Source organism: Pseudomassariella vexata, assembly GCF_002105095.1.
Source record: "Pseudomassariella vexata strain CBS 129021 chromosome Unknown BCR38scaffold_1, whole genome shotgun sequence".
Taxonomy (NCBI): Eukaryota; Fungi; Ascomycota; class Sordariomycetes; order Amphisphaeriales; family Pseudomassariaceae; genus Pseudomassariella; species Pseudomassariella vexata.
In genome coordinates this window covers 11,482-959,335 of record NW_024467956.1, presented here as the reverse complement: position 1 = coordinate 959,335, position 947,854 = coordinate 11,482, and the positions used below count along the sequence as shown (strand labels likewise).

General features: G+C 50.4%; 263 protein-coding genes and 9 non-coding genes across 272 annotated transcripts; 126 read left to right on the top strand and 146 right to left on the bottom strand.

Moving 5' to 3' along the window:
- Positions 1-7,259: 7,259 nt before the first annotated feature.
- BCR38DRAFT_416016 (thioredoxin-like protein) lies at positions 7,260-8,779 on the bottom strand. Its single transcript, XM_040859075.1, has 2 exons — positions 8,016-8,779; positions 7,260-7,872 (listed from the first exon to the last, which is right to left on the bottom strand). Exons 1-2 carry the CDS (start codon positions 8,476-8,478, stop codon positions 7,406-7,408), a joined length of 930 nt encoding a protein of 309 aa, XP_040720733.1. The 5' UTR covers positions 8,479-8,779; the 3' UTR covers positions 7,260-7,405.
- BCR38DRAFT_416013 (FAD dependent oxidoreductase) lies at positions 8,780-10,864 on the top strand. The gene is made up of 3 exons (XM_040859074.1): positions 8,780-9,156; positions 9,285-10,178; positions 10,236-10,864. The coding sequence occupies exons 1-3, from the start codon at positions 9,120-9,122 to the stop codon at positions 10,592-10,594; spliced, it is 1,290 nt and encodes a 429-aa protein (XP_040720732.1). The 5' UTR covers positions 8,780-9,119; the 3' UTR covers positions 10,595-10,864.
- A 1,124-nt stretch (positions 10,865-11,988) lies between these two features.
- On the bottom strand, positions 11,989-12,966 carry BCR38DRAFT_331868 (uncharacterized protein; the record flags this gene model as incomplete). The annotated part of the gene is made up of 1 exon (XM_040855097.1): positions 11,989-12,966. The coding sequence occupies one exon, from the start codon at positions 12,964-12,966 to the stop codon at positions 11,989-11,991; it is 978 nt and encodes a 325-aa protein (XP_040720731.1).
- A 2,582-nt stretch (positions 12,967-15,548) lies between these two features.
- Positions 15,549-17,138, top strand: BCR38DRAFT_331733 (oxidoreductase family protein; the record flags this gene model as incomplete). Its single annotated transcript, XM_040855087.1, has 6 exons — positions 15,549-15,581; positions 15,642-15,804; positions 15,856-16,014; positions 16,073-16,235; positions 16,287-16,408; positions 16,519-17,138. The coding sequence occupies 6 exons, from the start codon at positions 15,549-15,551 to the stop codon at positions 17,136-17,138; spliced, it is 1,260 nt and encodes a 419-aa protein (XP_040720730.1).
- A 185-nt stretch (positions 17,139-17,323) lies between these two features.
- BCR38DRAFT_330772 (RlpA-like double-psi beta-barrel-protein domain-containing protein-containing protein) lies at positions 17,324-17,890 on the bottom strand (the record flags this gene model as incomplete). Its single annotated transcript, XM_040854993.1, has 2 exons — positions 17,324-17,758; positions 17,810-17,890. The coding sequence occupies 2 exons, from the start codon at positions 17,888-17,890 to the stop codon at positions 17,324-17,326; spliced, it is 516 nt and encodes a 171-aa protein (XP_040720729.1).
- Positions 17,891-19,051: 1,161 nt separating this feature from the next.
- On the bottom strand, positions 19,052-23,173 carry BCR38DRAFT_4109 (uncharacterized protein). The gene is made up of 2 exons (XM_040858523.1): positions 22,936-23,173; positions 19,052-22,865 (listed from the first exon to the last, which is right to left on the bottom strand). The coding sequence occupies exons 1-2, from the start codon at positions 23,008-23,010 to the stop codon at positions 19,110-19,112; spliced, it is 3,831 nt and encodes a 1,276-aa protein (XP_040720728.1). The 5' UTR covers positions 23,011-23,173; the 3' UTR covers positions 19,052-19,109.
- A 1,406-nt stretch (positions 23,174-24,579) lies between these two features.
- On the top strand, positions 24,580-26,585 carry BCR38DRAFT_479654 (kinase-like domain-containing protein; the record flags this gene model as incomplete). The annotated part of the gene is made up of 3 exons (XM_040863181.1): positions 24,580-24,699; positions 24,768-24,935; positions 24,993-26,585. The coding sequence occupies 3 exons, from the start codon at positions 24,580-24,582 to the stop codon at positions 26,583-26,585; spliced, it is 1,881 nt and encodes a 626-aa protein (XP_040720727.1).
- Positions 26,586-31,021: 4,436 nt separating this feature from the next.
- BCR38DRAFT_416000 (HMGL-like-domain-containing protein) lies at positions 31,022-34,054 on the top strand. The gene is made up of 13 exons (XM_040859073.1): positions 31,022-31,266; positions 31,334-31,424; positions 31,478-31,529; positions 31,593-31,701; positions 31,759-31,957; positions 32,008-32,141; positions 32,242-32,269; positions 32,326-32,347; positions 32,477-32,509; positions 32,630-32,682; positions 32,929-33,035; positions 33,089-33,351; positions 33,409-34,054. The coding sequence occupies exons 1-13, from the start codon at positions 31,216-31,218 to the stop codon at positions 33,617-33,619; spliced, it is 1,353 nt and encodes a 450-aa protein (XP_040720726.1). The 5' UTR covers positions 31,022-31,215; the 3' UTR covers positions 33,620-34,054.
- BCR38DRAFT_3992 (P-loop containing nucleoside triphosphate hydrolase protein) lies at positions 34,041-35,520 on the top strand. Its single transcript, XM_040857708.1, has one exon. The coding sequence runs from the start codon at positions 34,462-34,464 to the stop codon at positions 35,317-35,319; it is 858 nt and encodes a 285-aa protein (XP_040720725.1). The 5' UTR covers positions 34,041-34,461; the 3' UTR covers positions 35,320-35,520.
- A 201-nt stretch (positions 35,521-35,721) lies between these two features.
- Positions 35,722-38,189, bottom strand: BCR38DRAFT_453749 (Mis6-domain-containing protein; the record flags this gene model as incomplete). The annotated part of the gene is made up of 8 exons (XM_040861630.1): positions 35,722-36,626; positions 36,674-36,797; positions 36,848-37,108; positions 37,155-37,331; positions 37,382-37,505; positions 37,556-37,627; positions 37,683-38,058; positions 38,114-38,189. The coding sequence occupies 8 exons, from the start codon at positions 38,187-38,189 to the stop codon at positions 35,722-35,724; spliced, it is 2,115 nt and encodes a 704-aa protein (XP_040720724.1).
- Positions 38,190-40,425: 2,236 nt separating this feature from the next.
- On the top strand, positions 40,426-42,112 carry BCR38DRAFT_331568 (beta-n-acetyltransferase; the record flags this gene model as incomplete). Its single annotated transcript, XM_040855070.1, has 3 exons — positions 40,426-41,818; positions 41,872-42,015; positions 42,066-42,112. The coding sequence occupies 3 exons, from the start codon at positions 40,426-40,428 to the stop codon at positions 42,110-42,112; spliced, it is 1,584 nt and encodes a 527-aa protein (XP_040720723.1).
- A 3,557-nt stretch (positions 42,113-45,669) lies between these two features.
- Positions 45,670-50,505, bottom strand: BCR38DRAFT_330414 (tuberin; the record flags this gene model as incomplete). Its single annotated transcript, XM_040854959.1, has 2 exons — positions 45,670-50,133; positions 50,194-50,505. 2 exons carry the CDS (start codon positions 50,503-50,505, stop codon positions 45,670-45,672), a joined length of 4,776 nt encoding a protein of 1,591 aa, XP_040720722.1.
- A 1,470-nt stretch (positions 50,506-51,975) lies between these two features.
- Positions 51,976-55,463, top strand: BCR38DRAFT_404249 (Cse1-domain-containing protein; the record flags this gene model as incomplete). The annotated part of the gene is made up of 8 exons (XM_040857829.1): positions 51,976-52,045; positions 52,151-52,293; positions 52,350-52,517; positions 52,583-52,753; positions 52,818-54,130; positions 54,303-54,350; positions 54,381-54,770; positions 54,821-55,463. 8 exons carry the CDS (start codon positions 51,976-51,978, stop codon positions 55,461-55,463), a joined length of 2,946 nt encoding a protein of 981 aa, XP_040720721.1.
- Positions 55,464-58,603: 3,140 nt separating this feature from the next.
- Positions 58,604-58,918, top strand: BCR38DRAFT_479647 (uncharacterized protein; the record flags this gene model as incomplete). The annotated part of the gene is made up of 1 exon (XM_040863180.1): positions 58,604-58,918. The coding sequence occupies one exon, from the start codon at positions 58,604-58,606 to the stop codon at positions 58,916-58,918; it is 315 nt and encodes a 104-aa protein (XP_040720720.1).
- On the top strand, positions 58,783-60,436 carry BCR38DRAFT_3920 (uncharacterized protein). The gene has a single exon (XM_040857573.1). The coding sequence runs from the start codon at positions 59,093-59,095 to the stop codon at positions 60,065-60,067; it is 975 nt and encodes a 324-aa protein (XP_040720719.1). The 5' UTR covers positions 58,783-59,092; the 3' UTR covers positions 60,068-60,436.
- Positions 60,437-61,466: 1,030 nt separating this feature from the next.
- BCR38DRAFT_415985 (uncharacterized protein) lies at positions 61,467-62,658 on the top strand. The gene has a single exon (XM_040859071.1). It carries the CDS (start codon positions 61,716-61,718, stop codon positions 62,265-62,267), a length of 552 nt encoding a protein of 183 aa, XP_040720718.1. The 5' UTR covers positions 61,467-61,715; the 3' UTR covers positions 62,268-62,658.
- Positions 62,659-69,920: 7,262 nt separating this feature from the next.
- Positions 69,921-71,831, top strand: BCR38DRAFT_479645 (uncharacterized protein; the record flags this gene model as incomplete). The annotated part of the gene is made up of 3 exons (XM_040863179.1): positions 69,921-69,983; positions 70,045-70,212; positions 70,269-71,831. The coding sequence occupies 3 exons, from the start codon at positions 69,921-69,923 to the stop codon at positions 71,829-71,831; spliced, it is 1,794 nt and encodes a 597-aa protein (XP_040720717.1).
- Positions 71,832-73,634: 1,803 nt separating this feature from the next.
- On the bottom strand, positions 73,635-75,562 carry BCR38DRAFT_453744 (anaphase-promoting complex subunit cut9; the record flags this gene model as incomplete). Its single annotated transcript, XM_040861629.1, has 2 exons — positions 73,635-75,406; positions 75,466-75,562. 2 exons carry the CDS (start codon positions 75,560-75,562, stop codon positions 73,635-73,637), a joined length of 1,869 nt encoding a protein of 622 aa, XP_040720716.1.
- Positions 75,563-76,410: 848 nt separating this feature from the next.
- BCR38DRAFT_415976 (uncharacterized protein) lies at positions 76,411-76,841 on the bottom strand. The gene has a single exon (XM_040859070.1). It carries the CDS (start codon positions 76,791-76,793, stop codon positions 76,572-76,574), a length of 222 nt encoding a protein of 73 aa, XP_040720715.1. The 5' UTR covers positions 76,794-76,841; the 3' UTR covers positions 76,411-76,571.
- Positions 76,842-77,026: 185 nt separating this feature from the next.
- Positions 77,027-78,732, top strand: BCR38DRAFT_453743 (FAD dependent oxidoreductase; the record flags this gene model as incomplete). Its single annotated transcript, XM_040861628.1, has 5 exons — positions 77,027-77,480; positions 77,641-77,865; positions 77,919-78,144; positions 78,194-78,306; positions 78,362-78,732. 5 exons carry the CDS (start codon positions 77,027-77,029, stop codon positions 78,730-78,732), a joined length of 1,389 nt encoding a protein of 462 aa, XP_040720714.1.
- Positions 78,733-79,565: 833 nt separating this feature from the next.
- Positions 79,566-80,023, bottom strand: BCR38DRAFT_316796 (uncharacterized protein; the record flags this gene model as incomplete). The annotated part of the gene is made up of 2 exons (XM_040854712.1): positions 79,566-79,889; positions 79,946-80,023. Coding segments are annotated over 2 exons (402 nt in total), but the record flags the coding sequence as incomplete, so codon positions are not given.
- A 3,186-nt stretch (positions 80,024-83,209) lies between these two features.
- On the bottom strand, positions 83,210-83,800 carry BCR38DRAFT_479641 (uncharacterized protein; the record flags this gene model as incomplete). Its single annotated transcript, XM_040863178.1, has 4 exons — positions 83,210-83,246; positions 83,321-83,504; positions 83,606-83,734; positions 83,788-83,800. The coding sequence occupies 4 exons, from the start codon at positions 83,798-83,800 to the stop codon at positions 83,210-83,212; spliced, it is 363 nt and encodes a 120-aa protein (XP_040720712.1).
- Positions 83,801-85,729: 1,929 nt separating this feature from the next.
- BCR38DRAFT_329156 (tRNA synthetases class I (C) catalytic domain-containing protein) lies at positions 85,730-88,277 on the bottom strand (the record flags this gene model as incomplete). Its single annotated transcript, XM_040854857.1, has 3 exons — positions 85,730-86,782; positions 86,830-87,984; positions 88,047-88,277. 3 exons carry the CDS (start codon positions 88,275-88,277, stop codon positions 85,730-85,732), a joined length of 2,439 nt encoding a protein of 812 aa, XP_040720711.1.
- Positions 88,278-88,651: 374 nt separating this feature from the next.
- Positions 88,652-90,486, top strand: BCR38DRAFT_415964 (tRNA methyltransferase complex GCD14 subunit-domain-containing protein). Its single transcript, XM_040859069.1, has one exon. The coding sequence runs from the start codon at positions 88,960-88,962 to the stop codon at positions 90,415-90,417; it is 1,458 nt and encodes a 485-aa protein (XP_040720710.1). The 5' UTR covers positions 88,652-88,959; the 3' UTR covers positions 90,418-90,486.
- A 1,388-nt stretch (positions 90,487-91,874) lies between these two features.
- On the bottom strand, positions 91,875-92,723 carry BCR38DRAFT_519574 (uncharacterized protein). Its single transcript, XM_040865139.1, has one exon. The coding sequence runs from the start codon at positions 92,652-92,654 to the stop codon at positions 92,040-92,042; it is 615 nt and encodes a 204-aa protein (XP_040720709.1). The 5' UTR covers positions 92,655-92,723; the 3' UTR covers positions 91,875-92,039.
- Positions 92,724-93,477: 754 nt separating this feature from the next.
- BCR38DRAFT_3698 lies at positions 93,478-95,556 on the bottom strand. The gene is made up of 2 exons (XM_040857268.1): positions 95,096-95,556; positions 93,478-95,028 (listed from the first exon to the last, which is right to left on the bottom strand). The coding sequence occupies exons 1-2, from the start codon at positions 95,422-95,424 to the stop codon at positions 93,645-93,647; spliced, it is 1,713 nt and encodes a 570-aa protein (XP_040720708.1). The 5' UTR covers positions 95,425-95,556; the 3' UTR covers positions 93,478-93,644.
- Positions 95,557-96,478: 922 nt separating this feature from the next.
- BCR38DRAFT_479636 (aminopeptidase I zinc metalloprotease) lies at positions 96,479-98,290 on the bottom strand (the record flags this gene model as incomplete). The annotated part of the gene is made up of 3 exons (XM_040863177.1): positions 96,479-97,437; positions 97,494-97,833; positions 97,892-98,290. 3 exons carry the CDS (start codon positions 98,288-98,290, stop codon positions 96,479-96,481), a joined length of 1,698 nt encoding a protein of 565 aa, XP_040720707.1.
- Positions 98,291-99,730: 1,440 nt separating this feature from the next.
- BCR38DRAFT_479635 (cytochrome P450) lies at positions 99,731-101,337 on the top strand (the record flags this gene model as incomplete). The annotated part of the gene is made up of 5 exons (XM_040863176.1): positions 99,731-100,052; positions 100,099-100,508; positions 100,565-100,586; positions 100,645-100,836; positions 100,907-101,337. The coding sequence occupies 5 exons, from the start codon at positions 99,731-99,733 to the stop codon at positions 101,335-101,337; spliced, it is 1,377 nt and encodes a 458-aa protein (XP_040720706.1).
- Positions 101,338-102,284: 947 nt separating this feature from the next.
- Positions 102,285-102,387, bottom strand: BCR38DRAFT_t7. The gene has a single exon. It is a non-coding gene; the product is annotated as a tRNA-Ile (tRNA).
- A 436-nt stretch (positions 102,388-102,823) lies between these two features.
- On the bottom strand, positions 102,824-103,598 carry BCR38DRAFT_415955 (uncharacterized protein). The gene has a single exon (XM_040859068.1). The coding sequence runs from the start codon at positions 103,573-103,575 to the stop codon at positions 102,952-102,954; it is 624 nt and encodes a 207-aa protein (XP_040720705.1). The 5' UTR covers positions 103,576-103,598; the 3' UTR covers positions 102,824-102,951.
- Positions 103,599-109,899: 6,301 nt separating this feature from the next.
- BCR38DRAFT_404235 (uncharacterized protein) lies at positions 109,900-111,109 on the bottom strand (the record flags this gene model as incomplete). The annotated part of the gene is made up of 4 exons (XM_040857828.1): positions 109,900-110,107; positions 110,200-110,281; positions 110,364-110,752; positions 111,063-111,109. 4 exons carry the CDS (start codon positions 111,107-111,109, stop codon positions 109,900-109,902), a joined length of 726 nt encoding a protein of 241 aa, XP_040720704.1.
- Positions 111,110-113,140: 2,031 nt separating this feature from the next.
- On the top strand, positions 113,141-113,597 carry BCR38DRAFT_415949 (uncharacterized protein). The gene has a single exon (XM_040859067.1). It carries the CDS (start codon positions 113,171-113,173, stop codon positions 113,483-113,485), a length of 315 nt encoding a protein of 104 aa, XP_040720703.1. The 5' UTR covers positions 113,141-113,170; the 3' UTR covers positions 113,486-113,597.
- Positions 113,598-114,351: 754 nt separating this feature from the next.
- Positions 114,352-116,285, bottom strand: BCR38DRAFT_404234 (uncharacterized protein; the record flags this gene model as incomplete). The annotated part of the gene is made up of 4 exons (XM_040857827.1): positions 114,352-115,040; positions 115,094-115,608; positions 115,832-116,012; positions 116,126-116,285. 4 exons carry the CDS (start codon positions 116,283-116,285, stop codon positions 114,352-114,354), a joined length of 1,545 nt encoding a protein of 514 aa, XP_040720702.1.
- A 4,489-nt stretch (positions 116,286-120,774) lies between these two features.
- On the top strand, positions 120,775-123,824 carry BCR38DRAFT_415947 (uncharacterized protein). The gene is made up of 2 exons (XM_040859066.1): positions 120,775-123,566; positions 123,619-123,824. Exons 1-2 carry the CDS (start codon positions 120,930-120,932, stop codon positions 123,718-123,720), a joined length of 2,739 nt encoding a protein of 912 aa, XP_040720701.1. The 5' UTR covers positions 120,775-120,929; the 3' UTR covers positions 123,721-123,824.
- A 1,411-nt stretch (positions 123,825-125,235) lies between these two features.
- On the top strand, positions 125,236-126,902 carry BCR38DRAFT_479631 (general substrate transporter; the record flags this gene model as incomplete). The annotated part of the gene is made up of 3 exons (XM_040863175.1): positions 125,236-125,951; positions 126,022-126,449; positions 126,556-126,902. 3 exons carry the CDS (start codon positions 125,236-125,238, stop codon positions 126,900-126,902), a joined length of 1,491 nt encoding a protein of 496 aa, XP_040720700.1.
- A 624-nt stretch (positions 126,903-127,526) lies between these two features.
- BCR38DRAFT_479630 (ubiquitin-conjugating enzyme/RWD-like protein) lies at positions 127,527-128,027 on the bottom strand (the record flags this gene model as incomplete). The annotated part of the gene is made up of 1 exon (XM_040863174.1): positions 127,527-128,027. The coding sequence occupies one exon, from the start codon at positions 128,025-128,027 to the stop codon at positions 127,527-127,529; it is 501 nt and encodes a 166-aa protein (XP_040720699.1).
- Positions 128,028-128,251: 224 nt separating this feature from the next.
- BCR38DRAFT_415943 (uncharacterized protein) lies at positions 128,252-130,573 on the top strand. The gene has a single exon (XM_040859065.1). The coding sequence runs from the start codon at positions 128,293-128,295 to the stop codon at positions 130,219-130,221; it is 1,929 nt and encodes a 642-aa protein (XP_040720698.1). The 5' UTR covers positions 128,252-128,292; the 3' UTR covers positions 130,222-130,573.
- A 490-nt stretch (positions 130,574-131,063) lies between these two features.
- On the top strand, positions 131,064-132,751 carry BCR38DRAFT_479628 (DHHC zinc finger domain-containing protein; the record flags this gene model as incomplete). The annotated part of the gene is made up of 2 exons (XM_040863173.1): positions 131,064-131,211; positions 131,331-132,751. 2 exons carry the CDS (start codon positions 131,064-131,066, stop codon positions 132,749-132,751), a joined length of 1,569 nt encoding a protein of 522 aa, XP_040720697.1.
- Positions 132,752-137,637: 4,886 nt separating this feature from the next.
- Positions 137,638-138,639, top strand: BCR38DRAFT_453729 (glycoside hydrolase family 18 protein; the record flags this gene model as incomplete). Its single annotated transcript, XM_040861627.1, has 1 exon — positions 137,638-138,639. The coding sequence occupies one exon, from the start codon at positions 137,638-137,640 to the stop codon at positions 138,637-138,639; it is 1,002 nt and encodes a 333-aa protein (XP_040720696.1).
- A 282-nt stretch (positions 138,640-138,921) lies between these two features.
- BCR38DRAFT_479625 (uncharacterized protein) lies at positions 138,922-139,483 on the top strand (the record flags this gene model as incomplete). Its single annotated transcript, XM_040863172.1, has 2 exons — positions 138,922-139,156; positions 139,230-139,483. 2 exons carry the CDS (start codon positions 138,922-138,924, stop codon positions 139,481-139,483), a joined length of 489 nt encoding a protein of 162 aa, XP_040720695.1.
- Positions 139,484-141,748: 2,265 nt separating this feature from the next.
- On the bottom strand, positions 141,749-142,423 carry BCR38DRAFT_479624 (uncharacterized protein; the record flags this gene model as incomplete). Its single annotated transcript, XM_040863171.1, has 2 exons — positions 141,749-142,350; positions 142,411-142,423. 2 exons carry the CDS (start codon positions 142,421-142,423, stop codon positions 141,749-141,751), a joined length of 615 nt encoding a protein of 204 aa, XP_040720694.1.
- Positions 142,424-142,853: 430 nt separating this feature from the next.
- BCR38DRAFT_331441 (regulator of volume decrease after cellular swelling-domain-containing protein) lies at positions 142,854-143,855 on the top strand (the record flags this gene model as incomplete). The annotated part of the gene is made up of 2 exons (XM_040855054.1): positions 142,854-143,146; positions 143,204-143,855. The coding sequence occupies 2 exons, from the start codon at positions 142,854-142,856 to the stop codon at positions 143,853-143,855; spliced, it is 945 nt and encodes a 314-aa protein (XP_040720693.1).
- A 3,372-nt stretch (positions 143,856-147,227) lies between these two features.
- On the top strand, positions 147,228-148,686 carry BCR38DRAFT_470133 (uncharacterized protein; the record flags this gene model as incomplete). Its single annotated transcript, XM_040862829.1, has 3 exons — positions 147,228-147,357; positions 147,489-147,701; positions 147,954-148,686. 3 exons carry the CDS (start codon positions 147,228-147,230, stop codon positions 148,616-148,618), a joined length of 1,008 nt encoding a protein of 335 aa, XP_040720692.1. The 3' UTR covers positions 148,619-148,686.
- Positions 148,687-151,008: 2,322 nt separating this feature from the next.
- Positions 151,009-154,494, bottom strand: BCR38DRAFT_404223 (phosphatidylinositol-specific phospholipase C; the record flags this gene model as incomplete). Its single annotated transcript, XM_040857826.1, has 1 exon — positions 151,009-154,494. The coding sequence occupies one exon, from the start codon at positions 154,492-154,494 to the stop codon at positions 151,009-151,011; it is 3,486 nt and encodes a 1,161-aa protein (XP_040720691.1).
- Positions 154,495-161,263: 6,769 nt separating this feature from the next.
- Positions 161,264-161,611, bottom strand: BCR38DRAFT_415926 (uncharacterized protein). Its single transcript, XM_040859064.1, has one exon. The coding sequence runs from the start codon at positions 161,543-161,545 to the stop codon at positions 161,378-161,380; it is 168 nt and encodes a 55-aa protein (XP_040720690.1). The 5' UTR covers positions 161,546-161,611; the 3' UTR covers positions 161,264-161,377.
- Positions 161,612-162,182: 571 nt separating this feature from the next.
- On the top strand, positions 162,183-162,665 carry BCR38DRAFT_415924 (uncharacterized protein). Its single transcript, XM_040859063.1, has 2 exons — positions 162,183-162,260; positions 162,314-162,665. Exon 2 carries the CDS (start codon positions 162,347-162,349, stop codon positions 162,560-162,562), a length of 216 nt encoding a protein of 71 aa, XP_040720689.1. The 5' UTR covers positions 162,183-162,260; positions 162,314-162,346; the 3' UTR covers positions 162,563-162,665.
- Positions 162,666-167,317: 4,652 nt separating this feature from the next.
- BCR38DRAFT_492031 (uncharacterized protein) lies at positions 167,318-167,870 on the top strand (the record flags this gene model as incomplete). Its single annotated transcript, XM_040864688.1, has 1 exon — positions 167,318-167,870. The coding sequence occupies exon 1, from the start codon at positions 167,418-167,420 to the stop codon at positions 167,868-167,870; it is 453 nt and encodes a 150-aa protein (XP_040720688.1). The 5' UTR covers positions 167,318-167,417.
- A 659-nt stretch (positions 167,871-168,529) lies between these two features.
- BCR38DRAFT_404221 (ubiquitin-conjugating enzyme/RWD-like protein) lies at positions 168,530-169,556 on the bottom strand (the record flags this gene model as incomplete). The annotated part of the gene is made up of 2 exons (XM_040857825.1): positions 168,530-169,431; positions 169,505-169,556. The coding sequence occupies 2 exons, from the start codon at positions 169,554-169,556 to the stop codon at positions 168,530-168,532; spliced, it is 954 nt and encodes a 317-aa protein (XP_040720687.1).
- Positions 169,557-169,872: 316 nt separating this feature from the next.
- On the bottom strand, positions 169,873-171,512 carry BCR38DRAFT_492023 (uncharacterized protein; the record flags this gene model as incomplete). The annotated part of the gene is made up of 3 exons (XM_040864687.1): positions 169,873-170,507; positions 170,573-171,207; positions 171,279-171,512. 3 exons carry the CDS (start codon positions 171,510-171,512, stop codon positions 170,189-170,191), a joined length of 1,188 nt encoding a protein of 395 aa, XP_040720686.1. The 3' UTR covers positions 169,873-170,188.
- A 947-nt stretch (positions 171,513-172,459) lies between these two features.
- Positions 172,460-177,635, bottom strand: BCR38DRAFT_415920 (SAC3/GANP/Nin1/mts3/eIF-3 p25 family-domain-containing protein). The gene is made up of 2 exons (XM_040859062.1): positions 177,276-177,635; positions 172,460-176,839 (listed from the first exon to the last, which is right to left on the bottom strand). Exons 1-2 carry the CDS (start codon positions 177,292-177,294, stop codon positions 172,710-172,712), a joined length of 4,149 nt encoding a protein of 1,382 aa, XP_040720685.1. The 5' UTR covers positions 177,295-177,635; the 3' UTR covers positions 172,460-172,709.
- A 632-nt stretch (positions 177,636-178,267) lies between these two features.
- On the top strand, positions 178,268-178,768 carry BCR38DRAFT_3461 (uncharacterized protein). The gene has a single exon (XM_040856233.1). It carries the CDS (start codon positions 178,426-178,428, stop codon positions 178,681-178,683), a length of 258 nt encoding a protein of 85 aa, XP_040720684.1. The 5' UTR covers positions 178,268-178,425; the 3' UTR covers positions 178,684-178,768.
- Positions 178,769-178,852: 84 nt separating this feature from the next.
- BCR38DRAFT_331564 (uncharacterized protein) lies at positions 178,853-180,190 on the top strand (the record flags this gene model as incomplete). The annotated part of the gene is made up of 1 exon (XM_040855069.1): positions 178,853-180,190. The coding sequence occupies one exon, from the start codon at positions 178,853-178,855 to the stop codon at positions 180,188-180,190; it is 1,338 nt and encodes a 445-aa protein (XP_040720683.1).
- Positions 180,191-180,747: 557 nt separating this feature from the next.
- Positions 180,748-182,405, top strand: BCR38DRAFT_3447 (2-nitropropane dioxygenase). Its single transcript, XM_040856123.1, has 3 exons — positions 180,748-180,973; positions 181,035-181,259; positions 181,327-182,405. The coding sequence occupies exons 2-3, from the start codon at positions 181,085-181,087 to the stop codon at positions 182,241-182,243; spliced, it is 1,092 nt and encodes a 363-aa protein (XP_040720682.1). The 5' UTR covers positions 180,748-180,973; positions 181,035-181,084; the 3' UTR covers positions 182,244-182,405.
- Positions 182,406-183,125: 720 nt separating this feature from the next.
- BCR38DRAFT_3433 (uncharacterized protein) lies at positions 183,126-184,256 on the bottom strand. Its single transcript, XM_040856021.1, has one exon. The coding sequence runs from the start codon at positions 184,069-184,071 to the stop codon at positions 183,271-183,273; it is 801 nt and encodes a 266-aa protein (XP_040720681.1). The 5' UTR covers positions 184,072-184,256; the 3' UTR covers positions 183,126-183,270.
- An 8,940-nt stretch (positions 184,257-193,196) lies between these two features.
- BCR38DRAFT_381327 (uncharacterized protein) lies at positions 193,197-200,810 on the bottom strand. Its single transcript, XM_040857413.1, has 2 exons — positions 200,498-200,810; positions 193,197-200,395 (listed from the first exon to the last, which is right to left on the bottom strand). The coding sequence occupies exons 1-2, from the start codon at positions 200,562-200,564 to the stop codon at positions 193,446-193,448; spliced, it is 7,017 nt and encodes a 2,338-aa protein (XP_040720680.1). The 5' UTR covers positions 200,565-200,810; the 3' UTR covers positions 193,197-193,445.
- A 3,274-nt stretch (positions 200,811-204,084) lies between these two features.
- Positions 204,085-205,378, bottom strand: BCR38DRAFT_519551 (uncharacterized protein). Its single transcript, XM_040865138.1, has 2 exons — positions 205,202-205,378; positions 204,085-205,142 (listed from the first exon to the last, which is right to left on the bottom strand). Exons 1-2 carry the CDS (start codon positions 205,240-205,242, stop codon positions 204,164-204,166), a joined length of 1,020 nt encoding a protein of 339 aa, XP_040720679.1. The 5' UTR covers positions 205,243-205,378; the 3' UTR covers positions 204,085-204,163.
- A 772-nt stretch (positions 205,379-206,150) lies between these two features.
- Positions 206,151-207,332, top strand: BCR38DRAFT_330821 (uncharacterized protein; the record flags this gene model as incomplete). Its single annotated transcript, XM_040854997.1, has 2 exons — positions 206,151-206,284; positions 206,339-207,332. The coding sequence occupies 2 exons, from the start codon at positions 206,151-206,153 to the stop codon at positions 207,330-207,332; spliced, it is 1,128 nt and encodes a 375-aa protein (XP_040720678.1).
- Positions 207,333-207,783: 451 nt separating this feature from the next.
- BCR38DRAFT_415902 (uncharacterized protein) lies at positions 207,784-209,723 on the top strand. Its single transcript, XM_040859061.1, has 4 exons — positions 207,784-208,345; positions 208,417-208,436; positions 208,493-208,945; positions 209,061-209,723. The coding sequence occupies exons 1-4, from the start codon at positions 208,059-208,061 to the stop codon at positions 209,354-209,356; spliced, it is 1,056 nt and encodes a 351-aa protein (XP_040720677.1). The 5' UTR covers positions 207,784-208,058; the 3' UTR covers positions 209,357-209,723.
- A 640-nt stretch (positions 209,724-210,363) lies between these two features.
- On the top strand, positions 210,364-213,684 carry BCR38DRAFT_3372 (uncharacterized protein). The gene is made up of 2 exons (XM_040855521.1): positions 210,364-211,499; positions 211,560-213,684. Exons 1-2 carry the CDS (start codon positions 210,543-210,545, stop codon positions 213,627-213,629), a joined length of 3,027 nt encoding a protein of 1,008 aa, XP_040720676.1. The 5' UTR covers positions 210,364-210,542; the 3' UTR covers positions 213,630-213,684.
- Positions 213,685-216,694: 3,010 nt separating this feature from the next.
- On the bottom strand, positions 216,695-217,399 carry BCR38DRAFT_404211 (uncharacterized protein; the record flags this gene model as incomplete). Its single annotated transcript, XM_040857824.1, has 2 exons — positions 216,695-216,810; positions 216,934-217,399. The coding sequence occupies 2 exons, from the start codon at positions 217,397-217,399 to the stop codon at positions 216,695-216,697; spliced, it is 582 nt and encodes a 193-aa protein (XP_040720675.1).
- A 368-nt stretch (positions 217,400-217,767) lies between these two features.
- On the bottom strand, positions 217,768-219,954 carry BCR38DRAFT_415898 (Phophatidylserine decarboxylase-domain-containing protein). Its single transcript, XM_040859060.1, has 5 exons — positions 219,690-219,954; positions 219,274-219,636; positions 219,140-219,218; positions 218,910-219,081; positions 217,768-218,838 (listed from the first exon to the last, which is right to left on the bottom strand). Exons 1-5 carry the CDS (start codon positions 219,743-219,745, stop codon positions 218,153-218,155), a joined length of 1,356 nt encoding a protein of 451 aa, XP_040720674.1. The 5' UTR covers positions 219,746-219,954; the 3' UTR covers positions 217,768-218,152.
- Positions 219,955-224,961: 5,007 nt separating this feature from the next.
- Positions 224,962-225,216, bottom strand: BCR38DRAFT_330099 (uncharacterized protein; the record flags this gene model as incomplete). Its single annotated transcript, XM_040854930.1, has 1 exon — positions 224,962-225,216. A coding segment is annotated over one exon (255 nt), but the record flags the coding sequence as incomplete, so codon positions are not given.
- On the bottom strand, positions 225,025-225,696 carry BCR38DRAFT_491994 (uncharacterized protein). The gene is made up of 2 exons (XM_040864686.1): positions 225,434-225,696; positions 225,025-225,343 (listed from the first exon to the last, which is right to left on the bottom strand). Exon 1 carries the CDS (start codon positions 225,682-225,684, stop codon positions 225,508-225,510), a length of 177 nt encoding a protein of 58 aa, XP_040720672.1. The 5' UTR covers positions 225,685-225,696; the 3' UTR covers positions 225,025-225,343; positions 225,434-225,507.
- A 672-nt stretch (positions 225,697-226,368) lies between these two features.
- On the bottom strand, positions 226,369-227,799 carry BCR38DRAFT_404209 (putative clathrin-associated adaptor complex medium chain; the record flags this gene model as incomplete). The annotated part of the gene is made up of 3 exons (XM_040857823.1): positions 226,369-226,375; positions 226,434-227,403; positions 227,463-227,799. 3 exons carry the CDS (start codon positions 227,797-227,799, stop codon positions 226,369-226,371), a joined length of 1,314 nt encoding a protein of 437 aa, XP_040720671.1.
- Positions 227,800-231,382: 3,583 nt separating this feature from the next.
- BCR38DRAFT_415871 (1, 4-beta cellobiohydrolase) lies at positions 231,383-232,709 on the top strand. The gene is made up of 2 exons (XM_040859059.1): positions 231,383-231,847; positions 231,902-232,709. The coding sequence occupies exons 1-2, from the start codon at positions 231,586-231,588 to the stop codon at positions 232,588-232,590; spliced, it is 951 nt and encodes a 316-aa protein (XP_040720670.1). The 5' UTR covers positions 231,383-231,585; the 3' UTR covers positions 232,591-232,709.
- A 2,539-nt stretch (positions 232,710-235,248) lies between these two features.
- BCR38DRAFT_462358 (uncharacterized protein) lies at positions 235,249-236,881 on the bottom strand (the record flags this gene model as incomplete). The annotated part of the gene is made up of 2 exons (XM_040862619.1): positions 236,178-236,881; positions 235,249-236,115 (listed from the first exon to the last, which is right to left on the bottom strand). The coding sequence occupies exons 1-2, from the start codon at positions 236,754-236,756 to the stop codon at positions 235,249-235,251; spliced, it is 1,446 nt and encodes a 481-aa protein (XP_040720669.1). The 5' UTR covers positions 236,757-236,881.
- A 2,674-nt stretch (positions 236,882-239,555) lies between these two features.
- Positions 239,556-239,885, bottom strand: BCR38DRAFT_404206 (uncharacterized protein; the record flags this gene model as incomplete). Its single annotated transcript, XM_040857822.1, has 1 exon — positions 239,556-239,885. The coding sequence occupies one exon, from the start codon at positions 239,883-239,885 to the stop codon at positions 239,556-239,558; it is 330 nt and encodes a 109-aa protein (XP_040720668.1).
- Positions 239,886-242,678: 2,793 nt separating this feature from the next.
- On the bottom strand, positions 242,679-250,342 carry BCR38DRAFT_453714 (polyketide synthase; the record flags this gene model as incomplete). Its single annotated transcript, XM_040861626.1, has 7 exons — positions 242,679-243,911; positions 243,976-248,774; positions 248,858-248,981; positions 249,052-249,124; positions 249,186-249,323; positions 249,393-249,701; positions 249,780-250,342. The coding sequence occupies 7 exons, from the start codon at positions 250,340-250,342 to the stop codon at positions 242,679-242,681; spliced, it is 7,239 nt and encodes a 2,412-aa protein (XP_040720667.1).
- Positions 250,343-251,450: 1,108 nt separating this feature from the next.
- Positions 251,451-253,657, top strand: BCR38DRAFT_462356 (uncharacterized protein; the record flags this gene model as incomplete). The annotated part of the gene is made up of 6 exons (XM_040862618.1): positions 251,451-251,487; positions 251,601-251,845; positions 251,903-252,188; positions 252,255-252,421; positions 252,961-253,155; positions 253,218-253,657. The coding sequence occupies 6 exons, from the start codon at positions 251,451-251,453 to the stop codon at positions 253,620-253,622; spliced, it is 1,335 nt and encodes a 444-aa protein (XP_040720666.1). The 3' UTR covers positions 253,623-253,657.
- A 647-nt stretch (positions 253,658-254,304) lies between these two features.
- BCR38DRAFT_453712 (uncharacterized protein) lies at positions 254,305-255,726 on the bottom strand (the record flags this gene model as incomplete). Its single annotated transcript, XM_040861625.1, has 9 exons — positions 254,305-254,379; positions 254,469-254,605; positions 254,672-254,728; positions 254,815-254,878; positions 254,937-254,952; positions 255,015-255,087; positions 255,154-255,335; positions 255,397-255,618; positions 255,686-255,726. The coding sequence occupies 9 exons, from the start codon at positions 255,724-255,726 to the stop codon at positions 254,305-254,307; spliced, it is 867 nt and encodes a 288-aa protein (XP_040720665.1).
- A 1,019-nt stretch (positions 255,727-256,745) lies between these two features.
- BCR38DRAFT_462354 (cytochrome P450) lies at positions 256,746-259,001 on the top strand (the record flags this gene model as incomplete). The annotated part of the gene is made up of 7 exons (XM_040862617.1): positions 256,746-256,779; positions 257,018-257,322; positions 257,416-257,673; positions 257,750-257,785; positions 257,855-258,013; positions 258,088-258,461; positions 258,530-259,001. 7 exons carry the CDS (start codon positions 256,746-256,748, stop codon positions 258,999-259,001), a joined length of 1,638 nt encoding a protein of 545 aa, XP_040720664.1.
- A 19-nt stretch (positions 259,002-259,020) lies between these two features.
- Positions 259,021-261,016, bottom strand: BCR38DRAFT_415855 (uncharacterized protein). Its single transcript, XM_040859058.1, has one exon. It carries the CDS (start codon positions 260,683-260,685, stop codon positions 259,159-259,161), a length of 1,527 nt encoding a protein of 508 aa, XP_040720663.1. The 5' UTR covers positions 260,686-261,016; the 3' UTR covers positions 259,021-259,158.
- A 510-nt stretch (positions 261,017-261,526) lies between these two features.
- BCR38DRAFT_415851 (uncharacterized protein) lies at positions 261,527-262,707 on the bottom strand. The gene is made up of 4 exons (XM_040859057.1): positions 262,484-262,707; positions 262,290-262,415; positions 261,874-262,164; positions 261,527-261,818 (listed from the first exon to the last, which is right to left on the bottom strand). Exons 1-4 carry the CDS (start codon positions 262,678-262,680, stop codon positions 261,770-261,772), a joined length of 663 nt encoding a protein of 220 aa, XP_040720662.1. The 5' UTR covers positions 262,681-262,707; the 3' UTR covers positions 261,527-261,769.
- Positions 262,708-263,058: 351 nt separating this feature from the next.
- BCR38DRAFT_3204 (fungal-specific transcription factor domain-containing protein) lies at positions 263,059-265,483 on the top strand. Its single transcript, XM_040854765.1, has 3 exons — positions 263,059-263,532; positions 263,588-264,498; positions 264,555-265,483. Exons 1-3 carry the CDS (start codon positions 263,433-263,435, stop codon positions 265,293-265,295), a joined length of 1,752 nt encoding a protein of 583 aa, XP_040720661.1. The 5' UTR covers positions 263,059-263,432; the 3' UTR covers positions 265,296-265,483.
- Positions 265,484-265,772: 289 nt separating this feature from the next.
- On the bottom strand, positions 265,773-267,205 carry BCR38DRAFT_329204 (aromatic prenyltransferase; the record flags this gene model as incomplete). The annotated part of the gene is made up of 2 exons (XM_040854862.1): positions 265,773-265,905; positions 265,989-267,205. 2 exons carry the CDS (start codon positions 267,203-267,205, stop codon positions 265,773-265,775), a joined length of 1,350 nt encoding a protein of 449 aa, XP_040720660.1.
- Positions 267,206-267,508: 303 nt separating this feature from the next.
- BCR38DRAFT_358122 (uncharacterized protein) lies at positions 267,509-268,642 on the top strand. Its single transcript, XM_040857135.1, has 3 exons — positions 267,509-267,892; positions 267,956-268,081; positions 268,156-268,642. Exons 1-3 carry the CDS (start codon positions 267,788-267,790, stop codon positions 268,495-268,497), a joined length of 573 nt encoding a protein of 190 aa, XP_040720659.1. The 5' UTR covers positions 267,509-267,787; the 3' UTR covers positions 268,498-268,642.
- Positions 268,643-268,777: 135 nt separating this feature from the next.
- BCR38DRAFT_479590 (uncharacterized protein) lies at positions 268,778-269,375 on the bottom strand (the record flags this gene model as incomplete). Its single annotated transcript, XM_040863170.1, has 2 exons — positions 268,778-269,026; positions 269,085-269,375. The coding sequence occupies 2 exons, from the start codon at positions 269,373-269,375 to the stop codon at positions 268,778-268,780; spliced, it is 540 nt and encodes a 179-aa protein (XP_040720658.1).
- A 1,019-nt stretch (positions 269,376-270,394) lies between these two features.
- BCR38DRAFT_415840 (uncharacterized protein) lies at positions 270,395-272,582 on the top strand. Its single transcript, XM_040859056.1, has 5 exons — positions 270,395-270,922; positions 270,984-271,197; positions 271,253-271,659; positions 271,722-272,083; positions 272,152-272,582. Exons 1-5 carry the CDS (start codon positions 270,623-270,625, stop codon positions 272,414-272,416), a joined length of 1,548 nt encoding a protein of 515 aa, XP_040720657.1. The 5' UTR covers positions 270,395-270,622; the 3' UTR covers positions 272,417-272,582.
- Positions 272,583-273,703: 1,121 nt separating this feature from the next.
- BCR38DRAFT_415837 (uncharacterized protein) lies at positions 273,704-275,287 on the top strand. The gene is made up of 2 exons (XM_040859055.1): positions 273,704-274,757; positions 274,806-275,287. The coding sequence occupies exons 1-2, from the start codon at positions 273,850-273,852 to the stop codon at positions 274,927-274,929; spliced, it is 1,032 nt and encodes a 343-aa protein (XP_040720656.1). The 5' UTR covers positions 273,704-273,849; the 3' UTR covers positions 274,930-275,287.
- A 529-nt stretch (positions 275,288-275,816) lies between these two features.
- On the top strand, positions 275,817-276,845 carry BCR38DRAFT_453701 (uncharacterized protein; the record flags this gene model as incomplete). Its single annotated transcript, XM_040861623.1, has 5 exons — positions 275,817-275,858; positions 275,908-276,066; positions 276,121-276,227; positions 276,288-276,604; positions 276,658-276,845. The coding sequence occupies 5 exons, from the start codon at positions 275,817-275,819 to the stop codon at positions 276,843-276,845; spliced, it is 813 nt and encodes a 270-aa protein (XP_040720655.1).
- Positions 276,846-277,770: 925 nt separating this feature from the next.
- Positions 277,771-280,050, top strand: BCR38DRAFT_415831 (cytochrome P450). Its single transcript, XM_040859054.1, has 6 exons — positions 277,771-277,904; positions 277,956-278,068; positions 278,124-278,233; positions 278,286-278,612; positions 278,675-279,237; positions 279,324-280,050. The coding sequence occupies exons 1-6, from the start codon at positions 277,818-277,820 to the stop codon at positions 279,681-279,683; spliced, it is 1,560 nt and encodes a 519-aa protein (XP_040720654.1). The 5' UTR covers positions 277,771-277,817; the 3' UTR covers positions 279,684-280,050.
- A 1,607-nt stretch (positions 280,051-281,657) lies between these two features.
- Positions 281,658-283,584, bottom strand: BCR38DRAFT_415830 (uncharacterized protein). The gene is made up of 2 exons (XM_040859053.1): positions 283,441-283,584; positions 281,658-283,381 (listed from the first exon to the last, which is right to left on the bottom strand). The coding sequence occupies exon 2, from the start codon at positions 283,363-283,365 to the stop codon at positions 281,701-281,703; it is 1,665 nt and encodes a 554-aa protein (XP_040720653.1). The 5' UTR covers positions 283,366-283,381; positions 283,441-283,584; the 3' UTR covers positions 281,658-281,700.
- Positions 283,585-285,349: 1,765 nt separating this feature from the next.
- On the top strand, positions 285,350-287,745 carry BCR38DRAFT_470102 (uncharacterized protein; the record flags this gene model as incomplete). Its single annotated transcript, XM_040862828.1, has 5 exons — positions 285,350-285,949; positions 286,009-286,018; positions 286,088-286,351; positions 286,478-286,753; positions 286,878-287,745. The coding sequence occupies exons 1-5, from the start codon at positions 285,775-285,777 to the stop codon at positions 287,743-287,745; spliced, it is 1,593 nt and encodes a 530-aa protein (XP_040720652.1). The 5' UTR covers positions 285,350-285,774.
- A 1,962-nt stretch (positions 287,746-289,707) lies between these two features.
- On the bottom strand, positions 289,708-290,779 carry BCR38DRAFT_479584 (UMTA methyltransferase family protein; the record flags this gene model as incomplete). The annotated part of the gene is made up of 5 exons (XM_040863169.1): positions 289,708-289,762; positions 289,825-290,056; positions 290,262-290,334; positions 290,395-290,476; positions 290,538-290,779. 5 exons carry the CDS (start codon positions 290,777-290,779, stop codon positions 289,708-289,710), a joined length of 684 nt encoding a protein of 227 aa, XP_040720651.1.
- A 1,565-nt stretch (positions 290,780-292,344) lies between these two features.
- On the top strand, positions 292,345-294,298 carry BCR38DRAFT_479583 (fungal-specific transcription factor domain-containing protein; the record flags this gene model as incomplete). Its single annotated transcript, XM_040863168.1, has 3 exons — positions 292,345-292,687; positions 292,784-293,285; positions 293,350-294,298. The coding sequence occupies 3 exons, from the start codon at positions 292,345-292,347 to the stop codon at positions 294,296-294,298; spliced, it is 1,794 nt and encodes a 597-aa protein (XP_040720650.1).
- Positions 293,989-296,175, bottom strand: BCR38DRAFT_3050 (amino acid permease/ SLC12A domain-containing protein). Its single transcript, XM_040854602.1, has one exon. It carries the CDS (start codon positions 296,046-296,048, stop codon positions 294,384-294,386), a length of 1,665 nt encoding a protein of 554 aa, XP_040720649.1. The 5' UTR covers positions 296,049-296,175; the 3' UTR covers positions 293,989-294,383.
- A 1,622-nt stretch (positions 296,176-297,797) lies between these two features.
- BCR38DRAFT_404185 (uncharacterized protein) lies at positions 297,798-298,286 on the bottom strand (the record flags this gene model as incomplete). Its single annotated transcript, XM_040857821.1, has 1 exon — positions 297,798-298,286. One exon carries the CDS (start codon positions 298,284-298,286, stop codon positions 297,798-297,800), a length of 489 nt encoding a protein of 162 aa, XP_040720648.1.
- Positions 298,287-303,883: 5,597 nt separating this feature from the next.
- Positions 303,884-304,828, top strand: BCR38DRAFT_404184 (alpha carbonic anhydrase; the record flags this gene model as incomplete). The annotated part of the gene is made up of 2 exons (XM_040857820.1): positions 303,884-304,022; positions 304,092-304,828. 2 exons carry the CDS (start codon positions 303,884-303,886, stop codon positions 304,826-304,828), a joined length of 876 nt encoding a protein of 291 aa, XP_040720647.1.
- Positions 304,829-305,535: 707 nt separating this feature from the next.
- On the bottom strand, positions 305,536-307,060 carry BCR38DRAFT_519523 (cyclin-like protein). Its single transcript, XM_040865137.1, has 2 exons — positions 306,041-307,060; positions 305,536-305,981 (listed from the first exon to the last, which is right to left on the bottom strand). Exons 1-2 carry the CDS (start codon positions 306,842-306,844, stop codon positions 305,733-305,735), a joined length of 1,053 nt encoding a protein of 350 aa, XP_040720646.1. The 5' UTR covers positions 306,845-307,060; the 3' UTR covers positions 305,536-305,732.
- Positions 307,061-307,220: 160 nt separating this feature from the next.
- On the bottom strand, positions 307,221-310,009 carry BCR38DRAFT_519522 (uncharacterized protein; the record flags this gene model as incomplete). Its single annotated transcript, XM_040865136.1, has 3 exons — positions 307,221-307,922; positions 309,252-309,660; positions 309,728-310,009. 3 exons carry the CDS (start codon positions 310,007-310,009, stop codon positions 307,657-307,659), a joined length of 957 nt encoding a protein of 318 aa, XP_040720645.1. The 3' UTR covers positions 307,221-307,656.
- Positions 310,010-311,138: 1,129 nt separating this feature from the next.
- BCR38DRAFT_453707 (uncharacterized protein) lies at positions 311,139-312,639 on the bottom strand (the record flags this gene model as incomplete). Its single annotated transcript, XM_040861624.1, has 7 exons — positions 311,139-311,195; positions 311,232-311,299; positions 311,510-311,704; positions 311,734-311,940; positions 312,121-312,249; positions 312,498-312,582; positions 312,637-312,639. 7 exons carry the CDS (start codon positions 312,637-312,639, stop codon positions 311,139-311,141), a joined length of 744 nt encoding a protein of 247 aa, XP_040720644.1.
- Positions 312,640-313,747: 1,108 nt separating this feature from the next.
- BCR38DRAFT_t6 lies at positions 313,748-313,819 on the bottom strand. The gene has a single exon. It is a non-coding gene; the product is annotated as a tRNA-Trp (tRNA).
- A 2,498-nt stretch (positions 313,820-316,317) lies between these two features.
- On the bottom strand, positions 316,318-318,700 carry BCR38DRAFT_491923 (uncharacterized protein; the record flags this gene model as incomplete). Its single annotated transcript, XM_040864685.1, has 5 exons — positions 316,318-316,786; positions 316,871-317,357; positions 317,418-317,611; positions 317,670-317,813; positions 318,504-318,700. The coding sequence occupies 5 exons, from the start codon at positions 318,698-318,700 to the stop codon at positions 316,318-316,320; spliced, it is 1,491 nt and encodes a 496-aa protein (XP_040720643.1).
- A 1,763-nt stretch (positions 318,701-320,463) lies between these two features.
- BCR38DRAFT_415794 (uncharacterized protein) lies at positions 320,464-321,624 on the top strand. The gene is made up of 2 exons (XM_040859052.1): positions 320,464-320,977; positions 321,037-321,624. The coding sequence occupies exons 1-2, from the start codon at positions 320,704-320,706 to the stop codon at positions 321,342-321,344; spliced, it is 582 nt and encodes a 193-aa protein (XP_040720642.1). The 5' UTR covers positions 320,464-320,703; the 3' UTR covers positions 321,345-321,624.
- Positions 321,625-321,686: 62 nt separating this feature from the next.
- Positions 321,687-321,789, top strand: BCR38DRAFT_t40. The gene has a single exon. It is a non-coding gene; the product is annotated as a tRNA-Thr (tRNA).
- Positions 321,790-322,328: 539 nt separating this feature from the next.
- Positions 322,329-323,238, top strand: BCR38DRAFT_415792 (uncharacterized protein). Its single transcript, XM_040859051.1, has one exon. The coding sequence runs from the start codon at positions 322,654-322,656 to the stop codon at positions 323,110-323,112; it is 459 nt and encodes a 152-aa protein (XP_040720641.1). The 5' UTR covers positions 322,329-322,653; the 3' UTR covers positions 323,113-323,238.
- An 86-nt stretch (positions 323,239-323,324) lies between these two features.
- On the top strand, positions 323,325-325,619 carry BCR38DRAFT_415789 (uncharacterized protein). The gene is made up of 5 exons (XM_040859050.1): positions 323,325-323,608; positions 323,894-324,116; positions 324,274-324,875; positions 324,931-325,120; positions 325,175-325,619. The coding sequence occupies exons 1-5, from the start codon at positions 323,522-323,524 to the stop codon at positions 325,426-325,428; spliced, it is 1,356 nt and encodes a 451-aa protein (XP_040720640.1). The 5' UTR covers positions 323,325-323,521; the 3' UTR covers positions 325,429-325,619.
- Positions 325,620-326,754: 1,135 nt separating this feature from the next.
- BCR38DRAFT_2922 (uncharacterized protein) lies at positions 326,755-328,219 on the top strand. Its single transcript, XM_040854474.1, has 4 exons — positions 326,755-326,904; positions 326,961-327,437; positions 327,500-327,735; positions 327,797-328,219. Exons 2-4 carry the CDS (start codon positions 327,048-327,050, stop codon positions 327,876-327,878), a joined length of 708 nt encoding a protein of 235 aa, XP_040720639.1. The 5' UTR covers positions 326,755-326,904; positions 326,961-327,047; the 3' UTR covers positions 327,879-328,219.
- Positions 328,220-328,795: 576 nt separating this feature from the next.
- Positions 328,796-329,252, top strand: BCR38DRAFT_302052 (uncharacterized protein; the record flags this gene model as incomplete). Its single annotated transcript, XM_040854572.1, has 2 exons — positions 328,796-328,961; positions 329,104-329,252. Coding segments are annotated over 2 exons (315 nt in total), but the record flags the coding sequence as incomplete, so codon positions are not given.
- A 692-nt stretch (positions 329,253-329,944) lies between these two features.
- BCR38DRAFT_453693 (tubby C-terminal-like domain-containing protein) lies at positions 329,945-330,602 on the top strand (the record flags this gene model as incomplete). The annotated part of the gene is made up of 2 exons (XM_040861622.1): positions 329,945-330,251; positions 330,334-330,602. The coding sequence occupies 2 exons, from the start codon at positions 329,945-329,947 to the stop codon at positions 330,600-330,602; spliced, it is 576 nt and encodes a 191-aa protein (XP_040720637.1).
- Positions 330,603-332,377: 1,775 nt separating this feature from the next.
- Positions 332,378-346,381, bottom strand: BCR38DRAFT_479572 (polyketide synthase 3; the record flags this gene model as incomplete). The annotated part of the gene is made up of 9 exons (XM_040863167.1): positions 332,378-332,506; positions 332,567-333,221; positions 333,285-333,378; positions 333,458-333,663; positions 333,785-333,826; positions 333,884-334,005; positions 335,889-340,184; positions 340,221-344,594; positions 344,681-346,381. The coding sequence occupies 9 exons, from the start codon at positions 346,379-346,381 to the stop codon at positions 332,378-332,380; spliced, it is 11,619 nt and encodes a 3,872-aa protein (XP_040720636.1).
- A 2,877-nt stretch (positions 346,382-349,258) lies between these two features.
- On the bottom strand, positions 349,259-350,071 carry BCR38DRAFT_453690 (thioesterase domain-containing protein; the record flags this gene model as incomplete). Its single annotated transcript, XM_040861621.1, has 1 exon — positions 349,259-350,071. One exon carries the CDS (start codon positions 350,069-350,071, stop codon positions 349,259-349,261), a length of 813 nt encoding a protein of 270 aa, XP_040720635.1.
- A 1,471-nt stretch (positions 350,072-351,542) lies between these two features.
- BCR38DRAFT_358091 (GDSL-like Lipase/Acylhydrolase) lies at positions 351,543-352,885 on the bottom strand. The gene is made up of 4 exons (XM_040857134.1): positions 352,605-352,885; positions 352,308-352,551; positions 352,165-352,255; positions 351,543-352,112 (listed from the first exon to the last, which is right to left on the bottom strand). The coding sequence occupies exons 1-4, from the start codon at positions 352,689-352,691 to the stop codon at positions 351,656-351,658; spliced, it is 879 nt and encodes a 292-aa protein (XP_040720634.1). The 5' UTR covers positions 352,692-352,885; the 3' UTR covers positions 351,543-351,655.
- Positions 352,886-355,924: 3,039 nt separating this feature from the next.
- BCR38DRAFT_2871 (SGNH hydrolase-type esterase domain-containing protein) lies at positions 355,925-357,340 on the top strand. Its single transcript, XM_040854470.1, has 2 exons — positions 355,925-356,216; positions 356,349-357,340. The coding sequence occupies exons 1-2, from the start codon at positions 356,096-356,098 to the stop codon at positions 357,314-357,316; spliced, it is 1,089 nt and encodes a 362-aa protein (XP_040720633.1). The 5' UTR covers positions 355,925-356,095; the 3' UTR covers positions 357,317-357,340.
- Positions 357,341-362,288: 4,948 nt separating this feature from the next.
- On the bottom strand, positions 362,289-362,372 carry BCR38DRAFT_t5. Its single transcript has one exon. It is a non-coding gene; the product is annotated as a tRNA-Asn (tRNA).
- Positions 362,373-363,683: 1,311 nt separating this feature from the next.
- On the bottom strand, positions 363,684-365,090 carry BCR38DRAFT_2848 (zinc-binding dehydrogenase). The gene is made up of 4 exons (XM_040854467.1): positions 364,883-365,090; positions 364,780-364,816; positions 364,101-364,715; positions 363,684-364,037 (listed from the first exon to the last, which is right to left on the bottom strand). The coding sequence occupies exons 1-4, from the start codon at positions 365,020-365,022 to the stop codon at positions 363,729-363,731; spliced, it is 1,101 nt and encodes a 366-aa protein (XP_040720632.1). The 5' UTR covers positions 365,023-365,090; the 3' UTR covers positions 363,684-363,728.
- A 577-nt stretch (positions 365,091-365,667) lies between these two features.
- Positions 365,668-366,494, top strand: BCR38DRAFT_415767 (uncharacterized protein). Its single transcript, XM_040859049.1, has 2 exons — positions 365,668-366,101; positions 366,165-366,494. The coding sequence occupies exons 1-2, from the start codon at positions 365,831-365,833 to the stop codon at positions 366,383-366,385; spliced, it is 492 nt and encodes a 163-aa protein (XP_040720631.1). The 5' UTR covers positions 365,668-365,830; the 3' UTR covers positions 366,386-366,494.
- A 2,724-nt stretch (positions 366,495-369,218) lies between these two features.
- On the bottom strand, positions 369,219-369,542 carry BCR38DRAFT_404164 (uncharacterized protein; the record flags this gene model as incomplete). Its single annotated transcript, XM_040857819.1, has 1 exon — positions 369,219-369,542. One exon carries the CDS (start codon positions 369,540-369,542, stop codon positions 369,219-369,221), a length of 324 nt encoding a protein of 107 aa, XP_040720630.1.
- Positions 369,543-371,486: 1,944 nt separating this feature from the next.
- Positions 371,487-373,572, bottom strand: BCR38DRAFT_330256 (kinase-like domain-containing protein; the record flags this gene model as incomplete). Its single annotated transcript, XM_040854942.1, has 2 exons — positions 371,487-372,049; positions 372,192-373,572. The coding sequence occupies 2 exons, from the start codon at positions 373,570-373,572 to the stop codon at positions 371,487-371,489; spliced, it is 1,944 nt and encodes a 647-aa protein (XP_040720629.1).
- A 1,858-nt stretch (positions 373,573-375,430) lies between these two features.
- BCR38DRAFT_415747 (argininosuccinate synthase) lies at positions 375,431-378,578 on the bottom strand. The gene is made up of 16 exons (XM_040859048.1): positions 378,465-378,578; positions 378,396-378,409; positions 378,223-378,278; positions 378,033-378,171; positions 377,875-377,975; positions 377,595-377,604; positions 377,436-377,460; positions 377,299-377,374; positions 377,177-377,193; positions 376,946-377,020; positions 376,603-376,888; positions 376,499-376,539; positions 376,129-376,306; positions 375,910-376,020; positions 375,817-375,852; positions 375,431-375,746 (listed from the first exon to the last, which is right to left on the bottom strand). Exons 1-16 carry the CDS (start codon positions 378,485-378,487, stop codon positions 375,684-375,686), a joined length of 1,251 nt encoding a protein of 416 aa, XP_040720628.1. The 5' UTR covers positions 378,488-378,578; the 3' UTR covers positions 375,431-375,683.
- A 1,239-nt stretch (positions 378,579-379,817) lies between these two features.
- On the top strand, positions 379,818-380,331 carry BCR38DRAFT_404160 (uncharacterized protein; the record flags this gene model as incomplete). Its single annotated transcript, XM_040857818.1, has 2 exons — positions 379,818-379,929; positions 380,102-380,331. 2 exons carry the CDS (start codon positions 379,818-379,820, stop codon positions 380,329-380,331), a joined length of 342 nt encoding a protein of 113 aa, XP_040720627.1.
- A 904-nt stretch (positions 380,332-381,235) lies between these two features.
- On the bottom strand, positions 381,236-382,367 carry BCR38DRAFT_415743 (uncharacterized protein). Its single transcript, XM_040859047.1, has one exon. The coding sequence runs from the start codon at positions 382,174-382,176 to the stop codon at positions 381,388-381,390; it is 789 nt and encodes a 262-aa protein (XP_040720626.1). The 5' UTR covers positions 382,177-382,367; the 3' UTR covers positions 381,236-381,387.
- A 952-nt stretch (positions 382,368-383,319) lies between these two features.
- On the top strand, positions 383,320-385,076 carry BCR38DRAFT_415742 (major facilitator superfamily domain-containing protein). The gene is made up of 2 exons (XM_040859046.1): positions 383,320-383,718; positions 383,894-385,076. Exons 1-2 carry the CDS (start codon positions 383,622-383,624, stop codon positions 385,027-385,029), a joined length of 1,233 nt encoding a protein of 410 aa, XP_040720625.1. The 5' UTR covers positions 383,320-383,621; the 3' UTR covers positions 385,030-385,076.
- A 367-nt stretch (positions 385,077-385,443) lies between these two features.
- On the top strand, positions 385,444-388,159 carry BCR38DRAFT_381227 (P-loop containing nucleoside triphosphate hydrolase protein). Its single transcript, XM_040857412.1, has 2 exons — positions 385,444-387,572; positions 387,639-388,159. The coding sequence occupies exons 1-2, from the start codon at positions 385,774-385,776 to the stop codon at positions 387,763-387,765; spliced, it is 1,926 nt and encodes a 641-aa protein (XP_040720624.1). The 5' UTR covers positions 385,444-385,773; the 3' UTR covers positions 387,766-388,159.
- Positions 388,160-389,271: 1,112 nt separating this feature from the next.
- On the top strand, positions 389,272-390,580 carry BCR38DRAFT_404156 (uncharacterized protein; the record flags this gene model as incomplete). Its single annotated transcript, XM_040857817.1, has 2 exons — positions 389,272-389,644; positions 389,973-390,580. The coding sequence occupies 2 exons, from the start codon at positions 389,272-389,274 to the stop codon at positions 390,578-390,580; spliced, it is 981 nt and encodes a 326-aa protein (XP_040720623.1).
- Positions 390,581-395,645: 5,065 nt separating this feature from the next.
- BCR38DRAFT_330505 (SNF2 family N-terminal domain-containing protein) lies at positions 395,646-400,158 on the top strand (the record flags this gene model as incomplete). Its single annotated transcript, XM_040854970.1, has 2 exons — positions 395,646-399,936; positions 399,995-400,158. Coding segments are annotated over 2 exons (4,455 nt in total), but the record flags the coding sequence as incomplete, so codon positions are not given.
- Positions 400,159-400,253: 95 nt separating this feature from the next.
- On the top strand, positions 400,254-401,103 carry BCR38DRAFT_2642 (uncharacterized protein). Its single transcript, XM_040854451.1, has one exon. The coding sequence runs from the start codon at positions 400,521-400,523 to the stop codon at positions 400,998-401,000; it is 480 nt and encodes a 159-aa protein (XP_040720621.1). The 5' UTR covers positions 400,254-400,520; the 3' UTR covers positions 401,001-401,103.
- Positions 401,104-404,552: 3,449 nt separating this feature from the next.
- Positions 404,553-405,410, top strand: BCR38DRAFT_2606 (uncharacterized protein). The gene has a single exon (XM_040854446.1). It carries the CDS (start codon positions 404,668-404,670, stop codon positions 405,190-405,192), a length of 525 nt encoding a protein of 174 aa, XP_040720620.1. The 5' UTR covers positions 404,553-404,667; the 3' UTR covers positions 405,193-405,410.
- A 2,298-nt stretch (positions 405,411-407,708) lies between these two features.
- On the bottom strand, positions 407,709-410,532 carry BCR38DRAFT_470077 (phytase; the record flags this gene model as incomplete). Its single annotated transcript, XM_040862826.1, has 2 exons — positions 408,556-410,532; positions 407,709-408,483 (listed from the first exon to the last, which is right to left on the bottom strand). The coding sequence occupies exons 1-2, from the start codon at positions 410,070-410,072 to the stop codon at positions 407,709-407,711; spliced, it is 2,292 nt and encodes a 763-aa protein (XP_040720619.1). The 5' UTR covers positions 410,073-410,532.
- An 873-nt stretch (positions 410,533-411,405) lies between these two features.
- On the bottom strand, positions 411,406-413,085 carry BCR38DRAFT_453680 (family 1 glycosyltransferase; the record flags this gene model as incomplete). Its single annotated transcript, XM_040861620.1, has 4 exons — positions 411,406-411,679; positions 411,735-412,349; positions 412,395-412,654; positions 412,822-413,085. 4 exons carry the CDS (start codon positions 413,083-413,085, stop codon positions 411,406-411,408), a joined length of 1,413 nt encoding a protein of 470 aa, XP_040720618.1.
- A 3,396-nt stretch (positions 413,086-416,481) lies between these two features.
- BCR38DRAFT_415725 (uncharacterized protein) lies at positions 416,482-417,857 on the top strand. The gene has a single exon (XM_040859045.1). It carries the CDS (start codon positions 416,788-416,790, stop codon positions 417,640-417,642), a length of 855 nt encoding a protein of 284 aa, XP_040720617.1. The 5' UTR covers positions 416,482-416,787; the 3' UTR covers positions 417,643-417,857.
- A 1,280-nt stretch (positions 417,858-419,137) lies between these two features.
- Positions 419,138-421,313, bottom strand: BCR38DRAFT_415723 (MFS multidrug transporter). The gene has a single exon (XM_040859044.1). The coding sequence runs from the start codon at positions 421,072-421,074 to the stop codon at positions 419,488-419,490; it is 1,587 nt and encodes a 528-aa protein (XP_040720616.1). The 5' UTR covers positions 421,075-421,313; the 3' UTR covers positions 419,138-419,487.
- Positions 421,314-422,401: 1,088 nt separating this feature from the next.
- On the bottom strand, positions 422,402-423,052 carry BCR38DRAFT_404149 (uncharacterized protein; the record flags this gene model as incomplete). Its single annotated transcript, XM_040857816.1, has 1 exon — positions 422,402-423,052. The coding sequence occupies one exon, from the start codon at positions 423,050-423,052 to the stop codon at positions 422,402-422,404; it is 651 nt and encodes a 216-aa protein (XP_040720615.1).
- A 2,471-nt stretch (positions 423,053-425,523) lies between these two features.
- Positions 425,524-427,316, top strand: BCR38DRAFT_415720 (meiotically up-regulated gene 113-domain-containing protein). The gene has a single exon (XM_040859043.1). It carries the CDS (start codon positions 425,798-425,800, stop codon positions 427,124-427,126), a length of 1,329 nt encoding a protein of 442 aa, XP_040720614.1. The 5' UTR covers positions 425,524-425,797; the 3' UTR covers positions 427,127-427,316.
- A 1,104-nt stretch (positions 427,317-428,420) lies between these two features.
- BCR38DRAFT_2539 (S-adenosyl-L-methionine-dependent methyltransferase) lies at positions 428,421-429,809 on the top strand. Its single transcript, XM_040854440.1, has 2 exons — positions 428,421-429,611; positions 429,688-429,809. The coding sequence occupies exons 1-2, from the start codon at positions 428,533-428,535 to the stop codon at positions 429,740-429,742; spliced, it is 1,134 nt and encodes a 377-aa protein (XP_040720613.1). The 5' UTR covers positions 428,421-428,532; the 3' UTR covers positions 429,743-429,809.
- Positions 429,810-430,583: 774 nt separating this feature from the next.
- On the top strand, positions 430,584-431,162 carry BCR38DRAFT_404146 (uncharacterized protein; the record flags this gene model as incomplete). The annotated part of the gene is made up of 1 exon (XM_040857815.1): positions 430,584-431,162. One exon carries the CDS (start codon positions 430,584-430,586, stop codon positions 431,160-431,162), a length of 579 nt encoding a protein of 192 aa, XP_040720612.1.
- Positions 431,163-433,201: 2,039 nt separating this feature from the next.
- BCR38DRAFT_404145 (uncharacterized protein) lies at positions 433,202-434,098 on the bottom strand (the record flags this gene model as incomplete). Its single annotated transcript, XM_040857814.1, has 1 exon — positions 433,202-434,098. One exon carries the CDS (start codon positions 434,096-434,098, stop codon positions 433,202-433,204), a length of 897 nt encoding a protein of 298 aa, XP_040720611.1.
- A 202-nt stretch (positions 434,099-434,300) lies between these two features.
- Positions 434,301-436,222, top strand: BCR38DRAFT_404144 (uncharacterized protein; the record flags this gene model as incomplete). Its single annotated transcript, XM_040857813.1, has 5 exons — positions 434,301-434,591; positions 434,622-434,894; positions 434,925-435,290; positions 435,321-435,442; positions 435,580-436,222. 5 exons carry the CDS (start codon positions 434,301-434,303, stop codon positions 436,220-436,222), a joined length of 1,695 nt encoding a protein of 564 aa, XP_040720610.1.
- A 7,301-nt stretch (positions 436,223-443,523) lies between these two features.
- Positions 443,524-445,479, bottom strand: BCR38DRAFT_329737 (Alpha/Beta hydrolase protein; the record flags this gene model as incomplete). The annotated part of the gene is made up of 2 exons (XM_040854901.1): positions 443,524-444,673; positions 444,731-445,479. The coding sequence occupies 2 exons, from the start codon at positions 445,477-445,479 to the stop codon at positions 443,524-443,526; spliced, it is 1,899 nt and encodes a 632-aa protein (XP_040720609.1).
- Positions 445,480-446,270: 791 nt separating this feature from the next.
- BCR38DRAFT_415709 (uncharacterized protein) lies at positions 446,271-446,918 on the bottom strand. The gene has a single exon (XM_040859042.1). The coding sequence runs from the start codon at positions 446,727-446,729 to the stop codon at positions 446,523-446,525; it is 207 nt and encodes a 68-aa protein (XP_040720608.1). The 5' UTR covers positions 446,730-446,918; the 3' UTR covers positions 446,271-446,522.
- A 6,969-nt stretch (positions 446,919-453,887) lies between these two features.
- Positions 453,888-457,240, top strand: BCR38DRAFT_358052 (Retinoic acid induced 16-like protein-domain-containing protein). The gene is made up of 3 exons (XM_040857133.1): positions 453,888-453,998; positions 454,061-454,171; positions 454,226-457,240. Exons 1-3 carry the CDS (start codon positions 453,990-453,992, stop codon positions 457,010-457,012), a joined length of 2,907 nt encoding a protein of 968 aa, XP_040720607.1. The 5' UTR covers positions 453,888-453,989; the 3' UTR covers positions 457,013-457,240.
- A 609-nt stretch (positions 457,241-457,849) lies between these two features.
- BCR38DRAFT_330172 (S-adenosyl-L-methionine-dependent methyltransferase) lies at positions 457,850-459,350 on the top strand (the record flags this gene model as incomplete). The annotated part of the gene is made up of 5 exons (XM_040854937.1): positions 457,850-458,140; positions 458,223-458,364; positions 458,474-458,752; positions 458,873-458,980; positions 459,118-459,350. The coding sequence occupies 5 exons, from the start codon at positions 457,850-457,852 to the stop codon at positions 459,348-459,350; spliced, it is 1,053 nt and encodes a 350-aa protein (XP_040720606.1).
- A 398-nt stretch (positions 459,351-459,748) lies between these two features.
- BCR38DRAFT_479542 (uncharacterized protein) lies at positions 459,749-460,806 on the bottom strand (the record flags this gene model as incomplete). The annotated part of the gene is made up of 2 exons (XM_040863166.1): positions 459,749-460,134; positions 460,608-460,806. The coding sequence occupies 2 exons, from the start codon at positions 460,804-460,806 to the stop codon at positions 459,749-459,751; spliced, it is 585 nt and encodes a 194-aa protein (XP_040720605.1).
- Positions 460,807-462,246: 1,440 nt separating this feature from the next.
- Positions 462,247-462,804, top strand: BCR38DRAFT_479541 (uncharacterized protein; the record flags this gene model as incomplete). The annotated part of the gene is made up of 1 exon (XM_040863165.1): positions 462,247-462,804. The coding sequence occupies one exon, from the start codon at positions 462,247-462,249 to the stop codon at positions 462,802-462,804; it is 558 nt and encodes a 185-aa protein (XP_040720604.1).
- A 537-nt stretch (positions 462,805-463,341) lies between these two features.
- On the bottom strand, positions 463,342-464,735 carry BCR38DRAFT_331269 (transmembrane amino acid transporter; the record flags this gene model as incomplete). The annotated part of the gene is made up of 2 exons (XM_040855038.1): positions 463,342-464,381; positions 464,447-464,735. 2 exons carry the CDS (start codon positions 464,733-464,735, stop codon positions 463,342-463,344), a joined length of 1,329 nt encoding a protein of 442 aa, XP_040720603.1.
- A 1,210-nt stretch (positions 464,736-465,945) lies between these two features.
- On the top strand, positions 465,946-466,884 carry BCR38DRAFT_415695 (uncharacterized protein). Its single transcript, XM_040859041.1, has 2 exons — positions 465,946-466,769; positions 466,863-466,884. Exon 1 carries the CDS (start codon positions 466,336-466,338, stop codon positions 466,531-466,533), a length of 198 nt encoding a protein of 65 aa, XP_040720602.1. The 5' UTR covers positions 465,946-466,335; the 3' UTR covers positions 466,534-466,769; positions 466,863-466,884.
- A 582-nt stretch (positions 466,885-467,466) lies between these two features.
- On the top strand, positions 467,467-469,351 carry BCR38DRAFT_453672 (dihydroxy-acid/6-phosphogluconate dehydratase; the record flags this gene model as incomplete). The annotated part of the gene is made up of 2 exons (XM_040861619.1): positions 467,467-467,546; positions 467,620-469,351. 2 exons carry the CDS (start codon positions 467,467-467,469, stop codon positions 469,349-469,351), a joined length of 1,812 nt encoding a protein of 603 aa, XP_040720601.1.
- A 507-nt stretch (positions 469,352-469,858) lies between these two features.
- Positions 469,859-470,848, bottom strand: BCR38DRAFT_330026 (uncharacterized protein; the record flags this gene model as incomplete). The annotated part of the gene is made up of 1 exon (XM_040854923.1): positions 469,859-470,848. One exon carries the CDS (start codon positions 470,846-470,848, stop codon positions 469,859-469,861), a length of 990 nt encoding a protein of 329 aa, XP_040720600.1.
- Positions 470,849-471,380: 532 nt separating this feature from the next.
- On the top strand, positions 471,381-476,171 carry BCR38DRAFT_415689 (P-loop containing nucleoside triphosphate hydrolase protein). Its single transcript, XM_040859040.1, has 7 exons — positions 471,381-471,684; positions 471,776-471,968; positions 472,032-472,168; positions 472,910-473,120; positions 473,619-473,744; positions 473,794-475,478; positions 475,597-476,171. The coding sequence occupies exons 1-7, from the start codon at positions 471,667-471,669 to the stop codon at positions 475,684-475,686; spliced, it is 2,460 nt and encodes an 819-aa protein (XP_040720599.1). The 5' UTR covers positions 471,381-471,666; the 3' UTR covers positions 475,687-476,171.
- Positions 476,172-479,543: 3,372 nt separating this feature from the next.
- Positions 479,544-479,892, bottom strand: BCR38DRAFT_415688 (uncharacterized protein). The gene has a single exon (XM_040859039.1). It carries the CDS (start codon positions 479,819-479,821, stop codon positions 479,591-479,593), a length of 231 nt encoding a protein of 76 aa, XP_040720598.1. The 5' UTR covers positions 479,822-479,892; the 3' UTR covers positions 479,544-479,590.
- Positions 479,893-480,762: 870 nt separating this feature from the next.
- On the bottom strand, positions 480,763-482,379 carry BCR38DRAFT_404133 (NACHT domain-containing protein; the record flags this gene model as incomplete). The annotated part of the gene is made up of 2 exons (XM_040857812.1): positions 480,763-482,153; positions 482,205-482,379. The coding sequence occupies 2 exons, from the start codon at positions 482,377-482,379 to the stop codon at positions 480,763-480,765; spliced, it is 1,566 nt and encodes a 521-aa protein (XP_040720597.1).
- A 9,144-nt stretch (positions 482,380-491,523) lies between these two features.
- Positions 491,524-493,805, top strand: BCR38DRAFT_329554 (uncharacterized protein; the record flags this gene model as incomplete). The annotated part of the gene is made up of 2 exons (XM_040854891.1): positions 491,524-492,299; positions 492,359-493,805. The coding sequence occupies 2 exons, from the start codon at positions 491,524-491,526 to the stop codon at positions 493,803-493,805; spliced, it is 2,223 nt and encodes a 740-aa protein (XP_040720596.1).
- A 1,538-nt stretch (positions 493,806-495,343) lies between these two features.
- Positions 495,344-495,779, bottom strand: BCR38DRAFT_479533 (uncharacterized protein; the record flags this gene model as incomplete). Its single annotated transcript, XM_040863164.1, has 2 exons — positions 495,344-495,512; positions 495,583-495,779. 2 exons carry the CDS (start codon positions 495,777-495,779, stop codon positions 495,344-495,346), a joined length of 366 nt encoding a protein of 121 aa, XP_040720595.1.
- Positions 495,780-498,641: 2,862 nt separating this feature from the next.
- On the top strand, positions 498,642-499,292 carry BCR38DRAFT_314014 (uncharacterized protein; the record flags this gene model as incomplete). Its single annotated transcript, XM_040854679.1, has 1 exon — positions 498,642-499,292. A coding segment is annotated over one exon (651 nt), but the record flags the coding sequence as incomplete, so codon positions are not given.
- A 336-nt stretch (positions 499,293-499,628) lies between these two features.
- BCR38DRAFT_479531 (uncharacterized protein) lies at positions 499,629-499,948 on the bottom strand (the record flags this gene model as incomplete). Its single annotated transcript, XM_040863163.1, has 2 exons — positions 499,629-499,846; positions 499,912-499,948. The coding sequence occupies 2 exons, from the start codon at positions 499,946-499,948 to the stop codon at positions 499,629-499,631; spliced, it is 255 nt and encodes an 84-aa protein (XP_040720593.1).
- Positions 499,949-500,849: 901 nt separating this feature from the next.
- BCR38DRAFT_358031 (ribonuclease Trv) lies at positions 500,850-502,514 on the top strand. Its single transcript, XM_040857132.1, has 3 exons — positions 500,850-501,320; positions 501,404-501,538; positions 501,626-502,514. The coding sequence occupies exons 1-3, from the start codon at positions 500,977-500,979 to the stop codon at positions 502,059-502,061; spliced, it is 915 nt and encodes a 304-aa protein (XP_040720592.1). The 5' UTR covers positions 500,850-500,976; the 3' UTR covers positions 502,062-502,514.
- Positions 502,515-503,907: 1,393 nt separating this feature from the next.
- Positions 503,908-506,480, top strand: BCR38DRAFT_2169 (uncharacterized protein). Its single transcript, XM_040854203.1, has 5 exons — positions 503,908-504,005; positions 504,068-504,450; positions 504,543-504,793; positions 504,856-505,004; positions 505,061-506,480. The coding sequence occupies exons 1-5, from the start codon at positions 503,996-503,998 to the stop codon at positions 506,224-506,226; spliced, it is 1,959 nt and encodes a 652-aa protein (XP_040720591.1). The 5' UTR covers positions 503,908-503,995; the 3' UTR covers positions 506,227-506,480.
- Positions 506,481-506,748: 268 nt separating this feature from the next.
- Positions 506,749-507,374, bottom strand: BCR38DRAFT_479528 (uncharacterized protein; the record flags this gene model as incomplete). Its single annotated transcript, XM_040863161.1, has 2 exons — positions 506,749-507,210; positions 507,366-507,374. The coding sequence occupies 2 exons, from the start codon at positions 507,372-507,374 to the stop codon at positions 506,749-506,751; spliced, it is 471 nt and encodes a 156-aa protein (XP_040720590.1).
- A 946-nt stretch (positions 507,375-508,320) lies between these two features.
- BCR38DRAFT_329233 (uncharacterized protein) lies at positions 508,321-509,932 on the top strand (the record flags this gene model as incomplete). The annotated part of the gene is made up of 6 exons (XM_040854863.1): positions 508,321-508,790; positions 508,842-508,919; positions 508,979-509,249; positions 509,301-509,452; positions 509,585-509,755; positions 509,824-509,932. 6 exons carry the CDS (start codon positions 508,321-508,323, stop codon positions 509,930-509,932), a joined length of 1,251 nt encoding a protein of 416 aa, XP_040720589.1.
- A 926-nt stretch (positions 509,933-510,858) lies between these two features.
- BCR38DRAFT_381174 (carbohydrate esterase family 12 protein) lies at positions 510,859-511,964 on the bottom strand. Its single transcript, XM_040857411.1, has 3 exons — positions 511,943-511,964; positions 511,662-511,885; positions 510,859-511,582 (listed from the first exon to the last, which is right to left on the bottom strand). The coding sequence occupies exons 1-3, from the start codon at positions 511,957-511,959 to the stop codon at positions 510,936-510,938; spliced, it is 888 nt and encodes a 295-aa protein (XP_040720588.1). The 5' UTR covers positions 511,960-511,964; the 3' UTR covers positions 510,859-510,935.
- Positions 511,965-512,550: 586 nt separating this feature from the next.
- On the bottom strand, positions 512,551-514,578 carry BCR38DRAFT_415670 (amidohydrolase 3). The gene has a single exon (XM_040859038.1). The coding sequence runs from the start codon at positions 514,374-514,376 to the stop codon at positions 512,628-512,630; it is 1,749 nt and encodes a 582-aa protein (XP_040720587.1). The 5' UTR covers positions 514,377-514,578; the 3' UTR covers positions 512,551-512,627.
- Positions 514,579-516,646: 2,068 nt separating this feature from the next.
- Positions 516,647-519,316, top strand: BCR38DRAFT_415669 (glycosyl transferase family group 2-domain-containing protein). Its single transcript, XM_040859037.1, has 4 exons — positions 516,647-517,296; positions 517,459-517,684; positions 517,771-518,311; positions 518,379-519,316. The coding sequence occupies exons 1-4, from the start codon at positions 516,769-516,771 to the stop codon at positions 518,968-518,970; spliced, it is 1,887 nt and encodes a 628-aa protein (XP_040720586.1). The 5' UTR covers positions 516,647-516,768; the 3' UTR covers positions 518,971-519,316.
- An 803-nt stretch (positions 519,317-520,119) lies between these two features.
- BCR38DRAFT_415666 (uncharacterized protein) lies at positions 520,120-521,918 on the bottom strand. Its single transcript, XM_040859036.1, has one exon. It carries the CDS (start codon positions 521,704-521,706, stop codon positions 520,399-520,401), a length of 1,308 nt encoding a protein of 435 aa, XP_040720585.1. The 5' UTR covers positions 521,707-521,918; the 3' UTR covers positions 520,120-520,398.
- Positions 521,919-525,984: 4,066 nt separating this feature from the next.
- On the top strand, positions 525,985-527,666 carry BCR38DRAFT_453661 (uncharacterized protein; the record flags this gene model as incomplete). Its single annotated transcript, XM_040861618.1, has 4 exons — positions 525,985-526,005; positions 526,200-526,403; positions 526,460-526,981; positions 527,490-527,666. 4 exons carry the CDS (start codon positions 525,985-525,987, stop codon positions 527,664-527,666), a joined length of 924 nt encoding a protein of 307 aa, XP_040720584.1.
- A 5,109-nt stretch (positions 527,667-532,775) lies between these two features.
- Positions 532,776-534,492, top strand: BCR38DRAFT_330007 (peptidase S28; the record flags this gene model as incomplete). Its single annotated transcript, XM_040854920.1, has 3 exons — positions 532,776-532,966; positions 533,025-533,981; positions 534,051-534,492. 3 exons carry the CDS (start codon positions 532,776-532,778, stop codon positions 534,490-534,492), a joined length of 1,590 nt encoding a protein of 529 aa, XP_040720583.1.
- A 323-nt stretch (positions 534,493-534,815) lies between these two features.
- BCR38DRAFT_329292 (metallopeptidase family M24) lies at positions 534,816-536,461 on the bottom strand (the record flags this gene model as incomplete). The annotated part of the gene is made up of 3 exons (XM_040854870.1): positions 534,816-535,009; positions 535,063-535,400; positions 535,449-536,461. 3 exons carry the CDS (start codon positions 536,459-536,461, stop codon positions 534,816-534,818), a joined length of 1,545 nt encoding a protein of 514 aa, XP_040720582.1.
- A 1,294-nt stretch (positions 536,462-537,755) lies between these two features.
- Positions 537,756-538,496, bottom strand: BCR38DRAFT_330534 (concanavalin A-like lectin/glucanase domain-containing protein; the record flags this gene model as incomplete). Its single annotated transcript, XM_040854972.1, has 2 exons — positions 537,756-538,158; positions 538,258-538,496. The coding sequence occupies 2 exons, from the start codon at positions 538,494-538,496 to the stop codon at positions 537,756-537,758; spliced, it is 642 nt and encodes a 213-aa protein (XP_040720581.1).
- Positions 538,497-539,740: 1,244 nt separating this feature from the next.
- On the top strand, positions 539,741-541,415 carry BCR38DRAFT_453657 (metabolite transport protein; the record flags this gene model as incomplete). The annotated part of the gene is made up of 3 exons (XM_040861617.1): positions 539,741-539,952; positions 540,023-540,997; positions 541,055-541,415. 3 exons carry the CDS (start codon positions 539,741-539,743, stop codon positions 541,413-541,415), a joined length of 1,548 nt encoding a protein of 515 aa, XP_040720580.1.
- A 523-nt stretch (positions 541,416-541,938) lies between these two features.
- BCR38DRAFT_381153 (BcABA1, cytochrome P450 monooxygenase) lies at positions 541,939-543,949 on the top strand (the record flags this gene model as incomplete). Its single annotated transcript, XM_040857410.1, has 5 exons — positions 541,939-542,723; positions 542,779-542,842; positions 542,911-543,144; positions 543,261-543,581; positions 543,652-543,949. The coding sequence occupies 5 exons, from the start codon at positions 541,939-541,941 to the stop codon at positions 543,769-543,771; spliced, it is 1,524 nt and encodes a 507-aa protein (XP_040720579.1). The 3' UTR covers positions 543,772-543,949.
- A 3,689-nt stretch (positions 543,950-547,638) lies between these two features.
- BCR38DRAFT_321259 (uncharacterized protein) lies at positions 547,639-547,965 on the top strand (the record flags this gene model as incomplete). The annotated part of the gene is made up of 1 exon (XM_040854773.1): positions 547,639-547,965. A coding segment is annotated over one exon (327 nt), but the record flags the coding sequence as incomplete, so codon positions are not given.
- Positions 547,639-548,147, top strand: BCR38DRAFT_358004 (uncharacterized protein; the record flags this gene model as incomplete). Its single annotated transcript, XM_040857131.1, has 1 exon — positions 547,639-548,147. A coding segment is annotated over exon 1 (174 nt), but the record flags the coding sequence as incomplete, so codon positions are not given.
- A 1,515-nt stretch (positions 548,148-549,662) lies between these two features.
- On the bottom strand, positions 549,663-550,754 carry BCR38DRAFT_331001 (glycoside hydrolase, family 43; the record flags this gene model as incomplete). Its single annotated transcript, XM_040855016.1, has 3 exons — positions 549,663-549,748; positions 549,808-550,420; positions 550,476-550,754. The coding sequence occupies 3 exons, from the start codon at positions 550,752-550,754 to the stop codon at positions 549,663-549,665; spliced, it is 978 nt and encodes a 325-aa protein (XP_040720576.1).
- A 4,540-nt stretch (positions 550,755-555,294) lies between these two features.
- BCR38DRAFT_415647 (uncharacterized protein) lies at positions 555,295-557,568 on the bottom strand. Its single transcript, XM_040859035.1, has 4 exons — positions 557,131-557,568; positions 556,967-557,044; positions 556,060-556,905; positions 555,295-556,007 (listed from the first exon to the last, which is right to left on the bottom strand). The coding sequence occupies exons 1-4, from the start codon at positions 557,275-557,277 to the stop codon at positions 555,630-555,632; spliced, it is 1,449 nt and encodes a 482-aa protein (XP_040720575.1). The 5' UTR covers positions 557,278-557,568; the 3' UTR covers positions 555,295-555,629.
- Positions 557,569-568,350: 10,782 nt separating this feature from the next.
- BCR38DRAFT_331128 (FMN-dependent dehydrogenase) lies at positions 568,351-569,800 on the bottom strand (the record flags this gene model as incomplete). The annotated part of the gene is made up of 4 exons (XM_040855030.1): positions 568,351-568,620; positions 568,693-569,527; positions 569,576-569,636; positions 569,686-569,800. The coding sequence occupies 4 exons, from the start codon at positions 569,798-569,800 to the stop codon at positions 568,351-568,353; spliced, it is 1,281 nt and encodes a 426-aa protein (XP_040720574.1).
- A 1,910-nt stretch (positions 569,801-571,710) lies between these two features.
- On the top strand, positions 571,711-573,100 carry BCR38DRAFT_1991 (uncharacterized protein). The gene has a single exon (XM_040854086.1). The coding sequence runs from the start codon at positions 571,825-571,827 to the stop codon at positions 572,878-572,880; it is 1,056 nt and encodes a 351-aa protein (XP_040720573.1). The 5' UTR covers positions 571,711-571,824; the 3' UTR covers positions 572,881-573,100.
- A 156-nt stretch (positions 573,101-573,256) lies between these two features.
- BCR38DRAFT_404112 (uncharacterized protein) lies at positions 573,257-575,812 on the top strand (the record flags this gene model as incomplete). The annotated part of the gene is made up of 3 exons (XM_040857811.1): positions 573,257-573,929; positions 573,986-575,598; positions 575,651-575,812. The coding sequence occupies 3 exons, from the start codon at positions 573,257-573,259 to the stop codon at positions 575,810-575,812; spliced, it is 2,448 nt and encodes an 815-aa protein (XP_040720572.1).
- A 5,038-nt stretch (positions 575,813-580,850) lies between these two features.
- On the top strand, positions 580,851-581,892 carry BCR38DRAFT_491785 (uncharacterized protein; the record flags this gene model as incomplete). Its single annotated transcript, XM_040864684.1, has 2 exons — positions 580,851-580,981; positions 581,040-581,892. The coding sequence occupies 2 exons, from the start codon at positions 580,851-580,853 to the stop codon at positions 581,890-581,892; spliced, it is 984 nt and encodes a 327-aa protein (XP_040720571.1).
- Positions 581,893-585,005: 3,113 nt separating this feature from the next.
- On the bottom strand, positions 585,006-585,549 carry BCR38DRAFT_491783 (uncharacterized protein; the record flags this gene model as incomplete). Its single annotated transcript, XM_040864683.1, has 2 exons — positions 585,066-585,549; positions 585,006-585,030 (listed from the first exon to the last, which is right to left on the bottom strand). The coding sequence occupies exons 1-2, from the start codon at positions 585,473-585,475 to the stop codon at positions 585,006-585,008; spliced, it is 435 nt and encodes a 144-aa protein (XP_040720570.1). The 5' UTR covers positions 585,476-585,549.
- Positions 585,550-586,217: 668 nt separating this feature from the next.
- Positions 586,218-588,649, bottom strand: BCR38DRAFT_479508 (efflux pump protein; the record flags this gene model as incomplete). The annotated part of the gene is made up of 10 exons (XM_040863160.1): positions 586,218-586,299; positions 586,347-586,606; positions 586,750-586,910; positions 587,017-587,526; positions 587,604-587,675; positions 587,754-587,777; positions 587,847-588,021; positions 588,113-588,164; positions 588,226-588,302; positions 588,392-588,649. The coding sequence occupies 10 exons, from the start codon at positions 588,647-588,649 to the stop codon at positions 586,218-586,220; spliced, it is 1,671 nt and encodes a 556-aa protein (XP_040720569.1).
- A 1,021-nt stretch (positions 588,650-589,670) lies between these two features.
- BCR38DRAFT_453643 (uncharacterized protein) lies at positions 589,671-590,334 on the bottom strand (the record flags this gene model as incomplete). Its single annotated transcript, XM_040861616.1, has 2 exons — positions 589,671-589,691; positions 589,756-590,334. The coding sequence occupies 2 exons, from the start codon at positions 590,332-590,334 to the stop codon at positions 589,671-589,673; spliced, it is 600 nt and encodes a 199-aa protein (XP_040720568.1).
- Positions 590,335-591,212: 878 nt separating this feature from the next.
- Positions 591,213-591,768, bottom strand: BCR38DRAFT_1956 (uncharacterized protein). Its single transcript, XM_040854046.1, has one exon. It carries the CDS (start codon positions 591,623-591,625, stop codon positions 591,338-591,340), a length of 288 nt encoding a protein of 95 aa, XP_040720567.1. The 5' UTR covers positions 591,626-591,768; the 3' UTR covers positions 591,213-591,337.
- A 2,742-nt stretch (positions 591,769-594,510) lies between these two features.
- BCR38DRAFT_453642 (amino acid permease/ SLC12A domain-containing protein) lies at positions 594,511-596,613 on the top strand (the record flags this gene model as incomplete). The annotated part of the gene is made up of 5 exons (XM_040861615.1): positions 594,511-594,744; positions 594,826-595,302; positions 595,466-596,280; positions 596,334-596,483; positions 596,574-596,613. 5 exons carry the CDS (start codon positions 594,511-594,513, stop codon positions 596,611-596,613), a joined length of 1,716 nt encoding a protein of 571 aa, XP_040720566.1.
- Positions 596,614-598,335: 1,722 nt separating this feature from the next.
- BCR38DRAFT_453641 (uncharacterized protein) lies at positions 598,336-599,865 on the bottom strand (the record flags this gene model as incomplete). The annotated part of the gene is made up of 1 exon (XM_040861614.1): positions 598,336-599,865. One exon carries the CDS (start codon positions 599,863-599,865, stop codon positions 598,336-598,338), a length of 1,530 nt encoding a protein of 509 aa, XP_040720565.1.
- A 1,574-nt stretch (positions 599,866-601,439) lies between these two features.
- BCR38DRAFT_453639 (uncharacterized protein) lies at positions 601,440-603,041 on the bottom strand (the record flags this gene model as incomplete). The annotated part of the gene is made up of 3 exons (XM_040861613.1): positions 601,440-601,929; positions 602,052-602,520; positions 602,576-603,041. 3 exons carry the CDS (start codon positions 603,039-603,041, stop codon positions 601,440-601,442), a joined length of 1,425 nt encoding a protein of 474 aa, XP_040720564.1.
- Positions 603,042-603,414: 373 nt separating this feature from the next.
- Positions 603,415-604,862, bottom strand: BCR38DRAFT_381124 (Ctr copper transporter family-domain-containing protein). The gene is made up of 2 exons (XM_040857409.1): positions 604,436-604,862; positions 603,415-604,380 (listed from the first exon to the last, which is right to left on the bottom strand). Exons 1-2 carry the CDS (start codon positions 604,484-604,486, stop codon positions 603,856-603,858), a joined length of 576 nt encoding a protein of 191 aa, XP_040720563.1. The 5' UTR covers positions 604,487-604,862; the 3' UTR covers positions 603,415-603,855.
- Positions 604,863-605,482: 620 nt separating this feature from the next.
- BCR38DRAFT_453637 (ferric reductase like transmembrane component-domain-containing protein) lies at positions 605,483-607,453 on the top strand (the record flags this gene model as incomplete). Its single annotated transcript, XM_040861612.1, has 1 exon — positions 605,483-607,453. The coding sequence occupies one exon, from the start codon at positions 605,483-605,485 to the stop codon at positions 607,451-607,453; it is 1,971 nt and encodes a 656-aa protein (XP_040720562.1).
- Positions 607,454-608,466: 1,013 nt separating this feature from the next.
- BCR38DRAFT_462297 (cytochrome P450) lies at positions 608,467-610,111 on the bottom strand (the record flags this gene model as incomplete). Its single annotated transcript, XM_040862616.1, has 5 exons — positions 608,467-608,626; positions 608,703-608,878; positions 608,952-609,266; positions 609,332-609,883; positions 609,923-610,111. The coding sequence occupies 5 exons, from the start codon at positions 610,109-610,111 to the stop codon at positions 608,467-608,469; spliced, it is 1,392 nt and encodes a 463-aa protein (XP_040720561.1).
- A 283-nt stretch (positions 610,112-610,394) lies between these two features.
- Positions 610,395-611,963, top strand: BCR38DRAFT_519465 (polyketide synthase dehydratase-domain-containing protein; the record flags this gene model as incomplete). Its single annotated transcript, XM_040865135.1, has 2 exons — positions 610,395-611,586; positions 611,664-611,963. The coding sequence occupies 2 exons, from the start codon at positions 610,395-610,397 to the stop codon at positions 611,888-611,890; spliced, it is 1,419 nt and encodes a 472-aa protein (XP_040720560.1). The 3' UTR covers positions 611,891-611,963.
- A 2,871-nt stretch (positions 611,964-614,834) lies between these two features.
- On the top strand, positions 614,835-615,767 carry BCR38DRAFT_331317 (uncharacterized protein; the record flags this gene model as incomplete). The annotated part of the gene is made up of 2 exons (XM_040855044.1): positions 614,835-615,249; positions 615,289-615,767. The coding sequence occupies 2 exons, from the start codon at positions 614,835-614,837 to the stop codon at positions 615,765-615,767; spliced, it is 894 nt and encodes a 297-aa protein (XP_040720559.1).
- Positions 615,768-617,364: 1,597 nt separating this feature from the next.
- On the bottom strand, positions 617,365-618,211 carry BCR38DRAFT_331315 (pectate lyase; the record flags this gene model as incomplete). The annotated part of the gene is made up of 2 exons (XM_040855042.1): positions 617,365-617,713; positions 617,793-618,211. 2 exons carry the CDS (start codon positions 618,209-618,211, stop codon positions 617,365-617,367), a joined length of 768 nt encoding a protein of 255 aa, XP_040720558.1.
- Positions 618,212-622,609: 4,398 nt separating this feature from the next.
- BCR38DRAFT_415606 (uncharacterized protein) lies at positions 622,610-623,196 on the top strand. The gene has a single exon (XM_040859034.1). The coding sequence runs from the start codon at positions 622,666-622,668 to the stop codon at positions 622,942-622,944; it is 279 nt and encodes a 92-aa protein (XP_040720557.1). The 5' UTR covers positions 622,610-622,665; the 3' UTR covers positions 622,945-623,196.
- A 2,823-nt stretch (positions 623,197-626,019) lies between these two features.
- On the bottom strand, positions 626,020-629,440 carry BCR38DRAFT_415603 (uncharacterized protein). Its single transcript, XM_040859033.1, has one exon. It carries the CDS (start codon positions 629,052-629,054, stop codon positions 626,271-626,273), a length of 2,784 nt encoding a protein of 927 aa, XP_040720556.1. The 5' UTR covers positions 629,055-629,440; the 3' UTR covers positions 626,020-626,270.
- A 7,228-nt stretch (positions 629,441-636,668) lies between these two features.
- BCR38DRAFT_415598 (thioesterase-like superfamily-domain-containing protein) lies at positions 636,669-637,754 on the bottom strand. Its single transcript, XM_040859032.1, has 3 exons — positions 637,715-637,754; positions 637,430-637,597; positions 636,669-637,337 (listed from the first exon to the last, which is right to left on the bottom strand). The coding sequence occupies exons 1-3, from the start codon at positions 637,724-637,726 to the stop codon at positions 636,984-636,986; spliced, it is 534 nt and encodes a 177-aa protein (XP_040720555.1). The 5' UTR covers positions 637,727-637,754; the 3' UTR covers positions 636,669-636,983.
- A 2,286-nt stretch (positions 637,755-640,040) lies between these two features.
- BCR38DRAFT_330626 (uncharacterized protein) lies at positions 640,041-641,306 on the bottom strand (the record flags this gene model as incomplete). The annotated part of the gene is made up of 1 exon (XM_040854983.1): positions 640,041-641,306. One exon carries the CDS (start codon positions 641,304-641,306, stop codon positions 640,041-640,043), a length of 1,266 nt encoding a protein of 421 aa, XP_040720554.1.
- A 5,424-nt stretch (positions 641,307-646,730) lies between these two features.
- On the top strand, positions 646,731-648,965 carry BCR38DRAFT_479493 (Endonuclease/exonuclease/phosphatase; the record flags this gene model as incomplete). Its single annotated transcript, XM_040863159.1, has 2 exons — positions 646,731-647,667; positions 647,731-648,965. 2 exons carry the CDS (start codon positions 646,731-646,733, stop codon positions 648,963-648,965), a joined length of 2,172 nt encoding a protein of 723 aa, XP_040720553.1.
- Positions 648,966-650,993: 2,028 nt separating this feature from the next.
- On the bottom strand, positions 650,994-652,281 carry BCR38DRAFT_305349 (Lactonase, 7-bladed beta-propeller-domain-containing protein; the record flags this gene model as incomplete). Its single annotated transcript, XM_040854608.1, has 2 exons — positions 650,994-651,807; positions 651,923-652,281. Coding segments are annotated over 2 exons (1,173 nt in total), but the record flags the coding sequence as incomplete, so codon positions are not given.
- Positions 652,282-653,606: 1,325 nt separating this feature from the next.
- On the top strand, positions 653,607-655,610 carry BCR38DRAFT_491769 (uncharacterized protein). Its single transcript, XM_040864682.1, has 3 exons — positions 653,607-654,235; positions 654,334-654,865; positions 655,016-655,610. The coding sequence occupies exons 1-3, from the start codon at positions 653,763-653,765 to the stop codon at positions 655,505-655,507; spliced, it is 1,497 nt and encodes a 498-aa protein (XP_040720551.1). The 5' UTR covers positions 653,607-653,762; the 3' UTR covers positions 655,508-655,610.
- Positions 655,611-655,756: 146 nt separating this feature from the next.
- BCR38DRAFT_415584 (uncharacterized protein) lies at positions 655,757-656,768 on the bottom strand. The gene is made up of 3 exons (XM_040859031.1): positions 656,459-656,768; positions 656,315-656,384; positions 655,757-655,966 (listed from the first exon to the last, which is right to left on the bottom strand). Exons 1-3 carry the CDS (start codon positions 656,582-656,584, stop codon positions 655,956-655,958), a joined length of 207 nt encoding a protein of 68 aa, XP_040720550.1. The 5' UTR covers positions 656,585-656,768; the 3' UTR covers positions 655,757-655,955.
- Positions 656,769-657,544: 776 nt separating this feature from the next.
- BCR38DRAFT_404090 (uncharacterized protein) lies at positions 657,545-664,551 on the bottom strand (the record flags this gene model as incomplete). The annotated part of the gene is made up of 15 exons (XM_040857810.1): positions 657,545-657,800; positions 657,847-658,225; positions 658,425-659,200; positions 659,286-659,485; positions 659,605-659,691; positions 659,760-660,044; positions 660,163-660,452; positions 660,600-661,499; positions 661,752-661,946; positions 661,978-662,044; positions 662,083-662,252; positions 662,302-662,807; positions 663,110-663,662; positions 663,703-664,015; positions 664,138-664,551. 15 exons carry the CDS (start codon positions 664,549-664,551, stop codon positions 657,545-657,547), a joined length of 5,391 nt encoding a protein of 1,796 aa, XP_040720549.1.
- A 791-nt stretch (positions 664,552-665,342) lies between these two features.
- BCR38DRAFT_1535 (major facilitator superfamily domain-containing protein) lies at positions 665,343-667,482 on the bottom strand. Its single transcript, XM_040853731.1, has 2 exons — positions 667,317-667,482; positions 665,343-667,257 (listed from the first exon to the last, which is right to left on the bottom strand). The coding sequence occupies exons 1-2, from the start codon at positions 667,371-667,373 to the stop codon at positions 665,809-665,811; spliced, it is 1,506 nt and encodes a 501-aa protein (XP_040720548.1). The 5' UTR covers positions 667,374-667,482; the 3' UTR covers positions 665,343-665,808.
- Positions 667,483-668,843: 1,361 nt separating this feature from the next.
- On the top strand, positions 668,844-670,213 carry BCR38DRAFT_519454 (uncharacterized protein; the record flags this gene model as incomplete). The annotated part of the gene is made up of 5 exons (XM_040865134.1): positions 668,844-668,906; positions 668,973-669,017; positions 669,086-669,210; positions 669,279-670,062; positions 670,171-670,213. Coding segments are annotated over exons 1-5 (1,035 nt in total), but the record flags the coding sequence as incomplete, so codon positions are not given.
- Positions 670,214-672,173: 1,960 nt separating this feature from the next.
- Positions 672,174-674,301, bottom strand: BCR38DRAFT_462287 (cytochrome P450; the record flags this gene model as incomplete). The annotated part of the gene is made up of 5 exons (XM_040862615.1): positions 672,174-672,545; positions 672,657-672,934; positions 672,971-673,001; positions 673,191-673,984; positions 674,077-674,301. 5 exons carry the CDS (start codon positions 674,299-674,301, stop codon positions 672,359-672,361), a joined length of 1,515 nt encoding a protein of 504 aa, XP_040720546.1. The 3' UTR covers positions 672,174-672,358.
- Positions 674,302-674,901: 600 nt separating this feature from the next.
- Positions 674,902-676,899, bottom strand: BCR38DRAFT_470026 (putative aminotransferase; the record flags this gene model as incomplete). The annotated part of the gene is made up of 5 exons (XM_040862825.1): positions 674,902-674,908; positions 675,377-675,777; positions 675,853-675,995; positions 676,068-676,371; positions 676,423-676,899. 5 exons carry the CDS (start codon positions 676,897-676,899, stop codon positions 674,902-674,904), a joined length of 1,332 nt encoding a protein of 443 aa, XP_040720545.1.
- Positions 676,900-677,463: 564 nt separating this feature from the next.
- Positions 677,464-678,882, top strand: BCR38DRAFT_491715 (uncharacterized protein; the record flags this gene model as incomplete). The annotated part of the gene is made up of 6 exons (XM_040864681.1): positions 677,464-677,493; positions 677,567-677,636; positions 677,704-677,810; positions 677,926-678,220; positions 678,305-678,485; positions 678,518-678,882. 6 exons carry the CDS (start codon positions 677,464-677,466, stop codon positions 678,774-678,776), a joined length of 942 nt encoding a protein of 313 aa, XP_040720544.1. The 3' UTR covers positions 678,777-678,882.
- A 1,453-nt stretch (positions 678,883-680,335) lies between these two features.
- Positions 680,336-681,273, bottom strand: BCR38DRAFT_330137 (ribosomal protein L13 domain-containing protein; the record flags this gene model as incomplete). Its single annotated transcript, XM_040854934.1, has 4 exons — positions 680,336-680,474; positions 680,587-680,845; positions 680,942-680,995; positions 681,138-681,273. Coding segments are annotated over 4 exons (588 nt in total), but the record flags the coding sequence as incomplete, so codon positions are not given.
- A 1,002-nt stretch (positions 681,274-682,275) lies between these two features.
- Positions 682,276-684,327, bottom strand: BCR38DRAFT_453620 (BAG domain-containing protein; the record flags this gene model as incomplete). The annotated part of the gene is made up of 2 exons (XM_040861611.1): positions 682,276-683,403; positions 684,322-684,327. 2 exons carry the CDS (start codon positions 684,325-684,327, stop codon positions 682,276-682,278), a joined length of 1,134 nt encoding a protein of 377 aa, XP_040720542.1.
- Positions 684,328-685,409: 1,082 nt separating this feature from the next.
- On the bottom strand, positions 685,410-689,432 carry BCR38DRAFT_329938 (uncharacterized protein; the record flags this gene model as incomplete). The annotated part of the gene is made up of 7 exons (XM_040854915.1): positions 685,410-686,510; positions 686,561-688,154; positions 688,228-688,361; positions 688,419-688,736; positions 688,811-689,102; positions 689,158-689,234; positions 689,343-689,432. The coding sequence occupies 7 exons, from the start codon at positions 689,430-689,432 to the stop codon at positions 685,410-685,412; spliced, it is 3,606 nt and encodes a 1,201-aa protein (XP_040720541.1).
- Positions 689,433-692,493: 3,061 nt separating this feature from the next.
- BCR38DRAFT_357946 (MFS transporter) lies at positions 692,494-694,381 on the top strand. Its single transcript, XM_040857130.1, has 3 exons — positions 692,494-692,795; positions 692,854-693,650; positions 693,704-694,381. Exons 1-3 carry the CDS (start codon positions 692,614-692,616, stop codon positions 694,198-694,200), a joined length of 1,476 nt encoding a protein of 491 aa, XP_040720540.1. The 5' UTR covers positions 692,494-692,613; the 3' UTR covers positions 694,201-694,381.
- Positions 694,382-694,731: 350 nt separating this feature from the next.
- Positions 694,732-695,283, top strand: BCR38DRAFT_415542 (uncharacterized protein). Its single transcript, XM_040859030.1, has 2 exons — positions 694,732-695,076; positions 695,225-695,283. Exon 1 carries the CDS (start codon positions 694,839-694,841, stop codon positions 695,052-695,054), a length of 216 nt encoding a protein of 71 aa, XP_040720539.1. The 5' UTR covers positions 694,732-694,838; the 3' UTR covers positions 695,055-695,076; positions 695,225-695,283.
- BCR38DRAFT_415541 (uncharacterized protein) lies at positions 695,190-696,226 on the top strand. Its single transcript, XM_040859029.1, has one exon. It carries the CDS (start codon positions 695,241-695,243, stop codon positions 695,796-695,798), a length of 558 nt encoding a protein of 185 aa, XP_040720538.1. The 5' UTR covers positions 695,190-695,240; the 3' UTR covers positions 695,799-696,226.
- A 676-nt stretch (positions 696,227-696,902) lies between these two features.
- Positions 696,903-697,794, top strand: BCR38DRAFT_491627 (uncharacterized protein; the record flags this gene model as incomplete). The annotated part of the gene is made up of 1 exon (XM_040864680.1): positions 696,903-697,794. The coding sequence occupies exon 1, from the start codon at positions 697,168-697,170 to the stop codon at positions 697,792-697,794; it is 627 nt and encodes a 208-aa protein (XP_040720537.1). The 5' UTR covers positions 696,903-697,167.
- Positions 697,795-699,411: 1,617 nt separating this feature from the next.
- On the bottom strand, positions 699,412-700,219 carry BCR38DRAFT_330348 (ubiquitin-conjugating enzyme/RWD-like protein; the record flags this gene model as incomplete). Its single annotated transcript, XM_040854950.1, has 2 exons — positions 699,412-699,860; positions 699,961-700,219. 2 exons carry the CDS (start codon positions 700,217-700,219, stop codon positions 699,412-699,414), a joined length of 708 nt encoding a protein of 235 aa, XP_040720536.1.
- Positions 700,220-703,705: 3,486 nt separating this feature from the next.
- BCR38DRAFT_329378 (ATP-NAD kinase-like domain-containing protein) lies at positions 703,706-705,076 on the bottom strand (the record flags this gene model as incomplete). Its single annotated transcript, XM_040854878.1, has 1 exon — positions 703,706-705,076. One exon carries the CDS (start codon positions 705,074-705,076, stop codon positions 703,706-703,708), a length of 1,371 nt encoding a protein of 456 aa, XP_040720535.1.
- Positions 705,077-708,615: 3,539 nt separating this feature from the next.
- BCR38DRAFT_415538 (uncharacterized protein) lies at positions 708,616-710,560 on the top strand. Its single transcript, XM_040859028.1, has one exon. It carries the CDS (start codon positions 709,069-709,071, stop codon positions 710,467-710,469), a length of 1,401 nt encoding a protein of 466 aa, XP_040720534.1. The 5' UTR covers positions 708,616-709,068; the 3' UTR covers positions 710,470-710,560.
- Positions 710,561-710,604: 44 nt separating this feature from the next.
- On the bottom strand, positions 710,605-710,676 carry BCR38DRAFT_t4. Its single transcript has one exon. It is a non-coding gene; the product is annotated as a tRNA-Arg (tRNA).
- A 241-nt stretch (positions 710,677-710,917) lies between these two features.
- On the bottom strand, positions 710,918-712,467 carry BCR38DRAFT_381082 (uncharacterized protein). The gene is made up of 3 exons (XM_040857408.1): positions 712,073-712,467; positions 711,582-712,011; positions 710,918-711,437 (listed from the first exon to the last, which is right to left on the bottom strand). Exons 1-3 carry the CDS (start codon positions 712,263-712,265, stop codon positions 711,344-711,346), a joined length of 717 nt encoding a protein of 238 aa, XP_040720533.1. The 5' UTR covers positions 712,266-712,467; the 3' UTR covers positions 710,918-711,343.
- Positions 712,468-714,348: 1,881 nt separating this feature from the next.
- BCR38DRAFT_415531 (uncharacterized protein) lies at positions 714,349-715,840 on the top strand. The gene has a single exon (XM_040859027.1). The coding sequence runs from the start codon at positions 714,475-714,477 to the stop codon at positions 715,714-715,716; it is 1,242 nt and encodes a 413-aa protein (XP_040720532.1). The 5' UTR covers positions 714,349-714,474; the 3' UTR covers positions 715,717-715,840.
- Positions 715,841-719,625: 3,785 nt separating this feature from the next.
- Positions 719,626-721,380, bottom strand: BCR38DRAFT_491626 (carboxylesterase; the record flags this gene model as incomplete). The annotated part of the gene is made up of 5 exons (XM_040864679.1): positions 719,626-719,983; positions 720,054-720,184; positions 720,246-720,669; positions 720,729-720,809; positions 720,866-721,380. 5 exons carry the CDS (start codon positions 721,378-721,380, stop codon positions 719,626-719,628), a joined length of 1,509 nt encoding a protein of 502 aa, XP_040720531.1.
- Positions 721,381-723,168: 1,788 nt separating this feature from the next.
- BCR38DRAFT_381075 (uncharacterized protein) lies at positions 723,169-725,666 on the bottom strand (the record flags this gene model as incomplete). The annotated part of the gene is made up of 2 exons (XM_040857407.1): positions 724,967-725,666; positions 723,169-724,909 (listed from the first exon to the last, which is right to left on the bottom strand). Exons 1-2 carry the CDS (start codon positions 725,368-725,370, stop codon positions 723,169-723,171), a joined length of 2,145 nt encoding a protein of 714 aa, XP_040720530.1. The 5' UTR covers positions 725,371-725,666.
- A 3,687-nt stretch (positions 725,667-729,353) lies between these two features.
- BCR38DRAFT_479470 (uncharacterized protein) lies at positions 729,354-730,859 on the bottom strand (the record flags this gene model as incomplete). Its single annotated transcript, XM_040863158.1, has 2 exons — positions 729,354-729,690; positions 729,889-730,859. 2 exons carry the CDS (start codon positions 730,857-730,859, stop codon positions 729,354-729,356), a joined length of 1,308 nt encoding a protein of 435 aa, XP_040720529.1.
- A 3,207-nt stretch (positions 730,860-734,066) lies between these two features.
- On the top strand, positions 734,067-736,587 carry BCR38DRAFT_415523 (uncharacterized protein). Its single transcript, XM_040859026.1, has one exon. The coding sequence runs from the start codon at positions 734,190-734,192 to the stop codon at positions 736,086-736,088; it is 1,899 nt and encodes a 632-aa protein (XP_040720528.1). The 5' UTR covers positions 734,067-734,189; the 3' UTR covers positions 736,089-736,587.
- A 1,355-nt stretch (positions 736,588-737,942) lies between these two features.
- On the bottom strand, positions 737,943-740,379 carry BCR38DRAFT_330760 (uncharacterized protein; the record flags this gene model as incomplete). Its single annotated transcript, XM_040854992.1, has 3 exons — positions 737,943-738,689; positions 738,743-739,462; positions 739,567-740,379. 3 exons carry the CDS (start codon positions 740,377-740,379, stop codon positions 737,943-737,945), a joined length of 2,280 nt encoding a protein of 759 aa, XP_040720527.1.
- A 1,757-nt stretch (positions 740,380-742,136) lies between these two features.
- Positions 742,137-744,066, top strand: BCR38DRAFT_415520 (chalcone-flavanone isomerase-domain-containing protein). Its single transcript, XM_040859025.1, has one exon. The coding sequence runs from the start codon at positions 742,503-742,505 to the stop codon at positions 743,667-743,669; it is 1,167 nt and encodes a 388-aa protein (XP_040720526.1). The 5' UTR covers positions 742,137-742,502; the 3' UTR covers positions 743,670-744,066.
- A 2,355-nt stretch (positions 744,067-746,421) lies between these two features.
- On the bottom strand, positions 746,422-747,418 carry BCR38DRAFT_415512 (putative glutaredoxin). Its single transcript, XM_040859024.1, has 2 exons — positions 747,033-747,418; positions 746,422-746,881 (listed from the first exon to the last, which is right to left on the bottom strand). Exons 1-2 carry the CDS (start codon positions 747,130-747,132, stop codon positions 746,625-746,627), a joined length of 357 nt encoding a protein of 118 aa, XP_040720525.1. The 5' UTR covers positions 747,133-747,418; the 3' UTR covers positions 746,422-746,624.
- A 1,468-nt stretch (positions 747,419-748,886) lies between these two features.
- BCR38DRAFT_t41 lies at positions 748,887-748,989 on the top strand. The gene has a single exon. It is a non-coding gene; the product is annotated as a tRNA-Thr (tRNA).
- A 1,900-nt stretch (positions 748,990-750,889) lies between these two features.
- BCR38DRAFT_330354 (uncharacterized protein) lies at positions 750,890-754,912 on the top strand (the record flags this gene model as incomplete). The annotated part of the gene is made up of 7 exons (XM_040854952.1): positions 750,890-750,979; positions 751,088-751,164; positions 751,220-751,511; positions 751,586-751,903; positions 751,961-752,094; positions 752,168-753,761; positions 753,812-754,912. The coding sequence occupies 7 exons, from the start codon at positions 750,890-750,892 to the stop codon at positions 754,910-754,912; spliced, it is 3,606 nt and encodes a 1,201-aa protein (XP_040720524.1).
- A 5,108-nt stretch (positions 754,913-760,020) lies between these two features.
- On the top strand, positions 760,021-761,941 carry BCR38DRAFT_415495 (uncharacterized protein). The gene has a single exon (XM_040859023.1). The coding sequence runs from the start codon at positions 760,443-760,445 to the stop codon at positions 761,562-761,564; it is 1,122 nt and encodes a 373-aa protein (XP_040720523.1). The 5' UTR covers positions 760,021-760,442; the 3' UTR covers positions 761,565-761,941.
- Positions 761,942-762,249: 308 nt separating this feature from the next.
- Positions 762,250-762,597, top strand: BCR38DRAFT_479463 (uncharacterized protein; the record flags this gene model as incomplete). The annotated part of the gene is made up of 1 exon (XM_040863157.1): positions 762,250-762,597. One exon carries the CDS (start codon positions 762,250-762,252, stop codon positions 762,595-762,597), a length of 348 nt encoding a protein of 115 aa, XP_040720522.1.
- Positions 762,598-763,748: 1,151 nt separating this feature from the next.
- BCR38DRAFT_t3 lies at positions 763,749-763,851 on the bottom strand. The gene has a single exon. It is a non-coding gene; the product is annotated as a tRNA-Thr (tRNA).
- Positions 763,852-769,559: 5,708 nt separating this feature from the next.
- On the top strand, positions 769,560-770,850 carry BCR38DRAFT_330152 (FAS1 domain-containing protein; the record flags this gene model as incomplete). Its single annotated transcript, XM_040854935.1, has 5 exons — positions 769,560-769,665; positions 769,718-770,061; positions 770,119-770,549; positions 770,595-770,665; positions 770,753-770,850. The coding sequence occupies 5 exons, from the start codon at positions 769,560-769,562 to the stop codon at positions 770,848-770,850; spliced, it is 1,050 nt and encodes a 349-aa protein (XP_040720521.1).
- A 768-nt stretch (positions 770,851-771,618) lies between these two features.
- BCR38DRAFT_491602 (uncharacterized protein) lies at positions 771,619-773,551 on the top strand. Its single transcript, XM_040864678.1, has 2 exons — positions 771,619-772,088; positions 772,151-773,551. Exons 1-2 carry the CDS (start codon positions 771,775-771,777, stop codon positions 773,292-773,294), a joined length of 1,458 nt encoding a protein of 485 aa, XP_040720520.1. The 5' UTR covers positions 771,619-771,774; the 3' UTR covers positions 773,295-773,551.
- Positions 773,552-782,140: 8,589 nt separating this feature from the next.
- On the top strand, positions 782,141-783,104 carry BCR38DRAFT_786 (uncharacterized protein). Its single transcript, XM_040865642.1, has one exon. The coding sequence runs from the start codon at positions 782,290-782,292 to the stop codon at positions 782,878-782,880; it is 591 nt and encodes a 196-aa protein (XP_040720519.1). The 5' UTR covers positions 782,141-782,289; the 3' UTR covers positions 782,881-783,104.
- A 3-nt stretch (positions 783,105-783,107) lies between these two features.
- On the top strand, positions 783,108-784,773 carry BCR38DRAFT_404062 (ammonium transporter AmtB-like domain-containing protein; the record flags this gene model as incomplete). The annotated part of the gene is made up of 4 exons (XM_040857809.1): positions 783,108-783,266; positions 783,307-783,629; positions 783,681-784,358; positions 784,422-784,773. The coding sequence occupies 4 exons, from the start codon at positions 783,108-783,110 to the stop codon at positions 784,771-784,773; spliced, it is 1,512 nt and encodes a 503-aa protein (XP_040720518.1).
- Positions 784,774-784,942: 169 nt separating this feature from the next.
- BCR38DRAFT_415461 (uncharacterized protein) lies at positions 784,943-786,165 on the bottom strand. Its single transcript, XM_040859022.1, has one exon. It carries the CDS (start codon positions 785,972-785,974, stop codon positions 785,174-785,176), a length of 801 nt encoding a protein of 266 aa, XP_040720517.1. The 5' UTR covers positions 785,975-786,165; the 3' UTR covers positions 784,943-785,173.
- Positions 786,166-786,722: 557 nt separating this feature from the next.
- Positions 786,723-788,283, bottom strand: BCR38DRAFT_415459 (alkanesulfonate monooxygenase). Its single transcript, XM_040859021.1, has one exon. The coding sequence runs from the start codon at positions 788,225-788,227 to the stop codon at positions 786,977-786,979; it is 1,251 nt and encodes a 416-aa protein (XP_040720516.1). The 5' UTR covers positions 788,228-788,283; the 3' UTR covers positions 786,723-786,976.
- A 2,037-nt stretch (positions 788,284-790,320) lies between these two features.
- BCR38DRAFT_491596 (1, 4-beta cellobiohydrolase) lies at positions 790,321-792,270 on the top strand. The gene is made up of 5 exons (XM_040864677.1): positions 790,321-790,931; positions 791,010-791,182; positions 791,260-791,584; positions 791,649-791,789; positions 791,883-792,270. Exons 1-5 carry the CDS (start codon positions 790,663-790,665, stop codon positions 792,160-792,162), a joined length of 1,188 nt encoding a protein of 395 aa, XP_040720515.1. The 5' UTR covers positions 790,321-790,662; the 3' UTR covers positions 792,163-792,270.
- An 86-nt stretch (positions 792,271-792,356) lies between these two features.
- BCR38DRAFT_453603 (uncharacterized protein) lies at positions 792,357-793,235 on the bottom strand (the record flags this gene model as incomplete). The annotated part of the gene is made up of 1 exon (XM_040861610.1): positions 792,357-793,235. One exon carries the CDS (start codon positions 793,233-793,235, stop codon positions 792,357-792,359), a length of 879 nt encoding a protein of 292 aa, XP_040720514.1.
- Positions 793,236-793,782: 547 nt separating this feature from the next.
- On the bottom strand, positions 793,783-797,589 carry BCR38DRAFT_415455 (uncharacterized protein). Its single transcript, XM_040859020.1, has 8 exons — positions 796,851-797,589; positions 796,785-796,793; positions 796,549-796,735; positions 796,453-796,496; positions 795,004-796,395; positions 794,811-794,942; positions 794,650-794,743; positions 793,783-794,570 (listed from the first exon to the last, which is right to left on the bottom strand). The coding sequence occupies exons 1-8, from the start codon at positions 797,442-797,444 to the stop codon at positions 794,023-794,025; spliced, it is 3,000 nt and encodes a 999-aa protein (XP_040720513.1). The 5' UTR covers positions 797,445-797,589; the 3' UTR covers positions 793,783-794,022.
- Positions 797,590-799,091: 1,502 nt separating this feature from the next.
- On the bottom strand, positions 799,092-800,055 carry BCR38DRAFT_415454 (alpha-acetolactate decarboxylase). The gene has a single exon (XM_040859019.1). It carries the CDS (start codon positions 799,940-799,942, stop codon positions 799,217-799,219), a length of 726 nt encoding a protein of 241 aa, XP_040720512.1. The 5' UTR covers positions 799,943-800,055; the 3' UTR covers positions 799,092-799,216.
- Positions 800,056-800,159: 104 nt separating this feature from the next.
- BCR38DRAFT_415453 (acetolactate synthase) lies at positions 800,160-802,009 on the top strand. Its single transcript, XM_040859018.1, has one exon. The coding sequence runs from the start codon at positions 800,230-800,232 to the stop codon at positions 801,916-801,918; it is 1,689 nt and encodes a 562-aa protein (XP_040720511.1). The 5' UTR covers positions 800,160-800,229; the 3' UTR covers positions 801,919-802,009.
- Positions 802,010-802,899: 890 nt separating this feature from the next.
- BCR38DRAFT_479451 (uncharacterized protein) lies at positions 802,900-803,863 on the top strand (the record flags this gene model as incomplete). The annotated part of the gene is made up of 2 exons (XM_040863156.1): positions 802,900-803,509; positions 803,559-803,863. 2 exons carry the CDS (start codon positions 802,900-802,902, stop codon positions 803,861-803,863), a joined length of 915 nt encoding a protein of 304 aa, XP_040720510.1.
- Positions 803,864-811,059: 7,196 nt separating this feature from the next.
- BCR38DRAFT_453600 (DNA primase large subunit) lies at positions 811,060-812,648 on the top strand (the record flags this gene model as incomplete). Its single annotated transcript, XM_040861609.1, has 2 exons — positions 811,060-812,399; positions 812,474-812,648. 2 exons carry the CDS (start codon positions 811,060-811,062, stop codon positions 812,646-812,648), a joined length of 1,515 nt encoding a protein of 504 aa, XP_040720509.1.
- A 356-nt stretch (positions 812,649-813,004) lies between these two features.
- BCR38DRAFT_676 (uncharacterized protein) lies at positions 813,005-814,112 on the bottom strand. The gene is made up of 3 exons (XM_040865551.1): positions 813,985-814,112; positions 813,494-813,877; positions 813,005-813,390 (listed from the first exon to the last, which is right to left on the bottom strand). Exons 2-3 carry the CDS (start codon positions 813,694-813,696, stop codon positions 813,114-813,116), a joined length of 480 nt encoding a protein of 159 aa, XP_040720508.1. The 5' UTR covers positions 813,697-813,877; positions 813,985-814,112; the 3' UTR covers positions 813,005-813,113.
- Positions 814,113-817,525: 3,413 nt separating this feature from the next.
- On the bottom strand, positions 817,526-817,765 carry BCR38DRAFT_331509 (uncharacterized protein; the record flags this gene model as incomplete). The annotated part of the gene is made up of 1 exon (XM_040855060.1): positions 817,526-817,765. The coding sequence occupies one exon, from the start codon at positions 817,763-817,765 to the stop codon at positions 817,526-817,528; it is 240 nt and encodes a 79-aa protein (XP_040720507.1).
- Positions 817,766-826,460: 8,695 nt separating this feature from the next.
- Positions 826,461-828,449, bottom strand: BCR38DRAFT_479448 (major facilitator superfamily domain-containing protein; the record flags this gene model as incomplete). Its single annotated transcript, XM_040863155.1, has 4 exons — positions 826,461-826,830; positions 826,879-827,476; positions 827,551-827,681; positions 827,737-828,449. The coding sequence occupies 4 exons, from the start codon at positions 828,447-828,449 to the stop codon at positions 826,461-826,463; spliced, it is 1,812 nt and encodes a 603-aa protein (XP_040720506.1).
- Positions 828,450-829,793: 1,344 nt separating this feature from the next.
- BCR38DRAFT_479447 (uncharacterized protein) lies at positions 829,794-830,698 on the bottom strand (the record flags this gene model as incomplete). The annotated part of the gene is made up of 2 exons (XM_040863154.1): positions 829,794-830,074; positions 830,500-830,698. 2 exons carry the CDS (start codon positions 830,696-830,698, stop codon positions 829,794-829,796), a joined length of 480 nt encoding a protein of 159 aa, XP_040720505.1.
- Positions 830,699-833,704: 3,006 nt separating this feature from the next.
- On the bottom strand, positions 833,705-835,070 carry BCR38DRAFT_479446 (uncharacterized protein; the record flags this gene model as incomplete). Its single annotated transcript, XM_040863153.1, has 2 exons — positions 833,705-834,701; positions 834,781-835,070. The coding sequence occupies 2 exons, from the start codon at positions 835,068-835,070 to the stop codon at positions 833,705-833,707; spliced, it is 1,287 nt and encodes a 428-aa protein (XP_040720504.1).
- An 8,230-nt stretch (positions 835,071-843,300) lies between these two features.
- Positions 843,301-843,980, top strand: BCR38DRAFT_479445 (uncharacterized protein; the record flags this gene model as incomplete). Its single annotated transcript, XM_040863152.1, has 2 exons — positions 843,301-843,416; positions 843,482-843,980. 2 exons carry the CDS (start codon positions 843,301-843,303, stop codon positions 843,978-843,980), a joined length of 615 nt encoding a protein of 204 aa, XP_040720503.1.
- Positions 843,981-844,150: 170 nt separating this feature from the next.
- BCR38DRAFT_479444 (uncharacterized protein) lies at positions 844,151-845,737 on the bottom strand (the record flags this gene model as incomplete). Its single annotated transcript, XM_040863151.1, has 1 exon — positions 844,151-845,737. One exon carries the CDS (start codon positions 845,735-845,737, stop codon positions 844,151-844,153), a length of 1,587 nt encoding a protein of 528 aa, XP_040720502.1.
- A 307-nt stretch (positions 845,738-846,044) lies between these two features.
- On the bottom strand, positions 846,045-847,014 carry BCR38DRAFT_331954 (uncharacterized protein; the record flags this gene model as incomplete). Its single annotated transcript, XM_040855105.1, has 2 exons — positions 846,045-846,618; positions 846,644-847,014. Coding segments are annotated over 2 exons (945 nt in total), but the record flags the coding sequence as incomplete, so codon positions are not given.
- Positions 847,015-848,723: 1,709 nt separating this feature from the next.
- Positions 848,724-849,224, bottom strand: BCR38DRAFT_479442 (uncharacterized protein; the record flags this gene model as incomplete). Its single annotated transcript, XM_040863150.1, has 1 exon — positions 848,724-849,224. One exon carries the CDS (start codon positions 849,222-849,224, stop codon positions 848,724-848,726), a length of 501 nt encoding a protein of 166 aa, XP_040720500.1.
- Positions 849,225-854,393: 5,169 nt separating this feature from the next.
- Positions 854,394-855,286, top strand: BCR38DRAFT_404046 (uncharacterized protein; the record flags this gene model as incomplete). The annotated part of the gene is made up of 2 exons (XM_040857808.1): positions 854,394-854,495; positions 854,531-855,286. 2 exons carry the CDS (start codon positions 854,394-854,396, stop codon positions 855,284-855,286), a joined length of 858 nt encoding a protein of 285 aa, XP_040720499.1.
- A 778-nt stretch (positions 855,287-856,064) lies between these two features.
- BCR38DRAFT_t2 lies at positions 856,065-856,167 on the bottom strand. The gene has a single exon. It is a non-coding gene; the product is annotated as a tRNA-Tyr (tRNA).
- Positions 856,168-856,513: 346 nt separating this feature from the next.
- Positions 856,514-858,190, bottom strand: BCR38DRAFT_330497 (ATP-grasp domain-containing protein; the record flags this gene model as incomplete). Its single annotated transcript, XM_040854968.1, has 1 exon — positions 856,514-858,190. A coding segment is annotated over one exon (1,677 nt), but the record flags the coding sequence as incomplete, so codon positions are not given.
- A 969-nt stretch (positions 858,191-859,159) lies between these two features.
- Positions 859,160-860,044, top strand: BCR38DRAFT_491553 (uncharacterized protein; the record flags this gene model as incomplete). Its single annotated transcript, XM_040864676.1, has 1 exon — positions 859,160-860,044. Exon 1 carries the CDS (start codon positions 859,241-859,243, stop codon positions 860,042-860,044), a length of 804 nt encoding a protein of 267 aa, XP_040720497.1. The 5' UTR covers positions 859,160-859,240.
- Positions 860,045-865,517: 5,473 nt separating this feature from the next.
- BCR38DRAFT_t1 lies at positions 865,518-865,620 on the bottom strand. The gene has a single exon. It is a non-coding gene; the product is annotated as a tRNA-Thr (tRNA).
- A 1,203-nt stretch (positions 865,621-866,823) lies between these two features.
- On the bottom strand, positions 866,824-867,290 carry BCR38DRAFT_415391 (uncharacterized protein; the record flags this gene model as incomplete). The annotated part of the gene is made up of 1 exon (XM_040859017.1): positions 866,824-867,290. A coding segment is annotated over exon 1 (311 nt), but the record flags the coding sequence as incomplete, so codon positions are not given.
- A 299-nt stretch (positions 867,291-867,589) lies between these two features.
- On the bottom strand, positions 867,590-870,933 carry BCR38DRAFT_381020 (uncharacterized protein; the record flags this gene model as incomplete). Its single annotated transcript, XM_040857406.1, has 6 exons — positions 870,312-870,933; positions 870,187-870,263; positions 869,840-870,131; positions 869,448-869,765; positions 869,233-869,390; positions 867,590-869,183 (listed from the first exon to the last, which is right to left on the bottom strand). Coding segments are annotated over exons 1-6 (2,589 nt in total), but the record flags the coding sequence as incomplete, so codon positions are not given.
- A 3,360-nt stretch (positions 870,934-874,293) lies between these two features.
- Positions 874,294-875,155, top strand: BCR38DRAFT_479435 (endoglucanase IV precursor; the record flags this gene model as incomplete). Its single annotated transcript, XM_040863149.1, has 2 exons — positions 874,294-874,651; positions 874,770-875,155. 2 exons carry the CDS (start codon positions 874,294-874,296, stop codon positions 875,153-875,155), a joined length of 744 nt encoding a protein of 247 aa, XP_040720494.1.
- A 733-nt stretch (positions 875,156-875,888) lies between these two features.
- BCR38DRAFT_330682 (amidase signature enzyme) lies at positions 875,889-877,780 on the top strand (the record flags this gene model as incomplete). The annotated part of the gene is made up of 5 exons (XM_040854988.1): positions 875,889-876,149; positions 876,228-876,417; positions 876,492-877,324; positions 877,380-877,545; positions 877,611-877,780. The coding sequence occupies 5 exons, from the start codon at positions 875,889-875,891 to the stop codon at positions 877,778-877,780; spliced, it is 1,620 nt and encodes a 539-aa protein (XP_040720493.1).
- A 186-nt stretch (positions 877,781-877,966) lies between these two features.
- BCR38DRAFT_318216 (ThuA-like domain-containing protein) lies at positions 877,967-878,340 on the bottom strand (the record flags this gene model as incomplete). Its single annotated transcript, XM_040854738.1, has 2 exons — positions 877,967-878,110; positions 878,134-878,340. Coding segments are annotated over 2 exons (351 nt in total), but the record flags the coding sequence as incomplete, so codon positions are not given.
- A 761-nt stretch (positions 878,341-879,101) lies between these two features.
- BCR38DRAFT_404040 (uncharacterized protein) lies at positions 879,102-880,000 on the bottom strand (the record flags this gene model as incomplete). Its single annotated transcript, XM_040857807.1, has 4 exons — positions 879,102-879,238; positions 879,380-879,496; positions 879,607-879,664; positions 879,704-880,000. The coding sequence occupies 4 exons, from the start codon at positions 879,998-880,000 to the stop codon at positions 879,102-879,104; spliced, it is 609 nt and encodes a 202-aa protein (XP_040720491.1).
- Positions 880,001-881,209: 1,209 nt separating this feature from the next.
- Positions 881,210-881,701, top strand: BCR38DRAFT_491532 (uncharacterized protein; the record flags this gene model as incomplete). The annotated part of the gene is made up of 1 exon (XM_040864675.1): positions 881,210-881,701. Exon 1 carries the CDS (start codon positions 881,333-881,335, stop codon positions 881,699-881,701), a length of 369 nt encoding a protein of 122 aa, XP_040720490.1. The 5' UTR covers positions 881,210-881,332.
- Positions 881,702-882,101: 400 nt separating this feature from the next.
- On the top strand, positions 882,102-883,223 carry BCR38DRAFT_469989 (uncharacterized protein; the record flags this gene model as incomplete). The annotated part of the gene is made up of 2 exons (XM_040862824.1): positions 882,102-882,708; positions 882,776-883,223. 2 exons carry the CDS (start codon positions 882,102-882,104, stop codon positions 883,057-883,059), a joined length of 891 nt encoding a protein of 296 aa, XP_040720489.1. The 3' UTR covers positions 883,060-883,223.
- A 1,308-nt stretch (positions 883,224-884,531) lies between these two features.
- BCR38DRAFT_453594 (uncharacterized protein) lies at positions 884,532-885,907 on the bottom strand (the record flags this gene model as incomplete). Its single annotated transcript, XM_040861608.1, has 3 exons — positions 884,532-885,036; positions 885,128-885,213; positions 885,281-885,907. 3 exons carry the CDS (start codon positions 885,905-885,907, stop codon positions 884,532-884,534), a joined length of 1,218 nt encoding a protein of 405 aa, XP_040720488.1.
- A 260-nt stretch (positions 885,908-886,167) lies between these two features.
- Positions 886,168-886,774, bottom strand: BCR38DRAFT_416 (uncharacterized protein). The gene has a single exon (XM_040859072.1). The coding sequence runs from the start codon at positions 886,737-886,739 to the stop codon at positions 886,248-886,250; it is 492 nt and encodes a 163-aa protein (XP_040720487.1). The 5' UTR covers positions 886,740-886,774; the 3' UTR covers positions 886,168-886,247.
- Positions 886,775-887,706: 932 nt separating this feature from the next.
- BCR38DRAFT_404036 (ubiquitin-conjugating enzyme) lies at positions 887,707-888,516 on the bottom strand (the record flags this gene model as incomplete). Its single annotated transcript, XM_040857806.1, has 2 exons — positions 887,707-888,156; positions 888,250-888,516. The coding sequence occupies 2 exons, from the start codon at positions 888,514-888,516 to the stop codon at positions 887,707-887,709; spliced, it is 717 nt and encodes a 238-aa protein (XP_040720486.1).
- Positions 888,517-889,611: 1,095 nt separating this feature from the next.
- BCR38DRAFT_331649 (elongator complex protein) lies at positions 889,612-891,327 on the top strand (the record flags this gene model as incomplete). Its single annotated transcript, XM_040855077.1, has 1 exon — positions 889,612-891,327. One exon carries the CDS (start codon positions 889,612-889,614, stop codon positions 891,325-891,327), a length of 1,716 nt encoding a protein of 571 aa, XP_040720485.1.
- Positions 891,328-892,313: 986 nt separating this feature from the next.
- Positions 892,314-894,028, bottom strand: BCR38DRAFT_384 (uncharacterized protein). The gene is made up of 2 exons (XM_040857450.1): positions 893,990-894,028; positions 892,314-893,845 (listed from the first exon to the last, which is right to left on the bottom strand). Exon 2 carries the CDS (start codon positions 893,763-893,765, stop codon positions 892,362-892,364), a length of 1,404 nt encoding a protein of 467 aa, XP_040720484.1. The 5' UTR covers positions 893,766-893,845; positions 893,990-894,028; the 3' UTR covers positions 892,314-892,361.
- An 872-nt stretch (positions 894,029-894,900) lies between these two features.
- BCR38DRAFT_331421 (acyltransferase family-domain-containing protein) lies at positions 894,901-896,436 on the bottom strand (the record flags this gene model as incomplete). The annotated part of the gene is made up of 1 exon (XM_040855051.1): positions 894,901-896,436. One exon carries the CDS (start codon positions 896,434-896,436, stop codon positions 894,901-894,903), a length of 1,536 nt encoding a protein of 511 aa, XP_040720483.1.
- A 1,444-nt stretch (positions 896,437-897,880) lies between these two features.
- Positions 897,881-899,215, top strand: BCR38DRAFT_331776 (family 32 glycosyltransferase; the record flags this gene model as incomplete). The annotated part of the gene is made up of 1 exon (XM_040855091.1): positions 897,881-899,215. One exon carries the CDS (start codon positions 897,881-897,883, stop codon positions 899,213-899,215), a length of 1,335 nt encoding a protein of 444 aa, XP_040720482.1.
- Positions 899,216-901,569: 2,354 nt separating this feature from the next.
- BCR38DRAFT_519407 (uncharacterized protein) lies at positions 901,570-902,434 on the bottom strand. Its single transcript, XM_040865133.1, has 2 exons — positions 901,848-902,434; positions 901,570-901,788 (listed from the first exon to the last, which is right to left on the bottom strand). The coding sequence occupies exons 1-2, from the start codon at positions 902,412-902,414 to the stop codon at positions 901,762-901,764; spliced, it is 594 nt and encodes a 197-aa protein (XP_040720481.1). The 5' UTR covers positions 902,415-902,434; the 3' UTR covers positions 901,570-901,761.
- Positions 902,435-903,386: 952 nt separating this feature from the next.
- BCR38DRAFT_404030 (uncharacterized protein) lies at positions 903,387-904,070 on the bottom strand (the record flags this gene model as incomplete). Its single annotated transcript, XM_040857805.1, has 1 exon — positions 903,387-904,070. The coding sequence occupies one exon, from the start codon at positions 904,068-904,070 to the stop codon at positions 903,387-903,389; it is 684 nt and encodes a 227-aa protein (XP_040720480.1).
- A 2,710-nt stretch (positions 904,071-906,780) lies between these two features.
- Positions 906,781-907,638, bottom strand: BCR38DRAFT_325 (uncharacterized protein). The gene is made up of 2 exons (XM_040854808.1): positions 907,038-907,638; positions 906,781-906,984 (listed from the first exon to the last, which is right to left on the bottom strand). The coding sequence occupies exons 1-2, from the start codon at positions 907,313-907,315 to the stop codon at positions 906,813-906,815; spliced, it is 450 nt and encodes a 149-aa protein (XP_040720479.1). The 5' UTR covers positions 907,316-907,638; the 3' UTR covers positions 906,781-906,812.
- On the bottom strand, positions 907,639-908,317 carry BCR38DRAFT_319 (uncharacterized protein). Its single transcript, XM_040854749.1, has 2 exons — positions 908,131-908,317; positions 907,639-908,066 (listed from the first exon to the last, which is right to left on the bottom strand). Exons 1-2 carry the CDS (start codon positions 908,262-908,264, stop codon positions 907,709-907,711), a joined length of 492 nt encoding a protein of 163 aa, XP_040720478.1. The 5' UTR covers positions 908,265-908,317; the 3' UTR covers positions 907,639-907,708.
- Positions 908,318-908,345: 28 nt separating this feature from the next.
- Positions 908,346-909,038, bottom strand: BCR38DRAFT_479423 (uncharacterized protein; the record flags this gene model as incomplete). The annotated part of the gene is made up of 1 exon (XM_040863148.1): positions 908,346-909,038. One exon carries the CDS (start codon positions 909,036-909,038, stop codon positions 908,346-908,348), a length of 693 nt encoding a protein of 230 aa, XP_040720477.1.
- Positions 909,039-910,065: 1,027 nt separating this feature from the next.
- Positions 910,066-913,464, top strand: BCR38DRAFT_453588 (Endonuclease/exonuclease/phosphatase; the record flags this gene model as incomplete). The annotated part of the gene is made up of 3 exons (XM_040861607.1): positions 910,066-910,368; positions 910,459-913,196; positions 913,248-913,464. The coding sequence occupies 3 exons, from the start codon at positions 910,066-910,068 to the stop codon at positions 913,462-913,464; spliced, it is 3,258 nt and encodes a 1,085-aa protein (XP_040720476.1).
- A 4,497-nt stretch (positions 913,465-917,961) lies between these two features.
- BCR38DRAFT_453587 (uncharacterized protein) lies at positions 917,962-919,494 on the bottom strand (the record flags this gene model as incomplete). The annotated part of the gene is made up of 7 exons (XM_040861606.1): positions 917,962-918,233; positions 918,374-918,436; positions 918,493-918,687; positions 918,768-919,014; positions 919,070-919,137; positions 919,202-919,238; positions 919,303-919,494. 7 exons carry the CDS (start codon positions 919,492-919,494, stop codon positions 917,962-917,964), a joined length of 1,074 nt encoding a protein of 357 aa, XP_040720475.1.
- A 1,309-nt stretch (positions 919,495-920,803) lies between these two features.
- Positions 920,804-922,877, top strand: BCR38DRAFT_415336 (uncharacterized protein). The gene is made up of 3 exons (XM_040859016.1): positions 920,804-921,247; positions 921,309-921,684; positions 921,774-922,877. Exons 1-3 carry the CDS (start codon positions 921,171-921,173, stop codon positions 922,404-922,406), a joined length of 1,086 nt encoding a protein of 361 aa, XP_040720474.1. The 5' UTR covers positions 920,804-921,170; the 3' UTR covers positions 922,407-922,877.
- Positions 922,878-926,404: 3,527 nt separating this feature from the next.
- Positions 926,405-928,445, bottom strand: BCR38DRAFT_404025 (uncharacterized protein; the record flags this gene model as incomplete). The annotated part of the gene is made up of 5 exons (XM_040857804.1): positions 926,405-926,978; positions 927,041-927,473; positions 927,531-927,600; positions 927,658-928,369; positions 928,420-928,445. 5 exons carry the CDS (start codon positions 928,443-928,445, stop codon positions 926,405-926,407), a joined length of 1,815 nt encoding a protein of 604 aa, XP_040720473.1.
- A 739-nt stretch (positions 928,446-929,184) lies between these two features.
- On the top strand, positions 929,185-930,764 carry BCR38DRAFT_491508 (uncharacterized protein; the record flags this gene model as incomplete). Its single annotated transcript, XM_040864674.1, has 2 exons — positions 929,185-930,148; positions 930,424-930,764. Exons 1-2 carry the CDS (start codon positions 929,350-929,352, stop codon positions 930,762-930,764), a joined length of 1,140 nt encoding a protein of 379 aa, XP_040720472.1. The 5' UTR covers positions 929,185-929,349.
- An 11,982-nt stretch (positions 930,765-942,746) lies between these two features.
- On the bottom strand, positions 942,747-944,479 carry BCR38DRAFT_380981 (condensation domain-containing protein; the record flags this gene model as incomplete). Its single annotated transcript, XM_040857405.1, has 1 exon — positions 942,747-944,479. One exon carries the CDS (start codon positions 944,474-944,476, stop codon positions 942,887-942,889), a length of 1,590 nt encoding a protein of 529 aa, XP_040720471.1. The 3' UTR covers positions 942,747-942,886.
- Between the last annotated feature and the right edge of the window lie 3,375 nt (positions 944,480-947,854).

Below are 947,854 nucleotides of genomic sequence, written 5' to 3'. Positions count from 1 at the left end.
TATTCAAATCATGGGGCTTGTTAGTCAGTCGGGCTTGGCAAGTCATTCTGGATGGTCTGTCCTGTCAATACCGACAATCCCCCTCTTAAGAGGGTGTTTTAATTCGCGTAAGACCCATCTCATTGGGGGTTGGCAGGCAATTCATTGGAAACTGCCGTGAGCCCCATGCTGACGTCCATGCATTCAAGATTCTCGCAAGTCCATAACTTGATGGTGGCACTTCTCAATGCTTATTGGAATTCCCAAGAGCTGGTCATAATCCATGACCTGAGTATGTGCTGTTACTGCTGTGACCACCACTTGGCCGTGGCCCAATGATCGCGCGATTCTTCAATGCTGCCTCGGCCCATACGGAAGATCGCCCAATTTCCCTTATCTTCGTCAGTTCGAGACGTATCTGCTTGACCGCATCGTTAGATCCGGTCGCAAGTCACGATGACCGCCAAATCTATCTCCGGTGGACATGATCGAAACAGGAGGGGTAAAAAACAGAAAACGTCTCTGATTATTTTCCACGAACGACATGTGGCTGGCCCACGCACAGGACGATACAGACCTGGACCTGGATCTGGACGCTAGAAGGACCGAAGAACTTGCATAGAAGAAGCTTCGTCGCGAACGAAGCCAACGGTCGAGTTGAAGAGCAACGCCGCTCGCGTCCGTCTGTTCCGCTCTGTTCGATTCGCTGAAAGTCGACCTAGGCTCTCAATGAACAAGCCTGCATGCAGCACGCCCAAAAGTGTAAGTATTCGGTTCGTTCAGCCACCCGACCGCTGCCGCTAAGTTCGACCCCTGACCAACTCTATCGACACGGACAATTTTCATTGGCCGACCGCTACCACGCCGTCTCCGGGTTGTTAATCACCGAGTCCCCCCCCCATGCTTTGCAAGCGCAAGTCATGATGAATACGCGACGATCGTGCAAGCTGCCACGATTTGGTGGGATAACGAACGGATCTACAACCTAGGTGTGTCATACAAGTCCACATACTCGGCGAAGATTATCACTGATCAACGTGAGAAATGGGGAAAGCATCGTTATTTCGAATCGCTTGTTGCCCAGTATTGTTCCTCGGCTTGGATCTGGTACTCAGGGTAGAAGCCACATTGAAACACAACAAGGGGCGCTCTAGCTTGCTGACACAAGCAGAAACGAGCGGCTGGGACGCCAGCTGCCCCTGACGAGGCTTATCACGACAGCTGCACCGATTCTCAAATCATTTTGCCAGCACGCAAAGGGGTATCCAGATCGAAGGAGCATCTAAAGACTGTCTACCGCCGCTAGCGAACAAGTCTATGTCAAGTACCTCCTCATGTGAGGTTAGGACTGGGTTTTCTCAACGCCGCTTCGGCCTGCGCCCTTCTCCGAGCACGAGGAATTATTGGCTTGACGGCTATCAAGGACAACCATCTCGAAGATCAACAGTGCTAGCGGAGGAGCTGAACACTGGTGCGATCTGATATCTGAATTTCGACAACTGCTTTGAAGTCATCGATAGTAATCTGTACGTTTCCTGTACTATGTCTGACGGGGGCTTATTATGCCACCTGCGAAGTCTGTCGCACTAAGACGCCATAATTTGAACAGCTAGAAGATACCTCTGTGGATCTATACTGGGCTGTGCAGGTCCTGATAGCGGTGCTTCAAATTCGACGGCCTGCAACCACAATACTCGCAGAGGTCGAAAACGTAATGGTCAACCCAGTCCAATGTCTGCTCTGGGAGATCCACAGACAGGCTGGCCAGCCTGTGTGATTGGCCACTAGTTGCGCATGCAACGTTGCAATCGCATCAAGCATCCGCGCTTGTCCACTTGTCAGGATCTTGACGCGAGATGGAGTGCTCATTAAAAAGGACAATCCCATGCACAGATGGAATTGAGTTGTTCTGAAGGCCGTCGACGACTTGTGCAACGAGACTACGCTGCTGCACCATGGCGCTATACACCGTATATGCAGACGAAATCTTATTCGTCACCAGACATGGGAGGGGGGCTTTCGTGCTTCTCCAGCTGACTGCTTACGACCAATGCTCAAGGCCGGGGTTATACGACAATTACGACAGCCATCTTTGGGTTATTGCCACGACGTCTAGTACATCAACTCTGGCCGATGGGGGCCAGAAGATACCAAAACACATGACTTCGATTCCAAGGCTTATGATTGACATACTACATATAGGTGAGGCTAACAACTCTAACATGCAGTGCTACTATTTGTACCTCCACAAGGTTGGCTATCTATTCTATTCTCCGGTGTTCACATGACAGTCATCCTACATCTTGATAGATGAGATCTCACCTGTAGTCCTGGGTCTTTGGAGGTCGCACCGCATTCAATAGCGTTTTGCGGGCAACGTCATACATGATTTTTCTTTCCAAGAGGGGTCAGCAATACTTTGCAAGTTGAAATCATCCCTTCAAAGGCGGCGGAAGACCTTCCTTCCGCTGAATAGCTGTCCACGGGTTTCTGGGAGATCCTAGCAATCATCTCAGCGTCAATCCCTGCTGCCGTAGGCCCTGCCGTCAAGTTCAACCAGCTCCCCTTTCAGAATGGACCAATCTTACAACATTGAACATTGATATAAGCTCCCTCTGGTGCAGGAAGCTTGAGCCACCACCCCAGCCAAATTACACGAAAGCTTCTTGCGGTTGGTGTTTCGTCAAGCGCTTGCAGTCCCAACCCTCGCATCGGCAAAATATGCGTGGGGGCGCGTTCCACGACGACGGCTTACACATAGGAGAGTGAGCAAAAGCTCTCTCATGTGACAGCAGCACGAACTATTCCTTCCTCTGCCGCAGCACCTTGAATACTAGGCACACCGGACAAGGTCTGTCCCGTCTGTCAACGATGGAATGTCCGAGATTACGGCCGCTCTGGATGCGGCGCATACCCAACTCCGTTTTATCTACATGTGATTATCCCCGGATTCTAAATATTTGGATAGTTTTCCGAAAGTATGTATGTCTCATTTTCCTCGAGTTGCACTACACTCGAGTGGCTTCTGCATCCGCCTACTAGCATGCCTGCGGAGTTGGGTCGGTCGAGCCAATTGTTGGTTCCAGGATGTCATCCACCATCGTGTGGTGGCGAAGCCTGGGCTTGTTGGTCCTCTGTCTGATAATGGGCACATCATTTCTTGTGTGGATCACCGAGAAGAATGTTGTTTGTCGTTGGTTTTGGGTTGAGTTCTCAAATACCGGACTTCCCGCTCCATCCCTTGCTGCACCGAGAGACCGAGAGGCGGCGTTGTACAACGTCGGCTTGTCCGGCTCGCCTGTTGACTACGCCTGCCCTGGTCTGGCCATTGGCCTGGGAGGTTGCTTTCATATATGGCATACCTGATCATGGTCGCGTTTTGTTTTAATGGCAAATTTCATGTAAATAATATGTAAACCAAAGCGTTGGGCCATCACTACGTTGCGCTTCTGAGACAGAGGAGGCGACATTCAGATTTGTGTCTCCTGTTGGCCTAAAGAGCTTGCATCTTGTCCGACGGTGTATACTTTCAATACCTGATTGCCCATGGTGGTTGTAAGAAAGGGAAGAGCGCATAGCTTAAAGGTTATATAAGTTTCCCCCGTTAGTCGTATTGTTTGTGTGCAATATATTGATGAGCCATGACCTCCTGGTCTGTTTGAGTTGGCTAGGTGAGCTTGCAAGATGTCAACATGATGAGGTTTAATCACGGTCATAGTATATCGAGGCTAGATAGAGCACGTACAATGATTTAATTCCACTGTCCGACTCTGTCATTAGCGAGTCGGCCACAATCCACGACTCAGACAACAATCGCTAAAAGACATGGCATCTTGACCTTGACCTATCCTTGCGTAACTTGTGTAGGCTTTAATCGTCGAATTTGAAATGAGCATCACACGGTAGAACAGTAAAAAGACAAGCAAGTGAGAAATTTATGCAAATCATTCCCTAGACTCTAGTTGGACGACCAACGGGTACTTTGGTTCATGTATGCAGTGTTCCATCCATACAGCTTGAGGTTCCATTGCTGAAGGCAGTCAAGAGCTTTATAAAAGACCAGCTGTAGTGTCGTATTTGCCTATCGCGTGGTGATCAATGTGTAGTCCTAGTATGTCGTGTGATTGGGAACTAGACACGTGGGATCATAGTCTGAGAATCTCCAGATGCCTTGCGACTGGGAACCTAGGGACTGGCTTTACTTGATTAAAATGAGGGTATGATGTTTTGAAAACGGAAGTTTTCTTATTTGACAACTCTACTTAAACCCCGTGGTTTTCTCCTATTGCTGGTCTGGCGGCCATGCTTGATATGAGGGTTTCAAGCGCTGTCGCTTGGCCATTATAATATCATCACAATATGTCACCACGAATTTCTTAGATTCTTGCCTTGTTCCCGATGATGAAACTATAGAAAGAAACCAATACTGGAATCCAGTGAAGGTGGTTCTGTCAAGGTGTTCGCAAGCGGCACCTGATCCCGTCTCTCGGATCCTGCCACAAAAGACAGTTTTACATCGATGCTCAATTTTTCGAGGCAAAACAGTCTAATAGCGCCACTTAACTTAATATCATATATATTATGGGTTTATTAAAGCTATCATCATGGCAAGGAGTTCTCCTCGAACCTGCATCGAACAAGAGTGTATCACTGCAACGCCGTATGCTACGCATTTTAAGGGATACAATGTAAATGGTCAATAACATTGTTTCCCTCTGTTCCCAATTATGATTGATTATCGATATATAGCTCGATCCGGCTTGCAGAGTACCATGTCGACCTACATTCTGGCGAGCATGGAGCGGAGTATGCACTGAATCGATAATGTATTGGCCACGGATGTAAACTATTTGGTTCGACAACGGTATTCAACGTATCCAACCATAGAAGCTATATAGCCGAGCCTGATGAATGAATATTAGTTGACGCAGGATGCCAAGTGTTGAAAACGAGCATAGATGTGACGCTTCTGTTACATTGGACTGCAACAGGATTGCAGTTTGGTAACCGAAAGGATTGAGGCAATTTTAAGGCAGACTTGCCTCTTCGTCATTCCAACTTTGCCACAGAAATTAAGATTCATCTCTGTATCTTTGGGACACTATGACGTTTGAGGAAGTTATGTCTAAGCTTGATGGGATGCGTGAGTACCAGAGTAAGATATCATCATGATTGCTCATTAATCAGATCTCATCAGTTTCAACACTATTAGCACCCTTGATCATGTAGATGTAAATAAACATGCTTGGCAAAGATACGCTTCTTCGAGAGTCCTGATTCCCGTCGGAATACGTCTGACTTAACGTCTAATGCAGCAGTTTATCTCTACTGAGATGAATGCATCCCATGGACGTCTCATCTCGTACCCAGAAGCCGTACATTCAAGGTTTGTTTTTTGGCATCTCTAGTGTCAGAAACTCCTTAGCCTTGTCAGCAAATCAGACAGAGCCGCGAGACATCCCAGTCCCAGCCGGGGTGTAGGAACCCTGCTCTCTGCCCCTGTCTATCATCTAGACTATCACAAGCCAAGATGCCAACTGGTTCAGGTGAAGCGTATAGATGCATTCGGCAATTATTTAATTTATCACTTTCCCCATTGAGTGGGCTAGACGGCAGCTACCGCGACTTAGAGGCTCTGTACACGGCGAACTCCTGAGCTATGATAATAAGTAGAGTTGCATTAGGTGCAAATAATTCATCGGGTAGAGGCTTGGAGATAAGTTGGACATAAACCTCCACGAAATATCGACGAGTGGACATGTAGTCACGACATCTTTTCATTAGATTCGGCCAGCCCAACCGGTCCTGTCCGTCTCCTTCCAGAACTGGCACGATTATTCCTCGGCGAGGCTAGTCGTAGCATCGAAGCTGCAATCTATACCGCAAGCAGGAAGTAGGCCTCCAGAAGTTTTTCACTGTAGGCCACTCGACTCCATAGTTCTAGTATCCACCGACTATAACCGGCAGTCATCATGATCAACACACCAGAGAGGCTGATCCTCTCCTTCCTGTTTCGGTAATCTGAGCCTTATCAGCAGGGGTCCAAACTCCGCACCGAGGGTCACCTCGTCTTCTAGAACCCTTCTGCTGCAGTACTGCGCCCTGCACTGCAGGCAGGCCAAGATAAAGTGATAGACTTGCAGGCCTTAAAACAAACACTATTACATATTAGTACCGGCATGCGTCGTGCTACCTGGAGAGATGGGATGGGAGGTTTGTTGGTCCAGCGGTGCGCTGGCCGGCAAACAGGGGTTAGGGAGAGGAGAGGAAACTGAGAAGCGCAGCGGCGCTTGCATATGCCCCAAATCTACTCTTTAATCATGCTGCAATGGCTCCCAACCATCCACCCTCCTCTCACTGTCCACACCACAGGACTTGAAGAAGATTTTCCTGCAAACGCGTATTTCACAATAGTTTTATTCTAAGTTGAGCTAGTCTCCGCCTTGGCGGTAGGCTTTTCCCACTATCAACGAGCCCCATCACGATGATCAAACCAGCCACCTCATGGCGTAATTGAGTAGTGAGTACATACACAGAACTTCTTATGACAACCCACGCAGTCGGTTCTCATGCAATGTTTTTTTATTTGATTTCGACCAAGCCCACGAAAAGAACCCACCCATGTGCGTATTCTAGTGGTACGTGGAGGGACTTGGTCGGATAATTCGAAGGACTCTTTATGCACAATACCATGCATTGCAGCCTTGCCTGCTTCGGTAACACTGACAAATATCAACCTCGCATGATCTGTGGCTATGCTCAGACTCCTTGCCAACGATAACCAATGACGTAAGAGACGGATATAATGGTAGTCAAACTCGATGGAGATCGGAAAGGCATAACTTGAAATTTCCAAGCGGGTGAGAGCAGTCGATTGAGATGAATCATACGATCGTCGGGTGAGTAAGTATATACAGAAGTCGTCCGTAAATCAACTCCCGCCCCCGGCCTCTCAAAGGCCAAACAGTAGATCATCACCAGTTCGTCGTCAAGTCCCCTCCGCGTTCCCCGCCGTACGGACGACAAAGAAGTGACTTGGACGAAACCCATGTAAGTCATGATGACCTGTCAAGTAGCAGTGTTTACAGCATGGAACAGGCAATGCTTAGCCGTAAAAGAAAGGGTCACTGCCCCCTCACGGAGTCCATGCTGGTGCTCCGTGTAAGAAGCCCCTCTGCGAGACATGGCGTTGCCAGAAGAACCACTTGGCCCCCCACGTATCACGCCACGCAGTGGTCGAATCAAAGTCGTACTGAGACAAACAGCTGCATGAGGGGCAGTTCTCTTCCTTGTAAGTTGGTTTGCTGGTTTAACTACAGACTTTCGAGCTGCTACATCTTCTTGTGGGTAGAAGTCAACCCTGGCCGACGCATCTGCAAGTCGATTTCTGCACACATCCTCCAATTTGACTGACTGACTGACTAACTTACGACTGAGCTTCCAACTCGGCCAAAATGTGTTTCTCCAGCGACTCAGGCTTGGTGACGCTAGCCCAGCGCCCCTTCGCCTTGCCGTCCTTGCCAATGAGGAACTTCTCAAAGTTCCACTTGACGGGCTTGTACCCCAACAGACCCGGCTTCTCGTTCTTCAAGTACTGGAACAGTGGGCTGGCCTTCTCGCCGTTGACGTCGATCTTGCCCATGATGGGGAAGCTGACGCCGTAGTTGAGCTGGCAGAACTCCTGGATGTCATCGTCGGAGCCGGGTTCCTGGCCGCCGAACTGGTTACAGGGGAAGCCCAAGATGACAAATTCGTCCGGGTGCTTGGCCGTGACATCTTTGTACAGCTTCTCGAGGCCGGCATACTGCGGCGTGAAGCCGCACTTGGATGCCGTGTTGACGATCAGCACGACCTTGCCTGCGAAGTCCGACATGGGCTTCTCAGTGCCCTTCTCTACAAGTCGTGGCGATGCAACGGTCAGTCTGGGGGCCTTGTGGGGCGTTGCCTGCTGGACTGGGAAGGAGGGAAAGACATGTGCGCGTGTGCAATGTGGGAGTGGTTGCGGTAGAAGCGTCATATTTCGGATTGTTACTTACTGTCCAGGGGCTTGAAGTCATAGATGCTTGTTGCGGAAGCCATGGTGCTGGCTTGTCTAGGTAGATGTATGGAGGCTGTCCTTCCTGATGCAAATGTGTTGCTGCAATGTGTACGGATTGTCCGGAGGCGGGTATCTGGAGTCGCAGATCTCGTCACGATGCTCGAAGTGAATGTGGGGGAGGAGCTCCTTCTGCCGATGGGGGCGATGGGGGTCCTGAAGTCTCTTAATAAGACTTTACTACTGTCACTGTTACAGGCCACTGCGGCCGCATGCTGCCCATGGTTACTGGGAAGGTTCCGCAGGACAGGCCCCATCTTGGTGCTCTTCAGCTGCGGGACTGCGACAATCGGGATTTCAAAAGGCTGCCGTTTCTTGGGCAGACACGTTTGACGTTTTGGACGAGCTGGGGTCTGAATCTTTAGGAGCTTTAGCCGCTGAAGCCAGCGGATCCGAGCGCCCATAGAAAATGTTCAACAACGACCTTTGAACTCCTTGATCCATGCGGTGGCTGGAGCTGTTTCCAACATTCAGACTCAGGACGCCAAGCGTTCTTGTTTACCTCGAACAGTCGCATTGAAGCCCTGTCACTACCACACAATGCACGATTGTGGGTAACAACTTGGTGTGATTTGATGGCAACGGTTATCGGGGTTGCAGTTGTCCCGATTGTCCGACTTGAAGCTGCGACACAATGTCGTTGCTACAACATCAGATCGGCAAGCAATCAGTGGTAGTGTGTAGGCTTGCATGTCTTCGCGAACTGTGAAGCTGATTGCATGACTCGAACTCGGGCGTTTTTGAAGTCGTCTGATAATGCGCAATAAGAAAAACTATACCTGACGTACAGGGATATGTAGCTGACCGTCATCGGCTATGCTGGTGCAATACGTCATCAACTTTACCCCTCTACCCCTCACTGGATTGCTCAACCGCCATACGGTCGAAAAGCTCTCCAACCCAAGCTTCCAGCTTGTCATGTAGAGAGCTAGGTGAGATCTACAGGCAACGGCATGTGAAACAGCCTCAGCCTTGCGTGCATCAGGTCATGCCTAGGTGAATTGAGTTTCACATCCCCCATCACACTCCAGACATACTCGTCCACATGGATCCTCATCGGCCAAGGCATGTAGTCATAGTTGGTAAGAACCCTGAGGGCATCCGGTCTATCTAGTCCAAAAACGGAAAGCTGGATATGATGATCACCAGACCACACATGGTGACGGGTTCCTGTTTCCCCAGAGTCGAGGCTGATGCTGCTGCTGCATAGGTGGCGGAATAATCGGGTCCACCACGGCCTACTTTCTCACGCGACACCCCGCCTTCAACCCGGCCATACACCGCATTACCTTACTAGAAGCCAGCTCCATCGCCGCCGGCGCATCGGGCAAGGCGGGCGGCCTCCTTGCGCTCTGGGCCTATCCCCAATGTCTCGTGCCCCTATCCTACTCCCTGCACACCAAGTTGGCAGCTGAACACGGTGGTGCTGAACGGTGGGGCTATCGGCGAGTGGAGTGTGGCCAACTCACTGCTACGGTTGTCAAGAGCAAGAAATTGCCGAGTGGGGGTACACTCAAGAAGCAGGAAACGCCGGCGAAGGACGGGCAGGATTGGCAGAAGCTGCCCAAGCAAGACCAAGCTGCCGCTAAACTGCTGCAAGAATCGGCGCTGCCTTTCGATCTCGATTGGATCAATGGCAGTCTAGTGCGTGAATACGCCGAGATGGGGATGCCGGGTCATACCGAGACAGCCCAAGTACATCCACATCAGTTTACCACGTCAATAGCGGCTTTGGCGCAAGAGCGTGGTGTGGATATCAAGCTCAATGCCCGCGTCACGAAACTAGGTCTCAGTCCTATGAAAGAAGAAGTCGAAGCCGTTGAATACCTAGACCGGATATCAAACGAGACAGAGACGATAAAAGGTGTTACAGATATCGTGGTGGCAGCTGGCCCCTGGACGGGCCGCCTTTTACCCAAGACGAGCATCGAAGGCTTGAGGGCGCATAGTGTTGTTTTTCAGGCCAATGTAAGTCCGTACGCCGTGTTCACCAACATTACGCTACCAAAGGACTGGAAACCGGCACATCGTGACAAGAAGCGGCACAAGGGAAATGTGGATCCCGAGATATACGCACGTCCTGGCAATGAGGTGTACGCTTGTGGTGAGTCCTCAGGGGTGTGCAACCCAACAATGGAACCTAAAATATTGACGCAAATAGGCGAGCCTGATTCGACGATACCGCTGCCGGAAACAGCAGATGAGGTTGAATGCGATGAATCCCAGTGCGATGACCTGATATCATACATTGGCACCGTCAGCCCTGTGTTGGGGGCGGCACCGATAGCAGCTAAGCAGGCATGCTATCTACCAAGACATATACGTTTTGGGGATGAAAGGGGTCCACTGATAGGAGAGCTCAACGTAAAGGGGCTATTTGTGGCTTCGGGGCACACGTGTTGGGGTATACAGAATGGGCCGGCGACAGGGAAGCTGATGAGCGAGTTCATCTTCGATGGTGAAGCGACGAGTGCGGATATCAGCGTGCTAGACCCTAAGAAGTTCAAAGTCGGGGTATAACCTGACACTGGGTTGGTTGAATGCTGTTTTGGCATGGCCGGCCTAGATGACTGGCTGAAAGGGACCTTGAGATATAAGAGAGCTACAGGGCATCACAAAGTCCTCGGTCTCATAGGAATACGGCTTTAGATCCTTGTCCCTGCTTTTGAATCCGAGCCTGGCATTTTCAACAATAGTAAAATGGAGACGATGAAGTAATAGATATGTTCTCTTGGAAGAAATACACATGGATTCGTCCTCTCGAAAGAGGGACGTTGTCCTAAACATGAGACTTGATTGAATCATGTGCTAAGATTACAGCATCAATGAATAGGTGAATGATCGTTGCCAACATCAAGAGCAGTAGTCTTTGGCGCATCGTGTGAGAGACCCCGTCGTACGCCGAACTTGGATGGTTTGGCACTGCTGAGAGGAAGTGTACTTGAGTAATTGGATGATTGGTGGACCACCCGAACTGGAAAAACGAACACACGATGTATATTCACGTCAGCCAAGAGACAAACAGATCCACGAATGTTCACCTGCCGCTACGTTTCGACTCCTTCAGCCCGTCAGACGACCACTCATCTCATCATGATGACCGAATTGACCGGTAGGCTGCGCGGGCCAAGGTTGGTCAGTACCAGAGCCCTTATTCAGGTATCCGTCTCGATCCTTTGTTCCTATAGATGTGCGTGTGGGTGGTGACACGAGATTTTCCGCATATGCAGCTTACCCCTTATGTGCCGGGGCACCCTGGAGAAGAAAGCATGGGGACATCCAGAAGACACGTGGCCGGGCCGCTAGGTATGGTCTTGGTGGTTTAATCTTGGCTGCCGTGGGTACATGTCACGGAAGTAGGAGATGGATATTTTGTCTGTGTCTGTATGTATCTCTCTATATACAGTGAACTTTTTTCTTTCATAGAACAAAAGGGATCGCAAGATATCTAGCTGAAGTGCGCAATCTATGTCTTCCCCCACCTCGATAGGCTGATTGTGGGTAGGCAGCAGAAAAGAAATAGAAGCTTCCTTCTGCCCGGTTCCGTAGTGGCATCTATATCAACTCAAAATAAATGACATACATGCAACCGACGAATGGAACCACAGGAGTTGCCCTTGTGTCTTCAAATTAAGGTAGACAGACAGATGAGCGTGACTTGAAGGCAGCAAGACAATGTTCTCAGGACGCATGACGTCAAGTAAGAGAATGTCCTAAGTCTATCGATCCCCCAACCAGGCAAACAGCCAGTGAACGGATCAAGGGCTGTTCGGCTGCTGTGGAAGCTGCAGCTTCGGTCAAGAGCCTCATCCCTTCACCCCGGATTCCCCACCCCCGCCTGCTCCAAGAATAGGGGTGTTGACAGGGGTTAGCCCGGCTAAATGCTTAATTTCCAGCCAAGTTCCATCCCTCATCTACAAAGACTTCTCGACTTCCATGACCTCCCGAATCCCCTCGGCAATGGTCGCAATCTTGGCCTTCTCAAGACGTTTGAGCGGCCGACGTGGGTGTCCACCGTAGCCGAAGTAGGTCTGGATGGCTTGCTTGGTGCCGGCAATGGCAGCCTTTGTCAGCGGCCAGTCGCCCTTAGACAGGACCTTTTGCAGGGCGATGGCCTCCTCGGTCTTCCCTTCGGCATACAGGTTCCATACTTTGGCGCAGACCTTGGGCATAACGTTGGCACCGCCAGCAATGATGCCACTTCCTCCTGATACCAGTGTTTGTACAGTGAAGTCGCACATGCCACCGAATGCCATGTAGTCACTGCCTTCGGAGGCGGGCGTCTTTGCGTTGGTGGCGAGTGCAACACGTGTCAGCTTGCCTGTGTTTCCGCAAGTGAACTTGGTGCCGATGATGTTGGGGTGTTTCGCAAGGCGGATGAGCAGATCCGAGTCCATGTCGATGCCAGATACAGCGCCGGGGTAGTTGTACAGCACAAGAGGCAGGGGACTGCCATCCGCCACAGCATTGAAATAACCCTCGACTGCTTCCTCATCCATGTGGGCGCGGAAATAGCTTGGGGGAAGCAGTAAAACGTAGTCCCCTCCAGCCTTCTCTGACTCCTTGCAGAGTTCAATGGTTCCTTTCACACTGCCCTCGGTGGCGCCAACGATAATCGGTGTCGCCTGAAAACCAGCGTCGTCGAGGGCCTCTCTGGTAGCACGTGTTACTGCCATCTTTTCTTCACGTGTGCAGTGGGCCGCTTCGCCGTTGGATCCCATGGTCACAAGACCAACTAGCCCGTCTTTGATTAGTCGCACCGCGTGCTTCTTGATGATAGGGATATCAAGCTCCTCTGTCTCTGGGTCGAAAAAGGTCATGGTCGGGGCATAGATACCACACGGCAGAGTCCGGCGGCCGGACGTATGTCCATTGCTGTTGCTTACAGTCATCACGACCAGGTGCTACTATTGAATGTGGAAAATGAAAGATGGACTAGAACTCGTTCCACTGTAGATGTAGAAGAAGCAAAGTGTGCCGAAGAGTAAGGTGAAGGAACAGACGACAAGAAAACAGAACTACGAAACGAGAGAGGAAAGCAGATACTTATAAATCCGCCAGAAACGCAGCTCCTGGTCTAGAAAATAAATATTTTGCAAGACCTAGCCTAGCGTGCCGCACTCGCGAGTTGCGCCCGGGGAACCAGCAAGGGAGTAGTCATGTACACCAAGCAATGCATCTCGTTTGACCATTTTGCTCGTAATGACATTGGTCCGAGAGGGGGGACCACTTGGTGTCTTCGGCGAGGGAGTACTCCGTAAGACAGAGCAAAAGGGAGCTAATGGGAATGTGCGGCTAGCGGGAAGTGATGCATTATCGCAGTATCGGAAAGTATGGAGTTATTGAACTCGGAAAATGTGGATGGATCGAGTTCCTCCAGGCCTCCAGCGGGAGTTCTAACATGCGAGTCACTGACGGATGCTTCACACCTATACCAATGTAATATAGTGGGGGTTGAGACAAATCACGCATGTCTAGCCTGACCTCCACAGTTTAGAGAACCGGGCGGAAGATTTTGGCTTTATGCCATTGTACCTAGGCCAGGTCTGCGTAGTCGACGGGATGTGGTGTTGTCTGGCGTTCAGAGGGGTCCAGGTGGTAAAAAGCTTGGGTTTCGCACTCATCCAGTACCGCGACGAAAGCAGAGCGCTGTTTTTGCCCGAAGTCCGCCTGTTTGATTGACTGTGATGAGGAAAACTCACGCAATGCGCCGGGACCGCTATGAGAGTCTAACCGGGAATTTCGTGATATGCAAGAGAGTGAATTCGGACAGGAACTTGTCCAATTCATTGTTGGTTAGGAGTTCGGGACGAATGACGGTATCATGCCATGAGCGGTTTTGAATCATGATCGCCCACTACTAATGATGCTTCGAAGTCATCTTTGGCTCCCATGCACCATTGTTGCCGCATGCCAATACGGTGTATTCTGAAGCTTGAACACACCTTTTGGAGTTCGTTTCCAGGCGGGCGCGCGTATCGTATGACCCCTCCCGAAGTACGGAGTATGGGGTATTGGGGCTTACATAGTGCAAAGTACAGTGATGGCAGAACAATCCCTGCTTGGAGGGGGACCAGAAGATGAAAAGAAGGCCGTCATCGCTGCATGGTGGAACGCGTCAGTAAGTCGATGGGCGTCAATGCACGGAGTACGTGAGATTGCTTGGCTGCTGCTCTAGATGTCGTTGAGACCTCGTGCCAAGATGTTGACGAAAATGTGGTTCTGGGGAACGTGGTGTCGGCCGAATCGAGTCTAGGCTGACGGAAGAAATTTTGTGAATTATTCCTCCAATCACAAGGTAGGAGATTACTCGTGCTTGGCCATCTTTGGGCCGGTCATCCTGGTCGCTACAGTCGTACTGTGTTATAGACCGTACTTGTGAAATTAGCCTGATGAGGTCTGACTTACATTCTAAAGTTATTGCAGGACATTGCTAGCAAGCCATCCCAACGGAAATATTGTCACAATAAATAAACACGATGAGAGTGACGGATACCAAGGAAGGCGTGTCCGTCACAGGAAAAGGGCGCGGGGTAGACCCCGCGCTTCGTTCCGTGGCTCCGACCTCGACACTCCGCCAAAAGCACATTCCATGACGAGTTGTATTCAAGGGTTGCTGGTTGTCCAACAATGTGGGGGCGGGGCATTCTCTTGACTACAGGCTTGTAATTGAACAGATAGTTTCGGCGATAATAGCCTCGACTCATCTCTGTGTTGCTCTGCTACGGGTATCATTGGCCAGTCTTCCAAGTACAACTCTTCAGGAACCTCAAACGTTAGTGTGTTACTCCCCTATCATACTTGTGTCCCTCATGGATTTTGGTGTTACCCAGGTAACAAAACCCTTGCGCACAGAAACCTGTTATGTTGAAGTACTTCGGTTACTATACAATCTGCACGTGCAGATCAGTAGCTCAACGTAGTGCAATCTCCACGCTAACGTTTGGGATCCTGGAGGTGTATCTTGCATCCCACTCGATTTCATTATAGAAGCCGAGATAGGCCGACTACCAGACCCAGCAAACATCGACAACTGCTATTTGGCCACTAACTAGCATGGCATGACAGGCCAATGCATGGCGACGCCCTGGAGGCGCTTCCAGTTTCATGTCTGCGCACCGTCTTGTAATTATCCGTCCAGACAAAACCAGACTATCCCACGGCCCCGAATTGACGTGCCGGAAAGGTGCACTACGATGTGCAGTACTATGTAGTAGTTGCGCGGTTCCATGATTCCCCAGCCCGCTTCATTCTGCCCCTCTTATTAATTTTTCCGACGAGGTTCTAGTTATCGGGGTAGCTTCCACCACTTCAGGTCACTCACGACTCAACTACAATAACCGTCAAGTATTGTGGGTTCTCAGTTCTCAGGTCATTCCAGAAACTGTCCTATTACTGTTGTTCAGTTGATTTATCTGTCATTTTTTGTCTCAAACTTGAACCTACTTGCAGGTGTAAACCCACATAAGCAAAGATGGCAGAAGCGAAGCCACTGAATGTGTTGATGGTAAGTAACACTACTCTCCCAATGCCCGGCGTTTTTGGCGTATCTGACGCCGAATTCTAGGTGGGAACAGGGGAGTATACCACCGGCTTCGTTGGCGGCGGTGCTTCAGGTTCAGACAAGAAGGTTGGAGTCGTGGGGTTGACTATGTTTGATCTTCGCCGTAGAGGGAAAGTGGGCAAGCTAGGAATGGTGGGAACGAACGGGACCAAGTTCCCAGCAATCCGTAAGTTTCCTCTGCCTCGTATGGTGAAATAAATCATTAATGTACGTACAGGCCAACATCTCGACACCAACATCTCCAAGGTCTATAACAACCTGGATTGCTCCTTCGACTCATACCCAGCCAATGATGTGAAAGACCCGGATTCCTACAAGACGGCCATCGACGCCCTCCGCCCCGGTGATGCCATTACTATCTTCACTCCAGACACGAGTAGGTGGTCTTCTCCTGCAATCGTGATAAACTGAACTAAACACGACATGTGATTCAGCCCATTACCCCATTGCACTGTACGCCATTGAGCGCGGAATCCACGTCTTGATCACCAAGCCCGCGGTCAAGACTCTCGATCACCACGTTCAGTTGATTGAGGCAGCCAAGAAGCACAATGTTTACGTCTACATTGAGCACCACAAGCGTTATGACCCGGCCTAGTAAGCAGTAGTACAAGTAAACTCTCTATGTCTCGACTGACTGTCAAATAGTTCTGATGCCAGGTTCAAGGCGCAGAAGCTTGGAGACTTCAACTATTTCTACAGCTACATGTCTCAGCCCAAGTCACAGCTCGAGACTTTCAAAGCCTGGGCTGGTATTGACTCTGATATCTGTAAGTTGTTGTGCCAAGCCCTTCTGAAAAGCACAACTCGGCATCCTGCCTTCATGGGTTGGGAGTTTCTATGTGGTTGCCTCAAAAGTAATTTTTAACGTTTAACGCAGCATACTACTTGAACAGTCACCACGTCGATATTTGCGACTCCATGGTGTCCCAGCAAGGCTTCCTTCCCATCAAGGTCTCAGCATCGGCCGCTAAAGGCATTGCAACTGGCCTCGGCTGTGACCCGATGACTGAAGACACCATTACCGTCCTCGTGACTTGGCAAAAACAAGGTGATAGCAGCAAAATTGCAACAGGCGTCTACACTGCTTCCTGGACAGCCCCACAGAAGGCCGGTGTTCATTCCAACCAATACTTCCACTACATGGCCCAAGGGGGCGAGGTTCGCATCAACCAAGCAAAGCGTGGCTACGACGTTGCAGACGACACGGCCGGTCAACTCCAATGGTTCAACCCCTTCTACATGCGATACGCCCCTGATGAGGAGGGCAACTTTAGCGGTCAGACTGGATATGGCTACATCTCCTTTGAAAAGTTCGTCGACGGCTGCAATGCGTTGAACTCGGGCAAGGCCAAGCTTGAGGACCTCGATGCAAGGGGTCTTCCAACACTCAAGAACACGATAGCTACTACTGCTATCTTGCACGCGGGTCGGATAAGTATCGACGAGGACCGCGAGGTGAAAATTGAGGTCAAGGACGGGGCATGGAAGCTGATCTGACGTGCCGCCTTGCACTTTGTAGAACAGGCAAATGATTCTAGTCAATGTGATGAGCCGCTTCTCGCACCCACCATTTCTGAATTTCATGTTCTAACATGTACCCGCTTCCTTATCCGTCACGATACGGAGGACAAAGGTGTTGACGACGATTTCCCGTGTCAAACCTCAGTCTTCGCCTCTGGCTCTTACGCGCATTGACACTGTGCAAAATCCGAAGCAGCAGCCCCGGGGCAAGATGTCTCCTCAAAATCAACCACGGCATTATCGCCCAACACAGGATTCTGCGCCATTATATCAAAATGATAACTGAACCCATACTGGTTGGTAGCCCCCGCATTGGGACACCATTGCGCATTCCCACTATTCGGACACAAATTGGTTACCATGACGATGATGCTCTGCCCCGAAGCCCCACCCGAGCCGCAGGAACTGCAAGGAGCAGATCCCGTTGACGTCAGCTTATAGCACTTCCCGCAGCCGGAGCCGCACCAGGTGCTGCCCGAGCCAAAGAGGGTTTGCGAGGCGGCGGCTGTGTAGAATCCTGACCCGCCGGATTGCCACGAGAACATGCCGCTAGAGGTGCCGCAGCCGCAGGCGCCTTCGAGGCCGTCATAGTAGCGCTAGGTGGGGTTAGGATTGTGGCAAAGTGTCTGGATGGACGATGAACGAACTGTTGTGGTGGCTTTGCCGCTGAGAGCTGCGGCTGGGACGGCTGCTAGGGCTAGGAGGTTGAGAAAAGTTGAGGATTGCATATTGAAAGCAATTATGTGTTCTGCATTATCAACAGTGAGGTGAAGGGATCGAGAGCCAGCCTTCGAAGTCTTGCTGACAAAGGAGTGAGTTCAACTATGCCTCATCCACACTTTGAACCTGGAGTGAGGATGTAGCGACTTATATACAAACCCTTGGCAACACGGCGCCAGCTCCATCCTTGACCGAACGGCATAACCGGAACTCGGCTCCGCGAATCCTCAAATGAAAGGAGGAATAGCTGAACCAAGTCCGGATTGAGCCCCTGTTTTTAACGGAAGACTTCCTTTGGTGTTGGCGTTATCGACCAATTGGTGGACCCACGACGCCGGAAGGTCAGGCTCCAGATTTTCAAAATGTTTGGGTCCATTACACAGGAGCATATACACGTAACAAGGCTCCTCAAAATGGCAGTCCGTCTGGGGTCCTTCTCGGAAAACAGGATTTTGATGAGATCAATATTGATTAAGACTTATTCGAACTGATGTATAAGACAGCTGTATGGAAAGTATTGCCGGGTAAAGGGTGGTGTTTAGTGTACAGGATTCCTGGATTTCCATGTTTCATTGTAGAACATTGATAAGATCGGTATAGCGGACGAAATAAGTCTCATGTCGGAGAGCGACTGTCTACTCCTTTGGCGCAGCTAACACAAACGTACAAAAGCTCCTCGGGTCAAATTCCACTGAAGACACCCACCGTCCCGAAACGTGTCCGAAGATTTCATCACATCACAAATCACATAACTAGCCAGAAAGTACCAAATTGTGTTTTCATACGTAGAGCATTTGTTCCAAGTTGACTTTCGTCACTTATTTGTTTCATGTACCGTATTATACAATGTCCAACCCGCCATTCATCCATCCATACATCGACATGCGACTATTTAAACACAACAAGCGCCAAAAAGGCCTTGTCAACGCCCCAATATGCCTCAAATGATCCGATCCATCAATTCCCCTTCCCTGAGATTCCTGAATGTCAAACAGACAATATTCCCAAATCGCTGCAAAAAACGCCATCCACATGCTGTAGTAGTAGTAGTAGTAGTAGTAGTAGTAGTAGTAGTAGTAGTAGTGCTGCTGCCGTTTTTCCAGCCCGGCTGAGGCCATTATGGAAACTTTCACACGCAAACTCCAGGCTTTTCTGTATTCTCAAACTCGTGTTCTCTCCCAGTACAATGGTATCGGTCGGTTCGGTGCATGATAGGCGTGACCTATCCTATCCCATGCAGACCCATTCTGCAAACACACACCACCTTGCCGTGCGGTCGGCAAGCACTAGACCTCTCCAGACACCTCTCTCTGAGCACTTGATGATGGTCTCCCATGTACCGCCATCGCTGGGCTCTTCGTCGGCACTAGCATTGCGTCCACCGACACCAATGCCGCGCCTTTCCTCCTTGCGCATCAGCCGGAGGATTTTACCACCTGGCGTTTGAATAGCCAATTTTGCAGGCTTCTTGCCACCCACACCGCCGTAGCCGCTGCTGCTCGGATTGCTCGGATTCGAGCTCGTCATGCTCATGGAGCTACTAGGCCTCATGAACGGAATGGGACTCGTACCACCGGGGTTGGTAGACGGCGTCATCGACGAGCCGGGCACGGCAGGGGAGCAGGAGGGATGTTGCCGGATGGCGAAGACGAACGTGTTGTTCAGCGCTAGGCGCTGACATTGAGGCTGCACAACGTAGATATCGTGTCTCTGCGCATGTGGGGTTGGATGGCGCGTGACAAACTCATAGGGCGGGTTCTCGCCTGTGTGGATGACGGGCAGGGCAAAGGCCAGAGGATGTGGGATGTCTTTAATGCTGTGCATAAGACCCCGTTTGCCAGCGTACACTCTCAAAATGCCCGAGCCTTCGTCGCCCGGAAGGAGGGCCTTGACCGTGTACCGCTTCACACCATTGAACCACTCCGCTTGAGCCAACGCTCGCTTTTTGACTACGTCGCCGGACTCGAAATAATCACCATCCGCATCGCGAGAAAAAGCACGCACCTCAACTTCCGCTGCTACCTCGACATCGGGCGGCACGTTGAACTTGATGTGTACCATCTCGAGGTCTTCAATCCGCACCAGTGAGGTGTTGTAGTCAACCATAGCAAGTTCGTTCTTGAAGTATGGTGGGCAGGCGCACGGCAGATTCAGGAGAATTTCGTGTGCGATGGGCGGGCAGACATGTTGCTGAGCATGATGTTCGGGAATGTGCGTCCAGCATATCTCCGTGGGTCGAGTTAAAAACCACCATCCATCGGCTGCGGTGTTTACAGCGCTGGAGTAAAGAGCGCGACGAGGGTTTGACATAGATGCAAGACAGCAGTCCATTATGCGCCACTCGTCATCTACCAGAACAGCGTTCCACCAATGGTTTGATCGGGGCATAATGGTGGTCTCAGGTATCTCGCCTGGTGTCTTTAGATAGCCGCGTACGATCTCAGAGTGGATGCCGATAGCAGCGCACATCTCGTGAACGAGCACGGCATATTCTTCGGCACAAGCTCGCTTGGTCTGTATAACACGCCTTGTGTCCACTTCACCCTCGAAATCTTCTTCCCAGTTGATTTTCTCTGCAACCCAGGTGAAAATCGCTCGAAGACGTTGAACATCGCTGCGATATGGCCGGCAAACGTATGTGGTCGCAAGCGTGACAGCAGTGGTCATAGGGGCCAAGCTGCTGATGAATCGCGAGTTTTTGTCGACTTGGCTCAAGTTGATTGCTTGGTAGTTCGTCGGCTCATGCACAGGCATGCCATCTGCCCCTTCGTCTCCTTCAACGCTCTCGTAAAGCTCATCGACGGGGTCAATCGCAGGATAATCCATCATCTGGCATCGGTCTCGTCGTTCGCTTCGCTCATTTTTGCTTAGGGTATTGGACCGGTTCACATCTCGCCGCACTTGAACCCAATCAACGCCATTCCCCCTGTCCATGTCTCTGGCCGTATCTCGCACCAAACTGCTGCTGCTGGGTCCCCCTGCCATGGAATTTATCCCAGCAGGCATCGATTTATGCATTGGTGTTGACGAAACAGACCCTGGTCCGGTGGCTATACTGCCACGCGTACTTGCCACGCCAGTCTTCGTCGCCTCGAGAATTCTCTTGATGAAATTCGATTTCTTCGGCTTGGTCTCTCCTGGCTGTACAAGACCACCTATCGCACCAATCGCGTCATCCCGAAACCCGGCTTGCGACTGTGTGCGTATCTGCGAAGAAGAATGGCTTCCGTGATACGAGATGCCCGTGAATGGCGTGGTTGGTCGATCTGGATCCCACTCATCATCGCCATCACGAAAGCCTAGGGCACTCCGAGCACGGCTGCGAGTCTTTCTTGCCAAGCTTCCCGCACTTGTGGCACTAATACCGCTGGCTGATACACCACTCATCAGACTTCGGTTTGTGCTCTGAGTGTTGGTGCTGCTGTCAGTAGCCGTACTGCGATTCCCCGATGAAGCATTGGTCGACGTGGTCTTGGTGGTGGCGGTCCTGTTCAGAAGGTGACGTCCAACATCATAAGAGGATGATTTCGGCTTATGAGCTTTAGGCTCATTCTCGCCCATCGAAGATTTGGGTCGATCAAAATTCAGTCCCTTTAGCGGCGGCGGGGGGGGCATATCTTCCCGGTCGATGCGGCTCAAGCTCGAACTGTGGTGATGCTGTTGCTCAATCCGACTCATGCTTGAACTGTGTTGATGCTGTTGCGAATGCTGATGCATCTTTTGAAGGCGACTTTCCATTCTCTGGACATAATTGCTCAATTGAGGCAACTTTGGCTCATCCGGGTGGCCCTTTTGGTGCGCGTTCTGTTGCGAGGACCCACCACTGTAGGACTCATATCCTTCGTCTTTAAGTGCAACACCCGTCGAGGTTTTCGGTCTCGCTTGAGCCTGCATTTTCCGCTTTGAACGGTGGTGCACCATGTCGAACGACTCTGGTGACCATGGATCCAGCGGAGGCTCGGGCGATTCAGTCTCATGAGTTACTCCCAACTCGTCTAACTGGGCCATGACATCATCCATGGCTTCTCTCAGCGGCGACGGCGTAAAACCACAACCACCACCACCCGGCGATGGGGGACAAGGTGACGAAGCTCTAGGCGTCATAGGTTGGTTGTCATATAATGCATTCGAGCCCCCGCGAGTCAGGAGTGCATTCCGATGCGGAGGTGGTGGTGGTGGCGGGGGTGACTCAAATTCGCGTTCTGCACCCGGGCGGTATGGTCTGTATCCAAATGAAGGTGCAGGCGACGGTGCTCTAGAGTCGTAATGCATCGGAGGCGGCTGCGGAGATGGCACCCTTGAGCCGTAATGTGACATTTGCAGCGGCGGCTGCGGAGATGGTGCTCTTGAACCGAAATATGACATTTGCAGCGGTGGAGCGGGAGACGGAGCGGGAGATGGTCCGCGATCATCGTACGAATGCAGTGGAGGAGCAGGAGACGGGGCACGATAGCTGTAAGAATGCATGGGAGCAGGAGATGGGGCACGATGGCTGTAAGAATGCGTGGGAGGAGCAGGTGACGGAGCACGATATTTATGTGACTTCTTGGGAGAAGCAGGTGAGGGTATCCTCGATCCGTACCCATCATTGCGCTGCTGGAAGGAATTTGTAGAGTTTTGCCGTGACGGTGGCTCCTGGAACGAATTTGTCGAGTTTTGACGATTCGGCATCTCTTTGAAGACTTCAGGTTGCTTGGCTGTTGTGTAATGCGGCGCCTTGGCATACGCCTCAAAGGGTTTGCGGAAAGGTTTGGATTTTGACTTTTGTATTGTGTTGTTCGTCGGGCTCGGGGTGTTGCTCGAGGGCAGCGGACTCGTGGATCGGGTCACAGGTCGAAAGTTGTCTGGCAGAACCTCGACGAAGTTCGAAGGGAATACACCAACCGTCTTGTTCCGCCGTAACCTTCCTGTCCACCATGATCCATCTCCAGCATTCAGACACTCGATTAGGTCGCCCTCGATGAAGCCAAGGTCTCGTTGTGACTAACCCGATAAAATGAGTCAGTATGTGTACGCGAAACAGCATTGAAGCAGAAACACCTGGCATGCTTACCTCTCCCCCCCATGAATATACAGCTCTGCACCAGCATGGAAACCGCGTAGGAAGCGGTGGCACCGCTGCTACCATCGCGCCGAGCGGTGTCTACTGGGGTCGTCGCAACAGCCCAGAGTGTCTTGACGCCGAACTAGGCGTTTGGTCGTTGTGAAGTTCGACCAGATTGCCGATGTTTATGCTCCTCCGAGCTTTCGGACGGTTGCGATCGGATTTGCGACGCGGTTGTGTGAACAATAGGAGGGTTAGGATCATCCATACAGCAAAGCGGTGAGGGATCTGGTAGAGTTGGGCGTCAGTGGGGTTCTTCTGGCACTGACCGATCAACGAGCGACAGCCGAGCAATAGTATGTTGTGATATTAACAAATCTGCCAGCACACAATGCAAGCTGGGGAAATGGTCAAGCAATGTTAGACTTAGATGGGAGCTTTGCGCATGTAGGAGTCCAAGCTGGCGCGGGACTCCTCTTGGTGGGCTCGGCGGGAAGCGCAGGGGGGGTTGACGATGTGGCACTGGCAGGGAACTTTCAGAACTTAGGGAAGCTACGCCCCACATTTGGCCATCAAAACATGAGGGGCAGTTGCTACGACGACAGGGACGCGCTGCTCAAGCCAGGTAAACCCCGGTTTCTTCATCGGCTCAACCCCTGCAGCTGGAACTTGGCAGTTACGATTCACCGTCATCGACCAAAATAGTTGTTGACATTAGTCTCATCTCAAACTCCAGGTGAACGAACACTTTTTTGCTCAGAGTTCAGTGGAGAGCTGCAACTCGAGTTCTCAATTGTATACTGCATCATCTCAGACAGCTTCAGGTGCAGCTCCTACAAAGAGTTGTATTATATTCAGGTAAGACTCAACATTTTCCTCCTGTCAAGTGTCCCATTCCCCCCTACATCAGAGCTGGACCACTTGGTGGACACGCTGTTGCGCGGGAACCGCTATGCGCTGGCTATGACCCGGTGAATGCATCCATGCAACCTATCACGAGCGTGTATTTGCATCGCATCGTCGATAACCGCTTCAACGACCAGCAAGCTACCAATCTGAGGCGTTGAGAGCTAGCACTGGCATGTAAGACATAGCTCGTGTGAGGTTATCTTGCAGCTCGTCGCCTTTATCTAGGAAAGGCAACCCACCATATGCACATTTTGCCTTTTCCTGCCAGATCACCATCTCACTACCCGCCATGAGAATCATCGTGAATCCGCCGAAGAAGAAACCAATGATCTTCATAGGGCGCCGCAGAAGAAAAGGCTCACTGACTTTATCTTGCCCTTCACTAGGATCGCACTTACAAAGTGTGGAACACATCCGAGGAAGCTCATTTCCGAAAACAGAAGATTGTTGAATGGGTCGAGCTCCATCGTCCCAGCAACGGCCACAGCTTCTGACATCCCCATGCTCCATTGACAGTCATTAACCTCACCGCAAGCTCTAGTGCTTCCTTTTCCTGCTCTGGAAATTTCCCCAACTGCCAAAGGTCATCATTTGGTTACCACTACAATTGGCTGGCTTCTTCTTCCTGCCGTCTTTCGCTGCTCCTGCTGCCACCGAGCTGAAGTCCATATTCTAGTTGTCACCCTGTCTATTTGATCGCATCGCGCTCTGGCTGGCGCGTACTGCATGCAGATTACCGGCGATATGGCGGACGAGGCGATTGCAAACCATTACCAGGTCCTGGAGGAACTCGGCCGTGGCAGCTTTGGAGTAGTTTACAAAGGTATTGAAAAGGCCACTGGGGAAGTTGTTGCCATTAAACATGTATGTCACTCATGCAGCTTGATACCTCTAGACTTCGACTGGAAGGACTGACCTGTTCGGCTATGTAGATCGATCTCGAATCCACAGAAGATGATATTCAAGATATCCAAGCTGAGATTTCAGTACTCAGCACTTGCGCAAGTTCACATGTGACCCAGTACAAGGCCAGCTTCCTCCGCGGCAGCAAGTTATGGATTGTCATGGAGTATCTGGGTGGTGGTTCATGCTTGGATCTGGTAAGTATTCTCGTCCATGCTTAACAATATCTTGCCCTGACAGGTCATGCCTCACAGCTCAAGCCTGAGCCATCCGTGTTCAACGAAACCCACATTGCAATCATCTGCCGCGAACTCCTCACCGGTCTAGAATATCTCCATGCCGAAGGCAAGATACATCGCGACATCAAAGCCGCCAATGTCCTATTGTCAGAGAGCGGCAAGGTCAAGTTAGCCGACTTCGGTGTGGCAGCTCAGCTCACTAACATCAAGTCGCAACGTAACACCTTTGTTGGCACACCGTTTTGGATGGCACCGGAAGTCATACAGCAATCTGGCTATGACTTCAAGGCAGACATCTGGTCGCTCGGCATCACAGCTCTGGAGATGGCCCTGGGAGAGCCACCACATGCGAACTTACACCCTATGAAGGCCCTCTTCCAGATCCCCAAGAACCCGCCACCGAGGCTTGAGGGCAACTTCACTAGGGACTTCAAGGATTTCATCACTCAATGCTTGATGAAGGACGCCGATCGACGACCATCCGCAAAGGACCTGTTGAAGCATCGCTTCATTAAACATGCTGGCAAGGTAGAGGCTTTGCAGGAGCTGATCCAGCGCAGACGAAATTACGAAGCCACCAGTAACAAGAAGAAAGGCCGAAGTTTCTACCAGGAAACGTTACACACCCTGTCACCCAGGGACGAGGAGGATGAATGGGTATTCGACACAGTCCGATCAGTTGCGCCTAAGAAAGCAACAGTCCGGTCACGAAAGCCATCATCTATCTTCTCAACCGAGGAGGCGTTGCGCAGACTGGACATTAAGGATGCCCCGCTGCAGCCGTCATCACCAGCTCCGTCGACTGTTCGCAAGTCAACTATGCGCAGACAGCTGTCATCGGTACATGCGTCGGGGACAGGTGCGCGAGGGCCGCCTGGGCCAGCAGTTAGGAAGCCGCTGCAGCCAGATATGTCGTTCGGAAACGCTGGCTCTTCCCAGCGTCTCTTCCGACGAGTGCCTTCGGATAGCTCTAGCTCGGGACAGGTGACTTGGGATGCTTCTGACGCACCTGCCAACGAGAACAGACAACCTTACTTCGTGGAAGCTAACAGCAAGGAGTCGATCCTCGGCCGTAGACTCTATTCGAAGGCTGTCGAGCCGACACTGGCGGAGTTGCACGCCCAGACGTCAGCCCATGCCAAGAGAGAGGCGCTGGCAAAGCTTTCCGATGCATTTGCCGCTCTCGATGCTGTCGACCCGGAAGGGGCGTATCACTTGATGCAGAATCTTGTCGCCTCCATATCGCAAGACAACAGGTTGTCTAACGCCATTATGCAGGATTCAACCCCGGTCAAATCCATCGACAACACGGAACCACAGGGTACGGTGATCATTAAGAGCACACCGACCCACCAAAGCCAGAGTCCCACGAAATTGGTTATAGCGTCGAGCAACCCTCATTTGAAGAGTCACCGCCGACGACAAGGAAGTTCAGTTAGCGATGCCATCAGCAGCCCTGAAAAGACTGGGGACAAGGAAAAAGCTGCGCTTGTAGCCAAATATCCAGGCCGCGAGGCACAGCCAGGCATGGAGCATTGCAAGCAGTTGTCCGACGTGTTGTATGGTCGTTGGGTAGACGGCCTCCGGCTGCGCTGGCCCGCTGCCTGAGTAGATTCGCTGCTTTCACGAGGCCCGAGAAGGAACATGCCACTGCATCTAGGAGATAACAGAACTGGACTGTAGGATATATCAACTGGTCCCGGAGTTTGGAGAGATTCTAGGGTTGCGTTGATATATGACGGCTGTATGACGGTGGTTGGAAACGTTGCAGAAAGCGAGCCGTTATCTGATGAGCACATGCTTTATGGGACGTGATGAATCTTGTTCTTTATGCACCTCAAGCGCGCTGGTGTATGGGATCGAGGGATGGGGAGTTCATGATAAATCATGACATTGTCCATTTTCGATCCTGATTTTACGGCCGCTTGTCGCATGGTATGGTGTACGTGTCAAGAATTTGTAAATGGAATTGGTAATTTCGGATGGAGTCTAGATAGATAGACAGCTGATTAGGTACGCATCATACTGCGCTGTCATTGTATACGTTATTCGTTTGTGAGGTTCAGGCTCTTCGGGCCCACGCCCTGTGTAGGCAGCATTTAAATGGTACAAACATTCAATATCTAGATTCCAATGGGCCTATCCAATGCCATCTTTCTGGACCCGCCTGCCCAACAGTCCATGATGTTACCGGCAATCCTAAACTAGAAGGGTGCTTTTTCCAGGTTAGTCTCTTCATAAAACACTAGACTTCTCTTTCCCTGACGGCTTTCCGGAGATCCTTGGTCCCAACACCGCTTTCCATGGCGGTGTCAAATGGGTGCTCATTAGAGGCGCAATCGTCTCGACGCCTTGTGAGTCTTGTACTGCGAAAAGTGTCTCGCCTCGTTATCCGTTGTTAGTCTGCATAGCCTAATGGCATTCGCGAACCTGTTGTATTAGGGATACGCATGGCGCCTAGACAACGCTGAAATAGGGGTTTCATGGACGGTATGCAACCAGTTGGTATACCGAAAATTATTCGACGGCGGTCCATGTGCAGATTGAGACTGATTAAGCCCAAGGGTCCATATTTAGGTTGCCAAAGTTTTGAACGAGGAGAGTCTTCACCAGGGAAGAGGCAGTAGCGAGTAGCCGAGTCCCATGAGAAATCCAACTACCATATACTCACGCAGGGGTCGTTTGAGATCCCGGAGGTAACTGACTGGAGCTAGCGAGAGTAGTATGTCCGTTAGGATTCTAATTGTTAAGCCGAGGGTCGAGGCGAGCCGATGGGCGGAGATGTCGAGATATAGAACGCCTGGTGTGCTTGGATCCCAAGCAGCGGGGAGTGATCGATATTGGAACATGATGAAAAAGACTTTGCAAAACCGTAACATCTACTGTTCCAACGGTTTAACAGATGGGTCTCTTAAACCACTTCATGTTCTGCACTCGCAGCAATGTCAAGTCAATAGAGGTCTTGATCAACGCCGTCCCTTCATCCCATACTGGAATAGCGTGGAAAGGGTAATGGATGAGAGGGGCCCATGATGTAGAATAAATTCAGGGATAATGAAAGAAAAGTCTATCAATACCAGGACCTTTGTTACTCAAATTGTCTTTGTCTCAGAGTTCCGACTATGTTATGATGGTGTCGATGGCTTTCACAACCAACAGGAGTAAGGTATGGTGATAACTAGCACATCCCAGGGCCATGCACAAGTCTGAAATTACAGGCTTTTGAGAGTTTATTCTCCACATGCAGGCTCAAAATGGTGCTGTCGACGTGACTAACAGAGAAACCATGACCCCGTAGTGGACTTGAGCCAAGTACACCGCCCGATCAGATATCATGGTTTTCGAAGACATGTTGATATGTAAAAAGAACAGAAGGAAAAGAGACAACTTTGCGATTTTCAAGAGAAATTTCTCTGTTCTGAGCTACTTGAGCTCCTGCCTTTACTTTACGCAGCAACAGCACCGCGCATCAGGCATCTTTTATTATACCGTTACCAACTCACTTTACTCGGAGGTTAAAGCCTCAGCACTATGGTAACGACCATGTAAAACCTGTTTTGAAGGCACTGTGGGAATTAGCTTGTTCCTGTTCTTGTGGTTGCGTCAGGGTTCTGCAGTGACGTGCCGTTCAAGTTATCTTAAGGTATCCAACAGACCCGTCTAGTCCATAGACGCTTCAGGTTTGTTAATTTTAGACTAGAGTCGAGAACTGAGAAACACATGGACGATCAACTTGGCCAACCAATATGATGGGCCATGGATGAACTGCATCTATATCATGACTGCGCCAAAATACGTCAAGATATCGCAGAAGTAGCCATCCAAACACAGAATCTGCGTATCGTTGCCATCACAGGAACCGAAGTCCAAACCCTAGGGCTGCTAAGCTGCACAGTATGAACTGTTAGACGAGACAGCCAAACAAGGTTTTCCTGTATTCGTCTAGAAATCTGATCCGGGACTCTCCACTTTGCCTCTAGCACTGACAGGATAGGAGCAAATAATCACCATCTATATTTCACCATACGTCTATTAGAACAGACAAGATCTTGAATAAAAACAAATGCTTTTACTAGTCCGGATGTCACTTAAGTATTCGAACATGCGCTATTCGCCAATACTCACGTCTAACCGAAAGGACTAGGCACGGAACAGATTCCTAACTGGAAGCGAAAGTCGAGAATACTGCATTAAGTTTACCTTTCAATTACTCTTCTTGAGACTTAGCAACATGGCAACATCAATATTCCATAATGGCCAATCACTCATGGCTCGCATCTCACTTGGTGCACTTGGTGAGCTTTGTTTCCCTTGTCTTGGCAATCAGAAGTCTGTTTGTCTCTGGGCGATCGCAGATATACTTCATCAGCATTGATTTTCTAGACCTGGCATTCCCTTTAACCCAGAATGACCCGTCTCGCAGCATTAGACAGTTACAGTATCAGAGCTTGTTTGTTGAAAATCCACCAGGATGTTTCTGCATGGGCGGACTTGATATTGCAATGGCAGGCAGAAATCGTGTGGAAGTAGAGACTTTTCAAAATCCGCTGTTCGTAGTCGAGAACTGAACTTCGCCCTTGATATCCAGTTTCTGCAAGGCTGAAGACAATTCAATCGTATTTGTAGACAAGGACTTTGCCTCGCCAAAGTGATGGCCTGGCTCTCAAGCAACCTTTGAGGCACGGCTCCAACCTTAGAATGGTGTTTGTTGGCAGGCACAAACCGCCCCCATTGCCTGGTGGACCTCTTCTTCAAGACTCTCTACAGTTGCGGTAATAATTTCCATATCGAGTCTCCGAGTCTCTACCTGACAGCTTAATTTTCGAGATACGTCGCCTGATCATTCTCTATTATACATGAGCAACATGTTGTGTAGAAGTGATAATGAGACCGATCCACACTAGAACATGTTGCAGGCGGACAAATTGTGTCTGAACTCGAGCCCATCTTTCATAAAGAGAAGTGACTTTGTCTCGCTATAGACGTCTTTCAGTGCTAAGACGAAGCTGCGAAACCTCGTTTTCTTCGTCTTGAGCTTCGACTGCCCTATCATCAACGTAAATCCAGCGCGATACTCTTGCACTCTTTGAAAAGTGTCACCAATTCGTTTGAAGAATTGAAGAATAATGCTGCAATTTGATCTTGCCACTCATTAGCTCCGCATCTCTGGCGATCGATTTGAGGATCTCGAATGTCGACGCTACAAGTTTGCAGGTGAACTCGAGGAATTGAACTATGTTAGTATTCAAGCCCAAGATTTATAGGTCCTCCATTGTCGGAAGTATACGTAAGATCTGGAGTTAATAGGTCTGTGGCGTATCTAATCGGGGTCGTACGCGGTCAGCTTGTTTGATTTTATGTGGTAGCGTCGAAATGGATTACATTTGAGCAGGTGAGACATCAAGAAACAACCGAAGACTAATGTTTAGTTTTTGGAAAGAATCAACCTCGAGGCTCAGCCCGGATTCCTACTCAAACGCTCCGGCGGCTCACGTCTATGCCGTTCATGGCGATGGCTTCGCTGGAACCCATTGCTAGCATAAATGACAACCAGCAAAAACACACAAAATCTTGGATCTTTTGAGGTAGTGGTCGCTGATTTGCAGCGGCTATATAGCAGCCTACCTCATTAGAGAGACCGAGGTAAAATATACTGTTTGAATTTTTTTTAAGAATCAGGGCCTTGAACTCAATGCATTAAGACCAACATCTTAGCGCCGATTATGTACGCACTTGACCGCTCCAAAGTCAATTTCGGGTTTGCTCTGCAAGACGATGAGTTCTGAGAATCTCGTGTTAGAAAATCTGATGCAAACGAGACCTTCGAGAAGGTCACTGAGCTCCACCTGAAGAGGTTTACAACAACGCACCTAGTGCTCAATTACCTCGATGAGATGGTGATGTAACTGTAGCTGGCGGTTGCGGGGGATAAGGTATCGTCGGGAATGCAGATCGTTTAGCGACCCGTTCATGCCATCATAAGGCGGGGCACTCCAACTTTTGACCCCTGACTATTAATGGAAAAAATTTCCACAGCGCAGTTACAGCAATTGAATGCACCCCGCACTCGCGTTGAGTCACCCAATTGGCCTTCAGTCATAATTCAGCGACATCGGGAACCACTTCCTGCATCTACATTTGTAGTTTTTAGTCTGGTGTAAACCAATTTTTTTTTTCACCTTCAACCTAACCCTCGACCCAAAACTTGACCAAGTCTTTAAGCACCAACACTAGCAAAATGTGTGGAACAGATGGCAATAACGGAGTGAGTGCCAACTCGGTGGCCAACGTACGCCTTCCTTATTCTAATTGGCCACATTCAAGAGAGGAAAAAAATACTGATTCTGTACCAATAGGGCGCGTTTCGGCCGTCGAACCCCTACCAGCCCGTGGGCGACTTTCTTTCCAACGTCGGCCGCTTCAAGATTATCGAGTCGACTCTGCGAGGTCAGATTCCACTGTCGTCGCCCATTTGCCGCTGTTACTAACTAGAAAACCAGAGGGAGAACAGTTCGCCAATGCCTACTTCACAACGGAGACCAAGATCGAGATGTTAGTGTTCGAGCACTGAATTCGCCGAGAAAATTACTGACCGGGCCTCTATCACTCCATTAGTGCCAAGAAGCTTGATGCATTCGGAGTCGACTACATCGAATTGACCTCGCCGGCTGCTTCAGAGCAGTCGCGTTTGGACTGCGAGGCTATCTGCAAGCTTGGCTTGAAGGTGCGAATCTGCTCTGCTGGTAAATTGTTGATGGGCTCGGCTGACAAGTCCATTTAGGCTAAGATTCTGACACACGTCCGTTGCGACATGCGAGATGCCCGGATGGCAGTAGAAACAGGTGTAGACGGCCTCGATGTTGTCATTGGCACGTCAAGCTTCCTCCGCGAACACAGCCACGGCAAGGATATGGTATACATCAAGAAGACCGCCATTGAAGTCATTGAATTTGTCAAGTCCAAGGGACTTGAGGTTCGCTGTAAGTTACAACCAAATGACCATGAGTTCTTGCCTGCTGACAAACAAAAGTCTCGAGTGAAGACTCGTTCCGGTCAGACCTGGTAGACCTGCTGTCCCTATACCAAGCAGTGGATAAAGTTGGTGTACACCGTGTTGGCATTGCTGACACAGTTGGCTGCGCTTCCCCGCGCCAAGTTTACGATGTAAGTACCCGCAATGGAATTCCTTCAGAGGCACTGAGGCAGAACGCGACTGCCGAACCAGAAGTTTCATGATTTGTTGATACTAACTTAATTCTGATAGCTGGTTCGAACTTTGAGGGGTGTTGTTTGTAAGATACCCAAAATTTCTACCATGTCTCAGAGACAGCGCTAATTCGAGTAATAGCATGTGACATCGAAACGCATTTGTGAGCACCGCCCGAGTCCTTCATCTCCTTGACACATCTCTGAAGTTGTCGGCTCCACTGTTTTACTTCCCCTAAGACATAGCATAAACAAGCTTGAAGTAGCAATCACTAACTATGAGATTTGCGTAGCCACAATGATACAGGCTGTAGTATTGCAAATGCGTAAGTACTCACCTAACCCCATGTATTCCATTCATCTCCTTGAGAGCAGAATCCGAATGTTACCCAGTTGCTTCCACCAGTGATCCTTCGTTCAAACCCAGAATACTGACCGTATAACAGGTATTGCGCCCTTGAGGCCGGTGCAACCCATATCGACACAAGTGTGCTTGGAAGTGAGTATATTTGGATCCGAAACCCCCTACCGTCTTTTCCCACTCCAACACGACGGTCTGCTTTTGCCTGAAAAAAATTGATTTCTCGGCTTGGAAAGAACCACTGGCGGACACAGAAAATTTCCTAATTTCGGTTATATTTGGCGGCTTCATCACGGGCTACCAGATTTCGACTTGTCTGCTCTAAAATACCTCTCAATCAAGCCACGAACCCTCGAGTATCATACTAACTGGTGGTGTTTATAGTTGGTGAACGTAATGGTATCACTCCTCTTGGTGGTCTCATGGCTCGAATGGTGGTTACAAGTCCGGAGTATGTCAAAAGCAAGTACAGACTTGACATGATCAAGGAGGTAAGATTTTTAAAAACACACTTTTATCGGACATGAACTGATGCATCTTGAAGATTGAGGATCTGGTCGCCGAGGCTGTCGAGGTCAACACACCATTCAACAACCCCATTACAGGCTTCTGCGCCTTCACCCACAAGGCTGGCATCCACGCCAAGGCTATTCTTAACAACCCCAGCACATACGAAATCCTCAACCCTGCTGATTTCGGTCTCACGCGATATGTCCACTTCGCCTCTCGTTTGACGGGTTGGAATGCGGTCAAGACACGTGTGGCGCAGTTGGGTCTGGTGATGACAGATGATCAAGTCAAAGCTGTGTACGTCTAGTATAAAAACCCGCTTGGAAGGTGTCGAGCTAACCTTGTTTCACATAGCACGGCTAAGATCAAGGCGTTGGCTGATGTGCGGCCAATTGCCATCGATGATGCCGACTCCATCATCCGCAGCTTCCACATGGACCTGGGCGACCGGGCACCCGTCAAGCAGAACAGGGACGCCAAGCAGAACGGAGAAGCCGAGCAGATCAAGCAGGAAGCCAAGCAAAATGGCGAGAGAGTACCGGTTGAAGTTGAAATCGGAGCGTAATTTATTGGACCATTGGCTGGCGTGCAAAGTGGCACAATTTATTAGGCAAGGAGCTGCCTACCAAGTGAATACCAGGGATGCATATTTCCCAAGTCATATTTTCAGGAGGTCAGGTCAAAATTAGACTAGGTCCTAGGTCATCGGGAGCGGATCACAAAGGTAACGAGTACGATCAATTAAAAAATAAGTAACAGACTTCGCCGATGTCTCGCCTCAAGAGTGAGGAGATACTTGACGCCATGCTCATACCGAATATCCGGGGCCATTGCAGACTTCCAAATGACGGAAAATCCAACATAACGACTGTCATATTCGTGGAGAGATGTATTAACGAACGCCGTGTGTTCTAGGGGGCGAGCAGTCGGGACTGCGGTCTCTTTCTACGGCACAGTCCACACACGAACCGGTTCTCACCACAAACAAACTTGAGTCCCTAATTTAACACCGAAAGCGTCAACTTCACCGTACACGCAGTTGTCAGTCCATTCTACCATTGATTCTACCATGTAGATTTTCTTTGTAGGAGACCATGATAAGTTGACCTTTTTATCTCTGTAACTACTTGGCAACACTTACCGTATGAAACTTTGGGATACACTGTGACCTAGCCTCTGAGCACGTCAACCATCCGTCTCCACCCTCGGATTGCATTAGAATCCCGAATCTCGTCCTAATTTAGGTCGATGATGCTGACATGAAGAAAAAATCACACGAACGAAATTTCAACGTTGCTCACCAATTGGGCCTAAAAACTCTATCATCTTAATTTGACTACTCTGTGCGCCCTGTATTTCCACCATCATCTACCTACTCATCCACCAACAACCAATCGCTGACTCAACATGGCATTCCCAAATCCTTCGCCTCCAGACATCACCGTCACAAACCTAACCTACACCTTCCAAGACCACGCAACAGGAATCCATGACATCTCCCTCTCAGTGCCACCGCGCAGCCGCACCCTCCTCATCGGCGCCAACGGCGCAGGCAAAACCACGCTCCTGCGCCTTCTCGCGGGGAAGCGTCTCGCCCCCCGCGGCGGCATTTCCGTCTCAGGCCTCGATCCCTTCAAGGATGGGCTCGAGGGAGTCACTTATCTCGGTCTCGAATGGGTCCTTAACCCCATCGTGCGCACCGACATCGGCGTTGCGGAGCTGCTGTCCAGCGTGGGCGGAGACGCGTACCCGGATCGGAGGGACGAGCTGGTGGGGGTTTTGGATATCGATGTAAGTTGGCGGATGCATGCAGTTAGCGATGGGGAGAGGAGGAGGGTGCAACTTGCCATGGGGCTGGTCAGGCCGTGGACTGTGTTGTTGCTCGATGAGATTACCGTTGATTTGGATGTGCTGAGCCGCGCGGAGTTCTTGGGCTGGTTGAAGCGCGAGACGGAGGTGAGGGAGTGTACGATCGTGTATGCGACGCATATACTAGATAATTTGGCCGGGTGGCCTACGCATTTGGTGCATATGCATTTGGGCACTGTCCGGGAGTGGGGCCCTACGGGCAAGTTTCTGGATGAGACGGCGGGAGCGGTAGGGTCGGGGAATAGTAGGCTTGGGGAGATTGTATTGGGGTGGTTGAGGGAGGATTTGAAGGACCGGGGGCCTAGGAATCAGAAGAAGATGGGGACTGAGGGGTTGACGTACTCGACTGGTGGACTTGGGGGGTATGGGCTGGAGTCGTCTGAGCCGAGGCCGTAAGAGGGTTAAGAAACATCTTGGATTATGGAGGGAGGACGATGGAGCGTGCCTACGATAGGCCGGATGATGCACTTAACTTGCATGAAAAGGTAGTGCGGAGATAAACAAGAAGAAAAGGCAGGCAAGCAGATGCTCAACGGACTGCATATGATAGTACACGGCGTTTGGGTTTGATCACCAGAAAAAGGGCGCACCGGAGTGGCATTGCTGCATTTAACATGCAACACAGAGATACCCTTCAACACGGAACTGGTTCACAAGATAATGGCGTATATATATATGTGTGGTTCCACATAGGGAACCCTAACTTTGGGGTGTCTAGCAAGTAGACATACAAATTCCATAGAGAGGCTAAGCAGGCCCTAAACCAGACAAGCAAGAAGAAACTTCGAGCAACCCGTCTCAAGCCCGCTTCATCAACGTCGTCATGGTATTTTGCATCAAATCGCACACCCCCACCATGCCGCGGTCCTCGAGATACCCCAGAACTCCCAGGCGATAGTCGTCCCAAGTCATATTTAAACCCCCCTTGTTAGTGAGAGTGGCCAAGCTAGAACGACTCGCCGGCCCAGCATGCCGCACAACCAACCCCTGAGGCTCCTGCTCAGCCTCGGCTTCTTCCAGCTTGCGCAGGTGTGACGCAGACATGAATGCCCACGTTGGCGCGGCCGACAGTGTGAACAGCGACGGTAGGGGTGTGTTCTGATCGAGCGCTTTCACGTATAGGGTCAATGACTCGACGATGTTGGGCGACATGAGACAGGCGTGGGCATTCGCGTCTTTAGCGTTGAAGGCCCGTGACCGCCAGGTGCAGTTGCAGATGTCCATGAGGAACCCGTTAAACTCGTTGATGTATGCGATCGAGTAGCCGGACCGCGACGATGCCGTGGCGGTTTGGAATCCGTCCTTGTACCGGGCTAAGATGCCACAGAGGCGTGAGGCCGTGGCTGGGCAGAGGGTGAAGTAGAGCATGTAGACCAGCGGAGAGGGCGGGATGACGATGCTGACTAGGCGGGACAGTTTCGGGTTGGAGGCGAGACGGGCGCATTCTTCGTAGAAAGCCAGGACTTGGGATTGCGTAGATGTACTGGTTGATGTCTGGAGGACGGCGAGACAGAGCTTGTTGACGTGGGCGATGAGTTCGGGCACGGCCTTAGCTGCTTCAACTGTATTTTGTTCTTGCGATAGCAGGACAACAGCCCAATGTCGAAGCAATGCCGTATAAAATGCCAATATTTCAAGTTGTGACGTCGCAGATCCATCAATTATTTTTGCTTCCATTGGCCGGAAAATGCTATCGTAAAGATCTATGTTCGTTAGGTTGGCCAGTCTCCGAGGTTTACGTGGATCTCACCAGCAAATCCAGATGAAGGGAGGGGCGCATTTGCAAGAATATCGAGGATCATGGCTCTGCTTTCCCGGCCGTCCCACACCTTCATGTATTGCCACAGAAAGGACAAAACAACAGGGGGAAGATTCTGGTCTTTATCAGTCTCTTGATTCCTCCGAACTTTCATCACGTACTCACCTTTGTTGTGGACACATACGACTGCAAAAGCTCGAGTATCCCTCCTAGTATGTCGTCGGCTTCCCTATCCATTACGTCTTGGGTGAAGGAAACCAGCCAATTGCTAACCCTTTGATGGGCTTCTGTGGCCGGTTTCAGGAGCATCAACTTCTGCAGCAGAGGATCGGCAAGCACTGATATGAGTTGATTGGGTAATTGGATCGTTTCGAGCCCATTCACCAGGCCGTCCACATTCTCGATTTCTTCAAGGGTTATGGAGTTCTAGAGAGTCAGGCCCGGTGCTAATGAAGCTTTCAGGGGAACCTACTTCCTGTGCATGAGAAGTGTGTACTTGCGGGATTATGGCACCTTTTCCACGGCCATTGCTGTTGCCGTAATGGCGAGAAACTCGGAAGGCGTCACGGGGCTTGGCAAGCTCATCGAGGGGTCGAGTATGGGCTCGCTGGATCTCATGGAGTCGTTCACGCCATTGAGGATCCGGATGCTTCAATTGTAAGCACCTGAGCCCCGAAATAATCCTTACTAATTACCTACCTTGAAAGCTGAGGCCTTGCCATGAGTTGCTTCTCCTACAATAATCTCGGGATAGTAATCCTTGAAGACTCGAAGCAGCCCTACGAGGGCAGGATCGTTTCCAGTGTCTCTATTCAATGACAGCCTTGATGACTGTTAGTGGTGGGTATTCGGCATATGCGATGCATGGCTTACAGCGCTTGGATCCGAAATGGTCGAACATGCCTACGCCGCGTGATCAAGGCGAGAATATGACATAGTTGTGGCCTGGAGTCATCAATATCTGCTATTTGGAGGAGTGTACCATTGGGAAAGGACTGACCGGATTGCCGCAGTGTCGAGTAGATTGAACAGGACCGAGTAAGCGTTGGACAAGGCGTTTTGCTTGTCTATAATGTGATATACCATAACAAGCCATCTCAGCAACGCGGCTTGAATGGCGAGAGAAGGCTTTTGAGCACCATGGCCGAGACAGCCAATGATTTTGATGGCATTATGGCTGCGTACGGAAGCCGTCGGGTAAAGGTTTCGAATGATACTGTTCAGGCTCGCCTGGTCCAAGTGGCTAGGGGTCGTGATGAGGTCGATGAGATCCTCTAGTGCATCTGGCAAAATCCCCCTCTCATATAACTGCGAGGTCAAGTCTTCAACGGTAGGCTTGATGCTGGTGCCGCGACGCTTGGCTGGCAGTTTGGCTCCTGAAATGGGATTTAGACAATTGTACTTGGACGTGGCTATGATGACGATGCTCACCTTGGATTACATCGGAAAGCGTATCTGTGAAGTCCTTTGCGCCTCGGGGCATCACCTCGAGGTTATCTTCGGACATGATGTGTCTTTCTCGATGCCACTGGAGCGGAATTCGGTTCTCCCGAGTATTCTCAAAAGCGATGTGCTCAACTTATAGTAAATATATTTGGTCCAGTCATTTAAATTAAGACGCGCCAAAGACGCGTTGAGCTACTTGGGAAGATAAATGGTGGGGTATGGCAGGTCTAAGTAGGCCGATGGAAATCCTACAATGTTCTCTGGTAGGCTCTGTAAGCGTCAGAACCTACACCTGCCCTCAGTACCTTGTTGTTGAACCCTCATCACCGCAGAAGACCATCAGGTGGCAGGAAAAAAGGACCATGATTGTGCTTCATTAATTCTTCTAGAATTTGGTGTTGCATGGAAGCCACTACCTTCGGTTCAAATTAGCAGGCAGGCTCGAAGGTCGCGGCTTCCCTTTTGCCTTGACGGCAAACTTCCCGAACCTGAAGAAAAGAGCAAAATCCAACTTCAAATTCAGTTGTCCACGGGTCCCCGGAGCTACTTCTCTTTATTATGCGCGAGGCATTCCCTGCATTGCTCCCGAAATTCCGTCAACATCCAGCCAACCCAACTTGATCAAGGATATTGAATCTTCAGCTCGGCATTCTGCTTTCGGTGCTGCGATGGTGCCACTGCGACCCCCAAAACCCCCCACGATCAATACACACTCAATGGCCTATGTCGATGGCCGATCACTGCCGTCTTTCTTCCAATGTCCCTTTCGTCTTCCAAATCGTCGCATTTGAACCGATTCTACTCACCGAATCGACATTGATGTTTGCATCCACTAATTTATGCTTCAGAGGTTATTGCGGCATTTCTTCTCCTGTTTTGCTGCCCATTTCCGCGTTCGCTCGAGGTCCGCACCGTATTTGGGATTTACCAATGGCTAATGACGCTTATCGTTGGGTCTGTGTTCATCCTACCCTGAAGATATCGTCGCATTTATGTATGTTTCTGTAACACTCAGGGCTGCATACCTTTGCGTGGACGGCCCCGTCATGGAGTTTTCCGCATCTGGACCCCAATTTACGACAAACTGGATCGAATTCCAGCGGCAGGCAAAAGCGGAATAGATGCCAGGCTTGGTAAAGCTTGGTTGCTCCCACTTAAAGCAGATGCCAATGCTCTCCCGTATTGATCTCTCCCACTTCTATCTATGCCTCACTGGCTACAGCTCACTTTCGTGCATACACCACGAGCCCTCTTGTACTACCCAAGACACGGCTTTTGCAGCTTCTTTATATCGACCGCACATAGTAATCGAGCTACACTGGCGGGATCGAGCCAATCGAAGCCCTTTTACCGCCCTGAACGTGCTATTGGGAAACATCTATCACAACCCGGTGGAACTCTGAGAGATTATGACTTCAGCACTCAGCAGCATCCACATCATTCCTCCTGCGACCTGTAATTGCACTACCAAATTCTTGTACAACCTTGTGGCATCCTGTGCCTCAAGTAGCCAGGATTGCCTGATACTTTGGCAACAGCCGCGATAGTTATAAGTAAGCAGTTTGTCCCACAGAGCAGGCAGGAGTCTCGCATTTGGGGAACCCAAGTTATGAGTTGGACTCACGACCCCAAACAGTTCGGTGGCGCTAGTGACTCGACATCAACCAAGTAGTCCTACAGATCGTGTTTATTATCACTTTTCAGTCGAAGGAACGAGTCTTCGATTGGCTCAATCCGCAAGTTCGCCGTCACTTACTACCGGGCGGAGTTTCTGAATCTGTGCTATTCGCCCCCAAAGTTGCCAGCGAGGCACTTTGTGGAACCGTGACAGGGATTATTGCTGGACTTCTGTCTTACCCGCTTCCTCTATGCCTACACAAAGACTACACAAGGACTGCTGTCAGAACACTGGGCTACTTCGTTGCGATCCTTGGTCTCCTGGTTCCCTGATCAAAGTCACCTCTGACTATTGCAGACGCATTCTCGCGCGATTTGATACTCGGATCCTCTAGCGAGAGTATCGAACGCCGAACTGGCGTTCAGCCTTGTGGTATCCAGCCTCACCAAGTAGCACAAGCCTTTGCAGCCGGCCTGAGACGATGCTTGTGTCATACTGTGTCGTTTTCAACGTGGCGAAGTAAGTCAAGTCGCAGCGAGCATGCTGACTCTCTGCATTAATGGTATATGGCATGATGCCGGGCTGACTCCGTCCCAGGTCTACTGGCACTATCAAGTAGGCCACAATCTATTAACACGCCTTGCCCGCTAATATTCCATAACCACCACAGCCAAAAACAATGCCTGGGCTCAATACTACATCGGTTCTACACCCGGGGACTTCACGACCCGAAATCGGAATCATTCGTGATCAGCAGTCGTGTCTTCCCTTGACAAGGATACTCGACGACAATGATCATGTGCTCCTTTTAACACCAGTCGTGGTACCATTTCGACCAGAGTTCGACAAAGGAGGCGATCATTTCGAGCCGTTGGGCCGGGCCATCAGTATGAGACACCCGCCGGTGTACCACGTGCCATATAATTGTCGCAATGGCATCACGGAAACGCACGTACCTTTTATTAGACGCGCCAGAGTAATCATATTCGTTATATCGGGAGCGGCGGCTGCTGGGCAGCCTTCGCAACTTGATGCCGCCAATATCGCAAGGAAGATGGGTGATCATTGTCCTCAGGTAGTCGTGGCATGTCAAGATGCCCAAGCCCTGGGTCTACTGGAGGAATCATTTCCTACAGTGCTACAATTGCCCGGATATTCCCCAGAACACCTCCAAGCTGCGGCGGCTGCTCTCTTTGGCGAAACTGTCCCCCCAGCAGTTGGTACTGCGAGTGAGCAAAATTCGGCTAAGGCTCCAATCCGGTGGGATGTGGAAGAGTTGAATCCGATGTATCTCAATGCCACGCCTATACAAGAGCTATGGGCTGAGTGTCTTCCCGCTCAATTTCAGCTGGACGTTTTTGGTCTTCGTACAGTGCTTGATCGCAAGGGCTGGGCCCGACATTACGCGGTCAAAGGTTCTAGCACAGGGGAAATGGTTGGCTTTTGTGCTACGTTCGTGACGTTCTACGGCAACAGTGCCGATCAAGATCTGGTTGGGTCCCTGGCTGTACTCATCGTGAAGCCAGCATACAGAAGGCGAGGCATAGGATTGGCACTCCACAACCACGCTGTAGATGAGTTAGCTGCCACGGACAATGTGGTTCGAGTGCAGCTCGGCAGTACATTTCCTCGACTGTTTTGTGGCGTACCTGTCGACTTCGCTTCCGCAGCTTGGTTCAGGCGACGCGATTGGAAGATGGACGGCCAAAATCCGGGCAGCGGACAAGAAGTATGTGACTGGCTGTTGAGAATCCAGGACTGGCCCTCTCCAGGGGAGGCATTGCCAGACTTCAGTTTTCGACAAAGTTCGTGGCAAGAGCTAAGGACTGTCATGGAATTTATCGGGGAGGAGTCGAAGCATATTGAACAAATGGGACTACACGATCAATATTCCAGCTACCTCGAATATGAAAGCAATGATGGGGACATCATATTGGGATTGCACGGGACGGTCATCGTGGCTACAGCGATAATCTATATCCCCACTTCCGGAAATCCCAGCGCCAACGACTTGCCCTGGTCGCGCATGATAGGATCGGATGTTGGGGGTATTACCTGTATATGCGTTTCATGTAAGTATGGGAGACTCAGGGTTTCAGTTGCAGATTACTGATGCACAGAGCAGCCCAAAATCCGGCTCTTGCGAATAGCAGAGACTCCGTCATGATCAGGCTCTTAGACGCGTGTATTAGTTCGTTACGGAACCGAGGGATGCACCGCGTATTTCTTGATAGAGTCAGAGGAGGTAGCGAAGGGTTCCAGCAGTTGGGTAAAACATGTTCGCTCTGGTGACCTAGTAGTAGCTAACAGTTCGAACAGGGTTCCAGAAATGGGCAAGATACCACGATGTGTGGCGACAGTCGTGAAAACATTACTCTTGAATCTTCCAGGTTTGCCGTAGGCCTGTTCCCAGCAGGAATACAGGGCGCCGTACGTACAATGTAGGAGCATGATCATGATGTCGGAGCACGTTGTCTTCACCAACAAACACACCGTCACCATCACACGTTCGCTGTGTACTGATGAGCCAGCAATTTTCATTTAACAGTCTAGAACCAACCGCGGCAACTGTGTCACTTGTGCGTGCCGAATCTTGTGCAATACCAGAGCTTGCCCGGCAACACACGACATAGTCGAGCACGTGTTTCGTTCAAAGCTGGTACTACATTAAAGGCTAGACCAAGTCGGAGGCATATTGACAGGCAATCTTCGGGTCATGATACAGGCCCGAGGCAGGTTTTCCGATGTCGCAAGCATCACCTCACTGTCCGTCGTGGCAGACGTGGATTGGGCTGTGTTGCAAGGCAGACAGGCTATCAAGACTACGAGGCCCATGTTGAGGTACCGGCTCCAATAATGATGAAAAATGTCGCTTACACCACCAACGCGGAGCTCTCGGGGCTGAAGGGGCTTCTGCACCACTTAGGCACAGCAGGGTGCGCGCATGATCGGTTGCAAACTTGCCTCATCTCATTGTCACCAAAGACTGCTGAATGCCGGAATTTGGAGCATTCTTGGCAGACCCCCGATGGGACTAGCGGGACGTTGGGGTTTTGATAAGTTCTTGGAGGGCTCATAAGGAAGTCAAGGGCATATTCTCAAAGTGCGGTCCGTCATTTATGCAAGTGCCGACCAACCAAGATACTGCATTTCTCAAGTGGTTGGATCAGAAACAAGGAAGTTGTCCAGCAAAAATGCAGACGATTATTGATATTGGGGATTGGGGGCTAAAATGTCTTCAATGAACAATGGCCGTGCCGTATCATGGTTTGCTTATGCTGACAGGCTAGGAACTCAGATTTCAATTCCAAACACAGCGACTCCTGCCACCAAGACACATGTTGTACCTCCCACAAAGTTAGCCAATGGGCATTGGGTGTACACAGTTACAAGGACTGGACCAGCACGATATGTGTCAATTCCTCGTGTTACACTCCTCTCTCTAGTCGTTGTGATGACAACAGCCTGTTTGTTTTTCTATCAGCTGATGGGATCGATATTCCGAAGTGCATGTTCGTTCCGCCATTCCTACCATATTCCATTTATGTGCCTCGGTGGCACAGCGATGGACGACGTACACGGGCAAGGGAAAACACGGCAACAAAAACAACCGAATCCAAGGTGCCGCGCAGTAACGTGGGATGTGCGGTATGCAAGTCTCGAGTAAGCAGTGGCAGCGGGCAATGCGCGTTGGTGCCGATTGTAGCTACATGCAGACAGAAGGCGAACGGGGTAACCTTGGGGGACGGAATCAAATAATGAAAAAGCGGTTGGCATCTACATTGGTGGATGTCACTTAATAAGTTTTCTTCAGTACGTGTGTCTAACCCATCCAGCAGCAGTTCAGTAGGTCAATACAACAGGTGCTGGGCCCGTGTAAAAGCACCCTGGGGGACTGGGCGTGGACTCCAAGGCTTTTCTGACAATTACTACGTAGGAATGAATGCAACCAGACCAGCGCAGTCCGAAGCGCCTGGAGTCAGGTCCTGTCTTGCCTGGGTTCGTCGCACCGAGTCCGTTAAACCGACAGCAACAATCAGTGCTAGAGTCTTAGACCGATCGACTATCCTATCATATCTCGTAGCCATTTCCGTTCTAGGATTATGTTCGCGCGTGGTCCCAAGGGATTGGCAACGGTCGGGTCACTAGCGGGTGCTACGGTTTTTTGTTGAACCTCGAACCACAGAGCCGGGAATGTGAACGCGGTTGAGGGCTCGGCCGAGTTCACAGTTCGCTGCAAGCGGCCCAAGCACCGTATCCTAAGGCGCCGTACCCTCGCTATGCGGGCTGTCATACACTGTAAAGGGGGCGTATATCTTGGCCCGAAATTGCGTATACTGGCCTATCGGGAGAGTGTCTTTGCATGGAATTTTCTGTCAACCATGTAGCCATGATGTGGTTCATAGGGGATGGAGAATGCTGGGCTGGGCGCTGCTGATGCGTCGTGTCATGTAACACACATAGGCTTTTGCACTCCGCACGCAGTGGGTGTACTTTTGCCCAGAACGTACAGTGCTACCCTGGTCACCCTGATATATTATGACACGTACTAAAACGACCACCCCGAACGGAAACTAGCTGCGCTGGTTGGCGCGTTGTTCCCCACGTGGTTGAACATAGGACCAAGCTAACTGGGGGGTCTTAGGAACGGGCCGTAGGGGTCCAAAACGACAGCAATCAGCTCTGCGGGAAAAGATGGATGAGTACTAATGTCAGCGTAACGAGACAGCGCCGTAGGGCTACGTGCCTAGGAGTTAGGTAGCTGTGAACGAGAAGCTCACTGCCCCCCTTTAACCGGTCCTATCCGTCTGCTCGCCTATTTGCCTGTTCTCGGCATCGTTGACTCATGGGTCAGCTCCCTGATTACCACCTTACCAAGCCAGGTGTGTGCTGTTTGGCCTAGGCCGGGGCCTCGGATACGCGTGATGAGTTTTCGTCTGCATGTCAAAGGCACAACAACGTAAAAGGAAATCCTTGAAAGGACTTTGCAGCATGCATCATCTCGAAGAAACCTGGCGTAACATTGTGCATTCTTACGCATGCCGCAAGTCGCGGTTCATACTCATATCACCATGAGGTGGGAGTGCGGTGTACCCATCACTAGTTTCGTCAATCATCGAGGGCACGCGAAAGCAAAAGAACAAAAAATGAGTTGCTCCATGATGGGATCGGCAAAGCCTAAACTAGCCTGACGCTTGCCGAAGGAAGTCTTGTGTAGCCCTCCACAACGTCTAGCCTAGCGTTCTTGGCTCCCAAAATGCAAACATCTCTTCATTATCTCTGCTGCAAATCATCAAATTCACATGTCTGTAACCAGGTTGTGTGTATGTCATGCAGAGTTGTAATATTGCTACATTGTCCCGCAGAGATGACTGTGCCGACACTCTGTGAAAGACAGAAAAAATGGTGAGGCAATGTGCCAGGTTCCCTGTATATAATCTGTACAAAGTACTTGTAACAAGAACAGTCAATGAATTGTCAAGCCCTCCTCCCCCCGTTCCCAACCGTTACCTCTCCTTCGCTCTCTCTCATCCAGGATCCAGGAGTCAGGCGGGTATCCTTTGAGGGAGTTTCTCTCGCTTTTCATGGCATATCCCTCCGCAAACATCGACATTTTACGATGAGAGCGACAGATGCTGCCGCTCCCAAATTTCAGTCGATGAGCAGCAGCTCATAGGAGGGGGTAAATGCCGTGACAGAAACAAACGGGAAAAGCAAAAAACTTTTGTGGTATTCCTCCCTTATCCAGACGCCATGTCCTCATCTCCCTTCCGAACTTTTACACCTTTGCCTAACGTCGCGTACACGGTGGGGACATGACTTCCTCGGCTTGATTTCTTGATGTGTTCACTGTTGTGAGATGCCTCCTGTTGTAAGGCAGTCAATAGCGGGAAATGGTAATGCGATCGACCAAGTGCCAATTTCAGGCCCATTTAGAGAAATCGACTTGATCAACAAGGTTGTCAAGTCCATTGGCAGCATGGATCTCGGTATTCTCAGTCGGTGCCGTCGAGAGCATTGACGAGCGGTGTGAGTGCGTGTTTTGCTCGCTGTTGGTGGAGAAAAAGGTAGCCACCGATGATCTTCTCAAGCTGCTGAAGCTGTCACGAACAGTACCGCCGGGTCTATTTGGCTCCAACTGGGAGCTGCTCAGGATCGTAGACGGTCCACCACCAAGTGCCGTCCCAGGAGGGGACGGCGATAGTCCATGGGAGTGTGACGTCTTGGGGCCATATTTCTCCCTCAGGCGCTTGATCTCCCGTAGTCGATTGCGCCAGGGCGAAACATGCTCGCCGCCCTCGCGGTTGGACCAAACGAGCGAGAAGACCGACGCGTTGAGAGCCAGCAGACGGATAAAGCTGGGTAAGGCTTGCAAACTGATTATTTTTGTCTCCGAAGCGGGTGATATCTCAGGAAAGCCGGGCTTGCTCATGACTTGAACTTTGTAGAATGACTCCTTCAGATCGATCGGTGTCCTCTGCCTAGTAGCGACGAACGAAGCTCGTGATTCAGGAGTTATGACGATGTTGACGTAGTTGAAGTCTGACGGGAATGTATCGAACTTGAACGGCAGACCTGAGTCGTTGAATATGATATTGACGAAATCGTTACCAATGTGTCGCTTCTTCAAAGTACAGCCAGGGTCCCTGTCCAAATTGGTTGGCATCTGCGTGGTGACATGGAATACAATCTCAGACACGCGATCTCTCCAACAAAAGGTGAATTGTCCATCTGTGTCATACTGTCGATCCAAGCCTTGGGCATTGAACTTTGCATCCTTCAATCGCGTTAAGGTACCAAGTCCATTCAGAAAGTCCACGTAGTCGCTGCTTCCCGATACGTTGGCCAATATCTCCGACTCCTTCGTCTGGTTCTCGCCAATGTAGATGACGCCAACTTTATGGCCATCAACCGTAGAGTTGTGGTCAAACATCCGGATGGCTCTGTCAATAGCATCGTCATCAGGCAGGGGAATCGGCCGAGCTTGATCGGTGCATTGGGGCATCGAGGACAGCAGCTGGACCAGGAGGTGGCTCGGAAATACGCTGTTGCCGTGCAAGGAGTTGGCATCCCGCGAGTTGTCATTGGTGGTTCGTTCTTGATGTGCGGGAGGGGGTCTGAATGATTCGCGGATTATGTATGAAGACTTGCCAGAGGACTGTCGCTTGGTGATCTGCGCCCATCCCGTGGAAACTGCCTGCTCAATAGTGACAATGCTGTTGCCGATCAGCCAGCGCTTCTTCATAATCTCTCCGTAGCGGTCAGCCGTGAAAAGCGGGTCCGCCGCCGACTCGTCCACGTCGGCAAATGCCACTCGTTGCATGAAGTCGATGGTGATCTGGGCTTGTTCCTCCGAAGTTTGCGATCCGTCGGCATCTCCAAAAAGATTTCTCGCGATCCAGCCGACATGATTCGGGCGGTCTGGAATCTTCAGAGCCAGAAACCAGAACGTTACCACGTGGTATGCCAAGGCATAGACATACTGAGGCAAGTCGTCAAACGCGTTGGGGTGTACGGGGCCATCTGCCGGACTGGATGCGGCCGCTGTATGCGCGGCTGGGTCACTAGCCGAGCTGAACCGATATGAATGCCGCTTCTCTCTGACGAATTGCAGGTATCGGAAGCAGATGCCAAACACGATTCGATATTCATCTTCTCTGAAGTTGACGTATAGAGACGGCAGTCGAGCCAGGCAAGCCAGGAACTCTAAGATGTGCATAGCAACGTAGGGTTGAGTGACAATCTGGGCCATCTTCTGCAAAATCGTAACCAGAGCCTTGCTGGTTGACATGGGAAGCTCGTAGCAGCAGATAGAGAGTGCGTGAATGCAGCATTTGGCGCTTCGTTCCCACGTCATGCCACGGACGAAGGTATTGACCATCTCATCTTCGTCCGGCTTTTGGAAGTGCTGGTGGTAACTCATAATCATCGTCAGGGTGTGGAAAAGGCAGATGGAGACGTCAGAGCGACGAAGTCCAGAGGCACTAGGGGGCTCTAAGAAGCTGTTCATTCTAATCTGCTCGCAGAGCGTCTTCCTTAGTTCCTGCAGCTGCGGCACCGCGGTTTTGAAGATGCCGTGATTGCTCAACTGAGAGGGAAGATGTACTAGAACAAAACTGTACACTTCCCAATCGCATCCTTGTTGGAACAGATTCAGGATTGCTTCGAGCCACAAGCTGGTGGGCAGCACGACGTCCTTAGGAGCTTCCTCCCCAGACTCCGGCTTTACACCTGGCAGATGCGAATACAGTACAGGGCTGGCAACCTGGGAGGCCGGCCCGGGAAGCGCGTCTGGATCGCTTGCAAACCACATTTGCTGATATTTTGGGGCAGCGCCCTTAACGCTGCTGGTAGGCCTGCTAGGATAAATCTGACCCTGGCCGAAGGATACGCCTCGTGAAGAACCACCTGACCCACCAGCCTCTCCTCTTGAGAGCCTACCAGGATGAGCCGCTTCTTCAGCTTGCTTGCGCGCTAGAGATGCTTCCGTGCGGTAGAGCGAGGAGGCTAGGTATGCTGATTCGGTGTGAGCAGTGACGAAGATGCGGCCAGCCCAATCCGCCCTCAATCGAAACAGGAGCTTCATGGCGCTGAGGCGAGCATCGGTTTCGCTCGAGTTGGACTTGGCTATCGACACCAAGATATGGTACAGTCGGCTTGCCTTGGCTACATCGGTGTTCATGACACGCATAAAGATTTGCACGTAGCCTCGCACCACGACATTGGATGGGGTTTGGCCTGTCCATGTTGTCGCTTGGTCGGGGGGTGTTGGGTGTCCGGGGCTTTGTGCCAACACAGATGACGTTGGAGATCGGAGTCGATCAGCCGTCAAGACGCCACGAAGTGTATCAACAATGTAGCTGAACAGAGTGTATGACGCATTGTTCGCAATGCCGGCTGTGAACGATACAAGCTCTTCAAGAACCTCGATATCCGTCTCCTCGGATACGTCTGCGAGTAGGCGCTTCACGAGGTCGGGTACAAAGTCGGGTTCGACCCGTTCGTTAATGAGCTCGATCATGTCGTACACTTCTGTGACGACTTGGACAGCTCGGTGTCGAAGCGCGCTGGAACGATCGCGATTGGCAAATATTCCATTGATGACCAACTCAAGATTTGCTTCCCATTGGACGTCAGAGGGGAAGCAGCATCGACAATCCTTGAAATAATCGAGGACCAAACTGGCGGCCGAGTCGGGCAAAACCTTGTGGATTTTGGCAAAGAAGAAGATGCAGTCCTGTCGTTGCGTGAAAGCGCCGGCGGGTTCCGCCAGCAGTCGCTCAATTCGTGTGATAACCTTCGTGATTTCGGTCCTGACCACACTCGCTGTTTCTGAGCTCTCCCGCGCAATTGCAGATTTAACCGGTTCCTCAAAAATTACATTAGCCGTGACCGCACTGTTTGCACACACGGCCGCAACGTCGAGAATCCCGGACCAGTCCTCGTCGGCAATCATGGGATTAAGGTTGCCATGAGCATCGCTGAACAGCGCATTGGCCAGGCGCAGGATGTCCACATGGATCTTCCAAGCCTGCGTGGCCTTCACCACCGTGGTCAGTCCGTCAACGAGAATGGAGTATGGAATCGATGGGTAGCCCTTCTCCGTATTTTTCGATACAAGGCGGAAGAGGATTGAGAGAGCGCCCCTAACTTCTCGTACGAGTTCCTTACTCTTGTCTGCATCGGTGGGAAGAGTGTTGAGAACATCGAGCAAGATCCTGACCAGAGCTTGGCCGTTGTGCGACCTGGACAGAATGCTCAAAGTATGCCACGCAGGCTTCTGAAGGGCGGGAACGAGGCAATGGATCGAACTAAGAACCTGCACACAGTCCTTCAACTTGTCGTTTGGGATGGACCCAAAAGTCACGATGGCTTCCAGAACCGTAATGCAAGCCCTGAGATGTTCGGTGTTGCTCGTGTTCATGCATATGTTGAGAAGCGCATTGATCAAGGCCTCGCCAGCGCTGTCATCGACAACGCTGAAGTTGAACTTGATGACGTCTGTCGTCAAGGCAAACAGGCCAGCAAAATCCTTATCCTCACCCGATACAGCAGCCTTGCCCTTACTTCGAGACGCTTGTTTCTTCGCTGCACGCACGGAATCGAACTTCATGCCAAGCCACTCCGTTAGCAGTGGGAACACGTCGTAGTCGCAACCAGACAAATCGCGGCCATGATTCGTTAACGCCAATAGTGCTTCAAGCTGAAGGTAGAAATCTGCCGCATTTGCCTGGGCTGTGATTGTCTGGAAATATTCCTTGCGCTCAAGGTCGGTCGACGAGGGATGCTGCACGCAGGCAGTAAGAAGCGCCCAGCCAGCAATCCGAGTGCTACTGGCATGGGTTGGTTCGATCATATCCTTGGCCGCGTACCAGATATCAAGCACCTGCCATCCCATGTCAGTAAATCAACTTTGCATCCGTCCCTCCGGCAGATCAAGACGTACTGGATTTAGCGGGTAGTCCTTCACAGCATGGCGAAGTTGATCAGCTGCAGCGACCCGATCGCTGGTTGAACCGCTTCTAAGCTTCTCGAATGCTTCCATGTGATTCGGCGGTAAGCCTTGCGAAGCCGCGGTGGTGTCGTTGAGCTGCTCGGCGATCTGGGCGTTCATCGTGGAGCTGGTAGTTTGCATCAACGTCGGAGCTGCTTTCGTCAGCTTGGCAGCCCCAGCAAGACCCTTGAAGACACTGGCAAGTCCTCCAGTATTTCTCGAGTCCTGCGGCAACTGGGCCTCGTCTCCAGGTGAGGGAGACATGTTGTCGGTTTCCTCAGCTTGGCCTTCAACGGCCGCCTGGCCGAGGGACGCTAGGCGACGCAGCATGTCAGCAGAATTCCAATCGAGTGCTTGTGATGCTACATGGGAGGTGTTTGATGCAGCAAAAACCCTAAATTTTCAAGTGGAAGAGAGTTGCTAGAGGTGGAAGGCAGGTGAATGAGTCAAATCGGAGAGGGTGGTAGTGATGCAACCGGTAGAAGCTTCCGGGCTGGACCCACGTCTTCCGTGCCCCGGCTCCGGCCCTGACGTCCTAGTGGACGGCTTAGGACTTGAGAAGATCGTGATGCGGCCTTCCAGCAAAATGGACGCATCATAGAACAGGGTGAGTTACTGTAGAATGGGGTGTCAAGGCAGATACGGTAGGGACATCAGCTCAAACGCCAGAAAACTAAGACTTCTACTCACGGACAGGCTGGAAGTTGCATAAGGTGTGTGGAAAGCACAAGTTATGAAATATAGCGACAGATCATAAAACCTCCGTCGAGGGTAACAACCCGAGCAGCATAAGCCAAATAACGCACGCAAAGCAGAAGGCGCACTTGTCCTCTTTATTTCACTTCCTCTCACACCCTTTCCTCCACTTGGCAAGCTCCGTGGAATGCACAAATAAGTGACTGTCGGCCGGTATGCGATTCACGAGGCAAGGCTATGGTCGTCTTCGCTTCGTCGGGTGTCTGTTTGCTTGATGCGGTAGTATATTTGGGGAGGGAAGGACTATGGGACGACGGCATCAAAACAAGATAGCTATTATCTTCGGGAGGTGCATCAAATCTTGGTACGGAACAATAAATGGAGGAGAGAATGATGGATGGTCACTCCACCCAAGACCGTTTTGGTTCTTGTGCATTCGCAACATCACTTTGTCCGTAGTAGCCAATCAGAAAGCTCGATGCCTCCTTGGAGCTTGCAGCTCCCTTGAATGCGCTCAATGGTTACGCCTCAATTGCATCCAGGTCTCACATTTTAATGACACTCCTGCTATCATTCTCCAGCAGGTGACTAGTCATACCAGTATCATTGCAAAACAGGCGGTCTTTTCTTGTTTTCATGAGTTTTGACATGCATCGTTAGACAAGTCGCTACTTTTTGAGATCCAATAGATACCTCCCTTTCAATCTAGGTACTTCGAATGAAGTCCTTAAATGTACCTCAAAGTACTCAAGTATCAATAAGACGATCTCATCTGATTGTCCAATGCCAAAAGCCAGCTCGGAATAATAATGGCTCCATTGTCCGCCACAGCTTCCCAAGTTCCCCTCTATCGCCAAGCTCATATGCGGCGGTGACGCACAGGCCGCCAAATTTTTAGCGTTCCGTTGCTGTGGTTTGGGGACCATTGAAAGGCAACAAACGTCTTGAAGCTTGCTCAGATCATCGACAATTGACACTTCTTCATCGTCCACTTGCCACCACACAGACTTTCGTTAGGATCGCCCACTCGTAGCAATCATGGCTAGCGATCTTGAACGGATTGTCCAGCTGCTGGATGCCACCCTCGACCCGACCAAGCACAGAAAAGGTACAGTGAAGCTCGACGTAGCCCCACCTTGGCTGTTTCTAGCGATAGAACTTCGTACAGATCAATCCTTCGGGATGATATTTTAGACTAACCTTGGGGATCTAGCCGAGACCGCACTTAAGATTGAAGAGAAGAAGCCCAGGTTCTCTCTTCTACTTCTCCAGATCGTACACGCCGAGCAGCTACCCGTCAACACCCGACTGGCCGCGTCGCTGTGCTTCAAGAACTTCATCCGCTTCAACTACGTGGTACGTGAACCCAGCACAAAAGTAATGGACTAGCAGATTCTGACCCGAAAGCATAGGATGCCAGCGGCAACTACAAACTCCCCGCCGATGAGGTCTCGACCATCAAACAAGAGCTCATTGGGCTCATGATTGCCTGCCCGCCAACGATTCAGACACAGCTCGGAGATGCCATAAGTTTGATAGCAGACTCGGATTTCTGGGAGAGGTGGGACACACTCGTTCAGGTGCGCATAATAGGGAACTTCCACTTGTAGTGGCGATCAGGCCTGGTCTAACGCTATGAACGTAGGACCTCGTTTCGCGATTGTCGCCCGATGATGCCAAGGTGAACAACGGAGTGTTGGAAGTCGCACATTCGATCTTCCAGCGGTGGCGGCCCCTGTACCGGTCTGATGATCTCTTCATGGAGATCAACCATGTTCTCAACACATTCGCGACACCGTTTCTCAGCCTCCTGAATGTATATCAAACCCCAAAAAGCCCGTACTCGCCCATAGTCTTGCGCTGACCATGCATCGCCCCAGGCCACTGACCAACAAATCACCGCGAACGCCAACAACAAGGATGCCTTGAAACCGTACTTCGACACCCTGAGCCTGCTTGTCAAGGTTTTCTACGATCTTTCGTGTCAAGACATGCCGCCGCAATTTGAGAACAACCTGGAGCAGATCTCGACTCTACTCCACAAATACTTGACCTACGAGAACCCAATACTAGCAACAGACGATGAATCGGAAGCCGGTGTGCTAGAGAACGTCAAGGCCGACATTTGCGAGGCCCTGGAACTCTACACGAGCAAGTACGATGACGATTTCGGACGATATACGCAGGTTTTCATCACTAGTGCCTGGAACCTACTGTCATCAATCGGACCCGAGACAAAATACGACAACCTCGTGAGCAAAGCTCTTCACTTCCTGACCGCCATCGCAAGCGTTGAGCGCCATGCACAGAATTTCAACGACGAAAATGTGCTCAACTCGGTCGTGGAGAAGGTTATTCTGCCAAACGTTGCTCTGAGAGAGACGGACATCGAACTGTTTGAGGACGAGCCTATTGAATTCATCCGAAGAGACTTGGAGGGCTCGGACACCGACTCGAGACGGAGAGCAGCCACAGACTTCTTGAGAACGTTACAAGAGAAGTTCGAGCAGCTTGTCACCAACGTTGCTGGCAAGTACATCAACCACTACTTGGAGCAAGGCAAGGGCAACTGGAAAGACAAGGACACAGCCATATCCCTCTTTTTGTCAATAGCGGCGAAGGGAGCTGTCACCGCTGGCCAGGGAGTGAAGACGGTGAACTCACTCGTAAATGTAGTTGACTTCTTCCAACAGCACATCGCCAGCGATTTGATCACAGACAACGGAGTCGAACCAATTTCCAAAGTCGATGCCATCAAATACTTGTACACCTTCCGAAGTCAATTAACGAAGGAGCAATGGCAGGCTGCCTTCCAGCCCCTCATCCAAAATATGGGATCCTCCAATTACGTCGTATACACCTATGCTGCGATCGCAGTCGAGAGAGTTCTGTATCTCACTGACGATCAAGGCAACCACGTATTTTCCCGGCCCGATATCGAACCATTTGCGAAAGACCTTCTGGAGCACTTATTCAAGCTTGTGGAGAAGGAGCAGGCGCCTGCGAAGATGCAAGAGAATGAGTTCTTGATGCGGTGCATCATGCGAGTGCTCATCGTAATGAAAGAGGGTGTTATGCCTTTCGCAGACCTGGTGCTAGATCACCTGGTCAAGATCACGAATGTCATCAAGGAGAACCCAAGCAATCCCAGATTTTATTACTATCACTTCGAGGCCCTGGGTGCCCTGGTAAGGTAAGTTTATTCCTGAGTGGTCAAGCGTGGACAACCCGGTCAAGAATATGGGGCCAACCTAGAATGATGCTCGGCACTGTTAACGCCATTCCCGAGACTACACGTGAATTTTATCTGTCACTTGGAAGCATCCAAGTGACGGATGAACTACAGCTGCCGATCGTTCTTCTAGGTTGCACTATACTTGGGTCACCCAACCTTTGCCACACAAAATTGCGTCGTGCGTTGGGTCGAGAGCTGATTGAAACAGGAATGTCGCGTCATCCGGTGCAAGCACTAAATTGGAAGAACGGTTGTGGGAGCCATTCAACCAGATCCTCACGGAGGAAGTCAACGAATTCATCCCATATGTCTTCCAGCTCTTTTCTGCACTGCTCGAATCAAATCCGGCCTCCGCCCTTCCGAACCACTACAAGAGTCTTATCACCCCCTTGCTTCAGCACACACTGTGGGAAACAAGAGGTAATGTCCCTGGTTGTACAAGGTTGCTGGCGGCAATCGTTCCTCGAGCGTCCCAAGATATCGTGGCCGCCAACCAAGTCGAACCGATTCTCGGCATCTTTCAGAAACTATTGGTCGGCAAGAAAACGGAGCAAAACGCATTCGATGTTCTGGAGTCCGTGGTGATCTCCATTCCGAAGTAAGTTTCATACGTGGACAATGACTTACACATGTCTGACAAATAAATAGGACGAGCCTTGAAAAGTTCTTCACGACGATCTTGCAACTCGTTTTGAACAAGCTGGACCACAACCCTGCTGAATCGTACAAGAAACGTCTTGTACGATTCTACCATCTCATATCTGCAAATGTTGATATCGGCCTTGGTGCGGATTTCTTCGTTGCTCAGATGGACAAGGTACGAGAGGAAATGAAGGTCCAGGCAGACATATTTGTGCCCCTGTACTTGAAAACGGTTCTGCCCGTTTCTCCCCTGTTTGCCAGTCCCGTCGACCGTAAGCTAGCCGTGGTCTCTCTGACCAAGTCATTGGCCGAGACCCAGGCCTTTGGACAGCGATACCAGAAAGGTTGGCGCTTCACTTGCGAGACCCTGCTTACGATGCTCACCAACGCGCCGAAAGCAACCGGGGGCACGGGCGACGAGATCATCCGGGAGGCCGATGTAGACGATATCGGTTTTGGCTTAGGTTTCACAGCACTCAACACCTGCAAGAAACCACCACGCGACGATTTTCCCGAGGTGCAGGATGTTCCGCAATGGGTGCGGCAATACTTAACGCAGGCGAATGCGGCCAGGGGTGGCGTAATCGCAAGTTACGTGGATCGCCTGTCTGATGAAGGAAAACAGGCATTCGCGATGTACATGGGTTAAGAGACTTGTCTTGTTTGGACGTAATGATTGATACCTAGGGCAGAAGCAGAAAATTGGCGCGGTTGGCCGGAGAATAGAGTCAATGTTTTCACCATATTTTACATCTTACTGAAGAGGGCTTTACTAGATAGGGAGGTTGGTTTAACTCCATGCCGGTCGCCTCAGGACACTTGTCAACTAACTACGTAGGCGGCATGATTTGGAGGGCCAACTTGGGTTGCGAGGTAGGTTAAGTGCGTCTTCTTACAGGCAATCCTTGCTGAAAAGAAGACTTCGGGTGTACACCAGACGGCCGGTTGACAAACATTTCGGTTTAGGTATTAACAGACCCATTCCAGAAGCCCATTCCAGAAGCTGCCAGTGCGTCCGCCCATAATGGCATTCCACATACAGTGCTACGGCATCGGTAGTGGCTGTAGAACCAGGTGATTACTGCGCCAAGGATTTCCTCATGCATGCGCGATAATTATGATGTTTGATAGGGGCGGCACGGGGTTGACATGGAAGAGTGCTGATCAAGGAAGTTGCCGCTTTTTCACCAGCTCAACTCATCTTGGCAAGCACCAGCAGGTACAAAGAGCGCCTCGAAGCCCGCGGCCAGGCGGAGGCAAACTCTGTTGAATGGGGCATCGGATCATGCTATGCCGCAACTCTGCTGAAGTTGTCGAAGTTACGACTACCCGTGCCGCAACCCACTTATTTCGGACTCGCTTGAGCTCACCAACCTAGGTTGGTGTTCACCACCAAATTGGCCAGATCACCAACTTGGCCAGTTTTTTCCCTACTTTCAACTTCAACCTATCTTCATCAATTTATCAGCTTTTTCTAATCGCAATGGACTCACAGTTACAGCAAGCCGTCCTCTGTATGAGTGCTAGTATGCAAAGTCCCTCGATCAGTTAGTACGGGATAGATATACTAATATATCTAACGTACCCCACAAGCAAGTTGGCCACTTTTTCTTGGCACCGTATGAATAACTTCAATAACTTAACTAAACTAAAAAACAATAATTCAAACTAATCGGAATCCTCTTCCTCGTACGTATCTTTATCATTCTCACAAGTACGAGCATTATGTCCGGGCTCTCCGCAGATCCTACAGCGCCGTCGGCGTGGTTCGGCCGGTCTCGTACGACGACGACTTACACGTATATCATCCTGTAGCTGCTGTTCAATATCCCGTTGAGACTGTAAGTCCTGAGCGTCTCGTAAAATAAGAGATCCTCCATCTTGTAGCTGTCGATTTTTAGTCCTTCGACGACGGCTTAGCTCTTGATTAGCCTTCCGAAGTGCAGTGACCTCATCCTCAAGTAAAACTAACCGGTGCATAACAGCCGTCGCACCACGTGAAAATTGGTCAATAGCCGTAAGTATTGTCATCGGGGAGCTATTCTGATGCTGTACGATTCTGTTTTTAACGTATTCAGACTGGGATTGCGTCTCGGTTGGGTTATTTGGAGTCTTTGATTCCCAGATTAAGGGGGCGCCAGACGAGCTCCCAGGAGGTGTAGGCGTATGTAGCTTAATATTGTAACGGGGTAAGGCCGGACATCAGGGAAATAGGTTACGGGGGCTAGGGAGGGCTCCCCTGTCTTCCTTACTTCAAAAAGGGACACGGAGATAACAGGCGACTTTCAACAACTCGTCATCTTTTTCATCATCTTATTCAATCAACTTATTCAATCAACTTGACTTTTGTTTTCTATTCTAGTTAGCTAGCCCTTCAATTATGCGGTTCATTCCTACGTGCACTTAGACACTACTTTCGAAATCCAATTAATCTGCCCTTATCTTAGCCTTGACAATGACAAAAGCCTGTATCTTGCTCTGATCAGAGCAATCCAGTGCCATTGAGAGCTTCATTCGACTCCCAGAGCCAGACGTCTTGTTCTGAGAATCATTCCGACGAGAGTCTCAGAGGCACATCCGACCAACTCGCGCACCAGACTTGCAAGAGCGAAGCTCTTGCAACCAGTACCACGATCTTCGTCTGATCAGACCAACAGATCCCATCTGTTGGTACTGGAGCCGTCTGTTCAGTGTGTTAGGTGGTAGGTATATCCTACTGACCGCCTGACCCCGTTTCACTATAAGAAAGATAGAAATACAGAAAGTCCCTGTAATGCTAGAACTATATGAATACGAAGTAGGTATATCCTACTGACCGCCTGACCCCGTTTCACTACAAGAAAGATGATAGAAATACAGAAAGTCCCTGTAATGCTAGAACTATATGAATACGAAGTAGGTATATCCTACTGACCGCCTGACCCCGTTTCAATGGTGATCAGAGGGAGGCTACACAATTCGGAGGCTTCACGGCACTGAATCTCTCGTCAGATCGCGATTATTGAAGACAACCGATCAGTCGCGGAGAGGGAATGATGGAGACCCCCAAATGCTTCTGCTGAGGACACGGAAGACACGGAAGATACGGAAGCCTCGGACATAGAGTCAAGACCGACAAACTCAGAAGGGCGGGGCTCCAAAGTTTCTAGCTACGAGGCGACGATAAGGACAGCGAATGTGGGAATTCGAAGAGGAAGTACAGGCTTCCGAGAGTGCCGAAGCCACTACGGCCTTATCAACAGGATATGGATAGAGACTTGGCACACAGCTCGGCACACAGCTCTTGAACTCTTATTCAGAAGATAAGATACAGAGAGATAAGAGAGCACAGAGCACAGAGCACAGAGCAGTACAGAGCAGAGCATTAAGAAGAGAGTGACATACGACAATCTGCATCGACAAGGACAAGAGTATCAAGGGCATCGACAAGAGGATCAAGGAGATCAAGAGCATTAAGAGTATCGACAAGAGAAACAACGGCACAGGACCGAGGAATATAAGAAGAAGGAAATAGAAGCAAGAGTAGTACGGGATTGGACCCGGACACCAAGGCTTCAACACTCCTTTTCTGAAGAAAACAGAGAGACTCGGATACAGAGATGCGATAGACGATATGAGACTCAGACACAGAGATACAACTAGTACGACAGGACCCATAGGAGAATAGTTCCTACGAAAGAACAGTTTTCCAGAGCCGAGAGAGAGGCCGCACAGCGAAAGCACGGAATCTATTATTCGCCTAGGACTAATCAGACCGCTCCCGTCAAGACCACCGAGAATCCGATCAAAATGGCTCAAGTTTTTACTATACTATATATGATCCCCGATGTAGCGCAATACCCACACCTCCGCTTTGACGGCGATAACGTATCCGACTGGATTGAGCAGGTCGATCGGATCTTTGAGAGAGCTCGACTCAGTGATGCTCAAAAGATTGCCGAAATCCAGTACTGGACTAAGGACAGGACGCATCAGAAAAGGGTGGAGGACGCTATCGATCAACTTCACAGTTGGAGTGTTGCGGTAACGGCTCTGAAAAGTACCTTCGTAATCGGAGACCCCAGACAACTACGAAGTGCATACCAGCGCCTCAAAGACCTCTAGAACCAGCCTCCGCTATCGAATCCGTCGAAGATCTATACGTACTGTCTTGACCATGAGATTCTGGTTAGTGAGACGAAGGGTACTACTCGAGTCCCAAGCGACCTTGACTGTACTCGAGGCTTGTTTGAGGGAATCCACAGTCACAGCCTTGAAGACATCATAAGCAAAGCTGATATGACGCACGAAGAGATCTTCAAGATGGAGTACTCTCAAGCCCAGAAGTTGGTCCGAGGATGGGCGAGGATTAAGGTCAATCTGGATATGCACACCAAGCGAGCTGAGAGATATTTTCCGTCTGATCAGGGCAAGAGAGAGGAAAGCCAGCCAGATATAACTACTCTCACGGAGAGGCTCAGAGCCTTGCAGATACAACTGAGCCAAGTAGGTCCGTCTGATCGGAGACACCAGATAGAAGACATAAGGACTGCATACCGGCCACAGCAGCTATGGGGCTGTCAGCCACTCGTACACCAGGTCGTACACCAGGCCCAAGGAAATACGGTCAGGACTCAAGACAGCCCTCGTCAAGACAGCCCTCGTCAAGACATCTCTCGTCAAGGACAGCTGTACGACTACGAGACCAGACAACACCGTCCGTATCCGAATCGATGGGGCACGACAACCAGGAAATGTGTCTTCTGTGCTATGCCTGGCCATCTTGTCTCACAGTGCGGTATACTTGAAGATTTGAATCGCGACGGCTTTCTCCGATGGGACCCAATGGACAGAGCCTACTTCCTCGGAGGAGACTACAAAAGACAGACTGCGATTCAGGTACCGACATATATCGAGAGAAAGGCGACGCAGGAGGGCAAGTCTATCCTACGAGAGGTGTGCGACTGGGTCATGTCGAACAACCTTGATCCTCAATTCCAACGGCTTGCGGCCTATTATCTTAGACGAGACTTTGGTATTACGAAGAATGATACGAGCACTCTCCAGATTCAGAGCTCCTCTCAGCCGCCGCAAGTACAGGATAATCGACTACAGACGCCAGGACTAGTACAGCCAGAGACAGCGAAGACGAACACAGCCCTTAGTCCCGACATCCGATCAGCCGACCTTGTAGTTACCAAGATCCTCACTAGGTCGATAGTCGAAGATTTGGACAGCACGACAGTTGAACCGTTTTTGCAGCCGTCTGATTAGACGAAGAGGAACGAGACTGCTGATACTAAGAGGACCACCGCTGTGGACGAGGCTACCGTCGATAAGAGGACTGCCGCTGCTAAGAGGATTGATACGAGCAGTCAGACAGTCCTACTATTCGGTCTGGAAGTATACTACACTTCTCGGAGGAGCTTGTCAAGGAAAAAGATTCGGAAGCTACTAAAGAGGACGAGGAAGATACCGGACAGCCAGGCAGAATCGAGAGAGGCGGACTTTGAGGACCTTGTTACTCCGTCCTGCGACTTTGACTGGCAGGAAGATAAGTGGAAAAAGAAGTGCGTCCTGGGGAGGAAAGAAAAGAGGAGAGAGAGTCCTGGGGAGGAAAGAGGAGAAGTACGTTCTGGGGAGGAGAGAATATTTCAGTCAGATGACAAGGCTACGAGAGAAAGACTGGTGCGTAGGACACAGGATTCGGACACAAGTCGTCTGATCAGACTATCAAACCCCCCTTCCCCCCCCCCTCCAAATTTTTTTTCTTTCTCGAAAGACACCGCTGCTATGATTAGAGGAAGACCATTGCCTTACCCTTTATTTTATATAGGTTCGACTGTCTCTGGGGACAGAGACGAACCTATAGGGGAGGTGTGTAACGGGGTAAGGCCGGACATCAGGGAAATAGGTTACGGGGCTAGGAGAAAGTTTATTTTCTCTTCTTTAAAAGGCACAGAGGCAGAGTAGGACACGAGTCCCTCATCTTCACGCATCATCATCTTCATCTTCATATCACATCTCCTTCTTATCTATATCTTCACCTTCGCTTTTCAGTCAGTTATTTAGTTATTTTAGTTATTCAGCTTATCTTTACGTTCAAGATCCTACTATTACGATACGAGTATCAGAGGCATATCCGACTAACTCACGCACCAGACGTGTAAGAGCTTCGCTGTTATAACCAGTACCACGATCTTCGTCTGATAAGATCAACAGATGGGATATGTTGGTACTGGAGCCGTCTGTTCAGTGTGTTAGGTGGTAGGTATATCCTACTGACCGCCTGACCCCGTTTGAGCATCACGAAGGATTACGCCGAGCAGCTAAAAAGACATTTTTTGATACCGCGAAGGAAGCTAGAAGACGTCGATTAGCAGGCGGATTCAAGCCTACAGATGTCTTCGAGATAGGTCTTACTTAGCAGTTATTACGTAGGTTCTAATTAAAGGTTGAAATCCGTCAAAAAACTGGCCAAGTTGGTGATCTGGCCAATTTGGTGGTAAGCACCAACTGAGGTCAGTGAGCACGGCGGCAGTTCCAGGACCAAGACGCCGAGCTCAAGCGAATCCGAAATAAGTGGGGTGTGGCACGGGTAATCATGCTTCCTTCAGGACCAGGTTCCCGCAGGTGATTACGCGGACCGAATACATGTCTTTTGGCCGGCCAGCTGCCGGTGCCGCCGCTGCTGAAGACGAGCCTGAGGTTCTCGCCATTGTCCATTATACCTTATGGAAGGAGCTACTCCACTCACATCTCAATCGCCAGGCTCAGTTCAGGCCAGCTGGGTTGGAACTCCTGGTACTTAGAACTAAGCACTAACGGTTAACTCAGGGCCCAGTCATTCCCGCTGAACAGATCCTACTCATGTAACTCCGCCCTTGATGTTAGATGGCTGAATTCATGCCTTTGGAAATATATGTATATGTATGTTGCAGTAACTTATATACAAAGATTAGACGCTGAGTTGGCCATCTTGATATATCATCCGACTTATTCCCTGTGCGTTTTTCTCTACTTCAGTCGCCAGTACATCAAAAGTCGGGTTGGTCATGCCATCTATGTCTCGCATATTCGGCCAGGGCTTGGTCCCAAGTCTTGCTGCCATCTCTGCGGTCTCAGCTACGGCTCTCAACTCGCGTCAAACAGATGGTGTCGATGTCACTTATTAAGAGGTGAGCTTCAGACGGTCAAAAATAAGCACGGTATTCAACCTACACCGTACCCACAGCCCGGGATCTGCGAGACAACCGCTGGAATCAAGCCATACAGCGGCTTCGTCACTCTGCCTTACACCAACCTCCAACCTTACTCGCAAGAAACCTTCTGGTTCTTCGAGTCACGCAACGCACCCGAGGATGCGCCCCTCGCTATCTGGCTACAGGGCGGCCCAGGAAACGCCTCCGCCAACCAAGCTCTAAGAGAAAACGGTCTCTGTCTGGTGCAGGCGGACTCGAACTCGACAGTTTGAACCCATGGTCCTGGAATAGCAACCTGAATGTATTGTATATCGATCAGCCGGCGAGACAGGGTTCAGCTACGATGAGGTCACGGAGGGGTTCATGGATATGATCTCGGCCGCTGTATATCCTGGCGATACATGGACGGGCCCCCTGAACTGGATGGCTGCTGACGGGAATTTCCCAAGTCAGAATGAGACCAAGGTCACTCTACGACGGCGGCGGCGGCGGAGGCTATTTGGGAGTTCTTGCAGGTTTGGATGTTAAGAGTATGTCACGGCGTAAGAAGTTCCCTTGGTACTAAATCGAATTCGAGGTTCAAGCAATACTGTCGGGACAAAGTTAGCTTTGGGCCTCAATCATAGCGAGTATTCACAGAAAACCCCAATTTCATAATTAAGATGTTAGCACATGAAAAGCGATGTGAGTTTGGGACTTTTCTTGTAATATTGAATACTTTTGAATTAGCATTTTTTTATTTGGGGTTGGGGTTGGGGTTGGGGGTTGGTAAACGTATTGACCGTATTTCTCGGCTTGATCCAGTCAAACTGGGCCAAGTAATTATGGAACTTATTTATATTATGCGGCGTAGCAAAGTTATTACGCTTATAGTTGAGTTTTCTGCTAACTTTGGTCTTCACGGCGATATTTCGGGTGAAACCTCTTCAGCCAGCTCTTCCAAAGCAAACCTTAACGGCCGAGCAAACTTACAGGCCACAAATCATGTTCCCATAGCCAGGGGCATAGCCGAGTTATTCCTGGCATAAAATCTCTGTACAAATGAAATAACATTTTCCTGCTCTGGTGATTTGTGCTTACCCTGATCAACTTGATAACGCGATTTGCTTTCACATTGCAATATTAACTGCGGAATTCCGTACAAATTGGGCCGCTTTTCGTAGTGATATACCCCTGTATAGCAGAGGGCATCCTGAACGTCATCTTCGGTATTTTCGGCTCTAGGCCGGCTATGGGATAGCGCCATAGCTTCTAGTTGCCCGTATTGTAGTTAGGATGGGCTAGACATACATTGTTCTAACATATGCATACACAAATTTGGTGCGGGGTTGTTAGGCTCCGACATTGTGAAAAGTTGAATTATTGGCTATTCAGCCAAGCTACTAAAATTCAATAGCTGGATAGAGCCTCGAACATTCTAGAGAAGAACTCCACCACGATCAAGTTTCCGTCACTGGCTGTTGAATGGCATATATGTGAACATATAATCTTGTGGCGTGAAAAGTGTCCAATTGAGTGTTGGTTTGGTGTGGTCTGGTCAAAAGGACCGTAGATTCGAAATCGGAGTATATTGTACATCCGACCGCCAACTCTTTCTTCTCGGTGGGAATTCACGATAGGGGCAAGAGATGAAGGGGTACTGTATTGTTGTTGTATTTGAGTCGTGTACCTTGAAGTTGTACGCCTGTAAATACCTCAGTGTTTATGCACCGTCTCTAGACTTTCTACACTGAGCGCATGGAATTGACAGGCTGTTCTGGAGTTGTCTGATGCTTATAGTGTAATTATTACAGAGTCCTGAGATGACGTATATCCTGTTGGCCCGTTCCAAGTATAAGTATTTATTGCCATATCTCTTTAAAACCACTTAGAGACGGTTTGGCTATAACCCGCACCAAACCGTTGACGTACATGTTACATAGTATGGCAGTCCACAGCCAACAAATTTCCCGAGAATAGACAGCTATATTATAGCACCTGCCATCTGACGTTGTATTAGGGATGGCACTAAACGGGCCGTGGTCTTAGGCCAGACAAATATACAGCTACTACCGGCGCAAATATGACTTGGCTGAAAAGTAAGTTAGCTTACCAAATTTCATCAACCAGGAATACATAATAACGGAAAAGTCCCTGTTCGGAGTGTCAAAGGCACTCTTGAGCTATCCATATGTATCCGCATGATCACGTAAAGCAGAGCTGGTAACTTATACTTGGGTCGCACATCGAGAAGGGTCCGAGGCAGCGAACCAGGTCCAAGAGAGCACACAGCTGGAAGCGTGTGGGGCAGCATATTGACCCTGTAGGATATGAAGGAGAGTGGAATGGGCCTGACGGATCAAGCACCAACCCCATCAAGAAAAGAGCTCGCTTAGGTCTCAATCCGAGATGTTCCCACTTCCCTCCATTTTTACTACGTACGCGTACGCACATTTAGTTCATGTAGCTGAAAACGTACGTATCAACCTCGACTTGTAACTCCTGGCAACGCGTCACCTAATCCTGAGGTGACGCCCACAACTGTGGCCGAGGAACACGGCTGGAATGCCCAATCGAGAAACGCCTACCATGCAACCAACCAGCCAACCAACCAACAGTCTCCTACCCGAAATAGAACATTATCGCAACCGACATTCCGAACTCGGACCCCAACTCCAACTCCAGCTTCAACTCCGGTATCACACGATTGGTTGGAAACCTCAACGAAGTCAATAGTCAGTCACGAACTCCCCTGCCAACTAGATCTCCCGAGGTTCAGATGAGAGGCCAGTCCGCAAGCCTAAACCGCATTGGCACTCCAGTCCTGCCTGTCGCCGGGCATAGCTACTTGATTTGGATTAGGAAACCTGTTTTGATTTCTAGGTTGCCCTGATGATTTGCACTCGCAGTGGCATTACTCCTGACGTACCTGGGGGGGCTGAAGGTATTTTCACAGATCGACGGTGGCAGCGATACGAGCGGATAAGTCGATTCATGAGAAAGTGCCGAGCAGGCCGGATCGACCCTCGCCATTGCCAACCACTACCGGCAGCGAATTTCCCTGTTACTCCATTTTTTTCGGCGAGTTGGCGGGGGAGATTAGATTGCAGAAGACGAACCATCCCGACTGGTCGATTGCATTGCGAAAATGACCTACGTAATTTGCAATTGTATGTTGACACTCCGTTGTAACGGGTTCTGGCACGGTTTGATCAAGGGGACTGATTGTGCTACACGTATCCATTGTACTTGAGAAAAGACCCCACAAATGTTAAAACGTACCCGTACAGCAACATTGTTCTCAGCAAGCTTCTGTAGTATCCTTCCGTTCCGCTCGTTCTCCGCGATTTGCTTGCTTGCCAAAAAGTTATGCAAATTGGGGATGATTGGACCCCCAGTGGGTAGACGCCGTGCGGAGTTTTCTTAAGTTTCGGGAGCAGCCCGCATGATACCTAACTCAGAAACTCCTCTGTGGAGTGGATAGCACTCGTATGTAAGTAGATATGGGGCTGCCCTTGTTTTCTGATTCATATGCAGGTGCAGGTGCCTGTCTGGGGAATTCCAGGTTAATGACAATTATATTGTAACGCGCTATTGAGACATGGATGTCCTCAGCTGTCAGTGTATCAGATTCTCGGGCCTGTCAGGGAGAGGCAGTCACTGCATATTCTCTCTCTTGCGTTGAGGCCCCCAGTGTCACATTGCTGCGTGACACGACCAACGTCAATCTTCCTTCCCGCCCGTAGTCAGACATTTCTGTGGTGGTATGGAAAACAGGTAGCGGCCCTTGCAATAAACGGAAAAAAGGGTTGCATTGATGATGATGGTGTTTGCGAGCTTTGCGTAATAATACTACCCATCAACCAGCCCACGGTCTGCCGCATCTAGGAACGAGAGAACGACCCCAAGTTGCCGCGGGACTTTGGAAATGCTATCGCCTGGGATGATGAATAATATGGGGGTAACCGGCTGGGAAATGTTTCAGAGCAGTAACCTGAATCTCGGTTGGTTGGTTTCTGGTTGCGAGATAAGACATCCTTCGGGTTATTATTCGCGGGATGTGGTGGTTGCGTGGTGACAACACCGGCAGCCAAATGTCGTTTTGGAGGGGGGGAAGAGGGGGGGGGGTTCGTCCCAATTCATCACAGAGACGCGGGGAATTCATATCACACATGCAAGGCCTGGCCGAATGACAGTTAGCCCTGGAGATAAAGCGGGAGACAGTAACCTGCATAGGCTGATATAGGCTTAACATGCAGTATCCCTGGCCTTAATAACCTGCTCCGGGTACGGCCGCCATGACCAACCCGGACTTCACTCCAACGTAGGAGAACGTATTCGTAGTCTGGTTCATTCCGTCTTCCGAAAGTGCTCAGAGAATGTTTTGAATTCAATAGGGAATAATCATATTGGGGAGCTACGGTCCAGACGTAGAAACAAGAGGGAGGAAAAAGAAAAAGTCACTTCTTGTGTAATGAAGCTGAGAGTCGCATTAAGGTAAGACCCATCTGGTAAGGAATTCCTCAGTCCTTCCAGTCCTTCTAGCGTTCTTGGGATTCTAGAACGATATGTTCAGTGCAAGTGTGTCCCCTAATGCAGGGGCTAGCACACGACCGCTGCTGTACCCTTAACTTTGGCTGAAGGACTAAAAGGGATTAAGACGCTAGCAAGGAGAGTCTGTAACCATTTTAGGCAAGGAGGGATGACAATTGTGCATTGCAGAAGCACTAGCTTCCAATATGAGATTTATTAGAAGCAAAGGTGAAGTCGTCAGTCGCTTCGAGACATTTGGACCCAGAGTTATAATGTTGGTTGGTTGGCTAGTCGCTGGGAGTTGCTGGCATTCCAACCGATTATGCAAGGACAGAGATTTCCAATCTCTGCGCACTTGCACAACTGACGTCGTTCTATTTTCATATCTGGGTGTTGGTAAGGGAGTAGGAAGTGGTCGCGACACGAGCATTCGTCCGGCTTTCGGCTTTCACTCATTGCCGTCCTTCAAGACTGAAGAGAGGTAACTGGGGAACGGGGCGGGGGGAGCTGAAATGCTGCTCCAATGGGTTCATTCTTATCCATGACATACGTTGTTGTGCAAGTGGATGGGTAAAAGAATCTCCAAGGTAGGGTAACCCCAGATGATCTAGGTGTAAGTACAAGTTGGACTGTCCGAGAGCGGGGTCTCAACCCACAGTCTCACAACCTTGAGAGGCCCATGAGAGGCCCCATGACTGAATAGCAAATATCGATTGGACATCTGCAGTGACAATTATGAAAAGCCAAAAAGGCTTCAAACAAACTTTGGCAAATCAACAATTAGACGTGCGTCCGACAGCGGCATCGTAGCCGTCGCAGTGCATACAACGGCGAGCCGCCGTTCGGCCGGGAGGAGTATGACAATCCGCCGACTTTCCAGGGAAACACTGGGTTATCGCACGAAGGCACTAGGGGCTCGGGGGCTGTGCCGCATGACCACATGGCGAGCGTCCAGCGTGACCTTCGTGGCTTTTTTTTGTTGTTGCAACCACACGATGCGCTCGTGTAGTTTCCTTACTACTTGCATTTTGCCAACACGCCACCGTTCCAGGGACATTGACCAAAATGTCAGAGAAAACTTCAACCTTCCCCGCCCCCCCAAAGGCCCTAAAACAAGACCGCTTCTGTCGAACTGACAACAACGAGAGACCGCTCTTTGGGCAAAATGACTAGAGTGCCGGTGGAGCTGCTCGTTGTCACGAACACTCGATTAATGTCAAACAGAGTGAGGCTAAAACGCCTATGTACACCACTCCAGGCATGCAAATTGTTAGCGGATGGTATACCCCATTTTAAGCGACTGATCAACGCAGACAAATTGTGTGAGAGGTCAAGTACTGGTTGACTCGGACAAGGTCACTTCAAACGATTGGAAGACCAAGTAATGTGGGGGTTGTATTACGCTAACATGCCTAGAGGGGTGTAGCACCAGGACCCGTGCAAAGTTGAGTTACCCCCTGATCCTTGCTGGGATCGCTCTCCAGAATGTCGGTTATCTCCCGCCGCCATGGTAAAGTATGTGAGATCAGATGACGACCGTTCGCGACACTGATGAACCAAATGGAACTTGTACTTGGCTCAAATGAGCGCCCCTCACAAATATGTATCAGGTTGCAGATTGGTTCAAAAGAAATATGCTGCGGCAACTGGGGTGTTGGGAGCTGATATCATAAGAGATAGGCTGAAGGGGCATCTCGCTGATGATTCCTCTTTCACTAGTTGTCCCTGAATGATGAGCTGCGCATCACCTGCATTATATTATGCATAGGCAAGTTCTAATGTGCTTCCGTTCATGCACTGAATGCGGACCTAAAAGGGCGCGATGAGACGCTGGTTGGCAAGATTCCGCAATTATTGGTCCCCACAGGCCCGCTGAGATAGTTACGTGAAGAAAGGACCAACCACATGGCCATCGGGACGCAACGCAAAAGGTCAGCAAACCATGCGGTCAGTCGATCGTGACATTGGGGACCCAGAATTAAACCCTCATCTAGAAGTCTTCCAAAGGAACGGGGCCCTTCCAATGAGACGCGACCAAGGTTTGGCCATCCATGCAAGTTTGAAGGCTGTGGTGTCTTGGACCGAACCGAACTCCAGAAAAGGGCCGCTGGTTAATCGTGGATCTTTGTCTATGGAATGTGAATCGCACAACAGTTGTTGGGACATGGGAAGAAACTGGCGGTGTCCCCTTTTTTTCTTCCTCCTCGTTCAAGATCGTGGTGGAGTTGCGAGTCGACGGCCGACCGTTACCTCTCCACATTCTGAGGAAGCCAGAAAGTCCACGCCGCTCGCTCCAGCCTTCGAGCTACTCTTAGTCTCTTGTGTGGCGTACTAAGAGTGTGTAAGAGTCCCCCAAAATGCCCCTCTCAGACGTTGCGACTCGACGCTCTGCTAGCGACTCGGACGATGAGGTGGTATGCAGATGGTACTTAGCGAGCTGGTCGTCATGCCTTTCTAGAGATGAACAGAGATGGTGTGACATGGCCATACTAAAACCTATCACTTGATGAGCGGCATCGAGCACGATACGAACCATCGATTCCCGGATTCCTGTGCTTTGTGCCTGCCCTGTGCCTGTGCGGCGTCCACCGCCTGTGCTGTGCCCGGACCTGGTACCTTACTTTAAAGGTACTCTGAAACCGTGCAACCATCACATAATGCCCTGGTTAACCGGAGTTGGTAGCTGGGGGTGCCTTTGGAGAGGGGTTTTTTTATTTTATTTCTCTTTTTTCCCGCCCTGAGACAATGGGAGATGCAAGTGGCAGGCACTTTCCAGACGGACTGGTGGGTGGAGGTACACCTAGTCCCGCCTAGGCAGGTTTGTGCCGCTAGTACATATTCCACTACGCCCGACCCGGTAGATACTTCTAGCCGTAGCACGTCGCATCCTTGCTTTTCGCCCTTGCCCTGGTCCGCAGAACCCCTAGTGGACTGCATTTGACGGACTCTACTCGAACCTTTTTTCTACGCAGAAGGATGGTACTTTAGTAGATTCTCGAAAGTCTTTAATCTCGTTCGTGTCCGGTTTTTGCCAGCAGCTCCGTGGGTTGTCTTTTTTTTGGTGTTTTTTTCGCATTAGTTGGCCTTTTCCTCTCGCTGCGCGTTGCAACTCCATCCCACTGTTTGACTTTCTTCAAGGAGGCGTCGGGAGAACCCGAATCCCTTTCGGTTTATTTTCTATTTTTACTGGCTCGTCAGGGTGGATGCTTGATTTTGTGCCTTCGCCACGGAGAAAGACAGCGTCTTGATCTTCTCTCGTCTAGAAGCGAGTATGTCTCTTTAATATTAATGACCCAAGTGCAATCCCCTGCGAACCCGTCGCTGCCGCGCGCGACATCCTCTCGTCGTCTCCGGCTCCCTCGACGCCGCCTTCGGCACAACCATAGCCTCAACAACAAACGGCACATTTTACCATGGAGGGCATCTTATACGTACCACCAGATCGGGGCACGATTATTGGACGGGCAGTCTGGAAGGTACAGATCTCCACTGATACTCTCGGTGGTTCTTTTTCTGGCAGCTAATACTTTTGTCTAGCAACGATACGTCGTCGTTGGAAGCCCCCAGCGAGATGTTTACCAACCGAATCTCAGCCTCTCACAAGTGCTCTCGACAAGTCGGATCAAGGAGTCCAAGGGCCGAGACTCAAAACCCCAAAATAAACCACCACCAGATGCCGTCTATCTTTCAATCTATAAGTCAAAGGTGCGGCGCCACTACGGCCTATTGTGGGGTACATTCTGAATTCTGACCAGACTTAGGACGATTGGGAACCTGTTCAACAACACTCAATGGCTTCCATTACAGAGTGCCATGTGCAGATGATAGCACATCGCAAGCAGGGCCCAGTCCTGCCGACATTGATCATTCAAGTTTCCCCGGATCCAGCGACGGATAAGCTACGAAAACGAAGATCGAGTCGGACGGCCGGGTTGACGACGACAAAGGATTCTGGGCCTATCACATTATGGTTTCGTACTGGCGACGACCACCAGTATACGTTGCAGGATTGGGCTCGTTATATATGCTCCATGATACAGCCCGGGATCCCAGACACGCTTCCAATGAGCCCCATTTCGCCGACATCTCCGACATTTGTCAACCCATTCTCCCCTCGTGAGCGGAAGGCGCAGGACAACTTCCAACGACCGTCAAGTGGAAATGCTGAAAATCGGCGTTCGGCGAGCCAAAAAATGGGAAAGAATGGCCGTGAACGGCCAAAGACGTTTACATCCGAGTCGATGAGCTTGCGGTCGCGAAAAAGTGATGTTTCTTCGTCACAAGCTAGTTCCACGAACCCCCCTGTGGGGAATTACATGATGAATGGTCAGCATTACACAACAGTCCTGCCCACGGATCTTCCCTCGCCCGCTACTACGGTCAACGAGTACCAAGGCGAATATATGCTTGGCTGGACTTCGGCACAGGGACGGTCTTCAACATTGAACTCGCCCATAAGAACAAGGGAAAGTGTTGGTGCTCAAGGCCCGGCCCAACTTTTTCTCGAGTCTGGCTCTTCCCCGGCACCACGGGAGACGATCCTGGATAGAGCATTCCAGTTGAGATGCATACCTGGCTCGGACCGGGAAGTGCCTGGGGAAGAAAAACTGAGCTCGCTCGCTCGATTCGATGCCTTGATGCGCGAGACCGAGGAACGCCGCATGCAAGAGAGGCAAGAGACCGTTGTGCATGCAATGACTACATGGGATGAGGATGTGTACTCGCAGGAAGACGATTTTGATGAGGAAGTGGACGACGATACCGACGACGACGCATTTGAGCAGGATGTATCAGAGGGCCGGTCCAGGAAGGCACTGCCTTTCGTCTCGAATCGACACAGCTCACACACAGGCAAAACCTCTATGAACTACCACACCGATGCGTACCAGTTGAACGGCGCGCCTGGAACCCCACGACCTCATACCGCTCACTCGAAGATGAGGCCAAGTACACAGCGCACCAGTAGCCAACAGCACTTCAGCCTACCGTCTTCGGAAACGGTGTCCTCCAACAGCAAAGGATCCGAAGAAAGCACCATGCTACGACCACATCATGAGAAACGACACTCGACATCCAGCGTCAAGAGACTCAGCTTCAACGAATTCACCAAGCGACTAAGCAGCACAAGCAGCTTGCTGCTTGTGCAAACAAATGCCAGCGCCACCAGCACCGGCAGCGGTGAGATCGAGATGGCTCAGCAAACTGCTTTGAGAAGCGCGAATCTGCGATCCACATCGAAGCTCTCTCACGATGCTGACCACGAGGACTCCTGTGCCTGGCGAGGAAGTGTGGGTGTCTTCGGGGGTGGCAGTGGCTTCATATGACCAATCTTGCGACAAACCAAACCTACCGACAACCCTCTTTTACTTCACTTCGCCCTCCTCCTCACTTATCCTTATCCCCTCTATCCTACTCATTACCCAGAACGGAACCACACGATTGTCAAACATCGCTTTTTTGCTGTATGATTACAAGAAACATTTCGTATTGCCGTCATGACCTGTTACGATGATTGCAGATTATGCCTGGAGGTGGCATCGGCGTTATGATTTCCATAAGAGGATGGCTGAGATTGGTCCCATGCATATTACCAGCGGCTTGTTAAGGTGGCTGTCAATCTGAGCGCAAGGCGGCTTTTCTTGTTTTACCATTTCCTGAAATTATTCACATGTTTCTATGACCCTAGAGAGCCAAATTCCTGATATCCGACCGTTTTGATTTATCCGACACGTTTCAAGGAGAGCCAATTTGCCATCATATCAAATATACCAAATATCATCTGTCTCAAAATTTATGTTTCAGCATTGTGACAATTTTGACTTGTCGTAATCGTCTGACCGACGGTCTGTTTCAACCTCGGGAGGATCTGATCAGCGGTCGGGTTCAGACCACACAATTGTAGCAGGGGTGTATTCGTCATATTAAAGGGGCTAGCTAGCTTACCTGAGTGATCACTCTAGTCATGATTTTCATTACAATGAGCCTCATTTCCACTTTGTAGCCGAACCGAAAGCACTTCTCCGTGCTTGGCAGACTTTCATACTCCGCCGCTCGGGACACAGACTCCGATGCGTTTACATCATTGTGGAAGATATTTTCGAGCCGTGGAGATGGGGACGGGGTTGAGAGTCAGAGATATCTTTCGATTTGGCGATGCGAGGGATATCGGAGATGAAGGATTGAGTTTACTCTGTTCCGTGCCTCGTAAATGGCTTTGGACCCCACCGGCAATATTGGTCCTGTATACGTTGTGTCTATCCGTGAGTGTCAAAAGACGCTGAAATTCCATGGATACTTCCATCGACTGTCCAATTAAACGCGGCCCTTCGACCGATCCTAAAGTCACGTTGTAGTCACATCTCTCATCCGTCATCTAGGCGTCATCTCCACTCTTTGGGAAGGCAGGCCTACTCGTAGCTCCCTGGGTAAGTAGCCTGTGGAGTCTGATCAAGCGGAGGATAGACTAAACGGTGCATCGAGGGGGTAGACTGAAATAACATGGGCATGGCACGGCATTCTAGTGGTAGTACTCGTATGCGGGAATCACTCGGCTATTCTACTGCCTCGGTGCGCTGTTCATTATGTATGGGCCTCCCGTTGCTGAATTTGTGTTGGAACACTAGGCGCAACAGAAAGTGTGGGCAATACAGGCAAGAGAGCTGTATTGGTGATGATGATAACCAACTCCCAGCAGTCTGCAGCTGCGGAAGGGCTATCTATGGGGAGTTAGCCCAGCGCTACACCCAGTATACACGCAGTGTCCCTGGGCCAACGCGACAGAAAGGAAGTTTATCCGTGTTCATGTACAGCCTTTGATCGCAAGGGCTGTCAAGGTCAACCGTTTAGGACCGTCACCAATGAACGAGGGGTAGTATATTCGTCCATTGCCAGGACCAATATTAGTCGAGTCAAATTGGCCGAGGTTCGAAGTAACGAAAATACCACTACACATCCCGTGCAGCCATGTTCAAGTTCAAACCTCGATTGATGCTCACCATAATCTAATCCATGCAAGAGGGGTTTTGATTGATATCCCATGCCAGTAATCTCACAAAATGACCTTCGACGCCAGTCCGACCAGAGCCACGCAATCCCGATAGCCCGTGTACCCATAACACGACAAATACTCATTCATCATCAGTCATCTCCATGGGTCCTTCATCTACTTGGGCGCTCCTCATTATTCTTTGGTTCCCCAGGACACCTTTTCCCTTCCTCCTCCCTTCCTGCATGACCGACGGGCTCCTCATCCGTCCCCCTGCCTTCTTCACCCTCATGATAACGCCGTCCAGGTCATCCATGGCGGCGCCCTCCCCTTCAGTCATGGGAAGCTGCATGCCGGCCGTCTCCGCGAGGGCCTTGTGTAGCAGTTCCGTCGCAATGGGATCTTGTGGGTTGATGGCTAGTGCCTGGTGCAACAGGACCGCAGCCTCGTCGGGCTGTCCCAGCTCCATCAGGATGAGGCTCTTCGCGGAGAAGACCGCTACGTCTTTGCCACCCAGTCGTAGAACCTCGTCGAACTGATCCAATGCCTCTTGATATTTCTTGCCGCGGCGGTAGGCATGCGCTAGGTTCGTACGTGCTGCCAGCCAGGCGGATGGTTCGGAATCTATGTCCTCCGCGACCTCGAGAGCTTTGAGAAACAACTTTGCTGCATCGTTGGGCCGGTCTTGATGGTAGTATACGACGCCCATCTCGTTCAGGAGCAGAGGATCCGTCTTGCAGAGACCATATGCAGTTTTGAGAAATTCGTCTGCTAGTGTCATGTTGTTGAGTGCGTGGTTCTGCATGCCCAGGAACACCTGTGGTAAATGTGTGCCCATGAACAGGCGTGCGGCTGTCGAGTAGGCGGAGATGGCCTGGTCGTGCTCTCCTTCGGCGGCAAAGGTATGCGCGAAGCCGATCCAGGCTGGGCCGAAATGAGCGTCCATCATACTAGCCTTGCTGAAGTAACGACGAGCTTCTGCAATCTTGTCGATGACAAAATAGTATATCCCCACGGCGAGCCATGTGCAGGGTTCTTCCGGGTGGCTGTCCGCCAAATCGTGCGCAACTAGAAAGAGCACATTCTTCATTCTGAGCTCGTACAGGCAAGCTAAGTGAACAGGATATATGCTAAAATTGTACTTGTCCTCCTGGAGGATGGATTCCGTTATGGCAAGAGCATCTTTGTACCTGCATTGTGTATATAGTAAGTCCGCTCGAGCAAGGAGCAGGTCCGGGTTAGCAGCAAGCTTGTAGTGTGTCGAAAGTGTCTCACAGGCAGTCGTAAAAGCATCCGGGTTCCGGTACTTGGACAGTCTGGTGGTGTACAACATCTTGGTAAACTCGGCCGCTTCTTGTGACGAAGATGGATCCCCGGACACGGAGATGGCGTCAAAGTCTAGCGACTCGAGGAACTGCCACTCCTCATCGGGTGACATGAGGGAGTTCTTCATGAGCTGCTGGAAAGCCTCGAAGCACTGCACGTCTATCCGGACGGCATCTTTGTAGCATTCTTTGGCGCGGTCGAAGGCGTTCTGCTTAGCGTAGCATATCCCTCGCAGAAAACACATGGCGGCCTCGAAGCGCCTGTTAGCTGCCTCTTCCTCCGAAGCATCGTCTCTGTGGTCCAGCCTTGCCGCGGCTTTGCCGTGCCCTGAAGCTGCAGCCCGTCCACTCGTGTGTTGCGCCTTTCGCTTGTTGGCAACGTTCGAGATGAGGTGCGTGGGGTTCCGTTCACCAAGTACGGCGAGAGCATCTTCGTAGCGCGATTGTCTTATGAAGCAATGGCCGGCGAGGTAACGACAGGACGGGTTTCGACTTATCAGATCTTGTTTCGAAAGGAATGCCTGAGCTCGAGTATAGTTTCCCGTCGCAAAGTGGACTTGTGCCAGCCAGAAGGCGTCATTGTCATCGTCTACGCCATAGAGTACCGTCAGCATTGTGGCATTGCTGCGGAAGTTGGAGTCAACGAACTTGTCAGGGCCAAGAGCTTGTCTCCAATGAAGACGGCCGAGTCGTACTGGGCTTTGTTCAAGGCATCTTGCCTCCATTCGCGCAGGAATTTCTCCATACTGGAGTGGCCAATTGAATAGTCGTGCAGAAAAGCAACATGTGGGATGTTGAGCTCGTAGTTCGCCAACAGGACAAACTACAGCTTAGGTCTGGCAACCTTGCGATGCTCCAAGCTTGAAGACGCGTTACGTTTTGTTCTAACGCGGGGCGGCTGGCAACTGCACTAAACATATGCTATTTCCATAACCGCGCTTCTTGCATATACCCCGATATAGAACGACTACGCCTTTGGTACTATCACTGTGTGATGGTTCACGGGTATCTTTACTTTTAGATTCTTGGGTTATGGCTTCTTTCTGAACACCGCCTGGAAGTATGTTACTACTGGCTCACTTGACATTTGATGCAACCTAGCTTTTTCTGACAAACCCAAGCACTGTCCACGATGTTGAGGCCCACAGCTTCCTCCTGTTCTCTCCGTCAACTGTCTGTGTCACTCTGCGCCTAAACCCGCCACTGATCGACGCTATAGTTAACAATGACCTGCTCGAGCCAAAGTTGACCCTGGAGTTTCCATACACCGTGATCCTCAATGCCAGATCAGCTATGGGTATGTACAAGCCGTGGTCGACGGCTTAACCGACCATCCCGGATGTCATTGATACCCGCAACATATTGATCATGCTGATTCAACATGGAGCCGATACAAGTGGTGATGCACTACCAAAAACAGATTAGCCGTTCAAGGGATATATGTGGGTTTCAGCGTTGCGTAGGGCATCCAAGCAGCCAGCTTTTGAAAAGAGGGAGAGATGTAATAGCCCTAGAGCTGTGTCAGCTTGGGATATGCTGCTCCGTCTCCCTTCTGAGTGCAGTCGGGCATTGGCTGAGCAGGCTTGCTTCGACGAAGAAACGTTGCAACCGTGGCGTCCACCGCGTCGAAGTCAGGGGTATGCAACTGCACGGTTTGGATACTATGGAAAAGAGATGGTAAATATTACCCGGGTTCCTTGATAATGTAAGCCCATGGCATGCGGCCTAGACACTATTCTGCCGGATGATAGATACTATTCATGCATTTGTAGTAATCGCTGGTTAGTGTTAGCGAAGGGACAAGCCGGGTGCAACCTCCAGTCGTGATTGCAACAGTATCGAAGGACAGAAGCTCCCTGAGTGAACTTGAAGAGAAATGTTTCATCCATTTTTACGACACCTAAACTTCCCGCAAACACGCGCGAGAAGACTTCAAATCCAGCAAAGGACAAGCCAGCTCCGGGCCGCGAGCACATCACGGGCAGTTTGTGGGGGAATTGGACCCAACAAGTGGAGAAAGTAGCCGCAGCCGGACGACCGACACCGGCAACACTAGTTAAAACATCGGGAGGGAAGACGGGCGCCGTCCAATGATCACATCATGGTGCAGTCGTTTTGGCAAATCCCGTCCAGTTTAACTGAAATCCATCCCGCTATTATTTCTATTTTATTTTCTTCCTCTTGAGATCTCGCTTCAAATTGATTAAGAATGCCTCGCCTAAACCCAAACTCCAAGATCCTCATCGTCGGCTCCGGCGTTTTCGGTATCTCCACGGCGCTCTGGCTCGCCCGGTCAGGGTACCGCGACGTTACGGTACTGGACATGCAGGACACCGAAACGGCGGGGTACGACCCGGCCGTCGGGATCGACTCCGCGTCGGCGGATATTAATAAGATCATTCGGTTTTCGTACGGCGAGGAGATTGAGTACCAGAGGTTGGCTACGCAGGCGGCGGGGATGTGGGATGAGTGGAATCGCCAGATAGTGGAAGAGAGTGAGGATTTGCCCGAGAGTTTGAAAAAGACTGATAAACTGTGGTGGAAGTCGGGTTTCTTGAGGCTGAGTACGACGGGGGAGTTGGGGGAGTTTGAGTTAAAGACTTTGAGGAATATGGAGAGGGAGGGGATTAGGGATACGCAGTTTAGGAGTGATGACACGGCTGGTGAGTTATATGTTCATTTGTGTCGAATAGGACCCACCGAGCCTTTTTAGGCTGGCTTAATATCTTGACGTAAGAACACTGGGTAATAACACTTCAATAGACCTACAGCGTGCAAGAGAAAGAGGATGGGCTCACAAGATCGATCCCTGCCGAAGACAAGAGAGGTTTGGTGTTCATAAGGCGGTCTTGGACTCGACAGCTGGCTTCGTGGAAGCCTACAAGAGCTGCGCATTTGCACTCTGTCTGGCAAAGAAGGCTGGCGTGAAGTTTATACTTCATCCGATGCAGGGCAAAGTGGTGAGCCTAGACGTTACCCAAGAGGGCAAGCCAGCCATCAAAACTGCCGATGGTTTAACTCATGAAGGTGACTTAGTTGTGGTGGCCGGTACGCAATTTCTGTTCTTTCTGAATGGGGTATCACTGACGTGCATCCCACAGGTGGTGGCTGGACCCCTTCACTGATCCCAGAAGCGGACGGCCTTCTCGAGACCACTGCGGGATCGATTGCGACCATTCAGTTACCCAAGGATCGTCCAGATCTGTGGGAGCGGTTTGCGCCTGAGAACTTCCCAGTAGTGACTTGGGGTATGAAGGAAGGCAAGGGCATATACAGCTTTCCCAGAGATGGAAATGGGGTCATTAAGGTTGGCTATAGAGGGACAAAGTAAGAGATTTTGTTCTTTGCTTGCGATTGGACTTACGTTATGTTCTAGGTGGACCAATTACGACGATGTGGAAGGCCGACGGATATCCGTACCGAAAACAGAGCACGTAACAGAGAAGAAGGAGAAGAACCTGCCGCTAACATCAATAGCTGCTATCAAAGGTAAGCCAGCGGGATCCTGAAATACTCAGAGAATCCGGAACCTGACAATTTGCAGAGTACATCTCCGTCAACATGCCCGAACTAGCTGAATTCGGTATTTCCTCGACAAAGCTCTGCTGGTACACCGATAGCATCGACAACTCGTTCGTGGTGGATTTCGTGCCCGGACGGCCCGGGCTCGCCATCGCCTCAGGTGGTTCCGGGCACGGCTTCAAGTTTCTTCCCATTTTAGGACGGGAAGTAGTAAAGATTCTCGAGGGAAACGGTAATGAGACTGTATACGGAAATATGTGGCGATGGCGTCATAGCACGACGCCCAAGAGAAATGGTCTTGAGGAGGGCGAAGATGGCCCGAGGGTACTGGCAAAACAGAAGATGTCCAGTGAGGTAGACTGGTCTTTCCTGAGCGGGAGTTCGAAGCTGTGAGTGCGTATTGCCTCGGCATTGAGCAGAAGCGAGGGAGCTTCCATTTCATCTGCCCATTATTTATGTGCGCAAGGCAGCTTAGGCGTCATCCCGAGCTAGCTGTGATGGGTTTCGCAGGAGTAGTACTTTACGCACTAAAGAGGCCATATATCGCAGAAGGCGATACCATGTTTTGTCGAGGGAACAATCGTTGCTCAGTGATAACAGGGGTACTTAGTTAAAAAGTGCCTGTAGGGACTCAAATGTGCACGAAGTCTGATTGTCTCATCCGACCAGAAATGGGAAGTTACGGCTCACCTGGGCATGTTCTTCCACACTCCCGACTCAAGAAGCCCAGGCAACGGCGCCCACACGAATAAATTTTTTTTGTATTAACTCCAACTTCATCGGCCATGAAGCGTTCAGCGATGTCTCGTATTCCAATCCTCCTCTGCCCCCGTCTTCTTATCCCAAAAAACCGGCGATCCAGGAAGCTCCGCAATTATCACACTGCCCCCCGGCATCTCAACTGGCGCCTTATATGCATGCAGCTCAGCATCTGGTTGCCGTGTATCCAACTCGACGGGAACTTCATGTACTTTCGTCTCGTAATCTGACCACAGAGACTCTGCCGATTGAATTGGAGTGCCGAGTTTCGTGAACGGCTGCGCGTTCGCTTCCTTAAATTCACTTTTATCGCCGCTGGAGCCACGTTTCTTCCCGAGTCGGAAGAAGGCGAATGCGACGAGAGATATGATCGCAATGACGAGCACTACCACGCCAATTCCTATCCCCACCCGGGTGCCTGAGCTTAGCCCGCTATTGTCGCCCTCACCCAATTCGGATTCACGGCTTGACGAGTCGGAAGAGGACGGCGAGTCTGCAGCGGATGCTCTCGAGACTGTGTTCAAAGCTGCTGAGGCCGCTATTGCGCTGGACGATCCTACCGCCGAAGCTGCCGTGCTCGAGTCATTCTTCGACACTGACGCCGGATCCAAAGTGCCACAATGGGATTTGATATTGTCTTCGCACTCCCCCGTGGTCGTGGAGTCGCCATTTGCATTGTCTACACAGTTCTCGTATGCCTTGTCGCAGATGAACGTCGGCATTGTCTCGGTGTAGTATTGTAGGCCTGGCGCCGTGCTGTTGCCGCATATACAGGCATAGTCGAGCGTGTTCTGTGCACTAGTTAGCATGGCGACAGTCACCAATGGCTCTCAGTCCGGCAGCTCACGTGATCGCATGAGTTGGTATCTAGCCCGGTATCGCCACAGAGTAATGCGCAACTGCTGATTTGGCTGCTACACCATGATACTGTTCGAGGTTGTTCTTAGTCTCGGCGCCTGGGATGGACGGGGCAAGACTCACCTCGAGTCGCGATTTTGACTTCATTTGGATCAATGCTGATCTCCGAGTCCATCCGGCGTGCTAGGAAGACGCCCACGAGCAGCAGGTGCGAATGGCGCTCCATATTGACGACCTTATCCGCATCTGGTGCTTACGTCTGACCGAATCTCACACTGGCGACATTTCGTCACCTTCAGATCGACGTTGGAGATCGCGAGAGAGAGACATAGCAGAAACCGCAGGCCCCGATGCAGGTTGGCATTCTTTTCCAATCTGAGCCCATGAGGGATGCATACCCCTACTCGATTTAAGTCTAAAGGATAATTAGGAGTGGCGCAGCAGGCATAAACTGAAAGATACTATCTTGGCAGTTGACTTTAAATTAGGAAGGAGACCTATCAAACGTAAGGCAGCAGTACTGTGCTAGGCACAAGTCAGGGGTATGTTGGGATGTTATTAGGATGATGGAGTTTTGGTGGAGACGCGTCTATACTCAAAGGGGATTGACACTTTAGAGATGGGACTGTGCTCCTCGTATTATCGTACAGATAGGCTAGTCGGCACTCATTCCTATCGTTCCGCGTATTTGGCAGATGATGAAACCTTTTGCAGAGTCATGGTTCTAGAGGACTCGAGATAGAAAAGTGCGAACATCCGATGTTGGCTAAGCAAACCCATCTTGGGACTCACATGCATTTAGCAAGTCAACGTCTAAAACCTCTTCAAGCCTGCCAAGTCTACAGTTCCATTGAGAGATACAATACACACTTTAGGTCTTGGCCGATTATTTTGTTTCCAAGTGACCAACCAGAAGGTGTCTTCTTCGTACGAACAAACAGAGTAGAGCTATTACCGTATGAGGCACAACGGAACGCCCTACGTTGTTCATTCGCCTGCATACGCGAGCCATATGCAAGACAGCATCCAGCCAAGACCAGACTGCTTTGATCAAGCTGAAATTGCTCATGTTCGGAAACTCCAAAACAAACAGGCTTGTCCGAGTATCGAACCAGCAGGAATGGCATCCGAGCGGCCTCTTCTGTATCAATACGAGAAACTACCGACCCCCCAGACACATCTGGTTGCTCGAGATTCACCGCGGTGTCGATGCAACCGCGCCATTGAAGGCAGTCAGACCTTCGGGCCGTCGAACTTGACCATGACGACGCTCACCCCTCACGAAGCCTTGTCTTATAGATACGTGGGGAGAACAGGCAACCCCCGAGACGTTGACTGACGATTGTGCAACCTCTGCGCACAACAAGGAACTCGCAAGCGCATTGCGATATTTTCGCTCTATCAGCTGTCTCGAATGGGTCTGGGCCGATGCTGTATGCATAAATCAACAGGATGATGTTGAGAAGAGCCATCGAGTTCCCCTGATGGCCATGATATATCGGCATGCGTCACGGATTATGGTTTGGCTGGACGACGGAACTCAAAGCGTGGAGCTCGTGAAGCACACACACGGCGTCCCCCGCCGTGTCAGCGACAGGATAGATGCTGCCAGTGATGCAGAATAGATACGGTCCCAACTGTGACAGGTGGTGGGGTTTCCTTGATGTAGCCTTCATTATTGGATCATACAGGAGGCTGTCGTGAACCCAAAAAGCTCTGTTCTGCGGGATTTTCGAGTTGCCCGGGGAGGGCTATTTCAAAGCTGCGATCACTGCCATCTTGGATCCGTGACTGGAGCGTCGCTACCGAATTGTTGTATCCAGACGAGATGGAGTTGGATATTTGCCATCATTCCCTACACAGGTCCCGGATTGGGAAGACGCAACGTATCAAGACTGAGGTTCTGTACGGCGACAAGAAGCACCATGATACTCCCCCATCAGACTGACAGACTTGGCGCATAAGTAAAAGGGTTACGGAAAACCAAATGTCAATAATGCCGTTGCTGCTAACTCGAGAAAGCGACACATTATATCGACATCCTCATTCAGCTCTGACGGCTGAAAGTGTCTCGATGGCTATCTTCCAGATCTGGGATCGGCTTCTACATCTACAAGACGAGGGCCGGGCTGGTCTTAAAAGAGATCTATATACAGACCCTCTAGCGCAAAACGCTTCGAGGATTTACTCTACCGTCATCAGCTACCCTTTCGATCCGACAAAGAACCTCCGGTATCAGCGAGCTTTAGAAATATACACCCTGACGACCAAGTCGCGCTAGTCGCGCTTACAAATATGGTGCTCGATGAGACGCGCAGATATCATTGGTAGAACGATCACAGCGACTGAGTGCCATTCCTGTGCAACCACGATTTCGATTGTGTTACGGATTTGGATGTATGCGACTTTGCAAAGTATTACCGCCGCGTATATTTCGTGGCGTACACCGACCTGTGCAACGTGCTTCGTCTCACAGAACGCAGCTGACACTACAACACTACGCGCGGCTACGTATCACCTGGCAGTCTCCTGAGGATCAAACGGACCTCGCTCTTGACGAATAAGTGCGAGAAGATCTGATATAACCAGTGCTCACTGTATTTCTGGTAGGAATGAGACAATGCCGCCCTGAGGGATGTGACAACTTCGCTACTGTTTGAGGATGACCGTGCGGCTGCTGATGTGGCAACATGGGTCTTTACAGAGTAACATTGCTGTTCCTGGCCAACAGGCTTAGGCCATACCAATCAGGTCTTCCCAGTATAAGTTGCGGAGAACTTCAATTCTAGGAAGGAGCAGTTTGCATTACCCTTAAACTTGATCTTTGGAAGTTTATCTTGATGATGTACTTTGGGGTATGCTTCGATTATTGGGACATCAACTGAATGAGTCAAGGTATGGATAGAGCGCTATTTTCGTTGTAACGGAGAAATGTACTTAAGATGAGTTTTAATTCGATACTAGAATCCGATGCAACACCTCCGTAGCAGTCATGTGAAGCTCATGTTGACAAGCTCGATACGGCGAGTATGTACCAAGAACATGTCATGTAATTGTCAATGTTTCTGATGGTACACCATCATCGACTAATTCAAGCCAAAGAGCCAATACAGTACTTGTCATGCACCATTCATCTCAGCTGTATTTCACACATGTGGGAAGCTTATCGACGTGGCTGTTGTACTGATTTTTATTTTACTTAAGCTAGCTCCAATATGTTCAGACTATTTGTATTCATCCCGAACTTAGGCGTCTAGTAGTCCATAGACTCGTGGCGGTGCGAGTTATTACTGTGACAACAGAGTTAATAGTGGAGTTGTGAAAGAGCGTGCATGGTGTGGGATAAGTGTGTGCAGTAACTTACGGGTTGTAATGCTCCTCGTTACCGTACTGCTGCTCGTACAGGTGTTCGGCCTGCTTCTTGGCGTGGTGCTTGGCCTTCTCCTGATCGACGTAGTCGAGGCCCTTGGTCTCGATGAGCTTGTCGACCTCGGCGCCGGCAATGCCAGCGAGAATCTCCTTGGCGAAGGCGTGGCTGACAGTCTTACCTGTTGGGGATATCAGAGTCAGCAAAGGGAGGATGAAGAATTGAGGAATGGTTGGAAGGCCAGGGTAAATAATGTGAAGGGGAATCGTGAAGAGTGCTTACCCTCCTTGCGTTGACGGTCCTCGAACAGCTTCATGGCCTCGAAAGCGGCACCGCCACCAATAACCTCATGGCTCAGGTGCGACTCGTGCTCGCCGTTGTAGACTTCGTCGCGCTTCTCTTTGGCTTCGCCTGTTGTTGGTCAGTAACGGTGAAGTCTACCCAGGCAATTCAGAACCACGAACCGAATCCGAACATTTTGAATAAGTTTGTTGGTGGTGGTAGTGGTTGAGATTTGAATGGATAAAATTGTTCGACCGTAATGAGTATGAGGGCAACAAACCTGGTGCGAAGACGAAGGGAAGAGCTGACTTATATACACCGAGATCCTACAACCTCGCCAGCCAGAAGGACACCAAGGCAACCTGCTTGCTCCATCCCCTCCTGGGTTAGGAAGGGTCCTGGGGTGGACACATGTGTGTTGGAGCCGGTGGGTCAATTGGCTCAGACGCAGGCTCAGTGCAGTCGTGCGCACATCAGTCGACGAGATATCTGGCCAGTAGTCATTAGTATGCAGTTTTACTGACCCCTCTTCGTTAGCCACCTCAAAGGTTTGCGGCGAAACTGGCCCAATACGTATTTCAGACAACGGGAGAGCGCCGGCCAGCCGGTTATTCGAACTGGGAATTCCTGAGACCCCAGAGCTTGTTTTCACGCCACTGGCGATCTGGCGGGTTTCCCTGGAATCGCTGAAAGGCATTGAGCTTGCTTGTGGTCGTTATCATTGACATCTCTCAAGATTCATGGAATCGGTGTTTGGCGCGAGTCCAATTGCTGAATTGCCAAAGCTCAGGGTCCATGGCTAGAGCTACCGGCCGTGGTTCCATCTCTTGACATCTAGTATCCACAGAGTGGCATCAGAATCTTGTTCCTGGACAATCCAGCCCAATACAAACCGTCAAGTGGGTTTCAGCTACCCCGCCCATGCGGACGGCCCTTGGACGTCATGGACTGTCTTGATCAAGGTAGCTTGGTAGAAGGTGATGGAACCGTGCTACTGGTCAGCGGTCACTCTGCACTGCCAGCGTGTTGTTCTCAAGGTTCCTGCTGGGTCAATAGTCTGTTAGCTGGCGTGCTGAAACGTCCGAAGCGTCGTCATCCGAGCTGGCTCTGATCGTTGACATCACATCAAAGCTCTGCGGCCTTGATCCGAGTCCAGAAGAGATGAACACGAGCCTGCACTCCCGCCACCTTCGCGTCAAGTTGGTCAAGCTTTGCCCTGGTTTCCCTGGGATGCCTCGCCGGCTATGGGATGGCGCAGCTGAGCATAGTATCCAACTTTGCCGAAAGCCGGGATTCATTGCATGGGCTTGCTTCACAACTAATGGACGTGCCGAATAAAAGCTCGACTGGTGATGTCATGTCTTCTTCTAATTTAAAGATCCGTCTACTATATATCTCGAACCACCGTTTTCAGGTTTGACGAGGAGAAAGTCAAATCGATTCCCGGTGTTATGCAAGACTCCTACTGCCAAGAGATGTCCCCCGTGTCTTGGCCATCTTGGCAAATGCTTATTTTAGGGATGTTCCCCAGGACAGCCATGGGGGTCCTTGCCGATCATCACCTAATCAGCAATGAACTTTCCATGAATGTAACACTTGACGAGCTGTGCGTCAGATCAAGCGGTGAAGTGTATACATCGCCAGTGACAAGTTTGATTTTCATCAGGATGAGTGATGAGTCTCGGAGATTTTGAGGTTTTCATTGTTTCGGCGGGACCCCCCACTTGCCTCACCAGTGCACAAAATACATGAACTTCACGTTGGTGACAATACGCCCGCCACTGACAGACTTTGAGTGGCCATGAGCCATAGTATTATTTTCATACTTGGTATCGGGAAGTGGTTAGAGACCGGTGCTTGGTTATGTGTTACACATTAAGCATCATAAACTTTTCATTCACTCATAACTTTTGGCTATCCCACTCTCGTACGTCCACACTGGCCTCCGCAGCGACCAGGCTAAGACAGCCTGGCAGAGAAATGAGAATAGTCAGTAGCACGGAGTGGCTTACTCCATGTCTACCTTGCCATTTGACCTAGCAAAGGACTACCTATCTCTCTTCACCTCAAAACAACGCCCCTCTATGGCCACAGATCCCCGTTTCCGTTTCCTTTTTGTCATCACTATGCAGTACCCCCACCAAACTTGGCAACCCACTCCTCATGAACTTTCTTTTGCTTATCCCAGTCCTTCCTCAGCTTCTTTAACTGACTCTTCGGCACCTCACTCCCATCCCTCAGCTTCGTCGGCATGCCCTCAACATCCCACTCCCCATACCGTGCATCAGCCTTGAAAATATCCTCCGGCTTCACCCTAGCCTTCTCCCACTTCTCTGCCTCGGCTTGTTCCCTCGCAAGTTTTGCCTCTTCTTTGGCGCGCGCGCGCTCTGCCTCCTTAGCCTCTTTCTCCCTACGTGCGGCGATCAGTTCCGCAGTGGGGATGAACTTGATCAGGGAGGGAAGATCAGTCCTATCGTCGAGGTATACGCCGATGTTCGTGAGATCAGAGTCGCGTATGCGATCACTGAGGGCGAGAATCTGTTTCTTGATATCTGTTGGTGTGGTTGGTGCAATACGTCGCAGTTCGTCTCGGATGCGAGAAACGGCCCGTAGATATGGGAGGCCTAGTTGTTCAGGGTCTCTGATACCAGAGGCAGCGAGAGCATCGAACTCGGGATCGGGAGACTGAGTCAGAAGTTGAGCTAGTGTGTCGGAGAAGACACCGCTGTCGAGAGATTTTGCGTCTTTGGCTACGGCAGCATGAACATCCTTGTAGGGCTGTACGGATATCGCAGGCTCGAGGTTGGCGGCAGCAGCAGCAGAAACCCAGCCCAGACCGTCGTAAGGAGGCTTTGCATTGGAATCCAACCCGAGGATGCCGACGATCTTAGTTACCCACCGGGCAATCGCTTCGACGGCGAGTAAATCCAGATCTGTTGGGTGTTCGTTTATGTGGATGTTCGCTTTTCGGATCATGCCAAGGATGACCTGCATGACTTGAGGGGTATCAAAAGAATTTGTAAAAGCGGCCTCGAGATCTTTCTTGGCTTGCTCCAAGTCGGCCAGCAAGCCGTCTGCAGGCTTGTGGCTAATGGAGAGGTTCTTGACGTCTCCCTGGATTACTTCTGGTGTTCCACTAGCTTCGGCGAGCAACGACTTCGTGTTTACGAAGTAGTTCTGCGGCTGTTAGCATGTGCTCATTCTCAGATGACTCCTGTACTCACGTTAACGGTGCTCTCCCAGTTGTCAGCTTGTGTCCTCATGTCTGGAGATATTTCCACGCCGTCATTCCATCTACCGAGAAGGAAAACAATGCGCATCGATCGGCTGGTGTAATTGGACGCTAACGCATCTTTGATGGTCTGGAAGTTCTTGAGCGATTTCGACATTTTGGATCCCGAAATAGACAGGTGTCCCATGTGCAAGAAGTAGTTCACCCAAGTGTGCTCATGGCCACCCTGGCAATAGTATGCTTCGCTCTGGGCCAGCTCATTGTCATGATGAGGGAAAGCTAGATCAATACCACCGGAGTGGATGTCCATTCGCTGCCCCAAGACGTGTGACGCCATGACGGAGCACTCAATATGCCAGCCAGGCCTACCATTGCCCCATTTGCTCGGCCAGTATGGCTCGCCTGCTTTGGACTTCTTCCACAAGGCGAAATCACTGGGGCTCTTCTTAGCGCCAAGGCTCTTAGACAGCGATCCCTCGCCCTCTTCCTGCAGATCCTTGTCATTTCGACTTTCGGGCTTCAGCCTGGCATATGTGTTGCCAGCCTTCTCGAACGCAGCAATGTCGAAATACACGGACCCATCCGCTTCATAGGCAAAACCTCTGTCGACGAGACGCTCCACGAACTTCGCAATCTGTGGCACATAGTCCGTGACCTTGGTCACGACGTCAGGTCGGAGAACGTTCAACGCGTCCATGTCATCAGTAAATTCGTTCTCCATGTACTGGGTCAAGTCGGTGAATATAGTCTGATCGCTCGTGTCGATGGTCTCCTTGTAGAGCGAGTCCAAATATGGCAGCAGAATCTCATCTGCCATGCCGAAAATGGTGTTCTTGCTTAAGGCAATGACTGCTTGTGTCATGTTGCTGATATGCATCTTGAGCTTCGCCTCAGCATCGCCGGGCTTCCCCTCGCCGGTAATGGTGCCTCCCGCCAGAACATTGCCATAGGCGACGGTCCTTCGCTCAATGTAATTTTTCACGTCCAGCTCTTGGTCTTTCCACGTCTCGGGGTCTATCAGCTTGGGAAGATTGCTTTGAGCGTAAGCCTTGAAGGCAGTTTTACCAAGCTCGAGAGTTTCGGCTTCCGTGTACGGCTTCTTCTTTTCGAGATCGAGCAGTCGCTGTCGGCGGGCCTTAATGATAATCTTGATGCACATACATTAGTATGCCGCCGCCAAAAGAATGTAGCAGAATGCACTGCGCCCACCTTATCGTCCACGTCGGTAATGTTCATGACGAACTTGACGTCGAAGCCGAAATAGTCCTTCAAGATGCGCCGGATGATGTCGGTCGACACATAGTTGCGCGCATGGCCCAAATGGCTCTGGTCGTAGACTGTCGGCCCGCAAGCATACCATGACACCTTTCCCGGATGAATTGGCTTGAAGGGGACAGGCGGTCCTGGCTTCAGCGAATTGTGCACCTTGATCGAATCCATGGCGGGGCAGGTTGTGACTCCTCTGTAGCGGGAAAATACGGCTCGAGGTACTATTGGCGGGCGCTGGATGAGTCCAAAGAAGGAGTTCATCAAGACTCGAGCTGAAAGAAAGGCGCCCGTGAAGTGAGGGGTCGAAAGGGGGGCAGCTGTGTCATATATACTCAGCTATCGGGAAGCATCGAATCTTTGAGTCACCTAAAATCCAACTTAATTGAACAAGACGTGCAATTACTGGTCCCGCGTCTTAGCGTTACAGGGGGACTCCCGGATGGTTAGTCATCAGCCTCGCATTAGCTTCGAGGCCAGCCACAGACCCCGCCTTGTAAGAACGGAGAGACTTGACGAAGTTAAATATACTACAATGGTTTCACCGTGGTAGGCATGAATATATCAAATATGATGCTTATTTCATGAGAGAAAATTCTTGCATGTGATGTGATAACTACGATGCATTATGAAACCTCTGGTCATGATGCGGTTGCCCCAGTGAAAAATTGTCAAACGGAATTTGAAGCTATCCATGTTAGCACCGTAGCTGAAGGTGCTTTTAGCGGGGTTATGCCACGATCTCCCCGCAGATCGCCGGGTTTGATTTTGGGCAATTTGACAGCCTTGCTTGATTTTTTTAGCTAGTCGCCGTCTAAATCTCGAGCAAATCGGCTTCGAGATTCAACTCAGTTCAATGGCGAAAGTATCGCCCTTCCTCGACCCAGGCGTCCATACAGCCCAGAACGGTCTCGCAATCGTCCATTTATCCCGCGACAATCTTGAGCCAGTTATTCTCAACGGCGAAGTTGGTGCCGCGGATGGCTACGCTGAAGGACGAGTGATCAACACGCGTTTCGGCTCTTTCCCGCACTCGACCCTCATTGATCAACCATGGGGCTCCCAAATAAGGGCCTCAGTTGTCGACACAGGAACAAGAGGGAGAAAGAGAAAGCCAGATGAAGAAGAGACTGCAGGAGTCGGCTCGGCCGCGGCAACGCCCAAAAACGTCAAGACAGCCACCAGTGGCTTCGTACACGTCCTGCCACCGACACCAGAACTATGGACTACAAGTCTTCCCCACAGAACACAAGTTGTGTATACGCCAGATTACAGCTACATTCTGCATCGTATACGAGCACGGCCGGGCACGAGGATTATCGAGGCAGGCGCAGGAAGCGGTAGCTTTACTCACGCATCTGCAAGAGCCGTTTATAATGGTTATTTCAGTGATTCAAATGGACACATGGCCAAGGAATCCTCCACTGGAAAAGTCTTCAGCTACGAGTTCAATGAGGACCGCTTCCACAAGATGCAACAGGAAGTTGAAGACCATGGATTGAGCGGCGTGGTCGAGGTTACCCACCGAGATGTCTATAACGACGGGTTTTTCGTGAATGGTCAAAGCCCTGATGTCGACTGTGTGTTTCTGGATCTCCCGGCTCCATGGAAGGCATTGCCCCATTTATCTCGTGGTCCTCGTTCCCCTCTGCGAAAGGATCGAAGTGTGCACCTCTGCACATTCTCGCCGTGTATTGAACAGGTCACCCAAACGGTGGAAGTCATGAGGCGATTGGGATGGATGGACATCGAAATGGTGGAGGTCTCCCACAAGCGCATCTCCGTTTTGCGAGAAAGGGTAGGCCTCAATATGCCCACCGAAAGAGGGTCCAACCAGTCGGCTTACGACGTAGCTGAAGCCGTGCAAAGACTCAGAGAGGTAGAAGGGAGGTTCAAGGAATTCCATGGTCGGTCTCTGAAGATGGATGTGGTCGATGATGTGGACATGGAGGAAGAGGGTGACGCGAATGTCACTGAGAATGGCGTAAATGGTTCCAATGCAGAAGGCACCACAAAACCTCCTTTCATGCTTGGGAGGCTCATCCATCGCACTGAGCCAGAGATCAAGACGCATACCTCGTATCTTGTCTTTGCCATCCTACCCCAGGAATGGACGGAAGAGCAGGAGGCAGCAGCCTTCGAGAAATGGCCTTGCGGCAATGAAAATAAAGTCATCGGCAGCATAGGCAAGGAGGCTCGGAAGCAAGAGAAACGCGAGATGCTACAAGGGAAGAAGAAGAAGCGAACAAAGGATGATAACGAGGGCGCAAGTGCGGGTAGAGACGCGAAAAAACCAAAGCTAGAAGACCCATAGGTTGGTTGTACGGAATAACGATACCCCATTGCTATAAAATACATGGAACAGCTATTGTTGCCTACAGGGTATGTCAGTGACATGCCATTTTGTCAAGGGTTCCTAGTGACAAGCAACCGGACCCTCCATTACGTCAATGCGGTGGGATCCAGTTGCATGCCTACCGCCGCTTCAGTACCAGCCATTTATGCTGTTAGACGAAGCCAGAACAATGGTTACAATGTATCTCTATTCAAATCCGCGTCAAGTGTACCGAGATCATGGTACAAGCCCCCATCTAGGTTCAGCAGCTCCTAGCTCTGGGACCGCCTCCCAAAGCAAAGCAAAACTCCAACGGAGATGACGAGAAATACAGTAGTGAAAATCTATTCGAAATACCTGAGCCTCTTCTTACAATACTGATATAATTCGCAATTTCCATCCCTCATGCGTATACATAGGACTTAAACCCCCTACGAAATGCCCGTCGTGACGCTTCTGTACGTGATGGACGATAGCTAGTTCTGGGGCTCGGTCAGCATGCTTGTCGTTTCCGGCTTCCGGTGGGGGTTTTATGCTCTGGAGGCGGAGTGACTGCTTGTGAGAGCGCTGAAAAAGGAAAAGAGTACGAAGGACCGTTGGAAACCGGGGGGTATTGTCCGGCTGCGACTCTGTCTTCCAATACGCCTGATGCTACGTCTGCGCCTACAATTCGTGTGAAACTACGAGCTGGGACGATTGCAGGCAAGGATCGTGTTACACCATACGAACCTATGTGTAAAGGGCGGACAGGGAGTGGGGCACGGAGGCTGCAAGACGGGAGGGAGGCATGAAATCGGATAAGGGAAACTCGCAGCTCTACTCCATATGGTGTGACCAATAAACACGATAGAAACGGATCAAACGCTATGTAAAGCGAGTGGGAATGCTGGATTCTGGCCGGCCGACTATCCATCGTCGATACATTTGACACAGATTGCTGGATAGTTTCAACCGATGCTGATCAATCTGATGTTATTCTTGGCTTAGTTGTTTGTGGTCTGTATAATAGCGCTCGTAGATTTGTCTCATATTTCTCTTCGGTGTCCTGGGTCCTGCATTCTTACCAAACAATCCTTTTCCGTCGACGCTGGCTCGGCAGCTACATGCGTATCCACCGTCTTTTCTTGTATTTCTGTGAAGAGCATATCAGTTTGAGTGCTAGCTTCCATGCCTGCCTCCAAGTTACCAGGTGGCCTTCGTCTGTTGGGCTGTCCGAATGAATCACTTTGTCTAGATCGGCTGGAAGGGCTCTCCAGACCGGTGTAGAGTGACCTCGGAGTGTTGATGATATGGTCTGTGCCTTCGCTTAGAGGGTTGATTGTTTTGACGATTTTGCCCATGCACCAAAACACTCGCGCGCAACATAATCTCGACGATTTGTTGTTCGACTCCTACGACTTCGATTGTACAGGAAGACGATTTACGATACAACGGGACGGGCAACGCAATACTACAAAGTACCGAACGACGACGACGACGACAACGACGACATTAATAAAACCATGGACACGGGCGGCAACCCTGTCACCTTGGACGGCGTGCTCCTTACTGAGTACCCGGCCACTCATGACGTATTTTGCAACAACGCGGCAAACGCCGAGCTATTCCAGATCCTTACGGAGGTTTACAATAGCACCGAGCAACCCGAGGCGCGCTCCAAGGATTCCAGATACCATATCAGCTGCAGATCCATTGGTTCGGGAGGCCGCGTACTTGATTTTCGATTCTTCCGTAGGGTAGTCATCGGTGTCCTCATCTAACTTGTAGATCAGACTATTCTTCCATGCTCGGAAGGCACGCTGTCGTTCGCCGCTCTGGACGTTCTGATCTCCGCTGAACTTCTCAACGTGGTCCTGGGCCTTCTTCTTACCAGGGCCTGCTGGTCTGGCAGCTCTGGCGGCACGAGCCTCAGCGGACGCCTCCATGAACTGAGCTGTCAGTTTGTTGAAGTTCGTTTGGAGATTGTCGGCACGCGCTTTGTGCATTGCCACCTCGCTGGAGAGGAAATTGCTGTGGGAAATGCCATTCTCAAGGAAGGAAAATAAGAGGGTGACTAATTTGGAGCGCGCCTCGGGTTGCTCGGTGCTATTGTAAACCTCCGTGAGGATCTGGAATAGCTCGGCGTTTGCCGCGTTGTTGCAAAATACGTCATGAGTGGCCGGGTACTCAGTAAGGAGCACGCCGTCCAAGGTGACAGGGTTGCCGCGCGTGTCCATGGTTTTATTAATGTCGTCGTTGTCGTCGTTGTCGTCGTCGTTCGGTACTTTGTAGTATTGCGTTGCCCGTCCCGTCGTATCGTAAATCGTCTTCCTGTACAATCGAAGTCGAGTCGAACAACAAATCGTCGAGATTATGTTGCGCGCGAGTGTTTTGGTGCTACAAACTGTCAGGGTCGTGTATGGGGGGTACCAGTAGTTTATTGTTGTAGCACGAAGAGTGGAACATCAGCCAGCTCGTGCAGTACCAATATACATGCGGTGCACGGCCCTAGCCCCGTGACACCTAGACCATTACGCCACATAGACCAAAAGATCTAGCAATTCTGTCACTTAGTGACAGAACTGAGGCTTAACCCTGCTTAAACTCTCTATTCCCTGACAAGAGGTTTGCTTTATCCCCCCAAAACATATCTAATCTTAAATATACGGCAGTATACCCTCTTTTAGAGCCTTTAAAGAACTCTTGAATATTGGAGGACTGATACGGTGCTCCAAGACGGTGCTTAATTCCGTCTTTGACAAATCTCCGTTTTAGATATCCGACACGGGTGTTGCCTCGGGAACTTCCATTGTCACTTCTGATGCTGAAAGTATCCTCTTCTGGATACGGGTATTTCCAAACAAAATAGTTTAAAGCGCCAGGATAGTAGTTAGGTGGATGGCCATTAGCGAATCCCTGGTGTAGTACATTTTGCAATTTTTGGTTATTGTCAATGTTTGTTACATAAGCAGAGAATCGCAGGTATTAACTAATTGGGCATGACGTTTAACTAGAAGTTAGGTAGATTTTCAAGCAGCCATGCTTGCCACGCGGTACGAAAATGAATCTCCCCAGATTTGTTATAGATTTATTCACATCACGCTAGCTTTCTATACCAGGGACCTAGACATATGTGACTTCCCACCTGTATTTGAACTCCATGCCATGATCAATCATGTGACTCCCCTCAATGAAAACCCCAAATCTACTCCCTTTTCCACTCCAATTTATTTCTCCGAACCCGCTATAGCATTGATGGCCTGCCCCTCGGAAATCTGCGGCTCGATCTCGCCCGCCATCTCCGGCTCCTGCACCTCAACAGCAACCTTATCTCCTAGCTTGCCCTCGCCCTTGGCCCCTTCGCTGTCTCCCATACCCCTTATGTCAACCCACTTCCATGCCTCCACCACATCCGTGCCACTCCGGTCGAAAATCGCCTTGTCGTCATGAATCCCGTCGTCCACCCCCTTATTCCCCGCCATCGCCTCGCTCGTCGTAAATTTGCCCACAGACGCTCCGTCGACCAGATCACCGAACCATGTTCGTGCGATAGGTACGTTGTTCAGCCTCAGGACCTGCAGTAAAGCGCGCGCGTTCAACCTTAAGACTCTCTCCGGCTCCTCCGACCCGAACACCTTCTTCGTCAGCCAGGGGAACAACAAGCCGAAATCGGACTGGTTCGCATGTGCCGAATTCACCACATAGAAGAAGTTAGGCTCGGTCAGCTTGACGCCGCTTGGCCGCTCGTAAGCGCCGGGCTTGACTACGGAAGCTGCTGGATTCGGTGACAGGACGCGGGCCGTGACGTGCAGGTGCTCTTTCCACTTGAAGAAGGCTTCGGAGTCGACGGCGAGGAGAGCCGCGCCGCCGGGGGCGGACGGGACGTCGGCGTACATCGGGAGGGGGAGGTCGAAGAGTGGTTTTACTCGCGGAGCAAGCAGAGGGAAGCACCACATGTCTAGGAGCATGGTGACGTTTTGCGGGGTGATCTGCTTGCAGATCAATGATTCGCGTGACGGGCTGTAGAGGGGTTCGGCCATGGAGGCAAGTTCCGGGGAGCCGGCGTAGTAAACAGATTTAAGAAATTGGACAATGGAAGAGGCGCCGAAGCTGTGCCCAGCGAAGATGATGCTTCCCGGTTCATGGACATGCAGCCGGTTGATGAAATCGTCTAGGGACGGTGTACTTGTGTTGAGGTTCGTGCGCTTGAGTCCTTTGTCTAATCCCAGGATCGCGTCGTGGACTAGACCCAACTCCCATAACCGTATCTGCAGCTGATTACACCTTGCTGCGTATATTTCGTCTGTTGCGTCGTGTGGTATGTGCTCGTATGGGACGACACGCCGCGTGTTTCGCACAAAATATCGGTTCTGTTGAGAGGGTATCCGGACGAAGGACGCAACCGCGCTTCCATCGCGATGTTCGGGGCATATTACCACAACGCCGTGCGATGCCAGAGATCCTACCACTTGTGAGTACATGTTGCGGTTTCCGCCAAGCCCATGGGAAAAGACGGCGGTTGGCCATCGCTTGTTGGGCGTCTCGGCTTCTAAGATCGGTGCATTCTTGATGGCGGGTATCGTCGTGTAGTGGAGATGGCGTGGCAAGAAGCTACGTAGGCGAGATTGTTAGTCTTGTTGCATTCTTGGTTGAGTTATTTGCACCAAAAGACACTCACGATACTGCCTCCGCCACGAGCGATCCGATCCCCAGAAACTTGATGTATGCAGACAAGTAATGCCGTTGCGGTGCAGGAAGCCATGTTATCCGTTTTCCATGTGAATTTGGCTGCGCCGGATAGAATACGCGGAACTGGACCGTCTCAATCTCGGTTGCGTTGTCTGGTGCTGGTGCAGGCGATTCCAGTTCGGAGACGGGTATCTCGACATCGACAGTTCCAACCTTGTATGGGCCCGTATACTCTGGAAAGCTCGGAATAGGATTCAGATTCGTTAGATATGAAGTGAGCTTCTCAGTGACCGAGGCATTCTGAGGCACCGCCATCATGTAGACAAACTGGATCGTGTGAATTCCTGCGAACTGATCATGCGACGTCGCGGCCTCTTTCCACTGCAGAATTCGGCCAACCTCAGAAATGTTGTAATTTCACAAGAGAAGCAAATCTCTGGGAGTATTAAAGCGCAGATTATAAAAAAAACCGAATACAATACAAAGAACACAAAAAAAGGAGAATAGTTGAACAGCAGACGAAGCTGGTCCGAGTTCGAATACCGAACACTTGCCTGAGACCCTCAGCCGACCCTTGACAAATGGAGCAATCCCATGGCTTATGTCGTACCTTTCTTTATTGCCTCAGTAGAACTCAAGTCATTGACTCGGTATCTTGAAAATTGTCTGCTTAGACCCCAAGTCGTTGTGAGTGGGAATATCGATCCAAGTTTTGACTGGTGAACTTTGAGGCAAGCAACATAATACGTCGTCAAATTTCGTCTTTCGTACTGCTGTTCGATCGGCGCTGATTGCAGTTGTGCTTCGCCACATGCTGCAGGATTGCAAATCAACCAATTTGAAAATGGAGCAACGCCTGGAAGATACATTCAACCTGGACCGGGCCGAATCACTATCCCGCCCGAAATGCCATGAAGAGAACTGCGAGGCGATGGCGGAGGCCGAATGCGACGGAATTCCTGTTCCTGAATAATGATTACGAAGCGGCTTGTCATGACGTCAATCTTGGACCCATATCAATTTTGGTGCCTCGGGCGATCAACTAACCACTTACTGAGCAGCTACAGGGTAACCCTTCGGGTCAACGAACCCTTGGAGGTCACTATTTCAAAACTGCTTCGTTGAGTGCTCCGATACGAAGTGGAGCACATCGCTCAGGTATGCTGGAAATTTCAAGATATGCATAATATTCTAACTAAAGATGCATTCGATCGATCTATCCTCTCAGTCTTTCACGAGATATGCCCGCTCCGCGGACATTAGATCTATACCGAAGACTAAACAATGACATGTACTTTATACAATATGCGATATTGGTCAACTCAACCCAACTCGACACAACTCGACTCGAATGGGGACACGCTAGACCAGCTTAGTGCGACCACTCCCTGTCAACCTTCTCCCAGTTGTCCAAGAACCCCTTGAAGAACTTGACACCCAAACCAGGATCCAGAGCACCTGTCGTCGCACGAACCGAGTGCATGCTCAACTGCGGCATACCTGCATCCGCTGCTTTGACACCCATCATGCTGGATAGTGTAGGCCCAACAGTTCCACCGCTTCTCGAGTCATTCCTGATCATGAAGACCTGCGGTGTGCAGCCGGTGAGCTCGCAAACCCGAGTTAGGATCGCCGTCGAGACCGGGTCCGTCGTCATGTGGCCATTGCTGTCGGCGCAGATAACAATTCCCACGTTCAGCCTCGGCGCATGGCCGTCAAGGTATCGGCCGACAAAGTTCGGATTGACGGCGTGAGTGACATCCGCAGACACCAGGAATGAGCTGGCGTATGTGCGTCCAATAACCCCAGGGCCGAAGGTGGTCGATTTGCCGCACAGTGCTTCAACAGCTCGCTCGATAGTCAGGGGAAGGAAGTTTCCCTTCGCGCCCTGTCGAAGGAGCGAACCGATTTCTTCATCGTCGAAGAGTGCCACCATCTTGATCGTGCCCTCATCCTCGCCCTGCTCAGCAGCAAGTAGTCCCTCGAATGCGGCCCAGCTGCAAAGCTTGTCGTCAATCCTGCCAGCCGTGATGAACTCCTTGTCCATTCCGAAAACTGTTGCTGGCTGAGAGTCGAACAGTTCCAATTCCCAGTTGACAATCTGCGAGTAGTCGCTGATACCGAGCTCTGAGGATATCAACTTGACCAGCTTTGGTGGTTGGGTAGAGGTGAACGAGCCCACGAGTCCAAGGGGTTCAGCTGGCGTCGAAGCCGAAGATGGGTAGGCATCAGAGTTATCTAGACCGATGACTGGCACAGCCTCTGTTTCCTTGTTGTTCGAACCCAACATACCCACCCCGAAGTGAGGTGCAAGGGTAGGAATTTTCGCAACTACGATAAGTTAGCAAACGGCGTTGAATAGAACAAGCAGTCCATGGGAGACTGACTTGGCCATCCCAGCTTCACTAATTGACTGGACGTCTTTCCAGATCCGTCGCGGACGATGACTCTCCCGCCAATACTTAGATCTCTATCCCACCAAGTCTCGTTCAGGCCTCCCGCATATGGCGCAACACCGAGTTGGACGTATCCTTGCTTGTTCGGCTTGTTACTGACAGGCTTGAGCTTCGCCGTCAACGCGTCAATGTGCCCCGCGATCATTGCGACTCCATTGCCTGGTTTATAAGCCTTGCCGACCGTAAAGGCGATGATGGAGCTTCCGTTTCGGGTGACGAAGTACTTTCCTCCAGCCTCGAGCTTGCCAGACCAATCATCACGAGGGGGTAACTGGAGTTCTACCGTCAGCGAGACTTCATAAACGAATGTATAATCCAGTCCCACGAACCTCTGTGTAGCCCAACTTTTTCGCCTTGCTCTTGAAGTAGTCCACGGCGTGAAATATCGTCGGGTTGTCCTCCAAAAATTTGCAGAATGGCCGAGTGAAAGCTTCTGGCTTGCCTTCTCGGATCTGGCAGACGGCGCATTGCTCCGATTCGACTCGACGCGACAAGCTTGCGAACTGGCCAGTTGCCAAGCTGCAACAGTCAGCACAGAGTTTCATATTGCTCTGCACGCTGATATCGCCGATAATCATTGCCTTGGTGGCCTTGTTCATAGGTCGTTCCGTGCTGGGAGCTGGAGCTACGACTACGGTCGATTCTTGTGCTACGCTCAAGGAGGCCGCCATTCGGAGGGACATGTTGGAGCTACGTTGGCGCAGGAAGTCGGGCGTATGTCGAGTCATGGTGGGTTACGTTGAGGGAGCTTCGTCGTCGCGTAAAGAGGAAGAAACCTCAAGTGAGAGATTGAGATGAGTCCAGGAGAGAAAAGACAGAAGCGAATCGTACACGAGTCAGAGAGGAAGGCACTTGATCATTAGCTGCCCCCGAGTCGGTATGAGGTTGTCAACAGATCAAGCGATAACGCCTTATCAGCCTCGGCGGTCGACATTTCCGTCGACAGGGAGCACTTGCCCAACCCGCTAATCTGGACACCTTGCGTAGGAATGGCCAAATTGTACATCATTGGTTTCAAGCCCCCATCGTTCTGCTGGTGTGTTCGTTGTCTTCACCAGCAAATCAAGTCCATTAGCTGATCGGGTGTGGAGATGAAGTTTCCAATGCTCATGACCGAGGTGACCACATGAGCTGTTGGTTCAAGGTTCAAGTGCCGCCCCAAACACGACCAACGACAATCCAGCCCTAACCTCATCATCTTGTCAGCATCGCAGCAGTTCAAGCTGGGCTAATTGCGTTGAATCTTACATGCTTCTCATCATATCAATCATTACGTTGTCTTCAGCCCATGTTCCATTTTCTCGCTACTTGGTTCCCTTCTACGATCACAGTCCAGCGCCCGACACAACATAGGATAGGTGTTAGTATAGTGACGAGCCCTCTCAACAGGCCTCACGCCTGGTCTCACACCAGAACATAAACAGCACTATATTCATTTATACCTAGTGACTTTAAAGGGGGACATATAGTGCGAGACTACGACCCTGACCATCGACACCATCGACGGGAGTCCTTTTTTCGCGAGGACCAGTGCAATCCATACCAATGTTACCCACCCGAAGACTTTCCAATAAGGGCATTCCTTCCGATAAGGGTGATTCATATAGAACCGTGACGTTTCCTATATCTCGGCATGCACCTTTCGTTGGTTTCTGCATAATCGCACAGCATGATGACTGCAGCCAAGTGTCCAATGGTCCGCTTACTTCGTAGCAATGGCAGCCCTAGATTTTATCATGCATCAAACAATGCGATATATCGCAGACATTATTCCACTCAGCAAAATTGCGGTTCTTCATCAACCTGTGGGAGTTGAAACAGTTACAATGGATCTCGCGGTCTCTGCTGGCGTTGCGTTGTTAGCCGTCGGGGCCACAACACGGCTTGAGGCGTGCGCTCATGTCTCTGCGTCGTGGACTTTTCTCTGCATCTTTCAGCTGCAGTACATTGCCCTCAAAGCATACAGACTTGTCATCTACCCTCTATTGTTTTCTCCGCTGAGGCATTTGCCTGGTCCCAAGGTTGGTACGGCCCGAAACTAGCCATGGAATCCTTATCGTATTGAGACTGCTCCCAGAACAAGATTCCTCTACTTGGACAAGAGATCGCCAAGTACCGGGCAGACTCACCCATCGCTCTTCAGTTGCAGTGGTCACGCACATGGCCTGATGCGCATTTCATCCGATACCTATCCGTTGGCGGAAGAGGTGCTCCTGCTGAACAGTTTAGCGGCACACAAGGCTGTGCTTCAGACCAACTGCTACGACTTCATCAACCCGCCATTCTTTGCACGATTAATTAGGGAATTAGCAGGAGTCGGGGTAATATTGGCGGATGGGGAAGACCACAAGGCAAAACGCCGCTTGATAGCTGGCCCCTTCTCCGTCCCAAGTGTCAGGAAGATGTTGCCTGTATTCCAAAGCAAGGCTAAGGGTCTTTCTATTGCATTCACGGCCGCTCTGGATGGTTATACGCAGGGCTCCATCCAATGTAAGCTAGTGGTTCTGAATTTGCGACTGAGACTGACGCGTTACAGTCATGCCACTGATAACCAAGGTGACTATGGACATTATAGGGGTTACAAGTCTCGGGGTCGAAATCCAAGAGCTTTTTTCGTCAAAGTTGAATATCGGCTTGCCTGAGCTATACGACAGGCTTCTGCACCAGGACCCTCTGGGCACGCTCATATGGATTGTCAACTCATTCCTACCAATTCGCCGTTTTGTGCCGCTGCAGGCGAACTGGAAATTCGTAGAAGCAGGTCAGGAATTGCGTTCACTGCTTCGAAGAGTGATCAAAAAGCGCATCCACGACATGGGGGCGCGGGATAAGATTGCAGAAAAGTCGGAAAGTAGAGATTTGCTGACATACATGATAAAAGAGGCGCATCAAATCGAGGAAGAGACTGGGGAGTGGTGCTGGACTGAAGATGACTTCCTCGAATTGGTGAGTACAGATTACTAGATCACTTGGCCTTCTAGTCTATGGCTAATACATACAAGCTTTTAAATTTCACACTTGCAGGTATGGGATGATGTCCTTCACGGCGTGTTCCGACTTGCATACTGATGACGGACACTAGGCCACGAGACATCGGCGAATGCACTTGGATGGGCCATGTATGTGTTGGCAACGAAACACGACGTCCAGGCCAGGTTGAGAGCAGAGGTTCAGGGGCTGCTAGAAAAGCACTCCGAGCCCGACTACGACCATCTGCACGCCCTTCCGTATATGCACAACTTCTGTCGCGAAATCCTGCGGCTATATTCCCCAGGTTAGTTCAGGGGACAACCCATGTAGCCATCCTCGTTACCTTCTACGAGAACGTACTCATTAAGCCCCAGCGTACATGGCATTTCGTGCAGCAGAACACGACATTGTAATCGAAGGCACCTTCATCCCAAAAGGAACGACCATCAACATCTGTCCAGCTGTAGAGAATTTGAACCCACACCTATGGGGTGAGGACGCGGGGGTATTCAATCCGGACCGGTGGGGTAACCTCACGGGCGATGCCGTTAGTTCTTACGCGTTTGAGACGTTTATTCAGGGTCCGCGGATCTGCCCTGGTAAGAATTTTGCCGTCACGGAGATCAAGGCCATCTTGGTCGAGCTTGTTAGAAAGTGGCGATTCGTTGGGATCGAGAAGAATGACGGGAGACGGGAGCTATTGACTGGCGGAGAGGAGGAGATTGGAAGGGGCGTCAGACTTGAAAACCCCTCTCTTACTTTTATTCCGGCTGGGGGATTGCGGGTTAGATTTGAACCTCTCTGAGGAAGGGGTGCTAAGAGGTCGTTCGATCTCAGTGTAAGTGAGACCCAGGAGACGCTTGCGTTCAACACTGATGTTGATGTCTAGTGATGAATAAACACAATCTATGGTGCACCGTCCTTCCACCGTGGTCAGTCTTGAGGAAAGAGTGCGCAGATCATCGTTGTGAGAAACTTGAGGTGGAAAGTGCGACTTCCTGGAGGCAAGCACATATGGGCCCATCCGCCGACCTTCCCCTCCCCTTTCCCTGTTGAGGCAGACTGTTCACCTTTTCTGTTCATAAGTCACAATCTAGACTTTGTTGGGATATGTTGATATTGCCAAACTGGAATCGCACCACATGCCAATTACAGATGGCGAATATCCAAATTGTAAAATCCTTTTCCTTTCTCTACCATTTTGCAATCTTCAAAACGGAGGTAAATATAACACTGCTTAGAGAGAACCAGTAGAGAAGAGACCGGGTCGCTTTTCCTTCCCCTTTACACGTCGCAATCAGGGATTTCTTACCCCCTTTTCAAGGATCGCCTTTTTAAGAAGTTCACATCGCCGAACTGTAATGATACGAGATGCCGGCTGCGGTGAGCAAGCAGGTCGCCAAATGGTAAAGGGGAACCTGGAAGCTCGAGATCTTGGATTGGAACAGTCACGGGCCTCAGCTTGTATTAGACAAGGTCACATTCACATGATCCATCAAGTGGGGTTCATGCGACCTTTGCAATAGCCCAAATGTGATTCAACCGAGGTCCCTTCTCCTTACACCTAGCATCTGTACACAAGACATTCATACCAGGCTAATCAATTGACCAAGGACCATCCCAATTTCATTTAGATAATAACGATGGTGAGTGAACACGCCTGTTGCCAGATATTGCGGATCAAAACAAAAACTAAACACACCTCAGAGAAAAGGCATGATACGCAAAAGGATGAAAAATAGTAAGCAGTCTTGTTCCTGGCGAGGATTGAACTCGCGACGTCCAGATATCTAACCATACGAATTAGTTGCCTAACTGTATAAGACTGGCACGCTAACCACTGCGTCACAGGAGCATTTTATAGGTCCATATTATAGCCGCTCTGCAGATGTTTATGTAATGCGCCGCACTCACTGCACCTGCCTTTCGAGTTGATTTGTGACCTCAATTTCCTACACCTGCCTGTGTCAATTTTCCAGGTAACAGCAAAATGAACTTTCTTGGTGCAGGGCACATTGAACTTTCATAAAAGGGGCTGCGTGAGTGGTGAACTAGCTGGAGGTCTTCCATCGACTTCCTTACATTGATTGTTTAGATGCAATTGAAACTTATGTAAAGTTGGGGGTTTTCAGAATGGAGTGGTTCATTTGGAGCACCAGATACGACTACCAAAATTGGAAGACTTGGTTTCGTCATGGTTTTGTCTGTCGAGTTATGTATGGCTCCCTTTGTGCTGTGCAGACTGACACTAGCTGCTTAAACATCAACGTACCATTGAATACTCAAATAAACCCAAGCCCAGTAAATTTGAGCTGGAGACTATGTATAAACGGTATGTTCCCTCCCAAAATAGCACTATCGAGTTCTATCCCACGAGATACTGCTCTACAACACCATCTGGTTAAACCTCCATCCCACCTCACCATTCATCTCCCCAATCCCCACCAGAGTAATCAACCGCCGCCGTACTCCACACGTCACTACTTACAGCCATCTCCTCATATCCATAAACGGAAGTGTCAGCCACGACCGTCTCACTCATGTTGAAATCTACCACCGTCGTAGATTCGACGTAGCCTGTGTAACCCGCGTCTGCATACTCCGAGTCAACATACCCGGTGTCCAGATACCCCGACTCGGCCACCATGGCCGAGCTATTCGTATTATACACCGAAACAGAAGCGTCGAAATTAACATTCACAGTCTCCACATTCGTGCTCGACTGTGGCGCAAAGTACGCGTCGGCGGTCGAGTTGTCAAGTACAACTGGATCGTGCTGACCAGGATACTGCTGATCATGCTGCTGCTCCTGATGTCCACCACTGTCTCTAGGGCCACCACCAAAAGCAGCCGCAGCAAGCGCCATGTTCTGATTAAATGCCTGCTGGTTAGCTGCCATCTGTGCCGGCCCAAACGGTTGCTGCTGCATCTGCCCCGCCACAGGCGGACGGGCTTGCAGTGGTGGACCTTGGGGATTCTGCGGTGGTCTCTGCATCGCCCCCTGTTGCGGTCTTGGCGCGACTTGCACCGGCATACCCGCCATGGCCGGGTTCTGAACTGCCACTGGTCGTCCGGGCGTCTGTACGCCCACAGGCTGCATGCCCGGCATCGGCTGATTCACAACCTGCACATTTGGACGTGGGCCCGGCAAACCCTGGCCCTGAGGCGGAGCGGTTTGAGTATGTGGGGGCCCCGGTGGCCGGCCTGGTTGTTGCTGGCTTTGCGATGTGTTGTAAATTTGATTCGCTAGCATAGCGCCGGCCATGCCGTTACCTCCCATCGACTCGGCCACGATGGCACCTCCGACTGCTGCTGTTGTCTGATGAACCACGGGGTTGTTCCAAATCTTTTTGGCCCATTTCTTCATATCCTTGCCTGCACTGGCTAACGCTGCCGATGCTTGGGCCGATGTGCTGGCCGAGTTCTGGCTCTGTGCTTGCGTCTGAGCCATACTGGGGTCAGATTGCGGGGCCGGGGGGAAATGGATAGTCTGAGGTGTTTGCATAGCTAGATTTTGTAAGCCGCTGGACGACTGAGCGAACATTGGTTGTTGAGCGTAGCTAGGAGATCCAATGTTTGGTGATTGGATGGTCTGCTGTTGGATTGGCATTCCAGTCGGTGGCCTATGCGAAGATGGGCTGCTAGCTGCTTGGATCCCAGCTAGGTATCCCTGAATCTGAATTTGGGGGCGTTGAGGCTGTTGCATACTTGGCCGTTGATGTTGCGTTGCAGTTTGTCCTGCTGGCCGCTGCTGATGATAATTTGAAATAGCTTGATTGGGTGCAACGGAATGAGTCTGCATAGCCGGCTGCCCATAAGATGGCTGAGGAGCCCCTGCTACTTGAGAGATGGATGGCCTATGAGGTATCTGAGAGTGATGAGGACCCGGGGTTACCTGGGCTGGCCCTAAGGGCACATGTTGCGGGCGTTGAGATGAAGTTGTCGTGGGGACGAGGCCTGGGTACTGAATTGGAATTGACGAGTTTCCATGCATTGCGAACTCATGAAGTGTACCTACAGGCGAGTGAGAAGATCCGTGCATGGGCGAGGGCGTCGAAGCCGGCGGACGATGAAGCGACGCAATTGAGTATGTTGGGGATGATACTTGACTTTGTGGCCTTGAGGACGACGCCTGCGTAACAGGGGATATATGCTGGTTATGGCCAGAGCCTGGAACCACTGCGTTCGGCGTGGAACCTGAAGAGTGTGACACTGCCGAAAGTATACCAGCACTGTGGTGAGATGCTTGCTGCAAACCACCTGGCACAGGCGATGAAAATATAGTTGAAGGCTGTGTTTGGTCCGTCTTATGTCCAGGGTTGACAGTAGACTGTCTAACAGAGGTCTGGCGCGAGTGGTTTGGAGCTGCCGGCTGTTGCGGCGGTTTCGAATTATGAGGTTGCTCTACCGCCGAAGGAGATGATTTTCGCATGTTGTTCGATGCGTCCTTTGACCCAAGACCTTGCGTCACTGCAGGTACAGTCTCACCAACTACTGATACAAAATTTGAGAGCTGCACCGAAGTCTTTGAGGGCTTGCTTGGGCCTGTCGGTGATGGCTTAGTCGGCGCGAAGATAGATTGGTTTGAACTTGGACTGGGTGTCTTCGGCGGTTTGGACACAACCAATGGCGCAATGACGGGAAACGGCTCGTCCATGAAGAAGTGTGCTGACTGTTCGTCTATCTTGGAAGGCGGCTTTTGGGCTGCAACTGAAGTCTCAGACTGCGATGAGTCTGAGGGCATATCTTGAGCTGGAGAAATCTCGTGAAACACTAATAGTCCAGGCCCGGGATTTCGAATCGGTGATTGTAATGTACTATTCGACGGTAATTTATTTGGCGCAGTACGGACTCTCTGTGTACCTGGACGGAAATCATCTCTAGGAGTATTGCTAGGCGCGTGGCCAGGAGCCAAACTTAGCGTCATGGGAACGTTTGGTCTTTGAGGCAGCCGTATTTGGCTATTCTGAGGCTGAGATGGTCGATAAGCCTGGAATGTCGCTGGGTGGGCCATGTTAGGCTTTTGTGGCATCTGGAAAGAATGAGGCCGATGGACTGGCTGAACTTGCACGGGTGTGCCATTCTGGCGACGATATGCAGGCTTGAGGACAGATGGGACATGGGAAAGACCGGGATCGGATGATATACTCCCGTGCCTCGCATTGTGACCCGTAATGCCGGTAGGTGTAAAGCCTGTCGGTTGTTTATCTGGTTGGCTCGGTATAGCAACTTTTGACGGCATCTGTGCTGGCTGTAGGACGGCAGGAATGGGTGAACGCCTAGTGGTAGTGGCGCTGGTGGCATCCGGGGTTGAAACACCCGAAGTCCTTGGATTCGACGGAGGAATCAGTATGCTCATCGGCCCAGGCACGGCAACAGACGGCGGGGGCGGTCCCCCAAGAGAATGTGTCTTCTGTTGAACGGGTCCTAACTCGCTGTTTTGAGACTGAAGCACAGAGATGCCGGACAGAGCCAACGAAGATCGTTTAGAATCACTGGCGTCGTCTTTGGCGATCCTATTTGTGGGCGTCCACTGTTGATACATACCGGGGTGTGTCTGATCTGTCTTGGGTTTCCCTACTTGCTGCTCCGAATAAGCATCTCCTGTTTGCTGATGCTTCACTGCGGCAGACGCTGTGGAAACTCGCCAAGGAGGACAAGCGAATGAAGCCGACGTCAGTGGCAGTGCCCCGACGGGCTGTATCGGAGCAGAAGCCGGTTGTGACTCCGGCTGTTTCTGTCCCACGGAATTCCTCTGCGTGGGTAACTCGACAGGCCCATCTGGGTCGGTGTCCGTTTGAATAGGAGGTGTCATGGAATAAGTCGCATCAAGTTCGACGGGCGCCAACTCCTCGGCGCATTTGACGGTATCCCCGCTTGCCAACTCTGCCATAAACCCCACAGGGGTATGTGGTTCCTGGAATGCTGATACACCGGCATTCGAAACGTTCGTCATGCCTTCCAATAACTCAGCATGCCTTGGCTTCCCGTGTTGCATCAGGTCTGATAATGGGGAAATCCACACTCCACTAGCAAGAGAGTCTGTCGCGATGGTCGGCTGTCCCATAACTGGTTCGTTTATCAATGGCTCAGTACTCGGGGCCGACGATGACTGCCCAGGACTCGCAGTGGTCGCAGCGGGCGAAACCGCATTTTCTTTGCCGTTACCCCTGAGTCCCGCTGCTTCTTCGCCATCTGTTTTGTCTACCGTAGGGCTATAGTCGTTATCACTACCTGGCCCAAAGTACATGGAACTCCCAGGACCAAAGTAGCAAGTTGCTGACATCTCATCTACCCCTTCGACGGCGTTTTTCTTTCGTCTACTTCCGCTAGATTTCATTGTCCCGTCGCCATTTTGTGTTCCATTCAATGTAGCCTGCCGCTTGATCTGCCTCTCGCTTGCCAGACGTTCTTCGGGAGCCATGTCGAAAGTCTCAGCGCCAGGGGCGACGAACTCGGGGAACTCATCGCCGGGCATTGGGAAGTGGAACTGGACGATCCCGGTTGGTTTATATCGGTAGAACCATCATGACCCGTCATAATCCCACTCCCAGCCTTCAGGAAGCCCTGACATGGCTCAAAGATGGCTATTCGAGTCGTTTCGTAATGTAACAGGGAAAACCGCCGGTTAGTCTCCACGGCGTTGGATCGTTTGGCCAGGGGACTAAGTCGTGCGACTGTTATTATTACAAGTGCCTGCGACTTCACAAGACTGCCATGGTATGAATTCGCAATGTTTGCTGACTGTTGTTCTTCTAGCCGCTCATGCTTGGTGGTAAGGTGCGAAATTGACGTGATTCAAAACAATAGTTGAAGTTAGAGCTCTCAGAGCTTCACGGACAACTCCTTAAAGATAGCCCGGCGGCTGAATTCGACGCTATGAAGATGCTACGTGCGTTGAGACCTTGAACAGAACAGTCTAATCCAAATAGCAAAAAGAGCGAAGGACGAGAAAACTGTCAAAGAAAACACCTGACCATTACACCACAAAGTACTTTGCTCGAATCGCTTGTTACACATCTGCGGCTGAGGAACCATACCGCATATGCCGCAATTGTGTCTTCGTATCCACCAATACATCCTGTCCAGCCAAGAGCATGCACAGCAACTGGTGATCATCAGGTTGGGTTTGGCGCAGAACCTGGCGTGAGTGGCTTGCAGCAGCTGAAGCCAGGGACGGGACGTCAATATTGACCCTGAAAGCACGCTTGCCGCTTGGCACTGCAAAGCAACTTCAGAGTCGCTAGGTGCAACTCCCAAGTCCATCTGCGGTATTGGGTGGCGAAGTTGAGTTGATAAGAACTTCAGAAACAAATGCAGCATTGCATCGGAGCCCCTGATAGAGGCACGTGTCAGGTCAATCATCAGCCGCGTTTTCAGGTGGCAACGACCGTCAGCTAGCTGCTGTTCCATGCTTCTGGTGATACCGAGCTGCCCCTATGCGAAAGGATACATTTGCAGTGAAAGGACTAGGAATAGTACTTAAAAACTTAAAATAACACAATACGTTATCAATATGCGTTTCCCACAGAGTTATTCATGTCGACTAAACACTCTGGGCATGTGATGCAATTTAAAACCCGAACCTATTGCGGCGTTGGTCCTACAGCATCCCTAGATAACTTCAGGCAGATGATACGTATGTGTATAAGTGTTTCCTGTGTTCCCTCTTTATATCCGGTAATGAGCTTGTTGGCCGTCTGACCCTGTATTGTGTGTGCCCCATTTCCTATCCGATTTAATTCATGCAAATTCAACAATCTTCGGTTTCTAAGTTGCGGGATATCCACATTGTTAGCAATAGGGGTAACTCCTCATTATCGAACATAGGTCTGGCCAAGAGCCTCATGTTGAAGTCCAAAATCATCAATCTTTACCCATTCCTACGAGCCCATGCGAATATCCACACCCACACAATGACAGAGGGCACCCTGTGCTTCTGTACCCATAGGTACGCTTATAGATGGGATGGGCGCATCTCATTGGAGCCGTATGTGACCAATGGGTGGAGCCAAATATTTGACGGTGCAAGAGACGATTGGGACCAGACTCAAGTCTGCGAGGAAGACGTGAAGGAGTGAACGAGGTGTGCTCTCTGTGCGGCTACCATAAAATTGTGCATACTTCCAGATTCCCATCCCGATCCAGGTTCGGCACACTGAAACCAATCCAAATATTTAGAAATTGATCAAGAAGCTTACGCATAACTTAGCCATGGGAGAGTCCCCTCGGTAAATCTGTTGTTGGAATATCAGTCCGGTATTCTGGGAGGCCTGCGCCTCCATGATCAACAGGCATTTTCATCCGCCGTCAGATTCAAAGGCAAAAGTTCCCGTTCTTACTGTGAGGGACTGATTGACAATGTATTTGACATCAGGGCTGTCACGATTCGTGCAGGTTGGGTAAGAAGTGCCACAAACTCCTAGCATTTGGACTCATGTGCGTACATAAGATAACCGTCACCCAGGCATTGCCCCGGTCCTACATGATCTTCCGGGTTGCGCAAAGCCGAGCTGACAAGGGGGACATTGAGCTTTTGGATAATCTCGTGGCCAGGAACATCAACATCGATTTTGGCCATGTCGCTACTGCAATGATGGGCCATCTCCTGCGTCTTTACAATGCGATCCTTCATCTAAGCTCGTCACGGATGACCAAAGGCTCGACGTTTTCAAAACAAAAAAAACAAAAAAATAGCCGCAAAGTGCAGCGACCGAAGCATTGAAAAGCTCGAAATGCTATATGAGCATGGGATACGGAATTGATATGGTAGCGGATCGAAACCAACGGAGCGGTGGGCTGGTTGTTGGGAGGTGAAACATCGTTCAATTACCGCAAGCTTCTCGTAAATAATTCGATTGTATCATGGACTTCATGCCGTAAACCTGGCTTGGCTAAAGTCAAATGTAGCTCCAGTCTGTCTGGAAGTATGCATCGTTTGCTCTGGAAAGACATTCAAAATCAGTAACATACTCCAAAGTAAAATAAAATACCACAAAGTGGATAGTTACATGCTTATATTAAGTATAATTTGCAGCCACGAATGGGGCGCCGGGGGAGACTATTCCTAGAGAATACATAAACTTCTAAGGTACATTTTTGTACTTTAGCCACGAGAGGGCCCCTTGAGCTACCATGCCGTTGGGAACCTCCACTTATACCAACCTTGCTTCCACTCTTGACCCTAGTCATCCTTCGTCGTTAGATTCCAAGAGTATGCCGTAGAAAACGCATTATACAGAATCGTACAATCCGTTCATTGTGTTCTTGTTCCCATCCCCAAATCTCCTGGCCTCCAGTGTTCAACCTAGTTGAGTAATTGACTACCACTTCGTACATGCCCCTTATCAACTCCCATAAAGCGATATTAAGGCGGCCTAGTAGTAGTGGTGTTAGTGGCCGAAGTAGTCCAGCTCTTCCTACCTGGGTTGAAAGGCGGAACCTTCAGGATGTCGGTACACTGAGCGGTCTGGTACACAGTGGCTGTCTGCGACGGACAGGAATACGGAACCGGACAGCTGGTCAGCGGGTACTTGGTCACGACTTTGGTCGACGTTATCGGGCAACAGTCAATGCTGTTTTTCTTGTAAGCGATTGAGACGAGGCGCTTTCGAAGGAAGACGGAGTGACAAAGAGTCGGGGGGAGAAAGATCGTTGATTGACTGACCTGCATGGCAATTTCGCCGTGATGGTATGTGTAGGAGTCGGCGCACATGTTATGCTGGTTGGCTTGTCGCAGTAGTAAATACCTACGCAGCCTCAAGTCAGCTACACACCCACGCTAACTTGCGCTATGTATTTCAGGAAAAGGAGAGACTGGATCTATCTTACTGTGCTCAGTAGTAGTAGTGTGTGTATAACACGAGTACTCTAGGGTTGTCGTCGACTGAAGCTTTAGGTCATTGATTATGGTAGTGCAATGCCCGGGCAACGAGGCGGGATGAGTTGGTTTTGTCGTCGTGGGCGTCGCGGTGATAGTCTGATATCCGGTCGCGGGCGGGGAGCAGTTCGACTGGACGAAGACAGTGCGTCCAGTGTCGTAGAGGCAGTCCAAGCACAATGAACAGGTCTCAGTGTACTTCGTTATCGTGGAGGGGCAGCAGTCCGTGCTGGGAGGCATATCAGTCTCGTAAACACCAGGTGAGCAGGATCGCTGCTTATATCGCATGGATTGGCCTACCTGCACGGGACTTTGATGATTATATCCGTAGGCATAACATCTAGACAGAGAGATCGGGGATTGCGTATGCAAGGTTCACACGTAGCTGTGCAATATGACTCAGCTTCCGGTCTTGATTAGGGGGGCAAGTATTCGGAAGCCGGACCTGCCTGGGTAGACAGAGTTAGAATGGGACATGTGTGTGTCGAAGTCCATGATCTCGTCTCTGATGGAACCTCCACAATCTTCGTGCAATGGAAAGGCCACAAGGTGGCCGTTGTTGGACTAGATTGCGTGTTAGTTGACCGCAGGCCGCGAGCCAGACTGCCTGGAGCCCTTCGGGCTTGTCCACGACGACGACTATGACTTACGCAAAGTTTGGTATTGGAACCCCCAGACTGAAATTCAAGTCAGCCATCTTGATATGGTCAAATTCAAGGGCACGACAGACTTTCATCAGGTATTGTTCTCCCACACCCAATTCACGGCAAGCATATTTGTATTGTAAAGCGGCTCATATTTCAAGCATCACAGATCTATTTATAGCAAGTTGCATTCAAACGAATATAGCTTGCATACGTGACATGAATGAACAACATCTGGGCTGTAGGTAACAAAACCGGATTTTAGGACTTGAGCCTAGTTTGAACCATCTCATGGTTGCCTCGACCAACTCTGCAGGACGAACGAAATACTGTGTTGCGGCTCCATCACACGTTCGGGAGTCGGTACCAATATGTGTAGGCCGTTGGGGGCTGCCTTTACTCTAAAACCCCGCAATATATAAGGCCTGGCTGGCGATGGAAGGGTACAATTGCATAGGCTAAAGCCAAACAGCTAGGCATTCGAACTCAATAAGGGGTTGCCAACCATCACACCTGAAAAGCGGTGCGTCTGGCTAAACTGGACAACCCGTAGAATTGGAGACAATCCCAGATTATGAGACCATCCAACCATTGCTAGCCATTATTTAAAATCTCCACAGCTTCAAGTCATGCAATATTGGAGTTGAGTAAATTCAAGCTATTGACGGTTAATCGGGAAAAAGCATTCTCCATGCGTATGAAAGAAAAGACGAACACAACTTGTACTCGCAGCCGGAACCCCCTGCTTCCCTTCTTCCCCCACCCCCAAAATCAAAAAAGAAAAAGTATAAGAAAATCCAACTGTCTTGTTTTGGAAGGCCAACAAGGGCCAAGTGGTAGCATCAGAACCCCGAGGCCTACATGATGAGAGTAAGGGCAGGGAATGCCTTCAGGGTACGCCGCTTGGGAATACGCCGAGTCCTGGGAGGGGATGCGTTGACGATGATGGTAACGCTTCTGGCCATGGGACCGAGTAACCAAAATGGAATCACAGTGGCCATCAGTCTGGGTTCCTCTTCCGCAGAACCAGTAATCGGCGCATAATTCCCTCCCCTCGAGTGCCGCCCCGACGCTAACCCTCCTTCAATTCCACCTTCTTCATTCTCTTACCCTTCGTCTTCCCCGCCAGCCGACCCCAAATCAAACCTCCCCTCGACAGGTGACGCTCATTACTAGGCACCGTAACCATACACTGACTCGCCGTATTACCCATACTTCCCTCCTCCCACCCACTCCCTTTACCGCTACTGCTACTATATATCTCATCCACCGACGACGGCCCCCTCGCCTGGCGTCGGCGAGCTCGTCATAGGTCGTAGGGCATGTGAGGGCAGGACGACGATGATGTTTTGGGGTCAGGGTTTTGATGGGCTTGGTTATACGGAGGATGGGCTAGGTGACAGCACCTTGGTAGGCTGTGGAGGAGTGTTTGGGGCTCACTTCTTCTCTATTTAGGACCGAGCAGGGGTCTACTGGGCAAGTTGAGCTGTCCCAGGATTACCCTTCGCACCGATAGGGGCCGCTGACTGCCGTTCTCAAAAGGCGACAGTGTCTGTTATGCTCTTGAGTCTACGGCTTGATGACCATCACGCTGCAGTCTCGTTGCCATCATGCGCAGAATACCCATCAACCAGTTATCCGTCGCGCTCTACTGACCCTAGCCGATCTCGGCGCGACCGGAGGCATAGGCACTCTCGCAGTACCAACTAGCTGCTCCGCCACGTCGAGCGCCACTGCATTCAGACTCCATGGGTTATTAATGACGGCAGTGAGTGGTTTAGGAACAGGCCAGGACGTCGTCATCACAGGCACCGTAGCCCCGGCATCGGGATCCTGCCTCAGCGGACTACCCTGCGGCACGGGGCGAGCGCCCATAAACACCTCACCTACACGCACCGTCGTCGCCTCATTATTACTTCGTCTACCCATTGAGGTTTTGTCTCTAGATTCGAAAGCTGACTCGTACCGGACCCCCATTAATTACCCTCGATCTCCTATTCCTCTCTCGAAACTCAATATCCTACCCAACGAGCTGTTCCCCAACCAGAATGTACTCTCCATACTCTTCGCCCCCCTCCCCCCTTCTGTTTCTTAGGCGACGCGATCCGCGGCCAATGCAACGCATCCTCGTCGGGTATAGTTCGTTACACCTCTTCTTCTGCCTCCTCTGCCCTTGGTCGTCCGTGGACCCACGCGCTGAAGTAGAGGACGAAGAAGACGCAGGAACCGGATTTTGGTTTAAACTTTCCCTCCTCAAGAATAAGGGAGGCAGAACGGGAAGCGAGATATGTGCTACCCCTGCCCATACCCCTTCAGCATCATACAGCAGCCCCAGCTGCTGCTCGCTGATGGATTTCTTTCTCAATCTCTTTCTCAATCTCTTCGTGTCATCCCGATTACTCGACCGTGAGCCGGTGGAGCTGCCATGACGACCACCACCGGTATAAGTGCCTGTAGTTGTGATAGTAACTGCGTATGATTCTCAGCCGCCGGTCTTGGTACCTAGTCAGCAGAATGAGGAGCCATGCGGGCAAATACGGCAATGTGCCCGTCAATGGCTATTCCGATGCCGACCCGGGTGGACAGGGACGCGGCCGGGAAGACGCTGCATTCCCTGATTCCAACGGGCCCGGGGTTTAGATTAACGAGGGAGCACAGGAGGCTGGGCATCGTAGGGTCGGAGTGGCATTGGCTGGCTTATCTGCTGGTAGATGCATCATTGTGATCAGGAAAGCTGGAAGAACATGCGATTCTCCGGCGTCAACAGAATAATCGAGAATAAAATCGAACATAACTAAACCGATTTGCTTATTTAAAAGGTATAGTCACTAATTGATACTCGTAGTCAATCGGATACAATACACCTCACATACACCAGGCCAGAGAAGGTAGAACTTTCGATGCTTGGGATTGCTCTTGATGCATCTTAAAAATTGTCACACTAGAAGAGACTGAATATCGATCTCTTGCCAGAAGAGATATAAGCCAAGATGTTGACTTGGGGTGAAGGAGGCTGAAGAGTTTCCATCCCCACCCCTAACGCCGCCATTCATTGTCCCAGACGTTCATATGCAAATTGCATTTACCATGAAAAACAGCGCGATTGAGGTACTTTTTACTCGAAATACATTCGCATTTTCATGCAGCCACTTCATGGCCAATATGTCCTCTTGTCCCAAAAGGACCAAAAATCAACCAGTGTCCAGGGCGGATCCATCAAGCCCTAGCAATATCTCGAAATCTGCATCGCTGCACAAATATGGACATGAAGGTAATAGAAAATGCTGTCATCCGTCTAACGACCGTGGCCGTGGTGACGGTGTCGCAGCCAGTTACTGCGTCGCTCCATGTAGGGTGCCCCCGATGGTGTCGCCGTCACAGTCGTTGTGGTCACCAAGTCCTCGGTAACATACACAACGGCTTCTTCCCAGATCACCTCCAGGACTCCTCCGGCACTGTTCGTCTTATACTCTGTGGTGACGGGCTCATATGACACACCAGCGTCAGGCGTGCTGGCCGGGGCCGTTGTGGTGACAGGCGAAGGTGTTGCAGACGAGGGAGCACCAGCTGCAAACACTGATACAAATCCAATGTCTGAGTACGAGCTTGTAGTCTCCTCGGCGAAGATCCCACCCCATGTGGATGTACCTGACTGGTAGCTGAGAGTGGGAGCAACGTAGCTGCTGGTCGAAGTTTTCGTGCTGGCGGCAGCGTTGGTACCGGGAGTGGCTTGTTCAGGGCCATACTGAATCTGAACATTGCCTGGGAGTTCGGTCATAACTCCGTCAACCCCGTCGCCCAATACATTCTCCACAGCCAAGCTGGAGGGAGGGTTAATCGTGCACTGTTGTTGTTCGGCTTCGGTCTGCAGATCGAAGAGTGGGCAATCAGACATGAGTCCAGACAGGTTGGTGCACGTCGTCACAGCCTCCTGCAAGAAATCAGGGTCCCAACCGTTGATAAAATCTCCGTGGTAGCCAAAGCCTTGGAATGCCATTAGTCAGTTGATTCAGTCGATGGATATGCTGCCAACTTACCAGTAGGATCGCCATTTGCAATGGTGAAAATGCCATCCTTCCCATAGAAATTATAGGTATCCCAGATGGTCTCGAAGAACAGGGTAGGGAGGCGGACGTCGAAGCCTTCGGGGCACTCGCCATCTTGGACCAGGTCGGGATAGGCTACATGGGACTGGTGATCATCCGAGTCGACATCTTTGCCATTCCAGCAAGCCGGGAAAGCTATCTCGAGCCTCGTCCCATTAAGACAGTTGGCATCCATGTAAGCTTTGTCAGGCATGTAGTGACGGTACAGCGCTCCCTCGGGCGCCTTGTTGTAGTCGAGGCAGTTGAAGCCAATGGAGCGCTGGGCGAGATCGTACTGGTTTGTCTGGTTGAGAGCTGCCCACTCCGATTGAGGAGGATCAGGTTCATCAGCAGTCTGGTCTCCAATGGTGAAGTTGCGACGGTAGTTGGAACCGGCGATCATGCGAAAGTCTTTGGGGAACGCCTTAACATCGGCGACGCCACCGGGACCACGTGGGAGGTAGTAGCTATATATAGTAAATCGTCAGCACTGTTTTACAAATAACAACCTCAGGAAAAAGCATCTTATTCACGATGTTAGGCATGTGAGTAATTAAATTTGTTCCAATGTGAACAGAGAGAAACGGGACCGGTTGACGTATAAAACCATTTGCCTGTGAAGCAGGCCACCCTCCCTAGGGATGGAGAATCGCAAAATTGGTTTGAGTATAAATATGAGTGGAGACTTACGCAAGCATACCGCCGACCTGGGGAACAATCTCGTACGTGCCATCTGCGTGCTTGAAGTACATAGCGGGAGTCCAGTAGGCTGACTTGTCCTGTGTAATAGCGCAGGAGGTGCAGTCACCGTTCATGAGGTCATCGTAGGAGGCAGACTCCGAAAATCCTGAATTGAAAATGGGATTAGCATCTGTTGAATTATACAAGAGATTTGACGATCGCGATGGAGGGCACATGTAGAATTCATGTATAGTCGCGTAGATACCTGTATCTTCACGGGAAGCTTGAAAGGTAATAACTTACCAGAGGATCCGTGAATGGCGTGTGCATGAGCTGCGTCCTCATCAGGGGACATCATCGGATCCATACGCGCCAGTGCCAATCGTCCACGGCACTCCAGGCGCCAAAAGGCTGAAGCCGTGAGTGCTTGGAGGGCAACGCCGGTGAACAGCTGGAACTTCATTGTGTAGATGTTCCGGACGTCGTGATGTAGAGTTTTAGTTAGTCGCCAGAAAGAACGTCCAAGAATCGTTAATATGGAATCAGGGAAAGAAGTATGCCACTTCCTTGATCGCCGAAACGCGACGCGTCAAAGATAAGTCGACGAGTAGTAGGGAAGGAACAAAGGATGTTATGTGGTGATGACCGGAAGAAACGGCAATTTGAAATTTGGAAGGGCTCTTCCAAAATTCCCAAATGAAATCCACGTATTATTGCGGTCAAGATGATGTTGTTGAATGTGGGTGGTACCTCGAACGTCTTGAATGTGAAATAGGACGAGGTCGTCGCTGAGGTGTATGTTGATAGACTCGTCGCCCACCTCGTTCCTCCAGTGAATAGAAACTCAAGATGACTTGACGTAAAATCACGTTCACCAAACAATTTGATATGAGAACTGTTGACTGCCTTTAGCTCTCTCCTCTTTGGTCAAATCCCAGTCAAATGAAGGCGCTCTCGTCCCAAATTTCAACACCCTACAGTGAAATTGAACCACAACCAGTTGTCTAGGCGTGAGTGACGGTGCCCTGATATGTCGCTAACGAAGTCGGTTCCAACTTTTGACAAGATCAAATTTGCTCAGCACTGATATAGTGTTGCTGTGGTGGGAAACCCCAGTATAGTCCTTGGGGAACAACGTCTGGGGGCGAGTGGGTTCAGGTCTTGTAATGGGTATCGTCGTAATGAGGGCTAATTGATCAACCCAGTCATTTGAAAGGTCAAGTATCAAAATGAGCGTATTGGGCAGCTGTCTAATATCCAGGCTGCTTCTTGTCACCAACCACACGGGGGACGCCAAATGAAGGCGAAAATAAATGCGATCAACACAGCAATCAGAAAAGAATGTGTAAGCCACAATCTAGATCGGAGTCTAGTCCAGGTGGTCAGTTTTGTTTTTTGAAAATGAGTGTTGAGACACAAGGTCGAAATGAACGAATGTGTGGTGGTGGTTAGGTGGTAGAGAAAGGGGAAAGGGAGCGGTGTTGGTGGTGAAGGAAAGGGAAGACGGCGCACAAGGGGAGGTGGAGGGACAAATCCAGGATGAGGTCGGACAAGCGAGACATGGGGTTGATCATGTCCTCTCAACCTGTCCGGGGATCCACCTTCCACAACCCGCCTCCATCACCAGAATTGCAAGAAGAGTGGCAGGTGCCACCTGCACTGCTCTTGCCGTCACCCAGTATTGGGGTCTGCACTCGTTTCCAAGCATACACACAGCCTACTGAAGACCACGGAGGCAATCCCTGTCAGGATCCTCAAGCTTGGCACACGAGATAGATTAAGGCCCGGCCCCAAGCAATCGACAGCCGCAAGCATGAGGGGAGGAGTCAAGGGTTGCTGGCCTCTGCAATCTGGGTTGATTTTGCAGTCGGGTTTGCTTATTTGCCCTTCAAAATTCTATGGTGTGTAATCATACATCTGAGCGATGGTCACTTCTGAAAGGTTGTGACAGCCGACGACGCTGGTGAGGCAGGCTTGGCAAGGTACCCTTGCTCCTCCGTCCTGCGTACTCCGTACACTTAGCGTCAGGTACAATTACACCCTGTTCGTCAACGATTTCCCCACATCCGTTGGCCGTCGGGTTGCGAGAATAGTAACACATCTGCCAGGACCCGGCTCGACACACCGCTTCACCGATTGCTTGCCAAGATACAGATTCTGTACATGCTGTGTTGAGAATAAGGTCGTGATTGCCTATTTCCACAGGGAGAGATTCAGGAATGTCTTTTCAGCAAGGAGCCCAGCATTTCTGGGTGCAAACAGCGGATCGCAATCCAACCCATCTCCCGATGATGATGACGACGACCCCTTCTCCTAATTCTAAACAACAGGCCTATATTTATTTCCAACTCCGTTGTGGAGTTTGTCGCGTAAACTACCATATGGCCCGCTCCAGCATTAAATGTAATTCTGTTTGCTTTACGAAGCCGTTTGTGGCTGTGATACGTCAATGATGAAAAAATAGGTGTCTTGATATTGCAGCAGAGCCACGAGTACCCAAATGAAATCTCCGAGCCAGAGACAGAAACAGCTGTCAATCGTCCATCGCATTCCGGGTCCTCATGGAACCCTAGGACAGAATTCGGCGTCGCCTTCTCCGTTCCCATTACACGGCATTGCCATCTCATCTCCAGGTCATTTCAGCATTCGCATCAGGGCCAGTGACTACGCTCATCGTGCACCTAATCGTGCCACAACTCGCTTGATGAAGTGCGCTGCATTGGTGTGCGTTGGTGTGCGTCTGTGGGCGGTGGCGTGAGTAGTAGGAGATCGTGTTGGCGCTGCAGCTGCCCTGAATCGAGCCCTGCTGGTCATCGCACAGCTAATGCGCTCGACTAGCCATTGGCTGCGATAAAGGGGCTCGTGGCCATCCACACCTGTTTGTTGCACGACATCGTGCAGCGCGCAAAGAGCTGAGCATCACGAAGCATTAGCATTGGAGATACAGGACTGCTGACAGAGAAGGGGGAAAGGGGAAGAAGGGATGAGGACTAAAAGCAGGGTCTAGGAGGATCGACTAAGGATATCAGGGGTTAGAGCTTGCGAAACACGTTTCAGCAGATGTTAGCATCTGCCTTATGTCCAATCACATCAGTTACACTAGGGTGGCAATTGCCATTTCAAGAAACGGCTGCGCCAACGTACCAATCATTCCTACATGTCAATTAGCTTCGCCGGAGACGCTTGACAGGGGCTCTAGGCTACCATTCTCATCTGGGACTGGGGGCCGGCCATTCGGAGCCTCCCAAGGAACACCTTGAATGCATGGAAGTTCATAAATCTGACCTGCAAACCTGGCATCCAAATTGCGCTGTGCCTCATTAACCGCCGCAGTTAAGTCATCTCAAAATCTGACGATAAGTATGCGAAGGCATGCGAAGGATGTATCGCCATTCCCAGCAGATCCTGCTGTTATTCTCATGAGGAGACTGTCTTGCCAGCCTAGTGCCGATCGCCAAGACATACCAAATTTAATTAGCCTTGTTGTGTCGAGAGTGGTGGAGGTGGGACATTGACGAGCAGATGAGCACCTGGGCAGCTCACTTCTAGAGGCGTGCAGATTCTTAGCGTATTGCAACCTCCATAACACATGGTTTCTAACTCGGGTTTCAGTGTACTAAGGGTCACAATATCCTTGTCCAAAGAGGGGTACCTGAATACTCACATAACTGGTATGAGTTGATCAATCACTTAATATGGAGCATTTCACACCCTCACAATCTGCACGCCTGGAGAGATGTATTTCGGCCAAATTATTATCACGTACCACATTGCGCACATGTTAACAAAGTGCAAAGCAGATGCTTGCTGATCCACCAAGATAAGATGGGCCGTAGATCACCATGACCGAGACCACGCGAAAATCCAAAGCAATGAGCCGCTGCGCGATGCGCTGTAGATTGTTGTTTGCGTTGGACAACTCACATAGCCCTTCGGCCCGGATTGCCCTCGCACGACTTCAAAATGATCCCATTAACCTCCTAGATTGGCAGGATTTGGCGGCATCGACTGGCAGCATCGACTGGCATGAAGGAGCAGCCGCCTTTCCCCTTCGCCAGTTACGAACAAATCTCAAACAAATTTAAGCATATCAACATGTTTATGTGGTGTCTTAAGCGTCAATGTTTCGAATTCAGGCACATCCTGGGAAGAGGAATATGATTGCTCGGCTGGGTACTCCCGTCCTCAAACCGTTCCTGTATGATTGACAGGGGCCTCTAGAGAGTAACCGACAACGGATCTACAGATCTCAAAAAAGTAATCTGAAGTGAAAGTCACGTCGATAGCAATTCTAAAGGATCCAGTGAATGTCTCGTCGCATAGACTAGAAAACCCTGGCTTTCCTACTTAGGGCGCTTCTGGATTGGCACTGATGTTCAACTATTTCTTCCAGAAAGGGCTAAGAAGTACGAGGTGTTGCAATTGCGACGTTAGAGTCTACAGCACTGGACAATGACATAGGACGAACAATATGGTGGCATCCGAGAATTCCAAACCACCTGAACCAGTTCTACGAGTCATTCAGCTGCCACTGGAATAATTACCGTCAGATGAATCGAGTTCTCTACTAGTCATTCGATGACCAATCTTGATTGGATAGGTTTTTAGTCCCCACTGCGTCTTCAATGTTTGGAGGGATACTGGCCAAAGCGCACGGGCTCTAGGGTAGCCCGTGGAAGCGCTTGGTTGAGCAGGTAACTTCAACTCCGTAGTAGAACGGAAACAGAATGAAGACCAGATTCAATTTGGTTATGAGAATACATGCAACCTGATCATAGAAAATCCTCTTGTTGCAACCGCATAAAAAACAATGAACGTCGCTGTCTAGCATATTGCTACTTGGGCAATCAACAGTTATTGCCAAGACGAAAACCAATTGCACGGGTTGCAATTGAAGTGTCCCAATTTGGATGATTATGAGGCTGGGGTGGTTCAAGCCACATATTCAGCTTCGGCGGGCCAAGATATGGAGCCGCTATCGCTGCGATAGATGCGGCTCGTTGTCCACAATGAAGTTGCAACCAAAGTCAACACCTCAAAGGGCAACCCCCAGCATGATACTACGGCGAAGTTGAAATGAAGCCGGGATATCGATATCTACGCAACCATGGATGATCTTGCAGGGCTCGATTGGTCATCGACCAATTCGGCTAAGGCTAGCAACAACAAGCCCCCGATTATGAACCAGCCGCCCGCCTTTTACCCATCTCTACGCCTGACCCCGTCTCCCCAGGTCTCCGGGCGCAACACTCCGCTTTCGAGCCAAGGCTCTGGCCTCACTGCACCGAAGCCTGCGACTTCGAAACCCGCCGCCGACAGCTTCAGCAATCTGGTATCCTTTGGCGGAGCCAAGAGCAATGTCAACCTCAGCCTCCGCGAACGGCAGGAGCAGCTGGAGGCCGAGAAGCGCCGAAAGGAGGAGGAACGGCGGAAGCAGATGCAAGCGCAGTATGGAGGAGGACAATTTTGGGATACTCTAGGCCAAGGCTCTGCCAGTGCGTCGCGGACCACATCACCCGCCCTTCCGCTTAGCAGTGGTGGGGTAGGGGTCAACCAGAATGGACACAAGAAAGATGATGACGACGACCTGTTTGCGGCATTCAACAAAGACACCAAAGTCGACAATTCGAGTCATTATCCCCCGCCGCTTCAACCACAATCAGGAAAGAACACGTCTGCACCTGCCACCAAGCTTGACCTCGGCAGTGCTAGTACATGGAATCAACCTGCAACATCGGCCGGAGTGGACTTTGGCGACGATGATGATCCGTTTGGACTCAACGAGATAAAGCCTAAGGCAACTCAACAGCCGACCTCTTCCACCGCAGATGAAGACGATTTCTTGGGCGATCTGGGGAAGCCAGTTGAAGAAGTACGACGGAAAGCACAAGCTTCACAGCCGAAGCTAGAGCCTGGCAAACCCATAGAAGACTCTGATTCAGAGTCCGAACCCGAGATTGCGCCTACTCAGCCCTCAAGACGTGGAGATGATGATGACCCCTTTGACAAAGCTATTGCTGAGTTGGTGGATATGGGCTTTACCCCTGAGAACGCCAGACGTGGTTTGACAGAAAGTGGTGCTGGGCTTAATGTCCAAGCAGCTATTGGTTGGCTCTTGGACGATGCACACCAGACGGCACAGCATAAATCAACGCCCAGGGATCCGCCCGTTAAACAGAGCAGACCGAGAGACAATGCTGCGCGTTCGAGGAATAAGGGAAGCCCCGCCTGGATGAAAGAAGACCAACCCGATCTTTCTCCACGCAGAGACAACAGATCCCCGGCTTCTGGAGGAGCTGATATTTCACAAAAAGCTGCAGCTGTGGGATCAAGCTTCTTCAAGACGGCCAATTCATTGTGGAAGACTGGACAAAAACAAGTTCAAAAAGCCGTGGCCGAATTCAATCAAGAAGGTGGAGATCCCAACCAGCCCAAATGGATGCGGTCAACTCAGCAGGATCGAGGCCATCCGCCTAAAAAGCAAACCAAGGATGTGACGGATGAAGCTATGCTCCTCGAATCGGGCATGCGACCAGAAAAACCAATATCTCGGCCTTCAAGAGAGCCTCAGGTGGGTGCCTCTCGGGATCGATCTATTGCCTTGCCCACGCGACCAAGCCAACCATCGGCAGTGCCCAAGTGGCAACAATCATATGAATCGTCACTTGATCCGCGATTGCGTCTCAATAAACAAGCCGTCGAAGAGCAAAGTGCACAGGCATATGTCAGCCCGGCACGAAGAAAGAAGATACCATCACAGCCTCCTCCTCCAACTGAGCCCGAGCCAGATCTTCTATTCAACCCTATAGTTGCCGCACCTCCGCAGTCTCGGCCTCAACAACCTCAACCTTCTCCATCACTGTCAAAACCTTCTGGCCAGCCGCCTTCGCACACCATCACACCCAGGCCGGCCGCGCCGGTCAGACAGATACCCACCGTCTCCCCTTCGGTTATCCAGGCATCCACACGGCATCGACTTGATGGAACAGCACACTTCAAGCGTGGCGATTACGATGCGGCACACATCTCCTACTCCAATTCGCTGAATGGCATCCCGCAAAAACACCCACTTTGCATTGTACTCCTGACTAACCGTTCACTTACGGCTCTGAAAACCGGTAGTCCCAAGCAGGCTGTGGATGATGCAGATGCTGCGCTGGGAATCATTGGACCGTCACGTGGGGAGGGCGAGAAAATAGCGTTGGGTGAGGGAGAACATCGGGAGATGAAAGACCTTTACGGCAAGGCGCTTAGCAGGAAGGCAGAAGCTCTCGAGCAAATGGAGAAGTGGGCTGATGCCAGTAACGTGTGGCAGTTATGTGTCGAAGCCGGAGTAGGTGGGGCCACTGCCACTGCCGGCCGCCAGAGGTGTCAAAAGGCTCTGGCCCCGAAACCCAAACCGACTCCAAAGCCAGTGCAAGCTGCGAGGCCGCGCCCAACGCCTTCTGCAGTTTCTGATCTAGGTCCGCAAAAGAGTTACGAAGCTGTTGAGCGACTTCGAGCCGCGAACAAGGCGGCGGAACAAGCCGATGATGAAAAGTTCGCACTGAGTGAGAAGGTTGATGCCCGTATCTCAGCGTGGCGAGACGGAAAGAGAGACAATCTTCGGGCCTTGCTAGGAAGTCTCGACCAGGTACTTTGGGAGGGCAGTGGGTGGAAGAAGGTCGGCTTGCACGAGCTGGTAATGGCAAATCGGGTCAAGATTCACTACATGAAGGCCATCGCCAAGTGTCATCCCGATAAGGTGAGTTCCCGTCTCTGAACTTGTGGAAATGATTATGCTAACTGTGAGTTAGCTACCACAAGATGCCAGCACAGAGGTCAAACTCATTGCTGCTACGGTTTTTGCGACGTTGAATGAGAGTTGGGATAAGTTCAAGGCAGAAAACGGCCTGTGAGCTTCGCGATGACGGAAATGTTGTAGATGACATGCATAAGTGACACAGACATAGATACGAGTTGATGACCTGCCAAATAGAGCGATGACCATGAAAACCTTCACCATGTCACGAATATGGATATGAGTAATGAAGCCTTGCCAGCCGTCATCGGAGGCGAACCACTCATAGGAAATGCTGCCCGAGCTGTACTGCCAGACATCTTTCTCTGTGTCCCATGGCACCCGCCGAGCCGGATACTCTGATGTTCGCATATGATGGTCTTTCAAGAACCATGAACAATGCCAGGCAGGCCGACATATCCGTCTCCCCGCAAATCCGGCAAGAGCTTACGTTATCTGCAATTGCCAAAAAAGGGGTAGTCCTTCTGTCGTGAATACAAGGTCACCAGAGACCTGGATGAATCAGCGCACGACAGTAGCAGGTTACATCATAGCCACTACCCCAGACAGGGTCAGCATGCGCGCCAAAGCAGATCCTTTCGCTATTGAGCCTCTCGGAAGCGCCTCGGACTACCGCATCTGGCAGACCGTAACTCTAGATCCACTTTTTGGGTCTCTGGTTATTCATTTCCTTAATGTTGAGGCTTGGTTTGCTATTCCCCTCAAACCCAAGTAATGCTGAGGGATCTGCAAGTTGTATGCATAGATGCGGAGAAGGCCAACCATGGTGTCGGAGCGTTCTACATTGCATACTCTAGCGCTTATTCTTCTAGACGAGGAAGGTGGCGTGACTCGTTCAGTTAGTCGTCTCATCACCCGATTCCATCCAAACCTTTGGCCATGTGGGGGATGAACCTTACTCACTCGCCAATTTCTGTATACATTGTAGACAGTTGTTCGACAAACGTTCGTCCGGTAATCTCCTTCTATCGTCATTACCCACATCGGCTTGTCCCCGTAAAACTGGGAGCGGGGTTGGAGAGTTTGGGCAATCCTTACAGGTGATGATCACTATAAATGTTATTCGAGAGACCCCATCGTTTCGGTAGTTACTAAATCGGCCATGATTGGAATGCAATGGTACCCACTAGCATTAGTTTCCCGGGGCCTGTATAGCAGCGCCAGATATTGACCTAGAACCAACAACCTGCCGTATAAGACAGGAGGCATACACACAGCATACAAATAAAACTCTTTCCCACCTTTTTAATTTGAGCCACCGTTCTCTCGCCTATTCCCCAGACTTCGAGGAGGTCGTCTCTAAGATATTCAAGGTCTAAGCCGACCGGATCGTAGTTGGCCACGAGAGCTGTCAACCGGTTTTCACACCTTGGTCTTCACGAATCATCTACATGACCACTGCTACCCGCCCTCCATGAAGCCGTTCTTTGGCCTACGAGGCCAACAACTCAACTACGCCGTAGGCATAGTAGCAGGATGTGATTTCCTGCTCTTTGGTTATGGTCAGCATCCCCCTCCCCCCTCTTTACCATTGCATATTCCTTCACTTTCACATTACTTACTCAAACAACATGGAATATCTAACCTCAACATATGTTTAGACCAAGGCGTGATGGGTGGCGTCCTAACCCTGCCCAACTTCCTCTCCTTCTTCCCCTCCATCAACCCCTCTGCCGAGGGCCTCACACCAGCCGAGCAATCCACCCGCTCCACCAACCAAGGTATCGCCGTCGCCTCCTATAACCTAGGCTGTTTCTTCGGCGCTATCCTCACCATCTTCATCGGAAACCCCTTGGGCCGGAAAAGGATGATTATGCTCGGTACCTCCATCATGATAATCGGCGCCATTCTCCAAGCCTCGGCTACTACACTCCCGCATTTTATTCTGGGACGCATTATCACGGGGTTGGGAAACGGCGGGAATACGTCCACGGTCCCGACGTGGCAGTCCGAGGCGTCAAGGGCGCACAAGCGGGGCAAACTGGTCATGGTCGAGGGGGCGCTGATTACGGGCGGGATCATGACTAGTTATTGGGTTGATCTGGGCATGTCGTTTACGGCGCCGAGTAGTGTTTCGTGGCGGTTCCCGCTCGCGTTTCAGATTGTGTTTTGTGTTTTTATACTGGCGTTTATTTGGGGACTGCCGGAGTCGCCTAGATGGTTGATTTTGAAGGGCCGCGAGGACGAAGCGAGGGTGGTGCTTGCCGCGCTCGCGGATAGAGAGGTGGAGGACAAGGAGGTTAGGAATGAGTTTATCGAGATCAAGGATACGGTGGTCGAGATGAGTAAGGGGACCTTTGGGGATTTGTTTACCATGGATAAGGACAGGTTCGTGCTTCACGCATTCGGGGAGGATGTTGCTATGGGAGAGTGAAAGGGGAAACTGACGCCCATCTAGAAACCTCCATCGCACTCTCCTGGCATACATCAACCAGATGTTCCAGCAAATCTCCGGCATAAATCTCATTACTTACTACGCTGCGGTCATATACAAAGGCCTGGGAATGACCGATTTCATGTCTCGTCTTCTGGCCGCTCTCAACGGAACCGAGTACTTCATCGCCTCCTGGCCGGCGGTGTTCCTAGTCGAGCGCGTGGGAAGGAGAAAACTCATGCTTTTCGGTGCCGTGGGGCAAGCGGCCACCATGGCGATCCTGGCCGGGGTGAACTCGAGGTCCGAGACCGGGTTCCAGATTGCGGGCATAGTGTTTCTATTCGTGTTTAACACCTTCTTTGCCGTTGGTTGGTTGGGCATGACGTGGTTGTATCCGGCGGAGATTGTGTCCTTGAGGACTAGAGCACCTGCGAATGCTTTGTCCACATCTGGTAAATCCTCCCCACCTTCTTCCTAATCACACCATAAATGTTGGATCGGCGTGGATGCTGTGTATTTGTGCGTACGTTTGGACCAGCTAACAACTTGCTCTTACAGCGAACTGGATCTTCAATTTCCTCGTTGTTATGATCACCCCCGTCGCCTTCAACAGCATCGGCTACCAAACCTACATTATCTTCGCCGTTATCAATGCCTTCATGGTCCCCAGCGTCTACTGGTTCTACCCTGAGACCGCGTATCGTTCCCTGGAAGAAATGGATTCCATTTTCCACAAGGTGAAAGGCACGTCGGGTTATTTTTCGGTTGTGAAAGTAGCTCGTGATGAGCCGCGGAGATATGGAAAGAATGGGGACTTATTAATTGATTATGAGAAGACGGAAGAGCACAAGGGGCATATGATGCACAACGAGGTTGGGCCTGTGGCTGGGGATGAGACGGTTTAGTTGGGGGTGGGGAAGAGTTTGCCTCGTTTTCGACGCCTTTGACTCGAACTTCTAAGCGCTACCTGGAGAAGTAAGTCCAGAGGAACTTGCCCGGTAGCTCTGTTGTGTAAGGGTGTAAGAGCCAACTCTGTACAATAACCATTGGACTTCATACTCATAGATTCTGAATGACCGGCTTCGTTGGCTTGCAGGTGCCGGGTGTCCGTGTCTGGGTCTGGATCTGGCGATATGTGTTCAGTGCGCGCTACAATACCATTGTGCTTCGGGTTTGATTTTTCATTGCCGGCAGCAAACACCATGCGAAGCTCCCGAACAATACTTGTGAATACCATATTTGAACCGAAACTCCTTGCTATGTTGCATGAATCAAACGTCAACTCCCCTCCCTATCTACCACCAGCCGTAGTTGATATCGAATCAACGTCTCATGAGCTGCGGAAGTAATAGTAGCAGCCCGTCTAGAAGTCTTAACTGCCACCTCCCATCTCCACATCAATTCGAGGGTCATGATCGTCGCCGTCACCATCCCCGCTTGTCCTTCCGAAGACTGGGTCGTCATCACAGTCCATAAATTCTTCTTCCACCCTCCATCCTCGAACAATCCAAGAGATCCAGAACTCCGATCTACAGCCCCAACATCCGCCTAACCCCCTCGCGCACCTTCTTCTCATAGTCAGGTCTCCGATCCCTCCACATCTTGGCCGCCTCCACATTAGCAGGACTCTCGTCGTTGGGCTCAGCCAGCATGCTCATAACGCTGATCAGAATCTTCTCGACGCTCTGTATGGGGCTCCATCTTTCGCTCGCATGCTCGTAGTGGTTGGGGTCGTCACCGGGCGGGTGCAAGATTGAGATGCACACCAACCCCGTCGGGTAGACGTTGGGGTGGAATATCTCGCCGAGGAACTTCATGCTGGGCGGGGCTAAGGGGTAGTCCTTGGGGAATTTCAACTCTGCGGGGAAGATGCCGCCTTCGAAGGGCGTGCCTTCGGGGCCTTGGATTAGGGCTTCCCAGTGCAACAGGTCGTCTTCGGAGACGGGACCGGCGGTTATGCCGTCGGGCGGGTTGTTGGTCAGGGCGCGGTATTCTTGGAGGAGGCGCCGATGGGCGGTGGATTGGGCCATGGTGGGTGGGTGCCGGATGGATGAAGTTATATATTCTTTCAAGACAGGCGAGTTGGTGGCTGTTTCAAGAATAGACAATGTCTAGCAACTTCCCATCACATGTGTTGCAGTTGGTTCAGAACAAATGGCGGGGATGACGTTGACTCCAGAATCCGGGGCGAGTTTTGCCGATCTTTAAGCGCTGCAGGAACGAACCTCAGCGCTCCAAGCTTCAGTCCAATCCAAGCTTGTTGCTCGTGCGCTCAGTTCCAGATGAGGCCCGACTATGCCTCCACGAATGCCATTGAGGCCCACTGGGGTATCTCATGCTGTCCTCAGGAAACCCGCTGCGAGTAGGGACCAGTCCGTGTGCTTGTTTTGTTCCCTATCGAGAGGTTCCAGACCTACGCCGACGCTGACGCCGACACGCCAGCCGAAACGAAAAGCACTGCATCACTATCGCTTGGAATCCACCGTCAATACTAATGCTACGTCCGATGCACGGAAGGAACTGGAAGATGCATTGGTCGCATTGCAGAAACATGCAGCCAATTATGTAAATTTGTCGAGAGTACAACTCGCCCTCAATGGCTTGCGACAGAAGCCGGGCACAGAGTCTGTACGGGTCGCCATATTGGGTCTTACCAATGGATCTGAGTCTGGAAAGACGGCGAAAGAAGTGCTGAAACTCCTTCTAGCCGACCCGTTGAAGTCCGAAGAAGACTGGGAGAGAGAGGTGGAAGGCCATAATCTTGAGCAACCCATGATCGTACGGGTTGGTGCCGAGGAACCGCAGCAGTTGGGCACTCTGTCGTTGACCAAGGGGAACTTGTTGCACGAGGTCAAAGTTTCTTCAGCAACTCTCAACGGGAATAGCTTGGAGTTTCTGCTCATGGAGACAAATCTATGTGCTTCGGCGCCAGAACAGGGGTCACTAGGAGGATTTGAGGATTCGGTATTGGTCCCGACGGTCGATATACCAACATCTAGCACGGGGAGATATACGCCTATCACGACGCCTGTGCACAAAGCTCTCATAGTCGCCGACGGAATCATGGGTGCAGCATCGGTGGCGTCAATACCCATGCTCACAACCGAGGGCAGCGTCGCAGCGGCCGTCAACCTACCCGAATACAAGCCAACCGACGAATCAGCACTACCGTTTACTCCAGTAGATGTCGGAACTGCAGGTATCGGTCTAGGTCTCATTCGAAGAGATTTAAAAGACGCTATGCAGTACGAGAATCTCTGGTTCCAGAGTAACATACCAAGGCTGGTCGAGTGGCTGAAAGCTGATGTCATGTCCACGGCTGATCATGTTACTAAGCCACCTGTTCGGCGGCTCATCGCATCAATCCTCCAAAACGCTGCGGCGTCAATTGAACGTGAAGAAACACATCGGCTTTCCGCGTCGCTAACAGCAGCAGCAGCAGGCCCTACTGTTGCACGCTTGAAGATGGGACTCGCAGACTGGGCAGAATTTGCGCACACCGAGCTCCAAGAAGAGCTCGATATGGCATTTGCAAGCCGGCGATGGCGCAAACTGGGCTGGTGGAAGCTATTCTGGCGCGTCGACGACGTCAGCATGCTGACCAGTGACATTCTCAACCAGCGGTTCCTTCCCGCATCAGAAAGAAGTGTCATTTTTCTTGCCGGGCGGATGGAAGAAGCCGGTGTTTCCCTGAGCTCTTCGACATCCCATCCCGATATGTCACCAGCCGAATCTCAGTCAGAAAATGGCGTAACGTCGACAGCTACCCCAGATCCCTCCGCACAAGCCGCCTCCGGCTGGCCAAGCAACATTCCATCCACACGAGCCTACCTCCAAAATGTAACTATACCCGCTCTCCAAGCTTTAGCCCAGAAGCTCGTCATGCAAACTTTTAGCACCTCGGGCCTGACCACATCCCTGGGCGCTCTCGCCTACTTCGGCACCCTGACGACGGGCATCTACGAGGCTGGTGCGGTGGCCGCGCTGGGAATCATCTGGAGCCTGCGGCGTATGCAGAAGCAATGGGAGACGGCGCGGGAATATTGGGAAGGCGAGGTTAGGGAAGAGGGCCGCAAGGCAGTCCAGGGGGTGGAAAGGACCGTGGGTCGAGTGTTGGAACAGAAAAGCAAGGGGGGGGGCGGCTCCCAGGAGGGCAGAGAAGATATCCAAGATGCGCGGGACTTGGTGGAGAAGGCCAGGGAGGCTTTGGAGAGGTTGGAATAGGACAGGTAGGACGAATACGGAGAGCCGCGGTGTAGACTACTACCACCTCTCTCATCCAAGTAGATGAGAATGGCACAATACCCGTACTGTAACAATTTCACTAAGGTTAGATTTGCAAACCCCTACAATGACTTTAATTTCAAGCCGTAAAGTTTCTATAGTGGTTCTCTCGATGTAGACGGGGGGACTTCACGGCACTTGGAACCCCAGCTTCGTCACTTTACCTGTGTTGGCAATCCACCCCGAGTAGCTGCCAGTGCGTGATAGTGAACAGACCACTAGGCCTAAGGCTAGAAACATGCTTTGCTTGCCTCACTCTAATGGTTTTGTTCGCAGGTTTCTGTGTACAACGGGCCAACGAACGCTCTCAACCCTGCAGGACAGATGCGGGAAGGTACGCCTTGGCGGGATTTCTGACAGGGCCCAGCAATGACAATTCAAGCAAGCGGTCAGCTGTTGACAACCAATTGCACACCGACACCACCGACACCGAGGCATCCGTGCACCGCCACAACTGAGCCCCTCGATTTGTCCCCTAATCCTAACGATCCTAACGTGCATCCTCATCCGATGGGGACTCGACGTGTTAGAGACTTAGACTGTCAATTATCCTCAACTTGTTGTACCATTCATTATCCGCTTCAACATATCACAGCTCCAATAAGCGTGGAATTTCCTAGTTAACATTTTCTGATGAGGATATCATGAGGTGACGGGATAGTTATTTTTTTCCTTTCGCGTCAAGCCAGACTAAGTCATTCATTTTTTACCTTGGTTATTTGAGGTGGTCTTGTCCAAGGTCCATGGATAGAGTCTCGTCGCCCTCGTTTCACCCGACAAACATGGCTCGAAGGTGGGCGCGTCGCGCCGAACGATACTGCTGCAATTGTATAACGTACCTGCCGCTGGCCTTTGTGTACGGCTTGACGACGTGGGCCGCATGGGTGGTGGTTAGCATAGGAAGTAATCCGTCGAAGTCAAGTTGGATAGGTATGTTCGCACCCGTCCCGGGTCTGCATTTGATGCGCCTAGCTCCACGGGTATCACAAAGCTTCCCACAGGCATCTCTGCGTGATGGAGCACAGCTCTAATATGATAATGCGCTATAGGAACCAACTCCTCGATCGGTGGCGTCCTCCTCTACTCCCTCCTCAACTGGTCTTACACGACGGCCGTCTTCACGTCGCCAGGCAGCACCACCAACACCAACGGCTACTCGACTCTCCCGACGAACGCCCCGCCCCAAGCGACTTCCTTCACCGTGAAATCCAACGGCGAGATACGCTTCTGCAAGAAATGCCAGGCGCGCAAGCCGGACCGTGCGCACCACTGCAGCACATGCAGGAGATGCGTGCTCAAGATGGACCACCACTGTCCCTGGCTCGCCACGTGCATCGGCCTGCGCAACCACAAGGCCTTCCTGCTGTTCCTCATCTACACGACGCTCTTCTGCTTCTACGCCTTCGCCGTTTCGGGGTCATGGGTCTACGCTGAGCTGCTGAGCGAGACGCAGTACGTGGAGACGATGATGCCCGTCAACTACATCATGTTGGCCGTGGTCTCTGGTATCATTGGGCTGGTGGTGGGCGCGTTTACGGGATGGCACATCTTACTTGCTTGCAGGGGCCAGACGACCATCGAATGCCTGGAGAAGACGCGCTATCTTTCCCCGCTGAGGAAACAGCTGCTGCATCAGTTCAATGCGCAGCATAATGGGGAGGGCGTAGATCTACCCAAGTATGGACAGCAGTTACTCGATATCCACGCCAATGCCCTACCAGGAGTGACCCGGCCGGAGGAGGGAGAGGTCCGTGTCAGTATGGATGGAAGCAGCCGGGACGACCCAGCGCCACGACATCTGTCGTACGAAGAATTGGAGCGATACCGCTCCCGGAAACGTTATGAGGAGTACTTGGACGAACAAGATTCGGAAAGACTGCCGAATGCCTTTGATCTGGGCGCAAAAAGGAACTTGCTGCATCTATTCGGGCCCGCTCCTTTGTATTGGCTCTTACCCATCATCAACACCACCGGCGATGGCTGGGCCTGGGAAGCGAGTCCCAAATGGCTCGAGGCACGGGAACAAATCTCGCGAGAACGGGATCAACAGAGGCAAAGGGAAGCAGCGGCAGGGTGGGGCTGCGCGGAAACGCCTACTTTCGTGTCGAATCGGGATTACACCCCCGAAGACGTGGGAGTTACCCGGACCTACCTCGTTTCGCCGCCGCCGTCCCATTATGGAAGGAAAACGCCGTCCAAGGCGGACCGCGTCCTCGGTCGGGATCCGAACCTGTACGCCGATGAGCCGTCAGGGTCGGTTTCGATGAGGAAGCTTAACTCGATGGGGACGGACATCGAGGATGATTACGATACGAGTAGTGACGAGGAAGAGGCGGAACACAGGGCTCTGAACCTGGTCACGAATGGCGGTTGGGCCAAAAGCGGTGCCAGTGGGCTGCTACGGAAACCTTCGAAGCAGGCGGGGTCGGCTACGAGTTTGTCCGGGCGGGACGATGAGGGGGTGGATTGAAAGATTAGATGAAAGATACTGTGTTTGGATATACGTGTGACGGATAAATGGGCGTGGGCGTATGACTTCTTCTTTCTGATGAACGGGCATCTTTTGTAACGAGGATATACCACTTCTGCATGGTCCAGGCGTTCGTTCTTGTCTGTCTGCCTGCCCGTCTGGTCGCATCGTTCTGGGTTTGTCCGTCTGTCTTGCGCACGAGAGAGCGAAGAACTGTGAGAGAAAAAAAAGGGGCCATTGGCAGGGAGGGACGGGATTTGAACTTGATAAGTAAACTACAACAGATGTTATAAGATACTCTTAGAAGCCTATCTGTAGCTGGTTTGCTTGAGCTTGTTTTGTTTGGGGTTCTTCTGAATGACTGTCGGCCTTTCAATGGTGTGTAAGGTGTATACCGTACGGGAGAGGCCATGCTCGGAATAGGGGCTGGGTAAACGGAGTTTTAGATGGACCAAAATGCCGAATATGAGAGCAAATATCATGAATAACCACAGCAATGAGTTGGACACGGGCTTCGTATGCTGGAATGATTACTTGGAAAAATTTCTGTACGCTACGCCATTCATTATTATTACAAACTCCCTGTTGTGTGTGTGCACTCTCAACTATCAACGCTCGTCATCACTGCTTCCCTCCCCCTTAACCAAAGTCTCCGCCTTCCTAACCTCAACCCTTTCACGCGCCACCGACCCCGAATCATCCTCATCATCATCATCCTCCTCATCACTCGGCAGTTCGTCGACGCCCTCTACATCAGCGTCATCAGTATCATCAACCCCCTGCCCCTTAGCACCAACCCCCACACCGGGCTTCCTCTTCTTCTCGAAATCCTGCCTATGCGCCTGCGCCATAATCTTCCTTATCGTCCCGCCTGCCGTGAGGATGGCATCCGACCTCCTCCGTCTCCTCAGTCCGCCTTCTTCGGGTGTCCCCGCTGTTGCTGCTGCTGCTGCTGTTGTACCGGTTGCGGTGGCGGTGGGGCTCTCGTTCATTCCCACGACTTGGTCACGGTTGCGCTGCACTGAGCTAGCTGTGCCAACGTCGACGGAAGTCGCCATCGTCGCCGCTCGTTCCTCGTGCCGTATCCGCGAGGTAACGCGTTTCGCGCCCTCATCCCTACTGCCGGTGCTTGCTCGTTCGACCAGCAGGGGTTCATGTCCGTCGACGTCGAGGCAGTAGGGGAGCGGCACGTCGCGACTCGCTTTGTATTGAGCGACGTTACCGCAGTGTTCGTTCTCCACGCGCAAGAGGACCCAGGCGCCACGGCGGGAGACCTCGGCTAGCGCGACTAAAAACGAGACAGCAGTGCTGTGCTGCTTGTCATGGGTAAAAATCGCGTAGAAGATCCAAGCGAATCGCAAGATGGGATCGATAGTCATGATGAGGTAGTACACCCACCTGCGCTTCAACGCGAGGATATCCCTAAGAAAGGGGTGTCTTGAGTCGGGCTGCAGGAGGGAAAAGTCCATGAGCAGGTCCCAGACGGAGCAGTAGATGGAATTGACGATGGAGAAGGTGGCGAAGAGGGCGAGGTTGGAGGTGGTGCCGTTCATGCGGTAGAGGGAGAGTGTCACGGCCGCCATGATGGTCATGCTGTACTTTCCGCAGTTGACGAGGTGCGGGAATACGTTTTTGGTGTCGGCGTAGCGGCGGACGCACTGCAGGGCGCGCCAGATGGGAGGAAGGGCGGAGAAGAAGCCCAGGAGGCGGGAGTGGTTGGAGTTGCATTGCGTAGGGTTGGACCAAGAGTGGGCGTAGAGGCAGAAGAAGAGTTCAATGTTCTGTTAAGATGTTAGAGAGGGGTTGTTGTAGAGTCAACGGAAGGAGCGCACGTACGCAGGTTGCATAGGTGAGTGAGCAGTAAATATCACCCAGGAAGAAGTCCCGGAACTCGACGGGGTATAATCCTGCGAAAAACAGTCGATACTGTGACTGGTCAGCACTTTTGTCTGCTGAAAGTACGCAAAAGACTTACATGGGCATACGCAAACCACCTGCGACTTCTATGGCCCAACACCGGAGCCGGCAGCAGGATAAGCACCAGCGTTAAGAATATCAAAACGACAGGGTAGTAGAGATACATCTCCGGCGCCCCGTAACGGGTGAAGTTGAGCCATATGCATATACCTAAGAGCAGCAGGCAAAAACTGGGGAACTGGGAAAGCTCCCTCCAATCCAGGGTATGGCGTGCGTCAAATTCAAAAATGAACTGGTAGTTGACCTTGTTGGCGGCCCAAATGTAGCAGTTTATGCAGAAAAGAGAGAAGAGGAACAGCATCAGGAAATAGCCGCCGTAGATTTGCATCAGATAGATGGTATGTTCCCGCACGACTGGATCATCGTCGAAGAGCAGCTGGGCTCCATAGACCAGACCTTGTAGTGTAAGTACCGCACCTGTGGAATTTGTTAGTATTCCCATTTTAGGGGATTTCGGGCAGGGCGAAGGGGGTGGGGGTAGTTGGGTTCTGAATTGACAGTTGTGTCGGCCCTCAAGAGTATGAATAAGTCATCCGAATTCTTGAGACCACCAACAGCCAGAAAACGGGTTGGAAAACTCCACAAAACATACCTGTACCGATGAACAGCCCATTGAGAAACGTACTCCCCGACTCGTCCCCCGGCCTCCTTGTCGCCCGACGCAGCTTCCCCGCGGCAACCTTATGATTCCCCTTCTCAAAGTACCTCGCATACAAGTCCTCAACGGCCGTGATATGACCATCGACAATATCGCTGTTGACAAACCACGACTTATTGACCTTGTCGTTCATGTAACGGTACGGTGGCTTAGCGCCGACAGCCTTGTCGTACTTCTTGTTCAGCTTGCGAAACGCCGTCCGGTTTAGCAGTGCGAACGCCTTAAGCAGCTCCAGTCCACGGTAGAACTCCTGCAGCGCGAGTTTCAGCTTGCGCTTCGCCGTCCGGTACGGCACATTATGGTCGTGAGGGCGTCGGATGTAGTCTTGTCTTGCGTCACCGCCCATGGCGCCGGACACAGGCGTTCGGGGCATTTTGAGGAGAGCCTTTGAGTTCGGGCCTGGCTTGAAGATTTTGGATTTGATGGGGTCGATCCAGCCGACGCTGCTTTCGTGAGCCACGGGTTTGCCGTCGCGGTTGGTTTTGTTTTCGTCTTTGCTGTCGGTTCCTCGCTCTTTCCGCCTCCTGATTTCGGCTAACTCCTCGGTCCTTCGATTGCGCATCTCGTGGAGCTGCTCTCGGAGGGCACTCAGGCGTACACCTGCTTGTTCTTCTTTTTGCTTGTAGAAGGTCTCTACTTTATCCAGTTCACTGTCTAGGAAGCTGAAGAACTCCTGCTCCTTTTGACGCACAACGTCGAACGCTTGCATGTCGTAGCCAGCCTTGTTGCTTTCTTTCCTCGTCATGGTCCCAGTGGTCGAAAACATGCGCCGTAGACGACCAGGGCCCGGCGCAGACCCGGAATTGCGCCTTGGGAAAGTGCCAGTCTCGTCGGCTCGGTTTCCAGATCCACCTCCATCTCCATTTCCATCATCAACCCCACTTAGAGCTGCCGGTATCAGCGACACACTATGATGCGGAGCCAACCGGCTGAACGAGGTCTTAAATGTAAATGGCGGCCTGGTGGGTGCTTCTGCTGTATTGGAAGGGATCCGCATCGCCGGACCCGGTAGTTCAAAGGTGTGCCTACTCTCACTCGCACCAACACCACCCGTCAGGGACGACCGCGACGGTGGCGTAGGTACGAAGCTCCCATAATTGCCCTCATACTCCAGCGACATAGTCAAAGACTGGTTCTCGTTCCTGGCGGGAATAGCCCTCGGATCCGTTGCGGTTTTCTCAGCTTGGCTCGGCTTCGGGACCGGGCCAGAACTCAGTGCTGGCTCCACTTCATCTGCACCTTCACCTCCACTGCAATTGCGATTCTGCTGCCTCTTCGCAACAAAGGGACTTGAAAACCCCGTCGGAGTTGCACGAGGTGCAATCTCGCCCTTCCTTCCTACGCCGTACGGTGTGCCATTCGCCTTGTTGATGGCCCTGGACACACCCTTGACGTACTTCTTGCCTGCTTTGTAGTTCAGGTACTTGATCCTCCATTCTTTTCCGTTCGCATCTTAAGTCAGCCAGCCTTCTTTCTCATCCGAAGTTCATCTCAACCTCGCAACGACGTTTACTGACTGACATAAATGCCAATCAGAGGCACGTTGCAAATTCACTCACCGGGAACAAGGTCCTGTTCAAGCTCCTTGGCGAACTTCATGACGTCCAAAGCGCGGCGGGCGCGCTTGACGAGAACACCCAATCACAAACCGGTGAGGACATGCATGCGTAACAACTTCCCGCAGCTAGGAAAGATCCATGTAATTGACTTTTCGTTCTAGGTTGCGTTAAAGAGCATACACCCACCAAATGTGGTTTGTTCTTGGTTGAGCAAGAAAAGTCTGATTGTGTTTGACAAAAAGATCCCCTGAACTTTTCAGAGCTTTGGCACACAGCAACAGCGCGCCTCCCTGTTAGGGATTGCGCCATGGCAAATCATTGCAGTGTGGTCATTGGCCGTCGCCCAGTTTTCTCTTGGCAGCAGCGTCCCCTCACTACCCTGGACCGCTGCAAGCATCCATGTCGGGCGAGTTCCACGACTGCGGAGCCGAGGGAGGAGCTAGGGTATGCGCGGCCGTGGACGCTTTATTCTAACGGCGGGTCTTCCTTCAACCAGATCTGCTCTGCGAAGTAAGATCTGTCAAGTGGACATTGCACTTGGCTCGTTGCTTCCGTTCATTCGTCTGCCATTTGCTGCCAAGTCCGGGGTTCGCATAAGAAAAGGCACTTGCAAAGTCTAATTGCAATTGCAATTGTGTTTTATCCCCTGAACCATCCAGCTTGAAGCCGTAGTCTTCCTGACATCTGTCAAAATGGCGCCCATCCGCCCTATTTCAGCACCGCGCATCGTCTTGTACCACCAGACGACGCACAATCCAGATGGGAGCCACATCTCGATCCTGCCCCTGTTGACCCAGCCGGGCATCGCTCTGACTCATCTGATTGTGGCGGCAATCCACATCAACGAGGACCCTAACGCCATAACTCTCAATGACCACCACCCCTCAGACCCGCGATACACGACCCTGTGGGCCGAGACACGCATAGCCCAAGCAAGTGGGATTCAAGTCCTGGGTATGCTCGGCGGCGCGGCTAAGGGGTCGTACTGCCGTCTGGACAAGGACGAGGCCACCTTCGAAGCGTACTACGTCCCCGTGCGAGACCTGATCCGGCAGCGGGGTCTGCAGGGCCTCGACCTGGACGTAGAAGAAGACTTTTCGCTGGGAGGCATGGTGCGGCTAATCGACCGGCTGCGGCTCGACTTCGGGGCCGAATTCCTCATCACGCTGGCACCCGTGGCAGCGGCGCTGCTGGACGTCCGCCATAACATGAGCGGATTCGACTACGAGGCGCTGGAGGTAATGCGCGGGAAGGAGATTGCCTGGTACAATGCGCAGTTCTACAACGGGTGGGGGAACGCCGGAAACCCGTTCATGTACGAGTTGATGGTGGCCAGGGGGTGGCCGCCCGAGAAGGTTGTCGTGGGGTTGTTGACCACGGGGGAAAATGGGAATGGGTTCGTGCCGTGGGAGCTGATGGGACCCAATCTGGGGTTGTTGAGAAGGCAGTTTGAGAGGTTTGGCGGGGTCATGGGATGGGAGTACTTCAATTCCTCTCCTGGGGGAAGAGATAGGCCTTGGGAGTGGGCTCAGAGGATGACGGAAACACTGAGAGCAGGAGAAGGGAAAGGAACAGAGCACAGACCCTCTGGTGTTGCAAACGCTCTGAAGGGCGATGACGAGGACGACGATGCTACACCCGCTGCCCCGCTGCCCGCACCATTTGTCTACCAAACTGATGGTGAGGACGCGTGATCGAGTCTTTCGCTGCCTCAGCTTGCAAACGTGTGCGCGGCCCCTATACCTACCCCGCGATTGTGCAGTCAAGCAACTTCTTGCAAGTCAACTTCTGCACCAGTCCAGCTCCAACCGGTTGGCAACTTGCAGACCTATTCCTTCAAGTTCGACGTTCTTGTTTCTGATTCACACGGCCCAATCTTCCTTCAAGTTCTACTATCATTCTCAATCCCTTGATCTGCACCATCACACACTTCATCACTCCAATCCAGAGAGTTCAAGCACCGACTTCTCGCAATCATGGCGGAGATCTCTGTCCACACGGTCAGCAACAAGCCCCCTTACGGCGTTCAACGCGTCGTTCGAGGCGAGTACGAGCGTTGCCTCTATCTAGGTTCCATTGGCGACCTCAAGATTCGCGGCTGGATGACTATCTGCGTCGAGAATGGTGCTTGGATTTACAAGGATACCCATGGGGGTTATTGGCGCGGAGAGCACGGCCACCTTATGCCCTGGCATGGAATGCTCGTCCCTCGTAAGTCTTCAATGTCATTTTCACATTCTGTTGAGTATTATTTCATGATGCCAACCGATCCATCTCAATTCAGTCGGCGGAAACTACACGCCCAATCCCGGCAAGGGTCCCAAGAGACCCGACACTCCTCGGCCCAGCCTCGAAACTCCTCAGGTTGTGACCTTCCTCGAGGAGCGGCCCGAGAAGAAGCATGGAGCCTGGTGTAAGACTAAGTCGGCATTCAAGAATATCTTCAAGCGCAAGCCTCGCGATGAGAGAGAGGAGCGCGAGAAGATGGAGAAAGCCACTCGTGAGGTCCAGGTGGTTTTCAAGGATTTGTTGAACTAGACGTGGAAGGGACGCGTTCGCCGTTGGACAAGGGGGTGCCTTTTTTCGCGGCATGGGGTGGAAGGAAGGAGCGATCATGGCGTGGTGTGGCACGGACGTCCTCACGACTTGACATGACTTTCTCTTTGTCTTGGTTGCATGCACGCAATGGATAGGAGCCTCATTGCCTGTACGGAACAAACTCTCTCACGGCTGTTCATGAATTTCTCGTCTTGGTACAAGGAATGGAAGGGGCGCTTACGACCTGGTTTGGAACATCTATTCTTACGGCTGGCAGGGACTCGTGGAACCGCTCTCCTGTCATCTTATAGAATGGAATCACGAATATTGTGAAAATCATAAATCGGAACGGAATGGCAAGGAATGAATACGGGTGTTTCTGTCTGTCATTAAAAAGAGGGTATACTTGTATGTACTGAACAAAGACTCCCGGTTACATGTGAACATTGCGGCTTTCTCCTCTCTTTTCAGGAACTGAGCATCTTGGATGAACGGGAAAGCGGGCGTGAATACAAGCCCGTAGGATTAATCTTAGAAAGGTGGCTTGGTTTGAAAGTAGGCATCTTCTGATGCTGGTTCTTCTGGTTATGCTGTTTTCAAGCACGGAATTTAGATGTGATTGCGCAACTCATGCTCGTTTACTTGGTCTTGACTTTGACGCAACGTGATCCATCTCGTTTGTGAGATGGAAGCATGAAGAATACAGAGAAGAGAGGAGGACTTACAGATCCAAAGACTATTTGCGTGGTCGCAACCCCCAGGGCCCAATAATCCCTTAACCTGGACAGGACAAGTCGAGCCAGAAGTATCATAACATAGGCTAGGTAGGAGTTATACCCAGATATATCGAACATGTGGAGGACAATCGCTGCTCATTGTACATCAAATGTCTCATCTGCCAATTCCCTGGGCTTCAGGCCCATTACAGCGCTGAAAGCCTGAGTTTCGACCGATGGGAAGGCGCCACCGCACCGGGAGGCGACGAATCCCAAGTTACTGAAGGTTGACTAGTGTCCGGACCGTTTCGAAGTATAATTAGATGATACCTACTGGGTAGTTCGCTGTACAATAGTTCTCGCTAGCCCAGAACATTCCCCTCTCTATTTACATCTGGTCAAGTGCTGAAAGATCGCTTTCTAAATGCATGATGTACGATGTACTTGCTCGATTGGCAGAAATAAGAGCAAGTCTCGTCGATCCAATACCTTTGGCGATCCTCCTGGCCTTCCATTCAGCGAGCGAATAACGACCGTAATACATTGTCCCCTGGGTATGTTCCCTAATGGGGAAGAAGGTGCATAGGAATGAAGAATGCATCGTGACTTTTGCACAGCATACTCTCAAGTCAGCCACTTCAGCGGCAGAAATACACGCGTATCCATAGTAGCCCCACCTTCGTACTGGTCCATCACCAAGAGTATCTTGTCTGATACTTGATCATAGCACCAGGTTTATCATCACAATCGTCCGAATGAGCTGGATCAGCGAGGCTAGGCAGATTTATGAGATCATGATGGGTTATGCCGGTGCGTATTTCATGATACCGACATCCATGGACTTGAGTATTTGAAGCTCCGATGCTACTTTCCAGTACCTACAGGTTCCGAGGTACGACGTTTCGCATTGCTTCCCCTGATCTGAGGATTAAAGATTGATACCTGGTGCATCTAGAATTCATGCTGTCGATTGACTTCTACCATTCCCAATTATTTGTATTGTGCGTGAGTCGGATCCCGCTCAAGTTTCGCATGACCAGACTATTAATTCTATCCATGGGAGCACCACAGCGTCCAAATTGTAATGACATGCAGGCGTTGTAGTGATGCAACCAGCCCCTTGCCCATGTTTCTGTTGCCGAATAATCCATCGCTGGTTCTGGCACCCGTGATGGTGCCATAAGCGAGGGATGTAAGATGCCAACGACGATCAAATACACTGCGATGTCCTCGCCCGTGTCAAGAGCCCATGCTTCCCTCCTGCGAGTGGTCTCTTCAGGGTCCCTGATATGGACACGACACACCCCAGAGGCCAAATCGCAAGTACACAATGACGACTTGCCGCTCAATTTCCGTACAGCTGATGCCTCGAAATCCGACATCTCATCAGCAAACCATGTAAATTGACCGTAGACGCCTACATAGCTGACCATAAGGACAACGGTAGGCTCGAAACCAACCACGACAAATGCAAGAGCAGCAAATCCGCCAACGCCAATGCAACCAGAAAGCCGTAATCAAACCTCAACCTTCATAGCCTAGACCCCAATCACCTTAGGCCCCCCAAAACCCTATCAATCTCCTCCCCCTGATCAACCGCCATCTCACTCGCACCCTCCCTTTCCGCAAGACTCATCTCCGCAAACGGGCCCGCAACCCCTCCCGCAACCCCAGCATCATCTCCCAGTTCTCGTGCTCCTCCTGCTCCCCCTCCCGCTCGCTCCCCTCCATTGTCCCCTCCTTTCCTCTCCGGCTCCAATAACCTCGCCTCACTGTCCAGCCAACCCGGCGCGACCCTCCTTTTCTCCGCCAGCTCGCGCGCCCTAATGCGCTCATCCAGCTCCCTAAGGTCGCGCTCGGCATCCTCCTGCATTTTGGAGACGTAAGACCTTAGCGCCTCGCAGCTGCGTATGATGTCGTCTGGGTGGGCGGCGTGGCCGGACTGCGAGATGACGTACTGGGGTTTGTTTTGGGCCTGAGATTCGTCGCCAGTAGACGTGTTGGTGGACGAGGTGGAAGGGAGGACGCCGGTGCTCGAGGGGGGAAGCGTTGACGGCATGGTTTTGTAGGTGTAGGGGAGGGTGGCGGCTACGGGGAGGGTGACGAAGGGAGATACGGTCAGGGGGATCTGGGCTAGGAGGGGGTGAGTGCCTGTTGGGAGTTGAGGTTAGTGGCAGGTTGAGGTGGAGAGGCAATTGAGGGGTGACTTACGGTTGTCGTGCATTGTTGCGGTGGTAGGTTGATGGTGGTTTGCTTTGGGAGTTTGAATTAGTGGTGCATTGGGAGGTGAGCAGATGTGACTACATGCTCAATTGATGCAGTTGGGACTGTGAAATGCCAGAGCAACTCGAGACTTGGAGCTGGAGCTGGAGTGTGTGAACGAGGTCAAACAACTTGTGGGACGTTACCTGGGAGCTATGGCTTTGCCCAGGCCGAAAGGTACATAGCTGGCGATGGCTGAGGATAAGCACAAGTGTTAGATGAGCAAGGCGATGACATTATCGATAAGCCCCACTCCACTAGAGCTCCCCAGACTTTCCCTGTTTACAGTTTGTTGCTTGCCTACTCGAGGGGGCATGAAACTCACCTCATGCAATTGTTAACTTGCGTTATAGTCCGAATAACCACTGTCGTAAACCTCAGCATCGCCCGTCATGTTGCCCTCGGTCATTAACAGCTGTCCGTCAGCAGATGACGACTTTGAACAGCTGGCTGAGTACCAAGAACAGACGCCCGAAACCTTCTTTGATGGAAAGCCCGTCCTGTACTTTCATGACACAAGGATCAAGGCTTGGTGTCCTGCAGAGCAATATGACCAGTTGCATTTCTTCTCCCAAAACACGGCTTCTTCTCGAAACCAGCCGAGCCCACCTGAATCTGCTGCACTCGAGAACGATGGAGGAAAGCACATACGCGAGGAACGAGTTGAGGTCTTCGTTGGGTCCAGGTGAGAGTCCAACTGAAAGAAGATGTCTGAGTCTCAAGTCACTCACGTGCAATGTAGCAAATTGATCATCTTCTCTCACAACAGCGGCACAGGCCTTGAGATCCCCTACCCCTCCATTACTCTGCACGCCATCAAGAACTTCAGGCACCTAGAGCACCCAGACGATGCCTCCCACAAGTTCCTCGGCGTATATTTGCAGCTCGAGTTCTCCGGCGATGGTGGCGATGACGACGATAGCTTCGATCCCATCGAACTTACCCTCGTCCCGTCGCAAGCAGCTTCCGAAGGGTCCACCAACATTGACCCTTTGAACCCGGAGCGCACCTCGGCGCTATACAATCAAATCTCGGCCTGCTCGAATCTGAATCCGGATCCCGCCAACGAAGAGGATGACGAGGACGCTTATATGCAGGACCGCATTATCTTTGAGGGTGAGGCATTGGAGGGACTTCCGGGTGCGTTCCGCGGGGATGATAGTGGGGGTTTGCCGCCGCCTATGCCGGGGAGCTCTGGGTGGATCACGGCTGAGAACGTGCATCAGTACTTCGATGCTGAGGGGAACTGGATCGGTCAGGGAGAGAACAGTGTCAGCGGTGAGCTAGGCGAGGGAGCTGGGCGGGTGAGAGCACGGGACGAGGTTGAGGAAGACGGGGTCAATGGCCATGAAGATGATGAGAATGCTGAGGCTAAGCGCCCGCGCACTGATTGAGAGGCCGGGATACCGCACGCTTTACGTGCACAGGAGGACTTGGTGTGATGATCTTTATGGGTCCTCAAATCGATGAGTTCTGGATCCACAGTCGAACAGACTATAGCACTTGTGTGAGTATGTTTTTGGTACACATCTTGTCTCTGGTCCGGCTGACATGTTTAGATGATACCCCCAATCAAAATAGGCAGGTGGCGCCCAGCTCTGAATGTACGAGTCGTTTATATGTGGCTAGTCTTGATCGACCATAGAAAGGATGACCAGAAAGACCACCCTACAGCGATCTGTGGTCATTTATGTTGCCCTATAACTGTTTAGGCTTGGAAAGGTTCAGAAATGGCACAGAAAGTATCACGTAGAGGTGAGCGAGGACATACCCTCAAATTTTTTTCATGTCGCGTTGGCTCTTGCTGAAAGAGGCCGTTTTCACCAGCATACTGGTAGACGAGTCCGTCCATTCCTTTCCTAGTGAAGAGCCAGCTTGGATGCATCAACCGTAACTGGACAATAAAAACCGCTATTAATCTAAATTATCCAAGTCATCTTCTTAGTCAATGCTGTTCTTGGCTCAAAACTGGTAAACCAGTAGCACTACACCAGAAGGCGACAGAAGAGTCGCTCTACACACTGGTGCCAGGTGTTGTTCGAGTAATGCGCATCCCCTGCGGACTCGAGGATCGAACGATGGGAGGCTCCGTACAATACAGACCAGCACGTGGATGGTATATCTCTTAGTTCAAGAGGGCCATCGCCTGCAGCTATCATCATGAACAGGGTCTCATGACTCAGGCCATGGCCATATTGGCTCAATTGAGTAGTTTGGGGCACCAACTGAAAGCGCTCAGAAATAAAGCCGCTCTCTATATCAATGGCCAGCCAAAAGAAAGATCAACAGACGAAAAACATTTATGCTAGATTCAAGTTCATTGCGAAGAAACGTGTGTGGGTCTGGTTGTATCCCAATCGCATCTGTGGCGTAATTACCAACGGGATCAATGACAAGTCGGAGGATTGATTATTTGCGCCCTTTCAGTCGAGCTCCGTCTGTACTGGTAGATTCAAAGGGTAGTTTTGGAAGCCTCTCCAAATCTGACCTGTCGAATATCAATCAATCACGATACGTACTCCGTGTTTGGCGAATTGTTGGAAGAGGCAAAGGCAGATAGATTTTCTCCAAGACGACCGGACGTCCCATTGTCGTCCAGCCTAAAAGGGGAAGGCTGGGATACTGGTGAGCTCGTATGAGACGTTACGGCTACAGATCAAAACTGGCATAGCTTCTCCTCAAAGAGTAAAATGAGCATCCTTACCCGGCCATATTAGTTGGAGCACCACGATTTGTTTTGAAGGAGAATTCCACGGAGCATAAGAACGATGGCAGCAACTGAACAACTTTACCGGTTGATCACCTGCATGCACGTTGGAGGTGAAACGGATGGATAGTTTACTCTCTAGTGAGGTAACACGTTCCGCTCACACCTATGGCTGTATTGGAGAAAACCAGGATAAAAACGGGATTGACCGATGCTCTTTCATGGAATGTAACGCATAAAAGTACATGCTGGTCACATCAGACCTATTCTCTCCCTCGTTAGATCCCTTCTCCGTTGGGATCAGTCGCACCCTGCAGCCGGTTAGCCCGCCGGCCGTTGGTGTCACCCAGCTTGCAATGCAGGGAGGGTATTGTAGTTGCACGTTTCTACGAATGAGGAAGCTTGAGGCTCTACTTGCTCAGTACTGACAACGTCGAATTCTGAGGACAGAAACATTAACGATGGTATCTGGCTGTCCACTGTCTTTAATATCCTCAGTCAAATACACCCGGAAACCTTTCTCTTAGTCGACTACCATCAGGCTTTATCAATACGTGTTTGCGCGAGAGTCCTCTTGATGCCACAATGCAAGAATGAGGCAAGTGATGTGTTTGGACCTGTCATGCCATGTTGGTTGGCTCCAACATAGCACATGCCAACGAATTGTGCAATCTCGTTTCAAGTCTTCCCATTTGCCTTTCTGAGTACCCTTATGCTAGAAAGAGAAGTGTCCCATATGTCTCGCAATACAATGTATTTCACGTCAGACTTTACATATTTTCTTATTGAAATATCAAATCTGCTAGTCCTCGGCGCTAACAAGGACATTCATAGCTAGTCCAGAGATTCCCAAGCCACCCAGCCGCCGTACCGTACTAGTGGTAGTCTAATTCCTGTCACTAGAGCCTTCTTCGTATTGGTCTTCTCGCAAAATGTTATTTGAAATGTTGAATTGTGCCATTAACATGTTCACATGAGTCCTACTATCCTCAAGCACAAGGAGTTAAAGGAGTTAAGGGAGTGGAATTTGGACATACTATAGACACAAAATGGCCTCAACTTCGTCATCCTTCAACCCAGTCCAAATGTTGAAGACGTGGACGTCTACCACGCCTAGCTCGTGGTTAGCCACTGTTTTCTTTCAGGTTAACATTGGGGTCGCTTGGCTTCTCTTATGCTGTCCACACAGGTATCCAACCGCGACCGATAATGATTGCGAAAAGCAGTACAAAAAGTCCGTAGAGAATCACAAACATTGTGCTTTGCGTTTTGTATCAGTCTGGGTGTTTCTTTCTGGAAGAAACTGGTATTTTTATTTTATTAGCAGACTACGATTGCTTGGTTTGCCCGTTGAATAACGATAAAAACACCTTTGAGAACGGTTGCTTCGCACTTTTGAGGATATGGCATTTGTGAACTTTAGACCGACCGCTTAAAGTTCTCAAGTACAATGGTTGGTGAATTTATACCCACTTGTATTCGAAAGGTTGGGAGCCCCAGTTTTACAGTATCAATGCCAACTTCATGAACCGGTAATACTTACGTCGGAGGAGGTCCAATGATGTTTGTACATGTGGTCGGTCACATTATTGAGTCTACCCTGTTTGATTCAGAACCGCGAACTGATAATCACGGATAATGCCATACTAATAGCAGAGTTTTCAAGTAATGGACTCTGGAAGCAGGAAACAACCGGAACCGGTTGGTACAGCTTTTCCTCCACTGGAACCGTGATCTGGGCGTAGGCTTATCCTAGAAAAGCAAGAAAGTCCTGAGCATAGCACCAAGAAAAACGAAGGACGAGCGGCGCCAAACCGAGACTATCCAAGTCTCTTCGAGTCTAGATGACCACACGCTCTCTATCACCAGCGGCTGGGACGGCTACCGCTACCTAGGCTCCTGAGGCAGCTCTTTCATGTCTTACTGGTTTGACTGAGACAATCTTGCCGCCTGCTGCCAAATATAGCAAAAACAACAGATATACTTTCGTAGTTGAATGGCAGAAACAACAACAATAGCATACATATGCCAATACGTATTTCTTCGAAAAGAGTAACACATGTTTATACACTTCCCAAGGCGGGGAATCGCTGTTATCGACAATGGACATTCGCTTCTTCCTCCTCGAACCATAACGCAGCTGCCATCTTCGCACTGGCCCAAACCAGCAACCAAGCCCAAAGAGCCCTGTGTGTACCAACCAATCTATCCTCAAAGCCAACCCCTAGAGCTATCCCTTAGATTATTTTCATTCCAGGAAATACAGACTGACAGCCATCCCCGAAAGTCCCTTCCAAGTCAAAATGCACATCGTCTACAGCTTGTATTTCTCCCTCGCCGCCGTGGCAGCGGCGCTCTCCACCCATCACACCGGGACCTCCTCCAAGGCCGGCCGATGCTGGCAAGCGTTTTGAGCCTGACCCCGACGTGCGTCAAACCATTCAGGATCTGTTCGAGCAGAGTTGCTATACTATCTGCCTCGAGAAGCTCCCTAATACTAGGCCGGAGCAGGATTATGGCACGAAGTTTTGCCGTGAGTTTGCACTTTTCTTTATATCTTAAACATGTTTCGACTTGGCTGGTGAAAGTATAGTGATGCGAGTGGCATTTCCTAGTTCACCTGCACACCGATAATGGCATGGTTGATGGGTAATAATTTTATTTACCAGCCGACCATTGGGCTACGGGGTGCCACCGAGGATATAGGAGTTCTTGGTAGCAGTACCGTGCATACGAAGCCTAAAAACTACCATTACGAGTATTGAGCTTTGTGCAAACGGGTCAGATGTCTTCCGTGTTGTTACCAATGGAAAACTTCCATCATTGACACCTTGCGTACTTTTGATGGAAGAGGAATGTCCAGGCCAAAGTCGTGCCCGCCAAGGATATATTTTTCTCCTGAACACCACTATATCCTTCAAGTATCCCTATCGTCATCATAAACAACGAGAAACGATAAGCACAGCTCGAGTCTTCATATCATGTGAAATACTCATGTCTACTGACTCAGCATTGCTCTCTTCGGCCGTCTCTTCTGTAACCGTGTTTACTACATGCATTGTCACACGAAAATCAAATGTTGGTTCCACCCCATACGAACCAAGAAACGAAGAAACCACACACTCTTATTCAAACCACTTTTTGGAACGGCACACTATCGTCTCCCCGGGGCTTTTTACCATGAAGCGACCTGAGAGAGACTACCCGGGAACGCCCCTTTTGTGGACCACCTTTTGCCAACTTCACAAGCAAAGCGCATCCAGGACACAGAGCACCCAACTAACACATTGCGTCCGACCCCTCCCCTGCGATCGTTATGCGCAAGCCAATAATTGCCTCGGAGGCAAATCGATCCCCTACGCTGCAAAGAGCATGACGAAGAATACGACTCCGGGTGCGGAGCCCCCTTCGACGCGCCAGACCGCACAACCTCAGTGGCCGTACAATTGACCGCAAGTTGAGACATCGTCAGTGACTCAGAGTCCGCGACAAGACGACGTCGAATCATCCAGTCAACGCCTCCTACGCAAACGCAATTGCGAGGTTTTTACTTTTCTTCATCGCGAAGAACAGCCCATGAAAACATGATATTGATGCCCGATACCAAGACGCCTCCATCAAATTCCGCACACTGTGCACTAAATCCACAATTCCTAGTCCCACAGTGCCTTGCCAACTGTATGCCCCCTCCCGGTACTTTACGCATCGCCCGCAGATTACCACCGCCCCGGCTGGCCGAGCTGCTGATTGCTGTGCCGGAATCTTGCATACATATTGATATATGTAAACCTTACATACAAGAAAGCGTCAGGCGGCTAGGCGGAACCGACCCGACACAATGGGACAGGCGCAAGAAACTGCCAATAAGCAAAGAGCAGCGTTCCAATCGGTCGGTCATATCAACCCGCAGGGGCCAAAAGCACGAACGATTGATGCACTGAAAGGATGCATCATGCATGAGCGCTTACCTCGCAGAACCTGGGAACCTCACATGTTCGCCATTTTCACGTTTCTGGTGTTTTGTTTTCCAGCAGACCGGCGCGAAGAAACAACTATTGTCTTGGCTGGCATGAACATGGCATAGCGTGTGATAAGGCTTAGCTGCAGATGCCAAGTTCGCCTCACCCTGCAATACCTGTAGAAACGAGCTGATAATGGTATCGTAGCGTATGGCCCATCATCATATCAACGCTAATACTTGTATCCGTATCTGTATGCGCGTCTCGCTATCATCAAATCACGGCCCATGCAGATACGGATACTGAAAACGGCAATATTTCCCAGATCGAGTCAGGCCCTGGCGACGCGGCAGCGCCACGATATTATGGTGGTGGAAGTGAGGTGACACAATGGGTTGTTTGTTTGAATCCGATGGTTCTGCTTCGTGCCGTCAAAGAGATAAAAAAAGGTCCTGGCTTTCCCCCAGCCGGCCAACGCCGCTTCGGGCGCTCATCAAATCCGTATTGGGCTGAGGATCGCCCGCAAGGTTGCATTACCGTGGAGTCGGGTTGGCTGCTCCCGTATCGCAGACTGATAATATGAAGCTTGCGGAACGGCAGTTCTAAGCCTGTCGTTGTATTTACCAGCTCATCAAATCTTATCTATGATATGATACGATGTGATCCGACTGACTCAGATTTCCGATTGATATTGAGCCTTGTCAGCTTCTTGCCAGGTTTTCCTACCAGATACCGGGGTCCTCCCTTACCCCCAGTTCCTCAGCTCTTGAGCTCTTGGTCTTTTGGCTCTTGGTCTTGGCTCGCTTCCGGGGGAGTTCTGTTGATAGTCAAGTCGTTCCCCTCGGCACGGCTGTCGGCACCACAAAAAGACGAGGACGTCAAAGCGGAGGCCTTAACGCTAGCGTCTCTCACTTAGGCTATTATGCAGGGCCACGTCAACTAGCCGCTCTGATTAGAGGCATCGGTGCGGCAAACGAGGTAGCATTCTTAGACCAAGCCGCCAAAGTTAGAGTTATGATGTGGGTTTCTTTGACGAAGAAAATATTTGGGACACGATCACAGGAATCAGACCAAAATCGATGCGCAGACTCTGATAATATGAATGTGTTCGTAATTCCTATGTAGCGTGAGCCACTGGTATGTTTATTTGCGAAGTCATGGAAATGCCAGTATGCCATCGCTACCGATCAAACCAAACTCGTCGCGAAAGAGATGTTGTCGAAGTGAAAATGTTGATGCAGTTGAACCTAGTGAGATGCCCCAGATGCCCAATTTGCCCAAGATGCTAGCTTGTGACAAGGCCCAGCTCCAGTTCCCAGCTCCTGCCTTTTGCTATCTGCGGTTCCCTGCCCACCAGACGCCCACCCGTTCTTGTTCCTGCTCCGTAATGCTCCGTCCCTCAACATGTCGGAGATGCAGTGTAGAGGGAATTCATACATGACCCGCCTCCTTTGCCTGCGGTGCTGTTGATACCACGTCAGATGCAATCGTGGCATCTGACAGAAAAACAAAAAAAAAAACGAAAAAAGGCTTTTTTGTGTCATTTCCCTGTCTATATGTCCATTTCGTCCAACACCTTAAGTATGCAAATCCCTTGTCTTCGCACGTTTGTGGCTCTCTCCTGAGCATGGTGTGGAATGAAAGCCAGTGTCTCGATACGCCCTGAAAGCAAACAAATACACCACGAATGCATGCAAATAACGATCCGTTTATACCCCTCGTGCGCCGACCGTATGTGTGATCAAATGGGGTATTCGCTGTAGATCAAAACCGACAAGGGAATCATTGCGAGGTGGCCGTCGCCCCTGGCGAAGCATCCATTCAAATAGAGACATAAAATATTGGTACATCCGAATGCTCTAGCGGGCCTAGGGCAGATCGTTACACGGTTCGTAGAAGGTGTTGTTGCGAGTTGTCGGAAGTTCCGCTGTCGATGCTCGTCTTTTCCACCGTCTTCTCCATCGTCTTTTCGAAGCTTCCGCCCTTGGAACTGGCCCCGCGGTTGAACACTTTGTTGCCGAAGTTCTTGAACTTGCCAACCGTTTCGGAGACATCTGGGGGATGGGGAACGTACACGCTCGTAGGAGCATCGACCTTGATGCGACAAAACAGAGTCGAGAACAGGTAACGGTCGCCACTGCTGTCGAACAAAGGCAGAGTGCGGTAGCCCTGTTTTAAGTTGGAGAGTTTGGCTATGTATGTGGCCATGGGGGCGACACGTTCGCTCGGGTTATCTCCATCCGGGGAAAGTTTGACGCTGAACCGGACGAAGATCAGTTCAGGGTATTTGGTGGTTACGTTAAACTTGCACGTCTTTTCGAAGGTCGGGTTGAAACCATTTTCTTTAACCACCCGAGTGCGTTGTTTCAAAGGCGTGTCCGTCGGAATGGGAATGCCAACACTGCTGTCATGCTTGTCCCTCTTGTCATTGGCGTGGAAAACCTCCACCTCGACATATGGATCCAGGGACCTGTTCGACGGCAAGTTGGCTGGGCGCATGAGTTGTTGAGCAGATATGACATCAATGGTGAAAGTAACGTTCTTGCGTTCTAACTTCCCAATGGCCTCTTGTGGGAGACCATCGGGCAGCACTCGAATCTCTCGCATTGAGTGAGGCTTCAAGACGTATCCTGATTGGTCTGTGCCACCATCAAACATGGCTTGGTTCAACTGCATGCCCAAATCATAAGTCTGCCAATTGAGCGCCGCCATCTGGACTCCCTTCCTCCAATACATCAAGGGATTGAAATTATGGGAGCTGATGCGCGTGTATTGAGGATATACACGCATCATGAAGCGCATGTTATGCCGGTATAAGACATCCTTGTGGTCTTTGGCCTTGACCAGACTTCGGAATCCTCCTTCCATAAAAGAGACAATGTGATAGGGCGTCTTGCACTCGAGGGTGGAAGGGCCTTCGTACTTGACTCCACCGCCGTAGACGCCTAGGATTCCCAATGGGGGTGCGATCTTGCTTTGCTTCTTTTTCGGAGTTCCCTCACCGCCGCTGTCATTGTCGCTGGTACTGCTACTCACTGGGTCTATCTCGACACCTTCGGTGATGGTGTTGTAGCGCTTGCCGACTATGCGCCGTGAGGCATCTCTCGCACCGAGGAGTGGGCTCTGCGACAGGTACTGAGTAGGTATGGTGGCATTGTCCAAAGCCACGGGTTTGGTGTATGGCGAAGTCAGACTATTGCCGCGCCGACGACCGGCAGAACCTGGCGCTTTGCTTTTGCGGGGCTCGTCGTCCGTCGCGGCTTTGACTTTTACCAAGACCCGGTCCCTGAGCTCCGTAGGCGATGGCAGCTTGTCAGATGATGAGTCCAGAGGCTCCGTGACGAGACGCGACCCGAATATCTCCCTCATGATGTCAGCCATGACACCTTGCTGAGGTGCATCGCAATGCACCTCAAGCGAGACCCACAGCGGGAAGTGGCTCGTCACGAAGGCATATTTGTTGACGATGTGGATGACTTCGCGGAATGATATATAAGTTGTCAACGCGTATCCGTGTTGGACAATGGGTTGTCCATCGCTTCCGTCCCAGCAGTCGATCTCTATGCTGCGGCAACCTTTCATGAGAGCGGTAATGTATCCCTCAATACTGGAATCATCGGCAACTTGGCGGCCCAACAGATACGTGTTGTGGGAGCTAGAAATGAAATACTCATGCAGCGGCCTGTCGAGGGTATATTCGGTTGGTTCACGGAGGACGGGCAAGTTGAAAGTGGAAGTGAGATACGCCACTAACGCCTGTTCAGTCATTCTCGGGACATCTGCGTCAGCATCCCGCAAGTCGCCCTCTTTTTTCGAACGACGAGCAAACCGATTGAACTTGGCCTCCCAATTGCGAACGTCGGACTCAACATCCTCGCCCTGGACCTCACAAAGAAACAGGGCAAATTCGTGCCAGGCCAGGCCGCTTTGCGGGTTCGACGCTCGCTCCAGGTAGACTGTGCGAATATCAGCGCGCACTTTCATCTCCCGAACGAAGACCTGAAATTCGGCAAAGTTGAGTCGCCCCGTCCTCGTGGCATCTGCGACAGTAAATTTATTCTGAAGCTCTTTGTATGCCACGTGAATATGGAGATTCCGACAAACGCGTTCCACACCTGGCATGTCAATCTCTTCTTCGTCAGCCGAGTGAGGCTTTCCTTCGAACTGCTTTGTCATCTCGCTGTTCCAATAGGACCGGATTGCCTTGTCATTGAATGACATGAGAGACGTCATTAAATCCTGTCGATGTTTGGATATCGCGTCGAGGGCCGTAACCCAGTTACTGAACGTCTCCTCGTCCTCGGCCAGCAAATGCATGAGCTTGCTTTTCGACTTGTCGGCAACGGCATACATGATGGAGAAGAAGCGACCCTCTTCGGAGTCGGGGAGATTGAAGTCAGCACGGTACTGCCGAGTGTCGGATCCTATCCGAATGTCCTTGATGTCGTCAATGTAGATACACTTGGCCGGTCGGCTTCTGTTCCAAATAATCTTTGCGGCCTCCAGGTCCAGAACGAGGAATATCTTTTTGTACTTTCTCTTTTTGGACATTTTGAAAATCCACGTGCCCTTCACCAAGGCCATGGGGATGACGGGGCCGGCTGGAGGATCGATGGGTGTGGCAGAGCCCGCAATGGAGCCGGGGTTGCTAGTGGAAGAAAACTCGCGTAGTTGGGCTCCTGGGAGGGCAAACGACATGTACTCGTCTCTCTCATCGGCGACAATCTCATCATCTGAATCTGTGAAGACGTTATCCGGAGGCGCAGTGTTGGTACTATCGCTTCTACGCCGGATAATGCCGGGCCCCAGACTGCCATCTCGACTCTTGGGCGCGACTGAAGACTGTCGCCGAGAGGTGCGGGCAAATCTAGAAGCTCGACTCGAGAACCGTCGTATCAAGTTTTTGTTGCCGCTGTTGCTGCTGGTGCATTGTTGCAATGCTTCGGCCATAGAGCCGGTGGTGGTGGCTGAGCTTGGGTTTATGGAGTTGCTGCTGTTCTTGTGCTGCAACAGTAGCGGATCGCCCAGAGTGAAAGGTGGCGGGGGAAATTGTTCGACATCACGGCCACGATAGGGCTCTGGGGATGGCTGGATGGAACTACTGGTGGTTAACACCGGATTCTCTGGGGACATGATGGGAGAGTCATGCTGAGAACTGGATGCCACCGAAGAGGCACTAATGGCTGACGCCGGTAGCGAGTTGAGCAGCGAATTGGCTTGGAGGCCAGTCTGGACATGGCTGGGGCGCGTCCGTCGCAGTATAGAACCCTGCGCAGACGGCTGGAATGCCATGGCTGACGTGCTGTTAGGTGCCTGACTGGATTCAGGACTTGAGCGGGGAGGGTTTGACATTGGAGCCGGAGACATGACGCTGAGCTGTGAGGTGATGTTCACCGAATGTGGCAGGTATTACGCTTGGCCGCGAAGGTGTGCAGCGGAGTAGTTCCGACTCATGAAGGATTGGCTGTCATCTATAAGACAAGGGCAGAAGTCGACGGCCTCATGTTTCGGTGGATGTGGATGGTAAATTGTAGGAGCCTCTAGAATGGAGAAAAGCCAGGGGACCATACGGGAAGGGCCGTGATGGTGAATTCAGCACCGAGATGCTTTATACAATCGGCGGGGCGTTGATGCTGCAGTACAACTGCTGCTCTCCACGATGTGGGATTGGGATCCAGGACCGAGGGCAACGGCAGCCAAGATTCTACGAGGCAGTCAGAAGTTACCAACGATTTGTACTTGCAGAGTACAGGTACCGTCTTCTGACACAGGTACGTCGACGTACGATGTATGGCCAGCCAGCTGTACGGCATATGCGTGCCCCAGGCCGGCGCGGGTAAGGGCTGCGTTGTAATAACCCACCGGCCAAATGATGAGGTGGCAGGCCGTATGCAGGTCGCTGGTTTTGGGAATTTGAAGCTGGGGGAAAATTCCAACGTCTGATTTCACATCCACCACTCTAATGCGATTAATATTGGCCTTCTCCCCGCAACGCAACCTGGACGTTCCTTCCTCCTCTCGCCGTAGATGCGCCGCAAGGTTTATGTCGTTCCTGTTTCGACGCTTGAGTCCTCGAATGAGGGGAGGTGGTAGCCGGAATTTCTCCTGGCCCGGTAAAAAAAATTCACACTTCTAGGCCAGTCGGGCTGCTCAATTTGCAAGGCACCGAGGGCAACGGACGACGTGTTGTTGAGTGAGGCGGTGGTGGTGGGAGACCTGGCGCGGCGTTGGTTGTGCTTGCGCCGGATCTTCAATGCGGAGCGGGCTGGATGATTGAATCGTGATTATGAGAATGTCTGGCTTCTCGAAGCTGTATATAGCGGGTCGGGCGGGCGCAACAGTTTGTGGTTCGGGTCAAGGCAGGGCGGAAGTTTTCACACCTGAAGTTCACTTTTCGCGTAGCAGCCGGGAAATTATTAGTGATGGTGTGGGAGGGAAGGGATGAGAAGGCATGGCCAGACAGGGAATGGGGCACGAGAGAAGCAGGCTGTCCGAGGTACGTATTTCGACACTAAAATCAAGCCGCTCAGAACCTAGTGTAGCTATGTGAGGGGTGTGTTGGAGTGCAGCTTTGAAGTTTGTAGAATATGGATGGGATGGGCTGTGGAGATTAGAGAGCACGCGCGCTGCAGAGGAAGATCGATGACTCTTTTTGGGGGTACAGGGCAAGAGAGACAGAGCGCATTGAAATCTCAATGCGACTTTTGGCAATAGGCCAGGGACCGCTGTAATAAATGACGATGAAGTACCCAAGTATCTTTGCAGCAGGCCAGGGTGGTGCAGCGAGGCCGAAATCGTCTTTTTGCGGGGGATTTCTTACCCACGGTGACTCGCACTCTTTACACTGTGGGAGACTTCTTCAACTAGGGGCTGGGGCTTGACGGGTGCTACAATGGAGCTTTCACCAATCTAAAAATGGAACACTACACAGAGGAACGAACAATGGACAATGGCCCGACGAGTTTCTGGCAGGCCAAGTGCACAAGAAGGAAGGCTGCATTACTAGGTGCCCAAGGACAAGAGCACTAATGATAATCATCACCGCTAGACGTTCCTTCCGTTTGACGTGATTTTCGCAATATACATTGGAAGGCATAACAAGTGTCAGCCGTGTAATTGTGGCGCCTACTCCGTATGAAGGTATCCATATGGAGGTACTTGGGTATGCCGTCCTAAGTTGACAAAACATGCTCGAAAAGACGACTCGAGAGCCACAAAGTCAAACATCAAACCTTCAGACAGAATGTCCCAAGCCCATTGGCATTGGTGGAGAAAATCAATGTTTTAGTTGATGCTTGGTAGCTACTTACAATTTTAATTTTTTAGTTTCGGAAGGAAGTACCTAGGAACAGAATCCCAGCTTGCCGGCTTTCCATTCTAGCACCAGTTGCAGCTGCCACTGATGCGAGACCGTGATGGCTGTACCTGGACCCATCCGGTCTTAACTGCTACAGTGCTGGTCCTAGGGCATTGGAATTGGATACAGTGTTGGTGGCGTGGCGTGTGAGATCTTGACAGGGTGATAAAGGGGAATCGGGCTGTCGGGTTGATGGCAGATTTTTTTTCGCTAGGGGGAATGCTTTCAAGTAAACCGGGCTTGCAGATAGACAGGGTTGCCAGAAGAAAATGTTGCTGTAGCCCAAGAGAGCAATGGCAGGTGGGAACGACCTGGGCAAGTGGAACCATCACTACATCATCGAGCTTTGCCTAAGCCCGATCCGCGCTCGGTTTAACCCTGTTGCATCTTTCTGGCCAGGGACCCAGGGGATTATCAGCAGTACGACGGGTCAATCCATCAGTTGGGTGTGAGCCCAAGTCCCCCGTCGCCCAACGTTTCTTAGGCCGAGGAACGCGTATTTTTGGGCTTCCCCCCCTTCCCCCACTACCAACCTTGTACCTGAAAACGAGGCACCATGTGTGCGCTGCTTGCTAGTGCAAAAAATGCGAGGCCTCTTGCACTGCTGCTGCAACGATGCTGATCTTCGGATCTCGGAACGCCAACCTAGTCGCCATGAAACCTTGGGACCTGCCAAAGCTGAGCGGACATGCGATGATAGTGCCAATCGTTACAAACCTTGTGTAAGCAGTTGTAAATCTAAGACTCAAACTCTTCAGTAATGACTTCCTCATCCTCCCTCGTTCGCCAATGTCTCATCAGGCGGCATGACCCATCCAATCCGGGGAACAAAGAGGCAATCCCAAGATAATTGAATTGGGCAGGTCGCAACTTGCACAGGTCCCCTAACACCGCCATGGTGATCCCTGACAAGCCCAGTGAAGAACGCCAGTCTCGAATGCATCTTGGCATTGCTGCAGCACACTTTTACACGCCATCAATCCGCACCTTGAAGATCTCTCAAGCCTATTTACCGAGAGTTCTACCTTGGCTATCTGACGGATCACGCCTGTGACAATCAGTTGTGTTGTCCGAAAGGCTGCCGGCCAACGTACGTACAAACATCCCAGACATGCTTGCTGACACACTTGATCTGTCACAGTATACGGATAACATCTAGCAGGTTTGTCTTTGAGGCGGTCATTAAACTGGCATTTGTTTCCTGGTCCGGAGTTTCAAGGTCCCAATGGTGGAGGGACCAAATTATCTGGAAAGCTCCGCCAAACTCTGCGATCAACTGGCCGGAGATGATGCTCAGCAGGAATGCCAAATCTTAAGTCCTTTAATTTGGGCAAGTGGTTTCTCCCCACACTGCAATTGACGACAATCACCATCACCCCAGCACAATCACGTCGCCATTATAACCGCCACTATCTGATATTGCGGGCAATACAACGGACTGTAATCGCGCGTACAATAGTGTGGAGGCGATGGCCTGACAATCATTCGGCTGTCTTCGCGTTGTGTCGCCGATTACATCAACAACCCCATAAGCCGGCCGGGAATACCAACAAGAGCTTGCGCAAGCAATGCACCACGTAGAGTCTCTAGGCGCAGTCCAAGTATGAGGCCTATCTGTGTCGTTGGCCCGTAAAGCCGACATCATCATGCTGTAAAACCACTTAGGGCCTCAGTATTATTGGTTACAAGTATCAACGAATTGTATCGAGGCTCGCAGCTTCACCGCCTGGCTTGGCGCAAGCATAGCCACGGGTCAGGTATTGTTCGTAACCACCACACAAGTAGAGCCTCCGCCACAAAAGGAATGCGCTTCGTCTGTGACAACCATTGGACTACACGGCACCTATAGCCGGGCCGATCGAGGGCATTCTTGGTCTGGTTGGCTGTTGAGCGGCACCTCATCTCAACATGCACAGGAAGGCCACCGCCAATGCACGTATCGATCAACATAGCCAATCAATCTTCACAATTTAACCACTCCTGGCATCATATAACATGCATTTCTTCACGGCAAACTCGGCTTATTAGAGTCACAGGACTTGGCACAGTAGCATCGCATGCAGGGCTATGAAAGCGCAACCAATCAGGATCTTGCCCGTTGTCCCCCAGTTGATCTCGTTCCTTCTCCAAGATCTTCTGGAATATTAACAAACGAGATCTTAAAGCGACGTCAATGATTGGACGCTCGTATAACTGAGAGACAGGGGCTTCATTCATCAACGGTCTGAAGAAGCGGTCTGCCCTTTCTGAGACCCATCTGAAGCGACAGGAACAGAAATTTGAGCCACGTCCTTGAGGAACGTGGATTCTGATTGGTGTGACAGTTTATTACTGATAATCTGTGCCAAAGTGAACCAGGGGCAAGTGTCACAAGATCGGTTTTTGCTATGCTTTCTCATGCCAGGGCAGCATCACGATGATGAAGGGTCTCACCTGACTGGGTTTCAAGCATTGACCGCAGCCATCAAGGACACCGCTGCGGGTAATGTCACGTCTACATTCTCCCACTCTGCCGGACTGCCTCTTTCAAATCTCCCGAGACATCACCGGCAAGCCATTTACCGTACATAAAAGAAGGTACGTTCGCGGCATACCTATCCTCGGCGCAGCCGTTATCTTTTTCTGCGCCTAATACCACATGACTTCCGCGTAGGAATCATTACGCGACTCGATTCAGACCGCTACGATTCGACCACGTAGAGAATGTTGGCGGGTCTGCGAAGTCGCAAGTCATCAGTGATTCGTTCGTCAAGGTGTTATTCTTGCACATCAAATCCTAAAAGATCACGGCCTTGCGCCGGATGACGACATTAAGAGCTCATTGTGTTTTCCACGCTTTCCGGCCTTTGAGAAACCTATCATTGCTGGCACCTAGTTAGGACTGCTCCACCGGTTGGCGACGCGCCTCTGCATACCCCTGGGCCATTAATGTCCAGAATGCCGATATGTGTGTTGATTGTCGTCGAGAAGATGATCATTGCAAACGAACGTCATTGCACATTAGAGGCTCCACTGAAGGATCAAGTATCCAGCGTCGACCGAACTCGGGAGCTACAGATCCAATTATGTAATAGCAAAGGGAGCTTTGGCCCCCGTTGAATTAAGCTTTCGCAAAGGCAAAGCTCTACTTACTCTTGACCTGGAGTATGTCACTTACTACTGCATACATTACTACAGGTGCCGGTATCGAGAATCTACGTTGTCTACGGAACTTGATGGGATGTTACCCAACAATTTCTTGGCAAGTAAATCAGCAACCCACTATACTCATGATGAAGAGACGACGGCACGGCACGGCCCCAATCAGCTGCCAGCTGCGATGCCGTTGCTGCAACCATACCACTCGACAAGGGAGCAGAGAGCCTAGGTTGAATCAGATGCTGTGATACCGCACCTCGGGGCATATGGAGGGGAAAAACTCCAAACAGGTGTTGGTCGATACAAGCGCCCACGATGTCCAATAGAGAAGGATGCATTACGGGAGTACCCGCCAACATGTACGGCATACTGAGACTTGCAGCCGCTGCTGCACCTGCCAGTCACAATCACCAACCCCGCTCCCGACAAGATCGCTGCCCAGTTGGAAAGGACTTGAGCAGGCCGCGTCAGGATTATTGGCGACGGTTATCTAGCAACGGACAGACCCCGCCTCTGACGAGTCAGCTCTACGCCGATCTCTAGAGACCTGCGATCTTATCACTACGTTGGGTGAGAATAGCCGGTTGTTCTTTGAGTACCACCGGGGTAGGGCACCACACACACATTGATGGAACCAAATTATCGACGCCCGCGTCAAACGTGGGGTGACTTTCTTGCCGGACTCCGGACTCGGAGACACACTTTGTACTTTGAGGCGGATGCCACTACAAGTCGTGAGTCCGTCGTGGCTAGGATCGTCCGGACCCATACAACATTTTATACATCAAAAGAGTTTCGTATCATGGAAACTCCTTTGATGCGAAACCTTAGGAACTGAAGTTATACTTGGCGGAGAAGGAAGTCCGCGAGAACGCACTGTGACCTGTGCACTACACTTCGTCCTCAACCTATGCAGCAATTTGAGGGCTGCCGGCTTGGCGTGGCATGTCGATGAACCGGATAGCAGCAATGAAAAAGACTCGAGAGTGATGAAAATTATAAAATAGGTCTGGGGTGGTGGTAATTACGCCCTGCTTGTTCGTTGGCCCCAGAGCTCAGGGTTCAGGGCCCACGGCCCACGGCTTTAAGAAGGGGTTCCCGGCACAGCGAGATGTTGCGGGAAGTAGGGGGATGTTCGTGAGTCGTAACTGTTACGCAATCAAAGAGCTTCTCCTGGACTCTCCTAGACTTGTAGTTTCGTAATCACGCGACAGGCACGATAACATACTCCACAGACAGCAAAGTTCCGCGCCAGTCTTTGAACCAAGGGGATAACATTTCACCATCACCAACAAATGACGCCGCGCGCATTTGACCAACAAAAACCAGATGACCTGCGCGGATCACGGTCGCGATCGAGCGACACTTCTCTCGGCAAGTCTCAAAAACATAAACCATATGCTAGAGTTCACAGCCAACCTGTCGTCTTTGGTTTCTGAAATTGCTAGTTTACCTGTGATAAAACAACCAATTTTATTCCCTTGCAACGGGCGTCTTTGGCGCATTGACGATATGCACATCATTTTGCAGCGGAACGATTTGTGGGGAAGAGACGGTCGATCCGAATGCCGTCCTTAAATAGCTGTGGAGAAGCGACCGTTTCAGCAACGACTGTCAATACGGACACCCTCATTCAGACCCATTCAACTCATCAAACTCAGTGCTAGACCCCTGATCGGTTCTGAGGAAGCCGTTACGCTACGGTTGTTGAATAGGGGTTGAGCACTGGCAGCTTTTTGGCAACTCTTGGAACCATCAGACCCCGCGGCTCACGGTACCCCGGCTGACATCATCAACCTTCCGTCTGAAGCAATCCCGACGTACACTAAGTTTCTGCTCGGCTCGTCTATACTTTTCGAGATGGCGTCTATCCACTGCTTGGTGTTTTATATGTGCTCCACATAGTTGCCTGCATTCTCTCATAGCGTCTACTAAATTCGCAGCAGGCAGCGCAATTCACTGCCCACATCTGGAAGCATACCACACAAGTTAGATATGTACAGCAACCCACCGTAGCACTCGGCGGTGAACGGCATCCACCCGCTTATCGCATGTCTGGCATCATCGACTGAGCACACGTCTTGGCCTTTGGCATTTTGTAGGGGCACGGAGAGTAAATGGAACAATGTTGAAATAAGGCGATGCTCCGAGCAACGCCAAGCCGTTGAAGCAGAGTCGAAGCATTTTCTCCGAGCTCCGTGTGTGTAACGAGCACAGAAACGGAGTACAATGGGGCATGAAGATGGGAAAACAATTCCACCACATCTCTCCTTGTTCTAGAATATTTCCACTACGGATCCTAGCAGAAAATCTCCGCATAGAAAACTGGGGCTTATCCAAGGCGTCGGATCCATCGATAACGGTCATTACGGAGTATGAATGTTTCCAAGTAAGTGCTTGAAAATCCACCCGTCACCTTTGGCCATCGGCTGGCGTTGACACATAATTAATAACATGCTAATTATGATGATAATTTACGACGGTCCCATTCGCCAGCCTCATTCACCATGACCACCTACTGGGTTTGCCATGCGTGCCATAGACGCTCCCAGAAGTATCGACTCGATGTTTATCGCATCGATGCGTGTGAGCTTTCCCCCACAAACCTGTGTAACAGTGGAACCTGGTGGAACCATATCTATTGCTGTCAACATGAGCAGTGACGCAGCCACAAGATGCAACTGAACCCACCAAAACAGCTTCTCCGCCCACAAGGCTGCAGGCATGGTCCCATTGCAGGTCTTCCTGTTGCGGCGCCTGCTCACGCCCATGGTCAGCCTGTCTACGGGGCCGCGTAGAGTTCAGTCATGCACTGCGCCGCCAATCGCCTCGATCAACTCTGGTGGACGGCCAATGCCTGACGATACCGGTTTCGACGGAAGGCATCTCCTGCAGGCTCGGTTGCATTCAATCGGTCACCTCCAAAAAAAGAAGAAGTGACAAGCTCTGGAGCCTACGGCCACGATGTGACCTGACCCTGGGCACAAGTGATCTGTCACATTCTGCACCAGTCCCCCAGTCTGTACCACGTGGCGTAAACCGCTTTTAGCACAATCTGTGGCTGGGCATAGTCCATATTGCTGGTGGGTAGTCATTCTACGCGATGCCATTATCTTGTTTCTTGAATTTGGTCTTGGCATCCCAGATGACTTGAGTGTCCTGCATGGTAATGCCGATCATCCACTCTTATTGAACATGTGGTAACCTTGGGGAAAGAAGCGACATGGCATGATATGCATATGCTGCGGGCCGCCGTTTCCGGCCAGTATACGTACCAACGCCTGGACATACTGAGGAGATTAATCCGCGAGTTGGTCCAATCCGTTGGCAGCCTCACTTATCTGCAATATCCTCTTTGTCCTACTTGACGAGTCGATTGGGAAGCCTTTGCGGAGAGTTTAGTGCTCGATGGCCTATGGCTCAAGCCGTTGGCCACAATCTGCTACGTGGCGATGACAAAATACATAACATATGGAAAGCTTGGAAGCGATCGAGCAGAGCGCTGCAAGGCTGGACCAAGACTGTCTCACCCTGTGCTGCTCTCGTGTTGTCAGCCTTACGCCAAATCCCGCACAAGTCGATATGACAGGTCGATTCTTCAAGCAATTCGGCCCCGAGCGTCCGCTGCAGGTTTGATTCATTCTGATCGCCAACGGGGGTCCTATTACCCGAGTGAGGACATGATGCAGCTGGCTGGTATCCCCGCGTAGAGGTACTTTGGTCTACCACTACGGAGGCCCAGCCCATGCTGCTCCAATTATCCCTTGCCTGCCGCAGCGGAAAGCGCTTGCGCTATTGGGCAAGTGTCGTCTTTGCGGTGCGTGAGGATCATCAGCATTGCGAGCGTACATCCTCGTGGGCGCGAATGACTGGTGCGTTGGCATTATTGGCTGACGCGAGCCATTTGAAATCATGGGAAAGTTCACCACGATCTGCGTTGGTCCATTTTGCACTACTCGAGGGCGGTCCGGGTACGCATTGTTCTCCATCAACCCTATAGCCGAGAAGACGCGTTTTTGCTTTATGTCCTCGGCGGCCTCTTCGGAGGCTGCTGCCCGCGTTTCTCTCCCCCGCCCCCTTGCCGAACCGTTGCTCATCAGGGAAAGCAGCGAAGTCGGCATACCTTCAGTCTACGGAGGAGAAGACATGACGCTTCGATCCGTGTCCCTTCCGAGATCGCCGGCACTCGCCTTTCCTCCGCAGAGCCGTCTACATCTGACACAGTCGGAGCGTAGGATTCAAAGTCCAACGTCAGGCTTCGGCCGGCCGCTAGCGATATTCCCTGCGAATAGTGCGCTATATCATACTTACGCGATACTGGCTAACATGATATGATCAAAAGCCGGGCTCGTGACAGTCGTATCATCTGACCGCTCTCTTGTTTTGGTACCGTCGCGCTGGCTCCTACAAGCAGTCAGCGTGTGCGCTATCAAAAGCTGGCCAAGCAAATCCTACACTTCGAGATAGCAGATGTTGACTACCGTGCACTAGCTCTGACATGCTGCCCCGATATGGGGCGTCGTCCAACCTCGATGCAACTTCTCATCTCGCTTAGGCTCCTTTCATATGATAATAGCCACATCATCAAAGTCTTCACAGCAAAAGCCCGAGCAAACCGAACCAACCAGACCAAACCAACCAGACCAAGTCCAGGAACTAGAGCTCTAAAATGGAAAGGCGGAGAGACGGGTTGCCTGGATTCGGGATCGTGCTTCCGACAGTTGTCATGGGACAGGTAATGAGATATTAGGTCAGTCAGATTTTCCTATGCGGTCGGCATGCGTTCTCAATGCTGCAATGTCGTCTCGCATGACACGGCGAAGTCACACCCCCAAAAAGCGCTCTTTCTCCTTGTCCGATGCCGCAGCGGACGACGGCGCAATGTGAACCTCACTGTCGATCTCCTCAAAGGACTGGTTGTTAGGTAATGCTGTGCGATCTGGCCTTACCTACGAGGATATTCCGAATCCCCCGCCCCTCTGACTGACTGCGATTCCGACTGCATGCATCCAATGCACTATACGATAATCACCAAAAAATGCATGTGCTTTTTAGGTAGGTGTTATCATCACTGTTTGATGCCAAGAGTAGAAACAGGATGTCTGAGGAACTCGAACTGCACCTGTGGGTGGTCCGCCTCGCAATGCCAGTGACCGACCCTATCATAGTCCAGCTTCTTCTTCTTCTTCTTCTTCTTTCCTTCCTCCTTGCATTACTTGCTTACTTGCGCCTTGCTTAGTAGCTGTAGCCAAAATAATAATAGCATGTAGTACGAGCAGCCTTGTGTCGCCCCGGTCTTCTGCAGCACCAGCATTTACCCGCTGATCCTGCAATACGCTTTTTGTCATCCTCAATGCCGTGGCACCTGGATGCCTTTCCCGCCTCTTCGGGCCCGTCGCTGGTTGGTGCAACGCACAGCGCGCCGGGGGAAGCTGACGACCCCGAACCCCTGGTTATCGGGCCATATTGTTTGATTTGACGTCGCGGCCGGTCTGGCGAAGGACACAGTTCATTTGAAATTATTCATTTGGATCGCACACACACATACACAAATTTTGCCTCCCCGTTTGCGGACCATACAGCATAGGTAGCATCCCACTCGGGTACGCCTGTTCTGCGGTGTACCAGCCTTTCTATTTTGCGCGGCGGATTGCGCAATCCAGATCTGCTGTGGCTATCCTTGTGGGATGATGGTTATGCGTGCCATCGGGTGAAATGTTCTCTTCTGAGCCGATTATCCTTCCGCTTGTTTATTTTGTCCTTCCTTTCGTCATTTCCCATATTCGTTAGACCCGTTCCGGTTCTGGATTCTTTTTACTTGTTTTTTTCTTTCTTCTTTTTGCCCCTGCTTTCCCACAGAAAAAAAAAGGATTTTCCATGATTGATTCGGGGCTAGATGATAATCCAAACCGTGTGACCAGGCAAACTCAATCGATACCTTGTGTTGGATCGGGCCCTCGTCTATCGAGGCGTTCTACGTCTCATTGCGTTTCGGCCCGCATCAGGCAAGCCTAAGAGCAGGCGACCTCGCTCGAGCGTGGGTGTTTGCCATTAGCGTCTGGATCCCTCAGTTGACAGGCCGCCGGCTTGGCTATACGTACCCAAGAAATTTGGTCAGAAAGCACCCTTTCTGTTTCTAAGGTTCAAGGTGTAGGACAATTTGCATCTAGGGCTGACAGGTGCCAGGTACTACGCGTAACGTCGAGCTGTCTCGGAATAATACTTGTTTGCTTGCCGCGTGATGGGACGGCGCTATTCGCTGGGACTGGTTCATGGTGGCTAGTGGCGGTTCAAATGTGAGCCTGAGGTTCTGCTCGTGGTTCGCATCCCAGTTTCCTGGTTAGCGTCGGTGGAGGGAGGTCTCACCATGTAGTAGGATGAGACTCCGCACAGTGGAAGTCACTTGCTCGTGAGTTTAACAGGATTATCGTAATGAATAAAGAGCCGCTAGATAACAAGAAGTGCATCCCATACTTAACTAGTAGATTTGGAGTATTTCCTTGTGTCTCAAACAGCACTCTTCACCGTGTTGCCTAGCATCCTTGTTTTTCAGATCTTGACTATGATAGTACCTCTGTTATAGATCCAGCAGGTACATTATGAAAAGAACGGCTACATAGCTCAACCATGTCCTTTTCATCTCTTAAATACACGCTGAGTTCAATAGTGTGCCTACAAAAGTGTCCAGACCCTTCCATGATAGCGTTGCTGGGTAGTCAGACGGTATCGCGCGTTTGTTGACGAGGCTTGTTGAAACACTCTCTATCATAGCCTCATCAACAATCGAGAGAGAGGCAAAATCATATACAAGCCAAGCAACTATGTCAGTTTGATATTTCATCTCGTAGAATTAACTCTTGAAGTCTACCACGAAAGCCGACTTTCTATGTTATGGTGAAGAACGGTACCCAGAGCACCATGTACGTGATCTCGGTTACCATGTCCCGGATTGAAGGCATACCTGTATTTCGGACAATACATAAACGCCGGATCACATTTAGATAGGGATTCATTGAGCCCGGAGGTGGTCAACTTTTGATATCGTCATGTTGACAGTCACGAACACTACAATGCACAGTCTCCACTTTCCGTTCAGTATGCCCATGGCCCCAAAGATACGAATCTCGGATGAACATCTCATTCATAGGCTAGAGGTTTCACATTAATGGGAGTTAGTGTTTGCTTCGCATGGTAGTCCAACTAACATGCTCGCCACTCCTCGATGTCAAGGCACAGTTCGAAAGCAGCAGAAAAGACGCCAACTACGGTACACCGGTACACGGCTACGAGACTTTGGTTCTTTCCGGTACAAGATAATATTCACATCTTGCCTAGCTACGTGTACTGTACCACATGCTCGTAGTCTAGGGGGGGTGCACTGCCACCTTGGCGTCATTTGATACTGGCAAACATGACCAAGCACTCCTCAAACACATTACATAGGCTATGCAAACCCCGTATGGGAAGTTTCACCGTTCCTAGTATTATTACGTGTTAAAACGTCTTCGGTGGATACTGTTATCTTGACGTGTCCAGCGTCGTCTACCCCTCCCCAGGATTGAGGATTGGGGCGAAATTCGAGACCAGGTGACAACTCATATACTATGAAGGGATTAGGATCAAGAAAACTAAGCCGATATGGATACTCTTTATTGATGCTAATTCTAGCCGAACCTGTGTCGACGAACCCATGATTAATCCCTGAGCCACAGCTGCCACCGCAGCACCATCAGCAACAATGATTGTAGATGGCCTGGGGCTCAGAATTCGAGAATAGAGGTGATTGCAGGACGTAATGGTTGATGCTACTGGCGGAAAAGGCGAGCTACAATACCATGTGTTAACGCAGCACGGAGCTGAGTACGATTCTTGGAGACCAAGACACATACCGATGCAGCGCTCGAAGCCGTCGAGTGGGTCGTTGCGATGTTCCGGATGTCATGAGAGGTATTCGCCGTATGAGTTGCAGCGAGAACATATCTTGCTCCGTGCTAGTCGGGAAGCTTGTCTGCGAGTTGTCGAGGAGCACAAGCAAGCTTCATTGAAGTCGACAGCGATGGCTGGGGTGGAGATAAAGATGGGGAGGGACTTCGACTTAGAGATGGATTCGGATTCCCGCAAAGCATCCAAGGAGAAGACCATCAAAGCAGTCAACCCACCTGAGCGCAATTCAAACCTTTCACAAAGCAGCACAACTACCATCCAGCCCCAGACCAGAGCAAAAAGCCGAGCAAATCAACTACATTGACGCCCTCCACCTCCTCAGGGGACCTAGACGTTGGTCCAGTCGAGCACGGACAAATGGGGGAGGGACGGATGAATGATGATTAGACATGGCATTGATGCCGCGAGGAAGGACCAAAATGGTTGAAGGTAGTCATATAATGGCGGCAGAAGAATTTGTCTTTCTGTGCATGGGGGCATGTAGCAAATGCCAGCGAATGGAAATCTGTTGACAACAGTGAAGCGAAATTAGCACTGCAACTGAGACCAACTGGCCCAGGTTTGTTAGTTCGGTCACATTGAGAATCAAGTAGTTGTAGGATTGACGAAATCCAAACCACACGAACATATGCTGCTAACCCGTAGTCGCGAGTTTCATATAAAGACATGTTTATGACTGAGTGGTTGTTCGAGATACGAACGTTCACTTGCACCTAGTCCTCCTTTCCAGCACTTGTCACGGATGATCCATCTCTCCCGCTCGAAGTCCCCAGAGCCCTTCACCATAGCAGCCCAATAAACCCACCACTAAACATCAAAATGTACATTTCAGACTTGTAGCAATGATGATACATAAACAGTCGTAAGACAGACGCTTGACCGGCGCATCTAATCCCCTATCCTCAACGCCAAACAACGCCATGCATCCGTAATCCGAGCTACCATACTTTCCATCTCCCTTCATCAGTAACCGAGCAGAATCTTCACCAGCATCGCCACCAGCAGTCCACCGAGCGTGATGATGGCATAGTCAACCCACACCGGTACGCCAGCATTGGGATCCAGCTGTCTCGCCCTCTGCGCCACGGCCTGCCCCACCGGATCCGGCAACGGGGCTGTCCTCGTCGGCGCGGGTACACCTTGTGCTGGTCTGGCCGGCAGAGCGGATGTAGCCACGTTCGGCACGGCCGGAGGTTGATGTTGAACCTGTTTCTCGGGCGCAGTCGGCACAAAACCCTCGGCCAACTGCGCAATCTCCGCATCCTCCCCCGCACCCTCCGCCTCAGTTCTCTCAGCCTTTGCCTTCTCCTTTTCCATCTCATCCCTAAACCCCATCTTCAACTCAGCAGGGACCTCGACCTCCTCCCTCTTCTTCCCCACCCCTTCTTGCTTCTCCCTCTCCCTCCACAACTCCTCACTCTCCCTCAAAATCTCCTCATTACTCCTCCCCCCACACCCATTGCACTTCCAACCCCTACTCTCCCTGGCCAGTCTCCTCCTAACCTCCTCCCCGGTAGTCAAACCGCCAATCTGCCCGCCCGCATCCGTCTCCATGAAACTTCTCAGCGCGACAAGCGCCGTCCGCACCCCCCACGCCGGCTGCCACGTCTCCTCGTGATGACCCGAGATACTGAGGCAGATTTCGCGGTTCGCTTCGAACCGGCCGCTGGGCGTCGTGAAGCGGAAGGAGGGAGGACGTAACGGGTACGTGGGAGGCAGCACGATGCGTCCGTGGTAGATGCCCTCGGCAAAGGCGGAGTTGGGCGGCCCGCGCAGCGTGAAGTGCCATTCGAAGAGGTCTGATTCCAAGGGGGCTGCGGTGTAGTCTGGTGAGGGGGATTGGGAGAATTCGGCGGCTTCTTTCACTAGGTGAAAAGTTAGCAGGTTAGAAGGAGGGCCGGGTAGATGGTTGACAGATAGGGAATGAAGGGCGCGTACTAATGCGCCGCATCGTGGGCGATTTCGAGTTGAACTTTGTGGCCGCCATCATGGTGGATGTGTCAAGGTAGTGGCCGACGCCTCAGATAACTGTCTTGATGGGGATGCGCCGGGAAGTTCGCGTTCATCGGCGTCGCATATCTTGCATTCTTGATGTGCACTTCCCAAATACCTCCTGTTGTGTTTTAACGGAGAGGTGGTGACGCTTGATACAAAGAGAAACAGACCTTGGCGGAGTCGACAGAGATGATGGAGCTACAAGTGAATGCGACGTTGTTGAATTGGCAGCTTGAGGCTTGGAGACACGTAGCACATGAGACCCCCCACCAGTCCACATGACGCCAGCGGGAAGGGACCCTGAAAATGCGCTGACAGGGAAGCCGCAGTAAAGCTAGATAGGCCGTTCCGCTACTGGGACAATATGGGATAGCCCACTATCCCTGTGCAATGGCGACATGTTAATCTGATCGGCTAGTCGAAACTCTCGAATGAAATCTCATATTCATGGAAATTCAGGCACGAACATATTGTTCCATGTTCGAGTCCAAGTGCTCGTACGGCTCAAGCATTTTATGTCCATATGCCAGCTGGCGTCAGCTGAGTTGCATATAGACTTACTACCTGGCGTAAACCTGAAGTATCTGCAGCATGTCCGCCGTGTATCTGCAATATGTCTGTCTAGCCTTACACATAGCGCTTAGACATAGGAAGATCCTCGATGAAGTCTGTAGGAACGGAGAACCTGGCCACTCCACCGTTTTTCTCTAGCGTCTTCTGACTATTGTCTCCATCCATCAATCCTCCCGTCACCTGGTGGACAAACGACCGGAACTCGTTCGACTCCTGGATGCTGCACCTAACACTCGACGTTTCGGCGTGCTGAACGGCCGCTGACATGGTGTTGAACTGCTTGAGGCAGATGGGGCAACTGATCAGCGCCTTGGGCCGGTGGGCGGGGGACTTGAGGTGGCCGACTAGAGCCTGGGCCTTGGGGAACTTGGCACTATAAAAATTGGTCAGTACAGCTCGGTGACAGGTAAAATATAGGCAAGATAGTATGGTACTTACCCGCATCCGCCATGGGGACACTTGAACTTTCCAAGTATCGACTCAAAGAAGACATGTGCAGTGAATCCAGACGCATCGGGGTCGATGATACGGCCGCCAGAAGTCACAGTCTTTGCGGACGGAGCAGAGGCCGTAGCCCGCCGAAGTTGCTCAGGCGTAGGGATAACCTTGGCAGGCGCGTTAGGGAATAGGTCCTTCGTCTGACCCCAGACGTTGCCCTGAGTGCCAGTCATGGGCGGCTTGGTAGGTTTGAGAAGCTCTTCTCCAGTCAGCAGATCGGACACCTTTGAGTTACCCATTCGGTAAGCTTGGAGGCTCTCGTTGGGCTTCAGGTAGTTGCTCTCTCGGACATGCATCCTGTAGTTGTTAGGACGGTCGACAGTAGGCTTCTCGGCCTTTCCGGTCGTCTTGTTGACGGCAGAGCGGGTCGTGCTTTCCGCGTATTCACCGTCATTGTCTACCTTGAGAGTTTGAAGAGCTTTGGGCAACTCGTATTTCATGTCCCGTCGCTCGTGCAGCATCTCAGGAGTGATGACGGAGCAGATATGGTTCTCAACGTGTTGCATCAAACCTCCCGCCTTGTTGAAAGCCTCTCCACAGCCGGGGCAGCGGAGCCTCTGCTCCTTGGGGTGGTCCTAGAAGAAATCGTTAAGTTTAGTCTCAAGAATGGGGGGGTAGGAAGAATGCATGGGCTCTGGCTACTCACCTGGAACTTGTGCAGCTGGATGGAATCCTCATCGGCGAAATCCTGGTTGCAGATATCGCACTTGTAGTGAAGGTTCATTTGCTGGTGATGCTTGAGTAGGCGGATGTGTCTGAAATTTTCGTCGCATCGGGGGCACTGGAACTCGACACCTTCCTCAGTGGGAGCTTCGCTGGGCGCATAGCTGGAAGGCGCGATGGCGCTCCACTGGCTTCGGGTTGACTGCCCGTCGGACATGATTTCTTCATGAAGCTATCGTCAAAATTGGGATGAAACGATTGAAGTTATGATGGAACAAGTGGAGAGGAGGTGATGGCGGAAGGGTCGATGTCCAACTTGGCATGAGGCAGAGTAGGCGGAGGAATTCGGGAAATGATCCGCTGTCTCTTGGATAAGTTGAGTATGTAGACTTACTGTTGAAGTTTATCTGTGGATAGAATGGGCAGCAGAATGCTAGGAAATGAGGACTTCAAGTGCGAGAAGTTTGAAATCGCAGATGAGGCTCTGAAGAAAGTAGAAGAGACGGGAAGGTGCAAAGGAGCAGTGTGAGTTTGCAGGATCTGCAGCAGCTAGGTCACTACCCCCGAGGCACCACGCATTAACTGATCAAACAAAGGGGAACAACATATTTTCGCAGACCCAAGCATTGCAAAATCCTACCATGTTGGTCTAGTAGATGTCAACACGACCAACTTACATTGCCGCGATGATGGTACCACCTTCGCCAAGTTCCGCTTTCATTCCTACCTACGTAGTCAATCTGACGCAAGCAGTCACTGAATGCTCTTCCTCGTTGATGCATTTCATGAAGGTTATTTCATGCTCGGCTTGAGATCTTTTTCGTTATGCTTTCAAGTGCTTAAGTACATATGAGTTCAAGTTGTTTGTACTTCGTTCACACATATAAACTTGAGCCGGCAGGCCCTTTTACCTCATCTGATGGGTTGTGGGAAGGCATTTCGTAGGTTGTCCTATGCCCATTGTATCATACCCGATGACAGAGAAGAGACCAAGATCTCAAGAAGTAGGTTTTGTTTGGTCAGCTACCAAGGGCAGAAGCTCCTTGAAATGACACTACTTTGATGGGCAAACGGTATCAGTCCCAGAAGATACTACTCGCACCCTAGTTGGAAACGTAAACATCTACGGGTACCACAAGCCTCGACTTAACAGCGCGAAGCAATCCATATCTTGAAGAGCACAAAAAATTATCTTCTGTCCAACTATCATAGGGTATCATAAGCCCTTCACTAGAAACAGCCTGGGTACACAGCTCGCTCGCTCCTGAAAACGCCAGCCGATGCAACTTTCCCGTGCGTCTGTATTGCTGATGTATTTGGAAACAAATATCAAACAACCAGCCGGCCCCCAATGCAGTGTACAACATCGAATCTGAAAGTCTCATTTGGCCCTCCTAAGTATTCATGAAAATTTCTACTGCCTCGTTTCTTTCTGCACCTCCTGCAACAGACTCCCGATCCGATCCAAGAATTCCTTATCGCTGTCGAGGGAGTCGTCACTTCTCGGCCTCTTCCGAGTGCTTGCTGAAGCCTCGCTTCTGTACGCTGCTAAATCCTTGTCTTCGTCGTCTTGCGGTCGACGCTTCCGCTTGCAGGCAGAAATTGACGCAATAGAAGGTGAACTGCTCACCCGAATGCACCGGGTGTGTTCTAATGGAAGACTGTAGTCGGTCAAGTCGGCTCTGGGTGGCGTTGACTGTGATGGTGTGACCGACGCTGTGCGAGGAAGACCGAAATCTCCGAACCCTTCGTAACGCTTGCCTTCTTGCCGCATCGGGTTCGCCAGAGACTCATGTAGATATTCTCCATTTGGCATCTGCACCAGACCGTTTGCCTTCAAACGCCAGTATGGATCCGAAACTCGTGACTTCCTTGTCTTGGCGACACGGCTGTTGTTGAAGCCGATGCTAGACCGATAGCTCGAGCTGAAGGTCGAGTTCCGTATGCTCCCGGTCGACATCGAAAGGGAATCCCGCCCACTGGAAAGTGCCTTTATTTTGGCTGTCTTGGAGCCTTCTTTGAAGGGTTGAGGCTCGGGCATACATTGTAGAGGTGGCAGACCGTGACTCCGGCGACGCTGGTTTTCAAGTCGGAGCTTGGATTTCTCCGAGGGTGGTGGTGCATGAACTACTGAGTCGATCTTATCGTCTCTAGCAGCCAGATGGGCGGCCGCCCGTTGGTCTCGCACTCCGTCAAAGATACCCGACGCGAGTAGTGCCTCCTCGACCTTCTGTTCTCGTGTTCGGATAGACTCTCTCATATTCTGTTCCTTCTTTGCCTTTGCCTTAGCACTCCTACGCAGTGCATCCACTACTTCCCGCTCGTTCCTCTCTTTTGTGGCCCTTTCTGCAGCCTCCCGCTTGGCAACATTCTCAGGAAGATTCCACTGCCTAAACTTATCTCGTTCCATCTTGATACGTTTGACTACGCTGCGCTTGCGGAAGCCTTCAAGCCAACGGTAGAAGAACTTCACGTGTAGATATTCCTCCCGGTACTTGCGCGCTATCGCCCAGGACTTCTCGTCCTCCTCTCGTCTTCTACGCTCATTTTCCATTTGCTGGAAGCTCTTCCATGCATTCTCCAGTAAATTCCTCACCAGCCACTCCTCCAATTGGTCTTCCAATAATCCATGATCACCGCAAACGAACCACCGGGTGAAATTCCCGAATGGGTCGTTCTGCGGCTGGGGTTGAGCCAGGGTCGGTGCCTGAGGAGTGAGCTGGAAGCTGGCTTGGGTTAGTGCAAACCGTGGGTCCGTTGTTGTGGTGTTTGGGTTAGAGGTAGACAGCTGGGCCTGGGTCGGCGGAGAAACTGTCAACAAAGCGGGCATGGATCCTGATGGAGGCACTTGACTTGATATTAGTGCATCGTCCTGGCTTGTAGGTGATTTCACCGCAGGCGCTTTGTAGAATGGCGATGGGCCTACAGACGTGCTCGATGCAGGTAGAGGAGCAGTGCTTGATGTGGTCGCAAAGCCAGAGAATTTGAAACCTGTTCCAGGTGTTGCTGATGCACCAGAAATGATGGAACCCTGCGATCCATCTTTGTTGCCTGCAGCAGTAGTTGTATCTGGCGCTATTGAAGGGAACCAAGAGGATTGGCCACTGCTGGGATTCAAAGGGTTTGCGACAGAAGGTGTATGGCCATCATTTTCGTTGAGGAAGTTGAAGACACTCGAGGATACATTGCTGCTTGTAGGAAAGCTCGGGGGTTCTATATAAGTATTGTCTCCAAACGTGACCTTCTTTTCGTTTGACTGTGAAGGCGGCACAGTGGCTAAGCCTTCCGATGACTTCTGGCCACTCTGTAGATTCGGGGGCTTTGAGAAGATGGAGCTGGATCCTTGCAACAACCCACTTAGAGGATATGGGGGTATAGTTGAGGTGCTTTGGCCAAGAGGCTTGTCAGCTTGGGCGAATAAGGAAGTGCCTGGTTGAATCCCAAGGCTTTTAGGCTTGGGGTCGGCTTCGGTCAGAGATGGCTTGCTGGCCGCATCATGAAGAACCGAAGATGTCAAAATCGGGTTAGGTGTCGGTTCGGCATTCTCAATATCCTGTAGTGGTGTACTTCGTCCGGATTCGAAGGAGATGCTCTGGGGTTCTTCCACGAACAGACTGTCATGTTCACTGTGGTCTGGAGATTCGTGTTCATCGGCGCTTTCGAAGACGGTTTCGTGTATGACGTCCGGTAATGATCTTCTACAACGTTTGCGTTCCACGATTCCATGGGAAAATGAATGGGGGATTCGCGGCTCTTCATACGTTTGCCGGGCATTGACAACGAGGTTCCGGTTACCCATCTCCTCCTCGAACACTAGGCCATGTTGCTCCGCATACTCAATGGCTTCCTCCTCAGTATCGAAATGAAGGCGCCGCCTCAAAAAGGCCGGGGTCAAATCCTTCGGTCCATCGCGTGGCCGTGAGTATGCTTTTTTAATGATCTGAAGTATGCTTCGCCGTACCCTGTTGAAATGGATTTCGGCAAAGCAGGCCATGGTGTACGAGATCTGAGGGGCAGAGACAATGGAGAAGAACATAGATGCCATGTCCAATGCAGTCTCGGTTGGCGCCGCAGGAGTGAGTGGGCCGTGGAGTCTGGAATTATTTTCCATTGCTTCAACAAGACACATGGCGGTTCGTATATCATCAGACGTCCAGAAGCGAGCACCCCATCCTTGAACTGTCTCCTTCAGTGCGGGATCATGAGCATTGAAAAGGACGTAATAGCTACGAAATTCTGCTTCGTTTTCACATTCGATCTCCTTGTCGGCGCAATCATCATACGTATGAATCAACGACAGTAAGGACTTGCCTAGTTGTTCGATCTCTTGTTGCTCGGAAAAGTCCTCGACCGCAAATCCCGGCTGGGACAACAGATGAAGGGCCGTAACATGAAATCTGATGATGGTCTCGAGACAGTACACCTGGTCTTTGATTTCCTCGGGCCCCATGGCATAGGCCTGAAATGCGAAGTCGCGGCGAATCGCTCTTGTCCGGTCCCAAAGGAAGTTATGTCGGTTCGGTAGCAGGTCGTCGGACGGGATAAGCTCGTCGATCAAGTAGTCAAGAGACTTGCGTAATCCAGCCGATGATCGCACGTCCATTGGTAAGGGGGCTTCTTGTCCAGCAGCTGATCTGGCTAGACGCTTCACCATGATTTGTGGTTTTGCAACCATTTCACCGTTGCGATCCTCCTTCTCAGCTGCCTTGACATCGTGCTCTGTGATTCGAGTAATCTTTTCCCACTCGGGGCACATCTCCTCACAAATCCCTTTGAACTCGATGGCCTGGTCAAGTCGTTTCTTCTCGTCGGGGTCGTCGATGAGTCCAGCCTGGATCAAGGATTGCCGAGCTTTCTCGCGGTAGTTCTTGTGTTCTTCACGAAATTTGTCCATGGCAGCTCGTTGCGTCCGACTTCCAGGGTCCTGCGGCCATTGTGGAGGCGCGATGCCATCTTTTGCAAGTTGTTTATAAATCCTTTTCGCGAATTCATCAGTTCCACGACGAGTACTATGCGTGTTCATAGCATTCCCAATCATTGTAACATTGGGGCCTTTCGGTGGAAACCCGTGACGGCCTGTGGCTGGTTTGGAATGAGAGACCGTCTTTGGGTGCTTCTGTTGCATCTGGGCCCCGAGCTCGGCCTTGCGCTTTGCATTCGGCAGTGTGTTTCTGTTTGTCGAGGGATTCGTCGTAGTTTCTGATACTTTCGCCCACGCCGGCTTAACAAAGTCAGAGACCTTCTTTGCCTCGACTCTAGGTGCGCTAGGGCGGTCTTCCGGCTTTGTAGTGAAATCATCCTTCGCAAATGGATTTTTGGCCTGTCTCGGCTTGATGGCTGGTGCTTGGGTAAACGGAGATGCTGACCGTGGACGCTTTGCCGCGAATGTGTTTGACGGTGGCTGTAGCCCAGATGATGCCGCAGCGAAAGGATTTGCTGCAGCTGGTTTGGTCTGAGAGGAAATCTGCGCAAAAGGATTGGGATTCGCCGGGACGACTGAAGCGAAAGTGTTGGTATTGATCGAGCCCGCCGGCTGGAGAAATGCTGCATATATCAGATGTCAGTGGACCCTCCCTGAACTCACAATATTTTGTCTGGTACATAGCAATCTGAATAGCGACGATTCCCAAGCGAAAGCCCATCATTACCGTAACCCCTCGCTGATTTTTCGGGGGAAATCTATCGCGTCACTTCCATATTTGCATTTGAATGTTTGAGGATCGTCCCAATACCATATGGTCCACGCGAAAGGCTGCCTATAACAGCTCTTAAAGCTTGCATAAACGCCTTCTTGCAGGTCCCGTGTTTGCGCCGCTCGGCCGGAACATCGGGCTTCAGTCTTGCGGTTGCGCGCTGCACATGCAGACTACTTCCACCTTCACCTTGTGCTGAAACCCGTGGTACGGTCCATGGAATGGGTGTATTGTGGGGGTCGTCGTCGTCATTCGAGCATGATCGTAGGAAAAGTCGAGGTACTCACGGTTACTTTGAGTAGTCATCGCTCTGCCAAGGCCCAAGCCGCCGCACAACGGGTCAATTCGTTATTTTGATCGTGTTTTCGTTCATTTGTTTTGGTGAGAACGAGCGACTAATATGGGTGATCGAGATGGGAGATCCAATGTTGGTGCAGTCAAAGGTAGTTACGCGCTCGAAATCGTTCACAGGTGACGCTAGAATATGCCGAGTCGGTAAAAACGATAGCGACAGCAGGCTGTGATTCGTTCTTCTTCAATTGGCGTAAAGGAATGTCAGGGCCGGTACTTGGGATTTTGGCGGGCAGGTAGGCTTTGGTCGCGATTGATGGCTTGACATTGTTAAACGTCCGCATTCGATCGTCAACACTTGGAGGTTGCAAGCGGAAGCTGGGTTTCTGCCGCGACAGACCGCTGGACTAGCTCTTGCTAGTGTATGGTCCGTGCATGGGCTGGGATTAACGTCCCGCCCGTTGAAAGCTTCAAATCAATTTGATTTAGACTGTGACAGAATTGATGAATTCAATTTAACTCCAAGGGCCATTAAGAATTCCCTCTTTCTGCGTTCAAGTGCATCCACTGCTAATAAGCGTGTGCTATGAAGGCCTCATTCTTATCAGAATATTCGCGACCTGTCGAGCTCAACATCTAGACCCTTGAACCTCATTCCGATGCTGAACCATTGTAGACGTGTCTTCTCTACTTCATAAAGAATTTTCAGAAACTGCCCATTTGAATCATTGGAAACTATACAGATATCCGCTGTCTAGTGTACTGGGACTGGATCTTCCGTCAAAGGTCGAATGGCAATTCGGAGCTCGAACTGCTTAATACATGACATTAAGCATCGCTGCGGGAAATGCACTAGTACCTACTGAAGTGCTTACGCAGTATAGATAACACAAGTTACCATACGCCTTTTGCGGTCGAATGAGTACGAGTTAGTTAGCATTATAATAATTACAGTTTTGCACATGCCGTAATATATTTCTGAAAGTTAATTTGAAGATGAGGTCATCGGATCCCTACATGCCATGCGGCAGCCAAGCCCGTACCGATAAGACCCGCTGACGATAACGCAGCCCCGATGCTTCGTCTGGTTTGGACAGTGGCGACCCCAAATTCATCTGAGCTCGAGAACTCTTGAGCAGACTCCGGATGTCTCACGGGTGGAACAAACTTCGGTCATGGCATAACCGTCTCTGCCGTCTATTAATGTTTATTGCACCACCTGTCAACTTTACCTCCGCTTGCCGACACCTTCGGGAGAACTTCACCACTCCCCATCAGTCGAGAGTCGAACCACTGAACGGATGGATTCTGTTGGACGCGCCCTCAGCTCAACCTGCAAGCCTCAATGACAACGCAACCTCAACAGTCGATCCCAGCCGGAAGTCCGACGAACAACACAGTTAGCCCAACGCACTTCACTAAACGTGTCCCCCAATTTATCTGCACAGCTCGGTGATTTCGGCCATCCTACGCACGCTAGACGGAATTAGTGGATATTTGCTGTGTCAACCCGAGGCTGCGACAACCCTCCCAAACACCTACTTAAAACCGTTGCTCGTCCCACTGCCAGGCCATGGAATTTTTCGAGGATCCACGCCTCCGCCAGCGGTGGAATCAGATCTCGCACACGACTGAAGCGGTCACCGAGAATGCGGCAGCCGGCATCTGGACTTTTGGGCATACATACATCAACCCTTGCTTGGCATCACTGTCATCGGCTGTCGAGTGCTGCACTGCACCCTGCCTAGGCGACCGGGAAGAACGAGCACGAAGGGCGCGGGATCGCGACAGGGCGCGGGGGAGGGCAGAATACAGCTTTGATTTCTACGACGACTGGGACGACGAGCTCGCCGGCGACGACCCTGGGGGCATCTTGGGAGGATGGCACAACGAGGATTGGGATCGCTTGCTGGCTGGTCGTGGACGAAGTAAAAGAGGAGGTGCCGGTGAAATAAATGAACAACCACTGGGTGGGAGACGGGGCATGAATTACGGGACCAGCAGTGTGCGGCGGAAGTCTAGTATTGCGGAAGATCCGACCATCATCCCGAGCACGGCACCCATTGGCTTTTTGGGTAGATTCCCCTTCAAATTTGGAGGCACTTTGAGATACAAGCCTAGTGCGGCGAATCTTCAAGAGCATCCCGGCGCCCCGAGACACGTACGAGATGGTGAACATGAACCACTACTAGGAACCGATAGTGATGATGGTTATCACCCTTCGGACATACCGCCACAGAATAGGAAGCGAAGCGGGACATCTGGGAGTGGCGATACGAGCGATTCATATCGGTCTAGGGGAGATTTGTTCCCCAGCGATGGCGAGGGAGACTTTGAAGAGGATGCGGTGGCACTTGGCGACGAATTTGCGTTCGCGCTAAGCAACGTAGACGATCAGTCAAGCAGCAAAACGAAAAGCAGCAAGGGAAAGCGCATAGCTGAACGAAACATGCCTCGGAGTTGCTCAAGGACGACGATCAATTCGACACAGTCGAAGTATTCAATACGACCCGGCAGGAGCCCAGGGTCTACACGACAAAGTAACGGTGTGAGGTCAATGACTTCTCTAGAAGATTTGCAGCTCGAAGAGGATCAAATCCGACAGGAGGAGGACGAAGAAGTAGAGAGAAAGAGACAGGCTGCGGCGCGGCTGGCAGTCGACCGTGAACTGAGACGTGATGATATTGAAGTTGAGTCGGTACTCGAAACGAAAGCGGGGATGGTCGAAGTTGGAGATGTGACGGCGACAGAACCAGCCGAGCTGGTAAGTCCAACCGGTGAAGGCCATGAGGTCAGCAAGACAGCAACGCCGGAAAAGTCAATGGCAGAAACTTGGGCCGCAGCACTGGATGCACCCAGCGGTTCCGATCCGCCAGGCTTTGTTCCCGCTCGATTACCTTACTTTAGGTGATAGACACAACTGGAATGTTCTTCGCCGTACGAAGCTACGATTAGTATGTCTTTAATTGACCAGCATCTGTATGTATGACCTTACCGTATAGCGAGTATTTTTAGAAAGATAGTGGGTAATTGGTATCATGGGCGGCTGGCGTTACTGTTAGTACTATTAAATATGCCTTTTCGCATAATCCTCCAAAGGCTGGCTCTTTAATCTTTCACCACATAATCGCAAAACGCTTCCGCAAGTTGATTAGATTATAGTACGCAGTCTAATTTTTTCATCTCGAGCCTAACTGTTGACTACAGCCCAGACGAACCAGCTTCTTTCTAGAAACGTCGCGAGTTTCGGCTCGGCATTCAGTTGTGACATTGTCGAAGGCGTATGCGGGGACGAGCTGTATACCATAATTCGGCTTGATCACCTAAACTGTCAAATGCACATCATGAGGAGTATCCACCTGAGCCGTAGTGCCTCGGCTCCCCGCAAAACCCCAAATTGCCCCACTAGAGCTGTGCAAGGTCAATAGGTTGTGCGGCGTTATAGCCTTTTGGTTCGCAATATGAAGTCTGTAATGTCCTCTTTCATTTGAATCAAGTTTCTATTCATCTCAGAGTTCTTATTGACATACATGCATGGCAATTGCCTCGAAAGCGACCTGTGATTTCTTTATATCTACTTACCAACTATTAGGACTGGGTTGCATATCGTGTCTGCACAATCAACACGGAAAGTAGGGGCACAACTCATCTTCGTGTCGTCACCATATTCCTAGTACGCTTTCTGGCGGAATATGTGAGTCTGTTCTAATAAGAACGGGCGCAATCCCTTGTACACGTGGACTAAAGTTTGACAGATCGTACCGTCTACGCCATCTGATCACGCCAACATTACAACTCTAGCAGGATGGCCACCACGAAATCAAAAACGACGCCGACGGGGCCTATCACCACGCCCCTTACCGTGCTGCTTGGTATCCAGCACCCTATCGTCCTGGCCGGCATGGCGAGGACATCCGGTGCCGCACTTGCTGCCGCCGTGTCAAACGCTGGTGGTTTGGGGGTTATCGGGGGATTCATGTGTAAGCTGCTGGCAATGTCAAGATCACAGAATCTACACTATAGCTAACACCAACCGCCTTTCAAAAGATACACCAGACCAGCTCCGTGAAATCATTTCGGACATGAAGGCGCTCTTGAATGACCCCAACCTTCCTTTCGGCATTGACCTCGCCCTCCCCCAACTTGGCGGCACCGCCCGCAAAACAAACCACGACTATACATCCGGTAAGCTAGACGAGCTCATCGACATTACCATCGCAAGTGGCGCGAGGCTGTTCGTCTCCGCCGTCGGCGTCCCGCCTAAACCCGTCATCGACCGCCTCCACCAGGCCGGCATCCTGGTCATGAACATGGTTGGCCACCCCAAACACGCCGTCAAAGCGCTCGACCTCGGCGTCGACCTCGTGTGTCCCCAGGGGGGCGAAGGAGGGGGCCATACCGGAGACATCTCGAACTCGGTACTGATACCGGCTGTGGTGGATGTCGCGCGACGGTATAAACCGCCTATGCTCAAGGGTTCACCGGCACTGGTCGTAGCCGCGGGTGGCATATCCACAGGCCGGGCCCTAGCCTCCTCACTGATGCAAGGCGCGGTGGGAGTCTGGGTGGGTACACGATTCGTAGCGAGCGTAGAGGCTGGGTGCAGCGAGGAGCACAAACAGAGCGTAGTAGAATGCGGCTTCGACGATACGGAACGGACACTTGTCCTATCTGGCCGGCCGCTGCGCATGCGCACCAACGAATACGTAGCGAAGTGGCACGCCCAGCCGCAGAAGATCAAGGAGTTGTGTGACCAAGGCGTTGTGCCGATTGAGTGGGATTTCGAGCAGGGAAATGAGGTCGATCCGCCGCACTTGATGGGGCAGGTCGCGGGGGCTATCACGAAGATCCAGCCGGCGAGGGAGATCGTAGAGGAGATGGTCGAGGAGGCCGTTGGGATGCTGAGGGTCGGGAGTGGGTATATTGCGAATAGTGCTGTCGAGTCGTCCAAGGCTAGATTGTAGGGCTACTACTGGTCTCGACTGCTCGAAAATCAGATAAAACAAATCAAACCATCGCCATGACACATGAGTACTTCTCAAGCGCTTGTTAAATGACATGTACCAGGAAAGAAGACAAATAGACATCCTTGACCCACTGCATTAGCAAGGGGTTGTTAAACCGCCATTCTTAGGCTTGACGAGTCAGTCGTGGACCCTGAAGAAACTCATTTTTGTTGCTTGTTTGGCCCCACTTCTTCCATCTACGACCCCTGAATTATTTTGGTCTGGGTCAATAAGTGGCAGGACCGAGAGGGAACAGAATGCGCCGCGGCCGCATGAAAGCAGTGCAATCGTTACAACGAGCAAAATTTGGGTCATCCTGCGGGTTCTTGCTGGATTTTGTCCAACCATGGCGTCGTTAGGCTGTGCGCAGGGTAGTAGTAGATCGACGATAAGCGCGGCGACAGGAACGGGACGATCTTCTTGTTGGAAGAAAAAGTGGGTGACGAGTCCCACACGCATATCACTAGAAAACGGACTTGAAGTATCCACATACAGCCCCATTTCGTCCATCGTAAAACAGCCGTTCTAGCGCCACACGAATCAAAGAGCAATTAATTCTCTTCACGACGTTGGAAAAAATGATATAATTTGAACAAGGCATCATCTTAACAGATGGTATCGAAATATGATCTTCAAGTCCGTTTTACAGTTGATGTGAGTGTGGACCCAGCATACGCACCAAAGACGACATAATAGTCAAAATCCGACTAAATGGCTACTAGTCAGCATGTGCGCAGGGCTGAGGGATGGATGAAGTTAGTAACCACTGACTCTGAATCGGGAGGGATCACTTGTCTGTTGTGTTCTCCCCGCAAGAAAGAAAGGAGCTTTGCGTCATGTCTTGAGAATATGATATTGTCTGGTTCTGAAACTAATCTAAGTATGCCGCTTGCTATGCTGCCAATCCAAAGTATCAAATCAATAACAGCTGTTGGTTTTTGGTTGTTGGTTGTTGGTTCGTGGTTCTATGGAAGATGCGGGATGATCAACAGACCCACCTCGCCAATCCCGAGCTATATTGTTTCCTAAACACAGCCGTCACAACGACCGGTTCCTTCTCCCAATGTGACGGAAGCACCATCATCAGGGTGTCCAACTCCTCCCGTGCAGCTTTCATGCGCTTCTTGATAGGCATGTCTACATCTTTGTCTAGTGTCTTCTTCTGCGCTTCCGCTTCGATGTGTTCAACGATCTCTTTGACCTCTTCTTGTGGTGTGTCCTCCACCAGCTCTGGGTTGGAGCCGAGATGCATCCCCTCCGTTTCAGAGACGAAGATCATCTTTTGTAAGGCATTTAGGTCCACCTTCTTCCAGCGCAACACCCGGTATGCACCCTCAGGTATGACGGCCAGGCGTTGGACCTTGTCCAGATCATGAGTAGAGGCCCATAGATCTGAGCATTGCGGATTTAGCTCCGAGGTTCCGAAGAACAATGTATCTCGTATGAAATCGACGTAAATTTGCGGTTGTGCCTTGCCGACGGCGAGGGATAGCTTGTAGTGCTTGAGGGCCTCGTGGCGCGCCTCAGCGTTGACGTGTAAGAGGGCAGGTATCTGCGCATTCGAGCGCCACGTTTGTTCAGTGTCATCTTGTGACTGCACCAGAGCTTCGTCTATGGAGGTAGGAGTTTCTTGTTGGCGAGGTGGCTTCACGACGATTGTTCGTGCTGGTGGCATAGCATGTTGCCATATTTTGATGCGCAGCTCAGGGGGGAGTTGCCGAAACCGATCAAAGGTTTGAGGCCTACTGGCCAGAGAGGAAAATAGTGTTGACAAAGTGTGCTCCATTGTGTTCGAAGAATTATTGGGAAATTGGAAAGTCGCTACGATCGTGAGAAGGGTGCCGATGGCCGAGTCTTATAAGTATCGAGTGGGTGGGATGGGACAAATATAGAGAGGGTGTGTCTCGATCAATGTTTGTTGTCTAAGCAGCTGCTTCTTGGCATGATACTGCAAGTTACGCAACGGCTTGTAGTGGCAAGGGTCCCCGTAGAAAGAATGTGACGAATGCACCTGCAAGAGTACGGGAAGCAACTATTATGTTCACTTGCAGATTTTCAAGTTTCGACAAGATGGCCAACAGCAGAAAGAATCGATGAAGAAGGCCGATTCCTATTCTCATAGGTTGGCTGTTTCAGTAGGCGAGCAACCAGGTTTATATGAACAAGAGCCAGAGAATGGAAGTCAGCAATGAGGGGTTTCATCCTAACAGCTCTGTTGTCGCGCCTGTCGCCACTCCAAGCGCCACGGCAAATCCAGACTTGCAGACCATGTGTTCTGTTTGCAATAGCTTTTCTTCCTGTTCCACTACGCGAATTGTCGGCTGGGCTACCAGATGTAGCTGGAACGTAGTTTGATGATTTGATGAGAAGACTCAACGCCACAATAGGCTAGTGGCCATGTGAAGCAAACCGTCGCGGGCTCCGACTCGCCGTGACCACTTGATCAAGGCTAATGAAGTAGCCCCAACAGCCTAGACGTAGACGGTAAGCTAGTTGACGTTGGGGTCATGCTACCTACCAACTGGGGACCTAGCGTTCGAACTTGATGGCATCCTCCGCTTGTTGCGTTGTCAACATCAGAGAGTTCTTGGACTCGCAAGCTGGGACAGGTCATCCTTTTTCGTCTGATCGGCGAGTGATGCGAAGAAAAAGGCAAACATGTGTCCAACCATCGCGTAGCATGGTCAACCTGGCTTGTAATCAAAGTTGGTAGGGTGCACTGACTGTAGAAGCCGGCGCGTGGGTTGCCGCTCGCCGTTCCCTCAGATGTGCATCGACGAAGCAGTTGCACATGACGCCTCCGGCTGGTTGGTCAAGATCTATACGGAATGCAAGTCTGGTAAGTCGTGAAACAAAACTCCACGCGTCGTCTGTGAGTGAACCAGTCAGTCAGCGAAGGCAGGCTCGGGAGGGGCTGGGAGAGAGGTGGAATAGGTTAGGCCTGGGCTGGACTGGGCTGGGCGTGAAGCGGAGGACTGGCCACAGCCTCAACCCACCAATGACGCCGTGCGGTTCGCCAGACGATGTGGGAGGTGCGATCTGATAGAAGCATGGAAGCCGGTATCATCGTATCAAAACTTCCCGACTGTCGTCTCCGAACATGGAATGCATCCCTCTTAGCATGAGATGGTCGCCGGAAAGCGCTTCCATGATCCCGCCTCGTCCCCCACTCGAATTGACCAAACTCAAAAAACAATGCCCGCATGCCGTGCTGTTTTGATTAGAGTGTCATCATGACCAAATTTGGCTGCATTGTTTGGAGGCATTCAGCATAGCAGATATCTCCAAGTAGACATAATGGTGTGGTTAAAATATGGGGTGTATCGGCCGACGGCGCCTACCACCTCCGGGCACTTCGGGCAATAACCCCCCATGCAGTTACAAGGAGCCAACCTGTCTCTACCTGTCAACGCTCGTCAAGCTTGTTAATCCCACACACCAGCACGCAAACTGAGCATCAAACAGCTGCCGAAGTCGTGTTGTACAAGGTGGGTGTCTCATGATTGGTATCATCATCGTCATCAGTGATCGTTAGGATACTGAAGGACTATTCCACCTTGCCCACAATTGGAATCAATCCTCCCGGTCATCAAGCCATCTTCTGTTGACCCGAGGGATTGCCAATTCGAGGCTTTCCCGAGCGATCCCGCACAATATCAACTTGCACCATTTTGGAAGTTCTTCTATTAAGACACCCCTTGACGCCGTCGCACCTAACACGAGCTTCATTATTCGTCTTTGTAAGGCTGCTTCTCGTATCAGTGCTGTTTGCGCATCTGCATAAACAGTCGGTCTACAATGACGGCGAGAAGGACCCTTCAAATCTAGCTTCCAGGATCAACCCCTTCATCAATTGGCCCTTCGACGGCTGTGCTTCATGCAGCAGCTCCAAGAACTGTAAGGTTCTTCTGGTCACAACAAAAGGTCAGACTGTACCATGCGGTGTTTTCTGGTGGTCGCAACTTACGAGGGCCGACCACCGACAACTTGGCCAGGGAGTCAACATCTCATATTTCTAGCTGCAAAGTTAGAAAGAAGTCGTCAATATGACCGATGTTTTTAACATAACTCATTCGACAGAATTGCGGCGCAGATGTTGTCATGCCTCGACGAGCCTCGTCACCTTAACGTGGTCAGGTGTCTTCGCGCTTACTTGCATCACGAGGTCTCGAGCCAGCAATGACATTCTGTGAAATGCGTCATGCAGTAGGATAGCATGAATACTATCGGCCAAATGCATGGACGGCTCCGTTATTGGCAGTTACAAACCCGACAAGATACAAAAAATGGTACTGCATCGTTATTTGTGTTCACTCCTTTTTCAGCCCACTTACGTACTTTGTATCTTTACAAACTTGTGAGAGGTGTACGAGGCAGACCATGGGCTATGAGATGTGCAAGGACGCGACAAAGAGTACATTATGGGTAACTTTCCAGTATTAGAATTCGTTTAGCACAGTCGATTCACTGGCCAATGGCAATGAGCAAGATTGACCAACGAGATACATAGCTGAAGGATCAAGGGCCTTCCTTCCGGCAGGATTCCATGGTGCCAACCATGTCACTGTTGATATGCGACCGGTGTGTCTCACCAAATAACTACTCACTCACCTACTAAGTAGATGAAGATCTGACGTTCTTTGGCTGAAACTGCAGCGCAACAGGTACTATAGCGATTGCTCACAGATTGCGGAATGTGATGGGGCGGAGCAGCTTAGGTCCTGCTCCGACCTCGTCGCGTCAAGCTCGTCGATCTTGTCTTCTTGAACAACCTTCACAACCAGACGGCAACGGTGAATGGATGAGAAGCAGGCCAGACCTGTTACCCTACCCGTGGCAGTGGCTTCAGGTTAGATTTTATCTAGACCACGGATCTTGCCGGAACCGATGGCTGAAGAGTGTCACATCGCCCATGTTCGGCCACTGAAAACGGCAACAACTGTGAATTTTTGGTCCATCCAGTATTTTCTTGACTATGCACAAGTTCTACTGATTAGAGGAGCTTTCTATTGTTTTGAACTCAACATAGACTATGACCTCGAAACTTGAAACGGCTCTAGAACTCCTGAGGGCTGAGGCATCCATGCAAATATACATCTGTAGTTCGCGCATATGACATAGCACGGGGCATACCGCAAGAACAGAGGACAGTTAGCAGTTGGCACGTATCCGGAATATCATTCTCTACAGTTCACACTACAATACTCGGCAAGATTGGCTGCGCAGAAAGATGGGCTCAGATGTTCTTTGCCCTGTTAGTTCATTACTTTGAGATGTACGGTGGACAGAGGCTTGGGATATTCCGATTCTGAGCCTTGCAAACTTATAATCTGGATACTAGTTGTCTTCGGAGAAGACGTATGATACTCTCTCAGGGTGGTGAACAGTACCTTCTAGTGTCGTCTACAATGATTCTACTGATGTGTACTGATCAAGTAAAGAGACGACAGCGCCTGTTGGCTGTCCAGTGACTACATTATACCAAGTGTGTTCACCCAGCCCTGTCTTCTTATTCTGCAATCGTTGTCGGTTCCATACTTCTATTGGATTCGCTTGATTTGGTTCGTTGCAAACGTTTCTTCTCGGCGATAGACCCTCCACATGCTCTCGTTTCTTCATAAGTTGGTTTGTGTTGCTGCTACATACCAAGCCCGTTCTGTGCACACATTAGTCCAAGTAATATGACATTGGCATCACGACCATTGCTCCAGTACTCATGACGTAGTCTCTAGGCAGTCACCAGCCCCAATCCGCAGTTTCCATCTGCGGAGATCAGACTCCGCCTTCCTGGCCAGCCCTAAAGCCAAGCGGTTCATTTCAAAGGCATTGCCAGTGTGTTTCAATATAAGCTCCTGTGGCGTAGAAAGCACCTTCAGGTCCGTGGGTACTTAACCATCTACTCGGGTTGAGCAAGTAGAGTAGGGTGCATCGATTGAGTGGCACAAGCCACGGATGATACTCGAACAATGCAGGCGCCTTCTGTTATTCTCACGTCCTCTCTAATGCGGCCAGAACGACTACACTTGAAGCCACAAGGCGGAGAGGAAGGCCTGTTTCAGTTCCTCAGGGGCCTAGACCGTTGCTCTGGCATTTCGTTTCATCAAGAAAACGTGGATCAAGCCTCCTTCCGCCTGGATAACCAGCTGCGATTTACTGTCTTCTCCGGTTGCCTTCACCGGGAAGAATATTCTACAAGTGGGAATATCGAACAGGTTCTAGATTCTGTTAACACGGCGTGGCGGGGCACCGCAATAGACCATATGGCCGTTTCCGGCTGGAAGTTTCCGGCGAAGGTCTAGACTCATGCAGGGCAGGGCTGAGGACTTGGCCGACGGGCGAGTCTTAGCTCCATGCATTCGTGGTGCACTCGTCCCCAATAGCGCACGCCAAATTATTGTACTATGCACCTTAGCCAGGCTGCTGGGTCGCTTCGGAGTTGTACGCTCCAGCCTCGAATGGGGTGTTGTATGACTATCACAATAGTCGCACGGGTTAACGGCGCGTACTCAAGTGGTAACCCTGGATACATGATTCAGCGGCAAAGCGACTATGCTATGTTGTCTCATTAATTCACTGCTTCAGTAGCTGGTGTGAAATCGAATGCTTTGGCATGTGCCGGAAATTTGACATGGACCTGAAACAACTGAGCGAAGCGCAGGACTCACTCGCAATCAGGCGTCGACCATGAAAAGCTACGAAGTGGTTCAAAATTGCAATCTAGATGAACTCTCCGCGGAGCTGAGGACGATATTCAAGGGCGGAAGACCAAATGTGCCGAATGATGCTTCACAGATAGCAGCGGTGCGATATATACCGCAATAAGCCTTCCCTTGCCCCTTTTCAAATGCTGTCGCTCTGCTCTAGCTTGATGACATAGCTCCGCGAAGTATGTTCAAGATAACTTCCCAATATCTGCTCTTGTGGATACGTACCATCCGAGAGTGAGCTTTGAAATCCTGCTTAATCTAGCGTTGAATAGGGGAGGGTAGCGAAAACATATCTGGCTGTTGATTCTCGAGAAGCAGCAAATATGTCTATGCAGCTGAAGCATATATTCTAGCGGTCCTTACCAGAAAATCCTTCCTTGGCAAATGTTACCCTCATCCCTGAGTTCATCCAATGTCTAACCCCTTTGCTAGGTCCTGATCATGCCAATCCACATAGGCTGACAAGAAGCAGCTGCATTCTCTGTCTAACATTTCTTGCCAGGTTCAAGTCTTCAATTTGGACCTCTGTTGGGGGTCAAGCAGGGCAGGTGCATCTTGATATCATTGCGTTGTAGTGAAGCCATTCAGGCTTACAAGACAGGGAATTAGGGCAGCCGCGCGTTATCTGTGCGCTGTGGTTGGTCTGGGGCTGCAAAAACCTCTTTGTGAATGCTTCCGCATCGCTAGTCTAGTAGAATATGCTGCCAATACTCGCTGTAATCTATGTTACCACTGCGTCCTGTTAGGTGTCAATGGATCAGCCGTGCCATGATCTTTAAGTCTGGCTTTCATCGCCGCCGAAATATAGCTCCTTCTCGTTGATTTTCACCGATGGATCTTCAGACACTGATCTCTGGATCTGTTAGCCCAATTTTTGGAAGTCATTTCGTTCATTCAAGAGTCTGTATCTTGTATCTATGTGCGAAAGATGCCTGTTCAAGAGAAATTGGCCAGATCGTGCTTTGAAGACTGCTCATCCTCGAATCGATTGTGATAGCTTCTCCGTGTGTAGCATAGATAGTTGTCGATCCTCTTAGTCTCGTCGTATTTACATTAGATGCAACGCTCACTCCTAACACAGTCAAGTTAAAATTATCAAGCATATTATTAGTTTCTATCATCAACACTCTTGGTTCTTGATTCGATAGTACTTATGATCAAACCTATAGTTGATCATCTTACCTTCATGGTTCCTCCATCATATCTAGTCGTTTAATAGACTCCGAGGTGCAGTAGGAGAGATGATACCTTGTTACGCATTGAGGCCACATGTTGCTATCGGTTTGCGTAGACTTCAGCAGGACATTTTACACAACAAGTGCCGCGAGATTATCTCCAGGTCCGGTTACATGAACAACTTTAGGGCCATTGAAGTGCTTGAGCGCCTATGGGCCGGCGAGTACCGCCACAGTGACGAGATAAGCCCCGGTCGAAAGCCGAGTCTTCGATGAGGCCCATGTCACTAGACGAAATGTACTAGGGCGCCTAGTATTGATGTGGAGTGGATTCTTTTAATATCTGAATGCGATATTTCAATACCCAGGACTCCGTACTTATGCACGAACATGCACATGGTATAAAAACGGCTATCGGATGTAGGAACGGCATCATCAAGGTCACTTTTTTCTTTCTTTCTATATCTACTTATATCTATCTTACGGCATGTGTCTACGGGTTATGAATGATGGGGATGATGGCAATCGGGGATCTCTGCTTAGAGGTCACTCTGGGTTTTCAGCACGAGAAGCTGTACCCTCTGGGTTCAAGCAATATTTAAAACTGTACAGCATTTTATTCTAGGTCTTGACGCCAAGTTTGTAGCGTCCAGCCATGTTTTGTATTGTGTTTCCAAGCTACACCTATATGGCTAGCTGTAGAAGTTGCCGCAACGCACTCTAACTACAATATTTGGAGGCGTCTCTTTCTGGCATGCTGCTGTATTTTTTTGTCTATTGTTTACATTATACAGAGTCGACTTTCGTTACGGCCACTTCTGTGATGCATGATGTTGAACAAAGCGGGACCCACCGGTGAGCTATGCATCGAGTATCAGCAATTCTAACGGCTTCAGAATTCTTACGGATAATTGAGACTCATATATACAGTGCCCATGATCTATTTTACGAGACTCAGTCTAAGGATATGGCGTGTGTATCTAGAATGTTGAGCGAAGGTGCCCTGCATCTTGAAGATTCGGTATCCATAAATGTCCAAATAAATGACCTTTTTCTCATTCCACCCCTGAGCTACGAAGCCTATCTAGTCTGTATTATTAGTAGAGTTATGCCAAGTCCATATACACATCGACATATCCAAGCCGGCTTCCCGAGCCCTACTCATCAAGTCAGACATGGGTCACCTCAGCTATCAAACTTACCAATTCCAGGGTACTTCAAATCAGTCTTATTTACAAAACGCTCTGTCCCCCATCGGATACGAAAACGCGGTGTATCCCACTCTTGGAAACACATAATCATGTCTAGTCCCGCTGAGAGCTTGATTCGTTATTGTCCTCAGAAGGGCACCAGCATTCAAGCCATGGCAGTTGCGGGCTACTATAGCATAATACTTTGAGTTCGCACTTGACAATATAGGTCCATTTCCACTTTATTCCAGCTTGTAAGATGCAATTATAGCCTTGAAACGGAGAACTAGATGGCCCACCTCCTATACTAGGTGATAATGAAGTCTCCCCGTCTCATCGGCAGGGACCTCATAGCTCCCGCAAACCCCACAGAGGCGGTCAGCGTCCATGAGATCCTGCTTCCCCCAAGGGTTTGTTGGTTCCCATTTCCGTCTCCTTCCCCTTCCGGTCCTTGGACGTAATGCCCTCATCCTCGACTTTTATGTTGATCTCGTTGTTGGTTCCATTGTCTATTTCCTTTTCCTTCTGCGCCCTAGTCTCCATGTCCTCGACCTCGACTCTGCGTTCCCGAAGCATGTATCGGCCAGCCGAGGCTTGTCGTTTGTGACGCATTCTCACCGACACCGATCGCAGGAATGTCTCCACTGGCCGTTGTGCTTCTTCAACTCGGCCAGTAGGGTTGCATCACCGAGCATTTTACTGCGATGATGGCGGTGCTGGTGGGCGTATAGATTGCCACGGCCGCCCGCGATATCCTGCGAGCAGAAGCTGCATATATTCGGGCTGTCGTGGGAGATTTGGTGGTGCATCAGCTTCTGACTGGCAAGTCGGGCGGCAGCCTGTGGATTTCGGGTGAAAGGCTGGCCATCTTGCTTCGAGAAGTAGGGATAAGGGTAGGGAGTTTCCGATCGATCAGTTAGTAGGTCGTCGCTCGGAAGATGATGGTCTTTGCAATACTTTGAATTCAGGGGATGAATTGGACCTTGTTTGGGAGGAGGGGAGGCAGATGGCCAGCCGGGTATGTGGTTCTCGGGCTTGAGGTTCGGAAATACACGCTGTCTTTGGTGCTTGGCTCAGATGCTGTCTGTCGGTTGATTGATAGCATCAGCTGGCCAGTACAAGGTCTGAGAAGGTTGGCGATAGATATATATCATTTATTATTATTAAATACGCCGTAGGCTCGAAGCCCCCGGTACCTCTACTAGTACTTCCGTATGTCAAACCGTGCCCTAATGGCTGGACTAAATACATACGCTGCGTCGTCGGTTCGCCCTATTGGCGACTGCGTTGCGTTCACTACCATACTACGTTGGTTCTCAACCTACCAACAAAGATATATATCATACTTCAAGCATTGGGCCCCAACCATCTTCACTTAATGCAACCAGGTCCTCTACCTTATCCTCCGATCATAATATAGAAGACGACAGGTCTTCCAAGGACCTCTTTTATGTATGACAATAGCCATACTCATACTGGAATCCAACCGAGGGAGCCAATATAAACACCAGTGGAAACACCTCAAAACAGGGCGGGTTTTAGTTTGCCCAGAATATACAAGACGGCATTGTCAACCCATCTTAAAGCTCAACGGCCACCAGCTAGACAAAAAACGTGAATTAAACTTGGCTATGCGAGCAATGCCACGAAGATTCCAGGTTCTGCACATAATCTGTCCATTATCATGCGTAGAGATTCACATGAAGAGCAAAAGCACCGAAGTCCAACATCAAATGATAAAGTAGAGCACCCCCTTTGCCTACAGGTAGAGTTAGCTTAGGCAAGGCAGTCCAAAGGAAGATACTAGTAACATTCATGAATGACAGATAATATGGATTTAAGGTAAATGTATTGCGCTATCTATGGTTTGCGCAAACCGCAAGGCATGTCAACTAATGTGGTGCAGATATTAGATACGATTTTACACTATTCATGCAGACACCGGGGTATCTCAACTTTCAAAGCTGTTGAGGTCTCCCCGAAAGAGCACGCACATTCATTTTCGCAGCAGCCTTGTCCATGTCCCTCTTCAGGCTCCACGCCTGGCAGAATGAATCATTCCGCATAGGTCCATGGCCAAGTCAAGTCTCAAAACTGCGAGGCCAACATCCTCCCCACGACCAACCACCACCACTCTGCCACGATCCATCCATGACCATCGGCTACCGCCTGGAGCAATCCCAGTCGGACAAGCCAGTCCATGACCAGCTTGGCCTCAAAATCCTCAATGATGGGTCTTAGATGCATCACGACCGTCTGCGATTTCAAGGGACCCCTTGTGGCCATCACAAAGGCCACGGCGCAAAGATACTGGGCCCAGCGTGCCTTGTCCAAGTTGCCAAAGAAATCGTACCAAATGGGTATTTCTCCACGAGGGCCCTTCTCGGGAACTGCTCGTATCTTGGCTTCGTCCAAGATTGGCAGGTCGTCGTCGTATATGTAGCTCTCGGTGGGGACGACCCGGACGAAGAAGTGGTAGTAGGTTTTGGGGTACATCCTACCCTCGTAGTTGCCTGGCTCAAAGCCGAAAGGAATATGTCTAAGGTCCACGTCTTCCAGCCTGACTCTTCCGCATGCATGCAGGTTGAGCACCGCCATACTTTCACCATCGGGCATGTTGTATGGCAGGACGACTTCTCTGTTATTGCGGAAATTGTCGTCCATTTCAGCCTTGAAGGCAGTAGCCCGTGCATACTTGACAACATGAGACTTGGCGTCAAGGCGCTTCTGGAAGTTCTGGTTGAGCTTGAAGACTTGCCCTAATCCTTTGCCTCGCACTTTGCTCACGACGTTTTCATCCATGAGCTGCTGTACTACACGTTCTAGCAATGCGTTCAAGGATTGTGGTTCTCTTTGGCTCAATTGTAGCAGAGCATCGCGTATCTCCTGGCCGACCGTGTTCTTCCTCGAATTGTTGCATAGAGAGCGGATCCAGGATCTTGCAAGCTGTGTCTCCCCGTTCGTGGCGGTTGCAGAAGCCACAGGCATCGTCATCGCTTCACTAGACGACGCGTCAATGCGAGAGAAGACTGAAGACGTAGGCTTGAACCAGGACTCCCGCCAATTTTCCGCACCATCTCTGCGATCCACAAGCATGTATCGCTTGTGAAACTCCTCAGAGTTGACAGGAAGCTGAATCCGCTCATGGGTTTCAAGGTTGCAGGCCCAGGTTATAACCGTCTTCCAGTCATAATTTTCTAGATCGTCGTAGTTGATAGTTGGCAGTTCGTCCTTCTCGTACGCCTTGAGAAATTCGGACTGAAATTTCGTGGACAATGCGTCTATGAAGCTTCTTCTTTCCTTGGAAACTCTTGTCCAGAACTTCTTCAAGCCCGACACAGACATCTGGGGGAATAGTTTGACGAGCAAGCCGTAGTCTGCAAGTTTGTCCACGCCACCAATGAGATGCTTCAGCACAACAAACGCGACAATCATCTCTTTCTCTCCCTCAAGTCCCATTCCGTCCCCAACTGCTCTGTGCCTATTCCAACGTCCTCGGGGGTTTGTGGGTATCTTCATAAGCGTACGAGTCGTGTAAACAGCTGCTCTCGGATAGGTTGTAATATGCCGTGTCTTCCGCTTCTTCTCTGCTGGTCGATGTTCGTAGGGAATGCGATCGTCATCTGACGAAGCATCTTTGATATCCGCCGGTAACATATCAGACGTGTACTGAAAATCGCTTGGCCACTCAATCTCCATGGGTTGCATGCTCACCATGCTGGAATTAGCTCCAAGAGATATGTATATGTAGTCCGGGGCGATGGTTCCACGGTATTGAAGGTACACCCCTTCCGCAGACAATTCCCACGTCTCAATTCCTGTGACCTGGCGCATAAAGCGTCGGAAGTGGTTGTCGGCCCAGCGTCCGGCATGGAGCTTTTGGTTGGACTTCTCCGCCATTTCCTCAGCACTTTGGGGCAGGTTTTGTCTCAAGAACCAGTGAAGACTCGGGAAGTGGCCATCCATGGTGTAACTTCCATCTTGGTCGACTCTGAAAACGGGCTTGGGATATTTCATGGGCCACAGTCCATCCTCGATGGCCGATATCTTCTGAATACGGGTGAACCTCACGCGATAACCCTGGTCATTTGTGGGATCTTCGTTTTCGGGGGGGTCTGCCTGCTGAGGTACTGTATCGAAGTCGTCGTCATCGTCATTATCGGAAACGTCGCATGGTACAAATGTGGCTGCAGTTGAAGGTTCCAGGATCTGGACAGACGTCGATGCGTCCATTGCCCTTTGAACTTCAGGAACTAACTCGTCAAGGTTCCAAGACACGGACGCTTTGCCCACTTTGTGTTGAGCTGGGACAACGGTGTCACCGTTTGCCGGTTCACTTTCAACGTCCTTGGTGTTCTGTCTCTTGCGCCTGCGGCGTTTCACGGGTTTACATCCGAAAACCTGCTTAACCGACGCGATAAAGTTGTCAATATTACCAGCGCCAAACTTGCCCGGTACATGTGACCAAGCGCCCGTGTTTGGATTCTGAAGACAGGACAAGGATTGTTGCCATTGGCCATGCTTGCGACTCCAGATAAACTTTGCCATTTTGCTGTCATCGTGACACTCCTGCAGCTTGTTTTGGGATTTCCGAGCCCGCTCTCCTTTCTTGTTGGTCGTGGGTGTAGCTGTGTCATTTGACGCAATAGTTTCTCGTTTCGTCCGTTTGGGTAGGTGGTTTTCGTCTTGATCTTCGGTTACGAGTGGTCGTTTCAACCTGCCGTATTTGTCCATAGGGACGTTATACCTCAGCACCGCGACTTCTCGTGCCTTGTTCTGTGTTATGCCATCTGCAGGTGGAGATGTTTCCCGGTACTTCAATGCAACAGCATCGAACAACTCTGATTCCTTATGTGAGAGTTCAAACCCTGCTGGTATGTAGGGTTCCGGGTAAAGTTCTTTGATCTTGTCCCTGACTTGGTTTCTCACCTCGATGATTTCTGTATGATTGCTCTCGACATCGTCAGGGTAGACTTTGTAGATCATTGATAAAAACTTGGTTTTACCACTGGAGTCAAAGAAACCAAAGAACTCCTGCTTGATGATCTGGGCCTCTGCCAACTTCTTGATGATATTCTGGTGTGTCCTCCAATCTGGCGGGCCTATATCGTGAAACTTCTGAGCCCAGATGGACGCAATCATAAGGTATAGAGAACGATCCCCTGGAAATACTCCACTATTTCTCTCCATGAGTTCCAGCACGATGTCAGCTGTTCGTTCGCGTCGCTGTGCTGCGGGCGTCTTTGAAGTACCCTTGAGCGATCGGGCGTGTTGCAATGGAGCAACTCCCGATTTGCTCTTGTTGGGGTCCGAAAGGGAAGCAATTTCGCCTTGTAGTTCTTGGGACTGGTTAGAAGACGGCACAATGGCGGCCTTTGACGGAGAGGGAGTATCGTGATTCAGTGGTGCAGAAGTGCACAGTGTATTTGGCCCAGATTCTGCTTGGTCCACATCAATTGCCGAGGTATTCATGCCACCAGTCACCTTCGTCAATTTGTCTGATGATGGCTCCCTGTTATCATTTACATGTACTGAATGTTTTGCTGATGATTTCCTGTTGTCAATTCCGTTCACCGGTTTCTGTGCTGACGACCCAATACTAGTACCATCTATTGCTTTCTGTATAGATCGTGGGGTATCCAGAAGAGAAGCCATTTTCAGCGGTGAATTTGACTGCCTTTGTGATCTCTCATCGGAACTCTGGAATATTGGCGTCGGCGTACCATGCTTGGCTGCTGGAGGACGGCCAAGTTCCTTATCCAGTCGGATTGGCTCAAAAACTGTCATATTTCCAAGCAGAGCAGAATTACGGAATGGTGGGCGTATGCTTGTGCGTTCTGTCGGCGAAGGACTAGGCGCGAAGGCTAAACTGGGCCGCCTGGTTGGCAGCTCGGTCTGCATGCGTTTGACTCTAGTCCTCTCCGCCTTTACCTTCATCTGCTTCGATTTGGCATTTCGACTCGATCCAGATAGCGACACTGTTCCATGTTCGTCTGTGTCTGTGGCTTCATCTGACTCCAATTCTCTAGTACTCTTTGTTTGAACTCCTGGTCGACAGACTGGTTTTGGCGGGAGCGCAACATAGTCAGGATTGCATGGAGTCTTGGATTTCTGTTGGTGGTACTCCAGACCGTTGATATTCTTCCAGGTGCCACCGCACTTGTCGCATTTGAATGGCTTGCCACCATTTGCTGCTGTCTTGCGCCCACGCTTCGCGCAATTTTTTGGTCTGCCGATATTGACTCGAGACGTCCCACCATCTGGTTCGTCGTCATCTTCGTCTACTTCCTTCCCGTCGGGAACCTTCGAGCCGTTCTCACTGACAGTGTTGAGGTTATCCATCTGGGTTGCGGATGTATCTTCTCCATTGGTGTCTGGACTGACTGAAGCAGTTACCTCAGGGGCAGTCGTATTAGCACTTGATGCAGGGTCGCCAGGACTGCGGCCCAAGAAGTCAGGGTTTCTCAAAGCCGGAAATCTAAACTGCATCACAAGCGATTCCTTTTGCCGCCCTCGAGATTTGGGACCAATGGAACTTGGATATCCATAGTAAACGCCTGACAGCCCTCGACTCCAGGCTTGACAGCTTTCCTCCACGGTCAATTCTTCTGGTCCAATGGAGATTGCCACTTTTGTTTTCTTCGACTCATAATACTTTGCGAGGGAGATGTTACCGCGTGGATGCCATTCTTCTGTATCTGCCGCGGCTGTATCTTCCATTCTAGTCCGCTTGGGTGGTCGGCCCCGTGGACGTGGTTCTTGCACCGGATTGAGCACCTCATCCAAAATGTGTTTGCGTGGCCCAGCAGTTGATGTTTGGTCAGCTGAAGGTTTTGGGGCTTCATCCAAACAGTCTGATGGCTCATCCACCAACGACTTCTTGGGTGGTCGACCACGGCGGCGCGTTGTGGTAGTTGATGGTCGTTCATCTGATGGTTGCATAGGTTCTTCGGAATAATCCGACGGCTCATCAATCAAAAACTGCTTGCGCGGGCGCCCGCGACGGAGCCTTGACACAGCAGAAGGTTGTTCATTAAGAGATCGAGACTCTTCATCAACCAACTGAGAAAATTCGTCAGCCACAGAGTCTTGGTGTGGCCGACGAAGACGTCTTCGGGTGTCAGGGGTCTGCTGGTTATCAAGGGATTGAGGAAGATCTTCTGCGGTAATGAGAGAGTCACCGGCGGGTTCCTCGACTTGAACTGACTTCCGTGGTCGACCACGACGGCGTGGCGTTTGGCCAGAATATTCTGTGCTTGTTCGACCAAGGGCATGTCCAGTATTGACGAGTCGCCGTATTGGCTTCCCTGATTGTTTGCCTTGCACAATTTGTGCAAGTGAGGTTGCACCGCTTGCGAGAAATTTGGTGGAAGTTGGCCGTTGAAAGCCATAAGTAACAATGCCATTTAGGTTACTTTGCTCTGACGAGACTTCCCCTTCCTGCTCAACTGTCTCCATCTGATTATTCTCACTAGTCTTCTGTTCTGATGAGACTTCGCTTTGTTTCTCGGTGGTCTCCGTCTCATTATTTTCAGTAATTTCCTGTACTCGTGTGTTATCAGCATTATTGACAAGATCACTAGTAAAGTACTGGTAGGTCATGGTCTTGCCGATGCGGGTTAGTTGTGAAGTCACAGAGAACGCTGGCGGATTTGCGGGATGAGGACGAGATATTGCCGACATCAGAGCAGCCACCCACTTCCTATATGGGTGGCCCGCCGTGAACAGTTGGACTTCAACGTTCGATGTGCCTTCCTTGCCGCTGCGTTTAATGATGTCAAACAGAGTGTTCTGTATCGGCTTGTATGGTGTCCAAGCTGAGAACTTGATTAGCTCTGGGCCCGGAAGGGTTGCCAGCAGAGCTAGTTCTCGCTTTCGTTTGGTGTAGCCTCTCGGTACTTTACTCGTCAGGGCATTGGTAGGCTCTACTTGTGATGCCCCCTGTTTTCCCCGACGAGTGGACGGGACTGACATGCGGGTTTTGGGCGTCGTACGAAAGCTTCTCCATTCGTCGCTTGTGGGATCGCGAAGGAACTCGATGCAGTCTTGGAAGACTTTAGCAGATCCTGGAAACTGTCCTGCAGTGAACTTGATCACCTTGATATGGGCGAACCATCGCGACGAATTGGCGAGGGCTCGCATCTGGGGATTTAGTTCGGCAACACCCATTTTAACGCGCAGATCGCAGTATCTCATGATCCCAAAGGCCTTGGCCACGGCAACAAAAGCCTGACCCATGGCAAGGTAGTCGACATTCTCTTTCTCCCCCGTATAGTAGTGACTGAAGGGAACGGGCTTCAGGCCATCCTTCGTCAATGTCTCTGGAGACAGATCTAGTTCGTCGATGGGAAGTCCTTCGCGACTGGACTCTGCTTCTGCATTTCCCGCAAAACGGGCCAACCATAGCTTGCTAGTTCGACATCCTCGAAGCATGGCAGGTTGCTTGATGATGTAACCCTTCTTGGCGAGAGCATCGGTCCGAGTAGGTAGAGATCGTTTGTCCTGCCCAGTCAATCTGACTAAGTCTCCCTGCAGAATCCCCTTTCCCTTGACAGACGCAATAGCAACCAGGGCCCTCCATTCGAATTGCGGGATTCGTTTCAGATCAGGCCTGTGGCCAGCAAGGGCATTCCATAGCCGTTCTTCTGAAAGGTAAAGACTCGGCCTGATATTGGAAGAATTCTTGGATTTTCTTGATTTTGGTGACTGAACTCCGTGGGCTGTTGTCGGAGGAGGCTGATCCGAAGTCACCGCTGCAGTTCCAACTTCTTTATCTTCCTTTTCTGGAATTGCCAACACCTCCTCTAGTGACAAGCAGTTGAACTGCCTATTAGGTCCGACAGAAACATCATTCCTGGACGCTAGCCACTTCCAGACTGTCGAAGCATGTTGAAAGTCCTGTTCATCAACCTCCTGTCGCAACACCGTGTTCCAGTCAGGAACACTGGCAAGGGTCTCATCACTGTCACCTTCGCTTGAATCAACGCTACAATTGTAGAAAGCCTTAACTGCTTTCACCAGGTGAAGAGCCGAAAATCCTGATCTCAGGTCAGCAAAATGATTATTGACTCGTCCGTGCGAAGTACGCAAAGTCTCTTAGCAGATGTGAAGATTGGGGAGGGCATTGTGAAATGACTCGCCTTCAAGTCCCGAGAAGGCAATCTCGTCGAGAAGCCACTCGATCAGCTCATCGATACCCTTCTCCATGTCGCTGACCCGAGTGAAGGTATTAAAGGTGCTGAAAGGAGTATCTCAGAATTCCGCTTGGTGTGGGTCTCGAAATCCGGTGCTTCAGAATGAAATCGCTGCTGGTGGAAAACGATGGTCTCCCTTCTTGGAGGGAAAATCAAACCAGGAGAAAAACGGCAAGTGCCGACGGATGAAATTAGGTGGCGGGGCAAAGTGGGGCACAGTGGAAGATCTCGATATGATCCGTGTGTAAGATACTCTGACACTGTGGTTATTAGACTCACCAACACTGGGTAGTCATAAGGAGTGAGTTGAAAGTCTCTGCCAAGGCGAAGTTGTAACGACTTTGTGGCGGCAATATCAGCCAGATTACCCCCATTTATAATTGTTCAGAGGATGGATCAAGTATGGCTGTCACTTCTCTGCCGTCACTCTACTGTCGCCGCGATAAGGTGGCAGATCTGTGGTCTGCGGATATGAACATGGAGTCGCGAAGTTCAGTGTCTCATAGACGGCTTTGGGTCTGACAATAATTCGTGTTGTATTGAATGTGCTGGCAAGTTTCAAGAGGTAGTGATCAACTTACTGCTGTTCTCAACTTCAAAAAACGAAGTGATGAATGCCTGTTCGTGGACGCTCATTAGGTGAACCCTAGTTGTTCCTGCCATCTGAGAGAAATGAATATCCCACTATGTGAGGTTCTTCAAATACCGTCATGGGAAATTAATAATGGCGCTCACACCTAGGAAAGAGCGTTAGGGTGGAATAGCGGTGTTGTGCCAATGTTGGTATTGCCCAGGTTTGGTTCTAGTTCTATAACAACAATATAGGTCTCCAAAACTATTTTGAAGACCGATATATTATTCTTTAGAGTAGAAAACAACTTAAGATGATGGGAGACAATGTGGAGCTGAGACATAACATAAGGTGGGAAATAATACATGGTTGCTGGAGCCCTGGTCTTCCTGTTATTAGGAGATTTACCAGACTATGTCGAAGCTAACATAAACATAGAGGGTAGTTATTCACTTTCAAGAAGTCATTCACTTGAGCTAATTTCACACCTGGATACTACCTACCATTATTTGATTTTATTCGATGGCAAAACAGTAAGCTGTATATATTCAAAGAGTCTCCATGGCCTCAATTTCACGTTCCTAAGTGTGCTTTGTGAATAGCCGTAGGGATACGCCTAATTTCCAATATGTAGTTTTATCAGTATTCTACGATAATTACAGTACTGCATTTGTTTCTGCAGGTATCCGGGCCATAATCCGGACCGCTTCTGTGCTGAAACACGGAAGAGAAACCTTTTGCGGATTATGTACATTCACTCAGAACTATATAGCTTCAGTTTATCAATCCTCTCCAATGCACTACATGAAGTGATCGGAATCTCACAAATTTCATTGAATTTAATATTATTATTATTATTAAATACGCCGTAGGCTCGAAGCCCCCGATACCTCTACTAGTACTCCCGTATGTCAAACCGTGCCCTAATGGCTGGACTAAATACATGCGCTGCGTCGTCGGTTCGCCCCATTGGCGACTGCGTTGCGTTCACTACCATACTACGTTGGTTCTCAACCTACCAACAAAGTCCCCCCTGAGAAGATCGATGCTATCTGGGCCTTGAAGCTGTCCGACCCGTCCCTAGCAGCCACCTTACAATAGTCCCACTAACTACTGGTTCTCCTGTTGCCGTTGCGAGGTCTCTGCGAGAGTATAGTGGCCGTGGTGCGATAGCGGCCCGTACTCGTTCCCTCGGTCCTTCCAACAGCCCGCAAAAGAGGATTACGTGCTCTGCCGTCTCAGGGGCGTCGCCACAGCGGCATAGCGGCGAGTACACGCCAAAAGCCCCTGTCTTGAATAAGAAGGCTGCTAGTCCTATTTTTTCCGTCCTGATCTGGCACAGCGTAGACGCCTCCAGTCGGTTCAGGCCGAAATACTTGCCCCCTTTCGGTATCTGCATCGAAGGGCCCTCCGGTTCCTCAGCGATAGCGCGTCGCTGGCGATCGTGATGCTCTGCTCCGGTGAGCCATCTCTTCCTCCAGTGGCCGAGGAGGGTAGCCGGGATCTCCTTTTCCTCACTCATCCACTCGGAGCCCCGGGCCTCCTTCTCCATAGTGTACCCTGCCGGTCGGAGTAGCTGCGACGCCTGCTTCCTCTTCGCCGGCCTATCCTGCCGGAGTATATGTGACGCTTTAGCGCTCGCGCTGCGAAGCAGATTTCTCTTCCCGCTAAGCCGTAGCCGTTCTTCAAACTTAGCAGCCCGGGCACTAAGATAGAGGTCCAGTGGAGGGATTGCTGCTTCTGCTTCCAGGTGGCGAACCGGCGTCGCTTTGTGGGCGCCACAGACTACCCGGAGGCACTCGTTCTGTATCCCCATCAGGCTCTTAGCTGGCCCTGCCGGTTCCTCACTTATAATATGCCACGCAGTCGCCCCGAAGGCGATCGCGCTACGGATAACCACCGTATATAACAGCCTCGCCCGTATAAGATCGCAGCCCCACGACATATTGACTAGCTTTGTCAGGGCTAGCTTTTGAGTTGCCATTTTTGTTTTAACACGCTCAACATGGGCGTGCCACGTCAGTTTGCGGTCGAACCAGACTACTAAGAACCTCGCTGAGACTACCGGCGACACTGTGGCGTCCCCAAGGCGAATACTTTGCGGCAAGGGCTCTCGGTCCCTAGTAAAGTGCATTAGCTCACTCTTGTCAGGGGCGAACTCCATCCCGTGCCTCACTGCCCACCGCTGACACGTAGCCCATGCGCCCTCCAACCGGCGGCAGGTCGTGTCTGGACCGGTGCCGATGAATTTAATATTAGTACAATCTGAACCTGTGCGCGTTCTTGCGAATTATGGATTTGTGTAAGTTAATCACGAGTATTATATAAGAACTATATGCCACCTTGGGAAAAAAAACAGAGTTCCAACTAAAACGTCGCTATTGCTGCTGGTTATGAATAATTCCATCGTACTTAACATCTTAGAAGATGCCATCACTGTGGGCGTATGGCAGCCCTGGTCATATCTTTGAAGATTCTCAAAAACAATGTTCACGGTGCCTGCGAATACTACAATGACGATGATAACTATTGCGTTCACCATCATCAGTAGCATGTTGCTGTTTTTAACTCGATATGGACTCATGGGAAATGAGCCATACAAGTGAAACAACCTACAACATGCCTTGACCTTTGAGTAACTGTTGTATTCTACTAATATGGTAGTTTCATTGGCATGGAGGTGTTTTAAAATGGCCTCGTACGTAACCAAGATAGTGCCGACAGGATTTACAGTACTAGGAGTTATCGCTTGTTTACATCGAAAGACCTCAAGCAATTCTTGTTTCTCATGCCGCATTTGGCATTACCTGGTATTAACATTCCTCGGTGGTGGTGTTCTGGCCACGAGTCTTGCTTTTCCAGTCTCCGCAGTTCTCGGGATGCAGTGAACATCCATCTCATACCACATATTTGATTAAGTTGTGGTTGCTGAATCACACAAGTTAGCTGATACTGAGTTGTTGTATGGTAATATTGACGAGAGAGCCTTTAGCATTGAATGTAATTTAGGGTATCTAGTACGTGACTGAATATGCATGGGATCAGCTCTCGCTGTCTTGCGTTTGGTACAAGCTTGGTCGTTTTCCCTCCATCAATTTTCGGTACTGCGCCACCACATCATCTCGAACCTCTTGCAGTTCCTCTCTCCTCCTCAGACTTCCCGCAGCCTTAGGAATTCCATCAACTGCCACAGCAGCACCTCGCACAGTTAGCCTATGTGGTAGCTTCTTGTGCAGTTCCGGTGGCGCCTTCGCAACATCATGGAGTCCGGGTCTCGTCTCCCCTCTCTTCCGCTTGAGCTCCGCCCAAGGATCCTCTTCCGGCTCGGCAGCCTCCCCAGCATACTTGGAGCGCTTGCCCTTCTTTTTCTTCTTCCCCTTGGCGCCAACTTGCGCATCGACCTTCCATGTCACGCCTAGTTCTTGCTCCTCTTGATCCTTTTCCTCTGCCAACTCTAGCTCCTCCTCTCGCTTTTCCTTGATCTTTTGTTCCTCGGTCCTCCACTCGTCGTACAGCTTGTGCATTTGCATCTCCTTCTTGGTCCGCCACACTTTCAGTTTCAACGGGTCGTTTCCAGTCCTGGCGGTTTTGTTGATCAATCCGCTCAGGGGAAGAGCCGCGTCGACACGAGCAGCGAATTCGGACATGCGCTCCCCGGGACGGATCGTAGGGATCTCCAATCTATTCTTGGTCTCTGTAGACTCTGCAGCCCTGGATGTTTCGGCGGCCTCTGTCCCGGTAGCATCCACCACTGCCTTCTTGTTCTTCTTTGATTTGGGTTTCGAAGATGTCCCGTTGTCGAGTCCAGATGGCGGCTTTTTGCCATCTGCAAAGGCCATCAGCCTCTTGAACGCTCTCGGTGCATCGTCTTTCTGAGTCGGTTCTCGCTTCCGCTTCTGATTGATCTGCGGTTCGCTGGCGAGATTCTTTGACTTTCCATTCTTCCTCTTCGCACGCCAATCATTCTTCAATTGTGTGACTGGCAGTGGCTTGGCGAATTGCGTTGGGGGTAAGTTGAATCTGTCATGAGTAAGCAATATTCCACAACGATCGCATCATTCAGTGCGGTATGTACGAACGTGGATAAGTCCTTTTCTCTGCGGGTGTGTTTGTGAGGCATGGCGACGAATGGGCTTCGGGCGGTTCTTGTGCTGCGTGTGCCGTTGTTGAAGTTTCAAAAATTCAGCAAATTTCTTCACATGCCTGCTGCACTCTTGCTGAAGCTGAACTAGGAAAATCAAGCTTTGAGCACGGGGTAGCAACCTTATTGTGATGGCCCCACCATGACCGGTTCTCGCCGCTTGTAGCTTTGACGGCATTGATCGCCAGTACCAGCCAACGAGAATTCGGGTCCTGCCCCTCGTAAATCCCATACTCTCCTGACCAACCAACATGCGTTCCCTGCCCAGGTGCTCTGAGCTCCAGCCAGAGCGGTCGATTATGGCCGAGGCCATTGCGCTATGGAATCAAGGTAGGGACGAGAGCGGGGATGCACAGAAGTCGAGATGCGGCCTCGAGTTCATTCATTGCTGTCTTCCAACTTTATTATTAATGACCATTAGCAGCCACGCTACTAGTGTCTGGTCTTTGTTTAAGTATCAAGCTGGATTCACTCGAGTCGTCATGCGCATTCCCGTATCGTCCACTATCGTGGCAGCTCCTGCCCATCCTAAGAAAAAGGTTCGTCATTACTACTTGATCATGTCACCAACCCAATCCTAGACCCTCGCCGCTGGTCTCGAACTCCTATTAGTTGAACTGTTTGCATATACATTCCGCATGTAGTAAGCAACCAAAGTCGAAACGAAGGTGCCTTGAAGACGTCAATGCCAGAAATGATCAAGCGCTCTCATTCCCCATCCCGCATTCCTTCACGAGCCTCAGACAACCAAGAGAGATATCAAAATGAGTTTCTCCGCTCGCAACGGCGCAACCAACATCACCAGTCACTGTCAATCATCCCAAAGTCTCGACAGTGAGAGAGCGACGCTTGACGGTTTCTTCGGCGGTGAGAGCAGCCAGACGTACATGTCTACGCAAAGTTATACCGACGTGAAAGAGACATATGTCACAGACCTGGAGAAGGGACCTGAGTTAACCACACAACGCCAACGAGCACGAAAGTATTGCATTTGTGGTAGTATTTGGGGCCTCAAGATATTGTATGTTTGCGATTGTCTGCTTCGCCTGTGTTTGCTTACTAACAAATATACTAGAGCCGCAGTTGTACTCATAGATTTATTGCTCGCGATATCGATATCGCGAAGCTTGTTCGGCCTGGAAGACGACCCAGACAAGATCTTTGGCAACTGGGGGCAGCCTGGTACCGCTACAGAAGGACTTGCGTGGTATCCCACTGACTTTCTTCGCGACGTTGTGCCGATACCATGCCACTCGCACAACGACTACTGGAGGAAAGTGCCCCTCTTCTCAGCCCTCCACGCGGGTTGTGTAGGTACCGAAGCGGATGTATGGCTGCTTGACGACGGCCCGGCACTCTATGTTGGCCATGATCCTGCCGCGCTGACAAGGAACCGCACCTTCAAATCGCTCTACATCGACCCCCTTGTCGAGTTGTTAGATCGCACAAATCCAGAGACGGAGTTTTACAATGACCCATACTCGCGGCGCGGTGTTTTCGACGTTGACCCCGGTCAGACATTGATACTTTTGATTGATGTAAAGACAGAGGGGGCCAGTACTTGGGACCAGGTACTAGAACAGCTCGAACCTCTCAGATCAAGAGGCTGGTTGAGTTATGTCGAGAACGGAAAGGTGCACTACGGCCCGGTTACAGTCGTCGGCACGGGCAACACCCCTTTCGACTCGATAATGCAGAACTCGACGTACCGGGACACATTTTTCGATGCACCGCTTGGCGAAATGTGGGAGGACCCAGATGTGGACGACCTCGACTCGCCAGCCGTCGGATCTCTGACTTACGACGCGACAAACTCCATTTATGCGAGTGTCAGCTTTAAATCCGCCGTGGGTGCGGTCCCCTTATGGAAAGGACTCGACAGGTCCCAATTACGAACCATCAGAGGCCAGCTGAAAGGGGCGCATAGACGAGGGTTGAATGCAAGGTATTGGGACCTGCCTGCTTGGCCTATCAGCCTGAGAAACCAAATTTGGCACGACCTGATGGGCGAAGGCATGGATTTCCTTAATGTGGACGACTTGCGCGGTGCATCTAGGAAGAAATGGTGATTGGTATGATCGTGAGGGTGAAGGAGATGAGAAGCAATGAATCCGCGATACAATGAAGCTTTACAGGCCTAGTCACAGTTTCCAATTCCATGAAGTACGACGACACCAGGGGTACGTATATACATACCTACTGGTACAAACGCGTTTTCAGGGCGTCAGATTGTGCTCTTGAGTGGATCCCAAGATGGGAGAAGGCCTGGGCAGCAAACAAGCCTTGGGCAATGTTGTTCAAGGACTACACCCTGTAGGACTCAACTGTTCAGTTTGAATATTGGCGACCATAACATGGATACCCTAGTAAATTATCTTAAGGTAGCTAGCTGGTTATTCGACTAGAACCCCGATTGACTTTTATGTGGTGGACTAAGGTACATAGTAAACTTTGAACTCCAACAAATTCTAAGAATAGACATATGCGGGTCCCCACCACCCAACGGCATATGATTTCTCATGAATCTCTAGCCTATAACTCGCATATCCTGGCTGTTCTGTTTACCTTGATGCCCTCAGTTAGTCGGTCACGCGCTAGATAATTTATGAGTAATGTCAATAGGTGCCCGACAGCTACTGTGAGCCTCGACATACGCCGACGATCTTCTTGACAGATTTACATGATCCCTCTGTTGACAGCTGAGCTCGAGCTTCGACAAATGACTTCAATTGCAGGGGGACCCAAGCGATGCCCCATTGTACGTGCGCTAAACACCGCGGGGCAGCAAGATTTGAATGTGCCCCTCTTCTGCTTCAGCAACGAAGTCCTGTCCTGTGCCAAGTGAACTCTGCTCAACTTCTTCAAGGACGCAAAGATCTATATCCTGCCTCGCCATCATGTCTCAAAATGCAGTCCTTGTCACCGGTGCTACCGGCCTTCTTGGTCGGCAGGTGGTGCGAGCTTTCGAGCGGGAGAGTTGGACGGTCAAAGGCACTGGCTTTTCTCGTGCCGACGGAAACTCAATCCTGAAGGTCGACCTTGCCGATGCCGCCGAAGTTGAAAAGGTTCTCGACATTGTCAAGTCAGTACCTTCCCTTGCCGAGAAGCCACATTCTCCGATCTCCTCTCTGCTAACCCGATTTCACGAACAAGGCCTCAGGCAGTTGTGCATTGTGTGTTGCTACACCGGCTCTCGAACCGAAACCTCCCCGACTGACATCCTTTTCAGGCGCCGCGAATCGCTACCCGGACAAGTGCGAAAGCGACCCGGAAGGAACTCGGGCTCTCAACGTAGCTGCGTCCAAGTCATTCGCGAAGCTCTGTGCGGCACGGGACATCTTCCTCATCTACATTTCAACCGATTACGTCTTCCCTGGCAAGCCTGGGGATGCACCCTATGAGGCGGGTGCCACACCCCGACCGACCAACCTATACGGGCAAACCAAGCTGGATGGAGAACATGCCACCCTGGAAGAATTCAAGAGCGCTGGAAAGCCAGGCCTTGGTGTGGTCATGAGAGTTCCAGTGCTGTACGGTGACGCTGAAGTTCCGTCGGAGAGTGCTGTCAACATTCTCATGGAATCAGTCTGGAAGGCACAAGAGGAGGGGGCCAAGATCAAGATGGACCACTGGGCCCTGCGATACCCAACCAACACCGAGGACGTTGGCCGCGTGTGTCAGGGTAGGTTTCCGGAAACATCTCACTTCTTGCTAACCCGGTTCCGTGACTCCATGCCGTGTGCCGTCGCTTAATCAAAGGACACACGTGGCTGCTTTCGCTGCTAACTACCGTGCAGATGTCGCGACCAAGTACTTGCAAGCAGGGGATCGCTCGGCGCTGCCCCAGATCCTGCAGTTCTCTTCGGAGGATAAGTACACCAAATACGAGATATGTCAGCTCTTTGGAGAGATAATGGGCCTGCCGATCGCAGCGATTGAGGCGAACACCGAGGGCAATGACCCCAATGCCTCGGTTCAGAGACCTTACGATTGCCACTTGAGCACGAAGGCCCTGAAAGATCTCGGAATCGATGTTTCTACCCAAGATTTCACAGGTTGGTGGCGGTGGTCCGTGAGAGCATTCAGAAAATGAGCTATTTGAGTAGTTTAGATCGCCTTCATCAGCCTGGTGGTTGGTTCAGCTAGCAATACACACGGCAGTGACAACATCCCTTTGAATCACGCATTGCTACGATGAGATTCGACTGAGATTCAAGAGACCACCTGGGTTTGGTTTGCGACGCGTCGACGGTTCCAAGTTCTCGTGGCAGTTTGCAGCATGGGGCAAAATGTTCTAGAACTCTTTCGGCGAGGCGCAGTTAGCATCCTCCGACACGATCACAGCCGTTGGGACCTGAGAGTGGTCATGCACAACTCACTAGTGCAGATTGCCAAGAAGCTAGACAGTAATCACCGGTTTCTCCAGATGTCCAATCTCCAGATGTCCAATCTGCAATGCGAATTCAATATTCTCCTTTTGGTTCACCGCCGTCAAGCGAGCAGTTTGCAACATCACCAATGCGCATGTAAAATCTTTGGTTGCCCGCACGAAAAGCGAAGAGCGGGCTAAAATGATTGGTTGCCCTGGGGAGATCCCTAGCCGTTCAGCCAGAATGCCAGATGTCATTGTTCCTCGTTTTCCCCCCCGATTTGACGCAATGCAGGCTCCCCTGCATACAGCCATTTCAGTTCGTCATGCCAGCCAGCCAGACATCAATGCCATTTGGCCACATTAAACTCCGCTTGTCCAGAATGGTAGGGAGGGATTGGGAGTCTCCATTTTCCTTAACACGTACGTTTGCTGTCCATTTGCCGGCTCGGAGCAATAACACACCTTTTACTTTTTTTCTCTGCCGGGTGGATTTGATATTCGACGGTAATGCAACAACACTGGTAGGCGACATTACGAGTCAGAACTAACTTGACGTGGGCTCATTCACACTCCGCCGCAACGCCGCAACGCCGAAAAGCCTAGCAAAATAAGTTCCAGTCGATGAACAGGAGAGAAAATATAACACGAGCGGAGTCAATATCTTGAAGCAACAGGGAGACTCGCGGTAGCGCGCGACCGTCTGTGCTGCTGCGCCGCCGACTTTTCGCGTCATTCGCTTGCGACTGCTTCCGGGTACTTTCTGCATCGTGTGGAGATTGCGCATTTACAACGTGCCCACCAGCATCCAACATTTCGATAACAGCTACGGGGACCCTGTTGGAGATCACCATTGATAATCGTCCACCCGGTCGGTGCCATACCAGAAACGATCAGGCTTGTGCCGACGATGTCACTCTCAGGGCCCAATCAGATAGGGGGGCCGCTACCACCCAAGTTGTCGCGCTACCGCAGCCTGCGAGGAAAGAGCCTGTCGACCACAGCGGGCGAGGTGAACAAGGTGTTGAACTCGACAGAGGGAAACTATGGAAACGACGTAAACAATGGATACCGTGGGGCACGACAAAACCGAGAATTGGCGGATTCGGCACTGGCGCCTGCAACATGCAACTCTATTGCCAGGTCAATGTCTCGGTACCGCAGACGATCCATGAGCGTTTCTGCGCCTAGCGATGTCACCCCGAAGATTACGGCTCCACCTCCAGACAACCATCGAATCCCCATGACCAGACCCCATGCAGATGATGCGCTACAAAAGGAGGGAGAACGCTCGCCTGTGCGTTCGCATGCCTCTTCCACCCAGCAGTCTCAGAGACTGAGGCATGCCGACAGAGCAACAACACGTCTCAAACGCAACATGGCCGACCACTCTAGCCGACCCAGCACGGCGAGCGATGACAGTCAACGGCGGACGATTGCGAGTCGAGACGGCCGTGAGAGACTAACGAGGGACGAGGATGCCGCTGCCAGACATTCTGAGCAGACGGCGAGTGTGGCTGTCGAGCCGGACAGAAGACTGGCCGAGCAGAAGAAGAAGGACTTGGAAAGACTGCAGGTGCAGTTGGCCAACAGCCAGCACCCTGCCATGAACAAGTCGCTCAAGTCGAAAAGCCCTGTTCTCGAGAAGTTCGTCAACCTGACCAGAGGCCGCAAGAGCAAAGATGGGCTGTCGCCGAAACTCTCTCCGGCATTGTCGCCCAACGGCTCGTTTGACTTCAACAACTTCAATAAGAGTCGCGAGAACCTGCCCGAGGTCCCGAAGGTGCCTACGGGCATTGAGGCTGGGGGGAAGGGCATTGTACCCCAGACGGACGCCCCGGTATCTGCCGTCAACTCCGGTGATCGTGTGAGTAAAAACGTCGGATTAAACCGATGGATGCAATATGCTGATTAATTGGCCCAATAGCTTGTCTCCGTCTGCTGCAAGCACCACACTTTCATACTGTCCGTGACACCGGAGACCACCCCTATCGACATCATCTTCTCAGCTGCGAAGCAGATGACATACGACCTCGAGGTCAGCCCAGCCAGCTGCGTGGTTCAAGAAGCGTACATCGCGCTGGGTCTAGAGCGCAGGCTCCGTCGCTTTGAGCGCATTCGAGATATCATGAATTCCTGGGACCGCGACTCGCACAATCACTTGATTGTGTCGGTGTCCGAGTCTCCGAATCATGACCGTGACCTCGAAGTAGAGTCCGTCCCCAAGACCGAGGCGCCGCCGCAAGGCTGTCAAGTGTACTTGTATCATTCCAACCGTCCTGGAAAGTGGAGTAAGCGATACGTCACCTTGTTAGACAACGGCCAAATTATCTGTTCGAAGAAGCAGAATGCTACCTCATTGGACAAGGAGACACAGAGCCTGTGCCACCTGTCTGACTACGACCTCTACTCTCCTACAGAATCACAGATGAGGCGACATCTCAAGCCTCCCAAGAAACATTGCTTCGCGGTCAAGAGCCAGAATAAGCCATCAATGTTCATGAACACGGAGAACTACGTGCAGTACTTCTGCACCGAGAATGCCGAAGTCGCAGCTCAATTCGCGGAGAAGGTTCAGGGGTGGCGTGGCTGGTATTTGCTCGATCGACGGCCAGTAATTCAGCGGATTGAGATTCCAAAGACGGACGACAAGCCACCACAGCTCACGTCAGTGAAGCATGCACCCAAGAAGTCTGTGAATGTTGCTGTCATCGACGGACACAGACTGAAGGTCTCGGTCGACGAGGCTCCGTACGCCATCGGCGAGTTCGAGCCACTCCTCGACATGAAGCGCTTCGACAAGCGCCTCTCTCAGTTTGGAAAAGACTTCCTCCCGCCGGTGCCGGATGTCTCCACAATGCCCAAAGAGATTCAAGCTCAGCACGAGTCCAAATCCCAAGCGACCAAACCGGAGTCTACCCTTATTGACCAGATCAAGTCGCCTGACGATGATGCATTCACGGGTCACGGCTTACTGGGTGAAGAATACAAGGATCGGAAAGCGCAGCAGCTGGCAGCCGAGAAGTCGGCAACAAGCGGTAACCCCTTCTCCCGAGACGAGGATCCTGCTTTCACGCGAGGCCCATCTCTGCTGAATAACCAGCGGGTGGAGCTAGAGCCGAAGAAAGTTGAGATATCCTGGTTCCCCTCCGCTGCGGAACATTCTGCAAAGTACCGCAATATCGCCGATTTGCGTCCCAGTACCTCAGCCGGTATTGTCCGCCAGCCCGAACAGAGCCACAGACCCCCTTTCGGCCACCAGCCTCTGCATGCGCACGCTAACTCAGCCTCCCCCTCGCACTCGGGCCAGAACCGTCGCCCACCCGGCGCGTCGTCGAACCCGGGCTCCCCCTCTCAGACTCGTCGCCCACCCGGCTCGTCGTCGAATCGTCTGCGTCCCGACGCACACCCTCAGCCCCTCGCTTTGCAACGTCCCGGCTCATCAGGAGGCCTCTCACAAACAGGCCGCCGCCAACCACCCACGCCTCTCGTGAGCCTGACTCCCGAATTCAACGAGCCCCCTCAATGGGCCCGCAAGAAGGGACACGGCGTCCAAGCACCCGAGGGCATGCACCATCTCGTGGACCTGATCTCGGTTGGGACTCCAAAGGGAGGATCCAGTCTCCTCGAGGTGCCCCCGCGGAGCCCCATGAGGCGGGGGCCGAATACAGCACCCTTGCCCGCGGCGCCTTCGCAGAGGAGTGCGGGCGGATTGGCCAGGACAAGGAGTAAGAGCCAAGGGGCTCCGGTCGCAAGGATGATGAGCGATGCACCGCCGCCGTTGCCGCCGATGCCGAAGGCTGCGCCGGATGCAAGGTCGGGTGATAGGAGAAAGGCGGCTGCGCCGGATGCGAGGGAGGGGGATAGGAGAAAGGCGGCTGCGCCGGACGCGAGGGAGGAAAGGGGTAGGGAAGGGAGGGGTAGGGAAAGGCAGAGAGAGGCCATGCCCCAGATGAATACTGTTCCGGGGAGGAATGGGACTTTGAAGGTGGTATGAGGGATTCGTGTCTTGCTGTGATTTTCGTTGCTTTGGTATAGCATCGCACCACACGCAAATTGTTGTGGGGACGAAAAAGGGGAGGTTTGACTTGCGCGTCATCATTATCATCATCGACATGATACTTTCTTTTTGTCTTGGGTTTTTTCCTCTCCTTTTCCAAGCGGGGGAGTTGGGTATGAAGACATGATGGGTAGTTTCTTTTTCAGCTCGTGGCATACATTACAGTCTACAGTCTGAGGTAATACTTCTGGGACAGGAACTGAAGGGGCTGAAGCATCGGACTGCGGTTGCATAGGAACGCAAAAACATCAGCGGGGAGCAAGCATTTGCTGGGACGATACACAAAGTGCAGCATCATGGTCGTTGATCTACATCTTTATTTTTTTAATTATCTAGTATTTTAGTTTAGATGGGGGAGGCGGTCTGTTTGGTTAATGCGGAGGGAAGAGCAGAATGTCTGCTTTGGGACCGTTAGGGGAGGGTTGGGGAGAGGCTTAGCGAAGGCTAACTCGTCGAAGTTGGCTGGAGTTGAGGTTGATTTGACCTGGCGTGCATGTATAAAGTAAAGGAGAAGAAGCGAAAGCATCGGGTTGTACTAGAGTCTAGTGTTGGCATTATAAAAGCGTAATCATTAACTATTCATACTCATTATAGGCCTTACGCTTGTGTGATTGTAGTCATGACATTTTCAAGCAGCCAGCCTGTCTACTCGAGTAGTTGCACCAGATGTTAATGTTGTGTTAGCTTGCCAATCCACGGAGTGTACTGGCACGCACAGCAGGCAATGGAAGTTCCGCATGCGAAGCAGAAGGTTGTACTGGGCGTGGAGTTCTGGTTGGAGTGGCTCAGGAGAAGAAACATGGGTGGCCGTGGCAGTCGTATTTGGAAATTCTACGTCTTGAACTCCCATAAAACAACAAGATGCGAAGATGGTGTTTCACCGAGCGCGTTGCAAATGGGGTCAATGCAGTTAGTACCCGGATCGCGCCCAGAAATCCTGACACTGCGTTATCATGCAAGATGGTTGTCAGAGACACTGAACGCAGGACACCGGTGGGGTGCCGGTGGGGTGTTTCGGACAAAAGCCTCCCGAGTCATGATTACAATCTATGTGAAGTTTCGGGATGCCGAGAGTCAGGATTCCCGGCATCGCCAAACCTGCGGCTACGCCGGGTCCAAGCGGCGGCCTAGCTATCTATATAAGGACCATCTCTAAGTAGGATAGGGAAGGAGTAGAGATCAATGCATCATCGTGGGCACCCCTACCTGAGACCGCCAGTGACCGCCCGTGACCACCCGGTGCTACGTAGGAGGGACGCCCGTTACTCCCCGTCACTCTGTACTATTGCCTTCGGCCTAGCCGTACCCTGACAATGGTCAACTTCACATATCTCGGGCCATCAAGAGGGTTTTACCCTGCCGCCTGTATTTCTTCCACTCAGATGGCTTAGTTATGGGCTGCCTTTTTGCTCGCATAACTTTCTGGTTGCCCGGGCCAACTTTTCTGGACCAGCAAGGTGTTTATTCTTTTGTATTTTAAGCCCCTCTTCATTAAGTTTGGTTTCTATCCAATTCTGCCGTTTCTTGTGTTTTCACTTTCCCATTTTACATTGTATATCTGAGACGTTTGGAGAAACGGCCTTCCGAGGCTGGCGTGTTGAGGACCCTAGATCGGTCTCGCGTTTGGGAGTCGAGGGTATTCCTGCGCGGTCGACGGATTGAATATCTTTCGATCCTTCAAGTCTAAAGGAGGAATAATAGACTAATGTCACAAAGTAGCTTCAGCGAAGGCAATACTAAAGCAGATATTCGATCTAGAGAGAAGCGGCCGCGAGACTCCTAGTTCACGCCAAATACGACATTTAACCCAGCAAGTCCTCCATTGACCGAACTGCCAGCAGAGTCTCAATCCAGCCCAAACTCGCAATTCAGCTCAGAATCACCTCGTGGCTCTCCTCGGGCACTCATTCCACTGAAAGAGTCTCCGCCACAGGAGTTCCAACCCGGGCTAAGCTCAACATACATCGTAACATCGCCTTCTGACCCTTCTGTGACAGCCGCGAACCTTCCATCCAAAGCCACTCTACTGTACATCATCCTCATAGAAAAAGCATTTCCATCAGCCATAGTATTTCTCTTTGAATATCTAGGCCATTAAGTTCCCCACAGGAAGAGATAATTAGCGTGTTCTGATCTCGAAAGACCTTATTCTGTTGTTCAGTGGATGCTCAAGCTTGCATTAAACCTTGCGACAACTAGAGTGAAGAGTTTTTCAAACTGCCTGCAGTTGCAGTTGCGTCGTCAGATTGAGTCAACATACTATGTACTCGGCCAAAATTTAGAGGCACGAGGCGATGAACAGAACCAAAATGAGTCAAACTCGATGCCTTAGTCCGGAGCTTAGCACGAAAATTTGTCCTATCGTGAGCACAGTGTAGAGCGTGACACTGAAACCTCGTCACAGATAATGGAGAAATGTAAAGCAAGTCCTGTGCGAAGTCGTAATCAGTGTCTATCGTTTAGGGGCTTACCACTTTAAAGCGGGATGCTCAGATTAAACGAGCTACTACTGTCCTATATGAAGGTAGGACCTCAGAGAAGGTGTTGAGGGGACTATACTGCACTCTGGGTATGCGCGGCTCGTACTAGATTAATTGGTATCCAGAAGCCCAGACACATATTTTAAGCTTGTAAGCAATTTCTATTCCATTGTTGCTCGCTTTGTCCTCTGGATGTAATTTTCACCGCCTCATATTAGACATATGTTTGTGCATTACGGTATATTCTACATTTTGGCGAACGGATCAAAGGGCACGTAGATAACTGTGGTATTTGAGTATACTAAGATTGCACTTGAGTTTGACCGTCAACATTTCGGCTGTCTAGGAGGCTTACGATACTGCTATAGCCGAGAATATAGCGAAATAGAAGGAAATAGTGAGTTGGGAAATAATTAGCGATAACAAATAGGTCAAATATCTAAAATATAGTCAAATTATAATCACATAACACCTTGTTATTGCCATGGTGATACTTTGACATGAAACACTTTGATACCAATGTCAAATACGGATGCGCTGACTCGTGTACGCCTCTAACGAGGACGACGGGTCGAGTCCCGCACTTGGAAAAGGTGACCGAGCCTTTTCAGGAATCTCTTCATCTAGGTTACCCCTGGCTAGAGGCATGGTATTTAGAGCAAAGTCTCCCAGACGACATACCTATGTCCATTTCCCCGAAACACATTGCTGGCATTTTGTTCTTTTCATGCATTCAACTGCCCCTTCGTCAGAACACACACTGCCTTGCTCACTCTCCCCAGTAGAACCAGTGCCTGATGACGCTGTGCCACTAGGGATAAAAATAGTGTCGGAGGTAGCCGATGCTCCCATATAGCTCTTCGCTCCATTTCCTCCAACATTAGGGGTTGTTGATGCAAGGAGCGCCGTCGTGTCTGATAGGGGAGCGCTTCCAATAGTGGCTGCTGTTGATGTAAGAAGTCTGCCTGGTGGAGCTATGCTCCCGCTGCCATTACCGTTATTGGCGCCGCGTTCTTCACTGTCGTATGGGGGCGATGGCTCCGGGCAGTCTGCGCCGGCGTGAGGCAACCAAAAACTCGGGCTTATGCATGGGTTTCCGTCGGTTCCTTCGCGGATGACGTTGGGTCCCGGAGCCGGAATCATGGGATTGGCATTCAACTTGGTAACGCAACCGATGAAGTCCGCATTTGCCACAAACAGGTCTGGCAGATCGTCACGCTTTTGCATGCTGGTGCTGCCAACAGAGCGTTTGGGAGTGTTCCCGCTTGATTAGATTGGAGCACAGCTCATATAGAACTCTATCCTTCCAGAAAACTTATCAATCCATGTCCTGTTCAGTCTCAGAAGCCAATATTACCCTGTGGAGAATGGATGCAGCCAACTCACCATGCAAGGATGTGTTTCCCCCGGGGTAAATGCGCCCGGTATCAGGCCTGCTTTCAGGAGATTCATAGACATCGTTTCTCATTCCATTTCTGATTGGACAGCCGCCTTCCCAAGATTGAAAAACGGTAAATTTTGCGTCCTTGTTTGTCTGTGTCACTCGTCAAGGACAACTAGCAAATGCCCCCTCCGTGGAGAGCGCAGGAGATGTTGGTCGGACATCCGAATTCCAAGGAATTGATTCGCCAATCCTCAATGTTGTCGCAGGTATACTGGCGTAGTACACTTCAGACTCGCCTCGCAGACTACATGGATATGTAACCTCTGATGTGACGGGCACCTGTAAGCCTCCAGGTCCCCTGACTACTTGAAACATACATGTGCAAGTTTGGAATTATCGTATAAACCTTTCCCCGTAGCTAGGAATCGAAGAAAAGGCACGGCTCTTGAAATTCTGAGTGTTTCTCGGCCGCCCAAGTTTGGAAGACCTGATTCGGGTGGTAGAAGATGAACGCAAATCGCACTCGAGCCTTCGACCCCTGACATATGTCTTTTCTTAAAGCTTGACCATCATTGAGCCGTCCTACTTGTGGGCACTTAACCACTCTTCACGACCGCAACTTGGCTCCGAACCGGCACATTATCCGCCCTCCCTACATCAGGGAACCCATCGACCTTAACCCCCTTCCTAAACAACAAACAATGCGATGACCCACCAAAGTGGAACATACCCAACTCATCACCCTTCTTGATATGATCCCCCTCCTTAACCGTTATCTCACACGTGCTAACCTCATCCATCCCAACCCCAATGAACGCCATCAGCCCAATATCCTTATTATCCGCCTCAATGAAAATAACCGCGCGCGTCGCCAGCGCCGTCAAGTACCCCTGCGCATCACTAATAGATTTGACATCAATATCGCCATCCTTCTGTCCAGCGGCATCAATGCCCGCTTCGAAGAGGGGCTCGCTGAAATAAGTGCCATCGCGGACGAAGGCGCGGACGATCTTGCCCGAGACGGGAGTGTGCCAGCGGTGGTAGGAGAGCGCGGAAAGGAAGGCCTGGTAGATGGTGGCGCCGGAGAATTTGTGCGCCAGGGCGTCGTGGCCGAGCATGTCGAGGACGGAGTAGGGCTGGCCTTTGATCCAGAAGCGGTCGCGGAGCTTGCAGTCGCGCTCCACATTGTACACTTTAGATTCGCAGGCATTGGCGATGATGCTGTCGTCTTCGGACGAGGCGACGGGGCGGGCGCCTTCGCGGAGGGGGCGGGTAAAAAAGTCTGATATGCCGTGTTAGCTGTGTGCAGGCAAGAAAAAACCATTCGAGTAAGCTTCAAGAAAAACAACGCACCATCCCATGACTTGTAGCCGTAGTGCTTGGCTTGCGGGTCACACACGAACATGTCTTCGAATTTGTGGGAGGTCTTGAGGGGTGCATTGGCCACGGACATGATGTCCTTGGTGGCACTGTCGCCGAACCAGCCCTCGCTGTCGTGACCCAGCACATGTGCCGACTCAGGTGACTGTCAAACCAGGTCAATTGGTTTCTTCGCTTTGGATGTAAAAATAAGTTATGCTTACCTTCAGGTACTTGCCCCATTCGTTCAACACCTTCTTCAGCATCTTGTTGACATCCGGGTCCAAAAACGCAGCATGTCCACTACATCCGAGTCAGTAACTTCTCATCGACTTCCATGAGTGCAGTTCCAACTCACCTAGGAGTACCCATAGCATAATCAAAGATGGCAACCATAGGGACACCCACCATACCCACACCGGCCGCGGCATCAGTCCATTCCGGCGCCTTGGTGAACACATGATTGAGCATGTTCAGCATGTGCTTGTAGTTGCGAATCTGCCGCTTGCCTGTAGGGTCCTTGTCGTATGGCGCCCTTCGCGGCACTTCCTCCCACATCTCCGTAAAGTACATGTAGATGCGTGTGTTGCCCTCGATAAGCTCTTTGAACTCCTGCAGGACGGGGATGAGGTCCTTGGCGCCGTGCTTGTCGACATGTTCGACCTGGCGGCCGAGCCATTCGTGCTGAACTCGATGGTCGGCGGGGAGCCATGCACCAGGTCTTTTATTAGGGTCAGCATGGGATGCATGAGGTGGTAGCACAGGGAGACCGACCGGTGACGCTTGTGCTCGTTAGGAATGTGGTGCTCGTCGCCGTGTTGGTGAACCATTTTGGCAGTTGTTTTTAGTAATTGATGTCAAGGAGTAATAGTATATCGAAAATGTAGATGCAGTCAACTGGAGTTTCTGAGAATGGTACTAGTGAGAATGCCAAGTGACGTGTGTATGTTCTAGGTCTATCCTGCCAAGAAATGTGCCTTCTTATGCGGGACGCGGGGAGCTCAAGGAGAGTAACAGCCGCAGCTAATGCAGATGAGCTTTCACAGCGGGCAGTCCATGATGTAACTACCTCGAAAACTGCAAGCCGGCCACCTAGTGACGTGCCGAGGAGCTCGAGCTTGGCGCTCTATTGGGTCTCCTTATTGCCACTAGTGCATGAGCGGAGCTCGTCTAGTTCCAGCACCAGGTTTGTCAACCTTGAAAACCCCGTTCAGGCCCCAAGCTCTACTGTCGGGGTTTACAGGAATTGCAGTGGACTTACGTAACTGGTATCTGCTGATTACCGTGCAACGCGGGATCGGACGTGTAGACTTATGAGATGATGTTTGTTTCCGGGCATGACGTATTCCTCCACTTATACAAAAGACCGTCTCATGCGTAGCTAAAGTGGGTGAGTCTGTTCTACTATTTGAAACCTTTTCACGGTATGGCATTTCCGATGATATGATGCAATATTATCGATTGTGTATATGGGCTTCAATCGCGACAATATACTTCAAAGATTAGAAGTCGGCATAGCTTGTTCTATACTTATCATTTCATAATGTAGTTCCAGTATTTCAACAAGATCAAGCGTTCATACTATATGTCCAGATGGTGTCCAGTGGATGGATAGCTGAAAAATCGCAGATCGAGTGGAATCATGCGGACTGACACGCTATTCCAGAGTAGTAAAGTTGCAAACGTAGGGATAAACTGGCTATTAGACCACCGTTGAAGCCATGAGCGCAGGGGATTCTAACCACTTCGAGTGTTATAGTAAAGAATATTATGCCCCACTACATAAATGGAGTGGCAAGGCAAATATATAAGTACCCCACAAGCAAGTTGGCCACTTTTTCTTGGCACCGTACGAACAACCTTTTAATTAACATCTTTACACATACCAAGATGGGATCGAATTGGAAAGAAAGCGACATGATTCTAGCGTGTCAGGCGCTTCAATAGAAACCCGAATTAAGCATCCGACGCGCTGCCCAACTCTACAATGTCCCTCGTACAACTCTAGCTAACCGAAAACGCGGACTACTATCTCGACGCGATACTCGACAATCTAGTCATAAGCTTACGGAATCAGAAGAGTTAGCGGCCGTACAATACATACTTGACCTAGATTTGCCATCATTTCCTCCCCGGCTCCATGGTGTTGAAGCTATGGCTACCGACTGCTCCGTGACCGTGGCGCTGGACGCGTCGGCGTCAACTGGGCCTCGAACTTCGTACGACGACAACCAGACCTTCGGACGCGTTTTAATCGAAGAATCGACTACCAACGAGCCTGTTGCAAAGATCCTGACGCGTATCGCGCGTGGTTTACGCTCGTACGAAATACAATTGCGAAATATGGTATCCAAGAGGCGGATATCTATAACTTCGACGAGATAGGGTTCGCGATGGGCTTAATTTCATCCGAGATGGTAGTTACAAGTGCCGAACGACGCGGAAGGCCTCGTACAGTCCAACAAGGCAATCGAGAATGGGCTACAGTAATCCAGGGTATTAATTAGTCCGGCTGGGCTATCCCGCCGTATATTATTGTCGCGGGTCAAAACCACCTCTTATCCTGGTACGAGAATAGCCCATTCCCGTCCGATTGGGTAATCGCTGTAACCAAAAACGGTTGGACAACAAATGAGCGAGGCGTAGACTGGATTCAGCACTTTGATCGCTATACGAAGGATCGTACGAAGGGTGTTTATCGTCTTCTTATCCTCGACGGGCATGAGAGCCACCACTCGACTGACTTCGAGCTATATTGCAAAGAGCATACTATTATTACACTTAGTATGCCTGCTCATTCGTCACATAAGCTCCAGCCTCTCGATGTAGGCTGTTTTAGGGCTTTGAAAAGGTCGTACGGCAAAGAAATTGAAGACCTAATACGGGCGCATATAACCCATATCTCGAAGGAGGATTTCTTTTCGGCATTCTATAGGGCGTATCGTACGACTATAACTAAGTCGAATATCTAGGCAGGTTTCAGGGGGACAGGACTTATTCCGTACGACCCGGAATATGTGATTTCACAGCTGGATATTAAGCTACATACGCCTACACCTCCTGGGAGCTCGTCTGGCGCCCCCTGAATCTGGGAATCAAAGACTCCAAATAACCCAACCGAGGCGCAATCCCAGTCTGAATACGTTAAAAACAGAATCGTACAACATCAGAATAGCTCCCCGACGACAATACTTACGGCTATTGACCAATTTTCACGTGGTGCGATGGCTGTTATACATCGGTTAGTTTTACTTGAGGATGAGGTTACTACACTTCGGAAGGCCAATCAAGAGCTAAGCCGTCGTCGAAGGACTAAAAATCGACAGCTACAAGATGGAGGATCTCTTATTTTACGAGACGCTCAGGACTTACAGTCTCAACGGGATATTGAACAGCAGCTACAGGATGATATACGTGTAAGTCGTCGTCGTACGAGACCGGCAGAACCACGCCGACGGCGCTGTAGGGTCTGCGGAGAGCCCGGACATAATGCTTGTACTTGTGAGAATGATAAAGATACGTACGAGGAAGAGGATTCCGATTAGTTTGAATTATTATTTTTTAGTTTAGTTAAGTTATTGAAGTTATTCATACGGTGCCAAGAAAAAGTGGCCAACTTGCTTGTGGGATACGTTGTACGTTTCTCGGCCACAATCAAAGCTATTTACACGTGGACTAAGCCATTACACAGAAAGCCCAATGGGTTATACTACTCCGCAATATTTCGAGGTGAAATGGGCCCCTAAATCGACAGTGCCAATTACCGTAAGCCGCGAAACGCAGTTTTCACATTAGATCTGGTCACGATACTTCTTCTGTGGATGTTATTATATATGCACTGGGGCGGTCCACCGAATTAGCGATACGTATAGTCGAAGACGTAACCTATACAGCTTGGAGGCGCGGAGGGATCGCCACACTACTACAACTTGATATTAAGGGGGCGTTCGACACAGTTAACCACAGGCGTTTGATTTCTATACTAGCCCGGAAGGGCTACCCGGAGTGGGTTCAGGAAAGGGTACACAGCTTCGTAGAGGATAGGACAGTACGCCTCCGGTTCGACGGTAAGGAGTCAGAGCTGATCCCTCTACGAGCTGGCGTCCCCCAGGGGTCGCCACTCTCCCCGATACTATTTATCCTATATATCTCGACGCTATATGAGGAACTAGCGGAGAAACACCCCCTACTCTTAGTCGTAGGGTTCGCGGACGATACGAACCTACTTAGCGTGAGCACAGACACGGGCACGACCTGCCGCCGACTAGAGGACGCTTGGGCTACGTGCCAACGGTGGGCTGCCAGGCACGGGATGGAGTTCGCTCCGGACAAGAGTGAGCTGATGCACTTCACTAGAACCCGAGACCACTCCCCGCAGAGTATCCGTCTTGGAAACGCTACAGTAACGCCGAAGGTCTCGGCAAGGTTCCTAGGGGTCTGGTTTGACCGCAAATTAACGTGGCACGCCCATATCGAACGGGTTAAATCAAAAATGGCGACTCAGAAGCTAGCCCTAACAAAGCTAGTGAACATGGCGTGGGGCTGCGATCTCATACGGGCGAGACTACTGTACACGTCGGTTATTCGCAGCGCGATCGCCTTCGGGGCGGCTGCGTGGCACACTATAAGCGAGGAACCAGCGGGACCAGCTAAGAGCCTAGTCGGGATACAGAATGAGTGCCTCCGAATAGTCTGTGGCACCTACAAAGCGACACCGGTCCGACACCTAGAAATAGAGGCAGCTATCCCGCCACTAGACCTATATTTCAGTGCCCGGGCGGCGAAATTTGAAGAACGGCTACGGAATAACGGCAAAAGGAGCCTGCTTCGAAGCGCGAGCGCGAGAGCGTCACACATACTCCGACAGGACACGCCGGCGAGACGGAAGCGGGCGTCACAATCGCTCAGACCAGCGGGGTACACGATAGAGAAGGAGGCTAGGGGCTCCGAGTGGATAGGCAAGGCGAAGGAAGTCCCGGCCGCCCTCCTAGACCACTGGGAGAAGAGATGGCTCTCCGGGGCAGCACAACACGACCGCCAGCGACGCGCTATCGCCGAGGAGCAGGAGGGCCCCTCGATGCGAATGCCGAAACAGGGCAAGTACTCAGACCTAAACCGACCGGAGGCGTCTACCCTATGCCAGATCAGGACCGGAAAAATAGGACTATCAGTTTTCTTATTTAAGATAGGAGCCTTCGGTGTGTACTCGCCGTTATGCCGCTGTGGAGAGGCCCCCGAGACGGCAGAGCACGTAATCCTCTTTTGCGGCCTGCTGGAAGAATCGAGAGAGCGCCTACGGACCACTATCGCACCATGGCCGCTGCATACACGTAGAGACCTGGCAACGGCGACGGGGAAACCAGTAGTCAGCGGGACTATCACAAGGTGGCTACTCAGGACTGGCCGGATAGCGCTTAGGCCCGGATAATATCGATCTTCTCAGGGGGACTTTGTTAGTAGGGTGAGAACTAACATAGTATTGTGGTGGACGTAACGCAGTCGCTAATAGAGCGAATCTACGTAGCAGCGTATGTATTTAGTCCAGCCATTAGGGCACGGTTTGACATACGGGAGCACTTGTAGAGGTACCGGGGGCTTCGAGCCTACGGCGTATTTATTAATAATATTATCGCCTAGATCCTCAGGTAGGAGTCTCTAGGCTGTATGTTAATGTATAGCTAAGTGTGAGCTTGTGGTTCTGCACTTCTTGAGCAGTGGGGGGATATCGACGAATTACGGAAAGCTTAGCTGAACAGGTTAATTAAATGGCACCCCGAAATCAAAAATAAGAAGGACCGTAAGCAGGAAAACCTTCATTGTAACTCCTTTACCCCCAAAGCGGTCCATTAGCACTTTAATATCCGTGAAAAGGAGTACGGCTAGATTTAGCTGCAAGTTACTGTCGATAAGAGCTTATTACAGCTAGTTTAAGTATACACTAATATGTTGTTCTAGCGCTAACAGGCTTGTTTTAAGGGATTCTAATCGTAGAAGGCTATATTCAAGCGCTGAGAATTCCGGTGTTAGACGACGTTTATTAAAGTCGCTATAACCGATAGAAGATTACTTTCCACCCCCTTTCCCACCCGTCGGGAAATTCCTCCTCCTCCAAAGCGGTAGTGTGCGCCCAAGGCTTCAACCAGTTCTCCTCCCTAATCGTAGCCGTCAAACACGAGTTCCATCCTTTGCGGGGGAACGCAGCCACGAGCCCGTCCCGTGTCTGCTGGTTGACTAATTCCGATCGCTCGCCTATGTTATCGTAGATGGTGGCGAGCTGGATCAGTTGGCCTAGGCAGGTGATTTTTTCCGGTTAGCCCTCAGGTTGGAAGATGTGACCGCGATGTCGTGGAGTAGACATGTCAAGGCGCAGGTAGACAGCGAGAAAGTCTGTGCGTGCTTGGAGAACTGGTGCTGCAGGATGACATAGCCTATTGCGTTTTATGATCATCGTAGAGTCAATAGAAATGCAGTATCGTTGATGACAGTGGGTTATTAGAGAGAAAGTGGCTATGTGTTACTGAAATAGTAGACTCTCATCGAATGATTATACGCTTCTTACTGGAGATGAACCTGGGCATATGTCTGTACCTAGCTACAAGCGGACCGTCTGCCGGAAAGGGATATCGCAGGCATTCATAGGCATCGGCTTCTGTAGATATGGCTTACCGTCAAAGACTATATCGAAATCCCGCGCCATGGCAGTCCAGTCATGCTCTTCTATCGCAGCGGCGCTTGCCACTAGCGTCGAAGACAGGGAATCGGCGGCCATGGTTCACACATGAGGACTTGATTTAGATTAATGGGTTTTGGCCCTGCAGATGGGACTCTCTCTTACACATCGGGTTGGCGCTGTTCGCGGAACAGCAGTGAGTCAGCTCACTTGAAATGACTGTTTATACACTATATACGGTTATGTTTGATGATGACAAGTACGTGATGCCGGTATTAGTGATCGTGTTCATCACACAACACAAGCCTTGACCAGCAGCGCACTTGCCCCACAATACTGCTGGGTCTTACATCATATGCGACATAACCCGCAGATGACCTACCGAGGCAATGTTGCATGCAATTGACCCCGAGACATTGGACGAGATTGCGTGTTTTGCATATCCGATCATGCCCTCGTTGCCATGCGTCAGGGCCTTTGCGCAGTAGCGAATGGTGGCTGATATATTATCAAGCATCGGCGGCCAGATCGGCGTGCAGACTAATGGTCCAACACAATAGGCGCTGTCAATTGTCATGTGCGACGAGTTGACATAGACCCTTTACTCCCGCCCAGGTTGCGGGATGGAGCTTGTAGCGCTTCTGTCGTAAACTGCCTGGTTCTACGCAGCGCGACATCACAGGTTGCTCTCGCCATCAAGAGTGTCCTCAACCTTGGATGGAGATCCCACTCCAGTACATATGTTCTGTCTCCCTTACTAGACTTGTGCCTGCTTGCATTCGCTCAGAACCTGTATTACGTTGGTCAGTGTATGCCTACGGGGTTGTCGCATACAGTGGGACACTCACCTGATCTCATATGAGCCTGCTCGAGTCATGTATCTCACCCACTTCACACTGGAGTAATTGCTCTTCTCGAAGACCTTCAAGTACCTCACCAACAGCCCCGAACTTGTAAACATGAGCAGACTGAAGTTCAGGCTCAGAGGAGGCCTCGACCAAGTCTTCTGGTTTGTCATGCTCGTCAACTCAGCCTCAGCACTGAGGACATATTCGCTCTGCCCCGTGAACCGCCCAATCTTCCACACAATAATGTTCTCACTGGGCTCATACTTGGCCTTTCCCTGGGTGCAGCGTTCCGTGATGCGGGCTGTGTTGAGCGGCGTGGGGATGCGCACGACAACGTTCGTCGCAAACAACTTGCTCCCGAAGTTTGCCTTGACACCAATGCTGTATTCCACTTTGGTCTTGCCAACTTCATTAACGATGGCGTGAACCTTGAATGGTAAGTTGACGTTTTCAGTGGCTCGGTAGCGCATCAGCTCGAATTCACCGTCGGGGGGTACGAAGCTGATGATGCGGTCGCTGTCGAATTTCCCTAGTTTGACGCACTGATGGAACTGGCAGTCCTCGAGAGTCACGCTGCCCGCAGCAGCTTTGGTGGCTTTTGTGCCCAATCTGTTGCCGCTGGGCAGTGACTGCAGGCCGTCATGGTCGAGCAGGAGCCGGTCGTTGAGCCCGAATTTGCATTCGGGGGTGCCGGACAGATAGGCGCGCATTATGATCTGACCGGTAACGTCAGCGCGAAGAACGGTGCCTGTAGCCGACATCAAGAGGTTGACGTCCTCAATGACATCTACGAAAGCCTCGTTCTTGCGGTATTTGACATCTGCTTTCCGCCATGAAAGCGCACCGGTTGCTTGCATGGTGATCTTGGCCGAGTCTTCGGCTGCGCGCTCGGATTTGACGCCCTCAGTAGTAATGTACATCTTCAGCGTGTCGGTCTCGGTGTTCTGGGGGTACCCGAAGTCGATGATTTCTGGAGGACGAATAGGTGAGCATTGTCCCTAGTACTATACAGACGGGCACCAAACATACCATCCAGAAGCTCGTAAACCAGCACAAAGTTGTTCTTAACTGCCTCCTCGTCGAACTTCCCAAAGTAACCCCGTCCCAGCTGGATCAGCCGGTAGAGGAACTCGAAGACCAGCGCGGCATTGGCATTGCTCTTGGTGATGGCTACCAGATATATGTTCTCGTGCTTGACATGGCTGAAAGTGGTGCTGCCCAGAGTCAAGATGGGCGAACGGACTTGAGGGTTCGAGATGACCTGGATGCGAAAGACGTCGGCGAGACGGGGCCGACAGTCGTTGCGGAAGGCCCGGAAGATCAGGTTCTCGCCCTTCTGGTTGAATATCAGAATCCCCGACAGCATCTTCGTATCTTGTCGAGACCAGGACGCTGTCCCGGTAGAAAGATGGCTGGTCCCGATTTGTTGTTTGATGGACGGGCAATCAGTTCATTATAAAGTACTCCTGACAATCAACCAGCAAGGTCAAGGCCCCGGTCGGCTAAATATCGGCAGTATCTGACGTGCGACCGGTGAACTACATGTTGAAGTGCCCAAGCGGCTACCACTCAGTACTTCTTCATCATTAACGCAGCAACTTGCTTCATTTTGACCAGGCTCAGGCTTCTTCCACGGCGAACCTCGTCCTTTGCCTCTTAGTGCTCTTATCAATATATTCTTATTTAATTTGACCTCTCTAGCTTCTCAAAAGTACCATTGGAACTGCAAAGTCACGTCAGCCTGCCATATTTAAGGCGACGACGTACCATCATAGATAGCTCTTGCACCAATGAATGGACGTAGCGGCGCTGCCTCACATTCAACAGGGAATGACGGATAGTTTCGCTGCACCCATAAGTAATGGCCGCATTCTGGTTACTCGCACATACAACGAGCATGAATTAGCCAATAGAATTGTTTGAGGTATCTTCTCACGTCTGAACTTTTTTCCAAACTCGCCGCAAGTCAGGATTGGCTTGCTGCAAAGCGCGAGTTGGGCCTTCTTCCTCCAAGAGGTCATCAATATTCTGCACGACAGCCTTGGAGGTGCGCACTTTCACTATTCTGAATTAGATCTAGTGCCATCAGAAAGTATTGATCCAGCAGGTTTCGGAGGGTTCTGCGATGCCAACCCAGAGGGGATTACGGTCATGCAATAACTGGCTGGCTACGCAGAGAGTCATACGACCAATAGAATGGGGAAAGCCTGAGCAAATGGTTGTTTCTGGCTGTAATTAACAGAACAGGCGCGCAAACGGAGAAGGTTTTACCTGTCTCCGTAGAAGAGGGCAACACACCTTGCTGTTTGTAGAAATCTCCCCCAAGACACTGGAAGCACCAAGCACGTTCTACATCTTCAGTTTGTATTCGACTACAACCCATCAGTCAATCTTTTCAGCACCTCCAGATTTTGTGGTCCTCGTAGTGAAACTTATTCAGATACCTCCTTATCCATTGATGCACTTTGTACGAGTACGACGATGTACAAAGATGCTGAAGATGTCGTATAACGACGGCCTCGAGATCTGTTGGTCGCTGAAGAAATTGGTCGATAGTTTATATTTGAATATTCGCAGCGCGATCGCCTTCGGGGCGGCTGCGTGGCACACTATAAGCGAGGAACCAGCGGGACCAGCTAAGAGCCTAGTCGGGATACAGAATGAGTGCCTCCGAATAGTCTGTGGCGCCTACAAAGCGACACCGGTCCGACACCTAGAAATAGAGGCAGCTATCCCGCCACTAGACCTATATCTCAGTGCCCGGGCGGCGAAATTTGAAGAACGGCTACGGAATAACGGCAAAAGGAGCCTGCTTCGAAGCGCGAGCGCGAGAGCGTCACACATACTCCGACAGGACACGCCGGCGAGACGGAAGCGGGCGTCACAATCGCTCAGACCAGCGGGGTACACGATAGAGAAGGAGGCTAGGGGCTCCGAGTGGATAGGCAAGGCGAAGGAAGTCCCGGCCGCCCTCCTAGACCACTGGGAGAAGAGATGGCTCTCCGGGGCAGCACAACACGACCGCCAGCGACGCGCTATCGCCGAGGAGCAGGAGGGCCCCTCGATGCGAATGCCGAAACAGGGCAAGTACTCAGACCTAAACCGACCGGAGGCGTCTACCCTATGCCAGATCAGGACCGGAAAAATAGGACTATCAGTTTTCTTATTTAAGATAGGAGCCTTCGGTGTGTACTCGCCGTTATGCCGCTGTGGAGAGGCCCCCGAGACGGCAGAGCACGTAATCCTCTTTTGCGGCCTGCTGGAAGAATCGAGAGAGCGCCTACGGACCACTATCGCACCATGGCCGCTGCATACACGTAGAGACCTGGCAACGGCGACGGGGAAACCAGTAGTCAGCGGGACTATCACAAGGTGGCTACTCAGGACTGGCCGGATAGCGCTTAGGCCCGGATAATATCGATCTTCTCAGGGGGACTTTGTTAGTAGGGTGAGAACTAACATAGTATTGTGGTGGACGTAACGCAGTCGCTAATAGAGCGAATCTACGTAGCAGCGTATGTATTTAGTCCAGCCATTAGGGCACGGTTTGACATACGGGAGCACTTGTAGAGGTACCGGGGGCTTCGAGCCTACGGCGTATTTAATCATAAAATAATAATAATATTTGAATACAGACTGACAATGTTGCAATATGCTTAGCCCAGGATCATTACTAATTTCCAGGGAAGCATCATGCTGCCAAGCAATCTTTTTATTGATCGTCCCACGTTGCAGGAGATCTAGTGATGGGCTCATATATCTCCTGTTCCGGACTCCGAAATCTCCAAAATTCCCCGGCCTGCAGAACAAGTATGTCATGCCGCGTTATGAGCGGAGCCCCGTGTTCCACAGACCGCATTCGCGAATCTAGACCGCTCTATGATTCCTTTCTTGTCGGCAATATTGGCATTAAATCAGGATTGAGCGTCGCGAACCATTTGCGTGTCACCTCCCGGAAAGGCAGGATTTGCTCCGCCAGCTCTGTTGCCCCCACAGTGTTCCCCCAACTCCCCCTCACCATGCAGTTTGCCCATTCAGGGACAACAAGGAGCGTGGCCTCCGAAATTGCGACGTCGGATTCCGGATATCAGTTCAGCTGCTCTTGGTCGTGGTTGCATCAAGCAAGCCTCCTTGGCACAGTATTGGCGGACTTATTCACGGCGCTCAGACAGACTACACATTGCGTAATACTACGATATGACTAGCGACTTTTCTCTTCCATGGCCTATTCGAAGCCATCGTCTCGTGAGTTCACGATGCGCCTCTCCGGGGTCCCAATACTCCAGTACTGCCGCCAGACTCGGACCGCGCTCCGATATTGACTTGTCCATTGGAATTCATGGCTCAAGTGGTGTTTGACTGGACGGAAACATGCCACCGAAGAACGTGACAACTAGGGTGTTGAAGAACCTGAGGCCTTAATGGTCTGGACCGTGAGATAACAACCAGATAGGCTTGGGGATCCCGTCGTTCCGGGGCCAGATATGTTAAGTGGAGCGCTTGAGGAGGATAAAAGAACTATAACCCCAAAGAAGGATGTGAACTCAGATGACAAGGACATACTTTTGGGCAAGAAATGCCCATCTTCCCCAAGTTTACCTTACGCGAGTCACAATGGCCACGAAATCCATTCTCCTAGCTGTCTTGAGCTCCTTCGCTCTAGCTGCACCTCTCGAGGGCTCTCTCGAGAAACGTGCGGATTGCACCGCTGTTTAGTGAGCCTTGTCGTCTGCTTCAAGATCAACAAGCTAACACGAGTATAGTGGACAATGTGGTGGCATTGGTTGGGCGGGTGCGACCTGCTGCGCGAGTGGAAGCACCTGCGTTATCGGCAATGATTATTACTCCCAATGTTTGCCTGGTGCGTCCCAGGGCCTTGACCAGTGACATTAAGTATAGCTAATATCCGCCAGGGTCTGCATCGTCGAGCACGTCTTCGACTGTGGCCACAACGCGCTCGACAACAGTTTCGGCGACGTCGACTCGAGTCACAACCACTGCTCCTGTCGGCAGCGGAACCGCAACATACAGCGGGAATCCCTTCTCCGGTGTTCAGCAGTGGGCTAACTCCTACTATGCCTCCGAGGTCACTGCATATGCTGTTCCCACGCTTGGTGCTGCAGCGGCAGCTGTTGCCAAAGTGCCCAGCTTCATGTGGCTCGATACATATTCCAAGATAGCCTTGATGGGAACAACGCTGGCTTATATTAGTGCGGCCAACAAGGCTGGTGCCAATCCGCCAAATGCCGGCATCTTTGTCGTTTATGATCTTCCCGACCGGGACTGTGCTGCCGCCGCCTCCAATGGAGAGTACTCCATCGCGAACGGAGGCGTGGCTAACTACAAGAAGTACATTGACGCCATTGTTGCTCTAATCAAGCAATACTCCGATGTTCGCATCCTGCTCGTCATTGGTTAGTCTGGCAAATTACCCCAAAAGTCTCAACTCGTTCTAACCTGATCTCTAGAGCCCGACAGTCTCGCCAACCTCGTCACCAATATGGCCGTCAGCAAATGTGCCAACGCCCACGACGCCTACCTCGAGTGCACCAACTACGCCGTGACTCAGTTGAACCTCCCCAACGTCGCCATGTATCTTGATGCCGGCCACGCCGGCTGGCTAGGCTGGACTGCAAACCTGCCCCCCGCAGCGTCCCTCTTCGCTCAAGTCTACAAGAACGCCTCATCGCCTGCCTCTCTGCGCGGCCTCGCTACCAACGTAGCGAACTACAACGGGTGGAACCTGACCTCGGCGCCGTCTTATACCGCGGGTGATTCCAACTACGACGAAATCCACTACGTCAACGCACTTGCTCCAGCACTGCAGAGCGCGGGATGGACGGATGTGCATTTCATCACTGACACGGGACGTAGCGGGAAACAGCCCACGAGCCAGCTCGCATGGGGTGACTGGTGCAACGTCATTGGGACCGGGTTTGGCATGCGGCCCACGGCTAATACGGGGTTAGAGCTCGAGGATGCGTTTGTTTGGGTTAAGCCGGGTGGTGAATGTGATGGGACAAGTGACACTTCTGCTGCACGGTATGATTACCATTGTGGACTGTCGGATGCGCTGCAGCCGGCTCCTGAGGCGGGGACTTGGTTCGAGGCGTACTTTGAGCAGCTTTTCAAGAACGCCAATCCTGCTTTTACTTGAGGATTGGGATCAATTGGTTTGTTGCGCTGCTTCTTGAGGAGAAATGTGCACAGTTCCAGGTCACGGAAGAAGTAAATGCTGGGGGCATTGTCCTCTTCTGCGTATATACTTGAGCATCTGAAATAGTTCAAATATAAATATTTATTTCACCGACACGTTTGCTTTTGCGATTCAGACTTCATGATCTATTCAATGGAAAGATGCCCTTCAAACAAAGAGAACATGGATATTAAAAGGGACAGGGTTGCTTCGAGCAAAGCTGTACCTTGTAGTTATGCTAGGAATATCAGAAGAGAGACAAGCATGCTTCTGTTCCCAGTGTGAAGATACGCATTACGTGAATTCACTTTGCCGCAGACAATAACGTTGGAAACATAGGTATGGGGTTACATGCCGATTGAATACATTCTGCCTGCCAGGAAAAGAGATTCAAGGGGTCATATGGCCCAGATAGCGTTACCGAAGATATTAGAATCTCGTGCTTCACTGTAAAAATGTCCCATTTTTCCACATTGGGGTTGCTGGTTAGTCATGTGAGAGTGAGAAAAGCCAGCTTGCGCGCCATGCTGTTGGGAGCATCCATTCGGCGGTCGAGGACCTGCCAGATAGCGGCTGCAACAGAACTGCCATAAACCGATAAAGGGACTCTGCAATGGCCTCAAATGATATTCAAAAGAATAGTCTCCCTCCGGATGCAGGAAAACTCGGGAGGTTGTGCTGATACATCCGTTTTAAAACACCCTGGGCACCGGTGATTTCATGAACATGTCCTGTCAGGATGCTCTGTTGGGTTGTATATTGAAGCCATGATCGAATGTTGGGCTCAGTTCCGGCGTAGGCGTTTGACGAGGGAAGTGTTTCCGACCTCCGAGGCCCAACATATGTAGCAGTTAAGGCCACTTCTCAACGAACTCATGCGGCCGTGTATGAGCCACGACTTAGATCATCCTGAAGCTTGTCAATGAGAACGCTGTAAAGTCCAAAACGTGCATGATGCACAACATGATCTGGTTCGGGAAGCTCGGGAAAGGACACCATGGTTGCCAATGCCAACGATTCATGGTTCGACAAAATAATATTGTTTGCTAAGTCTGCCTTGGCGGTCCTCGATACACATTGTAAACAATCAAAAACTACAGGCGCAGGAAGATCGTCCGTTCTTATTTTGGGATGTTGGTGTTGTACTTGAGAAGGAGTAACAAGGAAGTAACGCGTCACAAACTCTCCACTAGTTCTGCCGTTGATACCGCCCCAGAAGTTCCCCAACTTGGAAGTCCCAACCTACGAACTTGAAGATCAGTCATGCATCCAATAGTATGATTGTTTTATTAACTTGAACTACAGTTGAAGCTTACTAAGCAAAATTTGCGAAATGGTTGGCCTTAGTGAAAAGAGGCCTGATGAGACCAATCTGGTTGAGTTTGCAGGGTTCGACCAGATCAAGATCGAAGTTCTTTCTCGAACTCAACCACACCACCACGACCCCTTCTCCGACTCCAGAGGAGGCCAGGCATGAAGACATAGTCAGAAAGAAGTGGATAACCCGTTGCTGATAACTTGAGTTGTTAGTCTCACGTATCACCAATTACACCTCGGACGCCTGCGAAGAGCGCCAGGGTTTCGGCCTGCCAAGTCATGGTGGATTATGCATGCTCAAATGTCTACACAAACCATGCATCTATGTTAGTGTATAGCAACAAAAAGTTGTATTGCTCGGAACTAATAACGCGCACGAAAAATGAGTCTGCTGAAAATCCCTCCCTATGCCACCTCCGCTTAACTGTAAAATACTTTATTGTCTTGAGGGCGGCGAAGCGGGAGGCACCGCCAGTGGCGTATAGTATCAAAAGGCCTCTTGGGGAGTCTGAGCTCGGTTAGGGCCCGCGAGCGGGGCCACCTCCTTAAGTGTACACCCGGTCACATCAGCGGACAGTTCACAACCATGTTCCACATGTTGATAGCCGCCTGATGAGGATTGTCCAGGTGGTCCTTGTCATTCAACTCTTGTATCTAACCTGTTCGGGCTACCTTCGATTTCCTTGTAGGCTTCAAGGGTTTCTGGATCGCCAGGAAGTCGTCTAAAGGGCGAGTCACCCAGGGTCAGAGCTGGGCAATGGAAGTCTCTGAAAGTCTCCATTCTTTTATTTTTCTATTCGATTGCTTGCTGTGGTTGTTCCGTGGTACGCTTCCTTGGTGGATTGCCATTGATGATCCCAACTAGATCTCAGTTTCTTTCCGAACTCGAAAAGAGATGGTTTCAACAAAAGATGTAAGAATTTCATGTCGCAAAATTGGTAGCATGACATTATCATGTTCCCCTATACCCGACGGACACATATAAAGGACCAACATGTGTGAAGTAAGTCAACGTGGGGGAATAGTTGTAGCTACCGGAGCGATCTTTGTTTACCTTCAACAACCCCAGAACTTCGTCAAAGTCCCATTCCGCTCGCTCTGCCGAAACAAATAATGCATCGTTCGATAGGGATATGGTATGCTGATACCACGCGGAAAATAATCGCTCTGACAACCGATCAAGTGCATGACCCGAATAGACACTGAGTGCTGCACCAGTTGCCTCCCGGATATCATAGAGGCAGATGGTGTTGCGCCAATCCCTTGGCCTCAATGGACCATCCCGACAGACCACCATATGTTTCAAATCGATTGCGGGTTAGCAAAGATATTCCTTGGGTCGATCTTCTCCTTGATACCCTTCAGTCTCTCCGTGATTGTCGGGCCATAGTAAAGCTCATGCGCCTCCTTTCTGGTCAAGCTGGGGTCGACATAGTTTTCGTACGCACCGTACTTCGGTAGCCCCTTGACCATGGCCTCGTTCAGCCCATTGATGAACTCGATCCCCTCGTCCGGGAAATTGGCCTCATCATCGATGTAGCCATAATGCTGAGCCACCCACAAATCGCCGCGGTGCTGGAAAGCGGCGAACTTTTCGTCCTTGATATTGATCTGACTGTCCACGCCACCGTACAAATCGACGAGGGCGAACCAGTGGACTGGCGCATTCGCTCCCTTTTCTAGCACGTAAGTCAAGTAGCTCTCGAGCGCTTGTCGCGACATGCCCGGCTCGGGTACCGTGACGCTCTTGGCGAAGAAGTTGCTGCGCTCTGTGTACGGATTGGTGATATTGAGGGAATTACCGCTGTTGAGCATCTTGAGCGAGGTGAGCCAGTCGGTTTCCTTGATGTCTGTTCTGGCGGGCTTGGGCAGCCCTCGGAGCAGCTCTGGCACAATGACGGCGTTGAACTTCTCCATAGTACCGAAGTACGTGCCTGAGACACAGAAGCCTCTCGCTCCGATGTTCATGCCGAATCCTATATTTCTATCGACAATGGAGCTGTTTTGTGAGAAGCTCTGCACGTGTTCGAAGGCCAGGATGTAGCCCTCGAGGCTTTTGGCGACGTCTGGGATATCGAAGTGCCAGTTGACGACCGTTTCGGGGGCTTGGTGTGTTTCCAGGTAGAAATTGACGACTATTCCCAGAGAGTCGGCGGCTCCGCGCATTCCCTGAGGATTCAACTCGGTTAGCATGATCTCTCAAAGCTGAAAAGAAAACTAGTGAACCTCACCCAGTAAATGTCTTGATTGTTGTCCTTGTTCGCTCGAACAAAACTTCCATCGGCTAGGACTACGTCCAAACCGACGATATGATCCATAGCCAGGCCCCAAGCCCGCGAAGAGAAGCCATACCCGCCGTGGGTGAAATGTCCGCCAATCCCCACCCCAGCGCATGTTCCATGAGACACAGCAGTCTTTCCCTGCTCGTAAAGGCCCAACGCCAGGTTACCCAGACGTACACCACCACCGACCTTCGCAATATCCAGCGTGGTGTCGAGTTTTATGTTCTGTAGATTCTGCAGGTCGATCATCATAGCACCATCGACGCCGCCATTGCTAAAAGAGGCGTACGAGTGGCCACCTGACTTGGCCTGAACCTTGATGCCGTGCTTGGATGCGCAGAGGACAGCGGCCTGTATGTGGAATTCGTTCTCTGGGAGGACAATGATGGCAGGTTTGTAAGGGAGGCGTATATTGTAAGTTCTGTAGTCCGGGAGGTTGGGGAGAATGGCGAGTTTGTGGGGTACCTTCTTGGCTTTCAATGAGCCAATGAGGGTGATCTGGTCCAGTGGTGATGCTTGCGAAGGCATCGTGAAGAGGAAGAGTAATAGAACTGTGAGAATACCAAATGATACAGTTGAGAAACTTCTGGGAGAGCGGCAATCGAAGGGAAGGCATGGGCCGATAAACTTGAGTCGCAGCTTCAGGATGCAATGGCTAAGGGAGAGATTCCAAATAAAGCCATGTAATAATGTTGGAAGAAGCTGGTGAGGCCGCTGCTTATTCCGCTGTTGAGATATGGATGACTCATGGAGCAAAACATGATGTGCGTGATTATTCAGTGCATGTCGTATTCTGCTTATGCTATTTCCATTTACCATTGAAGGCATTATTAGGCCCTGTATCCTTTGTAACAGAAAGATGTAAACAAAGTCGCGTGTGCTCACGCCTACCCTATATGTTAGGATTTGTATATATTCACCCAGGAGGCAAGAGCAACCCAGAGAAATGGAAGATTCCAACTGCAAGACCAGTTGTTACTTGGATAAGTTTTTGACACCGGTTAAGGTTATTTGTTACATTTTTGACATGGTCGATACAGGGAAGGAGCCCGGAACTTATTAATTCAGTGATTGGCAAAAGGCTCAATGTGCTCAAAAAAGCGCTTTTCGCAAGGAAATTTGATGTAGAAGATTGCTAAGATTATACAAAACAGGCCTGGATATATTGAAAGAAACAATCATCAGAGCCCCTATTCTTGTTTTCGTCCTCAATTGCGTCCTTGACTTCCCTGAAATAATCCTCCAACATTGTGTTTTGTCTCTTTTGGAATGATGCAGACCAATATTCACTCACTTTAGGTTTAGAATAGTGGCTAGATCTCCCAATATCGGTTTCATCCTTGACGCCATGGTCAGGAGAGTCGATTTTGACAACCATAGCCTTGGTATCCGTTATTTATGTATCTACATCTGCAGCTACAGTAACATGAGACATAAATACCTGGAGTGATGACGGTGATGCGTGTTCTTCGGGCTGCTGTGGAAAATCTAGGGATTTTCTAGTGCTTTGTCAACATAATTTTGAACTGATACTTCGCTCTTCATTGCCTTGTCTCACATAGGTCTTTTTACCGACATATGTGATGAGATTGATGTGCGTTCTAATGTCTACTGTTATTACAGTAGGAGTTCCTCCTTACGTTGGTCCTTAATGGCCCTGTGTCACACTCTGCCTAAGTGCAGTCAAGTAGTCGCGGTACAAATTCATAAATGTGATTATTTCTGAGAACTCTTGCGTAGGAGGTTAGCCTAGCGTCCTTTTCATTCACCAAGTGGACTGAATGGAGTTGAATGATTAGCATGACTATAGGTATAGAATATTGGATGTGGATAGTGCTATCGGGGGTCACTCCTCTGGAGACCTCCAGAATAAGCAGTCCGAGAATGGATTTTGTGCCTGCTGTCTGGCGGTGCCAAGGGATTGAATCTCCTCTCCCACTGCCATTTCTATCCTAACCAACAGCTCTCAATGTATAGAGTAGTTGTGCTAAACGCTCCCATTGTGAATGTCTATGAAGGTAGAATCATTTCGCCGTCTACTGCCTTGGTTGGATTTCTTGATAAGAAAATCAGAGTAGACTTATTATTTAGACTATATTATGGGATTACTTTCGACAGTAAAGGTTAGGTATTATTGGCCAAAACTAGCCCAGTAAGTATTTTCGGTGACGTTTATAATTAGCAATTGAGATCTCTGTTTGCATCTTACTCAGGGTTTACCTCACACGTGTTAAAAACGATCGCTTACGGGGCATTTTACAATTTGAGATATTGATACAAAAAGGTATGGGACCCACTGGTTAGGTGAATCTCATTCAATTAGATACTATAACGTTGAGCACTGCTGCATTATAGCATCCTCCCCCCTAGGTGCACGCATCAGATATGTTTGCTCCTATTGAATTTAGCTCTCGAATTCATAAAGGAAACGGCTCAAATCGCTCATCCAAGTCGTCCGCGCAGCCGGGAAAAGGTTTGCCTAGCCATATATTTACTAAATGGAATTAAATCGTTGCTAGGGCCTGTCACTGATCCAGAGAGGGTGATCCGGGCCACCTATACTATAATAAGGTCTCCCAGGTCTGGGACACAATGGTGCACCTTCAGGGCCGCTATTAGCGTAGATGGCATGACATTTACGTATGGACTTACGATGAGGAGCGTTACGCTGGGCGCGCGAGAACTCTCTCACTTGACTAGATAGGTATTTCCAGCACCTACTTTCTTCACCATCGTAGCATCTGAAACACAACTAGCCGATATCACCCATTTTCTCCTGAACAAACCAGACATTCTAACAGCTCCTGCTCTGTGTATTCATTGCGAATCCAAGTCTTTTTACGATCTTCCTATCATGTTACAGTGGTTGGACTTCAAGGCCATTACACCAAACTCCCAGTATTGGAAGAACATATGACCGACCACTTACCGTACGTTATGGGCCAATGTGGCCACCACCCATCGTACTACACAAGTCCTGCCTATGAGACGGATATTGTCCATTTCTATCTATATAAGGCCCTTATGGCCACTGTTCAATTCCGAGAAGACTCTCTAGAGATCATGCCCTTTCACTACGAAACCATTTGCCTTCTAGTTCCAATAAGAGTCTCCCCTCTTGTGCACATAGCAGGCTTCTCTAAAATTCGAACTACCCCCTCATGTCCATTTTTCCTCGCAATCGAAATAGCAGTTTTCCATCCTCATCCTGCAGATTTTAGATCCGCACCAGCCTTCATGAAGAGCTCCACTGTATCTTCATATCCATAAGCAGACGGCCAATTTATCGGTGGCCGACTTGATATCGACTTTTCATTTATGTCGAGATCAGACATCATCTCTTTGTGTCAGAACCTCTACAATCCTACGATGCCCTCGAGCGGCAGCAACCCATAATAGTGTCTCGGCTCTAGTCTTTGCGAAGTTAGGGCTCGACCCACAGAGTAACAGTCGCTGCAGGATTTTGACATCTCCAGACTTCGCGGCATTATAAAGCCGTGCGATAGTACACCACTCATCTTTCCGTAGAGACGGCCCATTATATCTGCTTATCAGATCCAAAATACCAAGCTGACCAAAAGTAGCAGCCGCTAAGACTATTGATTCATTGAATTTGGTATTCATGTCTTCCTCGCCGTGTCTGAGAAGGAGGGCCATTGTGTCTTGACTCCCATTCCCTGCTGCCACCTTGACCACGGCGTCCGTGATCGGAACCTCGTCTCTATTCTTTTCTAGAAGGAGGCTATCATATCTTCCGCACTACATTCGTTCCTTGCCACCGCCTTGACTATGTCTTCCGTGATCATGACCTGATCTCTCCACTTTTTCCAAAAGGAGGGCCATTACGTCTCCCTCCTGTCCTTAGTCGTCCTCTGTGATCCTAATCTGGTCCTCCTTCTAGAAAAGAAGGAAGGTCATGATGTCTCTTCCACTCCATTCATTCCCTGCTGGTGGCTTGGAACACGCCAGACAGTGCGTCACTTGCTACCTCTGCTTCAGATGACGCAGAAGAACCGCCATGCAACCATTCTTAATCCCTAGCTGAACGCGATGATGGACGCAACTAAGATGAGACCTAAAGAGGATGAGTTGCCAGATAACAGTGCCCTCGCAAGATACCTATTGGATTGTGGGCAAATGGTCTTGTATTGAAAGTGTCATGATCTCTGGAGAGTCCAGAGAGAAGCAAAGGGCGGCCATAAGGGCCTTATATAGTCAGAAATGACTGATGCCTGCCCCACAGCCAGGACTTGTGTGGTTCAATGGGTAGAGGCCATATTGACCCATACTTCGTACGGTTTGCGGCTTTACTTTTCTCCTTTTGACTTGGCAGTCTTGACAGAGTAGCCTTGAAGGTCCAACAATACCTGCCCGCATCGACACTCCTTTCACTTGCGAATATACAGGGTGCTGACTTTCACCGCATGTGGGATGCGCGCGTTCTTGTCATGGATAGATACACGTTCTTCCGCAGGTAAGATCCGTGACCTGATCGGTTTAGTTCACCATTACTCAAGATACTAGCGTCGGAATCGGTACATGGACATACTAGGTCCGTGAAATGGGTGTTACGGTGAGCCTGAACAACACTGTCAGCGAAAATGGCCAATAGCCCTCAATCTACGGATTGATGAGTCAGGAGCTCAGGAGAAATTCCGGTCTATCAATGCATCGTGTTTCTCTGGTGTTGGAAGCTGCGTTGAATAGAGAAGACTTGGTGAATAGTATCAAGATCGGATAATTATCGGGAGGACTAGTACATGGTGCTGCATAAGCCAGCGTATCTGACAATTTCCGATCAAACCAAAGTTCGATATCGGAGACTGGCTATATTGGCAATATTTCTACTGTGACAAGCATCTCTCTAAAGGGAACTTTACTACCCGGAGCGCATCAAGAATTGTAGCATTCCACCGTTTTCCCATATGCTCATCGCCAGCTGTAAGGTTAGCTTCTGCGATTCAGAAAAAAACCAAGAAAAACTCAACCTCTAGATTCTCGAGAAACAAGGCAAGCTGTAATTTTTTATTGTCTCCGGTAGCAGATTCAGAGATGGGAGATTCACCGTTCCGCTATCACAAACCGGTGCCGCCAAGGCGCCCAAGGCCATCAACGTTGTTCCGGTGAAGAAGGGTCGCATCTTGATATATGTGTTTTTGGAAGAGACAGCAGTTGCAGTTATCGCAAAACAAGAAGGGAGCGTCGAGTACATACATATATATATATACATATGTGGCATATTCATTTCGCCCACCCTACCTATAAATATCTATTAAAACCGCAGCATGTCTACATATACAAAAAGGGCTCTCCGAGACAAACGAATTCAGGTTCCGGTAGGAACCGAGGTCTGGCAAATTTGTCGAAAGGAAATCGTAGAACCGTGTCGAATACATAAGCTCCAAGTGACGAACGTAGCCACGCCGCTCTAGGTCATTCTTGTCACGCCGTGCTAGGGGTTGCAATCCTTGCCACTACGCCACCGTACCAGATGTCTTCACCAAAAGAGACCAGTACCAAAGTCCCTGACTTTGATATCTGCAACCACTTATCAATCTGTTCAAACCAGTGTAGGTCAATCACGTGACAACCGTCACAATTCTGGAGAGACTCTGCCATCCGTCCGTATGAGGAACGTTGGGTGACGACTACTCTCGCATAGAGACATCGCTCAGCGACCGGACGAAACCTCTTGTATGTGCAAGCAAGTGATTCGAGTGCCTGGGCTTCACCAATGTGCTGAAAGATCTGTAGTGTCAGTTCATTTGGTTGGACTATTAAAAGACATAATGAGAGCCATGCCGAATGAAAGCTGGGAAGGTTGTAGGTCTGCATGCTGCCTGACCAGCTGTTCGTCAGCTGGACTGAGAAGTGGAAGTATCTATTCCTCGTATGTTGAAATCGCAATCCTAAGCTCTCTAAAGATATCTGAAAGACCGATATACTCTAAACAAGATTGTTTTACCTCGCACGGTCGTTAAAAGAATGTCAAGTAGCATCTGCCGAGAGTTCGGGTTCATTAGATACGCCCTACGGTCTTGTTAAGTACGCTTCTAGCCGTATTCTATCCTCTTTTAGGCCATATCTCTGGCTGGATCTGTACTGACTGACTACTATGAAATAGACGAACAAGTTCCAAAAGAAAAGCACTGGCTTGACGGTCGTTCTGGAATCGCCGTCAATCGGCACGTGCCACGTTCCCCACAACCTCACTTCCGGCGCGTTGTCGCCTGGCGATTACAACAATTTCAGCATTGCTTTTCATAGTAACTCGTGATAGATGGAGTTATCTGAGACCCTGGCCGGATTGTTTTTTTGGATACCAAAACTAGCTCTCCTGTTTACCCCATCCTATCTTGTATACCTCCATGTGTATTGACGTATCATTTCCGTCGCGGCTACCACCTTTATCCAAAATATTTATGTACCTCACAAACAATTATTCTACGCTCAACTCGCGGTAATTTTTCCCTCAACAGAATCAACTAGACTAATCAACGACTTCTGCGCACTCATTATGTCGAGGAATGGCACGTCAACCCGGAATGCAGACCAGAACCAGGAGCGGAACTCGGAAGCAATCATACTGTCGACACCGAAGTCGGGCATCGGCTTGCGGTCGTCGAGCTGGTCGAATGGCATCAGGATCAAGCTGGAGAAGCGCCTCTTGACCAGTCGCAGAATTGCCGCCTGCAAGGACTCGGCATCAGCCTCGGGCGCGAACGTGCCCGTCAAGCCAGCCGGGAGCTCCTTGAACCAAGGCGCGGCTGCGACGATGGCACCCTGCCTGGCGCCGGCATTTCCTACTCTAGCTCCGCGCGACTCCTCGGCGGCCTGCAGCGAGGCCAGCAGCACGGCAGCGCGCCCCTCGGTCAGGACGCCGTGGGTGCTCACGTCGAAGCCCTGTGCGCTCAGCTCGCGGATCCCGGCGGGCTCCAGGCCGGTGAGCAGGTGCGCCTCCTTGGGGTCGTGAGCAGCCTCACTGGCGAGCGCGAGGTCGATAACCTGCAGCATCTCGTCTTCGTTGAGCGGTTGAATGCCCTTGCGCAGCAGCAGCGCCTCGATGTTGGGGTTCTCGTGCAGGTAGCCAACCTCGGAGATCATACCAAGGCCGACCGAGACGGCGGGCTTGCCCTGGGAACGACGCCATCGCGCGAAGGCGTCGAGGAAGCCGTTGGCCGAGCAGTAGTTGCTCTCGGTCGCGGTGCCGACCGTGCCCGAGACCGACGACGTCATGAGGAAGAAGTCAAGCCCGGCATCCTGGCCATCGAGCGCCAGCGCGTTGTGTAGGTTCCAGGTGCCTTGCCACTTGGGGTCGATGCCCGTGTGCCAGGCCTTATTGGTCATGCGCGTGAAGAGAGCCTCGTGAAGGCCCATGGCAGCCTGGATGACACCACCGACCTGCCGGCCCGTCGCAACACAGGCCGCCACAGCGGCGTTCACGTCGGTGGCCTGCGACACATCACCGCGCACAACACCGACAGTCGCGCCGGCCTTCTCGAGGCGGGACACAAGCTGCTGCGCGCTGGGCTTATCAGCGCCAGATCTCCCGAGGAAGACGAAGTGGCGCGCTCCTCGGGTCATCATCCACCTGCTGAGGCTGCGGCCCAAACCGCCGAGACATCCCACAAGAAGGTACACCTTCTCCGAGCTGAATACACTGAGGTATCTTGCGGGTGCGACCTATGTGGACCGAGTCAGATATGATTTCAAAATGGAGGTCTAGGTTCGATCGAATATGACTTACTGGGACACGGGCTTGTGGGTTCTTCAAGGAAATGACAACCTTGCCCACCCTTTCCTTGCTAGCAAAGTATCGATACGCCTGCGCTACTTCCGTAACGTCAAACACCTTGATCGGCGGCGGCTGGATCTCGCCGGCGCGGTACAGCTCGAGCGTCTCAGCCATCAGGCGATCCCAGATGGCGCGGTTGTAGGGATCCGTGGCATAGAACAGCTCCGATAGGTCAAAGGCCGAGAAGGTGGCGTTGCGTAGGAAAATACGCATGTCGAGCTTGCCGGCGTCGATGAGTTCGCGTTTACCGACTTCAATGAAGCGTCCAAAATCGGCTAGACACCGCCAGCTATCATGCATCAGGTCGCCGACGAGCGAGTTCAGAACTACATCGACACCGCGCCCGCCCGTGGCCTCCATGATGCCCTCCACGAACGAGGCATCGCGCGAGCTGAATATATGTGACGGCTTAATCCCGAGTTTCTGGATCAGGTACTCGCGCTTGGCCTCGGAGCCGACTGTAGTATAGACTGTAGCGCCGATGCGTTGGGCCAGGGTGATGGCCGCGATGCCCAGCCCGCCGGAGCCGGCGTGGATAAAGATCGACTCGCCGGCGCGCAGGTGGGCGCGGTCGTTGAGGGCGTAGAGCGCCGTGCCATAGACGAGCAGCAACGTCGGCACGACGGTGAACTCCTCAGAGTCCAGCATCTTGTGCGCCGACCCGGCGGGCACGCGCACTGAAGTCCCGAAGTGGTGCGGCGCGTAGGCGACGGCGCGGTCGCCGACCTGCAGGTGCTGGACCTCGGGCCCGACAGTTCTGACGACGCCAGCGAAATCGAACGCGTTCGTCTTGTCCCGCGTGTCGACGCGGCCGTTGATTGCATACACGTCCTTTGCGTTGAGGCTGACGGCCTTGACTTCGATGTCGACGTGGCCCGCAGGCGGGTTGCCGAACTGCTCAGGCCCCGACAGCTGCTGGAAGTGCAGCGTGTCCGTGACACCGAGTTGGCCGATGGCGAGCCGGGCCGGGCTGGCGGACTCGATCGTTTGTTTCTCCATGGCGGCCTGAGGCTCGAGGCGGCGCCGGAATAGGGAGTTGACGCTGAAGTCGGGGCCGTATCTACTGATGTAGAGGAGACTGTTGGCATCGATGAATTCGCAGTCGTCCTTGTCGTACCTGGCGACCAAAACCTTGACTACATTGGCGCAAGTGGCGAGCACGTTGGAGCCGAGGAACTGGGCGGGCCCGACGTCTAAGATCGAGTATCGTAGCGTTGGCTGCTCCAGCATGAGGGCGCGCGAGAGGCCGTTGGAGAGCGTCAGGTTGGCGTCAGGGTGCGCGCCGAGCATGTTGGCGCCCGTGAGCCAGACCAGATCATTCGCCTTGTCGGTTATGGTGCGTAGACGGTCCATGTTCTGCGGACTGATGGTGGCGAGGAACTCGCGCTCCATCTCCAGTAGCGATATGCAGATGTCCTTTTCGTGGATATCGAGGTTGCCAGTGCCAATCTGGCTGATTGTGATGATGCTCTCCTGGGATACGCCGGCTCGCTTCTGGAGATATGTTGTCAGCGTGTTTGCGAAGCTGGTGACGGCCGGGGACGGCTTCTCGTTGTGCACGATGATAGCCTTGCGGCCCTTGAGACTCTCTGTCTGCACCGGGCGCACAGCCAGGAGGACCTGCTTTCCGACGTCGAGCACGTCTAATCCCACCGTCTCCAGGACATCCTTGGCGGCTTCCGATTTTCGAGTGATGACGATACCGTGGTCGGAGACGAGAGAGGCGATGCGTTCAGGCGGCGCCTGCGTCCAGATCTGCTTCGAGGTGGCGTGCTTAGGAATCAGGAGGACATCGAACGCTTCGCCACCATTTTCAACCAAGGGCTCACCGTCCTCGCCCAGCTCGGCCGTGTCCCACGATCGGCACCGCGAAAAGGCTGTCTCGCCGTCAAGGATGCCCTTCCACTGGTGAGCCTTGTAGCCGTGGCAGTCGCCGCCGAGCTCGAGGACGCGCATGCGCGGGTTCTTGTGCCCGGCGAGGTCGACGAGGCCGCCGATCACGGCCAGGCTCTCGTCGTCGCGGATGTCCGGGTGCTGCTGGCTGACGAAATCAGCAATGTAGTCGCGCAGCGGCTGCTCCGTCTCGGGGGATAGCCTCAGGACGTCGGGCTTCCAGTTGACGCGCAGTGTAGGCTGGCGCTGCAGGTATAGGTCAGACTGACCGCCCGCGTCCGCCTCGTTTGCCATTTGGCTCTTGCCGCTGAATAGTGCGATCCGCGCCCCGCGGATGTCGACGACGGGCGCGCCTCGCCCGTTGCGGATCGTGGCGTCCATGGTCCTACTGGAAAAGCCGGTCACCTGTGACCGCGCATGGACCTCGGCCTCTTCCTGCTGCTGTACTGACTGAATTCTAGCCTCGGAGATGAAGACGGGAAGCCAGGCCTTCAGCGCCGGCAGATGCCCGGCTGCAGTACTCCAGATGGCGGCCTGCAGGCACGCGTCGATGGTGATGGGATGGACGGGGTAGTGGGTGGTGGAGTCGACGTTGGGGGGCTGCAACGCGACGGTTGCGATGACCTCGTTGCGCGATCGTCCGCCGTCTGTCCGTGAGCTGGTCAGCGACTGGAACTGGGGACCGAAGCATAGTCCTTCCTTATGCCACTTCTTGTACCAGCGGTCTGAGGGACCGACGTCGAAGCCTTCGGCATCCTGGATCGTGACGCTCTTGCTGTCTGTTTTGGCCACGGGCTCGGTCACGCGAACGCTCCCGGCACAGTGTAGAGTGGTCTGACCGGCCTTCCACGAGGAGACGGAAAAGTCGTGCCAGTCGACTGACGTGCGTGCGTTCGAGATCTTGCGCAGCGACATAGTGGTGTGCAGCTCGAGGTCCTTGGCCGCCGCGTCATTCTCATCCGGGATGATGAAGGCAGCGCTGACCTGAACGTTGCGGAACTCGAAGCCGAGCTCCGAAAGATTCTTGGTCTTGGCGCCCGTGACCTGCGAGACGGCCTCTATGGCCAGCGCCATATAGCCCGTGGCCGGAAAGACGACCTGGTCTTCGAGCTTGTGATCCTTGATCCACGGCATCTCGCTGGGCTTCACTATGTTGCGCCACGTGTGGTCTATGCCGTTGCCGGTAAGCGCGATGGTGCCAAGCAACTCATGCCGGACGTACTTGCGATTGCGCATCTCGACACTCGGGCGCGGCTCGTTCCACAGCAGGCCGTTCGAGTAATCCCACTGGTAGGACGGGAGATCGTGGATGGTCTTAAGTCCGGACTCAGGGAGTCCGTCGACGCCGGTCCAGTTCAGCGTGTGGCTGTAGGTGAAGAGTGTCCCGGCGAGTGTCTTAATGCACGTGTCTGCGTCCTGGTTCCTAACCAGTGTCGAGCTATAGGGCGCGGAGTCCTTCAGGCCGATGGCCTTTTGAATCTGCTGGATAGGCCCCTTGAGCGCGGCGTGGGGTCCTATCTCTATGAGGTGGACTTTGCCGTCCGCAGCCTTTACCAAGTTGGTCAGCGCTGCGTTGAACTGGACGGGCTGCTCCAGGTTGTGGCGCCAGTACGCCGCCATGTTCTCGTGCTTGTCGAGAAGTTTCAGATTCTCGGGGCTGCGGCCCACGGAGGAGTACATCGAAACTTCGTCGGATGACTGAGAAGTAAGCGGCTCGCCGAATAGAGGTACGAGGAGCTTCTCATAGCGCCCTCCTATCCCCTCCATCATGTGAGAGTGGTAAGCGCGCCCGCCGGTCTCCAGCTTCCGCACGAACTTGCTGTGGCTCTCAAACTCACCTTTCAGCTTGTCGATGCCGTCCGGAGTGCCACTCAGGGTCACGCCCTCCGGGGCGTTGATACAGGCCACACGAACGTCCGCATCAAGGCCCTTACTCTCGATAAGGGACTTGGCCGTCTCGGCACTCACTCCCGCTGCCATCATGGCGCCCTTGCTGCGCAGCTCATCAACTGCATAGCCACGGTAGTAAGCCACCAGGATTGCTTGCTTAAAGTTGAGCAGGCCGGCTGCGTACGCAGCTGCGATTTCTCCCGAAGAGTGACCCACCACAGACGCGGGCTGCACTCCCCAGGACCGTAACAGGTCGACGAGCCCTATCTGTACCGCGGTGCAAATCGGCTGGCTGCGCGTTACTTCGTTGATGTGGCTGGTGCCCTGGTTGTCGAGGAGCGTCTGCTCCAGGGTCCAGGACGGGGCATAGGGAACAGGAAGGGCTTTAAGCACAGCATCGAGCTTACGGACGGTGTTTCGGAAGCGCTGGCTCTGAAACAGCAGCTCCTTGGCCATACCGGAGTACTGTGCGCCTTGACCGGTGAAGACGAAGCTGAAAGGTAGCGAACTTGCCGACCTGCTCTTCTCGGCGTCTGCCTTGCCGTCGGTGTTTGCGATCTCGACACTCCCGCTGGCCGCCTGTCGGGCCAGCAGGAAGCCGCGGTGCCGCAAGTGATCCCGGCCCTTGGTGAGCGTATGAGCCAAGCTCTGTAGCGCGTTCGTGTTGTTGCCAAGCTGGCCCTGCGAGACGTATCTGGAGAGATGCTCGAGCCGCGCCTCGAGCGACTTAGGCGAGGCAGCGGAGACGGGCAGCACGACGAGCTGCTGTAGGTCGTTATCTCCACTCGGGCTGGCGGGCGTAGGGTCCTGGTAGATTTGGGACTGGCCCAGATAGCTCTCGATGGCCTCAAGGATGATGTGGGCGTTTGCGCCACCGTAACCGAACGAGTTGATGCTGGCACGACGCAGGGCGCGGGGCCACTGCTCGACTTTTGTGGCTACTTTGATGTTGCGTTCGTCTAGGATAACTTTTCGGCCAAAGAGCGAGTGAGTCTCTGGACTTGATATGGAGGACGGGGTTGATGAACAGGGGAGAGGACAGAAAGCTTACGCTTGGGGTTCAACTTGGCTACGCCCCGAGATGGCGGAATCAGGCCGTTCTCGAAAGATTTCACCACTTTGAGCACGGACGTGAGACCGCTAGCTCCCTCACTGTGACCTACGTTGGTTTTCACCTGTCGTGTGGTGTTAGCCGCGAATCACATACAAAGAAGATGAGATTAATGTGAGAGGTAAAAGTCTTACCGATCCGATGAGAAGTGCCGACCCTCCACGGGGTGAGAAGGCTCTGCCGACAGCGTCCACCTCAATGGGGTCTCTAGAAGATCTTGAATCAGCTCCCGTAATATTGGATGCGAGTATCCCCAAGCCTTTCTTACCCGACTGGAGTGCCAGTACCGTGGCATTCGACGTAATCCGTCCCGGCAAAGTCAAGACCAGAAGCGTCGTAGGCCTTGCGCATCACGATTTCTTGCTGCTTGCCACTAGGTAGTGAGATACCGGCCGTTTTGCCGCTCCTACATCACAACTCCGTAAGTAAACATCATTGACGTATCGTCTTTAGGGCGCAGAGGGGGTTCACTCACGCACCCACGGCACTGCCGCGAATGACCGCTCGAATGGGGTTACCATCCCTGAGCGCGGCAGAAAGGCGCTTCACATAGATCGCACTGACACCCTCTGCACGGCCGTATCCGTCGGCCGACACGTCGAAGGTATGACATGTGCCCGTTGGCGACAGCACACCGCTCTTGGCCGCGGCGACGTGGGCCTCAGGGGACATGATCAAGTTGGAGCTGGCAACAATGACGCTATCGCAGTCGTTCGTCTTCATAGCGTTCACGGCTTGATGGAGGGCATATATGGACGATGAGCACGCCGTATCTATCGTGGAGCTTTCGTAGACGGATGAGTCAGTACGGACGTCTTCAGGTGAGTGATTGGTGTGCCAAGGAGACTCATGTGAAAATTACCTAGGCCCGTGGAGGTTGAAAATGTGACTGATCCGATTGGACATGATGGTGGCCCCCGAGCCGCTGGCGACGTATCGGTGGACGTAGTCCGGATCGCGGAACATCATGGGCTGGTAGTCGACGGAGAAGTTGGCGAGGAACACGCCCGTGTTAGACCCCGACAGGCTCTCCATCGACACGCCGGCGCCTTCGAGACACTCGTAGACGATCTCGAGCAGCTTGCGCTGCTGCGGGTCCATGTAGGTGGCCTCGAGGTTGCTGATGCCGAAGAAGCCGTTGTCGAAGGACCGTATGTCCTCGTTCAGAAAGTAGCCGCCGGGGACGTTGGTCATGCCGCTGCGGTTGCCGCCGTCCGGGTGGTAGAAGCCGTCGATGTTGTAGCGCTGGGCCGGGACGGGGCCCTGCGCCGACTTTTGCTCGACCATGAAGTCCCAGAGCCTGGAGGGCGAGGTGATGTCGCCGGGCAGGCGGCAGGCCATGCCCACGATGACGGGCGGGTCATCCTGGAGGCTGTTGGCCGGCGAGGATAGCTCATCGCTATGGTCGGCCTGCGGCGGGTCCATAAAGACCACGCTGGAGCTGCTCGACGTGCTAACCGTGGCGGAGTGCCCGATGAGAAGAGCATCTTCGGAAGACATGTTTCTAGATCTCTAATAACATAGAATGTCTTTAAGTCTAATGAGGAGAAAAGCAAGATGTATGGCGGGATCAGACCAGTCAGGAGCTAGAAGGGGCGGTAGGATATTCTTTCAATCACAACACCCATCGACTGTCGTAGTTGTCGATCGACCCGTGAACAATTGTTCTGACCCTATACCCGCTCTATCGTAACCTAGTGGTCGAGGAATGAAGTGAGATCTGGGGAAGAAGACTCAATGCTGCGAGCTGCCGGTCCAAATATCTAATGATACGCATGTGTGCCCTTTGTTTTTCATTTTCTTCTTAGGCTGTAAGTCCTATGTTTCCTTATCATTCCTTTCCACCTCGATGCTTGACTCCGACGCACATAAGATGCGATCAGCAATATCTTCACGCTATCCTTACTGATATCAGGGTCTAGCCATCAGGGGTGGTCTTAGAACGACCCTTGTTTCGTTGTTCCATCCCTCGAGAGCAGAGAGGAGATATGGAAACGAGGATCAGATACGACCTGCAGCTTTGTTCTAGACTCTTAAGTGGCAAACAGGATTCGAAAGGAAGAAACTCCAGGATAGATTAACAAGGTATTCCTACCAGCGTCTGACGGCGGGGTACCTCATCGCATATGGTATAAGCACTTATACTATTAGAAAGAGTGCCATAGATCACTGATGTGGTACATATGTACCCGAGAAAAATGAAACTCCATTATCTTGGAAATGATAAGTTTTCTGTCGAACTCCTCTCACCACACATGCATGTATGCAGGTGAGATTCGTATATTGACCTAGGAACTAGACCCTGAATGTCAGGCTCTGTAAGGACTAACAATGTTCATCGAGTTTTGATTATCTCACCATGTAAGTACATCTACATAAAATTAGACACAATTCTTGTTATACCCACACGAGACGCCGTCTCTGCAATCAATACTGGGATTTGGTGGCTGCGACGTATATCATAATTGACTCGGATTTCTCAACTGTTTTCATGCCGCCAAGGTGATTGCATCACCACACAATCGATTCGAAAATGGATATTTCCGGAAATGCTCTAGTCATTGGCGGTGGTAAGTCGTATCAACTTAGCCATCCGTTACGTACTTCGTCTTACAGTGCGAAAACGGGACACACGCAATATGGACTTTGCTAACGCGAAAGTGGTCTTGCACTGTTATAGCAGGTGGCATTGGCAGGGCCTGCGCCATACTGCTTGCGAGAGAAGGTGCTTCTGGCGTTATGATCGGCGACCTAGACCTAGAAGCAGCAAGAAAGGTGGTAGATGAATGTTTTGCCGTGGCCACCAACAGCGGGTTCCGCGCCGAGTCTGCCCAGGTCGATGTCAGCAAGGAGGACTCGGTCAGCAACATTTTTGATCGCATGGTCGACGTTTTCGGCCGGGTGGATTACTCCGTCAACTGCGCCGGTGTAATTGAAGTCCCTATAGTCCGCCGAAACTGGATGCGCGTGCTGACAGGCGAAAAGGTCGGCGCGGAAAGGCCTAGAGACATTTCGTCGCTGCCACTGTCGGAGTTTCAGCGCTTTGTCGACGTCAACCTCACGGGCGCGTTCCTGGTCATGCGCCAGGCGTCCGTGGCTATGCGCGCACAGGTTCCCCGACCTGTCTCGCCGTCGGGTGCCTTTCCCAATCGGGGTACGATCCGCGGCGTCATCGTCGACCTGTGCTCAGCCGCGTCCATGGCCGCCAGTAACGGCATCTTGCCCTACACGACCACCAAGCACGGTCAGCTCGGACTTACTAGGAACAGCGGTGGGTTGCATTCGTCGGTGCGACAAGCCTATGGGGACCAAGGCTGACTCCTGCAACTTTATCTAGCCATTGACAACGCCCCTTACCAGATCCGAGTCAACTGCATCTGCCCGTCGTGGACCGATACCCCCATGGTCAGGAAGGCCAATGAAGGCATCGAGGGCCATGCTGACTTTGTCAACTCCAAGCTGCCTATCGGCCGCATCGCCATCCCTGAAGAAGTCGCTGATGCTGTCATCTTTGCATTGAGTCCGCGCTCCAGCTTCATGACGGGTTCTGCGCTCGTCGTCGACGGGGGATTATTGGCCAGCATTTAGATCGTCGCCGGAGTGGAGCAATCTGCATTTTCTTTGTTTCTCCGAGATATATAGTCGCCGTCGATTGGATTGTTATGTCATCATACATCTGTAATCTGCAATATACGGTGTCTGTCCAATGATGGAAAGTTATGCCGTAGATTACTGTTATGTTACTGTGAAATGTACGGACTTGAATTCACGTAGCAGAATCACGACATGTATGAGTCTCAACCTGGATGAAGATGCATACTGTCTATTGTTTACCTGGGCAGTCAACCGACGACCACCTACCTCTTCGAATTTTACATGTTCCAAGTTCATATTTATTATAGCTCAATCATTGCCAGGCCCTGATTTCCCACTGAAGCAGGACGAACCAAGCGTTGTCTCATATCCATCTAACTATCATCATGTCAGCTGAAGACATTCCCAACCCCGGCGAGGGCTACGTGCAGACGCCCCATCCCGTCCAGGGCCTGCCTCGTGTTGTCCGCCACATTACCACCCACAACGACGAAGGCAAGTCGATGTTCCTACCCATTGACGTCGGCGATCACCATCGCGAGTTGGTTAACAAGTCGGCCATTGCCAACATCCTCTACTCGACCCACGAGCATCCCGTGAATCTCAACGGTGATGCCGACGTGAAGTATGCGCGTGAAAATGAGGTACGAATTTCATTAACCCAGAACCCAAGCACATGTATCTTACGCTAATGAAACAAAAACAGCCCGGCATAACCGTCAAGAACGGCACCGTGTGTCGGCTGATCGACTTCGCGCCGGGCACGGTGTCGCCGCTGCACCGGGTCAAGAGCATCGACTACGCGGTCGTGATCGAGGGCGTCTTCAAGATGGTGCTGGACTCGGGCGAGGAGCGCGTGCTGCACCGTGGCGACGTCGCCATCAACCGCTCCACCGCCCACCGCTGGATCAACGTCACCGGCGGCGGCCTGCTACCCGCCCGCATCCTCTTCGTCCTGCAGGACATCCGGGACCTGACCATCGCCGGCAAGAACGTCGACAAGGACCTCGGCGTGCTCGAGAAGGACTACGTGGGCCTGCCAGGCCATGCGGGCCCGGCGCCGCTTGTTGGTGGTGGGGGGAATGATGAGAAGTTTGATAGTGAATTCTAATGCAGTTTGGATCTGGGGAGTTAGTAGATAGAACGAAATGGAATCATCAAATATCCACTCGTAAGTGTTGAAAATTAGCTCTGGTCGACAAGGGTCTTGAAAAAGCAACTTGAAGAAAATGTGTAAACGGTGACAGAATTTCGATATGATAAAAGAGGTTTGACATTGCTTTCAAGCAAAAGATTCTCGACTGGTCAGCATATCTTTATATCGACGGTGAGTTACGGGACTTGTTCTTGTACTGAAAATGAAGTCCTGATAGAGCGTTCAGTTCAAAGCTTCGTGATTTCTAAAGGGGCGACGAGAGCGGAATACATATATGACGACGTCGTGGAAGTGTTCAAGGAAGGAAACTAAGTCAGGACGACACAGAGGATGCAGTGACACGGCATATTAAAAGCTTTGCAACATGTTGTAAGCCTTCTATCTACCTGTCCCATCTAACTGTCGGGAAAATTACTGTCTCATAGTAGAACTTGGCAGAAAATGAGATCGTATGGCTTTCCATGTACCCTTTTTTATTCTGTCTAGTCTAAGATGATTCGGACCAAAAACTACGAAACTCGCATCCGAAACGTCAGCAACATCACATCCCTGCAAATTTAACATAGGACTAAACTACGCTTCTACTTTGCGCAGAGATCTTGTTCAAGAACCTGCATGTTTAATTTACTCGTGCTTCCTAATTCTTCTTTGTCGAAGCCTCATGAGCTTTCTTTAATTTGGCCAAGTTGAACCACTTGAACAACGAAGAGTCCTAAGATAATTCGTTTAATTAGCCAAAAGTCTTTCTTCTTTCAACGAGAACTGCCCTTTTTGAAAATGTCCAAATGAAGTCTCACATACCCAAGCTGTGCGGGAGCCAAAGGTGTCCCAGAAGCGGAACGTGCCCGTGTAGCTACCGTACCAGAACCATGCCGGCGGTGATGATGATAGACTCGTCGCGACGACATTGGCGGCATACTTAAATCGATCGGTTGCTCCTTCTGGTCACAGAGATCACTGGTTAGGTTCTTCCTTGTGTTTGAGTATTTAGAAAATGTACTTACGGGGGGTTCGCTTTACGTGCTGCTTGAATTCCTCGGCTAAGGGGGCGTAATATGATCCTTTTGAACAAAGATGCTCTGTCAGCATTTCCTTGCTCACCACTCAGTCTACATGGTGTATCACGTCTGTGAAAGGGAACACAAACCATTCGGAAGTTCCCTATGAGCATCGTTTTTCAGGATGTTGGTGCTGACCTCCCCGGAAATGATCTGTGGTACAAACTTGAGCTACTGTATTTCAAGTCAGGGGGAAAAGGAACGAACGTACGGTGATGACTCTGACACTGCAAATTTGGCCCCTAGTAAGTTGCCCGATCGGTTCGACAATCATCTAGAACGAACTTACTCAAACGGCGCCATCTCAACACGCAGCGTATTCCCCCAATGATGAAGAGCTGCCTTGGTGGCATTGTACGAAGCTGATCACCTTTGTTCAGAGAACTGCCGCTGGTTTCAGGATGTATAAAGTGCCGGGTGTGACTTACCCCCATATAGATATGGTATGATACCTCCAATAGAACCAATGTTCACGATAACGCCCCTGGCGAGGATGATGAAATCATGAAAATGGCGGACCATGCGCATAGGACCAAACACGTTGATATCGAACATGCGCTGCACTGCAACGACATCGGTGTCGACAGCCGTCATTGTGTAGGCTATTCCACTGCCGAGCAACAAGAGGTCAGTTTGCACGCATTTTCTTCATCCTGTCGCATGAGACGTACGCGCAGTTCACTAGGATATCGAGCCGCCCGCCGGTGAGCTCCTGCACGCTAGCCTTCAGCTCCAAGACGGACATCTCCTGAGTCACATCGAGGGGAAAGAATGTGATGCCGGCCTTGGCCAGGTGCTCGCTCGACTCGTGGGGCAACACGGTCGCGATGGCGTGGAGGCCGCGGCGCTTGTACTCTGTCACGAGAGCCTCGCCGATTCCGCCTTGGCCACATCTAGTTAACACATACTGTTAGTAAGCGAACATTCCAGTTGTGGATTTCCTCGAGATCTCCTGCGTACCCTGTGACGAGGGCAAATTTTTGGTTCTGCTTGGGAGACATGGCGTCGACTGGAAAGGAGTGATGGCGAACAGTCACTGTCTGGATTCATTCACGAATACAGACGAAAGCTTTACTGAAACGTCCGAAGTATCTCAAGTATGACATGCGCTATAGAATAATCCCCAATAAGGTCAGTCAAGCTTATGCCGGACGGTTAGCAACACCTCATGCTCCTCTTACCTAGTTTGAACGGCATGATATGAGGCGCGAAACCGAAACCGGATTGAATAAAATCTCCTTCTTGGCAGATGGATTATCAACGCGCCTATTGAATCATTCCACATGCTTCATGCACGTCGACCTACATCGGGGCCGTGACCTGACCAAAGACCCCCTTTCCCCTCGGAGTAAGATAAGTCCATCAGCCCCTGACGGGTCAGCATGTGGATACTATGCTTATGCAGGTAATCATCCTATATTCGAGCCGACTTTGAACACCCCGCAGCATGAAAAAATTGAGATTTTGGTTGATTATCCGAATCGTCTTTGGACCTTCTCTTCATCTGGTGTGGCTGCGAAGTATTTCGTAACAGTTGCCTAGGGTCTAGTTGGAGGTCCCAGTTGACAGGGGTTAGAATTTTCTGCCCCGTACGTACGTACGTACACCGTATATATAACTATATCTATTACTAGGGCTTAGACTCGAATAAGATATAACTAGGCTAAATAAGGTACAGGTCGTAGATACAATATATATGACCTACTTCTACTAGCCTTAAATAGAGCCGTATAATATTATCGCTAAGATTTCAGCAAATTTTTATATTATTTTCTTCGTTAATAATAGAAATAGACGAATATAAAGACGATACGTATATAGTACTACCGGGCTTTTTCGACGAAATTATCTTTTATTCGAGTCTAAGCCCTACTAACAGATATAGTTATATATACGGTGCGCGTACGGGACAGAAATTCTAACCCCTGTCTGAAATAAACCGATCTACTTATTCCTAAACCCTACCTGAAATTCCTAACCCCTGCTAACTATCCCCTCGGTCTAGTTGTGGCTAAGTTAAATGCCTAATCTAGTGGAGCACAAACAGGGTCTTGGTCGGGATAGCCTTGAGAGGAACGCCCGATATTAGATACGTTTTGTTCTGTGCATAGTTCAACAACTAGACGAAGTTGTTTTTGCCCATTTTGGTTGGTTTTGATAATAGCATCCACGCATCATCCTACAGTGACGTTAGTGAACAAGTGAGTCTCTGAGTCAAATTGGACATGATGCCTTCTTTTTTCGATCGCCTTATGTCCAGTTTTGTGGGAGTTGCCATTCTCCTGGTTATAGCAATCTGGAGGGTAAGCCAGATAGGCCGTAGACCCAAGGACTATCCGCCAGGGCCACCTACGCTCCCGCTCATAGGCAACTTGCATCAGATACCCAACGAAAAGCGACATTTGCAGTTTCAAAAATGGGCGCAGGAATACGGCCCCGTCTTCTCCCTCATGCTGGGGACGAAGGTCATGATCGTGCTCAGCTCGGACGTCGTTATCAAGGATCTGGTGGATAAACGCGGTGTCATCTACTCTTCGAGACCGCAGGCGTATATTGCTCAAGATATCCTCAGTGGTGGACTTCGACCCTTATTCATGGTATGTCGTAAAATATTGGCTTCATAGCCTCGCATTTCTCTTTTCTGATAAAGTGAGCATGAGATACCGGCTGATTTGTCTGGATGGCCATAGCAGAGTGATGATTCAAGTTCAGGCGGCGTGTGGAAAATGGCGCGAAGACTCAGCCATCAAATCCTGAACATCTCTGCGGCGCGGACCTATGTGCCCTACCAGGATCTTGAGAACAAGGCGATGCTCCTTGACCTTTTGGAAAGTCCCCAGGATTTCATCGACCAAATCCGTAGATACTCGGCCTCCTTGACGACACAGATGGTTTTCGGCTACCGTACGACTAGTATTCAGGATGCAAGGTTCAAGCAAGCATTTGGTGTATGTGCTAGATTCTGCACAAAGTTGACGGCTTTTCGTTTCTCAATAGTCCCACCTCAGTCTGACATATTGGCAGATATTTGATCGAAGCTCAGAGCTGATCGCTTCGCGGGTATGTCGCCTTACTAATTACATATGCGTGCGCAAGCCGAAGCTGATCTTCTCGCATTGGAATCTTTAGACCGCTGTAATGCTGGATCTGCTGCCCATTCTGCGGATGCTACCAGAGTTCCTTATCCCAGTTAAGAAGGAAGGAAGAGAAATTCACCGGCAGGAGAGAAAACTGTTTCGGGATCTCTATCTTTCTGCGAAGCAAGGAATTGATAAGGGAACGGCCAAGGTATCAAATGACCCCGTCTGGGGAGCGTTCCTTGTCCTAGGCTCATTACTGATGTTGCTCTTCTGAACCTTCAGCCATGCGTGTGCGCCGACCTCGTCAAGCTCCAGAAACAGGAGGGCTTCTCCGACGAACTGGCGGCCTACATCAGCGGTTCACTGTTGCAGGCTGGCTCTGAGACGACGGCAAGCATCCTCGTGGGGTTTGTGCAGGCTATGGTCTTGTTCCCAGAGGTGGCCAAGGAGGCACAAGCGGAGATTGATCGCGTTTGCGGAGATCGCATGCCCGACCTCAACGATGCGTCCAAATTGCCCTACATCCGTGCTTGTGCCAAGGAGTCACTGCGCTGGATGCCGGGCTTTTTCTTGGGCATACCACACGCAGTCACCAAGGACGATGTATATCAGGGCTACCATATTCCGAAGGACGCAACCGTCATTCTTAACGTATGGTAAGTAGAGCATGGTGGTAACTATTGGGCGTAGAGGCCGCTGTTTGCTGAAAGTGTCATAAATCCAGGGGCGTGCACTATGATCCCGAACGTCATCCTGATCCGCGACGTTTCGATCCAACGCGATATATCAACGATATACAGTCTTCCATCGACGCAGCCATCAACCCCGATGCCACAAAGCGTGACCATTTCGTCTTCGGCGCGGGTAGGCGCCGGTGCCAGGGCATCCACATCGCGGACCGGTCCATCTTTTTAGCGCTATCGCGTATGCTGTGGGCCTTTGACTTCAGGCGCGCGGTGGACCCAGGGACCCTACAGGACGTCGTCCCCGACATGGACGAGGTGGTCGATGGCATCATGTCGCTGCCAAAACCTTTCAAGGCAAACATCGTGCCGAGGAGCTCGCCAAAGGCCCGGAAGGTCCGGGAGGAGTGGGCCGAGGTCTCGAAGCAGCTTGACCAGAAGACGTTGGAGTGGAAAGACGTGCCCAAGGGGTTGATTTGGGGAGATGAGCAGCCCCTACTGGATGATTTGTAGATTATTGCGAAAAGTAGTAGTCTATATAGCCTATCCAAGGTCTGTCCCATCCCCATTTACTTATATGCGATGTAAAATGTAATAATATGACTATTTATATATATATGAAAGAAGGTATTACAGTCTGGAAAACATGCTGCTCAAGCCCCAGACCCATCTACGGGTACTGAGTCGACAGTACATTGTTGTAAGCAAAGACGTTCTTAGGGTCCCACTCTTTCTTGAGTGCCGCAAGTCGCGGCAGCTTGCGGGCACCATATTTACTCTCGAGCGACTCGTCGCCGTGCGCGTAGTTGATGTAGACGGCGCCGCCCTCGGCAGCGTAGCCACCTGTCGCATCCCAGTCGGCGCGCAGTTCGCGTGAGAGCTGGTCACCAGCGTCCAGCAGTGTCTTGTTGTTCACGTCGTCGACCATGATCCCGACGACCATGTAGGCCTTGGTGTCGCGCCAGGGATATGCGGTGGCGTCGTCGCTCACGGCAGCGACAGCGTCGTTGGGGAACACCTCGAGGTTGGTCCCAGTGTTGCGCGCGTTGGGATGATCGACGTACCACTTCTGTAGTCTGGTGAAGGTGCGCTGCATCGAAGCCGCCGACACCGTCTTCAGGTTCGAGGAGTATGTATTGCGGTACTGGTCACCGATGCAGTTGCCGCCCGCCCCGAACCCGCTGACCGACGTGCCCAGCAACCGGTTCCACGGGACGTATTCGTAGTTGTCGACCGAGGCCGGGCCCAGCGCTAAGAATTGCTCCATGAAGGCGCGGCCCTCACGCTCGGGTCCGATCCAGACCCAATTGGCGAGCAGCTCGGCCTGGCCCTCGGTGGCGTTATAGATAGTCAAGTGTACGCCGCCGACGTTGGCAGGCAACTTGGTTTTCTCCAGGTGCGCGAAGTAGGCAGCTGTGCTGTTGGGCCTGTAGTGCAGGTCAGCCGTCAGCACAAAGCCGTTGTTGTGGTCGGCCGCCCGTTCAGCACGGTACGTGGCTGAAGTGATGATACCAAAGTTGGCGCCGGCGCCGCGCAGGCCCCAGAAGAGATCCGAGTTCTCCGTCTGCGAAACAGTGATGATGTCGCCCTTTGCCGTGACGACGCGCGCCGAGAGCAAGTGGTCCGTCACCAAGCCCATGGTGCCCATGTAGCGTCCGATGCCGGCGCCGACCGTCAGTCCAACGTAGCCCGGACAAGCACAGGAGCCATGCGGGACCATCAGGCCCATGGCGTATAGTTCATCTTGGAAATCACCAATGCCGGCTGCACCGCCAAGGGTCACGGTGCGGGCATTGACGTCAGCCTCGAATGAGTTGAGCTTCGAGAGGTCGATGGCCAAGCCTCTTTGGAGCTTGCCCAGAGTTGTGGTGTATCCGTGGCGTTTTCCCGTCGCAAGGAAAGAGATGTTAAATCGGGTTGCGAGCTTGACGGCCAGGGCTACATCTTTCTCGTTCGCTGGACTGATAGCAGCTACGTATGATGGAGCTTGGGTGGTCGACCACCGCTCAGTCGCAAGTTCGAATTGTTGAGAGTTCGGAAACGACAGGGTCGTTCCAGAGGCCCAGCTCGTATTGGAGCTAGAAAATATCGACTGAATGTCTACGGCTTCCCCGCGAGACTCCAGAAAAGGGGCTGCGTAGGCGGAAGCTGGGAATCCCAGCAGCCCAAGCCAGGTCAAAGAGGTGAAGGATCTCATTAAAAAGACTGTGTGACTAGAGATTCGATCCTGATAATTACAAATACGATTGTGTCAGCGAGTCCGAGGATGTGAGCACAGAGAACACTGATCTTTCTCTACAGATAGCACTGCCGATCGGCGGCCTTTATATGGCAGAAGTTGCACGAGCTCGTACAGATCCATACTGCCTTCGCCTCTGCAGTCGCATGATAGCCCCCATTTTCAACACAACGGCTAAGTGACCCGAATGTAGAAAGATCGCGAGATAAGCTCTGCGCCGCGGCGTTGAAGGCGTCGGGCGCCTCTTCCACATCATCAGCTGAACCAGTGACTCGACCTATTGTGGACCTATTGTGGACTAATGTTAATATAGCTCTGATGGCTGAGTCTGGGAAGGAATAGAAGGAAGGAATAGGTGAGTAGGATGGGGGCTATCTTAGGAATCAATGCCTGTATCCTTGGAGCAAGGTGCGTAAGCCACGACTGAACATCTAAATTCTCTGCTAGCTATGTGGAACAGGATCTCGGATCCGAACCAACAGCCCCGAAACTCGGTCGGGGTGCACGATAGGTGTGCCTCGTGGCTTTTGAATGGGTGTAAATTGCTCGCCTTGTGGGCTGACTCACACCAGCTGCTCGTGACCCAGGCTCCTGGTACCTGACAGAGGCAGACGTGATCCAGGGTCTGTGACTTGACCGAATCTGACAGAGAGTAAGTAGATACGCCACATTTTCTGCGGCATGACCGATTGACGACGACGTATAACTCACTATCATGAATTCTGCAAATACGATCTACCGGAAATGTAGCTTTACAAGGAAATCAGGTGAAGTCCTTATTCATATGAACCATGAGGTTTATTGTTTCGAGCCCATTATAAACGCGGCTGCTTAACCAGGAGTTTGCTCAAGTCGACCACAAGACACTCCAAAGGGCCAGGAAATGTAACACAGTCAAATGGTAAGATCGTTGCACAGGGACTGGTTACTCGAAATTTTGGGTCGATGATCTATTATTATCAAGTTCAGTCCTCAACACCTTCATCTCGCATATCACTATTCATCTGACAGGCACAACAGCATCAGGTATACATCATGCTAGCTAATCAGTTCGCGGCTTCGCAGTGTACTCTGGATACGCTGGCTTATATCTGGTTTAGAGTAAGCTCAACATGGTCAGTATAAGGGGATCCGTGGGCCACGCACCCTAGAAACTTCGCGCCGATCCAGACCGCGAGCACGTAGTGTACGAATGTCAGAAGCCAAAGCGGCATCCAGTCGAGGAAGGGCGGGCAGAGCAGAGATGATGCGTCGTAGTAAAATAGCATGAGTTGGAACATGGAAGGCGCCAAACCCGCTGCGTGGCAGTCGGCCAGATAGCCAGCAATGTTGCGTAGGAAGTTGACGTCGAGGATGTGGTCGATATCCTTGCAGGGATCTGCCCACGCCCGGAAGACTAGGGATTCCTTGGCGGATTGGTGAGACCAGAAACGGTGACTGAGACAGAGTCGATTAATTAAACAGGCCAGCCACTCTTTTTAAGCGAGAATGGGGGCTAGGTATTCTGTCTGACGGACAAGTTAAAGGAAGCGAAGTACCAATGTACCTCGTACAGTACATACCGGCTGCCGATGCCTACACAGAGGATCCCGTCATCCTTGGTGATGACGTGTTCTTTGCCGTCTAGAATCACACCCAGCACCCCCTGCTCGACTTGAAAGTACTCGTCCTGCAGGAGGTGCAAGTGTCTGTATGTAAAGCCAGTCAGCTCGTTCCTCTTCGCGATGCACCCAGATCTACGATATGTATCACTCACAGTGGGGGACCAGACTCTCCCGCCTTGACGCGGGGGTTGTCGATATAATGTGTCTCGCGGACGCCCCAGAGCCCATCAGGTACTGTTAGGACGTCGTAGCGTGCTGAGTTCCCAGTCGCGGTGAAGGATGACTGGGTGGCGGTAATGGAACGGTGTGGCGGTCGAGGCGACAGCCAGAGTTGCCAAGCCCACACCATGTTGGAAATGATTGAGGATGTACGTGGTGATCATGATTGCATGAAAGGTCTATGCTGCACACTAGTGATATATATTTTCTGCCGTCGGGGCCTCTGCCGGATTGCAGTCCCACCATAAGTTAGTTCCAGTTTCTACTGAAGTCGGACTATCCACTTTCGGAGAGGTTACCGTACTCGTTAGTGAAGATCGGTAGTCCAAGGGCTTAGCAAGGTGGCGAGCTGACCTGCATATAACCGATATTAAACAGGCATATTAAGCCGGTTAGGCTACGATGCATAAGGCTGCGGCCCAGCTAGGAAGGTGCATATCACCAGTTTTCCATGCTTTATACTGCCTATGACATGTTTATATAATGTGCTACGACTGATCGGGCGTATTTTTCGTCGGTGGTGATAAGGCAAAAGAGTTATTTAAAGTGTCATCTGTATTCCTTGAATACGAAGTAACACCGAGCTACCCTCGAACGCCACGAGAGTAAGCGTTAGATCAGATGTCGTTCGTCTTCAAAAATGATGTTCCGCTGGCTCGACCCGTCTCGAGCAATGACACGTCACCGAAACATAGCCAGCGACAGTCACGACAACAGTCTGGGTCCGCGGTTGGTAATTTCCTAACAGTGCTTTCCCCCCATCTTTCCGGATCCCAATCTGTTCCATCTCGGTGGAAGAATGAATCCAAATGACACTCTGGAGAACAGTGCGAGGAATGTCGACGACGTAAGTTGCGCTGCGATAGGAGGACGCCACAATGCATGGCATGTGTCAACTCAGGCGTGGAATGCTTCGTACGAAGCAGCTGTCCACCCCGCGGGCCAAAGAAGGGATATATTAGGGAGCTGCAAAAGCAGATAGGTAGGTAGCGGTCCCGGCTTTTGCTGTTCTCTGGGTTAACAACCATGGGAAAAAGAGGATCTACAGACCCGTCTGCAAGCACAACAACAGGATGATGGTGCCACAGCAAATCAAACCGAAGCACCATCAGATCAGGCCTCAAATACTGACAATGAATATAGCAGCATTGAGGGAAGCAATGAAGTCCAGCGTGTACACGTGTCGGCCATCTCTTCGGCAGACGTTATACAGCCCCATTTTGGCGAAAAAAAAGCTTGGTCCACAAGTATGATCAACACGCCTCTGGATGTGCTATCTGTTGCACCCTTGGAAGGTATCGATAATATAAACTTGCAGTACAATAGCATGCCACTATCGGCAGCTTTAGACTACCCGCAGGCTCAGGCTCCAGAGCAGCCGCTCGGGTTAGGAATGCATCTCACTCCCATGATATGCACCGATCTAGATCAGCTGTACTTTGAGCGAGTGCACGTATTCGTACCCATGTTGCAGAAGTTCAGATATCTCTCCTGGTCCAGACAGGTGGATAAGAACAAAGCAAGGATATGCTTGCAATACGCCATGTGGACGCTGGCGGCGTCCCTCTCCAGCCAGTTTCAGCTCATACGGCTCGAACTATATGCGGAAGTACGGCAGCTTCTTGAAGGGTTGGAAGCCGACAGCCGGGTTTGCATTGAACAGCTCCAGGCTTGGATTTTGTTAACAATGTACGAATTAACGAGCAATACAGCCAACTATCAACGCGCAATGGTCTCTGCTGGGAGAGCCTTTCGCCTGGCTCAGTTGATGAAGCTGTGCGAGATCGACGGACCTAACTGCATTTTCGAAGACCAGGACCATGGTGGCCCTGGGAAAGGAAACTGGATTGACATGGAGTCAATGCGGCGGACGTTTTGGGTTGCCTATATTCTGGATCGTTTCACAAGCACGATTGATGGTGTTTCTCTCACCTTCAACGAATCACAGGTATTCCTTCCGTTTAGCCCTCGCAACTGACCTTGTCGTTGACCCCTGAACTATAGATCCGTACCCGTTTACCGGCACCGGAAGCTCACTTCATGAGTGGAAGGGCCGTAACGATGGTCTTCCTCCCAGAAATCATTGGCGAAAAGAACTGTAATGTTGAGCTACAGGGTAGTGACAGCAACATGTCGTCGCCCTTTGCCGAGTCGATCCTCATGGCAACGATTTGCGGACGGGCCCTGGAACACAAATCACAGCCACTTCATATCCAACAGCTAATACACTTGAACCACAAAGATCCGCAGCAGGGCTTTCAGAACCCGCAGATGGACGACTTTTGCCGCCGGCACCAGTGGCTCAACGCGCTGGTGACGCGTCGCATCAAGGCACTGTCGATGCATACATCGTCCACATCGGAGCACCCGGACCCCACACTCGTGTTCGTGGCGCTGACGGGGTACATGACCGTGTTCACGCTTTGCGACACGGCGTTTGGGTCGTCGTCGTCATCAAGCCCCACCGCGGCGACGACGACGACAACGCGCTTCATGGAGCACAAGCAGCGCGCGCTGGATGCGGTGCACGAGCTGGACATGCTAACAGGAATGCTGGGCCAGCTTTCGCACTTCGAAACGCACCCGCTGACGCCGATCCCGCTGCTGCTGAGCGCGCGCTTGTGCCTCGCGCGTGGCGATCACGCCTACGTCGCCCTAATGACGGGCATCGTGACGGGGCTGCAGGGTCTTAGGGGCGTCAACGGACTGGCCCAGTCCTGTCTCTGGATGCTAGGCCGCGAGTGAGCAAGTCTTGGAGACGATGACGTGAAGTAGAAGAGAAATAGACAACCGGGCGCTACCAGTTCGTTCAAAGACCAAAGCCGACGTCCCCACGCATGATTACTAGAGATAGATCGGTTGAATTAATGCGACACAAACTCTACATGTACCAATGGTTGTCGTTGCCGCATGCATGCCTCTTTGATGGGTATTTGTTTTCCCAAGCGTGAAGCGTGGGTGTAACGATGGTAGCTAGAAGATTGTCCGAATTGTAGGTGTCGGGATTTTATTGTAAACGACTGTAGATAGAACTAAATCTGAGATAAGATTTCGGGGCTGAGGCTGCAGTATTGAAATAAATACTCAAAATACGCCTCATACGCTCGCATCTATCTCTGGTGTTGACTAGATTGCAGATTCACATCGACCTAAATGAAGCACGGTGTAGCAATACAAGGTCCAAATGGTCCACTTATGGCATGTGATTCCACTGAAGCCTAGCTAGTCTAAAGGAAAATGCATCTCGGGCAGCCTGGTGGTGTAGTACGTGGTCATATAAAGCCCAGTTTTGTGTGTGTACGTGAGCGAGATAAAAGTGTGGGTTCCACCAGTCGTAGAAAGCTGGTGTTTGGGGCTATTGGTTCTCATATCAGCCATCCAAGCAAGTCCAAAACAGACAAGATTACCGAGCCGAAAATGGTTTAAACAGGCACTTACAAGGTTGCGGCTAGATCAGGCTGATACCTCGCGGCAAGCTCGGGGTGCCCGTTGGCCTGGAACCAGCTCGACATCAGCGCTCCGATCTCGGTGTCCGTCTTTCCAAGCTCCCACGTCGGGATGTGCAGTTTAACCTCGATGTCCGGCGACACCTCAGCCGCCGCACCCTCTTGTGACGTGGGTCGCATTTCGTAGACCAACAGACACTTATGCCCGCTCAGTACGACCTTATCGTCGGCGTCTGGGTCCGACCGGCTGAGCCCGAAGAGGTGGTGCCAGAAGTCATCGACCGCCTTCAGCCCCGCCACCATGGCGGATCCTTTGAGCCGGCCGCCCAGATGGAACATGTGCCGGGCCTTGGCGAGCGTGTCGGCCTCGGAGTGCACGTAGACCTTGATGCGGGACCTGGCGTCGGCGACGCAGTCGTTGGACAGCAGCACGATCTCGGGCGTCTCCCCGGGCGGGAACGCGTCCAGGTGTTCGTTCAGCGCCGCGATGGACGATTCATAGGACCCAGACGGCCCGTTGCATTTCCGGATGGCATCGAAGACGATGGTCCGGGTTGACACTTCCGTGTACAGCGATCTCCAATGAGGCAGAAAATAGGCCTTGGCCACGATGCCCCCGGATCGCTCCAGATCGAACGCGACCCAGACGCGGCTCCGGGGGAAGCCTGGAGGGTGCTTTGCCACCGCCTTGTCGACGGCCTCGTCGGGAACGTGGGTTGCCGCGAGAAAGTGATTGAACCGCTCCAGATCGAGACTGGGGATGTCCATTGCTACGGCGGTGAAGAACTCCTTGGCCCCGGTCTGGTTCAGGCGGTCGGCGGATGTGCCAGCCTTCTTTGACATCGGCTCGAGTGTGAAGCGGACGGTTTGAAAGGGACTCTTCTCCTTCCAATTGAGACTGTACTCCAGGGCGCTTCTGTCGTAAGTGAGCCAGGATCCGTAGAATGGCTTGCCGCTGATAGGCCGTGGTCCTAACGCAGCGGGTATCCATTTGTGAAACCAACGCAGATATTTGAGCTGCACATCGTACGCATACTGACTGGTTTGGAGGAGCGTGGCTAGAGGTTCAGCCAAGGCGCCCCACCAGAAGTTGCGGTCGTCGTAGTCAGTGTGGATCTCTTCCTTAACTTGGTTCAATACGGGAAGAATTGTGCTGACAGAGTTCTGACCGTTGATCTTATTGCCATTGGTCTTGGTTGGGGTAGCCATGACAGCTGTATACGACATGCTCTCGTCGTGATGGGTGGGGTATGCGCAATGAGATATCAGGTATCAATCGTTGTCATATAGATATATAGCGATATATGTATTGCGAACTACATATGACTTCTTTCCGCTACCCATCTTGGCCATGCTGCCTGACAACAGGTCTTCTTTGATAATATCTGACTAAACAGGGTTTCTTTGATAATATCTGACTCAACAGGGTCTTAGCTGTTCACCATCTTGCTTTGAGGACTTGTGGCTCGGACTATGTTTCCTGTGGCTCTTATCAATCTCCTGTCTGGAACGGTTCTGCAGCCACCCGATTGGATAAGCCGTGGCGTCGGAGTTATTCGCAATGCGTTAAGCCCGCATACAGTCGTGCACCGCATAGCGAAATGAAAGTCCGAGTCGAACACCAGAATGACTTTGGCACTCCGGAGCGGGTTCGGCCGGGTTTATGCTCTCTCTCCGCATCGTTCAGTTCTTAGGATGTCTTCAAAAGCCACCGGATTGGTGTTTTTTCTCATGGCCACAATCGAATAGTTTACGTCCCTTCTCCTGCGATTCACTCACTACTCATTCACTATGTCCACATCCGGCCCCTGCACCGAATTTCCAGCCCCCGGTCTTCGAAACCCGAACCGGTACATCACTGGACACAACGAAAAGGGGGAATCTGTGTTTCTACACGTAAGAATCTACTCATACATCCCGCTTCTCGAGTGGGATTGACTGACGTCTGATAATGGATAGTCGGACCATGGAGACCACCACTCTGTCATGCTTGGCGGTGCCGCCGTGCAGAATATCTTGTATAGCAGCGGCAGAAATCCAATCCAGCTAAACGGCAATGCGGATCTCGAGTATATCAAGAAGAATGTAAGTTGTGTATCGACCTTTCTTTTTCTCTTTCTTCACCAATGATGCGCTAATACGGCCGACAATCAACACAGCCCTCTCTGCACATCCCTCATGGCGTCGTGGTGCGCATGATCGACTTCGCGCCCGGAACCGAGTCTGAGTTCCACCGGTCGATCTGCATCGTCTTCGGAACCGTGTGCGAAGGCGAGCTCGAGTACTCGCTCGACGGCGGCGAGTCGCGGCGCATGCGCCCCGGCGACGTGTCGGTCAACCGCGCCACCATGCACAAGTGGCGCAACGTGTCGTCCGACAAGCCCGCGCGCATCCTCTACTTCCTGCTTGACGTCGAGCCCGTCGTCGTCAATGGCAAGACGCTCGAGTTTGAGGTCGGCGCCCTAATGGACGAGTATGCCCAGTACGATGGGAAGAAGTAATCTTCGGGATGAAGCAGTAGACTGGTTATAATGGTTTGGAGCGGGCAGGTGTTGAGTTATGAGACATGGAAAGAATATAAACCGTCCAATAACAGCCATCTATAAGGAAATTCATAAGATCTATCGTAAAGTGCAAAAGGAATGTAATTTATCATCGATGAGTCTAGCTCTTGTAAACAATGTCTAGATATGTATTCTGGATCAACTCAATGAGTCTCGCCAAAACATATAGTTTCGGCTTCAATTGTTGCAAACGGGGGGTCAGCGCACATGCCTCCCCCTATTCCAGCAGCAAAGCAAGTTGGTACAACTGCAGGAGCAGAGAAGAATCCTCTGACGTTGCATCGCTATCGATAGGAGGGAGTGAGACAGGTATGCTTTTAATTCTCCAGTCGAGCACGTTCAAGAAGCCCTTAAAGTCGTCCACGTTATCGATAGCTTCCAGCAGAAGTGTGTCCGTGGATACCACATCACACATTTTCGACAATAATTCCAGCATGGAAAAAGCAGATTGGTCCATCACAGAATCCTATAATCCCTACATGTTATTACTAAAGACCCGATGTCGCCGAGAAGTAATTACCTACCTCTGCCCAGAAAACATCGGTCGACGTCGGTAGGACCTCACCGACGTCCTCTCTCTTCCAATGTCTTAACAAGAAGCGGGTTAGCACATCGTGGTAGTATACCCAGTCGAGTATGATGCCTATGTCGGTGTCTAGTTGCAAGAGGTTACTCGTGCAGGAGGCGTTGATAATTTTCTTGGTATTGCTAAGATAACCCGTCCACTGGCCCGAAGTGCATGATGCGTGGTGAATTTCGAAGCAGCAGAGCAGCATTGCCGTGGCCATATGATCGACAATCTCCTTGGGGCCCATATCTGATCCACCTTAGGCTTTCGCCAAACTTTGTAGCGCGGTGATCTTCAGCTCGACGGCCTGGGCGTGCACACCATGGTGGTGCAGTGAAGAGAAGGCCAGCAGGGCCCTAAGCACGGCCTTGGCTGAGGCTGTGTGGCTCACCAGCCTAATTCTGATCAGGACGTTGCTAACATCGGTGCCGTCTTAGCAGAAAGTGGCCAGAGGATTGGACGCTACATGTTGGACTACATGTGGTGCGCATGCACCCGTCAGCATGCAAGCAGCAGGCTGTGCAAGTAGACGGGACATACAGTACTCGAAAAGGTCCCAGTCGGGTATCTTCAGCTCGAAAGGATTCCAGATCGTCGGCACGTCCAGCCAGGGCTGGGCATCATGCCTATGTGTAGAGGTTGTCAGACTGCGGTGCAACTTAATGTGTCCAAATATGATATATTGACGAAGCGTGTATCGGATATGGGACAGGCAGCTGCCGTTGGCAACGAGGACAAGTTCACGACTAGGGCACGACGGCTATCGCTCGCTCGCGGCCAGTATAGGCGCAGGCTCCCTTGTCACTTACGGTTGGACCGGAAGCAGGTAGTGCAGGTGGGTGTGGTGGTATCGCAGCTGATTCCACGATCTTAGGTCAGCAACGGAGTTAGAATTCTCCTCGATTTCAAAATGCACTAACGCAGGCCATACCCTTACATGCGCCCCAGATTACTCGGCACCTTCGGACTATTCTTAAAAAAATCTCGTGGGAGTATTAGGAGTGAGGCTCTTGTACACCGCATGCAGCGGGGACACAGTCCCCCCCCCTGCTTATCAAGCATAAGCGCTTATTCAGCCTTCCACTGCGTGCGACAGCAAGGATAATGAGTAGGGTTGCAGATTCTGTATATGAAGCTCCCTGCAATGAGTACCAGGGTCTGGACATGTACTGTACCAGTCGGTGCCATCCTTGGCGGAAGGATTCGCCACTGGGTCCGTGGTCTGGATGCCCTCCTGGCACCGCCATCTTGTGCATCCTCGGTTCAGCACAACCTTGGCTAATCTGAAGCTATGCCCATCCCCGGTATCAAGATAGAATCTGCAGTCGAGAGCCCTCCAAAAGGATTCAGGCGCACAAAATGGGTTCAGCTGAGGTTTCAGAATGGGGAACGTAAAAGCAGACAAGATGTCGTCTTTCGGGAGAGGAAGATACCATCACTCAGTCGTTACCGATAGCTGAACAGTTTTTTTCAAAATAAATACCAAAGCACAAAATGGGCGCTCTGAAGTCCTTCCTCTACGGCCTCACGCTCCTGCAGGTTATTGTGTCCGCCGTGCCCGTGAACCGAGAGATTGGCATCCCTCGCTACTTTCAGCGACAGCCGTACACACGGCACAACCTGACGGCTGCAACAGTCCAGTCGGAGTTGGGTTTGTTCGTCTCGAATGGCACGCTGATATTTGGACCTTCCAGCTCGTTGTGGGAGAACGCGACTGAAAGATGGAACACCTTCGTACGACCCCAAGTTCAGGTCGTGGTTCAGCCGGCAAGGGAGTCGGATGTTTCGAAGATTGTGAGTGATGGTGGGTGTTTGAGAACCTCAAAAACAGGCCTGCTAACAAGGACTGGCATAGGTCAAGTATTGTAATGATAACAGCATCGAGTTCTTAGCGAGGAATCGTGGCCATGGAGCAACGACCAGCCTGTCCGCCTTTGATGGGCTGGAGATCGAGTTCAGTCAACTACACACCATCACCATCAAGGAGGACGGCAAATCTGCTGTCTTTCAAGCTGGGACGTACGGTGGTCAAGTCATCCAAACGCTTTGGGACCAAGGCTACGTCACCAGTGAGATCCCTTCCTTGATGAAGAGAATTTAGTTGCTAATGCAGTCCAATTTCAGCCACGGGAGGCACTCCCTGTGTTGGCTTGATGGGAGTAGCCCTGGGCGGTGGCCACGGGCGCTATGAAGGTCTCTACGGCCTGATTTCAGACAACTTCATCCATTTGAACGTAGTCCTGGCCGATGGCGCAGAGGTCGGCGTGAACGCCACAAGCTACTCGGATCTTTTCTGGGCTATGGAGGGTGCTGGTCACAATTTCGGTATTGTCACCAGTGCCGAGAAGGAAATCTATCCTCGCGAAATCGACACCTGGCATTTCCACAACTACGTCTGGTCGCAGGATAAGCTGGAGACTGTGTTCGAGGAGATGAACAAATTCCACAAGAGCTACAACGGGACTACACCCCCTCTCATGGGTGTCAACTTCGGCTCCATCGTCATCGATCCATCCTACAGTCAAGCTGAGGTGAGTCGCTCGGCTTACATAATTTCAACCCCAATTCTGATACAGGTGTTAATGTGTAACAGGCGATCATTGCCTGGGGCTTCCACTACGCTGGCCCTGCGGAAGATGCCGAAGAGCTCCTGAAGCCCTTCAACGCTATCGAGGCCATGTCATCGACTCAGGGCGACATGTCGTACCCTGAGGTCGCTGGCGTCACTGGCGACGACTGCGTGTCGGGCGGGTACGCCATCTCGACCGTCATGACCCAGACGTACAACATCACGACCGAGCGCACCCTCTACAACCACTTTAATGAGAAGATCAAGCAGTATCCCGAGCTCGCCCCCACCGCCCTCCTTTGGCACGAGGGGTATGCAAACGCCGCCACCCAGGCTATCGATTCCGACTTCTCTGCTTATCCGCACCGTGACGAAAACCACCTAATGTGAGCCACCAATAATTTAAAATCTCCTTACTGCGATAAAGCTGGGCTAACATGCAATGACACCGCAGGCTCTTCACGACCACGGTACCCGAAGGCTCCGATCTGCAGGAGCCAGCCGAGGCGTGGGCCAAGGAAGTCTGGGACCTGTGGAACGGTGGGCAGCCAGAGCGCAAGCCCCAGACATACGTCAACTATGCGCTAAACCACCCGTATGAGACCCTCGAGGCCATCTACGGGTACGAGCCCTGGCGCCTGGAGCGCCTACGGGGACTCAAGGCCAAGTACGACCCGCAGAATCGATTCCGGTACTACGTGCCTATCCTGCCGCAGTAGATGATCGAGCCGAACTACCTAATGCATTTTGCAATAGAGTTGAAAAGAAAATTATTTTAATACAAGGATATTGAATAGACTTGAATAGACCACAATAATTAGCTCCGCAGTTACGTGTTTAGGCAAGACTCACTATATCATCCGTAAATAGTGAAGGACGAGATGATTTACTTATATATGGAGCGAAAACCTGAGACTTTATACAGTGTCAACGTAAAGCAGTCTTTTCTCCTGGACCTGCTAAGTGCCTAAAGTCTTGCAGAACCCATTCGTGCTTTATGTGCCCAGTTGTCCCGCGTTCTTGTCTTTCTTCCCTCAAGTGAAGCATCCTTCTCGAAATGGCGCAACAACTTCTTTGTACCCAGTTCACAGCCTCGGATCCTTGTGATCCACTCCGTCATATCCTTGATACAATGAGAAAGGTGATTCTGCCTTTTCGCAAGTGAGAGCTTTCTGTGTTGTTCGAGGTTAGGAACAATATAAACGGGAGCAGCTTGGCTACGGCGACCAGGACAATACTATGCCAGGGGGGATCGGAGCTCAGGACATATTCTACAGCAGTGATTAAAAATCCAAACGAGTTCGCCAAAAAGAACAAGGTTGGTTCAGAGCCTAATTGAATCTGAATAATGCCGACCAATTCATATCTGCAACTGCACAGCCTTCCTTCCACAAGCCTAATGGATATATTGCCCCAGTGGTCGAATTTGCCCTTGGTGCTGCTTCTAACTACAATTCCTTGGGACGGTGTGCGAGTGCGAGAACCAAGCCTTGAACCAAACGAGAATCCTACCATGGTCCCTAAAGATACATGCCTATAAACTTTGGTGCTATGCACCAATAGCTCAACACATCCAGCACCAGGCGCGCGCGTATGCTTTTCGTAACGTTGGATCTTAACCCATTTTTGTCAACGGCAAGACTCGAGTTCGAGATTGCAAAGCTGATGAAGTAATATGCCAAGCATACCGACGGCGAGAGTCCAAACAAGTACGCTTGAGGTATAGAACAACCACTTTTACAGAAAGTAAGATGCTTCATTGAGGTCATAATATAGTGTCTTGGCTCGTCTTTGGCGTGGAATCTTCCAAAACCTCCATTGTAGAGTATACAATAGTAAAAGTAATATCGAATATATGTCGCAGATGGGCTGTTGCTGACTGCACACAGATTTGACCTTGATTTAAACGGCTGGCCCCGGCTTCCGGCCGCAAAATGAGGCAAACGTAGGATGATAAATGCTACCTATCTGCATTGGCAATTGTAGAGAAGGTGGGGTAGGCACCCGGTGCTTACTACGTATAAAAACCTCAAAGCTCCTACTTTGTGCCCAGTTTGACTTATTCTTTAACCTCCCTTGTTTGTTTCTAATGGTGTCGCGCCAACAATTCACAGTCGTCAAGTTCGTGGAGCCTTCATCTACCGCATAAGCCATGTCGTCTAAGCTTAAATCCGAGGCTGCTCGAGAGGCCTCAGTAATTGGCATGTTGCGACGGCAATTCACAAAACCTAAACCATTACCAGCCAATACCAATCTCAAGGGCCAAACCGCTATTGTCACCGGCAGCAATGGTGGGCTGGGCCTCGAGGCATGTCGGCAACTCCTGAAGCTCGGGCTTTCACATCTAATCCTGGGCGTACGTTCGCAGGCGAAAGGTGACGCAGTAGCGAGCCAATTTCGCCAAGAATTCCCCAATTCAGAGACGTCTGTCTGGATCATCGATCATCAGTCTTACGATTCGGTCCGCAAGTTCGCGGAGCAATCTGCGACTCTGCCGCGCCTCGATATTGTGATCTTGAATGCTGCAGTGGTGACCACCACGTACACAACCGTCCCGACCACAGGTCACGAGAGTATCATCCAGGTCAACTATCTATCGACGGCCCTATTGGCGATATTGCTACTGCCCATTCTCAAGTCCAAGAAGATCAACGGTGCTCCCAGACCGCCCGTGCTCAGCATTGTGGGTTCCGACACGATGTACCAGCCGGAGTTCTGTCCCAAGTTGAAAGGTCCAGTGCTTCCACAATACGATAACGCAGAGAACTTCCGCTTCTTTCCCTGGTATGGAGGATCGAAGCTATTCCTCGCGTTTTTCGTGAGTCGGCTTGTCGAATACGTCGATGCAAGTGACGTCATTATAAACGTGCCTAATCCTGGTGCGACCAGATATACAGGCCTTGATCGTAACGCCTCGGCGCTCTTCAGGATGGCCATGAATACGGTTAAATTCGTCCTGGGGAGGTCTTTGGAAAGTGGTGCTTCCATATACCTCGAAGCAACCGTGGCTCAAGGCGAAGAGAGTCACGGCAGCTTCATCAGTGAATGGGCAATCAGACCGTAAGTGATAGCTCAAGTCATGGGGTCGTGACTTGCTGACAAGAGCAGATATCCAGCTGTTTGGTATACGACCGAAGGCCAAGAGCTCGCAGCGAGATTGTGGGAGGAAACCATGGAGGAGTTGAAATTCGTGGGTGCATCTAAGATCGTGGAGGACATGAAGAGGTCTTGATTATCTGGCCTCACACACACACACACACACAGAGAGAGAGAGAGAGCGTGATCAACTGCCGAAGAATACTGGTTCCTCCGTGTCGGACGGAATATGTTCAACTACTTGAAGTATTCATCTCCCATTGAGCAACAAAAGATCCCAAACATACATATAGATACTCGCCCTCCATGTAGGGTGCCTGAGTTTGGGAAGGTTAGAGAAAGTAGACTGCCAAAGTTTGCCAGACCAATGGATCGTTCCGGAAGTGTCTCCCAACAGGTGTTTTCCTTTGTGTCACAGCTTAATAGGAGCTTCAGCTGTCTTGTCATATCTAATCTGGTTGCTGAATATTGATGCACGACAATCAAGGCTCCGGACACTTAGCCCGCATGTACCATGCCGTGTAAGATTATGGTAGAGCCCTGGCGCTTAAATGCACATGTACCTAGGTAGATATGTACTCGGTAGCCCCACTTGTCATGGTTTTGTGCTCAAGTCTTATATGCATACGGCCTCGTGAAGCTATCTAGGTAGCCTGCATAGCCTGCATCTTATGTCGCTCTCGCACTCTACCCAGGCACGCTAATGTAGGTGAGGTCAGAAAACACTTCTGGGGAAAGTTCATACATGGATGCCGATTGGCTTCATGTACGAGCGATGGGAAAGTCAGGCTAAGGCAACCTCAAATGCATTTGTGAAATATTGATTTATAATCTTCCAGCGTGGGGCACGGAAGAATTTCCCTATTTCCCGTCGCCCTCACACACACCCTAAGTATCAAATAAATAAACAGACATTCTCATTAGTATATCATCACATTTGACCAAATATCGCCTGTTCCATATCTGTATAACCCAGCTCCCTACTAGAATCGTGACTGTTCTTCAATTCGCAATTCATTCAACATGGCTTCATACGTCATCACAGGTGCCTCGAGGGGGTTAGGAGTAAGTTGAATCAACGATCCTGCCCAATTTTTCTAATCGCCTGCACCAGTTCGAGCAAATCCGTCAGCTTTCCACCGATCCCAATAATTTGATCGTTGGACTTGCGCGAGACAAGGATGCAACTATCAAGAAGGTGAAGGAGGAGCTAGGAGAGAGGCCCAATGTCCACATTCTGCATGGCGACTTGGAGGACACTGCCAGTTTGAAGGCAAGTCCCGGTCGCGCATCAGCGGCGTTTTCTGATATTAACATTCACTGCCAGCAAGCTGCCGCTGACAGCGTTCCTATCCTCGGCGGGAAACTAGATTACCTCATCGCCAATGCCGGCGTTGCGTCCAAGTTGGACTCATTCAGTAACCTTGGCGAGCAGTATGTTTTGCGCCCAGCTGTCTGGACGACTTTGCGGAACTAATATAACGTTTCACACAGGGGAGAGGACCCCGAAACTCTCGAGAGAGAGTACCTCTACCTCCACAAGGTTAACGTCATCGGCAACATCAATCTCATCAACTTTTTCATGCCCCAAGTGTTAGCAGGAAAGGAGAAGAAGGTCATCGCCATTTCTAGCGGTCTGTCGGATTTCGATTTAGTGAGAAAGATGGAATTTGACACGGCTCCGCTCTACGCCATCTCCAAGGCAGCGCTTAACATGGTCGTGGTCAAGTTCCAAAACCAGTACAAGGACGACGGCGTCCTTTGTTTAGCCATTTGCCCGGGCATGGTTGAGGTTGGCCAATACTCAGACGGTACGCACCCCTCTCGTTTTCCTAGTCCGAGACTGATTAACCCCTGTCTGTAGTAAACCCTGAGCAGCTGCAGAAAGTTCAGAAGATGGTTGGCAAGTTCCTGGAGCACTATCCCCACTTCGCCGGTGCGGCCACCCCCGCCCAAGCTGTCAAAGATGTGATTTCAGTCTATCACAAGGCAGACCTCAAGAACTATGCAGGTGACTTTGTGTCTCACAATGGAAACAAGGAGTGGCTTTGAGTAACACATGACTCGCACTTCACTGCGCCGGTTCTTAGTTAGACGGAGATTTTATTGAGAAAATTCTACCGTATTGCGTTGTAAAGTTGAGTGTGCCTGAGTGCAGACACTCTATCCTAATCCTAACTTGGGCAAAGACAAGCTTCGAAGTCCTATGGTGTGTATTTACCAGAAATGCGAGGAAGAATAACAGTAATAGAAGCCACCTCGAAGGACGTGATTGCTAGCATATCTACAGTTCTATCTTCCGTTTGGAAATTTGCATCCGAGTACTCTTGCAAGGGCGCTATTGAGCAAGTTTGTCTAGACCGAGGAATTGGCAAACTCGGGTCGGATCGAAAGCGTTCCAGGATTAAGTAATTCGTGTTCATCTGATCCCGAATACACCGATGGTTACCGCATGGTATGAAATTTCGCGCCGGGTAAGAGTCAAATGAAGAAGGCCTGAGGAATTCATCTAGGCTGTGTCGTAGAAGCTGACTCGACTACGGGTCGGAACGGTACCCGCCAGATCTAGAGTTAGTCCTAGCTGATAGTCCGGGTGATTCGATTTCAGACAGCAGAAGTCATCCTGTATAATAAGCAACCTGCAGTCCCGATGTCCAATCACTAACAGTCCGAAGTCGCCCGGAGTATCTTTGTAGGAGGATCTACGCGACCCCTGGGGTTAGGTCGTAGCGTCAGCGAATATTTTCTTGGCGACCGATGCTATATGGCCTTTGCATATTTAGTTTTAATCAAGTCCGCAGCTAATGATTGGAGCGAGTATGCATGCATTGACTAGGGCTTACATACCGATACTAACACGCGACTGGCATTCACCATCGCACTATGCTAGTTTGCTGACTAAAGAAGGTACTGATACTGGGTGTATCTCATATTTAGGCGATCCATTATAACCTCTGGCTTTCCAACTTATGGCCCCAACACCTATGCTGCAGTCTCAAATAGAGATAATCCCAGACTTAAAGAATGGATCTCGAATACATATATGATTTGCGTGATTCGTTGCCTGAATCAGTGACGCTACGGTTGGTCACTACAGTTGTTTCTGGAGCAGTATGTTAGCTATCGATTTCAAAGCGTCTTGGCTGCTTACAAGACTCGCAGATTTCATTTTATGCAGCATTGCGAGTAGTTTATCTGTTATATTTTCACCCGCTTGCGAAGTTCCCCGGGCCGCGGCTTGCTGCTGTCTCCAATTCGTGGTATAGCTATCAATGGTAAATTGTTCTCACAGCCTAATATGACGCTACCTACTGACGTATGAAATACCAGGCTCTCCGGAAGATATCCATGGGCCCTTGAGAAAGCACTTCAGAAGTATGGCGACATAGTGCGCGTCGCGCCTAATGAGCTTGCTTTTATAACTCCAAAAGCATTCACGGGTGAGTGATAATACAAGACCGTTGGCAAGATACCTTATTGAAGATCAACCAGATATCTTCACTCCACATCACAGATACCTGGAGGACTTCAGAAAGTCAGACTTCCATAATCGTGGCGATGATGTCGCGGGCTTTGGGTTTGAGGAAGATCCAGTCAAACATCAGAAGATGGCCAAGAAAATATCGCCAGCTTTCAGCATGCGATCGACATCGGCAATGTTTCCACTGGTAGACTCCCACATTGACTTTTTCATCCAAAGGATGAAGGAAGTAGGCCGAGATGCTGCGGGAGTCGGACTGTTTGACTGGACCAACTGGTTTTGCATGGATTTGGCTGGAGAGCTAGCGTGGGGAGAGAAGATGGACCAAATGAAAAACAGTAAGCTCTTCTTCCATGCAAACTGCTTTATGTACAAATCTGGCATTGACAATCCGTTATAGTGAGAAACTCGATATTTCTTGATGTTCTCCTGGGGTTTAATGCCTTCTCCACTGTCATAATGGTCTTCAAACGATTCCCACTGCTCAGGCCGCTTCAGTTCCTTTTCGTTCCTCTTGGCAAACTGAGCGCTCTCTCCACCATGAATGCTGTAACGCAGAAATCTGTGAAGGCGCGTATTGAGCGGAGAGGTAATACAGAGCATCCCGACTACTTCAACTACGTCCTGTCCGAGAAGGACCCGGCGCCCAAGAACCAGCGTGAGCTCACGCACATTAGCTCGATCTCATTCCAGTTGACCTTGGCCAACTACTCTCCAGTTTCGGACTGGTTCTATAGCACATTCCTTTTTCTGCTTGAAAATCCAGAATGCTACCGAACATTGACAGAGGAAATCAGAGGCAGCTTCAACAACTACGACGATATCAAGCCGTTTGCCTTGAACGAGCTTCCTTACCTGTATGCCGTTCTCGAGGAGTCGTTGCGTTGTCTTCAAAGCAACGGCACGGGGCTTCCGCGTATAAGTCCTGGGGCCCTTGTCGACGGGCATTATATTCCAAAGGGAGTAAGTGTATTTATCTTCACACGAACGATCAATTATTTCGTAAACTGTGTATCAGCTCAGGGCTTGCACTAAAGTTGTTACTACAGACACACGTCCAATACAGCATCTTCGGCTTTTCCCGGAGCCCGCGCTACTTCCATGAGCCCCTAAAGTTCCGCCCGCAACGATGGCTGCAGGCGGATCACCCCCTGTATGATCCTGCCTTTGCGAACGATCACCTAAAAGCCCTAATGCCTTTCAGCGCAGGGCCAAGGCAGTGCATGGGGAAAGAAATAGCATGGGTAGAAGCGAAGCTGTTTTTCGCTAAAGTGCTGTGGATATTCGACGTCAGCAAGGTGTCAGGACAAAAATTCGACTTGGAAAGCACCTTGCTTCAATATGGCTTCTTGGTCAAGCCCGATATGAAAATCAGGTTCACATCAGTAGAGAGGAATGAGGCACACTGAGAGACCACGGCGTGTATTACTCTGGTCCTTGAATCGGAACATCCGGCCTTGGTAGGTAGACATCGAGTCAGAAAAGACTAGAACATAAGAGGTTGTCTTGAAACTTAGCGGGTTGTCAGTTAAATAGACATTATTTTTCCAGCTAGGGTGGATTATCACCGAATACGGAGGATCCGAAACCCATTCACGGGCACCCGGGATCGACCGGGCGCTCGCCCGATTTGCAACACCGAAGACTTTTCCTCTTTTCTGTACCGACGGAGTACTTTACCCTTTCAGCAAGCTTGACAGGGAACGCCGTCGACAGGCCATTCATCTCGGACCACGGAGGGTATGTGGACCTTCCATCGTCAAAATAGTTCTTGACCTAGCCCAACTTCACAACGGGGTGAACCAGATTGATGTACGGGTCTTCGGACGCCTGCAAGGCCTTGAACTTAGGGTCACAGTTGATCTTGTTGAAATCTGCGAAGTTGCCAAAATAGAACTCGATGGCGATATCATGGTCCTGTAGTTGGAGTACACCTGGTGTCAGTGTCTGTTTGTGTGCTTTGGCTAAACGCATGGGTCGAAAGGTGGGCAACCCCGCGAATAGTGTTGGACCGACAAGGCTACTACACCAAGCCTAGCAGTCTTGGAAGGACATATGGCCACGCACCGTACGTTATGGGCCAATATGACCACCACCCATCGAACCACACAAGTCCTGCCTGTGGGACAGGAATCAGTCATTCCTGTCTATATAAGGCCCTTATGGCCGCCGTTCACTTCGTTCAGGACTCTCCAGAGATCATGACACTTTCAATATAAGACCATTTGCCCACAATCCAACAAATAGCAGATCTTGATGATGCAGGCAAGAGGCATGGAAAGAAAAGACAGCAAAAGCCTGACATCAATAGTCCAGCCGCGGTTATTTTGACGGTTCATTTCATCCAGAGTTGAGCGGTAGCCGGCCGGGGTGTCTCCCTTGTAGACGCATGTTAACCACAACTTGAATTTGACCTCAAGAGTTCCTTGCAGGTCGTCAAGCCGAGCCCCTATGTGATTGGCCAACTGACTTGCTGATATAACTCAATGCCATTCTTGGCATGCAGGACCGCGACTTTGTCGAGGTACTCTCCAGCAAACTTCTCTCTGCCTTTGCTGTTGCTGTTCTGGTTGCGGTAGATCTGGAGGGTGAGGTGCAGAAGGCGATCCCGGCGAAGGCATGGCCACTGAAATGATGGGTATGAGGCAGTAGAGGGTAGCTGGCTAAAGTAAAAATACCTTGGGTACAAGAATTGAATAGCGAGATCAAGCAGAATTAGACAGCCTGAAGTAATTCCAGTTTGGGATGGTGAGCCAGTCTTATGGCAACGGCTTGGACAGGGCAGTTTTCTAACCTCTTTCTTGCTCAATTATATTCAATACATTAGAAAGTCAAAGAAGAATTCCAGGAGCAACACCCAGAAAGTTAAACTAGGTGCTGAAACCCCAACCAAGTGACGTTGTCCAGATTATTTGTTTGATAAATGCAGATGACAGGGAACAACCGCTGCAGTAGACCTGCAAGTTGTCTTGCCAATACCAAGTTGGATCTTCTCGATCTGGCTCATATCAGCCGATATGCAGTTAGTCTGCGCCTCGGTGATCAAGCAAACACGGGAGGCACAATATGTAAAAGCGAAGCCCAGCCCGTCTTGAGTCCACAAACCATATATATTGCCGAAGGCAAGGGAAAACCCGGCCGAGGTATATGTATAGCTTTAGGGGAGATATGCAGAAGCTACCGCGGTAAAGCGCACTGTCAGACTGATTGCCCACGAATAAAGGAACCAAAAGCGTTTTGTAGGAGAATCTTTAAGTACCGACCTTGAGCCACAGCGCGCCCTCCCCGTAGTCCCTAGAGTTGTCTCAGCGTTCCTATAGCTTTCCTCATCGTTAGAAGCAAGGTCGTCTCCATTATCGTCGTCGCCAAAGTCATCATAGTTATGGACATATTCTTTCTCTTCTAGGTAAGCGTGATTGCCTTCTACTATTTCTTTATTGTCTTTGTTTTTGTAACCAGAGCTTTTACCATTTCGGTCGACCCCATCAGTACTCGTAACATCTTTATCATCACAGCTAGCGCTGTCAATATCGCCAACGTCGTTCCCAATCCTTTCAACGTCGTTGCCATCTTCCATGGTAGGCTCAGCATCGCCATCATCGTCTTCTTTGCTTGCAACCATGTATTCTCCGTACAAATACTCTTGAATATCATGCTCATCCTTCTTATCCTCTCTAGCATCTTCATAGTCACAACTATCGCTACCCATCTAGTCATGTTCGTCGACTTCCATGAGCTGCTCCCTTCGTTTCCACTGCCAAGGCTTCCTTCGTCTACAACCACTCCACCATTGTAATCAGGATGTCGACGCTCGATGAGACTCGGGGACTTGATGTCATCTTCGTGTTTTTTGGGGTCATTCATATTGACGGGTTCGTGAACGACTTTGTGATGGGTAGGTTTGTGATGGGCTCTTGGATGCTTATGATTTGATTCTGTCTTTGCAAATCTTGGCTTTGAGTTGGATGGTATCGGCTTTGTGGTGGTATTTTTCATCAGAGTTGGAGGTATTTGCGCCGCGAGGCGCGACGTCACGCCTTGGCTGCCAGGAGTCATCTTTAGTACCTGTTGGAGTCCCAGATTTTGTGGTGGAGAGCTAGGCGCTGGGGTGCGACTCGCCAGCCCATGTACGGGTTCTCTACAATGGCGAACTGGGATAGACCTTATTGTTTGCCTGCTACGATCGTGACAACTCTGGGGTGGTTTAGAATTGCGTCGTGCGTCTGGGGAAACTTCGAGAGACAAATTTGTCAATGGTATCTTGCCTTTTTTGTCATGGATATTACGCCCAAGATGAGAGCTGGAACCTGACAGTGATAATGGCAGCCTACTTCGAGACTGAGGGGGCTCTGGCCGTCTCAGCGGTAGGCTCGCTCTTTCGCCAGAGGGTCGACTTGTAACGGGGTGAATCTGATCATATTGAGCCCTTGGTGCTGGGAGTTTCCCACTATTATCTCGAACCTTTGATAGCGTGGTTGCTATGGGCCTCTTTAGAGTCGGGGGGTCATCGCTGTCTCGGATTTTAGATCTCGGCCTTTCTCGTTGCTGCCCCTGGGTCCGTCCTTTTCGATCATTTAGTGGTGTCGAGCGCTGTGTCATTTCTTTCAATTTGGTTGAAGCTCCATCCTCTCTTGTGTTTTTCATAACTCGCCCTCCTCTGGACTGCTGATTCATGCCTATTGAGAGGGAAGGCTGCTGGTTATTCTCCCTCAGGGGCTGTACTTCGGAGCCTGCCCTCCAGATTGAACGCCGGGTTTTCAAAACTGATTCCGCAGAATTTTCATGTACCTGCTGAGATGACTGTCTTCGCTGAAAGACACCGAACTGGGTGTGCTGTTCATGGCTGCCGATCACTCGTGGGCCTGGCGATACCGTGGCAATCCCCGCAAGTCGACGTTTGGTGTCAGATGCTGCTTTTTTAGTTGCAGCGTCTGAAATAGGTCTTTGTTTGGTTTCTCCTTCCTGACGCCCTTCAGGTCGTGATCTTGGGCCCTTTGCCTTGGAGGTTAGTCGGTCGGCGATTGAGGCGACTAAAGGCCGCCGAAGAGAACCAGATGTCGACCCCTTGGGGTTTTCCTCACGCCCACCCATCTCCTCTCCTGTTTTTCTTTGCTGTGAAGTTCGTACCACATTCGGATATTGCAACTGGGTGGGCGTGCTACTCACGTGGCATTGTGTTTTCGTCCATGGAAAAGTGGCAATGGATTAAGCCTGTGGGCCCATAAAGTCGGTGTATGTAATAAGTGGAGAGAGTGGTCGTCACTTGCATCATATATGAGTAGATATGGCAACCTCAGTCCTGTTACGTTGCTTCAAAGCAAGCTCAGAGTTCTGAACTAGTACCACTTGGATTTCAAGCTCATTTTATATGTTGAAATGTACTGACGCGATTATGGTGTGGGTCCTGATCGATCATCTTCCTATTCCGCCACAACCTGCAGGGTGTACGTATTCAATCTTGAGAACAGTTTGGAGATCTCTTCCACCTGTGGCAATCCGAGTTGTCCAACTCAAATATCGCACTTGCCTCAGATGTGGGACGCACAAAATAATCTGATATGCTCCAGAGTCGCTTAATATGACGAAAGTACAATTTCACGGACAGGGCACCATAATTGAGTTGGGCTGGGACTGGTCCCTGCATTGTGAGGGTGCAATTTCGTCAGTTAGAGTTTTTGTTGGATTGTGGGCAACTGGTCTTGTATTGAAAGTGGCATGATCTCTGGAGAGTCCTGAACGAAGTGGACAGCAGCCATAAGGGCCTTATGTAGACAGGAATGAATGATGCCTGTACCACAGGCAGGGCTTGTGCGGTTCGATGGGTGGTCATATTGGCCCGTAACGTACGGTGCGTGGCCGTATGTCCTTCCAAGCTGCAAATATTGCAGTGCCAAAAGCTGATGAACTCTACGGCAGGGAATCGAGAATGACTTGCCATTTATGGGTCGCGTGTATTGTCCTTATTTTTCAATGGCTCGCAATCGATGCCTTTACTCGATGTTTAACTGGCAGTACTTATGTTACGTACAAACTGGAACCACTTCAAAGATTGACCGGTCAGTTCCTTGATTCAAAATCCAATGTACCATTTGCTGTGCGCAAGTACATAGAGCACGATATAACCCCGACGGTTACCTGGTCGTCTATCCATTTTGGGGCCGGTGCAGTTCCTCGCTTGGAAGTAAGTTTAACAAGATAGCGCTCCTTGGTAAGATGACGTAGGATTGGCTCAGGTGCTTCATGGGAGAACAATGATAGAACCTCGTGTTGCCCGTCTACTATCGAAGTGGGTCAGACAATCAGTTCTCTATAATATATGGCTTGTCTTGTTGATAATAATGTGAGAGCGACTAGGCGTGAACTCATTTAGATCAACTAGTTCTTCATCATACTGAGCTTTCTGAGAAAATCTGGATTGCATGGCACTTACGTACTACAGTACCTAAATCAAGCGTCTTACGTATAGCACTACAGTCGGAAGGAGCAGCCCAAAACACTCTAGGTCTCACCTTGAGGTGGTCACTCGATAAATTGTGGCCCGTCATATGTGATACACTGGTTGCCTCCAAATGTTCTCTTTTTCCTCAGGGGTGCGTGCCCAATTCAAAAGGACAGCGGTCACAGCCTTAGGGACCCCCGAACCCTTCGCAACCCTCCATATAATGTCATCCTAAACAAGGCATATTTTGTCTTTAAGCCCTGAAGTTGCGCGAGGCATCATATCGACTTTTGACGCCGAGTATCCTCAAACTCTCCGCCTCTTGAGAAATGGATGCACGGCACCAAGGACGTAGGGCCCGCTGTCGAAATGCCTACATAGTTTTCTGATTCGTCGATCTTCGGCGAGAGCGACGCCACACTACCAGTCTGCAAGCATGCACCATGGCCTTACGTGGCAGAACGCTTGCAGCGCGTTGCTGACGCGAAGAAAAGGCAACAGACGACAACTGAAATGCCCCACTACCAGCATGCAATTCTGGGGGGTCACGGCAGGGGAGGTGGCTTCAAAGTAGTTCCATGTCCACCAATTCTCATCGAATTACAAGCCTGCTTGATATGAATTTCTACCTGACCTGATCCTTTACCCTGAGCCCATTGGATCATCATCACCAGCGTATTTCCACTGCCACAGCCACTCCTTACTCAAGAAATTCCTGGTAAGGAACTGGTAAGGAAACAAGCCAGCATGCAACTCAGCCACTCTGGGATCTCGCAGCCCCCAATTTCTGGCCTCCAACCGGAGACCTCACTGCAGTTGAGCATTGAATGAAATCTGCGCTGTCCCGATTGAGACATACAAAGGGCGCGGATAATTCCCGATATCCTTCTGAAATGAGAGCCGAAATCTCCGGATAATCAGGCAGCCATTCAGCTCGCGCATCCAAGTCGCCACCGCAACAGAAGCTGAGACAAGTCAACGTTAACATCAAGCTGAAAGGCGCGGCTGACATTGGCCCCACGACGGAGGTTTCTGATCTCCAGCTAAAGTCACCAACTAAGATGGCCCCGCGGCCTAAGCCTAATCGCCACATTTCATTACCATCTCTAGACGTTCCCCGAAGCCGTAGCGTGAGTGACCGCAGCGACCGAAGCGATGGAACTAGCAGTCAGCAAAGTGGCGAGCCGAGTACCCAGCCGGCTTGGAAGCGTGCTAGCAAACCCAAAGTCCGCACTGGTAAGTCTACAATTCTTCATCCAATCTTACACATATTCATAGCGATTGACATTCTGTAGGTTGTATTAGGTAAGTCGGATGCCCCCTAAAACCTGCAGTGTTGATCCCTGGGCCGTGACTGATGAATACCACCGCCAGCTGCAAGAAACGTCACGTAAAATGTGATGAGCGCAAACCACATTGTCTCAAATGTGACAACATGAACATAGATTGCGAAGGATATGTGCAGCCAAAACCCTCCAAGGCTGTGTCAAGGGCCGAGAGGCTGTTGCTTCCCAAGGCGGGGCCTGCTCCTTTACTCGCGAAATCTACTGTCAATTCTGAATTCCAGCCAGCTGGCGTCCAACCCCCCCTTCTGTTATCTCCTGGGCTCGGTTTTGAGATTGGTGACGATGATGGCTGGTACTTCACTTTATTCCGAGACCAAGTGGTCTACGATCTATCCCCGTGTCGCGGGCAAAATTTCTGAGTACGTTCCTCGCTTCGGGATAGTATGACGGTGAGATCTATTCGGCATTCCATCCTAAGTATTGGAGCGTACGCAAGAGCTCTCATCGACCTCACGAATGATTACCCCTGGATTACTTCCGCAGATCGTCCATGGTGGCCCGCCTCAGTCGTTAATCGGCATCATCAGGCTGCATTGAGTCACCATTCCAAAGCGTTGTCCTACCTTCGTCAGGACATCGAGGTCAATGGCGTCGATAGTCGTACCACCATGGCAGTAACATTACTATTCATCGTCTTCGAGAACACGCAGGGAACTACCATGCAGCTGGCCGTCTCATACGCTCGGGGATCAAGGTACTGAACAATATCGGTCGGGCTCGCGCGAGAAATATCCGTTGGGAGATGACTCGCCAATCTTTGGATCCACCTGATGAGATTGCTGAAATGGCCCATATATGTTCCTTCAACACGCCATTAGCTCCGCAAACATCCCTTTTCCTCACTGCAAGTCTGCCTACCATCTACTCTTGGACGAAGACGATCTACCAACCGACGAAGAGAATGTACCCAACGAGTATACAATTCAAGCCACCACTCCCCATTCCTTCCAGCATGCCCATGCGATATTGGAGACGATCCTACCGTCGCTCGGCAAATTCTACGCTAAAGCCGTCTGGCATAACTTGCACTCGAGCTACGAGTTCGACGAGGACGACATGACCCGGGAACAAGCCCTGCACCTAGCCAAGGTACGAGGCTTCGGAAATCTTGTCATCGCTCTGAAAGCAGCAGAAACGGACGGGGCACAACTGCAAGGCCTGTCTTTCATGACGATGCATCACCAGGTCGCTACAATCTTCCTCTCGAGTTGCCTCGACCGGACCGAAACCACATACGACCACTTCACGTCGCAGTTCGAGGAAATCGTATCCGAAGCCAGACAGTATTTCCGACTCCCCGCTATGGGCAACAAGTCGGGTTTCACCAATGAAAACGGACTGCTGCCGCTCTTGTCATTCGTCGTAGCCAAGTGTCGAGTGCGGCGGACGCGTCTCGCGGCGCTGGATATGATCCGACGGTCGACATGGCGTGAAGGACCGTGGGACGGGACCAGCCTTTCGAACGCTATGGATGGGCTTATGAAGCTTGAGGGCCAGATGCCTTTTGAGGATCAGAGCGGGTATGTTGATGACTTCTTCGATTGCGTACCGCCTCCTGAGTCACGATATACGTGGACGAATATTTTCTGGGACTTTGAGAGGCGCCAGATGACTATGGAATACACCAAGATTCTGCCTAATGATCAGGGTGAGTTTGAGAAGGTTAAGTGCGTGATGAGCAGGTAAGATATGTTTGGAAAAAGTGAAAGATGACAGGGGCGGGCATGTTGATGGCTTCTTCAATTACGAACCGCCTCCTGAGTCGAGATACGAATGTTTTCTGGGACTTTGGGAGGCGCCAGCGACAGAGGGAATAAAAAATATGGCAATGAACTTGTCTGTATAGCATAAAAGCGCCTGAAGTGTGCAGGGCTACAGATTTTGTACTTATTTACTGAGAACTGTTCAATAGTGGGACTGACAGGACTCAACCTAACAGGAAAACGTAACCAATTACAGGCGGTCAACGCTGTGGTGATGCTCTTTTGCGTTAACACCGTATATGGACGTGGAGCGCCGGGGATGAAGGCCCAGCGTTAGTTTCAACTATACCCAAGGATCGAAGCAATCTAGGCAACATGTTTAAATGTAGAACTCTAACAATATACGATAATAATTTTCTAGCTGCTTATACTTGATTCATTTCTTCGGGGTTTAGAGGTTAGTAGTGTAGCTATCTATTAGTAGTACGTTGCCTGTGGTTTGTTTATCTCGATCAGAAGCGGCTATCACTATATTTTCCCACGTACTATACTTAGGTCGTCTTATCCTTCAACGAGAAATCTGTCACATATCTGGCCGTCTTAGGCCTTCGCGCCTATATACGTAACGGATACTATAGGCCTACGAAAGCGCCGCTAAGAAGGCCTAAGAGCTCATACATTTATTCGTGGACTCTCAAAGGCCGAGATAGGGCCGTTTGTAAGGACTTTCGGGCCCTTATCTGAAAGGCGGGCTATGCTATCTCGTTATATTCCACCGAGATCGCTGAATTACGTGTGGAAAAGAAGTAATTATCGACAGAGTTAGACAGATTCGCCACAAAAGTGTAGACCTGACTCTTGTAATATCTATCATAAATTCACAGCTATCCGTAGTACGTAAGATAAGCGGGGGAAACGAGTGCGGTCTATGCTGTGTGATAAGTAGTTGCAAATTGATGCTTTTATTGAATTCAAGCCACCCCCGAAAAAAGGGGTTTGGAAAATGTATTTAACACTGAAGAACCTGAAAAGTGAGACCTGAGATACTTTAGTGCCCTTGTGCGGCTTGAAACCCCCCACATGTATGTCCCTTCTTCACCTGCATATGACATATACTATATAATTTGATGATGAATGTTTTTGGCTTTACTTTGGTGTTCGGTATTGCAAATGGAATCAAGGACGGTTAGGTTCATACGTCTTAAGGATGTGGATCTGGAAATCCGGAGCCATGTCGAGAGTCCCGTCTTCCTAAGGATAAGGACTCTCCACAGATAGCTAACCTTCCTACTAGCGAATTGAGGCACTATTAAATGAAGCTCCCTATAAGTAGGATTATAGCGGAAGCTATATGATGCGTGTGCATATGGGGGTAAAATGTGTGTATTAGGATAGCTTGGTTAGCTAGCTAGTTCGCGGGCCGAAGGCTCTTTGGGGCTGGCTGGCGCCCTTACAGCCCTGTTTTATCTTATCGACTTGAAAGTTACGGAAAGCCGGCCTGGTTCAGCTTCAATCTGAAGGTTTGAACCGTCCGCTAACAAACGTCTCTCAATCTGAAACCCGTCACTACGCACATAACATCCTGCACGACCGATTTTCCTCACCAACACCTGCAAGGTCGTAGATGGGGGTATCCGAAAGACTTCTTGTACTACCCTTATGCTAACGTCATACTTGATTCAACACATTCTCTAACATTGGTCCACTACACACCATAACTTTACACGCAATCACAGCCCTCTGTTATAATTGTTCCCTGGATTTACTCAGTAGACCCTCACTGTAAGTGCAGCAGATCGACTTATCCAACATGGAAAAGGCTCCGGCTATTTTTTGACATTACAATGATAACCCCGGATATTATTTATATTCATCCCACCTAATTAGAACAAAGTCGGGATCCGAAATTGTTTTCTGACTTGAATAGCAGAACTCTGCTCCCTTTTCATTTGACATTCGCAGACCTTCCCTCGATCGGTTTCCGCCCATAAACCACATACCTGTCCATCATATCAGTGCTGTGTGACACAAGCGCCATGAATAGTGAGTAGTATAGACTGACCAAGGTGTGTACGAGTGCACACTTGTGTCTGCTATGCTGCTTCCAACGCCATCTAGGAAGGAATCTATCTCAGATTCTGTCATGCCCAGCGCCTTCATGAATTTACAGGTACTTCGCGTGGCTTCCGTGAGGTTGTGCTGCGAGTACATGTCGATTTGCTTGTCTTTAGGATCAAGTGGCCATGGGTTCAACCTAGAAAGATGTGACCTGTTAGTCCGCCGCTCCGTTGCCTCTAGTTGAGGTTGATCAGCATGTCTTGGACTCGGCCCCACAATATGGGTTGGAATTAGGTGAGGGCTGTAACGCACGGGGCAAGGATCTGTCTCTCAACTACATCAACAAAGCCTGCTTCGATGATCCAGCCTTTATATCGACGGGCAAGATCGATTTCTCGGCCGAGGCTTAGAGCGCCCTTGACGCAGCGCCGCAAGACTCACGGTGGCTTTGTGCATTGTTCTGGATGGCCAGCTCGCTGGCTTCATCTGCGGCGATCTGCTCAAAGCAGAACTCCTAATGCCTAATGTCGGTATGAACCGTCTCTACCTACGGAGTTTCCGGAGTTGGACGTACCTGATATTCGATCAATCCATCAGGTTGGAGGTGATCAAATATTTTCTTCACCATTCCTTTCGGGTCGTCAAAACAAGTATTCCTAGAAGCAATTGTTTTAGCCTCAAGGCGTGTAACGAAGCAAAAGAGAGCTGCCCACTCACATAAGGCGCAGGTGAATATAGTCGAAAGAATAGTCGAAAATCCAGTTCTCTTCGGCATCTGCGCGAAAGAATTCACAGTTCGGTGGGATATCCTGGGCCCGGATGAGACTCAGATCGGTGCCTACGACGTTCGATGTTGGGTTCTTGTCTGCAAACTCAATCGCCCAGATACCAGTTCCGGTGCCAATATCCAAGACATTGGCAGGTTCTGAGATGGGCGCCCAGCTGAGATCACCGTTCATCATCAGCAGCATAAGGTAGTGTTGGAAGTGTGCATAATTAGCATCGAATGGTCGTGATGAATGATCATTTTCGTACCTAGTCGATCTTGCTCGGGCTTGAGGGATCGGTAAGCTCGGATGTGGAATTTGATGCTTGACAGCTTACCCCATCATTCGGCAAATGATATTCTGTATGACAGTGAGTTTGACTGCAGGTTTGAGATACGACTATGTGCTTACTTCCGACTCTATATCCATTGAATGTCCTCCCATCCTCCTCAATTGACGTTGGGTCTGCATGTGTCTCGCCCCTCTACGTGTTAGTCAGGAGACCAGGATTTAATCTGGCGTTAGTGACTACCTACGAGGGAATTTGGTGATAACGTCAAGGCCCAGACGATCCAGACCCAGGCCGTCCAAATTTTGTAGACGAATTGCGATCGGTGGACGACATTCTTGTTCTTCAGGTGCACCAACGACGGGGAAGTGAAATGGGCGGACGTTAGACAATATATGAAGCACAGAACTGAGAGATATCAGCCAAAGTGGCCACCCCAGTATATTATTTAGGCATGATGTCACCTTCCCGACTGGAGGGTTGCCCTGCATATGCTCCGGTTCAAATACTATTGGTTTCCAATCAGCCTCGCAAAGCGGCGCAAAATCTCGTCTAGCACAACCCTTTCGTCGATAATAAATGGAATCCCAAATCGCCCGACTTGTATTTTAGTAGTCGTCAAGAGTAAATTTCCACTTTATTACCATTGTGAGTGAATTTAATCATTCCCGCGAGAATTATCCTATAGAATGCTACTTTTACTCCTGCTATATTTAATATTCATGCTGATCGGATTGCTAGTAGATGAAATTAACGAATGGGGGAAGCTACGTCAAGATTAGCGTCGCCTTGGGAAGAATCGAGAGTGACGAAAATGAAACGGGAGACCGAGGCATCTATATGTACATTCAATCTCCCATCAGGATTTACGCCTGAAATTGCCGGTGCATTAATATGCAGTAAGCACCCTAACTCTAACCCTGATTTAGATAAACTCGCCTATGCATATTGCGCAGCCAATCCAAGGATCCAAATGTTTCTTAACTACACTCTTTTCTGGTTTTTCAGCTGTGATACTTCGATATTGTGACGTCTAATCCATAATTTATGCAGAGCCTCCCCTGGTCAAAATACTCAGCTACTGCACAGCAGAGCAGCGCTACGACGTGACGGCTCAATGTCATTGGGCACAACATCAACCCCACACTGCCTATCTGTATCAATAGCGGACCACCATTGCAGGTAATGCACCATAGTATGCCACAGGCGCGGAGCGGTGCGCGTCGGCCACTTGCCTAGTGATTGACCAAGGGTTTTGAAGGGGCTCAGCTGGGCAAAGAGCCTGCCACCTTCCACGGTCTGCACCTGCCTGGGCCTGGAACGTCTGCCTAACCCTAGCTATTATTAGCAAGAGCAGTCCCGGTTTAGTGTGGTCAATAAAAGCGAAGCTCGCAAAGAGCAGCAGCTTAGCCCCTCCCGCTTCCCTCGAGCGACTTTTCGCAGCGATGCCACCCGTTGCCCACTATCGATGTTGTCGCCCATGTGTAGAACATGTCGCGATCGTCGCGTCAAGTGCGATGGCGCTCAACCGGGACGCACGCCATATCGAGCCATTGGTGTCGAGTGCCTGGGCTACGGTAGCGCCACTGCCGCCGCGTGGGAATCGGACGACGAGGAGAGCGACCGCGACGAGGATGGGGAAGAACAGGGAGGAGAGCTGATGCGACTCAGCCCGGATCCCGTACCCGTTCAGCGCGACGACGGCACCAGCAGTAGCAGCAGCGGCGGCCACGGGTCCGCCCATATCCCGTATGATCCCATCCCGCCGCAATATACTGAAGCTCAAATGATCTACGATGGCATTCATTACTGTGGGTACCCTTCAATGCCTCACCTAACCTTCTGGATCGCTGCGCCACTCAGGTACCGAATTCCGAACCCCACTGCTGACGGGTAACACACCGCAGATAATGAACGCGTTAGTGGGGATCTGATATCCATCGCATCGCATTTCAATCCATACCAGGTCAGCCTCAACAGGATCGATAAGATACCCGACATCTATGTCCGACTTCTCGTCACCTGCGCAACCCTTCATCGGGCAATGCAACATGATACCTCCTCCAGCAGATCTTCGGCCCTGGTGCAGCGGGAACGAGTCACACATGAATTTCGAATACGGGCACTGCAACAGGTCAACCATGACCTGAGCAAGACTGAGACGCAAACGAGCGATGCCACCCTCATGTGCGTCATATGTCTCCTCTTATCCACCGTAAGTGAACCATCATGGTCACCAGCGAGTCGCACAACGGGGATTGACGAGTCGACGCAGATGCAACAGTCCGCGTATACAGACTGGCGAGTCCATCTCGAAGGTGCTCGGAAGATCATCAAGCTGAGGGGTGGTCTCAAAGGTATACTGAGCAGGAACCCTTACTTCAAGCCTCTGTTGGCGCTCTTCGTCGGGTAAGTGCAGGGTTAAGTCTGGTCTGAACCCACCTGATGCGCAGAAGCTAATTGTACGTCAAAGCATCGATGTGATAGCAGCCACCACCACGCCGACGACGCATAGGTATATGGCCGAAGCGACTTCCATGGCTTGCCGATATTGGGAGGTCGAGCCAGGCTTCTTCCAAGTGAATCTCGCAATAAGTGCGCCATGCCCAGAAGAGCTTTTTCAAACGCTTATCCTCATCAACTATTTGCGGTCAATTTCTTTGAAACCGAGCTTGAGTGACAGGAGACAGGCAGGAACTCGAATGGTCCTAAATAAAATACGGTCGTTCAATCCAACAGAGTGGGCAACGCGGATGAAGATGTTCAAAGGCTGGAAGTCGTCTGGGGACGGTGTCGAGTTCGTCGACGATGCACGCAGTCCGTCTCGTCATAGCCACACGCCCACCCCCTTGCCGACTCCGTCTCATGCGCCCCGACGTGCGGCCAATGTCTCATCGGCATCGTCGAGTTCTTCGAGATCCAACTCAGACGCTAAGCTTAACTCCCCTACTGATATTCCTGAAGCAGATCTGTGGCTCAACATCAGCATCATCTACCAGGCCGCCATCCTGCTCTACGCTATCCGCACGCTGATTCTCGACATGCCTCAGGACAGAAATGGTCTATTGAGTGAAAACCCTCGTCTCAACATCACCCGGTTGCGACAGCACACCCGGCAAACTCTTGCCGACGCCGTCGCACCGGTCTTCTCGGACCCTTCCAGTGCACATCAGATTGGCAAACTCATTTTCTTCCCGGTGTTTGTATTAGGTATGGAGGTAGGGCACAATGAGAAGGAGCTGCAGGAGTTCGTGACGGATGGCTTAGCGCTTCTGGGTCATACGTGTGGGACACTGGGGCCCATCGCTGCAATAGATGAGGTCAGGGGTAAATGGGCTGCGGATGCGGCGGCCCCTGAAGGCACTCACGTTACATGGGATGAGTACTTTCAGGGGAGGCCAGATTTTATTTTTGGATTTTGAAATGGTAAAAAGGTCTGCACATACGAATTAAACCTTATCATTCAAAGTCACGCCGTATCATTTCTGAAGTATCAGACTGAACACGTCACGCTATCCAGAACCAAATTCTCTCGAGGAAGTTCCTCGGCCTGACCTCAGGCCATGTGCCTTCGAAACTATCTATCTCGGCCTTTCCACTCCACAGATCCATGTCGCACAATTTTACAAACTTCGTTCCCTTGACCAACTTATAGCCCAAAAACAGACCAACAAATATGGGGATATCGATATACGGCGGTATAAACGACTTAGCACTGAACTTACTCGGGAAGAAGGCGTCAAAACCATTAAAGAAGGCGACAACCAAACAAAAGCAGATAGCGAACCACGCTAGGTACGGCTGCCGTGGCGATCTGAACGGCAGACTCTCCCGAGCGATCCCGTTATGACGCAGACCGTAGTAGAACCGCAAGTAGGTGATGCAGATCGAGGCCCAGACAATCAACGTGGATACGGCCGAGAGATTTGAAAACCAGAAAAATACTTCCGCCCCTTGATTGTTGACGTTGAGATACACCAGACACGACAGCAATGTTGTCGCTGCAACGCAAGCGTAGGGAATACCCCAGCGCTCGTACGTCAGAAATCTCGGCGCCTTGCCATCCAGGGCGGCGGCGTAGAGCACCCGCGTCGAGGCGTAGAAAAAAGAGTTGCCTGCCGACCAAGCGGAGGTCAGCACAACGGCGTTGATGATGGCTGGCAGGACCGCAATCCCACCGTTTTCGACAGCAATCACAAACGGTGAAGCCGCCACGCCCGGAGCAGAACTGGCGATCGCATCGAGCAGCCTTCCGTCCTTAGACGAAACACACAGCCCCACGAGGAAAATGGCCAGGATGTAGAATATCGCGATCCTCCAAAACACCCGCCGGATCGCCTTGGGTATACTCCTTCTCGGGTTCTCCGTCTCTCCCGAAGCGATCACCACCATCTCGCTCCCACCATACGCAAACGTAGCCTGGATAAAGACCTTCCAAAATGCGAGAAACCTGCCCAGCGCACCTGTGGCTAGATACTCGTTCATGGGCCCCGGGTCATGCCAGTACCGGAACCCGATACGATCGCCGCTCGGCGTGCCCCCCAGCGTAATGACAAACATGAGCACGATTAGCCCGACGATGGTGGTGATCTTGATAGCGCCGAATATGAACTCGGCCTCGCCGTAGATGCGCACGGGGAAACAGTTCACGATGACCATAGCCAGAAACAGGATCGTGACCCAAACCACATCCGGAACCGCGCTTTGAGGCCAGTAATTTATAATCAACGCCGCCACTGTAACTTCGATCGGCACACCGATCGCGAGCTGATACCAGTAATTCCACCCCAAGGTGAAGCCCAGCGCCTCGTCCACATAGCGAGCGGCGTATACGGGGACAGCCCCGGGGAGGGGCAGGTACGTGGCCATTTCGCCGAGGCTATTGATGACGGCGTAAAGGTTGAGGCCTGTGAATAGATAGGCCAGGAAGGCGGAGAGGGGGCCCGCTAGGGAGAGGATCTGGCCGCAGCCTACGAAGAGGCCGGTTCCTATGGCACCTGACAGGGCCAGGAATTGGACATGTCGAGATTTGAGCTTGCGGTTTAGGTGGCCTATGTTGTTGCGACGGGCTGGAGTGTGTTTTGATGAGATGTCAACATGGTGGTTATCTGGTTGAGAGGATGCTATTTCGGGAGCTTGTGCCTCTGGGTCACTTGATTTGTTGGTGGTCATTATCTCACCTGCTTGGCAACTGGGCTTTGCTCGTGGGAGCTGATATACTGAATGGGAAGATGTACTTATCAACTCTCAGGTTTTGGGCCAAAAAAACGGCTGTAAGGCGTACATAAGTAAGACGTTGCCTATTGTGGTTGTTTGCTCGTTCACTCCTCAGATCTTCAACGGGCGCCCTGCGGGGTATCTCGTGTTACTCCAAATACAGAGAGTGCTACGTATCATTGCGATAAGAATATTGCCCGAATCTGGCATGAAGTCAGCATTGGATGCGATCGAGTCACAGGATTGGATGATTTTGTCGCGGTTTTAGACTGACTCTCGTATCATTTATTGGCACACATGCCCACGAGAAGATGCTCCCTTAAAGCCTGCCAGGAACGGGAAGCCAGTACGCAATGAACTGGGCACTTACCGTCATGCAGATATACAAAGTTCGGATTCGCTCCGCTTTACAGGAGAAATGAAGTGACACCTGGAACTTGCAGCACACAGTTGGCGCTGCTAGCGACGTGTTTGCAGAATTTTCCAACGATTCGCAAAGGCAATGGTGTCATTCCAAAGTATTGTCTAGCATTTCCTGCTTCTCGTGGGAATAATAATCGTAGACATCAGCGCCAGGCGGCACCAGCGTTACCGTAGTCTGTTTACGTCTCAGCATCAAGGCCTACTGACCATCACTGAACATGTAAATACTAACCATGCGTGTCCTTGACTTTGAAATCAAATGCAGTATCTGAGGGATTTAATCCTCTATTGATGACTCTGTGGCGATCCTGTCTGGATTGTTGTATAAACTAAACTCCCCAACTCGATTCACGAAGCTGGCTGAGCTAGAGATGAGAACCACGTCTTAAGTTGATAACCCAAGGCGCATTCATTGACTTGAGGTCACAGGATGGTCTGATACATCTTCATTTCTGCGTCATCTACAATGATGCCGAAACCTCCAAACTGTCTCTAGCGCACGAGAGTCGAGACGGATGTCACTGTGAAAGACAGTTTGCTACGCTCGTATTTTCAAATCCGAAATGCTTCCGAGACCACGAGAACAGCAGCTTGGCTTGTGGAAAAAGGATGCCCTCTTGAAAATTCCGGGAATTAATTTTCAAGCCGGGCCCTTCGATGCAGATACCGAAAGGGGGCAGGTATTTCGGCCTGAACCGACTGGAGGCGTCTACGCTGTGCCAGATCAGGACGGAAAAAATAGGACTAGCAGCCTTCTTATTCAAGACAGGGGCTTTTGGCGTGTACTCGCCGCTATGCCGCTGTGGCGACGCCCCTGAGACGGCAGAGCACGTAATCCTCTTTTGCGGGCTGTTGGAAGGACCGAGGGAACGATTACGGGCCGCCATCGCACCACGGCCACTATACTCTCGCAGAGACCTCGCAACGGCAACAGGAGAACCAGTAGTTAGTGGGACTATTGTAAGGTGGCTGCTAGGGACGGGTCGGACAGCTTCAAGGCCCAGATAGCATCGATCTTCTCAGGGGGGACTTTGTTGGTAGGTTGAGAACCAACGTAGTATGGTAGTGAACGCAACGCAGTCGCCAATAGGGCGAACCGACGACGCAGCGTATGTATTTAGTCCAGCCATTAGGGCACGGTTTGACATACGGGAGTACTAGTAGAGGTACCGGGGGCTTCGAGCCTACGGCGTATTTAATAATAATAATAATAATTTTCAAGCCTCCAAAGACTTCTCGAGGCACCGTGAAATATTGAATCACACCGTCCGCAGACTAGCTCTATTTCAACAAGCCATTCAGGCTAGTGATGATGAGGTTCTTGGATTTGTTATAGATACTGTGGGATTGAGCGCCACGGTTATGCCCTAGGCCGAAGGCGGCTTTAACAAGCCCACCTAAACGCCCAAAGCGTCTATCTGAGTATGGAAGCAGGTAGTACCGAAAACAACACCGATGGTGCCGTAAGTGCATGATCTCCTCGGGTGTGCCGCGGAACTCATCCGTGCTGGTGATAAAGTCTCGTGTCGTGGCTATGGCTATCGTCACCACTTCGACGACGCTAGGCTTGACGGATAAAGGGACTGGCAGGGCCATGGCTTCAACTTCCATGGTACAACCTATTCCGCACAGGGAAAGTTGGAAGTATGTGTGTCTTTTGCAGTGGAGCTTCTGTTCGCAGGTCAATGGTTGTGGCGACGCAGCTGGTAAACCGTCGCCGGCTTCTGGAGGTGCTGGATGCTGAGCTTTGGCTGCCTCAGTGAGTACCATATGCTAGGCCGTGACGGGGCGCCTCACCCCGGCTTCCTGGCCAAGCCCTTAATTAGTGCATGTAAAGAAGCAAGAAAAAAAATCAACTATTAAATATCTTAATAACCAAGCTACATCGTTTCATTTATAGGCAACCAGGAAACATTTCTAACTCAAATATTGGATCTACACGAAAGTATTGTCTAACAAGAGGCAGGATTTCGGATGTTAATTGATATAGGCTCAGGCTCAACTTCACGGGATATACACCAATCCACTCTCCTGGTTTTGCCGTGGATCGGTAGCAACTAGGATGCATTGGTGGGTTGACATGGGTATAGATTAGATGGATATTCTACAGCAGGGTAATGCTAGATATTAGACCCCTACTAGGGCCTCGGCCAGCCCTAGCCGACCTACAAGTCCACGCGTCTTTATCTCTAGTGGCTCTCGTGCCTGTCGCGCTTAATTCACTCTCATTCACGTTATTATGGAGTAAAATAAGGCCCAACTTCCGGCTATTCCGTCTAGTCTGGGCACTTTGGTATCTCGGGAGGACACACCTTAGGCTACCCCGACTACTTCTGAGGCTGAAGAGCACCTATGTAAGTACTTCCCTGGCCAGAATTTCTCCGAACGAGTGAAGGATACCTTGTTGTGGTTGTAAGCGCAGGTAACGAGGCAGAGGTACTGCGAGTACGAACCAAAGCTGCGTTCAGTCTATCTCTGTTGACGGATACTACATTGAAGAACAAAGAGAAACGGTGACAAATACAAGTGCCCGTTCTTCTGTTATAAGAACGGGTGCATGCGGGTGGTACACCCATACTGGGGTGTCCCTGCTCATCGTCCAGATGCCAGGCATCGTGAACGGCGCCACAGCGCATAGCTACGATATCTACTGAGATAATTTACGGCGATAGATATATGAGCCTTATATAGTAAATGTGGGATTGAGCGCCACGGTTAGGTGGGAAGGTACGGCCAAGTACAGGGCTACAAAACCCCGCCTCAAACCAGAAGTAACCATCATAGAAGAAGAAAAAAAACATCGTTTTTTTGGCCCTCATATAAAATCTCGGTTATGCTCTAGGCCGAAGGCGGTGTAGCGGCAATTGCACTTTGGTGGGGTCAAACCCTTCCCCGAGATAAAATAGCTACAGATACAACCCACAGAACAGTATAGTGATACAACAATCCAGACAGGATCGCCACAGAGTCATCAATAGAGGATTGAATCCCTCAGTACACAAGTATAAACTGCTAAAGAGCTATGTTGCTGATAGTCTTTAGAACTACTTCAATTACCTATTATAAATTAATAAATCCACGTCTAATTATGGGGCTAAGTTAGGTAAAGAGCGCGTTACTACGAAGAAGCTACCAGTACCGATAATTCGGAAACACTCAGTACTAGTGCCATCTCACAGTTCCGATGAAGTTCGGCTGTCACGGCGAGTCAGCCTCAGCTAAGAAGCCGTGTTGTGGGGGGTTTGGCCCCAGATCCGGTAGAACCCCAGAGGCGCCCCAACCAAAACGAGATCCCGGGCGCCGCCACCTAACTTGAATCAGTCTGGCACAATACGTACGCACGCGTATAGTGTCTTGCAATCGGACCTTGGCGTGATGGTGATATGACCTCTGTGACATGGCTGTGACCTTGAGGTCGCCAGTCCAGTTGATTGATTGTTTTTTGTGTGTTGAAGACGAAGACTCTTCGACAGGCTCTTTGGGTTGACCCAAAGTGGCTGGTAATCTTAGCCCCATGCTACTAGTAACTCAAGTGACCATTGGTTGGTCAGGTGTCCATTGTATCTGACAAATTGATATCTACTGTAAGATTCGATCTCACAGTGACGAATTGAGGTGTCGAAGATGTCACGGTGAGCACAATTGAAGAGTCAAAACACTCTAATGCACTGTATTGACTTAACGATTCTCGACAAGGAAAGAAAGGGAAACTAAAACAGGCTGGCTCACATCTGAGGATCTTAAATCCCGCCTTCAGATGGCCAGTGCTCCTACGGGTCCACAGCTAGTGGGTTTCGTGGCATCGTGACACCGGCCGTCACAGAAGAGAGTCAATTCTCTGGCTTAACAACATGCATCTCTGTTGACGAATACTACACTGAAGAGAGAAAGGGTTTGAAGTACAGTTGCCCGTTCCTCTGTGATAAGGAGGACGGGTGTCTACAAGTGGGACAGCCCCTACTGGGGTGTCCCTGCTCTTCTTATCGTCTAGGCCAAGTGACAGTTGTCAAAATTTCTAGGCAATAGATAAACTCTGTCGCCTATTTTCTTATGAAGTAGCTGTGGGAAGTTATGACCTCAGGTGCAGAGGGGTACGGGGCAGGCAGGCACGCGTTGTAGTATTTAGGGACCCCTCGGGGTTAACTTAGGGTTAGTCCTTCACGCACCTTCATAGTACTAATACAGCCCCTAGTACTTGGATTGCGACAGAAGCTTACACTATTATGTAACAGGGATACTACACGTCTCAAGGATAATAGTCAGGTAGTGTAAAGAGCTACTGATAATGTGCTAATAATACGAGTGTGTATAATACAAGACTGATTCTTAAGGAATCTGAGTTAGGTAAGAGCGTCCCGCGATCTCCTCGTTGACTGCGGCGGATCCGCAGTTCTACCGGGATCGGGGGCGAACTCCCCAACACACTTGTTAGCTAGGACTGACCGTCTATAACGACTCTTTCTTACATATTATTACGTTAGAAGTACGAGTGTTCTGGCTTATAAATACTTTGGACTCAGTAGTAACGCGTTATAATAAGTATTTGCTATTAGAACCGCTTCGGTAGATCTCAAGAACTAGCATACTAATATAGCTAGTAGCGATAGGGGCTATTATATGATAAGCCTGAAGGACGGGGTTTTTTGCTTCCTGCTTTTCGGTTTTCGGATGATTGGTGTAATAAGTAAGTCATTCGAGGATATTTAAGGACCAGGATTATCTATTCTCTGAAGAAGGAGAGGGGATGTCACAAGCTAGAATTCGAATGGGCTAGAAGGTCGCGATCGGGCCCGCCTGGAGAAGTGTCGAATATCACGTGTCCAATCGAGTAGTCAGCAGTGCGTAAGATTGTATATAAATGAGGTGTGTTCTTGTCTGTCTGTCTTCTTGTCAGGGTACGGCCTGGACCGAAGGCGATAGTACAGAGTGAAGGGGAGAAATAGGCGTGTCCCCCTGGTGGTCACCTGGTGTTCACTTGGTGATGGCAGGTAGGGGTGTCCACAGTAGTTCATTGATCTCTCCCCTCTCTATCTTCCTCCGTCTCGACTCCTTACTTATAGCCAGCCGAGGTTCTCTGTTGGATTCTGGATGTTTGCTTCCGCATGTCTGTGTTCCTCCGACTTCGGCCAACATCTTGGATAGCGGCTCTTTATCTGCAACCAAGCGATTCCCTATCCGCTGCAAACGGCTTCAACGGCTCTCTAGCCGCCACAAACGGCCTCCCGGCTCCTCATTCGCCACAAACGACTTCCTTCCTGGTGGAAGCCGGCCCGCCTCGGATGACACTTGTGGCTCTGACACTTCTGTTCTCGCGAACTCCCGTTGCTCTGCCTTTTATAGATGCTTTAGAACATGTCGGTAACTTTGGTGTTACTTTTGAGAAGAGGGGTTCCTTTCGCCTTCTGAACTTTAAGTGACAATAGTCTTCTCTAGTGCCATATTATTTCTGAACCTAGGAACCAGGTGCCCTATCTGACAAGAAGCGGGCGAGATCATGACGATCCGATGGTGTTTCAACAAAACCTTCTAGGACACTCAAATAGTGCTCGAAGCACCAAGTACTCTTGGAAGGGCAAGTTTCCTTCTTTGTACCTAATTGATACTGGCGTTAAGAATTGACGATTGTGCCTGGCCTCTACTCACACCTCACTTATTGTTACAGGAGAGTAGTAATAGAATTGGATTTTCGTTCCCTTCGCCTGTTAAGGCTCTAGCTGTGATGCGTGACCCTAAGGGGGTTGACTCTATAGCTATAGATAACATAACATAGGCAGCTCAAGAGGGCCTTCTGCCAGCCAGATAGCTAGCTAACTAAGTTTCCTTAATACATAGAAGGTATAGGTGCGGCTGTGTGTCAGGAAACGTGGCTACGATTTGGATGTTACGGAGTTCGATTCTAAGAAGCGGTCTGTTTAGGAAATTTCGGTCAGCTGAGCCAAGTTCTAAGCGTATAACTCCTTTCAAAGAGTGTAATCTCCGATAGTTATCCGAACTCTCGGCTGCATCTTGGCACACAGCTCCACTGTTCCTTGACCTCACAATACGACAATTCAAACCCCATATGCACTCGCATCAAGCTGCTTTAACGACCTTTTAAGCTGTTATTCTGTTCATCGTGCCTGTTGAGGTACTTTTGTCATCTAAGTCCATCTGTCCAAGCCTATTAAGGCTCTGTTCTGCTATTCACCTGCTAAGGAGATTCTATTCTAGGACCTGTTTAGGCTTAGCCGATTATTCATACCTGCTGAGGTACTTTGTTAATTTGATCAGAATGATAAGGCTCTCTCAATTCATCTTTCGTTAACACCTTCCTAGAGAGAAAAATGGTGTAACATAGGGCTATACCGCACGAACAGTGAAGATATTTGGAGAGCTGTATTACTAATATTCAACTTCTTCTCGACGTCACTCCGCTGGGCACCTGCCCCAAGCTGATGGATCGCACACTTCGAGTAAGGTTTATTGATGCAAGGGATACCTAGTTCCATGCGTTGCTCAGCCCCAGGCTCTTGGCTACGCGGGGATTAGTCAATACTTGTACGGAGTATCAATTACCAAATGAAAAGGGCCGCATTTGGAACCGACCTGTTCGGGAGAAGCCTTGACCGTGAGTCATTGTCCCCTGTGGCACGTCAAATAGTCTGGTTCCACTGATACTTCATACTTCGTAGATCACGGAAAGATACTAAGGTAAATCGTCGAGTGATCGACAAATACTCAAATGACGACAGGGTATTTGACTCGCCTCCAAGCTAGTGGCACTTATTGATCCTATAGCAGCACGGGGAAGTAGAAATCTCTGGGTTTGGCAGAATCCAACAAACATCGAACATCGCTGCAATTCATAATTGGATTTTTCGCGGGGCGAGCCCGACCACAGGAAACAAGTTCGATTGGGGAAACAACGTGCAGGATGCGACCCCCCGAGTAACGGGTCGTCCAATATGTGATTACCGACGAACGGAAACACCAAGAGTCTCGAACGGGTCATTCTAGCATCGTTCATATTTCATCAGTAGACTTGCATATCCATGGTACGAAAGTCCCAATGCCAACACTCGCAACGTTCTTGGCTCTGGTCGCTTTATAGGAGTGGCCGAAGCTCAGCCAAGACTCTTAGGATGTGGATTGGAATTGGGCCACGAGTGACACGCCCCTGATTTCTATGCCAAGGGCGCGGAGATCGGAACCTCATAAAATTACCGACAAGTGCGCCTGACACGATATGGGGCAATATCCAACAGCAGAGGGTGTATAAGTGCGGTGATGAATCACGTTGAGATCGAAATGCTTCTCTACGTGCTACTTCCCAACTCTACCATAAACACTTTAGGTAACCCACGCTCGTTTTTACACCAACTCCGAGAATGATAGCGCAGTATCTCATCATACCATGCCTGCTCGCAGGCGCAGTGTCCGCCTGCGGGCCAACTATACGGAAACGTGCCACGGCAGCAGTGGCATGGACATACGTTGAGTCCTACGACTGGGGCGGGCTAGACGCCAGTAAGTGACTTAGACACACCCAACCTCCTCACAGCACGCCCGTAATATCCATGCTAACCGTCTCCCCAGGCTACGAGCTCTGCCAAACCGGGACAATGCAAGCCCCCATCCAGTTGCGTACAGACCAAGGCTCCTCCAACGCGCAGGCCATCACCTTCAACTATCCCGCCGAAGGCGTAGCAGGCCACTACTACAATTGGGGCTACGGCGCAGCCTTCCAGCTGTCCTATGACGCGGGGTGTACCGAAGGTGTCGCCTGCACCAACATCACGGGGCTGCCGAGCTTCACCTTTGCTGAAACAGATACCCTAAACGAAACTGTGTACCTCATCTCGTGGCACGTTCACGCCCCCGCCGACCACACCGTGCAGGGCCACCGGCCCAAAGCCGAACTGCACTTCGTCCACGTTGATGCTAATGGCCGCGAGCGCGCTGTGTTGTCGATGATGGTTGATCCGGAACTGAAGTCGTATTCGGATTTCTTCGGGCAGATGCCGTTTCCGTCGTCGAGAGCTGCTGGCACCAACAGGACGGCGGGAAATTTCCCGAATTTCAATCAAACGGATGCGGAGATCCATACACGAAATATGTACCCAATACCTGCGCTTGAGGAGGCACGACAATTCAATGAGTTCTGGACGTATCGGGGATCGCTTACTTCGCCACCTTGTACAGAGGGTGTTCGGTTCTTTGTTGCGAAGAATGTGTTGTCTGTCAGTAATGCACAGATGCAGGATATTTTGAGAATTAGTCGGTTTAGTTCGCGGAAAGAGCAAGATATCTGGATGCATTATGTCAATTTGTAAAAACGGATATTGGGCATGGGTGCTAATAGAAGTCTTCGCAAGATACCACGTATTTACTGTCATGTACTACACCATAATATTCCTACAGATTTTAGATGCCCACAAACTTACCAGGATTGCATACTCAACATGGTATACTTACAATGATTATTGTTGAGCATCGAACCTACTGTTAGTGTCGGACGCAATTCCCTTCGCTAGGCAGTTGGACATAATGAGCAACGGAGCACCTCAATAATACGTCCGAGTGGGCAAGCTGGGAGTTTCAGACTAGCGAGGACTACTTGGAAAATATGGTTCAATTCTCTCTTGTTCGTCAGAAAAGTGTGTAGAAAAGTGTGTTATTAGAAGGGTTCTTCTGTGCTCCTGATCAGGCCAAGGTTAACGTCTTATGGCCTAGTGCCACAGTGGCTCAAGGCAGTGGCTGTGTACACGCTAACTAGCTCTTGGCATATGCTTTGGCGAACAACGGTGTCGTGATTCCTGGGCGTCAAGGCATGATTTTGCTCGAGTCTTTTTGATTCAAATGAATTGTCTGGTTTTTCGTGGCAAGATATCATCATAAAGGGCGTACAGTCGGAAGCCGGACATGCACATGCCATCTCTACAAATATAGATAAACGAGCAAAGGCTGTTGTTGTACGTCGTACGGTTAGTTCTATTCCACCATCCGAATAAACTCAGACTCATCGTTGGCCGAGTCAATACCTACGCAATGTTCAACGTCTGTATATAAAGCATTTGTACATTACTAGATCATGCTGTGACTAATGTCAAAAGTGATGGGGTATAGAGCTGTCCACGGAGCATCATCACTCTTCGTATAGCCTCGTTCTTATGTCTCGTGCCCATCCTGGTGTTTCGTCGGCCTCCCTGCATTGGTCCTGGTCAGAAGCACTTCATCTCAACCTAGAGCAGGTCCAAAGGGATCATTGGCAGCCTCGGCCATCTTGCGCCTCTTAGCTTCGCGTTCGTCAACGAGGGCTCCACCAAAGACTGCCTCATCATCCTGCAGTCCAGACTTGGGCTTCTTGGGCTTCTGTCCGGCTTGTTCCTTCCTCGCCTTCTGCAAGGCCACCAAGTCGACTCTGTCGGGATCTCGGCACTTCTTCAGCTTCTTGATCAGAGGCTTCATCGCCTTCCTGACCTCTTGCTAGTTCAGCTGTTAGTATGATGCTACTGTATCACGAGGCATAAACCTGGAAAACTTACGTCATTCATCTTCTCTGGCGGCTCGCATTGCAACATCTCTCTACACGACTGCACCACCTCCACGACCTTCTTCTCGACTTCCCAAGGCGCCCCTGAGAACGCATTCTTTATCAACCGCTCCGCCAGATCCTCGTCTGCTAGTGACAAAGCAGCAAACATAATCTGACTCGGCGTATAATGAAAATACGCATCCGTGACTAACGGACTGTACTTAAGGATATTCCTAGCATTTCCATGCGCGCGATCAATCCTATCGTTCTCAAAACTCTCCAGCCGTCTTAACTCCATAATAGCGCCCTCAAGCGCCCGAAAGGGATGCCGCACATCGAACGCGAACCGTATTCCCTGGCACAAAATGTACTCGGCCGCAATCACCTCCTCGCCGGTAGTATTGGGGAACTTCTCCGCAAACTTGTTCAGCCGGATGTAGAACCCGTCGGCCTTGGACCCGAAGAACAGACACGTCTTGAGCAGCTCGGTCGGAGGGTACGTCATGATGGAGTTAGTGACGTAGAAGCGGCGCAAGAAGATGGCCGAGGTGGCGCGGATCTCGGTGGGGAGCTCGCAAAACTCGGCGGCGCGCAGGAGCTCGTTGGTGTAGTACGTCAAAAGGGAGGCTTCTTCGGCTGGGGTGAGGAAGTCAGGGATGGGGCAAACGGGTGGATTGGAGGATTGTAGACGTGCTGAGATGGCTGTTTTCGCGAGCATGTTGCTTTCGCTACGTAGGGAAGCGAGGTGGGAGGGCGCGAAGGACCACAGGCGGAATTGGGAGGATTGTCGGTAGCGCGCATCTTCGGTCGCCATTTTGGCTGAGGGAGTCGAGGCAGGGGATTTGGGTGAAATCGGGGCGACGAGGTACCAGGCAGTCGCAACGCAGATGCTGAGGTCACAAAGCTCCACAGGCGGTGTTGAATTTGAGAGGTGTTAAGAGAATATATTTTTGGCGCAGTAGAACCTCAGCGGCTAAGGTCGAGACGAGGCCAGGAATGTATTCGTGAAGCGCATGCTCATGGCAATGGTCGAAAGAAGGTCGGAATGGAAGCAGTTAGACACAAGCATGAAAGGGTACGATAAGGTACTTGTGTTACAGTTATCAGTTGTAGTTGCACTGTGCCAGCCACTTTGGTACTTCCCAATGCTGCTGATTATCGACGTGTTTTGATTTATACAACTGCGGCCACTCATTGATTCTAGCCAACATTCTTTTCCTATTTTCTTAAGACTCTCTTCCATATTGATCGACAAGAACCTTATAGGCTATATCATGCATGTTCATCTGACAGCCAACTCAATCCCAACTCAAGTAATCTTCAACCTAATCGTGATCGAATCCTGTTGGGACATGCCCGTCTTGCATATTTCCAGCTTTTTGTCGTTGACTGCTTCATTCCGAGCCTCGACAACGATAGCTTCGTCTCGCCCTTACTAATTTCATTCCGTCTTGCTTACTTCTTGCTTCGTCGCCTCTGTCGCTCCATGGCTGTTTTCGCCTTGCTCGCCTACCTTGTTTCGACCTTTGCCACCCAGTCTCTCAAGTTGCGTACCTTGACCTGTTTGGCAGCCAGATTTGCCGTCGAGTCCTGACTCTTGCTCGTAGTGACTGGGTTGGCTGCAATTCACGATCTGGGGGAGATAGGTTTATCTTGATCTTTGTACGGCACGTCCGACTTCTTCGCTTCCAAATCTGCCAGCCTCGGCGCCGTATTTCGGCCTGCCGAGGCTTGGTTCTTCTTCGCATTCTTAGGTTTGGCTGGAGCTTGCGACTGAGCTAACGACGTGGTGGCCTTCTGCGGGTTGTACTGAGCCTCTTCGGTGGCTGCCAAGTTCAACCTTGCCGCTTTGGTGCTCCCACACCGTAGACCCATGACTTGGCATTCTCCCTCTACATTGCAAGTTTTATTTTACGTTTGCGTAAACAATACAGATCTTCCAGCTAATTTATGTTGATTGCATCCTCCCGCGCAAGACCATCTCCCCACGAGTCAATCTCTTCTTCGCGCTCGGCGTTTTCTGCTTGTCTCAGCAAACGGGTCAGCGTTTTGAGGTTCCTCCTTGTGGTTGATGAGTTTACCCTCTAACGAATAAGCTCTGCTGGTCTTTTGTTATTTGCGTCGCGATCGCTCCATATTCGTGACTGTGTATGCCGCATAGCTGGAATTCGCGTTCTGGACTGGCTTGCGTGTGCGAGCGTCACCTCGATCTTCTTTCTGAACGAACTCTCTACACACCGTCTGATATGACTCTATGATACCGGGTTTGAACGCCAGTTCGGCTCGAGGTCTTCTTTCTCGTCGCCAGCGGACTATGCGGCCCAAGCCCCTGTCGCTCTCTGCCTGGCTCGTCGACGGTTGGATTCACCCTCTTCTAGCATTTCTTCGTCTAGAGTGTTTCATCGCAATCAATCCGCTTTAGTGGGTTGGAGAGGTACTTATAGCAAAGTAGGTGGGGTTGTAACTTCGAGTTGCGGCTCCAAAGCATCACAACAGTTTGACCAAAGTATAAAAGGATAAAAAGACCCACAAAGCCACATTTTGCTTATGTCCAAGACCCATGTAACACTTGACGTCGACCATAAGTCAATCAGAGCTGCTAAATATTTGCACCGTAGAAAAATCGGCACTGGAGCGTCTTAGTCAAGCCCAAGAACAAAAAATGTGCACCTGTATAGCCTCTTTTGCAGGCAGGGGCGGTTATCTTATGGCAGACGGACAGGGCTGCACAGATGACTATATAAAAAGTAAGAAATTATTAAATACATCATTTACTTGAGAGGTGGTATTGACCGGAGCTTCAAAGCCTTTCTCAGAGAAACAGAAATGGGCAACCCCCAAATAAAGAGGTGCAGGGTCGTATTGCAAGGAAGAGCATATCCATCTTTATGTCATGATACGACCAATACTTTACCAGGCTTGCTAATGACCTATTTACCAACATTATAGTTGAGACTATCGCAACCTAAACCTCTTAACTCACTTTGATACCAATGAATATACCAGGGGATTCGATACGTTGTTATATTAACTTCAAAAGAAAATGAACCAAGAATCCATCCATACGCCTGAAAGTCATCCAATTTCTTCATGCACGCTATCTCCATCGTGATTTGTGTCGCTGCTTACACGGATGAGAATATTCCCTTATCCGCCGACCCGACCACAATCGTCCTAACATGTCACTACTGCGACTACACGAGTGATAATACTTCACTCACTCACATGACCCCCTTTTTCCTCGTCCCTGACTTTCTTTTCGTCCTCCAGGGGCGCCAGCCGCCTTTCCCGGATGATAGCCCCTCCAGTCACTGCGCACAGCGTGACTAAGCACATGATATGCAGCACTACAAACTCCCGAATCCGTGATGAGGTGGAATCAAACGTCACATTTCCCCGCGTGTGCCATGAGACAGCACTCAATACCCGCACTGCATGGCTCCCAAACACGGGCAGCACAAAGCTCAGGGCGATGGATAAGCAGGTGAAAACCCACATGCGGAGTCTCAGTTTTCCGAACACGACGTGCTTGGCTCTATGGGGACCCATGTGCTGCGTTCGCCATAACCCGAGGGACTGCATACACGTGCCGATGGCAATGCCGCAGGCCATGGCGAAGATGATGGATATCTGGAAAGCGTCAGAAACAGAGTTTACACCCCTTTTACCTAGCATGGCATGGGTATGGTGCTTGTACATATCCACCGAATCGGACCAGCGGTAGGAGAATGAACTCGGAATGGTCCACGTCATCGAACGAAACCTTGAATTCGATGATTCCGAAAGCCAGGGTTAAACCAACCACCCAGCAAATAGATGCGTCGACCAGCGCGTGGATGTAGCGTTTTGTGCGTGGGTGGAGCCACCTGGCTTTCATGAACTTGGAGAGCTTGCCTCTGGTGGCTTCGGTGGGAGGTGTGGACGGCGCCTCCGCCGGAGTAGGACCTGTGTTAGGTAGGCTTTCCGTAGGAACCTCCATGATGAATGGGGATCGGGTATAATTCTTGATGCTATTGAGGGCCTCTCGAAAGTTTGTCCCCGGGGCATTGGTAGCGAGGAAGCCGTTAATCTTTTATATACAATGAACATCTCGGAATGATCGATGTTATCTGCAAACTGAACGAGCAGTCTCTCCCATTTCATGAAACAATGGGAGGGTCAACAGCCGAGCATTGGACCACAAGTGTATCGTAACAGTAGCAAACGCATGAATATTCATCAAATCTTTGTGCTCCTGATCACTTGAGTCTCGCCTCTATTGATCCCGGAGTAACTGTCTAGGGACATGATTCTGTATCATGACGATCCAGTATCAAATTTGCCGTAAGTCAACGCATGCAGGTCCTCGCTTAGGGTTCCATGTTTCACATAAGCTTTTGGTGAACACATGGTTGTGCAGGTGCTCCATTGATACCAACCAAACGGCTTCATGTTCCACATGACTCGGCTATCATAGCCAGTCGGTGTCTTTTCATGTGCTCAAGTGTCAAAGTTGCATCCGTCAATGCATCAATACGGCAGATATCCGTCTGAACGTGTCCGTCGTAATTCAGAAACAGTTCCTCTGGAATTTTGTCGAACTGGCACAGCACGACTACGGCCTTAAGATAGGACGCTGTCTTATGTTTCCTCTTGCATTTAAAGTTATGTCACTTGTTCCGTCAGTCGGCCGCAAACTTGGATGTTGACATAGTTCGCCCCGGCATTTGGCAGCTTCCACCAGCTGCGACAACATTTTCGTGCATATTTATGGCACATGCGAATCAAAACCAAGCCGGTTCTTTCAAAAAAAATCGATGAAGTATGTCATTTCATCTCTAATGACAAACGGAAATATGCCGCGGCATGACGTCTTGTTAATGCACCTGGGAATCTCCCTGAATTTCAGTCATTTCAACCAATGCTGTCGCTATATTCCCGGCGTTGCTCCAACACAACCTTGCAACCGTCACATAGGCCATCAAAACGATCGATAAACCATCATGTAGCAATTTTCATCTCCCCCTTGAAGAGCTTCCTCTGCGAGTCTGCGAGAACAAAACCGAAACAACCAGGCATACAGCACTGCTTTATCCTTGCGTATTGAAGCATACATATTAGTGGCTGAACTAACCGAGCGTTGTGAAGCTGATGGAGTAGGTCATCTTCGCGGGTGGCACTATGGTCTGGATCACCGCGTAGCCGGCTTAGATGAGATATACCGCCCCGATTCCGACGAGGACCTCGAGGCCGTATATTATCTCCGTGGGTTTGTTAGTAATGATACGAGCTTTTTCTTTTCTGTTTTTTCTTTTCTTTTGAGAAAGTTCGGAGTGAGAAAAACTGTCAAGTGTCGTAGAATAACGCTAGAAACTTACAAAGAAGCACTCCCCCAACTATCTTCATTACACCTCCAAAGATATAACATTGTTAAAAGTGATCGAATCGTGACATGAGATGTATATTGCATAGGAACTACGCGCTGGGGACAAAGATCAACTGAGAAGCATCACTGTAGATCTGATATGGTTGTCGCCCCAGCTGAACAGGAAGGAGAGCGGTATATAGTAGACAGTGATGACTTCTGTGACGTTGACAGCCGCCATTCTATTGACAAGCAGCACGGCATTTCTGGTCCGCAAGAACTGGACTGGGAGAACGTGCTGCGTCTTCGCTGTGAATAACGCGAAACCTGCTGTAGCTTGAAGGCATTGCAGAAAACACCAGTCACGGCAAACAGGGCAATGGCCTGAACGCTATTCCAGGCATGCACACTTCCGCCAAAGTTGATGGTCATAATGAGGGGTATTATGGCTGCCATACTGAGGATACTGCCAGCGAAGTCGACCTCCCAGAGGAGTTGTGTCGATTTACTCCCAAGTCGCAGTTTGAACGAAAGAACCAGGAAGAGGTAGACGGGGGCGAAGATCCCTTTAATGCAGAAATTGATATAGAAAGCCCATCACCAATCACGGTACCTAGAACAGTACCAATTCTCCAGAAAAGACCGCTGAAGTACTACACGATCAGTACTACCGTAGTTTCTGAGTAATATATGAACATGGATGAGGGTACAAAAGCCAAGCTCAACTACCTAGAACGCTCACGGACCGAAGTCACTGCCGACAGCAGCGTCAGGGTGCCAAATTGTTGCGCCGGAGTCCGCGAGAAGACGGCCGACGACAACAACAGTCATGTTGGGCGCGGTCCCGCAGAGGGCCGATTCGAGATGATTTAAAGCTATTCCGTATCGAAAATGCGGTCTATATTGCCAATGGGAAGGACTGCGGCTGTGCCGCCGAGGAGGAAACTGTTTGCGCCATGAGTCGTCAGTTTAGGTGTTGCATGCTGTCATCAACTGGGAAGGCGAAGAAGGACTCACCCAACCGAGATTCATGGTCGCTTCAAAGAGTGCCCGAATGCGTTTACCAGTGTTTTACTGTTCATGTGTGGATGCAGCGCTAGTGGGAAGGGTATAGTCGAGGTACGCACAAGGGTGATATTGGCGACTACGATTTTATCCAGCGTGTACAGAAAAATGTTGGACAGTGTGCTTGTGACAGGTAAAACCCACTATTCGATTTTTCAGTGCTTGTTCAATAAATATTGAGTCCAGGTGGAAGTAACCATGATTCCGTGAATATATATTATGGGAGCGTGGTCTACCAGCTTGGCTTCTTCGATTTAGGGCGCGTTTGCTTCCACATCATCGCTAGCGTTCAAGAACCCGTTTTTGGCCTGTTCTGTCTGTTCGGTTGCGCTTGTCGATGTCATTATTCCAGCGTTAAAGTGGCAATGAATAGTGACGTAGGGACAGGGGTTTTTGGAAGGGTATTTTCCGATGAAATATGCGATGAGTCTGTTTTGGGAACAATATATAAGGAACTATTGAGGTCCAAGGACGGACTGTTGGTGAGAATAAATGAAAAGGACAAAAGATGACGGGAGAGGAAGAAGTCCTTGTGTTTTTCCAGTTGTTCATGATTGGTGCCTGCTAAGGCCCAAGGCCTAGAGAGATTCTATTTGATGAATTCAAGCCTGTTAAGCGACCTATCGAGATCTCATTATGTTGTTCTGCTTGTTAAGTCATTCCCGTTAATCTAATTATAGCGATACGGCTCTTTCTTCTGTGGCTATCCACCTATGTAGTAGACCTTATTGAATATTTGTGTTCCATCTCCATCTCCTTTGCACTAGGGGCTTCTCGCCTAGGGTTCAATACGGTCTGGCCGGTGTCGGAAGGAGAAACTAACCCCTCGGCCAATAGACCAAAAGATCTTTAACACCAGTGTATCGCTGATATTTGGTCCGACTAACTACTGTATACAGCAGTCTATGGCTATATCACCGTCAGCACTGTGACAGCCGGATAAGCATAGCTCCTCGAATAAGACGGACTCGACGATGTTGAAGAGCTTTTATGTACGTGAAGATATATGTACCAAGGATATAATGAAACCAAGCTAAGGCCGTTGTCGACGATAGTTTAATATTACTTCTGCAATGCGAATTTACTTATTCAGCATATCTCCAGCACCCTGTTAACTCATCTGCAAGTTATTTTTATATGTACATATGTTAAATGTTAATAATGAGGTACGAATGCATATATATCTTGAAATATGTAAAAGAGTAAAGGTTTACAAAGTTACTAGAAGGCAAATCTGTACTGAATTATAGCATCAAAAGCAAAATCTGAGCAATGCTCATAAATATTCAATGAACACTTACTCACACATGACCGATACCCGATTTGAACGGATAACCTTTCGATCTGGAGTCGAACGCGCTACCGTTGCGCCAACCGGCCAATACTTGTTGATCAATAAGTGAGGCATTTGGTATTTGTATATCAATATTGAGTGTGGGAACTTGCACCGCCACTGTGGGGGAAGATAACTTCTTCTGATTACACTGTTACTTTGAGCATGACGCACTGTGCTATTAATTCTTCGGCCCATTCTCTAGGGCGATCTCTCGACCTTTAACGTACTTGGTTTCAAGTTCTGGATATACATTACCACGCCGGTTTAATCTCAAGACGCGCAAGTGTTAATCATGCGATGTAGTGATCAAGTAGAGGTGTTATCCTTGCAGCATAGTGCACTGAGTTGTAAGGTTCACATGTTTAATCCGTCCAAGTATCCATTATTATGTCAGGGTACGGCTAGGCCGAAGGCAATAGTACAGAGTGATGGGGAGTAACGGGCGTCCCTCCTACGTAATACCGGGTGGTCACTGGCGGTCTCAGGTAGGGGTGCCCACGGTGATGCATTGATCTCTGCCCTCTCTATCTTCCTTCGTCTCGACTCCTTACTTATAGCCAGCCGAGGTTCTCTCTTGGATTCTGGATGTTTGCTTCCGTATGTCTGTGTTCCTCCGACTTCGGCCAATATCTTGGACAGCGGCTCCTTATCTGCAACCAAGCGATTCCCTATCCGCTGCAAACGGCTTCAACGGCTCTCTAGCCGCCACAAACGGCTTCCTACCTGGTGGAAGCCGGCCCGCCTCGGATGACACTTGTGGCTCTGACAACTCCTTCCCTATCCTACTTCGAGATGGTCCTTATATAGATAGCTAGGCCGTCGCTTGGACCCGGCATAACAGCAGGGTCGGCGATGCCAAGGATCTTGACTCTCGTCATCCCAAAGCTTCACATAGATTGTAATCATGACTCGGGAGTCTTTTGTCCGAAACACCCCTCCGGCGGCCCGCCGGTGTCCTGCGTTCAGTGTCCTGACACCCACTGGTGCCTATGGCATTCTGTTCTCTGACATATTAGAAGACACAGCTGGCTACAAAACATCAAGAGATTATTTCAAATTGGGAGATCCATCTCTCAGACGAGACAACTATCTTTGATGTTCAATGGTTGTTGTATGGTTGGAGGGATACATGTATATCCTTGGCCATTATTACTGCTGTCTGTACCTCACAGCGACACGTCCAGAAAACCCCGAGGCTAGAGAGAGCCTCACTTCAGCACAACTCTGCTACTTCAGGGTGCTAAAAGGCGCCGACACACTTACACTATCCCCTATTCAACAGCCACCGATTGTTAACTGCCTTTCACATCTATTCTGGCTTATCGTATCCACATCCGCACCAAGATGCACTATATATCTACAAAGAAGCGACGAGGTGCAGCTTCTGCTGAGGAAGTCGGCCACACGCGTGAAGATAGCATTCGCCCCAACCAAGCTACCATACAGGATGGCTGGATGTGTGAGAACCAGATGACTGCTTCTGTTCTCTGCTCTCTGTCAAGTCACCGATTCAATAACATTGCTGAGAGACCTGTAGTGTCGCTTTTACTACCCTCATCAGCTGGCAGACATGCATCTGGTCGAAAAGAGCCTGAAGCTTAAGCATTAGTCGTCGTTGCGGTCTGCAATGACAACGGTTAACCTATAACCGCACCGTCACAATTTATTGGATGGCCAAAACTTATCTGGCACCCTGTGCAGATGTTAAAAGGTTTAAGAACTACCTTAGCAAGTGCTGCTCTAAAGCAGAGAACAAGTCAAGGGCTCCATTCTATCATATAGGCGAGTAGAGCTTCGATATCAGTCCCAACTCCAGCTCTAGCCGACAACGAGGGTGAACTATCACTGCAATAACAGTTTATAAACTGGGCATCATACCCCTCGTGGACAGCAGGGAAGAATTGGTAGCTCATGGCGAACATGTCATATCCACTTGTTGTGACGGGCCGTGGAAATGCGGAAGAGACATCGAGCGTAATATCTCACGCATGGGAGGTTTCAGTAACTAATAATTGAGATTATTCTCTCGGTTTAGGTTAAGACACCATTCCAAATAGACTGCCTATGTAGGCTGTAGGTATATTGTATGTAAATACCAACTGTACCAGTTGTTCACACGATTAGCCTTGCTTGCCCCTTGCTATAACTGTAGGGCTTCAAGGCTCCATTTACTAAGAAGGGCCTGAGCTTAGGATCTTAAAACTTCGGAATTCTATCTTTTCTTGTATTAATAATGCTACATTGATTCAAATATTGTGATAATTAAATCAAGACGTCAATGGTTTGACTTATTATAATCTCATAATAGAGTCTGATATTGCCCGCAGAGTAATAGAGCTTAGGTTTGTAAATAATGAAAATTCTAAATAGGGGCTCCATGTCGGGATTAGGCGTGGGGATATAAGATTCCTAGCATAGTATAATACGAAACCCCATTTTGGAAAGCTGACTGCGCCTGTATACATGGCTCAATAATGGTTTCCATCCAAAAACAAAAAAAAACCAAACAAAACGCAGGAGCTACAGGCCAGCTATTTACCATTCAGCATGTATGCTTCAACTCGAACTCGATCTGCGGAGTCCCCGAGAAATTTGCTGGCACCGCATAGGAAATATTATAAATGAAGTGGTCCCTCAACTGCACCCCATAGACAACCTCAAGCTGAAGCAATCCTGGCGCCGATACATTGACGCCCAGACAAGGAAGATTGTCAAAGCCCGTAATCATGTTCCCTTTCTTCGATGGAAGCGTCCACGAAGGCGGGATCCCGCTAAGCGCAAACGTGAAGATATCTGCCCCCTCGGCCGTCGAATCTGGGTACGAGATAGTCAGTGAACTTGGCCCCGCCACGGCTTCGATGGCCGTCGTCGTCGGATACAGCGAGAAGAAGCCATTATATGGATAAGTGCTGTGTTCAGGTTCACTAGCCCAGTGTACGATAGCAGGGACGAATTGATCGCCCCAACCCTTGTCGGTTTTGACGGTGTAGGCACCGATCATAAGTCCAGCGCTGACTCAAGATGTGGCGATTCGTTTCTGATTGGTGGTGGTGCTCTCATAGACTGTCTTATTAATGAATCGCTCGCCATCCCACCACCCTTTCGCCTTGAGGACAGAGGCGGTGTCATCGTCGATATTTTCTGCAATGTGGTTGACAACAAGTGCGATGGCAGCGCCTTGCACCACGTCGTATAGCAGATCAGGTTCGCCTCTCAGTGGCTGCGGCCCGTACTCTCGACCAAACACGCCCCACCAGGTCAAGGAGATGATGGCCGAGTGCGTGGTTGCATCCCGGGTGTAGGCGCGATCGTATGGTCCAGCCATGTTGCCAAGAAATGGGTTGTAGTGTGCTGCGATATCTTTCCAGAGCTCCCGGATGATTAACGGCGCTCCAAGAGTCATTGGGGCATCGGCCGGTCCGTAGGCGATATTGGCGGCAAGGGCCCAATTGACGATTCCATAGTAGTTGGGAGCGTTGTATTCACCCAAGACATTTTGCCCCTCTCGCTGGAAGAGAGCCATGATATCGTTGCCAGATTGCCGGGCGAACTCGATGAGAGTCTGATTGTTCCGTCGCGTGCCTGCGTTCTAAGTTAGCCTTGATTTAAATGAAACATATCTCGTTGCGATAGTGTACTGACCAATGCAACCTACATTCAATGCCCGCATGATTGCAATGTTTGAATACTCGCTGGTCAAATTGTCATCCTTTGGAAATGTGCCGTTGCGTCGCATGCCGCCAACTGCCGCAGCTTCTACCGCATCCTCGATGCGTAGTATGAGGTCTTTACTGAGCAAACACGAGAATTCCTCGACAACTTGAACAAGCTGTGTTCTGTCCGATTGGTTGGTACAGAGGGGCGACTTTGAGCAAAGTTATCACCAGCACTTACCCAATGAACTCCCTCCAATTTGGATCATATGACTCGAAGATTTCAGGCTCATACAGACCAGGCTTCGGATCCGGAATATCAGCTGCATCTTTGAATGTGCCATACCACGCAGCCTCATAATTCTTAGTATACTGGGTATCAAGGCTGTCGCCTCGTTAGTCGCCTCGTCGTCGTATTGTGTCAGAGAACAGAATGCCATAGGCACCAGTGGGTGTCAGGACACTGAACGCAGGACACCGGCGGGCCGCCGGAGGGGTGTTTCGGACAAAAGACTCCCGAATCATGATTACAATCTATGTGAAGCTTTGGGATGACGAGAGTCAAGATCCTTGGCATCGCCGACCCTGCTGTTATGCCGGGTCCAAGCGGCGGCCTAGCTATCTATATAAGGACCATCTCGAAGTAGGATAGGGAAGGAGTTGTCAGAGCCACAAGTGTCATCCGAGGCGGGCCGGCTTCCACCAGGTAGGAAGCCGTTTGTGGCGGCTAGAGAGCCGTTGAAGCCGTTTGCAGCGGATAGGGAATCGCTTGGTTGCAGATAAGGAGCCGCTGTCCAAGATATTGGCCGAAGTCGGAGGAACACAGACATACGGAAGCAAACATCCAGAATCCAAGAGAGAACCTCGGCTGGCTATAAGTAAGGAGTCGAGACGGAGGAAGATAGAGAGGGAAGAGATCAATGCATCACCGTGGGCACCCCTACCTGAGACCGCCAGTGACCACCCGGTATTACGTAGGAGGGACGCCCGTTACTCCCCATCACTCTGTACTATTGCCTTCGGCCTAGCCGTACCCTGACATATTGTCCCCAGATATTGCAATTAGATAACTTACACGCTTTCGATAGCAGCGATGCCTCTCTCAATATCATCGCCTTCTGCTCGATACAGTAACCCTGGTATGTACCAGGCAGTGAACCGTGTGTTCAGCTGTCCTCGGTCCTGGTACCAGATATAGTTAAATGATGGATCATATCTCGAGTCCCCCACCTGGACTGAATAATCAAATAGGCTTTGAGCAGCTAGTGTCATCAGCCTCTGTGTTCCCACTGGTCACATTACGGAGCATTGCTTGTTCACATACCTGGTGTTAACCTTGAGGTCCCGCTGGACAACGACTTCGCTATTACAAAGCAACGGCACCCAGCCAATGCCACTGTATTTAACATTGAATAGTGCATGATGCCGGACGCTGCAAAATTGTAAGACTGTCACTTGCGAGAAACAGAACTAAGTGAAGAGAATCAGGATTGACAAATAACATGGCTCGATATTTCATTTTAGATACGACTATAATCGAGCATGATTACAACCTCTGAATCTCCATTTTCCTTGGAGTTAGCAGAGGGGTGAAACCACAAACGATGGTACACTGGAATAGTTCGAGCTTTTAGTAACTCATGAAGATATCACGTTCACCGAGAAAAGTACTCTTTCTTTCATCATGTGAGCGGAGGACTGATGGAAGTTGGTCACAGTTGCCTCGCTAGAGGTGGTCTGTAGAGATGTGGGAATACAAATCTTGGATGCAAGAAAAGGTATTACAGCTATGGGCTAAAGAGGAAATGGAGTCATTGCTATAGCAGTGTGCTACTAAAATATCTTGGAGATAGCGATGCATGTTTAGCTGCTGATAGACAACGTTCAAGCGTAGTAGTTGCATTCACAGCAAGCGAGTATTATAATTCACAATAAGGCAAATGCGGAACTAAAAGGGGTTAAGACATTGCTGGAAAGAAATAGTCGACAATGTGAGGTTGAGCAGATTTACAGGGCTTATTCCCAAATAGAAGCATTCCCTACATTCTTTGTCAATTTCTTATGTTGGGCCCCTGTCTGCCCAAATTCCCATGACCGACAAACTGTTGGACATGAATTAAGCGTTGGACGCAGGTCATGCGGCAAAGTAGTCTCGTTTCTTCATGTTGGTTCTACCGAGCTGTTGGTGTTGCCTCAGTTATTACCAAATTTCTTTGTTTCGCCAAACGGAATTCTGCACCAGCAAGAACTAAATTCCCAATCCCACAACGAATCTTGAATGCTATATCTCTAGGAAGATTAGACAAGTAGGCGAGAACCACTACGATCGGAAGATCGAGCCGAGTAAAGTATCGGCGAAGATCTCGGGTAAGGCCTCCACAAGTGAGTCACTCGTGATTGGTGGCTAGAATACTTTGTCTGATGGGCCTGCAATGTATTTGCTCGTATTGGACATGGAGGAGTTACTCAACGATGCATGCCAAGTTGAGACGAATGGTTCTCTGTTAACCGTACATGTGTGGTCCATATTAGAAGCGGCGCTTAGTGTCTGTCCTTGAGCAGTAACAGGTTTCAGATGGTGGCAGTTCAATCCTGGGATTTAGTTGACTCCACGTTGACCATCTAAGCTTTACACATATCCTATTTTTGTAGACCAGGATTGCGACTTAGTATGCTCAGTTCAAAAGATATCTCTACAGTACATAGGTACTGTAGTTTATACTTACTGTCTCTAAATACGTTTCGTGGTTGGTGGTAGTAAGCGAAAGTGATTTATTCCTAGGACTTGGTGGCTTAAATAGCTTGGCTCTGCCGGTGATAGCCAAGTGGCCTCCACCTCAGTGCATACAACCAGGCATACGCGACATGTGCTGGCATTCATACCAATAACCATTCCGCACTGATCTGCATGACAGCTGGGCAGACGTATTTTCAGCTTGTCGACGAGGGCTGTGTCGGTAATCTTCCCTGTATTCTTCCCTAATCGGACAAAATTCATTATTTCCGGCAATAGCAATCGATGTCAGTGGCGAGAACCAAGATAGACAGCGACATCAAATACGACCTGTTTCTGCCAAGTATATTCATTGCGCGTTCCTGTCACCGACTGCGTTGTAATGGACGTGTGGAGACATGTACGGCACGACTTGATTAGTTCTTGGCGAAGGACCTAGATTGATATAAGAAACATCACAATAACCCCATCAAATCATACACATCATCATCAATATTCCAGTATCTCAATCTCATCCTTTGAAATCATTCATAACACCGATATGCGCGTCGATAGTCTCCCCATCATTCTGACGCTTGTCGCCCTGGGTGCCTGCGAGAACAACGTTGAGGCCGACGATGTCCCGCAAGCGTGCCGCAGTGTCGATGCCTGTCTAAATATCTTCGAACTCTCCAGAACCTGTGATGAGTCGACGAGCAACTCCGACGGCTACAACGACTGTGTGTGCGGATCGACCATTGCACAGAGCACCTTGACAGACTGTGCCGATTGTGTTGCCCGAAACGTGCAGCAGATCGAAGATCGCACAGATAATGGTAAATACAACATGCCTCCCGGTTTTTTCTTCAATATGTCGCTTATAAAGTGAGTAAAGACGTGACGGACTTGATGTCCGATTGCGGGTGGACTTACACCGGCACGATTTTGTCGAGTGGAAGCGCTACGATGAGGGCTACAACCAGTGCTGCAACAACTGCTTCTACGACCCTCTTGTCGCAGTCCGTCGCTTCGACAATTGTGACCATCACGAGTTCCGATACCACGTTCGTGAGCACGCAGACCTCGGTTGTGGGAGCATCTGCTACTACCGGTTCGAGCTCTGAGGCAAAGGCGCCGATGGTGACTGCTGCTGCAGGTAGCTTTCTCTTTGGAATGGCTTTGGCTCTGCCTGCGTTACTATGAATAAGTTCGATGGCGATTCTGAGTAGCTGAGTTGAATATGGTATCATCACATGATAAGACGTGCTGGCACGCAACATGGTGGTTGAAGGGATTATCTCGCGGTTGGGATGGTTAAGTATCTGGAATTATCCGTACGTGTTATGTTTTCGAAGTATATTTCACTGAGTGAACCCATTGACCGACAAGCTCATTGTAATGAAATATTTATCTATGGTCACATACATATAACTATATCATCGTATTACAATGATAAACTCGAAGCTTCGGCACATTATGATAGTCGTGCAATGTTTCTGAATGAATCGCGTAACCGGCGAAATTCTGAGAGACTTGTATTATGATGTCGGCTGGTGTAGTTGGTCACTTCGCTGGTAGATAAGTCCCGATTTGAGCCTCGCCCACTTGGGTCGGTGACGAGTCGCGGGTTCGATTCCCGCAGCTGACACACAAGGGGGTTTAGTCAACCCTTACGGCGCGCTGCCCACCTTGTTGACTTCGCCTACCCAGCGATAATAGGGAGATTGGTGCAGTTTAGGATTACGAGCATCCTAGCCAGTCGACCGTCAAGCACTACGTCGGCGGAATATAACTCGACAGCCGGTCCAGAATTCGAATCGTTAATCCGACCTCTTATCGGACCCCCTCTCGCCGCGATTCTTGCGAGCGTCTAGACCACGTTACGGTCTATCCACTTGAGCGTATGGTTGAGATGTATACGCTCGACGAGAACCCCACTTAGCAGATACTACGACTTGTCGCGACAAAAAATAGTCGAGCATCTTCTGCACATCAGCAGCATCCCACCCCTGAGGACGAATTTAAGTGCCACATTACCACACTTATCGGTAGTTCAGGCAGGGGTTGTAGCACAGACTTAGGGAGGGACAGGAGGTTTAGTAGTCGTTTGGCTACAAGTTTACCTGTATAACCGCCCGACGCGGCTTAAGGGCCCGCTATATCATCTATAGCCCCTTAAGGAAGTACTTGTAGAGGTACCGAGGGTTAACACCTACGGCGTATTCAATATTATATTTGTATTATGATGCATTACCATAGTCCGTGAGCAGATATTGAAATCCCTTTTGACACTACCTAGATAAGGACAGGTCGGCAACTGTTCTCCCATGAACGGCGCATGGTAGTCCTCCACATCCGCCTTATCCTCAAACTCGTCATAAGCCGAGTCATTATTAAGCATAAAGATAAATCGGAATTGACCCAAAAACAAATGACCCGCCCGGTGGGAGTGCAGAAGCATATATATAACACGCTGCATGAAAATTAGCTTAAAGCAGCTGTAGATATGTAGATGACTAGACGGCAGCGAAGTTGCCCACGGGTGACCGTAGGTCAACATATCGCCGACGAAAAGTGTGCCTATAAAGCGGCTCCGTGCCAGATCAACCATATTGGGCGGGATATAGATGCCGGTTATATCGAGGCCGATGTCGGCTATCATTTGTGCGACAGAGATCCCGGTGCCGCAACCGGCGTCGAGGATGTGGGAGCCGGCCGGGGTTTTGGAGATGGCTTTCTGTATGCATACGGGTTCGAAGGTGTTGGGGCACACATGTGTATTGTATTGAGGATAGTTAGGCTAGTGCTAGTGGGCTGGAACCAAGTAGTGCTGGTAGCTACGCACGAACCACCTATGACAGTCGGGTTTCTTGCGGTAGGCATGCTCGTATTCTATTTTGAGACCCTTGAAGGTCTGGAGGTCGGCCGGAGAGCTTGGTATAGAATGTTGCGGGCAATCTGGAGAAAGTAGTCGGTGGAGAGAATTGAATATTCGTTCGTACAAAGGCTTCGTAAGGACCTCTAGGCCTACCCAGCTTGTGCGAAACGTTATTCGTATATCGATTTCCCCAGTATCGCGACGTGCGCTCCATATATATGTGTAAGATGTGGTTTCCGTGAGATCGAACGATAGCAAGCCAACTGGCGATATCACTTGCATATATGCAGCATTCCGCCCAATGACAATCCATCATACGTATGCATCTTCGGATTTATTGCATACTGTGTAACGAAGAGAAAAGAGGAGACGGCTTCATTGCATTGGGAAGAGGCTGGATTACGTGATTTTGCAACACATGAAAAAATAGGGATCGAACCCGATTCCTTAATACTCGTCTCTAGTCTGTCGACATCAAGGGGAGATCACATAATCCAACAAAATGGACGAATTACTATTCCAGGAATATCTCCGGGGTTCCGAATCCATTCCAGAAGCCATGAGCTACCTAGAGATCTTGAATTACTCGGTACGTTCGACATGACCCGCCGCGGAAATAAGGGTTGGCTCTGCTGCTAATGCGTCATGTATTATCTAGGACCCAGCACTTAACACGCTTCCCGAAGTGCACTCATTGAGCTCGGATGATTTTGATAGTTTTCTTGCCCGCAAGGTGAGATAACTACCCCAAAGCAGAACAAGATAGACCGGAGGCTGCTGACCTTGTCACCGTCACGACGCAGGGTGTGTTTGCGCCTCGTAAGCTGGACAACAGCTTCGCATTGAAGAATGGCATTCGTTTGATGCAAGTAAGGGATCTACGAGGATGGAGTTGCTTGCTAACCTAGGGTTCAGCACACACCATCAAGCACTGAACGCGCACACGTTTGATCCAACGGTCATTTCTTTCAGCAAGGAAGCGTACGAATCGCTCGTACGGGAAATGAATTTACCATACCGTGCGATAGAAACTTCAACGGTTGTTGGTCCATTCTTTTGGTGGACAATTGTCGAAAAAGCAGATGGTGCATATCTTCGTAAGTAGTGTGTGAGGCAGGTTCTGCGCAAAGATGGCTTATCATGAACGACGATTGGATGCTCATCAAACCCGGCATTGGACCTCTATAAAATTGCAGTCGGTGCCAAGATTATGTACAATGTAAAGTTACGGTTAACCTAGCTGATGACTTCTAGAATTCATATTCCGCAAATCCGACGCTCGGTGGAAGGGAAACTCAAGAGGCTGGGAAATGATACTCTCCTATTCATTCAACACGCGGATCACCTCGGGTTACCTCAAGGGAACAGATTCAGTCGAGATTGAAACCATTCTGAGGCGCCTGAAGGCGTGCGCCCAACCAACATCTCACGCCTTGCTATTACCCATTCTCGTCCTAGGCCACGAGATGTCTGCCAAAAACGACAACACTCAGAGAAAGATCCGCGAGCAGATTCGCCGACTGGAAGACGTGCTTAGCGGACGGTACAAAGTGGAAGCCGCCGCTGGCTATGCTTCTGACCAGGATCTCACCCTTGATGCGATCAATCATGATATGGTTGAATCTCATTCACAGGCGATGTGGAAGCGGCCACAAGCGTGGCAGAATGTTGTGACAAGATTAAGCAAAGCGACAGATTATTACTGGGAGCAACTGCCAGAGGAAGAAAAGACGCCAGAATTGGAAGGTTTGCACAAAGTATTGCTGAGTCGACTGGATTTCGTTACGGCCAAGCTGGAAGGCCTGAAACATTATGCCGATGTATCTCTGGAACGACTCAAGCTTCAAAGAGAGGTGGTAAGCTCTTGAGAATGCCTTTGGCGCTGATAAAAATGGACTAACAAATCACTAGATGCACGGCATCATAAACCAAAGAGAGTCCAGGCTCAGCGCTGCCATCGCAATGGAGCAACATCGCTTGGCTGGCGCGAGCAGACGAGACAGTGTATCCATGAAAACGCTAACCCTGATGGGCTCGATATTCCTGCCTGGCACATTCCTGTCCTCAATTTTCAGCATGACCTTCTTCGACTTCGGAAATGGTATTTCCTCTTATTGAATTTCATGATTCCCTGATTTCGCTGACCTTGACAGAGATGGGCGACGCCGTATCCCCCATCTGTGGATTTACTTCGTCATCGCAGTCCCTCTGACGGCGCTTATCGTGGGCGCTTGGTGGATGTATGACAAGCGCCCAGATAATGGGGTCGACGAGGATGTCAACGAGGCCGAGAAATACTTGGACAGACTTGAGGCTCAAATCATGGAAGGTATTCGGACCAAGACAGGGGCCAGGGTGAGGACTGGACTTGTTGATAATTCTCACATTAGACGATCGATCAACGTGTGATGAATTGAGACTCAGGTTTCGGATGCAATGCTCCTTCAGAGCATTTTACTTGACGCTACTGTGATAGGAAACAAAATCTCGTTCCACCCCTCAAAACTTTGATCGTTGTTATTGTTATCAACGTTATATAACTACTCCACGTCATCCCAACTTGCTCCCTAATGTAGCTACGATTTCCACATTAATGAAACCCATAGAAAGCACGCAATGCATGCGCAGAAATATAAATTTATTATTGTGTCAGAAGTATAAACGCCCCTCGACGACGAACCTTCCTCCTCAAGAAACCCCTATCACGAACGCTTCGCCATATCTTGGGACCGAATATGATTTTACGGCCAGGCAGCATGGAAACCAAGGCCTAAAAACGAAAACGCGGATATCGTGCCCCAAGCCATGCACACTCTGTATATGAGCAGAAGAGAGCGATGACAACCCTTCTGAAATCATTCCACTGCCATTCGCTCGGGGTCACTGTCAAGTCGCCCAAGACCTTTTGATCTGTATGCATGTGTGTAAGCACGGTGGGCACGAACCATATCAAGAGTTTCACGTGTTGGATTTGTTCGGGTCTTTGAGCTCGTCTTCTAAGGCCAATTTGTTCTGGTTGCCGGCCATGACTTGGGTCTCGCGCTGCCATGCAACAGGCTTCAGAGATGAATATGCGCGCAAAAACTGGGGATCAGCGACAATTTTCGACTTGAAAGGTTTTAAGATATATAGAAAGACCAAGAAGTAGTGTGGCCGAAGTTGTGGTTATATTCCTGCACCCGATTATTTAATTATGCGGCCCGTCGCATACCTGATGTTTTTGCCGAGCCGGGTAGTGCGATCTTGCATTGATGGTTGAGAGGCTGGGAACAGGCAGTTGGAATTTGGTAAGGAGCCAGGGGCCAATTGTTCGACTACAACAAACCAGCGGGTCGATTTGGGTGATGTGGCACTGCTCTAGCCTACGTATTGTAGTTCGAACATGTACCCTGTTTCCTACCGTAAAAGTTTGCTGTTTACGTCTACTTTCAGGCTGAAACAAAGTCATATTGTCAAAATTCATGAGCGGCGCATGGTTTCCGAGAAAACCCAAGAAGGCAGAGGATGAAAATAGTAAGTCATTGAGGCGTGGCAGGTTGTTGGGAGTCAATTTCTCGCGGGATTGCTGTAGGATCGAGGCAGTGTTTTTCTCAGCCTTACTCAACATACCTACCCGACCACTCCAGGATCAAATTTCTCCACGGATCTTACGGAGCTGAGGTGAATGCTCCAATATTTTGACAGTTATGTGGACCCCAGTCTTCATAAGGCGTGGTAGGGGGGCTGGTAAGCTGCGACACCTGCCAATGTGGAATGGAGACCGCGCCTGTTGGCGAATGGGTATTATTCCGCCAGCGTGCAAAGTCGTGACCCGTTGCTGGATCTTGATGCATGTGCGTTGCGCCTCATCCAATAAGTGGCAGTGCGGCTGGTTTTCATAGCTTTGTATGTTATTTGATCCCCGTAAGTTCAACGTCAAGTAATTTGTTAACTTCGACTAGAAAAGAAACTTCCCATTCTGAGCCGCAACTCTGATATTCATCAAGACTCTGCAGTTGCCGGATCGAAATTCCTCGTTCTACGACACAATGAGCAACAAAAACAAAAACAACACCAACAAGTACGCCACATGGACGAACAAGCGGTCGTCCCCAAGTGGACGCCGCCTGAGGGTCGAACCTGCCACGCCGATGGAGACCTTCTCACCGGACCGTTTCTCGAACCAATACACACCAGTTCAGGAGACCTTCACGATAGACATCTTCGCAAACCAACCCGCCACCGCTATTGGTACCCACTCCACAGAATCTTATACTACAATCCCAGAGTCCAAGCCAGTCCAAAACTATGACGCACGTCTGTCATATTGGACCATCGCCCAGATTGGTCTGCGCATTGCATCTCTCGTCCTCGTGGGCATCTTGAACGGGATGAGTATTCGTGGATACGTTAGCTCCCTGCTCGTGTGGCTAGCCCTTGTGAGCCTCTATTCCCACAGCTGTTTCGTACACCTCCTCCGAGGCTGACAATATCACACTAGAGCCTCACAACCACCATCTGGGAAATCTCTGAATTGGCAGTCTTTGCCAAGCATCGTACTCATGGCATCAAACCCATGATCCGTTTCATCATGGAATTGATCCTCACGTTTGGGTCTCTGGGCTATGTGGCGCTCGCAATCGTCCAACTGGTCGATATCTCCAACGTGACCAACTATACCTGGAGGTATGGGTCGGTCGAGTACGGCTTTGCTCTTGGTCTGTGTGCGTGCTTGGCGTACGTTGCAGAACATACCCATCGATGATCATCTTGTGGACTTGCACTGACTGGGTTTTAGTATTATTCATGCCATCCTCTGCACCCGTGCATTCAAAGACTGCGCTGCGATGAAGAAGTTAGGTGCTCACTATGCCGTTTGAGATTTCTAGGGTGCATGGGCAATTCTATTTCTGGGCATGGTGAGGCATTCATGACTAGCACAAAGCAAGATCAACAGACTCGAGGGTGTTCGAATAACAGTTATAAAAAGAATAATGACGTCTGCTTTCTTGAGTATATATTTCGATCAGAACCCCTAGAGATGCCGCTTTCAATAGAACGTAGGGATGGATTTGATGGAACACTGATAGGGATCGCATATACAGGGGGCGGGGCTGCATTGCTGTAGGCTTTTGGGAGATTGAATTACCATACCTTTTCTTCTAGTCTATGATATGTGCACGATTTCTGTCAATAGTCCTAAAGAAACTGTAAGGGCAGCAGAGGTGCTTCCGTTTTCAAGTTGGTGTTAGTACTTACATGAGGAACAGGAAGTGATCCTCTTGGTCCTCTTGGACCTGGAAATTTAGAGTTTGGCGGCCTCCGTCCACGCGCTATTCAACCGCCGCGTTGGTGCCAAGTTGATCGGGGTTTTGCGTTCAACCACAAAACCGCAAACATTAGGCACATGCAATCAAGCCAATCGGTGCGGGCGTTACAATGCACAAGCTGCAACTTCCCGGGTTCGAAGTTCCTCAGGTCCAGTGCTGGCCATGGTGGACAGCTGAATCGAATCAAGGCGGACAGAGGTGGGGTTACTTGCCAAGCTCGACCGTGACATCATGCTGGCTTCCCTCGAAAGACATTCAACGTACGTGACGCAGTTGAGCTTGTGTTCCTTTTAGCTGACTCGTCGACCCCGCCTGAACTCTGTCCCTCCCAAACCGTCATCGCCAGAATACATAAATCCCTCTTCTTGGCTCTCAGTCAACTTTTGAGAATCTGCACTACACATTTCTGTCAACAGCATCCATACTCATAAGATAGTCTTGATCCATTCACCTACCAAACGATCATCATGGACTTTGTCAGCAAGTTGACCGGCGGCGAAAACAAGGAGGGCCAGAAGCCTCAGGGCGAGCAGCAGCAACAATCGTCGTCCGGCGGTGGCTTCATGGACAAGCTGCAGGGAATGGCTGGCGGCGGCAAGGAGAGTGAGAAGAATGAGGATGCCCTCGACAAAGGTTTGTTACAGCTTACCCCTCCATTTTACGAATAAGCGGGGCACAATCCAGCTGCACATCGTCCCATCCCAATTTCCAAGTTCATTTGGACCTCATCACCACCATCACTACACTTGCTAACGACGAATTCATGCATGTTTAGCGGTCGACATGTTCCAGGAGAAGATCTTAAAGCAGGGACCCCAGGACAACGAGAGCGCCGTTGAGCAGGCTAAGGACGAGCAGATCTCCGACATGATCCGCAATCAGTACAAGAACTTGACAGGTAGCGACGTGCCCATCAAGGATAAGGAACGATTCTAGACTCCTCCATGCGCTACACACCACACACACGAGTATATGGGCGTTTGGACCGGCTTTCTCCCCGTGACAAGAGGCAAGGTTGCAATTGGCTGCGGCGTATGATTGGTTGTGGGTAGTGAACTACATTCGATTGCATGGTACACAACGTGAGCTGCGTAGGACATGTCTAGTTCAATAACATGACCTATGAAGGACAAGTACATCTACAAGCGACCTTCATGTGATCATGCGTCCACACAGCTGTCATGAATATTCCATACAATCGTGGAACGCTCGGATGACGCCCAATCGGGTAAATTGCGGGGCGCTGATAGTATTCAACCATTACGACCGGCGGTCGGGGCTGAATACAAGGATTGTTTGTGATTAAGCATACCTACTTTGCGATTTGTCTAGGTACTTTTTCCAGTCTGAGGTAGCACTTATCTTTGTGTATTTATAAACTCCAGGCAGTGCGGGGCTGAGCGATATGGCTTGCGAAGGTTCATGGTAAGTGCTGCACTGCCACGGACTCTCCACGATAAAACTCACAGGTACCAGATTCATGAAGGTTTTGTAATGATCTACCACATCTCTCTACATTGTCTCTAGTAGGCTACCTCGGGCCTCAGTATCGCACAGTCAGAATCTTCTTATACAGCAAGATTTATCCTATTTCCGAAACTATTAGATCGACGAAAATGAATTCTTTACCAAGGCCGACAGGTATATTCGCCGACTTCATTGCACCTCAATGCGTAACACTGGTCGTGAAAGAAAAGATCATGTCTTGGTCGGGTGACGACTTCACAATCAGCACGGTAGACGGACGGCCGTTGTTCAAGGTCGAAGGCAAGGCCCTGTCCCTCTCGGGTCGCAAACGCATCATGGACATGCGGGGCACCCACATATTCACAATCCGCAAGAAGCATCTGGCCTTGCATGCCACATACTACTTGGAGAGTCCGAGCGAGCAAATGATCTTTGAGGTGAAGGGCAAATTCAGTCGTAAGCCTGACTCACATCACTCCCACTTGCCTTGCCCCAACGAGATGGCACGAAGGTACACTGACATGACTGCGCTTTGTAGTTATCGGGTCCAAGTCCACTGCCTCGTTCATCTCGCTATCCAAGGAGGCGGTCGAGTTGGAGATGAAGGGCAACTTCCTCAACACCAAGGCCGAGATCGTCGACCAGGTGTCGGGACTGCCGGCTGTGACCATCTCGCGTGATTGGTTCAACGGTCGTGAATTGCTCGGTGGTCAGCAGACGTACCATGTGACCATCGCGGCTAATATGGACATGGCCATAGCTGTGGCCATGTGTATTTGTTTGGACGAGAGGAAGAACGATAAATAGGAACTTTCCCGTCCCGCCTTGCGATAACTTGGTTGGGATTGATCAGTGGCTTCGAAGATACCCAAAATAAAAAGGTTACAATACTCGACTCTGCCGTTCATCGTTTAATGGGATTTGATCGGCACCTGGCTGCTGGGGGCAATCAGACGATCGAGCAACGGTCGGATAAACCCAACCAACCAATCATCAACACCCTAAGTTGGTTGGTCATGGTTGGTTCTTATAGGGTTGATTATTGCTGCTAAGAAATGAAGCTATCGCCAACCTCGCCGGCGCTAACCCCTGGAAACCTCTTGGCGGAGCTTTCATGGTTTCCTCTGTAGCGTCGTCCGGTGTTTTTAGCTAGTTACTATGTACTAACTTCGTAGTGTCTAGCATATGCCTATGATACCGGTGTTAAGGCCTGGCCGCTGTGAAGTGGTCATTCTACCGGTAGATGAAAATAACCGCTCACATTCAGCTTACATCGTCTGTATTGTGAGGAAATCTAATGCTATCAACAAAAGCTGTGGGTAATTTAACCGGCTATCATGCTAGTAGCTAAAACGGTCACGTATATCCATACTCATCTTATGATTACTAGGCTAGGGGTCTCGTCGATTAATACAGTGTTGACATACCTACCGCCGTTCATCGTTATTCTGGATGTCACAGATATAGGTCCACAGCCACGATGAGACAAACCTACAGCGCTTAGAGAAGGTGTAGCCTCGGGCGAGGTCTATCGAGATGCCAATACTCCCGGGGTCGGCTTTATAGGGGTGATTGCCCAGAACTACGCGAGCAATAACAGATCCCAACCCTTGACTTCGATCTTCGACAAGCAGGCAGTATAGAACATAGATGTCGTCTGTGTAACCTTCATTTAATTCAATATCTTCTTCGGGTTTCAAGTGGCCACCCAATGGCATCTTGGCGGTGAAGGAGGTTACAGCATTGGTAGTCAGTGTGCCCATAGCATCGTAATCACAAACCTAGAACCAAAGGCCAGGAGCTTCGAATTGCGGAGAATTCATGGGAAAACCCAAGGCTGAGATAAGTCAATAGCCAGGTATTGGGGATCGCCAGGTGGTAGGCAACTTGTTCGTGAACCCAATCGTATTCGTGGAAAATTGTGTGGATTTAGCTGAACGTTAGGGGGGTTGTGACTACCAGAAATTTGTCTTATCTATGATATCGAGGCCACCCTCACCAAAGTAAGTATAGACGAGTCGAAATGTAAACGGCGGACCAGTTGACGACATTGGGGTGCGTATTAGTCACTCCTTCAAGGCATTTGAATAAACTGCCATCGGTTAACACACAGGATAGTAACAGTACTTTATCTTGCCCAACCCTTGGGAGGCTGTGTGACCAACAATGCGTGTATATTCTGAAAAAAAAAGAATACTCAGGATTGGCTACATTGCATGGTGAGTGTTCCTTCGGCGTGTTGACAACCAGCCTTGCATATCGGCGGAAGTGATGCTGAATTCACGTGATGAGACCAAGATAGCATAACCTATATATCGGCTGATGAATCTATCGACAGACCCGAGGAACTAATTGAGAATGCCTTGAGTATACGCAACGCTTCCAACTCTTCGATGCAAATCGATGTTTTTACAATGTGTGGTGGCCCTTTACGGTCGACCACGTTTCAATTTATCTATTTTCGCATTCTATCCAAAGTAAAGTAAGTGGTAGATCAGAAATACTAACAATATTCCCATCTTGACACATCAACATTAATCCCTCGAAACATCGTGACCTGACTTCTCTATAGCCTTATTGTTCTATTCCGTCTCAGAAAACAACGGCGCATCGACTTCGCAAACCGTCCCAGGTTCCGGCAAAGTTCCATTGACGAAATAATCTGCGATGGCTTTCATTGTGCAAGCAGATCGCTGTGCCCAACTTGAGTGCTATGATCCGTTAGCCTTCAACACTCACTCGCGCATCGTTTCGCCGATTCAATTACTTACACCGTTGCCATTATGCTGAAGTACAACACTTCCATCAAATCCCGCGCTGACATTTTGCGCTGCAGCAAGTGGTGTCACAGGATCAAAGGTATTCCCGACCAGCAAGACCGGATTCCTTGTCTGCACCTGGAAATCACCATCATATCGCTCCTTAGCATCAAACTGCCACTGCGCGCACTGCGAGACCAGATTCGCAACCGTCTCACCGCACCACTCGCTGATTTCGTAGAACTCCTCCATGATCGGCACCAAAGCCTTGCTGCTGGATAAGCGCGGGAATTTGTCGCTGCACTTGATACCGGGCAGTGCCTCGTACTGGATAGACGCAGCCGGGGTGACAAGGTAGTCCAAGTGCTGCGCAAGGGTGTCTATATCGTTGCTTAGCATGCTGTCCAGGGCGGCGGCCAGTTGTGGCCACCCGCTTGGCCAGTAGAGGCTACCCAAGAGGGTGGCTTTGAAGATACTGTAATCTAAGACGAGCCCGGCAACGGGGATGGGTTCGTATTTAAGTATCTGCAGGAAATCGTGGATGGATGATTCTAGCTCGGCTGGAGTTTGGTTGCGATGCGCTAGGGCGCAAGCGTCGCCTGCTGTGACGCAGCCTGATAGGAAGCTCCGGAATGTTTTGTCTGTGTCCGTGAAGGTGACCGTATCTCTGTGGGAAGGGGTAAAGTCGATCAGTGATATTTTCAACGTTGGATGTCGAGGTGAGACTTACGGTCCATGGTAGTAGTCGTCCGGGTTAACCACTCCATCCAGAAGTACCCTGTCCATTCGGTCGGGGAACATGGAAGCCACTGTTGCTCCCAAAACTGTACCATATGAGCTACATGGAGATTGTTTCATCAGCTGGAAGTTCAAACTCGGCGACGCCTAAGAAGTTGTTCTTACCGTAATACCGCAACATCCCGTCTTCGCCCAGTGCGTCAACAATTTTCATCATGTCCCGTGCCACGAAAGCCGTGCCGACTAGAGTCCCACTTTCATTCATCCCATTTAAACAAGCATCCGACGATAACATTGCTTCAGCCCAAATATGCCCCAATGCTGTGTCTGATGAGTTAGCCGTAGCCGTATTTGGTATTTGGGCAAAAAGCCTCTCAGCGTCGTTAGCATAGCACGAATACGTCAAAGTCTGACCGGTTCCTTGTGTTCTAGTTATTAGAGTATACTGAATAGTTCGCAGTCTCTGACAATCGGCTATGGATCGTTCCTTACCGCGGATCAAAGCTGATGATATCGTGGAAACCACCCGTCATACTGAGCGCTTGAGGTGAGTACACAAACGCCAAAAGTGCAAAATCGTGGCTTACTTACTTTTGCAAGAATTCCGCTGTCGCAGCGAGGTTTTGTTGTCCGTCCCCACCTGGGCCACCGAAATTGATCAAGATGCTTCCCCTCGCGGGTTCGATTGTGGAAGCACCTGTTATGTTGATGATCTGTTGAGGTTCTATTCTATTCCTCGTGCCTGTTGAGCGCGCCCTGCCAACTAAGTGGGTGCCAGTCCAGACATTTGATGGCGAAAACTTCCTACAAAACAGCGTCTATCTTGTTGTGTGTGGCAAATTTTGAGAGAGGATAAAGTTGGTCTGTTCAAGAGCTATACGCTGTAGTTGCCAACATGGTCTCCTTGCCCATCTTGATGACACTCGTGGCTGTTAATGACCTTGAGTGCGTTCAAAACGTCACAACTGCAAATTTTTTCAACTATCGCACGCCAGAGGCGGTGAAAGTTTATTGCCAGTAACCAGAGGGATATGATGACGGCTCTTGCCTCGTATGGTTACTCAAATCAACCTTGGAAATCTGATCTCACGATACCTTCGACCTGGACCGTTCACCAGACGAACAGAACTCCTACATTAAACAAATCGGATCCCTCAATTATCTCAGCGCTGGGAGTAGAGCTGATATTACACTGACGACCCACAAGCTCTGTGAAGCCAATGCAGGCCCTTCCACACGACATATGGAAGCTTTGAAGCATCTCCAACGTTATTTCAACGGCTGGCCTGCCCGGGGCATTGTTCTTGGTGTTAAATATAACCCATGAGGTCTGAAACTTCACGTAGTTGCCAATGCCAGCTGTGCAAGCGAACTTGGAACACGTATTTCTGTCAGTGGCCACGTTGTCTTTATCGCGGGGGCACCAACCTACTGGAAATTCAAGAAGCAATCCCCGGTCCTGATCAGTTCAACGGAGTCAGCCTTCTGCAACTTGACTACAGCTGGAATTTCTGCTCTGTGTATTGCAAAGCTATTGAAGGAAATCAGCTTCCCTCAACCCCTGCCGATCGTCATATTCACAGACAGCCTCAATTCAAAGGCCAATGTCTTGAATCATCTGAACACGGCCAAAACACGCCGTATTGATACACAATACAAGTGGATCATAGACCGTACGACAAAAGGCTAATTCAAACGGGAATATGTACCAATCGGATACCTGGTTGCCGACGGTCTGACAGAGCCACTTTGAGAAAAGGTCACCCAATTTTGTCAGAATGCTTGGCTTTCAGACATACCCCTGGTAGATTCTGTTCCATGTCTAAATAGATAGATACTCCCTGTTTGTGTTCTTTACACCTTGCCTTGCTACAGGGGGTATGTTGTCGCTCCAGGCCAACTATGGTGCACATACCACTGTCGCCCTGCTTTCTCACATGTGTAGCTAGCATGCTTGGATAGCTTCACACACCGGAAGCATCTCTGATACAAAAATGATCACCATAGCGGTATTGGCCTATAACAACGATGTTCAGCAGGAAATCAATAAATACATATACCATGTGTTCAACTTTCCCCCACTGTAATGGATTGGATACATGTGTACAACTTCCAGCAATATAGTCACGTATGTCCCCTATCATTGACCCTGTTTCCTCTCAACTACCGCACTCATAGCTCTAAGATTTGAAGTTTCTCTTAAGAGTCGAAGATGAATCTTAACACCAAACTTCCGATGAATAGCATGTTGCAACTGAACCAGGAGCAAAGAATTTCCACCCACTGAAAAGAAAGAGGAACTTGGGCCAATATGGACCGTTTGTGCGACTGTTCCAATGACATCAATCCATATTGCGCGAAGATTTACTTCTGTTTCTGTAGCCCCAACCTCGATTTCAGTTTGCCCTGAAACCGTAGAAAGTGGTAAGCCCTTGAGAACTTCAGTATTCAGCTTTCCGTTTGGTGTGACCGGCAAACGTTCCAGGGGAACAATGGCTGATGGGATCATGTATTGTGGAAGCGTAAGACTTTGGAGAAGGTCTATAAGCTGCTCATGTTCCAGGTGCCTCCTGGGCTTAAAGACGACGTGGCATACGAGGAACTGCGGGTCGCCGCGAACCGTCACAGCTGCATCAGCCAAGTCGTTTGGTGCTGCCCCCAAGATTGCACCAGTGACCTCGTTAAGGTCGATTCTTAAGCCTCGGAGCTTGATCATCGCATTGTAGCCAAAACATCGGCCTAGGAAGACGATCGATCCGTCTGCATGGAGAATGCCCCTATCTCCGGACTTGTACATGGTGTGAAACCCTTGTTCCAGATACTCGGCACTGGCGAATGGGTTCTCGACGAATTTTTCATCGCCTAGTTCAGTGTCAAGATAGCCGTTGAACAGGCCGCTGCCAGCGATGCAAATTTCACCTGGCACGCCTAAAGGCAGCAGGCTCCCATCGCTTTCACTGGTGATATAGACAGACGTGTTTGGAAGGACGTAGCCAACGGATCCAGCCCTGTTATTGCATTCGTCCTGGATAGCACCGGCATGTACCTGGATATTCCGGTTGGTCACAATGAAAGCTTCGGCGGGCCCATAAGCATCAGTTAGCGTCAAATTGGGAAGCTTCAACTCTCGCACGCCCTCGATAAGCCGCTCAGGAAGGGCTTCTCCAGCTGTATGGCAGAAGCGCCACGAGCGGCATTGCTGCAAGACATCTGAGGCATAGCTAAGAAGCAAGTTGTACTCGGAAGGAGTGCCGATAGTATACTCGATCATCTCGTCGATGATGAACCTAGAGAGCATATCAGGGTCCCCTCTAGCTTCAACTGAAGCAACAACAAGCGTTCCTCCATTGGTGAAGGCGTTGTAGATTTGCGCAAAGGATAAGTCAAATCCGATGGATGTTTGCTGCAATACTCTAACTTGTTTAAACCCGTAGGCTTTGCTGGTGTAAGCAGCATAGTTCATCATGCCTCTTTGATGCAGCTTGATGCCCTTGGGCACGCCAGTAGATCCGCTCGTGAATAGAATATAACTATCCGATCCGGGGTCTGAAACAGTACGCTCAGGAGAACGAGCATGCCGTGGGTGAGCCCGAGCCTTCTCAGCTATGTTTAGCGATCTATATTCGCCATGGTCCTCGGTCGCACTGGCGGCAGTAGCTGCATGGAAGACGAGGAGATCTGGCTGGCATGCTTTCATCATGTCGTTACGTCTCGCAGCGGGCACGCTCACGTCCAATGGAATAAAGACAGCCCCGATATGGAAGACAGCCAACATTGTCGCATAGAGATCAATGCTTGGCTCACACAGAACCGCAATTAGAGATCCAGCTGTGGTCTTTGCTTCGAGTAGAATGTTGGCGTAGATCTCAACTAATTGCTTCAATTGATTGTATGTGATGGCCTCGTTGCCATCTTTGACGGCAACGGAACCGGGGAAGTTGGCAACAACCTGCTCGAACCTTTCCGACAACGACTGGGGCCACGAGTGCTCGACATCAGCACCGTGAGCAACGGTTGTCGCCTGTTGCAGCTGGGTGTCGCTGAATAGACCAATGTCCTTCACTGCAACCGAGGGATCTGGAGCCAGAGATTCAATCACATTGACAAATGTTTCCGCGATGAACTCTGTGGTCGAAAGGGAGTAAAAGTCGTCACTGCATCTGATATTGAGCAAATGGCCGTGCGAGGTAGATTGTAAAACGTCGATAGTCAAGTCGTAGAGAGTTGTGTAGATGGTTTCTTCTAGTTCCATGGTACAGCCTCCCACAGAGTTCGCGACATTCTCGCCGACTCTGTAGTCATAGGCCACTTGGACGAGAGGCATGCCTCCTTCACTCCTTAGAGCCTGTATCTTCTCCAAAACGACAGCAAATGGGACATTTCGGTTGTCGAAGCTGTCCAAAAGAGTCTTGAATGTGTTCTCCAGGACCTCTGGAAAGCATTCACCCCAAGATCCCTTGAAACGAATGGGGAGGATATTAGCCATATGGCCAACAGTGTCCCCAAACCGACTTGTCGGGTCACGACCATGGGACATAACGCCGATGCAAATGTCATCGATATCCAGCAGACGGCAAAGGAAAACTCGCATAACAGCCAAGTAGAATTGCATCGGAGTGACGCCGTGAGCCTGACTGATTTGCGTCACACGCTGCACAAGCTCGCTACTCAGCTCTCTTTTGACGAGATGATATCCGTATGACCGACGGTTCTGTCTGGTCTTAACCTTTGCCGTTGGCAGCAAAGGAATAGGTTCCGGGATAGGGTCGAGAAGGCGTTTCCAATAGTCGATACTCTCGTCAAGACGCCCCGCCTGTACATCGTCGATTTCCTGGCGAGTGAAGTCAAGATACGAGGCAGAGTCCTGAGACAACGTTTGGAATCGATATGCACGGTCAATATCAGCAAAAAGTAACCTCATGGAGACGGCATCAAGCGCAATATTATGGAATCCAATGACTAGAGTATGCCATTGCGCTCCATGACTGATCAGAGTGGCTCGAAGGGTGTCACCCGTAGCGAGGGAGTACTCATGTTTCGCAATTTCGTCGAATGCCTTCTCCACATCCACCTTTGCCGTTTCTTTGGTGGATTGCAAGCGACTGATTTGAGGGGTCGCGTTCTTAGTGACATGCTGCATGACTTCAGAGCTTCCGGAGGTTGCCAAGAAACATGTTCGCAATGCCTCATGGTGATGCATGACTTGATCAAAAGCACGACAAAACCTCTCAGTGTCCAATCGACCCTTGATCCGGAACCTCCCCGTAAGGTTGAATGATGTCCGACTATCAGAGAATGCACTCAGGTAGAAGAAACCGGCCTGAGCATATGACAAGCGCTCGGATCGAATAAATGGCAGTTGGGGTCCCGGAATTTGATTGGATATCCCAGTCAAACATTGGGAGGAAGTCAGAGAAGCTTCACTATCTCGAGCATCATGGCCATGGTTGGATAAAGTCGGGCCAGTTGACTCTTTTTGGGCATTCGGATCTGCCTTAGGTGCTAGCGTCTTGTTTGGCTGTGGCACTTCAGCAGTCGAGATCTCTCCCTTAGACATGCTCTTTGTTGCCGGTCTCTTGGCAATGTACTGCTCGGCTACGGTACGAATGATGGATGAGATAGAGTCTCGACCAAGGATCTTGAGCATGGAGATATCAGCTTCCAACTTCTCTCGGAGCCACTTTCGAATCTCAATGGCATTGATAGAATCAATTCCTAGATGTGACATGGGCTCATCAGGATGAATTGAGTGCAATGAAACATGGATCATAGACTCGATTTTTCTGGACAATAGCTCGGTGATCGGTGGGATTGCCTCATCAAAAGAGATAGCATCTTCCAGATTCTGTTGCCATCGCTGGATTGAAGAAGGCGCGTCGTCTGCTTGCCCATCCTTGGAGGCCTTAGAGACACGGACCATGTGAGAGAAAAGGGGCGCGTTAGCCCATCGTGGTTTAGAGCTCTGTCCTTGATCATGGAACATCTCGAGGCCCATGATAACCTCGCCACTTGGGGAGTTTGGATGGCCTGCAGCAATTCCTTGGAGGATAACATGATGGAAATCTGCTTCGGATAGAGCTGTAGGGAGATCAGTGCGGAGCCATTCCTCAACACTCGGCCCAGCAGAACGATCTGATCGAGCAACGTATCCGACATCTACGAGCATTCCGAAGTTGAGAATGGATGCCGCTAGACCGCGTCGCCTCCTATTCTGTACCAAGCTCATCATAAAGGCATTGCCCGCGTGGTATATCGCATGCCCGGCGTTGCCGCACACAGTGGACAAAGAACCAAACGTCAAGAAGAAATCTAATTTACTGGTTTTGAACTCGTCATCCAGATTGGCGGTGCCATAGATCTTCGGTTTCATCTGCTTGGCGATACTTTCAGCGGAGAGATTCGCGAAAATAGCCGGTTCCAGGACCAGAGCTGCATTTGTGACACCACCAATCTCAGGCATGGTACGGCGAAGCATTGCAACAGTCTCTCGAACCTGTGAACGGGATGTAACATCCATCTTCACCACGCGAATTTCAATGCCGATGGCTTGGAGATCATGAATCCAGTTTTGACCCCCTTTGGGGTTTCGACTAGACAAGACAATGTGGCGAGCGCCGGCGCGAATCATGAAGTAGGTCAGAGATTGACCAAGTTCACTTGCCATGCCAACGAGGAAGTATGTTTTGTCGGGTGACAATAGGGCACTTGGCTCGAGACCGCGGAGGATCGCACCGACTGAGCTTTCTCGCTTCCAATTTGTCACGACAGACAGACGTACCGGGCTGGAGTCACGCGGTTGGGGTAACTCATGGATGTTCACAATTGCCGGCTTCGATGCCGAGGCCAAGGATTCTTGGTGTGTCGAGTAGACCCTGACAGCGTCTTCGACTGACTGTTATGACAGAGTGTTGACATCGAATGTCTGTACTGTGCAGCCAGCAGGTAGCCACCGGGAAATAGTGTCGGTATTCTTCTTAGACAGACCATAGAGGTTGATTGGGCCACGAGGAATCATCTGTTGGAAACTTCGAGCGGTACTCTGAGGATGAACATAAAGCCATCCGTCGTGTTCGCTTTGTCTCTCCTTGCTAATTGCAACAAACAAGGCCTTGCAACCTGCACCTGCCACCACCAAACGTATCGCATCGGCCAGCCTATCAGACGCGCCACACACGAGAGTTGTTCCGTGGCCCGGAATGTTGGAAACTACATGCGATGCAATTAAGAAGCTTGCCAAGTTCGCGAGATCCTCTGCATCGCACTCCTGCAGACCCAAGGAACTGAAGTCAGAGTCCTCGCGAACGTGAGCAACTGACGAGTCGGTTTCTGACAGCGTCAATACAACTCTGTCTCCCTGGTCTTTCACATTTCCATAGCAGAGGAAGCAAGGAGATTCGTTTCCATCATGTAGCGCTACCGATAGCTTGACCTGAATTGGTACGTGGTTCTCTGGAAGATCAAGAGAACGGCTGCAGATAAGTACCGAATCCGCTGAGTCGACATCCTTGGCAATCTCGATCGGCTCTGCAGGTTCAACTAGCTTGGTAATCTGACGGCGTTTCGCGTTGTAGACCTCATTGGATATCTGATCGGGCAAAATTCGTGGCACCAAGATTTGGGAATCCTTGATGACGATCTCTGGCTCCTCTACCCAAAGCATTCCCTCGGCAACACCGAGAGAAGACGAGAATATGAGACGAAGGAACTGAGCCATCAGCACTTGGATATCCCATGGTTCATCTTCGTCAAAATCGAGATAATGAATAGTAGTGTCGGGAGATTCGAGTCTCAGCGAGCGTCCAATGCCGATCATGATATTCGCATACGGATCGTCTGCCATACGACGTGATGTTACCCACAAGATATTTCGCGAAATATCTAATACTTGCTTGAGATTTCGTAGCTCGCTTGGTGACGGGGGGGAAGAGAAGAGCGGCTTATCGAGGTCCTGGAAGCTGATAACGGAGGCTCCGGGCGGGATTCGAGAACAATCAATTTGATCGAAACGGCTGTATGCCTGTATTTCTGTTGCCCAACCACGAACCATTTTCTCTGCTTGTCGGACGAGTCTAGAAACCTTGCTTGTTTCACCGCCAATGAGGATCACAGGAGGTGGTGTGATCATGTCCATAGAAATGAGGGGATCTCGCAAGATGTCCAATCGATCGTCCGTGGCTTGGGAGGAGAAAACAGAGAAGCCATGCATTCCGACATTGGCTTGGTCGTGGAGAGTACAGTCAATTCCCGAGAACCCATGTCGCTCGAGGAGTTTATCCCATTCTCCAGTTGTGATGACAGGGCTTGCTGTTCCTCTATCACTGACACCAGCCCACCAAGTCTCCAAGCCTCCCATAATGGCGGTTGGTCGAAGCGAGGTTCCCGTAAATTCCATCGCAATCAAGAAACCTCCGGGGCGGATTAGTCTTCGCATATTCTGCACCGTTCTTGATAAATATCGGCTCGCACGTAAAACATCTGTCGCAATGACAATATCGTATGATCCTGCCTCAAATCCTTGGGAGGCGAGGTCAGCCTCCACTTCAAAGACCTTGAAGCTGACATTTTCTGTTTCAGCTGGGACTAGCTTTTCCTTAAGACTCTTGATAACGGTTTCCGAAGCACCAGCGCAAGTATAGTGTGCGTACGCGTCACCAACAGTGCCTAGGATGGTAGAAGTGGTATTTCTGACACCAGCACTGATTTCAAGAATATTGGTTCTAGGGAACTGGTGACTAATTTGGAGGACGAGCTGCGCAATGTACTCGTTGCATGTAGTAGCGCTGCTTCTGTTGTGGTAAAAGGAACTCGGCAAACTCTCGTGTGTATATTCCGAGGTCCCTTCCAGTAGGGTGAGAGTCCACTCTGCGCTGGACGCCAGCATTGCCATGTCAACGTCGCTCGGATCACGACTAAGAAGATGTTTGATAGTGTCGGAGCTGTCATTCAGCCACTCCCTCATCAAAACAGGGTGGTCAGCTTTGCGAAGCTGAGCAACGGTTGCGTCGATAAAACGCATCAGATCTTGATGATGGTGCTTCACAACGTTCAGCTCTCTCGCATTCACCGACCGAGCAAGCGACTGAAGATAAAATAGTGCGACGCGTTCGTACTCCTCTGGCGTGTACATGGACGATCTAGCACTGATTTCGGCAGTTCGTGGCTGAACTAGACCATATGCTGCATCAAGGCCCCAAACCGTCTTGGCAAAAATATTTCGATCTTCTGATGGTTGTGGCTCCGAAATAGCCTTAAATCTGACGCCCTCCAACTGGATGCCCCCCAAATCATCGCGAGTGCCTTTCTTAGCACGCACGTTGATGTCGGCTTCCATCAGCTTACCCAGCTCGGGACTGGTCATGTAAGCCTCAATCTCAATGTTGGTCGATCCATCGAGACTCAGAAAGTCCACATTGGGGTGGACGAGGGCCCTCTTAATTCCAACAGGGAGATAGGAGCTTGGCATGGATCTCTCAGCGGTAGATACAAAAGTGGCCAGTCCTGCTTGAAGAGCAACATCGAGGATAGCAGGGTGCAAAGTGCAGCAGACATCGAGGTCATCTTTAGGCCATGAGGCGACTGCTTTTGCATGGCCCCAGCACCTGTTGAGCGAAGTCAGTGCACGGAAAGTGCCGTCGTATCCAAAGCCAATATCCGACGCCGCGCGATAGAACCGATCGACGTTGAATGGCGTCAGCTCCACATTAGATATGTTGGTGGGCGCGAGATCCTCCGGTTCAGGTTCACCGAGATGAACAAGCAACCGGCCGTCACAAGTTTTGTCAGCCTCACGCCCGTCGGGATAACTGTAGCAAGCAAACTCTGCTTCCAGAATAGAACCATCTTCAACCTTCTCAGGTGAGACACGACTGCGTATTGTAAACAGAACCTCAACCTCATCTCCCTCGCCGATTACCAACGCTGTAGGGATGGCCATATCAAGAACTTCAACCAATTTGATGGGGCGGCCTGTGATGAAGGCTTTTGCTGCATCCACAGCCAGACTGATGTAGCCAGTCGCTGGAAATAGAACCTGGCCCTGAAAGACATGTCCCTTGACCCAGGGCATCTCCTTGAGCTGGAAGATGTTGCGCCAAGTGTGCTCATACTGGGCGTCGTTCCAGAGGCGACCAAGAAGATCATGGGGAGGTTGTTTGCCAAGACGATAATTGCGAACCACGCGGGATTCACGCCAATGAATCTGTGTGTGGTCCCAAGCGTATGGGGGCAAGTTCTTAAGCACCTGTGGTTGGGCTGCAAGACCGAATGCCTTCCGCCAACTCGCAAAATCAATCGAGGAAGGGTCAATGGTCCAGATCATTGCAAGCATCTCTGAAAAGGTTTCAATGTCGTCATTACCTCGACTTAGGCAGCTAGTATACTGAGGAGTATAATCAATCGACTGCTTGAATGTCTGGTTGACCGGGCCTTTAAGGGCAGGATGTGGGCCAATTTCCATTGCGGCACTGAATCTTGCGGAAACAACCTGGACGGCAAGCTTCACAGCTTCGGAAAATAAAACCGGTTGCACCATGTTATCGACCCAATACTGAGCCTCCAGTCCGGACTCAAAGGGTCTCTCGAGAATATTGGTGTTAGCTCTAACGCTCGAGTACCAATGGCACTCTTGATCAGTCGGAGGCGTTTGGATGCGAATATCGAGCTGCTTGAGGTGACCCAAGTAAGCATCAGCGCAGGCGAGCATATGGTGGGAATGATAGGCGACATCAACTTGAAGGGCCCGGGCCTGGATGTTGATTCTATCTAGGTGTTCCTTCATCTCCACGATTGCATCCTTGGCGCCAGATAGCGTTACACTCGAGGGGGAGTTGCTAGCTGCGACGTTTATTCGATTCTTGAATCGCGGTTCAGAGCAGAGCGCAGATGCAGCATCAAAGGGCATAGCAGCGGCCATCATGCCTCCCGACTCGCCAGCATCTCCTCGGGCAAGATGGGCCACATGGCCTCTGTAATAAGAGATGCCCATGGCATCCTTCCTAGTCAATAGGCCTGCTGCGTATGCTGCGCCAATATCTCCGGATGAATGACCAACGACGGCAGAGAATTTAATCCCACAGGCACGTAGAAGGTCTACGAGACCAATCTGAATAGCCGTGCAGAGTGGCTGCGAGAATTTGGCCTCTGACACGCGGGATTTCGTGGCATCGGCAGCCAATTCCTCACTGAGTGACCATGGAGGAGGTTCAGGGATACATTTCAAGGCCTCTTCACACGCAATGATAGACTCCTTGAAGAGTTTGCAGTGCTCTAACAGTGCACAACCCATCCGTGCCGCTTGCGCTCCCTATGTGAACGGTAGTCAGCACCAATACTCAGGATACTATACAAATTCTACTTCAAGAACGATGATGAAAACTCTATGCAACATACCTGACCGGTAAAGATGCCCAGAATTCTAAGCGATTTTGGAGCAGCGAACCCAGCTCCGGCACCAGACCCGTCCATCGATGTGCTTATAGTGTTGATCTGGTCCTCTAGCTTCTGAACAAGGTCATCAAGGTCCGAAGCTGCTGGGATCGCGACACGATACGGAAACGCTGTTCTTTTGGAATACAGGCTGCTGCTTAAAGAGTCAAGATCCAGAGACTGATTCTCCCGCAGGTAGGTCAATAATTGCTTGAGCCAGTTGACCAACGAAGTGCGACTTCTTGCCGAGAACACAAACGGGCCTCCAATTCTTCCTCCCACCATAGATTGATACACACTGTCATCCATGATTTCTGAAGTAGATGAATTCAAAGACGACACGATTGTCTCAGAAGGCTCGTAACTCTCGAGGATAGCATGAGCGTTCGTACCGCCGAAACCAAAGCTGTTGACACTTGCTCTGCGAGGCGCGTCGTGTATCTCTGGCCAAGGCATAAGAGAAGTAGGAACCTCTAGGTTCTTGTAAAAAGGCTCAACTTTGGGGTTGAGCTGATTGAAGTGCATGTTGGGCGGGATCGCCTTGTTCTGAATCGCTAGTGAGGCTTTAATGACTCCCGCCAATCCAGCACAACCTTCAAGATGGCCGATAATCGTCTTGATAGAGCCACAGTACAGGATACTGTCATCTTCATGTTTATTATCGGGAAAGAAGGTGTCTCGAATCGCTTGGGACTCAACAGGATCACCGGCCTGCGTACCGGTACCGTGGCACTCGAAATATTGGCATCGATCTGTGATAGGGTCCAAGCCCGCATTTCGGTATGTCTGCTGGATCAAGGCAGATTGCGCTGCAGGAGATGGCATCGTAATGCCATTGGTAGCTCCGTCCGAATTGACCAAGCTTCCTCGAATAACGCATTCGATGTGATCACCATCACGAACTGCTTGGGCTAGCGTCTTTAACACCACAGCAGCACAACCCTCTCCACGGGCATATCCACTGGCATCCTTATCCCACATGCGACAGCGAGAATCTGTAGAGAGTAGATGCATCGACGATTCTGCGATGTACCAAAACGGATCCATAAGTAGATTGGTACCAGCCACGACGGCCTGAGTGGCTTCCCCTCTATGGAGACCTTGGGCGGCAAGATGGAGAGCGACCAGTGAGCTCGAACAAGCTGTGTCGAGGGACAGAGAAGCTCCTTGGAGGTTGAAGGCATAAGAGATGCGGTTGGACAGGATAGCTCGAGATACGCCGGTAGCAACGTGGCTACCCGACATATCAGGGTCTCGAGATTGAATAGAGGTGTAATCCTCTGTCATTGAGCCGACGTGAACTGAGGTTTGCGAACCATCAACATCGCTGAGCGACCAACCCGCTGCCTCGAAGGCCTCATAAACAGTCTCTAGGAGGATCCTCTGCTGAGGGTCCATATCAGCCGCCTCCTTCGGATTGAGATGAAAGAAGGCGGCATCGAAGTGGCGAACATCCTCATCCAGCAAATATGACTTGTGTTCAACATTTGTGCGGCCGTGCATGTCGCCATTATTGTGATAAAAGTTTGCCGTATTGAGCCTCTCAGGGGGGAACTCTTTCAGAACGTCTCTCGGAGCCTTCAAGAGGTCCCATAGTCTAGATGGAGACTTTGCCGCACCAGGGAACCGGCAAGCTGTACCCACAATTGCCAGTGGTTCATACATGTTACATGAACCAAGTAAGATTGAGTCTAGTGATGTTTCTGAACGATGATATGTTGCTGGGGCTGAAAAGATGAGAGTGAGTGAGAATTTCAAATTTCGCAGGTCAGATTCAGGAACAGATGGTGGCAGGATGCTTCTTATATCCAAATCAGTAACACAACAAATTTTTAAATCTACAGTCCCCCAAAGTGAATGGCGTCCGTCCGTCAATAGCCTCCTCTGCGTTATCAGATGTTGCTACCGATGAAGACCTCCACTCACAAAAATCTCACCGCCCTGTGTCAATTTGATCTGCATACCAAGATGACAGTTCCAGCCCCAATGCAGGTAGGTAAATATACCAGCATATATGAGAAAGCAACGCCGTGAATAGTCAGACCGTACCGTTAGCATGCATCAAACTATTGGGCGGTGTGGGCGGCATGGGGGAGTTTGTGTAGATAAGTGTCATTGAGGTCATTCAATGTGATTAATAATTAAAATAGTAACGATTTACGTTTTTGGTTTAATATAATTCTAAGGCGCCAAGTAATGAGATGTGCGAGTGTAACACAACATTGCACATCAAATGGTTTGAAGGTTAAAATGTGCGAGAGCTACACACCATTGTACATCTGTTAGTTCAAAAGGAGCACGCTACATTGTTATTCCATAATATATCAGAAGCAACACCATGAAGAGTCAGCTGTTAGCACGCATCAAACTATTGGGCGGCGTGGAAGGTATGGAGGAGTGTGTTAATAGGTGTCACAGATTTCACGCAATGTGACTACTAATTAACATAGTAATAGTTTCATTCACGATTTTTGCATTAATATAATCCTCAGGCGCCAAGTTATAAGATGTGCAAGTATTATACAACATCGCATATCTGATAGTTTGAAGGATGCAATGTGCGAGAGCTACACACCATTATGCGTCTGTTGATTCAAAGGGTGCATTCTATATTGCTGTTGCGTGCCCTAGCCACACCGTCTGTGTGGTGGATGTAGCGCTGGGGCTGATTGCCCGTATATAGCCCTTCCATTGCAGCCTTTAGGTCTTAGTCCTATCATCATCATTATCACTAATACAACCCTCTTTTCTGTATTGCGAACAGGTCATATGCCCTCTGATGCTTCCACTGTACAGATGCGATCCTTGTAACCGACGTCAATCGTGCTGTAGAAAGCTTGCGGTCGAGGCTCAGGCGATATTAGGGATGTCGAAGCCAACCTTTTCGCGATAATCGCCGAATTCGCACCGATCATATCAATTTCAACCCAATGGCGTATATTCCAGGACTACTACGGCTTCCTGAGCCAATTGATGAAGTTAATATGAAGATCTGGCGGGCCAGTGCAGGAACAATTGAAATACGTTGCTCTCGACCAGTACCTTTATGATATTCCCGAGCCCGAACTCGAGGTTAACCACAAATATGAACTTAACTGTCTCTTAGCTCGTAGCCTTATATTTAGGATCCTCTCATAATATGCATGGAAAGCCTCGAATAGGCCGGATGAGACATGGAATGGGAGACGGATCCTAAAGTACTGTGGGGCTTAATTCATACCGTGTTCGGCTCCAAGCCAGTCAGCAAGCCGGGACCAGAGCCGAAGCCACTCGTGCCAGAGCCAGAGGAAGTCATGAAACCAGAGCCGCAGCCAGAGCCACTCATAAAGCATCACTTCGATGCAATGAACCAGTACTGGACCCTTCGTTCCAAATTTCCTACATTACGGCCGCTAGCTAAGCCGAAGATGGTACCTTGTTACCACCAAATAAGCCATATATCGACCTTCTCCGGAAAATTACTTCTATACAGAAGAACCACAGCGATTTGGATATAGTTGGGGGCTTTCATATAATCAAGCCAACTTCGTACCGCTTCTGCTGCCTGATTGTTCCATCGACCTCGAACGAATACAAGGTAATATGTGAGGAGGACTGGCCATGGGGGTGGAGGACTATGAATAAGTATGTTACACACCAAACTTCTATAAAAATGACTCCGGATGAGTCGATCTTCGCCGTTCTTTTCCATGAAGGAACTTCGGTTGTACACCCTTGAGCACAGATTGGGGCACTCCTGCATCTGTTGGACTATGGGGGTGCTATGCGTGCCCAAGGCACACCACCTGTGTGCTGGGTGCAGCGCTTGAGCCAATTGCCGATAGATAGCCTTTCCGTAGCTGCAGTTTTGGGGACTTGGTCCCATCATCATCACACGAATATAACCCTCTTGCTTGTATTGCCAATACATTACATATCTGATAGTTTAAAGGATAAAATGTGCGAGAGCTACACACCATTATGCACTCCTTAGTTCGAAGCGAGCACTCGATATTGCCATCCCATGGAAGCTAGGCTAAAACGTAGTCTTGGCTCTTTGTTCTGCGATACCTTTTTTGGTAAGGGATTGGCCGTCTTGGCGTCAGCCGCTGACAGCGAAGCCATCTATCTAAAAGCGAAAACAAATAGGAATCGAACCGAAATTACTTTACGACTGTGCTTATTCCCACTTTTAGTCATACTAAGACCTGTAATAATAATAAATTAGGAAGGCCTGGCGTACTTCCTAAGGGCCTGCGCTACTGTACGTTATGCCAACCACTACTCAAGCTACTGGGACAAGTACCGGGACATTATTGTACTTAGAGATGCGAAAGATATTCACAAGTGCAGTGGTTGTATTTTCCAGTGATATTTGAACCATCTCACCAAAGCTCAGCCAGTTGAAATATTCAACTCAAATTGCAATCATTGTAACATAATCTCAGAGACCTATCGATTGATGCTCCGCAGTTTGACAACACGATGCCTCTGGTAGGCTCCAGTGGTCCAACTCACTGCCGATGGCGATCTAAAATCAAGTCTTTGTCTAATAAACTGTCCTTAATGGGATATAGAACCCAGCATCTCCAATTTATCCAAGCATCTCTTGATGGTTTTTGAAATCTCTGGAATGTGTTGAAATGAAAACATCTCAAAATGATTACCTGGCACGCTCACAATGTCTGTGAACATACCCATATCGTATTGGTCCCATCCTAGAGTTCGGTCGTTTCGGTAAATGTCCGCAACATGCACGCGGTCGCTTCCTGTCGGTATGTGGTCGAGGGCTCGCAGCAACGAAATTCGTGGCCGTTTTGCGACTTGGTCGCCAGCCCAGACGGGCGGTTCCCACTCCTGAATTACCCGCAGTGCCTCCTTCATGGCTTTCAGGGACAGGAACTCGTTCTTTGACTTGCCCAGACCTAAGTGGTCCAACGCTTCCAGACGAACTGACGGCGGATTGACAGAATATATACTATCCATCATCAACACGCCGATGATCCTGACGCCACAATCCCCTGTCAAGACCTTGGCGATCTCGAGACTCAGCAGTCCTCCCATGCTCCAGCCGCCGATGAGAATATTCACACTCCCATCGGAGTTGCGCTGGGCCGGGAAGTCAGACTCAGCACAGGTCCGTCTGATGATGCCAGCGTAGAGGCGCCCCATTCCACGGATACCGCCTTCGAATCTCCCTCCGTTGCGAAAATAAGGGTTGAAAATGCCGTAGGCTGGCCGAGCCAGAGGATCTAAGCAATGATAGGCAAAGGTTGTACCACCGCCGTCGTGGATGAGGAAAACAGGCACCGCTTGCACTTGACGATTTTCCCCGTTCCAGTCTCCATTCTGGAGAAGCTCTGGGTTTTCCTCCATTGCTCAAGTATCAGTAATGTCCGTTTCTTGGCTATTCCGTAGTATTGAATAAGAGTAAACCGCAGAAACAAAGTACCTATACAACTTTATATCTGGACGACGGAGAAGAACGAAACAGTAGATAAAGGAAGTTGGGTACCAAGGCTGGATGGCGGACCCAAAAATGAGATATGGAAATTGTTGGTTCAAGTGTGACAAGCATGACCATGTGCCGAAAATGCAGCCAACTCCTTATGACTCTAAAATATAACGTAGTATCCGATTCACGTAATATTTTAGTGTTCTTGGTACTACTGATCGGTAAGAAGCAGATCATAGCGGTGTAGTATATTCAGCATGCAGCGGTGCATTGCAGTGAAGACTCAATATATTATACAAAGGATGAGGTAGCTCAATGCGACGACCTCTATTCGGACGATTCCAAATCGAGAATGGTATTGGGGCTTATTTAAACAGTAGTGCTAGCTTTTACGGTATAAGAAATGTAAGCACTGAGCAATATCTTTACTTGTGTCGTCTCGAGCTAGTCCACTGCCGGTAAGTAAATTCCAAAAATAAAATAGACTTAGACCTAGCTTGATAACTGGTGAGTAAGGAAAGCTGGTTATTAAATTTCCTCTTCTATATACCCGTTTGCTTCCACTCCAGAGGTACTAGATCACCTGCATCATTGGATCACCATCCGTCAGTCGTCGCTCCGGATCACTTCCCGCACATAGGGGCAAGGCTATGTAGTCAGGAAAAGCATGACGAGACGTAATGACGATCACCTATTAACTTTCAACGAGACGACCATCCTAGTCGACTTTGCCAATGGAAAATTCTCGGGCGAGCTTCCAATCGGCTCGCGGGCCACTAAGTAGGATACCGTAACAACCTCGACCGCCGAGTCGGAGTTTGTAGCCCTAGCGCAAGTGGCTAAACGATTTTTACTCATCTCTCGACTCGGTACAGAACTTGGAGTCGACCTTGACGACAAAACAATTGAAATCTTGCCTGTATTACCCACATATTATGTTTTACTGGAAAGAGGTAACTTTACTAATTCTAAGCCAAATTTACTACAAAATAGTCTTTTAATGGTGTCATGTTACTATCCTCGTAATATTTGGTCGATTACCCTGTTAATGCTCTCCAGATTTCTATTCAATCCGAGAGAAGGCCCACCGTCGCATCTACCGGTTTCTACCTCTGTGGAAGCGGCCCGTCGTTACTGTCATTGTAGCCTTCCATAAGAGGTCCACAAATATCAGAAACAAGGCGCTTTTACCAAATTCGGCCGCTGTCACTTCATTGTCCGCTATTTGCACCAACTTTTGCGGATTCGCATCTACTCTCTACTCTGGGAAACTCGTTAGCTGTAGCCCTATCTCCTAGGAAAGCTTTTTAGACCTTCTACGTCAATTTCGGTTTTCCCCTCATAGTGTAGTGAAAGATGACTGCGCTTCAGAGTTCGTTCCCAAGTTTATGGGTTTCGTTAGGCTTGAGGTTTATGAAGGTAGTATCTGGAAGTTGTCCCCTATATATATAACATGTTGCGTCTTGGGTAAAGAGCATTAAATCTGCAATAATACATGATAGATCCTAGATCGGCAACGTCGCATTGACAGACTGGCAATTCCCCAGAGTACTCCCCTCAATCCGCGACGTAGCGTTAACAACATAGCTCTGAAGCAGTGAAGTACCACACCTCAATCCCAATACCCAAGCCTTTGCAAACGTGTCAGCCAGGAAAGGGGCTGTGTGGGTGTTGTCCATTGGGTAGCCTGAGTTGACAACATCAGGCCCCAACAACTTGAGAGCCTGAGCGGCATAGCTGCTATGATCGACATAGTACACACCGGCATCAGGCCCACCCAGGGACTGAACCGTGTACCAGGCATAGTAGGAGTATATCATCGGACTCCAGCTGAAGTCACCATACTGGTAAGGATTGGTTGGTGTGGGCGGTGATATGATGACCTTGGCTCCACGCGATAGGAAGCTGGATGATGCATTTCGTACGTATGTCACATAGGTTTGGACGATTTCGGTTTGGTTACTGTAACCACGTGAGCCCTGCGAAATCGGCCAAGCGACGGGGGATATCATACTTATAGGTGACCGGGCACGTCTCGTTGCCCATGCCAGGGCAATCCACACGGTATTTGGTGTCGTTTGCCGGAAATGTAGAGTTGGAACTTTCTGCAAACTGAGTTAGCTACCTTCCTCGCGTTAATATTGGCAAAGCTCTCACGGTCGTTGATACCAAACTCAATCACAACCCAGTCACCAGGGGCGATCTTGTCGATGATGGCTTGGAATCGTCCTTCGCGCGTGAATGATCGTGCACTTCGACCGGCATATGCAGAATTGTTGACGCGGATCAGAGACGAATCGAGGGAGTATTGCAAATATTGGCCCCATCCCTCAGTCCCATTGTGGCCACCACCAGGTGCCATGGTGCTGTCGCCGCACATCCATAAAGTGTGGTTGGCCGTCTGTACTGAATAAGTCCTGTGAAGAGTATGAAGACTTTTTAAGTGAAACTTACCAAGCAAGAGCCGTCACTACGGGCTTTGAGAGATGTGTGGGTGGCAGTAGCAAGCGATGCCACAGAGAGTAGTGACTCGAACCGCATGTTTCTTGCCAGAACAAACAACGACTATTACACAAGCTGGAACCTAGAACCCTGGGAAGTGATAGCCGTATGAGGAAGTCTTGAAGTTTTCAGTCATTATATTCGGGGAGTGCCGTGCCAAGAGAAAAGTTCCTGCATGTTATTAGCGGTCTGATTCTTGTTCATTCAACCCGAAATTTGGGGGTTTGCGCGGGGTGAAATCTCGTCAACCCCACAATCTCCGCACCAGAGTGATCTTTCAATATGGTGTACAGCTTAATAAATTAAGCCACCATTCACGTTACTTGACAAGAATGTTGCTCTCGTCCACTCGGCACATGTCTTCCCGAAACGGGTGAAGGGGTTTATATCACTAATCGTTCGGAGCGAGGAAACATGGTGAGGCCAAATCGCTTGGTTCGGCAGGAGTTGTTTTTTCAACCCATGAGCACTAGGAAATCACTACGCAAGGTTATCCTAGCTTGGTAGTAAAAACAATCAGATGCTTAACAAGTTAACGAAACGCTATATTTCTATAGGAGTTACTTGGTACATAGCTGATGCGTGCACCTAGGGGGGAGGATGCTATAATGCAGTAGTGCGCAACGTTATAGTATCTAATTGAATGGGATTCACCTAACCAGTGGGTCCCCCTACCTTTTCGTATCAATAGCCTTTTTATCTCTAATAGCTATTTTGTGACACGCTATTATGTCTTAAGCTTTAGATATATTTTCTTTGAATTCACCAGTATTATATATAGTGTGAATAAATTTAGTACCAAATCTAACCGGAGATTATCTATAGTAGCTTAAAGTAGAAACGAAAAAAACCATCGGGTATCTCAGGTAGCTATAGCGATTCTAAGCTTGATTGGCTAGCTAACTGGCTAGCCTCGGGTCCTTTTGGGCTAGCTATCTTATCTCATCTGTATCTACAGGGTCAACCCTACTTAGGGTCACGTATGTATCATCAGCTTAAGAAATCATCACTGCAGATTCAAACCTCTTATTATAATTTTGGATCGATACAAACAAGGATTCTCAGATTGTGAAATACATGAGGTCACGTGACAGGCTAAGAGTGACGTGATTACTAGCCACTGGGACTTGGCCAGAAATCCCTCTGCAGAGCGGATCACAGAGATAACATACACAACAATTAATCCATCACACTGAACGGTCAGATTACCGTAAGATCATGGCTGTGACGGCCGGTGTCACGATGCCACGAAACCCACTAGCTGTGGACCCGTAGGAGCACTGGCCATCTGAAGGCGGGATTGAAGATCCTCAGATGTGAGCCAGCCTGTTTTAGTTTCTCTTTCTTTCCTTGTCGAGAATCGTTAAGTCAATACAGTGCATTAGAGTGTTTTGACTCTTCAATTGTGCTCACCGTGACAATGGTCACAATAAGGTCACATGGAAAGATACGCGAATATCCAACAAAAATTGTCTCCAGCTATTTGGCCACAGCAGTAAAAGTCGATAGCAAAACAACTCACACCCGCTTTGTGCACAAGTGAATTCGGCCAACCGAAACGATAAGAGTGACAGCTTCTAAATACTCGAGTGAACTTAACCTGGGGGCTTTGACCGACCACGTCACAAAATCAATCCCCGAATTCAACCTAGTATCATTCTAGATTGATAGGAATGCTATTTGGATTGCAACCACTGTACAAGCCACACACACATCCACAAAGGAGGAACGATTACCCCTCCCTACGTAAGGTCACACCAGCAGTCATTTGACGACAACAGAAGACAAGATACATCAATCAATCACTCAAGCCCTTATCCCATTGGTCAGATATACGTGTCATACAACAAATACGTCCAAAGAAAGCTGCTGGGGTCCCAAGAAGAGGAGAATCGATGACTTGTTTATCCGCAACCACCGAGACTGGCTCAGTGATCCACTGTTCCAGGTTAAACAAAGGGCGACGAAAAGCAAGAAACTGATGGGACTCAAAAACCACGAGTGATGACTCCTGATGAAAAACCATGTCACTTTTTGTGACACCTCCTATTGGCTAGAAGAATGACGATGCAAGAAGGCAGCTTGCTGATAAATAACAGCTTCCGCGCCAGGGTCTCATCAACATACATCTACAGGATGTACAAGGAGAGCAGGTATACCAATTCAACGTGGAAGACCACAGAGGACCTCCTCAATCACCAAGCAGTAGAGTCTGTGTTCACCAGAGGGCAAATTCTCAGTCTTTCACTCGCTGCTACCCGTTTTGCCATTGCGTCTGGGCCATCCCTGATGACGGTGATGCGAAGAAATTTTGCGAACTCAGTCAGACAGGTCTCCGCTGAAAGCCACGGCTTCTTGATCAGTGAAGCATTTCTAGTCTAAGGAGTGTTGCTCACTGAGCTCTTTTTCAAAATAAGCATGCATTCAAAATGGTGGCCAATGTGGTCAGATACAAAGCTCAAGCGCCAGCCGGCCCCTTGCAGTGTTTAGGCCACCACCAAGCTTTAAATAGGCCAACCAAAATGGCGGAATGTTTTTTGGCAGGGATGCCCCAGCAGGGTTTGATCGCCCTCGCCCAAAAAAATCCCCGAGGTTGTATTCAAGGAGATTCACGAGAGAAGAAAAGAGCGTCAAGCCCAAGTTTGAACTTTGGAGAACGATGATACTAACCAGAAAGTTCGCGGCGAAGCCAGCGGGTCAGTTCCAATGTTCCGGCACAGATAATGCATGATGCTGCACGCTTCTCATTTAGCTTCTTAACAATCAAAACCTCGTTGGTTTTCAGCTGGCCATCAAACCGGGCTGAAGTATTAGATATGCTGGCCGCCACTATCACTTACCGGGGTCCAGACCGGCAACTCCATTATGCAGGGCGGGGCTCCTCGGCTGCTTAACCCCAACAGGAACACAACAGGAACACAGCAGCACACAATCGCCAGGGGGCACTTTCTGGCCAGTCTGTAGAAAGGCTGCGGCTTTAGCTCGTTTATGTTGTTGGTTGTACCATATTTCTGCGATGCATCACATCCCAAAAAGCGACTCGGCCGTTTTGCACAACGATCGTCCCTACTGGCCCAGTGGGTGCCCATGTGTCACTTAAAGAGGAGATGACCCACTGATTGGACGTGATTCTGAACAGATCCTCATTTGATCTCCTGCGAAACTACTGCCGCGTAACGGCATTGTGCGACCCACGGAAAATTGCAATCTGAGAGCGACGATCGGAAAAGTTGGCCAAATGTCCCCTAACTTAGACGTGCCTCGAGTTGCGGGCGATAGCAGGCCTGTGATACATAATCGTGGGGGAGCCCCCTTCTCTGTCTTCCTGTCTATCTCTCTCCTCTCTCTCGCTTTCTCTTCATAATATTAAAACACGCCCTTCTGTCTTTTCGTTTCCTGTATGTTTTGTGCTGGCTTTGCTGTCGCGATATATAGATGTGATCATGATGTTTGTGAATAATAAGAGCCCAGTTTGGAGCTCTTGGAGCACGTCATTACCGGCCTTGGCGAGGAGACACATGACGGCCCTGTGTGTGGTCATCGGTTTTTCATTCCTTTTCACGGGTGGGTAACTAAGTCCCTCTATAAACAACTGAACCCATATCCCCCTCCCTCTTCCCAAAACGGCATCAGACCTATCCAGATCGGAGGACGCTATGCATATATATCCAGCATCGCTGACAGTTCTCTGATTAGTTATCTCATTATTCGACGGATCTTACAACCTCTCATGGAGATGGACTTCCTCTCCAGCATCCTCTTCAACGAATGCAAGTGAGGAGATAACGACGCCTCAACCGCTGGTCGCTAATGGCATGCCCCTCCGCATCATGTGCCTAGGCGCCTCCGTCGTCAAGGGTGAAGTATCCAACGGCACCTACGGCTTTCGCAAGCCCCTCCGCGACACTCTTGTCTCGATGGGCAACCCAGTCAACATGGTTGGCTCCGCGCAAGTAGGCGACATGATGGACAACGATGTTGAGGCGCACGGTGGCAATCGCGTCGACCAGGTCTACGAGTGGGCGACGCACAGCGTGCCCGATATGAAGCCCAACCTCATGATTCTCAACGTCGGGTCCAACGACTGCCTACAACATTACGATACGGAGAACTACTACAAGCGTCTCGACTACTTCGTCAACTGGTTGCTGAATACGTCACCAAGGGGTACCGTGCTGTTGTCGACGTTGTTGACCAATACGGTCAAGAATATGGAGCCCTGCGTTCTGGATATCAACGAGCAGATGAGGACACTGTACACAATTCTCAAGTCGGAGGGGAAGCGGGTCGTACTTGCTGAGATGCACTACAAGTTCGTGCCCGAGGGGGACACGTTGGAACGACCTCAAGTACACCACATCACGCCTGATGGCACGCACCCCAACGATGAAGGCTACGGTCTCATGGCGGACATATTCATGCAGAGCATTCGAGAAATTGACGAACTGGGATTTTTTCAAGAACCAGAGGACAACGGAATCATGAGCGATGGGGATGCGGAGAAGGTCATTCAGGCTAAACAAAAGGTGGAAGATGACATTAGGAAGATGACGGCCGAACTCAGGGATACACCAGGTGTTACGGAGATGCCTAAGAAGACGTCGACTAAAACGCCGGCGAAGTCACCAACAGAACAGCATAAACGGAGGCGGCGGCGATCATAGGTTGTGCTTAAACGGGGTTTCACGATACGGGCATGCTAGATGACGGGTTCATCGCCGCCAGGGATGGATAATAAGCATTTGAAATACTTCATTGCGAAGTTTTTCAGTAACCAAATTCCTCAGGGTTACAGAAGGTGTAATGTACAGATATATGTTGGCTAGGCGCATGCATCTTAGACGGACACAAAGCATCCTGCTAGATCTTGATGGGTCCAGGCAGGTGTCCATTTCCCACAAAAGTGCCTCAGTTGCCGAAAATGTTGACCTAACGTGAAATAAGAGCTATATACAGCGTCCAACACAAAGCATACAAAACATATAAGGGTATACAGTTTGATTTGCTCGAATTATTTGCAAAGACTACCCCGGCGCCGAATCAACCCTATCCTAACCAACCAGATTTAACCTCTCCATGTCCTAACCTCACTTCGCATCTGCCGACAGCTTCGATGTACAGCTAATTCAAGGACTGATCAAGCCCTTGGCCCTTTAAGCTATTACGTACGTCAAATTACAGTAACTTTGTCAAAGTTGTAGCCCTTCAAGCTATTAAGTAGCCTAATCCATCATAATTATAATGTTCGAAGTCATCGAATTGCCTTTACTTTATCAACTCTATGAACCTTATCAAAGTTACAGCCCGTCAAGCAGAATCGTGTCAAATCTATCAACTTCTTAACATTCCAAGCCACCGAGCTGCCGAATCCTCCTTTTTTATCAAATGGAGCCCGAGTCCTCCAATAGCCCCGCAAACCCACGGATCAACCGTTCCCCAATACGCACCGATAGGAACCCATACTTACTATGATACAGCCCTATGTTAGGCAACCTTGGTGGGCTTTGCTAAGTCCACAGAGTTTACCACCTGACTTAGCCCTTTAGGCTCAAGTCCGATCTTCTTGCTTAATAGCCTTAGATAGAAAGGCATACTTTTACAACTTCACAAATAATTAACTACTAGTAAGGGACCTGCTAAAATTTTCCTAGACGATTACTATGATCGAACAGTAGTCCTATAGTAACAACAAAACCGCCTTCCCCTACTTAAGCCCTGCCTGAGGTTATTCGGTTAAGTAAGCTTTTACTAGGAGCTAAGGTATTCCGGCCTAGTAACTATCGAAATCTATATATCAACCAACAGCACGGTGCTTCGGCCATCCAGCTCACAGGCCGTAATATCTTCGGGATGCTTGGCGAAGATGCACGCGGCAGTTGGGACGACATCATGGACCCCTAAAGCCATGGTAAATCCACCACGCATAAGCGCAAAGATTGACGTATGCTCCTCTTCACGAAGTTGAAAGCCGCATATTTGATGACCTTGAACATGCGGGATGGGATATGCCTCCAACCCGACCAATTCCGGTAGGGATTTGGTGGTTAAATACCGACCAATTTGACGATGAGCTTCGTATAAGTCGCGACCCTGAATTCTTGCATTACGCGTTCAAGTCATAAGCATTCTCGCCGCACTCCTAACTAAGCCCGGGGGCGAAGATACGTTGGTTTCTAATGATGGAGTTGATAAACTTGGGCTCATCAAGCTGGATCAGCGGAAGCTTAGCAATACTCAGCCGGGGTGACACTTAGCTAGGCAGCAGTACTTTGCTGGCTCGTAGCCCGTTATGCTCGATAGCATGCAGTAAACGTGCATCCATCGCCTGGCTTCGAGTGGTCTCCTCACCGACCATGACGATGGCTTGATCTGCCTCCCTATCTTTTCCCCAGATACTTTCCCTTACATAGCTAGCTAAAGCCCGGAGTCGGAGCCGTTGATCCCGTATATTTGTGTCACAAGGGAGGACCAAGCCCCGACGTATAATAATGGAGTAATAGCGGACGGTAATACATTACAAAGGACTAGAACCGATCGGTACGAATAAGAACGCAACTATAACTATAATAATATATATATCTAGACTATTATATATTTCTAGAAGGAAAGACTTAATATCCGATATTGATAACGATATAAAGCCTAGCGGCCGAACGTTACGTTTTGAAAGGCTACGACGACGAGCGGGTTGCTTGATTGAAATTTAACGTCTCATCACGTGAGACGTGCCGGGCGCAGTGCCGGCATGGTCTATGCTAGTCGAATCTATGTTACAGGGGACTGTCTTCATCTAACATTCCTGTTCAGTGATACTGTTGAGGGCAGGTAGTGGCCCATCGATCGTTGAAACTCTTCCAAGTGTAGGATCTCGCGATTCTCTTTATATGTGCGAATGAGGCCGGGTGTTGTGTCTTGGGTGGTTGCTCACAGGCCGCTTTGGCCTGGACATCTGCTTCTTCGTTTCCGGGGATGCCTACGTGTCCTGGGCACCACCAGATATACACTTGTCCCGGGGATGTCCAGGGTTTTCGCTCTCTCTGTGACCAGGTTTTGGACAGCTCTTGGAAGGCGGTGAATTTTGCTTGACTGCTTCCGGGACTTGGACAGATGAGCCTACCCGCAACCGCGAGATTATCGAGGCAGATGTGGACGTTATCTGCCATGCTGTTGGACGGAAGCTTTACAGCCTCCTGAAGCCCCCGTAGTGCTGCGTGGGCTTCCGCATCGTATACCTCTATCTGAGAGCCCAGTAATTCGGACCCGCAGAGTAGTCTTTTACCGGCCTGATAACCAGCCCAGCCTGCTCACATTCTATCTAGCCCTATGGAGCACGAAGGTTGGACTTAGTCCCGAAGGGCTAAGTCACGTGGTAACCTTGGTGGTCTTGGCAAAGCCCACCAAGGTTGCCTAACAACTACCTAGGGAAGACTTGAGGTGTATAAGTAATATAAGGGACAGACGTAGAAGAACTTTAGCTTTATAGTAGAGATAACATAATATCTTCTTTAAGAGGGGCATTATTAGGTAACCTTAGTAGGCTTTACTAAGTCTATAAAGGTTACTACGTGACTTAGCCCTTAAGCTCAAGTCCGATCTTCTTGCTCAATAGCCTCAGATAGAAAGGCATGCTTTTACAACTTCACAAATAATTAACTACCAGTGCGTGCAATACCCTATCCGAACGTCCTGATACCTCTAACATATTGACGGTTACTACCTGCGGGTAAATAGGGCCGGTCGAAGAACGAGGTAGACCTACTAGGATACTGTAGTGGGGTAAGGCCGGACGCCAGGGAAAATAGGTTACGGAGCGGGAAGAAAGTTTATTTTCTCTTCTCTAAGAAGCACAGAGACGGAGCAGGACATGACACCTTCACCTTCATCTTTTTATTATCTTCTTCACTCTCTTTAATTATCTTCACCTTCGTTTTTCAGTTAGTTAGTTCATCTTTACGTTCGAGATTCTATTATTCTGCTTTATCTTAGCCTTGACGACGACAGAGGCCTGTATATTGCCCTGATCAGAGCAATCCAGTACTAGTAGTAGCTTCGATTCGACTACGAGAGCTAGACGTCTTATTCTGTGAATTATCCCGTCGCTAGTCGCAGAGGCACATCCGACCAACTTACGCACAATACTTACAAGAGCTTCGCTCTTACAACCAGTACTACGATCTTCGTCTGATCAGACCAACAGATGGGATCTGCTGGTACTGGAGCCGTCTGTTCAGTGTGTTAGGTGGTAGGTATATCCTATCGACCGCCTGACCCCGTTTCAATACATGTCCCTATATAGAAGTTGTAAGTTCAACTATAGTTAGCGGTGGACCCTATAATAGTAGCTAACGCACCCTAGCTATAAAAGCTACGACTACATCACTTTACAATAATAGCACCGTATGTAAAATGTTTAGGATTACACCTTGGACCTGCGGGCGTTTACTACCCGTCGTCAATATGAACCAAAAGATAAGTGCATATTGATAGGCGGTTTCTTTGTTACTCGTGCTTGCCCGCACGTTTATCACGTATCTATAAGCAGATGAGACTATGTCAAAATGGAAGTATCGTGAGGTATATTAGTATGCTGTACTTGATTGGATGGGAATCATCAACCTTTCCGCTTCATATATATATATATCGCTATAGAATCTCAAAACAACCTGTCTAATGGAGGGGGAATATATTGCAGATCCTCGTTCCACTGCACCCTGGTATGCACGTATGGACTATTGACGTGGGGTTAGGGTTTTTGGGTGCTCGTTTTCATTTTTTTGGGGATATTCAGACGAGTTATGTAAGCACGTTCTTGACAGGTATTTAAGACCTTATGTACATAGTCACTCTCTTAAGAAGATAGGAATTCAAGCGGCCTTTTCCACAGTAATCTGAACCAATTTCTCTTTACTTGGACAGGCATTCAATGTCTGACGTACCTGTTGAGGTACTTTTGTTGCCCCTATAGATCTGATTGTGCCTGCTGAGGCCATTGTTCCCACCTTTCACCTGTTGAGGTGATTGTTCAAGGACCTGTTGAGGCTCCTTTTCTTCTCTAGCCTGCTGAGGCTCCAGTTGTTAGTACCTGTTGAGGTACTTGTCGTTCCGATCAGGGCAAAGAGTTCTTGATCTTGTTAATTCTTTCCACCTCCCGGATAGTAAGGTCTTGTTGAGGATCTTGTTGTCCGTTGCCATCATCATAACACCTTGAACCTGCGGGTGGTTTCACTGCCCGTCGTCACTATATACTAGTTTCTTTTTATATCTTATTTATCGTACCGATATTAAACTTAACCTCCGGGTTGAGTTTAGAAATCTTACAGTGCGAGGGAAAAGCAATGTTTACGAGGATATAAATCCCCAGTACAGGGACTTGTATGCAGGAGTGAGTAGTTTGCCCGTTATACCTCGGGTCTTCGGTCCTACCGTCTTCATAAGCCGTAGGCTCGCATTGGACAGTGTAGAGTTGTCAATTAGTCAGTAGGATGCCCAACTCTACTATATATTTTTCCCTCAGTGGGCATGCGTGGTCCCTATCAACGCCGCCGGGTTCGAACGGACTGTGCTCGTCGCCAACCCAGACATTAGACTGTACTACAGTGGCTTATGCGTCAGTGAGCGGGATTAAAAAATTTGGATCTCTCCCGCGTGGGCTCGAACCACGAACCTCCAGATTACAGTTGTGTAACAGTCTGACGCGCTAGCCAATTGTGCCACGGGAGAAACTCAGCTGCTGATGCGCTTGGATGCGCTTGGAGAAGTTGGATCTTCTATACCATCATATACTACAAAGTTACTAAGTTTATGGCTCATTCATCAATTCTTTGAAGACAAATACTGAGTTGCAGTTCTCAATCAGATTACTGGCACTCTTGTTAATAAAGACAACCGACTAGGACGCATCTAGTTACAAACATGGCCTGTTCGCTTCATACTCAAGATCAAAGACATTGTTCCAGTTGAAGCTAGATGTATACTAGACAAAAAAGTCCCCTTGGTAGATTCCTCAAGCTCCTACTGCGACATCTGCAACGAACTGCGCATCCCCGACTTCGCCTGGCCTATTGACCCCTTCGGTCGACCGTGTCAGTCCGAACCCCAATCCCTGGCCCTCATGCTCTTCGGTACCTACAAGGCGCATTGCCAGCGGAGGATGGTCTACACGCATTACCTCGAGCTGCATTTAATGGATCTCACAATGTTTTCGGGTGGGTTCTGAGGCGAGAGGTTCGGAATGCGGCGAATAATAAGGAAATTTTCGTGCGGTGGGGTTGGAGGGTTTGGGATATTAGTGGAGAAACGCCTTGGGATTGGTTCACAAAGTGCAAGGAGGGATGTTCTATGTCTACACTCTGCCATGAAGCTCGACTTAACAAAACTGCTGCAGAACAATCTTTGCTCATGTGTTGAGATTTTGCCTGGTGGAGGGGCGGCGGAGACGCCTGTGGAGAAGTTGAAGATGGAGCAGGTGAAGGGCCGGGTGTGTTAGTTGCAATATTGACTTTCAGGTTGAACTCAACCCGGCTACGCTCCGGCTGCGGCTACGGAGATTCAGTCTGCGAGAATTACTATGGCGTATAGGAGGATGTCGGAGTTATCGAACTTTGGATTTGCCGATATATGCACAATCAGGTGAGCATACTGCCGCTGTGCGGCTACGTCCGCACAATCCCTAGCGGCCTTACGTTAAAGCTGCTACTTCATGGCGCACACAAGTAGGTAAGTAGTATATACTTGAGACTAATTTGCCCCTGAAGAGAATCTAGGATAATAAAATATTATACCCTCCTCAAGTAATTTAGACGCCGTATTGATGGAATGGAAGGCCGGATTATTATGGCGGGACTACATAGGTCATCCAATGAAACCAAGGACATATGGAGGCCTTCATGCCAATTGAGAAGGTTTGGCCCTATTACCTCAAACTTGTCATTCTGTATGATCCTATACTCCCTAATAAATGTAAAATGGCATCTCTTACGAATTATCAGTATTCGCAGTATATCATCCATTCGTTGGGACAGTTCGTTAAGGACTCCATCCAAATCGTTATTCACAAATCGTTATTCATTACATAGCTCAGAGCTTAGGCGCCACTTGGTTCATTAAACAGTATCGATACCTCGGCTTTCCCTCCTCGAGGTCTAGAACCGCCTGGTTTGCCTCGTGCATAGGGCGCTCCTCGACCCATGCCTTGATTTTCTTGTCTGCGGCAAGCTGGAGCATCTCTCTAATCTCGGCCGCAGAGCCAATACTCGAACCGGCAAAATTCAACGACTTCATGATGAGGGTGCTCTGCGGTAGCGCAAACTGGCCATCGTCCGGGTTCCCAACTTGGACCAATGTTCCGTGACGTTTCAGCATGGCCAAGTAGCCCTTGATAGGTGCCTGTTGAAATGTGTCAACTATAACTGGACCGCACTTTCGCGACATCAGCGTGGAATAGTTTACCTTGGACGAAGCAACCGTCGAGACAATTAAATCCAGTTTGTTGTAGTACTTCTTGTACCAGCCAACATCGTCATCCGTCGCCAAATAGTCACCTGCGCCCAATTTCAAAGCTTCATCACGTTTACTCGCCTTCCGCGATATAGCAACCACCTTATCGGCCCCCATAGCCTTCGCCAACAGAACTCCATAATGCCCCAGCCCCCCCAAACCAACAATGCCGACCAGCTTCCCCGGCCCACACCCAAACCGCTTCAAGGGCGAATACATAGTAATCCCAGCACACATCATCGTAGCGGCTTGTTTCGACTCCAACCCATCCGGGATCTTGAACACAAACCGGCCCGGGCACCGATGGTACGTCGCGTACCCACCGTACCCCTTATCGCCGTTATGGTGCGGGCCAGGATAGGTCCATCGCGCTTTAGGGCAGAATTGCTCCTCGCCGGATTCGCATGCCTCGCAGATTGGAACCCCGGCAATACCCATGCAGCAGTCTGTCAGGCAGCCGACGCCGACGCGGTCGCCGATTTTGTGAGAGCCGGCTGCTTTGGAGCCTACGCGGACCACTTCGCCGACGATTTCGTGGCCGACTATTATTGGGTATGGAGCGGGATACTGAAAGTATTTGTTAGGACGCTGGTTGACGGGGTCAATTGTACAGTGCCGGCGCTTGACGTACCCATCCGCTTCGCAATGTGTGAACATCACTACCGCACCTGTTGAGTGCATGGTACTTAATACCGTCTATCGTGAGATCTGCGTTGTAACCGAAGTTAACTCACATGCCACAATGCGTGATCTTGATGTCAATGTCGCTCTCTTCCCACCGCTTCGGCTCGAATTCGCCCCACGTCATCTTGCCTTCGACTGCTGACGTGTCATGGGCCAGCCAGCCCTCGAACTTGTAGTTTTGAGGTGACATGCTTTTTTGAGGCGTGATTATGATTTATAGTGAACCATATAAATTTCTTGAAAGAATCGAGGTAATGCATCTGGGAAGCGCGCTACTTTTACATTGGACTATGGGGTACCTGCAGTGGGGTCTTCAGCAGCCCGGGAATTCGTACCGAGGCATCTTGAACTCTATTCGAGGGTTCACGGTTATTCACACAAAACATGCTTCGCACGCTAGTTCTAGAGGCAATATGTTGTTGTATTGATCGCCTTATTCCTGGTTACAAATTTCAGTAAATCTTGAACAACACCAAATAGTAACATACTCTGGATGCATTCCCTTAACCCTAGCCCTGACCCTGACCTAATATCTTGGTAAGTCAGTCTTTGTTTTCACAGTCACTTCTGATTGTAACTATGTCTCAGATCATGGGAATTGTCGCTACAATTGCCAGCATCGCCCCTTGGGCAAGCAGAGTGATTGTGTCGTACTAGTCCACAAAGTAGAGTCGGCTATGCTGCGCTGTGCCTCGATTCGGACAAGCCTAGCCAGCTTTGTTAGTCACTTCGTCACACTAAAGAGAAATAGACATTGAAGTCAGCATTATTGATCCTACTATCCAACCATAAGACGTATGATGATGAATTTTATACTGAACGCACCATTTCTCATGCCAAAGATCAAGTAAATTAAATTTGGGTGCTCAAGGTCTTTTTGCCTCCATCTACATCACCAGACCTGAACTGCAACTACATCGTGTGCGTATACAAACCAGTTTCAACCCTTGAGTCACTTACACCAACTCAGTCATTTCGTCTCCTTAACCCACCCCCTTATGCTAGGTGCAACAACGGCAAACACCACCACAACCGCCGTAATGACCGCAACAACAATTGAAACATCCGACTCAATTCAATTATTGCTCCCCGAAAACATGGAACCCGTTGTTCGCCCCTCGTCACCCACTTCGTACCTGACCCAATACAGCAATTCGCAAGCGGTGCAACAGCACGTGGAGGACGAGGAGAACTTCAGAACGGTGGTAGATGAGGAATATAACGAGTTTCTGGATCTTCACAATGCAGGCGCAGAGACAGAAGATGATTCTGTTTCGGGTTCGCAATACACAACATCTGAGGACAGTGATTGGGCAGAAATAGGGGACTTGCCAGTTCAGATATGGAAATCCAGATTGAACGAAACGCCAGCGCACAATATCCAAGACCGGTCGACCCTGTGCCTGCCTTCGGGCAAAATCATCTCGCGTCGAATTGTGGGCGCCTCGGACCGACAAGCCACATCTCCCCGTAGCACAAATGCAGGCGCTACTGGCCACGACGCAGAAGCGGATCGAGAAGTGGGAGCGGACGGAGAAGAGGTTCGGAGATAAGATGGATGAGCTGGGAAACCTGAAGGTTGTGGAGCGATTTGTGAACGATTTTCCTGGCGGAATGTCGCACAAGGCGCGGTTTTTGTGAAGTGAACTACAGAGATTGGCATGGAACTTTCTGGTGCTAGTTTATATGCAAGTTGCTCGGCTATGGATTATATAGTGCTGTACGAAACTGCTTACTAATGAGACGCAATTTGATTTACTGCATAAACCACCACTTAGAACGTCAAATATCCTCTTGTGGTGAGAATCAACCAGCAAAGGGGGGGCATTCACTTAACATGCTCATCCTCCAAAACCATATCTTGCCCACCACTATGTTAATAGTGGGCAGCAGAAGTACGTGCGATGAGCCCCCAACTCCATGCCATGGCCCCGCGTCTCAAGCTTGCAGTACCGAGATGCGCTATCACTTTAAACAGAAGTCCCGATGACGTCCATTCATAAGCTCTCTAACACCAACAATGCCTCTCACTCACATCTTTGACGCCACCGGCGCCACCAAGTTCGACGCAACGTGTGCTTTGTCATCAATGGCACCGTTGGGCTATGTCATCTACCTGAAGAAAGCTGAGCACATCCTTGGAATAGGGCTCGCCACGGTCCTCTGGACTTTTGGCCGCACGTCGCTTTCAACGTCGAAGATCATGAGACGGTGGCTAAGTGGTATTCAGCTTCGATGTGAGTGTGCTAGGCCCTCCCTATTGATGTGGTAGTTAATAAGCTCGATATTGTTCCCCAGCGGATCAAACAACAGCTGCATAGTAATGACTCGGTTGCTGTGGGCGTAAGCCCGGCTCAACATTTGACGTAGTCCCCGCAACCCTACCAAAACTATATCAGCATGCTCTCACGCATAACCGAGAGAGGCACGAAATAATATCATGAAATAGGAGAGCGAGTTGATATTAACGTACCATAATATTTCCCATAATATTTCCAACGTCCACATTGTGATTATCGCGAGCTTATACTGACCCAGATGCTGTTAGGCAATGTCATACATCCCTGTTGTATTTACCACGCAGAATATATTGGTTTTATATTCCATCTCACGGGATGGAGTTCGCCCCTGACAAGAGTGAGCTAATGCACTTTACTAGGGCCCGAGAGCCCTTGCCGCAAAGTATTCGCCTTGGGGACGCCACAGTGTCGCCGGTAGTCTCAGCGAGGTTCCTAGGAGTCTGGTTCGACCGCAAACTGACGTGGCACGCCCATGTTGAGCGTGTTAAAACAAAAATGGCCACTCAAAAGCTAGCCCTGACAAAGCTAGTCAATATGTCATGGGGCTGCGATCTTATACGGGCGAGGCTGTTATATACGGTGGTTATCCGTAGCGCGATCGCCTTCGGGGCGACTGCGTAGCATACTATAAGTGAGGAACCGGCAGGGCCAGCTAAGAGCCTGATGGGGATACAGAACGAGTGCCTCCGGGTAGTCTGTGGCGCCCACAAAGCGACGCCAGTTCGCCACCTGGAAGCAGAAGCAGCAATCCCGCCACTAGACCTCTATCTTAGTGCCCGGGCTGCTAAGTTTGAAGAACGGCTACGGCTTAGCGGGAAGAGAAATCTGCTTCGCAGCGCGAGTGCTAAAGCGTCACATATACTCCGGCAGGATAGGCCGGCGAAAAGGAAGCAGGCGTCGCAGCTACTCCGACCGGCAGGGTACACTATGGAGAAGGAGGCCCGGGGCTCCGAGTGGATGAGTGAGGAAAAGGAGGTCCCGGCTGCCCTCCTCGGCCACTGGAGGAAGAGATGGCTCACCGGAGCAGAGCATCACGATTGCCAGCGACGCGCTATTGCTGAGGAACCGGAGGGCCCTTCGATGCAGATACCGAAAGGGGGCAAGTATTTCGGCCTGAACCAACTGGAGGCGTCTACGCTGTGCCAGATCAGGACGGAAAAAATATGACTAGCAGCCTTCTTATTCAAGACAGGGGCTTTTGGCGTGTACTCGCCGCTATTCCACTGTGGCGACGCCCCTGAGACGGCAGAGCACTTAATCCTCTTTTGCGGGCTGTTGGAAGGACCGAGGGAACGATTACGGGCCGCTATCGCACCACGGCCACTATACCCTCGCAAATACCTCGCAACGGCAACAGGAGAACCAGTAGTTAGTGGGACTATTGTAAGGTGGCTGCTAGGGACGGGTCGGACAGCTTCAAGGCCCAGATAGCATCGATCTTCTCAGGGGGGACTTTGTTGGTAGGTTGAGAACCAACGTAGTATGGTAGTGAACGCAACGCAGTCGCCAATAGGGCGAACCGACGACGCAGCGTATGTATTTAGTCCAGCCATTAGGGCACGTTTTGACATACGGGAGTACTAGTAGAGGTACCGGGGGCTTCGAGCCTACGGCGTATTTAATAATAAAAAATAATAATATTCCATCAGACGGTGACATGTTATATAGTGATTAACCCCAGCTTTACTCCTATACAAGCAATTTGCTAACTAATTCTTACAAATGAAAATATGCACGTACATATTTCGGGTTCATAACAAATGATTAAATAAAAATACATAAATATCTACTGGAGAAAGAAATGAAATCATTTAGATTCTCTGCCTCTAACCTCTGAGCCTCATCTCTCTCGGCCGTATTTCGTCTAGTGTAGCCCAACATAAATCTCCAAGCTATTCATGTTAAGGTTATTGCACACAGGTGGTATTAAATTTTACTCATTATCCATCTCCAAGCTTTGCGAAGAGTCCAAGTCGTCCATTTTATGATAAAGCGCCGGTATGATTTAACTCTGCGCTAACATATTAAAAGTTTTCCCCGAGAGAGATAACGGACAAAAGCTCACCGAATACAATACCGGCGCCAGTCACTCTGTAGCAGTGTTAGTTCTCTCATAACCACTCTTCAAGCCTAGCTTGTGGTCCCTCTGCTTGGTCTCCCACAGTCGGGTGATGACAATAGCCGCTAGCTTCATGATATCGGCGAAGAGCTCCCGGACATTAATTTCGGGATAAAAAGAAAACATGATGGTCTGCTTGACAATATCGCCGAACCCCGCGGCACCATGGTCCCCTATGGCCTTGATTCCATGGCGAGCGACTGGTGCGTTCCTAGATGTGGAGTAAATTGGATCCTGAGCCAGAACCCGAAAATTACCTGCGCCGAACCTCTTGCTCAACGCTTCGGCCATGGTCATAGCAGCGATATGCTGGACTAAGGAGCGAAAGGACTACTAAGTCCGGAGCCCGGAAAGTCATGATCCTTGCGACATCCGAAAGACTGAGATCGATGTAATTGTGGCCGAACGGATCTCCGAGAGGCTTACCCTCCAGCGGAAGCTTTCGAATGATTTCCCGACGATTTCGACTCTTCTATGAGTGTTCCCACGCTGTCAGGAATTGGAGACCCATATAGTACCTAGTAGCTGCTGCCGTTTTGACCCGGGAAGAGAACATTTAGTGTGGAGCCTAGTAGGCCGTTTCTGCGTGGGCCCCTGGAGGAGACGACTGGGCGACTACATCTGGTGACACACATGAGCCTTTGATGAAAGCATATTCGAGGGTATGAAGTCACCGAAGATGTGTCCTGCCTCCTCTTCTGGGTCTGCTTACTCAAGGATCCCAATCATCCCTATTGGGCACTCCAATGGCTTCACCCCGATCAATAGGCTGAATTGACACCTATTCTCCGATTGGCCATCTGCCTCCTGGCGTCGATCAGCCTGACCTTCGTTCAGACTTGGGTGCCTGAGTCGTAGAGCTCCGATACCTCGTTCTGAACTTCGCGTTCGGCCGATGTCCACTTTTGCGGTCGGTTATGCCAGGTGTCCCAGTTAGAGGTCCAAACGGGCGTACTGATACAGGACAGTATAGTGAAAATACTGTTTGCGTATAAGCTGGAAAGAGTCAAAAGGACACCGCAGAGCTTACATTTATTCTTAGCCTTGGGGCTGAGAAGTAGTACACCCCCAACTTTCCCGCTGTGCCTTTCCATTGCTTGATTGATTGAGATTTCCCAAAGGAGGGTTTGTCTTCCCCCGGCTAGTCAAATGACTTCGCCAGGTCCAGAGCCCCTTTCAATCCAGTTATTATGTTTCGAGCTGCCACTTGAGGTACTGGTACAAACTTTGTCACTTCCCATGTTCGAACCCCGTCTATTTGCAAAATATAATAGAAAATGTACAATTTATTTAAGAGTGTTGGAGTTTTGTTGTGGGCAAGACTTTTAGAGGTCCAGTTTTGGGAGAGAGTATTCGCCATCCGGCCTCTGACCCTCAGCTTCGGTTTCACCGTTCATTCCCGTCGTATATGGATCTTGGCCTAATCCAACACCTGGCAGCTTCCGTGCCTATCTCCAGTCACAGCGCCTTAACGAATCTGACCAACTTCCCTCCCGGTTCCCTGCATAACCGAGGCAAATGACCCACGATCCCCCCCCCTTTCTTGCTATAGATGGCGACACCGGGGAATCAGAATTGTGGATTTGGGGCGTACCCGATAGCGACGCTGCTCCTTGATACTTGGGGATTGAGTCTTCCAGTGGCTTAAGGCGAGGAAAGACTTACCAGCGCACGCAATCAAGACTACTAGGATGACACGGTCTAGCGTAAGACGACGAGGTGCAAGTACTAGCATTACTAGAGTATCTTGCATGGGTGCACACTTTTTCGACGACGTTTGGTAGACAGGACCGAGGGGAGTTGCGAACGGTAATATACGAGGTGTTGCGCGCACTGCAGCTTCTTAGTTAAGTCAGTCTGATATTATCATGCCCAACAAACACACAGACGACCAGCAGGGTTTATGGTAATCGAAGTTGAATTGAATCTCCTAAGCCTCACGGCCGCTGTCAGACTCCCTAGAAAACGCCATCGTCGGCGCTCATCCTTTTTTCTCCGCCGCGCGACTTGAAAATCTATCTCGTAGTGATATATAACATTGAAAAGCAAAATGATGTCGAATGAGAACGCGGGGTCAAGCATAGTTCCTGGAAACCCCTTCTGAATAGTACAGTCGCCAACAGCGTCGAAAACGGGCATTCTTTAACCCTAAGCCGTGGTTAATAATCGCCAACTGGTGTCCTACCGCTTGTTTCATGTGCCGGTCACACCGCCCCTGAATTCCCTTTAACAATGTCATAATACTTCTTCGCCTTCTTCTTCCTCTTTAAATTTCGGTCCATCTTGGATTCGAATAGCATCACGAACCCATTCGGATTCCGCCACCGTTTCCAGGGGCCAGCGACTCCTGGCTCGTTTGAGAAGCCCTTCTGTGACTTCCATCGCCCCCTTCAATCCCTTGGCTTTGAACTTGGCCTCATCGCCTTCGTGATCTCCATCATCTCCTGCATATTCGATCCATCGCCATTCTATTCGGGCGATACGGTGACTTGTGCGGCTGCGCATCCTAAGTGCATCGCTTGCGCCTGGTGGTGGGTCAAACGGTAAACGCGATTCAAGTAATGCGTAGAGCAGGACACCCATTGACCAGGCGTCAATGGCTCGTCCATCGTATGGTTGTCCCAGAATAACCTCTGGGGCAGCATAGTCGTCAGAACCACAGCGTGTCTCTAGCTTCTCATCGTCGGCGACGCGGCGGGAGAGGCCGAGATCTGTGAGGGTGATGATGGAGTCGGGGTACGTTGCCCAGTTGTGGTTAGATTTGGCGAGTTCTTGCACAGGAATATTCACAAGAACGTCTATATGTGGAATTAGCATAACACGAGTGTGATAGCAAATGAGAAACCCATGCGACTAGCATGGCCGTGGAGTTCCGTGACGCTTTCTCGGCAGGTTGTACTCAGACGTTGGAAGCTGGGGACAAAGAAAAAAACCACCTACTCTCGAGCTTGATATCTCGGTGAACAATCCGACGCTCATGTAGATATCTCACAGCACCAACCAGCTCAGCAAATATGCGTCTCAGCAATGGCGGCGTCAGGAGTTCCCGATACCGTGTCGCAACGTCGAACAGATCGCCACCAGGGCAGTAGCTGAGAACCAGCAGCGCCCGGGTCTGTTCGATGTTCCAAGCTTTGAGGTGGACTATGGATGGATGATGTATCGACTGCATGATTTCCAGCTCCCGTTTGAGACTCATCTCGATCCGGGTCTCGGAGGCTCCGCCGCGCGGTCCATGTTCGCAAACCTTTACCGCAACCAACGTCTTCAATTTGGGCTCGCAACTTGACTTGTCATCATCCGTGTGTTCTGGTCTTTCGCCCTCATCATCCTCTATCGTTGTTTGGCTCGTGGCTAGCATTACGCGACTGAAAGTACCTTCGCCAAGCTTCTTGATCGCTCGCCATCTCCTGAGCTTCTTATCGTCCCGACCGTACGCTTCAAAAAATTCGTATTTCGGTTTCTTCTCGTTACTCTGAGAAGATTCGCTGGGAGGTGGGGTCGGGGGCTCGGCAGCTGGCCCGAGTCCTCGGGTCGCTGACAGATGTGGTTCGCGGCGCATGTGATGATCGTCGGTGCCATTAAGACCGCCCTCGCCAGACCGCGGGTGTGAACCAGATACCGTGACATGTCTCTTGGGTATTGCCATGGGGTCCGGGATATACTCGCTGATGCTTCTATTCCGCCCGTGTCCCTGGTCCCCAGTGCCATTCTCCACGGCATCCTCGGCGTTGAGCCCGGCATACACCTTCCTTTTAGACTGGTGCGCCATGGCGGAAGCGACGGATTCACCACTCGCCGTAACCAGCACCGAGTCGGGCATGACGTGAGGTGCGGCTTCTCGGGAGGGCGGCCGGGCTCCGAGCCTCCTCCACGGACCTGGCGAATCACCTACTAGTAATGGTGAAGGCAGAGGCGTCAGGTCTCCCATGGCAGTTATTATCGGACTCGCCACGGCGGAGCTGCAGGCAGAGCCAATATTATTGGCAATGGCCCGTTTGAACGACGGCGTCCGCGATATGGGATAGAGACTCGAAGTGGACGACTTATGCTGCAAAGCAGGGCGCGATGATGCGCTTAATCCGTAGTTGCTGTTCAAGCTATCGGTGCGGGCGGGGGCTTCTGGTCGGATATCGGTCGTGATCTGAAGTGGGTTTCTCCCACTACGAGAACTTCCCAAGGGTGACGGCTGATAAGGCGGGTCGTCGGCGGAGAAGGGCGTGGGCTCTTCGAATATGGGTTCTGGTAGCGGGGGAGACGGCGCAATGGTGTGGGTACGGAACTGGAGCTGGATAGGACGGACCGGAGGTCTTGAGTTCATCGCGTCACGACCGGCGTCGTTGTCGGGCTGGCGTGAGTCGTCATTGCGGAAGTTTGAGTGGGACAAGCTCATGTAGCGATTTGACAGGGCATTGCAGCGGCTAACTTCACCTGCAGCGACCCTCAGAGCAGAGACATCGGCAGCGCTAATCACAGGCACGGCATCCGAGTCTACGAAAACATCGTCTGATGACAGGGACTGGGTTGGTGCGCCGGCCATGTTGGACGCAGGTAGCACGATAGGCTGGACGTGTGGTTATGTATTGTGTGGGCGGGTGACAGGCAGCCAGAGCAGCGCAGATGCCAGTCGCAGATGTGGACGCTGGCACGGGGGGCGACGGCCTGGTGTGAGTGGGACGGACGTGGCACAAACGAGACAACAGATGCAGAACGCTTCTCGACTGTGACTGGAAGACTTGGCCGAGTCGAGACGAGGGAAACGCATGAATGGGCGCAGCGGGATTGATAGGCGCGATTAGCTGCTAGTCAGCAGACAGCCGGGGCTAGCAGTGATAGCCAAATGCTTAATTTTGCGAGACGATTTGATGCACTGGTTCTCCAGTCTTTTTCCAATACTCCTTAGCGGGCCCGAAATGAGGGAATCTTGGAAGACTCTGAGAATGTTCTGGTGATGTAACCCAAGGTCCCTTTCCTGTCTACCGTAATGAAACAATTCACCCGATGTGGACAGCTGGTGTAAAGGGACCGAGTGAACCGACAGCTGGTTGTCTCACAGTGAACCGAGGGCAAACATGCGAGCTTTCGAGGAGCTGACGAGTCTCATCCTTCCTCGCGCAGGTGGGGCAGGTCTGTGGGATGGATGATGATGCACAGGCAAGCAGGCATGTCCTGTAACGTTGAACTCAAAAATGCATGTGGGCCGCCTGTGTTGGGATGTGTTGGGATGGGGGTTGCTTTAATAAAATGTCGAATCTGCACACAATCAATCCCCGTGACACAGCATCTGGGCACGGCAAGTTTGAAGCTCAGCTCCAGCTTGCCCTCGGCTGACCGAAGACTGAGGTTTGAAGATTGAATCCCTCCTTCAGAGGCGCAGTGAGCAATGACGCCTCCCTCAGAACAGAAAGTGGGTTTGACGTTGCTGAGTCAAGACCAATTGGTATTGGCTTGGCACGGATGGGTGACGATTGAAACAATTCAATTTCTAGAGCCGGTCCAAAGTACTTTCGTATCTGCGATTGTGGTAGTAGCGACCAACAGGCTTGAATGGCATCAAGCTGGCGAAAGAAGCAGACGTCATCATCCCCTTGAGTCAAAGTAAGTGACTCAAGGTAGCATTCGATACAGTGGCACCTACCCTTCTAGGTTCCATCAATAGAAGATGTAGGGAGTCCGTGGACGTTTTCTGGCGGGGACAGCTACAGCTTCTGGAGAGATCCGCAAATGTAAATCGGTACATGCCGTCGCTAGCTGCTGACCTGCATACGCCGTACGCTGCGTATTTCAAGGATGTCATTCTAGGCTTGGCTCGAACATGTCCAGAATCTTTACTGGCTGCTCCAACACCCCAAGTGCATCATCATGCCTATTGGAGGTCACAACTAGCCGGAAGTCGGTCATCGATGCCGTCGGTCTTCCTTCCCTAGTCGCCAAGACTATGTCGCCAAGACTTGGGGTCGGCGAGTGGCATTTTCGAATCTCCAACGGCCTTCGCGACTACAATCACGAGGATCTTGCCTAATTTCTCGATACACCAGCTGTCAACTCTCTTCACTGGGATTTCAATGCTGCCAGGCATATCGGAAATTCGGCAGGTTTGGAATAACTCGCCCTACTCGGCGACTTGTACTTGGCCACTCGGCCAGTGGTTCACAATGTTAGACAAGGACTCGCGCCGAACGGATGCCAAGATTCATGGCGTGTGTCCGGCATTAAGTGTGGGAGGACGAGAAAACATAACCAATGGTCTGTTAGATTGTGTCATTGTTGACTGCTTAGTGATTGCCACTCATGCGGCCGTCTCCTGCTATTACGGGACCCTGCGGAAATTTGCCATCAATTGTACCGATATTTCTTCTGGTTGTAAAGTCAAACTTTGTGAAGGTCCTTCTCGTATGAACATGAAAAATGGCATGGGAACACAACAGCTCTTCATTGCTTAGCAAGAGGTTGACCCTGAGCAATCTTGGCCTCGCCGTACTTCTGGAGGCGGATCTGCCAGGTCCGATTAGCATGTATGCTCAACATGCATTTACAAGAGGGTTCAAGAATCCGTGTCACTTACCGCGTTGATAGCGATGAATCCAGTTGTATCCAAAGGCTGATATTATAGTTAATAATCTGTCGCGTGTGCATCTCAATGTCAAGAGCTACATACCGAGAAGGTGTCTAGCGAGTCCATTGAGGCATCCTCCTCGCTGTACAAATTGCTCGAATCGCTGCTGCGGCCCAAGGTATAGGCATTGCCCTTATAGGCCATCATGCGGACCTAACAGGCTCAATGGTTAGCAACGGTACCTTGATGGGTCCATGTGGGATTGTTTGCGGTGGGGAATATGCCCCTGTCAGGACGGCAGAAAGCGACCTGAAGACTCACCTGACCGTTGACATTCTGCTGACTGAAGATGATTGAGTTCTCGACGAATTCACGCTCAGGCGAAAAGTACATGCCGTTGTAGAGCTGGCGAGCCCACGAGATGGTGACAAACTGGTCACGAAGCTCTCGGACTTTGGAGTCCATGACAAGGCCTTCAACATCGATGTGCCCAAGGCGGCTACGGACATACAGGTTAGCAATGCTCACTGGGCAGGTAACTTCAACTGGCGATAGTAGAACGCGATGAGGCAGGCTCCTCGTGGCCACTCCGGTTGCTAAATTCGAATTGTAGGACCGCATGTAATACCCTTAAGGCTACTCAAGCGTTGATGCTCCGCGAAAGGACGTAAAAGCTGGCGAAAATACTTACGCAATCGTAAGACCAGGGGTGTCATAGCAGCCACGAGATTTCTGTTTGGAACTCGGTGTTAATGATCATCAACACTAGCCAGAGAGTCAAGAATTATTATTTACCAAGCCGATAAAGCGGTTCTCGACAATATCGACACGGCCAACACCATGATCGTGGCCGATCTTGTTGAGAAGCTTAAAGAGCTCAACGGAGTCAGTGACTTCCTTCTTGTCCTCTGTGACAACCTTGACGGGGATACCCTTCTCGAAGAAAATGGTGAAGTGGTATGGCTTGTCTGGGGCGTCAATAGGGTCCACGGTCATCTTCCACAGCTCCTTAGGTGGGGTGTGGTCAGGGTCTTCCAGAATTCCGGCTTCGTAGCTGCAGTGAACCAAGTTCTCGTCCATTCTACGCAAGCATTAGTTTTTGTCAATCTCTGGGTCTATGATCATGGCTTTTACTCACGACCACGGAGCCTTGGGAGTTGAAGAAACAGGGATGTTGTTTTCCTTGGCGTAGGCGAGCAGATCATTGCGGCCCCTGAAGTGCAGAACCCGTCAGTAATAGTCTCTTTCACACGACTTTCTGGGCGGTTCAGTATTCGGTTGGGCACCAAAAATTCAACCCTCGGCCAAATGGCAAAGTAAAGATTTGGCTTTTCAACCTGATTCGGAATAGGGATTCTTGGGTACGCACTGGAACTTGGCAATGAACTGCGAAATAATCAGTATACTTCACATCGAAGAAGCGCAGGGTAATCAATTGACTCTGGCTGGAGCTTGCGCAATAGTCGGACATAAGTAATTTCGAGTGCTTACCTCGGGGATCCTCCATGGTGCAATCACTTTCACCGAAGGTGCAAGGGCCTTCCAAGCGAGCTCGAAGCGCACTTGACTATGGTGGAGGCGGTCAGACTGGATTTCCCAACATCTCAGGGGCTAAACATGATTCTTACTCGTTACCCTTTCCGGTACAGCCATCTATGGGTGGATAGTCAGTCAGAACGTTCTTGAGGATTTTTCGCTTTGAGCGACCAGTAGACACTGGGAGTAAGAATTCGCCTTGTCTTCGGGGGTAACCGAAGAAGGAAAGAACATGGTCGAAAGTTACATACGGGACAGGATCTATGCAAACATGGAATTAGCAATCTTGTGCAACGCGGATTGGAGTCCTGGAGCTCCTGGCTGGATCTTAAGCAGTATTGAACGATAATCTCCCGATGCCCATGCCGGTTGGCTAACCCACCACACATGGCTCTAATTCTTTCCGGGCGTCCCGTTCCAAACATGAGCAAATCCAAGAACAAGCCATCTGCTGTAGCTACAGATATTGGTTTGCAAAAAGGGGTGTTCAAGAATCTCGCAGCATTTCATCCGAAGGGCAGGAATACATACATCACAGTTGTTCTCCTGGGCAACGCGCACCTGTGAGCGTGCGATGATGGGTCGAGCGAGAGAGGTTCCCAGAAGATATCGGTCCTCGTAGATTGCGTTGCCTGGTCCATTTTAGTCGTTTATTCCCTTAGAGCTCAGAGAAAGAAGGATCAACAAACATTGAATGGCGCGGAACACCACCTCCTCAACGAACTCCTTCTGGAGGTCGAGGATGACCATCTTCTCAGCACCAAGAGCCAGGGCCTTCTTCTCAACCTCATCCCAATCCTCCTCCTGGCCAACGTTGGCAAGGAAGCACTATATCCGGGTCAGAACCCGAGAGCGAGAGGCGAGGTGTGAAACACATACGACAACGGTGTAACCCTCGTTGATGAGCCATTTCAGGATGGTGGAGGTGTCCAGACCTGTCGAGTTACTGTCAGTAATCTGAAAAGATTATCGTCTAAAATTGGTCTTGACTTCGGCCGTGGTACGGTTCGAATGACATAAATACTGGGAAATTAGAGGAAGCCAGAACGTACCGCCCGAGTAGGCACTACGCAAACCAAATTAGTCACGACTCTTGCACACGAATTCCCAGCAACACTCACAGGCAGACGCGACCCTTCGTCATGGTGGCTGATTTCCAGGTAGAGAGACGCTTTTGAAAGTATGATCAAGTACGGAGATGTGTCTGTCGTCCTTCAATTGCAATGTAAAAAGATTGAGTCACTAGAAGCTGACAAGTCAGGTTACACTACACAATTGAACAAGGGTCCCAAAAGTTTTCAGGGGCCGATGTCGCCAACGCGGGGTTGATAAGACCGATAAGCTCAGGTCCACTGCGAGTAGTGGAACCTAAAAGTACTGTGTCCCTCGCAGTTGTAACGCGCAACGGGACTGAATTAGGTGTTACAGGCTAGTTTACCACATACGGTTGTTACCTCCATCCGAGATCGGGCCAATCAATTGCTTGATATTTCCATGCATCCCTGACCCGACCGGGATCCTCCGTTGAATTCAGATAGCGGCCACCACGACAGTTTATTCCTCCAACTACGCGCATTAAATGGTACAAAATGTCCAAAATGCATCAATCCGCGTCTCCTTTTGGACCTTCATTTGGCACGATGCTATCCTTCAGGTTGCTGAACAACATGGTAAAACCTTTCTCCATTTCCTCAGGACGTTCTGTACCCTCGACTTGACGAAGGTACGGCCGGTCACCTAAACACCCAGATTAAACATTATCAGCCAACTTCATTACAGTTTCATCCTGCACTTTCATCTACAGAAGCCATGCTTCTACGAAAGAGAACCCATATCATACTGCGAGGCACTATCGCTCAACAAGCCTGGCTGTCCCCAATAAGTCCCCCAGGTCGTTGACAAGTGCCAGAAAATGCAAATGTTGTCTTTAGCCAGAGAACCAAATTATCGCTTGCTGTTCTCCTCGATGCGCAGTCTATTTCACCTATGGCAAACTCGTTTTCAAACTTTGGCATGAAAATCCCAGCATTTTGGATGTCACCAAAAGGCGGCTAGCTGGGATTGCGGGACAGTCAACTCACGACCAGGCCCTTCATCAGAGCCCTTTGGCACAATGTGGATAAGGAAGGAGCAACTTTATCCCGTGGAGCGGTACATATCTGAGTCTGACGCCGTGCATGAAGCCGGAGATTTTGCCCGAGCAAGCATTTAACCCTGGTTCGAATGTCAGCGAAAGTAACCCTCAATAAGTAATCATCGATATCTTATCTATCGTTGCGTGGTGCTTAATAATGTGCCGTGGAGTGCGTGGAAGAATAATGGCCAAGGGGGGTTGGTATTATCGAAAGGTGCATGCCCTTAGCCGTCGACGGCATTGGATATTTGTATTTGAATGCGGACTGGAATTTCCAAGTGCTGTTCCAACATAACTTCAAGGGCAAGAGAAGTATAGTTCCGCCGTCTAGCTACTTATCATGGGCTCTACTCCTCCTGTCTGCGAGTTCACAAACAAGGATGAGCCTGTAGAGAATCAGCGTCGGCGCAAAGTCCGGGTTATTGGAGCCGGGTATTCGGGCATCTATCTTGGTATTAGAATACCACAGCGACTACGCAGCATCGACCTGCGGATCTACGAAAAGAACTAGGGCGTTGGCGGAATTGGGGGTGGTGGGGGTGGTGAATAGTTATCCGCGTATAACATCCCATAATGGGTGTCTTCTCGAGTAGAACGACAGCAACTAATCTGACACATTTCTAGCATGCGCTTGCGATACCCCTTCACATAGCTATCAATACTCTTTCAACCCGAACCCTGACTGGTCTTCGTTCTACGCACCACAGCAGGAAATATGCGCCTACTTACAGCGTATGGCTGATAAGTATGGTATTATGCGTTTTGTCGAGCTGTCGCAAGAGGTCATTACTTGCAGGTGGGATGAGGGGGCTAAGAAATGGTTCGAGTCGACTATATATTTCCCAGCTATATGAGACTAACTACTTCCTCGGGAAACTCGAGGTTTTACGGATTCAGGTGGGTTAAACATTCGATGATGATGCAGATGTGCTCATCTCCACAAGAGGCTTGCTGAGTGATCCGGCCTGGCCCGAAATTCCTGGATTAGAGAGCTTTCGTCGATAATAATGCACTCTGCATTGTGGAAAGAAGAGTATTTTACATGACTCTCTCGCGTTAGGGGTATAAAAGAGACTAATAGAGGCGGCAAGCTACGACTTTACCAACAAACGAATGGGCGTCGTCGGCGTCGTCGGAAATGGATCTTGTGCAATTGTCAGGTGCAAATAAGCCACAGTGGCTTGGCCTGGACAGGGGTCGGAAATGTATAACTAGGCTGCTGTGACCCCTCTTCTTTTAGAGAGGGCAGCGATTAACTTGTCGTTATTGAGTCCCCTATACTACGCTATTGGTACCTACCTGGTGACTGGCAGCTTGTTTCGCTTGAGCACTCTCGTCCTTCACTTTGCACTTGAAATCCCGTGACAGCAATCCAGATCGTTCCGAGTCTGTAGAAGATGGACGGAACTCAACTCTCCTGTTTCGTGAGAAGACATGGATCACGAACTCGTTTGGTGAAGGTGAGTTCCGAACTCGATTCTGCACTTACTCTTTCACATGCTGAAATGATATATTCGTTATGAGCAAGCTGAAGTGCTATGTCTAAAATCCACAAGCAACTACCCTTCTGCAAAGTTATGGCGAAAGCCTGAGGCACTGTAATCATTGATAATACTAGATAGAAATTTTGGCGCTGTTGTTACGAATGCCTTGCTTGGACAGAACCTTATCGTACTTTCTGAGGGATTCAATCCTCTATTGATGGCTCTGTGATGATCCTATCTGGATTGTTGTATCACTCTACTGTTCTGTAGGTTGTGTCTAGCTATTTTATCTACGAGGAAGGGTTTGACCCCACCAGTGCAATTGCCGCTACACCGCCTTCGGCCTAGGGCATAACCGTGGCGCTCAATCCCACACTTTCTGCATATGTTTGCTTTCACCAGTGTATCCTCAGCCGAGTCCCTGAGTCAAGCTTGAACCGAGTTGTCGATCAACATCAACCAAGCCTTGACCCCAGGGCCGCCTTCCTGTGCCCTTCCTTGGTTATCCACACTTCCAGATCCTACAGTGATCTCCTCCAGCATTTTAAATCCAAAGTGCTCGTACAAGGGAATAACTTCGGGAGACGTCGCCTCCAACCACACTTTCAGGCGCTCTTGTCTAGCCTGCTCCAAGAAGGAAACGACAACGGCAGAAACCGCGCCGAGGATCTTGGTCACATGTGGATTGCGCCCGAGAAAATCTAGATGATAATGCGGCATGATGGTGGGGTGTTCTTGGGTAGTTGACATGTTGCTTGCCGATTGAGCAACGCCGATGTATTTTGCTTTGGCCCTGTGGATAATGTCTCCCCACTCCCTCTTTATAGGACCCACGCTTGTGTCATCCTCGCTTTCTTCGGTATGAGGTGCACATTTCTTGTCAAAATGCGGGAGTTCCCATAGAGAGACTGCAGATGTCTCTCCGGACTGCACAAGAGCTGCACCAGACCGAAGTGACTTTCGGATCGTTCTGTCGACATACGCACTGACAGGGTCTTCTGTTGTGCCACGGGTTGATTCCAGGCTGAATGCGAAGGTGCATGGAACGGTTCGAAAAGCAGCCGCTAGAGTTTTGATACATGCAGACACCTCCGCATGATTTGAAGGGGACACTATGGTCGGGATAAGACGAACGCCTGGTGACGAAGACATCCTCCTGAGAAAAGGGAGATTGAGGAAACGGCATGTGTGGTTCAACATTCGTACGAACATCATTGGGAAATAAATTCGGGAGGAGGAGTCGGGCCATCCTGGGAAGGGGGCTCGTCAGGGGTTATTTCAGAATCTTGACATGATAGGTGCTGTCTATCCACAGAATCTCAGCTGAATGTATAATATGATTAAGGCAACAAGGCCCAGCTGCAGGGAACGTAGTAAAATTACCTTCACCCAACGGCCAATAATCCATATTAGCAACCACTTAGTAAGATGCCATGGCCAAGATGGCTTCAATGTGTCATGAATTTGCCTCGTATTTGGGTACTGAGTAAGCTACTCCAACCACTCGGAATATGCTTAATCACGTCAGCAAGTTTATGGTCCCAATTTCTTCTATTATGTCAATTACTGCTGACTTCGATACTACGCTAATAATACCTGCTATGCTCAAAAGGGTCCCCCCGTGGTCTTCATCCCGTTGCATATTTGCCTTGCAGAAATATAGATCAATATCCCGTGTTCATGCAATCGCCGCTGAGTAGTCTAAAGAGCTCGGCACATTTCGGTGAAACTTCCCTTTCTGGTGATCGTTTTGACAGCACCGAACTAGGTATTTTATCACGAGATTCCAGGGAATCCAATGCTTTACGTGGGAGTGATTTACTGTGTTTATATCGTCATGTCTTACTTTGACTTCTCGTATTGTTTTTGATCTTGGTTCTGCTGTTAAGTGCAGCTTCCTGTTACAGGAGGTGGTATGAAGCGGTAAGTAAACCGAAACGAGTATTGGCTACTTGTATCGTCTCTCCTTACATTTCGACATACGATTATCAACGCGTTCGCCTGTGAAATAAACAGGCCCCTTGTGATGTAGATACGAGGATTGCAATTTTGAGCAATATACGACACTTGTAACTACAGAGCTAATTCGACCTATATTTAGAATCTCTTGAGTAATGGAGATAGATTATTTCCACCGCTAGGCTGTCTGGGACAGTGACCTCCCTAATAGCTAGCTTGATGTAGAAAAGGGTTGGGGCGTATGAGATACTTCTTTACTTCTCACGTAAGATACATCGAGATGCCTCGAGTATCTCATGCTTCTATTGCCACAAGTCTTCGCCATACGCCAGCATGTTCTACACACTATGTTGCCGCAAAACAATATACATGGTTCAAGCTGAGCGTAGTGTAACTTGTTAGGATACGAAGGTGTCGATTTGAAATTGGACCCCATGTACAGACTAGGTCGAATACGTAAGGTTTACGTGCCTATGAAACTCCATCTCCAGAACGTGAAATACGAATGGCCAATATGTTTCCAAGATTCCAGAGAGCCTCTCCATGCCAAGAGCCTGGATGCTACCCTAAAGAGGCGGATATGGTATCTGTCAGCGGATATGCTATGAGGCTATGACACCCATGTATGCTGCCACCTATCCGCGACAGAAGGATGGTTTATGAGGCAGTCGAATAAGTAGACTCTCAAATACTCGAGAGTCATGTCGAGAGACGGTGTTTATTCTCCACGACGATTGTCGCCTCTGTTGCAAGATGACCTCGTTCCAAATTCCAGACGAACCTCCAAATGGAGGATGGCTAGCGTGGAGCCAGGTGTTAGCATCATTCCTCATGTCATTTTGCTCAATGTAGGTTTCCTACAACATAGATACTGAGAAACATCACTGACATGATTGGTGATACAGGGGCCTCGCAAACACATTTGGCATTTTCCAATTGTACTACCAGAGTGAACTCTTCTCATCGTACTCACCTTCTGCAATAGCATGGATTGGTACAGTCCAGGGCTTCCTTTTGAATCTTGTCGGCTTCATCAGCGGGCCAATCTACGATATGGGACACATCAAACCGCTCATATACGGAGGAGGGTTGCTTAATGTGCTGGGACTTGTGGCGACAAGCTTCGCGTCCCAATACGCTTGGGCGTTCCTCTCTCTGGGAGTCTGCGTCGGCCTCGGATCTGGATTGCTGTACGTGCCGAGTGTCGCCATAGTAGCTACCTACTTCACGACGAAGAGACCGCTGGCGACGGGCATCAGTGCCACCGGCTCCAGCATTGGCGGTGTTCTCTATCCGGTCCTGTTTCGCGTCTTGGTCGATCGAGTTGGCTTCTCCTGGGCGTGCCGGTCTTTCGCATTCATCAATGGAGGTTTGCTGATAACCTGCTGTCTCCTCATCGCCCCTCGAGTCGTTCCGTTTTCTAAGCGACGAATCTTCGCCACTGGAGCCTTACGCGACTTCCCGTTCCTACTGTTCAGTACCGCGCTGTTCCTCCTGTGGCTCGGGGTGGATGTGCCATTCTTTTTCTTGCCCAGTTTCATCCAAGAAAGGCTGAACTCTTCAGCTGAACTAGGCGATTACTTACTGTCTGCCATGAGCGCATCTTCCCTGTTTGGCAGGGTGCTCTTGGGCCTTGTGGCATCAAACATCACCCCTCTTGGTGTATGGCAGGCCTCGATAGGTGCCTCTTGCGTCTTGCTGTTCTGCTGGGCAACTATCGGCAACTTGCCGGGAATTGTGGCCTTCGTCATTTTCTACGGCTTCTTCACTGGAGGGGTGATATCACTCGTCTCACCTGTGCTCCTGGTCATATCTCCTGACCTGAGCATTGTGGGGTCTAGACTGGGTATGAGCAGTATTTTTTCCGGACTGGGTTTTCTGGTTGGGCCGCCCATTTCAGGCGCAATTCAGAAAGGCGCCGTCGGTTATTGTGGGCAGAGTGCGTTTGCTGGATCAACATATCTTGTCGCATTTGCTATTGTGGTCGTGGTTGGGTGGAGACACCGACGAAGTACGTCGCGCGACGAACATCACAATGATGGAAATACTCAGAGCGTAGATGTCCCCAAGATCACGGTGGTAGTGTTGCGGAAGGAACGCAAATCATAGTGGTACCAGTTGTTGTTTCCGACACCACTTGGATCTAGCGAGTGCACAATGCTGTGAGAGATCACGTAAGGCGCAATATACTGCTCCACGACAGTTCAGCCCTGCATGAAAAATGGCCCACCACTACGTCAGAGACTCGGTGAATCGATAAGCTTACCCTACTTACCTTAGTGGCGCTTGCAGCAGCTGCTTAGACTCGATAAAGGGATCACATATCTCAATAGCCGGCAGCTGATTGGCCTCAGCAATGCGACGAACTGGAGGTGGCCATGGAAAGAGCAGGCTTCTAAAGGAATACAACAGGTTTTATTCAATATACCTACTAGCAATGCACTAAGAAAGGCTACGCAGTAAAGCGACTAAGGCGATAAGAGTTTTGCGGGTGAAAAATTTACAACCCCACCATTGGGCCAACATTCAGAAACCATATGTGCCTTGCCCACTTCGCCCCCTCCGTCCAGGCTATTCTGCAACCATCCCAAACCTCAACACCGACTTAACGCAGACTTCTTTTACTCAAAAGAAGCCCCTAACCCCCCTCTCTTTCGTGGTTGTTGCATTTGTACTCGTTACACACACGAGCCTCTTTTGCTTTGTGACTGACATTGAATCCTTGATTTCCACACGAAGCGGGGTAGACGGACATTCCCACACATTCCTTTGTATTTGAGGCCTGCACAAATAATCAACTCCCTTCCCATTTTGTTGCCTCTTTGCATCACGACGTAGAAAAAAAGCATCAAGATGGTTTCCGCATCCAAAGAGAAGAGACTCGCTAAGAAGGCCGCCGATGCCGCCGACGGCAAGGGTGAAAAGAAGACGCTTGTCTCCAGATCCAAGGCTGCCTCCAAGGCTGCCTCCAAGCACGCCTCCAAGAACGCCTCCAAGAACGCAAGCGCTGCAGGGTCTGTCGCCGGAGACGAGACACCTCCTAATCTCGAAGAAGATGTTGCGACCGACTCCAAGAAGATGGAGCAGGTCAAGCGCCTCGCTGACCAGAAAGATAAGGATGGCCTTACCGACCGAGTCACGACCGGAGTTCTGGCATCCACCGAAGCCAGCAAGGACGTCAAGATCATCAGTGCCAGTCTCACCTTCCACGGCCGAGTCCTCATGACCGATACCACCCTCGAGCTAACCATGGGCCGTCGTTACGGTCTTCTTGGTGAGAATGGCTGTGGAAAGAGTACCCTTCTTAAGGCCATCTCAGAGCGCGAGTACCCCATCCCCAAACACATCGACATCTACCTCCTCAACCAAGGTGCGCCACCTAGTGACTTGGGTGCCCTGGAATGGGTGCTGAAGGAGGCCGAGAACGAGATGAAGCGTTTAGACGACCTTGCCGAGAAGATGTTGGAAGAGGAGGGGCCTGAAAGCCCCATGCTGCTCGACCTCTACGATCACATGGATAAGATGGATCCTTCCACATTTGCCACCAGAGCTTCCCTCATCTTGACCGGTTTGGGCTTCAACAAGCAAACCATTCATAAGAAGACCAAGGATATGTCCGGTGGTTGGCGTATGCGAGTCGCCCTCGGAAAGGCTCTTTTCGTCAAGCCGTCTCTGCTTCTGCTCGATGACCCAACCGCCCATTTGGATCTTGAGGCCTGTGTGTGGCTGGAGGAGTACCTGAAGAAGTGGGACCGCACTCTTGTTCTTGTATCTCACTCGCAAGATTTCTTGAATGGCGTGTGTACCAACATGATCGACATGCGAAAGCAGCAGCTCATGTACTACGGTGGTAACTTCGACTCCTACACCAAGACCCGCTCGGAACAAGAAGCAAACCAGATGAAGGCGTATGAGAAGCAACAAACTGAAATTGAACACATTAAGAAGTTCATCGCCAGTGCTGGTACTTATGCCAATTTGGTCAGGCAAGCGAAGTCGCGCGAGAAGATCCTGCAGAAGATGTATGACGACGGTTTGATTGAAAAGGTCGAAGCAGACAGAGAGTTTAAGTTCCGCTTCGCCGAGGCCGACAAGCTGCCTCCGCCGGTTCTGTCATTCGACAATGTCACCTTCTCGTACTCGGGAGAGGCAAAGGACGACTTGTACCGCAACATCGACCTTGGTTTCGACATGGACTCCCGTACCGCTCTGGTCGGTCCCAATGGTGTCGGAAAGTCAACTCTGCTGCGCCTCATGACTAACAAGCTCAGCCCGACGAACGGAACCGTTGGACGACACACCCACTTGAAGCTTGGCGTGTACTCTCAACACAGTTCTGAGCAGCTCGACCTGACCAAGAGCGCACTCGACTTCGTCCGCGACCGATACCGAGAGAAGTCGCAAGATTACCAATACTGGCGCCAGCAGCTCGGAAAGTACGGTGTTTCTGGTAACACACAGACGGCGCTCATGGGTACTCTATCGGAGGGCCAAAAGAGCCGGATCGTCTTCGCCCTTCTGGCCATTGATGGCCCCAACATGTTGTTGCTCGACGAACCTACGAACGGTCTCGATATTCCCAGTATCGACGCACTCGCGGATGCTATTAACCATTTCGATGGCGGTGTCATCGTAGTCAGTCACGACTTCCGGTAAGCTCCTCCGTACACCCGTTCTTCTTTCTACAGTCTTTCATGGGGTTACTAACACCTGTATAGGCTGCTCGACAAGATTGCCAAGCAGATTCTGGTGTGCGAGAACAAGACTATCAAGGCGTGGGATGGCACGATAGGTGACTACAAGAACTACCTGCGTAAGAAGATGTTAGCTGCCGGCGCCGTGTAAATGGGATGGCGAGGAAAATAATGTTTGGCGCAATCGTTTGGCATTACGTGATGGCTTGACTTATCGCACTGGATGCAGTTCGATGAGGGGAAAACTTAGGACGCGGCTCGCCTTATAGATTGGGAAGTTTGCATGCGTAGAGCCGCAGCCTAGATGCGAGGACCGGAGTTGCCCTACGATAGGGGTAAAAACTTCGGCAGGTTTCGGAATAGACTGTGATTCATACACAGCCGGCATGGATTTTGACCTGGCATTCGTTTAATATGTGAATTAAATTGGCCGCAATGCCTTGCATCATGCCCTAGAGGAACGTGGATGGCGAAGTTAAGTAGAGAACATCCTAGCACTTATTCGTAACGGTGACTTTGTATTCACCTTATTAGACTAACCCGTGGCTATATTTCACTGGCTAGACCACATCTAACTGTAAGCACGTGACATTGTGTGCTTTAACCGCGGTTTCGAGGTCATATAGGAAGAGACAAATATGAAGGAGGCTTGATCATTACTGCCGAAGACCTTGGCGAGAGGTAGCACAGGCAAATCACACGAGCCATTAAGAATCTGAGGTGGCTTAGAGTTTTCATATGCATGTTACTACACTATGTATACATTTCTCAAGTTGAGTCCAGTACGGAACGCCATTGCGGGGCGTGCATAAACCGGTTGGTGGTAGAATCGGACTCACCTAATTACTTGTTTTACGCAGTCTTACTTGGAGAACTAAACTCCATAATACATAATTCTAGAGTAGAGAAGATCGAATTAGATGCAGGCTTCTCAGAGAAGCAGCAGCTTTTGTAGCTTACCTAGAATGCAAGGGCCTGCTGCTTGGGGCTAGGCGCCCATCAGCGTCACCCAGGTTTCTCACTGCGAGATTCTGCTTCTCTTTTGAGAATCATTGCCATCTTTGAAGTGGGAATAATATCATGCCTAAGAGGCCTGATCATTGTCTTGCTCCTTGCAGAAAAGTCCAATTTATTGCTCTCGTGTCATACGAAGTTAGGAGTAATTGCATGTAATTGGTCGTGCTCCTTCCCATTCTCCATCCGTCACCTGGTCACATTCCTGTCAATGGCTGAACACTCAACATGGATACCTCAAAATAGATGCTAAAAAACTGCATGAGAAAACACGTCATGAGACACAGACACATGTGGCGAATTTTGGTACAGTCGGTTAGTCTTATTACCGTATCTGGGAAAGATTCCCGTCACCTACGACCAACAGGCCGACGATACCTTGTTTCACATTCCTTTCCTCAGGAAACATGTTGACCAGCACTTTGACATGATATTACGAATCAGCAGTTGTGTGCAGTTCATAGTCTGGCCAAGTAAAAATACTGTTTGGCTCCTTGAAGCATGTCCAGTACACGTCGTACGAATGTTGGGAATTTCCTATCTTGATACTTAGATAAATTTCAACTTCTCGACCGAAATTCGAACATAGACTCCATTATTTATCAAGCCTGCTGCCATCGTCGATAGCTTTTTTCAACATAAAATGCATGGCTTCACACGTACTTCGCAGCACCAGGCGGACGCTGCAATCCAGAACAGTCAGAATGCAGTCAGGTATTCGGCCTTCAGTATCATGAGTCGCCACGAACTCCTTGATCCGGATAGGTCTGCGACGGCGCAGGACGTGACCAATTCCCTTTCTGAATCAGCAAAGCATGTCTACCTCAGTCATCGAAACGGTTTTATCTTGCTATCACGTTTAATACCTGCAGACGAGGCTTTCGGCGCCAAACTGAAGGTCCACCTTTTCATGTTTAGAAGCTGGACCGAAGGGAACATACCCAGTGTATCGGCCTGGCCTTTCGAAAAAGTGGCCCCTTCCATGTCGGCAAAGGCACTAACAGATATCCCCGACAGTCAAAAAGGATGTTTTTTTCTTTCTTTTCTATGATGGTTACTTCTGGTTTGAGGCGGGGTTTTGTAGCCCTGTACTTGGCCGTACCTTCCCATCTCCACGACCATCCCCTAAATCCTCCACCCTGGAATGCTTCCCCGCCGAGCTCCTCAACATGGTCATTACCAAGCTCGACATTCACGACAAAATAGCCCCAGCCCTATGCTCGCAGAATCTATGGTGCCACGTCCTCCAGGATCTGCAAATGACCTATGGCAACGCCGTCGCCCCTTAGGCGGGGACTCCTATTATTTGCAACAGTACCTGGCTGACGGACTTACCATCCCTAGTCCTGGATTTATTCCCCGAATTGCGAGAGGGTAACAAGAAATGGTTCGCACCTGGATGTAGCATGAAGGATATATATGGTATGGCGCCCGCGCTGAGGTGGAACTGGGATGTGTCCGCTCGCTATGCAGAGGTGGAGGACGTTGGTTTGGAGGCCAAGTACCGGGACGCGATGGTGCTGCATGGAAGCTCGAGTGGAGTTCCAATAGATACACTTAATCAACTTGCCACGAAGTTAGACAGGGGTGATCTCTTACCTACTCATGGTTCAGATGGGGGAGCTTGGGTGTTGCGGAATCTTGATGCACGTGAGGTGGTGCAGTTCAAGGCAATTAAGGATGAGGAGGGCTGTATGAGGGTGTATGTAGAGGATCACTCGTGGTTGACTATTGACTATGTTATCATGATGCGAATATTATGGCAGGGCGGCTTCCACGAAGACTGGCATACGACAAAGGTAGCCTGGTCGAAAGAGGGGACATGGGCTGGCCATCGGTTTGATATCGTCGAGGCTGGAGGCTTGGTGACTGAGAGTAGCTGGAGAGACGTCACTGAAGATTTGACTAAGGAGGCCGAAGAATTGAGGACTTGGATCTTAGCTGAATCGTAGGGGATAGTGGTAATAAGTGGGAAAAAGACTAACATTGTATTTTCTGATATCGAAACAAAGTGTTTCAGCTACTAGTGTTAGCCCGCCTAAATTTTAGCCTTAAGTGAGTTTGATTTCTGCCTATAAAAGCTCATCAACGATGTTGGTACCTAGGGGACATGCCAATTGAAAACCAAAAGCTGTTGTTTTCTTTGTTCCTATGCTCTGGTGATTTTACAACTGCGTTGGGGAGTCAATGGTGGTTTATTAGCCCTTGCCTTTCTCCTATTCTGAACATATTTTTCGATTTCTTTATCTTATTGGTCGAGACGTTCATGCCCAATGAGTCGTCCACCCGCGTAGCCAATGTGCATCTACTCTTGGCCTTCCCCGATGACCTGTATTAAGATCAAATCTAGCGATTTGATTGATCCTCATTTTGGGTGATACCCCGTAAGGGTCAGCTGCATGATAGATATGCCTATTGGAAGTTGTGGTCGAATTGATGCCGCACGTGCTGTGAAAGGCTTTCTCATGGCCTAGATCTGAGGCAACGTGGCCATACCAGGAGGATCACAGCCGCCCTGAATCAAAGAATCAACGAACCAATTGACAAACTTGGATTACTGCCACATACAGCATTCCTATTTTCATCGTCATCACATTTTAATGCAGGGGGCCATCCGCCCCAGCTATGTAAGCGCTTATGGGAACTTCGCCTGTAGTACCATCTTTATCACCCAATCCTTAATTCATAAATTCATCCCATAATTTCAAGCTCAGAAAACCAAGCGATGGAAGAAAGTAGCTCGGCGCCAAGCCTAGAGGCGCCTGCAACTGGTTTCCCCAAGAAAGCAGAGGAGTTGAAACATATGGAATTTCAAACCTGAGCCGCACACCCGAGTCTCAATTCAACGCTGAGGCTGACACCGAAGAGGAAGTCCATACGAAGATGAATAGTGAGCCAAGAGCGATTCTGGATACTACCGTACTCGAGAGTTACCACCGAATTAACAGAAGTCAGGGGTTTAAGAATATTATGCGGGACACAAGACAATACCAACCCTGGAGGTACTTATGGCCTCAAATGACCAATTCACTGGTTTAGCTGAATAATAAATACACTGACATGAAAGCTTCTAACGAATTTGAGGATTCGTATTAGAATTCAGAAGTATGATGCGCCAACCGATAGAAAGCTACCGCCTGGAGATATATTGTCGGAACTGTTACCAACAACACAAAGCAGAAGCTCATATTTTGGCGCGTAACAAAAAGAATGGGGACAGGAATTGATCCACGTTACGAGCTTGAAGTGGTTGTTTGGCGGCTGTGACATGGCGGGACCATACATTGGGCCCAGAGAGTCCACCCTTAGAGCGTCGAGGATTGTCCACGTTCCTTCCAGACCTTCCAGAAACAAAGTTGGGACCTACCGTATCATGCGGGGTTGACTTACCAAGGGCTGAATGGACAGGCACGCATATTTTACCGCGGGTTTCGGCTGAAAAGGGGTTTACGGTTGAGTCGGATATTATGGGCAGACTATGATTCATTTGATTCCATCACTAGGGACGGGAGTACGGCTATGAATACTATATTATCATTATAAACACGGACGTCGTACTTTGATACGTCGGCACAATCCGGAGGATTAGATAAGATATCGAGGCCTGCGCGCCTACCAACATAGTGTGAGGAGCCAGATTTTAGATTAATTAGGGCCTCGTAAGTGCGATCAACTTTATAAGACCAAGTAGCGATCCATACCAACGAAAAACCAGAATATTGAGGAAGTACCGAATCCTTCATGTACCTTGCCTCCTTACGTAGACATCTTGATTAACTTGGCCCTCTTCTTCCTAGGGCGTAGACGCGGAGATTTTAGAGTATGGCATCAACAACGAACTACTTATATAACCAATACAACATACATAGAATATAAAGCTGTAAAGCACCAATCAGCGGTTGTATAACGACTAGGTCTGTGGATGTGGGTTGAAGGGCAGCTGTCAACTGACGGCGAGTTGCTGGTCACTAGCTTGAGGTTAACAGCCATCCGTTATAACCCAGAACACTAACGAGATTACTGACTGGGTTGACTATCCAAATATATTTCTCACCCTGGTACCAGTCTTGTAGCTACAATATTTAAGCAGTAGAGTAATATCTGCAATAAGCATGAGTTCCTTACGAGTTGATCGAGGTGTGCTTGGGATCTGAGTGATTGCTTAGAGGGTCCCAAATTTGGCCCCAACTCGTCTGAGATTCAGGTGCAGCGCACGAGCCACCTTGATGCTTCAGCTGTGACAGGGACAGGGATTATCGATTGGGTTAGAACGGGAATGGCGTAGAGACTTGAGCCTTCCACATTCTTGCGGAGGTTCTTTAGCTCCAAAGTCAATCATTGACGCGATCAACGGTTTCAAGCCAGATTGCCATCAGACGTTTCTCGTCTCCCTTCCAACAGGTTGAGACTCTATCGAATCCGTAAAGAGATGTGTCTATGATGGAGCTCGTGCTACAGGCTGTTACACGCGTAGGCCTGGCACGTTGGATGGAATGGTAGCACCGTAGCAGCTACACAAGGCCACCTTGCTTGCTAGCGCGGCAAGGTTTTCCATTGGGCGGGACGGGGGCCGGGGTTTGGCATGCGGAGCAAGCTGTGTGGTGTCTGGATTGATCGATCATCCATCCACGCGGGTCCAAGGCTCGACCCTTTTGGCGAGAGTTGGCGAGAGCTGCTGGTTCGGCAGCATCGCCCATCAAAGAATTTGGGATGGTGCAGCATGGGAAAAGTGGCTAATAAATCGTAATAATGGCAGCAGCGACAGCAGAAGACGGACAACCTGCCACACCTCAAAACATCATCGTCACCTTCTCATCACTCATTATCCATCCCCCTCATTCTCTGCACCGTCTTGTCATGTATTGAGCCGTATTTGATCACATATCTATCAAATCATCGTGAGATTCCCCATGTATCGTCGTCCGTAATCTAGGCGGCATTCCGGCCCCCCTTGAGTCAATCGGTCGCAGCACAGATCTCCGAGGGTTGGCATCTTTGTTGTGGACAGTTTCTTCCCATCCAACTCTTCGTCCCATCACTGCGCAAGCCTGTCCGACAAAGGATTGCTATATTGAGATACCTCGTGAGCCGCACTTGACAGGGTCGTCGTCTGCGCCATCCAACACAACACAGCTTGCTTGTTGGGGCCTTCATCGTGCGCGGCCACTGTCCGTCGGGGACAAGCAGACAGCGAAACCTCACACACAACTGAGTTGCCGGCCAGATCGCCTTCGCACTCGCAAAGACTTTGTCGCAGTACCGCTTCTCTTGTCTAGATCTTCCGCTGCGAACTTCTGTGGTGTTTTCGTCTGTGCTAGGCTAGGGTGATGATGGCGATTCGCTAGAAACACTGTGTGCAAACCAAACCTCAAAAAGTACGAAGCCACTTGAGGCTACAAGCTGGGTCAAAAAAGATGGACGCAAACAATTTCCACGCGACAGTGCTCCAGCGCACAGGAGCTGATGAGGACGACAGGGCGATGCGATTGACGGGCGCAACAATTGAAAGTGCACAGTTCCCAAAGTCGCCCTACTCCAACTCGAACAAGACACAGTCGGCGCCAGGACCACCACGCCATTCCTCCTTTCTGGATGCAGCAGTGGCAGTCGGAGGCGCGGGAGTGGATGCCAATGCTCCCAATGCGAGCAAAGCCAACGCGATATCTCCGACAGCAAAAGCAGCATCGACGCAATTGCTGCAATCTGAATTTTGCCAGTCAGCCCAATTCCATTCTCCCTCTTCGTCCCAAACCATCCACGCCGCACCTCTTCCTCACCCATCATCATCGTCGAATGCAACGCGCCCGCCGCCACATGCACTCGCCATCGTCGCATTTAACGGCAACGCGACGACGCAGACACATTACAACAATCCGCCATCGTCAGGCTCGTCGCCCTATGCATCAGGGCTCCCGCCTCTGGCTCCTCCCCCAGGCTCCCTGGGGTCGATAATGGCCTCACCTGTGCCCACGATGACATCAACCAATGGTTCGGGTGCCCTGCCACCGAGTGCATCACCACTGCAGGCACCCCATACATCCGACTATCACCCGCCGGCACGAGAGAAGTCATCAGGCAGCTTTTACGACCCCTTGACGGACACAACCAAAGAAAGACGGGCATCCAACTCGTGGTCCAGTAAACAGGTAAGATCAAACCTTCCATATGCCACATTTACTCCTTCGACCGCGCACTCCGGATCCACGACTCCACACCAGCTCGGCTTTGCGCTGTCGTCGCAGCTCTGCAACCCATCTAGACCAAGCCGAATCGCACATACCTAGCGAGCTTCATCACGCGAGCACCACTGCATCTCTATGCTAACGACGCGGTTACCACGATCAATACGCGGATGCGGTACATGGCCAGGTGTGGAGTGGCCAGCTAAACTCCAGCCTGTCCATGTTCCACGAGAGTTTGCTTGGTGGAAATATGAGCCAGGATGGGGCATCGGCCCCGCGTGATTATGATCGGCTACAATGAATTTTGAATCATCTTGCTTACGACGAAATCAACCTCGATTTCGTGCTAACTTTTGTCTTCACTAGTCGCGACCTGATACCATCACCTATTCGCAGCAACCCCAGTCCGAGTCTACTCAATATCGCAACGAATATGGCTCGCCTCCGTCGGTGAATGAAAACCCGCCTTCTCGAAACCGAAGTCCGCTGTCACATTCGCACCCAAAGAACGGCAACGGTCACAGCGCCGACTCGGCGAGTCCGACAAATAAAGCATTGAATTTGGGCTCCCCTGCCCCTCGCCATCGCGCCGTGCCCGAAGGCTTGGGTTCATCAAACCGTCACACAACCACACCAGCCTCTTCATTGCCATCCATTTTGAATCCCGAACCCACGCCGACGGTTTCTGGTGCAGCTCCTACCAGTGTAAGTGGTTTCATTGTCATTGCAAATTGTTCCATCGCGGTTCTGCCATCCACGGACCGATTTCCCTTTGGCACCAAGAGCATCCATCTCCAACTTTATCAAGTTCTGATGCTGACGTGTGAAACAGACACCAAGCCGTGCAGCGGAGCTCATGTCGTTTTCCAATATCCTCTCGAGTGCCGATCCCCTTCCGAAACCAAGAGCCCCCATCATGCCAGAGAAGAAAGAAAAGCCCCGTAACAAGAATTACGAGAGTCGTCGCGAGCGTCGCGAGGCCAACTTGAGAGAATCCGGCGTTGACAGGTCTAGAAAAGGTGTCCGACTGTCGTCGCCCAATACCTCTAGAGAAACGCCGCCGAGCAGAGCTTCAACTAAGAGTCTGGCTAATGGCCAGCCGAAGCCAAAGACTCTGTCAGCTGAGCAGGAGAAGAAGATCGACCAGCTCATGGAGTCTCTTGATGCGAAGGCGGAAGATGTAGATCTCTCGGAGATGGAAGCCGAGTACCAGTTCTACACCGGCCGCAACAAGCGACGGAAACTCAACATGGAGCGAGAGGAGGACCAAGATCATCGTCTCCGACGCGTCGACTTGACGACGCTCCAGGGCAAGAAGCTTATGAATCATGCTGCGCTGGGAAAGCGACGCTATGATGACGTCCATTATGAGGAGGCACTGCAAGAAGTCCGCGAGCGCGAGCTTTACGCCGAGAAAGAGCGAAAGAAGGACATGCAACGGAAACGACGGCGAGAGAAGTCGATGCAAGTCACTATCGAGCAAAAAGAAGCTGCTCTTGCCAAAGCATTGGCGGCCCAGAACGAAGCCGATCGTGCAAAACACTTGCGAGAAGCCGAGCGTGCTAACAAGAAGGCCCAGCAGACCAAGCTGATTCTCCAGAAGGGCATCAAGGGCCCCGCCCGCAACCTAGCCAACCTCGAGCTCAACTTGGAGGGTGGCACCATGACAACCTTCCAAGCTACGGACATGGAACCTGGGAAGAGCAGGAGCAAAGGTCGTGCGGGCACTCGGCCGAAGAAGTCCAAGGAACAGAAACAAGCCGAGAAGGACTCCGCCGAAGCCGCGCAGGCTGCTATCGACGCTGGCGAAGAGTTGCCTTCTAAGGAGGATAATAACAAGATCCGCATCAAGCTTAGTAAAAGCTCTTCTAAGGATTCCAAGCCACGGGATGGCACGCAAGAACCAAAGGACAAGGAGAAGGTCGTGGATGAGCCCTCCGCTAACCCACTTGAGACCAAGTTCCAGTCCAAGGGCTACAATCAGATATACGATCAAATCTGGCGCGATCTTGCACGTAAGGACGTGCCCAAGACGTTTAAGCTGGCTGCCGATTCGTATGCGACGAAGGCCTCGAACTTGAAAAAGACGGCCATTCTCGCTTCCAAAGAAGCCAAACGATGGCAACTGCGTACCAACAAGGGGACCAAAGATCTACAGGCCAGGGCAAAGCGCTGCATGAGAGACATGATGGGCTTCTGGAAGCGCAATGAGCGCGAGGAAAGAGATTTGCGCAAGGCCGCCGAGAGACAGGAGCTGGAGAATGCTCGCAAGGAGGAAGCCGACCGTGAAGCCGCTCGTCAGAAGAGGAAGCTCAACTTCTTGATTTCCCAGACGGAGCTGTACTCTCACTTCATCGGCAAGAAGATTAAGACGGATGAAGTCGAACGCAGCACAGACAACCCAGAGATTGCACCTGCTGGGGACATGCCGTCCACCGGGAACAAGATGGACGTCGACGAACCTGCGGGGCCAGTTGGTGCTAAGGTTACCGATTTCAACAAGCTCGATTTCGACGCCGCTGACGAGGGAGAGCTCCGTGCTGCTGCCGTGGCCAACGCCCAGAATGCCATTGCCGAAGCCCAGGAGAAGGCACGGGCATTCAACAAGCAAGACAACGACATGGACGAAGATGGGGAGATGAACTTCCAGAATCCGACTGGTCTTGGCGACGTCGAAATCGAGCAACCCAAGTCATTGAACTGTCAGCTCAAAGAGTACCAGCTAAAAGGTCTCAACTGGCTTGCCAATCTCTACGAGCAAGGAATCAACGGTATTCTGGCAGATGAGATGGGTCTCGGCAAGACGGTCCAGTCGATTTCGGTCATGGCCTACCTGGCCGAAGTACACGACATCTGGGGCCCCTTTCTAGTTGTGGCACCGGCCTCGACGCTACACAATTGGCAGCAGGAAATTGCCAAGTTCGTCCCCGAGTTCAAGGTGCTACCGTACTGGGGTAACGGTGCTGATCGAAAGGTTCTGCGCAAGTTCTGGGATCGAAAGCACAACACATACCGGAAGGATGCTCCCTTCCACGTGTTGGTCACATCCTACCAGCTGGTGGTGTCTGACACCGCATACTTCCAGAAAATGCGCTGGCAGTACATGATTCTGGATGAGGCGCAGGCCATCAAGAGTTCCACGAGTTCGCGTTGGAAGGTTCTGCTTGGCTTCCACTGCCGCAACCGACTGCTTCTGACTGGTACTCCGATCCAGAATAACATGCAGGAACTCTGGGCGCTTCTCCACTTCATCATGCCTTCACTTTTCGACTCCCACGACGAATTCAGCGAGTGGTTCTCCAAGGACATTGAATCACACGCGCAGAGCAACACGACACTGAACGAGGACCAGCTTAAGCGGCTGCACATGATCCTTAAACCATTCATGTTGCGTCGTGTAAAGAAGCACGTGCAGAAGGAACTTGGTGACAAGATCGAACTCGATGTATTCTGCGATCTCACCTACCGTCAGCGTGCTTACTATCGCAACCTCCGCAACCAGATCAGCATCATGGACCTGATCGAGAAAGCCACGTTGGGTGACGACCAAGATTCTGGCACACTGATGAATCTTGTTATGCAATTCCGAAAAGTGTGTAATCATCCCGATTTGTTTGAACGTGCGGATACAAGCAGTCCCTTCTTCTCGGGCTACTACGCCGAGACGGCATCGTTTGTCCGCGAAGGAGTCAATATCTCACTCGGATACTCTACTCGTAATCTGATCGAATACGACCTTCCACGTCTTATTTGGACTGAAGGGGGAAGACTGCAGAAGGCTGGAAAGGACAATGAAAAAGCCGGGTTCAGGAATAAATACCTCCACCATTTGATGAACATATGGGCTCCGGAAAACGTCCGCGAGAGCACGAGTGGCCAGGGCGCCTTTTCGTTCCTCCGCTTTGCCGACACAAGTCCCGAGGAGATGTACAATGCGAGTTGCCAGGACTTGTTTTCGCGCGCCGTGGATCTCACGAAGAAGCCAGATCGTCTGGGGCATATGAATGTCATCTATGATGAGCCCGAAGACAAGGCCTACACCCCGACTCATGCGCTATTTCAAATCACAGAGCGCTCCAGTCGCCAACCCCTTGCTGGCGTGACGAACGAGGGTATTCTTGGTAAATTGATGAACATCTCGCAGTCCAGTTGGCGGGATTCGGGGCTATGCCGACTTGAGCAAGCTGCTCTCCCCGGCGCGGTGGCTCCACCTATCGAGGTTGCGTGTGAGGGTACTCGAGCGCCAGCTGCAGAGCGTGAAGAGACATTCTTCAATGCCTCGATGCGAAAGTCCATATATGGGCCTACGGCGATCGAAGAAAAGGCGTTAGTGATGCAAAAGGTGCCTATCGAACGCTACCCGGTGCCATCATTGCTGCCTCAGCCGGACAACGAGAAGAGGCGGTTCACCAACATTACGGTTCCCAGCATGCGCCGCTTTGTCACGGACAGTGGCAAGCTTGCCAAGCTTGACCAGCTACTTTTCAAGCTGAAGGAGGAAGGTCACCGTGTGCTGTTGTATTTCCAGATGACGCGCATGATTGATTTGATGGAAGAGTACCTGACTTACCGTAACTATAAATACTGCCGACTGGATGGATCCACCAAGTTGGAAGACCGTCGTGACACGGTGCACGACTTCCAAACGCGGCCCGAGATCTTCATCTTCCTTTTGTCCACTCGTGCTGGTGGCCTGGGAATTAATCTCACATCCGCGGACACCGTCATCTTCTACGACAGTGACTGGAATCCTACCATCGACTCACAGGCCATGGACCGAGCTCATCGTCTCGGCCAGACGCGCCAAGTGACGGTGTACCGTCTCATCACCCGCGGCACCATCGAGGAGCGTATCCGGAAGCGTGCTTTGCAGAAGGAGGAAGTACAACGCGTAGTGATTTCAGGTGGCGGTGCACGCGGTGTTGACTTCAGTGGTCGTCGTCCCGTCGAGAACAGGAACAAGGACATCGCCCTGTGGCTTGCCGACGATGAGCAGGCCGAGTTAATTGAACGCCGCGAGAAAGAGTTGCTCGAGAGCGGCGAGGCGGAAAATCAGAAGAAGAAGCGTGGAGCGGCAGCCAAGCGAAAGAGGGAGGCTGTCAGCTTGGATGACATGTACCATGAAGGTGAGTTTCGCTCCTCCCCGCACTGCACTTGGATGCCGAGACTGACTTGATTTCCCAGGCGAGGGTCACTTTGATGATGGTAACAAACAGTCGGGCACAGCCACGCCTGTTGAGCCTCTCGCAGCCGACGGCCGTGCTGCTAAGAAGAAAAAAAGCGGCGGTAAGAAGGCAAAGACCACGAAGCAGCGGTTGGCCATTGCTGATGGGGAGGTTGACGGATGATTGATTGGTCATCCTGGTGTTACCCCTTTTGTTCTAAGATGATACGGTCCGTCTGACAGCCTTCGCGATGAGGGTACGGACGACATGCCGTGAAGTTATAATAGTACATGTACAAAAGCCCAAGGTGGGAACAGGCGTTGCATTACGATGCTATTCGGAGCGGGGGACCTGAAGAAAAAAACTCAGGGGTCGAGATAGAAGGTCCCTAATTTGCAGGTTTTGAGCATCTTAACACTGAGCCAGATTATCAATAGATGTTCATTAAGGGTATAACGCTGCGCGTGAGTAGTACGTCTCCATAGGAGCTCGTCTGCCATTGGGTTTTCAACTTCATCATCATCTTGACACAGCCCTGAAAGTTGATGGTTTGGAAACCCAGACGAGAAAGGCAGAAGTCCGTGCGTAATTTTGTAAGCGACTCCAGCGTTATGTTTAGCCCGGTCTCGACATCTGCATATATCGGGTGCCTCCAATCTTTTGTCTGGTCACGACTAGATCCTCGAATGTTTGGGATTCTCTTTTCGTGTATTCCAAACCCATTCTCACAACCCAATTCCCACTTCCCAACAGGGTCATGCGAACATTGCGCAAGCTGCGCAGCTGGCTCATACACGCCCTCTTCATCAGACATAAAATACGATCATAACGAGGACACTAATGACGAGGTTGCGCCCTGGAATGCAGAATACCTCCTCTTACTCGTGCTAAAGCACAACGACGTTGCCACAGTCCACGAACTTAGAGGCGAGGCACCCGGTCTCTTGAGCTGGCGAATACTCGGCGAATCATGCGGTCATGTTGCTTGCTACGATGCCAGTGCAGCAAGTACAAATACTCAATGAGTGCAGCTGCCGCGGCGGAGATGGTGCGATCGACGAGGGGTCGTAGATGCTGATCTTTGGATGAGGCGTGCTTGAGGGCTCATGTCGAGACGGTGTGTTTCCTAGTGGAATGTTCGTGAGACTTGGTGGCGGGTCTCAGGGCGAAGGGAAGTGACTGTCCGACGCTGCTTCTGAGTGCTGTTTCTGGGTTTCCGCCGGGCTTTGTTCAGCTTAGCAACCTTGAGGACGAGGGCCATGAAGATGTCGCCAAAGACAAGGAATCAGCTCCAGGGTCAAGATCGTGCGCCTTTTGATCGAGCACGGCCCTAAAGCTACAGAATCGTACAAGGCTTTGATGGCACTTGGCCAACGCAGAGACGCAGGCTATGTATCTTGCCCCACACGACGTCGAGGACTCCCCTTTGGCGGAAACTGGGGCTGGCTGATATTTACAGAATGACCCATTGGAAGTCTCACGCATACACAGGAGAAGAGCATGGTTTAATCAGAATGACGCCGCTCCATATTGGTACTTAATATCACAATATCAATGGGGTCATATTGCTGCTTTAATTAGGCCAAGATGAGCATGATCACAGCTCGGGATAGCTTGGGATAGACGCGTCTCCATTGAGATGTGATTGGCCTTTTGAATGTACAATTTCTTAGGGGTGGGTTGATAAGTTGACGGATTCTTCTGCGTGCTATGAAGACTGTCAAGACCCTCCTAGGTCGCAATCTCTCACGTAAGACGGTGAATGCGGAGGAAAGGACAGGCAGAGCACCCTTGCACTCTGCTGTGAAGAGCGGCGGGATGGAAATTGTGTCCATGCTTTTCGCCCATACGGCAGATGGTTTAGGGCTACGATTTCCGATGTCAACAGGCCTGTCGGATTAACTAGAACCAAATGTTCGTAACAGCAACTTATATATTAATTGAGGCCCCGATAGCAGGACCTTTTTAGTAGCATGAACCCTTACAGCACTCTTTAGTATTTTGTAGCTAGACTAGTGGAGGTTTTATAGTAATAATATAGCGGCTTAGTGGTCTTCTGTCAGGACACTGAACGCAGGACACCGATGGGGCGCCGGAGGGGTGGTTCGGACAAAAGACTCCCGAGTCATGATTACAATGTATGTGAAGCTTTGGGATGACGAGAGTCAAGATCCTCGGCATCGCCGACCCTGCTGTTATGCCGTGTCTAAGCGGTAGCCTAGCTATCTATATAAGGACTATATCGTAGTAGGATAGGGAGGGAGCAGAGATCAATGCATCATCGTGGGCACCCCTACCTGAGACTGCCAGTGACCACCCGGTGCTACGTAGGAGGGACGCCCGTTACTCCCCATCACTCTGTACTATTGCCTTCGAACTAGCCGTACCCTGACATCTTCAAGAGGTAAGATCTTAATGAAGTTCGTAAATTTAATACAATTTGGCTACTACGCGCTCAAAGGGTTAGTAACTAATAGTACATCGCTTTCAACGCATATTTCTCATCGTGCAGGAGCCACTGGCACGTGTCTTGCAACCTGTTGACCTGAATGCGACTCCAAGAGCTTGTCTGTTCGACCAAACCTAGTTAGAACCTGGTTGTTATTGCGGGCCAGATTGTCTTCTGAGAAACTGCAGCTTCTTCGATTAGGCGTTAATCGAATTATGGAACTTGGTCAAAATTTGATTGCAGGCTTTTGAAGATTTCTCAACTGCTTCTTCAAGTTCCCTCAGCTTCAAGAGGTGAGTCGTGAACTCGTCTAGTGTGAACAGGTCGTATTCATCAGTGTGTTGTTCTGACACACACCTCGCTGGCTGACACTAGACATGAGAGGACTGCAGCGTACAATTGGTAATATTTAGAAGCCAGAACTTAGGAGAGTTCTAAGGCTAGGCCATGCTTCTTCAACCATAGGTCCTCTAAAACTCGACAACGTACCAGAATCGGGGAAAGTTGCTCGATACCAACAAACATCTTAATCTTCTGCTGGCTATTTAATGTGGCAGTCTCGTCATTGTCAGCGTTGGCTGACACAATTATTCCGAACGGACGAACTTACTTGCAGCAGAAAGCGATAGACTGTCCATGGCAGCGCTGCATGTACAGGGTCGTATTACACCGCGATACTTACCACTTCTTTTAACTTATTTAACGACAAAACAATCCTATCGGAAACTTCACCGATCACAAACTAACGATTTTTAATCGTCATACTGCATGGGTCTTTCCGTGGACTCTCTTGTCCTAGATTACTCTTGCGACACTACTCAGGATTTTGTTTCCTGTTATGACGGAATTAGTTGCAACGGAAGCATGGTTTCGAAGGATATTCGCAAGGAGTATGCCATCAGAAGAGCTCCGCTCAAACTAAAGAAAAGCAAGTTTTCAGGGGACTTGGGGCAAACAGGTTGTGGATGGCCGACTTCAAAAGTCTCAGTCGGCTCCCTCATGTCTTGGCCGTTATCTGCGGCAGATTTTGGGTGCGTGGTCTGCCCATCATAAATCTCGGCAGGAGTTACAGATACAGGGGCTTGGCCATTTCTCCGAAAACCAGCCTTGAATTTATCACGCTTACGCGACCCGGTTGTTTCCTGGATTCTGCCCGATGAAGGCATCGCAGACTGACTCTGGCTTATGCTGAGTGGGCGGAAAGGAGTGAGGATTTACGGGCAGCTATTCGTGGCAAGCATGAGCTCCCACTCGACCAGCATCTCGGCGCGCCCACAGCCCACTGTACACAGGGCAATCCCATGGGCTGGTGTGACCGGGCAGTGAACGCAGAGGTGGATTATTGAACGTTTAGTGACAAACACTAGTAGCTAGATACTGAACAGTTTAGCTCTTGTAGCATGCGTTGGTAATGACTACATATGTAAGGGGTCAGGCTGCTACATTATTGATACGAAGATACAGTGAGGCATGTGGCAACTTGAGGTTCGGCTATGAGGGCCCATAGCCCCCCTTTGATTGAGAAATGGTGGACGGCCTTCTCATACCTAAGAATAGCCGAGATGTGGTGATAAGAAATTCTCATCTGGAGCGCTGCGTTAACACGTCAGAAGGAAGGAGCTAGCAAACCTCGGAGTTTGATTCTGTCAATAGGTGAGATCGAGAACCATGTTGGCGATTCAATTCATAAGAAAATTGCTGGAAATGAAGAGGATGACTCGTAGATCCAAGTAGGATCCTCGTTGGAGTATACCCGGAAGTGGGTGACAGAACAAGACCAAGGTACTATAAAACCTTAAAGTCGACCTGTGACCTTGCGGGGAGGACTGTGGTCCGGTCGGACTAAATGGTCCGGCACTGCCCTGCAGCGATCATCATTGCAGCAACTTTCATCCTTTTTGCCACAGAAATGCTCAATAATCCCTCCACAAATGTCACCCAATCCGCACACTGAATCTTTAACTCCGTGCAATTGCCAGCTTTTACGGTCGATCCAGCTACGAGTAAAGTCATAGAGCCTCAGGTCTGACGTGGTAATGGTAGAAGAAGGGGCTGGTGCTATGATGTCATCACCTCCTCAAGCCGTCGCGTCCAAGTCTTAAGAAAGCACAACGTTGCTTCAGACCATTTATATCCATTGAACAAAGATAATTGTTACCTCGTTAAATCACAACGCATAATTCGAACGCATTCCCGATCTTTGACCAACAAATTATTATATCATCACGTCAACCAAAATCATCATGTCCGCCCAAGCGCCCAGCGAAGGACAAAAGGTCACACTTGGCCAGAACGCCCCCATCACTCGGGAAGGTTCCGGTGCCGTAGCCTGCGACTCCCTCGCCGCCGAGTCCAGGGCCTTCACCTCGTCCAACGAGATGAGCACCAACACACAATCACACGACGAGCTGCGCTCCTCGTCCAAGCCTCACGAGAGCGGAAGCACAGCTGCATACTCCTCGACGAACACTGGCGCTGGATCGGGCCCAAACAACGTCGACACGGCACCCAGCTATGTCAACAACCAGTACACGCAAGACACCAAAGGCCCACACGGTAAGAACATCAAGGAGGACGAGAGCATTCGCACGGGCGACGGTAATAATGCTAGTTTCACCGAGTTTGGAACCGACAAGGACCCAGGTGCGCTAGCTGAGAAGAAGTTCGCGTTGGCAGATAGCAGCACGGCGGGATCGACGGCTGCGCGACAGAAGAGCATTGATGGAAAGACGCCTTACGACGTTTTGGATCCGGAAGAGCAGGCTTGAGTTATTGGATAAACCAGAGTAGTACGGTGGGAAGGGTTCGATGCGAGTGGCAGTGACTGCAGGTCATCGGGATTACGGCACGGTATTGACTGGGAAGGCTTAATGGACGCTACACTAGTCGTATAGCAGTCGAGCCAACGCCCACCACCAAGCTTGAAATGGGTTTGCGCTTCTGATATAGTAGTGTTCACCACCAACGGTGTCTGGCAGGGTCTGACGTGGATATGAAACTATTGTTGTCTGCTGAATTGTAACAGACTGGTGCTCGATTACCAGAGTCGCGATGCACCAATGAGGGGAGTTACGTCATAATCACGCTATGCCAACGCACTCACGCACTCATCATGAGCGCCAACTCTTGCAACTGTTGTATGCTATGACGATATTATGCCGTATAACGTCCACACTTTCAATGGATTCGTGGAGTCTTGGCAACTATGGGTCACTGCCAGCTCCTGGTCTACCTCGACCACCTAAAGCAATGTTCATTTTCATTATCGTTGACACACATTATAGTGTTTTTTCACATGTCCTCCTTCCCGCCCACTACTTCATCACAATTGAATGATTATAACCAAGCTGGAGCCGCACTATTTTGGAGAAGACATTCTTTACACCGCACAAAACCCGGACAATCACCTTGGGTTTGCCAGTCAACAACACCCCGCGACCCCAAGCTCCGTCGCCATGGCCGTCAGTGTGCTCCTCATCACTGGCATGGTGCTGGCCGTTCTCTTCTATCGCTGCATCCACGCACGCAAATGGGTTGTTTTAGGGGATAATGGGTATATCGAAGCCCCGAGGAGCGACGTGGTATTGACAATTGGCCCTATCGGATGTGTCCTGGGGTCTTGTTACGACACGTGCCAGCGCTCAACTACTATGGATTGATTGCTGGAATGGCAATATTGCTGTTGCATGCAGCCTATGAGAATAACTGCAACATGGTTGCGCACGAGGGTAGTTTGTCTGTGCGACTGAGGGGGACCGTGGGATGGACTTCAAGTCGACCCAAGACAGGAGTCCCGCTGAAATATGGGGTATGTTGTGACTTTGCAAGACAGATGATATTTCGGAATTTTTCATATGGCATTCGATTCGAGGGAACTTGAATGGCAATAAACAATGTTATTAGAGCCTCCATTATTGTTATGGTAAGAATTGACTAGATATGGGACGGCATTAAACAAGATGACATCAGAAGCTGGCCTGCGACAACCGGTGCAATGCACACTTAGTAAACGAAAATATTATTATTATTATTAAATACGCCGTAGGCTCGAAGCCCCCGGTACCTCTACTAGTACTCCCGTATGTCAAACCGTGCCCTAATGGCTGGACTAAATACATACGCTGCGTCGTCGGTTCGCCCTATTGGCGACTGCGTTGCGTTCACTACCATACTACGTTGGTTCTCAACCTACCAACAAAGTCCCCCCTGAGAAGATCGATGCTATCTGGGCCTTGAAGCTGTCCGACCCGTCCCTAGCAGCCATCTTACAATAGTCCCACTAACTACTGGTTCTCCTGTTGCCGTTGCGAGGTCTCTGCGAGAGTATAGTGGCCGTGGTGCGATGGCGGCCCGTAATCGTTCCCTCGGTCCTTCCAACAGCCCGCAAAAGAGGATTACGTGCTCTGCCGTCTCAGGGGCATCGCCACAGCGGCATAGCGGCGAGTACACGCCAAAAGCCCCTGTCTTGAATAAGAAGGCTGCTAGTCCTATTTTTTCCGTCCTGATCTGGCACAGCGTAGACGCCTCCAGTCGGTTCAGGCCGAAATACTTGCCCCCTTTCGGTATCTGCATCGAAGGGCCCTCCGGTTCCTCAGCGATAGCGCGTCGCTGGCGATCGTGATGCTCTGCTCCGGTGAGCCATCTCTTCCTCCAGTGGTCGAGGAGGGCAGCCGGGACCTCCTTTTCCTCACTCATCCACTCGGAGCCCCGGGCCTCCTTCTCCATAGTGTACCCTGCCGGTCGGAGTAGCTGCGACGCCTGCTTCCTTTTCGCCGGCCTATCCTGCCGGAGTATATGTGACGCTTTAGCGCTCGCGCTGCGAAGCAGATTTCTCTTCCCGCTAAGCCGTAGCCGTTAAACGAAAATGTAGAAAAGGTTTAAATGAGAATTCTTTACATAGAGCAATTATACAAAATTTCTCATTGATAGAATGTGCCGTTATGTTATCATGCTGCGAAGATGATATCACTTTCAAATTGTGATATTTAGGGCGCTGACACTGATTGCAATGTTCTCAGATGACCAGCCACGCAAACAGCTCTGTGATATCCTCTTTATGGGAAACTGTGGCCTCAGGTATGGAAGGTGCGAGGCAGGCAGGCATGGACGTAGTATTTAGGGGTCCCTCGGGGCCAACTTGGGATTGGTTCCTCACACACTTCGCAGTACCAATACAGTCTCCAATACTCAGGATCCGACACACTTGGCATACAAAGGCTAGTATACTGGCTATGCTAAGAATTTAACGAAGAACCTGAAGTCAATATGACTTTGCCTTGTTTCATCACTTCACAACTGTCAACGCCCTAGGATCCCACTCGCCATCCACCTCCTTGGTCAGCTCCTCCCCCAGCACCTCCCCCAACCCAACCATTTTGAAACTCGCCTCATCGCTTGTTCCCCCCTCAGCTAGCTGGTTCGCATCATCATGCATCACCACCAGTCCCGCCGGAAACCTATCCCCCAGCCCCGTCCCGACAGCCGTAATCCCATCCGTGTTACTCACCGCATCCACGCCCCCCACTTCATTCGCCTCAATCATAAATGTCATCACGTATTCATGTGGCGCAGCCCTGCGGTATACGTTATATGCGCTGACGCCTTGCGTGCTGACTAGTATAAATCCTGTATCCGCCGTGGGGCCTTCAACGAGAGTCACGCCTTCGACGTCAGCGTGCATGTGACCGTCTCCTACTTCGCCTACTATCACGCCCTCAGTTTCATTCGAGTCAGGCTCAGCACCGTACCTCCACAACGCCCTGGGCTCCTCGCCGAGGAAAAGCCAGCCGTTAGCCTCGTCGGCGACGCAGCCTTCGACCTGCCCGCCAGAGCCGCCGGTAAAGTTGCGTACGAGGGTGGTTTGCAGGGAGGCGGTGGAGGTGGACCAGGTGAGAGAGTACTGCAGGTACTCGGCCGACTTGGCGTTGACGAAGAGGTATTGCGTGCCTGAATTGCGCGAGCGGTAGGCGCAGCTGCCGTAGACGTCGTAATCGGGCTTGGTGAATTGGGAGCCACCGGAGATGGGCTGGAGGATACCGTCGGAGGTTATCTCGAATAAGCTGGAGTATGAAGAGTTTAGTTCACTGTTGGGGATTCTGGGATTAATTAGGGGTAAAAGGGTGTAAACATACCAAAGCGTATTATTCTCACGACAAGCAGCGTACACCAAATCAATAGTACGGTTACCGGCCTGGAAATTGTAGATAACATCCACGTTGTTCGGCTGTCCCGCAGCAATAGTCTGCACCAGCGTCCCATTCAGATCAAACACGCCCAATCCCGCACCAACATTCGACTTGGTGGTGGTGATGATCTTCGACTGGGCCTTATCGACGGGATGGATCCAAATAGCCGGGTCATCGCCGTCACCCCCATTGGCCTCCGTCTCATGCGCGGCAGGAACCACTTTGAAGCCGCAGTATAACCCTCCCCAGTGGCTTTCACACTCGCAGATGTTGGCACCTATACATGTTCCGTGGCCTGAGCAGTCGTCGTGGCAGGTGAATGACTCGCAACTCGTCCCGTTGAAGCCGGCGAAGCAAGAACACGATGCGTCCGTCGCGCAAAAGCCGCCTTGGTTGCACGCATCGCAGATAATAGAGTCCGATGTGTTCGTCTGCGAGCGTGGATCGTACGCAGTGTGGGTCTCGAGGCCGAGGGCGGTGAATGCGCTTTGCAGCGAGCTGAGACCGAATCCTGTCCCGGTGGCACTCTCAACGGCGTAAGTGAGCGCCCCAGCGGGATACGACCGAGTGACGCCCTGATACACATTGAGCCCCTGAACCTCGATATCGTCATCCCCAGTCAATGTCATGGTCCCAAGAATGTCCATCGATGAAGAATAAATCTCTACAGCATCCTTCAGCGCCACAAGGAGATAATCCTCCTCTGCCCCGATATAAGTCGCCAACCCCGTGACATCATCTCCCGCCTCACCAACAATGCTAATTGCCGGCGTAGCTGTTGACTCTTCTGCGACAAATCCGTAAACGACCGGGCTATCATCCCCAGTGAAATAGACCATCTCGGCATTGATTGAAACAGCACATGCAGACGCCTCAACAGGAGTATCAAACGTCTGCACCTCAACCAACTCATATGGCACCGTACCATTGCTCTCGCGCATCAACAGCTGCAGCCCCTGGTTCTTCCCAAAGAGGTACAGATACTGCTCCCCGCTCCCCTCGCTTTTCCACGCACACAGCGCTGACCAATCACCCAGCGTAAGCGCAAACGGCTCGCCCACCTGCGTCACGTTCCCAGAACCGGCTTCGTAGAGCCGGAAGTACGAGTCCGTCTGCGCGATGGTGACGATGAGATCCTTTTGGTTGGCACCGCTGCCAACACCGTAAATGGTGGTCACTAGCTTGGTCCGGCCGGGCGTCTCATGGCCCATCTCTGTGGTTGTTGTTGTGTTGCCGGTGGGATTGAGACTCCAGGCACGGAATCCCCCTGACGCGGCGCCGCCATCGTTGCCGATCAGAAGCGGGCTGTTCGCCAAGTCGGCGGGATAGAAGACGGCGGTCCAGTCCGATTCCACGTCGCCGGGCGTTCGGGCTGCGATCGGGACTTGAGCCTCGGAGGTTGTTTGAGCTGCACAGACGACGCCGAGCGCCAATATGGCGCTGATTATGGATTTGGTACTCATTGCTTAGTTGATGGGATGAGTGACCAAGGCGTTGTCTTTGGCATGAAAGGGCGATCACATCTTTCCATATTTTCAGCCCATGGCCAGGTATTTATCACCCAGTACCCATGCCAACAAGCATCGTACTTCATCATCAAACGTGGATTTCGAACGTCAAGGATCATAAGGGTCGTGTGCAAAACTCGTGAATTCGTTGGAGTTCTCTGCAATTAGTTGCATTGACATATGGCTGCCAAGTGACGCTATATTCTTGGCTTCGAAGTGCTCCTCCCCCCTTTGGATGTTGGCCAAGAACCAATTTAACTACAGGGTGGGAGCACTCTAGTGTGTTCGAGTTATATGGGGATGGCTCGAGGGTAGTCCCCACATGGAGAGTAACACCGTTGAAAAATTCTTCCAAGTGAAACCATTCATAATGTAAGAGCATACATGTTTGAAGAGGGGCCGGAGGTGGAGGAGGCGTCGAAGTTAGTAATAGCACCGAAGAAATTATCGCGCACTCATTATAGTGAAGTAGTAGCGAGGGTGGAGATAATGTGGGCGGGAACGGCAACGGCAACGGCAGCGGGGTAGTGCGGGGGCTAGGCGTAAAACAGAAAGTTTACTAGTACGCTCAAGGGTGCGCTTGATAGTGAGGTAGTCTATGGCGATAGGCTACTCGGAGTTAGAATTAATTAATAAATCGTGGGCGAGGGAGAGACCGGGACTATAGTAGTAGCGGCATCGGTGGGGGTAGTAACGTTGGTAGACACAGCAGTAGAACTACTATAAAATCTAATACGATTCAAGCGTATTAGGGTATAACAAAGTATCCCAAGAGGTACGAAAAATAGCTCGACAAGCACGAATCATTCCGAACAACTTGGAAATTTAAAGAAGTTCCCTCTGGCCTTCCTCCCTTGTGAACTCTGCTGTTGTCCTCTTAAACTCTTCTTATCAAGAGTGTGTCCCCAAACTTCAACAGATCGTTCTAGAAACGGACTTACTGCATATTTCATACGAAAAAACACTCTTCAAAAAGTCCTCATCCCTGCGTTAATAGATCCTTCTAAAAGAAAAGTCTTTGCACAAATCAGCCCAGAAAACCTTCAAACCCCTGTCCCTAAGTCAATATAAGAGTAAAGGGCTATTCGTATAAGACTAAAGGCCTATTAGGTCCTTTCTTCATAAGCCGTTGGCCCGCATAAGATAGTACAATTAACGGGAATAAAAAAAGAAAAGGTTCATTCTGCCTCATTTCCACTCCAACTTCCCTCTCAAGGTATCTGAAAGACACTCTTCCTTACTACCCCCCAATACACTTCCGCTGTCTTTACAAGTGACTCATCATTGACTAAGTTGACCCCGCCAACTTAGCGATCTCCCTTGCTGTAACATATCTTCCACGGTTCTTCTTGGCAATTGCACTCAGACGTCTTGTGTTCTTCCTCATACGGGAACTTTCCTTGCCGTGGACGACCCTCAGAAAGGCCTCACTCAGACCTTCGACGGTCCATTGTGGCGCCGTGTCTTTGGTGGCAAATACACCTATGTCAGAATCCTCGGCAGTTCGAGCAAAGTCATAGAGGTCGGTCCAAAAGGGGATAATTATCTGAGGAACTCCAGCCCTTTGATTGGGTTTCAGCTAAAAACGTGGGACATTTGAAGAGTGTTGGGACATACGCGATGGCTTCGTGGAAGCAACTAGATCCTCCATGATTAGCTGAGGCTACAATATGCCCCGTCTCCAGCAAAGCAAGCGGATCAGCCGCTAGCCACTCGGTGATGCGAATACGATCTCCGTATTCTTTTAGCGATCGTGCAAAGTCGTCGGGGAAGTCGGTACATTTCTGTAATTTCCACAGAACTTGAACCTTGGTATGCTCAAGAAGAAGAATCTCGAGTGCCTCTGCCATCACTGTGGCCCGTTCTTCATTGTGGGTAAATAGGGTTCCGAGATTAACAAGGACGGTACGTGTCTTACTGAGCCACTCAACTAACTCGAGGTCCTGCTCGATGGCCGGAGCGACGCCGAGGATTATTGGTCCGACGCCGGTTACATTTGCTGGCACGACCTCGGGGCGGACGCCGGCGTCGAACATGGTCCGAGTGAACCAAGGAACGTCCGGGCGATGAAGATTGTAGCTTGCTGGATTAGCTATGCCATGTTCTTGGAGGTACTTGCGTTTCTCTCTGGCGTGTGGATCGAACAGGAAGCTGTATACTAGTCTTGCAGTGACGTAGATGTTCTCAGGTATTTGTCGCCAAGGCACTGGATATGTGAAACCGGTCCCAAGCCTTTTTTGATTAGCTATGAACGACGCATCCTAAATCAACACATACATGGGATACTTCCAGAACATGCTCCAGTACGGCTGAGCCAGGTAAAAGGCATGGATCATGGAGTTGGACTCGATGATGGTATGAACATAATTCGCCTGGCGTGTAGCGTCGATGGCCGGGGTCATGTACGTATCCAAGACGACCACAGCAGGGTCCACACGAAGGAGAACTTGCATTGCCGCATGGTAGATATTAAGGTGGTCTTCGGCTGACCATGGCAAAGCGAAGATTGGCATAGCTCTTGCCAGGTTACCGATTCCCTTTGCCCCAGCAGCATGCATGGTATTTTCCATGGTAAGACCTCGACCACCACAAGCTTCGAGGAAGTTGGGGCCAGGAAGTTGGGGCCAGGAAGCTTATGGAAATTGATAGGGGGTGCCGGTGGAATGTGATCGTGCTTTTGTGCAAATGATGATAGAGGCTTCACCCTCTTCGTGGCCTCTGGAAACGAGGCGACGTGGATGGTGACGGATGGATGGTGCTCAAGGAGAGCCTGAGCGGTGTCCAAGTGTACGTTGGTGAGGCCATATTCTTCGTTGATGAAGAATAGAACGGTACCCTTCTTGCCCTGCGTCTGCTGGATGGGGGGAACGGTGAGAGTCTGGGCCGTCAACCAGGTAGAGAGGATGCCAATCAGCGTTCCCAGTACACCGCTGATCGCGAAGGCGTATTTAAAGGCTTTGTTGAGCATGTTAATGATGCGTGAAGGTACGAGACCATTGGGCTTCAGAATGGATAGGCTATTGAGGTGGAGCTGGGATACCAAAAAGTAGGAGAACGAGGATTGTGAGGAATTACACATGTGAGTAGGTCGTATCCGGGAATCACCAACAGCTTTGAGGAATGACTGGGATAAACCGGTGTTTCTAGTCTGGCAGACCGACATGACCTGTTATTCCACCTGGGCGCACCATTTCTCCGTCAACTGGCTGAGTATGAAATCTCCATGGAAGTACCGATCCTATGATCTGCGCGTTCCAGGATCACAGTTGGTACATGACCTACGAGTCCAAAGGTTTGTAGTTGTGGGAGGCGACAACAGCGACGATCATACCGCATTCAATCTTGGTTTCTGCCAATATGAAATCATGTGCCATTACTGACCCGGGTATTAAACTTGAAAAGAGCCATCAATACCCAACACGCATATACAGGGCAGCCACGTCAGAATTCTGACTGTTCCCAGCTTCCATTCGTTTCCTGACCATCCCTTACTTCCTCGCTAAACCACAGATGCTGCATAACTTCCTTGTCGGCTTGATCTTGGATCACTCCGGCCGGGCAAACTTGAATCCTGTTGAAGGGTTCAGGCTCTTTTTGGTTTCTATTGCAGGTTGCGGTTTGTGGCGAAAGTTCCATGAAAGCAGAGGCCTCGCAGAGCGGAAACAGGTTATCATGCTGGTAACAAAGAGTCTTTCGGATGTAAAGTGGAGTGGAGTGGCCCAGGGAGAACAGTGATCTGCACCTTTCGAAATGTGTATAAGTTAGCTGAGAGACTCGGGTAATCATTGCCGCTTTACCTTGACCAACTTCTGAAGACACAAGCGTAGACCAACTCAACAATATCACCACTAAAGTTGTGTTAAATGCTCGATGGGCATGATATTTTGCTGCCTTGGGCTTGGCTAGGACAGAGCCTTGCTGAGCTCCCTTGTTTTGATCCTACTTTAGGTACTTCGTTGCCGGCATACCTCCAGTCATTACAAGTGAAAGTGACCGTGATAGACCGCCCGAAGCCCTCCATCACAAAGCCTGCACCGTCCGTAATCTATTATTTATGTAGCCTCTCCCACCACTGAACTGACGCAGGGTGATATTGAATCATGGCCGGCCTCCAAGCCTCCCGAGAGCGTTTCACCCATCTCCTGAACTCTCAATCGCATTGGGCTTGTCGCATGACGGTAAGCATGAATATGCTGGACTCTGTCGGCTTCCAGTACGTCAGGAAGAGAGAACCGTGGTCTGAGGTGAACAAAGAGTTATCCCGAGGACAATCTTCGCTGTTCGTAAGACAGATGCCAGATGCTCTCGGTTAAGGGGCGTCGAAGAAGCCATATAGGGCTGCGGATCTTTAAAGAACTATCTGGCGTTTCGGCTCGAAATAGAGCTGCGATGTTGCTGATTGTAGCCTGTCGTATCCTGGAAGCACGTTACCTTGTATCGTCTTCCCATGTTCAAATTCGAGAACGATTTTCCCTGAGCCATATTCTCACCCTCTACATTCTCTCATATCGAAACAACTCGCATGCCCCTCCTTCATCGTCTCTAGTAACGCCTCGATGATGTTGAGTCTCAGAAGTCGCATAGCCTGCAAATTGCTCTGAACTCGTCGCCTACGTTCCTGACTCCCGTCGCGACACCCAGACGAAATGGCTTGATCTCGATGGCGCTTATAGTCGGCCCTTTTGACTTGAGCTATTTTTACACGCCAAAGGCATGGAGGTCTTGTAATATGGAAAGCATCATATGAAAGTTCCGCTGATGGTCTCGCACAGGGGGCGAATCTCTACGACGATGATGCGGATGGGGCTTCGGCAGTCGACAGCCGGGATAGGGCGATTGCAGCCGAGTCGCTTCTTGGGCCAGCGCTGAGGATGAGGGTGTACATCATATTACATATTTCCGGAAAGTAATCGAAAAGATTGTTTGAAACAGTAGAGCCGACAGGGTTGGACCGATATTTTATGATGATGTGTGAATATGGGTGGCGCTGGTAGCGGTCGCAAACATTATCCGATGATTATCGGATGATGGATACCCTACACCAGGCGCGGCCGCACCCATCGCATATTTGTAAGAAGGTTGCATGGCTTATCTAACAAATTCACTGCTATTAAACTGGAAACTCATTAGAGACATTGGGAAGGGTTGCTTCGAACGATCATGCAACATCTGCCAAGCTCGTATTCAAACAAGAGTCGTCACTCTATCTTGCGAAATTGTCGACCGGTCTGCAAGTATCTTTATATTATAAAACAGTCGTAGCGCCCTGGCACCGGCAGCGGCGGAGAATTTATTATAACGTAGTATTGCTGGAGAATGGTCTCTCCTCACTGAAGTTTTCAAAGCAAAACGCAAATTCTCGTTCCTGGCTGCAACAAATATTAAAAGTGCGGCATTCCAGTATTTTGAGCTTCATGTAGTGCTATTGTAAGGCTACACCGTACTCAGTAATATCAATGTAATAACTGGCAGCAAAGTTGGCAGGTACCCCGGAAATCCACGCATATTACTTACAAATAGTACCGCCAGAACAGAATCTGGTCATTTTTTACATTCCTACAGTTCCCTTCCCTAACCACGACACGCGCGGCGCGAAGCTGTTTTCCATTTAACTACGGTGAGTGTTAGAATTCCAGTGTCCCCATACAACAATATTCACGCTCAGGATGAAGCCACGCTACAGTGACGGGAAGAGAGGGAATATGCGACTACAATCAAACGACGAAGATACTATTATCATGGGAAAAGACTTTATCGACACCGCGGTGGTGAAAGCAAAATACAGAGGCAGGATTTCAAATTGGCATACAACACCAGCCTCATCCAGATCATGGTAATCTTCGGCGCTGCATAATCTGCTTTCTACTAAGCGCCTTATCTCAGATACGGAAACACGCACCTGTACATAGGGGACAGAGGTAATAAAGGAATCAACGTGGTCAATCATTCGGAGACATACTAAAGTACGTGCCGACAAATGTACTGACTTATTACTGGAAGTTGCGACTATCAGAGGCAGCTGTCCCAACAGGCCATTCAACAAATCCTAATAACTGTTGATTCCTCCAGGCCGATTGCGCAGGTTGGCCGCATAATCATAACTTTGACAGAAGGCGTTCCCCGAGCTGCTCATTCCTTAATTGCAATGCATTCGGCAACATTAACCCGATCATGTATTAAACGATGAAGTAGACCTCCCCTACTGCAATGGCTAAGTAATTAAAAAGTAGAGCAATCAAACCAGCATTGTCTTGAGGTGTAATAGATACTTAGCGCTTACTGTCCCGAGGTCGGCACTGAACATTACGGATATTTACCTAGCCACCAAGTGTCTCTCGATGTGGAAGTATTGTTCCAACGATGGCATGAGACCAAGACTTCAAATGCACTAAGCAGGATTGTGGCTGGGACCTGAGCCTCTGCACCGCCCCACCTAGCTGCCTTGGTCCGAGACCGAATGACTTGAACCATCGAAAGATCATCCATCAACTCCATCAACTCTTGGTCACCAGAAATCTAGCGACCTTTTGGTCTTTCTGGCTCTTCACTCTACGATACATCATTCCCGGAAGACAGCACATTCATTCACTAGTTTAGGGAGAGCATCAGAGCTTGGAGACGACGCCAACGCAGACAATACCTCGAACAACCATCTAACGCACCTCCCACTATGGACCAGGGTCTACCAAAAGATGCGCCGCCACCCTACAGTCGGTACCCCGATGAGGAGCCGGGCACGCCCACAACATCACAACATCAATCAGCACCACATGGAGCCCAATCTGCTTCTCAACCTCAACCTCAGCAAGCTCAGCCACTAACAAACTTTCCCGCCTTACCCCCCACACCGCGCCAATTCCCACCAGCATGGAACCTTTACCGCGTCGGAGCTCTCCGGGGAACCATGATGCTAGGCGAAGACGCCAGCCGACCCCTGTACGCTGTGTCGCAACACTCCGGATGGTCCGGCCAACCAGACATGATCCTCCATAACGGACCTAGCGAAACACTTCCCCCGCTCGCGACTGGCGAACGTGACATGCGCTGGGCGTCTGGCTCGCACACGCTCATCCACCTACCATCATTCCCCGGCTCAAACCGAGCCGGCGGTACGGACGAGCGCCTCGAGACACTCCTGAGCTGGCCGCACATTTCGTATACCTTCACCGTCGAAGTCGGGTCCCCCGGCTCCTACCGACGCGAGATCTTCGAGTGGCGGCACAGTTCGGGCGTGGCGGTGGCAAGTTTGGGGGGCGTACGCACGGGGTGGAAGCTGATCCGGCTCGCGACGGACGCCCCGCCCGGGGTGGAGTCTGGGTGGCAGTTTGTGGCGGGTGGGGACACGTCAAGTGATGGCAAGGAGATCGTGGCCGTGTGGGCACAGGCCGCGATGAGCATGAGCAAGGTACTTAAGTTTCGCTTCATAGGCAGCGGCGTTACGGGTGTCTTGGGCGAGAGGTGGGCGGTTATGGCGGTTATGACGGCGCTGAGGATGCATCAGCACGCCGAAAGGGATCGGCGGTAGGATTGCAGTTTCTCTGCACACAGGCATGGCAGTTCAGGCATGTTCGGCGATCTAGGTATGATGCCTAACTTCGGCATGCATAGCTTCCGCACTATGGGGGCGCGCAGTCGAAATGTGTCCTAGACGTGTCTTGGTTTGGTGGGATGGATGATACCCGATATGCAGAATTACTAGATCAAGTACTCGTATAACATGATTTTTTGTTCCATCCGCATGTGTCCGTTGCGCAGGTTTGAGGGAACGCAATCGCTATCCGAGGTGGGAGCCTCGGTGGTACATCCGCCATATCCTCCGAGGTCGGCGATTTATCTATTGGTGTCCCTGTGGTTTTGAACGGGGGCCTTCTCCCTTGGAATCACTAGAGGTCTCTTATATATTTTGCGTCGAAAGCTGCGCCTACGCAGATTCAAGCTATCGTCGGTATACCATAAGACTTCGGGGTCCTTTGATCATATATTTAGCTGGACTCAAGTGACAGATCTAATACATTTGGCTAGAAGGTCACTGAAGGATTCGATCGTTGCTGAATACTCCGGTTTCTTAATGGCATGAATCGCTACTGGTGTCACAAAGTTGACGGTACTTGCGGGGCCCATTGGGCCAAATTCTATCGTACAGTATGTTCACGCTTGAGTAGGCCGGTGGGCCGCCATATTTTATCTAATCCTCCGTATTGCACCGGTGTATTATCCGAAATTTATTATATTTTACAAATAGTAACAACATATCCGGTTCCTATTTCTAGAGTCTAACAAATGAAAAGCCATTTGCAAGGCCCGATTCTGGCCCCCTATGATGTCCCATCGTGACTCCACTTTTCGAAGGGTTTCGAACAGCCATCTCGAGTGCGGCTTCGCCCAGTCTCACTCGTGATTGACTCCGGTTTGACGGTCTGGATACTTGCTATCAGATCATCTGCAATTGTCATTTGGTGATAAAAGATGGTATAGATGGTGAAAGAAGAGATTCTGCGCATTCAAAATCGGTTCATGCAGCCTGGATGTGCTGTTGGCGTGTTGCGATCAGGGTTATAGTCCGTGACATAAGATCTCCAATGAAGCAGATAGGGCCGAAAAGAACAGATCCATTATACAGATACTGCGGGGATCCCATTGACTCCGCCCAAGCCAGCGGCTTCAATCGATCCACGGGCCATCCCGATCAGAACCGGGTAGCTGGAACTCTCGTCTCCCTTCTTTCGTCTCGGACCATTCAACTTCTAGGCCGAGCCCCGATGTTACGATGTAGCTATTGTATTTGCTACAAGATCCTGTCCCGGTACATAAACAGGCAAGATTGCCTCTTTCGTTGGATCTGTGACTAAACCATCAAAATGTATGATCACGTCAGATTGCTAGGAGAACACACACATCTATTGGTTCTTTTACGGCACCACGCAAGTACATGTACAAGGGTAAAGCATTCGTTCTGTAGCTATCTACGAACAAGTATATTTTTGGTCATAGCCTAAGTATATAAATCTAGTTATTGGAACGTTGTTCACGCCAAAACTTCAGAGCTCCCGGCACCCAGGTCAACTGTTACTATGCCGTTCCTAGTTCTAATGCTGGCATGTACGAAAACCTTGCCTAGGAGTAACGGGGTTTAAAGAGATTCTGAGCCTGAGAAATGTGAACTTGGCTATGAGGTCTTTCTATTCTAGAGGTCTTTCTACTCATCGCCACAGTTGAGAGCAAGTTGCGACATGTCCAGTGAGATACTTCAGTTAAATGAAAGAACTAGTCCAATGTCTCGAGCATATGAACAGGGTATATCGCGAATATCTATGCAAACAAATCTAGTCATCCTTCGCTAAAACACATAAACATGCCCCGTTTTCCCCCTCTACATAGTAAACGAAAACCGACTCCACCCCCTCATAGTCTTCCCATAATAATAAAATGCAAACGGCACGGGCGCAAGCGCCACACACAAGAACGCCAACAACGATGAAGCCCAGGCCACGCCGAGCTCCTCATACATGATATTCGCAAATAGCGGGAACGAGCACGCGATCAAGCTCCGCACAACGACGTGGATGGACATGGCCGAGTTGGCGTGGACCTGGTACACGTCGACAATATACACAATGCCCGAGATGAAGATGAGCATCAGACTTAAGCCGACGAAATACGAGGCTAGCACTTGCACAAACCAGTGCGTGGCCCCAGACCAGCCGAACCAGAGGAGGGAAGGGGGGAGAAGCACGCCACCTAGCATCATGGGAGGGAGGCGGTGTTCGGGGGTGGGCGTGGTCGAGAGGACGACCCGCTTGTACCAGGTGAGCGTGAATATAGAGGTTACGCCCCAGGCGGAGAGGATGCCGAGCATGACGGCTAAGAAGGGCAGGGAGGACGTGGTAGCTGTCCAGCCGCGCTGTTGAAAGGCCATGGGGAAGGCTTGGAAGGAGAGGTACAGAGTCCCGTAGACGAGAGTCAGATACACGGTGAAGACGATGAGAATCGGCTCCGTGACAAACATGCGGATCGGCTTCGTCAAGTACCGCTGCACGATATGCTGAAGCTCGATGCGCTGTTCCTCGGAGCGGGCGTGCAGCGCCCAGTTTTGCGTGTCGAAGCGCATGCGCGCGGCTTTGGTGCGCAGGATGGCCCGGGAGGACGACTCGCGGACGGCGAAGAGGCCCATAATACCGCACAGGCCGGCGTAGATGAGGGTGACCCAGGCAGTCCAGCGCCAGGAGGCCTCGGCGGTTAGGTAAGCGCCGGCAACGGGGGCGATGGTGGCGCCGAGGTTGATGCAGATCGACGACAGGGCCAGGGCGATGCCTCGCGGAATGGGTTCGTATAATTCAACATACATACCCGACACAACGGCGAAGACGCCCGAGCCGAAGGCGCCTGAGAAGAAGCGGCAGATGAGGATCGTTTGCACGGAGCCGCCCATGGCGATGGGGATCTGGAATATGGCGAGACCCGTCATGGCGACGGTGAGGGGGATCAGGTGGCCGAAGATCTCGGACAGGGGGCCGAAGAAGATGGGGCCGGCGAAGAAGCCCAGGATCCAGAGGGCGACGGTGAGTTGCATTACGGTTAGGCTTACGCCGAACTGGGCGGCTGTCACTTTCTCGGCTGGCGCGAAGACGCTGGAGCCGAAGGATACGGCGACTATCATAGCGGAGGTGGCTATGACGAAGGCGACTTTCTTCCCTGCTGGCCAGTTCCGTGGGCATTCTGGGTCGTTGGGCCCGTCCCATTCCACAATGTTGTCATCCGTACTTTCAATTACCACGTTCTTTTCGTCGTTATGAGCTGGCGCACTTTCGTCGCAGTTTTCTAAGTTGCTGCTGCTGCTGCTGCTGCTACCGCCGCTGTCGGCTTGAGACTCGATTATTGTGGGGTCTTTCATGTCGAGGTCGGCGGGCGCCGTCTTGTCGCCGGCCAGCGTTGATGCTGTTGACATGGGAGTGCTCATGATGATGGCGTGTGATCCAATCCCATTATTCTCAATCCTTGAAGATTTGCAGTTGAGAGCCGTGAAGCACTTGAACAAGTCGACAAAACGATTGTGTTCAATGCTGTATGCTTGGATTCAAAGTGAGAAAACCACAACCAACCTTAGCGCCATATGTCCAGGGTCCAAGACCTTTAAAACAAGCTAGAAGAATGGAAAGAAAAATTCGGCCCTACGCCGCGACTCCGAGCCGTAATTGCAAGCCATGCTGGTGGGTCGCCAATTGTTCGCTGCTCGGAAGAACATGGGTTATTCCTTGGCTCGATGAGGTTGTCTCCGCCAAAAATGACGAACTCATACAATGCCAAGCTCCAAGGGCGGGTTCAGCTGATGGGACTCGGCCCGTATCAGGTAGTCGACTATCCGGCGGAATTTCGAAGTTAGGCCTGATGTGGAGTGAGTGCGTTCACCATTTTGCCACGAAGCTGTCATGAAGATCATTGGGGTCTGAGTTAGTTGGTGAGTGTTTGGGGTTTTTCTTTGCTGGCAATGAGTTGGCAAAGCTGGATGGATGGATGGTGGAGTTGCGTGTTGCGTGGAAATGCTCCGTATGTGCGCCTCGGATTAAAAAAGCTGAGATAATGAGTTCCATCCCGATGGGGGCGGTTCCGTGATCCGCGAGCTTGGATCCGACGCCAATCCGTGACGGGACGAGCGCTGGTCGACCCGGCGGATGGAGAACTGCCAATGTTCAATTGCAATTTCCAATTCCCAAACGGGGATGTGGAGACACTTTGGGCATGCTCTGATTCGCTCCGCAGAACTTTCCCCAAGGTTCCCAAAGATCACTTCTGTCTTCCTATACCCCTGAAAGTCTAGATTCTCCCGTGGCCACTTGGTATTCGAGCTCGTAGAATGCACTTATCAAATATATGTATAGCGCTCATAAGTAGCACCCACAGGTACCGATTTAGTGCATGCACTCTATATCAAATACAGGATGACTTCAGACTGCCAGCGGGTATCAAACTAACCTTTTTGCCACTATTATAGTACATGTATCGACAATTAGTTAATTAAAATTAGCATATCGTCGCCGATGTCTTTTTTTCTTTCGATAAATCCATGCCGCAAAACGTATCAATCTTTATTACAAGAACCGGCGTGGATCTGCATTCAGATCTGATACTCTTCTCCGACGTCTTCAGTGATAAGTCGGTCCCAGTTCATATATATTATTATTCGTATTGAGCAGTATTGAGCACCGAGGACTCACGTTACGCGCTACCTCCATCACCTCAAGTCTCCACCTCCCTTCATCAACGCACAACCTGCCGCCTTCCCACCCTCAACCACTCGTCCCATTCTTGTGCAAAATCCAAAACTTCACCGGTACCTTATCCTTCCCATTCGTACAATGCATACTCCCATTAGCCTGCAGCACGCCCTGCCTCCCCCGTACGCGAATCCCAATATTAATCAAATCAGCCACATTTGTGTTCCCAACATAATACCCCTGCGCGCTGGGCTTCCCCGGCGAAGTCACCATGAACGCGCAGCCACCCCCGTACATGAGCGGTGTCCATTCCTGTATTTGCTGCAGCCGGTCGTTGATCTGGAATCGACCGTTGTGCATGCGCATGTACGACTCGATCGTGGCGCAGTCTTTGCAGAGGGTGGCGCCCGAGGGGTCCCAGCCTGTTAGGTCGACGAAGGTGTCGTCGTCGCACATATCTGTGGGGTTATTGGTGGAGCCCCAGGGGGCACCTGAGGGCACGGCGTCGGCGGCGATGGTATCGGTGGATGAGGGGATGACGGCTGAGTTGATGTGGACCGCCGTGGGGTTGCCGTCAGGGGGCGTGAAGTCGATGCAGTTGAAGCTGGGGATGTGGGATTCGGTGGCACAGGGGCTGGATGATCGGGGGGAGAGACCCGGGGTGGCGGTCACTCGAGGTGAGGCGGGCAAGAGGCTGCAAAGCAAGACGAGAGTGAACAGCATGTTGGCGGAAGCGAATAATGGATTTTTGGTTTGTTCTGTCGTACTCGGATAGGCTAGGAGTGTAAAGTAGTTTTGTATCTTGGATGTAGTGGAAGTTCAGCAGGAAAAGCATGACAGTGGATAACGTCGACTACATATTTGTAGGCAACCACGACTAGATACCATGTGATGAAGCGTACGGAAGCAACGATCTAGGTCGAATGTCCCAAATTAATTACTTTGATTATTGCATTATTGTTCTACTTAACGTTTCCATTGTGCAGAATTGAGTTTACAACTCAAGATACATGGTTGAACATAGCCGGGGGATACGACTGACTGGTTATTATTATTTAAAGGCACCATGGCGAACTAGAAACTTACTTTAGTATATACACGGGAATACATATTGCCGTATATACACCAAGCTCTTCGTGAACTTGGTATTGAAATCTCCACATTGTGCAAGCAAGTCATATTGGTTCAAGCACCCAAAGTGGAATCTAATTAACAGCACTTTCCACGAGAATATACCACTCGCACCTTGCCAGGAGAAGCCCAGCGTTAGGTCCCGTGACAGAGTGAGTTGGGTTCTTAGACAACGCATGGCCGTGGTTTCACGAACGTTTTGCATTGTCTTTGTGATTGATTCATTTTAACAGTTTCATCTGAGGGTTTTCTGTTTTCTATCCTGTTTCGTCCTATTTTCTCATCAACGAAAAATAATTCCGTTGATGGGGTGTTGTAAAACTGCGACATAGCCAGTGTATTTGCTGCCACTAGTTATCCTCTGGGAAGGCTATCATTTTTGAGAACTATTTTTCGTAGATACTACAGTATCACGGAGCTAGGCAGTATCCATTCATACTTTGCTTGTACTTCGCTTGTGCAAGTTGTTCGGATCAATCATTAAGTTTCATGAGTACCACATTTGGTGGTGTTTTAGTCTCATCTGCTACCGAGCACTGCGAAATTCTCACCTACCCTTCCATATTATCCACTATATGATCGCGTCCATATGTGCAGCAGGTGGGTTCCATTAATTAAGACATATGCCCCACACCGCTGCAGTAGATCGAAGAACGTGAGAACACCTTACAAATAGGAATGTTTGATGAATAGTCCCCAGCTTTAGATTTTTGAAGCTCGAGGTCTTAACATTTACCAGATCTAAAACACATGGTCGCCCAGACTGTACATTTGAACCTAGAGTTCCGTTGTATATTTTGTGGGGGCCTTGTTCCGTCTCGACCCGAACGAAAGTCCCCATCGGAAAGGGATAACGCTTCCTGAGAGATCACTAGGCACACCGACATAACTACCTACACCCAAAGCGACTCCAGGGAAATAGTAACAAAAGACATGTCGTTATGCAATCGCTGCTCTGTCAGTTCAGTCCATAAACCAGATGCGTGCGATTCACCTATGAGCGTCTTGAGTCCCTCCTAGTTGCGATATCAGACCTGAGATATAATTCAACTGGAAAATTGTATGCCTGGATTCGCGACGTGGTCAGGCGAGTAGTGACCATAGACGAGAGGAAGCCGCTGTCAGAGCGCCGGGTGCATGGCACCGGTGGGGAGCCGGTGGGGAGCCGGCGCAGGGGCCTGTGGGTCAGAAACATGACGGGAGGTTGTGAAATATCATGGAAGTGGAGGAATCGGGCATTGCAATTCTGCATAGGGGTTGGCTATCTATATAAGGGGAAGAAGGGGAAGTGATATATCAGTAAACTATTCTGGGCATACCTCCCCGTAACCACCAATGGTCTACCACCCGGTGATCAACAGCGGGAACGCCTGCTTCTCCTCTTCACTCTATACTATTGCCTTGCGGCCTAGCCGTTCCTTACCGCCGTTGAGGACCCAAATTACTTTCCTGTGGCTCGATTAAGACTGGAATCTAATTCACCGCTATCGCCACGGCCCATATTCAGTTCAGAGTGATGTCTTCATTTTTGGTGCCTCTAATCTAACAACTCCCCCTTTTCTGCTGACAGTCTCTTTAAGACAGCTGTCACGGTCGCTTCTAATGAGGCCTAACGTTATCTCGTCCTCGAAGCATGAAAAACTTCTGTGGATTGCGAACGCATTGCCGATTCGATGCGCTGGCGTACGGTTTGTGACTGGTCATGCGTCTGCGCGCGCAAGCCAAGAAGTTTCTCTTGACTCCAGTCTACTGCATCCTACTCAGACATCGCTCCGTTCACCGAGAGTTTGCTGACAGGTTCGGAAGACTTCAGTTAAATGCAGAAATGCAGCCTGGTTGTCGGCAGTCAGAGAATGGCAATGAATAACCATGAATCAATGTAATGCAACATTCATGGCAACAACGCTGAGGTCTGCGTCGGAGGCAATCAGGTGCGGCTGTGTCAACCACACTAATGCAGTGAGCCACAATTCAGCCACAGAACAAGGCCACTCCAGGCCTCTCTATTCGCAACACGCCACGGCGGCTGGACCCAGACCAGCCCCTGCAATTTACTCGTGTGACGTCGAGTCACCAACAACTCAGCGCTCAGCCAAGGAATCACGATGCGACAAGAATGAATATATGGATTCTGGAGTGGACCGTCTCCAGGATGGCGATACCATATAACCGCTCGCTGGCTTGTTTTTGGAGTCTGCTGCTCGTCTATTTATCCTGCCATTTTTTGCACACACCTACCACATCATGCCAAGCTAGCTGAGCTTTTCTCTCTTTGCCTGTACCCTGTCGTTTATTATCTCAGCAGGAGGAACGACCTGATCGTAATCGAGCGGAACAATGCCATTCATTCCCAACACGCCCGAGTCTTTGATCGGACGGTCCGACTCCAAGGACCCCAGCACGACATGTCGAGGCATCACCGGGAGCGGCCGACCCTGCCGTCGTCCGCTGAATGCATCGCCGTCAGGCTCGCCGGAAGCGTCACGCATCAAAGTCCCCAAAGTCTCCAAAGTCGGCGGCCTACGTGTCGATGACCCCGCCGACCCGGACTGCTATTGCTGGCAGCACAAAGACCAGGCGAGCATGTCTGCGCATTCGAGTCCCGGACCGAGACCTACCAACACGCCGATCCTCGAGGAGCGCGAGAGCTTGGACGGTCTCATGGACCGCCTGGGTATCGCCGAGGCTAAACAGAAAAAATCCAAGAAGAACGGCAGGCCCTCCATGTCCTCGAATCACAATGGAGGAAACGAGAAGATTACCGAGACGAACTATCCTCCCCGCCCCGCATCCCAGTCGTCGAATCGGTGGACCAAGAGGGAGACGATCTTTTGCTGCTGCTTCACGATACCCATCATGGAAGAGGAGCCACCTGCACCTACGAGACCGCAACCCAGACCCGTCCAGTCCGCACCTGCCGCGGTAGCGGGAGGTGGCCCATCGTCGAAGCTTCCCTCGAACTCGCATCTTTCACCGTCTTCAGCAGGGTCACGACCGAGCATGGGCAGCCCGGCCCCTTCGAAGCAATCCACCACATCACAAACCTCGCAATACCTCACACTCATCCCGCCAACCGCATCGCCGCAAACAGCATCACAGCTTATGGCCGAGCTCGCAAAGCCCATCTCCCAAGGAGACGAAGCAGGCTACATCTACATCTTCTGGCTGACGCCCGAATCTGAACCCATGGACCCTCCCGCTGAAGCCGCCCGATCCCTGCTCGCGCCGCCCTCGCAGTCCAACGGACGCCAACGAAGACCCAGTGACGTAGTCGAGTCCTTCGCCGCCAGAAACACCCCGTCGTCATCAGGCAAAGACAAAACCCTCCTGCTTAAGATCGGGCGCGCGTCCAACGTGCAGCGTCGCCTCAACGAGTGGACCCGCCAGTGCGGGTACAACCTGTCGCTGATCCGGTACTACCCACACATCCCGAGCGCGACGCCGTCAACGCCGCGCAAGATGCCGCATAGCCATAAGGTCGAACGGCTGATCCACCTCGAGCTCGCAGGTGCGGGGTTGAGAATTAGTGATCGGGAGAATTGGAATTGCGAGGCGTGCGGGAAGGCGCATAAGGAGTGGTTTGAGGTGGATGCGAGTCGGGCGGGGATCGAGATGGTGGATGAGGTGGTGAGGAGGTGGTCGGATTGGGATGAGGCGAGAGGGTGATTTAGGCGGGTATGGGATTATCGATTTCGCGCGCATCTGGGCGGCTTGGCAAGGCGTATCTATAATTTGGGGAGTTGCTTGGGGAGTTGCATGGGAAGCACACCTGCATAGAACTGGGAAGACGAACTATGGGATTGTAGCATTTTCGTTTAGCATAGCGGAATGTCATCTAGACTTACTTGCCTCTTCACATGCCGACCAACCGATGATATGTTGTTCGTGCACCCGTGCACCCGTTACGCTGTACCTGTGATGCCTTTGAGTATTGTGATATTGCGATGGCTTCCATGGTTGTATTTGCTTCCACCACTTCTTGTACATTCGGCATTCGATAGGCATTCGATACAAAGTGCGTCTTCAGACTCTATCGTCTACCGACAACGCGGGCCCAAACCCGGTGACCGGTGTGGCCATGGTGTAGCAAACAACCATCTTCCTGGTTGCTGAAAGCACTGGAGCGGGTCCTCTTATCCGATCCCTCCATCACCATGGGACGTGGAATTCGACACGAACAGAAAGATTATTTATAGCACGAACTAGGCCAAACCTATTATTGCCTGCCGAGTGCAATCTGGTGTTCTTTGTCATCATCGGATCGTGACCCGATGCCATCGATCGAAAAATCCCCACCGGCGGGAAGCTGAATCTATCGGCATTCCTATTGTGGCGTCCAATTATAATGACAGGCATGTTCAGTTTGGTCGCAGATTAGTTCGATGAGCACGAGCAGTACTGCTGGTCAGTATTGATCATTGATCTCTGAGCAGGTAGCTGACATCGTGATTTGACAATTGACACATCCCCAAAGATCAATGGTGTGCACCAGCCGCATTGGCAGCGTACCATGCCAGGGTCTATTGCTGGCTGGAATTTCACCACAGCATGCATGCCATGTGGCTTTTGGCAAGGTTTTGCATAAGACTGCTGGTCGCTCATATTAGTGATCATTCAGACTCCATCTTGCAACAACCGGCTGCGATGACCAACGCACACACCCTTTCGATTAATGTTCACTTTTCGATGAGCTTCGTCCGATCTCGTCCAAAGCTCATTATGGATCGTTCCAGACCTGCTTTGGGGCCATCAAACCAATGCTTCCAAGGCCAAGTGATCGTGCCACCGGCTTGTGCGTCGTCAGCTCGTCTCTCCAAGTCCCCATCCCAGCACCCTAGCCCATCTTAGTTCGCGCCGGTGTTCATTGGAGGGTGGGGCCGTTGATCAGCTTGCGGCCCGCTGAAGAAGCTTAAGTTGCTACAGCTTCCCCTTGCTCCCTGGGAAAGGGGCGTCATTTGTTCCATTGCCATTAATTTTCAGTGCTTCTGGAATTTTGAACTTCGTTCTCGTCAGTATTTGCCTGCCTCGATAGTCACAGATAGGGTACCTATTCCTTCAGTACGGCCACATCCATGACCGCGCCCAATAGCCAAGTCGATAGCCAAGTCGCTGGTTTCGGCCCCGCGGTTCCAGCTGAGGAACTGGACGTACGGGAAGATGCTCAATCAGTCGCCTCAAGTAAATCCTCATCCACATTCTCCTGGGGCGGCGGCAGCACGCCTTCACTACCGCGCATTGACGAGGACGTGAGCAGCAACACCGCCACATCCATCGACTCCACCAGCTGGCGGTCATCGACCGAGTCCATAAGGTCGAGCATCTACAACTTCGTCGAAGAAAACGGGCGGACATACCACCGGTACAAAGCCGGAAAATACCCTTTGCCCAATGATGTTATGGAGCAGGAGCGTCTCGACTTGCAGCACTACCTCTTTCTCCTAACGACAAACAACAAACTACAGCTTGCGCATCTGCCGCCCAACAGCCGGCGTGCCCTCGATATAGCGACCGGGACAGGAATATGGGCCATTGATTTCGCGAGCAAGTACCCGGAATGCGAAGTCATCGGCACGGACCTCAGCCCCATCCAGCCCGCGTACGTCCCGTCGAACTGCCGCTTCGAAATCGACGACGCCGAAGACGAATGGACATTTACTGAACCCTTCGACTTCATACACGGCCGAGCGCTCCTCTCCTGCTTTCGGGACCCTGAACACGTCATACAGCAAGGCTTTATGCACCTCAAACCCGGCGGGATAATGGAGTTCCAAGACGGGATTTTTCCTATGGGATACATAGGGGACATGCCCGTCGACTCGGCGCTCTACAAATGGAACGAGCTGGTCATGGAAGCGGCGGCGCTGACGTCAAGGCCGTGGACGAATGTGCAGCATTACAAGCGCTGGTTTGAGGAGGCGGGGTTCGAGGACGTGAACGAGAGAAGGTTCTACTGGCCGACGAATCCGTGGGCTAAGGGGAAGTATTTCAAGACCTTGGCCACCTATTTTCATCTCGATTTGATGAATGGGCTGGAGGGAATTAGTTTGAAGTTATTTGGGCATCTGGGGTGGGAAGTCGAGAGGACGAGGGCGTTTTTGGAGGATGTGAAAAGGGATTTTGCAGATCCGAGGATCAATGGGTATATGACTGTGTGAGTATTGTTTTCTGTTTGGACGCCAGCCCCTTTTGATCTGAACCTGTGAGGCAAATAGCTGACGTTGAGGTAGGACCTTCGTGTCCGGTAGGAAACCTCTGGCGGCGAATTTAATGATAATTGCGTGATGATACCCACTACGACAACATAGCCGTTGCGTCGGCATGATAGCAACCTAATATAGTGATCAGCCAAACCCCATCGAGTCCGTATCTGTTTGCCGCCGTACAGACTTAAGTCCCTGAGCTTTAGCTCAGCATCCTATGTCACCCAGCTCTGAAGCAATTTGGTCTCTGCGCAATGGCAGAGAATTGGAAAACCACCATTCTTAAGCCTGGCAGTCTTCGGTTTGAAGGACTGGCCTCCCACTTCAATTTTGATGTGGTCCCTGGACTTTCTCAGCAACTGTTGATCAGAGTCCAGCCTATTGCTGTACGACGCAACCGCCGTGTCGTCCGCTAAAGACGTCGTCATCCCAGTGTTTTCCTCACAAATTGATCAAAAATCTCCCACATGGGGCATCACTCATCAATCCGTCAAGTAGCATCGTTTGAATACCACGCCCACAATAGGCTACTTCCTTCGGATACCCGCATTCGTGGCAATTTTAAACAACCAACAAATTTCTTGACCCTGCGTCTCGAATATGTCATTAGCAAACGGAGGCTGCAGGTAAAATAAGTCGGTGTAAGTCGTCTTGGTCAAGGGGTCAGATAACATGACCAACACCCCAGCTAATTAGGCGACCTACTGGGGCACTAAACCGATGTAGAAAGGCACACATCTTGGTCGTTACACCCGTATTCCCGCAACCTATGCCTGCGAGCTCATCGGTTATTGAAAGTATCTCTCACCACGAAACTTATGAACGCGCACATCTTCCACTCGCACTTCCAGACCCTCCATGAGATCGAACGCACACACAAACATTGCTCTCTTGGCTATCAGGCCTCTGACTTCAGTGCCCAAATGTCCCCGAAACCGAATTCCATGGCGCCTACTAAGAACGTGAGGAAAATCAAATCTGACGATGATGATACATCAACAGTTTCCACTTTGATAACCACGTACACACCGTCTCAGGACTCCACCACTGGTTCCAAAACAAACTCGCCATCCTACATTGTCCCCGGCTTTGGCGAATCCGTTCCCTGCCATAACCAAGTTTTTGTAATCCGCCATCGCGCCTCCGGTCGCGCTATCGCCATCAATGACAACGGGGACGTGCATCTAGCGCTCTTCGCCGACGTGGGCACAACCCAAAGTTGCCATTGGAAGTGCATCGAGACGGATGGATGGCTGGGGTTCAAGCATGAGGGCAGGTTTCTGGGACACGATGGGCGAGGAGGATATCGTGCTGAGGCAAAGGCTCATAACAATTGGGAGTACTTTTGCGAGAAACGGGTTCCCGGGCTGGAAGGGGGTTCTTTGTTGATGCAGCTGCGTGGATGGGTTTTCGAAAAGTTAGACGTTGAGGGGGAGGGGGATGGGTTGAGGTTGGTTAAGAAAATGAGTGGGGGTGCGGTGTGGGATTTTGTCAAAATTTGAGGGAGTGGTGGCGGTTCAGTTGGAGTCGGTGGGGAAAAGGGGTATGTGTTTGATGAGGTCAATGATGGGAATGGATGGGATGGTAACTTGGTATGAGGCTTGGTTGAGGTGTGCACTTCAATTCTGCCATGTATTTCGATATTGGTCAGTAGCCTCTTTAAGGGGTAGAGGAACTATGGAGCAATTCAGGTTCATGATACGATAGGCACAAAATTAAGTTGGACTGACTGCGGATACATGTTGCAAACGAGACTATAAGTCGACTTTCACTAGCGTCTATAACCAGCTAGTCCATCTTATATCCTATTCCAAATTGACTGCATAAAACGAGTCTCGCACCCTCTTTGTTCCATCAAGGTTTTCTCATTCTCTTCTACTCTGTTGGGTTCCTTTTCGTAAGCAACTGTACCCCTTTCTAATCCCTATCCATTATAACACACTCGCTATCAACATCATCAGCATTTGCTGGATCACAGTCCACGAACAGGCAGACATATATTTATATATTTACCGTCTTCGCAATCGTGTCTGCGCATGTGCCTTATGTTCTTCAGGGTGGGTTTATGATGGCAAGGGATCCTATAGACATAATCACAGATATTACTAACAAGTAAACCCTTGTTTCCATTGCGAAGCTAGAGTTTCAGTTTGAGAAGCCGAGGAATCGGGAATTTGTACTGGAGCGAGGCTATGCGAAGGGATTGGGGTGTTATGTTGTATAAAGAGTTTGAGATTCGACTGTTGAATCCAGAGCATCACTATACAATAGCACAAAGCAGACCGTTCTGGAACAAATCTGTTATAACTGCCCAGCTACGCTACCGCAGTTCAGGAAATGCAGAGTAAATGAATATAAATAGCGATATATAAAAGCACTGGAAATAACGTTATCATGTGTCAGGTTACGGCCTGGACCGAAGGCGATAGTACAGAGTGAAGGGGAGAAATAGGCGTGTCCCCCTGGTGGTCACCTGGTGTTCACTGGTGGTCACTTGGTGATGGCAGGTAGGGGTGTCCACAGTAGTTCATTGATCTCTGCCCTCTCTATCTTCCTCCGTCTCGACTCCTTACTTATAGCCAGCCGAGGTTCTCTCTTGGATTCTGGATGTTTGCTTCCATATGTCTGTGTTCCTCCGACTTCGGCCAATATCTTGGATAGCGGCTCCTTATCTGCAACCAAGCGATTCCCTATCCGCTGCAAACGGCTTCAACGGCTCTCTAGCCGCCACAAACGGCCTCCCGGCTCCTCATTCGCCACAAACGGCTTCCTTCCTGGTGGAAGCCGGCCCGCCTCGGATGACACTTGTGGCTCTGACATCATGTCACAAGTAGCATCCTGGAAATTCGTACTCAACGCCGTTCATATACCAGTTTAGTTAGATGTTGTAGATCCTCCAGGGTATTTCCCTTTTTCCGACAAATATTGCTAGTGGCCAAAACAACAACGCTCTGTGTGAAAATCGCAAGGGGGAGGATTTCATATTTTATTATAAGAAACATGTTCAGTGAATATCTATCTCTTTCTTGATATGCTTGCCAATAAATGGCCCTGAATGCATTAGCAGGTCTCCACTACTTCTATATTGACCATGTGACACTTGTTGAGGCATCTGCTACCCACATCGACGAGCATAATCTAATGACAGACTTCGTGGAAGGGCTTGGAATTCAAGGCTCATCGACACTGCTATATCATTCTTTGCAGTAAACATCACGGTCGCAAGATAAACAATAAGTCGAAAGTATAGCTACATATCATCATTTTATCTCATCATCGGAGAATAATCTAAATTACATATCCTTCCGCCCATCCATCCATCGAATTCCTAATCGTTTCCCGATCCAGCCAAAAAAAACAGAAGATCCATCCCTCCGATATTAAGTGTTTTGTAGATTCTGAGTATCTCAAAAGAAGTGAAGAGGGGTGAAAGAAAGACAAGAAGTGTATGGATCCCTGTTATTGTGCATTCCTCCTATACGTCATCTCATCCGCTTCCATAGACTCGGTTGTTTGACAACTGACTCTAAGTATAATTTTCTTAGTTGTGGCTCTTGCCCTTGCCTTGCTTCTTGCTCTGGGCGGACTTGAGGAGCTTCAAGATTTTGTCCCAGACGCTCCTGTTCTTGTTGTTGTCAGCATTATCTTTGCCGTTGATGTCTTTGGGCCCTCCGTTGTTTCCGCCGTTGCTCCATTGATTTCCACCACTGGGAGACTTGATGGTGCTCGTGGCGAATGATGTCGGTGTGGTGGCAGGTAGGCAGTAAGTGATTGGGTTACCACCGTACACTGTGACGGTCGAGCAGTATTCGCTCACTGTTGCGGTACTTGCTGTTATAGTCACAGTCGACGACGTCAAGCTAGGCACCGACGTGGTCCCCGTGGAAGCTGTTGGCGTGGTTGTACCACTGGAAATAGGCGAAGATGACGTGCCTCGGGTGGAACTCGACCCTGTGAAAGTGGATGAGCCTCGGGTGGACACAGTGTTCGAATAGCCAGTTGAAGAAGGGTAGGTGACGGTATCAGTCGTTGTCAATGTTGTCCTGAGAGTTGAGGAACTACCTGTGGCCGGCAATGTACCTGACGTGCCGTTACCCGTGCTTGAAGGACTGGAAATGGTCACTGTTGTGTCAGTGACAGTAGTAGTCGAATAAGTTGGAGGGCTAGTCTCTGGAATGCTCGCTGTGTCGGTCGCGCTGGAACTGCTGGTATCTGTTGACATGGTTCCTGTCAAGGTGCTGCCTGTGGAGCCGGTTTCTGTCGATCTGGTCACCACTGAAGTAGTACCAGTCGAGCTGATGATTGTGGAACCGGTGCCTGTTGCGCTTGTGCTTGTTGCGCTGGAACCCGATGAAGTGGGAAGAGTCGAAGATCCAGATGTGATGCTGCTGCTGCTGGTTGGGTAAGACGACGAGCCCGTCCCAGAGGAGCTTACCATACTGGACCTTCCGGTGGACGAGCCGGGAGTGGAAGAGGCGTTGGTCGTCGTCGTAGATACGGCACTGGTTGAAACGCGCGTAGTGCCGCTGGAGCTTGAGGTACTATCATAGATTGTACTTGTCGAAGTCCATGTGTGGCTAGACCAGGACCAGGTGTGCGAGCGAGTGTGGGAGGAAGGGATAGAATTTGATGTTGAGCTCATGGTTGGGCTGGAGAACGAGCCTGTTCCTGAGCTTGAGCTCTGGCTTGTAGTTCCGGGGATTGTTTCTGTGCCAGAAGTAGTAGAACTTGATGTCACGGTACCTGAAGTGGTGCCCGTTGACGAACCAGGGATCGAAGTGGTGCCAGTAGACGAGCTGGGGATTGAGCTGGTGCCCGTCGTCGAACCAGGAGTCGAAGAGGTGCCAGTAGATGAGCTAGGGATCGAACTGGTGCCCATCGACGAACCAGGAATCGAGCTGGTGCCACTAGACGAACCAGGAATCGAGGAGGTACGCGTTGACGAGTTAGGGATCGAATAGGTGCCAGTAGACGAGCTAGGGATCGAAATGGTGCCCGTCGACGAACCAGGAATCGAAAAGGTGCCAGTAGATGAGTTAGGGATCGAGGTGGTGCCAGTGGACGAACCAGGGAGCGTCGAGCTGGTGCCAGTAGATGAGCCAGGGGTCGAAGTGGTGCCCGTCGACGAACCAGGGATCGAAGAGGTGCCAGTAGATGAGCTAGGGATCGAACTGGTGCCCATCGACGAACCAGGAATTGAGCTGGTGCCACTAGACGAACCAGGAATCGAAGAGGTACGCGTTGACGAGTTAGGGATCGAATAGGTGCCAGTAGACGAGCTAGGGATCGAAATGGTGCCCGTCGACGAACCAGGAATCGAAAAGGTGCCAGTAGATGAGTTAGGGATCGAGGTGGTGCCAGTGGACGAACCAGGGAGCGTCGAGCTGGTGCCAGTAGATGAGCCAGGGGTCGAAGTGGTGCCCGTCGACGAACCAGGGATCGAAGAGGTGCCAGTAGATGAGCTAGGGATCGAAATGGTGCCCGTCGACGAACCAGGGATCGAAGAGGTGCCAGTGGATGAGTTAGGGATCGAAGTGGTACCAGTGGACGAACCTGGGAGCGTTGAGCTGGTACCAGTAGACGAGTCAGGAATCGAAGTGGTGCCAGTAGATGAGTTAGGGATCGAAGAGGTACCAGTAGACGAGTTAGGGATCGAATAGGTGCCAGTAGATGAGCTAGGGATCGAACTGGTGCCCGTCGACGAACCAGGAATCGAAGAGGTGCCAGTAGATGAGCCAGGTATCGAGCTGGTTCCAGTAGTCGATATGCTCCGCGTGTTAGTGTAAGTAGTGCCCGTGCTCACTGTAGACGTGCTGATTACTGTGGTGGGCGTGCTGCTCGTCTCACTATTGCACAGTGTCAGCTTTAGTGGTGGTGTAAAATTTGAGGCAAAACTTACGTTATCGTCGTGGTGGTTAGAGTGGAAGATGTATCTGTTGAAGAAGTCTCGGTCGTCGACGAGGAGGGCGTGAATGAGCTCGATGCCCCTGTCCCCGAAGAAGTCGTTATTGGCTGGGTCAAAGTGTGGTTAGACCAGGGGCCAGAGTATGTGCAAGAAGTTGATGAGCTCTCTCCAGTTGAAAGCGTTATAGTGCCCGAGGATAATGTGAACGACGAAGCGGTGCTAGTAACTAACGTAGACCCTGTTGACGACCTGGTAATGGGGATTGATGAGGAGTTGGTGTGTATGTACGTGGTCGTTGTAGAGGAGAGAGTCAAGACTGTGGACGATGTGCTTTCTGCGGAAGAGCTAAACCCCGTGGCAAGTGTGGACGAGGATCCGGTCCCGGGAGTTGATGGAATAGTGAACGAAAATGTAGACGAGTTAGTCCAGCTATACGACGAAGATGTGGAAGGAATTGACGTCGAGCCAGTCCCAGTTCCTGGGAAGGAGGTGGTACTGAATGGAATGGACGAGGTCTCTGATCCAGTGGAAGAAGTCAAGGTGACATCAGTGGAAGTTCTGCTGCTAATCGTAGTTGGCGTGGTCAAGGTAGTCGAGGAGGAGGATCCCGAGATGGCGGCAGTAGAAGAGCTCCCAATGGGGATACTGGTTGAGTAGGTCGACAATCCCTCAGTGCCACTTGACGTGGTCGCGGTGGAGGACTCAGTGCATGGCAGGTACTCGGTAACGGTGTATCCGGGAGTGCAACCAGGACCGCACGCGGTGACCGTAACAGTTACAGTTTCTGACAGCTGCTGGGGGAGACCAGCGACGAGGGCAGAACTTTTTACTTCAGTTAGCAAGACATGGCATCCAATAACTGAGACGCTGATACGTGTGGATGTTTCACTTACCCCAGGCTCAGAAGACCCAAACGAGCAATAGCGTACATTGCTGCAGAGCTCAAGGCGGTTGGATGGGACTAAAACGAATGTGATTGCCTCAAGCGAGTTATCAGTTTGATCTGGAAAGAAAGAAGGAACTGTTGAGTTGTGGATGACAATGTGAGTTTGATCCTCACGGCCTGTCCCCTTTATACAAACGTCTCGGCCCTGGGCCATCTCCTCATTGTATAACAGACCAAATCAACTACTGCATCTGCACTGACACACAATGATTCCATCTCGCCCGAGAGTATGTGCATCTACGAACTATGACAACATGTAGCTAGACGGCGCCGCATCAGCATCTGCAAGGGACCAGGAACCAGTCATTGAGTTCGTATACTACAACGGAGGCGGGCTTTAGGCAACGCCAATGCAACGTCCCGCCCTACCAAGTTTGCGTCCACGGTGAGACCCCAAATTACCTACGATTCAGATTGAGTGCTGGATGGCACGAATTCTTCCAGGCTCTGCTTTCCGTCCACTGTACCTGCCTGCGCAAGCCACGGATGCTCAAGACAGTGGACCAAATTTCTTCGTGCGACCAATCATCCCCAACATCAACAAACCTTGGTACATCACAATAATACTTTCAGACCAAACATCAGCAAAGTGCTGTCTCACCCGCACGTTTCTCGAACGGTAAACTTGTGCTATCCAAGGTTAGCCGATGCGCCTAGACACCCGAGCGTCGTGGTGTGAGCTCGTGGCTCGATGAGGATGGCACAGATGAAACGGTTACAATGGCTTTTTTGCCCGGGAACTAGTGAACTAGTACCAGCTTTCTGAGAAAGCATATCTCCGGGAGAAAGATAGAGCGATTGGCCTAGACAAACAGATATAGTAGGGTTGTCCGGGGAGACCATTGTTGTCATGGTCACAATTATTGACTCCATCAAGAGGAAACACCTATATGAAATTTCAATAGCCTCTGCTGTCGATCAAAATGGGCTCTCAGGTATGGTCCCCCACAAAGGTCGTGAAAAGTTCGGCACAAGACAGAATGCAGCGATCCTTCGCAGACGCGAACTTCAAGCTCAACGTGGTGTTCGATCGGAAACATGAGAGATCCTGACAGGTGTACCACTTTTCAGGGGTATCCTTGGAACTCACGTCCAGCAACATAAGCACTTGATCATAGCGAAGTTCTTATTCCTTGGAACCTCTGAAGAAGAAGGCAGGTTTTGGACAAGTAACATGTGTACCTGCAGCGGCTGAATCTGCAGCGTCCCGATGCTGTGGCGTTGATTGTGGTACGGAGCACACAAGTCTTCGAGTCGAATTTGAAGATATCGGACGAGATTCCACAAATTGAAAGTGGATGCCAGGCAAAGTAGGTTGAAATAAGGGCTGCGATGCCGCGTTTCCTAGAAGTGCAGCCGATCTGGCATGCCTGACAGCACGGCTTGGCACATAGAGTGGACAAACTGGAAGCAGCTGCCCACGGAGGTTGTTCTTCAGCCAATGAGTACATACCATGGAAGGTGGGAGCCGAACGACGATATAAGTTGGAACGCTTGTTGAGCTGAACACGATATGTCGTGCTTGTGATCGTGGTGCGCGCAGACTCGCCATGGGATTAACCTGAGCGCTATGGCCATCCAGGGGTGCTGGCCGTATAGTGAGACCTCAGCGGAGTGAGATCAGGTTCATCAGCGAATACTCCGGCGCTTGTCTTACTCCTTCATTCGAGTCCACGCGAGCAAATAGTAGGAGATAAGACAGGACACAGCAGAGATGTGACGTGAGATAGACTCCCATGGGAATGGTCTGTCAAACGGTCTTACATGCAAAAGTCCTGCGTATGGAATCATTTGGAGGGTGGTTTTTCCACAGCCGAGTTTCATCCCGCCTGTATGGGCAAGTGCAGCTGATATCCACCAAACCTTGGTGACGATGATGAAGGCACCATTCCGTCGAAAGCCAAGAAGGTATAACCGACTGGGAAGAGTCATACAGACAAGTTTTTGTGAACTTCTGGAACTTGCCATATTGTTTTGCCGGTTGGCAGCTGGCAGCGAGGTCGGGGAAGCATCTCAAAGTTCTGTATGTGGCGATCCGAAGTTACACTGACAGCAGCCAGCTGTCGCATCCCGCATCCCGCAATTACATAGCGGAGCACTGCGAGGCGACCAATTCAGACAGACATTCTCTCAGTCTGGCCCAGGTCGCAAAAATTGAGCCCTTCAGACGCGATGGAAAGATTCGGAGATGGACTGTAGAGAAAGGTATCAGCAGAGGTCAGGTACTTCGATATGGCTGTCGGGCGACAGAATTGGGATGTACACTATTATTGATATCTATAAATATATACTATATATTTACGTAGATTGGCAACCAAGTTTGATTAATTTCTAGAGGGAAGTAGTGAAGCTGACCAACTTGAAATATTGGTTGAGCAGGCTTAGCTCATCGCGCCTTCCTGCATGGCCCATATGAGTATGACCGCGCATGCAACTTCAGCAGACGCCATTGACGACATTTAGGCCCATCAGCAACATATATAGAATAATCTGGTCGACTCGCATGGAGATATTAAGGTCTTCTCTACGGGGCAAGCCCTACCGACGACGTGATGATGCTGACTGTGCATTTGCATGCATGTGCATGTGTGTGTGCATTCCGGCCGACGACTAGCTCACCATTATATTTCCTACGGCCGTGGACTGGCCATGGTTGCATGTGCATGCATCTTTCGGCCAGCTGCTCAGACTCCGTTCTGTTCGTACGAGGATGGATTTGCATGATGATGCTGAGGCTGGGAACAGACGATCCTGCCGCTGTTCAAGATGACCTTGCGATAGGTGAAGCATGAATGGATGCTCGAGTTTTCGAGGTATCGCTGAACTGAGCATCGGAATTTGTGTAATGGTGTGTACTATAATAGAGGGTGTTCCAAGTAACTAGGAATACCGCTAGTTCATCAGGAAATATATGGCAAGATAATAGGCAATCAGTGCACTTCAACATTGCCTCAAGGGTCACTCTAGAAAGCCGATGTCATTGGAGTAAAACTCTGGCCAAGGGCTAAGTAGGAAGTTACAGGATACTGAAAGAATGGACCTGAGGGTCGTTTTTCTCCCTCCAGTATTCGACGTGAATTCTTCTGACCGGGTTGAAATCGTATAAGATGTGGCGATCTGGGAATGTCTCAACGTCCTGAAGGGCGACAACTTTGAAATTGCCACCAAGCAGAAAGAAACAATATTGGGCAAAGACAAACCTGGACATTTTCTTCCAATATGTGGTAATTTGAAGTTCCAATTATGACAGCTGTAACGCCATCCAGTGAAATTGTTCTGAGCAACAATAGTTATAAGTGACCACGATACCATCGATTGGCATTGTACGGCGCATTTTCGGTGACGAGTTCCACCCGATCATTTTCAGCGCTTCACGGACATCAAACCTGTGAATATAAATCGAGGCCCATGGCTCTAATCCTTGGCAAGCCGGCTGGATCATTTAGAGACATCGATTATGTCACTGGTTCACGGGGCTGGCAGGGCCGCCTCGTGGTGGCCCGGCTGCTAGTGAATCTTCAGGGAGAGAGTATTCTCAATTTCTGTCTCAACCGACGATCCCAATGGATAGCATTCCACTTTGAGATGAACACTCGCTCAGGCAGGCGAAGACAGGAGGCGAAAAATATCTTCACGGGCCCGACAGACAACAAAAACATGGATAAAACTCAAGTAGCACTGACCTGACCGTCACCGGCGACTCCACTTACCAGCGCGGCGCCGACGCCTGGGGCAACAACCTCGAGCTCTGCTGCTGCAACAAGGTTCACAATGAGGGCGACTCGGCCAATGTCGCTAACGACATCCTCTCGGGTCTCTTGGGCGATGACTTCACCGACGACGAACTCGGCCTATTCGATACCTGCTCCAAGCTCGATACTGCTGCTGGTAAGAGTCTTTCCATTCCTTCTTCTCGGCGGCGCTGTTGGTGACGTCCTCAACAGCCGTGCAAGCGACCTGTTGTCTATTGACAGGACACCCCCGTCAAGCAAGGAAGTATCTATCGCATCAGCATCCTAACTTCTCCCTTTAAATCTCAGTCTACTTCTAGTTTCGCCCAAAAGAGCTGAGGGTGTTGTTTTCGCCAAGAATTCCCCATTTCACAGCTTGAGTATAAGCGACGTAATAGAGTTCAACCCAAGCATACTCAAAGTATTGCACGAGCGTTAGCCCTTTAGTTTGTAGTCTGACCAAACGCGAACCGAACTCTCGGTTCCTTCCGGCTACTGAAGCAACCACTTCAACTTGTCAGTCAAGAGTCGTCATCGCGAATAAGCACATCTGCATCACCGGAAGATGCAGCCATAGCAACGTTACTGTTTTGGGCAACTAGTCATACGCAAGTTATCAGTTGCACAATGTCTCTGCTCTCCGAACAACAATAATGAAGCACTTGTAGAAGACACCCTATCCTTACCGATACATTGACCTACACGTATGTGTCTCTTACAAGTGAAAGCCTCAAAGGGGCGTTTTGTTGTCAATAATATCTTCCTTTCACTGCTGAGACTTTATATGATAGTAGAATAGGTGTGACAGGTGTCAATAAGGGCATGATGCATAGTGTTATGCGATTTACTATAAATTCGTCACTATGCCTAGTAAGGTGTAGTTGTGTGATGACCATTCAGCTAGTTCCGAACTCGAGCGACTCCACTACAAAGAAAATGCTGCAAATCAGTTCAAAAACGTGTTTTATCCATATATAAGTAAAATCTATGTTACCTGATCGTTTGGAAACTTTATATATATTTATGTGTGTGTGTGCTGTGACAGCCGGCAACTAGTTGGAAAAGAATGCCCAGTTTCCTACCTTCATTATGAAGTAAACCTTTTATATATAACGCAGCGTTAACAGAACATTAGTACTAGGCTTTTTGGAGATGCCATAGCGGATAATTCTGGCCAAAGGGTACAGCTCGGCTGAACAATACAAAGCCTCTATTCAAGGAGCCTCATTTCACCGATAACGTAGTCCACAAGCGAACGGGTCACGCCAACTAGCAAAACATGGAATTCAACACGATTTCGCAACCACAACGCCGTAAATCAATTAAAACTACTCAGAATACTCTTGCCCAGGTGATTCTATCTCTACCTGACAGGTTCGCGCATTATGCCCGGTCTTCCCGCATACGCCACAGCGCCGTTGCCGTGGCTGGCCACGATTTGATCCAGCGCTATTTCCACGCATTTCCTGCTGTACTTGCTGCGCAACGTCCTTTTGATCTTGAAGATCTCGTACGTCTTGTGAATTAAGTGATCCTCCAAGCCGTACTCGTGTTTTTTGGCCCTGCGCCGCTTGCTAATTAGAGCATTTGCCTCTCGAAGTTCGGCGACCTCAGCTTGGAGTAAAGCCATCTTATGCATAATACTCCGCGCTCCTTTCGAAAACTGATCGATAGCATCGTAAATTGACATCGGGGAGCTATTTTGATGCCTAGAAATTCGAGATTTAATAAATTCGAGATTTAATAAATTCGGATTGCGAAGTAGCCTCGGTTGGGTTGTTTGGCGTCCGAGAAGCCTAAGGAAGGGTTTCCCGCGTAGGGGCCGGGAGGACGTTGGAGTCTGTAATTTCACATCCAGCTTCTCAATAACAATATCTGGGCTTAAAGGCACAAGCCCAGCCCTTGAAAGCCTGCACGAATAATGCTTTCGGTCAGGCTCTTCTTGAACGCGTCGCAAAATGCCGGAAGAAAGTCCTCCTTTGTGATATGCGAGTCGCGTAGCAGTCGGTTTGCCATATCTTCAACAGCACTTAGCCGGGAAGGAAATGCTTGCGAATCTAGCTCAATTATCCTTTGAATAATCGTATTTTCTTCTAGTTTTGTTAAATTCCGACCGTTGGCTTCGATATTGCGACGTGATTGACGTTTTTGAAGACGCGCCTGGAGAGTAGTATTCGAGACTTTGTAGATTGTTGCAGCACGTCGGATACTAAGTGTTGAGTCATTTCTGATAGCCTGAGTTGCAAGGAGTAATTGAGATTCTTTTTGAGCAGAATCCATCGAGAATTAGTTGCGTGGTAAAGTTAGGAAGTTTAGTTCTATTTTTTGCTATGGGCGTGACCCGTTCGGTTGGGTGACCTGTTCGCTTGTGGACTACGTTATAGATATTATGCATGAATTGCAAATCAAACTAACCACACCGTATGTCATTTTACACCTGTATTTGCCTAGTTGGGTGTCCACAGGAATAAATGTGGAATGCCCCCATCCCTGTTTTCACTATGCCTCCTTATACCGAGCATTTTCATATGTCCCCAATTCATCATTCGACCAACGCAAGTAACCTAAACTCCAACACTCCATGGTTATTCTCTTAGCAGCATACTCTAAGTCTTTCGGTCCAAACTTCTCGCACTTGATCAGTAGGATATCATGATATCATAATATCATTTGGGCCGAAAAGGGGCCTATAAGACGTATGCTCTGAAAAGGCTCCCACCCAACATCTCCATTAGTCCCATGGTATTCCAACAAGCATGAGCCTGTGCGCTTCTCAGTCTCGATCATCATGAACCGTGGCTTGGTTCAATTTGCAGATTCTGCGTGCTTCTGTCGGCCAGGACTAGTAACAATAATAAAAGGACAGCTGCAGGGGCCAGCAAGACAGTGAAAACAACAGTTGATTTCATAGCAGTTCGTCGACGTCTCAAGCAAGTGCAGCTATAAGTTAGTTTCGCAGATATGTTATGCACAAAACCCCTGAAAACCGGAAACGTAGAGTTTTCAAAGTAAAAATCAAGTCAAGTCAAGTCTATTGACTTCGGTATCAAGCTATAATTACTACCAAACCAAGTCCCTTTCTCGTCTGATATATCATAAAATCGTCTTTTTTCATGTATGTCGTGTGTCGTGAATTCGTCATGCGCACCTCGTAGTTGTAAAATGCTGGACCACGCCCCTGTAAATTTGGTATCATACCCCAACGCCCAAGAAAGCAACGATGGAGATGAAAAGGAGGAGAAATCCGGAAAAGAAAAAGAGAAGGCGTCAAAACAACATATCTAGTACCCCTTAGCAGTCACGGCCCCCACAGCCAGTGTCTCGATCCTTCCTGCATAAAGGCTCATAACATGACACACCGGATCGCCCCAAATGACGCCCCTTAATTGCTCATCACTCGTGATCTGGGCGACCACACCCTCATTTAGTCGCTCCTCAACCGTCTTCTTCTTCTTCAACCGTGCCTTGGGGTCGCCTGATCTCAACACGATAATGCGGCCCGCACTGCTCAGCGTGCTAGGGGGCACTTGCCAGACCGGTCCTGCCGGTTTCGTCTTAGAAGTAGATGATGACGAGGAGGACTTGGATGAAGCCGATTGCGCAGAGTGACTTGACACGACGGACGCCTTGGAGGAAGGTTTGACCGATGCCGCCGTCGACGACGACTTGGATTTCTTGTCACGCGACGGCTTGCTGTGCTTCAGGGACGGACTGGGAGGCGGCGAGGGGAGTTTGGAGGTCGGCGCTTTCAACTGGCCCTGGCTCGGCGACGGGGTGGCGAATAATTCCAGCAGGCTCTTTACGTACGCTTTGTCGGCGCGTGCGACCGGGTCGCCCTCGTTCACAAAACTCATAAACAGCGATTTCTTGAATTGAGGCCTATCGGGTTTGGTGAGCGGAAGGAGCGAGACGGGGGGCGTGCCGAACGTAATGCAATGCACGCGCTTGAAGCAGCCCGTCAGTATGTTAAGTTCCGAGGAAGCAGCCTTTGAGGTTGCGAGCATGTGCGAGTAGAGCAGGGCTGCGACGGCACCGCCGGCTGAGTGGCCTGTAATGAGAAGCGAGTATGAAGACCGATGGGGGTCTTCCTCGAGCAGTTGCCGAAGACGTGCCGCGACAGGTTTCACCATCTTCCGGGCGGCTGAGAGAAATCCCGCGTGGCAGAAATTGCCGGTATCGTCTAGGAAGCCGGATGGTGATGCTGGCGCCGTATTCAAGTTGACGGCCCAGTCCATAAATGTCGCTGTCCCGCGAATGGCAAACACGATGGTGTTCATGTGGTCCATCGGCACCGACTTGATGCACATGGCCTTGGTTCCAGTCCGCCAGTCCGCATCCACATGAGCATTTCGCTCTGCGCCTCGTGGCTTTTCGTATACCCTCTCGGAGAATTGTGCTGCTAGGCAGAGCAGAGGGTAGGTCGGGATGTATCTGTACTCATATCAGCATGGAAGGTGGCTACGAGGTATGGCCGTGCGCATGTCTTACAGTCTCAATGGAGGCAAGTTCATGGGAAGTCGGGAATTGGCGTAGAGCTCAACCTTTGCGAAATACCCTCCCGAGATGAGTGAAGAAGCGACAGCAGTCGTCTGTCCCTTCGGCGCATCTTTCTTGCCACTCTTCTTTGGGGTGTGCTTTTCCAGTGTTGGGGGCTGAGAGGCAACACTTGAGGGTGGCGTAGCAGCAGGCAAAGACTGGTACGTAAACAGTTCCTTTTCATTTCCCAGCAACCGGTCGCGATCAATCAACGTCATCACGTCATTGAACCTGGACTGGATCTGATCGTACATGGCAGCGCCCTGGTTGAGCAGTTGCGAAGCGTGACAATGCCAACTCGGCAAGCCGTCATCGAAAACTTGATGGACGACGTTCCCGGATACGATGCTGTTGGCTATATCAGCCTCGGTTCCAGGCTTGGGTTTACTAATAGCCCCGGATCCGCCACTGTATGGGTAAGGGTTGTTGGAAGGCAGGGGGCTAAGATAGTAATGTTGGTTTACAATGATGGGTGGGCATGGCCTGTGAGTCTGGTAAGGAGGGGGAGGTCCAGAAGGTTGCGCAACCCAACCAAGGGGGGCAGGGGGTAATCCGACAGGCGGGACTGAGGCCTGAATTTGTGGTTGCGGTGGTCCATTGAGGGCATAACCTAGATGATCGACTTTTGGAGGGGGAGCCGACGCGACTGAAGATGGCTTGCTGCCCTTCTTTTTAGTAAGAGTAGGCCCAAAGAATCCCATGATGAAGTGGTGGTCCTCGACCTTGCATAACACTTCACGTGGTGTGATGCTTCAGTGATGGCAGATATGGTTCAAATATGTTGGAATTCCCAGCACATCGATCGTCATACTAAAAACTGAGGTGGTTCGGGTAACGTGGTGCTGATTATGTTACCCTGGAACTAATTTCGAAACACAGGTGGTGGAGAGTGGTGTTCAATTGGGGTCGATCAACGCTTCACTGAAGCATGGGGAGGTTCGGTGTTGACTGGGCCAAGACATGGGAGGATCGGGAAACGACGAAGGTTTCGGGACGACAACGATGACAGCTAGCTGGGATTGCGAAATGAAAGCTTAAAGCAGTTCGGAAAGGACTCGGCGAAGAAACCCGAGAGACAAGAAAAAGGCGAAGCAATTTTGATGAGGCCATCACGTTGTTTAAAACGGGCAGACTGGTGCGCAGAGAGCCTTGAGCAGAGTCGCATTGCAGCCGGTGTGCCTTGCCGTTTACAGAACGTTACGGCTGGGACAAGGCAGATACGAGAGGTGATTTGCTGGCGACACACTGCTCTGCCCCAATAAACTCGGCCAGGATTGTTTGAGCATTCTGAGTTGCTTTGGGACGGTGAAACGTTCGACGAACTACGAGCCGTGAATAGATGGAAGCCCGGTAGTGTGTTGATTGAATGGAGCTGAACCCTCGACATATGACTCTGCGCTTGCTGCAGACTTATGCAGGGTCAATGCGATGCGAGGCTCTCTATGGGCGTAGGCGGACCTCTAAAGCTTTTCTTCTGGAGCGTCTGGCCAGTGCACATGCAGACAAGGATGCTAGCCGCCATGCCCTGCACTGCTACGGGGCGTGGGAGGTCCGTCATCGCGAAAAAAACAACTTCGTCGCAGAGGGAGGCTGGTAAATGCGATTGCAGATGCCTCGTCCAATATGCCTTTGCTGATGGAGCTTTCAAGTGATCGTCTCGATCGCTCCTGTCGAGTTGCGTAGGGCATCTAACGCGCGAAATGCGACGCGACGGCCACTTTGAAGCAAATTCATCGGACGATCGTCAGAACGTGGCCAGCCTCCACCTCGGCGCTTGCCTGTGTTGCAGTTTTCGGCGGGGTATTGTAGGAGTCATAGATTGACAACACAAATGACAACAAGACGACAGGGTTTTAGCGAGGTGGAGGACCCAAGAAATGAGAAGAGCGACAAAAAAATGGAAGAGCGGTGGGAAATGTGCAGCGATGTCCATTCTTATATACGTGGACATGGAGATGGAATGTGAATGTGAATCAGAGTTGCACGCCCACCCGACGTCGGAAGAACTCCTGAACTGTTCAAGTTATGGCAAAGCCACTAAGCACACGGAATACTCGTAGGCTCGCCGCGTGCTGCCCATGGGCGCTCTTGGGATCCATTTCAGGTCTAGATAGGGACGTATGAGTCTAATAAACTCGACTCGTTCATTAGCTGAAGGCTCCCCACAAGTAGTTGGCGAACTTACACTTCTAGAGTTGAAAATGAGTGGTTAACGCGACATCAGCATATCATGGCCGACTATGGGAATGCTTCTGTGATGAGGTGGAATCCGCAGATAACATTTCTGGGATTCAACGCAGGGGTGCCCTCAGAATCCAAACTTAGTTGTTAGTACATCTTAGCCGACCGTCATTGCTGATCTTCATGTCTTGAAGTCGTAAATTGTGATAAATGTCGTACTGGCCTGGGGGGGAGGGGATGAGGCATCTGCTTGCGTGCATTTTCGATGTGTCTATGGCTAGTGAGTGCGATAGAACATCTCTGCTACGACCTTAACAACAAATGAGGGATAACCGGATGATGCCGTGTTGGGGACAATAGACAACTCTGGGTCGCTCAAGGGTGGTTTACAGATAATTAGAACGGGTCATACGGCATATATTAAGGATCGGGATCCATTGGCAGCTCGCCTTCCCGGTCAGGTCACACAAAGCCTCCTGCAACGTAAATAGGATAGATGTGTGGTGTCCCAGTTATGCGACAGACATACCCTTCTAGCTCACCCTTCTCTGTACGCACAATACATAAGGGGACTCCTCATGCGACTTAATGCCGACTTTGATATCTGGCCGATTGAACCTGCACCATTGGCCCGCAGCATTGGGATAGACAGAACGACGCCAATTGTCCTGTCGAAATCTCGTCGGAGCGAAAGCGACAGTACAGTCGACCGAGTGGGAAGCCGTGCATCCGATCGTGAGGGACCTGTACATAACCAAGCAGCATACGGTGCGCTACATGATGGGATCCTGGCGGAGCAATACAATCTCGCACCGATATGAGTGTCCTACGTTCCAATATGTTCCAATATGTCCACCACTTTATATTTTGGTCCTCCCAACACTACAGTCTGCTAAACCTGAAACAGGGAGGCGATGCTCAAACATCAGCTAATCTCTTGGGGGCTGCACAAGAATGGCAGCAAGCGTCGCGTCTGCCCAAAGATACACGGAGTCGTCTGCCACAATGACTTCAAAAGGGGAGCATCATCGTACTCGGTCGAACGGGCAGGACATTTAAACTCGTATATATTCGGCACGAGGATGCGAGATTCTACCAGTAGTATCTTCCGAGCCTCCGAAGGCTACTGCTCGTAACTAGCAAGGGGAATGTGCTATTATCAGTATACTGGAATGGACCAACGCTAACTTTGATGCCTTCACCTGGCATTTTCCCAGACAAAGGAACGAAGGGTTTGTCAGGGCCCCTCACATTTACCCTACCAGTCGGCTGTATCAGGACTTTCCACGTGCTTCCCTGCTCTGGCGTCACATCCAAGGTCGGCTGGTTGGCCTAGCCGCACACAAGGCATTCTCGCGACGAGAGGGCATCATGACCATAGGCGGGAGCCCGGGCGGCCGCGCAATTTCCTTGGCATCTTGGCTGATATGATGGGTGGAAGCAGACACAGCTGATGCATGAGGTCTTGTCGTACACCACCGGTTTAGCACACTACCAACTTTCGCCCCCATACAGCTCAGCATGCTGGACGGCGAAGTCGACCTGGGCTCCATGTTGAACCAGATCTAGCGTTGCTTCACTGGAGCACCTCTTTAAGCTGGTCTGAACATTACTGGATGATCGACTAACAGACCTCGGACTTGAGCGTCTGACTGGGATACGGACCCCGAGGTTGATCGCGTGCGGCTGAAGGAGCTGCTCCACGTGCTGTGGTGGATGCATTCGCCCACGGTCGAGTGGATGAAGAAAGAACGACAGAACTTGGACCTGGCAAGGCTTACCTAACTACTGTTAATTCGCAGTCGCACGAGGATTCGGCTGGGCGCATCATTCCCGATATATGTTTTGGTGGCAAAGCACCCGGGCTCGGGATGAAGGTTGAAGCGCTGGAGCCCACCACGGCGTACTCGCAGGTTTGAGGAAGGTCGCCTCGAGACGTGGCCGAGGTTATTATGAGATCGGCTGTCTTCAACGTCGAGTGTATCCACAGAACGAAGAATACGCGCGTCATCAGCGAACTGTGATTATTGGAACACATGCTGGTGCGGACTGAGGGGGTTGAAAAAGCGAAAATCGTCGGCGAGGACGCTTAGGAGCGTGTCTGGTAGTACTTGTGGACCGTGGAAGGCTGACCTCCTAGATTCGACGGCAGTCTTAGGTTGGCATCCGGCTGGCTCATGGGCTTTCATACAGATGGCGAACGGGTAAGTCAGATCTTTGGTATTTGGATAATGGGATTTTGATGTGTCTACTTTATGAATTATTTGATTATCATCTACATATGCTTAAAAATAGGTGCCACATACGTACATACATATACATGCCATATAATGGCGGGATTATTCTAGAAAAACATTGTAATAAAATTGTCTCGTGCTCGGACCGAGTCAGGTTTGGAAGATCTGCTAAATCTGCTCATCCTGAATACACTATCTTCTTCAGTTGTTATTAACAATCTCTACTAAGGTATTAAGGCATCATACAAAACACATTGTGTTGGTGAGCCTAGTCTTATATTTCAGCACGTCATGGGGTGCCTCCTCTCTTCTAAAGAGAACTAGTCTCGGGTACCTAGCAGGTGACGTATCCTAATTGCTTTGTTTTTTACCACCAAGCAACAATGTCGGAACTCCACTACTTTCTTGTCCCTAGGCCTTCAGCCACCGCGGAGTATTTAAGATACACATTTATTTAGTACGCGATCGATCAGTGCTACCACTAATTTATATATACTCATGGTCATGTTTTCGATTTAGGGGCGATGACGAGTGTATTCACCTCCAGATCAAGTTAGATCTGCACATATTCTTGCAATTCCTCACTATAAACTCTACATCACAAAACTCATCCCCCGCATGCCTAAACAACAATCCACCCGCCGCCTCAGTCAACATGTCCGCCACATACCCCCTCCGCAAACGAAACCACCAAATCCTCCACAAACCCCTATTGCACCTCCTTACCAACGCTCACGATATTGTTGACGATCCAGTGCAACTACCGCATCTCCACTGAATCCGTGAATATGTTTGGCAGCGCCAACCCGTTGGCAAATTCCAGCCTCGTCACTACTTGCATCATGCAGCTCGACCCTAGCCGATATGCGCGGTATTCCTCAGTCGGCGCGTGGACGCGCACTCTGTTCCGCTGCTCTAAGCTGTAGCAATCGAGCGTCAAGGCGGCTTCACAAGTGACGCGGCGGCGTTGAGATGGGGTACAATCAGTTGTCTATACACGCCCAATGTATTCGTAAGAAGTCGGGGCACGCTCGGTATAGACGATATCGTTTTCATCATCGTCATCTGGTGAAAAAGAAACCCGTAATTTGAGTGAGCGTTTCTCGGGGATTTCTTAGAAGACCTTGACTAATGGGTGTTTTACGGGCGTAAATGCTAGCCCCCCTCTCGGATGCTCTGGGGCTTCTGCTCGGTCCGCTTATTTGCATTCAGGCCTGCTACACTTTCATGGTTCATCTAGACCTAACTTCTATATCTAAGCTTTGTTCCTCATCGTTACGAGCTTGCGTTCTTCACGTAGTAGAGGTAGTATTCTCCCTCCCTATTTAAACGCGAAGCGACTTTCTATAGATAATATAAGCCCGGTCATGGTATCCAATGCAGAGTATCAGTGCATTAGTGAGCTCGTCGCTATTGGCCGTTGCTTCTTCAGGCTGCCCCGCCAATGTCTGATCCAGCGCTTTGGGGAAAAGTTTCATTGCGTCGTTCAAGGATACTGATGTGTTATCCTTCAAGTGAACCAGGGGCGGCGCGTCTGTGCAACCGTGGGGAAACCCTCCTTCGTATCAAAGTGACTCGAAGAAACTCTCATTGGATATCATTTCATAAAATACTCCTTTCATGGTGGTGCTATGATGCTATTTCCTGGAAAGAAGTTCAATGCGTATGTACGACCTATACAGCTATGGGCAAAATATGTACCGATCTCCTCTACCCTGAGGGTCTAGACTGAACGAATTAGCAATGATAGAGCACTATCATGAGGTTGAATCTTTGTGGTAAGCTATAGGCCAAAATAGATCTCTCGCCGAAGTATTGCTCTTCCTTAAGAATGTCTGGGGACAGCTTCATAGCTAGTAGGCAGGACAAATATTTCTGCCATGTGAAGTGAAAGCGCTTGGGTCGGATCCAAATGATTAAGGTTGGTTTAGACATACATATTACACTGCTCAGGGTGCTATAGACTGCTCTCACAGCTTATAGCGGTAGACCACGCGTTGCTCAGTGTCCAGCCTCTTCCTGCCCTCAAGCTCCATTGTAGCATCAATAACTCTAGCCATTTGAACCTCCTACTCAAAAGCCTCAGACAAGGTGGCAAAACTGTTTTAACCGGCTCAAACTACGCATCCACCCTCTTCACCAGCTCAGCAGGTAGGTGAGATATTTCCGGATAGGGTAACATTCCTCCATAAGTTGATGTCATTGACGTCTTTTATTTTGGCTGGGGAAATTGGAAGCATTTATTACGTTGTAAATTCTTTGTTGTAACAATAAGCCCAACATATGAGGCGTCCGAAGCTCGGAGAACCACGGCGTGCTAGCTAACGTGGAATCTGGTAAAAAGGACACCATGGAGGACTGGACTCGAAGGACGTCCCCTTTCCTGGTGGCGACCGTAACCTTTATGCTCGGTTAGCCACGGTACTAATAAATCGCGCTACTAGTGGTGTTCGGTTCATAGTATCTTTTTTTTCCTTCGTTAGGTAGCGGAGGCTATACGTATTATTGACGTTATGCACGATTTTGACGATAGGAGGGGTTGCTTATTATATTCAAAGCGTAGGATTTAGGTTGGATGTCGAGGTCCATGCCCCTGCCATGCGGCGCTCAGCAGAGCAATGGCGCGAGAGCAGGAAATGCAAAGGAGAGAAATCAGATTGTCCCGACTGAAGGCTGACCAATCGGCCACATTCATTTCTGATTATGACCTCGAAGATGAAGATGATTTAGACGAGGAGACTAGGCAAGAATACGGCGGTGGTGGGCTCAGGGAATATGGTTTAGAAGGCCTATTCGATGACGAATCTTCGGCCCAGAAGAAACATACCAGCCACACCCATCCGCGGCCAGCGAGTCAGGTCTACTATCCACCTATTACCGGTCAGCATCTTCCGTTCAGAGGTCGGTGGTTCGCCCGTCAGAATAGCCTAAGCCGGCATCGTCGCTACCGTTTAGGGGTGCCTCTAGTCTGCCGATACCGCAGAAACATAAGGCTGTATCCATGTTTCACCAACCTATGAAGGTTCAACTACGCTGATTGGAAGCTTTTTCGGCATAGTTAGGGATAGCATTAATAAAGGTGGTAATATATATGGGCCTTAGTCTAGTCGGAGGACAGGTAGGAACATCCCGGGATAGGCTATCATATGTCACGACCTGGGTTGCATCGCATGGGTATAGACCTCGATTAGGTGCTATCGACCAAGATTCTACTCTAAGGAGCGAAGGAAAGAAGATGACAACTTAGGTTTGAGGGAGCGCGACTAAGTCATCCACGCTTGGCGGGGCTCCTACAAGGGTTATGATTGGCTTCCCATCTGACACTGCCACGGCAGGTGTTCCAGCTGTAAGTCACCTGGTTGTAGGGAGTCTGCGAGGGTTGACCGTCACATCATAGACGTAAATTACGCGTTCTCATTATAATAGATAATTGGACACCCGTATTTGTGATTACCTCCCTCTCTTCTTCAGTGAAGTAATCTATAATACGGATTATCTTGTATCATAACCTTGATTTAAACTCGTAGTATCTCTACCACGTTACAAGGTATACTTAAGATACTTTAGAAGCCTTATATAGCTTAGATTCCTCTATCGACACTTCCCTTTATCACCTCTATATATAGCCGGAATACTAGTACTAGTGTAACGGGGTAAGGCCGGACATCAGGGAAATAGGTTACGGGGCTAGGATAAAGTTTATTTTCTCTTCTTTAAGAGGCACAGAGGCAGAGTAGGACACGAGTCCTCCATCTTCACGCATCCTCATCCTCATCTTTATATCATCATCTCCTTCTTATCTATATCTTCACCTTCGCTTTTCAGTCAGTTATTTAGTTATTTTAGTTATTCAGCTTATCTTTACGTTCGAGATCCTATTATCACGATACGAGTATCAGAGGCACATCCGACCAACTCGCGCACCAGACTTCCAAGAGCGAAGCTCTTGCAACCAGTACCACGATCTTCGTCTGATCAGACCAACAGATAGATCTATTAGTACTGGAGCCGTCTGTTCAGTGTGTTAGGTGGTAGGTATATCCTACTGACCGCCTGACCCCGTTTCACTAGTACAGTCCTATACTTTTTATATTAAAATGTGATAAGCTTAGGATTGGATTTAGGACTAGGTAATCTCTATGGAGAATAGGTTATTTGTAGATAACCTATAAATACCTACAGGCTAACCTGCGCGAATTGTAAGTATGTCTAGTATTCCTTGGAGTTATCTGGTCTGGGCGAGAGGAGAGATGCACCCTAGACCGTCTGATCTGCTAGGTTAGCTCTTAACGAAGGCATATTTGGTGATCGGACGAAGCCTGTGGCAGCCGATAGTGCTTTCTCAAACATCTGATTAGCATCCACCTCAACAAGTTCCCGAGATAGTCAAGACATTCTTAGCTTCATGTGCAAAACTGACAGTTTTGCCATTCTAACCACGAAAGTTGTCTCTCGCATTGCATAGCATTTTCAAACAACTGTCGAATTCGTGGCTGCAATTGACTCGGAGCGGAGGACGACGATCATAATTGTGGACATCGTGTTGCCGCTTGACAACAGTCACAGCCGGTTTGGAGTGACCATGAAAGGTCTGTGCGCTTGCTGCCACCTGCAGGTTTGGAAGGCCGGCTTGGTGCATTGCATGACCCGGCAGGGATCCGACTAATGGCGTTTGGGGAAACATCTCCAGAGTCTCAGACATCTGATTTCAATGCGATAATGGAGCCAGACTTCATCTTCGCCTAAACAGCTACCCTTCACCGAGAAGTACAAGAGATGCCTCCAAAGACGCCATGGACTTTGTTAGTATTCGTCGTCCTCCAAAATCATGCCCAAGCCCCCCCAAAACTGACTCCAGCCGTAGTGGTCGCGCATCCTAGCACACACGCCGTTGTCCGGCAGCTCCAGCAGAGATGCCGCTCGGGACCCGGTCAGGCGACGGCATCGCTTCGAGAAGGAATACAGCCAGCTTTTGGTAAGATCATGGGTTGAAAACGTCTACTCTAATTGAGGACTGACCAGGAGACAGCAAACATGGCGGACCTCTTCGAATCTAGCCCGTGACATTGACGCTGCCGAGAACATCGAAATTCGGCTTCAGGAAATGACCAACATCCTCGCCGACGAATCCCGTCGACCTCTCCCACATCCTTGCATCTCCTTCTCTGCCGCCAAGGAGATATATGTGCCCATTGCGAAGATAGCAACGACGTCGTACAACGAGTGGATTATAAAGGAGGCCGTCCTGTTCTTTGCCACCCTGATCGAGAGCGAAGAGGAAGCTTTTGTGGAGAACGATGCCTTCTCAGCCAGCTTGACCAACCTTCTGGTTCGCATCACCGGTGCCAACAGTATACGGTTGGGATCAGATACCGAGATCAGGGTTGTGGAGCTGGCCTTCAACATCACAACCAAGATCAGATTGGAGCCCCATATACTACCCGCATGGTTCAAATCGCACCACGCGGAGAGCGCCGGGCATGAAGAACAGTTTCGAGACCAGAGGGAGAAGTTTGCAGGGAAAACGCAAAAGCAAGACTTCCCCCTGTTCTACCTCTTGATGGACTATATCCACCACGAGGGCAAGACTGGCGACTTTGCGAGGACAGGCTTGCTGTACATCATCGAGTCGGCATCGAGTTCCGTCGCTTTGGAGCAATGGATCGTCGAAAGCGACCTGTCCACTTTGATGGCCACCGGCTTGGGAGCTTTGTACAGTCAGCTTAGTCGCAAGCTCGTCATCGACCATCCTCCCCAAGACCTTCCTCCCGTTCTCGCCCTGTCCGACTACCAACACCCCACCTCAACCTTTGAAATCGTCAGCTCATGCTCTCCTGACTTCCAACTTCATCTGGAAACGTTTCTCTCTCATCTCTTGTTTTGGCAGGATGTTCTCAATCATTGCCGGTCGACTGAGGTCAAGTCAACTCTTCTCGAACATTTCCAGGTCATATTCCTGCAGCAGCTGCTCTACCCATCACTGCTGGAGTCATCAGACGTTGATGGGGGGTCTTCCGTGGCGGTTTTAACGTACCTACGACGTATTCTTGAATCTCTCGATCACCCTGACATGATCAATCTGATTCTTCATTACTTGTTGGCATTGCCAGATGAAGCGGCCCCAAGTCGCGCGCCCATAGAACCCGCAATCAGCGCTGCACGGAAACGGAAATCTATGGATCTTGCTACGATGATGGCCACCAAAGCCGATCCATCGTACACACCGTTATTATTCAACCTAGTGGATCTGATCCACTCCTCTCTCAAGTCACGCAACCAGCAGACTGTCTGTGTGACTCTACAACTGCTAGCGGCGATTCTTAAGCGACATCACCGGTACGCCATCATTACCTTGCTTCGCACAGAAGCTGTGCTCGGCAGCAACAGCCACAGAACCCGTGGGGCTCATGAACAAGAAGTCGAATATTTGACCACGTTGGCAGCGTCGATTGGAGGACAGGACAATTTTGACCAAATTTACGAAAGCATTCTGAAAGATACAACGTCCCGCCTGGAAGGTCACCCATGCTCGCTCAAGCTTGTTGCACCCAAAGTGTCAACAAACAACCACAAGCTCCCTGCGATACCCGATAGCCTGCCTGGCGCTCCTCGAGATGTCCCGCCTCATACGCTGAGCCCTGAAGATCCACTGCTCAATACCATGCTTGATCTTCTGGATTGTTTCTTTGTCAACCCAGTGGAGACCAATCTCTCACTTACTGAAACCATCATCGACCTCGCTGTGTGCGGATACGTCAACATTGAAGGTTGGCTTCTCCGCCACCCAAACAGATATGTCTATGATGCGGATGGTGATGAGTCATCCTCTCCCCTTCCGGACCCAACGTCGCCATCTTTTGATGAGACGGAGAAATTGCGTGCCATGGCCGAATGTCGACGACGACCGCAGTGGCAACCATCCACTTTGCCGCGTATGCTGTCCACCTTGAATGCTCTCGCCGATCAGGTTGCGTCATTCCGAGGTTCGATTCCACGATTTGACGACCTGCTCCAACAACGTCGAGAAGCATTTCAGACAGCCGACACTGCGGTACCTAACCAGCAACCACTACGTGCGAGCTCGAAGACTGTAACCTCAATCCCAGATCGAACAAGTTTAGATGGCTCACGTCCCGCATCGCCCGTTCGCCCTACTGGGATAGAGGGCTTTGCACAGCGCCTGCTGTCCGAGTTGGGTACACCGAGCCGATCGGGCAGTCCGAAGGGACGCAAGGAAATGAATCGAAGTACATCGGGTAGCTCGGGTATGTTAGGTGGCTATGGGCTTAACACGCCTTCTGTGCCTCCGAAGGAGTTCTCTGTCAACCCTGAAACCCCAAACCGAAGTGGGCATGCAGCAAGGTCATTCTCGCCAGACGGACCAAGCCACGGCAGTCGGGACAGCCCCGTTGCTAGCCAGATGGCCGCATTCGCCGCAATCGATCAAAGCATCCTTGCCCGACGGGTGGGTTTGCCTCCACGTGAGGTTGAGCCAATTCCGTTGAATTTCGAGAAGGCGTCCCGAGACGGCAACGAAACCTCCGCTCAGATTGACGATGGTTTAGCCAAGCATGATGGGGAATCGCAACACCCTGCAGCTGTAGAGCGAGAAGCCCTTGGGCCCGAGGCCGAGCAGGAAGCCAGGGAGACGGTCGAACTTCCGCCACGATCCGAAACTGCCACGCCACCGGTGCAGAAAGTAGCGTCGGTATCGCACGTCATCACCAACGTTATTGTTCTTCAGTCGTTTCTTCTGGAGCTTGCTAGCTTGGTGCAGGTCAGGGCTGGTATGTTTAGTGAGGTCCGATTTGCTTAGGCCCAGCACGTGGACATGGGTTTCTACTTTAGCTATTGTTGATGGAGCTCAACGTTGCCCTTCCTGCTTGCAGTGCATTTTCATGATCTTGGGTGCTATCCGCGACGGGTCATCATCAACACGGCGGCGGGGGCTCTTAACATGGTAGACGGAGAGGATTAGGCTGCTTCCATGTCATGACTTATGATACCTATATAAACATAGAGAAGATTTTTGTTGGCCTTGATGGTCCGAATCCTACACGAACTACAGTGCTTGACTACTTTTGGTAAGCTTTACCGTGGTAGCCTGATAATTGACCCGAGGGTTTGGGTCCTTGCCGACAGGGGGGATAAAGCGGCTAAATATGGCATGCTATTGGGTGAGGGTCACGAATCTTTCCTATATGATTTTCCCCTCATTCATGAAGATATAAAGTATGCCCGATCTCGTATGTGCAGCGATACATTGGTATGCTCTCGATCTGACGGTGCGATAAACAGCATTATGTCGACCTACAATAAATTGTCGTCCCAGGAGGGTGACGATGGGTTTCCACAAAATGTGAACCCAGACCCAGTCCTGGTATCCCATACACAGAACGGACAGGGCCAGTCACAGTACAACGAAGAACCGGGCTTCAAGTCCGACTCGAATACAGTCCCGGAATCGGAAAGCGGGAATCTACCGTATCACAGTAACAATCAGTGGCCATTCGTCCCGAGTTACGAGCAATTACCACAGTACGGTCACTTTTCACAGCACCCAGATCCGGGACGGTATCCCGTTCCAAGGCTTCAGCTGCAGTCGCAGTACGGCCAGGGACAGGGACAGAGTCCGGTTCACCATAACTCGGCAATGCCTTCAGTTCCGACGTTTCCTTCACAGTTGCTGCAAACACAACAAGAGTTTCGGCCGCAGCAGAATGTGAATACTGCTCTCCCGTCAGTCCCAGCGCAAGCACTGCCCAACAGAACGGCACCCCACGCGCCTCAGGTACCTGAAGTCTCTCCAACGTTAACCATACCCGAGGAGCTTCTCCGCACGCGCACAGGAACCTCGGTTGTCGAAGAGGGCTCGATCCTCGATGCTTCCGGCAGAACGTACCACAGCTACAAGGAGGGCAAGTATTTCCTGCCCAATGACACAGTGAGTGCCCACCCCTCATGGACCAACGCCTTTTAATGACCTGCCCGTAACGGTTGAGATCACATGACTGAACCACAAGTAGGCCGAGCAAGATCGTCTGGACTTCCAACACGCCGCCATCGCATTGCTACTGAATAATCGGCTAGCGTGGGCGCCGATGACGAACGTGCCTAACTACGTGATGGATGTTGCGACGGGCACGGGGATCTGGGCAATTGACTTTGGTAAGTAACATCCAGTAACCGGCGATTGAAAGCGAGGAAAAAACAGAAATTGCGTTTCAAAGGCTTTCGGACGTATGTATGCATGCTCAATTTCTCTCCCTCTCTCCAGCGGACCTCAACCCAACCTCGTATGTCGTCGGCACAGACTTGAGTAAAATCCAACCGCCCAACGCCCCGTTAAACTGCGAGTTCCTCCAGGAAGACTCCGAGGAGGACTGGGTGTACCCGCTATACAAGTTTGACTACATCCATCTGCGCATGGTTTATACGTGCTTTGATGATCCTAGAAAGGTAATTAGGCAGGCATTTGAGAATATGAATCCCGGGGGGTGGATTGAGTTCCAGGATAGCAGTATTATGCTTTTTTCTGGCACGGGCAAGATTGCGGGTAAGTGGATGTTGTGAATGATCTTATTTGTCGTATGATTGTAAGAATTTAGGACCATGACGGGATGGGACTATGGTGTGGGTGTGGATGGGCATTGATGACTGACTTGGTATTGCGCAGGTACCGGTTTAGAGCACTGGTCCAACGGCATCCTGCACGGAGCTGCCGCAAAGGGACGGGATATACTGGTTTCGCAGCACTACAAGCGCTGGCTTATTGAGGCAGGGTGTAAGTCGACGGACTAACTCACTCATTCATTTATCTCATCTCCGTTCCAACTCCTTTTCCGGCTTCCAGCCCCAGCAATGCACCTACCACCACCCGCAACTCACAACTCTTATAAGCTGACGCTCAGTAAATAATAGTCGTCGACGTCGTCGAACACAAGCTAGTTTGGCCTATCGGCACCTGGCCTGAGGACCCCCGTATGAAGGAATGTGGGAAATACAACGCGACGAATTTGCAGGAGGGTGCGCGCGCTGTGGGCCTGAAGATGCTGAGTGCGGCGGGGTTGGAGGCCGAGGAGATCGAGGATATAGTTAGGAGGGTGAAGAGGGAGGCAACGGATGAAAGCCTTCAGCCTTATGGCCATTTGTAAGTGTGATATCTTTGATTTTACCCACGTCAGTTTGGGTTTGAGTAATGCTGATGTCCGGTAGTTGGGTGGTTTATGGACGGAAGCCGTTTGAGGAGGAGGTTGAGGCGACCTCAAGGCTGGGGTAAATTCAATGAGTAGCAGAGGATTTCTCATTATTACTTTTGGGGTAGGGTGGCTGTTTCAATTGAGTTGGTATCTTCCGTGTAGCCAACCATAGCCGCCTCGGTATTGACATCAGTTTTGTCAGAGCCAAAGAGAATCATCGCATGATGCGAAATGCTGTACAGCAAGATGAGTTAAGTATATCCGTTGTGCTTGTGTTTCTCTCTTTAACGAGATGAAATCAGTTTGCACACCATGATAGACAACGAGTCCCCTTGATATCATCTCGTTACTCATCAATACCTGGCACTCTCTGCTCGGTTATACTTATACCAAAGCAGACTAAACCCAACACCCCGGGCAACTGGCTCAATTAATTTCTGAGTCACACCAAGACCGTCCTCAGAAAGAATGTCGTTGCCTGTGAAGAGTCCCCGGTGAAAAGGCCCTTTCCGGTGCCCGTCCAGTTCGTACAGGCGATCATCTTCATGTATCTTCACGAAGCAGACGTAGTGAAAGTCTACTTCATCCTCTGGGTTGGCCAGAACCTCCGACTCGCCTTGCAGAGCCACATTTCGGTAGGCAGACTCCAGCTCGATGTCGTCTTCCAGAGCGGTGGCACGTTTGCTGGGGTCTAGACGTGCGCAAGTCTTGAGCAAGTTGCTCAAGCGTGAGTTGGGGACTGGCGAGATGTTACAAGCTGTAAGATAATATTGCTTCCATATACCGCCAAGCAGGTCAGCCTTGGCTGCTGTCTCGCTTCTGGCGCTAGCGGTAATATGCAGTTTACTGTAAGGTAAGCAGTATTGGAGGACAAAGGCACCGATAACAGGGTAATTAAACTTAAGTAGAGTAGTCTGAGGCCATAGGGGTCTGCATCATTGATTGAAGTCGAAACCGAGACTAAGACAACCCTCATGGCCTTGATGCCACCTCTCTGGGTAGTCATGAGGATTGGAGGATCATAGAGAATCGAGTGACGGGTTCGTACACCACTGTTGAGAGGAAGCTACCGAAACTTGGCCCAGCCAGGGCAGTAGATAATATTGCACGTCAGCTTTGGAGCTTAGAATCCTTCAACATGTCTGTTCGTTGTATTGCGCGAAGCCGGAAAACCCCCATGCCAGACTCGATCAGCCAAGCAAAAAAAAGTACTCAAGGCATCGCAACCGCTGATCGGTGGCTTATACGACGACTGGATTCTCCACCCTTGGACCAAGCTGACTAATGCTGCCTTAGTCTTCAGCGCGATTTCCTGTTTGGCATCATGGAGTCCGGTTCTGGCAACCAGGTCACTACTCATGTTCTCCACCTCCGCCTCCTTCTCGCGGGAATCTGTAAGCTGGACCAGCATCGTGTTGTGGGTCTGTAGGAGTGAAGGTTGACGTGGAGCGACCTGTTCCACTTTCATTTCCAGCTGTGATACGTGTAAATTGGCTCTTGGGCTAGAATTCTTACGAGAAAGCTGTCAAACGGACATCGAATTCTGATTAGAAAGAGGGTAGCGCGTCTATTCTGTCTACCCTTTTCCTCCGGGTTCTTACCTACGACACTCTCCCTACCTTGGCTCCGCCCTTGCTTATCGCCGGGATTAATGCGAAGGATCAACAGTAGCTCCTGCAATATGGAGGCCCTGTAACACTTTGCCGGGCAGGGCTCTAATGTATCAAAGTTTCGTTTATTTGTCAGGTGGATTACTCTCTCTCAGGTGACACTTTCTGCCTTACGGCCGGCAAAGGATTCGACTTGTCGATCGCGTCTATAAATATTTGGCCAAAAAGCCCCCTTTCCTTCTGGGCCCTCAGGTGACGTGACGATGATTGGTGGACAGCTGACAACATCCGCTAGGATTTCAAGATCAGCGGCCTTAGCTGGCAACGATCGCTGAAAACATCGACCGCAAGGCAATTTTCACAGGTTTTGTCACGTAATACGAACGGCGCATAATGTTACACTGTGACGTAGTTGTTACAACTTACAGGCTCTCACGAAGTGGCGCATACACACGATAGCGACGAATCAGCTTTCAGAAGTATCGTCGTTACATTGCTCCATTACTGTCTGAGACTAATGATATCATAGGCTCAATTGCTGCTCAGGGTATTTCTAATATTGCAGAACGGCGCAGGCTTTTTGGGATGGCGGGCTTTTGCTCTTGTTGTGTTTTGGCGGACGGTAGACGATTATAGCAGGGAGAACCCGCTTGTCATTCAAAGTAGGCTACACGCAGGTAACATACATGTTGATAGCGAAAGACGACTCTGCTATGCTTCTCTGTTATTCCCACATTTCACTTTAGTGGGACAGAGGAAAAGAAAAACCAGCATCTGCTTTCTGTGACCAAAAGGATTCGATGGCGGCCTACCAAATATTCTACAGAACCGAATTGATTTGACAATGCTGCGTTCCAGTACTTGTTATTTCCGAAAGAGTTTGGATCTCGATGGCAGGATTGACCTGGAGACCTGGAGGATTGAGCTGAAAACATGGAGTCTTGTCAATCCCTAGAAGGGTGTGATCTCAAAAACCTGTGTAGCTTAGCAAAACAGCGATCGTAAGATTAGGCTGCGAGCTATATGTCGGACTCTGAGGTAGGATCATATACCCGGTTTCCCCGACTCGATCGACTCTGGGAAATCAGAATATATAAAGAAGCGTGGAAGTCGCATAATAATGGATGAAGTATCGCATTCGATACCTATCTTCTACATCTCCTGCATCTTTCAGCTCTACATCTTCTACTCTACTCGTTTTAGTTTCAGACGTCAATATTCATCACAACCAGCAAACAAACATGCTTTCCATTTTTGTCCTGTCACTCTTGGCTTTGAACGGTGTTTCGGCGTTCCAAACAGACGTCGATCACAACTCCGAGATGACCGAGACGGTGCGCGCCAAATCTGGCTACAGCCTTGACGAGTTCAATGACTTGGTCGACTCGGTGCTCGGCGCGTGTGACAGCAATGGATGCGACGGGGGAACGGAGAAGTGTAATATTGCTCATTGCATCTCTATCGATGGAGACAACCTCGACGACAACCACGGCAACATTCTCGAAATCGCGGGCGAATTTATCAAGGGCTCAATGCACACCGAGGATACCACTATCAGTGACTGTACCAGCTCGGGGTGCGGTTTCATTGACGCCATCAACTATACGATCCCTGGGTATATATCGTTGAGACGCAACTACGACAATGGAGACCCCAATATACTGTATAAAGTATCTATTAGTACGTCGGATTCCAAAGATGCATGCGGTGCAGTGTTCGACGCGTTGTCGGCTGCTGGAGGACCGCTTGGAGCGGCAGACTTGTTTGGTGCGATTAAGGTTGCCGTTTGTACTGCGTAGTCACAGACACAAGAAATGGCCTTGGAGCTCTAGTTCTATTGTATTTATTGGTCTTAAAGTTGAATTGGCGGTACTGAGTTAAGTCTGGTTCAATTGGGTCAAGTTGGTACGACAAGATAAGGAGCGAGGGAGCGAGTGAAGGAGGAGAGAGGGGGGCGAGGAGGAAGGGGATGGGGGGAAGCGGAAATAAATCCAACATCGATCACTCTTTTATTCTTTAATGGACTCACTGAGGCCTGGAGTGAATTTTTTTACCTCACATGCCGTCTCGCTAATTATGACCGTATTCTATTTATGGGTATCGCTTTTAACAGAGGTTCCCATTTTCGGCTCCCAAAACCTCAAGTTCCTAGACATCTCCATGCCAACTAGTTATATGACATCTGTATGCAAAACTGAGAATCCTGTCATGCAGTATTTCATACCAGGGAGACCTAATTTGGGATGTTCTGAGTTGAAGTAGGCGACTCCGACTAATTAAATCTAAATTGCTGAGAAATATCCCAATATTATACCTCATCCAGTTATGCCCCTGTTTCAACACTGAAACGGTGTCGCCAACTCGCCCGCGTCGGAAGCCGCAATCAGCGACGCAATTGTCGCATACAGTCCTCCCACGCAAATGAAACCGCCAGCCAATATAGTAAGTACGTTAATGACGAACATGAAAGGTTGTTTGGACCACGCACTGTAACCCCCTTCGAAGTGATACGCATCATGCAGCCAGAAAGCTCCCGCAAGACCATACGTATACCATGCAGCAAACAACGATGCCGTAATGCCCACCAGATAATTAAATATCGGAATTCCCGCCGCAAACACAAAAGCCGCCACATTAGCAATGAGTATCAACAGCGTCCACAAGCTCCAGCCAGAAAATGTGTGCGAATGCACATGGTGGCTATTCCTAAAAACACGTATAAAGACCAGTTTCGCTGCCGTATGGCTGTACAGACTCCCGGCGATCAAAAAGTTTGGCAGCGCGACGCCGAAGCTGATCTTAGCCCAGAGGGGACTCAAGCTGAGAAGGCTGGGGCTCTGGACTTCCGCGCCGATATACCAGTATGTGACGGAGGCGAAAATGATGTAGAAGCCCGTGGCGACAATTTGCAAAACCCACGCCGCTTTCATGGCGTCCTGGGGGCGCCGCATTTCGGAGATGAGGATGAAGAACATGAAATGGCCCGCAAAGGCGAAGACGGGGTTCGTGATACTGATGAAAGCATCCGTGAAATTGGACGTCACGGCGATAGCAATATTCCCAGGTGCGATGGAGGATGCGCCAGCGCCGGCCATGCCCAGGATACCGGCGAGGATGATGGATGCGGCAGCCACGACGGAGATCCAGGAGATATTTCCTAGGGTGCGGGGGAAACTGAATATAGTGGTGATGAGGGATAGGATGCCGGTGAAGCCGAGCGCGCAGACAGAGTTGTTGGATAGGGTGCTGAGGGCGAGTTGGCCGGCGAGGAGCTGGCTTCCTGTTGCGCAGATGGCGAAGAGGATGGTGCCGCCGCCGAGTATCTCTCGACCGAGGGGGCCGAAGAGGATATAGCCCGCGTCGCCCATGTTGTGGACTTGGATAATTAGCACTTGTGATATAAACTGTGGTGGTTTGCATGGGAAGGGTAAGTGCTCATACCCTCCGGATGTCTGAGCTTGAACTGGATAAGTGCCCATGCCGTATAAGTCCCGAAGGCTCCCAGGAAGAATACAACAGCGACTCCTGGAACGATACCGACAGCCGCAAAGCTGCTAGGCAAGCTTAGCATCCCATTGGAAACGATCTCCGTGATCATAAGCATAGCGACCATTTTCCAGCTGAGCGTCTTGTATTTAATGTCGTGGTCCTCTTCGATACCGAATACATCTCCTGGCAAACCTACCACTTCTGCAATCTCGTCAATATTATCTTGTCCTGGTTTCACCATGGTTCCGTTCTCAAGTGGCGAGTTATTGCACGTCGTGTTATCGGCGCCCATAGGCGACACCTCGCTCTTCATGTTGAATTAGGTGACACAGTTCGATATGTTTCTGGGTTTGCAAAACTGGCGCAATCCTAACGACTCAATCACATAAAAATTTGGCGTTTCTCAATATCATTGTGCTGGCGTGCAGGTGCTGACTTCGGTGATCACCGGCGGGAGGGAGTCCTGTCTTACCGGTTCCGGAGCTCAACCTCCAACTGCCTTTTCGGGAGCGATCGTCAGCTCTAAGGGGGATTTCAACACAATCAGAGTTGCACTTAGCTTGTGCTGAAGTGTTCACATTATTGTTGATAAGCTCATGGTTTGTCGGAAACCTCCGTGAAATTGCATGACGTGAACATAAAGCTCCGGAGCCATACAGATGATCGCGATAAACGACCACAACTAGCAGGGATCATGAGATGCACACCCCTGCCGGCATTCAACTTGCTAGAAATAGAAGGTATTCTCCAAATAGAGCAGCTAGTGTCTACGAGGCTTAGGCCTGCCGCTCTCAGGTCTGAGTGATCGGCAGCTTCGAAGTCGAATAGTCACAGCTTGCATGCTGAATGTTTTCAGCCTATAAATTACCGTCCTGTCTAATGAGGCTAAACAGACGCTGAAGTGAATTGATTTAATTTTATATCTATGTTCACTGGAGGTTTGGGTTAATACATAAGCAACAGTTGACTATTAGGACTACTAAGATCAGTCATTCGTAAGTTTTGTAACAGCAGTTGAAACTAAACTACATTGCAATCCGTACCTTGGTAAGAAAGAAAGCATATGTTGTCCGCAGTTGGTAAGATTTTCTACTGGGGAATGATTATATAGAAACACTTTATGACTCTGCAGATATACAAAATTACGTTACGTGGAAGGGTCTATCCGCATCCCATACTAGCTTCTTCATTCTTCAACTAAGACTGTTTAGAACGCCGCAAAATAATTCTACCTATATCTCTTAGAGACTCCCTCTAGCTTGTACGGTTTCTAAGGGTTGTCTCCCAATAGATACAGGCCTGCTGCGAGCTCCCATCTTCATAAAGTTCTATCATCACTTGGGTACTCAATACACAATCTTGATCGGCACTTCAACTTCAACTTAATAATAACTGGTAGGTTCATTCTATGGCTACTCTCTTGAAGTTCTTCAGGATAAAGACACAACGTTATTGCCACCTTCTCTCTCTCTTCCAAAACTCATCCACTCGTTATTTATAAACCGCCAAGCAAATATTCGAGTTGCGAAGCCTATTCAACTAATTACACCTTACATGCAAAATACACTTCCACAAATACAGCACCCATGGTCCTCCGCATGCTGCTCGTTACAGTCCTCGCAACCCTCACCGGGGCCATCACCCTACCATCACAACATGCCCCCTCCTCCTCCATCCCCAGAAACGAAACCTCACACGGCGACCTAACCTGGTATACCAGAAGCCTCGGTTACCACGAGATAGCATGCGGCTCGATCCGGAAACAAACCGACTAAATTACTACGCTGGGCTCGGCCCACTTTGGGATTCACAGGAGTCCCCTGTGCGGCCAATTGATCTGCATGCGCCGTGGCGACGAAGAGATCGATATCGAGGTCACGAACTATTGTGTGGCTTGTGAGTGGGGGTATGTGGATGTGTCCCCCGTAACCTTTGACAAGTTAGCAGGTCCGGAGGAAGGGACGGTGGGGGTTGAGTGGCGGTTTATTGAAGGGGTTGACGAGAGGTTGGTTGGGGACAGTTCGATACTAGCTGTCTAGGGGGTTAAGATTAGTGTTTTGTACGGCGCCTCGTTGGAATTATAGCCGTGTCGATGGAGTGAGCTACTGACGCCTCCAAAAACTTTAGGACTGCATCAATACATGGATTCGTGCGTTGGAGACGGTCTTTACTGCTGATTTTCCTCGCTTCCGACAAGAGTATGTCAGAAGAAAAGGCAACAAACCTGAAGAGCCCGTCCGACGCCCGAGATGGACTCGGGAAGCTTGCATGCCTCCTGCCATCACCTTTAGCCTGGAAACAACAATTATGCTGCAAATATGTACTTCCATACAAGCTGTTGGACACTTCACATAGAGGGGGTTCTGACCGTTGGTTTAGGTCTCTGAGCAACTTGGGAATCTAGTGTAGTTTGATCTCGCGTGCTATTAGGGCCTGTGAAAAAATGAAATCAAATACTGTCCAATCGAACAATATATTGAATACTCTGCGTAAAGGCATGAAGCCCTTGTACTCGAGCCTCAAAGTTGTTGTAAATTACGTGGTGTTGCAGGTAGTGCAGTACGAGCCAAGCTACCCGGAAATTCGATGTAAGGGGCGCTCCCTTGCAAATTTTGGTGGTGAGCCCTAGCTGTACGAAGGTACCTTAGTGTAATAGTCGAACCCCACCAAAATCCCGAAATCGCAGCCAATGATTGCTGCGACAATGTCAGAAAGACCCAAGCTTTCGCGGGGAGTCGCATCTTGGCCTGCAAGTTCCGACATTCTCAGCGGTTTTTATTGCCGAAGTCGCCCAAAATTTCGAAACAGTCCAGGTGCACGGTGATCGGTGAGGCAGAGTTGACGAGTCACGCTGAACGAACCTGCGCCCTACTTATTGCCATGAGATCGTCATAAGGTCAATTGGGTAGAACTCCTAAATAAATTTTGTTTCCTTGCCAATTGGGACTTTGAGTGAGTTTACCCAACTCACCATGGCTTTCCACACCCTCCTCCGAGCTAGAGCTCCAGCAGCTCTTGCTCGAAGGGTTTTGGCGCCGTCGAAGCAGTATGCGTAGGTCAAATCCCTATTTCCTCTCTTCTATTCTTTGCTACCATAAGATGCAATATGGCTAAAACCCCTTCAGCCGTCTGCTCAGTACTTCCGCGCCTCGTCGATCCGACTCAAACGACCTGAACAAGATCTCGCGGTCCATCACACAACCCAAGTCGCAGGGTGCCTCGCAGGCTATGCTTTACGCAACAGGCTTGACGGATGAGGACATGTCGAAAGCCCAGGTGGGCATCTCGTCGGTCTGGTTCGAAGGAAACCCCTGCAATATGCATCTGATGGACCTGTCGGCAATCGTCAAGGGGTCAGTCACCAAAGCTGGTCTCATTCCCTACCGGTTCAACACCATTGGTGTCTCGGATGGTATCTCTATGGGCACAACAGGCATGCGCTTCTCTCTGCAGAGTCGCGAGATCATCGCCGATAGTATCGAGACAGTCATGGGCGGACAATGGTACGATGCGAACGTCTCCCTCCCCGGATGCGACAAGAACATGCCTGGTGTATTGATTGCAATGGGCCGTGTGAACCGACCGAGTATCATGGTCTACGGTGGCACCATCCAGCCCGGTTGCAGCAAATCGGGCGAATCGATTGATATCGTCAGTGCATTCCAAGCGTACGGACAGTACATCACGGGCGAGATCACTGAGGACCAACGGTACGACATTATCCGCCATGCCTGCCCCGGCAAGGGCGCCTGCGGTGGTATGTACACGGCCAACACACTGGCGACGGCTACCGAAACCATGGGCATGACTCTACCCGGGAGCAGTAGTTTCACCGCCGACAGCCCCGAGAAGAAGGCGGAATGCGAGAACGTCGGCGAGGCCATCAAGCACATTATGCGCGAAGGAATCCGGCCTAGCGACATCTTGACACGCCAAGCTTTCGAGAACGCCATGGTGGTGGTCAACATCATGGGCGGCAGCACCAACGCTGTCCTTCATCTGATCGCCATCGCCGACTCGGTGGGCATCAAGCTCACCATTGACGATTTCCAGGCCTGTAGTGACCGGACGCCTTTCCTTGCTGACTTGAAGCCTAGCGGCAAGTACGTCATGGCCGATATGCAGAAGATTGGTGGCACGCCGGCGCTGCTCAAATTCCTGCTGAAGGAGGGCATGATCGACGGCAGCGGCATTACGGTCACAGGCAAGACGATGAAGCAGAACATCGAGGACTGGGGGCGGTCGTTTCCCGACGACCAGAAGATTATCCGGCCTTTCAGCAACCCGATTAAGCCTACCGGCCACATCCAGATCCTGAAGGGCAAGCTGGCGCCCGGCGGTAGCGTGGGCAAGATCACCGGAAAGGAGGGTCTCGTGTTCACGGGTAAGGCGCGGTGCTACGACAAGGAAGACGATTTCATCGAGTCGCTCGAGAGGGGCGAGATCAAGCAGGGCCAGAAGACGGTTGTTATAATCCGGTACGAGGGCCCCAAGGGCGGACCAGGAATGCCGGAGATGCTGAAGCCCAGTTCGGCCATCATGGGCGCCGGCTTAGGCAAGGACGTGGCGCTACTCACCGACGGACGATTCTCCGGTGGCAGTCACGGCTTCTTAATCGGGCATATTGTTCCTGAGGCCATGGAGGGCGGACCGATCGGTTTGGTGCAGGACGGAGATACCGTCACTATCGATGCGGAGAAACGGGTTATCGAGTGTGATGTCAGTGATGAGGAGATGGAAAGACGGCGGAAAGAATGGAGGGCGCCGCCGCTCAAGTATAAGAAGGGCACGCTGACTAAGTACGCGAGGTTGGTGAAGGATGCTTCGCATGGCTGTGTTACCGATGGACAGTCATAAGAAGGCTAGTTTTGCTTGCGATGTATAGATGGAGAGAGAGACGTATATGTACAGAAAGTACCTACTTTTTATCGGTCTGGTCTGGTCTGGTCCGGAAAAAAGGCGCATTTTCAGATTTTTGTCTGCTGTGGCAAGCAGCTGGAAGAAATGTACTGGCCAAATTACTGCCTACGAAGTTTCAATATGCTTTTATGAAATTGTCCACATTCCCTCTCTCGTCTCTGGGGTATATTATCAAGGTCCGCGCTGTTAATGCATGCCAGCAGCAGAAGTAGTGCGAAGCAACGGACATCAGCACCAGCTTTTTGCGCCTTTCGCTCAAATCATCCTATCCCACCAAACAATTGCGCGTGGTGCGTACCTTGGTTCCTTTCTGGTTCCTACGCAACAGCCTGTGTCACGTAGGCGCATGGATTAAAAGCGCAACGCGATCAAGAACAAGGCCAATCCAGATACACAAACCATAAAACCCGAGAAAACCAGCGAAACCGTCGCCCTCAGCAAAAATCATCTGCGATTTTTGTTCCACGCCTCGACAAACGCCGCCTTGTCGCGCAGCGTCAGACCAACCCTTTTGTTCCGCGCCAGGCGGGCGAGCGCCTCCCCGATCTTATCCAGTATGCGCTGCTCCTCGCGTGTAGGTGTTTCTCCGTCTTCCGAAGCCGCACTGCTACTGCTGCTACTGCTCTCGCCCGGTTGATGATTTACGCCGTTGGGCTCGTTGGGTTTGTTCTGCACGGGCTCGGCGATGCGCACGCGGATGCAGTTCGTAGGGCGTGAGAGCAGGTTCCAGAGGAAGGTCGTCCAGGCGCCTGGGATCGGGGTCGTGATATCGTTGGGCGTGTACCGGATGCTGACGGGGAAGATGTTGTTGTCTGAGGGGGAGGCGAGCAACGAGGGGGAGAGGGGCATGACGCCTTTGCCGTTGGTAGTAGTGCATTCAGGAAAGACGACGACGGCGCGGTTGGGGTTTGCTTCCATGATGGCGCGGATCGTGGTCAGTTGTTTGGGATAAGGAGCATCGAGCTGTTGCTTCACAGGCGCCAGAGCGAGGAGGGACGCCCGTTGCAGCGAGATGCGCTGCACTTTGCGCGTGTGCGGGAAGCTGGCCACGAAGATGGGGTCGAAGATGGTGGCGAGGTAGAGGGCGTCTATGGGCGAGGTAAAGCTCGCGGCAATAATGGAGTTGGGCCCTGGCACGCGCGCCACAGGTTGTGAGGATAAAGAGCCGCGCTTTACGCCGTCCAGTTGCAGATCTACCCACCAGATGCCGGGGATGCCGAGCATGCCCCAGAGGAGGACCTTGCGGACGAAGAGGGGCAGGGGCAAGTGGGTGAGGATTAGAAAGTAGACGGTGGCGAAGAAGAGGAAGAGGGGCAGCCGGAAGAGGAATATAAAGGTGTGTAGGATGAGCGTCAGGGTTGAGCTTGGGTTGTTGTTGGGAATGAAGGGCGAGATGCCTGAACCGCGGTCGCGGTATTGGGAGTATTTCTCCATGGTGGTGGTGGATGGGGTGTGGATGGTGGTTCGCAAGGTAGAAGATGGCCGTTGATGCAAGTCGAGACCTGAAGAGTCAAGGCTGCACCAGATGACCGCATTCGTGAAATGTTCAGAGTGACCAAGTGGCATGTGTTCGTCAGAAGCATGTGAAGACAGGCCAAGACGCTTGGGCCATGTTTGACTTTGGTGACTGTTGGTGGGAAGTTGTCAGATTGACATTGGTACTGTCGCAGGCGAAGCTGTCACTGGTCCACGGGTCAATCTATGAAGTTCGAAACAATTTGCTCAGATGTCAAAAGCACCTGCATCTTGTACCACAATGCTTAAGTCAATCAATATGTACTCCCTACCATTCTCTACCCTTACCTGCTTGACGTGACACTCGGCATTCCTACGAAGAGAACGCCCCACGTGAGCTCGTAGCGGGGTCGGCACACGGACCACTTTGACAACGTCGAAAGACGTTGGCAGTTCTGGGTCCGTGCTCGTTGCCGGCGCAACTTCCCTTGCCAGAAATCAACAAGGAGCAGCAGACTTGTGCAGCCAATCGATGAGACGTGCACAAATGAGGTGGTTGAGTTATCCTTTAATCCACTTCGAAAACACTCGGACTCACTTGCGAACGCGCGCATACATTCAAGGAACGCCATCATCATCTGTGACCTTCCTTGGTCTAGTAGGGTATTTCATCCGTCAAGACGCCGCCAAACCACAATCGCGCTGCTGCTTTGCCTTCTGCAGCTTGGCTCCTTGCTTCATTTGCTGCCATCACCCTCGTCATCCGCGCTCGTGAGAGCATCAAGAGCATCAACCCCATGGACGCAGAAAACTCGGTATGTGCAATCGTACTGAGCACCAGGCCGCATTGAGCTCAACAGCTTCGAGGTTAGGAGAAGCGATGAAAGCTGACTTTGTACACCACAGCTCCCTAAGCCCTCGGGTCTACGACCGCCCAGCACCACCCGATTACCACAGCTTTCATCGTCAACAACAGCAACATTTACCGCCCAATCCGGCCTTTTGCAAGAGATGACCGACTCCCAGAACAACACCAGAGCTCAGCAGTCCAGTATGGGTGCGCCGTCCAACGGGCTAAAGCGTGGATTGGCCCCTCCAAGTACGAATGACACACCGCCGTCCAATATGACTAGTTGCGCCTGCTCACATGATGGAAACACAGTTTCGCAGCCCGAACCGAAGCGCAAGACTTTGGCCGACAAGGCAGGCACCGACTTCCCGGGAAGCAGGATCCACAAGGCAGCCCCGACGCCTGCTAGAAGCATAGTCAAGGGCGCGTCTTTGAAGGATATGGCACATGTAAGTGGCAGCTTCCCTTAGCTTCTCAAGTTCAAATTCACCTTCCCCGGAGTCGCGCAACACCCAGCAGCCACCTACTGCGAACCACGATTGTACCTCACCTCGGATTCTGGGCATTGGATATGGACGGCTCTGCATCATTCATCATTCGTTTGGACTCAACACAGTATGGCGCTTCCGGATATTACCTTTCGAACTTTACTATTTGCTCTCCTGGTGGATGGAATCTACCGGCTGTGCACGCATTATTACAACAGAACATACCGTTTCGTCCTTCGCACCCGACAGGCTGTGTCCCACGACTACCTGCAGCTCAAGCGCTTCGTGTTTGCGATCCTCCTCGCAGGGACCGTCTGTCCCCCTGATTTCCCTCCAGACCCTCCACCGGAACCTCCACCGCCTCCCTCTGTCCTCCTGAAAAGCGCCGTATCCTATGCCCTTACACGAGTTCAAGACTCCATCGCGGAATGGACACTATTCGGTCTATCCGGGCGAGCAAAGAGCCTCAGTCTGTTCGTTACGTGGTTGAATAAAGAAATGCCATATGGGAACAGGATCTCTCTGCAGCTTGACGCCCGGTTCCTGAACCACAGCACCGACCAACCGCCAGAAACCCAGGAGACTGAGGAGTGGGAGTACTTGAAAGTCTCTGCCCACCCACTCCAGTCACGCGATGCTATCACCACTGGTTCTTCATGTGGAATTGGGTTTTGTGAAAGTGCTGACTGGGGATATTACCAGGTTAAACCCTCGGTACCCGTACCTCGAACGATTTCCTCCTACGGCTCCAGCACGTCACGCCAAACCTCAAACAGCAGTTATGCCAGCAGCATAGGCCCGAGCAGCCGCCCGTCGTCCCGCCAGGCAAGATCCGCCAGTGTGCGGTCCGGTGCCTCTAAGAATGGCCGCCCCGCGACATCGATGGCAATTCGAGAAGAGGATCAAGGCAACGGTATGATGCTCCCACCATCAACAACAGAGCGATTAGCAAAGAAGCCAAGTTGCAGCGCTTTGCCTGTCAAGAAAGTGCGGAAGTACAACTCCGTACAAGATATGTTGGCAAACTACAACCCTCTTCCCACAGAACGAGAAGTCTCTATCTGCAAGCAGTTTGACGCACTGAACATTCAGGGTTCGAACTCGACGAACGGCTATAGATATCAAGTGAATTCTACACCCACCACACCTCCGCCAACCTCTCGCAGCGCTATTTACCCGAACGTCACCATGCGCAATCGGGGACATAGAGCCGGCGAGCAGTTGGTGGTGCCGGATCGCGAGCATCAGAACGGCCCAGTGGTTCCCAAGACACCCTCAAGGAAGGACTTGGAGCAACAGGCATCGCGATTTGACAACGCGGTGAAAGCTCTGAAAACCCCACGCCAGTGGACTCCCTCCCCTACCAAGAGCTCCTTTTTGACTAGACATTCTAACACGACTGGGTTTGTAGCCTGGGACGTCGATGAGAGACTAGGGAATTTTGAATCCGAGTTCAAGGCCATGAAGGACATGATCAACAACTCCATCAGCGGCCAGAAGAGTTTGGAGGAGGACGTCGCTGCGGTCAGGTTAAAAGGTGAGTGTCCCGAGCAAAGTCCCAGTCTTTCAGACTAACCAGACCACAGCGAGCGAGCTTGAACAACTCCGAAACGACCTAGAAACGAAGAAATCAGAACTACAAACCGAATTAGACGATGCCGAGCGGCGAATATTCACCCTCACGCGTGAACTGGAGGACGAGAAGAGAGCTCGGCGTAATGACCTGGAAGACTTGATGAGAAACCACAGGAACGATGTCGACAACAGAATGCGGGAATTCAGTCGCGAGAAGGACGACTTGGAGAGAGCGGCGAGAAAACGCCTGGACGATGCCAAAGAGCAACTGGCCAACGATTTTGCAAAACAGCTGGGTGAAGCGCACAAAGCATTTGAGGAGCTGGAGAAGATGCTTGAAGAGGAGAGGAGGACCGCAGCCATGCGAGGTGAAGCGAATGGCAAAGACCTGGAGCTGCAGATGGCGCAACTCGACGACACGAGAAAGGAGCTGGACCGCGCCCGGAAAACTCACGACGACCTCAATGCTTTGATTATGCGCAAGGAAGCTCGCATTACCGACCTTGAGCACCAGGTGCTGGAGGGTCAGAAGGCACTCGTACATCTCAAGGGAAATGAGCAAGAGCAACTGCAAAGTTTCAAGAAGATGAGTGATGAGAAGCAGGCAGCGCTGGACCAAGCGGCGGATGCGTTGAGGCAAGCGGAAGAGGCGAAAGCGAAGTTGAGAATCGAAGAATCACGGCGGCGGAAACTTTTCGAGCAACTCCAAACCCTCAAAGGCAACATTCGAGTCATGTGCCGCATTCGGCCCGGTCGTAATGAGACGGGCAATGCTGAGATCAAGACTGAGTTAGGAGACTACGACGATCACATGGGCAAGATGACGGTCATGGTGCCCAGCAACAAGTACGATGGCCAGGAGGTCCTTCAGCCGAAACAGTACGATTTTGAGCGGGTGTTTGAGCAACATGAAGGCAATAGAGCTGTCTTCGAAGAAATCAGCCAGCTCATCCAGAGCGCACTGGACGGTCAGCGTGTATGCATCTTCTGTTATGGCCAAACGGGTTCTGGCAAGACCTACACTATGAGTTCCGGCGAAGGTTCCATCATTCCCAACTCCATCAAGATGATCTACGAGCAGGCTGAAGCCCTCAAGGATGCCGGATGGTCTTACAAGATGTGGGGCTCCTTTACCGAAGTGTACAATGAGAAACTCTTCGACCTCCTTGGGGAGGACGGGACCAGGAACCAGGTTGACCTCCGCCAGGACCCTGCGACCAAGAAGTATTTCGTTGACTCGAAGCCCACGCTCTTGGAATCCCCTGGCGAAGTGGCAAGCATGCTCCAGACAGCTTCCAAGAACCGCATTACTGCAGCGACCAAGATGAATCGCGAGTCGTCGCGCTCGCACTCCGTCTTCACGCTCAAACTCAGCGGCGTCGATATTGAAGGCAACACGAGCGAGGGTGTCTTGAACCTCATTGATTTGGCGGGATCTGAGCGCATCAAGGACTCGCAGGTTGAAGGCGTGAACCTCACGGAAGCCACAAGCATCAACAAGAGTTTATCTACGCTGAGTCAGGTGATGATGGCGTTGGCAGAGCAGGCGAGCCATATTCCGTATCGTAACTCGACACTCACGAAGCTGCTGGAAAGCTGTTTGGGTGGGAGCTGCAAGACGCTTATGTTTGTTATGATCAGTCCGCTGAGTGATGATATCAAGGAGACGGTTAGCAGTTTGGAGTTTGCTACGACGGTAAGTTCAACCTGTTTGTTTCCTGATTCGACCCCACAGTCACTCGCGGCCGCTCTCCCCCCCCCCCGCCCCCCAGCCCCCCTCAGGGTCCGATTGTAGTGCTAATTCTCGTCGTCAGGTGTCGAAAGCGAAAACCAGCCATCAACCAGGGGCTCTCAAAGCAGTAAAGACTGGAGGTAGCAAGTTGGCAGCGCCAAAGAAGAGATAAGAAACTCTTCGATGCGCATGTCTGACAGGAGCAGCCTCCGCTTCCCCGTCGTCACCGCCATCGCGTCGCATTCGTGCATGATTTTCGTCATCAAAGCCAAGTGAGAAATGACCATGTTTAGAAAAATACCTACCCTTGTTGGAGTTGTTGGCATGTGGGCATGCATTGTATTTTTGTCTTTGGTTTTTGGCCAAATATGGGGCGTCCAGAGAACACACAACTATCATTGGCAGGCTGTTGTTTTCAGCTTCTAGTTCTCGCTTTTTATATTGTGGTTTTGAGACAATTTGTGGTAACGGACAGCAAACAGCTGCTTTGATCGAGTTCTTGGGCGAGGGATTCCAGTACCATAAGGAGCGATGAGGCCGCAGGTGTAGGGGGTGTAGGGACGGTGGGGGCGGTATATTGTATTCGTAACCGCGGTAGAGCTGCGACTGTTGCGGGACTCTGAACGCGGATAGTAGATACTGAAGATACAAATTCCCATATTACCTTCCGATCGTGGTTATGTGTGTGTGCTTGTTTGGGGTTCTTGGTGTCCTGCACACGAGTCTTTTTGAAGGCACAGGACGAGTCTCTAGGGATAAGATCTAATCTGTCAGACCACGAGAGTCGCCTATTGATGTGTGATAATTGTCCGATGAACCCAATTTCTGGACCGATAAATGGGGCTGCAATTCGAACATTTACTTGAAGGGGACTCGAGAAGACACGCGGTCGTCGTAAGTGCTTACCCACGGTTCCATCCAGCCTCCATTTTCCCTTGTAAGTGCGTCGCGTCCCATCTTGCTCGTCGGTCGGTTCTGACGACTTTTTATGTTCATGACTGGTAGCTGAGTTATAAGAGTACAATTTGGAGCAGTGACGGTAGAGGATGGCAAAGACTCGATAATCGGGATTCAGAGGCTCGTTATGCTTATGCGTTAGCTCTGGATCGCAGGCACCGACGCGCCATTTTCTGATGATTAGCACTGTCACGAGGAGTTCCCAAGGGCTTGAATGACAGCTGGACATGTTGCCTCCTTGGTCTTACAGAACCGAATTTATGTCGTGCTACATGATGAGGCGCATGCTTGGTCCTGTCCTGCGGACAAGCTCTCATCCACCCATTGTACTCCTCATATACTTGAATCTTCTCCCAGCGGAGTGATTGATCTTGTACCTCTACCTCATCATCAACCAATAGTACACACTCCACAGAAAGTTTTGTTTGTTTCCCAGGGCTAAACAAGAGCAATGGTATCCGAATCGTACCTCTTCACAGGCGGCTGCGGTCTCCAAGGCAGCTCCATCGTCTCTGTCCTACGCTTCCGCTACCCCTCGGCCCCCATCGCCATACTAACCCGCAACCCAACCATCAAACTCTTCCCTGGCGTGCCCTACCACTACGCACATCCCCTCCACCTTCTCTTTCTCCAATCCTACCATCGTCTTCCACTGTGCCGCCACCCTCACCGCAACGCGGAAACGCATGTCCAACGATATAGTGCGGTTTATCAGCGCAGATGGCACCCGGCTCGCGCTAGAAGCTAGTAGATAATTTAGTATTTGTTTTTACCAGTTTGAACCAGCTGAAAGCTTCTCAGCGAATAACGGAATCAATGGCGCGCCGAGTGAGCCGGTGGCATGGTCTAGTACTCCAGTGTAATAGACAAATATGACACCTGTGTCATCTTATGATTCCATTTAGGGCTGTGTCTATTTGGTCTTTCCGATATTTTTACAGGCCAGTGCTGCTTGGAGTTAACTGGCAGCTTGCATATACTACGTGCAGTTTACAAGAATGCATCAATATATGTTGTCACTCCTACATGGTACAATGCTTGAGCAGATGGGCATTGGGGTTGCTGCTGGAGTGTCTGATTGCATATTTACACTACAGTGGCATCAGATAAAGTTTTTATTAACAGTATGTATAAGCTTTGCATCTTCATGCTAGCTAGTGCTAGTCGCGACAAGCTATGTGTCGCGAGTATTTTAAGTACAGAGTGAAGGACGAGAGTGCTAGAGAGAAGTCGGCTGCCAGTCACCAGGTGGGTACCAGCAGTGCAGTTTAGGGGACTCAATAATGAGTAGTTAATCAAGTGCGAATAACATGCATAGATACCTTAGCAAGGCAGATCGAGAACCCGAAGAGGCGCAGGTAGGCTTTCAAGCCTCCCGCGGCAGGTACACCAACGGCGCCTCTTCGCACGTCATGTGCCCCCGCGAAGGTTGCAATGCTGGGCTCACACGCCCTAGCCAGCGGTCAAATAACCGGCAAACCAACTAATCCGAAGCAACTTCACCCCGATTTGAATCCAGAGACCCAAATATATATATATATACCTACGCGGCAAGGGTCTGATCTTCGACGGGTACATTAAAAGGTGAAGTAGGCCTTTTCCAAAATATAGTCCTAGAAGCGCAAAGAAATGCAATTATCCTCCGGATCTTTCTCGAAAGATTCTACCCGCATAAAATGCACTATCGTAACCACTCCTGGGCATGTGCGTGAAGATGGGGGCCGGTTAAGTATAGGGTACGGTGCAGTGTTCTCATTGCTATAAGCTATTACTTCTAAGACTTTAGCACGCTAGACCAGGTAGCAGACCTCAATACCAGTGACCGAACCGAAATGTCCACCGGAATCAAGTAGCAACAAAAGGATCATTATGATCATGAGATGATCCAAATAATGCAGCAAAATCAGTTAAGGAAGGACGGATATACAAAGGTAAGCTTATCCCGCATCTTATAGTCAGAAATTGCTTCAATTATCAGTCTAAGTATCAATCTAGACCATCGGTAGGACTTATTGTCCTGATAACTAGCAATGTCAAGCATTTCAACTCCATTTACATATTCAGCTTAAGAAGTTAAGTAGGGCTTGTTAATCGTGCAAAATGTTACTTGCCTAGCATAGACCCTCGATCTAGTTCGTCACATTTGGTCCCAATGTCCGTAGTCCTCAGAGTATATTTAACTCACCTCTCAACTTAGGATAAAACCCTTCTTCAGGTCTTATGGCAGATCTTTTCTTTCCTTTTCTTTCTTCTTTATCAAAATCTAGATCATTTCTGGACATCATAAGTCCAAGTGTACTTCAATAGTACCTAGAGAAATGCCGTAATTACCTCATATTATAATATACCTCTGAAAGCCCGCTGGATCTGGCTTGGGATAGACAAAATCAATCGAGTTCTCCCTGTATTTGCATAGTACAAACAGTGGCACAGAAAGGCATATCCAAGGGAATATCTCCAGTAAACTGAACAGGCTCATACATGCACTACAAGGTACCAATTTGCTAATTCAACCCCAAAAACTAGCGCGGTTTTAGTAGAAATACTAGAATGTTTGACAAGATTTAAGACAGCAAGTGCCTATACGTTAGCTTCCAACTTATACAGACGCTATGTCCCACTATAAGTTTGTACCAGCTGAGTGCAAATGTTATTTAGGGCTACACCCTTCGTGTGCTACAAATAGGTAGTCCTGCAGGGAACCAGTATAGTTGGCATTTTCTCTTTTCAATAAGTAGTTATCAAGTAGTCACAATACTACCAACTCCACCTCAGATACTTCCGTCTGATACACTGAATTGCTGTGAACCTAGAGTAACAAGTGAAACACAGTACGATGTTTCCTCCAATATCTTCCGCTGTATTTTATTCTGCACTTGCGTACGACGCTCCTTTTCTTAGGCATCTTTCGTTTTGACATGCACTATTCGAAACGGAGCTATTTTCGGCGAGCTTCAGAGCCTGCTAGAACGCCGTAGAATATTCTAAATCATATGGAGAAATGTTATATATTTGAGGTGACCCCTGGAACCCTCCTATGGGCAATGAGTTTAGAAGCATCAAGTGAAGAAAAGGAGGGAAAATACGGAACACTTTTGTTCAATAAATATGGTAATTAGTTATTTTTTCTGCAAGAGTTTGCATATCCAGACACGTCCCGATGGGCACCCAATTGCAAAAGCTCCTAATAAAACAGTCCAAGCCGAGGGCCTATAGTTAAGAGGTAACCAAATCAGGTTCTCATCGTCCCGTACAATCCAATCTCCATTTATACCATAAATATAGCTGTTAGTAAATTCTTGATGACCAATAGCTAGAATACCCCGGTATAGCATAGAGTCCATTAACATGTTACGAAAATTTTTAATCCCCAAGCCGTCATGGCCCTTGAATGTCTGTACGCAGGCGCCGCTGTTCGCATCCCAGAGCCTGACAGTCCTGTCATTAGAGCCCGAGGCCGAGATGGCCACCGAATTGACCTCGAAGGTCTGTGCGCAGGCACCACTGTTCGCATCCCAGAGCTTGACAGTCCTGTCTCTAGATTCCGAGGCCAGGCGGCTGCCGTCGGGCGAGAAGGTCACCGAGTGGATCCAGTCGTTATGGCTCTCGAAGTTCTGTACGCAGGTGCCGCTGTTCGCATCCCAGAGCTTGACGGTCCTGTCTCCACCCGAGGCCAGGCGATTGCCGTCGGGCGAGAAGGCCACTGAGTCGACCCCGCTGTTATGGCCCTCGAAGGTATGTACGCAGGCGCCGCTGTCTACATCCCAGAGCTTGACGGTTCCGTCAAAAGAGCCCGATGCCAGGCGGCTGCCATCGGGCAAGATAGCCACCGAGTTGACCCAGACGTTATGGCCCTCGAAGGTCTGTACGCAGGCGCTGCAGTTCGCATCCCAGAGCTTGACGGTCCCATCTCTAGAGCTCGCCGCCAGGAGGCTGCCGTCGGGCGAGAAGGTCACCAAGTGGACCTCGTCGTTATGGCCCTTGAATGCCCGTACGCAGGCGCCGCTGTTCGCATCCCAGAGCTTGAAGAGGAGCATTGTCAATTACCCATCTATTATGAAGAATAAATCGGTACGCATCGTATACTAGGTCCAAAGTACGGAGTCGTCCAATTCCTGCTTAGAATGATTAGGATACCCTAAAGCAGAGACGGTATGATATAAGACTTACTCGAAGGAAAGCCCTAAGTTTTGTTATCGCAGCTACACCTTCTGGCAGACTTCTTAACAAACCAAGAGCTTCAAGCCAGTAAAGAAATTTACCGCGTAGAAATTTAGAGAGTTCAGTACCACTATCGCATTGCATTCCGTCTATGTCGTAGATGGTCAGCCCAGTAAATGCAAGAATAGCGGACGGTGGCTAATGGATCTGGTATGGGCGGCTGAATCTGCTCGATAAGGCATCCTGGATGCTGCAAGCTGTACAAATCCCGGTGGAGTGTGCTGGACAGTATCTGGAGTGATCTCAAGAAGACGGCGCGGTGCTCGTGCTTTAATCCAAGTGGGAAAAGTTGATCGTCCGACTTCTTGAGTAAGAAGTCCTTCGCAGACTGATGGACAAAGTGAACTGTTTCCTCTCGAACATTCAAGAGACAGCCACAGCTTGTAATAACTTTTTCAAATTCCGGGAGATTCTCTGAGAAACCTTGTAGTGATTCGTCGAGGGAAACCAGTTCCTGCAAGGTTACAGGGCGATATACGACCGATACGACAGCCAGAACCCGCTTGTAGAGATCTGCACTGCTTGAAGAATGGATTTGTTGTAGCATTCGTTCGTAAAGTGTATCCAGACCTGGTAAATATGTTCTTAGGGCTTTATGCGTTTCAAATGACATAAGTTTTTCCAGCTCTTCACAGACTAAGGCTACCCAAAGGAACGTATTATTCGCATTTGAGGACAGGTGATCTCGAATAGCGCGTGTTGTTGCATCTTTGTAGTTCTTCATTGATGCCAGACGATCCACCTTGTAGTTGTTGTATATATCAACAGCAGTAGCCACAGACTCGGCATTCAACTCCAGTGATAGTCGAACTCTCTGTTTAGCCGTATTGAATTGCTCCTCGATCTGTAACCAGTTGCGACTAGAAACGATCCACTTCACTTGGGAAGATACGGAGGACTTTTGGATGATAAACTTGAGAAGCTGCAGCAAACCCGTCTCACATTCATCGACCGCGTCAATGATGAGATAGGTGCTCTGTAGCGCCGGGTTTTGCAGGATGTCGGAAAGAATCTCGGATAGGGCTACCCATGCGTTTGCATCCTCAAACAGCTGTTTGCCCGCGTGATCGTACATCTTCCTTATATGGGAGATGAGAGACGGCTGCTGTTCGACAAGCAGAAAGACAAGGCCTCGTAGTACGGCGGTGGCATTATTAATCCGCGAGTCGGTAGCCTGGCAGAAGAAGAAGGATAGATTCCCACCTTCAGTGTTCGACTTTAGCTTCTTATCCAACTCTTCAATGATACCACAGAGCAGCATTGTCTTCCCCTTACCAGGATCACCCTTGATCCAGAGCAAGCGGCTTAGTGGGTCGTCACGCCATTGAATGAAATAGGCATGTTCGAGGATCCAGCGGTACGAGTCTTCCAGCAGGCCACCCTTTGCATCTTGGATGCGCGTTTTGTCGTGGCGGGGATCGGTGGATCTTAAGTCTGCGAGGCACTGATTATGTCTTGCTCCTTTCATTCGTTAGTACTTGTCACTCCAGTGCGTAGTCGAGCGTCTCGTACCAAAATTTGCGTCTCCTCTGATGGTGATGTTTCCCGAGCCTACAAGTTGAATGCCGGTTCCGTGATGCTCCGCTTGCATAGCACGCTCGCTTGCCTGTCGCTTCCCTGGTCTGTCGCTAACGGCCAAGTCGTGCTCTTGTTCATCAGAACGGTGTCTCTTGCATGCGCTACCCATAGTGCGACCGTTTGGGTGACAGCAGTATTGCGATAGTTAGGATGGCAGCTGTTCACCTGGTGGCGCCCGACGCTGTAATCAAGCTTCAGGGATGTCGACCGCATATTCAACTAGGACCTGATTCAGCAAGTAGTCTAACTGTAACAGTATCATGTGCTGTGCGGGGCTATGAGGCATCTATGATTGGGGCTTATTTCAGGTTCGCTGGGGTGCACGGATCCCAACACTACCACAAGACTGTCAGATAGATAGTGACGTATCTTCTTGAGCTGATCTTGTTCAAGTAAAATACTCATTTGAACCTTGTGGCCTCAGGCACTCCATATACATGGACTAAAACTCTGAAGAAAACGATCTCTGTACGTTGTTCCATTTTCGTTGATGGCAGTTTAGCCCGAAGCACCACAACAACTCCATAACTGTGCCGCACCAGGCTGAACCACGGCTCAGGTCTCCATACGACTATGGGATTTTCTGCGGGAAACTTTCGGGGAATGCATAGAGCTGTTGTTCGGCGGCAAGCGGTCGCACTTTCCTGCAAGGTTACATGTTGGCTGGCATTCCAGTAACGGCCCTGCGCCACAGGACGCAAGCCATAAGTTAACATCTCTCTGCTCCTGTGTTTGTTTCGATGCGTCCAGTCGTCCAGGCCTAGTGGTATTCTGATTTGATTTTGTTTGCTTCTGTCTGGTAGTGGTCGCGTCGCACATCAACTTTGCTTGCGTATCTTGTAAAATTATTTCTTTGAAGGTAGGAATGAGTGTTTTCTTACTCTCTTTCAATTTCATTTTCCATGCTCTTACTTGTGCGTAGATACAATACTGTAGCGCGCGCCTTTCATACGCTCGAACATCCTCTACTTAATAGACCTTTCAGTAACTATCTTGTCAATAGATTCTGCGCTATTAACAACCAGACGGTAACGCCTAGGATTTACGTAAAGATGAGCACCACGGCTCCGGTGGACACGTCTATGGCTATGAGGACAGTTTGAGCGGCCGTTTAAGCCTGCTGAATACCTAACCCGGCGCTAGCTCCAAAAATAAGCGGAAAGATTATCTATTATGCGACGAGTAACCAGGCTTCCGAAGCAGTTATGAGGGAGGTGCCGGTAAGGAGAATAGCGGCGCTGAGTATCATAAACGGGGTATAGTAGCCCGTTTTCGTACGCTAAACCCGATGATGAAGGAGAACAGCAAAGTATCTCAAGTAGTAGGCAGAATACGGGTTCCTAAATCGAAGACTATCGCGCTCCTGCCACTCGTAGTACCGGTTCTCATGTCGGTCTAAATTCAGAGATCAGAAAGGAGGAGGCAGATCGCCCGTGAAGAACTTACGGTGCGGTGTTCTTGAGAGCCCACGTGGCCGAAGTGGCTCCGGAGTGACTTCTCACCGGTGAGGAATGCCTCAACTAGGCGATAGTGGTGAAACACGTCATATGAATCGCCGCATTGATAATTAAAATAATTCTTTCCATTTAAGAATTACCAGAGGTTGTGTAAACCTAGATTACCATCCCGGGCTTAGATTTGCAGACTTGACACACCAGACTGTAAGCCCGATGCCAAAGAACTTAATAACATGGCTATCCACCAGTTATTAAGTGTTCGGCATATAGAACAGAACGCTTTGGACTTCCCAGATGAGGAGAAACCGACGGTTAGCCCAATATAAAGTCACTTTGACAGTGTTTAGAATTGAATAGCCCCGGGTTGGCATAAAGCTATTTTAAGTATGTGATCCTAGGATCTAACATCGCAATAATATAGTTAAAGCAGACAAAATTCGGCTAATGTGTAGGCGTGAATAAATTAGTTTCGGTATAATTTCCTCCATCTCCAAACCGGAATCGACTGCATCTACCTCCAGGTCTGATATGTTCGTCATATTTCTTTTCTAATATATCTCGTAATGATTGCACCTATTCCTATCCAGAAGCAATATATGCAAAGTCTCAGAACGAGTAACTGCCATACGTTTGGAAAAACTCCCACTTGTAGCTATCCCCTAAAGATCTGTTAACATAATTTTAAGGAGATGATTTCGATTCATATGGTACATACAGCGCTGCATTTATTATCCCGATCACATTTAGATAATAACTTAGCATCCTATGCCAGATTAAATACGCTGCTTTTATCCAAATTTTCAAGAAACGCCTATTGTCCAGATTAACTAACCCCGCCTGAATTAGGATTAGCATAAGGAAGACTATTCCAACAGTCTTATAAGCTAGAAAACGGATTGTCTAGCCAGAAGTTAGAGGGGTTCCACCGTATTTTAAGCAGCTTTTGAACCTCATTTCCTCAGCCCAGATTGCAAGACACACCTGCTTATGTGTTGAAGACAACCAAATACGTATAAAAGCTGAAAGAAAACTAATAAACTGGATTACATTTGGAATCCCGAATACAGATGAAAGGCAAACTGTCGGCCGAAGAGACTCCCCAAGATACCGGATGGCTATATAACCAGAAACACAAGTAATATAACTAACCTATATGCCCTCCAGCGCGAGCATATGACACTGCAGGTTTTCCCTCCTATGCTCTAATGTTAATTCTATCCCCAGTGAATGAGAGCGATGTCCCCGGCGGGAGGTCGTTGGATTTGGTAATGTTATCGAAATTCCCTGCAGGAGACCCATGAGTTAACTTTTCTTTTTCCACAACAATGAAAGAGAAAGAAACCCAAGTCCAGAATCAAAAAAAACATATATACCAGTAACTGAAGATACTCCCCGTGGGCAATGTGCGTTTTCAAATGTTCTTCCGCATTACCAGACGGGAGATGCTGGTGATCGTTGGCGGACCAGCTATAATTTTTGAGACTACCATAGTTTGCAATGTCCGATCCCAGTGAATGTCTATAGAATTTCTATTTCACATCGGCGATTTAATAGCGTTCGTTGTCGACATATGTTCCTATAACCGAAATACTTCTATGGTGTTCTGATATTTTTGGTGGGTGATGACCGCTGCTCGTCTTAGCTGTAGCTATTTTACATGTGTGGCTGGCTAATGTACCTCGACCTTACACCCATATAAGGCCTAGGCTCTGTATATTTCCAGCTAGGGCCTCTTGTTTGCCGATAGCGAGCCAAGCTCAAATACCCGCCGAATGTCACGGCTGGCTTCGTTGCCATAGGCTCTCCTTTCAGAAGCTCAAACATGTAGCTTATCGCCGATATAATTGCGCAAGTTGTGGCCTTAATCATTCCCACCGTGGGATTACCAAAAAATTAGCGAAAGATGGGGATTCTCTGTAGGGAAAGCTAAATCGTTTCTTCGCGCTGCTTGAAAAACTGCAAATAAAAACTGAAAATATCTTTATATTGCTTCTTTGAACTCTACGAGACGGACTTCGTATACCAGAAGGAAGCAAAGGGATCGTAAGTCGGGGGAAGTGACTATAATTTAAGCTTGTTATAAGATATGAGCTAACTGCTACTATAACAGGTCGTACCAGAAGCGTCAGCTTGTATTTCCGGCCAACGGCGTGGACTTGAAATTGATCATTTAAAAATGAACAAGTTCTCAGACCCAAATGATAGATCTTTCAGCTTTCAGAAAAGTCTCGGATGCAATCTTCGAGATATATACTGATCGGAACAACGTAATAAAACGCCTGAATGCTTATAGGTTTGCACAATTAGCACTAGAATCAATGTAACCCTGCTAGCTCTCAGGACATCCTGTAGCATGGTCCCGTTTCGGCGCAATAAGGGCTTCGTCGGGCGCGAGTCCATTGACTCCGAGCTGCTTCGGAGGATTCCCCCGAGACAACAGCTAAGTTTCAAAGTACCAGGCATTTTACAGAGATTTGCAAGCTAACAAGTCTTACAGGGGGTCCTACAGGGCTAGCAGGGACCTCCAGCCCCTTCGAATTGCCTAAAAATACGGCTGTCAGGGACCCTAGCACGGTCAAAATACCTATTTAAGCCTTAGTAACCGTAAACCAACCAGGTCGCCTAACCAGGGCCTCTGGTGAGGTTAGCATCAGTAAACAAAGTCCGGAGAATGGTTAGGGTATTCCTCACCAGTTTGGCATAGTGAAGTTGTTCCGACCCTTGCTTAGTGTTTGGTTCTTTAATGATGAAGTGTTGGATAAAAACCACTCAGGTAGTAGGATTCGCAGCTAAAAGTAGACCGGTTTCGAAATATAACGCAGTAACCAGCTCTAACAGAACATAATTGTCAGGAATCTCCATGATGTAGACGTGTCGGTTGACCAGTCGCGCTCTGGCTGCTCGAAAATATCTGGAGCCAAGCCATATATCCTACTAAAGGATCAGGAGGACCCTAGAAAGTGCATGTTCAGACAAGAGCCTTCCTGGTTTCCATAGTAGACAATATGATAAATGCTATTCAAAATCGGGTTCTCTATAAAATGAACTCGATGGGTCGAGAGTTTCATTTGGGATTATTAGAATCGGCGCATCAAAAAGTGGAAATATAACCCCCGACGGCCCAAGTTTGGAGTTACTTGAATTAGATAACTGAAACTTATACCTGTTAAACCGTCTTGAGAGGCCGCTGGACTGTGTGCACTTGCTCTACGCTGATGACTACGAGTATCTTGATAAGAGAATAAGATTAGACATCTGAAGTCGTTGTGTGAATTCCGACGTGGCCCTGGATGCTTTAGGTGTGGCCAGGGTTTGTTATATCATTCCGTGATAGTTCTCCTCATAATGAAGTAGCATGAGAAGCGGACCAAGTAGCTCGAGCTCACCCGAGCATATGCAACTGTACAATTCCCACGATATATATCCCTAGTCATAGCTATATATCTATATCATCTCCAATAATACGCCTCGCCTTCAAGGTATATTCGGTGGAACCAGGGCTACAAGTGCCCAGAACAATGCTTCTATCAGAGCACGCAAAAGTTGCCATATTGAGTAACTCAGCTCCTGTAGGAAAGGCACCGATGGAGTTTTGCGTTGTGACTAAAGAGTTGAGAGTAAGTGTCGCTAGCTAAGACAAAGCAATTATATAGAGCACATCTTAACTACAAGAACATTCTAACATAACATGTTATTTATTAGTAAATACATACACTTAGTGAACCACTTAAACCTAGAAAAACATATGCGACAGGTTGAAACTGGACACTACTCTTACAATAAACCCTGATACACTTGCAAACAAAATACGGGAAGCCAGGGAAGGTTGGGAAGGCTCGACAGACACTAGATAAGACCCAACGGAGAAGCAGTACAAACTAAGTTACTTTTCTACGATACATATCGCTAACGAATATAGCTACTATAGATGGAGAGACCTTGATTGCATTACTCAGACAGCGATGGAGAGGGCTGGGTAGAGTGAGTATCAAACATAGCAGGGCTTGTGCTAAGAAGGGAAACACCTGGGAGGTAGTGGAGTCAAGTGCGATATACTGTGCTAAACTATCTGATACACAATGCTGATGATTCAATATTGTGGATTTGAACGTCCTTCTTACCTCAACTATGGCCGTAGAAGGCGAGAGCGCCCCATACTGAAGAAGCGAGTAGGTCTCAAAGCTGGGATAGGGGCTAAGATATGGGAAATATGGGGAAAATAGGGGGAAAGTGGGAGGTGGGAAACTCCGAGGATATACAAATAATTTCTACGGCATCTCGACTCCAGATGGGGGTTAACATTTCGCCTGCGCCAGGAAGCACTGCATTGGAGAACGTGTCAGACCTTATAACTACCAAAAATACCTCATTCTACAACGAGTGGGTCCCTCGTCTTTTGACGGTCAATTTGGTCCAACAGAACGGTCGAATGCTTGAGATCAGCGACGACCAGCACGCAAAATCATCCAAGTCCGTGCTGTTTATTACACAAGGTGATTTTATGGCTTTACGGATGCAGAAGATGAGACGAAAGCCTAGGAAGCGAAGAAAGAAGCTGCTTTGCATCGATGAAAGCGTGGGCAACGCGCATCCGGTACAGATCCTGACTTCCGAAAGGAGTATATTGTCCCATTTTGAAGCGATACTGCTACGGCATGTTGGTTCGAACCTTTCCAGGGTCGTTATCTGCAGGTCCAAGGGATGCCGACGTCAAAACTTGACAGGTCGACACGATGCATATGCCACTCCACGGGGAATGCTGTCGATTTGCAGACTCCGCCCTCGCGACTCCACTAAGAGACACTCGGTTTCCTTAGCGAGTCTGGGGCATCAGTTAGTTTCGGACCGAGTCTACTGACGACATGATGTTGAAGAGATTAGCCTGTGGGGGAGACGAGACGACGAGGCGCGCAGGACCTGGGGTTCTCTCCGCACGCAATGGAATCCTCCAATCCTGTGCCGTCGGTTAATCTTGGGCTCTTGTAGCCACGCCGCATATCAAAAGCGCATGTAGGAGAAGGCTCGATTACTATAGGATGACGGTTTTCGCATTGATGGATGAATGAGTTGACGGTTCTCGTACGACATAGTTGTGCTGCGAACCTCCTGAGCAACCATCTGCAGGGTCCTGCCTCCCCATGAGGAACCAATTGTCGCACGATTCCCGCCCAGTAGTACGCATCACAAGTGACGAGTACTGTGAAACCAACTATCGCTTAACATTACCTGAGAACACAGAGCGTCCCAAGGATTGGGAAAATTGGCTGTGACGTGACAGTGTTTGCCTAGCACACTCACATGTCACTAGCCTCGAGTGGCTGCGGCTGACATAAGATGAACGGTGATAGCGGGATGGCCGATGCGGCAATTGGATTCCCTTACCGTTCGATCGATGTTGCTGCAAGTTGTTATGCCGAGGCAAAGACTGACGGGTCCACTGCGCTTTTCCGAAAATCATGGGGGCAAACGTGGTGAAACTGGGGATGAAGCCAAACCGTTCCGCTGGTTCCAGAGATGAAGTTTTTTGCTCGGTGACGCCCACCCACCAAACGATGTTTTGAAGTCGAATAGGGAAACGTCGAGTTGTTGCGTGTTGTTTCCTGCGCTCACTCGATTGTCATGTCGCATGGGAAACCTGCATCCACGAGCGAAAAAGGTTGCAGCCAAGACGACAGCGCTGATCGCGAACCCACTTAAAGCAGGAGCAAGCCGGACGCACGTGCACAGCCCGCCAATGACAGCCGTCAGCTCGTTGGCTGTAACTGCTTCGAGCCTAGCATGAAGCAATAGAAGACACCAAGAAAATTCCTTTCCCTCCTGCAAGTTCCTCAATAAGTGAGCTCAATTTTCCATTCATTGTCCCCACCCACACTTTGGGATTGGCTAGAAGGGCGGGCATGCGGTCGGGTGGTGGAACGCGGAGCACCCCTGTTTCTTGACCCCATTTTTAGGGGTGGATGTTTTAGCGGGAATCCTGTTGCAAATCAATGACACTTATCTGTTTGCGGCAGTCGTATCCCAGCCTGTTCAGTCGACTTGGATGATTCCACTCACCGGATTGAGTGCATGAACATTGGCCATCAAGGAGTGGGTGAACAATCAGATGAATTTTCAACGGACTCGACGAAACTTTAAGCTTTGGTAGATTGTGATCATATTTTTCAGTTCTTGCGCAACTCACACGAATCAGTCAACTGGTTTTCCGAGTACCAACTGGCCTCGAGATGGCGTGGTGCCACGGTACCTCATTGTCCCATGGCCGGCTCCTATCGATAAACTCGGGTGGGTCGACCGGCTGCCTGCCTCTGCCGTATCCTCATTGTCACAGATGCACCCAGCCTCAATCTGCGGACGGATGCGCTGTGTGACGACGAGAGGGTCGTTAATTACAGCCTTCTTTGACGTCTCACGAGAGCTGCAGCATTTGCTTCGTCGAGGGTCGGGAATTAAACATCAGATTTCGTCGCTCCATCTCTTCGTCCATCGGCGCTGGCTGACCTCGTCATGCCATGTCATCCTGTCTTTGTCCACTTTCCACAGTCGCAAGACAAGGCTTCGGGCATGCTTTGCATAGTAGTATCATGCGACGCCATCAAATTTTGCTACCAGGTGGCGGCTCTGAGTCCATCATTAACTGGACGTTGGGCAATTCGTCGTCATTGCTCACCCTATTCTAGATGTCTCCCATCATTGTCGCATCTTGCTATCTTGCTAGGCATCCCCCGCAACGAATCAGTTCTTCCTCCTGAGGTCCTGGGCCGTCCGTGATCTGAGGATAATTGAAACCAATCATGGCCTGGCCTGCTGCTCCGCCCACCAGAAATGCATGAAAGCCCTTCTGAGAAAGACTGGGACAGTGACAATCAACCATCTGAACACTGGGGAGGCGATGGCTGAATCTTGGACCAGGCCCTCGTACTACGTTACCATCGACGCTGAGCGAGTCCGGGCAGTTCCTAAAGTACTACGTACCCTCTTAATTTCAGCTCCCAAGCCATGTGGTAGTGTGCATACGAATCTGCACGGTGCTCGCTGTTGACATCACACGTTCAGCACTACGCCAGCTGCGTCTTTTCCCACTGTGATTGCACGGTATTGAAGACTAGCCACTTGGCTGCTCCTAGGTTGTGCCATTGGCCCCCCTAGTCGTTATTATTCATCGCTTGGCCCAATTCGCGCACTACCGTCGGGGGGCCGTTTCTTCTCGACCTGTCGCCGTCGCCCATTCGCCCATTCGCCCGCCTAGTGTGGGTGTGCCGTGTGGCCCGTTCACGTTTTCCCTCTCATTTCACTCCCAGACTTGTCTCTTCGGCCGCCAGCCAGGCCTGCTTCTCCATCTTTACTTCCTATCCTTCTTGCTACCGCGTGCGTGGAGTTTCGCAATTCGCAACAACACTCCAACAAGTTGTTTTGACCTTCTCTCGACTGCTAGTTGCTTCTCTAGAAAGCCGGGTGCGAGGTTTGATCTTCACTCTCTTCCGTCTCTACAGCGGCCATAGGTGCATATAGTTGCAGCCCAACCACCGCCCCGGTCGTCGATTCCCCGCGTTTTCCAATGAACGCTGTTCCTCCGCCTTGCACATAGCGACGGGCCGATTAAACGAACCCTTCGAAGCCCTCCCTCGCTCGCCCAATTGCTTCCTCCAGTCTCTCCGCAAATTGGCCCGTGAAGTGCGAGACGGTGCTTTGTCCTCCACAAAAGTATAACGCCCTGTCAGAAATCAGATACAAAGTGTCACCGTCGCAACGGCGAACTCTGAATTGAGGAGACCACCAAGACGGCCCAGATCCACATCATGTCAACTGCCGTTAAGAGAGCCTGCGATGCTTGCCATCGCAGGAAGGTCAAGTGTGACGGCGTTAACCCGTGCCGCAACTGTTCCTCGGCTCAGTTGACCTGCACGTACAATGCAATCCCGCAGAAGAAAGGCCCCAAAGGCTCGAGGGCCAAAGTCATCAGCGAGTTACGTGAGACCCAACGAGCAACCAGTCTTTCCGCCAAAGTCCAGAGCCGATTGCAGGGCATCAACAGCCCACCATGCACGCCTTCCTTGTCGCCCAACGCCGGGCTTCTATCCAGCGAGCTCGTCAAGGAGAGCATCGAATTCTTCTTCGGCCACATGTTCCCGGTCATGCCCATTCTCAACCGCCAACGAGTGGAGCAGCAGGCCCTCTACATGGACCAGAACCTCGACACCTACTGTCTGCTCACTTCTATGAGCGCATTCATGTTGCTTCAGCCCGGAATGACCATGCCAGGTGGCGACCCATTGTTTGAGCACCCGGGAGCCAGCATCACCTCCAGCTCCTTGCTTATGGAGGAGACACTTCGAGTGCGCAAGGGCTACGACTACGTTGAGTCGCCTACTCTTAACAGTCTGTGTACAAGCTATTTCTTGTTCGCATGCTGCTACGCCATCGAAATGCACGAAAAGGCATGGTTCCATCTGCGTGAAGCCGCCACAATCGCAACCCTTATGAGCATGAACCAAGAGGAAAAATACCTACAGTTTGACAGTGTGGAAGCGTCTCGAAGACGACGCTTGTACTGGCTCCTATTTGTGACGGAGAGGTATGTAGCCATTTCAAAAGTGTCTCATATGGCTACTGCGGACTAACATGTCGGCACAGGGCATATGCATTGAAGTACGGTCGACCGTTGACTCTTCCGGCTACGTTGAACCCTCCGACGATCACCGACGACCCCACGGATCCGCTCGCACATCAGTTGAACGGCTTCATCCTTCTCGTCAACCTCTTCAGGCCTTTTGACGACACTTTCATGCTGCTGTGGAACAAGACGCGCAATGAGTGCTCCCCATCGTATCTCGCAGCACTCCAAAAGCAACTATCCGAGATGCATCCGGCATATATGAATAGGACAGAGTCTCAGCTGGCCGACATGCGGACCAATCAGCAATGGTTGAAGACGGTTAGCTGGCATTTGAGCATGCAGAACGGATGCGTGCCCCACAACGGCGAAGAGTTGTCCTACCAATACCCCATCGATATGGCCAGAGATTTGTTGTCAATCACGTCCCAATTCCAGACTCAAAGTACTGAACTCTTGGGCGTACCCTTAGTGGGCAAGCTAATGGATGTGACATGCACTCTGACGGACGTTCTCGCAATGCAACCATCGTCGGGCGATCCATTCAGCGTTGGTCCTCAACAGCACCTACAATCACTCCTCCAGATCCTTTCCAGTCTCCGTGGTAACGAGCACCACTTCCTTCCATTGCTCCTCAACAAGGTGCATGACATCCTACCGAGACTAGCCAACCCGATGCTCCAGCGGGTACCGGATAACATCTGCAACATCGACATATTTGATGGATTTGGCAATGCTGGCATGGCACAGCCCCCTGTCTTGGCCGACTTCAAGCCCGAAGCCTTTAAGCAAGAGCCTTATGCTCAAACACCGGCACCTCGGATGGATGAAATGGCGACCGACTCGGGGAGCTCAAACGGCGCACCCACTGCCGCCGACATGAACTCGCCCTTCCCTGGCATGGTCAGCTCACCTGGTGTCATGTCGCCTGGTGGTATCGAATATTCTCATGCGGCGGAATACAATTCCATACCCGACATGGTTCTGAATGGTATGGGACAGGGGCAGCCGGGATCCATGAACCATCAACAACCGCAGCAACCCCAAGCCCCTCCACATCCGCCACACCATAGCTACCAATCACCGGGAATACCATCCAATACCAACATGCATGGCCAATTGCAAGGTGGCATGCACCAACAGCAAATAGGTCACATCCTTAACCAACCGCAGAGCGTGGGGAGCCTGAACCAACCTCAAGCCATGACGGGTGTGAACCATCAGCAGAACAATGGACACAGCCCGCCATACGCCCACATGAATCAAGGTTTGATGAATAACATACTACATCGCCCCCCACCGCAACGTACGAACAGTTTCGCCATGCATCAGCAACAGCAACCGCCAATAACACGAACTGTGGGAGACTTTCATGCTCTACAGAGAGCCAATTCCGAAAGCGTTGCGATGAATGGCTTGGGCATGAGTTCAATAGGTGCAGAAATTGACTTCAGCGTTCTCAGGTAGCGTCGCTGAAGAGGCGTGTGGAACTACAGCGACCAAAGCCCTGTAACAATCCTCCACCCCGGGTGTATTCAGAGTATGGCCAGCAAGTCTCGGGCCGGAACATCAACCGGCTTCTTCCATCTTTCTCCATTTCATGGCATATACTTATATATCTTGCTCTATTTGTCTTTCTTGGCGTCACAGCGCAGCATGCCTGAAATTTGCCGTCATGGAGTACAGACAATTGAGAGCATTTCGCGCTTCGCGGCAGTCTGGAGCAGCATAGGTTTGGGGTCTCAACTTTGGTTCATGGGATGGATTCAAGTTTTTTTGGGCATGGGAAAAACCATGAAACATCAAACAGTTCCCGTTGATACGGGTTATCTGGGGCCTGCTGAACTCAGTGGTGGATAACTAGGGAGTCCCGGGGATTGGTGTTTGGGAGAAAAATTTGGTCCCTTTGTGTAGTCCTTATTGGGCCACATTTTTGCCTTTTTGTAACATGTTCATGGCGGCCGGAAATGCGGATGTTTTAAAGGTGCTCCAGGGGACTTAGACGAATTTGAATTTTTTATGATGGATGGAGATTAGCACGAAGTGAAGATGGTGGGGGCATACCTGGACTTGAGGATGAGTGCGGGGGAAAGAAGAAACGGAAGCAGGTCTGAGAGGTATGCTGGTGCGAGGAAGGAAGGATAAATACACTGTAGAAGAAATTAGGTTTTAGGTGGCCAGTCAAGTCGAATATTTAGACAGTATAACTTAGTCTTGAGCCGATGCTGAATGTATAGATGCGATATTGTACGATGAGTTTGACTGATGTGGCCTGTCCTTCTTTAGTTTGCCCCGGCCGCCAGACCCTACTTGCATTCTGACTGAATGATCTGGATTTGCTGCTCATTGGGAATAGGTGGCAGGTCAACACTTGGACTTGAAGTTGCGGTAATTCGGGTTGCCAGCTGTTGAACTGAAATGGAATGACACCTGAGTCGCGATATGAAGTCTGGAGTAACAGCTGATCGTGCCCGGCGTTCACATGCGGTTCGCTTGTGCGGCATTTGGCTATTTGTTTGGAAACCCGCCTCCCTAGGTAGGAGCGATAGATTGCAACTATGGAATAAGGTACAAAGACTACACATAGTATATAGTCGTAAATAATAGTTCCGCTTTCGAGAAACTTCGACGTTAAGCACATGAATAGGGGTTCGGCGTGGGCGACGCCATTTACTATCTGTCACTAGGACAACTCAGCTGATGTTTAGTCGCCCCCGCATGGTATTGTCAAGTGTGGACCTGAGGCAAGAGACCTGACTTCGTGTATTCGCAGAAAGTGACTACCCTATTGTCTCTGAATATTGACGTTCACCTAGAGAACCTCCCATTGTTCTGTTCTGTGAGCTTGGAGGTGACAATGACACTACTGAATATACCCTGACCACACTGCAGCATTGTTTTTGGAGGATATCACAAGATCTACTCAATACACGAAGTATACTGTGATGTTTGGCCTATGTATTTTGTGGGCCGACAATGCCATGTTGATGACCGCCTTTACTTTACTACTTCTTAGCTGCCGGTCTCCATACCCTAATGAAGCAATCCGTGCGAGCACCGACGGTAGTATCGATAGGGCCGACGTAGTAGTTATCATTGTCCACACCACGTTTCTTAGCGCCGTTCTTGTCCATGTTCATAGCACCGCGTCCGCCACAGATGTGGTTGTTGTCACTGCCGCAGGTCATATCGCACTGCATAACACAGCTGGGACGTCTGGACGCGAGACTTTTTACTGCCACACCAGCGCTCACGGCTGTACTCGGACCCGGTACAAAGGGGCAGACACATATAGCCACTGGCCTCGCGGTCGTAGTCGATGCCTGCGAGGGAGTACTTGTTCTTGATGCAGAAGGCCTTGCATAACTCGATAGTCATGGCGTCATCTGGGGAGGAGAGACCCGTTACAGCACGTCTGGGGATCTCGGTCGCGCAAGCCATATGGATTTCCAGTTGTTGATGGTCTAATCCACCAAGGGGGTACCTGTGAAGAAGACAGGAGACTAGCCGAGGACCTCCGCCGGGAGGGCGAGGAGGAGAGTGGAGGTGGGTGAATAGATTGTGGATGTGTCATAGCATGGCCATTTCCGGATTACTTACGACCAGCTGACCTCGGCTCTTTTGTCCGAGATATCGTGAACTCTGAACAAACCACGGCACGGATATAACGACTATTGGAATTAGTCGTAAATGGTCATCATCGCAAAGAAAGTCTTGGTCCATGAGTAGCACGAGCAAGGCTCATTGAAAGCCTGGCAACAGCTTATACTCTCCAATCGGTGCCCATCTATTTCCTTCAAAGAGACTCGATAAAGCAAGGGAATATTTGTGACTTCCATTGTGAGCTTCAATCTGGTGCAGGTTTCGGGACGTGATATATGTTCTGGGGGCCAATTTAATATCAAATTCTGGGATATCAAAGGGTATACGGCTGGAACGGCGCAAATGCCACAGCGCGGTCCATATGAGTGTTGGACAGAATGACTCGAGAAGAGTTTTGTGAGAGATCTTTGATGGGCTTTAGGAATTGGATGAGACCGCGTATCTTCCGAGTTACTGTCCGTCCTGCCAAGGCGAATATTGGCCGGTCTGTGTCTCCAAAACCTTATTGAGAGGCGCTGTGGCTTTGATCATGCAAAGACACCTATATCATCCTTGATCGGTCGCTAATAATTATACATCAGAAGGATGCATGAAGTTGCACGAGATAGCTCACAAGCATCAGCCACGTAACAGTGACGTCGAGTCTAACATGAACAATCCAGGGATACGCTGGTAACAAAGAATTTGAGCAAGATTGAGCTGAATTGAGTATATCCAGAGCACTCCAAAATAATTACTTGAAATGTGGCTGGAAGACTTTGTAAGCGCCTAGTCTAGGTCCCTGATTTCGCACTTGGGAGCGGTCAGTTCGGGTTTCATTCAATGTTCAAAGCACTTACCAGCTTGATCGTGCTAGGCTGCTGAGTTGCACTAAGTCAAATTAGTATACTTGAAATATTCTTTTCCCACACCTACTAAATGTTGTGTGCGAGCTTCACCCCTATTTCTCAGCCTCCACCGCCTCCTCACAACCCATGAAGACATTAGGGCTCCACTTGAATATCCACGGGTACTTACCCTCCGAAGAACAGTCTCTGGGACCAGTAGGAAACGACTGCTATCAGCGATCCTGCCGCTTCCCTGCCGAGAATAGTCGATTGTTTGGAAGCCCACGATATCGTTGTTTGAAGAGACTTTATTCGTGTTTGCATACCCACCGCTATCGTCGGATCTGATTGTTAACACACTTGGTGGGTAATCAGACTAATGCGATATGACTGAGGATAATTAGCAATGATTTGTTTTCGGTGGAAGAGCCCTCAGTCGACACGCACTGTATACAGCTGCCGTCTACAATCCATTGTTTGCAAGAATTACTTATTGACGAGAAGCCAATGCGATTGACAGACGGCGTGGTACCAAATTGCTTTGTCATGGATATATGAGGGGTTTCGACCTTAACGCCCATAGTCGCAAGCAAACAAAGGGGGAGGGGGGCAGCAGGGGTTGCGGCAAGATTAAATGTGCCTCTGAGTGTGAGTTAGATGACAGGAGTTTAGCATCAGTTAGTTGAGATCTCTAGGTCACTTGGACTGGAAGTAACGCAGTCCTACAAACCTAGCATACAGCCAGGCCCAGTGCAAGTCATCCAACTTCTTACATATCGGCTTGCCTAGTTGCGCTTATTAGGATACTACAGGTATTCCTTGTGCACCTGCTCAATACTGAGGTATGCAAACTCGAAGGTTAGTAAATGAGCACATCAAATCAACTTACACCATTGATACTTATCAGATCCACTTGAGTGTTTTATGGTGCTAAAATTGTAAGCATAAAACAGCAACCAAACCATCATCCCTTTATGGCGAAAGTGAGTAAAACGTGCTCTAGCAATATAGACATACTAATATGTTTATTTTTCCTTTGCAGGCATATGTCACGTGCCCCCTCTGAACAGACACCATTCGTAGACAGACGCTTGTGCCCGCAACTCAAACGATGCTGGGAGCAACTTAGAAGTGGTAGACAAATTAATCTAGATGGGACACTGAGATGTACTCAATTGCGTACGGCTGTTGACTGCATACAAATGTAGAGTTATCCCGTATTATTCCATCCTTGGTCGCGCTGTTTATTTGTCAATCACTTACACCCCCGAACAGGCACCCACATAGGCGCCCCTGCCAGCAATCGGGACCGGGGGCTGGAGTTTCCGAAGATTCCCCGCCGATGCGTAGCGCCTGCGCCGTCTTTTGAACTTGAGCTGGACCTATCCCGACCTCGGCTTGCTAACAAACCACCTCCAGTCCAATCAACCTAGAACCACGAACGACCATTCTTTGTCTTCCTTGGAGCATGATTCCATTGTTTTGGAAGCATCCTTTCTTTCACTGCTCTATGATTGGTAACTCTTGGGACATCGCCTCTTCGTATTTGCTTAAGATGCACTATCCTTCCCGACGACCACTCTAGGCGAATATGGTTGCTCTCAACCCCCCCAATAAGTCCTCGGAAATGCAGGGCCTCGCCAGCTCCCGCTGGGCGTCTGCCCAATCGCACCAATGGGTCCGGCCTGGCGCCCAAGGAAAGGATTTCCAGGAGCCGGCAATCCATGTTGCTCGACCTGATGCCGATCCAGTGAATTTCCAGGAGCCAGTACCCATGATTCAACCTGATGGCACTCCAATGGATTTTTGTGAGCAGATAGGGGAATCTGCGCCTCTAAACAATGCACTCTTGCCGGCCGTCGACCCAGCTTTGGCCTTCGAGGAGTATAGGCGTTACACTAAGATCATACAACGCCTACACTGGAAAGGACGCTTCCTGCAAGCGGGATACGATCAGGCCATAACCCGCATCGGCCGCCATCCGGATGAGATCGCCCACGATGAGATGCAGTTCAAATTAGACTTTTTTGAGTGTTACATGCTCATTGAACGCGCCCTCGTCCACCTACTAGGTGTGTGGGGCATCCAGGTCCACCGCGAACTTCTGAACAGTGTCCACAACCGGTTCAGGAGCAAGAACGGTGGTGGACCCGAGCGGTATCAACTCACACACCGATACCATGCCAATGTTCTCGGTGCTCTTGGAAACCCCCAAAACCCACTCTTCCCAATCTTTGGTACGGGGGAAATCAAGAGACAACTCGCCCGAGCTAAGGAGCTGCGCAACCGGTGGAAGAACGGCTTAGACGACTCTGGTTACGCGCCTGCACCCTTGGCGACCTACGAGCTAGACATTATTCTCTCCACAATCAAGACCGGCCTTGACCAGGGCTATGCTATGGCACAGGAATATTTGGGTATAGCCCCACCTTCGACGAGCGGGTTGTCCAACCCGGTGCATTGGAGTCAAGAAGAGGAAGACTGGAATTTTATGGTGGATGCGATGGATTGGGAAGCTGTTTGAGAGTCGCTGGGCTGCTTCCCGGGCTATTCATCATAATAGATTGGGATCCGGTACGGGCTAGGAGGCATCGGCGTTCAGGTTAACCAAATTGCATTAGACATCAGCGATACCCGACGACATTGGTTAGAACGGCAGAGAAGGAACTTGGTTTGACGGAATAGGTCGATTCCCTAAATCGAACACACTTTTAAGGCACATACATTTGTCTGTCCATTTATGTGGCCCCCGATCTCCAACCTCCAACTCTTACCGGCCCTTACCAAGAATCCCAAACATCCATCCAAGTTGGACCTCACCGCCGCCCAAGGTGGCATCGTTCCCCGGCGCAGTTGGGTCTCAATTCCCCTCAGTAATCGTGTCCACACGCAGACAGGTGATGGTTGAACTGGGGAAAGTAACTCCCACCGTCGTCGGCGCCCTCCACGTCAGGATTGTGGGCCAAATGTTCAGGGTCGCCTTGTCGTACTCGTCAACCACCTGGCCGGTGTTGCGAGGCGGCCGGGCATAGAAGATCCAGAGACCGGAATTGGTGATGAAGGCGTGGGGCTCGAGGACTTTTATGCGCCGTCAATAGGGCTATCTAGTTGGAGAAGGGGCTCAGGGGCACGAGACTACTCACCCTGGGTCCACAATGTCCGCTTCACCAGGAATACCATTGGAAATAATGGGAAAGTACCAAGGAGATATATTACTGAGCGACATACTTCCATTACTTACACTGTAGACAAGCCGGTCAACATTTGGACCTGAGGCAACGGAAATAGCGAAAAGGATATGTGCAATCGGATACATATATATTGGCATGTAAGCACGTGGAAATAAGCATATCGTATTCCGGAAACTGCATTCTTGGAAGTTTGTCCCAAACTGCAGAGGTGTGCTGGAGCCTGCGGAAGTAAGCCGACTCCGTGACAGAGTGCCACATACGAATCAGATGTGCATTCTGAGCCACTTATACGACGCTCACCATGAGTAAAGAAGAGCTAAGACAATACCGGATAGCCATCAGCCACCCCATTGACGATGATCACCCCACTGATCTCCACGCACTCATTGTGGCATCGAAGTTCACAAGGATAGCAGACAAGAGTCCAGAAGAGCATTCATGCCACTTGAAGACTGAACTTGCCCGAAAAGGCAACATCACCAGCTTGCAGTGTGACAAAATGAGACATCGCTTGGCCATCCATTGAATGGCGATGTGAGGATAAGTGAAGCCGTGTCTTCTGTAGGACAAGACCTGTACCCATAGCATCTAAAAAAGTAACTCTTGAAACCACGGCCTAGGCAAGGGTTTATGGCTCGCAGGGCGCTGACGTCAAGCAGCTTCGGGCATCTGAGATGTTTGATTGGATTAGGTGCTGAAGCTTGATAAGCGTATGCAGTGTTGAACAAACAATAGGAATGGGTGAGTATTTCGAAATGGGATGGATGAAAGATTAGATGAGTTTGGAGTTGAGGTACGAACGAGGACAAGGCTTTGAGGACGCCCCACCGTATTCTCTCGCCGGACTCGTAAACCAATGAACAGCGCTTGTTTCAGCCACAAAACCTGGAGTGTAGCCTTATGCGCCGCGTCGTCATTCCATGCCAGGCCGCGAGGATCAGATGCTCCATTACAGCAACGTGAAGCCCTCGCCATTGATCCTCAAACAAACCTACCAATCCAAACTCACATCCTAAAATGGCGCCTTCAACCTCCTTACGGTCTGTACTCGCCTACGCTGGCAACCTCGTCTCGCAAATCCCTCTCCAGCTGACAGGCGGCGGCGTACCGAATCCGCTCTCCTCTGTCTTCGGCCCCATCGACAGTACCTCCGACTCCGGCTCCGCCACCATCACGCCCTACGACCCATTCAACGGCGCGCCTTCGTGCCCCGTCGACGGCCCCATAAGTTGTAATAACCAGTCGGTGGCCGATTCGTGCTGTTTCATCCACCCCGGTGGCCGGCTATTGTTGACGCAGTTTTGGGACGAGGAGGTACACGTCGGGGGTGCGGAGGAGGATTGGACTGTACATGGGCTATGGTGAGTGCCTACTTGCTAGCTACATATTGTGGTTCTTGCTGCTGAGACTATTGGGCTGATACTGATGCTCTTGCTTCCCGCAGGCCCGACCTTTGCGATGGGTCGTACGATCAATACTGCGGCATGGCGCCTCATTTCAACAACATCACCGAGATCCTGGAACACTACGGTCAGGGCGAGCTGATTGGGTACATGAACCGGTACTGGGTAGCCAAGTAGTAAGTGCCCTCGTCGAGGAAACCAATCTGGGTCAAACCGCTGTAGCAGCGAAAGCGACAGACAGAGGGCTGACTTTTGGATTTCAGTGGCAGCAATGCTCATCTTTGGGCCCACGAATATAACAAGCACGCCACCTGCATCAACACCCTCGCGCCCTCGTGCTACGGCGACAACTACAGTCCGGGGCAGGAAGTCGTTGATTACTTTGCCAAGGCATTCGGACTGTTCAAGATGCTGGACACGTATGTCATCCTGCAGCAGGCTGGCATCGAGCCGGATAGCGAGAAGGTCTTCGAACTCTCAAAGATACAGGATGCGCTGGAGGAGTTCAGTGGCGGAAAGGTCATTTTGAACTGCGGGGGTCGGAGGCATGATATCTTGCATGAGGCGTGGTATGTATACTTTGTCAAGGGTAGTTTGCAGAGCGGGGAGTTCGTTCCTGCGACGGATAGCTTTAGGGGCGATCATGGGAATTGTGCTAGGAATGTGAGGTATTTGCCTAAGAAATTGAGGGCGCACTAAGCGTGGGGGCTTGGGATTATGGGCATGGCATGGTGCGGCGTTGTGGGAGTTTAGTTGGAATTGCGTAATACTACGAGGAACGTTGGATAGAATGACATCGCTAGTAAATATAAATATTGAGGCCCATCGCCCGGTGTCTACTCGCCTTGGGAGTATGGCGACATGTGTTGAGTACTAGGAGAAATTCTCGGGCCTCCAGGTTTTCAATTTGCGTACTACACATATCTCTATCCTGACTGAGATGGATGTCAAATGTTAACCTTCGGACACATTCCATGGTCATCATTCCCTGCAGTCTTTGATGGCGCCATGCAAAGTTTTTAAATCGTTATGCACGACTCCGCAAGTCTGGCACCTGTACCCTTTATCCTGAAAGATGATAGATTACGAACACAGACAATCAGAGAACGAGGGATTCTACTGATATGAAGACGCAGGCGTAATTATACTTTCACCACGCTCTCGGTATTCTTTTCAAGTTATGCCGTGCCACTAGTAACTCAAACACCATTTTATGCTATTGTAACAACGGGCAACAGAGGGTAATAAACGGCGTGTCCGACAATGTTTTGATAAATCGCAAATACAAGAAAGCCTAAGTCTTCATCCGCCGGTCAATATTGCCTGGTCATCACGCGGTATCGGGTCCTGGCCAGATTCATGATGTTGCAATGCCGATGCAAATACGCTCTCGCGCATCAAAACCCGCATGGCGAATTCATCATTTCACGAGTGCAGACGCAGGGCAGTGGAGGATTCGTTCGTACGTATCGTTGTCTAGCCGCGCCTATTGGAGAAATGGTCAGATCCTTGGCAACGTAGGATCCGCTGCAAATCTTGAGGTGACACGGAATATCTGCATGGGAATCCTATGTGGCTTGTCTGCTTATGTGGCAACGTTGGTAGTACAGAGATTGCCTGTTCAAGTAACACTTTCTAACTTTTCAACTCGAGCCAACTGCATGGCTGTTGGATCAAGTTGAGACCATAGAGACAAGCTGAGACGAGGTTTGAGTAGAACAACTATGACTGCACCGAAACGAAGTGATACTCTATCTCGTCTTTACATGGTCATATTGGTAGTTATAAGGTCTGACAACGTAAAGAGCGTAAACTGACAGGTACAAGAACGCTCTAATAAGGCACAAAACCCAAGTTCTTAGCAAAAGTTCAGCAGGTACTTAAAACATAACAGAGGACTAGTGGCACACAGTCCACTGGCGGAGCCCTAGTTACTCCGTAACAATGTACACTAGTTAGATAGGTAACATTCTACCGTTACACCTGACGTAGGTTAACTTAGCTCAATCAACATCACAATCCTCCATGAAAACATAACGCGCTCCGAGGTTCAACATATGTTGAACCTATCCGATAGCGGTACCTAAGAACTTAGGTTTTGTACCTGGTCGGGGAAAAGCTCCAACTTAAAGCCTATGCTTATCTTAGCTGACCGGACAGGGTTGAGGTATCGGTTGGCAAGGACAATGGCGGTGATATACGCCACGGCACTCGAGGCATATCGCCGTTTCGGAAATTCTGTTCGGTAGCAACAGCAACAAGTTTGCACCCGGTGATGCGGTGGACTATATGGCACCAAGCAGTGGACGAAGGAGAACGCTTCCCCTCATTTGGTCGAAAGCGAGTGGGATGTTATATCCGGGTACAACCGGACAACGGTTGGACCGGAATTCAGCCCCGTATTTATTTACGTTGTTTCTGGCCAACTGCCCTGTCTTTGCGATTGGGCAAGCATAAATACCATGGCGAGCATTGCCTTGGTTTGCCGATGGTCGGCACGGGCAATACCGGGTTATATTTGTATTTACATATAGCCTTTTTCCTCTGTCTTCTGACATTTTCACTGGTGTTTCAAGTCTCAATTTGAAACTTCATAGTCACAGCACTACAGTTTGGCCATACTGAAACTGGCTATGTCTCCCAGTGAGCGAACTCGCAGTCACCCATTTCATATTGTACCTTGTGAGCTGACATATGGAAAACAGCCATGGACACGGCATCATCTCACGATGAATACCCCCCAAAAGCCAATCTACGCCAGAAGCTGAAGCAGCACCCCCTGCCCGTTATTGATCCGGGAACCGTGGACCCGGCTTCAATGGAAGGCGATGAAGCCACCAAGCAAGTCTCAGCCGTGCTGAACGAGCTAAACGCGGCCCTCGAGGCCAGCGATGCCGAGAGGCTGGCAAGCTGCTTCTTCGATGTCCAGTCGTACTGGCGCGACCAGCTCGCGCTGACCTACCATCTGCGTACGTTTTCCACGCCTGACGTGATCGCAGCAGCTTTGCTGGAGACAAAGAAGCTACGGTTCGCTGGGGAATTCAAGGTTGAGGGGGGCGCGCAGTTCGTGCCGGCTACGCCAGTTTTAGTAAGTTAGAGGATGATATTCCAATGCTCTGAAACACAAATGATGGGATTAGAAGGATATGCATTTGACCGTTTTCTTATTCCTCGATATAGCAATTCATTGCCTGTAGGCTGTCCTTTAGAACCGGCTCGCCAGCCGCTAACTGCAGGGGCAGGATGATGCTCATGCCCGTTAAAGAAGATGGTGGCGGGAAACTCACTTGGAAAATTTGGACTCTGGGTACCTGGCTTAAGGATCTGGACGCATGGCCCGAGAATGAGGCTCTGCTTCAGTCGCCAGGCAGGAAGTCGGATGCCCTGGAGACCTTTGAAACGGACGTCTTGATCGTTGGAGCCGGAAATTCGTGAGTGAACAGCTTGAATACGGATCGAGGATTTATAAAACCAACTAACCTGCTTGATGTAGCGGCGTTGCTCTTTTCACGCGCCTCAAGGCCCTGGGTGTTGGCAGCGTCATGATTGATCGGAATGCCCGTCCGGGCGACAATTGGGCACTGCGTTATGAGTGCATGCGGTTTCATGTGCCGACATCGTCCTGCGAGTTGCCCTACATGAGTAAGTATATTCATGATTACTGGACGAGAGCCACTGATACTGATTGCCGCCACCAGACTATGACGAGAACCTCCAAACTCCTCACTTCTTAACTCGGGATGAACTGGCCGAGCAGGTAAAACGATACGTAGCGGCCTTCAATATTGACATCATCCACTCGACCACGATCAATTCGACGGTGTTCAACCAGTCAAGTAAATGCTGGACCGTGAAGCTCCAGACCCCCACGGGTATTCGCACTGCGACTTGCAAGCATCTTGTCCAAGCAACCGGCATCGGCTCACAGAAAATCTACCTCCCACCCATGCTCAACAGCGAGCTATACCAAGGCATCAGCATCCACTCGCAAAAATTCCAAAGCGCCAAGGCCTTGCAAGAAAAGGGGGCCAAGTCCGTCCTCATCATCGGCTCGGCCAACACCGCCTTCGACGTGCTCGAAGACTGCCACCGCGCCGGTCTCAAGACGACTATGAACGTCCGTTCGGCGACCTACATCTGCCCTACCGAGTACATATTTGCCTCCAACAACCTTGGCGCCTATGACCTCGGCGTTGAGCAGGCAGATATACTCTTCATGACCGGCCCAACATTCGTGGATGCCCAGCTGCTCCGCGATACGTTGGCGCATTGCGCGAGTCAGGAGTCGGATCGGTACAAGGACCTCATTGCGGCTGGGTTCCCAGTGATCGATGGTCGGAACGCCGAGGGTGGGTTGATGTATCACCTCATCGACCGTGCGGGCGGGCATTACATGGATATGGGCGGTACCAAGCCCATTGCCGAGGGCAAGGTGGACATAAAAGTTGGTGTTGAGCCTGTGGGGTACACGGAGACAGGCCTGAGGTTTTCGGACGGAAGTACGCTTGATGTGGACGCGGTTGTATGGTGTACTGGGTTCGCGGATAAGGACGTGAGAGATACTGCTGCTGAAATTTTGGGAGGGGCTGATGAGACTGCTACGGAGGGCAATGACGAAGCAAAGAATAGCCTGGGGTCTCGGAACGTCGCATCCCGTCTCGACGCTACTTGGGGTGTGGATGAGGAGGGCGAGGTGAGGGGCATGTGGAAGCGTCATTTGCGCGTGGAGAATTATTGGGTTACGGGTGGGTTTACGCAGCTGCAAAGGTGGCATTCCAAGACACTGGCGTTGCAGATTAAGGCGGCGCTTGAGGGGATTCTGCCAGAGGCTTATAGGGATACTCCTGATCCCAGGAAGGTGTGAAGGGAATAGTAAGGGAGTGGAGGAATGAGAAACGAAATGAACAAGCCTGGATACGAATATAAAGGAGTGTGGTCTAACATAGGTTTTCTAGTATCAGGACCTTGTTAGACAGTGGTATTGTCCCGGATAATTGCAAAGATTGAGAACTGGCGGTAATGAGCTCTCATCCTCGTGAAATTGAAGAGTCGGGCTTGTTTATAGCATCGGATCCACGTGTTAATTAGCCCCTGAACTTATGAACTTCTGAAATTCCAATATTTAGCTTTGAAACTCCCAAATAGTCAACTGCTAATTTCAGGACTTAGTTGTAACGGGATTTCAGGTTAATGAAGTTCCTGTGATGACAAACGGTTGATCGTCTTACATATATGTCGCTCATACGAAGCGCCGTAGACGGTTCATATCTGGGATATCACAAATATTTTAGGTGAAATAATCTTGATATTAACAATGCACTTGTCTATTGTGCATATTTCAGCAACTAATTTCCCAGGTCCCGTTACTTGGGAAGGCCCAGCTGGTCTAGTCGGCGGTTAGGAGCTCGGCTTTGGGGTCGTTGGGCCCGAAGATGCGCTCGAGCTCGAACTCCCTCGCCTCTTTCGTGATATAATCGCGGACGTTGGATCTTTCGGTCTGCACAAGCATCTTGCCCCGGTAAGACGTCAGCTCGCCGGGCTCCTGCGGTCCGAATTCGGCAAGTTCTTCGATCCGCGTGTTGTTGCGCAGAGGAGGGTGGATTCGGCACATGACGCGGATAGATCCGTTCAGTCTACGGCTGCTTGAAGATCTCCCGGCACTCCTCCTCCTGAGTATCCACCATGGTCTGGACTGGGCAGCTTTGGCATCCAACTCCGCCAGTGCAGTGCGGATATACTTCTCCTTGGTTTCGATCTCAGCCTTGAGGTAGGTCTCGATGCGTTCGCGTCGCTTCTGTGCCTCCTTCAGCTTTTCGGCTTCGCCTTTGGCCTGGGCCAAACGAGTTTCCTAGTCGACTTTTAGGGAAGCTACTTGCTGTTCGGCTGCAGGGAATTGGGTGCTCGGCTTTCCTTCGTGTTGAGACTTCGTGCTCTTCCTCGAAATTGATAAAAATGACTAAATGCATAAAGTCCCGTACAGTATGTATGGGTCGTGCATTGAACCTTGAACATGAGCTGCAATTCAACTTGAAAATGAGTTTATCTACTTCAACTTCAGTTAAATTGATAAAGCCTATAAACCTTTCCAGTCAATTTATGGTGCCTGGTTTTCTCTGTTGTCTAGTTTTCTCTGTTTAAACAGCCTTTGGTGATCTATACCATCATGCAGATCGAATATTCAGAGGATGATGTCCCGATTACAATCCCTAGTATCTATGTTGGCAAAATCATTCTGAGCTGCCTGGTAGCGGCTGTCACAGGCACCGGTGTATTCCAAAACCACTCGTTTTAGTCTTACGAGGAGCACTGAGATCAACCGATAATTTATTTCACATGCCGAACATTAATATCAGTACTGGTGGCTGGGGGTTTAGCAAATAAGTATTGCTTTCAAGCGGTCTCTATCATTAGTGCAACCTAGTGAAGCCAAGGTGCGGAAGCTAATTCCCGGCAAAGACATACTAGGGGCTGGACTTCGTGGGATATGAGAACCTCCGAATGACTCAGGCTCGGTACGGAATACTCACTCCAAACATTTGGCACTTAGACCTGAATCTCCGTTCAGTTAGCTGAAGTTCGGAGTACAGTTTTAATTATCAAAATGTGTGTCCAACGTTATGAATTACAATGACTGTAACCAAGTGTGGGTGAGTGGTATTCTTGCAAGCGCGCTAGGCAAGACGAGCCGAAGTGACATCAAGCATGTGGCGTATATCGTGTATGGACAAGACATAATTATAATTTGCCTGGGTGAAAATTTGGAGCACAGTGATTTGTAGGGCTTGTCGCAACTCACTCATACACACTTTAGGGCTTATCATGGCGTCGTACATCGATTGACCCGGCTGTCAATCAAACGGGACTTCAAATACTGGCTACATCATGTTGAACCTCATAAACAGACAAAAATTTCGATACCTCAACAACATCACTGTGATCACAAAATTCAGAAGAAAACATGGCAGCCGAAAAGAAACCCGCCGTAGCTACCGAGCTGGCAGGGTATACCTCAACTTCCGAAGCGCTCCCCTACGCCATCTCACCCAAAAGACTGCTATGGAACGACTTCTGGACGCTCCTCGAGAATGCCACCTATCTCCCCGGTATCATCTTCCCTGTGTGGGCTGGCCGTCACGAACCTTTGAATGAGCTCTCCTCTACGTGGTGCAATGCGCGCAGCCTCGCATTCCACTTCATCCTCATTGTGTTCCAACTGGGGTTCATCTGCTCCATACCGCTTTTTCTGTTTCTACCAACGACTACGTCGCTCGCGTATATCCTGAGTTTCATTGCTTTGAATGAGCTTGCTGTGAGGTCCTTCAATGGCCCGAAGGATAAAGAGTTTGTCAAGATTCCTAATGGCGGAATACCTATCGCTCCCGGCACGGAAACAGAGAGATGGGTGTTTGTGAATGGGGTTGCTGTCGGGTAAGTCTTAAGAGATTGGCATGCGTAGTTGTAATTTAACAGTCAGCATAGGGATCACTGGCTTCAGAATAACTTGCAAAGACTGGCCAACACTTTCCGGCGGAGGATTATCGGAGTGCATAACCCAACGTAAGTTTTTAACACCCGCCAAAGCTTCAAGGAGTTGTCAATAGTAACTTGGAACTTAGACTCGGCATCATCTTCGACGTTGTCCAATGTCTCATCGAACGTGACTTCAACTACACCGTCCCCGACATCCGCCAAGGATTCGCCTACGTCAAGCAACAACTCATGCAAGACGACGAGGTCGTGTCGAAAGTGATCTTGATTCTGCACAGCCAAGGCGGCATCGAAGGCGGCATGATCGTCGACTGGCTCCTAGCCGATATGCCACAGCAAAAGTTGGCCAAACTGGAAATCTACACCTTCGGCAATGCCGCGAATCATTTCAACAACCCCGTCCGCCTGTCTCTCAAAGATTTCGGAGGTGATGATGCCGCATTCCAGCAGATGGCCAAAGACGGCAAACATTTCCTCGCGGGGCGGAATTACTTCCGCTCCATTGGCCATATTGAACACTACGCTAATGTGGGAGACTTTGTTGCACGGTTCGGGGTGCTGAACTTCACGACCAAGGACAAGCAACTCGGCAGCAACGACGAGTCTGAGAGCGGAGATTTTATAAGGACGGTGCGCAAAGGAATCGAGGAAGCATTGGAACGGCTAGGGATTTTGCGCCAGATCACGACGCAAGATAAGCACCTCAAGATGAACGGGACGACGGCGCAGACGAGCGACGAGAAGTCAGAGAACCGGTTTGTGGGGACCGTATTTAAGAGGTATGGGACTGGGCATATGTTAAACCAGCATTACCTCGAGAATATGTTCACCATGAAGGGGAATGAGGTGTTGGAGAGTAATCCATTCATGGACTCGCCGGTGGTAGTTGATGAAGAATATCTCAAGTAAGTTACTGATTCGATGATGGGAATTTGGATATGGTCTGGATTAACTTGGCTAACGATGCGGATAGCAATAATCCAAAGCATCGTGAGCGACTGCAGAATGGAGGGGAGCTGACTGTCAAGTCAATGAGCCGGCTTTGGTTGTATAGAAACGGCGGGACCCCGAAGGAATACTGAGTTTGTGAGAGCGAAGACGGAGGCTATAAGCTGACTGTCGGTTGGATACACTGGAAGTTTGGGCTATCCCACAATATGATGTCCTCGGAGCCGGTATATGTCGGAGCATTGTTTGTACTTGACAGTTGGGGAATTAGCCAACGTGGTCAGCGCAAAGGATAGCTACCTTAAGCTCAGGGGCAAGGTAATTATAATAAGAAAACCAAACACGTCAGGCATTCAGCCAAACCAAAACATCAATCAACCAGCTCTTCGGATTTAAAAAGCTCCTGCATGTTAAACATAGTGAGTGTCATTAGACGTACGGTATTGATTTACTCAAACCTAAGAGTCGGGGAGTCAAGGGAAGAAAGAAAGCCACACTTGGCCAATTAGACTAAACCATAGTTGTTATTCCTTCTTAGCGTAGAGACAACAATATAGAAATCCAAGTATAGTGTTTAGCCAGGATGCTGATGGTTAGTTACCTACGAGGTTAGAGGCTAGAGAAAAGAAATCCAAATACAGATTCTGTACAAATCAACATTTCTTTCGCTTTGAGTACCGGCCACTAGTTCCAATGGTTTGGTGATCTAGTTAAGCAAAGCATATATAATAACTTCCCCCATGAATACCCCTGAGGCATGTAGAATGTATGGAAACCAACATTTGTCACGTTTCGAACAACTGTCAGTTTAATACACACTATGCTGCTTTGTGGATTTTGTCCCTGCTGTTTTGCTACGAGATGACTTGGGGCAGACACCGCGTTTGAGCGGTTCATGGATAGCGAGTCCTTCGGCACCAAGTTTATATTTTCTGGAGTCAGCATGTTTGTCACATCACTCTGGACCAGCTTATTCAATATTGCATCAGGCCGATCCGTATATTCAATTGACCGAACTCATACCCGAAACCAGGCACGGCAACCCTCCCCCTATCAGCTCCTCTCCATATCCGACCGCCACATTTCCATTATCGCAATAATATGCGGCCGGACCACCCCAATCTCTCTTCACACCCTCTACCAAACAACGGGTGGGCTAGCCGTCAAATAACTCTTCAACGGCGTCGTCCCATTAAGCGCCACATTAATCGCCTGCGCAAAAGACTGGGCAACCAGAATAGCACCCGTGGGACTCGTGTGCGTGTGGTCATTGGGGTACAACGCATTTGTCTTGACCGATCCTCTCTTCAGATACGCGTTGGCGACCGCCTGGAAATGATCCACAAACGTGGCCCCCGTGCCGACCTCCTCAGCGGCCGTTTTTTGGTACCCCACAAACCTCGGCGCAGTAGCGACAAAGGTCCCCGTCTCCCAGAGGTTATTCGGGGTCTGACTGGACAGAATAACCTGTGCACCCTTGGCGATCAAAGTCTTCGCCGCGGCTTCGACGTAGTGGACAAAAGTGTATACCGTAGCTCCCGTAACGCCGGAGATGCAGGTTTCGGACCCCGCGCCGGGACAGTCGCTGCGCAGGTTGTCGGTGGAGGAGACCGGGGTGCCGCCATCGTTGTGGCCGAATTCGATGACGACGATGTCGCCGGACTGGACAAGGCCGGCAATCTCGGTGAAGCGGCCTTCGTCCGTGTAGCTGCGGGCGGATCGGCCACCGATGGCTTTGTTAACTACGGGGATGGTGAGGTAGTTGCCGATGTATTGGCCCCAGCCTGGTCATCGGACATATTAGTTGCATGTCTCCGGGAAAAACGAAGTGGGGTTTGGACTGGGAAAAGACCGAAAACTCACCATCAGTATCTCCATCATTAGCGCCATCCTTGGCCATAGTGCTGTCGCCAGCGAGGTACAGCGTCGGGGTGGCCCTCTCGACCAATTCAACAGGCGTGCCACTGACCTGGAGAGCGGCCAGTGACGCAAGTGCCAGCGCAGAAGTGAAATGCATTATCGACCGATCGGGGTTAAGATGTGAACGAAAGTGAGGTATTCCGGATCGACAGGCAGATCGATAGACACTGACTGATGTCAAAAGAAGAGAAGAAAGCAGCAATTTACGCGGGGACGAGATCTACATTATAATTGTTCGCATGCATCCGCTTCCAGAAGCTAGAAGCCCAGATGCGGGTTTGGATTCCCCTTTACGGTCCGAGGAAGTCATGCGATTGGCGCAAATTCATGCTCCCGTGTCACCGCCGTATTGTTGCGGAGGCATGATACCGGGGCTGGAATGGGACTACCTAGCACCTCACGTGATGGAATCAAGTAGCATTTGGGCGTGCATTCAGGTCAAACCGACCGGGACGCCGGATTTCTAGGATCTCAAAACACCATCAGGCCTTGGCCGGCTAATTAAGGCGAAAGTTTCATTTAGTGGTCGAATCCACTATAATCCACGTATCGGCAGTGGTGGATACTGTGGAGGTGTTGTGCAATTAGTACGAAACAAATCAAAGCCTACTTCGGTGTCGTCAGCTGATGGTGTTGGGTCACAACTCCGGTTCCAGTGGTCAGAGGAAGCTTGGACTGGACGCCCTTATTTCAGACCCTTCATTGCAATATATCCGCCGCCTGGTTAAAATTCCAGGATTGGGGGCAAATTGATGTGGCCAATCAAAATTGGCTGAGCTCCTGGCGGACAGCCCGAATAGGTTAAAATGGCGTCTGCAACGTATAACTCTGTCTCAAATCAAGCCAACTGGTGGTGGATGGACTACGGAGTACGTACATGGAACGGACACGACCAACACCATTTCAAGATCACGCAACAACAAAGTCATTCCCGTTACCCCTCTTCAACTGAATGGTCCTTCCAGCCCTCGCCCCAGTAGGCTTGCCATCATCAACAGCAAACTGGCCGTTGACCAACACCGCCCTGATGCCAGTAGCAGGCTGTCTCGGATTGGCAAACGTGGCCGCGTCGCGGATGGCATCAGCGTCGAATAAAAGCAAATCCGCTCGATACCCTTCCTTGATGAGCCCACGGTCTCGCAGTCCAATGACGCCGGCTGCACGACCAGTAAGGTGGCTCACAGCCTCTTCCAGTCCACCCACAAATATTGTCTCTGGTTCGACATCATCAAATTCAACCGGCCCGGTCCCCTCAGAAACCTGCGGTCCCTCAATGCGCCTTGACTTCCCCTGTGCAAGATCACGGTGATAGTGCCCCAGATATCGCGGAAAGGTGCCCCAGCCTCGGGGATGCGGCTTGGTGGAAGTGAGAATACCGTCCGACCCGCCTGTATGCGTGCGATGGCGCATGATCTTACGGACGTTTCCCTCGTGGCCCGCATGCTGCATGATGGTAGTGCCAAAGTCGTCTTCCTTGAGGATTTGGATAAAGGTGAGGAAGGGGTCTTGGTTCAGCTCGCGCGCAATCTGCCCCAGCATCTTGCCCACGTATTTTTCGGCTAGCGAGGGGCGCTGCACGCCGCTAATTTCGATTATTTCCCAGTTTAGGGTGCAGCCGTGGCAGCCGTCGGTGCCTTGCACGAGCGCCTGGTGTCGGATCTTTTCGAGCTGGGCTGGGTCCGAGAGGATGGCGAGCTTGTCGTCCGCGGATGCTACCCAGCTAGGCAGGGTGGCGGCAAGCGTCGTCGAACCGGGCAGATAGGGGTATGTGTCCATGGACAGCTGGATGCCTTCGGATATGGCCTTATCCACCATTTCGAGGAACTCGTCCGCTCGACCGACATTCTCGGCAAAGTTGAGCGTGGCGTGGGTGAGATGCAGTCGCACGCCCGTTTTCTTGGCCAGTTCAATCATCTCGGCATAGGCTTCCATGGCACCCTTGCCGTACGAGCGTGTGTGGGGGCAATAATAGCCGCCGTATTGCTTGACTATCTCGCACAGTTGGGACAACTCCTCGAAATCGGCAAAGTTGCCTGGCACGTAGGTGAGTCCAGATGACATGCCTACAGCACCTTGTTTGAAGGCCATGTGCAGAATCTCCTTCATCGCATCGATCTCGGCCTGGGTGGCTGGGCTCGAATCCCATCCCTTGACCAACATGCGCAGGTTGCCCTGCGGAACCAGATATGCTACATTGGTCGCAATCTTGGATGCATCGAGAACGTCCAAGTACTCTTCAACACTTCTCCACCTGTCGAAGAAGTCGGGCGGATCTGTAGGGTTACCGTTCCAGCCTGCGATTTGCTTTCGGATCCGAGCCATCGTCTCGTCGTTCACTGGGCTGTATGAAATGCCATCCTGTCCGATGACTTCTGTCGTCACGCCTTGTGTGATCTTGGCTAGATGGTCGGGCGTGTGCAGCAGAGAGAGGTCGGAATGCGCGTGCATGTCGATGAACCCGGGGCTGAGAACCCATCGTCCATTATCGCAGTCCACAATGCGGACGCCATCTTGGCTTGGCTTCTCGAGCTCGGTCCCGATGGATTGGATCAAGCCATCTCGTACAAGGACGTCCGCCTTGTACCTATTTTGTGTGCCGGTGCCATCGATGATAGTGGCCCCGATGAAAATTATGTCACCTGCTTGGTATTCTATCATTTCGTTGATGTTGCAGCTCAGCGCTTTCCTAGCTATTTGGAGTAGTTGCTGTATCGGAATCACAATAAATAAACTCCGGTGATAAAGTATCGTATCCAAGATTACCCACTTTGCATCGGAGAACCGTCCGATTTCGGGACGTTTTCCGTGTCCGTTTCTGTCATTGTGTTGAATAAACAGCGTATTGCATGGTAAAATACAGGATAGCGAAGTATGCCATTATCGCAGTCTGGTAAGAAATCGATGATTATCAAATTGTCTCATTTCAATGTGATTTCAAGCTGCTGTGCCACCTGCAACCATGCTGTAGTATAATATGTATTACTCCGACTGCTGCAGTCCCGAATGGAAACAGCGCGATGCCAGGTTCCGCGGTGCTGTGTGCATTCAACTCCCTTCTTCTTGGAATTACTACAGCAGGGCTGACAGTTTCAAACCAACTATGGATCGGGGTTAATTGAGGAAAGGGGTGGTAAATAGACGTTTCTCTGTTTAATTTGACTTGTAAAGTCAACAGTGAATTGATCACAAGTTGTCAAACCTCAATGCAGGCGAGTATTTGAGCCCACCCCCTACAACACATCAGAGGATACCAAGACATTCCTGTCACGTTAAATAAGCTGCAACTCTCTCACTGGCTCAATCGAAATCTCATGTGACATATTATATGAGACTACCATGGTCGGATACCGCGCGAGAGCGGTATATTTAACCTTTTCAGAGATATCTATAGGTGATGCGAGTGCATATGGGGTGTGAATTGTTGTATTGGAAAAGGATGGCCAGGTCAGCTATTCTGGCCTGGCAGAGCTCTTTTATAGCTCTAATCTATCTTATCTATAGCTATAGGGTAACCCCCATGGGGTCACGTATCAATAGGGCTCTATGATTCTCGTTTCTTTAATTTGTAGTTTGCATAATCAGGAGTTTCAGAACGAAAGAAGATCAATGGGAACTGCATGTGTGAAATAACCAAGTTTGTCCACTGAAGCCTGCGTCTGAGAGCTCATATATGTTCATACGTAGATATAAGCAAGCTTAACAACCGCCATCAATAATTTCCAATTCTCGTTTATTATGCTGTTCAGTACAGGCCTACGGTGTATAAATAAAGTGACATAATAGCCCTTCAAACTATGAACTACAATCCCTAAAACCTAAACTACTTTCCAGAGTGTGATAGAGTCACTGCACGTAGTAGAATCCCAAGGTGCAGGCCGAAACTTAGGTTATTGCCTTGATAGGGAGGAAAGGAAGTAAGTTCCCAGCACTCCCGGAAGTGCGGGTTATACACGGCATTCGGATCGGGCACAATTAGAACCAAGCCCGGAAAGGGCCAGAAAGCCGGATTAATCCACAATGGGCATAGCCCCATGACACGGGGAGCTATAAGACAGTCACCTTATAGGGATAGCCCTTTATCTTTATATCGTTTTATACTCCTAAATTCTAGGTCTCCTTATCTTTCCAAGCCTTAAGTTGCCTATGTTGTACGTAAATACCGCAAGCCATCTTCCTGTGCCGCCAGCATCGACGATGTCTCCATGATGATGAAAACGCAGGGGTTGCTCAAATTTAACGGCCCAGGGGGATGCGAGCAGCTCGAGCATCTCGCGCCTGTACGTGACAAATGTGTGCATAAGGGTCTTTTCGCGGCTGGCTGACGAATACCCGGAGATGATTGAGAACATGTTGAAGGGATTCGAGTGGGAACTGTCGTGCATGAGCCACTATTCTCGCGTGCTCGGCTGCGAAGGTGGTATGATGTTTGCGCCAAACACGTTACTCGGCGCCGAGGACGATAATTGAATCAATTGATATATTAATTGCAATCTTCCATACTCCAGCATTTGTCTAGCGTCGTGAAGCTATAGCGTCTCCACAGAAGCTTTAGTGCGAACAAGGTAGGGTCGCTCTAGGGAGTCTTGGCTCTGTTAGGCCGACGCTATACTCAAAGCCTTCTATCCCAATGGACCAGTCACTCATAACTTGAAGGCAATGATTATTTATAGATACTACAACCCACCAGACAGAGTTTAGGCCTCAAAGCATATTTGAGTCCAACATCCATCTTCATCATTATTTCACATTTAGAAATGCAGCGCACACCGAATGTTGGGTTGCTGCATAAACACCGAACAGCTCATAGCCTCATGAGGCCACATGAGGCCATAACGGACGAGCAGGTCACCAAGCCCGGACCCCCACCAATTTATTGGTTCTCTGCTGCGTCATAAAACGAACCAACGCTCACATGTTTGATTGGTGATCATCATCCTTCTTCGCGAGTCACCGTCGCAAATCTTTTTGTTTCTTGATTCGTTCGTTCTGGCGCGTCTGGGAGTCTTCTATCTCGTTGCCTAAAGGTACCTCCCTTTTGGCTTGCGCCACAATGTCCCTCTTCGTCTGGTGGACTCGTCGCTCCGGCGGCATGGCCATGGTCTCTCTACTCTCGTTATCCAGCTATGTTGTCTTCAAAACTTGGGTAGCATCGCGAAATCTCAACTACGCCATTGAGGGTGACGGTGGTTTCTGGACCCTCGTCTTCGCCTACTACTGCTTACTCATACACCTCCTCGTCTTCAGTTTCCCCTTGCGCGTCATCTGGGCCCTGAGGGACCTAACCCGAGGCCTGAAAGAGGTGGCCCGCAACAAGACGCTGAAAGATCCCCAAGACTCCAACTCTGGGCACGGGCCGTCCCCATCACTCTCCAGCTGCAAGAACTGGGTTTCGTCCTGGTGCCTCCCCACGCGAAGTGGCCACGGCGGGCTGCACACTGAGCTCTATGCCGATGATAATGTCACTCCTGGCCACATTCTTCACGCCATCATCATTCCCAACTACAAGGAGGATATTGACATGCTCAGAGAGACGCTGGAAGTGTTGGCGTCACATCCACGGGCCCAAACCAATTACGATGTGAGCCTACGAGTTTATTGAGATTTGAAAACGAAACCTCCCCCTGCCCAACGGCTTGCCCCAACCAGCATGGAGACACTACGAGCTCTGTATTATTCTGCGTACCGTTTCTTCCCCTGACCGACAGCAACGGGACACAGACCAGCTGATCAGCCGTGTTAGGTCTACCTCGCAATGGAACAACGCGAACCAAACGTCGCATTCAAAGCGATGAGTCTGATTTCAGAGTTCGTGACAAAGTTCCATTTCATCGTGTTCACGCTCCACCCCTCGGGTATTCCCGGTGAAGCTGCCGGTAAGGGCAGCAACGTTGCTTGGGCTGCAAGAAAACTAAGCGAAAGGTACCCTACGGAGAGCCGCAAGGATGTGCTCGTCACCGGGATTGACGGTATGTGTGCTTTTCGGTGCTCATTGTCTAGATTTTTGTGTCACTTGGTCCTTTATCTTGATTGCTGATGCATTTAAATGCGGCAGCCGACAGTCACTTGTCCTCAGACTATTTCGCCTTGGTTACCAGCATGCACTTGGCCCATCCCGAGACATCCTCGACTACCCTTTACTCAGCCCCCATTATATTCGACAGAAATGCCCACAGCGTCCCAGCTATTGTTCGCGTTGCCGATATTCTCTGGTGCGCCGGTGGTATTTCGGGTTTGTACGGCGGTTCAACCATCTCACCACCGACCTCGGTTTATAGTCTTTCACTTGAATTGGTTGATCGAGTTGGGGGCTGGGACTGTGATATGGAAGCTGTGGGCGAGGACCTGCACATGTACCTGAAGTGCTTCTTTGCGCTCAATGGTAATTTGACAACGAGGACCATCCTGAGTCCCGTGAGCCAGAGCAACGTTACCGCTGGAGGTGGCATCATCCCGGATATGCTTGCTCGGTATAAACAAGCCCAGCGCCACATGTGGGGTGCTTTGGATTCTGGATTCGCGTGGAGGGAGCTGTTGGAGCTGTGGCAAGAAAGGAAAAGTCTAGCAAGAGCATTCAGGCCTCTACACGCGTCTCTGTATGTTGCCCTCAATGCGTGCCCCCAATGTGAAAACACGGTTCAGTTACTTGTCTGACGTCCCAAGAAACACTAACTCTAGAGACTCCTATGTCCCGCAACAGCCTGACAACTTGAACCACGAACAGCTTGTGGAGGGTGGAATATTTTCCGATATTGTCTATGACACCATCGAAGAGCCCAACTACGCGCGCGTATTCTACCTCTTCCATCGCCTGTTCGAGGCCCACTTCCTGCCGGTCCACGCCACAATCCTCATTCTCTTCTCAGCCGTGTACATGTGGGTCACCGCCGGCAAGGCGGACATCCACGGGGTGAACTGGATCTTTGAGGTGTGCAACTATCTTCGCAACGTGGGCTTCCTCGAGGTCGTCGTGCTCCTCTTTTTCTATGAGACCTTTCATAAGATCTGTCTCGAGACGCTCCAGAAAGAGATGACGGATGCGGGCCTAGCCAAGGACATGAATTTCTCACCCAGGAGCTGGAGGAGGAATTTCATCGATTACTTCATGGTGCCCCTTGTGGCACCGATATACGGTTCCATACCGTGCGCGCAGGCGCAGATTTGCCATTTTTGGACCGTTGATCTGGTGTATACGGTCAGCCAGAAGGCTACGAGGCAACGTTCCATATCGGCAACATTGGCTGGGAAAGTATGAAGAAGTCTTCAAAATGTTGCGGATGTTAATTCACCATCCTTTCCTTAGAAAGCGGGTCGGGGCGCAAAACGCCGACTCTTCGAGACCATCACGAGAGTCCGAATATTTCCAGGTTCAAGTGGATGGCCAAAATTCCACGAACGCTGGCTATTCTACTAATATAACGATGACTGTAATCTAGCATGGGACAAGCTGAACTCTAATACAGAAGTCTTAATAGCCGGGCCGAGAATAAGATTTGTTCACGTATCAGGCGTGTGCGTGGGAATGTCGGCATGGGACAGAAGACACATTGATTCCATGACACTAGATTCGCTACATAGCCGACTCCCTTATTATTGTATCGCCAGGCGCATTTTTATATTGTATTACTCATAGATTATAGATCTGCAAGTCCATTTAAACGTAGACAGAGACTGAAGACATCCTATTAGCGAGAAATCCTCATCTAGTGCATTACTTGGGGATTGCATAAGTTCCACAATTAAGGGAATAACTGAGGGAATCGGCCCTCTGTCGATGACTCTGGATGGATATCATATTATCGCTATGCCTGCTCTACCGTTGTGCTACGTAGGTCGGCGTTGAAAGGCTTTGTAAGGTGCTCTTGCTCTCTTATATAGAAGGGAGGAAGGAAGGAAGAAACGGCCCGACCCACTGTCTACACTAGCAATGGTACAGGTCGCGCGATTAGATCATCAGGATCAGTGAAGGAAGTCATGGCTATATAAGGGACAGAGACTGCCAGGCTTTCATAGTAAAAGGTACTTTGGTTCAATGATCAATCTAAGCATCTATCTAGCCCGTATGTGAGGCCTTTCAAGCCTTAACGACTGTGTCTTATTCGCGGTATTGGAAAATCAGTTTACATACGCACCCATTATCATTGATCAAGACCCCGTCAGTATTATTGACTTGCTAGCATAAACCCAACAGCACTTCCAGTTGGTTTAGCAGCTACACTATTTAAACGTTTGTCAAATCGTTCTTACGCCAAGGCGGCACGTAGTAAGATTTTAAAGCAAGGAGCAGATCGTATAATAATAGGCTACTGCATCGAGACCTTGCGCCTTGGCGGGTCGAAAACACTAGCAGGTCCCACCTCGTGTTACTATATTCGACCACGATGTCATTCCTCAAATGCGAGCATGGAAAGTGGAATTGAATTGAATTGCGAAATACAAATTCCGAGGTACTGTAGCTGATCTTGCTATCGAATTAACGTCTAAAACATCTATCGTCTATAATTGACTTGACAGTCATGCCCACTTATATCGTATCCCAGAACCCGGAGCACCTTGCTCTACCCCTTTTCTGTCATTGCTTGCAGGATGCGAGCCAAGCCGCTGGCGCTCGCGAACATGTCCAGCTAACACCTCGGCTTTGAAAGATAGAGCCGGAGATGTCAACCGACCATCGGGTGTCCCCTCAAGCCGCCGGCTTCTCTTCAGGAGTTCCATCGAACTCCCGCGACGAAGAGGTGAGAGCCTCGTCAGCCGGTACCTGCGCCATGGTCTTGCACCTGCGAACCTGGGCGAAAAGGTCCACCACAGCCGCCACAAGCTCCCAACTAAACAATACCGGCAGCGTCCTGTACAGCCTGTTGTAGCAACCACCCGACCAGATCTGGATCAGAACCTCCAACATATTGTGAGCCGGCCACATATAGCCGATGCGGTAAAAACCGGGGCTGATCTCAAATGGCATAACGGTGCTGGCCATATTGACGATGATCCAAGTGAAAGTAAAGAACGGCACGGCGGCAATGGGGAAAAACCCGGCAGCAGTGTCGAGAACCAGCCAGTTGACGTGCATGCTAAGCCAGAGGAGCATCCAAGTCTGACCGAACTGCGCGGCTATCAATCCCCAAGTGTCCTGGAACGCGAATAAGTATCCCGTCGTAAGCAGGCTTCCAACAAGAGTGAAGATGATGGAGTAGCTGAAACGGACAGCGAGGTGGGATCGGATCGAGGCGCCAGAGAAGATACCGAAGCCCTGGCATATGCCGTTGAAGGCCAGGATGCAGAAGAACTGCATCAAGATTACGAAAACGACGGTGGCGGTGTTGTAGAAGGGGTTTGTGCTGGGCGGGGTCGCGGCGACGTCGTGGGAGGTGAAACTGAAGGGTTGGGCGAGGTAGGGGGTTATTGTCGATAGATCGCTGCTGATGTTAGAGCCGGCGAGGCCGACGATGTAGTTGGCTCGGGCGGCAGCGAAGAGGGTCTGAATGTCCGGGGAAATGTAGCTTTGTTGGATGATGGGATAGCGAATGCCCACATGCATGGCGGTGGCCGCAGTTGTCACATCCCACGGTTCGGTAGCATCGCCTGCAAGTGTGGTTGCGAGTTGCTCGGATGCGCCAGACGATACCAAGACCGCCCCCCAGAAATCGCCGCGACAGACGGCATCTTCGATGGCGGAAGCAGATGCATAACTGGATGGCGAGTGTTCTTGGAGGGTCACGAAGCCATCCCCGCTGATCTGTGAATATGCACTCCTGACACTATCGCCAATGGCCCCCTGATCGTAGTCGACGAACAACACATTAAATGCCTTGATACGTGTGTTTGCACGGAAAAGAATGCCGAAGATGTACGACTCATTGGCCAAGAACAGAAGTTGAAACAGCAGAAAACTCATGCACGTCGCGATGAAGAAGAACTTGCGTCTGCCCACCCAAGCCGGGGAGAACAAGGACGGCTGCGATGAAGCGAATAGGGAGTCGAGAAACGCCATCGTAAAAGACCAGACCAATTCAATGGAAGAAACCCAAGATGGAGAAGGGAAGGAGAAGAAGTGCAAACTAATCGCAGTTGCAGTTGCTTTAAAGAAGAGTTCACATATAAAGCACGGTTAAATGTTGTATTTATTCTAGGATCTTTGCAGCAAATTGCCCGTTTTGCCAACGCCAAGCCATTTGGCGAAGCTGAGAAAATGGGGGTTGAGAATCTCAGATTGATGTCTAAATGAAGTTGGGGCATGTCAAGTACCTAATGATTTTTGGGTCGGCAAAGTCAAAAGTCCGGGATCCATACTTGACTACCATTGGACCCCACCATTTCGCTAAGCCCAAAGCCTATGCACCCATGGAAAATCTTCTTGCTTTAATTACACACAACTTGACGGCCAATAGCTAAGATGAATATGGGTGGGCAATTCAGGCAACACAGTTGGATGATAATGACACCAACTCCCCAACGCGGCAGCCACGGAAGGGCTACCTATGTTTGGCCCAAGCACGAAGCCCAACCGGTGTACCTGGGGCACGCAACACGAAGCTATTTCGAAGTCCAGAGGCGGCAATGTATACTAATGTCTTGATATCTTGATTGCTCGCCCCTATCTTGTAGTCTTGCGGGTTCATTCCGGCGTCTGTCCGCCCCTTCATCACTGCTGGCCTCAGGACCTTTTTTTTTCCCTTTAAGTAATGATAACGCCTCTAGCCCTAGGGCTGCAGGGGCTTGCATTGTATTCTCAGGGATAGGCTGGCCCGCCGCTCATGCCTCTCTAATATCTATGAACCACCTCTCGGGTTCGGTATAGCCTTATGCTGCTTACCCTTTTCAACCTTGTTCAGTGGCTAATTCGATATCCGCAGTCTCCATTCCCCTAACGGCCTTGAAAACGAAGGCCTTAGACATTAGACCCTGGTTTTGTTACGTAATGACCATTAAGCCAGTGCGCTTGCAAAAGATGGGACGTGCGCGTGCGTTGGTTACGCAAAACTGAGTGTTTACAGCTACTACACGTAACGTACCCCACAAGCAAGTTGGCCACACAAGCAAGTTGGCCACTTTTTCTTGGCACCGTATGAATAACTTCAATAACTTAACTAAACTAAAAAATAATAATTCAAACTAATCGGAATCCTCTTCCTCGTACGTATCTTTATCATTCTCACAAGTACGAGCATTATGTCCGGGCTCTCCGCAGATCCTACAGCGCCGTCGGCGTGGTTCGGCCGGTCTCGTACGACGACGACTTACACGTATATCATCCTCTAGCTGCTGTTCAATATCCCGTTGAGACTGTAAGTCCTGAGCGTCTCGTAAACTAAGAGATCCTCCATCTTGTAGCTGTCGATTGTGAGTCCTTCGACGACGGCTTAGCTCTTGATTGGCCTTCCGAAGTGTAGTAACCTCATCTTCAAGTAAAACTAACCGATGCATAACAGCCGTCGCACCACGTGAAAATTGGTCAATAGCCGTAAGTATTGTCGTCGGGGAGCTATTCCGATGCTGTACGATTCTGTTTTTAACGTATTCAGACTGGGATTGCGCCTCGGTTGGGTTATTTGGAGTCTTTGATTCCCAGATTAAGGGGGCGCCAGACGAGCTCCCAGGAGGTGTAGGCGTATGTAACTTAATATCCAGCTGTGAAATCACATATTCCGGGTCGTACGGAATAAGTCCTGTCCCCCTGAAACCTGCCTGGATATTCGACTTACTTATAGTCGTACGATACGCCCTACAGAATGCCGAAAAGAAATTCTCCTTCGAGATATGGGTTATATGCGCCCGTATTAGGTCTTCAATTTCTTTGCCGTACGACCTTTTCAAAGCCCTAAAACAGCCTAAATCGAGAGGCTGGAGCTTATGTGACGAATGAGCAGGCATACTAAGTGTAATAATAGTATGCTCTTTGCAATATAGCTCGAAGTCAGTCGAGTGGTGGCTCTCATGCCCGTCGAGGATAAGAAGACGATAAACACCCTTCGTACGATCCTTCGTATAGCGATCAAAGTGCTGAATCCAGTCTACGCCTCGCTCATTTGTTGTCCAACCGTTTTTGGTTACAGCGATTACCCAATCGGACGGGAATGGGCTATTCTCGTACCAGGATAAGAGGTGGTTTTGACCCGCGACAATAATATACGGCGGGATAGCCCAGCCGGACGAATTAATACCCTGGATTACTGTAGCCCATTATAGATTGCCTTGTTGGACTGTACGAGGCCTTCCGCGTCGTTCGGCTTGTAACTACCATCTCGGATGAAATTAAGCCCATCGCGAACCCTATCTCGTCGAAGTTATAGATATCCGCCTCTTGGATACCATATTTCGCAATTGTATTTCGTACGAGCGTAAACCACGCGCGATACGCGTCAGGGTCTTCGCAATAGGCTCGTTGGTAGTCGATTCTTCGATTAAAACGCGTCCGAAGGTCTGGTTGTCGTCGTACGAAGTTCGAGGCCCAGTTGACGCCGACGCGTCCAGCGCCACGGTCACGGAGCAGTCGGTTAGCCATAGCTTCAACACCATGGAGCCGGGGAGGAAATGATGGCAAATCTAGGTCAAGTATGTATTGTACGACCGCTAACTCTTCTGATTCCGTAAGCTTATGACTAGATTGTCGAGTATCGCGTCGAGATAGTAGTCCGCGTTTTCGGTTAGCTAGAGTTGTACGAGGGACATTGTAGAGTTGGGCAGCGCGTCGGATGCTTAATTCGGGTTTCGATTGAAGCGCCTGACACGCTAGAATCATGTCGCTTTCTTTCCAATTCAATCCCATCTTGGTATGTGTAAAGATATTAATTAAAAGGTTGTTCGTACGGTGCCAAGAAAAAGTGGCCAACTTGCTTATGGGGTACGTTAGCTAGTCCTAGTCTGGATAAACAGAAAACAATCGAGACGTCTGCATCCCAGACCAATACAGTAACTCCTATGCAGTAAATTTTCAAAGGGAATTTTAGTCCCGATATGTTGAGCTCTAGCCTTCGGGGCAAGCCGCTCCTCTGAACTCCTCGGCGTTAATATAATAAGCAATATGTAGAATTTCAGGTAGAAAGAGAGGTTCAATTCTCTATATGCTGCTTGTCTGAACAATCTGAGCTATATACAAGAGTAGAGTTTACCCCGCCTCCAGTGTTGTTTCAGGCGCATTTCGGACACCTGTATATCTCCAAGCGAGTGCAGTACTAGATACCAAATATTGCTGACACAATATCATATAACCCAACTTCTGTACTCTGGCGTTTCAGTGGAATTGAAGATCTCCGTGTAAAGCATATAACGACTGAATAACCAATATACTCCCCACCACCCCAAAAGCACTTGCCTACTTATACTGATGATTATATGAATCCTAGAGGAAGGCGTATGTGATTTTTTTGGAATGATTTGCATCCTATTCCGCTACTCGGCCGTAGTACCGAAGATCCTGATCTAGTCGATGTGCTTCCACTTTAGCTTCTTGTAGTATCGCTTGTGTTCGTATCATCTTTGTGCGAAGTGTTTTCCGTTTTGCTTTTAGTTTCCCGTAAACTTCCTTGAGTGTTTAGCAAGGCGGTCCCTGAACTGGATATTGACAACTCGTTGTCTTGAGACCCATGGTGATGAGTAAGAGAAGCGTCCAGGTGGAGGCCAGGTGAAGTATTGACAAAGGTAGATGGGTTCTCACAATACGCCACGTCGCGGGACCTGGTGACTTCTGGAGCTACAACCTACTTTCAAACGATGAGCAAGTATAGCTACAGCCCGTTTACATCAATCCTATTCACGATTTCGGTATCCTACAAGTCGCTATTTCAGTTTCCATTTACCCATATGTGACAACTGTAGGCAACCAGGGTGGGCTATATGCAACCTACAACAACGTGCTAAGAGAAGCCCTCGGCTTTTATCGGCCTGGTTACCTCGGTTCCGACAATTACGTGTGCAAACATCACAACAACATATCTACTCTCACATTCAACTCTACTAAAGCTCACCAGTCCATGAACCATGATCGGCCAACTTCGATTTCCGCGCCACTGTGACAAATGCCACAAGGGCTACAGATATAAACACAGTTGCTATTGAACGGCACATTGACGACCTAAATCGCTTGCTCTATCCACGATAACTTCCGACAACAGCGCTCGCGAACTCCACAACGGGCCTAGCATAAACCCCTTTTCGTTAAGTAATAGGTCCGGTTCTTTCGCCGAAGATACCCGAAGACTTTTTGGAAGATTTCAGGTTACATCTCTCGAAGCCTCTTATAACGAACTTCCCTTAGATCTCAAGGATTTGTATGTTCTACCGGGTTATCCCAGTACCGTCATATAGTTAACGTTCCAAAGCATAGCAAATTACATAACCCAAAAGGGTACTCTCATAAATCCCCGACAAGTTGACGTTGCCGAAGCTCTATTAGTAACGTCCAGTGTTGGTTCCTGGGAATTAAGCAGCCGAGAACGCTTTCTTGAGCTAGCCCAGAGGCTAATCAAAAATCATCACTGTCTGGAGCTCAAAGCCAAAATCATTTACAGGCAGAGCGTCTTAATGCGCCTCAAAGGTGATGCTAAAGGCTCTAAGCTTACCATCACGTCATTCTTGACCAGCCTACATCCCACATTGGACCAGGTGCCGCAAGAGGACCTCGCACCTCTACATCTATCACAGGCAGCCAACCATACCTACCATTTCGGGTTTTCGGATGTGCATGAAGAAGTTAAAAAATGGAGACCTTCAAGCAACCCACTAGTTAGACAACATGAAACCTTTAGGACCTGATATTCTGCGTCGGCCGCATTATGCGAGGAGAGGGCCGTTTCGAAGAAGCAAGGAAATGTTTCGAGACTTGCCTCGGGACATACGGACTATACGCATCCAAGCGTTTCCTTGTCAAGTCAGCGGTTGCCGATATTTATTGCGAGCTAGCGTATCTGACAACAAGGACATCGTACTTCTCTCGGGCGAAGGCAATTCTGGAACCGGAAATAAGTAGCCTAAGGCAATCATCTAGCCAGAATCTTAGGGGATATCGGCGGCTGCTTCTATCCCTCACCGAGGCTAAAATTCGTCAAGGCCATCATGACGCGGCCGACCTCTTAGCGACAGAGCTTCTGACCATATACGGGGACTTAGGAGAGCCGGACATCGTAGATCGGCTTAGACATGTCAGGACACTTATAGCTTTAGTGTGCATATCTCCGACCTTGCATAATACGTCAAACAGGTGGAAAGTTGTCATGGACTGGAATAGGTTCTACAATCCATTAGAAGAGGAGGTTTTTACTTGCGGCGTCGTCTACCTTTTTCTTTGTATTACATAGTGACGTGGGGTTAGGGTTTTTGGGTGCTCGTTTTCGTTTTTTCCGGTTTCGGACGAGTTATGTAAGCGCGTTCTTGAAGGGTATTTAAGACCTTATGTACATAGTCACTCTCTTGAGAAAAAGATAGAAATTCAAGCGGCCTTTTCCACAGTAATCTGAACCAATTTCTCTTTACTTGGACAGGCGTTCAATGTCTGACGTACCTGTTGAGGTACTTTCTGTTCCCCTATAGATCTGATTGTGCCTATTGAGGCCATTGTTCCCACCTTTCACCTGTTGAGGTGATTGTTCAAGGACCTGTTGAGGCTACAGTTGTTAGTACCTGTTGAGGTACTTGTCGTTCCGATCAGGGCAAGGAGCTCTTGATCTTGTTATTTCTTTCCACCTCCCGGATAGTAAGGTCTTGTTGAGGATCTTGTTATTCGTTGCCATCATCTTACACCTTAAACCTGCGGGTGGTTTCACTGCCCGTCGTCAATAGTATCGACTTAGGAATATTGATATGAGCATGGGATATTTCCAGAACGCAATGTGCGTAATAGAGAAGAAACGGCGTCAGTACTCAATACCGGGGATAGGTACCTACCTCTTTTGCGGCGTGTATGAGGAGGTTCGATCCACGACAGGGTGGCTTTTAGGGATCCCAGTTTTTGTATAGCAGTTTTTCCTCGTGACCTTGGGCGCCTATGTGGAACGTCGTGATCAAGACTAAGTTAAAGAATTTGGTGGGTGCAGTCACGTTCTTACGAGGATGTAAGAGAACTTTTTGATCATTGTATATAGGCGATGATGATGTTGAGATGTTTTGAGAGAAGCTTCTATTGTGCGTCGTAGACACCTTTGTTTTCTGTTTTCTGGAGCTTTAATTTATTGTTTTTTACTGGCATATGCGCAAGAGGGCAGAGACTCGAAGTCGTGAGGCATCAAACGACCCGCCATGGTGAGCGAAGCATTGATGTTCACCTTGCCGTTATGATGTGTTGAATTGTTCCAAAGGTCTTGCTGATATGGTAGATAATTCGCCGGGAGGACCGCTTTCTATAGTCTTCCGCACGTCTGAACGGACGGCATGATCTTCCACGACTTGCCCCATAAGCCTTTCGACGTCCCCTTCTAATGAGCTACGTATCGTCTGCACCTGTTCATACAATTCAATTTTTCTCAAATTTTCGAATACCTTCTCTTTGATCTAGTAGTTAATAGCTCTTCCGGCCGTCAGCAAACCTATTGGGAACCCAATTTTATGGTCGTCTAGGAGAGGGCAACGTGAAACGAGAGGCATTGTGAGCGACCAACAATTCTATGCTTGTTAGCTACAAGTGGGAGGTTGATTGGATTCTTATCATAAGCCTTTGACACCGTGGAGTGATAACTCTATTAGGCTAGATAGGTGCCCATAGGTTGGACCTGAAGTTACGTAGAGATTCAACCAGGTCTGGAGGTTCTTAGCGAAAATTCTCGAAATCAACGAGCTCGACATAAATGTCATGTAAGGATATTCGCTAATAAGCCTTCGTTAAACAGCTGAGTTCTTAACAGAGGCATCGTCGGTGATGTAGATAGAGGAGCTCTCAAAGAGCATAGTTCTAGAGTCTGTATTGTGCACTTAAGTACTCATGTAGTCACATGTCTATCTTTTCACGCCTTGATTACGCATGCTACTGCGACCTGTAACGTGCAGACATGACCTTACCAGACTGTCTCTCGTCCCATCACGATCAAAATAACATATCCATCGTCCCCATACGCCTATTTTCCTCCACCAACTTCTTACTTATGAGCTTCTTGTCTACCCACGAATCCTCCAAACGAGGACGTCCTTCCCAGCTCAGTAAATACTAGACCGACCGTCTCGCCCTTCGGACGGGTTTGCACAACCTCTACACCTAAATTGAAGCCGTCGTAGTTTGTTTAATCCCGACTTGGTAGCGTCTTAACCTGTAGTAGCCTCGTATTCCCGTCAGTTAATGACAGCCTATCCCTATCGACAACGGGGGCTATTGCCACACGAAACACCCAGCCTGAAAAAAGGCGCGGACAAGACAAATGAAATAAGGGATAGAAGTCTGGTGACGTAGAGCCGACGGATTCTCGCGACCCTAATCAGCCGGAGGGCGAAGTGAAAGCCTATGAGGACTGCTTGGAACTGTAATATCCATATTAATCATCCTGCCTTGGAACTACGTGTCATGGCTGTGCACCGGAAACAGGCTTGCGCCAATGGCCTCTCGTCGATATGCGCTGGAAAATGCACCTTGAATGCCCGGACCACCTGCTTGACTGGCGGCCATGTGTGCGCGACTAGGCCGCAATCACAGCCACCAGTGACTGTTGACAAATGATTCGATGAGACGACGATGGGACGTCCTTCATCCGCAGCTGGGCCGCTTGTGCGGTCGCTGCGCTGACTTGGTGCTGAGACTGGCCCGATCAGCCCACAGACAAACCTCGGGAGGGCGGCGCGAGCATACGCGCACGCAAGGAGTCTGCCACCAACTGCTCGTATCTGAAGGAGCACGTCATTGAAGAGACATGTGCCATCAGCCCAAAGGTGAGGCTCCAGCGTCGACGCATGCATTATGACCGTGACTTGCGGGAAAGAGTATCATGGCATTGTTGTGGTAAAAAGGGCCTGACAACTGTGGTAGTAGACTTCCGCTCAACTGAAGAGTAGGTTGCAAGCTCCATCGCCTTGGCCAGACGGAAGGCCACGAGGATCATAGTTTAAGGGTGCTCGGGTTAAGGAAAGAGGGGGAAAATGGAGTATGTGACAGCAGTTGGAACATGAAAGAGAAGTTAAGAATACATCGGGAGGGCATGGGGAGGACCAGTCTTATATATGCATGTTGTGGTTGCAGACAGGGATGCGCTGCCGCGCGATACCGAATCGGGAAAGGGGCTAAACCCGGGAGGTGCGACAGCACATTCTCGACTACAAAGAGAACTATATTCTTCTAGGTCATGGCAAGGTGTAACTGGGAAGTGTATGCAATCCAACTGACTACCAACTCGCGGCAGGAGATACCAAGGTGATGCGAGTGCATATGGAGTGTGAATTGTTGTATTGGGAAAGGTTGCCCAGGTCAGATATTCTGGCCTGGCAGAACTATTTGTAGCTCCTATTTGCTATCTAGCTATCTTATCTAGAGTTACAGGGTAACCCCATGGGGTCACGCATCTCAAGGGTCCTACCCGGGAGTACTCACTTCGTACAAGACAATGTAACATCAAGTTATTCGAGTCAAGTCTATTCGCCTTTCCAAAAGTGAACACAATGGTTGTTTGAATTTACAATAATGGTCCATTAGAACCAAATAAATACTGCATATACCCTTTAAGCATCTCGCAACTTGCAATGAAATTGCTCTTTCGCGCCAGCTAATTGTTCGATTGCTATCTTCTATACATAAGCATCTGGTACGTGACCCCATGGGGGGTTACCCTATAGCTATAGATAAGATAGATAAGAGCTATAAAAGAGCTCTGCCAAGCCTGAATAGCTGACCTGGCCATCCTTTCCCAATACAACAATTCACATCCCATATGCACTCGCATCAGCATCCCTCGACAGCAAAGCCTAATCACGTCCTTAGTTACAGCAAGCCCATAATTGGACATGATTGGCCTGTTCAACCAAAGCGTCTACGCTTCTGTCAACGAACCCCTACGGTGCTAGGAGCATTCCCGCCGCGGACTTCGTGGTGTTCTAGGAATCCTCGACATTAACGAATGTAGAAAAATTAACAAAAAGGGTCACAGACTCTGGTGCATCCTCCATCAAGGACGACGCCATGGAAGCAGAGAGTGATGCAGGCATCGCATCTGTGAGTATTGGCGTTGTCGCTAATGGTGGTCAGAATGACGCGACGGATCAGACCAATGCTGCCGGCAACGTGGTCAGCCATTGTGTCCCTGAGGTCGAGCCATCCATCGATAAGGAAGAGGCGGCTTCACTGTTGAATGAGGCTCGCGAGAAGAGACACCGCTAAGGCGGATCTTAACAAGAACAAAGCTCGTAGTGTACAGCCAGAACTATTTCTGGCCGCCCCAAAGTCGGAACTTATGACTTTCATCAACGAGGTAGCGGACGCACAAATAATCGCCGAGTGCAATGATATGCGGAAGGATTTCGAGTTATTATAGACTAGATATTGCACGAGAGCTGCATAGTTGCGCCCCTTCGACGCGTTCCGTGGCTACTTCCATCACGGGGGTCCTTAGAGCACAAGTGTAAAGAACCCCTGTATTTTCTAGCTGCTAAAACACTAAGAAGTGCTTTAAGGGTGTGTACTAGTAAGTGAAGTCCTGCTGACGGAGTCTTGATTAATAATAGGTTGCGTATGATTAACAGTGGGTAACTGAGTTAAAGTCATTAAAACAGTGTGCCTCACTAATGGATTAAATTGGTGCTTATATTGATCACTGAAGTAGAGACTGTCTGTCTGTGCAAGTCTAGGGGACCTCGTTGTAACGAAACCTCTACGGTCTAGCTGCTAAACCACTAAAGAAGTGCTGTAAGGGTTTATGCTAGTAAGTAAACCCTGCTGTCGATGTCTTCATCAACATAAAAGGCGCGAATGGAAATAATCGATGAATAATAAGTTGTTGAAAATAGAGTCATTAAAGTTTATAAATCAGTTGCCGGTTCTTGAAGGCCGCTATAGGGACCGTTTCTACGGACTTTCGGGTCCTTATCTTAACGGCGGGCCGGACTATCTCGTCGTGCTCCGCCGAGATAGCAGCTAAATACCGCGTGGGAACGGATTAATTAGCGATGAAATTAGACAGATACGCCCTGGACGTTCGATAAGCTGTAGAACCCTACCCTTACAGCATGTTCTACAGCCTCATAGCTATGCTTCGTGCGTAAGATAAGCGGCCTATGCCGCCTGATAAGTAGTTGGAAATTGGGGCTTTTCTTACAAGCAAGCTGCCCCTGAAAAAGAGAACTCAACAAAATATATTTGATCTAAAGGACCATAAAATGAAATGAATGTGTTATGCTGTATAATTCAACAGGTAGTGTCGTCAGTTTTTTATTGTTCAGTGTTGGAAATAGGGCCACGTTGCCAATAAGGGTAATCCCGGTTAGAGATGTAAATATAGAGTTAAACCACGACCCCGCTACGAGTTCGTTCACGTAGGGCGTTCTCTTCCACAGCGTTAGAATGTCGAGCGTTACATCAAGCAGGTAAGGGGAGAGAATGGCAGGGGTACATATTTGATCGACTTAAGCATTGTGGTACAGAATGCAGGTCCTTTTGAAATATGAGCAAATTGTTTTGAACTTCGTAGATTGACCCGTGGGACACACCCCTGTATCTTGTGTGATACTAGAAATGCAACTATCAAGTGTTTTGATGACGAACTACCGCATACGACCCGTTCCACACGGCGCGCCAAGAGATTAGCAACTGAGACCTTCTGTCTTTGCTCTAGTTTGTCAAACTTTGCCGACTTTCCATCACGACCGACTGGCTACATCGACTTGTTACATCGACTTGTTAGGCAAGTGCAGGAACTGCAGATTGCCACCCCGGAAGAAATCACGACTTACCTGCAGTCCTACTAGCCAAGGTTCCCGCGCGGCGCAGCAACTTATTCACGACGTCGGCATAAGATTGCGCGATTCCCGTTAGAATCGTCCATGGTTTTGTGGAACTTGTTGAGTATCCCCTACATACTAATGCATCTATATTGAGCAGTGTGCCGGTAACTCATTCTCAGCATGGTGCGCCTCGGCTTCATCGCAGTCTGGCTTTTGCCAATGGTGCGGGCTTTGCAACGCTCACCGCTGCCAATCCTCAACCAGATCCAGTCGTCCAAGAGCCTCAATGCTCGGGATGTCGACCCTGAAGACCTCTACCCAGCATACAATCTGTCCACTCCAATTGACCATTTCCACAATGACTCGACGTATGAGCCGCACTCGAACGGCTCATTCAACCTGCGATACTGGTGAGCATCCCGTCCACTGCCTCAAGTCCACGAATCAGCTTTCTGACTTGGATGCAAGGTTTGACGCTCAATATTACAAACCAGGCGGTCCCGTCATTGTGCTTTCGGCTGGCGAAACTTCTGGAGTTGGCCGTCTCCCCTTCCTGCAGAAGGGGATTGTCGCTCAGCTGGCTCAGGCAACAAACGGGCTCGGTGTCATTCTCGAGCACCGCTACTACGGCACTAGCTTCCCTGTCCCAGACCTGACGACGGAAAACATGCGCTTCTTAACCACGGACCAGGCCTTGGCCGATACCGCGTACTTCGCCCAGCATGTCAAGTTTGCCGGCTTGGAGGATATCGATCTCACCTCCGCCACCACCGCCTACATCGCTTACGGTGGTTCCTACGCCGGTGCTTTTGTCGCTTTCTTGAGGAAGCTGTACCCGGATGTTTACTGGGGTGCAATCTCATCTTCCGGAGTCACCGAGGCCATCTACGACTATTGGCAATACTTTGACGCCGCCCGCATCTACGGCCCTCCGGCCTGCGTGGAAACGACTCAGAAGTTGACAAATGTCGTGGACAACATCCTCATTGGCAAAAATGACACTAAATATCCCGAGCAGCTCAAGGCGGCCTTCGGATTGCCCAACGTCACGCACACGGGAGACTTTGCCGGCGCCATCAATTGGGGTATTTACGGGCTCCAGAGTCTCAATTGGGATCCGGCGGAGAGCAGCAACTCGTTCTTTGAGTACTGCGATATTGTTTCAAATGACACTTTGGTATATAATAGCACGGAATCACTTACCGGCCAGGTGCAAGAATTCATCTCGGTAGGAGGGTGGGGCAACGAGTCAGACGTGTTGACAACCCGTATGTTGAACTATATCGGCTATGTTCGTTCCACTGCGGTTGCCCGCTGCGACTCTGCAGATCAGGATGAGTGCTTTGGCACCGTGGATGCATCATACTACGACGAGTTTGACATCTCACAAACGTGGAGGGCATGGCCTTATCAATACTGCACACAGTAAGTCCACGCCCTTATTCACGGCAATTCAAACATAAATTATTTCGCATTTTTACTAACCAACACCAGATGGGGTTATCTCCAATCCGGCAGCGGCGTGCCTGACGACCAGCTCCCGCTCATCTCACGCACCATCGACATCACCTACTCCTCAACAATCTGCCGCCAAGCATTCAACATCACCAAGCCCTCCAACGTGGAAGCTATCAACAAGTACGGCGGCTTCGGCATCAGCTACCCGCGTCTAGCCATCATCGACGGCGAATGGGACCCCTGGCGAGCTGCGACGCCTCACGCCATCGGCCAACCTGAGCGCGTGAGCACGGTGGACGAGCCGTTCTTGTTGATTGACAAGGCGGTGCACCACTGGGATGAGAATGGGCTGTTCCCTAATCAGACGACGCCGGAGCTACCGCCGCCAGCGGTGGTGGAGGCGCAGGAGGCGATAAGGGAATTTGTCAAGGCGTGGTTGCAGGACTGGAAGGATGAGGGTACGGATTATGAGGTTTGAATAGCTGGTATTTTGGGGTTACTAACTGGATAATAGGTCAGGTTAACAAGGAAATAGGAGAGCTGTGATGAAGGATTGGAAGGGTTGAAGTGTTACAAGTAATGAAACCGAGCTTAGGTTGCCCATGGAATCCAAATCAGGGCAAATTTGTTCATAATTGCGTCTACGGACTATGGTGGCTGTCAAACCTGGAAACCCAAATTTGCTATGGTTTACATCCTTGAACAGTTATATTCTTATTTCATATATAGTCTTCATTCACCTCTTCGATCTCGAGAATGTATTCGCGATAGATAGAATTGCCCAAGCGAAGCCATAAGCAACTATGGATCATACGGACTAATCGCTCTGCGACCCGTCAACAATTCCGCCTCGCCATCTTCCTTGACCAGGTAAATATCCTCATGTCTCACGCCGAATCGGTTCTCCAAGTAGATGCCTGGCTCATTGGTGAACGTCATACCCGGCTGAAGGAGTACCTTGGTGTTGAACTTGTTCAAGTAGGGGGACTCATGGGCTGCATATTGTGGTCAGTTTCCACAGACCAATGTTGGGAGGAGCTGGACAAACCTTTGATCCCAATTCCATGACCTAAGCGGTGTGTAAATCCGTATCCGTAGCCTGCGTCTTCGATGACCTTCCTCGCGGCAATGTCGACACTCGCGGCCGTGTTGTTGGGCATGAAGGATTTAGCAGCAGCAGTCTGGGCTTCAAGGACAATGTCCCATACCTTTAGCTTCTCAGTGTGAAGCTCAGTGTGCTTCTGCTCATGAGTATCGTGGTCCTGCAATAATCCAAACAGTTCGAACCCCGATTTCAAGAACTTATGAATGCAAGACCCTTTCTTCTTGGGCGGATCGATAAAGAAACTGCGGCATATGTCGGATGAATAACCAAGGTAGTGTGCCCTGTAAGTGTTAGCGTTAGAAGTCTGATACAGCAGACAGTCAACATACCCAACATCAATAACAACCATGCTCTCCTCCGCCAACTTCTTTCCTCCAGTCACGAACCCACCATGAGGCAACGCACCATGCTCCTCAAACAGTACAATGTTGAAAAAAAGCCCAAACCCAATTGACAAAAGCGCCCCATCAAGTATATCGCGCACCTCATCCTCAGTAAGCCCAGGAACCAAACACGGCCTCATAACCCTCACAGCAACCACAGTCCCCGTGTTCACCGACCTAAGCAGCTCAACTTCAGCCGGACTCTTGATCTGCCTCACCAACTCAACTTCTGCATTCAAGCCCACCGTTTCGAATCCCGTCTCCGCCAGGCCCCTGGCGATATAATCCCTTATTTCCTCATCCATCATTAACTTCGGCTTTCTGGCTCCGTCTTCCCCACCAAACTGCGCTCCAAAAAGCCTCGACTCCAACAATGTCCGATAGGGATCCCAATGCTCCTCCCACGTGACAATATCTAACTCTCCCTCGTCTTCCCTAGAGGGAATCCCCAACATCCGCACCCTCCCCTCCTCAAAACTGGGCGCCAAGAAGGCCGTCTTAGCCACGATCTGACCGCCAGACCCAGGGCTAGGGACGGGCATAATGAGCATGAGAAACGGCCGTTCTTCAGGCTCCCAGGGCTCCCAGTCTACTTGCGATGTGTTGCCGTAGTACTGGAACGTGTATCCCGGCTCGAGGACGAAGGCATCTATTCCTGTGGCGAAGAGGGCTTGGGCTAGACGGTCACGGCGGGTGAGGAATTCCGTCGCAGTGATGGGCGGGACGGAGAGGAAGGAGAGGTTTGAGTTGTGCAGGTTTGTGAGGGTGCATTGTTGGGCTTTGGAAAAGTCTGAGCTGGTATTTGGGGAGTTTGACAACCAGGTAAGCGAAATCCAGGCAAGATTGAAAAAGACGGCTGGAAGAACGGCGATGAGGAAGACGTATTTTGAGAGGCCTCGACGAGGCGGAGGGGTGACGTCTGGCGCCTCTGGGCGCGGATTGATGGGTTGGTAGCCCATGCTGATGGCTTAGCAGCTGGGGGATGACGCTCAACTGACGAGACGGATATCCTGACGCCTTCGGATTGCTGTGTTGAGATTCAAAACATTTGATGTTTTCTTCTGGACCTATTGGTTCAGGAGGTACCGCCAATTGCCGACTTGCCGGTGAGAGGAGATACTGTTAAGTGGAGACGATCGGGAATCAATCGGTTCCGACACGGAATACCATGTGTCAAAACTCGGTGTCACCAAAGTCCTGTCACTTATTTATCGAAATATAACTTAACCGACCAACTTTCTGTATGTACCCACCCCAGTTTTTCACAAAAATTACGGGATCACAACAATAACGCGTCTCTCGTTCACTCCGCAATGGTTCTACAATCACGCACAGAATAGCTAATCCAGTAGAACATAACGGCGACGATTTCGAGCCTAATGAGTTTGTTTGTGACGGTTGTCACGTGATTGACCCACACTGGTCTGAACAGATTGATAAGTGGTTGCAGATATCAAAGTCAGGGACTTTGGTATTGGTCTCTTTTGGTGAAGACATCTGGTACGGTGGCGTAGTGGCAAGGATTGCAACCCCTGGCGCGGCGTGACACTACAAGGACTTAGCTAGGTACTGTCCCGGGGCTGAAGCCACTGCGGGGCGATATAAGATGCTAGCATCCTTGGATCACCTTTCCTACTCTTCGCTTTCCCCTCCTTATGTCAGATAGGGCACCTGGTTCCTAGGTTCAGAAATGATATGGCACTAGAGAAGACTAGTGTCACTTAAAGTTCAGACGGCGAAATGAACCCCTCTTCCCGAAAGTAACTCCAAAGTTACGGTCCACTCAGGGGTCAGACACCTAAACAATGTACCTCCGACATGTTCTAAAGAATCTATAAAAGGCAGAGCAACGGAAGTTCGCGAGAACAGAAGACAGACAACAATATACGCACTGCTGACTACTCGATTGGACACACGTGATATTCGACACCTTACCGTAGCAACTGAATACAATACTTTGTCAACGTTGCGAACATATTTCTTGTGAAACTACCAAGGGTAAATCAAGCTTTCGCTACCTCGTATCGAATAATTAATTCAACCGAAATAGACAATTATCTTTCACCGGACTACCTCAATTACTGAACCCATGCTCTTTCGTGGGCGTCGGCGATTTGATATACCGGGAAAACTGAGCGGTAAAATATAGGAAAAGATCAAATAGTTATCAGAAATGATATTTACAATTGCCAACGAACAAATAGAAGCTCGACCCGATCACTCAATCTTTTCCTCGCTTAACCCGCCCGCCGCCTATGTCACAGTAATACTAGCCGTCCCACTACTCCCATTGCCCCCCGTAGCGGTGTACCCCTCCGTAGCCAGAATCATATAATCATGGGACCCCAACCTGAGTCCAACATTCGCCCACTCAGTAAAGTGTCTCCCCGTAGTAACCGTCCCATTAACGCGCTTCTCCGTACGCACTGACCAGTACTGCTGAAAGGTCGCCGTGCCCACAATTGAAGGCTTATTGACGCGCGTGCTCGTGTATAGCTCGTACGTTCCCTCCTCGAACGTGAAGTTCCCCTTCGCTGTCCATGGTTCGCCTGGACTTAAGTCACCATGTGATTCGACGATGTAGTACTCGATTAGCGGGTTGCGGGTCCAGCCGTAGACGGCGAGGTAGCCGGGACCAGTGGGGGAGTAGTTGCCGCTGTAGTTGACAGTCCTGTTGTGGAATGAATGTGTTAACCGTTGTGGATTTCCTTGTTTCTTGTTGGTGATAATAGCTTGGGGTCTGGAGAACAGTTACGATGGGCTGACTTGCCTTGATCCGCCGGGACTCCATCCCTTGCCACATACGAAGCCGCCTGTTCCCGACCAGGTAGCGCTGTATTGGCCTCCTGCGCCGTTGGTGCAGCGGAAATTACCGCCACCCTCGGACCAGAAGGAGTAGTAGTAGCCTCCTTGACGATCAATGAGCTCCCCAGGAGCGGTGAATGCTCCTTGGATTAGGACAGAGATGGCGGTAAGAAGTAAGTATGAGAACATGATGGTGGGGTTGATTCAAAACTCTTAACTCCTGTTATTTGGGATAGTTCCCTGTATGAAGATCCTCTTTGGTCAAGTTAGGAATAGCTTCAGGTCTGTACAAGTGCAATGCGTTGAGTATTTGGGGGGGGGTCCTGGCGATCTATTTAAGGATGCTTCCGGAACACTGTTGATCAAGTATAACGGCGCCAACTGTCCAGGCTTCATAGGAACATCCTCGACCTCCCGGCACAATGACTTCACTGTATTTCTCGGTCAAGAGGAGCTGTTGCCTCTCCTTAGTCCCCGCTTTAATGGTTGAAGGGTCACATTTCTTTACCTGTTTTAAACCAAGCTGGAAGATCACTGGGTGTGTACATGTTTCACTGTGAAAATAACCGGTCTTGTCTGGTTCCAGCGCCGCGGGTAAAATGGAAAGGATATGGCTATTAAGCAGAAGTTTCCCCACACAACTGCCGAGGCGGAGAAGAGAAATCCGGGGAAGTATCGTCTTGATTGGTAATTGCATCACTATAAATGGTAATACTTGCGTGACCAAATTTAGTTTTCCTTGTCCTTCTCCGCTCTCTTTGTGACACCACCCACTCAACTCAACAATAGCTAAGTTTATTAATAAGCGGCTTTACTGGCAAGGGGTAGGTCTCTAGCAGATACTCTCAACTGTTTTCGGAAATATCACCGATCTCGAGTCGCCCAGCGAATTATCAGAATGGATAGTATGCACTCTCTAAGAATAATCTGGTTCTGCCTATGCATCCCACTAGAAAGTTAATTCCACCGGCATACCGTGTGATTCACTCTTTCCTACATACTGGTGGGATGTTATTCTTAAGCCGCGTTACAGACGTGCTCAACATAGCGAAACACAATAAATTCGCTTGCATGGATGTTGTTCACATCTGCAGATATCGATGCGGCTCTTGCGTCACGTAATACGAAGTCGCTCAATCAACTTTGATCATTGACGGAGCCGATGCCTCTTAGACGAATGAGATTCTCAGATAGCCAAAGGACAAGGATTCCTCCGGGATCAATCGGGCACGTAATCATCGCCTATCCGGAACCGACCGACATCCCCTGTCATAGTAGGATTGCTGGCGATTAGTTGGTTGAATGGATACGCCAAGCAACTGAAGTCAACAACAACGGAAATTACTCAAATGGCGACTATCTCTCACCAGTCTGAAGATCCCTCGTCTTTGAATTCTGGCTGGCTAACTGCTGCACCAGACCGAGCAATCGCGATGGCGACCGAAATCGCCTCAGAGGCAGCACCAGGCCAAAATGCAGCCGACATTATTGCACTCAATGAAAAGAAGACAGTCGAGTTGGGCAACGAGGTCTCTCACGACATTGAGATCCTACCGACCAATGAGCCGGAGAAGACGTACTTCAGCAAAGCCTCCGTGTGGCTCATGATTCTCTTCTCCGGACTGGCGATTGGTTCAGATGGCTAGTATGCTGACATCCATCCATTCATCCAAGGCAATTGGTTTGCTGGGTTAAACGACTAACCATTGACACAGCAATGCTGCAGTAATCGGCAACGTCGAGCTCCTCCTCGCAGTCCTCTACCCTGAATCATTGACCTCTGCCATCTACACCCGCCTCAGCAATGCTTTCCTCATCGGTATGATCGTCGGCATGCTCCTCTTCGGCGTGGTCGTCGACCAGTTAGGTCGGAAAACCGGCGCTGTGGCAACCACCGTGCTTCTCGTTCTGGGCATCGTTTTATCCACTGCCGCGAATGGAACGGACCAAACGGGTATGTTCTGGATGCTCATCATCGCCCGCGGAATCGCAGGTGTCGGAGCGGGGGGTGAGTACCCCGTCAGCGGCGCCGGTGCGGCAGAGGCTACGGATGAGAGCGGGAAGTACCGCAAGCACCGGGGATTCATGTTCGCGATGTTGGCGGATTTATCTGCGTCTTTGGGGTACGTCTGGGGTGGATTGGTGCCGTTGTTGCTGCTTCTTTGCGTGAAGCAGAAAGAGGAACACTACGATATCGTCTGGCGGACTTCATTCGCGCTTGGCCTCATCCCGCCGCTCGTCATCTTCTGGTTTCGGCTACGCATGGCCGTCTCGACGGCATACCGCAAGTCGGCCATGAGGAAGCAACGCGTACCGTACTGGTTGGCGCTCAAGCGGTATTGGAGGCCCCTGGTAGGGTGCGCCGGGACGTGGTTCTTGTATAATTGGATTTCAATCCCTTTTGGCATTTTCAGCTCGACGATCATTTCGAGAGCGAACACAGGGGAGAGTTTGGTGAAGAATTTGGGGTGGGGAGTGGTTATTAACTGTTTTTACATCCCGGGGCCGTTCCTCGGCGGATATCTCTCTGATAAGATTGGAAGGCGCCAGACTATGGCGCTGGGGTTTACGTTGCAGGCTGTCATGGGATTTGTGCTGGGTGGCGCCATGGGACCGATTCAAAGCATCTTCCCCCTCTTCGTCGTCATGTATGGCATTTTCCTCACACTGGGTGAAGTTGGACCAGGGAGGTAAGTAAACTGCGATACCCAAAGAAGCGATTATTAGATGGGACTGACAACCTCCAGTACCGTCGTTCTGACGGCGTCCGAATGTTTCCCGACCTCCATTAGAGGTCAGATGATGGGGTTCGTTAGCGCGTGGTCCAAAGCCGGAGCTGCCATCGGCACTCAGGTTTTCACTGCAATATTGAACGCCTATGCCGATGATCCGTCGAAGGGAAACCAAACAGCATTCCTCATCGGCTCTGGCTTTGCGGTACTGGGAGCAATCGTCGCCCTTTTTGTTATTCCCGAGGTATCGCGCCGGCTCGACGACGATGATCAAGCCTGGAAGCAGTACCTTCAGGAGAACGGCTGGGAAGCGAACTGGGGCGATGAAGAGACGAAGGATCCGGCCGGTGTTGTGTTGAACAAGGCTGTCTCATAGGTTGCAGGCCCCATCCTTCTACTGGGTGATCTAGATGCCCATACCAGTGGTTTTCTTGGACTGGTTATGATCTTTCCACGTAGTTGCATCAAATATTCTAATATGCATTACAATAACATATTTGGGTCTTGTCTCCACTTGGACAACGGCTTTCGTCCCATGTATCTATAGTAAATAACCTTATCGTTGTAGCCGCCGCATGCAAGTGACCAACACGCAATGCATCGGATGTCAAGAAAGAGCCAAACTCTAATTGACCAGTTTCTAGGCCACCCCCTCTTAGAACAGTCTAGATCCTCTACAGACAACATTTTCTGCAGAATATACCGGCAGGTAAGATGCAATTCAACAGCAGGCTTACATGTCACTCGGTTTTTTGACAGATTTCGTGCTGGATGACCACGCGGGGATCCTCTAGCGAGTATTTTAATAGTGTGAACTATGAATCTCAATCTTGCTCCTTAGCGAACCTTCTTCGTCACAGCAGACAATCGTCACACTTCATCCGTGGGAGTTTTCCACCATGGCGTCCATACCGTCCACCCCTCTCGACCTGACCCCTGGCGCCTGGTGCCTCCTAGCCCTCAGTATCTACACAATCTACTTCTTAATATCCACAATCTTCTCCTGGCACCGTCTCCGGCATATCCCCGGCCCCCCACTAGCCTCCCTCTCCTACCTCTGGCTCATGCGCACCGCTACCAGCGGCGCCCAATATTGGCTCTACCGCGACCTGCCCTCCGTCTACGGCCCCCTCATCCGCGTCGGTCCCAACGAGCTCTCCTCTTCCGACCCGGAAGTCATAAAACGCATTAACGGTGCCCGCAACGGCTATCAGCGGGACCCTTGGTATCTGGCCGCTCGGTTCGATCCGTATCATGATAATATCTTTACGATATTACAGGCTGAGAAGCACGATAGGCTGAAAGCGAAAATTGCTGGGGCGTATAGTGGCCGTGAGACGCCCAGGGCGGAGGGCATTGTAGATGATCAGGTGAAAGCGCTGGTTAAGTTGTTGAGGGAGAGGTATGTTTCGACACCGGGGAAGAAGAGGGTGGTGGATTTAGCGGAGGTGACTTCGTATTTTACGATTGATGTTATTACTAGAGCGGCATTTGGGGAGGAGTTTGGGTGTTTGAGGACGAATTCTGATGTGTATGGGTTTTTTGAGAGTGTAAAGAAGGCTTGGGCAGGAATAGCGGTTGCGCTTGATGTTCCTTGGACTCGGAATATTTTGTTCTCGGATCTGTACTTGCGGGTTTTCGGGCCGAAGCCGACGGACGAGGCTGGGTTGGGAAAATTAATGGGGTGAGTTTCGGGGTGACGGGATCATGTGAAGGGTAGTCTGACTGAGTCGTTTTAGGATCGCCGAGGAGATAGTGGCCAAAAGGTTTGCGGCTGACGCACGAGAGGAGAAGGATATGCTTGTGAGTCCCTTTTTCGCATGGAATTTGTCCCGTACGAACGGCGCGCAACTCACCATCTGGGGCAATAGGGGTCTTTCATCCAACACGGACTGGACCGCCAAGAATGCGCGACCGAGGCTCTGTTTATGATTATCGCCGGCTTCGAGAATACGGCCTCGGTCATTCGGACAACGTTGTTGTATCTCATGTCGTCCCCACGGGTATATCAAAAGTTCAAGGCGGAGATCATGCAAGTGGTCAGGAATGGAAAAGTGTCTAGCCCGATAACTGTTGAAGAGGCGAAGAAGATCCCTTACTTACAGGTAAGATGCATATCAACGACCCAACAGCGTTCTAGTTTGCTGTCATATGCACTTGCCACATTTCTGTAGAGTGGACATATTATCTCATCTCTAGCTAATCGTCTCTCCCTTTCCAGGCAATCATTTATGAAGGCATCAGAATGCGACCCCCGGCTCCTGGACTGTACCCGAAAGCAGTGCCTCCCCAAGGAGATGTCATAAGCGGCTACTTCATACCAGGCGGGACAGCTATTGGTATGAACACAGGAGCTTTAGTTCGATCGAAAGTCCTTTTCGGAGAGGACGCCGAGGTCTTCCGCCCCGAACGTTTCACCGAAGCCGATGATGCCACCCGGCTTGAAATGGAGCGGAACGTCGAGCTTGTGTTCGGGCACGGGCGCTGGATGTGTGCTGGCAAGGTAGTAGCGTTCATGGAGTTGAGCAAGATTTATTTCGAGGTTGGTATTGGATTACCTCTATCTGCGTGCTTTGAAAGAGGCTTGCCACTAACCGCAAAAATTCTTCTAGTTGTTCCACGCTTTTGACTTCCAGCTTGTCAATCCGATGAAGCCTTGGGATTCTTTAAGTTTCAGCCAGTTTATTGAAGACAATATGTGGGTTCAGGTGACGGAGGCAGAGACGGCTTAGACAATGGTGTTATCTCAATTCTGTCGACGAAGAAGACGTGTTGAGTAAAGCATTAAGGCATAAGGGCATCCATATCATAGCATTTACTCCGGGTTGGCTATTCTTTATTTTCTGTCTTCTAGCTATGCGTTTTTGTCATCTATTGACTATATCCTCGGCCTTCCCGCTGAATCCTCGCTACTGTACTTATAAGAAGACTAATAATGGCTAATTCCTTGCTTACATATAGTTGCATACTCAAGTATACCGATACCATTCTGTCAGCACAGCCACATTGGGTGTATGGCTGGGCCTCACCTGTATGGTGCGGGGACTTGATGTTGGCTGGTTTTCTATTATTTGATTATTTCACCGACCAACTCACCCCTTCAAAAGATTTGTCTTCAAAATATTCACCATAACTGACTCAAATTCTGTCACCGAACTTGAGTCACTCATTCTAATCAATCAGGAACCTGCATTCTCTCCTTTCCCATACTTACTCTCTACAAACTCCGGCTCAACTTTGCAGGATGTCCACAGCCTATCGGACTTATTGCAAGCTATAATAAGACATTATTTAAATGTGTCTCCGCCCTCTCAATTCAAAATGAGTAGAGGTGACCATAAGTGTCTTAAGCACAGATAAATGTGCTTCTTGGCTGCACATTTTGAGAGTGACTGATAAGAATAAAAATTACGATTAGGGAATCAGCATCTGTGGAAATAAAAGAATTATTACGACGTCCCACTCCGTATAGACTTTGTATTTAGCACTAGTGAGAACTACGCATATCTAGATAAGTACCCTCCCCGCATAAAACCTGTGCCGTCCCTTGCTAACAAAATCTGAAGTCTGAAATCAACTACATTTCTGGGAATCTCAGATCACCGCTGCCTCTATGAAATTTGTACCGTCATGGCCTCCTCAATTCCAGTGGCCTACCCACCACCTCCACTATCCAATAAGCGCGTGCAGGGACCGATCAGCACAAATATGATTGTAACTTATCATTCAAACTTGGCCCGTGTGCTATTCTCCCAGCTGGCATGCGATATACCAACGCCGGCAGTTTCAAAGCCGGGACCTTGCTACCATTCAACCAGCCTGCCTTTACTTATGACCTGTACGCTCGCCTTCTCAGTACCGACGATGATGAGAGCTCTGGAATTCATTTGCTACTCTCTATGTTCAACATGGAGCGAAGACTGCCACTTTGGAAGAGGATTGGGAGGGCAAATGATTTACTATAAATGCTCAAGTTTGTCCGAACAAGCTTACCTTCCCCGGTATGAATGTAGATGGCTGGGAAGAAGATGACGAAGCAGTACAAGTCGCGCTGTCTCTGCCGCGGGATGGTGGACTAACTCCGTAGATTCCTCTTGTCTTCCTCATACCCAGATAAGCTTTCGATATTCATCTTCAACCAGAACTGTCCCGCGGGTTCTCAACAACCACGAATAAGCTGACCCATGGTTGTATTGCTCAATATCCTGTCTGCTTTCCTTCATCATTATGGATACCTATAAAGAAAGCATGATTCCCAGAACGCGTATTCTCCGCCTTCATTATGAGCAAGCAAAGGCTCACAAAAACGAATACCCATCCTCGGCCTTTTTTCGGGTCTTCCTCCGCTTGACATCGAGATTCATGTATAGATGTGGATTCAAAATATGCCTGTATTCTCGACAAATACATTGGATTCATTGAAAACAATATTCCCTTGAGAATGACACCGGTGGTCTCAATCTACGATGGATTATTCGGAGGAGCCTGCCCAGTCCTCAAGTTACCAGTCTGGAATGACGCACGTATCGGTGGACGACAGTATAGTGGACAATCCGGGTGAATCTGTTCAAGCCGCAGTACAGGGTGGTACTGTCCATGATTCTGACCCCCCAAAACACGTCGCTGGCGGCAAAGGCAAATCTATATGGTAGGAAGTCAAGGTTGAGAAGAAGAAACATATGATGAGACCTGACGAATACGTGGTCACTGACAGCAAAACCCGTAAAAGTTTTACTCGAAAAACGGAATAGGAATGGGGAAAGGACAGCAAAACCCATCCATGCTAGTGGTACAAAGGCGGTAGAACAGCATATTTTACACAGCAAGATCTTGACGACCTTTAACTGTGTAGCGAACAATACAATGAACTATTGAGAGCCACCATTCCAAAGTTTCTTCCTGCTTCAAATTGACCTGCAAAGTGTCACCATTTTTTGACGGCCTGTCCAGAGTGAGCTCTGCTACATAGAGAGACATCTATTGATGGCAGCCGAAGAACGTGATTCGTCCACGAGCAGTGGCAAACTGACACCGCTAGAGATTGGGCTACACTTGAAATAAAGGGACTTACAATAAGTCCAATCAAATGTGACCCCATTATGCTTAGCTCATGTCGTCTGTAGATGTCGGTCAAGTATTCTCCCGGTCCAATCGGCATAAATATCCAGAAGAAGGATCGACCAGGACACATAGTGTCCATATAGCACTGGGTGTCATCCTCGCCTTTGTGCGCGTAGATTTCCACAATACTTTATGAATTCATAGCTACGGAATAGCCAATGGTACCCAGAGCATTGCAACCAAAATAGCGCAGAGCAAAGGCCTGGGATATGATCTGGGCGGATTCATCATTATCAAATCAAGAAAACAGCTGGGATGTTCTGGAATACTCCAACGAACGGATTCAGTCATCGAAGGAGCCGAAGAAAGGCGAATTTCTCGCAATTTGAAGCCCTGAAAAGTGTGAGCTACCAGTTTCGGGAACCACCCGGACTACCCACATCGGTTCTTGCGTTAATTTCCATGATTTCCTCTTGGCGAGTAACGCTCGTCCAGCATATATTTTGTATGGTTAGTAGTCCTGATGGCATAGCATCATGTGGGTTGAGATGGATCATCCTAATACCAAAATGGTCCTCAGCGACCAGAATCTTACTTACACTTTGTCCATGTCGTATGTCTAACAATAGCTGTGTTTCCTCTCATGACCCGGGCTGATTGTTGTGCAAGTGACGGATGTAGCGAATGTCGTCAATAAAGTGCAAGCTCGCATAAACATTACGAAAGACGTAAATGACGGAATCATTCATGCTCGTTCCAGAGAATTGCGCCTGGTTTGTGATTGTAGCACACTCATGAACAAGATGGCTGACGGGCATGTATTGCAGTTCTGGGGGTAATCATGCTAAATACTTTTCTACCCTCTGCCGTAAGATAAGCCGGATACGCTTACATCGTCGCTCGTCCTCGCTATGCGCAGGCTGATATCGATATTGTTTTGCTGTAAGATGTGACTGGTTGATCTCCGTCTTCAAGTCCAAAAAGTCACAGTCTGCGTCTGAAAACTGTTATGCAACAATAAAGTACCTCCTCGCCCGTCTTGAATAGGCTCGTTAGCCAGATAGAATGGCATATGCTACATTAGATGTCGGTTCAAGTTCTATCCGTTTTCAACTAGGTAGAGTAAGCCTTTCAAGCTCTCAGGGCAGGCGACGGATTAACAAGTTTCGAATGATAAAAGTGAGCCACATGCGTGCCACGAACTGTGGCTTGGTCGGGGAATGAGTATGAACTCCTGTGTGTGATCCAGCATCCGGTACATGTGTTGTCGAAAGTCTGAGTGCATGATTATTGCTCTATGTCATTATACGCTATATTAGAAAGGGTTTGGCTGTGAGTACAAGCTCTATAAATGATTCTTGTACGGATGACCTGTTGCAGTTCAATTATCGGGGTCAGGCAAAACGGTGGATTGTAAGGCGGTGGCGCGCTAATTCGCCTTGCATTTCGCTCTTTGCACAGTAACTCGTCCGCGCGCTTCGTCTTCCAACAATGCCCGCCCAGTTCAATTCTTCAGAGTTATGACGATGGGTCCTCGACCGACCGTTTGCATCCGCCCTCCTGCATCCGTCATCGCCACTCCTCTTCCTGCCGAATACTCTTATTTACAGAGGGTCAAGCCTAGGCGCATCTCTGTTCGGCATCCAGGCTATGACGAAAACGACGTGCCGCTGCTAAGTTTATATGGGTTCGATGATGCTCAGGGAGGATTATATTACGGCCTCTTGCACACTGCATGTGCCATAGTCGCTGACAATAGATTCGACGGCTATCTTTCCGCTTCCTCCTTACCAGAAGCAGCACGACTGCAAGTCGTCAACCGGGACGAAATTCTGGCTGCTGGCGAGTATTGGTTTCATGTCCCCGGTTTGATGCGATACCCCATCGTGCCAAGCTTTCAGGACTGGACCTTTCCTCGAACCTTGCCAGAAGAGTGGCACAAGATCCAGGAGGAAGTGGCGCCAGGTGAAGAAGGTTATGATGATGACAGCCAAAAGCTTGCTAGCATTAGGACTGACAGGACTCTGCATATGGCAGCTTTCGGGGGCTCTAGCTTGTTAGCATCGTCGCCGGCTCTGAATCGAGTGTTAGGAAGTTGCCATACAAATGCTACTTAGTGGTCGTGAACTAAGGGAATAGCATTACAAACATGTTAACCACATCCAATACAACCACTAACTCAGGGGCCAAGCACTCTTCGAATACTTCAGGGAATATGTTTCTTTCTGTGGCCATGTCAGGTCGAAGAGATCCACAATCCTAATCGTTGATTTCGACTATCGCGTCAACGTGACCCAAACCTATGTTTCGTACATAGGGATAAGTTTGGTTTCTGTCAGCGCTTCGTTCAGACTTGTCTGTTAAACGAAAGGCTTCCCTTGGCCGTTTTACTTACAGATTCATGTACGCGAGTCCGAGACCTTGATGGGATGGACGATTATGTAACATACAGTCATTGTGACCCGGCTTGGAAATGTCTCCATTTTTCGTGATTGGATAATGAACGAATCAGGTGTGAGATCTAAAAGTACTGCATCATGTTCAATTCCTACGGAAGACAGAACGGCCATAGCCTATTACTTTACAATGCTTCGAATTTGAGCACATCCTTTTCCATCGAAGCGCGATGAGAGGGCTATTCAACACTAAGAAATTGGCTACAAAAATATAGAAAGCTATGTAAAGAAGCCGATACTGCTTTCTATAGCCAGGCGCCGAGCCAGTACTGCAAACGCGAAGCTCCTTCCTGCAAAGTCGAATATCTGATATCTGGTACTTAACATCTCTGAACACCCGAAATCCGACTCTTTGGACTCTAAAGGCTTGAATGGATGATGCCGAAGATAATTACAGAGTTTATCAAAGTATACATAAAGGCGGGTTTGAGTATAAGACCAAAGCGTCCAATTGAGCGGCTCGGGAGGGGTTGGCGTGGGACCGGTACGGGGCACGGAGTCCCAATGTTCATTATCCGGGGTGATTGGATTCTGTGCCCTACGTGGGAAGGGCAGAGCAGTGTTTCGTTTGGTCTTAATAGGTTGTGGTAATGTGTACAGTGCTTAGATGTTTGTCTGGATGTGCTTGTTAGTTGTATCTATTGGGTTGTAAATACATAACTATGGACGAGTTTGATAAGGTCATGTATACTTTCACGCCCGCCTCTTGTCTTTATTGCATTTCAGGTCTTGGCCACTTCTCTTGAAAAGAAGGATTTGAAGCTCAATTATTTCTTCGTGTAGGCAATATGCGCAATTACATTCACCTGCACCAAGTGCATCTTCATGGAATAATACTACAACCCCAATGAATGCATGCACTGTTCCCCGTACCTAAGTGACTAATATATTTCAGGACATTGAGAACGATAATCGCCTTTGGGGAAAGTGTCCAAATTAATTACACATGTTGAAGCGTTGACGGTTGGGCGTACACAGAACGAAAATATGAAGTGTTTGAAGCAATATATACGCGTTATGCGTTGCTGGAATGCAATATGTACAGTTTGAAGAAATATATATATATAGAAATGAACTGGGCCCGAACCATGCAAGGCCACACTGCTTTATACCGTCGGCCATCCGCTCGACCAGGTGATGACATTCCATCCGAACTGGTACTGCGAGTCAGCAAGACCAATGGAGGTATCAGCTAGAGAGAAAAGTTAACCATCAAGTTCATCAAGATGCAATAGGGTAAAGTCAACTCACCATAATGGTAGTACAGAACAGTGCCGTGGGTGCTATCAGAAAAGACACCCTGGCCACCAGGTCCATAAACAGTCCCATGACTCTCTAGGACGGTAGTACCACCACCACTCAAACAGCTCGCGCCAGTTTGATCCACGAAGGGTCCACTGACTGCCGTGCTCCTGCACACCCTAATCTTGTACTCGGCACCAGTAGCAGGCTTAGACGTATCATAGCCACAGCAGATACCCTCACTCCAGAACATGTAATAGTAGCCACTGCGATAGTACATGAAGCTCCCCTCAGTAGCGTGGCTGCCCGCGGGCTGGTAGATGAGCTGGTAAGACGCACTCGCGGCCTTGGTGGCGGCCGAGTTCAAGGGGGCCTGGAAGATGCCGCCCCAGAAGGAGCCGAAGTTCATGTAGTATGAGGAACCCGAGGCGATGACGTTGGCGTCAATGGCGTTGTAGTTTTTGCTGCTGGTCGAGGTGACGCCCGTGGCGCCGTGGTCGACCCACGACCCGTATTCCATGGTCGTCGAGGTGGCGTAGCCGATGGCTGAGTTTTGCGAGCCGAAGGTTGAGACGCTGTAGTACATGATGTAGGTGCTGCCGACCTTTTGGACATCGGGGGCCTGTTGTCTGTCAGCAGGCATGACTTCAGAAGAATTGTCAATGTGGCTGACATACCCAGAGATCATCATTGCCCGCCAGGTTGATTGACGATCCGGCCGGGATCGCAGCACCTTGGTAAACCCACGGCCCGGTCAGGGCACTCGACTTCCAGATACCGATCAAGCTGCCCGTCTCGAAGCGGAAGTATACGCCATCCGAAGTTCGCTGGATGACAGATGGATCGTGAGACCAGCACTGACCGGAACATGCTCCAGGGTCAGCGTAGGCGTTGACGCCGGCGCTCAGGAGAGCGACCGATGCCAAGACGGCGTTGAAGACGCGCGAGAAGATCATATTCACGACGGCGGCGGCGGAAATGTCACAAATGATATCGTAACCCAGAAACCGATCATGATCGGCGGAGTCCCAGTATTTAAGCTGGAATCAACCATGGCCGGCCTGTACGGACTCAAAGCAGAGCGCTGGCTCGGGACTGGCGGAGAATTGAAAGTGGACGTTGGCGTGGTTGAAAATTAAGGGGTCCGGGCTCCCCTTTCTCATCACACGATACGCGCCTCCGCAAACTCTCCATCAGAGTCAATTCAGAACAGTGGCTTGGAAAAGTTGGGAAATAAGTGGATGATTGGTGGAACCCCGTTCACGACCGGACCATCTCAGTAATTCCCAATCAGGCAAGAAGCCACTATATTTGGCACATTTTCTGGGGTGCCGCGCGCCGCCACTAGCCCTTACCAATCCGATAACCGAGATCATACTTTCCCGCTGAAATGGGCAGAGGGTTTCCTGGAATTCGTATTCTGGTAACATAGCAGCCCCAGTTCACTTACTGAATCCACATCTGGTTGTTCTAGATCGAGCGTGCTCTCTTCTAATTACGACACCCCACATCTGAGCCCATATGCGCTCCAATGATATTTGGTCTACGGTAGTTCCTCCAATGATGATAGAAGTTGAGTTTGGCTAGAGTCATGACCTGCATTGATTACGATGGGATGGCAATGCACATGATTGCCGGCCTTTCTATTTTGAGTCTAGTGCCAGAATGCCATGGGTTGGGTGTAAGTATACTGTGCCTGATGGGTAACATTTGTCCCACCTGCCAAGTCGCTCGCACGAAGCAGGTGTGATTTGGACAGCAGGAAGACACCTCCGTGGATCTATATTGGTCGGTGCAAGTACCTGATAGGAATAGCTAATATTCGGCCTGCAATCACTGTACGTTTTGTGAGAAGCCAAAGATATCGTCCCATATTCCGCACCATACTCTCGTTACATATGAAAGAATGGATGGCTGCTTACCGCGTTGATTACACAGGGGGGAGGCTCTATGATTAAACAGGCTGCAAATATGACCTTCAGAGCTAAATTATCATGGTGTGGTCACAGAGGCCCTCCAACACAGCACTTCAACAAATTCTAATAATTGTGAAGGTTCTTAGGTCCATTGCGAAGGTTCCTTGACATGCCCTCTTAGGGCCAAATTGAAGCTATTCCCAACTTTGTCGTCGTTCCTTCTATAGCCTTGTCGGTGCCTTCATGTACCTTGTCCCTAAACCTCCTAGACAGTATCTTCAGTAATCGCTCCATAAGTCCGTTGGTTATCAGGTTGGAGCCTAGTTTATATACTAGCTTAATATGCTACTAACTGACTTTCTAGCGACTATAGTGAAATCCGATTTAAAAATATATTCGTCTTAATTACAAATTTGTAACAAGGCTTACTATAGTAAGTATTAGCTCTTATAATATATGTTATATAATGTCACGACCTGGGTTGCATCGCATGGGTATAGACCTCGATTAGGTGCTATCGACCAAGATTCTACTCTAAGGAGCGAAGGAAAGAAGATGACAACTTAGGTTTGAGGGAGCGCGACTAAGTCATCCACGCTTGGCGGGGCTCCTACAAGGGTTATGATTGGCTTCCCATCTGACACTGCCACGGCAGGTGTTCCAGCTGTAAGTCACCTGGTTGTAGTGAGTCTGCGAGGGTTAACCTTCACATATAATATCTCAAAGGTATTCTACTCTTTAGTTACCTATTTTAATAGTTTATCCTACGGTAGAGGTGTTGGACCTTCAAGGCTACTCCGTCAAGACTGCCAAGTCAAAAGGAGAAAAGTAAAGCCGCAAACCGTACGAAGTATGGGTCAATATGACCTCTACCCATTGAACCACACAAGTCCTGGCTGTGGGGCAGGCATCAGTCATTTCTGACTATATAAGGCCCTTATGGCCGCCCTTTACTTCTCTCTGGACTCTCCAGAGGTCATGACACTTTCAATACAAGACCATTTGCCCACCCACAATCCAATAAGAGGTTCGTAACGCTAAAAACCCTGTAATTTTCATATTATAGGTTAGACATAGAGTTAAGAAAGTATGGGCATGGGGTTAACTATTGTATTGTGTTGTACCATGAGCAAGGAAGGTCGAAGGTCCTGTCCAATCATTTAGCTATGTACAGGTTCGTATGCAAGGGCCCAAAGGGTCGGCAGATCCATCATCCGGCGGGCTACCTCATGGCCGTGACGTATAACGAATAGCTTTCAGGCCGGGGCTTAAAATAGAAATTTAGCGGAAACGAAGCGGAATAATTAAAAGTACAAATTCTATAGAATCAAGTGCTGCAGTTGGTACAGTTGCTACTGTAGCTAGCAGGCTAGACCCTTCCTTTCATCCTTAGAGAGCAAGAGCACTTTCCAGAGCCTATTGAGACTAAACTACATAGCATAACGCGTGAAGAGGCATAGCGGTTAATATGATATCTGCGGGATAGACGGCCTCATGTCATGGTGAGGTACACATATGATACTTTAGTGTCCTTGTGCGGCGTGGACCCCACCTGTTATTCCCTTCTTCACTTTCGTATGTAGCCGAAATTTCAGTGCCAGCGGGATCCCGCATGCTAGTATCTTTCGTTCAGCAGTGTTGGTATTCCTGTAGGCTCATCTAGGTCGCCATCGCGATAATCATTCGGTCGTTTCTTCGATTAATTTAGTAGTCGCACGGCGGGACTGTATGTCTGATTGAGCAGTTGCAGGCATAGGCTGTGTGCTTCCTAACATAATAACCCCTGCTGTGTGTCACCCCAATGGCTGTGTGTCAACTAACCAATCGGACTAAGTTCCCCGAAAGTCATGTTGTCGGGTTTGAGCGCATGGACAGACGAACAACGAAGCTAAGGGGCACGCCGTTAGGATTGCGAGGACGAGAAGGCTGGCTCTGTAAACCATTAAGATGGCGACGGTGACGTCAGCACCATTATGCGCCATGCAATAGAGCCCCCGGGGACTGATTGAAGCACTTAGAGACGAGTACTGTTGGGAAATCGTGGAACAGTCGACCAGAGGGCAACCACAAAATTGGAAATAGCGTCATTGGCAAAAATGGTCTGGTGGTTGATGTGGCAGGCGGGTATGTGGAGTTAGTAGCCTTGGGTTACGGTTAGGTACACCTGATGTACTTTAGTGCCCTTGCGCGGCTTGGATACCCTCATCTGCACTTCCTCCGTTGAGCTTTATATCTGGCCGAAGCGAACCCGAGGTGTATGTCTAGACATATGAACAGAGGGAAGATTCCCTCGATTCCCCTAAAAAGACTGTTTAGGTATGAGACTTTGTTAAACACAACACTATTTTATGACTATAGAGGAGCATAAATGCATGAATGCTATGGCAGCTGAAAAGGGCGACCTTTGCTTAAACAGACTGCAAATATGTGCTTACAGCTGCATTATCATAGCATGGTCACCCAAGCCCTCCAGCACAGCACTTCAACAAACTCTAACAAATGCTGAGGCTCTCAGGCCCATTTCGAAGGTTTGGTCCCATAACCATAACCTTGACGGTTCCTAGTCAACATATGTTCGCCACTAATTCCACACCAAAATGAAGATGACATCCGACGGTGATAACCTGTAAATGTATTGAACATTTCTGCCTTACCATGCTTTCTGGAAGGCGGATAGCACAATATGTAGTTGATGGGTTAAGCTCGAAATTGAAGATACATGACAAGTATTGAAGTTTTAGAAAACCTGGAGAGATCCCGTGCGGAAAATCCGAAGTCTGTTGAAACAAAACTGAGTCTGGAACAGGATTTCAGACCCTGGTCCGCTGCACACCAAAGAGGACATTCGGATTATCTTAGAAGTTAGTGGTATACACTGAGCAGCTCTTTCCCAACCCTGCTGAGTTGCGGTAATTACATATTCCTGTCGATTCAACGCACCTATTTTACTCCCCAAAGTCCTGCCTCGTTCTATTAATTCAGTCTTTTCATTTAAAAGTACAAATTGAGTCCATCATGATATCCATGTTAAGCTCCAAGAAAATTGTTCAATTCTTCAATACAGTTAGAGCCGTGTTGATACTGGGTTCCATCTTCACCCGTCACGTTGGAACTCGACAACCACTATCGAACATGTGGAGGCAAATGATGGGTCTTAGATATAAGTGACAAAGAGGACCAGCTGCTAATGATGACCCTGAAGTGTTGTCTACCCTAACTAGTTATTCCTTAAGTAATACAACCTATACGAGACAATCCAGATGAGGGGCCGGATGATCTTGCTGCATGGCTCCTGTGGCCGATTGTCTATAGTTTGGAAGACACAACACGATCAGTTACTAATGGTTTTGACAGATTCTTCTGTGTGTCGTTATGCGTCAGCCCACGGCTAGATCCTGTCACCATTACCTTCACACTCCGGACGACTTGTGGTTAAATAAACACCAAAATACTGTAGTATAACCTCGAGGGCCATAATATTGTAGTGTGATTATACAGGCTATTCAACGAACTCTGATAACTGTTGAGACCTTCAGGCTGATTACGAAGGTTTGGCCCCATAACCAGAATCTTGACAATTGGCCAGGCCACGCATCATCAAATCGTCTCTAAATGCATGATCACACTCACGTGGACTAACCATGCGAACCGAGACTACTCGAACGATTTAGCATGCTGTATTAGCAAAGAGAAGAGTTACATCTCTCCAGCAAACAGTGTAGTTTGAAAACAACGAAAGTGGGGTATCACTACATACTCCACAAAAGATGAAAGACCTCGGTATCAACATCATCAACAGACTTATGTATGATTATAAAACTTCCCATCCAGTCCAAGCCCAAACACCGATATATGCAGCAGAGTAGACCAAAGAAATAATTCGCATTCCATCTATGTGTCACCAATGCATTCTCTTCATGCCATATTGTCACTATTCTTTCCCACCGTCGAAGGGCTATCCAACCCCGCCTCCTCCTCCCGCAATCTCCTCCTGCGGTCGTCCTCATCATCCTCGCTCATCAAGCCCTCAAGCTCAAATTCCTGTGCGTCTCTCACTGGCACAGTGCCATTTAATCTCGGACCAAGACGGCCATTGACCACATCCTTTGTCGGCTCCAGCGGGTTTGCGTTGCGGTCATACAAATTAATGAGCATCATAGTGAAGAGGAAGACGATGAAGGCGAGCGAGTAGAGAATCAAGACGTAGGCGACGTGGTCGATGCCCGAGTTGGCGACGAGGTCCATTTGCTCTTCGGTGGCACCCATGAATAGGAAGCCGGAGGCATAGAGTAGCTGTAATTTCATTAGTGTTTGGTGGGAGAGGTCTGGAAAGGGGGAAACTCACGAAAACAGGGATGTATTGGAAGCTCGACGTCTGACGTCCATCCTCCGACATGCCGTTGCGGTCCTTGACCACAAAGGATACCTCAATCATACGTGTGACACCGGCGGACATGAGCGTGTACCCAAACATCTTGTGCGTCATGGCGCTGATCATCAATTCCTGGGGATGCGAGCTCATGGCCCAGCCGGTAATCAAGAGTACAAATCCGGGGATGAAGTTGCGCTGCGGTCGACCATCACGATCCTTGCTCAGCCAAACGCCGGCCAAGCCGGCACACCACCAAACAATACCCATGGTCGTGTGCTGCCAGTCGTTCCGGACCCAGGCCGTACCCCAGCGGTGCTCGGTAAAGGTGTTGACGCAACCCCAGGCCGCAATGACGGCACTGTCGAAGAACTCCTGCGACCGGCCGGTGCGCTTCAACCAGATCTGGCCGATGATGAGTAGGAGCGTGAGGATGATGCCGTACGCGATGAATGCGCTGCCCATTATAAAGTGCGCCAAGCATTGTCCTAGATGGTCACCCTGGCAGAAACCCAGAGAAGTAATGCCGCCAAACAACATCTGAGTCCAGGCGAGAATGGGCATCGCCTTGCCGAGAATTCCGTGGCCCAGCTTCACATATCGTCGAGCCTTGCCATTGAACCCCGTCTCCAGGTGCAGCCGCAGGTAGATGCCTATGATGACTTGGGAGAAGAGCATCAGCATCAAAGGTTTGGCGAACTTGGAGTGTACGTTGGTGTGGAGGAATTCGCGGCCGCCGTGCATGTGGCCGAGTGCGTAGCCCAGGATGGAGAGAACGGTGCCGAACACCTGGATGGGGACGTGCCATCGGTTCTTCACGATCTGTTGACCCAAGGGACGGTTAGATTAATGACGGACAGAGAGGGCAGCGAGGGGAACATACACCAAGTACCATGCCGACAGGAAATATTACGCCCCAGGCAAGCATTTGGATAAATATATGAACCCATAGTATTGCGTCCTGCATTTTCAATCAGCACCGATCCTTCCGTCATGTCTCTTCTGGCCCCTATCGTCTGTCGTGGGTATCGAGTCGGATGAACGTACAATGGGATCCATGGAGATGGTCTGCCCCTCCTCGATGCGGGAGGAGTCATGGTCGTGTCCTGAGGCCATCGGAACGGCAGCCAATAGCAACGTAATAGTAAACAGAGAGGAAAAAGAAAGATGGCCTGAAGTTGTGGTCGAAGCCATCTTGCCTCGAGCACCTGGCGCAACGGGATTTCGCGGCCGCAAGTGGAGGGTAGGGAGGGTGGCACCCCTGGTTGACGCGTCGCAGAGTTGCGGGGCGAGGCGTTGCACTCGGCCGTCGGTTGGTCCACGAGATCTGATGAAGAGCGTCGTCGCCGTGAGAAACAGATCAAGCGAATGTCTGCTACTATTTTTGGGAATCCGAGGGTATTGTGAAAAGCTGACGGTAGGAAAAGAAAGCACCGCCGGGACAAGAAGACGAGAGTTCTATTGCAGATTATCGCCGCAAATCCCCGCCGACATCCAGATCAATTGCTGACAACACCGCCAACCGTAATGGCCCACGCTAGCACCCAGCGATGCGCCAAGGCCCAACTTCCCTAGCGGTACGTACCCGTCGAGGCTCATTAAAATTGATGTCGAATCATTGGCTCACTTCGAGGGAATGCGGGTCCATGCCCCAACGGCTTACCCATGCTCAATTTAAGTATTTCCCTACACTCCATCCGAGTGGCTCGAGTCTTCATTAAACATTGCCCTCAAGCATCCAGATCGTCGAAAGAAGTCACTGCCCAATTGCTCTACATGTAGCAAGCTGGCTCCCCAAACTCTATGTCCGCTTCTCTAGTACGCCTAAATAAACTATCTGCTTAGTCCAATTGTCATGGTCACTACCGCACTCCCAACTTGGTCTATTTAGGGTCGTCCCATGCAGCGGTCAAAACATCACTTACTCAAGTTGGTCGGCATATGAATATAGCGGATCAAAGAAATTGGAGTAGACGAGTCATTTTAACAGCGCAGTTCTTTTTACCGCTGTATTACTATCGCCTCAGAACATCATATCCTGTTCCCTGATTCGTCGCAAAGAAGTACATAAATACGTTGGTTGCACTACAAATGAACAGGTTTGTGACATCTATCTTAGTAGTACCGTTGCTCGATATACTGGTCTGAAGCTCGGGGAATTGCGTGCACTATCGTCACAAGGTCAAAAGCTCTGCGGTATTCTGGATGCCACCTCTGCTTCAAGTGCAGGCTCTCATTTGAGTTCAGTGTCTGTTGTCAATATTCGTACTGGGATCAAACTGCCATCAAGACCTACCAGTATTCCAACATCCGTCGTTGTCAGCAGCATGATAATATATCTCTTTTTACGCGGGAAGAGCCACTGGTGTCCCGTTGGCCTCTCGGTCGTTGGTGTTGGAATAATATTTCCGAGCGGATACCGAAAAGGGGCAAGTATTTCGGCCTGAACCGACTGAAGGCGTCTATCTATGCGATCGGGACCGGCAAGATAGGAATTGCAGCCTTCTTATTCCAGACAGGGGCTTTGGCCTGTACTCGCCGCTATGCTGCGGTGCTGATGCCCCTGAGATAGCAGAGCATGTAGTCCTCTTCTGCGAACCATTGGAAGGACCCAGGGAACGACCACGGGCCGCTTTCGCACCGCGGCCGCTATACTCTCGCAGGTACGTGAAACTATCCAGGTGACAGAAACTGTTTGTTACTCAAAAAGAATTGTTTATTTCGTGTATTAAATCCTATTTTCTTCTTAACCTGATGTAAATAACCCCTAATACTATGGGTTGGATTGCATGCTTGTAGCTTTTCAATGCCACAAGAGTGGACTCCTGTTTCCTGTCTAAAATGACGAGACGGTATGTGATCCAGCTAAAAAGGTTTCTTGGCAAGTATTTGAGAAAATGTCAATATAAGTACGTGGTACGAAAAAGCTTGTCATATGAGATTATAGGAGGAGTGAAGGATTCGATCCTTTTTGAATATTCTGGTTTCTTAGGTTAATCCTCTGTATTGTGTCGGCGTTTTATCTGACAGTCACATTTTCAGGGGTTGCTATACAAGTCTGAAAGCCATAGAATAGTTCCCCTAACCGTAGGTTAAGAACTTCGCAACCAATGCTTCATCATTGATCAATTGATCGTCGGGTCTCACGGTAGCTCAAATCTGAGCATGGTGTCATGGGTCGCAAGTGATTGTATCTGTATGTGCTCGATATGAATGGTATAGACGGCGATGTTGGCCTCACATGCACAAGTGGCCAATTAAACATGCAGACTTGGCCTCTTTCCTGTTGAGCATTCACCGCAAGTTATCCTCCTATCAAATTTGTCGTCTTTCGATTTTGCCTCGTTGGGGCGCCTGCTGACCGGAATGCGCCCAGTGACTGAATATAAGTAATACCAACGTCCAGTCAAACGGGTAACAATCTTTTTCTCTTTCTTCACCTCACCCTCGCATATCATAGTAACTCACTCTATTGACTGAACAAGCCCCTTGCAACTTTATTCATACTCCATGGACGGCAGAACTTACCGTTTTGGGGCACCGTAGTTCTTCATCTTGCTCATAGACTAGTTGTTGAAATGCGGATGATTCATAAGCTTTGGGTCGCCATCCGCACAAATGCAGCCTTCTTCTACTCAATACAAATACAGCCAGCAGTTTGCAGTTCTACGATGTAAGCTCGTGAGTCGTCAATCTATCATCCTATTGTCCACGGCTGATCAAGTATGACTTAGGCAGATCGACCCTCCTGGTACGACATTAAAAGACTTGATGATTCATCATTAAAGCCTGTCAATCGCACCTGTGCGATTGACCACAAGGATCACATAACGTACAAAAAAGAAAGGGGCTCAAAACTCATCATTTTCGGGCTTTCAGCGCCCTAGACTCAGCTCAACATTGCCTACGCCATGTTCTCCCCAACTGAACAGCGAGACCCCCTTTCCATCTTTAGTAATTTTTCCGCAGAAAAAACGACCAGCGGCTTTTCTTTTCCATTTCCGGCTCTCAATGAATTTGATTTCAGCAACGACCTCTTCCCCCTTTTCGACTTTTCCTTTTCGACATTCTACTTAACCTTGAGTCCATGCAATGTGGAGGTCTACTAGGATGCCAACTTGCTTCCTCATGGCCACATTAGGCAGATCAACCGTCCCGGGTATGACGTGAAAAGACTCAATGCTTCACGCTAACGCCTGTGGAAAGCACCTCTGCGAATGATCACATTGATCACATTATATACAAAAGAAAGCCGCTTGAAACTTGTCGGGTTCGGGGTTTCAACGCCCTAGACGCGACTCAACATGGCCTACCCCATGTTCTCTCCACCTGAACAGCTAGACCCCTTTTCCACATTCATGGATGCCTTCAGCAGTACCAATGACGGAAACCTGAACGACGTTTTTTCGTTTCCATCTCCAGATCTCAACGAATTTGATTTTAGCAACGATTCATTCCCCTTTTTAGACTTCCCACCTGACCTTGAGCCATCCAATGACGATGTCAACTTGCTTCCTTATAACCACATAACTTACGATATAACAACTGGAGTCACTGTCAATGATCAATGCCTCAGTTACCACCTGCACGGCTGGCCTCTGAGATCACAAGGATTGACTACGGGACGCTGAACCTACAAGAAACGCGTCAATATGAACCATTTGACCATAACAAGCTGTTATTGCCGGACAGCGGTATAAATCCAGGGCTAGACTTGACGCATCTTCGTCAGATACCCCCCACCGCTCTGTATAAGCTTCCTGGTGCGGAACTTAGCCCCGTATTGAATATCTCAGCATTTCTGGACCTCGACCCAGGCGAACCAGTTGACCCTGATCCGATCCCCCCTGTGCAAGAGGTTCTTTCTATGAACTTAGTGAGGGGCTCCTTCGAGGGTATAATGTCACAAGAGCAGCGCCAATCGCAGGCATCACGCACATCATACGAAACTCCTCCTGCTTCTCATGGGACGACAGTCAATTCTCCAACCTGGCCTTGCACACACTGCTCAAAAGTGTTTCCCAATAAGAGCCAACTAACGTAAGCGACCCATTCCCATTGTGTTCCGAGCGACATTCCTAATAACCGCAGAATCCACGGGCTGCGGTACATCAAACCTTACGGATGTACTCTATGCCCCCAAAAGCATGGCGCTTGCCGAGATCTGTATCGACACGTCTGGACTGAACACCCGGAACATGCGGTCGAGAATAAAGTGCCATCGGAAAACAAAACCTGCAAAACTTGTGGGATGGTGTGCAGGCAAGATAATCTCAAACGCCACATGAGGATCAAGCATGGTGTGGAACACTCGAAAAGGGGATTATCTAGGGGGAAACGGGGAAGTGAATGGTAGATAATTTTCCTTTACGGTAATAGATTTCAGGGTTAACCTATTTTCTAATAAAACCTCCTCCAAAACGAACACACATATGATCTGAATCGAACGGTGTATTGTCCTGTGTAGGATTCCATATGGTGGGTCATTCCAAAAAGATTTCACCTCGTCAATAAATAAACTTCCCTCATGACAACGCACCCTCCAAGACCGCATTCAAACACAGCAATAGATTCATAAGTGTCCCCAAGGCTTGAGAGTAGAACACAACGCTCGAGCCATGCCATACGGCCGCGCTAAGGGGAAACGCCACTCCTATCAAGTTACCGGGTATACACTTCAATATGACAGGGACAGTTAACGATATCCAGGGAGGTCGCGGCCGCCAGAGGCAAAGGGTAAAACTTTAGATGGCATATTTTATTGCCACATTCTTGACTAGATTGCTTATTCAAATAGAATAGTCGACTTGTGCTGCTATAATTGCTGATTACACCGCTATTTGCCCCTGCAGAGTCGAAAGTTCTGAGGTACTGGAGATGAAGGTAGCCTAGATCTTTGCAACTTGCATGAATAAATAATCCGATAGTTCAGCGTTTCACTAGTATAATATACCAACCACATAATATATCTCAAACCAAGCCTTGGATTTGCATATTAACCTCAATATCTTAGTTTCTTGTAGAAGAGAAAGTCATAATAAGAATGTTGTGGCACAAATTCATCAACAAGAAGTCTCAACAATTACTTCAGCCTTTTGGTTTAGGAGATAGCATCTGTTGATTTCCAAGTCTCTCATCATAGCTCAGAAATGCAATGCCGCCTCACTACGGCCATTGAATATGTTGAATGATTCCTTGTCTATGTCAGACTTTTGGATCCTGTAGCATACCTAGAGTAATAGCATTGCGAATATCATACCGCAGTCTACCCACTAATGAACAATGCGGAAACTCAACCCTCAGGATATGGGTAATCATTAGCAGAGAGGGGTCGGGGTTTGATAGCCAACTTAATTTTGTTTGATTATTGGAACATATGGAACTTGGAGGTTTCTGACTTTCATCGATAACTTCTTCGAACAGCGTCAAATCATCAAACCGATTGCGGCATTCGATTCCTAACGACCGTTTACGTCGGACAGTGACCTCGCATCGCACGCGAAGCGAGGACGCAAAGCGATGGTGATTGACGGGGGACGGGGGGGACTCGAACAGAGTTTACACCACCCCCAGGCCAACGAAAGTGCCCACGCACCGAACGTGGAGCGCATCAGCAGTAAGAACGCAAAGAGGAAAGATATCGAAAGAGAACGAGCAAAAGTAGAACAAGAGATTGCCGACTTGGTCCCACATGAGAAGATTGAGGTCATAGGGGTTTAATGGAGTGCTGGCTAGGGTTGAAACTGGCCGGCAGGACGCTGGAGGAGGGGGACGACAGACCCGCCACACATGCCGACGTACTGGCAGTGACTCTGGCCCTTGCCGAAATTCCTACGGCGATCCAGACGATGGTTAAGAAGACTATGCAGGATACGGTGAAGAACGTAGCCTTGCCTACAACTCGATCCTGGGCCTCACTCGCCTCAGGATCGGCCCAGGGACGGGGACCCGGTGAAGCCCCAGTGTGGCAGCAGCGGGTTGTAGTGCTCCAGCGAAGGGAGAGAGAGGTAGTGATCCGGGGGACAGAGGACCCTAATATGAAGAACAGATCGGCGGCTGAGGTCGTAAAAGCGGTGAGCAATGCACGCGGCAGCACCGATGCAGTGGCGGCCCGCAGGCTACGCAGTGGCGATACCGTAGTGACGTTTAAGCAGTCGGCCTCAGCGGCGACCACGGACAGCCGGTGGGTGCGTAGTGCCTTCGGCGATAAGGCACATCTCAACCGCAGAGAAGTTGCAGTGATCGCGAAGGGGCTGCCTGCGAAACGGCTGCGAGAGGTCCACGACGAGAGCCAGCTACTTAAAGACCTGAAGCGGGACAATACAAAGCACCTCTCTAAGGCTAAAAGGAACCTCCCCCGGGCGCCGCAAGCACCGTATGCGGCCCTGATACTACACGTGGATAGCGTGGAGGCGGCAATGGAACTATGCTCCGAAGGGCTTATTTGGGAGGCCCAGATATTCGATTGCGAGCCGTACGACGGCAATCTTCGGGTTCGACAGTGCTACCAGTGCTACGAATACGGCGCGTTGCGGCGTCTGCGCTGCAACGGCACACCCAGGGGGTGAAAAAGACTGCCCCGAGAAGGCACCTAGCGGCAAAAAACGTTGTGTGAACTGCAAAGGGAAGCACACGGCGTGGGACAGGGACTGCCCTACGGCAGAACAGCAGCGGCTACGCGTACGCGAGGCGTACGCTCACCGCCCCCGACAATTTGAGGTCCGCAGCTACTCGGACGGGTTATCTAGTGAGGGCAGGCTCACACCACCTAGCTCATTAACCAGACACGGGTTTACAGTTGTACGACCCCGGGGCCGCCCCCTAGGCGGATCGCGAGTGGAGCAGGAGCGAACCGAACGGTCTGCGTCAGCAATGCGTAGCTTCTTCACTAAGGGACGTACGAACGAAGATATACCATCGACAGCTTAATGGCAGTCTCTATTCTTTACTGGAATATCGCAGATGCAAAGGCGAACGCAACGCTAGCGCTGGATAAGGGGGGTGACTATGATATAATAGCGGCTCAAGAGCCATGGATCAACCGGCAGACGAAGGCGATTTATTGCCCGAAGTCGTCCAGGTACGAAGTAGTATACAGCAGCGGCAGAGCTGCGCTATATGTCCATAAATGATACGACGTGGCTACGTTGCGACCCCGTACCGGGATGGACTGGAGCAGTATTACGTTCGGGGCAGGCCCGGACGCCCTTACGATCTGGTCTATCTATTCACCAAACCAGACCGGGAGCCGCTGGGTCAGCCCGCTCCAAGACCTCCCTAATGGGCGCCGGAGGGGACACAAGTCCTCGTAGGGGACTTCAATACACATCACCCGCTGTGGGACGTCCACGGACGGTCGTCACGGGGCAGCGACAACGTAGTGGAGTTTGCGCGACGCTGGCGATTAGAGCTCGTTACGCCGTTCGGGGAAATCACACGGCAAAGGCACAAACAACAAGACTCAACTATCGACCTAGCCTGGGTGACGAAAGGGGCTAGGATTGATTACGATGGGGACCCGGGCCTGGAGGGCTCAGACCACAGAGCCCAAGTGATTAGGGTAATATCCAACGGGGAAGCAGTCAAGGAGGGACGCCGCAGTGTCGAAGGGTGGAACTGGGCGATGGCGGATAAGTGGCTCATCGTAGCCGAATCAAGCCAGAGATTTATGAATTATTTGCCGGTTAAGACGATAACGGAGTTGGACCAGGCTGTTGACTGGGTTATCCGGAACCTCCAAGAGATCGCCGACGTGGCGGTCCCGAGACGCACGTTGGCCGAGGCGCTGGGGTCCCGTGGTGGTGCCCGCAGGTTAGCAAGGCTTGCGCTGAGACGAAGAAACGACGGCGGGACTACCTCCAGGCAAGGTCGCAGACCAACTGGGACGAATATACAAGAGCCGGCCAAAAACAACGGCTCGAAATCAGCGAAGCGCAGACGCGTAGCTGGCACGAGAAGCTCGAGGGGACGGCGAAGGATCACAAAAGCCTGTGGGCACTGCAGAGGTGGGCTAGGCTACGGAGCTGGGCCCCCCTGCGGCCCACGGGTTGCCAGATCTCCGGAGGGACGCCGGCGACACGCTTACGGCACGTACACATGACGAGAAGGCAAAATTACTAGTTGAGAGGTTCTTCCCAGACCCGTGTATAGATCTATCGGACCTCGATCGCGGCCTATTACAGACGAGACCAGAGCTGAACGTCCCTAGGGAGGTGAACACAATGGATATCGAGCCTATCATCAAAGGAACGGCTGCTTGGAAGGCTCCCGGCGACGACCTGATCCCCACTGGCCTGCTAAAGGCCTGTGGTGAACCCCTATGGGAGATCCTAGCGGATCTGGCAACAGCTAGCTTTAGGCGGGGGTACTACCCGGAACGCTTCCGCTCAGCGAAGGTGGTTGTTATCCCTAAGCCTAATAAAACGACAGCTCAGAAGCAAACCCCTGGCGGCTGGCGCCCCATTGCCCTGCTTAGCACGGTAGGGAAGGTAATAGAGACGGCGATGAGCCAGCGTATTACCAAAGTAGCTGAGGCGGCCGGCCTACTACCAAACGGCCAAATGGGTAACCGCGCTGGGAGGTCCACCGAACTGGCAATACGTATAGTTGAGGACGTGGTCTATACGGCGTGGAGACGCGGGGGTATCGCCTCGCTGCTACAGCTGGACATCAAGGGGGCATTCGATACGGTTAATTACAGACGGCTGATTTCTATATTAGCCCGGAAAGGCTACCCGGAGTGGGTTCAGGAGTGGGTACGCAGCTTCGTGGAGGATAGGACGGTACGCCTCCGGTTCGATGGCAAGGAGTCAGAGCCAATCCCCCTATGAGCTGGCGTCCCCCAGGGGTCACCGCTATCCCCGATACTGTTTATATTATACATTTCAACGCTGTACGAGGAGCTAGCGGAGCAGCACCCACTACTTTTAGTAGTCGGGTTCGCGGACGACACGAACCTGCTAAGCGTCGGCACCGATCCAGACACGACCTGCCGCCGGTTGGAGGGCGCATGGGCTACGTGTCAGCGGTGGGCAGTGAGGCACGGGATGGAGTTCGCCCCTGATAAGAGTGAGCTAATGCACTTTACTAGGGCCCGAGAGCCCTTGCCGCAAAGTATTCGTCTTGGAGACGCCACAGTGTCGCCGGTAGTCTCAGCGAGGTTCCTAGGAATCTGGTTCGACCGCAAACTGACGTGGCACGCCCATGTTGAGCGTGTTAAAACAAAAATGGCAACTCAAAAGCTAGCCCTGACAAAGCTAGTCAATATGTCGTGGGGCTGCGATCTTATACGGGCGAGGCTGTTATATACGGTGGTTATCCGTAGCGCGATCGCCTTCGGGGAGACCGCGTGGCATACTATAAGTGAGGAACCGGCAGGGCCAGCTAAGAGCCTGATGGGGATACAGAACGAGTGCCTCCGGGTAGTCTGTGGCGCCCACAAAGCGACGCCAGTTCGCCACCTGGAAGCAGAAGCAGCAATCCCGCCACTAGATCTCTATCTTAGTGCCCGGGCTGCTAAGTTTGAAGAACGGCTACGGCTTAGCGGGAAGAGAAATCTGCTTCGCAGCGCGAGCGCTAAGGCGTCACATATACTCCGGCAGGATAGGCCGGCGAAGAGGAAGCAGGCGTCGCAGCTACTCCGACCGGCAGGGTACACTATGGAGAAGGAGGCCCGGGGCTTCGAGTGGATGAGTGAGGAAAAGGAGGTCCCGGCTGCCCTCCTCGGCCACTGGAGGAAGAGATGGCTCACCGGAGCAGAGCATCACGATTGCCAACGACGCGCTATCGCTGAGGAACCGGAGGGCCCTTCGATGCAGATACCGAAAGGGGGCAAGTATTTCAGCCTGAACCGACTGGAGGCGTCTACGCTGTGCCAGATCAGGACGGAAAAAATAGGACTAGCAGCCTTCTTATTCAAGACAGGGGCTTTTGGCGTGTACTCGCCGCTATGCCGCTGTGGCGACGCCCCTGAGACGGCAGAGCACGTAATCCTCTTTTGCGGGCTGTTGGAAGGACCGAGGGAACGATTACGGGCCGCTATCGCACCACGGCCACTATACTCTCGCAGAGACCTCGCAACGGCGACAGGAGAACCAGTAGTTAGTGGGACTATTGTAAGGTGGCTGCTAGGGACGGGTAGGACAGCTTCAAGGCCCAGATAGCATCGATCTTCTCAGGGGGGACTTTGTTGGTAGGTTGAGAACCAACATAGTATGGTAGTGAACGCAACGCAGTCGCCAATAGGGCGAACCGACGACGCAGCGTATGTATTTAGTCCAGCCATTAGGGCACGGTTTGACATACGGGAGTACTGGTAGAGGTACCGGGGGCTTCGAGCCTACGGCGTATTTAATAATAATAATAATAATTTTGTTTGCTTATTATCCAACTTTTCCAAGCCGTTGGGCCGGTTAAACCCCTTTTTCTAGCCCCAATGATGATATATTACAGAATGTAGGGATCTGCATTTGACTGTGCACATCACTACTCAATCCGAAACCACGGGTCATTGCTTAACGTTTTAATGTCCTTACGGCCAAATCCATGCACTTGATATTTCGGACTCTTGAGGGATCACTTCAATTCAATGCTTTGTTTGTAATTTCCAATTGCACTGCCACTATTAGCTGGTGTATTGATTGCCAAAATATTCGCCTCGTTCACCACCTCACTGCCGTCTATACGGTACCAACACAGCCCTCAACGTAACCTACTTCCGTCCAATCAAGTTCGTCACCACCTGCCGGGTTTCGGACCCCAGCTCTGGAGGTGCGGGATCGGAATGATCCGATATCTTGTCTCTTCCGGCATACCCCCATCAGAGTTTCAAGTTCCATCTGAAATCAGTGGAAAACTGCAATAGTCTGGGCCCAAGCATGTGTAAGCTTTAAGGTTTTCCTGAGTAAGCGGCTCTTGGCTGAAATTGAGTTTGCCATTGACACTCGCCTTGCATTATCCGGTAACGTAAGGGGGGGAATCCCTGCACTTGTCGATCCCACTGGCTGGTATGAGTCGCATTCGCAAGTGAGCCATCGCTATGATGAGTCGGGCAGATATGACCGCGTGTAGTTTTCATGGCAGCAGTTGCGAAGGTCAGAATAAACGAATGGAATAGAGAAGACTATAGACAAGTTGTAAGGCCAACTACTTTGCCAATATCAGTTCGGTATCTATAAAGTATTGCGCATGCTCAATTTACTCAATTCTCTTGTGTCGCAGCATATCAAGCCACCGATTCCCGGTGTCCAAGTCCATGGCAATCAGGCCTTAGGTAAGGTCTGGCGTACCCGGAAAGTATGTTCCCCTCGGCAGCGAGTCAATTGCATCGCGATTAATATCCCTGATCTTGGGGTATCCGGCAACATTCATCATGATGTCAAACTCGGCCAGCAGGCCTTTGACAACATGCCGCACGCCTTCCTCGCCGGCGGCGCCCAGTCCCCAGACCCAAAGCCGGCCGATGAAGACGAACTTGGCGCCAAGGGCGAGAGCTTTGAAGACGTCGGCTGCACCGCGGATGCCGGAGTCGAACATGATCTGTGTTGGGGAGGATTAGTAGCTGCAGGGGCGGACTTGAGGGCAGTGGGGCATGTCGATTTGAAAACTTACGTATGTTTGGTCTCCAACAGCATCAACGATCTTCTCTAGAGCGTCCAAGCTGGCGATGGCGCCGTCGACTTGCCTCCCGGCATGATTCGAGACAACAATACCATCAACCCCCATCTCGACCGCCTTCCTCGCATCAGCAACGCTCTGTATGCCTTTTAGAATGAACGGTTTGCCTCGCGATATGTGTTTCCACTGTTCCATCAACCACGGCAACCGCTCCCACGAATGCGAATACCCATGCCAGATATTCTCATCAATCCACTTAGCGCCAACCTTTTGCCTGTCATTTACAGGATCGAGCCTGGATTCTTTCAACTGCTCCAAGAACGCAGGATCCAGCAGGCCCAGGTCTCCCGAGCCATGTTCGTGGTAGAACGCATAATTGCCAACGGCAACATCGTCGTGGCTCCAACCCAGCTGCCACGTATCGGTGGTGAGGATGCATGCCGTGTAGCCTGACCTGTGCGCGCGCTCTAACATCGAGATAGCCACATTGTCGTCTGGGCTCCAGTACAACTGGAAGAACCGCGGTCCGCTGCCGTTGGCTGCGGCCGTGTCTTCGATGCTATAGCTGCCAGCTGAAGAGAGGCAGTAGAGGAGGTTCAGGTCTCGAGCCACCCTCGCGGGGGCGAGTTCGCCCGTGGGATGGTAGATGCGGTTGATGCCAATTGGGGCGAAGCCTATGGGTGCCGATACCCGATGTCCAAAGATAGAGGTGGCCGTGTCGCGATGATTTGTGTCCACCAGCGTCCGGGGGATCACTTGGTGGCGGTAGAAGGCGAGCCGGTTCGCGTAGTGTGTCCATGATTGCCCAGCATTACACGATGAGCACAACCTGTAGGTGGATAAATACGATGTGCATATAATTCCGAGATGAGGGCACACAGCATACCAACCGCCTTCCGTCAGACGCTCTTTGGCGAGCTCCTTGAGCTTGTCTGGATCTGCACTTGTGTGAGCCGCGACCACGAATGGGGAACCATGACTCCACACCTGTGTTCAGAGGCGGATGTCTGCCTTCATTAGGGGCCCAGAAAAGCTCTCTTTGCATTAGGCCCCATTGTGGTGTGGTTCGATTATAGATGTTTGGATTCCGCGGGTCGCTCATCTTGCTGGTGAAGCAGCGGTGAACCAGGAGGGTCTTGCAATGCTACGTACTATCGGGCTTATTAGATGTAGCAAGAAGTTATGTATCGAAAGTATCCCTGTAGAAGAGAAGCAACAAATAAAAAGTAATTAGCTGAAAGAGCCTTAAGCATACAACGTCATGTTGTTCTGCTGCTAGTATGGTATGTAACACGCCAAGAGGTTGAAGTCTGACTATTAGGCCATATGTAACGGTACTTACCAACTGGAAAACCCGCTTGTTTGGCCGTATAGGCGACCGACTGGTAATGCAGCATTGTCGGCGCGGCCTCGGTAATCAACTCACTCAGATACCTAGGTAGGTTGTATGCGACGTGGCAAGCACAAGTTGCTGGACGATACCTTGCGAATAAGCTATTGTACATCTGATTCACGACGGGATACTATTGTTTCAATTTGCAAGCAATTCTAGGAATGAACTGAACTTTACAAACCTCTGTAGGACTCTGCAGGAGCAAAACCGGCGGCTTTGGACTATTGTCTTTGAGTGGTGACATCAAAGCTTGAAGGACGTCATACTGACATGTAAGCAATGAGACGAGCCAGAGCAGCATCACTCTATCCACATTGACGGATTCCAGAGCTATTGCCAGCAACTAGCAGAATGACATTGTTCCCCACAAGATGATAAGCACCGTAAACAGAGGCGAAGTGCTCGGTTACTTACTTAATGGCAACGACAGCTTACTAGATATCTGAATCGGTCGAGTTTCCGAACAAACTTTATCCGTCTAAACTCTTGGTTTGCCGTCAAACCCGAGCTCCGGTCTCGACGGAAATATTTTAAGTCTGAACTGTGGCCGGCCACTCTGCCGCTGGTTTTCGACTCACATGGATTCTGGACACTGCTACAAAGTAAGAAGTACGGGTCCGTCCAAACTACCTCCTGTAGTGCAGCTGTGGTACGATCTGGCCCTGAAAATTACGTTCGTCCCCGTGTTCAACTACCAGCATACTGGCAACCACCGGTGAAGTCATTGCGCGGCTTTGATTGGAGAAATGGCAACACGGTGTCACGCCTCGAATCTAGCGACGGCGCTCCGGTGCGTTCGTTGTCCAACAGCGAGCGCCGGGTCGCCATTGACCGCTGCTTGCAATGCGTTGGGGTACCAGGTGCGGTTCAGTAACTGTTGCCCTAGACATCATGCGTCTGCAGGCGAGCGTTATTGGAAATAGGATCATGCTGTGTGTGGTATTGGTATTGTGGATCATCGATGAATATTCGTCGTTGGTTGTTGGAGGTGCTTGAGGAGTTCGTCCACGTCAACTTCAGAACTCAAGAACCTTGAAAGCGAAACCAGTTGATGGAGCCGGTGCCGGAGCTGCATTGCCCGACCACAGCCAACGGTTTTCCTGCGCAACCGAAACCTCGGAAATGTCATTGCCCGTCACATGTCCCTATGGGTCGAGCCGTCCAAAAGTTGTAGCACTTGAAAAATGAGAACAGCTCGTTCCTGCCGCCAAGAGCTGTTCAAAAATTTCATGTCGAGCGCTACTAACATTTCGATACCCTTGTCATCACATGCCACTTGATGATCTGAAGCCGCGCCCGAGGACTCGGCATAAAGAATTCTGCATAAAAAATTCTGCGTAGAGAATTCTGCATTGAGACTAAAACATTTTTATTCCACGCAAAGTGGCAACCATGCTGTACGCATAACCGCCTCGCACATGCAGGTGAGATCTATCCGCCCCTCTCATGCGGCTCTGCGGCGTGTCAAGGGATCAGGGTCGATGATTGCTGTCTGCACGGAACCCGAAAGCAAATATGCTAACCTAGCATATCGCAACGAGGCCTCGGGATACCCAATCAGGCATGGTCTTTTTCTCCATGCGGCCCTTCTCTGATTTCACATTTTTCCATAGCCCGAACAACTTCTTCATCTTGAAACACCCCAGCACCAACTCCACCGTGTCCACTTTCCTGCTGCTTTTTCTGTTGGCGTTTCTGCTGGCTGCTACCTTGCTCGAAGACAGCTCAACTCCATGGGGCCAATTAGTCACGACCGTTTATCTGTACACAGGAGCGACGCTGCAGTGGCAGCCATCCGAGGACATTGCAGCGCATTTTTGGCTATAATTACTATCGTCGTCGCAACTAATGAGTATCACATGACTGACCGAGCCATGATCGGCATGTCCGGCCGCATAACCAACCCCACCACGTGGAACATCTTCCTCATGCTGCAGCCGCTCACGATATCTCCATGGTGTTTAATTGTTCCATCTACAGCATATGGACTGTTCTCTCCTCGTCTTCCAGCCCGTCGTCCCGCTTTTCGCGTCACGCAGCCGTTGTGGAAAGGGGGATTGGCACGAATATGGCTATGTCCTGCTCCACTGCAGCGGGTTCACACCTTGGCTGGGCTTGCATCTTCGAGCCCAATGATCCTGATCATTGAATTTGGTGGGGTTCGTCAGAAAACAAATTTCTTCCAAGGTTGCGTGCCAGGTGTGCTTCGCACTCAACCCAATGCCCACGCCGCCCGTAAGCAGCTTCTGGGTCGTTTCGACAAGCTCCCGCACATTTGTAATAGGCCACCGCAGATCTCAAGAGCTCTCTTCAGCTATCTTTGGGTTGGCAAGAGCAAGTGCTCCACATCGGCCCGTTACCTGTTCCCTGTCACTCGAACTACAAAGAAGGGGTTTTCACATCGCCACCATGGTTGGGTAAGGAGCTTTGCAAGCTCAACACGCAGCCCAGCTATCTCCATATTATCGTATACCCACTGTCGCGCCGCTGTCGCGGTTCTCCACCGAGTCATGGGTTCTCTTTGTACTTTGCTGCTTCCCTCCCGTGCATATGGGGAGTACTCTCTCTTCGAGGCTTCTTTCTTCTCCCCTTGGTCCTATCCCATTCTGACGTGGCCATCTCGATTGATCGACACGATCAATTTATCGCTCCCCGCAAACCCCGTCTGTCTCTCTTTCGACGCTTCAAGACGACAAACGAGTTCTGGAGAAAACCGAGCTGATCCAACTCAACATATCAACTCCACTTGCCCGTCTCTCATTTACATATCAAGCGGTGGACTGGAATAGCCAGCTTACGCCGGTCTACCACGCTGGGATATTACCAACAATAGGACCCTCGCTACTACACTGGGATATCGGACGCTCTCATACTATTACACGCTTGATGCGCTGTTCACCTTGCTGATTCGCTTGGTAAAGGGAAGAGGGAAGCACCTAAAAAAAAGGCCGATAAGCAAGTTTGACCAATAACAAAGTTTATGGAAGCCACGATACTATGCTGAACTTCATCCGCCATATCTTATCTCCGGCAACTGCTTTGGCGCCACAATAAAGCATTCTCCGATATCTATAATTTCTTCATCTACTTGCGTCTGTACTAGTAGCCTAAATCATCAGCTTGGCAAAACCTAGCTACCACTCCTCATACTCAAATCATATAGATATGGCGGAACCGCAGAAGACCCCTCTACTTCCCTCCCAAGAGAAAGAGACCACATCGCCACCAAATGGCACCACCACCACCACCAGCCCAAGCCAAAATGGCGGGAAGAAGGAGAAGGGACGAGTGCGATTTAATAGCACCGCTGGGGAAGCGCTCCCCAACACACCAAGACTCAACAATGACCATGACGCTATCCAAAGGGAAAGGACTGCGGCTTCCTCTGAGGCTGAGGACTACTTTGGTCCCATGGTGAAGAGACCGCGGCCGTCCATCGTCCGAGGGAGCTCGTACAATTCGTTTCTCGACAATATGGACAACGACAACCCGGAAATCAGCCCGGAAAAGGCCCAGTCAGCTGCCGCTGCCCACCAAAGGGCGCAGGCGTGGGCGCAAGGTGTGGATACTGAGAAGTTGGGGCCTTGGTCCGCTCAAGATACCAGGCGCAGCTCGTATGACTCGGAGGAAACAACACACAGCGCGGGCGGTCTGCTTGGTCCAAATTCCATAGCCCTGAACAATCTCATGGCAGCGAGAGAACAAGCAAATCGTCAGGGCCAGCCCAGCACTGCGAAGACGATGTCACAGGATAGACGCGATCTGGAACTCCAAGCTTACAACCTCGTCCGAGCCCACACGGTTCTGAACTCGGATTTTTCGCATCGAAGTCAACCAGGTTAGCATTCTGACCCATATTTGTTTCTTTCACCCGTCACTGACCAAATTGTGTAGAGACGAGAGATCCGCTGATGCATGCCTCGGGTGACGATACACCTGACCACCATGCCGACCATGGACGTGAAGGTGTCTTGTCATCTCTTCTGAAGCTCTACCATTTGCAGAACGATCAACCAGAGCATGGCCGGAGGGACTACAGCAGTGGAACTAACACCCCTGGATTCACAACTCCCGGTTCGTCAGGTGCAGCAACTCCAACGCGCCGCAAGTGGTACAAGCAGGAGAAGAACCGGTCGCAGGACACACTCGCCAATCTCACAAAGGCGTCGGCCATTCTGTCTATGGACCCGAATGTCGGACCACGAATACAGCAAGGAGAGGCGGAGTCCAAAACGCGGCCAAAGCACAAGCGAACTCATAGCGCCAGCTCCAAATTCACCGCAATGATCGGCAAACGAGCAGAACAGGAGGCTAGAATCACGATACACGTTGCCGACATCTTGAAGCGCCAGGAATATATCATCAAACTATGCAGGGCGTTGATGTTGTTCGGGGCTCCAACCCACCGTCTCGAAGAGTACCTCAATATGGCTGCGAAGGTCTTGGAGATACGAGGCCAGTTCCTCTACATCCCAGGGTGCATGATCATTTCCTTCGATGACATAATGACGCATACGACTGAGGTGAAGATCGTCCGAACAGTGCAGGGAGTCAATCTCGGGAAGCTTAAGGATATCCACGAGATATACAAGGAGGTCCTGCACGACGTCACACCGCTGGATGAAGCTATACCCCGACTCGAGGAGGTGACAGAGGAGAAGGATCGATTCCACCCATGGGTGAGAGTCATGATGTACGGCTTCGCCTCCGCCACCGTTGCACCCTTCGCCTTTGGTGGTCGGCTTATTGACATGCCGATTGCCTTCATACTGGGTTCCTTAGTCGGCATTTTGCAGCTCATCATTGCTCCACTGTCCGACCTATACAGCAACGTGTTCGAGATCATGGCCGCGATCCTCACCAGCTTCCTCGCCAGGCTATTCGGAAGCATACGGGGCGGAGAGTTATTCTGCTTCTCGGCACTGGCACAGAGCTCTATCGCACTCATTCTCCCAGGTTACCTCGTTCTCTGCGCAGCTCTCGAGCTTCAGTCGAAATCAATCGTGCCGGGTTCGATTCGAATGGTATACGCCATAATTTACTCGCTCTTCCTCGGGTTCGGTATCACCGTCGGCACTGCCATGTACGGTATGATTGATTCCAACGCCGTCTCAAGCACGACTTGCAATGACACGATGGAGGACAAGTACTTTTTTGTGTTCGTACCCTTGTTCGCCTTCTGCCTTATGATTGTCAACCAAGCCAAGTGGAAGCAGATGCCGGTCATGACTGCCATCGCCTTGATCGGATACGTAGTCAATTACTTTAGCAGCAAGAAGTTCCCCGCGAGCGCGCAGATTAGCAACACATTTGGTGCGTTTGCGATTGGAATCACGGCCAACGTGTACAGCAGAGTACGTCATGGAGTGGCCGCCGCCGCACTTCTACCAGCCATTTTCGTGCAAGTGCCAAGTGGACTTGCTGCATCCGGGAGCCTTCTCAGCGGGTTGAGTACGGCTAACCAGCTGACAAACTCCAACTCGACTGCAATAAACGGCACTGCTACAGTGAGTCAATTCCGTCCCATCCAGTCTGCCTTTCACCACTGACCACTAGCAGCTGATCCAGTTGTCTGTTGTCTCGAGCGACTCTCAGAATTTGGTCTTCAATGTCGCAGCGAGCATGATTCAGATTGCCATCGGCATTACGGTTGGCTTGTTCGGGTCTGCGGTTATTATTTATCCGTTCGGCAAACGGAGGAGTGGGCTGTTTACACTTTAGACAGCATAGAATAGAAAGGGAATAGAGTTTGGGAAAGCATCGGGGATAGATTAAATTCGGATACACGGCCAGGCATGTTAGATTTAGACAACAGGATTGTGATACCAGGTAGCGATAGGGTGCTTTTGTGGACAGGTGGCCACCGGCGTTTGACGTTTCAAATCAGAAATAGGCCGAAGTCTTACGACTTCTGGGCTTAGGGTAATAACATATGATACCTAAACAGGATTTCACTAATCACGTACTATGGTCATGTTCTAGCTAGCTGTGAAGTGGTCGCATTTTAATCCGCTACTGTATATATTAAGCATTATTTAAAGTCCTAGTTATAGCGGTTGAGACTTGTACTTTATATTCATCCCTGAAGTTAAGTCTACTGCTTGGCGGAAAGTGGAGCCTTAGTTACAGAGAGGCGCAAGGGACTCAGACACGAACTAGTATATTTAGGAACCCCCGAATGCTTTTATAGCGATTATTATTGGACCTTCAAGGCTACTACATCAAGACTGCCAGTCTTGGAAGAACATATGGCCACTTACCGTACGTTATGGGCCAATATGAGCACCACCCATCGAACCACACAAGTCCTGCCTGTGGGACAGGCATCATTCATTCCTGTCTATATAAGGCCCTCATGGCCGCCGTCAACTTCGTTCAGGATTCCCGAGAGATCATGACACTTTCAATACAAGACCATTTGCCCACAATCCAACAATTATTTCCTAGGCAACTTCGTTATACTAATACCGCCCCCAATACTCCGAATGAGATACTACATTTATAAAGCTAAGGAAAAGCTAATAAAAATGCTATAACGTAGTCCACGGTCCAATTGCACACTTTGGCAGACCTTATACGACAATGTATAAGTTAATTCAACCACAACGCCTATCATGAATTGAAACTACTCAGAATCGTTATCTTCAGACGTCTCTACATCATTTCCACAAGTGCGCGCATTATGTCCGGGCTCGCCGCAGATTCTACAGCGCCGTACACGCGCAATTCGCCGCCTCGTACGACCACCAATTTGACGAAATTCGTCATGTAACTGCCCATTAACCTCTCGTTGTACGCGTTTAAAAACGCCGGTAAAAAGTCTTCTTTCGAGATATGACTTATATGTGCTCGCATGAGATCTTCGATTTCTTTTCCGTACGCTCTTTTTAACCCGCGAAAACAACCAAAATCAAGAGGCTGGAGCTTATGCGACGAATGAGGAGGCATACAAAGCGTGACGATATTGTTAGCTTTGCAATATACCTCGAAATCGGTCGAGTGATGGCTTTCGTGACCGTCGAGGATCAATAGGCGATGAGTACCTTTCGTACGACACTTGGTGTGATGATCGAAGTGTTTTATCCAATCTTCGCCTCTCTCGTTCGTAGTCCAGCCATTTTTAGTAACTGCGATAACCCAATCAGGCGGTAATGGGCTGTTTTCGTACCATGAAGAGAGGTGGGTTTTGCTGGCGAAAATGATGTACGGAGGTGTCAGGGTACGGCTAGGCCGAAGGCAATAGTACAGAGTGATGGGGAGTAACGGGCGTCCCTCCTACGTAATACCGGGTGGTCACTGGCGGTCTCAGGTAGGGGTGCCCACGGTGATGCATTGATCTCTGTCCTCTCTATCTTCCTCCGTCTCGACTCCTTACTTATAGCCAGCCGAGGTTCTCTCTTGGATTCTGGATGTTTGCTTCCGTATGTCTGTGTTCCTCCGACTTCGGCCAATATCTTGGACAGCGGCTCCTTATCTGCAACCAAGCGATTCCCTATCCGCTGCAAACGGCTTCAACGGCTCTCATTCGCCCCAAGCGGCTCTCTAGCCGCCACAAACGGCTTCCCGGCTCCTCATTCGCCACAAACGGCTTCCTACCTGGTGGAAGCCGGCCCGCCTCGGATGACACTTGTGGCTCTGACAACTCCTTCCCTATCCTACTTCGAAATGGTCCTTATATAGATAGCAGGGTACACTATGGAGAAGGAGGCCCGGGGCTCCGAGTGGATGAGTGAGGAAAAGGAGGTCCCGGCTGCCCTCCTCGGCCACTGGAGGAAGAGATGGCTCACCGGAGCAGAGCATCACGATCGCCAGCGACGCGCTATCGCTGAGGAACCGGAGGGCCCTTCGATGCAGATACCGAAAGGGGGCAAGTATTTCGGCCTGAACCGACTGGAGGCGTCTACGCTGTGCCAGATCAGGACGGAAAAAATAGGACTAGCAGCCTTCTTATTCAAGACAGGGGCTTTTGGCGTGTACTCGCCGCTATGCCGCTGTGGCGATGCCCCTGAGACGGCAGAGCACGTAATCCTCTTTTGCGGGCTGTTGGAAGGACCGAGGGAACGATTACGGGCCGCCATCGCACCACGGCCACTATACTCTCGCAGAGACCTCGCAACGGCAACAGGAGAACCAGTAGTTAGTGGGACTATTGTAAGGTGGCTGCTAGGGACGGGTCGGACAGCTTCAAGGCCCAGATAGCATCGATCTTCTCAGGGGGGACTTTGTTGGTAGGTTGAGAACCAACGTAGTATGGTAGTGAACGCAACGCAGTCGCCAATAGGGCGAACCGACGAGGCAGCGTATGTATTTAGTCCAGCCATTAGGGCACGGTTTGACATACGGGAGTACTAGTAGAGGTACCGGGGGCTTCGAGCCTACGGCGTATTTAATAATAATAATAATATATAGATAGCTAGGCCGCCGCTTGTGTTAGGCAACCTTGGTGGGCTTTGCCAAGACCACCAAGGTTACCACGTGACTTAGCCCTTCGGGACTAAGTCCAACCTTCGTGCTCCATAGGACTAGATAGAATGTCATGCTTTTACAACCTCACAAATCTTTGACCACCTTTGCGTGTAACAGCTTGGACCCGGCATAACAGCAGGGTCGGCGATGCCAAGGATCTTGACTCTCGTCATCCCAAAGCTTCACATAGATTGTAATCATGATTCGGGAGTCTTTTGTCCGAAACACCCCTCCGGCGGCCCACCGGTGTCCTGCGTTCAGTGTCCTGACACCCACTGGTGCCTATGGCATTCTGTTCTCTGACAGGAGGGAGGGCATAACCGGACGACCCAACGCCTTGAATAACTGTAACCCATTCCCGATTTCCTTGCTGGGCTGCTCTAGGCCTTCCGCGCCGATCAGAAGTCGTCACGACCATTTCGGACGAGATTTGGCCCATCACAAAACCGGTCTCGTCGAAGTTGTAGATATCCTCCTCCTGGATCGCGTATTTCGCAATTGTATTCCGTACCAGGTCAAACCACGCGCGATACGCGTCGGGGTCTTCGCAGAGGACTCTCTGATAGTCTATCCTTCGATTTAAACGCGTCCGGAGGTCTGGTTGTCGTCTTACCAAGCTCGAGGCCCAGTTGACGCCGACGCGTCCCGCGTCACGACTTCGAAGTAATCGGTTGGCCATATCTTCAACACCACTCAATCGGGGAGGAAATGCTCGCGAATCTAGGTCGGTTATATGTCGTACGATTGCCTCTTCTTCGGAAGGAGTCAACTTTTGCGTTAGTGATCGCGTAATCGCTCGAGCGGTTTTACCGTCGCGTCGATACGCAAGGGTTCTAAAAGGTACGTTATAGATCTGACCAGCGCAACGTACACTTAATTTTGGATCAGATTGAAGCGCATGTAATGCTAGAATCATATTTCTTTCATTTCAAGAACCAACCATAGTTATGTGGTGAAAAACCGCAGGTCAAAGTGGTAGCGTACGAAAATCTGCCGAAGTGTGCAATTGGACCGTGGACTACGTTAGATAAATAATACTATATACATGTTCACACGGTTAAAGTTAAATATATTAGGAAAGCTAGTAAGGAACCCTATATTTCGGTAACCGACAAGACGCTTATAGAAAGCAGGATCTATTACGGCGATCGCTTCTTTGTACCCCCTAATAAAGAACTCTGAAACATGGATCATCTACCAGATATACTCTATAGTCCTAGCGGGCTGCCCCGGCTAATCTGAAATAATCGTCTTTACTACACGAACGTACTAGCAGCCGAATATATTGAGGTATGCTCAACGGAAAATTTGCAGTCTTTAGAGACGAATGGTGCGACATAACTGCGGTTGTTTTTGAATTCTTCTTTCTGGCCGAATATGCACAGCAGTTTGGGACCGCCGGCATGTTTGCTATGTGACCTACGGACGTCTCTAACATCAAATAAATGCATGGCTCGAGGAACCCCACACCACACCACATTCGGGTATTGCGCGTACTAGTTCGTATTGGCATTGAGTTAAAGTGGTTAGTGATGTGGAGATAAACATCTTTGATACCAATTGCCAGGCTATCCTGTCGACATACGTGCCAACCATACCATCAAGTTGGCAGAGCAGCGTGGGGGTAGCTCCGCGTTACCGATTATGCCAAGCGCGGATATTGGGCGATCTGCTATCGTGTTCATTATTTCAAGCGCCAGCGCCTTGACGAACTTGTTGATCTGTATTCCACTCGCTGTGGCTCTATGGTGCTGGACAATAGAATCTCTTGAGGTCTTTGCGTTTGCGACCTGCTAAACCATCGGTCTGGGATAGCCTATGATCCATTTAGACTGAGGACCGTGCCTTTGGAAATCGTCATTGGCAAGCATATTGAGTAGGGGGTAATTGACCATCGTAACAAGCACCTTCCAGTGATGTTGGCATACACCGAGGAATCAGCATTCGGGGTCAGTTGCGAAAGCTGTAGTTCGCCACGGAAGGGACGTTGGTCAGCTCGGAGTAACCCGACGCTTAGAGCCGAGTTATTTCAGCCGTGGACGTTTAGAAGGGTAGGCGCGTGTGTAAGTGGACTGGTTGGGAAGGAATGTCTGAGAGCTCGTCTAGGCAGGGTATTTAAGAATTCCAGACTGCAGGCTGCTTGCACGGCTCTCCTTTTCCAACATCGCCACTATCACATTGTCTGTCTGCCGCTGTTCTTCGTCTCTTCTTTTTCTTTTTCTGGTTTTCTCTTTTGGTTTTGTTTCGAACTAAAAAGGCCCTCCCGGGCGTTTCTTCTGTTGCGGCCACCATCATGTTTGGTTTCGGCAACGAACTTGCCGCCGGCATCATGATCGCCGTCGTCAGCAGCATGATGACTCAGTTCAGCTATGCTCCCGGCCTGGAGGATGGCCACCCTGGCGCCATGACAGTCGCGGTCCTGAAGTGCATGGTGATGATCATCATCGCCCGATGGATCATTGAGTTGCCTCTCGGCATGCAGGCGGCGATGCAAGTTTCCCTTCATTTCTCCTTCTATCAACGAGGCCATTCATCCAGTTAGTTTTATCGATAATGCCTTTCATCCGCTCGCTTTCATCAAAAAGGCCTTTTGTCCGTTCACTTACATCCATGGGAAGAGACTCTATCGACACCGAGGCGGTAAAAGTAGAGGGACACAGATAAACATAAAAAGGTCCTGCCTCAGCCAGGTGGAAACAACGGTCACTTCCATCAACAAGGCCTGTATTTCATTCTCGACAGTCAACACTTTGCGATTGATGGGATTATATGATCATGAGGTACACAGTACTGACAAAGTGAGCAGCGAGCAGTACAATTGGGCGCGGATGCTCGCGCACCGCGAGTTCATGGACCAGGAAGATAAGCACGTCCGCGCCACTCTCGTCCTCGAATCGGTCCGCAAGATGCTTGGTGTTGAGGACCTCACTAACACTGAGACGCCCATCTCCGAGACGACCTACGAGCGAGTTGCCGCAGACCTCGCGAACGACTACAAGGCTGCCCTCGCGTTCCGAATGAAGGCCATCTACGGGATCAAGAAGTACCCTTCCATTGAGGCTGCATTGAAAGACGCGGCAATTGGCACTCTGTTTCTCGTGGCTGGCACCATCTGCACAATCTGGCCGTATTGGGTCTTTAACGACTTCTTCCCCTGTTTTGCTGTGGCTGCCCTGTCTGGCGGGGCCCTCATATTCGCTGCGGGCGGTTTCATGTGGGCATCATGGACGAGCAACGGCTTTATATGGATTGGAAGCGTGAAACTGCTGGCATACATGGTGGTTGCAGTAGGAGCTACGTATCTGACGCAGTACGGCTTCGCCAAGGCCAACTGAGGGAGGTCGCTGCCGGACAGTAACAGAATGGGCTGAGGGAAGAGATCTCGTCAGCACTTTTTTAACTACTGATGACCCCAATGCGACACATTAACACACAACTGCAGTCTCTTTCAGGTCAGGCACTTGGGCCCAGTCCTTTCGTATATTTAGCTCGATAGGGTGAGAACTAGCCTCTATGATCTATGGAGGATCTCAGACAGACAAGCAGCGAATTTGGGCAGATATCAAGCAGCCATAATCGAGGTTATTAGATTATCTGCGACCATCAAAGACATTTCATCGCTGTTGAAGCACAGTATAGAGTCCTTATAGATTGGCAATCTCATAAAAGCTCTACCTAGAATCTTCAGTTTGGTGTCTTCTGAGCACCAAAACGGCGACAAGATGAATGGGACAAGGAGGTGACCGAATAAACGCAATAAACGGCGCACCAAGGGTTTAATAGTATGTAGTTAGCTTAATATTCCACTGTACTTAGGAGAACTAGTATAACTTAATAATACCGCCGAAGTACGCCTTTTATTATATCATAATTTTGTATGTTCCTGTTTATGTCGGCCGTATAATGTTGAGGTCCAGAACGGTCTGGACCTCACCAAGCTGAATATTTTGGCCATCGATATCGACTTGGATGCCAATACGACCCAGAACCTTAAACCCATTTGGAATGAGCGCAAGCAACACTGACCATTCGGAGCATCCAGGTCCCACCGAACGGGTTCTCAACAGATTCTAGACGTCTCCCTAAAATAATTGAGATAGCTATCGGCAAGTGAAAACCCTGCAAATTGCAAACACCGTCCTAAGTCTTGCGTGCAACGGTTTGTTCCTTTCTTGGACAATCATGGTAGCCTTTTCCACATCGGAGGGCATTATTAGGCGCGGCGAGTCATCATCTCGCTTCCCAGCTGCGACACCGGTCCCACTTGTCTGTACTGGCTCATCACCTTGCACGATTTCAGTTCTCCTCTCTCAGCTAGCGTATCAAGTGCTGACGCATTGGCGGTTATGATGAGGTTGAGGCAGCCGTGGAGAATCTCAGAGGTAACACGTTTCAACTTCAAGCAGCTGAGAATGACTATCAGAGCCAATGCCTCAAGACAGAAAGGTCATATTTTGGGTACAAAAGAAAAATAATCACTTTAAATAGCGAATAGAGCAACACCAATACAAACACCACATAAGCCAACAGTGTTAGTATACAAAACTCGGGGCATCTTGCTAATAGAATCAACCACTACAGTTACGATATCCCCGAACAAGGACCATATAGAGAGGGATACCTAAGATATGTGAGAACGAGCAAATCAGTGGGGCACTGTAAGTTTCAGTACCATATAGACAGCAGTGATACAAGTATTGCTGTATTCACAGTCTAGCAGGCATAAATTCGTGATTAAATACCCAAATATACTCGAACACGAGGATTCGGTGTCAGAGAACTGAATGCTACAGGCACCGGTGGGACACCGGTGGGGCCCCGGTGTAGGGAGGTGCGAGTCATGACCTAATATGGAAGTCTTGGTATACGGAACAATCGGAGGAACTAGTGCTCTACGGCTCCGACTCCGGGCTCTAGATATCTATGTAAGGGGGAGGTGTCTAGGAAGCAGATAGAGAGGGTAGAGATCAATGAAACATCGTGGGCACCCCTACCTGAGACTACCCGTGATCGCCAGTGACCACCCGGTGCTACGTAGGAGGGACGCCCATTACTCCCCATCACTCTGTACTATTGCATTCGGCCTAGCCGTACCCTGACATTCGGCTAAACTGACGTCCGGAGAAGCCAACTGCTACTGTGGAAGAAAGCCATTGGGGTACTGAAAGTGCACCTCATAACAACATTAGCTTTGTGAGAAGTTTCTGATATAGAATATAACAATCATAACTAGAAGACAGATGCTTGCGACATCGCCGTGAAAAAATACGGGTACAGGAACAGAGCCTTAAGAAGAAAGTTGGAGAGACAAGCAGGAATTCACCCCACAAGACTAAATGGATACCGAAGAGTATGGTACACCGGTTTCTGAATTTGACTGTGCCTTTTGGGTTTACTTGTATTCATCGGTTATATGTAGACTCCGAATTAATTTTATTTCTATTGAAGACCAAGATGTATTTCTCTCAGTCTAACATTATGTAAACCATAGCTTATACTGTGTTCCAAATATTCCCAAGTGAAGATTTACCCTTGATCCGGAATTGCCAGCACATGCAATGAAGTCAGCACAGTCATCGAGAAGTGTTGGGTTGTGGGCAAATGGTCTTGTATTGAAGATTCCATGATCTCTCGGGAATCCTGAACGAAGTTGACGGCGGCCATGAGGGCCTTATATAGACAGGAATGAATGATGCCTGTCCCACAGGCAGGACTTGTGTGGTTCGATGGGTGGTGCTCATATTGGCCCATAACGTACGGTAAGTGGCCATATGTTCTTCCAAGACTGGCAGTCTTGATGTAGTAGCCTTGAAGGTCCAACAAGCCTACTGCTTATGAAGGCAGTGGAGTAAACTAGCTGTTATCTATGAAAATGTTAATAGGGGCCTATGCTCCTATAACCTCTCCTAGGCTGCAAAACCTAGAAAGAAGGCGAAAGTTCCGTCTCATTTTTTCCTCCGTAATACTGGAAACCTTGCCCCCACAGTCTAGCTACCACTGGTGTAAATACCAATTCCTCGTAGCTATTTTCGTACTGGCTAGGATACATACTTAGTTGGCCTCAGGATAACAGAGAAGACATATTTTCCACCACTTTGTTACATAAGAGGCATGATTTGGAGTCATCGTAAGTTATGAAGGGGCGAGCAGTTAGCCTAAGCCATCCTGTACCACTAACCCTGCAGTGCTATTCATATTCAGCATTGCATTTCGGGCCGATCAAACATCAGATCTGTCCCCTATGTTTATCTTACCACGTCGCGCATTTAATCCCTGAGAAGATATACAGATACATTAGATGTATTAACGTATATTGATTGTAATATCACGTTTATCCAAGACACTCCGCTTTATCAATGGTGGACTTTACGCGCGACACATCCAGACGATGTGTAATTTTTCAAGCGACTTGTGGCTCATCTACATCTCATCCCACGATTAATAGCCCCTAATAGCCGCCACCACCGACGTCGCTATCCAACTGAACAGCAGTAATCTCAAAACCCACAAAATCTCTTCCATCCCCTTCTGAGCCTCATTGTACTTCTGCATCTGCGGCAACAAAATCCTCGGACCCACCGTCTCGCTGTCTCCCTTCGCCCAGTTCTTCTTCAGAATACGCCGCGAAGTCTCCACGGCGCCCACCATAGCCGGCGAGATCAGGTACTGCACCTGTACGCTCAACAAGGAACCCCAGAGAGCTAGGGTCAAGGCAACTGTCAGGGAGAGCAAAATTGCGGCGCCGCCAGAGATCTTGACCTCTTTTTTCTTCTTGATTTTGTGGTCGAGGACCATGGAGTACTTGGCGTACTTTGTGATTTTCTTGTACACGAGGAGGTTGTTTAGGGTTTGGAGATATTGCTGGCTGCCATAGATGGCAAGCGTAGCTTGGAATAGGTGGAGGGTTCGAAGGAGCATTTTATGGCGGATTGCCAGGTGTTGTTCAAGGATGGTCGAGGTACGAGGGTGGAGTGTTGGCTAGATGAGTGTGGGATGGATTTAGATCTGATGATAAAAGTTGCAGAGGTGCAGTCCCTTCAATGGTGCGTATCTTTGGTGGATTTCAGTTTAGCGTGCATGAAACGAAACAGTCCAAAGTCTTGACAATACGGACATGCTTGTGGCACATTGGTCTCTTTGACCTCGCCCCAAAGTGCCGTTTCATATTCGTATTACTGCACAAGTGGCAAGTAAGACTGGGATGACACCATAATCCGAAGAGAGAAGTGAAACCCTCAATATGTCCCGAGCCTCAGGTGGTGGATGGTTTGATGCCAAATTAGAATGAATAGTGCATTAGCGCGACGGGATATAACTCCATGACTATTTATAAAGATGCCACTCTTAAGTTGTTTTGGATGGATCGGTCGGAATCCAAGTACTAGGGGTTATATTGGTACTATGAAAGTGCGTGTGCCTGCCTGGGTCCCTCCACACCTTAGGTCACAACTACCCACAGTATCTACTGTAATAACACAATAATAATACTTGGATGGGCAATTGGGTAACTCTCAGGACAGGCGGATAAATAAGTGAGATACCGGAGAACTCAAGAATTCTACATTTTTCCTACTATCTCGCACGAACAGCAATACCATTACAAACCGCTCTATCCCCTTCCCCCTTATTTCAACAACCCCGACCACCTCAACTCACCCACTTACACACTCCCCTTCTCCCCATCCCGTTGTTTCTTCCCCCTAACATCCTTCCACCCCCCGCAAACCCAAAACTCACCACCGCTAAAGCACTCATCAAGTAAAACACCTTATCGACCCCATCCGCATACGTGCTCAACAGCCCCTCCAACTCGGGACTTCCAGGCGGCAGCAGTGCGCGCACACCTTCAGCGCTGCTCCCTGCTGCGAGGGCGGCTTGCGGAGGAACAGAGGGAGCCAGGCGCGGCAGGTCGGACAGAACGGTCTGGGCGAAGAGGGTGGTGGAGACGACGACGGCAATTGCGCTACCCAGGTTTTGGGCAAAGATGATGAAGGCCATGGAGGCGGGGAGTTGGGAAGGAGGGAGGGCGTTTTGGGTTGCTATTATAGGCTGGGACGTCGTTAGAAGTATTTAATTTTCTCGTTGTTCTGCTTATGATTGTGGTAATGTGTGTGTTGGACGAGGTAGTTTACAAACTACAAGAGAAAGGGGGGAAGGGTGTGTTGATTTGGATCCATCAAGAAGACACTTACAATCTGCATTCCGGTGCCGCGACCAGCGCCCATAAGGATTTGATAGCCTACCCATTTACCTGTCGAAGTATTCGGGGTGAGAGTAGACATGAGTCCGTTACCAATGGAGGTCAGACCACCGCTGAAGACAGCCAAGGGGAGGTAGTAGCCTAGTTTCGGTACTGCATGATGCTTCGTTAGTCTCTGTGTTTCCTTCTAACAGCCAACCCACGTAGAAATAAATAACGGGAGACCCATTTTGAGTTGGTGAGACGAGCCAATACTTACCCAATGCCCCAGACACCACAATAAGCAACAACTGCGACAGGATCCCCGGCAGTGTATACACCCCACTCATCGTCGGTCCAACCCCTTTGACGCCCTGGAAGTAAATGGGCAAGTACGTCGCCCCAGAAATATTGGTACTCATGAGAAACGACCCCATACCCACACTGCATGCCATGATAGGATTCCTCAGCATGGAACCGGGTATCATGGCGCGATCGCCCATACGTTTTTCCCAGAGCACGAAGACGATGGCAGTGGCTGCGGCGCCGCAGAATAGACCGATGACGACAGAGCTATTCCAGGGGCGCGCGCTGCCGCCGCCGAGTTGCAGGGCGAGGAGGAACATCACCGCTGCGTGGGCGAAGAGGGCGAAGCCGATGAGGTCGAGTTCCGGGAGCATTTTGGCGACCAGAGAGAGGGTTACGGGCGGTTTCATGCTTAAGTCGGGAATGTGGATTCGGAGGAGCAGTAAGGCTAATAGTCCACCTATGGGGAGGTTGATGTAGAAGCCTGATGGCGATGCATAGTTAGAGAAATTTGGACTTGTAGGGTGGGTGTGATGGTGCTAGGTAGAAAGTTAGACTTACACCAGCGCCAGGTCACGTACTCAGTTAGAGCACCTCCCACTAGGGGTCCGCATATGATGCCCATCTGTCCAACTGGTAACGTTCTGGGTGAGTGATATGCACTCTATGTGTTGCTTTAATTTCGCAAGACTCTATTAAAAGGCAACTTACTTCCCAGCAAAGTACCCGTATAGACTATGTGATCAGATCATGGTTAGTGTTGTCCTCCAGCTGAAGAAGCAACAGGTCGTCTTTCACACTCACCTGGCCGTTTCTCCAGAGGCACCGAGGCAGCAATCATGGTCATGGCCCCATTCATAAGACCGGAGCCGCCTAGACCTGCAATAGTCCGTCCGCCAATGAACATGGACGATGAGATGGCGAGACCACAAATCAAGGAGCCAAGCTCGAATATGAGAAAAAAGAACAAGAAATTCCACTGGTGGCTGTCATGTCAGACGTGTGCTGGGCTGTTATGGGCTTGATAGGCAGAAATAGGGAAGAGGACATTGGGCTGGACAAGGACGAACTTTGAGATTCAGACGGGAGTACAACTTTCCGGTGAGCGGTTGCAGCGCAGCACTAGATCCTTGATATCAGCTTGCTGCACATCAACCAAAAGTCATCTAGAGACTGGACTCACTTAGCCAGTTGATAAACACCTGAATACCATCCAACGTCAGGAAGAGAGTGAAATTCGCTCGTAATGCGGGGAATGGCCTGGTAATGTGCGAAGGATCACATTAGTTTGCACCGTACCGGGCGAGGGGTTGTGTATCAGGTGGTTCATAGGATTGTGAAGTCCTTACAGTGCTAATAATGGACAGATCCAGAAAAAGCAGAAAGCAGATCATCGACAGGCTGCCAACGACAAGCCACAATTTGAGGCCCGTGATGTACTCCGTGTCCTCCACCTCTGCCTCCCCCTCCTTCGCCGTGCTAACAGCCTCATCACCGGCCTCCAACTTCTGCGATGTTATTGATAGTGTTGCTGACGTGGATGGATCATCGTTACTCCGTTGCACAGCGTTCAGATCGAGGGATGGTTTGGCATGTGCGACGTCCATTCTAAGTTCAACAGAGAGCTTGGTTATATGCTGTAGACGGCAGGCAACAAAAGAAAGGGGCAAGTAGATAGACCGAACTTGCAAATGTCAAATTATCCACTATTGAGTAAGCAAGACATGTAGCAACTATGCATCACAGGTTTTGCTGATATACAAATTACGTTACGGCGGGATTCAGGGTTGAAATTCGAAACCCGAAATCCGCCCTGCCCATTACCGTGGTGAGCAGGGTACAATTTGCACTTGCGGATTTGATTATCGACTGGAAGGGGCAAGGTGGGTTCAATGGCGTGATTCAGAAGGCCAGGTTATGTCGAATTCCGACTATTCTGGCGTTGCTGCCTAGATTAAAAGTCGGGAAGTTGAGAGTACCAACGGTGTTGTGTGGCTTCCATCTGCCCAATTCCACCACCAACAGTAGTTGTTGCAAGATCACCATTAAAATATCGGAACACTCAGGTGTCCGCATATTGAACACACCGGTCATTTAATTGTGTCAACACATCAATGAATCAATCGAGGGTTACTTGTTCTTGTCCACTGTGATGAAATTTCCTCCAGTGCTTTTTTTTGGTGTTTTTGGCACAAGAGAAATGTATGTGAAGAAAGGTGGCGAATATCGCCTGCTCAATGAAATCCTACTTTAGTCATCATAATAATCAAAGATCCAATCATCGACTCTTAATCACTGCCACTACATACTGTGTGCCCCCCTACGACGGCGACCAATCCATATCATCCTCATCTACCTCCCCATCCGATACCAACCACGCATTTTCATCGCTATCATCGCTATCATCGCTTCCCTCATCGCCATCCGTGTCATCCATATCATGTTGAAAGGAACTGGTAATAATGTCGATGGCAGCCGCGTATTTGCCCATAGTCCGAGAAGTCGCGGCTTTCTTCTGCTTCTTCATGATCCTTGAACTACTCCGGCGGCGATTCACCTCCGCATTCGGTGCCTTCGTGTCTTTCTTCGTCGGCAAACTCCCTACACCTTGCTTCGCTTTGGTCTTGGTTAGGGACACCTTCTTCGACTCTGTGGCCGTCTGGCCTTTCTTCATCCTAAACTGCTCCTTCTCCTTTGCACCCTGTTTCTTCACCTCCGCTCCTTCCTTCTTCTGCTTCCCTACCCACTGACCCGCCACCTCATCCACCCTCCCAATCACTTTCTCCCTCGCCCTCTCCCTCGTCATCCCATTCTTCAGCAACCCATCATAGGCCGTCTCGCAATGTCTAATATGCGCCCTGACTCCCAAAATCGCCCTCTTCTCCAGCCCCAACGCCCCCGTCCTCCCGACTCGTCCGCTCCCCTTCCGCATCGCCGTCTGTACCACCTTCGGCACCGCCTCGCTCGGGATATTGGGGAACAGCCTCAGCACCTCTTCACAGAACTGAGTTTCCAGAGCGCCGTCTCGTTTTTTCACTGCATTCGCGCGGTCTTGCCGCGTGGCGGCTTCGGATTGCCGCACGGAGGTGTAGATGGTTTGGGGGACACGGATGCCAAGGGTTTTCTTTCTGCTGGAGGCGTCGACGACGGTGTAGACAGTGTGGTTGGCAGCTTGGGTGCGCCGGCGGCAGTGGCCAGTTATAAAGACATTGCCTTTGGGGACGAAGACGTAACCGTGGGGCATGCTCTGTCGTTCTTGGACTATGGGCTCGCTGGTTGGTGCGGGTGCCATGTCTCAAGATATGTGTGTCCCGTGTCAGGCTCGTTTGAATGAGTAGGTGAATGTTTGAATGAGTCAGCAAGTGCAGTAATTAATGTCTGCCTCGGTGTTGCATGTAAGACTCAAACTGAAATGAGGGTAGTCATGTGAAGGTGAGATTGATTCAGAGTGTCAAGTCCGGTGTCTTTTGGAGCACAAACATGCAATAGATTTTTCCGATAAAAAACCTATTGCAGCACCATTGACTATGCACTCTTTGTATGGATGAAAGACAGCATTACCAAGACATTATTTTTGGTGACGCTCTGAAAGTTGAAGACAAAGCCGACAACCGACTGCAATAACTCTTGGCTGTTCATTGACACTTGCCAGGCAAAGGCACGCCAGGAAAAAGACTGTGAGCCATCGGTTACGTAGTGTAAGGATGAACTGCCATCTCGTGTTTTTCTGGCTTGGCTAGAATGCGTCGTGATAGTTGGTATTGGGTTAATGCGATGAAGTTGGATTAAGGTGAGGGTCGGGGCTTGAAATGGTGGAAATGCCAGCGGGTCGGCCAATTGTCAATGGAGCCCCGATTAGTGGTAACACCAGGCAGACCAGCAATGGTGTGCAAGCTTCGGCGGTCGCGCAACGGTCGAACTCTCGCCGCAAGGCTTCAACGTTCGCAACTAGAAGCCGCGCAATTCCCAGGTGTGAGACAGAATTAACCAATACCATATTAACTCATCGCACCCGGGTTTGCTCAACCCCATCTCAACATTCTTAGCGCTTGCTCACAGCCGTGCCAGCATTCAACGATCTACGATCGGCGTTCAAGCTGACTGCCAATCAAACATCCTTCCCTAATCGCAGCATACCACTTGCCATTCAGTGCATAAATAATTGTGACAACTTCGACATTCGCATACTTCATAATGACAAATCACTCTTTAAAATTTCCTTCCTGCGTAACTTCTTCCTCAGCCCTGCCCGGTCTCCACAAGAGCCGCCCACACGTTGTGATTGTTCGTCATCCTCATAGATCTGAGTCGCGTTGTAATGTTCCTCGTGGCTTGTCCATCGATTGGTGGTCCGTGAAGCTTTGGTGATCGGTTGTATGATAGGGAAAGTTGTGCTGTGTGAAGAAGAAAAAAGCTTCTGCGGTGTAGTTGTTTTTTCTTGCTCTTCTGGTCACCACACGGCCGCTTATATATTTTTCAGTGTTGCTTTCCTTGCCGTTTTGGTCTTTTCCTTTTTCTTCGGTTCGGGCAGCTTTCGTTGGCAATTCGACTTTTTCGATGTTCTCGATTGGGAATGCCGGCATTGACAATACTTACTGATGGTAGAAATCGCTCATCATACGATGTAAGGCAAATGGATTGAAAATTTGTATAATAATTTGTGGTTGAACCAAGTCAAGGTTCCAAAGGCCGTGGGGTGAAAGTTTGCGAGGATGAAGTCTAAATGCTGATTAATTTGCTCGCGATGACGTCTTTGTCGTTGATTTGGCTACACTACGACAATCTGCTTTGCAGTGACAGTGCAAAGTCCGAAAGGTTCGATCAGTCTTTGCAGTGACAGTGCAAAGACCGATGGATGCGATCAGTACGATTTGTGATGAGTGTAGAATGCTTGCGATGACGTCTTTGTCGTTGATTTGGCTACACCACGACAATCTGCTTTGCAGTGACAGTGCAAAGTCCGAAAGGTTCGATCAATCTTTGCAGTGACAGTGCAAAGACCGATGGATGCGATCAGTACGATTTGTGATGAGTGTAGAATTCGATGGTTGCCAGGCCGGTTTACCTTGGTCCCCAGCAAAGCTTACTCAACCGAGTGACCTCGGGCAGGGCTTTGGTAGGGTAGGTTGCTTTTGTCGTCACCTTTGGATCGTTGGACAACCGCAACGATCGTCAGGGAAAAAATTAGTAGGTCCCTTGTCGAAGAAGAGATGCTACCATTGTTACACGCAAAGGTGGTCAAAGATTTGTGAGGTTGTAAAATGACATTCTATCTAGTCCTATGGAGCACGAAGGTTGGACTTAGTCCCGAAGGGCTAAGTCACGTGGTAACCTTGGTGGTCTTGGCAAAGCCCACCAAGGTTGCCTAACAGAAGTATTCAAGTAGGGTAACTGGGAATAGAGTCGTCAAGGCAGTTTGCCTCACCAATGGGTTAGATTGATGCTTAGATTGATCACTGAAGTAGAGACTGTCTATTTATGAAATGCCTGGGAGTCCTGTCCATTATATGCCCATCTCTCCTTCACTGATCCCCATTTGGATATGTTGGTTGTCCAACATATCCAACATATCCACCCCTGTAGGTCACGTGACCTGTCGGTCCTTTCCTTCCTCCGATGCGGGGTCCCGTGATCCTAGCGTCTGTATCCACCTGGCCTGCCGACGGGCCTGTAATGTTGGTTCAGGGCTAACGGTTCGTAACATGATCGTCCTCTTGAGATAATAACTTTAGGGTTATTACCGATCCCTTTACTAATCCCCTTCTCGTCTATATTATAGGTATTATCTGTTACGAACCGTTGGCCCTGAACCAACATTACAGGCCCGTTGGCAGGCCAGGTGGATACAGACGTTAGGATCACGGGACCCCGCATCGGATAAAGGAAAGGACCGACAGGTCACGTGAATTACCAGGGTGGATAGCTTGGATAGCTAACATATCCAACATATCCAAGTGGGGATCATCCATCGCACTGAACAGGAATGTTAGATGAAGACAGTCCCCTGTAACATAGATTCGACTAGCATAGACCATGCCGGCACTGCGCCCGGCACGTCTCACGTGATGAGACGTTAAATTTCAATCAATCAATCAATCAACCAAGTGGGGATCAGTGAAGGAGGGAATGGATATATAAAGGACAGAACTCCCAGGCATTTCATAGATAGACAGTCTCTACTTCAGTGATCAATCTAAGCATCAATCTAACCCATTGGTGAGGCAAACTGCCTTAACGACTCTATTCCCGATTATCCTACTTGAATACTTCAGTTACCCAAAGCACTCTACTCCATACGTCAAACCCCGATATTATTGCTTGAGGACTCCGCAGCAGGACTTACTTACTAGTGTCACGGTGAGCACAATTGAAGAGTCAAAACACTCTAATGCACTGTATTGACTTAACGATTCTCGACAAGGAAAGAAAGAGAAACTAAAACAGGCTGGCTCACATCTGAGGATCTTCAATCCCGCCTTCAGATGGCCAGTGCTCCTACGGGTCCACAGCTAGTGGGTTTCGTGGCATCGTGACACCGGCCGTCACAACTAGCACAAACCCTTACAGACTCTTTAGTGGTTTACGCAGCTAGACTATTAGAGGTTTCGTTACAAGTGTTTCCCTCTTATGCATGAAAGTTAGCATCAACCTGAGATAACCAGTCGGTAATACGAAGGTAGGGCTTACTAACACGTTACGGGCTTATTGGAAGCACTGCATGATCAAGGACGAAGACTGTGTTCATACGGTGGCAGGGGCCCCTGCCAGTCCGAAAATGTTTAGCCAGGAGCTCCGTAGATGGAGTCAATTTACGCCACCTTCGCCTATGAAAATACCTCTATGTCAAATCCGCCTCCACCTCCGCATCCGCCAAGATCCGGCGTGGAATCGACGCCGGTTCCCCCACCGTAGTCATGGACTTCAATACAATGCGCCAGCCAAGTTGTTGTCGCTGATAGGATATCATTGCTGTTCTTGTGTCCTGATCCGACATCTAGCCCGACAAATCCCGTCGGCACGATGGTTATCGGCAACACAACACAACAAGGCCCCACCGTTTGTTATCTTGCGTCGTGCAGCGTGGGCTATTTGAGACGACTACAGGGATATCCAGAACCGCCGCCTTGGGACCACCTTGGCGATGCAGCTTGGGGTTGGCACGTAATCTTGGCCAGCAAAACAGCTCATAATCAGTGTATGCCTCTCACTTTCTCTACTGGACTCTTCCACCACCGCGTTCTACCACGAATTGTCATTGTCGTCGACCTGACGTCAACTAGCTGGTCGCACAAACCAGAGATACATCACCTTCGCGGACACATCACATATCGCGCAAAGCTGGAGCACCATCTCATTGAAGTCGCGGTCGAGTTATTTTCACTTCTTAAGAAAATTCGCACCATTTCAGCCTCCGCCACTCGATCCATCGACCGTTGAGGCCCAAGGAACGATACGGGTAGATAACAGAATGGCTTCTACGGGCATTGACCATACCAGCTCAACAATGCCACCCCGTTACAGCGGTGACAACAGCGGCGACAGCAGCGCCGACAAGAATGGCCATGACCCGGAGAAGGATGCATTCACCCCAGGCCAGACGCATGTCCCGTCGTTGATGAACGGTGTTGTGCGGATTGACCAGACGCACCGCAAACTCAAAGCGCGGCATATTCAATTGATTGGCATCGGAGGTACCATCGGGGTGAGTCTCACTCGAGCGACGTCAAGCTATAGCTGGGACGAGAATCTCGGCCTGTTGAATACTAACTGTCGTTCCGAACAGACGGCCTTGTATGTTCAGCTTGGCAGAGGACTACTTCAAGGAGGCCCCGGCAGTCTTTTCCTGGCATTCTCGTTTTGGTGTACAGTCATCCTCTCAATAACCCTTTGTATGGCCGAGATGGTCACGTACCTCCCTATCTCATCGCCATTCATCCGATTCGCTGGGCGCTGGGTCGACGAAGCCTTCGGGTTCGCTGCCGGTTGGAACTTCTTCGTTTTCGAGGCCGTGCTTGTGCCATTCGAGATCACCGCCTGCAACCTCATTATTCACTTCTGGTCCGACGCCGTCCCTGCCGGTGGCATCATTGCCATCGTCATCGTCCTGTACGGTCTGATCAATGTATTGGCGGTCCAATGGTATGGTGAGAGCGAGTTTTGGGCCGCACTTGGCAAGGTCATACTTATCGTTGGCCTGATCATTTTCACCTTCATTGTTATGTTGGGCGGTAACCCGCAGCATGATCGATTTGGATTCAGGGTGAGTACTGATGAAGTCCTTCACACCCTTATGTGCCCCATCTTTGGAGCACGCCCCTGTGCTTGCGTTCTTACCAAATTCCTTCGTCCTTTGGATATGGATCGGAAATTATGTCCAGAACAGATGCTCTTCCAAAACATATTTGCTAAACCTTATCACGCAGTATTGGTACGCTCCGGGGGCATTCGCGGAATGGTATGAAACCGGCGATCTTGGTCGGTTCATGGGCTTCATGCAATGCTTGATCCAGGCCTCATTCACGATCGCGGGTCCGGACTATGTCTCTATGGCGGCTGGTGAGGCGGAGAATCCCCGCGAAGTCATGCCACGCGCGTTCAATGCCGTGTTTTACCGTCTGACGTCGTTTTTCATGCTTGGATCTCTCTGTGTTGGTATTTTGGTACCCTACAATGACCAGACCATGGCGGACGCGTTTGCCAATGCTGAACCTGGCGCTGCTGCCTCGCCATATGTCATCGCAATGGGGCGCCTGGGAATTCCTGTTCTGCCGCATCTTGTCAACGCTATGGTCTTGACGGCAGCTTTCAGCGCCGGCAACTCCTATGTCTATTGCGCATCCCGGTCCTTGTTCGGTCTCGCACTCGAAGGGAAGGCACCCAAGTTCCTCACTAAGTGTCTCAAGAACGGTGTTCCCATCTACTCTGTCATGGTCGTTCTTATCATTGCGTTGCTATCGTTTCTGCAAGTCAGCGCGAACGCCGCGACAGTGCTCAACTGGTTCGTCAGTCTGGTGACGGCCTCGCAACTCATCAACTTCAGCATCATATGCATTACGTACATCTGCTTCTACCGGGCGCTGGAGGCTCAGGGTATCGACCGGAAATCGTTGCCGTACAGGGGTTTCCTGCAGCCATATACCGCCTATTACGGGCTAACTGCATGCTTCATCATGACATTTGTCGGAGGCTACACCGTGTTTCTGCCCGGGAAGTGGGACATTCCAAGTTTCTTGTTCTCGTAAGTACTAGATGGTATCAATACCCTTGCGATGCAGCACTGACAATAGTTAGATACATGATGATAATCGTTTTCCCGATCCTCTTCCTCGGGTGGAAAATTATCCACAAGACCAAGTTCCACAAGCCAGCTGGAGCAGACCTCCATCAGAATCTGCTGGAGATTGAGGAGTACCAGAGGACATATGTTGCCATACCAGCAAAGTGAGTTGACAAACTTCCCTCACAACACCTACCTTATGCCCACGACATTCCACTAGTGTTACGGAAGGGCACCATGCTAACGATAGATAGGAGCCGCTTCGAGAGAATCCTCGACTTGATTTTCAGTTAAATGAAAGGGCGTGGATGCAGGATCGTGTGCCATACGAGCTGATACAACTTGGCTTTGCGCAAGAGCCTTCTAACTCCGCTCCCCTCGGTATCATGGAGGCTCCTGGAGTATTGCAGGTCATAATTCAATGCTATATCTCGTATGATACCACTTTATTATTGATCGTCGCAGGCACTGGCGTCAACTGCGCTATGATCAACAAAAGCGGTGATATCTACTCAGCAATATGACTATAGTTTCTTAGCAACTCATTACAATGATAAGTTAGAGTTATCAGCACTATACACATATGGCTTCACCTCTTTATCAGCGTCACTTTCATGCGTTGGCCGGCGGCAGCGTGACCCAGGTCGGATCATTACCATCTGTTGCCTTAGCTCCATCCATGCCCTTATTCGTCGCGAGTTGACAGTGGCGACAATAATGGTCCGTCATGGGATCGACACCTTGGACGTGAGATGTACTTTCGTATCTGAAGGACATTACCCGGACATTCCAAGGTTACGAAGGGATGGTGCATCCGGCATGAAGTTATGTGCCTCTGTTGGTGTGAGAATTCTCCGCAGTCAAACCCAAAGCGGGTATTAGGATTTTCCCTCCTTGATTCTAAGGTGTAATATATGCGTTGGTCCTGGGAGGACAGATTCCCATAACATCGGTATCATTAAAGAAAGTGGCACCTTGATATTCTTACCATCGGTTCCAACCTAATTCTTAACATGCCCCGTACGTACGAAGCTTCTAGCCAAAGGTTTTCGGATTGGAAGGAGTACCTGCCACCGTATGAATAAAGTCCTAGCCCTTGATCATACAGTGTTTCCAATAGCCCGTGAAGTTTTAGTAAGCCCTGCCTTCCTACTGCGGATTTGGCTTAGTTCTAGTACATTTTTAGTGTAAATCTCAGGTTAATACTAACTTTTAGTCTTAATGAGAAACACACCGCGAGCTGGGAAAGCGAATCGTAATACAATATAGAGAACGTAAGCTCTTTAATGTACGCTACTAATTACTTAATAAATATAATATATTCTAGCCCTCAAGGATCTTATAGTTCTAACAAAGGTGCCAACTAATTTTACTAGTATTAGGTACCGCTAACAGCTGAACTCCTACTAAGCCCCGGTATGATCAGAAGACATTGTGACAAGGCTTCTGTCAGTCCGGCCAGTCCGAAAACCTTTGGCCAGAAGCTCCGTACTGCCTAGCTTGATGACTTACTACCGGGTTTACGTACTTTGCCGCGGTTGTGAACGTCGCCACAGCCGAATACGTTCCCCCATCCAAGCGCATGTTGAGCGTATGTTGGTAAAGGTTGATTGATCATGCGGAGCCATTGGTGGTCAGTTCCGCTGCGCCGACTCTGCAGCGATATCGAACTGCCAGCCAATACGAGGTGCTATAAGAACGCGCTGCTGGCGGTGACCATAACGTCATTGCGACCGACGGAAACAGAATGGCGTTGCCGCCAGGAATCCCACCTTGTTCAATCTTAGGGCAAACATCCCACGCTGGGCATTGCTTGGAAGACGATAACCCAAGTGCCTTGCTATTCCATCTGAATGCACCTACATAATTTTCATGGCCGGCGGGCCATGAACGCAGCATTTGTTCCGTCGAGTTTCGCTGGGTTCGCGTGTCGTCTCTCCAATTCACACAACTTAATGCTCATGATGGCCAGTGAGGCGCGCACTGGCAATGGTTCAAAGCTCAACACGTCATCTTTTACTCCTGCGCCGAATCGAAAACGGTGGTGAGCCTGCCCTTCAAAACCTCGGCAACATTATCGCTTACGACTTTCGCAAAGTCCGCCGAGTGAAACATGATGCCGAGCTCTTGACTGGTGAACCAGCTAGGCCTGTCCATGTTGCCAGACCCAAGAACTGTGAATTGTCCGTCGACGATGGTCAGCTTCAAATGAGAGTGAACGGGCTCCTCGGAGATGTCATGGCGGCGATTATCGGTATCCGCATGGAAGTACGAGACCTTTAGCCTGCCGAAATTTGGCCTTTGATGAGCTTCCAGGTCGATCACAGGATCGGACTCCCTCGCATCGCTGCTCTCTCTCTGGACTGCCCGGTCGCCTTGCGCATGCATCAGCTTCTTGTACCGTCGGATAAGGGATCGCAGACAGATAGAGGTTGTCGTTCCAGCAGTGACTAGTTGTTCCAGCAACATCATCCCTTTGCTAGTCACGACAGTGACGTCGACCCCCCTTTTTACGGCGTCCAAGATTGAATCGAGGACTGCAGCTGTGGTTAAGTTTGGAGTCTGGATGCAAATGGTGTGCTGGGCCATCTCGAACAGGCGGAGCATGGCTATATTGAGCGGTGTAGAGGGCGGCGTGGGTGAGCTCGGCCAAGGAAATGGACGGAATCTTGGGTTGCGATGGTGCGATGACGGTAGCAGCAGAGTGGGTACTGCCGTGCCAGGCGTGGTTGCAAATCGACTGGCTGGACTTTGAATCCGGGCCAGTCCAAGCGGAGATAGCATAGAGGAGTGGGTATCCAAGCCACCCGTGAGATCATAATTACTTCTGGCGTCCCAGTCCGGTTCACCAAGCTTCCTGTCCCATACACTTTGGTAGAATCTCACCAGGCCCGGCACTACGTCGCCGGTGACCTCGACGCAGCCCTCTAACCAAGGTTCCCAGCTAACATTGCAGCTAGGCAACCATGCTCTTTTGCGGTCGACGATAAGGAATTTCGGGTGCATGACGCTGAAAGGCAAGAAGAATAGGCTCTTTACCTGGAGCTCGATTGCTCCGGCCTCCAGAATGCCTCTACTTGGCAATCCAAGCTGGGTGGGCCATGTAGAAGGAGGGTACACGTATCCATCTTTGGACGATGTGTGAAACAATTTCTGCCAAAGTGATCTTGAGGAAAAGCAGATGCGAATGCGGAGGGGAGGGACATCATCTGCGTCCGGCCCACCTGCCGCAGCTGTCTGGATGAGCTGCTTTCGCTGTTCGGCCAGCTGCTCGAGAGTGTCCCTCAATGCGGTAAGTGTGCTGGAAAAGGCCCAGAAACATGTCACCAGTGTAACCTCGTGTTGGGCTTCAAAAATTGCCGGAAGAAGAGAGTTTGTGTAGATAGAGGCGCCTGTGCCAAGTTGAAAGGATCGTGGCTGGGAAGTCGCAATCAAACATTCTGCATTGCGAGGTTGGTAGTAATCCGGAAATTCCTTGGGTTGCTCACTGCTTGCCTTATGAACAGACTGTTTCCAGGGCTCGACGAAGGAAGAAAGGGAATCCATGCGGTAGAATGAATGTTTTATGGCGATCTGGGGAGGCAATGTCGTGTTTTGAATGTCATGACGGAGCTCACAGATGACATGATGAGGTTGCACTGGCAGTTAGTCATGTACACAGCCACAGTGGCGCTAGGTCAAGGATCTCAATTTCGAGTTTGAGGGACTGCGAAGAACCTGAACAACATTGTCAGACAGAGAGACAGAGAGGGGATTTCTTGTTTTCTGGCCTGTACTCACAGCACGGACCCGTAATAAGCTGCTTGGTTGATTCAGGCGTCAAAACTTAGGTGCTTAGGTATTACGAATGCTGCTCAAGTCTGCGCTCTTAGACCTTCATAACCAATCCAATAAATATCTGGGCGAATATGAACTCAATATCGATATATTGTCTTTTCTTTTTCTTCGATTATAAATTTTGCGTCTTCTCGAATGCCGTAATAATCGTACTTATGAAAGGGCGAAGAATATAAAATAAGACGAGTAAGAGAGCCTGAGTGTAACTACTTCCTAGAATTGTCAGCAGCACCATGGCAGTGCAGGAACAGAATTTGCAGCCTCTGTAGTTTCATTGATCGTTTGAGTGTTGATATACGTAGATTGTTCGAATGTCGTTGAATTGCTTCTGGGGTAGGCTCCTAATATCCAGTCCCAGCACCCAACCAGCTTGAAAATCAAAGAACCCCTCTCTCTCTGGTCTTTTTGCCCTCTTCGTCTTTGCTTCTCTGTGCTAATTTTCTCTGCTGTTGTCCTCTGTACCTCTTGTTATCAAGAGTGCGTCCTTTTACATCCTTACATCCCTCCAGAAACAGACTTGTGACATATTTTCATTCGAAAATATGATTCACAAAAACTGCCTACGTCAGTAGTCATGATGAAAGCTGGGTGCGTATTGTACCAAACAGGAGCACACAAGGAACTCAGGGTTGCGGTTGGTGATCCCATTCTCGCCCCGACGTTTGACCAAGACACACGTTATAGATCCCAGTGTAATCTCGATGCGGTTGTAGCTTTACAGTCTCCATTTTGCCAAAACGTGCTCTGAAACAGACTTAAAAATTGTGGAATAGACTCGAGGAGTACTTATTGGTCTTCGGGGTGAAGAACTGATCCCCTTTCTGTGGACTCCGGGATGCTATTGTATGTTGATCCAAACCGACACATCCCAGCATCGGGCCTGCACAGCATATGCCCTTGCTACTGGCAGCTAATTACAGGATACCATGCTTCTGTATTGCCAACAGTTGGCATGGGCATAACTACAGGTACATACAGATACTTTGAGGAGCCGGGCATCTTGGGGGTTACTTCAGTGGCTTTACGACGTAGAGGGTAATTATATCGAATCTTGTAGATGTTTTGTTTCTGGTATCTGTCTTCTTTGGGATGTATCCTAAGCTACAGCACTTCGAAGCATATGAATTTGCAACTTGGAACGATCATGAGTGAAATCAAAATTCCATGCCCTGAAGTTAAGACATATCTTAAACTTGCAAGCCCCAGTCCTAAAAGAGAGGGCGGACTGATGATATCCACTCTCAATTTACCGGTATTCCAACACCCTGCCTCGCCCGTCCTCATCAAGCCAAGACAGGACAAACCGGCATCCCTTCTTCCTTCTTGTTCCACCCCGGAAAATACGGATGCTCCTCCAGCGTGCCCACCTCCCAATCCCTTGGCACAACCCCATCCTCTTCCTGTTTCCTAGCCCAGCTCTCCAGCGCCTCAACCGCAATCTTCTCGACGTGTTCCTCCATCTTATAAGTGATCAAATCGCGACTCGTACGAGTGATAATGGTGTGCATCAATCTCGGCACGTAAGGCTCGTCCTTCAGTTGCGTGAAGGGCGTAAACACGGCCTTGAAGTTGAAGATGATGGAGCCTGAGATGGGAAGCCGACGGAGCGTCTGCCAGTCGCAGCGTAGCTGCAGGTCGTTCACGGTGCAAGAGGAGGGGTCGTGGGCGAAGGCGCTGCGCGGATGGGTTTCTGGGCAGAAGAAGGCTTCCCAGTCTTCGATACCCCAAGAGCAGCGCTGGCCGGGCCTGTCGACGGGGAGTTTGGTGAACCAGCTGAGGGCGTGTTAGTCAATATTTATATCAATACGTGAGACATCCTCGCCGGTGCAGGGGAGGCAAAGAGGAAGGAGAGAGAGAGGCGTAAGGAAAGGACATGAAGACGTGATACGACTTACCGATCGACAGAAAACGCCATCTTCTCCTCCCACTGTGGCACGTTATCATGAATCCGCCTCAGCACCTTGTTCTTATGCAATCCAATGTTCCAGCCCACCGAACTACATATCATCGCGCTACGCAAATAGTACAGTCCATCCTCCTCATTTCGGCACATGACGGCAAAGTCCTCGGGCACATTGTTAAACAACACCTGAAGCGGGTGCATGGACGGAATCTCGGTAACGGTGTCAAGCAACCGGTTGCGCAAGACCGTGTTGTTTTGCTCGAGCTGGAAGTAGTGCGGGTATCGGATGCACAAAAATTGCACCACCATTTCCATGAGCTCGCGGCTGGCGAGCTCGGAACCGGGACACCAGAAGAGAACCTTTTCGCCGTGTTCCTCGAGGAGGGCAAGGCGCTGTTTCATGCGGCGGTGGTAGTTGTGTTCTAGTTCTAGCCAGTAGTCTGTTTCGAGCTTCATGAGGGCTGTGTTGTTGGTTAGATGTCTGATTCACAAGGAGGAAATGGGATGGCCTCTTACCCATGGTCTGGTGATACGTCCACCGTAACGGCCGAAACGGCCGGAACGTTGCCTTGGAGATGTCGAATGAATGGCTCGGTTGGGGGTGCGCCACGCCGCTGAGCACCGAATAGTCCGGAAAGCGGCCCATAGCCTTGATTTCCTGGGTGGAGAACCCCGTTGGCGTATACTGGTCCGGCTTATCCAGATCTTGCACCTTAGTCGTAGTGAGCTGCTTCCTCCGCAGCTCATGCGGAGGGATAACATTCTGCTTTGTGGCGATCTTGGAGCTGGGGAGGAGCCTGGCCAGGGTGTGGCGCCGGGAGGGCGGGAATACGATGGAACTCGGGAAGGGGTCTGGTTTCTCATTTACAGGGACCGGGATGGGCCTGCGTCGTGTGAGAAGCTTGCTGGTTAGAAAGAATCCGAGCCCAAGGACCAGTGCGACAGCGGATAGGGCCAATAATGGCGGGTTTGAAAGGCCCATCGGCCAGAAGTCTTGGCTTCTCGTCATTCTGAAGCCCTACTCGATTGCTATGAGTGTCTCGGATGATAATTTGTTATTTGTTGTGGAAAAAGTCCTTTTATACGAAGCCAAAGGAGTCGTAGGAGGGGGCGTCTATAGACGATCCCCCGTTATCTTCCCCGAACATGTTATCTCCAGATCTGGGCCAGTAGCCGGCTAGAGCTCCGCAACCAGGCCGGAAGCTACGCCAGTGGCCTTTGGCATACAGAATTTACAGCTCCCGCAGGACTAGTCCAGCCCGGCATCGAACGAGCGGGATGCATTTCCCCAAAAGGGAAAAAGTACCCATATTTGATGCGTGGGGTCGATCAAATCGTGTCATTGGCTTATCTGTGGCTGGTAAGCAACATTCCTTTGGTCGAGATTCGTATGATAAAAACTCGAGATGAATCCTATAGAAGAAAGAGAATGATAACTTCCTGGTATTAGACAATAGCTGACGGCAAGCTTACTACCATTCAACATTGTTGGGGTCAATGGGATGCGCGATGGCATACATACCCGATCATATACTCGTCCAAGAACCTTGGCTTGCGCATGGTGGAGTGCACGTCTCCTGTGTGTTCACCTCGTCAATTTACGATAGCATTTGATGAATGGAATTTAATTGGCAATCACGCCAGTATCGATGGTGCTATGCATCGACAGGATCAAGCCTCGAGAGGGTCAATCTTGATCAAACAGTAGCTGCGCCCCAAAAATGGCACGCTGCAATCCGAAACTCCTTACGCCCCTATTTGGGTATCTTTAAGCCATCCTTCTTCACCACCTGCGCTCAACCACAACACACCGACGGCTCCTCGATACCAGTTGGCTCTTCACTTTCACTTGCCGTCCCCACAACGACCTTGTGCACCATCCAATCGCAGAGGAACTTGCCGATGCCCGCGCCGATGATGATGCTGATGATGATGTAGCCGTTGAAATACATGGCCAGTAACATGACAACGTACGCCAAGCCGAAGGTGACGGCGTGGATTACGGAGCGGATGAGCTGTTGTAGTGGTGTGGCGCGGAAGACGACGACTTGGGGCCTGGGGGCAGGTGGGGGCGGACGGGTGTCTCCGCAGCCGTTCCCGCTACTGGTGGTGTCTTTGGGTGCCGACGCCTGGACCTCCACTTGACGTTGGAATTGGCGCAAGATGTGAGCGTCGAACTCCTTGCCGACGCGCCGAAGTAACTCGAGGATGACCACGAGGAGCATGATGCCGATGCAAGTGGCGGCGAACATGCCGTTGTTGGTGATGTGCCATGACGTGGAGAGAAAGCATGCGTCGATTGTGTACCAATTCCAAAGCATCTGTGGCGCATGTCAGTGATTGGTCGTAATTCGTCGCGTCTAAAGAAATACGTACGGTGATCTTGCAATCACTGGTGCTATTTGAGCTCATATCCATGTCGTCCATGTTGGCCAAAGACTGCTTTCCGGTGATTCGCGAAGTTGAAATTTACGCGCTCTTGAGATTTGAAAAATATGGTTCGACTTTGGCAGTTCAGTAAGTGAGAATAGTGCGAGGGTTTCGCTCGCCTCGCAGCCTTTTACGACAGGAAGAGAAATGAGCAGATGGTCGGGTCGACAGCTTGGGAAGAGCACAATAGAGCAGAATATCGCTAACCGCCAAGTATAGATTCTCGATTCTCGAATGATGTTCATACGGAATTCAATCAAAAGGTTGGCAACGGCAAACGGGGCAGCGGACAACATATACGAAACGAGGGGAGCGTGGAGCTGAGACCCAGTCCACTCTGAACATTACAGTGTCAACTTTCGGGAAGTACTGGACCCATGGCGCAAGTGATGGAGGTTTTAGTGAGAGGTGGTGGAGTATCCGAACTTTTGGGCCAACGACGTTGAGCCATCCAACGGCCGACAGTCACCGTAGCAGCAACACCCAGGTGTCCAAGTGGAGAGATCTGGTAGCGCTAAGCACCCCTGAAAAACGTGCTCAATTGCCCTCAAGGCGGGCAGCAATACCCACGGGATGGAGCCTGTTTAGGCCTGTGCAACCTTGGCGTCGAACTTTACACTGCGTTATGGTGCAGCCGCGGTGGAAAGGTGAGCAGGTTTCGGTCAAACTGCCAAATTTGCAGCGGCGATAGAACAACTTTGCATTGCTAATGCGTTCGTGGTGATGCGGGGGGCCTGGCTCGAGGAAGAGACAATCCCAGAGGTATGGATAAAGTCAAAATGGGCCTTCCCAGCGCTTCATATAACCGTCCGTCGCTCGCCGCGTCGTGCAGGCCTAGCAGATCGACTAGAGACGCAGTCGCAAACCTTCAACCTCTCCCCTCCGACTCTCGACGTCTCTGTCGACCTCGCTGTCGCGCGCCTGCTGCCGTTGGTCTCCCAACCTCTCGCCAACTTATCTTCAGCTGAGGCGAAATCGCGACCATCCTAAGCCATGGCGACCATGGATCAGCCGTTGGCTGCCCGCCACATCCAGAACTATACCGAGGCATCGAGTCTAGAGCCGCATTGGGGTTACGTCTCGCGCGCGGTTCCATGTACCAACGATGCCGGATCCTGTGCCTACTTGGATCTCGTCTACGGGTCCCATGACCGAGGCATGCTTTACTCCGGGATCCTATGGTGCACGTTAGGCGGTGTACTCTTTCTTTGGGCGCTTGGCCGCCGACTCTGGCCATCACGACGGGCCGATGAAATCGTCAACGTCGACACCGAGCGCGAGTTGGCGGCCAAGAGCAGTTCCTCCCGTCTGAGGAGGTCTTTGGCCTGCTACGGACGCTCATATCTCCTCCCGGACTCGGTGCGGTCTGTTTTTGGCAGAACAACCCGCCTCCAAGTGCTGGTTCTGGCGGTCCTTTCAGGATATCTGTTGATATGGAGTTTTGTTGGCATCACATATAAAACCTGGATAACTCCTGTCAAGAGCTCCCCCGGTCTGTACAACACCCGAACGAGCATCGGTCCATGGTCAGACCGAGTCGGAATCCTCGCCTACGCCCTCACCCCTTTATCCATTTTGCTATCCAGCCGAGAGTCGATTCTCTCTTTGCTGACTGGAGTTCCTTATCAAAGCTTCAACTTCCTCCACCGATGGCTCGGATACATCATCTTTGCTCAGGGGTCCCTCCACACCATGTCGTGGTGCATCGTCGAGATCAAGCTGTACAACCCTCAGCCCACCACCGCCGTGGAATGGATCACCCAAACCTACATGATCTGGGGACTTGTCGCCATGACCTTGCTCCTCCTCCTTTTCGTCCTGAGCATGCCGTTCGCCATTCGGTTGACGGGATACGAATTCTTCCGCAAGGCTCACTACGTGTTAGCCATGCTCTACATTGGCGCGTGTTGGGGACATTGGGAACAACTCAAATGCTTTTTGCTGCCAGGGCTGCTCATTTGGTTTCTGGACCGAGGCGTTAGGTATGCCAGGTCGGCCATGCTCCACTATGGGTTTTTGCCTGATGGCTCCGTCGGATTCAAGGCGGCACATGCGAATCTCACTCACTTTGCCGATGCGGAACACGGTGATGTCGTCCGCATGGACTTCTCACACTCGCAAGATGCTTGGAAAATTGGACAGCACTTCTATATCTGCTTCGCTGAGTGCAGCATCTGGCAGTCCCACCCGTTCACGCCACTTAACCTGCCAGTTGTCAAGGGCGGCGTTGTTGCCCACTCATACATTTTCAGGGCCAAGAAAGGCGAGACGAAGAAAGTCGCAGAGTTGGCATTGAAAAAGTTGTCAGAAAATAAATCCGCGACGACACCTTTGATTCTCTCCGGTTCGTACGGCGAGTCCATCGCAGAAAACCTGACACCACACGTCAATGTACTCTGTGTGGCCGGCGGTACGGGCATCACCTACGTACTCCCGGTACTGCTTAGCCTTGTCCAACAGCCGGCCATGACTGATCGCAAAATCGAGCTGATCTGGGCAATCCGCAAAAGAGCCGACATGGGATGGGTGGAGCAAGAACTCAACATCATCCGGCAGGCGGCCAAAACACACGAGGTCCCCATCCACATTTTCGTCACCCGCGAGCAGAGCTCAGCATCGTTACTCGATGACAGCAAGACAAGCGAGAAGGACGCAAACGTCAAGGAAACCGGCTCAGGTTCCTCTTCATCGTCTTCGTTGAATGGGGCCCTGTCCAGCTCTTCATTGGAGGTGAAGCGCATCGGTGGCCGAGAATCGGGCACGCATCCAGACCTACAGAAAATGGTGGGTCGGTTTGTCGAGAACACCGTCAGGGGTCCCACGACAGTGTATGCGAGCGGACCGGGAGGCATGATTAGCGACTTGAGAGCAATTGTTGCAAGTTGTAACTCGGGGGCGAAAGTATGGAAGGGTAATGAGAGGTTTGATGTTCGATTAACGTACGATGATAGGTTGGAGTGGTAAAGCCCGCCGGCAGCTTTTGCCATTTATAACGCAAGATACCACTTTATTTTATGATATCCCATCGCTGTTTACAGTTATGACTGTCTACGCACACTTTGTTCTTCGAATCGTCCGGGAATGCCGATAGACACTTGTGGGCATTTCCATTTCAAAGCACTCGTCAGTGCGTAACATGATCAAGGTCCCAGCAAACAAATCAAAGTAGCAATAAGGAATGATTTATTTGATCTGATTCGATTCGAAAAGAACGTTACCATCAGTATCAGATCGTATTGCTGGACTTGAGTTCGACCTGCAGAGTGACGTGAATGTCGCGTATGAAAATGCGTACACTAAGGTTACGCCCTGCAGAGCAACCAAGTAAACAGACCATATCATATGAGCAGTCTGCCTCGCTGTGGCAACCATGACATGTTGCTATACGTATGTTTGTGGAAACGCCGTACTCTAGCACACTAAGCATATGAGGTCAGCATTCGTCCGATCGTAGACCGCATGCCTTCATAAATTTGTTATTTAATAACGTGATACAAAGAAAGGGGTCACTCTAGATGGTCACTATGGGATACCACATTGCAAACTTCCATATGTCCTCTCTAGACGGAGCCTGGTTTCGTCGAGGCCTTTCCCCGCCATTAGCTGGAGGGGAATCATTGCCGCAAGGTTCATCTCGAACGTCTCGACCGAATACCCCCTGAAGGCATGCAGAGACCCTTGACGAGGAACCATGATATCTTAACTCATGCTAGCTTAAATTCAGAAGATGGATCTTGCAAGCACATGTGATAGTGGATGAAGAGGGTAAGGGTGATTTTCATTGATCATAATGTTGCTCTGTACTATCGATTAAGTCCCGATACGCGGTGTTCATTAGACACCTAAACATATTCACCAGCCACATGTAAGGAAGAAGCGATATTTGAAGTAATTATATTGGAAGAACGAGGGCAAGATGGAGTAAATCAATAAGCAATCACCATCTGGATTCTATAATACGTGCAAATAACGTTGTTCTACCTTTTCTTCGGCTTTAAAACTAAACATAAAGGAGTTGTCTCCCAAATAAGCCACGACCGGAGACTTGTAGTCCAGTCGCGGCAATCCGGTTTGATCTCGAAGTTAAAATTCCACAGCAGTCTTGCCAGAATGTAGCGCATTTCCGCATATGCGAGGCTGTGTAATTCCAGTCAGCTAGTTCTTTGGAAGCTTTGTAATTTCTGCTCATGCGTGTGTGGACAACCGGGCTTACTTCATGGCCAGGCAGACTCGAGGCCCATAAGAAAAAGGATGAAAGGCTTCTCTACGATCATTGGAAAACGGCGAGTTTTCTGAATTGTCCATCCATCGTTCTGGGATGAACTGGTCTGCGTGCTTGAAATTGTGCTCACTGCGATACATGACTCGATGGGGGACCCCTAAGACGGTCTGAGGATGTTGCGGTCAGCTAGCTCTGTTCAGATACTTCACAGAGTGTAACTGAAATTCTAATAGTACGTACGTTTCCAGGGACGAAATCCCCCATGACTCGGTTGCCTCCGGGCGGTGTGACGCGCCATAGAGAATTTGGCCCAGGAGGATGGTGTCGCATACTTTCCTCGATGACTGCCATGAGGTATGGAAGTTTTGCGGCACTGTGCAAATTAATATCCTCTTCGCTCGTGAAGGCATCGGCGAGTTCCTTCGAGATCTTGGCTTTAACCTCAGGGTACGTCCCGATATAGTAAAGCTCTACCGTGCTGGTCATGCAGGTCGTTTCAGATCCAGCAAGCGTGAGCAAGCCGGTATTGCGGTACAGCTCTTCATCTTTCATATACTGGAAAGAAGAACGGTAAGACTTTTCAATACCAAACGAGTTATTTCCTCGGGTTAGGTACATACTATATTTCCCCTCTTCTTTCGCATCAACTGTACAAAATCCCATTGCTCGGGCTCGTCCCGAGCCAAGCGCTGGTCGATGTAGCCACGCATGTTTGTCTCAAAACGCCTTGCGTTTCTCCAAAGCCTCCATATATCCAGAAGAGGGAGAAATATGGCGAAGAAAGGGATCCGGAAAGACAGAACGAGCTTATGACTCAACTTAATATCATCAAAGGCCCAGGCTAGCCACGGGTGTAGTCTAGACTCTCGCAAGCAGCCGAATGTTTCTCCAAAGGTCATATCCGCGATAATGTCGAAGGTGCAAAAGGAGAGCCACTCCAATATGATGTCTAGCTTTGTCTCGCCCCCGCCGTCTCGGGTTCTTTCCGCGAAGCGATCCATGAGCAGGTCGACATTCCGTTTGACGAGTGGCTCTTGATCATACATGGATATGGCGGTAAAACCGGGCCCCAGAAGCTTTCGCATCCCGTCGTGGTCTTGCTCTTCGGCTCCCACAATCTCTTTGCGTCTAGGACTCAGATACCACGTCGGCTTAGGGATCTCCTTCCGGCCCTTGGACCGACCGTATACGTCATCTCAGGCCTCCGGAACATCGTAAGATAGCTCGTTCGGCCCAATCCGGATGACATGGCCATATTGACGATGCAGGTCTAAGATGGTGTGATGCCAGTCGCCGCTCATGAACTTGAAACCCCAAGGTATTGAGGAAGCTGCCCAAAGTTTGGGGCCAGGGTACTTCCGCAAGGGATGGAAGTAGACATTGTAAAGAGGTCGTAGCATAACTGTGTACACGAGGGCCTGCGTGGGCAACTTAGCACATCCAGTCCATCACACTAGGTCAATATCATCTGGCAGGACGTGCAAGCCCGACAAGATGGGAAAGCATCGGTCGTACATCCCACGAATCGCCAAAAATTGGTCGGAACTCGAGTGGCTTTAAGGACACTCTGTCCAAAACCAGCTCGTATTCCCCGCGGGTGGCTACGTATCCACAGCCCTCGAGGTAACACGTGCACTGGGAGACAAGTACAAGAAGAGCATTCGTCTCATCGAGATCGATGGCATGCACATCCACCAAGCTATCAGTTTCAGAGGCGATGCGGGCGTTGAGGTGTTGATCGAGGCAACGCACATCCAGGAAACTTTACCGGACCATGTAATAGCGAGATTCACCTACTCGGCTGCTCTTGGCGGAGACAACCCCGAGCTGACACTTGTGTCTGAAGGCTTGCTGAAGATCTCCTTCGGAGAGCCTTCGACGAGCTTGTTTCCAGAGCGTCAAGAGACGCCAATAGACATGGTACCCGTCGAACATAGTCGTCTGTACAACCACATGGACAGCCTTGGGTACAATTTCACTGGCCCGTTCCGCTCCTTGATGGACAACAAGCGGAAGCTTGGCAGGGCAGCTTGTGTCACACAGAGAGCCAACGCATCTGACCGCGATGCAGTGCTGGTTCATGCCGTTGATCTTGATGCCATGTTCCAGGCCATCAGTCTTGCATACAGCTACCCGGGAGATGGCCGGCTGCGGAATCTGCACCTGCCCACGACCATTTCCAAAATTCGCGTGAACCAGGCTGTTTTTGAGTCTGCCGAGGACCGCGACACCATGGTTATGGATTCGATATTGAATCCTGAGAACACCGAAAAACCCGGGTCCAGATTCACGGGGAACACTGATGTGTACCTTACTGGCTGTTCGAATGCTGCCGTTCAGGTAGACCAGGTGATTTTCAAGGTTCTCAGAGGGGATGCGAATGATGACCGTAAGATATTTTGTACGATGGATTACGTGCTCAGTGCACCCGATGGTCATGTCGCCGCGAGTGATATTCAGATCACTGATGACGAGATGAATCTTCTATGGGCACTCAGTCGGATAGTTCATTTCTACACAAAGACATTCGACGAAATGGTACCGGCCGACTCACCCGCGAGGCTCGAATCTCTATTACGCCACTACCTCAGATTTTGTCGACATGTAGATACTCTGTTTGAGCAAGGCAAGTTGAGCTTCAATCTCATGCGTGATGTGAGGAAGCCATTCAGCTTGGACGGTCACATGGTGCCGCCTGGTGCCATGTTACACGTGCCCACGCTAGTAGCCCATTACGACGAAGATGCCTGGGGGGTGAAGGGACATGCCGCTTCTGAGTTCTGGGGTTACCGTCATATCAGGTACACTTATGAGAAGAAGTTCGAGGTCTCTGGTGTGAACACAAAGCCGAAAGGCCAGTTATCTCTATCGGGACGTACGGGGTCACATTTTCCATACGGGACATTTTCTTCCCCGTACCGTCAGGGCCGAGTTAACTTTTATCTCGTATAGGTGGCGGGACACACATTTGTCCGGGGCGCTTCTATGCAAAGAAGCAGATTATGTTGACAATTGCGAGCTTCGTTTCGGAATTTGACATGGAATTTGTCCGATGGACAAAATTTGATGGATCGAATTCTGATCGAGCGCCGAAAAACGAGACGGCCGCCTGTGGTACTGGAGGTATGCCCCCAGACCGTGACACGGAGATCAAAATCAAAAGGAGATTAAAGGATTAAGAATGATTATTGTTGACGCATCAAAAGTGAGATTGCCAAGTTTCAAATTAAATGAGGGTTTGTTTATACTAGTAAGAAAATAAGCTTAAAAATACATTGAATTAAGAAAATAAAATATCATCTATCAGTCTCCTTACTGAATATCAAAAGGAAGTGCAAAAGAGGGTAGATCCATGAAATTATGGAGCTACGGCCGTCTATGGCTCAAAGTCGAGACCAAGGGCCATCAGCTTTGCCCACTACACGTAATACAAGCTTGTATAGCTACCATACTATAGAGGCGAAACTAAGCCCGTGGCTAAACAGGACATCAGAGTTCGTATTTAGGGTCAATACCTGGAGGGTCTATGGCGTTGCACTATCTCTCGAGTTTCGAGTAGTTATTCAGCGGTCTCAAAGTCCAATATTCCGGTTGTTTGATCAATTACTAGACGCATGCCTTATTTTGGCGATCGATGACTCGAATCTCATCGGACATGGCAAAGCACAGGTGGAAATATGGTCGAAGACACACAACAAAATGATCGACGCTGCCTGGGATAAAGAGAGGTCTATGAGCTCGATTCCAAGGCTAGTATAAGGAATCGAGGAAGCAATCGTAGCTGAGAGAGCAAGCGGCAATGATCCAGACGAGAAGGGAAATAACTTGCTCACTATCAGTGTTCCAACCATGCAGGAATTCAGTACCTAAACTGAACCATCTGAAAGGAGATGTCTTATCTTACTAGCCTAATATGCGATTATTTCGACTTCTTTGCTTCACAAATAAAAAGGCTTCTTCACTTGGCGAATATTTCGCAGGTTGATCTGATGGCACCAGCGCATATGTAAAGGGAGTGCTCTCTAGATAGAGACATAGGACACAGCCCAATAATGGCGATGTCATATATATACATCAGTCTACTTGGATTCGATGGCAATTAGAGCGAGACGTCGAATATTTCCCAAATCTTCGCGCAGTTCGAGGCGCCATTGAGCCAGTAGCCGATGTGAGCATGGCCTACTATGAAACTGAAATTTCTGCTTACGTAGCCCAAACTAGCAGAAAGTAATTCCGGACTTGATTATTCCAGATAAAAGCGTTACTAATTGATTATTTTGGAATCTTTCAGGTCTACGGCTGGTGATTATCAATAGATCGCTGTCTAAACTGAAGGACCACTTCCGCACTGGTCGGCCAGAACTGATTGGTTCTAGAGAACTCTCGCCAATAGCTTGAGAGCTTGCGGTTGGCTTGCCCGAAGGGCTTCAGTTTCTGGTTGACCAGGGATGCTATATTGGATTGGTCTTTCAACATATCTGCTATCTCTCTGATGCGAAGTCCGCTTCCATACCGCGTTCTTCGAAAAGTGACATATTCTATGGCGCAAACTATCAGAAATGGCTCCTCATACTGCCACCCATCGGCTCTGCCACTTCTTGACTCTGCTGCCCATCTCTCTGATCTCGGCCCAAACCGAAGCCCCCCAACAAGTCCTCTTCACCTCCGAGCGCCCAACCTTCTTTCGACCAATACTCTTCTATCTTAGGCAAATTTGCCCTCGAAGAACACGTAGGCAACGTTCTCTTCCTGGACATCATCATAACCCCCTTCGTGAACCACACCAACAATAGGAGCACCTTTCCCTTCCCATGTACTTTACTTACATTGCCTCCCGCATAAACGACGCCGAGTCCCTTATCGCCGCCATTGTCGCGGCTGGTATCTCCGTCTCGGTCCTGATGCTCGGGTCCCGGGTATCCAAGAGACTGTTGATCCTAGCTTGGCGACGTATTCCGCGGCGTACCTAAACGATGAGAGTACCCGCATTTATGAGAACGGCAATCGGTCCTTCCGGCTTGAGTTTTGTAGCAGTTGCGTGCTGCAGTATTTCGTTACGGCGGAGATGAAACTGCAGCGCTTTGTGAAGGAGTTGGGTGGCGTGGGGGTTTTGTCTCTGAGGCGGCGCAGCATGCGACGTGGGGTTGCCGTTTTCTTTACCCAGATTCGAACATGGGATGAGGTAACATTGTTGTATAAGCTGAGATGGACGGGCAAGGATAGAGTTATGTTTGCAGTGGATTAGCCGTTTGAAGGTAGTGTTAAAATTCGGGACTGATTCGATAGCTTGGCTATGAATTCGCATGTTCAGAAGAAGATTGGTTTTGAGATTGCTAGGAGAATTTTTCAGTCGAACAAATCATTAGCAAGGGGCAGTCTCAAGAGATAGTAGTGGATAGGTGGCTTCGAAGGCTGTAGATTCTGGGGTGTGCGTTGGGAAGGCTATACTCACAAATACTCTTGACAAGGGTTGTGAATATTTCAGGAGTATCTGTATGCATATTATTAGAGTGTAAAGTAACAAAATCACGGCTAAATTGGCTTCTAGGGGACGTATTGTGTCAGTTTCATCTCTGCAACTTGACAAGTTGATGCGATCGTGAGCTTAGGCAGAGTTTTTATTTTTAATAACTTGCTGTTGCCAACTCATCCGTAACGCCTAAGTCAAACAAAAGAATACACAAGATATATAAGGCACACTGCCCTAAACCTTGACGACCGAGGCTTTCCAATCTTTCTCCAGGGTCATCCACATACTAGACAATGTACAGCGAAGAGCGACACTGGGGTGAACGCAACATTTATTTTGCGTCAACTGCATCGTAAACTCTTCTCCTGTTTTGAATTTATGTTCAGATACGAGCCTCCATGTTACGCGGGCCGACACTTGCATCAATCTTGTTATTGGCCAACTATGTGCGTGGTGGACGATGAGACTTAGCGTATTCCAAGGTTAGGGGTGTCACGATGACGTCGCCAAGTCGCCGGCATCTGCATCCATTAATGATGGAGGCGCTTTCAAATACGTCTCATAACACAACCAGCCATTCATACCGCACCTACTTTGTAGATTTGGAACTTTTCTTGACAACACTAAGGACCAGTCCAGCGAACACCAGCAAAATGTCCGCCGCCCCACCGTCCTACGAACAAGCCACGGCGGACAGCCCCCTCCCGCCCTTCCAGCGCATCGAGCGGAATGGAATTCCACCGAACGCCCGTCGCAGTATGGAAGATGAACTACGGGAGTTGCCGCCAGGCTGGGTGCGTACCTACGACCCGGAGACCAATCATCAGTTCTTCGTGGACACGCGGGCCGACCCGGCGCCTCGGTCCATCTGGCATCACCCCTACGACGACGACGAGTACATGAAATCATTGCCCGCGGAAGAGAGGACGCGTATCAAGGGCCTTGTGCGCCATCCTATGCAGGAGGATATCACAGCCGAGACAACGGATGATGAAGAAGGGGAGGGGACACATCACCAAAATCTCAGTCTTGGGCATGGTAAACCACAACAGAAGCACAAGCAAACTGGTGCCTCTGATGGTTCGACTGCTGCAGCCGCACACCAAGGGTTCGGCCGTCGCCTCAAAGACAAGCTCACGGGCTCAACCCACGAACAACGCCTCGCCGCGCGCCAACAACGCGAAAAACAAGAACGGGACCTCTACCGCCAACACCTGCTCTTCCGCACCGGTCTGCAAAAAGCCATTCAAACCGGCCAACCCCAACTCCTAGGGAAAGACGACAATGGCTCAGACGTCTACCTCGAGCCTCCCGGGTCGCGGTACCCCGGAGTCAAGAGCGTGCGGCGCATCAACTCGCAGATGCAGGAGGTGTTCTACGGCGAGGGTGCAGCGGTGCCGGTAGGGGCGAGACATATTCGTCCTGATGGGTTTTATGATGTTGGGCTTATGCATGGAAGATCGGTGGGAAGGCCATATCAGACGTACCAGAGGCCCTATGGGAATGGATATGGAGGGGGGATAGGCATGTTTCCCGTGGCGGCGCCGTTGATTGGGGGTATGATGTTGGGTGGGTTGCTGTTTTAGGGGTTGGGTGGGTATGGATGTGATGACGAGGAGAATTTGAAGTGGTTTCTACTCAGTTAGATTCTACGCCTAATAAAGTTGTAATTTTTGGTTGTTGGGAAGAATTATATGACTAATATCTCTCGTATGAGTAAAGTATGGAATTCGGCAGGCCTGATGGGTAGACGGGTTGGTTGTCGATTTGCCTACATTCAGTACTTCTAAGATGACTGCAAGAAACACGTTTTCCCCTTACCGCACGGATTAACCCAAAGCACGTACCCAATTGCTCCCACATGGAGCATATGCCGTTGTCCTGTGGCGTCTTTTTACTCCCTAAGGGACACATGCTGTATAAGTCTGATACAAGCTCATACTTCGTTCTACTTTTCATCTCGATTGATAGACACGGCATAGGCTCTACCTAATCTTGGCAAACAGCACGGCTTGCGAGCCTAGTCTCTGCAAATCCTTTGAGTTTGTGCACACCTGCGCCGTCCGTCTTCTAGCCTCTAGGGAGGCGCGGACGGGACTGTTCTCCATGGACCATGAGATATGTTCCCTATAGACCCCCTGGGTATTTTGTTGTCTTCTTTCTCGTTCTCGTCTTTGTCTGCCGCCAGAGGATATCTTCCCCCAAATTCTCCTATTATACGCTCTATTTGCGTCGTATCGCCACAGATTGGCTACTTTCGCCTCTGTACATGCGTCTGTAGTTGGATCTCGAAATTTCCAGTGTTGGAAGTCGAATTTGGCTATGCAACCCACGGCGAGAATTCATCTACATCTAGCTTTGTCGACGTTTGTCCGCGAAGGGGCATCATCTGGGGCATGAGAGTGCGGATCTAACATGGTAGTTATGGAGAACAGTCTTTAGCTTTGACTTACATGCAAGGCTGGAGGCTTAATGGAGTTCGGTGTCGTGAAGGCAGAGGTGAGTTGTGTTCGTTCATTCTCGAGATAAACACCACAAACATGCAATATGCGAGGGACAGCGACGGAAATACTCTCCTTTCAACGCCTATTACGCCGTTATTGGAGCTGTTGCTGGAAGCTATTATGGAGCGGTCGTTTCCCTGGAGAAAGTCGGCCTTTTTAGAGCAATTATTTCTGTCACGTTGCGTGATATTAGCGCCTGTTTTCCATGCTGTACTAACCTAGGGTGCGTGGCGCTTACCTTTAATCAACCTGTCGACACTAAGGACACGCCTTGACAAGCATCGCGTCAATGCGTCCCAACTGTTCACAGGACTGAATTACCATACGGTTGTCGAAGATTTACTTCACGTGTTGGTCATCAGACTGCAGGTGATTGAGTTTACCAGAATAAATAATATTTACAACGGTAGAAGGTAAAGACGCCGCTCAGGGAGCGTCTCGCACTCCGAAGTCAGGTCCTCTATGGTAAGAATTGTGTACAGCCGTCCTCGGGTATTGTATGTTCAAGAAATGGCCACCAGGCCACCTCATAATGAAGAAAAACTTTTATCATGTCTCTTATCATGCGACCTCTTTTGCTCACAACTCAAGCACGCTGCATCGTCCACCCCCACCCCTTTTCCACTCCGCACAGCATCCAGCAGCAGTAGAAATCCCCAAGACCAAAAAGCAAAGCCATTTAGCAAGACTTGATGGTGGAGTAAACGCAGTGGGAGCTGACGCCAGAGCTGACCTCCTTGGGCTCGTTGCCGGGGGTGGTGCCCTTGAACTCGGTGCAGACTTTCTTGACACTGGTGGCGCACGTGTTAGAGATGGTGGCGACGTCGCCAAAGTTGGAGTTGATGCCCGCGAGAAGCTTGCCGTTGTACGCCTTAACGTTCTTGATGATGACGTTGCGTTCGCCCGACTTCTTGCAGTTGCCGCACGCGCGGTACAGCTTACCGAAGTCGACCACGATGAAGCCGTCGATGCTCACCGTACCGATGCCGTTTTGTTGTATCACTTTGTCCTCAGCGCCGGTGGCTCCTCTGCGGAAGGTGTTTGTCAGTGTCATTACTCTTTTTGAGTGGGAAGAGAAAAGGGCAAGGGAGAAAAAGGAGAACTTACCCGCCGATGATCTTGGCATCGCCGTCACCCTTAAGGGACAGCGCATCCTCGCAAACAGCGACCCACCAGACATTGTTGATGGTGCAGGAGCCCTTGCAGTGGACACCCTCGATCTGGTCAGCGCCAATGATGGCGTTCTTAAGGGTGGCACCGTCCTCGAGGACGAAGACGGCGTCTGAGTCGTCGCCCTCGTCCTGGCCAGTGCACTTGACGCCCCGGCCGTACGTCTTCATGCCACCGTCGAAGGTGCCCGAGAAGGTCTTGGCCGACTTGTAAGTGACAGAACCCTTGGAGGCGGGTACCGGGAACGAGGCCCGCTTGTTAAACACGTTGAAGGCGTTCGGGGTCATGTTGGCGGCCGGCGTGGCCAGAACGGCCGAAACACTGAAAAGGGCGAGGATGGCGGTGGTGAACTGCATCTTGAAGCTTATATTGGATTGATAGGGGAGAGTGGAACTCGGGAAGTTGATGAGGATATTCGTGGTTGGTTTGAAAAGAATGACTAACCACCCGGGTTAAAGAGTGTAAGTAAGTTGGGTTTGAATGAAAGACTGTGAGGCGCTGACGCTGAAGAAGGCGATGAAAAGCAGTTGGAGTATGCCTCCTCCAAGCCTTTTTTATAAGTGAGCTGCAACATGTCGAAATGAAGCCGTCGGCTACTCGTTCGCTTCTGAGCGATCGTAGATGGGGCCATAATCGCCTATGATGTGTGAAAGTCTGGGGTGATCATCACAGAAAACAGTCCTGCCGAGGTGCCAAGATGCCAACTAGTCTCCAATATATAGTTGAGAAATACGAGGCTCTCTCATACTGCCTATTTCACCTTATGTTAATAATTCCAGGCCACCTGCAGACCTGTTAGACCTGCCAGACCCGCATAAAGTATAGTGTTGGTGTCAACCGATTCGAAACCATGCAGGATCCGCCTAGTCGATAGGTTCTTTTCTCGGCTTCCCATATCGCGATTAGCACGTTTCAAATATGGATTTTCAGTCCCCATTACCGGGGACTAAACATCAGACGCACCCCACATCGTCCGTCCTTTGATCATTATACCACCCAGCTTTCCAGAAACGTCTGTCCTGAGCGAATCCGATTGGCGGAACATGGCCCTCGAGTCCCCTTGTACGCCGCGATTCTAGAACGGCCGCCGGCCTGATGCAAATTGCACCACAATGCAACCATTTTAAGCTTGTTGAACAAGATTATTTCAATCTCCTTCATCACATCTATCTACAAGTGAATCCAGAAAGGACGGGATTGGTCCAGCGAATTGTTCCAGATGGAGGCTGAGAGTTAGGTTCCGCTATGGAAAAAAATGGAAAAGAAAAGAAACACTATCTGGAAATTTACGGATTGTGGGGACTACTCCTGAGAGGCAGGCTCGCCATACCAGCAATGGCGATACATCCGTCATAGACTGATCGTGGTGGGTGCGACGGGTCCGAAGTTACTGCAGTCCAATCCTGCGAGCAGATGGGATTTGCTCATGGAAATCCCCATGTTTACACTGTTGCCTCCTTATCGACCCATCCGAGACTGCATTTGGTCTACGCTGAGCAAGTTAGGCTCACCTGAGAATATATATATCAGACCCTAGTTGGGGTGAAATACATTCATAATATCTTGGGGGATTAGCGGAGACCTCCGGGTTAGACCGCAGTTGGGCTGGAGATAGAGTCCACGACATGACGAAACACAAACTGACCGGGCCAGGTTTCCGAGCTAAGCCATCTAGGAGCACGCCGTCTATTGTGTTCATGACTTACCATTATATCTCACAGGTCAAGCAACGCCTTCATCATGTCCCTGTGAGATGGCTCCTTTCGTGCACCCCAAAATGATCAGGCTTCTGTGCTTGGCGAATTGCGTCGCCATCCCTCGCAATATCTCTTTGAGCAACTCTCGACTTCCTTCTTCCAGTGTTAATCCACGTAGCCCCTTCGGAGTCAAATCGCTCTTCACGCCCAACACCGATAAAGTTGTTGCGGATCTCGAATGGGGTGGTGATCCCGACCGCGAGCCGCCATTTACCGCATCAGAGGGTGAGTATTCATCACTTGAGTCTTCTGCGTTTACTCTTGGCTCAGCTGCCGGCGAGACTATTGGTATTATTCTTGACCACGACGATGACCTTGAACCGGGGTAGAATAGTCAAGAGTTGGTTTTTTTTCCCCTTTTCCCCGTCTTGTCGTTCTCATCTTTGTAGGTCGTTCCAGCCTGCACACACCTTTTCCGCCGTATTAAGCTTTGCCATGGGCCTTTTGGGCCTCTTGCGGTTGTTAAGTTGCTAGCGTGACATGTTGGTGTATGAGAGAGTTGCAATAAAGCACTTTTAGAGCGTCTCATCAATTTGTTGCTGGGAACATCCGAATAGGAATTCAAGCGCCCACCGTTTGCGGAATAATATGAATAATGTACGAAAAGATTGTTTCTTCCTTACAGGTACAGCGACCTGTTTACTAATCCCGATTCCAAGCATCGTGGACAGCCCTATTATTTGACGGCGTTGATGGCAGCTTGCAGAAGCGACGGCACATCGACATTCGGTCTGTTGATCGTCACTTGCATCAGGGACGATGCATCTTTGGAATTCGAACATTGATCACCCAGATTAATACTCGAAGAATAATCTGCTTCAATATGCTCTTTTTTCCCGAACTATCTCTCCAATGACAGGCCGACTACAGGGGGGTGGCCTCTTCAGATTTCTAATACAGTGGACGATTATTCTTATACGGAAAAAAGTGCCAAAACAAAAATGTCTGCATAACCTCATAGTCCCCCCGTCACGGAGACAGAAAGCTCAGTCCATAAATAAATTAAGAAACAGCATCTACCATCAAGTCAATTGCGGCATAACAGTCTTTTCCCCCTGAGCAGCAGCCATGGACATGATAGTGTGTGTACACAGAGTGTTCCACGTCACATCTTCAGCCGTGTCCAGCTAAAACTGAGTAAATCAGTCATGTCGATATGACCTGTCCCCATCGGATTAATATCATCCCACACGCGGGTATATTCGGGCCGCACACTCCCGTCACCAACACATCTAGCCCGTCATGTCTCTCAAGAAACTCCTCATACGGCGCGAAGCTATGCTCCAAAATTTGGTGGTACCCGGTTCCAGATGGGCAAAACAAGGAACAGCTGTGTGACGCCGGTGCGGAGGAGTTTGATTTTGGTTGGTGGAAGGCTACGCGCGCCACATGGTTCCGAGACTGTCCTCGTATCCCCTGAGTCGGATGGCTAGGTTGCGAACGGATCCAACCCAGGGGATTATATTATTGGCTAGATAATAATTCCTGGCTGTAGGGCCCAGGAGCGTATGAAATACAACGAGATGTCTTCCCTTAACCAAAAGCGAAATTGGAAAAGTCGCGCTCGATGTCGACGTACGTGTAAGACCCGTTGTGTATATGCTGTTGGAAGTAGTGATAACCCTCAAAGATGTCTGTGGGGTTGGCAGTGTCCCTGGACACGTGTACTCGGTCTGGGAGCCGGATCTGTTCAATATCGATGTTGGAGAATTGACAGGGGGGCTTTTGGACGCGAATTCCAGTTTCGATATTTCTGGGGATGAAGGCGGTGGATATTTCGTGGCGAGTTGGGTTCACGCCTGCATAGGTGCGGATTTAGTTGTCGCAGAAGATGAAGCAGTGGCGGCTGTCTCGGTTGTCGTTGTCGTGAAACAAAACGATTATGAGGAATATTTCCGAGGGTAAATGGGTTCATTTTATGTAAATGCTTTTAAAGGTATACCTCCGTAATTGTGAGTTGAAATTTGTAAGTATTAGATTAGGGAATTCTAGAGATTTTTCCTCTTCTAGATAACCATTATTTGTAACGTTTTGACATAGACCTGCCATCTCTACGTTATGTTACACACAATACTGTACTCGACTGCTGAATCCGTCAAGTGATTTGACGTTTACATTTTTCTTTTATTCACCTGTTTTCTGCAGCAACCTAGGCCCTGGACATTAATCTGTAAGTATTGCCTCTTACGTTCAAATGGGAACTTCATGCATAACGATAGTATCTATAATAGAGACTTTAGCGCTGCCCCTGTCCTTTATATAGCAGGAGTCAATAAGAAATATAACTACAATTTAAAGAAATCTTATAATGTTTTGTGCTAGTATAAAGTAGTATTAGTGATGTTGTGATGTTTGTCGAGGGGATAAACAGCAATAGCTACATTAGCTACGAGAGTCAAAGGCAATACAGGCCGTAATGGTATACTTAATTATACTAATACGCCAGAAATCTCTCATGCATGAATTAGTCTACGAGATCCACGTTCAGGTTAAAGAAACAATAACGACGAGAAGTAGGTTCGACTTATCTCATTTCTTTATTGCCCTGTGTAGTATGTATGCCATACCGACGGGCAACGTGCAATATAACGGGGCCAGAACGCTCACTGACAGCTTGGTGAAGGTATGCAAATGTGCCAAAGGGGATCACTTTGATGCAACTGACCTTCTTGCAAATATTTATGCACAGTAGGATGCCCAAAGCGTTAGAAACAATCCCAGTGCTTTCGTGGAGAACCAGTCATCTATAATTAGCCAAATCTTCTACGGTCTTTGTGGATTTCTGTCTTGATTCAGGTTGAGAAGGACACTGGGAGAATTGGGGGTTGGCTTTTTAGGGGGGAAAATGGGGCAAGGGGAGGTGGCCCACAGGCTTCCAGGTCCATATCACATGTGCACCCCATACTTAAATAGTTGGCCGGAATAACGTATCTCCACAGACCCTGCCCCTCCAACAATTTTCACTTGCCCAAAGCCACCGTCGCATCCCACTTATAGTAGTCTAATTGAGCAGGTCGTCGAATCCAGCACGAAAGATTCAGAAATCGCCCAACATGCCGTCCGTCAAGAACCCCAACGGCCCATCCAAGAACCGCCTCGCCGCGCGGGCAAACACGCTCCGGGCAAAACGGCAGAAGTCCTCGGCGGCGGGCAAGAAGAGCAAAATCCTCAAGGCAGACCAGACGCGCGGTGCAAGAGAGGGACTCCTGCCCAACAGCGGACCGAACGCCGCTATCAGCGCTAAGAAGCAGCGAAAGCTTGACAAGAAGCTGGGGTATGCGCTGAAGCGCAAGATGCAGGCAGATGGAGAGGTCGAGATGAAGGGTATGTAACCTTGGAGGGACGGAGTGGAATAAGAAGATTGGAGAACACTGATTGTCTTCTTTCGACAGATGTGCCGGAGACGACCAAGAAGACGGACGGCAAGAGCAAGAAAGCTGAGGACGAAATGGATGTCGAGACGGACATGATCTCATGAACGGGGCAAAGGAGCATCCGGCATGCAATGAGCGCACGAACTGAACTTCAATTGCTTCGTCAGAGCAGAGCTTGATATTCACACATATCCAATGGGGTCAAAATGGGTAGGTATCATGATGGAGTGGACATTACCTAAAGGAAGCAGCTCGCTGAGTGATTCAAGGTAGCCAGCCATGGAGAATTTTGAGCCCATCCATTTACAGCGTTGGCAATGAGTAAAGGGTTAGGCAACCTTGTCTGAGGAAACCCCGCTGCAGGAAAAGTTGCTGAGGGAGCGGTTTGCGAGGAAGGCTAGCTAGCTGCACGTATGGCAGCCGAGAGTCGGCGAGGAACGGCAGCATACTCATGGATACCCAATGGAATATAGAAAGGCAGACCTTTACCAAAGGTGTGACCTTCATTAACATGCAACCCCCGGCATGCTTTTTGTGCAAGTCCTGCGGCGATCTTCTTTCTCGAGCCGCAATTCTGGATACGGTCCAAGTGCCATGATGCACATAAGTACTGATTGCAAGTAAGTGATTAGGTTTTGGGCTCGGAATTCGGGATTCGAAGACTGAAATCAAATATCTACTCTCGTCGGTACTGCTTGTATCGAACAAGCCGCCAACCAATCTCCATTTCCAGTAATTCAAATTCAGCAGAAGAGGATTATCATTTCGACCACGCAAAGCTCGGTCTCATTTTTGCAAACCGAGGAGCTTACCAGACCAGCAAAAGGAAGTTGAGAACATGACGTGGGAACATGACTACTTACCAATTACAGAGTCAGGTGGAAGCTCGAGAAAAGCAGTGTCGTCGCGTGCGTTCGAAGGATTTCCTCCATGCGATTAGTTCGTCGAGTTGGTGCACTGAATGATTCGCCTGCGGTGTCTTCTTTTGGTTGTGTCATTGCTACTTGTACATATGGTTTTCCCTAAGGGGATGTATCCTGATTTGACCTGGTGGATGGGTAGATGTTTGGTCTCTGTGTGGTAAGGAATCGATGTAAGTTTGGTGGATGGTAATTAGACAGCAGGGCAAGGCACGATTTTCTTGGAAATCAGATGTTGTTTGCTCAAATAAGTTCTCATTTCGCCCCAGGCCTCTCCCAACAACACGGAATAAGTCTCACGAGAGCATGTGCGACAGGCCAAGTACTCGCAGACTTTCCCGTTTAGTCTAAAGTTGCTTCAATAGAGGGAACTCTTGTGACATTTTGGAATTTAGAAGCCGATGATATGTGGTACGGGGTCCCGCTGCAGTGTTAATGGACAAGTCATGCCTCAACGCCGAGCTGTAGTCATATAGAACTCATATCCGCATTTGCGTTGATGTTACAATCTCCGGCTCACGAATGACATAATATATTTCACCATCATCAAATGTCACAGTTCTAGATGAATTATATATCCGCTTCTTGCCTAGTGACAAGTAATTATGTGCCTGTGAAGCGCTGTAACCTGTCTGTACCACGTTTGGAATCCGTTTAGGGGATAACACAATACACAGAGCGAAGGAAGTGGACCACGGCTACTGACAGCTAGTATGAGTTAAGCAGCAGGTGTAGCCGACTGGACGGCCGGATCGACCCTCTTCAAATCTGCTGGTCCCTCTCTCAAATTGACGGCATATCCTAAACTTCCTTGGAAGACTTCCCTGGAAGACGCCTCCTCAGCCAGCCAGGCCCCAGGTACAACTTCTATTATCCAAGTCGTGAAGCACTTGATTTTTACTCCCTAGTTGTAACTCACCAAGAATGCGCTTCTATGCTCCTTCCCTGGGCGTCGTCGTCCTCCTCCTTTGCTCCCCGACCGCCTTCGCCAGCCTCGTGACGCGGAAAGGTCTTCTTCCCCCGGTCGAGCTCCATGAACCTCAAAGCCGAACCTGCGACCCGGACTCAGCCAAAGGCTGCGGCGTGCCTTCGAGCAATGGACTCGATCAAGGTTTCTGCGGCACGCAGCAATGTGAAAGAATGACGGCTGTGCCTTGCTGGGTATGCCATACTCAAACCTCCCCTGAATACGTAAGGGACGTAGTGGTCTGAAACGATGCTGTAGAGTACCGTGGAGTGCATTCTCGTGGACAAGCCTTACCGTACTGTGAGTCGTGTTTTTCTTGTGCTTCCAGAAAGCTCCGGCTGTTCGTTCACCTGTTGATATGATGTGATGTAGTGCTGTCACCAGGGTTAGTTAGCAAGGCGACGAAGATTGGAGCGCTGTTATGGGCAAAAGGGCGGGATGAAGCTAGAGAAAATACGCAGGAGGCTCATTTCTCGATGTTGAATTCAGTATATAATTCATGTGGGCATATTCTGAGCCAAATAAAACGACACGTTCGTTCACTTCATTGAGTTGATGACATAATCCGTGTTTTATGGTACAGAGAACTTGTACATGCAATCCGTGCTACAGATGGAAAATTACGAGGACTACAAATCGAACCGAGTCGAGGCGCATTCCATGCTTTCGAAACGCGGGTTGGTTAAAAACAAAAGCATCTGGCGCTGTGGCTCCTCTTCCTGAGCTGCCAACGTGAACCTAGTCTCCTTTATGAGAGCAATTTAAACTCGGGCAAACTCGCTTGTAGTTTTGAAGCCCGCGCCCTTCCATGAAGTCGGCTGTACTGCAAAAATTAATTGGCTCTGTGTTCCCTACCGCTACTAATGGCCCTTTGGCTACCTAGCTGTAGTCTAGCTTAATACTTGTATGCAAGTTTACTTGCTCGTGGGTGGCATTCCGAAACGTGTTGATCTGATTGAATTAGGGGAATGCCTTTCCGAGGACTACTTGTGAGCATTTGGGGGTATTGTGAATACGAAGGCGTCAGCACGCACCTCCAAATATCGTTAGCACAGTAGGATGCAGCAACGATTCCAAAGTGTTCACTGGCGAAAGTACCGGTAGGTTTCAATCACTACACTCGGGATGGGCTGGCATGGTTTGGTCACAGCAGATATTCACGTCACCTCGAACACAGCTTTGTACAGTTGATAAAGAATAACTTTTGCATAGCCTAATCCATTTCACTAGCCGAAAGCAGACAGAAACAGCCTCGATGGCACCACAAGCCACGTGATCAGAACCCTAGCACTTCCCCTACCTCCAGGAGTTTGCGTCGCTGTGCAGCAGCCCGTCGGGCCAGATCAAACAAGGCCTGGGGGGGGTCGCGAATGTACCGGTACCGTATCTGCACGGTTCTAAGGTGCGGTACCGCCTTGCAAGTCAAAGGCAATGGGTAGATCATCGTCATGAGTAGACTGAGTAAAGCCGGAGACATCGCTGAGCATCGACGAAGAACGGCCCCTGCGAGGCGCGGAATGGAGCTGGGCCAACGGAGACGACTGTTGAGGAACGAAGCCCGGTGCAAGCACCGAAGGCCCCCACAGGGTGGCGTTGTATGCGCTGTTGCTCCAAGCGGTGGTTGGGTCATACGGAGCCGCAAGACCCTGAGCGGATGCGGTGGTTCCAGGAGGCAGCTGGCCAATTGCGGACGGGTCATATTCGAAAGTTCCATTGTAGAAGGCGGACTGCTGCTGGCTGTGGAAGGCATCGAGCTGCGTCTTGAGTCCACCGACGATCTGGTCCTTTTCAGCCAGGCGGGACTCGGTAGTGTTGATCCTTTCAAGTAACTCGCTTTCGCATTTGGCAATGTTGGCCTCCAGAGTGGCACGTTCCTGGCGACGTCGTTCAGCCTCGTCCAGCCCACGCGCATTCGCGTCCGAAATACGAGCGTATTCCCCGTCAACCTTGGCAATCCGGCTATTGATCTTGTTCCTCTTGGCTTCTAAGCTGGCTTTATCGTCGGCAAGAAGTTTGACTCGGATGTCGACAGCGGCCTTGAAGCTTTTGAACTCGGCGTGCGCCTTGTCGTACCTGGCCTTCTCCGCATTGTACTCGGCCTGCTTGGACCTCCATGCAGATTTCAAGGACTCCGGAATACTCCCAAGCTCCTTGAGTTCGTTCTCCAGGGCAGTCATGGCTTGCTCCGCCTGCTTCTGCTGAATCGTGTTCTGCTGGATTTTCTGCCGAAACTTGTCGTCGCCCGTACCTGCCGACTGAACCGCTATCGACAATTTTTCGTTCTCCTTCTTCATGGCGTTGGTCTTCCGATGCCACTCCTTTCGCAATGCTTTCTGTCGCGCCAGTTCCTCTGTTAGCTTGCTCTCGGCGGCGGCGATGGAGGTCTTGAGCGTCGTCGTGGGGGAGTCGGGGCGAAGAGACCGCTGTCCATTGGCCTTGGATACAGTGCCATCAATATCCGCAGTCTTGGCTTGGGCGGTCCTAACGCTTGTCGAGAAGATGACCTCGTGAGTCGCAGTACTGACGAAGTCGCATTCGTAATTCGACATAGGCCTCAACCCATAAATATCTCCACTCCACCTGATTCCAAGGCCGGCTTCATCTTCCTCGGACTCCTGCACGGCTGTGATGCGGGTAGGCTGCCAAACGGCATTATTGACTCGCACATAGAAGGGCTTGGTCAGGTCAATCCGAGACGACCCGGTACCACCCTGGTGACCGTCCAGGCTTACATGACCTGGAAAGTGGCTCGTGTTAAAGCACACTTCGTCGCAGCCCACATAAGAAACCCAAATCTGTTCGGGCTGAATGTTGAATGGGGCGTTACCCAGGTTGTGAATGTCGGTGGCATTCGAACCTGCGGAATCAGCAGCGCTATGAGAAAGTTCATATTCTTTAACAACAACAATTTTCGTGCTTGCGATCGCGGCCCACAGCGGTTGGCCGTTCCGAATCTGGGCACTTTGTTTCCTTTTCTTTTTCGAGTTTATAGGGGGTTGTGGCGGATTGATGACGGAAGCAGTGTCGCTGTCGGGCGTCGAAAACCCCGTGTCATTGGCAAGGTCGCCCGGATAGGGTTTGCCAGCCTCTGGGTCGACGCTCTGCGCGAGGTTGTCCCGCCTCTCCCTCCTCAAATACCAATCGCGAATCCACTTGACCAGCCCCTGCGTCAAAATATGTATGGCCAATATGCTCCTAAACCAGTTCACCCAGCCGGAGCGCACCTTATCATAGCCGCGCATCGACTCGTAAGAACTGAAAGGGTCGTCGACGTCGAGGTCGGGAGTCATGAAGCGGCTCGAACCAAGCAGGTAGCCAACCGGGGAGTACTTCATTTTTGTGTGACGCAAAACATGAGAGAGCAAAATCATACTCAGACATATCATTGAATTCTTCATGGAACCTCCGTCTCGTGAACTTGAACCACCTCCTAATCCTAGGGCGATGACCATCTGGGCCAAGTCGAGGATGACGTGCTGAATCGGTCCCCAGAGAAAGAGCCATATCAGAAGAACGAAGCCGTCAACGCAGATCACAGTAGCAACCGAGGGTGCGCCCAGATTCCACTCAAAGACATCGCTCAAGGTCAAGCCGCTGGTGGTAGTCACGAAGGTCAACAGCGTGAAGAGCATGTAGATACCGGAGAGAGCAATAGGAGGAATCTGCATCAGGATGATGAGAATGGCGATGGTATCCTGCAGGGGGCAAGAGCGGAGGACGGTCATGGCGAAGTCGAAGGGGCCGGGATCACGGTGGACATTAGAATTCTTGGTCGCATTCACGTCGATGCGGCGGTGGTTGTCCTCATTGGCGCCTTGTCCAAACGACTCACCCGAGGAAGACTCCGAGTAGCCGCCTAGAGATCCTCTCCGCAGCGACTCGACGGCCCTGTATTCCACAGCAGACATGTCGGCGGTATTCTTGGGGTAAACATTCGGGTTAGGCGGCGTGGTTGGAACAGGCGGGATCGACGACACATCGTCACTGGACGCTGAATTGGTCGGGTTGGTTGGGTTGGTCGGGCTGGTGCTGGGGTGGCTAGCGCTGCCATTCAAGTGGTTCTGACTCTTCTGCTTGGCGATGCGCTTCCCGGGAACTACCAATCCATTCTCGTGTCTGGTGTCGCGATGGTTCGAGGCTGCACCCTGCTGTCGCTTTTGCGATGACGAGGCCCGAGGCATATAAATGCACTCGAGATGCTGATCCGACCCAGAAACGTGTTCCGAGCCTGAGCAGCGCAGCCGGTGATGATGCTGACAGCCACAGTCCACACAGCAAGGTTTCGAGGGACAATTTGGGTTTGCGTCCTTCCCGGAACAGCACTCGAATTATTCCGGGAGGTGTAATGTCGGCATCGATCCCGAGGGAAGGTTAAATATTCTTGAGTTCCGGGTCGACGGTAAATGAGTGACTTCGTGGGACAGGGCCTGGCGGGGTGTATTTTTGTGGTCGCTGTCGGCGATATAATAGTAATAACCAGGAGATTCAATGGATTGAGACGGATGAATTAAGGTGGGAAGGCTGAGTAGAAGTAAAAAAGGAATAGGATGGAAATGCACAGTGCGGGAAGGGGCGACCAGTGCCTGTGGGGGCATTTTGGGGGGTTTGCTTCGGCACAAGCAGAAGGAGCCTCCATTTGGGACGGGTCGCGGTGCTTCTGGCGCCTCGTGCAAGCCGCCGGATTTTGCCCAGACACTGTCCTGGGGCACTGAGACTGATCGAATACTTGTTCCTGAGCCCGCTTGACTGCCATGCATGCACTGAAACAGCACTTGGGGTCAAGTACATGCAGGGTACCCGAAAGCCTATTTGCGTCCATAGATTGGGATCTCGACGCAATCAACGATACGCGAGCGTTGCTGTCACTTGCACTGCAAACCAAATCACCATGAATATTGGCGAATTATGTCCTGGAATTTCTTTGATTCCGAGGCTGCCAAAACAACCCTTTGTCAAGACAGTCAGCGCCGCGCCGATGCCACAACCATCCCATCATCAGTGTTGCCGTGGAATAAATTGATGATGTCCACCCTGGAGCGCAGCTCTCAATGCAAGATGCGCCATGGTACCACGGCGAGCAGGGCGCACAAATTAACATGCAGCATGAATTTGGCTTCCGCTTGAATCGCTGAATTGCACCAAGGGTATGGTAATCAAAGGGCCGTGCAAATCTCACGACTGACTCGACCACCGTCGGAAAACCCACACAAACTCATGATGAATGTGGACAGTTAACTTGATTTCCAAGAACGAGTCGTAGAGCGGGAGCGGCTAAAATAGGATGTATTCGTACGGCGCTATTCTTGATCATTCGTCAGTTTTCATATCCACAATATGGAGTCGTTCACGTAACGAACTTCACCTGTCCCGCCGCTGTCGATACAAACTGCATCGAATTTTCCCCATCTTCAGCATATTTTTCTGCCGTCCCATCTTGCAGAATTTTCTTGGCCTACCACTTGGGCTACCAAGTACAGACCGCTACACCTATTCTGGAGAAGTCGTTTTCCTACGTCCTCCGACACATGGGTATACTGGGTTGCAATCGGCGAGGCCCCGTCACATCGTCACATCACCCTTGATAACCTGGACGCATGGACGGAGGGGTATTTCGCCACCGAGATGGAGCTTTTCCGGGTAGCATGTGCCCTCCGGAGCCCGTGGGTATGTCTTGTCAGTTCGAGAACAGTATTGCTCGCATAGCGCCCGCGCTGGAGAGGGTCTTGCAGTACTTCAAGTCCACAGATCCATCAGCCTCAGCCTTCCAACGTGTCTTGGACAAATTTCCAGCTCACGTCTAATCACAACAGCAGTGACATGTTAGCGACTTGGCACCCCGGACCGGCCCAGACGAAGCATGGACCCAAAGCCAACATTGTGTAGCTCCTGGGATAGCAATCAATCGGAAAATAAATCAAGAGCCGACGACAGCTGCGAACAAAGCGCAGGCATCCCCTCGCTGTCATCGCCTCGACCCGGCGCTATAAACAAGGTTATCGCCCAATACACCCCCCTTCTATGGTATTTTCAAGGCTTTGTCGCTATCCATGACTGGCTCGAACGTTACGTACTACGTACCAGTGCCTACTTAGTAGATGCACAGGAGCACTGTGTGTGGAGTTGAGCAGAGTCAGCAAAGTCAAGAGGACATTACAACCACTCACAGAAAGGTAATTTTAACTCGCATTGTCGATCCTTGCTGAAAGGAAAGAGACGCAGGTTTAAAAGCTGAACTCGATTCAACTCACCATGCCAATTCGACTTGGAGGTATGTGATGACTATGGAAGGTTTTGGTCGGTGAACTTTTCTAGTTACTCGGATTAGACAAATATTGTAATTGAGGACCGGTTCTCTTCACACAGATCTCCAAGTAGTGAGACGATGTTTCGAGCCGAAAGGTCTTATTCATCACGACCTTCTGCTCCCTACCCCAGCCGAAAAGCACGCGACGCTTAACTCATGCCTGACTTGTCACCTCGAAATGCGCATCTATCGTCCCATAGCCAATGTGGTTGCTGCCCCCAATGAACGATGTTTCACGGCGCAAACAACACCGGGAGAGAGCAATGGAACTTGGACCAGTCAATATCACGATACAGCACATCATTTTCCCCACACCCTTTCCCGCAAACCCTGCTAAGCAGAATACGGCAAAGCCAACCCGTCGCCTGTCGGCATTTGACAGCCATTTCGGGGCAGCATTGCATAGGCTGATATGGCACAATGGCTTGACCCCGGTCTTCAACTACCGGGTACGGAGTGCAGCAATGTGCAATGCTCGTATTTTCAACATATACTCGGAAGAGATCATGATACACGACATATATCGGACAGATAATGCGATAATCGAGTCGATTCATGCCTCCGATTCTGAAACAGTGGCTATGCAGGCTCCTAACACGAACGCAGCAGTATCCTTTTAGCTGCTTCGGTTGATGGATGTGTAAAGAAAATCGTTGGACACTGAAGATTATCGCATCCTCTTTACAAGTCGCCGGGAGGTAAAGCCTTGTTTCGAATACAAATGGGTGTCTTGCTTCGGCCCTTACCTCAATGCCACAGCCTCGCAACCGCGATTTCTGGTTGGGTGACATGCCACACGACTTCCAAGGACACCGATAGAATCGTGAACGAGACGCAAGACGACGAATACTCTTCTTCCAGACCCTTGCCATGGCATATCGCCGACCCATGCTGGCTAACATCTACACCTGCCTTCTGCATTCACCTTGCGGCATGAGCACGGCCATTCGGGGGTTCGGTGAGCCATTCCACGCGCTAGCGTAGTAGCGTTCCGAGAAACATGTCATCACACCCAAGACTGCAAGACGCGTGACAATTGGCACCAAAGATGGAGAATAGATATTCAACCTGTGCCAATCACCAAGCAGAACCTTGTTTCTGTCTCCAGAGAAACCTACACTACATCCACTGGGGATGAATGAGGGGCTATAGGATTGTCCGTGGGAAACAAACTTCTCTTGTCACCTGTCACCTTTTCTTACCCTTGAACGACCATGGTCTACAGCTTCCTCCCACTATCAAAAACGAACGCATTCCGGTTGCGGTCCTTCCACTGACCTCTCGTTTTCAGACATGACCGTCTGAAAATGGGATTCAGACCCCTCCATTACCACGACGATGGGTCCAGGAAAAGCGCGCTAGCCGCATTGACCCCCCTTTGCAAGCACCTCTTTTTGCAAGAGTTAACATTAGAGGCCACCATTCAAGTATCGATTCACATAGCAAAACACACCTACGAAGCCTCTGGTCACATGTAAGTGGGCTTGCAGGGGCCCCTGCCACATACGGACCGGCAGTGTTATCGCAGGGTAGCTACTTTGGGTAATGTCTTACCCTAGATACTTGAGCCCGGCTAGCCCGCCTAAAACGATCCCTTGGTACAGCTAGATGATAAAACAGGGCCTGACGGACGAAATCACTCTAAAGTATCTGTCACTATCCGCCCGCACAGTGGCAGGGGTCCCTGTAAGTCCACTTACTTTTAGCTAGAGGCTGAGGGATTCAATCCTCTATTGATGACTCTGCGTAGATCCTCTGTTAACTGATCTATCTATCTGCTCTGTTGTGTCTTCTGTCACGACCTGGGTTGCATCGCATTGGTAGAGACCTCGATTAGGTGCTATCGACGAAGATTCTACTCTAAGGAGCGAAGGAAAGAAGATGACAACTTAGGTTTGAGGGAGCGCGACTAAGTCATCCACGCTTGGCGGGGCTCCTACAAGGGTTATGATTGGCTTCCCATCTGACACTGCCATGGCAGGTGTTCCAGCTGTACGTCACCTGGTTGTAGTGAGTCTGCGAGGATTGACCTTCACATCTTCTGTGTAGCTATTTTATCTATGAGGAAGGGCTTTGACCCCACTAGTGCAATTGCCGCTACACCACCTTCAGCCTAGGGCATAACCGTGGCGCTCAATCCCACAGAGGCTTCGTAACTTAAAACTTCAAGCTATTAATACAATATTTTTCGTAGCTCTCTTCTTCGGCCTCACTTGGTTTTTTAAAAGAATATCGTTGATTCCTAGCTCTGTATCTAGCTGCTTTATTGTGTCACGGGGCTAGCCCACTTTGGGCTAATGTGGCGCTCGGGCCACATTCAATCCAGTGGCTCCAACTGCGGGTGCTGCACTATAAGTTGCGGCCCCCTTTCCAACGACCTTGATAGACTTTCCTTTTCTTCTCTATCGTAGCAATTCCAATACTTTCCGTACTAACACTGAGAACCTACCTTGTTGGTAACCATCACATATTGGCTTTATTTACTTTTCTTACGTGTATGAAGTGCTACAAATAGCTAGCAAGTCTAGTAATACATTACTTACATTAGGTCGAGCTATCTTTCAAACGTTAGTAATATTCTTTCTGAGCTGATCTTTAATTACAAATTGACTCTATTAAGGATTATAGCGAGAAGGATAACATTCGCATCATTAAGCTAGACATTAGCTCTAGCTTAATATAACATAATAGTATTACTATTGTAGTGGGGTGATACGAAAAGGTAGGGGGACCCACTGGTTAGGTGAATCCCATTCAATTAGATACTATAACGTTGCGCACTGCTGCATTATAGCATCCTCCCCCCTAGGTGCACGCATCATGGGGCCAGGCCGGACGTCAGGAAAGTAGGTGACGGGGGCCAGGGAGGACTCCCCTGTCTTCCACACTTCTTAAGGGACACGGAGATGACAGACGACTTTCAACAACTCGTCATCTCTTTTCATCATCTAATTCAATCAACTTGACTTTTGTTTTCTATTCTAGTTAGCTAGCCCTTCCATTATGCGGTTCATTCCTACGTGTACTTAGACACTACTTTCGAAATCCTATTATTCTGCCCTCATCCTAGCCTTGACAATGACAGAGGATTGTATCTTGCTCTGATCAGAGCAATCTAGTGCTAATGAGAGCTTCAATTCGACTTCCAGAGCCAGACGTCTTGTTCTGAGAATCATTCCAACGAGAGTCTCAGAGGCACATCCGACCAACTCGCGCACCAGACGTGTAAGAGCGAAGCTCTTACAACCAGTACCACGATCTTCGTCTGATCAGACCAACAGATGGAATCTGTTGGTACTGGAGCCGTCAGTTCAGTGTGTTAGGTGGTAGGTATATCCTACTGACCGCCTGACCCCGTTTCACTATACGTAGTAGATTCGTAAGATACAAGCTAAAAGTAGATTATTTAATTAATAGTTATCCTAGACGTTTGGTTTTTAATACGAGTAGCGTAATACTTTTAAGGTATCTTTAGTAGCTAAACGCCGCTAGATACACAGTTACGTTAATATAACTAGCTTAAAGGCTATAACCTTTATAGAGCAACAATACTAGTTGATGCGAGTGCATATGGGGTGTGAATTGTTGTATTGGGAAAGGATGGCCAGGTCAGCTATTCTGGCCTGGCAGAGCTCTTTTATAGCTCTTATCTATCTTATCTATAGCTATAGGGTAACCCCCCATGGGGTCACGTATCACTTAGTTTGTCTGATAGTAAATAATAACTCTATCAGTCTAGCCCTTATGTTAGTAGCTTATTCTTAATCTACTATGTTTTCCTTTAGAAACTACGAAGCTTATAGTTTCTTACCGCTAAGACATATTTAGGCCTACTGCGGTCTTGGTAGTATACCTATATTTAAGAATAGTAAACTGTTAGCAGCGTTAGACTCAGCTAGAAATACCTAGTATATAGCAGAGCTTCTAATAATAGCGTCTTTACTATCTTTATCTTCTTAAAAAACTGGTCTTATCTACATCATCTTTATTCTTCGGCTTAGAAGTCGCGGGATCGGTCGTACGTATTTTCGATACCTCAATGCGGCGCCCGACTTTAATATGCACTTGAAGCTTATGAAATAGAAAGACCCTGATCCATGAAGAGCCTAGTGGCCCGTAGTCTCTCCTAAGCCTTAAGGACTTCGGTAGCGAATTCGTTAACGTGCTTCTTAAAAAAGGGCGTGCCCACCAATGTCTTCATGCAGAATTCAATTGACGATAATCTCTTCTTGCTCTGGCAACAACTTTTGAAGGTAGCTGACGCCGGCGCGGTGCGATTGGCCGTCGTCAAGTCGACGAGACATAATGAATAGCTGTGTGCCATATCGGCTGGCCGCCACGGACTAGCGATGCCTATATGAATAAATTGTATAGCGCGCGCAATGCGCTGCTTAAAATCCTCTGGGCCAAACCGCGGCTCAAGCATGATTTGCTGCACGTTTGTTGAGAAATTCGAGGGCGAAGTTGAGGGGGAGGGGGGTTGTGTTAACGAGGCAATCTCGCATGCCCATGGGGTGGGTGCGTTGCAAAAGGGGATTGATTCGGTTAGATCCTGCATGTGCATGAGGTAGCCATTCAGTCTTCGGCAGAGGCCTTTGAGCATCTTGTACCTACTACTCAACTATTCATGCGCGATGCTTGCTCTTCACTAGCAGCACCAAAATGGCAAAACAACTTTGTGCGGCGTGGATAGGGGGTATCGCACCATCAGCATCCCAGTGGATGGTTGATGAATCTCCACAAGGGTGGCTCAGAGTTTGGTTCTGAGATGATTAGGAAGTTGTCGTGCTGATCGGGTAGCTCGATCACGCGACTTGGGCAGTCGAGGCGATGATTCGGTGTTCTATTGACCGAAAATCTCAAAGGCTGGACGACATCCAGCATTTCGCTTTGACGACAACTCATCAACATCTCTCCTCTTCTATCCAATGTCATGACAGAACTGGTGCATGTCACCCACACTCCCAGCTCACAGGAGGGAGGGTGAAGTCTCCTAAATCACCTGCTATAGGTGGCCGTCAACAGAGGGCGATATCTCTTTCCCAACAGAGTAGACACCGCATATCTCATCTGGCAACCTACGAGTAGTCCGTCTAAGATCATCGGGCGGGCAACTTAAGGCTTCTTAGCACCTTCCATCTCGTCACAAATCAAATCATACCCGCACGAGTCTCGTGGGTATGCGCACGTGAGCGTGAAAATGGTTGGTACAGTCTGATCTGCACCGGCCTGTCTAGAGTAGAATCCCACACCAAGCCCGAGGCAGAAAGGATTCTCAAACCAAATCCTGAATCTTTCCTAGGAAAGAGAGGGTCCCCTATTCACACCGTAGAGCCACACCTGCGAAATAGAGGATATGAATCGATTTGCCAGCTGATACTTCTCCATTTATGGGTTGATCAGCTAGAGAGGTAGGACCAAAAGAGAGACGTCAAGATCTTCACGCAGACTTCGGCGGCAAAGGAGACACTGCAGTTTTAGATCGTCTAGTCGGGCAGCGGCGCCTCTGGCGGGCGAAACTCAGGTTATATGACTCCTATCTATATATACTGACCATGCTTGCAAGCATCAATGTTCACTAACTTTCTTGATGTACAGCGCTGGATGCTCAATGCCACCTTCGAGCCCAGAATCCACAACTCTTGGCGCGGCGGAGAAGCACCGACAGGCTGCCCCGATATATGTAACAAATCTATCAAGCTCTAGCAGGACGACTGTCGTCGACGGAATGTAGGCCTACAAGACCCGTTTCTCACATGCGTTCTCTTTCAGCAGTGATGAGGAAGCATCTAGTCTCTCATCCTCGTCAACTCTTACCCCCAGTAGCCCCCAAATCCTCCACCGCCCCTTCGCAATCCCATGTCTCCTTCTCCAGTGCCTCCACCTCTCCCAACAACCCCCATATCCTGTCCCTAGCCTTCGATGTTGCTTCTTCCTGTTGCCTCCACGTATCCCGGAAAACATCAAGCACAAAGGGCGGTACGGTGGTCTTTTTGCCGGCTTTGTAGTCGTATATGACAATATCTTCCTCCGTCCGCGCGGCAACGCGCCGGTGCTTATGCGATAGGATCACGCAGTCGAGGATGAGGGACGTGTCGGTGGCCGACGGGAGAGAGCGCAGTTTGTGATAAACGGAGATAGTGTCGGGGTAGATTATTGGCTGTGTAGATATTCGCGTCAGCCTGCCGGAACATTTGACCGTGGGCGCATGTACGTTGCGCTGCACAGGACGAGGGCATAGAGACTACGTACAAACTTGTAATCGGCCTTGATGCTCTTCATGATGAGGCCCGTCGTACGCGGCCGCATCAAGTCCCGCCACTCAGCGCCGTGGGTCGGGTCGGCGCAGGCGAAGTGCGTGATCCAGTTTACCCTCGAGGATTCGGCGTAGCGGATGTAATTTGTGTTGTTGACATGTTGCTGGACGGCTTTTATATCAGCTGGCATTCTTACTAGCATGGACTAGTCGATTTGTGATCTTGGCTAGTCCCCGAGCCAGACTGAACATGTATGTCCTGAACAACAAGGTCAACTCACAAACGAATCCATCTCCCCCCACACCACCTCCCTCCCCTCAAGCCCCCTCCGCCCTCTCGTCAGGAAACCCTCGCTTCCAGCCGCTAAAGACCGCCACTCCGTTGCGAGAACGCGCAGCACCGCCGCGGCGCGCTTGATTTGCGCGGGCGAGCAGCCGAACATGATGCATTTGCCCAGCCGGGTCTTGAGGTCGGTATGCCATCTTGATGGAGGAGCGGCGACTATGGGAGTGTGGGAGCTGGTAGCTGTGGAAGAGGATTGTCGGAGAGCGGCTCTGGCCAGGGGTGAGAGCATGTGAGGTTTTAAGTGTAGGCGTGGAGGCATGGTGGGATTAACTCGTCAGTGGGAGGAATTCTAGATTGGGATAGTCTATGTGCATATTGTGACCAACAGCTGCTGGCGACTAAGAACGGCTTGAAGGTTGCGTTGTGAAAGCTGTCCCGAGCTTTATTCGGAAAGAGGAGGGGCGTTGCCATAATAGAAAGATTCCCGATAAGATATGGCGTCACCTTTACAGAGCCTCGGCAGTAGCCCGCGCCGATCCTCAACCTCATCATTGACAACTCTTGAAATATTCATTGCTGAAACATCGTTGATAATCTGGAATCAATGGCTTATAGTATTCTAGTTTGAACTGTTCTACCTGGTATATCTCCTATACCTATCGGTTTAGACCAAGTGGACCATGTCAGCCCCTAATCCAGTGCTCCGGCGCGAGGTAATATCAATTTATAAAGGTATCATGCTCAAGAGTTGTACATCTCAAATGTAGCAGACTACTCGATAAATGATTTCACCACCACCTACCTTTCTTTCTACTCACAGTGTTCTCAAGAGCTTCATGCTGACATTCTAACAGAGCTCCTCTACCTCGGCAAAGACTACCCCCAAGGTGGTCTGTCCTTTGTCCGCCCACGGCTGCACAAGGCTTTCATGTCCAACGCGCACCTACGTGATGAAGAGACCATTCGGCAGAGCATCGCGAAGGCCGAATACATACGGAAAGGTATGCACTTTCATTCCCTCACCTTGATCTCTCTTATTTCTACTTGAGTTCTGCCAAGTCGTTCTATCAGCGCTTGGCTCCTTCTTTCGAGGTAAATATACCCAGGTATAAATTGTGAAGCAGGTAGATGTAATTTGTAAATTGTGTTGGTATTTTAGGACTTACATGGCACTAGAGGGCGTATAGTTCCATGCACGAGGCATTGAAGGAAGAGAGTAGCTAACAGCGCATGGTTTACAGAGATCGAAGCCCTGTGAGTACACTCTCTCGATACCTATGCCTCTGCGCAGCTGGATTTACTATACCGTTCAACGATGTGGCAAAGATCCATTGTCCAGTACCTTCAGCCTCCATCCAGGCCCGTGGTACCCATCGATATTCGCCGTATTGGCCCATCACCATTCCCATTCCTATACTCACCATAGCCGACCTACACCATCCACCTCCCCCAGCAATTATCTACTTACTCATACAACCTTCCCCACCCTCCTCCAAAAACGCATTCTCCTGCCGACCCTATTTGTCGAGAAATACCTCCCTTTCCTATATCCAAGAACAGGTTCCTCCCCTCCTTCACCAACTGACATTGGTTCTTCCTTCCGCTTCTCCCTAACCAACCAACCTAGCCAACTAACAATCCTTCACCCATTCAGCTATTACCTAAAACGCTACCGAACCCTACGAAAACGCTACAACGACGCCTGACCAACGGGGGCCTAAATGGTGCATAAGTACTTTACTAAATGCTGATCGAAGGAAGCAGGAGTCAATCAACCCTCCGTATTTCCATGTGGACTCGATTCGGTTCAGTTCAGTTCTGACCGGAGCAGAACGGCCCGCATCGAAGCCGGCGAATTCGGAATATGTCATGTCGAATTAAGAGTATAAAAGTAGACGGAAGATTGAATGTGCCGTGCCTGCACTGTCAGGACGGGATCGGATGGACGACCGAGGAGTGAATAACCTGGCGGCGGGCTGGCAAGGGTTGGAAAGAGACGCAATGCATATCGCCGAGAGATTACCGGAGGGGACCGAACCGGAGACCAGGACACGTCACGAGTACGCAGCAATCGTCTAATTGGTTTGGGTGTTGTGGATTATAAGCACTTGTATATTAAATATTTTAGCTCATGGGAGATGGGCCAGCCCATGTGCTTACTAAAAGGGGACATGAAAAATGATGCACCCAGTTCAAATGATAAGGCTATACTGGTGTTGATGCCCGTCTAACACACTAGAGTAACAGGTTATGCCGTACAATCCCACCCTTGATATACCGGTTATTTTGTCCTCCGCTTGCCAGTCCCATGTTGAATCAAGCTACTTCCTCTTCCGCGCAGTCCAAGCCCCAATCTCCAAACACTCGCCCCAGCGCGTTCCGCCATCACGCATTAGGTCATTCATCATCTTGCCCGTCCATCCATCCCACTCATCCTGACTCTTGCCACTAAACTCGCGCAGCAACGGCTCCAAGGCCAGTATCAAACCAACCGTGGTCTCGAGTGCGGTCCTCCTGAGCGCCGCCTGATCCCTCGTCAATGTCTTGCCACTCTTGCTATCCCCGGGCCGTCCCTTTCCCTTCATGGTGTCGATGTAACTCTTGCCATCCTTGGTGACGACACCTCCGACCCCTTCGCGCTCCCAGCGTACTTCAGACAGCGGCACTGCGAGCCTACGCGACCGCACGTCCGCGAGGGACATCTCCTGGAGAAGTATGGGCCCGATCACTGTGCATGGCATGGCTGATAGAGCACGCGCCTCTAGGGCCTTGGTCAACCAGCCGTTGTACTCGACTAGAAAAGTATTGGTTGGCGCTGATAATGGCGTGTTGGCCGTCATGACGTAGGCTCCAAGCTTCGCAACGTCGCCATCGTCATCCTCGTCGCTATCGCTGTCACTTTCGCTGTCGCTCGACTCGTGGGTGGGCGGACCTGACGTGGAGGGTACGTGTGGACGAAGCATTCGTATGGTCATGTCTGATTCCCACATTTCCAACACTCCACCAGGCTTCAGTACGCGCATGTATTCGTCGAAAAACAGTTGAGCAAGATTGCCTGGGGAGGCCAAAGCAAAGTCCTTGACCATGATGAGGTCGAACTCGCCGTCCTGCAATGGCCACGGCGTCTTCCGCATGTCGTGCAGGACGAAACGCCATCGCATGTCCTTGTCCGGTTTGGAATTGGGGTCGACGCCGGTGCCGCTCATGGGGGCGACGTCCATGCCGGTGAAGGATATATTTCGGTGACCCTTTTGCGCGAAGAATCGGTGGCACATCATGCTCCAAAAGCCGGATCCGCAGCCAACTTCCAGGACGCGAGCTGGCGGCTTGGCTGTGAAGGCGGGCGAAATAATGGGTCCGCCAAACAACTGGAACATGAGCAATGTGCGCAGCGACTGGCGGTGTAATTCGGCAAGATCGACGGGCAGCATGTAGGGCAGCGACGTGTCGCCGATGTAGGTGCGGTTGTTGCGGACGACGAAGGGCTTGGGGCTAATGACGGACCCGGGCTTATTCGAGGTGGATGTGCTGGAGGGCGTGATGGACCCTCCGGTCGAAGAGGGCGCCAAATTCTCTGAAGAGTTCATGGTGCCTGTGCGACCGGAATAAGTGGTGCCCGACGCAGTTGAGGCACTCTCGGTGCGGGTGAAGGAGAGAGCAGCAGTTACATGAGAGGCCGATCCAAAATCAGGGACTATGGCGGCATTTTGTGTTTTGTGTATTTGGAGGGGAATAGGAGGCAGTTGTTTGCTGTGGATATGGGTATGGCTATGAGTATGGGCCCGGGTAGGGCGAGTGTCGTTTGGGGGCGTGGGTTGCGTGGGAAGTGGGTAGGATTTGTGATGGGTATGATGACCCTGCGCTGGCTGGGCTAGCTGGTGCGGTCCTGAAGCCAGGGAGTTGGATCCTGGAAGCGCGCCCCGGCTGAGCGACGAGGGGGTCTTGTCAGTCTTGTCCGTGCCAGCGCCGGACCGACCAGACCTAGACCTGCTCTTGCTGGGATGTGAGTCGTGCTGGGAATTGACTGCGGCTTTAGCCCCCGATGCCGACGCAGGTACCGACGATACGATTGTTCTCGCACCGCTAGATGAAGATGATGCGGCGGGCGATGGAGGCGAGGGCGGAAGGAGTGAAACCTGCGGCGGCTGCGTAGGAGGAAGAGGTGGTGGGTGAGAAGGTGCAGTGGCAGTGGTAGTGCTGGTGGGTGATAGTTGGCCGCTCTGGGAGAAGCGTCGCGAGGAGACGGTGAAGGTCGTTTGGCCGAGAGGACTCCGCGGTAGGTTGAGGAGTCTGTGGTCGTTTGGATCTCGTTTGTGCAGGGTGAAGCGCGGCGGCTGGTGGTTTTTGCCGAGATTGTGGTGGTTGAGGATCTGGATGGGTGCAGGAGGACATTTGGATGACGCGCGCTCCCGTCTGTTGGCTTCTCCTCCACTTGCACCTACAGAGGTTGCTGCTGGGGCAGATGCAGCAGTTGTTGCAGTTGCAGACGGAGATGCAGATGTAGATGCAGATGTAGATGCCGATGCGGCTGCGGCTGTTACAATGGTCAAGTTATCGTCTGTGCTGACGTTTGTGCTTGTGCTGCCGACACTCGATCTGCTGCTGGTGCTGCGAATGGAACCGATACGGTTTTTCTCGTGGCCAACAATTGTGCTGCGGACTGCCACTTGTGTTGTGCCGCTTCTTGAGATCTGCTGCTGCAAGTGGTTCGGATTGACGGCGAACGGGCTGCATACCTGTACGGGAACCGGTTTGGTTATGGGGGTTTCGGTGCTGCTGTTGCTGCTGCTACTGCCAACTAGAGCCTGGTGCTGGTGCTTCCAATCGGGGGGGAACGAATCATTTGGGCCTGAATTGGTGGCATTAGCGGGGCACTGCTTCTGCTCCTGGCGACCTTGATCTTGACGGGCCCCGCTGTTGTGGCCTGGGCTTGCTGGACTTGTCTGAAAGTGCTTGTCATGCAATTGTAACGTCGGTAAGGGCAGGGGTACGTCGTGCGAGGCCCGGCTTCGAGAAGTCGAACTAGCACCACTGCTGCTGGCAGTTCGTGCATGCCGCGGTTTTTCGCTGTCCTTGTCTGTGGTCAATTTGGCCGATTTTACCGACTGTGCACGGCGTCTACTCGTCATCGCTTGGTCTTCGTCCTTCTCCTGTTTACTGCTGCTACTGCTGTCCTTGTCGTCTTTAGATTTGCGAGGGTGGTGATAGATGTTGGGGGCCCCATACGAGGTCAAACTCGGCGCATACTCCATTTTCGCAACTCGCCCAAGGGTGTCACTGCGAGCATTGGGTCTTGCTTGGTACGACGATCTCCTCTCATCCACATTGACACACCGCGGCTCCAGTTAAAAATCTCGGGGAACGCTGCCGCTGTGGTCAAAACTCCGCTCACCGGTTGCGAGTGCCCAATAGGTACGTCGTCGTCTTGTCTCGTGTCCGCGTCTGCGCCTCTGTCTCCAACAACTGCTTGTTTCAATTGCCTTGTACCGGATATCCAATTGAACTTAAACGGGCATTCGGGAGGATGCGGTCACGAAAACATCCAACAACTTGCAATGCAGGGCCGGCCAACGCAGGGGATCGAGCATAGATTTCGGTTGTCGCCAATGTACTTGACTGAAGTCTCGATTTCCCCCCACCTTCTGTTTCTGATCATCCCGCAGGCCGTGAACACCCTGAACCTTGCTTGCACTTGTTTGGTTGAATATGGGATTATCAAACCATCATCGACGTCGCTTCTCACGGCAATTATTTGACCAAAGAGCAGCTGGAGAAGGTTGTCATCTCTGTTTTTCGTTGTGCTTGATCATTTGTCTGGTTGATCTCTGGGTAAGGGTACTCGGCCACTTGGGCAAAGGGTGAAACTCTCAAGCCTTGGAAGTCGTGTTCTGATGAACGCCGGAGTTGAAGCTCGGGTCTGGAAGGTGATGTGCTCTTGATAACAGAATTGTTCATCCCATTACTCGCCAAGATGCAGGCGTATTCGGCTAGCTGATTCGACTAGATGTAACTGCGAACTCTATTGTCCTTTCCCCTAGCGAATCCGTGCGACTCTTCGACGCGGAGACTGACAAAATTTCCGCAGGTCTGTCAGCTGTGGTAGTTATCGGGCAGCCACCTCTTCGGGCTTGTGCTGGTGCGTAGACGGCGCGATATTTGCTGGAGCAGAAACTCTAATGCGAGTATGTCTGGTGAGCCCCTGGACATGGTTCGACCGGTTCGATGTCATGGGTGTATCGATCTTCGCACGATCTCCGACCCAGTGCAACGGACTTTGGGCGAGGGATCGACAGTGCGCACCCAGAACTGGTATTTCCAAGTGCAACACTACTCGGCAAGTTCTCAGGAGACTACTGACTTGTTTGCACTTGAAGCTCCGCATGTGAAGGTCTCGAGCCTAAAACCACCGGGGCGTTCGCCATCTAGTTATGTACGCAAATGCCATTATGGCCCCCGCGGTGGACATATGTGAGGAGCAAGGCCAGGTCTAGAACGCTTTCCCCTTTTGCGAACCAACTGCTTTAGTCACCTGAGTAGTTCTCACCAAGGATCCAGTAGCCTGCCTGCGGGCTTGAAATTTCATCTACCGTACTAATTCGACTTGTGCTTCTGTACGTCTATTTTTACCGCACAAATAGGAAGCGATAGCGCCGAAAGTGGAGGTGAAGTGAACACTGGTCCGTAGATCAAGTCATGACAATTAACCAATTAGGCAGTTTTGTATGCAGATCCCCCGCGTTTCCTGTACATAAGCGCAAGTCGAATCAGCACAATTTGCATAGTATGCAGTAACCGGAGAGTCCTAAGTGGTGTGAATGTGGAGAAAAGCTAGGGGTTGTATCTCATAAATCATGGGTTCTTTAAGGCAATCTCCCGCATGTGTCTACTGCATGATACTACCACGCGGTGGTTGGCAGCATCGAAGTCAGGATCCGACAACGACTGGCTGTCGCGCTTCGATTCGCGAAGTTGTGGGATAGCCGACTTCAGCAGCCGCTTTCGAGCAAACAAAAGCTTGGCAGTGGATGTTTCTACTTGAAACAAACGGACCGGACGAAGACGACGATATATAGCGCCGAAAAGACAGCCGAACAGCAATGACTCGGGTCGATGACTTTGTCGCTGGACAGCAGCACTTGCTTGAGAACTTGAACCTAGACGTGGTCTACGGCTAGTGTAGGAAGTCACCTGCAGGAGAATTAATTGGCAAAGATATCGTGAGATGCACGGCCCTGGCCGCGTCAGACCTGCATATGTCAAGACGCCCGGCGGCTTCATACCCGACCAGATGGGAGGAGTCGCATCTACCAACACATACTTGCACCAATTGGGAACAAAAGTCGCCCGGGGTTGCAAGCCTCTCGTGCTGGACGCCCTTCACGTATCGAGCGGCAGGCAGCGCTCTCTTCCAAGGTTTCCGTCTTGTCTTTCGTCTCTCCTCTCCTCTGGGCTTCGGCCTTCGCCTGCGGCGAATTCGATATGAAGCTGAATTGAACATACTTGGCACATGTCATGCCGTGAGTTTGCGCATCGGATGTCCTAGGCGTGGCCTGAAAGCCAGATGAAAACAAATCTCCAGAACTGTAATGCCTCGTGAGATGCAACGAGTCGATTCGACAATGACTATCCAGCTTGCCTAGTAGGCAACTCGGGATTGCGGGAAGTTGCTTGAAACCGCCATGGAGTAGTCAGTTTGCGTCAAATTCAGGGTAGTGTCGCGACCCCATCCAATGCGTGCACTATCGTAGATGGATGGAGCCATTCTCCCAAGCCAAGGTCGAACACTTTACCTGCAAGGTGGTTTGGTGCTGAGATTTGAATCTCTAATGTGCGAGACGTATGGCAAGGTACATAAGAGCCCGGTTCGACGAAGCTAAAGTATGGTCATCAATCTGGTGGTTCCCTGAGCATCCCTCACGAGGACTGCAGCAATGGGCAGCCGATGAAGTAATACGAAGCAGTCCAATATTGTACATATCGCATCTCCGAATCACTTGTGTCTGCAGTATTTATTGCCACGATGGGATGCGTACGATGGCGTTATTCAGGGACCTCAATTGTCTTACGATGTTCACACACCGGTCAGCCACGAGTCTCACCTCTAAGTTGTCGGACCCCTTGACAAATTGAGCTCAATGCTCCGACCACATTGTCAGATCTTTAATTATTGATGCTACCACGTGACCTCTCCGGCACCTTCCTTCAGCAAAAGGACAGAGCAGTGATAGAAGAAGCTTTGACCTCCGTTAGCTTGCTGGCAAGCGCCGTGCAACGCCGAGCAGCAGTTGCAAGCAATTGGATTCTTTAAGTCAGGTACTTTGCGCAAAGTCCAGCCGGCCAGAAGAGGCTGAAGCCCCGTGCTGTCAGGTTTGAGAAGAGGCCCGCAGAGCGCAGGGCGCCAAAACAACACATCACCAGCCTTGAAGAACTTCAGGAGAGGATCACTGTGAATACCACCCGAGTATAGTTTTGGGCCGCAAACTAGACATCATCATAGTTTCACACTCACTTTGACAACGTCTCCCCAAAACTGTATTTGACAAAAGTAAGCCAAGATTGCCTTCCGAAGCTGTTATAGCTAGATGCTTTGGTGGCTGCAAGCTGCAAACCAACAGCACCAAATACCAGGCGCTGAGCTCTGCATCGTTTGATCTCCACCTTTTGCACCACTTGAGTTGAGCAGCAGCAGCACACTTTGATACTCCGATAGCTAACGACTTGCTATGGCACAGCAGCCGACATACTTTGCGACGACAAAAACATTGCCAACCATCTAGCTCGCCCGTATACAATACTGAGTATCGTTCGGTCTGCAATCCTTGATAGCCCCTCCACGCCACGACGCCCAACATTCGAGGAGTGTTCACGACCACCTTTTACGTATCTTCCATGCAGAAGAAGGACGACGACGACAGCCCACTCCATTTACCTATGAATGGATACGAGTTAGCGGATACATCCCTCCATCTCCTCTTGATCTCGACTACGGAAACCTACACTTTAATATCAGCATGTTCGGACCGGGGCAAGGCCACAACTCGCGCCTCAATGGCGCGCCTGGCGGCCGCGGAATGAATCCCCTGATGTACAATTTCGTCCAACAGTCCCAGGGCGGCCATCAACACCACACCCACCCGCAGCCGCACCACCAGGCCCTCAACCAAGACCACAACTCCCACAACACCGCCGCTTCCGCATTGAACCATTCGGGCTTCTCGTCTGGCATCTTGCCGAACGTCACGCCTTTCACACCGAGCAGCCACCAGAATGGACACACGCCCAACTCGAGAGGTGGCCAGGGCCAACAGCTCACCGAGTACCAGAGGATCCAGCTTGCCGCCTACGAGGAATCCCACAAGGCCGACCAGGCCATGAAAGACCAGCACCAACCCCATTTCTTCGCCCGGGTCAAGGCTGCCGAGAACCGAGGCGTCGGGGCGCCCTCGATGCCGACCATCACGGCGGCCACGAACAGCAACAACGATGCGGCGGCGGTGGACGGGGAGGATGAAGACAGGGGACGGCCCGTCGCCATTGAAAAGTCGGACGGTCGTCAGGATTGGCGGAGCTTAGACATGAGCGGACAGGGCCTCAAAGCCATATCGTTGACCGTGTTCAATACCTTCTCGTTCGTGGAAGAGCTCTATCTCCCCTCCAACAACCTCCGTGAGTTGCCCGCGGCGATTGGTCGCCTTAGGAAGCTACACCACCTCGACGTGTCCTTCAACAATCTCACGCAGCTTCCCCCGGAGCTCGGTATGTGCACGCCTCTACGCAAGCTGTTATTCTTCAGCAACCAGGTCCATGATCTACCGTACGAATTAGGCGCATTGCACTCGCTAGAACTGCTCGGCCACTACAACAACCCGCTGAAACCCGAATTAAAGCAAAAGCTCAACGAAGAAGGCACCACGAGCCTGATACACTTCCTCAGGGAGAATGCTCCAGGTACCAAGTGTTCCCCGCCCTGGTACCATCTGTGTCGTTCTCGGCTAACCAAAGTTCCTCCAGTTCCTCTGCCCCCTCAACCACGAGCGCCCGTCCTGCTCCAAGAGGATGTTCCGGCTTCCTTGGAACGCATTCGCATTCTGTCGTGGAACACACTGTGTGACAAGTACGCCACGAGCCAACAATATGGGTATACGCCGTCGCTCGCTCTGCACTGGGAGCATCGTAGGGATAGCATAGTCGCAGAGCTGCGCGAGCGTGATGCCGATATTCTTTGTCTCCAAGAAGTGGCTGGTGACGCATACGACAGCTTCTTCGCACCGGAGCTAGCCAAGAATGATTACAGGGGTGTATACTGGCCAAAGACGAGAGTATCTCACATGCGCGACAAAACCGAGCAGGGACTGGTCGACGGCTGTGCCATCTTCTACAAAAACACCAAATATATTCTACTCGACAGGCAGCTGGTCGACTTCAGGAACCAGGCTATCAATCGGCCTGATTTCAAGGCCACGGAGGATGTCTTCAACCGAGTGATGCCCAAAGACCATATCGGTGTCTTTTGTTTCTTCGAGTCGCGTACCACGGGTGCCCGTTTCATAGTTGTGAACGCGCACTTGTGCTGGGAGGGCCATCTTGCTGATGTCAAGGCCGTTCAGACGGGCATTCTGATGGAGCATGTGACCAAGATGTCTGAACGCTACACTCGGAAACCGCCCGTGTCCATTAGCGAAAAGAAGCTGATCAGGTCGCCCGAAACTGACGAGGTCACGGAACTAAGCCCCGAGGATTACACCGAGCCGTTAATGCCGAGTCAGGACTACCGCAACAACACCGAGATTCCTTTGTTCGTCTGTGGTGACTACAACTCGGTACTGGACAGCTCTGTGTATGAACTACTCGACAAGGGTAGGGTATCTAGCGAACACCCCGAGCTCAAGGGCCACAACTACGGCAATTTCACGCGGGATGGCATATCGCATCCATTCAGTCTGCGATCGGCATATTCTCACGTATATAGGACCCAGGAGGATCTCCCCTTCACCAACTACACACCAACCTACACGGGAGTCATCGACTACATCTGGTACTCAACAAATTCTCTCGAGGCCATCGAACTCCTGGGACGGCCGGATCAGGAATACCTGTCCCGCGTTCCTGGCTTCCCCAATTGGCATTTCCCGTCTGACCATATTCATATCATGGCCGACTTCATCTTCAAGCCGCGGAAAGACAAGAAAGCGCTGCCAGAGAGGGAACGGGAAAGGCCCGACGGGTCATCGTCTTCCAGAACTTGAAGGCTCTCGGAACGTGGAAGGAAAACCAATGTTGGACGGGCACCTTTTGAGGTTTCGGTATTGCATTAAAGCCTGTCTGACAAACCTGAACGTATCTATGGACGGTGGGGGCCTTGTGCGGGAGGGGTGGAAAGGAGGTTGGAAATATTTGACGCCGCAATGATTTCTAGAGCGCTATGGCTGGTGGGAGCCAAACTGGGGGGGTAAGGGGGGAGTTGAGATCGCAACGTTGGTTCTATTGGTCCCTTTTCGTCGGTTTTTTGATCGATCGAGAGAGACGATGGATGTTAAAGGAGTTAATGTACCATATGATCTTCTCAAGCGATTGCATTGACACACAAAGACTCGTGATGGAATATACACGTGATGATCGCTACATGATGCTAACAGGACAGCTTTGGTTTGAGAACTCCCTCGCTGTTCGTTGCTGAATAGATGAAGTGCACTGGACACGTGCAAAAAAGGTCAACATGTAGAACCACCCAAAGCATGTCGTTTTCATCTCACTATAACACAACTTACGAGTTGAAGAGTACATGGTTTATACTTTAGGGTCTACTACACTCCAATCGGTCGCTTATCTACCGAAGTTGGAAACGGGGAAGGGGGGGGGTGAGCTTAGGGGCTGCAAGGCTCCCTCATCTGCGTCCAGGTGGTCAACTGATATGCTTGTCAGGCTGCTGCGACTGGTGTTACACACGGTTAGGTATTTGAGTAGTGCCTTGGACAAACGTAGGTAAGACTTCAACGCTTACAGAGGTGTGGGGATTTGTCATTTTCTTGAATGGTGTCACACCAAGTAGAGTAACCTGGAGACTCATCAGATTATTAGATGGAATCACTGGGCTGGATACGTCGAAACCATTGAACGGGAAGCCCAATGGGATATAGGTGAATTAAAATCAAGCCAATATGGAAAATGAATCTTGACTGCTTATTGGCTTCCCCATACTAACTTCACTAACTTTGACCGGCTTCTATCAAGGCAATATTCTAAGTGGGTGTATATACACCTCATTTCAACATGGATACCTAACGCATATAAAGTATCAGGTATACTCCTTAACCATTCTCAAGAGTTATTTAGTGGGGATATCCAAATATGGGTGATATACAAGTGCTCAAGTCGCACATTCAACTCGTCACTTAGGTGGAGTTATGCTCTCATGCTGACTTAGCACTCTTCTGGACTGCCAGATTAGAATGATGCAACGAATGCAATTTCATAACTGGAACTGGCCTTTTGAATAATTGTCAAGGAATTCTTGATATTATGCCTGTTCCAAGCTGGTACTGAACCCCTAACGCATGAATACATGTATTGACTCCAACCTTTCTATATGTTAAAAAATAATATAAATATAAAGGTAAATAATATACTGCAATAATTTATATGTAGCTTTTATACCTATTTACTATGCAAGGTATAAGTTTTAGGCTTATAAGTCGAATAGTTATTATCTTATTGAGGTTCTATTTTAATGGAAATCCGCTGCAAATGGTAGTGCGTTGCAAAAGGGGGTCAAGGCGGTTAGATAAGTGGCAAATGTCTAACCTAGAACTTGCGTAACGTACTACTAAAGGACGACACATAGCGGTCCGTTTCGCAGTATACTCGTCGGTTAATGCAATGCCTCCACAATACGATCGGCCAAATAACCTGACCTCTAATCTGCCTACACAGCTATTACATGTATCTGGCTTTATTTAATAGACCTGTTGGACATCTCAAAGCTGTATTATATCAGTTTTCTATACGTGGCGCATTTAGTCGCTATTGTGGCTATATAATTTACTGTCTCAAGAGAATATGAACACCTGGAACGTGAAGAAACTGAAACCGTTTCAATTATTTTACTAGTACCTTCGAGGCCGAATAATATATCCTTTTCCAAAACGAAGCTTACTGCTTTTGCTTTACGCACCGTTTTGTACGTACAGTGAACAATATATACATACCTACCAACCCTCTTTTCGCCCTTTTACTTCCTTTTTCCCACCACCCCCAACCAGCCACCCCTAATTATCCCAAACGACAGAACTCAGCCCATCCTCCCCCCCATCTGTCCCCTTCGTTGCCACATCCACACTAGCCACCAGTCCCCCAATCTTCCCCGTCGCCGGATCCCTCGCCAAAACCGCGACATTCGACGACGTCTGACCCCCCACCGCTACGTAAGTCCCCTCCTTGTTAATCGCAAAAGAGCGCGGATACCAGCCATGCGCATTCACAGCCTCTAGCCACTCAATCGCCCCCGTTTCGGGATCAATCTTATACGTGACCAACGAGTCCTCCTGCGGACCGAACGTCTGGTCGTTCCGGTTCGCTGCATACACATAGTTGCCGGAGACCTGGACTTCAGCTGCTTTGCTGTTGGCAGGAGGTGTTTTGTCCTCGTAGGTGGAGAGGGTCTGCGTTTTCGTAAGAGACAGACAGTCTGGTTTCGACCCCGCGTCCGAATCAGGGGTATACGAAACCTCCCACGCGGAGACAGAATTGCTCAGCTCATTGACGGTGTACAGCTTCAGTCCCTTGGTGTCTCCCTCTTTGGGAGCCCAGAAGGCGCCATGCCTCGGACCGTCCCCGGCGCCCGCTTGGGCCGGAGGACAGGCGTTCAAGTTGCCCGAAGCAGCGTCGATGGCGAAAATGCGGATTAGGTCCGCGCCGAGGTCCGGGACGAGAAGGAAATTCCCCGTTGGGTCTGGGATGACGGAGTGTGGGTGGGGGGCGTTTTGGCGGTCGGGATTGGGACCGGGAGCGGACATGGTGAACTTTTGCTGGGCGAGGCGGGTGGTGTTGCGGAAGAGGGGGAGTTTGTAGGTCGTTAGAGTTGAGGGATCGCTATTAGGCACAAAGCGTATTAGCAAGGTCATCATTGGTTCTTCTCCTTTTTCTTTCATTTTTGGAAAAAAAAGAATAGGGGATATAGACTCTGAACCTGGAAGGCAAAACGTACTATTCCACCGTAGCTAGATAACCCTGGCCATCGGTACCCCCATACGGCCAGCCATGCACCGAGCTGCCCGTCGTGGGCGCCTGGCCCGTCTGCTTGAGCGAGCCGTTGGCGCCCACCGTGTAAGTGGCCGCGAAACCGCTGCCGGTCCACTCCTCGTCGAAGCAGTACAGAGTACCCGATGCCGAATCCAGCGTCAACCACGTGGGCATGGCGCCGCAGCCAGTGGCAGATGAGATGATGGAGAGACTGCCATTGCCGCTGCCTGTAGTGTCCAAGGAGAGCGTGTAGATTCTACCGGTGAAGTGTGATGCTAGCAGCGTTGCGCCGAAGACTCTAGGCGAGAAGCCGAGGGCCAACAGGCCCAATTTGGTGGTCAGCGATAGCATCGTGAGGTAGTAAAGCAGCCCCGTGGTCGATAATATGAAGCATGTTCCTCCGTAGAAGCTATGGACATCAGGCCATTAAAAGACCGGCTGGTTTGACGAAAATCTGTCATGGTATAGTCCATTGTCCGCTCACGTGCTGGATTGGGTTGTATACCTTAAACAAAAGTTCATTTCCGCTGCTACGAGCCGCTGAAAGCAAACAACTTTGCATATTCTATAGTGTTTAGTGACAGGCTCCGTGGACCGAATTGGTAATTACTCCGGTGGTTGTAACAGTACGGGCAGGTGGATGGCCAAGAAGCGGCTTGAGGCTAATTGAGCCCCTGTAATAACCCGGAATGGCACTACATCAAGAGATCCATATTCCATATGTGGTCCTAGCCGAATTGTGGTTGGAGTTCCCCCACGAAGAATTTCCCCAACTTTTGCATCTCCAGATCTTGTCGATCTCGGAGCCGTGGGCCGCAACCCTACACGCGGATCCAACCCTCCTGATATGCGTCGGTAACCTGCCTAGGGTAGTGCAGCATTATGCCCTAAGATGCCAAGAGGCTTCAAGGTAGCCATGGCATTCTCAAAAGCCGATGTGGGCTTCCTTGCGTATCTGGCATCTCATACGGCAACCCGTTCGGCATGACTTTGTGGCATGATATTGTACAAATCGGGTAGAGGAAATGCCCGGACATGCTACTGTGTGGCTGGATATTTCCAATGACCGGGTAATGTGAGTCGGTAGATCCAGGGTGCCCTGCCTGTGTATCTCGTGCCGCTTGTGTCTCTCGACTGGATGAACCTACAGAAGAGCCACATTGCAGCAAGGCATCTGCATCTGCATCTGCATCTCAGGGGAACCAGACTTCTCGAAAATGGGTAATGTCGCCACTTCACCGAAAAAGTACCAAAATTGAAGCGCCAACCAAACTAGACTTTCCGGCGAGCACTACTCATAGAACTGTCACTAGGCGCGAGCGTGTCACAGCCATGGATCATGATCATGGGATTTCAATACCAGTATCAAATACAAACTCGGGCATACTATCTACCGCTTGACGATTTCTGCGGGTAAGGATCCCGCGACTATGGTACAGTCTGATATAGGCTGTTTCCATTACTGCTCGAACGTTCAAAAGACGATCAGCGCCACTGTATATCGATGAATATTTCACATTGGAACAAAAGATTGCTTTCCTATTTAACCATAATGTGCTTACTTGTCACGAGGACAATACCGCAGAAAACACGCCATATTCAATTTACCATCGGATGACCGTACCGGCGCGCTCCACCGAGCCGTCGTGCTTCTATCATGGCTACGATTCAACATGGCTACAGATATAGATTCAGTCCCCATGCGTGGAAAAACTGGAATTGGTTATATTGGTAGATGAGCTGCCAACCGAGTTCCTCTAAGCCCTGACAGTGTCCATTCAAGAAACCGAAGGCCAGCGCCCAAGATGCGTTGTTTCTCAACATTATGTCTAGGCCTCAGCGCCATAACCCTGTCCCAAGCAGCCGCCTTCAACAAGCGTGCCGCCCTAGACGACTGTCTCCAAAGTTCCTCGGCACCGTCCGACGTACTCGGATCCGACGACTGGAAACTCGACGTGGCGCCCTTCAACACACGCGTCAACTTCACGCCCGTCGCCATCGCGGTGCCCACGAAAATCGAGCATGTCCAATCGGCAATAGCATGCGCCGTCAAGCTCGGGATCAAAGTCACGCCCAAGTGCGGCGGCCACAGCTATGCATCGCTTGGCCTGGGAGGGGAAGACGGCCATCTGGTTCTTGAGCTGGATCGGATGAGCAATGTGTCGTTGAATACGGAGACGAATGTTGCTACGATTCAGGCGGGTGCGAGATTGGGCCACGTGGCGAGTGAGTTGTTTAATCAGGGCAAGAGGGACTTTTCGCATGGGACTTGTCCGGGGTAGGTGACCATTTTCACCCCTGTTTGACTTGCCCCCATCCCTTCCTTAACAACCACTGCAAAAGGGTCACGAGACTGACAGGAAGTAATAATAATAGCGTCGGAGTCTCCGGTCACGCCCTCCACGGCGGCTACGGCATGTCCTCTCACACCCACGGCCTAGCCACAGATTGGATCAAGAGCGCCACCATAGTCCTTGCTAACTCTTCCATCATTACCGCCTCCGCAAGCTCCAACGCAGACCTCTTCTGGGCCCTAAGAGGTGCAGGTTCCAACTTCGGCGTCGTGGTCTCGTACGAATTCAACACCTTTGCCGTTCCCGCTAATGTGACCTGGTTCGCAGCCTCTTTACCGTGGAACAAGAGCAACGCTGTGGCCAATCTCGAGGCGTTGGAAGAGTACGTGAATACCACAATGCCGGCCGAGCTCAATATGCGCGTCTTTGCGTCGGGGTTTTTGACTCAGCTCGAGGGGCAGTTTTTCGGGGATGTGGCCGGGTTGAAGAGTGCGCTGGCGCCGTTGTTTAATAAAACCGGGGGTACGATACAGCAGGCGCAGACCGTGGGGTGGCTGGAGGCATTGGCACATTATGGGAACATGAAGTTGGATCAGACGCATCCTTATTCTATGGTTAGTTGTCCGTTATTCATTTTGCTTGGCTTCCACCTGTTCATATGCATCCCACTACCCTCTTATCCATATCTTCCCTACACTCTACATTGTTATCATCAGTAAAAATCTGCTTCAGGATGAAGTACTTACACACAAAACCGTTAACAGCAAGAAACTTTCTACTCCAAATCCCTCGAACTCCCCTCCCTCCACGGCGCCACAGCCAGCGCCTTCGTCGACTACTGGTTCACAACCGCCAAGAACATCACCACCTCACGCATGTGGTACTTCCAAATAGACCTACACGGCGGCGCCCATTCTGCCGTTACCAATGGCGATTTCTCCCTCTCCTCCTACGCCCACCGCGACAAGCTCTACCTGATCGAATTCTACGACCGCGTGTCTCGCCCGCCTTACCCGGCGGATGGGCACACCTTCCTCGATGGCTGGGTGAGCGCCGTTACGGATACGTTGAAGGAGGATGAGTGGGGTATGTATATTAATTATGCAGATACCAGTTTGGATCGTGAGACGGCCCAGAGGGTATATTGGGGGAAGGGGCTGGAGAGGTTGCGAGGGGTTAAAGAGAGGTTTGATCCGGATGAGGTGTTTTATTATCCGCAGTCTGTTAACCCTAAGACTGGGGCGGGGACGAAGTAGGTACGGGCAAGAGGAAAGAGCTGGAGAGAATCGACATAATGAGGACTTTCTTTTTTTCTTTTTTTTTTAAAAAAAATATTGTTTTGTTTTCTCTTAGTTTCATGTAGTCGAGGATGTGCTGCCGCACCTCCCGGGTTTAGCGCCCCTCCCCGATTGGGTATCGCACAGCCGCGCACCCCCGGTCACAACCACAACGTGCATATAAGAGACTGCTTCTCCTCCAAGTCCCCCAGAAGTATTCTTGACTTCTTTCTCATTTTCCCATCAGACTGTTAATAATCCTCGACCCACGACATTTGAGGCCTCCTATCTGCCCTACCTAATCGGACTTGCCATCTCCTACTGCTCGGCTTCAAGACACCACGGTTGCTAACCGCTTCGATTGTATGGATACTATCCTTCTTCTTTATACAAGTCACAGACAGGATTCTTAGGTCGGCACTCGAGATTATCCATCAGGTGAGACGCTAGAGATCCTTCACTGCATCTACTACTTCAACGGCACCTCCTTCGAGCTGCGAGCAGTTGGTGGCATCCTCCTCGCGCCAATGTTTGGTCGCACTGCCCTACGGACACGTTCTTCCGACTTGATCAACATTAGACGGGCTGGGCGGGCCTGTTTCGACGTCACATCAGTGCTGTGACCGCCCAAGTGGCCTAGTTATATCGGATGAAAGGCGTTCCCCTTCTTCTCGTCTAATCGTTCACTAACAGTTGTCGACGGTTATGTTTCGGCGCCATCTCGGCACTGCGACCACCGAAGCGGTCTGTTGCGTCGAGTTTACAGAACTAACAGTTGGCATTGAGGTGAAACCGCTCGTTTCAGTACACTCGGTCGCCGGCTAAGGAGGTGGCATGGGATACTTATAGTCCATCTGTCAGTGCCCTATTTACGGGAGCTTATTCGCGCGGATCTCGTAATTTTATGAAGCTAAGGCATAAAATTCCAAGGTATAAAGATGATTGTGTGGATAATGTGGTTTCAGGTAGAGGCTTTATATGCTGTCGTTTTTGCGTCGTCGACTCATAGGGGTTGAGAGAACTGGTCGGTTCTATGTTACGAAGCTGCCATCGCATGATTATTATGCCTTACCCATTGCCTTTATTTCAGGCTCGGTGTTGCAATCAACACGAGAACCAGTGATTAGCTGGTAAGATAGCGAAGAGGCATGTCGTGGCGATTGGCCTCATTGATGGAGTCAGGCTGTATTCAAATGTCGGGATTACGAGGTAGCAACAGATTAAGACGCTGCTCGGTCGCAATTCGCTTTGTGCATAGCTTCTTTGGTCAGATTACACGTCGCTACGTCGTATATAATAGTGGCCTCGAACGACGAACGAAGCTAGAACTCGTCGAGACCATCTTCACGAACTGTTTACTCCTATTATCATTGTCCTTGGGCTTCATTCATAGCAGTTACGGCTTTCATCAATCCTACTGCAAAAGCACCCGAGTACCCTCCTTCCCTCTGAGGGATGCTTAGCTTCTATTCTGGAGTTGTATCTTGCTATGTCCCGCTCCCGGGGGCAATCAAGACAATATTTCTGGCCCATCTAGCACCCTTAAAATGGGATTCCGGTAGCCGAGAGGCCTTTCCTATCTTCTCTCTGTGGCCTCGTCTAAGTTTATTTCCGATTGCCCGCCCCTTTTTGTTTCTTACGGTACAGCATCTTTCCCATATCTCCTCTATGGGTTTTAGGCTGTGTTGGCATTTGAGGCGCTTCGTCTCCGCTAGTATCTCAGCACAATCTTTTTTCCATCCTTCCCTGGATTTATTGAACGGGGCACCTGTTGGACCGTGAGGGTCCTATCGACAAACTATATAAGTCTTGACAGAAGATTATGGTATTTTCCTTATGATGTAACTACTGACCTGGAACCAGCAGTGTTTCCAGAGTATTTGATTACTATTTTTTGTGAATGCAAGGGCATGCTTATTTGTATGAGCAGTCAGTTCACCCCTTTCCTCTTCAGAGACCGCTTCTCAATTCAAGACAATGTGATACGTTTGCTCCAAATAAGTCCGATAGCACCTCTCAGGTACCGACATTTTGAATGCAAAATGAAGAAGAAAGTCGATACTTTCCCCATGCATTGTACACAGCTTGCGTTGTTCTTTGACGCTGTTGCGTTGAGGCGGCAGGCTGCCTTTGAGGGCGTTTATCAAATGATGAAATGGCCAAAATAGAAAAGGCTGAGATCATTGGTGAAGCCGCCTGACACAAAGTAAGCCGGGATAACCATTGTGCCCTCCCGAATGCAGATGCCAACGTCTTATCGGGAAGCTTTGCACTGCAGGCACCTTATGTAACATATTAAGTGTAATATCTGTACTTACTCCTTCCCCCCCTGCCTTTCCGTCACAACCCCCAACAAACCCTCAGCCGCGCGCTGGCCCAGAGCATCCAATGAACCAGATCCCAACATCTCCAAGACGCTGATGTCAAAGCCGAACATCTGCTTCCACCAGGCGCGCAGCTCGATGGCGACGAGGGAGTCGAGGCCCAGGTCCACTAGGGGCGATGTGGTGTTCAGCTCATCGTACGGCTTCAATAGAAGATCGAAAAGCTTCTTGCCTGTCTCGAGCGCGAGCAGCGACTCGGCCTCGGCCGTCTTCAGCATCAACGGGTTCGCGCGTGCCGCCGCCAGGAAAGTCTTCAGGACCTCATTGGACCCGGCCGCGCCGGTCGTTCCTCCAGACGGAACGATTTTTGGGGCTGCTGAGGGGTGTTTCCGAGCCGAGACCCAGCACAAAGGTGTTCTGGTCTGCAAATCCGAGCCCCGACTTAACTGTTGTCGTTGTTTTTATTGCTCCTGCTGATGATGGTCGTTCACGAGTCATAGCTACAGCCATGGCATCCAGCAGTTCCTGCTCGGTAAGGCAGCCAGTGGACTTCATCTTGCTCATCAACCCACGGGTCTGCGAGATGAAGCCCACGTCTTCTACGGCGCCAATGTCGACCACCAAGGCTGCTAGACCATGCGAAGTCCGGTATTGTACAAAGGCGTCCAGGAATGTGTTCGCTCTCGCGTAGTTGGCCTGGCCAGGTTGTCCGATAGAACCCGAGAGAGAGCTGAAGAGGACGAAGAAATCCAGGTCCGCTCCCTGTGTTGCGTGATGAATGTTCCACGTCCCTTGAATCTTGGGCGCGGAAGCTATACACCAGTCCTCGTAGGTCATGTTCTCGAAGTTCTCATCCCTGAGGACCATGGACATCTGCAAGATACCTTTCAGGGGTAGTGTGGCGCTTGACACCGCTTTGGCAACGTCTTCAGCTCTTGTGGCGTCTCCCGGGACGAGCTTAACCTTACACCCTGCGCTAACAAGTTCTCTGACGAAAGACTTTATTTTGAGGCTTGGGCTGCCCGCGTTTCGCGACAGGTAGATCAATTCGCGGGCGTTGTGTTCGACCATCCATTGGGAAACAGCCTGGCCAAGCCCACCGAGACCTCCGACCAATAGATAGGACGACGAGTTCTTAAATTGGACTTCGCGTGGTTTCGGCACAACTTGGAAATTCATCTTGGTGCCGTTGGACAAGTTTCGGAGCGCGATGGCGACGCGGCCGATGTGCTGCCCTTTTTGCATGAAGCGGAACGCCTCCTGGATCTCATCTGCGCCAAACACATGGACTGGGCGCACGGGGCTGAGACGTCCTTCCTTAGTGAAACTCACTGTACTGTCAATCAAACTAGAAGATAAATAGTAGTAAGTATGTCATTCCAATACTCAGGACATCGGTCAGGAGAAGTCTCTGGTGCTGGCATATTGCTCACCTCTTCAGAAAGTCCGGTCTACTCCAAAGCTGGTCGATGTCGACGCAGCAATAACTACGGTTAGCCGGCCGCATGTCGAGCTTCGTCCCGCCAATCAGGTCTCGCTTGCCGATCTCGACCATCTTCCCAAACTCAGCCACGCAGCTCCACGTCGCATGCAGCAGTTCGCCCGAGAGGGAGTTGAGGACCACATCGACGCCCTGTCCCTTGTTGCGCGCTTGATATTCTCAACGAACGAGTCGTCTCGGGAGTGAAAGATTCTTTCTCGTGGGATATGGAACTCATTCATTAGGAACTGGACCTTTTCGTCGCTGCCTACCGACGTGGAGATGTCGGCCTCCAGCATCTGTGCGACTTGGACAGCTGTCAGGCCAACGCCTCCACAGGCGCTGTGGATCAGGACAGACTAGGTTAATGCCGGCATCAGTACAGTCCAAATGTAAGATGGCCTATCATGGAAACTTCTTCTCTCACCTGGCCTTTCGTGAGTCCACCAACGTTCACCAACGAGTGCAAAGCGGTGACGTATGGAACGAGCATTGAAGCGGCCTCGTCAAATTTGACCGAGTCGGGCAGCTTGGCACAAGAAAATTCTGGGACGCAAAGGTGGGTGGCAAAGGCCGATGTCTTCAGACAGAAGACCCGATCGCCAATCTTCAGGTCCTTGACGTTGGGCCCGACTCTCATGACGATGCCTGCCGCCTCCATGCCGAATTGGCGTATGGGGAGCTCGACGATATTCACAGTGACAAGGATATCCTGGCAAGGCACAGTTAGAAGAAACTGGAGGGTTCGTTTATGCGATGGAGGGGGCTGAATGAGACAGGGGAAAGGGTGGGAACCGGGGGAAGGGCGAGGAGGGAGTTTGCGTACCTACCCCAAAGTTCAATCCAGCTGCATGCACTTCCACCTCAACTTGATCGTCGCCGAGACTCTCCCGCGCACAATTATACCATTGCAGCGTATTCAAGCGGCCTGGCGTCCCGACGTCAAGAACAGCTCTGTTTTCCGGCCCCGATGATGTGATCAACTCATCTCGCAGGACGACCGGGTAGTACCGCCCAACGTTGATCAGCCCATTTTTGACCAGGTAATCGAAATCGGGCTTGAGGGTTTCATTCCCCGCGTCAACACGTTTCTGGACCCTGGCGAATACTTTGGCAACGGCTTGAGCGCAGTTCTCAAAGTTGTCCACCTCGCAGGTTGCAAAGTCAATTAACATCTCGGAACGCATGGTACGCGCGAATCCGATCACAGGGGCGTGACGAGGATCATGGCAGTCGATTTAACAAGGCGTAGTCACCCAGAGGATACCCGCGTCGCCCAGCCGCTTCAGAAACTCCTTGAGCGAGTCGAACCGAGCAGAATCAAGAGACTCGAAAAAGGGGCCATTCCTGTCCAGGAGACACAAGATGTCTTGTCCGGAAGGTATCGAGTCCGTTACAGAGAGTTTTGTAACTTCGTAGCCTGACTCTTGGAGCCATTGCACGATTGAATCCTCTTTGCCGTGGTCTGCGCCGAGCACAGAAACTTTCTTGATGTCCGACTTGGGCTCAGGGGCAAACGGCTTTGCCAAGATGGTTGTCGAGAGCGAGTCCTCTACGAGGAACTCGGTCCGAGTCAGACCTGCCTCCAAGAGTTTGGACTGCAAATAGGCCGTCAAGGTTTCCGATTGAGCACCATTCTCAGCGGCACTTGTGGTGTTGGACCACCAGCTCGGTCGGGAGCCAAAGACATAGCTTGCCCATGTAGAACAGGCATTGACTTCCTGCAAGAGCAGCCGTCCCTGGGGAGCGAGGAGCTTCTTTATATTGGAGAGGACCTCTTCAGGTGAGCCTGAGGTGGCCTGCATTATGCTGGAGGTCACAATGAGATCGTATTCACCTTCCTCAAATCCCTGCTCCGTAAGGTCCTTGCTGATGTCCAGGGTAGAAAAGTCCATGCCGGAAAACAGCTTCTCTTGGTCCTTTCCAGAGATGTATCCCTTAGAGGTAAATGTATACTTGGAGCAGAGAACCTGGTTTCCTGGAAGAGTGAGGCTTTGGATGATGCTAGCGGCGGGAGCGGTTCTCTCGTTGCCAATCTCAAGAATTCGTAGGGTGGGCTTCGAATGCCCCAGGGTCCGAATGAACGTTGACATATCAAATTGGCTCGTGAAATGGGCCAGGGTGGCCGTTACCTCGTCTGACAGTAGTTGGTCAAGTGTCTGTCCACCTTGCAGCAGCGAAGGCACGTTAGAGAAGACCTATTGAAGAGCGACAACTGCGGATGCTGCGGGCGTCCACTCTAGGCGACAGGCCCAATCTTCGAGAATGGCCGAGACATCTTGGTCGGCGATGGGCTGAGTAGCATGAGTTGAAGAGAGCTCATTCGAATGAGACCCGATCCATTTGGCATAGGCTTATAAGTGGTGGTCCGAGGTCGGCTGAGGTTTCCTAGAGATATGATCCCGCGAAGAAAGCAGACACAGTTTAGCGAGATTCTCCAGGAGCACCGTCTGTGTGCTTCGGTCGAGCGAGGGCTTTTTTAAACGGTCGGCCGCGACAAAGTCGATATCTAAACCCCAGGTGTATCGAGCCGCAGCATGAGTGTCCAGCATGTCGCTTAACACAGATCTGTTGCCGAGAGACATTCGGATACCTGAGACCTCCAGGACTACGTCTTCGCCGGAAGTGCACCGGCCTTCACCTACAAGGGAATGGTTGCTCGTCGTCCTTGCTGACACGCTGGATACCAGCGGCGAGGAGCACCTGGTAATACTGAGACGTTCAATACTGGTGGGAAGCCAGTTACTAACCTTGCGAGCCTGGCCGTTAGTGGCGGCGCAGCTCATAAGTTGCAAGGTTCCATCGATGACAGTGGGATGGATGTGATAGTCGTTCTCCTGGGGCAAAGTGGCTCCCGCTAGCTTAACCCGCGCCGTTGCAAGTTTCGCCGAGCCAATGGAAGACTCCAGCGCCTGCTCATCTGGAACGAGGTGCCCAGATCCAATCCCGTCTTTTGCATTATGTCGTACCAGGCGTGAGCGGGATCTTGCGCGGAAGATCTTCATCTTTCTCAGGGGACGCAGATCCAAGTGATGTTGCTGATATAGCCATGACCTCACCAACACAGTGCTTGTTCCACACCTGACCATTATACGCAGCGACCATGAACTCCCACCACTGGCTACTAAGCGAGCTAGTTAGGCGAACGGGGCGGAAAGAAGTTATCAACTCAGTGGGCCTGCCCTCAGGCAGAACGAGCGCCAGGCTGATCGTCATGTCCCGAATACTGAAACCCTCTGTGACGCCGGTGAGCTGCTTCACAGCCTCGCCGGCCAGTGCGATGTAGCCAGCATAAGGGAACACGACATCACCCCCAACCTTGTGGTCCTGGACCCAGGGGGCGTTCGAAAGGTGGAACAGATTGCGCCAGGCGGGCTCCATGTTGGTACTCTCGGGCACTCTGGCACCCAGCAAATCGTGGTAGGGATGCACCCTCTGGCGCCATTCCTTGGAAAGCCTCGACTCAAACCAATAACTGTTCTCATGGTTCCACGGATACCGGGGGAGGTCAGAGAGGCACGTACCGCTGGGTATGAGCGCGTCGAGTCGGAGACCAGGAAGATGGAATGACCAGAGCTTACTAACAGCCGCGAGAAGCGACTCTATGCAGTCTCGATTCCGCACCATGATCGATGCGTATTGAGCGGATGACGAGGCCGATATAAATATCTGCCTCAGGGGACCGGCAAGAGCCGAGTGGGGACCGACTTCAAGGAACACGGCGTGCTTCCCTATCTCGTGCTCCAAGACCCTTGTGGCGGCCTCACGGAAACGTACAGGTGATTCCAAGTTTTTGCGCCAGTAATCGGCATCCAAGCCGACATCTTGGTGAGCGACTTGAGGGAGTTCGCCGAGTACAGCAGGAGCTGAGCCTTGTTTGTCGGGTACCGGAAGACGGATGCCGCGTTGAAGCTGGCAGCCGAGTCCAGGATAACATGAGCATTTGCGCCGCCGATGCCGAAAGAGTTGATGCCCGCACGCTCTAGTTTAGATTGCGGCCATGGGGTCGGATCAAGTGGTACTGTGAGTTTTGCAGACTCAAACGGGATATCTGGGTTTGGTGACGTGAAACGAATGTTTGGAGGAATTGTGCGGTTCCCGAGAGCCATTACCATCTTGATGACCGAGACTAAGCCGGATGCTCCCTCGGCGTGCCCCAGGTTTGGCTTCACGGACCCAATATACACTCCTTCCTCGCCAAAGATGCGCGCAACAGCTTTTGCTTCGATAGGATCACCGATGGTTGTCCCGGTACCATGACACTCAACCATGCCAGTTGCGTTGAAATCCGGGATTCCAGCCACTTGGTATGCCCGTCTGATGAGAGCCTCTTGCGCATCCGTACTCGGCTGGGACACCGGGCGTCTTACCTTCTACATTGTGAGCGGTTCCTCTGATGACTGCCCTGACTGGGTTACCGTCTCGGATAGCATCTGCTAATGGCTTCAAGTAAATTGCAGTAATGGCTTCCCCTCGTGCATAGCCGTTGTCGTCGGCGGAAAAGGTCTTGCAGCTACCATCTTTGGACAGAACCCCCTGCTCTATCATGGCAATCGTCATGCCTGGCCCGAGGATAAGGTTTACACGCCTACAACAGCAGCCTCGCAGTCGCCGCGGGAGATGGCCATACATGCCTCGTGCAAGCCTGTCAGTGCGGATGAGCAGGCTGTACGAATCGTCATGCTACAACATTCTATAAGTCTGAATACTTGGCTCAAGAGATGTACCAAACCTGACTCCACTTAACTTGGTCCTTGCAAGTCCATCTCGTAGGAGAGACGGTTAGAAAGGGCAAAATCGCCAACCCCGACCACTCGATGTATGCCATATTGCTGAGGCTCCTTAGCAAACATCTCAACCCAATCCTCGCCAAAACTTCCCACATAGCACCCTATAGCTTTCCCCCGCCAGTTCGTCACCCCTGCGTCCTCAAAGCACTCTCTGGCGACCTCAAGCAGGAGCCGCTGCTGCGGGTCTGCATGTTCCACCTCGCTTCGTGTCATGCTGAAAAAGGAGGTATCTAAAGCTCCGAGGTCGACGGTCTCGTCGAGGAAATAATCGTACTCGGTTGCTACCGATCCGACCTTTCCAGTAGGCGAGTAGTACGATGATACGTTGTAGCGGGATGGTGGGACACGACCCCGGGTATCGCCCTTCGCCAGGAGAAACTCCCACAGTTGCTTGGGAGAGGCAAGCCCCCCCGGGAGACGAAGCGCCATGCCACAAATAGCGATGGGCGTCGCACAATTTGGCTTGATTTCACTTCCAAACCCTCCGTTAGATTGCCCGTTTGTTGTCACATCAGAATGTGAGCCGTTCAATGTTGAGCGCCCATTTTCTATGGTGCTATTGCTCGAGTCGTTAACGGTATGCCCGTCAGACCAACTCCCGTTGTTTCTACCCTGACCGTTCAACATAGTGTCCTCTCGGCGTCTTCGTCAAGTTGATATGGGGTTGGTCTGCAACAGTAAGCACGATCTATCTGATATTTGGCCTCTACTTGAACCCGAGTGGATAGGATTAAAAGAGTACATACGCGAATTCATGAGATCCAAGACAGTCCTTGCTGTCCGACTTACACTATGTATCTCCATCGTACGTGCCGCTGTACCTTGTGACATCGGCCGCAAGCTGGTTGCTGCTGTATTCCCGTCGAGGCCCCCGAGCTTCCCTTGGTGGGTTTACCTCCGGCCCCCCCTCCCCCGCGGGGTTTTTCGCCGTCAAGCGCCCGGAATCCGAGCGCCGCAGCTTTCGTATGCCGAGAGTGACGTGAGGAATCTAGTGTCAACGGGTCAGCGGCAAACTTTTCCGTTAGGACGTATCTGCATAGATAGTAGTGGGGCGCACATTGCAAGACCTACTGCAAGATGAGAAATTCTGCGGAGTCCCGTTGCTTTAGAAAAAGCTTATGACCTGCAACTATACAATCTCCTGCGGCCCGGGCCCGCTCTTGACTCAGTCGGTTAAAAATGGCATCAGGGGATTTAATTTGTCTTGGCGGGATTAATATGATATATGGTTCTTATTCGCCGAGCTGGGTCCTGCGTGTGTGTACAGTGATATCGTGTGTCACGGTTCATAACAGTATCAAAAGTCAACGCGGCTAACCAAGCTCTGATTCTTTGCCAAAACTTCTAACATCAGGCCGGGAAGACACGGAGGAAAAGCAGCCTGGTTGCGAGTTCAAAACTGAGTCGTAAACCGATTTAGGGAGTAGCTACGGGTTTCTTCATGGTTGCTAGGCCTTCGCTTCACAGTATGTTCGATCTGTGAGATTCCTGCTTGTCCGAGGCTTGTTGAACTCCCGATTAGGCAATTCCGCCGCGTTCGCTTCTCACTGCGTAAAGATTAAGCCTCACAATGGCCCTGTACCTGAAGATCCATGTCTTCCGTATTTTCTAATCCACTACACATTGTTGAAGAAATGGGATATTCATTTCGGGTCAGCTTCAGTCTCTTCGTCGCCTTCTCAACGATCAACCCTCAAATTGCTGCTGGCCCATCTCGGTTTTTCGCATACTCAAATCCTTGGCGAAGAAAGAACTCAACAGGCAAAGGCCGCTGAATCCTGTCATGGCGTAGTATATTGGCTGGATAGCTGTCAAGTAAGCCTGGCGAATCGACAGCAAGGTGTCCTCGGGCAATTTGAGGGTTCTGAGCGTGGGAATAAATGCGATGGCAGTGTTGGGGTCTCTCAGAGGCAGCAGCGAATCAGGTAGCATACCAAGAGCGGCAATGTCGCGGGAGAACACGCTGCTGAAGATGATGGAGCATACCGCGAGACCTACGAGACCGCCGACCAGACGAAAGGTCAAGAGAATACCGATCGCGAGTCCCGTTTCGTCAACGTGCAAGACACTGGCTTGAACGGGAAGAACTAGGAGTCGGAGAAGAAGACCAATGCCAGCTCCCCATATAACGGGCGGCCCCGTGCGAAAGGTTGTAGATGAATGTGCATCAAGCAGAACCAGGATGCCTGTCCCAGCAGTTGTCAGTATCCAGGACAACCTGATGCTCCATCTGTAGCCGATATTTGCCATTCCAACGACTGAGATTCCGATAACGGCTCCTATCACGCTGATGAAGCTGGTAGGCAAGAGCGTCACGGCGGACTGCAGCACAGTCTGGGCCATGACGGCTTGATACATGAGAGGCAGCCACTGCAACAACGAGTAAAGCGACATCCCATGAAAAAACACGCCTATAAAGGTGGCGGAGGCAGTCTTGGATTGAAAGATACGATACAGCATGATGGGCGCTGTCGGTCTGCGCTCGTAGACAGCAAAGGTGGCGAGAATAGCAGTACCCAACAGCAGAGGCAATATCGTGCGGTACGACTCCCATGCGTACAAGTTGTCCGCCCAACTCAACGGTAGAACGAAGAGCACGCTGCCGATGGTGAAAAGAGACATACCCGTCCAATCTAGGCGTCCCAGCTTATGCGAAAGCGAAGTTTTGAGTGGTCGAAGCTGAAGGAAGAAGATGGTGAGTGTGAAGGAAATGCCCAGCAGAGGCAGATTGACCCAGCCCAGCCACCGCCATGTGACGAGACTGCTGAAAAGACCACCGACAGTTGGCCCCAGCACACTTCCTATTGCCGTAGGTATAGCCATCAGGCCGAGATACAGGGGACGTTCCTGCAGGGTCGTCATATCTGTCACGATGATTTCGCTTAACACGTCGAGCCCGCCGCCCCCCAGACCTTGTAGAGTGCGGCCCGCGATGACGCTACCCATGTTTGTAGCGAGAGCGAAAACAAGAGAGCCGGCGAAGAACAAAAGCAACGCCACATAAAGAGGCGGCTTGCGACCGAATATGTCAGACAGTGCCGCGTACATTGGTTGCGTAGCGACCACCGCAAGAAGGTACGAGATGCTGGCCCAAAATGACTCCAACGACGTGCCACCTAGTTTGGCTGCAATCGCCTGACGGTTGGGTCAGTTAGGGGAGCAGAGGTTTCACAAGGCGTCGATGTGCTACTCACTGGGGTAGCCACGGCCAGCGTGGTTGCGTCAAGAGCATAGAGGAAGAGATTGACCATCACGGCGAGAAATGAGAGGTGAAAGGCAAGAGATCTCTTGCTCCGAGGAGCCGGTGCCGGATCTTGCGGTTGCTCATCGGTTGTTATACCCGTCGCAGTGTCGATTTCGATGGCAAGACCTGCCGTGTCTCATGCAGAATTGCGGCGAAGACTGGTTGGTGACATGACCTAGCAGTCAGCACCTGGATCAAGCGCTCGAGGTCAGGGGCTGGAGGCTGAATGATGGATCAGGAAACAGCTGCAAGCCTTGGGCAGGCTGACCATCAGAATGGTAGTGGTGGCGGTAGCCTGGGAGAATCGGACACTGAACTGAGGCACTCAAAACGCAAAGGCCTGGCAGGTTCATTAGGGCCCGATAGCTATTATGGCTTGTTTGCCCAGATCAATCAGATTGGCTAGTCGCAAGTGGAAGCGAGCGGTGATCCCAACGCGTTGTCTCGGCTGTCTGGTCAACATTTCTCTCATGAAGGCAGGCGCAATTAAACGGCGACATGGTGACATGGTGACTTGTCGCAAAACCCTGTGTTTTTGCGGCGGATCTCCGAGATTTGGCAATTTGTTGGGGTACACACAGAGATAGATGTGTGGCCCGTTCTGGGAAGATCGGAGTATCCTATGCAGGTAATGAGCGGACCGAAGCACCGTAGCGTGTAGCAATATGGTCGTTTATTATGGCCAGTCAGATGTTCATACAGTAACAAACAGAACTGGGACTGTTGATTGCATATCTGACTTTATTAAGACGCATACGACCCTTTCGTCGATCACTATCGCATAGTATGGCCATGCTTATAATAAGCGAGATATGTTTGGTCAACACCTCTTCATTGGGGGATTCATCTGCCAATTCAAAGCAATCTGGAAGCGCCCGGCCTAGTGCGCACACAACCACACACACTTCGACTTAGGAGGAGTCCACGTATGGATAATCAACTTAGGGACAATCTCCTCAAGATCTATCCAGCCAGATCCAGTCCTCTCCAGAGTCTTCTAGCCAGATACAGTTCACTCAGCCCAAGTCCGCCTAGACGCAATCAGACCAGGCGACTACTTTAACGACCTCAACGGGATCTTCAGCCACACCTCCCTCCCCCTTCAGAGGCAAGTGCCACCACAATGATTACTTCGATAACCTCAGTGGTGGTTGCGTCAATCGCTTCTACTGTCGCATTAACGCAAATAATCACTAGTACTACTCACATATCCGGAGCATGTGCTGTGGAGACCCCAGCCTAAGCGGCATGAAGGAGTGCATACTATGTAGATTGAGATATACGTACTATGTACAATGTGGTTTGCGGTTTTTAGCGTGGTCTTGCAACTATTATATCCTAGAGTGGTAAACAGATACCCCTTCCTGTGCGCCGGGAGCGTTGTAAGATCCTTTATCTATCTCTTGTGTACTTCTCTTGGGTCAGGACAGCATAAATCCAATTACCCATGATTCTCGACCTAACCACAGTCTAGCATTTTATCAAATCATCATCTAACCAGATGAATCCCAGAAAGCGACTCCATACTGAGTCAGATGAGGTATGCTAACCTCAAATACCGGCGTCGTGGGCAGCGAAATTAGCAACATATGCTGACATAAGTAAGCTCGTCCTTTTGAACTACCGACGCAAAATATCAAGGATTACACCGGTAAGCCGCCAATTTATTCATTCCTGGTTTTTTTCTTTTCTCTGGCAGACTGACACGCCGATCCATAGTATGCGATCCCTGCAGAGGAAGGAAGATACGTTGCGGAAGGGAACGTCCCTCATGCCTCAACTGCGATAGAGCAGGGCAGGAGTGTACCTGGTTCGGACACGGCAAGAAGACGAGCCAGTCCGCGGTATTTTTTCGCGCCCTTCTTCTTCTTTGTCTTCTGCTAATACTCATCATCTCTGACCATGATCTCAGTACCCATGCCGTCATCAATATCCATGTCCAGCTCGAGAGGCTGGAGCAGACTATGTTGAAGATACAAGACAGCCTACATGAACTGCACCTGAGGAAATCTATCGGTTCGCTAGATGAGTCACTGGGTAGTCAATCTGTGACCAATTCCGATATTGAAGCCCTCTTATTGGACGCCCAAGCAGCCACAAGCAATGGTTTGGGAGTGTGCCGGCGATCCCTCTGTAATGTTGCTGGTTGTCAGATCTATGCAGGGCCGACGTTGCTCCACTGCCTAATACTGGATGCCAAAGAATTCATCCTCGAATCTATAGTCAACGAGGGGACGCTCAAGCAGCACGATGCAGCAACAGCCAAAAACCGTCTCGGCCAACTTCTGACAACGCAGCATGACGTCTCCGAAGAGGCAGGTGGCAAAGATGGTCTACCGCCTACGATGCCCCCTACGGCCATGCTGGATGTTATTTTTGAGCCTTATTTCGATCAGATAAACCCAAGTTTCCCCATTTGGACACGCCAGGGTTTGAGAGCTCAAATTGACTCTCACAGAGCTAATGACGTAGCCTGCGCCATATCAGCTAACAACATGATTATCCTAACACTAGTAGCTAAATTTGTGCGTGCCATATCTCGAAGGCCTCTGGAGTCATCAGCGAATGAGCAGACATTTTCTTCGATGGAGGCTGAACTGGCCAGACCGTTTGTTACCAACGCGAGGAGAGCCACCAAAAGCATGGATCGGCTCCTTGCCCCGAAGTTGGTCAACATCCCAGCCCTGTTGTCAATGGTCAGTGGTCTTTTCTATACTAGATTATGATAATCCAGTAACCTACACTATTCCTTTCAATTCGGTAAGTGTCCTATAGATTGTTGTGTGCTGACATAAGGTTGATAGTGCTTGATTGCGCAATACTATCTTTCCGAAGATATAATGTATCGAACTTTTCACCAGGCTGTGTAACTATCACGCTTAGTTGGTCTCGATGGCCCAGATCCTCCCTGTGAAGAGGGTGATGGCCGTCTAGCCGAGGGCCATCTCCAAGAGCGACGTAGTGTCTTCCGCTGTCTCTGCATCTTTGGGACCTCTGTCAGCTGGGGCCACCGGTCTCCGCTCCGGGGATCTGATGTCGGAATTCCCACTAAAACAGCCCAACTACGACGTAATGAGTACTTTAAGCATCCCAGATGTCCATTTCGAATCCAGGCTTGAGCTGGCGCGCATCAAATACCAAGCCTTTGAACATCTCTTCTCCCCAATTGCGAGACTCAAGAGCTCATTGGAGCTGAAATGCAGCGCCTCAAAGCTATTGAGAGATCTTCAGTGCTGGTGCAATAAATTCATCGGCTTTGCTCCTGTGGGACCTCCGTTCCCAGAAGGCCATGAAAGACTTCCCAGAGCCACAAGTACCATACCATATCAATTCTTACGCGTCATGCTTCTCACGACCTCTTTTAGATACCAGGACAACTCTCAAGAGGTCTTGAAGGCCTCCCGGAGCCTTATTCAGACATACATAAACAGCTGGAAAACCGAATTGAATCTGGGACATTTTGTGAATCTAGCATAGTAAGCAATGACATGGGTTACTTGTTAAGGGAGGACCGAGTCACTTACTTGCTTCTATCTCTCTGCAGCCATCTCATCTCAAGCCCTCCAACTGCGGCTATTCAGATACTGGCCCATCACCGAAGCCGCCAAGAGGGGACTTATGACAGTCTGGCTGACGACATGGAACTTTTGCGCATGTTCCGCTCCATGACCCGGACCGTCGCTGGTATGTTTTCAGCCTCGTATGCTAATCGACTGGTGGCTTTCATTGATATCCTGCTTAACTTGGCCGAAGCGGATAGGCGATGCTCCCTCCCACTGTGCCCTTGGGTCGGGGAGACTCAGCCACGTCCAGGTGAGAAACCGTCCTGTTCTTCCAGGTGTCCTCTTGCCCCTAACTTCATTACTAGCTAAGCATCCCAACCAAGTACTGATAGATGACCCAGGTGACAAGTTCGACTCACTTTTCGACACCCTACCTAGCGCTATGGAGGCCCCAAAGCTGCCAATCAATCCCGACCAAGATTCAGATGACCCATACGTTTTTCTATCGAATTCTATGAGGAGGTACCATAACAACAATCCTCCTTTCGTGATGCCACGGGATGAAGTGGGGACCGAACCATCCATCGCGTATTGCATCGACAATCACGAAAATAACGGAGAAGATCAATGGTTAAAATTATCGTAACATGGCGGCTCAGTACAAACCAAAGAAGCATGCTATATACTCAATTCTCAGGGAAAATACATGTTGAGGACCGAGGAGCGCAAAATTAGAGGAGCAAAACAAAAAATAAAAAAGGGAAGAAGTGGTCAAAATCGCCACACATTAATGTCGGACGGCACCAGCCCTTTTCTAACTCATTGTGCTCTGTCACTCTTTACTCTTTGGTGCTTAAACGGCTGATTTAGAGTTTCTTAACTTGCTCTGTAGCAAGCAGCTAATAGGCTTACCTTTTATGCTCACTCTTGTGTACTTAACGCCCTTATGGTCTCCTTCGTTCCTTTAAATTCGAGATCAGTAACACATTCATTTCTATGCTTTGTCATAGCTTGCAATAAGTCCGATTTCTAGATGCTGAAGAGAATCAAAAGATCACGAACTTTCATAAAACACTCGGGAGAACAAAATATGGATAATCACTTATTAACTGTGGGATCGCACTGGTACTGGCATTCCGGCTACATAAGGTGAAGAAGGGAAGTATAGGTGGGGAGTCCAAGCCGCACAAGGGCACTAAAGTATTTCGCGTGTCTCACGTGACCGTAGGCCACCAATCCCACATTAAGTACCAAACATCTTCCCAAATACCTAAAACTCCCCTCCCCCCTTTTTACCCCCTCCCCTTTTTTATCCTTTCCATCCTCCACACCCCAAGATCCACACCTCGTCTCAACCAAACCAGAGGTTCTGGTTGTGTTGGACTAAGGCTTGAGGTCCCTAATGCAAGCACGCACGCACATACCAACCACTTGTGGGTAAATACAAACGCTATCAGAGTATATCTTTTTCACCTCGCGCCATTAGAGTTCATGACCTTATCTCCGAGCCGAAAACTCTTTTGATCTTCAAGTGCAAACCCTTCTGAGGCCGGATCGTGATAGCACCCGCAGGAATGACATCTTTCGCGTCCATAGCAAGCGTCCACTCGAACCTACTCACCATGGCTGCGATAAGGCACCGCATTTCCGCCTTGGAGAAGAGCTGGCCTACGCAGCTGCGGGGACCGTGCAAGAAAGTCTCCATAGCGTAGTTGGTGGATGCGCCGCCATCATTATTCGGTCATTTATCGGTGATCCAGCGCTGAGGGTTGAAAGTCCGGGCCGACTCCTCGCCTCCCCAGAGCTTTGGTGATCGGTTGATCAGCCACGGCGACACGAGAACCTCGGTTCCTTTCGGGATGTGTTGTTCGCCAAGCGACGTGTCGCAAGCAGCTACTCGCGTCGTGACTGGGACCGTAGGGTAGAGACGCAGCGTCTCGTGCATGACACCGTTGAGGATAGGAAAGTTTTCCATGAGCCGCGCAACATCAAAGTCGCGGCTTCCGTCGCATCCAAAAAGACCTGACGTCGCAAGTTCACGTTGGATCTCGTCGCGTAGCGCCGCCTGTCAGTTCGGGTGTTGCGCTAAGAGAAAGCAGACCCATGTGAGCGTGGCTGACGTGGTATCATGCCTAGGTAACGAGACTTTGGTCAACACGTGGAGGTACCATGTGGAACATGCTTGTTCTGTGATGTTTGCTAGGGGTTGAGGAAATAGGGGGTTAAGGGGGAGAGGAATAATTCAGTTGCTAACGAACAAAGGACCACGATTGGTATAGGGACGAGCTTTATACTTGATAATTCGACGTGAAATCACTTACCCAGCCACCAGGAAGGTCAAGAGTTGGTCCGCGAGCTCGTTGTCGAAAAAGTTATCCGTCCTAATGAGGTTTGAAAGGATGTCGACCGGTTCATCGGGATCTTTTCGAAGAGCCTCCCGCTTCTCTCGGATCAACCGATGGCATATACTCTTCATGTTCAGTGGATTATCTTTGAAAATGGTGTTCTTGCTCCACGGCAGCTTTTGCACGAACTCGAACGAGAGCCACATGGACATGACGAAATACAACAGCATATGGTCGCCCGTGATCTCATTGAAACTCTTGACGAGCGGGTCGTCCGAATTTCTCAGGAGGTCAAAATCGTGACCAAGGCCAGCGATCCCGATAACATCCATGGTGACTTTGTTGGCCCAGGTCATCATCTCAATCAGGCCCGTATCTTCACGTCCCAGAGCGATGTTGTCGATCTCGTCCACAAGAGACATCGCTTTCATCCACATTCGCGGATACAGATTTTGTACCTGACGATATCCGAACGCTTGAACAGTGTTCTTGCGGAGGAATCTGTGCCTGTCCCCCTCGATTATGATGAGCCCGTCGCCGAGGAAGTGGCGCATGAAGTTGCGGGCATTCTCGGGCTTCTCGAAATCATAAGGTTTATGAACGAGGAGCTCGGCGATGAGCTTCGCCCCGGTCAGCAACAGCCGTTCGGTGTACAACTCTCCGAGATGGACGATGCCGTTGTTTGGAGTCTCCTGCACGATAGCAAACAGAAGTTGACCCAGAGTCTCCTGCCGGATAAAGCGGCTTTGAAATAGTCGCCAAAGGTGCCACTAGATTTCGGGTTCGCCATCCCTTGTCTTTCACACACAAAACTCCGGCACAAGGTAAAATGGGAAGAATGGATGGAAGACACCGGACGAACCTTGGATTGTGGGACGTTTCTCAGGGGGCTGAAGAACTTGGGGTATATGATAGCCGAGTAGAAGAACATGAAGTTGTAGTTGATGGCTAATATTCCGACCGCCACAGCCAAGGAATTTGCCCATCGGTCGTCATAGCGACAAGGAATGAACCCGTATGAAACAAGTCTCAGAGCAATCAAACTCTCAACCAGTCCGAGGATAGTAATACTTTGAAAGGAGATCATAGTGATTGAGTGGGGATGAAATCTATACGACTTTGTTAGACGATAACTCGGGAAACACGCGTTACAGTGGGATACGGCGCACCCAGAAAGGCAAAGTTGCAAGAGGTGTGAGGGTGGCTTGTATTAGCTAGAATACGAAAGTTGCAGGATGCCCTGAACCAAAGGGAGTTTCTAATCGCGTACTACTCGGGAGTTGAAGTTCCGTCTGCGACCGTAGAGCACACACCCGGCTACGTCTCGGAGGCGGATTCCGAATGCTGGTGAAATGGAAACGATGACTCAGGCCCGCAGGAGGGGCCTGCTAGTTCGTAATCGTGTAATAGGGAACCCAACAGCCAGCTGAGACGTAATGGGTATTTCCTGCATAGATTTAGATGCGTTGGCTGATTCCGCACAGCTTCATCGGCCTAAGTGGTTATGATCTCGGTTTATATTTCGCCGAGAGCAAGATGCGTAAAAATCCAAGCATTCTTAGCGTGCAAAACTTGGCCGCGTCCACAGTCCAACAAGTTACAGGTCGTACTAACGGCGTACTATAATCAGTGTACTTATTCCTGGTACCTGAGACGAGACGATCAGAGTTGATTTATATATGTGTTTTCAATATCTAACAGAATGTCTAGAAAGGACCGATACAATGTTTCCACCACCATGAATGCCACTCAGCGAAAATAAAATACAATCCAAGTCCAAACACTGAACATCTGTCAGGGTACGGCTAGGCCGAAGGCGATAGTACAGAGTGATGGGGAGTAACGGGCGTCCCTCCTACGTAATACCGGGTGGTCACTGGCGGTCTCAGGTAGGGGTGCCCACGGTGATGCATTGATCTCTACTCTCCCTCTATCTTCTTCCCGGGCCTCCGCCCCTTACATAGATAGCTAGAACCCGACGTCGGAGCCGCGGAGCACTAGTTTCCCCGATTGTTCCGCAAACCAAGACTTCCATATCGTGTCATGACTCGCACATTCCTACACCAGAGCCCCCACCGGTGTCCCACCGGTGCCTATGGCATTCTGTTCTCTGACAACATCCACCAGCCTTTTATCAAGCTGCTGCCGCCATCAAGGCGTACACCTGCTGAGCAGATTTAGCTATCTTGGAACTGGCGTCGGCACCCGTCTCGATGTCGACCATCTCACGTGCCCACTCACATGTGGCCTTCGCAATGCCGTCGATCTGCTCCTCGGTATTGGCCCCGTGGACAATCAAGCGAAGGCGACTCTGACCCTTGAGAACCACTGGGTAGTCTATAGGAAGAATGCAGTACCCGTCGAGCTGCAGGTGGAACGCAAGCCAGTAGCTGTAGCGTTGCCGCGTCCTTATGGGCACGATGTGCACGAGGAAGTCGCGTTCCTCCATATCTTCGCACAACGGGACCCATACTATGCCCATTTCAGACGCCTTCTGGAAGATTTGGTTGGCTCTTACGGCGTTGACGAACCTCTTGACGAGATGCTGAATGTTGTCCTGAGCCTATGGTGGTGGTGAATTCATTAGAGCTCTACGACTAAGTTTCGGAAAGGTAAATATCACTATGGGGTTTCTCACCTTTTCCTTTTTGCCAGAGCGCAGCAGGTTATATCCAGCTCGCATGGCAGCTATCATGAGAAAGGTCGGTGCGGTTGTGTAGACGACAGAGCGGGCAAAATTTGTCAGGGCAGCCCGCACAGTGGCATTGCCAAGGATCGCCGCTTAGAGGAAACTTCTCTTTAGTCATGCTATACGCTGAGAACCAAGGAACTTCAATTATCCTGTGTACTCACCGCCAGTAGAGGCCAGCCCCTTGCCGCACGTGTGCAACCGGACAGCGATCTCCTTCTCCATGCCCAAGGCATTCACCGAGCCCGCACCCTTGGGACCCACAACGCCCGTGCCGTGAGCTTCATCGATGATGAACTCGACGTTCCCTTTAGGACAAATCTCCTTGGCAACATCAACAAGCTCCCTTAGAGGACACACATCCCCGTCCATGCTGTAGACGGATTCAACTGCCACGAGCACGCACCGCGTGCCCTCCCTGATCATACGCTCTGAATCGACGATCTCCGACAAGACCTCGCGGAATGCCTCGCAGTCATTGTGACGAAACGACTTCTTGAGAAACTACAAGCTGTGCACCATGCCGTCCAGCGTGCTGGCGTGAACAAGCTCGTCGTAGACAATGGCGTCGCCCGGTCGCGGCAAGGCACAAAAGATGGCCCCGTTACCCTCGAAGCCCGAGTTCACGATGAGCGCGGTCTCGGCGCCGTGGAACTCTGCTATTTCACACTCCACCTGCTGGATGTACTCGTAGTTCCTGTCCAGCATGCGGACGTCCCCCGAGTAGAGGTTGTAATTGGGGTGTCGGGTGAGCTCCTCTTCGAAGGCAGCTCGGATCTGGCCCGTGGAGCCGAGGTGCAGTATGTCGTTGGAGCAGAAATCGACGCCCTCCATGCTTTTCCAGGCGCTGATATTGGGTGTGAACATGGCGTGATCGGCCCTGCGGACGTCCAGAGCTTCTTCGAGGTTCCGGTCAAAGACCCTCGCGTTCTTCATCTGGGGAGCTTTCAGCTTCTGGCCCCTGATCCAGTTTGTGAGCATCGATTGGGCCGCCATGATGATCTTCCGGGTTGCCAGACAAAGAGATACGAAAGGAAATCGTTCTTGTCATGAGATTGCGTTGAGCGAGTCCGATCAAGTTCGCCTGATTTTGATTGCTGTGAAGTGGAGGCGATTCGTCTTTCAACCCGACTAAAATGGTTGCCTGGTATCTTTACTCGATTATTATCGCCAGTTCCACTTGTCTATGATGGCCCGTTTGTCTCGACCGTTTGCGGAATCCCGACTAGCGTCATCTTCCGGATTTGTCGTATCGGCGACGGGTTCCGAGTCCGTGTTTTGTCTTACACATGTAACCCCTCAATTCTGGAACCGAGGAGCGAGCCAATGATGATAAGCCTTCGTCTCCAAGCATCCATACAGCAGCAAGCCCCTTTCCTAGAATCAGCCGTCAAATGAATAGTGTATTCTGGCTCATGGATCAGGGAAGTGACCTAGGTATATCAGGGCTCCTCCTACCATTGATCCAAAGGGGTTCGTTCGAGAAGTTGTCCAAGGCAGCATAGACTCTATATCTACTAACTGAATTCACACTTTAATCAAATTTTCTACTTTGCAGTGATGATGGGCTCGGGAAACCTAGAGGCCAAAGTAGAATACCCCATCCCCATCCCCCCCTACCCCCCCTGTTTGTGGATATACGAAAGTGAACTAATAAGCCTAGCAGACTGTTTTTGTGGCTGGGGGTTCCGGTGGACTCGGAAAGGCAGTCGCGAAACTTGTTGCGTCTCGAGGTATTGTCTCACGTACAGTAATTATGCGTGGTCCAAAGCCACGAACCTGACAAGGTGAATCGAATAGGTTCCCACATGGCAATATTTGGTCGTAGGATAGATGTCCTCGAGGGTGCTAGGAACGAGATTCAACAGTTGGCCCGAAGCTCAAGCCAGGAGATCAACGCAGTCGCTGTGGATCTCTCTGACTATGAAAAGTGAGAGCCTTGGAAGTTGTTCTTTGTCACGTGTCTTTCATAAATGTTGTCAATATCGACCAATTCAAACCCTTCTAACATGATGTTACTAGGTCAATGAACTGTTCAAAGCACAGGCTCGAATCCCTGATGCGTTGTATTGCGCCGGGGGCGGGAACCACGCCCAGAACGGGTTTCTCGTGGACATCACTGCGAATCAGCTCGAAGCTTGCATGAAGAACAACTACTATGGAACCTTGTACCCTATAAAATCTTTAGTCGACATCTGGATAGAAGACGACCGGAAGAACGCGCAACAGGAGAGCTCTCTACCCAAACTCCGACAAGTCGTCATCATAAGCAGCGCTGCAGCCTTCGTAGCGTTACCAGGTTCTATTGCGTATACTCGTAAGAATTCTATATGTAACCTAACTCCTCCAGGGGTCATCTTGCTTTGTCCTCCGTGTTAACGAGGCAATTTCCCTTGTGTAGCTGACAAAGTTGCAGCCCGCGCACTGGCTGACACACTGAGACTGGAATTCCTGCGGTATTCGTGCCCATCGTCCACGTACAGCGTCCACTGTGCCTTTCCCGGCGACTTCATATCCCCCGGCTTTTACCTTGAGCAGCACACCAAAACACCCCTGACCAAACGCATGCAAGGCACTAACAGGTCCTTGGCGCAACTCGAGGCCCGCTATCCAGCTATCCATCCTCGGACAAGTTTGCGTTGCTCATCATCGGAGCAGTCGACGATGGCAAGTTTATCATCTGCAAAGACTCGATTTCGGCTTCGCTTCTCTTTACCAGCATGACAGGACCTTCGCCTAAACGAGGTCTGGGCATCATGGACTCATTGGTGGGACTGCTGGTGAACTGGTTTGTTTGGTCAGCGCTGCGGCTCAGATGGGAAGCCCTGTGTAAGAAAGATGGAGAAGAATGGAGACAGAAGAGAGTTTGCTAAGCTAAAGGAGCTGTTTAAGAAGGACGCGACGGCGAACGAGAATAACCTCCAAACAGAGTTTCTAGAATATAACCATCTCGGCAGTAAAATCTTCGATGAAGGGGAGGAGTAAGGGAGTGCAAGAAATATGCAGCAACATAGAAGGGTCTGTAGGGGAGCTTATAGGACAGAGATAGAGAAAACCTACCTGTATTAAGCCTCTTCATCCATGCTCGCTTTGGCTCCGTGGGTAAGACGGTGACGTCGTAGGCAATGGTGAAGACATGAGGATCCATTCAATATTCGAGGATCAAATATCGAAGAGGGGCATAGAAGCATTGTCATAAGACTGATAAGGATATGAATAACGAACTCCTTACTTCAAGCGAACGTACCTTCTGTATAGCAATACGCTAACCGTCTCGGTCAATACTAACATCAGGCAACTAGCCTAGACAACTACATAGGCCCGAGTACCCTTATTTGCAACAGAGGAGTTACCCAGCACAGTTTTGAGCAAAGACTACTAAAGCAAACCCTTTTTCCAAAACCAATGACACCACCGTGGTGAGCTGGATAGCATCCCTCTGTATTCAAGATTGGCCATAGACACCTATACATACACAAATCTCCAACCATAAATAGCCAGGTGTACTACTGCTGCACTCGTCTTGACAAGTTTGGGAAGCCAAGACTGCTATCTATCCACGGAACTCCCTACACTCGCAATCTATACCCGACGTCAACTCCCACTCCCACACCACCCAGTCTTGTTGCCAAGCAGCGCCGAAATTCGAGACCAATCTCCTTAATGCTCCCTAGCAGCTCAGAAACAGACAAGCCTTGGAACGCATCATCATCCAGCCCCTAAACAAACTGAGGACATCTGGAGTCAGTCGGGAAATACCAGTCTGCCAGCACAGCCAATTCATTGAAGAGGATCGGCGTGTATGGATCCTCTTAATAAGTTCATCCACAAAGATGCTCGCCCGTGGGGATACAGTCGTGAATACTGGTTGCTACAGACCCCGTTGAAGACTTGAAGGGCTGCAGCGTTTTAAAAGGGCAAAACAAGTCATTGTCCAAGGACTGGCTATAATGTCACGATGGGATCACTTGCAGGCAATAAAATATGACCGTGGGTATCAGAAGGAGGTATATGCGCACCAATTCTCCTCTACTCTGCCGACAAACACATGGTCCGACCATGAAGGAACCCATGTTGAATGCTGGTTTGCAAACCACTGTGGTGAGTACAACAGACAGAGCATCTCACATGAGTCATTGCAACCAATCATATGTACGGTTTTTTTTCACTTGATTTTGGTTCATTTTCATTTCCGTTCCTAGACTGATGAATGAACACAGGTCCAAGCAAGGTCGGTGAAACATGTCCCCATCCCTCATGACCAGGCCTACCGCCTTCCCTCAGATGAATGCGGCGTGGCAAGTGCAAATGTCAATGGAGTCCCCCATACCGTCACGCCAGATCTAGTTGCAAAGTTTTGTGTGTGTAATGAGTCGATGTCTTTGTTGGTGTTTTCGCCCCGAAAATGCAGTAGTGCGAAGGCCAGAAGGAATTAGTAACCGAATGCAGAGAGGGCCTCGGTCGTCTTGGTGTCCGTCTTAGCGTTCTTCTTGGCTTCAGACAGTTGTCTTTGTGCCAACTTCTTGCGCTCGTAGTAGGCGGCACCCTTGGCCTTGCGGCGCTCCTCCAATCTAATGTCAAGAGTTAGTATCTTATCCGGTGTTGACGTTCAAGTTTGCCATGGTATCCAAATCAAGCAGAAGTGTCTGACTGAGCCATGGCCACTGCTCGGAATACACGTACCGCTCAACAACATCCTGGTACTTCCAGCCAACCTCGTGGCTGAGTCTGCCGACGGTGCAGAACTTGCGGCCGGGCTGCAGTCTCAGGACACGCAGGGCCTGGGGAACCACCATCTTCTTCTTCTTGTCGTACGGGGGAGGGACACCCTCGAAGACCTTCAGGCGCTCCATCGCAGCAGCTCCACGGGCGGTCTTGTGGGGAATCATACCACGGACGGCCTTGTAGAAGATTCGGGACGGGGCGCGGAAATGGAAGGGACCTGTCAATTGTTAGACTGGTGCGTGTCTTCGAGCGGGGCCCAGCGCAGTTCGTTTGAGCGTCGTGCGTGGGGCAAGGATCGGTTGGGTTTACGTACCACCTCGAGTCGGGTTGTATCGGGTCATCTTGCGCAAGTAGGCGTGGTACTTCACTGTAGTCGGGGATCAGTTCAACTCTTGCCTCCGGTTTGTCTTCCTTGCGACGCATGGCCATCTCTTGATAATACAGTTCCATTCGTGCGCTCTTACAACTAGCCCTCAGATCAGAATAAAATGGAAGGAGGTATGACGTACGCTTCGCGCGGAAGAACTCGCCCGAGATGTTGAGGGCCTCACAGCGGACGACGACGATCTTCTGGCCGTTCAGGAGCTGCTTGGCAACGATGCTGGCAAGACGGCCAAGCAGGTGGCCCTTGCCATCGATGACCACCTAGGAGGGTATCAAGTCAGTCCCGTGTTTCAATATATCCAGCGATCTCGGGGTAGCCATATGCCCGTCTCTTGCTTCCAGTTCCCAGCCCCTCGGCCGATCCACCGCCCGTCAATTCCAATTCGTTCTTCCCAAACACCACAGTCCGTCTCAATTGTGCTCGGATTAGGGTAGGAGGGGTGTGTACTCACAACAGGCTCAAAGGTCGACATCTTTACAGATTGTCAGCGCGGGTTCTTGAGAAAAAGAGAAGGAAGAAGCGAGGAATGAAGCTCGTAGGGCAAACTCCAGAAAAAACCAAGTCTGAAGTTCGTCTTACCTTGAGAGCTAGGAAAATGAATCCTCGCTGGGTGCCGCGGTCGGTGGTTGTTGATGGTCGCAAATGTTCAACTTCAACAGTCTCGAGATTTGGTGCGTTGCAAATTGGGCTGGCAGATGAGGCCGTGTGATTTGCAAAAGCCCGCTTTGCCTATCCGGTCTTAGCGCAATATCGGCGAAGCGAAAGGTTTTGGCTGCGACTTCTGTGCACTAGGGCTCTCAAAACCTAGAGGGAAGTCGCGGTCGTGCAGATAGTCCGTTCACCCGGCGGTACTGCAATTATTCACCGACTTTGACCTGCATGTACGCCTCATTGCAGCAGCTCAAAAGAGTAGTTATTGATCACAGGCCCATCGCATTTTCATATGATGATTTCTAGTTGACACAGCATGAAAGACAAGTTCATTATCGTAACATTCACTTGCACAAAGTTTTGCCATGCCCAGAAGCCAAAGCACTTCCCATGCACCCCTTTCATTCGGATTCATTACCATCTCAATCTAGCTTGTCTCACAGAATACGTAGTCTACAAGCATCCTGGGAACGATGCCATCCAACGCTGCATGCTCACAGTCCCATCTGTCATCTTAGATTCTTGTCGCGAACTGGTCAAACCACCCGTGTTGTATGCTATGTATGCAGGTGATCAAGCTCTTTCCAGCCAAAGAAGAATTGGTTGTGAGCTCAATATGTTGGGCGTGTCACACCCTCGGGCAGATGCTCATCGATCCCCTTGAGAACATCCTGCACCTGGCTGACCAATTCCTTCCTCTTGGCTCTGATCTCAGGATCTCCTCCGGTTTCCACCTCGTCTAGCTTGAGCAAGATTTGCTGCATGATCGTCTCACTCAGCTTCCGATGCTCATCCTCGCATTTCTTCCGGTCCTTGGGCGGGTTGGCCGAGAACTCGTCACAGAGTGGTACAAACTTAGTTCTGAAGTGTGAACCAATAGTCTGCAGCTGGCCTATTGGGCCAGACTGAGCGGCAGGGCTTGGCACTCGGCTCGGATGTCTTGAATCTTCGGCAGACGATCTTCTACCTTCTGCTCCGGATCCCGGTACGTCGAGGTTGGCAGCACTGTCGCGGGGGCTGCGGTCCTTCTTCTTGCGCTTGTTGCGCTTCTTTTTGCTCTTTGTCTGGTCACCGTTGGGGTCGGTAACGACATCCTCGACAGACTCGCTCGAGTCGTCATCTGATAGCTTGCCCTCGGGTATGACAATCAAAATCTCGCTATTGTTCTTGACGCCGTACCCGTTGATCGGTGCATCGCTGTCCTTGAGATGACGGCCTTTATAAAGCATCTTGACGCGGCGGCTTCGGCGTTCGCTAATCCCCATGACCAAGCCGACTCGATCCCGCACATCCTGCACTAGGAGTCTGCCTTCGCCAATGGAATATGGTGGGAAGTTATTCGGATATGTGACACCCTTGCTCTTGATCAAAAGTATGTCATCTTCGATATCGACATCAGCGGGCGGCTGTTTGCCTTTGGGGTCGTAGGTTCGGGCCGGTGATTGCAGCGACTGCTCGAGATCCTCCGAGGTGATGTAGCTGAAGTCTTCGTCGGTTATGACGGGATCTTGACCGCCCATCTGCGAGGCAAAGGGCGAAAGCCCTTCACGGCTTGATGACCAGCGAGACATGCCGAGGGGAACGACCAGCGCAGCGCAGGCTAATGTCGAGTATAGAACGGTAGGTGAAAAGCCCTTGGCAGCAAGAAACTCGTTCGATCCTGCGAGAGCTTCGGACAGTTGGCCGATGGTTGCGTCGACGTAGTTTGCCAGCGACGGCGGCAGTAGTTGAGTCAAGTTCTGGAGGGCACCAGATGATGCCAGTACTGTTTGACTTGAAGCCACCTTGGCGGATTCGGGTTGTCCACGGAGGGACAGCCACGACTAGGGATGGGAGGTTTGTTTTATGGTGATGTGGAACAAGCCGCAGTATGCGGGGGTCAAATGGATCGTCTACTGACAGGAAGGATGGGTCAAGATGATGCGTTTCCACCGTCGTCGATGCAGTCGTGGGGCAGAATGACGGCAGGCTGTGCCAAGCGTGCTCTGAATCTCTGAATCTCAGCCGCGTCGAATGCCACTCGAGTCTGTTGCTGTTGGGATTTCGAGAGGCAAATCACGAGACCGGCAAAGTCTCGTCAGACTGTGCTAGCAAGCCAGGGTCTTTCCCGCAGGTCGTCCTATAACCAAGGGGTGTTGATGGATGTCGATGATCTGAAAAGTGAATCGGCTTTGATGCGTTGTCACCTAGTCAAGTCAGCTGCTGCAGGAAACTGTCGGGCTTCTCATTCGTAGGCCCATCTGAAAAAGATACATGCAAGGCTCCGGCCAATGCAAAAGGCCGACAACGATCCGAGACGAAATCATTATTGGACAAAAAAACAAGGTTCCATATTTCCAGGTTCAAAGCTCACTTGGATGCGGTTGGTTATCAATGTAACAGATTTCTCAAGCTGCTTTGAACGTGGAAGGCCACACGCGCGTAGGATGGTTGGGGCAAGCTGACCTTGGTTGCATCTTGAGAATTGCGTAACATGAGGTCATATCGTCTGTAACTAATGGCTCTCAGTCAAGGATGGATCATGTAGACAGGGCGAATCTCGAGGCGAGGAGGGAATGGTTCGTGGGTAGTCTTTCATGCCACGTTGGGAAAGGCGGTGGCAGAATCCTCTTCAGCAAGAGTCCGCTCCTAGTTTGCATCGATGAGATCCATTCGACCGGCATGACCAGGGTATTTGCAGAATTGTCTTTCTCATCCCTTTGTTGCATATATTGGATACATGAATAAATATACGCTACAGCAGAGAAAGGGTTCCTCATGCGACGACTACTTTTGAGGCTTTGAAGATAGTTTAAGTAGTAAGTATGAATAAAGCAGTTAGATGTTCCGGAAATGGTTTTTGTTACGTCATTTTTTTTTGGCTCATCTCCCTTTCTAACTGACTTCTAGATCCGCTGGACTGACTGCTGTCACGACCTGGGTTGCATCGCATTGGTAGAGACCTCGATTAGGTGCTATCGACGAAGATTTTACTCTAAGGAGCGAAGGAAAGAAGATCACAAACTTAGGTTTGAGGGAGCGCGACTAAGTCGTCCACGCTTGGCGGGGCTCCTGCAGGGGTTATGATTGGCTTCCCATCTGGCACTGCCATGGCAGGTGTTCCAGCTGTAAGTCACCTGGTTGTAGTGAGTCTGCGAGGGTTGACCTTCACAACTGCAAGCTTGACTGATTACGGAAGCAGACGGAGGTTTGGGTTTGAATACTATCTATTTGAAATAAAATGTTACGGCTTAATACTAGCCTCTTTCATGATACATGTGGGAAGCTGTGGCCTCAGGTATGCAGGGATACGAGGCAGGCAGATACTGATTGTAGTATTTAGGGATCCCTTAGGGGACAACTTGGGATTAGTCTCATACGCACCTTCATAGTACAGTAGGTAACGAAATCGGCTTCCTCCTTGTTAGCCTCTTAAACATATTCAGCCCTCGGATTATTGCCTATTTTGGCGCTTACACAGTACGTCCAGAAAAGCTTATTTCTTAGGAAGCGGGGGCGGTCGCGACTTACTTGCGGTTAGCTGAATTAGCAGCCCTTATATTTACATATTTCTCTATTCGCAGTGACGAAATAGTACAGCTAACTAGCCACAGAGATGCTGACAAATAGCGTCCAATTATCGCGAAAGCACTAGAACTTTCGAAAGGCGACCGTTATATAATATAAATAAGTGCGCTCCCCTAGGACCCTCTTTTGCAAAGATATTAGAAAATAGATTGTGTATTTACAAGCTATACGAGAGAAGCTAAATACTGGACCAGAGCGCTGGTTTATCCTCACAAAACCGCAAAATAATGACTTTTCCAGAAACGCATCCAATCACTACGGTAGAACCAGACACAGCTGAAGAAACTGGTCGAGAATCTGCTGTTAACCAGAACAAGTTTTTTCCGTGCAGAGTTATCCAGCAACGGTCCTTACTTATGCCGTAGCCAGAGCGACGATCTTGACCGTTATCAGCTAAGATCTGACTGGAAAATGATTTCGAAGATCTAGTAGTTATAGATTCTGTCGCTCTAATAGGATCTAGTGGACCTTGAAGAGAAATAGCACCAGAATCCATATAGAGATAAAAACCTCTAGAATCAAAAGACAAGGTGGAAGGGATTATACCAGTTTCTACTGTCTGCAAACACTGGCCCGTCGCCGCCGACCAGAGCCGGACCGTGCCGTCGTCCGAGGCCGAGGCCACGAGCTGCGAGTCGGGCGAGAAGGCCACCGAGTTGATGAAGCCGCTATGGCCCTCGAGCGTCTGGAGTTCTTGGCCCGTCGCCGCCGACCAGAGCCGGACCGTGCGGTCGACCGAGGCCGAGGCCACGAGCTGCGAGTCGGGCGAGAAGGCCACCGAGTTGATGAAGCCGCTATGGCCCTCGAGCGTCTGGAGTTCTTGGCCCGTCGCCGCCGACCAGAGCCGGACCGTGCGGTCGACCGAGGCCGAGGCCACGAGCTGCGAGTCGGGCGAGAAGGCCACCGAGCTGACGAAGTCGCTATGGCCCTCGAGCGTCTGGAGTTCTTGGCCCGTCGCCGCCGACCAGAGCCGGACCGTGCGGTCGTGCGAGGCCGAGGCCACGAGCTGCGAGTCGGGCGAGAAGGCCACCGAGCTGACGAAGTCGCTATGGCCCTCGAGCGTCTGTACGCACTGGCCCCAGCTATCTTGTACTCCTGATACGATAGATATCCAGCTAGACATATCTTTTTCAAAAACAGTTCGAATCGTACTCCTCCGAGGCGTAAACGCGAGCGCTGACGCGTATACCTGGAGAGGCGCCTGTTGGATAATAGAGGTCATAGCAAGGACAAAGCGGTTAGCATCGTTTAGGAAGTCAAGAGTCTTAGTTGCGTCCGACTGATACGCGTTAGTTTATAGGAGTTTTTATGCTTGAATCTGAAACTCACATGAGCACAGGCTCGTAGCGCCTTAATCGCCTGCAGACTCTCCGAAACTCTTCCCATCAAACTTAATGCTTCTAACCAATGAAGGAAGTGGCAGGTCAGGAAGTCACACACCTCATCCCCATCCGATACTTTCATTTCGGCCTGCTGTAGATGGTACGACCAGAACTGACAAGCGTACTGGACTTCTGGCTGTAAATACTTGCTGATTCTCTGTGGGTCTATCGATGAACGAGGTGTTCCTGGCGCCTGAACCTCACAGATATCAGTCCGAAGGGATTTATTCATTACGCGCAGGCAGTTCGTAGCTAGCCACTTGTGGGATTCTTTCTCATCCACCCAGAACTGGTCTTTGTGCCTTTCGGGATCCACTAGGAAATTCCGGAACGACAGGTGAAAGAGTCTGACGGGAGAGCCGGGAGGGGACGGGACATGTAGAACCGAGTGAAGATGAAGCAGTCTATTACTAATCATCTTCTCATCTTCGTCAAGTAGCTGCGATAGAGCATGGGTAGAGAGGGGATTCTCAAGGATAACGATCGAGCCAACAACAACTCGAAACTCTTCTAAGACCTTCTCCTTGTCACTTTCGTCAAGTCTGATAAGTTGTCGTTCCAGGACAGGCATGTATGTAGCCTCAAGCTTAGACTGCTTGTTTCTTGATTTATAGGCTAGGATCTCTCGAAGTTGTTCTTGGGGATCGCTGTAATTCCATTCTTTAAGGAGACGACAGATAGTGGCGGCAAAAATGAAGAGAGGACTTGCCCTCTTTACTAAAGTCTCGATATCTGATTTGCTTGGCCATTCTACAGGCAGTTGTTGATCTTCGTTTCCCAAGTTGTAGTCTTTTTTAATCTCGGTCATCTCGTGCTCCAGGAATATAGTCAAATCGCGATCAATAAGACCTTGGCGTATCTCATGGAGGACTAAATCCTGATACGTTCCTTGATTTTTCTTGAAACCCAATCGTATAGGCAGTTCGGGTCTGCTAGTGATAAAGATCTTTAAACACGAAGACGGTAGTTCCTTAGCACGGGAAAAGAGTTTGATGATCAGCTCGATATCCTTCTCTCTCTCGCACTCATCCAGGGCATCGACAATAATGACAAGCGTTGCAGGGGCCTGAGTGTTTAGAGTCATCTTTAACAAAGGCTCCAGGATGAGCTTCTCAAACTGCTGTGATATTGTCTTTTGCGTAATGGCAGGATCGGCATCGATGGCACTTTGAATATAATAGGCGAGGGACGGCGATTTATAGACCAACTGAGCGGCAATCGTAGTGAAGAACTTGGATGTTCCGCTTCGATCGGCCATGCCCTTCTTAAAGAAAAAGCTGCCACCGAGATGGCCGTTCTTAGAGAAAGACTGTGCCACGGTGCGCGAAATGGTTGACTTCCCGGTGCCAGCCATGCCGTTCAGCCAGAAGACGGGTTTGGCGCGAGCATCGACAGCCCATTTGGATATTTCATGGAGAAGCTCTTTTCGAGTGCCTTGGAGGCAATATGAGATCTCTTCTTCGGCGTGGGAGTCAAAGGATGCTCCTTCAACAGTGTGTGGGAGGAGCCTGTCGAATGCTGTCTCTTGGTCGAGATGGAGGCTATAGCTTAATTAGTTTCATCGAATCCAAGTGGAGATTAGCGACGTACCGCCCCTTGCTCACATCTGCACACATCTTTTTAATATTCTCTGAAACCTTGTCGAAAGAAGGGTCATTCGGGCCAGAGTATTTGTTCAGGCGTAGATGGTCCGTCGAGAGCGGGAAATGATCACAAAGGTCGATACATGCGGAGTCCTCCTCTACAACCTGAAATACCGTCGTTAATTATAATAAAACAGCGCATAATCCTGATTCGGTACGTACCATTCCTTTAATTAGATGGGGCATCCCTAATCTTCTTCCAAAATCGGTATCTTTCAATTCGAAGAAGCAGACCACCGGGATTCGAATTCTCTGCAAGAGTTTACCGAACTCGTTCAGCTTATCCCGCAAGGTGCGATCGCCGTAGCCTAGGGCTCCGACAATACCGATATGGGATCCAGCAATGTGCATGATTCGGGCTATGAGTTGAGCTATCCCCTTCATCTTAGAGCCTTTGAAGGGACATCCCAGAAATACGAGGCCGACGGTACGGTCGACTAAGTGTTTCAGTTCTGGGTCTGCATTAGCGTTCAACAGGCCCTGCCCAAATCCCGTTAGCATACATTGCAAATAGAGGATAAAAATCCTCGTTGGGAAGCTCGTGTTCCACTTACATGCTGGATAACATTACCGCCCAAGCTGTGTCCGATAAAAACTATCGGGCGGTTCGTAGTGTCCTTCCGGTACCAACAAAGGCTTTCTACCAGATCCTTGCCACAAAGAGAGAGGCGAGTTTTCGGGGCATTCGCGTGCCATCGCGATTCGTAGTTGTACACCATGATTCGGGCATTGGGCACCACAGCAGGTAGCATATTCGGATCCTTCAGCCAGTGAACATGGCTGGCTCCGTCTGTCCAGGTCCACGACCAATCCACGTTAGCCCCGAGGCCGTGGACAGCGACGATGCTGCGGGGAATCAGCAACCAGATAACGAGACACTAATAGCATGGGCAAGACCTACTCTACCTCGACCTCCCTAGTGGCTGCGTTGCTGGGCCCGGAATATAAAACTTGGAGCACTGAACGACTACTAGAAGTCTGTACTCATTAGCATGCCACCCAAATCGATACTTGGAAGGTACAGACTTCTTGCTTGCTTGCTTGGTGCTCTTCGTTCGCCGAATCTTGTTGTCCTAAAACGTATACCGCTCTCTTGTTCCTATATTGAAGCCACAAGTAGGGTAGGATTGCAGCGCCGACTAGGACGAGGATGTTCACAGCAGTGGCCGGGTCCATGGCCGCGGTTGCCGGTAGCCGAAGCGATCGAAAGTCAGGGTCGGAGGACAAGAACCTATTGTGCTGTTCGCAAGGCTAGAACGTCGCTTGTGTATTAGTAACCGTAGCGGCAGGGTATCATTGAAGAAGTGCGGGCTATATTCAGCGTAGCGGAAAGCTTTAGAAACTAAGAGAAAAAGGACAAGTGCACCAGTACGTAGCTAGCAATAGCTGCCTTGTTGTTTTCGCTCACCTCGGCGAAGTCCCACGGCCAGAATGCATTGAGTTGGCAAGGCACGATGATTGGCTACGGAAGTGCCGTGCCGACACGCCGCAGCCTCGCCTAGTCGTCATCTGCTTTTTATGTAGTAGGAATAGCATGCAGGTGATGAACATTTCTGAGCGATAGCCTGTAAAGTCGCATCTACGCGTTCAACGAAGATTTAACCTAGTCGGGTTGTCGGTTGGCCTCGCACGGTCCTATTCGCGTCGAAACGGTTGCGTTATAGAGCCACCACGCAGTCAAGTATCCCTCCTTATCTTATGCTCGTGTTAAGGCTCGCCGACCTTTCTGACGGCTAAGCACATAGGTGCCTTTCTCGACTAGACTTTTAGAGTCTACCGGCGATGACGAGCCCGATGGGCAGCTCTGAATCCGATCGCTCCAACCCGCATCGTACCGAACCGAAGCCCACGATTTGGCCCCTCCGCGACTCGATAGCATCACTTGGATGAAGAAAGAGTTAGACGTGGAACGACTGGATAAGCTTTCCACCTAGCTGTGGGTTGCTGGTCGGCCCATGCCGCCACGCCCGCTGCACGGATCTCTTTGTCGCGGAGCAGATGGACCTTCACCTTGTTTGGATGACAGGGCGGATGTATCTTAAACCGATCAAATAGAGGACGGATAGAGAGCTTTTGCTGTACAACAGAAATGACATTGATATTTTCTTTGAAGGGGGCATTGTTAGGCAACCTTGGTGGGCTTTGCCAAGACCACCAAGGTTACCACGTGACTTAGCCCTTCGGGACTAAGTCCAACCTTCGTGCTCCATAGGACTAGATAGAATGTCAGGGCCCCAACACGACTACTCCGTCAAGCTGTAATCGCGTGCGTGCTCCCCGTGCAATTCTACGCCTCGGAAGCATGGTGGCCGTCTGCCGGACAGAACAAGAATGGACGCATTATCTCAAACCGGGTCCAATCCCTAGCTGACCAAATGGATCGAACGCAGAATACCGCAATGAGAGCCATGCTTCCTGTATCCAGGACCACGCCAATACCGATCCTGCAACGGGAAGCGGCACTACCGCCAGCAGAAATCGCACTCGACGCAAAACTCTATGCGGCTTCTGTTAGATTACACAAACTGGATAGCCGCCATCCCTTACGCAGGAGGCTCAGACATCCTACGGGCCCCGATTCGAGGTTAAGGCGTATGGCGAGCCTAACCCCAGATACTGCAGAATATATAGATCCTCTGCAAATACCGCCCTGGGAGCAGGCTGGCGAATGGTCCATCACCCTCGCCAAGATCGGTTATATCCCAGGACAGTCAAAGGAGGAGGCTGCCCGCTCGTTTCTACCAAGGATAAACGAGTTTTCAAAGCGCGATATAATAATCTATACAGACGGCTCGCTGGCTACCCATAGCGACAGGACCTTAGCTGGAGCAGGCTGGGCTGGTTATCAGGCCGGTAAAAGACTACTCTGCGGGTCCGAACTACTGGGCTCTCAGATAGAGGTATACGATGCGGAAGCCCACGCAGCACTACGGGGGCTTCAGGAGGCTGTAAAGCTTCCGTCCAACAGCATGGCAGATAACGTCCACATCTGCCTCGATAATCTCGCGGTTGCGGGTAGGCTCATCTGTCCAAGTCCCGGAAGCAGTCAAGCAAAATTCACCGCCTTCCAAGAGCTGTCCAAAACCTGGTCACAGAGAGAGCGAAAACCCTGGACATCCCCGGGACAAGTGTATATCTGGTGGTGCCCAGGACATGTAGGCATCCCCGGAAACGAAGAAGCAGATGTCCAGGCCAAAGCGGCCTGTGAGCAACCACCCAAGACACAACACCCGGCCTCATTCGCACATATAAAGAGAATCGCGAGATCCTACACTTGGAAGAGTTTCAACGATCGATGGGCCACTACCTGCCCTCAACAGTATCGAGATCTACGGATCGCTATCCACCCGCGACCCCCCGAACTTGGCCTGCCCCGACAACACCTAGGCAGATTACTCGCAGCGAGGTCGCACCACGGGGATTTCGTGACCTACCACGAGAGACTCCAGCATCGCGACGCACTGCTCAACTGCGGGTGTGGAAAGACAAAGACACCAGTCCACTTCTACTTTTGCAAGCGCGGCCGCAAGGCCACGCCCGGTCATCTAAAAGCGCATATAGCCAAGAATAGTATAGATTCCCTCCTAGGCACGGCCAAGGGAGCTCGTTTGTTTTGCCAATGGGCGGAGGAGACCAATTTCTTTACTGAGATCTGCCCATCGCACTGAACAGGAATGTTAGATGAAGACAGTCCCCTGTAACATAGATTCGACTAGCATAGACCATGCCGGCACTGCGCCCGGCACGTCTCACGTGATGAGACGTTAAATTTCAATCAATCAATCAATCAATCAATCAGTGAAGGAGAGATGGGTATATAAGGGACAGGACTCCCAGGCATTTCATAGATAGACAGTCTCTACTTCAGTGATCAATCTAAGCATCAATCTAACCCATTGGTGAGGCAAACTGCCTTGACGACTCTATTCCCAGTTACCCTACTTGAATACTTCAGTTACCCAGAGCCCTATACTCCATACGTCAAACCCCGATATTATTGCTTGAGGACTCCGCAGCAGGACTTACTTACTAGCACAAACCCTTACAGACTCTTTAGTGGTTTACACAGCTAGACTATTAGAGGTTTCGTTACAAGGGTGTAGGTGCGAAGTGCGCGAATTTTCGCGTTGGCGTAAAGTGTCCCCAGAGTTGTGGAGCCTGACTGTATGTAGCTCGCACCCTGCTTCGACAGGGGGATCCGCTAATCGGATGGATGCAAGTGTGCTCCACCGTGGCAACAACAATAAAAAAAAGACTTCATCCGCTGCTCGCCACTTTTCAATTCTCACGAGACTTCCAATCTCATGAGACTTCCTTCAACATTTTCAGTACACGAAGAGTATTGAATCTGTAGACGATGGACGAGACCCTCCCACTTCTTCAGGATGCGCACTTCACCTCCCTCGAAGAGCCACATCAACATGTCAACAAGGACATAGTGGACTTCGACCCGGAGGGCGATGAGGAAAACCCCGTAGACTGGCCCCAGGCTTACAAATGGGGCATCGTCGCTCTTTTGGCCTTCATGGCGTTCACCGTGTGAGTGTTCCCGCATCGTTTCGTTCTTCAGTCAAAGCCATTCTAATCCCGAGCACAGAACCTTCACGTGTATATCTGTAGTCCCAGTCGCAAACCAGATAGTGGAGGACCTCAACCATGGCCACTCGAGCAAATCCTCCAGCGTCCTCCTCGTCACCATCTGGGAGTTGGGAGAAGCCGCGGGGCCCTTGCTCATCGCGCCCCTCTCCGAAGTCTTCGGGCGCTACCCCGTCCTGAACGCCGCCAACCTCCTCTTCATCACCGCCACCGTGCTCGCCGCCCTGTGCCAGAGCACACCACTCTTCATCGCCGCGCGGGCTCTGACTGGCCTGGCTGTGGCGTCGAATGTCTTGAACCCCGCCATTGTGGGGGATATGTTTGTTTCCGACCAGCGCGGGTCGGCCATGAGCATCGTCATGCTGGCGCCCCTGATTGGCGGTGCCGTGGGGCCCGCCATCTCCGGCGCGGTGGCGGAGAACTTGGGCTGGAGGCAGGTGCTGTGGATGAGCGCCGCCCTGGCGATGGCGTGCGAGGTCGTGTTTCTGACGTGCTTTCGTGAGACGTACAAGGTGCCCATTCTGAGACGCAAGGCGGACAGGATGAGGAGGGACACCGGAAATGATATGTTGAGGACGATTTTTGACGTCGAGGGACAGAAGAGCGGCACGATGCTTTGGGAGGCCATGATGCGCCCCTTTATTGTGCTTTTCGGCTCGGGTGTACTGCAGATATTGTCGTTGTTCGGGTCTGTGGCCTTCTCGTACTTTTACGTCCTGTCCACGTCGTTGCCCGATGTGCTCAGTGAGCGGTATCACTTATCCCCGGCTCAGATCGGGTCGGCGTTTCTCAGCTTCAGTAAGTGTTACTCTGCGAATGAACTGCTTCTTTCTCGTGCTAACAAATAACAGGCGTAGGTTCGTTCATCAGCGTCATGGTGAGCAACCAACTGCTCGATCGCATCTACATCCGCCTCCGGGATGTCAACAAGGGTGTCGAGAAGCCCGAATATCGTCTCCCGCTCACCATGCTGGGTGGCTTCACCCTGCCCTTCGCCGTCGCTGCGTACGGCTGGGCGGCAGCGTTGCATCTCCACCTGTCGCTCTTGATGCTTTCAACGGCATTGCTGGGATTCTCCCTCATGTTTGCAACCTTGCCTCTGACGGCCTATGTGGTCGACGCCTTCGGGCTGTATTCGGCCTCGGCCTTGACCGCGGTTATCGTCACGAGGTGCTTAGGAGGCACTTTCATTCCGCTGGCCACCGGGCCCCTGGCGGAACGGTTTGGCTTTGGACTCGGCGTTTCGGCACTGGCCCTGCTGGGTCTATGCCTTGCCCCGGTGCCTGTACTGCTCCTCAGGTATGGATCAAAGTGGCGGCAACGGTCCAAGTACACTCGAGATGAGTAGAATGGATTGTTGGGATCGTTGGGATTGTTACGGATACTTCTCATGACTGTATGCAAATGATATCACGACGCTTGGCAATAGACATTGGCGAAAGGCGACACTGGAAAATTTAGAGAACTACAAAAAGAGCATGATGCGTTATTAGATATTAGTTATAATGGATTTGAGAATTCCTGTTACGAACTAGCTGTTTTGCAGTTGCGCAAAACAAATCTGACTAGACAGAGACCCGTGTACCACGTGGACTAGGCCCACGCCTAGCATCTCGATTTGAAGTGAGCCTGTCATCCAGGACGTATCTGCTTGGCAGCTTGGATCCCGAGTTGCAGGGGTTGCTGCATCCGCAGCAGTTTGGTGGTTGGTCGAGCTCATCATCCCCTGGTTCGATTCCGGAAGCGCAGGCCGAATCATTCGAGCGACACAGCACCGAATTACCACGCAGAGACTAGTCTGTAGAACATGCATGTTACCCACAAGTCCTGATGCTGAACCACCTCTACTACTCCCCTGCACTATCCTATTGCTGATCACCCGAGTCGGCGCGCATCAAAGTTCCCAACCCTCCCCTCGAAATACAACGGCTTATCCTGTACGACCAGGGTCGGCCCCCATAGTTGTGCACACACCGGGAATCACCGATGAATATTCATATTTACATGTCCATGCATACGTACCGGCGAATGCTTTCGGAGCCTCACCGCAGATGGAAGAAGGCATCAAAGCCGCTGTCCAGGCCGCCGTCTGCACGGGCGGAATTCGTGCAAGAAGACGCTGCGCTGGATATCGCTCATTATATGCGGTGCGATCATCGTTACTGCAACGATTCTTGCCATGGTGAATTACCCTGCTGCTGATACTGCGATTACAGTTCTTAGTGTGAGTATGCCTAGTTTCCTATTTAACCCCCATCCCAAATCCGCATACGCCTCTACTATTACAACCGGTTTGGAATAAGCCCTCGTTACTTTATGTTCCGTATAGACATTTTTCTCTGTTGTTCCCAATTCTCCAGCTAACCCTCAAGTGGGTCCTCATTCTCGATGTCTAGAACATTTGGTGCCTCTACCACGCGCAAGCGCCGTAGTGGTGTCGAACCGATGTCGGGGGGCCATAGCACACTCGAAAATCTTCTCATCGTAGCTAACATGTTCGCCACTGGTGCATTAGCTTCATTAATTGAAAAAGAGTGGTATACGTACAGGGTGGAACGTAACTATGTCCTCGTCACGGTCGTGGGAATGCTGATGTGCGTAACCTCCCTTGTGGACTTTATTTTGAGCAGTTCGTTTCAGGATACCATGTTTATTTGGGATCTATGGCTCTGCATACGAATGCTACTCGTCCGTTCTTATATCAAGCGACATTGTCGCATCGGCGTAGATGGAGTTACTGGACTTGGACTGCTTCAATGTTTATCGTTATGGCAAAGGCCGGAGAACCAGTCAATGCGGGTCGATATACACCAACGTGTCCGCACTATGGAAATTACTCCGGTCCTAAGCCTGGAGAGGCATCCAACGAGCACCTTGCAGCCTCGAGAATTTCGCCCGCCGACTGCATGCAGCTCGGCAAAACACAAGCGAAGCTTAATGGGGTGAAGGACAAAGTCCCTTGGGGGGCTACTGTTAATGTAGAATCTGCTTTGAGAAATCCGTCTCAGATTTGCATGCAATGGCATGAAATGTCGCAAATCCACTCTCGTATCAGCTCACAAAGCCAGGACTCAGGGATGGATGTCTCGGGGATTAGGAGCAAACAAAGCTTCAAAGCGGCGGTAGTCCAACATGCTCTTCCAGCATGGGTACGTTCCTCGGTAACAAATAAGGCCTTTTATTCCACGGACGGTGGGCTCGGCTGTCTTTGACTCTCGTCAAAATCTACTGGCTGCAGGCCGCATCAACTTTTGTTGGTTGCGTGGAATGTACCATCTTCAATATCTCGCCCCTCGGCCGTAAGCCCTATCGACATAGAAAACATCGACACAAACATTTACCGTATTAGGAGCTAGTGTAATAGCCAGTCAAGGTTAATTGATTTCTGTTTAATCTAGTTTATTATACTGTCCTGTGCAAGCCTACGGCTTATGAAGACAGTAGGTCTAAAGATAGGAAGTATAGCGGGTGAACTACCCCATCCTACATACAAGTGGGACCTGCACTGCGAATTCGTCCTCCTTAACTATTGTTTTTTCCTCGCACTATGGATCAACCCGGAGGTTGAGATCCGTGGGCTGTGGATTTTAGTAGGATGCCTAACTCTGCTAACCCTTTTCCCCAGCACTGTCGCAGTGCATACGTGGTCTCCGCGGCCGCCGCTGGATGCGAACCGATTATTCTCGTCGCCGACCCAGATATTAGCCTAGGTTATAGCGGCTTATGGACCAGCCAAGCGGGCATGGTTAATTGATGTTGGCTGGCAGTAATGGTCTTTGGCCCCTTTTGCTACATTCTGGGTGCGGCGACCGTTCTGTCGTCCGTGGATGTGCTGGACTTGATATGGTATACTTTTTTATTCTCTGCTTGGAGGTATTCGGGGGGTCTGGTCCCATTCCTCGTCTCCAAGCGTCTGACCGTATACAAGCGAGCCTGCAGAGCATTCACAAGCACCCAAAGTCACGCTAACATTCGCACGTGATAGGAACATGGGTACCACTGAGACCGTATTCGTTAGCTGTTGATCCTCGAGGACGTCGAGATAAAGAAGTTCGCTTTGTTGTTGAAATGGTACCCAAACATCAGCTGGGAGTTGGTTTCCACGAACCCATATTGTGGCTCCAATCACACGATACTATGGCGCTTGGCACCCCAGAATATCGCCATTCTTTGTTCCATTACTCTTAAGCGCTCTTTTTGATTACTCGAGACACGTATATAACATAGTAAAGTTCGCATCTTGGCTGGTTGAAATCGCGTTCGTTCTCTCCCGCCTCGATACAGTAGGATTCCACTGCGACCCCCCATTTGCAACATGTCCACGCCAGCGCCAAACGCGCCAGAATCTTTCCAAAAATGGCGTCCTAGAAACTGCATAGAATACCCCAAATCAACCTACGATTGCGGGCACGACGAAAATAAAATCCGGTGGGGCTTTTGCTGGAACGACATGACCGGCCAAGGGACTTGCAACAAACAAAAGGTCAGGAAGCCGTACAGAATATATGGCAACTGCAGTAATTGCGAGAGAAACATTGCAGCCGACATAGACAGCATTTTCGCTACGTTCAAGGGAAAACTCGATCCCGTCCTCTTTCTGAGTCTTAGGCCCCATATCAACGCTATCAAGGGGGGTTTGGGGGCTGCGGCACCATCTGAAAGCTTTCCTAAGGACCGAGAAAAGCCTGCCTCTATTCCTGCGTACATCCGGAAGGAGATCGCGTGGAGGTTCTTGGAGGCGAAAGGCCACAAGACCGTGCTTGGTTTGTTCCATGAGTTGAAGGTCGTGACTCTTTTGGATGCACAGTCTAGAAAACCTGAGGAACGGCTTTACTACATGGTAGGGGATGATGGGAGGGTGGAGGGTTCGTCGTACTATCAGTACAAAGGTATACCACCGCCAGAGGAGGTTAGTGGCGACGCAATGGATGTCAGCGAGTAGCGTTAAAATTGGTGGTTCGAGTTACTGCTTTTTTTTCCCTATCCGTATCGGCTCTGGACAGATGCGTTTTCTTACATTTCATGCATGCTTCCTGGGTGGTTCTCACTCTTCGGCTTCTTTATTCGTAGTAATAGATTCACCTCCTGTTTACATCCTCGGATCTTCAATCGGGTACCCCTTGCCTTAACTTGTGCCATACCTTCTATCTTGTCCCCTACGTATACCAAATAAAGACGAATTGCTATTCGGTATCAGGCAACACAGGTGGATATCAATATCTTATCCATACACATTGCAGACGATGGATCGCCTGTTCACATTATTTGCGAGAATGACCATAGTATTTCATGGAGACCGGTTCTAGGCGAAGGGCAAACCCCAGATGGCATAAGTAGTCTTGCCTTCTTGGAGAAGAACAATTATGATCTTTCTCGAGCCCAGAAATTCGCCTTCCATAGTCTCCGCTTCATGCTTATCAGTTAATCCAGCTGTCGAACTGCCTCCCAAATCAAAATATTGAAGTATCATTATCCTGGTTACTCAGGATATTCTGACCCTAACATTATCGCAGACCAGGATGCGCCGGTGTAGATGTTGAACATTTCATGCCGGCATTCAGTGTAGCAGTATCGTTTTCTGCTTGATACAAGTGTGTAGGAGCCCATATAATCTATTCGAAATCTCGATCTCGTACCACACAGTGGATACGGCACAACCACGCATTTTGGTGTTGGCAGATAGCGCATGTATCTCGGACACGTAAGCAATTAAACACGGACTCGACCGTGCTGTGGATTATTAACTCCTGTTGACGGCATGACGGGGGTGGTTGTGGCAGTGTAAGTCGACTTGAGCAGGGTATTCAGATAGAGTCTACTGACCCAGGGGCTCGTCCTCATTCACGCGGGACCTCGCGGACACGAAACCGCATGTCTCTCATCACCGAGTTAAGTCATGTAAGATCAGAGGGGGCCCCTCAGCTTTATGTCCCTTGGAAGCACATGTGCCAGGCGACTAAGGTAGCAATAACACTTCACACACACAACACTGGCACGAATAATATGGCAATACCCGGTTTTGTCAAAGATGAGTGCACGAAATCGCTCTAATGTTAAATATCTACTTAGCATATAAGCCCAAGTCGATGCCTTAACTCCACGCTGGCCACCCCATAATGTGCACCTTCGTGCAATGAAACCAGGGTGTCTGTAAACAGATATCCATACTGTAATCACTGGCCCCCATCCTACTCAAACATGCGTCCGCTCATGGCCTAGTCGCCCAGGGGAGGATCATACGCACATGCGAGGGCGAGCTTCTCGAGTTTGTCTGTTGCCTTCTTCATCGCTTTCTTTATCTTCATTTTGCCTCGTTGGCTGCTTGAACTTGCACTGTAGGCATCCTTCTCGCCTTTACTGGCGAGACTTTCGTTGGAGAGGGATTGGGAGCTTTGATCTGCAGATCCCGGAACTGCAGGCTTCGTCGCCCAATTTGAAGGTCCCGCCCGAGGCGGAGGTAGAAAGGCGGGAACATCGATGGGCTTTTTCTGATCGTCTAGAATAAAGTTAGTAGGATACTAGGAAATTTTGATAGGATGAGACGTGGATCCCACTTACTCTAGGTCAGGTAGCCGTGTTTTGCTAATGCACTTCGCATGTTCAGCAGGGAGTTGTGAAGATCTCGGCCTTTACGCGAATCACCGGCGACCTGGGCCACCTTCAAATTGCTCGAGTATATCTCGTGCGCATTTGCGATTAGATGAGTCTGCACCACGTCACCCCAACACTGTCCCCATCCCAAGCATGCCATGACATGTTGGGGATCCGGGTTGCTGGCGTTGAAGGCGTTGACCCACGGCAATATGGCGTGTTGTAGTGTCCAATAGCGGACTTCTAGGTTGTACTCGTCGCTTTGTTCTTGGCCCGGCACACGCTCTCGGCCGGGCTCGTTGTACCACGGTTGCTCGCACAGGATCATGGACTGAGTACTGACCAGAACCTGGAGCAGGGTGGATGTCTTTGGCCGCCAAGGTTCGCCATCCCAGGTGCCAAGAAGCGATAAGCACACTGTTTATGTTAGCCAGGACAGAGATAGGATGCAATAATGAAAAAGTTGAAACGGGTAGATGCGAAGGAAACCGGGGAAGGTCAAGAGCCGGAACGTTACCTTTACCGCACTCGTATAGGTTTGGGTTGAACCTGACCCGGCCATTGTTTGTGGTCCGGAACTGCAGTTTGGGCGGCGACTGGGGATAATCCAGAGGACAGAACAAGTCGAATTCGAAAAAGCCGTACTCGTAGGGTGTATCCTTGGGCCCGATGATGAGAATCTTGAGCACGTCGAGCCGTGAGTTGCTGTGGCGAACAAAAATGCCTTCAGGCAAACAGGTTTGCAGCGTTGAGATTTCAGTGATGAGGCGTTTCATACGACCACACCGCGGATTGAGAGCGGAATCAACGAGATCTATCCATGTGAAAGTAGCCATGATTTGACCCCCATCCACTTCTTTGATGGCGTTGTTACGGTGATACTCTGCTAGATCGACACTACGCTTGGCGTCTTCCACGGAGTCAGCAGAAGAAGACGCAGTGGGATTGAACGATTCCGCATGAACATTAAGCATGTTGGAGAGATCAATGACGCGCCGGCTCCAGGAAAGCATATTGGCATCAGTTTGCTCCTGGAATTCTGCACTATTGATGTCGGCATGCTGAAGCATAATACGACCCTGGGACGCGAGTCGGGCCATCAACGACGCCAGAGGTCGACTCGAGTCTTTGGGTGTGATCTTTTGCCTGCCCTTGCCCTTGCCATTGCTGAAAGATACTGCGAAAAGACTGCCATGCTGAGCATCGTAAATCGACCGGTCATTAAATATCAAAGGCGCGGTCGTCGTGTGACTTCCGAGGGCTTGATAGAAGTCCAGTACGGCATCGTGTAGGTGGTACTGGCGCGAAATATCCTCAATGGAGCCATTGCTTAGCAGGGCAGCGGCAAAGTTGATCAAGGGACTTCGAGCCAATGTTGAAAGGAATGTGGGCGGGGAATCATCAAACTCGCCCATTCTCTCGCGCGAAGGTAGTAGCCGGGCCACAAGTCGAAAATACGCCTCCTGGATAGCATCCTCCTTACGGTCTAGTCGTGCTGACGGTAAAGGTGGTGGTTCGACCTTGAAATGCCGAGCGTACCATGAGGGTAGACCGTACAAATTCTGCGTCATGCCTCCAAAACCGGTGCCCTTGGCCAAGCGACTTGTGACTGATGAAACCGGGGAGCCGAGTACATGGCCAGTCGATTGCTTAACGGGACGGCGTGTTCTGCGACAATTCGAAATCTCTTCCTGTTCCCAGCCACAGGCCAATGCCCACAAGGCAAATGCTCTTCCTCCATCACAACAGCAGTGGATTGAGTAATTATTGTCAGACACCTTTATGTTATCAACTGTGTTGTCTTCAGAGTCTACAACCCCCTTGCAGCTGGGGCAAGTTGCATAGCGGCAAAAGTTACTCGTGCAAGGCAACCCGCATAGAATCTTTCCGTTGCCCCCAACCCATTTCCTCGTCATTTTGGCCACTTCAGCAGGTGTCAGAGCCATCATTTTCTTCCCGCACCCGGCACAAGCGGGGGTTGACATGCTTCGAACAAACTGCTCCAGGTCGCACAAGATAGCCAGCTCGTATTCTGTGGGAGCAGCATAATGCTCCGGAGTTGTTTGCGTTCCACGATCGGGGTTATCAAGATCGGTTGGCGTATGGGCTTGGGAATCAGCAGCGTTGGTCTTATCACCGCTGGATGACTCCAATTGCCCCGCTGGGGCCTGGAGAGATTTTCCCAGTGTTTTGTATCGAAGATAATCCTCGCCTTGGTCGTCTAGCCCAGCTTCGACCCCCAGAAACGCCGTTTCTAGCATCGACACTTGCTCAGCCAGGTTCCCTGGACCGAACGCTGGCATTGGAGGACCGTTATGAGTGTATGAGGAGCTCATAGTTGTGCCGGGGGCATGGCCATATCCTGAAATAGCATAGCCTGGCAATAAGGATGTCGAGTGGATTGGATGGTCGTTCTGCAAAGGCGACCAATTGGGGGGAGGATGCAGGCTTGGCATGGTTGCAAGACCGCCCATTGCGCCAAAAGGGTAACTGATCATTGAAGACTGAGGAGTGTTTGATGTGCTAGCAATGTTACCACCCGCTCTCGGCGGCGGCAAGGGCGAAGCTAGTTGAGGGTGAAAAGATTCTGGTGCTGTCAGACTGACGTGCTTGTTCTGGGTGTCAAACTCCATGTTTATGGTATAAGAAAGGCTACTAGAGATAGGCTCGATGCCTTGAAATGGTGACGAAGCTCCATTATTGCTGGCCACGGGTGGAAAGCTCGGCAAGGGGGGGCCTGGAAAGGACATGGGTGTTGGTGTAGAGGCCGAAGACTGTGGACTGTGATGTTGTTGAGCCCCCGACTTTCGTTGGCGCTTCCTATCTCGCATTCGATCGTACAAGTCCCTGGGATGAAGATAGGCTGCCATGTTGGATGCCATGTTTGGCATAACACGAAGCAGGCTGCGGACTCGAGATTTGGGCCAAGCTTCCCAGGAACAAAGAGAGCTTACCGACTGGTCTGCTTCAACATCAGAATAAAAACTCCAGTACGAATGCTCAGAGGTGACCTCGAACCCTGCTCGTGGTGCAAGCTTCGCGGGATCTGGCCCGAGGGACCGCCCAGGCTCAACCTCGTGACTCTGCGACGTAGCGGGCGTCTCAGAACGTGGGATTCTTCTTTGGCTGTGCAAACCTATGTATCCAGTTGCAGGTGGCCAAGAAGTCGAGAAATGCTGCGATAATTGGTGCGAAGTATGTTCAAGTCCAAAACTATGCAGGTCCAAAAACCAGAAGAAATGCGGGATGCTGAAGCGTTGAAGTCCAGAGGCGAGGCTGCAAAGGACGGATGCAAGTGGTAGATGTAGTGGCAGACAGTTGAAGTAGCAGCCTATCTGTGGACGGCCTGAATCTACTTAAAATACTCGTTGTAGTACTCTGGTTGGCAGTCCCGCCCGAGGTCTGGAGGGGGCATTAGATCCTGCCTTCTGCATGGCGAGAATCAAGTCAGGAAATCACGACTTACGTTACTAGCAACGTTTCAATCAAATTCGCAAGGCGTTTCTTGAGCAACAGCGATCACAGTGATGGCAGTTGTCCCGAGACAGAATCACGCCGAGGCTGCGGCCGGCTTGTGATTTGGCATCTGCAGCTATGGACTCATCACCGTCGATGCCCAGGTGTCGTAAGGCTGGCGTCGATTTGCTGTTGCCATGGTAGGCTGTCAGCTTTTGGTCGCTGCCAGGCGAGTGACACCGGGGCATTCTTTCGTGCTTGCAGTAAGCCATCGCCTAGAAGCGGTCCATGCGACCGATAGACAGCCACGCTTTTTCAAACAGGAAGGCATCCCATTCATCAGAGTCCGGGGCTGACTGAGGCAGAAGCAAAATATGCCATAAAAATGGGACGAGCGATGGAAGCACTGGCAAAGTGAAGGTGTCTTTGATGCTACCCAGCAAGAGCATGAAAAGCAATGGCTCCACTACACTCCAATACCAAGTCAGCTTGTACATTACCTGCGGTACAGTTTGTGTACATCTTGGGTCCATTCGCAATGACTTCTCGGCCGACGCACAATGACGCGACTTTGGCTTGACCAAGGTGCACTTTCCTAAACCCCACTGCAATGCACAGACTTTCCCGAATACTGTCCCATATCCGTCCCAGATCGTAAAATATGCACACACCATCCGAGGACCACCGCAAGCGTCCAATGCCTGCCAGCCGAGTCCCAGCAGCCGCGGCCATGAGCAATGCTGATATAGAAATCGACTCAGTCTTGAAATTCTCGGTCCGAATCAATTCGTCCTCTGGTCAGACGCTCAACCAACTGGATAATTGAACTTCAACCTCTCATTCAGTCCACCGACCCATCCGTCGTCGTCGTCGCCCTCATCTCCTTGGCCGCTGGATCTGATAACACAAGGCACGCCGCCCGTCCAAGTGTCGTCGTCTCCAACCTGGCCAACGACTTCGCCCGTGACACGAATCTCCATGCCAATCGTGACACCTGCTCGCCGCTTTCCGTCAATGCTTACCTCCAGCTCGCGGCCGCGGTTCTTCTTGCTGACCTTGAGAACAACTTTCTTATTGAGCGGCAGACACAAGTGCCGGAATGACAGGGTTCGTGCGCAGATAGGGGTAAGCAGCATCGTCTTCGTGAGGGGGTGGATGATAGTCCCGCCAGCACTGAGCGAATAAGCGGTGCTTCCCGTAGGCGTAGAGATCAAGATTCCATCAGCAACTGCTTCAGTCAAGAATCTGTTTCCGACGTAGACATCCACAATGGCCAGATGCGGGTTGGGACCACGATGGATGACAAGCTCGTTGATCGCATGCAAGTCTGGAACCACAGGCTCGCCGGTGTTGGAAAGCTCTTTGATTTCGGGTGGTACGGGATGCAGTGGTTGGGTCAAAGCCGCAGTCGACGTTGGCATCAAATGCGCATTGATGTTTGCGCCATTCTCATCGTAGACGCCCACCTTCAGCCGGTGCCGAAGCAGGATCTTGCTCGCTCGCGTGGTACCCATGTTTTTTCCGCGAATAGTCGCCCAGCCCTCCCTGGTTCCTACAGCGTCATTGCCGCCGTCATTCCAGCCGTTGGTCGCAGCTTGTGTATGTGGGCCTTGCAGGTCGCTCACACCGACTCGGCTCCCGCTCATGTAGACCTCCCGCCACGCGCGCTTGTATTCCTCAAACTTCCACTCGCCCAGGAAGCCCAGAGTGCCCATACTGAAACTCAGGATAGGCGGCACCGACGCGTGGAGGCTGAAGAGACTGGCGGCCCGCAGTATGGTTCCATCCCCACCCAGCGTTGCGACTAGATCTATCTTAGTCGGGAAATGTGTCGGGTCGGAGCTGTAGATGGGGAAGGGAAGAGAATCGTGGATTGTCGACGCGATGCGCTGCTCGAAAATCAAATGCAGGTTCGGGTACTCGCTGTGGATGTGCTTCGCAAACTCGACGGCCGACGAGATGACCAGCGGCGCATAGAGCTTCGGTACGATCAGGACGTTTCGCGGCGGCGACGGCCACTCGAGCGAGAGCAGGGACGAAGTCGGGCTGTTCTTGTAGTTGGGAACTATTCGGTTTGGAAGCTCCGAAACATCGCGAATTTCGAGGCGTCGGGCCGTCGTTGTGAAGCTTCTTGCGAGGCCTGAGCTTGCCAGGGAGGCAATGCGAAAAGAAGGCATCGTGATTATGGCGTCCGCTGGGAGTTGATGGTAAACGGCCGGCACTTTCGTCTTTTGTTCAGCACCATTGTCCCCGTGGTCCAATGCTAAATATGACTGCAGATGTTGGGCCTGGATTCAGTGGACCATGGATTCATCATCGTGTGATTTCGGTGATTGTGTCTCTTGCTAGTATGAGAGAGATTTCCAGGGCATTGGGGGGGTGAACACCGTCATGGTTGCAGATCGGCGACAGACAAGACCGATATTTTCCAGATTGTCAGCCAATCAACGTTGATATGATTTTCCCTCAATTGGCAGCGTCGCAGTGGGCTTAGCGACTGGCAGCACCAAGCTTTCCCCGCATAACTCATCGTCCGCATACGTTTAACGATTCACTTAGGTAATATGCAAGTTGGCGTCACGCACATCATACTAACCCCGGTCTTCAGGGCCTACCAAGGCAAACTTCACCGTCTAGAGCCCAAAAGTTAACAGGCTACTCATATTCCTTCAGCCCCTCCCTTCCCCACCCCCACACAACCAACAGCCTGGGAGCTTTATTTATTTATTATTTATGTCGAAACTTACATCAGTATTGAATTTGCGAAAGACTCAAGATTCTGTATACGGAGGTTGCGGTAATAGTTATATGCTATTTGCTTTTAGCATGATGCTCATTTTTTCCTCTCATTATTGCACCTTTTGCAACATGTAGCTTGACCCCTTTTTGCAAGCAAAATTGTATCAACAGAGCCCCTTCAACTGCAACCTCCAATTTCTGAACTACCACATAATAAATCTTGTTTTAGCTGAAGCTTCACCTAGTCGAATTTAAGCAGCGCATTTCGCGCGTTGTGCAGTTTGTTTATGCAGGCCATTGTTTGACAGGCATGTGGATCCAAATCAGAGGATCTGATTGGCTACATCGTTGCTCTTAAGCAACATTTCGTAGCTTCGGAAATAGCTGAGCTTTCTAGAAAGAACACCATCAAAAGAGATCTGAACCACACAACTGACTTGGCACGAAATCAATCCTGATATTCGTGACTTGAGTCCTGTGAGGTCAGATCGACCAGGATACACAGGCAGTTAAACCTAACCTAAATAGGGTGTTTTGTAACTTACTAGTTTAGACCTGTGCTCTCCTCGTGCTTCTAGTCAGCGTCGCTCAAGTCCCTTCTTTTTGGTCACGAGATATTGACGGCGGCTCGCGAAGCATACCATTCAGCCAGTTGTGACACAGGGGGTGTCCATCGGATGAAATTGCTTGCTAAAGATATTGGGAGACCTGCTCGAAGCATTTTTACCGATGTATTGTGAAAAGAGTGCGAGAGACGTGACCAGATACTAGAAATATCGATAGAATATAACGCCTTCGCTGCTACCGTACTGGCGCAACTTGGCAAATTACAAATCAAGAAGACAACGCGGTCGAGGACGATCGACGCTATCCAAGTCTCCGGAGCTGCCGGAAAGAGGTGATATACGTGATGGCTCGACTCGTGTCTCTCGGAAGGCGGTTGACAAAATGGCTGGAAAGAACCGAACCATTGAGTCTGACTACACCACCCTAGCTTTCCCATGATTCAGTTTCCCAAGACTAGCGCAGCCGTCAGAACTCCGCTATCATGTATGAGTTGGACTAACTCAATCAAGTCGCAGCGAAGCTTTACGCACACGGCTCAGTGGAAAGCGCAAATATCATGACATGAGAAGTCATCGATGCCATCGGAGGCCACACTCCAACCAGGAAAATAAATCATTATCGGCTTATTAGGACTTTCATGGACTTAAGTACCATTCTCCACTCATGCTTTGAGCGAACGACCATCATGAAAAGGCAGCATCGTGTGCTCAGGAGCCTGTTGTTCGACTGAATCAAGGTCCGGGAGGATGACTTTGAGAATGCCCATAACAAAACTCTGGGTTGGGTCTTTGACAGCCGTTCGACCAACTTTTCAAGCTGGATTGAGATCCAAATTCCAGGAAGCGGCACGCAACGATGCTCGTTCTCATAATCTAGTTCCAGCTATTTTTGAACGCACTCAGGGTGTCTAGCCATGAGCTTATCTAGTAGCCGGGGATTTCTTACGAGACTTGAGAAACTAAACCCTACGGTCAGTTTCGAGCTCGTCTTAAATTACATCCATTTGATGTAAACCAATAATCTGAGCATGTACTATCGGGCTTCAACCACTTGCACTGAAGGTATGCGGCTCAAATAATGAGGTCTTTGCTCGTTGTGGCGCTGCCATTGTTTCATGAGCCTGATGATTACGCTATCAGAGCCAAACCTTATCTGATACCGCAGGAGAAACTATAGACCTTGTTCAAGTCGTGGTAGCCGAGGTTTCAGAACCGATACCGAGACCTGATGACGTTGAGGGGAGGGGGCTGGGGTCCACTGCCGAACCCATGCACAACTAAGAGGTCCATTTCCTCCACGGAACTCCTCAAGGCTGGATATACTTCGTGTCCGAGCCGGCAAAGACTTTAACTAGAACCTATTACTGTGTCGCGCAATTCTCATAATTATCAAGGGATCAGCTATGAGCTGGGATCACTCAAAAGCTCACCATCAGCGACTGAAGGAACCACATGTCATTTTGTCACTTAGGTAGGCTTGACTATCATGGTCGTGAAGCCACTATGATGTAGCAATCCCTTAGGTGCGTGGCCCCAATCTCCTTTCCCTTACACCTTTGGCTGGGTCACATCACTTTACGATAATCTAAATCCCGTCCGAGGCGGACACAAGGTCTAAAGACCTTTTTTTAATACACCTTTAAGGGAACCTATATTGCTATTGGTGAGCCCTGTCTTCTGACTTGAGATAGGAACGGATTGGAAGTTGCTATACGTAATGTTAAGTTAATCTACGGAGTCCTTGCTCTTAGTATGGATCTAAATTATATACCACCAAGACACCAGGAATCTCCCTGAATCAACTTCGTTAGAGAGGTGTAATGGGAGTGGTATTCGTTGAATCAAAGTCCTGCGGAGCACTTGTTGAGATAGTTAAGGATTTGGTGCACAGAGGCGCACAAAATTTTGCGAGACCCGTGGATCTCATATGGCTGCATGCATACTTCTTAGTATGAGAAATAATCACTTACTAGTTTGTTCCAGGATATCCTCCGAGAACCAAGTGTGGCGAATGAATTACAGTCCATCATTGAGCAGACCATTTCAATACAATACCGGCATTCGGTTGACCTCACTTATCTGTACTGCATTTTTGAGATCGGCAGCCGATGCTGAAGAATTGCAATAGAGCATGGTTAATTCAAGGCTGGAGTAAGATGGATACGTAACAGAGAGATTGCAAAGTAACTAGCGTGCGCTAGGAGAAGCGATCTATGGTCCTCAGGAACACTTACGTCTAGCTGGCATATACAAACAAGGAGCTTTGTAGAGCTATCTAGACTCTGGTCTCCCGTATATAGGCTAGATAATGACCAGAAACGTCAGTAATCATACATATAACTTCCGCTGAAGTGCTGAAGGGGGCAAATATAAGCTTCCAAATTATGTTCATTTCCTAACTTGGTGCCACTGACATTCTTAATGATTTCAATACAATATATCTTTTCTTTGTAGTATTATCTGCACTTTTCTTGGCTTGCTACCGTCGAGAGTTCACATGAACTTCACCTAGGGCCCGATAATCGAACTTCATTAGTTAGAAAGGGGCGCTCCAGTAATACTCCATCCGCACATCTGACCCTATCCCCAAACCAAGGATGTCTAATAACGCCTTCAATTCCAGTTCATTCCCTGGGGTCGCTAACTATCATCTTATCTAGCAGATCGGCTAGTTTCTCTGCCTCGTCCTTGTGCAATCGGTATGTATATCTAACACGCTATCATCGCACCTAGCGCGATAGACGAATTATGTCAGCATTCGACTGCGTTCAACTACGTTGCTTTTGTAAAATGCAACGTTGGCGATGATATACTTGGCTTGCATGTGACAGCGTGTTGGCTGATACAAGTGCCGGAAGGATGGGATGCCTCTTCCCCCGCGTGCATGTTTGGAGTTGAGCCGAGGCGTTTACCCCAGAATCCTATACGTTAGTAGGGGTAGTCTTACCTCCGTTAAAACTTTACATCCCACCCACTCATTTCTATTCTCTTCAATTTCAATCGCGAAGTTGAAAATCTCCATAATGAAAAGCTGGATGGCGAATAATTCGAATGCATCGCAAGCGCCTGAAACCCCCTTGGCCGCAACCCTAGCGTTGCTTCCATGGCACCTTATTCTCGCCGCCCTCGCTATCTCATACCTGACGCTCGTCCAGCAACTCCGTTTCCGCGCTCTGCAACAACTTGAGCGCAAATACACCCCGTACCTCACAAACCCCTACAAACTAACCTACCCCCAAGCCCGCGAAATCATGCACCTCTCCATGCTCTACGACGAGCCCTTCCTCTCCGTCTTCGGCACGCAATGGGCCCTGGTGAAATCTTATGGAATGGCCACGGGCACGCCCCTCCTGATCAAGACAAGGCAGCTGGCTGACCCGAACAAAGTTGGTAAACGCGCCGAAGACACGGCCGTCTTTCTCGTAGAGCTGCTGGCGGGGGATATTGATTCCAAGCGCGGGAGATTGGCCATGGCGAAGTTGAATTGGTTGCATGGGAGGTACGAGATCATTGAGGGGGATTATGTGCACACTTTAGCGTTGTTTGTGCTGGAGCCGATGGCGTGGATCGAGAGGCATGGGTGGAGACCCTTGACGAGATTGGAGCAGGTAGCGCGTTTGGTGTACTGGCGCGAACTTGGTAAGCGGATGGGGTTCGGCGGTGCCATTCCTGAGACGTTGGAAGAGCTGAAGATATGGAAGGTCGAATATGAGAGGAAGCACATGTATTACATCGAGTCGAATCGCATAGTGACGGATGCGACGGTTGATTTATTCTTGCGGAGTACGCCCAGATTCATGCATAGGTTTATGCGGGCGATCTTTGTGTCGTTCATTGAGGAGAAAAATGTGAGAGAGGCACTGGGGTATCCGGACCCGCCGGCTTGGGCGGTATTTCTGACGTCTGGCTTCTTCACGGTGCGGAAGTGGTCTATACGACATCTGTTCCTGCCTCGCATGAAAATGATGGATCCGCTGGCTAAGCCAGGGCTTGATAGGAGGTTATATCGCAGTCCGGAATTCGTGGGGTTTGAGCCATGGTATGTTGCAGATACGCGGTATAACAGATTGTCGTTGTGGATGAGATCAGGGGGCAGGTTAAGTCCAAGGAAGGACTTTGAGAGTCGGGGGTATTTGCCAGAAGAGCTGGGTCCTGTGGGGTTTGAGAAGATATCCAGAGAGCCAGTGAAAAATCAAGTGCAAGCAGAGGACGAGTATGTTAAGCTACGTGGTTCCGCGGCTTCATGTCCGTTTGTCTTTGCTTAGTATAGTAAACATCCCCAAAACATAGCATGAGATTCGGGATGTATTTTCCCAGAGATGTACACGAAAACAAGCGACTAAAAACATAACATAGCAGAACGAAGATGATGATAAATCTATCGGAAAACACCAAAAAACAGGTCCGCACGGGGATCGAACCCGCAATCTCCTGATTCGTAGTCAGACGCCTTGCCATTGGGCCAACGGACCTAGTCATGAAGCAAGCAGAATGCTATTCATTGGTTGTTGATGAAATTACTGCAATTTAGGCACTATATTGTAAGATTTGTCCGTACCTCGTGGGCCGGAATCCACAGCTCAGAAATTTTACCCTCGCTCGGTGAATTATCGGAAATCAGCAGTTACACGACGGCTACATCCACCTATCAGCCTTTGTGCGGTCGGCAGTGAGTGCGGTTCCATGGTGCCCTGGTACTTGCAATTCAATTGTCCTACATTGGTTTGCGATGTGTCAACTATATGTGGCGTTGCTCCTCGAAATGTCAATTTACTATACTCAAATATCGCACTAACCCAATATCATCTCATAATTGAAACAACATTCTTCTCTCCCGCTCTCTCTGCCTCTAAGTTCTGTGATACTTATTATCGAGTAGCAGGCAGCGGGCGCAGTAATGCGTTCAAGCCATGCCATCAGGTTCGTGATTAGGTGCGTGTTCCATCGGATCCAGGCTTGCAAACGCCGACTACATGTACTTCAACATGCAGTCGCTGTATGATCATAAGCATTGCCGATGGGGTTGGGCACTGCGCCCAAGGCATTACTTCTATGTTGAATGACCCTTAGATTTCCGCAAGCCACCCTCATTTAATCAGGTGCCTCGAATTATCCCACCAATATATCTGCAATCACAGCTCATGCGATATACTTCCGTCGTATACGTGATGAAGACTCGCCCTTATCCTCATCAATCTTGTCATTAGCAACCACGGTGAACTTGGTGCAATCACTGCCGCAGCAGGGTCAGCAATTGTTTTGTGAGAGGGTCGAGACAGAAGGCGATCCGGTCACAAAGCCCTGAGAAAGTACTCTGCGAGTCGCGCTCCCTATCTCCTGAAACATCTGATGCATAAAAGCTTGAAAGGAAACTTACTCGGAACTTCCCCGTTGGGCAACGGGCATCAACACAGGCTGATGGTTCGCAGCAGCCGTGAGCGTGCACACTCTATAGTTCCCAGCCGGCAGACCTCCAGGCACAGTAGCCTGCAACAGACCATTCCCATCTCCCTCATCATTGATTCCCTTGAAGAATTTGAACGTAGTCGGGTCCGGCGGCTGTTGAGGGTTCAAGTTGTCTCCTAGATCTTGCACGGTAAAGTGTGTGTGCCCAATTACCTTGCCATCCTTAAGATCCTGCGGCGCGGCGTAGTAGGCCGTCGCCGGATCTGAGAAGGAACCGGCTGCTAGGTTGAGGGTCTGGACCTGGATGATGAAGTCGGTTTCTGCCGGTAACTGCTCACCGGCTTTGGGGCTGAGGAGGATGGATGAGATCATGTTTTTCTTTGCGGGGATATTGCCGTGTGCTATGGACGAGATGATTAGTTGATGCGCCAACCTTGGTGCTTAGGTGTGGACTGGACGTACGGATGCTATTGCAAGATCCCTCGAGGACTTGCTTGCCATTTGTGAGGGTCTCCCCAGCGCAATAGTTCACGAACTTCCATGCGCTCCAGTCGGGAAATCTCCATGCCTCGATAGCAGCGTCAATTTCGTTGCTGGATTGGGCGGCAACAATCCCAAGCAACAATGCGACGTGAAGGAACTTCGGTAATAACATGTTGAAAAGTTGCACAAAACTTGAACAGAAGTTATTTATCCCAAGAGAACTTGAGATGGTTGAGACAGTGAAAAAAAAATATCCATCTAAAAGACTGGCAACTCCAGGTCAAGCTTATAACCTTTTGGCGAGACAATTTTGCCTCTTACACGAATAATCAATGGGCTAGGTATCGGCTAGACTAGGTTGAATGCGACGTCGCGGGAATGGATAATATCAGGCTAATATGTACAGTACTTGGCATCTGAAAAATCGCCACCCATGACGGGGCAAACTAATAGCAGCCCTACAACCGTCAACAGCCGGAGAACATAGTGAATAAGATCAGATAAATAAATTTTGAAGATACCCTTCTAGGTGCGATCGCGCAAACCTCGAAGCACAGTCGACAACAGGAGATGAAATGATGCCGAGTGAATAGACTCCTACATATTTTGTTCGAGAACCATCTGGACAATCTCGAATCGTTCGATGTGTCAATATTGCTTTGCTATCGCCGCGAGTGTGGAGGTGAGACTGTAATGTCAGCCATCCAGCCAAGAGATGTCGAGGGGCGCTAGATTCGATCCTATGGGCAGAATCGAGGTTCCCGTGGATAAATTTAGTATGACCTATCTTGGCATCGTGTGAGGAATCTGCATGTATAGATGGTGGGTTACATTTGGGATACGGCTATTGCATTATATGGCTCTACCAAATTTGTGCCTTGTCAACAAAACCCCAGATGCCAGAACCTGTCAGCATTGATTCTTTGTCTACGTGAGTACATATGTGCTGATCAGGCAAATTTGCATTTCCAAGGCGGCCGAACCTCATAATAGCAGAACCACACAATCCAATAACAATTATTATAGCTACCCAAGGTCGGATATCCAGATGTAACCGGCAGGGTGAAAAGCGAGGCTAAGGCACCCAACAGATTCCCGCTAAGAAATGAGAGACTATGCAAGTCGGCCATGGAATCTAGACTCATCTTTGTTCTCTTGTGACGTTCTTACCAGACGCCTGAAAGATGGGGGAGACCATGGTACATTCTGATGGGGAAGTTGTTTCGCTCCTTGCGAGCACAACTGCCACATAACGTCACAGACGGATTTCATGTGGCACATTTCCAGCACAATATTGCCCTATTGGGTCTGCTAGAATCACACTCATGGAGTCTGAGACGGCAAAGTCGACAGAGCAGATCGATGAAGCGGTGTCCCAGAATGTTGATGCGAGTGTTCGTGCCATCATGCGAAGCAATTCAGTCAAAAGCAAACCTAGTCTCGCTGAACATATTTTATCACAGCAAGTGTATTTAATGTATCATAATTGAGAGATTAGGTCTTTACATACCAGGGCGAGTGCGTCAGTAATATTACCCTTCTGAAGAGGAGGGCAGGGTGTACTGGCCCGGAGCAGATTAGCAAAGTCAACAGACCATGAGCGGAGTGAAAGATCGGGATTTTCTCGTGGAATTTAAGTGGTTCTAGGCGACTTCCTCAGATCGCTTCCCCTTTGTGAACGAGCTCAATAGTCAAGGACTCCTTCGTTCAAAATTGACGTATAGGTGCTTAATCTGGGCACATTAGTACATCAAAAGGGATAACGAATGTGTAAGAAGGTGGTTTATGGCAGTGACAACGCTTTGATACCGACCTGACCACGAGATCACCGACAAGGCGCTGCGCTGGCTTGCGGAGCTGATTGACTTGGGTCATGAATTCCACATCATGCAATGGCATGCATGTAAACAGCTGCAGCTGCAAGTTGCTTGTGCCAGCTTCATCAAGAGCTTATCCAGAAAGCCTCGCTCCTGTTCTTCATTTAGCAGCATGATCTCACGAGTGCAGTATCAGCGGCCTGACGCTGGCGATATCAATCGAGGTTACATCATAGGTGTTTATATTAATGCTGGCTTTCAGTCATTGAGTTGCAACGTGTTGAAAATATCGTGGATTTCGGTTACGTAGATGAAGGGCCTCCACAGATGCATGAAGTTCTTATGAGCACAACGTCCCACTAAAGAATTTGCATGATCGGATTGTAAAGCCGGGAAATAATTCTTCCCCGCTGCTGCATATTCTGTGATAGCTTACTAATTGTCACCGTTGATGTTAAAGTCTCATAGTTCATCCAGTGTGCAACTGTTCCCCTCCTGCATTGAATATCCAACGCACAGTCCTCCAATCCGTTCCTCATTTCAAACTCATACATAATCGCAGACATGGCGCAACCAATCGACAACGTCGCCGCCAAACGCATCTCCTACTTCACCCCAGCCCAGGAGCCCGCCTCAGGCAGCGCCTTCACAGACACAAACAGATCGATCCCCAAACTCTTCACTCCCCTCACCATCCGCGGCACCACCTTTCAAAACCGCCTATTCGTCCCGCCCCTATGTCAATATTCAGCACAAAACGGCTACGCCAACGACTGGCACCTAACCCACATCGGCGGCATCGTACAGCGCGGCCCGGGGCTGACAATCATGGAAGCCACCGCCGTCCAACCCGAAGGCCGCATCACGCCGCACGATCTCGGTCTCTGGGAAGACGGCCAAATCGCGCCCTTGAAGCGGATTACCGAATTTGCTCACGGCCAGAACCAGAAGATTGGTATCCAGCTTGCGCATGCAGGACGCAAGGCGACCACTGTTGCGCCTTGGCTTCACGCTAATGCCGTTGCGGTGAAGGAGGTGGGTGGCTGGCCTGACGAGGTCTACGGCCCGTCTGCGATTGCGTTTAGCGAGAACAACCCAACGCCCAAGGCTATGACGCTGGAGCAGATTAAACAGCTTAAGACGGCGTTTGTGGACGCGACGAAGAGGGCGATCCAGGCTGGGTTCGATGTCATTGAGATTCATTCCGCGCACGGGTACTTGCTTCACGAGTTCTTGACTCCTGTTAGCAACACACGGATCGATAAATATGGAAATAGTTTCGAGAACCGCACAAGGCTCTTGATTGAGGTCGTGGAGCGAGTTAGGGAGGTTATCCCTGAAGATATGCCGCTATTCGTGCGCATTAGCGGTACGGATTGGTTCGAGTTTGCTGAGGCGAACGAGTTCCCGGAGACTTGGACCGTGGCCGACTCGTGCAAGTTGGCACCTATCTTAGCAGAAAAAGGGGTGGATCTGATCGATGTCAGTTCGGGTGGTGCACATCCGAAGGCGCTTGTCAACCTCAATGGCGGACAGGCGTACCAGGCACCCTTTGCCAAGGCTGTCAAGAAGGCTGTTGGGAATAAGATGCATGTCTCGACCGTGGGGGGCATCACCAGTGGTACGCTGGCTGAGGAGCTGCTGCAGGCGGGGTTGGATGTGGTTATGTCGGGTCGCTCGTTCCAGAAGAACCCGGGCTTGGTTTATGCCTTTGCTGATGACCTCGGCACAGAAGTCAAGATGGCTAACCAGATTGGTTGGGGGTTTGGTGGTCGTGGTGTGAGGAAGGTAAACACGAGTACATAAGTATAGGACTGGCATGAATAATTTTGCATAGTATAGGGTTTTAGTTAGACTAGAGTCACAAGAAATTACATCAACTAGAGCAGTTTTATAGAGTACTAGTAGCCTTATTCATACACGCGGGTCGTTTGTATCATTTTGCTATCTTCGAATTGAATGGACATCGTAGCCTAGCTTGTTCCACTAATTCTCATGAACTGGCAAGCCTCTGCAATCCTGCCCATCTCAGACAGCCTCGACTGCCGATTTTCAAATGCCACTTACCAAATGCTCAGGGGTTAGCTTTGGTACAATGTTCAGATCATTCCTGAGAGGATCCAATGAGTTATTCTCTCATTCGTGGCGACTCAGTAACACTGAACAAACCTTTTTCAGTTTATCATCGAGTTGTATGTGCGCCCCCGCTTTCACCCCCTGTGCGCCTGTTAACCCCTGCATCTTGGCCTCAAGATCTAGGGATGCGGCTTCTGATGCCGCGCTGGATCTTAGGAACGGTTGAATTTCATATGGATATTGATTCGCAGCTGGGAGAACTCTTCTCGCAGTTTGATGGCATCATCGGGATTTGCGAAGAATTCAGGGGCATCAGATTTACCATCTTCATGTGCGCATCTTTTGGGGGCGTAATCTGGGTGGGCAGAGACATTCCTCGGGGTAGTTCGGAGTTAAGGTTGCTCCCTTAGTGTCTGAGCTCGAGGATACTGGCATTGGTCTTGCCGTTATACTGGCCGTCAAGATATGTAATTTAAGGTGAGGATCCAAGACTTCTCATGGTGGGTATGTTTTGTGTGGGACTGTTTGAGTTTATGGATGTGGTAGTATGGGCTGCGTATATAAGCCATATTCAGGGACGTTGATCCCTAGAATATTTACATATTGAGAAACTACACTTATCATACTGATATTCCGTAACAATGGGGGTTTGTTTTTCCTATTTTCTTCTTTCTCTTTCCTTTGTTTTGCAGTCTTTAGATACAACGCGGCCATGTGTTCACCACTTGTTACCGCGTATATAAACTCTATAAAACAAATGCGTTGCGGTTGAGCCAACTGCCCATAGATATCCCTTCCGTGGCTACAGATTCCTGAGAGTCAGTCCTATCATCGTCACCAATGTAGCTCTTTCCTGTATTATCCACAAAATATGAATTTACACGGTCAGCCTAGATTCGACTAGCCAAGTAGTGAATGGACAAGGATGATCATCAAGAGACATAGAGTTATCCACTAGACGTAGCAGCACAACCCCAGTAAGAAATTTCAGAACTCCTGGCAGAAATCCTGGCCCTCTATAGGATTATAGTCAGGGTCTTCAACGATGAAGGAAGCGAGTAGGCTGGCCTGTTTCTGGTATTATTCCTTGACTTTGAGGCTCGGATATGGAATTAAGAAATAATGGGGAATTTACTGTTTTTGGGGTGGCGAATGATGTACCGTGGTACTTGATATCATTGCCTCCGGACCCATAGGAATACAAGTCGTCCTTATGCTTGAGCCTGCTGACAAGCTGAATTAGTCAGATTCTTGGCTAAGGCTGAGTTCAGCAGTTTGATAAAACAGCCTAGTGAATGACGTTAATCAATCACAGCAATTGGTCGTGCTTGAAATATCGTTGCTAATACTGGCATAGGAAAAGGGGTTTGACTTACCACAGTGATCGAGCCCGTCAGGTCATTTTGGTCTGGAATGCCTTCAGGGGTAGTGAAGGCGTCGTACATAACCGGTGCAAAAATGCCGTCAACAATTACCATGCTGTTGTCCGGTTTTCCGAGTGCTTGGTCGAGACCCTCGCCCAGGTACAAAATGGTTTGTGTTGCCTTGTGATCAAAGTATCCGGTTTTGCCAGCACAATTGACCTGGGGGACGCTGAACTCTCGGAACTTTTATAGCTTGCCGGTCAACATGTGGCTCGGCTGTTCATATTCTTCAGGTTGTGCGAACTGCTTCCTTTTGAGGCCGCCAACTATAACATATTAGCGATGAGTGCAACGACCATTGGCCTAAGAAAAGAAGCCACGTACACACCGTCGATGCCAAAACCGCCTTGTCCCAAGTATTTCGAGCTAAGGTGATATCTTGGGCCTCATCGGTCGCTGCATCAAATAACCCAGGGTTGATTAAGAGTGCCACTCAGTCATCGCCCTGTTTATTCTTCGTGCCATTCTCATTAAAGTCGAAGCTATCGTGGGTATATTTGCACCCTTTGTGGAAGGTAGAGAGAGTGTCACCGTAACCTCGCCGCCTAGAGTGCCAGAAATAGTGAAAGTGCCAAAAGTAGACATAGTGATGGTAGCCTCTCTGGCAGTATCCGAAAAAAGCGACAAAGATGGAATCACTAAATTCACGACGGCGGATTCGGGGTTCCTGGTGCTGGAGATCAAAGATACTAGCACTAGCGAGAGTGTTTTTTATTTACTACTAATTGACGTCGCAGGCTGTAATAAAGTTGAAGATGAAGACGCTGTAGTAGTAAGTGCGCCATGAGTATTTCTCAAGTCACTCGGCTGCGATGCCGTGCTACCAGTGGGTACAGTTGACGAGGGGGCAAAGGTAAGAAACCAGATGTATGAGTCGGTGCAGAGAGCATAAACACAACCGTGGTGGTCAGTTGGGTGCCGTAAGTGTAGCCAGTGACGATAGTATTGCATGAACCCGTCAAGGAGCTCAAGGTCTTGCTATATTTGCTCTTACGAGATCCACAGTCTTCGCCAAAAGTGGGCGTTGCCGTGTTCACTCCATAGAGGTGAAGGCAAGAAGCACAAGTAGGGTTGCATTGAGATGGTTGCGTGCGAAGGCTGAATGGTGGGAAGAACCCAAAAATGAAAATTATGAAATACTTCTACCAAAGGACAAATGGGGAAATCGGAAACCTTTGAATGTTTTCCCGTAAAGAATAATTGTTGAGGATTTCCGGGTGAATTGAGAGTGAGATCCCGACGGAGATTGTCTCGATCTTGTGAGTTTAAGGAGAAGCTCAAAACTTACCGAGGGTGCTTCACCGAAAACAGGTTAGGACTATGTCTAAGTCCCAAATGTGATTTATGAAAGAATACACATCAATGTCTCCCGGTCAGCCAAGTGGAGGCGTGTGATGCTCTTGGTATTCGACTCGTTACAGCCTAGTGGATTGTGTGTGGTATTGCAATCCGGGTCGACGGCGGTGAGTAAAAAGTATTTTCGTATCAGGGGAAGTTAATCAAGGTGCGACTATGCCAAGGGAGGGGAATTACCAAGGCCGACGGCATGAAACAACAAGTCAAGGAGGGCGGGATATTTCGGCCTCCCAGCACCCCAACACCATAAACTTTACTGGCCCTGTTTGTCTTACAATCCTCCTTGGAGATCATGAAAGCATTATTCTCTTCCGTCTAGTTGTGGTAGAAGATATCGCGATGCCGATATGGTGTCTATATCCCTACATACAATGACAAGCCCACAACTGCACTACTCCTTGTATTGTCGTTGAAAAGTGGGGGACGCGAAACCACACAGTTAATAGTTAGTCAAACCGAAGACATTTAGTTCCATTCATTACACTAGTTACCTCCTGTGCTATTAACCGCGTACCGGTAGTCTTCTGGAATCTAGAGGCCAAAAGATTGAGTTAGGAAATGACTTTCTGTATAGAATACAACCCTAAGTTGTAGACACAATATTACCTAGATAACCCAGCAATCCGCTGGTAAGAGGGGTGACCAGTACACACTCCTTCTGGTACTCGAGTGTGCAGCAGTAGACTTCTATCATACTGCCACAGGGTATCAACAGCTCACAATAACTCCCACACCGAACAAAGACACCGATAAAAAAGACCATAGTGCACATCGTTAAGTACTTGTATCAGCGATCCAATTGACTCTACTGCAGCTTATCACAGTACGTATGAATACCTAAGACATCGCCGGTGATCCACTACAACAATCCCAACGCGCCACACTCATCCTCAATATCCACCAACGAGCGAACAGTAGCCGCCGTTCCATTCTCACCATAAGCACGCACAGCACCTCCTGCCGCCTCATATGCCGGCCACCCGACACCATCAAGTCCCGAAACGGGATCGCTGATGAACGCCAGGTAGGCGTCTTGCATGGTATGGCTGACCTCATACTGGAACGGTGTCGAGTTACCGCGGAAGTTTGCGTGCGTGCCAAAGAGCATGGGAAGTTCGCTGCCGTGATAGGCGCCCTCAAAAAATCGGGGCGACACGTTGGTGAAGTTGCCGTTGTAGAAGAAGCGGTGGGTTGTGCGGTTCGCGGCCACACGTTCACTGGTGGTATTGTTAGTTTCCGGGCAACGGAATGGGCAAGTAGAAATAAGGGAAGAAAAGGGTGACATACAGGGTTGTCTTGGTACTAGGGCACCAAAAGTATGAGTACGAGAGGCTCGCGACGGTGGCTTCGTCGAGGCCGGACGTATTGTAGGTGGCCAGGAAAACACCCTCTCTGGCGTTGAAGCCGATGATGGCAGGCTGCCTATGTTAGAATGCAAATATTTTGGTGCCATCAGGGGTCATTCATCTGCCAACTCACCAAATCGCTCATGGCTCCAGCCTCGGCCCTCTCAGTGTAATTGCTGAAAACGAGTTTCTCGTCTGCAATGACCGAGAATGAAAGTGATGGGGTGGCTCCCGAGAAATGGTAGTTTACAATAAAACTCTCGAGGGTCTCGGCCGGCACTTTGCGCATGCATGCCAGCTCAGCCACGGCGTCGGTCGTGTTACCGCAGCCGACATTGGCCGCAACTAGAGAGAAACTGGACTGGGCGGTATCCAAGCTCATCAGCTGGTCGAGGTGGGCAGTTCCCGAGTCCATGATCAACCCCTTCACTATGGGATCCTCAGGGTAGGCGAAGTTGTAGTAGTCTACTGCGATTGAGCCGGCCGAGTGTCCCCAGATGGCCATCTTGTCTGGGTCTCCGCCGAATTTGGCGATGTTTTCTTGGACCCATTCGACGCTGCCGACAGATAAGTGAGCATAACAGCACCTGACAGCCTTGGATGGGAAAACACATACGCAAGTCTCTGATCCATAAGACCCAGGTTCTGCTCCGTCAAAGCGGCCGAGTTGGGAAACCCAAAGAGGTTGATGCGGTAGCTGTAGCACAATCAACAACAAGCCCAGAGGTCGAGGGATAGCATCCAAGCACATACTTGAACGAGACCACAATATGCGACTGCGACCGCTCCACCCATTGCGCCGGCATTTGATACGGCACATCCACACCGCCCGTGGTGAACCCTCCACCAAAGAACCAGATCAGCACCGGCAACCCAGCCTCATTCTCTGCCGTCTCCAACGCTTCAACCGGCGTCCAAATACTAGTCGTCAAGCAGTCCTCGCTCATGCCCGCGGACCCGATGCTGAATTCGGGCACATCGTACGTCACCATGTCGGGCTCCATGGTAATGTTCTGCCAGCACGACTTGGGCATGACGGTTGCGTTGGCGAACTTGGTGCTGTTCGAAGCAAGCGCCTGGGGAGGCGCCCATCGCAAGTCGCCAACAGGCGGCTGTGCGTAGGGAATGCCCAGGAACTCGGCCACGGTGGGCGCGATGGAGGACAGTTGGCCCTGGACGCTCAACCCATTGTCAAGATGCACGGAGGGTTGTGCATGAGCGCAGATGAGGAGACTCGCCAACGCGACTGAGTGCCGCGCGGAAACCATGGCAGCGATAAGAGGCAGTAACGAATGCAGGCCCGAGAGGTGAGGAACTCAGAAAAAGGGACGGCCCGTGACGTCGGGACTGTTAAACTGCTTTTACCTTTAAACTGTTTATATCTCAGGGTGAGCGTGGACCCCCTATAGAAAGCAAGATATACTCCACACCAGTGCCAAGGTAACCGGGGCCCCAGGTGTGCATAATGGCTGAGTGGCTGCTCCGGCCGAGTTTTGCACCAGGATTGGTTGGATAGTATTGCCATCCTGGTGATGCCACGCGGACAACTCGGACCCTCAGTTCGTTGCGTTTATTTATAAATCGTTCTGTGTGTTCCGTTGTGTTCCGTGGAACTGCACGGGCCGTTAGTAAGATTGCATGTTCAAGGGTTGATACAACGCGAGTCACGCACCTTACCCGGCTCACGATCCGCGTTCAGGTCGTGAGCGGCACATTACGGCGCAAATGGAGCCACGGGCATCTGAGGAATCGCTCAATGAGAATCATAGTTCAATATAGTCTTATATCGAAAGTCGATGGTAACCGAACAGGATACACTGCCCTCTGCCATCTTCTAAACGCCCAAGATTAAGAGAGAACATACGCGTCTCCAGTCGACCTAAGTTCCCCAGCCCAAAACTACTTAATTTTGCCAATTGGCCATCGGCCTTTCGCAGTTCAGCTTCACAGGACATATTTCCAATGTGAATGCCCACTCGTGCGGGCCTTGCCTAGCAACGTTTGAAAGAGATCATGCAGTTTGAGATGAGCAAGACCAAAGAAGGTTGGTTAACTTTAGGATGGGCTCATACTATAAAAAACCAATGTATGACATACAGCGGTGCGTCTCAACCTCATAGGAGTCCTTTTCATCTGGGACTCAAGTGACTCTGGCCACCGCTCCAGCTTCACACAATACGCGCTTAAACTAGGTGTAACTCAGTCACATCTCCGAGTGGCAGAAGAAGCGAACTGAGCGGTAGCAACGAATGTGGTCACCACACCGATGACTTGATCTAACAGAATGAGAGTCTAGTACTTTCACATCGTCGTATCCCCTTGGCAAATATTTCAACCCCAGAGAACCGTATTATTTAATGATAATCTCTATTCATCTTGACTTATCCATGATCTACTCATTCTCAGCCTGACTATAAGGTTTTTGGTACTCTATCTACTCTACAGGGTTGTATCCTTATCCTGTATATCTATCGAAGGCTGGGTCGAATGCATGCCACATGCCGAACCGGCGATGTCCAGACAACCCACCTCATATCTGGAGTCTGGCTCTTACGTGTCCCTGAAACCAGGAATGAGCTGCTATGGTATCTGCTTATAAGGCTTCTCGACATACACGGTCTTGAATTCTTCAGTCTTGTCCCTGTAGAAATCATATCGAAGCTCGGTGTGTATTGCGTGGTCATCGTTGAGATTACACCCAGATTAGATAATCCACCTTCGTTGCGCCGCGCATTTATACCCGTTTAACCTAGCTAAATGTAACTAGCTTCCTACGTTATACCGTTCTTGCACAGCCAAGCAAAGTTCACTCCGCCAGAACCGATTGTTCGGGAGAAGTTCAAACCTAAATTTTCGTCAGCCTCCTTCAGTGCCACTGCACTGCTCCACTCTGCACCTACAGCGATGAATGAAGCATACACCCATCATATCTCACTTGCATGTCCATTACTACAACATCGTGTTTTGGAAAAATCAAAATGCAAATCGCTCATTAGGTCGCCCGCACGCTACGTGGCTCTATGTGGGGTAATTAAGCCTCTCTCTACATCCCAATATCAAGGCTCTACATTTTTCACCGGATGCAACATCAAGCTCGGCAAACACGCCCTCCCGACCTGCTCCTCCCACTCCTTGCCCCCCGTCCCCGAATGTTCCCATCCCATCCAATTCCTATACATCCTCTCTGGCGGATCCGCCCGATAGTACCAGGTACTCCCCACAAACCTCCCCTCCCGGCCCCACCCCAGCGGCGCGCCCAGCGTCGTGTTGCCACTCTCCCTCCCACAGCTAAAGCCGCAATTAAACCAGCGCTCTAGGTCCTCGCCTTGCCAGGGCCGGTCGAGATACACCGGGATGGGCGCATACACGGTCTTCAAGCCGTGGTGTAGCGCGACGGTTTGGGGTGTCATTTCTGAGGAAACGTGGTTTCCCCGAAGGTTCTCGACGTGCATTATATCGAGGAGCCGCTTCGAGACGCGTGACTGTGTTATGATGGTCCCGCGGCGAGGGGTGGACGTGCCGTTGTACCCCCAGACTTGGTCTTTGATGATCCAGTCTGACTTTGGCGCGTTGACGATGGGGCCTACGGTGATCATGTCTGCTTCCTCGCCGACGCCCCATTTGAAGTTGTCGTCCTTGGGGTCGGCAACGGGGGGCATCGGGCCGATGGGCCTGATGTATGGCAGCTGAGGCGGCCCCCAGACGGCGTCCGTTGTTCCTTTTTCGGTGTCCTTGCGGAATTTGGTGTCGTAGTCGCCGTGGATGGAGGGGATGTAATACCGCTCGTTTCGTTCCCATAGTCCGCGGCGTGGTTGGGCCTTGGCGAAGGAAGCGAGCTTTTCCACGTACTCGTAGTGGTGTCCCGTGAGCCGGAAGTCGAGCTCCATGTTCCAGACGAAATCGAATTCGGGGTGATCCTGCGAGAAGATCTGCACGGGAAGCCATTGAGCCACGTGGACGATGGCTACCGTGGGGAACAGCTTCTTATACGTGTCCTGCGTGAGCGCGTCGTTCCACAGGATGGACATGTCGACGAATTCCTGGGGGACGCTTCGCTGCAGGAGGCTGTCGTAGGCCGACTTGGATTCCCAGATAGTGGCGTCGTTTCCCTTGTCCTGGATCAACAGGAATACTTGGTATCGTCCGCCCGTGCGGAGACTGAGCTCTGCTACCAGGGACCGGATCACAAGGATGTCGTTCTCGGAGTAGACCTTTCCGGTCCATGTCCGCAGCACGACGGCGGTCCGCTGTTCCTTCTTTTCGTCCAGCCCCGCCATGGAGAGCTGCTTGAGCAGCTTGTTCTGCAATGACCCAATGGGACGTTCGCCGCCGTAGAGGCCCAAGTAGACGTTTGGTTGTCCACGTTCTGAGTAACGTCCCGAGTTGTTCTTGGTGCAAGTTTCCTGCAACTGGCCCCAGTTCGCATGGCTCCATTTGCTGGTGTTGCCATACCCGTACGGTGCCAAGCGAGTCTCTCTTTCGAAGCAAAGGTTGTCGTCCATGTCGAGGACTTGGTGGCTGCCAAAGGCGGACTTCGGGAAGCTGGGCGGTGTGCCCTTCAAAACCTTGACGACAAAGGTTTCGCCCACGGGCTGGTTGTCCGGGCCCTGGCATTGCACGAACCCAGCGGCAGTTTCCATCTGTAAATACGGATCATAGATGTAAGGCTTGTCCGTAGCGTAGGAAAGGATTTCGTTAGTTGCTGTCAGTGCGGCTTTATGGGATCGACTTCTCCAGAAGTCATTCACAGAGAGCCCCTTGAGCGATGTTCCATACAAGGCATCAGCGCCAGGTTTGCTGCTGTAGGCATCAGTAACCCATCCTTCTTAGTAACCATCATACCACTGAACTCACCTTGACAAGGCCTCATGTTCCTTCTGGAAAAGCTGGCGTTGCTGGTCGATTTCCCCATCGCGTATCCAGGCCTTGTCGGCGCGGTTGTATTCGGCCAGGATCCGGATCGTCTCGGACAGGACTTGTTGTTTCGACAGACCAGCCGCCTCATGCTGCTCGATGAGACCGATAGTCTCGGGCCGCTTGAGGAGCTCTGCTTCCGATTGAGACAAATATTCAGCATTAACGTGTAATTGCATCCAAACACTATTCGTAAGGTCTTCGTAATGGGTGGAAATGGTGTGGGTAAAGCTGGCATCGCGCAGAAGGCGGTAGGAGCCAACGGCCATGACCATGAAAACCAAGACAAAAACCCGTTTTGCCAAGCGTGGAGCCAACCCGCCGGTCGGGACAAACGCCATCATGGAAGTGAAAATTAGACAGCGTCGAGGTCAGAGGGCCTAGGCAACTGCAACCGCAGCGATTTGAAGAGAAGCCTCGTTGAGGCGTGGAACGAAGGAGAGAGAAAGGAGGCCAGGAGATATCATGAACCGCAATTTCCCTTTTCCATCTTCGCTCATCCTTCAGGTTCATATTCCAAGTTTGGGTCAGGGTCGGGATGTCAATGCAGGTCCCTATCTAAACATGGGACCGTCCTGAACATCCCAGCTGTCCACCGTGTCTCCCCTTTCAATAGGATCAAAGGACCCATCCATGATCTGCCAAGGTCCCGGCGAACTTCGCCCATTGGCTCGCGCCCCGTAAAATCGGATCAGATTACGGTTCAAGCAACCGAGCCGGCTGTTCGTTGGGGCTGGTGGAACTATTTCTGAAACTGACCACATATAAATTATTCCACAGCTTGCCCATTTTGTTTTGTTGTCGAACCACCAGTTCACTACCGGCAGTATTGGCATTCCTTTTGGCTGAGTACTCTATTCTTTTATGCCGACTTTCCTAAGTTTCGACCTCTCAGGTTGGTTGAATTGCTGCACGACTTGATGAGTTCATATCAACTTGGGTTCCATATTATAGTATCCCTGAATCCCCCCACCTGATGACTAGTGATCTCCACGCAGCCAGCGCTAAGCTTTCCACAAGTGGGTATCGGTCTACCCTAATCTTGTTTGTTGTTCCAGTATTACTCGAGTTAACGCTCAATACAGCTGATCAATGACGTGATGCATGAAATTCTGCCATGGCTCCTACCATTTCGAGCGCCTGACAGCCTCTAGAGCACCCCGCCGTCTAGTCGGTACATTAACTACAGGATAACCTGCCCACGATGTCTGCACCAACGGTCTCCGGGAATAGCAGTCGTCGGCACACCAGTTTGGTGGCGGCATGCCCCACGGCGTGGATCTTCAGAGGTTAAGCCAATATCTGGGGGATTCTGGGTCGAACTCGTTCTGGACATGATTGCAATCACAGTCTTGGGTTCAAGCGTGTCGTATATCCAAGGTTTCAGATACTATCAATGATCCTGGAAGCCGAGAATTGATCCCCGGCATCCCCCGACAGCCGTAGTAAGACCGACACCGAAAGTAGTATGGCAAGTCATGGCACAGCCCCTGTCCTTGTTATCCGCCATATGCTATCCCACAGGCGCGACAAGAAGATATCCGTTCATAAATCAAGCTTCGATAGCATGGCAGGGCTCATGGCGCCATAATATTGGCCGCTGCCAAGCTGCTACAATGGCGACTGTTCTCAGCAACCATTGAGTGTGCTCCATACCCGCTGGTAAGAGATAGAGCAGCATTTGGTCAATGTAACAGTACATAACTCATCCGTTCTTCACACTTATCCACCTAAGCTCCGCCGTCAACTAACCTCTGGGGATCTTGTCAATTGCCTTTGGCAGCTAAGTCTAACGGACCCATCACGAACATCATGCATATACGGACTGAAGTCAAACCCGTCGAACTTTATGTCCAATGTACCTAGCATCGAATTCTTTTCAAGGCATTGACTGTTGTTTTCCCATGCGGTTCTGGTGTATTAGCAATTTCCTATTTGAGCGTCCAACTGTCCACTCATTGGAGAGCGGCATAGCATACCAAGCTGTCAGCAGCCGGGCACTTTCAGACAGGTACATACGTGACCATGCTGACCGGCCTTAGTAAGGCCCCGCTTTAGTAATTTTGAATGGCGATAAATCTCGATAAATCCAAAACACAACTTCGATTCCTACGTTAAACCGTAATATGTAACCAGGTTAAGTAATGCAAGGTGCAACAGTGGTGTCTGGACAATCTGAACTATATACATAGGTAGAGTTTACCCCGCCTCCAGCGCTGTTTCAGGTGCATTTCGGACACTTGTATATCTCCAAGCGAGTGCAGTACTAGATACTAAATATTGCTGACATATATACATATAATTAAAGGTCAAGTTTAAGAAGCTTTTGCTAGCCGTGTAGTAGGCTGCCTAAAAAGACTAGAATCATATATTTGCGAATGTATATTTAATATGGGGAATACGGAAGATAAGTGACAGAGTTATACCGCCTTGAGGCGAGTGCATATGGGGTGTAAAGTGTGTTTATTGGGAAGCGTGGTTAGCTAGCTATGTAGCTGGCCGAAGGCCCTCTTAGGCAGCCTGTATTATCTTCATGATGACTACAGGGTGATTCCCCTTGGGGTCACGTATCAGGCCTATATCGACCAATAAATAGCTCTAGAATAACGCTTTTCTCGAGAAAACAATAGCTAGACAGGAAAATGCAACAACAAGCAGCATGTAGAGAGTTGAACCTCACTTCCAACACGAAATTCTACAATATATATGGAATTGGTGGCCTGAGGTCACGGTGAGGTACACCTGAGATACGTGAGATACTTAGGTGCCCTTTGCGGCTGGCTTCGAGAAACCCCCCCCCCCCCCCCCCCCCACACACTTCTACCTCCCTTCTTCGCCTTCGCATGTAGCCAGAATGCCAGGACCAGTGCGATCCCACAATATATGTATATATATATATATATTCTATGACAAAAACATTAGAGAAACAGGAGTCGCATCAGGTGCGGATAAGCCAACTGCTGGTATCCACCTGGTGACTGCAGCCGACTTCTCTCTAGCACTCTTGTCCTTCACTCTGTACTTGAAATACCCGTGACAAATCGAGGCTCTTACTGTCAGGGTCGTGTATGGGGGTACCAGTAGTTTATTGTTGTAGCACGAAGAATGGAACATCAGCCAGCTCGTGCAGTACCAATATACATGCGGTGCACGGGCCTAGCCCCGTGACACTTACTAGCCTTTATTCATGCAGTGAAGATATTACAATCAACGGGGCGTGTCTCTTCATACTAACCCCGAATTGAACGAGAGATATCTAGCAATATTGTAGCCTGTAGCCTGCATAGAGGTTATCGGTCATTCTCTTAACCTTTGTCCTCTGCAGTTCTTCTCATCAAGTGTCGGATATTCACGTATCTTGCAGTGTGACCTTATGTGACGGTGATGTGACCTCTTTGTGATGGCTGTTACCGATCCAATTGATTGGTTCTTGTGTCCCCAGGAAGGCCCTCTTCGAAGGCTCTGACCCGAGTGGCTGGTAATCTTAGCCCCACACTACTGGTCAATCACGTGACTATTTGTATCTTTCCAGAAACAGACTGGCTGCATATTCTTAACCCGAAAATACTCTGCAAACTCCCTATCCCTACGTCAACATCCGCTATATATAAAAGAGATCTAGGCTATGTAGTAGTATTCCTTAATTATCAGGTAGATCCTATTTTATCTTTCCAGCGGGCCAAAAAGACGACATCAGCAGCGCGATCTTGCCCAACAGTCTCAGCCATGGTCTGAAGTGCGGTTAGGCGAACTCCTAGGTTCGGTTAGCTGCTTCAAGAATCTTTTAAACCATCTGTTCGTCAACGAGATCTCGTCCTAGTAGCGCGATCTATCCGTCTTTATAAGCAGATCGAGACCCATTTCCACGTCATCAACTCGAATGGCGTGGTTTTCAGTTCTCCCGACATGTGTGGCAGAAACCATGATCCGAGATGTGCCGAAACCCATTTTGGTTGAGCAGACTAAGTGAATTTCATTCATAGGGAGAGCCTCGACTATCATGAAGGGCGGGACAGCAACCTCTTAACTTGTGCCTCTTCAGGGGTTGCAGACTGTTGAATCTAATAATTTTTTGAGCCTCTGCCTTTGAGGAGAAACCGCAGGTCTATGTTCAGGCCTGGTTTCACGTTCACATTTGGAGAAAAGCGCCAATCACCTTCTCGCAGAATTCCCTTCAAGTTTCATCCGATCTGGTACTATTGCTATATTCTTGTGGTATTTACTATTAAATCATCTTGTTTCCGACATACGACCCTTGTCGCCATATGCCAGTGGTATCATCTCTTTACAAATTAAATTTCTCTTCCCTTTCAGCCCGGCCATATCCTCACCTGGACCAACTCGTCGTCCTCGAAGTCAACAACTTCTGCCTCGACGAAAACGTTGGCGTCTGAAACCCCGCCATCTCTAGCCTTCGCTGCTCAATACTCCTCGGGATCTTGGACGCAGGACTCACGGACCGGACGCTAGAGCCGGAGAAGGATCCTGCACTGGGCGAAGGGGTGAGGGGCATGGAGCCAGCTTGGAAGTCCTTGAAGGGGGTGCATGGGGGAGGAGGCTGGACGTAGAGGGGGCCCGTTGGTTCGATTTCTACTGTGTCGATTTCGGAATATGACAACGTGATGACGTTTTCGGCGCGTTGTTCTTCGAGGGCGATGTGGTATCTGAGTGGAAGTTTGTGTTAGTAGATATTGCGATGGAAGTCGGTAATGAAATGGGTATTGATTGTGAATCGCTTCATGAATATCTTCGTGACAAGAACGGAATTGGCCGGTATTTTAGCCATCCAGTTGCAATACTCGACGCTTTTTATCCTTTTTCTTAAAACGGAAAGCAGCATAGCGAAGGATAATAATACTTACTGCTCAATCTGATCCTCCAACTGCTTGAACCTGGACTCCCACGCCCGCGACAGGGCCTTCAACCTATCATTGTCAGGCAGCATCTTGACCTGTCTCTGCAGCTTCTCAATCGCCAACCCCCCTCGGCTCACATCATGCGACAACAGCGTCGCCTGCCCGTCCACCGAACCCACACTATCCTCGACGGCCTCGAGTCGCTGACTCTGCGCCTTGGTCCGGCTGTCAATGACGCGTACGCTGTCGTCCACAGAGTCGATCCGCTGACTATACGCCCTCGTCTTCCCGTCCACGACCCGGACGCTCTCCTCCACGGCCTCCAGGCGCAGCGTCATCTTCCGCTCCCGGATTTGTGTCGCCTCCTGGTCGAGCTGCTTCCCGTCGATGATGCGGACCCCTTCCTCCAGCGCCTCGATGCGCTGGTCCAACGCGCGATGTATGTCATCCAGGAGCCCCTGGTCCGACTTCTGTCGAATGGTGTCCTTGAGCGCCTCGCTACGCTCATCCAAACTCTGTCGCAGTTTTATTTCGATCGATTCGAGCCGCTGATCCAGGCTCTTCTGCATATCGCCTTCGGTGGATCCTGTGTTCCGGTCTAGCCGCTGCTGCACATTGTTCTCGATGGCTTCGATGCGCTGGCTCATGGCCGTGATGGCCTTCTCCTTCGCAACGAGTTGAGCCAGCGCATCCTTCAACTGCTCATATTCTGGCGTATGATTCGCTGGTGTGGTGGTGGTGGGAGAATCCCTGCTGTTGCTGTTCCGACCCCGTACCCAGTACAGAACCAGCACTGTCCAGAAAGCCCCCAAAAGAATGGCTGCGACCGTTGTGATCGTCGTCTCGGCGCTGGGTAGAGAAAAAAGCGCATGACGCAAGTCGCGCGGCGTCGTCTGCGCCGGTAGTGGCGGTGGTGGTGGCGTCGCCGTTTCTTCCGGGGGGAATATCAGTCGTCGCCAGTCTATAAAAGCAGCCATAATGGGTGGCGGTGGTGGTATAATAATGAATGTTACATATAAGACAGGATACTGCAAACGAAATGCTTGCAGCTGAAATTTAAGGATAGTGAGAGGGGGTTTCCCTGCTGGAACAATCGACGCAGGCGCAACAACCAGATTCTGCCCGCCTGCACGTTGTGTCGCAGTGCAGTGCAGCGAGCTGCGAGCTGAGTACAGCGACACGCGACTTGGAAATGCGATGCGGGGCGACGTGGGCGTATCTGTTTTGGCCGCGCCCGCATTCAAGTAACCAAGTAACTTGCCCTGCGAAATTGCCTGTGGAGATAATCCCGCGGGGATGATTTCGGTCCTCACCGCTACATGTGGCACGGCCTTATGCCCCCCTGGGTTGGCATGGTGGGCTGTGACCACGCTGGCAACTGTGCGCTGTGAACCTTTGACTTGCCCCAGGGTGCTGTGACTCGATGTTCTGCATGTACACGTTTATAGCGGGTCGTTTCAGCTGAAAGGTGCCTTATTCGATCATATTCGAGCAGCATGTGCAATTTTTGCATCCTCCGCGCCATCTCTATCTGATTAGAGGTGGAACTGGATCCATAGGCTATCTGTCAGAAGGGAGAAGTGGCAGGCATTGGAATACCAGTCGCATGGAACACAATGTGATGTGCATATGGCAATCCACCTTTGGCAGGAAATCTGACGCACATACGATCAATGAAGAGATCTCTTGAGAATTTCCCCACTATCTCAGTCTGTGAGACGCGATCGGGCGCACACGTATAACTACCAGGGCAGCCCATGACAGAATGCCAAGGGAAATTATGGGGAACATATCAGGATTTGTAGGCCTACCACTTGCCCTATCTTTGCGTCTTTTCTTCGTGTTGCAATTGTAGATAACGCGGCAGCAGGACTAGCCGCCTGTGCCCATAAACTAAATCCAATAGAGGAGGCCTTCTCCTTGCTTTCTCGGCACCGGCATGGTGGCAGTAAGAAGACACAAAAAAGCAAAAATACAACAAGATTTTGCCAGCCAACTCTAAGTGGCAGGGGAGATAGTAAAAACTACGGCACTACATGCCGAGAATGAGAACATCATGGACAACTTAATCCGAACCCCTCGATTCGCGTATTCAGGCGGGGGTGTGCTCACAGATCGGACAGACCTCTGGCGTAGTAACTAATATGAATCTGAGCTGAGGGTCATGTTAGGAGGCAAGTTGATTACATCAAGCTCTTGTAGTACAGGTTTGCTTCTTGCCGCACTTTGGCTCTGTCGTTGGTAACCTCTATGGGAGACAAACCTCCATGGGCCCCTCCTTCTAGAAAAAGAAGAAGAATACGATCTAGTCACCGGCGCCGACGGCCCCTGGTCGCACGTCGGCGCCATGCTGACGGACGCCTGGATCTCAAGGCGGTCTTCCAGTTTCAGTTAGCATAGTTCACCAGCAGAGGGTGACGGCTGTTTGGGGACATGGCGGGCGCGTCTGATGATGGTATTTGCAAAAGGAAGAACGAGTGGATGTGCTAGACTTTTGAGGTACCCACAGGAGGAGAGTTATCAATGGAAGTGGTAAGGCGTTATAAAGAGGGCGTATTTGAGAGGAGTAGTAGAGATGCCGTGCTGACGGAGATGAGTATGCATACGGGGTTTGCGAAGAGTGGAGCGGTCAATTGAGGGAGGATTGTGAATGGACAGGCGCTGTAAGGGGTTTATTTGACTCGTTTCTTGGTTGAAGAAGTTGCGAATGAGTAGTTGAATCACCGTCGTATAGGGTCAAGCGGTTGTCCATATGCCTGACCAAAGTTTGACAAAAACAAGCACTGGCTTTTTTCCCATTGCGCCATATGAAAGCAGACGACGGTCCCCTGGCAAGTTTATCAGCGATGCTAGACCACAAGTATCCTTCCGCGCTCCCAACTGCCTACTGCCGCGGACCACAATGATCCAGGGGAGAGTTGAAACGAATGCACACACCTGCTCATAAGAATGACATATATTGCGGATAACAAGTCAGGCAAGCGCACACGTGATCCTGGGGTCAAACCTATGCTTTTCGAACAAGCAATACCAAGACACTCAGCGTCTGCCTGACAAGCGACTAGTACATATCATATAAAAGTTGGAAATCTTCGTCATGAACGAGAGAAACAACGGGGAGGCGCATAGGTGCCTGCTCAATATGTATGGAAAACTTGCACAACACCAAATATCAACCACTGCCTACATTAGATTCACTTTTGATACGTTTGTATCTTGTAGTCTGCAGGGCGCGTTTTGAGGGGATTTAATATCCGTGCTTGTCATTTTACGCAGCCAGCCTGGCCTGAGTCAGGCAAACTCGCATTCACGATGTACAAATGCATAAGGAGATCGAGGCTAGTCTCGATTAGCATACTGACTGGGAGTTATCTGGAACTAGAATACTTCTACGGCGCGTGTATAATAAGCTGCCCATGACAGGATACAGGGTGCGGCATGGATTTCTTAATGTGTGTTGTTTCTGTGGTGCCTCCTTCAGCTATCCAACTGCGATGTTGAAACCACAGTGGTATTCACGTCACAGGGCACAAGACAATGGAAATTCGGTTGACAAATCGGTAGAAAGAGACTCTGTTTCTTCATCGATAGGTTGCGCGGACTTTTTTGATCTTCCCGCTGTTGACTATACTAGACGTCTACACTTCTAGAGTTTACAACACTCGTCCAAGTCTGACCTCTACAAGTCCCTCAACTAAGATACGAAACTGCACCGGACAATGATAAATGCGATCCTTTATCTCTTCTGAAGAGATTCTCAGTTGAACAGGCGGAACAAACTGACAAGTGATGCGCACTTAAGAGTGGCAATTACTGGAGTTTCTGGCAGTTGTTCATATTATGCACAACGTGCGAGGTCTGGTCATTGCGTCCGAGCCAAATGAATAAATAGGTAATTAACTACCCCTATATTCAATCAGTTTGCGAATAGCAAGGGCCTAAGCAGAATGACCAGGCTATGTCTGACCCACTACACTGCTATCCCACAGTCACCAGACACGATTCCACCCATGCGATGCTGTTTGTTTTGTTCACTTTTAACTTATGAGTAACCAGATGTAGCAGGGGGCAAGTGCCTTAGTATGCCTTAGGCTGCCTTAGCTCACCGTTGGAGTCACAGTGGGGCGAGTGCAGCCTCCCGCGATCTGCCCCTCCTTCCGGAAATATCATATGCGGTTGCATTTTGACAATTGCTCGACTGAGAACTGGGCAACCGCACAACAAATACAAGCCGGTGTCCTTGCGTCACTTTCCATCGTTCAACATCGAGCATTCATCGGAGCATCCCTTCTGGACATTGTCTCAACATGTTCAAGAAGAAGCCTCAGATCAAGAACCTCTCACCCCTGCGATCCTCGGACCGTCGCGGGCTCGCCGATCAGATCATAAGGGACTACGGTATCCCTGTTCCGCCCCAGGAGTCGCTGGAACCGCCCTCGGATTCCCAAGACGAGCCAGCAAAACCCCAGACGACATTGTCGTCATTGCGCAACTTGCTTCTGCCGGAATCCACATCTTCAGCTCGCTTTATCACGACGTTCGGCCCAGATTCAGCACTTGTTTCTGGAACTGTCTACGTCGGTGCACACCGCGGTGAAGATGACCGAGTCCTCTGGATCCAGTACGAGAAGAACACAAAACTTGTGCCCACCGTCTACACCTTATGGAATAATCCCAACATCGTGCCGCTCTTGCACACGCCCGACTTTGTGGCCGAGCAGCGGCTCAGACAGGGAGCGGACTTGATGATTCCCGGACTCATCAAGTCGAAAGGCACACGATGGGACCCGAGGGCCAAAAAAGGCTCCGTCGTCGCTGTTAGTAGCATGCGAAGAAGCACAGTGCCTTTGTGGGTCGGAACATGCGAGATCGACGTGTGCAACTTGGGAGATGACCTTAGGGGTCAAAAGGGAATCGCCGTGAAAGGACTGCACTGGGAAGGCGACGAGATTTGGAACTGGAGTGCTCTGGGAAATGGAGGCAAGTCGGCGCCTGAGCATCTGGATGGATGGACAGGCCTGACGGGCACCCTCGAGGGGGCTGTTTACAACATGACATTGGACGACAGCGACGAGAATGGCCAAGAAGATGGTGGGGTCGCGCTGGATGGAAATGCGGCAGGAGCTCCCAGCGAAGAAGAGGAAGAACGCGAGCCCACGACGAAGGAAGTGGATGAAGCCTTTCACGAAGCTTTCCTCTATTCGCTACATAAGGCCAAACAGAGCAACAAGGCACCCCATTACGGCTTCGACTTCCCCATCCAACCCTCGTTCCTCATTGCCAATATGATTCAGCCACATCTCCGAGTCCAGAGCCAGCAATACGCCATCAAGAAGACGTCATGGAAAAACGCCAAGAAATTCATCAAGCAACTGGATAAGGAAAAATTGCTGAAATCCAAAGACCGAAACGGCGGAGAGACGGTCATTGTTGACATGGATTTCGATGACCACCAGGTGACAAGGTTTACACCCTACAAGTTGCCCACACCAAAGGCAGTTTCGAAGGCGGGCAACGAAGGGAATGGTGGAGACTCGTCTAGCGACCCATCTCTGGGTCAGAAGATCGCGATTAAGACCGTCTACCGCGTTTCTTCGAAGCTGGTACCGACTCTTCTACCTTCCAAGACCGAGTTCTACACGGCACAGCAGGTTTTCTCCGCCCTGAAAGAATACATCGACAAAAACCCCGAACTAGGCGGCCAAGGAGCCTCCAGCATCAAACTAGACCCCTTCATCGCCAACAACATCCTCGGATCCAACCTATTCCCAGAGGACAGCAAAGTCATCGCCGCCGGTCGCATCCAAAAGGGTGCCCTGCAAAGACGCGTCCTGGAGGATAGCCACCTTTGCCAACCCTTTCACGTCATCGAAAGGAATCAGTCAGCATCGGAGCAGAAGCCCAAAGCCGGACCTGCGCCACAAGTCCACATCACCATTGAGAAACGCACAGGCACGAAGGTCGTCACCAAGATCGCCAACCTGGAGCCCTTCTTCATCAACCCGCAACAGCTTGCGCCGGAGCTGCAGAAGAAGTGCGCCGGGGCAGCTAGTGTGGCGCCGCTGACGGGGGGCAAGCCAGGGCTCTTGGAAATTGTGGTTCAAGGCGATCAGCGCAAGGTGTTGATTGGGGATGTTTTGGCTAAGAGGGGTATCGACGTCAAGTGGGTCGATGTTGTAGACAAGACGAAGGCTAAGAAGAAGTGAGGACAAGGCATTAGTGTAAGGATGCGACCTTCATGAGACGGCCGGGAAACGTCTATCGAAGCCCTGGATAGGAGCTACATTCACTTTCTGGTTGGCGGCGCCATTATGGATAAGCGCCGCAATGGAGGTTGTATGACTCGACCGCTTTGGCCTACGCGAGCACTTCCATGAGGTAGACTAATCAACCTACTTTCATGATTTACCCGTCTCCTCAATATATGATGCACGTAATGATGCTCTCTGGTAACATGTATTCTATCTTGCATAACTTTCTCTAAGGGATCGGTTTTCCATTGTCCTCAGACGTGTGCGTTTGGCCATCTGATGACTGTTTTCCCTCGCTTTCATAGTTTTCCTTCGAACTGATATAAATAAGGGGCCGATGGAGGAGAGACTCGTGTGGCCTATTAGATGCCTTCCTTGGGGGTTGTTGATAAAAGCATATCATTATTAGAAACTGAATGATCGATTTTGGGTCCTCTTCCACGGCCTAGATTTCTGCTGCCTCCCCTTGTGCCCTTGATCCCTACCCCTTTCTGGCCCCCCGTTTCTACCTCCCTTTCCCTATTCATGACCTTCGTCTCCTTTCCCCCCCTCCGCGCAACCCGGCCGTCTGGAGTGCCATCTGTTCGCTCTCGAGCGTTTGATGATGGCGTTGGAGTGGGGAATGACGGGAAAGAATTGAGTTATGGGCAAGATGTATTGTTAGAGAGGGAAAGGAGTACAGTGGGAAGGTAGATACTACCTGTGTGAGACATGGGGTTAGATGGCTCGGAGGGTGATGGGTTAGACGACGTCGTCGTCGTTCCTGATTTATCCATTCGGAAATGGGAAACAAGGTATCCCGAGTCGCGGGTTTGATGTCGACGATTTGGATGGGGATACGCTGTGTTGCGCCGTCAACTGAAGAGCTTAATCTCAACGAAAGGTACCTAGAAGCATAAAAGTATTTTTATTGAGCAGGTAATCGAAGACCTGACTGCTTTTTTGGCCCAATGAAAATACACCCACTCAACAGTCTGAGGATCGTTCGGATGCCGCTTACGTCCATACAAGACCTGATCGAGGCGACCTTGGCGAGAGTCGTCATCAACGTCTGGTAGTTGCTGGAGTGTGCGTCCCACGCCTCACGCCTTCTAGGATCGACAAGTTCATGGCTAGGATTGCGTAATGCATTACGAACGCTACTCGCTTGGGAAATCACACAGCAGCCAGGACAGAACAGGCAGACGAAGTTCACAAGAAGGCATTTAGGAGCAAAGAGAACGCAATGCGGTTCACATTCCTGACATCTCTATGGATGAACACCCGCTCAATAGCAACGCCGTCCAAGCCAACTAGTCAAATTTGGGCGGAATCGCCAGCCTGTCGATCAATGCTCTTCGCGTTCGCCGTCTTCGCGCAGTCCGCCCACTGGTATCTAATCCACTTGCCTTAGTGTAATGCAGTTCCCAATGTCCACCCTTCCGCTCGTCAACTTTGATTAATCCATCAAGGACTTCGTCATTTTCCATAATCCCTCAGTCTCAGAAGCATCTGAGTAGTCGTATGCTTCGTCTCGTAGATATAAGCAGATACAAACCATTCGCTTGAACTTCAGCCGTGTCATGCCGGCAGGGGCAATTTTGTCCTCGACGGTCTGGCTGAAAATCGCATCGCAATCCGGTATTTTAGGTGTATCGTAGGCATTATTATCGCATTGCGATTCTGATTCTCTCCAAGAAACATAGGCATTCGCTTGTTTAGTGGAATGCCCACGATGCCAGTAACAGCCAGGACACCTCAGGTTATATAAACAGTCACTCGCTGTATGAGGACGGTGGCTAGCGCTTAAATACGCATATGCTAGAACATCTAGCCCACCTGCTTATCGGCATCCCCCACTGGTCCCGCGAGAAAGGCGGTGCTGGGGCCAGATTGCGCTGCGTTCGGTGCTCCAAGGGGACCGCCACCGGCGGTGCTGGGAACCGGCGTGCCATGTCTTGACGGTTGTCTCGAGGCTTGCAAAGACCCCGGCGGAACAGCGATGCTTTCCTCCAAACTTGCTTGGCCGTTCCCTATCATTGGATTTGGCACGACAAAGTTATCAAGAGATACCGTAGGCGGCGAGCCTGAAATACCCCCGTCGATTCCCGCACCACCGGCACCACCTACAGCAGCAAGCGGGTTGGCTAAATGACCGAAGAGGCCGCCGCCGGGATGCACCGGAACTGGCGGCGGCACAGGAATGGCTGTTGGCTGGTCGTCTTGGCCCTGATCGAGGGCGATTTCGCTACCGTCGCCCATATCATCGTCCTCGACAACATCGCCTTCGTCCACACCGTCCACATCGGCGATTTGCGCGACCGCGTTGACATTTTGGCCAACTCTTGGACGGGATGGGTCATGATATTCCTGGAACTGCGCACCCGTGTTCAAGTATCGCCGGAGCCCACCGACGCCTGTGCCCGAGAAGACGCAGAAAACCTGTCTTTGATGCTCGGTAAAGTCGGCAGGGGCCTCGCGACAAAAAACGTCTAGGTCGTCTCGTAGGAAGGCAGGCACACCCGTGAGACTAAGATGGGTGAGTTTGGGGCAGCAATTCAAGAGCTCGATGATGCTCTGCAGTTTTGTCAGTAGAAGCCACCGTGCTCGGGAGAAATAGATGAACCTACATCTAGAGTTAAATTGGTACAGTAGCTCAGATGAACACGCTCCAGGCTGCTAGAGTGGTAGTCGTGGACGACGTTCCCAGCAGCATCGCGGCGGGGCCGGCTACGTCGATTTGCTCGAGCAAGCGCACGTATGCTTTCGTCGGTGATTTGGGCACATTTGACCAACCCAATGCGCTTTAACTTGGGCAGAGTCGCAAGTCGAGTGACGGACTCGTCGGTCAGGTGAGAGCAACAACCGAGGTCGATGTAGCGAATGCGGTTGCATAATTGGACCAGACGCTTGACGGCATCGTCGGTGATGTGCCTGCAGTGGCCCAGGTGGACGTAATGAAGATTCTTCCCCAGACGGGAGATGGAGTAGACAGCGGCATCCGTAATGTTGCCGCACTTGGCCAGCACCAGATTTCGGAGACGTGGTGCCACCTCGACAATCTTCTCGACGGCGCGATCTGTGAGTCTAGCGCAGGATGTCAAGTCCAGGATCCGGAGGTGTTCGTAGGTTTTATTAGCAGGCAATGACAAGAACGCGCTGTCGTCGATCAGATCGCAATTGGCCAGACGCAATTCACGCAGGGACTGCCCCTTGGCGAGTAGAGATGTTACGGGCTCGTTGCCTACATTGTGGCACGAGTGGAGGTCGATCTCGAGGATGTTGGGGCAGTTGTTAGCAAAGGCAACAACCGCATTGTCGCTCAACTGGTCGCAATCGTTCAACTTGAGCTACACGAGAGACAAGCAGTCAGCTTTTCTGAGCGTATCGAGAGTTTGTTTGTGCATGTGCCTGGCTGGTAGGACCAGGGATGACCGGATGTCCAGAAACTTACCCGCTTGATGTACTTGCAGCTCTCGGCGAGTATAACCATGCTGTCGTTGGAAATATGCTTGCATCCAGACACGTTCAAGCCTTGCAGCCTGCGACAGTTCTCGGCAATGGCGATAATGGAATGCTCGGTGATCTTGATGTCTTGGGAGATGTCGAGGGCGAGGAGGTTCTGGCTGTTGCGAACCAGGGCTATGAGTCCGCTGTCGGTGAGCTCTTTGCAGTTAGTCAAGGTGAGACGCTCGACGCGAGTACAGACAGCCAACGGCATGACGCTCCCATCGTTGACACCGTTAGCCAGCGCGGCGAGATTCAGTCGTTTGATGAACTCGGTGTAGGCAAACGTCGGGTTCTCCATGCCCAGGGTCTGGCAGATCTTGGTGTGCTTCTCCCACGTGGTGCAGGTAGGCCGATGCCAGAGCATCTCGACGACGTTCCTAGCCCAGCGTTTCGAAACGAGCATGCACCGGAACATCTCGTCGGGGGAGCTGAGACGAGCGAAGATGCTGATGAGGATCTCGCTGGGCAGGGTCGCAGCAATCGGCAGACATTCCGGATCATTAACCTGCATGTCTTGCAGATTGGGCACGACGCCCAGCGACGACTCTGAATCGTTGGCCAGGGGGTAGAAGTCGGATTCCTCGTTGTCAGCGGGGGCAGGCGAGTTGGTCGACGACGAAGATCGCGAGTCGCGAGACTCGGGTTCCGTCATGGCAACGGTGGGAGGTCCTGAACCCGCGGCGGCTATGGCAGCAGCGGCGGCAGCGGCATTCGATTGCGCGGCAATAACATCGAGCGACGGGGCCGGTGGGCGCATCGTTGTCGGCCTCGCCAGACAGGAGTCCGGAATGAGGGCAGTGATTCTTGGGCTGACTTGAACAAGCAGGCTGACTGGCTGTGACGTGACGGGGTGTTTGGCCGATCGAGAGGTTGGGGTTCGCTGATGTAGTAGTTACAGTTTCCGTTGAGCTCTCGGTGGTGCTCCTGGACCCCGACACTGGATAAATCCCACAAACGACGATGGGCGCAGGTGCCCTTTGTGATGAATTAGAGTTGGTTTTGTTCGTGTCAAGTCGTGTTTGTTGTTTGAGAGATTGATGATGCCTCTCCTTCAGGTCCCGACTTCTGCAGTGAAAGGGCGGGTGGGGTCGCATCAATCAATCAGATCAGGGCAGTCCAGCGTGCGCCAGCACTTCTGGCGGATGCAGGAAGCGGGGAGGTGCGACTAACAGGATGGATGTGTGCTAAAAATATCCTACCAGAAGCAGCACTCTCCTCCAGTGCTGAAGTTGATGAACATGGAAATGCATTCGCCTGCGAACTGCCCAGGCAAAGACACTCTGCAATGGACGGACCTGTATGCATCTCGTCATCAGGCTCTGTTTGTTTTCGTTCCTTGAACATGTCTTTATCTAGACATGCCAAACAATCATCATTATCAGCGATCTTTCAGGAGCAGACGAAACTCTATCTACCATCTCGCTACTCAGGTACGTTAGATCGTTTTAGTTGATGTAGGTCGTCAAGTCAATTCCTCCTCGTGGCTTCCATTTTGCTTCCCCGCTGCTTCATCCGGACTTCTTTCAAGATGCAGGTCCCCAATACGGACCTTAACTTCCCCGGTCGATGACATACATCACATCACGGCATGTTTATTTATAATGACACGGTGCTCTAAGCCACATCGGATATGGTCTTGCTAGCTAGAGTTTTCTACCAGTTCAGCAGACTGTTGATGGCCATCTGAGTTCAACGGTGGATCGTCAAGATGCGCACTCCCGCAGTCTCAAAGCGTACGAGGTCGTCTTACAGAATCACGACGATGCCTATGGATATTGTCGCATGCTTGCAACAACGTCTCAGGACATGCGCCCTGCATGTCGGGTTCCTGTTTTTATGCCGAGTCCGCTTGTTGATGGTACATTACTTGTGGGCTGGTTATGACCTCTGAAATCGAAAATTCCGATCGTGAAGGCGAGTGTTCTTGTTGACCATCTTCGCTGAGGCGCCAAAAGCTCTGAGTAATTGCATACTCTGCATAGTAGCATATGTCTGCCCCCTCCAATCGCTGCCCAACCTCTGCGAACGTGAGGTTTCCCATCGCAGCCGCAACGAAACGTTGAGTCACCCAGTGGATTTGCTGAAGATGATCACGACAACAGTGAGAAGGTGACACCGTCAGGAGTTTGCATGTGTTGTCTACACATGCAAGTCAGGTGTGTGTGATGGTGTCAGGCGCTTAGAACAGAGTTCGACCACTCATTGCCGCCATCACAGCCCACAACTTTTGGAAGGTTCGCATGCCCCCTGTCAAGGAGGAGGTGACAGAATAAACGGCGCACCAAGGGCGTAACAATATAGGACAGCTTGAGAGTCCAATTGAGTAATGTGGGATAACTCTGGGTTCCAGTGCAATAGACCAGGCACGACTTGATGATCCTACCGGCGTGTGCCGTTTATTTGTCGTTGGGTTGCACGTCGTCTCGAATGTCATCAAGCTTCTAGAGTTGACAGGGTGGTTTGGTGGTCAGAGCTCGAAGCGGGAGGCACAGCTGCCGAGGAGCCGGGGTGCTGAAGCATTCGGGACCGGAACGGTTCCCACGCCTTGAATTCAACCTGGAACTCAACCTGCGAGGCTGATGACGATCTTAGCCATATTGGTTTTGCAGTCCACGACCATCTGATGCTCGAAAGCTTCATCGAACAGGGTAACTCCAAGAACGGCTTGGCATATTCAAAGTTCAATCGACGTGCACTCTGCAACTGCGGATTCAATTCATTCCTGTTCGAGCGTCTAGCTTCCGAAAGCTGCCAAACACTGAACGAACTGACTGAACTACATGACGCCATGAACAGCACCGCAAACTAACCCCACAATTAATCTCGAGGCCAACTTCAGAAACCTCAAAGCTCTATCACCACCCACCAAAGGGCCACAAGATGAGGTCAACACGATTCCTTGTCCGCCCGGATGTCCTTGTACGCTCCCTCCAAACACCGATACGCCGGCCACCACAATCATGCCTCCGCGCACCACGGCAAACCCGAACCTTCCTCATGCGTCCGCGGACGTCAACCCGCGCCGTCGAGCGACTCGATATCAATGGCCTCCGACACAAGGCCTATGACTACCACCTCAAGCGCCACCGCTTTCTACAAGCCGGCGCACTTGCCGGTGTGATCGCCTTCACCTACACAGCCTACCTGCTCTACTTGGAGCTGCAGAAGCCCAAGAAGATGGACACAGGTCTCCCCTCCGGAGTTGACCCGTTCAGTACCGAAGGAGGAAGTAAGCGCAAGACAGTCATACATGATGCCGACGGCAAGGAAATGGTACCAACCGGCTACAAAGGCGTGCCGTCCTTTCCGCGCACCCTTGACCTCGACATGGGCACTGGCAACGGACAAGAGACAGTCGACGGAGTGGAATATACGCTCGTGGGCCTGGGCATGCGATCCGTCAGCTTTCTGGGCATCTACGTCTATCTGGTGGGATATTACATCGCGACGTCCGACATCGCCGCCATCCAATCCAAGCTGGTCAAGGAAGTGAACCCCATCGCGACGACGCTAGTCCCCAGCGAACGGGACGACTTGCGCCGCCGTCTGTTGGACCCCTTCGAGGGCGAGAAGCTGTGGCGCGAGATTCTGGACGATGTCAAGCCCAGGAGTATCTTCCGCATTGTGCCCGTCAAGGACACGGATTTCCATCATTTGCGGGACGGGTTCGTGAGGGCCATTATGGGGCGCACGCAGGCGCTGCCTAAAGAGCATGCCGATGAGGGCTTCGCCCGTGCGATGCAGGAGTTCAGGGCTTTATGGAATCGCGGTAAGGCGCCGAATAAGAGTGAGTTGTTGATGGTGAGGGATGAGAGGGGGGTTTTGACCGTCGTATTTGATGCGGGTAAGGGCAAGGGCCAGAATAGGGGGACGGTGGGTAGAGTCTTGGATGAGAGGGTCAGCAAGGCGCTGTGGATGAACTACCTAGCCGGACGCCAGGTTGCGAGCGAGCCGGCTAGGAAGAATATCGTTGAGGGCATTATGGAGTTTGTTGAGAGGCCGGTGGGGACGGTTGCTGCTCAGGTCGTGGTGTCGCACCATGTGTAAGTGCAAGAGAAGTCGCAGTTATGGCAGTACAAGACATGATATGTGATCTGCATAAGTGCGTTAAGGTCGAAAAGAAGAAATATCCGGCAAAAGGAAATATCACAATAAATGTACACATTAGGACTGGGGGAAAAAGGGGGGAAGACGGGGTGGCTCGTGTATATTATCGGCCCAGTCTTGTTGTCTTTCTGTACAGAACCGTACCTCACTCAGAAAAAAAATGACGATCCAATGACTACTCAGCTGTCTTTGAGGGCCAATTTCCCATAGCTATCTTGGAGATGAGTATTGGCCGCGAACAGAATTAGTTGAGCCTTATTCTTTAATGGTCAATGAATCGGCGGCAACTAGCAGGGCACGAAGATTGAGAGTCCACTTTTACCTCTTCTTGTTCGACACTTTTGACGACCCGGAAACAAGTGTGGCATCATGATATGGACTTGCTTTGAACCCAAATCCCCCCAGCCAAAAGCCCAGGAGTCAGAGTCTGCTTGAGACGATCCTGCCGTTTCTAAAGAATGGTTGATCACGCAGCCTCCATAACTTCAAAGCCTACTGAGAAGATGAGCGTCTCCGAAAACATGCCGGCTCCTCAATACCGCTACCGTTGAATCATCTCCTCACATCTCCGGCCTGCTCTTCCTCTATTATATAATACAGGGGACATCAAGATGGGGTGAACGACAAAGTCTCTCCAACAATTTTTAAACTCGATAGCAACCTCAGAAGTACACTACCTAGATATCTCCCCATAACTTCAATTGCAGCCGCAAGTCACCCATTACTAATCAGACAATAACCAGGTGGTCCAAAGAGCGCCAGCGACGAGGTTCAAGACGTGTATGTCCGCCTTTTGGCGGTGTGACATTGTGGAAGGGTGGAACTGTTAGAAATATACCTATATGTGGTTGATCAAGCCGCGGCTCAACGCGTTACGCTCATCTACTCAGCGAGCTCCTGAGACCTAGATGGTAAGAGCAAAAAGACGCGACCATGCCTATCTCTCTCTTCTTCGCCCTATGCCCATTATTCGGTCATGTTTGGCCCGATGAAACTTGCTACGTTACTTTCAATCATAGTGACGCACTTATTTAACCAAGGGTGGCCTTGTCCTCCATTCTGGCAGAGCTCTGCAGTTTGTTCTCAACGTAAATCTCGATATTTGCACGCGTCAGGTCTTGCGGGAGCCGTTGAGAACATATGATGATGTTCTTCGGGGCATATCAAGCGGTTGACTTTTCCTTCTACCGTTCTCGACTTGCCTGTAGACTCCATAAGCCAGTTGGCCGTACTCGTCCAGAACAATCATCTTCCCACAGGGACTTAACCACAGAAACATGGTGTGAATTCCATGACTTAATGTAGGCAGTGATGATTCGGGTGGAGTGTTGTTTGCAATACTATATAAGACGATCAGAGATCCCTCCCTGCTCCGATTCCACATTATTTCTTGACGGCTTCCTCTTAAAGCACCGAGTGAATGGTCAGATACCTGGGGAGTTACTTCAGGACTCCCCAGAAGTAGTAGATCGCTGTGAAAAGCTTATTGTTGGACCCTCACCATTGCACTCTTTTGCTTGTTCTCTGGTGTATGTGTGTCCCCGCATTTTCGATGTCTTCGATGGAGTATTACCCCCCGCTACTTCTACGGTGCTGCTTCGGTCCTGTGGTTATGATAAATGAGTTGCATGAACACAGATTTCCCAGGGCTGGATTAACTGTAAACTTAGGCTCGCCGCCTGGCTGATCACCCTCACTGCATCGCGTGTATCCTCTGTTCACGTCTTTGTGGGAAGCTTGTCGAATGTTAGAGTCGGGTTCCGTATCCAGGGGATTGTGGCATCGGATTCGTAGGTCTTGCATATCCATACCAGGTCTTTAGGAACGAGAAACATCTCTTAAGTAGGAGCCCTGGGCAGATATGAATAGTTCTTTGGCCAGGGGTCCACCAAGGCAGTTAGTAAAATAGCTTGTACATGACAACAGGAATAACATAGTATTGTCAACCTCTATTCTCACCATGGGACCTTGAATACAAGAAGACCCAACCTAACTCTAAGTGCCGGGGCTCGCGTCAATGTTATCGAGAGGGACTTGTTCAAATTGTTGTTTGCCAGTGTAGTATGGTCAGGGGTAACCGGCGTCTCTTAGGCAACTGTATGGGCATTGTTAAAGGGTGTGTGCTCCTCGGCCGATTTAGCTGGGAGGTATGAGGCTCTATATGTCAGTGTCCCATTCTTCTAGATACATGTAATAAATACCTTGGATCGGAAGTCACCTATAAGCTACATATTCTTGCATTGAGTGGCTGAGAAGGATTCTTTCGAGCAGCTCCCTCAGGATCGGACATTACCAAGCTCGTATCGATCAGAGTGGACCATGCAGCCAATATTGGCAGCCTTGAAAGAAGCATGAGCGCGCTCAACCAATACGTCGAGAACACGGGCTTAGACCAAGCATCGTTACTGGCTCGTGTCAACAAGTTTGGTCTTCTGCCTGACCGAACTGAAGTAGGCTGTCCAGAGTTGGTATTCAAACGGACAGCAAGCGACCCCGGGTTGCTGCCCTGATATCGCCCAATAGAACAGCACACAACCGTATGTGGTGGTCCCAGGTCGGTTGATAGGATTTAGCTCACTTGTGTTGGGTCTCCTAATGTGGCCGAATAGTCTCCGAGGTTACTTATACAAGTAACGAATTTACCTCCCTTACATACACTCGGCTCAATCAACTCATCACATTTCATAACAGCACGCAATGCATAACAGAGTATCCTTGAGTTATAGTATTCAGTTCCGCAATGGTATATTCTCGCGTTGATATTAGGTAGGTCAAGCACACTCTAGTATCTCGCTATCTTGTTCTTTAGATGTAATGTTCGCCATCTATGGTATCTTCGTCTCTCAGCTCATAGTCCTAAAGCTTCCCCTTGATTACATTGTTCCTCTCATCTAGTCAAACCGCCCCCGCCGTAGCAAGCAGGTGCTTCAACTCGCCACTCTTACTCTGTAGGTCGCTGTTGCCGCCAATGTGCTGTTTGCCGATGAAAATGTTGGGGACGGTGCGCTGACCGGTGATCTCGGCCAGGGCGGCCTGGATAGCAGACCCTTCATTGTCCTGGTCTAACTCGATGGCATAGTACTTGGCGTCGAAGCTATCGAGCAGCGACTTGGCCGATTTGCAGTAGGGGCAGTAGGACTTGGAGAAAACCGCTAGAAGGACATTTGTTAGCATGCGCTTATCTTGCAAGAAGAAGAAAAGTAGAAAGAGACCGGGATAGAGGGAAGGGAAAGCACGTTCATCTGCGGAAAGCGCATTGGAAGTTGGGAGGTAGAACCAAGACAAAGATGCGATGCGACATACCGACGGCGTTCTCGTCAATGATCTGCTGGGCTCGGGTCTTTGCGGCGGACATGGCTTCAGGTGTTGTGGATGATGCGAATAGACGACGGATGATATACATAGGATATTTTGGGCATCAAATGCGATGATGAGGCAGGAGGGGGAATGGCTTTATGAAAGTAGAGAGGATGACGGGCAAGCGAGCAACTGGAGGCAAAGATGCATGGTGGGACCGGGACGATTTGTCAGAAAAGGTCGGGATGGCGCAAGCGGGAACAGGGTTTTCTAGACTCTGGACGGGTCACAATGCAATTCTATTGAGCTTCCCAAGACAGCAAATGAGAAAAGTTTTGTCTGACCCGCAATCATGTTGAACAGACCTCGAGCTGCGTATGTTATCAGTCATTTCAATATCGCTACTTTGTATCTGATTTCGATATCCTCTGGCATGCAAATAGACACTGCAAGTTTGAGTGGCTGACATGCGGAATGGATGACGTAGAGCAAAAACTGAAAAGATCATGCACGGATTGCGCCATTGCATGTGCGATAAGCCTTATCATAATCTCAGATCTACTATGTAGCCCTGTGCACACTGGGCGGGTTCAACCAGACCATCTAATTGGTTGTTCCTCAGAGAACCCCTAGAAGTCACAATGGCCGGAGTCAAAATTGCGACAGCACCATCGATCAACCATGCTCCTGGACACAAAATCACAGCCTCCAGCATTTCTGGCATGACAGTGGTGTTGTCATCGCCTCTGCTTTCGCATTAGCATCTCGCATTATGCCGAAGCATTCCTCACTCCATGCACACTAACTGCACATAATCCCGCACTCGCCATCCCTGTTACCGCCCTCGTACCCTTAAAAGCTACACTGGTATTCCTCGTTGTAGCCTCCCCAGCTTTGATCGCCGTAATGTATGAGGACCAAATCGCCGTCGGAGGCGCCCCCGTGATGTCGAACGTGGAGGGCAATGAGCTAGCGACGCTTTCACAAGAGCCGCTGCGGTTTTCGAGCAAGCTGGCCGTGCCGACTCGGTAGCCATTTTTGTCGAACATAGGCTGCCCATAGAGCCACTTTCTGGGTCGGCCGAATGGCTTATGACGTTTGGATTCCAAATTGACTAGGGAATTGAGTTGTACCAATCCTGGCGACTAACGACTCATACAGGATTCGCATGTCTGATTATACGAGTTCTAACGACACATTGAGGATTCACTTCATCTGCTCTTGAAGGCAAGTATGTGTTACAACCTGATCGTTAAATACTTTGTCTGTGGAACGACGAACTTGGCAGTGGGCTTTGCATACCGAGGGACGGGTGGCGTAACTGTAGGGCCTAGCGTCCAGCAGCGAAGAGCCGTATTGTTGTATTACACGTTATCTGATCAATAAGGGTTCAAGTACTTAATTGATGTATATGTCTACTGCTGCTGTGACTTCTATGTTTGGGCGGGTAGATGTGGCTGTGTGTGTGCCTTATAACCTAGTGTATTCTGATGCGATGCACATCAATGCAAGCCTTAGCGCCACATTTGGCAGCTTTAGCCATCACATGGGGGATGTCAGATCTGCCCGTGCGATTGATGCTTGGCGCCATTTTTGGCTGAATATACATAGGGATTAGTTTGCTTGGCCTTGTCAAAGTCATTTCTGACTGAATTTACACAGGGATCTGGGTGTCTCCACGTGGCCCCAGAAAACGTCTATTATAGTCAAATCCTACATTACTTGGATATCGTTGCCACTCGCAGATCCTATAGTAAGCATGAATAACTTCGACGAGGTACAGGATCTATCGTTGAATCAATGTAGAAATTGGCGAGGCCTACCCGTATCGCCGTCAAGGCTATAGCAATATATACCGTCGTCGGCTGGTGTAGTTGGTCACTTCGCTGGTAGATAAGTCCCGATTTGAGCCTCGCCCACTTGGGTCGGTGACGAGTCGCGGGTTCGAATCCCGCAGCTGACACACAAGGGGGTTTAGTCAACCCTTACGGCGCGCTGCCCACCTTGTTGACTTCGCCTACCTAGCGATAATAGGGAGATTGGTGCAGTTTAGGATTACGAGCATCCTAGCCAGTCGACCGTCAAGCACTACGTCGGCGGAATATAACTCGACAGCCGGTCCAGAATTCGAATCGTTAATCCGACCCCTTATCGGACCCCCTCTCGCCGCGATTCTTGCGAGCGTCTAGACCACGTTACGGTCTATCCACTTGAGCGTATGGTTGAGATGTATACGCTCGACGAGAACCCCAATTAGCAGATACTACGACTTGTCGCGACAAAAAAATAGTCGAGCATCTTCTGCACATCAGCAGCATCCCACCCCTGAGGACGAATTTAAGTGCCACATTACCACACTTATCGGTAGTTCAGGCAGGGGTTGTAGCACAGACTTAGGGAGGGACAGGAGGTTTAGTAGTCATTTGGCTACAAGTTTACCTGTATAACCGCCCGACGCGGCTTAAGGGCCCGCTATATCATCTATAGCCCCTTAAGGGAGTACTTGTAGAGGTACCGAGGGTTAACACCTACGGCGTATTTAATATTATTATATACCGTCGCGGAGGCCAACGATACGAAGTTGTCGTGAAAGAACTCTCCGCAGCGATGCTAGTGCGACATATACCTGTGCAGAGACAGGCTATATGGAGAATACGCAGTTTATTGAGCCGGCTCAGGCGGAGCTCTCCGTAGACGAAGCGCTCGTGGATCTTACTGTAGATGCGCTCCGTGTCGAGTGCCTCGATAAAGGTTCTCCAAGCTGCCCACTTGATCTCCTCTAGAAGCAGATGCTTCTCCTTTGTAAGCAGGAAATCACTTTTATGGACAATCAGCGCGGCGTAGGAGAACAGGAACCCGAGCCCGCATCTCTAGAGTTTACGATAGTCGTATATACATGTATCCCTGTCTCCTGCCCCTTCTCCACAATAACACGCTAGTCGATAAGCCAGCTGAGTGCTCTAGAAGTCTGGCTCTGTCAGGAAGCGAGGGATCGGTTTAAGATACAACCGCCCTGTCGTCCAAACAAGGTGAAGGTCCATCTGCTCCGCGACAAAGAGATCCGTGCAGCGGGCGTGGCGGCATGGGCCGACCAGCAACCCACAGCTAGGTGGAAAGCTTATCCAGTCGTTCCACGTCTAACTCTTTCTTCATCCAAGTGATGCTATCGAGTCGCGGAGGGGCCAAATCGTGGGCTTCGGTTCGGTACGATGCGGGTTGGAGCGATCGGATTCAGAGCTGCCCATCGGGCTCGTCATCGCCGGTAGACTCTAAAAGTCTAGTCGAGAAAGGCACCTATGTGCTTAGCCGTCAGAAAGGTCGGCGAGCCTTAACACGAGCATAAGATAAGGAGGGATACTTGACTGCGTGGTGGCTCTATAACGCAACCGTTTCGACGCGAATAGGACCGTGCGAGGCCAACCGACAACCCGACTAGGTTAAATCTTCGTTGAACGCGTAGATGCGACTTTACAGGCTATCGCTCAGAAATGTTCATCACCTGCATGCTATTCCTACTACATAAAAAGCAGATGACGACTAGGCGAGGCTGCGGCGTGTCGGCACGGCACTTCCGTAGCCAATCATCGTGCCTTGCCAACTCAATGCATTCTGGCCGTGGGACTTCGCCGAGGTGAGCGAAAACAACAAGGCAGCTATTGCTAGCTACGTACTGGTGCACTTGTCCTTTTTCTCTTAGTTTCTAAAGCTTTCCGCTACGCTGAATATAGCCCGCACTTCTTCAATGATACCCTGCCGCTACGGTTACTAATACACAAGCGACGTTCTAGCCTTGCGAACAGCACAATAGGTTCTTGTCCTCCGACCCTGACTTTCGATCGCTTCGGCTACCGGCAACCGCGGCCATGGACCCGGCCACTGCTGTGAACATCCTCGTCCTAGTCGGCGCTGCAATCCTACCCTACTTGTGGCTTCAATATAGGAACAAGAGAGCGGTATACGTTTTAGGACAACAAGATTCGGCGAACGAAGAGCACCAAGCAAGCAAGCAAGAAGTCTGTACCTTCCAAGTATCGATTTGGGTGGCATGCTAATGAGTACAGACTTCTAGTAGTCGTTCAGTGCTCCAAGTTTTATATTCCGGGCCCAGCAACGCAGCCACTAGGGAGGTCGAGGTAGAGTAGGTCTTGCCCATGCTATTAGTGTCTCGTTATCTGGTTGCTGATTCCCCGCAGCATCGTCGCTGTCCACGGCCTCGGGGCTAACGTGGATTGGTCGTGGACCTGGACAGACGGAGCCAGCCATGTTCACTGGCTGAAGGATCCGAATATGCTACCTGCTGTGGTGCCCAATGCCCGAATCATGGTGTACAACTACGAATCGCGATGGCACGCGAATGCCCCGAAAACTCGCCTCTCTCTTTGTGGCAAGGATCTGGTAGAAAGCCTTTGTTGGTACCGGAAGGACACTACGAACCGCCCGATAGTTTTTATCGGACACAGCTTGGGCGGTAATGTTATCCAGCATGTAAGTGGAACACGAGCTTCCCAACGAGGATTTTTATCCTCTATTTGCAATGTATGCTAACGGGATTTGGGCAGGGCCTGTTGAACGCTAATGCAGACCCAGAACTGAAACACTTAGTCGACCGTACCGTCGGCCTCGTATTTCTGGGATGTCCCTTCAAAGGCTCTAAGATGAAGGGGATAGCTCAACTCATAGCCCGAATCATGCACATTGCTGGATCCCATATCGGTATTGTCGGAGCCCTAGGCTACGGCGATCGCACCTTGCGGGATAAGCTGAACGAGTTCGGTAAACTCTTGCAGAGAATTCGAATCCCGGTGGTCTGCTTCTTCGAATTGAAAGATACCGATTTTGGAAGAAGATTAGGGATGCCCCATCTAATTAAAGGAATGGTACGTACCGAATCAGGATTATGCGCTGTTTTATTATAATTAACGACGGTATTTCAGGTTGTAGAGGAGGACTCCGCATGTATCGACCTTTGTGATCATTTCCCGCTCTCGACGGACCATCTACGCCTGAACAAATACTCTGGCCCGAATGACCCTTCTTTCGACAAGGTTTCAGAGAATATTAAAAAGATGTGTGCAGATGTGAGCAAGGGGCGGTACGTCGCTAATCTCCACTTGGATTCGATGAAACTAATTAAGCTATAGCCTCCATCTCGACCAAGAGACAGCATTCGACAGGCTCCTCCCACACACTGTTGAAGGAGCATCCTTTGACTCCCACGCCGAAGAAGAGATCTCATATTGCCTCCAAGGCACTCGAAAAGAGCTTCTCCATGAAATATCCAAATGGGCTGTCGATGCTCGCGCCAAACCCGTCTTCTGGCTGAACGGCATGGCTGGCACCGGGAAGTCAACCATTTCGCGCACCGTGGCACAGTCTTTCTCTAAGAACGGCCATCTCGGTGGCAGCTTTTTCTTTAAGAAGGGCATGGCCGATCGAAGCGGAACATCCAAGTTCTTCACTACGATTGCCGCTCAGTTGGTCTATAAATCGCCGTCCCTCGCCTATTATATTCAAAGTGCCATCGATGCCGATCCTGCCATTACGCAAAAGACAATATCACAGCAGTTTGAGAAGCTCATCCTGGAGCCTTTGTTAAAGATGACTCTAAACACTCAGGCCCCTGCAACGCTTGTCATTATTGTCGATGCCCTGGATGAGTGCGAGAGAGAGAAGGATATCGAGCTGATCATCAAACTCTTTTCCCGTGCTAAGGAACTACCGTCTTCGTGTTTAAAGATCTTTATCACTAGCAGACCCGAACTGCCTATACGATTGGGTTTCAAGAAAAATCAAGGAACGTATCAGGATTTAGTCCTCCATGAGATACGCCAAGGTCTTATTGATCGCGATTTGACTATATTCCTGGAGCACGAGATGACCGAGATTAAAAAAGACTACAACTTGGGAAACGAAGATCAACAACTGCCTGTAGAATGGCCAAGCAAATCAGATATCGAGACTTTAGTAAAGAGGGCAAGTCCTCTCTTCATTTTTGCCGCCACTATCTGTCGTCTCCTTAAAGAATGGAATTACAGCGATCCCCAAGAACAACTTCGAGAGATCCTAGCCTATAAATCAAGAAACAAGCAGTCTAAGCTTGAGGCTACATACATGCCTGTCCTGGAACGACAACTTATCAGACTTGACGAAAGTGACAAGGAGAAGGTCTTAGAAGAGTTTCGAGTTGTTGTTGGCTCGATCGTTATCCTTGAGAATCCCCTCTCTACCCATGCTCTATCGCAGCTACTTGACGAAGATGAGAAGATGATTAGTAATAGACTGCTTCATCTTCACTCGGTTCTACATGTCCCGTCCCCTCCCGGCTCTCCCGTCAGACTCTTTCACCTGTCGTTCCGGAATTTCCTAGTGGATCCCGAAAGGCACAAAGACCAGTTCTGGGTGGATGAGAAAGAATCCCACAAGTGGCTAGCTACGAACTGCCTGCGCGTAATGAATAAATCCCTTCGGACTGATATCTGTGAGGTTCAGGCGCCAGGAACACCTCGTTCATCGATAGACCCACAGAGAATCAGCAAGTATTTACAGCCAGAAGTCCAGTACGCTTGTCAGTTCTGGTCGTACCATCTACAGCAGGCCGAAATGAAAGTATCGGATGGGGATGAGGTGTGTGACTTCCTGACCTGCCACTTCCTTCATTGGTTAGAAGCATTAAGTTTGATGGGAAGAGTTTCGGAGAGTCTGCAGGCGATTAAGGCGCTACGAGCCTGTGCTCATGTGAGTTTCAGATTCAAGCATAAAAACTCCTATAAACTAACGCGTATCAGTCGGACGCAACTAAGACTCTTGACTTCCTAAACGATGCTAACCGCTTTGTCCTTGCTATGACCTCTATTATCCAACAGGCGCCTCTCCAGGTATACGCGTCAGCGCTCGCGTTTACGCCTCGGAGGAGTACGATTCGAACTGTTTTTGAAAAAGATATGTCTAGCTGGATATCTATCGTATCAGGAGTACAAGATAGCTGGGGCCAGTGCGTACAGACGCTCGAGGGCCATAGCGACTTCGTCAGCTCGGTGGCCTTCTCGCCCGACTCGCAGCTCGTGGCCTCGGCCTCGCACGACCGCACGGTCCGGCTCTGGTCGGCGGCGACGGGCCAAGAACTCCAGACGCTCGAGGGCCATAGCGACTTCGTCAGCTCGGTGGCCTTCTCGCCCGACTCGCAGCTCGTGGCCTCGGCCTCGGTCGACCGCACGGTCCGGCTCTGGTCGGCGGCGACGGGCCAAGAACTCCAGACGCTCGAGGGCCATAGCGGCTTCATCAACTCGGTGGCCTTCTCGCCCGACTCGCAGCTCGTGGCCTCGGCCTCGGTCGACCGCACGGTCCGGCTCTGGTCGGCGGCGACGGGCCAAGAACTCCAGACGCTCGAGGGCCATAGCGGCTTCATCAACTCGGTGGCCTTCTCGCCCGACTCGCAGCTCGTGGCCTCGGCCTCGGACGACGGCACGGTCCGGCTCTGGTCGGCGGCGACGGGCCAGTGTTTGCAGACAGTAGAAACTGGTATAATCCCTTCCACCTTGTCTTTTGATTCTAGAGGTTTTTATCTCTATATGGATTCTGGTGCTATTTCTCTTCAAGGTCCACTAGATCCTATTAGAGCGACAGAATCTATAACTACTAGATCTTCGAAATCATTTTCCAGTCAGATCTTAGCTGATAACGGTCAAGATCGTCGCTCTGGCTACGGCATAAGTAAGGACCGTTGCTGGATAACTCTGCACGGAAAAAACTTGTTCTGGTTAACAGCAGATTCTCGACCAGTTTCTTCAGCTGTGTCTGGTTCTACCGTAGTGATTGGATGCGTTTCTGGAAAAGTCATTATTTTGCGGTTTTGTGAGGATAAACCAGCGCTCTGGTCCAGTATTTAGCTTCTCTCGTATAGCTTGTAAATACACAATCTATTTTCTAATATCTTTGCAAAAGAGGGTCCTAGGGGAGCGCACTTATTTATATTATATAACGGTCGCCTTTCGAAAGTTCTAGTGCTTTCGCGATAATTGGACGCTATTTGTCAGCATCTCTGTGGCTAGTTAGCTGTACTATTTCGTCACTGCGAATAGAGAAATATGTAAATATAAGGGCTGCTAATTTAGCTAACCGCAAGTAAGTCGCGGCCGCCCCCGCTTCCTAAGAAATAAGCTTTTCTGGACGTACTGTGTAAGCTGTCACGCCGCGTCAGGGGTTGCAATCCTTGCCACTACGCCACCGTACCAGATGTCTTCACCAAAAGAGACCAATACCAAAGACCCTGACTTTGGTATCTGCAACGACTTATCAATCTGTTCAGACCAGTATAGGTCAATCACGTGACAACCGTCACATAAGCGCCAAAATAGGCAATAATCTGAGGGCTGAATATGTTTAAGAGGCTAACAAGGAGGAAGCCGATTTCGTTACCTACTGTACTATGAAGGTGCGTATGAGACTAATCCCAAGTTGTCCCCTAAGGGATCCCTAAATACTACAATCAGTATCTGCCTGCCTCGTATCCCTGCATACCTGAGGCCACAGCTTCCCACATGTATCATGAAAGAGGCTAGTATTAAGCCGTAACATTTTATTTCAAATAGATAGTATTCAAACCCAAACCTCCGTCTGCTTCCGTAATCAGTCAAGCTTGCAGTTGTGAAGGTCAACCCTCGCAGACTCACTACAACCAGGTGACTTACAGCTGGAACACCTGCCATGGCAGTGCCAGATGGGAAGCCAATCATAACCCCTGCAGGAGCCCCGCCAAGCGTGGACGACTTAGTCGCGCTCCCTCAAACCTAAGTTTGTGATCTTCTTTCCTTCGCTCCTTAGAGTAGAATCTTCGTCGATAGCACCTAATCGAGGTCTCTACCAATGCGATGCAACCCAGGTCGTGACAGATATCAGGCACCGACTTAGTAACCACTAGCCGATCTCTAAGATATAATAGCCCTAGACCAGTACGAAGCGAGATATGGGAGTACTGTAACGGGGTAAGGCCGGACATCAGGGAAATAGGTTACGGGGCTAGGAGAAAGTTTATTTTCTCTTCTTTAAGAGGCACAGAGGCAGAGTAGGACACGAGTCCTCCATCTTCACGCATCATCATCCTCATCTTCATATAATCATCTCCTTCTTATCTATATCTTCACCTTCGCTTTTCAGTCAGTTATTTAGTTATTTTAGTTATTCAGCTTATCTTTACGTTCGAGATCCTATTATCACGATATGAGTATCAGAGGCACATCCGACCAACTCGCGGACCAGACATGTAAGAGCGAAGCTCTTACAACCAGTACCACGATATTCGTCTGATCAGACCAACAGATGGGATCTGTTGGTACTGGAGCCGTCTGTTCAGTGTGTTAGGTGGTAGGTATATCCTACTGACCGCCTGACCCCGTTTCAGTACTACTGAGCACGACGGACCCCGACAGTAGTTCGAAGCAAGTAAGATAGTACTAACAGAAGCGATAACTCACAAAAAGAAAAAAAAGAAGAAGAAGGGAGAGAAGAGGCCCGAACTATCAGAACCGCGTATACCAGAGTAAATCTTATAGACTTCCGATAACAAAAACAACCTAATATATAATACCTAAACACCCTACAGGTGTCAGGGTACGGCTAGGCCGAAGGCAATAGTACAGAGTGATGGGGAGTAACGGGCGTCCCTCCTACGTAATACCGGGTGGTCACTGGCGGTCTCAGGTAGGGGTGCCCACGGTGATGCATTGATCTCTGCTCCTTCCCTATCCTACTTCGAGATGGTCCTTATATAGATAGCTAGGCCGCCGCTTGGACCCGGCATAACAGCAGGGTCGGCGATGCCAAGGATCTTGACTCTCGTCATCCCAAAGCTTCACATAGATTGTAATCATGACTCGGGAGTCTTTTGTCCGAAACACCCCTCCGGCGCCCCACCGGTGTCTTGCGTTCAGTGTCCTGACACCCACCGGTGCCTATGGCATTCTGTTCTCTGACAACAGGGAAGAACCGTCGGAGGAGGGGCCGGCGAGGTCGGCAATAGCACCGAGAATATCATCGCGCACTCGCTGTAGCTGGACAGTAGTGAAATGGGGTCAGGTGGTCAGTAGGATATACCTACCACCTAACAAACTGAACAGACGGCTCCAGTACCAACAGATCCCATCTGTTAGTCTTATCAGACGAAGATCGTGGTACTGGTTATAAGAGCTTCGCTCTTATACGTCTGGTGCGACGCCGGGTACGCGTATCAAAGTCGGATGCTTCGTCGTGGTGCTCCTGGTTAGAGTAAATTTCGCATACCCAACGGGGTACACCTGTCTGCGTATCTTCCGGCAAGAGAGTCCAAGCACAGTGGTTCCCAGACCAAAATATCCCTGAGTGGGAATGCACCGCGACGAGTAAGGGCTGGAGTAATAAAGTTACCGCAAATAGGTGGTTAGATCAGGTTTTTCTCCCCAAGACGAAGCCTAGGGGTACCGAATGGCGACTCCTTATCCTCGACGGCCACCAGACACACATTGAAACGGGGTCAGGCTGTCAGTAGGATATACCTACCACCTAACACACTGAACAGACGGCTCCAGGACCAACAGATCCCATCTGGTGGTCTGATCAGACGAAGATCGTGGTACTGGTTATAAGAGTGAAGCTCTTACACGTCTGGTGCGTGAGTTAGTCGGATATGCCTCTGATACTCGTATCGTGATAATAGGATCTCGAACATAAAGATAAGCTGAATAACTAAAATAACTAAATAACTGACTGAAAAGCGAAGGTGAAGATACAGATAAGAAGGAGATGATATGAAGATGAGGATGATGATGCGTGAAGATGGAGGACTCGTGTCCTACTCTGCCTCTGTGCCTCTTAAAGAAGAGAAAATGAACTTTCTCCTAGCCCCGTAATCTATTTCCCTGATGTCCGGCCTTACCCCGTTACAATATTCATGCCGAATTTATGTGGAAAGCCTACTCGAATAGAGTCGCCGTGCTGTATTTACCCTCACACTGCAGTGACGATCTCCAGCCGTGCGATGTCGGGCCGTTCTCACCTTTGAAGACCTACTACCGCCAAGAGCTCAGGGCTTACGCTTCCTACAAGGCTACAGCCCCAATTTACAAGCAACGTATGCTAGAAGCATATCTACGTGCCTCGGAGAGAGCCTTTACTACGGAAAATATTAAATCTGGCTGGCGGAAGACTGGTATATGGCCCCTAGGCTCCGAAGGACTAGTCGACGTATCTTGTGATCCTCCGGAGCCTCATACACCAGATCCTCCGCCTCATATATCACCACCTTTAGTTGATTTTACTCCTCATAAAGCGCAGCAACTATCTAGCCAACTACATTCGATAGAGAAAGCCGAGGGCGGGGTATCTCGTAAGATTCGTACCCTAGTAGGCAAGACGGGCAAGGCCCTTACACTCCAGGCCGCCGAGAATGCCAAATTACGTATCTAAAACGAGAAACTATATAAAGAACTCGGTAAATACGCTCCAGATATACGCCAGCCCGTCGAGCCAGACTCGAAAGAATATATCTAAGTCTTCGGACACTTAAATTAAGTATGTTTTGTATATTGAAACGGGGTCAGGCGGTCAGTAGGATGTACCTACCACTTAACACACTGAGCAGACGGCTCCAGGACCAACAGATCCCATCTGTTGGTCTGATCAGACGAAGATCGTGGTACTGGTTGTAAGAGCCTCGCTCTTACACGTCTGGTCCGCGAGTTGGTCGGATGTGACTCTGATACTCATATCGTGATAATAGGATCTCTAACGTAAAGATAAGCTGAATAACTAAAATAACTAAATAACTGACTGAAAAGCGAAGGTGAAGATATAGATAAGAAGGAGATGATGATATGAAGATGAGGATGATGATGCGTGAAGATGGGGGACTCGTGTCCTACTCTGCCTCTGTGCCTCTTAAAGAAGAGAAAATAAACTTTCTCTTAGCCCCGTAACCTATTTCCCTGATGTCCGGCCTTACCCCGTTACAATATAAATAATATGGACGAAGTATTTAGGTTGATTCAGTTAGACCCTGCAAAATGGGGGTGCATGCAAAAAGGTGGTCAATGCGGTTAGTTCATCTTTCTCCATCATGATCTTGCCATCACAAAATCCTTTACAATCATCATTCCCGCGGTTTGTTTTGTTTTATTTTTAGTGGTGAAGTGATATGTTTTCCATCTTCCAACTGCAACGCTAGCTTGCTTACAAAATAGCCCCGCCGTCCGTCAGTCACACCCGCTTTCACGCCCGCTTACACACAGGAAGAACGTGCTTATGTCTTTCCAGGGTATCCTTCCTATTTTAGCTCCTATAATTCCTGGGTACCTACTTTAAGTGTTCATTTGATTTCCACACATTGACCTCGAGATTACTTCTTCCCTAGGGCCCTTGGAAAAGATGATACTACTATCAATCCCATGTGTGGCACTCAGAGTGCCATCAGAATAGCGGACGGAGCAGACAATCCTATCACCTCCATGATTGCACAAGTGGAAAGCCGCACAGTCCACACTCACCGAACTCACCCCGTCAGGATCCTGTGTTTTAGGTGCTAGACTAATGCATTGAAAGCCTGGTAGGATAATTCCGCTAAGACCATACAGCAAAGCGGCTATCCATTGGTAAGACTGTGATCTTCTTCATTGCTTATACGACGCCCAATCTGACAAGACCTGAGAATTAGCTACAGCCTCTTTCGCATTTCAACTATAGTCTCCTAGCATTCGTTCACATATGTCTGAAGCAGTGATAAGATACACTTAATAATAAATACCACCATGGCCTCAGCGATGATTGTCCCATGCCAGAGGAGTAGGTATTCCAGTTCCTGTCTTCGGACTAGTATAGAATGCAAGCTCTTACGTTGGACATATGCCCCAGCTGAAGGTGAGTACAAGGTAACGATCTGCATCTTTCTTATTTTTTTTCACAGCATGATCTCAATACAGATCATCATCGTTACATTTTCTGCAGCCACCGAGGCATTTTCTCAAATATTCTGGTATATTGCTTACTGATCAACAGCGAGCCTACTAAATATGATGGGACAATCCTAAGTCATGAGATGCATCGCATTTATTAGACCGATAATGCGCTGTGATTAGTTAACTTTACGTAAAGGGTGAACGGGTACACGCGGGTGACCAAAGTAACGACGATCTCAGGCGGAACAAGTTGATTCTGCGTGTGGTTTTACAGTAGGTCAGCGACTTATCGCATGCTACCTCACTTCCGGTGGCCGGTTTGATCTGTCGTCCACCTGCGCAGTGATGGGCACAGTAACCAGAAGAGCTCCTGGGGTTGATCGAATGGATATAAACCGGCGGGCGATTCTCGTCCCCTGTTCCGTCTTCATACTTTTCTAGCAGGCTTCAAGCAGTCTTCTATCTAAAGAACCTCATCCTTCGCTCTCCTATAATTATGGCCAAGCAGTCCAGTTTCGTTGTTTGCCTGTTGGCAGCTTTCCTGGCCTTTGCGCCCACAGTCCTCGCCGTCATCGACAAATGGACCCCCGAAGGGTTTGACTGGAGCGCCCACGACGCAGGCCATCCAGACACTTGGAACGGGTTATACCACAACCTCAGCGACCCCTCTGTTGCAGTCAGTAAGGCGGTCATGACGATAGGCCAGGTGCGCACAGCCGAGGACGGCACGGTGGTCCTTGCCATCCCGTTCTTTCTCGGAGTGGCATACCAGGTATTCAATCTCGCGCTGACAGGCGTCGGTCTTGCCGGCGCGATCCAAGGCTGCGTTCAGAACGAAGGAAAGCCGGAGAATATCCTTTACTGTGTTGGGGGTATACTCAGCACCATCGTTGGTGTTGGCGGCATCGCCTCGGCGGCCAAGAAGCTCGCCCAGTCCCGTGGCTTTCTCGGGGTTGCCGCCAATGCTTGGGACCAATCTGGCCTTGAGAACATTGCGCTCAACGTGTTCCAGAAGCGAGGCATCGAGGGTCGCGAGGAGACGGCGCAGAAGGCGCACAACTACTTCATACACCGGGCGTTGAGCAACCTTGCGGCTGGGGAAGTTGAATTCGTGGGCTACGCGCCTGATAACCATCGACTGGCTCTGCGGGACTCGATGGAGCACCCTTTTGCGCCTATGTTCCGGTTCGAGCACAAGAGGTACGGCAAAATGGAACTCACGTCTCGCGACACGGGGGGCAAGGGAATTGCCTTCACGGTTTCGTATGCGGGCCACCCAACTCACCTGGCGACCATGGAGAAGCGCGACGAGTACTACCAGCACGAACGACTATCATCCTCACTGATGGAGGGCCGATTCGACAGCAGCGCATCCCTTGCAGATCCGGCCGACATCGAGTTTGACGGCGCTGGGGCATTCAACCAGATTGAAACTGCGATAGAGTGCGGCTTGGGCGACAGCTGGCCCGATGGCAATGTCATGTCGGTGCAGATGTATGACCAGGCGAATGAGGCGACGTTTGGCTTTGCGTCGATCGGCTTGTTTGCTGACAACAGTGTCGACTCTGGCCTGGAGGACTTTGAGCCGACGGGATTGCCGCTGACGAATTGCAACTGAGGGCCGTGAAGCACTGGTCCATTCAGATGCTGGGGCTGCAAGCGATCAAGACGATGCAGCGTAGGCCATTGCTTTGAGGTCAAGCAGATGCAATAGCGATGATTTACGGAACAGGTGGGTTTTTGTGTGGGTTGTGTCAATCTGGCGGAAGGAGCGGCTGAGGTTGTTAACGAGTAACAAGACTGGGGTAGGTGGGGTGGTGGTGTGGAGGGGGTGGGTTGGAAGATGGAGGATCACTTCCCACTGCAGATCAGTCTTGGCGCTCGGCATTCTCTTACATAGTAGCCAAGTAGCCTGTAGAGACACAAGTCGCGTACGACGCTGACAACGCATTCGTTTAATTGCAGATGAATACACACTCTTGGTCGCCTACTTTTCTATTCCTTTTCGTCCTTCACCCCCGAGAGTCTCATGGCTCTCGCCCGGGGTTGTTCTGTTCTCCTCTGAATGCAGTGCCAGCACCAATCAACCAATCAGGCAGCAGCAGCCCGCATCAACAGAGCTCACAACGTCATACTAAAATATCCACCTACAGTAGCCCTCAGCCGCAAATGCGGTCGACTCCAAAATTCAACAAGTCTACCTTATATTGCTGCAATCATACCTCAATTTTCGTGTCTTGGCTCCCATCGTCTGCCACTTTTAGTTTATCCACCGTCATTTCACTCACCACACGTCAAACAATATGGCACCGCAAACCATGTACAACCGTCCATATCCTCAATGGACCGCGCTCGCAGTAATCATCCCCTTCACGGCCCTCCTCATCGCCGTGGCCGCCACGCAGGGCGTTAAATCACCAGCGACGTGGATCGTGCTCTTCGTCGAGGTCCTTATCATGGCCGTCTTCATTATCATCGACCCGGGGATCACCATCGCAAGTCGCAGGGAACACTTGCCCGATGGGAGTGTGGTGACAATACGCAGACCCATTGTCGGCTTCAAGAAATACGAGAGGAGAGTCGGTGTTTTGGGTGGTTATGACGTGAGGGATGATGGATCTAGATATGAGGAGGCATATATTCGACTCTGAGCCACTAGTTGGGAGTTGGGTAGAGTGTGAAGAGGTAGACTGGGACTAACGAATGTCGGTATGGCATTCCACCCTCGCTATCCAGAGCATTCGTATGAACTACCAGACAGCAGCGCTATTTCTCACGTAGCACCCGATGTCAGTATCATCCGACACCGCTCCTGAACTGTCATCTGCATACAAGACACATAGACGAGGGGCCATGGATGAGGCAACGAGGCTCCTGAAGAATGCCTGATTGCTTCATGCGCCCAGCTCAGTTGCTCTGCACATATAAATGTCAGCATGTGCTTGTGTACCGTCTGCGTTATTCAGCCTACCTCATCCGAAGCTGTCCTGAGTTATATAAGAATTGGAGCGCCATGTTTATTTTGCATTGAAGTGTAAGGCGTCTAAGACAATCGCCTTCACCCCACTACTACTCCCAACACCTTTAGTGCTCTACAGTCTCTGATTTACGCTATTAGCGACCAGCAAGCCACTTTAGATAGGGATGATTTCTTACCGAGACTGGGCCACATTCTTCTACGAAATCGTTCGACTGCATGCATACCGACATAATAAAATAATATTAAATACGCCGTAGGTGTTAACCCTCGGTACCTCTACAAGTACTCCCTTAAGGGGCTATAGATGATATAGCGGGCCCTTAAGCCGCGTCGGGCGGTTATACAGGTAAACTTGTAGCCAAATGACTACTAAACCTCCTGTCCCTCCCTAAGTCTGTGCTACAACCCCTGCCTGAACTACCGATAAGTGTGGTAATGTGGCACTTAAATTCGTCCTCAGGGGTGGGATGCTGCTGATGTGCAGAAGATGCTCGACTATTTTTTTGTCGCGACAAGTCGTAGTATCTGCTAATTGGGGTTCTCGTCGAGCGTATACATCTCAACCATACGCTCAAGTGGATAGACCGTAACGTGGTCTAGACGCTCGCAAGAATCGCGGCGAGAGGGGGTCCGATAAGGGGTCGGATTAACGATTCGAATTCTGGACCGGCTGTCGAGTTATATTCCGCCGACGTAGTGCTTGACGGTCGACTGGCTAGGATGCTCGTAATCCTAAACTGCACCAATCTCCCTATTATCGCTAGGTAGGCGAAGTCAACAAGGTGGGCAGCGCGCCGTAAGGGTTGACTAAACCCCCTTGTGTGTCAGCTGCGGGATTCGAACCCGCGACTCGTCACCGACCCAAGTGGGCGAGGCTCAAATCGGGACTTATCTACCAGCGAAGTGACCAACTACACCAGCCGACACCGACATAATATAACTTCATAATGACCCCCGCCTTCGGCATTAGGCGCCAGGAAATGGTGTCCGACATGAACGTGCTTTTCCCAAAGCTCCATTTGGCGGACGATATCCTGATTGAAGGATGTCAATCTTCGACGGACAACGCTACGTCACAGACGCCGCGTGTCAGACTTCAATATCCGCTTCCCGAAATATGTAGAACACACGCTACAACCGAATGTAGCAAGAAGCCTCGGGACGCCGCACCACCAGCCGCACTATCGATCGAACAGCGCATACCTCTTTCTCTAATTCAAGCGGTTTGAATCACTCAGTTTCTTCAGCCGGTACTTCTTTCAGGAACAAGTAATCGGGCTCGAGGACGAAACACGACGGGATCCGGCAAGTATGAATTCAAATGTCAGAGTTCAAGAGCTTTGCATATTGGTGAAAGATTGCTGTAGGCATCACATCTACACTTTCTCCTTCTCTGCTTTGTGCTTATTCTCTACTATGTAGGTCCAACTAACTCAAATCAAGGCACTAAGGAAAGTAGAATAACAATGCTAACTAAGAAGCTCGATACGGTAACATCACTATTTCCTCAAGAGAGCTTATAAGGCATATAATAATGTACCTTATTTACCTATGCAATATGGATCCGACTACAGAGCTATTAAGATAGTTATTAATATTCGTGTGCTTGAACGGACGGGTAAACCTAGGCTACTATTTAAGAACCCCCCGAAGAAGGAGATTGGTGTCGCGGATACTTCAAGTACAGAGTGAAGAACGAGAGTGCTAGAGAGAAGTCGGTTGCTAGTCATCAGGTGGGTACCAGTAGTGTAGTATAGGGACTTGATAATGACAAGTTAATCAATGCCCCTCCTTAAGAGCGGGGTGTTAGGCAACCTTTGTGGGCTTTGCTAAGACCACCAAGGTTACCACGTGACTTAGCCCTTTGGGACTAAGTCCAACCTTCGTGCTCCATAGGACTAGATAGAATGTCATGCTTTTACAACCTCACAAATCTTTTGTGAAGGTCAACCCTCGCAGACTCACTACAACCAGGTGACTTACAGCTGGAACACCTGCCATGGCAGTGCCAGATGGGAAGCCAATCATAACCCCTGTAGGAGCCCCGCCAAGCGTGGACGACTTAGTCGCGCTCCCTCAAACCTAAGTTGTCATCTTCTTTCCTTCGCTCCTTAGAGTAGAATCTTCGTCGATAGCACCTAATCGAGGTCTCTACCAATGCGATGCAACCCAGGTCGTGACATCTTTGACCACCTTTGCGTGTAATATCTGGCAAGCTACGTAGCTTATCTGCACCTGACAATTAGTACCCATATTACCGATATACTAAAATTAACACCGTAGGAGTCTCTATCTAAGAGCAGATAGATTAGATTAGAGAGGCGGTCTTAACCATAATACGTGCTCTTACAACTAAGCTTACAACTAAGGCTGAACCGTTACCCTATACTAAATGGTTATCGACGATAGATATTACTAAGTTACAGAACACTTACACCTACTAAAGAAACTCAGTAAGATCCCGACGACAAGTAGCCCAAGCGTACCTAGAGCTCAAACTTGAAAGACAAGGAGGTAGCTAAGGAATACCTAGTATCTAGTATATCGGCCTTATGCTCAACAAAGTCGTTATTCGGCGTTTTCTAGAGGCCACGGGGGTGAATGCTAACACCACGGAATCCAGACTTCATGTTACGATCTGTGCGGGCCGACTCCCTCACTTTAGCACAATAGCGCAGAATTTTGATCTGTCCCACAGCTTGACTCCCTTTGTTCGGCTAACAGACTAATTTTAATCCCGTAATTTGACTTTACGGACGAGAAAACTATCTGATGAAGTGATTATACAGTACACGACTATTTAGCGTTATTGTAACGAGGATACCACACGTCTCACAATATAATAGTCAGGTAGTGCAAAGGGTAGCTAAAAGTAGGCCAGTGTATGGGTGCGTATATTGCAAGACTGATTCTTGAAGAATCTAAACTAGGTGCGAGCGTCTCGAGTTCTCCTCTTAAGCTGGGCGGTTCCGGGGTTTTACCGGATCGGGGCGAATCCCTCCCGACTCAGCTTGTCAGCTGAGACCGGCCCGCCACAACGGCTCTTTCCTTACACGTACGACGACGACTTACACGTATATCATCCTGTAGCTGCTGTTCAATATCCCGTTGAGACTGTAAGTCCTGACCGTCTCGTAAACTAAGAGATCCTCTATCTTGTAGCTGTCGATTTTTAGTCCTTCGACGACGGCTTAGCTCTTGATTGACCTTCCGAAGTGTAGTGTGACAGGCTGTGCCTGATATGGGATCCGGAGCTGCAAGGACCGTGCGTCCGGATCCACCAAAGGAACCATCGAGGGCATACAAAACATAGTCCGTGTTCCCGGGACAACTCGCATATTTTACTTTCCTCCTCAGTTAGATAATTAACAGTATTTGGCCATGTTGAGCTGTATAGTTTCGCAGTGAGCCCGTCACAGCTTTCTGGACCTATATAAGTTATCTACTGGATTTATAGCGGTTAAAGTACCACTTTCCTTCTATAATGCCGCTATTATCAACATTAGCTGATACGAAAACGTAGGGGGACCCACTGGTTAGGTGAATCCCATTCAATTAGATACTATAACGTTGCGCACTGCTGCATTATAGCATCTCCCCCCCTAGGTGCACGCATCATTAGCCGTATCTAAGGCTTTGAAAAGTCTAGATTGCGACTATTTAGTTGAAATGCTAGGATTCAGGGTAAATTCGTTATTATACCACTGTCGCATAGATTACAAAGCTTTGGTATCATTACGTATGTATACTTGATGTGAGTGCATATGGGGTGTGAATTGTTGTATTGGGAAAGGATGGCCAGGTCAGCTATTCTGGCCTGGCAGAGCTCTTTTATAGCTCTTATCTTATCTATCTTATCTATAGCTACAGGGTAACCCCCCATGGGGTCACGTATCAAGACTGCCACTGCCGGACTCTCGTCACATTCTCGTTACTAGTTGTGGAATATTGTATAAGTAAGCACAAGTGTGATAGTGGGCAACGTGTCTGGTTGAGGGGTAATGACGTTAGTAGGAGAAAATGAACTGGAACTAAGCGATTACGATTGGTAAGGGCTTGTTGAATACACGGTTTACGAAAAGCTCTTCCGCGTCCAAATAAAATTGGCCAGGGTTGACGAGGTTGAGCTGCCCCTAGCCACGGTGGTGGTGCTGAAAGTACGTGACACTTGGTTATTGACAAAGATGTAGACGGTGTCGAAGGAGTGGTATGGCTGCCAGGGACCGAAGTCGGGCTGCTCGTTGAGATGATACTGGTAGTAACCAACACAGACGAAGTGCTACTAGCGCCAGGGACATAAATCGAGTTGCTCGTCTACTCGACACTTAAGAACTAGGGATAACGTCAGCTGTTGAATCATCTTCGTAGGTAGACCCGAATTTCGCGGTATTGTTCTTTGTTACTGGAGTGCCAACTACAATGGATGAGATTAAATGTGGTCGAGCTTGTACAGATGCTAGTCGGTTCTAAATATGTAGGGACAATGGAATTATACATCAGTTTGAGTCGACTACGTGTAGAGCCAAATGTCGCTGTATTGTCGGTCGTCACGGGGGTGGAACAAAAGCTTCTGAAGAAAATTTGAATGAGGAGGTGCTCTCAGCAACGAAAACGCTGGTAACTTATGCAACATTGGCTTGAGGTGGACGTCGCCGACTCTATATTCTGATCAGCACTTGTGATGGACTTAGATGTCGTGGAGTCAGAAGTCCTGGACTCGGAAGTTTGAGGCTCCGAAGCAGTGGGCTTGGGGGTCACAAGATCAGACGTTGTGAAACCAGTCGTTATCAAGCTCACGCCTTCAGCTATGGTTGTACTCTGATCGATCGAGTCGCCTCTCCTCCGAGATTTGGGGGGCGTCTGTAAATAGCTGGCTTCAGAAGGCGGATATTCCATGTAGCACTTGATATCCCGGAAATAGTCTTATATATGCATATTATGGTTGCTGATAAGGGTGCGCGACCGTGCGATACCGATCGGGAAGGGGTGCTAAACCCGGCAGGTGCAATAGCACTTTCTCTACACATAAGAAGGATACTATTAAAACATAGCGATATTTTTGACATGCATGGGTGGTCCGGATTAAACCATATATTGGCTCATGGATAAACAAAAGGAATACACGACTGATATGAAGCATCAAAGGCTCGTGATACAGACAAAGCTCTGGAAGCTTTAGTGCAGAGCTTCTGGGTCGCACGGTCAACCTCATCATACACATTGCGGTCGGCTTTGGTAATTGTCTGCTTGAGTACTCAAGCTCAAGTAGGGAAGCGAATAATCAGATCCACTGGTGGGTGCCAGGCTGTGACCGACTGAGTTCGATCCGAATTTGGTCATCTTCGATTCGACTTGTGGCCCCAAGAGTAGGCGACAGAGAAATGGTGGACACCGTGAATTCGTGGATTCTCTCCCATCTTGGTTCATTGCCACTGGTGAAAAGCCGCATCTTAGTAAGTCGATTCACAGTTCATACTTTCAAGTCATTAAGCTCTAGATACTACAGTTTTTCATCGAGCATGCCGCGTAATACCCCACTTACACGATCAGCCAAAGTCTGCAGAAGTGCAAGCTGACGATTCTCGGCGTTGATCTCTGCCAAATATCTCATGATATACTCAACTTGCGATGCCATGCTCTTGTCTGGTGGCTCCCTGTGCTTTGTGGATGACAAAAACCAGCCGAGGTGCTTACATATCTTGCTAGAGTGCTTAGCCAGATACTGTTAGAGGTTCAGTCGAGCTGAAGCACCCGATCTCTCTTCCCTTATCACAATACCTGATCCATCGCCCACGCATTGACCAGTTTGGAGAGGGTTTATGCTTTCGGGGAACACACCTGCTCTGTGGGCACAGCCCCAATCGGAGCTGCCAATGCGGCCTTGGAACGCATAGTACGGCAGGCGGTGCACAAGCCGATTGCCGAATTGCGGGGAAATAGGGTGTCGAGTGCTGGCTGAAATAGTGTTGCTAGCCAGGGATCAAGCGCGTAGGAAGGGGGCTCATTCGAACCTATCCTGACGACATTGACTTTTCTTCCCCCAGCTCGTTACGAAAAGTCCACAAATGATGATTTGGGGGTCAATCCCCCATGAACTACCATGACTTTGGCTATGGGAACTCTCTTCTTGAGTTTCATCTGACAGCGGCTGACCTTGTGTACTATTCAACTGGTCGCCGCACTCTACTCAACATCAGCTGTCAACTGCTTTCGCCGAACCCTAACATGGGCCGAAGACGATGACTTATCGCCGTTGCTTTGGCGCGGATAGAACGGGTTTGGACCGGAAAATACGGCTCGATCTAGCTTTGGTCGGGGATGTCTGGGCGCGGAAACCATGGGGACAATATCATTGGTCTTTCCTCAATCAAGGAGCTCCTTTCCTCTCGGCCCTGCTCAACGACATCATGACTTTAGTCATTCGCTTGTCTTACGTCTTTGAGTCTGCTGGATGCAGCAGTCTTGAGATGCATGCTGCAAGTACCGCGTATATCTGTGAACGTTGTGTCGTCTTCTTAAAGAGGACGGAAGCTGCACCCTGTACATGGCGACGGGAGTTTCGATATTGTACCGAAATTCGCACGCTGAAATTCTCATTCGAGTTTCTGGAATCGCAATATCACAGCAGTTACGATGCAGTCGAAGAAACTACTCCATTTGGCGCTGATCAGCACTTGTGCGGCCCAATCCCTGACCGAGGCTCTGAACGGACAGAATGATACCCTATCTGTGTTGAATGGTATGTTTCCCTGACTCTTGGGGTTTTTACCATGGAATTGACGGCCCCAAAGGTCTTCTGGCGCAGTATCCCGATCTCGTCAACACACTCAACAGCGCATCCAACATCACTGTACTAGCACCCAACAACGATGCCTTGAACAATATTCTGCGCGATGTCGACGCGGCCGACTCCCTCGCTGATTCCGGCACCGTGACTGCCTTGCTACAATATCACGTTCTCACGGGCACCTACTTCGCATCCAACTTCACAGATGACGCGAAGTTTATCCCTACCCTCCTCACTAACGAAACGTTTACGAATGTCACTGGCGGTCAAAGAGTCGAGGCCCAAGCGGATGGTGACTCCGTCAACATCTACAGTGCTCTGAAACAGAAAGTGACCGTCGTCCAGCCAGTGAACTTCCCTACACAACGATATGTGAACTTGACCAACCATACTAACACTATCTAGAATGTCAACTTCACTGGTGGCACCATTCATATCATTGATGGTGTCCTCAGCATCCCCCAAAATGACACGGCCACCTTGACGGCAGCGAACCTGACCGCTCTTGCCGGTGCCGTCCAGACTTCTAATCTGGACAATACCCTCGCCACTCGCCACGACGTCACCATCTTCGCTCCCAACAATGACGCTTTTAACGCCATTGGGAGCGTGGTCGGCAGCTTGTCCAATGAAGACTTGGCCAATGTTTTGGGTTACCATATTGTTGAAGGGCAGGTATTATACAGTACCTTGATTAACGGCAATAACTCCCTTCGTGCTACCAATGGGGACGAGTTGAAGGTTACAGTCAATGATGGTAACGTGTACGTCAACGCGGCCAAGGTCACCCTACCTGATGTGCTGGTTAGCAACGGTGTGGCTCATGTCATTAACCAGTAAGTTTGCATTCCATACTACCGAGCTTCCGCTTACAGTGTTAGGGTGTTGAATCCAAGCAATAATACTGTTACTCCTGATCCTACCGCGACAACTGCCCCTCCTGCGTTCAGCGGTGGAGCTACAGGAACAGGTGGCATTCCATTTACTAGTGGTGTTACCACGCCTACATCAACTAATCCGGCTGCGACTACGGGTCCAGGCGGTGCTACACATGCTGCAGCCGCTGCGCCTTTGGCGACTGGCGCTGTTGGTGCTGTTGCTCTATTTGGTGGTGCTGCTTTGCTTGTCAACATCTGATCATCTTAGTACGGTGCAGATAAGGTTTTATTTTGAGGTTAGTCCAATATTGGCGATGTGTGCTTGATACTTCAATACATGCCAGAATTAAATACGAATTTATTTTGTCCGTCTACGAACTTTGAAAAGTCCTCTTATACTGCAACTTCTCAATGCATTAAACTATGGCGAGTAAAAAAGTAACGAGGATGAGAGGAGTGTCTACCACAAACTAGCCAGAATGTTGACTGCCAACACCATCACGAGCTAGCAGAAATTGCCTTTGAATAGTGCTAACTGAATGATAACCTCCCCTACGATCCGTTGTCAGCCCAAGCTCCTTAAATCGATGTCTCGTAGTAACTTCGAGCGTTAGCCTTGACTGCACCTAATCAAGATGGACTGTTCGTCTGGGGTTGATCTACCACATAATGCTGCGCACGAGATTATACTATCAGTAAACGAAGGGTACATCCACTGAATATGAGAAATGCATGGCGGGACGGCTTGAGGCGTTCGCGATCTTATACGTCACAGGGTTAGTCGCTTCAGCGTAATTGTTTCTGGAAATTCTAGCGCGTATAATTCTCGTGTCAAAGGCAAATTATGTGGACATTGCTATCTCGTACAAAGTTTGTGGCGTTGAGCTATGTCTATCACCACAACAACCACGGTTTCACGATGTGGAAAGACTGGATTCCACGAAGAAACCACCTAAACGATGAAACGCCTTCTCTCGGCGAAATATCCAAGTGAAATGATGGGACCCTCGTTAGTATCTTTCCAGGTGGGCTGCACAAGTATTTTGTATTGGCCTCTCCCATTTCTTCCCATTAAAAATCCGGCTGTACTTGTTCCTCTTCAAAATCGATGTGGAATACCTGTGGATGATGATTTGAGATGCTGTCGAGCTAGCACGATCATCTCAAACTCCATCCCACCTAAATGCCGTGCCCAATAATCTCAGCGCCGCTGGCGGCTATGACAACAGCCTTCGATTTCCCTTGCCCAACGACTTGGCTCCAGTCGGCCACAACGGCACCCGAGCATATCCCCCCCTTTCCAACGGCTGGGCCATCTTCGTGCAACCCGCCGGCATGGGCAAGCAATGTGGCTGGCCACGGATTGCAATACTATTCACCAGCTATATGCCCCAGAGGTTTCAATGTCGGACCTGAATGCAAAATCACGAAAACTCGGGCGCCAGAGGGGATTCCAGCTATACGGAGCGGCGAAACGGTGGTATACTGTGTTCCAAGGTCAGTAAGGCGAAAGAAAACATGAGAGCTTCAGGGTCATACCCAAACTGACTCGGTAGTAGAGGTTATACATGCACAACAGACACAGCTCATGGCCAAGGGGGAGTCTGGGGATACACGAGTAGCCAAGGGTCTGATTCCATTACAGTCGGTCCTGCCATCCAGATCCGCTGGCAGAGCTCCGATTTGCCGGCCCTCGAGACCCACCCTCTCACTCCTGGTATGGTTCTGGCGGGACGCACAACGACGGTGACGCGGACAACAACGAAGACTCGCGACGCCCTGAACGTTATCGGAACACCAGTGGCTGCTGGTTATGCTGTGACATCCACTGTGGGAATTCCAACGACAGAGACGACGGCAGCTGCCGCAGAGAAAGCCTACGACTCAGCATCGGTCATCGCACCTCCTGTGGCACAAAAATCCACCTCGACGTCCAAAGCTGTTGACACCACCAATAGTCCCCAACGTCCCACAAACTTGACTCTGGCCATCATTGCTCTGGCAGTAACGCTAGGGCTCGTCTGCGTCGGCCTCTTCGCCTTCGTAATTATTCGCCGCGGCAAGGCATCGAAGAACGAACGAACAAGACCTACCATGAACCTGCAGGTGGAAATGACACAAGACGATGGCAAATACAGTGCAAGCGTGCAAAATCAAGTCGAACCTCAAGATACAAACATGATCAATCATGTCTCTTATGACTCGGCGCCGGACGTAGAAAAAGGAGGGGCCTTTAAAGCAGGGAAGATCACTGATCTCCTGCCCCCATCAGCGCCATCTCGCACAGACTCCAGCATATCCCAATTCAGCGACTCGGTCACATCCATCGTCGTGCAAAGGGACAGTATCATGTCGCGCGTCTCTCGCCTCTTCGGTGCTTATTCCCCGTCAAGGAAAGCGCCGCAATTCACGTTGGCCACACCGCCTGGTACATCACGACAGTCGAGTTTCGCAGACGGCTCGGGCTCGCCTAACTCCCCGGAGTCATCAGAGCGAGATTCGGAGTACTGGGCGGGACCGTACGGAGTTGGATTGACGGCACCGGGGCAGGGCCTAGTGGTGTATCGGAACTTTGATGAAGAGGATGAGCAGGAATCGCCTCCAAAGTCGAGGAGCAGGCTGAGTCGAGTCGGCATGGGGAAGTATGACCGCCGGTTTAGCGGTAGGAGCAATGATACCTTTGGGAAGTTGTTGAACATGTAAGAATTGTCCGGAAAAGCACCGTGGAGTGGCTGATTTCAAAATCCCGGCTTGTCGTGTATTGCCCAAGTATATCGACACTTGGGAGGGCCGTTGATATGGGTGCATCAAGACATTGAAGGGAGACCCTGCTGAGCAGACCATCCCGCCCTGTCATGCCGTATTTTTAATTTGGAAGAAGGATATTCATGTAGAGGGAGTACGGAGTCGGAGTATATTTTCCTTTGTTAGAGATAGACCGTTGACTTGAGTGCTAGAAAGATGCAAAATCGACACCAATGATTGTCAGCGGATGATATTGCCATATATAATACATTAGCGAGTTTCCCTGCTCCTGTACCGGCCGCCAAGAATTTCTTGTAGCGGTGGTGGATCTTCAAATGACAGACGACACAATCCTATTCGTGACAGTACGCAGATTAATACCAGCGTCCTACTAACTCATGTCAAACTCCTTCGACTTTCAGGTACTATATAATACTGTGCGGATTATATAGGTTTAGAACTAGCTAAATATACTTTTGTTAACGTAGTCCACGGTCCAATTGCACACTTCGGCAGATTTTCGTACGCTACCACTTTGACCTGCGGTTTTTCACCACATAACTATGGTTGATTCTTGGAATGAAAGTGATATGATTATAGCATTACATGCGCTTCAATCTAATCCAAAATTAAGTGTACGTCGCGCTGGTCAGATCTATAACGTACCTTTTAGAACCCTTGCGTATCGACGCGACGGTAAACCCGCTCGAGCGATTACGCGATCGCCAACGCAAAAGTTGACTCCTTCCGAAGAAGAGGCAATCGTACGACATATAACCGACCTAGATTCGCGAGCATTGAAACGGGGTCAGGCGGTCAGTAGGATATACCTACCACCTAACACACTGAACAGACGGCTCCAGTACCAACAGATCCCATCTGTTGGTCTTATCAGACGAAGATCGTGGTACTGGTTATAAGAGTGGAGCTCTTATACGTCTGGTGCGCGAGTTGGTCGGATGTGCCTCTGAGACTCGTATCGTGATAATAGGATCTCGAACGTAAAGATAAGCTGAATAACTAAAATAACTAAATAACTGTCACGACCTGGGTTGCATCGCATTGGTAGAGACCTCGATTAGGTGCTATCGACGAAGATTCTACTCTAAGGAGCGAAGGAAAGAAGATGACAACTTAGGTTTGAGGGAGCGCGACTAAGTCATCCACGCTTGGCGGGGCTCCTACAAGGGTTATGATTGGCTTCCCATCTGACACTGCCACGGCAGGTGTTCCAGCTGTAAGTCACCTGGTTGTAGTGAGTCTGCGAGGGTTGACCTTCACAGACGAGACCGGTTTTGTGATGGGCCAAATCTCGTCCGAAATGGTCGTGACGACTTCTGATCGGCGCGGAAGGCCTAGAGAAGCCCAGCAAGGAAATCGGGAATGGGTTATAGTTATTCAAGGCGTTGGGTCGTTCGGTTATGCCCTCCCTCCGTATATCATTTTCGCCGGCAAAACCCACCTCTCGTCATGGTACGAAAACAGCCTATTACCGCCTGATTGGGTTATCGCAGTTACTAAAAATGGCTGGACTACGAACGAGAGAGGCGAAGATTGGATAAAACACTTCGATCATCACACCAAGTCTCGTACGAAAGGTACTCATCGCCTATTGATCCTCGTCGGTCACGAAAGCCATCACCCGACCGATTTCGAGGTATATTACAAAGCTAACAATATCGTCACGCTTTGTATGCCTCCTCATTCGTCGCATAAGCTCCAGCCTCTTGATGTTGGTTGTTTTCGCGGGTTAAAAAGAGCGTACGGAAAAGAAATCGAAGATCTCATGCGAGCACTGTAAGGAAAGAGCCGTTGTGGCGGGCCGGTCTCAGCTGACAAGCTGAGTCGGGAGGGATTCGCCCCGATCCGGTAAAACCCCGGAACCGCCCAGCTTAAGAGGAGAACTCGAGACGCTCGCACCTAGTTTAGATTCTTCAAGAATCAGTCTTGCAATATACGCACCCATACACTGGCCTACTTCTAGCTACCCTTTGCACTACCTGACTATTATATTGTGAGACGTGTGGTATCCTCGTTACAAGCACATATAAGTCATATCTCGAAAGAAGACTTTTTACCGGCGTTTTTAAACGCGTACAACGAGAGGTTGATGGGCAGTTACATGACGAATTTCGTCAAATTGGTGGTCGTACGAGGCGGCGAATTGCGCGTGTACGGTGCTGTAGAACCTGCGGCGAGCCCAGACATAATGCGCGCACTTGTGGAAATGATGTAGAGACGTCTGAAGGTAACGATTCTGAGTAGTTTCAATTGATGATAGGCGTTGTGGTTGAATTAACTTATACATTATCGTATAAGGTCTGCCAAAGTGTGCAATTGGACCGTGGACTACGTTAGTTGAAGTCTTTATATAGTGTTTTCTAGATGCAGCTGGTAGTAGTGTACAAGGTAGCGCCCTACACTAATTCCCGTACCCGTGCCACACCCCACTTATTTCGGATTCGCTTGAGCTCACCACCAACTTGGCCAGTTTTTCGACGGATTTCAACCTTCAATTAGAATCTACGTAATAACCGCCAACCAAGGCCTGTCTCGAAGACATCTGTAGGCTGTAATTGGCTTGTCAATCGACGTCTTCTAGCTTCTTTTGCGGCATCAGAAAAGCTCTTTTTGGCTACTCTATGTAGTCCTTCATGATACTTGGCGAGAACTCTCTGTGAAGGTCAACCCTCGCAGACTCACTACAACCAGGTGACTTACAGCTGGAACACCTGCCGTGGCAGTGTCAGATGGGAAGCCAATCATAACCCTTGTAGGAGCCCCGCCAAGCGTGGATGACTTAGTCGCGCTCCCTTAAACCTAAGTTGTCATCTTCTTTCCTTCGCTCCTTAGAGTAGAATCTTCGTCGATAGCACCTAATCGAGGTCTATACCCATGCGATGCAACCCAGGTCGTGACACTCTCTGTGCTTTAGCTACCTCATCTTCAACCTTCCTCTTCACCATCTCTCTACCTTCTGCAACGGATAAAACTCCACCAGATTGAAGATGATAGTTCTTCGTAGCGCGCCGTTGTTTTGATATACGTTCGGCGTGCTTTGTACGGCTAAGATCGCGCTTAGTCTGTATAAGCTCGGTCGCATTAACGAGGGACCCTTTAACAAAGCGACTAAGTCGATAGGCTAGATCTGGACTAATACCAAGCTCTGGATCAGTAAGACAGTTCGTAATCTTGCTAGCTACTTTATTAATTTGTCGAAAAGTAGTAGGTGTGCCTTCATATGACGAAGATGAAGGGGCTGGTGGTGGTGATGGCGTCTTTGGTAACGTGGTTTAACACCAAGTCGCGCATATCACCGAGTCGCGCACTTTTTCAACTTTTCCAACCTTTTGACTTCAACACTTATTTCCTCAACAACAACACCATGTCAGTTCAAACCCAAGAAGCCAAAATCAACCTTGCCATCGAAGCTATCCGATCGACCAAAAATATGAGCCAACGTCGAGCAGCAAAGCTATACGGTGTACCCGAGTCCTCACTCCGTGACTGAATCCACGGTCGCACCCCACGTACCGAAATCTGGCCGAATAGCGCACTACTCGCCAAGATAGAGGAAAGAGCTATTGTTCAGCATGTACTCGACCTAGATTTGAGAGGGTTTCCTCCCCGGCTAGAGGGTGTGGAAGATATGGCCAATTCCATTCTTGCGACGCGGGGTACCCGACGCGTCGGCAAGCTCTGGGCGCATCGCTTTGTAAAGCGAACCCCAGAGTTACAGACGCGTTTTTCTCGCTCGTATGACTTCCAGAGGGCCCTCTGAGAGGATCCAAAGATTATTGAGGACTGGTTCCGGCTTGTATAGAATATGAGGGCCAAATACGGGATCCAGGACTGCGATATGTGGAACTTCGACGAGACGGGCTTTATGATGGGCGTTATTCAACGCTCGATGGTCGTTACCTCGTCTGAACGTAATGGTAGAGGCAAGAAGGTCCAGCCAGGTAACCGGGAATGGGCCACGGCGATTACCTGTGTCAATTCGGAGGGTCGCGACATCCCGCCATTTCTGGTAATTCAAGGGAACTATCACCTTGCTAATTGGTATACTGAGGGGGACCTACCAGCCGATTGGGTAGTCAAACCGACTGAAAACGGGTGGACGAACAACGAGACTGGTCTAGACTGGATCAAACATTTCAACAAGCACACTATCTCGACCAAAAGAGGCGTGTATCGGCTGTTAGTATTGGACGGGCATGAGAGTCATACATCGGCCGATTTCGAGTCTTATTGCAAGTCTAACGGCATTATTACTATCAGTCTGCCCCCGCACTCGTCTCATCTAACCCAGCCACTTGATGTCGGGTGCTTTGGGGTCTTGAAACGTATATACGGTCGAGAGATTGATATATTTATCAAGTCCCATATTAACCACATTACTAAGGTCGAGTTCTCTATCGCTTTTAAGGAGGCTTATTTAAAGACAATAACCGACAAAAACATCAAGGCAGGGTTTCGAGGGGCCGGCCTAGTCCCCCACGACCCTGAAGCTGTTATCTCGAAGCTGGATGTTAGGATTCGGTCGCCTACACCCGTTAGCCCCTCTCTTCTAGATGCTGACCCTTGGGTTTCGCAAACGCCAAATAACCCGACAGAGGCTCTCTCGCAGTCCGATTTTGTCAATCGCCGAATCGACAGACATCAGAGAAGCTCTCCGACCCCAATTTTTGATGCTGTTGGCCACCTTGCGAAGGGTATAACTCGATTAGCCCATGAGAATACCCTCTTGAAGGCTGAGTGCTCCACCCTTCGCAAGGCAAATGAGGCACTATGCAAGCGTCGGAGGTCAAAAAAATCGCGTGTCCGGCAAGGAGGTGCACTTACTGTCGAGGATGCCCTGGACATTTTGGCCCGGAAGGACGCGGAGGCCCAGGTAAAGGAGGACAAGTGCTCTAGGGGGGGTAAAGAAAAGGCTGGTCCGTCGACTGTACGACGATGTAGTAAGTGTAAGAAGACCGGACATAATGTAAAGACTTGTCAGGTCGAACTATAATTGTCAGATGTATATAGCTCTGAATAAATTTCAATAAACTTTAGTCTGTTGTGGCTTTTTAATTGAACTTCTCCGAGTGGATGAGTGAGGAAAAGGAGGTCCCGGCTGCCATCCTCGGCCACTGGAGGAAGAGATGGCTCACCGGAGCAGAGCATCACGATCGCCAGTGACGCGCTATCGCTGAGGAACCGGAGGGCCCTTCGATGCAGATACCGAAAGGGGGCAAGTATTTCGGCCTGAACCGACTGGAGGCGTCTACGCTGTGCCAGATCAGGACGGAAAAATAGGACTAGCAGACTTCTTATTCAAGACAGGGGCTTTTGGCGTGTACTCGCCGCTATGCCGCTGTGGCGACGCCCCTGAGACAGCAGAGCACGTAATCCTCTTTTGCGGGCTGTTGGAAGGACCGAGGGAACGATTACGGGCCGCTATCGCACCACGGCCACTATACTCTCGCAGAGACCTCGCAACGGCAACAGGAGAACCAGTAGTTAGTGGGACTATTGTAAGGTGGCTGCTAGGGACGGGTCGGACAGCTTCAAGGCCCAGATAGCATCGATCTTCTCAGGGGGGACTTTGTTGGTAGGTTGAGAACCAACGTAGTATGGTAGTGAACGCAACGCAGTCGCCAATAGAGCGAACCGACGACGCAGCGTATGTATTTAGTCCAGCCATTAGGGCACGGTTTGACATACGGGAGTACTAGTAGAGGTACCGGGGGCTTCGAGCCTACGGCGTATTTAATAATAATAATAATTACAGAGGGCCTTTTCTTCGGCTTCAGATAGTAGTTTGTTGAGTCCTCCGTGGTTCTTAGTCTTCCCAGCTTGCTTGACGCGGTATCGGAGGGTCTCGCGTTTTACGCCGCTTTCTCGCGCAATCTTGGCAATTTTGGCTTGAGGATGCTCTTGCATGTAGAGGACGGCTTCCTGTAGCTGTGAGTCCATTGCAATTGGAAAAAGCTAATGAATTGACGAAGATAGGATAGGTTGAAGTTGAAAGTGTCGAAAAACTGGCCAAGTTGGTGGTGAGCACCAACTTAGGTTGGTGAGCTCAAGCAAATCCGAAATAAGTGGGGTGTGGCACGGATAGTGCCTGCTAGACCTGATAATACTTGATTGAAGTGTGGATAAGCTAAGACCGGACAGACAGAGAATGTATGAATCCTCAAGTCTAGATCGATGTTATGGGCGCTGCAGGTGGAGCATCTCGAGATCCCAGTCTTTAGGCATAGCTGGTATTTGAAAGCGCAAACAATACAACACACTCCAGATGCATTTCGCATTATTGGGTGGGCGTGAACCAAGTGCTTGTTTTATCGTCAGATTGTACACGGAAGACATAGCTGCAGCTCAGCCAGCGCGCAGCGTCCACTGCGAATCGGCTAATACTCTTGCGCGGTGCAGTGTGACATTTCGGCTTCACCAAGCCGCCTGCAAATTTGAGCGGCAGGTTATGAAGCCTGTACGCGAGGGTGCGGTGAGCTTTGCGAGATGAAGCAGCACCCAAAGGGGAAGTTGGGAGGGCAACGTCGTTGAGCTGACGAGGCAAGCGTCTGCACCTCTGCACCTGAGTTACATGTTCATGTGCCGACTTGCTAGTTCGAGATTTGCTTCTCGATCAGATAGTATATTAGAAACAGCTACGCGAACTGCTTATCTTATTGACTGCTGGAATACCTCTTTATTTGAACACCACCTAATATTCTCGTGTGCGCGCCGGTTCATTCAGCGATGAGGGTCCTGCCAAATAAGCATTTGCCAAGACAAGCTAAGGGTGCTTTCGTGGGCCATTCAGAGCTGAAATCCACCGACAGGCATTTGCAAACCGTTCTCAATGTGACGATAGGTCATTCTCGATAGGCTTCCGAAACATCAAGACCATGTCTGATCAGCAATTGTGTGCGGCAAACTGGCGTCGACAAGTCATCAATCAAGCCGCTGGTAGACAGGAAAAAGAGAAGAAAAAAAAGCCGAGGATATGCCACTGGTTCCTGGAACGGGAGCCCAGCAGGGAAACTAAGCGACAGCAAATGTCCACTAATGTTGTCCCGGGATAGTGGTTCATAATGCGGGTGCGCTGGTCATATGGAAATGCGTAAGTGGATTCAGGCTTCATGGGACAGGCATTTGAGGGTCTCTGGTTGGCCGGGCAGGTGAAGTTACACAATGCAGTTGCTTGAGAGCTCGTCCTATCTCCGGGCTACTTGATGTGTGCACATTTGCGCAGAAAGCTGGCGGTGTCGGCATGAATTTGGGGGGTTCGAAGCTTCAATACTTGGGCCAAGAGTGAGGCAGAGCACCGTCGTGCTATTGCGGATCGGGTTCTCGGGCGAGAGAGAGAGAGGTCGGGCGAGATCTCGCAGGGATACGATGGCAGAAACAGCCAAGCTGTGACAAAAAGCACGTACGAAACAGAAACGTTTCTTGCAGACAACCTCGTTGAAGTTGATTACCCCGTCTCTGCCGCGGACGTGATGAAGCTAGCAGGCCAATCGCCGACAATGGAAGTCTATTTGGCGAGCGACGTTAGCAAGAGGCGTCTGGTGGTTCAAGGGTGCCGGCCAGGGTCCTAGCACCGCAATTGGCCAGAGGGTTTCCTTATCTCTGGGCATAGCAGGCCCAATATCTTGGCACGCTTGGCGTGTATATCATTTATGAGCTGTATGTGGCCGGCCCCCTCCTGCCTGGCCTGTTTGCTTGAAATAAGTATGCCAAGGCAGAGCATTCAGCAGCATTCAGCAGCATCAGAGTTCTACTTCGTACAGCCGCGCATATCAGTGAAGGGTGCTGCAGAAACAGAGATGCAGTGCTGACGGTGAGGGGAAGACGGAATGTCACCTTGGGCCTGCCCTGGATTAGAAAGGCTGATCAGTACTTCTAGTTGCAGTACGTACCTGTCTTCATTATATCGTTGCCAGGGATAGGCACCCCAAATGAATCGATCGACTGGGACTGTTTGTTTCCATTTGGCGCGCAACCAATATATCGGCGTGTACGGGACCTGGTGCGATGTGCAGCATCCCAATGGAGGTTGATGCTAGAGATTGAAGTCAGCTCATCATCGTTCATGGGAATTTCGAGAGGTCTGCCCTGTCTATCGCCTTAGTGGGTTGATGGGTCTCGGGATCCTATGGGAAGCGGGGCAACTTTGAATTGTCGCTTCCAAAATTGGGCCCAAGCCGAACTGTCAACGTCAAATCCAACTCCGCCATCCATCGTCTTGATAAGCTGCAGGTGAGCAACTCCGGCTTGATCCGATAACGAGTGTCGGAAGGCGCGTCGTCGTTCGACCCTTATGTTTGCTCTTTAATCTGTCATTGCGATTGTTCATAACTCGTCGACTTGCAAGGGCTGCGTGGTCGCTTGTATCCTCCAATCTTCAAAATCAGGCTCAGGCGAGATGACACGGAGCAGCTTCCCTGGCCCTCTCCCGTGGCGTGCTACACTCATCATGGGTGCATGGTTCCGACATCAATGGGTTTCTCGATCCCTGGTGCGCTCTCTACCGTGTTGTCGATGTCTCGGCTCAGCGCTGATCTCGCAGAACTGATGACACAAGTCGCAAATGCCACCCAGCGTTGCGCATCACAAAGAATCCTGCAGTCGGCTTGTCACACCACACTACATCCTACTTCGTGAATAGGCTGCTGGGTATGATCTGGGGGAGCTCACCATCAGCTTTCACGGTTTTTTCTTGCTTGAGAAAGCTGAAGGATGCACCCTCATCCGATCCTATCTGGTTTCGTCCAGCGATTCTCATTTTGTCACGGCACGACGCATGCAGCCACCTGTATGTCGTGTTTATTACATGCGCCAGCGACTATCCACGAAATTTGCACTCCGAAACCCCTCGCGCGTCGTCTGCATCGGCACTCCATTGTAATTAGGATTGAGCCTCACGAATTTCTCGTCCATCATCGCAATCAGTGACATCCCGATGCCGTCGGGCTCGCCACCGTTGATTGGTTGCCTATGGTTGGGCGACCATGTAACGCCTCTTTCTCGACTTGCTTGGGGGCATGTCTTAAATCATCAGCCTTCTCACCCACACCTTGAGACTACAGCTCTACCATGTTATCTTTCCTCTTGGCCAGACTATGCCCAGCTGGCTTGGTTGATCACGCGAAGAGTTGACATGTACATGTCCATACTTTTCGATACTCCCACTCTCTACCATTTGCCCACGAGCCCACGTCTGGTACCCCCATGCTTACCATGCCAAGTGGCGCAGTCCAATCCTCGTCGAGTTTGGAGTCGATTTATTCTCCAATCCCTGCGCACAGGCAGCGCTCCGGCGCAGTCGACCGTTTGCGTTGATGGTCTTATCAGTGGACCATGTCCGGCCGAGGGTTTCTTTCCGATCTACCCTTGGTACGAAGTACGTACCTCCTGCTATCTAGGGATGGGATCTAATGGGTGTAATCAAATCAAGTGTATGAGATCCTTGGTACCGGGTCACGGCGGCGCGCGGAGCGCCATCTTGGGCGAATGTAACCCCCCGAGACTCACATCAGTGAATTCTCCATGAGAGCTCCCTGTTCGTATTTAGCCTACTGAGATCCCCGGCATTCTGGCCTAGGAAATTTATTTGACTTTCTCTCACTTCTCCTCTTCATCCGTCCTCGTACTACCGCATAGACGCGTGGCGCCTTGGGCAAGTGTCCCCAGTCTCGTTGGACTGTCAGCGTCAGTCAGTGTCAGTCGACCAAAAGCGCCAACGGATCCCCGGTTCAACAACAGTCGCGACTCGACAATATGTCGTCCACTCTCTACGTCGAGCCATACAATGGCACCATCGACACGGGGGGTGACTCTCTCACCGAGGACTTGAACATTTACTACGAGGTTCGATCTCCCTTCCGCTCACGCTCCCGCTTCCCGCTCCTCCCCACCAAAACGAATACCAAGCCAATGGTATCAGCTCTGAATCCCAGGAGGCTAACACAGCACCCAGAGTGGTGACTTCGCGTGGATCATGACCTCGACTGCGCTTGTGCTGCTCATGATTCCCGGTGTCGGATTCTTTTACTCGGGCCTTGCTCGACGCAAGTCGGCCCTCTCCCTTATCTGGCTGTCCATGATGTCGGTGGGAGTCGTCAGTTTCCAATGGTTCTTCTGGGGCTACAGCTTGACCTTTTCCCACTACGGCGCCAGTGGTTTCATCGGCGATCTCTCCAACTTCGGTCTCATGAATGTACTCGGTGCGCCCTCGGTTGGTAGCACCAAGGTGCCCGACATTTTGTTTTGCCTATACCAAGGCATGTTCGCCGCCATTACGTGAGTCTTTTATCGGCTTGGATTTCTCCGATTTTCACTGACAAAATAAAGTCCCGCCCTTGCCATTGGTGCCGCTGTCGACCGTGCTCGCATGCTTCCCTGCATTGTTTTCATGTTTATCTGGGCCACCATCGTCTACGACCCTATTGCGTACTGGACGTGGAACGCCAATGGCTGGTCGTTCGTCATGGGTGGTCTCGACTTTGCCGGTGGAACGCCCGTTCACATCTCATCGGGTGCTGCTGCGCTCGCCTACTCGCTCATGCTCGGAAAGCGAACCGGATACTCCAAGTCGGCCGGCCTACCCTACCGACCGCATAACGTGACCCACGTCGTTCTTGGCACGGTATTTCTCTGGGTGGGTTGGTTCGGCTTCAACGGAGGTTCGGCTCTGGCAGCTAACCTGCGCGCCGTCATGGCCTGCATGGTAACTAACATTGCCGCGTCCGTTGGTGGCGTTACCTGGTGCCTGCTTGACTACCGTCTAGAGAAGAAGTGGTCTGTGGTGGGTTTCTGCTCCGGCGCCATTGCCGGCCTCGTTGCCATCACCCCTGGCTCGGGTTTCACCACTCCCTGGGCTGCTTTCATCTTTGGCGTTGTTGGTAGTATTGCCTGCAACTTCGCCACCAAGCTCAAGTTTGTGCTTGGCATTGACGATGCCCTCGATATCTTTGCTGTGCACGGCATTGGTGGTATTGTCGGCAATTTGCTGACTGGTCTCTTCGCCGCGTAAGCTTACCCACCCCCGACGTGCAACTGGCACGTATGAATCACGGACTGACCTTGCTCCAGTGACTACATAGCTCACCTAGACGGCTTCACCGTGATACCCGGCGGCTGGATCAACCACAACTACGTGCAGCTCGGCTACCAATTGGCCGATAGCGTGGCCGGCTTCTCGTACTCGTTCGTCATGACGTGCCTGATCTTGTTCCTGATGAACTTCGTGCCCGGCCTCAGCCTGCGCGTGTTGCCCGAGGAGGAGGACATGGGCATCGACGACGGCCAGCTCGGAGAGTTCGCCTACGACTACGTCGAGCTACAACGCCACACCAGCGACGGGCACCCTCAAGGTGTCATCAACGGCGGTAGCAGCACCGAGGTGACGCACACCAATGGCGAAGGACCGGAAAAAATGGTGTAGATGGGTGACGGAGAGATGAGGGTGTCTTATAATAGTTGCGCATGTAGCATTTGGGTTTGCGGAGGTGAGATTCTTGGGGACGTCTTTGAAAAAAATAGAGCTCTTGTAATTGTTACTGTTGATAAACTGGTATCCTTCGCTTGAACAGAGCTACAATATATACCCCTTTCGTCAAAGCTACTTCCAACGATGGGTCAACTTGTAAAACAGTGGTCCCGCAACTTGCAGTCATTGATACCGGGTTCACAAGCTGTGAAGAATCCGTGGTGTTACATATAGTGACTCCGCAGGTGGCAGCACTTTCGACCTACGACGTTGGCTCCATCAAGCCGTACCACCTTGTTTGCCCAAGGCAAACACAACAACATATTATTCATTAACTATCGTCAGGAGTGTAAATCTAAGTAATCTGCAGATGGATCCCTAGTGCCAAAGCCAGCAAGGGTCCAAGAAGACCAAGTCCAGCGCCCCTGGCCCGTCCCGAGCTCCCATTGCCGACACCATCTTCGACGACCTGGCCATCCGACGCATTCACCAGCCTCCCCGTACCATACTGGACATTGAACACGGTGTCGTCGGCGCCCATCTGGGCCGGCACCCCCAGAGTACTTGGACAAGTAGGCTGGTTTGCCCCGCCGCCCCAATCGATATTACACAACTCGTCGCGTCCCCAAGAACAAATGGGGTCCAACACATTGTACAGGGCGTAATTCTGGGCAAGCCAGCCATCCGGATATCCCTCCAGACAGCTGAACAGGAAGTTCATGCTATTCGAGGCACTCAGGGCCAATTTCCCTCCATCCGCGTGTATCAATTCCGCACACTCGTCCATATCCACTTCCTCGTAATCCATGGCGACGGCACCGCCCGTCGTCGGGGCGTCGGTCGCAGACGCGCCGGTGACGAGGTAGTTCCACGCGTCGTACGAGACATCGTGAGCGCCGTCGGATTGGTCGATGCGCAGGAGGGCGAGGGAGCGACCGGACGATGCGTGGGTGAGTCGGATGCAGAGGGAGCTGCATGAAGGCGCCAAGGGAAAGTAGGCTACCCGATTTGTGTTGAGCTTGCAACCGAGGGCGCCGATGGACGAGGAGTAGGATTCGTGGGGCGTGGCCCAGATAGTGGTGGTGGTGGTGCTAGCGGTGCTCGGCGTGGCGACGGATGCTAGGAGCAGCAGGACGAAAGCTACAGTTTGTCGCATTGATGGAACGAGGGGCGGCGACGATTGTCGCGAAATGAGTGACTGGAACGAGTGACTAAAGATAAAGCAAGACTGAGGCTTCGTGGGGAGTGAGTCTCCCAAAAGCTGGGTCAGAGCAGGTCAGACATCGTGTATGAGAGATGAAAAACACATCGTGGGGACGAGGAACTAGCTAGAGGTTGTTGAGCACCGCGCATCCGCACGACTAATGAACTGACACGCTAGGCTTTAATTGTTTTTGGTAGCTTTTGATTGCGCCACAGCTACTGGTTACCAGCCACTGCTCCAACGTCCCAATCTTCTGACCGTATTTGGATTAATTGATAATTCCCAACTGGATAACAGACCAAACACATACGACTATCATTTTATCTGGATGAAAATGGAAACACACACAATGTTACTACTTAATATCTTGAGCTTGATTCAGTCGATGGAGAGAGATCTATTTGCGGGGTCATCCATACGCCATGCTCGTGAGACTTCAGACATCTCCGTCCTGCCCATGCCACTTACACGTTAGTATGGGCAAGATGACTGAAACAGCCCCAAAGTATATTTGGACTTCGTGTAGATTTTTCAGAACTGGATGTGTGCAGACGCAAACACCGTGGATCATGTCGTTCCCAGTGCAGTCCTATAACCTCCAACATACGAGTGGAAGTCCTTCAGTGGATAGGCGGCATTAGGACTCAACCAGCACCTGGGACTAGGTACATGTACGAAGTAGCATTGGGAATAATTATTAGTGCTCTATCAGCTAAATTCAAGGCGGGTAACATGCTGTGGTCATCATATCATTCCATTGTGCCACTTATTATATCTATGGTGAGATGAGATCACACGGATGAAATACGAGATCAGAGTCACAAGGTACAGTGTAATGAGGGGTTTTGGTCAAGAATCGAGAATTAAACACATTTCAGTGACTGGAAGCATTGGTATTTTCGTTTCGGAACAATGTAAGTGCCAAACATGAGTTTGTTTGATACAAGAGACCCATCAGCCTGACGCGACCTGAGAGCCATTTTCCCGCGCAGCCAGCACGCCACGCACTCTGGGCAGAATATGGCGTCCATAATCAATGGCATCATTTAAGTTATCATAGCCGCGAATCGAGATCAACGAGCATCCTAGATCAACATAATCCAGGATGGAGTCAGCAACGGTCTGCCACGAGCCCACGAGCGCCGTTGAGGCCCCCCTTGCCTTTGTCGCCGTCACTGTTGGGTACCAGAGCGCCCGATCTTGCACCTCTCCCCTCTTGGCAATTTCGAGCAGCCGCTGTGAGCCCACATTTTGCGGCGGTGGTGCGTCCGCAGGAGCTTTCCCCAACCCCTTCTCGCGGAACCCCTTGAGAGCATCGAGGGTGCGGTGGGCCTTCTCCCAGGCCAGGTCGTCGGTCTCCGCCACAATGGGACGGAAAGTGACCCAGATGCGCGGCCTGTCGTCGGCTCCACGACCGGCCTTGTCTGCCTCGGCATAGATGCGACTGATTTGTTCTTTGGTCTCCTTGAGCGGCTCGCCCCAGAGCCCGAAGATGTCGGCCAGCGAGCCGCCGATACGGTATGCTTCGTCTGAGGATCCGCCCACGGACACGGGGATGGATTTGCCGTTCACGGGGCGGACTTGGTTGCTGAACTGCTTGAACTGGTAGTATGTGCCCTCGTGGTCGAAGGGCTCGGGCGACGACCAGGCACGACGAAGGATCCGAATGTACTCCTCAAGCCGGCCGTAGCGCTGCTCCTTGTTGAGGAAGTCTCCTTCTTTGGCCTGCTCGGCGTCACTGCCGCCCGCGATAAAGTGCACGACGGCCCGGCCTGAGCTGAGCTGGTCCAGCGTCGCTAGGGCTTTTGCCGCCACGGTGGGGTATATGGTGTTGGGTCGCAGGGCAATGATGATTCTCAGGTTCTTGGTGTGGGCTGCGATGGTAGCCCCGATGGTGAAGGGGTCGTATGACGATGATCCATAGGGGACAAGTGTGTAGTTAAAGTCATAGTCATCCAAGTTACGGGCGTAACGGGCCAGGAATGCCGACTCAATCGAGGCATTAGGGTTTGGGTCCAGCTCCGTCGACTGGTTGGGGAAAGTCAAGCTAATGAACTCAGTTGGTGCCATGGTTGCGGTTTTGGTAAGGGCAATTTCTGGTGTATAAAGGTTACGTATGAGTGAGCACGAGCAAGAGGCAAGCCAGTCTACATAAGTAGTTTTCCGATCGTAGCATCGTACGTTGCGTTTTATGAGTAAGAGCATGAGGGAATACTATTAAAGGCGTCATATTAGTTGGTACGCGGCCCACTGTATCGATTGGCCAAACCCGCGACAATTGCGTGTAGGGGGAATCACGTCATACTCTATACTTTTGCGCAATGCACATTTGTAATCCCTCACCCCCTCACGTATCCGATCTCGGAATTATTCAATCATTTACTTACATGAAAATGTTGAGAGTCAAAGCAAATCATTTGCATCATTTGGTTGGTAATAAGACATCTGTGGCACGTCACCAGTGAACTCGCCTGATGGCGTAAGTGACTGAACGATCTCGAGATTTACCAGGGAAGCTAGTTTAGAACTAAACAATATTTCGATGCTCACTTTGTTCGCAGCGGGGAGGTTAATCTCAACGTTGTTCCAAAGCAACGGCATCTATACTCGAGTCATTCCTCCTCTCAGTAATCAAAGTAAAGGCTGACGATCGAGACACTTACGGGCGTTCCGGGTATAATTTATCGCCTGAGATGCAAATTTAGAGAGTACTTTGAAGCGTTCAGTTGTTAAGTACTTAGATTGACTAGCGGAATACATATGCCTTGCAAAATAACGCGAATAACTTCATGTCTGCAAGGCTGGGTTGACGACGGAATTCCCTTTGAAGAGTAATCCAACGTATCTCGTAGTCACCACTTGCACATCAATTCAGAAGCTCGACCCATGTCCCCAGCAGTCCGAGGTATAAAAGCAATTTGACCTTTACCTGTACTAGATCGACAGAACCAGAAGCATCGCGGATGCAGGCTATATGTCACGTTTTATTGGGGACTTTAGCGTCATTTCAAGCGCTGATGTAGCTTCTCTTCGTACTAAAAACCCCGAGCCTACCACGAAGCACCATTTCCCCATAGTTCCTTTCTCTGCTATAATAATGGATCATCTCGTCTTACCTAACGCGATTCTGGATCGGTGGTTTCATGGATAACCTAGCTTCTGCTATATGCATAACAGGGAGCTTGGTTCACTAATAGTGGCGAACCCAGAATTGAGGCTGCTTGACCTAAAGGAAAAAAGACGTCCCAAGGTTTGTAGTCTTACTAGAGGAACTTCAGCGATGATATCGCATGTTAGAGGTGTTGAGGGGGGCTTCAAAAGCAAGCCGATGAAGCAAGCCGATGAAGAGGAATGGTGTTGCCATAGATGAAAAGCCTCATGATCTAGCAAGGCCATGGATCTTCAAGTTACCTAGTTAGTATACAACCATTTTCAAGTATTATATTGACCTTGGATGCGTGGCTATTACTTCCGAGATGCAAACACGAGTACCCAGGTAAGAACTGGACGCTAGCGAAGAAAGAGCAGCATGAAAGTTATCAAGTAGATTTCACATGTCCATCGCGAATTGGGTCATGCAATCATACCGCCAGTAAGCGAAGGGCATGATGCATGATGCGCCCTGCGGCATAACCAGGTTCTCCTACTGCTAATACAAGGTAATTACATAAGAAGCATCACCCTATTCTATATATTTCCTCTCACCTTAACTTTCTCAACCTGCTATCTGCTTGGCCAACCCTCGTGTGGATAGGAGTACCAACAAGCTTTCTGCCCCTATTTGGAAGGCTACGCCGGCGGGGAGAACCCACAGCGTATTAATAGAGAACCGAAAACTGGCCGGGAAATTGGCTGAGGGGATCGAGGGGTTAACACTGCGTCGAAGTTATGCAAAATCTAGACGAGGTCAGCCCTGATGAATGACACTGTTCAAGCCGAAGATGCCGTGCAGTGAGTGAATACTATAGGTGACACAAGCTATTTGCAGAGTTTCGGCCTTGGCAATGGTCAAACTGAATCAGACGGCAGTTGCCATTTATAGATGCGGAGGATCATTTATAATGGAAGGGGTAGCGATCGTCTGAAAGATGCCAAGACCAGCTGTCGGGGATTTTGACCCATGCGACGGAGGGGGTTATCCGCAGTTTATAGTGGTCTTGGCGGCCTGGTCCCTGAAGAGCCCAACCGGGGTTTTCTAGTCCTTGGGGTAGCAATCGGGGCCGAGAGTCAGGAACCAGAGGCGCAAAAGCATGCGATTGACGGACTTATTTTATTGCGCCGCTGGGCGTCTTGGGGTACTATGTGAGACTCCAGAGGCGGCCCGGCGGCCGTCGATTGTGAAAAGTAACTCCAAGCCCTCCGACCACGACGAACATGCCATGAGATGTCTTGCTGGTTTTGCTGAGGGGGTTGACGGAGATTTCGGGAAGGAACTGCATCTTACTGGGTGAAAAGACCCATAGTAATCAGAACAGTCTCAGGAGGGCGCAACTACTTACAGATTATTCGCTGATGATGCTAGACATCCTCTGTATATAAACCCCAACTCCTGTGCATTTGAATATAACTTTCCAGACACGGCGCACATCCCCATCTCTCCACTAAACAGTCTATTAGTCGCTCCTTCTCAAGACATCGTCATGAAGTACACCACTGCTTCCGCGGTGGCACTGGCCGTCGTGGTCAACGGCCTCCCCTCGCAGACACAAAAACAGCAGCCAAGACAAGCTGGAGGTGCCTGTGCTTCGGCCGTAACCCTAGACGCTAGCACCAACGTGTGGGAATCGTACACTCTGCACGCCAACTCGTTCTACCGCGCCGAGATTGAAGCTGCCGCTGCAGCCATCACCGACAGCGCTCTGGCGGCCAAGGCACTTGAGGTGGCCGACATTGGAACCTTCCTGTGGCTGTAAGAGACCTCGCCTTGTTTTTCAGTTGACTTGAACTTGGTTGGAGTACGCTGAAGACTAACAACATCCAATTCCAGGGACACTATCGCCAACATCGACAGGCTGGAATCGGCTCTTGCCGACATGACGTGTGACGACATCCTTGGTCTGGTCATCTACGATCTCCCTGGCCGCGACTGTGCCGCCAAAGCATCCAACGGCGAACTGGCGGTTGGTGAAATTGAGAAGTATAAGACTGAATACGTCGATGGTAAGTTTGCATCCTATCAAGGGTACAAGCGTGCAGGCGGAGAGTGAAGAGACAGAGACACTGATACAAACGCACAGCTGTGGCTGCCATCCTTAAGGCCAACCCCAACACCGCCTTTGCCTTGGTCATCGAGCCGGACTCGTTGCCCAACCTTGTGACCAACGCCGACTTGGCCACATGCCAAGCCAGCGCTGCCGGCTACCGTGAGGGTGTTGCGTACGCCCTCGAGACCCTCAACCTGCCGAACGTCGTCATGTATCTTGACGCTGGCCACGGTGGCTGGCTCGGCTGGAATGATAACCTGGAGCCTGGTGCCGAGGAGCTCGCCAGCGCTTATACGTCGGCTGGTTCACCTTCGCAGCTTCGTGGAATTGCCACCAACGTCGCGGGGTGGAATTCTTGGTGGGTCCCTCCAAGATTGAGACGCGCGATATCAGAATGGCTCTAGCTGACATTAACGCAACAGGGACGCCGTTCCTGGCGAGTTTTCCGACGATCCCGATGCTCAGTACAACGCAGCCCAGAATGAGGAGAAATACGTTGAGCTCATCGGTGCCGCCCTTGCGTCTGCTGGCATGCCCAACCATGCTATTGTTGACACTGGCCGGTAAGTGAACACTTTTGTCTTCCCAGAGTAGAATTCGCAAGCTCGCGCAAAAGTTGCAAAGGAGGATGCATGTCACTAATTTGTGATCTTCAGCAACGGCGTCCAAGGCCTCCGTCTCGCATGGGGCGACTGGTGCAACGTCGACGGCGCCGGCTTTGGTCTCCGCCCCACGGCCGACACAGGCTCCGAGCTGGCCGATGCCTTTGTCTGGGTTAAGCCCGGCGGCGAGTCGGACGGCACAAGCGACACCACGGCGACGCGCTACGACTCCTTCTGCGGGCTTGAGGATGCGTACAAGCCCTCGCCCGAGGCCGGCACCTGGAACCAGGCCTACTTTGAGATGTTGCTGGAGAATGCCAACCCAGCATTCTAGAGAATCAGCGGATGTAGTCTGACGGGTGGTGGCTTGAGGGTTTTGCTTGTTCATGTTATCATTCGTGTAGATACTTATCATATTTTTGGAGAGATGAAAATTATTGATTCATTGACTATAAACCCAGACCAGTAGCCTTAAATTTCCTTCTTTTCCAGGTTGATCCCGTCTCATGAAAAGTGCATTTTCCAGCACTACGGCAGCAGTGTAAAATCGTGATCATGCGCCCCCTGGAGATAGTCGTACCCTTCGGGCATCCACTCTACGCAAGGTGTCACATCCCCCCAATCTAGCTTGCCCTTCAAATTTTCGGGCAATTTGATCTTCAAGTCACTCCTATACCAATGCGGGAACTGAACGGAGACCAACATGATCCTCGGCTCGTCCGTCTTGTTTGGCATCCCTGCGTGCCAGAGCCTGAAATCGCGAATGATTAACGATCCCTTGGGCAGATTCGGCTGGATGGGCGGGCTGATCTTGCGCCGCTCTTCTTGAAGACTCGGGCGGATTTGGTACGCGTCGTCATCGAGCACACTCTTATCTGTGTTGGTGTGCGTCCCAAGCCAGATTTCCGTGGATCCGTTCTCAGGCGACACATCGACTAGATTGATGTTGACGCAGTACCCGAAAGGAATCTTGGGGAAATCAAAATCAATATCGATATGTGGCGGCTGGCGCCCCGTAGCTTTAAAGGCGGTATTGGCGCTGTAAAACCGCAGCTTCGGGTGCGGGCCGAGCATGCACTGGATCACGTCCACGGCCCAGGGGTTGGCGATAACGTCCTGAAAGATGTAGTTCGGTTCTAGTACGGGCTCTTGCTGGATGTTTCCTGTGGTGCTGCCGAAGTTGCGGTGCGTGGTTGGCCGGGTATAAAGGGATTCGGCCTCGTGCACCATGCGGGCGTTGAGGGTGTCGAGATGGGAAGTATCGACAGCGTTCTCGAGAACGACTAGTCCATCGCGATGCAGGGCTTCGACGGCGGCCTGGAGGTGGTGGGAGCCAATTCTTTTTGTGGCGAGTTCCTCGGCTGTGAGCTCGATGAGCGTCACCTGGGGCTTCGGGGTGATGGTCATGACGAAATGGAAGCTCCAGACAGTGATTTTGCTATCAGTGGGAATAGTTTCAGGTTGAAAACCAGAGATGAGTCGCCAAGTTGCCAAGGTAAAGTCTATCTGCTATCAAGCCATGGTGGTTATGTGGGGAAGAACTGCAAGATGACGGGCCTCGTGCTATATACGCGCTCGACGGCTTGACCAATGAACCTTGCAGCTTGTTTGCCGACGCGACTCGTTCTCCAAGGACCCATCTTTCACTATCTTTTCTGTTATTGTTCTCTCCCAATATTGCAAGCTCCGATATGCAATAATATCAGGGATTAGTAATAGTGTAGTTTCCTGCGAAAGAAAAAGCAAGCCTGTCACTCGGTACAGTTAGAGCCGATGCAAATATAGTATGCTCTTTTATTTAATGTTTACCATGTCTCACTGTTAATATCACCTTGCAACGCCAGCGTCAACCCCAAATAGCTTCCCGCTAAGATCGTAGTGTTTACGTCGAGGTGTTGTAGCATTAGAAAGGGCAACAGGATTGAAACATTACACCTTCGTCAGTTCGGAATTATCACGGGATTTCAAGTGCAAAGTGAAGGACGAGAGTGCTCAAGCGAAACAAGCTGCCAGTCACCAGGTAGGTACCAATAGCGTAGTATAGGGGACTCAATAACGACAAGTTAATCGCTGCCCTCTCTAAAAGAAGAGGGGTCACAGCAGCCTAGTTATACATTTCCGACCCCTGTCCAGGCCAAGCCACTGTGGCTTATTTGCACCTGACAGGAATCTTGCCTCAAACTCCCACATCACCCTATACCCCCACCTTACTCGTCGTCTTATTGCGGTGCTTCCTTTTAGTCAGAAACCCACGTTCCCAAAACCGAAACTTCCGCTTGGTAGTCGTGGGGGCGCCTAGGCCTACTTCACGATGTGCATCATTTGACACAGCAGGCTGCTGCAATGTCGGCAGTGCCCCATTAGCCGTAGTCTCAACCTCCAGCTCCCTGCCAGGTCTCGCTGCCCCATTTTCATGCTCGCTGTTCCTCTGATTCAGTTCCTTCCGCTCGTTGTCAGCCTTCTGCTTTTTGTCAGCCTCCCGCTTCTCATTAGCCTCCCTTTCCGCCGCCCGTCGTGCTTGGCGTTTGGTCTTGACCTTCCCTCTCATATTCTGGATAGTGTCGTCTGCCATCTTCTTGATGTCGTCGCTATTCTTATCAATGTCCAGCCAGAGGGTGTATATTCCCGTCGTGAGTATAACCCAGTTGAAGAAGATTTGCCAGAGAGCAAATAAGATCTCACGTATCAGCGAGCTGAACGCGATGGGGAGCGTGACGACCAGGACTGCGGCAGCGATTCCGACTGCATGATATGTCAGTACGGATGGCCCTCATGTTACATTGAAAATAAGGGGAAATAAAACGACGGGCCCGTTTCTTACTCATGAGCTGTACCTGGAACCAAAGATCCATTGTGCTCTGTGTCCACTGCGCGTTATTCATACCCCAAACTGAGCTCATGAAGGACAACGGCAACTGATCCAGTGTCAGAAATAGGGTGCGTAAACACACGAGGGGGGCATAAAATATCATTTCCACTTACGAATATGATCGTGAAGACGGTGAATATCATGATAGCCCGCCCTTGGCTCATCGCTGCGTCCGACTGTTTGACTGACTGCCAAGCTTGGATGACGCTTGCCTGTTGTTGTTTCAATTGCATGAGGTGATCCAGCTGTGTTAGGATTAGCTACCATCATTTCCAAGCTGTGAGCCTCATTTAAAGAACTGCTTACACTGCTTGATGTAGTGGTCGCCGTGATCTTGAGCCCTTCGAGCTCTTCGAGACGGTCGTCTAACTCGGATAGCAAGTCTTCGGCCGAGTGGTTAAAAGAGATAAACTTTTCCAGGCGTGAGACTTCGTCGGTAGTGCCCTGTCTGTGTTCTTCGGCTTGCTCCACCTGTGTTGGCGTGCTGGCTTGAGTAGCTAAAGTGTTGTCCGGGTCCAAGATCTTCACGGTGTGCTTCTTAAACTTCTTGATTACCTCTTTCTGTTTCTTCGTAATATGAATCATGATGTCGAGCTCGTCAATGACGTCCTTGATCTCACGCTGGAGCTTGCCTTCAGGGTTGATGTCGAGGAGCGGCCCAACGAACTGCTGTATATCGATCATCTTTTTCGTGTTGGATTGCTTGGTAAACTTCTCGGTCCAAACCCACAATAGCTCGAAAGATATGCTCTGCTTATGCGTAATGGTGCTGATGGCCTCGGAAAACTTGACGAGAACTTGGGGGTGGCGGTCCTGCGTTTTCGTTGGGTCAAAGAAGGTGTTGGAGCACTCGTCGATGATGATAAGGGCAAGATCGAAGACGGAACGGATCTGGGTGTTTCTGGATTCGCCGAGCCGTCGTCGGATGGACTTGTGGACGCCCGAGTCTCCATGCTTGACGCCGTATCGTTTGGGGAACGAGGTGATGATGGTGTGCTCGTCGAGAATCCACATCCAGAGCTGATCGACCATGACGAGCCTCGAAACCTGGATAATGTCTGAGCGGCATTGTTCACAGCGATTCGACGTCGTAGTGATGTCCTCCACTTCCTCGCAGGTCCACGTCTTGGTTTTGGTGTTGAACCGGTGTGACAAGTCCGTTTTCGCAGTTGTGCCTCTGTATACCACCTGATCCCGATCCCGGCTTTTGGTCGTCTTCAAGGTCCAGTAGTAGGCCTGATCCAGCGTCCGACGAGGATGCACTGGCGCATCGTTGTGCAAATATTCCTTGATGATCCTTTCGTCGCGGTAGAGTAGCATATGCTCGTATAGCATGGCCGCATCGAACAGCACTCGTCCAAGTGGGTGCATGGTCACAATCCGATCCTGATGATCATATGTCGCCTTCGTCGCGTGGAGCATCTTGTATCCATTTGCAACGGCGGCGTTGACCACACTGGAGAATGTCCAGGCGGGTGGTCCGAGGCCGGCAGGAAACGAAGGGCGTGCGGTCTTCTCGTTCAACATCTCGAACGTACTGCCGTTTGGTAAGGTGAGCTGTTTTCGCGCCCTCCTACGCTCCTGTTTTTGGTTGTACTCCTTCAGCCTCATCTCCCTCCGCCGGTTTTCGGTTTCTTGCCCCACCAGCCGGGCGATCCGCTCACGTTTGCGGTCTGTGTCCCAATGGAGGTATGGCATCTGGGTATACATTAGTAATCACTGCCCCTGGAGCAGCAGCAGCAGCAGTCTACTGACAAAAAGCACGACATTCTTTGGAAAGCGCTCCAATCTTCTGGGGTCTGTTTCATGGTCAACTCGGTTCATTAGTTAAATCCATAATGGATTACATACCCGATGACACTGTTTCACAGAGCGGGCGAAGATGTCTCGCGTGAACGGCACCCTCCCGGCCGCCGTGTTGTTGGCCGCTCCAGAATTGTGGTCTCAAGAGCATTTGCGTGCGCGTCATTTCATCCGACTTGAACGACGACATGCTGCAAGGGGTATGTTCTTCCCCGAAATATCTAGCAATCGCTTTCTGCAAGCTGGTCAAGATGCTGTACCATCGGTCAATCAAATCTCCGTACCTCGGTCCACTGACGCAGGATTTCTTAGTATTTCGAAGCACGAAGACTGCGTGGAATTATACGCACGTGCATGTTATTAATGGGCAGATGGAAGTAGCGCATACGTCCAGATGGAACCTTGTCTCGGCGGAGCGGATTACTCTCATCGCCCACGTCCAAAAGCTGTGGCATGGATGTTTTGTGATTTGGGAAGCTCCCATGGAAGGTGCCAGAATCATCATTGTTGTAAGGCTCTGTGCCTTGATATTGAATCAAGTATGCATTCAGATCGGAAGCCGGATTATACTCGACATTGTCGCAATCCATGTTGACGCTCTCCTGGGATACATCATTGGGCTTTGCAACGCCAGACGGATCTCCTCCTGCCCTCCATTCTCGGGTACCCTTCCTTCCATTTTGGTAAACAGGCGATTTCCGCCATGTTTCAAGGCTTTTCTCGATGCATCGGACTCTATTGTGAGATGTATCCTCGTTTCTGATCACCTTGCGCAATCTCTCGATGCGTTGGCGCTCTTTCTCGATAGCCTTTTGTTGTGCTGGATTCAGTGAACTAAGGTATTGGGGCCTCTCGTAGAATTCTAGACAGCCGAGATAGTGGAACAGAGGATCATTAATCTGCTCTCCCTCGTGGGGTTCGGCACTGAGGCAAGTCGGCGACATGTTGCGTTCAGGCGCCAGAAAGCAACAAGTGTATGGCAGTCGAAGCGGACACCAGAGCGACGTCAAATAGCCGGCTTTATCTAGCTATGATGACACATTCTGCCGGTAATAACAGGGATACTACAATCCAAACCCCGAGTTTACAGCATCGCAATATGCTGCCGGTAACCAAATGGGAAACGCCGGCCGCTAAATATATGGAAGGGAATGGAAGGGTGGACTCGCTCTAACTAAGATGAAAACAGTTGGCTTATCATGAGGGAGTCGTATTGGTTCAATGCAATGTAGGATGGTGTGCAGCAATATTGGAATTGAGCCTCGATGAGGGAGTGGCGGGCAGCGAAGAGACGCTGCGCAATGCTCTTATAGGTCAATTCCATCCACAGTTATAGTGCATATGCACGTTGATTGACCCCCCTGACAAAGCTGAAAGACAAAATGAGCAATTTAGGTGTCATCATCTTGACCGGAACCCCCGATTTCATTCGGCCCCCTATGCAACCATCTAAAAACAGATCGAACCAGGACGCCTGCGGGGTGGGGTGTAGAAAGATCTGTACATCTGTCATCGCTGAATAACGAGGGCTGCCAGCGAGTATCCCTTTGGGGCTTTGCACGAGTTGCTGCTTGCCGCGAAAATGGTAATTTAAACGAACCATGATCTTTTGAATGAGGTCATTTGTTTCTGTTTTAGTAGAAGCCTCAATGTTTCGAAAGGTCCGGCAAGGTTCTAGCGCTTCAATTTGGTCTTCCATGTGATCATTCATTATGTAGAACCCCAAGGTTGATAATGAGTTTGTCACGGTTTAACAAGATTGAAATAGATATCGACAGAGCTGGCGTGCAAACGGCAGGCTCCATTAAGCCACTACTGCTATCTGGTAAGTATTCACAATCTTCACTGGTTGATGAATACAAGAACTTCGAACTATAATATTCCTGACGAAGACCCGACCGATAAGTAAGGAGTGAGTTATCCACCACCACGATTGCAATTGGAATAGGGGTTGTTGCTGCAAGACACGCTTCCTCAGATGGTCAAGGGGTCTAACTAGACAAGTTTAGTAAAGTCATTTCAATTTACGAAGACCACAAGCCTGGTCCAACGGTGCCGATGTGTTCACTGTCCTTGGTTACTGCCAGAAACGTCTCGATTTTCAGCCCAACTGCTTCACTCGTCATTGTACTAAATCATACAAATTTTACTAAGCATCGTAGGACAGTGGCTGTGCCTGGAACTATGAGGCGCTTTGTCAACTCCTGGAAAATATTCTAAGCTATTAAATTACCTTAACTAGATTAACTTTATAAGGTTATTGAGGGAATCCGGCCCTCTGTTGATGAATCTCTGTGTATCTCGTATTGACTGCTGCGTCTGCTCTACACATTGTGCTGCGTTGGTTGCCGGAAGCGCTATTGCTCTCTATCTTAAAAGAAGGGTCGAACCCGCTAGCTACACTTGTCTTTGCACCACCTTCGGCCTAGGGCATAACTGTGGTGCTCAATCCCACAGTTATAGAACTTAGGCTATTAAGCCGTGGAATCTATTGAGATTACAACTTCCTAAGCCGTCGAATTGCCCTAACTTTATTCAGATTATAACTCGTTAAGCCGAGTCGTATTGAATTACTTCAATATGGATGTGCCGTGGTATTCGAATGAATGCATCATGACAATACATTACCCTAGTTAATGCATACCTTTTCTTTTATTCTATATATATATGCCTGTCTGAGATCAACGTCCAGCCGTCCAACGCATTGGGGTGCAAGTTACCCCTCCACAGCCATAATCCTCTCCCTGTCTCCTTTTAACTTCGCCTTATCAAACTCAGCATCATGGCACGGCAATTCCAGTCGCACAGTTGAGATATCCGCCGTCTGAATCTCCACTTCCCCATCCGATTCCAAAGCTAGCAGGTGTCCGCCCTTTTTCCGGTCCGCACTGATGAAATGCAGATGGTCCCCTGCCACGCTGATACCCTGCATGTACTCTGGAGATCTGAATCCAATAATGGTCCCGCTTGTCGGTTCCTTGAAGTTATGTGAGACTTGGTGCTTGCCCACTTCAGCAAGCCCCTCGCCTGGGCTCTGCTGGCCTCCAACGGTACGGACTGTCATGGCTTTGAAGACGCCGTCGATACGCATGGCGATGTAATGGTTGCGCGCAGATGGAAGTAGATCTGTGAGGAGGTCGAAAAGCTCTGATTTGCTGGATATACTGGATTTGACGGCGGCTGTGGGCTGGAAGTGAGTGACCATGGCGAAAGGGGCGACGATATCTTGACTGTTGGAAGGTTCGATACTCAACACGGATCCGTCGGACTTCATCTGGTATAGTTGGCCATCGAGGATGATCATCTCGCCCACTATGTAGCGAAAGGTGCCCAGGCCGTGGTCGCCATGGGACAAGAGGGTGTTGATAGGCAAGCCGGTGGAAGCAACGCCGTCCATGAGGGCGGAGACAATAGAATATTGGAAGAGCTCGTTGGTCGCCATAGTTTCTGTGGACTTGTATGAGGTATAGAGGCTTTTAGATACGTATAGTAGGAGAACTGCATTTATGAGATGGCAAGGTCGAGGTGTATCACCTTGAGCAAATTACCCTTTCGGGTGAGACGGCCTTGGCGTCAATGACGTGGTTTAGCTCCATGAGCTGACTAAAAAGCGCATACAAGTAAATTAGATGATAATAAAACACTCCACCCATTAAGCACTTCACATGATGAGATGTCTGTACGGATGAGGGTCACCTTAAGTATCTAAAATCCCAAGTAAGCACCAATATGCCCACAGAAACCGTCCAGATCGTCATCGACTCGCTTACGGCGGCCGGGGTCAAGTACGTTTTCGGCGTGCCGGGCGCCAAGATTGACTCTGTCTTCAACGCCCTGGTGGATCATCCAGAAATCAAAGTGATCGTGTGCCGGCACGAACAAAACGCCGCCTTCATTGCCGCCGCTGTCGGAAAACTCACCGGCCGCCCCGGAGTATGCATTGCCACTTCGGGCCCAGGAACCAGTAATCTCGTCACTGGATTGATCACGGCAACCGATGAGGGCGCACCCCTTGTCGCTATCGTGGGCAGCGTGAAGCGGGCCCAAGCCGCTAAGAGGACACATCAGAGCCTACGTGCCACCGAGCTCCTGACGCCCGTAACCAAGAAGGTGGTTGAAGCCATCGTCGAGGACCAAGTGGCTGAAGTGGTGCTCGATGCATTCCGAGTCGCCGCGGCCTATCCGCAGGGTGCAACGGCGATATGCCTACCCATCGATGTCATGACGCAGGGCATGAAATCTTCCATCCCGGCTTTCCCGGCCTCTGCATTCTTACCGCCGAGCTACGGCCCGTCGACGGATGCATCGTTGCAAAAGGCGACCAAGTTGATTCAGGAGGCTAAATTTCCCGTCTTGTATCTTGGCATGCGAGCTGCCGACGAAGTGGTCGTTGATGCAGTACACAGATTCCTGCGCAAGCATCCCGTTCCCGTCATCGAGACGTTTCAGGCTGCTGGAGCTATATCCAAGGAACTTGTACCGCTGTTCTTTGGCCGCGTCAGCTTGTTCCGCAACCAGCCGGGCGATAAGCTCCTCACGAAGGCCGACTTGGTTATCACAGTGGGATACGACCAGGCCGAGTATGATGCTAACTTGTGGAATGCTTCGAATCACTTGCATATTGTGCACCTCGACTGTAACCCAGCGACCGTTGGCTACTTCTACAACCCCAAACTGGAACTCATCGGCTCCCTGGCCTCGAATCTGGACCTTCTCACCAATTGCCTGCAAAATGTTGCGAGGCCCCAGGAAACTGAAGTCGCGCAATCTATTCTCTCTGAATTCCATGCCTGGGAATCACAGGCTAACGCTAATGCCAAGCCCACCGGCGGTCCCGTCCACCCGCTACACTTCATCCGCCTGCTCCAGTCCATGATCGACCCGACCACCGTCATCGCTGCCGATGTTGGCAGCGTCTACATCTGGATGTGTCGCTACTTCTACTCCTTCCACCCCAAGACTTTCCTCGTCTCCAACGCCCAACAGACACTCGGCGTCGCCCTCCCGTGGGCCATCGGCGCTTCACTCAGCCAAGAGCCCGAACCCTGCAGCCGAAAGGTCGTCAGCGTCAGCGGCGACGGAGGTTTCCTCTTCAGTGGCCAGGAACTGGTAACTGCCGTGAAACACGGATGCAATATCACCCATTTCGTGTGGAACGACGGCAAGTACAACATGGTGGAGTTTCAGGAGGTAGACAAATACGGGCGCAGCTCCGGCATCGAGCTGGGCGGCGTGGATTTCGCGGCATATGCTGAGGCGTTTGGGGCAAAGGGGATGAAGGTCAAGAGTTCCGAGCAGTTGGAAGGGGTCATGCGCGAGGCCATGGCTCATAAAGGGGCTTGTGTCGTTGATGTTGAGATTGATTATGCGGACAATCATGAGCTGATGACCCACGTAGTAGCAGATAGTGTTGCTTAGAGGTCTGATGGGGGTTGAGACGGAACCCCCATGGGCATTTTTCCCAATTGATGACTCTATTCATTTATATATAGTTAACGGACGTCCTGCCATCAACAAATTCAACACAGTGCTTGTCAGTAATTTACATCACGCAGTACCTTGATTTCTCATCTACAACGCCGCGCTTGATCAACAGATGTAAGGAAGGACCAAAGGTGCCACAACAGGAGTCCATACGTCTGGGTTGCAGAAAACCCGCTGATCCTTTCAAACTGTATTGCGACAAGATGACTTGGGCTATGATCACCTCCGTGGCCGAAAAGATGAGCAGCATTTATCAAGGATAGCAAACATCGGCACCCACAAGGATAAGCCATCTACACGTTTATATCCAACTTCTGAGGTTGTTGGCCTTCCGTGAGTGGGTCTTCCGATCCGGCGTTGGAGTGTCGGCCGGTAAGCCCCGCGCGATGCTGCCGGCAGTTAGTTAGTCGAGGTCAAAAGCCCCACGGTCCTGAATCAGGAAGCCTGTCCTGCCTTGGTGCTTCTATGGAATATTCAACTTCATGACCATGCCTCTCGTCCGAAGTCAAGCTTCTAGTAGGGATGTCGGGTAGTTAAATCATCCAATGATATGTGTCAGCCTGCACACCCGGGGACCTAACGATCAATGCAGATCCTATTTTTATGCGCTACAAGGACTGACAGAGGGATACTTGAAACAAGCCAACGTCAACCCCACACCTTTGTGTTCCTCCCTAACCAACCAGCATCGCTCCCAAGCTCTGTAGTCCCGATGATCTACTGCAACCTGCATTATTCAAGAAGGCCTATCAGGAAACATCATCCTATGACGGGTCCACATCGCAGTTGCAGATGACTATTCATGCAGCTTGGTCTCAAAACATTCCTTCCCCGCATTCTTGCCTTTCATATATGGGACTCGAGACAACATGCCCCGAATAACTGTACAATTCCCACCATGGCCAACGAGTGAAAATGAAGGAACCTAACCTCTACCTGACACTAATAGCGACACTCAACGGCCTTCTCACCTGCCACGCATTTCCAGGATGGCCTGGCTCTGGCACCATGATCCTCGGCAATGCTTTGCAGTTTAGCCAGTCTACCTGGGAAACAAATCTTGCCACTCCCAATGCAACGGGCAACTTCTCCGTCTCCGGCTTTGACATCTCACAGCCCTGGCCCAGTCAGCAGGTCGGCGGCTGGATGCTGTCTGTCAATATCAGCAGCGACATCCCCGACTCAGAGATGATTAACACCAATAACGCTACGGGTCACACCTTTACGGGCACGAGTTTGTTCCTCACAGCACCCCAAAAGATGAGGTCGAGTGTCCTGTCTAGTGGGTCCAATGTTACCGACGAGACAACGTGGAAAATCTGCGTGTCGGTTATGACGGACGGACCGCAGAAAGACCAGTCAGCCACGGATAACGGGACGTGCAGTTACCTTTCTGCTCACTGTGTGGAAGATCTTCAGACGGCATATGCAGACCAGTTCAAGCGAAACCAGGATTGCTATGCGTCACCGTCCATACCAGCCAGCTGTGGTAACTCGGTTAACCAGGCTAGCATATCCACGATCCGTGGGTTCTTTCGACATGATGCGTTGACTGCTGGCTGACGAAACCGCAGAATTCCCCATTGGCTCTTTAGGCGGAAAGGAAATACTCGTTACTGCCTCTGATGCACACGATGCGGGCAATGACTCGGACTACAATAGTGCCACGAAACAAATCTGGCCGGTACTGACCGTCTGGGGTTGGAACAGACGGGCCAATGCATCTGATGACGCTCAGCCGGCTGTGCAGCTCTCTTGCATTCGGGCCAACTATGTCCTTCCGGGTAGCGATTCGCCTTCCTCATCTGGATCTGCAACTCAGGGATCAGCTGTATTTGCACTTGGTATCGCTGGAGCGGCTAGTCTAGTGTTACTGTGACGTATTCAAGGGCCAGCGGATTGTATCTGAACAACAGTTGCATCATGTCGAATTCAACGATCGTGATGATGCGGGGAATTTAGCATACGCAGTTTTCACACCTCGGATACGGGAGAATGATCTAAGATATGAGTGTGCATAGTTTACTATTCATATAATGTCTAATGCCGTGGGATATAGTACCACTGGGCGTTTTACTTCACATGGACCTCTTTATCAACTGGCCTAGTTGTGTGAGAAATGTTCCTAGTTATGAAATTTCAGAATGAGATAACGTAGTCCACGGTCCAATTGCACACTTTGGCAGACCTTATACGACAATGTATAAGTTAATTCAACCGCAACGCCTATCATCAATTGAAACTACTCAGAATCGTTATCTTCAGACGTCTCTACATCATTTCCACAAGTGCGCGCATTATGTCCGGGCTCGCCGCAGATTCTACAGCGCCGTACACGCGCAATTCGCCGCCTCGTACGACCACCAATTTGACGAAATTCGTCATGTAACTGCCCATCAACCTCTCGTTGTACGCATTTAAAAACGCCGGTAAAAAGTCTTCTTTCGAGATATGACTTATATGTGCTCGCATGAGATCTTCGATTTCTTTTCCGTACGCTCTTTTTAACCCGCGAAAACAACCAACATCAAGAGGCTGGAGCTTATGCGACGAATGAGGAGGCATACAAAGCGTGACGATATTGTTAGCTTTGCAATATACCTCGAAATCGGTCGAGTGATGGCTTTCGTGACCGTCGAGGATCAATAGGCGATGAGTACCTTTCGTACGAGACTTGGTGTGATGATCGAAGTGTTTTATCCAATCTTCGCCTCTCTCGTTCGTAGTCCAGCCATTTTTAGTAACTGCGATAACCCAATCAGGCGATAATGGGCTATTTTCGTACCATGACGAGAGGTGGGTTTGCCGACGAAAATGATGTACGGAGGGAGGGCATAACCGGACGACCCAACGCCTTGAATAACTGTAACCCATTCCCGATTTCTTTGCTAGGCTACTCTAGGCCTTCCACGCTGATCAGAAGTCGTCACGACCATTTCGGACGAGATTTGGCCCATCACAAAACCGGTCTCGTCGAAGTTGTAGATATCCTCCTCCTAGATCGCATATTTCACAATTGTATTCCATACCAGGTCAAACCACGCGCGATACGCGTCGGGGTCTTCGCAGAGGACTCTCTAATAGTCGATCCTTCGATTTAAATGCGTCCAGAGGTCTAGTTGTCGTCTTACGAAGCTCGAGGCCCAGTTGACGCCGACGCGTCCCACGTCGCGACTTCGAAGTAATCGGTTGGCCATATCTTCAACACCACTCAATCGGGGAGGAAATGCTCGCGAATCTAGGTCGGTTATATGTCGTACGATTGCCTCTTCTTCGGAAGGAGTCAACTTTTGCGTTGGCGATCGCATAATCGCTCGAGCGGTTTTACCGTCGCGTCGATACGCAAGGGTTCTAAAAGGTACGTTATAGATCTGACCAGCGCGACGTACACTTAATTTTGGATCAGATTGAAGCGCATGTAATGCTAGAATCATATAACTTTCATTCCAAGAACCAACCATAGTTATGTGGTGAAAAACCGCAGGTCAAAGTGGTAGCGTACGAAAATCTGTCGAAGTGTGCAATTGGACCGTGGACTACGTTACCAAGATGGGATCGAATTGGAAAGAAAGCGACATGATTATAGCGTGTCAGGCGCTTCAATCGAAACCCGAATTAAGCATCCGACGCGCTGCCCAACTCTACAATGTCCCTCGTACAACTCTAGCTAACCGAAAACGCGGACTACTATCTCGACGCGATACTCGACAATCTAGTCATAAGCTTACGGAATCAGAAGAGTTAGCGGCCGTATAATACATACTTGGCCTAGATTCGCCATCATTTCCTCCCCGGCTCTATGGTGTTGAAGCTATGGCTAACCGACTGTCACGGTTGACCCTTACACCGACTGCTCCGTGACCGTGGCGCTGGACACGTCGGCGTCAACGGGGCCTCGAACTTCGTACAACGACAACCAGACCTTCGGACGCGTTTTAATCGAAGAATCGACTACCAACGAGCCTATGGCGAAGATCCTGACGTGTATCGCGCGTGGTTTACGCTCGTACGAAATACAATTGCGAAATATGGTATCTAAGAGGCGGATATCTATAACTTCGACGAGATAGGGTTCGCGATAGGCTTAATCTCATCCGAGATGGTAGTTACAAGTGCCGAACGACGCGGAAGGCCTCGTACAGTCCAACAAGGCAATCGAGAATGGGCTACAGTAATCCAGGGTATTAATTCGTCCGGCTGGGCTATCCCGCCGTATATTATTGTCGCGGGTCAAAACCACCTCTTATCCTGGTACGAGAATAGCCCATTCCCGTTCGATTAAGTAATCACTGTAACTAAAAACGGTTGGACAACAAATGAGCGAGGCGTAGACTGGATTCAGCACTTTGATCGCTATACGAAGGACCGTACGAAGGGTGTTTATCGTCTTCTTATCCTCGACGGGCATGAGAGCCACCACTCGACTAACTTCGAGCTATATTGCAAACAGCATACTATTATTACACTTAGTATGCCTGCTCATTCGTCACATAAGCTCCAGCCTCTCGATGTAGGCTGTGTTAGGGCTTTGAAAAGGTCGTACGGCAAAGAAATTGAAGACCTGATACGGGCGCATATAACCCATATCTCGAAGGAGGATTTCTTTTCGGCATTTTATAGGGCGTATCGTACGACTATAACTAATTCGAATATCCAGACAGGTTTCAGGGAGACAGGACTTATTCCGTACGACCCGGAATATGTGATTTCACAGCTGGATATTAAGCTACATATGCCTACACCTCCTGGGAGCTCGTCTGGCGCACCCTTAATCTGGGAATCAAAGACTCCAAATAACCCAACTGAGGCGCAATCCCAGTCTGAATACGTTAAAACAGAATCGTACAGCATCAGAATAGCTCCCCGACGACAATAATTAAGGCTATTGACCAATTTTCACGTGGTGCGACGGCTGTTATGCATCGGTTAGTTTTACTTGAGGATGAGGTTACTACACTTCGGAAGGCCAATCAAGAGCTAAGCCGTCGTCGAAGGACTAAAAATCGACAGCTACAAGATGGAGGATCTCTTAGTTTACGAGACGCTCAGGACTTACAGTCTCAACGGGATATTGAACAGCAGCTACAGGATGATATACGTGAAAGTCGTCGTCGTACGAGGCGCTGTAGGATCTGCGGAGAGCCCGGACATAATGCTCGTACTTGTGAGAATGATAAAGATACGTACGAGGAAGAGGATTCCGATTAGTTTGAATTATTATTTTTTAGTTTAGTTAAGTTATTGAAGTTATTCATACGGTGCCAAGAAAAAGTGGCCAACTTGCTTGTGTGGCCAACTTGCTTGTGGGGTACGTTATACGACTGAGGAAAAAGAAATATAGCAAAAGCATACAACACTAGGGATTCGCTGGTGGTCACCCACCCAACTACTAATCTAGCGGTTTACAGTTTATCTACAGGAGAGCGGACGGGATCCCGAGTTCTCTGCAACCTATGGTCGTATGTGATTGAAAGTTCGTACAAACGAGTATATATCCTAGGCTCACATGCGCGAGTCTAGATAAAATCCATTTACATACATGCTTAGATATCATTCCAGGGTTCTAGAACTTGTGGGAAACCGGGGATTTAGCATTTGGTGGCAGGAATACCCCTCAAAGCGGACGAAGAATGAAAGCTCCAACTTTCCAGTGGAACTTTCAGATGTCATTGGATTAGATAGGTCCTGTGTGCATTCTACAGTCATGCTCTGTTGTCCGTGGATATCAATGGTTAACGTAACTCCGTAGAACCTTGAAATGGTACGATTCATATCAGTCATCATTGGATCACACATATAATATCTGTTGACGAGCAATACAGCCTAGGTTATACGCAATGTGGCACACCTGTCTGAATAATAGACCAGAAGATTAGTGATCTGTCATTATTTGCCATCTTCCTCTTTGCAAATAGACTGCTACCTTGTGCTGCAAGCGACGTCGGGGATCTCGGTGCACACCTTTGGTGCCGATGGGTGCCAGTTGAACCGTGGCCTGTCACTGACGCCGGATGGGACAAAGCTCTATGCCAGCTCGGTCTCGACGGTCTGGCAGTGGGATTACGATGCAGCTACCATGGCGGTCATCAACCAGAGGGTAGTCGTCCAAGGCATCAGACAGGGTATATAGTCCACGAAGACAACGGAGACAGCCGCGGCTAGGCAAGTCGTTCCATGTCTCACGATTCGTCCTCCAAGTCGCCAGAAGCGCCTCGCGCTTCCAAAACTGAAAATTATGATGGATAAGATGCTACTAATACAGGCCGGCGAATATAGCGAAATTACGATAACCGTAGTAACTAACGACACTCTACTACAATATCCGACCGACTGGGCTTCGGCTGGTCAGGAATTAAAGACGTCAGATAATTGAGCGACGCTTCCGAGAAAACGGCGCAAGAACTGCGAATCAGCTTCGGTCGAGTGCACCGCGTAGAAAGGTCGAACCTGCAAGACGATCGACTTGTTATTTTCTTTCGCTGATTTACAGGACCTTGCTATCAAGTACACACTGAATCTGGGCAGATCATGAAATGACTTTGACTCGGATACAGCGCGTATATTATATATTACCGGCTACCTCGAAGGGGCTATATAACGACGATAGACTAGCTACGTAGCTAATATGTACGAGAACGACCTGAGTGGGCACATTGCAAAAGCTCATTGGTGCTAAAGCGGACGTGGATCGGCCTCAATTATTATTGCGACCAAATTAGGCATTGCGCAAAATTTCCGAGGCTGGCATTAACAGACGGAAGAACCTGTCCCAGTGTCAACGGGGAAGGGGCAGTTTGCAAGGACAGTAGCGTTATCTTCCAGCGTTGGACAACGACTGTGTTGGAAGCGTCATTTGGATCGGAACCGAGTATTTTATACTGTCCGAAACACGGCCCTGGGACGATCATTGGTATGGATGAGGCCCACGATATTGATGTCGCAGGTAATGATGGTGACCTTGGAAATTCTTGTGACGAATGGAACAATGCGCAGATCGGCCAGGACTGTTAGTACACGAGGAAGGGTAGGAAGAAACCGAGGTGCTTTAGCATTAGTGGACCGCTCTGTTCCTGAAACAAGATATGGACATGATGAGGTTTCAGAGCTGCTTGTATCCAAGAGCGCAGGCTTGGGAGCGGATTCCTGTGGTTTTGGTTGCCCGCAGAGAATCTTCGTCGGTATTCTGAGACCCGTAATTTTCAGGGACTCCCGCGAGCCATTACGAACTCTCTACTTCACGCAATTGTCATGCTCACCTCTATACCGCCAGTTTATTTGTATGCCTGGGTTCCTCGACGATTCTGGAAGTTGGCCAGCCAGTCTCAGACACCAACGAGAATCTAACCCCCCACGTCTGGAACGATGCATGGCAAGGAACGCTTGGAGATGATGTGACAGGGGTTGGAATGACCGCACTGCACTTGGTGTTATTGTTAAAGAACGTCTTCATCATGCCAAAGATTCTTGATGAGGGATACCAAACAGAACTCGACGCGGAAGACGACTTAGCCCAAACACAACTGGTCTATTCATGCTGCGCAGGAACCTTTTTGGTAGCGTGGTGACCCATCTGCTCAGCAAGGGCGCAAATTTTAATACCGACTTCGGTTGTTGCTTGAATTCTGTCTGAGGCATGTGATACGCCAGAAGCATATCACTCACGAACGTGGTAGCTACCGTGTGAAATTCGAATGGTTCAATCCAAAGCGAGCACGGGAGTTCACTGCTATGATAGACCTCCTCGTTGAGAAAGGCGCTGATGTGAACAAGCAAGACCGTGATAGGTTTACTAGATTATATATGGTCTCATGGAATCAGAAAGGCAATAGGTATATAGTTGATATCGCCAAGGTTCTTTTGCATCATGGCGCTGATTTAACCATCCGTGATGCTGCAGGCAGGATACTACTTCATCTCGCGTTTGGCGTCGAAAGGAGTCATACCAAAGGCTGATATGTGTAACCTCTTCTAAGGCGTCCATGAAATATGCGGATTGGTATGATCTTGGATAGTTTCTCGAATTCCTGCTTAGTATTGGTGGCACATATCTATTGGGAAGACCTGAAACGTTGCATGTTTGCATGAAGTGGTATTAGCACGTCGCTGCGAGATGAACCTTGAGACAGTCAAAGGAGTCCTCGGGAAGGGCCTTGACCCCAACGCTACAACACCTGCGGCGAAACTCTGCTCAGTATATACATGGCACACGAATTCCTCGAAGAACCACTCTATTGGTCAGCAGAACCATATCTCCCGAATATCAAGCTACTTCTAGGGCACGGAGCCAACCGTCACACTGTAGTTCGCCAACCTAGTCTCGAATTTCCGTCCTTTCGACTTGGATGACAGATTCGCCGAGAGGCCAAAGTTGTTGTGAAAATATATACCATATGTTGAGCCCTCTATGACTACCAACATAATGATCAGGGCGATTTTTGGGATATATGACACGTGTCACTGTTTTCAATTGTTTTCCGTGGTATGGCCTATCTTGACCTAGGTCTTCCCGCGATGGCAGCTTCCTGCGGATGAATCTGCCGACATTTCCATATTCGCGAAAGCAGGGTTTTTTTTTCTTTTTCTCCAAAGAATTGTCAAACTAGAGAGAGTTGTGGTTACTTGAATAAATAAGAAGTGTTGAGATAAATCTGTATAGCATATGTGGGCGAGTGTAACCTCATGCATGGAGGGATACAAGGCAGGCACAGATTGCAATCCCATATTGGTCCTCCCTACGCACCTCCATAGTGCCAATACAGCCCCTGATTCTTGGGATCCGACAGCATACATCCATACTTACATGCAACGATATGCGCGTGATGGTTGGCTTCAATTGGAGCAGCCTACAATAGGGTTAAAATTGGGGTTGGGAATGATGACCATATGTGGACAAAGCTCGCATGTTAATTGGCTAATATTAATTGGCAAGTCCGACGCGTCTCGAGTCGCGTCTTCCCAAATTCCATCTGTCCATCCCACCTTGGAAAGTTCCTCCACCACTTGAAAGGGTGAACGGATTGAACAGTTCAACGAGACCATTAACTGCCCCGACTACTTCATTCCACCAACGCAACCATGCTGCGCTCCGACAATAATCGTATCGACCCGAAGCGGCGCAATGTGCTCGACCACCGCAAGAAGCAGTTCGCAGACCCGGCCTACAAAGAATCGTCGTACCCGCACCGACTCAACTTTTACGCTGTCCCGCCCACGGCCGACATCACCCTTGAACAGTTCGAGCAATGGGCCATTGACCGCCTACGTATCCTCGCCGAGCTCGAGGCGTGCTCTTTTCGTAACAAGAGCGCTCAGGAGACGGCCGCCCACATGAAACCGCTGCTCGAGAAATACCTGCCGCTCGATTCCAACTCGAGCGCGTCGTCACGGCTGACTGCCGAAAGACAGAAAGACCACTACAGCCATTTTATTCTCAGGCTGGCCTTTGCGTCGACCGAAGACTTGAGGAGGAGATTCACACGCGTTGAAACCATGCTCTTCCGCCTCCGACTCAACGATGACATCCCGCGCGAACGCAACGCCTTCATCCAGAGCCTGAACCTGGATTGGGAGCCCGCGAGCGAAGAGGAGAGGAGAAGCATAGCGAGCGAGCTCGCTGCATTGAGCGGCTTTCGCAAAGCTGGGCGGGATGAGGAGGAGAGCTGGTTTAAAGTAGACTGGGAGCGGGTGCCTGATCTAGTCGAAGGAAGACGGGTGTTCCTCAAGGCAGGCAAAGCATACGTGCCATCACGGGAGCAAACGAGCATGGCAGTGACCGAGTTCACAAAGAGGCTGGAACGCGCGTTGGAGCTCACGGCGAGGGCGTTGCCGCGGTTGGATGAGGACGATCGGCTGACGCCCATTCTGGATCATCTTTCCAAGAACTTCATCACACCCGACGCGTCGTACAACAGCAGCTCATCATCGGTGCCCGGGGCCGACATCTCGGCGAGGAATGTGGATAATCTCTCCCAGAACTTCCCGCTGTGCATGCAGAACCTGCATCGATTGCTGCGCCGCGATGCGCATCTCAAGCATGTTGGTCGTCTGCAGTACACGCTATTCCTCAAGGGTATTGGTCTCAACTTGGAGGAATGCCTGGTTTTCTGGCGGGCCTCCTTCAATAAAATCACTGACGACACATTCAACAAGGAGTACAGGTATTACGTGCGGCACGCATACGGCGACGTCGGCGGCGACTCCATTCGCCGCGGTGGAGGCTACTCACCGTATTCCTGCCAGAAGATCCTGACAGAACACCCGCCGGGCCCGGGAGAAGCCCATGGATGTCCATACAGGCATTTCAATGTCGAGAATCTGACGGCGTTGCTCCAAGCGGTTGGCATCACGGACCAAGGGGTTCTACGGGGTGTGAAAGAAGACAAGGAGAGTCAAAAGTTCCACATGGCGTGCAATCGGTAAGTCACAACGCCCAAGACGCCCCCTTCCGTCCTGTCACGGCAATTACTGGATATACGCTAACACCCAGAAGCGTGTTCGAATACGTACATAAGAAGGAGATCAAGCGGGTAAAGGACGAGGGCATCATGACATCCGCTCAGCTCGAGACCATCGTGCACCCCAACGAGTACTTCAAACGCAGCTACCTGCTCAAGAACCTGGGTAAGGACATGACGAAGAGCGAAAATGTGAAAATGGAAGGCTAGCGCGGAGCACTGAGGCGACCTGTCTCTGTGACAGAGTAGTGCACGTTGGACTATATATTACGTAGTACAATACGAACCGCTGGACAAGGAAACGGTGGAGTTGCGGGTTTGATTTGATACGGACTACGGCATGGTAGGGCAGATGAGGCTGAAGAATGTAGGAGTTGGCGATAACCGCCACGGAAGCGAAGATCTCGATCCCGGCCCCAAGCATAGCACAACGGAGGCGAGCCAGTCTGTGGAGCATTGAGCAAGATGCGAGTAATTGAAGCTACTATTGGAAAGATCGTCTGATACCGAATTGAATATCGGCAAACAACGGAGCCGCTCGCGACAGCCTGTCTACCCGAGTGATGCTGCGACTACTCTACTCTGTTTGCAGGATGGCGGACACTCCGAAGCGGGGTAGGGGCAGCCACTCGTCCCATAGTGTTCGGCTAAGATTCTCCGGTTCTAGCCAGCCACCTAACCTGAAACTCTTTGCGGGACAGTCTGCCTACTACTCGACGCAGCCACCACCTCATCACGGCCGCGTCCCATCTGTCTTCCGACAATGCTCCAGAGAAACGTTTCAATGGGAGAGCCGCGTGCACCTACCAGGATTGCAGAGCGCGGCTGCGCACAAGATTTCCAGATTCGCATAGACAGAGCGAGACCCTCCCGGGTGGTGGTATCTGCATATCTGACGTGGACTCCAAAAAGCTTGAACACTTTACTTGCGGACTGTGCCATGTCGCAGGATCTGTAGGAATCCCAGTTAATGGGCGCATCGCCTAAAGCGTAGCTTTACCGGGAGCCTACTTCAAGGCCAGATCATTCGGTTCTGCATCAGAGGGGAGACGTGCAAGAAGGGGCTCACCGTTCGTCTGCCTAGCTTCAAAGATCCCTTCAACTTCAAAGATTCAAAGACAATGGATCCTGCGTCTAATATAGACAATAGCGCCTTGGGGTAATAAGAAGGGTCAGGCACTGCGATAGTACACATCTGATAGTAGGAAACGAGATAAAAGATTCCACGAATAGAAATAGATGCTAGATTGTTTGGCATGGAGGACCTTCACCGTAGCTATCTCGGAACGAAATGTCCCCCACATTGTGCGCGACGCCGAGCAATAATTACCCGCAACTGAGGGTCGGTCTTGTTAAACAACTGCCTCACCATGCACTTCAAAGATGGGACGATGTTCTGAGCCGACAGCGGCAGATTCTGCGTACCTAATTGCAACGCCCTAGGCCATATTAGAGAAAAGCACGCCCAGTTAGTTGCCCAGGTCCACCGCTAGCGGAAAGCAAGCGGAAAGAGTGCGGAATCGCCGCCCGATGCAACAATACGTACATTGTACAACATTATGCGACTGTTGAAACAAAAATGCCGCAGTCGCAGTCGAGGCCTAGACTTTCAAGCTTAGTCGCATGACTCGTTGCCTATCCTGCCTGGAGTTTGCAGCAGTTGTCCGCGGGGTGGTAGTCGGGTGGTAGTATGGTGACTTGTGAGGTGAGATGAGGTGAAGTAAAGACTTCACCAGGTGTTCAGTACAGAAGCATGTGTGTGCACTTGCCGCAACAGCAATCCATTGAAGACCCTGCCCGTTTTACCCGTAGCAAGTGGGAAGTCACAAATTGTCGACTGCGGCTCTGGATGATTCGACCGGTTTCGTATGCATTGGTTGGATCGTCTCAAGGCAGTGACTACCGTCGACGTGTTTGAAATTAACTTAGTTGCTTAGTTGGGTTGGGGTTTCGGTGCAAGACCTCTCTGGTTGATCATTCCCTGATGCATGCGGGGTCACCTCGGCATCCTCGGAGATATACGGATATAGCAGATATCACCATGGTGACAGCACACTTGCGTATTGCTATTATGTCGTTTTGGGACGTCGCTCTTTTCTTTGGTTTTAGGGACCTGGGGTATACTAATGGTCCGTCTTCTTTTGCACCCAAGAAGCTTCCAGAAATTTCAAACGACGCAATGGTGAGGGCACAGCAGGTTTTGGCTGATCCATGGCGTAAGATGGCCGACGCTAACTATCCCCCAGCCATCGTCATTGGACCATCGATGGGCTGTCGTTGGGATCGTGCGGCCGGTCGCACTAGATTAGGGAAGTGAAGCTGTCGTCGTTGCAAGACGGCGTCATCATCGCCAGTGACAGCACGCATCGCGATTTAAGCTGCTAAGATCGGTAACGTGGCTGATCACGTATCGAATATGATTGAGCGCGGCATAGGAAGTGTAACGATTGAGGCCTGTGCATCACACCTGTCGTTCCTTACTACTAGAATTGCAGGCACGCTAGAGCCTGGCGCCCCCGTCAATAGTGACAATGGCGATGGATGCTACATGGCACGTTGGTCGATATAGTGTAGGCCGGTGCTTGCATCTCCATTTGCAAAATTGGCTTGTGCTGCTGCTGATTTCGGCTGTGCGCCATTCCGACACTATGTATGGACCAAGTATCCACGGCCCTAGCCCGATGATGTCGACCCGCAGGGCGCAACGGGACCCTGATCTTCAATCTGTCGGCTAGAGCGCGGGTGGGCCCTTTTTTGCTCTGCTGATTGCGTTGTACCTATCAAATCAAAATTTCCCTTTTTACGATGCCGCTGACAACGTGACGATAGCTAGAAGGTGGTCTGCGCCGCCAAGGCTTGGAAGTTCAGAGTGGGGTAGTCGCATTTATCACACCTGCCGAGACGGTCGGTCAAAAGGAAAATTCCAAATTGTACAATGACATCTTGCTATTTCATATGGAGATATGACACATCAAGCAGCAGTCCGGCGGTGCGTGGTGGTGGTGCAATGGATTGATGCAGTGGACTTGTAGGAATTTGGGCCGACTGAGGTCTTATCTACGTCCTAGACTTCTGGGAGGCTTGAGCTGAGCTGGAAAATTGTGGATACATCTGCTGATTTGCAGTGGAGACGCCTGTGCAAATGCAAGGCTTCAAGCTGAAAATCTGATATTTGTTAATCTTGAAATCCAACTCCGCTGTTCCGCCGATCGGTAGGGTGAAACCGAACAAGGTTCTGTCCCAAAGATCGACATTCAAAGGCCAGTTCGAGGCCTCCAGGGAGAGCTCCCAGGCGTGTTGGCCTTGCGTGCTTGTCTCTAGAGATGCTAGAGATGCTGGCTGAACCGCTATACCCCACGACATGTGGTCTAAAGATTTGATCTGAAGTCATCTCGACATTCTGAACACACATCATAGTGAATAATCTGATGTTTCAAGCCGGCTAAAACGGTGGAGTCGAGATGCTCGTATCTGTCATGGGTTGCTCGGTCATGCATGTTGCTCGCTTCTCGGACATGCAACTAATTTCATCATAGCGCACATATAGAGATAATGTCAAGTTGATGGGATTTTCAAATTTTTCTTTGAAGGAATTCGGATAACAAGAGCAAAACGCTGTGGGTATCTAAAATAACAAATTCGGTGCTGAGAGTCCCCCAGCCATTCTTCCCAGGCACTGTTGCCCAGTCCCGGCCCAACCCAGCCTTTCCCGATTGTGTAAGTGCCATGTCCTCTTGTCTAAATGAGTTTGTGTCCTTGAAACCTCCGTAGCAAACCAGTTGAAAAGCGACAGCGGCCCATCATGAGGATAGAAGTCCTTAGACACCAGGAAAATGCAAATACAAGCAGCCAATAATCATGAACCAATAATCAAAAAGGGTATCCTCCGTAATCGTGTCCAAAGAAATGAAAATAGAAGGAAATGTCAAGTAGTTCCCAGATTCCCCGTACTCGGCCAAATGTGAAAAGCCCCCCGGAAAACCAAACAAGTGAACCTGTTCTGGAAGGGCAAGAGAAGCGCCGACATGGCGGAGGCAGTGAATGACTGCATGCTGCACCTGCACAAAGCCCCCAAGAGCTGCTGCCGTTATTGGCGGCGCGGCAGATTGACGTCAGAAAGAAAAGTTGGTAGGGTGGCAATATGTTTTCTTGCATTAATTGCTCGAAGCGATGAAGTGGACGGTGATTGGACCATGGAAGAAGGCACGATGCGGCGCTCATTGGTGGGTGGTGAGAGACGGAATTGGTGTCGCTGCAGATGACGTGGGCTTCACGAGAGTCCACTTGCTTGCTTGCTTGCAAACACGCAACCCGCTACTCTCCAATTGCCGCACCAATCTCGGCATGGCTCAATTGAGGCCAGGTCAGTCGAATTTCGAGGCAGTCGTCGTCGTCGTCGTGGTTTTCCAAAGGGGGATAAAAGGCTGGCGCATTGAGGCGGGAAGGCAGAAAGTGGGGACTGAATATCGACCGTGTAACTGCGCGGTAGATGCGCCTGGGATAACCGCAACGGAATTGTGTTGGTTGCTTGGGTTGTTCGGAGAGATATGGGCCTCTGTTCCCAACCGGGTATTTCACTCAGCCCGATGACAGCGGGTTCCTAGTTCGAGTCTATTTAGACTTCCGTCCGATGAAACACACTCTGCCGTGGTTGCCATGTGCCCAACGAAAAAAATCTGCCATGGCGAATGTCCGGGCATTTCAGCCCCGTGAGCGGCCTAGAGTTGCCGGTCTCGCCGTTCTCGTGGGGACGAGAGTTCGTCTGGTAGGGCGCAGTAGGGATTCTTCATGAGTCGCCGTGCAGCGAGTGACTGCATGTGGTCTTGGCTAGACCTTCCGTTGGCCGTATTTGTAAGCCACGAAGTTATTTGGTGATGCGGCAAGACCGTGGTGCAATGCCCTGCTTGCCAGTGTTCTTTCTGATGTGAGAGCTGAAGCTATTACAACGTGAAGCGGCTTGTTAGTGTGCTGGTATTGGTGGTAGTGGTTTTTTTTTGGTCCGTTCGTGTCAATCCGGCTTTTCGGTAAACGAGTTGCTACACAATCGTGTTGTTGTAGCAGAACGCATGTCGGCAGTAGTGCGATGCTCATTTGTAACCAACAATCCTGGCACACCGCGAGCAATAGTAGATGTTGGTGCCGACGCGGACCATGCCTGTCGAGGAAGGGTCGTCTGTCGAGGTCATCTCGACCGAGCTCGCGCATCGCATGCAGCGCAGCACCTCCACGGAGGCGACGGGTCGTGGCGAATAATCCATGCTGTGCCGGACAGAAGATATCGTCGAGACGTCAGAGTCGGAAGAGGAGTAGCTGCTCGCCGAGGACATGGAAGAAGAACTCGAAAAGGACTTCTTAGGGGGTCGGGCGGCCATCGTGTATATATGTGTGTGTCGTCTCCGAGCCTGTTGTTGGTGTGCGTGCGTATGATGTAGTTTGCTCCGGTAGATTTAGGCCGGGGAATTCCAGAGCTTATATGAAATTGCAGGAGTTAGAATGGGGGGAAGCTTCGGTTGATCGTTGGATCGTTCAGTTGCACGAGCCAAGGGTTGCTTTTAGGGGAAGTGGTTCCGGACAAACACAGCGTTCTAGAGATTGATTGATTTTCTATTCGAGAATGTGGCTGGCTGGGCGTTTATGTTCGTGTCGTGTCGCAGACCAGATACAGTAAAACGAGCAGGCCAATACCAGGTGGGGGACTAACTAGCTTGCGTCGAGTCCAGTCGCTGATAGAAGAGTGTAACGTAGAGCTTTCGAGAGTCGTCTTGGGCCAGAATTCCACTGGTTCTTGCTTCTGGGACCTGGTGCGGATCCGTCGGGGGGTCGGCAGGAAGGGGGGTGGAGGAGCCTGGAATCAATGGCTTGTACTGTTTTATTTATTGATGTGGATTTGGTGGCTTATTATGGCTCACAGTTCATAGCCCGCGACAGGGTGCTGGGGTCTAAATGGGGATGACAGCCAAAAACTGGAGCAGAAGATGCCGGGTTGCCTTGTGCAATAATAATGTACGTGCTTATGCTTGTGCGTGCTGGCTTGGTGCTGCGGGCAGTGAGTGGGTGAAGTTGCCAACGGAAACGAGTTGCCCGTTTTATGCCGTTTGAATTGCAGATGTTTTGCAGAGACGAAAGACGAAAGGCAGTTATCAACTTTAGTGGGGAGGAACTAAATTGCTTTTTATCTCGCTCTCTACCAACTACCGGTCATCTGGCCACGCTATGGGGAGCATGTATTCCCCCGTCCAATCTCTACCGCGAATCGTGATCCCTTTGTAACCCTTGGCAGGTGACAGTCTTGCGGGAGAAACTCGTGGAGTACCCGGCGGGGGAACAAGTGCCATCTAAAGAATGTGCACATAGGAGACCACCAACACCCCCCCCCTTTGGCCGAGTGTATCAAGCAGCACGCGGCCTCAAGGTGGACAAGTTTCATGTTTCGATGTTATGTCGGCATATGGCAAAGACATATTGGCAGCATGAACAAAGCCGCATTTGCCAGTGCGAAGTGGGCTGAAACACGATTGTCCCTCCACCTTTCGATTGCTGGGCGATATCCCTCTCATGGAGACAAATGCTGCTGCCTCGGCCGCTAGGGCTAGTGGCCAGTTGCTAGGACACTCTTGACACTGGCATCGACGATGGAGAGCGGAGAACAAGTAATAATGCCACGCACCGTGACAATTAAGATGAGAGGCGAAACGCGGCCCAAGTCGTACATGCACAAATCCAGCTTAGCCGCAAGTCTTGCCAGTCTAATCAACAATCACGATATTGTGTGACAGACGGTTCATCAGTCGGCCAAGCATACGGTTCTGCGATAGGTTTAACGGACCCCTGGTAACCCCTGGGCTCCGATCAAACGGCCAAATCCTCGATCCAGAACGTTGCTTTGCACGTATGGTGACGATCCTTTACCGGGGCTCCTTGGATCTCGCCTGCGGCGATCAGTGTTTGGAGCCTAGCCCGCAGAGCTTTGTTGGCAATGAAGAGCCTCGGTTTTCTCTTCCCACTAGGCCGTTTAGGAGACGTTGTTCACTCCCCCACCTTCTTCATTGCTCTATCACACTGCTGTAGCATTTAGAAGAGACTGCAGCAACACTTTCGCCACCGTCGCTTCATGAGTTGCCCGATTGAGGCCCGACCGGCAACGAAAGCTCGGCTGGGAAGAAAAGCACGCTTAGGACCGAGAATACGGAGTACTGTGCATCACCAGGTCTACCCAAGAAAACTGTGTCGTCGGTTTGGCAGACCGTCAGCTGCGTGGAACCGTCTGGAGACTGCCGAGAATCAAACCGTAATACTTGGTCCATCGCAAACATATCCGTCACCACACGGCGGCTATTTTGTTGCAGCCTGGCACCGAGGCTTATTCGGACGCTGAACTGAAAGCATGATGGCCGACTCAGTCGTATATCTGAGCTCGTATATCTGAGCAAGCACACAATGAAATAGTTTAAACCTTGCCCTCAGCAGCATGAAGCCTGCTTCTATTTTTGCCCAGTGCATACCAGTGCTGCGTTGGATGATCTGCATCCAAACTGATTGATCGACAGGTCAAGTGCCCGGGATGGTATCGCGGCCTACCACGTAGGTAAACCTGCGTATGGGATTATTCAGTCGCTTCGCCTCGACGTTCCGGATGAGCGTTTGATGCCATAACGCATGTCGCTTCAAAGTGTTGCCTATCATATGCCACTGTTGTACCGACGACCGTTTTTTCGGCAATGATTTACGCCCCGATATTCCAGATGAATTCCAGGGGGCCGGATGTTGCTGTAGGTGTTAGTTAGACTTGCACGACGCCCGCCGAGCCAGACTCCGTACGTTGTGCAACTCGTGTCATCCGCTCCCCACAAAGATATGGCCATCTCTAATTGCCATAGCAAAATTGGCATGTCAAAGCTGCACATTCAAAGTTCGGATTTGATCAGTTAGATTGTTAATAGCAACAGCCTGGGTAACGTCCACCAGCCCCCCGTGTCAAGGATGAAGCAGTAAATGTAACCCTGACAGGCCTCCCGGTACCGCCCAACCAAATCCTGGCAAAGCTTATCTTCCCCATCAGACGCTTCACTAACTTTGCTCTTGAGTCCGTCCTCACTGGCAGCATCGTACGGAGTAAAGACTTAGTTTTTCTCGTCGAGTCAATATAAACCGTTTAATACTCTCTTGGGTTTCGTGCCTGGTAATCTCTCCCCATCCGCCGTTTCGTTTCAGTTTTGGCCTTCTCAAACCGAGAGCTGGAGTCCAGAAACAAATAGAAATGGGTACAAACTGTCGAGCATTCTTTCCACGTTTCTCCCCGCCGCAATGCCTGTCAACGCGGGAAGTGGTCTCGAGCCTGGTCTTATTTCTCCGAGATTCTTTCTCTCTACCCGTGGCTCAAACCTTGGCTTGGACCGCCTGTCATCTGGGCAGATCAATAACGGCGACTACAATTCATGATGGAACGACGATGGACAATGAAAACAGAACTCTTCCTCAACATCATCCGTTCATTGCAACCATTGTCGGGCTACTGCAAGAAGTCCCTCAGCTCGTCTAGGTCGGCTGTACGCTCTTATTGATTATTGATGACCTCAACGTCCTGGCACAGCCCCAACATCGCGGTTTCGGTCTATTTTCGAATTTGTTTCCTGCGAGTAAATGAGCAGGAACTAGGATGCACCCATCGCGGTACTTTTTGATCATTCCGAGATTCGCATGCATCCACCAAACCTATCTTCAGATTGATGAACTGGTCTGTCCACTGCAAGGCCCCCTTTCACAGGGCGTGGGCAAGTTGTTTGACACGTAGCTCCGTTTATTTAGTCTTTCGGCATTCGAGATTGCAGGTGGTCTAGACGAGTCCATCCAGAGTTGCTGACTGGAGACAGAAAGTCAACATCAAACACACTACATATACGGTAAACACAGACACGCATGCTGATTAGTCAATTCCAGCTGGAAGCTTCGTGTACTTCGTGCACTGGGAAAACGGCGCGGTTTGACCGTTGATGCATTAATGTTAAGTACTGCGCCAAGTCAGAAGCAGGCTTTCTTCCATCCTGCATCGAGCACCGTCGAGGCTGGCACCCCGAGATTCCGGAAACGAGGCGATCACAACGGCCACCACGATCTCGAGGTGGTTTAGTATTTAAGCACGCTTCACATGGAGACGCCTCGCCCGGCAAAAGGCTTGTCAGCAACTATGGCGTACGCTCACGTGTTCGTGCTTGTGGTTTCGAACATCATGGGACGATGTGGCGTGATGGTTGCGAGCGTCTGGGAAATAGCGCTAATACTGGACAGACGGCGTTCCATCCGGGTTGGACGGATGCTGTTGGAATGAGTGGCGTACATTCCAAGCTGGAGGCTTGGCTTGCATCTTGAACACCTGTCAAACCAGAATGACGGACTGATGACTCCATCTCTTGGAGCTAGCATCGAGTCTTCATCATCGCACTAACCACTGGTATGTATCCCCTATATCTGAATCAACCGGCATGCCGAGGTGAGCGTGAGCATCGGGTTCAGAGTGCCCGTCTTCCGCTCTTCCGCCAACATTCGAACCTACCGCCTCTAAGATGAGAGATGCTGCTGCCCAGCGACCAGCATCAGCCGGTCACCTGGCCCTCAGCATATGGGCTAGTCATCATGATGACGAATACCGCTCGTATTATCCTCGCATGGCCAACTAATGTCTTGGCCCAATGATTCTGTACTTGATCTAAACTGTCCAAATCCACATCTTGATCGTTCATCTGAACTACTGACAGTTCCCCATGTAAGAGATTGATCCGAGCCCTTGGTTTCACGTGCCCAGATGTTTTTCGAACCCAAATAGAGTCAGGACATTGCTCGGTTGCTTTAGGGTTCTGCCGCGTGACGCTCAACGTGACACTCAACCAAATATGTCACCGCACGGTGTGAAAGCTAGTTATATCAGATTGAAGTCAACCCCGCGTCGAAACTAGACTCATAGCTCTCCGTAATATTACAATGGTTCAAGATCGTCCACGCAGGCCAAAGATAATCTGAGCTGGACCAGCGAGGGCTATGGGTGATAATAACAACTTGCTCCTCGTAAAAGCTCTGCCACCAAGTAATTGGCACGTCGTCGACTAATTTTGACCACAACAGTCAGTTAGGTGATCACAATATGGGGTGCAAGTCGAGCGGTTTGAGGAGAATGCTGCGACGCCAACAGAGTGTGCAGGCCCGATATCCGGATTTCCCAAACACTTATATGTAATCTTCATCCCGCCACGGGATAATCTTCAATAACACTACACTGGATGTTGGTACCCCTGGTTATTCTTTGGGTCAACGCCCAAACATCAGGCGTCGTGATCCAATTAGGAACGCCATCACAGCATCTCCATTGGTCCAACCCACGAAAATCAAATTCAGGGTCAGTGAATGCGTCATTCAACACCTGGCGATTTTGTTTTCCGAATCTTTGCATTCCTTGGTCTCAGGGATGAAATACCCGTCAAAAGACTCTCATGATGAACCCACCCCTCCCCCCTCAATGTCTTGAAAATCGTGCGGCTGGGCGCGACGATCTTCCCCTTACCCCAGATCCAGGGTACTCATCCTCCTCTATTCGAGGCAATTATTTTGTATCAATCTCGTCCTATCAAAATGCGACTGTCAAAACAGTCATGTCCCCAGTGAACTCTTCCCCTGCCACCGGCGGAATTGCCGGGTGTGAGGTGAGCTAGATTTGAGAGAGATGGAGAGGCCTGCAACGGTCGTAGCTAAGACGAGGATGACGGTTGCTGAGCTCGGGAGGGAGTCCGTGCAGAGAGTTAGGAATCAGTTGAGGAGAAAGATTGGGCGAAGATTTAGCATGGTAGGCTGCCTCGGCCATTATGTGGAACAGGTTAGACACGAGGAACGGAAATATTGCTGAAGTCGTTCGCGGTCGTTCGTGACATACGAGGGATTGGGTCGAGGTTGCACGCGGTGGTCTACCAGTGCGTAGTCGCAAGCGAAGATCAGCGAAGAGAAACGCAGTTCTCTATACGGCATCGCGATGATGGTCTTTGATGAAAGCTTCGGCCAAAATAAACCCTGCAGAGGACTTTTCGTACCATCCATACAGCCTTTACAATCACAATGTGTTTCGTGACAAAATCTTTACTCCTAGCATCACGTATCATCATGGTAGATGGGAAGGTACCGTCAAGTGCAAGGTCAAAGGTCTACAAAACCCCGCATCAAGCCAGAACTAGCCAGAAGTCAAAAGAAAATATAAGTTAATATCTATTTTTGGCCTTCGCACAAAATCTATAGTATTGTTGTTCAAGACCGTGAAAATAAGTCCGCACAATGCCCAGAGAGTCACGAATGTTGCCAGATTTGGACAAGAGGGCGGACTTATCGCAGTGAGGCATGCTCTTGTATACATGTAAATACCTAGTTTCGGGCTGTATTTGCTTTAGCATGCTTTTCCTAGAAAGCCCCACCGAGCCTTGATGCTAACGTCTAGCACCTGGAACCGTGCCATGTCATAACTCGTTAGTTGAGTGACTATTATGGTATTAGGGAGATTCCATCGGAAAATGATGACTTCATTGAGCGTGTTATAAAACCCCCTGCCTCTGGTGATATATTTTTGAGGAGTAAAACATAGTTGGCTATGCTTAACTCCTGTCTTTGGATGACCACGCTCCCAGTCTCGTTCCAAAACGCCTGGGCCAGAAATGGAGTGAAGCCTTGAGGATATCTGTAAGGACGTAAAGGCTGGGTATCCCTTCTATTTAGGGAGTAAAGGCCCAATGTCCGAGTAGCACGTATGTAGAACAAGACTATTTCGCATAATTACTTACAGACTTCCGAGACTTCAACGGCGTCTACTTCATCTAAGAAACAGGTGTGTACCCACGGTGGCACCAGCAGTGGTGGTCTCGAAGGACGGCTATGATGGTTCATGGAGATGAGGGTGTTAACACCTGAAGAATCAGACACGTAGTGCGATTTTAGTTATGATAGTAAGTTTCTGGTAAATGGAACTACTGTCCGAAAGTCGGATATGATAACGTAGTCCACAAGCGAACGGGTCACCCAACCGAACGGGTCACGCCCATAGCAAAAAATAGAACTAAACTTCCTAACTTTACCACGCAACTAATTCTCGATGGATTCTGCTCAAAAAGAATCTCAATTACTTCTTGCAACTCAGGCTATCAGAAATGACTCAACACTTAGTATCCGACGTGCTGCAACAATCTACAAAGTCTCGAATACTACTCTCCAGGCGCGTCTTCAAAAACGTCAATCACGTCGCAATATCGAAGCCAACGGTCGGAATTTAACAAAACTAGAAGAAAATACGATTATTAAAAGGATAATTGAGCTAAATTCGCAAGCATTTCCTCCCCGGCTAAGTGCTGTTGAAGATATGGCAAACCGACTGCTACGCGACTCGCATATCACAAAGGAGGACTTTCTTCCGGCATTTTGCGACGCGTTCAAGAAGAGCCTGACCGAAAGCAATATTCGTGCAGGCTTTGAAGGGGCTGGGATTGTGCCTTTAAGCCCAGATATTGTTATTGAGAAGCTGGATGTGAAATTACAGACTCCAACGTCCTCCCGGCCCCTACGCGGGAAACCCTTCCTTAGGCTTCTCGGACGCCAAACAACCCAACCGAGGCTACTTCGCAATCCGAATTTATTAAATCTCGAATTGCTAGGCATAAAAATAGCTCCCCGATGTCAATTTACGATGCTATCGATCAGTTTTCGAAAGGAGCGCGGAGTATTATGCATAAGATGGCTTTACTCCAAGCTGAGGTCGCCGAACTTCGAGAGGCAAATGCTCTAATTAGCAAGCGGCGCAGGGCCAAAAAAAACACGAGTAGGGCTTGGAGGATCACTTAATTCACAAGACGTACAAGATCTTCAAGATCAAAAGGACGTTGCGCAGCAAGTACAGCAGGAAATGCGTGGAAATAGCGCTGGATCAAATCGTGGCCAGCCACGGCAACGGCGCTGTGGCGTATGCGGGAAGACCGGGCATAATGCGCGAACCTGTCATGTAGAGATAGAATCATCTGGGCAAGAGTATTCTGAGTAGTTTTAATTGATTTACGGCGTTGTGGTTGCGAAATCGTGTTGAATTCCATGTTTTGCTAGTTGGCGTGACCCGTTCGCTTGTGGACTATGTTATATGATTATAATGAAAATATTGTTTAAATCTTGTACTTAAATTTGCTGATGAACCTATGTAACTTTTATCTGACTCTAAGTTCACTCAACGATAAATACCTACCCGGTCTTTATTATCGCGAATTATTGATTCTTTTTCCTTATCACTTTCAAGGTAGGTGTCAGACCTTATAACTACCAAAAATACCTCGTTCTACAGCGAGTGGGTCCCTCGTCTTTTGACGGTCAATTTGGTCCAACAGTAGGTACGGCAGATAAGACACTAGTATGAGGTTACAGGCAGAAAAGAAGGACTGCCTGTGAAGTAATAACTACTAGGACTAGTACTTGAAATATTTGCTGGTAATAGGTATATCCCCTTGGATGACAGGCTCTGTGCGTATTAGTCACTAATATGGAGTGCATATGAATATAGAAGGATATCCCAAGCAATGCTTTATGTGAAACGATCAGATTGCCTAGGGTATTTCGAAAGAAACAAGCCACATCGAACTTCAACAGATGGAGCAGAGCAATGCCTGGCACACTATTCCTCGTAATCCTCACGAAAAATTTGTATTCATCCAACTGTTGAAGGAAATCACGAGGTACACAATGTAAGTCATAAGCCACAGGCCTGATGACACCCAAAATTGAACAAACCTATCAATTAAAAAGCTATACGAAGATGTCATGGATCCTTACTGCCGGCAGTCTTAATACTATGATCATCTATTCCCAGCTGTAAAAGGCGTAACTCAGGATACGTCCCGGAAGTACTGAGTGAATAGCAAACGCGTCGATGCAAATTATGCGACTTTCTTCCTCAAATTCTTGACGGTCTTCGGTAATTATGTCTCCCTAACTCAATCTCTTTTCAAAGGGTTGACACGTTTAGAAAGCACGGCCTTGCGGGATAGGTTGGGCTCCGTCGTAGCGCATGGGATCATATGGCCGACTGATGCTTCGTGGGTCGACGAATTGGGTACTTCCACGTTGGGAGGCACCATCATCGTACATATCCATCTCCTTCTCTTTGGGTCTATCTTCGCCGAAGGACTCCTCGAGCTGGCCCGCGCTCCACATGCGCATCCGTTTGCCGTACTTGTACACGAACGGCAGCATGACGGCGAAGCCAGCCATTGTTCCGCTGTATATGAGGAAAGTCCGGATAAATCCCATGGCTAGGATCCAGTCGGCAGCTTTGAAGCTGAGGAGGAAACCGGCTATGAGCCGGAAGGAGGACATGGTGACCAAGACGGGCCTGTTTCTAAGATTAGCTTAGATTCATGGATAGAGATAGGAGACATACCCCGCAAAGTTAGGATAGCTTTCAATCAAGTAAACGCTGACTAAGGTGTTCATGGTCAAGCCGCCGAATCCGACGAGGAAGAACCCAACCAGCAGGAAGATCAGGGGCTTCTGGTCGGCATTTTGTCCAGCATAGGCAAACAACATGGGGCCTACTATACCGGCGGCAAGGGGGAACACCAGGCTGATGAGATGGGATTCGGGCTCTCTCCGGCCACCGTTCCGTCGAGCGTGCAGGTTGCTGATTTTGTCGGCGAAGAAGCCACCAAAGAGCCAGACGAAGGGTGTCGCTACTACGATGGGGAGCACGACAAAGCCCAACTGATCAAATTTCAGACCGAGACCGAGAATTATGGCGGCTCCATTCTGCGTCGCGGCCGAAATAGCAGCCACGAAGGCCGAGTTAAGTGCAATGACCCAGAGCACATTGGGGAAGAAGGTGGCTCGAATGGTTTCGTTGACAGACCGGCCGGCCAGCTTCCACTCAGTCTTGACATTGAAGACCCCAAATTCCGTTTTATTGTCTCGGTAGCCGTACTTAGCGTAGTCTAGTCTCGGTCGCGTTTCGCCGGGGCGTAGACGGTACACTTCCTTACCAGCTAAGAGCACAAATTAGATTTCAACATGACCAGGCAAGGGACTAGTGCTCCTGAGCCCCAAGTCGTATACGTACCTAATTCATCCGGAGTGCGAACCCATCGCGTCTCAGGGACGAGGAAGATGATCATGAACCAAGCGAGAACACCAACACCTCCAGTGAGATAATAGATCCACCGCCAGCTGAGCCGCGTGATGATGAGTGGACTGTAGATTGAGTTAGAACGACGACAGATGTTGGGGTAATATCCTGTGAACTTACCTTGTCAAGCCAATACTGACGATAAAGAGCCCTTGGCCAGCACCGATGAGAGAAATAGCCGTGTTTCGCTGGTTAATGAACATCATGTCTTGAATTATCAGAGGGATCAGCGCCTCTACAGCACCGACACCAAAACCCTGAAATACTCTTGCAGCCAAATGGCTATTGAGACTCGTACTCATTCCCGCCCATAAGCCGCCTGTCCATGCTAATATACCAGAAAAGAGCAGAACAGGCCGACGACCAATGCCAATAGACAGGGGTACGAGAATGTACGAAGCCACACCGTTCACAAGAATGGGCAAAGTCGAGATGAGTTCGACTTTAGAAATGGGCGGACCACCGAGGGTAGAGAGCAACTTGATAGGGTCCATTTTCGCGGACCCTAGATTCAGAGAGCTGATGTCGATAGAGCCGAGGATCTTCGGGTCGATCCCCGCATACTCCAGCACGAATATGGGGACAAGGGCGCCGACAATGGCCTCCGCCGAGAGGGCAAGGGCTCCGAAGAAGGAGAGCGTCGCGATAGCAGCCCACTTCCGCCACTCGGGCAGGTTCATAGGGTCTTTTGGGTTGGGCGTCGGCATGGGCACGCAGCGCAACACCCCGCCGCTGCTGAAGAGTTGAGTCGTGCCAACCACCTGGGCTTCTGACGACCGGGCTCCGTCCCTTGCCACCAACACCTCGTCCATGCTGTCGCGACTCTTCTTCATGGTGACCGACTGGAGCGAAAACAATTAATGAAGATGAACTTGAAAGCAGGTGTAACGTGAGGGTGAGAAAAAGATAAAAGGACTTGGATCTCTAAAGATAACAATCGATCGAACAAGACGATCTCGAGTGGACATAAAGAATAATTGAAACAAACTAGAAATAACCTGGAAGAGAGCTAAGCCATCCAAATGCTGTGCATCTGAAGTCGTGCGGATAGGAATTCCCGAAACGTGATGGTGTCGCGACGCACGTACATTAGGCAAATCCAACTGGACGCAATGGGTACCTAAATGGCCACATTTATGCTAGCATGAACCGAGGCAATGGAATGGTTGCAGTTACCTTTGGATCAGAAACATTGACAAGTCATGTTGAAGCGCTGTCAGTGACCAGAATCGTCGGCGGCGTCTTCGCGGCAGATACGAAGGTATTTCAGACTCGTGGACAATGATGCTCACCTCCGCACCTGACTAATGAAACAATATCCCCCAGAGAATCGCACAAGTCGCAGTCAGCTATAGAGTGTTGTGCTCGGGTGGAAACTAGTTGCCCCAGATCGCAACATGATCCAAACTAGGCTGGGCTGTGGTGCGCAGCCGATTTGTTGTTGACTTCGGATGGATCTTACACTGTTCGAGTATCAAGTCGGGTCCCACAACCAACCATATGTGGTTATAGCTTTGTAGGTAAAGTTTGCCTGCCCCGCCACGCTCAGCTTGGCCACGCCCTAGAGCTACACAAATGAAATGCGCAGTAGAGTGATGATGGCAACAGGCGAAAATTAGGTCAGACTCATCTACGACTAGGTTCTTTTTCATTCGATTGGCAGTGGACCGCAGGAAGCTGGCGACTGTGCCGTGCTCGCAACTCAAGCGCAAGCTCAGACACCAGTTATTGTTGCTTCGTCCGTTACAGATTTCTCACTGCGCCTTCGCACTATGCGTACAAACATCAGGCCAATGACTCTTCCGCGACAGCTCATGTTTACAGATGAGCTGGAACAGTGTTGCCGTGACCCAAGGCGACTGGCGAATATGGATTACTACATATGGACATGCTGTGAGTGACTGGCGATTCAGACGCTACTATGAAACAGTGGAGTTTAAACATCCGGCTTACACAGCATTCACTCTACTTACTGCACTCACGGATGAGGCGATATCAATGGAGACTAGGAATGGCAATCATTTGAATAGTTGCTACGTATTTGTGCACGAGTGACCGGTGCTTTGGCTCGGCGTTATATCACTGTGTCTCCTTGTACAAGTCGCCTTGCACCAGTTGGGAATGGATGTCGTGTGCATCCCCGCATCACCAAATGCCGGCAGCCTCCTCCCCAGCGCCTAGCGCTGATAGGCGTAGCAAGTCTCGACTTGTTCTTTCGTCCTCTCCTTGATGATGGCGCGGCGTATTTTCTCTGCGGTGCCGCTGAAAGGCCGCACCAGCCTGTATCTCGCCGGCACGAGCGTGTAAACCAAACTGAACAAGTTCGAGGTGTGCGGCCTCTTGGTGTTGGTGCTCTTGCCGATGGTGCGGGTGGAGTCGGCGAGGACGAGCGGCGAGACGGTCAGGCGGTGCCACCACGCGGCCAGCAGTCGGCGCCGGCGATGAAGGCATCCTGGTCCTTGACCTCGAGTTTTAATAGCGCCTGGTACCGAAGCTTGAATAACCCTGGGACACACACGATACGGTTCTCTTTGGCGCGGATGGCCCTGTCAACTGCGTTGCGGTGGCCGAAGCCTACTAAGTTCGACATGGGCAGGTGGTGGTCGGCGAGAACATGTGTTTCTATTGGGGCTTTGCCTAGGTCGCATCGAGGATCGAAATCTCTAGGTTCTGTCTGGAGTCTTATCGGTAGAGCAACTAGGTCCTCGCATCCGTGGTGCACGTGTGTCCATGGCTTCACAAGCGGGTCCCAGCCACGAGCTCGAAGGACGTGTCATTGTAGTAGAATCTTACGAGCGTGGCCTCCTTTAAGGATACCACGTATAGCGCCAGTTGCCCGGATTCAATCTTAAGTGACGACGTTTTCTTTTCGAAGTCGCGCACCAAATTTCCTCCAGCTCCAGCGTGCCACAGGCCCTTCCAAGCTGCTGTGCAGGTTTTGTGCGTCTAGAGCGGCATTGTATCTACTCAATGCATATACGACGCGTGGTTTCAGCACCACCGTGTCGACCCAATACCGGATGGGCAACACCGTGTCGTTCGGCACGAGCACCGGTGCCGGGCGGGATAACCAGCTGTTCATCTTGCCCTAGGGACTGTGGGAGGTCTGCATAGTGAAAGAACATTAGGGAAGGTAACTGGTAAGGGGAGAACTTAGCGAGCAGGCATACTAACACTAGGAGGATTCAGGAGTGATACAGGAGGAGGATAATGTCCACACGGACCAATCTTTTCCTTTTGAAAAGTATCACATTTTGCGAGAAAGATTGTCGTCGAAATAGCGACTAAGGAGCTTAGCTATCCGCTTTTGCTAATTCTTTATCACGGCCCATGAACGACCCTGTCCGTAGCCATCCCCTTCGAATTACTATGACTGTTGGGTAATTTTTATCCCACATACCAAGTCTCTTACACAAAGCAGAGGTAATTTGGACCACAAGAAAATAACTCTGCGGATCTATACTGGTCTTTGCAGGTACCGGATATGGGTGCTAAAAGCTCGGCCTGCAACCACAGTATAGCTTACGGAGTAGCCCTTGGTCAAATGCGCCATCAATGAAACTCAGGTGATTGACCTAGCCTTCCGAATTCGGGGCGAAACGTCTGGATAGCCTTGAAAGTGGCTAGCCTGATTGGTCGCGCGCGCCGAATGTCGAGCATCTGGGTAATCGCACTGCTGGCCTTCATCATTGTCAGGACGCTGCAAATGCCTCGGCGCAACAAAATTATCACAACTTATATCATCGGGATGCGTACCATGAAAGTATAGCCGCGTTGGGGTTCATGTTGTAGAAGCATTGGGACAGGTCTAACAACCCCGAAGGACACCCATGTAAGTCTCAAATTACGTTCACTTCAGTCTTTTCACTCCAAAACGGTATAATACATCTTCATACACGATTATAAAATTTATAAGTTCTCACTGGCTGACACCTCATCAGATTACACAGGCGTCATCGTCATCACCTTAGCTTGAAGTCAGTCTTGGCATTATCGCTTTCTTGCTGCCCCCGCTGCCCCTGCTGCGTACACTCATGAAGAACTTCTAGACCATGCTCCGGTCAGAAACTAGCTCGGGTGCATCCAAACTCAGGTTCGGACCTCAATTATAGCAACCCAACCCGGGTGGGGAGAGGTGGGTTGTTACCAAGGATGGTACGCAACGCATAGAGATAACTGAGACGGTAAGTGCAACCGCCTCAATGACGAAAGCGGCGTGATATCACCACCGGGAACCATGGTCAGGACCAGATTATTGTCCGAGATAACACGCTTAACTTTGATTCCACGAGGTTAAGACATTGAAACTGATGAACACGACTACAAGTTGGAGTCTTGGAAGGCATAACAGACTGTTGTCGATACCGCTAGCTCAATAATCAAGCCGAATTTGTGCCTGGTCTTCGATGGAGGACGGCTGGATTCTGTGTGGTGCATATTTTGTATATTTACTGATCGGTTACCATAACGAGGTATTGACTTAGTATACACGAATTAAATGCACTTGAGGCAGCTAACTGCTTGAGTATTTGACTGCCTGAAACTTGTGACTATATTGCAACTGTCGACATATGGACCACAATTATATCAAAGCCACGTCCAGGGCCAGATTTGTAGAATTTCATTGATATTAGACAGGAACAAAACAATCAATAGCTACCAATATCCGTTTCTTAAAAAGGGGCCGCCAAAGGTGCAAACCTCCTAAAATGCTCGCCGATAATACCGGCGAATTCATCATGCACACCTCTTCTTCGAATTGACATAATTAAATTCATGGCGTCTGATTTATAAAACATTAAAAGTTGATACCAAACCGTAGTTGCAAGTGGATGCGATCCCACCATGATACTCGTGGAGTCATCCCTGGCCTTGGTAGCCCTTGCCTGAGCCTCGACCGCCCACTTCCTATCTCTGGCCAAAGAGTTGACGGGCCCGGCCCAAAGGGTGGAACAATTCAACATTGGCTGGAGACAACCGATCAGTATCCACTTTCTTGCAAGTTCGGCCTGGTGGCCGCCCATGACCATGAAGGACTCACCACCCTCAGTCGGGTCAGCATAGCCGAGACACCGATGCTCATGGATAATAAAACATCTTCAATTTCTCAGGAAGTATGGCCACTTCGGCGGTTGTCAGTGGGACTTCCTGTTTGAACGCCTCATCAAGGTTGAAAGATTCCGCCTCGAGAGGCCATGCAATTGGGACATACACCGGCTCGATGGGACATCCGTAGTTATGGTATAAGAGGTCTACTCGATAAAATGAGAATTAGGCCGTACCTTCATCGCGATCGATTTAATCGTTGATGCACTTTGCGCCGACCAAATGGCCTCATAGCAGAATCATGGTCCAGGTCACACTTGCCATAGAACTCTTCCTGGCCAATCTTGTAAGTTTTCGGATCTGGGGAGCTCGATCGGAAATATCTCACAATTTATGCGCGCAAATCGGACACAGTGCCTAGATGATGGGCCGATCTGCAGAGTTCTTGTGACATCATCAAGGTGGGACGAGGCCTCGACGGCTCTCTTGCAACTGTGACAAGTGAATTGTATTTCATAAATCAAGACCACCTTCGCTTCGAATATTGCCGAGGATATGGAGATTATCCACTGTCATACAGGCTGGTTCTGTGCTGGCTAGAGTATCATGCAACCCCTATTAGCGATAGGGGTTAAATAAACAAAGGTTTTGCTTCCAGACGCCAACACAGCATTGTTGTATTATTACGGCGGACTGGATTTGAATCAGTAAGAATGGTTTGGGGCTTTGTTTTAGGTTTCGGGAATAGCCAAGTCTCAGATATCCACGTTCAGGGATTCCAAAGATGATGTGGAAAGAACCTCCAATCATGCTTTTGAAGCTGGTCAAACGAGTACGCCGCCGAGCGTGATGAAACTTAACACATGTTGGATACCCAACGAACCCATTTTTTATTTGTTATGTAACAAAAGGAGTGTTGAATTAATATTTAATTACCAGTATCCATATGCACATGATTATGCAACAGTCAACCTGGAAAGAATAGAGATCGTGGTGTGTAGTTTTAAGCCCCCTCCCCTGAGTTGCCGTCCAGTATATTCATCTAGGCACCTACAAGACTAACCTGATCTAGGCCGTAGTACCAGTCCTGATTGAGGTTAGATGAGGGGGTGCGGAAGATGAAGTCGAGAATGGGGTTGCAATTGCCAGTGGAACTGGTAGAAGGCAGATTGATGGTAATGGTACGCCAGTACATGCCATTCTTGTAGGTGGGACACTGAGCGATGGTGGAGCAGGGCTGGTCGGCGCTGCGGACGGTTTTGCCGTTGTACATGACCAAGAACTCGGTGGTGTGGTTGATGTCCTCCATGCCATCGTTGAAGGCGCCGACGGCAAAAGTGAGCATGTAGGGCCTGCTGGGGCAGACAGCCATGATCTGGCGGATGGTGGCTTGCGAGAGCCCATCAGCGGGGACAGCGTGATAGGTGAGGTACTTGCTGCCATCGAAGGCGTAGTCGGCGTCAGTACAGATGTCACTGACGGGGGCGCCGGAAGCAGTGATGGTCCAGTCGCTGCCTGTCAGCGGCGAGTTCTCGAAGCCGCCGTTCAGTGCCATGTTATTGGTGGATTCGCAAGATCCGCACGTCACGGTAGGGCCGCTGCCCGTGGTGGTAGTAGTAGTAGTGACAATAGTGCTGGTGGAGGAAATAGTGGTGGTCACAGTGACGGACTGAGTGTTGGTAGATGTAGCCGAGGTGAAGGTGCTGACGGTGGCAGTGCCGCCAGTGGTGACCGTCACGGATCCCGTAACAGTGGTGGTGACGGTGACGGTAGGTCTTCGCGGTGGACAGCCTCCGTCGATCGTGCAGACGCACATACAGGCGTCCTCGAGGTCTGAGGTAGGGATGTCTTTGAGCCCCAAGGGAATGTCCTCGGCCATCAGGTGCGCCTCGGCCGTGGTCCTGGCCTTCAGCTCTTGCAGGCGGGTGACGGTGGTCGGGTTCGTACCCGGTACCGTTATCGTTGAAGTCGTAGTAGTTTTCGTGTTGTCAGCTTTAGTTATTGTCTTCACCGTCGTAAAGGTCGTCGTGATTGTCGTACTGGCATGGTTAGCAATCCTGCTGAAACACGGGCATTTCAAGGTCGAGGGAAACGAAAACAGAAGAAAGGGTCTCATACCTAGTAGATGTCACCACAGTGGTCGTTGTCGTTGGTGTGGTCACAGCGGTCACCGTTGTCCCTGTTGTCACAGTGGTCGTCACTGTCGTCTGGGGAGCATTTACCGACGGCCTACCGGGAATCTCCTCCCGAGCCTTCGCCATGAGGTTCTCGCACATGGACACGGCATCAGCATCTTGGATCCGTTCTATGACCCCAGCCAGCATATCGCAGCTTTGCGGCGAAGATGCCGGCATGCCGAGGCCCACTGATAGGAAGCTGGCCATGGCCAGGAAACTGTTAACGCGCATCCTGAGGACGAATGGGACAGAACAGACTAGCAGGTGGAGGGTGTGAGGCTGTATGTGTAGAAAGACTTGTTCGGATTGATAGGGATAATGCTTGTTCAACCATGGAGCAGACTTAAAGGCTGCTTCTTATATATGTGAGTGTCAACCTCAAGCCTGGTAGGATAGTATTGACCTCGGTATCAGCTCTGGTGAATCGCACGAGTGGAAAACCTAAAGTGTCCCTCCAGGTCCGTCGAGATGCGTGCAGTGAAACCAACACCGGAAAAACTGCTCCATGCTACAGCTGTTTCAGCAGAGAAGCAGAGAGTAATGACTGCCTCCGGCCCATCTGGACGCTATCACCACATTATGTGGACCAATGTCGGCTTTGCTTCCCCATGGAGCAAAACAAACGACACTACAGATACTCCTAGACTAGTCTGAACTTCATTTTTTTTACCGTTAACGGCCAACACGGAGGGACCATTGGACTCGAAAAACTGGCGCTACAAATGCCGCTGAGCTAGTCCAGACGCTAGTAAGTACGCCCTACGATCTTATTGGAGAGCGTTAGACTTCATGAGGGATAGTGCTGAGGAAAATGACCTAGATACTCTTGTGTATGCCGCCCTCAGTATAAACGCTGTTTTTGACATCCACGTTTAAATGGGAAACCAAACAGACTAGAAACGCACAAGAAACTTCAGGTCAATACTTTTATAGCTGAGACTTCGTCACAAGTCTTTTTATTAACTCGCTACGCCTTGTGCATAATAGAACCCCAATCATCTTGAACCTACATTGCGCACAATAAATATCACCTGCGAACATGTGCAAATTTGCCTGCAGGTTCAAATTTACTTTTGCAATTATGATGCCCCTCTGTCGGTTGGATTCCGGGATACTAACACGTATCAAAGTCTATTTGGAACATTGCGCAGCCACGCTGCCCTCAAGGTAACAGAGGAGTCGGCGCTGATTCGTTAAACAAGCAATATTTTAAAGGATTTGGTGAGGGATTAGCAGAGAAACCGCACGCTAATGTCGGTTGAGCCTGTGTATCCTGGTCGATCTGACCTCACAGGACTCAAGTCACGAATATCAGGATTGATTTCGTGCCAAGTCAGTTGTGTGGTTCAGATCTCTTTTGATGGTGTTTTTTCTAGAAAGCTCAGCTATTTCCGAAGCTACGAAATGTTGCTTAAGAGCAACGATGTAGCCAATCAGATCCTCTGATTTGGATCCACAAGCCTACAGGTCTTGGTAACTGTCAGACCTTATAACTACCAAAAATACCTCATTCTACAGCGAGTGGGTCCCTCGTCTTTTGACGGTCAATTTGGTCCAACAGTAACATTCATCCATTCGCTGTGGACATTCTGGGAACAGAGGATCGCGGGCGAAGAGCGAATTTCTTAATGAAGGATGAGAGTTAAAGACTAATAGTAGAGGCAAAGGCTTCGCAAGTCGTTGAGAAACATGGAGAAATCATCTCTTGAGATGAAGTTCCCAACCTCTTTCCCGGACCCTCATTGAAGGGCTTGCCAAAGACCTCATTGTGGGGACTGTATGTCTGTTGTGGTGGGATATTGGGAAATCATGGCCTAAGCCAGTCCTCTCTGATCCTGGGGCTACTGTGTATCTCCGGTATTTCTTGTAGTGGTGTTGGTTCCAAGTCACCATTATTGGCACCACCTTCGTCGTTGTGCTCGTACCGAGTAGACTCAATGACGAAGACTCGGCGAAGGCCAGACACTGCCAAAAGGTCTTGTCATAAGACACAATGGTGAGTATTATATGATAGTCAGTCTTCGTAGGCGCTTCACTTAAGTGCTCACCCGATGAGAAGAAAAAGGAGATGGCATTCTTCGATCCGGCAAACATTCCCATAGAGTGCCCCAACATCGAGAACACTCAAAAGACCTTAGAAACTTTCGACTCCCGATTGCTGAGGGGTCAGGAGAGTTACAGCACTGTCTTCACGGATTAGTCCATGGTTTAAGAGTCACATCATTATCACTGGTCTCGACTAACCGATAGTATAGTATTGAAACGGGGTCAGGCGGTCAGTAGGATATACCTACCACCTAACACACTGAACAGACGGCTCCAGTACCAACAGATCCCATCTGTTGGTCTTATCAGACGAAGATCGTGGTACTGGTTATAAGAGCTTCGCTCTTATACGTCTGGTGCGCGAGTTGGTCGGATGTGCCTCTGATACTCGTATCGTGATAATAGGATCTCGAACGTAAAGATAAGCTGAATAACTAAAATAACTAAATAACTGACTGAAAAGCGAAGGTGAAGATATAGATAAGAAGGAGATGATGATATGAAGATGAGGATGATGATGCGTGAAGATGGGGGACTCGTGTCCTACTCTGCCTCTGTGCCTCTTAAAGAAGAGAAAATAAACTTTCTCCTAGCCCCGTAACCTATTTCCCTGATGTCCAGCCTTACCCCGTTACAGTATCCACGTTTGGAAAGGCGCACATGTCCGAGTCTCATTACCACCTTCCCTCAAGGATTTCTTCATACCAAAGAGGTTGAATTTTTCTTAACAGTGGGTGGCTGGGTATCATCTCGTTCAACTTCTTGATGATGATAACTCAAAGCATTGCGTCAAGTCAGAGTTTGGGTGCAAAAAAACGCTAACGATCTGAGGTTGTTGAGTGGACGATGGTCAAATATCCCCACCCCATTGCATTATTGGATGGCCATCAAGTAAGGGGTCAAAGGCTCACTAGCGTTCAGGAGAGCAACGCAAGGGATGCCACATCCATTCCACTTAAAGTGGTGGCTTGATATCATACCCATGAGAGCTGAAGAGTTGAACTAAAATCCCCCTGCGACAAATGGGAGATTGTAAACGGTCAGATGGCACACAATGATTTCACATAAGGGCTATTCAGAATGCGCATCAGACGGTGAGCCGCTGTACCTATAAATAAGGGGAAAAGATTTAAATACCCTGCACGACCCCTGTAAAGATCTATTTACCCTGCAATTTTTCTGCTGCTTTTCTCTCCACATTTCCGCCATGCTTTCTGACTTCATGCCTCTGGAATTAGCATACGACTACTATTCCTCAGCTTAACATGACGTCGCTACCCCTATTATCTATTCCTATTGATGGACAAGAGTTCCTTGACCTTGATACTCTATCGTTTGCCCTCGACAACTGGGCTGTAAAGGAGAAATTCTCTTATCGGGTTGAGCGGCGGGATAAGACCCGTGGCTCCTGGGTGTGTGCCTCTGCGTTAAGCGGCTGTTTATGGCGCTGCCGAGCAACCTATTCCCCTAGTGAGGATATCTGGCAGATTCATATTCTCGAAACGGAGCATAGTTGTAGCGGAGCTGCAAGGCAAAAATTCTCCTCTGCGTCTAAGAAAGACTGGTTAAACCGTATTGTCGCTGCCAATGTTGCAGTAACACAGCAGACCCCCCCACAACAAATACTCGACCTCCTCCGTATCCAATTCGCTGAAGATATCGACTACAAGAGAGCTCAAGAGTGCCGGTTGCGACTACTCGACGGAGATATTGGCAAGCAACGACATAGCTTCCAGTTACTATCCGCTTATAAGGAGCTCTTAGAGACCATCTCTCCTGCTATCCATATCGACTTACTTCGAGACCGCCATCAACGTTTTGAACGAATCTTCATTTGCCCTGCTGAGAGCCGCTCTACTTATACCCTTTGCCGACGTCTCCTCGTTATCGACGGAACCTTCTTAAAGGGTCGTTTCATCCTTACTCTATTGCTTGCCGTCACGATCGATGCGAATGGCGAGACTATTATCTTGGCCTGGGCGGTAGTCGAGTCGGAAAATAAGTCTTCTTGGACATGGTTTTTACAGCACCTTCGTTGGGCTATCCCAGAGGTCTCAACAGAGCAGAGCACAATTCTATCAGACCGAGATAAAGGACTCCTTGACTCGGAGAAGGTCCTCGGTCCGTTAGCTACAGGGGCGTGGTGCTGTCATCATATTAAGGAGAATTTCACGGGAAAGTTCGGGAGAGGGCTTGCCTCTTTATTTTGGACTATCGCCCGAGCACCACCTCTAGCCCAATACGAGGCAGCTTTAGACAAGCTTCGACAACAAAAGCCCGAAGCTGCGGCATATCTAGAGGCGGCAAACCCTTCGCTTTCGGCCGAGGCGCTATTCTCTGGGCGTCGATATGGCCACGATACAAGTAATATCGTCGAGTCACAAAACGTAGTATTAAAGCTTGATCGGGAACTTCCTATTATTGCTCTCCTCGACTCAATATTGCACCGGGTTATGGAGAAGAGGGCAGCTCGGCTTCAATCTGCTTTACGGTTGATAGAGGCAGGGAAGACAGCTACCCCATTCGTTGAAGGGAAATTACGAGAAGGGAGGCAATGGGCGTCTAGTAATCGTGCTCAGTTTTCGTCACCAACGGAAGCAAGAGTAGTACAGCCTGACGGCATTATTTGCATTGTAAATTTGACAGCAGGGACATGTTCATGCCGTCGGTTTCAAAGGAATGGAATCCCTTGCGGGCATGCCATTACCGTAATACTAGCAGGAGGGGACGATATAACCCCTTATCTACCAGAATCTCTCTCTCCGACAGTTTGGGCTGCCACGTATAGTAGCCCGATGCCAGCTATCAACGTCTCTGAGCTCAAGCTCAAGCCAGAGGACCCTTGTAATCTTCCAATTACTAGAGTACCTCGAGAACGCCCTGTCAAAGAGAGGATTCGAAAGGGGGATTCTCGCCGCCCTCCACAGAGCTCACAATCGCGATGCTCTAGTTGTGGTGAGACTGGACATAATATGAGAAGGTGCCGACGCCCCCATGGATAGCTTGATAGGCCCGATCCGTGGGTCTGATGGATTGGGAAGGCGATGGGAGGTCTGGGAAATTGCAGGGTAAATAGATCTTTACAGGGGTTGTGCAGGGATTTAAATCTTTTGCCCTATAAATAAACAATAACGTGATCCACAAGTCAGTGACTCACTTTCAACCATCAATTCAATATTAATCAAGATAACTTCACCACAACACATCAGATCAATTCAACTAAGCAGAATCTTATTTATTAGATGTTTCTAATTCTACTTGACAAGTCCGCGCATTATGCCCAGTCCCCCCGCAGACACCACAACGTCTTGCACTGGTTGCGATCCTTTTCCTTGGACCATTACTTTTGTCTTCCTCGCCCTCTACTGCCTCGATATCACCCTTGGCTTCCCGTAGCTCTTGTGAATCAGCTATAGTAATTGTACCTCCATGCTGTAATTGCTTATTTTTAGTTCTGCGGCGTTTGCTTAATAGGTGGTTAGTCTCATGGAGCTCCTTGTTCTCTCATGGAGGATTGTGATGTTGATTGAGCTAAGTTAACCTACGTCAGGTGTAACGGTAGAATGTTACCTATCTAAGTAGTATACATTGTTACGGAGTAACTAGGGCTCCGCCAGTGGACTGTGTGCCACTAGTCCTCTGTTATTCTCTTGTCGCAGAAGGGCAACCTCATGCATTATTAGGTGAGTAGCCTTCGCAATTGAGTTTACAGAGCTCAAAATATGGGTTGGGGAGCTATTTTGATGCCTCCGGACACTAGTCTTAATAAGAGTTGATTGATAAGTAGCCTCCAGGGTGGTAGTAGGAGTCTTGGAAGTCCAAGTAGCAGCCGGCAATTGAGGGTCGGGCGACGGTGTACGGGCTTTTAGAGCAACATCTAACGAGGAAATGACCCTTTCTGGATCCAATGGGACAAGTCCAGCCGCTTCGAAGCCAGACCGAATATTAGATTCGGTCATTGCCTTGTTAGATGCCTCTAGAAACCCAGATAGAAAATCCTCCTTCGTAACGTGGGTTTAGTGCTTTCGCATTCGCTCCTCAATATAGCCACTATATACGCGTTTTAACACACTAAAAGGTACTATATCGAGAGGCTGGAGCCGATATGATGAATAGGCAGGCATACAAAGAGGAACAATTCCTAGTTTTTTGTAGGATTCCTCGAAATCCATCGAGTGATAGCTTTCGTGGCTGTCGAGAATCAAAAGACGTTTTGTACCCTTTGTACGGCTCCGGGTATATAGATTAAAATGATTTACCCACTCTACACCCAATTCATTAGTTTTCCAACTATTACTGGACAGAGAAACCTTCCAGTCGCGTGGTAAGGCAGCGTCGCGGTACCAGGAGGAAAGGTGAATTTTCCCCGCGAAGATGATAAATGGAGGTACTGCCCAGCCTTGAGAATTGATAGCTTGGATAATGGTAACCTATTCCTTATCACCCTACTGGGCTTATCTAGGCCTGCCGTTTCGTTTGGCACTTGTAACGACCATTCCAGTCATGATCATGCCTATTAAAACCCTGTCTCGTCAAAGTTATATATATCTTCCCGCGTGATCCCGTATTTCGCTATTATGTCGGTAACAAGCTTAAAACACGCGGGATATGCGGTGGGATCTTCGTTAAATGCCCTCTGGTAGTCAATTCGACGATTTAAACGCGTTCGGAGGAGTGGTTGTCGGTTAACGAAATTTGAAACCCAATTCTTGCCCACGGGTGGCGCGTCGCGCGCGTCGGAGTATATTGGCCATATCGGTCACGTTTTGAAGGCGGGGAGGAAATGCTCGCGAATCTAGCTCAAGTATCCGTCGAACAATCGTCTCTTCTTCCATCGTAGTCAAATTCCGCTTCGTAGCGTTAGCAATATGCTGTAGTTGAATTCTGTTGTATCTTCGTTTGATGGTACTAGCGGCAGCTTTGTAGATTAATTCGAGCTAGTTCCAGCTTAATTCTGGGTTTCGACGTTTAGCCTGGATAGCCAACTGAATATTAGCTTCGTTTGAGATACGTGGCATTTTGAATCGTAGAAAGTTGTATAAGTCAAGTTGGAGGTTGAAATGTCGCGAAAACTGAGTCACTGACTTGTGGATCGCGTTAATGGGGATCCTGGTCCACCGCCCCAGTATGATAAATGATCCCATTGCATCGTGAATGCTAATTGGCGCGATAGCTATGCGGGCGGCGTTCCCAAGCTGCCTTGAAGCACCCCTTGCGTTGAACGTCGAAACAATCTGATCATGGAACAATAGCAAACCGAGGAAGCCGTTTCTGGAAAGTCTTGACAAGTGTGGAAATATTGAAGAATGTATGCGTTACATATGAAAAGTTTTAGTAATTGCGATCGAGAAAGTCATTTTGTTGCCCGTGAAACGTTGATGCGAATAGGCAATGAATAAGTCTATGGGGTAACAGCCACAAATCAATTCTTTCAACATCTATCTGGGAAAACTTCCCGCAAGTCATTGGCTCGATTCATTCTCCCTCACATGGGACTAGCTGCGATACTAAAATCCCGCCAAATCACCAACTAGAAGATGAACCTTGCTAGCACGACCTTTTTTGGATGGATATGCGGACGACTTGATTATAAGATGAGCTTCAATGTTCTAAGTTGGGAATGTTTGACTCTCAGCTCTTTGAAATCACGCACCAAAATCTGCCATGGGCTCCCTGTTTCCTAGTCAAAAGCCCGCGCAGAGGCGAATCATTGCCATTTGTATCGTCTTCAGCATCCTCCCATTGACTGCTGTTGTTCTCCGCATGCTGACCAGGAGAATTGCTCATCGTCTCCTGAGCTTGAGCGACTATTTAATCATTGCCTGCACCGTAAGTTAATATTTGAAAGGCGATCGAACCTCTCTATGTATGGAGGCTGATCAGTGATGATCTTTTAAGGCCGTCGTGCTCGGAATGTGGACGGCCACCTTGGAAGGTATGTTCTGAGCACAGCACATGCTGGACTATGGTCCTTGAAATTCCGTTCTGACGTGCGTCGTTCAACTTAGCTGTTTTCAACGCCCGGCTTGGGGTAGCAACCCTGAGCGAGCTGTACAGAGACGGAAATCTAGACGCAGTAGTTATACAGAGCAAGGTAACGTACTTTAGTCGACATTCTTTTCGTCACAAAGTCCCTGATCACAAGTGGAAATGATAGGTGAGTTTCGTTATCGACCTCCTTTGGCTGTTCAGTTGCGGCCTGTACAAATTGTCGGTTCTGTTACTCTACCGCCAGCTGCTGCCATTCAGAGCGGTCATTATTGCCACCCGTATCGTAAGTACCGTCGTCGAACTTTGGTATCTTGGCAGCTTCATCTCTATATTTCTTGTCATTCAACCCCTGAACGCCTAGTGGGACATCGTTCCGATTCAACACGCCGCGGACACTACCGCATGGTCGAATTCTTTGAATGCCATGGTCATCGTCTCCGACGTCGCCATTCTCACGATACCTTTTAAGTATCTATTTGGCTTGCAAACGCCAGTGCTAAGGAAGGCGTGGATCATATTTGCCTTTGCCTTGGGAATACTGTAAGTCCTCGTTATTCTCACCACGTGAATGAAGTACTCCGAATCACACTCACATCCAACAACAGTACCGTTGTAATTGTCGCCGTGAGAATGCATCTCAGTGCAAAAAATCCCGGAGACTTATCGGTCCTTGCTATCTGGTGCAGTCTGGAGCCCACTGTCGGCATTATCGCAGCGTGTATCCCAACCTTTAGACCGCTGCTCGGACGAAGCAAGTATTCTGATGACGGCACGATGCACGCTAGAAACCGCTTGTCCGCTCATGACCATACCCGCGGTGCCGACCGGATGCGATCGCTGTCACACGAGAACCTGTCACAGATCCAACTACATTCACAGACATCTGACCGTGACACAAAGTTCACATCGATTACTCGTCGCACAGGCTCCAGGGATGACCACTGCGGTGATATCGAGCTGTCGGTGTCGGCTATGCCATCTATTCCGGTTGCCGTCTATCTTCGCAAGGACTGGAACGTGGCATCTCATCCAGAGTCAAATGTGGTGTTGCCTGAGGAATTTACAAGGAGGGCATCTACACAAGACAAGCGAAATTGCCTGTAACGTTGGGCTAGTAGGAAAATAGTGGTGGGTTTTGCCATGGGTACTTTGTCATCGAAGTATTGAAACCGCGGCCTCAATAGCTGTGGGCCATCTATGGCGATAAAGGATAATGTGCAGCCTAGTCAGGAAGTCTAAGGGTTAAGCTCTATTCGAATACTATATTTGGGCGCTTATTTTCGCCACGCTGTCCCGATGTCACTCTTTATGATGGCCATCTCCCCTTTGCTAGGGTAAAGAAAGGTTCCATCTGACTGCACTCTGCACAGCATCATCCCGGCACTGTTGAGCCAGTCATGGGGCACGAAGAAATGTCTCATAAGGTTGTTGTTGTCTGTGCCCCCTAGAGACCCAGATGCAGAGCGTAGCTGTGTGGTGCATACCCAGAGGTTCTCGTCAAGAAATACGAGTCGACCGTCGGGAAGCAGTCCCACGGACTGTTTGATATGGGTAGCCGTTTGAGGCAGGATGGCGACGGCGCTTATGGAGCCCTTTGGGTTGGTGCCTTCTTCTTGCTGGTCAAGCAAGGCCGACATATCAAGCACCAGGAAGGCGAGCGCTCTCATATTTGATTCCTCGGAGGACGTAGTGACAAGTTGCGTCTGCGGATAGTAAGAAGGTAACAGCGTTTCCACCGCGATGAGTGGCGCAGGGCCATCGTCAGGGGAGCGTTGAGATCGGTAGATGGGTAGAGTACAAGCGGACTCGAGAATAGCCCAGGAAAAGGTCGCTACTTGGTCTGCCGTAAATTGGAGCAGTATATTTGCGTCGGATGGGTGGATTTCCCATGCCCCATGCTGTTGTTTTGGATGTGGATATACTGTCCTTTCTGCAAGAACGCTGCCGCTGGCAACATCTAGTACCTGAATCTTTGCAGAGCCGCTGATAAAGATGCGTTCAGACTTATCTTCAAGCAAGATCTGCCTAATAACTTCGCGGCCAATCGACTTCTTTTCAGCGAGCGCCACTTTGGTGACTATTTTCCCTGAACTCGACCTAAGATCAAGACTCTTGATGGCGATGCGTCCATTAACTAAGGAGTAAGCGATGAAGTCGCCATCGCGGGACAGAACTAATTGCCCAACACCCATACCGAAGGAAGACCGAACTATTACATGCCTCTCCTCGTGCATCATGTCGTACACCTCGATAGTGGCATAGTCTTTAGCATATGCGACGAGCTGTTGGTTTCTCACACAAGTCTCGACGAGAATGATGGCGGGACATGAATCTGCGTGAGCTTCGGATGTGGAAAACGATATGGAGGTGCTGAGGATGTCGTCCCGGTCGGACATGATGCTGCCTTTTCTCTCCCACTCCGAACTCGTGACACTCCGGCTGTCTGCTTCGGACATGTCTAGGCCCGAGTCACTCAGTCGAATGAGGCAGTTCGGCTCCCAAACGTTGCAATATCTGCCCCGCAGGTCGAAGAACCTTTGAATATCGGAGCTGAAAGCGATGGACGTGATGATGTCGTCCGACGTGAACTTATAGATCAGGACCATTTGAGAGAAGTTGTACATTTTCACGGCTCCCTTTACGTCCGAGGTGGCAAATATGGACCCGACCCCGCTGATGGTGATCTCGGAAGGCGTGGCATCCATCTCTTGCATAACTCCTTCGTGGCTGTCGTCCATGGGGCCCCACTTGAATATCTGACCGTCTCGATATATGCCGAGAATCTGGCCGTTGAATGGGTGCCAGGCAAGACGGTTGACACCAGTCCATGTGGTGCTTGTCGTCTGGCCCTGTCTCTCCATGTGCTGTCTGCGTTCCCGACTTTGCCAACCCAACGAGAGCACGCCGGAAGGTGGCGTTGTGGCATGCAGTTTGGTAGTCCAAGGACCGAAGCATGCAAGCCACTGATCGTTTCTGGGTGTCTCCGTGTTTGAAGAACCAATACGCGCACTTCAATCGGCGGGCTTTGAGATGATCGATGACAAAGGAACACTGGCATGACTTTCCATTGCCTGGTGGAGCATGGGCCCAAATAATCCGAGGACCCGAGGATAGAACCCAACCGTCGAACTCGGGCTGTTGCAGGATGTGTTCGCATGTCCCCGCCTTTCAAACGGATCGGAAGGCAGTCATGTCATCGTCGGGTGCTCCGGTGGTTCTGAGCCACTTCTGTACCGCCTCCAGATCTTGTTCAGCCCCAGGGTCACCGGCTCCGGAAAATCGCAGCGTATTCACAACACTACGCAAAGCGCCTCTAACGGATTTGTAATTGGAGTCGTCAGGACTAGTAAACTTGCAGACGTCGTGATGATTAGCCACCAATGGTTGCGGCGTTTCGTCTTGATAACACAAAACCGAAGAATGCTTTTCTGATATCATAACAATGACAGGGCCTATATTGGTGCCCAGGGTCTCGTAGAAGGATAATACTTTTAACTTGGCGGCACGGTGTCGAAACTGCTCGTTGAGCTCGTCAATCGTAGGGCTATTCTTGGTTAATTCCGTCACGTAATCTTTTGGAGAGTGTCCGAAGATAGAGCTAGATAGCATCTTGTTCAAAGTCTCAGCCACATCTGTCCCTCGATGCGGGGTGGCGAGGAACAGAACGGACTTGATGCTCGATGTGATCTTTTTATACTTTTCATTCAGCTGTCCATGGATAATTTCCATAAAGTCAGAAGGGCTACACGGTCCAAGCGAGATGATACGTACAGGCCTTTTTGAACACCAGCCCTCCCATGGAGTGCGCAACAATTATGATGGGTACCTGGCCCATTTTGTCCTTGCCGTCCTCGCCATATTTCATGCGAAACAGGAGGTCGTTGGCAAATTCCCCAATGTTCAAGGATGCTTGCTGTTTCTTGGTCGAGAAGTGGGCGTGATATCCAAAGGTCAAGATACGAGCTGTCGAGAGATCTGTCTCCTCAGGCAGCCAATGCTTAGGCCACAGTAAGTCCAAGTCCCTATTCTTGCACCATGTGCGCATACTTGTTCCCCCGAGTCCATGTATAAACAAAATATCTACCGTCCGATGCTCCGAGTCCGGGACATGTAGAACGGTGAGGCCGAGTGGATCATCTCGCCGGTCCTGAGGATAGAACGCTCTTTTTCAGATAATTTATATGATAAAGGACGAGTATAAGAGTAGAGGGAGATGATCATCGAGACAAGCAGATATTCGAGGCAATTAGTTATTTTTTGCAATAATTGCAGTTCTGAAGGTGCTTCTTTTTGCCTTTGTTTTGGCGTCATAAGGGTATCTGCTGAGGTAGCTCCTTCTGTTGCTGTTGTTCCCGCCCGACTATAGCCTCATCTCGGGAAGCTGAAGTCATTTCTCTCTCTTCCACCTTAGACACGGCGGATATATCTGCCGGTCGTTAAATGCAGTATTTTAGTGAGCTATGTGAACAAAATCTGACTTTTAAGCATTCTCTAGCCCATGAGTAAACGTATAGTTAGTCCACTTAAAGTCGTGATAATTATAAGCAAGCTCAAAGGCCACAGGCTAAAGGCGGTGAGGGTTATAAGGTAGCCGCGCCAAAGTTACTGAACTAGGCAGTGGCCCCTGTGGGCATATAATGACAAATTCATATTCTACACAACTTCTCCTCTATATTCATATTCAATATTACTACTAACGTAGTCCACGGTCCAATTGCACACTTCGGCAGATTTTCGTACGCTACCACTTTGACCTGCGGTTTTTCACCACATAACTATGGTCAGTTCTTGGAATGAAAGTGATATGATTCTAGCATTACATGCGCTTCAATCTGATCCAAAATTAAGTGTACGTCACGCTGGTCAGATCTATAACGTACCTTTTAGAACCCTTGCGTATCGACGCGACGGTAAAACCGCTCGAGCGATTACGCGATTGCCAACGCAAAAGTTGACTCCTTCCAAAGAAGAGGCAATCGTACGACATATAACCGACCTAGATTCGCGAGCATTTCCTCCCCGATTGAGTGGTGTTGAAGATATGGCCAACCGATTACTTCGAAGTCGCGACGCGGGACGCGTCGGCGTCAACTGGGCCTCGAGCTTCGTAAGACGACAACCAGACCTCCGGACGCGTTTAAATCGAAGGATCGAATATCAGAGAGTCCTCTGCGAAGATCCCGACGCGTATCGCGCGTGGTAACCTTGGTGGTCTTGGCAAAGCCCACCAAGGTTGCCTAACAACCATTTCGGACGAGATTTGGCCTATCACAAAACCGGTCTCGTCGAAGTTGTAGATATCCTCCTCCTAGATCGCGTATTTCGCAATTATATTCCGTACTAGGTTAACCACGCGCGATACGCGTCGGGATCTTCGCAGAGGACTCTCTGATAGTCGATCCTTCGATTTAAACGCGTCCGGAGGTCTGGTTGTCGTCTTACGAAGCTCGAGGCCCAGTTGACGCCGACGCGTCCCGCGTCGCGACTTCGAAGTAATCGGTTGGCCATATCTTCAACACCACTCAATCGGGGAGGAAATGCTCGCGAATCTAGGTCGGTTATATGTCGTACGATTGCCTCTTCTTTGGAAGGAGTCAACTTTTGCGTTGGCAATCGCGTAATCGCTCGAGCGGTTTTACCGTCGCGTCGATACGCAAGGGTTCTAAAAGGTACGTTATAGATCTGACCAGCGTGACGTACACTTAATTTTGGATCAGATTGAAGCGCATGTAATGCTAGAATCATATCACTTTCATTCCAAGAACTGACCATAGTTATGTGGTGAAAAACCGCAGGTCAAAGTGGTAGCGTACGAAAATCTGCCGAAGTGTGCAATTGGACCGTGGACTACGTTAGTAGTAATATTGAATATGAATATAGAGGAGAAGTTGTGTAGAATGCGAATGTGACTGCCTCGACCAGCTCTTGTTGGTTCTCGACTCTGCTGGCGCCCTCAGACCCGTGCCCTCTGGTTGGCTTGACCACCAGCGGATACTTCAGGGGCTCGCTTCGCTTTCCCAAGTCTGCCAAGAAGGCTGCCAGGCTGTCTACCTTGATGCTGGTATGTGTAGGGCAGAGCCGCCTTGTTTGGAATTTGTCGCCTGCACGTCGATAGGCTTCGGCAGGAACAGTATGCAACCCCAGGATCTCGGCAGCACGGGCTATGCCGGGCAAGAAGGCGTCCACGCAGGTCATGAGGCCATCAATGCGAAATGGTAGGCCTTTGACGGTGTCAACAATCTTTTGAGGCAAACCATCGAACGTGTAGTCTCGCAAGGGGATGAATGCCTCTCGGAGGTGGGCTCCAGGTCCGGTTGGGTCCTCCATCCAATGACCAGGTTTGTCCATGACGATGACAGACACTCCGCATGCCGCGGCAGCTGAATAAAAGGAGGCTACTCTCGCATGATGTCGCTTTTCACCAATCAAGGCGAGACGGGCCGTTTTGAGTGGCACTGGCACCGACTACGGCCACGACAGTCGATCCTTTATTTCCTGGCCAAGTAATTCGTGATTGATGCCAGGTTTCGGTACAATGGCGGCCACACTCGAGTCAAGCAGAGCTAGGAGCGTTTTTGCGACCCCTTTTGTGGACTTGGGGACAGTACAACGTTGTCCGGGAGTAACGAACGCCTCGACTTGATTCACCAGGGTGGAGGTCCGGAACATCTCACTGACGAAGTCACTCCTGACGATGAAGCCGTCTTCTGCAGGCAACAGGAACGTAATGGTGGGGGAGTCGAACCCCCTGTCGCAGTCTTCCATAAGAAAGACACAGCTTTCCCGGGCTCATCAACTGTGACCGGCGGCTCCGCGACTGGCTCTGCGACGTTGCCTATCTCAATGATAGACAGGACTATGTGCTGAGTGCGTGGAGCATGGGTCTGGTTGATCGATTCGGTGTTACCAGAGATTGAATCAATGGCCAAGGTAACATAGTTGGACCCGAACTTTGTCTCAGGGTTGACTTCCTGAGATTTAGCCCAACTCACGTGGAGCGTCACTGTGGCGAATGTCAGTTGCTTACATACTTCCATGCTGATTGAGGATAAGGAAGTTCCGCATTACCTGAAGGATCTTTCGAGCTCAAGATGGTGTGCTGGGTATCCAGCAAAGTTCCCTGGAGAGAACTCATAGTGAGCCTTTGCTTCTTGGTTTTGGCTGTGCTGTATGGAACGAACACCGTGTCAATCAAGGGGTATATGGGAGACTAAGGAACTAGTTGGTCACCGCATGATGATGAGAGCGACCAGGTAAGTAATGATAACACCTTCGTGGGGCTTTTTGGTCTACAGGACGAGGAATCCCGGTTCCCCAGACCGGCTCGAGCCAGCTGCCCCTATGTGTTGCTTCCGTGACCTCGCAGTATACAGCTTTAGAGGAGTGATTGGTATGCGCCGTCACTCGTGGCGAAACTGAAACTTTCCTCCAATGGCAATGATATATCTAGTGGTAGCGCCGTGTGAGGAATGGGTCGGTCTTAAAGATCTACGGTGGTGTAAACTATATAGATGGCGACATCTGAGCAGCTCCGTGTTAGGCTGACAATGCCAACTGCGGCAGACCTGCTCTCGGAAGTGGCCGATGCAAAATCAAACTAACAGATCCCTTGTCAGAACTATACTACCCCAGCTGCGAGCCTTGCTTTTCATACATCATTGGTAACACCAGAGCCTGTGTGGATATTTTTGATCTGCGCAGTCATGTCCATGTCCAGCAGGTGATGCGCCTAGCGGGGTCAGACAACCAGTGTCACGTTCATCTGTAGTTATTATATGCATGTGGTGCACCTGGGCGTTTGGACTCTCACCCCGAGAGATATTTATAAGTACGTTTTCGTATCATTGATTCAGTCTGCCTTGTTTCTTTGCGGCGCAGACGGAGGCTCCTTGTCCCAACTAACCGATGTTCGGACCTTTACCCTCCGCTGCCAGCCAACCGCAGGGTATAGCTGCAACATGCATGTTGCACAACTCCCTGGGGTAGAGGTATTGATACACAATATTGGCGACAGGGGAAGCTTGACACGCACCTCGGCCACGGTCTGTCTTGGGAACTGTTCAGATCGGATTCCGCAAGCACCAACGGTTAGTCTGTAACACAGAATCAGTCTCCACGCAAGATAAGGGATATTGACGATCATAAACCCGTCACGAGTTGCCGCTGTACCGGACAACCAAGGACCATAAGCACCTTGGCATATTGTGAAAGTGATGATGTAAAAATGGAAATAATCAAATATAAAGATGCCGCTCATTGTGCATACAAGTACGGACCCCCACCGAGCACCCCCGACCCAACTGCAGGTTGGTATTGTCTTACTGCTTAACTACTCATATGTGCGTAGCTTCATCTTCTGCAACGATCGACCACGCGGACCCGTGGCGGCGGAATATATGCAGTCGCATTAGAATCAAGTCTCTAAGTTTGCCCCTTTATAAAGCTTGATGTTGTTCACTCTGCTTGGTATAAGCTAGTAGAGACTAGCGACGAGATCCCATCAAGGAACCAAGAAGGAATCAAGAAACCAAGCGTCAACAATGGAAGACACGAGCATGTCTTCGAATGGTGTTGAGACAGCCCCCGCCTGTTTCGGGGCGGATCCCCTGACTTTGTTTGACCCCAGCGACCAAGACACGGCTGTCAAGAAACGGAATCGTGAGGCCCAGAGAAAGCATCGAAACGTAATTATCCTTCCTCACCCGAGAAGCAGAGCCCTCAAGGAAGCTTACGTGATTATAATCAGGGTATCCTTTATCCTTTGTAAGTCAAAGCTACTAGCTGAGAGGTTCTTCCCAGACCCGGATATAGACCTGTCGGATCTCGATCACAACCTGCCACGGACGAGACCAGACCTGGACGTCCCTAAAGAGGTAAACGCGAAGGACATCGAGGCTGTTATCAAGAAGACAGCGGCTTGGAAGGCCCCCGGCGATGACCAGATCCCTACGGGCCTGCTGAAAATCTGTGGTAAACCCCTATGGGAGATCCTAGCGGATATAGCGACCGTAAGCTTTAGGCTAGGATACTACCCGGAGCGCCTCCGCTCGGCAAAGGTAGTCGTTATCCCTAAGCCGAACAAAACGACAGCCCAAAAGCAGACCCCTAGCGGCTGGCGACCGATAGCGCTGCTTAGTACGATAGGGAAGGTGATAGAGGCGGTGATATGCCAGCGTATCACTACCGTCGCGGAGACGGCCGGTCTGCTACCAAACGGCCAAATGGGTAACCGAAAGGGGCGGTCCACCGAATTAGCGATACGTATAGTCGAGGACGTAACCTATACAGCTTGGAGGCGCGGAGGGATCGCCACACTACTACAACTTGATATTAAGGGGGCGTTCGACACTGTCACGACCTGGGTTGCATCGCATTGGTATAGACCTCGATTAGGTGCTATCGACGAAGATTCTACTCTAAGGAGCGAAGGAAAGAAGATGACAACTTAGGTTTAAGGGAGCGCGACTAAGTCATCCACGCTTGGCGGGGCTCCTACAAGGGTTATGATTGGCTTCGCATCTCACACTGCCACGGCAGGTGTTCCAGCTGTAAGTCACCTGGTTGTAGTGAGTCTGCGAGGGTTGACCGTCACAGACACAGTTAACCACAGGCGTTTGATTTCTATACTAGCCCGGAAGGGCTACCCGGAGTGGGTTCAGGAATGGGTACACAGCTTCGTAGAGGATAGGACAGTACGCCTCCGGTTCGACGGTAAGGAGTCAGAGCTGATCCCTCTACGAGCTGGCGTCCCCCAGGGGTCGCCACTCTCCCCGATACTATTTATCCTATATATCTCGACGCTATATGAGGAACTAGCGGAGAAACACCCCCTACTCTTAGTCGTAGGGTTCGCGGACGATACGAACCTACTTAGCGTGAGCACAGACACGGGGACGACCTGCCGCCGACTAGAGGACGCTTGGGCTACGTGCCAACGGTGGGCCGCCAGGCACGGGATGGAGTTCGCTCCGGACAAGAGTGAGCTGATGCATTTCACTAGAACCCGAGACCCCTCCCCGCAGAGTATCCGTCTTGGAAACGCTACAGTAACGCCGAAGGTCTCGGCAAGGTTCCTAGGGGTCTGGTTTGACCGCAAATTAACGTGGCACGCCCATACCGAACGGGTTAAATCAAAAATGGCGACTCAGAAGCTAGCCCTAACAAAGCTAGTGAACATGGCGTGGGGCTGCGATCTCATACGGGCGAGACTACTGTACACGTCGGTTATTCGCAGCGCGATCGCCTTCGGGGCGGCTGCGTGGCACACTATAAGCGAGGAACCAGCGGGACCAGCTAAGAGCCTAGTCGGGATACAGAATGAGTGCCTCCGAATAGTCTGTGGCGCCTACAAAGCGACACCGGTCCGACACCTAGAAATAGAGGCAGCTATCCCGCCACTAGACCTATATCTCAGTGCCCGGGCGGCAAAATTTGAAGAACGGCTACGGAATAACGGCAAAAGGAGCCTGCTTCGGAGCGCGAGCGCGAGAGCGTCACACATACTCCGACAGGACACGCCGGCGAGACGGAAGCGGGCGTCACAATCGCTCAGACCAGCGGGGTACACGATAGAGAAGGAGGCTAGGGGCTCCGAGTGGATAGGCAAGGCGAAGGAAGTCCCGGCTGCCCTCCTAGACCACTGGGAGAAGAGATGGCTCTCCGGGGCAGCACAACACGACCGGCAGCGACGCGCTATCGCCGAGGAGCCGGAGGGCCCCTCGATGCGAATGCCGAAACAGGGCAAGTACTCAGACCTAAACCGACCGGAGGCGTCTACCCTATGCCAGATCAGGACCGGAAAAATAGGACTATCAGCTTTCTTATTTAAGATAGGAGCCTTCGGTGTGTACTCGCCGTTATGCCGCTGTGGAGAGGCCCCCGAGACGGCAGAGCACGTAATCCTCTTTTGCGGCCTGCTGGAAGAATCGAGAGAGCGCCTACGGGCCACTATCGCACCATGGCCGCTGCATACACGTAGAGACCTGGCAACGGCGATGGGGAAACCAGTAGTCAGCGGGACTATCACAAGGTGGCTACTCAGGACTGGCCGGATAGCGCTTAGGCCCGGATAATATCGATCTTCTCAGGGGGACTTTGTTAGTAGGGTGAGAACTAACATAGTATTGTGGTGGACGTAACGCAGTCGCTAATAGAGCGAACCTACGTAGCAGCGTATGTATTTAGTCCAGCCATTAGGGCACGGTTTGACATACGGGAGCACTTGTAGAGGTACCGGGGGCTTCGAGCCTACGGCGTATTTAATAATAATAATAATATAATCAGGGAAACAACAAGCCGCGGCTGAAGCTGCAAAGAGGAGAAGTGCAACCTCAGGGAAGGAAAAACAGGAGCCACTTGACACTGGTGAAGTAACCAATCAGACCGTAATCCCTGGCCCAGAGCATGACACGAGAGTTGATCTCATGTGGGTATTGACGGCTATTTCAACTTCGAAGAAAGCCGGCATGGACTGACGATTTGAATAGGGCATCCGACTTCTTTGCGGCATCAGACCCCATGGACTTTTCCTTAGCGGATTTAAACAATACGCTCGACTTTGATCAACTCCATGTTCAGAGCTGGATGGAACTGGGAAATGTCGACCAAGTTGTCAAGACCGTAGGCACAAGTCCGGCACAGCTGCCTGCACCAAGACACCCCCTGAGGAGGGATCAGACCTTTCTATTCACAGTTCGCCCATACAAGGGACGGAATCGGGTCATCTGGGTCGGTTTCACGATGAACCACCCACTGGTGCGTCACACGTCTCACAAGATTCCTGTTTTGGATCAGCTGCCTCGCATTCAAATCACCTTTCGACAAGGCATGGGCCACCTGTCAGTGGTTTCGGTTCGGCAACCGGCGGAGCCAATCAGCCTTCCTTCTGGGGCACCGAGTCATACTGTGGCCTCGGCTGGGGTGGACTAGACAACGAGACTCATTCTGATGCACAGGGAACCACAGGGGTCTTTGAGACCATCCTTGAAGCCATCGACAACGCCGGCTTCCACAGCTTCGACCAGATGGCGACGGCCTACTACACTCTTGCGCTGGAAGAGCACACGCCGCTGCGGAGAACCCAGAAGTTCAGCCGTGAGCGGCAGCTGAAACGCTTCCTTCAGGACCTGAGCTTCAGCGCCGAAGACTGGCCCGAACGCGAGGCCTGGGTGTACCAAGAGGTAATACTAAGCTTGGCCCAGCGCATTCTCTCCCGCGAGCTGTCCGGTATGAACGAGAGAAATCAGCAGATGGAGAGACGATCATCGGGGGTGGCGGGAGGCATGTCGGGCCCGTCTTCGGAGGAGGACAAGCTGGCGGCTGGTCTAGTTCCCATCATCGAGAGCGTCCGCAGCCTCGTGGAGCATACTGATATCAAGAATCCGTTGGTTAACGAATTAAGAAGACTTTGAGAAGGCGTAAGTCTTATACAGCTCGGTCCCTTACTCTTGTTCTGATATTTTTTTAGGCCCCGGACACCTGGACATTACTCTCGACACTAGGCGGGACAGAGAACATCACTCAGTCTTCAAAGTACCGCATTCTAGTCTTTGTCTTCAACACATTGGTATGACGTAGGCCACGAAAAGAAGACTATATAAAAAATAAATATTAAATACGCTGTAGGTGTTAACCCTCGGTACCTCTACAAGTACTCCCTTAAGGGGCTATAGATGATATAGCGGGCCCTTAAGCCGCGGCGGGCGGTTATACAGGTAAACTTGTAGCCAAACGACTACTAAACCTCCTGTCCCTCCCTAAGTCTGTGCTACAACCCCTGCCTGAACTACCGATAAGTGTGGTAATGTGGCACTTAAATTCGTCCTCAGGGGTGGGATGCTGCTGATGTGCAGAAGATGCTCGACTATTTTTTGTCGCGACAAGTCGTAGTATCTGCTAATTGGGGTTCTCGTCGAGCATATACATCTCAGCCATACGCTCAAGTGGATAGACCGTAACGTGGTCTAGACGCTCGCAAGAATCGCGGCGAGAGGGGGTCCGATAAGGGGTCGGATTAACGATTCGAATTCTGGACCGGCTGTCGAGTTATATTCCGCCGACGTAGTGCTTGACGGTCGACTGGCTAGGATGCTCGTAATCCTAAAATGCACCAATCTCCCTATTATCGCTAGGTAGGCGAGGTCAACAAGGTGGGCAGCGCGCCGTAAGGGTTGACTAAACCCCCTTGTGTGTCAGCTGCGGGATTCGAACCCGCGACTCGTCACCGACCCAAGTGGGCGAGGCTCAAATCGGGACTTATCTACCAGTGAAGTGACCAACTACACCAGCCGACAAGACTATATATGTGTATCGGACAAAGAACCAAATAACAAGAAGAAGAGGCTGATAATAGTAATTTCTGAAAGAATCAAGATATGTTGTATCTTGCGGTGACGAAATCGTAATATCTCGCTTTGATCTTCTCCGCTACAAGGGCTGCATGTTTGTGTGACGGGCTCACTGCGAAACTATACAGCTCAACATGGCCAAATACTGTTAATTATCTAACTGAGGAGGAAAGTAAAATATGCGAGTTGTCCCGGGAACACGGACTATGTTTTGTGTGCCCTCGATGGTTCCTTTGGTGGATCCGGACGCACGGTCCTTGCAGCTCCGGATCCCATATCAGGCACAGCCTGTCACAGTTTGCGACTAATGGGAGAACGGATAACCAAACAGGCCGTCCACAGCCAATCCCCTTTATTGAAACCATACTTGACGCCGTCGTTTACGTTAGCGTTGTGCCGGAGAACGTATCGAGTCAGCTCTTCATGACTTTCGGATAGCTCTACCACGGGGTTGTGGCTACTATCTACGAGCTGGTGACCCAACCGGTCCATCGGGAAGTTGGGGTACAAAGGTTGGATGCCCTTGTACGTGATAGGCACAAGCGAGTTGGTGAGCCATACGTGGTGACCTCCGCCTTCGCTGGAAGATAGAAACGGGACAGACAGGGCTTTGTACCTGCCCCAATCGCCGACAGCGCAGAGGATCTGTAATGCCCAGAAGTCGATCCCATTGGCGATGAGGCTCGAGGCCGAGCTCGCAATACCGGGTATCCGGGCGTTGATCTCGTGAAGGAAGATGCGGATTTTTTCCTCGGTCTTGCGGGGCTCGTCTTTAACCACAAGATCTGGGATAGTTGCTTCATGAGCAAGACGATACGTCATGAAGGAGTTGCGAACCCGGGCCTCGCAGTGGAAGACACCAGTATCGAAGCCTTGAAGAATCACTGCTTTCGATACAGTTTCTACAATAGCCTTTTGCTCTTCCACGGGCAGCTGGCATGGCACGACGGCCTCCGTTTCGGCGAACAGCTTATCGGTTGCGTCTTCTGCCACATCAGCATCGCAAGGGAAATAATCGACGACTTCGGAGTAGAGTAGGTGACCATCCATGAAGACGAGGTTGCAGTCCACCTCGGGCCCGTCAACGTAAGGTTCGATCAAACAGCTTTCGTGGTTTTTGGAGGCGATGCACTGAGAGACGGCGTGTCGTAACTGGGTGGGGTTATCAGCTCTGTACACCCCCTCGCTGCCTATACCGCAAAATGGCTTGCAAACCACCGGGAAGCTGACTGGGTCGTTGCACGTGAGCCGCATTTCGAGTTCCTCCAGTGAATTCACGCTGAAGTATTCCCCCGACGTGGGATCCAGTAGCTGACGGGTAAGGAACTTGTTGGTAGATATCCTGTACGGCTCGGGACCACTAGTCCACAGGCCCAGCTGGGTGGCGGCCTCAGCCACTGGTATTAAGAGGGTGTCTGACAGAGCAAATATTCCATCAATGGTGTGCGGATATGACTTGAGGGCTCGGGCGATCCTGGCCCCCAGATCAGGACCCGGTGTCAAGTCGGTGATGATGAAAGCCTCTCGCAGAGAGCCAAAAGGCCCCTGGTCATCCTGCCACCAAGACCCGGTGCTAAGCACCACGACATCGACTCCCAGCGCAGCCGCAGTTTCCCATCTGAACTTGGTCGCCCTGATGCTGATTTCCCCTTCAAGAACTATGCATACCCGACGGGACGGAACCGGAGCCGGCGAGAGCCACCCAAAACTCAATCGCCTCCTTAAGTCTATCTCCAGCTGTCGAACGGTGTCTTTGCAAAAGGGCAATCGGGATTGAACCGCTCCAAGCGAGGCATCCAGAGCACTGGCAAGACCTTGGGCGTCTTCTGGTACACCAGCAAAAGTCATCGCTTCGCCGTGCGGCTGGAGAAAACTTTGGGTTCGCACGACTAAAGGCGAGTTGGCCACCTGAAACGACCACGGGTCTGCGTGGATGACGTAGCCGTGGCTCTTGGCCACCTGAAAGACGACAACGTTGCCACCGAGGTCGCTGCCGAAGCACTCTAGTAGGAATGGGCCGATGGCGCTCGCCTTTTCCCCTCTCAGCTTGGAAGGATCAGACGTGAGGTCATCCGACACAGAGACTCCGATTACGTTCGCGGATGAGCAACCGTTCCCGAAAGAAGAAGTTCTCTGCGCAAGGTACAAGTTGTTGTAACACTGTCCATTGTCACCTGGGATGAATTGATAGTCGCATGGAACGACAACTGCTACACGTCAGTTACATGAATAGCCTTCCAAGGCGGGCTGTGGGGAGCTGAAGCTGACTTTCTTTATCTGGCTTTCGCAGTGTCATGCGAAGATGGCCAGAGGAAGACATGGTAACGGATACGAAGCGAACTCGTCTGCGTCGCGACGAGATGATGCCCAAGATGGCCCAGCCGGACCTCATCCGGGGGTTAATAGTTTAGTTTATATTATAGGTTATAATCCTCGGTGAGCTCAAAGAATTACATACCAAAGCTAAGTGCCCAGAGGTGTTGTTGGTCGTCTATGCATGGTCATCTGGTTATGACCTTGCATCCACCTACAGGTACACTAAGCTACTACCTTGGTGCTCACTCCCCCTAGTCCGTCTGACTAGAGATAGAAAGGGCCAATCACTGCTATCTCCTCTACCTCTCAGCTCAGAAAGGTGAGCTGATGGTGCGAAGTCATGTCGAGTTATGACCTTGCATATCTGGTAAAAGTCGCGATACGTGATTGGTTGTTTAATGGTCCATAGGACTTCTCGTGGCGCCATCATCGCTCCATGATCAAGATATGCCAGAAACGATACACTAGACAATAATCACAGACTTTGCATATACCGCTTCACTTCGTTTATGATACTATATAATAGATCTGTCAAATTCGGCATCTCAAAAGCCAGGGACTTTGTAAATACATTGAGAGTTCAGTAACAAGTTCTTCTGACAAAATCTCTATTTACAGTTTCCAAAGTATTTTACTGCTTTTCTATCAAAGCTAGCGTTTGTCGTCAAAGCAGTGGCCCAAGCAGAAATCCTGAGTCCTGAGATGGTGGGAACATTTCAAATCAACGTTCTGGATGGCTCGAACGAGCGTGATGACCCCAATACCAGGGGCTATACTGTCGCACCTCAGGTCACCAAGACCGCGAGAGATTATCCTCTCCAAGACTTCCGAGAAGAAGTGTTCGGTGAAGGATTCAGTTACCAGCGCTCTGCGGAGCTTTTGAAGAAACATGGTTTCACGGCGGTCAAATTTAACCCCGCCAGCCTGATCAACGCCAATGAGGACCAAGTGCGTGCCCAACACTTTGACAGTCTCTCGGTGCTGGAGGAAACATACTACCCTGAGGTGGTCCGATCCATGCTCAACTTGATCGGCGCCAAAGAGGTCTTCATCACCAACAGCATCATCCGTCGAGGTCCAGGAGCGACTGCGACCGAAGGCGAGGGCGATGTCACCGTACCTCAGGCTTTTTCAAAGCCCTGCATGACAACAAGCCCACTCACATGGGGTCTTCCGATCAGGCGAAGCCATCCAGAACGCCGCACTGCGACTACACGCCGCTGGGGGCGCGGCGGGCGATTCGCAGCTGGCGCCCGGACATTCGGGCCGAGGCGGACGCCCAGAAAGCCGTTCCCGCCACCCCGAAGGACGCGGGCCCGCAGTGGTACTACCTCAGAGAGCAGAAGCCGGACGAGGTCCCTTAAGTTCTTTCATAGCGCTTCCTTGGGTGTCGAGGGGCCTGATGCAGAAGCGCCAGCAGTGCTACACGCTAGTCCCAATCTCGGGAGTGCAGGCTATGGAGTAGCAAGGGAGAGCATCGAGGTGAGGTGCATTGCCTTTTGGTAGGGTTTACCCAAATCGAGGACAAGCATCGTCGAGGCCTATGAGACTATGTCTACTCCGAGCTTATAGAACGACCACCAGTCTCCCATTTTATTAGAGTTTTTAATACCTTGCCAAACTAGTAAGCCGTAATAATTTAACATAACGTGGTTTAACACCGAGTCGCGCACTTTTTCAACTTTTCCAACCTTTTGACTTCAACACTTATTTCCTCAACAACAACACCATGTCAGTTCAAACCCAAGAAGCCAAAATCAACCTTGCCATCGAAGCTATCCGATCGACCAAAAATATGAGCCAACGTCGAGCAGCAAAGCTATACGGTGTACCCGAGTCCTCACTCCGTGACTGAATCCACGGTCGCACCCCACGTACCGAAATCTGGCCGAATAGCGCACTACTCGCCAAGATAGAGGAAAGAGCCATTGTTCAGAATGTACTTGACCTAGATTTGAGAGGGTTTCCTCCCCGGCTAGAGGGTGTGGAAGATATAGCCAATTCCATTCTTGCGATGCGGGGTACCCGACGCGTCGGCAAGCTCTGGGCGCATCGCTTTGTAAAGCGAACCCCAGAGTTACAGACGCGTTTTTCTCGCTCGTATGACTTCCAGAGGGCCCTCTGCGAGGATCCAAAGATTATTGAGGACTGGTTCCGGCTTGTATCGAATATGAGGGTCAAATACGGGATCCAGGACTGCGATATGTGGAACTTCGACGAGACGGGCTTTATGATGGGCGTTATTCAACGCTCGATGGTCGTTACCTCGCCTGAACGTAATGGTAGAGGCAAGAAGGTCCAGCCAGGTAACCGGGCCACGGCGATTACCTGTGTCAATTCGGAGGGTCGCGACATCCCGCCATTTCTGGTAATTCAAGGGAACTATCACCTTGCTAATTGGTATACTGAGGGGGACCTACCAGCCGATTGGGTAGTCAAACCGACCGAAAACGGGTGGACGAACAACGAGACTGGTCTAGACTGGATCAAACATTTCAACAAGCACACTATCTCGACCAAAAGAGGCGTGTATCGGCTGTTAGTATTGGACGGGCATGAGAGTCATACATCGGCCGATTTCGAGTCTTATTGCAAGTCTAACGGCATTATTACTATCAGTCTGCCCCCGCACTCATCTCATCTAACCCAGCCACTTGATGTCAGGTGCTTTGGGGTCTTGAAACGTATATACGGTCGAGAGATTGATATATTTATCAAGTCCCATATTAACCACATCACTAAGGTCGAGTTCTTTATCGCCTTTAAGGAGGCTTATTTAAAGACAATAACCGACAAAAACATCAAGGCAGGGTTTCGAGGGGCCGGCCTAGCCCCCCAGGACCCTGAAGCCGTTATCTCGAAGCTGGATGTTAGGATTCGGTCGCCTACACCCGTTAGCCCCTCTCTTCTAGATGCTGACCCTTGGGTTTCGCAAACGCCAAATAACCCGACAGAGGCTCTCTAGAAGTCCGATTTTGTCAATCGCCGAATCGCCAGACATCAGGGAAGCTCTCCGACCCCAATTTTTGATGCTGTTGGCCAACTTGCGAAGGGTATAACTCGATTAGCCCATGAGAATACCCTCTTGAAGGCTGAGTGCTCCACCCTTCGCAAGGCAAATGAGGCACTAAGCAAGCGTTGGAGGGCAAAAGAATCACGTGTCCGGCAAGGAGGTGCACTTACTGTCGAGTATGCCCTGGACATTTTGGCCCGGAAGGACGTGGAGGCCCAGGTAAAGGAGGACAAGCGCTCTAGGGGGGGGGGGGGGGTAAAGAAAAGGCTGGTCCGTCGACTGTACGACGATGTAGTAAGTGTAAGAAGACCGGACATAATGTAAAGAATTGTCAGGTCGAACTATAATTGTCAGATGTATATAGCTCTGAATAAATTTCAATATACTTTAGTCTGTTGTGGCTTTTTAATTGAACTTAAAATTATAGTGTGGTAAAAAGTGCGCGACTCGGTGATATGCGCGACTCGGTGTTAAACCACGTTAGGCCACATTCGAAAGTTTTGCGTAGGTAACGGCCGGGATTTTGTTGATAATCGTATTCGGCATTATACCGACGTTATATCTCCTCCTACGGGGCTTACGATCGGCTGTTTCTCGCCTGGGTTACAAGTGGTCCGGATCGCGCTCTAACCTGAATGCAAGGCAACCCATGGGAGTGTATGCCTTTTCTGTCCGGTCACCCTCTCTAATCTTGATATCGACATATCTATCACGGTACCCTTAATATTAGTGACCTGTTCGCACAGGATCTCTACATTGAAGTGAACTTCAGCTTGCTGATGTGACACGGCAGAGGCACTGCAAGTTCGAATCAGGGTTGCGACATCAGTCTATCTCTGTTGACGAATACTAAACTGAAGAAGAGAGAGAAAGAGATCTAAGTGCAAGTGCCCTTTCCTACATTATAAGGAAAAGGGCAGCGCGTACAGGTGGGACACCCATACTAGGGTGTCCCTGTGTTCGTCCAGGGGCCCAGGGGCCAGGCATCGTGACCGGCGTCATAGCTGATCGGAGATTTTGTAAACACATATAAACCCCGACGGTCAGGTCCCCCATCCCCGAGGGCATGATTATTCGAGAACTATTTAATGCGTCTCGCGGACGCATCCCACATCCTAATCCCTTCTGTTGAATTAGCGAATAAGTAATGCAACAACCCCAACTCATAGGATGTAAAGTAAGGTTGAGGTTGTTAGCCGTGCCGAAGCTGTATAGTTATGCCAAGACATGTCTTGCACCTCCAAAAGTGGCTGAGGAAGCCATCGTTAAAGCATGACAGGCAGGAGCTACAAAAGCGTGGAAAGCAATGCAAGACCGGCGAAATAAACCCATGAGCTCTAGAGATTCACCTAGAGATGTTTAGCTGGAGTATGTCCCTAAAGGAAGGACCACACAATATCTTAGGGAATCAAGGAAATCATTCGTGAGAGAGCAGCGAGGAGGGCTAATGTTGCCATAAGATCTAACGTCCCACACCCACATGTGGGACACCCAAAAATGCCTCATCGACACCGCTAGCCTCTAACTTCAACCTCGTTTTTCTTTACCAATATCGATTCAATCGTTACAAAATTTTACGTACGTCTTCTTTACACTAATATGAGTCAATATACAGAAGATGATATTTATCAAGCTCTTCAAGCAATAGCTACCGGTCAAAGCCTCAGAAAAGCAGCATATGAGCATGGTGTCCCAAGGTCTACTCTTTCACGACGGATTCAGGGAGCCCAGTCAAGAGATATAGCTTTCGCTGACTACCAGAGGCTCTCCAGCCCAGGAATCTCATCTGGCTGAATGGGTTCGAATACAGGCTGCCCTAGGCCTCCCACCAACCCATCAACAGCTCAAAGACTTCGCCGAGCGTATCCTACAGATTCACGGAGACACCGAACCACTTGGAAAGAACTGGGTCCAGGCTTTTATCAAGAGGAACCCTTCAGTCAAGGTCCAGAGAAGCAGAGCTATGGATTCCCAGCGTATTAATGAAGCCTCAGCTAATGTGATCAGGCAATGGTTCAAATACCTCGCTATCCCTGAGATCAAAGCTATTAAGGCCTCGAATCGATACAATATGGACGAGCCAGGTATTCTAGAAGGTAGAGGATCAAATGGTCTTGTTCTAGGATCATCTGAGACTCGTTCTATACGGAAGAAACAGCCTGGATCTCGAGCTTGGACATCTCTTATAGAGTGTATCTCTGCGACTGGTACTGCACTACCCCCACTTGTGATATACAAGGGGAAGTCTGTCCAGCAGCAGTGGTTTCCTCTGGACTTGACTCCATACAAAGCCTGGAGGTTTACAGCAACAGAGAATGGGTGGACGTCAGACTCTACGGCTATTGAGTGGCTACAAAAGATCTTTATTCCTTTGACTCAACCAGAGGACCCTGAAGAGACTAGGTTACTTATCCTAGATGGGCATAGTAGCCACGAAACGACAGAGTTTATGTACCTCTGCTTCATAAACAAGATACACTTGCTTTTCTTGCCGCCACACACATCCCACGTTCTCCAGCCTCTCGATCAGTCAGTCTTTGGACCCCTCAAGGCAGCCTATAAGAAGGAGCTTGGTTACCTTGACCGATGGGATACTACTACTGTCGTAGGGAAGAGAAACTTTCTCCTCTGCTATAGAAAGGCACGTCTAGCAGCATTGACCGCTAAGAACATTATCAGTGGATGGAAATATACTGGTCTCTGGCCTTCGAGCATAGCTAGACCCCTTATGAGTCCCCTGCTCCTTGAGAATACGTCAGCACCAATCAGACAGCCTAGTCAGACTTGCAAAGGGTACTCTGATAGTAAGGGTAGTCAGGACTGGGCGTTAGAGACATCATCAGTAGCCTGGTCAACGCCTAAGAGGAGAGATGAGCTCCAAGATCAACTCAGCTTATTCAGCAAGCTTGATAGTGATCCAAATACCCAGCGGCTACTCTTTCCGAAAGTTCAAAAGGGCTTTGATGAGAAGGACTACAAATTAGCTGTCGCACAGCGAAAGATTGAGGCAATAGAGGCAGAGCTTGAGGCTAGTAGGGTTAGGAAGCGGAGGAAGGTCAAGATGAGCCCAAATTCGAAGTTTACTAATATCAAGGCTATTCGGAAGGCTCAAATCGAGGCTGGTGAAATTGAGGATAGTACAGATGAGTCTAGCGAGTCTGAAAACCCTAGTGACGGTCAAAGCTGTATTGTAGTCGCATTAGAATAAGTGTAAAAAAAGGTTGAAGCTAATGGTTATAATATACAGTGTCATTTTTAGGGCGTCCCACATGTGGGGGTGTCCCGGATGTAGGTGTGGGACGTTAGTAAGTAAAAAAAAAATATTAAATACGCCGTAGGTGTTAACCCTCGGTACCTCTACAAGTACTCCCTTAAGGGGCTATAGATGATATAGCGGGCCCTTAAGCCGCGTCGGGCGGTTATACAGGTAAACTTGTAGCCAAATGACTACTAAACCTCCTGTCCCTCCCTAAGTCTGTGCTACAACCCCTGCCTGAACTACCGATAAGTGTGGTAATGTGGCACTTAAATTCGTCCTCAGGGGTGGGATGCTGCTGATGTGCAGAAGATGCTCGACTATTTTTTTTTGTCGCGACAAGTCGTAGTATCTGCTAATTGGGGTTCTCGTCGAGCGTATACATCTCAACCATACGCTCAAGTGGATAGACCGTAACGTGGTCAGACGCTCGCAAGAATCGCGGCGAGAGGGCGTGCTGCGCGCCTTCTATCGTGAGGGGACGGGTTCGCCGACGAGCGTTATCGGAAAGGCGAGGTCCGATAAGGGGTCGGATTAACGATTCGAATTCTGGACCGGCTGTCGAGTTATATTCCGCCGACGTAGTGCTTGACGGTCGACTGGCTAGGATGCTCGTAATCCTAAACTGCACCAATCTCCCTATTATCGCTAGGTAGGCGAAGTCAACAAGGTGGGCAGCGCGCCGTAAGGGTTGACTAAACCCCCTTGTGTGTCAGCTGCGGGATTCGAACCCGCGACTCGTCACCGACCCAAGTGGGCGAGGCGCAAATCGGGACTTATCTACCAGCGAAGTGACCAACTACACCAGCCGACATTAGTAAGTAAGTCCTGCTGCGGAGTCCTCAAGCAATAATATCGGGGTTTGACGTATGGAGTATAGGGCTCTGGGTAACTGAAGTATTCAAGTAGGGTAACTGGGAATAGAGTCGTCAAGGCAGTTTGCCTCACCAATGGGTTAGATTGATGCTTAGATTGATCACTGAAGTAGAGACTGTCTATCTATGAAATGCCTGGGAGTCCTGTCCCTTATATACCCATCTCTCCTTCACTGATTGATTGATTGATTGATTGATTGAAATTTAACGTCTCATCACGTGAGACGTGCCGGGCGCAGTGCCGGCATGGTCTATGCTAGTCGAATCTATGTTACAGGGGACTGTCTTCATCTAACATTCCTGTTCAGTGCGATGGGCAGATCTCAGTAAAGAAATTGGTCTCCTCCGCCCATTGGCAAAACAAACGAGCTCCCTTGGCCGTGCCTAGGAGGGAATCTATACTATTCTTGGCTATATGCGCTTTTAGATGACCGGGCGTGGCCTTGCGGCCGCGCTTGCAAAAGTAGAAGTGGACTGGTGTCTTTGTCTTTCCACACCCGCAGTTGAGCAGTGCGTCGCGATGCTGGAGTCTCTCGTGGTAGGTCACGAAATCCCCGTGGTGCGACCTCGCTGCGAGTAATCTGCCTAGGTGTTGTCGGGGCAGGCCAAGTTCGGGGGGTCGCGGGTGGATAGCGATCCGTAGATCTCGATACTGTTGAGGGCAGGTAGTGGCCCATCGATCGTTGAAACTCTTCCAGGTGTAGGATCTCGCGATTCTCTTTATATGTGCGAATGAGGCCGGGTGTTGTGTCTTGGGTGGTTGCTCATAGGCCGCTTTGGCCTGGACATCTGCTTCTTCGTTTCCGGGGATGCCTACGTGTCCTGGGCACCACCAGATATACACTTGTCCCGGGGATGTCCAGGGTTTTCGCTCTCTCTGTGACCAGGTTTTGGACAGCTCTTGGAAGGCGGTGAATTTTGCTTGACTGCTTCCGGGACTTGGTCAGATGAGCCTACCCGCAACCGCGAGATTATCGAGGCAGATGTGGACGTTTATCTGCCATGCTGTTGGACGGAAGCTTTACAGCCTCCTGAAGCCCCCGCAGTGCTGCGTGGGCTTCCGCATCGTATACCTCTATCTGAGAGCCCAGTAGTTCGGACCCGCAGAGTAGTCTTTTACCGGCCTGATAACCAGCCCAGCCTGCTCCAGAGCGCTGGTTTATCCTCACAAAACCGCAAAATAATGACTTTTCCAGAAACGCATCCAATCACTACGGTAGAACCAGACACAGCTGAAGAAGCTGGTCGAGAATCTGCTGTTAACCAGAACAAGTTTTTTCCGTGCAGAGTTATCCAGCAACGGTCCTTACTTATACCGTAGCCAGAGCGACGATCTTGACCGTTATCAGCTAAGATCTGACTGGAAAATGATTCCGAAGATCTAGTAGTTATAGATTCTGTCGCTCTAATAGGATCTAGTGGACCTTGAAGAGAAATAGCACCAGAATCCATATAGAGATAAAAACCTCTAGAATCAAAAGACAAGGTGGAAGGGATTATACCATTTTCTACTGTCTGCAAACACTGGCCCGTCGCCGCCGACCAGAGCCGGACCGTGCGGTCGTGCGAGGCCGAGGCCACGAGCTGCGAGTCGGGCGAGAAGGCCACCGAGCTGACGAGGTCGCTATGGCCCTCGAGCGTCTGTACGCACTGGCCCCAGCTATCTTGTACTCCTGATACGATAGATATCCAGCTAGACATATCTTTTTCAAAAACAGTTCGAATCGTACTCCTCCGAGGCGTAAACGCGAGCGCTGACGCGTATACCTGGAGAGGCGCTTGTTGGATAATAGAGGTCATAGCAAGGACAAAGCGGTTAGCATCGTTTAGGAAGTCAAGAGTCTTAGTTGTGTCCGACTGATACGCGTTAGTTTATAGGAGTTTTTATGCTTGAATCTGAAACTCACATGAGCACAGGCTCGTAGCGCCTTAATCGCCTGCAGACTCTCCGAAACTCTTCCCATCAAACTTAATGCTTCTAACCAATGAAGGAAGTGGCAGGTCAGGAAGTCACACACCTCATCCCCATCCGATACTTTCATTTCGGCCTGCTGTAGATGGTACGACCAGAACTGACAAGCGTACTGGACTTCTGGCTGTAAATACTTGCTGATTCTCTGTGGGTCTATCGATGAACGAGGTGTTCCTGGCGCCTGAACCTCACAGATATCAGTCCGAAGGGATTTATTCATTACGCGCAGGCAGTTCGTAGCTAGCCACTTGTGGGATTCTTTCTCATCCACCCAGAACTGGTCTTTGTGCCTTTCGGGATCCACTAGGAAATTCCGGAACGACAGGTGAAAGAGTCTGACGGGAGAGCCGGGAGGGGACGGGACATGTAGAACCGAGTGAAGATGAAGCAGTCTATTACTAATCATCTTCTCATCTTCGTCAAGTAGCTGCGATAGAGCATGGGTAGAGAGGGGATTCTCAAGGATAACGATCGAGCCAACAACAACTCGAAACTCTTCTAAGACCTTCTCCTTGTCACTTTCGTCAAGTCTGATAAGTTGTCGTTCCAGGACAGGCATGTATGTAGCCTCAAGCTTAGACTGCTTGTTTCTTGATTTATAGGCTAGGATCTCTCGAAGTTGTTCTTGGGGATCGCTGTAATTCCATTCTTTAAGGAGACGACAGATAGTGGCGGCAAAAATGAAGAGAGGACTTGCCCTCTTTACTAAAGTCTCGATATCTGATTTGCTTGGCCATTCTACAGGCAGTTGTTGATCTTCGTTTCCCAAGTTGTAGTCTTTTTTAATCTCGGTCATCTCGTGCTCCAGGAATATAGTCAAATCGCGATCAATAAGACCTTGGCGTATCTCATGGAGGACTAAATCCTGATACGTTCCTTGATTTTTCTTGAAACCCAATCGTATAGGCAGTTCGGGTCTGCTAGTGATAAAGATCTTTAAACACGAAGACGGTAGTTCCTTAGCACGGGAAAAGAGTTTGATGATCAGCTCGATATCCTTCTCTCTCTCGCACTCATCCAGGGCATCGACAATAATGACAAGCGTTGCAGGGGCCTGAGTGTTTAGAGTCATCTTTAACAAAGGCTCCAGGATGAGCTTCTCAAACTGCTGTGATATTGTCTTTTGCGTAATGGCAGGATCGGCATCGATGGCACTTTGAATATAATAGGCGAGGGACGGCGATTTATAGACCAACTGAGCGGCAATCGTAGTGAAGAACTTGGATGTTCCGCTTCGATCGGCCATGCCCTTCTTAAAGAAAAAGCTGCCACCGAGATGGCCGTTCTTAGAGAAAGACTGTGCCACGGTGCGCGAAATGGTTGACTTCCCGGTGCCAGCCATGCCGTTCAGCCAGAAGACGGGTTTGGCGCGAGCATCGACAGCCCATTTGGATATTTCATGGAGAAGCTCTTTTCGAGTGCCTTGGAGGCAATATGAGATCTCTTCTTCGGCGTGGGAGTCAAAGGATGCTCCTTCAACAGTGTGTGGGAGGAGCCTGTCGAATGCTGTCTCTTGGTCGAGATGGAGGCTATAGCTTAATTAGTTTCATCGAATCCAAGTGGAGATTAGCGACGTACCGCCCCTTGCTCACATCTGCACACATCTTTTTAATATTCTCTGAAACCTTGTCGAAAGAAGGGTCATTCGGGCCAGAGTATTTGTTCAGGCGTAGATGGTCCGTCGAGAGCGGGAAATGATCACAAAGGTCGATACATGCGGAGTCCTCCTCTACAACCTGAAATACCGTCGTTAATTATAATAAAACAGCGCATAATCCTGATTCGGTACGTACCATTCCTTTAATTAGATGGGGCATCCCTAATCTTCTTCCAAAATCGGTATCTTTCAATTCGAAGAAGCAGACCACCGGGATTCGAATTCTCTGCAAGAGTTTACCGAACTCGTTCAGCTTATCCCGCAAGGTGCGATCGCCGTAGCCTAGGGCTCCGACAATACCGATATGGGATCCAGCAATGTGCATGATTCGGGCTATGAGTTGAGCTATCCCCTTCATCTTAGAGCCTTTGAAGGGACATCCCAGAAATACGAGGCCGACGGTACGGTCGACTAAGTGTTTCAGTTCTGGGTCTGCATTAGCGTTCAACAGGCCCTGCCCAAATCCCGTTAGCATACATTGCAAATAGAGGATAAAAATCCTCGTTGGGAAGCTCGTGTTCCACTTACATGCTGGATAACATTACCGCCCAAGCTGTGTCCGATAAAAACTATCGGGCGGTTCGTAGTGTCCTTCCGGTACCAACAAAGGCTTTCTACCAGATCCTTGCCACAAAGAGAGAGGCGAGTTTTCGGGGCATTCGCGTGCCATCGCGATTCGTAGTTGTACACCATGATTCGGGCATTGGGCACCACAGCAGGTAGCATATTCGGATCCTTCAGCCAGTGAACATGGCTGGCTCCGTCTGTCCAGGTCCACGACCAATCCACGTTAGCCCCGAGGCCGTGGACAGCGACGATGCTGCGGGGAATCAGCAACCAGATAACGAGACACTAATAGCATGGGCAAGACCTACTCTACCTCGACCTCCCTAGTGGCTGCGTTGCTGGGCCCGGAATATAAAACTTGGAGCACTGAACGACTACTAGAAGTCTGTACTCATTAGCATGCCACCCAAATCGATACTTGGAAGGTACAGACTTCTTGCTTGCTTGCTTGGTGCTCTTCGTTCGCCGAATCTTGTTGTCCTAAAACGTATACCGCTCTCTTGTTCCTATATTGAAGCCACAAGTAGGGTAGGATTGCAGCGCCGACTAGGACGAGGATGTTCACAGCAGTGGCCGGGTCCATGGCCGCGGTTGCCGGTAGCCGAAGCGATCGAAAGTCAGGGTCGGAGGACAAGAACCTATTGTGCTGTTCGCAAGGCTAGAACGTCGCTTGTGTATTAGTAACCGTAGCGGCAGGGTATCATTGAAGAAGTGCGGGCTATATTCAGCGTAGCGGAAAGCTTTAGAAACTAAGAGAAAAAGGACAAGTGCACCAGTACGTAGCTAGCAATAGCTGCCTTGTTGTTTTCGCTCACCTCGGCGAAGTCCCACGGCCAGAATGCATTGAGTTGGCAAGGCACGATGATTGGCTACGGAAGTGCCGTGCCGACGCGCCGCAGCCTCGCCTAGTCGTCATCTGCTTTTTATGTAGTAGGAATAGCATGCAGGTGATGAACATCTCTGAGCGATAGCCTGTAAAGTGTCACGACCTGGGTTACATCGCATTGGTAGAGACCTCGATTAGGTGCTATCGACGAAGATTCTACTCTAAGGAGCGAAGGAAAGAAGATTACAACTTAGGTTTGAGGGAGCGCGACTAAGTCGTCCACGCTTGGCGGGGCTCCTACAGGGGTTATGATTGGCTTCCCATCTGGCACTGCCACGGCAGGTGTTCCAGCTGTAAGTCACCTGGTTGTAGTGAGTCTGCGAGGGTTGACCTTCACAGAATTGGCCATATCTTCCACACCCTCTAGCCGGGGAGGAAACCCTCTCAAATCTAGGTCAAGTACATGCTAAACAATAGCTCTTTCCTCTATCTTGGCGAGTAGTGCGCTATTCGGCCAGATCTCGGTACGTGGGGTGCGACCGTGGATTCAGTCACGGAGTGAGGACTCGGGTACACCGTATAGCTTTGCTGCTCGACGTTGGCTCATATTTTTGGTCGATCGGATAGCTTCGATGGCAAGGTTGATTTTGGCTTCTTGGGTTTGAACTGACATGGTGTTGTTGTTGAGGAAATAAGTGTTGAAGTCAAAAGGTTGGAAAAGTTGAAAAAGTGCGCGACTCGGTGATATGCGCGACTCGGTGTTAAACCACGTTACCTTAAAAGATACTAATATTAGAAAATACGTTAGCGAGTTCTATAGGTACCCGTGCCACACCCTACTTATTTCGGATTCGCTTAAGCTCACTAACCTAAGTTAGTGCTAGACAGCGATTTAGCTAGGAAATAGCAATATTTTCCATATTAGATTAGAATCTATGTAATAACCGCAATACATGGTGTAAGGAAAGAGTGTTACGAACCGTTGGCCCTAGACCAACATTACAGGCCCGTTGGCAGGCCAGGTGGTGTCAGGTTACGGCCTGGACCGAAGGCGATAGTACAGAGTGAAGGGGAGAAATAGGCGTGTTCCCCTGGTGGTCACCTGGTGATCACTGGTGGTCACTTGATGATGGCAGGTAGGGGTGTCCACAGTAGTTCATTGATCTCTGCCCTCTCTATCTTCCTCCGTCTCGACTCCTTACTTATAGCCAGCCGAGGTTCTCTGTTGGATTCTGGATGTTTGCTTCCGCATGTCTGTGTTCCTCCGACTTCGGCCAATATCTTGGATAGCGGCTCTTTATCTGCAACCAAGCGATTCCCTATCCGCTGCAAACGGCTTCAACAGCTCTCATTCGCCACAAGCGGCTCTCTAGCCGCCACAAACGACTTCCTTCCTGGTGGAAGCCGGCCCGCCTCGGATGACACTTGTGGCTCTGACAGGTGGATACAGACGCTCGGATCATGGGACCCCGCATCGGAGGAAGGAAAAGACCGACAGGTCACGTGACCTACAGGGGTGGATATGTTGGTCAACTACATATCCAACCAGCAGGATATGTTGGCAGAGAACATATCCAAGTGGGGATCAGTGAAGGAGAGACGGATATATAAGGGACAGGACTCCCAGGCATTTCATAGATAGACAGTCTCTACTTCAGTGATCAATCTAAGCATCAATCTAACCCATTGGTGAGGCAAACTGCCTTGACGACTCTATTCCCAGTTACCCTACTTGAATACTTCAGTTACCCAGAGCCCTATACTCCATACGTCAGACCCCGATATTATTGCTAAAGGACTCCGCAGCAGGACTTACTTACTAGCACAAACTCTTACAGACTCTTTAGTGGTTTACGCAGCTAGACTATTAGAGGTTTCGTTACACTTCACGCATCATCATCCTTGTGACACGGCAGAGGCACTGCAAGTTCGAATCAGGGTTGCGACATCAGTCTATCTCTGTTGACTAATACTAAACTGAAGAAGAGAGAGAAAGAGATCTAAGTGCAAGTGCCCTTTCCTACATTATAAGGAAAAGGGCAGCGCGTACAGGTGGGACACCCATGCTAGGGTGTCCCTGTTCGTCCAGGGGCCTAGGGGCCAGGCATCGTGACCGGCGTCACACCGGTCTCAGCTGACAAGCTGAGTCGGGAGGGATTCGCCCCCGATCCGGTAGAACCCCGGAACCGCTCAGCTTAAGAGGAGAACTCGAGACGCTCGCACCTAGTTTGGATTCTTCAAGAATCAGTCTTGCAATATACGCACCCATACACTGGCCTACTTCTAGCTACCCTTTGTCACGGTGAGCAAAATTGAAGAGTCAAAACACTCTAATGCACTGTATTGACTTAACGATTCTCGACAAGGAAAGAAAGAGAAACTAAAACAGGCTGGCTCACATCTGAGGATCTTAAATCCCGCCTTCAGATGGCCAGTGCTCTTACGGGTCCACAGCTAGTGGGTTTCGTGGCATCGTGACACCGGCCGTCACACCCTTTGCACTACCTGACTATTATATTGTGAGACGTGTGGTATCCTCGTTACATGCAGCTTGTAGACTAGCTGTAATCCGTAATCCAACAATTAGCAGTGGACCTTTGTGCAGTAATAATCAATCTACCTGACTCCATACACGACCTTGAAAAGAAGGAAAGAAGGGAGGCTCTTGTCTAGGCGGTCCTATCCAGGGAGCTCTCTGGTGCGGAGCATGGCTCTAGGCTAATAGGGGTTAGGCCAGCATGGCCGTCACAGTTCCTAACATCTAGGTCCTTTCTATACAATGTATACTCTTTAGAAAACATTCTACACTCTCTATTTCACTAAGCCTTAAGACATTTGTACGCCTCGTTAGTGGTTCCTAGGCTCTTTCGGAGTAAGGGCTCGCGACCGCATCAAGTTAACCATGTGGGGTTAGATGTCCGCGATCCGCAGGAACCTGGACCTGGCAAGCAAAATTCCACCAACCACGGCAAACACGGACCACTCCTAATTCCTCATTGGGAATTCTGGATAGAGACACCATCCGTAATACCGAAAGTGTGAGTTCGTGCTACCACGAATGTCTCGCATGGCAGTGCTTGGGAGACGGAATTGCAAAACAACGGAAGGGTCCGTCTGACCAGGAAATATACATGGCTGTCCACTTCGTTGAATTACGAAACCCCATTACAAGGCAGCATAGTCTAGCATGTCTTGGTCAATTATTCCGACAACCCTACAAAGCTTGTGGAGATGGCAGTGGGGTAGATCGGAAGATGGAATGAACTGGCCTCCATACACGGTAATCAATACCATACCAGCATTGCTAAAGGCTACAGACCATGGCGTCTCACCTAGCCGCCTGGAGCAAACACGAATACAGATGTATGGATATAAGAGCAGCCAACCACTCAAGATGGAATGAGCTTTTTTGAACTTGTTTCCATCGGTGCTTTACCTTCCTTTGACCGTCTCACTTGATTCTCTCTTTTCGCTCTCCGGACCCGGGTTTCTTTTACATAGCCATAGAGATCTGGAATCCGCATTGTCGTTTCCTTCAACACCTTAAACGCGCCCGCACAATAGATCGCCTCTTCTCTTCACCGCTAGTATGAAGTTCTTCGCCTCCCTCCTTGCTACGGCTAGCTTAGCTGCGGCGCACGGCTATGTCGACAACGCGACTATTGGCGGCGAGGTCTACACCTTCTATCAGCCGTACACGGACCCGTACATGTCGCCCATTCCAGACCGCATCTCGCGGCCTATCCAGGGCAATGGACCGGTCACCGACGTCACCTTGGCCGACTTGCAATGCGGTGGATACACCGAGGGCGGCATCGTTGGGTCATCTCCCGCGGCACTGCACGCTCCCGCTGCTGCTGGCTCCAAAGTGACGCTATACTGGACGCTATGGCCCGAGAGCCACGTCGGGCCCACCATCACTTATATGGCCAAGTGCCCTGATGCGGGTATGTCCCTGGGCGCCATCACTCCCGTTTACCCCTTCTCACCCCCCTCACCCCCCCAAAAAAAGGGGGGGGGACCAAAATGTTTCGAGTAGAAGAAAACTGACACGAGATATGACAGGCTGCGATTCCTACATGCCCAACAGCACAGCCGTGTGGTTCAAAGTACAAGAAAGTGGTCGCACGGGAACGTCCAACACGTGGGGCGACACATCGCTCATGACGGCCGGCAACGCGGGCGTCTCATACACGATCCCCAGCTGCCTGAGCGCGGGCAACTACCTCGTGCGCCACGAGATTATTGCCCTACACGCCGCATACAGCTACCCCGGCGCCCAGTTCTACCCGGGCTGCCACCAGCTCAAGGTCACGGGCGGTGGGTCGACGACCCCCTCAGACCTGGTAGCTTTCCCCGGTGCGTACAAGGGTTCCGATGCCGGCATTACGTACGATTCCTATCAGGCGCAGACTTATACCGTGCCTGGACCTGCTGTGTTTACCTGCTAGTGGAATATGCAAGTGAAGAGGTGACGGATGTGGCTGGCGTGGCTTGCCATATCGTTCATATTCCAGCATTGGATATAACCGCCTCGGATTTTGTCTGCGAATGCATTAGTTTTGCTATATCAGTAGCTTATTGACTTATTCCACTTGCTCAATCGTCAGACCTAAACATGATACCGACTGTAGACGGCCTTGCTGGCGTTGCCTCGGAATGACATAACATGTCCATAAATGCAACCTGTCTACTACGTAGTATGTCGGACGCTGAAAACAAGGCCTGGCATCCTACATGTTATGGGAGATTTCTCCGCATGTGTCCTATTTCTCAATTGGGGTCAATGTGGCCCATGGTCAAACATGAACCTTCAAAGGCGCTCGGTGGGAGATCCGATCCGCAACCCCACGCATGTCGGAGCCGGGTGGCGCCTTGGTATCCCAGATAACGGCAGCGTATATGCGGCTATGCACATTCTACAAGGTACTTCACCGTTCCTTCGCGCGCCTTGCCAGGAGCACAACACAGCTACCCCAAGGTGGGGTTGCGAAGAGATAAGCATGTCCCGACCAGGGTTGGACATTTTGACCCCGCGAGTTGTAGTAGTTTGCGTTGCTCCCTGCGAGACATAAATTGACGCACCCTATCGAGGGCCTTCATACCTTCTGCAGATGACAATGCTAGGACAAGAATAGAACGCTGGTCCTTGAAATCTTCTGCGGCTATAGCTCGACGGTCAACATGTCCGTGGTTCAACCTCAAGACGGGATAACTGTCGTTACTGGTGAAGACTTGAGGCCCTTACTATCCAAGGCGGGTCTACAACTCTCGGAAAAGCTCTTGGAAGATTACACAACGCTTCTCAGTGGACTTGAGGGGGCCATCGCATCGTTGCCAGACGATACAAGCTTTCTGCCAAAACCAGATCTTAGCAAGTATCCCAGGACCGATATCAACATTCCCTCCCCGGAAGAGAGTGATGGCGGTGGATGGGCAACTAGAGTAAGTGAGAACTGCTGGTGGCTGCCTCTTGGTGAAGAATTCGGTGATGGGCGGACTTTCTGACCTGTGCGCAATTAGGTGACAGCAAGGTGCACAAGCCCCAAGAGCGACCTCCTGAAGGGACGCACAGTGGCGCTGAAGGACAACATGGCATTCGCCGGTGTGCGTTGTACAAACGGCACTTCCATGGTCGAGTGGGTTCCCGAGATTGACGCTACCATCGCGACGTGGATCATGGACGCAGGAGGCATCATCATCGGCAAGGCAGGTTCGTGGATCGGATCATCCCCATCAACCACACCATACTCGTTCGTCATAATCTGGCTAACTTGTCTCACACAGCTTGTGAGAACTCATGCCTAGAAGGCATGTCAGCCACGTCCGTCACAGGCCCCGTCCAAAACCCCTTCGCCGACGGGTACAACGCCGGCGGCTCCAGCAGCGGCTCCGGCCGTCTAGTGGCCACGGGCTCTGTCGACATGGCCATTGGCTGCGACCAAGGGGGAAGTATTCGCATTCCGGCCTCGGAATGCGGAATTGTAGGCCTCAAGCCCACCTGGGGTCTGGTACCGTACACGGGTATCCTGAGTTTGGACGCGCATCTCGACCACGCTGGACCCATGACAAGGAACGTCAGGGACTGTGCATTATTGTTGGAGGTCATCGCAGGGCCAGATGGCTGGGATGACCGACAACCGCCATTTGGACTCGAGGGGGACAGGTTGAAGTATGTGGAGCATGTCGATGCCGTCGTCGCCAAAGACGGAGCCAGGATGCTTGAGGGCGTCAAGGTCGGCGTTCTCAAGGAAGGGTTCGATATCCCTGGTATCAATGCAGATGTCGCTCAAACGGTCAAGGCAGCAGTGAAGAAACTGGAAAGCCTCGGCGCCGCTGTGTCCGAGGTGTCAGTCCCGCAGCACAAGATAGCACCGACGGTGTGGACAGGCGCCTTGCCGCTGGCTGGAGGTCGGCAGGCCATACTCGGCGACATGGACGGGCGAAAGCAACTCCACTTCACCGATCGAGCCGCCAAGTTGGATGCGCAGCTCACACAGGCGCAGTTCGATGCTCTAGGGCCCGGTGCCAGCAACATGTACATGGGATACCTATGGGTTCAAGAGAAGCACGGCGCCAAGCTGCAGGGAAAGTGTATGAACCTCATCAAGTCCATCAGTGTAAGTCGTTGGTCGACTTGAGGTGTTATTTTGGCAACGAGACTAATCCAAGTAGGACGCATACGACAAGGCGCTGCAGGAATTCGACGTCCTTGTCATGCCTACGTTACCCACCCCGCCGCCTCGGCTACCGGAGCCTGGTGCTTTGGGTACGACCGAAGGGCCCCTGAAGTTCCTCTCGCGCAGCATCGGGATGATCGCCAATACGTGTCCCTTCGATAGTTAGTATTCCGGCTGTCTCTGATTTTCTTGGAGCTTGACTCGAAGCTGACGCCATGTCGTGCAGACTCGGGGCATCCCGCACTTTCGCTTCCAGTCGGCTTCGTGCCAGCGGTCGAAGATGCAGAGGTGAAGCTGCCAACGGCCATGCAGATTGTAGGGCGTAAGTACCAGGATGTGAACTGTCTCAAGGTTGCGGCAGCTTGGGAGAAGGCCTTCGACTGGAAGACGTTGTAGCATGGGCATGGACAAGTAGGGTTTGGATAACATTTTACAATAATCACGATGTCGCGGGCCATCCAACGGTGGATGACGATGGCTTATGGTTTGACTAGCTCCTCTCCTGACTCTGTGCAACCCAGCGAATGCCGGATAGAACATGCCTAAAATACAATGGATGCTCATACGCCTCACTGACATGCCCCGGCCGCCTTCGAATGCACGACACCACGCCACCGGCTGGTCATCATCATGTTTGCCACCTTGGCACGTCTTTTCATTGACTGTGAACACGACGTCAACATCCCATGCACCTGGGTTCCCAGTGAATTTGTACCACTTGTCCAACTAATGCCTCTGGTCAGGTAAACTAGCAGCCACAACTCCGCGATCGCCCTTTCGAGTCTCACGATTCCTTGCTGCGGGTCAGGATGATGCGAAGACACAGTACCGATCAACCGTCCATACCAGGGCTCGTCACGCAGGGCAGTGGCCGCACAGTGGATGCCCACGAATCCCCCGCCGTTGCGCGCGTAGCTTTGCAATGCCGCTATGTGGTCTGCGTCCATCATAGTCCCACGTGTCTAGAAGAAAACGACAATAATAGATCGTGCGCCGCGATGAGGGACGCATCTCTGGACGCGCCGGCATCAAAATGACCCGTGGACACGCCCAATTGCCGTAGTCCCGCGATGCCGGCAGGGATGGACTGCTCATGGAGAAGTCGTAGATTCGCCCAGATAGGCCGTCTGTTTGTCACCTACGTTCGGGCTCAGAGCATCATATTCAAGACTCAAAATCTCAAAGAGTCAAGTCCGTCGCTTTGACGGAGAAATGAAGTGTGTCTTACAAACTGTGTTTTGGGGGTGTCGCCAGATGGGGTATGGTGTTAAAGCCCAAAGCCAAGTCCGTGCAGCTCGGGGCTCGTTACCACGAGGGTGCTACTAAATTACAGTATGAAATGGCGTTGGACTGAAATCCGCCAGGACGGCACCCGGTTCAGGATTTCGGTTGGGGCAGGGGCATGGACTCCTAACTCTCCAAGACTTTTCAACTTGCTGCTCCGTCTTTCTCTCTCTTTCACCTTCGAAAGACGCAAGACATGCGTTCGTGGCGGAGTAGCTCCCTCCTGACCTTTAAATCACTCTACTTCGTCCTTACGAAGGTCTAATTTGTACTTACGAAGGAGACACCGACGTGCCTCCAAAATGGGATTCAAATCCCCGCAACTTATTTTCCCCTAGCTGTCTTGGGCTGTGCCTGGACGACCGAAATCCACGGACCACACCTGTGTCTGTCGATGGCCGTGGCACAGCTCCCTGTCCTCCAGTTCAAGACTCTAGCAAAGGACAATGACCCCATGTGCCTGCACCGCCTCGGAATCCGAAATTGTCCGCCCCCCTCGGTACCCATTCCAAAGCTTGGATATATTTGGTTTGTATTTGCCTGTTGGCCCGTCAGGTAGGCTCCGGCTGACTGTGGGGCATGTTTCTTAGCAAGACAAATGAATCCTACCGTGCTACTCGAGAGTCCGTCAGCGAATAACATGGCGACGCGGGGGTGAGGGTGCATGGCTTCAAAAGGTCGTCAGGTCCCCGATCGATGCGAAGATCTCACCGTCGGCATCTGGATCCACCCTTCTCATAATTTGATCTGGCCTCTGGTGCACTTTAGGTTGCCTTTTGCAGATGATGGCCATTGCGTGCGCGTAGAGCCCAACGACCTCGACGGCCCCTGTGAGGAGCGAGCAGCATCCTAGAAGGGACACACTACTACGAATATCGACTGCAATATCCAGTCAAAGGGTCGCAGAAGGAACGGGCGCTCGCCATGAATCCACTAACCATCAACGTTCTCTACACTACGAGCGAAAAGGTCTTGATCGCCACGTCGAGCTTCAGCCTGACCGTCTCCATCATGGTTGAGATTTTCCTATTTTACATGTTCTGTCGAGACTCGATGAAAGTCAGTGAAAGCAAAAATTCCCATATGACGTATTTGAAGTATGTTGGTGCTAATAGCAGATGCAAAGGCAACATGCTGGGTCCGGTCCGTCTTGTTGTCCATCCTTCTGATCAATTGCATCTTCTCCCTTTCCGCCTTCGTTTTCGTGGTGGCCACCAATGACATTGGTTTCAAAGAAGGAGTCAACCTGGGCTCGATGAGCCAGAGGCGTCTGTATCCCTCACTCTTGTCGTCATCTTGCCTGTGTCTACTCGTCTTCGTCCTGTCGGCCATCTTGTTATTTTCGGCCTGGGAGGATTTCAAGGATGAAATGCGTTTCAAGCAAGAAAACGGGTTGTATGGGTTTGGAATCAAAGGCGAAATCTACCTCTGAGAGGCGGCTCAAAGTTGTTGCATGTGTTACAGCGCACAATCGTAGATCCGCCTGCTGATTGCCAGCGGCCTGGCTGCAGGAAGGTCAGTTCAAGGTTGCAGTACTATGCCTTCATAGTACTGCCTTGAAGGGTGTATCATCACCTAAAGACGACCGAGATTGGGTTGGCCGTGGGGATCAGATTCAGCCTCAGGTATCATGATATACGTGCCGATGGGCAATATACGTTAACTCCTCTAAACGGGTTTGGCTAGATCACATAAAATTGAAAGGCGCATCTCAACCGAGCTGAAATTGTCCGAATTGCCCGCACCTGAGCCGAGGATTAGGCTTAATAGAGTTGTGTAAAGGGGTTGGATATCCTCGCTCATGGGTCGTCCCCTTCGGTTCTGACTTGCAATGGTCTGACACTTCAAACTAGAGACACTTCCCGGTCTTGGTTGAATGAACTGCATGCTCTCCGCGAGCTATTGGAGGGCGAACGAGCCGCCGTGACCATTGCTGGGTCTGAATAGGCCTTGATGGTATCTGCATGCGTTGTCCTGTGTGCACAGCTGGATAATGAGAGTACTATTTTGAATAGAGCCGGACTGGCGAATAGAAGCCTGTAAATGCTGTACTAGAGCAAACGAAGCAGTAGGTACCGAAATGCGGAAATAGTAAAGCTTCTGCTTAGAAGTTGATAGACACATACACATCGCCAAATGTCCGTACCTCACGGTGCACGCACGTGGGTATAGTCTAAAGCAATGCTTCTATTGTTTAACATTAGCTACGAAAACCGAAACGCGTCGCGGCTGTATTTGTGATCGCGGTTATCGAGGACTTCTCTGCTCACTTCTATAACATGTCGACGTCTGTCATCTAACCCCTCCTGGCCTCGTTGACTTTCCTTTCGATTACCGGTAAGAACCCCTTTGGTACGAGATATTCAAGTATCTGTAATGAAAGTCTGTGTCTTCAATTAAGGAGCACTAGTATACCACCATGAACGCTACGGAACTGGGCATATTTGCATCAGCCTCAGTCCAAATTAGGCGATGTTTCTCTATCCAGGCTAGTCCGGTAGGCCTGCTTGGACTCGCGGCAGACCTGATAAAATCTCAACTGCCTCCTTTGTGATCTTCGTTATCCTCTGGCAGACTGAGTTTGGTTTTTCGCGGAAGTTTTTATGAAAGTTGCCATCGCAAACTGACCAATTACATTTTTGACAATCAAGTTACCATACCGTGATGGGGTTGGTCCACTGGTTCGGATCGGCAGAAATGCTCGGATGGCTCGTGGCGGGTCTCCTATTTGCAGTCGGCCATCATCTTTTCTACAGCAACTTGGCGGGCCACGAGGCGCCCACGGGATCATATGCTCTCGGCGCCCTTAGTTACTCGAAACAGGAAGCATTTTTTTCCAACACAAGTCTCGAACTCGCCATGGGCATCGCTTACTTTCAACTGTTCTGGCAACCAGCAGTGGACGGCTGGCCCACCAATCTGGATGACCTCGATATCACATATTCGGTGCTCGACAATATGCTGCAACTGTTCCGGTTCAAGATCTGGTGGAACGACCTGTGGCATGGGCGCTGGCGCTCTTCGTCTGGCTGACCCCTATAGCATCCATCATTACACCCGGTACTCTCGGTCAGTTTGGTGAAAGTCGACCCGGCACCATCCGCCATGGTCCACGTACCGAATCTAGACTTTTTGAGTCTGAGCTATGCTGCAGACATGCCCACACGAGGCTTCCGCTCTGCAGATGAAGACGGCAAGCCGTCAGCCTTCTTCTACAACGGACTGAGTCAGGCCGTCATTTGAGTAGCGACAGCAGTATCGGTCCAGGGCGCCATTCTACCTATCACGGCACCCGCGCCGAATGCTGGTTGGCAGCTCGAGTTCTACCGGCCAGCTCTTACATGTAGTACCGTGTCGGAAGAGACATCTCACGGATGATTGCAAACTATAATTTCAACCGCAGTCGATGCAACTAGCCTTTCGGGTATCTCTCATGGACGTCGGAGAAGGTACCGCTGAACCCGAAAAACCAATCATTCCCTGCTGGGCGGGCAGGCCTTCAAACTGGAACAGCAGCCTCTTCAACTTTACCGAGACGAACCCACTTGAAACTTTGGGAATCGACTCGGTCATGGTGCAGTGTTGTATTTTCAATGCTACGTATCTTTCCGCCTTTGAATATACCGACGGTGCACAAAATATCAACGTCAAAACTCATATCCATGATAAAACCCGGGCCCTGTCTGTGATCGATCAAGTCTACGGTCCAAGTACCTTCGGCGCGCCACAGAACGGATGCAGTGTGCTCAACCTCGAAGGCACAAACTGCTTCTTCGATGAGACCGTTGTGCAGAGTCTGGCTTACCAATCCGGCATGGACGCCTTCAACCAGCGCGTCATCGGGTCCATATCCGAGAATGTGGAAACTGGCACGTTTGACGGCACCCAAAAAAGGTTTGTCAATACAAGAATCATGTCCTCAATGCTGCTGTACACACGAGAACTCTCATACCTCCAAGATGGCAACCCTGATACCGACAACTCGCTCTTCCCCAAGTTGCAGTCGGTGCTAGCTGGCACCAACGGCTCCATTGCCAAAGGTCTGACCAGAAGCCCCAGCAATACCGACAGTCTTGTCCAACATAATGCTTGCAAGAGCATTGGAAGGTATGTTCAAAAACCTTACCGTCAGCCTCATGAGCTCTGCCGTGCTCCAGCCCAACGCAAGCTCGCCTTTGGCAGCACCATTGACCAATGTAACGTTCGAAACGTACCACAACATATACGACTACGCCTCGGACAAGCTCTGGCTTTCATACAGCTTGGCCATCTTCCTTGCCACAGTCGCCGTCGTAGTCGGCCTGGGGGCCATGGTCCGTAACCGGGCCGTATTCAGTGATGGCTTCTCGACCATTCTGCGCACCACGCGATGGGCCCATATCAGCGCCTAAATCCGGCATCTCGACGCTGGGGGGCCGATCCGCTGCCTAAGTACCTTAAGGCAGCGCAGATTCAATTTGTGAGTTCGTGCAGGGCACCAGCGCGAGAGGAAGACAACAAGGAAACCGGCATGGCACCGCCATCGGATGTTCTGGAGTCTGCAGATCAAGATCCGTTAATATACGAGCCTGCTGATGGAAGACCGCAGGACTCATTGATGACTGGAAGTACAAAAACGAATATTAGTTGTGTCGTCACAAGCAAATAATCAACACACTAAACCACTAGACATTTATTTCAAGGGTCGTTGAATTGATTGATAGTAATCCAAATATGCACGGAAGCCTTCAGTTTGGTTTTTTAATCTCGTTTATTACACTGCCTTATATAGGCCTACGACTATTGAAGGTAGTAACTTCCGTTCCGCTTTTATATCCGCAAATACTAAAACACATATTTCCCTCCCAGTCTAGCTATCGTTAGTATAAGTACTAATTCCTCGTATCTATCATCGTACTGTTTAGGTAGTTAAGTAGCACCTTCTACCTAGCGTAGGATTAAAGAGAGTGTAAAGAGAGTATTCTAATGATGTTGATATTGGGATATTGACAATCCGAGTAGGGAAAACAAGATCCCATTTCGAACTTGTACAACTTTGCCTAGCACTGAAATCTCTTGAGCGTCGAATTCGATCAACTCTAAAGTTGAAGCATCATGTCCATCAGGCAATGCACAGTACTCGTAATTTGTTGACTCTTAGCAGTATAGACAATATCCAATTTAACCGAAAGTGGGGGCGTCTAGGCAATTTCGCATAGGAAGTAGAACATGACGCCCTAGTATAGCATCCTTCAACGTGGAAGTGTGGAAACACTTATTGCCTCGTAGATGAAGCAACAATCCAACGTAGCGAAGCCTCAGGTGTTATAAAAGGGGCTATGGATTTGCGTGACAAGCCTCAAGGGTACAAACGTAGTTCATGCAAGCTGTGGGCAGAAATGGCAGTGTTCGGCCCCGCACGGACCACCCAGTGTAGCCACTGTAGATTAGCCAGAGCTTACGGCAAGTAACGATAGTCATAAGAACAACAATGAACGGTGGGCTGCGATTTGCCCACACAAGCCAACTTAGTTGGCGAAGTAAATCTTATCTCCTGCTTTCTCAGCACACCGTGGACCACACGAACTCTGGGATTTCTTTTTTGAACATTACCTCTCATACGCGTGATACAAACCATTTGCGGATACCCTCTGGGTTAATGAGCATCACAATTCTAGGGCCCGTCCATCGTTCACTAACATTGCGACCTCAAAGCGGCTGTGAATATAATGACTACTCGTGGAACCTAGAGCACAGGCTTCGGTCATAGTCCTTGTCTATATTGGACCTCGAATGTGCGCAAGGTCATAAATATGTATATATGGTCAAGAACATCAACTGGCGTGGCCTCGGAATATCAAGCTACGGGCACATTGTCAAGGCACTAAACTCTCGCCTTGTTTGCCTCAGCGGCCCATAGCCCTGCCTCTTTCTTCAGCTCCCTGTTCACATACCAAAACGTACACAGGGTCCATATTCCAGCCCATACAAAGGGGACACTCCACCCAATGACATAGGCAGCATCTACACTATTCAGCCCGAAAATGAGGATGGTGCACAGCACTGCACAACCTTCGGCGCCAAAGGCCCAGAACTCGCCCAGCCGTCTCAACATGGCCCTGAAGACGTGGCTAGCCTCGTAGCGGCGCTCGAGAGCCTCACGAAATTCGGTGCCACCTGACCCGTCGACGGCGCATATATCCTCGATCAAACTATAAATACCGGGGCGCAGCTGAGCACCTCTAGGCACGCTGGAAATGCGGACGGGGGCAGGAACGCGGAAGTAGCGGAATGTATCGATGATGAGCAGAAGTGTACCGAAGACAAAGAGCATAGTAGTCAGTGGCATGGACAAGAGGCGGATCAGGGGGTCGTCGGGGACGGAGCCGCTGTATAAGTTAGTCAGAGACCATTCACACCCATATGTGATAAGAGGCAATCATGGAACGAAAGGATTGCAGTAAAGAGAACAATACTTACATAATTAGCTCAATCATGACGACAATCCACGCAAAGGAGAAGTTCCAATGAAACGAGTCCAAATACCATCGGTGTGCACCCAATACCTGTCACATGCTTAGCATGTAGCCTCGGCGTATTTAAAGGCACAGAACAGCATTAATATCAACTCACCACACACGTACTCTCCTTCCTGTACAACCTCCAAAAGCGCACAAAGTACTCCACAATGCTGGCACCCCCAATAGCGGCCGTAACAATACTAAAAACGGTGTTGGCCGATAACTTTTCATTATTCGGATTCCCGGGCCCGACGCCATACCACAACCCAAAGTACAAAGCAACGGGCATGGCGACACTATCAAAGACGATGATGGTCCAGAAGAGGAAGATGGCCATTTTGCGGGTGCGCAGGGTGTAATTCAACGAAGGCGGCAACGGCTGGAAAGGACCGACCTCGCGTCCCACGTATGCAAGTTGGATGGCGTCTGTCTCGGCATCATTAACGAGTCCGCGGAGAGGCGGCAAAGACGGCCGCCGCGCCATGGCGACACTGGGTCGGCCAAAGGGTCCATCGTACCGTCGGTCAAATTCTATGCTCGGTCGCGGGTTTGTTTTGGGCGGCGTTCGCAGTACGTCGATGGTCGCCCTGGTTTGGACTGGGCTTGATAATGGAGACGCCGGGGACGTGGGAGGACGTTGGTTGCCGCTGTTGGGCTTGTTGATGGCGTCGGGGGCACTTTGCGCCTTCCTTTCATCGAAGAAGCCGTTGGGTGATGGAACATCGGGGATATTCTCCATGTTGTGCTTTTCTTGTTGGTGTCCAGGCACATGGGCTGCTGTACGCGGTCCAGATCGACTTGCGCCTGCATTCGGTTTCTGCTCTGCCGCCAGGAATGCATTCATCGCATTGTTCCCGAGACCAGGGCTGCCCGGCAACTCGCTGCCTTCCACCTCGTGGAGTTTTGCTTCATTTTCCATCCTCTTGCAGTGCAATGGTCAAATGTCTCAGGGTTGTGTCGGAATTTCGAGAACACAGGGAAACTGTTGTTGATTGGTGGTGAGCACTGAGCTGAACACAGAGCTGGTCTGGAGAAGCAACCAGTTTTGATGAATCTGAAGTGGGAGATTGGAGTCGGAATTAGAGGAAACGAGGACGGAATCCCATCCCTATGATGTCGTTCGAATCCATTTGCCAACTCTTCCTGCATCTTGTGGGTGTTGGATCTGCAATACTGAGAGCACCTACGGATAACCACGATGATGTCAGACTGATGCATCTTAGTCGGGTTGGCACGGGCCGTCGAGGAGTATTTGTCCTTGTACAGGGGTAATGCGGCCCTATGGGAAGCCACATAGCCGTTGGTAGCGGCGAAAGAGTACAACGGATCATCAACATTTGTCGGGCCACGGATGAAATAAGGGCTGAAATATTGAGACGCGATATCGAAACCCCCTCTGAAGTCTCAGAACTGTTCAGGTAGGAAAGCCGGCTCAATACAGTTTTTATACCTTTTATATGAGTATATACGTGCATGTCATAGAAGAAGAAAAGCCAACCGGTTCTGCTCTCAGATAAACCAGACCGAAAAAGTACATTAGGAGGCAACGTTTGGAGTGTATGCATCCTCATTATCAAGAGCCAAGGGGGATTAATGGAAAATCGCGACAGGATATTGGGGTATCTACTTTATATAAACATGGCACGATATGACGAGCATCATCGGCGGAGACTTGAGATGGCCGCGACAGAACACAAAAAGTTTGGTTTCTCACATTCAATACATGCCAACAATTCATACAAGTAGCACGTTAATTAAGCCTCTCTCATGGTCGAAAAACACAAAGTATGCCATCTTGCAACCCGTCAATACTTGGCCAGCGATGCGATAGCCTAATTTATTGCTGGCAGTCGCGACGACCAGACATGATGGTGGTGTTCCAAGCTGCTCGCTCACACGGACACTTTAGCTTCAGTATCGGCCAGTGAATAAAACTGCATCCGGACGTTGGGGAATATCCACCTGCTTCAGTATGATCTGGCTTTCGTCTTAAATTATTCTCTTCGACATAACTGCGTCTAGAATTAGAAGACATTGGCAGAAGCGACTTCAGCAAGTCCATTCTAGTCATGGCTCACTTGGGGTGCACCGCATGTCTGTCACCCGTAAACTAACTACAAAGCTGAATCGCAAGTGCTATGTGATAGTTCGAATGAGCATGGACCGAGTGACCCAAACAGGAAAGGATGAAAGTGATTCTGGCCCATGATAGAATTCCGTCCCAAGTCGAAGAGCTTCTTCGCACTTGTTATGATGCATGCTACTCGTGGTAAATGATGAGTCCCAACGCCGAATACAATTCTCCAGGCGAGGAAGCAATCGCGTCCCTCTGATAAGCCATGTTCTAAACTCCATCAATGCTACTATCCTCCAGCCAAGCACCCCACCCCACCCCCCTCCCCGTCATCGCCGTATCACGTATCCGTGTTGTGTTGTGTCGTGTTGCATTTGTTCTGTTCTCTGCCGCTCTCCCTCCTTCGCCGGACGAGCGTACACACGGCCGTCCGCACCATCTGCACTACCTTACACGCCGACCTCTCAAGGCTCGCCCAGCAGCCGGGCCGTGATGTCGCCCATGTACGCTTCCTCGAGTACGTAGTCCATGCCATCGTTCTTATCGATGCCGAAGAAGACAAAGGCCTCGACGACGCGGTCGAGGTCGAAGCCCATGCTCACGAAGCGGCCGATGAGGTCCTTGTTGTAACCCTGGTATCGGCTGTCGTCGACGGTCTGGGGTGCCGTGGCGATGGTGCGGGGCTTGACGCTCTGGAACTTTGGATTCCGCGGGGCGCCGGCGTGGTTGGCGGCCCACTCGTGTGCCTTCTTGTTGAACGCGTCCGGGTCGTCCATCATCATTCGGGCTACCTCAGCGTCTTGCGGATCCTTGGGCTCAGGACTCTCGAAGAGGGACTGCAGCGAGAGGAGAGTGGATTTTATCGTCAGAACTGGGGACCAAGCCGTGCTAAGCGTGTCCAGGCAGATTGCTCCCTGAAATCAAGGCGACATTAGTTGATCGAGAGGGAGAGAGAGATAGGGAGTAGAGTAGTGGAAGTAACTGGAAACACTCCTATGGCCACTCACAGTTTGACTGCTGATATTGGGATGCCAGACTTTGGTGTCGAACTTCATGATGGGCGGGCGGAAGGGATACTCTGTGGGGATGTTCACGTCGACAATGAACTTGCCCCCCTCGTATGGCGTGCCAGGCGGCCCAGGTATACAGGCCTTGAGATGGGTCAAGTCACCCGTCGAGTCGGCAGGCTGGGCGGTAATGTTGCTAACTTTCGCATCGGCCTCAATGTCTGCCAGCTCCTTCGCCACCCTTCGAGCTCTACTGGAACCTGCCATGTTGGTCGTAGGCAGAATGGCTGAACGGATCGAGTATGATTTGGACAGTAGGCGAGAATTTGTGGCTATTAAGACTATGTTGGACTTGGGGTTGCTGACGGAAGGGTACTGTTGTTGGTTGAGGGTGCGCTGAGTTCGTCGAGAGTCTGTTGGTTTGGTCGTGGCCAACTACAATTTGAAAGCAGCTGGGCGCTGGAGCTCTTTGGGATTGTTCTAAAAGTTGATGGCGGGGCAATCGAATAGAGGAGTAAGGCAGACGAGCTGGAGACGAAAAGCCAGTGAGAATGTTTGGCAAGGGATGCAGCTGTATTTATAAAATAAACCGAGTCGATTCTGTATACCAGTAAGTCCTAAAGTAATCTGGTTGATTCCACAGTTTCACCAGACTCTCCAAGAGATGCTTCGTCTTCCGCTAGAGACTTAAGTTGGAAGTGTGCTTAGTGGTTAGGCCCTGTGGATATTCAGAGAGTCGGAGCGCCTCGACGTCGGTCGGCAAGTCGGATTGCTGAAGTCAAACCACGCGACCACGCACCGCACCGACCCCCTGCCAGCAGCTTGGCACCTGCCCTGGATTAAGCTCACGGATCCCCACGTTAGCTGGTCCGTGTTCAATGATGGTTGGCGTTACAGTGTCTGTTGAAAGAAGTGTACGTGTTACGACTCGGCAGGCGCTTGTACCTTCCATCGGCTACTTTGACAGTCCCTTGCCTGGGGATTGACTGGCCTTTGATATATTTGCTTGTCAATATGAGAGTATAAAAAATGATGTAAGCCTACGGTGGAAAGTGGACTCGTACCATTTTCTTTTGAGTGATGAGTGTTTTGGCCGAATGAGTCTGCCCAGAGGAAGCCGTGGAGCCTCGAGATAAGGGAGGTACCTAGCGTAGGGCTATCGATACATGGCGGGGTCCTTTTTCAGAGATCTCACCGTGCCCGCAATCGGTTATCGATTTTCTCCCATTCCGCCAAAATTTTAGCATCACTAGACGACCCTAAAGTCAAGTACTTTTTACCCCACCAACAGTCAAGCTTGTCGATGGTCAGCAATCGCAGCTTTCGCAGCTTTCCACGACGCCCAACATGGCTACGATGACGATGACAATGACGGCGACGACGACTCCCCGCAAGAAGGATGCCGTGCTTGTACCCGAAAATGAGCGCTTCCTACGATGCTGCGCCGACGTTGCCAGCGCCTTGATCGAAGACTACGAGTCGTCCAAGGACCCCAAGAACCCCAAGAAGGATATCAATCTCAATAGCCTACGAGCCAAACTGTCGAGAAAACACAAGCTCGCCAATCTTCCGCCGTTGACCGCCATTATCGCCGCCGTGCCCGAACACTACAAGAAATACATCCTGCCCAAACTTGTTGCCAAACCAATACGAACGTCGTCGGGCATTGCTGTTGTGGCCGTCATGTGCAAGCCACATCGGTGTCCTCATATCGCATACACCGGCAACATATGTGTGTACTGTCCTGGCGGTCCCGACTCCGACTTTGAGTACAGTACACAGTCCTACACCGGGTACGAGCCCACGTCGATGCGCGCCATTCGCGCACGATACGACCCCTTCGAGCAAGCCCGCGGACGAGTCGACCAGCTCAAGTCGCTCGGTCATTCGGTCGACAAGGTCGAGTACATCATCATGGGAGGAACCTTCATGTCTCTTGCCCCGACGTACCGAGAGGAGTTCATTTCCCAGCTGCACAACGCCCTGAGCGGCTACCAGACCAACAATGTGGACGAGGCCGTCGAAGCAGGCGAGATGAGCAACGTCAAGTGTGTAGGCATCACAATAGAAACACGACCGGATTACTGCTGGCAGCCTCACTTGACAGATATGCTACGGTACGGCTGCACTCGACTCGAGATCGGCGTCCAGTCGCTTTACGAGGATGTGGCGCGCGACTCCAACCGTGGTCACACTGTAGCCGCCGTGGCCGAAACCTTCTGTCTGGCCAAAGATGCCGGGTTCAAGGTGGTATCACACATGATGCCCGACTTGCCAAACGTGGGTATGGAGCGGGACATCGATCAGTTCAAAGAGTACTTTGAGAATCCCGCCTTCCGAACCGACGGCTTGAAGATATACCCGACACTCGTCATTCGCGGCACTGGTCTGTACGAGCTATGGAGGACGGGTCGATACCAAAACTATACGCCCAACGCCTTGATCGACCTGGTGGCAAGAATAATGGCTCTTATCCCTCCGTGGACTCGTATCTACCGCGTCCAAAGAGATATACCGATGCCCCTGGTGACGTCGGGCGTCGAGAACGGCAATTTGAGAGAATTGGCGCTGGCCCGCATGAAGGACTTTGGTACCACGTGCCGCGATGTCCGCACGCGCGAAGTTGGCATCAACGAGGTGAAGCACAAGGTTCGTCCCAACCAGATCGAGCTCATCCGTCGCGATTATGCTGCCAACGGTGGCTGGGAGACTTTCCTCGCCTACGAAGACCCCAAACAGGACATCCTGGTTGCTTTGTTGAGGTTACGCAAGTGCACGGTAGAGTACACCTACCGTGAGGAGCTCAAGGATCAGCCAAGCAGTCTCGTCCGGGAGCTCCACGTTTACGGCACTGCTGTGCCTGTACATGCCCGCGACCCCAAGAAGTTTCAGCATCAGGGCTTCGGCACACTCCTCATGGAAGAGGCGGAGCGCATCGCGAGGGACGAGCACGGCAGCGACAAGATCAGCGTCATTAGTGGTGTGGGTGTCAGGAGTTATTACAAGAAGTTGGGGTACTGGCTCGATGGGCCGTACATGAGCAAGTGGCTCGATGGCCGGCCGCAGGATGGAGCATGAATGGAATATGGGACTCGGCATATGAAGACAACGACCACTAGGGACGGACCCCAAATGGTGCTACACACAAAGACCTAGCCGCCTCGTAGTTGCTGCTGCCCAGTGCGTTCCGCGAGATCAGAGGCTCGCCTTGCTCGTCATTGCGTGAGCTATGGGGCACTTGGGACCAATTTCACGAAGCCTTTACAAGGCGAGACAAGTCTGGCTGCAGATGAAGTGCCTGGTATATCCACCAAACCACGTCCGGGACTTAACAAAAGCAATGCGGAGTTCGCCGACTACCTCAAGTAAGCGAACTTGGTGTTCGTGTGAAGAAGCCCGCGGCACATAAGGCCGCATGAGATGTTCAAGCCAAGGCGACGCCAACACGTTTTGGACCGAGATCTGTACATGTTGCCCTTTCGGTAAAGATAGTAGTGACGTGAACATACACAACATCCATCCTGATCGATACAGTATGCACCACTATTTTAGAGCGTCTTGCACGCTGGAATTAAATTCCAAATTTGATACACTTGAAATTTATCATCATGGAGCGTAAATCCGCCACGACCAGCCGTCATGAATGACTATACACCAAACCATGGAACCATAGTAGCAATCAAACAACCTCACCGTCAATTCACTCTCATAATTTAACATGCAGCAGGTCTTAGCGAGTAATCTGTCAATGCGAGGCCATCATTGAAACAATTGACCCACATTACATCCTATTCCTCAACCGAAATCTATAGCTCAAGTCTTTTGTGAAGCATGTTACTTAACAAATGACGAAGACGAGAATAAATGTATTAAATATTAAGGGCTCCCTCACTTAGTAGTTCATTGGCTCTGAAGTTGGAATGCGAGATCAGTCGTTTCAAATGAATTCGTTCCCTTGAGTGAGCTGACTACTCGCCGGCGTGGGCCTGTGCGATCTGAGTCCTCTACGTCTAGCACTTTACAACAAATTGCAGCACTGAGTTTCGAAACAAGCTGGAGAGAGCGGGGGTCCATTATTCTTCAATTTTCTATTAGTGTAGATTTACTGGGTATCATGAATCCGAACAAAGACCAAGCCCCTGGAAAATATCCCTGGCCACGATATCAATACCACCTGACCTCTCGTCCTCGACGCCAAATGCCAGGAACAGCACATCATCCAGAAAGCCGTGATACCTTTGCACCCTCGATTTCCAGCTCATGGATACGACGTAGAACATCTGCGACTGTGTCTCGCTGAGTGTCTCACGGCCGTGTATGTATATCGGCTTCTGCGAGATACCATATAGCTCAAACGGGGCACGCTGCTCGAACACCATGACATAGGGCCAATAAACGCTATGGAAGTCATAATACGTCTTGTGCTGGAATATGGTGAAGATGAAGGTGTTGGCGTCGGTCTGGACGCACGTCGGGTCAGCACGGTTGCAGAGCGTGATGGCGAGCGAGTTGGTCGCTTGGTGGACAGATTCCAGCTTAGGGGCCACCTTGGGCATGTATTTGGCCATGCACTTGTCGTCGTTGACACTAGCCAGGGGAGCAATGTCCAGGCCCGCTGACCCGTCGTCGGATAACTTAGCAAATACGCGCTTGGGGGCCACCTCATAGTGGGCGTAGGCCTGCTCCTCCCGGTCCCAGAAGATGAACCAATTCTTCTCGACGGCATTATAGGGCAGGGGACGTTGCAGCTCTGTGCCTAATCTGAACTGGTCCTGTTTGATCATGTCCAAGCCCCAAGGAACCAAGGCTCGCAGGTCTTGGACCCACTGGCCGAAGCAAGTGTGCAGTGAGTTGGAGCCGTACACGGTATAGGGCACCTTGGGCCCGAAAAATACACGAGCATCATGGGGACCGGTGTTGATCGCGAAAAAGGCCAGATCGCCATCGCACTTGTCTCCAACCGTGGCCGCGATGGGCAGGACGGTCGGGGGGTCAATACACTGCAGCACGTCGTCCAAGAAGGCGGCATTGCAAACCAGCTCAGTGAAGAAGGCGTGGGGTTCGTTGGGTCCGTTGAATTGCTGCGCAACAATGATCCACGTGTTCTCAAGTATGGGATGAGGGATGATGTTTGGGTTCATGGCCTGCTTGTCGCCGAACTTGATGGCAAAGTACTTGCGGTCCTTGGTCGAGACCGAGTAGACCTCATTATATGCGGATGAGGGCTCGAAGTCGCCGGGCCCAAACGTCTCGAATGATGATGGCAAATCAGGACCGGGAAATGTCGATGTGGACGGTGGTGATGGCCTGGAATTGGTGGCGAGTGTATCGAATGGGTTGTATCCCGGACTGGATTTGTCTGATATACCGTTGGCCTTGGACGAAAAGGTACTCTCGATCCAACCGCCGAGCCCAGATGGCAGCGCCGACTGGTCGAAGTAGAGTCTCAGACCTAGATACGCAAATATGAGGAGTGGTGCGACGAAGATGAGTCGTTTTGCGTCCCTGACCAACATTATCACGATTCACGATGAGACGGCCGGCTGAACACAAATCCGCGCTTGTTCGTTGACTGCTGCACTCTAAATTGTGACTGCTGCAGATGTCATCATCCCGAGCTTCAACAATGAGGAAAAATACTGAAGCTGTGCCGTCAGATAACAGACCAGGCAACAGGGAACAGGGGCTGGGGTGTGAAGCTGTGCCGCAACTTGAAGGTATAGCCCCCTCATACACGTACCCCTGTCAATATGTGAGGTCACTGTGTGGCCTGCAAATTAGTAAACGAGCAATTCGTAGAGATTGTAGTGTTGCAGGACTTGGGGATTCAGTTGGGATTCGACCCAATCAATTAATTTGCCTGATGAATTAAGTATAAGTGCGTAGCTAGAGGCCTAGGTTAGCGAAGCGAAGCTGACTTCACATGTGCCTTGGAGTTGGTCCCGCTAGAGAATTGATGGCGTGATGTGACTGGGACCGATTGACAACTTGGTGTCACTGAAGGAAGTTCTTGGGGGGCTCGGTAGGGATGAGATGGATCATGCTTGTCTGTAGCCCATTTAGGGTTGTAACTGCAATAGTTCAATTTTATTCTCCCCCTCACGACTCAGACTTACCCTAATAGGATAGCTGCCCCGACCCCAGACTCTGTGGCGAGGTGCCAGGATTACAACGTCATTGGCGACTCAATGCTAGCCAGCTAAAATAGTTGGCTTCCTCCTCAGCTCTCCGTGTTCACTGGTGTGTTCACGAGCTGTACGGCCGTTCAAAGGGCGCCCAAACTAGCCTAACACGCCACGTCTGGGCAAGTGGCATACGAGCAAGAGGCAAGAGGACTAGACGCGGGTAGAAACCGGCTTCTATGCAAGTCATGTAAGCCATGCAAGCCACGCTCAGATCCATTTTCACATGTTTCACGATTTGATACAGAAACTAATCCTCTGATGCAAGTGATTTGTTGATCTTCGCATCTAGACTAGATCAGAAAGACTGCATATGCATGGGTGGTCACTTGCATAGCGGCGAGAGCGAGGGGAACCGTTGAATCGTTCAATCGTGGAACTCTCTGGGCTCTGCCTGATGCATTCAGCACTGATGACTTGAACAAGACTGGAATTTTGGTACACATAGCTATCTAGGCAAATAGTTACTTTATTCCTTGACAGACCTTGCTTCCTTAGCTGGCGCAGCTGGTAACATTCTCTGGTACAGCCACTGCGCAAACTTGACACTAGGTTCATCAACCAGCCTCGTGACTATCTCGGCCACCCAGATAGTCAAGGGAAAAAGAACAAAGTGCGGAACGAGAAAGGACAACTCCATCCCCAGTGGCCCTGCCTTGGGGAGTTCCATCTTGTTGGCCCAATGATGGAGGTTGATCAGCTGCGTCTCCTGGTGCCACCCAGTCGACGTGTAAAGGCGATCTCCAATCGTCCACAGCACGGGTCCGTGGACAAGGTAAAGGGCAAAGGAGATGCGACCGAGGTACTGGCAGAAGCGCGTCTCGAAGAAACCCTTGAGGCAGCGCACCCTTGGTATTGCCGCCACGAGGAAGTTGGCGGCGAAGAAAAGGTAAAACCACTTGTAGTCAAAAACGGCCTGCGGCTTGAGCAAGGACAGATAGTACCATCCACGCTGCCGGCTCAGGTGATCGACGTCTTGATTGAGAGAAGGCACGCCGCCGAGGTAGAAGCCGATGACCAGGAGGTGGTAATAGATGAACTTCTTGTAAGGCTCCAGCTTTGTTAGGGCCAGGGGCAATTGCTGTTTCGCAGCCAACAAGTCCAGATCGCACATCAGCATGCCCGAGATGAATAAGGCGCAGTACCACGCGTCCGTGATATACATGAAGTAGAAGATCAGTGCGCACTGGCACCACAACCTGGCGTTCTTGGAGATTCGGGAAAAGGCCAAGAGACAGGTGTAGATGACGATAGAGCCCCTGAACTCGATGGGAATTGACCACAGGTGGAAGTTGTACGTAAACCAGGGTAGGCCACCCTCCTTGAAGACGAAGCTGAAGTTCTTGAGCTCGAGGTACCACCACCACACCTCATCAAGCCACTTGCCCTTGGGCTCCGCACCACAGACCCACAGATCTAGCGCGTGCCAGGAGCTCATGTAGACGAACGTCGTAACAATGAGCGGTATGAAGAGGCGGAGCCAGCGTCTGAACAGCGCCGACGCGAGGTTGTCGCCCAATTTGACGTGCTCTCTCTCCTGGATCAAGCTCAAAGGCTTGGTCGAGAGCACGTAACCGGAGATGACGAAGAACGTGGACACGGCGTAGTGTCCACCCGTGAAAAAGAGGCGAACGCCAGGAAGGGCGGCAAAATGATAGTGGCCATCATATCCAAAACCATTTTCGAAGAGGTGGTTCTGGTGTGTGCCCTCATGCGCCCATAGCTGATGGTGATGGATGTAGACCAGGAGAGCCGCGAAGCCCCTGAGACCATCGAGGTAAGCAGTCTTCCTGAGCTTCTCCGGTCCTGGAGCAGACTTTGGCCAGAACGGTGACATGATACGCCAGACCAACGATGTCGTCACGTATAGACCTCGCTTCGTACGCAAGCGAGCTTGGGTAGCGGGCTTCCAGGTGGGCTTCCAGGCGGGCTCCCAAGAGGCCAGGTTGGCTTCTATATCATCCCCAATTCCTATTTCAATGAGTTCCTCATGTTGATTAGACATCTTCTCTTCTAAGTAGGTGGTGATCTGGAGGGGTGCTGGCAGCTTCTTGGTCGGCTTGCCTGTATCAGCAGCAGCAGCAGCATCCGCCGCGGGTGGGCTTTCTTCCGATAATATCAGCGTCAGGGGTTGAGGTTTGGTCGGCTCAATACTGTCCGCCGGTGACACTTGTGGTGAATTCTCCGCGACTTCCTTGACAGAGTCCATACACTAGCGGGGGAGACTGCATATGTTAAAGAACACGAATCGGCTCCGATAAGACCGTCACAAGTTGAGCTGGCTCAGCTGGGCGCACTGATTTTCCACGATTCAGGCGAAACTTGGCTATCAGTCAGCGACAGACTAGATGAGATGAAGCTGCCACAACTGGGTTCGAGAAGCACCGGAAACTTTCACAAGCCGGATGAGGCCACCAAATGAAGGATTCCGAAGCGAGATCAATTGTATGTGGAGGTATGCAGGGTGTTGAGGTTGCTGATTGGCAGGTATGCGCAGTGTCCTGCACCAGCCCCCCTCCCTAGATCATAGGGGAACGATGGCAAGGGTGGGGTGATGGCGCGACTAGTGTTGAAGACAACGTGAGGGGAAAATATCGGGCTGTGATAACAAACCGATGTTGCCGCTTGGTTGGTCACAGCCACTCTTACCGTGATAGATGGCAAATGAGAAGTTGTGGAAACATAGTGAGAGCCGGCCCACACAAAGCTTAGCATAATTGCCTGTGGATTTCGGTAACATGTGAATGGTGACATTCAAGGGCTGGGTAGGGTTTGATCCGGTGCAGTCCCGGATTGGCCACTTCCCCGGGTTCCTGACGGGGCTTATCCAGCTACCATGTCAGCGATCTACATTAGGGGCGCCTCCGTCTGGGGGCCCGCCTAAATCCACTTTGGCTATACTACCGGCGCTAGCGCGGTGCTATTTTCCATATTCTTTCGCGTCTGCAACGGCGGGAATACGAGTACACCCACGCCGACTTGCGCCCAAGTCTAGGAAAAGTTGCGGTGGCAGCCAAATAGCTTTCAATAAGGGAGCATCCCAGTGAAATCATGAACACATAGCTCGAGGCGAGGGAAACACAAGAGGCGCTTACTTACTCATGTTCCCCTGTCTGCATGTTCTCGGCGATCAATTCGTTCTGCCAATTACGACGGATGCCGACTGGCCTGCCTTGGTCTCCATGGTCACATCGATGATGTCGAGCCCAGGGTTTTGATAGGATAGTGCCTTGAACTCTGTTCCATCCCGAGCTGGTTTGATAGATCGTCTGTCACCCATATCCAGCATTGGGACCAAGCACCCTTTGTCCAAAGCCTGGCTGTAAAATTGGGCGAACACCCACTGTTTCCCTAAATTCAGATCGCATCTAATTTGGTTTTCCAACTCTTGACATTTCGTCTCAAGTTATTTCGATGCGACTGTGCTTTCAGAGACATCATTTGTTGTCATGATGAATTCCCCCTTGTCGCCCTTGTCGCCTAGGCTGGCATCGTCGACCGCTAAGTTAAGAAACCGTGTACCGACGCAGGTGCGAAGACTAATACCCATATACGCCTTGTGTCTTTGTATTATCCTCGTCATTCTTAATGCGGATATACTACCGTCGCCCCACAAACCCAATGTCTTCAAGCGCCGTGCGGCCTCGCTAAAGCCCCTGAAGGGACACGATGGAACTGGGTTTCCCAAGAAGATATGGCAAAGCTGGAAGACGGACCCGTTCTCCTTTGAGGCGCGAGATCTCAACACGGCGCGAACCTGGACCTTGAAGAATCCCGAGTACAGGTACGAAGTATTGACCGACTACAACGATCTGGGCTATGTGGAGGAGCACTTTGGCCCGGGTGGCTTCAACCGCATGGATATTGTCGAGATGTACCGCACAGTCAATGCCACCATTATCAAGGCAGACCTGCTGCGCTACCTCATCATGTACGCAGAGGGTGGTGTATACGCCGACATTGACGTGGAAGACCTCCGACCCGTCCGCAAATTCATCCCCGAGAGATACGATGAAGCGGACATCGACATGGTCATCGGCATCGAGATTGACCAACCCGACTTCAAGGACCACCCTATTCTCGGCAAGAAGTCGCAGTCTTTCTGCCAGTGGACCTTCATGGCAAAACCGCGACAACCCGTCATGCTGAAGTTGGTCGAGAACATCATGGCATGGCTCAACGACATTTCTTATCAACAAGGTGTCCCCGTTGGCGAAATTGTCCTCAGTTTCGATGAAGTCATCAGTGGCACCGGCCCCTCAGCCTTCACCATTGCCATGCTCGAGGACATGAACAAAAACAACCACGGGCCCAAGATAACGTGGCAAGACTTCCACGAGCTTGACGAGTCCAAGGTCGTCAGCCGCATCCTCGTTCAGAACGTCGAGGTCTTTGCGGCCGGTCAGGGGCACTCCGACTCGGGCAACCACAACAGCCGGGGCGCACTGGTGAAGCACCATTACCACGCGTCAAACTGGCCCAGCCGGCATGCACGTTTCGCCCACCCCGTGTATGGAGAAGTGGAGCGGTGTAACTGGAATGTCGAATGCGTGAAAAAATGGGATGCAGACGTGGCTGCCTTTGCCGAGTTGTCACCCGAAGAGCAACAGCAAAAGATGGCCGAGCCCAAGCCAGATCTCTTAGCACCTGGATTTCCTGCTTTACCTGCATTCCCCCCTGCACAGCTCCCCGCGGCATCCCCACCTGCCCCGGAGGCACCGGATTTGCCAATCATACCCGAGTTACCAGCAGCGCCTGCAGCACCCGCTGAAATCAAGGTATGAAAACCTAGGAAGCATGAAAGGATTACTTCATCATCACTTATTGATCGAGTCCGAATTGGTTCACAACGAAATCTTCCACCTCATAAGTATAAAGCTTTCTTGAACCGTTGGATAGCTACTAAGGGATGTGAAGAAGAGGAAGAATATATACGACGTAATGCGACATGTTGCAAAGTGCCGATCCTGGAGTTTGGTTATTATAAGGAAGCAGGCTGATTTTGGGCTAAGTCAGTTTTTAGTTAGTCACTTAGATATGGGTAGTTGGTCTTCAAGGTTGCGGATATAAAAGGTGAAGCTGCAGCTTGCATTAAGGTGGCCGGTCTACGAACAACACGGACGGATATACCCTTAGGTGGCGGTAGAAAGTCTCGTATATATGCAACCAAAATTTATGGTTCATCATCTAATAACCACCTTAATCCTCCTAACATATGCCAAAGGTTCTTCTGATCGTCGAGTTTCGGTGCTATCTTAACTACACTAGGCATAGAGATTGGATAAAGCTGCCCGCTTAGTGCGAGTGCATATGGGGTGTGAATTGTTGTATTGGGAAAGGTTGGCCAGGTCAGTTATTCTGGCCTAGCAGAGCTATTTTATAGCTCTTATCTTATCAATAGCTACAAGGTCACCCCCTGGGGTCACGTATCACCGCTATCTCTTAGCTTGAACATTAAGCTTTGCGTATTGTGTCGCTGTTTCATACGCTGAAGAAGCAGGAGTTAGTGCCGCCGTCTCTTGTTCTAACTAAAATGAATGTTAAGTTGATATTATAATGTGTAGATGTCACGAAGTACTTAGTTATACCTATACAGTGTAGACACTATATTGCATCTGCATAATAGTAAAAGAATACCTAACCGTATTAACTATATTTTTACATGTACCCCATTTTGCAGGGAAATTATACGCCTTAACAATAACGCGTATCTTATTCACTTCGTAATTACTCTATAACTATATGTAAAATAGTCAATCTAGTAATTATAATCCGGACGATTCTAGGTCGTGAATTGAACGCGCTCAAGAGCTTGTCTATCGGGGCTATTACCTAGCTTAAATTAATAAGACTTTAGGTAGCCTATACCTATCTTAAGCTAGGTATATGCCGCGTAGGTGGCCTTGGGTGTAGTAGGGTCTAGAAAGTCCTCAGTAGAGAATTTAGAAGAATATCGGGTTATTCTCCAGAGAGAGTTTAGTCCTCTAGTTTTCTTCCCTCTGTCCTCTCTTGAAGTCTCTTCCCTCTATATGTTCTTCCACTTCTCTAATACCTTAGCTCTAAGCTCGCCGCAGCAGGCGGACTGATGCGTGCACCTAGGGGGGAGGATGCTATAATGCAGCAGTGCGCAACGTTATATATAGTATCTAATTGAATGGGATTCACCTAAGCAGTGGGTCCCCCTACCTTTTCGTATCAAATGGTAGCATCTCTTCCGTTGTTTGGTCAAACGGTCGCATGGTCGATTTGGTAGGGTTTAGGACTCATGGCCACCAAGTCCGCACCGCATCCGGCGAATGGCTGTCGCGCCCTGACGAACAGACCACTATAGGGGTAGTACCGGGTTCAATTCCCGGCGGAAGCACCAAACCACTTGGGGAGGATTACGGACCTACTCTGGCAATAAGACCTGTGAGCGATAAGCCCATTGAGGACAATGGTTGCAATTGACCAGACCCCGGCACTTGATGCGTGCACCTAGGGGGGAGGATGTTATAATGCAGCAGTGCGCAACGTTATAGTATCTAATTGAATGGGATTCACCTAACCAGTGGGTCCCCCTACCTTTTCGTATCACGGACTCAAGTTCATCTAGCTCATTTTGAAGTCATTGAACAAGCGGACTTATCTGAGAAAGCGGTATCAAGATCTACCCATTGAGCAATCCGTAAGTGATCTTGGCAGGCTTTTCCTCTTGGCCAATGCCGAGATACTGAAGGACAACTCAAAACTGCCATCACTTACGGATTTACCCTTTCTCGACACCGCCTTACGGTCTCGAGATCTATTTACACGAATGGAGATAGTTTGGGTGAAGATAGGTGGGTGTGGCAGATATTCTAATGCAGAATTTTCGAGTCATTATAACTCTTTCTAATGTACTGGGGATTAGCCACACCAGAACGCGGCTCTATGTTACGGACGCAGCCACATGGTGTACCGAGTAGGTGAAGCCAATAATGAGATATTCCATTATCAATTTCAGGAAAACCTGAAGCTCACAATCTCAAGTCATATTTGGACGACATAAGTATTGAGGAATTGAAATAAGATCCATCGAGGGACGGTGCCCCAGGAAATAGTAGTCCTTCCTTTTCGCTCGTTGGTCCATGTTTAAAGGGTACGTAAGTGCGATGGCGCTCTGCAACACTAGGAACTGTCGGTGACATATGGTCATGCAGAAACGGTGAAGGGAATGGTTACTGGCGGCGAGGCTGCATATTTCCAGATGTCGGCGACGCTGGCAGCAAACCGAGCCGTTTGAACAATCTCCACCCCTGTCAAGCAAACTTAAAATGTACGTGGAAATTCAATCAAACGCATTATGACCCTAGCTATCCAAATCCACTGATGCGACCTGGTTTACGTTAGTGAGTATAGACACCAAGGGTTGCTCTGCCACCGCAGTTCACGTACCTCTGCGATGTTGCGCACTTGGGTGACTTGAGTTTTGGTAAGGTCTGCTTTCCAAAAGTCGATTCCTCCCGCATCCCCGACGGGAGCCATCAAAATTGAACGTCTTCCGACGATGCTGGAGAGCTTCTCATATATGCAACTGGTTTGATCGTCATCGTAGCCATTCTTTGGCCGAATGAAGTACAGCCTTGTGACGGTTTCAGGTACAGAAGGATTGTCCAGCTCGCTGAAGTCGACTTTGTCGATGTGAGGAATGTCCCATGGAATGGACAAAGCGCTGAGGTCAAAGTCAATGGCGGGGACCATTGATTTCATAGCTGAGATCTCGTTCGCCGTGTTACTAGATGATGAGGCGGTTGACAGCATCGATTGGCTCTGGGGCTGATTGCGGGACTGGTAGCTCGGGCCGGCGTCATACCCTGTGTGGGCGGACTGCGCGGAAGGGGGTCTGTGGGTATATTTGCCTTTCATGTTCTTCGAACTGTATTCTACGAAAAGGTTAAGCAGAGAGAAATCAAAGCAAGGCCAGATCTTCATATATAAGGAGAGTGTGAAGTGACGTTGCATGAAAGATGAAAGGGGTCGGCATTGCCCCGGGTGCCCACCTTTAATGGGGGCAAGTGGACACAGCGGTAGAGCAGTCTGCCAAGGGTATAAGGGGACCGCAATCCATATGGTCTCATACGACCTGACTCAGCAAGTCAGCTAAACGAGTATCGAGGTAAAAGGACGGAGTAATTTTCACATACCCGACTGTGAGTCCACCCAAGGTACCTTAGCTATACCTAGTGAGTATCGACATCGTACGTCGAAGACAGTACTCACGAGAATGACGGAAAACAGTGCACTCGCGTAGGAATCACCAAGTGTACTTGTCTACCACACTAGAGTATCGGGCTATTTCATATTATTCCTCCCTTACCACGCTGTTCATTCTGTCTTCTGCTTAGCATACTACACCAGTTCAATACACCCATCAAAGTATTTTACTGTAGCATCACATGCAGAGTTGGGTGTCTACATCCCTGGAGTCTTTATAGTTCCATCTATCGACCCAATCCCACTCCTCATCGTTTTCAATTCTACCAGCCCAGCACTGTACAAAGAGTTCACCATTGCATCTAGCCAACTCCCTGCATTCCATTTACCCACCATCTTTAATCGACATCCATGACCTGTTCCTTCGCGCCTAAACGTACTCACTAGGATGCAAATATTCTCAGACAAAGAACACACCCACCGCCTCATGATAACCTCGGCAACCCACCTCTCGAGCACCAGGAAACCTAAAAACATGACCAGAAAGATCTGCGGACCAAACTGCACCCCTGAGTCATACATCGAAAGCAAGCAAGATAAAAGAAATAGCCGCCGTGTACATCTTACCATAACTAGACAGAATCCGCCACCGCGCCCCGGCCAAGATGAGTATCCGAGCATGTATAAACGAGCCTTGGATCCTGACGGAAGCACAATGTGATCTTACCCCAAGAAGTCGTGGTCCCCCAAACAGCATCGGGTTCTGAGCAGACTGGAAAATCAGAAACCGCTCAGGGTAAACACCACCCTCATCGTAGATTGCGCATGCAACGTCGACCGCACAATAATACCGTCGCCCTTGGGTCTGTCCTTCAAGGGACGGTACCTCAGCCCACGCTGTAAGAGCATCGAAGCTACATCAAGTAAACCAGGAACAATGTCGGAACTGTTGCTCGAATGCGGAAAAGCAGCTTGGATGGCGTGAAACCGGACGAATTCGAAGAGGGCAGACGCGATGTGCAGAAGCAGAACAATTTCCACTGTTTTGTATGGGCCTTCGAGGGCGCGACGAACTAGAAGGTGGGCTTGTCGGAGAAGAGAAGGGCGAACGAGGTGAAAATGTCGACGAATTGGAGGTTGGGGGTGAAGATAGTCAGAGTGAAATAGGGGGTTATGGCCCTGCTGGGCAGAAACGCTGGGGTGTCTTGGGGAGACAGGACAGGAAAGGACAGGACATATCAGGGCTAGATACACGAGGAATAGAGTAACGGCCTTGTTCGACCGAACCCAGCATTGCGGGATGCCAGACTCTTTCCCCGGACTTGTAGGGGTGCTAGTAGGTACTACAGCTCTGTATGGCGGAATGCCACTGTTGCTGGACTCGAGAGTATTCTGGTTGCTTAAATTTTGACCCCAACTCTGCCATTCTTGCCTTCTGAAGTTGGACAAGTTTGAAGTTTCCATGTTGAAGGCGTGGAACCAACCTGCACCCGCGGTAAAGGTTCTTGTTAGGCAACCTTGGTGGGCTTTGCTAAGACCACCAAGGTTACCACATGACTTAGCCCTTTGGGACTAAGTCCAACCTTTGTGCTCCATAGGACTAGATAGAATGTCATGCTTTTACAACCTCACAAATCTTTGACCACCTTTGCGTGTAACAGTTCTGCTGTCTACGTATAGCCTGCTTTGTATACAACGTGTACCCACCGAGCATAAACTGACCAGGTATAAGAACGGTCTAACCCAGTTACAAAACCTAAGTTCTTATCAAAAGTTCAGCAGGTACGCAAACATAACGCGCTTCGGTCAACATATGTTGAACTTGAATGTAAGCTTTATTAACTATCTAGTAACAGTACGCTTAAGGTTCCTATCCTGAAAGAAGACTTCGTCGTCCTTTCTATCTGAAAGAGAGTAAAAGGAATCGCGGTTATCTTAGGTGTAGTGTGACATATTAAGTATAATATTATCATATAACGTACCCCACAAGCAAGTTGGCCACACAAGCAAGTTGGCCACACAAGCAAGTTGGCCACTTTTTCTTGGCACCGTATGAATAACTTCAATAACTTAACTAAACTAAAAAATAATAATTCAAACTAATCGGAATCCTCTTCCTCGTACGTATCTTTATCATTCTCACAAGTACGAGCATTATGTCCGGGCTCTCCGCAGATCCTACAGCGCCGTCGGCGTGGTTCGGCCGGTCTCGTACGACGACGACTTACACGTATATCATCCTCTAGCTGCTGTTCAATATCCCGTTGAGACTGTAAGTCCTGAGCGTCTCGTAAACTAAGAGATCCTCCATCTTGTAGCTGTCGATTGTGAGTCCTTCGACGACGGCTTAGCTCTTGATTGGCCTTCCGAAGTGTAGTAACCTCATCTTCAAGTAAAACTAACCGATGCATAACAGCCGTCGCACCACGTGAAAATTGGTCAATAGCCGTAAGTATTGTCGTCGGGGAGCTATTCCGATGCTGTACGATTCTGTTTTTAACGTATTCAGACTGGGATTGCGCCTCGGTTGGGTTATTTGGAGTCTTTGATTCCCAGATTAAGGGGGCGCCAGACGAGCTCCCAGGAGGTGTAGGCGTATGTAACTTAATATCCAGCTGTGAAATCACATATTCCGGGTCGTACGGAATAAGTCCTGTCCCCCTGAAACCTGCCTGGATATTCGACTTACTTATAGTCGTACGATACGCCCTACAGAATGCCGAAAAGAAATTCTCCTTCGAGATATGGGTTATATGCGCCCGTATTAGGTCTTCAATTTCTTTGCCGTACGACCTTTTCAAAGCCCTAAAACAGCCTAAATCGAGAGGCTGGAGCTTATGTGACGAATGAGCAGGCATACTAAGTGTAATAATAGTATGCTCTTTGCAATATAGCTCGAAGTCAGTCGAGTGGTGGCTCTCATGCCCGTCGAGGATAAGAAGACGATAAACACCCTTCGTACGATCCTTCGTATAGCGATCAAAGTGCTGAATCCAGTCTACGCCTCGCTCATTTGTTGTCCAACCGTTTTTGGTTACAGCGATTACCCAATCGGACGGGAATGGGCTATTCTCGTACCAGGATAAGAGGTGGTTTTGACCCGCGACAATAATATACGGCGGGATAGCCCAGCCGGACGAATTAATACCCTGGATTACTGTAGCCCATTATAGATTGCCTTGTTGGACTGTACGAGGCCTTCCGCGTCGTTCGGCTTGTAACTACCATCTCGGATGAAATTAAGCCCATCGCGAACCCTATCTCGTCGAAGTTATAGATATCCGCCTCTTGGATACCATATTTCGCAATTGTATTTCGTACGAGCGTAAACCACGCGCGATACGCGTCAGGGTCTTCGCAATAGGCTCGTTGGTAGTCGATTCTTCGATTAAAACGCGTCCGAAGGTCTGGTTGTCGTCGTACGAAGTTCGAGGCCCAGTTGACGCCGACGCGTCCAGCGCCACGGTCACGGAGCAGTCGGTTAGCCATAGCTTCAACACCATGGAGCCGGGGAGGAAATGATGGCAAATCTAGGTCAAGTATGTATTGTACGACCGCTAACTCTTCTGATTCCGTAAGCTTATGACTAGATTGTCGAGTATCGCGTCGAGATAGTAGTCCGCGTTTTCGGTTAGCTAGAGTTGTACGAGGGACATTGTAGAGTTGGGCAGCGCGTCGGATGCTTAATTCGGGTTTCGATTGAAGCGCCTGACACGCTCGAATCATGTCGCTTTCTTTCCAATTCGATCCCATCTTGGTATGTGTAAAGATGTTAATTAAAAGGTTGTTCGTAAGGTGCCAAGAAAAAGTGGCCAACTTGCTTGTGTGGCCAACTTGCTTGTGTGGCCAACTTGCTTGTGGGGTACGTTAGCGTTTTATTATTACTCGAGCCCGTTACCGTAGTCGGGTTGAAAAGCTCCTTATAATATATGTTCTACATATACGGTTAATATCTTCCTAATTTCAATTAGCTTTCACGCGATTAGGTTTCATATATGTGGATCCAAATCAGAGGATCTGATTGGCTACATCATTGCTCTTAAGCAACATTTCGTAGCTTCGGAAATAGCTGAGCTTTCTAGAAAAAACACCATCAAAAGAGATCTGAACCACACAACTGACTTGGCACGAAATCAATCCTGATATTCGTGACCTGAGTCCTGTGAGGTCAGATCGACCAGGATACACATATATAGCACTATTATATCATATATCTAATATATGTGCATCATATGTTAGATAATAAAGATATGCTGTTATTTTACCCGCTATCGGTGGTGACAAAAGGCTACCTGAGTGAAAACTTTCCGTACCACTGTCGGATAAGTTCAACATATGTTGAACCTCGGAGCGCATTATGTTTTGAGTACCTGCTGAACTTTTGCCAAGAACTTAGGTTTTGTACCTGGTCGGGAAAAACGTCGTACCCACCTGCCAAAGATAGAACCCAGTTTGAATGATTTTTGTGACGGATAGGTTCGCCTCTGGCCCATGGCTATCGGACCGAAACACGATTGCGGGGGAGACCATGGCCGAGGAGGTGACAGAATAAACGGCGCCATAAGGGTGTAATAAAATGGTAGCTCGAAACTCCAGTTTTGTAGGCTAGGGCTAACTTGATCATGTTCAATTCGTCGTCCAGTTAATGGCCAACTGCAGTCAACGCCAACTAAGACATGAAGGTTCGTAGTGGCGTAGAGCTCCTGCATGTCCGAAAGTGGAAAGTGGCAGAACAACGTGGGAGCCGAAAGTGAAAAGATTAATGGCAGAGCCTGGGCTAAATCTGTCGGAGATATGTTTCTTTTGATGACCGAGTCGCTTTCATGTCTTAAGTATTGAGAAATTGGGCACGAAGGAGCCGAGTGACGTTGACAGTGGGAGCCAGTTCACAATACTCCGCCACTACTTGACCCCAGATTGCTCACAACCTCTACACCACGCGGCAAATTTACGATATCTTCTCAAACTAACCCATTCACCAATCAGTAACTTGGAAGCCGCAGGCACACGGCATGGCCAGTTGACGCGCGCTCTATTCATCATGACGTCGTTAGACTCAATGCCTGGCGCATCGCCATCCAACGCACCGCAATGCCAGCGAGCTAGTTGGGCCGCAAGTGCGCAAGAGCAACGGCTGGGGGTTGAGAGTATAGATTGTTGGCAGTGCGAATTTTCGGCAATGATTTATCTAAACAATAGATGCAGGGCTCAAGGATCGTGAATTCCACATGCGAAGATGAGGAAACAAATGCAGCATGACCACGGCCGGTATTGTTGGTGTGGGTTCCGAGATGACACAGTAACTCCGAGCAATAACCGCAACGGGATGCATAACCAGTGTTTGTTGCCCTCCAAATGTCCGCATTCTGTATTTCAACTTTCGTCTCAGGGGTGTGTAGTAGGTGTGGTCTGATGTACGATGCCCCCTTGTGGATTGCCGTTAAGACCGGTTTTGGCCAACTGCGACAGGTCAGCCTGTCCAGCAGAGAGGTCCATATCTCTTATTGATGGGTAATTGACATACCGATCCACGGTGCCTGACGTGAGCGCATCTGCAAAACGATGCAATGATGCCAATATTGGACCAACAACAGGACTGGGTTGCAAGGGAAAATTACTCGTCGACTTTCCATGCGTCCAAGGCCGACACAGCGCCATTGCGATACGCACGATGCGGTGCTAAGTTTTAGGGGCATCATCACAACGCCTGACGTAGAAGTAGAGCTCCACACGAAGCGATCACGACTCTCTTGCCTTCCTCCACATCTCCTGTATGAGGCCGGTGTTTGTAGCCCTCGTGGCCTCCTCATCAGCATGAATCCACAAGCCCATGACCCTCGGCGCCGTGCTGGCCAGACCTTCCTTGTCCTCGAGCTGGAAAATGAGCAGTTCGTCTGTGGCTTCGACATTCTCGACCTCGGCCAGATCCAGCACCATGTTCTCCAGTCCGCGTCTGTTCAAGATGAAGACGCAGCCCTTCTTGCCGTCCCAGGCGGCAACGCCCTCGGCGCCGGGTGACGTGGTGCTGGCGGTGCCCGTCTGGGTGTTGTTGCGGTTCTGCGAGCACACAAACATGGTGCCCTCGACGCCGAACTTCTCCCAGCCCTGTGTACCCTCTTCGTTGTTGATTTGGTATGTGTAGACGACGGCATTGGCAGCGATGGACAGAATGGCATGGATGGACGGGAGGTAGCGCTTGAGGACGCTGAGGTTGAGGTCCGTGTTGCTACGCTGTGCGAGCCCTGCCGACGAGGCTACGGGGTGAGATGCCATGTAGGATGCAGTATCGGATCCGTAGTCGGGGGGATTGTCTCTGTGGTGGATGTGTGCAAGTAGAATTTGAGGTTGATGTTGTTGTTGGGATTTGTTGCGTTGGTGCGGCAAGGACGATTGCTGTTGATTCCCTTTTTTGCGGGGTGTTTGGCGGGACATGGTGGACATTCCAATTCAATTCCAATTCAATCAATTTGGGACGATATTGGAGATACGAGTGCAGAAGGAAGGCGCGCAGTGCAGCGGTTGGATTAATATCTTCTTTGTCTGTCTGCAGGAGAATCATCACCAGAGGGGTGTCATCAGAGAGGAAGTGTACGCAGACTCCGGTACAAGTGCACAGACCTCAAGCCAATCAGATCATCTCGATAACCTAATCCTGGAGCTTGATCATTGTGTTGGGAAGCAATGCGACGCAACCCCCCTCCCGTTGTCCCTTTTAGGTACCAGATGCTCAACTCTACACTTCCTGGTTGAGTATTCTGTTTGGCAAGAGACGAGGAAAGAGAGGATTGCCACACCCATACCTACTTACTTAAGTCTTTCGTAAGGATACTCAATGGCCTCGTCAATTCAATTATCCATCCACTTAGAATCCTTCCCCTCGTTGAAGGCGGGACTGTCGCATTATCGTTTCCCCAGTCTCCGTCAGTTGGGAGTCAATTCATTCCTGAGTCCCATGCATAATGCAAGGCTTGAACCCAGATGCCAACCATGAGCTATCAGACGAAGTTCGAGGCATGTGACGGACAGTCGCGCGAGCTCTAGATACCGTTGCTCATCCCCCTTCTCTCTAGTTTTAATGCGGAGACTCGTAAGTCATTTTATGAATGTGTTTCCTCACAGCGTTGCACCAATTCGGCATATTCTGATTTCCGTCTTGTTTGGTCTCTAGAACGACATCTAGAAGTCTGCTGTCCAGCACTGTCACATTGCCCCGCCGACGTCACTACCTCTTACGTTATACCCTCCCCCACTATGCAAGTGTCGACGATGCTGGCTGGAGAGAGGCTCGAAAAACGCGACACTGACATGACCATCGGCTTTCCGCCGAAGCCTTTCTTACCTTTTAGTACCCTGTATCTATTTTATATCCTATAAGTCTATTCCCGTACCCCGCATCGCGAATCGCACGTATATACCCCGTAATCGAGAATCTGCACCGCCTTCGGGCCAGAAAATCACGATGCCCTCCACCTCTCGAGCCTCGTCGGTCACGTCGCATCCTTCGGTCTCCGAACCCGTCGACCTCGCCACGAATTCAACACACTACTCTCTATCTCGCGTCGTCCAAGCCCGCAAGGCACAATACGTCCGACCGCACCGGATACGCGTCAAAGTCGGATCGTGGAACGTCGCCGCATGTCCTGGAACCGACAAAGACCTTGCCAGGTGGTTTGTCGATGGAAGGGGCTTGGAGCCTGGATTGGAGTCGCATCTTGCCAAGCTGAAGATTACGGAAAGCGACCTCGTGGAAGAGAGCACGCCGGTTCACAGGGACATGGACATGAGCCCTAGGGCTGTTGAAGCATCAGACGAGGACAAGAAAAACGCGCACGATGGCAAAACCAGGCTGCAGCAAGAACCACAGGACGAGCAGAGGGAGCCTTCAATACGACTCGTCGGAGGCTCGGACATTGGCCTCTATGTGCTCGGCCTCCAGGAGATCATGTCGCTCAACCTCGTGTCCCAGTCTCTGTATGCGGATCCCTTCATCACGGCCAAGTGGCAAGCAGCGCTCGAGGCTGCCCTTCCCGCCAACTATACGCTGGTCGCATGCCAGCAACTGTCAGGCCTGCTCCTGCTCATCTACGCGTCGCCCGAAGTCGCCGCCACCATCTCCAATGTCTCCACAATATCCGTCGGCACTGGCCTACTGGGCTACATGGGCAACAAGGGAGGCATATCATCCAGGATCATGCTGGGAGAGACGACACGACTGGTCTTTACCAACTGCCATTTAGCCTCGGGAGACGATCAGACCAATCTGGACCGACGATGCTGGGATTACAACAAGATCCTATCGCACACGGAATTCAGTCCCGTTAACCGCGCGGGCGTACTGGATGAGAGCGGCGAGAAGATCGGCGACGAGGATTTTGCCTTCTGGTTTGGCGACCTGAATTTCCGGCTCGACGGTTTGCCAGGGGACGACATACGTCGACTGTTGATGTTACATACGAGGGGCGAGTACGATATCAACAATACATCTACCCGCCAGCATTTGGATGAGGATGGTGTCATCGTCATGTCGGATAACGAGACGGTGGGTTTCGATAAGGGTTGCGACTCGGATGGCAACAACACCCCCCACACGATCTCCCGCGAGACCAGTTTCGACAAAGCCGACGGCAACGACGATAACGCTGAGCTCCCTGACCCGGACGATTTTATTCCCGATCCTCACGACGATCCTGCGTCCCTGCAAGCCACCCTCGACTCCCTACTCCCCCACGATCAACTCCGGCGCACTATCAAAGAGCGCAAGGCTTTCTACGAAGGATGGCGAGAAGGCCCCATCACCTTCTTACCGAGCTACAAGTACGATATTGGCACGGTGGGGCTCTTCGATTCGTCTGAGAAGCGACGTGCGCCGAGCTGGTGCGACCGCATTCTGTTTCGCACGAGGACCGACTTGCAGGCACATAAGCAGAAGCAAGCAGACGAGATCGAGGCCAAGAAGAAGGACGAAGACATGCACAAGCGCGGGATTGATACTGCCGCCGATGATGAGTCCGTCTTATTTGATTACGATCCCGCCAAAGATTCCAGCTCCAACGACGTGACCGGCGGCGGAGATACTGTGTACGACTACGACGAGTACGACGAGGAGGCGGAAGAATCGGGTGGCGAAGATGTGGTGACAAAAGAGGGCTTCAAGGATCACATTAGCTTGGACATCTACACTACCCACCAGCGCATCACGTCCAGCGACCACAAGCCCATAGTTGCGCTGTTTACCCTGGACTACGACGCGGTAGTGCCCGAACTGAAAGCAAAGGTGCACGCCGAGGTGGCACGGGAACTGGATCGGGCTGAAAACGAGGGGCGGCCGGGAATCACGATTGTGGTGGATGGAAAGGAGAGCTCATCCCGTGATGTGAGGAACGCCGAGCACGAAAATGATATTACGGATGGCAGCGGTGGGGTGGATTTTGGTCATGTCGCATTCATGCAGCCCAAGCAGCGCTCCCTGACCATCGCCAACACGGGTCGGGTGCCTGCAACCATTAGCTTTGTGGGGAAGCCCAGCATTGAAAATGAGGCCTCTGGCTCCAGCGGTGCCGCTTCCAAACCAGCAGAACCCGAATGGTTGCATCTTCAGCTCCTCGACTTGTCTTCTCCATCTGACGCCGGTGAGCAGACTTCGGAGCAATCGAAAAAGGGAGCGGGGAAAGCCATCACGCTGGAGCCCGGCGATACCGCTTTAGCCCTCCTAACCCTGCACGTCACGTCGATCAACAAGCTGCGCTCATTGAACCAAGGTACAGACTCTCTGAACGACGTTCTAGTCCTCTGTGTCGCCGATGGTCGCGATCACTTTATTCCCATACACGGCACATGGCTGCCCTCAACCTTTGGCCGCAGCATCGAAGAACTCATCCGCATCCCGCCACGTAACGGAGGTATACGGGGCCTCCACCAAAAGGAATCAGCACGCAAGAGCGAGAAAGACAAGCCGTGGAAGGGCGGGCCTATCCCTCACAGCTTGCCTGTGCATTCATCTGCGCCGGCAGAGTTGTACAAGTTGACGGAAACTATCGAGACGTTGGCCGAACGAGCCATGGCGGATGAGAACATGCTCGAAGGCGAAGACGCCAAGTTGCCTCGTGAAGTGACGGGCTGGCCGTTCCACGGCGATGATCATATACACACCCAGAACTCTTCTCAAAGGGACCAAACCAACGACAGCTCAGAGGTCGACCCGACCGAACTTCGAGCCAAGCTGATAGAAGCTCTAGATACCGATACGCCACTGCTTGATGCCTTTCCACCTCATCTCTCGGCCCGGGTACGCCTGGAAGTTACGAGCCAAGTGCTTCTGCTTTTCTTCGCCTCCCTTACCGACGGCATTGTATCGGCGCCACTCTGGGCCAAGATCGAAACAGCTCTGCCCACCCTATCCACCCAGACCAGCACGAAGCTGGCTCCGGAAATCGAAAATGACAAGACAGTTGTTTTGGACATCCTCGGCGGTGCACCGTACCACAACATCTCCTTCGTCTTCGTGACAGCCATGGTCGCCAAAGTCGCGGCCGACCTCGTACCCCTGTCGCCGGCTCAGGTGCAAGCCCTAGCGGACCCGAGCAAAGCCCAGTCCGTAGGGCGCAAGGGGATTGGCGTCGCGCGTACCATAAGTTTCCGTAGGGGGGCGAGAAGCAGCAGTAGCAGCACCGATGGCAGCATAGACGAAGGCGCAATCCAGCGCCGGCTTGCCTGGGAAAAGCGGGCTGCCGAGGTGGTTGGCACTGCTGTGTGCAGAACCGTCTCAGGTGGGGAGAGTTTTAGCGCAAAGGAAAAGAAGACCACCGAGGACCGGATGAGGGGACTCATTGAGGTTTTCATCAGGAAGGAGAACGCCTGACGAGTACGGATGAAGCGCATGCATTGACGTAGCGAACCGAGGAACTCGGGAGATCTTACGCCGCTTGCGATAGAGTAAGACGGAAGGTTGGCAATGAAGGACTGAATCACGGATACCCAATGTTGCGCGTGTAGGAGGGTCATGAGGAAGACTTCTGTGGCGGGGCGCTGTCTTGGCTACGGCATGCTAGGAGGATATTGCATGATTGAAATATGAACATCTGCCGGTTGTTGTACACTATGATGGGCGTGGTGTTGATACTCCAAGAAACGCGCAGACATGCATTGGTGGCAATTGGGCGGCGCCGTGATGGAATGCACCGGTTGAAGAGAAATACAAAGTCGATTTGAATTTCGGGGAACTAAAAGATGAACGTTTCCCTACGAAGCATGCCAAGTTGTCCTGAGCTCGCCAAGGCACAAGTCACGTAATGTTCGATCGGTGGTCACGTAGAGAGTAGCAAGACCGCCTCAGCATGATATCACATAGCCACCGTTGTGTCATATGACCTTTCTGCGTAAACGTTTTGTGACATAGATATCCAGCAGACTGTGATGGATGAATAAGAATGCCCAACGAAGTGGCAGGACCGAGAGCATGGCTCCTTCAGAATGTGAATGACCCAGGTGGAACAGGCCAAAGACAATGCCTTCCAGCACCCACTGCATGGGTCTAGATGGCAAATTGAGACTAAACTCCGAACGGTCTCGTTGGGATAGACGCCGGCACCCCAACCCCGCAAATTGGCTCCTCGTACTCTAGTGACCAGGGGGGGACTACGTCCCGCCCTGGCTCGTTCAGCGACAGGAGCAATTGGTGGACTTTCCCACTCATGCTCTTGTTCAGTTCCTGATATGGTTCGCGACGAGTCGTGGCTCGTGAATCAAGGGAACAACCAGTCTTGGAACACCCATGGTAAAATTACTCTATTGAGCTATTGGGCTTAACGTACCCCACGGTCCAATTGAACACTTCTTAAGACCTCGTACAATAAGATATAAGTTAATTCAACTATAACGTAAAAAAATAATTAAAACTACTCGGAACTATCTTCTTCAGATATCTCTTTACTATTCTGACAAGTACACATATTATGACCGGGCTCTCCGCACGTCCTACAGCGTTGCTGAAGTATCTCTGGCCTCCTCGTACGACTACGACTCCAGCGCGATTTATTATCTAACTCTCCATTAACTAGCTTCTGAGACTGTAAATCTTCTCCAGCTTGTATACGAAGTGATCCTCCATACTGTAAACGTTTTTTTCTCGTATAACGCCGCCGGCTAAGTGTCTCATTTGCCTTTCGAAGCGCGGCGTTCTCACCCTCTAAAAGAGCAAGCCGGTGCATAACCTGCGTCGTACCCTTCGCAAACTAGTCAAGTGCAGTAAGTGTAGCTGTCGGAGAGCTATTTTGATGTCGTATAACTCGGTTTTCCACGTGTTCGGTCTGGGATTGTGCCTCAATTGGGTTATTTGGGGTCTTCGACTCCCAGATAATAGGAAGGCTAGACGAGGTACCCGGAGGTGTTGGAGTATGTAACTTCACATCTAACTGCGAAATCACATATTCCGGATCGTACGGTACGAGTCCTGCCCCTCGGAAACCTCCCTGGATATTTGATATCGTAAAAGTTGCCTGGAACGCTTTTAAGAACGCGGAGAGGAAGTCCTCCTTCGAGATATGGGTAATATGTGCCCACATAAGATCCTCAATTTCTTTACCGTACGCTCTTTTCAGTGCACGAAAACAGCCGATATGGAGAGGTTGGAGCTTATGCGACGAATGAGAAGGCATACAGAGTGTAATAATAGAGTTCTCTCTACAGTAGAGCTCGAAAGCGGTCGAGTGGTGGCTCTCGTAGCCGTCGAGAATTAAGAGGCGATAAACACCTTTCGTACGAAGCTTTGTATGTTGATCGAAATGTCGAATCCAGTCCTCGCCTCTTTCATTTGTAGTCCAGCCATTTTTCGTAACCACGATAACCCAATCCTTTAGTAGTAGGCTATTTTCGTACCACGAAGATAGGTGAGTTTTACCAGCAAAGATGATATACGGAGGGATAGTATAGCCGTCCGATCCGATGCCCTGGACAACTGTAACCCATTCCCTATTCCCTTGCTGTACTGCTCTAGGTCTTCCACGTCGATCAGAGGTCGTTACAACTATCTCGGATGAGATTTGACCCATAAGAAACCCAGTCTCGTCAAAATTATAGATATCCTCCTCTTGAATTCCATACTTATTAATTGTATTCCGTACGAGATAAAACCACGCGCGGTACGCGTCGGGATCTTCGCAGAGGACTCTCTGGTAGTCGATTCTTCGATTGAAACGCGTCCGGAGGTCTGGTTGTCGTCGTACGAAGCTCGAAGCCCAGTTAATACCGACGCGTCCTGCGTCGCGTTAGTGGAGTAGTCGATTCGCCATATCTTCAACGCCACTTATTCGAGGAGGAAATGATCGTGAATCTAGGTCGACTATGTAGCGTACGATCGCGTCTTCTTCGGAATAGGTAAGCTTTTGCGTTGGTGATCGTATATCCTGTCGTGAAGTACCGCCGCGATATCGGTGACGTAAGGTTGTATGAGGGATATTATAGATCCGTAGCACGGATCGTACGCTTAGTTTGGGGTTATTTTGAAGCGCTTGAAGCGCTAGTTGAATATCGCTTTCTTCCCAATTACGTGCCATTGTAGAAGGTGGAAAATAAGGGATAAAACCTAGGTTGTACGGAAATGCGCGAAAGTGTTCAATTGGACCGTGGGGTACGTTAGTGCATATCAAATCCTGACACCTGTCATGAACTCCAGTAGAGCGTGATCCTTTGAGACCCCTGTAGACTAAAATAAGCGTTTTCCCCTAAGGTAGGTAACCGCATGACCGTCTTCAACCTGGAATCCCGGGAAGCGTTGCGTCACGACGGCTACATCAAGCCAGGACACCCTGGAAGCAGGAGATATAAGAGCCCCACTATCGTCGTGTTAATGACGGTTGCTGTTCTTCAACCTCGCAGTCAACTCGAGGGCCCATTGATGCGTTTCCATATTGACTCTCGTGAATGGCCGGTCATGTATTTGTTTGCACAACAATAGAGCCAGGAGCAGAGACAAAGCGGAGTAGAAGTCCAGAAACCATGGGGATGAATCCCATGATGTGCTCAGGATATTACAATGTCCACAGCGTCACGGCAGGGACTGAATGCAGGGGATCCCTTACATGTTTCGATTTAGCGTTTCAATGAACATGGGACGAACGCATGTCATGCAAAGTAGATGGAAAGCACTATAGGGTATGTGAGCTAACGGTAGATAATTGCATTGCCATACGCAGAGCTATGTATCACGCAGCATTGCGTACACAGGTGGTTGCAAATAGTTACAACAATATCGAACACTTGGAGTTGCCTAATCTTTATATTGGAAAAGACTGTTTTGTCGAGCGTCTAATAGTCTTCTGCAGTATCAGCCAAATCGATATGAATCAAGTCATCACTTCATCCCAGCTGCTTGAAGTCACGGATCTCCCGAAAACGCTTCCTAATATCCTAATAAACATTTAATTTTACTTTTCCCTTCTCTTCGCTTTCTTCCAAACAAACATCCTTCGTATACGAGTTTGCGTTTGGGACTAACATCACAGAAACAGAAGGGGCATGGTCGTCAAGCTGTTGTAGTGCAACCTCTTGTGAGGCCTGGAGAAATAAAGGGAATACACATGGTGTCTCGAGTTACAAACGGAGGTGAGCGGCGTAGCAATCAGATTAACGCTTCGATATTAAGGCTAATGGGGGTCAATATAGTCCTCGTAGTAATGTACACATATCCTCACCACTTATCTGATAGTCAACAGATACGAGATAAACTGACCGCTAAGCTTAATTCATGGATTTTAGTCGGTCAACATCACTTCTAATTGGCATGTCAAGCTCGGACTTAGCGCAGTGCAGGATAATGATGTCCTCACAGCCCCCCCCTGCTGCGTTCTGCCTGGCGCATTATATACCAAGTTACACTGGTTCATTGCAGTACAACTGAGGGAAGGGGGAGAAAAAAATGATACACACGTCAGTTAACGGTCAACTAGGCGGGGCAACTGAAGCATAGGAAATTTGATGGTTTTGGCTCATGTGAGGTCATGGGAAGTTCTGAGCGGAGACATATCTCTAGGCTGTAACAGAGAAGACGCCGACGTCGTGGTTATCCAGCCAAATCTAAGGACATAAATATCCGAGAGCTGGCCTTTGCCATACCGATAGGACAGGCCATTACCGCCTGTCTCTATATTCTGTGACACGAACATGGAATGCTTTACGCTGGCGGGTTGTCCAGTTGACCTATTAGGGCACCATGGGGCGATCTGGCATATATGTCCAAGCACTCGCTGCCTTAAACTCGTGCCCTACTTCAGATTGGCGAGGTGGTAACACAGGCAACGCAATGAACCTGACGTAACGAGGCTTGCAAATTGGCAGCACTTTGTTTTTCAATCAAAAGATATCACGGATACTCATATCTCTCGTTTTGAGTCACTTGGGAAGAAACAGTCGTCTGCAAAGCAAACTCCCTAGTGCCCGCAGCTTCGCCTAGGATAAGATCCTCCACACTGTCTCCCGTGTGATCCGGCTTGGTATTTGCTGATTTCCGTCGCGAGTTCATTTGCCCAATCGTCTTCAATCCATAATCAGAAGGTCCGCTCTGAGTTGCCGTCGTCTTCCTTCCTCGAACCCGAGCTAATAGCCTCGAGAAAGGGAATTTGAGCACTGGAAGGCCTGTGATTGATGAAGTTCCATCAGCACTATACATCAATGTAGATGGGACCGGTTATTGTTGGAGTGGTCGGTCTTAGAGCCATATTTGACACATAACGGCACTGGAATTGCGTGGGGGTGGAGGGAAAAACAGGATTTACAGGCACAAATAATTCCAACATTGACTTCCAGGAATGTCCAACTATTGGAGATGGCTTGGTAATCTGCCTGTGCTGTCAATAGAGAGCGAAAGTCATGGATGCAGAGGAGATGAACTCACATGTCTGATCCTCGGCGGTGGTCTTGGGCGAGACAGTGTACATGCGTACTACAGTACACGCAATAACGAATAGGCCTAGACTGAAGACGCTAGATAGCAGCAGCTTCTGCCTTGTAGACAATTGGAGTCGGCGAATTTCGTTGATGGGCAGCACTATAATGATGACGTCGGTTATAATAATCATGATCGATGTACCTATTCAAGGGTTTGACTCGTCAGTCTCCGTGTTACATGACTCTAGCCCACCTTTCAATCCACAAAAAGGGGCAACATACTGTACCACACCGAGATGATGTCCAAGCAGTGTCCATCAAGCTTCTTGTCCCATGCCTTCTGGATCGGATTGCATGACCAGATGGTGGTGAACACAGCCGCAAGAGAATAAGTAACGGTGATGCCCATCGTCACCCAGGAAGCGATCCGAAAGTTGCGACCGGGAAAGATGCGCAGATAGAGCATGAGTATCGATAGCTTGGTGAGGCAGGTAGCGACCTTGTACAGTATCTGTGCCGCAAAAAACCACTGCTCGAGTTAGCTTCCGGAGCGGACGTGTGCGTGGCATGATTCCGTCACTTGCCTTGAATGCTTTCACCTTGTGCCCATAATTTACTTGGTCGAAATGCAATCCAAACCCATTCCTCGCCTCTGCCCTTATTTAGCCCTGATATGCTGGACAAGAGAGATATTCTGGGTTGCAGCTTGAACTAACCTTCGTTATAGGATACAGTCATGCATATAGCCAGAATCTGGAACATCGTTAAACGCCGGGATGAATGGATCAGCAACCCAGGGGGCTATGGCTAGACTCACCAGCGATCCGACGATAAGCACGTCGTCCGGCCCGGCAAGTTTGTTGACAAAACATCTCGTGAGTAGCCTGGCAGCAACGAAGACGAACGACAAACAGGCGAACACGATAGAGACATGCGCCAGCTGCTCACCGCGCGGATTCGGAAGCCCATCGTCGATGACATCTCGCTTCCAATCGGCGAAGGAATCCATAAGGGGCGCGCGAGGTCAGATGAAAGTGCGGGTTAGCATTGGCATCGAGGAGTCACTAGGACGACCGTCTGCCGCCGACTGAGATGGGTTCGCTGTTGGCACCGCCCGTTGACTTCGAGGGGGCCTGCTTAGATTATAACTAGAATGACTTGGGTTCCCCCACTCTGTTAGTTCTATATTTTCATGTTACCATTACGATACACTTGACCATGCATGCAGCTATGCCGGCATGCTGCATTGTGACTACACTAACATGCGCAACGTTAACAGATCGGAGGTCCCATCTGATTTCGTGCCAGATTTTCGAATTCCCGCTTTTTGGTGGAAATGTAGCCGGGGAAGCGGGACCGCCCGTTGAACACCGTTGGCTCGATGTTCATGGTGGTGGACCGTGGAGGATTCGTCGTAGCTCGGCTAGACCGAAAGTAGATGCCTTTCCGCTCGAACACGCCATTCCATCTCGCGGCGATTTGCATGGGTGCTGTCTAGTGAGAAGGAACTACTTCGGCCTGTCACATTCAGACGCCGCGCCAGCGATCGAATAGGCGTTCCACCAGACGGGATAATACGAGAGCGCTATGCGCGATGGCGCACTTGAGTAGTTCAACAGATACAAGCACCGGGCTGAGTTGGATATCCTACTTTGGGCGCTATTTCTCAGCATGTTCTAACCCGTCCAAAGCACGATCTTGCCCGCCCTCGCTTCTGCAGGTACGGAACGCCCAGGGTTGAACACGTGAGTCAGGCCCGTACGACTGGGACTGCACGAGTTCGTGCCTCGCTAACGTGCAGACTCGAATCGCGCCGCTAACCACGCTAAGGATATGCCCCGTGGTGGTCAATTCCAATCTCTGACAAATTGTCCGCGAAAGCTCGGGCTACACTGCAAGTATGGAATCTAAGGTTCGTCTAATCTAATCTGCTGAGTGAAAATGCCGGGGACAAGTTCTGCAGTGGCGGCTAGCGGTGGGCTGCAACCCCGCCGAAGAATGGGTACATCAGATGTCCGCTCGTTCATCTCATCTGGATACAACGGTAGGGCGGCGATACGGCGACTGGGGTAGGTAGCGTGCCGGTTACGGAGGGTGGCTCACGCTGTGACGACTTCAGAGTACTGTCAACTGCGTCCCATCTGGTGAATTACGGCCAATAAGGGATGAACTTGTTTTCAGATAGTCAGGGTGGCGAGATACCGGGTGAACTGTTGATGAATCGCGATATCTATTCCCGGAAGGACGATTTGTCCAGAAGACATCAAATCCGAGTATTTTCGTCCGCAACACGAGTACCACACAAGAGTACCACACAAGCTTTTCTAGTCACAGGGTAAGGCGTAGCCCAGCCCAGTCCACTGGGGTTCGAAGTAGCTTGTACTCAGGCCAGGGCCCCGGACGCCCGGGTTTTGTCCGGGCCAGCGTTCGGTCGCGGCGGATTTGCGACGGGTTTGTCTGACGACGTCGTTCCGACCCTGGTTCGCGGGAACGATTTGTGATGCATCAACTGCGAACAACTCTAACGATGAAACCCGCGCAAATGAGCTTCGCAGACTTTTCCCGACATTTCCCTCAGTCTCCTCGCGTCCATGCCTTCTACAAAGTGACAACCTGCTGAAACCCGTCGCATTCGCCCGTCATCTCGCCTTTTATCCGTGGTATTTTAGTCTTCTACGCTTCAACATGTTTGCCAGCGCAGTTGTGGCGTTGTTGCCGTTAGTTGGTGCTACCGCGCTCGATACGGTGCAGTACGGAGCTTTGTGAGCCACACGCGTACCTCGTGGAGATGGGCTGGAAATTGAAACTGACAAGGCAACACAGTCTGGAGACGGCCACGTACTCGGTGGCCAACCGGCTTGGCTTCTTCGAGGCCACTGGGCTCAATGTCATCTATAATCAGGTCCCCAATAGCACCGCCGCCTTTTCGTCACTGCTGTCTGGCGAGTACGACATCCTCACGGCCACCGTAGACAATGCACTCAACTACCGCTTCAACCAGGACCAGAATGTCACCGTGCTGGGGCAGCTGGACCAAGGACCGGATCTTGTCATCGCGTCGATTCCCTCCATAACCAACGCGTCGCAGTTGGTTGGCAAGCCCATCATCGTCGACTCGCCCGTCAGCGGGTATGCCTATCTCCTGAGGAAAGGTCTTTCCAATCTTGGTCTGGAGCTGTATGATGACTACTACTTCATGGTAAGCTTACGTTCTATTCTTTTTCCTCGTTCAAGCAGTTCCCCGTTGTGCTGCCCCTCTCCGTCTAGCCAAGTAGTAACCCAGAACAGACGGTTGGAGGCACCAGTGCACGCTATGCAGACCTGCTGAGCGGCACCACATCCAACGGCAGTGCTGTGTACGCCACCATCCTGAACTACCCCTTCACTGTCCAGGGTCAGTCACTGCCCGACGGCCAAGCCCCCAACATCCTGGCTCGCGTGTCCGACCACGTTGCCCCCATCACGTCCAGTGCCTTCACCGTCCGCGAGTCGGCTTTGAGCGACGCAGCTGAGAGCACCCTATTGGCCCGCTTCATGGCGTCCATGTATGCAGCCAACTTGTTCCTTCTCAACGCCAACAACGCAAATTGCTCCATTGGCGCCATGGCAGCGCAGTTAGGCGTGACTGCCACCATTGCTGCGCTCGAGTATGCTTCCGTGACCAACTCGCTTTCTGGTGAGGTCTCGCCTGGTGGCAATTTTACAGTCAACAAGGAGGGCATTTTGAACGATATCGCCGTGAGAGCTAGCTTTGGCGGTTTCAGTGGTGTGTCTGATGGATTCGACTACGTGGCTGCACTTGAACCTGGTTCCGGGAATTTGATTGACTACTCAATTAGAGATGCGGCTGTGGCCTTGTATGACAGCTCTACTATTGTCGGAAACTGCTCTGTCCCGACTTACAGTAGACAGCACGTATGATGTGCCGTAACTCGCAACAGAAGGTTGGGCAATCCGTATTCAGCTGTCTTCGCCGAACCAGGCTGTGCTCTAGGCAGAATTACACTTATGAGGTCGCCGCCAGGCAGGGCAATCAGGCCAAACCCGCATTTCCCCTCCAAGCCTAGGCTACAACCATCAAAATTAGCATTCTTAGTTGGGAGATACCATGATTCTCCTTTAATTTATATGCTTTCTCCTCAACCCCGTGGTGGTGATTAGAAGAGCTCCAGCTAGCATGAATCGAGTACCGCCCCTAGATGGGAAAGTACGGCCAAGTGCAGAGCCGAACGCCTACAAAACCCAGCATCAAGCCAGAAGTAGCCATCATAGAGAAGAAGAAAAAAAACATCTTTTTTTGGCCTTCGTATAAATCTCCCCTAACCAGAACGTACATCAGGTTTCTACCTATAATATCTCGCCAGTAGTTAGAACTCAACCGCAATACTTGTCACTAAACAATACATGACTTATTTCTTCATCTCAGGTCTCTGTCAACGGCGCGGCTAGTTAGAGCCAATCTACACATGTTAACAAAGCCACGAAGCACGAAGCACGAAGCTCATACCTGCTGAGCGGTGGTAGAGAAACCCAGTTGTCACACTTTCAACTTCTACAACTTAGATTCTTTAGCTTAAGATAATTCTACTATAAACGCTTCTATGTTATGTTGCCAATTGTTAAAAGACCAATGGCATGTTCGGCGGAGACGGAGTTTGCTAGGGGTCCCCAGCCAAGGGTCCCCATCCAAAGTAATGGTCAGGAGAGCCTTCTGGAGCTGTCCACAAAAGGGAACATTTATTACAGGGCCTTGAGGGAGTCATGAACTGAAACGAAAGCGTGCTAATCCGAAGACATCTTCACCGGCGTATCGAATGACTAATTATACGCGGACAGACGATTTCTCTGCTCTATGGCCGAGTTCCGATGGTGTTCGGTATTAACGTGAAGATGTCTCTCGAGAGGACCGCGTAAACAGTACTTGTCACTGTGAGTTATGAAGACGGCATGATTATGGGCTATGGTCCTTTTCACCTTGTGCAACTATCCCATCATGCGTCGAAGGGTCCTTGCCGTACTGGCCTTGGTTGTTGTGCTACCACAGATAGACTGACACGCCGGGCAATATAGTTGGGCTCGTGAAGTCATCGCAGGGTTGATAGCGGTCTAGCGGCGACTAGAGGGCTGGATCCGCTTTGTGCTGTGGATGGGCGGCGCCTTGCAAGCAAGGAGCAGTTAGAGCCGGAAAAAGCTTTAGCCCAACGGAGAATGCAGCTCAACCTATATAGCGAAATTTATCCTTCAGCCTTATCGGACTGTCCGGTTTTGCTAAGTAGGTCGTTAGGTGTGCCACTTCTTCTTGCGACATCAGGACGTGAAAAACTGAACAATGTCCAGCGCTTCAGTCGGTTCAGCAACAGCTTAGACCATGTGGTCAACACCATTCGACCCGACAGGTCTGCGCGGAACACCAGCACTGGCACCGGTGCCATAGCCATTGTCATAGCCATTACCAACACCATTGCGTCCGGTCCATATCCAAGCTTTCTGCCCACAGCATGGTCAACACCCCAGTCGACCTTGCGGATCCAGAGCACCCAATAATCACTGACCCCGGCTCGTCTGCAAGCCGTGGTTAGCTCTGCTACCTATCCAATGACAGCCTTTGAATACTAACCGCATTGACCACCTTTTTGCATGCACCCCCATTTTGCAGGGAATTTCTACGCCTCAATAACACGACGTCTCTCAATTTACCTCGCAATTGCTCCCTATCTACGTACAAAATGGCTAATCCAGTGGAGGATAGTCTGGACGATTTTGAGCAGCGAATCGAACGCGCTAAAGAGCTTGTCCGTCAGGGCTCTTCCCAGGCCGTAGCAGCTCATCGGTACGGTATCAAGGGGACTACACTGTCCTACCGTATTCGTCACGGTAATTCGCATCGCGACGCCGCCTCCAGGCAACAAAAGTTGACTCCAGAGCAAGACGAGGTTATCGTGAACTGGATCCTACACGAAGAAGTGTGTGGACGGGCTCCTAGCAAGCGTTATGTGGCCGACTTCGCTGCCCAAATCCTCCTTGCTCAAGGGGATAACAATACACTCGGCCAACACTGGGTGGATCACTTCGTTAGCCGCCATCCACAGATACGTACCAAGATTGGGCGCGTCGTAGATGCTAGCCTAGTTAGAGCGTCCGATTCGACCAAGATCCGAGACTTTCTGGCTGGCGGAAGACTGGTATATAGCCCCTAGGCTCCGAAGGACTAGTCGACGTATCTTGTGATCCCCCGGAGCCTCATACACCAGATCCTCCGCCTCATATATCACCACCTTTAGTTGCTTTTACTCCTCAGAAAGCGCAGAAACTATCTAGCCAACTACAGTCGATAGAGAAAGCCAAGGGCGGGGTATCTCGTAAGATTCGTACCCTAGTAGGCAAGGCGGGCAAGGCCCTTACACTCCAGGCCGCCGAGAATGCCAAATTACGTATCGAAAACGAGCAACTATATAAAGAACTCGATAAATACGCTCCAGATATATGCCAGCCCGTCGAGCCAGACCCGAATAAAGTATTCGTTAACTTATCAGCGATCCGAACAGCCCAGGACAAGCGAAATAAGCGAATACGGCCTATTTTACCGGATAAGCAGTCAGAAATTGATACTTTTCTCGAAGGAAGGGTCCCTCCTAAAAAGAGGACTCGAAAGAATATATCTAAGTCTTCGGACACTTGAATTAAGTATGTTCTGTATATAAATAATATGGACGAAGTATTTAGGTTGATTCAGTTAGACCCTGCAAAATGGGGGTGCATGCAAAAAGGTGGTCAATGCGGTTAGTCTCTTCAGGGTCCTCTGGTTGAGTCAAAGGAATAAAGATCTTTTGTAGCCACTCAATAGCCGTAGAGTCTGACGTCCACCCATTCTCTGTTGCTGTAAACCTCCAGGCTTCGTATGGAGTCAAGTCCAGAGGAAACCACTGCTGCTGGACAGACTTCCCCTTGTATATCACAAGTGGGGGTAGTGCAGTACCAGTCGCAGAGATACACTCTATAAGAGATGTCCAAGCTCGAGATCCAGGCTGTTTCTTCCGTATAGAACGAGTCTCAGATGATCCTAGAACATGACCATTTGATCCTCTACCTTCTAGAATACCTGTCTCATCCATATTGTATCGATTCGAGGCCTTAATAGCTTTGATCTCAGGGATAGCGAGGTATTTGAACCATTACCTGATCACATTAGCTGAGGCTCTATTAATACGCTGGGAATCGATAGCTCTGCTTCTCTGGACCTTGACTGAAGGGTTCCTCTTGATAAAAGCCTGGACCCAGTTCTTTCCAAGTGGTTCGGTGTCTCCGTGGATCTGTAGGATACGCTCGGCGAAGTCTTTGAGCTGTTGATGGGTTGGTGGGAGGCCTAGGGCAGCCTGGATTCGAACCCATTCAGCCAGATGAGATTCCTGGGCTGGAGAGAGCCTCTGGTAATCAGCGAAAGCTATATCTCTTGACTGGGCTCCCTGAATCCGTCGTGAAAGAGTAGACCTTGGGACACCATGCTCATATGCTGCTTTTCGGAGGCTTTGACCGGTAGCTATTGCTTGAAGAGCTCGATAAATATCATCTTCGGTATATTGACTCATATTAGTGTAAAGAAGACGTACGTAAAATGTCGTAACGATTGAATCGATATTGGTAAAGAAAAAAGAGGTTGAAGTTAGAGGCTAGCGGTGTTGATGAGGCATTTTTGGGTGTCCCACATATGGGGGTGTCCCGGATGTGGGTGTGGGACGTTACCTGTGCGATGCGTACTACCCAGATGACAAGCCTATCTGTAAATACACAAAAAATCAAACCATCTACGCCTGCTCATGTATATTTGCTCCTTCGGAGGAATAAGTAGTTAGCAAAAATTCTTCTAAATTGATATGGGAAGATGTTACCAATTTTGACCGTGATTATTATCACGACGCCGGCTAGGTCCTCTTTCGCTTAAGCGGCTTAAGCGAATCCATCTTCCTGACGTCGAAAAAAATATTGTTCTGGCCAAGCTGAACATGGGCAGAATCAAACAACCATTCGTGTGTACCGCCCCATCGACCGCCTCGGGTGAACCGTAGATGGAACTGCTCGTTCTCTTTCCACATGCTAATGTTGATAGGTCCCGGTTGGCTATATGGTATCTTTTGAGTCGTAAGAGGGTAGCAATATGTTTCGTCGATTTCGAATGTACCTTCGTCCAGGCATTCTTTTTCCCCCAGGCATTCTTCATCTGCGCATAGGACCATGAAGAAGCCAGGTAGATCTTCGGCATCAAGCTTGTACTTGGTTACGTTCGGTATATTCGCATCTGAGGGACACCACAGAGTTGCTGCACATCCCTTTTCTTTGCCAGATTCTTCGCTAGATTCTACTTCGCCAGATCTTTCAGGACCTTTGCAGAATTGAATTGCTAAGCGGGTTCTCTTCAAGAACTCTCCAACGGCAATCTCTCTATTTAGGCGTAATCGATGGATAACGGCCTGCCTCGCACCATAACTTACAGTCATGCTAAGGAAGTCGATAGTTAGCTCAAGTATATACACAGCCTTGATAAAATGTGAAGGACTTACCTGGTATTGAGGCTTGGAAACTTTGCCGTTAAGTCGTACTTTTTCATTGTCTCGCCAAATTTGGTTGACATTTTCTTCAAGCCAAAGGCTCCGCCATCTGCGGCGGCTGTTTCAAGTGAAGGAAACGTCCCTCTCTCTTTCAGATTTCCCAAGAACTTGTTGATGTTGTTGAAGAATTCGTCAAATCCAATGCCGAAGTATCTCTCGGTAGAGACTTCGAAGTCATAGTGCTCCTCACCTATCTTGATACTTATCTCGGTTTGTGAATCTTCATCATTGCCCCAATGGCTTTGTTGCATTTCGAAGTGGTATCTGGCTTGGCGGCAAATCTTGTTACAAATCGCGGGTTCAAGATTTGGATGATCGCTTTGTAGCTTCTTTCGCACCTCTACATCGAATGCATGCCCCATCTCTTCCACGCCACCCCTACCACCTAGTAATGGTCAGCGAATATTGTAGAAAAGTAGCACCTCGCATGATTCTGACTAACCAATGCTGTTTCCTAATTGCAAGATTCGGGGTATCCCATCAATAAGATAGACACGCAAGGCTGCAATATTCTAGCAGCAAAGGTTAGCAGAAAACAGGTTTCAGCAGCATAGCAGTTGGTAACTAACGAATGCTGCTCCTCCAACTCCAACACAGACAATGTCTTTACAGTTGTCCTTCGGTTTCTGATGGGCGTCGCCCTTATTTTCCTGAAGAAAATAAGGGATCAACTGGTTAGCTATGGCGTCGGGCTCAGACAAGCTCTCCGTGTCGGGACTGAAGTCATTAGGATCGAAGTTCCCGGGATTAAATCCTTTGGGATAGAAATCCTGTGGGAGATTTGATGAATCGACCAGTAATTCTTCCCATCTTGCGTTGTATCTCTTTTGACGGTGCTGTTCCTCCTCATTTTCCCACTCGACAGGGTATGTCCAAGTGATGTGCACTGCACGCTTCCTTTGAAGATGTGGGTACTTGCTCAACAATATTTCTGTGCGGAAGTGCTGTAGGAAATAGCATAGACATGTTCGGATGGCTTGGTTTTGCTTAGATTCGTCATTTATGCGCAACTCGTCGCGTCCGAGAAGGTAGAATTTAAAGCTGTCAGCAATATTCGGAGCTGAGTAGCCTATTTTGACTTCGCCAGCAGCTTCGTCGACATAGATTCGACTAGGTACATGGGGAGTCTGGGCGTTGCATTTCGCATGGATGTTCGCATCGGGCCAATTGGTAAGGTCTCCTTCTTCGACAACTCTCAGGTGCGAATCGAAGCTCGCGTAGCAAATTTTTGCTGTTGTGGATCCAGAATCGACAAAAAGGTCGACCCGTACGACCTCCTCCCTAGGAGATTTGGTCAGTTACGGTCAATAATACAGTGGTTTCTGCCTTACGCTTTAGCTGCTGGATCAATCTCCATATTGATCGCGTATGGTCATCTAGGAAGGAACGTGAAAGTTATCGGCACACCATTCACGTCGCGTTGAAATCTTTTTGTTTTGCCAAGCAACAGATTATGGGGTATTTTGTGGGATTGAGCGCCACAGTTACGCCCTAGGCCAAAGACGGTGTAGCGGCAATTGTAGTCTAGTGGGGTCAGACCCTTCCCCAAAGTACAAAATAGCTACACAATACAACGGATGCGCAGACGAATAGATCAATCAAGACAGGATCTACGCAGAGTCATCAATAGAGGATTGAATCCCTCAGTATTTGCGGTTCCGCTAACTTGAGACGGCGCTAGCCCCGATGCAGATATGGATATTCACGTTCGCCTGGGCGGGGCCGACTAAGTTAGTACTACCAGAGTTCCGGTAACGTGCTCTTACTGGGTAGAAAAAAGGACAACTTCTCAGCCGTCAGGTCTGGACGCAAATACGGCTGCACCTGACGTAGCTTCGTTGTACGAATGAAGTTTCTATCCGTCGTCGCTTCAGGGCCAATGATTTGACCGCCGCAAACGCGGCTACCGCGACACGGACGAACAGGTTGCATTTCGAGTCCTTCTGGAGATCTCTCTGTCGCTATTATCGGCAAGACATAGCACTTGGTTTGCCCGACACTAGCATTTCTCTATTGACGTGTGTCAGCCACTCGACTCTGTCTCCCTTATCTTCAAGATCCGATTCATAACTGTCTTCCGAGAATGTTGTGGAGATGCGTCTGATATATTCTGTTTCTGGACATCTATTTCTCTGTACGATATCCATAGATCAAATACGACAAAGACTGCTCTTTGGGTACGATGATGCGACTACGACACTCGTTTTATTATTCGAGCTTTCGAATAGGAGTATAAGACGTGGGATGAGTTGGTTATTACTATGAAGGAATATTGGAAATTCGCCGACTATACGCATCAGAGAGAACCGATTCCGAAGTCTGACTCGCAAGACTTGGAATTGTCTGTTACATCCAGTCTGAAATTCATAATTGATAGCTCCGATGTATCTGCCTTCGATCAAGGCAAGACGTGTCGAATATTCGGTTCCATTAGCCGATATGTGTCAGACTCTATACCAGCTGTGATACTCAGTAATGAGACCGCTTCTGACCAAGGTTTGTCACCAGCTACAGGCTATGAGAAAGCCATGTCGGCTGATGATCACTGCTTCGATCAAGTCACCAATATAGCAGCCATACCTCAGAACGTTGAAACCCTCAATCCTGTTGTTCTCGAAGAACCTCGGCCACAGCCTCGGAACTCAGCTGTGCTCACTCAATACAAGAGCCCTGATCAGGACAAGACTGAAGCAGTTGAGGTATCCAGTAATTCGAGTCAACTCAGGCGAATACGCACAGAATGTTCAGATGACAATACCTCCCTGGAAGAGCAGGAAGACCTTCCGGAATCGAAGTCTTTACCAGACAATTCGTTATCTCCTCATCAGCTCGAAAAGAGAGAAGGGAAAGACACACAGCCTGTTTCTAGTGGTCTGCGAATGAAATTAACCTTCACTAATGAGAGTGCGATACACCAGAGACTGTACAAACTGTGCAAGAACCTCTGTGCTCACAAGAGTTGGAGTACTTGTCTGTTTGTTGCAAGGGAAGTGTGTTATATTACTACTTGTTTGGTGCGAAAACTGCGGCGTGGTCCTTTGCAATTTGCGAAAGGAAGAAGTAAGGCATATTTTAACATGCATGAGAACGAGAAAGCTCGACAAAGGACAATCTCGTGGTGTTATTCGTACCCCACGAGATCCAACAACGAACCAGGAGCTTCGGGTTGCTATCCACCAACAAGAGGACGAGTTCTTCACTTCATCCTATCCACGATTCGATATCTCCGAACATCTTCAAGAGAGGTTGAGCCTACCTACATAATCCTTCTATTTAGGTCCGAGTAAAGACGGAAATAGAGACACTAAATTAACAACCCCAAACGAACTACCTAGTCGTTCTTAATCGGGTGCAGCAACATGGGCGGCACACACTCGCCTCTAAAATACCCATGCCGGAGACTCGGCGCATCATCGACAACAAACCAAAACTCGCCTTATACCACGGTTCCGTGACGCACCCACTCGTCGTGTACGAAAACGAGGGCGCCCTGCCTCCGGCCTTGCTGTACGCCGGCCCCCGATTGATCTCGGCATCCATCATCTTGGCCATCATGTTGTTATTAAACGCAATTGGATACGGGGCCGTCACAGCCTTGAGCCCATGCAGCAGAGAGAACGTCTCCGCATGGCCTCACTTACAAGCCATTGACCGCGATCCTGCTGGGCTTCGCTGACGAGCTGCAGCAGCCACCTTGAAGAGCATATCATCGTGATAAATGCGGCGCGCCACGGGGTCGCCTTACCATTGGGGAAGTTATGGGTTCCCCTCTCGGAAATCCAGTCTGTGCCGATAGGGTCGATCATAGGCATCAAACTGATGAGGTCGGGGTCCTCGTCTATGCCCTAGTTTCATTGCGAGCAGGGCAGCGGTTGCGGACCCTTAGGTGAAAATTCTATGGTTGGACGGGGCCCTAGATGCCCGTTTCGCTAATTTCAGTATCTATGGTGGCGGTAAATGATGCGAAGAGGTTGCCGTGCAGGGAGGGAATATAGAAATGGCGATGTCCTCCGCTACCTTGGTACCAAGCACTTGGTTATTGAATACGGAGACTACAGACCCCCTCAACGAGAGGATAAAGGTGACGGCCAAGTGAGAGCCTGGAAGGCTGGAGCTTGGTAGTCTCCAGTGATTCTAGCTTCGGTGATGACACTGCGGGTCGTAAGTCAACAATGGGCTACTTTATTAAGCTCTTTGGAGGCCCTATTGCCTAGCGGTCAACAAAACAAGATACAGTGGTCACCTCTAGCACTGAGGCAAAGATGAAGGGGGTGTCTAGCTACTTTGAGGGTGGCTATAGCACTACATCGCCTAGTCTATCAACTTGCCGTTGATCTGGATGGAAGCCTTACCGTTGAAGTTCACAACAAGCAAACGATCCGGCTAATCGTTGAAGAGACTGCTGAGCTACAGACACGGCTACGTCACATAGATATCCGTAACCATTGCCTCCGCAAGAATACGAGAGCGGTACTATATATCTAACGTACCAGAAGTCACCCGACGTCGACGCTGATGGTCATACCAAGACTCTGAAGCCTCAACAGCACCAACGCTTTAACGTCCCACACCCACATCCGGGACACCCCCATATGTGGGACACCCAAAATGCCTCATCAACACCGCTAGCCTCTAACTTCAACCTCTTTTTTCTTTACCAATATCGATTCAATCGTTACGAAATTTTACGTACGTCTTCTTTACACTGACGCAAGCGATGGCGGCGCCGATGGTGATCGACGGGGGACGGGCGGGACTCGAACAGAGTTTTCACCACCCCCACACCAACGAAAGTGCCCACGCACCGAACGTGGAGCGCACCAGCAGAAAGAACGCAGAGAGGGAAGGGATCGGAAGAGAACTAAAAAAGGTAGAACAAGAGATTGCCGACTTGGTCCCACGTGAGAAGATTGAGGTCATGGGGGGTTTGATGGAGCGTTGGCTGGGGTTGAAACTAGCCGGCAGGACGCTGGAGGAGGGGGGCGACAGACCCGCCACACATGCCGACGTACTGGCAGTGACTCTGGCCCTTGCCGAAATTCCTGCGGCGATCCAGACGATGGTTGAGAAGACCATGCAGGATACGGTGAAGAACGTGGCCTTGCCTACAACTCGATCCTGGGCCTCAATCGCCTCAGGATCGGCCCAGGGACGGGGACCCGGTGAAGCCCCAGTGTGGCAGCAGCGGGTTGTAGTGCCCCAGCGAAGGGAGAGAGAGGTAGTGATCCGGGGGACAGAGGACCCTAATATGAAGAACAGATCGGCGGCTGAGGTCGTAAAAGCGGTGAACAGTGCACGCGGCAGCACCGATGCAGTGGCGGCCCGCAGGCTGCGCAGTGGCGATACCGTAGTGACGTTTAAGCAGTCGGCTTCAGCGGCGACCACGGACAGCAGGTGGGTGCGTAGTGCCTTCGGCGATAAGGCACTTCTCAACCGCAGAGAAGTTGCAGTGATCGCGAAGGGGCTGCCTGCGAAACGGCTGCGAGAGGTCCACGACGAGAGCCAGCTACTTAAAGACCTGAAGCGGGACAATACAACGCACCTCTCTAAGGCTAAAAGAAACCCCCCCGGGCGCCGCAAGCACCGTATGCGGCCCTGATACTACACGTGGATAGCGTGGAGACGGCGATGGAACTATGCTCCGAAGGGCTTATTTGGGAGGCCCAGATATTCGATTGCGAGCCGTACGACGGCAATCTTCGGGTTCGGCAGTGCTACCAGTGCTACGAATACGGCCATATCGCGAAACACTGCAAGAAGACGGCGCGTTGCGGCGTCTGCGCTGCAACGGCACACCCAGGGGGTGAAAAAGACTGCCCCGAGAAGGCACCTAGCGGCAAAAAACGTTGTGTGAACTGCAAAGGGAAGCACACGGCGTGGGACAGGGACTGCCCTACGGCAGAACAGCAGCGGCTACGCGTACGCGAGGCATACGCTCACCGCCCCCGACAATTTGAGGTCCGCAGCTACTCGGACGGGTTATCTAGTGAGGGCAGGCTCACACCACCTAGCTCATTGACCAGCGACGGGTTTACAGTTGTACGACCCCGGGGCCGCCCCCTGGGCGGATCGCGAGTGGAGCAGGAGCGAACCGAACGGTCTGCGTCAGCAATGCGTAGCTTCCTCACTAAGGGACGTACGAACGAAGATATACCATCGACAGCTTAATGGTAGTCTCTATTCTGTACTGGAATATCGCAGATTCAAAGGCGAACGCAACGCTAGCGCTGGATAAGGGGGGTGACTATGATATAATAGCGGTTCAAGAGCCATGGATCAACCGGCGGACGAAGGCGATTTATTGCCCGAAGTCGTCCAGGTACGAAGTAGTGTACAGCAGCGGCAGAGCTGCGCTATACGTCCATAAACGATACGATGTGGCTACGTTGCGACCCCGTACCGGGATGGACTGGAGCAGTATTACGTTCGGGGCAGGCCCGGACGCCCTTACAATCTGGTCTATCTATTCACCAAACCAGACCGGGAGCCGCTGGGTCAGCCCGCTCCAAGACCTCCCTAATGGGGCGCCAGAGGGGACACAGGTCCTCGTAGGGGACTTCAATACACATCACCCGCTGTGGGACGTCCACGGACAGTCGTCACGGGGCAGCGACAACGTAGTGGAGTTTGCGCGACGCTGGCGATTAGAGCTCATTACGCCGTTCGGGGAAATCACACGGCAAAGGCACAAACAACGAGACTCAACTATCGACCTAGCCTGGGTGACGAAAGGGGCTAGGATTGATTACGATGGGGACCCGGGCCTAGAGGGCTCAGACCACAGAGCGCAAGTGATTAGGGTAATATCCAACGGGGAAGCAGTCAAGGAGGGCCGCCGCAGTGTCGAAGGGTGGAACTGGGCGATGGCGGATAAGTGGCTCATCGTAGCCGAATCAAGCCAGAGATTTATGAATTATTTGCCGGTTGAGACGATAACGGAGGTGGACCAGGCTGTTGACTGGGTTATCCGGAACCTCCAAGAGATCGCCGACGTGGCGGTCCCGAGACGCACCGTTGGCCGAGGCGCTGGGGTCCCGTGGTGGTGCCCGCAGGTTAGCAAGGCTTGCGCTGAGACGAAGAGACGACGGCGGGACTACCTCCAGGCAAGGTCGCAGACCAACTGGGACGAATATACAAGAGCCGGCCAAAAACAACGGCTCGAAATCAGCGAAGCGCAGACGCGTAGCTGGCACGAGAAGCTCGAGGGGACGGCGAAGGATCACAAAAGCCTGTGGGCACTGCAGAGGTGGGCTAGGCTACGGAGCTGGGCCCCCCCTGAGGCCCACGGCTTACCAGATCTCCGGAGGGACGCCGGCGACACGCTTACGGCACGTACACATGATGAGAAGGCAAAATTACTAGCTGAGAGGTTCTTCCCAGACCCGTGTATAGATCTATCGGACCTCGATCGCGGCCTATTACAGACGAGACCAGAGCTGAACGTCCCTAGGGAGGTGACTACAATGGATATCGAGTCTATCATCAAAGGAACGGCTGCTTGGAAGGCTCCCGGCGACGACCTGATCCCCACTGGCCTGCTAAAGGCCTGCGGTGAACCCTATGGGAGATCCTAGCGGATCTGACAACAGCTAGCTTTAGGCTGGGGTACTACCCGGAGCGCTTCCGCTCAGCGAGGGTGGTTGTTATCCCTAAGCCTAATAAAACGACAGCTCAGAAGCAGACTCCTGGCGGCTGGCGCCCTATTGCCCTGCTTAGCACGGTAGGGAAGGTAATAGAGACGGCGATGAGCCAGCGTATCACCAAAGTAGCTGAGGCGGCCGGCCTACTACCAAACGGCCAAATGGGTAACCGCGCTGGGAGGTCCACCGAACTGGCAATACGTATAGTTGAGGACGTGGTCTATACGGCGTGGAGACGCGGGGCATCGCCTCGCTGCTACAGCTAGACATCAAGGGGGCATTCGATACGGTCAATTACAGACGGCTGATTTCCATATTAGCCCGGAAAGGCTACCCGGAGTGGGTTCAGGAGTGGGTACGCAGCTTCGTGGAGGATAGGACGGTACGCCTCCGGTTCGATGGCAAGGAGTCAGAGCTGATCCCCCTACGAGCTGGCGTCCCCCAGGGGTCACCGCTATCCCCAATACTGTTTATATTATACATTTCAACGCTGTACGAGGAGCTAGCGGAGCAGCACCCACTACTTTTAGTAGTCGGGTTCGCGGACGACACGAACCCGCTAAGCGTCGGCACCGATCCAGACACGACCTGCCGCCGGTTGGAGAGCGCATGGGCTACGTGTCAGCGGTGGGCAGTGAGGCACGGGATGGAGTTCGCTCCTGACAAGAGTGAGCTAATGCACTTTACTAGGGCCCGAGAGCCCTTGCCGCAAAGTATTCGCCTTGGGGACGCCACAGTGTCGCCGGTAGTCTCAGCGAGGTTCCTAGGAGTCTGGTTCGACCGCAAACTGACGTGGCACGCCCATGTTGAGCGTGTTAAAACAAAAATGGCAACTCAAAAGCTAGCCCTGACAAAGCTAGTCAATATGTCGTGGGGCTGCGATCTTATACGGGCGAGGCTGTTATATACGGTGGTTATCCGTAGCGCGATCGCCTTCGGGGCGACTGCGTGGCATACTATAAGTGAGGAACCGGCAGGGCCAGCTAAGAGCCTGATGGGGATACAGAACGAGTGCCTCCGGGTAGTCTGTGGCGCCCACAAAGCGACGCCGGTTCGCCACCTGGAAGCAGAAGCAGCAATCCCGCCACTAGACCTCTATCTTAGTGCCCGGGCTGCTAAGTTTGAAGAACGGCTACGGCTTGTGACGGTCAACCCTCGCAGACTCACTACAACCAGGTGACTTACAGCTGGAATACCTGCCGTGGCAGTGTCAGATGGGAAGCCAATCATAACCCTTGTAGGAGCCCCGCCAAGCGTGGATGACTTAGTCGCGATCCCTCAAACCTAAGTTGTCATCTTCTTTCCTTCGCTCCTTAGAGTAGAATCTTGGTCGATAGCACCTAATCGAGGTCTATACCAATGCGATGCAACCCAGATCGTGACACGGCTTAGCGGGAAGAGAAATCTGCTTCGCAGCACGAGCGCTAAAGCGTCACATATACTCCGGCAGGATAGGCCGGCGAAGAGGAAGCAGGCGTCGTAGCTACTCCGACCGGCAGGGTACACTATGGAGAAGGAGGCCCGGGGCTCCGAGTGGATGAGTGAGGAAAAGGAGGTCCCGGCTGCCCTCCTCGGCCACTGGAGGAAGAGATGGCTCACCGGAGCAGAGCATCACGATCGCCAGCGACGCGCTATCGCTGAGGAACCGGAGGGCCCTTCGATGCAGATACCGAAAGGGGGCAAGTATTTCGGCCTGAACCGACTGGAAGCGTCTACGCTGTGCCAGATCAGGACGGAAAAAATAGGACTAGCAGCCTTCTTATTCAAGACAGGGGCTTTTGGCGTGTAATCGCCGCTATGCCGCTGTGGCGACGCCCCTGAGACGGCAGAGCACGTAATCCTCTTTTGCGGGCTGTTGGAAGGACCGAGGGAACGATTACGGGCCGCTATCGCACCACAGCCACTATACTCTCGCAGAGACCTCGCAACGGCAACAGGAGAATAAGTAGTTAGTGGGACTATTGTAAAGTGGCTGCTAGGGACGGGTCGGACAGCTTCAAGGCCCAGATAGCATCGATCTTCTCAGGGGGGACTTTGTTGGTAGGTTGAGAACCAACGTAGTATGGTAGTGAACGCAACGCAGTCGCCAATAGGGCGAACCGACGACGCAGCGTATGTATTTAGTCCAGCCATTAGGGCACGGTTTGACATACGGGAGTACTAGTAGAGGTACCGGGGGCTTCGAGCCTACGGCGTATTTAATAATAATAATTAATACCTTATGTACATAGTCACTCTCTTGAGAAAAAGATAGGAATTCAAGCGGCCGTTTCCACAGTAATCTGAACCAATTTTTCTTTACTTGGACAGGCATTCAATGTCTGACGTACCTGTTGAGGTACTTTTGTTGCCCCTATAGATCTGATTGTGCCTGTTGAGGCCATTGTTCCCATCTTTCACCTGTTGAGGTGACTGTTCAAGGGCCTGTTGAGGTTCCTTTTCTTCCCTAGCCTGCTGAGGCTCTAGTTGTTCGTACCTGTTGAGGTACTTGTTGTTCTGATCAGAGCTAGAAGAGCTCTTGATCTTGTTATTTCTTTCCACCTCCCGGATAGTAAGGTCTTGTTGAGGATCTTGTTATTCGTTGCCATCATCTTACACCTTAAACCTGCGGGTGGTTTCACTGCCCGTCGTCACTATTTAGTATTAACTATAACTATAGGCTATTTCGTTAACGAATTGCTCTGATCAGAGCAAGACACAATGTCTCATAGTTGTCAAGGCTAAAATGGAAAGGATAGATGGATTCTTAGAAGCTATCCCCTGAACGTATATGTTACACGCAAAGGTGGTCAAAGATTTGTGAGGTTGTAAAAGCATGACATTCTATCTAGTCCTATGGAGCACGAAGGTTGGACTTAGTCCCGAAGGGCTAAGTCACGTGGTAACCTTGGTGGTCTTGGCAAAGCCCACCAAGGTTGCCTAACATAAATGCTATTATAATTGAAGAGCAATAGTCTCGGTCGTATTCCATACTATTTTCAATACGGATTCCCGCTAGTCTGACGATCGTTAAATTTACGTATGTATCCCTAAGGTCTATAGTTTGGATCTAGTCTAGGTGTTCCTTTTTAAGCGTATAAAGGGCGGTAATGTCACGACCTGGGTTGCATCGCATTGGTATAGACCTCGATTAGGTGCTATCGACCAAGATTCTACTCTAAGGAGCGAAGGAAAGAAGATGACAACTTAGGTTTGAGGGAGCGCGACTAAGTCATCCACGCTTGGCGGGGCTCCTACAAGGGTTATGATTGGCTTCCCATCTCATACTGCCACGGCAGGTGTTCCAGCTGTAAGTCACCTGGTTGTAGTGAGTCTGCGAGGGTTGACCGTCACAGGTAATATCCTTCGGGGATTCGCTCACGAGCGTAGTATGCACTATACTTAGGTGAGTATCTTAGTTGTAAAACTATTCGAGGGATAGCGGCGGAGCTAGAGCCTAACGTCCCACACCCACATCCGGGACACCCCCACATGTGGGACACCCAAAAATGCCTCATCAACGCCGCTAGCCTCTAACTTCAACCTCTTTTTTCTTTACCAATATCGATTCAATCGTTACGAAATTTTACGTACGTCTTCTTTACACTAATATGAGTCAATATACCGAAGATGATATTTATTGAGCTCTTTAAACAATAGCTACCGGTCAAAGCCTCCGAAAAGCAGCATATGAGCATGGTGTCCCAAGGTCTACTCTTTCACGACGGATTCAGGGAGCCCAGTCAAGAGATATAGCCTTCGCTGACTACCAGAGGCTCTCTCCAGCCCAGGAATCTCATCTGGCTGAATGGGTTCGAATCCAGGCTGCCCTAGGCCTCCCACCAACCCATCAACAGCTCAAAGACTTCGCCGAACGTATCCTACAGATCCACGGAGACACCGAACCACTTGGAAAGAACTGGGTCCAGGCTTTTATCAAGAGGAACCCTTCAGTCAAGGTCCAGAGAAGCAGAGCTATCGATTCCCAGCGTATTAATAGAGCCTCAGCTAATGTGATCAGGCAATGGTTCAAATACCTCGCTATCCCTGAGATCAAAGCTATTAAGGCCTCGAATCGATACAATATGGATGAGACAGGTATTCTAGAAGGTAGAGGATCAAATGGTCATGTTCTAGGATCATCTGAGACTCGTTCTATACGGAAGAAACAGCGTGGATCTCGAGCTTGGACATCTCTTATAGAGTTTATCTCTGCGACTAGTACTGCACTACCCCCACTTGTGATATACAAGGGGAAGTCTGTCCAGCAGCAGTGGTTTCCTCTGGACTTGACTCCATACGAAGCCTGGAGGTTTACAGCAACAGCGAATGGGTGGACGTCAGACTCTACGGCTATTGAGTGGCTACAAAAGATCTTTATTCCTTTGACTCAACCAGAGGACCCTGAAGAGACTAGGTTACTTATCATAGATGGGCATAGTAGCCACGAAACGACAGTTCATGTACCTCTGCTTCATAAACAAGATACACTTGCTTTTCTTGCCGCCACACACATCCCACGTTCTCCAGCCTCTCGATCAGTCAGTCTTTGGACCCCTCAAGGCAGCCTATAAGAACGAGCTTGGTTACCTTGACCGACGGGATACTACTACTGTCGTAGGGAAGAGAAACTTTCTCCTCTGCTATAGAAAGGCACGTCTAGCAGCATTAACCGCTAAGAACATTATCAGTGGATGGAAATATACTGGTCTCTGGCCTTCGAGCATAGCTAGACCCCTTATGAGCCCCCTGCTCCTTGAGAATACGTCAGCACCAATCAGACAGCCTAGTCAGACTTGCAAAGGGTACTCTGATAGTAAGGGTAGTCAGGACTGGGCGTTAGAGACATCAGCAGTAGCCTGGTCAACGCCTAAGAGGAGAGATGAGCTCCAAGATCAACTCAGCTTATTCAGCAAGCTTGATAGTGATCCAAATACCCAGCGGCTACTCTTTCGGAAAGTTCAAAAGGGCTTTGATGAGAAGGACTACCAATTAGCTGTCTCACAGCCAAAGATTGAGGCAATAGAGGCAGAGCTTGAGGCTAGTAGGGCTAGGAAGCAGAGGAAGGTCAAGATGAGCCCAAATTCGAAGTTTACTAATATCAAGGCTATTCGGAAGGCTCAAATCGAGGCTGGTGAAATTGAGGATAGTACAGATGAGTCTATCGAGTCTGAAAACCCTAGTGACGGTGAAAGCTGTATTGTAGTCGCATTAGAATAAGTGTAAAAAAAGGTTGAAGTTAATGGTTATAATATACAGCATCATTTTTAGGGCGTCCCACATGAGGGGTTGTCCCGGATGTAGGTGTGGGACGTCATAGGCTCAAGTCGGAGTCAGGACGGAAACTTGATAAATGGATGGATACTATAGCGTTAGTTACCCTCTAGGGGAATAGCCCGGGCGTAATAAATTGTGTGTGTGTGTGTGTGTGTGAGTACCACCGACATCCAAAATGACAATTGCAGCCATAACTAGAATCGTTTTCCAAAGAATACTTTTTGGAGCCTTTCAAGATATTGTGGGTAAACAAGATAAAATCAAAGATACACCAGACTCTACTCATTGAATCGAGGGGCGATGGGGTTCATGGAGAGGTAGACACATCTACTTACTAATTTTTACTATGCGACTATTGCATGGCCAACCTGAATTGACGACCATTCCGTTGGTGCCCTCTTTGATTTAGTTGCAGGTGGCGAAAGGAGTTGACGTGCATATGTCAGATAGGACACCTGGTTCCTAGGTTCAGAAATAATATGGCACTAGAGAAGACTAGTGTCACTTGAAGTTCAGACGGCGAAATGAACCCCTCTTCCCGAAAGTAACTCCGAAGTTCGGGGTCAGACACCTGAACAATGCACCTCCGACATTTCCGAAAGAATCTACAAAGGGCAGAGCAACGGGAGTTCGCGAGAACAGAACACAGACAAGGACACACCTCATTCATAATACAATCTTATGCACTTCTGACTACTCGATTGGACACACGTGATATTCGACAGCATACACATAGTCATTCACATGACGGTAAATTAGGCATAGCTACGTGATATGGGTGACTTCTGGGGATCTTGTCGCACACTGACTACTAGGTATATCCCTTTCCAGCGAATGACTTGACAAATCCAAGTAGACCACAGAGGCTACAGCCGAGAGTTCCTAAGCACACGCTGGTGCAACCTCCTCAGTCGGATCCATAAGTAGTTGTGATTTGCAGCGCCAGATACGTATGATACTGTGCATCTTTGAACCCTATGGAAACTATATTCGATCTCGTCAAGATCCACAAAGCGCTAAAATGAATGCGGAAAAGCGTATGGTAAAATGGAATCAAAATTCGCTTCTTCACCCCAAAGGCCGTTTGCATCTGCACCCTAACCTGTGCGTCAGGCAGGGGGACCTAGCGCCTAGCCCACAGGAGATGATGCACTGAGCAAATGAGCACTAGGCCCTGCGCTGAAGGCGAGCTTTAGTAGCGGTGAAATGAAACGCTAAGCCCTACAAACAGCAATCGCACATGATAAAGCGTATATAACAGCGAATGAGTAAACGTGCTTCTACCTTCCACCTTCCCGCCCCGAAAATAGTTATTTGTCCTACACATCGTCTATTAGTGGTGATTCAGACATAGAAATAGTCGTCTGATACTTTCTTGCAAAGATCCGATCCGCATCTTCTCGAATATGGAGAAGCCAGAATTAAGTGTCTCGAGGAAAGGTTGAAGCATATTTCTTGCTCTTCCCAGGATCTCATTGTCGGAGACGAAGATTGTTAAGGTAGAATCTGTATGTAGGCAGTCGGTGGAAGGCTTCGGGTCTGCCATTATCATCTATGCTTGGTCAATGGGCGTTGTATTCCCAGATCTTGAGCCTGCTATGACCATCATGCTTAACGTAGAGATCGGTCGCAGAATATGTGGATGCTTATCGAGCCACCTCTCAAGATATTGTTCAGGTAGATAATCCTGACGCTAAGCAGCATTAACTTAGCATATTAGTTCGTGGCTGATCTCATTCCAACATCTGGAACGAACGTATTCTTCTGCCGTCGAATACCTGAAGTTTATCTGCTTTCTGGCTGAAAGGGACATCGCCATTTCACTACTGCCGTACGGAAAAGACCAGCAGGCGGAAAACGAGGCAGTCGGGATTCTGAAAGGGTATGCGTTTATTTCAATTCAAGACCAAGACGATGCTTTTGAGATTCATCGTTTGGTGCCATTGACGATACGAAGGTGGATCAAGCAGTGATGTCTATCGAACCAAAGTGATACAATGTCTAGCTGAAGTATACCCCTTTCCGAAGCATGAGAACCGACAGACTTGGATGGAATATATGCCACATGCTCAGGTAGCTTTGGTCGACCATCAGCGATGTATGAATTAACAGGCAGAGGCGGATTTACTTTTCGTAATGGCGGAAAGTTGCTATATAGTAGGAGATACTTTGAAGCCGAGGAGAAGTAGCGACGATATAAGGTTGAAAAGTAATGTGTTGCAAAATGCTACGCCTACATATCTGTGCTTGCATTTTTTCAGTCGGAACGAGCCTCCACGGTCGATCTGGAAGCAAAAGCTTCGACGCAGTATATGGTTTTAAAGGGGGGTGACACCTCAAGAACTGATCGTGCCTTTCATTGAAATCCATTGCTTTGATTTGAAACAATTTAGTGACAACTAATCCCACCGCCAGACAGATGTCAAAGTCACTGGTGGCCTGATTCATGCTCTTCAAGAGATGCCCCTTCCAGAGTTCAGCAAAAAGGAGCGGATGTGCTGGACAAGACACCAAATAACACCTCAAAGAGAGGATATGTTATACTCCTTTACTGCAATCCTTCCGATTATTATGGTGAAGGCGAGTAGGTTGACATGGGTGATGGAGCTGGTCTGTGCATGTGGCAATACTGGTGGCGTTGTAGAGGAGAAGCTACACAACGCGGTCGGGAATATTAGCTAATTCTTAGCTGTCCCACAAATGAAAGGTTATCGATGCTGCGAAGCAGCACATACAGCATAATGCAGAATGAACGAACCAAAGATTCGTCTAAAATATTATGATTCCTGATAACGCTAATGTACAAAGATCAATATAAGTGAATGCTTCTAGGCTACAGTGCGTAGTTTCTGCTTCACGATTATCGAATTTCAAATAAAAGAACAAAGCCACTTATATCCTATCATGCAGCTATGTTCTGCCGACAAATGGGCGCGTTGGTCTGCAGATGCATTCCCAGTACAGAAACAGCATTGTGGAACCACCATCTCAAGAGAGCTGCATCTTTGGAACTAACGTGTGTGCCAGAAACGATATCGAATCTCAATTGCTGGCCCTGAGTATACGTCGTGATGCTGAACTCATCCTGCTCGACGTATGGATTCTCCATCCACTGCAGCTGGGTTTGAGAGCCGCTGATGTTGTGTTCTGGATGTTCGTCCACGTTCTGGGATTGAAAAAAGGCATCAAATGTAGAAATGGAGGGCCAGTCCGTACATTGTTGAACTATCTCATTGAAACCAAGTGAATCTTGTTCACCAATAGTGAGAACTTGACTCTGTACAGCTTTGACGAGGTCAAGGGCGGTCCAATTTGGAGAGAATATCAGTCGAACTGGAATGATGTTGACGCAGGGCCCTACAACATCGTCAATCTCATGAATCGTAGAATTGCGCCCAGTAACTACTATAGCGTAGACCATGTCTTGGACATTTGTGGCGTGGAGTAGAGTCAGAGCCCATGCAGCTTGAAGGAAAGATGAAACGGTGATACCGTTGGGTAGGGTGGGTAGTTCGATATGCTCAAGCATGCCGGATGTTTCAATCACTCGTGAAGGTACACCGGATTGGCTGGTTGTACTCAAATGAGATGAAAGATTGATCAATCTCGAACCTTCAAGGTACTTTTTCCAGAACGAGACTGATTCTGCATGACGTGCAGCTCGCGAGTACATGTAGGTTGAGAAAGGGACGGTGCGCGGGAGCTGCACCCCATAATAAGCATGCGACAAAGACTTTAAGAATTGAGGCATACAAAACCCATCATATTGGGCATGGGAGAGACCAACGACAAGTTGGAGCTCTGATGACTGTTGGTAGACCAAAGTGAAGGACAGCATAGGATAACTTCCACCGACACACGTGCTGGCTTGTGTAATGATTGAACGTGACAAGTCGTCTCGGGAACTGGCTTGGTCGATGGTGTAAAAAGGAGGATCCAGATGACGCAAAACAATTTGCCACGTTCGATTTCCATGTTCGACAAAAACTGTGCGAAGGACCTCCAAGTGTGCCACGACGGAGCGGCAAGCATCTTGCAAGCGTTCTACTTCAACAGAACGACCTAAGTTTAGCACTGGGTAATTTAGCGCAGCATGAGAAGACTTTACGCCGCGGCTGATTATCATGTGCTGAAAATGAGTGGTGGGAAGAACATCAAGGACTTCATCCACAGGAAATCGGGAGATCATAGACGACAACTCCGCTGAGCTAAGAGCAGTAGAGAGTGAAAATGGTGCCATAGGACCATGCTGAGACCGCAGCGGTTCGTCCAGCATTGAAAGGCATTTAGTGGACGCAGCCTGCAGGGCAATAGTCTGGAAACTGAAGATTTGTTTGACTGAAAGTTTCAGCTTTTGGCGACGGAGCGCGGCGGCCAGCTTCATGGCGGCCACCGAGTCGCCGCCTAACCGGAAGAAATTATCCTCCGGGCTGATAGCCTCGAGCCCCACGCCCAGCACTTCCGACCAGAGGCGCTGGAGCTTCAGTTCCATCGCATTCATGGGCCTCGTGCTCTTCCCTCCAGACGGGCCCCGGATTTGGTCGAGTGTATCCTGCGACACCGCAGCCGCCGCCTCGCGGAGGAGCTTCCTGTTTATCTTGCCCGAAATTGTCTTGGGTATTGCCTGCACGCCGAACAGCACAGTGGGGACCATGTACCTTGGCAGACACTGGGCAAGACTTTCGGCCACGTCAGGTTCGACCTGCATGGCCTGCAGCACAAGCGGCTCCGCGGCGTCGTTACACTCGCGGCTCTGTACAAAGGCCGCCAGTACCTTGTCGCCGTCGGCCAGTCTCACCACCTCGGCGGCGACCTGAACTACGCCCGGCAAGCACTGGCCTACGTGGAACTCGACCTCGCCGAGCTCTACTCTCTGGCCCCGCAGCTTGACTTGGGTGTCCTTGCGGCCGAGGTGGGTGAGGGTTCCCGTCTTGTCGTACCGGACCAGGTCGCCAGTCTTATATACCCTTCCGTGGCGGCCGGGATGGCCGATGGTTCCGCGAACAAGCCAGTCAGGGTCTTTGATGAAAGACGCTGCTGTCTTGGCCGGGTCGCCCAGGTAGCCCCAGGCAAGGCTGGGCCCTTCCACGACCAGTTCGCCGACGGCGCCAATGGAGGCCAGCTGGTTGTGGTCGTGAGGGTTGACCACCCAGGCAACCGCTCCGATAGCTTTGCCTATGACGCCGTTCTGCATGTGTGCGCCTTGCGCATCGACGCGGTGGATAGTGGCGGTGACACAGCACTCCGTAGGTCCGTAGGTGACAGCGACGGCAGGAACATGACTCCACCGCGCAATGTCATGCCTCTGGACAGCTTCACCCCAGAGCACCAACGTGTCAATGTTGGGGACTTTTTGCGGATCTAGCAGCGCAGCAATGGTGGGCGTAAGGCCAAGCGTGTTCACCGCCAAGCTCTTTATAGCGTGTGCCAGATCGCTCATACGATCCTCTTCCGAGGGCACACATGTGCAGCCCCCGGAGTAGAGCGTCATGAAGACCTCGTCGATCAAGACGTCAAAGGTACAGGAGGCGAATTGAAGGACACGGGACTCTGGGGTAAAGCCTTGGGCTGACGCCCGGTACTTGAGGCTGGTCGAAACGGCGTGGTGCTCCATGATGACGCCCTTGGGCTCGCCCGTGCTCCCAGAGGTGAAGAGTACATACGCAGGACTCCGGGGGTCCGGTTGCGGAAGAGCTGCTGCGCTGTCTCCGCTGTGCTGCTCCTGCAGGATGGTGGCGTCCACCACCAGCACTCGGCGACCGGCGCCGGCTACCGTGGCCGAGCAGGATGGCGAGGACACGATGACCTGCCCGCCTGTCTGCGCGATGATCTTGTCGCGGCGGAGCGCGGCCTGTGAGGGGTCTAATGGGACGAAAGCACCACCCGCTTTTAATACCGCCAGGAACGCTACGATGGCCCACGCCGACTTCTCAAAGCAGACAGGAACCATCGTCCCCTGCCCGACGCCAGCCTCTACGAGCCGGAGCGCGACCTGCGCAGACGCTCGGTCCAGCTCCGCGTATGTGAGTTGGCCATCCCACGCATGGACGGCCTGCGCGGTCGGCGAACTGCGAGCCTGTTCCTCGAACAGGCCGTGCAGCGAGGCCTCAACCGGCTGCGGCACGGCCGCGTTCCATGCCCAGATCTGCTTCACGTCTGCAGGGAGTGCCACCTCGATACTACTAAGGTCCGCACTAGCCTGGGCTAGCAAGAGCTGGTTGAGGACATAGAGAAGCTGGTGGACGAGCTTCTCCGTCTCTTCTGGGCGGATTGCTCCCTTGTCAAAGCCCGCCATGATCGTGACGCTGTCTTTGTCAAAGTTGCATTCTATCATCAGCGGGTATGTGGTGAGGTCAGTTCCCTGGGTCAAGGCTTGGTCCCACTCCCCAAACAGGCTCTCCTCGTACGCGACAGTCTCCCTCGGCTGCACTACGAGGTGCGTCTGGAAACGGCACGCGGACCGGCAGTCATGGCCGAGTCGCGCGATGTTGTGGATGCCTCTCTGCTCGTGCGCGATCATCGCTGCCGCTTCGTCCTGCATGGTGCTAAGAAACACGGAAATCGGCTGCGCCGCCGCAAGCCTGACGCGAACCGGCACGGTCGCTATGGTTGGGCCCATGATGTCCTCAATCCCGCTGACGGGACAGGTTCGCCCCAGTGTCGTGGTGCCGAAAACGATGTCGTCGGAGCCAGTCGTGTGGCCCAGGACCAGCCCGAGAGCAGCGTACACGAGAGTAGAAGGTGCAACATTCGAGCGCCGGGCAAGGCTTATCTCTTGTGACACCTGCATCGAGCCCCTCTCCTGATCTTCGCGCGTGCGTATTGCCGGCCCGTCCAGGACAGGGAACTGGGGTGCATTCACGTCCGCAAGGTAGGATCGCCAAAATGCGTCTGCCGCGTCCCCATCGGTGGCTTGGATGTGCTTGATGAATGCACCGAAATCCCGGGGCTGGCCCAGATCCAAGCCCTGGTAGGCGCGCTGGGCCATGGCAAGCATGCGCGGCATGGTCCATCCATCGTAAAGGCAGTGGTGGATCGTCCAGACGAACCAGCCGTCCCCGCCGCCCGCCGCATTGCCCACCAAGGCGTACCGCGTTAGTTCATCGTTCAGTCCCATTGGCCGCGCGCGGTCGGACTGACGATAGTCTTTCAGGCACTCGGCCCGGTTCCATTGAGGTGTGCCAGAGAGTACAGCTTGCAGGAGTCCGTGCTCTCGGGTGGAAACCACCCTTGTGCGCAAAATAGGGAGCAGCTTGGCGACCGCATCCCATGCCGCGCACAGCTTAGACAGTTGAGTGTCCGGGGTAAGGCGCAGTACAATCTGCGCCATGTAGTCGCCGTCGTCGCGGTCTGTCAGCGCCAACAAGCCTTCCTGGAGCGTCGTGCACGGCAGAAGATTCTGGATCGTCCCTTCATCGATCTCGAGGATCTTGGCAACCTCGCCGCGCAAGTCGGCCACGTCTGCCGCACGGCCAAGCAGGGAAAACGGCGGTATGGCAACGTCCCCGCCGGTCTCGGCGCAGACAGATGTAGTCCTCGCAATGTCTAGCAGCCGAGGATGCCGGAAAAGGTTCGCGACAGTCAGGGCGATTCCCTCGCGGCGGGCGTGGCTAGCCAGCTTCATGGCGGCCACCGAGTCGCCGCCTAACCGGAAGAAATTATCCTCCGGGCTGATAGCCTCGAGCCCCACGCCCAGCACTTCCGACCAGAGGCGCTGGAGCTTCAGTTCCATCGCGTTCATGGGCCTCGTGCTCTTCCCTCCAGACGGGCCCCGGATTTGGTCGAGTGTATCCTGCGACACCGCAGCCGCCGCCTCGCGGAGGAGCTTCCTGTTTGTCTTGCCCGTAATTGTCTTGGGTATTGCCTGCAC

Excerpts from the sequence above, each read along its gene's own strand:
- BCR38DRAFT_3204 (XM_040854765.1), top strand. The coding sequence starts at position 263,433 with ATGGCATGTGTCAACTCAGGCGTGGAATGCTTCGTACGAAGCAGCTGT. Across the intron at positions 263,533-263,587 it reads GGAGCTGCAAAAGCAGATAG|AGGATCTACAGACCCGTCTG; the intron begins GTAGGTAGCGGT and ends CATGGGAAAAAG. Across the intron at positions 264,499-264,554 it reads TCACCTTCAACGAATCACAG|ATCCGTACCCGTTTACCGGC; the intron begins GTATTCCTTCCG and ends CCTGAACTATAG.
- BCR38DRAFT_491769 (XM_040864682.1), top strand. The coding sequence starts at position 653,763 with ATGCGTTGTTTCTCAACATTATGTCTAGGCCTCAGCGCCATAACCCTG. Across the intron at positions 654,236-654,333 it reads TCGCATGGGACTTGTCCGGG|CGTCGGAGTCTCCGGTCACG; the intron begins GTAGGTGACCAT and ends TAATAATAATAG. Across the intron at positions 654,866-655,015 it reads AGACGCATCCTTATTCTATG|CAAGAAACTTTCTACTCCAA; the intron begins GTTAGTTGTCCG and ends AACCGTTAACAG.
- BCR38DRAFT_319 (XM_040854749.1), bottom strand. The coding sequence starts at position 908,264 with ATGGCGCTGTGTCGGCCTTGGACGCATGGAAAGTCGACGAGTAATTTT. Across the intron at positions 908,067-908,130 it reads ACGTCAGGCACCGTGGATCG|TTGGCCAAAACCGGTCTTAA; the intron begins GTATGTCAATTA and ends GACCTGTCGCAG.
- BCR38DRAFT_415603 (XM_040859033.1), bottom strand. The coding sequence starts at position 629,054 with ATGCCTCGGGCCTCGTCATCGCAAAAGCGACAGCAGGGTGCAGCCTCG.
- BCR38DRAFT_381327 (XM_040857413.1), bottom strand. The coding sequence starts at position 200,564 with ATGGAGAAGGGTATCGATGAGCTGATCGAGTGGCTTCTCGACGAGATT. Across the intron at positions 200,396-200,497 it reads TGCCTTCTCGGGACTTGAAG|GATTTTCGGCTCTTCACCTG; the intron begins GCGAGTCATTTC and ends ACCTGAGATCAG.
- BCR38DRAFT_519407 (XM_040865133.1), bottom strand. The coding sequence starts at position 902,414 with ATGCAACGTCACTTCACACTCTCCTTATATATGAAGATCTGGCCTTGC. Across the intron at positions 901,789-901,847 it reads AAGTGCGCAACATCGCAGAG|GTCGCATCAGTGGATTTGGA; the intron begins GTACGTGAACTG and ends AACGTAAACCAG.
- BCR38DRAFT_415598 (XM_040859032.1), bottom strand. Across the intron at positions 637,338-637,429 it reads TCAAGGCCGATTACAAGTTT|CCAATAATCTACCCCGACAC; the intron begins GTACGTAGTCTC and ends ATATCTACACAG.
- BCR38DRAFT_416013 (XM_040859074.1), top strand. The coding sequence starts at position 9,120 with ATGGATCCTCATCGGCCAAGGCATGTAGTCATAGTTG. Across the intron at positions 9,157-9,284 it reads AAGGCATGTAGTCATAGTTG|GTGGCGGAATAATCGGGTCC; the intron begins GTAAGAACCCTG and ends GCTGCTGCATAG. Across the intron at positions 10,179-10,235 it reads CAATGAGGTGTACGCTTGTG|GCGAGCCTGATTCGACGATA; the intron begins GTGAGTCCTCAG and ends TGACGCAAATAG.
- BCR38DRAFT_519551 (XM_040865138.1), bottom strand. The coding sequence starts at position 205,242 with ATGCCTCACAAACACACCCGCAGAGAAAAGGACTTATCCAC. Across the intron at positions 205,143-205,201 it reads AGAGAAAAGGACTTATCCAC|ATTCAACTTACCCCCAACGC; the intron begins GTTCGTACATAC and ends TACTCATGACAG.
- BCR38DRAFT_415688 (XM_040859039.1), bottom strand. The coding sequence starts at position 479,821 with ATGTTAATGGACTCTATGCTATACCGGGGTATTCTAGCTATTGGTCAT.
- BCR38DRAFT_2539 (XM_040854440.1), top strand. The coding sequence starts at position 428,533 with ATGACCGCGCCCAATAGCCAAGTCGATAGCCAAGTCGCTGGTTTCGGC. Across the intron at positions 429,612-429,687 it reads ATCAATGGGTATATGACTGT|GACCTTCGTGTCCGGTAGGA; the intron begins GTGAGTATTGTT and ends ACGTTGAGGTAG.
- BCR38DRAFT_415794 (XM_040859052.1), top strand. The coding sequence starts at position 320,704 with ATGCGCGTCGATAGTCTCCCCATCATTCTGACGCTTGTCGCCCTGGGT. Across the intron at positions 320,978-321,036 it reads CGAAGATCGCACAGATAATG|ACGTGACGGACTTGATGTCC; the intron begins GTAAATACAACA and ends AAGTGAGTAAAG.
- BCR38DRAFT_381124 (XM_040857409.1), bottom strand. The coding sequence starts at position 604,486 with ATGGACGACATGGATATGAGCTCAAATAGCACCAGTGATTGCAAGATC. Across the intron at positions 604,381-604,435 it reads CCAGTGATTGCAAGATCACC|ATGCTTTGGAATTGGTACAC; the intron begins GTACGTATTTCT and ends CATGCGCCACAG.
- BCR38DRAFT_415955 (XM_040859068.1), bottom strand. The coding sequence starts at position 103,575 with ATGGCGGGTATGCCGGTGCAAGTCGCGCCAAGACCGCAACAGGGGGCG.
- BCR38DRAFT_2848 (XM_040854467.1), bottom strand. The coding sequence starts at position 365,022 with ATGTCACCTCAAAACTACAAGTTCGAGGGCTGGCTGGCCCATGACACG. Across the intron at positions 364,817-364,882 it reads AAGATCACGCATTGTGGCAT|GTGCGGTAGTGATGTTCACA; the intron begins GTGAGTTAACTT and ends TGCACTCAACAG. Across the intron at positions 364,716-364,779 it reads ACACATTGCGAAGCGGATGG|TATCCCGCTCCATACCCAAT; the intron begins GTACGTCAAGCG and ends AAATACTTTCAG.
- BCR38DRAFT_2169 (XM_040854203.1), top strand. Across the intron at positions 504,451-504,542 it reads TGCCGGCTACGCCAGTTTTA|CAATTCATTGCCTGTAGGCT; the intron begins GTAAGTTAGAGG and ends TCCTCGATATAG. Across the intron at positions 504,794-504,855 it reads ATCGTTGGAGCCGGAAATTC|CGGCGTTGCTCTTTTCACGC; the intron begins GTGAGTGAACAG and ends TGCTTGATGTAG.
- BCR38DRAFT_415454 (XM_040859019.1), bottom strand. The coding sequence starts at position 799,942 with ATGGCGACCAACGAGCTCTTCCAATATTCTATTGTCTCCGCCCTCATG.
- BCR38DRAFT_381174 (XM_040857411.1), bottom strand. Across the intron at positions 511,583-511,661 it reads TAATGATGGAGATACTGATG|GCTGGGGCCAATACATCGGC; the intron begins GTGAGTTTTCGG and ends TCCGATGACCAG.
- BCR38DRAFT_3920 (XM_040857573.1), top strand. The coding sequence starts at position 59,093 with ATGACGCACGAAGAGATCTTCAAGATGGAGTACTCTCAAGCCCAGAAG.
- BCR38DRAFT_2922 (XM_040854474.1), top strand. The coding sequence starts at position 327,048 with ATGAGCAACAAAAACAAAAACAACACCAACAAGTACGCCACATGGACG. Across the intron at positions 327,438-327,499 it reads TGCTCGTGTGGCTAGCCCTT|AGCCTCACAACCACCATCTG; the intron begins GTGAGCCTCTAT and ends ATATCACACTAG. Across the intron at positions 327,736-327,796 it reads GGTCTGTGTGCGTGCTTGGC|TATTATTCATGCCATCCTCT; the intron begins GTACGTTGCAGA and ends ACTGGGTTTTAG.
- BCR38DRAFT_415792 (XM_040859051.1), top strand. The coding sequence starts at position 322,654 with ATGACTAGACGGCAGCGAAGTTGCCCACGGGTGACCGTAGGTCAACAT.
- BCR38DRAFT_415926 (XM_040859064.1), bottom strand. The coding sequence starts at position 161,545 with ATGAGAGAATGCAGGCAACTATGTGGAGCACATATAAAACACCAAGCA.
- BCR38DRAFT_491602 (XM_040864678.1), top strand. The coding sequence starts at position 771,775 with ATGCCGTGCCCAATAATCTCAGCGCCGCTGGCGGCTATGACAACAGCC. Across the intron at positions 772,089-772,150 it reads GTGGTATACTGTGTTCCAAG|AGGTTATACATGCACAACAG; the intron begins GTCAGTAAGGCG and ends ACTCGGTAGTAG.
- BCR38DRAFT_415606 (XM_040859034.1), top strand. The coding sequence starts at position 622,666 with ATGCCGTCCGTCAAGAACCCCAACGGCCCATCCAAGAACCGCCTCGCC.
- BCR38DRAFT_415584 (XM_040859031.1), bottom strand. The coding sequence starts at position 656,584 with ATGCGATGGCAGCTTCGTAACATAGAACCGACCAGTTCTCTCAACCCC. Across the intron at positions 656,385-656,458 it reads CCACACAATCATCTTTATAC|AGATGGACTATAAGTATCCC; the intron begins CTTGGAATTTTA and ends TAGGGCACTGAC.
- BCR38DRAFT_491994 (XM_040864686.1), bottom strand. The coding sequence starts at position 225,684 with ATGGCCGCCGATTCCCTGTCTTCGACGCTAGTGGCAAGCGCCGCTGCG.
- BCR38DRAFT_2871 (XM_040854470.1), top strand. The coding sequence starts at position 356,096 with ATGATGTTTGTGAATAATAAGAGCCCAGTTTGGAGCTCTTGGAGCACG. Across the intron at positions 356,217-356,348 it reads TTTTTCATTCCTTTTCACGG|TTATCTCATTATTCGACGGA; the intron begins GTGGGTAACTAA and ends TTCTCTGATTAG.
- BCR38DRAFT_415767 (XM_040859049.1), top strand. The coding sequence starts at position 365,831 with ATGCTAGGTGCAACAACGGCAAACACCACCACAACCGCCGTAATGACC. Across the intron at positions 366,102-366,164 it reads CGCAGAGACAGAAGATGATT|CAGTTCAGATATGGAAATCC; the intron begins CTGTTTCGGGTT and ends TAGGGGACTTGC.
- BCR38DRAFT_415837 (XM_040859055.1), top strand. The coding sequence starts at position 273,850 with ATGTCGTCTAAGCTTAAATCCGAGGCTGCTCGAGAGGCCTCAGTAATT. Across the intron at positions 274,758-274,805 it reads AGTGAATGGGCAATCAGACC|ATATCCAGCTGTTTGGTATA; the intron begins GTAAGTGATAGC and ends TGACAAGAGCAG.
- BCR38DRAFT_415531 (XM_040859027.1), top strand. The coding sequence starts at position 714,475 with ATGGCGCAACCAATCGACAACGTCGCCGCCAAACGCATCTCCTACTTC.
- BCR38DRAFT_415743 (XM_040859047.1), bottom strand. The coding sequence starts at position 382,176 with ATGATGTTCGTACGAATGTTGAACCACACATGCCGTTTCCTCAATCTC.
- BCR38DRAFT_3433 (XM_040856021.1), bottom strand. The coding sequence starts at position 184,071 with ATGGAGCACACTTTGTCAACACTATTTTCCTCTCTGGCCAGTAGGCCT.
- BCR38DRAFT_415947 (XM_040859066.1), top strand. The coding sequence starts at position 120,930 with ATGGATGATCTTGCAGGGCTCGATTGGTCATCGACCAATTCGGCTAAG. Across the intron at positions 123,567-123,618 it reads CCAAGTGTCATCCCGATAAG|CTACCACAAGATGCCAGCAC; the intron begins GTGAGTTCCCGT and ends ACTGTGAGTTAG.
- BCR38DRAFT_415695 (XM_040859041.1), top strand. The coding sequence starts at position 466,336 with ATGCGCCGTGGCGACGAAGAGATCGATATCGAGGTCACGAACTATTGT.
- BCR38DRAFT_358052 (XM_040857133.1), top strand. Across the intron at positions 454,172-454,225 it reads AGGAATACAGCCAGCTTTTG|CAAACATGGCGGACCTCTTC; the intron begins GTAAGATCATGG and ends ACCAGGAGACAG.
- BCR38DRAFT_415541 (XM_040859029.1), top strand. The coding sequence starts at position 695,241 with ATGTCTAGAACATTTGGTGCCTCTACCACGCGCAAGCGCCGTAGTGGT.
- BCR38DRAFT_4109 (XM_040858523.1), bottom strand. The coding sequence starts at position 23,010 with ATGGTAGCAGCGGTGCCACCGCTTCCTACGCGGTTTCCATGCTGGTGC. Across the intron at positions 22,866-22,935 it reads TATATTCATGGGGGGGAGAG|TCACAACGAGACCTTGGCTT; the intron begins GTAAGCATGCCA and ends TTATCGGGTTAG.
- BCR38DRAFT_415336 (XM_040859016.1), top strand. The coding sequence starts at position 921,171 with ATGTTTGCCAGCGCAGTTGTGGCGTTGTTGCCGTTAGTTGGTGCTACC. Across the intron at positions 921,248-921,308 it reads ACGGTGCAGTACGGAGCTTT|TCTGGAGACGGCCACGTACT; the intron begins GTGAGCCACACG and ends AAGGCAACACAG. Across the intron at positions 921,685-921,773 it reads ATGATGACTACTACTTCATG|ACGGTTGGAGGCACCAGTGC; the intron begins GTAAGCTTACGT and ends AACCCAGAACAG.
- BCR38DRAFT_2642 (XM_040854451.1), top strand. The coding sequence starts at position 400,521 with ATGGTTTGGAAACCCAGACGAGAAAGGCAGAAGTCCGTGCGTAATTTT.
- BCR38DRAFT_415495 (XM_040859023.1), top strand. The coding sequence starts at position 760,443 with ATGGCCAAGCAGTCCAGTTTCGTTGTTTGCCTGTTGGCAGCTTTCCTG.
- BCR38DRAFT_415902 (XM_040859061.1), top strand. The coding sequence starts at position 208,059 with ATGTGCCCCTCTTCTGCTTCAGCAACGAAGTCCTGTCCTGTGCCAAGT. Across the intron at positions 208,437-208,492 it reads GCCTCAGGCAGTTGTGCATT|GCGCCGCGAATCGCTACCCG; the intron begins GTGTGTTGCTAC and ends CATCCTTTTCAG. Across the intron at positions 208,946-209,060 it reads CGTTGGCCGCGTGTGTCAGG|ATGTCGCGACCAAGTACTTG; the intron begins GTAGGTTTCCGG and ends ACTACCGTGCAG.
- BCR38DRAFT_415871 (XM_040859059.1), top strand. The coding sequence starts at position 231,586 with ATGTGGCTCGATACATATTCCAAGATAGCCTTGATGGGAACAACGCTG. Across the intron at positions 231,848-231,901 it reads TCGCATCCTGCTCGTCATTG|AGCCCGACAGTCTCGCCAAC; the intron begins GTTAGTCTGGCA and ends CCTGATCTCTAG.
- BCR38DRAFT_381227 (XM_040857412.1), top strand. The coding sequence starts at position 385,774 with ATGGTTTCCGCATCCAAAGAGAAGAGACTCGCTAAGAAGGCCGCCGAT. Across the intron at positions 387,573-387,638 it reads GTAGTCAGTCACGACTTCCG|GCTGCTCGACAAGATTGCCA; the intron begins GTAAGCTCCTCC and ends ACACCTGTATAG.
- BCR38DRAFT_415542 (XM_040859030.1), top strand. The coding sequence starts at position 694,839 with ATGAATATTCATATTTACATGTCCATGCATACGTACCGGCGAATGCTT.
- BCR38DRAFT_325 (XM_040854808.1), bottom strand. The coding sequence starts at position 907,315 with ATGCAGGAGCTCTACGCCACTACGAACCTTCATGTCTTAGTTGGCGTT. Across the intron at positions 906,985-907,037 it reads CTGGGTTCTATCTTTGGCAG|TTCAGCAGGTACTCAAAACA; the intron begins GTGGGTACGACG and ends TCTTGGCAAAAG.
- BCR38DRAFT_358122 (XM_040857135.1), top strand. The coding sequence starts at position 267,788 with ATGTCCACATCCGGCCCCTGCACCGAATTTCCAGCCCCCGGTCTTCGA. Across the intron at positions 267,893-267,955 it reads GGGAATCTGTGTTTCTACAC|TCGGACCATGGAGACCACCA; the intron begins GTAAGAATCTAC and ends GATAATGGATAG. Across the intron at positions 268,082-268,155 it reads TCGAGTATATCAAGAAGAAT|CCCTCTCTGCACATCCCTCA; the intron begins GTAAGTTGTGTA and ends CAATCAACACAG.
- BCR38DRAFT_384 (XM_040857450.1), bottom strand. The coding sequence starts at position 893,765 with ATGTTGGTCAGGGACGCAAAACGACTCATCTTCGTCGCACCACTCCTC.
- BCR38DRAFT_415831 (XM_040859054.1), top strand. The coding sequence starts at position 277,818 with ATGGATCTCGAATACATATATGATTTGCGTGATTCGTTGCCTGAATCA. Across the intron at positions 277,905-277,955 it reads CTACAGTTGTTTCTGGAGCA|ATTTCATTTTATGCAGCATT; the intron begins GTATGTTAGCTA and ends CAAGACTCGCAG. Across the intron at positions 279,238-279,323 it reads GGCATTATATTCCAAAGGGA|ACACACGTCCAATACAGCAT; the intron begins GTAAGTGTATTT and ends TTGTTACTACAG.
- BCR38DRAFT_415453 (XM_040859018.1), top strand. The coding sequence starts at position 800,230 with ATGCCCACAGAAACCGTCCAGATCGTCATCGACTCGCTTACGGCGGCC.
- BCR38DRAFT_415512 (XM_040859024.1), bottom strand. The coding sequence starts at position 747,132 with ATGTATATCATCCGTCGTCTATTCGCATCATCCACAACACCTGAAGCC. Across the intron at positions 746,882-747,032 it reads CATTGACGAGAACGCCGTCG|CGGTTTTCTCCAAGTCCTAC; the intron begins GTATGTCGCATC and ends ATGTCCTTCTAG.
- BCR38DRAFT_357946 (XM_040857130.1), top strand. The coding sequence starts at position 692,614 with ATGGACGAGACCCTCCCACTTCTTCAGGATGCGCACTTCACCTCCCTC. Across the intron at positions 692,796-692,853 it reads GCCTTCATGGCGTTCACCGT|AACCTTCACGTGTATATCTG; the intron begins GTGAGTGTTCCC and ends TCCCGAGCACAG. Across the intron at positions 693,651-693,703 it reads GTCGGCGTTTCTCAGCTTCA|GCGTAGGTTCGTTCATCAGC; the intron begins GTAAGTGTTACT and ends AACAAATAACAG.
- BCR38DRAFT_415669 (XM_040859037.1), top strand. The coding sequence starts at position 516,769 with ATGTCCCTCTTCGTCTGGTGGACTCGTCGCTCCGGCGGCATGGCCATG. Across the intron at positions 517,297-517,458 it reads GGGCCCAAACCAATTACGAT|GTCTACCTCGCAATGGAACA; the intron begins GTGAGCCTACGA and ends CAGCCGTGTTAG. Across the intron at positions 517,685-517,770 it reads GCTCGTCACCGGGATTGACG|CCGACAGTCACTTGTCCTCA; the intron begins GTATGTGTGCTT and ends TAAATGCGGCAG.
- BCR38DRAFT_415461 (XM_040859022.1), bottom strand. The coding sequence starts at position 785,974 with ATGCGACAAACTGTAGCTTTCGTCCTGCTGCTCCTAGCATCCGTCGCC.
- BCR38DRAFT_415747 (XM_040859048.1), bottom strand. The coding sequence starts at position 378,487 with ATGACGAAGGGTCGCGTCTGCCT. Across the intron at positions 377,375-377,435 it reads TGTACCGGAAAGGGTAACGA|TCAAGTGCGCTTCGAGCTCG; the intron begins GTAAGAATCATG and ends CCTCCACCATAG. Across the intron at positions 376,540-376,602 it reads AGAACCGCTTTATCGGCTTG|AAATCTCGTGGCTGCTATGA; the intron begins GTAAATAATAAT and ends AGTTCCAAACAG.
- BCR38DRAFT_415720 (XM_040859043.1), top strand. The coding sequence starts at position 425,798 with ATGCCATTCATTCCCAACACGCCCGAGTCTTTGATCGGACGGTCCGAC.
- BCR38DRAFT_415789 (XM_040859050.1), top strand. The coding sequence starts at position 323,522 with ATGGACGAATTACTATTCCAGGAATATCTCCGGGGTTCCGAATCCATT. Across the intron at positions 323,609-323,893 it reads TAGAGATCTTGAATTACTCG|GGATCTACGAGGATGGAGTT; the intron begins GTACGTTCGACA and ends GATGCAAGTAAG. Across the intron at positions 324,876-324,930 it reads TCAAGCTTCAAAGAGAGGTG|ATGCACGGCATCATAAACCA; the intron begins GTAAGCTCTTGA and ends ACAAATCACTAG.
- BCR38DRAFT_415855 (XM_040859058.1), bottom strand. The coding sequence starts at position 260,685 with ATGAGATCCTTCACCTCTTTGACCTGGCTTGGGCTGCTGGGATTCCCA.
- BCR38DRAFT_1956 (XM_040854046.1), bottom strand. The coding sequence starts at position 591,625 with ATGCCGGCATTCCCAATCGAGAACATCGAAAAAGTCGAATTGCCAACG.
- BCR38DRAFT_415459 (XM_040859021.1), bottom strand. The coding sequence starts at position 788,227 with ATGCTCTTACTCATAAAACGCAACGTACGATGCTACGATCGGAAAACT.
- BCR38DRAFT_519523 (XM_040865137.1), bottom strand. The coding sequence starts at position 306,844 with ATGGCGACCGAAGATGCGCGCTACCGACAATCCTCCCAATTCCGCCTG. Across the intron at positions 305,982-306,040 it reads CGCCAGAGAAGATGAATGAC|CAAGAGGTCAGGAAGGCGAT; the intron begins GTAAGTTTTCCA and ends CAGCTGAACTAG.
- BCR38DRAFT_415670 (XM_040859038.1), bottom strand. The coding sequence starts at position 514,376 with ATGATAGAATACCAAGCAGGTGACATAATTTTCATCGGGGCCACTATC.
- BCR38DRAFT_2606 (XM_040854446.1), top strand. The coding sequence starts at position 404,668 with ATGTCCGCCCAAGCGCCCAGCGAAGGACAAAAGGTCACACTTGGCCAG.
- BCR38DRAFT_415723 (XM_040859044.1), bottom strand. The coding sequence starts at position 421,074 with ATGAGCACTCCCATGTCAACAGCATCAACGCTGGCCGGCGACAAGACG.
- BCR38DRAFT_415851 (XM_040859057.1), bottom strand. The coding sequence starts at position 262,680 with ATGGTGTGGGCTTGGCAACTCTGGCTGTCGCCTCGACCGCCACACCGT. Across the intron at positions 262,416-262,483 it reads GGAGAGTCTGGTCCCCCACT|ACACTTGCACCTCCTGCAGG; the intron begins GTGAGTGATACA and ends CTTTACATACAG. Across the intron at positions 262,165-262,289 it reads TGTGTAGGCATCGGCAGCCG|TCACCGTTTCTGGTCTCACC; the intron begins GTATGTACTGTA and ends ACTCTGTCTCAG.
- BCR38DRAFT_415964 (XM_040859069.1), top strand. The coding sequence starts at position 88,960 with ATGGCGAAAGTATCGCCCTTCCTCGACCCAGGCGTCCATACAGCCCAG.
- BCR38DRAFT_3447 (XM_040856123.1), top strand. The coding sequence starts at position 181,085 with ATGGCCACCACGAAATCAAAAACGACGCCGACGGGGCCTATCACCACG. Across the intron at positions 181,260-181,326 it reads GGTTATCGGGGGATTCATGT|ATACACCAGACCAGCTCCGT; the intron begins GTAAGCTGCTGG and ends GCCTTTCAAAAG.
- BCR38DRAFT_415455 (XM_040859020.1), bottom strand. The coding sequence starts at position 797,444 with ATGTCGCCGACTTGCCTCAGTGCCGAACCCCACGAGGGAGAGCAGATT. Across the intron at positions 794,744-794,810 it reads CCGTCTTCACGATCATATTC|TTGCCGTTGTCCTTCATGAG; the intron begins GTAAGTGGAAAT and ends ACACTGGATCAG. Across the intron at positions 794,571-794,649 it reads GTTCCAGGTACAGCTCATGA|TCGGAATCGCTGCCGCAGTC; the intron begins GTAAGAAACGGG and ends CATATCATGCAG.
- BCR38DRAFT_415976 (XM_040859070.1), bottom strand. The coding sequence starts at position 76,793 with ATGTGCTCGCGGCCCGGAGCTGGCTTGTCCTTTGCTGGATTTGAAGTC.
- BCR38DRAFT_519574 (XM_040865139.1), bottom strand. The coding sequence starts at position 92,654 with ATGGACACGCGCGGCAACCCTGTCACCTTGGACGGCGTGCTCCTTACT.
- BCR38DRAFT_415523 (XM_040859026.1), top strand. The coding sequence starts at position 734,190 with ATGTTCAAGAAGAAGCCTCAGATCAAGAACCTCTCACCCCTGCGATCC.
- BCR38DRAFT_358091 (XM_040857134.1), bottom strand. The coding sequence starts at position 352,691 with ATGCGGTTCGAGTCACTACTCTCTGTGGCATCGCTTGCTACTGCCACC. Across the intron at positions 352,552-352,604 it reads GTAGTGACGGCTCTTGCTTG|ACGGCCAACCACACTTTATG; the intron begins GTAAGTTTCACT and ends TATTCAGTACAG. Across the intron at positions 352,113-352,164 it reads ACGTGCCCGGTCACCTATAA|TAACCAAACCGAAATCGTCC; the intron begins GTATGATATCCC and ends ACGTGGTTACAG.
- BCR38DRAFT_1991 (XM_040854086.1), top strand. The coding sequence starts at position 571,825 with ATGGGGCCAATTAGTCACGACCGTTTATCTGTACACAGGAGCGACGCT.
- BCR38DRAFT_415949 (XM_040859067.1), top strand. The coding sequence starts at position 113,171 with ATGCAACGCATCCTCGTCGGGTATAGTTCGTTACACCTCTTCTTCTGC.
- BCR38DRAFT_358031 (XM_040857132.1), top strand. The coding sequence starts at position 500,977 with ATGGCGCCTTCAACCTCCTTACGGTCTGTACTCGCCTACGCTGGCAAC. Across the intron at positions 501,321-501,403 it reads TGGACTGTACATGGGCTATG|GCCCGACCTTTGCGATGGGT; the intron begins GTGAGTGCCTAC and ends TGCTTCCCGCAG. Across the intron at positions 501,539-501,625 it reads CGGTACTGGGTAGCCAAGTA|TGGCAGCAATGCTCATCTTT; the intron begins GTAAGTGCCCTC and ends TTTGGATTTCAG.
- BCR38DRAFT_415742 (XM_040859046.1), top strand. The coding sequence starts at position 383,622 with ATGTCGAGAGACGGTGTTTATTCTCCACGACGATTGTCGCCTCTGTTG. Across the intron at positions 383,719-383,893 it reads AACCTCCAAATGGAGGATGG|CTTCTGCAATAGCATGGATT; the intron begins CTAGCGTGGAGC and ends CATCGTACTCAC.
- BCR38DRAFT_415538 (XM_040859028.1), top strand. The coding sequence starts at position 709,069 with ATGCCTCTTCCCCCGCGTGCATGTTTGGAGTTGAGCCGAGGCGTTTAC.
- BCR38DRAFT_415725 (XM_040859045.1), top strand. The coding sequence starts at position 416,788 with ATGGACCAGGGTCTACCAAAAGATGCGCCGCCACCCTACAGTCGGTAC.
- BCR38DRAFT_416000 (XM_040859073.1), top strand. The coding sequence starts at position 31,216 with ATGTGTGGAACAGATGGCAATAACGGAGTGAGTGCCAACTCGGTGGCC. Across the intron at positions 31,425-31,477 it reads TATCGAGTCGACTCTGCGAG|AGGGAGAACAGTTCGCCAAT; the intron begins GTCAGATTCCAC and ends CTAGAAAACCAG. Across the intron at positions 32,270-32,325 it reads AACTTTGAGGGGTGTTGTTT|CATGTGACATCGAAACGCAT; the intron begins GTAAGATACCCA and ends TTCGAGTAATAG.
- BCR38DRAFT_415520 (XM_040859025.1), top strand. The coding sequence starts at position 742,503 with ATGAGGTCAACACGATTCCTTGTCCGCCCGGATGTCCTTGTACGCTCC.
- BCR38DRAFT_415898 (XM_040859060.1), bottom strand. The coding sequence starts at position 219,745 with ATGGTTCACCAACACGGCGACGAGCACCACATTCCTAACGAGCACAAG. Across the intron at positions 219,219-219,273 it reads TATGCTATGGGTACTCCTAG|TGGACATGCTGCGTTTTTGG; the intron begins GTGAGTTGGAAC and ends ACTCGGATGTAG. Across the intron at positions 219,082-219,139 it reads AATGGGGCAAGTACCTGAAG|TCACCTGAGTCGGCACATGT; the intron begins GTAAGCATAACT and ends CTGGTTTGACAG.
- BCR38DRAFT_3372 (XM_040855521.1), top strand. The coding sequence starts at position 210,543 with ATGTCACTCTCAGGGCCCAATCAGATAGGGGGGCCGCTACCACCCAAG. Across the intron at positions 211,500-211,559 it reads CCGTCAACTCCGGTGATCGT|CTTGTCTCCGTCTGCTGCAA; the intron begins GTGAGTAAAAAC and ends TTGGCCCAATAG.
- BCR38DRAFT_415840 (XM_040859056.1), top strand. The coding sequence starts at position 270,623 with ATGGGCGCTCTGAAGTCCTTCCTCTACGGCCTCACGCTCCTGCAGGTT. Across the intron at positions 271,198-271,252 it reads GGACCAAGGCTACGTCACCA|CCACGGGAGGCACTCCCTGT; the intron begins GTGAGATCCCTT and ends GTCCAATTTCAG. Across the intron at positions 272,084-272,151 it reads CGTGACGAAAACCACCTAAT|GCTCTTCACGACCACGGTAC; the intron begins GTGAGCCACCAA and ends ATGACACCGCAG.
- BCR38DRAFT_415924 (XM_040859063.1), top strand. The coding sequence starts at position 162,347 with ATGGTCCCATTGCAGGTCTTCCTGTTGCGGCGCCTGCTCACGCCCATG.
- BCR38DRAFT_3698 (XM_040857268.1), bottom strand. The coding sequence starts at position 95,424 with ATGATGGCGGTGCCTCAGAATGCCTCGGTCACTGAGAAGCTCACTTCA. Across the intron at positions 95,029-95,095 it reads CTCGTGGCGGAGGCAGTATC|CTTCTTGCCACGCCATCTCC; the intron begins GTGAGTGTCTTT and ends TCGCCTACGTAG.
- BCR38DRAFT_415689 (XM_040859040.1), top strand. Across the intron at positions 471,969-472,031 it reads GCGTGGATTGGCCCCTCCAA|TTTCGCAGCCCGAACCGAAG; the intron begins GTACGAATGACA and ends ATGGAAACACAG. Across the intron at positions 473,745-473,793 it reads CGCTGCGGTCAGGTTAAAAG|CGAGCGAGCTTGAACAACTC; the intron begins GTGAGTGTCCCG and ends ACCAGACCACAG.
- BCR38DRAFT_416 (XM_040859072.1), bottom strand. The coding sequence starts at position 886,739 with ATGAGGATGCATACACTCCAAACGTTGCCTCCTAATGTACTTTTTCGG.
- BCR38DRAFT_1535 (XM_040853731.1), bottom strand. The coding sequence starts at position 667,373 with ATGGTCAATCTCTTCCTCTATGCTCTTGACGCAACCACGCTGGCCGTG. Across the intron at positions 667,258-667,316 it reads CGCTGGCCGTGGCTACCCCA|GCGATTGCAGCCAAACTAGG; the intron begins GTGAGTAGCACA and ends CCCAACCGTCAG.
- BCR38DRAFT_415830 (XM_040859053.1), bottom strand. The coding sequence starts at position 283,365 with ATGGGTGGGCGTGAGGAAAACCCCAAGGGGTCGACATCTGGTTCTCTT.
- BCR38DRAFT_415943 (XM_040859065.1), top strand. The coding sequence starts at position 128,293 with ATGCCTCCACGAATGCCATTGAGGCCCACTGGGGTATCTCATGCTGTC.
- BCR38DRAFT_3050 (XM_040854602.1), bottom strand. The coding sequence starts at position 296,048 with ATGACCACCAACAAATCAAGTGACCCAGAGGCACAAGCTCCCGAAATA.
- BCR38DRAFT_676 (XM_040865551.1), bottom strand. The coding sequence starts at position 813,696 with ATGCCAAACAATCTAGCATCTATTTCTATTCGTGGAATCTTTTATCTC. Across the intron at positions 813,391-813,493 it reads CGAACGGTGAGCCCCTTCTT|ATCCTGCGACATGGCACAGT; the intron begins GCACGTCTCCCC and ends GGATTCCTACAG.
- BCR38DRAFT_415666 (XM_040859036.1), bottom strand. The coding sequence starts at position 521,706 with ATGGCGTTTCTCGACTCCCTATTCGCTTCATCGCAGCCGTCCTTGTTC.
- BCR38DRAFT_416016 (XM_040859075.1), bottom strand. The coding sequence starts at position 8,478 with ATGGGCGCTCGGATCCGCTGGCTTCAGCGGCTAAAGCTCCTAAAGATT. Across the intron at positions 7,873-8,015 it reads TGACTTCAAGCCCCTGGACA|AGAAGGGCACTGAGAAGCCC; the intron begins GTAAGTAACAAT and ends CACGACTTGTAG.
- BCR38DRAFT_491596 (XM_040864677.1), top strand. The coding sequence starts at position 790,663 with ATGAAGTACACCACTGCTTCCGCGGTGGCACTGGCCGTCGTGGTCAAC. Across the intron at positions 790,932-791,009 it reads ATTGGAACCTTCCTGTGGCT|GGACACTATCGCCAACATCG; the intron begins GTAAGAGACCTC and ends ATCCAATTCCAG. Across the intron at positions 791,183-791,259 it reads TAAGACTGAATACGTCGATG|CTGTGGCTGCCATCCTTAAG; the intron begins GTAAGTTTGCAT and ends ACAAACGCACAG.
- BCR38DRAFT_415985 (XM_040859071.1), top strand. The coding sequence starts at position 61,716 with ATGTATATGTATGTTGCAGTAACTTATATACAAAGATTAGACGCTGAG.
- BCR38DRAFT_786 (XM_040865642.1), top strand. The coding sequence starts at position 782,290 with ATGCCGTCGGGCTCGCCACCGTTGATTGGTTGCCTATGGTTGGGCGAC.
- BCR38DRAFT_415709 (XM_040859042.1), bottom strand. The coding sequence starts at position 446,729 with ATGTCCACGTATATAAGAATGGACATCGCTGCACATTTCCCACCGCTC.
- BCR38DRAFT_3461 (XM_040856233.1), top strand. The coding sequence starts at position 178,426 with ATGTCTCACGGGTGGAACAAACTTCGGTCATGGCATAACCGTCTCTGC.
- BCR38DRAFT_415647 (XM_040859035.1), bottom strand. The coding sequence starts at position 557,277 with ATGGCTTCGACCACAACTTCAGGCCATCTTTCTTTTTCCTCTCTGTTT. Across the intron at positions 556,906-556,966 it reads CTGTCGGCATGGTACTTGGT|ATCGTGAAGAACCGATGGCA; the intron begins GTATGTTCCCCT and ends TTGGGTCAACAG. Across the intron at positions 556,008-556,059 it reads TCCAATACATCCCTGTTTTC|CTACTCTATGCCTCCGGCTT; the intron begins GTGAGTTTCCCC and ends ATGAAATTACAG.
- BCR38DRAFT_381082 (XM_040857408.1), bottom strand. The coding sequence starts at position 712,265 with ATGTTATTACCGAAGTTCCTTCACGTCGCATTGTTGCTTGGGATTGTT. Across the intron at positions 712,012-712,072 it reads GGGATCTTGCAATAGCATCC|CACACGGCAATATCCCCGCA; the intron begins GTACGTCCAGTC and ends TCTCGTCCATAG. Across the intron at positions 711,438-711,581 it reads GCCCAACGGGGAAGTTCCGA|TGATTGCACCAAGTTCACCG; the intron begins GTAAGTTTCCTT and ends CTGCTGCGGCAG.
- BCR38DRAFT_3992 (XM_040857708.1), top strand. The coding sequence starts at position 34,462 with ATGGCATTCCCAAATCCTTCGCCTCCAGACATCACCGTCACAAACCTA.